Genomic DNA, 1090799 nt, shown 5'->3' with positions numbered 1-1090799 from the left:
TGGAAGACGGGGATTGGCTACGGGTGGTTTTTGGGCGGGTTTACTGCTGTTTCGGGCTGGGAAAATTTTTCCCAGCTGGCAACCCTGACTGCATTGTTTACAGGACCCTGAGGAAGGCTTGACAGCCGAAACATGACCTGTGTTGGGTCATATGTACCAATGCATCCTGATTCAATACTGGAGAATAACCCTTCAAACGTTCTTGGTCATCTTGTGACTTGGTCTCTTTGGATCTTCCACTTCTCTTAGTTTGATTTTTCCCTGTGGAAGAGTTGTACTTCTCTCCCTTGCTTGTTTCTTCCCTTTACCATGAGCATCATGATCCACAACTTTTTTAAAGCATGTGAGAATTGTGCTGGTACAAAGAGCATAAGTGCAGGCCTGTGGGGAAATACAGGTTCGCACACTAAAACTTGACACCTGAGCTGTATGTTTGTACATCTGTGCATTTGCTAGAATGCTATTCTGCAGATAAATAGTGTTCTCCGAGGACAAGCAGGCTGCTTGTTCTCACTGATGGGTGACGTCCACGGCAGCCCCCTCCAATCGGAAACTTCACTAGCAAAGGCCTTTGCTAGTCCTCGCGCGCCCATGCGCACCGCGCATGCGCGGCCGTCTTCCCGCCCGAACCGGCTCGTGTTCGTCAGTCTTCTTTTGTCCGCGCTCGGTATGGTCGTGTTTTTCGCCATGTCGTGCCCCGCAAAGTCGACCTCACGCGTCTTATCGTGTGAAAAAAAAAAAAAAAAAAAAAAAAAAAGAACTCTGTGTGTGAAAAGGGACTCTTCGGTCTCTTTTCCCCCCGCTATTTCCAGATTTTCGCCCCGGTAAGTTTTCTTTCGTCGTCGGGGTACGCCGCTTTTAGGCCTCGGGTCGAAGTTTTCTTCCCCTTGTTTTTCTGGTGCCTTTTCCGCCATTTCGACTTTTGATCTCGCCGGCGTGATTTTTCCGCCCATGACATCGAAGTCTCCCAGCGGCTTCAAGAAGTGCACCCAGTGCGCCCGGGTCATCTCGCTCACTGATAGGCACGCGTCGTGTCTTCAGTGCTTGGGGGCTGGGCACCGCCCGCAGGCCTGTAGTCTGTGTTCCCTTTTGCAAAAGCGGACTCAGGTAGTGAGATTGGCCCAGTGGAACGTTTTGTTCTCGGGCTCTTCGTCGGCATCGGCACCGGGGGTATCGAGTGCATCGACGTCTTCAGCGCCCAGACCTTCATCCTCGGCCGCCAGTGCATCGAGTGCATCGAGGCATCGACCCTCTGCATCGGCGCTGAGACATCGGACAGCTGCATCGACATCGGTGGTACCGGGACCTCGTCTGCTGTTGTCGTCGGACGGTGGTGCTTCGTCTGGAGTGCAGGTGAGGGCTATCCATTCCCCTGCTGGTGGCGGTGAGCCTTCGGGTGGGTCTCCCCCTACCCTGAGGGCTCCTGCGGTACAGCCCCCCCGAGACCGACCTCCTTCGGCCTCGGCCCCGAGGAAGCGACGGCTGGATTCTACGTCCTCCTCGTCGGTGCCGGGAAGCTCCGGTGACATGCTTCGTTCCAAGAAGTCGAAGAAGCATCGTCATCGGTCTCCTTCCCGTGTCGGCACCGAGAGCTCTGGGTCGCCGAGGGAGTCGGCACCCAGCAGGCATCGGCACCGAGAGGACCGCTCACCCTCTGTTCAGGAGGTGTCGATGCGCTCCACTCTGGACAGCCCGGAACAGCCTCCACGCCCGGAACAGGTTCTGACGTCGACGCCTGCATCGACCTCCATGCCTTTCTCTGCAGCTGCAAGCTGCAGGTACAATCCTCCTTCTCGACAGCCTGTGGCTCAGGCTAAGCCCCAGCGCGCTCGCTCTCGTCAGCAGCGTGCGCCTCAGCAAGGCCCCTCGGCTCCCCAGCAAAAGCAAGGGGCGAGCTTTTGACTGGCTCCAGCAGAGCATAGCCGACATCCACGTGTCAGTGCCGGGCGACCTGCCAGTCGGAGGGAGGTTGAAAGCTTTTCACCAAAGGTGGCCTCTTATAACCTCCGACCAGTGGGTTCTCCAAATAGTCCGGCAAGGATACACCCTCAATTTGGCCTCAAAACCTCCAAATTGTCCACCGGGAGCTCAGTCCTACAGCTTCCAGCACAAGCAGGTACTTGCAGAGGAACTCTCCGCCCTTCTCAGCGTCAATGCGGTCGAGCCCGTGCCATCCGGGCAAGAAGGGCTGGGATTCTATTCCAGGTACTTCCTTGTGGAAAAGAAAACAGGGGGGATGCGTCCCATCCTAGACCTAAGGGCCCTGAACAAATATCTGGTCAAAGAAAAGTTTAGGATGCTTTCCCTGGGCACCCTTCTCCCCACGATTCAGGAAAACGATTGGCTATGCTCTCTGGACTTGAAGGACGCCTACACGCACATCCTGATACTGCCAGCTCACAGACAGTATCTGCGATTTCAGCTGGGCACACGTCACTTCCAGTACTGTGTGCTACCCTTTGGGCTCGCCCCTGTGCCCCGAGTGTTCACAAAGTGCTTGGCTGTAGTAGCAGCGGCACTTCGCAGACTGGGGGTACACGTGTTCCCATATCTCGACGATTGGCTGGTGAAGAACACATCCGAGGCAGGAGCCCTGCAGTCCATGCAGATGACTATTCGCCTCCTGGAGCTACTGGGGTTTGTGATAAATTATCCAAAGTCCCATCTTCTCCCAGTGCAGAAACTCGAATTCATAGGAGCTCTGCTGGATTCTCGGACGGCTCGCGCCTATCTCCCAGCGACGAGAGCCATCGTTTCTATAGCGCTACTAGATGTACGCAGCGCTGTACACCTGAGCATGAAGAGACAGTCCCTGTGAGCTTACAATCTAATCAGGACAGACAAACAGCTCGGCAGATGTTGAGATTGCTGGGCCACATGGCCTCCACAGTTCATGTGACTCCCATGGCCCGCCTTCACATGAGATCTGCTCAATGGACCCTAGCTTCCCAGTGGTTCCAGGCTGCTGGGGATCTAGAAGATGTGATCCACCTGTCCACGAGTTTTCTCAAATCCCTGTATTGGTGGACGATTTGGTCCAATTTGACTCTGGGACGTCCTTTCCAACTTCCTCAGCCACAAAAAGTGCTGACCACGGATGCGTCTCTCCTGGGGTGGGGAGCTCATGTCGATGGGCTTCACACCCAAGGAAGCTGGTCCCTCCAAAAACGCGATCTGCAGATCAATCTTCTGGAGTTACGAGTGATCTGGACCGCTCTGAAGGCTTTCAGAGATCGGCTGTCCCACCAAACTATCCAAATTCAGACAGACAACCAGGTTGCCATGTATTACGTCAACAAGCAGGGGGGCACCGGATCTCGCCCCCTGTGTCAGGAAACCGTCAGCATGTGGCTCTGGGCTCGCCGTCACGGCATGGTGCTCCAAGCCACATATCTGGCAGGCGTAAACAACAGTCTGGCCGACAGGTTGAGCAGGATTATGCAACCTCACGAGTGGTCGCTCAATTCCCGAGTGGTGCGCCAGATCTTCCAAGCGTGGGGCACCCCCTTGGTAGATCTCTTCGCATCTTGAGCCAACCACAAAGTCCCTCAGTTCTGTTCCAGGCTTCAGGCCCACGGCAGACTGGCATCGGATGCCTTCCTCCTGGACTGGGGGGAGGGTCTGCTGTATGCTTATCCTCCCATACCTCTGGTGGGGAAGACTTTGTTGAAACTCAAGCAAGACCGAGGCACCATGATTCTGATTGCTCCTTTTTGGCCGCGTCAGATCTGGTTCCCTCTTCTTCTGGAGTTGTCCTCCGAAGAACCGTGGAGATTGGAGTGTTTTCCGACCCTCATCACACAGGACGAAGGGGCGCTTCTGCATCCCAACCTCCGGTCCCTGGCTCTCACGGCCTGGATGTTGAGAGCGTAGACTTTGCCTCTTTGGGTCTGTCAGAGGGTGTCTCCCGCATCTTGCTTGCTTCCAGGAAAGATTCCACTAAGAGGAGTTACTTCTTTCTATGGAGGAGGTTTGCCGTCTGGTGTGACAGCAAGGCCCTAGATCCTCGCTCTTGTCCTACACAGACCCTGCTTGAATACCTTCTGCACTTGTCTGAGTCTGGTCTCAAGACCAACTCTGTAAGGGTTCACCTTAGTGCAATCAGTGCATACCATTACCATGTGGAAGGTAAGCCGATCTCAGGACAGCCTTTAGTTGTTCGCTTTATGAGAGGTTTGCTTTTGTCAAAGCCCCCTGTCAAGCCTCCTACAATGTCATGGGATCTCAATGTCGTTCTCACCCAGCTGATGAAACCTCCTTTTGAGCCACTGAATTCCTGCCATCTGAAGTACTTGACCTGGAAGGTCATTTTCTTGGTGGCAGTTACTTCAGCTCGTAGAGTCAGTGAGCTTCAGGCCTTAGTAGCCCAGGCCCCTTACACCAAATTTCATCATAACAGAGTAGTCCTCCGCACTCACCTTAAGTTCTTGCCAAAGGTTGTGTCGGAGTTCCATCTGAACCAGTCAATTGTCTTGCCAACATTCTTTCCCCGTCCTCATTCCTGCGCTGCTGAACGTCAGCTGCACACATTGGACTGCAAGAGAGCATTGGCCTTCTACCTGGAGCGGACACAGCCCAACAGACAGTCCGCCCAATTGTTTGTTTCTTTTGATCCCAATAGGAGGGGAGTGGCTGTGGGGAAACGCACCATATCCAATTGGCTAGCAGATTGCATTTCCTTCACTTACGCCCAGGCTGGGCTGGCTCTTGAGGGTCATGTCACGGCTCATAATGTTAGAGCCATGGCAGCGTTGGTAGCCCACTTGAAGTCAGCCACTATTGAAGAAATTTGCAAAGCTGCGATGTGGTCATCTGTCTACACATTCACATCTCATTACTGCCTGCAGCAGGATACCCGACGCGACAGTCGGTTCGGGCAGTCAGTGCTTCAGAACCTGTTCGGGCTTTAGGATCCAACTCCACCCCCCGAGGGCCCTGTTTGTTCTGTTCCAGGCTGCACTCTCAGTTAGTTGGTACATTTTTTAGGTCAATCTCAGTTATGTCCTCGCCGTTGCAAGGCCCAATTGACCATGGTTGTTGTTTTGAGTGAGCCTGGGGGCTAGGGATACCCCATCAGTGAGAACAAGCAGCCTGCTTGTCCTCGGAGAAAGCGAATGCTACATACCTGTAGAAGGTATTCTCCGAGGACAGCAGGCTGATTGTTCTCACAAACCCGCCCGCCTCCCCTTTGGAGTTGTGTCTTCCCTTGCTTTGTTTTGCTACATATGGGACTGACGAACACGAGCCGGTTCGGGCGGGAAGACGGCCGCGCATGCGCGGTGCGCATGGGCGCGCGAGGACTAGCAAAGGCCTTTGCTAGTGAAGTTTCCGATTGGAGGGGGCTGCCGTGGACGTCACCCATCAGTGAGAACAATCAGCCTGCTGTCCTCGGAGAATACCTTCTACAGGTATGTAGCATTCGCTATATTGTATTACTACTACTACTCATCGTTTCTATAGCGCTACTAGATGTACGCAGCGCTGTACACCTGAGCATGAAGAGACAGTCCCTGTGAGCTTACAATCTAATCAGGACAGACAAACAGGACAAACAAGAGATAAGGGAATATTAAAGTGAGGATGATGAAATAAGGGTTCTGAACAAGTGATTAAGGGTTAGGAGTTAAAAGCAGCATCAAAAAGGTGGGCTTTTAGCTTAGATTTGAAGACGGCCAGAGATGGAGCTTGACCTACCGGCTCAGGAAGTCCATTCCAGGTATATGGTGCAGCAAGATAAAAGGAACGGAGTCTTGTATTCCAGCACATGTTCAGATGTGTACATGTATAACTATGGGTGCCCATGTTGATGCTCAATTTTTGCACAGTGCTGATTTGCATATTATTTGGTTAACACCATGAGTACATAAGTATTGCCACACTGGGACGGACAGACCAAAGGTCCATCAAGCCCAGCATCCTGTTTCCAACAGTGGCCAATCCAGGTCACAAATACCTGGCAAGATCCTGAAAAAGTTCAATACATTTTATGCTGCTTATCCCAGAAATAAATAGTGGATTTTCCCCAAGTCAATTTAACAATGGTCTATGAGCTTTTCCTTTAGGAAGCCGTCCCGACCTTTATTAAACCCCGCTAAGCTAACCGCCTTCACCACATTCTCTGGCAACGAATTCCAGAGTTTAATTACACATTGAGTGAAGAAACATTTTCTCTGATTCATATTAAATTTACTACTTTTTAGCTTCATTGCATTCCCCCTAGTCCTAGTATTTTTGGAAAGAGTAAACAAGCGATTCACGTCTACCCGTTCCACTCTACTCATTATTTTATAGACCTCTATCATGTCTCTTCTCCAAGCTGAAGAGCCCTAGATACCTTAGCCTTTCCTCATAGGGAAGTCGTCCCATCCCCTTTATCATTTTCGTCGCCTTCTCTGTACCTATTCTGATTCCACTATATCTTTTTTGAGATACGGTGACCAGAATTGAACACAATATTTGAGGTGCGGTCGCACAATGGACCGATACGAAGGCATTATAACATCCTCACTTTTGTTTTCCATTCTTTTCCTAATAATACCTAACATTCTATTTGCTTTCTTAGCCACTGCAGCACACTGAGCAGAGGATTTCAACATATCATCAACAACGATGCCGAGATCCCTTTCTTGGTCAGTGATTTCTAACGTGGAACCTTGCATCATGTAACTATAATTCGGGTTCCTCTTTCCCACATGCATCACTTTGCACTTGCTCACGTTAAACGTCATCTGCCAATTAGACGCCCAGTCTTCCAGTCTCGTAAGGTCCTCTTGTAATATTTCACAATCCTCTCACGATTTCACCACTTTGAATAACTTTGTGTCATCAGCAAATTTAATTACCTGCAAGTAAAATGACCAAGTATAAACATAAATACAATAAAAGAGCTAAACTTGAAAACAGCATGTTTGTTCAGCTGAGCAGAAAAACAAAACTGAGGATACCGCTAAGCATGGGAAGAGCCAAGCATGCTCAGATTTGTATACTAAGTTCTGAGCTCTAGGGGGCCAATGCTTAGAACTCTGGTGCTATAAGAAACAGTGCTGGCAAATACCGCGGGACCAGTGCACAAAAGTAACTTCCGAATGCTCAGTGTTAGCATTCAAATTATATGTGGGCTGTGAAAGGGGAAGGAATGTGCCTGGCTCAAGTGCACAAGAGTTTTGCAGTAAGCAAAGCTCTTGTGCACATGCCCATTCAAACCCAGAAGTGCAGACGCATATCAGCGCCATTCTTCTGTTCTTTAAGTATTAGCTTTTCAAATTTTTTTTCTGTTTAAGCACAGAAAACTGGCACAAATGTGTGCTTCCACTTTTGGTTTTGCTCAGACTTGCACACTTTTGATCCATACCACCCGAGCTCAGAGGCTTGCACGGGTGTCACGAAATGCCTAGCCACTTGTCTGGGGCTACCCCATGGCCACTTAGAGGGTCTATCCCCAGCACAGCTCAGGTCTGCTTGCATCTGCCGCTTGTGCTCTACACGATGGGAGATCGACTGGGTCCCAAATGCCTCTGGGTGAGCCTCCTGCTCTCAGATTATCCCCAGTGATTTCTAGGTTACTGGAGGCCACGCTCTCAGTGGTCACAGACCCAACATACAAACCACCAGGATTCTTAGTCAGCCCAGACAAGCAGAGGCAATAAACTAAAACTGTTTATTGTCATGAAAAATATTGAACGGTGAACCATAAAAGAGATGGAACAAAAACAGCACATAACAGGTAACTGAATATGGATCAATTATAAAACTATCTAAACATTTGTTCACTACATGAATAGTGCCTGGGAATTAAAGGAAATATAGCTGCTCACAGGTTACAGAATATAACTGCTCACAGGGTCTCAATAAAGAGGTCTTTTTCTCTTACTTTCAAGCTGATACTGGAGAAAAATCCAATATTTCCTAGATGAATTTGAGCTCCTGGGCTAATCAGAGCCCAGAACAACAAATTTTAAAAACAGCTGGCCACATCACTGCAGGTTACCTCTTATTTGTGTTAACTAAAGAGTGGGCAGTCATTTCTCTGCAACAGCTTTAAACATAAACATGCATCACCTTCTGGACAAACTGGAGAACTACACTTCAAGAAATAATCAATACAGTTTACAGGCTTAAAACCATCCCATCACTGTTGAATAACATCACCCATAGGCCATCAGTGACTCAGACATTTGGGGAGGCTCAAGAAGGGCAAGGCTTTGGTGGGGCTAGGGTAAGTGGGCAGGGGTGGTATGGGGCATGGCAGGGCAAGTTAAAATCCTTGGGGTGGGGGGGATGACACCTAAGTCAGCAGTATTTTCTGAGTCAGTGTTTGATCTGTGTGAAAATAATATTAGAGATTTGAATGGTTCAAATTTAGTTTTTTCCAGAAGCAGCATATGAAATGCCAAAATGCTAAGAAGGCTTGTTTCCCCGCAATATTTGATGGTGGGCATACAGAGCTTGACCTACGTGACAGCGGCCGCCACTTATTAAAGCTAAGTGCTCTCTTTGATTGCTGATCTTTATTTGTTTGATGGAGGGTAGACGATTGAGGATCTTGAGGCCTGAGGTTGGAGGGCTTGGGATGGGATGTCCCATAAGAGACCCCATAATCTATTTCAGGTCTGTGTGCTAACATAATATTCTGATCCTGTCCGAGCCTGGGTTATTGATATGGTTTATGGAGTAAAGTCCGTTACCCATTTAGATAATGTATTTGTTCCGTTACCCATATAGATAATGTGGATACTGCTTATTTTGGGTCCGGTTGTTTACCCTTTTAGTTTTTGATTTGTGTAGCAGTAAATGGACAGCAGGTCACTTTTGAACTATGTCACTGTGGTGCAACTACATCTGGTGCCTCCCTGCCTCCCCCTCAGTACTTCTGTTATGGTTTGGTTTATGGTTTATTTGACTTATCACCATTTCATGAATTCACAGCTAGGCGGTTTACCATTCAATTAACCTAAACCTAACCCTTCAACTGTCCCCCATCCCTGATATGTCCTGTCTGTCCTAACCCTTATCCCTTACTTGTCCTATCTGTCTTATAATTAGATTGTAAGCTCTATCGAGCAGGGACTGTCTCTCCATGTTCAAGTGTGAAGCGCTACGTACGTCCAATAGCGCTATAGAAATGATAAGTAGTAGTAGTAGTAATTAAAATGATAGACATTTCACACAATCAGTTTAGAAAATCAGAGGAAGCAAGAACTCCAAATTCACAGTAATATAGTAAATTAGAGCTTAGAAATTCCAGCAGATCACCACATTTCCAGTTCAAGTCATCACTGGAGACCAGGCAGTTATATCATCAAGACTAGGTTGAAAAGGCTAACTGAGAAAAGTATGTTTTAAGAACCATTCCGAATCTTGGAAAAGAAAGCTCAGTGCGAAGGGAATGGGGTAATGAGTGTGTATCAACAGCTAGAAAAACTAAAGGTGGACAAAGCCATGGGACCGGATGGGATCCACCCCAGGATATTGAGGGAGCTCAGAGAGGTTCTGGTGGGTCCTCTTAAAGATTTGTTTAATAAATCCTTAGAAATGGGAGAGGTTCCGAGGGATTGGAGAACGGCGGAGGTGGTCCCTCTTCACAAAAGTGGTGATAGGGAAGAAGCTGGAAACTACAGGCCGGTAAGCCTCACTTCAATTATTGGAAAAGTAATGGAAGCAATGCTGAAGGAAAGGATAGTGAATTTCCTGGAAGAAAATGAGTTGCAAGATCCGAGACAACATGGTTTTACCAAAGGGAAATCGTGCCAAACGAATCTCATTGAATTCTTTGATTGGGTGACTGGAGAATTGAACTGTGGACGTGCTATAGACGTAATCTACTTAGATTTCAGCAAGGCTTTTGACACGGTTCCCCACAGGAGGCTCTTAAATAAACTGGATGGGCTGAAGATAGGACCCAAAGTGGTAAACTGGATTAGGAACTGGTTGATGGACAGGCGCCAGAGGGTGGTGGTGAATGGAGTTCGCTCGGAGGAGGGAAAGGTGAGTAGTGGAGTGCCTTAGGGATCGGTGCTGGGGCCGATTCTGTTCAATATATTTGTGAGTGATATTGCCGAAGGGTTAGAAGGTAAAGTTTGCCTATTTGCGGATGATACTAAGATTTGTAACACAGTGGACACCCCGGAGGGAGTGGAAAACATGAAAAAGAATCTGAAAAAGCTAGAAGAATGGTCTAAGGTTTGGCAATTAAAATTCAATGCAAAGAAATGCAAAGTGATGCACTTAGGGAGTAGAAATCCAAGAGAGGCGTATGTGTTAGGTGGTGAGAATCTGCTAGGTACGGATGGGGAGAGGGATCTTGGGGTCATAGTATCTGAAGATCTGAAGGCGATGAAACAGTGTGACAAGGCGGTGGCTGTAGCTAGAAGGTTACTAGGCTGTATAGAGAGAGGTGTGACCAGCAGAAGAAAAGAGGTGTTGATGCCCCTGTACAAGTCGTTGGTGAGGCCCCACCTGGAGTATTGTGTTCAGTTTTGGAGGCCGTATCTTGCTAAGGATGTAAAAAGAATTGAAGCGGTGCAAAGTAAAGCTACGAGGATGGTATGGGATTTGCGTTACAAGACGTATGAGGAGAGACTTGCGGACCTGAACATGTATACCCTGGAGGAAAGGAGAAACAGGGGTGATATGATACAGACGTTCAAATATTTGAAAGGTATTAATCCGCAAACAATCCTTTTCCGGAGATGGGAAGGCGGTAGAACGAGAGGGCATGAAATGAGATTGAAGGGGGGCAGACTCAAGAAGAATGTCAGGAAGTATTTTTTCACGGAGAGGGTGATGGATGCTTGGAATGCCCTCCCGCGGGAGGTGGTGGAGATGAATACGGTAACGGAATTCAAACATGCGTGGGATAAACATAAAGGAATCCTGTGCAGAAGGAAGGGATCCTCAGGAGCTTAGCCTAGAATGGGTGGCAGAGCTGGTGGTTGGGAGGCGGGGCTAGTGCTGGGCAGACTTATACGGTCTGTGCCAGGGCTGGTGGTTGGGAGGCGGGACTAGTGCTGGGCAGACTTATACGGTCTGTGCCGGGGCTGGTGGTTGGGCGGCGGGGATAGTGCTGGGCAGACTTATACGGTCTGTGCCAGAGCCAGTGGTGGGAGGCAGGGATAGTGCTGGGCAGACTTATACGGTCTGTGCCAGAGCTGGTGGTGGGAGGCGGGGATAGTGCTGGGCAGACTTATAGGGTCTGTGCCAGAGCTGGGGGTTGGGAGGCAGGGATAGGGCTGGCCAGACTTATACGGTGTGTGCACTGAAGAGGACAGTACAAATAAAAAAGTAGCACATATGAATTTATCTTCTTGGGCAGACTGGATAGACCATGCAGGTCTTTTTCTGCCGTCATCTACTATGTTTACTATAACACGGGGGCTGCATAGAAAAAAGCACACTGTTGTGTGGAATCAAAATGCATAACCGGGCTGAAGCTAAATTTAGCTAAACATTATGTAGAGATTTTAGAGCCCTAGATGGAACATGAAATGAGAGTTTAGACGTGAGATAGAGAGGTTCATTATGGGTACAGTACCTTTTGAGCCATAGATAACATTGTGAATTGGATACAAAATTGGATTGCAAGCCAGTGATGATTATGTAACAAGGGAGTAACATGGTCACAATGAGTGACATTAGTACAAAGTCTGATAGTAGCGTTTCGTACAGCCTGCAGTTAGTGAATAGCATAAGTTGGTAAACCTGCCTAAATTATTATTACAGTAGTGTAAACGGAAAGTTATTAGAGTTTAAAGTATACTCCTCCAAGAAGAAACATCTAAGTAGAAACTGAGGTAATGAACATAAGAACAGCTATACTGGGTCAGGCTAACGGTCCATCTAGCCAAGTATCCTGTTTCCAACAGTGGCCAATCCAAGTCACAAGTACCTGGCAGAAAACCAAATAGCTACTGCTTTCAGTACAGCTTCTACCACTGTCAAGACCAAACCCTTGGACCAAGACAAGATTCTGGTTTCATGTGATAAATGTACATACACTGAGTCCCTTGTGAAAGAAGTACAAGAACTAAGAGAAGCAGTGGTAAGGCTAAGAAACATCTGGGACAACCAGGAACTTGACCCAGAGACGCAGGTCAAAACATTGAGGACTTCCAGCAGAGGGAGAGAGGATCTTGGGCAGACAGATCACAGCTGGAAGCAGGTCACCAAGTCCCACAAGATCAATCCTCCAACTCCACCTTCTATTCAGCTAAAGAATCGGTTCACAGCCCTGGAGGTAGAAGAGCTAGAAACATCTAAAAAAAAACAGGAGGAAACAATGACCAAAAATGCCATCACAGTCGGACAATTGGCCCAAAGAAAGCAAAAGGTAGTGGTGGTTGGAGATTCACTTCTAAGGGGTATCGAAGCGCCCATCTGCCGGCCAGATATGTTGTCCAGAGAGGTGTGCTGTCTGCCGGGTGCCAAGATTCACAATATTGTGGAAAGATTCCCTAGACTCATCAAGCCTACGGACCACGCTCCTATGCTACTCATCCACGTTGGCACAAATGATACAGCTAAGTATCCTACTGAATGTATCATACGAGACTTTGTGGCTTTGGGTCAGAGGGTGAAGCATCTAGGTGCGCAGGCGGTGTTTTTATCGATCCTCCCTGTCGAAGGTAAAGGTCGAATGAGAGAAGCTCGCATCTTGGAGATAAATGCGTGGATGCGTGGTTGGTGCCGATGAGAGTGCTTTGGTTTCGTAGACCATGGGATGATTTTCCAAGAGGCACTGAGCGGTGATGGTGTCCATCTGTCAAGGAAGGGAAGGAGTGTCTTCAGCAACAGGCTGGCTAAAGTACTAAAGAGGGCTTTAAACTAAAATTGATGGGGATGGGTATAAAAGGCCACAAAGCCATAATTAACCCCAAGGAAGGCAGGACATCGAATGCCTCAATAAAAGTGAAAAAAAAGAATAAAATCTGGAGAGCCTTGTATACCAATGCCCGTAGTATGGGAAACAAACTTCTAGAACTTGAGGCTACAATGATGGAAGCGGACTTGGATTTAGTGGCGGTCAAGGAGACGTGGTTCATGGAGAACCATGACTGAGATGTTGCTATACCTGGCTATAATCTATTCAGGAAGGACAGAGTAGGAAAAAAGGTGTGGCATTATATGCTAAGAATGATATCCAAGTGACAGAACTTCAGGACGTGTGGGGTATGGAAGAAGCGCTGTGGGTTAAACTGGAAAGAGGGAAAGGAAAATGTATCTATATAGGAGTGATATACAGACCTCCCTCACAGTCGGAGTAAATGGACAGGGACTTAATTGAAGACATCCGCAAGACAGCTAGGAAAGGGGAAGTACTACTGATAGGTGACTTCAATATGCCGGATGTTGATTGGGGTGTCCCGGCTGCGGGGTTGTCTAGAAGCAAAGAGATCTTAGATTCCCTACAGGAAGAATTGTTCCAGCAGTGGGTGACGGAACCGACGCGGGATGCAGCTGCTCTGGACCTGGTGGTTACGAATAGAGAGTACGTTTCTGATGTCGTGGCGGACCATTTGGCATCTAGTGATCATCGTATGGTATGGTTCAATATTAAAACAGAAGAGAGGGCTCACTAGAGATTGAAGGTCCTGGATTTCAAAGGAACTAACTTTGCTGAGATGGGGGAGTTTCTCAAGGAACAGTTAGCGGGATGGGAACAGCTGAAGGATGTAGAACAGCAATGGGCAAGACTGAAAGGAACTATATTAAAGGCGACTAACCTTTATGTTAGAAAATTACATAAAAGTAAGAGGAAAAGAAGGCCTCTCTGGCAGGGGCATAGCTAGGTGGGGCCATGGGCCCATACAAATTAAGCCCTGGCCCCCTCTACTTTCGACCCCCCCCCCCACTGCCGACCCTCCCCCGCTACTTTCGAACCGCCGCCAGGTACCTTTGCTAGTGGGGGTCCCCAACCCCGCCAGCCGAAGTCTTCTTCAACGCTGGTTGACTCCGGCACCTTCGCTGATGATCTGTTTCTGACTCCTGACGTCCTGCACGGGGCTACATACAAGACGTACCTGGTGGCAAAAACCTCCCTGCGCTTGCTGTTCCCGCATGATAATGCCAACAGTGCTCTCTTTTTATTGTAATCCACATAGAGCTGTCCAGGTATTTGCAGACTAGAAGTAAAGTATAACATAGCATAACATAACAAATATATGGTTGTATAAGTTATGGTTTTACGAAATGCTTCTGCCCAGTTAAATTTACATTGAGCAGGTCAGGAGGGGATTTTCAGCAGCACTTAACCAGGTTGTGCCACTGAATATCCCCTCTAATGCTGCAGCACTGTTTAGGCAGTGCCGGGCTGCTCCAGTCTGGGTGGAGCCAGGAGTTAGGCCAGCACCAGCACTATTCAGTGTCCCAGACATGAACTAATAGGGAGGAAGAGGTCGGAAAACAGGTGCAGGAAATGTCTTTGCTTCACAGGCTTACTGGGTGGTTTAACCATGGTTTATCTAATGGTCTCTTTATGCCATCTTGGGGGGAAATTATTCTTACTCCTAATCCTAAAAATCCTAGAGGTAACCTACAGGCTGTCAGTAATTATCGACCTGTTGCCCCTATTCCGTTGTTTGTAAAGATGATAGAAAGATATGTGGTACCAGCATAGCCAACTGTGGAAGTAGGACTGCTTAAATAGAATCCTTTCTTTTTGAGGGTATGGCACTGAAGCTTGGCCATATCTGCATAACTTTCAGGTACCACCGCTGACCTGGATATTGAAGGCCCAGATATGGCCCGGTATTAAATATCTGGGTCTAAATTTAGCTGGCAATCAGCATTTTATAAAAATTCTGACTGCCACTGGCTTAATATTGATCTGAAAAAGCAACAAGGCAAACGATCCAGCAAATCCAACATGGAAGATAAACAAGGAGGCAGACCTTGTAGAAAACACACAGTCTTTATTAGGGATATAGATGTCTGAACTCCTGTGAGCTTTTAATTAACAAATAAAGACTGTTTTCTCCAAGGTCTGCCGCCTTGTTTTATCTTCAATATTGATCTGGTCAGCTTTAAGCTTGGAAATTGGGTAAAGCAATGGCATTTAAGTTACACCACTAGCTTCTGTCCAATATGGGGCTATTCTCACAGCATGAGCCCCCAACATCTAAGTGGTTCATGCCACAAGATTGACTCCAAGATGGGGGCACAAAAGCAAAAGTGGGCTAAGGTGCCATAACCCCTTGAGTCATCCCGGCTCATATTCAACCACAATGTGGTGCTACTTTATTATGTCTGATCTTTGCTTCATTTTGTATAAATTTAAAAAAGGCACAGGTAGATACGCAGCACTACTGAATAGGAGAGTCTCCTACCTGGATAAATAGTACTGTCTGGGTCTTCAGTTAATATTAAGTGGCACTCAACCAGAGACAGTGTCGTAGTATATTAGCACTGCCTTCCATAGAACTATCCGGTTAGAGCCAAGCATTCCGGAGACAGAATGTTAGCAATGACTGCCATAGAACTATCCAGTTACTGCCGGGGCATTCTAGCGACAAAATCTGGGCAGTCCTGGAAGTTATCTGGACAGAGCCAATATTCAGTGCTGGTGCCCAGATAACCGGGCAAGTAGGACCTCATAAAACGTTGTCCTAACTCGCCCAGATAGTTATTTGGGTACCAGCACTGGATATTGGCACTGCCCCGGATAACTTTCAGAGTTTCCTCCCCTCTCCAGACCCAGACATTGAGCACCAATCTCTGTATATGGCCAGGCGCTGAATATTCGGTCATAATCTGGCTACAGTAGTCAGCAGACTGAATATCCACCAGACATTCTTCTACAAATAATATTTAAGACACGTGACAGAACAATTATTTTAAAAAAATTGTGGTGCAAGAAAATTGCAACAAAGAGCTGACTAATGGGCAGATTTACTAACATACAGTAGGCCATGTGACTGCAGGTTAATTGTCATGGTCCCATTATTTTTACTGGGGCTGATTCACCAAAAAAACACATGGCAACGTATACTAATGGAAGCATGGGCTACATACACATTTTCGTGAATAAATTGTGCACTGGGCAGCTGAGCCTGTAGTAATTTTCTCACTATTTCAGTACTGATGGCAGAATACATGTACTAACTGAATTGTAGCATCAGTGTGTTCAGTGATTGGGGACCTTTCAATAAACTGCCAGACACTGACCTCTTTGCTATATATGACAATAATGGGACCTGAGCTTTGAAACAGCAGCATCACCTGGTTAAGCACTGTCAGATCAGAAGGAGTGGAACACTTTTACATATGTAACTTTATTTTTTGAGTCATTCCTTGAGAAAAAGGAGATGGTTCTGGCCACTGCTGAGTTCTGACAAACTTGATACAGTCCTAGTCATTCTTCCAGATGGGGAAAAGCAACCCACTTCTACATCCAAAACAGAACAGACTCCTAATTACTAAGAAAAAAAACACCACTCGCACAAACTCCAAAAAATGTTTAGTGAAGTGAAAATGTAAAGAGGTAGGAAATGCCAAAAATCCTTTTTCAGAATTATAGTCTCAAAAAGTATCAGTCCAGCAATGAATAAAATTAGTGGGCTATGGGGCCATGTGCAGAAGCTTTCCTTAAGGCCTCATTTGCATAAGTCAGTAGGGGCTGATATATGGGGCCAAAAAGTAGGGCCAGACAATACTTGTGGGAGAGGGAGGGATTAGAGGGGCTTTATGTTATTTGGTTTCTTTGTTGTAAAATTGTTGAATTAAAAATAAAGTAAAAAAAAAAAATTAGGCCATGGCAAAACCCCCCACAATTGTTCAATGGTATGGTTGGCTCTGTTATCTGTTATTCCTGAGTCTATCCCCTTATAACTTCATATCATGACCTCCTAGTTTAGAACTTCCTCTTGCTGAGAAACATTTGCTTCTTGTGTGTTCTGTATGTCTTTGAGGTATTTACATGTTTCTATGATACCCACCTTTTCTCCCCCCGTCCTCTTAGGTTCTTAAGCCTCATTTCATAGAGCTTTTGGTCCAGGCCCTGCATCATTTCAGTAGCTCTTTCACAGGCGTTGAAGAGAACTCAGTCCAATGGTTTTCACAGTGCAGTCTCTAGTCAACCATTCTGGAAGCTTTTTGGGGCTGTTCTTAACTCACAATGTGACTGATTTACAAGTCATGAAGCAAGGCCCTGTCAGGGTACTTCCTGATGCTGGGAGCAATTAGGGCAGGATACTTTGTATGCATATCTGTTGTGAAAGTACCCAAACTAGCTAAAAAGGGAGAGCAAGCCAGAGGCAAGGGAGATCCTGAGAGCTTTCAGGGACGGACCGTTACCTAGGAAACCAGTTCCTTGGTATCCAGAGTTTTGCCACATTTATCTTACCATGTCTGTGGCTCTAAAAGAGGCAATTCAAAGGTGTGGCACTGGTAGAAAACAGCAGGGAAACAGGTCTGCAAAACCCTCTCAATCTTGTTAACAGCTGGGGTTATTTTCTTACTGATAGAATAGCTGCTTTGTTGAGACAACTGAATATGGGGTCACAACTCATGGCCACTAGGTGACAATCTCTGTTCAAGCTAAAGGAGATTCCCAGAGATGCACTGGATGGGGATCAAAGGAACTTTAAAACTATCTAAATATTTTGGCTATGGATTGACAGCTAGAGTAAATACTGTTTTGAACTGATCTCATTACTCTCCCAGTCTCTGTCTGCATTTGAATGAACACCAAGTAATAACCCCTTTTCATTAAATATCTAGCTATCTAATCTGTAGCTCCTGTTTTCCTGATTAACAGAATTTAGGAATACATTTCAGATGGATGGGTAAGCAGGTGCCCCAGTGATCATGGACTCAATCTTTCAGCTCCCTTGGCTTGAGGAATATCCTTATGCAACTCCCAGCTGAAATAAATACAGAGCCACACAGTGGAGTATTGTTCTAAACCGAATCTGGGGTACTTCATGCAAATGTAGAATTTGGCAAGTGATATACTTGACTCCAACACATTCCATACAGAAATCAAAGATCCACAACAGACACTGAGACAGTTACTGGTTACCTCACAGCAATCCAGTTCTCTAGTGAATACCATCCAGGATACTAGGTAAAGAGGGGTCCCATCTGCATATCTCCCTGCAAGGGAAAGAAGCATAGGAACAGAGAAAATGAAGGCAGATAAAGACCATATGGCCTATCCAGTCTGCCTATCCATGCCATTTACTCTCCTTATCACTTCCCTTAGAAATCCTATATACTTGCCCCATGTTTTCTTAAATTCAGATAGTTTTTGTCTCTACCACCTCCACCAGGAGGCCACTTCACAAATTCACCATCCTTTCTGTGAAGAAGTATTTCCTCAGCTTACTTCTGAGTCTGTCCCCTTTCATCTTCATTATATGTCCCCTCATTCCAGAGCTTCCTTTTAATTGAAAGAGACTCAACTCCTATGCATTTATGGCATGGAGGTATTTAAACATCCTTATCATATGTCCCCCCTCCCACTTATCTTCCAAAGTATACACAGTAGCTATTTGTTTAGTTGTATACTTCCATGCTCCATGGTCTATTTGTTAAAGATGGAATTTTCTTATACACCAAAGAGGATGAAATCCTGGAGACATGCTCTGGTTGATATAAAACATATTTGTCCACGTAACTTTGAGAGTGACCATGACAAATCTTTCGTTTTTAAAATTGCAAGCCGGAGGCCAGTTAAATTTTGTCTGAACAACAAAACTGAATGGATTAAAAATGGGAGGGTAGAAAGGTGTGCCAGGGGTGTAGGTGACTTTTACCAAAACAGTGCCAATGTCTACTGCTATCTGGTTAAAGTTATCTGGTTTATTGAAGAGCACAAATAGCTTTCCTAAAGCTAACTGGTAACTTTGAGAGGCATTTTTGATATGACCTCCATGTCCAATTGTAGAAATTTTGCTGAAAACATCTAAAATTCTTATCTGGAAGATAGCAATTTTTGAACCGGAAAAATGTCTATTTTTTTTTTCAAAAATCATTATTTTCCAGATGTTTTTGTGCTCAGTACATATTGCTTTAGGTACCATTTAAAAAAAAAAAAAGTCCTACAGAAAACGCACAAAAGCAAGCCATAGGGACATTTGTCTGGCACCATCCCTAGTAAACTGGCCACACAGACATCACAGCAGAGCAGAGGGGCAACCTAGTAGTTAGTGCAGTGGACCTAAGAAAAATGGACCCAGGTACAAGTCTCACCTTTTTATTGTGAGCCTTCCAGGAATACCTAAATGCCTACTGTATCTTACTGTACACCACTAGAAAAGACCTAAGGTGTTCAGGTGTCTCTTCCTATCTATAGGCAAAGTTGATATTTTTTGGGTGTTGGAAGACTCACAATGTTCACCACAAGTGTACTTGTTAGAGTGAGATATGGGCCTGGGTCTCTTTCTCAACAGCCCATTGCACTGACCACTAGCCTACTCCTGAGACCAGCTTGCTGTTGTAATAGGAATGACCATAATATCTGATGCTGTCATACAGCCTGGTATGTACTGTCACTGTTACATCTTTGTGTGTGTGTGTGTGTGTGGGGGGGGGGGGGGGGGGGTCAGGCCTTAATTCCTCCAGTGGTCAGCTGGTCAGTTAGGACACTTTTTTGTGATTTATTTGTGATTGAAATTGGTCCAGATAAAAAGTCCCAATTTTTTGCCCTAGACATTTTTATCTTGCTCCAATTTTCCAAGTTTATTCAGCATTTACTATCCCGTCCCATGGGAGTCATCAGGGCAGTTTACAATCTAAAAGAAAGCAGGAAATTGGTAGTTAAAGGAAAATGAGGTCATTGTACAGTAGGAGCGGGAGAATAACTACATCTCTTTGACAAGGCATACCACAAAGATCAACAAATGTGAATTTCTACACACATATCCAGAATTGTCTTATAATATTTGCTTGCTACACCATTATCATGTTTCATCATTATTGTGTTACCCAATATCCTTACGTAATACTAAATGTATATTCTCTTATATATTTCCACCATTCATGATGTATTGTAAGCCACATTGAGCCTGCAAAGAGGTGGGAAAATGTGGGATACAAATGCAATAAATAAAAATAAATAAAATCAAGAAAGTAAAGGGGGTGGGATGAAACAATAGGGACACTCTACTGTAGAACTGCCAGCTTCTTTAGACATGCAGAAAAGGATTACCTATAAGCCTCTGTGAATAGGTGGGTCTTGAGTTCTGCTTTAAAATTAGGTGAAGTGGATGAGAGCCTGGGTCCTTGCACAGAAAAGTTAAAATCTCTAATGTGTTCATGAATTAGATGTGATAACTGGGAATGACTAATTCGTTTTGTTGAGAGGAACATAATGTTCAATTTGGACAATATGGGATTAAAAGTTGTGAGAGATACAATGGTTCATTAACAGATAAGATTTAAAGACTAATAACAGAATTTTAAAGTTAATGCGATACTTAATAGGGAGCCAGTGGGCATTTTTGAGGTGTGATGTTTCATGATCAAATTTCCCAACCATAGTTATTAGTACATAAGTACATAAGTACATAAGTAGTGCCATACTGGGAAAGACCAAAGGTCCATCTAGCCCAGCATCCTGTCACCGACAGTGGCCAATCCAGGTCAAGGGCACCTGGCACGCTCCCCAAACGTAAAAACATTCCAGACAAGTTATACCTAAAAATGAGGAATTTTTCCAGTCCATTTAATAGCGGTCTATGGACTTGTCCTTTAGGAATCTATCTAACCCCTTTTTAAACTCCGTCAAGCTAACCGCCCGTACCACGTTCTCCGGCAATGAATTCCAGAGTCTAATTACACGTTGGGTGAAGAAAAATTTTCTCCGATTCGTTTTAAATTTACCACACTGTAGCTTCAGATGGTTGTGTTTTGTATTAGTCAAATTTTCCAACCGTAGCATTAGTCAGATTGTAGAGTGTTTCTTTTACTCTAATGACTTGGTAAAGGGAATTACACTAATCCAGTTCTGTTATGACCAAGGAGTAAACTAGGGTATTAAGTGCAGATGGTGACAACAAAGATTGTATGGAATGAATTAACCATACTTTGTAGCAGCAACTAGGTAGAACCCAAGAAATTTGAGGACAGAAAGGGCAGAGTCTGAGAAACCTGAGGATACAAACTGTATCCGTCTGAGAGACTGGAAAGCCCAAGAGAAGAATGGGAATGCTATTGAGAAAAGAATGAATTTAGATTTTGAAGGGTTTAGTACCAGATGATTATTATGAAGCCAATCTGTAATCATTGTCAGCTTATAATTCAGAGCAGCAATTTCTAGAGATGAGCAAGAGTCCAGGGGAAAGAAAATTTGGATATCATCAACGTACACATACATTGTGAGCCCTAGAGTTTGTGCCAGAGTTAGAAGAGGGGCAAGAAAGATATTGTGGAGTATGGGTGAAAGAAGTGATCCTTGAGGTACACCTTTTCTGGAATGGCTTGGATGTTGAGACATTAAAGGACACATGTGACAGAACAGTGGGGGGTTTTTAAGCCTGTAAAACTGCCTTAATTAATTCTTGAAGTGTATTTCTCTAGTTTTGCCAGCAGTTGTGGTGCATGTCTATACTTAAAACTGTTACAGAGAAAAGACCTCCAGTGCTTCGGCCAACTTTTTTTTAAAGCTTGTTGTTCTGGGCTCTGATTGGCCCAGGTGCTCAATTTCATTTGTAATGTACTGGTTTTTACTCCAGTCTTAGCCCGGGAGAAGAGAGAGACAGATCTCTTTGCTGAGGCCCTGAGATCAGTTATGTTTGATAATCTGTGAGCAGCATATTTCCTGATCTACCCAGGTACTTTTTAGAAAGTAAACAATGTTTAGATAGTGTTATAATTGATCCATATTTCAGTTACCTGTTATTGTTTGCTGATTGCACTTTTTATGTTTATTGTTCAATATTTTTATACAATAAACAGTTTGTTGCCTCTGCTGCCTGGACTGATAAAGAATCCTGGTGGTCTGTTTGTTGGGTCTGTGGGTGCTTTTTGGGAACTGTGAGACTACTGGGAGTGTGGCCCCAGTAACCTAGAAATCACCAGGGATAATTTGAGAGTAGGAGACTCACCCAGAGGTGGTTGTGACCCAATTTGTGGGAGGAGGGTGCTAGTGTAGAGCACAAGCAACAGTTTCAGGCAGACCTGAGTTGTACTGGGGATAGACTCTCTAAGTGGCCGTGAGGTAGCCTCAGACAGGTGGCTAGGCATTTCATGACAACACAGTATATGTGCGATCGATAGGAAATGAGATAAACCAGTTCAAGACCATATCAGTGACACCTATGGAGTGAAGACAATGTAATAGAATAGAGTGGTTGACTAGATCAAAAGCTGTTGATAGATCTAATGCCAGAAGAAGAGCCAGGTTGTAGAGAAAAGTTGTGACACCCAGCAGAGAAGTTTCTGTGCTATGATGGTTCTGGAACGATGTTTGGTTTGGGTGAAGAACTGAGGTTTTGGAGATAAAGTCAAGAAGCTGTTCATGAACTACAGCTTCCACAATTTTGGATGTAAATGGTAGATTGGCAATTGGCCTGTAATTGTGTGGATCTGAAGTAGAACTGGACAAGTCTTTGATTTTTGGGCAAATGGTAGCATGTTTCCAGAAGTCTTGGAAGAGCCCTAAGGTGATCATAGCATGGAGAAATGGTTGCAGAGAATCCAAGGAACGTTTAGTAGTGAAGTTGGGATTGGATTTGTAGGTGTGGTAGTTGTCTTCATAGAAGTGATCAAACAGCTCAGATTAGCTATAGAAAGCATATTGAAATGGCTGAAGGTACTGACTGGAATCATGACTATATTATAAATCAGGGATGGGAGTTGTGATGGGATAGTAGGGGGAGAAGTATCCTGCAAAACACAAATTTTTTGGAGGAAATGAGTGGCTAATGCTTGTATTGTTGGAGATTGTGTCTGATCGACTGCCGTAGAGTGAAAAGTGGTCAAAGATTTCAATGTCCTGTAAAGGACTGAGGTATTTCATAACTTCTCAGTCAAGTTGGAGAAGTAGTTTCATTTAGCTTTATAAATGGCAAGTTTGTAAGAGAGTGCAGTACTCCTGTAACTTGATAGAGTAATAGACTATGGATGACTATGCCATTTCCTTTCTACCTGGCGAAGTTGTTTGCGGTGCTGAAGGTCAGATGTGTACCAAGGGTTACGTATATTATGGCATGTAGATAATATACGGTCTTGTAATGGTGCTACTATATCAAGTGCTGAGGATAGTTCATTATTCCATATCTTGATTTGGTCAGTTAAAGAGTACTCATGAAAAGAATCTAAGGATAGTGTAGAACCAGATAGTGGTGATGTGGGTTTAAAATTTGTTATGTCGCAAAAATACTTGTGTTTAGGTAATGGGGCCATGGGTGGCATCTGGATATGATAGTTAAAAAGAATAAGGGAGTGATCTGACCACGGTAGAGAAAGTACTGCTGAAATTGAAATTGTAGCTAGTGTGTTTGGAATAATTAGGATTAGGTCTAAAGTGTGTCCTCCTTTGTGAGTAGGATGGAAGACACATTGGGTAAGTTGTAGGTCAGTAAACAAGTCTATAATGTCCTGGCAGAAAGGTGCAGTAGGGGTGTCCAGATGCAGGTTGAAATCACCCATAATGATTGGGCGAGATGAGTGAAGGCAGAAGTCTGTAATCACTGATTGTAAAAGATGAATGGATGTGATGGAAGGAGGTAGAATGTGGTAGCAGAAGAAAATCTAGCATGGATGGAGAGTTTATACGAAATGTGAGAAATTCTAACAAGGGTTGGGAGGAGGAAGTGAAATTGAATATTGAGATGGATGGTGAGTAAATTACTACTACTTCCCCTCTCTTGCAGGTTGCGGATTGCAGTTCAAATTACAATATCCCTGAGGGGTAGACTGGTTAAGACTGGCTGCATTTGTATCAGATAGCCATGTTTTTGTCAGTAAAAGATCAAGTTTGTTTGTAATAATAGGATCGTGTATAAGAGTATGTTTATGCCACATCGAATGACAGTTTAATAATCCTGCAGAGAGTTTTAACTTGGAGGTAGCTGGAGTAACAGTGTAGGAGGCTACCCTAGGAACAAGTGAAAATTGACGAGCTTGAGGGAGGTAGTAAGAAGGGCCTTGTGTTGGTTGTTAATGACCCCAGATAACCGAGATGGGTTCAGCTAAGCACATTACGATTAGAAGAGTAAGGAGCATAATGGGAGCTGGTAATTATGGATTACCAGATAGGAGTGGAGAATAATGAGGTTTGTTCGAAGGAGCGTGGCACGGCGTGTGCCACTACAGGGCTTGAAAATATAGGCACTAACAGCTGAGTGATGCTTCTGGGTGGGCGTTCAGCATCGCGGCGTTCAGATGGTGAGAGAGGCAAGCTGCAGTCCGAAGGAGCCTGAAAGACAGAGATCACAGGTATCTTACAGTCATTCAGTAGCTACAAATAAAACAAAAAGTGTGCCGCTATGGGGACGGGCTTTAAAATATAGGCACTAACAGCTGAGTGACACTTCTGCGTAGGTGAGACTTGCTGGAGCGGGCCTGCCGCGGTCACGGCAGTCAGATGGTGAGAAAGGCAAGCTGCAGTCTGAAGGAGCAGCCGAGTTATGCCTCCTGATGGGCAGGGTCTGCTAGAGATGGACTACTGCGGCCGTGGTGGCCAGACAGAGAGAAAGAGAGAGGCAAGCTGCAGCCTGAAGGATCTCAAAAGACAGAGAGCACAGGTATCCCCCAGACATGCTGTAACATCCAAATTCTGATTCCACCCAAAACATGCCCCCAACACTCCTGCAAAGTAGATGATCTGCGGAGAAAACCATCTGAGATCTGAATTTTGGAAATTGAGAGTTGGACGTTTTCCTGTGAAAAATGTCCATCTGCTGCTTTTTGCCGCTTTTGAGATGTTTTTCTGTTTTGAAAATAAGTGCCTTCACGAGGTTAGCAGCTCGACTTAACCAGACTATCCAGTTAAAGTTAACCAGATAACTGCTCCAGTTGTCTCTGCAGAATATCAGCCTTTTCTCAATTGAAGAGCACCCTTGAATCAGGTTTCCAAGCTTGACTGTCCACCCTAACTCCCAGATAAAAATCCATAGGAGCAGTCATAATCTCTGCTTCTGTTCTGCCTCCAGTTGTGACATCAACCCCAGATTCTTTATAGGTTGCTCACATTTGGGCACAGATTCCAGATTCACACGTGAAGGGGCAATAATTGAATGGCGCCGGCTAAATAGATGGCCGGCGCCACAAAGAGCAGTCCCGAACCGTATTATTGAAAAAGATGGCCGGCCATCTTTCGTTTCGATAATACGGTTCGGGCCGGCCAAATGTCAGAGATGGCCGGGTTTGAGATGGCCGGCATCGGTTTTCGCCGATAATGGAAACTAATGCTGGCGATCTCAAACCCGGCCAAATCCAAGGAATTTGGTCATGGGAGGAGCCAGCATTTGTAATGCACTGGTCCCCCTGACATGCCAGGACACCAACCGGGCACCCTAGGGGGCACTTCTAAAAATAAAAAAAAATAACAAAAATAGCTCCCAGGTGCATAGCTCCCTTACCTTGGGTGCTGAGCCTCCCCAAAACCACCCCAAAACCCACTCCCCACAACTCTACACCACTACCATAGCCCTTATGGATGAAGGGGGGGCACCTACATGTGGGTACAGTGGGTTTTGGGGGGGGGGTTGGAGGGCTCCCATTTACCACCACAAGTGTAATAGGTGGGGGTGGGGGGTGGGCCTGGGTCCACCTGCCTGAAGTGCACTGCAACCACTAAATACTGCTCCAGGGACCTGCATACTGCTGTCAGGGAGCTGGGTATGACATTTCAGGCTGGCATAGAGGCTGGCAAATATATATATATATATATATATATATATATATATTTTTTTTTTTTTTGGTGGGATTGGTGACCACTGGGGGAGTAAGGGGAGGTCATCCCCGATTCCTTCCAGTGGTCATTTGATCAGTTGGGGCACCTTTTTGAAGCTTGGTCCTAAAAAAAAGGGACCAAGTGAAGCCGGTGAAATGTTCGTCAAGGCCGGCTTTCTTTTTTCCATTATCAGGCGAAGCCAGCCATCTCAAAGCAGGCCCCCGTCCCGCCTTCGCTACCCTACCGACATGCCCCCTTGAAGTTTGGCCAGCTCCGCGATGGAAAGCAGTTGGCGCCAGCCAAAACCGGCTTTTGATTATACCGATTCTGCCGGGTTCAGGAGATCGCCGGCCATCTCCCGATTTGTGTCAGAAGATGGCTGGCGATCTCCTTCAAAAATGAGCCGGATAATCTAATTAGTCAATTAAGTACTAACAATCGATTATTGGAGTTAACAAGCTCTTAGGTGGCAGTAATTAGGAGGTGCAGATCTGCCCTACACTATCTTCTATAACATGCATGCCTAGATTTCTTAGTGCACAACTCCAAAGGGGGTGTGGCCATGGGAGGAGCATGCACGGGCGAGAGGTGTTCCCAGGAATTAGGCTCGATGTTATTATTATTTATTATTTGTTGCATTTATATACCACATTTTCCCCACCTATTTGCAGGCTCAATGTGGATGGTCAAGTGTTAATGATCATAGATGACAGAGTATATAAGTAATTCAAGGAGAGAGAGTTAAGTTTTGTCCAGTTCTGGTAGTAGTTTTGATTGTGTTGGAGGGTTCAGGTGTTTAGGTTGGGTCATTCTGGTATGCCTTTGTGAACACCTAATTCCCCCAAACCTTGATCTAGGAATTCTCATGACTCAGGTATTGTACTACATTCTCACACAGCTTCCTGGATACCAAAAATACAAGAAATATTGAAAAACTCTGCTGTGATCTCTATCTTTTTTTGGATGTTAGTACTCCATACATTGCATCTTCTTTTCATCCTGAATACAAAATCAGGTAATACTTAAAGCTTATCTCCATATATGAGGGGGAGGGGAGAGATTCTATAAAAGGAGTCCTAGAATTAGGCATCCAGAAGTTGTGTGGTAGGACCCTGTTCTATAAAGGAACATAGGCATCTACTGTGAGAGACTGTATAGGAGGCTGCCAGTCCCCCTTAAAGAAACTCCCTTCCTAGACCACCTTAAGGAGCCGGTACACAGTAGAGAGTGGAGGGGTCAAGCAGGGAAGATAAAGACCCAGCCCAGTGTTGCCAGGTGGGCGGTTTTACCGCCCAATTGGGCGGTTTTCCGCGACCCGCCGCGGGAAATTTTTGCCCGCGGCGGGTTGCGGTTTTTTGGGCTGTTTTTGGCCTTCAGTGCGGTTTTTTCGGCCGCGGGGGGGCGGGGTTAGTGACGTTTTTGGGTGGGGTTAATGACGTTTTGGGCGGGGTTAGTGACGTGGGAGGCGGGGCCGATGACGTAGGAGGCGGGGCCGATGACGGGGAGGCGGGGCCGATGACGTGGGAGGCGGGGCCCATGACGGGGAGGCGGGGCCGATGACGTGGGAGGCGGGGCCGATGACGGGGAGGCGTGGCCGGTGACGTGGAAGGCGGGGCCAGTGACGGCGGGGGCGGGGTTGATGACGGCGGGGGCGGGCGTGATGACGCGGGGGTGGGGGTGTCAGGGGCGGGGTTTGTGTTTGGGCGGGTTTTGGGCTGTTTTTTGGGCTCGATCGGGCTGGAAAAAAATTTTCCACCTGGCAACCCTGACCCAGCCTAGAAACAAGTCAGGGAAGCCCCAGGAAAGGAGAAACATCCCTTAACCTTATGCCTCCATAATCTATGGGCAAAAGACTGCCAAGGTAGGAAGTTCTTTTCTGGACTCATTCTGAAGATCCTGTTCTTGTGCATCCAGGCTGGAACCAAGCTTGGGTATGTCCAAGACTACTTTGAGACTGTTGCACAGCCCTAGTAAGATTTTTCCTTCTTGGCACAACACTAAATCAGAGAAACATCAGGCTTCTGTATATTTGAGTGCAGTAATAAAAAGAGTTTTCTGTTTACTTTTACACCTTTTTTGTGAGCCCCTCTGATTCAGTCTTTGCTCATTCTAGTATAAACACTAGCATAACCGGGTATTAACACACCTAACATATAGGCGGGATCCCTTTTATCCACCATAGAATCATTCTGTATTCTGTATGTTACATTCATAAGTCAGAGCCACAGACTCTGCCCTGCCCAGGCTCTGCTTCTGCGCAAATACATGCTGTGTAAATTAAGCAAGTATTTGCAGAATAGTGCTTAGGCAGCACGCTGGCATATGTGCATGCCAGTGCACACATATGTATGTTTATGCTACTAGTCTAAACATTTACATGCATAACACAGGTGTAAACGCTGCCACCTAGGTTGTAGAATTGTGTCTTTAGGATCAGCAGCAGCTCTGTAGATCCATTGATCAACAGCTCCTTGAGGCTTTTTCCTCCCATTAATCTTATATTATTAGACTTTCACTTTTCCTGGCTATTTGGAGTGGAGGGTTTTGTTGTTGGTATTCATTATAGGAAACTTTACCTCCACCACCACCATTTTTTGCTATTTAGTTAAACTTTAATGCCAAGAAGTGCAGAGTGATTCATTTGGGGTGCAGCAACTCAAAAGAGAGGTATCAAATAGGAGGGGAGAGATTAGTATGCTCGACTCAGGAGAGAGACCTTGGAGTGTTGGTGTCCGAGGATCTGAAGGTGAAGAAACAATGTGACAAGGCGATAGCTGTGGCCAGAAGGATGCTAGGTTGCATAGAGAGGGGTATAACCAGCAGAAGAAAGGAGGTGTTGATGCTCCTCTACAAGTCGTTGGTGAGGCCCCACTTGGAGTATTGTGTTCAGTTTTAGAGGCCGTATCTTGCTAAAGATGTAAAAAGACTGGAAGTGGTGCAAAGAAAAGCTACAAAAATGGTATGGGATTTGCATTGGAAACTGTACGAGGAGAGACTTGCCAACCTGAACATGTATATCTTGGAGGAAAGGAGAAACAGGGGTGACATGATACACATGTTCAAATATTTGAAAGGTATAAATCTGCAAACAAACCTTTTCCGGAGACAGGAAGGTGGTAGAACTAGAGGACATGAATTGAGATTGAAGAGGGGCAGACTCAGGAGTAATCTCAGGAAGTATTTTTTCATGGAAAGGGTGGTAGATTCGTGGAATGCCCTCCTGCGGAAGGTGGTGGAGATGAAAACAGTAATGGAATTCAAACATGCGTGGGATAAACTCAAAGGAATCCTGTTTAGAAGGAATGGATCTAAGGAATCTTAGTGGAGATTGGGTGGCAACGCTAGTAATTGGAGAGTAAGACCAGTGCTAAACAGACTTCTACGGTCTGCGTCCTGATCGTGGCTGAATAGATGTGGATGGGCTGGACTGTAAATTTTAAGGGGCTTCAACATTAACTTCAAAACTTTTAGTACAGGAACAGTGCTGGGCAGACTTTTATGGTCTGTGCCCTGAGAAAGGCAGGGACAAATCAAACTCGGGTATAAAGTATCACATACCATGTAAAACGAGTTTATCTTGTTGGGCAGACTGGATGGACCGTTCAGGTCGTTGTCTGCCATCATTTACTATGTTACTAAGTTCAAATCCCACTGTTGCTCCTTGTGATCTTGGGCAAGTGACTTAACTTTCCATTGCCTCAGGTACAAACTCAAATTGTGAGCCCTTCAGGGACAGAAAATAACTACTGTACCTCAATGTACACAACTTCAGTAGCTTTTAGGGTTGCAGGCTGTATATAATAAATAAAAGATACATTTTACATATTTTGGGGCACATTTTTAAAACATGAAAAATCCAAAAAAATATTATAAGGTGGCAAATGGATGTTTTTCTCTCAAAAATGTCCAAGTTACAATTTTCAACACTCCAATTTTAGACGTTTTTCTCCACAGTTCATCCAAATTTCAAGGGGGTGTGTTTTGGGCGGGACCTGGGCAGCACCAAAAGATAGATGTTTTTCTGCAATAATGGAACAAAACAAAAACTGTCTAGAGCCAAAAGTAAGACATTTTTGCCTAGACCTGTTTCGATCACGAACAAGTGACCAAAATGTAGCCTAAATGACAAAATTACCACTAAGGGATTAAGGCATAACTCCCCCATACTAATTATCTATCTATCTATCTATCTATCTATCTATCTATCTATCTATCTATCTATCATAGGTAAAATAGCAAATATAAGTAACAGTACTACAGATAATTCCCTGCAGTACATTTGTTCTCTCCTACATCAAAGCTTTTCTAAAATGTTGGTTGAGGTGATATTATCCAGGGCTGGCTTTAGGGAAGGGTGAGCAAGGGGGTCAAACCAAGCATTGTGCAAGAAGGGGTGCCACCAGAATACTGTGGTGCAGGCATGAAGCAGGCACACTGCTCATTCTCCCGATGATCTAACCCAAACTGAATGCGTACAAGCCAGAGGCACCACAAGGTGACGTGCCCCCTCCCCCCTGACACAACCCATTCTTTGCTTCTGGGGAAAGGGGTGCCATCAACCTTCCTACCTAGGGTACCACCCACCTCAGATTTGGCCTTGTTTTTACCACAAACTTTATGAGTTGTCCTCCCGCTACATTTGACCACCCATCTGTCAGTACTCCAAGACACAATGCTTTGTTGATTGATTTTTTTTCTCTTGCACAGATTGTATTATTCCTTCATATTCTATCTTTGCAAGAGGATAGCTTAAGGAACGTCTGCTGGGCAAATGGTACAGTGGTTTAAATAATTTAAATGCTTCCTGCCAATATGCATTTTCAGTGATTGATCATGGCATTCCAGAAGCATATATTGCTCTTGCAAGAGCTTGGTCAATTATTTTACTTTATTTTCACGTGTCATCTTGCCTATTAATGCAGTCATTACTGGGAGTCTTATACATGGTTTGTTGATGCACATTTCCCTGGTGACATTGACTGGATAACGCTTTGTAATGTTGCTGTTTGAGTAGTATTTGTTGATGACGAACATTTGGAAATGCTACTTACAATGTAATAACCTACCTTATATATTTGAGCTTATAAGGATCAAGTATTCTACGTATTTATAGCACTTACAATAGTCATTTATCGCTCTACAAATCTTCCAACAAATTCTTATGTTATGAAAACATTCTCTAAAAATATAGCTATGGAGCTCCAGGGACAGCAAAGAGCACCATGACAGCTCCCTCAGCGGTTTGCCTATATATTTCACACTTTGAGGAGCTGTTTATTCATACATCTGATTTTTGGCAATACATTTTGTAATGGGTTTGTTTAATCAACAACATTTTTTTCATTTGGAATGGCACGTCAGATAAGTTGACAGAGTTTCTTGACTGGATGAATGTTCAACAGCGCAATTTACAATTCACTGTTCATACAGCAAGAGATGAGATTGCCTTTTCGGATATAAAGATTTATAATTAAAAAAGAAGGTTTTGGAACATCTATATATCACAAAGATGCAGGCTGTAATAATCTACTACTTTACACAAGGATTTAGAATTTCTGCCTCACTTATACCCATCAAGGGTTATTTGTTAAATCTGCAGGTTATTTGGTCATTCTGGCAGCACTTGGAAATGCAGATTTCAGTTGACAGTATTTATAAACCTCAGTTGCTATGTTAGAATGACTCTCAATGTGGAAATGCTTCGAGATCCTATAATGGGGGATGGCAATCAAGGCTGGCACTAACTTTCTAGTGTCCCTTCCAACCTATAAATTGGTGTCTTCTCCGAAGTAAAGCAACACCCTCACTCCTCCCCAGTCCAGTTTCTCCCATCTGAAAGATAGGATACAATGCCTGGCTTTTTTTCTTTCTTTTATGCATTTTCAGTGATCCCCCCCCCCCCCCCCCCCCCGGTTTCCTGGGTTACAGCAACATGTAACGCTTTCTAAATGTTTCAGTTATGGTGCACAGAGACAGTCTTGAGACAAAAGCTATGCACTGACCGAAGAAGTGTTTAGTAAAAGCCAATTGGTGCTGCAACTAGGGGAACAGGCAAGGAACTTTAAATAGAAAAAAATAAAGCTGGCATTTCAGGCCTGCATGCAGTATTTCTCTTGCCCTGCTTCATCCTGCCTCCCCCCTCCCCCGCAAGCTCTTCCCACTGCACAGTGGGTTCTTCATCCCTCCCCTGGAGGTTTGGGGCGGGCTGGCACTCCAGCCATGGCTCCTTTCACGGTCAGGAAGCCAGAAGCATGCAAGAAAAGAAGGTTGAGGAGGCACCCCAAAATGTCAGTGCCCCATTACCATACTTACCTCACTTACCATTTTGTACTATCCTTGTTGGCACACAGCAAAAAAACAAGAAGGAGAAGAATTCCCTACGGAGCCAAAGTCCAAAACACACAAAGGGCCTCTTTTTTTTTTATCAAACTGCGCTAGTGTTCCCCAGCAAGGCAATGCCAATACAGCCCATTCACTTTGAATGGGCTTCATCGGCATTGTTGAGTGGGAACCGCTAGCATGGCTTGATAAAAAGAGGCCCAAAAAGAGTAGGGAAGAACCAATGGACTTCCAATAGTGAAAAAAGGAAGATCTCAATGTAAAAGTTTATTAAGAGGCCAATTAGACTCAACAGAGAGCCGTGTTTTGGCAATACAATGCCTGCTCCAGGAGTCAATATATTTATAAACATACAAGAAAAACATTGTGTTACAAATAATAAAACAGCCATACAAATAAAGGTATTAAAAAAATTAAAAGTAAAACATGAACTTATAGAGACTCACTATGATGGGACAAGTTAAACTTGATGAATTACATATGCTTGTATAAAATTAATAACGGGACTTAACCTAAAACAAGATCTCTCTATATAAAATGCACCTCCAACGTTCTAATGAAGCCTCACTTTCCCAACGTTCTAAAGTGAAATGGCTGAGATTAGTTTTCGTCCATGAGTGTCTGCCCCACCCAAGTGTCAAACGTGATGATGTCGAGGGAGGAGCAATGACACTCAACGAATCACATCACCCACCCACCCCCAACATCAAACACCCCCCTCCCACCACCCGAAGCACATCCACACACCCGCCCCCCCCATAAACACATGTCACTCCCTCCCAGTTCAAGGCCCATCACGCACCTCCCACCGAGTTGGAGACTCCCCCTCCCTCAGATTTAAACACCCCCCTCCGCTTAAATGACCCTCCTCGGCGCATCAACAACCCCCCCAACATCAAACACCCCGCTCCCACCACCCGAAGCACATCCATACACCCGCCCCCCCCCACACACACGTCACTCCCAGTTCAAGGCCCATCACGCCCCTCTCACACAGTTGCAGACTCCCCCCTCTCTCAGATTTAAACTCCCCCCCTCCGCGTTAATGATACCTGCACCCCCCTACCGCGGCACTCTGGACACCACCCTTTCCTCCGAAATATCTCCCCCTGAAGCCGTCGCGTACCTCTGCTGACGGATTCGAAGTTCTGTCCTGGGCTGCAGGGCGCGGCTTGATGAATGAGCATCTGTTGAAGTCTCTGTGCGTGCGTCTGACAGGTAAAAAAGGCTGAAAATAGCCATGGTCATGCGGTAAGATTGCGCTTACTGTGTGGCCATGTGTGTGGCGGGGTGCGCTTACACTTACTGCCCCCATTGAGGAGGCAGTAAGGGCTCCCACACTAACCCAGTGGTAACCGGGTAGCATGCAGCGCTGCCAGAATACCGCCAAGTTAGCACAGCGCTAAAAATTACAGCCCTATTTTTCCCAGCACAAGAAGTGGTGTTCGCTGGGGCTGGAACTGTACTGGTGCCCACGTTGGGCCACCGGTAGCTCCAGATTAGCATGCGGTAAGCCTGTGAGTAGCCTAGTGGTTAGTGCAGTGGACTTTGATCCTGGGGAACTGACTTCGATTCCCACTGCAGCTCCTTGTGACTCTGGGCAAGTCACTTAACCCTTCATTGCCCCTGGTACAAACTAAGTACCTGAATATATGTAAACTGCTTTGAATGTAGTTGCAAACACCTCAGAAAGGCAATATATCAAGTCCCATTTCCGTTTCCCTATTTGAGATTCTACATGGAACATTGCCAATGGAGGAGTAGCCTAGTGGTTAGCGCAGTGGATTTTGATCCTGTGGAACTTTGATCCTGGGGAACTGAGTTCAATTCCCACTGCAACTCCTTGTGACTCTGGGCAAATCACTTAACCCTCCATTGCTCCTGGCACAAAATAAATACCTGAATATATGTAAACTGCTTTGAATGTAATTGCAAAAACCTCAGAAAGGCAGTATATCAAGTCCCATGTCCCTTTCCCTTACCAATGCTTTGTAAAAGGGCCCCTTAGTGAGTTCTCTGATTCAATCAGGTATTGATTTATAAAATAACAAACATATTGAACTATAATGTTAGATAATGTAAACTTAGAAGGACAGCATTAAGACTAAAAAAACAAACAAACCTCAACTTAATCCACAAACATTATTAAAGGAATAATATGTATCATAACCAATAAATATTAATTATAATAAAAAATTAGATAAAGACAAAAAATTAAAACTTTTTACGACAATAATCTCTTAATAGGAAAACATATGGAGAATACATAATGTTCATGTCAAAATACTATATAAATCATGCACAGTGTTTTTCTTGTATATTTATATATTGATTTCTGAAGCAGGCATCATATTGCCGAAACATGGGTCCGTGTCGAGTCTCATTTGCCCCTTAATAAACTTTTACATTATTAATTTTGGTTTGGGGTCTTCCATTTTTCACTATTGAGTATTGCGTTTAATTCTGGTCACCATAATATAGCGGAATTAGAAAAGGTTTAAAAAATAGCGACCAAAATGATAAAGGGGATGAATCTCCTCTTATATGAGGAAAGGATAAAGAGTTTAAGGTTCTTCAGCTTGGAAAAGAGATGACTGAAGGGAGATATGATTGAGGTCTACAAAATCCTGAGCAGTGTAGAACAAGTAGTAGTGAATCGATTTATTACTCTTTCAAAAAGGACAAAAATTAGGGGACACTCAATGAAGTTACATGGAAATATTTTTAAAACAAATAGGAGGAAATATTTTTTCACTCAAAGAATAGTTAAGCTCTGGAATTCGTTGCTGGACAATATGGTAATGGCAGTTACTGTATTTGGCTTTAAAAAGGTTTGGACAAGTTCCTGGAGGAAAAGTTCATAGCCTGCTATTGAGATAGACATGGGGATGCCACTGCTTGCCCTGGGATTAGTAGCATGGAATGTTGCTACTATTTGGGTTTCTGCCAGGTACTTGGGACCTGGATTGGCCATTGTTGGAAACAGACTACTGGACTAGATGGACCATTGGTCTGACCCAGTATGGCTATTCTTATGTTCTTAAGTCCATTGGTCCTTCCCAACTCTGTATGTGTGTTTTGAACACCCAGCACACATACATTACACCTGCTAGATTGTGCTCAACTAATGAATATACCATTCAGTAATTCTTAAAATTGGGCACAGTGTATAATGGAAGTTTGCACCATAAGTAATTTTAAAATTTACTGGATGGCATGTCTAGTAGTTGAAAATCAATGTAGCAGGCAGAATGCATGTATGCCAGGGTTAGTAAACCCTTGTTCTAGCATGTGGAATCATTGCCACATGGAAAGGGGGCATTTGGAGACCCCTTTTGCACAGTATTCAGAGGACACTGCTTTCTCTCCGATGACAGTTGGGCTCATTTTCGAAAGAGAAGGGTGCCCATCTTTCGAGACAAATCGGGAGATGAGTGTCCTTCTCCCAGGGTCGCCCAAATCGGCATAATCAAAAGCCGATTTTGGGTGCCCTCAACTGCTTTCCGTCGCGGGGACAACCAAAGTTCCCGAGGGCATGTCGGAAGCATAGTGAAGGCGGGACTGGGGCGTGCTTAACACATGGGCATCCTCGGCCGATAATGGAAAAAAGAAGGGCGTCCGTGACGAACACTTGGCAGACTTTACTTGGTCCTTTTTTTTTTTAACGACCAAGCCACAAAAATGTGCCCTAAATGACCAGATGACCACCGGGGGAATCGGGGATGACCTCCCCCTACTCCCCCAGTGGTCAATAACCCCCTCCCACCCTAATAAAATAAAATATTTTTCCAGCCTCTATGCCAGCCTCAGATATCATACCCAGCTCCATGACAGAAGTATGCAGGGCCCTGGAGCAGTTTTAGTGGGTACTGCAGTGCACTTCAGGCAGGCGGACCCAGGCCCATCCTCCCCCTACCTGTTACACTTGTGGTGGTAAATGTGAGCCCTCCAAAACCCACTACAAACCCACTGTACCCACATGTAGGTGCCCCCTTCATCCCTAAGGGCTATGGTAATGGTGTACAGTTGTGGGGAGTGGGTTTTGGGGGGCTCAGCACACAAGGTAAGGGAGCTATGCACCTGGGAACTTTTTCTGAAGTCCACTGCAGTGCCCCCTAGGGTGCCCGCATGTCAGGGGGACCAGTGCACTATGAATGCTGGCTCCTCCCACGACCAAAGGGCTTGGATTTGGTCATTTCTGAGATGGGCGTCCTCGGGTTCCATTATCACCGAAAATTGGGGATGACCATCTCTAAGGTTGACCTAAATGTGGAGATTTGGGTGTCCCCAACCATATTATCAAAAAGAAAGATGGCTGCCCATCTTGTTTCGATAATACGGGTTTCCACGCCTCATCGCCGGGACGTCCTGCGAGGATGCCCTCAGGAAAACTTGGGTGCCCCGTTCGATCATGCCCCTCCACGTCTTCATTCAAGTCAACCTTCTGCAGCATGCCAACATCTCCTATGGTGCTGACCTTCATACCATACCATAGAAGCTTATATCCAGCTAATACCTTTCAGTTCAAAGCGGGTAACAAAGCAAGGCAAACCAGAGCAGACCTCTGGGATATTATTAAAAGAAATAACAAAATCTAAATAGGAAAAACATTATTTTAAAAGAATACATTTCTGAAACAATACGGTTTTGCTTTTCTCCTAAACTTCATATAGGAATGGGATAAGGCGAATATCTCAGCAAGTTCTTTCCAGTACTGAGCAGCTTGAAATGCTAAGGTAAATTCTAGCATTTTTAGTCTCCTTTTTCCCTTGGGTGAAGGAAAAGAATACAAATAATTACAGATAGTCCTCCTAGATCTAACAGAAGCTGCAAACTGTGCAATAGGTAATAGGGGGCTAAACCATGCAATAATTTGTAAAGAAAGCATAACATTTTGCTGGAGAAAACAGTTTGCAAAAGCAGCTATAGATCTTACAATATCAGAAGGGATTCTTCACTTCAGGACCCAAGGTAAATGTTGATTATATATAAATATTTTTTTTTTTTGTTACATTTGTACCCCACACTTTCCCACTCATGGCCAACTCAATGTGGCTTACATGCGGCAATGGAGGGTTAAGTGACTTGCCTAGAGTCACAAGGAGCTGCCTGTGCCTGAAGTGAGAATTGAACTCAGTTCCTCAGGACCAAAGTCCACCACCCTAACCATTAGGCCACTCCTCTACTCACATACCTCCACACTCATACCTTTTCAGTGCTAGCTCAGGGTGAGTTCCTTGGTATTTCCCTGTGTCCAAAGGATTTATAATCTAATAACCCCATTTACTAACCTGTGTTAACACATATTATTATTTATTTATTTATAAAATGTATACCCTACCTAAATACTAGGCAGTTTACAAAAAAACACTCATAATAAAAAGAACAAATAAAAACATACAATAGAAAACAAACATATTCTGCACTGTTCAAACCACAAAGTCATAATACGTTAAAAGCCTGGAGAAAAAAAATATGTCTGTAGAAAGAGGGGCAAGTCATTTTTGAGGAGGGGGAGGGAAGGAGATAAATGGGACAAAGCACAAATTTTTGGCTTCCACCAAAAACACACAGTCCAACCATGTTGTTGTCCAGTTTGTGGTGGAGGATTATATGGATTAGGTCTGTATCTGGATGGGATAAAGAGAGTTTTCAAGTGAATACAGTTTTAAAGTTGGAGAATGTTGTACAAGCCTGGGAGGCACATGAGTTTATCTTTGGCACAATATGGGTAAAGGAGCTAGTTGAGTCATGGTAGATATCTCTTCAGGTGGTGTGGTCTCTCAATCCCAGTGACACACAGTTTATACTAGGGCTGTTGGATGATAAAAAATTTAATTGCGAATTAATCTCGTGATTAAACTTTTAAAATCTTGAGTTAACTGGTCCAGCATCGCTGTATTTGCCTGGGTCGTGGGCAGCATCTGCAATATAAGCAGGTTTCCTCCGCTAGCACCATGAGCTTTCCTGCAGCCGCATCCTGCCTCCTCTGATTTAGCTTTGGACAGGTTTCTGAGGGATTTTCTCCTTTAATAAATATGTTTGTGTCTCAGCTAGGTCTAGTGTTCTTAATTAGATTTGTATTTGATTTACCTTATTTATACACTAGATTCACTGCATTTTTGTTCAGTAGGCTGCAGGAAGGCTCTCAGAGACATTGGGGTTGGAGCAGAGTGGGGAGGGGCTTAGCAGAGTTAGTATCCAGTCCAGAGAGATGGCCAGAGCAGATATATAAAGTTGAAGTAGCTGATTTCTGGAGAGACCAGTAGCTGGCGAGAGACTGAGTGATGAGCTGAGAGAAAACTATGGGGATCACCACTACTATAATGACTGCTGGTGCAGAAGGAGAATCAGGACAGGGGGCCAAGGAGAAAATTCTATGGGAGAGCCCACTGGTATTCAAATAAAACTAAACCAACAATACAGTTATTGCATCATATTCAAATTAAATAATTGACAGTCATCCCAGTCTAAAATTGACTCTAATAAGTTTATAAAACAGCAAAAGGCATTCTCAAAAATCTATATTTTTAGCTTCTTACAAAATGCAAGGTAGCTAATTGAACTAATTCACCTGGAGAAAGACAACACCCATTCTGAAGTTAAAGATAGTATTTGTGATAGAATAGAATAATTAATGTAGTAGAGGCAAAAGACCCTGAGAGGTTACAGCATGGGTACACATTTTGTACTCGATTTGCAGACTATTCAACCAGTTCCTTGGTCTGATCATTTCTTAATGAAATTTAGTTTGAAGGTTGATAAGCCAAAATTTAAGGACAATTGTCTTAGAAAAATGAATAGGAGACCTCCTTTAGAATTGTCTGTTGTTGAATCTAAACTGGGAATTAAGTTTAATAGGATTGAATTTTTGAATTTACATAATGCAATTGAATTATGGAATGAGTCTATACAGAATGCTTTAGATGAATTTGCCCCAAAGCAAGAGGTGTCTTCTTAAGTGAGCTCATATGGCTCCCTCATTTAATGATGAGGTTAAGACATGCAAACGTTTACTGCAAATGAATGAGAGAGAATGGAGACAGTATCCATCTAGACCTAATCTTGAAAATTATATTGTAAGAATGCAACAATATAAGACTATTGTGATGTGTGCAGAAAAAGAATTTTTAAATAAAAGAACTGAAGATTCTCCATCACAATTGAAAGAGTTATTCACGGCAGTTAGAAGGTCAGTTTCTTTGGATTCTGTTGGGACAAATGCCCGAAGTTATTTCCTTTCTGAAATTTGCAAAAGGATTTCTTAGTAAAGTATCATTGATTGTTGAAGCATTTGATTTTGTTCAATTACCCCCTGAATTTGAATGTCCATTAGAACAGGGAGATTGTTGATCTTCGTTTGTTGAGATTAGTACTGAACAAGTTATCTTTACTAGGGTAAAAACTCTTTCTGTTCTTTAAATAGCTGTCAAATCAAATCAACTCTTTCTGCTCTTTAGATAGCTGTCATACTATTATTAAAGCTATGAAGTCTGTAGCCCCTAAAGCTATTCAATGTTTAATGAATAAATCATTACAAGAGGGTGTAACGCTCTTGTCATTGAAGAAAGCAGTAGTTCAACTTCTTCTAAAGAATGCTTCTCTTGATCCTACATTTTTATCAAATTACAGACTGATTTCTTCCTTGCCATTTGTAGTGAAGGTAATTAAAAAGGTTGTTCATGAACAGTTAATTGAATATTTAGAATATCACCAACATCTAGATAAATAGTTTGGATATTGATCCAAAGATGATACTGAGACTTTGCTTATTTCCATGTGGGATGTATTCAAACCAGAGTTGATTCCGTTAACCATGCTGTACTGTTGTATTGACTTAGCACTATCGGTGTGGATGGAACAGTATTCCAATGGCTTTCATCATTTTTGAGTTCTAGGCAATTTTGTGTCTCAAATGGTCATGATTGTTCTTCTTTTCTTAACCCTTTAGTGTCCAATGTTCCTGTAATAAGCCAAATGGGAACAGATTGATGGGAACATTGGACAATTGTGGAGTACCACAAGGGTCTGCTACTTTATTTAATATTTTTCTACAACCTCTGTGTGTGTTCTACTAGAAGGACTTGTTGTTGAATACCAAATATACGCTGATATCCAATTCTTTTTTTAAAACTAAAGACTCTCATTCTGAAACCTTGAATTTCTTAAGTACTATCAATCAATGGTTGAGAGCAAATAAAATAAAGATACTGGTAATGTTGTTATCAGGTTATTCTATTCCAGATTTTTCTACATCTTTCAATATTGATAATGTTGAGATTATGGAATACACATTTTTTGCATATCTGGTATCCTAAAGGGATTAGGTAATGGGCAGACTAGATTCTTGGAATGTTGGAAGGATCTCTTCCCCTATCAAACAGTCTAAGATTTTACAAGCCCTGCAAAGACATCAAGCATCCACTGCATTTCTTCAGGAGACCCATGTGGAGAGCAATTTTCAAAAGGGACATCCAAGTTTTGATTTGGACGTCCTCGCAAAACGTCCCGATCCAGGGGTGGGAAAAACCATATTTTTGAAACAAGATGGACGTCCATCTTTCATTTCAAAATTACCATCAGGGACGTCCAAATCCTTAAATTTGGTCGTCCCTAGATTTGGTTGTCCCTAGACATGGGCATTTCTAATTTTCGACGATTTTCAAAACCAAAGACGTCCATCTCGGAAATGACCAAATGCAAGCCATTTGGGTGAGGGAGGAGCCAGCATTTGTAGTGCACTGGTCCCCCTGACATGCCAGGACAGCAACTGGGCACCCTAGGGGGCACTGCAATGGACCATAAATTGCTCCCAGGTAATAGCTCCCTTACCTTGTGTGCTGAGCCCCCCAAAACCCACTACCCCCAACTGTACACCACTACCATAGCCCTTACGGGTGAAGGGGGGGCACCTAGATGTGGGTACAGTGAGTTTGTGGTGGGTTTTGGAGGGCTCGCTGTTTCCTCCACAAACGTAACAGGTAGGGGGGATGGTGCTGGGTCTGCCTGTCTGAAGTGCATTGCAGTACACACTAAAACTGCTCCAGGGACCTGCATATTGCTGTGATGGACCTGAGTATGACATCTGAGGCTGGCATAGAGGCTGGCACAAAATATTTTTAAAGATGTTTTTTGAGGGTGGGAGGGGTTAGTGACCACTGGGGGAGTAAGGGGAGGTCATCCACGATTCTCTCTGGTGGTCATCTTGTCAGTTTGGGCACCTTTTTGTGCCTTAGTCGCAATAAAAATAAGTCTGGGTGAAAACGTCCGTGTTTGTCAGAGATGTCCTTCTTTTTTTTCCATTATGGGTCAAGAATGTCCAAGTGTTAGGCACGCCCAAGTCCCTCCTTCACTATGCCTCCATCATGCCCCCTTGAACTTTGGCCGTCCCTGTGATGGAGTGCAGTTGGAGGCGTCCAAAATCGGCTTTCGATTATACCGATATGGACATTTCTGTGAGAAGGACGTCCATCTTCCGATTTGTGTCGAAAGATGGGCGTCCTTCTCTTTTGAAAATGAGCCCATTAGACTCTTTAGAATATGAGGAACTTAATAGGTGGTGGATGGGCCATATTATAGATGACCCTGCAATGAAGAAGAAACTGAAGTTGTTATTCTTTTTAGATAGGGGCTGGATGCTTTGCATCATAGAGTTATAAGAGACAAGCTGGGCAGATTCCCAATAGCATCTGTTAGTATTAATAAATGTCCTGTTGGTTTATGCAATATTTACACACCAAATGTATATGATAAAACCTTTTATCAATCTCTGAGTAACCTGCTACTTTTTGAGAATACCCCTATCATAGTTGGAGGAGACTTTAACAAGGTTTGGGACTCTACTGTAGCAACATCTCACGATTCATACAGGGACACTGTTCATTACCTGAAGGAACTGCACTATTTAGCTAGCACATTAGATCTTTTAGACACCCCCTGGAGTGAGATTTCACCCACCTTTTGAGGGCTCATGAATCTCAAGCTCATAATGATTATATTTTAGTTTCCTGAGACATGATGACATCTATTCAAGAGACTTTATGAAGTTTCTTATCACACTGTAATCTGGTGGTATGGGATTTTGATGGGAGGGAGAAGGGAGGCCTTAGTTGGATATTTCCATGGGACCTGTACAGAGAAACCTCCTTTAGAGAGTATTTTCTTTGGCAATGGAAGGAATATTCTACTCAAAATAGAGAACATAGAGAGGATCCTCAGTTATTCTGGGAGGCAGCAAAGGCTGTTCTGTGGTACAGTATCATTAGCTATTTAAGCCATAAGAAAAAATCTTATGACAGAGTCATCTTGAGAGTAGAACAACAGGTTGTGGTAGCTATACGCCTTTATGGAAAAACCCTACCTTAGTTATTAAGACCCACTTGCTAGTGCTGCAGATGTCTTTCAACAAGCTATTACATCAGAGACCTTAGAAATCTTAGATGTATTATTGCCATCATCTATAGATGTATGGTAAGAAGTGTGGTAAGCTAATGGCCAACTTACTAAAAAAATTGGGAGGGACCCAAAAAGATTGCCCATTTGAAAACTCCATCGGGGAAAAAACTAGTTGGATAAGGTGATTTCTGAGATATTCTAGGATTCTTTGAAAAATTATATGAGTCCCCCCCCAATTTGGGTTTGGATGGTTTACATATTTGAATAGTTTGGACTTGCCTTGTATAAGTCCAGAAACCCAACAATTTCTTAACACCCCTATATTAGTCAAGGATGTGGGGTGGGTGATCAAGCAAAGTCCCCTCAGTAGGGTTCCCGGGTCAGACAGGTATCAGACTGAATTCTACAAGCTCCTTCAGGAGGAGATCATTCAACCTTTGACAGATCTGTTTAATTATATCATAGATTCAAAGTTACTTGTTCCTTCTTTAAGCCTGGCACAAATTATAGCACTACTGGGCAAGGATACTTGCCAGCTTATTTTCGAAGGAGAAGGGTGCCCATCTTCCGACACAAATCGGGAGATGGGCGCTCTTCTCCTAAGGGCGGCCAAATCAGTATAATCGAAAGCCGATTTTGGCCAGCCTCAACTGTTTTCCGTCGCAGGGACAGCCAAAGTTCAAGGGGGCGTGCCGGCAGTGTAATGAACGCGAGACGGGGGCGTGGTTGAGATGGCCGTCCTCGGCCGATAATGGAAAAAAGAAGGCCGGCCCTGACGAGCATTTGGCCGACTTTACTTGGTCCCTTTTTGTTCACAACCAAGCCTTGAAAAGGTGCCCGAACTGACCAGATGACCACTGGAGGGAATCGGGGATCACCTCCCCTTACTCCCCCAGTGGTCACCAACCCCCTCCCACCCAAAAAAAAAATTTAAAAACATTTTTTGCCAGCCTCTATGCCACCCTCAAATGTCATACCCAGCTCCATCACAGCACTATGCAGGTCCCTGGAGCAATTTTTAGTGGGTACTGCAGTGCACTTCAGGCAGGCGGACCCAGGCCCATCCCTCCCTACCTGTTACACTTGTGGTGGTAAATGGGAGCTCTCCAAAACACACCCGAAACCCACGGTACCCACATGCAGGTGCCCGCCTTTATCCTTTAAGTACTATGGTACTGTTGTACAGTTGTGGGTAGTGGGTTTTGGGGGGGTTTGGGGGGCTCAGCACCCAAGGTAAGGGAGCTATGCAACTGGAGCAATTTCTGAAGTTCACTGCAGTGCCCCCTAGGGTGCCTGGTTGGTGTACTGGCATGTGAAGGGGGATCAGTGCACTAGGAATGCTGGCTCCTCCCATGACCAAATGGCTTGGATTTGGTCATTTTTGAGATGGCTGGCCTCGGTTTCCATTATCAGCGAAAACCGAGGCTGGCCATCTCTAAGTCCGGCGATTTCAACAATTAGGTTGACCATCTCTAAGGCTAACCTAAATGTTGAGATTTGGGCGGCCCTGACTGTATTTTCGAAATAAGAGATGGCCGCCCAACTTGTTTGATAATATGGTTGGCTCTGCCCCTTCCTGGGGCCGTCCCCGGAGATGGGCGTCCTTAGAGATGGGCGCCCCCGTTTCTATTATGCCCCTCTTTGTTACCTGGGTCCTATAGGCCCACCTCTTTGCTTAATTTTGAAGCCAAGTTGCTTGCCAAGGTTCAGGCTAACCGCTTGTTGAGGTTTCTTCCTGACGTGATCCACTATTCTCAAGTTGGTTTTGAGAACCATTTTGGCTTCCCTGGGAGGGACTGGAGACCTTCTCTGCTGATTAGTTTTGATTGTGTTATTTGCGATTTTATGTATAAGATTTTGCAGAAATATGGTGTTGAAGGCCTTAGTTCGCCCTTACATGGGTCTTTCCCATTCGCTAAGGCCATTTTTCTGCAGGGGTAAAATGGACGATTTTCAGAATTTTCTATTAATGGCCACGCAATCATTTTACCCTTAGCGTGTAGCCATTAGTGCATGAGTCCCTACCACCACCTATTTTTGTAGGTGGTAGGGACTGACGTGCTAAACCTGTACTAATTGATTAGCATGCGGCAATGCTGACGTGCTAACCGATTTGCACAGATTTATTTATTTCACATATATATTCAATTTTATTTCCAAAAAGGATTACAGTAATACATATATAAATTCATAAATTCAAACTGCAAAGGTCTTTCTTACAAATCAATCCTTGTCACAGGCTTCACATATCAGAGTACAAAACTTTGGAATTCTCTACCCAAGCAATTAAGGTACTGAGCAGGTGAGATTCCATAAATGACTAAAGGCTTTTCTATTAAGTACATATTTTATCAAAAGACAATAGACTAATGTTGCCATTACTCTTATATGTTTTAACATAACCAGTACTCTAGCCTAGATTCATGACAAACACACAATTATTCTTAATCTGTTAAATGTTATAATTATCTGACTGTATCATATTTTTGATGTTTTTCTCCACCCCAGACACACCCCTTGTGCCAAAAAATAAAATTTATTTTGTATCGTGGGTAGCATGCACACATGGTATAATTACCGTAGGACTGCTCAGCGTGCCCTGTGTTACACCATTTTTTTTTTTACTGCAGTAAGCATGTGTTAGTGTTTTCCACAGCTTAGTAAAAAAGCCCCATAGATCTTGAAAAACTGAATATAAGAATATGAAAATTCCTCCATGCCCACTTTGCATTGGGAGATCAAGAAGGAGGCATTGCTGGGCTATGAGCTTTGAACCTGCCTGGAGTATCAGCACAGATGCAGTGAAAAGCCATAGCATGGGCTCCCCTCTGTTCCTCTTTTGGATCCAGTGCAGCCAGGTATGCAGAAGAACCAGCAACTGGAGGAATTATCTGTGTCTGTGTAAATATGCCCTAGGGCTGGGCTGGGGCAATTCAGGCCTCAAGTCCCATAAACAGGTTTTCAGGATATCCCTAATGAATATGCATGATACTACCTCCATGCTATGCAAATCTATCTTATGCATAATCACTAGGGATATCCTGAAAATCTGACCTGTTTGCGACACTTGAGGCCTGCAAATTGGTGGGAAAATGTGGGATACAAATGCTACAAATAAATAAAATAAATAAATAAATAAATAAAATCTTCTGCTTCCCTGCCCTAGGAAAACATTGCTTATTGTCCTCCACACTCCTCCTTTCACCCTTCAGACAGACTTATGTTCTTACCTCTCAGTTTTATCTGTTCACTATCAGGTCTATAATCTCTTGCCATCTTGTTGGTTTTTCCTCCTATTGAGCCTTTGATTCCTTGATAATCTGCCATGCTTCTCTCAGATTGTTTCAGTTATTCTTCCTTGCTCTCCTGTTTTGGAAATCCTTTATACCTTTTGAATGCTATTCTTAATTTTCCAACCACCAGTCTAAAAAACTCCAGAAGTGCATCTGGATCCAAGGAAGTAGTTTTTTGTGCAAACAGAAACTGTGTTATCCCTGTGGAAACGTCTGGAAGTAGTGCTGCATTCTTGCACTTTTTTTTCAGGTTAAAATTAAGTGTAACAGAAAGAAATTATTCTATCTGTGGCAAGGAATTCCTGGCAGTAAAGGCAATGTTTGAAGAGTGGGCATCACTTATTGGAAGCAGCTTCCTCTTTGATCTTGGTTAGGAAGAATCATAAAAACCTGGAGCATTTTAAAATGACCAGATGTTCGAATGCAAAGCAGGTGCAATATTCTCCCCTTTTCTCTTGTTTCTTGTTCACACCAGTGGACATTTTATCAGGGAGAGACAATGATGTTGAAAAGCTGAAATACCCAGAAAAATGTATAATACCTACAGTTTCAAAAGACCTGATAACTGTGATCAAAGACATGACTAAATCTGATCCTTATGTGGAAATATGAAAGAGCAGGGATAAAGAGCACAATATGAAAAGAAGGAAGATATTGTCAAGAAGAAAAGAAACATGTACCAGAAAAACCACTAAGGGTGCAAGTATTCAATATGGTGTTTATTTTTGAAGCGGTTTTTCTTTTGTGTTTCTAGACATGTAAAAACTAACATTTAGATGTTTATATTTTCATACAGTCTAAATCCTGATTTTAGAAAAATGGGATTTATATGTCTATAGCAAGGGGCGTGGCCTGGGCGTGTTTTAGGTGGGATTTGAGCAGAGTCAAGTCAAAATTAAACATGTATTCCCCATGGGTTACCATATGGCTCCAGAAAAAGGAGGACGGATTGAGCCAGCCGGGTTTTAATTCCATTGCTTTCAATGGAAGTAATTGAGCCAGCCGGGTTTTAATTCCATTGCTTAAAGCAATGGAAGTAAAACCCGGCTGGCTCAATCCGTCCTCCTTTTTCTGGAGCCATATGGTAACTGTGAGAGCATGTCACTGTCAAAAAAACCCAAAATCAACATTGGGATTTACACCTGCTCCTGGGGATGTCTAGATGTCAGAAAAGTGCTAATTTTGTTCAGCATTCCACTGGAGGAATCAGGAGAGGTCAGAAGTCAGTCTCTTAATCCTGCCTTGGTTTATGTCCCTCCTGAAAGTGAAACCGGCATATGCTATCGGCCTCTCTGACAGCTTGGAGAACCATATACGTTTAGATTTCTATATAAATGTGTATCTGCCGGCATATCAGTGTGTATGTGGCAGTGGTTCCTCTGACTTTTTGAATGTTGTTCTTTTTTAAATAGATGCTCCTGTTGCAAGTGGTACATACACATCAATTTCTGCATGTATCTTAGATGAGGCTCGGTGTTGGCAGATTCTGTTCTGAAACACTGCCAGAATTGTAAACATCCCAACCTGGACATCTCAGCTCTGATTTTGACATAGTAACATAGTAGCATAGTAGATGACGGCAGAAAAAGACCCGCACGGTCCATCCAGTCTGCCCAACAAGATAAACTCATATGTGCTACTTTTTGTGTATACCCTACTTTGATTTGTACCTGTCCTCTTCAGGGCACAGACCGTATAAGTCTGCCCAGCACTATCCCCGCCTCCCAACCATTCTATCTAAAATGCTGCTTCACTTATTGTGATGATCAGTGGGGTAGATGTTTCAGAGGTAATTTTATAAGTGACTTGAGTGTGTAGAGCAGAATTTTATAGGCTCAAGTAGGTACTTATAAAATTGTTCAGGTGTATACGTGCATTAAAAGTGGGAACACAGAAAACATAGCACCTACTTTTATGTGATATACCTGTAAGCTTTCGTGGCAAAAATGCAAAGAAGGCGAGTCCCCTTCAGTTGGAAGGAAACTCTGGAATGAAGGGGTGAAGGTAAAAGGGGACAGACTCAGGAGTAACCTGAGGAAATGCTTCCTCATAGGAAGGGTGGTGAATTCTTGGTATGGCCTCTCAGTGGAGGTGGGAGAGACGAAGACTGTATCTGATTTTAAGAAAGCTTGGGACAAAGGATCTCTAACAGGCAGATGATCAAAAGCCCCATGCTGTTCCAAACAGCGCTCTAAAATAGCGCTGGAACAATGCAGGGCACTATTAGACCTATGATCAGAGATAATGCATGCAAATTTAAGCAGCGCAATTATCTCTGGTGATGGGGTAGAAGTGCGGGAGAATTGTGCCTGAGCATGCGCTCAGCACAATCCTCCCGCACTTGTTTGGCAGGTCTGGGCTGGAGACCAATGAAAAGAGAAGGACGCTCATCTTTAAATCAGAAGATGGACGTCCTCAACTGCCCTGTTGCAGGGACGGCCAAATTTCAAGGTGGTGTCGGAGGTATAGCGACGGGGCAGTTGAGGACGTCCAAATTTTGGGTGTTTCTGCAACAGGCAATTAAGGACATCCAAAATTGGATGTTTCTATGAGAAAGATGTCTTTCTCATAGAAACATCCAATTTTGGACGTCCTTAGCTGCCCGTTGCAGAAACATCCAAATTTTTCTCAACTGCTCTGTCACAGAAACGTCCATATTTTGGATGTCCTCAACTGCCCTCGCTGGCAGGTTTGCTGGCGGGGGCGGGGGGGGGGGGGAATGAGGGCCTGCCAGCATGCAAATGCATGCTGGACAGGGCTTACCATTCCTCCCCAATGATCTGCAAATCCTAACGCCAGCTCGGAGCATACATTTGTAAGCTACTTGCGCTAAGAGCCCTGGTTAGCATGCATTTGCATGCTACTTGTGCTAAGAGCCCTCGAGCGCGTTGTTTCCCACGCTCGAGGGCTCTGATCATGGGGCGATAGTAAATGCCGGCGCTAGTATGGCGCTAACAGCCTCTAGCGCCAGCGTTTGCTTTTGATTATCTGCCTGTAAGAGAGAAGAAGGGATTAGTAGATGGCATAGATGGGCAGACTGGTTAGGCTAGATGGTCTTTATCTTGGCACCAAAATTGTATTACAGAATACTATCGTAAAACAGCATCAACACACCGACTTTTAGGCACCCATTTACACCATGTTGACAACAGGCATGTGTGCATACCTGAATGTTATTTATCAAAAACAGCGAAGATGACGCAAAAAAGGAAAAGGAAAAGAGAAAAAAAGAGAAAAAAGCAAAAACGAGAACAAAATTAATAAAGAAATAAAAAATAAAAAAAATAAAAAAAATAGATGAGGAAAGAAAAAACTAAAAAATGAAATGGTAGGTAAAATGTAAAAACCAGAAAAAAGACGACACAAGCAAAATGCAAAGGATAAAAAAATGATGAATTTATTAGGGTGATATGACTCGACACAGCTGTGTTTCGGCCCAACTGGCCTGCGTCAGGAGTCTAAATAAAACAAATTAATTTTAATTTAAACATGTAAATATACAATAATATATTTTTGAACAGTGAAGTAAAATAAAAAATAAAAAATAAAAAACAAGATAAAAGATGTACTGCGCTCAATGTGGCACAGTTACAGTATTCTATAAGTTACATGCATAAATATTATTCCTACCTATGTTCCACTCATGCTCCTCCCCTGTTAATGCCCCCTTGCATTTATGCGCTAAGCGATATGCGTATGTCATTTATAGAATAGCTCTGCATGCTTACCTAGCATTTACATATGCACCCATCTTGACTTTCTGTGTCCCTTTTCTTCTGCTATATGACTTTTCTGTTATGATTTTGTAGTTCCTATATTTTAGACTGTAAATCTCTCTGATTGCCAGTCAAAAGGGCGGTATATCAAGTGATCTAATAAACATAAGCATACATCGATCACATTTTTCATACCTACTAGGAAAAAAATCACCTCCAGTACAGTAGTTTTTCTCCTGGTCTATTAAGCAAATTATAATATGCAGATACATTATATAGCATTGTAATTTCCTCCAGCAGGGTTTCAGCAAATTGTCTGTCTGCCTGTCACATGAGAAGTGTTAGACAGTAGACAGTTTCAAATGGAAGGAACCATATGACTTAGTCTATAAAGCCAGTTATATAACAATGCAATGCTTGTATCTTGTGATCCCATTTGCTAGCAGGGATCTGTCAAGACCCCTTTTAAAGTGGAATAATGACCTTGTAGTAGTATTCTCACCTTCACATACCTTGTCATACACAACATATCAACTATCCTTTGTGTGAAGCAGTGCTTTTTTTTTTTATTTATTTATTTGTTTATTATTATTTCAATAAATCACAAGTAAATTTACTTGACAGAAAAAAGCAGCTAAAGAATACTAATTTACAAAGAATTTCCTCAAAAATAAAAATAAAGAAAAACATCTCCCTTTTTAGATGCTTTAAAGTCCACAAATGGTGAGTCCAAGTTATCAATAACTGGAGATATAAGGAAAAGAAATTAAACATTTCAAATACACTATAGCCATAAACAAGATTTCAGCATTACAGGCAGGAATAACTTCACTTATAGAGCTCTCTTGGATGTTAAAAAGGAACATAATTGGGAAGGGTCAAAATACACATATTTGACATTCTGATAATTAACCAAACATTTATATGGATATTTTAAATAAAACGTTGCTCCTAATTGGAGCGTCTCCTGTTTTAACTGCAAGAACTTTTGCCTGCGCTTCTGCGTGTCCCTCGACAAGTCAGGAAATATCCGAGTTTGTAATCCTCTAAAGGTTTTCTCTTTCTTTAGGAAAAATTTTTTTAATATCCATGACTTGTCTGAGGTCAGCGCCACCGTGGCAAGCAAGGTTGAAGCAGTGGGTTTTTCGCTATCTAAGCTTTCTATCAATGCAGAGACATCTATTGCCTGATTATTTAAATGTTGTTCATCTTTTTTACCCGGGATATAAAAAACCTGGGAGATAGGGGGAAATTGATCTTCACCAATTTCAAGGACTTCTTTAAAGTAGTTTCTTAACATTTCCCTCGGAGAAACCAGAGGCTGCAAGGGAAAATTTATAAAACGCAAATTATTATTTTTAAGACTGTTTTCAAGAAACTCCGATTTTCTCCTTAGGTTTACCAAATCTTTAACAGTTGTTGTTTGCACAGTTTGTATCTGTTGTATTTCTTTTTCAAAGTTTTCAGTTTGTGAAGCCACAGAGTTAAGTTTAATTTCTACTTCTTTCAGTTTCCCATCCAATAAGGCAATTTCTTCTGACATCTTTTTAGTCTGAGGGCATAAAGCCTTACCAAGTTCCACAATTAGATGCCAAAGATTGTCTAAAGTTACTTCGGTAGGTTTTTTAAAAGGAAATATCTCTTCTGTCTCAATGTGTATCAGACTTACGTTCCCCATTGTTCCTACCGTCTCCTCAGCAGATCTTCTTTCTGTGGGAGCAGTTAGGCTGGGAGTTAACAAACTTCCCAGACCTTCCGACGAGGCTAGAATTGCCTCCCGTTCCCCTCCGCTACCTGACTCTCCGGTCTTCGCGGTCGAGTATGCGCTCGTCGGAGAACTGCTTCCAATTGGTTGAGGAGGCGGGTCTCTGCCGTCCGGGCTCAACGAAACTTCCAGCCCAGCGTTCACTCCACTTTCTCCAGCTAGTGGGTGAGCGAACGGGCCGCCCGTTGACGGCGAAACCATGCCTGCGGCTCTCTGTAAAAAAGGCTCAATCGAGCCTAGAGAAGGTAAATTCCTCGGCTGCTGGGAGGCAGTCGCCGCAGCCCTTCCCCTCCTCTTCGGCATATCCACGATATTGTTCAGGGGATAGTGCTGGCCAGACTTATACGGTTTGTGCCCTGAGAAAGACAGGTACAAATCAAGGTAAGGTATACACATGAGTTTATCTTGTTGGGCAGACTGGATGGACCGTGCGGGTCTTTTTCTGCCGTCATCTACTATGTTACTATGTTTGGATATATATAGAAAGATTGTGGGAAACAAAGCCATACTGAGGGCTGTGTGAGTGTTGTAATCATACAGGGCAAAAAGGAGGTGGAGCGCCAAAACTGCTCCCTGTCCATTAAGTCCTTTTCTTCTTGGCTGTGGCGTAATGATTAGGATGGGGGAGCTAGGGGGCGTGTGGCACAGGGCCGAGTCCAGCTCCCTACAGTCTTCGTGGGAAATCCATGTGTATGTTGTGGCGTGCACAGCAGGAGCAGCTATTTGTTGCAGAACTCTGAATGATGCTACTTTTTATTTTCATGTGTATTTGCAGGCATTTACATGTGTAAGAGTTTATATAACTGGATGTTCAGGAAGAGACAGTCAAGGAGCCAAGTGAAAAAAAACCCTCTTTCTTTTCTGAAATTTTGAGGTGACTTTTAACACTAGAGAAGTACTGGTCGCCTAGCTACTGGGTTAAGCCCCAGGTCCAGAGGCATTGCTAGCTGACACACGTGCCTCAGAAGAGATGTACATCTGATATCCAGATGTTTAAACATGTGTGTGTATTACTATAAAATTAGAAACACATGCAAACTTTTCTGGCCCACTCAAACCAACCCCTTTTTGACTTCACAGAAGTGCAATTGAATACGCTGAGCTTTTTTCCTGCATCGGCAGTGGATTACAATTGTAGCAGAAGCCTTGCTTTCATTCTCTTTGAGCTTAATATTCGTATATTTATATATCACAAGACTCCTGAAGAAGGCGTCTGTTGCGCCGAAACACGGCTGTGTTGAGTCGAGTGTATATTTAAATAAAGAGGTTGTTCCTAACCTACGTCGCCTACTGGTGTTGTTCAAGAGCCTACTCCTCCTACTCCCCCTTTACTCAGATTCTACTTTTCGTAGGAATTTGTGTACCTCCACCCTTGTGGTGGTTTGGCTTGCCTGCCACTCAAACCACACCAAAAACACACACAAGTGTGCATGTTCTGGATTTAAACATGTAAATAGCATCTTTCTAAAACTCGTATTTACAGGTGTGGAGAATTTACGGGGTTGATATTCAGTTGGTGGCGGTAAACATTTTTTTTAGCCACTGGAAGCATTATTCCCAGATATACAATGCTGAACCATGTCTGGGCACTGGAACTGAATATCCGGGTTTATACTGTTAAGTTCAATATTCAGCCCTTAACTGCCTAGTACTTTCATGCAGTCTGATTAAACGGCTGTGGAATAGCAACTTGTGAAACCAGCCAGTCAGCATTTTCCATCCGAGGATAATACAAAGATTTTGGGTGTTACTTTATCTGGAACCCTAACGTTAGAGTCTCATGTGAATGTGCTAATAAAGAAGTCTTTCTGCCTGCTGGAAAAATTCAGAAAGGTTTGTAATATGCTTGAGTTTCATATGTTCAGATTTGTCATTCAGAGCCTAGTTCTATCTACCCTAGATTATAGTAATTGCATCTATGATGGATGTCAAAGAAAATTGATGAAAAGAATTTGAACGGTAGAAAACACAGCAGCACGTTTAATTTATTCTGCTCACAAAAGTGATAAAATTTCTCCTTTGTTGGAGGTACAAGTTTTCTTTAAGGTTTGCATATTAATATTTAAGACCCTTCATGGGTCTGCTGCTCTGGCCTATTTATCTAACTGGGTACAGTCATCCAATAGGACTAGAGGCTTACATGATAACTTTCAATTACATTTTCCGAGTCCTCAGGGTCTAAAATATAAGACTATTTTGTTTTGTTTAGGCTTTGTTGTATGCTATATCTGTTAGTTCACAGGATTTGCCTGTTACTTCTTCTTTTTTTTTTTTTATAATGTGAACTGCACTGAACCCACTGGGTTGTTGCGGTCAATAAAAACCCAGTGTAATGTAACTTAAATGCTGACTCTGCCCCTGAACTGCCCCCAAAATAGCCGGCTTTGGGCCAGATGCACTAAACTTAACGAGCCATTAACAAGCCATTAACGAGCAAGTAGTAAACCCTGGCATGTACTAAAGACTTTTTTCCGACGACGGTAGCAGCTAACGAAAACAGAATGCAGATGAGCAAATTGTGTAGAAACCCTATTGTAATGAGATGCACTAACCTTTTCCGATTGCCTTAACGCTGGAAAATCTAACGAGAGGTCTGTACCTCTCATTGGGGCTGCGCGGGATTGAAAAACTGCAACAAAAGTAACAAAAAAAAAAAAAAACAAAACCGCTCCGCTTTAGAAAAACATCCATTTTGGCCATCATTCCCCCCTTGCAATAATAAAAACATCTTTTTTGTGGCTGTGCTTCACTCAGCTGAGAGACCAGGAAGTCCCTGAGCCAATCACCATGCGGTTAGCTGAGCTAGATGTGCTGTGATTGGCTCAGAGACTCTCTCAGCTGAGTGAAGCAGTGCAAAAAAAGACGTTTTTATCATTGCGGGGGGGGGGGGGGGGGGGGGGGGAATGACGGCCAAAATGGACTTTTTTTTGGATGGGCGGCCTCAACTGCACTGTCCTGTGGATGGAGCCGCATCGGAGGGGGTGAGCAGTGCGGTGTCTTGGGGGGGGGGGGGGGGGGGGGAATGACGGCAAAATTGGACATTTTTTTTCCGGGTAGCACAGGGAGGCATATTTGGCATGCGCAGAGCAGCCAGCATAATGCTTGGCTGCTCTGCGCATGCTTGACCGGCCGATTGGCCGACTGTTTAACGATGGGATAGAGAATGCAAGTGAGCTACAACGAGCAACTCATTTGCATTCCCTTTCCTTAATGCATGCCCGTTCCTTACTGATTTGCTAAGGGAATCAGTAAGGGAAGGGCTGTAACGATTGTTTAGTGCATCTGGCCCTTTGTGTTTAGCAGTCTGTGGCGATATTCAGTGGCACTAACCAGTTAAGAGCTGCTGAATATTAATAGATAGCCCTGCACAAATGATTTAACCAGCTTGGAGAAGTTTCTGGCTGGTTAAATGACTTTGAATATCGATCCTCTCCTTAAATTGGCTGAATATACCTATGATTTTAGATGGATAACTTAGCCATATAAAGTGATATGTTTTGTGGCTAGCTGAATGTTGTATAATCTGCAGCCCACCAACCAATGGGAGCCTGTAACAGTGAATAAAACCAAAACCTTAAGTTTCAAGCTTATTAAGAAATTACTATCCCACCTATCAGCAATGCCAACTAGGTAGCTTACAGACTATTTTATTTACTTATTTTTTATTTATCACATTTATACCCCACATTTCCCCACATGTTTGCAGGCTCAATGTGGCTTACAATAGACCAAAAAGACTATCACCAGTCCAGTAGTTATACAAATACAATAGATTATGGTAGTCAGAGTGGATAGGAAGAACAGGGTATAAAGGAAAAAGGGTAAAGTTAAGAGAGTCCAGTTATATGCTGTTTTGAAGGACTTTGGGTTTTATGTTGGAGCCTGGGGGTAGGCCTTCTGGAATAGGCTGGTCTTGAGTAATTTCCTAAAGTTGAAATGGTTTTGAGTACTTTTGACAGCTTTTGGCAGTGCATTCCATAATTGGGTGCTGATAAAGGAAAAGGACACAGCGTAAGTGGATTTATATTTGAGGCTGTTACAGGTAGGATAATGGAGATTTAGGATTGAACGGGATGTGCTTGCTGTATTCCTGGCTGGAAGATTGATTAGGGTGTTCGTGTATCCTGGGGCTTCTCCATAAAGAATTTTGTGGACTAGGGTGGAGAATTTGAAGTTAATTCGTTCCTTTATTGGGAGCCAGTGCAATTTCTCTCTAAGGAAGTTACATGTAAATACTTTTAAAACAAATAGGAGGAAATATTTTTTCACTCGACGAATAGTTAAGCTCTGGAACTCTTTGCCGGAGGAGGTGGTAACAGTGGTTAGCGTATCTGGGATTAAAAAAAAAGGTTTGGACAAATTTCTGGAGGAAACGTCCATAGTCTGCTATTGACTATACAAGAATAGAGAAGAAGAAGGAAGCAGGAAAAAGACAAACAGCATAGATGGGTAAGGGCGGAGAACTACAAAAATCAGGGGCCCTTTTACTAAGACAAGTGGCCACCTATGCGTGTCCAACACACACCAAATTGGAACTACCGCGTGGCCTGGGCGGAAATTCTATTTTGTACGTGCATCAAAAAGATGCGGCAGAAAACATTTCTATTTTCTACCGTATGGTGCTTACCTGGCAGTAATCAGCGGTTTATGTGTGCTGGCCGCTTACCGCCTGGTCAGTGTGTGAGACCTTACTGCTAAGTCAATGGGTGGTAGTAAGGTCTCAGGTCGAAAATGGACGCCTGCTAGTTTTAATTTTGCTGCACGTCCATTTCTGGTCTAAAATAAATGTCTTTTTTTTCTAGGCATGCTAAAAAAATGACCTGTGTGCGTACAAAACATGTGCCTACACCAGTACAGGCCACTTTTCGGCATGCCTTAGTAAAAGGGCCCCATGATAGGAAAGCAGGGGGCAAGGAACACGCATCAGGAATGAGAACATACCTATAGCCCTGTGGCACCTGTGTGTAGCGTCAGCAAAATGCCTTTAGAAAAAGGTAAGTTTTAAGGTCAACCTTAAAGTGGTCAAGAGATAACTTACAGTATATATTCTCTGTTTTACCTTCACAGTTGTGAAAACAAGCTACAAACTACCCAGAAGCCAAGATTCCCATTTTATCTGGATCATATATAGAATATGTGGTTTCCTATTATCAGTAGAAAAATATTTCCATATGATGATGGTAACCCTACCCCAGTTTTGAAATTTCATTTGTCATATGTTTTATATATGGATTCAGTGTACTTCTCCAGAGCTGTCATCTCCAAAAGCTGGAAAAAAAAACATTCAGTCTTGGGAGGGAATTTCCACTACTGAATCTTGCATATCTTGGCTGCTATCAGTAGATTTCACTTTAGGCAAGGAATCAGAATAAGAAAAACATAAGAACATAAGAGTAGCCATACTGGGTCAGACCAATGGTCCATCTAGCCCAGTAACCTGTTTTCCAAACAGTGGTCAAGCCAGGTGACAGAAACCCAAATTGTGGCAACACTCCATACTACAATCCCAGGGCAAGAAGTTAATTCCCATGACTATGGACTTTTCCTCCAGAAATTTGTCCAAACCTTTTTTAAATCCCAGATACACTAACCACTGTTACCACCTCCTCTGGCAAAGAGTTCCAGAGCTTAACTATTCGTTGAGTGAAAAAATATTTCCTCCTATTTGTTTTAAAAGTATTTCCATGTAACTTCCTCGAGTGCCCCCTTTGTACATCTATCTTTCATTTTTGTGTCCCTATCGTCCCCACGTTCAGCCATATCGTCCCCACGTTCAGCATCTCCCTTTTGTGTCCCTATAATTCCCTTTCCAGTATCTCCCCTGTGCTCATATCCCCACATCCATCATCACTTCTCTACCTCCCTAGCCTCCTGTGTCGAACAACATCTCCCTTCTGTGTCTGACATTGCCCAGCTTGAGGGGCATTTTCGAAAGGGACGTCCAAGTTGTGATTTGGACGTCCTTGCAAAACGGCGAAATCCAGGGGCAGGGAAACCTGTATTTTCGAAACAAGATGGACGTCCATATTTCATTTCGAAAATACCATCAGGGATGTCCAAATTCTAAAATTTGGACGTCCCTAGACATGGATGTTTCTGACTTTTGGTGATTTTCGAAAGCAAAGATGTCCATGTCAAAAACATCCTAATACAAGCTTTTTGGATGTGGGAGGAGCCAGCATTTGTAGTGCACTGGTCCCCCTAACATGCTAGAACACCAACCGGGCACCCTAGGGGGCACTGCAGTGGGCTTCATAAAATGCTCCCAGGAACATAGTTCCCTTACCTTGTGTGTGGAGCCCCCCAAAACCTACTACCTCCAACTGTACATCACTACCATAGACCTTACGGGTGAAGGGGGGCACCTAGATGTGGGTACAGTGGGTTTGTGGTGGGTTTTGGAGGGCTCGCTGTTTCCTCCACAAATGTAACAGGTAGGGGGGGTATGGGCCTGGGTCCGCTTGTCTGAAGTGCACTGCAGTACCCACTAAAACTGCTCCTGGGACCTGCATGCGCTGTCATGGACCTGAGTATGACATCTGAGGCTGGCACGACATTTTTAAAGATGTTTTTTGAGGGTAGGAGGGGGTTAGTGACCACTGGAGGAGTAACGGGAGGTCATCCCCGATTCTCTCCGGTGGTCACCTGGTCATTTCGGGCACCTTTTTGTGCCTTAGTCATAATAAAAACACGTCTAGGTGAAAATGTCCAAGTGTTCATCAGGGACGTCCTTGTTTTTTTCGATTATGGGTCAAAGACGTCCAAGTATTAGGCACGCCCAAGTCCCACCTTTGCTACGCCTCCGACATGCCCCCTTGAAATTTGACCATCCTTTCGACGGAGTGCAGTTGGAGATGTCCTAAATCGGGTTTCGATTATACCGATTTCCGATTTATGTCAAAAGATGGACGCCCTTCTCTTTCGAAAATGAGCTCCATAGTGTCCATATACCATCCCCATGCAGCATTTCCCCTTTGTGTCTGTGTCCCTGTCCCTGTGCGTTCCCCTCCATGCACATTATTTCTCTTTTGATTCTGTTACCTCCCTGTGTCCCTCTTCTCCCCTTTCCTCTTCCACACCAATGTGTCTCCCTCCTCTCCAACCCAACCCTGCTTCTCTCCCTCTCTTCACCCACCCATTCCAGCATCTGGCTCACCTGCCTGCCCTCTTTTCCTTTCTCCTTCCCAATGTGGGTTCCATATTTGTCTCCCTCTTCCTTTATCTCCTTGCTCCGGCATCTCTTTCCCATCCCTCTAGCCCCCCTCCTCCTCCCATGGGTCTAGCCAGCAACTCTCTCCTTTCCCTCCAGCTCCCATCCTCCTCCCCCATAGATCCAACCAACACTTTTCACCCTTCCTATCCTCTCCCCCTGCATGTGTGTCACTTATACTTTCCTGCATTCCATTTTGATCCATCATATCTACATCCTGTCCCTTTACTGTCAGATAAGCAATGATTAAGGTATGTCCAAACTGACCAGTTAGGTGAATGCTGCTGCATCCTTCCCATCAATGAGTGACGGATCAGTTGCATACTTCATCAGTTGTACAACCATGGACAAGTGAATGTCTCTGTCTTGTTGCCCAATGAAGTGGAGTAGAATTCAGGTTTCCTCCAAGCTAATCTATGGTTGCACCTTTTGATATGTAGTACTTAAACAGATCTATCCTATTGTTATCCTATTGTTGATGGCAGCCCAGTGAAGCAATGTAACATTTTCTTTGTCTGGCTATTGCATACCAGCTCCACAGCTTTTTAGATTCAATGATCAGGAATTGCAGCATTCTACATGTTGCCCAGGCCAGTTCTGCTCAGCTTTATTCAGACAGAGTTGTGTGGCTTTAAGGATAGCTCAAGTACAGCCGGCAGTGATTCACACAGGCCAGCTCTATGGCCTTCTTCCTGATGCTAAACAGGAAGTTGCAGAAGAAAGGGCGGGACTTGGCAGGAGGAAGGCCATAGAGCTGGCCTGTATGAATCACTGCTGGCTACTACTACTACTTATCACTTCTATAGCACTACAAGGCATACGTAGCGCTGCCGGTTGCAGGAAAGTGTAAGTAATACCAGCGGGGAGGGGAGGATTTTTTTTTTTAAACCACAGGACCAAGGCTTTTTGGGGCAGTAAAGAGCTTTGTTCCCACATCCACAGTAATTTCTTTTTAGTGTTGCCATTACCGTGATATCTGTGATAACGGTAACCATGTCATTCTCTAGTCATCACCTCCTTTTTCCTACTGGCCATTCCTCTCCCTATACACCCAAGCATCCTTCTAGCTTTCACTGTTGCCTTTTCTACATGTATGGCCACTGTAAGATCATCACATATGATCACACCCAAGTCCCGCTCCTCTTTCATGCACAAAAGTTCTTCACCCCCTAAACTGTACTGTTCCTTCAGGTTTTTGCAGCCCCAGTGCATGACCCTACATTTTTTAGCATTAAATCTTAGCTGCCAGTGCTGTTAAATGTGTATATTTCTGATTTCAATCTGCCATTTCCATGAGTACCTCAATGATTACATTTATGTTCATATTTGGTTAATTTACTATTGTTATGCTGTTAACAAAATTGTAAGTTTTATGTTAAACTGTACCTGCTGTACAAAGCCTTGGGTGAATCTCTTCATAAAAGTGGTTAATAAATGTTAACAAATGTCTTATGTGGGTCCTGGCTGAATATCAGCTGAGACCCGCATAATTCCCGGGAACCAGCACATTTCTGGTCTGGCACTGAACATCTGGATCTAATTTAGCCAACAATGGTCAGCACCTCCCCCACCTGTCCTGGCACCTTTCTGCAATACTGACCCCCCTCTTCCGTCCCCCTCACCCACCCACCCAACTACATGCCCCCCCTGGGCCTACCTCTACTTTCCTTGTAGTCCAGTGGGGTCAGTCGGGAAGAAGCGAACATCACTCACTCTGCCTCTAACAGCTCCCAGAAGAAAATGGCTGCTGTGATATCTAGTAGTAGGCTTGCACTACCAGCGCTAGAGGTCAGCCTTCCAAATATAAGGGACTGGAAGAGGGAGGGTGTCTGACATGGGGGTGGAGGTTAGAACATCAGGACAGAGCTGGGAGAGGGAAGAGTAGGGTCTGGCATGGGGGAGTTCAGTATTGCAAGAAAGTGCTAGGAGAAGGGGATCCTGGCATGGGGGAGGGGGTCAGTACTTCAGGACTGTGCTGGGAGAGGGGGGGGGTATGCCAAACACAATACAAATTACCCTTCCCATGACACAGTGAAGGAGCTTGCTCAGCACCCACAGAGCTGACTCCTATGCCTTCAGCCATGAGCCCCTCCCCCCAGGGGTGGCTTAAGGCCCCAACCCCTCCTCTGAGGTATTCAGTATCTGTCTCTCCTTTCCCAACACCCCCATTCTTGAGGTGTTCAACATCTGCCTCTTTTCTTAAACTCCAAATCATGTTTCCAGTATCTCCTGTTTCCTTTCCTCCCACTGGGCCTACTCACCCCTCCTTCCAAATCACTGTCACCAAGTCCATCTGGGCCTCTGGCACCAAACAACAGTTTGCATGGCTGGCATGCTGCCTTGAATATCCACATATGCTCAAGACCTGCTACATTCTGCCCCTCCAAACTTGCATAAGCATTGCCATAGTGGGACAGACTGAAGGTCAATCAAGCCCATTATCCTGATTCCAATAGTGGCCAATCCAGGTCACAAGTACCTGGCAGGATCCCAAAAGAGTAAAACAGAATTCATTCTGCTTATCTCAGGAATAAGCAGTGGATTTTTTCTAAGTCTAATAACAGTTTATGAACTTCCTGTTCTGGCGAAGGTGATGGCAGGCCTTGAGTATGCACTGATGCTCAAAGTCCTATGCTGGCCACACTAACTTGTTTAGTTACAATGACTACCATGCTGGTGCCACCTCCACCAAATTGTACTGTCCTAGGCAGGTATCTAGTTTCCCTAGTGGCTGGGCCAGCATGAAAGCTTACCTCATTCAGACTAGCTGAGTAGTTCCTAATCCTGGAGGTACCCCAGCCAGTCAGGTTTTCAAGATATCCACAATGAATATGCATGAGAGATTTCTATGTAGTGGAGGTGGTGCATGCAAATATCTCTCCATGCATATTCATTGTGAATATCCTGAAAAACTGACAGGCTGGGGTGCCTCCAGGACCAGGCTTGGGAACCACTGGACTAGCCCCAAAACATGGTATCATGGAAAAATTCAACTTTGGCAATAAGGTTTCATGGTGATCTTTTTAAAAGTATTCATGATACTGTGTGTAGTGGTTTGCCAGATTCCCTTAGCTTGTTCTTTGAGACTGAAAGCTGTCATTAGCTGGAGCTGGATGTGGCGGTGCTCAACTTATGCCTAAAGGTGGGGAAACAGTACTTGAGAGAACCTCTGCTTTAGTGAAAAGGAAACTTGGCAACTGTAGCTAGAGTAATTACTAATGCATTTTCACATCTACTCCTGTCTTTGGTCTCATCCATGTTAAAGGAATGCAAGTATTTGAAAATGTCCATTAAGTTTTCATCTGGTAGGGAGCCCCTAGGTACCGTGTCACTAATGTACAATAGGGAGGGGAGGCTTTAGTCAGAATTACCTTGGAGCCCTGCCCTTCAAAGGGAAAAAAAAGTATAGGTAAACAAAGACCCCACCACATTGTATATCCATTGTTATCTATACCACCTTTATTTGTGGCTATATACACACAGTGATGCATTCAGTTTACAGAGTAAAACAGTAGGAATGTTTCCCTATTCAGTAACTGTTGCATACTGGCAGACAGAAGACCCTGCCCTGACTGACCTGCCCTCTCCCTGCACCACCAGCAAGCTACAGCATTCCTTCAAAAAGGCGGTAAATAAATCCCAATAATAAAGAAATAGATGCTCTTTCCAGTTGCGAAGTGTCTAGGCACTGGGCGCAGTGCTGCAAATAATCCGCAGACTTCCTTCATTCCCTCAGGAGATAATGACCCACTGTGCTACAAGTGAGCTACAAATAAATCCTACTGCTTACCAGGCTGTGGCCTCCTCTGCCCCCTCCCCCTCCCCTTCAAAAGCAAAGACGCTGGGTGCAAATCCCGCCTGAGCCTCCCACATCTCTACTAAAACCGAGGCAAGACTCGGGGAACGGTCCTGCTCCTTCCTCTGTTCATTGCTCTCCTCCCTTCTCTCTCATCTAGCGGTGGTGCATTATTCTAATGGTTATTATCCGTTCTCGTCGGGAGGCAGCCAGGGTCCGCTCAGACAGTAGCAGCAGCGCCCTCTGCAGGGCGAGCAGCCGACGCTCAGCTGGCCGCGAACAGCCGCACTGACTTTTGCAGGCAGGGAAAGGTCATTGATTAGCTCCCCGCTGCCGTCCTTCCCCTCCTCTCTCTCCATTGCAGAAGGCAGAGCGCTATTCAAATTGGCAGGCGGCGCCTTCTTTTCGGGAAAGGGATATATACCAGGCTGACGATTTCAACCATCTGATCCGAGGTTATTTGGGTGCTGCTGGTGCCAAACACTGGACTAGAGTTAGAGGAGACGAGAGGCTGAGAGAGAGAGGGAGGGAGGTGATCCCCCGAGACTTTCTCCGCCTGGAGAGGAGCTGGTGGCAGAGGGAGCCGGAAAATGGCTTCATCACCCACCTCCTCCACCGCAGGAGGCGGGACCTCATCCCCGCAGCAGCAGCGTATTCGCCAGGTGGGTGCAGAAGTGGACTCTACGGGCGATGGGTGGATGTGCGCGACATCAGCTGTCTGGGGCAGGACTGGGGCTGGCACTGCCCTGGGGGGAGGGAACTGCCTGTCACCGTGACCTTGCGCGCAAGGGATACATCTCCCCCTCCCCAACACACACTCTCACATTTCTATATACATAGAAACACTTGTACATATATACACGAACACACATTCATATGCACATACACGTATGTACATACAGATCATATACCCTTATACACACATGCACTCCCTATACCCAGTTAGGTGTTACCTTGGTTGCTAAATGGAAGGGGCGTGGGGAGGGCTTGGGCCTGACGGTAGCCCTGTCTTGATCTGGAGGCAGAGAAGTGTGCCAAGCCCCGACTCACCTCTAGACCCATCCCTGTCACTAGGATGTGGTGATAATAGTACCGGCCGAGGTTGTCCCTGCCCCACCTCGTCCCACCCTCCTTGCCCTACTCCACGCAGCACCAAAGCATATTAGATTTTAATGGAATGCTTCTTCCCTCCCCCCGCCTAAAGCAATTAACACCTTTCGAGAAAAAAAGACCCCCCCCCCTCCCGAGGCAATGTGTTTATATTTGCAAGCGAGCAGGGTAACACCGTAAATCTGTAATATCATTGTAGGACAAATTTTGCAATGCAGATTACCATTTTGTGTGCCGATTATCTTAACTGTTTTTGGTTTGCTGCTCTAGAAACGTTGTCTTCAAATCATATCATGTGGTGTGGTATCTTTCTAAGAAAATAGGCTGTACTGGATTTTGTTGTAAACATAAGGAAGGCTAGGATGATTGGATTAACTTTGTTCTTAATCGCAAAGCACTATAAACTGTCAGATAGAAGTTGTTACTGAGTTATATTGCATTTGTGGCATTGTATAAGAAGACTTTTCTGTTTCACGGTGTCAAGCTAGCCTGTTGTTATGGTATTTAACAGACTATTACCCCGTATCTCCATGAAGGAGCAGATTTCTTTCTACTGTGTTAAGTAATAAGCAAAAGGCAAGCTCATCTTTACAAAACAGATTCAATGCAGATAATAAATCTCTACAACAGTTATATCTTGTGGTTACCAAAACGTCATTTCCATGTCTGAAGTACAGAAGAGGCTGTGTTTGCAGGCTCATTTTACAATGCCATAGATAACTTAACATTTTCTTGCAATTTGGACATAAAATTCACTTATTTGTCACATAATGGCTCCCATAGGTAACAGTTCTATTATATTCATATCCCCGCCTCTAGAAGCAGTGATTGGTGCACTGATTTGCATATAATTGCATGTTTTCTACCTGCAGAAAAGCAGATTTACTCTGGGAGGAGCTTTCCTGCAAACTGCTCTGATTGTACTGTAGTTCCCTGCTATTGAATTATAGCACCCTGAAGCTTGCATTTACCTCATCTAATAGCCCAGGGCACCTGACTCTAGGCGATAGGGTACCAGATGATTTACTAACAAGAACATATTGCACACTGTATTCGAGATAGTAAGATAGATACAGCCTTGGCGTGACAAAAGACATTTACCCGTTGTGCAGTTTGCAGAATAAAAGCACGCCAGGAAAACCGCATCCTTGGCATAATAGTGGCACAACAGCCTAAAAATGGAAAGCTAGGTACCTGATTAATAAGTGTTCTGAGGTGCTTCAAAGCTCTTTTTAAATGTAAATTAAAAATCGGTTTCACTATAGAAAGTGAAGCATTTGATGTGACAGAACTGGATTGTGAAGGAAATAATGAAGCTATAACTAAGAATTTGTATGCACCTATAATAATTAGTATGCTATTAATTTTTCACTGCTATTGCCATAAGGGTGGTTTATATAAGAACAGAGGAGATTTGCATTTCCTTTAAACTACTGGCATATATATATATACTAGCCGTTAAGCCCGTCAAAACGGGCGAGTATTGGAATGTGTTTTTTTCCAAGGCCCCTCCCCCCTCCCCTCACCAAGGCCCCCTGCCCTCCCTCCTTCCCTGCCAGCTCCAAGGCCCCCTGCCCTCCCCCCCAGCTCCAAGGCCCCCTGCCCTCCCAGCTCCAAGGGCCCATTCCCTCCCAGCTCCAAGGACCCCCTTCCGTCCCTCTCTCCCATCCAGCTCAAAGGCTCCCTTCTGTCCATCCCTCCCAGCTCCCAGGCCCCCCTCCTTCTGACCTCCCATGTCCAGCATCCTCCCTCCTTCCCTCCCAGCTGCAAGGCCCTCTGTCCCTCCCTCCCAGCTCCAAGGCCACCCGCACTCCCTCCCAGTTTGAAGGCCCCTCCGTCCCTCCCTCCCAGCCAGCTTCAAGGCCCCCCTCCTTCGAGGTTGCCGCTCCCCCCCCCCGGAGTCGCCGCAGCCGCCCCCCCCCCCACCCGGGCCGGGCCCTCTCTTCACCACAGAACTTACAGTGCCGAAAACGCAACAGGCAGATCAGCTCCCGTCGACCTTCCTTCCCTGCCTTTGTCCCGCCCTCGTGTGACATCACGTCGGCGAGGGCGGGACACAGGCAGGGAAGAAAGGCAGACAGGAGCTGAGCTGTTGCAGTTTCGGCGCTGTAAGTTCAATAGCAAAGAGAGGTCCCGGGCCGGGTGGAGTGGGGGCGGCGGCGACTCTGAGGGGGGGGGGTGCGGTAGCGGGGACCTCGGGGGGGGGGGGGGGAGCGGTAGCGATGGTATCCTTGTGCGGCTGTGTGTTTCCCTGAGTTCCGCTCCTCCTTCCCTGCCTGCTCCCTCCTCCTCCAATTTCCACGCCCATGGAGGCGGGGCTTGGACTCAACGTTCGGAGTGTACTGCGCATTTGCAAGTGAGTACGGTCACTTGCCATTTATATGTTTGATATATATATATACTGGTATTTTAAACCAAATAAGCAATAAAGTCATCATGTACAGACCCCATATTTGCAAGTACGGTTGAGTGGTGGCGTAGCCACAGGTGGGCTTGGGTGGGCCAGGGCCCACCCATGTATGGCTCAGGCCCACCCAACAGTAGCACATGTTTAGTGGTAACTGGTGGGAATCCCAAGCTCCGCCAGCTGAAGATTTCCCCCTGATGGTAACAAAAACGCTACTCTCCATGACACCGGCACCTGCGCATGCTCAGTTGTCAGTGCATTACTGCTGCCAAGGTGGAAAGAAGCGTTTCCCACCAGCTGAGATTTATTTTTGAGGGGGGGAGAACACTTGGTACCTACCCAATTCTTGCCTAGGCCCACCCAAAATCTGTTGTCTGGCTATGCCCCCAGAGCACAGAAGGCCTCTCAGCATAATCCAGGTAAACCTCTGGTCCCATGATAAAAGCATGGCAAAAGAAGGAGGGGGCCTGAGCAGATGGGAGCTGCTTTTAGTAGGATGCATGGAAAGATTAAGGGCTTTTTAAGTGTCCTTTCCCCTGAATTTGTGGGGAAACTCACTCATGGAAAATTGCTTTGAAGGACCACCGTTTCACTTAGCTCAAAGACGGGGGAGAGAGGGGGTAAATAGGGGGCATGGAAAGAGGGCAGGCAAGAAAAAGGTGTTGTGTTCATCTTTTCACTTTCATGATATGGTATCAATTAGCCTGGACAGAAAGCCTCTTTTGGACTTCATGACTGTTTCAGACTATTCCTGTTTGCCATCATCATCGACCCGGAGAAAAATAAAAAGAACCAGCAGGGGAACATTCCATCAGCAGGCAGCTGCTCAGTGCACTGTGAAAACAGAGCGATGCAGAAATCCCATCTGCAGGACACAATAGAAACAAGTTACTGGTAAAAGAAAGCAAAAAGACAAAATATACATAGTAAAAGTTAGCATACAGAGAGATCCCTAACAGGTTCAGTGTCTGGGGTAGTGATCACTGACTTTCTTCAGCTGTATCTCATTTCATCTCTCTACAACAATACCTGGACCTTCTCAGCTAGGATCAGAACAGCATTGGGGGGGGGGGGGGGGGGGGGGGGCTGTGTTTGGTGCCCTCCTTTCCCTTTTGGGCTTCCCTGCTCAGACTGACTTGAAAGGGCAGCATGGTAACTCCTGGGCTTGGTGACAAGTGCAGTCACTCTGCCCACCTTTTGTGACAGCCCTGGGAGGAGTTTCTGTCCCAGTTCTGGAGGGTGCAGAGGGATAGGAGCAGCAGTTCTCAGGCTGGGAGTTGTTTCACTGCCCACCTCCATCTCCATCCAGAAAACTCACAAGACCACTCCCTCCTGTAGAGAAACAGCTTGTGGTAGAGCAGAGCTTCTTCCACCCACTGCTGACAGAGAATGCCTTTGCCACATCTTTCCATTCACCACAGCTTAATAAAGAAGGCAGATGAACACTGATAGTAACCTGGGCATGGTCATGAGCAAAATACACTTCAGGGGATTTGCATCTGTTATTGTAAGATAGAATTGTAGGGGAAATGGAAAGAAACAAGACATTCATCCAGGAATAAAGCCTGCTTTGGGATGCACACAGCTATAACGCATCGATATTCATGGACCTGAAGCCCCCCCCCCCCCAAAAAAAAAAAAAAAACCCAAAACAAAACTTCAGTCTTTTCAGAGGCTCAAATTGCCTGTTTACAATTTTTATTGTTGCTGATTTGTGTTAGTATAACCCTGTAGGTTAGAATATATTTTTAAATAAAAATGCCTGGTCAACAAGATTGGATCTGGGTTGCAGGACCAGCAGTGGCATTGCCACGGTTGAAAGTAGCAGGAAGGTTCTGTGGTCCGAGCCCAGGCAGGATCAGGATTGGAGAGGCTCATGGTTGAGGGTTACCGCTGGTGCTGGAGTACTGCGGTGAATGGGCAGTGTTGGGCCGCGTTGACGCAGCAGCTAAGGAGTCCGGGTTGACTGAGTGCATGTGTTGGGCCTGCTTGGGGTTTCTATTGTGCGTGTGCAGTTTTCCTTTGCGTGCCCTGGGGAGGTCAGTTGGGCCTGAATGGAGATGGGACGATTTACCACAGTACTTCAGCACCCGTGGCAACCCTCAACCGTGAGCCTCTTCAGCCCTGATCCTGCCTGGGCTCGGACCTTCCTGCTACTTTTAACCATGGCGGTGTCACTACTGGTCCATCCTCCTGACCCAGACCTGATCCTGTTGATCAGGTATTTTTATTTGAAAACATAATTTAACCTACACGGTTACATTTAAGTAAACATTTTTCATATTATCCAACTTTTCATTTATCCGACAACAGGCTGGTCCCACTTATGTCGGATAATCGAGCCTCCAGTGTATTTAGCTTGATCTCAAATGTTCATTGGTAGCTGAAGGTGGTTACATTCAGATATGACAAGTGTTTCCCTGCCCCAGAAGACTTACAGTCTAAGTTGGAGGGTAAAGCAACTCCTATATGGTTATAGGGAGCATCAGCCCACTTCTGTACACAGAAATAGAGAAAATGATGGCAAACAGACCATATGACATATCCAGTCTCCCCCATCCACAACATCCACACATCTCTACCTCTCTATCAGAGATAGAACCCCTATGTTTGAATTGGGAAACACTCCACATCTCTCCCACCTGCTCTAGAAGGTGATTCCACACATCCATCATCCTATCAGTAAATAAATATTCCCTTACATTACTCCTGAGTCTAGTCTTTTCACCCTTGTTCCAGAGTTTCCTTTCCATTGAAAGAGGCCTGCCTCATATGCGTATCAATGCCAGGTTAATCATATCTCTTCTATACCACCTCTCCTCTGTACAGGGCTGCCAAGAGGGGGAGCAGGGGGGACAAAATTCCTCAGGCCTCCAAGGGGGGACTGGCGCCAGGGTCAGGCCGCCGGCGCTGCAGTCCCCGGCCTCCGACACCCCCCCCCCCCCGTGAACTTTGGTCGTCCCCGTGTTGGAAAGAAGTTGAGGACGCCCAAAATTGGCTTTCGATTATGCCAATTTGGGCAACCCTGTGAGAAGGACACCCATCTTGCGATTTGTGTCGAAAGATGGGCATCCTTCTCTTTCGAAAATAAGCCTGCTAGTGACCTTGTTGGAAGTAGGGTGAGCCCTAGAGACTAGGTATCTGTCTAGGGCAGTGGTTCTCTGACTTTTTTCAGTCGGGACACACCTGAAGGACAATGCTCGAATTTGTGACCCCCTCCCCCAACTTCATACATGATCTTTATGGATTTTCACAACAAACAAACAAAAAGGAGAAGAGCTGGTGCCTAATTCTTCCACTGCAGAACCAATCCAAATCAAGCCACAAAAGCTTGTTGACATAGGTGGGTTTTTAACAGAGTACGGAAGGTGGTGTAAGATGGACTTAGGAAAAACCACTGCTTATTTCTAGGATAAGCAGCATAAAATCTGTTTTACTCTTTGGGATCTTGCCAGGTACTTGTGACCAGGATTGGTTACTGTTGGAAATAGGGTACTGGGCTTGATGGACCTTCGGTCTGCCCCAGTACGACAACTCTTCTGTTCTTATGGGGGCTGTTTACTAAAGCTTAGCTCAAGCTATCTGCAGCAGGGCCCATAGGAATAAAATGGCCCCTGCTGCAGATAACTCAAGCTAAGCTTTAGTAAACAGGGGGATAGTATGGCAATTCTTACGAATTAAATGTAGACATCCATAATCTCTCCCCCCCCCCCCCCCCCACACACACAAAACAGATGGAGATCATATTTTTTCCATGGAAGTTATCATACAAAAAAATTAGTGTGTGTGTATGTATGTGTGTAAATATATACTGATTCTCATGCCATCTGAGTAATAGCAATATAAAGGCCCTGTATACTAAGGTGTGGTAGTGTTTTTAATACTTGTACAATTAGCATGTGCGATAACTGTGTAGCCCTATAGGGATATTATAGGCACGTACAAGTTAACACACGTACATGGTTAACGTGCGTTAAAAATGCTACCGCGCCTAAAACGCGGCTTAGTAAACAGGATCCTAAATCTCTCCACTACCAGGTACACAGTGGAATAATACAAAACCTGAGAAAATTCTAACGCTGCATGTAGCAAACCTACCACATAACAGTATTATTAATTCCTGTGATTCAAACGTGAGCCTTACCTATAAATAGGCAGCACCTACAATATTACACGGGGTCCTAGAACACCAGTATATCTACTGCTAGTAAAACTGAACAAGAGGGACTGCTACAGAGTTCTACACAGAAATTACAGGCAATCAGAATACCATACCTCCATCACATGCATAAACACAGACCCTCACAAATACAGAACAAGGGATCACAAATTTGAAATATAAATATGAAGTCAAAAATTGAGCTGAAGCTCAAGAAGTCAATCTAGGCATGTACCACAACATAGGAGAAATAAAAACAGAAATGCATTTCCAACAAAATACGAAGACATCCATGATGCTCATTTCCTAAAGCACATTCAGCCTAATAAATTAAAAATAAAACACCTTTTTTCTACCTTTTGTCTGGGCATTTTATTTTTCCAAGCATATTAGTCCCAGTTTCTTTTTTTGTTTGTTTGTTTGTTTTTTTTTGTTTTCTGCTCTCTTTCTAGCAGATGCTGTCATTTATCATTTCTCCACTTTCTTTCTATCTTTTTTTTTTCTATGCCCTCAATACATCCATCTCTGACATATTTAATTTTTCTCTTTTCTATCTGCCCACTCAACCATCACTCACTCACTCACTCTTCAGTCCTCCACTTATATTTCACTTACCTATCAACATTTCCATCTCCTCCTCTCACCGTCTAGCTTTCCTGCCTTATTCCTTCTCTGGCCTCCCATTCTGTCCTTTCACTCACTTCCTTATTACTACCCTTCTACCTTCTGTACTTTCCATCTTCTTCTCACTCATCTCCCCTGAGAACCCCCATGGTTCCACCATGCCAAGCATCTCCCTTCCCTTCCTACACCCTTGTAGCTCAACATTTCCACTTTCTTCACCCACACTTGCCTATGTTCCTGTGCTGCTGCCCACCACTCTCGCTCTCTCTCTCCCTTCCCCTTCCCCCTTATGGCTCAGCACCTCTGTATCCCCTTCACCAACCCCTTCCCCCACTACCCCCCAAAAGGTTTCAGTGCAGTTTCAGTGTTCAGGAGGGCAGCAGCTCAGAGGGGAAGGTAGCTTGGTAGCAGGAGATGCAGCTACTTAAAGCTAAATGTCATGTTTCTTCCTGGGTTGTGTAGGTGGGAAACAAAACACCGGAAGTGAAAGCCTGCTATGTGCAGTTTACTGCCTACACAACCTGGGAAGGAGCTTGGCATTGCGGTTTGTGTACCTGCATCTCCCCTTCTTCCCACATCCTTCTCCTGTAGTCAGCATCTCTTTCATACTCACTTTGCCTCCCCCCATGGTCTGACATTTCCATCAGTCTCCATGGTCTGATATGTTCCTTTTCCCCTCCCCCCATCCCCCATAGTCACACATGTCCCTCTCTCCACTGTTCCCTCAGCCAAGATCTGGCATCTCTCCTGTCCCCCTGTACCACACAAGTCCAGCACCTTTCCCTCTGCCATCCTCTATCTCCTTTCCATGGGTCCCACACCTCTCCATTCCCTCCCTGTAAGTCTGGTACTTTTAACTGCCTTACCCTCCCCCATGAGTCTAGCACCTGTTCCCCATCCTCCCTCAGAGTCCCCAGTCTACCAAACCTGAGTACTTCACTGGTGCCAGGATCAGCATCAATAACAGGCTGCCTGGGCCAACCTGGATCCTTCCCTCTGCAGTGTCCTGCCTAGGGGTGGGACGCAACAGAGGGAAGCATCTGGGTTGGCCCAGGCAGCCTGTCTCCGGAGTTGCTCCTGGCATCAGCAAAGTACTCAAGTTTGGTGGACCAGGGGCACTGAGGGAGAATGGGGAATAGGTGCTAGACTCGTCAGTTGGGGGGGGGGGGGGAGCACGGTAGAGGTGCTAGATTCATGGTGGGAGGGAAGGGAGAAATGTTGCTAAATTATAAACAGAAAAAAAGCCACTCTTGTATGCTGGCCGTGCTACCAGGTGCTGTGTCACTACACATTGGTTGAGAACCACTGGTCTAGGTTGACAGATTTTTGAGGGTCGGGGAAAGCAGTGATGACAATGACATTCATGAACGCAGGAACCCTTTCCCCTGCCACTGCTGCCCTCCCCTGTCCAAAGCTTAAAGAAAAGTAAGCACTATGTGGACCCTGTAAGTACAGACCTGCATGCAAGCACTGCGGTGTCCCGTTCCCTCTTAGGCAGACTTTCTGTTAGAGGGGAATGTGACACTGCAGCACTTCAGCACTTCAGCACAGGCGTGTAATTACAGGGTCTGCACAGCATTCACCCTTTAAACTTTGGGGCCAGTGCAGAAGGAGGTGGGGGTGATGATGGCAAGCCACAAAGTAGGGAGGGAATTGGGGGAGGCGGGAGAAGCAGGATGGGCGTAGAGAATAGAAAGAGGATGCGATGCTAGCCAAATATGGGGGGGGGGGGGGCATTGAGGGGAAGGAAAGATGTTGACCCCCTAGGGGGAAGGGTATAGAGAGGGGAACGGGAGATGCTGAACTATGGGGGTGGGGGAGGTCAGACCTTGAGTTGCCACTTGGGGGGGAGGGTTGGCTTCACAGCTGAAGGTTACCATAGGGTGTGCAATACCTTTGGGCTGTCCTAGCTGTTCTTTTGGTAAAGGTTGAGACCCACTGGCTTAGAGAAGGGGTTTAGTACTGCAGCTGAAAATAATTTAGTCAAATGTGCAGTTGAATGTGACAAAACAAAGCTGTATTTTACTCCAGGAGTCTGTTGTCTGGACATGGTCAAGTAAGACAAATGTATTCACATCTTTTCCCATAATTTATGCCACAAGCTCTTCATTGAGTAAGTTCTCTTTATACCCTTACAAGTTGACCCTCCATCATCCAAGATCCAGAGGGAGGCAGACGCTAGTGGAGAGTGGAAAACAGACGACAAGCTAGTGATCATATTATTTTTTTAATTGAATATTTTGTTTTGCTCTCAAAGCTTTTTTCTTGGGCTGCCAAATTATAGAACAGCTTTGGTACATGCACTGCGCAAATGAGAGTTCAGGTCAAATCATTTATCCAGAGAGCCTGCAGCTTACTTCTCTGCTGCAGAGCCCTGCTAAGATGAGCAGCAGCAGCACACTGGGGTTTGCAGAAGGAGGTTTTGCAGGTATCACTCAGCACGGACATCAGCCGGTTGAGTTAAACCAGATTGTTCATCATATTAAAAACATGTCCGACTTCTTTTATGACTACAAAACTGAAAGGACGCTTTATTTTGTACCCTTTTTAGATTGACTGGACAAGGCATCTGTAATGGCAGCACTCTTGTTTTTTTTTTTTAAATCTTCCCCCCCCCCCCCCCCCCCCAAGCTCATTTGCAGTGTTGTATTTGTAATTTACATGGTCTGAGTGTAATAGTAGTACTGGAGTAAGATGAAACAAACATAGAAAATGATGGTAGATAAAGGTCATATGGCCCATCCAGTCTGCCCATCTATACCATCAACTATCTCTTTCTCTCCCTAGGAGATCCCATGTTCTTGTCCCATGCTTTCTTGAATTAAAATAGTCTTTGTTTCCATCACCCCCACTGGATGGACCAGCATAGTGAAGCTCTAGTTCAGGGGTTATTGACCCAGTCCTTGGGGGCTGCCTGCCCTGTTTTTCAAGGTATCCACAATAAATATTTTATTTATTTATTTGGATTTTGCTCACACCTTTTTCATTGGTAGCTCAAGGTGGGTTACATTCAGGTACACTGGATGTTTCTCTGTCCCAGGGGGGCTTGCAATCTGAGTTTGTGCCTGAGGCAATAGGGGGTTGGGTGACTTGCCCAGGATCACAGGGTGTGGTAGTGGGATTTGAACTGGCCACCTCTGGATTTTAAGGCCAGTGCTCTAGCCACTGGGCCACTTCTCCACTCTCCACCATACAATTTATTTAAAAGTATGAAATTAATAAACCAGAGTCCAAATTATCATTCAGACACCATTTCTTTAAGAATCCTGAATAGGCCTCGGCAGTGCACCTCGAAGCCTTGAGACTTTTATGCTTCAAGAATCATGCACTTAGTTTGTCATCGGTCTAATTGGATTTCAATGATATCTATTTTTATCAATCTAATCTGTTTTAATAAAGTCAAAAGACTTGACAATAAACTTATTAAACATTATAGCTGTAAACCTAGTTTTTTTGGCTTAGGGGCAAGCAGCGTGCCATGAAACAGCTTCATGGCACATTGCATGAAGCTGTTTCAAGGACATACCCCCGTCATGACTCAGCTCCTTCTCTTGCCAACCAGCGATGTTGCCAAAAGAAATAGTGATTGAATGAATGATAATTTGGACTCTGGTTTATTAATTTCAATCTTATGACTAGTACTGGAGTCGGGAGTTACGTATTGCCACATTGTTAAAGTTTATCTGTGTGAAATTTATTTACATGCACTGCCTCCATTGTATACAGCAGGGCTTCCTAAACCTGTCCTGGTGGAACCCCAGCCAGTCAGGTTTTCAGAATATCCATGATGAATATGCATGAAATAGATTTGCATACCAAGGAGGCAATGTATGCAAATCAGTCTTATATTGAATATTCTACTGGTATACTAATGTGTCTCTCACAAATTCACATTGGATTTCCTGAAACTCATTTAGCCAGGACCAGGTTGAGAACTACTGCTCTAGTTTACATAGCTTCAGGATACTTCTGTGGTTCTCAGCCCAGTCCTTGGGATATGCTCAGCTAATTCTGTTTTCAGGATATGCGCCATGAATATGCTTGAAACAGGTTTGCAGGCACTGTCTTATTGTACGCAAATCTGTCTTGTGGATATCCTGAAAACCCCACTGGCTGTGTATTCTAGGGACTAGGTTAAGAAACACTAGAATAGCTGGAGTAGCTAAGCAGAAGCTTTCAGTAAGGTGGCAACCCGACATGTCATTAACAGCTTAATTCAGTCCTGGTTTTACCTTCTTGCATGCATGGACTTGTAGTTTTGAAACTTTTAAAAACAGACACCCAAACTAGTCTTCGAATGCCATAACTCAGGAATTCTATTTGCATGTGCTGTCTCCAGCTGCATTGCTAGGAAATTGTTTTTCAGGGGGTGCATTGTGCCACCACCCCTGGCTCAACCCCTCCTCCATTGAGACTGCCCCCCCTCCATACCTTAAAATCCTCTTGACTGCAGTGTTCACCTGGCCAGTGGCAGCGGCACTCACAGGCTGCCTGCACTGGGACTTCCTCCCTGAACCCTCCTACCCTTCACAAAACAGGAAGTTGAGTCAGAAGGAGTAGGAGGGTTCAGGGAGGAAGTCCTGGTGCAGGCCGCTTGTAGCCTATGAGTGCTGCTGCCACTACCTGGGTGAAGACTGCAGCCGAGAGGATTTTATGGTGGGGCTGGAGGGCCAGGTCTGACAGGGGGTGTGTATACCACTGATGCACCTGGTTTAAATACGTCTCTTGTCTCTATTGTATGCAAATAAATCTCATGTATTCACTGTGGAAGTCTTGAAAACTCAACTAGGGTATGGCACTTGAGGGCTGAGTTTGAGCATCTATGTTTTATAATATTCCTTTTGTAGTTTCCCTGTTTGCACCCCACTAACACAGGCCCCAAGGCAGTAATTGCAGCCGATGCTAATCCAGTCCTGTATGGATTTATATTTCTCATTGTTCCATTAAGTTTCTCAAGGAAATCAAAATTACAAGTCCTTGCATGCAACAGGATAAAACCAGAACTAGACTAACCTCTTCCTTATGACATGGAGCCAAAACCCTAATTCTATTCTGTGTTACCATGGTGCTGATTTTTTTTTATTTGGATTTTGAATTCTTAAATGGCACTGGCTGCACATACTGTAGCAGGACATGTTTATCCACTCCTGCCCTAGCTAAGATAATGTTCAAGCAACTTTCTTTAAACTAGTCCCTTATTTTCTTACTCCTGTTACTGTCACGGCGCCTTACCAGAGCAGCGCGAGCCAGGGTGCCATCTCGGCCGTGAGTGGGGCATCCACGTTTTCCTCCTGTGGATCAGATGGCTCCTGTTGCTTTGCGTGCACTGGTGCATTCTGTGCTGTCGCGTTTCCAGATGACGTCAGATGCCCTTGACCTTGGAGTCTCGGCTACTACCTGTCTCTGTAGTGTCTGGTGCACTGTTCCCTGTCTGCCTCGTTGCCCACCTTGAATCTTGACAGGATACCGACGACGCTGATCTGCCTTGCTGCCCGCATTGAACTACAGCACCTCTGCTGCTTTAGAATATTTTTGAAGCTGCTATGCAGTCACGGTTCTCCTCGCATCAAGAAATAAGCAAAATATTTCTGAACTAACATATTATTGTACTGTTGTGGTTTGGTGAATGTTTTGTACTTACATAAAGTTTTACAATAAATATAAAGATAAAAACGAAATCTGTCAGATTTTAGGGAAACAGTTTCCTTACTGTCACCCTTTGATATGCTTCATGTCTTAATTAAACACTGTTTCTTGCACCACATCCCACGTATCTTGAATATGCATATCAATTTAAATAAATGTAAAAAAAAAGTAGTGTGAAGGTGTCAAAATAAGCTAAATTCCTAGAAATAGCATGCCTTCATGGAGCCCTGCTGGAAAATATAGCGAGAGCACGGATCATGTGCACAGCTCTAGCATTGCTTCATCAGGCAGAGCTTTGTCTCCATGTTCATTCATGCTGATTACTTCCTCTGTTCAGAACTAGATTCTTGCTAATCCTTCACTCTGATCTTGAAGGAGAGGCAACTGATTCTTCACTGTCTCACTTGTGTAACATGAAAATCCTGCAAAGCTTCTTGAATGCTAGTAGTTAAAGATGTGCTCATGTGACAGAAGCCATGAAACCTCATCTTTGGGCAGCTAAAGATTTGTTTAAAGACCCTCTGGCACTGGTCTCTATGGTATGAATCTGAAGAGAAACTTTCACTGTGGTTGAAAAAGGGGAAGTCTGTTTTGAACCCTGAAAGTCTGCATTAGCGGAAAGACCTTCAGAGCAGGCAGTTTGCCAGAACTAGTGTCTAGACAGTGAACATTATGATTCCAACTAAGCTTTGTGGTCAATATCTGTTTTTGAACCATGCATTGACACTTATGAAACGTGATTTTTAAGCAATTCATTGGGGACACTTAAATACAGTGAATTGCACAGGCTTTGTAATAAAATGTGGAAGAAATGATGATGAAACTAGCACCAGTTCAGCCAAAAAGGCATGCAAAAATTGGCATCAGTGGATGCATGAGTTTGACTTATTTTATTTGCATAGTAAACCTTATATTGATATAGGCAAAGTTTTTTTTTAATGCTTGCTGTTTTGCTGTGGTGCTTATGTATCAGCTTGTTTGTGTTCGGGACACTGCTACTATTTTGAGTTTTTCTTTGATACTGATCCCTTTCAGGATATATAGTGGCATGCTACGAGTTCTGAGTTGGTCTAGCACAGGTGCCAAATCGTTGAAACACATGTCTCCAACTTCAGGTGTGAAATGAGTAATTTTATAACTTGGTCCTCAAGTTATGCTCCTTGATGGCACACGCTGAGAGCCAGTTCTTTAGTGGCATCTTGAAGCCAAGATTCCGTTCTTATAAGGGTTTTAGGTCAATTCCCACCCACCAATTTACATCTGGACAATTCCCACCTTGGACAATTCCCACTGAACCAATTCCCACCACACCAGGGAAGACAATTCCCACCCATAATCCCCAAAAATGCAAAACACACTCCTTCCCTTTTCTCATTCAGATTATTGGGGGCAGTGCCCCCCCCCCCCAATATTAACTTTTACACATTTGTTTCCCCTTTCAGACAAGCAAGTAGGGTGGGAAATGACTGGAGAGAAAAGTCCTGGGTGGGAACTCTCCCCCTTAAGTGAGAATTGCCCTAGGTGGGACTGTCTGGGGAGGGGGGGAGGGGAATTGGTGGGTGGGAACTGTCCGGTGGGAGTGGTCCAGTTGGCTACTTGCTGGATACCTTTATACAATCCTGGCAGAAGTTGGTATCAATACACCTAAATTTAGGTGTGGCCACTTATACCAGGTCTATGGCTCATGTATGTTGGCATACCTAAGTGTAGGAAGGTGGAGAGGAGTAGGGAGTCTCGTGATATTTTTGACCAATAAAAATCTTTGATGTTAACTACTTATAACTGCCTATAGTTGCTGTTGGAAGACCCATCAACAACCCTACTCATCTCCGCTTTTTTGGACTTCTTTGTAGTGGTTTTCCTGATCCTCCACTCCAGTGGTCTTTTTTATTGGTTTACCTAAGTGTGCCATGTCTTGCTCATAACTTACACATGCAACTTAGGGCCCGATGCTCAAAATTCCAGAAGTGTACAAAACAGCGCCAGAAAATACTGCCGAAACAGTACCGGAAAGGAACTCCTCAACATTCAACACTAATGCTATGCAAATTTTATGCACGCTGTTAGCATTGAGCATTGGGAAGTAAGGAGGAGGAAATGTGCCCAGCATATGCACACAAGAGCTATGCAGTAAGCACAGCTCTTGTGCTCGTGCGCATTTAAACTAGTGGGGTAGGGAGCCCAGAGAGAAGCCACAGCAGGCACGATTTCAATAGTCCGCTGGATTTCTGCATCGGTTACATCTGCCTGCAGCTTCTCAGGAAAGGAGCCACACTGGTCTGCAGCAGTGCCGCCGCATTGCCTGCCCTGCTTGCTCTTCCCCTCACGTCGAGCACGCTCCTTTTAGTGAAATTGAGCATGCTTAGTTTCACTAAAAGGAGTGTGTGCTGGACGTGAGGGGAAGAGAGAGCAGGACAGGCAATGCGGCTGCGCCAGAGACCAGCACTGGATGAAGTCTTCAGCTGGTGGGGGTTTGGGACCCCCGCCAGCCAAGGTATTTGCGGCAGCGGTGCTTCAGCGGTGGGGGTTGGGGACCCTTCCCAGCCAAGATGTACAGCAGTAGCAGTGGCAGTGGGCGGCGAGGCAGCGGGGGCAGCGGCGGGGCAGCAACCAAAATGTGCCCCCCACCTTGGGCTCTGGCCCCTCTCCCCTCGAGGTCTGGCTACACCCCTGACATAAATGATGCTAATTGGTGCATTTATGTGTTCAAGATGCAAGTAACAGCAAACCTAAGAGTGAGACAGCAGAAAAGGAGGATTCCAAGGTTCTGGTTTCAAACCTTTAATACAGTCAAAAATCTCCAATTGCCTAGAGTGTATCAGACTTGACATGGCCATGTTTTCAGCATGGATGCCTGTGTCAGGAATCACAGTACCTTACAAAAAAAACCCAAACAAACCCAGAATACAAACCAATGAAAAAAACTATAAAACATATACATGGACTATTGTAAAAAAAAAAAAAACAACAACACAAATGAGACTGTATGAATATGTAAAGGTACATAATAGAAGAACAGTGTAACTAAAACAAAACAAGCAATGATGCATATACGATCAATATAAATACTAATACAAATATATAAATAAATAAACACATAAGATTATAATGATGCATTTGGAATTAACATATGGTGAAGCATAAATAAAATAAGAAAAAGGGGGAACTGCAATTAATCACAAATTAATTGAAAATTGCAACTGAGGGCAACATTGATAAGTAAACTAATAACAGCATGATTAAAAAGAATCAACATATAAATAATGATGCAAAATCCACTTAACTCTAATAAATGCTATATAAAGTAAAAAAAAATGGAGAGAGCAGAAAACATCTGGCGATGATGTATAGGATCGGCATTCAACATGTAAAAAGATGACAGATACTAAATCTGTGAGGCATGTAAGACCTAAAATAAGAAGTGCAGAGCATAAAAAAGACCCATAGTCAGTGGTGTGCTGGAGCAGGCTCTCACAGGCTCGCGAGAGCCGTTTGTTAAGTTTTGAAGAATTTTGGGAGCCGGTTGTTAAAGTAGGCCCTCCATGGCTACTTTAACCACTGACTTCCAAAATGTGGGCTCGGGCCCCCACCTCAATTCTCTTTTACTTTGCTGGTGGGTATGCTGAGCTTCGCCAGCCAAGTGAATAGACTGCTGCTGCTCCCCGCTCCTGATTTCCAGCTCTGAGCAGCAGGCTGGGACTTCTCCTGCATGTGCAAGAAGTCCCAGCTTGTTGCTCAGAGCCAGAAACAAGCAGTGGGGTGTGGTGGCAGTCCATAGCATGCCTATATGAGGTGGAGAGAGAGGGGCATGCGTTGTCCCCCCAGTCCACCTATGCCCCCCCCCAAATTGCAGGGCTGGCTATGCCCAGAGAGAGAGCCCGTTGTTAAAAATTTACCAGCACACCCCTGCCCATAGTACAGTCAAGTCAATCATGCAAAAAATGTGTAGCACCGCAGGAGAAACATTCAGGCCAATAGGTAATAAAAATGACTACGATCTGATCTGCCTTACAAATCAATGGAAAAAACATGTTTATCATTTGGACAGGATAATGTGCCCAAAAAGTCAATTGTAATGCCATGTGGCATAAGATGCAAGTAACTACATGTGTGGTTATAGAACTGGTGTATCATCGCTTGTTTTGTTCTCTTAAAAAGAAATACTGCAGACACACAAGATCAGTTCAGAACTGTATCTGGATTTATTTTGTGAAAGAACAGTTGAGAAGAGAGGCGATGACTTATATAATCACAGCTCATTCTGCTCAAATTTTCCTTCCCGGATAGATGAATCACAAGGTGAAATCCAAAACACTGAGGTGGTAATTCTGTAAAAAAGTGCCAAGATTTAGGTGCCCCAGTCCCATACACTCAGTGTACCTGAATATAACTCTCACCTGGAGCTACTACTGAAACCCTCACAAAGAAAAACCATAGCTCAAACAACTAATTATTACCTGAATTGGTTATTACCGTATTTACCATTAATTTTCTCTTTGCTTCATGTACAATTTCTCCTTCATAATAGGTTTTCTGAATGTTAAACATCCATAGCTATCCCAGTATGTTTATGATACTGTATTGTAAAATTGGATTCTTACAGCAAATTAGTTTCTTATGCGTTATTCTTTGTTACGTATCCTATACTGTTTATTGTAAGCCACATTGAACGCAAACTTGTTTGGGATAATGTGGGATATAAATGTCACAAAGAAATAAACAGTGAAGGTCGGCATTAGTGTGCCTAAAGTTAGACACCAAGTCAGTGGCAGTAATAACGTTTGGCGCTTAATTGAACCTTGAAGTGTGTTTAACTTGTAGTGTTTTATGCTACATGTGGAGGAGTGGCCTAGTGGTTAGAGAACCAGTCTTGAACTCCAGAGGTGGCCAGTTCAAATCCCACTGCTGCTCCATGTGATCTTGGGCAAGTCACTTAACCCTCCATTGCCTCAGGTACAAACTTAGGTTGTGAGCCCTCCAGGGACAGAGAAATATCCAGTGTACCTGAATGTAGCTCATCTTGAGCTACTACTGAAAAAGGTGTGAGTAAAATCCAAATAAATAAATAATGTGGATTCTAGAGACACACCCATACTCCACACATGTTTATGCCACCTCACATTGATGTGTTAAGAGATGTTGACATGTATGTTATAAAATAGCACCTATCACTTGACACGTAATTGCCAATTAGTGATGCCAATCAGAAATGTAAATGGTATTAATCTGTAATTTACACGCACAATTGATGCCAATCTTTAGGCACTAGTTTATAGGATTGTCCTTTTACATCTCTTTAGAAAATACAGTCCCAGTAGAGGTTACAAAGGAGTAGCAGGGAACTAATCTTCAGTCCTGAAAACACAGAGAAAACAATAAGGGGACTGCCATCCTCTGGGAACCACTACACAAAACAGATCTCCTGCCATAATCCAATGATTTCTCTTATATCTTCAGATTAAGAGCAGGAGCCATGATCAGCTCTGGAAGTCTTGACTCTTCAGTGCTCATTATTCCAGGCGCAATCACCCCTTCAGGGACATTAGCGGTTTGAATAAAGCATGGTTCCCTGACTAGGTTTCCAGCAGTCATTCACAAAGAAGAGAGATGGATTTCTCTGGCTCATCAGTGCTGCTCATTTTAAATAGGATCTCCCTTTCCAGGGGAATTGCTAGAATTGGCTGTATTTATGTCAGAAGGAGGGTGGCAGTGATCTCTGCTCAGCAGAGAGAGTCCTCAGCCCGACAGGTGGTACAACAAAAAATGACTTTGCTTGGAACTAAATGAGTCTTCATCTGCTCTTGCGGGTCACATTTCTGACAGGTTTTTCTGGTAAAATACTTGGATCAGACCATATCAGTGGATACTGGATGACTGCATTTGGGATGTAAAACTCTGTTCAGGTTGTGGGCTACAATTATATCACTTCTCAGTAAGTGCCTGAGACCGAGTGGATGTGATTGCCACCCATGGGAATTATCTTTAGCTGCTATTATCTAGCTGAGAGAAGGATGGAAAGGAAAGCATTCTAAGACAGAGGTGTTTCAGGACAAGAAGATACTGGTAAAGCCAAGAGAGTAGCTCTGAATACCGTGTGGAAGACCTGGGTTTGATTGCTAGGTCAGGCTTTTGTTCCCTACACCAATCGGAGTTGGAGATGCTGTGGAGGCAAGGTTCACAGCCTCTGGGGGGGGGGGGGGGGGGGGGGGGGGGGAGGGGGGAGGGGAGGGAATCGGTCACTATACAATGAAGACACCTGGTAGACAGATTTTGGTTCCACATTAGCTGGGTTCCAGAGGGAGCCCTGTCTTGTGTACCCTGGCCAAGAACTGTTGCTGGGTTGGCTGGGCAAATTTGGAAGGGGATATAAAATAAGGGGGAAATCTATGTAGTTGTGACTAAAGATTTCATGGCCTGATAGGTCCTGGTTGTGAATAAGCCTGCCCTGCATGCCCCCAAACAGGAGCAACCTTCACTTCCTTCCCCTTGGACTCACATGTAGGCCCCTCTGGGCCTAGCTTACAGACCCTAGTGGTTTAGCTGGAGCAGTAGTATTCCCCAGTCACTCCTGCCCATGTGGTCTATACCGTGAAAATGGCTACCATGATCTCCAGCAGCAGTCTTGTGAGATTGCAGCTAGGGGTCAAAGCAGCCATTTTGAGATTGAAGATCATTTGTGGCCATGCTGGCCCCAATCTCTGAATGGTTGCTGTGACCTCTAGTGGCAATCTCGCAAGAGTGTATCAGCTGCTGGAATTTGTGGCAGCCATTTTGATGGCCAAGACAGCAGGAGCAACTGGAGATCACTCCTATTCCAACTATTTAATTAGACCATAAAAATAGATCTGAGGCCCTCAAGAACAGTAATTGCAAATTCCAGGTCTAAAATTTCATCTGCTATCCATATTTTGTTATATATGTGGGATAAGTTTAGGAACAGTTAGGTCATACTGAGGGTAATCTGCATAAATGAAAAAAAGATAGATTACTTGTTCCAAAAGAACTCCCAAAAACATTACCTTTTACAGAGCAGTGGTGTGCCCAACGCAAGCTTACTGCTCACTCTTTCAGGACTACCGCCGGCCCAACACAGCCACTGGCAGTAGTCCCGCCCCAAGCCTAGGTGCCCTGTTATAAGAATAGGGAAAGGGAAATGTGACTTGATATACCGCCTTTCTGAGGTTTTTTGCAACTACATTCAAAGCAGTTTACATATATTCAGGTACTTATCAGTGGCGTAGCTACATAGGGCCAGGGGGGCCTGGGCCCCCATAGATTTGGCCCTGGAACCCCCTGCCAACAACCCTCTCGACCCCACCCTCCTGCCGTCGCCTGCCTTTGCTGGTGGGGGACCCCAACCCCCGCTAGCCGAGGTCTTCTTCTTCCTGCCCAAGGCTTCCTTCTGTTTCTGACGTCCTGCACCCTTTCAGCAGTCTGCAATTTAATATTGGGACTGATTATTTTTGATCTGATAAGTCAACTAGGGTGCTTAGTGTGGAGCTAGATAGTATGCTTACTATGCGACCTTATATAGTAACATAGTAGATGACGGCAGATAAAGACCTGTACGGTCTATCTAGTCTGCCAACAAGAGAAACTGATTACATATGGTACGTGATACTTAGGGCCCTGTTTACTAAGCCACGCTATCACATGCACTAGCATCTTTAACGTGCGTTAAACATGTATGTGCGTTAACCATGTAGGTACCTACTATATCCCTATAGGTGCCTACATGGTTAGCACGCAAGCTAATTGTAGGTGCATTAAAAACGCTAATGTGCCTTAGTAAACAGGGCCCTTAATATGTATACCTGATCATGAATTCGAATTTCATAGTGCTCCCTCCTAAAACTATTGTCAATGAGTCTATGATATCACCCTTTTTCACTTACAAACACAAACACACACACCCCTTCCCTCTCAGTCACTGCGATTCTTGACTGGTTTTATTTTGTAAAGTTTCAGTGAAATCCTGATTTTTGTAATCCTCATTGTGATATAATAGAGAACAAGATTGGGAAACTGATCTTGTTGCTAGTCTGTCTTTTTCTTGAAAAAGTTGTTACATTAAGAAATACTTCACTTCTTCCACTTTTAGATTTTACTTCACTTCTTCCACTTCTAGATGTTTAGATTAGTGGTCCGATCTTCAATTTTTTCCAGAAGTACGGTAATTATTGCAACAGTATTTTTTTCAGGTTGCACCAAAGCTTGTTTGCAAAGTTTACAGACACTCCAAAATATGGCAGCCAGGCTAATTTTTTCCTTGACTAAATTTGATTAATATCATCTTTTTTGTTTGATTTGCACTGGCTGCCGGTGGAATTGCAGGTTCTGTTCAGATTAGGGACTATGACTTTTAGGATTTTGCATGGTGAAGAACTTACTATCTTGTGAAACTGGTCAATATTTCTATTAGCTATAAGTCTGATCGTTTAAGGGAACAACATTTATTGTACTGTCCATCAGCATGTAATATAAGTACATAAGTATTGCCACACTGGGACAGACCAAAGGTTAGTCAAGCCCAGTATCCTATTTCCTACAGTGGCCAATCCAGGTCACAAATACCTGGCAAGGTCTCAGAAAAGCTCAATACATCTTATGATGCTTATCCCAGAAATAAGCAGTGGATTTTCCCAAGTCAATTTAATAATGGTCTATGGACTTTTCCTTTAGGAAGCTGTCCAGACCCTTTTTAAACCCAGCTAAGCTAACCACCTTTACCACATTCTCTGGCAGCGAATTCCAGAGTTTAATTACATGTTGAGTGAAGAAACATTTTCTCCGATTAGTATTAAATTTACTACTTTGTAGCTTCATCGCATGCCCCTAGTCCTAGTATTTTTGGAAAGAGTAAACAAATGATTCCACTCATTTTATAGACCTCTATCATATCTCTTAAGTACATAAGTACATAAGTACATAAGTAGTGCCATACTGGGAAAGACCAAAGGTCCATCTAGCCCAGCATCCTGTCACCGACAGTGGCCAATCCAGGTCAAGGGCACCTGGCACACTCCCCAAACGTAAAAACATTCCAGACAAGTTATACCTAAAAATGCGGAATTTTTCCAAGTCCATTTAATAGCGGTCTATGGACTTGTCCTTTAGGAATCTATCTAACCCCTTTTTAAACTCCGTCAAGCTAACCGCCCGTACCACGTTCTCCGGCAACGAATTCCAGAGTCTAATTACACGTTGGGTGAAGAAAAATTTTCTCCGATTCGTTTTAAATTTACCACACTGTAGCTTCAATTCATGCCCTCTAGTCCTAGTATTTTTGGATAGCGTGAACAGTCGCTTCACATCCACCCGATCCATTCCACTCATTATTTTATACACTTCTATCATATCTCCCCTCAGCCGTCTCTTCTCCAAGCTGAAAAGCCCTAGCCTTCTCAGCCTCTCTTCATAGGAAAGTCGTCCCATCCCCACTATCATTTTCGTCGCCCTTCGCTGTACCTTTTCCAATTCTACTATATCTTTTTTGAGATACGGAGACCAGTACTGAACACAATACTCCAGGTGCGGTCGCACCATGGAGCGATACAACGGCATTATAACATCCGCACACCTGGACTCCATACCCTTCCTAATAACACCCAACATTCTATTCGCTTTCCTAGCCGCAGCAGCACACTGAGCAGAAGGTTTCAGCGTATCATCGACGACGACACCCAGATCCCTTTCTTGATCCGTAACTCCTAACGCGGAACCTTGCAAGACGTAGCTATAATTCGGGTTCCTCTTACCCACATGCATCACTTTGCACTTGTCAACATTGAACTTCATCTGCCACTTGCACGCCCATTCTCCCAGTCTCGCAAGGTCCTCCTGTAATCGTTCACATTCCTCCTGCGACTTGACGACCCTGAATAATTTTGTGTCATCGGCGAATTTAATTACCTCACTAGTTATTCCCATCTCTAGGTCATTTATAAATACATTAAAAAGCAACGGACCCAGCACAGACCCCTGCGGGACCCCACTAACTACCCTCCTCCACTGAGAATACTGGCCACGCAATCCTACTCTCTGCTTCCTATCTTTCAACCAGTTCTTAATCCATAATAATACCCTACCTCCGATTCCATGACTCTGCAATTTCTTCAGGAGTCTTTCGTGCGGCACTTTGTCAAACGCCTTCTGAAAATCCAGATATACAATATCAACCGGCTCCCCATTGTCCACATGTTTGCTTACCCCCTCAAAAAAATGCATTAGATTGGTGAGGCAAGACTTCCCTTCACTAAATCCGTGCTGACTTTGTCTCATCAGTCCATGTTTTTGTATATGCTCTGCAATTTTATTCTTAATAATAGCCTCCACCATCTTGCCCGGCACCGACGTCAGACTCACCGGTCTATAATTTCCCGGATCTCCTCTGGAACCCTTCTTAAAAATCGGAGTAACATTGGCTACCCTCCAGTCTTCCGGTACTACACTCGATTTTAGGGACAGATTGCATATTTCTAACAGTAGCTCCGCAAGTTCATTTTTTAGTTCTATTAATACTCTGGGATGAATACCATCAGGTCCCGGTGATTTACTACTCTTCAGCTTGCTGAACTGACCCATTACATCCTCCAAGGTTACAGAGAATTTGTTTAGTTTCTCCGACTCCCCCGCTTCAAATATTCTTTCCGGCACCGGTGTCCCCCCCAAATCCTCCTCGGTGAAGACCGAAGCAAAGAATTCATTTAATTTCTCCGCTACGGCTTTGTCCTCCTTGATCGCCCCTTTAACACCATTTTCGTCCAGCGGCCCAACCGACTCTTTGGCCGGTTTCCTGCTTTTAATGTATCTAAAAAAATTTTTACTGTGTATTTTTGCTTCCAACGCTAATTTCTTCTCAAAGTCCTTTTTTGCCCTCCTTATCTCCGCTTTGCATTTGGCTTGGCATTCCTTATGATCTATCCTGTTACTTTCAGTTGGTTCTCTTCTCCACTTTCTGAAGGATTGTTTTTTGGCTCTAATGATTTCCTTTATCTTACTGTTTAGCCACGCCGGCTGACGTTTAGTCTTTTTTCCCTTTTTTCTAATACGTGGAATATATTTGTCCTGAACCTCCAGGATGGTGTTTTTAAACAGCATCCACGCCTGATGCAAGTTTTTTACTCTGCGAGCTGCTCCTTTCAGTCTTTTTTTCACCATTTTTCTCATTTTGTCGTAATCACCTTTTCTATAGTTAAACGCTAGCGTACTTGATTTCCTAGTTTCACTTCCTTCAATGCCAATATCAAAACCGATCATATTATGATCACTGTTATCAAGCGGCCCTCGTATCGTTACCCCCCTGCACTAGATCATGAGCACCACTAAGGACTAAGTCTAGTATTTTTCCTTCTCTTGTCGGCTCCTGAACTAGCTGTTCCATGAAGCTGTCCTTGATTTCATCAAGAAATCTTATGTCCCTTGCGTTTACAGATGTTACATTAACCCAGTCTATATGCGGGTAATTGAAATCCCCCATTATTATTGTGTTGCCCAGTTTGTTTGCGTCCCTGATTTCCTTTAACATCTCCCCTCAGCCGTCTCTTCTCCAAGCTGACGAGCCCTAGATGCTTCAGCCTTTCTTCATAGGGAAGTTGTCCCATCCCCTTTATCTTTTCGTCGCCCTTCTCTGTACCTTTTCTAATTCCACTATATCTTTCTTGATATGTGGCGACCAGAATTGAACACAATTTTCGAAATGCGGTCGCACCATGGACCAATACAAAGGCATTATAACATCCTCACTTTTGTTTTTCATTCCTTTCCTAATAATACCTAACATTCTATTTGCTTTCTTAGCCGCCGCAGCAGCACACTAAGCAGAGCATTTCAACGTATCATCAACAACGACTCTGAGATCCCTTTCTTGGTTGGTGACTCCTAACATGGAATCTTCCATTATGTAGCTATAGTTTGGGTTCCTCTTTCCTACATGCATCACTTTGCACTTACTCACATTAAATGTCATCTGCCATTTAGATGCCCAGTCTCCCAGTCTCGTAAGGTCCTCTTGTAATTTTTCATAATTCTCTTGTGATTTAACAACTTTGAATAACTTTGTGTTGTCAGCAAATTTAATTACCTCACTAGTTACTTCCATCTCTAAATCATTTATAAATATGTTATAAAGCAGTGGTCCCAGCACAGACCCCTGGGGAACCCCACTAACTACCCTTCTCCATTGAGAATACTGACCATTTAACCCTACTTTCTGTTTTCTATCATTTAACCAGTTTTTAAACCACAACTGGACACTACCTCCTGTCCTATGACTCTCCAATTTCCTCTGGAGTCTTTCATGAGGTACTTTGTCAAACGCCTTCTGAAAATCCAGATACACAATATCAACCAGCTCACCTTTATCCACATGTTTGTTCACCCCTTCAAAGAAATGTAATAGATTGGTGAGGCAAGATTTCCCTTCACTAAATCCATGTTGGCTTTGGTGTTTTCTATATACTGCATGGAAATTTATGCCTATTCTATAAAATGTAGGCATGCTTTAGAGAATATGCCTAGACATATACTTTTTTCCGCACAGAATTTTCAGGCACCGTATCTTGAATCTAGCCCTTAGTGCCTCTGATTTAGGAGGTGGTATGTGGTTCCACGGTACCGTGCACTAACTGGTAACGCAGAGTTAAGTGTAATACACTAGCTGGCTAATGCTTCCATGCCCAGTCTCTGCCCCGCCACAACACCTGACAGAAAAATTCATTAACACGTGGTTTAATGCATGGAAAAAGCAAACTAACACAGAACCCCTTAATGTGGATGCGCATTAAGGGGCAGTGTAAAATGGGTTTTGCACATCCTAATACAGGACTGTCCTGTGTGCAAAGCCCCCCCCCCTTTTTTTATTTTTTACTGTAGCTGTAAAATAGGCCTTTAAAAATTTTTCTGCTAGTCCTGCTTTAATTTTTCCATTAGTGCATAGGAACAGCAGTATTAATGTGGGAGCCCTTACAGAAGGCGATAAGTGCTCCCCCATTTGCATTAACCAGTTAGTCCATGGTAATGTGAGCACGCTCGCTGGATAACACTTCCACAACCATTTCCTTGCCCATTTCACACCCTTCCCCCCCCCCAAAAAAAAACATGCAGTTAATGTGTGCAAAAAGGAAAATTATTGCAAGACAATTTAGCATATCCTATAGTAAGCCTTTTTCAGCATGCTAAGCCCATATTAAGGCTTAGCACACCTTAGTAAAAGGGCCCATTGATGCTTAACACCGTTTATTTTATTTATTTGTCGCATTTGTATCCCACATTTTCCCACCTATTTGCAGGCTCAATGTGGCTTACAATTTTCCGTCATGGCTTTCGCCATTCCAGAATAAAAGATACAATTAGTATTACATAGAGAACATGGGAACATGAAGGCTTTTTTTTTTTTTACAGGCTCCTCATCTCTGGAGCCAATTTCCAATTGGCCTTCAAGCTGAAGGAAATCTGAAAAGGTTCAGAGCCTTTTTAAAAGCTCTTTTTTTTTTCAAAGTGTCGTTGAAGATCACATTCCAGGGTGATGAAGCTTCCTTTTAGCTTTTTTTTTCCTTTTCTGTAAAATACGTAGGTTTTCTGTTCAAAAATACGTGAGGGACATTCACTCACTGGAAACGTCCAGCATGAACATCCATTTTACAAACTGGAATGTCCAAATTATGAAAGAGGGAGAAAACAAGGGACATGGACACCTGTATAGCAACATTCTTTGACAATGGGATTTGAACCTGTCCCATGATTTACAGTCCACTGCACTAATGACTAAGCTACTCCTCAGACTCGCTTTCTGCTTTAAGAAAGCGTCAGGTATTATGGGTAGTCATAGAATCTAGTATCCCTTTTCTGCTTCACTTACATAGCAGAGGGTGGAGGGACAGCATTCTCTGGAGCATTAAGGAGGTATCATGCCTTAATCCTTCCAGTGGACAATCAGAGAACCTTTTTGTACCCTGGATGTGCCTGAAACAGGATGTCCTCCTTTTTAGACATGGACGTTTCTACCCCTTCAATACTCGCTCTTGGATGTCCAGATTTCAGGTCCTCCCTAATCCTGCCCAAAACATGCCCCCTTGCTATTTGGACATACTGTAGTGTTGGATGCCCCTTTCCTGCCTTTGTGAAATTTGTGTTTGGTTGTGATAAGCACATGAACGTCCATTTTGGCCTTTAGAGATGTCTGTATGCTTCAAAAGCCGTAGAGGGGAATTTTCAATAGTGAGTCTTTAAGTCAGACTGTGGTTGTTTTGTGCTAAACGTACCAAATCCGAATAGGAAATATAACCATTTTCAAAAAAAGAAAAACACCTATCTTATTTTTTGAAAATACTGTTTTGAACAAGGTTTTGTGCTTTGTGCGTTTATTTATTTATTGTATTTGTATCCCACATTTTCCCACCTTTTTGCAGGCTCAGTGTGGCTTCTTTTTAGGCCATTAACCCCCCCCCCCCCACACACACACACAAAATCAAGCCATTGGGATGTATATGGGGCCAGTATTTTTAGCAGATTAGTCCCTCAGGCATCCTAGGAGAGCAATGGGGCACCCTAGGGGACACTGCTGTGGACCTCATATAAGTGCTCCCAAGTACACATCTCACCATTGCTCCCTTATCTTGTCTGCTGAGCCTTCCAAAACCCACTACCCCCAACTGTACACCACTACAATAGTCCTTATGCGGGCACAGTGGGTTTCTGATGAGTTTTGAAGGGCTCACAGTTTCCACCACAAGTGTAACAAGTAAGGGGAGGTATGGGCCTGGGTCCATCTGTCTACAGTGCACTGCACCCACCACTACACTCTGGGGACCTGAGGCTGTCATAGAGGCTGGTGAGCATTATTTTATAATTTTTTGGGGGGGGTGGGAGGGGGTCAGTGACTACTGGGGGGAGTCATCCCTGAATCCCTCCAGTGGTCATTTAGTGCACCTTTTTATGTCTTATTTCTTAGAAAAACAGGTGTAGACCAAAACATTTTTGATTTTGTTCCACTATGGGGTTAGATAGATTCCTAAAGGACAAGTCCATAGACCGCTATTAAATGGACTTGGAAAAATTCCGCATTTTTAGGTATAACTTGTCTGGAATGTTTTTACGTTTGGGGAGCGTGCCAGGTGCCCTTGACCTGGATTGGCCACTGTCGGTGACAGGATGCTGGGCTAGATGGACCTTTGGTCTTTCCCAGTATGGCACTACTTATGTACTTATGTATGTACTTATATGGCTGTAAAACGTCCAAATGTTAGGCACGCCCTAATCCCACCTTCAAAACGCCACTATCATGCCTCCTTGTGATGTGGATGCACTGCAGATGAAATGCATAGATAGACGTCTGTAAAACAGGTTTCAAAAATACCCATTTGGATGTTTTGAGAAGAAATCTGCCCAAATGGTGCTTTATGACACTTTTTGGACATTTTTCTCTTTTGAAAATGAGCCCCATTGTCTCCTGTAACCTCAGGAAGATTTTTAAAATGTACAGAAAGAATTACATAAAAGAAATCTTATTCTAGAAGCCATTCTTTCCTAATGCTTAGATGTATCACATCTGGATAAATGACTTAGGGCCCTGGTTACTAAGGTGTGTATTTTTAAAGTGCCTACCACTTTTTGCCTATAGGGATATTGTAGACACGTATATGGTTAACGCGCAATAAAAATGTTAACGTGCCTATAACGCTGCTTAATAAACAGGGCCCTAAATGGCATTTTATAGATGTTGCTTACATTCTTATTTGTGTGCAAATGTTTCATTTTCCAAATTAAACACATGCTTGGTCAAGTGTGCTATTTCGGTATTACCTACACAACATGACTAGTACTATTTTGCCGGAATTTTTTCTTGAAGCTTCAGTGTGGGCCAGCTGGCTTTCGAGCACTGAGATTTGCTCATCTTATTTATTACTGTGTTAGGCTACTTTTACTTTCCTGGAACAGAGCATGATTGCATTCAGAAAGTGATTTTTATTATGTTATTAATTTCCCAAAAAGCATGAAATAGCACTGGATAGTATTGATTCAGGAAACAATGAATATTGTAACTGGTGGTGATGAACAACATGTCACAGCATGCGCTAAAGTTTTTTGATTTATATTTAAAATCTTTTAAACTTGTTCACTTCCATAACCCCCCCCCCCCCAAAAAAAAAAAAAACATAAAAAAATTAGAATAAAATGGCAAAATACACTTCATACAGAAACCATACATCTAAAGCTGCAGGACTGTTTCAATTAACTGAAAAATTTTTTTTTTCATTTTACATTCAGACTGACTGCCTGTTTTGTAGATATTCTGAATTACCACGTTTTCTTTGTTTACTGTTGTTTAATTGATCTCCTTGTCTTGTTTCACTCTCCCTATTTTGTGGTCTAATGAAGAGTATAGAATTACCTGATTGAAATAATTCTTGTATTATTTTGTCTGTATTTCTGGCAAGTAATTTTAATGCTTGTAAAATTAAATTGTTATAAAAAAATAAAGGATCACAAGGGTAGAATAAAGCAGGTGGGCAAAACACTGGCAGGTGGGCAAAACATTTCCTATTAAATGGCAGAAAGTTATCTGTGGGGCTGATGCAGAAAGCACTGCATTAGAGCCACTCATCTAATGTGAGGTTCTGCAAAGAATTTACTGTGGGATGCAGTAATCAATGAGGATGCAAATTACTACCATGTTAAAATTGTATCAGTAATCTGTAACTCACTGCAAAATGACCCTTTCTGTTGGTACCTGAACAATGATTGGCTCAGGCATTGACTGACAGGAAGGATGATATTTAGGGGGGGAAAAAAGGTTGTGGGTCTGCATTGGCCCTGTTCTTAGAGGCTGCCCTTTTTATCTGTCCTGCAGGTAGCTAACCTGAGCCCCACCCCACCCCAATCCCCAACTCTCCAGACTATTTATTTTATTTTTTTGTTACATTTGTACCCCACGCTTTCCCACTCATGACAGGCTCAATGCAGCGGGCAATGGAGGATTAAGTGACTTGCCCAGAGTCACAAGGAGCTGCCTGTGCTGGGAATTGAACTCAGTTCCTCAGGACCAAAGTCCACCACCCTAACCACTAGGCCACTCCTCCACTCATACATGACCACCCCCTACAACCCCTCTCCTAGCTCATACCTTAAAGGAGGCAGGAACAAAGCTCACATGCTCCTGCCTCTGGCACCACCATCTTGAAAAATGGCAGCACCAGGCCCCACATTGTGCATCTTAGGATTCACTGGGTGGGGTCAGTTTGCCATATAAGTGAAATTTCCCCTTATTTGGTAGTCTCCACCCAACTGTCAAGGGAGCGAGTGGATATCATGCCTGCCTCCTTTTAAAGTATGAACTGAGGGGGGGGGGGGTTCAGGGGTGCTTAGGGAGGAGTCAGGATGGGAGGGGGTGCTCTAGACACCAGGGAAAGGTGGGGGGCTTTTTCTTGGAGTTAGGGTTGGGGAAGAGAGTAGGGACAGAGGAGTGAGGATGCGCTAGACACCAGCATGCATTTTAAGTTGGGGGTTGGAGGGTGGTTTTGTTGGGACATGGGTGGGGGGGGGGGGGAAATCCAGACTGCTGCAACTTTTTTTTAATGTCACCATTGCCTGATAAATGTTGGTGTTTACACCTTTTCTGAGGCATATGTAAGGGCTTTTCTTAAGGGGCAGATATTATACTGATGTTTAGGCCCCCTGACATCCACACTCCACATTGCAGGAACTCCCCCTAACAAAAGACCCACTCTCCCCATTGGATTTACCCTAATACAACCTCCCCACCCCCCCAATTTATGATACGGTGGGCAGGCACTCACCATGTAGTAGCCCAACCCTGAGGTTCAAAGCACTTTCCTGAGGCTCCCACCCCTGCAGTGATATTGCAGAATTACAACACAGGGCTGTCGAGAGACAAAGCCGGGCCCGGGACAAACACCCTCCCAGGCCTGCCCCATTCTGGGCCCACGCCCCTCTCTGGACAGGCCTGCTCCTATCACTGAGCACAGCAAACGTCCCCAGGGCCCAATGTTAGCATTGCTCTTCTGTTCCTGTGCGTTACAGCGCCACAGATCAGAGCCCTTTCTTCCTTCCTGCTGCGTCCAAAGAGGCTGTTTGGATGCGGCAGGAAGTAAGTACTCTGCTCTGCGGCGCTGCCATGCACAGGAACAGGAGAGCAATGCTAGCGCTGGCGGGCCCCCCTGGGATGCCAAGCCCTGGGGAATTTTGCCTCCCCTCTCGGCGGCCCTGTTACCATGAAATGTCTTGGTGGCCATTTTGAGGGCTGATATCATCAACCCCCATTAGACCCCAGGGACCCCCCAGAAGCCCCAAGGAGTGGATTAAGGGGGTTGACAGAGGGCTGTACTGGTGAGAGCCTCTTCAGCCTTTCTGTTCTTGAGGGTGGGCCATGGGCTTCAGGGCAGTGGGAACACATGGGGGATTGGGGAATTAATATTGGGGAGGAGTCCTTGGGGGGAGTCTCCTGTTGAGGGGATTGCTACCTCAGGTGACAGAGGATGCCATGGGGGGTTCTGTCAGGAGATTACTGCCATGGGATGGGGGTTTGCTGTATAAAGGGGGATGTCCTGCTATGATATGGGAGGAGGTAGTTAGTTACTGGGGTGGGGAGGGGTAACTGGGGCAGAGCAGATGCAGGTGGGAGCAGTTTCCAGAGGGAACTGTGATTTTTACATAGCTGACTGCTGCCATATGTTGGGGGGGGGGAGGGGAGAAGTCTACGTGCATTTTCCCACTTGCAGCTTTGTAAAATCACTGCTCCCTCTGCACTTGGAGAGACTTTAACATGCATTCCTGCTCCTATTTTACAACATGTCGAGTATTTGGCAGAGCCTCTTGTAATATGATTCTCCACATTTTGACTTAATTGTGTTAATTTTCTTCTGCATGTACGATCTAAAAATATCTCCATGTTTAAATCAACCATCTTCCATATAGTCAAGGTTCAAAAAGATGTGCATCTAGGATCACATTAGTAATACTAACCAATCAACCACCATCCTTTCATAGCCCTGTAGATTTTTAAATCACATGAGCGTCTTATTTACTAAGCTATGTTAATTAAAAAAAAAAAATCATTTATTTATAATTTTTTTTCATTTTACAAGGATCGCTTGCAAAACAGTAAAACAGAGATGATTGTACATTAAACAATATTAGAAGAAAACAATCTCAAGATAAATGGATTTTATACAATCTTTCTCTTTCTTAGACCACAAAATAAATAGGGAGAGTGAAACAAGACAAGGAGATCAATTTAAACAGCAGCAAACAAAGAAAACGTGGTATTAACCCGATTATCCCCAGTTATTATTTATCTAAATCATTATTCCACATTGATCATCTGGTTGGTTTCTTCAAGACCATAATGGTGCATAATCCATCAATTTCATTGGAAACATACTTATTGTCCAATATTAGTGAAAGTAATACACCTGATTTCATTTTTTTTCCCTTTTAAAACCAGAAATTGTTTAACAATACAAACCCTTGAATCTCCAATCCAATTCCCGCTGATTAAAGTAATCCCAGTTTCACAGGCTTCACTCCTTTTGAATTAATATATTAAGAGGAATCATTTCAGAGGAAAAAAAAACATTAGGAGTCATACCCGGAACTCTGGGAGAACAACAATCTCGATATTAATCATCTGTAACAATATTCATTTTGTTCAAATTTTTCTGGTCTTTTATCATTTTCACCGTTTCCTACTTCAGTAGAACTTCATTTGCTGTATATTCTCAAAGGATTCAATTAGATTATCCATGTGGCTCATTAACAAGACTATATCTGAAGCAAAGTCATTCTCTACCACCGTCAGGTCCTGGAGCACCCTCCAGATGACATTCAATGCAACCTCCACGGGAGCCAAAAACTCCAAGCTGATAACTCTTAAGGGTTTAGGAGTAGCACCGCCGACACGGGTTCAGCTGTAAACGACTTCCGTTTCAGCATACACTCCTGACTCACTCCTCCACTCCTTTGGGCATGGTGGTTAAATGATTTTTGAGCGATAAAGTTGTTTCCAGGTCCAAGAGCATCGATGCTCCTTCGTTGGCGCTAATCAAAGGACTCATCAACCCAGTCATCTATGGGCAGCTCGTCACACAGCAGTCCCACACTTGCTGCACAGGGGACAAAACGCTGGTCATCGGCGGCTGACCCCCCATTGTCTCCTTCCTCTGTTAAGGCAACTGCAATGCAGAGAGGAAATTTCAAGTGAACAAAAACTGAACTTCAGAGGACAGCTGGGCTGTTGAGTGTACGAGCTTCAGGTCACCATCTTTCCCTTCTCCCTAATTTGGGACACTCTTTGTCTGGTTTCTCCTCAGAGGCCTGTCTGATATGGGTAACCCTTCAGCATAGCCCTCTGAGTCATTGAAACACAGAAGCCCCTCCACCACTTACAAGGTGGTGTCCCTTCGGAGGGGTTAAGCTATGTTAATTTTAAAGTAGAATTACTGCATGCTAATAACACAATATCGTGATAGTAAGCAGTATGTCTTGGGTTAAATAAGTGAAGGGAAATTCTATAACAGGAGGGATGATTACATTTTACGTTTGTGTTAACCCTCTAATTCTATATAAGTTGCCAAAAACTATGTGTGCCTAATTTGCACATGTGCCCAATTTGCATATGCAATTTAATTGAATAATGAGCCAATTAGTGCCAATAGTTGGCTTTTTAACAAGCAAGTATTGGCACTAATTAGATTTAATTTGAATTTATGCACGTAAATTTAAGTGCGGAATCCAAGCCTAAATTTTAATGTGAGTAAAAAAAGGAAATGGAAAGGTCACAGGCAGAACGGTGGCGTTCCTAACATTTACGTACGTTGTTATACAATAAGAGGGGATGCATGCTTAATTTAGGCACGCATATTCACACCACATTTCCGTTGGTGTACATGACTGCACCTACATTTTGGTATGATTCCCAGGTGTAAGCGCTATTCTATAAACTGCACCTAACTTTAAGCGTGGTTTATAGAATAGTGTTTTTTCTGTGCCATATATATAACTCGCCCCAAATGTGTATATGTATAGAATGCTGAGCCTTATGTGTACACATACACACATAAATGTCAATGCACATACACAGGGGCAGAGCATGGGTGGAAAATAGGCAGGACTCCCATTTACAAGTGTAACATAGGAACATAGTAAATGATGGCAGATAGAGCTGCATTGTCCATTCAGCTCGCCCATCAAGGCAGCCAGGTCTGCCCCCGTCACTGTGTGGAGATTACACTCCTGCATGGTTAAGCACTAGCATCACAAATGGGGCATTCGGCAATTCGCCATGGTTCAGCCACAGAAAGGCAGTTATATATGAGGTAGTCATAGAAGAGAGGTTTTGTATTTTGTCTACAGCATAGTCACATTCAGTGTCAATTAATGATCAAACCAGCGATCCAACAATATTGCTATCAACATTTTATTTGCTGATTTTTAACCTTAACATGTCATCTCCTGGCACAGGTCTTGCTTCCCAACTATTGGTGTTGCTGTCGGAGCACAGCTCGGTTTTGTTTTGGTTCCATCCTCTTTGTAATAGGGATCCTCTGTTTATCCCACACATTTTTTTAATTCTGTCAATGATTTTGTCTCCACCTTCACCGGGAGGCTATTCCAGGTATCCACCACCCTCTCTGTGAAAAGAATTCCCTAATGTTACACCTAGGTCTACCACCCTGCAACCTTAATTCATGTCCTCTGGTACTTTCACTTCCCATATCTGGAAAAGATTTTTCCATATTAATAATTTTCAAGTATGTAAACATCTGTATCATATCTACCTTGTCCCCCCTTTTGTCTAGGGTAAACATAGTCAGGTCAACAAATCGCATCTCATACGTCGTTTGGCGCAAACCCCATTCCATTTTTGTCCCCTTCCTCTAAACTAAAGTACGTAATGGACATAACGCAACTCTTCCGTTATACGATGCCCTAATGTGGCTGTGCCACATGAACTTTATCTTACCACAACATCACTTTGTATTTGTTCACACCGGAGTCTGCAAACGCCTCTCCGGTACTATGTAAGCCACATTGAGCCTACAAATAGGTGGGAAAATGTGGGATACAAATGTAACAAACAAACAAATAAATAAATAAATAAAATAAACAACTTCAAGTCTTTTTATGTCCTTAGCAACATACAGCCTCCAAAGCTGAGCACAATACTCCAAGTGGGGCCTCGCCAATGACTTCTATAGGGGCATCAACACCTTCTTTCTTTTACTGGTCAGGTTTCCTTCTACAGGGTGAGGCAAAAAAGAGTAATCTCTTAGTTTTTTTTGCTGTTTTCTCAGCAACCACTTGGAATTTAAATGTGAAATTTTACAGCTTTATTTGTTACTATCTACATTTATGTGCCAAGTGGAATGAGATGATCTTTAAACATGGTGAAATTACAGACGTTTTAGCGTGACCCTCCCAGTGATTTTTGTGTGTTTAAAAATGTTTGCACTGTAAAGCTACCATTATTTGAAAAAGAAATGGGGTACCAGCTTACTGTTAATGATGTCACAGTGATGTAGAACTTTTGTGTGGGGAGCAATGTTGGAGACCTATCACATCCTCCACTCAAAGCTGCACACAATTGCCAAACTCAAGGAAGTGATGCAAATGATCTGGCACAGCCTGCCACAAGGAACGATCGTCAAGGCTGTTAAGAACTTCCCAAAGCAGCTGAAGGCCTGTGTTAAAACTGGGGGTGGATACTTTGAGCATTCAGTGACTACAAAATTCTGAGACATTGTTAATTTATCGTTTGAATGACGTTATTTTACTGTGTTTTAGCTCGTACATTTTTAATGTGCAAAAATAGCTAGGTAGTAACGCTAAAATGTCAGTAACATCAGGACTGCTTAAGATAATTGAATGTTGTTTAATAGCAATATGTAAGTATGATGACTAAATAAGTATGTTAAAATTTCTTGTTGAAATTCAAAGCTGAGCAAACGGCAAAAACCTCTAGAGGGTTACTTTTTTTTTTTGCTTCGCCCTGTATGCATAACCTTCTGGTGATGGACATCACTTGTTTTACCACCAGGGGCACAGCATGGGCAGGACAGAATGCTGTAGGTTGTGCACATTCCTGCTGCATTTAGGAGCCCGCAGTTAATGCGAGCTCTGTGGCTAGTGTGACAATAAATGTTAGGCATACTAATATAGGGTTACGTTAGCATTCTATAATGGAACCTGATTGTCCAGGTACTGCTATGGAATAGGCTTTCATTGTGCAGCACTGGGTCACCTAAATGGAGGTACCCACTTTTGGAATTACCCCCTAATGCAAAAGAGAGCATTGAGTGGGTGGGGAATGTGTGGCCTTGAGTTAACATGGAGATAGTTACCACACATTGTTAACATAGCAGATAACATGGAGTAAAGCTCACCTCAACAGGTGCAGCAAACTACCTGAATGGGAAATTACTAGAAACACTCCCAGCAGTTAAAGCAGAGGCGTCATAGTTATGGCACATTAATTTTGGTAATTACAGCACAGTAACTAAAAAACAAACAAACCCCAAACCCTCATGATATATTAAAACAACTGAAGGCAAAATGATCCTGATTAGACATCACTTCACATCTTGTCTATTTGATTAGTTCTTGAATTTTGGAGTGAAACCACATAGCTAAGAGGTTGTCAAAATACAAAAACCTTCCTTGGGAGAGTTACAAACCCCATGTCGCCCAATCAATATTCATATTAAGCCATAATGGCCAACAAACAATTTGAAACATCTTCCTATTAGTTTTCACGTTATTATCTAGTGCAGGGATTCGTAAACGGTTTTTGGCTCCCACACCCCTTTAACTGATCCATGAAACCCTCGCATCCCCTTCCTAAACCAGGTGCCCAGTAGTGACTACTGACAGCTACATATCCCACTGACTGTGCTAACTGCTAACATGTCACTACAATTACAGTAATTACAGTTATACTACTACTAACTGCCATAACTGCCTTCACTGTGTCTAGAAAGTTTTAATACATTTTTTTTTAATGGACGGAAAACATGATTATCTTGGTTCTAAGTGGGTGTTAAGCAGATTAAATATGAATTTCTGGTTTTTTTTGGTCCATTAAAGTCTGCCCCGGGTGGCAGCAGATATAGGAATGCCACTGTACACACTAACTGAGTAGCTCAAGATTAGAGTGTGAGCCCTCTTACCACTTACAAAATGGGTGGCAGTAACTGCTCACAAGGCAGTTATTTTTAATAGCCCATTATTAGCACATGACCATTAATACAAAGAACAGAAAATTGGCCATTTTACTATTGCATTAAAAATAGTCTTAGAACATCGGGAAAAAAAAAGCTCATGTAAGGGCGTTCTAAGGACACTTTCAACTGTAGCTTAGTAAAAGAACCCCTAAGATAAGTCATTTTCAAATGCTGTGGAGTGATGAAAATAAACAAGGTGTTGCTATTTTGGATGTGACTCTGCCAGCTTCTGTGAGCAACTTTCTAAGCAGAGATAACAGACTGAGAGTCAGATTACACTGAATATCTGCAGGCAGCTTGGTATGTTGTGAAGCATGAAGCTTTGCAGATCTAAGTGATATTCAAAAGGTAATGCTCATGTGTTTTTATTTTAGCTCTAATATTTCACATTTCAAATCTGCAGAGAGACAGGGGAGCTTGGGATAAATCTATAACTCTAGGCTTTGGAAATTCAGAAACTAGGTTTCCCATCCCCAAAGTCAAAGTACAAGCAGATGCATGCTACCACATTCTCGTACCTGGGCACGCAATTGTGGAATGCACTGCCTACAGACCTGAGAACTATCGACCAAACAAATATCTTTCGCAAATCTCTGAAGACATATCTCGTCAGCAAGGCATACAATGAGAACTAATAGCCACACCAATTCACCCGACAACCCACTCAGTCAAGATAGCTCACCCAATATAACTACCTTAATCAATCCTTTCCTTCCTCTTTCTACCCTTATTTAACCTCTGCACAATATTAAATGTAACTGTCACCTTGCAATGACAATGTTAACAAAACTATGTAAGCCACATTGAGCCTGCAAATAGGTGGGATAATGTGGGATACAAATGCAATAAAATAAAATTTTCATGGGGGATATCACATTACACAGCAGAGATATCAAACAGTTTGAGTTTTTGTCCTCAGCAATTTTCCCATTAAACTCCCCTATTTCATTTATACTCATGCAACCGTTGGCTAAGATCTTCATCCTTTTGTGTAAGTCTTGATTTTAATGGACCAAAAAACCAGAAATCCATATTTGATCTGCTTAACACCCACTTAGTGATAGGAAACAAGATAATCATGTTTTCCATCCATTAAAAAAAACCCAAGAAACCCAGCAGAGCCCTGGTTTTTGCAGCACATCCAGCACTTGAGAGTATCTTTTGGCGCACTCATTACTCATGAGGATTTGTAGTGCAGAGTTCCAGTAGCTATCAATCCTTGGAAGATTGAACTGTTTCTTGCTGGATCCACATAAGAATAATCAGGAGATGCTGCACTACACAGCATCCCCCAAATACTATAAATGATGATGGAGTTAGGCACACAAATGCATCCTCTTATAAAATAGGGTAGCTTAGGGGCCCTTTTTTTGAAGCGGCGGTAAGCCCTCGCTAAAAGGGAAGTACCGCCGGGCTACCTCAGCAGCCTGGCGGTAGTTCCCTCCCCCAGCACGCGCCATTTCTGGCGCTGCAACAGTATTTCAATTGTTGTAGTGCTGGTGTGTTCCGAGCGTTAATCGGGCAGTGGTTCACTTGCCGCATGGCCATTTCTTTAAGAAAATGGAAACCTGCCTTTTACCCGCTGTGGTAAAAGGGGGCCTGGACGCATATCCAAAATGCACGCCGACACCAGCACAAGCCCTCTCTTGCCACAGCTTTGTAAAAGGACACCTTAATTAGCTAATTAGCACTTAATTGGAGATGAATACCAATAATTGGCACTAATTAGCAGGTGCACAAGTAACTGACTTAGGCCCCAATTCTGTAAACTGAGCCTAACTTCTGTTATGCAACTGCAAAGGGGGCATTAACATGGGAGGGGCATGGGTATGTCAAGGGTGTTTTGACTATTTCTGCCACCCATTCACTTAGCGGTAAGGTCTCACTCGTTAACTGGGCGGTAATCATCAGCATGCGTACAATGCCGATTACTGCCCAGTTAGCGCTGTGCACCAGAAAATGGATGCACATAAAAAATGAAATTACTGCCCGGGCCACGTGGTAGCCGGGCGATAGTTCCGAACTGGCGCACGTGAGGTGCCTACGTGGCTTAGTAAAAGGGACCCTTGGTGCACAACTGTAGCTTAGTGGCCAGTTTTGTGGTGCCTAACTTTAGGGAGCATTTATAATCCTTCCCCCCCCATAAGTCCTTGCTTGGAAGATACCTCTGACTAAGGGACCCATGTGTTTTCATATACACATGAACCACAGGGTCTCTTCAGCATAATTATTCTGGTTCAATAAAAAGCTATTAAAATCTAGACATAATCTAGAGATAATAATTAAAGTTCTATCTGTGTAGTAGCTGTGCTGCGGGTCAAAGTGCATCAACTCGCTGGCTATAAATAGATTTATATTTTATGTTTGCGCATGGCACTATCCTGCTGTTTTATGATGTGGCATGTTTATCTTCATACAGGAGTATTAAAATTATAGATAACATTTCCTGACATAAAATGGGGGTTTTTTTCTTGTCTCTGCTGATGTAAAAAATCTGAAGGAGATCGTAATCATTTTCTGTTTGGAAGAGTGGCCTAGTGGTTAGGGTGGTGGACTTTGGTCCTGGGGAACTGAGGAACTGAGTTCAATTCCCAGCACAGGCAGCTCCTTGTGACTCTGGGCAAGTCACTTAACCCTCCATTGCCTGCTGCATTGAGCCTGCCATGAGTGGGAAAGCACGGGGTACAAATGTAACAAAAATAAAATAAACCACAGTGTTTTGCAGTTCGTTTTTTCTAGCAAAAAAGGTGCCGGTACTCAAATGCCAGGCCACCCTTAGGGGTGGGGTGATCACTGAGGGACCCACCCCACAATAGCCAGGCCCTCTGCAACCAGTCACAGAATCTATGACCATCTCTATGCCGATGATACCCAGCTCTACCTCTCCACTCCCGACATCACAGTCGAAACCCAGGCCAAAGTCTCGGCCTGCCTCTCAGATATCGCCGCCTGGGTGTCCAACCGTCATCTGAAACTGAACATGGCAAAGACTGAGCTCCTTGTCTTCCCACCCAAACCCTCCTCTCCTCTTCCCCCACTCTCTGTCTCTGTTGACAACGCCCTCATCCTCCCCGTCTCGTCAGCCCGCAATCTCGGAGTCATTTTCGACTCCTCCCTCTCCTTCTCTGCCCATATCCAGCAGACAGCTAAGACCTGTCGCTTCTTCCTCTATAATATTAGCAAAATCCGCCCATTCTTCTCCGAACAGACCACCCGAACCCTCGTCCACTCACTCGTTACCTCTCGTCTTGACTATTGCAACCTTCTCCTTGCTGGTCTCCCGCTTAGCCACCTATCCCCCCTTCAATCTGTCCAAAATTCCGCTGCACGTCTTATCTACCGCGTGAACCGATACTCTCATATCACCCCTCTCCTCAAGTCGCTTCACTGGCTCCCGATTCGCTACCGTATTCAGTTCAAGCTTCTCCTAATGACCTTCAAATGCACTCAATCTGCAGCCCCCCATTACCTCTCTACCCTCCTCTCCCCCTATGTCCCCACCCATAACCTCCGCTCTCAGGACAAATCACTCCTATCTGTACCCTTCTCCACCACTGCTAACTCCAGACTCCGTCCCTTCTGCCTCGCATCACCTTATGCCTGGAACAGACTCCCCGAGTCCATACACCATGCGCCCTCCCTGCCCATCTTTAAGTCCTTACTCAAAACCCATCTCTTCTCCCTTGCTTTTGGCGCCTAACCACCTTCCCCATTCATGATACACTGACTACACTGACTACATAGTTTGTTACCTTTAGATTGTAAGCTCTCTTGAGCAGGGACTGTCCTTCCCCATGTTTTAACTTGTACAGCGCTGCATAACCCTAGTAGCGCTATAGAAATGCTAAGTAGTAGTAGTAGTAATCTATGACAAGACAGAATTGGTTGTAGAGTCTGAGCTCTTTCATTAAAACTTGGGGACCGTGGGTCAATTTTAGCAGACAATGAAAAAGGTGCTGGTACTCAGTACCCCCAAGTACCCCCTCAAAAAAAAGCCCTGGTGCTTTGTATCTAGATCAATGGAAATCAAAACATAGAGAAACATTATGATCTCTTTACTCTTTCTGATTTTCCTGTGACTTATGAGGACACATCAGTGCTGAACATTTTCGGAAGATCCTTACTCATCTGCTCCCTCTATTAGGAATCTCCCATAAAAGCACAACACTCACCCATCCTCCTTTGCCTTGTCTTTCAGTCTTCCATTTCCTTGTTTGTCTCCCCTTCTACTACTACTACTACTACTTAACATTTCTAAAGCGCTACTAGGGTTACGCAGCACTGTACAAAATTAACATGGAAGGACAGTCCCTGCTCAAGGAGCTTACAATCTAAAAGACAAATGTACAGTCAATCTGATAGGTCAGGCAGATTGGGGCAACCTATATGTTCGAAAGGTTAGGTTCCGAAAGCAGCATTGAAGAGGTGAGCTTTAAGCAAGGATTTGAAGATGGGTAGGGAGGGGGCTTGGCGTAGGGGTTCAGGAAGATTGTCCCAGGCATAGGGTGAGGCAAGGTAAAATGGGCAGAGCCTGGAGTTGGCAGTGGTAGAGAAGGGTACTGAGAGGAGGGATTTGTCATGTGAGCGGAGGTTACAGGCAGGAACGTAGGGGGAGATGAGGGTAGAGAGGTAGTGAGGAGCACCAGAGTGAGTGCATTTGTAAGTAAGGAGGAGAAGCTTGAATTGTATGCGGTATCTGATCGGAAGCCAGTGAAATGACCTGAGGAGAGGGGTGATATGAGAATAACGGTTTTGGCGGAATATAAGACGTGCGGCAGAGTTCTGAACGGATTGAAGGGGGGATAGATGGCTGAGTGGGAGGCCAGTGAGGAGTAGGTTGCAGTAGTCGAGGCAAGAGGTAATGAGGGCGTGGACGAGAGTTCGGGTGGTGTGCTCAGTGAGGAAAGGGCGAAGTTTGTTGATGTTGAAGAGGAAGAAGCGACAGGTTTTGGCAGTCTGCTGGATATGCGCAGAGAAGGAGAGGGAGGAGTCGAAGATGACTCCGAGGTTGCGGGCAGATGAGACGGGCAGGATGAGGGTGTTATCAACTGAGATAGAGAGTGGAGGAAGAGGAGAAGTGGGTTTAGGTGGAAAGACGAGGAGCTCGGTCTTGGACATGTTCAGCTTCAGGTGGCGGTTGGACATCCAGGCAGCAATGTCGGATAGGCAGGCCGATACCTTGGCCTGGGTCTCTGCTGTGATGTCTGGTGTGGAGAGATAGAGCTGGGTGTCATCATCATAAAGATGATACTGGAAACCATGAGATGAGATCAGTGAGCCTAGAGAAGAGGTGTAGATAGAGAAGAAAAGGGGTCCAAGGACAGATCCCTGGGGAACTCCAACAGATAGCTGGATGGGAGTGGAGGAAGATCCATGAGAGTATACCCTGAAGGTGTGGTGGGAGAGATAGGAGGAGAACCAGGAGAGGACAGAGCCCTGGAACACAAATGAGGCCAGAGTGGAAAGAAGTAAATCGTGATTGACAGTGTCAAAAGCGGCGGAAAGATCGAGGAGGATGAGGATGGAGTAGTGGCCTCTGGATTTGGCCAGGAGCAGGTCATTGCAGACTTTAGAGAGTGCTGTTTCTGTCGAGTGGAGAGGGCGAAAGCCGGATTGGAGTGGATCGAGGATAGCATGAGAGGAGAGAAAATCGAGGCAGCGGCTGTGAACGGCACGCTCAAGTATTTTGGAGAGGAAGGGTAAGAGAGAGATGGGGCGATAGTTGGAGGGGCAGGTAGCGTCAAGTGATGGTTTTTTGAGGAGAGGTGTGACTATGGCATGCTTGAAGGTGTCAGGGACAGTTGCAGTGGAGAGAGAGAGGTTAAGGATGCGACAGATGGAGGGGTTGACAGTATGGGCGATGGTGTTAAGTAGGTTGGTGGGGATGGGATCAGAGGAACAGGTGGTGCATTTCGAGGAGAAAAGAAGGCGAGCGGTTTCCTTCTCGGTGATGTCAGGAAAGGAGGAGAAGGAGGCCTGGGTTGATTGGTTGAGGGAGAGGGTTGAAGGGTGAAGAGGAGGTGATGGCTTGGTAGTGAACTCAAGGTTGATCTTTTGCACCTTGTTACGGAAGTAATCAGCTAGTGATTGAGGAGAGAGTGAGGGGGGAGTGGGAGCGGGGGGGCACCTTGAGGAGAGAGTTAAGGGTGGCGAAGAGACGACGAGGGTTGGAGCTGAGAGAGTTGGTCAATTGGGTGTATTAGTCCTGTTTTGCAAGGAATAGGGAGGAGTGGAAGGAGGATAGCATGAATTTGTAGTGAAGGAAATCTGAATGGGTGCGGGATTTCCTCCAGAGGCATTCGGCAGATCGGGTGCAGGAACGAAGGTAGCGGATGCAAGTGGTCAGCCAAGGCTGAGGAATAGTATGCTTTGTGGGACGGGAGGTGGATGGTGCGAGGGTGTCCAGAGCAGAGGAGAGAGCGGCATTGTAAGCGGAGATCGCTTTGTCGACAGTCTCGGAGGACATGATGGATGGGAGGAGATTAGAGATGCTAGAGGATAAGGTGGGGGGGTCAATGGCCTGGAGATTCCTGGAGGTGGTGGTTAAAGTTGGACGGGGCAGAGGGGGAGGTGAAGAAGTGTGAATGTGATCAGGTGGTGATCGGAGAGAGGAAGAGCTGAAGCTTGGAAATTGGAGGGTGAGCCGGAGGAGGAGAGGACGAGGTCAAGACAATGGCCGTCACGGTGAGTAGGGGTAGTAGAGCACAGCTGGAGGTTGAAGGAGGATGTTAGGGTGAGGAACTTAGAAGCGTGAGGGTCGGATGGGTCATCAGCATGAATGTTAAAGTCTCTGAGAATGAGGGACAGAGATGAGGGTTCAAGAAAAACAGAGAGACAAGCATCGAAGTTGGTGAGGAAGGAAGAGAAGGATTTATCAGGGGGGCGGTAGATGACTGCCACTCTGAGTGGCAGCGGGTAGAATAGCCAGATGGAGTGGGCTTCAAAGGATGAGAAGCAGTGAGACTGCGGTAGGAGGAGGGGTTGGAAACTACAGGAGGGCGAGAGTAGTAACCCAACGCCTCCACCACGGCCAATTGGGCGGGGAGTGTGTGAGAACAGATAACCACCATGGCAAAGGGTAGGATTATGGTGTAGACATGCACCTAAGGCCGAGGATTTAGAGAGGGACTATTTTATGGGCCCTTTTACCAAACTGTAGTAAAAAGTGGCCTTAGCACATCTTTATGCAGGTCATTCCCATGCACTAAGGTCATTTTTACAGCCAGGATAAAATGGCCAATTTGTTCTATTTTTTTAAATTAATGGCCATGCACTAATTCTGCCATTAGCATGTGGCCATCGGCACGTAAGCCCCTACCGCCACTCCTTATGTAGGCAGTAAGGGCTGTTAGCACATAGCAATGCAGCTGCGCTAACTGATTAACACAGAGGACGAGACCAGGGCTACCGCTGTGCACAAGGGGTCTGTTCTTCCTGCCCCTTGTGCATTGCCCTCCAGTCAGCAGGAGGAGTCGGTGAGCAGTGCTTCTTACCTGTTGCTTTCCTCTGCAGACCTAATCATTTGGGACCGTTTGTGGAAGTTGAAAATGATAGGGTGCCCACAGAAGGGTTAATCCTGTTCTGTTCATTGTTCTTCTTATTGTCCTATCACCCAATTCTGCCTCTGTCCCTTCTATCTGCTCTGTTTCTCTGTTACTTTTCCGTTTTTTACGTGCCTCCTGTTCTCCTGTTCTCTCACAGAGAAAGCTGAAAACTCTGAATTGCTCATGAGAAATTCAGCAAGTATAGGATTTTGCTTGGTTTAAAATGCTGACACTTGCTGTGAAGACTAGAAGCTGCGTTTAAACTGTATTTGTGAAAAGCCAGAGGCGGAGGGGAGGATTGTGGATGAAAATTCTAGCTATGCTGAGAGGTTAAATACTGGATCTAAAATGCCTCCCATGAAAAGGCATTAAGAAAAAAAGGAGTCTTGTATGAAATGCCAGCAGTGCTGTATGATTAGAGACTGCAGTTAACCTGTCAAAGTCTGAGTTTAAAATTATACTCTGAAAGGAACCAACAAGTGTAAAAGGTCTCCTTGGCTATCCAACTGTTGAATTTTTATGAACTATCTGTTCTCTTAGGAATACTGTGAACAAGTTGAACTTTCTGTAGAAGCACTAGCTATGATTTGCTATGTATCAAGGAGCAGAAGAAACATGTTTGCTGCTGGTGGCATCCACAGGATACAGTGCCTGAGCATGAGGAAGGGGAGTGCTAGGTGAATTGGAATGTCATGGACATACAGTGAGGAAAGAAAATGTCCCAGGGGAGTGAGAAAACTTGAATAGGAAGTATGGGTAGCTAGTCCATAGAGGGTATCTGGGGAAACTTGGGACCTGGAGCTATAAAGATTAAGTACATAAGTAATGCCACACTGGGAAAGATCAAGGGTCCATCGAGCCCAGCATCCTATCTACGACAGCGGCCAATCCAGGCCAAGGGCACCTGGCAAGCTTCCCAAACGTACAAACATTCTATACATGTTATTCCTGGAATTGTGGATTTTTCCCAAGTCCATTTAGTAGCGGTTTATGGACTTTTCCTTTAGGAAACCGTCCAACCCCTTTTTAAACTCTGCTAAGCTAACCGCCTTCACCACATTTTCCGGCAATGAATTCCAGAGTTTAATTACACGTTGGGTGAAGAAACATTTTCTCCGATTTGTTTTAAATTTACTACACTGTAGTTTAATCGCATGCCCCCTAGTCCTAGTATTTTTGGAAAGCGTGAACAGATGCTTCACATCCACCTGTTCCACGCCACTCATTATTTTATATACCTTTATCATGTCTCCCCTCAGCCATCTCTTCTCCAAGCTGAAAAGCCCTAGCCTCCTTAGTCTTTCTTCATAGGGAAGTCGTCCCATCCCCGCTATCATTTTAGTCGCCCTTCGCTGCACCTTTTCCAGGTGCGGTCGAACCATGGAGCGATACAACGGCATTATAACATCCTCACACCTGTTTTCCACACCTTTCATAATAATACCCAACATTCTATTCGCTTTCCGAGCTGCAGCAGCACACTGAGCAGAAGGTTTCAGTGTATTTTCGACGACGACACCCAGATTCCTTTCTTGGTCCGTAACTCCTAGCGTGGAACCTTGCATGACGTAGCTATAATTCGGGTTCTTTTTTCCCACATGCATCACCTTGCACTTGCTCACATTAAACATCATCTGCCATCTAGCCGCCCAGCCTCCCAGTCTCGTAAGGTCCTTCTGTAATTTTTCACAATCCTGTCGCGAGTTAACGACTTTGAATAACTTTGTGTCATCAGCAAATTTAATTACCTCGCTAGTTACTCCCATCTCTAAATCATTTATAAATATATTAAAAAGCAGCGGTCCTAGCACAGACCCCTAGCACAGACCCCTGAGGGACTCCACTAACTACCCTTCTCCATTGTGAATACTGCCCATTTAACCCCACTCTCTGTTTCCTATCCTTCAACCAGTTTTTAATCCACAATAGGACTTTTCCTTCTATCCCATGACCCTCCAATTTCCTCTGTAGCCTTTCATGAGGTACCTTGTCAAACGCCTTTTGAAAATCCAGATACACAATATCAACCGGCTCCCCTTTGTCCACATTTTTGTTTACTCCTTCAAAGAATTGAAGTAAATTGGTCAGGCAAGATTTCCCTACACAAAAGCCGTGCTGACTCGGTCTCAGTAATCCATGTCCTCGGATGTGCTCTGTAATTTTGTTTTTAATAATAGCCTCTACCATTTTCCCTGGCACCGACGTCAGACTCACCGGTCTATAATTTCCCGGATCTCCCCTGGAACCTTTTTTAAAAATGGGTGTTACATTGGCCACCCTCCAATCTTCCGGTACCATGCTCGATTTTAAGGATAAATTGCACATCACTAGCAGTAGCTCCGCAAGCTCATTTTTCAGTTCTATCAGTACTCTAGGATGAATACCATCCGGTCCAGGAGATTTGCTACTCTTCAGTTTAAGTTTCTCCGACTCGTCCGCTGAAATATCATTTCCGACACCGATATCCCACTTCCTTGGTCGCCCCTTTTACCCCTCGGTCATCCAGCAACCCAACCGATTCTTTTGCTGGCTTCCTGCTTTTAATATAGCAAAAAAAATTTTACTATGTTTTTTTGCCTCTAATGCTATCTTTTTTCGTACTCCCTCTTGGCCTTCTTTATCTGCACCTTACATTTGCTTTGACACTCCTTATGCTGCTTCTTGTTATTTTCAGACGGTTCCTTCTTCCATTTTCTGAAGGCATTTCTTTTAGCCCTAATAGCTTTCTTCACCTCACTTTTCAACCAGGCCGGCTGTCTTTTGGAGTTCCGTCTTTCTTTTCTAATTAGTGGAATATGTTTGGCCTGGGCCTCCTGGGTGGTATTTTTGAACAGCGTCCATGGCTGTTGTACAGTTTTTACCCTCTCAGTTGTCCCACCGTTCTTCTCACTTTATCATAGTCTCCTTTTTTAAAGTTAAACGCTAATGTATTTGACTTCCTGTGTATAGTTACTTCAAGGTTGATATTAAAACTGATCATATTATGATCACTGTTATCAAGCGGTCCCAGTACCATAACGTCCCTCACCAGATCATGCGCTCCACTAAGGACCAAGTCTAGAAGTTTTCCTTCTCTCGTCGGCTCCTGCACCAGCTGCTCCATAACGCTGTCCTTGATTTCATCAAGGAATTGAACCTCTCTAGCGTGTCCCAATGTTACATTTACCCAGTCTATATTTGGATAATTGAAGTCACCCATTATTATTATTGGATAATAATTGGATGTGGAGTACAGGAAAGTTGGAGAAAATAGAGTAACTGGTACTGGGAGAAATGTGGAAGAACATAATTCCTGACGGAGCCACAAAGTTTTGGATGAGAGGTAAAGGTAGAAGTTTGGAGTGGAAAGATTTAAGGAACTGGATTTGGGACATAAATTGAACTGACCTGAAGCTAGTCCATCAACAGAAGGCATTGTCTGGCAGGTGGTAGGAACTGAAGAAATTCTAGGGAGGGCAGAAATGATATTGAACTCACCAGTATTTGAGGGCTAGACTGAGAAAAATGAACCTGAGTGATGACATGGAGGCATATGTGGTGACATCTAAGGGGCTAACATCTTCAAACATTGTTCCCACCTTCCTTCAGATCTTGAAATCCATTTGATTTTAGGAAGTTAATTATCCTTTCTTTCAGCAGCACCTCCATTACTTTTCCAACCACTGAAGTGAGGCTTACTGGCCTGTAGTTTCCCACGTCCTCTCTTGTCACCATTTTTGTGAAGAGGAACCACCTATGCTCTTCTCCAATCCTGTGGAACCTCTCCCATCTCCAAGGATTTATTAAACAAATCTTTAAGAGGAGCTGCAAAAACCTCTCTGAGCTCCCTCAGTATCCTGGGATGTATCTTATCTAGCCCCATCTTTTTTTCCACTTTTAGTTTATCAAGCTATTCATAAATGCTTTTTTCCTGCGAGTGCTGTGGTATCTACTTCATTGCCTTATATACCTTTGTCAGCCGACTATGGTCTTTCTCAAAGATTGTCTTTCATGGTCACAGAACAGAAGTATTTGTTCAGTGTGTCTGCTTTTTCCTCATCACTCTCCACACAGCAGTTCTCAGCATCTTTCAGTCTAATAATTCCATTTTTAACTTTCCTCCTTCCCCAATATACCTGAAAAGGCTTATCACCTCTTTTTACATCTCTAGCCATTTTTTTCTTCCACCTGTGCTTTTGCCAGCCTTATTTCTTCCATGGCTTCTTAGAGTTTTATCTGATATTCTTTTTTTTATACCTTTTCTTGTGTTTCTTGAATGTTACCTCTCTAGCCTTTTGCTTTTGTTTACTTTTTTTACATAGATATCTGTTGCCATTTTTATAGCCCCTTTCAACCTGCACCACTGGTTTTCCACTCCTCTTATGTCCTTCCATCCCTTCAGCCCTTTCAGGAAATGGTTTTCCAGGGTAATTATATAGAGCAACTGAAATAAATATCAATGAACCTGGATGACACAGAGGGGCATAATCGAACGTCGCAGGCGAAATAGATCGCCGGCGATCTATTTTGGCGGCAGCGCAACAGCTGGCCGGAACCGTATTTTCAAAAAAGATGGCCGGCCTTCTTTTTTCCGATAATACGGTTTAGCCCGGCCAAATGCCAGAGTTCCCCGGGTTTGAGATCACCGGTTTTGTTTTTCAGCGATAATGGAAAAAAATGCCGGCCATCTCAAACCCGGCAAAATCCAAGGCATTTGGTTATGGGAGGAGCCAGCATTTGTAGTGCACTGGTCTCCCTGACATGTCAGGACAGCAACTGGGCACCCTAGGGGGCACTTCTAAAAATGTTTAAAAAATACACAAATAGCTCCCAGGTGCATAGCTCCCTTACCTTGTGTGCTGAGCCCCCCCAAATCCCCCCCAAAACCCACTCCCCACAACTCTACACCATTACCATAGCCCTTATGGGTGAAGGGGGGCACCTACATGTGGGTACAGTGGGTTTTGGGGGGGGAGGTTGGAGGGCTCAACACTTAGCACCACAAGTGTAACAGGTAGGGGGGGGGGGTGGACCTGGGTCTGCCTGCCTGAAGTGCACTGCACCCATTAAAAACTGCTCCAGGGACTTGCATACTGCTGTCAGGGAGCTGGGTATGACATTTGAGGCTGGCATACAGGCTGGTAAAAAAAGGTTTTTATTTTTTTAGTGTGGGAGGGGGTTGGTGACCACTGGGGGACTACGGGGAGGTCATCCCCCATTCCCTCCGGTAGTCATCTGGTCAGTTGGGGCACCTTTTTGAGGCTTGGTCGTGAAAATAAAAGGACCAAGTAAACCTGGCGAAATGCTGCTTAAGGCCGCTTTTTTTTTCCATTATCCACGAAAGCCGGCCATCTGGTAGCCATGCCCATGCCCGCCCATGTCCTGCCTTTGCTACGCCGCCGACATGCCCCCTTGAACTTTCGCCGGCGCAGCGACAGGAAAGTGGCGATGGTGTCAAAAAAGCCGCTTTCGATTATACGGATTTTGCCACTTTTGAGAGATCGCCGGCCATCTCCCGATTTATGTCGGAAGATCGCCGGCGATCACTTTCGAAAATAAGCCTGATACTGTGCCAAATCTACAAGTTAGAGTGATAAATCACCTGGACTGGATGGTATACACCCCAGGGTTCTAGAACAACTCAAACATGAAATTGCTGAGTTCTTATGTACAACCAGGACTTGACCGAAGACAAAGTTGCTGAACCTCTCAGTAAAAATAACATAAGTTTCTTCTGGTGATTTTGATATCTATGCACGGGCTGCTGTAATTCTCAAGTGTGCTATGATGGCACAATTTAAACCCCCCTTTGACATTGAAACTGAAATCGACAAATTAATTGCAGAACCCTGCATACCAAGAACTGATGATCCAATTTGTAGTGGAAACAAAATAAACACACTTATCCAAACTTGAACATATAATTAGAATTTACACGCACACCTTTTTAGGAATATTGTATGAAGAGGAGTGAATACATTTTAGTGCGTGGATCCAAAAAGGGGATGTGGCCATGGGAGGGGCATGGGAGTGTTGGAATGTAATTGTATTTTTACATGCATTGCCTGTCACCTATTATTTCTCTGTGATTACTCTGTGACCTCTGATGTGAATTACTTAGAGAGGTCACACAGCTATGCAACTTCCTGTGGGGGTTAGACACAGCACATGCAGCACATGGAGCACATGGAGCTCATGATCTCTCCTAACCTGAGAGGATCTACTATGGTGGTGTGAGCATCCATTACCATCTAAGCACATGGAAGGAGCTGATAATACAAATGTATAGTAATATGTATATATAAGCCTGTCTGATTATAATCTAACTACAAACTGTGAGTAAACAGATGTTTTGTTACTTCAACTTTAAAGTGACTCAGCAGTGAATTATTCAGGGGTGAATGAGAGAGAGATGAAGAAAGAAATTAACATTTCTAAAGCTGAAGCTGTGTGTACTAAAATCTGCTAATTATTTACTACAAATAATCCAACAAAAGGGTTATGGGCCCAGGGCTCAGGAATTGAAAAAGAAGAGAAATATTACCAGGCAGAAAAAAAGGCCACATTTTTCTCTTAAGTTTTAAAGAAAAGATTCAGTCTGTCTCTCTCTCCCCCCACACAGCAGACAGAAGGCTAAGAAAATGGCTGAGGGAAGAAATTCACCATTTTTCTATTCTCTCAAGGTGCCTAGATTAACTGAGTTTAATTATCAGCAGTGGGAATTAAGATTCATATGTCTCCTTCGAGCAAAAAGATTAGATATATGCTTAGACCAAGACAGAACAGCTGAAAATATGGCTGAATGGGACAATGCAAACTATTATGTGAAGTGCATGCTTTTGGAAGCTCTCTCAGAGAAACAAGCCATATTAGTGGAGGGAAAAGATACACCAAAGGACATTTTATATAAACTGAGAACTATGTATGCAACTACATATGCAAAGCAGCAACCAATTTGGTTGGCAGAGTTGAATGAAACCAAATTAAGGGATAAAAGTAAATGTAATGATCACATTATGCATCTTATGTCTTCATTTCAAAAGCTAGAACTTTCTGGAATTCCCATGTGTGATGCATTGAAAAGAGCATTTCTTTTTACCTCACTATCAAAGAAGTTTGATGTTTTTAGGTCTGTAAATGAGGCCATTGAAGGGCAATCTTTTGAACAGACAACATCAAAACTAAGGCAGGAATGCATAATAAATGATTCTGAGGAGATGTGTTCTCAAAGTCAGTCAGAGAGAAATGAAACAAATTTCTTGGCAAAGAACAGAGGAAGGCGGAGCTATGGGAAAACTCCACCCAAGGGCAAGCTGATTTGCTACTCATGTGGAAAGGAGGGACATGTATCTAAATGGTGTAAGGAAACACAAAACACTCCCTCTAGCTCACCTAAGCCAATGGAACTAAAGAATTTTCAAACCAGGAAATGTATGAAGGACAAAGATAAACACAAGGGTTTTCTAATGGCAGAAAAATCTTTGACTATGGTAAATAATAATTCAAATGAAAGTACTTGGATTTTGGATTCGGGGAGCACATGCCATTTAACCAATTGTAAGAATTTCTTTCAGGAAATGTGTCCAGAGGAAGGTATTCTTAAAACTGCAAACGCAGGGACTGCTAAGATCCAAGCAAAAGGTATTGGATTCTTAAAATGCAAAGTGTCTAATGAAGTTAAAGAAATTCCTGTAAGTGATGTCTTGTATATTCCCCAAGCAGTTTGCAATATGCTTAGTGTATCTACATTAGATAAGAAGGGATTTGTGATTCATTTGAAAACAGTAAGTGCACAATCTCTAAAAATGATGAAGTGTATGCTGAAGCTTTTATGCATAATGATGTTTATAAGCTGAACATTTCAGGTGAAGCCTCACATATGGCGCAAGTAAGGAAGAATGATGGTAAATGTAGTCTGGAAATCTGGCACAGCCGCCTGGGACATCGTGATTCTAAGGTGATCCAGGATCTTTACAGTAAGCAACTAGCCACCGGCATTCAGATAAGTGCAGATGCTGGTAAAATGGAGAAATGCATAGACTGTGTTACTCAAAAAGGTGTGAGACCCTCATTTCCTGCATACACAGGAAATAGGAGTAATAAAGTGCTGGACTTAATACACAGTGACTTATGTGGACCGTTTAATATCCCATCATTGGGAAATAACAGATTTGTGCTAATATTCTTGGATGATTTCTCTAGATATTGTGTGGCCTATTTGCTGAAAGAGAAAAGTCAAGTCACAGACATGCTGAAGAAATACGTAGCCATGGTGAGCAATAAATTTGAAAGAAAACCAAAGGTTCTTCAGACCGACAATGGTGGTGAGTTCACTTCACAAAGCGTGCGCACATTTCTAGAACAAGAAGGCATTCAGCATATCACAACAGTAGCTTATACACCAGAGCAAAATTCTGTTGCAGAGAGAAAATTTAGGTCACTTGTGGAAATGACCAGATGTATGCTGTCAGATAGCAATCTCCCTAAAAGACTATGGGGGGAAGCCATTCTCACAGCAGTGTACCTACAAAACAGAATGCCAACTAAAGGCGCTGAGCGCACACCACATGAGACATGGCATGGTAGGAAGCCAAACCTGTCACACATAAGAACATTTGGAAGTACAGCATATGCTCATATACCAAAGCAAAGAAGGCATAAGCTGGATTCCACAACAGAAAGGGGCATTTTAGTTGGCTATGCTCCAGGACACAAAGGATATAGAATTTTGAATCTGAAAACTGGCATTGTTGGCATAAGACATGTTACATATTTTGATGAAAACAAAAGGGTTGATAAAGGCTGGATTATCCCAGATGAGCCTTATCATCCAGAATATGAAACTAGAACCATAATAGACATGCCAGTGTATATAAATGCCATACCAAGGCAGATGTCTGAAAGCAACTCACCTGTATCTAACGAGGAACAGGCAGAGGAAGCAGACACAGAAAGGATCATTGAAGAAGACAGTACAGTTGGAGAAGGGGAATCAATTGGAGAAGAACTCTCAGATTTAGAGGATGCGGAAAGGTCAGACCAACCTGTTGTCAGACGCTCATCCAGGGAAAACAAAGGTGTTCCACCCCCAAGACTGTCTTACCTAACAAAGTCAGCAGAAGCTCAAGAGCCCTTAACATGGGATGAGATTGAGAAAATGTCAGCAGAAGAAGCTGCTGAATGGCATAAAGCTGCACAAGAAGAAATTGATGCATTGGATAAAAATAATACTTGGATTCTTACAAAATTACCTCCTGGCAAGAAAGCTATAGGATGCAAATGGGTATTCAAGTTAAAAAGGAATGCACAAGGAAAAGTGGAAAGGTATAAAGCCAGATTAGTGGCAAAGGGATATCTTCAAAAATATGGAGAAGATTTTGATGAAGTGTTTGCACCTGTAGTGAAACACACGACAATAAGAACACTTCTGAGCATTGCAGTCTCAAAAGGCATGCAAGTCAAACACATTGATGTGAAAACAGCGTTTCTTCACGGAGATATAACTGAAGACTTGTACATGGAACAGCCAACAGGTTTCATAAATACAAAACAAAGACAGCTAGTGTGTAAATTAAACAAAGGTCTTTATGGATTAAAGCAAAGTGCAAAATGTTGGAATGACAAATTGCATGAAATATTGACAAATTAGGATTTAAGCAAGGTGAAGCAGATAAATGCTTGTACACTAGGTGCACAAATGGACAATATGCATACATTTTAGCTTTTGTTGATGATCTGCTCATTGCAAGCAAAAGTGAGCAAGAGTACAAGGACATTGTAAAGTGTTTAAACCACAATGTTGAGATAAAAGAACTTGGTAATGTGTCATACTATCTTGGTATAGAAATTGAGAAACAAAATGATGGTTCTTATCTTCTAAGCCAGAAGCAGAAAATAAATGAGCTTATTGAAAGTTAGGTATGCAAGATGCCCAAGTTGTAAGCACTCCCATGATCACTGATTTTCTGAAGGATGAAACAGTAAGAGAACCTTTACCAGATAACATCCAATATAGATCAGCCATAGGTAAGCTTTTATATCTAGCTACCACATACAGGGCTGATATAGCAAATGCAGTAGGAATTTTGAGCAGAAGGGTCAGCTCACCTACCAAATCAGATTGGACTGCAGTTAAAAGGATGGTAAGGTATTTAAAGGGTACCATTGATTGTAAATTAAAGATTTCAGCCAATAGTAATCCAAAACTAATATGTTACTGTGATTCAGATTGGGCAGGGGATCATTCTGATTATAAATCCACAAGTGGATATGTGTTTATGTATGGAAATGTACAAATTTCATGGGCCAGTCATAAACAAAGTATTGTGAGTTTGTCTTCTACAGAAGCTGAATACGTGGCCGTATCGGAAGCGTGCAGAGAACTGATGTGGATTGAAAAACTTTTGCTGGATTTTGGAATAGCTGAAAAGAGACCAATCCAGATAATGGAAGATAATCAGAGCTGCATCCGACTGTCACAGAATGACAAGGTTCAGTCACGCACCAAGCACATCGCAACGAAATACCACAACGTGCGAGAGTTGGCAAAAGAAGGGGTCATCAGTCTACACTATTGTCACACCAGTGAGATGACAGCTGACATCATGACCAAACCGTTACCCAGAGAACATTTTGTGAATCTGCGTATAAAGCTTGGACTTTGTATGAATAAATAATTGCATGACAGTTATGCATGAGAAGGGGTTTGTTGGAATGTAATTGTATTTTTACATGCATTGCCTGTCACCTATTATTTCTCTGTGATTACTCTGTGACCTCTGATGTGAATTACTTAGAGAGGTCACACAGCTATGCAACTTCCTGTGGGGGTTAGACACAGCACATGCAGCACATGGAGCACATGGAGCTCATGATCTCTCCTAACCTGAGAGGATCTACTATGGTGGTGTGAGCATCCATTACCATCTAAGCACATGGAAGGAGCTGATAATACAAATGTATAGTAATATGTATATATAAGCCTGTCTGATTATAATCTAACTACAAACTGTGAGTAAACAGATGTTTTGTTACTTCAACTTTAAAGTGACTCAGCAGTGAATTATTCAGGGGTGAATGAGAGAGAGATGAAGAAAGAAATTAACATTTCTAAAGCTGAAGCTGTGTGTACTAAAATCTGCTAATTATTTACTACAAATAATCCAACAGGGAGGACCAGGGTGTTCCTAAAATTTACGTGCGTTATAGAATTAACAGGATCTATGCCTAATTTATGCATGGGGATTTACACCAAGGTTTCATTGGTGTGATTGGTCGAGTCTAAAATAGGTCACGCTTCCTGGCACTGGGTGCTGTTCTACAAATTGGGTCTAGCTATAGATGTGGTTTATAGATGAATGCTAAGCACTGTTTTTTTTGCACCATTTATAGAATCTAGTCCTTTATGTAATTTGCAACTTTGTAATTCATTATATTGTTACTATGTAAGCCGCATTGAGCCTGCTGTGTGTGGGAAAGCGCAGGGTACAAATGTAATAAATAAATTAGTAAGAAAATTAGAAATATTGCCCATTTTCACTCAAATATGGGCACCCATTATTGAATTTGTGCCTTCACTGTATGATGGCTTCAGATATTGGGCCATTCCCATTATAATTACAATGTAGAGCAATGGAGTAAATTCAAGAAAGGTCACCTAAAATTAGGCACCCCAATAGAATATGCTAAGCATGAATTCTATAATGGCAATTGTGTGTGTAATTGTGGTTATAAAATGTATCTATTTACTTGCGCAACTTTAGGTGCATGCACTTATGCCAGGTCAATGGCATAAGTGTGCATGCCTAACTGATGCCAGTTACATGCATAAGTGATAGTCTAATTAAACTCTGGAATTTATTGCCAGAGAATGTGGTAAAAGCAGTTAGCTTAGCAGGGTTTAAAAAAGGTATGGCCACTTTCCTAAAAGAAAAGTCCATAAACCATTATTAAGATGGGATGGGAAAATTCACTACTTATTTCTAGGATAAGCACAAAAATCTGTTTTACTGTTCTGGGATCTTGCCAGGTACTTGTGACCTGGATTGGCCACTGTGGGAAACAGGATACTGGGCTTGATGGACCTTCGATCTTTCCCAGTATGGCAACACTTATGTTCTTTGTTCATCCCCATTTTACTAAAATCAGCATGTTTGAAATCTAGGACTTTTAAGTCTTGTATTCTTGTACTCCGTTTTAACCAGAGTTTAATTTCTGAGGAAATGGCCTGGAACACAGTTCCACCACTGCTATTCAGAGTCCAGAGCAGCAGGAGTGTTCTGCTTCAGTACCTCCCTTCCAAGCAGCCTGCAGGGAGCAGAAAGGGAAGGAGTACTAGAGAACAGTCACTTTACTCCCTAATTCATGTCCTGATGATAAAAGGTAAATGCGGATGCTAGAGGACACTAGTGCCGGACTAGCTCCCGCATTTACCAGTGCAGCATGATTGGAGGAATCTGAAATGAGTGCGCCATGGAATACTGCAGATTTATTTAAATAACTAGTAAAAAAGGCCCGTTTCTGGAACGAATGAAACGGGCGCTAGTAAGGTTTTCCTGGGAGTGTGTATGTTTGAGAGAGAGAGCCAGAGTGAATGTGCGGGTGTGTGACAGAGTGAGACTGTCTGTGTGACAGTGTGTGCGTGAGAATGAGAGTGTGTGACAGGGCCCCCTCCCCTGTTCCTAATGCCCCTCACCCCGTTCCCTCCCCTCCTTTTCCTCCTCCTTCCCACACTTTGGGTTCCTTAAGGCTTTCGAAAGTCTATGTACCCCCGTGGCCCCTAATGCCCAGTATCCGGATACCCCACCGCTTTCCTCCTCACCCCTCCCCCAAGATGTAATACTTTCACGTCCTTCATTTTTTAAAAAAGTGTCCTATCTACCCTGTGTACAAATGCCCAGCATTCAGATTGTGTTCCTCTCGTAAATTTTCATTTCTTTCATTCATTCAGAACTCCCCCCCCCCCCCCCCCCCCCCCGAACACTTTTGGTTCCTTCAGTCTTTTAAAACTGTCCTATGTACCCTGTGTGCTAATGGCCAGCATTGAGATTGTTTTCCTGTCCCAAATTTGCATGTCTTTCAGTCATTCACAACTCCCCCACCACCTTCTCCAGTTTAACACTTTCGTTTCCTTCAGTCTTTTAAAACTCTCCTATCTACCCTGTGTCCTAATGGCCAGCATTCAGATTGTTTTCCTTTCCCAAATGTTCATGTCTTTCAGTCGTTCAGAACTCCCACTCCCCCCATTTAACACTTTCGGTTCCTTCAGTCTTTTAAAACTCTCCTATCAACCCTGTGTCCTAATGGCCAGCACTCAGATTGTTTTACTTTGCCAAATTGTCTGTCACTGAGGTCACTGAGGTCAGTGCTTGCCTGCCTAGCAGACCACTTCCGGCAGGCACGGTCCCAAGCACATCCTGTTGGAGGTGAGAATTATTATACAGGATATTTAAATGTAGCTCTTCTGTATTCTGCCTGTGTGATCAGAGCACTGCGCTCTGAACTACAGTCAGAATAGCACCTTAACCCTACGCCAGCTCAGAGCTGGTGATAGGGTTGACGCGCTATTCCCCCCCCCCCCATCATCCATGCCAGGCAGTCCGAGCTGTCACTGTCAATACGGGCTGCCACCATCAGTCCTGGGGGTCCAGTGGACCCCTGGACCCCCCAAAGGCAAGGCCCTGGTAACCTAGTCCCTCCAAGCCCCCACACTCCCCCCGGACACTGACATGTGGGGGCTAGAGGTCCGATGGACCTCCAGTCCCCCTAACACCCCCCCCCCAACAGAAGAGGGCTGGAGGTCACAGGAGGTCCAGCCTACACCTGGTGGTCTAGCATAACCCCTCCCCCCGGTGGTGTAGTGGCCCTGAACCCTCCCCCCATACCTTCAGATGCCAGAGGAGGGAGCAGCATCTCCTCCAAAATGGTGGCGCCCTGTCCAGTGCATCTTGAGGTGCACTGGGCGTGGCTTCCATACGATATAAGGGAGTTTCTTTCTCCCTTTTATGGTATAGAAGCCCTAACTAGCACCTCCCAGGATGCACTGGACAGGGCAGGGAGCCACCATTTTGGATGTGGCACTGGAAAGAGCACCCCCTCCTCTGGCATCTGAAGGTACGGGGGGGAAGATTCGGGGGCTGCTAGACCTTGGGGGGGGGGGAGGCTGGAGGTCCTCTGATATCCTATTGGAGTGGTGTTAGGGAGGCTCAGTCCCCTGTGTCAGTGTCTGGGGGTTTGTGGGGGCTTGGGGGGGACACTAGGCCACCAGGTCCTTGCCTTTGTGGGATCCGGGGGATCCACCAGACCTCCAGCCCCTTGGAGTGTTTAACAGGTCCTGGCTTTTTTTTTTTTTCTGACAGCCCTGACCTGTGAAGTGCTGGAGGATTGTGCCTGAGTGTTTGCCCAGGCATAGTCCCTGATGATCAACGCTAATAACTTGCTTAAATTTGCATGTTACTAGCATTGATCACTGGGGAGTTAATTTCCCATACTGTTCTGGTGCTATTTTTACGGCACTATTTCAGAACAGCACAGGGAATTGATCATCGAATTCTCAATACTTCTTTTTCTTTTGCTGCTGCCCTGCCCCCTCCTCCAGCTCCACAGTTCCACTTCCTTTTCTGTGTACAAATTATATTAAAACAAATATTAGGCACACTTCAATATTCAAAAAAGTTTAATCAGGCAGGAAAAGCTCCTGCCCAGTTAAACCTTGCTGAGCAGGCCATACCCGGATATTCAGTGGTGCTTAACTGGATAGTGCTAGTGAGTATCCCTTCTGACGGCCGAGGCACTAACTTGTTAGTTTTGGGGCATTCTGGGGGCTGGAGTGTGGGTGGAAACAGCAATTAACTGGTCAGTGGCAATATTCAGTCCACTAACTGCTTAAGTGAGCAGATAGAACAGTAAACTTCCTTGCTGCCGCACATACATGGATATTCAGTGTCAGAGCTGGACATGACCTAACATTGAATTTCCAGGGTTAACTCAGCCTGTGGCTGTGAATGGCTTACATGCCGCTTACCACCATGGGCTGAACATCAAGTCCACTTTCTCCATCTGTGAGCAGTAGGTCCAGCATCACCCCCATCCCTCGTGGGTTCTTTCACCATTTGACTGAGCAGAGCACTTTGGCAAGCATCCACGATCTTTCTGCTTCTGTCTGATTCTGCAGACGGGGACTTTCCAATCTGCATCTGGCAGGTTGAAATCTTCGAGCCACAGCAGCACCTCCCCTTTTGTTCCCAGCTTTTGGATCTCTTTAATCAGATCTTTGTCCAGCTTCTCTGTTCGTGTTGGAAGTCTGTAGACAATCTCTGTGTGGAGAAAGGTTCCATCCTCCTTTGGCAATCCATATTGCTTCCTTCTTTCCCCAGGCTCCCTGCATTGCAGCTTCTTTAATGTTGGTGTTTACATAGAGGGCTACTCCACTACTTTTCAGGCCACCTCTATCCTTCCTGAAAAGCCTGTGAGTCATTGAGCCATGTTTGTGACAGCAACAAAATCTGTCTGCCTCTAAACATCAGGGCTTACATATCATAATCTTTGTTGCTTAGACTGCAAGTGTTTATGCTCATTGCTTTCCAGCTATTTTTTTTTTTTATTGACTTTCTCCTTTTCTTTTTGCCTAGTCTCCCCTTCTACTTTGTTGTTTGTAAGTGAGTTGGTAAAATTGTTTTTCACTGTTTCTCATTGCTATCACATTTATGCTGGGGATGACTTTCTGAATGTGTCTGCTTGTTTGCCACCTCCACTCTCTCTAGTTTAAACTGCATATATATTTTAATTTGTCACTAAGGATCTTCTTTCCTGCCACAGAAAGATGCAGCCCAACATTGCAGTGTAATCTTTTATATTTCCATATATTGTCCCATCCACCTATACATAAGACTATAAGTGTTGCCATACTGGGAAAGACCAAAGGTCCATCAAACCCAGTATCCTGTTTCCAACAGTGGCAAATCAGCTCACAAGTGAAGCTGGGGAACCAAAACTGCATCCAGTCCCTTGGCTTCCCTTGCTGATGTAACAAAAATGGGCATGGCAGGAACACAATGGGAGCACTTGCAAGCCGCAAATGTGCCCCCAACACTCCTGCTGGATCCTTTAGCCTCCTTTCTTCTCTCCTTTCTAGTTTTTCAGGTCCTACTGTAGTCCACTAGGATCTCCTCCTCCAATGTGGAAAAAACCCTTCAGGATCTCTATTTCAGAAATTTTGTTTTGATTCTGTTTCTCTGTGAGGACTTGGGAGTGATTATGTCTGATGACCTTAAAGTTTCCAAACAGGTAGAAAAAGCGATGGTCATAGCCAGGATGCTTGGGTGCATAAGGAGAGGGATGATCAGCAGGAACAAAGAGGTGATAGTGTCCGTCTATAAGTCTCTAGTGAGGCCCATTTAGAGTACTGCATGCAATTCTGGAGACCACACCTACAGAAGGATATAAAATGGAGTCTGTCCACAGAGCTGCTACAAAATTGGTAAGCGGTTTCAGTCATAAAACATTTAGGGACAGGCTCATTAACCTCAACATGTATATTCCGGAAGATTGGCGGGACAGAGGGGATATGATAGAGACGTTTAAATATCTCAGGGGCATTAATGTACAAGAAGTGAGCCTTTTTCAACTGAAGGAAAACTCTGGAATGAGGGGGCATATGATGAAGTTAAGAGGAAATAGGCTTAGGAGGTATCTAAGAAAGTATTTGTTTCATGGAAAGGGTGGTGGAAGCATGGAATGGCCTCCCGGTGGAGACGAGGACTGTGTCAGAATTTAAGAGAGCATGGGACAAGCACGTGGGATCCCTTAGGAAAAGGAAGAGTTAGTGGTTATGGAGGATGGGCAGACTGGATGGGCCATTTGGCCTTTATCTGCCGTCATGTTTCCATGTAACACATCCTCTTTGCTAAAACAAAACAACAAGAACAATGAAAAACAACCATCTTTTTCATGTTCCTCCAGTCACTATTTAACTGTGGGGGATGGCAGATTCTTGGGCAGTGCTGCTCTAAGCCATCTTTCTTTCTTTCACTGTTCATCCAAGAACTGAGGTGTTCCTTTACTTCCCTACGTACACACCTCAGCCTAATCAAATCCTTTGTTTTTCTACCTTTTTCTGAGATTGGATCTCTCTCCTATGTCACCACAATTATAATCCATGGGGGGGGGGGGGGGGGGGGGGAGGGGGGACTCATGCTGAAAATAGACTATCTCTACAGGTAGTCTATTTTCAGGCATAAAAGGGCTTTGAGTTTGATTCTGATTAGAAATCCCCTATTTTTCACTCTGGGGAATTCTCTAAATAGTGTCTAAAGTTAGGTGCCAATTCAACTCCCAACTTTCAGCATGGAAACACATTCTAACAGATGCAAGGCACCGAAATGGGGTTGAAATGGCATATTGGTGCAGAAATAATGCCTAAGTGTATCCACATGCAACTGGAAAGGGGGCATTCCTATCAGAGGGGCACGAGCACTTCAGGGGTGTTCCAGAAAATTGAGCGCAGTGTTATACAATACTGCAGATCAGTTCCCAACTTGCATGCCAGGATTTACACCTGGTTTCAATTGGTGTAAGTCCTTCTGCCGAAAGTTGGGCAGAATTTGATGACCAGTGCTATTCTGTAAAGAATGCTCATCCTGGAGTGCTCTTTATTTATTTATTTGTTACATTTGTATCCCACATTTTCCCACTCCTGTGCAGGCTCAATGTGGCTTACATAGTTCCGGAGAGACATTTGCAGACTCCGGTGTAGACAAATACAAAGTGATGTAAGTGACATTGTGGTTACTTAGATAAAGCTAATGTGGGGGACCGTGCAACAGAAGGTATGTGTCCTGGTTGAACCGTGCATTAGTTAAGTTGTGTTGCAGAGATTGGGCATTTATGTTGGATCGGTGGGTTATGCCTTTTTAAACAGATGAGTTGTTAGGCCTTTCCGGAAGTTTAGGTGCACATTTGTGTTTTTCAAGGTTTTTGGTAAAACGTTCCACAGTTTTGTGCTAATGTAGGAAAAGCAGGACGCATATGTTGATTTTGTATTTGAGTCCTTTACATCTTGGGAAGTGCATATTTAGGTATGTTCTTGCTGATTTTGATGTGTTTCTTGTTGGTAGGTCGATCAAGTCAGACATGTATTGCAGAGCTAGACCATGAATTATTTTATGAACCAGTGAGCAGATTTTGAAGGTGATTCGTTCTTTGATTAGTAGCCAATGTAGTTTTTCCCGAAGGGGTTTCGCACTATCAAATCAGGTTTTTCCAAAGATAAGCCTAGCTGCCGTGTTCTGAGCAGTCTGCAGTTTCTTTAAGATTTGTTCTTTGCATCCCGTATATATTCTGTTGCAGTACTCCACGTGGCTTAGTACCATTGATTGTATCATGTTGTGAAGTATTCCCCTCGGGAAGAATTGTTTCACACGCTTGAGTTTCCATATTGTGTAAACATTTTCTTTGTTGTGGTTGTGGCTTGGCACTCTAGTGTTAAGTTGTGGTCAATGGTAATGCCGAGGATTTTCAGGCTGTCTGAGATGGGGCGGGAGTAGTCTGGGGTATTAATAGTTGTGGGGTGGGCAGTGCTGCATTGGGATGAGAGAATGAGACAGTATGTTTTTTCTTTATTGAGTTTTAGTTTGAATGCCATTGCCCAGGAGTCCATGATGTTCAAGCTGATCTTGATCTCGGTGGTGATTTCTGATGGTTTGGATTTCAAAAGTATATATATTGTACATAAGTACATAAGTAATGCCATACTGGGAAAAGACCAAGGGTCCATCGAGCCCAGCATCTTGTCCACGACAGCGGCCAATCCAGGTCAAGGGCACCTGGCAAGCTTCCCAAACGTACAAACATTCTATACATGTTATTCCTGGAATTTTGGATTTTTCCAAGTCCGTTTAGTAGCGGTTTATGGACTTTTCCTTTAGGAAACCGTCCAACCCCTTTTTAAACTCTGCTAAGCTAACCGCCTTCACCACATTTTCCGGCAATGAATTCCAGAGTTTAATTACACGTTGGGTGAAGAAACATTTTCTCCGATTTGTTTTAAATTTACTACACTGTAGTTTAATCGCATGCCCCCTAGTCCTAGTATTTTTGGAAAGCGTGAACAGACGCTTCACATCCACCTGTTCCACTCCACTCATTATTTTATATACCTCTATCATGTCTCCCCTCAGCCGTCTCTTCTCCAAGCTGAATAGCCCTAGCCTCCTTAGTCTTTCTTCATAGGGAAGTCGTCCCATCCCCGCTATCATTTTAGTCGCCCTTCGCTGCACCTTTTCCAATTTTACTATATCTTTCTTGAGATGCGGCGACCAGAATTGAACAAGGTGCGGTCGCACCATGGAGCGATACAAAGGCATTATAACATCCTCACACCTGTTTTTCACACCTTTCATAATAATACCCAACATTCTATTCGCTTTCCGAGCTGCAGCAGCACACTGAGCAGAAGGTTTCAGTGTATTGTCGATGACGACACCCAGATCCCTTTCTTGGTCCATAACTCCTAACGTGGAACCTTGCATGACGTAGCTATAATTCGGGTTCTTTTTTCCCACATGCATCACCTTGCACTTGCTCACATTAAACGTCATCTGCCATTTAGCTGCCCAGTCTCCCAGTCTCGTAAGGTCCTCTTGTAATTTTTCACAATCCTGTCGCGAGTTAACGACTTTGAATAACTTTGTGTCATCAGCAAATTTAATTACCTCGCTAGTTACTCCCATCTCTAAATCATTTATAAATATATTAAAAAGCAGCGGTCCTAGCACAGACCCCTGAGGAACCCCACTAACTACCCTTCTCCATTGTGAATACTGTCCATTTAACCCCACTCTCTGTTTCCTATCCTTTAACCAGTTTTTAATCCACAATAGGACATTTCCTCCTATTCCATGACCCTCCAATTTCCTCTGTAGCCTTTCAAGAGGTACCTTGTCAAACGCCTTTTGAAAATTCAGATACACAATATCAACCGGCTCCCCTTTGTCCACATGTTTGTTACATCATCTGCATATAGAAAAGGGTTAAGGCCTTGGTTGGATAAGGACTTGGCCAGTGGTGTCATCATTAGGTTGAAGAGGATGGGTGATAGGGGTGATCCTTGTGGTACTCCGCAATCTGTTTTCCACGGTGATGAGATGTTTGAGTTTGACTATACTTGATATGTTCTTGTGGTTAAGAAACTCTTGATCCAATTAAGTATGTTTCCTCCAATCCCAAACTTATCTAATAATCTGATAAGTATATTATGGTCTACCATATCGAATGCACTAGACACGTCAAATTGGAGGAGGAGGATGTTCTTGCCTATTGCTATTTCCTGCTTGCATTTGGCTAGGAGAGTGACTAAGTACTGTTTCTGTACTGTGGAGGGATCGGAAACCTGACTGTGATTCGTGGAATATGGAGAATTTGTTTATATATTCTGTAAGTTGTTTGGCTACCATGCTTTCCATCAGTTTGGTTGTCATTGGGATGGATGCTACTGGACAGTAATTAGTGATATCATTTGTTTTTTTCTTGGTGTCTTTTGGTATTGATGTGAGTAAGATATTGCCTTTTTCCTTAGGGAAGAGACCTTGTTGAAGCATGTAGTTTAGGTGGGATGTGAGGTCTACTATGAAACAATCTGGGGCTGATTTAGCGCCAGGCACCAATTTTTTTTTCAGTGCTCATATTCAGGTGCCATTTACTGAATCCAGCCCAAGAGGTTCCATTAACTCTGAGGCTTCCCACTTAATTTGGCACTCTCAATCTTTCTGCAGACTTCTGCAGTTTTATTTTTCCCATTGTTACTTTTCCATATTCTCTTCCAAAAGCTTTACACTCTTCGGCGTCCACCACAGATCTCACTTATCCCCCCCAAATTATAATGTCTTGGGTGTCATAATATTTTGGAGACATAATGATGGTGTTCCTGGATTAACATACTTTAATATTTACCTTATGGAACTGCGACTTTGAACACTTTACGATTGATGACAATTTGTTTGGATCCGTGGAGGGGCATAATTGAAAGGAGCGCCCAAGTTTTCCTGAGGACGTCCTCGCAGGACGTCCCTGCGAAGGGGTGGGGAAACCCGTATTATTGAAACAAGATAGGTGTCCATCTTTTGTTTCAATAATACGGTCGGGGATGCCCAAATCTTGAAATTTAGGTCGTCCCTAGAGATGGTTATCCTTAGACTAGGTTGTTTCTGATTTTCGGCAATAATGGAAACTAAGGACACCCATCTCAGAAACGACCAAATGCAAGCCCTTTGGTCGTGGGAGGAGCCAGCATTCATAGTGCACTGGTCCCCCTGACATGCCAGGACACCAACCGGGCACCCCAGGGGGCACTGCATTGGACTTCAGAAAAAGCTCCCAGGTACATAGCTCTCTTACCTTGTGTGCTGAGCCCTCCTAAACCCACTACCCACAACTGTACACCACTACCATAGCCCTTATGGGTGAAGGGGGCACCTAGATGTGGGTACAGTGGGTTTCTGGTGGGTTTTGAAGGGCTCACATTACCACCACAAGTGTAACAGGTAGGGGGGATGGGCCTAGGTCTGCCTCCCTGAAGTGCACTGCAGTACCCACAAAAACTGCTCCAGGGACCTGCATACTGCTGTCATGGAGCTGGATATGATATTTGAGGCTGGCATAGAGGCTGGCAAAAAATATTAAAAAAAAATTTTTTTTGAGGGTGGGAGGGGTTAGTGACCACTGGGGTAGTAAGGGGAGGTCATCTGGTCAGTTTGGGCACCTTTTTGTGGCTTGGTCATAAGAAAAAAAGGACCAGGTAAAGTCGTCCAAGTGTTCATCAGGGATGCCCTTTTTTTTCCATTATGGGTCGAGGACGCCCATGTGTTAGGCACGCCCAAGCCCCGCCTTCACTATGCCTCCGACACGTCCCTGGGAACTTTGGTCGTCCCTGCAACGGAAAGCAGTTGGGGATGCCCAAAATCGGCTTTCCATTATACCGATTTGGGCAACCCTGTGAGAAGGACGCCATCTTGCGATTTGTGTCGAAAGATGGGCGTCCTTCTCTTTCGAAAATAAGCCTGTTAGTGAGAGAAGTCATTTTCATTTGTTTTTGAGTTTTGATTTTGGGGTTCATTGGAAGGTTCTTTTCCATTCACAATGGCAATATAGTAGAGGTGAATTTTAGTTTGGCCCCTGGATGTGTTGAATGCATGGTTTTTCCTTCTATTTTTGCATTATTATAGAATACTAGTATAAAAGGCCCGTTTATGTAGGCAATGAAACGGGCGCTAGCAAGGTAATCCCCCCCTGCAGCGTCCTTCCTGTCTCCCCTGCCCCCCCTGCAGCCACCCATCTGGTCTCAGGACCCCCTCCCCACCAACCCTCCTCTGCCCCCTGCAGCCACGCATGTGCAGCGGCCCTCCTCTCTCCCCTGCTCCCCCTGCAGCCACCCATGTCCAGCGACTCTCCTCTCCCCTGCCCCCCTGCAGCCACCCATGTCCAGCAACCTTCCTCTCCCCCTGCAGCTACCCATGTCCAGCGACCCTCCTCTCCTTTCCCCTTGCCCCCCCTGTAGCCACCCATGTCCAGCGACCCACCTCTCTCCCCTGCCCCCCCTGTAGCCACCCATGTCCAGCAACCCACCTCTCTCCCCATTGCTTCAGATTATGAGCCCTCCAGGGAGAGGGAAATACCCAGTGTACCTGAATGTAACTGACCTTGAGCTACTACTGAAAAAGGTGTGAGCAAAGTCCAAATCAATAAATATTTGATTGAAAGTAAATCTCCCTTTTGTTTTCTTTTGATTGTCATTATATTCAACCATTGGCCACCTATTTACAGGCATCTCCATGTATCTTCCATGTGTTCCTTTCTGACACCACCAGTTGCAGCTAAAAACTGCTGAGCAATTTCTCAGTCCCTTTGCTTAGAGGTGCTCTCATATTTTGGAACCTTTTCTTAACTGTAGTATCTACCTTGATCAGCTTAGGTGATCAAGAATGGCCCTTTGTACTATCTGCTAGTCCTGTTCCCATTCATTTGACCAGGTCCTGTAAGCAGCCTGGTCCTCTCCTGCCAACAAAAGGCAGTAGTTTTATCACCCACTGTTCCAGAGGCCACAGTGCATATCAACAGATTGACAGTAGAAAAGAAAAGAAAAAACACATGGTGCCAAATGCAAGCCATCATGCTGACTCGTGAAGATTATTTTTCCAGTAACAATGTACAGTGTTTAAGAGTGGTTATAAAAAGCATCACAGAGGAGGCTGTGCCAGGTCAGAAGAGGGAAGTTTATTTACTGACAAAGAGTACATACCGAGAATGCTTTCTCCCCACACAGCATTTACTTCAGAGAACAAAGACCTCCAACACACAGTTCCACTACATTATAAGTATATAAGTACATATTTATTTATTTGCTACATTTGTATCCCACATTTTTCCACCTATTTGCAGGCTCAATGTGGCTTACATAGTACAGTAGAGGTGATCGCCAATACCGGTATGAACAAATACAAAGTGAGGTTTATGGCAGAGTAATGATCAAGTATGATAGGTACATTGGGGGTTGTAAAGAAGAAGAGTTAGGCTATGTCCAGTACGAACTTATATCTTGCTGTGTAGTGGGGTTAAGGCACTTAGGTTGGATCATTAGGGTATGCCTTTTCGAATAGGTTAGTCTTTAGGAGTTTCTGGAAATTTAGGTGGTCGTATGTTGTTTTCACGGCGATTGGTAGTGCATTCCATAGTTGCGTGCTTATATAAGAGAAGCTGGATGCACAGGTTGATATGTATTTGAGTCCTTTGCAGCTTGAGTGGTGGAGATTTAGGTATGTTCATGTTGATCTTGTTGTGTTTCTGTTTGGTAGGTCTGTGATATATATAAGTACACTAGTAAAAAAGCCCCGTTTCTGATGCAAATGAAACGGGGGCTAGCAATGTTTTCTTCTGTGTGCATGTGGGAGTGTGTGTGTCCCTGCCCTCTGGCCTCTCTCCCCTCCCCCCTCTGAGTCCTTCACTGTTACAGAGCCAGGGATTTGATTTCGTGCTCTGCTGTTTTCCTTCACTGACTGTGTTACAGAGAGGGCGGGGCAGACACTCATAGGGAAACCGGATATCTCGCCCCCTTCACACTTTCGGCTGGAGGCTTCATAGAACGTTGGTGTTGCCTTTTATATAGAGAGATAAGTGTTGCCATACTGGGACAGACCGAAGGTCCATCAAGCCCAGTATCCTGGTCACAAGTACCTGGCAAGATCTCAAAACAGTACAATACATTTTATGCTGCTTATCCCAGAAATAAGCAGTGGATTTTCCCAAGTCCATTTTAATAATGGCTTATGGACTTTTCTTTTAGGAAGCTAACCAAACCTTTTTTTTAAACCCTGCTGAGCTAACTGCCTTTACAACATTCTCTGGCAACAAATTCCAGAATTTAATTACACTTTGAGTGAAGAAATATTTTCTCCTATTCGTTTAAAATTTAGTACTTTCTAGCTTCATTGAGTGCCCCCTAGTCCTAGTATTTTTGGAAACAATAAACAAGTGATTCACGTCTGCCCATTCCACTCCACTCATTATTTTATATACCTCTATCATATCTCCCCTTAGCCATCTTTTCTCCAAGCTAAAGAGCCCAAGCTATTTAAGCCTTTCCTCATAGGGAAGTTGTCCCATCCCCTTTATCATTTTCATCGCCCTTCTCTGTACCTTTTCTAATTCCACTATCAGGCTTATTTTTGAAAGAGAAGGATGCCCATCTTTCGACACAAATCGCAAGATGGGCGTCCTTCTCACAGGGTCGCCCAAATCAATATAATGGAAAGCTGATTTTGGGCATCCGCAACTGCTTTCCGTCACGGGGACGACCAAAGTTCCCAGGGGCTTTTTGGAGGCGTAGCGAAGGTGGGACTTGGGTATGCCTAACATTTTTTGCCAGCCTCTATGCCAGCCTCAGATATCATACCCAGCTCCATGACAGCAGTATGCAGGTCCCTAGAGCAGTTTTAGTGGGTGCAGTGCAGATCAGGGAGGCGGACCCAGGCCCATCCCCCCTACCTGCTACACTTGTGGTGGTAATGTGAGCCCTTCAAAACCCACCAGAAACCCACTGTACCCACATCTAGGTACCCCCTTTCACCCATAAGGGCTATGGTAGTGGTGTACAGTTGTGGGTAGTGGGTTTTTTTTTTTGGGGGGGGGGGCTCAGCACACAAGGTAAGGGAGCTATGTACCTGGGAGCTTTTCTGAAGTCCAATGCAGTGCCCCCTAGGGTGCCCGGTTGGTGTCCTGGCATGTCAGGGGGACCAGTGCACTATGAATGTTGGCTCCTCCCACGACCAAAGGTCTTGCATTTGGTCGTTTCTGAGATGGGTGTCCTTAGTTTCCATTATCGCCGAAAATCAGAAATGACCAAGTCTAAGGATAACCATCTCTATGGACGACCTAAATTTCAAGATTTGGGCATCCCCAACCGTATTATTGAAACAAAAGATGAACACCTATCTTGTTTCAATAATACGGGTTTCCCCACCCCTTCGCAGGGACGTCCTGTGAGGACGTCCTCAGGAAAATTTGGGCGCCCCTTTCGATTATGCCCCTCCACATCTTTTTTGAGATGTGGTGATCAGAATTGCATACAGTATTCAAGGTGCGGTCGCACAGTGGAGTGATACAAAGGCATTTTAACATCCTCATTTTTATTTTCCATTCCTTTTCTAATAATACCTAACATTCTATTTGCTTTCTTTGCTGTCACAGCACACTGAGCAGACAGTTTCAATGTATGGTCAACAATGACTCTTAGATCCTTTTTCTGGTCAGTGACTCCTAACGTGAAACCTTGCATCACGTAGCTATAGTTCGGGTTTCTCTTTCCCACATGCATCACTTTGCACTTGCTCACATTAAACGTCATCTGCCATTTGGATGCCCAGTCTCCCGGTCTTGTTAGGTCCTCTTGTAATTTTTCACAATCCTCTTGTGATTTAACAACTTTGACTAACTTTGAGTTGTCTGCAAATTTAATTACCTCACTATTTATTCCCATATCGAGGTCATTTATAAATATGTTAAAAAGCAGCAGTTCCAACACAGACCCTGTGGAACCCCACTATCTACCTTTCCCCATTGAGAATACTGACCATTTAACCTTATTCTCTGTTTTCTATCCATTAACCAATTTTTAATCCACAATAGAACACTACTTCCTATCCCATGACTCCTCTGGAGTCTTTCATGGGGTACTTTGTCAAATGCCTTTCCAGATACACAGTATCGACCGGCTCACCTTTATCTACATGTTCATTCACCCCTACAAAGAAATGTAGTAGATTGGTGAGGCAAGATTTTCCCTCATGACTTGCTCAGAAAGTCAGATTTTCAAGATATCCACTTGAAAATACATGAAAGAAATTTGCATACACAACCTCCATTGCATTCAAATCTATCTCATGCATATTCAAGATGGGTGTTCTGAACTAGATGGGCTGGGTGTGTTTTAAGGATTGGATTAAGAGACTCCTTGTTTCAAGTGTTTACCATGGGGCAACAAACCAGCCTTAAATTGGGCTACACAATAGTGATTGCCATGTCACAGTTTATTTGACACAGTAGTGCCACCTAACGATAGAAATTTCTAGAGAACAATGGGACAGTTTGAAATATTGCAAAGCTAAAAATCCAGTGGGCTATTTTAACTACTTTCTGAAGGGAAGACTGCTTATGAAATCACTGTTTATGTATGTGTATATGTGTCCATGGACTCATGTGGTACTACGTAAAAATTGTGTTCCATGTTCTATCCAAATTTTCAGGACATGTTGGGGGTCCGAGGAGATCCTGACAGTTTGTTTGCTACACTCTTGGGCATGAATGCATGTGTGCATTCTCTTTGTGTGGATCTTGTTGCAAAATGGCCCCAATGAAATGAACGATCAATTAAGGACATAGGAATTGGGCTACTGCATTGATGGTAGCTCCGTGACTGTAGTTGGGTACTTGAACATCCCTAGTATTCAGCAAACACATTGACTGCGCTCAGGGAAGGGTCATTTTTCTTGAGCAAATTAGCTCCAGTTATTTTAAGTTGGCTCCTATGGGTCATTTGTTCTCTCTTCTTCCTTTTATTGAGCTCTACATTCAGAAGCACATTGCTGGTGCTCCACTATATGGCAATGAATGGAAAAAGGAAGACATTACAGGACACCTGACCATTTTCTTAGTTCTGAGTTTATCCAGCTGGAACTCGAGTGTTTTTTTTTTCCTGTGAACATGGTAGATTTCCACATGCAGGCAGCTACATAGTTAACAGCCAAGTGGGATTCCTTAGAAATATGTGGAAAGAACATAACAGCAGGTAGCTTGACCCCTATCAGTAGTACCTTCAGCTGCCATTTTCATTCTGGGACAACAATGGGGCAGGAGTGTCCAGGGATCACTCCTGCCCCACCACTAAACCAGCAGGGATAACTCCTGGGGGAAGGGGGTGGAGAATTTGGGGTATGGGGAATGAAGTGGTTGGGGTGCTACCGAGGATGGGATGAGGGGTGCTGGGTGCTGCTCAGGGAAATGGGGCTTATGGTAACTACATACAAAGAGCATGGATGCACTTACCCTCTCCTAAGTTCACCTGCGCTAGTAATGACCGTGACGGTAACTTACCATGAGCCAACTACAGGCACTGTCCATATCCAGAAGATGAGGAAAGCAGAGACCAGAGACAACAAAGGTAGAAGAAAAATATATATATATATTGCTTTAGGTTAGAGTAGTATTGTAGCTGTCGTAATAGAAAACGAAAATAAGGTGATTCTTTTATTGGAATAATTTTAATACATTTTTGACTTAACTTTCAGAGACCAAAACCCCCATCCTCGGGGTCAGGACAGGATACTGTTACCGCAGTATACTGTACTGACCTGAGGAAGGAGGTTTTGGCCTCTGAAAGCTAATTGAAAAATGTATTAGTCTAATAAAATGGTATTATCTTATTTTCCGTTTTTGTTTTATTTCTATTTGTTAATTTGTGAAGTGGTGATTGGTGTTTGACAGTTTCTTTTTTTTTTTAATTTACATCTGCTATCTTTATATTTATATTTTGCACAGTACTAGGGGACATGCATCACTGTTTCTGTGGTGTTGTATTGTTTGCAGAATCTGGCTTCTTGGGAGTTCAGTTTAATTTTTGGCTACAAATTTCTATTTTTAGTTTGTGGTTACTTATTCTATACTGGGTGAGGATGTATCTGTGTTCTATGTTTGTGAAAAAGACATGGTTTTCTGTTGGCAGGATCGTCTTTACTAATCTGGCTTGTTTAGTTTTACAATGGGTGTATTGATGTTCTAGTGCTCACTGCAATTTTTAAGGTGCTGCCTTTTCTTAGGTACTTCCTTGTTGTTTGACTCATGGATTATTACTACAAATAATTTTTCATATAGAGGAGGGGTGTTAAAAAATAATCGGCCCTGGGTGTTAAATACGCTAGGTATGCCACTGCCAATCAGCGCTGTTAATTGGATGTTAACAAGCAATTTGGAGCACTAATTGGCATTAATTAGAACTTACGTGCAGAACTCATTAAGCACATTCTATAACGTGGTGCACATAAATTGTAATGAGCATTGTGAAAAAGGGGGCGTGGAATGGGTCGGTCATGGGAGTTCCAACAATTTACGTGCAGTGATATAGAATATACCTGCTCTGCACCTAATTTAGGTGACGGGATTTACACCAGGTTCTACTTGGCATAATTCCTTGTGACTAAATATAGTTGCGTGGACGACCATCAGTGTAGTCTATAAACCACATAGAAATTTTGTAGAATAAGCTTAAGCAAATATGATTTCCGCATGGATTTTCCAGGCACCATATATTGAATCTAGCCCCATATAACAATTCGTTTGAGATGTTTTTTTGAAATTTTTGTATGGAAAGAGTTTTAGACAAAGCTGTTTTTACATGTTTTAAAAGTAAAGTACAGAAAAGATTTGCAGAGAAAGATAGTCTTATTTGACTTATCCCAAAGGATAATTTACCTTGATTGGAATCTACTGTCTGATCTCCAATTTGCTACTGCTGGGATAAAATCAGTGAACAGGTGATGCATATGCAACTTAATGACTTCCTGTAACCAATACTTTACTGATTCATGAAAGCATAGTTTTCACTCTGGTCACACAGTCTTGAAACATTGCTTCCATATTTAATTGTTGAGAGGTCTGGATAGATCAAACACTACTTAATGTTTATATTAGGGCTGCATCTTGAGTAAAATTTTAATCAAGTAAATGTTTAATTGTGATTAAAGAGTATGTTTATTTTTGTTCCCACTGGAGCTCCTTGTGACTCTGGGCAGGTTACTTAACCCTCCATTGCCCAGAGTCACAAGAAGCTGCAGTAGGAACAAAAATAAATCATTTATATAGTATTAATTGCATGATTTATCACAATTACAAATTTTAATCAAAATACAGCTGTAACACAATTAAAGAAAAAGTAATGAAAAGATAAGAAATACAAACTTCTTTCAAGGTTCCAATTTAGTCTTATTTGACTACTAGAACCAAGCGGGTCCAGGTATGAATTGAAGGTTCCGACTGGTATCCAGACACAAGGGATGTCTCTCGAGGTTCAGCAATGTCTGCAGCTCTTTAAAATCTTTGCTTAGTTCCCTTTTGTTTTGCATAAGATTAGGATTGACTTTTTGCATCTACAAAGATGATATTCTGCTGTTAGTATTGTTTGATGTTGGGGGTGATTTGTTTCTCTGTTCATTTAGGGGCCCTTTTACTAAGTTGCTGTAAGCATTAATGCATGCTTACTGCAACTTAAAATGGCTTACTGCGGAATACGCTCGGCAGGGGCATAGCCAGACTTCGGCGGGAGGAGGGTCCAGATCCCGAGGTGAGGGGGCACATTTTAGCCCCCCCCCCCTGCCATTGCAAAGCTTCGTTCTGTTTCTGTGAGTCTGACGTCCTGCACGTACAATGTGCAGGACGTCAGACTAGAACGAAGCCTTGCGCGGGATTGGGAAGAAGAGGACCTCAGCTCGGCTGGCGGGGGTTGGGGGTCTCCTGCCAGCAAAGGTAGGCGATGGTGGGTTGGCAACGGCGGGTTGGCGGCAGGAGGGGGGTCGAGAGGGTCGTCGGCAGGGGGGGGGTCATCAAAGTTGTTGGTGGTGGTGGGGTTCGGCCCCATACTGGCTACGCCACTGGCGCTTGGGTGTCCTGTACTAAGTTCAAGTTCGCATGCGCTAACTGCATGTAAAATGTGTTTTATTTTTTTGTTGGGGGGGGGGCATAAATGTGGGCAGGGAGTAGGCATTCCTGCGCTAATCAGTTAGCATGTTCACATTACTGGGTGCTAACTGGTTTGCCCAGGATTACTGCTGAGCCCTTGCTATATACAAAAAAGGTGTTGGTAAGTGCTAACGTGGCAACATCTTTTTTAATAGCCTCGTACTAATTTATTTATTTATTGCATTTATACCCCACATTTTCCAACCTAGTGGTAGGTGCAGTGTGGATTACAGCTAGTTTAAGATAAAATAGGTTACATATTAGAGTCCATGTAGTGTGGTCAATACAGTTTCAAGTAAGATCAGTTCAAGTTCGTGGATAAGGAGCATTGGCCAGTAGCTACTAGTCTAAGTGACGTCGTAGAGGAGGAATGTTTTGAAGAGGTGGGCTTTCAGGTGTTTTCTGAATTGTAGGTAGTTATTTATGGATTTTAGATTTTTTAGTAATGAGTTGCTGATTTTGGTGCAGGCGTAGGAAAAGCTTGTTATTTATGTGGTTTTGTATCCCAGGCCTTGACTTTTGGGGAAGTGGAGGGTAAGGTAGGATCTTGCACTCTTGGTTGCATTGCATAGTGGAAGAGTTATTAGGTCAGACATGTAGGGAGAGGCCAAAGATTATTTTGTAGGTCAGGGTACAAATCTTGAAGGATATTCGCGATTTACCGTATTTTTCGGATTATAAGATGCACTTTTTTCCCCCAAAATTTGGGAGGAAAATGGGGGGTGCGTCTTATAGTCCGAAGGTAGCGTTTTTTTTACCTCCGTTCCGTACTTACAGGATTCCGTGTTCCCTGGTGGTCTAGTGACGTCGGGGCAGGAAAGAGCCCCCTCTTTCCTGCCCATCGCGCTGCTCTCCGTGCTTCTCAATGCTTTCCGACGGTCTCGGCGAGATTCAAAATGGCCGCCGAGAATCTCGCCGAGCATTGAGAAGCACGGAGAGCAGCGCGATGGGCAGGAAAGAGGGGGCTCTTTCCTGCCCCGACATCACTAGACCACCAGGGAACACGGAATCCTGTAAGTACGGAACGGAGGTCCAAAACCTGGACAAGACGCACCGGAGCACCTAGGTTTTAGAGGAGGGAAAGAGGAAAATTTTTTTTTTCCTATTTCCCTCCTCTAAAACCTAGGTGCGTCTTATGGTCCGGTGCATCTTATAGTCCGAAAAATACGGTAATAGGTTGCCAGTGTAGGTTTTGGAGCAGAGGTCTTGGGCTTTCAAATCGATTTTTTTTCCATAGTCTTGTTGCTGTGCTTTGCACAGTTTGTAGTTTCCTTAACGTTTGTTCTTTACATCCTGGGTACATTCCATTAGAGTAGTCTGCTTGGGCAAAGACCATGGTTTGGACAAGAGAGCGAAAGACATCCCGTGGAAAATAATTCTTTATACGTTTGAGTTTCCACATTATCTGGAACATTTTCTTTGTTGTGTTTGCTTCCTGTTTGTTGAAGGATTCCTAAAATCTTCAGGTCGTCTGCTATAGGTAGAGTTGTTCCTATAGCTTTAATGGATGTAAAGCGATTGGTATTGTACGGTGATGTAAGTATCAAACAGTGAGTTTTTTTCCCTATTCGGTCTCAGTTTAAAAGCTGATGCCCAGGATTCCATGATATTTATGCTGTCTGTGATTTTGGTAGTAATTTTGGATATGTCTTTTTTGAAGGGGATATAGATTGGAACATCACGGCGTATAAGTAGGGATTGAAGCTGTGGTTGGATAGACATCATGCAGGGGGGGGGCATTATTAGATTAAATAGTATTGGTGAGAGTGGGGAGCCTTGGGGTACACTGCACTCTGCTTTCCATGGGTTAGAGATCGTGGAGTTTAGTTTCACTTGGTAGGATTGAGCAATCACAAATCCCCTGAACCATCCAAGCACCTTCCCTCCTATTCCTGTTTTGTCGAGGATTCTTTGTAGGATAGTGTAATCAACCATGGTGAATGCACTAGACACGTCAAACTGTAGTAAAAGGATATTTTTCCCAGTTGAAATTTCCTGTTTGAATTTAGCCAAAAGTGCGATTTAGTACTGTTTCTATGCTGTGGTGAGGCGTAAAGCCTGAGTGGGATTTGTGTAGTCTAGAAAATTTATTGAGGTATTCGGTTAGCAGTTTGGCTATAATGCCCTCCATTATTTAGTCATTAGAGATATGATATGGATGCGATTGGTCTGTAGTTTGAGGTGTCATTAATGGGGTTTTTTAAATGCCCTTTGGGATTGGCTTACGTAGTATGTTGCCCAACATTAGTACATGGCTATTAATAGGAAAGATAGAAAACTGGCCATTTTCTGGCTGAGGTAAAAATGGCCTTAGTGCATGGGAAGAACCAACAAAGGGCATGCTAAGGCCACTTTTTACCACAGGTTACTAAAAGGACCCCTTACTGAGCAATTTTCCTATGACTTCCTGTTGGTTGTTTTTCAGTGATATTTAGCAATTTTAAGAAAACTGAGGCTTTGATGCTGTCAACCTCTAAACTTACAGAGGCAGTGCTTCCTCCCCTACCATTGATGGTCATATTGTTCCAGTCATGAATGAGGTTCACTACTTGGGGATCACTTTGGATTCCACATTGTCACTGCATTCTCAGATTTCAAAAGTGGTCTGGGCTGCATTTCTTAAATTAAGGATAGATAGAGACCTTAAGCAATATCTTGCAGTTGAAGATTTTTGAATGGATTTCTAGTTTTTAATTTTACTGTATCTTGACTATTGTAACATTCTATATTTAATTTGCATCTAGCAAAGTGGACTCTGGTCATCAAAAGCTCATGCCTCAATGTATTGGTTAGTCTAAGGTGCTGAATGCCTCTTGTCAGTCCTATATTTAGGACTCCCAAATAGTTCAAAATGCTGCGACCTGGATAATTTTTGGTTTGCATATCTTTGAAATTATAGGACTTGCATTGGTTATCTATTTAACTATTATTTAAGGTCTAAATGTATGCGCAATGCTTATAATCTTTTACGCTGATATTGAAACTGAGTTGTCCTCTGTAGTGAAACACTATTACCAATCTCACCTACTTTGGTTTTGTAAAGAAAAAAAAAGGTTATTCCATGTGTTTTGATGTCCTGGAAGGTGGTCACAAGATCTCAGGCTCTATCAGTTACAGGGCCTCAGCATTGGAATTTACTGCTAAGTCTCCCACATTCAATGGGAGACTCCCGCTTTGGTGGGTCATCTCTTGCTAAAGTGGGACAGTCTCCTGCTGAGATCGAATCACTGTTTTTCTCATTGCCGCTGCTGCTTCTCCCGGCAAATAACAACAAAAATATTTTAAAAAGTGTGGGGCCGCAGCAGCCTTCAGGCATGCGCTGTCGGCTTTGCTGGTCCTGTGCCCCCGGAACTTGAAGTTGACGTCAGTGGGGGCACAGGACCAGCAGAGCCGACAGCGCATGCCTAAAGGCTGCTGTGTCCCCGCGCTTTGTTATTTTTGTCACGGCTGCTGCAGAGATTGCATGGAAGCAGGAGGGAGATGGATGAAATGAAACAAGTTGAAGCCAATAGGTTAGTTTTTATCTGCTTTCCCTTCAAAACAAAGCAAGCAAACCTATGAGCTGCTGTATCCACGTTGTCATTCTTTATTGTTTGTAGCATTTTTTTATTTAATCGCACTTATATTTTCAAACATGCTGGCTTGTGCAGTATACAGATGTACATAAAAAAAGTATAATAAGGGAATAACATTTCATAGGTAGAGTAGTAATTTGTTATATCATTAATATCTCACATTAAACATGAATTGGGTTGAAACCTGGGAACATTTAAAATCTTTTTTTTTCCTTATGTCTACATCAAAAGAAAAAGATGGCAAGAAGTAGAGTGGGTGGAGCCAATGCGGAGTGGGCGGGCTGGGCGTGTACTAAAATCTCCCTCTCAAAAATCGGGACCCCTTGGCAGCTCTTATTATATGTTAGAAGCAGGACTTTATAAAGTTTCAAAAGCTATTGAACACATTTATTTCAGGTTTATTTTACTTGACAAGTTAATCTACCTTATGAAATGTGTGTTTTATACATTTTTGTGATTATTTTGTAACTTGCCTAGATATACTGATAGGCAAGACATAAATTGAATAAATGAAATAAAACAAGAGAAATGTCTCTTCCTATTTTCTCTGAGCCTTCTGTCCTCCAGCTTTCATCATATTTCCTTTTCCTTTCTGTTCTTCTTCTAACGCAGAATTTGAATATTGCTTTGAGAAGGATGCACTGCTACTTGAACTAGAATAGGGAATGAAACAGGACAAGTATGCTCCCACCCCCACTTCTTCCCTGGCTTCCTGCAACAAAATATATGTATCTTTTCCATTCCCATCCACTTTTTGAAGAGTTCTGCTCATGGCAGATTGTCTGCACTAACGTGAAAATGTGCATGCTGTTAGTGTCTCTTCTGATAATTTGGGGTTTTTTTTTTTGTTTTAAATCTACAGTTATAGAACCAGTGAGCTGCTCATGAAATGCAACAAATGATCGTACTTTGGGCAGTTAGGTTCCACTAGTTCTTTTGTTAACGGTGCTGCATTTATTTGAGGATCTTGAGAATGTGGAGAGGAGGGAAGCTGCTATGGTAATTGGATTTTCATACTTTTCTACCATCTACTAGCTCTATACTGCAGAATTCCTGGGCATAGCAGCACTTGCTGTTGTGGCACTGCCAGCAGGTTTGAAATGTGAGACCAGGTGCTTCCTGAGGCCCAGATGCACAAAAGCTAATGAGCCAGCAATGTGGTTTTTACACTTGTTCTAGCTGGTTTAGCGAACAAAGAGAAAAAGTGAGACATACACAAAAAGTTTCTCTGAGCTCTTTTCCTGTCACGGTAGCAGCTAATGAAAATTGTATTACTAATTACTATACAAATGTGAATGCAAAGTGATGCACAGAAGCAACTCCTACCTTTATCATGAAAAATTTAATGGGTGGTCAGGAGCTGCTGGTACTGCTTAGAATGACAGCTGAAAGAGTGGAGGAAAGACTGTCAGAGCTTGTTCTTAGTGGCAGGCATATTTGCGGGTTACTGTTTCACTAGGCTGGCCCCTGCTGCTTCTCCTCACAAGGGAGATCGGACCTCAGCAGCAGTGTATAATTTGCAGTGCCAAGAGCAATCTTGCTTTGCACTTATAGTGTGGAATCCATTTTGCAGGCTCAGCAGGACTCCATCTGCACGGAGCAGGTGGCCGGCACCTCTGCCCCAGTGCCCTTCCCTCCATCGCTGCCCCACTAGCCACCACCATCTACACACTGCCTCCTGCATACAGTCATTCTGCACCTGGACTAACTTGCTACACATACTGTAACTTAGATCAGTTCCAGTGGAGTAGGAAGGGGGGGCGGGAGGGGCGGTCCGCCCTGGGTGCACGTGCTCGGTGGGGGGGGGGGGGGTGCCGGCCCCGCTGGTTCCGGGGCAGAGAGAGCAGGGAACCAGCGGGGCCGACGCAGCTCCGAGTGACGTGCACTCGGGGCGGATCGGCCCTCCCGCAAGTAAGAATGCGGTCCGGGGGGGGGTTACGCTTCGGGGGGGGGGGGGTGCGCTGCAGAGGGGGGGGGGGTCGCACCGTGCTGCACCCGGGGGGGGGGGGGTGCGCAGCGGTGACCCGCCCTGGGTGCCATTAGCCCTCGCTATGGCACTGATCAGTTCCTTATCTCTTGCTTAAGTATTCAAAGAACTTGCCTTGAATTTAGCTAACCCATCAAATTATCTCAACTGTCTCTGTACCACGCATCTTGTTCCCATCATATATCTGCTCTTATATGCATCTGTATGGTAAGCTGTATTGTAGAAAATCTTTAGCTTCATATCTATGTTAGTTGAATGTTCTAATGTATGCTTAATAGGTGTATCATTAGTATTATGCTACCATTGTATTATATCTCTGGTATTTGAATTCCAGTGCTGTTAAATGTGTATATTTTTAATACTGTTTCAAAGTAGTTCTATTATTAAGTTTCAATTTACTGTTTTCAAGTTTACTTCATTTAAGGCCCTGTTTATTAAGCAGCGTTATAGGCGCGTTAACATTTTTAATGCACGTTAACCATGTACGTGCCTATAATATCCCTATAGGCGCCTACATGGTTAGCGCGCGCGCTAAGTGTAGGCGTGCTAAAACCACTAACGCACCTTAGTAAACAGAGCCCTTATTGTATTTAGTTTATTCTTGGTTATTTTACTATTGTTATGCTGTAAACAAAATTGTAAGTTTTATCTTAAACTGTACCTGTTGTACACTGCCTTGGGTGAATCTCTTCATAAAGGCGGTTAATAAATCTCAAATAAATAAACCCAGCACTTGTACTTGCAAAAAAATCAAACAAACAAACAAACAATAAAAAAAAAGGTACCTCTACTGCTTTCATGCACGCAGCTTGACTGCGTGTACGAAAGCTGTCTGTGGCATGCGCAGAGCAGCCACGCTTAGCAATTGGCTGCTCTGCGTATGCTCAGCTGACCAACTGGCTTCCCTTCTATCGCATGCAAATGCGCCTGTTCACAAAAGCAGCGACCAACTCATTCGCATGTGATTCGTTTTGGGAATCCCTCTGTATTTCCAAATCGGTAAATTTTTCCAAGTTGGAAATACAGAGCAATTCTTTACAGGGACCTTAGTGCATCTGGCTGTGAATCTACTGATGTGCCTGTTCTCACAGTTCAAAACTGCTTGCAGTACTGGCAGCAGTGAGCACCGGGGAAAGGCAGAGCAGTAGGGAGCAAAATAACAAGCTCTTGTCTTTCTAACAGCACAAAATTGAGTGGGGGCCACATTCTCACACCTCTTTGATTTTGCACAAGTTTGTGCAGGGAATTCTGTTAGGCAGAGCTCCGCTTGCACATGGCTGCCATCTTGGTGATAGAGCTGCATTCTGCATAGCATTAGTTTGGGCATTGGATTGGATGTTACAGCTTAATGGAACGGCAAGTAGCAGCAAGACCAGCAGGTAACTTTTGTTACTGCTTTAACCATAGGAGCCAACTTTTCAAAATTATTGGGGGTGCTAAGCCCAGTGAAAATTACCCTTCCTTGGACACAAACAAGAAATTTTCTTAATATTGGGGGTGCGCAAGCACCCACAGCACCCACAGAGTCGGCTCCTATGGCTTTAACAGTGATTAGTATCTAGCTCCCTTAATTTTGGATGTGAAAACATGTTAGCAGTATAGCAGCTTTCAGTAGGATGAATGTACTTTACTATAACATTAGTTAAAATCCATGAGTGAAATGTTCCTGAGAGGCCTGTGTTTGGAGGATGAGTTCAGATCAGTAGTTGTTTGTAGGGATATAGGGAGAAAATAACAGTCATCTCAGGCATTGTTTTTAATTATATGCAGTCTACATCTATCAGTTTAAAACTGTTGAAGAATGCTTCTTTTTAGCATGCATTTTTCTTGATAAGTCACACATAACTCATGCCGAAATCGAGAATGCGTATCTGCTCATTTCAACAGCTGTTCCTTGGTGTTTCGATATTCAAGCTCATATTTCATGGCATGGGTATTTAAGTTCTTTAATCTGACAACTTGCAACTTGCTGCTTAGCATGTTAATATTAACCCTAAATATCTAGATGAGATGAAATTGAAAGAGAAATTGTTTTTGACAACATATGAAAAATCAGTTCAAAATTATAAACCTATGATTTATGGAGCCTAATTCAGTTATGGAACATTGGTTTTCTACCGGTGAGTGAGCAGGACTTAAATTATGCTTTAAAAGAAGAAGAAACATTGTTTAATTCTGTGTTTGCCTTTGAGAATTTGAAAAGAGGGATAAAAATAGTGGGCTTGATAATTTAAGATTTATCAACAAATGCTGACCACAAAGTCCTTTATTTAAATATTCAGACCCATTATATGCATAATTTTATGCTCACTAGGAGCTGGGTGTGTGTGTGGGGGGGGGGGGGGGGGGGGGGGGAGGGGGATTTAGGGGTGGTATATGGAGAGTGATGAAGTCCAGCCGTTCTCTGCTGAACTTAGGTACATAAGTTAGACCGTACCTGTATATTTCGCAGTGCCATTTCAATGTCTGGCACCCTTGAATATATGAATAATGTAAAGCACCAGCATTTGTACTTTTTCTAGCAGCCTCTAAAAATCAGGCCCTATGAGTTTAATTTTGTGTGTATACTGATGAAGTATTTGCTAGTTGTCTTGCTGTGAATAGGTGTGAGAGCCTTTTTCATATAAAGTAGTGACCAGTCCCTCCTCCTCACTGTCCACCCACCTAAGGTACATTATCTAATTTTATAGATCTTTACGTTAATTAAAAGTTAGGAGTAAGATTTGTCAGAAGAGTGTGTTTAGGTTATTTGAGAATGTAAATCCCCAATTTCAGTAATTCTAGTCCTTTTTAAAGATCACATAAAGGGGGTAATTCTGTAATTGGGCACTATCATTCAGACTCTCCGAGACTGCATTCCAGCAAAGATAGTACATTGAAGAGCTATTAAATTAACTCCTCAGTTGTGGAAGGGCAGCTGATGTGCTCCTCACTAAAAAAGCTGCCTTAATCAGGATGCTGGAAAACTGTTGGTCAGTATCTAAGATCCCTTTTCTGGGAAACTTTATAAACAGACACTCTGCATTCAGCTCAGCGATTGATGTAGGTTTAGCCAGTTTCTCTCTTTTAGCCAATTTGGCTTCAGACCTGGATATAGAATAGAGAAATCTCTTTAATGATCTCCACAGAAACCATGACAGGGAATCAGACTTGCGACTTCTACTGCTGGATTTCTCAACAAACTTTGATACTGAATCAGAATATCATGCTTGCACATCTGCTGCATCAGTGGTACAGAGCTTGCATAGTTTAAATCCTTATCGGTAGCAAGTGCCCCCACCTCGCCCAAAACACCCCAGTGGTAGCTGTCTCACTCTCTCCTCCTCTACTGCTTCTGTGATCCAGCATTTGCAACTCTCTCAAACCCCCTATGCCCTCAGTCCAGCATTTCTCCCCCTCCCTCACCCCCCCCCCCCCTGTGTTAATCTAGATTTACTGCTTTCAATTTACTTATAATCTGCTCAATAGGGTTTATGATTTGTTTTTTATTTGATGCTTGATGTCACACCGGGGATTCCTTTCTCTTTCAGTTTGCTAAAAGAAAAATTTCTTTTGTTTCTCTATTGCACTGAGTCTTCAGTACCGAAGAATTTTTATTGTTAGACAGTTTGGTTGGGATATAAAACACACAAAAATCATTATCCATTTTCCTCATAATTTTTTCATAAAAGAGAAGTACGCTCTGCCTAACTGCATATTGTGCTCTTTACAGTGCATTAGTAAAAGTTGTAAATGAGAGGCATTTACTTTCTGCTGCGTATTTATCTTCTTAAAGTTACTTTGGAGTCAGTATTTAAAAGAAGTTCTTAATTTACCAGTGGGAGGAAATACTTTTTCACTCAATAAATAGTTAAGCTCTGGAACTGGAACTCATTGCCAGAGGATGCGGTAACAGTGGTTAGTGTGCTTGGTTTTAAAAATGGTTTGGACATGTTCCAGGAGGAAAAGTCCATAGTCTTGTTATTGAGATGGATATGGGAGAAGCCACTGCTTGCCCTGGGATTGGTAGCATGGAATGTTGCTACTATTTGGAAGCAGGATACTGGGCTAGAAGGACCATTGGTCTGACCCAGTATGGCTATTCTTATGATGTTCTTATTTGGTAGAGCCTTTTGTCAAATCCCGGGTAAATTATGAATGTCTTGACCTGGGAATCCCCTAATCTTACTTAAATGTCCTATGCAAAATGTGCCTTCATCCCTCTCAGAACAAATATTTTAATTGGTCATATTTGTGGCATGTGCTACCCTATAAGGTTCATATGACTGAAATGTTAATGGAATTCAGACAAGCCTTAAAAACTGATGTAAGAAAATTGACTACTGGTTAATTACTACTATTAAGTATATGAGTGAATCGGTATAGAAATGCAGTTCTTTATGGTCTCCTTTGTTGGAAATTTCTAAGCTGGTTGGCTGATTGTTTAGTGTGGAATATTGAACTGATGATGGGAAGTAATGGAAAATGAACAGAACTATTTGTGAATTCTGGACTCTTTGGACCTGACAAATTTAATGGGTAAGATTTTAAATGATGGACAAGTTCCTTGTAAGTCTTTACATCCTTAGATATTTTGCATATTTCACTGTCTAAAAACTACAGTTCAAACTGTATTAAAGTAGGAGTTTGTTTTGCTAATCTGTACAACACATTCTGCACTTTCAATATGAAAGAACAAATTATAGAAATATTCAAAAAGTAATTACCGTAAGGATATGAAACAGAAAATGTTGATTGCATATGTCTGACCTTTTTCTTAATTTTATGTTTTATGCCATTTCTTGACTTTCACTAAACAACGATTGACTTCTGCTCTTACAAAATAATTGACTACTTTATTCATAGGCTTATAATGTACAACAGCACATCATTTCTAATTATTCAAATTCATAATGGTGAAATATAAATTGTCTTCTTTTTGGGTGTGGGAAGTGGTGGGATGGACAAGGAAGACTAAAGCTCAGAGACTCCATGTTCTGAATCATTCCTTTAACTGAGTGTGTGAAGGCAGGGTGTACAGCTGCATGAAGTCCAGTTACTGAAATTTAAAGGCATAAAATGGTATTACCACTGGAGCAATGCATGTTTTCTGTTTTGTTTTACGAAGCTCAAAAAACAGTGAATGATAAGTCAGTCACTTGAAATCAGACTCGGGAGGGTCAATAGCAGGATTTGATTGATCTCAACTACCAGAATTCATAAATGAAAAGGGCAGCTACCCAATGCAATTAGTAAGTAAGGCTCTTCTAGCAAAAGAAGTATTTTCCATGGAAAATAGAGACTTACTGGAAAATAATATTAAGCCTTTCCCCTTTGATAATAAATATCACCTCTACTAGTAGTATCACAGAACTACCACTAAGGGTCAACCTCTGCCATTTTGAACCTAGGTGCTGACAATGACCTTGAGGTACTACTGAAGTAACGCGAGACTGTGGCTAGAAGTCGTGATAAATAATAGTGTTATACATGGTTCTGTTTTTTAAATTGCATATGGTACAACAGTTATGACCTTTTTTAGAAACTGACTGCTTTCATTTGGTTGTACAACTATTGGTGATGCCTTTGACTATTGTAATATTATATATATATGGACTTCCCAAATGTATTGATTAAATCTTTGCAGTTTGCACAAAATGCAAGCAGATGCCTACTAGCCTATATGGCAGAGAATGCATGTGCACATATGCAAGGATATGCTGCTAATATTCTAAACATTCATATGTACAATGGATGCATACATTTTAGCACCTAGTTTATAGAATTGCCTTTTTTTGTGTTAAGTGTGAGTCTGCAGGAAAAAGTTGAATGAGTAACATCTTACGAAATGAACTCTCAGATTTGTTTTTTAAAGTAATGTTTGAGAACAAGTAAACATGACCAGGTAATGATAGACATACATAATACAATAATGCAGAACAATAATGACAAAGAAACAGAAACAGTTCAACGTCTTCCCATACTTACCTCAATTTACACCTTCCCAACTGCAAAGGTATTAAGTACAGATCCTCCTATGCATCCAATTTTTCCTTTTTGGGTAGCCAGCTTTGGAATGCTCTACCAAGACCCATCCGAACAATCAACAGCCATCTGCCCTTCAGAAAAGCGTTGAAGACCCATCTCTTCAAGAAAGCCTACCCCAATGATCCAACTTAACTACAGCCCACCCACGTGATTCTGTCCTGATGAGTGTTATACATTAGATGATGTCTCCCATTCTCCTTATGCTCGCCCCCTATCTTTTCCTCCCCATCCTTCCTACGCCTTACCCTCCCCATTTTAATTCCCTTCTACACTCAATCCCTTCTATGCTCAATTTACTTATCCTTTAACCCCATTATCACTTCGTTTACTACAATTTGTAATAATCTTCTTCAAGACTTTGTAATTCTTTTTACATGTTACTATGTAAGCCGCATTGAGCCTGCTATGTGTGGGAAAGCACGGGGTACAAATGTAATAAATAAATAAATAAATAAAGGTAAATGCCACCATATCTTATTGTTATAAACTATAAAGTCATACATTTGATCTATTTTTGAATTAAATCCCATTTCCTACCTTCCTCACCTATCCCCTCTCTAATTTTACTGTATATGAAGAAACTGTTTCCCATCCAAATTCTAGGGCCCTGTTTACTAAAGGTGCGCTAGCATTTTTAGCGCGCGTACGTTAATGCTAGAGACACTCATAGGAATATATGGGTGTCTCTAGCATTAGTGCATGCTAAATTTTAGCGCGCGCTAAAAACGCTAGTATGCCTACAGCACGGCTTAGTAAATATGGCCCTTAGTCTGGGATTCTCAACTTGATTCTCAGGGCACACCCAACTAGTCTGGTTTTCAGGATTCCTACAATGAATTTATACGTGAGAGATTTGGATGCACTATTTCCAATGTCCGTATCTCTGTGGGTATCGTGAAAACCAGATTGAGTGTGCCCTGAAGACTGGGTATAGAACCAGGAGGAAAATATAACATAAAACAGAAGCTCCCCAAAACTCAGCACTATTTAACCAGCCAAGAACAGCTCCTGGTCGGTTAAATAGCACTTAACCGGCTATCCACGAATTTCAACAGGAGATATCTTCCTCTAAATATCCCCAGTCAGCATTTAATGGCTAATGGGTTATACCTCGAGATATAACTGGATATCTGCTAATATTCAGCGCATCGCTGGCTAAGTTGGACGGCCAAAATAGCAGACCTACCTTTGGCCGGCTTAAGCTTCACTGGCCAGAGCTGAATATTGGTTTGGCCAGTTTAGTTTAAACTGGCCCAAAATAAACTGGATATTCAATGCTAGTCACCGGAAACAGCCTGGCATTGAATATCTAAGCTCACCACTGAACGCGAGATTTAGCCGGGCTGCCCTCCTATCAGCCCCAAGATGCCTTTCTTCAGGCCAGAAACAGCTGCTGGTGATGATAGGGAGAGTTGTGATTAAGACCTATGTTGTGTTTGAACTGGCTAGGATTTAGGACTTTGGAATCACATCAGCTCTGGAAGACAAGGGACATCATCCTTATTGCTGTACTAACCTGAATGGCCCCACAGTTTGGAGAAGAATGTGCTAACCTCAACCAGAAAAAAACTATTCCCAGTCTTTGTATGTTATGGTTATTAGCAAATGCAACTTCATTTACCTTTAATTGCCAGTATACTGTCTTTACTCATCTAAAGAGAAAATCTTTGAGGAACGAGCACTACTGATGTTAGTCTCTCTTTTTTTTTTGGTTAAGAGACATTTCCTTCAGAGATAAAGGGCTGTAAGCTCTTCATTCTGAGCCATACACAGGAGTCTTTCCAATCACCAGCGAAACCTCATTAACCCTACCCAGTGAGTGACCTACTTTAGCTTCAACCACTATTTGTGCTTGACAGACTAATTAAAAACAAAGTAACCCTGGTGAGGAACAGAACCAACCAGCAGGAACATAAATCATGGGAATCTGTACAAAATAATATTTTTTTCCATATTTATCATAGCTATTTCATTTTAGTGTTACAGTCACATTGGTTCTGCTAACTAGTGTTTCTCTCATATCACTCAATCTATGAGGTCTTAGAAGTTAAGCATAGTTAGGCCTCATCTTTGCATAAATGGAAGGCATGCTAAGAAGACTGGCTATTGCAGGCAATAGTGTTGGTGAATTGGTAGCGGACACATTCCCTCTGAGTCAGGGGGCCAGCATGGTTTATGTTTCATAATTTTTATTAATTTATATTAAACTTAAACAGAAATATTACTGTTAAGTGAAAAACAGCCAAACAAGAAAACATTTCTTACTTATTCTTTTAACATTACACTTTAAATGGCTTTCTTAGACCTCAAAAAGTTGGGGGGTTTAGAATAAGTGAAGCTACCTTTATATTAACAATTTCTATAAGAAAATAATGACACCGCATTCTCAATCTATTATTTGTTATCTCTATCATTGTTTTGAATCTAGGAGCAACTTAAGCTGATCAGGAACATAAAAAACGTATTTAGTACTATTAAACCTCACAATACATTTGCATGAGTACGCTAACAGGAAGGAACCTCCCAATTTCACTGTTTTTAACCTCATTGAAAGAAACTGTTTTCGCTTTTGTTGAGTCACTTTTGTTACATCTGGGTACAACCATATTTTTTCTCCACCAAAATTGTGATTCGTTGATTTAAAGTAAAGTCTCATTACAGCATTCAAGTCCTGTTGAAAAAGAAAAGTCACCAACAAAGTCGCCCTTTCAGTGGCAGTTTCTATTGACTGTTCCAAGATCGCTGTTAGATTTCCCACATCTATTTCATTTCCAGATTGAACTTTTGCTGCCTCATCTATTTTTTTAATCGTGTTTGGTATAAAGTAAATTTTCTCTAATGGAGGAATCGCTTCTTGAGGATATTTTAAATTTTCTTTGAGAAATCTAGTAAATAAATCTTGGGGAGAAACCCCATACAATTTAGGAAAGTTAAGCAGTCGCAAGTTCAATCTCCTGTTATAATTTTCAATATGTTCAAGTTTTCTCCTGATATCCACATTATCTTTTATCACAGCAACTTTAAATTCATTTGTTTGTTCCACCTCATTTTGTAAACTCTCAATTTTCTGTGAAAAATCTTGTTTAGTCATATCAACAGAGTCTTTCAGTTCTTGAATCTTAACACCTAGGGATTTTACCTCTCCAGATGAGTGTTGAAGGGTTTTTTCCATTTCTAGTAATTTCAGCCATATTGTCCCTAGATTAACCTCCATTTCCTTCCCAGCAGATTTAGATGTTATCGGTGAGTCGGTCGCCCCACTGGGACCGCTAACTTCCACTCTTCCGGTGTCCGTCAGTTTCTCCTGCCGATTCACCCCAACTGCTGGGCTTGGAGGAATCTTAGAGAGCGGCGGGGGGGAGAGAGATATTTCGCATTCCGGCGAGAGTTCCGCTCCACCCGAGACTCCCGCCAAGGAATCCACCCCGCTTACTGCGTGAGAAAGAGCGGGGAAGAAACGCTCCAAGCCGGTTCTTGCTGGCGTGGACGTCTCGGTAGGTGGGGGAACTACCCGGACTGCTCCCTTTCTTTTAGAGTGAGGCATAATTCCAAACGAAACAAAAATTAGCAGAGCTGGCTGGAGCGATCTCTCTAAACGTCCGCTCTCGGCGCCATCTTGACACGCCCCCTGGCCAGCATGGTTTAATGAGGGACACTGTGCTACTATTCATAAACAGACAAGTACAAAGATTAGGGGACACTCCATGAAGTTACAAAGTAGCACATTAAAGCAAATAGAAGAAAATAGCTTCTCACTCAACGTAGTTAAACTCTGGAACGGTTTGCTGGAGCATGTGTTAAAACCAGTAAATGTAGCTGTGCTTTCTCAGATTCCTAGAGGTAAAGTCCATAAACTATTTATTAAGGTAGATGTGGGGAAAGCCATGGCTTATTCCAGGGGTAGGTAGCATGGAATCTTGCTTGTTTTGGGGATTCTGCCAGGTACTTGTGACCTGGATTGGCCACTGCTAGAAACAGGATGCTGGGCTAGATGGACTTTTTGGTTTGATCTAGTAGGGCAACTCTTATGTTCTTATGATATTAAACAGAGTCTGTATATTAAGGGCTTTCTGGTAGGGGTGGGGTGCCAGTCTTGGTGCCATGCATGAGCAGGAGCATTAATCTTAGTGTCATTCTTAAATTCTAGTCCAGGATGTAAAATTTAGACTGCCATTGAATCTTCTCCGATGGGGCCAAATTAGGTTCACAAATGGTTTCTGTCCCCTTCTATTATACAATTCCCCTGTTGACTCAAGTATGCAGTGCTGAATACAAGCACTATGTTAATTAATGCAAATAAATCAAACTGTATGCTCCAAAAGAATTATAGATTACAGCCAGTGTGGATACATTCCATGCTATGTAACAACGGGATTCACATATAGTACAATGAAGCTATTTGTTAAAATATCTACGTCATAGCAAGGCTTTTCTATGACATCTAAACAGAGTAAAGCTGATTACTGTTTTCTAAAGATTGGTAGCTGGACAAGGAGAACGAGGCCCCCATCTGGATTTTAACCATGTCCTGAGGGATAGTTGGAAAGGAAGCATGATGATTCACTATATTAACTTGACATTCCGAGAGAAATTAGGAAACATTTGACCTGACCCAGCAATTAGCCAAGACTCAAAGATCATGTAATGATGTTATGAAGAGGGAACACAAAGCTTGAGTTAAGTAACCCATCTACACCAGGCAGTGACCAAAAGGGTAAGTAGTGCTTCAAACTAGAAAGTTGCGAGGGAAATCAGTTGGAGTTCACATTTCGCTTTATACTATGGATTTGCTTGGAAAAAGTATTCATTTTTGGATCATTTTCAGACTCTTCCTCCCCCCCCCCCCCCCCACTCTTTTTCAGTTTGTCTCAAACTTTTTTGTTAATAAACATTTCTTAACATGTCAGAACCCTTTAATGTCCACAGATTGACTTTATGCCTGTTAATTCATTTTCAGTCACTCCTGATACTTGGATAAATGGATTAGTTCATGGCTTTCTCAATGGTTCAAGACAAGATACATTCAGTTACAGTAGGTATTTTTCCTCTTCCTAGATGCCTTACAATCTTGGTTTTCACTTCAGTCCTTGAGTGCCACCAGCAGGTCATGAATATGCATGAGAGATTTACTTGTCTGCTACTGGTATAGTATATAAATCTCTCTCATGCGTATTCATGAGGGATATGACAAGTAAATCTCTCAAGCATATTCATGAGGGATATATTGACATTCTGAACCATATATAATAAAATCAACCCAAAAAACAGCATACAAAATCATACTTAAAAATATATCAGTCAAACATTTACATAAGATTCTACTTCTCCTCTAGTATAAACATTAATCTTCTCTTAATATCAAAATTACAGCATTCAGGTCTCCTTCAAGCAATATCAGACTCGCAATGGAAATCCCTAACTTGCAGAAACATAACCATTTTGTACAAAATAAAGCATTCCAGTAATTGTGAAGGAATGTTCAGTCCTCTTTCTCGCTTCCTTCTGAGAACAGTTTTCACTGGTGCATCTTAGGTCAGGCTTTAAGTTGTGAATTGCTACTTAAAAGCTGAGCATATATAGAGTGGAAGTCAGCTTTTATTCCTGATTGGCTCACACAAAGATGCACCAATCAGTTTCTAAATTGAAACCAAAAGGGTCTACTATCTTCCATTTATGGAAAAACTAATTTATTATAACTTTGTCCACTCTGTACATTAACATGTAGAACATAAGTGAAAATAACAGATACAAAGCCACCATTACATAGAAACATAGCCAAGTATATCCCCCAGAAACCTGCCTAACCCCCTTCCTCCCTCCCTATTGGACAGAGATCTCTTATCGCTTCCCTATTGGCTGGATCACAGCCTCAACATATTAAGAATTGTACTTTACGGTCTTACATTTAAAAATAAATTGTGTTGTGAACTTGATTTTCTAATTTGAATTGAATTTCCTGTAACATATAGATGACAGAAGATAAAAGACCTGAATAGTCCATCCAGTCTGCCCAGCAGTCACATTGATTCTCGGTTCAAGATTAAATCAACAACAAATGTGATATTATATATCTGATCATGTTCTTTTTTTGGGACATAGACAGTAGAAGTCCTCCTTGCTAGGTCCTTATGTTCCAAATACTGGAGTTGCCATCAAAGCCCACTCCAGCCTATCCGAATCAGTCTTGTCATTTGCAGGACATAGACCGTAAAAGTCTGCCTGGCACTGTGCTCACCTTCCAAATTACTGGAGTTTCCATTGAAGCTCTCTGTAGCCCATTCCTAAACCAGATTGCTATATGCGCGACTCAGACTGTACAAGCCAGCCCAGCACCAGTCTTAGTTGACACAGCCAGAGTTAACATCTAAGTACCACTTGACATGCAAACACATGTGCAACACTTTTTTTGTTTTTATATCATTCATTTTCTAATTAGAGATTCTCTGGGTTCATCCCATGGCTTTTTGAATTCCGCTACAGTTTTTTCTCCTCCACCTCCCTCAGGAGGGCATTCCAGGCATCAGTCACCCTCTCTGTGAAAAATAATTTCCTGGCATTACTCCTAAGTCTATCACCCCGCAACCTCAATTCATGTCCTCTAGTTTTACCATTTTCCCTTCTCTGGAAAATATTGTTTCTATATGTTTATTTCTAATTTTCTGAACAAAATGTTGGTTTTGTGTTCTGTATCATTGTAAAATGATAAATATATAAATAAAAAGAATCAAAAATTCTTATTCATGTTGCAGTAAAAATAAAGGAATATCAAGCACAAAAATATTGCAAAATAGAAATTTCATGTTTTGCAGAAACCCAATATGCATTTAATGGAGCTGACTTTACATGTACGTAGGGCTGATAAATGTTCAGTTTTCCCTATATACAAAAATGAACACAGAGCGCTTCTATGTATGTATGCATCTATTAGAATTTTAACATATATGTAATGTGATTTAACAAGTTGGCACTTTCACCATTCATATCTTATCTCAGAAAACCTGAAGAAACTTTGGCTAACATGTACCTAAGTACAATATATTTATACAGGCTTGGGAGCAGGTGTAAATGTACACAGCGAGGAGGTGTTGACCTTCTTTATAAAACTGTATTTGATGCTAACTTAATAGATTCAATTATTACTCCAGATTTAGAGATTTTTGTTTGTCATGTAAAAGACACTACCTTGTTCCAGGGCTCTCTCCTCTCCTGGTTCTCCTCCTATCTCTCCCACCGCACCTTCAAAGTTCACTCTCATGGATCTTCCTCCACCCCCATCCCCTTATCTGTTGGTGTTCCCCAGGGATCGGTCCTTGGACCCCTTCTCTTTTCAATCTACACCTCTTCCCTGGGCTCCCTGATCTCATCTCATGGTTTCCAGTATCATCTCTATGCTGATGACACCCAACTGTATCTCTCCACACCAGACATCGCCGCGGAGACCCAGGCAAAGGTATCAGCCTGCTTATCCGACATTGCTGCCTGGATGTCCAACCGCCACCTGAAACTGAACATGCCCAAGACCGAGCTTATCGTCTTTCCACCAAAACCCACTTCTCCTCTTCCTCCACTTTCTATCTCAGTTGATAACACCCTCATCCTCCCCGTCTCATCTGCCCGCAACCTCGGAGTCATCTTTGACTCCTCTCTCTCCTTCTCTGCGCATATCCAGCAGATAGCCAAGACCTGTCGCTTCTTCCTCTTTAACATCAGCAAAATTCGCCCTTTCCTCTCTGAACACACCACCCGAACTCTCGTCCACGCTCTCATTACCTCTCGCCTGGACTACTGCAACTTACTCCTCACCGGCCTCCCACTTAGCCATCTATCCCCCCTTCAATCTGTTCAGAACTCTGCTGCACGTCTCATATTCCGCCAGAACCGATATACTCATATCACCCCTCTCCTCAGGTCACTTCACTGGCTTCCGATCAGATACCGCATTCAATTCAAGCTTCTCCTTCTTACCTACAAATGCACTCAGTCTGCTGCCCCTCACTATCTTTCTACCCTCATCTCCCCTTACGTTCCCGCCCGTAACCTCCGTTCACAGATTAAATCCCTCCTCTCACCACCGTCAACTCCAGGCTCCGCTCATTCTGCCTCGCCTCACCCTATGCTTGGAACAACCTTCCTGAACCCTTACGCCAAGCCCCCTCCCTGCCCGTCTTCAAGTCTTTGCTTAAAGCCCACCTCTTCAATGCTGCGTTTGGCACCTAACCCTTACCGTTCAGTGAATCCAGACTGCCCCAATTTGACTGCCCCTATCGGACCGACCGTTCACTTGTCTATTAGATTGTAAGCTCTTTGAGCAGGGACTGTCTCTCTTTGTTAAATTGTACAGTGCTGCGTAACCCTAGTAGCGCTCTAGAAATGTTAAGTAGTAGTAGTAGTAGTAGTCTCATACATGTATTCTCTGTTATTGCCCTCCTGGCAAATGGGTTAAAGCTTATCCATCTTTTTTGTGATTTTGCTTTTAAAAATTCTATTTCTAGCCCATATTCTGTTTTTCTAGGTGATGTTAATTTACATTTAGAAGAGTCTAATAACATTAGGAGAAGTGAACTTTACTCTTTTCTTACTTCTCTAAATTACTCAACTACTGCTTCCCTGCTCATGAAAAGGGTCACCAATTAGATTTGATTTCATTTTGTGATAATATCTTTTCTACCCCTAATATCAATCCTACAGGTATTACTTGGGAACAGACATTGTGGCCAGCTTATTTTCATTGTTTATTTTTAATTGGCGTCAGTTTAAGGGTTTTCCTGAATCCTACACGTCTCATAATATTTCTAGACATAGGGTTGACCCAGTTAGATTCTGGGATATGGTATCGTTGCACTTATCAAATGATAGCCCTTTGGATGTTGTTGATGACTGGTCAGAACTTAGTTCCAATATACAACATAAGATAGCCCCAATTCGCACAAAGGTAAAATATTTCAGGGGCCCACTGTCACGTCTGTGGCCATGACCACCAACAAACTTACCTTATTTCTGGGGGTCAGCTTCTAAGCTGGCTTCTGCCTATCCTTTCTGGAGTAGTTTTCCTTCTGTGTGCTGGCTGCTTCCAGCATGGCTCTAATTACTCCACTCTACTGCACCTGGGGGTGGTGCTTGAGTTAGCTCTACCTCTGTCTCCAGCCTGGCTCTGTAATTGCTCCTCTGTGCTGCACCTAGGTATTCTAAGTCTCTCTATGTTCTGTGTGCGCTCTGCCTGCTCCTTGGTTTGTGCTCCTCTCACCCGCTGGTGGCCAGAGCCAGTGGCTGCCATAGTTTGTCTTGCTGTTCCTACCCATTCCAGACTTTAGCCCCGTCCGGTCCGGTTCTGCCAGGCTGCCGGACTTGTCTCTTTTGTTTGTGCCTGGACAGCCTCCGTAGTTACTTACTGATGGCTGCAGCTGCTCCTCAGGTGTTCTAGGGCTTTATTATTCACTTAGAGACTACAGCCTTTGCATCGTCTAAGATCCCTGGTATGTTAAAGTGCTCTGTGCATTGCTACCTTGTCCAGTTCAGTGTGAGTTTCTAGCTTGTTACTAGTAGCTTGGGCATAGCTTTTCTTGTTGGCTTGTGTACAGATTTACTAGTTCTCCTGTGTGTTGTGTTGTGTGAGTTTCTAGCTTGTGATGTTAGCTTGGACTTATCTTTGCTTGTTAGCTTGTGTACAGCTTTACTAGTTCTCCTGTGTTTTGCTTAGTGTGAGTTTCTAGCTTGTGATTAGTTAGCTTGGGCATAGCTTTCTTGTTAGCTTGTGTACAGCTTTACTAGTTTTCTTGTGTTTAGCTTTCTGGTTTTCCCGTGTGTGTTTTCCTTTGCTTCTGGAGCTTCAGCCCTAGTCCTGTCCGCTGCCAGTACTCCTTGCTACTGGAGCTCCAGCCATAGTCTTGCTACTTGACCTGACCATTGCCTGAATCTGACTACTCTCTGCCTGAACCCCGATACTTGCTGCCTGCTGCCCGACCTGACTATTGCCGGAACCCGGACATTCCCTGCCTGTCTTGCTTTCGCCTAGGTGCCTGGGGGCACTTCTGTATCCTGATTCCTGTTGTTCCTGCTTGCTAGTTCCAGTTCTGGTTTTCCTGTAAGCCCTGCCGGCTGCCTGAACCTGAGGGCTCAACCCTCGGGGAACGGTGGCTAAGCGTAGGTGAAGCTTAGGTCCAGTGTGTTCCTGTCCAGCAGGTTCTGGTCCCATGTGTTCCAGTCCAGTGGGCTCCACTCCAGTGTGTACCAGTCCAGTGGGTTCCAGTCCAGTGCGCACCCGTCTGGTGCTTTCCAGTCCTGTGTATTCCAGTGCAGAACTCCAGTTCGGGGGGTTCCAGTCCAGCCTTGCCTCGTCTGTACTTTGAAGGTGATCTTGCCTGCCACTGCTGCTCCACGGTAGTGGTCCAAGGGCTCACAAACCCAGTGCTTCCAGGGAAGAAGCCTGACACCCTTTTACTAAGCCGCATGGGTGCCTAACCCCACCCAATGTGCGCCAATGCAGAACTACCGCATGGCTACTGCGTGGCCCAGCAGTTATTTCATTATTTACACGCACCCACTATGCGCTCCGGAAAATATATTTTATGTTCTGGCACGTGGCGCTAATGGGGTGGTAACCCGGGCGGTAATCGGCATTGTACATGTGCTGACAATTACCACCCGGGTTAATGTGTGAGACCTTACCGCTAAGTGAATGGGTGGCAGTAAGGTCTCAGGCCCAAAATGGATGCACGCCAATTTTCATTTTGCTGCATGTCCATTTTCAGTAAAAAAAAGGCCTTTTTTGCAGGAGCCCTGAAAATGGACCTGCACGCACCCAATACACACGTCTACACCAGCGCGGGCCACTTTTCGGCACACCTTAGTAAAAGGACCCCTCAGAGTGATAAATGGTTTACTCCAGATTTGTTAGTTAAAGCGTTTATGTAGAAAACTGGAGTGGAAATGGTTGAAGAACAAAACTGATTTACTCTAGATTTATTCTAGATTTACTTGGCGAGAAGCAGTTCATGAATATAAAAGAAAGTTTTAAAATCTGCAAGGAAGACATATTATACATGACTGATTGGAAAGGGCCTTTTTAATTTGAAATGCTAATCTCAGATTAACTCCCTTATAAAGTGCCCATCCCCTCAAAATCAACTTTTGGAACAGATGCCATCAGCATATCAATTGGCTGAAGTTTTTCAAGTTAAATTGATTAAGCTTAGAAAAGGATTTCCTGTCAGTAATTCAGTTGCAATTTTAGTGTTACTCTCAGATGAGGGATCTCCTGCTGATAGGATTTCGAATAATTTTTCTCCAATCCACTGGAATGATTTTGTTCTGACTATTTAAAAAGTATAGCATTTCTTACTGTTCATTAGACAATTACGCTCCTTATTTAATGCAATTAGCACCTCCGTTATTCTGTGCCCATCTATTGAATTGGATCCAGTTACAACTGTCTGTGTTTAATTTCCCTGCTCAACCTGGGGAAATAATAATTACACTTATATTGAAAGATCCCAAACAACCTAGCACCGAAGTATCCAATCATAGACCTGTAGCCTCTATACCATTTTTCATTAAGTTGATAGGTATAATGACTTTGTAATAGTATCTAAATTTGCATGGCATTTTGCATACTTCATAATCTGGATTTCTTTCATTTTTTAGCACTGAAACTATTTTATGATCCCTTTTAAATTATGTTAGAGTTCTTTTGAGTGAAGGAAAAAGTGCTTTATTGCTTCACTTCAACTTTCCTCAGCTTTTGACTTAGTTGATCATTCTCTCCTCCTGCAAAACATTAAGGATATAGGCATAATGGGAAATGTATTAAATCAGTTCCGTAGATTTCTTACTAAATGGTTTAATAGCGTGAAGATGAGAGAGGGGTTATCTTTTAAGTGGGAAAATCCATGTGGTGTCCTGCAGGGATCTCTTCTCTCCAGTATTGCTTAATATTTTTTTTAGGTTCACTGGATTTTCTGTTAGAAAATAATGGTTTCTTACATTATAGTTCTGTTGATGACATTTTGATGCTTATTACTTTGAACTCTGTTTCCAAAATTGAATATCCTAGAGTCCAACAATGTATAGGTTTGCTGGACAGTTGGATGTTTAATCACAAGCTAAGACTTAATACTGAAAAAAAACAGTTTTTGTGTTTTGATAAGCCAGGTTGTATCCCTGTAGAATATAAAGTATCCATTGTTATTAAGATCCTGGGAATTCAGGTTGACAGTTCTATTTCCATGGAGGTACAGGCTGCCTTGCTGACAAAGAAGTGTTTCTTTCTAATGAGGAAATTGTGTTGTGTTTGAAAATTCATCCAGGTAGATCAATTTAAGTGTTTAACGCAGGTGCTTTCACTCTCGCAGCTTATTGTAATCTGGTATATTTGGGCTGTACTAAAGGTCTTCTTCAGAAACTGCAGACTCCTAATTTTTGGTCTATCTAAATGACAGCATTTCCTCCTTTTATCTTACACTGGCTGCCTGTTGAAGCTAGGGTTCTTTTTAAACTGTCATACTTTTTTAAAATTTTACATGGTCTTGTTCCATTTTACATGGTCTTGTTCCATTTTTGCTATGCAGTTTCTTCAAGAGCTAGGAGAATTAACAATGCTAGCTTCTTTCTCTTCCCTTCGTCAAAAAGGTAAAAAAAGATTCAAGGTATTTGAGAAGGCCTTACCTTTCCAAGCTGCTAGTTATTTGGAAGGATCTTACAGGAATTGTTTTACCTTCTCAGACCAACCTATTATTCAGAAGAAAGTTCAAAACTTTATTATTCCAGATGTTCATATTACAAAATGAGCTGTAACTTCATTATGATCACCTAAACTTCTGGAAACCATTAAAAACTAACCTGTTCAAAAAGGCATACCCTACCGACCCAACTTAAATGCCTGAACCCTGCAACACAACAAAACCAAAGCTTGTAATGGACATATAATAACTCTTCCTCTCTACGATTCCCTAATGTGTCTGTACACACGAACCTTATTCTACCACAACATTACTGTATTTGTTCATACCGGAATTGGCGAATGCCTTTACGGTACTATATAAGCCACATTGAGCCTGTAAATAGGTGGGAAAATGTGGAATACAAATGTAACAAATAAATAAAATAAATAAATACAATTTTAGCTTTGTATTCGCCTAGATGACTGTTCTGAGTTTTGTTAAGCTGTGACCCACATAGAACTGAGAGGTACAAGTGGGATACAAGACCAAATGTTTGATCCATGATTCTATATATGCTCTAACTAAACTATACCCCAGAACACACCTGGGTTGCATAAAAGTAGGTGACTTCTCATCACCATGTAAACCTTGGGAAATGTTATAAAAGCTGATAAAACAGGGTTTGCCTGTGGAAAATTACCCCCTTAAAACAGAAGTGTTGGCTGTAGTCCGAACTCTTACAATAAGTGGCATTTCTAAAGCTGCAAATGTGATACAATCAGATGAGCTCATTCATTCATCTTGCTGTGAGTACAGATACTTTACCATTATATGCTTTGCTTACCCTGTGACAGCCTACAAACACCTGGTACCCATATTAATGGTGTCCCAGGAGAAATTACAGCATGTGCAGTCAAAAACTATTAACACATGAGTAGACATTGTGCAGGCTGAGATTTATTCTTGAATTGTTTCTTAGAGCACAGCACTGTGTTGAGGTGGATATGTTTTGCAAGCTTTCAGTTTTCAGATTCCTATGAAACAGAGTAAATTCACCCATTTGAAAGTCCTTTTTAATTTTTCTTCAGTTTGCAAGGAATATTTCTATTGCATAGTCTTTTGCTGGGAGGGAACTAATGCTGTATCTATTGATACTTGGAGCACAGAAAACATGTGAAGTGTTTTGGGATGCACTAATTCTCCAAAAATATTTTAATTTCTTTTTATGTCTCCCCACCCCAGACAACATGTATGGAAAGCTCATGTCAAGACAGCTAGAGAAAAGTGTCCACTGAGACACACCCTTCCTTCCTAATGTGCCTTTGCCTGGCGGAGCATACCACAATAACGGCAATCATGTTGCCAGTCTCCCCCGTATCAAAGACATTGCTTCTGTAGGACACTTGTCCAGCTAACTTCATATGAAAGTTGTTCATCCCTTTAACCATTTTGGTTGCCCTTCTCAGACACTTTCTAATTCACTGCTTCTTTTTGGAGATAGGGAAACCAGAATTGTATATCATAGGCGTTGCAATAGGGGGAGCTATAGGTGCCATGGCACCCCCTAAAATTTTCCTTTCTTGCCTCCTTCCCCCATGAGTTATTTACTTATCTCGCTGCTCTGGGATGGTGACTTTACATCCTGCCTAAGAGGCATCACACAGCCAGCAGGTGCAGGGCCTTGAACATCTGTGCATGGTCAAGGCCTGCTGGCTCCTGCTCCCTCCAAACTCCATTCAGCTGCGCAATGCCTCTTCTTATGCAGACTAGAGTCACTGCCCCAGGGGAATGATATAAACAAGTAAACAGCTCATGGTGGGGAAGGAGAGAAATGCTGAAGTGGGGGGAGGGGAGGGAGGAAGGAGTGACATGCTGGAGACTGGGGTGGGGAGGGGGGAGGAAGGAAACATGCTGGACACCATGTGGGGGGGGGGGGGGGGGGGGAGAAGGAAAGGAAGGAGACAAATGCTGGAGTCCATGGGGGCAGGAAGGGGAATAAGGGAAATCCTAGAGACTATGGTGGGAAGGAAGGGGGGGTGAAGGAGATAGGGAGGGAAGGAAAAAATGTTGGACACATATGGGGGGGGGCAGTATGAGAGGGAAGGATAGAGATGCTAGATGCCATGGGGGGGGGGGGATATGGGATGCTAGGGAAGGGCTAGGGTGAGGTTATGGTTGAGCTTCGGCACTCCCAAACAAAAAGGTGTTCCGCCGTCCCTGTTGTACACAATGCTCAAGGAACAATCGCCACTTTACAAAGAGAATACACAGATATGGGGAAAAATTTCCACATCAGGATTTACACCTGCTCAAAGGCACAAGGTTTAAAAAAGCGCTCAATTCAGACAAGGCATTACACGAAGGATTAAGGGAGACATTCTCTTTAATCCCTTGTAGTTTATTTCCACCTCCAAAATGAAACCGCGTTCAAATTGTGCTATTTAATTGGTGGCAAATGCACACATGTAAATGGGGCAGATACACATGGAAGTGGCACCACTGATGCGTAGAAGTTGTGAAATCACCACTGCCACATGTATCTGCTGATTCCTCCATGTGGAAGATGCCTTGTGCTGTTCATTTTTTCAACATGTATATTTGTAAAATGACTGCTCCTGCAGGTACTTTTTTTTTCTTAAATAGCACTGGAATTGAGCAGGTCACAACCTGGACATCACAGTTTTGATCTCTACATTTTAAGTAAATTGCAGCTCATAGAGAATAATTCTATAAATGTTGGACATAATGTATGTGTGCGAGTTCCGCCATGCTCCATCCAGATTTTGCCTATATGTGTACCCATCTGTCAAATCATACTGTAAGATATACACACACAGAATAGCGCTTAGGCACAATTTTGGCATTACTCATGTATGCGCACACATATGCATGTATGTGCCATTATTTTAACATTTCCTCATGTAACTGACGTAAATGTCAATGCAGAATTATTCAATAAGAGTTCACATTTCATTCTGGTTTTGTAGTTGTAGTTTCTCAGAGAATTCCCGAGGATATATCAGTGTGATTGTTTCACAGTACCTACTTTTTAAAGTCAGTTAGGGTTCTTTTACAAAACATCAGTAAGTCCAACGTGGGCTTACCGAACGCTAAATTGGGACAACCACCGGCCATCAGCAGTAGTTCTTCCTCGAGTGCGCACCATTTCTGGGGGGAAAAGAAAGCCCCTAGAAAGGGCTTGTGTGGCGGTAACCTGGCAGTATTGGGTTACCATGGGAGCCCTTATTGGCCATGCGGTAAGAGCTCTCTTACAGCATTGGCCATATTTGTCTGGGGGCTTTTTACTCCTGGAATGCCGTATCGCTCCATGGTGCGACCGCAGCTTGAGTATTGTGTTCAATTCTGGTCGCCGCATCTAAAGAAAGATATAGTAGAATTGGGAAAGGTGCAGCGAAGGGCAACTAAAACGATAGCAGGGATGGGACGACTTCCCTATGAAGAAAGACTAAGGAGGCTAGGGCTTTTCAGCTTGGAGAAGAGACGGCTGAGGGGAGACATGATAGAGGTATACAAAATAATGAGTGGAGTGGAACAGGTGGATGTGAAGAGTCTGTTCACGCTTTCCAAAAATGCTAGGACTAGGGGGCATGCGATGAAACTACAGTGTAGTAAATTTAAAACAAATCGGAGAAAATGTTTCTTCACCCAACGCATAATTAAACTCTGGAATTCGTTGCTGGAGAACATGGTGAAAGTGGTTAGCTTGGCAGAGTTTAAAAAGGGGTTAGACGGTTTCCTAAAGGACAAGTCCATAAACCACTACTAAATGGACTTGGGAAAAATCCACAATTCCAGGAATAACATGTATAGAATGTTTGTACGTTTGGGAAGCTTGCCAGGTGCCCTTGGCCTGGATTGGCCTCTGTCGTGGACAGGATGCTGAGCTCGATGGACCCTTGGTCTTTTCCCAGTGTGGCATTACTTACAGTATGTACTTATGGGGAAAACGGCCCCCATCACTAGCACAGAGTCCTTTTTGCCACAGCTTGGTAAAAGGACCCCTTACAGCATTACGAATCTCAGTAAACCAGGATTTGGCTATCATGCTGAGCTTGATCACATCTCTATGTAAGCATCCTATTAATGCAGGTAAAGGAGCAATAGTGCATGAAATGAAGGGTGAGCCCAGGCAACGATATTTTTAAAGGGGGGGGGGGTATCATGAAAGGTATGCACCTTACTTGACAGAAATTATGCTGTGATGAGTGTATAATGGAAATCCATGGCTCACCTTAAGAGATACGATAACCCTGACCACCTTTACAGGAACTTAAATGAGGGCGTCAGAACAGGGAGTGCTTCCCAATGGAAAGGGTTAAAACCTATGTTCAGAATAAAGCAAGGAGGTCCTGACTGGGTAGAGGAAGCCCGAATGAATAGGCCATTTAGATGCAATATCAAACCTTTTTTCATTTTGAAGCCTACTTATGTTTTCTGTAGCCAGTGGAATTTAAACTGGCTGTCCAGTCTGGTGTACACCAGCTACTTGTTTGATCCTGCAGTATTTCGATAACTGGGGGCTGCTGTAGATAAGGGTCCTGGGAGAGGAAGCATGCCAGACTACCTTAGGGGCACTTTACTAGTCCCCCTGAGAGATACTAGCCCAGGGATTTGTCCATGTATGAATACAGAGGAGAGATGGCAGCCCTGTCCTTGACCTAAAGACCCAGAACACAAGAATGGGATCATTAGGAAATCATTTGGGGCAGCACTTAGGACATTCATCAGAAAGGCGGCAAGTTCAATTACAGAAAGCATTCACCTGGGGGTTCCTGCATCAAAAGAAGTGGGCCAGAGCCTTTTTAGGGTTTATAGGTGATATCTATGCTTGATTCTTACCTTCGTCAAAAAGACAGAAGTGTTAACTCACCTGCTAGACAGCATCAGAGGAGGTTAGATGGTTAGAAGAGGTAGAGGAAACCCTTCAAGAACTGAAGGAAGCCCTGTGCTCTGCCAGTCTTGGGAGCCTTGACTTTATTACTTTATAGTGCATATAATGGCCACACAAATAGGACAGGGAGCTCCAGAGAAGGATGGCCAGAAATACTTCCATGGAATACAAATATTTTGTAGGCACAAATAAAGTGTTGGCCATAACTCCCTGGATTCTATAAATGGTGCACCAAGTTCTGCATGCAAAATGAGATGCATGCACCACTAAACTGGCTAATGTGCCAATAATTGGGTGCTAACCATCAAATTATTAATCGGCAACATTTTAGATCTGCACACACATCTTGCTAGGCACTTTTCTATAAAGATCCATGCACAAATCTTATAGCATGCAACTCAAAAGGGGTATGGCCATGGGAGAGGTATGGGCGGGTCAGGGACATTGAATAAAGATGCACGCAGTATTACTGAATACTGGGGATCCACCCTAACTTACATGCCAGGATGTATACATAAATCCTTGCATCCAAAGTTTAGTATGGAAATCTGCATAGAGTGCTACTCTATAAACAGCATGCAACTTGGGGTGCCATTTTATCGATTTTTTTCAGCGCTGTGTTTTGAGTGCCATTTACTGAATCAAGTCCTGAATGAGCACTTAGACATTCCACATTTATCTACAGGGAAAAGATGTATCCTGATGATGGATCATCAGTCCCTGAAGAGGCTGGCCTGAAACAAAGAAACTAGTTAGATTTATGCACTGGTTCCTGAACCTTCAAGCTTTCATCTACAACAGTAGATTTCAACCCGGGTCTCAGGGCAGCCCTAGCCAGTAAAATAATAATTTTTTTGTAGGATACCCACAATGCATATATATGAGACAGATTTGCATGCATTGCCTCCTTTGTATGCAGCTATATCTTATACATGTGCATTGTAGATATCCTAAAAAAAAATAACTGACTGGCTGGGTATGCCCTGAGAACTGGGTTAAGAATCACTGATCTGATGAAAGAGATCAACCTATACCAGAAATGGTTTTCAAGGGTGATGATGGCCGAGGAACTGAAAAATCTCAGTGAACCTGGAAGACGTGCTGAGCCAAATCAACAAATTAAAGAGTAGTAAATCAGAAGGACCAGATGGCATATATCCAAGGGTACTGAAAGAACTCAAATCAAATATGAAATTGCTGATCTGCTGTTAATAATCTGTAACATGTCATTAAAGTCATCCATAGTACCTGAAGATTAGTGGATGGCCAATGTGAAGCCGATTGTTAGAAATGGTTCCAGGGGTGATCCGGGAAATTATAGACCCAGAGAGCCTGACATCAATGGCAGGTAAAATAGTGGAAACTATTATAAAAAATAAAATGCAGAATACATAAATAAACATGGTTTAATGGGACAGAGTCAGCATGGTTTCAGCCAAGGGAAGTCTTGCCTCACCGATTTGCTTCATTTCTTTGAGGGAGTGAATAAATATGTGAATAAAGATAGGCTGGTTGACGTAGTGTATCTAGATTTTCAGAAAGCTTTTGAAACTTCCTCATGAGAGACTCCTGAGAAAATTAAAGAGTCATGGGGTAGGAGGCAATGTTCTGTTGTGGATTATGAATTGGTTATTGGACAGATAACAAAGGGTAGGGTTAAATGGCCATTTCTCTCAATGGAGGAGGGCAGAGACCTGGCAAGGACCACCAGGACACAAACTTTCTTTCTATGAGGGGTTCCTGGTATTGCTGGCAGAGGGAGATGGGGGGAAAGAAGAGAATCTCAAAGATATCACCAAAACAGGGACAATATGGTATCCTGATAGTGAGGTTGCAAAAGAGACCATAGTAGATCAGGTGTCCTTAAATAAAAATAAAAATCAGACAAAAGATTGCAAATTAATACTGTCAAGTACTAAGCATGATGTAAACAGGAACAACAAACATAGTTTGAAATGTCTGTATGCAAATGCCAGGAGCCTAAGAAATAAGATGGGAGAGTTAGAATATATTGTACTAAATGAAAAATGATATATAATAGGCATCTCTGAGACCTGGTGGAAGGAAAGGGAAGGGGAAGGGAAATGGGACTTGATATACTGCCTTTCTGAGGTTTTTGCAACTACATTCAAAGTGGTTTACATATATTCAGGCACTTATTTTGTACCAGGGGCAAGGGAGGGTTAAGTGACTTGCCCAGAGTCACAAGGAGCTGCAGTGGGAATCAAACTCAGTTCCCCAGGATCAAAGTCCATTGCACTAACCACTAGGCTACTACTCCAGAGGGTAACCAGTGGGACACTGTCATACCGGGGTATAAATTATATCATAGTGATAGGGTGGCTCGAATTGGTGGAGGGGTAGCATTGTACAGTGGGGGAAATAAGTATTTGATCCCTTGCTGATTTTGTAAGTGTGCCCACTGACAAAGACATGAGCAGCCCATAATTGAAGGGTAGGTTATTGGTAACAGTGAGAGATAGCACATCACAAATTAAATCCGGAAAATCACATTGTGGAAAGTATATGAATTTATTTGCATTCTGCAGAGGGAAATAAGTATTTGATCCCCCACCAACCAGTAAGAGATCTGGCCCCTACAGACCAGGTAGATGCTCCAAATCAACTCGTTACCTGCATGACAGACAGCTGTCGGCAATGGTCACCTGTATGAAACACCTGTCCACAGACTCAGTGAATCAGTCAGACTCTAACCTCTACAAAATGGCCAAGAGCAAGGAGCTGTCTAAGGATGTCAGGGACAAGATCATACACCTGCACAAGGCTGGAATGGGCTACAAAACCATCAGTAAGATGCTGGGCGAGAAGGAGACAACTGTTGGTGCCATAGTAAGAAAATGGAAGAAGTACAAAATGACTGTCAATCGACAAAGATCTGGGGCTCCACGCAAAATCTCACCTCGTGGGGTATCCTTGATCATGAGGAAGGTTAGAAATCAGCCTACAACTACAAGGGGGGAACTTGTCAATGATCTCAAGGCAGCTGGGACCACTGTCACCACGAAAACCATTGGTAACACATTACGACATAACGGATTGCAATCCTGCAGTGCCCGCAAGGTCCCCCTGCTCCGGAAGGCACATGTGACGGCCCGTCTGAAGTTTGCCAGTGAACACCTGGATGATGCCGAGAGTGATTGGGAGAAGGTGCTGTGGTCAGATGAGACAAAAATTGAGCTCTTTGGCATGAACTCAACTCGCCGTGTTTGGAGGAAGAGAAATGCTGCCTATGACCCAAAGAACACCGTCCCCACTGTCAAGCATGGAGGTGGAAATGTTATGTTTTGGGGGTGTTTCTCTGCTAAGGGCACAGGACTACTTCACCGCATCAATGGGAGAATGGATGGGGCCATGTACCGTACAATTCTGAGTGACAACCTCCTTCCCTCCGCCAGGGCCTTAAAAATGGGTCGTGGCTGGGTCTTCCAGCACGACAATGACCCAAAACATACAGCCAAGGCAACAAAGGAGTGGCTCAGGAAGAAGCACATTAGGGTCATGGAGTGGCCTAGCCAGTCACCAGACCTTAATCCCATTGAAAACTTATGGAGGGAGCTGAAGCTGCGAGTTGCCAAGCGACAGCCCAGAACTCTTAATGATTTAGAGATGATCTGCAAAGAGGAGTGGACCAAAATTCCTCCTGACATGTGTGCAAACCTCATCATCAACTACAGAAGACGTCTGACCGCTGTGCTTGCCAACAAGGGTTTTGCCACCAAGTATTAGGTCTTGTTTGCCAGAGGGATCAAATACTTATTTCCCTCTGCAGAATGCAAATAAATTCATATACTTTCCACAATGTGATTTTCCGGATTTAATTTGTGATGTGCTATCTCTCACTGTTACCAATAACCTACCCTTCAATTATGGGCTGCTCATGTCTTTGTCAGTGGGCACACTTACAAAATCAGCAAGGGATCAAATACTTATTTCCCCCACTGTATATTAATGAGAGCCTTGAATCAAATAGACTGAAAATTCTACAGGAAACAAAACACTTCTTGGAATCACTGTGGATTAAATTCCATGGTAAAGGGGAAAAGAATAGTGATAGGAATGTACTATTGTCCGCCTGGCCAGGATGAACAGACGGATGCAGAAATGTTAAAAGAAATTAGGGACTCAAACAAACTGGGCAACACAATAATAATGGGTGATTTCAATTACCCTGATATTGACTGGGTAAATGTAACATCGGGGCACACTAGGGAGGTAAAATTCCTTGATGAAATCAAGGACAGTTTTATGGAGCAGCTGGTACAGGAGCTGACGAGAGAAGGAAAAATTCTAGACCTAGTCCTTAGTGGAGTGCATGATCTGGTGTGGGAGGTAATGGTGCTGGGGCTGCTTGATAACAGTGATCATAATATGATTGGATTTGATATTAACTTTGAAGTAAGTATACATAGGAAATCACATACATTAGCGTTTAACTTTAAAAAAGGAGACTATGATAAAATGAGAAGAACGGTGGAAAAAAAAACTTAGAGGAGCGACTGCGAGGGTCAAAAATTTACATCAGGCGTGGATGCTGTTCAAAAACATCATCCTGGAAGCCCAGGCCAAAAATATTCCGTGTATTAAAAAAGGAGGATGGAAGACCAAACAACAGCCGGCGTGGTTAAAAAGTGAGGTGAAGGAAGCTATTAGAGCTAAAAGAAAATCCTTCAGAAAATGTAAGAAGGAACCTACTGAAAATAATAAGAAACAGCATAAGGAATGTCAAGACAAATGCAAAGCACTGATAATGAAGGCTAAGAGGGACTTCGAATAAAATATTGCGCTGGAGGCAAAAACACATAATAAAACTTTTTTTAGGTATATTAAAAGCAGGAACCCGGCAAAAGAATCGGTTGGACCGCTAGATGACCGAGGAGTAAAAGGAGCGATCAGGGAAGACAAAGCTGTAGCGGAGAGATTAAATTAATTCTTTGCTTCAGTCTTCACTGAGGAAGATTTGGGTGGGATACCAGTGCCAGAAATGGTATTCAAAGCTGACGAGTTGGAGAAACTTAATGAATTCTCTGTAAACCCGGAGGATGTAATGGGGCAGTTCTACAAACTGAAGAGTAGCAAATCTGGACTGGATGGTTTTCATCCCAGAATACTGATAGAACTGAAAAATGAGCTTGCGGAGCTATTGTTAGTAATATGTAATTTATCCTTAAAATTGAGTGTGGTAGCGGAAGATTGGAGGGTTCCAGAGGAGATCCGGGAAAATATAGACCGGTGACTCTTACATCGGTGCCGGGCAAAATGGTAGAGATTATTATAAAAAACAAAATTACAGAGCATATTCAAAAGCATGGATTAATGAGACAAAGCCAACATGGATTTAGTGAAGGGAAATCTTGCCTCACCAATCTACTACATTTCTTTGAAGGGGTGAACAAACATGTGGATATAGGTGAGCCAGTTGATATTGTGTATCTGGATTTTCAGAAGGCGTTTGACAAAGTACCTCATGAAAGACTCCAGAGGAAATTGGAGAGTCATGGGATAGGAGGTAGTGTTCTATTGTGGATTAAAAACTGGTTAAAAGATAGAAAACAGAGAGTAGGGTTAAATGGTCAGTATTCTCAAAGGAGAAGGGTAGTTAGTGGGATTCCCCAGGAGTCTGTGCTAGGACCGTTGCTTTTTTTAGCTTCATATTTTTATTAATAATTTTGCGTCAAACATAAAACAGACAGTAAACAAACAATAATAACAATCCATGGCATATACAATAAAAAATCAGAGCATTAGCAGCGTTCCATCCCTAGAAACCAGCAGGAATACACAAGGTTAGGTAATGACAGGAGATTCTTGACAAAATAAATCCAAGCGGGCCCAGGTCTTTAATACTGACTTAACTCTATGTTGTTTGCGAGCCAAAATCATTTCATACTTTCTGATCACACATACATAGCTCCACCATTCATTGTAATTTAAATGTACATTATTTTTCCAATTGGAGATAATTAAATGCAAGGCAACAGCTAATAAGATGTTGAACAATTTCTTATCCGATTCCAAAATAGTGACAGAAGGAGAAGAGGCTCTTAAAATCACTATTTCATAAGAGATTGCTGTGGTCATTGGCAGATGAAAAACAAGACACATTTTTGCCCAAATAATTCGCCAGTATGCTCTAACATTCTTACAGAAGAAAACCATGTGTGCTAGTGACCCATCAGGGCCTTGACACGACCAACATTTATAGGTAACACTTTTAGTGATCCTAGCCACTCTAGCAGGGGTCCAGTAGGCTCTGTGGAATATAAAATAAGAGGATTGGGATATCGCCGCTGATTTAGTAGGACGCAGTGAATTAACCCAAAAGGTATACCAATCAAAGTCAGTTGTGTCAAAACTCAAATCCGCTTCCCAAGACAGCCGCAAGGGAGCAACAGCATCCACATAGGAATCTTGAAGTTTCTTATACAAAAGAGATGCCTTCCTTCTACCCGCTGCAATGCTACGACAGAAGGAGACAAAATCGGAAGGAGTAGACAAAAGAGAGTTAGAGACCTGAAAGGACAAAATACACTGAGCTATGTCCCTCCATCCCTGTGGATCTATTAAGGAGACATCATATAATGCTGATACAGCATCCGGAGATAACAGAGTACCAGCAAGAAATAAATGAGATAACAACCATATTCCCTTTCCCATCTACTCCTCCCTTAGAGACCGCAGAAGAACCGTGGGGAAGGCAGAGTTATACCAGAGAGAGACATCCTCCAGTGAACTAATGCTATATCCAAGACCAGTTCTAAATGTACGGATAGTAGAAGCAGAGGCTTTTAACAGCCTAAGACGTTTGGTGTATGGATACAAATCCATGCAAGGAAGAACACTTAAAGGGCATGGATGGACCAAGGCGGCCTCCAAAATCAGCCACCTAGGCGTGAGATGTGAAAATTCCCTTTGGAACCACTGCAGAGACTGTGCAAGTTGAAAGGCAATGTGATAGTTTTTAAAATCAGGAACATTAAGACCTCCCAAATGCTTTGGTAGCTTAAGTTTCTTAAGTGAAATACGAGGGGGTTTTTGTCTCCAAAGAAACTTAAGCAGCAGAGAGTCAATCTTTTTATAGAGAGTACTCGGAAAAGAGAAGGGGGTCATACTAAAAATGTAATTTAACTTTGGAGCTAGAACCATCCTAATAGCCTCCACCTTTCCCCACCATGTCAAATAAAGTGGAGACCATAAATTCAAAATTGAAGAGGTTAAAGTTAAGAGTTGGTCTTTAATAAGAGCCATAGTCTGATCCACCGACTTTGAGTACCATACGCCCAGGGCCGCTGCTTTTTAACGTATATATAAATGACCTAGAGATGGGAGTAATTAGTGAGGTAATTAAATTTACTGATGACACAAAGTTATTCAAAGTCGTTAAATTGCGGGAGGATTGTGAAAAATTACAAGAGGACTTTACGAGACTGGGAGACTGGGCGTCTAAATTGCAGATGACGTTTAATGTGAGCAAGTGCAAAGTGATGCATGTGGGAAAGAGGAACCCGAATTATAGCTACGTCATGCAAGGTTCCACGTTAGGAGTCACAGACCAAGAAGGATCTAGGTGTCGTCGTTGATGATACGTTGAAACCTTCTGCTCAGTGTGCTGCTGCGGCTAAGAAAGCAAATAAAATGTTAGGTATTATTAGGAAAGGAATGGAAAACAAAAATGAGGATGTTATAATGACTTTGTATCGCTCCATGGTGCGACCGCACCTCGAATATTGTGTTTAATTCTGGTCGCCACATCTCAAAAATATATAGTGGAATTAGAAAAGGTGCAGAGAAGGGCGACGAAAATGATAAAGGGGATGGGACGACTTCCCTATGAGGAAAGGCTAAAGCGGCTAGGGCTGTTCAGCTTGGAGAAAAGGCGGCTGAGGGGAGATATGATAGAGGTCTATAAAATAATGAGTGGAGTTGAATGGATAGATGTGAAGCGTCTGTTTACAGCCCATTAAGTTATTTATTTATTTGTTACATTTGTTATGTTTCCACAAATGAGAGATCTGTTTGACAGAAAATATTTTTATTATTTTGACTTATAAATCACTTGTCCCTGAAACATGCTCAAACAACAGAATAATCCATTTGTGTATCTAAAAGGTAAAGTTCTACAAAACAGATGAAGATGTGATTACATGTGTCCTAATGAAAGGAGAGTTTAATTCAACTTCCATTTAATTTCAATATATTCCATCATCTTTACACCAGGCTTCCCAAGGCAGATTACAACAACATTTAAGATGAACCCATCAGGAAACAGGATATCCTCACTGAAATTTAGCCATCTGTATTGTATACAGTGTATTTATGTACTTTTTAGTGTAGAAAAATGAGCACAAAATACAGAGTTTAAAATTGCTGTTTTTAGCAGCTATAATATTTTTTAAAGCTGTTTTAGTGATATTCAATTGTTATTTCATGATATATATATCTACATATGGGAAGCTTTCAAATAAATTAAAAAGCTGTCCAATAAGTAAAAAACAAAACAAAGCAAATACTTTTGTCCTCCACCTTTTAAGGCACTGCCTATCCAATTGAAATAGCTTTAAAAAAAAAAAAAAAAAGAAATAGCTTTAGACTTGTTATATAGATGGACCAACAATTAAAACAAAAAATGACAATGTGGATACAGCAGCTCATAGGTTTGCTTGCTTTGTTTTGAGTAAACGGGGATGACAGCTGTGCTGGGAAGGGGAAAGTCAGTCTGTCCTAATTGGCTTCATTGCTTACAATGGACTAGATAGGCTCACTTCCACTTCTGTTTATTAAACCTCCTTGCCTAGGAATGTTCTCTTATCTACGGGCCCTGCACAGAAGCTGATTTCTACAACTGCCATCTGCTGGTTGTCATGGGACTAACTGCCAAAACATTAGCTTTCCCTATGCTGGAGCCTGCCTCATTGGAGGACTTTTCTATTAAGCCCTGCTGCAGTACGGACTGTCAAAGCACTGATTGGCCCCATGCATACAGTCAACATTTGTACTACTACTGCTTCTGCCCTCCACTGCTGAAGTGTTTTTTTCTGCAAGATCCCATAGAGCTATCAGTGTGCTATTTGGCTCTGTGCTTGTGAACCTTTTTTTACTGCTGCAGTTCCAAAGTTGCCTTTAATTTAGATTGTTGACTCCCGTCTCCTTCAATGTTAAGGCCAAGGTAGATGCCTTGTTCACATTTCCTTTCCAAGCTCTGCCTTCTCTATGTTGAATCTCTAAGAGAAAAGAAGGAGTAATAGATGGCGAGGATGGGCAGACTGGATAGGCCATATGACCTTTATGTGCCTTCATTTTCTGTTTTTTATTGCAGCCTGTTTAAATAGGTGAATGTTTGTATCATAACTCGCCTTTCACTTTTTTTTTTCTACAGAGTATGTTACGTTTCTTTGTGTATGGCTTATATAGTATAGGCTGTGCACCGTTTTGTTGGCTCTCATTTGAACTTACTTCTACCATCAGTGTTTTATCAGATTGTGTTTCCAGAAGGGAATATGGTACCTCAAGCTGGCATCATACCAGAGATCATTTCATCTGTAAACTGAGGGGTCCTTTTAATAACCTGCAGGAAAAAGGGCCCTGTGGTAGTAGTAGCCAAGTAAAATAACTCTTACTGCTGCTCCCCAGTATCTCTCCACACTCGTCCTTCCCTACACCCCTTCCAGTGCACTCCACTCCATGGATAAATCCTTCTTATCTGTTCCCTTCTCCACTACTGCCAACTCCAGACTTTGCGCCTTCTGTCTCGCTGCACCCTACACCTGGAATAAACTTCCTGAGCCCCTACGTCTTGCCCCATCCTTGGCCACCTTTAAATCTAGACTGAAAGCCCACCTCTTTAACATTGCTTTTGACTCGTAACCACTTGTAACCACTCGCCTCCACCTACCCTCCTCTCTTCCTTCCCGTTCACATTAATTGATTTGATTTGCTTACTTTATTTATTTTTTGTCTATTAGATTGTAAGCTCTTTGAGCAGGGACTGTCTTTCTTCTATGTTTGTGCAGCGCTGCGTACGCCTTGTAGCGCTATAGAAATGCTAAATAGTAGTAGTAGTAGTAGTAGTTACCATGTGGCCATGCAGCGGGAAGCACTTACGCTCCCGTTGTAACCTGGCGGTAACCAGGCAGCACGTAGAAATGCTCAATTATCACCAGGTTAGCACTGCGCTACAAAAAAAATTTCCCAGAGTGCCAGAAATGGCACGTGCTCGAGCCGGAACTACCACAGGTGGCTGCGTTAGTTCCGGCATAGAGTGTGGTAAGCCTGCATTGGGTTTACTGCCACTTTGTAAAAGGGCCCCCGAGTTAAGCGGAAAGATTGCAGGTAAACAAAAGAAGAATTAGCAGTTGAATTATGTACGTTCTCAGTGGGCAAATGTTTTATTATACCAAAAACTTCCCTGACAAAGTCTTGAACACACACAATCCAGAGCACAGTGCCCCCACACTGAGGAATTCTAAAGCTAATGCATCCCACTTACTATATATCTAGAAATGAAATTATGTATTAATTTGCAAGTTTGTGCACAAAAGACTTATTCAGTCTTTCAAGGACAGTTTGCTGTGATGAGCCTAGGAATTCTACAACATGTCCAGGCTTTACAGAACTTTTAATGAATGGTATTTCTGCAGTAACAGAAAACAGTTAGTTTTCTGTTAATTCAGAATTTATTCTATGGGTACTTCTCATGCATTTCTGAAAACACTCATTTTTGAAAGCTTTTCAGTGTTTAACAGCCAAACAGGACTAGGTTCACCCAATCTGAGTCTGAAAGGAGGCTATGACAAATAACTATAGAGAAGGCCAGCAAATTAAAAAAAAAAATATTCAAAACCGGAAGAGGCTCTGCAGAAGCCTGAAAACAGAGGGTAGGGCTAAATGACCATTTCTCTTAATGGAGGAGGGTGAATAGTGGAGTGCCGCAGGGATCTGTACTGGGGCTGGTGCAATTTAACGTATTTATAAATGATCTAGAAATTGGAACAAGTGAGGTGATTAAATTTGCAGATGACACAACACTGTTCAAAGTTGTTAACACATGCGGACTGTGAAAAATTGCAGGAAAACCTTAAGAAATTGGAAAACTGGGCATCTAAATGGCAGATGAAATTTAATGTAGATAAATGCAAAGTGATGCACATTGGGAAGAATAATCTGAATCATAGTTACCTGATGCTAGGGTCCATCTTGGGGGTCAACACCCAAGAAAAAGATCTAGGTGTCGTGGAGGGGCATAATCGAATGGAAACGCCTATCTCCATGGGCATTTATCTCCGAGAACGGGTCCGTGAAGGGGCGGGCCGAACCGTATTTTCGAAAAAATTGACATTTTTGAGCTGGGCGTTTGTGGGGTTTTTTGCGATAATTGAAACTAAAAACACCCAGCTCAAAGACGTCCTAATCCGAGCCATTTGGTCATGGGAGGGGCCACGATTCGTAGTACACTCACCCCCCTGATATGCCAGGACACCAACTGGGCACCCTACGTCAGTGTGGTGGACTTCAGAAAAAGCTCCCACATGCATAGCTCCCTTACCAAGGGTGCTGAACACCCAACCCCCCTCCCCCAAAACCCACAAATGTACAACACTACCATAGCTTTTAGGGGTGAAGGGGGCACCTACATGTGGGTACAGTGGGTTTTGGAGGCCTCCCATTTACCAGCACAAGTGTTACAGGTGGGGGGGGGGGTGGGCCTGGGGCCACCCGGCTGAAGTGCACTGCGGTACCCAGTAAAAGTGCTCCAGGGACCTGCTTACACGCAGGCCTCTAGGACTGGTTGCTGCTATATAACCTTGGCACACCAGTTGACACCTGAAGACTAATCTCTACAAAAACGTCCTTTATTGGAATAACTGCCTTTACTCACAGTTAACTGCAGATCAGAGGTTGTGCCCCACTGGCAACAAGTCTCCCTGGTACTGAGATGAGCAGTGGGTCAGAACTGGCAGAATGCTGTACAATGCCCTCATTCAGCCACATTCAAGGGAAGAACTAAGTTGTCTAACGTGGCTAACACAGGAAAGGGAACTAAAACTGGCTTACAAAAATGGCCACTACTGCATGGACTACAACAGGAAACACAACAGGGCACACTCTGACCTAGTAGGCAGGGGGAAAAGCACCATGGGAGAAGAGCCTACCAACTTCCAACATTGTGAGACTGTAACACAAGCTAATGAAATCACGGAGCCCAATACCCTACACCCACCACAATGCAATGCTGATGTGACCCTGTACTGCACCCGAGAGCCACATCTGACCCAGGGAAAGGCTGTGACAGAATCGAACACATTCTGTTGTCATGGAGGTGGGTACGGCATTTGAGGCTGGCATACAGGCTGGGAAAAAAGTTTTTAAAGTGGGTTTTTTTTTGGTGGGAGGGGGTTAGTGACCACTGGGGGAGTCCGGGGAGGTCATCCCTGATTCCCTCCAGTGGTCATCTGGGCAGTTGGGCCACTTTTTTGGGACTTGCTCGTGAAAAAAAAGGGTCCAAAAAAAGTGACCCAAAATCACGGTAAAAACGCCTTTTTTTTTCGATTATCAGCTAAAGACGCCCATCTCTCCTCGGCTGCTAACCACGCCCCAGTTCCGCCTCCACCACGCCTCTGACACGCCCCCATCAACTTTATTCGTTTCCGCAATGGAGTGCAGTTGGAAACGCCCAAAATCGACTTTCGATTATACCGATTTGGGCGCCTTTGCGAGACAAACGTCTATCTCCCGATTTAGGTCGCACTATAGGCGTTTTTCTCTTTTGAAAATAAGCTGGATTGTAGACAATAGGCTGAAATGTGCCCAGTGTGTGGCTGTGGCCAAAAAAAGCAAACAGGATGCCAGGAATGTAGGAAAGAGATGGTAAAGACCAAGAATACTATAATGCCTTTGTATTGCTCCATGGTGCAACCTCACCTCAATTCTGGTCACCATATCTCAAAAAAGATATAGCGGAACTAGAAAAGGTTCAACAAGAGCAACTAAAATGATAAAGGGGTGGAACTTCTCTCATATGAGGAAAGACTAAAGAAGTTAGGGCTCTTCAGCTTGGAAAAGACGTCTGAGAGGACATTTGATTGAGGTCTACAGAATCCTGAGTGGTGTAGAAAGAGTAAAAAAAATTGATTTACTTCTGTTTATTCAAAAAGTACAAAGACTAGGGGACACTGAGGGGCCCTTTTACTAAGCCACGCAGGCACCTATGCGTGCCCAATGCGTGCCAAATTGGAGTTACCGCCCAATTACCGCATGGCCCTTGAGGTCATTTCAATTTTGTTGTGCGTCTGCTATGCACATTTGAAAAATGATTTTTATTTTCTGACATGAGGCAGCTACGTGCGTCAAGTGGCATTTGACGCATGTAGACCATTACTGTCTGGTTACTGCGCGAGACCTTACCACTAGGTCAATGGCTTGCTGTAAGGTCTCAGACCCAAAATGGACGTGCTGCAATTTTCATCTTGTCGCATGTCCGTTTTCGGCAAAAAAAGGCATTTTTTGTAGGTGCGCTAAAAATAATTCTGCATGCACCCAAAATACATGTCTACACTACCGCAGGCCATTTTTCAGCTCACCTTAGTAAAAAGACCCCTAAATGAAGTTACATGGAAATACTTTTAAAACAAATAGGACATATTTTTTTTCACTCAATGAATAGTTAAGCTCTGGAACTCATTGCCGGAAAATGTAGTAACAGCAGTTAGCATATTTGGGTTTAAAAATGGCTTGAACAAGTTCCTGGAGAAAAAAATCCATAGTCTGCTATTAAGACAGACATGGGGAAGCCATGGCTTGCCCTGGGATCGGTAGCATGTGAACAGGACTGGGATGCAGGCAGTAGCCAACAACTGGATCGGCGATCCAAGAGGAAGCAGGGCCCCTTCAACGTGTAGCACTCTCTAAGCACAAAGCAGCCGCAGATGACCAGCAGCCAACATCGCCGAGGACGACCACCAACATCGCCGAGGACGACTACCCCGGTCCAGCAGCAAAGCCGAGAAGGTGTTGACTCGTAGTGACAGATGCCAGGAACAAGCAGCGTAGATGACGACCCGGAGGCAAAAATCGTCGCTGGCGAAGCACACTGAAAGAGGACCCACAGCGCGGGAGACACCAGTGACCCGTTGAAAGGCTTGTGAAAAATCGGGGCATATGGGTGCCAGCGATCACAAACTTTTCTTGCAATGACTTACTTCCATAGGATTGACAGGCACAGTCCATAGGTGGTTTACTTCCTTTCACCAATGTCGCACTTAATACTTTCAGATACACAGCCTGCCTCTTACTCACTATCCTATAGGATCTATTCTTTTTAACCTTTTCCTCTGTCCCTTTATTTCATTAGTCCAAACTTAAGGCATCAGCGCTTTATTTTTATGCTGACAATATTTTTTAATTCAATACATTCCCAACACAAAACCAGATCTTGGTCCTTTGTAGTCTTGTTTAAACAATATGGCATTGTGGTTGAGAGACCACTAGCTAGTCCTCAACCCCCAAAAGACAACAGCTTGCTGGACTTCTGCAGTATGGGTGAATTCCATATATGGCGCTGAAAACACTGACACTGTAAAAAGCACTATTCTATAAGTTACACTTAAAGTTAGGAGCTGTTTATAGAATAGCACTTAAGCTTGGGAATTGCGCCTAAATTTAGGTGCAGCCATTTGCACCAACTGAAACATGGTGCGAATCTTCGTGCCTAAATTAGGCAATTTCCCCTTATTCTATAACTACGCACATTAATTTTAGGAACGCCATTGTTCCGCTCATGACCTCTCATTTCTGTATCCTCATTTTGAACTCGCACATAAATTAAGGAGCGGATCCCGTGCCTAAATTTACACGCAAATATTCCAAGTAAATCTAATTAGTGCCAATAATTGTTTGTTAAGCCAATTAGTGCTAGTTAGCTCATTATTCAATTAAATTGCATGCACAAATTGGATGCACCCCTAAATTTGCACATACAATTTTTAGCGACATGCTTTTGGAGTGAACAGCTACCCCGTGTTTATGAGAGGAGGCTTCCCACAGTATTGGTTGTATGATTTAAGTTCTATGTTTGCGAAATAGATGGGAATGTATGTTATGAATGCCTATCTGCTTTTCTTTAATTTATTTGTAGTTTTCTTCCGACTTTAAAGTTTTTATTGTACATCACATTGATTTATGCTATACAAAAGGTAATATTAACAAATACAAATAGTACTCAGCAAAAAATCCCATCAAATTAATATAAGCAAAATTCAATATATTCATTAGATATGGCCCATCAGTATTATGATGCGTATCCCATATATACTTAAAGGAAGCTGCATACATCAAGATCTTCATCGGTCCAAATTTTTATTCAAAAAAATCTTCATCACTATTTTTTATTATTTCATATTTATTTAAAAAAAAGAGTATATTAGTTTCACTTATCTTTTTTCAATAAGAAGTCAAAGGGGGAGCAGTGCCGACATGTGTTTCACCAAGAGGCTTTTTCAAGGCATTCCCCTACAATTCAAAAATATCACATTAAGATCTTCATTTGTAAAACTTCTTACCATATTCAATACAAAATATATATAAAAGTGATGAAGACTTTTTTGAACAAATTAATATATTGAATTTTGTTTATATTGTTAAGTTGATGGTATTTTTTGCTGAGTGCTGTTTGAATTGTTTCCCTGCAACTACAGATTTATGATTATAAATATGTGCCTGTTAAATCTATATATAAAAACTCACCCTCAATGTTCTATTCTTTGACGTCACTGAAGCCAAGGTTCATAAGTTCGTGGTGCTGAAGCCACGAAAATCACCCAGTCTCTGGGCTCCGCCCTCGCATCAAACGTTATGGCGTTGAGGGAGGAGCAATTCAGTCACACATCAACGGCAAGCAGGGCGGCTCAATGGCGTCAGTGACAACGAAGGTGTGTTGCTTGGGTGGTTGGGTGGTTGGGTGGTTGGGTGGTTGGTTGAGTGGGGGGGGGGGGGGAGGGGGCAGAGGCAAGCCTTGCTAGCGCCCGTTTCATTGGCTCCAGAAACGGGCCATTTTTACTAGTATGCTATAACAAATACAAATAAATATAAACATTCAATATCTTTAGCTACTTATGTGTGCATTAAAGGAGAAAGTACCTGCAGTCCTAGATCTAGCTATGGAGCCTGTAATGCTACTGTCCTTGATGCAAGATGCAAAAAAGAAAATCATTTCCTGCTTAGATGAGTGACACTAATGGATTTTTTTGAGCTGCCTGTTTTCCATTCACTTATAATGACTTGTTGCAATGGAGATGGATGCTAGCTGTGAAGCAATGTTGCTTTTTGGCACTTGGCCTGTGAGAAAGGGGATGTTCAGGGCATATTCAAATTTGGTGTCTTGTTTTGTTAAACAACAACAAAAAAAACAGCGAAATACAAGCTACCAAATAAATCTTTGATTTTCCCTTTCCCTTTCAAGTCACAGTACAACAGGATTGTGATTGTTCAAAAACAAAGTTACTATAAAAACTACTTAGCTCAAGTGGCTTTCAGAAATATGCAGGCAGCCTTTCAGCAGAAAGAGAAATTGATTGCTGTTTCAGACAGCAACAAAGGTAAAAGGCATATATTATTTTTATGGGAATCTAAATCTCAGCTTGGGACTGTTCATGGCATGAAGCAAAGTGATCTAATTAAGCTCATTATAGAAGTACAGAAATCTGAAATTTACAAGCATTTGTTTTTTTTTTTTAACTTTTCCTTATTCAAGAGTCCATTGTTTTGTGCCCTTTGAATCCTTTTCCAGACAAGCCTATGCGATATAAATATCAGAAAACACAGGGGTGTTCAGGTTTATAGATTGAGCAAAAAGCAGGGCAAAAAAAGAAAGTGCAGAAAGGCCACAGATTTATTTACATGATTTTTAACTGGCACTTTATTTATTATTTTTTTGCTTAAGGTTCTAATGCTCTGAAACATCAGGAAAATAAAGCTCGTAACACAAAAGTATGTGGATGAATCACTGTATCACTGCGGGACATTTTCTCATCTAATCATGTATCTAATATGGGTTCTGTCTTGGAGTACATCACATTTTTCCCATCATTCCCATCTAACCAATTAATATTAAGTGATGACACAAAGTTGTTAAATCGCAAGAGGATTGTGAAAAATTACAAGAGGACTTTATGAGACTGGGCATCTAAATGGCAGATGATGTTTAATGTGAGCAAATGCAAAGTGATGCATGTGGGAAAGAGGAACCCGAATTACAGCTAGGTTCCACAAAGGAGTCACCGACCAGGAAAGGAATCTAGGCGTCATCATTGATGATACGTTGAAACCCTCTGCTCAGCCTGCGGCGGCAGCTAAGAAAGCAAATAGAATAATAGGTATTATTAAGAAAGGAATGGAAAACATAAATGTGGATGTTATAATGCCTTTGTATTGCTCCATGTTGCAACTGCACCTCAAATATTGTGTTCAATTCTGGTCACTGCATCTCAAAAATTGGAATTAGAAAAGGTACAGAGAAGGGTGATGAAAATGATAAAGGGAATGGGATGACTTCCTTTTGAGGAAAGGCTAAAGCAGTTAGGACTCTTCGTCATGGAGAAAAGATGGCTGAGGTGAGATATGATAGAATCTATAAAATAATGTGGAGTGTAACGGGTAGAAGTGAACCGCTTCTTTACTAGGACTAGGGGGCATGCAATGAAGCTACAAAGTTGTAAATTTAAAATGAATTATAGAAAAGATTTCTTCTCTCAACATGTAATTAAACTCTGGAATTCATTGCCAGAGAATATAGTAAAAGCAGTTAGTCTAGCAGGGCTTAAAAAAGGTTTGGATGGCTTCCTAAAGGAAAAGTCAATAGACCATTATTAAAATGGACTTGTGGAAAATCCACTTGTTATTTCTAGGATAAGCAGCATAAAATGTATTGTACTGTTTTGGGATCTTGCCAAGTACTTGTAACTTGGATTGGCCACTGTTGGGAAAAGGATGCTGGGCTTGATGGACCTTTGGTCTGTCCCAGTATGGCAATACTTATGTAGTATTTTTTTTAAGTGCCCAGCCCCACATCCTGCAGATTTAAATCTAGGATGGGAGTGTGTGGTTTGTTCCCTGCTGCCTTCATGCTTTACGCCTTCCTTGACAAAAGTCCATTTTGTCAGATTGCATATCTCTTATTTGAGGTGCCCTTATATTTATTAACTATAAGAAATATCACAGCACCACTCATTTTGTTTGTTAATGAATTTACTGAGGCGAGGGAAAATATTTTTGGCACCAACTTCTTTTCCTATGAAGCAGTGAGCTATCTTTAGTGTGGGCTGCTTGAAGTAATACTCAACTACTCCAAGTGCCTTCCAGATTTGTTTATTTCCAGGGAATTCATTTACATTTGTTTAATTAAGTTATTCAATCTGGAAGTGCTCTCATTATCAGGGAATCAAAATGATGACACTGCAGTACAGCACGATTTTCTTTTAAAGAGTAAATTTTATATATATGTAATTTAAGTTCACACCTTTTGGGTGTTAATGCAATTCTGCATATTGGGATCCTTTTACTATGCGACAGTAAGCACTAATGCGTGCTTACTGCAGGTTAAAATGCACACCCCACAGTAATTTTTGCATGTGTACTTGCTACCCACATGCTAAAAAATAGTTTTTATTTTTTAGCACTGGGAGTGGGTCTGGGGGAATAGAGTAGGCGTTTTATATTCTAATCAGTTAGTGAAGTTACAATGCTGCATACTAACCAATTAGCTTGTAGTTAGTAAGTGAGCCCTTGCTGCCTACAAAATAGGTGTTGGTTAGTGCTCATGCACTAATGGTCAAGCACAAATTAGCGCATGGACATTATTGCTGTGAAGGAAATATTGGCCATTTCCCAGTGGCACTAAACATGGCCTTAGCGCAAGAGATCCACACTGGGGAATAGCGTAGGCCACTTCTTAGCACTGCTTACTAAAAGGACCCCATTGTGTTTAAGTGAAGCTTTGTTTGTCCTCACAGTTTCATCCTCAGCTATCCCCCCCCCCCCCCCACTTCACCAGAAGTCCTATTCTACCCTAATGTTTACAGAAATGCATTTATGAATTAAAGCCACTTCAGCCAAAGAATTATTTATGAAAGGATTTCCCAGGTGTTTCCTGCACAACACTGGCGTAGCTACAGAGGGCCTTGGGAGGCTGAGCCCCCCCCCCCAAATTTGGATCCAGGACACCTGGTTTGGCTGGCAGGGGTTGTTGAAGCCTTTTTCCAGCACTGTTCTCTACGCATTGCCTACCCTGCTTCCTTTCACATCGCACGCATGCTCGATTTTAGTGAAACTGAGCATGCAAGACTGGCAGGGGTTGGGGACCACCGCCAGTCAAGGTATATGGGGTTGTAGCAGTGCGAAAGGCCAAACTGTGCCTTCCCCACTTTGAGGTCTGGCTACGCCCCTGCTGTATACGTTTTCATAGGACAGGCAGCATCCTAAACCTTGTTTTGATACAATGTACCTGTCAATTCAGCAATAACACCAGTAATGCTTAGAAAATGCTTCTTCCGTGATCAGCAATATCTGGGAGTCAGATCCACTTGTAGTATTCTCCATGCACGTTACACAGGAACAGTTAGAGAATGATTTAAAATCATATTTGTTGCATAACATTATGAATAAGCAATTTATTTATTTATTGGGATTTATTTACCGTCTTTATAAAGAGATTCACTCAAGGCGGTGTACAGTAAGTACAATTTAACATAATTTTGTTAACGGCATAACAATAGTAAAATAATCAAGAATAAAAATAACTACAATAAATGAAGTAAACTTGAAAACAGTAAATTGAAACCTAATAATAGAACTACAGTGAAACAGTATCACAAATTTGTGCTTTCAGCTAGGTTGGATTTTTCTGATCATTTTATTTGCAAATGGGAATAGTTGTAACATAATACCTTTTAATGATTTTCACAGATAAAAGTAGTAGCCAGATTTTTGGATAACAACCTCATATATATTTGATTATTGTTACATTTTTTTGGCATTGACTTCTGGAATACACTAATCAGTTTTTGTTCAAGCCGTTTCTAATAGAGATGATATATGATACTGTAATGTTAAAAATATCCTGCTGTGAGATGAGAATCTTTCTGGGTGTGGTCTCCTAGTGATGGATTAGTTCATTATTCCAGAAAACCATGAGTAATAATGAAGGGCGGGCTAAGACATCAGTATATTTCTGGGCTTTCACAAGAAATAAATTGCCATTTATTGGCGCTACTTGATTTTCTGTCCTGTATGCATGGTAACCTGCTGAAAACAGTTTGTGTAGTCTTGAAAGGCTTGTATACATATATTTTAAAAAGGAATTGGGCAACTCAGACATTTTGGCAGTTGAATTTGTATAACTTAAATTTCTAGATATTTCATAAAATTGTTACAGGTTTAATGCAAGACTTTTAAGCCTCAAAACGTTCTTTCCAAATAGTTTTGCAGTTGAAACTGTAGCAAGTTAAACAAAATAATTATTAACTCATTCTTTCTACTATTCCTCACCCCATGTGCCTTGCCTGTGTTCCAGACCACCTTGTCTCTCATTCTATGAAAGATAGGTGGCGCTGTTGCAGTGTCATGCTGCTTCCGATTGTCACCATGTGCAGGTTTGATGTTTGACTGTGTGGACTATGAAGTCAGCGGAGCAAGCTGGGCACAATGACAGTGTTAGATCTAACAGCCTGATATATATACAGTGCACTCCATTTAAGTGCACGTCGGATAAGTGCATGCTCTGTTTAACTGCATGCCGTACTTCGGTCCCGTTTTTGGCGCCATCAATTTCTATGGGGACAAACTTCGGTTTAGCGCACCACTGATAAGTGCAAGATTCGCTTATATGCATGGTTTAAGACCACTCCTCCTCTGCAGGAAAGACTCTGCATAATGTAACCAGTGGAAGAATTTATTTATTTATTTACTACCTGGCATCTGGGAGCTGAGGGAGGCTCTGAGACACATGTGCAGTACAGTGAAAAGAGACCTGCACTGACACCTGAGAAGTTAAAAAGTATTAAAACTAAGGTTTAAAAGGAATTGCATGTAATTAAATTGGCTGGCCATAAGGTTATATTTGCTTAGATGCTATGCAGATTAGTTCATTTTTGGAATGTTCCAGTTTAGGTGTTTGGGGATAATTTTAAGTGAAACTTTTTAGAGGGTAAACGTCAGGGTATGGCTCTGATTTGACTCGTATGGTTTAAATCCACAAATGGGGGTTTAAGGTATTATTTTTGATGAGAAATGTAAAATGGAATCTCTGTATGGAAATATGGTCTCAAATAGAGATTCCTGATTGGCTGCACTACTCCTGTAAGGTTTTGTGCCTGGTGACAGTTAAGGAGAGCAACCGAAGATCCAGATGAGGGAAGACCTGTTTCCTAGTGTGTCTGGGTGTATGAGGTTTGTGAGGAAGGAATAACTGACAAACTATGAGTGTAACAATCATCTGAGTTTGGAAGAGTGAAAAGCAAAGAGTTAACTGAACCTCTTAGAGCTAAGTGAATTCAGTCTGACTGTGTGTGAATGAATGACATGGTCAGTGGTGAACTGTGAATTCAGCAACTGCTCTCTTTATAGTTAGGGGAAAAAATGAATGTTTATTAGGTTGAGTTAGGAGATCAGATTCAGATGATTTTAATTTAATTTATTTTGCTTATATTAGAATCCAGTTCAGGTTCCAGTAACAGGCAGGCTTACATTAAAGTACACACACTGCAGGGAGGTAGACTCTCTCCTTTTATTTTCTTTATAGTATAAGTTTAGGAAGAAGACAAAGTGAGGACAACAAAGACAGAAGAATTGATCCCAAGGTCAAGAAAACAGGAATCCAGCTAAGTACTGCAGGAGAATAGGATAACTGGACTCTGAGCTGAGAGAGACACTTTGCATTTACAAAGTATATACATACTTCCTTTTAGGAACTGAGGACCTGAGAAAAGGAAGATTAGAAAATAGTTAAAACATTTCCTGGACATATAATCAAATAATAGTAGTTGATATTTATCTTTAAAGTAATTCTTATAGGAAATAAATCAGAAAGAGAAAAGAACTGTAACTGCTCCAGAAGGAAAAGTATTAGGGAAATGTATGTAAGTGGTGTAATATGTAATACCTACCTGTGATTGTAAGTGATTCTGTTGATTCCTATATTTTAGAGTGTAGTAGCTGGATCCAGTAGGGTTTTTTAAAAATAATTATAGTATTTATTATATTTAAGTTTTTATCCAATTTTAATTAGTTACATAGCTACTTCAGTGCCATAGATTTATAAATGTGCACTCTAATAAGTTATTATAGACTACCTGGATTGGTATTTGGCATTTGTGTGAATCCAATTGATTCTCTTTATAATAACGTTCTATAACTTTAATGTATTCATCCGGTAACATCTTTCTCAGGATGATGTTTGTTTATGTTCACTTTGCCTTTTTGTGAGCTGCACACAGTAAACCTCGGCTCACACGACTACATATCAGAGGGATAATTGAACTGTGTGTTGTTTGCAGGACAGGCAGGTGACAATAAGCGCATGCACAGAATATGGAAGCCAACTGGTGCGTGACAAAGGGGCGGTAAATTTGAAATCTCATTGGTTAACTGCCACAGGTAGAAGAAGTGAAAGAATGTTGCTAGAGTGTACACTGGCAACGGTGGCGTCACGCAACTGTAAGACTTTAACACTGGCCGAACGAATAGAAGTTTTTAAAAAATTAGTAAACAAAGTCAAGCATCTATTGCTAAAGAATATGGTGTCAATCCCAGTCAAATTTCAGGTAACTTGAAGCAGAAAGACCAGCTTCTGGAAGACTGGCAAAACAATACAAATCCACACTGGAAATTTAAACGGGCGGGAAAAACTGAGGATGTAGAAGATGCTCTTCTCCGGTGGTTTTCTCCTTTCAGGAGCAGACAGTTTCCTGTCAGTGGTCCACTGCTTATGGAGAAAGCTAATCAGCTAGCTGAAAGTCTTGGACTAACTGAATTCAAAGCCACTGTTGGATGGTTGGAAAGGAGAGGAACAACATAAAATTCAAGAAACAGCATGGTGAAAAACAAGACGCTGATGACTGAGGTGCTGAAAATTGGGTTGTTTCAGTTTTTCCTACCATCTTGAACGAGTTTGCACCTCGTAACAGTTTCAATGCTGACGAAAACAGTCTCTACTGGCGAGCAATTCCTGATGGAACACTTGCATTCAAACAAGCCGAAACTACAGGAAGTAAAATGTCGAAGGACCGACTGACGATCCTCCTTTGCTGCAATATGGATGGGAGTGAGAAGTTGGAACCACTCATCACTGGAAAGAGCAAACAGCCCTGTTGCTTCAAGAATGTTAAGCAACTTCCTGTGTCATACGAGGCTAACGCAAATTCATGGATGACTGGGGAAATTTGGAAGCAGTGGCTAAAGAAGTTAGACACTAGAATGCGGGCACAAAAGCGTCAGATTTTGTTGCTTTGTGATAATTGTGCTGCACACAGTGATGATGTCAGGTTGTCTAACGTCAAGGTGGTCTTCCTGCCACCAAACACTACCTCTCTGATCCAACCTATGAATCAGGGCAAAATAGCCAATTTCAAACAAAATTATCGGGCTCTTGTGCTACGTCGTCTGATGAGCGTTATGGATGACCAGACTGGCAAGGATAAATGTGCTGTTGAACTGGCTCGTAATCTATCAGTGTTGTATTCCCTACATATGCAGAAAGAAGCCTGGAATCATGTTACACAGGCAACCATTGTGAACTGCTACAAGTGGGCATGCTTTGTTAGGGATGTGGAGAGGGACGAAACAGATGCAGCTGTTGCAAACGCATCAGATGAACAGGCTATTGACATCCCAGCCGGTGTTAATGAAGAGGAGTTTCATCACTACGTAGCTGTTGATTACAATCTACAAACAGCTGACAATAGCAGTGATGTCCAGATATGTGCCTACATGAAGGCAATGGCTGATGATGAAACAGATGATGAAATGAGCAGCGAGGCACATGCTGACAAAAGTCAACAACCTCCTGTCACTTTTGCAAGAGCGCTGGAGAGTCTCAACACTGTGCGGGCCTATCTGGAGGCCACTGGATGTCAGTGCTATGACAGTTTTTACCGTCTGGCAGATGTAGTCTATGGAACTCACAGACACAAGAGTGTACAGAGGACTATGACTGATTACTTCAAGTAAGCCTAACGTCAGTTATCGGAGACTGTATAACATCAGTTAACGAAGACTGTATACTGTACGTATAATAAACAGTACTGTACATATGTTTATCAGATGTCAAGCTTCTTTGGGTCACAATGGTTAAGTGCACGCTCCGTTTAACTGCATGCATTTCTTTGGTCCCAGACCCTTGCACTTAAGCGGATTGCACTGTATAGATATATAGATATATATTTAAAGGCATTTATTCAGGTAGGCAGCAGCACCTGCTACACAGGTAAGGGCTGCTCACTGGGGCCAGTCAATTTCAGCTGCATTATCTGGATAATATCACTGAAAATCACTGTAAACTGTCCCGGCAGGGCCCAGCCAGAGGAGCATATTATCCGGGTAACAGCAATATTCAGTGCACCTCTCTGTGTGTAATGGTAGCAGAAGCTACTATACCCAGATATTCAACACCGATATCTGGATATCAGGCAGCTCTGAATATTAATATATTAACATAGTAGATGATGGAAGATAAAGACCTGCATGTTCCATCAAGTCTGCCCAACAAGAGATAACATATCCATACTTGATCTTGAACTGCCCTTGCCATTTTCAGGGCACAGACTGTAGAAATTTACTTGGTACTGACTTAATTTTCAACTACTGGATTTGAATCCTAAACATGGCTAAGTTGTTCCGATTCCATTTTCTTCCCATATAAAAATACTTTGAGCTTTATCCCACACATTCTTGAATTCTGTTATCATTTTCCTCTCCACCACCTCCCATAGGAGGGCATTCCAGGCATCTATCACCCTCTCTGTGAAAAAATGCTTCCCAACATTACGCTTACTCCTAAGAGTGGAGGAGTGGCCTAGTGGTTAGAACACCAGTCTTGCAATCCAGAGGTGGCCAGTTCAAATCCCACTGCTGCTCCTTATGATCTTGGGCAAGTCACTTAACCTCCATTATCTCAGATACAAACTTAGATTGTGAGTTCTCCTGGGACAAGGTAATATCCAGAGTACCTGAATGTAACTCACCTTGAGCTGCTACTGAAAAGGTGTGAGTAAAATCTAAATAAATAAAATAAGTCAACCCCCTGTAACCTCAATTCATGTCCTCTATCACTTACCCTTCTCTGGAAAAGTTTTGTTTGCACATTAATACCTTTCAAATATTTAAACATCCATATATCACCCCATCCCTCCTTTCCTCTAGGATATACGTATTCAAATCCTCAAGTCTCTTCTCATACACTTTTTTGTACAAACCCAATATCATTTTTCTCACTTTCTCTATACCACTTCAAATCTTTTTGCGTCTTTAGCGAAAAACAGCCTCCAAAACTGAACAGAATACTCCAAGTAGGGCCTCACCAACAACTTGTACAGGGGCATCAACACCTCCTTTGTTTTGGCAGTTATACCTCTCTCTATGCAGCCTAGCTTCCTTCTGGCTGCAGCCACTGCCTTGTCACCTTTTTTGCTGCCTTGAGATCCTCAAACACTCTCACCCCAAGGTGTCTGTCCTGAGCCATGCTTATCAGTCTTTCGCCTCCAATATTCTGGTATATGTTTACATTCCAGGCCCTCTGTTTAAAAGAAATGCTGACCTCAGATTTTACATATTGACCCATAAGTGTGAATTCTATTTAACTTGTTTTAAAAACCTACAAGTCATCTCTGAATATCTTCACAATACAGATCTCTACATTTTTTATTTTTGAAAATCATTTTTATGAAAGCTTCTTCTACAGCTCACAGTAGAATAGTCCTAATACTGCTCTACGCCACTCATTGGCTTCCTCCAGGAATTAGAGACGAAGATGCAGAGCATGTCGGCCATGCAAGCATTTTCAGTGCATTCTCTAAATTACAGAGACTACACTGAGGAATCTAATTATTGTTATTGGGCCCGATATTGAAACCGCGGGAGGCAGCCCATATAAGTGCAGCGATTGGCGCTGACCCCGGATATTTGGTGCTAGGCCATTTACAGTGAATATTGGTTTTGTTTTGGCTGGCTCAAACTTAACTGGCTAAGGGGTCCTTTTACAAAGGCACGCTAGCATTTTTAGTGCACCCTAAAAATAAGCACGCACTAAACGTTAGAGACGCCCATATATTTCTACAGATGTGTCTAGCATTTAGTGTGCACTAAAACCGCTAGCGCTCCTTTGCAAAAGACCCCTTAAGATAATATTCAATGCTGGCCAGTTAAATTTACAGCAGCCAAAGATAGGACTGCAATGTTTGTTACCTAGGTTGTACTCATCAACAGTTAAGAAAACTACAAACCATACAAAATACTGCTGTTCGCCTGATTTTTCTCATTGGGTGAATGCAACAGGATAAACATCACTGGCTACCCATAGAGGTGAGAATTTTATTTAAGTTTGCATGTTTTCTTTTTAAAATATTGTATGGTTTTGCACCATTTTATCTGATTTGGCCGCTAAAATACCCACCTTGCAGAAGAGATGTGCTGCAGTATTTTGTAGGGTTTATCTATCAGTAACCTTTTGGAACATCCGAAGTATAAAATAATTAGTGATTGTATTAACAATCCTTAACGTCTGTGGTCTATTTGCAAATTATATCTTGTAAGCTTCACTTGCAACTGTCCTAATCGCGCTGCCTTGTTGCTTATAAGTCCAATGTCAGAGAGGCGTCTCCAATCTTTTAGAATAAGGTAGAGTATTAGACGTCACACAGAAGATTTCTCTGAGTTCTTATTATCAACCATCTGTCTCATTTCTGGTCCCAACACTGGCCGTGTTTCCTAGTTCACTTCTTCAGGAGACCTTATACAATAGGCAATGCATGCAAATGACCAAACTTACAAATCTCACCAATATTTTACAAAAATTCAATATTATACACATACCTTAATCAACCTCGAATTCATGTTAGGCACACCGTGAAAAGCTCCAGCTTCCGGTATGTTAACATCATTTCCTGTAATGCATGGGGTATAGTTTGACACACCCTCCTTTTATAAGGACATTAACAAGGACCAATCAATTTCTTTATTGAGCCCATTGGGCTCAACGGTATTCCAATTGTAGATTAACCTTTGCTCTTTACGTATCAGCTGTCTTTCAACACCACCCCTTCCCTTATAAACCTGAAAGAGAACTACAAATTGTAAATCTTGAATGGAATGTTGGTGCAATAGCCAATGATTCACTAGTGGTGTATCGCGTTTCTGTAACCGTATGTTACTTAAATGCTGAGCAATGTGCATCTTTATCTTACGCGTGGTTTCCCCAATATACCACAGTTGACAGTGGCAACGAATCCCATAGACAACATTCTGTGTGTTACAATCTGTTTTACCCTTCAAATAAAACTGCTTTTGAATATTGTCTACCCAAATTTGATTTGTGTATATCGCATGTTTACAGTATACACATTTCTGGCACTGCCCATACCCTCCAATTTCTTCTCTGTTCACCACTTGGTTAAATGATTTTTTAGATAACAACTCTCCCATATTATTCTGCTTCGTACAGGAGAATCTAGGTTTTTCCGTTAAGCTTCCATGTAGGGCTAATATTGGCCAATGTTTCATGATGATTCTCGGAATCATCTGCGTTTGTTTATAATATAGTAATACACAATTTATATAGCTGTTTTGATTACTACTTTTTCTTTGCATTAACCAGCATCGTTGTGTGTATCTAGCTCGCTTATAGGCTGAACGTATTGTTCGACCAGGGTACCCCCGCTGTTGAAATCTATTTGTTAAATCTTGTGCCTGCTGCACAAAGTGAGTCTCATCTGAACACAATCTTTTTAGCCTCATAAATTGCCCAATAGGGATGCTTTCTTTCAGTTGGCGAGGGTGACGGCTTTTAAAATGTAGAATGGTATTTCTGTCAGTAGGCTTACGATATGTACTGGTAACAAATGTATTTTGATCATACATGATGTTTATGTCTAAAAATTGTACATTTTCTCCAGACGCCTGCATTGTAAATTTGATATTGGGGTCACTACCATTCAAATCTTTTAGAAATAAATCTAATTCTTCATTTGTGCCTGACCATACTAGCAGCATGTCATCAATATATCTTTTCCATGTAACAATTATTTCAACATACTGTGAATTATGAACAATACGTTCAGCCTATAAGCGAGCTAGATACGCACAACGATGCTGGTTAATGCAAAGAAAAAGTAGCAATCAAAACAGCTCCTTTTTAAAACAGAACATCCAAAAAGCGGCATACAGCAACAGATGGACATTTTTGTTGCCAAAACGTCCAAATCACTATTTTTGAAACCCATTTCAATAACGACTAAGTGCCAAAAAAGTGCCCAAACTGACCAGATGACCACTGGAGAGACAAAGGCATGACCCCCACCCTTAATCCCCCAGTAGTCACTGACCCCGTCCCACTCCCCTAAGAGGTGAAAGTGACAGTACATAACAGGCACTATGATAGCTTCAGATATAATAGCCATTCCTCTAACAGCAGCAAGCAGGTCCCTGAAGTAGCCCAGTGGTCAGTGCTGTGGACTATAGAGAAGGGGAGCCAGGCCCATATTCCACTCTAATTGGTACACTTGTGATGGAAAGTGTGAGCCCTCCAAAATCCACAAAATACCTACTCTACCTACATATAGGTGATACCTGCAGGCTTAAGGGCTATTGTGGTGGTGCATACGTCCGTACAGTATATCTTTTTTATATTCCTGGAGGGCTCACCATACAATATAAGGGGGTTATGGTTAGATGTGTACCTGGGACCTTGTGTGTGAAATCCACTGCAGTGCCCCCTAGGCTGCCTCATTGCTCTGATGGGATTTCTGTGTGGCCTATTTGCTAAGAATCCTGGCCCCCAGACATCCCAATGGCTTATTTTTGTGCATTTCTCCCTAGGACTTCATTTTTTTGAAAATAGTACCAAAAGATAGATGTACTAAGCACAAAAACATCTAGAAAACAGTGATTTTTGAAACAAAAAGATTATGTTTTTCTGTTTTGAAAATCGCTATGTTCGCTACTTGATTTTTGAAAGTTTTCAGCAAAACATCCTAAATCAGACTTAGACATCATGTTGAAAATGCCCCTCCACATCAACTAGCTCATATTTGTCCACATGTTTATCCATTCCTTAAAAGAAATATAGCAGATTTTCCTTGGCTAAATCTATGTTGGCTTTGTCCCATTAATCCATGTCTATGCTTAGTAATTTTGTTCTTAATAATAGTCTCTACTATTTTGCCTAGCACCATCAACCTCGCTGATCTATAATTCCCTGGGTCACCTCTGAAACCCTTTTTAAAAATTGGCATTACATTGGCCACTCTCCAATCTTCTGGTACCACGCTTGGTTTTAAATATAAATTAATATTATTACTAATATCTCTGCAAGTTCATTTTTTAGTTCTATCAGTACTCTAGGATGTGGACCATCCAGTTCAGGTGATCTGCTACTCTTTAATTTGTCAAGTGCTCCATTACATCTTCCAGGGTTAGAGAGATTTGTTTAAGTTCCTCTGACTCATCACCATTAAATATCATTTCTGGCATGAGTATCTCCCCTACACCTTTCTCAATGAAAACTGAAGCAAAGAATTCATTTATTCTCTCCGCTATGGCCTTGTCTTCACTGAGTGCCCCTTCAGTCATCTAGTGGCCCAACTGATTCTTTTACTGTCTTCTTTAAGGTATTCTAATATACCTTAAAAAAATTTTATTATGTGTTTTTGTCTCCAAGGCAATCTTCTTTTCCAAAGTCTCTCTTTGCCTTTCTTATCAGAGAATCTTTGAAAGAAAATATCATATCAACCAAGTTGAATGCTGCTGACAGATTACATGGAGGAAGGGATTTAGCTCACAACTTTTTCAGTTGTAGATCAAGGTGAAGAACATTCAGATAAAATAGATATTTCCCCATCCCTGGAAGTTACACAATCTAAGTTCATACTTGAGGCAACAGAAGGTTAAGTGACTTGCTCAAGGTCACAAGGAGCATCAGTTGGATTTGAATCCTGGGTTTTGTGGTTCTCAGTCTTTTGCACTGACCAAATTGGTACTTGATTGCTTTGGACTGCTTTAAGGCTGAAGATGTACATTTATTTATTTGTTGCATTTGTATCCCACATTTCCCCACCTATTTGCAGGCTCAATGTGGCTTACAATGTTCCGTCATGGCAATCGCCATTCCAGAGTAAAAGATACAATTGGTATTACATAAAGAACATGGATAACATAATAGAATTAAGCAATCAGGTATAGAGAGATCACAGTCGGAATATCAGGTAAGCGGTGATGCGTTACAGTTCCTATGATGGATCATTGTGGTATGCCTTGTTGAAGAGGTAAGTCTTCAGTGATTTCCAAAAGTTGATTAGGTCGCACATTGTTTTCACGTCAAATGGCAAAGCATTCCACAGCTGTGTGCTCGTGTAGGAAAAGCTGGAAATATGTGTTAATCTGTATTTTAGTCCTTTGCAGTTGAGGAAGTGAAGATTCAGGAATGTGCATGCTGATCTTTTAGCGTTCCTGGGTGGCAGGTCAATAAGGTCTGACATCTCTGTGAATGATTTTATGAACCAGAGTGCAGACCTTGAACGTGATACGTTCTTTGAGTGGAAGCCAGTGTAGCTTTTTTCTTAGGGGTTTGGCACTTTTGTATTTTGTTTTACCAAATATGAGTCTGGCTGCAGTGTTTTGGGCTGTTTGAAGTTTCTTGATGATATGCTCTTTACAGCCAGTATAAAGTGCATTGCAGTAGTCTAGATGACTTAGCACCATTGATTGTACCAGGCTGCGAAATATATCCCTTGGGAAGAAAGGTTTTACTCTTTTGAGTTTCCACATTGAATGGAACATCTTCTTTGTTGTATTCTTCACATGGCTTTCAAGTGTGAGATTTCGGTCAATGGTAACTCCAAGAATTTTCAGGGTGTGAATTTTCCATAACACTGTTGCAGTCACCCACTGGGATGCCTTGAGGCTGCTATAATGTGGGAGAGCGGCCCTGTTAATACCATTTAAGAGGCGATCCCTACTGCAGTACATGAACCTATGGCTGTGGGTGCATGCCCAAAGGGGCATGACCAGAGAGGCAAGTCCCACCCCTTTGGAGCCATTGAAGAGTGTGGTGCATGACGCCTCTGCTCCACTCCTATGGGGAAGAGAAAGGCAGCAAAGAAGAAACCTGATGTGGTTATTATGGTCAGGGGACCAATGGACCTTCATCTACACTCATCTAAGGTACCAAAACCCCTTTCAACAATGAGTATGCTTTGTTCCCTGAAAGCTTCTCTATCATCTGGGGGACTTTCCATGCCCCCTTAACCTGTGGCATCACTGGAATTAGTAGATGTGTCTCGTGTAAGGAGTGGACCCAGGTCAGGGGGGCTGAGTAGTTGCTGCTCCCTCTTCTGTGGACCGTTCAATTGTAGGAGGAGCCTCCGTAAAAAGATTGATGTATGTTTCTTTTCAATATGCTGGTTTACCTAAGCCCCCAGCCTCAGATGCTATTTCTCTGAGAGAGATATATGATGTGATTGTGAAAATGGATACTAGTTTGAGAGACAAATCTTTCTCAGTTTTGCAAATTTACAGAGGAGGTGGTGGAAACAGTATCTCAGTATGATATTAGGCTCTCTAAAGTGGAACTGTGGAGAAAACTACGTCTAATATTGGTACATGTCAAGCAGCAGCTGCTGCTGCTAATAACAGTTTATTAATACATCTCCAGATTGAGAATTTAAAGAATAATCAGTGGGCTGTTAATTTACATTTTCTTAATTTTCCTGTAACTCATTTTTTATCCCCTATTGAATTGTTTAAGATGTATTTAAAAGATATTTTACAGATTTCCTTTCACGTTTGTGATGTTAGTGTCTATTACTTGCCTAAGGGGATAAATCAGATCAATCAGGATGGAGAGTTTGATAATTTGAATTCTCCAGACAGTTTGGATCTAACAAGGTTTCTAGAATCATGTCAGGAAAATGCAGTTAAAAGAGCTACTTTGTTGGTAACAATGTCTTCTGTTGAAAAGAAACTGAATGTTTAGAGGACTTATTTTAAGAAAAAGGATGTTCCTTTCTATGGACAGGTGGTTATGATGTTCCCTGATGTGGCCAGAGCTACTCAGCTTTGTCAGAAGGCATTCCTACAGCCATAGGAGCCAACTTTTCAAAATTATTAGGGGTGCTAAGCCCAGTGGAAATAACCCTTCCTTGGACACATGCAAGGAATTTTCTCAATATTGTTGGCTCCTATGCCTGCAGCTTAAGGCACATGTTTTGGCAGTGGGAGACTTTTTCTCAAGTTTCCTTGTAAATGCCTGGTCGCATATGAGAACCATACCTATCTGTTTCTGGATCTTGCACATTTAGAAGCATTTCTACTAAGGTCTCTTCTGTTTTATAATGCTTTTCTTTTTTGGATTACTGTAGCAGCTTAATTTAGGGATTAATTCATTGTTTTGTGCTTGCAAGAAATGCTTGCTCAATATTTCCTTGTTATTCCTCATTTTTGTAGCATGTCTTTGCTTGTTGATCTCCCCTTGATATGAGCTTCAATTTGATTTATGTTTGATTTTTCTTGATATATTTCTAAATCTCTTACTGCTTACTTGTATTAGTTTGCAAAATTTTCAATTAAAAAAAATGCATCTGAGATGGGCATTTCATGTACTGGAAATGTCCAGCATGAATATCCATTCTACAAACTGAAATGTCCAAATTATAAATGGGGAACACAAGGGAAATGGACATTCTTATGCTGCCATACAGATGTTCAGCTTATAAAATGGCCCCACAGACATCCATGCAGAGAGAGGGGTAGCCTAATGGTTAAAGCAGTAGATTGAGAATCAGGGGACCTAGGTTCAAATCCTACTTCAGCTATTTGTGATTAGTTTTTTTAATTGTGAGCCTTCCAGGAACAGAAAAATATCTATTGCACCTGAATACGTAAGCCACCTGCAAGCCTGAAGGCTATTGAAGTGGTGTACATTCAAAGTACAGTAGATATTTTTCTATTCCTGGAGGGCTCACAATTTAAAAAAAAAAAAAAAAAAAGCTGAATTGGGATTTGAGCCTGGGTCCCTCAGTTCTCAGTCCACTGCACTAACCATTAGGCCACTCCTCAGACCTTTATGCTACACTGACAAGAATGTCCATAATACCTGAAATTGTCCTACAGCCTGGTATCAGGTGCTGGTTTCACATTCAGGGAAGAGGGAGGGGGACAGCAACCACTGGGGGATTAAGGAGTGTCGTGCCTGAAACCCTGCTCAATCAGAGCACCTTTTTGTACCAGGTCTAAATACAGATATCCATCTTTTTAGATTTAGAAATCCCTTCCAGTGGTGTTCTGTGGTTCACTGCCACCCGAGGCAGATCGCTGCTGCGCGCGCACCTCCCCCCCCCGACGTGACATGGCGACACGGCACCCCCCACCCCCAACCCAGTCCCCACCTGTCTACCAGCTCCATCCACCCGGCGCCTCTCGCGACTCTGCGCTGCTGTAAAAGAAGAAATTGCCTCGTTGGCCCTTCCCTCACTGTGTCCCGTCCCACCCTCTGATGTAAAGTCCTATTTCCTCGAGGGTGGGACAGAGTGAGGGAAGGGCCAACGAGGCGATTTTCTTCTCTTACAGCAGCGCAGACGCGAGGCGCCGCACCACACAGCTGCCGGGTGGATGGAGCTGGTAGGAACTCGCCAGCAGAGCACCCCGCCACCCGTTGACACCCAATGCAGACCGCTCCCACTGCCCCGCCCTTGCTACGCCACTGATCCCTTCCCCTTCTATGATTAGAAATGGTTGTCCATATTTTGAGCCCTTCTTAGTCCTGCCTAAAATACACCCAGACCACACCCCCTTGGCATATGGACGTACTGCAGTATTAGACATCCATATGTTCCCTTTATGAAACTGGGATTTGGATGTTCATGCAATATGGAAGTCTAAATGCCAGTTTTCAGACATCCAAAACAAGAATAGAGCTTCTAAAATAACCACCTCGGCCTCCTTTGTCCTAGGACCCGAAGAAATAGGCATAAATGTCAATGTCCGCAATCTAGGCACACTGTTTGGGCGCAGGCCTAAATGATAGCACATCACATTTACATGCACCCATGCATTTTATAAAATATGCCCGTAAATCAATCACCCACGCTCTGCCCAAACTCCTCCTCTGAGCACATCTATTATATAAGTACATGCCTACTTGCATTGTGTGTACCTTTAGGCATTACCTCATTTTATAAGAGGCCTTTATGTGTGTAAATCAGAAATTACTTCCTTCAGCGAAGTTTTGATTATTCCGAATAGTCATGAGGAGGATGAATCAATCTTTATTAAGGAGGTACAGTAGTGCTTTTTAGCCCAATTACTCTAGCATTGTGCCAGAGGCACTTCGCATGTCATACCTGTTTTTTTCAATAGTCATAAGTCTAGATCCTACCATGAGGTACCACCTTTAAAGTTGATGACATGTTTCTGTGGAAGGGGGGGGGGGGGGGGGATATTCTTGTCCAAAGCAGCTTGTAAGGTGTTTATTCTATGAACTTGAGCCTCCAATGCTTGTGTAGAAAAATCATCTAGAGACAGATCACAATCAGCTAAAATGGCATAATGATAACACTAAAGTACTTTGGTTAGATCATACTGCTAGCTCCAACCCAGACAAATTACTGTTATCTAAGGATCTATTTTTAAAGGTCGAACATACTTCTAAAGTATTGGGTTTTATCTTGGATTCTACACTTTCTTTTGAACCACAGGTCAATTCTATTGTTCAAAAGGGTTTTTTTTAAAAATACTTTGTCAGTTACCTAATGTTTGTCATTATTTTGATGAAAAACATTTTTCTTTGTTGGTTCAGGCTCTTATTTTATTACATCTAGATTATTTTTACAGTCTTTACTCTTCTCTTACAGTTAGGTTATGTACTAAGCTTCAGATTCTTCAGAACACTGCATTGATTTGTCTTCACTGGCTCCCTGTTCAGGCCTGTATGTTTTTAAAATTGTCAGGATCAAGGCCCGCTGCACTAACCATTAGGCTACTCCTCCAGTACCATATGCTTGTCAGCCCAAAGAAATGAAATAAAAGAAAGATAGATTGAGGGCTGCACATTAGCAAAAAGCAGGTCAAGTACGTGCTGTGCTGTGTAAGTCAGCATGGTCACTAATTGTGAAACCCTAGATCACTGGTAAAAGCTTTAAAAACAAAAACTTTATTCCTTTACATATTAGACTTGGCAATATGGATATTGAAATCACCCATAGCAATGAATGAGGTTGTTGCCAAAGCACAGGCAGACACAAAGCTTTGTAAATGAATTTAAATATACTGGGGGAGGCTGATAAACTACAAGAAAATCCACCAGGGTAAACTGAGACATTCAACAAGCATAGAAGGATGAGTATTCAGGGAAATTCAACTTATCTGCGTAAAGCACAGCTAGGTCACCACCTCTGCTCTGCTCATATGTAAAAATAAGTACAGGTAACTGGGGGACAGGCTTGACTGAAGTAAAAGGTCTCGCCTTCAGGTGACAATGTCTGTGTCAGACAAAGCATGTCTAATTTATGATTACTGATCCTAAGAACATAAGAGTTGCCTTATTGGGTCATACCAAGAGTCCATCTAGCCTAGTATCCTATTTCCAACAGTGGCCAGTCCAGGATACAAGTACCTGACAGAGCCCCAAAAAGTGGATAGATTCCATGCTACTTAATCCTGAAGATAAGCAGTGTTTTTCCCCAGGTCTACCTTAATAACAGTTTATGGACTTTTCCTCCAGGAAATTATCCAAACCTTTTTTAAACCCAGCTACATTAACTGCTTTTACCACTTGCTCTGACAAGGTGTTCCAGAGCACCGTTATATACTGAGTGATAAAATATTTTCTCCCATTTGTTTTAAACGTGCTACTATGTAACGTCATGGACTGTCCCCTAGTTTTTGTACTTTTTGAAAGAGTAAACAATCTATTCACATTTACCCGTTCCACTCCATTCAGGATTTTATAGACCTCTATCATATCTTCCTGTAGCCTTCTTTTCTCCAAGCTGAAGAACCCTAACTTCTTCAGCCTTAGGGTCACCTAATGTAAATACCTACTGTACCTGAATTACACAACTTCAATAGCCTTTGGGTTTGAAAGTGGTACATGAGGTCCAGTAGGTATTATTCTGTTCCTCCAGCAGGGACAAAGCTATCACTTATTTGGGTAGTAACTGAGAAAATGCTGTTATTAAATCATATTAAGAAGCTTGTCGTCGACTTGGTTAAGTTCTGCTGAATATCAACCAGCTAATAGTTTTAAGGCTAGATTTTGTTTGCTGAACTCATGCTGACTCATTTCCCCTCCACCAGATTTGATTCTCCTTGGTTAGTTTTAAACAAGAAGCTAAGAAGTGATTTATTCTCGTCTTACAACAAGGACATCCCATCAAGCTATGCATCACCATTTGGAAAACATAAATGTCATTCAGCTCCATCTGTTCTACTGTTGCTTTACCTTAGCCATTCCTTGGACTTATATATATATATATATATATATATATATATATATATAAACTCTTCCGGTTTCTTCTCGTATGTCTTTTGGTGCAAGCCCCATACCATTTTTGTCATCTTCTCTGAACTGTTTCAAATTCCATGGCTTTGTCCAACTTCAGTTTTTTATAAATACCTTCTTCCATGAACGGTGCTCTATATTGGTTTTCCACACTCTCTTAAGAAACTACAATCAGTTCACAATATGGCTATGTGTATCCTGTCTGGCGTGCAACATTTCGACCATGTTTCACCCTTGCTTTGGCAGCATTACTGACTACCACTTTCCATCTGCAATGTAAGATTCTTATCTTAACTCAGAAAGTACTCTACACACAAACCCCTGCATATTTAAAACTACTGATAATACCGTATAGCCCTATATGTACACAGAACAGAAATATTTCTCCAGTACATTTGCTTTTCCCATATTGCTCTCCACATAGCGGTTCACAGCATTTTTCAGTCTTACAATTCCATTTTTAGCTTTCCTCCTTCCACTAATATACCTGAAATAATTCTTGTTATGCCTCCTTACATTTCTAGCCATTTGTTCTTTCATGTGTACTTTTGCCAGCTGTATTTCTCTTTTCACTTCTTTCAGTTTTATCCAGTATTCCTCTCTGTGTTCCTCCTCTTGATTTTTTTCCCCATATTTCTTAAACACAAACTCTTTTGCTTTTAGTTTCTCAACCGCCTGTTTGGAGAATCATATTAGTTTCCTTTTTCTCTTGCTTTTATTTGCTCTCCTCACATAGTTTTAGAGCTCCTTTCAGCCTGGACCACTGAATTTCCACTTTGCTTATTTATTTGACATTTTTATTCCACAAATATCACAAACAAGTTTGGGTTCAATGTGGCTCACATTAAAAGTAGGTACTCCTTCATATTAAAGTCTGCATATTTGAAATCCAGGACTTTGAGTTTTGTGTGGCCATCCGCTTTTACTGTTGTATCAAACCAAACTCTTTGATGATCACTACTGCCTGGGTGGGCTTCCACTCGAGCATTAGATAACCTTCCCCATTTGTGAGCACCAGATAGAACATTGCTTCTTACCTCATGGGTTTCATCACCATTTGTCTGATCAGAGCACTTTGAAAGGCATCCACAATCTCTCAATTTCTTTGTGATTCCACACATGTAACTTTCAAATCCGAATACGGCAGGTTGAAGTCTCCCAGCAACAGCACCTCCCCTTTCTTTCCCAACTTTTGGATATCTACAACCAGATCTTTGTCAAGCTGCTCTGATTGTGATGGAGGTCTGTAGACAACACCCATGTGAATAGGGGTTCCATCTTCTCTTTGCTTCCTTTCCCCAAGGCCCCTGCATTTCAGTGACTTTAATGTTATTTTTCACACGGAGAGCTACTGCTCACCTCTATGATTCCTAAATAGCCTGGTATTTTTGCATCCCATTCATGGGTGTCATTGAATCTGTCTCTGTGATAGCAACACTTTCTAAATCTGCCTCTAACATCAGGGCTTGCAGTTCCTGAACTTGTTGCTTAGACTGAATATGATCATTGCTTTCCAGCTACATTTCTATGGGAGTCTCATCTTCTGTATAGTTTTTTTCTTTAGTCTCATTTTTTTGTTACATTTGTACCCCGCGCTTTCCCACTCATGGCAGGCTCAATGCGGCTTACATGGGGCAATGGAGGGGGGCAATGGAGGGTTAAGTGACTTGCCCAGAGTCACAAGGAGCTGCCTGCCTGAAGTGGGAATCGAACTCAGTTCCTCAGTTCCCCAGGACCAAAGTCCACCACCACCCTAACCACTAGGCCACTCCTCCACTCTGTATTGCTAAGAAATGAATTGCTAAGATTGCTGTTTAAATTGTTTTCTTCGCTATTATCACTTTTTTTTGTTTGCTTGCTGAGGGTGACTTCCTGAAGTAACTGCTTCCATATGCCACCCCCACCTTCTGGTTTAAATGCCTAGAAACAAATTGCCTGACTTCCTCACCAAGGACTATGATAAAATGAGAAGAACGGTGGAAAAAAAACTTAGGGGGACAACTGAGAGGGTAAAAACTGTACAACAGGCATGGACGCTGTTCAAAAATACCATCCTGGAGGCCCAGGCCAAACATAGTCCACAAATTAGAAAAGAAAGACGGAACTCCAAAAGACAGCCGGCCTGGTTGAAAAGTGAGGTGAAGGAAGCTATTAGGGCTAAAAGAAATGCCTTCAGAAAATGGAAAAAGGAACCGTCTGAAAATAACAAGAAGCAGCATAAGGAGTGTCAAAGCAAATGCAAGGCGCAGATAAAGAAGGCCAAGAGGGATTACGAAAAAAAGATAGCATTAGAGGCAAAAAAGCATAGTAAAAAATGTTTTCGGTATATTAAAAGCAGGAAGCCGGCAAAAGAATTGGTTGGGCCGCTGGATGACCGAGTGGTAAAAGGGGCGATCAAGGAAGACAAAGATGTAGCGTAGAGATTGATTGAATTCTTTGCTTCGGTCTTCACCAAGGAAGATTTGGGTGGGATACTGGTGTCGGAAATTATATTTCAAACGGACGAGTCGGAGAAACTTACTGACTTCACGGTAAACCTGGAGGACGTAATGGAGCATTTCAGCAAACTGAACAGTAGCAAATCTCCTGGACCGGATGGTATTCATCCTAGAGTACTGATATAACTGAAAAATGAGCTTGCGGAGCTACTGCTAGTGATATGCAATTTATCCTTAAAATCGAGCGTGGTACCGGAAGATTGGAGGGTGGCCAATGTAATGCCCATTTTTAAAAAAGGTTCCAGGGGAGATCCAGGAAATTATAGACCGGTGAGTCTGACGTCGGTGCCGGGGAAAATGGTAGAGGCTATTATTAAAAACAAAATTACAGAGCACATCCAAGGACATGGATTACTGAGACCGAGTCAGCACAGCTTTTGTGTGGGGAAATCTTGCCTGACCAATTTACTTCAATTCTTTGAAGGAGTAAACAAACATGTGGACAAAGGGGAGCCGGTTGATATTGTGTATCTGGATTTTCAAAAGGCGTTTGACAAGGTACCTCATGAAAGGCTACAGAGGAAATTGGAGGGTCATGGGATAGGAGGAAAAGTCCTATTGTGGATTAAAAACTGGTTGAAGGATAGGAAACAGAGAGTGGGGTTAAATGGGCAATATTCACAATGGAGAAGGGTAGTTAGTGGGGTTCCTCAGGGGTCTGTGCTAGGACCACTGCTTTTTAATATATTTATAAATGATTTAGAGATGGGAGTAACTAGCGAGGTAATTAAATTTGCTGATAACACAAAGTTATTCAAAGTCGTTAACTCGCGACAGGATTGTGAAAAATTACAGGACCTTACGAGACTGGGAGACTGGGCGGCTAAATGGCAGATGACATTTAATGTGAGCAAGTGCAAGGTGATGCATGTGGGGAAAAGAACCCGAATTATAGCTATGTCATGCAAGGTTCCACTTTAGGAGTTACGGACCAAGAAAGGGATCTGGGTGTCATCGTCGATAATACACTGAAACCTTCTGCTCAGTGTGCTGCTGCGGCTCGGAAAGCGAATAGAATGTTGGGTATTATTAGGAAAGGTATGGAAAACAGGTGTGAGGATGTTATAATGCCATTATATCGCTCCATGGTGCGACCGCACCTTGAGTATTGTGTTCAATTCTGGTCGCCGCATCTCAAGAAAGATATAGTGGAATTGGAAAAGGTGCAGCGAAGGGCGACTAAAATCATAGCGGGGATGGGACGACTTCCCTATGAAGAAAGACTAAGGAGGCTAGGGCTTTTCAACTTGGAGAAGAGATGGCTGAGAGGAGACATGATAGAGGTATATAAAATAATGAGTGGAGTGGAACAGGTGGATGTGAAGTGTCTGTTCACGCTTTCCAAAAATACTAGGACTAGGGGGCATGTAATGAAACTGCAGTGTAGTAAATTTAAAACAAATCGGAGAAAAAGTTTCTTCACCCAACGTATAATTAAACTCTGGAATTCGTTGCCGGAGAACGTGGTGAAGGCGGTTAGCTTGAGCAGAGTTTAAAAGGGGGTTAGATGGTTTCCTAAAGGACAAGCCCATAAACCGCTACTAAATGGACTTGGGAAAAATCCACAATTCCGGGAATAACATGTATAGAATGTTTGTACGTTTGGGAAGCTTGTCAGATGCCCTTGGCCTGGATTGGTCGCTGTTGTGGACAGGATGCTGGGCTTGATGGACCCTTGGTCTTTTCCCAGTGTGGCATTACTTATGTACTTACTAGCCGTTAAGCCCATTAAAACGGGCGCGTATTGGAATGTTTTTTTTCCCAAGGCCCCCCTCCTGTTGCAGCTGCAAGGCCCCCTGCCATCCTCCTTCCCTGCCAGCTCCAAGGACCCCTCTGTCCCTCCCTCCCAGCTCCAAGGCTCCAGTCCTCCCCCCTTCCCAGCTGCAAGGCCCCCTGCCCGCCCTCCCTCCCTCCCAGTTCCAAGGCCGCAGGCCCTCCCCCCCAGCTCCCAAGGCCCCCTTCCCTCCCTCCCAGTTCCAAGGCCCCCTGCTCTCCCTCCCATGCCTTCTTCCCAGCCAGCTGGAAGGCCCCCTTCAGTCCAGCCCTCCTAGCTCCAAGGCCCCCCCTCCTTCTGAGACCTCACATGTCCCCTCCCCCCCCAAGGTAGCCGCTACGCCCCCCCACCCCGGAGTCGCCCCCGCCCCCCCTTCACCCGGCCCGGGCCCTCTCTTCGTTATTCAACTTACAGCAGCGCCAAAACAGCAGCAAGCAGCAGCTCCCGTTGGCCTTCCTTCACTGCCTGTGCCTCGCCCTCGTGTGACGTCACATCGGCGAGGGCGGGGCACAGGCAGGGAAGGAAGGCCGACGGGAGCTGAAGCTGAGCTGCTTGCTGGTGTTTCGGCGCTACTGTAAGTTGAATAACGAAGAGAGGGCCCGGGCCGGGTGAAGGGGGGGTGGTGGCAACACCGGAGGGGGGGGGGCGGTAGCGGCTACCTTGGGGGGGGGAGCGGTAGCGACGTCAGCGGTTCCCTCCCTCCCCTTCCGCGCAGTTTCCCTCTCTGTCCCGCCCCCCTCCCCCGTCATCACGTCTTGACGCGGGGGCGGGACAGAGAGGGAAGTCTCTACTGCGCATTTGCAGGTGAGTCGGTCACTTGCCATTTATAGGTTTGATGATTCTTTTTCCTGCCACAGTGAGATGCAGCCCATCATGACAGTATAGTATTTTGCTTTTCCATATATTGCCTCATCCTCCTATGTACCTAAAATCACCTTGATGACACCAGGCTTTGACCACCTATTGAAGTTCTCAGTATTTAACAACAGAAGCAGATACCGTCTTTATCTCCACCTCCACTGGGAGGTCGTTCCATGTATTCACCATCCTTTCTGTAAATAGAAGTGTTTCCTTGGATTACTCCTGACCCTACAACCTTTTAACTTCATTCTATGCCCTCTCATTCCACAGTTTTCTTTCAATTGATAAAGACTACAATAATGCCACAGAGATATTTAAACATCTGTCATATTGCCTCTCTACCACCTTTCTTCCAGAGTATATATATTTAGGTCTCTAAGTCTGTTTCTGTCTGATTTTTGAATATTTCTGGCATTGCTCTTTCAGACTGAAAGTAATTACGATTTCGGTTTACTCAAACCTTTCTGTGGACGAGACTCATCCTGTGCAGTACGTTGTATAGATCAAATTCCTGTAGTGCATTAGGAATTTTATTTTTTACACAGCAGAATCTGAAAAAAAAAAATGTGCAGACATACAGCTGCACTGATGAAGTGGTCAATGCATTGCATTGAGGGGTCTCTGCGAATCAGCTGATCTTAAAATAATTGCATTGCTGGATGCTGGGAATATTGAAGTTACGTTGCTGAAAGCATTTTAGTGTCTGGCTCCGGGCAGCTGATGCCTCCACCAGAGAGAGCAAGCAACTGGGCGTGTTTCTCTCTCCCCCACCCCTCCTTTACTTCTTACTTAGAACTCAGATACCGAAAAGCACTTGCTTCCTCCTGCTGCCTCTCGTGCATTGGTTGGTTAACACCGGGCAAGATTCCTCTGCAAGAAGGTTTCGGCTTAGTTGATGCACTCTCCAGTAAGTTTTGGAGGGTTATTGGGGTGGGGCAGAAAGGTGATTGTGCTGTTTCATAATGATTTTCTTGTTTTAATGGTAGCTTACCCTTTATTCTAGTAGGTTTTTTTTTTTTTTTTTTAAAGACATCGTAAGATACTGAATCCCCTCTGGAGAGCAGGTGCCACTCCCTGTTTGTCAGAGTAGGGCATATGTCCGTTTACTTCTTAAGGACCTCCAGTGACAGCATTGAAATAGTGAGTGAAACTTGGGGCAACAGAAAACTTACTGGGGGATCAGGTTCTTGGTCTGTCAGACTTTCAAGTAGCAAATTTCAAATGCACCGAGTTAAACGTCTATTTCAAATAGCATTTTGTTATGAAAACTATCTGGTTTTGATCTGCGCAGCTAGAAAAATATGCCAACGCAATTCTAATATGGGTAACATTTATGTACTTTTTTTGGTATTTGTTGTAAAAGAATTCTTTTTCTCTTCCATTTTAGCTGCAATTTAACTAGATTTTCTCTGGGTGATAAATCGGTGCCTTTCCCCACCATCTGACAGACTTTATAAATGTGCATGTGATCGTGGCTTTTCTGTCCATCCCTAGTAGTGGTACCATTTTACATTGTTGTGTATTTTTCTGATGTAAGCTTCTTTGTATTTTTCAAGTACCCAAGTTCCATTTCTTTGCACATCCTGAAGATTTAAAATCTGGGATGGGAGTATGGGTGGGGTCTGATCCCTGCTGGCTTCATGCTTTAAGTCTTCCTTCAAAAAAGGCCATTTTATCAGATTTCTTGTCTCTTATTTGAGATGTCCTTATTTGTATTAAACTATAACAAATATCACCGCACCACTCATTTTGTTTGTTAATGAATCTATTGAGGAAATGTTTTTGGCACCAACTTCTTTTCCTATGAAGCAGTGAGCTATCTTTAGTGTGGGCTGCTTGAGGTAATACAACTCCAAATGCCTTCCAGATTTGTTTTCTTCCAGGGAATTCATTTACATTTGTTTAATTAAATTGTTCAATCTGGAAGTGCTCTCATTATCAGGGAATCAAAATGATGACACTGCAGTACAGCACAATTTTCTTTTAAAGAACAAATTATATATATAAATATATATATATATATATATATATATATATATATATATATATATATATATATATATATATATATACACACACACACACACACACACCACACACACACACACACACACACACACACACACACACACACACACACACACACACTTTAAGTTTACATCTTTTGGAAGTTAATGCAATTCTGCACATTCTGTTTAAGTGAAGTTTTGTTTGTCTTCACAGTTTAAGATCCTCCGCTATTCTCTCTTTCCCCCACCCCCTCAAAAAAAAAAAAAAATCATAATGCACTAATGTAATGTAGAAACACCTGAACTGCATTTATGATGGATATGGCAGCCCATCAAATGTTGATAAAAGAATTGTTTGTGAAAATATTCTTGGGTGTTTCCTGCATGAGTTTTCGTAGGACAGGCAGCATTCTAAACCTTTGTTTTGGTAGGATGTACCTGTCAATACAGCAGTGCTTAGAAAATGCCTCTTCCTTCCATCATGTGCAGTGTCTGGGTGTCTGATCCACTTTAAGCATTCTCTGTGCAAGGTGCACAGGAGCAATGGGAAATATTTAAAATCATGTTAGTTGAACAATATTTCGTATTTATTTTTGAATAAGCAATTCTTCTCTTCAGCTAGGCTGGATTTGTCGGACCGTTTTATTTGCAAATGGCAATAGTTGTAAATGGTATTTTAGTGAGTTTCAAAGACAATGTATTAGTTAAATTTTGGACTACCAACCTAATGCATATCTACCAATCATTACATGTTTTTTGACACTCGTTCTGGAATACATTTAAGGACCTGTAATTTGTATTAAAAGCATTTCCAATACAGGACATATAATATGATACTGTAGAGTGCGGAATGACATTTTGGTAGATGAGACGCTTCTCTGGGTGTGGTTTTGTAGTAATTATAGTTTATTAGTGATGGATGATGTCATCATTCCACAGTGATATGATTACCCTAGAAAATCATGGGCAATTCAAGCTGTGCTTAGAAATCAGTGTATTATGGACCTTTATAAGATATCACCACTTATAAGCTTTGCTTATTTCTCTTTGTCTATGCCAGACTAGCCAATACCAGTAACAATATACCTTCCTTCCAGCAGGTGGAGACAGGGCAAGTTTCTGCACCATCCACTATATATTCTGGTGCCGCAGGTAGCCTGTCACTATTTGCTCTTTCTTCGGTAAGGGAGGTGGCTGGTGCATCAGGTAATCAGAGAACTAAAAGTGCAAGTAGCCTTGGACTGAGCAGGGCCTGGTTGCCTTAGGGAGAGGTTTGCTTGGGTTCCTGTGGCATAGAATTCTCTCCCCTCTTCCTCAGCACTAGAGGATGCCCTTGAGACCTCTTTGAGGTCTTCTTGGCTGCAGTAGCTTGGCAGTACTGTTTATTAAAAAGCAAACAAAGAAAGCAAAGGGTGTTGGCAGCAGAAGGAGATATTACAGACCCAGACAGTCTGTTTCCTGAAGGTGGGGTGGCTTGTTGGCCAATGCTGAGAGACATGCCACACCCTGTTTAGAATACTTGGCATTGCTGTTGAGTAGTGCAGCCCTTGGCTGATTTGTTCATGCTCTCTTCCTTCCAGGTGAAGAGGGGATATTTTGCAGGCCTGCAGGCAGCCCAGGAGCTGTGGGGCATACAAAAATAACTCTTGGGGTATTATCAGGAACTATATTAAATTCAATAAAATAAACAAAACATTTATCAATATAAATATATGTGATTTGTGCTCAGTTTTTTTGGTGTATATACAGAGACTCAGGAACTGAGATGTAATCACACCTTCATAGACATCATAGCACGCCCTACCACCTCCTAAAAAAGGGCTATTCAAAATCTTTCTTCAAAATGCAAAATTGCAGAGTTATATGTAGTATAAAGCTGTTACTTAGCTTGAGCAGTAGATTTAATCTTGTTGCTTGACGTGTATGAAATATTCAGTGTAGCTTCCTGGTCAGTGCAATACTTTTTTTAGTGTAACTTATTTTCAATCATTCGCAAAACAAAATAAAAAATCAAAACAGTTTCCCAAGTTCCCTACATGGACCATGTTTTGCCATCAGGACATAGATCGATTTGGAGAGGTTTCCTTCCAAAGCTGCTGTATCTTTTGTTCCCCTGAAGATGCCGTTCTGAAGGTGAAACATGGTATCCCTTCATAGTGCTCCTCATACAGGACGAGATCAATACTCCAAATATTCAGCCAGCTTATGGTTGCACTATCCCACCATCAACACCTAGAGTAGTCCCCACCAACACAGGCAACAATGTGATAATATGAAACAACACGCCCATTGACAGACCAAGCACAGACCTCTCAGAGATGTCTTCATTTGTGCACACACCCAAAATATGGGAGAACTATCTTAGAGGGGTCCTGATTGCCAATGAGGTTCCCATCTACCTTTATAATTTTGGCCCAGTCTTCTCTTAGGGATCTGTCCTCTATCTGAGCCAGTCTTAAAATTTCCCATGGTTCTTAACCCCAGACCCCCTAGATTACCCATTGTGTGGAGAGTACTAGCCATCTTCTTCCCCAGGCCCCAGGTCTCCATCAACTGCAGCTCCTAAATTCAGGAGGTAGTGCAATTTCTCTAACCACTGATGATGGTGGAGTTTAGGCAGTGTCAGGGATCTTGGGAAAAGACTCTTCCTCCTCCTTTGGGCCAGCACTCAGCTGGGTCCAGACAGCTCTTAGTTTTGGGAAATCACGGCCCAGGACATCTGGGTAGGGGAGCCAAGGCAGGACTGTCACCTCCATCTGGGCTTGGCCAATTGGTGTTTGAAGTGATACTTGAGCTATGGGATACTTCTCTGGTCTCCATGTACACACAATAGTATCACAGTTCATTCATCGCTCTTGCACTCTGGTAATTAGTTCCCTATGAATGAGGGTCATGATGCTACTGGAGTCTACCAGTGCCTAGTAAGGGTTCCGATGCACTTCAACTTGCAGCATACAGTTCCTGCCATAAGGTGTCCAGGTTCCCCATGCTATGCACAGCATTTGGAGGACCTGCTCTTCGACGGGTGTCAGTCCTGCACTGCCAGATTGGGATCACTGCACAGCTCGTGCTACTTGAGCTTGAGGTCTTCAGTGTCCCGATTTATTATTTAAACAAGGCATTAAGATGCTGGCAGCTCCCAACCCATGCTTTTGTTTGGTGTGGTGTAGGTGCTGAGCCTTTTATTTCCTACACCAAATAGATGTCTTCTTTGCACGATGACGACATGCACCAAAATGTCCACCTCATTTGTACGACAGGACCTGCTGCTTTTGAGCTATTATAGACCTTCCTAGGCAGGTTCTGGCAAAGATTGTAAAATATACAAAAAACTGCAGTGTAAAAATAACAAAACTGAGGAAGAACTAATCTAATACAACATAATATTTAGAAAGTAACACTTCCTTTCTATATTCACTAATTAAACCATTTATTGGTTTACTTGTTCTATCTAGTTGCACAGAAGTAGAACCGTTGCAATATTCAAAACAGAATATATAATACTAAAAAATATTTTAATGAAAAGGGGAACTTCTCAGAGATATAACTCGCCCATGCAGGGGTATCCACTACAAAGGTGAATTACCACCCTAGAGGATGGACAAGCTTCTCAATCATTGAAAATCCCCACAAGTTTTTGAGTTTTTGATAATTTAAACACACCCTATGCCACTAAAAACTTTTCTAAATATGGTTTCCATGCAACAGCACAACAACATAGGACAAAAATTGCAGCAATGTAAATCAATAGCAGTAGAATAGGGCACAAAATATTTGTCCTATAACTACCTATAATGGCCTCAAAAATGTCAAGAATGTCAAAAATGTCAATAGAAATAACTAAGCAATTGAGCTACTGTCTGCATAATACATAATTACAGTGTTTGCATAATTACATGTTCCCCTCATACATATGTAAACACAACTGCCTCACTCAATTCTATCTTCTTATTGCACATTGCTCAAACTAAAACCATTAAAAAGTAAAAGGCACAACACTTAGCTCATGGTTGCTGAGTGGGAAAACACCCCACCCAGCAGCTATTGTATCACGACTCCTTGCCAAACTCCCAATGGTCCAGTTTCACCATTTGGCAAAATCTATTCTCACACCCGACGCCGTGGAGTATCGATTCACTCTATTTCAAGGGCTGGATTCTTTCTGCAGCAGTCTGTAAGAAATATATTAAACAAATGCACCTTTCTAAATATTTTGTTGCATTAGATTAGTTCTTCCTCAGTTTTGTTATTTTTACAGTCTGTTTTTTTGTATGTTATGATATTTATTTACTGGTAGTTTTTTTTTTTTTGGGGGGGGGGTTCTATATAGAGATTTTAAAATGGCATGCAAGATGTTTAAATTGCTGCTGGAAAAATGTCTAGGGTAGGGCTGTAAACATTTGATAATTGGGGTGTTGAGTTTTCTGAAATACGTAGGTGGCAGGGAAAAGTTTTAGGGCTTCAAAATGTCTATGCCTGCCATTTTAGAAAACTGGCTGCAAGACATTTAGGGCAATGACTGGCAGCTGTAAAAATTTTAGCTATGCAAAACATCTATGCCTACCATTTTACAATTGGCACATTATCCCCTACCCCCAGCTGCTGCACTTCCCACCTCTTTACATCAGCCTCCATGCAGGATGGACAAACCGTTTTTTTTTTCTAAATGCTGAATGAGGAGAGGCTACATACATAAGTACATAAGTATTGCCATACTGGGAAAGACCAAAGGTCCATCAAGCCCAGCATCCTGTTTCTAACAGTGGCTAATCCAGGTCACAAATACCACAAATACCTGGCTATGAATGGCATTGGGAACCTAGACACCTCGGACACCTCAAAGCAGCCAGGGGCTGGCAGTATCAGCTCACTAAACCCATTGGTCATCCATCCATCCACCTATGCACTGTACTATATCCATATTTTACCTGTACCTGAATTGAGGGGTACACACACATGGGAGTTTGTCTACCCATCCCTAGCTTTAGGTGGGAGTGGAATGAGGGTGTGAGGTGGAGTGACTGTGCTACACTACAGCAGAGTAGTAGCAGCACACAGCACTTTCATTAGGGAATGCACTTGTTACATCAATATGACCCCCTGGATGAAGCAGCTGTGGTACTTACTCCATATATTTGGTCCCTAGACATGTTGAGAGGAAAATGCCACTAAGAAGGTGGAGGTACGCTAGGCTCCTACGCACGGAAACACACATAGCAGGGAGTAGGAAGGGAAGGCTCCTCCAAGAAACCGGGGAAGACGTATTTTTATTTATTTTATTTATTTATTACATTTGTATCCCACATTTTACCACCTATTTGCGGGTTCAGTGTGGCTTACAATACATTGTGAATGATGGAAATACAATTTGTTACAACTCGGTTATGGATTGCATTGTGAGGAGTTATGCGAAGACTAAGTCAAAGTATCGTTAAGGGAATAGAACAATGGAAAAGAACAATGGAACAATGGAAAGAAACAACGGGAAACTGATAGGGCAACAAAGCAATAGTAGGAGAACATTCGGTATAACAGTTTTCTGTGAGTAAAGGTATACATGTGGTAAAATTACGGGGATGGAAATTCAGAAGAGAATGTATTGATGCATTACTAACAGTGTGTGTGGACTTCATGTGTTTTATCCTTTCAATAAATTTTATCAAAGAGATGAGTCTTCAATAATTTGCGAAAGTTGGTTAGTTCGTAGATCGTTTTCAGGTTGCGTGGTAGTGTATTCCAGAGTTGCGTGCTCATATAAGAAAAGGTTAATGCGTGCAGCATTTTGTATTTTATGCCTTTGCAATTAGGGAAGTGGAGGTTGAGGAAAGTTCGGGATGATCTTTTAGCGTTTCTGGGTGGTAGGTCTATTAAGTCAAACATGTAGGCTGGGGCTTTACCGTGAATGATTTTGTGGACTAATGTGCATACTTTAAAAGTAATGCGTTCCTTGAGTGGGAGCCAGTGTAGCTTCTCTCGTAAGGGTTTTGCACTTTCATATTTTGGTTTTCCGAAAATGAGTCTGGCTGCTGTGTTCTGGGCTGTTTGAAGTTTCCTCAGTATTTGCTCTTTACAACCTGCGTATAGTGAGTTGCAGTAATCCAGATGGCTGAGTACGAGGGATTGCACTAGGCTGCGAAAGACGGATCTTGGGAAGAACGGTCTTATTCTTTTCAGTTTCCACATGGAGTAGAACATCTTTTTGGTTGTGTTGTTTGCATGAGTTTCAAGTGTTAGGTGGCGGTCAATAGTGACTCCAAGGATTTTTAATGTTTCTGAGATTGGAAGGTTTAGTTTTGGTGTGTTTATAGTGGTAAATTCATTCGTGTTGTATTGGGAGGTGAGTATCAGGCATTGAGTTTTTTCTGCATTTAGTTTCAATCAAACCTTTATTCCAAGTTACACAGTGAAACACTCGACTCGACACAGCTGTGTTTCGGCGCTAAAAAGCACCTTCCTCAGGAGTCTTATAGTGTACAGCTGATTTTGTATATTCTATTATCTGTGATATATTGGTGTTATGTAATACCAGATATAGGTATTTTATCCGACATATCTGCCGAAAGAAACCTCCGTTATGTGTTGATTGCTCCAGCACTTCTCTTCAAATGACATGTTGACCATTGGTGACATATTGGTGACATTGACATATTGTACATTGGTGTACATGGAGGTACACAGTTCTAGGTGCTGGGGTATTAACTAAAAGTGTATTCTATATACGAAGCCTAAATCAAGGCGCCTCTTATAGAATATGCTTAGGTGGAAAATTTTTCTGCACAGATTTTTCAGGCGCCATATATAGAATCTGGCCCTAAATGTCGAGTGCTGTGTAAGTCGGATACTTGTAGGGATTGCCTGGTTAAGTACTGTTGAATATCTTCTGCTGACCTACTCAGTGCAGTTTAACCTGGCAGGAGCCTCTCTGGTCCAGTTCAATCATTTTGAATATCAGTCCCTACTTGTTTACTGACAATGCAGGTTGTGCAGAGCAGTGGCGTAGCCAGACCTTGCGGTGGGAGGGGGCCAGAGCCTGAGGTGGAGGGCACATTTTAGTCTTCCACCCCGCCACCTCACCCCCCCACACCGCCTCACCTCCCCCCAATGCCTCGCCGCACCCCACAACAGCAAATACCGGGTCTCCTTGCCTCATCCCACCGCCTCACAGCTCCCCCCACAACACCAAATACCCCCGCCAGCCGAAGCCTTCTTCTGTGCCGGTCTCCTCACCTCCCCCCACCGCTTCCCCGCCACAACCCACCGCATCAAATACCTTTGCTGATGGGGATCCCCAACCCCCGCCAGCCAAACCCTTCTTCAGCGCCAGTCTCCGGCGTGCCACGTTCGCTGATCTGTGCTTTCTTCCTCCTGATGTCCTGCACGTTCCTTTAAGAGGCGACCCCCGCCAGCAAAGGTATTTGGTGTGGTGGGGTGCGGCAGGGGGAGCGGCGAGGCGGTGGGGGGAGGTGAGGAGACCGGCGCCAAAGTCTTCGGCTGGTGGGGGTTGGGGACCCCTGCCAGCAAAACCAGGGGCTCGGACTAAATCTGGGGGGGGGGGGGCAGGCCCCCGTGGCCCCACCTAGCTACGCCTCTGGTGCAGAGTAAAAGAAATAACTTTTTCTTGTTTCAGCTCAAGATTCTGCAACTTGAGGCTTCCCTTGTATTGTGGTTTCCTTGTAAGTGCATGATAAAGTATCACAAGGCTCCTTGCATTATTTGTCCAGTAAAATTTCCCTACCTGCTTCTACACCCAGGAGCTTGGTACTAATCCCTTGTATCTTCATGTAAATGGGCACTTATTTTCCTAGGGGCTGATATTCAGACCATGGGAGCAGCCTGGCTAACTCCTGCAGTTGACAATGAGCGCGGATATTAGATGTTGGGCCATTTCCGGAGACCAGCATTGAATATCCAGTTTATATTTGGTTACTATAAACTTAGCTGGCTTAGTCAATATTCAGTGCTGGCCAGCTAAGTTAAGTGGTAAGATAGGCCTGCTATTTGGCCACAAAACTTAGCCGGCTAGCATTTGAATATTCGCAGCTGGCCAGCCATATGCGTGATACAGCCGGTTAGCCACTTTGCATTGACTGCAAATATTCAATTAAGTGCTATTTAACTGGTCAGGAGCCATTCCTGGCTGGTTAAATAGCACTGAATTTCGGAAAGCTAGTGTTTATTTTCATAATTTTAACTTGTTCAAAAGCCTGTCCCTCCTAGTGGCATACAGATTTTGAAAGATGATGAAGTTTCTATTGTTTAGGGTATAAACTCATTTTTTTTTTAATTATTGGCTCTTGGCAATGATTCTTGCAGTTTCTAAAAGCAGTTTAATCTTTAGATGATATCGTTTAAATGCATGAAGCTCTAATAAACATATTAAAAATCTGTAGCATTAGGCACATTTGTTCAGGCTGTTATTGTCTGCTTATTTATATAAGCCTATTTCCTAAAGTACTATGTGAAATAGCACCCAGTAAAAGTTACCACACATCTATGGTAACAGTTACCACACAGCTATGGAGTGCCCCACACCAAAACTAAAGCAGTAATTGCTTTCTGAGGCAGTTGGCAGGAAGGGGGTGGAGAATGGATGTTAAGTGCGCACACTCTACCAGCATGCAGTAATGTAGTCACTGATTTGCAGGAAACAGCATCCCTACCCACTCTATAGCCTCTCAATAAGCATCTTCTCCCTGTTGAGTCTTTCTATCCGCCAGTAGCCCCCACCATCAACATGCAAGTCCCCTGATAGGACCCCACCCCATCCCAATCCTCCAAAATCTCCCCTATTAGCCTCATAACCAAACCTGCCACTCCCTCTCCATTTTGCCCTCTGGTATTTACCAGGAGTTTAATCGGTACCATAGTGGTGGGGTAGGAGCAACCCCTGGACACTGCTGCATAAGTTCAAAATGGCAGCTTTGACACCTAGTGATAGTCATATAGTACTACTGCTGGGGGGGGGGGGGGGTTCCAAATAATGGTGAAAGCTCCTTGAGTACTGTATACAGTTATGGTTACCCCATCTCACAGAGGGTACGGTGAAGGTGGAAAAGGTTCGGAGAAAGGCACAAAAAATAATTATAAATGGATGGAACAGCCTTCTTATGAAGAAAGGTTAAACAGGTTGAGGCTCGTCAGCTTGAAAAAGAGATGACAGAGGGGATATGATAGAAGTTTATAAAAGCATGAGTAGAGTTGACTGGTTAAAGAGGGGACAGTCTAACCTTTCAAACACTAAAACAAAAGGACACTCCATGAAACCAATGACCTGCAGATTGAAACAAATATTAAAAAATATGTTTGTACACAGTGTGTAATTAAGTGATGTAGGATCTTGAACTGGATTTTAAAAGTAACAGGGAGCTGATGTTTAGTGCCTTGTAAAACTCTTCACCCCTTCTATATTTTTCACATGTTGCTGTCTAAATATAAATATAAATGCATGAGTATATTTCACTGATCTACAAAGTACACACTTCCATTGTGAGAGAGCAATTATAGAAATATTTTAAATAAGTAACTAAAGTTAACAACCTAAAAAGCATCTCTGATGAAACAGTGTTTTCAGGTGTGTGGATTGTAAATAACTTCTTGAAAATGTATTTCTTCTAATCGGCCAGCAGATGGTGCTTGTTTTCAGTTCTAAAGCTGTTGCAGGGAAGATTACTTTCTCTTTTCAAATTTAGCCTTGAGAAAAGTGGAACTTGCAATACCATTGGCCAGATACTTTCAAAGGTTGGTGATCTGGGCTCTGATTGGTTCTGGACTTCAAATCTAGCCTGGAGGTACTGGATCTTTCTTTAATCTCAGTGTGGGGGTACAGAGGAGAAACATCTCTGTCCAGAGATCCTGTTCAAGGCTTATGAACAGTTAAGTTACTGAACTCCCCAGGTGCTACCCGGGTAGTAATAAGTGTTAAATAGTTTTTAATGTTGATCCTTGTTTTGGTTATCTGTTATTGCTTGCTGTATTTTCCCATACATTCACTGTTCAACTTTTTCATGATAATAAACCTATAGTTTATTAGTTCTGCTGTCCTGGACTGACTAAGAATCCTGGTTTGTGGTTTTTGAGTCTGGGTGCTTTCTAGGAACTGTAGGACTCCCTGAATTGTGGCCCCCAGTGTCCTAGAAATCACTGGGGAATAACTTGAGAGTGGGAGACTAGCCCAGAGGCGAGTGGGACCCAGCAGGTGGGAGGAGGGTGCTAGTATAGAGCTCGAACCCAGGTGCAGGTGAGTCTGGGCAGTGCTGGGCAGACTCTTCAAGTAGCCACAGGGTAACCCCAGGCAGCTGCTAGCGTTTAGTGACAGCATCACTTGCTTTAATTTTAATGCCCATTGTCATTCCAAACCCAAATTAACTCTCTTTCTAAACATTACCTTAAAGTAAGTTAGCCAGAGCTTGCCTGTGTCCAATTGTAGTAGTTCAGATGATTCAAATAATCCCGGATGAAGAATCAAACTGTTTGTTGTATGTGGCAAATTTGAAGGAAATGTCTAAGCATACTAAACACAGAGTTGATGAGAGCTCCGGGATAGTTATTCAGAGGTACTGATTGAAGGAAGTTTATTTGAACATCCTTGTAGCATTGTCAGGTCCCTTATAGTAGAGTGGAAACACTTTGGCACTATGAAGACTCTACGTTGCTCAGGCTCCTCTTTCCAAATCAGTAAAATTACCTTCCTATTCTCCCTCCTGCTCCTTTTCTATAACCCTCCACAACAGTCTTTCAAAAGTGTGATCAACGCTGACACAGTGATCTACTACTGGAGCTTGTTAGTATTTAAACAACTTTGATGTTCAGCCAAACAAATTCAGATCTTCCTCTGTGTGTGTCTTTAGGAAAAGAATAAAACAAAATTGCAGTTGCTCAAGATGTATCACAAGTAGTTTTACTTTGAATCTTAAAGATTCTACCAACATGAATTTAGTGAAGGGAAATCGTGCTTCACCAATCTATTACATTTCTTTGAAGGGGTGAACAAACATGTGGATAAAGGTGAGCCGGTCGATATTGTGTATCTGGATTTTCAAAAAGCGTTTGACAAAGTACCTCATGAAAGTCTCCAGAGGAAACTAGAGAGTCATGGGATAGGAGTTAGTGTCCTATTGTGGATTAAAAACTGGTTAAAAGGTAGAAAACAGAGAGTAGAGTTAAATGGTCAGTATTCTCAATGGAGAAGGGTAGTTACTGGGGTTCCTAGGGGTCTCTGCTGGGACCGCTGCTTTTTAACATATTTATAAATGACCTAGAGATGGGAGTAACTAGTAATTAAATTTGCTGATGACACAAAGTTATTCAAAGATGTTAAATCATGAGAGGATTGTGAAAAATTACAAGAGGACCTTACGAGGCTGGGGGACTGGACATCTAAATGGCAGATGACATTTAATGTGAGGAAGTGCAAAGTGATGCATGTGGGAAAGAAGAACCCAAATTATAGCTACGTCATGCAAGGTTCCACGTTAGGAGTCACCGACCAAGAAAGGGATCTAGGTGTTGTCGTTGATGATATGTTGAAACCTTCTGCTCAGTGTGTTGCAGTGGCTAAGAAAGCAAATAGAATGTTAGGTATTAGGAAAGGAATGGAAAACAAAAATGTGGACGTTATAATGCCTTTGTATCATTCCATGGTGTGACCGCACCTCGAATATTGTGTTCAACTCTGGTCACTGCATCTCATAGAAGATATAGTGGAATTAGAAAAGGTGAACAGAAGGGCGACGAAAATGATAAAGGGGATAGGACGACTTCCCTATGAGGAAAGGCTAAAGTGGCTAGGGCTCTTCAGCTTGGAGAAAAGACGGCTGAGGGGAGATATGATAGAGGTCTATAAAATAATGAGTGGAGTGGAAAGGGTAGACATGAAGCGTCTGTTTACTCTTTCCAAAAATACTAGGACTAGGGGGCATTCAATGAAGCTACAAAGTAGTAAATATAAAAATGTGTAATTAAACTCTGGAATTTGTTGCCAGAGAATGTGGTGAAGGCAGAATAGCAGGGTTTTAAAAAGGTTTAGAAGCTTCCTAAAGGAAAAGTCCATAGGCCATTATTAAAATGGACTTGGGGAAAACCTTTTGCTTATTTTTGGGATAAGTAGCATAAAATGTTTTGTATTTATTTGGGATCTTGCCAGGTATTTGTGACCTGGAATGGACCTTTGGTCTGTCCCAGTATGGCAATACTTATGTATTTATGTACCTTCATTGGAATGGGGCCTTTCCAATTCCTTAGGGAACAGTACTTTGGTTGATTCTATTCAGTATTTTTGTGAGTGACATTGCCAAAGGGTTAGAAGGAAAAGGGTTTTTTTTTTTGCCTTTTTGCAGATGACACAAAGATTTGCAACAGTGTGGATACCCTGGCGGGAGTAGACAACATGAGATGTGGCCTCTAAAAATTAGAGGAATGATGTAATATTTGGCAGTTAAAATTTAATGTGAATAAGTGCAGAGTGATGCCCTCGTGGTGTAGAAATTCAGACCAGGAGTGGGACCTTGGAGTGATAGTGGCAAAATAATGTGACAAGATTGTGACCAAAGCCAGAAGGATGCTAAGCTATATAGAGAGAGGCATAACCTGCAGAAGAGAGGAGTTGTTAATTCCACTGAGGTCCCACTTGGAGTACTATATTCAGTTTTGGAGGCTGTATCTTCCTAAGGATATAAAATGACTTAAAGCTGCTCAAAAGAAGGTGAGAAAAATAGTATGGGGTTTGCACCAAAATAAGCAGAAAAAGAGACTTGAAGACCCTAAAGGAAAGGATGAACAGGGGAAAGATGATACAGATGTTTAAATACTTGAAAGGTATTAATATAATATAACCAGCTATCCGCTAGACTCTATTTATTTATTTACCACATTTTTGAAAGAATTCACTCGGAGGTGTACAGCAAGAATAAGAAACCTAAGCAATACAGAATTACAGAAGTAAAAATGTTCAAACGATACAAAGTTTGGCATCGTATGCTACATTATAGTGTCAAGACAATAAAACATTTTAACAGACAGCATAGGGTGTGCCAATAATCAGCTGGAGATAGCTGAATATTGCTGGATAATTGGCTAAATGTCATTTAACCGGCCGCAAACTGTTCCTGGCCGGTTAAATGGTTTTAAATATTGGGCAGCATATGGCCTATCCAGTCTGCCCTTCCATGACGTCTACTCTCCCTATCACTCCCTTAGAGATCCTATGTACTTGTCCCAAGCTCTCTTGAATTCAGATACTGTTTTCATCTCCACTATTTCTAATGGGAGGCAGTTCCACGAATTCACCACCCTTTCCGTGAAGAAGTATTTCCTCAGGTTAATTCTGAGTCTATCCCCTTTCACCATCCTATGCCCCCTCGCTCCAGAGCTTCTTATCAATTGAAAGAGACTCGCCTCCTGTGCATTTATGCCGCATAGGTATTTAAATGTCTATCATATCTTCCCTCTCCCACCTTTCTTCCAAAGTATACATATGAGGTTTTTTAAGTCTGTCTCCATACTCTTTGACGAAGACCACTGACCATTTTAGTAGTGCCCTCTGGATCGACTTCATCCTGTTTATAACTTTTTGAAGGTGTGGTCTCCAGAATTGTACACAATATTCTAAATGAGGTCTCACCAGAGCCTTATACAGGGGCATTATCACCTCCTTTTTCAGAGATGGGGGAGCTGTAGAACCAGAAGATATATATTGAAGTTGTAAGGAGGTAAACATAAGAGTAACATCAGGATATACATTTTCATTGAAAAGCTATCTAGAATGCCCTTCCAGTGGAGGTGGTGGGGACAAAACAGTGACAATTCAAAAACTTATGGAATAAACACAAGAGAATGGAATTAAAGCAAACCTAAATGACATTCACACTTTAACCAAGGCATGGAGGGTCATCATGGGTCTGTCATCATTTATTATGCTACTATGGATTACTGCGAGGTCTTTGACTGCAAGCCCCTGCCAAGTGACCCAAAGAAGGAGAAGGGGGATCCTGAAGTGCTCCCTTAAGTTGGGCTAGAATTGGAGAGCAGTTGTCTCACCTACAACAACTGGTGAAGTCAGAGATTCGGGCGGATTGGGGAGTCCGACCTGTGAGCAGGATTTAGGGCAGGAAGAAGTCTGTTCAAGGCTGGGCAGTGGCATAGCTACGGGGGGCCATGGGGGTTACTTATATATAATTTCTTAGGCATTTTCATCCTGCAGTGCACTTTGGTTTATGGACCTGACCCCAGGTTACCAGTTCAAACCTGATAGTTCTGCCTCTGTCCAGTTCTACAGCACTACAGAAGGAGGTTTCTCTCTTCCTCCTACTCTTTACACAGCATGGGTTAGAGTCAACAAATAGCCGTGTGGTACAGCCAGTTTTATTGGAATAAGATAGAGAAGCCTGAAGAGAAGGATGTATTTTTTCTGGAGTCTTTTCTTTGACTTTCTCCTGGGAATCCAGCAAGAATGTTAATTTCTAATCTCCCTTTCCCTGGGGCTCCTTACCCAGCTTGTGGGGTCACAATATATTCAAAATTGAAAGCTAATGAAGTCTGAGTAGAAGATTGTTTTGTGTTTGGTGGAAAACAGTACAGACACTACTTTGTCACATGTGAGGCAGCATACCGTATATACTCGTGTATGTATATAAGTCGAGATGTTTTGACTCCATAATGCCTTCAAAAATCCAGAGTTATCTATGGGTCATTCTCTATGGAGAGATGCTGGACTGTGCACCGGCAGTTTTAGTCTCAAAATTGCCCTTGACTTATGCACAAGATCGACTTAGACATGAGTATATACAGTAGTCAATATACAACTACAATTTCTTCTTTCCCTGTCCCTGAAAAGCAAAGGCAACAAGTCAAACATTATTATTTTATTTATTTAATTTGTTACATTTGTATCCCATATTTTCCAACCAATTTGCAGGCTCAATGTGGCTTACATAGTACCGTAACGGCGTTTGCCAAGTCAGTTGATAACAAATACAAGGTTATATTGTGGTCTAAAGAGGAGGGTCGAAGGGAATGAGGATTGTATATTGTCCAGTACGATCATTGGTTATGCTGTGTTGCTGGGTGTGAGCGTTTATTGTGGATCGGTGGGGTAGGCCTTTTTGAAGAGGTTAGTTTTTAGTGATTTCCTGAAGTTTAGATGGTCATGGATTGTTTTCACAGCTTTTGGGAGTCCATTCCATAGTTGTGCGCTTATGTAGGAGAATATTTTGTATTTAAGTCCTTTGCAGTTTACAGACTTGCAGTGACAATCCATACCTCTGTGAATCTCTCTCTTGATTATTAATAATCAGATCAATACTTTAAAATTGAGACCTGAATAATGGTATATGAAGGAATTAAATTTCCATCAAAACTTTATTTGAAGAATTTTTACATATTCCATTACTACAGACCTAGCAATGATGAGCTGACTATTGCTTGATCAAACTCTAATAGTACTAACATAAAAATCTCATCCTGCTCTTGGGTCATTTGCTGTATGCTCATTGTTTGAAAAATCAGTACCAGTCTGTGAATGACAAAGAGGGTTCCCAGCCAACCATTTAACAACACACTGGGCTGTTTTGATTACAACTGAATTGTACTTCAGTGATATATAGCTGTCACTCGAACACTGTGGCAGTGTTCACTCCACCGTCTCTGAAATGGCCGGCACTTGTTAACATATAACACAGATCAATAACACAGATCAAAGCAGAGATCAGACATCCCTAGAAATTAACCAAAGTGTTTATCAGAAAAAAAGTGTGAAAACTCATTATTTTAATTGGCTTTTGATTTTGAGACAATATTATGACTACTGTGTAGAAAATTCCCTTTCATGGTGTTAGGTTATCATGTTTTTCTTTTTTTTTTTTTGTTTGTTTGGATGATGAGTTTTTACTTTAGTATTTTATAATTTGTTATCTTTGTGTATTGATTAGTGTTTGTTAAAATGTAATTAAGTTATGTTATGTTATAGTAATGATTAGGTGCCCAGATGCTGTTACAGAATTAGCACTTATAGTGCACTACATCATAGTGCCTACATTTTGACAATCTTTATAATTGCCCCCTAGGTGGCAATTCTCAAAAGATCACCTAAAGGGTGTCAGGTTGTAGCATACTATGACTCATGCAGTTGCTGTTATAGAATACTAGTATAAGCCTGCATTTACGCATCTAAGTTTAGGTGCAAGCACTTATGTCAACCAAATGACTGGTGTAAATGATTGCATGTATTTATTTATTTGGATTTATTTACCGCCTTTTTGAAGGAATTCACTCAAGGCGGTGTACAGTAAGAATAGATCAATCGTGAGCAATAGGCAATTACAGCAGTAAAAATATTCAAAAACAATACAAAGTATGGCATGGTATACTACTTACAATGTCAACACAAAACATAATAGAACATTATAATTGATAGTGAAGGGTAAAGCAAAGATGGAACATATAGATAGGTAAGAAAGTAGGAAGAGTTAGAAAGTAAAGTGATTGATTTAAAGAAAATCGCACATGAGGTCAGAGAGATGGTTAAATATTATCTCAGCTAGGGTAGGAGTGGATAAACATGTCCTGTTGCAGTATATGCAGCCCGAGTCACTCTTTGTGTGTGTGTGTGTGTGTGTGAGTGAGACTAACAAGTTAGTTACTTCTTCCATTAAAGGCCTGGTTAAAGAGCCAAGCTTTCACCTGCTTCCTGAAGTAGAGATAGTCTTGTGTTAAGCGTAGCCTTTCAGTCAGTGCATTCCAGAGTGTGGGGGCTACTCCGAAGAAGGCTCACTTGCGGGTATCACATCGTGTAATGTCTTTTGGAGAGGGTGTGGTTAGTGAAAGTCCTTGGGAGGACCTTAGTGTCCTTGGTGGTGTGTGGAGGATCATCCTATTTTTGAGGTACTCAGGGCCATTTCCTTTCAGGGCCTTAAAGATCAGACATAGAGTTTTAAATTTATCCCTGTATTGTACTGGCAGCCAATGAAGTTTTTGCAAAAATGGTGTGATGTGGTCACGTCGCTTGCAACCTTCTATGAGTCTTGCTGCTGCGTTCTGAATCAACTGGAGCTGGTGCAGGCCCTTTGTAGTCAGACCATTGTATAGTGCATTACAGTAATCCAGTCGATGTTATCATGACATGTACAACTGGGATAAGATTTACCTTCTCGATGTAAGGAGAGAGGCAGCATTACTGTCGCAAATAGTAGAAGCAGCTCTTGAAGGTTGATTTTAGACAGGAAATCAGTTTATTCAAGGCTGTAGGTAAGCCAGGTTCAATGGGTATGAGTGTTTCCACAGTCTACAGAAGTCGTTTGACCACCACAGCTTGCAATTTACCTCCTCTTGGAGTCTGGGCTAGAGCTGAAGTGTCCATAAGTTCCCCACAGCTCCCTCCACCCCTGCTCTCAGGCGCCCACTCCATAAAATTCTCCCCTCCAGGTTCTACCAGCTGACTCCCCTCCTCCTGATTAGTATCCATTAACCAATCATCATCCACCTCCTCTGCACCTGGGGCCTTCCAGTCCTCTTTTCCCTCCTTCTCTGAAAGCCTCTCCCCTTCCTGAGACCTTTGGGAGTTGTAGTCTCCTTTCCTCCCCTTCCCAGCAAGCCTTTCTCCCTGCTGAGATCTCTGGGAGTTGGAGTCCCATTTTCCTCTTTCAGCATCAGTCAATCCCGGCCTTCCAGGAACTCCACCCCAGGGTACTGGGACTTCTGGGACCTGTAGTGAAGATTCCCCAGAGGGTGTAGGGCCCTTCTACTGCTTCCCCCAACTCCCGCCTCAAGCTCCCCGGGAGGGTTCTCACAATATTGACCCAATCAGTATACACAGCGCCAGTAGGGCTCTGAGGCATGACATAATATATATAGAAAAGAGAGGAATGTTGCAGTACAGAGGCCTGAACTCTGTTCCCTCTAAGCTGCACAGTAGTTCTGGCTCTCCGTGCAGCCAGTGTGCTGGGACCTGCCCCATCTAACTCCTGCAGCACCCTGCCACTCTCTGCCACTGCTACTGCTTCCCCAAACCAGCAGCAACCATAGAAAAACAAAAGACAGCCATTGCAGGACCTCACTGTACTTATCCATAGCTGCCGGCTCTGCCCCAGAACTGATGTTACGGGGCAGGTCCAGCAGCCGTGTGTATATACAGTGAGGTCCTGCAATGGCTGCCTTGTTGTGCTGCTGGTTTGGGAAAGCAACAGCAGTGGTGGGAGGAGAGAGGGGGAAGACACTGGATGGAAGAGGGAGAGGAGGCAGATGCTAGAAGGAAGTGGGAAGGGGAGGGACAGATGCTGAATGGAAATGGAAAGATGAGGAAGGGCAAATGTTGGCTGGAGGAGGGAAAGGAGGAAGAGATTTGTTGTTATATTGCCTTTCTGTGTTGCAATCAAAATGGTTTACATATTATATGTACAGGTATTTTTTCTGTTCCTGGTGGACTCAGAAACTAATTGTTTTTTGCAGCTTAGACAGTGGAGGGTTTAGTGAAGAGGGCATATGCTGAATGGAAGGGGAGGGAGAGAAAAAAGGAGCATGCTGGATGAAAGGAAGGAGATAAGGAGAGCACATGTTGGATGGAAGAGGGAATAAAGAAAAAGGGCAGATGTTGGATTGGGGAGGGTAAGAAGATAGAGTTGGTGAGAGACTGGACAAGAAGTGAAATATGAGAGTTGGGGTGAGGGAAAGAGGTAGTAAGCTGTAGGCATAGTAAAAAGAGGGAACTTGACGACTGGCTAGTAAAGAAGAATTAAACCTGGAGAGAGACAGAAAATAAATTGAAGAAAGCTGAAAGGAAAAGGAGGAGAGAAAAATGACAAATGGACAGGAAATCCTAGCAAGAGAATTAAGAAAAGATAAGCAGAAACCAGAGACTGGGACCAACGCAAATGAAAAAAAAGTAAATGGCCAGACAAAAGGTAGAAAAAACCCCATAGTGTGGTATCTATGTTATAACATAAATAAATATAGAAAATGGAAGTAAGGTGTTATCTCTTACCATAACAGCAGTATACTGTCCTGACCTGAGCAACGAGGTGTGTATTTAGCCCAATAAAATAGTATCAAATTTTCCATTTTTTGTTAATTTGTAATGTAGTGATTAGAATATGTCAGTTTTTGAAATTTACATCTGTTATCTTCATATTATGCACAGTAGAGGGGGACATGCATCACTGTTTCTCTTTCTGTGGTGTTGCACTGCATGCAGAATCTGGCTTCCTTGGGGTTCAGTTTAATATTTGTCTATTTTTGAGGGTGAGGGTCTGTTTTTTTTGCATGTGTGAAAGAGACATGGTTTTCTGTTAGCACTGACTGCAGGATCGATCTGTACTAATCTGGCTTGTTTAGTTTTCCATCTATCAACAAAACTCCCAATGTCACCAAAACTAGATGTTGCAAGCTAGACAGGGCCTATTAAATTTACCCACATTCATTATGCTCAATACCACAATGCAGAGACAGCAGTGAAAATTGAACAATAAAATGGAGGAAAAAGCCTCAGAGCCCCCACCTCCAGCAGTACATTTTAGTGAGGGTTTGGACTAGATTCTATATATCTATATTTCTGCATGGAAATCAAAGTGTATTTTATAAAGTATGCTTTAATTTAGGTGTACTTTATAGAATACACCAAGCAGTGTTCCACATGACTAAATTTAGTCGCGGTCAATTATACCAACGAAAACTGGGTGTAAATCCCGATGCCTAACTTAGACACCGAGCAGGTGTATTCTATAACAATGTGCATAGATTTTAGAAATACCCATGACTCGCCCATTCCACACCCATAACCATGCCCGCTTTTCAATTATGCAACTTACCTCCCTGTTTACTAAGCCGTGCAGCAATGCTGACACAGCCCATTCAAAGTGAATGGCTAGTGCGGCTTTGTAAACAGGGGGGGGGGGGGGGGGGGTAGAATTTACGTGCACCACATTATAGACTACGCTTAGCAGATAATATGCGTAACTTCTAATTAATGCCAATTAGTGCTGATAATTGCTTGTTAACATCCAATTATCAGCACTGAATATCTTGTTAACTAATTGTTATGTGCATTGTTATGGAATGTGCTTCGATTTCCACGCGGAAATCTTCGTGCAACAGAGTTTATGGGCAATTACTTTATAGGCATAAAGAAACCCTGTAAATAATTCACACTCAGGCTCTGTACAATGTAGAACTTACAGTGAAAAAAAACATTAGAAACAGAAAGTAGTGGTTAAAGTTTGTCTTTGCTGTTCAGTGATTGCTATGATTGGTTCCTGTAATCTCTGAAGCAGCAGTGCAGTCAAATACTGGCCACTGTTGGTGGGACTGAGTCTTCAGTTAAAACAGATAAGTTATGTTTCTGTTTCTAATGCATTTTTCACTGTAATATTTTGCGTTGTACAGAGCTGTGTGAATTAAGTACCCATAAAGCCTTGCTGAAATGTAAAATTTACTGCTGGAGGTGGGGGCTCTGAGGCTTTTCCCTCTGTTGTATTGTTTAATTTTCACTGTAGCTCTGCCTCTACATTGTGGTATTTAGCATAATGAATATGATTAAATTAATAAGCCCCGTCCAACTTGCTTTTTGAAGACATCGGGAGAGTTTTGTTGGTAGACAGTTCATTATTTTTTCCCTTCCTCTTTATTTGTTATATTACGAGGTTAATAAGTTGTTTAGTTTTCCAACAAGTGAATTGATGTTCTATTGCCAACTGAAGTGTTTGTAGTGCTGCCTTTTCTTAGGTTGGTCTTTGTTGTGTGACTTGTAGAAATTACTGCTATTATGGTATGTTGGAATTTCCTTTGTAGGTCCAGAGTAAAATATGTAGTGTTCTGTTTTACTTCACACTATGCCTGTTTTTGGATTTGGATTTACACCACACCTTTCTCAGTAATAGCTCAAGATAAGTTACATTCAGGTACATTCAGTAGGTATTTTCCTGTCCCTGGAGGACATACAATTTAGGTTTTGTATCTGAGGCAATGGAGAGTTAAGTGACTTGTCCAAGATCTCAAGGAGGAATATCAGTGGGATTTGAACCCTAGCTTTCCTGGTACTTAGCATGCTGCTCTGTCTATTAGGTACAGCTAATGCATATTATCTGTATTAGCTATACCTCATGTTTGGTAACAACAGCAAACTAAAGGCTCACAGACATGAAGCCTGGTGGCCATTTGGTAACTTACCCAAAACATTGATAGACCAATTATTTTATGGTTGTCAGTAATCTCAGAAATTTTGTTACAGTACCACTAAATGTTATTCACATGGCCAAGAGGAAGGTGCTAGACTGAGGAGCTAGAGCTGACTGAAAGCCGTGTTAAAGTACCTGCAAATATTTCCAGAATGCTGTAGATACTATTCTTTTTAATATTTTGAAATGCTAAATAGTAGTAGTAGTAGTAATATTTTGTATTATTCTGCCATGCATTATTTTGATTATTATTAAATTTCTTTGGTACATAATTCCATGGAGTACATACAGTGTATATAATGCCATCAGTAACAGAGGTGTAGGGGGAGCCAGCTGGGGTTCTTCCCTGTTGTGTTCAAAAGTGCTCTTACTGTACCCCCCCTTTTTTTTTCTTCCTAAGAGTGGTGCTCATACAGGCGGAACACTGTTCCCTTTTAAGCTGTGCTAAACATCCAGCATCTGAGTAAAATTCAGAGTACCTATAAACTAAAGGTAAACAAGTAGGGAAAGCATGCAGAGTATGGCTCATGGAATGATTTCCAACCTCCCTGCAAGTGTTTGTGTGCGTACGTCTGTCTATGTATCGGTAAGAAGTGCTCACAAGGTAGTGTAACGGAAAATGTTTGCTCACGTCAATTTGGTCCTTTGCTTGCGAAGAAACATTTTTGATCAAGTCCACTCAGTCCGTAAAGGGCAAATTGCTGAAAAGTCTTCTCTTCAGGTAATATCCTGGAATATTTCCCTGCCAGTCCTGGAATATTTCCCTGCCTTGTTCTTCTGTTAACTAGAAGGTATTTGTGCTTTCCAGCGATTGCTTTGTAGAAGCATTTTTCTTTGCTCTTACATAAACATTGTTTGCAAAATGGAACTTGGGCTTCCTAAAAGTCTGCCACCTAATCCCAGTTGCCTAGAATGAGAGGGGGGAGCCCCAAGACTTACATGAGAAAGTAAAAAAAAAAAGATAATAAAGTGATTTCGGTGTTTTAGCAGAGAAAAAAAACAGACAAGAGAAAAAAGCAAGAGAGAAACAAAGGGTGGAACTGCAAGACATGACTGGAAGATAATTTTATTTTTGATAGGAAATTCAATTTGTGTTTTTAGCTTCTGGAGCCAGGTCAGACAAATGCACTTGACTGACTCAGCTCCTATATCAAATTTCTTGGCTTACTTAGTGCTAATTTCCAGGCAATGAAATAAGGGATTAACTTTAAAGCTTCATGTTATGGGTAAATCCATTCCAAGTATCATAAAGATTGGTGAGATAATGGTGAATAGTCTCAGTCTACATGTGTAGGCTGTATTGTACCCATGCTGGCATTGTAAACACGTCTCCTAGTATAGTAATTACTACTTAGGCACTGACAAAAAGAGTTTCCCACTCTTTAAAGAAAATTTATAGCTACAGTTGTAAGGAAAATAATACACTTGGAGGCGTATTTTCAAAGCACTTACGAAGTTACTTAGTAACCTATGGACAGGGCCGCTTTTGGACATGCTGAAGCCCAGGGCTGAAATTAAGGAGGGGGCCCCCAATCCCCTCTCCTCCCTGCCCCCCCCCCCCCCCGAATTCCCCACCCACCATTACTGCCACACATAAAACAACATTAAACGACTTCCTCACACACAAAACTCCGATAAGCCATTACCAAATACAGAATAAGGGATCACAGATTTGAAATGTGAATACCAAAACAGAACTTTTTTCGTGGAGGAGTGGCCTAGTGGTTAGGGTGGTGGACTTTGGTCCTGGGGAACTGAGGAACTGAGTTTGATTCCCACTTCAGGCACAGGCAGCTCCTTGTGACTCTGGGCAAGTCACTTAACCCTCCATTGCCTACCGCATTGAGCCTGCTATGAGTGGGAAAGCGCGGGGTACAAATGTAACAAAAAAAACAAAACTGAGAACCCCAAGAAATTAAATTTGGCAAGTACTGTAACACTGGAAAAATAAAAATAGAAATGCACTTCATTTTGTACTGAACACAGTCAGTGGCATAACCATGCCCATCTTCTGTATCTGGTAGGATTCCTCAAGCCTCATTAGCTAACGAACACCTCTTTCCCTTCCTCACATCCAGTGACCAGAACTCTCCAAATTCTGCAGCCAGCAGCAGTATTTCAGAGCTGCTGCGGTCACCTCTCTCCCCCCCCCCCCCACACCTATTCTACTTTCACGCATGCATGAAAACAAAACATGTGGTGGTGGTGGGGTGGGGGCGTAGTGGCAACTCGAGGATACTGCCACCAGCTGCAGAGCTTAGAGATTTCTGGCTGCTGGACTGGAGGAGGGGGTTTTCAGTTGGCAGGGCTTGGGGATCTCCACCAGCTCAAGTATTTTATATTTTATATTCAGGTTGGGAGAAAATATGGTGTCCACCTATTTTGGGCTCAAGGCCCCCCCCCCCAAAAAAAATCAGCCATCTGGCTATGCCGCAGAATACAATGCAGAGTTAATGTGTGATGCACATATCTCAAAGCTAACATATTCCAGTTAATACATTCAAAATAAAACACTTTTTTTCTACCTTTGTTGTCTGTACATTTTGTTTTTTTTTCCATCATCTTGGATCTTGGTCCCAGTTTTTTCTCTTTCGGCTTTCTTGTCTGTCTTCTGCTAATTCTCTTTCCATGTCTGCTGTCCATTTTTCTTCTCTCCATTCCCTCACTACATCTATCTCTAACATACTGATTTTCTTTTTCAACTATTTCCTCCCTTTTTTCCTTTTTTGCCTCTGTCAACTCAAATTCACTCTCACACCCTTTTTTAAATTTTCAACTACCTATCAATTATCTATCTCTTCTCAGTCTCTAGCTCTCCCATTTCCCATCTCACTCCTTTCCCAGCTTCCTATCTCTTTATATCTACTCCTCATTACCATGTTTCTACCTCTGACTCACTATTCACTTCTCACTCATCTTCTTCCCACCCACCCTTTTGATCTCTCCCACATGGTTCCACCATTTCTATAATCTCCTCTTCCTGTCTCCACTCTTGTAGACCCACCCCAGTCTCACTGCCTGATATCTCCTTGTCCATTTCCCTCACCCCTTAGCATCTTCCTGTTCCACCTCTCTTCTTCCTGCCCCCTCATGGGTCCATCTCTCATCCTGTCTCTCCCCACCCCAGGTCCAACATTATTCACTCTCTTTTCTGTTCTTCTCCCCCCCCCCCCCAATGCAGCATCTCTTTCCTCCCTCCATCTCATTGTTTAGCATCTCCTTCTCCCTTCCACCCCTCCCTTCCCCCTCTCTTTTTTCTCTCCCATCCCCAGGTCCAACTTCTTTTTTTTCCAGCCTGCCCTCCCATTCAGCATCTCTCCCTCCCTCCCCACCACCCCCAGGTCCACCATCTGTTCCTTCCTTCCCACCACTCCCAGGTCCACCATCTCTCCCTCCCTCCCCACCATCCCCCAGGTCCACCATCTATCTCTTTTTGTTCCCAACTTCTCTCCCTCCTGCCCCACCAACCCTGGGCCCACCATCTCTCCCTTTCTTTTCCCAATTTCTCTCCCTTCCTCCATTCCCACCCACCATCCTTGGATCCACCATCTCTCCTTTTCTCTTCATAACTCTCTTCCTCCCCATCACTCCTGAAAACACTACCTCTCCCTTTCACTTTGCAACTGCCCTCCCATCCAGTATCTATCTCTCTTTCTCCTTCTGCACCAACCCCCTCTCCCCATCCAACTTTTGTCCCTTTCTGTTCCCTCCCTCCATCCTGTTGTCCACCATCTCTGTCCCCGCTCCTCTGTTCTCGAGCCCATTATTTCTTCTCCCCACCCTCAGTCCGGCATCCCCCCCCCCCCCCACACACACAACACACACTTGGTCCAGCATTCCCCCTTTTTCTGGAATTTCCACCCCTTGGTCCACCATTCTCCCCCCCCCCCCTCCCACACACACACATCTGGCGTCTTCCTCACCTTTCTGGTAAGTGCATTTTTCAATGCAGAGGGTTGCCAGCGCAGCAGTGATTCAGACATGCTCTCCCTTTGCCACAGACCGCCCCACCTCTGACAACTTTCTGTTTCTGCCTGTTCAGACCACGAGAGAGACAGTGCAGTGATGAGACCAAAAGCAGAATGTCTGTATAGCTGCTGCACCAGCAACCCTCTCGAAAGAAAAATGCATTTACTGAGAAGGTGAGGAAGACATCAGATGTAGTAGAGCGAAGGTAAACACATGCCAGCCCACAGGGGCACTCTGGAGCTGTGGGGCCCAGGGCAGCTGCCATTTGCCCCCCCCCCCCCCCCCCATGCTGGGTGCCTAAGAAATTTTGTTAGTCTAAGTGTTTTGAAAATGAGCCTCCTGGTATTATAGCTGTGGGTCCTGGTTTCTTATGGTTGCAGTTTCCTCACAGAATTCCTCACATAACCCTTTTGGACTGACACTAACAAGGGTTCTACCAACTGTATTTTAGCTGCAGGGGAGCATTGGAAAGGACCATATTTTCTGAAGGTGAAAATAAGAACATTATTACATTAAAGACTCATTCACTCAAGCCTTTAATACTAATTTCTCATTTGTTCACCCAGTGTTTTCTCATTTAGTGTGGTGTTATAGCTCATATTTTACTTTTTCAAGAGTGCCCCTGATAGAGGAACATTTTGGGTCCCTGCTTCATATGGCATCCCGGTATTTAGAGTGAGAATTTTGGAGGCCCTGCTCCTACTCTGTGCTGAGTAATAAAGTGATGCCATAGAGAATGGGTCAAGTTGTCTATCACTACTAGTGGGTGTTTCCTGTATGCGTTTTGGAAGGAATTATAAAAGGCCCTGTTAAACGGGGTCTGGGGGGGGGGGGGGGGGGGAGGGAGTTTTGCCCATATTAACTGAGGCCTGTGGGATTTTTGCCAATATAAGCTGAGGCCCCAATGCTCAAAACTCTGGTGCTGCTCCAAATAGCGACATAAAAATACCACTGGAATGGTGCAGAACAACGCCCTAATGCTCAACGCTAATGAGATGCAAATATAGGCACACTTGTAGTGTTGAGCATTAGGAAGCTCGGCGGGAGGATTGTACTTGGTATAGGCGCAGAAGAGTTCTGTGGTAAGCTCGGCCCCTGTGCGCATGCGCCTGGTAAAACCCGAATGTGAAGCAAACATTGGTGTCTGTTTTCTGCAGCCTAAATATAAGCGTTTTTAATGTTATTTTTTTTTAGCTTGGACGCTTATATTTAGACACAGGAAACAGATGCCAGTGAGTGCTTTTGCTTGGGTCTGCTGTTTCACAAGACCAGCACTTAAGGGCCTGCATGGGCTTCCTTCTGCTTTCAAAAGCAATCAAAACTGACAGATTTTGCAGAAAGAATCAAGAGTGAAGCATGAGAATCACGAGAAATCCTCTCTTCCAGCACCCTAACGCCTGCTCCGACCTGGCATTAATTTTTGCAGTGGTAAGGCAGTTTTGTTTTGGGCACTCTTTTCTGAGCATTGGGGAAGGAATACAAAATGACCTCATTAATACGCAACTTGCGTTGCTCGTCTGCGTGCTCGTTTGTTCCCATGCTCCAGGCCTCAGAAGATTCTGCGTAGGTAAATGCAGGCATTATTATGATGCTAATGGCCTCTAGCGCCTGCATTTACTTTTGAGCATCGGGGCCTGAGTAAGCTAGTAGAGCACAGGGAGCTAGCTCTCTTCAAGGCTGGCAAGGCCTTGACTCAGCCTGACATGTAGAGGAGAAGATGAGTAGGGATCAGACCCTAAAAGACTCATGAAATTTTGTGGATGTCCAGCTGTTTCGGAATTTGCAAAGAGGAAAGCCTTCTAGAGGTAAATATCCTGGGTCTACTTAATGGCAACAAACTGCTGATGTGATTTGGGTATTCCTGAAGAGGTTTGGAGCACTTAGAGGGTGCACTGTTATAAACCACTTTGTAAACTTCATCCTGTACTGTTCCAGACAGAACCCTCGTTTATCCCCAATAGATGGGATGGAAGAGTCAAGTAAATGACATATTTTGACATTCTGGGAAAATTTTGTCCCTTGTAGATATAAGTGAATATCATTGGAATTTAGAATGGTAACCAAGGGAAAGCAGTGTAAATTATAACATGATTAACTGGAGATACCTATGACCAACTTTGGCTTGTCCTTGCCCCCATCACAATGACACTGCTGGTCTCTGGGATCAGTAGCATGAATCCTGCTACTATTTGGGATTTTGTCAGGTACTTGTGACCCGAATTGGCCACTGCTGGAAGCAGGATACTGGGCTAGATGGATCATTGGTCCGAGCCAGTATGGCTATTCTTATGTTCTTAATCAATACACAGATCTGTTTCAAGTAGAAATAATATGGCCATAGCTTTATTAATATCCCAAGGGAATCAAGCCTAGATACCTGAGCCATCTTCTCTCTAGGGGATATGCAGGATAATTGCTCAGGAATAACTGATCTGTTTCTTGATCTTCTAAGATTCAGGTCTTGGTTGGGTGTTACTGGGAAGCCTTCCTTAATTGAGTATAACTTCCAGCTCTCTGGGCCGTAGCATGACTTCATTGGAGGTTGATTGTCTGCCATCATATTGAGTCCTGGCTGATCTAGACACTAGTCATGTCAAAGAATTCCTTGGTTGATACACTCATAGCCGTTAGGGTCATGTGATCAGAGTTGGATGTCCATATTTTGGACCCCCCCCCCCCCCTAGTCCTGCCCAAAACACACCCACACCACTTCCCCTTGCCATATGGACATACTGCAGTGTTAGATGTCCATATCCTGCCTTGGGATTTGGATGTCCATTCAATATGGATGTCTAAATGCCAGTTTTCAGATATCCAAAACCAGAATAGAGCTTCTAAAATAACCACTATAGTTGCCTCCTGAAATAGGAAAGAAACATCTATGAACGTGCTGTACCCTTGTCCCACCCCAAACAGATATTTAAGTGCTGGTTCATGCACGTATCAAATGCGTTAGGCCAGTGTATATTACTTTATACTCTGCCTTGGTTTTTAAAGAAGAATATAAACAAACCATAAACCATTTCTATGATATGATTTCATGTTTTGAAATATCTGCATAAGGGAAAGCTCTTGTTCAGAAAGCCAAATGACATTTCTGCCATGGCCCAACATAGTCTTGTTTTCCTTTACTTCTTGAGCATTTATTGTGCCGGTGACTGAGGAATATTATTAGGGCAGATGGAAATCATTCAAGATCCTCTTTCTGGGCAAGACAGTTTGGGGATAATCAGGGCTGGTCCATTAGGTAAGTCTAGGAAGCCACCTAGAGTACTACTACTACTACTACTATTTAGCATTTCTATAGCGCTACAAGGCGTACGCAGCGCTGCACAAACATAGAAGAAAGACAGTCCCTGCTCAAAGAGCTTACAATCTAATAGAGTAGCAGCTTCTGGAGGACAGCAAAAAGGAGCTGCAGTCAAAGCAAAACAGTAAGTCCTGAAAACCACACAAATTCAAATAACCAACAATGTGTCCTCTTATCTGCAGGAAGGGTGGGCAGTTTTCTGAGTAGATGACATTTGGAAACTACCCTTACACACATTAATGTTTAAAGCCTTTAGGATCTAGCTAACCTCACTATTCCTTATTCTCCCACCCGTCATCTTTGTTCTATCAACAGCTACTGTCTAGTCCTCTCTGGCCCCAAACAAGCTTTACTCGAATCTACTAGGTGTTATGCTTTCTACTTTGCAGCCCCTTTCTTCTAGAATGCTCTTCCTTTGGAGATTTGTACTGAACTGTCTTTAAAAAAAATTCAGACCTGCCATAAAGTCTTGGCTCTTTTGCCAAGCTTATAATTTAACTTAGACCTGTTTTACTGCAGACTTCCCCGTTCCACTCATTCCTTTTAGCCTCTTGACATTTTGCTGTCTCACCCTCCTTCTTCCTATTTCTTGTCCCCAGTATATTTCTTGGTGTGATTGTAAGTAAATGCATGGATATCCTTTCTTATTGTTATTGTAGCTCCTTTCTTTAGGTTACTTTAATTTTTAGACTTGTAAACCACCTTGATCTGCTAGTTAGTTAAGGTAGTATAAATATAAATACAATTTAATATTTAAAAGAATGATGTCTTAGGGGTGCAGATTAGGGGCCAAGGGACATAAGGCTGAAGGTTCACCTAGGTTACCAAATTCCCTTGCACCTGCCCTGGGGACAATTATATAAAGTAGACATCTAACATCTACACACCATTCACACACATAGATGCTTAGAATACTTGCATATGCACACAAACATGCTGAAAAAGCCTGTGCTATTATGCAAATATACACATATATGTAGTAACACACATTTTACAGGTGGGCATGCATATTCCGCCTAATTGTTCTTCTGTAAATATTTGCCAGGGTGTATATACAGGGGCAGAACCAAAGTAGAGTGTGGGCAGGAGTCCCACATATGTGTATAACTTATAGAATGCTATAACTTACATGTATGTCTCTGGAATAAGCAGTCATGACTAAATCGCCCTGTTAGTCTCTTTTTATAGGGCTGCTTATGATGGAGTATATAGGAAGATACTGGTCTTTCTGAAGCACACTCCCTCACAGGGTCACTTTAAGAGGCCAAGGCTTAGGAAGCTGAGTCAGGAGGGCATGGTTCCTACCATGCTAGGGGAAATAAAAGCCTGGGGCCAGGGAAAGACAGAGGACAATAGCAGGAAGAAGCAGACCTACAGAGTGCTCCTACAGAAACACGTTTGAAGGACCAGAGAGGTAGCCATGAAATTGGAAAAGCTTTTACCTTGAAAACTCTGTGCATACTGTGATTCTTCTGTGGTCAGGTAGGAACCAGACCCTCTATTTTGTTTGCTGTTGATCTCTAAGTTTATATACTCCTGAGCTAACAGCCTGTGAAAGAGACAGGTTCCTTTGTTTTCCCTTTTGAACCATGTAATTAGTTGGTTCACTTTTAAGCCATGGCCTGACTGTGAAGGCTCTTTGTGAAGGTGCCTTGTCCTGTGCCCACTCATTCTATTATGCCGCCAAAATCACAGATGGATACACCCATTGTCCAATGAGTGCAACCTGGCCCATCCTCCATGACTTTGTAAAACAGGTCAGATTAGACTCAGGGGCTCTTGAATGTCATCTGGGTGGGCAAGGGCACATTGTTGTGTCCCTGTTAGCACTAATGCTTAAAGGGACAGAATCAAGTAAGTGAATGGCTTAGAGCGAAAGTCATATGATATGTCCCAACTCAGGTTTCTTAGCTAGCTCGGTGCAAATAAAAGCCCATATTGGTGCATGATTGACAGAATGTTCTGTATAGAGGAAGAGTGTTGTCAACACTATTTGAGATCCTTTAACAGTTCCTAAAACTGGCCAGCAGCATGGTTGTTGGACATTGTTAGGACATGCCCAACCCTTCAACTGCCACTCCACAGGGCTTGGACCTTCACTTGTCTCTTACCTTGACCCTGACCCTGGCCCCTTTCTTGGAACCTTTTTGCTGTAAGTTACTAACAGAGGCAGGCATGCTTCCACCACCAGATCTGTGCTCTATTACTGTGCTTTATTGAATTGCCAACACATAGCTGATGGAGAAAAACCAGGACTGGGGCACTGAGTAATTTGGTGGGTATCTGTGGCCCCAAAGCACAGTAGCCTCACACTGGTGCTATTAACCTACTGTCCAGACAATACATTCTTTCCCAAAGGGTCTGTTGATGGGTGAGCTGTCCACTGCAGATACCTGAGTTATTTGTGCTGTATATGTACACAGAATGGCACCATGAATTTCCATGCCAAACTATGAAGTCTGCATTCTAGGATGCATTCTTATACATCTGCTCATATACTTTAACTGAACCCAAAAGAAACTGTTGTGAATATCCCTTGGGAAGGGCCTGACATATCCTGAAAAGATTTATGTATTGGGATTCCAAACTCAAAACTTATTGAGGATATAGAATAACACACATAGATGACAATCTCATAAGCCCTTTATCTGGTCAGAGAGGGGGGTAGAACCTGGGGGGGAGGGGAAGAGGGGGTGGTGAGGAGAGGGAGGTAATCGTGTAAACTTCCACACTGGTGATTCTGTGCACTTTACTGTACTTTCAGAGTGAAGTTATGCACAAGCTTGCACTTTGAAAATTATCCCAGGAAAAGTGACCTCACCTCACCTATCTTGTCTGGATATCTTTCTTTGTTCTGCTTCCATATTCATGAAGGCAGGCTGCTTATTGTTTGTATAGAGTATTAAGTGCCTGTGCCTGTAAAATATGAAATAGTGTCCTTGGACTACAAATCTATGTAATTTTGTAGTTCTCTCTGATATGCTCCTTCAGAACACATTTACAGCTCCCTGTGGTACATGTGAAGGTTTCTTATTGGTCGCTTGCCTCCTAAGCATGCTGGGCTAGTAGTACCCCACCTTTTTTCTCCCCCGCCCCCGATAGCATGGTAGAAACAGCTCTCTGACCTAGCAGCAGTGTATGCCTCCAAAATCACTGTAATTCCATCAAGTCTTTTTACCAACCTACTATTATACTGTACAATATGTTCCACTTACAACCCACTATTTTGCTGTACAGCATTACCTCTCAGTATGTGCTGAAATTACTCTCCCAGTTCACTGAGTCTAGGGTACACTGGATGAGAGTGGACTCTGGTAGCAGAGGCTACAATATTTTTCAAGCTACCAAACTGTAAATTATTTTCTCCTTGTTCAAGTTACTATATTAAAGAAGATTTGCTTTAGAATTGAGACTCTGTCCTGGTGATGTTGTATGCTTACAGTACTAGGCTTAAACTGCATACTAATCATTCTGGGAGTGAGGTAGCAGAACAGCGATAAGGCTTGCCTGAAACATTACATTCTTAGTTAAAAGAATGCATATGCTTTTCTTTTTCTTAAAATGAATTTCCAATAAAGTCTTACAAAGGAAAAAGCTTTGTATAGAATAGATACAGAATATCACATCTTCCAGGAAATAAAGAATCTAATATTTCAATAGAATTCTGTACATAAAGTCCACATATGGGAGAAGCACAAGAAAGGAAAATCTAGGAGAAAGATATCTAACACATACTCAATAAAGAAGAAAAGGATGTAAATGAAGCACAAAAACTAAAAATCCTGCTACATTGATGTGACCCACTCGTTAGGACAAGTGAACATTGCCCCTTTCCCCTCAAGAAAAAACTGTAATTGGGAGGGCTCAAAGAAAACATTTTACGTTATTTAAGGAAATCATACATTTGCATGGATAATGCATCTGAAATATTGCGCCAAGTTCTAATACTTTACAACAATAAGAAAAAAAAATTCTTCATATGTATCTGAGTCCGAGAAACATCTGGAAAAATAGATATTTTCCCTCCCATAAAATTAGTCTTTATGCCTAAAGAAAAGACGTAACAATGCTTCCATGTCCTGTAGAAATACAAACAAAACCAAAAGGGTAGCTTGAGAAATCACATCCTCTACTGAGGTCTCCAAAATGTTTGTTAAATGCAAGCTATCTGAAGAAATAGCAACTTGTTCAGGTTTGTCCAAAGAGCTAATACCCTTTTAAACTGGAACTGAGACAAAGTAGATTTTATTCAAAGGAGGTACAGCAGAGTTTCGATATCCAAATAAATCCTTTAAGAATTTATAAAATGTCTCCTTAGGTGTAGATGTTAAAACCTGAGGAAAATTCAATCTGAAGTTCAAACTTTTAATATCATTTTAGAAGTTCTCAACTTTTTGATAGAATATTATTTTACCTATTAATACTAAAGATTGTATAGACTTCACCTGTTGACCTTGAGTCACCAATACCTACACCTTCTCTTTCAAATCCAAGTTGCTGTTCTCCAAATTCTGAAACTGGACTTCAGATTGGGCCCATTGCAGGCAGAACCTTGGAAGACAAAGAGTAAAGGGCCTCTAGGGCATGCCAGATAGACTCAAGAGTGATTTCAGCTGGTTTGGCCAGCGGCGGTAGGACCAATTCTGACTCCGCCACCGGTCTTTCCAGATGCTCCCTCAGTGGCTTTTCACCTACAGGCATAGTTTGAGATTACACTGCATCAGGAGGAACCTCAGCCTTTGACCCACTTGCTTCCAATGCTAATGGAGATCCTGTTGCTGACCCGGAAGCACCTGGCTCCGCTTCCCTCCTGGGAGGTGGGGTAGTGGCAGGACGTGCCAGGCTGAGTGAAACCTCATTTCTGAAGCTCAAGCCTCTCTCCAAAGCACAAGCAGCTGGTTTGCCTGAAAGTGCACTGGTATACGCAGTGGTCTCAGCTCGATGAAGTGAAAGAAACACCACCCGCTGCATGGGTTGGGTGGAAGACTTCCTGTGCATTTAGGCATGGTACATTCAAAAAACGTGGCGAGAACTTGCATATCCTCAAAACAGAGTAGCCATCTTGGACTCCCCAACGCACATGCTTTTAAAAATGCAAAAATGTGTGGATAGTTCCAAACTTTGCCTGCAGGAACATCTGCCCCTACAGTGGGTAAAAGTATGTGCAAAATGACACTAAGCAGATACTTTTACCCACATATGGGGTTCCTTGGCAGAAATATAGTAACATAGTAGATGACGGCAGATAAAGACATGTATGGTCCATCCAGTCTGCCCAACAAGATAAACTCTTTGTAAGTGATACTTTATATGTATACCAGACCTTGATTTGTCCTTGCCATTTTCAGGGCACAGACCATAGAAGTTTGCCCAGCACTGGCTTTGCTTCCTAATTACAGGTGTACCACCCGACCTCTCTCTCTCTCTCTCTCTCTCTCTCTCTCTCTCTCTCTCTATATATATATATATATATATATATATATATATTCGTATCAACTAACTCCAAGTTGTTAGTCCGTTCATCCTGTAGGTTGGACACCGATTCTCTGGGGTGCAGGCTGAAGGCAGTCATAGATATTTAGAGCATTGTCAAGAATGGAGACAGTGTCTTCTCTCATACATCCCCCTCAAATCTACTGACTTCCCCATCTCCTCTGTGCTCTTTGTTCTCTACAACTGAAATCTAATACAAGCAGTCTGCTTCTAAGTGACCTAAATGTATTCTTTGACTTAACAATGGAAAAATCAATTCTTATTGCTTTCCATTGCGATGATGCTGTATTGATTCTGCATGGTAACAGTCTTCATAAATGATGTAATGGGTATATAGAGTTAATATTGGAGTGGAGGAGTGGCCTAGTGATTAGAGTGGTGGACTTTGGTCCTGGGGAACTGGGTTCAATTCCCACTGCAGGCACAGGCAGCTCCTTGTGACTTTGGGCAAGTCACTTAACCCTCCATTGCCCCAGGTACAAATAAGTACCTGTATATAATATGTAAGCCGCATTGAACCTGCTATGAGTGGGAAAGTGCGGGGTACAAATGTAACAAAAAAATAAAAAATAATATTGCTTCATAATGTATTCAAGGTCATTCTAGACCTTAACAAAAGTGGTATGTTGTATAGAACATGTAGGAGGTGCAATTTATAACCATGGTCCAGCCTTGCTGGGAGAGATCTCTGTAATAACATAAACCAGCTTATGCAGGGACACTAGGGGGAGCTAAGGAGCGGTAGAAGGAGAAGCTGGAGCTAAGCTTGCTGGTTCTGTTCACCAAGGAGTAGGAGAAGATAGCGAGACTGCTGCCTTCTCCAAGTGGAGAGCAGGGCGAGAGTTCTCCTGGCCTACGGAAAAGGAATTGATGCTGTGTTCTGGTAAGAAATCTGTATATGCATTCACAGAAACTTATCCCTCACTCTCTCCTCAAACACTAGCTGACCACTTCCGCGATAAAGTGCAGAAGATTAACCTTGAATTCACTTCCAAGCCTTCTCCTCCCTGTGACTTCTTAACCCACTCCCTCAACCAACCTAACCCGGCCTCCTTTTCCTCCTTCCCTGAGATCACCGAAGAGGAAACTGCTCACCTTCTTTCATCCTCTAAGTGCACCACCTGTTCCTCGGATCCCATTCCCACCAATCTGCTTACCAACATCTCTCCTACAGTTAACCCCTCAATCTGTCACATCCTCAACCTCTCTCTCTCCACTGCTACTGTCCCTGACACCTTCAAGCATGCTGTAGTCACACCACTTCTCAAAAAACCATCACTTGACCCCACCTGTCCCTCCAACTACCGCCCCATCTCTCTTCTACCCTTCCTCTCCAAATTACTCGAACGTGCTGTCCACAGCTGTTGCCTTGACTTCCTCTCCTCTCAGGCTGTCCTCGACCCGCTTCAATCTGGTTTTCGCCCACTACACTCGACAGAAACAGCACTCTCTAAAGTCTGCAATGACCTGTTCCTCGCCAAATCCAAAGGCCATTATTCCATCCTCATCCTCCTCGACCTATCCGCCGCCTTTGATACCGTCAATCATAATTTACTTCTTGACACACTGTCCTCATTTGGGTTCCAGGGCTCCGTCCTCTCCTGGTTCTCCTCGTATCTTTCCCAACGCACCTTCAGAGTATTTTCTAATGGCTCCTCTTCCACCCCGTCCCGCTCTCTGTTGGGGTTCCTCAAGGATCTGTCCTTGGACCACTTCTCTTCTCGATATACACCTCTTCCCTAGGCTCGTTGATCTCATCACATGGTTTCCAGTACCATCTCTATGCCGATGACACCCAGCTTTACCTCTCCACTCCCGACATCACAGTCGAAACCCAGGCCAAAGTTTCAGCCTGCCTTTCCGACATCGCTGCCTGGATGTCCAACCGGCATCTGAAATTGAACATGGCAAAGACTGAGCTCCTTATCTTTCCACCCAAACCCTCTTCTCCTCTTCCCCCACTTTCCGTCTCTGTTGACAACACCCTCATCCTCCCCGTCTCTTCAGCACGCAATCTCGGAGTCATCTTCGATTCCTCCCTCTCCTTCTCTGCCCATATCCAGCAGACAGCTAAGACCTGTCGCTTCTTCCTCTATAATATTAGCAAAATTCGCCCATTCCTCTCTGAACAGACCACCTGAACCCTCGTCCACTCGCTCGTTACCTCTCATCTTGACTATTGCAACCTTCTCGCTGGCCTCCCGCTTAGCCACCTATCCCCCCTTCAATCTGTCCAAATTTCCGCCGCACGTCTTATCTACCACGTGAACTGATACTCTCATATCACCCCTCTCCTCAAGTCGCTTCACTGGCTCCCAATCCACTACCGTATACAGTTCAAGCTTCTCCTATTGACCTTCAAGTGCACTCAATCTGCTGCCCCCCATTACCTCTCTACCCTCCTCTCTCCGTATGTTCCCACCCGTAACCTCCGCTCTCAGGACAAATCACTCCTATCTGTACCCTTCTCCACCACCGCTAACTCCAGACTCCGCCCCTTCTGCCTCGCAGCACCTTATGCCTGGAACAGACTTCCTGAGCCCATACGCCATGCGCCCTCCCTGCCCATCTTCAAGTCCTTACTCAAGGTCCATCTCTTCTCCCTTGCTTTTGGCGCCTAACCACCTTCCCCATTCCTGTTACCTATACTGACTACGTAGTCTGTTACCATTAGATTGTAAGCTCTCTTGAGCAGGGACTGTCCCTCCCCGTGTTTAAACTTGTACAGCGCTGCATAACCTTGGCAGCGCTATAGAAATGCTAAGTAGTAGTAGTAGTAGTAACTTATCCATGCTAGATCAATGGATAGTAGTACTCATCAGAAGTTCAAGAAAGTCTATCAGAACAATATAAGATCCATCAGTTGTTTTACAGAAGCTTTAGAAGATGGGGGAGACCACCAGGGACTTACAAGTTCTAAGTGCTTTAATTGTTTGTAAATTGTTTTCAGTGACTGTAAATCCTAATCTTTATGCTGGTTTCTAAAGTTTCTATTTGTTGCATGCCACCATTTCCCCCAATAAAGTATTTCTTTTATTGGAACAACATTTTTGGATGTGAGTGCTATTTTTTCTTTTTGCATGACTGGCCATTGGTTTTCTTGGGTGTAGGACAAAGGTGCACAAGTTCATTCCTCAAGAATGAACTCTGCTGCCCATCTCGTCTTCCACCAGGGTCGCTTTACTCATACTACCCCTTTCCTCAAGTCGTTTCACTGGCTCCCTATCTGTTTTCGCATCCTGTTCAAACTTCTTCTACTAACCTATAAATGTACTCACTCTGCTGCTCCCCAGTATCTATCCACACTCGTCCTTCCCTACACCCCTTCCCGTGCACTCCGCTCCATGGATAAATCCTTCTTATCTGTTCCCTTCTCCACTACTGCCAACTCCAGACTTCGCACCTTCTATCTCGCTGCACCCTACGCCTGGAATAAACTTCCTGAGCCCCTACGTCTTGCCCCATCCTTGGCCACCTTTAAATCTAGACTGAAAGCCCACCTCTTTAACATTGCTTTTGACTCGTAACCACTTGTAACCACTCACCTCCACCTACCCTCCTCTCCTCCTTCCTGTACACATTAATTGATTTGATTTGCTTACTTTATTTTTTATCTATTAGATTGTAAGTTCTTTGAGCAGGGACTGTCTTTCTTCTATGTTTGTGCAGCGCTACGTACGCCTTGTAGCGCTATAGAAATGCTAAATAGTAGTAGTAGTAGTAGTAGTAGTAGTAATGAAACAGGTCAGGTTTTCCAGATAATAAAGTATCATATGCAACTATGGCCTAGATAATAAAGTGTAACAAAGAGAGGGAACGAAGCACAAAGTCCAAGCAAAAAAAAAAAAAAACAGCACAAAGGGCCTTTAAAAACACAGTGTTTATGTAAAAACCTTTAATAATCTAAATTTGATTATTAAAGGTTTTTACATAAGTACTGTGTCCCTTGTGTTTTTAAGGCCCTTTGTGCTGTTTTTTTTTGCCTAGATAATAAAGTATCATATGCAACCTATGCTAGGCATACATAAAGGATTTGATGTTATTGCCACGATTTGGACAGAATGTGGACAGAGCATAGGAGAAAAATTAGCAGTTAATAGATTACAGCATTATGGTCAAGGGTTTCGCTCTGCCAATTCGCGAAACTATTTGGATTTACATTCCAAATCAGAAGAAAAACAAAAGGTTCTATTTAAGAACCAAAACAGACTAACTCAGCTATGGTTATATATGCAATGTCTTGACCATGTGGGTTGTGGTACATCAGGCAGACTGTTAAAAAGATTAACCACAGACTGTCACAACACCTAAGCGATATTAGATTACAAAATATGGAGCTGCCATTAGTGGAGCATTGGGTTGCACTAAAACATGAAACAGCTGATTTGAGATTTGTGGCTTTGATGCAATTTGATATCTGAAGTGATCCTTCCTAATTTTACATTATCCAGATTGCAGCGGACTTAAATACAAATCTACCTACGCATCTAGCTTCTCCTTCATAGGCACACAGCTATGGAATGCACTACCCAAAATCCTAAGATCAATTCAGAACCATCTACATTTCAGGAAATTACTGAAGACCACCCTGTTCAAGAAAGCTTATCTTCCAGACTCAACCTAAATTACTTCTTCTTTGTTACAGCAAAATTCATGGACTTTATCATCCTTATCTTTTATTATCTTTGTTGTCTTATACATTGCAATTCGATTACTATCTTATTATTACATTGTTAAATTGTATTTTACTAACTGTAGCCTGCACTACAGTATTGTGTAAGCCACATTGAGCCTGCAACTAGTGGGAAAATGTGGGGTATAAATGTGATAAATAAATAAATAAAATAGGAATATTTTACAAAAAAAATGTTCTCTAAAGAACAGAGATTAATTTTTGATTGGAAAATGCTGAGTCCGTAAGGTTTAAATTAAAAACAAAAGTTGAATGGCTAGGGGTACACACATGACATGTTCAACTAGATTAAAAGGAGTATAGGTTATTTAGAGGAGCATAATCGAACGTCGCCGGCGATCTATTTTGGCGGGTGGCGCAACAGCTGGCCGGAAACGTATTTTCGAAAAAGATGGCTGCCATCTTTTTTTTTCGATAATACGGTTTAGCCCGGCTAAATGCCAGAGTTCGCTGGGTTTGAAATCGCTGGTTTTGGTTTTTCAACAATAATGGAAAAAAATGCCAGCCATCTCAAACCCGGCGAAATCCAAGGCATTTGGTCATGGGAGGAGCCAGCATTTGTAGTACACTGGTCTCCCTGACATGCCAGGCCACCAACCAGGCACCCTTGGGGGCACTTCTAAAAAATGTTTAAAAAATACACAAATAGCTCCCAGGTCCATAGCTCCCTTACCTTGGGTGCTGAGCCCCCCAAATCCCCCCAAACCCACTCCCCACAACTCTACACCATTACCATAGCCCTTATGAGTGAAGGGGGGCACCTACATGTGGGTACAGTGGGTTTTGGGGGGGGGGGGTTTGGAGGGCTCAACACTTAGCACCACAAGTGTAATATGTGTGTGTGTGTGTGGGGGGGGGGGGGGGGGGATGGACCTGGGTCTGCCTGCCTGAAGTGCACTGCACCCATTAAAAACTGCTCCAGGGACTTGCATACTGCTGTCAGGGAGCTGGGTATGACATTTGAGGCTGCCATACAGGGTGGTAAAAAAAAGGTTTTTATTTTTATTTTTTTAGTGTGGGAAGGGGTTGGTGACCACTGGGGGACTACGGGGAGGTCATCCCCCATTCCCTCTAGTGGTCAGTTGGGGCACCTTTTTAAGGCTTGGTCGTGAACAAAAAGGGACCAAGTAAAGCCGGCCAAATGCTCATCAGGGCCGGCCTTCTTTTTTCCATTATCGGCCGAGGCCGGCCATCTCTTAACCACGACCCCGTCCCGCCTTCGGTACACTGACGACTCGCCCCCTTGAACTTTGGCAATCCCTATGACGGAAAGCTGTTGGAGCCGGCCAAGATCGGCTTTCGATTATACCGATTTGGCCGGCTTTAGGAGAAGGCCAGCCATCTCCCGATTTGTGTCGGAAGATAGCCGCCCTTCTCCTTCGAAAATAAGCTAGTCAGTGCACATGCTCCAGTGTTGTTGGGAGCAGGGCACCATTGTTCTCGGTGCCAATTTGAGGTCAGCTCTGGTTATGAAGCTAAAAATTGTATGAAAACTTTTTAATGTAAGTGTTTGGTTATAATAATGATTAAGTCAGAGGGCGTGAATATAGTGATAGGATACGGCTTTCTTTTTGTTGTTTTGTTTGTGACAGTTAAAGTGACTGTGTCAGGTTTGACACCAGATTTTAAATATCTGAGACCAAGAACAGGAAATAATGTTTGACTTTAACTGAAGTCGGGATTCCAAGAGTAATGCTCAATGACCAACGGATTTACTGATTACAGGAATATTTAATGGACATGCATGCCAGCAAGCACGTTGCGTTTAATTGATACGGTCTTGCATTGGATAGGATCAATTAAAGAGAGTGAATTTTTCACTGGATAAATTTACTGCTGTTGAAAACGAATTGTAACAGTTGAAGGAACAATGTATTTGTGTAACGATTCTAGTATTGCTGTAACTTCATTACTTAGGTCTGAGAGAGTGGGAAGTTATTTTAATATTGATGATGTGTATGCATGGTATTAAAGTTGTTAGTGTGATTTTGTGTGAGTGTGAATGATGATAGTATGAATGAGCAAAGAGAACTAGAGGACGCATTTTCAAAGCTGTTGCATATTACATTTTTTATGTGATGTTTTGTATTAAAATAAAGATTAATAAGGGAATATTTTAAGTAGTTACGTTGGTAGAGTAATGAATATGAATGAGAGAGGTTTGAATTCCATTGAGGTAATGCACATATAGATCTCTCATGTATATTCATTAACTCACGCCTTAGAGTGAAATTGTCTATCCTGTTATGATCAATAAAGTCGTATCTACTAATAACAGCTCTAAAAATACCCTAAATGCAACTAATATAATCAGAATGTTTTATTATTATTTAATAACTTTAAATCACAATGCCTTATCCAAGATTCCATTCATACCAACCACACACTCAATCATACTACAAAACAAGCACTATTAAACGGTGCCCGCTGAATTACAACATATGTAATTGTTCGCAACCCAATAACCTTCCTAATACATGCTATATACTGTGCTATAACATCCTATGTATAAACTTCCCAGTGCTTAAAAAATATATGAGCACTGCTAACGTGATAACTGTCCACTTTCAAAAGGCTCTCCCAATGTTGAACAATTACATAAAAGTATATTAGTCTCTCCAAAAGGAAAAGCAAAAATCACTTATCCTGTAAACTCGAACTTTTCAGCGTCTTCACTTGTGAGTGCTGCTTTAGCACGGGTAGCTGTAGACATCATCAAACAGTGGCAAAAGCGCTTAAAAAACGCTACTTCGCCAATGCGCTCTAGCAACACTCAAAAAAGGCAAAAATCACTCCAACTGTGTCTCAGCTTACTCCGAGTACACTAAATTCCTCCCCACTCAGGGGCTGCCCACTCGGGGGTTGACCATGTTGATCTTCAACTGCTGAAATCTGACTTGTTTGCAGCCCTTGAGGAATGAACTAGTATAGCCTGGTATAAGAGCAGGTTCCTCTATCACCTTCACTCTGGAATGGCAGAGCCACTGTATAGTTTATTAAAATTTGCTAAACTGTTCTAACTGACAAACAGAACTAAGTGGTGTACAGGTCATAAGGAAAAGGAAAGGAACTCCATTATTCAAAAGGAAAGAAACAGATACGTTAAAACAAAAAGTAAAAAAGAAAGAGTGCTAAAAGATAGTAAAAAGAAAAAGAACATAAAAAAACAGGCTGCCTGCCAGCCCAATCAGTCAGAACTTCCATAGGCTTGTTGGAACAGCCATGTTTTCAACTGTGATTTAAAATTTTTTTAATTCAAGAATACTGCAAACATGTAATGGCAGGCCATTCCAAATATAAGGTGCCAGAAAGAAAAAAGCACATCTAGTAAATTCATAGTGCACACGTCTTGGTCCTGGAAGGATGAGACAGTGGTCATTCAGGAAGTGTAAAATTCGAGTAGGAATATATGGAATAGCTAAGTATTCTGGGTAGCCAAAAGTGGTGAGGTTTAAAAGTCAATACTGCTATATTATATTGAATCCTTTGTTCTACAGGTAAACAGTGGTATTGTTTTATTAAAGGTGTAGTATGATCTGTTTGATGTGCATGACAATGTAGCCTAATAGCCGTATTTTGAAGGGTCTGCAATTTCTTTAGAGAGGAATGTGGTAATTCTTGATAGATTGTGTAGCAGTATTCTAAGCGGGACATAAAAAATGACAAGAGAAGCGTGTGAAATCTGGCTGGATCAAATACATAACAAATACTGTGCAACTGACAGAAAATTAAAAAAACTGATTTTTGATAAATGGGAAATCTGAGAAAGAAAAGAAAGTGAGGAATCTAGTATGATTCCCAAATGTCAAAAACTTGAGACAGGATTTATTTGGTTACCAATCAATAATAGCTGAGAAGAAGGAGGAGTCATAGGGCTAGATAGCTAACAGGCAACCTTCTTATCTTTATTAAAAATTAATTTATGTTCTAGCAACCGTTTGAAAATAGAATCTAAACATGACGGGAATGGGGCAAGAGAAGGTGAAAAAGGATTAGTCAGGTATAAGAGGAAGATGTCACCTACATAAAATTATGCAGAGGCACCAGAAGCTTGAATTAGAAAAGCAAGAGGACTCTGAAATAGATTGAAAAGGAGTGGGGAAAGAATGGAACCCCACACCGTAATTCTTTTCTTTCTGAATCGGAGCTTAGTGTAGAAACCTTAAAAGAACAGTGAGACAGAAAAGAAGAAAACCAAGAATATACAGTCCTAGTGATCCCTAGTGAAGATAAGTGAGAAAGGAGCAAAAGCCACAGAAAGATCAAGGGATATGGAGAAGACTATATTGTGCCATTTGAAATGCTCATGAACGTCACTAAGAAGGGCTGTAATAACAATTTCAGTACTAAAGTAATGGCAAAAACCAGATTGCCGAAGATGAAGTGCTAATGCCCTATCCACAAAAGAAGTCAGTTGAATCAGTTGAAGAAAAACTTATCTTTTCTAACACCTTAGACATATAACATAAGTTAGACACAGGGTGACAAGTGATGTTTTTTTTCAAAATTGGACGAACCATAGCAGACTTCCAAATACCAGTTGATCAACTAAGATTTATTATTAGAAAGAAGTGGTGGAAATAAACATAATTCTGACACCCGACACCAAGAGGAGGAAAACGGGTGAATAGAACAGTTTGTGGATTTCATAGTAGACATAACTTTCTTCATTGATGTCAATGTTTGGGCTTGGAAGGATGACCAAGTTGTTAGGCCAACCACAGAGGAGACTACAGGTGAGACATCTTCAGTTTTTTCATCAAGCCTCGGTAAAGCAGGACTTGGTAGTGTAGTTGATAATGGTGAAAATAAATTTCGTAGTTTCACAATTTTATCTACAAAAAATTCAGGAAGTGCTTTGGCAGTGGAGACATCCTATAACATTGGTTTGTGAGGATTTGCAAAATGCTAATAGATAGAATAAAGCTCTTTGGCAGGATTAGGAGACTTCTGGAGGAACTGAGAGAAATAATTTGATTTCGCCTTTTTAAGAAGCAAGATATATTCTCAATGAAGTGTTTTACATATTTGGAGATCAGATAATGTCCTAGATTTCCTCCAGAGTCTTTCAGCACGATGGTATTGCCGTTTCAACAGATGCAGACTAAGAGTATATCAGCACTGGTTTTTAACACTGTTTTTTAGCAGCCTTTTTTGACAAAAAAATCTTAGATGCTACTACATCCAACCCTTGTGACAGTATTGAATGCCATAATTCTGTCTGATCATTGAGAGGTTTTGAAAAGAAATCCTCAGGAACATTAAAAATAGATAGAGAAAGGGACGCCCCAATCTACATGCTAAACCTTGTGGACCTACCCCCTAGAAACGCCACAAGATCATCCCGCAAATTTCTCAACCTACACTACCCCAGCTACAAAGGACTTAAATACAAGCTGATGCATGCCACTACCTTCTCTTACATGAGCACATAGTTATGGAATGCATTACCTACAGACTTAAAAGCAATCAACGAAACAACTATCTTTCGAAAATCTCTGAAGACTTTTTTCTTTAACAAGGCCTACAATGAGAACCTACAGCCTCACTGAGCCACCTCACCAACCCACTCCATTATGAACGCTCACCTTCTATAATTGCCCTAATCACTCCCTACCCTCTTCTTTCTTCCCTTACTTAATCGCTACACATTACTAAATGTACCTGATATACTGAAATGACAATGTTAACAAAACTATGTAAGCCACTTTGAACCTGCAAATAGGTGGGAAAATGTGGGATACAAATGCAATAAATAATCATTTGGATCAATATGAGACAAAGGCCTAACTTAGCGACCCGCTGGAAGAAGAGGGGGGAGATATAAAACTTTTGAAAAAAAAATTAAAGAATAATCTGTCCAAGGCAAGGATGTTGCAGAAAATGAACCGGGGAGAACTAGGGAATCCCACAGAGTAAGAACCAGGTCTAAGGTATGCTCCACAGTGTGAGTAGGAAAAGAGATCCATTGGGAAAGAAAGAGATCAGTTAGGTAACTTGGGGCCTCTTTTATCAAACTGCAGTAAAAGGGGGCCTCACCGCCTCGGCATACAAAAAACGCATGCCGAGGCCCCCTTGTAACCAGGGGCGTAGCCAAACTTTGGTGGGAGGCGGGTCCAGAGCCTGAGGTGAGGGAGCACATTTTAGCCGCCCCCTGGTGCCGCCAACCCCCCCCCCCCACCATTGCCGACCCCCCCGCCACTGCCGCCACCACCACCAACAACAACTTTGACCTCCCCCTGCCGATGACCCTCTCAAGCCCCCTCCCGCCGCCAACCCTCCCTTGCCGTCGCCTACCTTTGCTGGCGGGGACCCCAGCCCCCACCAGCCGAGGTCCGCTTCTTCCAGCGCAAGGCTTTGTTCTGTTTCTGTGAGTCTGACGTCCTGCACGTTGTACGTACAGGACGTCAGAATGTCAGACTCACATCAGATAACATCAGATAACATCTTCAAGGAAGGGGGTCTTATACCCTCTCCTCAGGTCCTGGTGCCAAGCTGTCCAGAACAAAGATGTCATGATGATTTCCAGGTGTTGTACCTGAGCCTAAAAACTCAGCTCTTGCCGTCACAGATGTTCTTGTTCTGTCACAAGCACGGTAAACAAAAGTTGTTGTGGACAGTTCTTTTGCTTCTGGTAGCCTTGATGCCTCAGCAAAGTCCTAGAGGCCTGTCACAGTACCAAGCCTCTACTTGAAAGCTGACAATGGTTAAGTCTATAAAAAGTCATGGTAGTGCTTTATGCAGGGCCTCCTTTTGTTCCTACACAAATGGGCTGCATCGGGGGTCATATAACATCTATGAAATGAATACAGAAAAAAAAACATATGGAAAACTTACATTAAAACATTAAAATCACAAATCTAAAGCATACACAGAAATTGTATGCAGGGTTTTACATAGGTCAAATGATACCTATTTATTTATTTATTACATTTGTATCCCGCGCTTTCCCGCTCATCGCAGGCTCAATGCGGCTTACATAGTAACAAGAGAATACAATCTGTAGTATCTGAATCAACAAAGGAGGTATGTGGTAGGACAAATGAATAAAGGTAAATGGGATAAAAGAGGTATGAGAGAAAGGATAGGGATAGGTAAGGAAGTGGAGCGATGAAGAAGAGGTAGGGGAAGAGCATGGAGGGTAAGAAGATTGGTAGGAGGTAATTTCTGAGCCATTGTTGTTAATGATTAGATGAACTGGTAAATGGATGGGTTGCTTTTGTTTGCTTATGGTAGGTCAAGTCATTTGGGTAAATCTGTTTGAATAGATGGGTTTTCAATAGTTTCCTAAGTATATTCACTAGTTGATCAAATGTATCTGGGTAGAGCATTCCAGAGTTGGGATCCTAGGTAGGGGAAGTTAGATGCATGATATGTTTTATACTTTAGTCCTTTGCAATTGGGAAGGTGCAAATTAAGGTATGTCCGTGAAGATGGTGACCTGTTTCTGGATGGAAGATCTAATAGATTGACCATGTAACTTGGTGATACTCCATGGATGATCTTGTGTATTAGTGTGATGGCCTTAAAGTTGACTCGCTCTCTAATAGGGAGCCAATGAAGTTTCATACGGAGGGGTGTTGCACTTTCAAATCTAGGCTTCCCATAAATAAGTCTAGCTGCCGTGTTCTGGGCAGTCTGAAGTTTCTTCATGATTTGGGCCTTACATCCAATGAAGATACTATTACAGTAATCAGCGTGGGTGAGTACCGTGGATTGTACCAAATTGCGGAAGGTATTCAAGGGGAGATAAGGTTTCATATGTTTCAACATCCACATCATGTTGAACACTTTCTTGGTGATGGATGTTGCGTGGTCTTCAAGGGATAAGTATTTATCCAATGTAACTCCAAGGATTTTCAGATTGTTGGATATAGGAATTGTGATATCAGGAGTGGTGAGAGTAGTTGGATGGAATGTAGAATATTGGGAGGAGAGGATTAAGCATTGAGTTTTGTCTTTGTTCAATTTCATTTTGAAAGCGTTGGCCCAAGAAGTTAGGATATTCATACCATTGGTTATTTTGTCGGAAATTTCTGCCAGGTTAGATTTGACGGGAATAAATATGGTAACGTCGTCAGCATAGATAAAAGGGTTGAGACCATGTTTGGAAAGGGATTTAGCCAGAGGAATCATCATAAGGTTGAATAGAATTGGGGATAGGGGAGAACCCTGAGGTACACTGCATTCTGATGACCAGGGAGATGAAATTGCAGTAGATGATTTGACTTGATAGGATCTAGAGGTAATAAAGCCTTTAATCCATTTTATAACTTTGCCACCAATTCCCAACTTATCCAGAAGTCTAGTAAGAATACAATGGTCAACCATGTCAAATGCTCCAGACATATCAAACTGCAAAAGGAATACGCTATTTCCGATTGATATTTCTTGCTTGAATCTGGATATTAAAGTAAGCAATACTGTTTCCGTACTATGGGTAGGACGGAACCCCAATTGAGATTCATGAAGGATGGAGAATTTTTGTATATACTCGTTGACTTGAAAGGTCACTCTGTTTTCCATTAATTTAGTTAGTATACTATGAGGGGCATAATCGAACGCAAATGCCTATCTCCATGGGCGTTTATCTCCGAGAACGGGTCTGTGAAGGGGCGGGCCGAACTGTATTTTTGAAAAAAATGGATGTTTTTGAGCTGGGCGTTTGTTTTTTTTAGCGATAATGGAAACTAAAAACGCCCAGCTCAAAAACGTCCTAATCCGAGCCATTTGGTCATGGGAGGGGCCAGGATTTGTAGTACACTGGCCCCCCTGATATGCCAGAACACCAACTGGGCACCCTAGGTCAGTGCGGTGGACTTCAGAAAAAGCTCCCACATGCATAGCTCCCTTACCACGGGTGCTGAGCTCCCAACCCCCCTCCCCCAAAACCCACTACCCACAAATGTACAACACTACCATAGCTCTTAGGGGTGAAGGGGGCACCTACATGTGGGTACAGTGGGTTTTGGAGGCCTCCCATTTACCAGCACAAGTGTTACAGGTGGGGGGGGGGGGATGGGCCTGGGTCCACCTGGCTGAAGTGCACTGCGGTACCCACTAAAAGTGCTCCAGGGACCTGCATACACGCAGGCCTCTAGGACTTGTTGCTGCTGTATAACACTGGCACATCAGTTGACACCTGAAGACTAATCTCTCCGAAAACGTCCTTTATTGGAATAACCGCGTTTACTCACAGTTAACTGCAGATCAGAGGTTGTGCCCCACTGGCAACGAGTCTCCCTGGTACTGAGATGAGCAGTAGGTAAGAGCTGGCAGAATGCTGTACAATGCCCTCTTTCAGCCACATTCAAGGTAAGAACTAAGTTCTCTAATGTGGCTAACACAGGAAAGGGAACAAAAACTGGCTTACAAAAATGGCCACTACCGCATGGACTACAACAGGAAACACAACAGGGCACACTCTGACCCAGTAGGCAGGGGGAAAAGCACCATGGGAGAAGAGCCTACCAACTACCAACATCGTGAGACTGTAACACAAGCTAATGAAATCACGGAGCCCAATACCCTACACCCACCACAATGCAATGCTGATGTGACCCTGTAATGCACCCGAGAGCCACATCTGACCCAGGGAAAGGCTGTGAGAGGATCAAACACATTCTGCTGTCATGGAGGTGGGTACGGCATTTGAGGCTGGCATACAGGCTGGGAAAAAAGTTTTTAAAGTGGGGTTTTTTGGTGGGAGGGGGTTAGTGACCACTGGGGGAGTCCGGGGAGGTCATCCCCGATTCCCTCCAGTGGTCATCTGGGCAGTTGGGGCACTTTTTTGGGACTTGTTCGTGAGAAAAAAAGGTCCAAAAAAAGTGACCCAAAATCATGGTCAAAACGCCTTTTTTTTTTCGATTATCAGCTAAAGACGCCCATCTCTCCTCAGCTGATAACCACACCCCAGTCCCGCCTCCACCACGCCTCCGACACGTTCCCATCAACTTTATTCGTTTCCGCGACGGAGTGCAGTTGGAAACACCCAAAATCGGCTTTCAATTATACCGATTTGGGCGCCTTTGCGAGAAAAACGCCCATCTCCCGATTTGGGTCGAAATATAGGCGTTTTTCTTTTTCGATTATAAGCTGGTATATGTGTGTAAAAAAAAATCTTAACATTAAGTAAAAAATATTTTTTTAGCATTACGTTGTCATATAAAAATATACATACCAAAATGGATACTTTTCACTGAAGTCACATTAACAAGGCACAACTGTGCCTGCAGGGATGACATTTTTTTAAATCAATTAAACATGGCCACGTCAGGTGCAATTTCTAAGTTAAATAAACTTGGTTCAAGTTATTTCTGATTCTTCAAGATATGGTTATGCCTCTCCGTGCAGCCTAGTATATCTGACTTTTGCCACCTCGAGATCCTCAGACACTCTTGCTTTCCTGTTCCATGCATATCAGCCTCTCATCCCCTGTCACATTCAGCTCCTTTGGATTTCTACACTCCAACTGCATTACTCTGTATCACTGCACAATATTTACTACTACTACTACTACTACTTATTTCTATAGCGCTACTAGACGTATGCAGTGCTGTACACTTGAACATGAAGAGACAGTCCCTGCTCGACAGAGCTTACAATCTAATTAGGACAGACAAACAGAACAAACAAGAGATAAGGGAATATTAAAGTGAGGATGATAAAATAAGGGTTCTGAACACAACCATTCGTAGATCTCTGGTTGTGTTCTCCACTCCCTCCGGGATGTTGGCTGTGTTGCAAATCTTCAGAAGGATCTGCAAACCTCAAAAACCCTGGGAAGCACTTGGAATACTGGTACATTGATGACTCAGTGACTACTAGAGACAACTTTATAATGAAATATGCTTGACTAAACATTAGTGTGGAAAGAGGAATTGAAGTTTTTCTTTTTTCTCTGTGTTTTATTGTGAACTCAAATGCACATATAAGAATAATGGTTTGCAAGCATGGAGGGAGTGTTTTTGTGCCAAATAGTGTATCAGAATGAAAGTTTTGACTGTTCTTGCTTTTGTTTTGGCTATAGCACACAGCTCACACTGTTCAATTGTATTGTATTTTAAGTTTTCTAAATTGAACTCTAGCTGCTTTCCAGACAGCTGCCACAAAGACAGTGTTTGTTACAGTACATATAACGTATTCACGAGGAAAATGCTCTAGGACATAACATCAACGAGCTTTTCAGCAGATTGAAAAAAATCTAGTAAGGACCTGAAGTTATACAACTGAATGGCTTAAAGGAAGAGAAATGAAATCAACACATCTTGTAATTTTGTATTCTTTCAACTGCTTGTGGTTTCATGACCATCACAGGCTAATGCAGATAATATCTTCCAAACAACCCTGGCCATTGGCATTGAAGAGGAGACTTTTGATTCATAAATGATCTTATGTTATTACTATTAATTTACCCTGCTCATTGTATGGGGTAATTTTGTAAAGGCTTTTCTGCATATAGAAGATAATTTTATAAATCATTTCCATACTTCAAATGCAGTTTTATGGATTGTGATACTGTGAGCAAGGGATGAGCGTGAGCTTTCAAAAATAACACAGCTTGACGGGGTTGTAAAATAAGGCAAACACTTCATTTAGTTAATCCTGAAGCCTGTTACTTCATAGGCTCAGGTAAAGTCTCTTTAATTCTATGAAAAGTCTTATCATGGGCCTGTGAGTACCATGCCCCAAACACAGTCTGTAAGCACTCTCTAGGTTTCCAGTTCTGGCTCCAGCCAGATCTCAGAACAAAGCTTCCAAGGCTTCAAATCAAAAGGTTGGTTTACCTCAGACAGATCACGGTACCTAACCGTATGTCATAAAGGCACACCCTGGGGCTTTAGTTCTTCCTTCCTCAGGCCACCTTTACACCACTCTGGCCCTGCCTTTTATACTTCCTGGTTTCTGTCCTTTCAGCTCCACCCCTCTTATCTCACTTCCTCCCTGGATGGGACTAGTGGTTTTAAGGTGGCTCAGACTAGCTGAGGGACTGTTCTTAAGGGTGATGGGCAGTGTTCTATAACCCCCCTCACATAGACCTAAAAGGGTTTTTATAAAATTACCTTATGTGCAAAAATAAATGCAGCGCACATAGGTGCTTATTTCTATGTGACTGTGGAGTAGGTATGTTTAGAGATGGAGTTTGGGCAGAATCACAATGTACGCACTGAAGAGTCCTTTTACAAAGGTGCGCTGAAAAATGGCTTGCAGTTGTGTAGGCACGGGTTTTGGGCACGCGCCAATCCATTTTTTAGCGCACCTGTAAAAAAGGCCTTTTTTTGACGAAAATGGATGTAGGGCAAAATCAAAATTGCCGAGTGTCCATTTTGGGTCTGAGACCTTACTGCCAGCCATTGACCTAGCGGTAAAGAATCTGGGCAGTAATGACCTACGCACATCAAATGCCACTTGGCACTCGTCCATTATACTTTTCAGATGTGCATGGCGGACGTGTGCCAAAATTGAAATTACCGCAAGGGCCACGTGGTAACTGGGCGGTAACACCAATTTAGCACGTGTTCGGCACGTGTAGGCGCCTACGTGGTTTAGTAAAAGGGCCCCTTATTTTGTAAACATATATGCATAAGCATTACATGCTAGCACTTACACCTTGCTGTTGAGCAGGTGTACATGTTCACACTTTCAGTCTAGCTATGATCACTGCAAGATTTATCTTAGTTTTTAAAATGACACACAGGTGCCTATTAACCTTATTCTAGAAGCTCTATTTGTGTTTTGAATGTCTGAAAAACAGCATTTAGATATGCATATGGCATGGACATCAAATCTGAATTTTATAAAGCTAGGATATGGATGTGTAAAACTGCAGTATGTCCTTATGACAAGGGGGTGTGGTCTGGGCATGTTTTGGGTGGAGCTAGGGAGGGGCCAAAATTTGGACATCCAGTTTTGATTCCAAAAGAGGAAGGAACCAAACTGATGGACTTCGTCATTTAGACCTGATAGCTGGCATGTCCTGGTTACAGAAAAGTGCTCCAATTTGAATAGTTCTTCACTGAAGGGACTAAGGGAAGTCACAGTAGGTATTTTTCTGTCCCTGAAGGACTTACAATTGAAAAAAGTCCATAGCCCTATGCGTGCCACTAGCGCCTCTGCCAGTTTCCTTCCTCCACTCCCTTCCAAACAGAAAGTTACATTATTGATGGTGGGGGTGGGGGGTGGAGGAGGGATATTGGCAGAGGTGGCAGTGGCATGCATAGGGCTATGACCCAGCACATGGCTTCATTTTGTTGCAGTCAAGTCAGTCGGGGAGGCAGTGGCTTGAGTGACCCAGTCAGTGAGGGACGGGAAAGGGAAGCTGGCAGTTCCTCCAGGCTGCTGCGGACTCAAAAGGCACTTGAAAGTGAAACAGGAAAGGAAAACCAAGCTCTGTCAGCTGCAGGTACTATGGCCATTGTGAACAAAGCAGCAAGAAGGTCAGGAGTAGCCTAGTAGTTAGTGCAGTGGACTATAAACTAAGAGACCCAGGTTGAAGTCCCACTTTCACTCTTTTTGAAAAAAAAAATAATTCTGAGCCTTCCATAAACAGAAATACCTACTGTACCTGAAGATATGATACCTGCAATCTATTGAAGTGATGTACATTAAAGTACATTGGCTGTACATTGGAGGAGTGGCCTAGTGGTTAGGGTGGTGGACTCTGGTCCTGAGGAACTGAGTTCAATTCCCACTTCAGGCACAGGCAGCTCCTTGTGAGTCTGGCCAAGTCACTTAACCCTCCATTGCCCCAGGTACAAAAAGAACCTGTATATAATATGTAAGCCACATTGAGCCTGCCATGAGTGGGAATGCACAGGGTATAAATGTAACAAAAATAAAAATTTTCAGGTCCTATAGCAGATCACATTTGCAGAGAGTTATAATGGGTTTGAACTTGTGTCCTTTGGTTTACAGTCCACTGCACTAACCACAAGGCTACTCTTGTATTCTGCAGGGATGTCTGTGTGGCCATATTTTTGAAAATGATGCCAGGCAGACGTTCATGGCCCTGTTTTTTTTTTTTGTCGTTCAAAAGTTGGACATTTCACTTTGGAAAATGGCTGTTCATCTTGGATGTTTTCAGTGAAGAAACATCCATCTCACTGCCATAATCGAACAGGAAATCTAGCCATTTTTCTTGTTTATAGCTGTGAGATGGATGCTATGAGCAGGACTTTTTTTGGATTTAGAAGTTTTGGGGAAAATGCCCTCCATGATGTTGTGCTTTAGAAGTTGTTCACTATATTGACTCAACGTGATGATTACACTTTGAGCATAATGCCGTTGACCCTTTTGGGTTTTGGCACTCACTATGAGCATATATTAATTCAATTCAAATCAATTCTTGTATACCGCTAATATCCCCTTTCCAGGGTTCAATGCGATTTACATTTTAGGTGAGACAAAAGCAAATAGTGTTAGTGTGAGGTTTAGAAACATCAGAGACCATTGGATTAATGCATGAGACTAAAAACATTAAGGGAAGGATAATGGATACTAGGAGGTAGAAGTCATGAAGCATTCCAAGGGATAGAGAAAGGTTTTTAGCCTCTTTCTGAAGTTGAGGTAGCTGTTTTCTGTTCTGATGGGAATAGGTAGAGAGTTCCATATTTTGACTCCAAGAATAGGGAATAGAGAGCTGAAAATCTTCTGATTTCTAATTGTCTTTTGGAACAGTGATGCTAGCATCAGTTGTTGTTTCAGTCTGTTAGACTAGACCAGACATAGCAAAGCATTCTTAATCAGCAGTTCAGAGGTGAAGCCCTGTAGGATTTGAAAAACTAAACAAGCAGCTTTGAACTTTTCTGCTTTGAGAAGCCAGTGCAGTTTTTTTTTAGATTCGTTGAAACACTAGTATATCTATTTCAATCTGTATATTAATCCAGCAGCTGTGTTCTATATGATTTGCATTTTTTTCTGATATTGACACTTAATACAAAGAAATAGACTGTTACATTAATCCACTTGAGGTAGGACTAACATTTGGACTAGTACTGCGAAGGCTTTTTGGTCGAAGAATGATCTGACTAGACGTAGCTGTTTCATTTTGAATAGTGTTTTATTCCATAGCTGGTTAATTTGCGAAGCAAAGGTGGGCGAAGAGTCGAGCAAAACCCTTAGTACTCTGGTTTCAGATTCAACTATAAAATTTGACCATTGATCAAAGATATTGATGATGGGACCTCAACTCCCTGATTTCAGAACCACAGGACCTTGTTTTTTTGTGCATTCAATCTCAGTATATTGGTCAGGGCCCAGGTGCTGACAGTAGTCATACCATTCGCTACAGACTGATTTGGATCTATGTTTGATGCTGTCACTGGTAAGAGAAGCAGGATGTCATCCGAATAGGATAATAGTAGTTCATTAAGTCCCATGTGTATTGAGGCAAGGGATGACATAACGAGATTGAACAGGATAGGTGAGAGGGGAGATCCCTGCAAGATCCTGCTGTTAGGAGACCAGAAATTGGAAAGTTGGTTGTTTTGCTTGACAGAATAACTTCGATTTGAAAGGAATTCGCTTTTTTAAATAGCGAGCGTATATATAAGATTGTTTTTCCACTGTGAGTTTTTTCTATAATGGCAAATTACATGTGTAATTGTAGAATTCACCCCTAGCACATTATGGCCCCTGTTTACGAAGCCACACAGCAATGTCAATCTGTTTAAAAGCCACCTGGCTGGATGGGGAATTACTGATTGGATCGAACTTTTATTCTTCATTGTTATGCCAACCAATCTATTTCTTTATTTAGTCCTTTGGGTTGATCTGTGTCCCATTGGTAAATGAATCTCTATTCTGTATGGGTTAAAGAAGAAATGTCCCCCTCCCCCCCAGCGTAAGTGAATGTGAGACAGTACTACATATTTTAAATCTGATTCTTTATGATTATAATGTGCTCAATGGTCTACTAAAGGCGTTTCCCGTTTCTTTATCCGTAAATTACTTGGGAGGCGGGGATAGTGCTGGGCAGACTTATGCGGTCTGTGCCAGAACCGGTGGTGGGAGGCGGGGCTGGTGGATGGGAGGCGGGGATAGTACTTGGCAGACTTATATGGTCTGTGCCCTGAAAAGGACAGGTACAAATCAAGGTAAGGTATACACAAAAAGTAGCACATGTGAGTTATCTTGTTGGGCAGACTGGATGGACCGTGCAGGTCTTTTTCTGCCGTCATCTACTATGTTACTATGTTACTATGTAAAGTGGGCTGTGTCGATATTAGCGCACTGCTAGCACAGCTTTGTAATCTGGGGAATATCAAGGCACCTAACTTCAGGTGCTCTTTCTTGAATTTACTATAAGAAGCCTCAACCATGGAGCAATACAGAGACATCCTGATACTTTGTTTCAGGGCTTTTTTTGAGGGGGTACTTGGGGGTACTGAGTACCGGCACCTTTTCCATTGTCTGCTAAAATTGACTCATGGACCCCAAGTTTTAATGATGCAGCTCAGGCTCTACACACCAATTCTGTAATAGATTCTGTGACTGGTTGCAAGGGGCCTGGCTATTATGGGGTAGGTCTCTCAGTGATCACCCCACTCCTGAAGGGAGGCCTAGCATTTGAGTACCAGCACCTTTTTTGCTATAAAAAATACACACTGCTCTGTTTTATTCTCTATTCCTTTCCTAATAATTCCTATTATTTTGTTTGCTTTTTGTGACTGCCAAAGCACACTGAGCAGATTTCAACATATTGTCCACAATGACTCCTAAATCCTTTTCCTCGGTGATGACTGTGGAGCCTAGTATTGTGTAGCTATAAATTGGATTATTCTTCCCCACCACCATTTCTCCTTGCACTAGGTCCTGCCAGGACTGACCCAACCGTTACACAAGATTAGGCATGTGCCTGGAATAGCAAAGAGCAACTCAGAGAGGAGGAGTAGCCTAATGGTTAGTGCAGTGATCTGAGAACCAGGGGAATTGGATTCAGTTCCCACTGCATCTCCTTGTGACTCTGGGCAAGTCGCTTAACCCTCCATTGACCCAGGTACAAAATAAGGGGTCCTTTTACTAAGGTGTGCTGAAAACGGCCTTCAGTAGTGGAGGAGTGGCCTAGTGGTTAGGGTGGTGGACTTTGGTCCTGGGGAACTGAGGAATTGAGTTTGATTCCTGGCACAGGCAGCTCCTTGTGACTCTGGGCAAGTCACTTAACCCTCCGTTGCCCGCCGCATTGAGGCTGCCATGAGTGGGAAAAGCACGGGATACAAATGTAACTAAAATAAAAAATAGGCATGGGTTTTGGGCACGTGCAGAATCATTTTTCAGCACGCCTTTAAAATTTTTTTTCCCAAATTGGATGTCCAGCAAAGTGAAATTTGTGGTGTCCATTTTGGGTCTGAGACCTTACCGCCAGCCATTGACCTAGTGGTAAAATCTCACGCAGTAACCGGGTGGTAATGACCTACACACACCAAATGCCACTTGGCACGCGTCCAAAAAGTTTTCTTCATTCAACATGTAATTATTTGTTGCCAGAGAATGTGGTACAGGCGGTTAGCTTAGCAGAGTTTAAAAAAGCTTTGGATGGCTAGAGGAAAAGTCCATAGACCATTATTAAATGGACTTGGGGAAAATCCACTATTTCTGGGATAAGCAGTATAAAATGTTTTGTACTTTTTTTGGCTCTTACCAGGTATTTGTGACCTGGATTGGCCACAGTTGGAAACAGGATGCTGGGCTTGATGGACCTTTGGTCTTTCCCAGTATGGCAGTATTTATGGCCAAAAATAAAAATTATTTTTCCGCCATGCATATTAGACTTGCAGCAAAAATGAAATTACTGCAAGAGCCACACGGTAGCCCTGCGGTAACTCCATTTTGGCACGCATTTGGTGCGCGTAGACGCTTATTCGGCTTAGTAAAAGGGCCCCTAAGTGTCTGTATATAATATGTAAACCACAGAAAGGCAGTATATCAAATCCTATCCTCATTCCCTTTCAGACAGAAAAATAGATCCTGACAGTCGCACAAACTGTAAGAACGATAAATGCATACTTATACCTACTGGAAGGTTAGTCAGTTTTCAGATGGCCCATTTACTGGTAAATAGCTTTTGGCAATTGCCCTCATTTGTGTGTGTGTGTCTCTTCCCCCCAAAAAAATAATTTTAAAAGCATTGATGTATTGGGGGTGAAGCACATTAGGGGCATGAAAGTTAATGATGGTGGGGGAGGGGGGCAGCACAAAACTGAAAGTTCATTCCAGTACCTTACACTAGCCCTGGGTCCTGTGTAAAGTTTCCCCTCTAGTTGGTTCCTGGACCAAGTGGCCCAAAAGCATTCATTTATGATTTACAGAAACTTTATTTCCCTGGCATGTTCCGTTAATACCCAATCAGTATTAGGAAAATTGAAATCTCCCATTTATGTAACCAAATTTGTCAGCCTTCCTAATTTCTGTTACCATTTCATGGTCTGGCTTTTCTTCCTTGGTAGACGGATGATAATATACCCCCACACTATGCCCCTATTCACGCGGAATCTATAAAGATTGTACATTGCATTCTTTCCTTTAGTTTGTTTGGGTTTTTTTTTTAACCCTATTTGACTCTGGAAGAGGAGTAGTGCTATATGTAAAGGATGGCACAGTTTGGTGCACTCTTTCGTTTTGATGTACTTTATACCCTGACATCCATTGGTTGCCTGGATACCACCAGGCTTCAGAAATGACGGACACGTCTAACTCCGTTTACTGTCACATCTTATTTTTTTAGATTTCTGACATTTGCATGTAGACAATTTAAAGTATATTTTCCATTTGTGTATACAGCTTGCATAACAGCTGACAGTGGTGATGTGGACTCATCTCCTTTATTTAAATAGTTCTCCTGGGCTATTCTGCTTTTATCATAACCTTTCTAGTGGAATATACTAATTTCCTCATTTTGCCAGTATCTTAGGGTCACAAGGAAGGGTTTTTGCCTTCAAGCCACTTGAGGGAATTATGGTGAACTCAGCAGAATGAGTGTGTACAAATCAAAGTAGGGTATACACAAAAAGTAGCACATATGAGTTATCTTGTTGGGCAGACTGGATGGACCGTACTATGTTACTAGTGGTACTGTGAACGAAGGAATTGCCTCCAAATGAAGATGTCTTTAAAGTTTGGGGTTCTTTTCCTGATTGATTCCTCTTTGTGCTTTTTAGAAGGTAATCATCAGATATAATATTTGGGTAGCTAAATCTCTTTTGGTATATATACAAAACAGTTTCTAATGCTACATTCAGGGTTCTTGGTTACTCATGATTCTGCAGTCATGGAAATGGCTGCAAAGCTGACTCTTCCCATAGAATCAGCCAGTTCCTGTGCAACTATTGTGGGATACTGAACCATTGTTTCCCAGATCTGGCTTGGGCCATCTTATGGTGCATTTCAAGCTCTTTAGCCGCCTTTCCAGGTGGATTCCCTCCATCCCACTTTGATCAGGAATAAGGAGAAGGCGATAGAGGAGGAAAACAGTGGCAGCTCAGGTGGCCTTCTCTTCCAGCTTGGGGACCAAGTTACTGCTTTGAAGCTCATGGCTATATAGAGTCTCGTACAAAATAACAAATTGGGCCCACGTAGCAGAGGAAGATGTAACCTGAGGCACTGCCACTTTCCACATCCTCTATTCTAATCAGTATGGGGGTAAGAAGGAGGTGTGTTAGAGTGGCTCCTACCCACTTCTCCTTTCCTGGTCTTCCCTTCACCCCATTCCTGCTCTTCCCTTCTCCTCCTTTTATTCTTGATCTTCCCCTCTCTTCCTGTCTCTCCATCTCTAGTCCTCCACCCCATCTGTTTCCCATCCTTGAGATCTCTTCACTTCCTCCCCCACATCAATACTTAAAATTTCCAGCCATAAAACTCCCAAACTATCAAAATATTGCTGTCCATGACCATGATGGGTGTCATTTTATAAGTGACCTGATCATGTGGAGCAGCATGTTTTACCCTCAAGTAAATGCGTATAAAAGTATCCATACTCTTTAAAGAAAGGCTGGATACAGTAGGTTTCTCTGATTTATTTTGGCCTTGAATGTGGCTTGAAACATTAGTGCTAACTTCAGTAACGTTTTAATACCCATGAAAAGATAAGAGTACTTGATCTGTATGCTCAGGAAATGTCAACAAAATGTTTTATTCCTACCAAAGATTCTTCTGGATGGGGAATAAGTTGGTTGCATCATTTTACAATTCTGCAGGATCCAGGTTCTGTTAGTAGTTGTAACTGTCTTATTGATTGCTCTTTTGAACATTTCACTCCCTTTTTCCATTAATGACTGAAACCTTCTTGTAAGGAAGAATGTCTAAGAAGCTTTTCACAGAAACCTGATGTAGGGATTTTTCTTGGCCTCTAGGTCACTGTTGTAAAACTGTCAGAATTGTAATTGTGCTGTGTCTGATGCCGGATGGGAATTCTGATATTGTGTTTTCTTTTCTAGGTAAGTAACTGGACAGAAACATGAGGAACTGATATTCCCAATGACCACCATGTTGCAGAAGGTATTTTCAATGTTTTCCCCAGAGTCACACAGATAGCCTCATTTTCTTATATGCCCAACAGAATTGTTCTTTTCTACTAAGCAGAAAAGAAATGATCAGTATAGTATGATTGAGTGAAATTCTGTCCATCCAGATTCATTTCTAAGATGAATGTTGGCATTACTTTGTGAGTTTTGCTGTTTTTCTATGGTAAAATAGATCACAAGGCTGGAATGTTGTTTAGCCAGTGGCGTAGCCAAGGATGGGCCTGGGTGGGCCCCGGCCCACCCACTTTGGGCTCAGGCCCACCCAGTAGCAGCACACCTATGGTGTGGCTGGCAGGGATTCCCAAGCCCCACCAGGTGAAAACTCCCAACAACTGTCCCTCCTGCATACCTTGTAAATAGCAGATGGCATGCAGGTGAGACAAGGAGAGACCAAATCACCTGTGGGACAGGGAGGGGTTCTTCTGCCCACCCACCTTGGGTCCAGGCCCACTCAAAGTTGGGTGTCTGGCTACGCCCCTGTGTTCAGCTACCAGAAGCATCTTCGTTAATTTAATTTAGGCACTTTGACTTGTGGGGATATTTTTTGAAGTATGAAACATATTTGAAAGATAATAGATTTATCATTTGTAGCCCTAAGAGATCGCATTAGTATATTACCTTGAGAAAGCAAAACAGTTCAGTGTTTCTAAGGCAGGCAGTTTTCGGTCACCCTTTAAATATGGTTGTGTAACTGCAGGGCCATTAATTTTCCAAACTCAACATATAACATATTCATCAGTGTCTGACTGTAAGTGTAAATATAAACTTATCATACAAAGTTTAAGACTTTATTTCAAGGTTTTAGTTTACCATATGAAATGTTTACTGTACATGGCATAGGTGGGAATCTGCTGTCAAGGGATCCATCCATTTGTAAGAAAGTTACCCTCAAGTTGTGAGAATTATGTAAGCTTTCAGTCAGGAAATGTACCATATGTGTTAGCACAGCAATGCAAGGCACATTCTTTTCTATCTGAAGGCCAAACGATTAACGGTAGCTGTGTGGAAATTCTGTATTATCATTTTTGTTTCATTTTTGTGCATTATGGTTGTCACACATGAACACTTTTTAAGCTAATACCTAATAACGCATTCTGATTTGTAATAGGTGGAAGAAGCATATGCATACTTCAGATATTATACTGAAATGCAGAAATCAAAGATTCAGGGCCCTGTTTACTAAGCCATGCTAGCATTTTTAGCGTGCGCTAAACTCTAGAGTCACCATTATGTTCCTATAGACAACTCAGCATTTAGCACGTGCTAAAAACACTAACACGCCCTTAGCACTGGTTAGTAAACAGGGCCCTGAATGTCCCTGCGTAATCAATGAAAACTTTTAGTCAGATTTACTTTCCAGCCTCACATCAATTTTGGATAAATATACATTCTACTGCATTATTTAGAAAATCCAAAGAGATGTTCTCAACAGATGCATTGGCCCCAAAATGCCAGATAGTCTAGTCTACTTGATGGTTGCCTCCTGCGTATCTTTCTCCATTCTCCTTGGTTAGGCTCTGTTTATTCTGAGGAAATGATTGCTCAATAACATACAGCTTGTAGATATGGGACATGCTGGATATGAAATGACAGGACTGCTATGGTATGAGTAAAGCTAGGCCTTACAGTACAGGTCAAGAGGGCAAGTCACTGAGAAGCTAGTTAACAAGAGTGACACAGAATCTCATGTCCTTTTCTGCTTGTGAAAGAGCAAAATAAGCTAATCTAAGAGGAATTTTCTGTTAACCATGGAAGCAGGTTGGGTGGAGAAACCTATGGTTGCTGGGAAGATGATTTTGCAAATCAGGATGACTTTGCTAATGTTAAGTAAAAATGCTATAATATGATGAATCTGCAATAACATTTTGATGAATCTGCAATCCAAATTAAAAATGCTATGACATGATGATTTTGCATTTCCAATGATAAGTATACGGGACATGAAGTTATAAAAGTTAGAATCATGGACCAAAGTAGCCAGAGAACTAATGTCAGTGGGCACACTTGTGTCCCGGTTAGTCTCTCATATGTGAATTGATTGTACTACTCAGCCTAACTGGTTATATCCTGTACCCTTACTTGGTAAGTGAAATAAATAATTATTCTCATATATCCATAGCCTTCTGAATCTTTTTGTCTCCTCACTTAGTGGGTGATAAGTACATTATTGCCTGGAGTGGTGGACAATCTAGGAGTTGGGTAATTAGTTTATTACTTGGGGAGGTTCATGTCTAGCTTTAAAGCATAATTATAAAAGCGGTTTATCCCCAAATTCTTCCAAAAGGTACAGTAATAATCCAGGCACTCTGTAGAGTTCACATAATCTCATCCTCATTCTTATTTGTGTTGACCCCAGTGGCGCAGCCAGACCTGACATTTTGGCTGGGCCCAGAGCTAATATGGGTGGGCACTATATATATATCAAACTTGATCAGATATGTCTACTATAATGGCAAATATGTCAACATAGTAACATATAGTAACATAGTAGATGATGGCAGAAAAAGACCTGCACGGTCCATCCAGTCTGCCCAACAAGATAAATTCATATGTGCTACTTTTTATTTGTACCTGTCCTCTTCAGGGCACAGACCGTATAAGTCTGGCCAGCACTATCCCTGCCTCCCAACCACCAGCCCCGCCTCTCACCACCAGCTCTGGCACAGACCGTATAAGTCTGCCCAGCATTATCCCCGCCTCCCAACTACCAGTCCCGCCTCCCACCACCAGCTCTGGCACAGACCGTATAGGTCTGCCCAGCACTATCTCCGCCTCCCAACCACCAGCCCAGCCTATAATTACAGCAATGGCATATACTTTGCGTATAACAAATGTAAATGCCTGATTATGCAAAACAGGAAGAAAACCTTTCAAGTCTTTTTCCCTTCCTTTGGCTCTACTGCTTTCTCTCTATTCTGATGCTGACAAAATAAAATTGCCACAGTTTCACATTCTGCCGAGCGAATTTCTCTCTTTAGGTAAACAAGCCATACTGTGGGAATGTGGTCACATGTTTCCCAGTCCAGGTGGCCAGTCTGAACTCGAAAACAGGCTCCACCTTCCCCTTCACATAATTAGAGCTGTGTCTTATCTTCTACATTCCAACTTATTTTCACGCAATCAAAGTTAAACAATCATTTTTAAACAGAATTACTTCTAATAACAAATACAGACCCTGAGTGCACTTGTTGGTAAAGGCAGATGAATTTATCCATGATATTTCAACCTAAGGCTAAAGACTTATATGGGGCTTTTTCCCAGGGCTGCAGTGTAGCAGTTTGACAGAACTTAAAACAAATTACATAATCCATACCTAAATGTTAATATTAAACAATATCATTAAACTCCAACTCACTGCTAGTGTGATTAATTAGGTGATAAGTATCATTCAAAACTTTACAGACATAGCAGTAAAATACTTATAGTCTGTAAACTGAAATATTCACATTTATACATGAAATGGTTTTCATATGAAGGAAAAGCTGAAGGTGATTGCTATGCGTTTTTACTACTCAAGTATTAATCTTACTTGGTCTCTTACCTTGCACTACAGTTGCCTTTCCATGTTTGGTACTAATTATTATTTCTATAAGACATCATATAATTTGTACCCTCATATCACAGTGTGTCATTGGTTGCCCTCTTTCCACCAAGCTTCTAAAATACCTGTTATATGTACCTCTTTATTCAGTACTATATATATTCTCTCTCTTCTTATTTTCTAGGCTTCTACCATTTGTATACAGACATTTCATTTGTTTTTATTAGTAACTTGTTTAGCATTTAGTACATCCTTTCTATCAGGATTCCCTAACTGCTCTGTTTTGATAGCATAGCTGCTTTTTCTCCTTTAAAATATTAGTGCTGGCGGCTCTCCCTTCCCCAGAACGTTGCCCAATTCTTAACAAATCTAAATCCCTCTTTCCTGCACTATTTTTTCATCCATGCATTGAGACCCTGGACTGGAGCTCTACCTGCCTCTTGGGTCCTGCACATGGGAGTATTTCTGAGCATATTATCCTGGAAGTTCTGAATTTCAACTGTCTAAAGGCAAAGTTTGGCTTCCAGAACCACCTCCTCACACTTTCCTATCATCTTGGTACCACATTTGCCAGGATAGTAAGTTCCTTTTAATAAAATAAAATTGCAGTATTCAATGGTGTTGAACTTCAGTAAAACTATACCATGATAGATACGGTACTAGGCTGTGTTTGGTTTGCTATTCACTAAAACAACTTATGAAATTTTATAAAAATATTGTAGAAATAATTTACAGGAATTAGAGAGAATTATTACTCACCCACCAGCAAAGCATCAGACATCAGTTTCAAGTTATAACAAACTTACAACAATCTAACATCAGTACCTCTATTACATGTACACAGCATATGAGTAGAGTCTTCAGCTCTTCCTCATACCTGCTTGTGATCATGGCCACATCATGTCCTTGGGATTAGGCTCTGAATATTGGTGCCTAACTGAATAAGTTGTGCGATATAGCCAGTTATGTGCCAGACACTAACTGGCAGTATTCAGCGGAGATAACGGTGCTGATATTCTATTGAGCTGGTCAGCGGACGTGTCTGGCTGGTTAAATAGCTTTGAATAATGGGGAGAAAATATTAATAACAGATGGACATACAAATCAACAAACCTAACAAAATTTCAAAATAGCACAAATCAAGAAATAGGTAGACTGCTTGACATATTTAAAGCAGTTCATTGGTATTTAAAATTAGTTGACACAAATCACCGTAAGCAATGTGATTTGCATTAGCCAACTAGTTATGCAAAATCTTATCTGCATCTCTTTCAGTGGGACATCTGAAAATAAATAAGTTATCTGGGTAAAGTTAATTAGACTGTGGTTGATTATTACTGCTAGTACTAGGCAGTTTTAAGTCAGGGCACCAGAATGCTTCCGATTCACACAACTTTTGACCAGACTTTGAGATGGCACTAAAGTTTGGGAATGAAAAGATTTATGTAGTCAACTTCTTCATAGACCCTAATATATTTCAGAATTATTCTTCTGTTACCCCTCTCCTCCTCCACATGCACACACTATTGAACCTCCGGGGTACTCTTGGTAGGTAATCTTCAGAAACATCTTTCCTTTACATCAGAGCCTTGTCCGCTGGCATTTAAGTTAATCCTGATCTGGGACACCTTCATTCCAGGTACTAAACCCCTTAGATGAAACTGTACACCCATGCCACTTGAACTCAGAACACCAGTCATAAACTTCCTGCAAACCCTCAACTGTTTTCAGAACAAAAAGGAGGCAAAACCAGTTATCTCCTCAACTTTCTTTTTTAGGAGAAAAGGAGGAAAAACCCTTCCTCTCAACTTTTCCTTTGCCTGGGCCTAGACCAGTGCCCAGAACCTCACTATACTAGCACAAGAGTCCCATGCTTCCTCTTGTCAATATGGCAGAAAGGAGGCAAAAATAAGTTTCCTGTCAAACCTCTTAATTTGTAATTTCTTTGATCACACTAACACCACCCCTGGTCATTCCCAGTGGAGAGAGCCTTTCTAGAAAAATTACACATTATTAATCCTCATTCATATATGCATTACTAGGACATAGCAGGCCAGTAGCACTTGTTTGTCTGCGTCACTGTTAATCCATTACGTCATTAGGGTACTTCATGATCTAGGTGGCACAAGATTTTCTTTTCTCTTTCTTCCTGTTTTGTCCCCCCTGCTTCACTACCACATCATATCTGTGCTCCAGGCATCACAGTAATGGTCTTCATAGAGAGGAGAGATTTGGAACAATACTGCTAGGAGTGGAGATATGTGACAAGGCATAATCATGCATGAACCTGTGGCATAGCCATGGGTGGGCCCAAGTGGGCAGGGGTGTACCCATTTTGGATTCAGGCCTACGCAGCAGCAGCAGCGCACCCTTATGGTAGCGGGAGGTGGGGGGTTGTAGCTGAATACCTTTTCCAACAGTGCACAGAACTCTGCAACCTAGCTTGGTGTGGGGGAGGGGTGGAGTCAGAGGATGGGATGACATTTTGTATCTGCCCACATTTTCTGTAAGCCCACCAAAATCTACACTGCTGGCATGAACTGGGCAGATTAAGGTATGATTTCAGTTTGTCAGAGATTTCAGATTTCACCCAGGTCTGTCAAACAAGTTTGTAAAATTTTCCCTGATGGATCTTATTGAAAATCAAAGGAATCTAAAGCAACTATAAACATCCGCTTTAGCTTTCAGAAAAAATCTGAAAGTAAATCTGATGAAATCCAAAGTGAAATTCTCAGATTTTCCTTCCATATAAGTTCAACAAACAATTCAATGGGCAAATCAGACCTCATGCACTTTAAGTATAGTGTTTGTACTGTTGAATCAGTCCTGTACAGCCATGCTTGCCAACTTTTGTCACAGGACATTACCACTATCCTTTCTTTTTTAATCCTGGCATCATAATCTTTCCTTCCCTGGCATTACCTTCCCTTCTTCCCCTAGGAATTGCCTTTAGTCGACAAGATGAATTGAATGAGCAGCGAATTCAAGAACGTATGGGACAAGCGTAGATCTCTAAAGCAGAGGAAGGGATTGTAGAGCTGCTTAGTTGGTATGGTTAGGCAGACTGGATAGGTCACATGCCCTGTGAATATACACACCTTGGGCACACATTTGCATACCAATGTTATAGAATAGTAGCAGTTTTGCACGTCAGTTAATTGCCTAATTTGGTGTGAATTGGCACAAATAACCAATAATTGGAGTTAAATCAGCACTAATTTGCAGTTACAAGCATAAATGCACATAGGCATGATCTGTAATGTTACATGCTATAGTATTTAGATGCTAACTGCGAGAGGGATGTGGATGTGAGAGGGACATCATGAGTGATTAGAATACTGTCTGTTACATATTTAACTGTCATGTTTAGACATGAGCGTTTATGCCTGCCATAGAGCTAATGTAAGTGCATGTACCTAAAGCTACGTGCATAAGTGTGGACTTAAGCTTAGTTTTGCTTAATTGCTGTTAAAGGAATTGCACTTATTGTACATATTTTAAGTGCCCAACATTAGGCAACATAGAAAACAGAAAAAAAGGAAGGCAGATAAAAACCATATGGCCTATCCAGCCTGCCCATCCATGACATCTACTCCCCTTCCTCTCCCTTAGAGATCCCATGTACTTGTCCCAAGTTCTCTTTAAGTTGGATACTGTTTTTGTCTCCACCACTTCCACCGGGAGGCTGTTCCATGAGTTCACCACCCTTTCCATAAAGATGTATTTCCTCAGGTTATTTCTAAATGTATCCCTTTTCTATCTACCGTCATTTTCTCTGTTTCTTACTTCTTGGAGTGTTTCTCTGCTGCCTTTATACTAACGTCCTAACCTTATGGAACCCATAGTCTTGGGTCCACTTGTAAGATAATTATATTCTCCACCAACTAAATATAATGTACAAAGTAAGAAATAATAATAAGATGTAAGAAAAAGGGGAATGAACTAATATATTTGTTGAATTACATTAACCTGCACTGTAAGGTTTAAGGCCATGTGCTCAGAACATAAAAACCATATACTTAACTTTAAAATGTTTATTTACAATACAGGTCATGTAATAATGTTACAAGAGAGAGGCAGTTTTTAGGAATCTTTCACAAGGGGAATATGCTTTTCAAGATAGCAAGTCTGAATTATAAATTAGGCTGGATTAATGGTAACTCACTTTGATGATGGAGGCTGCTGGTTGGAGTGATGAAGGAGATCCTTGCTGGAAAAGAAGTCTTTTTCTTGCAGAGTTATTGCTGGAGCCTGGAGAGAGAGTCTTATTCTGGATGTGTGTGAAGTCCAGCGAGGCTCAGTGAAGGTCCACAGGAAGTGGCAGAGAGGACAAAGAGAAGAGCGTGGACTGAAAATGTTCTAGGCTTTTTAAAATTTCTTGTTGGACCATAGGCTGAAGCAGGAGCGTAGCCAGACACCCAATTTTGGGTGGGCCTGGGCCCAAGATGGGTGGGCAGAAGAACCTCGCCCTGTCCCAAAGGTGATTTGGTCTCTCCTCTTGCCTGCATGTGGGGCCGGTGCAAGCAGTATGTATGTCACTGCTCACTGCAGGCGAAGATCTGCTACTTACAAGGTATGCAGGAGGGACAGTTGTTGGGAGTTTTCGGCTGGTGGTGCTTGGGGATCCCTGCCAGCCACATCATAGGTATGCTGCTACTGGGTGGGCCTGAACCCAAAGTGGGTGGGCCTGGGCCCACCCAAGCCCACCCTTGGCTACGCCACTGGGCTGAAGTCAGGTGGGGTGCACTCGATCCAATGAAAACTCAGGGATAGCTGAAAACTTGTTTCATCAAGTTTTGAGATACAGCATGGTAACTGGTCACACGTTTTAATGACATCATAAGAGTTTCTGTCTGGACATCTGCTGGTAGATACACATCCATATCTGACAGGATTAAGAGAGTCTGGCATAGATGGGCTTCTTTTTTCAGATTAGGTGGGTAGATGGGCTTTTCAGCCTCTAAGTCATTGTCTGTGGGTTTCATCCAGTCTTTTTGGTTGCTCTCAATATGCAGACGTTTGTTCTTTGGAGATGTGGTGATTGACAATTTTAGTATCCACCCGGCTAGCCTATGTTACATAGGAGGGTGATGGTCAGACCAGTTTATTTGATACAGTTCCAATAAGTCTTTGCAGCTGTATATTTTATATATCAAAATCAACATACAACTGAAAATTCCTCATACCATGCTACACACTGACCCCGTGTAGTTTTGACTTTAGAGGGAAGCCAGAAGCAGGGAAGCTGTACTGCTCACTGACTCTTCCTTCTGGTAGGCAGGGATAGTATGGGGATGGGTGGCGGAGAGATCAAGACTGCAGCTGTGACCCATCCCCGTCTTCTCTTTGCAGATGGCAAAAATTTCAAGACACACCAGTTGGGAGCCCAAGTTACTGCTAGTCCTTGGTTACTAATCTCAGGAAATAACTGTATATTTTAAGCCCAATTCTTTTCTTGGATTTGGATATTAGATTTAATTACCTGCCTTTTCCAAATTGGAGGTGAAGGCAGGTTACAAATTTCAGGTACATGTTACTGCTCTGTCCAAGTGGACTTGCAAACTAAATTGTATCTTAAGCAATGGCGAGTGAAGTGATTCTCAAGCCCATTGTTCAAACCACTTCAGTTTCTTCCAGCTTTCTAGTTAATTAGAAGTAAATCCTGCTGCCTGTCTAATATGTTTGGTCTTCAGTGGTAAGAATCCCAAGTCACCTTTCATGGTGTCATTTAAATCTTCAAATGCAATTATTGTAATGGCATGGTTTACAAGTCAGTGTAAATCACTGTTCCAAAGTTAGAACATGCCTTGCTTTGTCATTTCTCTAGTAGTCATTCCAAGGAGAACAGGAAGTTCTTAGTCTTGCTGTCCCTTTGCCTTTGTTTGCTGTCTTGTTGTTACTGACATGTATAGTGGTGTGCTGGTAAATGCTTAACAACAGGCTCTCTCCTCCCCCCCCCCCCCAAAAAAAAAAAAACCTGATGCACCTAGAGCATCACTGCCCTTCCTTTAGCGTGCTTAGCAGGAAGGAAACCTCGGGAACCCCCCTACCCCATGGCACACTCACCCCTTGTCTGTCCCCAAACCCTCCACCCCAAGACAAACTCACCCCTTTTGATGTCTATGTATCATGTAGTTTCATGTAGTCGAGCTTATCTCTTCTTCTGAGGAGCCTGATGCAGCCGTGTCCCACTCCTGCCATTCCCCCATCCTGCAAGTCAGCACTTTCTTCCTCATCTGCCCCCCCCCCCCATGTTTACCTATAAAGGCATCTTTTTCCCCTGCAGAGATTGCTGCTAGTGGTAGCGTTTCACACACCGTTGCCAGCACCGGTCCCAAAGCCTTCCCGCTTCCGCACTCTGTTCCTGTGACATAACTTCCTGTTGCCGCAGGGGTTGAACGCAGTGGTGGGAAGGCTTTGGGAGCGGCGCCGGCAGTGGTGTGTAAAACGCTACTGCTAGCAGCAACCTCTGGAAGGGAGAAAGATGCCTTTACAATAAGTAAATATGGGGGGGAGGGCTTAGCCTCCTGAACACAAGTGTATGTGAGAGAGGAAGACACTCTCTTTCCCTCCCCCGCTGGATATGGCAAGGAAGAAGTAACTCGCTGCACAAAAGGTCACTAATCACTTCCTCCTCCTGTGCCAGAGACACCAAGGGTGGCCCATCCCAATGCTGGAGATTTACCACTGCAATGCTGGAGACTGAAAGCCAAATGAGTGAGATTTTTGTCATGAGCCCCAGCCATGTCTAAAACTAGGTCTGGCAAATGCACATTCCAAAAACTGACATATTCCAATCAATAAATAGAAAATTAAATTATTTTTTCTACCTTTGTCAGAGATGCCGAGGGTGGCCCATCCAGAAGAGTGATATGTATCACCCCAATAAGTGAAATTGAAGGCCAATGAGTGAGGTTTTTCTCACAGTGCATTCAATCTATAAATTTGAAATGGTAGTGAAGGGACTGAAGTCCATGGATGGGCTGCTGGCTACACTTATTGAAAAGTAATGCCTTCATGTGTCTTCATGGATGACATGTTACATATTTTAAACACAGTTATTTCAAACACTTAACACTAAACCACATACAAACCTACGGAAACAATTCAACTATATTTAAAGATCCCTCATCTGGCAGTGTCTCATGATTTAAACTTGATCACACATATGTCTGCTATAAAGACAACTACCTCAACACACAACAGATTCTGCAAAATTTCTAAAACCCCGTCTGATGTTATGACAAACTAAAATTAAATTAAAGTTTTGGTGTCACCTCAGTAAGGCCAGCACATAATCTCTCCACTACAAAACACTATACAGAAACTTGTGTAAAAACACATTCAGAACCTTACCATACCTTAACGGCACTAACTTCCAAGACTCAAAAATTGACAATCTTATGAATTAAAAGGCAGCACTGTAAGCATTATACCATGCCCTAAAACACCAATTCACTACCTATTGAAAAAAACACAAAACAAGCATGACTGCAACAAAATCTCTACACAGGCATTACATGCTAGCAGAGTAACACACCTTATTCCAGTGATTCCTCCCGAGCACTCTCTCACCCTCCTTCCCATTCTCCAGTATTATCCCTTGTTTTTTCCCCTTCCTTCTGCATCCCTCTGAGTACTCACTTCCTCTCTCATATCCTCCTGCCCCTCCTGACACACATTCTCATTCCTCCACAACCTCAGACCTCTTCCCCCCCCCCCCCCCCCCCCCACTTTCTGGGCACTCTCCCTCTCTTTTTGTGTTCCCTTCTTACATTTCCCCTCTTAAAACACTCTCATGGTTCTCCCTACATTTCCCCAGGTGCTGTCTCACTCACCTTCCTTCCAAGCTCTCTCTCTCTTTCTGTCCCCCCCCCCCCACACACACACTTCATGGCAGTATCTCTGTTGATACATTATTCTCTTCCTCCCTTTCACCCTTCTACTCTCTTTTCCTTTCCCCTTATGCCCTCAACCCATGTTGACCCTCCATCACGCATCTTCTGGTGGCACTGTGGGTCTTCAGCTTCCGCAATGCCAACAGTATACCTGCTATGCAGCTGCAGTACATCTCCAGCTGTACCACTCTTCAGCCTCTGGCCCCAAATGCTACTTATCTGTGGCCAATGGGATACACATGTGCATGATCCCATGCTTCAGGGACCAACACTGTTATCGCTCCTATCTCCCGACATGTCATAGAAATTTTCTTTGTCACTCATGGCCCTGTAGTGTTTGGTGGGGGGGGGGGGGGGGGGGGGAGGAGGAGATGGACATTGCCCTTCTCGCCAGCCCCAAAGCTACCTCCTTACTTGTTGCCAACATAAACCCTTGAACATTGAGCCTACAAACATATAATACCTTCCATTTATAAGAAGGGTGCCTTTACCAAGCAAGACAGATGTCTCTTTTGCAATATATAACTAATTAATGCTGTTCCTTTAACTGGTGGCCACAGCAGCTACCCTTTCCATTATGATTCACAACTGTTTGCCCCATTAGACATGAGTAACTTGAATCTCCCATGGTAGAATGCATAGATGCATGGCTGAACCATGGGGCCAGCCCTCATTCTACACTTTCAAAGTGTTGACCATCCTGCAATTGTATATATATCCTCCCTGCAATCCATATTACCACATGCACAGATTCACCGAGATGAACTGGCACTAGAGATTTTTCTTCTGGCTGAATAAAATATTATTAAGCCATGCTTTAGAGCATTCGTTAGAAGATGCTCTTGTTAAAAACATGTCAGTGTGGAATTAATAAACCACTTAATTCACTGAGGTCTATTTGCTATTTGCATGAATGTGATCACCTAATTATGTTTACATGATCCACTATAAAAAATTGGTCTGGAGCAAGATAGAAGACAGATTGGCGCCATGTCAGGGAGACAATGCCGTAGGTTGCTTTGGGCATGGAAATCAGTAACAAGAAGGGATTCTTACAGTAGTTCCCAGGCAGCAGGAGTTACTCTGCATTCAGTTGAACTTTTGTATGCTGGGAGAGCTGAAATCAGAATGACTGCCTTGTTTTCCCTTGTGTTCAGATTTTGCCAAATGCAGTCTGTGCTGATCTACTGCTTATAGAAGCTCTTAGTGCTGAATATCAAAAGGGAAGTGTGTGCATAATTTATGAAGGCGGAGGCACTGCTGACTACAGTGAGAGCCTGTGGAAGCAGATTTTAGAGAGGGCATGGAATGGAGAATTCACACTTCCAAGTCAGGACATGTAGTTTTCTTACAGTGTTTTACAAGGGACTTTGCCAAACATAGAGTTTCTTATAAAATAGGAGCAGGGCTGCATGTCTAAGCTCCTCCACATTCAGAGGAAGCAGCTATTTTTAGAAAGTTGCATATGGAAAAAAAAATGTTCTCCCCTGCTCCTACATAGGGAGTCATTTTCTAAAATTGCTGTTCCCTCACCAAATAGCCCTTGTCAGCGGCAACCCTCTTGCATCACTGTCCTCCCTTACACCAGAAACTCTCCCGTGCCAACCTCCAGCTCCCAAGTCTACACCCTAACTGGTGTGCTCTCTCTTCCCAATAGCAGCTCCCCCTCAGTATCTCACATAACCAACATCCCCCCAAGGAATCCGTTCTTCAAAGCATGCCCTCTCTGTCCCACCCAAAATGTAGACTTGTGTCACCACATGATTTTCTGTCCCCACAGCAACTCCTTCCTGCAGGCCAAGCCCCCTTTGGTAGACCTTCCATGGAAGCACCCCTCCCCCCCCCCATACACACACACTCTCTCTCTCTCATGATACTTACTCCAGCCTTCTCCCGCTATGATGTCCTCCAGGCCACTGGGGACCTAGCTGTAATAAGATTAGAGGTCAGGCTTAACAGTAATATTGTGGTATTACAACTACAGGTCTCACTGGCCATTTTTGACATGGAGGACTATCATGGTGGGAGTGGGTAGACATCGTTCTTGCCCTACTAGAACTACAGCAGGCATTTAGATGTGTCTTGGAGCAGACGTAAATTCCAACGTCCTGGTTTCCCAATTGAGACATGGATTCCTATGTAAAATAGGGAAAGCATGTGTGTATTGTAGGTCTGGCCTGCCCAAACCCTTCCCCCGTCCTCATACCCCTTTGCCATCTGCATGTACTGAGCTTTTGCTCCCTGTTCTGAAATGGCGTTTAAGCCTCTGGGCCTCTTCAAACATTTAAATTCTGCCCTTTACACTTAGGGGTGCTTCTCAAATAACCACCATTCTTTTTAATGCAAAATTTTGCAAATTTCTCCTTTAAAGGGCAATGATTATGTTAAAGCAGTAGAACCAAATTGAGACAAATGTGAGACTTACCTTCTACCCCTAGATGAGTAATGGGTTTTCCCTAGTCACTCAAATTTCAAAAATCCTCTCTCAAATTTTGCTAATTCAAATGAGTTTCACCTTGATCTTTTATCCATACCAAAGTAAGTTTGCTGCTGCTTTCATTCCCAAGGCTTTTAGAATTCATAGAAAAATATGCAGGATTTGGGCGCTCTAAGGTAGTGATGTGTTTAATCGCAGGAAGGGACGGAAGACCGTTGTAGCAGACCCTGCTTGCTGTAAGAGTGGCTGTTAAAGGATAAGTCTCAAAGGAGACCTCTCCTTATTGACGACAGCTAACTTTTTATTTGAAAGGTAAATAAGAAGTGGTTAAAAAAAACTAGGATGGTATTTAAAAGAGGTGACTGAAAAGGTTGGAGTAATAAGATTTAATGAGTGTATTAGGAAGCGAGGCTACTATGAAAAGGATTATGTATTGTATTTCGGGAGTGGTGTTGGGATTTTTAAAATGTTTTAATTGGATATATATTGATATTTTGCTGTGATTCACTTCAGGCCTGCTTGATACAGGTAATCAATAAGTTAAAGTACATAAGTATTGCCATACTGTGAAAGACCAAAGGTCCATCGAGCCCAGCATCCTGTTTTCAACAGTGGCCAATCCAGGCCACAAATACCCGGCAAGATCCCAAAAATGTACAAAACATTTTATACTGCTTATCCCAGAAATAGTGGATTTTCCCCAAGTCCATTTAATAACGGTCTATGGACTTTTCCTTTAGGAAGCTGTTCAAAGCTTTTTAAAACTCCGCTAAGCTAACCGCCTTTACCACATTCTTTGGCAACAAATTCCAGAGTTTACGTTGAGTGAAGAAAAACTTTCTCCGATTCGTTTTAAATTTACTACATTGTAGCTTCATCGCATGCCCCCTTTAAAGAGAAGACTCATAAATAAGTAAATAACAAAAACCTGAAAATGTACAAAGGATGTCAGGAAAGAAAGAAATGTTGACGGGACAGCAAACATTTATGTGAAAAAGAAATGTATATCTAAGGCAGTGTAAGAAGGTGAGAAGTCTAGATATGTTAATGAAGAAAGAGCAGAAGCAAGATTGTAAGACAGAGGTGAAAATAAAGAATATGTTGAAAGTGATAAAGAAAAGCAGAAATGGCATACAATATTGTTCACTGAAGAAGGGGCTTGGGAAGGAATTCAGACAGATGGCATGGTTCATCCAGTAAAGGGATATTTCATTCATTCCAGCATATTATACAGCAATATACAAAAGTACTCACAGAAAGACAGCCAAGAAAAAGAATAATATAACACAAAAACAAAAGATAGTGCATGCCACTCCATTTATAGAGAAGAAACTCTTCATGGAACCAGCAAAACTGAGTGAATGATGTAATAGGTCCAAATGATTAGAGAGGGTCTAGCAGCTCTACATCAGAGACTGATTGCAGAGAGCAGGTGTTGTCCCTCTTGATGAAAGTGGGAGTAGAAAGGAGGCTGGTAACTAACTGTACGTCAATCACTCTGACATCTGCGGTGGATAAATCGATAGAGTATTTTCTAAAGAAAAGAATAGTGGAGTATCTTGAATCCAGAAGAGTAGAGGATCCAAAGTAGCATGGTTTAATCAGAAGAGGATGTTAAACAAACCTAATCAATGTCAATGACTGGGCCACCCAAAAATTAGATCAGGTGAGCCCTTCAAAGAGAAGACTCATAAATAAGCAGAGCAGTACATCTGAGTATGTGGGTATATAGAGTATATCTGTGTGGGGGTGGGTGGAGGGGGAATGTAAGATTATAAACAGAAACTGAATGAGTTTCTTCATACACTTCACTACCAGTCATCTTTATCTGTGATTCAGTCCTTCTCACAATTTCCTGGATATAAACTAAATCAAGCCAGAACTGACGTTTTGCCCCTGAACGTTCATGCTCACTAGCTTTAATTCATCCCTTTGGTTTAGTATGGTTTCCTGTTAAGATGAGATATTTGGGCATAGACCTACACTTCAGTATCTCAGTTTCTACGTGTGTGTGTGCATATTTGTGTATGTGTGTTGTCTCTATGTGTGCCTATGTAATATATATAAATGCATCCATGGGAGTTATGCAATTATATGTGTGCAAAACTTTCTTTGGTCCTCTTTTATCAAACCGTACTAGCGGTCCCCGGTGTGGTAATACCGGCAAAGCCCATTCACTTTGAATGTGCTTTGTCTGCATTGCTGCGCAGGAAACGCTAGTGCAGCTTGATAAAAGAGGCCCTTTGTAATTGAGCGTGTGCTTAACTACATAAATATGCATATATTTTGGTGGTGCAGAAGAAACAGCAGTGAGTTTACAGCAGGCTTTGGCAATGCACATATGTGAATCAGTGCTGCCCCACTGTTCTTGCTCCCTTTAATCCCTGGTGAACTAGTGGACCTGACACCCCTCTCTCCAGCCTACCAGGAGTCGGACGCCTGGAGGCACCTCCCATTTGCATTAGTGGACCATCCAATTTCCATCTGTCACCTCTGCCATGCGAAGGGGCTATTTTTCTCTGAAAAAATAAGTACAGTTCTGTGAAAGGGGCCCATGAAGGATATTGACCAGAGAGGGGGATTCAAAGCCTTAAGAGGGAAAAAAACAAAGGGGGAGATGGAGAGAAAGGGGTAGAAGACGCAAAAGAAAGGATGGGTTCCTCATGAGGAGGGAAATCTGAAGGAGAAAGATGCTTGATGAGGAAGGGGGTAGGATAAGGTTCCCTGATGGGGAGAGGGAGAAGAGACATGTCTGATGGGAGGTGGGAGAGAATGGCCATGGGGGGGCAGCAGGAGATCTCAGGGTGGCTGTGGAACTCTAGCATAGCAGAAGGAGAGAGGGAACCATTCAAGAGGGGAGAGGCAGTAGAGCGAGGGGAAAACAGAGGGTGGCTACAAAGAAATATAAACATTGCATACATCTTTAGTCACACATTAAGAATGACACAGTGACAAAGTTTGTCCCCATCCCCATGGGTTCTGTCTCTGTCACACCCCATCCCTGCAGGTTCTGTCTCTGCCGTCCCATCCCCGCAGGCGCTGTCTCAATCCCTGCCTTATCCTCGCAGGGTCTGTTCCTGTCCCCCCATCCCCGTGGGCTCTGTCCTCATCTGCAGAAGCCTTGAACAATTTTGATTTTGTATTTAAATCTTTTTATTAAAGTATAAAAAGGAACAATATGCTGCCCCAGCTGTTGTTTATAAATCACAAATAGAAAACAATAATAACAAGCAATATAATAATCCCACCACCACCTCCCTCTACTCTTCCAACCCCAACAATAGCTGACTTCTACTACTCCAAGGAATCCTAATCCACCCTGTTAAAATGTCCAGGGGTACAAAATTCAAACCGTTCTATATTCCCTATCGGGGCAGAAATATGCCCTATGAAGCACTGTTACAATTTTTAAATCTGTGGATGTCATCAATAATCTCAGGATTCCATCTAGCTCTCCTGTCTTCCTCAGTCTTTCTTGCAATAGAATATGTCTTCATAGAAGATATGCTGGTAGCAGGAATGTACAGGATCCCCCATGCAGATTTTGCTAGTTGTGGCCAGCATGTTTGCTTGTTTTTCCAAAAACTCAAAATATCATCGTCTGCATCAGTCAAATATAAATAACAGTCCATTCATTAACAGGCTTCAAAGTAGAAAATGACATGGGGACAAAGTTTATCTCTGTCTCCATGGGCTCTGTCCCCATCCCCGCCCTGTCCCTGCGGGATCTGCCCACATTCCCGTCCCCACCCTGTTCCATCAGGCTTTGTCCCCGACCTGATGTCTCCGTCCCTGTCCCCACAGTTACCACAGGTCCCCTTCCCTATGTCATAATCAACCCACTGTGTCACAAGGATACGCCCACCCACTTTGTCTCATTTACACCATGAGGGGCATAATCGAAAGGGGTGCTCAAGTTTTCCTGAGGATGTCCTCGCAGGATGTCCCGGCGAAGGGGCGGGGAAACCCATATTATCGAAAACAAGATGGGCGTCCATCTTTCGAATACAGTCGGAGACACCCAAATCTTGACATTTAGGTCGTCCCTAGAGATGGTCATCCTTAGACTTGGTCATTTCTGATTTTTGGCGATAATAGAAACTAAGGACGCCCATCTCAGAAATGACCAAATGCAAGCCCTTTGGTCATTGGAGGAGCCAGCATTCGTAGTGCACTGGTCCCCCTGACATGCCAGGACACCAACCGGGCACCCAAGGGGGCACTGCAGTGGAATTCAGAAAAAGCTCCCAGGTACATAGCTCCCTTACCTTGTGTGCTGAGCCCCCCAAAACCCACTACCCACAACTGTACACCACTACCATAGCCCTTACGGGTGAAAGGGGGCACCTAGATGTGGGTACAGTGGGTTTCTTGTGGGTTTTGGAGGGCTCAACATTTACCACAACAAGTGTAACAGGTAGGGGGGATGGGCCTGGGTCCGCCTGCCTGAAGTGCACTGCACCCACTAAAACTGCTCCAGGGACCTGCATACTGCTGCGATGGACCTGAGTATGACATTTGAGGCTGGCATAGAGGCTGGCACAAAATATTTTTAAAGTTCTTTTTTGAGGGTGGGAAGGGGTTAGTGACCTCTGTGAGAGTAAGAGGAGGTCATCCCCGATTCCCTCCGGTGGTCATCTGGTCAGTTCAGGCACCTTTTTGTGCCTTGGTCATAAGAAAAACTGGACCAGGTAAAGTCCTCCAAATGCTCGTCAGGGGTGCCCTTTTTTTTCCATTATGGGTCGAGGACGCCCATATGTTAGGCACGCCCAATTCCCACCTTTGCTACGCCTCCAACACACCCCCGGGAACTTTGATCATCCCCTGATGGAAAGCAATTGGGGACGCCCAAAATCGGCTTTCAATTATGCCGATTTGGGCGACCCTGTGAGAAGGACGCCCATCTTCCGATTTGTGTTGAAAGATGGGCGTCCTTCTCTTTTGAAAATGAGCCTGCATGTATGCAGACTCGAACTACACATTTCTAGACACTCAGTTATCAACAAATCCCATTTGCAACATTTATAACGAAGAGGGGAGAGGCAGCTTGAAAGAAGCAATTCCCTATTTATGTATCAGTGTATCAAAGATTCTACACTGCGGAAGCTGCAACTTCTTCTGTCATAGAAAAGCATTGGGCCATTCTTGGTCGGACTTTACCTCTGGAACCCCAAATTCATTCTGGCCCATTTTTGAACTCAGTGTTTTCGTTAGCTATTCTGCCATGTCAAATTTGGACTCATTTTTGGAGTGTTATTTTGCTCCCAAATGAACAGATGGACAGAGATTTTGGACCCCTTATGTGTAATTTATTTCCAACATCTAATGGGTTACAATGAATAAAAATGTTTTGGCAGTCTCCATTAGATATGACCCGCTGTGTAGTCTTTTGATATTGCTCAGTGTGTTGCCACAGCCTCCTCTCTTCACTAAGAAATGTGAGTTCTTTTTGGCTAAACTAGGATTGTGGATTGCATTTTGAAAACTATGCATGCTATATTCCATGAAAAAAGTAGCCACCTAAAAAGCAAGTGTGAATATCCATTGGTACTTTGTACCCATGCCAAGTTTCAAAGGGAAAAAGGCTGCATACTTACTTTTTCAAAACTCTGTCATAGTCCATGGGGTAAAAAACACTGAGGACTTTATCCCAAAACACAGTTTGAAAAATTACATTTTAAGGGACCTTTTTACTAAGGGGCATGAGAGTCTGGGCCTAGCATTTTGTAACATGAACTTTAGTGCGTGTTAAAGCCCAGGTTCAACTCGACAGTATTTAAGGTTTTATTTAAAAAATTTTCCAATCCTGTGCTAATTTTTCCATTAGTGTGTGGAACTCGCAAAAAATTAACACAGGAGCACATATCACCTCCTATTTAGGAAGTGCTGAGTGCTTCTGTGTTAACTCAATGTTTGCCAGTTAGTAGGCCCCTTTTACAAAGTGGCGGTAAGCCCAATGCGGGCTTACTGCTCGCTAAAAGGAAGTACTGTCTGGCTACTGCAGCAGCCTGGTGGTACTGCCCACCCCAACGCGCCGTCATATCCAGTAGTACAAAAATATATTTATTTTTGTACTGCCAGGTTAGTGTGGGAGCTTTTACCGCCACCTCAGTGGATGACGGTAAGGGCTCCCCCCTGAAATGGCCGTGCGGCAAGTGCTTTACTTGCCGCATGGCCATTTCCTACAGAAAAGCAAGATATACCCGCTGCGGTAAAAGGCGGCCTCAGCATGTGTCGAAAACAGGTCCCATTTTGCCGTAGCTTGGTAAAAGGGGCACAGTGTGCACAAATGTGAAAGCGCTAGCTGGTTAATGCTTCCACTCCCATTCTCTGCCCATGACATGCCCCCAACAAAAACTATTAAAAAAATATATATTTAACGCACACTAACAGGCAAAATACCGCAGAATGCTTTACACATGAGAAATGCGCATTAGGGCTTAACACCCTTTTTATAAAAGGGCCCCTTAATTTGTAGACCTTAATCTTGGGCTGTATTTAGTACTGGCAATATTTTGACATTCTTTAATAGACATTTTCAGGTTTACTAAGCAATCAAATGAAAATGAGTGTTGGGGTATAAGCATGCTTTAGATTATTAAGGGCCCCTTTTAACAAAGGTGCACTAGTGTTTTTAGTGTGCGCTAAATATTAGCATGCACTAAGGCCCGATTCTATATATGATGCCTAAAATTTGCTAGGCAATCACACCTAAGCGTATTCTAAATACCGCACATAAATCTACTTGCTATATTTAGAATACGCTTAGGCATAGTTAATGTGACTGAATCTACGTGCATCCATTTACGCCAATGAAAAGCTCGCATAAACCCCTGCGTGTAAATTTACGTGCACTGGCTCATATTTTATAACGTGCGTAAATTTTGGAATGCTCATAAACACCCATCTCCACGCCCCTAACTACACACCTTTTTGCCTGTTCGTGTTAGAATTTAGTCACAGTAGAATTTAGTTACAGAATACACTTAGCAATATAAGCGCATAAATTGTAATTGTTGCCAATTAGTGCTCGTTATTGCTTGTTAAAAGTTGCTAACAAAGCTTAACAGCTTATTAAAACAATCAATCTACATGCGTAGTTATAAAATATGCCTAGATTTACACGTGGAAAAACAAGTAAATCTAGGCACGCTATATAAAATCTGGGAGTAAACGCTAAGATGCCTATTATATTCCTATGAATGTCTTAGCATTTAGTGCACATTAATTAAGTGCACAAAGTAGCTGAAACAGAAATTGTAAACTGCATAAAGCCTTTTTTCCAGGCATGCTGAAAAATTGACCTGCACGCGTCTAGAACACACGCCTACACCAACGCAGGCCACTTTCAGGCAGGCCTTAGTAAAAGGGTCCCACACTTAGGACATCTTGTAAAATTCATACCAAAATTAAACCATGACCTAACCATTCCTCTTTTCTTTCTTTCTTTCTTTCTTTCTTTCTTTCTTTCTTTCTTTCTTTCTTTCTTTCTTTCTTTCTTTCTTTCTTTCTTTCTCTCTTCTCGCTCTCTCTCTCTCTTAAGTAATTAGATTTGTCCTCATGTAATAATGGTAGTCTGGCTCATGTCTTCCTGTTCATCTGCTTATTTGTTAACATTCAAAGCTTGAAATTATCCTAACAGTCTGACATAAAAGGCTAATAAGTCTAAAATGCTTATATTCCAGGATGGTGGCCATAATGTAACATAGAATTTTATTATTCTCACTTAAGCTCCCAAAAGAAAACAACAGGGGTAATATTCAGCCAGTAGTGATCAGGATTTGTTAAACATTGGCTGATGCTGGATGAATTGTGCCTGGAGATTCAGTACTCGGCCCTGTCTGGTTACTGTCACTGAATATCCAGGCACAAAGCAGCCGCCGAGTTTTACAGGATACCGCCGATATTCAATGGAGTTTATCAGATAGCTAATGGTTAATTTAGGACAGATGCCTTAATAAACAAGTTTGTTAAATTATAGTTATACCACATCCACTTCTCCTGTAAATAACCTATTACATAATGGGAACCTCAAATGCCCAGTGTAAAAAAAACTCCAATCATGTGGAGAAAAACAACTGATTTAACAAAAAAAAAACAAGGCGGTCTTGTTGAAGAAAGAAAGAAAGTTATGGAATAGGCAGTGCGCAGTTACATTGAGTTCAAGCAGAGACGTGTATAGTATACTTGTTCATTTTTTCCTGTTTTATAAATATGGGGGGATTTTTTTCGAATCAGTTGTTTTTCTCCACATGATTGAAGTTTTTTTACACCGGTTAGTTTTTCCCCTCTGGAACCAATGGTAGGAATGGAGTCCCAGTAGTAATAGTGGGTTTGAAAGTTGTGTTGCCCCTATCGGGAGATTTGAGGTTCCCATTATTTAATAGGTTATTTACAGGAGAAGTGGATGTGGTATAACTGTAATTTAACAAACTTGTTTATTAAGGCATAGTCAGTAGTTGCAGTTCGTTACCCCTAAAGGCAGGTTTAATTTAGGACAGACTCTTTGCTGTACTAACTTAACTGGCAGTGCCCGGATAACTTCTCTGCTCATACTCAGCCCTCAGACTGTAATACCACTAACAGATAATGCCATAGCTGTTTTGCCTGGATTTTCAATGACACTGTATGTGACAGCAAAAATCCAGTTGTGACCCACTCAGCACTACATAACCAGATTGGAGTTCCTCCTGCTGGGTTAAGTAGTGCTGAATATTGGGCCTGCTGTAACATTTGTAGGTAACATTCAAAGATCACGACAGTACCACAAGCTAGATTGTTCAAGGTATCATGCTGGCTCCATTGTTCCTTAATTTGGTTATATTCTTAGGTATTTATTTAGATTTTGCTCACACCTTTTTTTCAGTAGCAGCTCAAGGTGAGTTACATTCAGGTACAGTGGATATTTCTCTGTCCCAGGAGGGCTCATATTCTGAGTTTGTACCTGAGGCAATGGAGGGTTAAGTGACTTGCCCAGGATCACAAGGAGCAGCAGTGGGATTTGAACCGGCCACCTCTGGATTACAAGACCGGTGCTGTAACCACTAGGCCACTCCTCCACTTCATGTATTCTCTTTCTGAGCAATGTTTCATATAAGTATGGGCCTGTTTTAAGAAATCTCGCTTCATTAGATTTCAGCTACTCATGCTCTAGCTGTGTGACTGAGATCAAAATCATAAATACATATATACCATCTAGCACCAGAAACCAAATTATACACAATAACAAATATGCATAATCACCTGTATACCAAGCATACTAAATATAAATAAATAAATAAATTATATCTATCTATCTCTATATATAATAATTGGTCAATCTGCATCCCTGGATGGCTGGCTCGCTAGGTTCATCACTGTATGCTAATGAGCTTACGTCAGCTCGCCTACAGCGTTCCCTTCCCTCTCTGTCCCGCGCTCGCGGAAAGACGAAATGACTTCAGAGGAGGGTGGGACACTGAGAGGGAAGGCAAGGGAAGGCTGGAGGCAACGTGAGCCGAGCCTGCCACCGCTGCGACTTCAGGTATGGAGTGGAGGGGAGGGGAGGATTGCTGGACATGGATGAGATGGGATGGGAGGGCAGAGGAGGGGAGGGGAGAGAAACGAGAAACCGCTTAGACAGGGGCGTAGCCAGACACCCAATTTTGGGTGGGCCTGGGCCCAAGTTGGGTGGGCAGAAGAACCTCCCCCGTCCCACAGGTGATTTGGTCTCTCCCTCTCTCATCTGCATGCCATATGGGTTTTCAAACATCCCCCCTCTCCGCATACCTTTTAAACAGCAGATTTTCACCAGCAGCGAGCAGCAACTAATATGCATTGCTCGTGTTGGCCCCACACCCTTCCCTCTGATGCAGCTTCCTGTTTCCGCCTAGGCAGAAATACATCAGAGGGAAGGCTGTGGGGCTGGTGCGAGCAGTATGTATGTCACTGCTCACTGCAGGCGAAGATCTGCTACTTACAAGGTATGCATGAGGGACACCTGTTGGGAGTTTTTGGCTGGTGGGGCTTGGGGATCCCTGCCAACCACATCATAGGTATGCTGCTAGTGGGTGGGCCTGAACCCAAAGTGGGTGGGCCTGGGCCCACCCAAGCCCACCCTTGGCTACGCCACTGCGCTTAGATGACAGCCTTTCTAGGGCCCGTTTCATTTGTCCCTGGGTAGTCCATCAGAATATGCAAAAAAAAAAAAAAAAAAGATTAATGCATGCCAAGGCCAAGCAGTAAGTTTTTCGGTCTTATAGTAAGACTTATATTGAGTCGGCTGTGGTATTCATATGCAGTAATATTTTGTTTGTTCTATCAAGGTATCCAACTGAGATGTATTCTATATATTTGATGTCAGAAGAATAAACCTGTGAGGAACAAAACCTGTTCAACATTTTAGGTCTATGATTTTTGCTTCTATATCAGTAAACTGGAGAACACATATAAGGCAAATGGTATTACTGTCTCCACTCCCTCCCTCCCGATATTAATCCAAATATTTACTGAATCCAAATTAAACCCACAAGTATCCAAATGTCAGATGGAGAAGGTTGATTGAGACGGCTTTCTCTGTAGTAGAAATGTGTTATATGTTTATTTTATTACTATTAGGTATTAATGTTGTAAACCACTTTGTAGTCCTTGAGGAAAACTGTTTTAAAAATCGATAGGTAAATCTCACCCCTAAGGGGGGCAGTTCTATCACTGGACGCCTCCATTTAGATGCCCCAAGGTCACATGGTAGGAACCTAGTCTAGAAAGGAATGGAGACACTTAAGGGTCCTTTTACTAAGGTGCGCTGAAAAATAGGCTGCGGTAGTGTAGATGCGTGTTATGGATGTGCGCAGAAACATTTTTCAGCGTACCTGTAAGAAAGGCCTTTTTAACATTTTTGCTGAAAATAGACATGCAGCAAAATCAAAATTGGCACGTGCCCATTTTGGGTCTGAGACCTTACCACCAGCCATTGACTTAGCAGTAAAGTCCCTCACGTTAACCGTGCGGTAATCGCCTACGTGCATCAAGTCAGAGTTACCACCCAATTTTTGCCACGCATCAGAAAATAAAATATATTTTCTGGCGTGCATAGTGGACGCATATCAAAAATGAAATTACCACATGGGCCATGCAGTAGCCGGGCGGTAACTCAGAATTGGCATGCGTTGGGCGCACATAGGCGCCTATGCAGCTTAGTAAAAGGGCCCCTTTGGTTCCATTCTAGGATACTAGTGTAACTCAGTTTCGGAGCACCTGACATTTCGGCGCATGCACTTAAGTGTGACTGGGTAAACATAGCTGCTACCTGTGTAACTTACAGTATTCTGTAAGTTAGGTATGTTTGTAGGAGCCCTGCTTGTGTCCCATTATTATTATTATTATTATTAACATTTGTATAGCGCTACCAGACGCACGCAGCGCTGAACACCTGACATAGAGAGACAGTTCATGCTCAATAGAGCTTACAATCTAAAAATATAATACAGACAGACAAGACAAATTAAGGACGAGGGAAGTACTGGGTGAGAAGAAACAAGGGGAGGCAATTGAGTAGTGGCTAAGAGCCAAAAGCAGTGGTGAAAAGGTGGGTTTTCAGCATAGATTTGAAAACAGGTAGAGATGGAGCTAGATGTACATGCTCAGGAAGTCTATTCCAGGCATAAGGTGCCGCGAGGGAAAAGGAACGAAGCCTGGAGTTAGCAGTGGAGGAGAAGGGGGACGACAAGAGAGATTTGTCCAGTGAGCGGAGTTCACGGGGAGGAATGTAGGGAGAGATGAGAGTGGAGAGGTAATGGGGGGCTGCAGAGTGGATGCATTTAAAGGTCAGTACGAGAAGTTTAAACTGAATGTGGAAGCGGACAGGGAGCCAGTGAAGTGACTTGAGGAGTGGGTTAGTGCGGGTATAACGATTTTGGCGGAAAATAAGTCGTGCTGCAGAATTTTGGACAGACTGGAGAGGAGAGAGATGGCTGAGAGGAAGACCAGTGAGAAGTAAATTGCAGTAATCCAAACGAGAGGTGACAAGGGTTTGGATAAGGGTTCTGGTAGCTTATTCAGAAAGGAAGGGGTGGATTTTGCTAATGTTGCAGATAAAGAAACGACAGGTTTTGGCGATCTGTTGAATATGCGCAGAGAAGAAGAGAGAGGAATCAAAGATGACTCCAAGATTGCGAGCCGAGGAGACAGGGAGGATGTGAGAGCCATTAACAGAGATAGAGAATGGGGGAAGAGGGGAGGTGGGTTTAGGGGGAAAGATGAGAAGTTCAGTTTTAGTCATGTTTAGCTTCAGATGGCATTGAGACATCCAAGCAGCAATGTCAGACAAGCAGGATGAAACTTTGTCCAGGATTACGATTGAGATTTCAGGGGTGGAGATGTAGATCCATGTTCTGCCCCTGGGTACACTTCCCTTGCAAATATGTGCCATGTAAGGTAAGCAGTTATTTGCAGAATAGCATGTAGGTGGCATACTAGCATATATGCTAGATATTTACATGCATAACACACATAGAACTGAGTCTAGGTTACAGAACTGCCCTTCACATACCTTTCCTCAGCACTTTGTCAGTGAGTGAGTGTAGTGATATTCTGGAAGTCTCTGGGATGACCTTATTAAAGTATTTTGTAACAACAAAGAAAGCTCAGCAAGTTGAAGAGCCCCCACACCACTGGTTTATCTTAATGTGCAATTTTTTACAATCCTATTATGACTTCAGACCTGTTTGAAAAGGAGAGGTCAAGACTCCATGACTGCAGCATCAACAGGAGAACGAGAGATGAGGCAGACACTGTTTTGCATAGGAGAAATTGCTCCCAAGAGGCAGGCTGGTTTCTTCTTTTCTTCCTTGAATTACTGTGTCAAGTTGATCAAAGATTCCCTCCCCCAATTTCACTTTAATTGTCTTTTAAGGAAATGTGGGCAGTAAGAGGGGCAGGTGGAGCATCTGACCCATAGCAGTGTGCCAAGGAGTTAAGGAATTAATTTTTTGGCAGCAAATTAGACATAGCTGGGAATCATCCCACATAACTAAGCAATAACAGTATAAATATTATCCTTATTATATCTATTATGATGTTGATATGAAATGGTGAGAAAAGTTTCTGCTGTAGTTTAAAGACCTTGTATCAATATTGCAATGTTACAAATGCTATAAGATTAATTAAATGCACTCTAAAAGATTAGATGACTTACCAGTGGTTGAAGGCATATGACCTGAGATATATGAACATCCTAACACACAGCCTGATTATACTTACTGTTTAACTGTCTGTAATAAAACAAATGAGAAAAACAGGCAGAGACATGACTTTGGGAATGCTTTCTAATATAGATGGAGTCACTGGGTGATTACATTACATGGCGGGGCATTTTTGAAAGGACGTCCATCTCACGTGAATTTTTGAACAGGAAATACGTCAACTTGCTGTTTGAAAATACATGAGACGGACATTCATACATTGGAATCATCCAGCAAGAGTATTCATTTTAAAAACTGGAATGTCCAAATTATAAAGGGGGGAAAACAAGGGACATTGACACCTGTATAGCAGCATTATTTAAAAATGACCACACAGATGCCCATGCAGAACAGAGGGCAGTCTAGTGATTAGTGCAGTGGACTGTGAACCAAGGGACTTGGGTTCACATCCCACTTTAACGCTTATTGCGTAATTGTGAACCCTCCAGGAACAGCAACATATCTATGTACCTGAATGTACACCACTTCTATAACCTTTAGGCTTGCAGGTGGCTTATATTTGGGTACAGTAGATAGTTTTCTGTTTCTGGAGGGTTCACAATTACAAAAACATTTTTATTAAAAACAGCTGATGTGGGATTTGAACCTGGGTACCTTGGTTTACAGTCCACTGCAGTAACCACTAGGATGCTCCTCAGACTTCCGTCCTGCCTTGTTGGCCATGAATGACCATAATACCTGAAGCTGTCAGAGCCTGGTATTCCCTTTTGGTTTCACTATCAGGGGAGAGAAAGGAGAATAGCAGCCACTGGGGGATTAAGGAATCGTTATGCCTAAATCACTCTGGTGGACAGCTGCTCGATCAGGGCACTTAAAATTTTTTTTTTATTTAACCTGGATGTACTTGAAATAGGCCTAAATAAGGACACGCTTCTTTTTAGACATGCCCATTTCTTCCCCTTTGGTAATCAGTCTTGGACGTCCAGATTTCATGCCCTCCCTAATTCAACCCAAAACACACCCCCTTGCTATTTGGACATAACTGCCTTTGCAAACTTGGTACTTGGATGTTTCATGCACATGGACGTCATGTTTTTGACGCATGCCGAGGCCCCCTTTACTGCAGAGGGTAAAAGGTAGGTCTTCCTTTTCTTCAGGAAATGGCAAATGAAACACTTGCCACGTAGCCATTTTGGAGGGGAGCCCAGTGGTAACCGGGCAGTGCGTGGCACTGTCCGATTACCGCCGGGTACATACCTGCGCTACAAAGCGCCGAATATGACAGCATGCTAGGGGCAGTACTTCCTTTTTAGCAAGCGGTAAGCCCACATTGAGCAACCATGATACCACTACAAGTTGTTGTTGTTACTAATTGAATTACTGTAACTAATGCTACATGGTAATCTTCAGGCATGAAATGAGCTCAGTGACAGACATTTTACTGGTCCTGTCCGTTTCACAGCTCCCATACCTTTACCTGCATAAAATAAGACAAGTATACATGGTGTGCATGTTCTTTCGGAAATGATCTTGTCCACTTTGTACATGCTTTGGTGCACATGGTACCCATGATTAGTGCACCACCAACAGCAGGGAGCTCCCATGTGAAAGTGAACTTTCAAGCACTGCAGGTAGTAACAAAGTGATCTTCCCAGGAATCACAAGCATTGGCTGGCAGGCAGAATGGCCAAGCAGCTAAGAGGAGCCTCGCTGACCCAACAGCTGAAGGAGCACGTCCTTTCAGTCTCACATTTTTAAATACATTTTTTTAAATAATTTAACAAGGTCTTTTATTGAATACACTTCACAATACAAGAAACAAATATAATTCTATCACAAGAATAGTACAGAATCATTACAGACTGACATATGAAATTTTCCTCATCTACCAACATACTGCTGCAAATCAACATTCAGTGAGAAGGCAGAAGCTAAGTACAACCGCACTTTCAAGTCTTTTTTTCAATTTTATGTCCCCCTTCCCTCCTCCCTAGGTTCTTTTATTGAATATTACAACTGATGTTCTATCTCTACCAAGCAAAATCCCCCTATTTCTCCCAACAGAAAATCTACCACCCCCATCCCTAAAAGATATCCCTCAGGGAGAAGTCCTTGTTCTATCATTGAATTCCACAAAAAGGAAAGGCGCACTAGAACTATCCCTCACAAACTCAGCCATGGGGAAACTACTGCTTGCCCTGGGATTGGTAGCATAGAATGTTGCTACTATTTGGGTTTCTGTCAGGTACTTGTGACCTGGACTAGTCACTGTTGGAAACAGGATACTGGGCTAGATGGACCATTGGTCTGATATAGTAAGGCTATGCTTATGTCACTCAAGAATATAAAGCAGCGTGAGGGCCCCACAGCTTTTCACATTTATTCGCACATGTTCCTCTCAGTGGATGTTGTCCCTCCCTTCCAGAGTCTGCATGCATCATCACTGAAGTATGTCCATGTCAGACTGACCCAAAAGTCAGGGCTTCTGAACCTGGATCCTCTGATTCCCAGTGCACAGAGTCCACCCCAGATCTTTCATATATGTTGCTTTCTATGGTCTTTTAATTTGGATTTAGCTCAGCATTTTCAGTAGTAGCTGTGGCTGAGCAAGAGACTTTTCGGCGATTATTGTAAAAGCAGATTTACCACATGCTCATACCAATTCAGACAAATTTAGGTTTTGTTTTTTTTAAACATTTTATTTTTAATACATTAATGAGCAAATATTTCCAAGAAAACTTTGGTAACAGAAACAGAGAATCAAAATTAATAAAAAAAAGAATTAACTTTACAAATATTAACAATTAATCTTCCCTTCCCAATAATCCAGTCCACAATAAGGGGAGCAAGGACATATTTCAGGATCATTTCTTTACAATAAAGAAATAAAGCAAGCAGCTGGCAGTGTTTTCACTAGTATGGAATGAATGAATTTCTGGTCCAAGGGCTGGAGAAGCTGTTTCCCTTCCCTTGGAGTCCAAAAAGGTAATCGATTGGGCTGGATCATAGAAAAATATACTTAACTGAACGATATTTAATTACACATTTACAGGGATCATTCAACCACGTGTAGCCCCATGAGGCATCAAGGCACACCCAAATTCAAAAATGAAATACGACAATTATGGAAGAAAAGGTTTAGTACCCAGTTTCTGTATGGTTCAAAAAAAATTTAACTGTCAAGTAGTTGGAGTTATATTCCGTTCCCTATGTTTGCACATGGAAGCAGTGTAGGCTATGATCCATCCCCGGAGCACCGCCTTGGCCACCTCCCAGTATATTTGTGGCCCTACAGATTGAACATCATTCTCAGCCACATAATCCAACCAACCCTGCCTCAAATACCTACAGAACTCGCGATCCTGGTACAAAGCAGGGTTCATACACCAGCATGCAACATTCACAGAATCAAAGGAAATATTATCAGGAACAAGTAGTTACCCTTCTTGTTTCTTTAAAAATGGTGGTCTATAATAAGCCCTTGAGAATGGAGGACAAGACTGTTAGGTATTTTCAAAACTTCAAAAAAAAATGCATACCTCTTTAAGGTCAAAACTAGAGCTACTGAGGGCAATGTAGGAAAATTAATGAAACAAAGTGTGCAAGAATGAACAGAATTTTCCAAATTTGTAAGCTTATGATGAATAGTCACCTTGTTTTCCTTTACTTTAAACTGTTGATCAGAGAGTTTTTGAAGTTGCCTCAAGTTGAACCATCCTGTTTTCCATTAAGGTTACCCTCCTGTCCAGCCTCTGCTGATCCTTGATGGAATGTTGCAATAAGGATGAGAGAGAGGAACGTTTCTGAGTAAGAGAAGTTTCAAATTTGATAATGCATCCCAGAAGATCTCTAACTTAACTAAACAAGGCTTTACATAGCAACCTCATAACAATGTTTGTGATCTTTTCAAGGCAGGATGTTTCATGGGTTTACCATTGCCTTGTGTCTCACAACACCTTTCCAGGTGGTCTTCCATCTAGGTACTAGTTAGATCTGATGTTGTCTAGCTTCTGAGACAGAGTTCAGGCTCTTGCAGGCCATTGTTATGGAGACAGCAACAAAAATGACTTCCTTTTTTGTTAATTCATACCAGGAGGCTACAAATGCTGAGGGGCAGTATGATCTGATCTCAGACCTGTTCAGCTTTATTTTATGACCCATAAGTGCAGTTCCACATGTGAAGTCTTGGCTGGTGCAAAACATAATATACTCACTGCCAAATTCCTTTGTGGGTTCCTTTATTTTTCTTGTTTTATCCTTGCTTAAATATTACTGCCAAAAATACTGCATTAAATCTGTTTATTTTCATGAATTGAAAGTATGGTGTTATGAAAGCATTATCATTTCATTTGTGAGAACTACTGAAGTTGCCAGTCACTTGCAACATGGTTCCCAGAGCACTCGAAGAAAATGTGGTAGATGAGGTCGTACAGCTGATCTACTCCTTTTGTAGCGCAAGGTCTGAAACCTAGAATGAATGTACATAAAAGCCACCAGGTCCACCTAGGCTGCTCATTTAGGGGTCCTTTTACTAAGCCACAGTAAAAAGTGGCCTGTGGTAGTGTAGATGCATGTATTGGGCACACGCCGGGCCAGTTTTTACCGCATCTACAAAAAATGGGGTTTTTTTACAATGGGACGCGAAAAGGCCTGCGGTAAAAATGAAACCAGTGCGTGCCCAAAACCGGCCCGAGCCCTTAACGCCACCCATTGATCCAGCGGTAAAGACTCACACTCTACATGTGCGGTGACCGGTCGGTGCACGTCAAGTCACGATTACCACTGGAACCAATGCTCATAGGATTAAATAAATAAATAATTTGTCAAGGCATTATGGGCACGCACCAAATCTGAAATTACCGCCAGGAGGGTGCACTGACCTGGTAGTAGTCTCATTTTGGCACACACTGCACGCACGTAGAACCTACCACAGCTTAGTAAAAGGGCCCCTTATTCTTTACTGTTTTACAATTACAATCAAGTATTAACTTGTTTGAAAAGTGATACATCTTGCATTATTATTTTTAAGGTAATAAGAGAAAATAAAGAACAAAATAAGATTTCTCACTCGTCCACAATTTTGTGATTCAAAATGTTAGAAAAACAGTTTACATATATTCAGGTACTTATTTTACACCAGGGGCAATGGAGGGTTAAGTGACTTGCCCAGAGTCACAAGGAGCTGCAGTGGGAGTTGAACTCAGTTCCCCAAGATCAAAGTCCACTGCACTCACCACTAGGCTACTCCTCCACTTCATTAGGGGCGATTGTCAAGAGATGTGATGTGACCAGGCTTTAGGCTCATGGATACCCTGTGTGGGAACTGACATTGGTGCCCACACCCATGAAAAATGCCTACTTCGCTTATGCCCCAGCTTGTAGCCTTTTCAAAGCTCTTTCCTACTCCTGATCCTTACACCATTCCCCCTCCCCCAAGTCGTTCTACCTCGCAGTGAGTAATTTAAAGTTTTTGTGCACCTAGGCACTGTTGATACTGTTGTCTCTCTTCAAAAAGGTCAGACTACGTTACTGAAGTCTGGGGTTCATTCAAGATGAAACAGAACCCACAATGTGTCCAAAGTTCACTAAGTACACACTGCGTCCACAGAGAATGGATGCAGAAATGAATTAGTAGCAAAAAAAACCAAACAAACCATCTCTCCTTACCAGGCAAGCTCTCATGCAGTGCAAAATCCTGTAAAAAAAGTTACTCAAAATATACATATATATCAAGCTAATATAATATGAGGGGGTTTTCTGAAGCATACACAGAATGACAGCTTGAGGGCTTCTCAGGCACTCACAGAAAGAAATTACACCTTATAAGCTCGACACAAGACCCTTTTTTCTAGTTTTGGACAAGCAGTTCAAACACTGCCTGGTGGCTGGCAGGAAGCAGAACAGAACTGATATGATTTCTGCCATATTATGCAAGATAGAGTGAAAAAAGATTGGATTTTTGCAAAGAGCTGAGAACTCGGTTGTTTCAAAAATATTTATGTAATTGTTAATGTAGTATAAATTTAATAGATGTTGTTAACAGTTTTTGTTGTTCTGGACAGAAGGCCATATACTATTGTAAACCTTCCAGAGTTTATGGGGTCTGAGTGCATATAAGATTTATATATTGTATATATGTGATAATATACAGACATTGCTGAAATCTGGAACTGATCATTTAGGAGCTTCAGGATGTGTATGAAATGCTAAAAGAAAATGGTGAAAACCCATTTTTCAAAGACCTTTCTATATAAGTATAGTCTCCTCCAATGCATCACAAAAGTGATGGAGAGATTATTGACATTGTCTATTGCAATTAGATCGCAGCTACCATATTGTTGTGGATCTTAAAAGAAACTAGAAGATGCCAACAGTAGTAGCTGTCATGATTTGTCAGACTCCTTGACTAGTAGAAGGATTAGAAGGGGCTGATCAACGTAAATTTATTGAAGAATTCATCGTAAAGATTCTCAGCCTTACCTTCTAATTCTCCCACAGAGCAGGATCATTGCATTGCAGTATATGCAACCAATTGAAATTTACTTAGCCCCTTATTTTCAAGCCACCCATTATCCACAATCCCTAGAAATCCTCAGTGTAGTCTAAGAAACACATCTCTTGTCTTATTGGAAGGAAATAAGCTATTCCTATTGATCTCACAAAGACCATTGCTGCTTTAATACAAAGGGGCTGGTATTTAGACCACGGGAATTAGCCATATTTGGCCACCAAACTTAGCTGGCGATGAGCTGAAAATTGGCAGATAGCCAGTTATGTCGTCCTATTCACTAAGCGCTATTCACTAGCTATTCACTAAGCACTAACTGGGAATATTCAGCGGGAGACTAACCAGCCAGGTGCCGTTCCTGGCTGGTTAAATAGTTTCGAATATTGGCCAGAAAGTATTCTTAGCCATGAGCCACAGCCAAAGGAGTTGGGTGAATAGGCCAAAGCCCTTGAAGACTGACAGCGAATTCCATTGGCCTATAGAATCCTGTCAGTGTGGGTCACTGCATAACTCTACAAAAGACTTTGTGAAACTGATGAATCTCAAGAAATTCTTGGATGGGCCATTTCAGACATCATGAGGCTCATTTTCAAAGCACATAAACTTACAAAGTTACATAGGTTACTGTGGAACTTTGTAAGTGTTATGTGCTTTGAAAAAGAGCACCCATGTGTGTACTTCTTTGAACACACAGATTTTGACCTTTGACTCCTGCCTTCTTCATAACAATCTTGTTGAATTGGAAAACCAGATCATAGCACTGATTGAGTATTAGAAAGGTTAAATTAAGTAGATCTGTAATTACTGAAGGTAAACTCTCTACAAATAAGGTGTCTTCCTTTAATTTTCAATATTACCCGACTAAATGATATTATATCCTGCTTGCTCTTTAATATATTTCTTCATGTTTCTCTAAGCTTCTTCAACCCAAACCTCCATGGGTTCCTTCTACTTCTTCTCACTCTAGTCTCTTTGTTTCCAAACTTAACTGAGTTTAACCCTTTCTGGTATATGGATAACAGGTCTGTGATGCTACAGTACTTATTCATTGGACCCAGATTTCCTGTTATGATCCTGCTATTCTCTGGACCCTGCTTCCCTGCTATGCTTTTGCTGCAGTTATCTCCAGACCCCAGAGTGGTCTTTCTGTTGTGAATGTGATCTGCTATACCTGTGTCTATGTCAATGTTTTCACTGTTTCCAGTATTGCATCCCTAAACACTACCCTTGTGCAGCTAGGGACAGACATGGGGAAGCTACTGCTTGCCCTGGAATTGGTAGCATGGAATGTTGTTATTAATTGGGTTTCTGCCAGATATCTGTAACCTGTATTGGCCACTGCTGGAAACAGGATACTGGGCTAGATGGACCACTAGTCTGACCCTGTGTGACTACTCTTATGTTCTTATGAAAGGTGACTGCTTTAAGCAGATAGCCATTTCCTCTTTGTCCTAGTGTCGGATGTGCCTCATCCTTCAATTCTTCTTGCCTTATCCTTGTACTTTGGCCAGTTCTCTATCCTGCTAGGTTAGGGGCAGTCCAGGGGTAGAGTTTGGGCAGAGGCACAACTTATCCAGTTAGCGTAGATATTTAGTTTGAAAAGTAAGCGCATATAGTTAGGATAGCAAAAACAACTGTCCTAATTTTATGCACTGAGTTATCTGGGCACTGGTGTGAATATCGGCTGGTGCCCAGTTAACATCTGGGTTAGTACACATACCCCAATATTCAGTGCTGGGAGCCACGCATGCCCCACAATTAAATGTTTGGGGTTAATTCAGCATGCGGCTGTGAGCAGCTTACGCGTTGCTTATCGCCACAGGCTGAATATTACCTCTCCACCCCCCCCCCCCAGCCCTGTTAAAGGCTTACTACTTTGAGCAAGCTTTTGGCTATTTGTTACACTCCCCCCTCCCCATCCCTTGGGACCAACAGATCTGCAGTATTGCAATAAGTTAAAATTTGGGGGTTGGGTAATATAGGTTCTAGTATGTTTGCTATATGCCTGTTATTCTGTCTTATTGTATTTTTCGCATTCTTTTCAGATTTTATTTTTGTCATGATTTTTATTGTAAGCTGCCTTGACTTGGTATCAGATTTGGCAGGAAAGCAAACTTAAAATAAACATAAACACTTACCCACAAAAGGGCCAGCAGCAGGGGTGTAGCTATGTGGGCCCACGGGTGGGGCCACTGGGGCCTGGGCCCCCATAGATTTGGCCCTGGACCACCCCGCTGATGACCCTCTCGACCCCCCCTTCCGTTTACGTGCAGGGCATCAGACTCACAGAAACAGAACAAAGCCTTGCGCCGGAAGAAGAGGACCTCGGCTGGAGGGGGTTGGGGTCCTCCGCCAGCAAAGGTCCTCTTCTTCCGGTGCAAGGCTTTGTTCTGTTTCTGTGAGTCTGACGTCCTGCACTGGCAGGAGGGTCAGTGGCGCCGGGGGAGGGGGGGCTAAAATGTGCCCCTCACCTCAGGCTCGGGAAAGCCCTCCCGCCGAAGTCTGACTACGCCCCTGGCCAGCAGGGCACCTAAGCGCTATTCTGCAAATACCTGCTTAACTTACATAGTGCATATTTGCAGTGGGGGTGTATACACAGGTGAAACATGAGCAGTACATGGGCTAGGCTCTTAGTTACATATGTCCCTGCCACACGTAGGCATCCACAGTTACACCATGTCTATGGCTGCTGTAACTATGGGTATGTAAATGTTAAGACACACTGATACTGGATTACGCCTATACTCTGAAATGGAACATGGTCTCCAACCGAAAGGTGGTGCAAATGTATGTACCTACATTAGGCACTAATCCCCACCATTCTATAATGCACGTTAATTTTAGGAACACCCCCGAATGCCCATGACCCTCCTATTTCTGAATCCCCTTTTTCATATTGCACATAAATGCCAATTACATCTAATTAGTGCCAATAATTGCTTGTTAAGTCAATTATTGGCACTAATTAACTTGTTATTCAGTTAAATTGCATGCACAAATTGGGTGTGCACCCAGATTTGCACATGCAAATTTTGGCAACTTTTATAGAATTAAGGGGATGAAGTAGAAAGGGTTAAGCTACCAGCAAGAGCCCAGCTTCTAATATCCAAAGAGGGAGGAGGAGGAAATAATGGGAGACAAAAAAAGTAATATTACAGCTAGCAGATTTGGTTTTAATTCAGTTATCATAAATGACATTTGATTTCCTTAGCAGTGTGTTTTAATTTTCCACACTGCAAATCAAGCTTACCTTTCATAGTCAATTACAACAATATTTTCTGTTGACTTAGAGCTGTTGCTATAGTAACAGATCATGACAGCAAGCACTTCTAAAATATCATGATACACTGCAGCCGTATTTCCCTTTGTGGGGCCCTCCTTTGGTGGCACTTAATATGACCAAAGGACCCTTTTACTAAGCTGCGCTAAACAGTGGCCTGCGCCATGACTAGCGCGTTGGTGTCTCAGGTGCTGAGGACACTTTTAGTGTGGCTAAAAATGGTCGCATTTGCCATTTGTTCAATTAATGGTCACATGCTAATTTCCCAAGTAGCACATGGCCATTAGCGTTGGAGCCTATTTACTAGGCAGTAAGGGCTCCCACACTAACCACTCATTCATCGGTTGGTGTGCAGCGATGGAGCTGTGCTAGCCGATTAACGGGGGGGGGGGGGGGGGGCATGCCTAAACTCCGGCTCCAAATACGATCCCAGCGCTAAAAATATTTTACATTTTTTCGCACATGAGAAGCATGTGCCAACCCCCAAACTACCAAAGGAGGCCTTGATACGCCCCAGGGTAGGCATTTTTAACCTGCAGTAAGCACAGGTTAGTGCTCACTGTGGCTTACAAAAAGACCCCTGAATTTTTAATTAGAATTGTATGTATGTTTTATTTGTATCTGATTTGTATGTTATATATTTGTATTCTATTTATTGTGTATATTTTTAAGGCCAAAAGGGAAGGCATGAAAATAACTGCTGTTTCAGTTTTATTTCTTTTAATTAATAAAAAATTAAAACTTTTTTTGTGGGCCGTAGATACTGTTGCCTGTTGTACATAATGGATGCCTGAGGCCCTGTGAGACGGATGGGAAGGGAGAGGGGTGAGGAAGGTTCTGTATTAAACTTAAAATTTAACCTCCAGAAAATGAATAAGCACAGTACATGAAAAGCTTCCAAATGTAAGAGAACAAGAAATTGTGATTTCTGAGGTAAACTATACACCCCTACCATAATCTGGGTCAATTAACTATTGGGTGAGTCTGAAAAATCGGGAAGAATAAAGTCACAGCTCTCAGGATCATGCTATTTCTCTCTTTATAGCAGGGAGGGGGTTTTCTACATGTAAACCCACCTTCTTGAACACATCCATTTTTAAACATACATCCTTTTTTTCACAAAAATCCTATTTTCAAGATAGCAGAGAGCCATGGAACGATGGAAACAGCCTAAGAGGCAGCAAGAGCACAACTGCAAGTGTACACTGGCATTTAAGAAGAAATTGCTGAAGATGTTCTGCTGTAACACTCATCCATGTAATTTCTTATGGAGGAAACCATTGCTATCCCCTGAGTGTTACTAAGATAGGTGATTGCCTCAGGAGCCTCCCAAACCCAACATGCACACACACATGCAGAGGAAAGATTTCCATAGTGTGTGTATGTTAATGGTGGCAGGGGTGGGGGAGGGGGGGGAGTGTAGATGTGGAATGAAATCATCCCATACAAAAGGAATGTTGATGCCTTCCAGAAGCCATGACTCAATTCTGTACATATGTAATCCATATTTCACCTAGTGAGCATCAAGCAGGTTACTTTTAATAAAATGTTATAGTTTGTACTGTAGAGAAGCCAGGGCTGGGACCAGCTTGAGCTAGGAGACCAATGGCCCAATAATCCTCGTAGCGTTCTCCATGTATCCACTAAATCAATCCAAGCCAGAATTTATGTTCTGAACCAAAGGATTTACTTAACTTGGATTCTTTAGGCAAAAAACCCCCCATGGATTAGTTCTTAATAGCAGATATATATATGCAGAGGTGGGAAAGATAGATTTTAATATGTAGTGTCACATAGATTTCCTTTTGAATACATTTTCTTTGTAGACATTCTTGGTGAAAGTCCTTTACAGCTTTACTCTGTCTGGAAGCCTCTCTTCCCAGAGGAAAATCTTCTCTAATGGGTCCTTTTACTAAGGTGCATTGAAAATTGGGCTGAGCTAGTGTAGGCACGTGTTTTGGGTGTGCGCAGATCCATTTTTCTGTGCCCTGTAAAAAAGGCCTTTAAAAATTTTTTTGCCGAAAATGGACATGCAGCAAAATAAAAATTGGCGCACGTCCATTTTGGGTCTGAGACCTTACTGCCAGCCATTGACTTAGCGGTAAGGTCTCTCGTGTTAACCATGCAGTAATCACCTACACACATCAAGTTGGAATTACCACCCGATTTTTGCCGTGCGCCAGAAAATAAAATATATTTTCTGGATCGCATCGTGGTGTGCTTAAAAAATGAAATTACTACATGGCCAAATGGTAGCTGGGTGGTAATTCCAAACTGACCCATGTTGGGCACGCTTAGGTGCCTATCCTGCTTATTTTCGAAGGAGATCGCCGGCCATCTTCCGACACATATCAGGAGATGGCCGGCCATCTCCTGAACCCGGCCAAATCGATATAATCGAAAGCCAATTTTGGCCAGCTCCAACTGCTTTCTGCCACAGAGCCAGCCAAAGTTAAAGGGGGCGTTTCTGCAGGGTATGGAAGGTGGGACGGGGCGTGGTTATGAGATGGCCAGCTTTGGCCAATAATGGAAAAAAGAAGGCCGTCTCTGACGAGCACTTCGCCGGCTTCACTTGGTCCATTTATTGTTAGGACCAAGCCTCAAAATGTGCCCCAACTGAGCACATGACCACCGGAGGGAATCGGGGATGACCTCCCCTTACTCCCCAAGTGGTCATCAACCCCCTCCCACCCAAAAAAAAAATTAAAAATCATTTTTTTGCCAGCCTCTATGTCAGCCTGAAATGTCATACCCAGCTCCCTGACAGCAGTATGCAGGTCCCTGGAGCAGTTTTTAGTGGGTGCAGTGCACTTCAGGCAGGTGGACCCAGGCCCATCCCCCCCTACCTGTTACACTTGTGGTGGTAAATGGGAGCCCTCCAACCCCCCCCCCAAACCCACATGTACCTAGGTGCCCCCCTTCACCCCTTAGGGCTATGGTAGTGTTGTACAGTTGTGGGGAGTGGGTTTTGGGGGGATTTGGGGGGGGGCTCAGCACATAAGGTAAGGGAGGTATGCAACTAGGAGCAATTTTTGAAGTCCACTGCAGTGCCCCCTAGGGTGCCCAGTTAATGTCCTGGCATGTGAAGGGGACCAGTGCACTACAAATGCTGGCCCCTCCCATGACCAAATGCCTTGGATTTGGCCGGGTTTGAAATGGCCGGCATCGGTTTCCATTATCGGCAAAAACCGATGCTGGCCATCTCTGACATTTGGCAGGCCCCAACTGTATTATCGAAATGAAAGATGGCCAGCCATCTTTTCCGATAATATGGATTGGGACCTCTGTTTGCGGCGCCGGCCATATAGATGGCCGGCATCGTTCGATTATGCCCCTCCATGCTGTTTAGTAAAAGGGCCTCTAAGTTTTTTTTCCTAAAGTAGCGCTCTCTGAGCCTTTTAGTACAAAGTGTTTAGTAGGTGATTCCTTACCCCAGTGAGAACTGAGCTATTGGGATTCTTTATCCTTGTGAATTTCCTTGGAACTCTCCTCTGGGCCCCTCATGTTCCTTCAGGCCTGATCTTAAGCACTTCTCTTTTTTCCGCTTGAGGGACGTGGTGGTTAGCTGATTAACTGGTTCCCTGCTCCAGCTATTATCTATGACCACTCTCCTTCTCCCTCCAGGTGCAGTGTTTTTTTTTTTTTTTTGTTACATTTGTAACCCACACTTTCCCACTCATGGCAGGCTCAATGCGGCTTACATGGGGCAATGGAGGGTTAAGTGACTTGCCCAGAGTCACAAGGAGCTGCCTGTGCCTGAAGTGGGAATCGAACTCAGTTCCTCAGTTCCCCAGGACTAAAGTCCACTACCCTAACCAGTAGGCCACTCCTCCACTGTATTAGCCAAAGACCCTCTTCCGTTTACAATAAAGGTGCAGTGACCAGGGAAGGAAGAGATGAAGACAATGGATTTGAAACTGGCCTGAGTTTTTTTTTTAAGACAAATTTTTATTAGATACTCCAGAAACAAAACCAACGAAGGAATCAAACAAAGATGTATAACGTGTAATGTACAAGAAAATGGCTCCAACAATACTTTGAAATTCAACACCATAACAAATCACAAATAGAGTATAAAAACGTTTCTATATGAAGCATTCCTCTCCCTCCCCAAACCCCAGCAACAAAGAAAAAAAGGAAAAACAAGGGAATCATATATTCAGAAGTCTGCTCCGAGCTACGTGAGTGAGCAAACACCAAAAGGGTTACTGGCCTGGGTTTTTATACCAGCACAGTTTCCATCTAAGTGGTATCTTCCTCCTATCATTGTCAATCATTGGTAGGAAATCCAGTTCATTGTTCCAGAAGCTGTGGAGGTACTGTACGTAAAAGTTAGCTCACCGATACAAGAAATTTGTGGGTTATCTTAAGCAAATCACAGTAGGTTGCAGAGTAGCTGTGATGTTTGTATTTTAACATGACAGAAATGTAAAAAAAAAAAAAAATAGAAAATTAACAGTACCTGAATTTCTTCTAGCCCTGTGTTTGTCAAACCTATCCTGGGGGACCACCAGCCAGTTGGTTTTTAGGATATCCCTAATGAATACTATAAAAATAGTAGCTATGACTACTGTTTATTATATCCAAATCCTTTTTATTCAAAACCTTAATGTATAAGAAAAATTTCCCACAATCTTAATCATGCATTCTACTCATACACACCTAAAATCTAAAATTATATGAAATAATACAATCCCTCTATCCTGAGTTTTACACATCAGCTAGCATGATATATAAGCACATATACTTTTAAAGCCCTATGATGAAAATCAAAACAACAGTTTGTCCGTGGATAAAGATAGTCCAAGGAATGCATGGTTAAGATGGTGAGAAAATGTTCTTATACATTAAGGTTTTTAAATAAAAAGGATTTGGATATAATAAGCAGTAGTCATAGTTACTATTTTATAGTATATTAATGTGTAACTAGGAGAGAATATTTACTCAATTGATGTTAATATAATAAATATGAATGAGAGAGATATGCTTGCCTGTCACCTCCATTATGTCTCTTTCATACATATTCATTAGGGAACCATTGCTCTAGCCCACCCACATAATAAGACTTCAGTAATCTAAGAAGTCTGTCACAGTTGGAAGCAGACTTTTGGATGTTGCCAGGGACTTATTACATTCCTTCCTCATGCATTGTTGTGCTGCAGTTGAAATGACAGAACTATAAACACCTCAATGGACAAGAATGGAAATTCAGTATGCAGGACTGTCAGACCAAAAGCCTCCCTCCAAAAACCAAGTCACACCCAGGCCAGTGTTTGAGGTGTGCCCTGTGCAGGGACAAAGGATGCCATCCACTGAAGGGTGCCACCATTTCTCTCACATTGGAACCAGCCTCTGATGGGCTACGGTTCCATGAGCCTATGCAGAGACTTATCTCCCTCTTTTGTGGTATCACTCTCTCAGCCTACCCACTGTAGATTACAGCAACAGTCATCAACTGGGGTCAGAAACTGTGTTTGGTTCTGGAATTTGGCTACCATACATCCTAAATTTGGCAACTAGTAATGAATAACAGGCTTATTTTTTAAAGAGAAGGATGCCCATCTTTCGACACAAATCAGAAGATGGGCATCCTTCTCACAGGGTCGCCCAACTCGGCATAATCGAAAGCCGATTTTGGGCATCCCCAACTGCTTTCTGTCAAGGGGACGACCAAAGTTCACAGGGGCGTGTCGGAGGTGTAGCGAAGGCGGAACTTGGGCGTGCCTAACACATGGGTGTCCTCGACCCATAATGGAAAAAAAAGGGCGTCCCTGACGAGCATTTGGACGACTTTACCTGGTCCTGTTTTTCTTACGACCAAGCCACAAAAAGGTGCCCGAACTGACCAGATGACCACCGGAGAGAATCGGGGATCACCTCCCCTTACTCTCCCAGTTCTCACTAACCCCCACCCACCCTCAAAAAAACATCTTTAAAAATCTTTTGTGGCAGCCTCTATGCCAGCCTCAAATGTCATACTCAGGTCCATCACAGCAGTATGCAGGTCTCTGGAGCAGTTTTAGTGGGTGCAGTGCACTTCAGGCAGGCTGACCCAGACCCATCCCCCCCTACCTGTTACACTTGTGGTGGTAAATGTGAGCCCTCCAAAACCCACCTCAAACCCACTGTACCCACATCTAGGTGCCCCCCTTCACCCGTAAGGGCTATGGTAGTGGTGTACAGTGGTGGGTAGTGGGGTTTGGGGGGCTCAGCACACAAGGTAAGAGAGCTATGTTCCTGGGAGCAATTTCTGAAGTCCACTTCAGTGCCCCCTAGGGTGCCCGGTTGGTGTCCTGGCATGTCAGGGGGACCAGTGCACTACGAATGCTGGCTCCTCCCATGACCAAAGGGCTTGCATTTGGTCATTTCTGAGATGGGCGTCCTTGGTTTCCATTATCACTGAAAATCAGAAACGACCAAGTCTAGGAAGACGACCATCTCTAAGGACGACCTAAATGTCAAGATTTGGGCGTCCCTGACCGTATTATGGAAACAAAAGATGGACATCCATCTTGTTTTGATAATATGGGTTTCCCCGCCCCTCCACCGGGAAGTTTTGCGAGGATGTCCTCAGCAAAGCTTGGACGTCCCTTTCGATTATGCCCCTCCACGGGTCTTTATCCAGACCCTGCCCTGGCTGGCCTGGGAAGCCAAAGCCTGATTTAAAGAACCACAGTGCCCAGTATCACCAGGCTGACCTTTGAACTTTTGAACCTTTTCTAACTCATCTCTAGCTAGGCTATTTGCATCTAGGTGTGACTTTGCTTTTTACAGTTCTGGCTAATCTCTGCATTATCTGCCCATCTATGCAAGTCATGTATTTAGGAAGGCATAGAACCGTTCCCTTTACATGATTTATTTCCAGATTGATATGGCTCAGCACTGCATTCCTTCATCAAAATTTTGCTATTTTACCCCACCTTTTTTTTTTTAACAAAGCCGTGCTGTAATGCTGATATAGCCCATTCACTTTGAATGAGCTGTGTCGGCATTACGCACCAGCAGACACCATCGCAGCTTTGTAAAAAGGGGGGGGGGGGGGGGCTAGTGAGTTGTTTGTCTAGTAAATGACATGTAAATCTTTGTGTGTGTAATAATTGTAACCAGCCTAGAACTGTGGAATACTGCGGGATAGAACTTTTTAAATCAATTAGAATTTTCTTCATCTTTCCTCTAGGTATCTGTGCTCTCCTACTGCGGGTGCCTTCCCTTCCAACCTTAGTCCTTACCCTTTTTGCCTCCAGTGTGTACTCCCCCACCACAAATTATTGCCAGATCTTTGTAGATGGATTGCTCATGGACTATGCCTGCATTCCACAGTTCAAGTTTCCCCTTTCTTTTGGGTAGCTTTGAAGCAATGATGTTAGATTAAGTAGTACCTGAGTAAGGTTCTTTGAAGCAATGCCAGTTCAGTCCTTTGCTAACACTTTTTAAAACATTTATTTATAGATAAGCATCTGCAAAGCAGCAATGTAATGTAAAACATCTACACAGAACATACACAGAATGAAACTGGATACACTGCAGCGTCCAGAGCCCAGTCTTTTAATAACTTCAAAAGAACACACACAACAGTGATGATTATGTCTACAATGGAAAACTGATATTGGCAGGGCCGGTCCTAGGGTCTCTGGCGCCCCCTGCAGACTATCAGTTTGCGCCCCCCCATCTCCTTTCTCTCTTCTCCCACCCTGCCCCTGTCCAGCGATTCTCCGCCCCCATCCCCTTCCCATTTATGGTCACCTGCCCGCCCTCTTCTCCCCCCAACATCACCCTTTTTCTTCTTGCCACCCTGCGTGGTTTAAGTCTTTTTTAATTTACCTCCGTCCAAGCGGCCATGTCATTTCAAAGCCCTGCCTGTCTCTAGCCTTCCCTCCCTTCATGAGTTCATTCCTGCAGAGTCCCGCCCTCGAGGAAATGACGTCAGCATCCGGGACTCTGCAGGAACAAACTCACGAAGGGAGGGATGGCTAGAGATGGGCAGGGCTTTGAAATGACACGGCCGCTGGGACGGAGGTAAATAAAAGATTTAAACCCCCACGGGTGGCGCGCTATGGTAGCACAGCGCTGCAGTGGCGCCCTTGAAGGCAGGTGCCCCCCTGTGGTGCTTACCCCACTTACTGGGTTTGACCGGCCCTGGATATTGGTTTATTGATACAGTACATTACTTTTTAGGGTGTCATTCCTTAAATTGCTTTGACCTGATATGCTAGATAGGATTCAAGTTGTCACTGGGAAGCACTTTCTTTGAGACATAAACAGGTTGATATTGAAAGGGAAATATCTGGATAACTATAGCCGTTATCACAATCTTTCCCTTAGGCACTGCTAATCTTGGATATTCAGTAGCGCTATCCAGATAGTGCCGTGGAATAACTTTACAGACCAGGGTAAAGTGCTGAGTTATTCGGAAAGCAATATTATTCAAACCACTATCCTGATAACTTGACAGAAAAATTGCTGTTCTAACATTATCCAGAGAGCTATCCAGACAGCAGTTGGAATATTGCCACTGCCCAGTTAACGATGGCACTCATTGCTCTGCACGAATATTCAGCACCACCCGGTATCCAGATAGCAACACTGAAACCCACTGGAAATTGAAGCAAGTCAGATCATATTTTTCTTCTGAGATCTGAAAATTCCTCATACAGTCCCTGGCTTGTCACAAATGGACTATTGCAATGTCATCTACACAGGTTGCAAGGAGCGGATCCTGAAAAGTCTCCAAATAGCACAACACACGGCAGCTCAATTTATTTATAGAGTCCCACACTTTGAAAGAACCTCACCTTTATTAATTAAGTTGCACTGGCTCCCCATCAAATCTGGGGTCACCTTCAAGCTCTGTTTTCATCTTCCAAATTTTATATGACTTGGCCCCAGATTACATGCACCATCTTGTTGAACTTCCTCCTGCGTAACGCTTTCCAGGGATTACCTAAGATTCCGCTTTCCAAATTGTAAAAATGTTGTCTACAAATCAGTTCTTTCAGCAGACTTCACTTATCAGGGTACTAAATGTTGGAACTCTCACTCGAAAACTACTAGACATCAACATAATTACAAGCAGTTTCTTAAAATGTTAAATAACATTTCCTTTCACAGTTTCTTATCAATGGTTTATGAATTTGAAGATTAATTAACTTGCATGATGGTTTGCATGAATGTGTATGATTTATTTTACTCTTTAAGGGGTTCTACTATTTAAAACTGAATAAAGTAAAGGCCAGGCCTGCTGAAATATAAAGGTTCAAAAATTTTTTTAAAGTCAAAATCGTATAAGCCCACACATCTTAGAAGAAGGAACCCTCTCTTATGCTGTTTGCGATACACTTACTCCAGTGTTGCCATCACATACAATGTGCTGGACCATGCTCTTCTGCTGTTTGAATTATAATTATGTAATACAAGGTTCCACATTAGGAGTCACCGACCAAGAAAGGGATCTAGGCATCATCATTGATGATACGTTAAAACCCTCTGCTCAGTGTGCCAATCCAGATCACGAATACCTGGCAAGATCCCAAAAAGTACAAAACATTTTATACTGCTTATCCCAGAAATAGTGGATTTTCCCCAAGTCCATTTAATAACGGTCTATGGACTTTTCCTTTAGGAAGCCGTCCAAACCTTTTTTAAACTCCACTAAGCTAACTGCCTTTACCATATTCTCTGGCAACGAATTCCAGAGTTTAATTAAACGTTGAATGAAGAAACTTTTTCTCCGATTTGTTTTAAATTTACTACATTGAAGCTTCATCGCATGCCTCCTAGTCCTAGTATTTTTGGAAACTGTGAACAGACGCTTCACATCTACCCATTCAACTCCACTCATTATTTTATAGACCTCTATCATATCTCCCCTCAGCCGCCTTTTCTCCAAGCTGAAGAGCCCTAGCCACTTTAGCCTTTCCTCATAGGGAAGTCGTCCTATCCCCTTTATCATTTTCGTCGCCCTTCTCTGCACCTTTTCTAATTCCACTATATCTTTTTTGAGATGCGGCGACCAGAATTGAACACAATATTCGAGGTGCGGTCGCACCATGGAGCGATACAAAGGCATTATAACATCCTCACTTTTGTTTTCCATTCCTTTACTAATAATACCTAACGTTCTATTTGCTTTCTTAGCCGCAGCAGCACACTGAGCAGAAGGTTTCAACGTATCATCAACGACGACACCTAGATCCCTTTCTTGGTCGTTGACTCCTAACTTGGAACCTTGCATGACGTTCCTCTTTCCCACATGCATCACTTTGCACTTGCTCACATTAAACGTCATCTGCCATTTAGACGCCCAGTCTCCCAGTCTCGTAAGGTCCTCTTGTAATTTTTCACAATCCTCCCGCGATTTAACGACTTTGAATAACTTTGTGTCATCAGCAAATTTAATTACCTCACTAGTTACTCCCATCTCTAGGTCATTTATAAATATGTTTAAAAGCAGCAGTCCCAGCACAGAGCCCTGGGGAACCCCACTGACTACCCTTCTCCATTGAGAATACTGACCATTTAACCCTACTCTCTGTTTCCTATATTTTAACCAGTTTTTAATCCACAATAGAACACTACCTCCTATCCCATGACTCTCCAATTTCCTCTGAAGTCTTTCATGAGGTACTTTGTCAAACGCCTTCTGAAAATCCAGATACACAATATCAACCAGCTCCCCTTTATCCACATGTTTGTTCACCTCTTCAAAGAAATGTAGTAGATTGGTGAGGCAAGATTTCCCTTCACTAAATCCATGTTGACTTTGTCTCATTAATCCATTCTTTTGAATATGCTCTGTAATTTTGTTCTTAATAATAGTCTCTACCATTTTGTCCGGCACTGACATCAGACTCACTGGCCTATAATTTCCCGGATCTCCTCTGGAACCTTTTTAAAAAATCGGCGTTACATTGGCCGCCCTCCAATCTTCCGGTACCACGCTCGATTTTAAGTTTTATGGAATTAGGGGGTAACCGGTTAACTTTTTAGCAGTTAAAGATAGGACAGCTATTTATGCTGTCCTATTTGACCACTAAACTTATCTGGTTAAGCACTGAATATCGATGCTTAACCAGATAAGTTGCACTATATATCTGGTTATGCGCTAGGTGCTAATCGGCAATATGCAGCAGAGATAACTGGTTAGCTCCAGTTGAATATTAGTGGTTAGGCGCTGATATGCTATTTAGCTGGTCAGCAGTTGCCTGGCTGGTGGAGTAGCCTAATGCTTAGTGCAGCAGCCTGAGAACCAGGGGAACTGGGTTCAGTTGCTACTGCAGTTCCTTGTGACTCTGGATAATTCACTTAAACCTCCAGTGCCCCAGGTACAAAATAAGTACCTCTCTGTAATATGTAAACCACTTTGATTGTAACCACAGAAAGGCAGTATATCAAATCCCATCCCCTTTCCCTTTGAATGTCAGGGGGTATCTCTATAATAATAGGTTGCCCAGTTTAACCATTTTACCTGCAATGATAAGGGTTGGGGAATGGAGCTGTCCAACCATGTGAAGGGTGTTCATTTTGGAATCCCCACAAGTGATTTTAACTATGTAAAGGGTTTTTGGGTTTTTTTTTTTCTAATTTTGAATCTAGGGTTTGGACCACTGCTGCTGTAATCAAGGAATTGCTGAGAGGAAACTGGAGGCTAGATGGTCCATCCACCATCTTGTCATCAGTAGCCTTACTCAATCTCTCTTTTTTTGTAGTTTTGATGCCATTGTAGCACCCAATTTTAGTAATATGTTTGTCCATATTTTAAGCAGAGGAAATAATGGAACAAAACAGATCAAATAACCAATTTAGAAGGCTCGATGAAGTCAGATACAGAGGCAGCTCTTGGACCAGTTCAGGAACACGCCCTACTCCACTCAATGCATCACATGATTTCACTAAATAATTTTATATTTTCACTGTTTATCCTTCTAGCTCTCTAGCTCAGTTGGACACACATTCATGACAAAATTAAGGCTGTGCTGTTCCGATTTCTGTGACTATTTTGAATTTCTCCTGTGGTGTTTCCGATTCCTAACTAAAATGAAGCCAAAATTCTTCAGAAAGAGGAATTCTTTTGCCAAAATACATGATTAACATTTGAATCCAAAATAAAATTGGCTGGATTTTATATTCAGAGTCCAAAACTTGAGGTATGTGGATGGAGTATCATGGGAGTTGGTGCTGGAAGCCACTTCAGAAAATCTGTTTCCTTTCCTGTTCTTGCTTGTCATTCAGTTGGCCTTTCATTTTATGAATAAAACATAATCTGCACTTGATTTAGATCTATAAAAGAGAAATCCTATGGTCTTCCTTTTGTGCAATTAAGCATAATTCCATTTTACTGAATAATATTCTGAGGCTAATTTTCTTTGAACCATATGAAATCCTGTTACACTGATTTGCAATGTCTTCTTGTCTTCTAATATTACAGGAGTTTTCAATGTAATTGAAAGAAAAGATAAAGGAAGTTAGCCTTATCAGAGTAATTAAAGAAGGCCTTGCAACCAGAACTGAATTTTTAACTATGTATCTTAATTCTCTGGAAACTGAAAGTCTGTGCTCTGCCTAGATTCACTTTGTAAAATTGATGTAATTCTGCTGTAGGATATATATATATATATATATATATATATATATATATATATATATATATATATATATACTCAATTTTGTCTTTAAAATAGCACTTACCACCCAGCTCTCACTAAACGACAAATACATTGTTCAGCTCAAGTTGTGTTCTCCACATGCCATCAGGTGTGGAGGGTGGTGGAAAATATGATGGACCATTACTGATGCACTCAGAAGGGAGAACTAAGCCTGAAGTCAAGAATGGTAGATGACCCAGTAATTAACAGTAAAAAGAAATGTGATTCGGTGAAGGAGAACGAAGACATTATAAAATAGGGGTCTGCTACCCCAGTCTTTGAGTGCTATGAACTGGTCTGGTTTTCAAAATATTCACACTGAATATGCATGAGATGTATTTGGTTTGTTGCACTTGAGGTATTTTCTGGTGTCTGTTGTGAATTCCATTTTTACATTGTATTTTATGCTTTTCTGTAATTAGGCAAGACCAAGTTCCTTCAGATTGGTGAAATGAGTTCCAATTTAAAAAGCAATGACTACTCTGTAGCTCTCTTTTGAATTCACTTTGTGTAGGATATTCATGATGTGCTGAATTATTACAGCAGGGGTGGGGGAGGGGAGTAGGAAATAGAAGTCTTTGGTTGGGTTTGTTTAAGCAGAGGTTTAATTTTAAGAAGAAAAAAAAAACATATGTTGCAGACATGTTCAATATAGCCAAATTGAATTAATATGTATTATTCTATTGCTTTGGCTGTACATTTTCTATAATGTTGTGAAAGACTTTTAAAGCAGTGACCCACATAGAATCGAATTATAGCAAGAGCATAAGAATTGTCATACTGAGCTAAACCAAAGGTCCATCTTAGCACAGTATCCTGTTTCTGGAAGTGGCCAATCCAGGTCACAGATGCCTGGCAGGATCCCAAAAAAGTAGGAATAAGCAATGGCTTTCATTAGGTCTACCCTCAGTAATGTTTTATGGACTTTTTCTCCAGGAATTTGTCCAAACCTTTTTTAAACCCAGCTATTCTAGCTACTTTTACCATATCCTTTGGCAATGAGTTCCAGAGCTTAGCTATGTGTTGAGTGAAAAAATATTTTCTATATGTTTTAAAAGTGCTGCTATGTCACTTCATGGAGTGTTCCCTAGTTGTTGTGCTCATTGAAAGAGTAAACAATTGATTCACATTTACCCATTCTACACCACTCAGGATTTTATAGACTTCAATCACACCTCCCCTCAGCTGTTTCTCTTCTCCAATCTAAAAAGCCCTAACTTCTTTAGCCTTTCCTCACAGAAGAGTCTTTCCATCCGCTTTAACATTTTGATCACCCTGCTTTGTATCTTTACTAATTCTGCTGCATCTTTTTTGAGATGCAACACACAGACTTGCACCCAGGACTGAACATGTATTTGCACAATGGAGTGATACAGAGGCATTATAGTATTCCTTGTTTTATTCTCTACTAGTAAAAAAGGCCCGTTTCTGACACAAATGAAACAGGCGCTAGCAAGGTTTTCTTCGGCTCCCCTGCAGCCACCCATGTCCAGCGGCCCTCCTGGCCCCCTGTGCCCACTGCAGCCACCCATGTGCAGCGAACCTCCTCTCTCCCCTGCCCCCCCTGCAGCCACCCATGTCCAGGGACCCTCCTCTCTCCCCTGCCCCCCCTCCAGCCACCTATGTCCAGCGACCCTCCTCTGGACATGGTTCAGCTGTGAGGCATGTTTTATTTTCCCCCCGGGTTCTGAAGTTGACATCATAATGGCTATGGTGATGTCAACCTGATCAACGGAGCCTAGCAGACCAGCTCGGAATGAGCCACAGTCCCAGGCAAGTCAGAAAGATGGAGGTGAGAATTATTATATAGGATTGTTTTCCTAATAATTTCTGACATTCTATTTGTCTTCTTGGCTGTTGCCACACACTGAGCAGAAGATTTAGAGTCATTGTCTGCTAGATCCTTTTCCCAGCTGGTGATTCCCAATGTGGGACCTAAACATAGAAATGTGAAGGCAGATAGAAAACCATATGGCCTATTCAGTCTGCCATTGAATAGCTATGATTTGGGTTGTCTTGTTATTCTCTACGTGCATCACTTTGTACTTATCTACATTAAATTTTATCTGCAATTTGGATCTCTCTGATTCTTCAGTTTTTCATAATCCTTATGCAGTTTAATTGTGTCATCTGCAAATTTGATCACTTCATTTGTTGCTTTCATTTCCAGGTTATTCATAAAAATGTTAAAAAGCAGTGGTCCCAGCAGGTTCCTTCTCTCCATAGGAGAGAAGCGGCATGTTTTTCAAAGCTGGACATTCAGTTGTTACGCCAAACAGATTTTGTCTGGTTGTTTCCAAGATTACTTTGTTTACTTTCAAATTAGACAAAGGATGATGACTTTGACCATACAGACAGTATCTTTACAACAGTTCAAACCAAAATGAAATCAATACAATTCACCACTTAATGGTTGTTAAATAAAATATAATGGTAGGATTTTCCTCTCTTGTAAATCTGGGAGTGAAGGGTGGGGAGGGTATAACTCAAAATCCAGCTAGATATTGTGAGGAGCAAAGAAACTACAAAGCCCAGAAGGCAGTGCAGCACCAGAGAAATTCGAAACTAAGAAACTACAAAGCCCAGAAGGCAGGGCAACATCAGAGAGATCAGGAACTAAGAAACTGCAAGGTCCAGAAGGTAGTGCAGCAACAGCAGAGGGATCAGGTGAAGGGAGAGGATTCTATGCAAGAAAGGGAGGAGCCGGGGGTTGATTGGGAAATGGAATCAGACGTGGGAGGGGAGGAGCCCCTAGATCAATAGGAAGGAGAGGAGAGAATGGAACTGGAGGAGGTGGAAGAAAGAGAGAATGAGGAGGAAATGGAAGTACTGCTGGAGGGCTCCTAAAGTGAGTTATGAACTGATCATGAGAGAGTGAATGAAGATTTGGTGGATTGACCCAGTGGGTGGATGTCAGGAGGATTTGTGCTGACAAATGAGAGAGGTGGGTGATTAGGTCTAAGAGTGAGAAAGTGATTTATACCATATTGCTGTTGAACTGAGCTGTATTGAAAGCACTGCCAGTGGCATACCAAGGGGGTGGGGGCGGTCCACCCCGGTTGCACTGGGGGGTGCCGCAGTGCGCGCCTGCTCTGAGTTCGCTGACTTCGCGCGTTCGCTGCAGCTCCCTCTGCCCTGGAACAGGTTACTTCCTGTTCCGGGTCAGAGGGAGCTGCAGCGAACGTGCGAAGTCAGGGAACTCTGAGCAGGCACGCGCTGCAGCACCCCCCCAGAGGCGTGCACCCGGGGGGGGGGTCCGCGCTGCATCGGGGGGCGGGTCGCTGCACCCGGGGGGGCGGGGCACCGCCCCGGGTGTCCGCCCCCCTAGGAACGCCACTGAGCAGTGCTAAGCAGAACTGAAGTGAAAGTAATGCTAAATTGAATTGTGTTTAGAAGTTGGACTATACCGGGTAGAGGAGAAGGTCTGGGAAGACTTAAAGAAGAATAGCGGTATTAAGGAGCTAATAAAGCACTTCTAGTGAATCTCCTATTTTCCTGAGACACTGACTGCAGACCTTTAACCCTGGGAGTGGATGATGTGCGATGCTGAGGAGGCAGAGACTGTGAAGGAGTGGTGAGGATTCAGCGAGTGATCCTGACAATATATAAAATATTTTTCTTGAACTAAGAAGTTCCACTTTTTGGATTTGATATATTGCCTTTCTGTGATATAGCTAAAGTGATTTCTTATATTATATGTGTAACCTCCTGCTTTTTGTGGTCTAGGCGGCTGTCTAGACTATGCCCAGAATAGTTGGACAAGAGGAGTGCACACTATTATTGGTTGTGGGTCCAGGGCGAGACCAGGATTTCCCTGGGAGGCCAAGCAATCTCTGCATCAGACTTCACACAATGATGGAAACCACACCGGTTCTTTTCCTGAAACCAGAACCTTTACTGTCCTTCAGTTGATAAGGGTACAGTTTCCAATGTTTCAAAACAGATGGCTAAATATATACAACAGCTTTTCTCCTCTCCTCCAGTTGAACACAAAACATATACAAATTCTCCTTATTCTCCTCTTTTCTGAAGCCTACTCACAGGAAAGGCGAGAGCTTGGCTAGCACAATTCTTTCCAATTGCTGATATAGATTTAGCTGTTATCAAGATTTAATTAGTTGGTAATACTTAGGCTCCCTGGCTCTGCAGTAAAGATATTGTCAGATGTTAAACAATTCCTTACTCCTCCTGCTGCTATGGTAGGAATGAGCAGTTAGCCAATGAATCCTCTCTCTTTTCCCTGGACTAAACAGGGGTGGAAAGGTTTCCTATACTCCAAAGGTTCCCCATACCTCCCCACTAAAACAAGCCAGCAATTGGTTTTTCGGGCCTGTTACTTGTCCCTTGGTCCTTGAATCCTTGCTCCTTTAGCAAGTATTTTTAGTGTCAGCTTGTAGGAGTATAGCAGGCTGATTCTGCATTCAGATTACTACATCAGACCGGACAGGAGGTGGGAGATGGAACCCAAGACAAATTTGGTGGGCAAGCAAGAGATTTATAATAATTAGGGGGAGGCTGCTGCTGCCACCAGGTCCTTCCCCACATTTTCATAAACTCTCCTACTGTTCTACAAGCTTCCTGAGGCTTCTACACTTATCTCCTTAGTTCTCTGCCCCTCTGGAAACTTCTAGTGAGAACATGTGATTTCCTGACAGGTGTAGGAAACAGGCAGTTCACAGAAAGGCCATAGAAGAACTAGCTCCAAGCTGTCTATCTAAGAGCATAAGTGTTACCATACTAGGAAGGTTCATCAAGCCCAATATCCTGTTTCCAACAGTGGCCAATCCGTTGAGAATACTGACCATTTAACGCTACTCTCTGTTTTCTATCTTTTTAACCAGTTTTTAATCCACAATTGGATTTTACCTCCTATCCCATGACTCTCTAATTTCCTGAGGAGTCTTTCATGAGGTACTTGTCAAATGCATTTTGAAAATCCAGATGCACAATATCAACCGGCTCACCTTTATCCACGTTTGTTCACTCCTTCAAAGAAATGTAGTAGATTGGTGAGGCAAGATTTTCCTTCACTAACTCTGTTAGCTTTGTTTCATTAGTCCAGGCTTATGTATATGCTCTGTGATTTTGTTCTTTATAATAGTCTCCACCATTTTGCCCAGCACTGATGTCTATCTGCTGAGTGATAGGGAAAACTGCTATTGCAAAATGCAGACAGCCTCTTCCTATTGGCTGGCTGGGCTACATAGGCCAGAATGACAACAATGAACTGTGCACAGAATGGAGAGTTCAGACGGTACAAGCTGTTGCTAAAAGTCTCCTGATGTTACATATGCAGGTACTTTCTCTGTCCCTAGTGGGTTCACAATCTGTTTTGTACCCGAGCATGTGGCAAGTTCACGAGTCAGATTACCTAGACCTCCTGTAACATTTGTGGGTCAATGTCTTGATGATTAGCATAGTTGGATTGTCTGAATTTCTTAATGCAGGCGGGGAATAAAAATAAAGACCTCAGAGGTGCTCTTTTCCAGACAAGATGAGCTGACCCTGCCAATTTACAGAAAAGACACTAGACATCACAGATGTTGAGATTAGATCGTTTAATCCAAATTTTATCTTGAGACAAGCTTCCGTGGCATTTTGCTGTTTCAAGTCCCAAGCAATTCTGCTTTTTGTACCTGTCACTCTCCTTTTAGTTATGCAGGAAATCAAATTATTTCCAAGCGCGGAGATTTTTATTTATTTATTTGTTTATTTATTTATTACACAAAATTTATATTCTACACTATCTTCATAATTCTAGGTGAAGAACAAGCTTACATACATAATATAAACATCAGACAGACTGTATTAAAATAATAAAATTGTCAAACGTATTAAAATCCATCCATAACACATGAACTGAGCTGCTTGTACCTGGATTTAAAATAATTTTAGCAAGGTTCCCAAAGGGATCTAGCAGAAGCAGCTCTTTTTCAGTGCATGACCTTTGTCAGTGTGGCACTACTTTAAATCTAAGCAATGTGGTTGTTTTAAATACAGGCTGTATTTAGTGTTAGCATACTACTGGAAGGAGTTGCCTGTATGGAACTTAGAACCTATTCCTGAATTATGAAGTTACATGGAAATACTTTTAAAACAAATGGGAGGAAATATTTTTCACTCAACGAATAGTTAAGCTCTGGAACTAATTGCTGGATGATGTGGTTAACAGCAGTTAGCGTATCTGGGTTTAAAAAAGGATTGGATAAGTTCCTGGAGGAAAGGTCCATAGTCTGTATTTGAGATGGACATGGGGGAAGCCACTGCTTGCCCTGGGATTGGTAGAATGGAATATTGCTACTATTTGGGTTTCTGCCAGGTTCTTGTGATCTGGAACGGCCACTGTTGGAAGCAGGATACTGGGCTGAATGTTTCATTCGTCTGTCCCAGTATGGCTATTCTTATGAACTGTCAGTTATATCTGGTTAGGCCTTCTTCGGACACAAGTGAGTACAAAAGCTAAGCAGTAGAGGGACAGCCTTCAAATGAGATGGAATGCATTTTGTAAACCACGGTAGCTGAACTCAGTGCTTGGTACACACCCAGCCAGGACCACTGAGCACTGCATAATATAATAATAATAAAAAAAATTTTAGACTTGATGGACTGGTATATAATATATGAGTGATTAAATTTTAACTGCCAGATCTTTGTCCATTCTTCTAATTTTTGGAGATTTCTTCTCATGGTTTCTACTCCCTCCAGGGTATCCACTCTGCTGGCTATCTTTGTGTCATCTGCATAAAGGCAAACTTTTCCTTCTAACCCTTCAGCAATGTCTCTCACAAATATATTAAACAGAATCAGCCCCAGTACCGACCCCTGAGGCACTCTAATACTCACTTTCCTTCGAACGGATTCCATTTACCACTACTCTCTGTCACCTGTTGATTAACCAGTTTCCAATTCAGTTCACCACTTTGGGTCCTAAGTTCAGCCATCTCAGCGTATTCATGATTCTTCTATAAGGAACTGTATCAAAGGCTTTGCTGAAATCCAAGTAGATTACATCTAGTGCATGTCCTTTATCCAGTTCTTTGGTCACCAACCAGCTCATTTTCGAAAGAGATCACCAGCGATCTCCCGACACAAATCGGAAGATGGCCGGCGATCTCCTGAAACCGGCCAAAATTGGTATAATCGAAAGCCGATTTTGGCCGGCTTCAACTGCTTTCCGTCATGGAGCCGGTGAAATTTCAAGGGGGCATGTCGGTAGGGTAGTGAAGGCGGGACGGGGTGGGATGGGGGCATGCTCACGAGATGGCTGGCTTTGCCTGATAATGGAAAAAAGAAAGCTGGCCTTGACGAGCATTTCACCGGTTTTACTTGGTTCCTTTTTTTCACGACCAAGCTTTAAAAAAGGGCCCCAGCTGACGAGATGACCACCGGAGGGAATCGGAGATGACCTCCCCTTACTCCCCCAGTGGTCACTAACCCCCTCCCACCCAAAAAAAAATCGAAGTACTTGTCAGGGATGTCCTAAATCAAAACTATTTTTGCTTGGCTTTTTCAGTAGTACCAGTGGGATATGAACCAACCACCTCTGGATTACAAGACTGATGCTCTAACTGCTTGGTCATAGCTCCACTTACTTGGTCATCCCTCCCTTTTGATTATGCCCCTTCAGGTCTCTCTCAGCCAATCACAGACAGGGGTCTCTCTCAGCCAATCACAGCACATTTAGCTGTCTGTGATTGGCTGAGAGATGGCTGAGAGAGACCTGAAGGGGCATAATCAAAAGGGAGGGGGATCCAGCTAAGTGGAGCTGTGGCCAAGTAGTTTCAGCACCAGTCTTGTAATCCAGAGGTGGCTGGTTCAAATCCCACTGGTACTACTGAAAAAGCCCTCTGACAAGCACTTGGATTTTTTCCCACTTTTTTTTGAAGCCAGCCATCTGTAAACCGGGCGATCTCAACATTTGACCTAAATGTTGAGATTTAGCCGGCCCCAACCATATTATCGAAAGAAAAGATGGCTGGCCATCTTTTTCGATAATACGGTTGGCACCGACCCTTTGCAGAGCCGGCCCCGAAGATGGCCGGCGCCGTTCGATTATGCCCCTTCAAGCAAAGAAATCAGTCAAGTTCATTTGGCAGGATTTTCCTTTCCTTCAGCAGTGACTCCATTATTTTTCCTACCACTGACGTGAGGCTTACTGGCCTTTAGTTTCCCACTTCTTGCCTGTCTCCTGTTTTGTGAAGAAGGACCACATCAGCTCATCTCCAATCCCGTGGAACCAATCCCATCTCTAATGGTCTATTAAATAAATCCTTAAGATTTTCCACCAGGATTTCTCTGTGCTCATTCAGTATCCTGGGATGTATCCTATCTAGCCCCATAGCTTTGTCCACTTTCAGATTTTCAAGTTGTTTATGAACGCTTTCTTCCATGAACGGTGCAGTATCAACTTCATTTCCAGATATACCCTTGGTAGCTGACTTATAGTGCAAATGAGATACTTGTGCTTGAGTAGGTGGTGTGGTGAGAGGTGGCCAGAACCTCAGACCCAATATACTCATAGAAGGAGGAGTAATTTTCTTATATACTGCCTGCAAGCCATCATAACAGGGTACATTTAAGTACAGAAAAGGTGAAATCCTTCATAGTTAGGTCTTTGCCCAAATTCTGCTGCAGCAGATATGGACCAAAGTGGCCCATCCAGCTTGCCCAGGTAAGATCTGTCCTCTCAGTAAATGTGCATACAAAATTTCTAACTACAATCCAATGCCACTCCCATTTTGCCCATCTCTTCCACCAAACCTCTCATCATTCTTCCCAAGCATAACCAAAATTTAGCGTTGGTCCCCCTGTGGTTTTTGCAGCCATAGTTTAATCATATGTCTGCTGTTTTAGATTGTAACTGCTTCTCTGCATTTACCTCCATGCTTTTGGGAGTCCTGACGTAAGCGTAAGCTGCGATAAGGTATCTGTACTGGTGTTGGCACAGCTAGTATGTTACTGATTTACAAGTATGAAAGTCTTCTAATAAATTAAACCCCTGTGATGTCAGTTGTCTGGCTGTGTTGTACAGAAGTCAGTAGGAAGGGAGACAATAAGGACACACCACCTTATGTCAAATGCGCTCAGTAACCTTGAGCTGACTTCAATTAGCTTAAAAGCCTCTGAGTCAGAAAGGCAAGTCAATTCCGCCTCTGCACAGTGGATCACAGAATGTGGACCTTGTGTGACTACAGCATATACTCAAAACCCTTACTAGGAGCAGTCGTAATTTCACTTTGCTTAAAGTTATTGATTTGTCCTGAACACTGTCTTGGTTGTGAAATCATGCCAGTGAATGATTTGCATGTCAGCAGTTATGACTTATTTATCATCTGAGAGAGCCCCGGCAGCCTTTAATGTGTGTGGTTCCATTAGAAGTACTTTCTCAATTACAGGGGGAGTGGAGTGCTTTATACTTTAAGATAGTGTATGCTATGATGAGCAAAACATGGCTTTTAAAGGGCTGCAACTGGACTCCTGAGAAGGAGGGTAGAAATTGGGTAGATTTAGACAGCTGCACAGATCAATTAAATATTCAATTGGTAGCATCAGTACATTTTGTTCTAAAACTGCATGATTTGGATGAGGTGCTAATGGCTGTAATCCTTACTGGAGCTGAATACGATGGTGATCTGGAAGATGTAGCAGCTCCCTAAGATACCCCGATGCAAGATGCAGTACATAATGGGATGTAAAGGCTAGCGGCCTCTCAGCTCTGGAAGAGCACATTATCCTCTTTGTAATGATGGTACAAAATTGTGCTGTTTTGGACTGGCTTTCACCTATGGCATAATTTGGGCAAAGAACTAACTATGGAGTATTTAACCTTTCCTGTACTTGAATGTACCCGGTTTTGATGGCTTGCAGGCAGTATATAAGAAATTAAATAAATTACTCCTCCTCCTATGAGGGAAGATGCTGGATGGAGGGGTAGGGAAAGAAAGAGGGGAGATACTGGATGGAAAGGGGGGGAGGATAAAGTTAGCAACAGACTAGAGAATAAGAGGAAGGAGCATCAGGGAGAGAAAGGGTGAGGGAAAGATGAAAAGCCATAGGTAGTTGATGTAAAAAAAGGGAAATTAAAGACTGGATAGTAAGAATGAATTAAATCTGGACAGAGAGGTAGAAAAATAAATTAGATGCAGAACAATAAATTGAAGAAAACTAAAAACAGGAGGGAGAAAAATGGCAAATGGACAGGAAACCCTGGCAAGAGAGTTAAGAGAAGATGAAGGAAAGCAGAAACAAGAGAATGAGACCATCACAATTGGAAAAAGTAAATGGCCAGACAGCAAAGGTAGAGAAAATAATTTCATTATTAATTTAGGATAAAATAATGTGGTAACTGTGTTAATAAAGGTTAATAAATACAAATAAAACACAAAATAGAACATAAGTTGATACCCTTTATATTGGACTAATTTTTAATACATTTTGGACTAGTCTTCAGAGACCAACACATCTTTCCTTAAATCAGGAATGGATACTAAACAGCAGTGAACTGACCTGAGGCAGGAGGTTTTGACCTCTGAAAGCTAATGGAAAAAGGTGTTAGGCTAATCCAATAAAAAGGTATCAGCTTATTTTCCATTTTCAAGTGCTTGAACTGAGCATAAGCAAGAGGTCTGGCTTTGGTGGCTGAAGCACGCTGCCGACTGCTCAAACAGCACAGTAGGGGGCTTATGCAGTGGACCTCTTTAGTTAGTGGGGCATGGGCATCTCCGCCAGTGATTCAACCAGTTCCACAATTTTGGTGTGGGCTTAAACTTAAAGTGGGGAGGGGGGCAAGGTCCCCTTGCGATTATACCCCTGGGGGGGGGGGGGAATAGATGCTGGATAGGGGATATAATAGAGTGAATTGAAATGCTCCCTTTTACCCATCCCTGCGGTCACTGGTGTAAATAAAATATTTTCTGTAATGTCAGTGGGATTGAGGTGTGCCAGGGGGTGAAGCTATAAGGTGGAGTGGGTGGGGCCAAGGCAGTGGGCGCGGGGCTAGGGGAATGTACTAAAATTGCTCTCTCAAAAATCAAGACCCCTTGGCAGCTCTGCTCTCAAGTCCACTCTCATGCAAAAACAACCAGCAGTCACCAAGTTAAACTTCAACTGGCTTTACGTAACGATAACTTGAAATTTAGTTCAGAACACAAATTGATATGTATAGTCAGGGCATATTACTTCCAGATCAGCTTCAGACATAATCTCCTCCAGTCTCCAAAAGTAATGCAAACGCTCATTGTAAATCAGCAGCTTGGATTCTCTTATACTCTGTCTCATCCTGGTTCAGGATTCCCCTCTGAATACCCAATGAGTGTCCTGCCAGAAGCACTTCTCCTACTTGGGTTGTCTTTTCCTCCTGGAAGTCCTTCACATTCCCAAGTCGGGAATGCCTCAGAGGCACCCACTGCCCTGTGGTAGCGCTTCATCCACTGGATATTGCTGGAGTCCTCCCTTTGTTGTCTAGGACTTCCCCCTGGTGCTTGGATCTGGCGGGGGTGGGCAACCAAAGACCTTGAATTCACAGACAGTCCCTTTTATCACTTCCTGGCCCTGTCCAAATGAGCTGACCCTTCCCAAATCCACCCACCAGGCTGGCAATCCCAGCCCTTATCCTCTGGCCTTTAGGATACGTTTACCTCTCAGTCCAAGTCACACTAGACCCCTTCTGGCTAGCAGGATTGACCTGAGGCTCATGTGCTACCCCTTTCTCCACACCTGGACTCTTCACTTGTATTTCTGCCTTCCTGGACCTCAACAGCTTTCTCCTGTCCACTCTCTGTGAGAATCTCCCGTACTGATTCACTCTTGTAAGTCGATGCTCAGAACCAAACGCAATCCCTAGAGGCAATTATTGCCAAACTAGTGCCTGCATTAGTGAGAACAAAATGCTCAAAGGCTGTAGTTCAGGAGAGGACGAGCGTGCAAAGATTAGCACAAATAATATGCTAATGCAGTCAAATTAATGTTAATGAGGTAATTTCCTATTCCCTCCCAATGCTCAGAAAAGAGTGCACAAAAAAAAGCCACCTTACTGCTAAAACAAAATAACGCCAATTTGGAGCAGGCATTTAGGGTGTTTGAAGAGAGGATTTCTCATGATTCTTTCTTTAAAATCTGACAGTTTTTATTTAATTTGGAAGCAGAAGCCCATGCAAGCAAACCTCTAAGCACTGGTAGTGAGAAATGAATGTGTGCAAATCAGAGCAAATCCAAAAGTGAAAGCACACATTGGCGCCTGGTTCCTGTGTTTAAATATTTGTTCAAAGCTTAAAAATTTTGAAACGCTTATATTTAAAGGCATAAAAAAACAGAAACTAATGTGTGCTTCGCATTCGGATTTGCCTGGCGCATGCGCACAAGAGCTGAGCTTACTGTGAAACTCTTCTCTGCATGCACCAAGCACATTCCCCCTCCCCCCCCCCCATTGCTTTTGCAGCATGTATATAATTTGAATATCAATTCCTTTGAGCATTGGTAAGCTAGGTTTCTGCACTGTTCCGGCGGTATAGTTTCTGTGCTGTTGGCTTACCACGGCAGTTCTGAGCATCAGCTTGTTGGGGTTTGGTTAGACTATAGCTGGATCTAACTCCTCAGGCTTCCTCTTTTAAGGGGAGGGGGAACATCACTAGGAGTTATCCTCCTTTTCCTTCCTCCCCCATCCCCACTTCCCAACTCACATGGAGAATCAAGGAGGTTTAATCTCAGGAGATGGCATGACGTCAAAAAGCTGAAACCCGTTTCCCCAGCAGCCGCCATCTTGGTATGTCCAAAACAAATTATCAGCTGCTGCATCCATGTTGTTGTTGTGCATTGTTTTATCTCAGTTATATTTAGAAACATCCCGGCTTGTGCAAGCATAGGGATGTACACAGGGGAACTATATATGGGAATCTTTCAAATAAATAAAAAGGCAGTCAGAAAGTGCATTGCATGGTGAAAGGCTTCCAGGAGGAAGGAGGTTCTGAATGCAAGACAGTGAGCAGAGTCACGGAGACAGAGGAAGATGGAAACTTACCAGTCAATATTCAGCCCACACCAGAAGCGATTTAACTGAGCAGGAGCCTTTCCTGCCCAGTTAAATTGCTTTGCATCAGATGGCTGGAGTCTAATCCTTGGATAGACAGAGGCACACAGGCTATGGGTTGCTGCTGTCACTGTCTTTTTGAGATGGGGGGGGGGGGGGGGAGGCATAAAGCACAGCACTGAAATCCAACAGTACAGCATTGCAAATAACAAAGGAGGCTTGCCACAATTGACTTTTAAGGAGTACAAGAGTGCTACGGGATAGCAGGAGAATAGTCCACGGCATTAAAAACATCTAATGGTAATTTATTAAAGACTTTCTATCCCACCCAACAAATCAATCCATCTGGGTGCCAAACAATACTGACATGAAACAAAAGGAACTAGGATAGAACTACAATATAAACAGGAAAGAGGAGAAAAATGGGGAAAAAACAGTATGGTAAGCAGTGGTGTAGCCAAGGGTGGGCCTTGGTGGGCCCAGGCCCACCCACTTTGGGCTCAGGCCCACCCAGTAGCAGCACACCTATGATGTGGCTGGCAGAGATCCCCAAGCCCCATCAGCCGAAAACTCCCAACAACTGTTCCTCTTGCATACGTTGTAAATAGCAGATCTTTGCCTGCAGCAAGCATCGACCCCAAGCCTTCCCTCTGATGTATTCCCGCCTATGCGGAAACAGGAAGTTGTATCGGAGGGAAGGCTGTGGTGCCAACATGAGCAGTGTGTATTTGTTGCTGCTCGCTGAAAGTGAAAACCTGCTATTTAAAAGGTATACGGGGGAGGGGGGATGTTTGAGAGACCATATGGCATGCAGGCGAGAGAGAGAGAGAGACCAAATCATTTGTGGGACAAGGTGAAGTTCTTCTGCCCACCCATCTTGGGCCCAGGCCCACCCAAAATAGGGTGTCTGGCTACGCCCCTGATGGTAAGAGAGCCTGTCGGCCAGGTACAAGTGAGTTAATCTGAAGAAAATTAGGTATAGGTATAAGCATCCTGAAAGAAGAAAGTCTTTAGCTCTGCTTTGAAAAGAGATAGTGAGGTGAGTTGTCTAAAATGATATGGTAAGGAATTTCCTAACTTGGGGCCTTGAAATGAAAACAGTGTGTCTTCTGTGGTCATGAAAAAGTTCTCTATGCGACGGAAGAGACAAAAGTTTGAGTTGCAATGACCTTAATGCTTGTGTTTGAGTATAAGGGATGAGAAATCTCAGACGGTAACATAGTAAATGACGGCAGGTAAAGACCTGTATGGTCCATCCAGTCTGCCCAACAAGATAAACTCATTTTACATGGTATGTGATACTTTATATGTATACCAGAGTTTGATTTGTCCTTGCATTTCTCAGGGCACAGACCATAGAAGTCTGCCCAGTACTGTTCTTGTACTAAGTTCTGAAGCTAACATCGAAGCCCTTTAAAATTTACACTCCAGCCCATCCCTATCTATTCAGTCACGATCAGGGCGTAGACCGTAGAAGTCTGCCCAGCTCCCGTTTTGTTTCCCAATTACCGGTGTCGCCACCCAATCTCCGCTAAGATTCCATGGAACCATTCCTTCTAAACAGGATTCCTTTGTGTTTGTCCCATGCATGTTTGAATTCCATTACCGTTTTCATCACCACCACCTCCTGCAGGAGGGCATTCCACATATCCACCAGCCTCTCCGTGAAAAAATACTTCCTGACATTAGTCCTGAGTCTGCCCCTCTTCAACCTCAATTCATATCCTCTAGTTCTACCGCCTTCCCGTCTCTGGAAAAAGTTCATTTGCAGATTAATACCTTTCAAATATTTGAACATCTGTATCATATCACCCCTGTTTCTCCTTTCCTCCAAAGTATACATGTTCAGGTCAGCAAGTCTCTCCTCGTACGGTTTGCAACGCAAATTCCATACTATTTTTGTAGCTTTCTTTGCACCGCTTCCAGTCTTTTTACATCTTTAGCAAGATACAACCTCCAAAACTGAACACAATACTCCAAGTGGGGCCTCACCAACGACTTGTAGAGGGGCATCAACACCTCCTTTCTTCTGCTGGTTATGCCCCTTTCTACGCAGCCTAGTATCCTTCTGGCCACGGCCGTCACCTTGTTGCATTGTTTCTTCACCTTCAGATCCTCCGATACCAACACCCGAAGGTCCCTCTCCTGAGTCAAGCTTACTAAACTCTCCCCTCCTATCCGGTATCTCTCTTTTGGGTTTCCACACCCCAAGTGCATCACTCTGCACTTCTTGGCATTAAATTTTAACTACAAATTATTAAAGTACTTTCATTACAAGTTTATTTTTTTATATATTCTATTTTTAATGCATACGTGTACCCACTTTTCCTAAAACACCTAAAGTTACCCCAGAACTCCTTTCATACAAGCCCAGCAGTTGCTCACAGTCACTCACTCTGCCCGTAGTCACATTTTCAACCCCACCATTTGCATTTTTCTCAAAGCTGCTTCAATTGATAGTATGCCCAGAGTCCAGAGCACTATAGTCACTTAGATCAAATTAGAGCCCAAATAAGACTCTATGGACTGTGTTTTAAAACACACACTTGTTCATGTCCTTAGTATAATAATGTCCAAAATACTTCTGAAAAGGCAAACGATGTGATGAAATGTAAAATTTCTTTCACCAATTATAAGGCTGCTCATTAACAAAAAAGCAGCAGCAGGCAGGATAAAGGCTACTGGAGGAACTATTGAACTTCATTCCTCGAATTTTCCTTAACTTTCTGATGTAAGATCTGGTAACCCAGTCTTGGAGAGCAGTCTTGATGACGGCGTGGTTTGGTTCTCCTAATGAAGTGGAAGACGAAGTGTGGTCTCGCATTGAGGACCAGGATTTTTGATTACCTGTTGTATACTTAATTCAAATTTATGAACTATAACAGTACTGTAGTTATATGTTTGTTATCATATGGTTCTTCTTATGGAATGGAAGTTACATTGTATTTTGTAATGAATTTGGATGGATGTTATACTTAAAACTAATTTAAAAAAACACCTTTAAGACAATTCCAGCATAAAAAGATGAAATCACTAGCACAGATATTCAAAACACAATTCTCTAAAATCCCTTTAAGGCAATAAGGTAGAGAGATTCAGAGGCAGCAAGAGTTTTGAATATTAACAGAAGGATTTTATAAGTAATACAGTGGGAAATTGGAAGCCTGTGAGCAGATTTAAGGTAAGAAGTAATGTGATCATATTTCATTAGATGATGGAGAACTCTAATGATGGTATTTAGGACTAATTGTAATCGACGTCTGTCTTTCATCCAAAGACCTAAATAGAGAGAATTGCAATAATCTAATTGTGAGAAGATCAAGGAGTGGATTAGGATGTTGAGGGCAGAGGGAGTTACTAAAGGCTGTATAGATCTAATGAGACATAGTCCAACGATTCTTCTACAAGCTACCTTTGAAATCTGTTTGTGAAAAGAGAGGGAAGAATCAAATACAAATCCTAGAATGTGTGTAGATTATGTTAGAGGAACAGGAAAGTCACAAAAAAGAGGGAATACAGCATACAAAAGCAACCAACCAACCAACCAAACAAAGCAAACACTGGGCCTTCAAGATTGAGAACTACATTTTTCTCAATCCTGAAGGCCCAGAGGAACAGGAAAGCCATTTAAAAGAATAGGAAAAGATAGAGATGGCTGATCAGTAGGGGTAAATAAGGAGTACTTTAGACTTCTCCGTATTAAGAACCAGTTTATTGTCAGAGAGCCATGTTGTGATGAGCTTAAGCCAAGAATTAAGTGAAGAAATGTCATGTGGATCTGTAAGGTTAATGGGACAAAGAATTTGGATATCGTCAGTATATATGGATAGTCAAACCTATAGACTGTGCCAAAGTGAGAAGGGGTGCTAGAAAAATATTAAAAAGTAAGGGGGAAAGAATGGAACCTTGAGGAACACCAAAAATTAAATGAAATGGTTTGGATTGCATGTCAGCAGAATGAACCGTATATTGTCTATTTTCAAGGTAAGATTTAAACTAGTGATAAACAGAATCAGTAATTCCATGGATTGCAGGCGGGAAAGCAAAAGGGGAATATGTGTAAAAAGTCCTTAACTCAACGATTGTGAAACAACAAAGTGAACTTTTAAAGGTTTACTAAGAAGATCCGGGAGAATCCCGAGGATCCCGCAGTATCCTTTGTTTAACTTTTGCCACTCTGGAGCACTGACAAAAACATTAACCCTTTCCCCCTTCACAGACCCCTCAAACTCCCCAAATCCCCCCAACTACCCTTACATTCCCCCCCCCCCCACACACCTCGATCCCTTCCTAACAGAAAGAATGCAAACCCTAGGAGGTTTAATAAAACAATATAAACCTCACAAGTTTGCTATTGTTTTCAATAGTGTTTGCTATTGACAAACCAATATGGCAGCAAGCTCCTCCCACTGGCTTCAACCCAGATAATGGGCCAGATAGGCTCATGCCATCTTGTGTTATTAAACCTTCTTGTGGAGAACAATGAGCCCCTCCCTGTATTCCTACTGCAGTGGATTTTCAGACTGGCAAACCTCCTTGTTGCATTTGAGTGGCACTACCCTGGATCAGAGACCCAGAATATTACTGCCAGGAAGACACACGTTGGTGTCCTGCTCCATGTTTGTTTAATTCCATTTCCTGGCTGCTTTGGAATTTTCAAAGATCTAGTAGAGCTTCTTCAGGAGTTTTGGGGTAGACCCTGATTCTTAGTGCTGAAACGATAGCTTAAATACACAGCATGTGTTCTAACTGCAGAACAGGCTGGAAGCTTGGATGCCATATTGTGCTGATTGGAATTATGATAGGCTATTAATTAATTTGACAGCTTTGTGCAGGCTGCGTCTGATGTTTAAATAGACAGGGATGTATAATTAGGATTTCCTTGATCCAAAGGAAACAGGCTGTTACCAGTCTGCAGCTCTGACTAATGTTTCTTGTTCTTGTTTGTGATTTTAATGCAGGAAGACAAGTTGCATTTGTCCTTTGCTTCTCCTTAACTTTGATTTCTAAACACTGGTTTTATAAGGAAGCAATTATTAAGAACAAATGGGAATAGGCAAACATAAAATTCAGTTTGTTTTTGGAATTTTCAGACTTTTTCTGATTTTTAAGGCATTTTTTGTTTGTCATACATTCGTTTTAATAAAAATGTTCTAATATGTATTAGAAAAGCACAAATCAAATGCATACATGTTAATGTAGGCTAGTGCATGTCAAAATCTATTTTGTACATAAAAAAATTTAAGGCATGCTAAGAAATGCATATTGCTCAGAGGCTAACAAAGGACCTCCTTTATCAAGCCGCACTAACGGCTCCCAGTGCGGTAATGCCGACAAAGTCCATTCAGTTTGAATGGGTTCTGTCGGCATTGCCATGTGGGAACTGCTAGCATGGCTTGATGAGAGGCCCAGTATGCTGTGTATTGTGCCTAAAAAGGTGATAAAAAAAGAAAGAAAGAATGAGAGAGAAAAATGTGGATTGTGATGACATACTTACTGGTCACCAGTATAATAGCAAAACACTGTAATACTGCCACCTGGTGGTATTGTGGGGCAAAGATCAACTTGTTTTTCAGCTTTTGGATGAAGTGATATATAATTAGTCCAATGAGATACAGGAAATAGAGGTCTAAAAAATCAGAAAGTGATAACTTTTTCATTGGTCTAAATGAATACATTTGTGACTGGTTTTGAGTTATATTCCCTTCACAAGTAGAAAGCTAGTGATATACACTATTTGCACAGTTCATTGCTGTGATCAAAATATACACCTGCTGTGTTGAGTATGTAACAGCTCTGAAGTTCAGTGTATCTGGTTACTTACAATTAGGTAATACACTACTAGTGTCATTAGAGTATGCTTGATCTTCAGTTTCCATTTTCTGATATGCAACATTACTTTCCTAATGTGTTTAAACGGGTCTGAAGTAGTACACTGAGCCTGTGTCTTGCTGAACATCTGTGTAAACTAAAGAGTAGAAATCCAGACCCGCTATCCGCACTTGAGTCCCCCAAAGCCTTATTGAAATATGTTCAAAGCCACTTTTAGAAACTAGTTTCACAGCAATCAGTGGAGAAACATGAAAACAGAAATCTTCCATTCCTGGTTGGGAAAAAATGTCATGTTTGAAGAAAGTACAATAAGTCAATCAAATGAGTCATATTTTAATGCTTGCTTTTAAATTTATTATTCAAAAAGGGAAATGACTTCAGATACTTCTTTGTTGCAAATTATTGCAAACTAAGGGGCCCTTTTACAAAACATTGGTAAGCCCAATGCGGGTTACCGCATGCTAAATTGGAACTACTACTGGCCCAGCTCGGTTGCCGGTGCTAGTTCCGGCTCGAGCGTGCACCATTTCCGGCATCATGGAAATTTATTTTCTAGCACATTGCTAACCCAGCGGTAATCAGGCATTGCCCCATGCTACCCGGATACTGCCGGGTTACCACGGGAGCCCTTATTGCCACCTCAGTGGATGGCAGTAAGTGCTCCCTGCCACATGGCCACACAGTAAGAGATATCTTGCCTCGTGGCCATTTTTTGGGGGGGGCTTATTACCCGTTGTAGTAAAAAGGGCCCTGGCATAAGAAAGAAAACAGCCTCCACTGCTACCGCAGGGCCCTTTTCCCCACAGCTTAGCAAAAGGACCCCTTAACGTAACATCACTAGTCCAAAAAAAAAACCTCCTCCTTTTTTATTTTATAGTTTTATTTTTTTAACACTGTAATAGCTTTACTAAAACTTAGTCCTATTTTTTATCTTTTAAATGTTCTAATTATTTAATGGAGCAAAATTGATACTGGGTAATATCAAAGCCACTTAGCTTTAAACTGACTGCTTTCCCCTTCTTTCTGAATTTATTTATTTTATTTATATCAATTTATATACTGTATCTTATTGCAACTGCAAACCAGAACGGTTTACATATATAAAAATACAATTTGTATATACAAATAGACAGACAAGGAACTCCATTCATGACAGGAAAGCACAGCAAATCAGAATTAACTACATAGTACAAACCAAAATGGATTATATTTAATATACAATGAGGCTACCCTTTTATTTGACCTTATCTCTTATTCTAAGTTCTGTTCTACATAATTTATAAAGAAAAAGGTTTTCAAGAGTTTCTGAAAATGAATGTAAGAATTCTCTAGTCTGATCTCTTTTGGAAGGCCATTCCAAAGAGAAGGGGACAGGTAGAAAAAAGCCGATCTCCGTGTAGATTCCCATCTAGCCTGAACTGTCTGTTCACTCAACCAGACCCAGGGCTTTTTTGAGGGGGTACTGAGTACTGGCACCTTTTCCATTGTCTGCTAAAATCGACCCACATGGTCCTCAAGTTTTAATGAAAGAGCTCAGACACTACACACCAATTGTGCCTGGTCATAGATTCTGTGACTGGTTGCAGGGGGCCTGGCTATTGTGGTCACTCAATGATCACCCCACCCCTGAAGGGTGGCCTAGCATTTGAGTTCTGGCACCTTTTTCACTAGAATAAAACGCACTGACCAGACCGCTCCATTTCACCTGACTATGGCTTCTTCAGGAGATACCAGTTCAGCCAAATACAAATGCAAAACATTTGAGCTGCAAAAATAGAGAAATAAAAATTGAAAACCAAGTAGAATTTTTAGAGCCCTGTTTACTGAAGTGTGCTAACCATGTAGATGCCCATGGTTAGCAGGCACTAATGCTTAGCGTGCGCTAAAAATGCTAGCACGGCTTAATAAACAGGGCGCTTAGTTCTTAAGGCTCTTAAAATTTCTGCTTACCGCGCGGTGTAAGGGCAAACAAACCTCCGGCCAGCGTTTAGTCTTTTTCCAAGATGGCGTCTGAATTTAAAATAAAAGACTGTCAATAAACTGGCCAATCTCTAGTGGGATTTCTTCTCCTGAGGAAGCCATAATAAGGTGAAATGGAGTGGCCCGGTTGAGTGAATAACAACCAGTTCAGAAAGAAGGGGAAGGCAGCCAGTTTAAACCTAGTGGCTTTTTTATTACTTAGTATCAGTTTTGCTCCACTAAATAATTAGAAACATTTAAAAGAAAAAAAAATTGGACTAAGAGAAGAAGTTTTAGTAAAATTATTACAGTGTTAGAAAAGAAAAATAAAAAAAGAAGGGGGGGGGGGGTTGACTAGTGATGTTGCATTAACCCCCCCTCCCCCCGTTTACTAAAGCTTAGCTCGAGTTATTCCTATGGGCCCTGCTGCAGATAACTCAAGCTAAGCTTTATTAAACAACCCCCTAAGTTTGCCAGTAACTTGCTATAAGCAACAGTTTGCAACAACAAAAAATAAGCATCTGAAGTTCTTTTCCTCCTCGATTCATAAATATAGAACCTTGAAAGCAAGTGTTAAACTATAAGACTCATTTGATTGACTTATTTTATCTTCTACCAGGGGGTCTATTAGCCATCAATAGTTAATGTTTGAAGAAACTTCCAGATCTGGACTGTGAACCCAATGGGGACAGAGAAAGTGTCTGCATATAATAAATGTAAAATGCTTTGGTTATATCACAGAGATGAAGCATCCCCCAGATTCTGTACAGGTTGCCCAATTTTGGGTCTGGATCCCAGATCTGAGTATAAACTAATTAAGCACTAACCATCAATAATGTTTTTATTTATTTATTAGGATTTATTTGCTGCCTTTTTGAAGGGATTCACTCAAGGTGTACAGCAAGAGTGAGTCAAACATAAGCAACAGACAATTACAGCAATAAAAATATTCAAACAACAATATAAATGCTGCGTATTTTAGCCATCCGTTTCAGCACTAAGAATCAGAGACTACCCCAAAAGCAGCTCACTATCACCCAAACTCCTGAAGAATCTCTACTTGATCTTTGAAAATTCCAAAGCAGCCAGGAATTGGAATTAAACAAACGCAGAACAGGACACCAACATGTATCTTCCAGGCAGTAATGGCATAGTATGCTACATTGCAATGTCAATATAATACGCAATAAAACATTTTAATAGACAACATATGGCATAAGCAAAGATGGAACGTATAGATAGATAAGACAGAGTAACAGGAATAAGAAAATAAGGCACTAATTTACAGAAAGTTGCAAATGAGGTCAACTTAGCTAGGGTAGGAGTGTATAAACATGTCCTGCTTTAGTATGTGCAGCCAGTGTCATTCTGTGTTTGTGTTTGTGAATAGCAAGTTAGTTACTTCTTCCGTTAAAGGTCTGGTTGAACAGCCAAGCTTTCATCTGCTTCCTGAAGTAGAGATAGTCTTATGTTGAGCGAAGCCTTTCAGGAAGTGCATTCCAGAGTGTGGGGGCTACTCCGGAGAAGGCTCGCTGATGGGTATCACATAGTGGGGTTAGGGATACTCCTTGGGAGGACCTTAGTGACCTTGGAGGTGTGTAGAGGATGATCATGTTCTTCAAGTACTCTGGGCCATTTCCTTTTTGGTCCTTGAAGATCAGACCTAGAGCTTTAAATTTGGCTCTGGATTGTACTGGCAGTCAGTGAAGTTTTTTGCAAAAATGGTGTGATGTGGTCACGTTGCTTAAACCTTCTGTTAGTTTTGCTGAAGCATTCTGAATTGATTGGTGCTGGTGCAGACCCTAATTTTTGGCACCATACACTGAATCTGTCCCTATATCAAATCCTTTTCCCTTTACCTTTGGGGGCAGGTTGAAAGACACGTTTACATCACGTCTGGTGGTTCTCTTCTACATTGTTTTCAGGTCACTACAGATCTTTTCTGCTTTTAGTCAAGTTGTCTCAGGTATTTGCTTTTAAAGTTGTTTACATTCTTCAGCTTCCAGAAATGAAAAAGAGTGAGAGTGCTTGTATTCCCTGGTCATTCATCTGAAAAGGTGTTTCTTGCTGCTGGTGTGCTGACATTTATTTCTGACTAGTGGAGTGCCACAGGGATCTGTATTGGGACCGGTGCTATTTAACATATTTATAAATGATTTGAAAATCGTAACAAGAAGTGAGGTGATTAAATATACAGATGACACAAAACTATTCAGTTGTAAAAACACATGTAGATTGTGAAAAATTGCAGGAAGACCTTAGGAAACTGAAAGTCTGGACATCCAAATGGCAGATGAAATTTAATGTGGATAAATGCAAAGTGATGCACATTGGGAAGAATAATCTGAATCATGGTTCCCTGATGCTAGGGTCCACTTTAGGAGTCAGTAATAAAAAAAAAAAAGATCTAGAATTGTAGACAATATGCTGAAATCTTCTGCCCAGTGTGCAGCGGTAGCCAAAAAAGCAAACAGGATGCTAGGAATTATTAGGAAAGGGATGCAAAATAATACAAAAAATATTATAATGCCTCTGTATCGTCCATGGTGTGACCTCACCTTGAGTATTGCATTCAATTCTGGTCACCGTATCTCAAAAAAGATATAACAGAATTAGAAAAGGTTCAAAGAAGAGCAACCAAAATGACAAAGGGGGTGGAACTGTTCCCATATGAGGAAAGGCTAAAGAGGTTAGGACTCTTCAACTTGGAAAAGAGACGGCTGAGGGGGAATATGATTCAAGTCTATAAAATCCTGACTGGTGTAGAACGGGTAAAACAATCAATTTTTCATTCTTTCAAACAGTACAAAGACCGGGGGTCACTCAATGAAATAATTTTTCACTCAAAGCATAGTTAAACTGTGGAACTCATTGCCAGAGGATGTGGAAACAGCAGTTCGGGTATCTGTGTTTAAAAAACGTTTGGACAAGTTCCTGGAGGAAAAGTCCTTAACTGCTATTGAGATAGACATGGGGAAGCTTGGGTTTCTGCCAGATACATGACCTGGATTGGCCAGGATACTGGGCTAGATAGATCATTGGTCTGACCCAGTATGGTTATTCTTATGTTCTTAATGTGAATACTCATATCTGGCTGTATTGATCTCTGTCTGTCTGCCTGTCTGTCTCTCTCTTGCTCTCTTTCTCTCTGTTTTTGTTCTGTGCAGCAGTAGTACCACCTCAATATTTTGTGGAAGGCGTTTAATCTCAGAATATGCACCTGTAGACTGCAAACTCTAATCCACATTGGAGTTTTTGATCTTCCACGGTGCTGTACCTGCTGGCTGCTATATAAAAATATGGATTTACATGTCTGCTAATTTGTAAATTGTATTATAATGCTGGACCTTAGCTTGCTGTATCTAGGACACTGTCTCCAAATGGGTTAGTGCTGTGCATACTATGACAGGAATGAACACGGGGCATGTGGAATATGATCTGACTCTCAAATGTATTACTAAAGCTCATCATAGTACTCATATCATGCCAAAGAGGCCTTCCTTCTGGAGTTCATAAAATGTAACCTGTATAGGCAACTTGTCCAAGTGTACTTAAAGGGTTTTTCTCTCTTACCACTACATCTGGTTTCCTCACATCCAGCTTTTTATTAGTCAGAACGGAGATGTCCCATGTGATTATAACCTCTTCATCTCTACATGAGAACATAAGAATAGCCATACTGGGTTAGACCAATGATCCATCTAGACCAGTATCTGGCTTCCAACAGTGGCCAATCCAGGTCACAAGTACCTGGCAGAAACCCAATTAGTAGCAACATTCCATTCTCTTAAGGTCATGTTCCACTGCTTTTCTGGTACAGCGATTTTGTAAGTGTTACAAAGTTTCCAGTGGATGAGATGTGTCACCTTATTCTATGTGTTGTTAAGTGATGTTGTACCTCTGGCTGGGTCTGAGAAGGCAGGAAGAGAGCATAATGCCAGTAAAACACCCAGCCTTAGCAGGACGCACCCTCACGTTAATCATACTAGTGTACTAATTGCCACTTTGATGCTATTTTTATTGTTTAAAAGTCCTTGATATATCGCTAAATGAGGGGACACTCAAAGCAATTTACAATCTTATATTCAGAGAAAAAGAAAGGAATACCATCAGGAACAGGAAAGAAAAGAAAAACAAGAAAGAAAACAGACACAACCAGATCAATACTTGGTCCACAGAGGCCAGTGCTTCTATTGTAAAGGAGAAAACAGGGAATTAAGTCCTAGAGCTTATAGAATTAAAGGCTATTTGGGAAAGATGGGTCTTAAGGGTGGCCCTTAATCTGAGAGGGTTCCTTGTGGAGATCTGTGGGAAGAGTTCCAGAGAGGAGGAGCAACACAGAAAAAAAAGCAGATTGACGTACGAATGCAAACTAAGATTAGAAGATTGAAGGAACCTATAAACAGTACTCATAGGCAGAACGCACAGGGTGAATGGAGAGAAGATAGATATGCAGGAGTTGTACAAAATACGTTAGTATGAGGATTGTAAACTAAACCCTAGGGAGTACAGGTAACCAGTGATGCTGAATCAGAAGTAGGGTTATTCTGTCGAATTTCTTGCTTATGCAAAAATACAGATAGCAATGTTTTGTATTGATTATAGATGCTTAAGTTGACTAGAATTAAGGCCAGTATAAATTGCATTTCAGTAATCAAGTCTTGAAAGGACAGTAGAGAAGTGACATAGAGGCCTGGTAGTCAAAATATTTACAAATAGGATGGAAGTGACATAATGCAAAGAAACAGGATTTAGCAACCTGTGAAATATGTTGATCAAAAACGAGCTAGATAACGAAAGGAAATAACTAAAGGAAAGTGAGTTGGAAATCAAAGGGGTGAAATTTGGAGAGAAAAGCCTACTAATAAACCAGCAGGCCAGGCATTTTGATAGATTCAAGACCAGTTTGTTATGGAGCCAGGAAGAGATAGTATCCAAGCAAGACTGTATAGCAGAAAGGTCCAGACAGCTAGGGTCATGAAGAAGAGAGTAAAAGAATGTCATCTGCATAATTATAGACTGATATTGTTTTGGCTTAAAGTGAAAATTGGACTTAGAAAAGATTGAAGAGAATGGGGACAAGAATGGAGCCTTGAGGGACACCATAAGAGAAGAGAGTAGGGTGCAGACTTACTAACAGATGTGTTCACAGTGTGAGTGTGATTTTCAAGAAAAAAATAGATCCATCCAAGTACTATACCAGAAAGACCTAGAGAGAATAGTCTATCAAGAAGAAGATTATGATCAACTAAGTGAAATGCAGAACTTAGATCCAAGGAGATGGTCAGAGCCACCCTACCTTGTTCAAAGCCGACAGTAAGTAGAGTTTCAGTACTATGATAGGAATTTAAAAAGTGAGTTTGTTCAAGATGTCGAAATAATTGAGGCAATACCCATTTCTCAGTAAATTTGGAGAATAGTGGTAGATTAGAAATTGGCCTGTAGTTCTAGTGCACGACAGCACTTCTAATCTGACTGGACTAGGAAAAGCCTTCATTTCAGATATTTGTACTTTTTTTTTTTTTCAGTATGTGAAAGGAGCTCCATGGATTACAAGAGTACAGGCTAAGGGTGTTTTGAGGCCATCAGTCATTTTTCCTGACTCTCTGGTGGTGTGTCCAATTGATTTTCGCTGTGTCCTCTGCACATTGCAAACATTATTGTCTTCTTATTGCTGCTCAAAAGCTTCCTGGTAAAATTTAATTTCAATATGACCCTGGTAGTTTGGAACAGCAGAAAATTGGTTTGATTAAACTTGCTACAGACTATCAAATGACATGAGGATAAGAGAGAGGCAATAACTTGTAAATTATACCCCTAGGCACACATCTGAAGCCCTTCCTAATGAGTCAGATAAACAAGAATGTTTGTTTGTTTATTTGATTTTGCTATATAGATTTCCTTTTTTTTTTTTTTTTTGGACCTGTGACTTCCTTGGCCTTTGATGGGCTCCACCATGGTGATGCTTCATTCAGTTACCCAGGGGTTTTTCCTTATTTTATAACCTCCCTTCCTCTAACCTAACCTAACACAGCCACTGCCGTGACAAAAACGGCAGAGGCTGGTGGCGCTCTACAGTATAACAAGACACCACAATGTGGTTGATTTATTCAAAGTGATTTATTCAAAGTGATTTAACTGGCTAGAAACGGCTCCTTGCCAGTTAAATCTTGTCCAGGGCTAACTAAGTATATTCAGCAGCACGTAACCAGTTAGAGCCACCAAAAATGTCTGCATAGTGCACAACTCAAAACCAGCTATTTTGGGGGCATTCTGGGGACGGAGTCAGCACTTGAGCGGCAAAGGTACCTGCATAAATAGGACTGAATAAAAGTCAGTCCTATCTCTATGCAGTTTGCCATAACTGGTTAAGGGGTCCTTTTACAAATATGCACTAGCATTTTTAGAGTGTGCTAAGAATAAGCATGTGCTAAATGTTAGTCACCCATATATTTCTATGGGTGTTGCTAGCATTTAGTGTGTGCTAATGATTAATGCACCCTAAAATCACTAGTGCACCTTTGTAAAAGGACTCCTTAGGGCTGAATATCACACTTAACTGGTTGTGGTTTCAGTACCGGAACCCAGACATGGCTCAGCATTGACTTTCCAGGGATAACCCGGCAACAGTCAACAAAATGCTGAGCACCACCAGCTGAATATTGATCTATCTATCATTTCTATAGCGCTACAAGGCATACACAGTGCTGTACACCATACACAGAAGACAGTCCCTGCTCAAAGAGCTTACAATCTAAGTCCTAATACGTCTTCCTGTGCAATGGCAGAAGGAACATTCTGGGTCCCTACTCCAGAGTAATACCAATCAAACTAATGAAGGAGTGATCTATTTGGGGAAATAGTCCAATAGCAGTAGATCATCAAGTATTGGAGGGACGTATAGGGAGCAGCCTTGTCTTTATCCCCTAGAGGAGATCCAGGAGAGAGGAGGAAAAGCTTGCGTCTCCCCAGAGGGTGTCGAGCAGAGATGCAAAAATAGAGTGCAATGCAGTGGGTCTCTTGTCTTGCTTAGGTGTCACCTACCACCTCAAAAAATTGACATGACACCCTTGTACCACCTTCACCATAAGCAGCCAATATATGTAAGCTGGTTTGGCTGGGGCTGCAGCTTTGGTGCTAGCAACATTGGCACTGGTTTGTGTGGGAGCTTCTTTCTCTTTGTACAGAGGCCAGACTGTGTGATTCCAACCTGCTCAGTTTGAACTGTGAGGCTATATGGGCATGGAGCCCTTCACAGTTCAAGGGCACGATCATTGTTAAAGTTATACATGCTTGCTTTTCAAATAATATATGGAATTGCACCCAGCTATATGCAGGAGCTTAATAACTTGTCTGATAGGAATGTTGATCCTAGATCTAAGAATATTTTAATTCTTTTTCCCTAGTAGCGAGAATATTGTTTTAAAAACTTATCATTCAGCTACTTTTTCTTACTGATATAATGGCAAGGACCTGACTTCTAGGGCCTATTTCATAGGGTGTTAAAATATTTTCTGTTTCCAAAGTTTTTGACCTCTTAAGCAGTAAGACTGTATTCTGGAATGAAGTGTTTGTGTTCTGTTATCTCTCATTGTGTAATTTTTTGACATGTAAGCCACATTGAACTTTTATGGATAATGTGGGATAGAAATGGCTAATGTAATATAAACAGATGCCATAAACAGAGTTGCAGTCTTAGCCACACCTGCTTATAGAAACTGAGTCAAAGCCAAAGATAGAAGAGGAACAGAGCAAAAGATGGATGGGGCTCATAAGATCTGATACCCTCATGATCAAAAGCAAATGCCAGCACTAGAGGCTGTTAGCGCCATACTAGCACCAGCGTTTGCTAGCCTCGCATGATCAGAGCCCTCGAGTGCGTGAAACAATGCACTCAAGGGCTCGTAGTGCAAGTAGCATGCAAATGCATGCTAAACAGGGCATTAGGTATTCCTCCCCAATGATCAGCGGCCAGTGCACCAAAATTTGGGTCACTGCCAGCTCCGAGCTGGCATTAGGGTTTGCTGATCATTGGGGAGGAATGGTGAGCCCTGCCCAGCATGCAGTTGCATGCTGGCAGGCCCCCGTTCCCCCCCCCCCCCCCCCACAAGGCAAATGCCAACAGGGGGCTGGAGGTCCGGCAGACCTCCGGCCCACCCCGACTCCCACCCTCCAGGTTTGGCTACTGAATTCCCTGGTGGTCCAGCAGTAGTAGTAAAAGAGACCCCCCACCCGGCCCCCTACCTTGGTTGGAGGAGGGAGGTAGCCTGCCTCCTCTTCCATGGGTGACACCGCCGCAAAATGGCGGCACCCAGCTCCGCCCAGCGCATCCCAGGACACCAACCGGGCACCCTAGGGGGCACTACAGTGGACTTCATAAATTGCTCCCAGGTACATAGCTCCCTTACTTTGTGTGCTGAGCCCCCAACCCCCCCCAAAACCCACTACCCACAACTGTACACCACTACCATAGCCCTTATGGGTGAAGGGGGGCACCTAGATGTGGGTACAGTGGGTTTGTGGTGGGTTTTGGAGAGCTCGCTGTTTCCTCCACAAATGTAACAGGTAGGTGGGGATGGGGCTGGGTCCGCCTGCCTGAAGTGCACTGCACCCACTAAAACTGCTCCAGGGACCTGCATACTGCTGTGATGGACCTTAGTATGACATCTGAGGCTGGCATGAAATATTTTGAAAGATGTTTTTTGAGGGTGGGAGGGGGATAGTGACCACTAGGGGAGTAAGGGAAGGTCAACCCTAATTCTCTCCGGTGGTCATCTGGTTAGTTCGGGCACCTTTTTGTGCCTTGGTCGTAAGAAAAACACGACCAGGTAAAGTCGTCCAAGTGTTCATCAGGGACGTCCTTCGATTATAGGTCGAGGATGCCCTAGTGTTAGGCACGCCCAAGTCTCGCCTTCGCTTCGCCTCCGACACGCCCCCTTGAACTTTGGCCGTCCCTGCGACGGAAGCAGTTAGGGACGTCCAAAATCGGCTTTTGATTATACCAATTTGGACGACCCTGTGAGAAGGACGTCCATCTTCCGATTTATGTCGAAAGATGGGCGTCCTTCTCTTTTGAAAATGAGCCCAATAGTGATCTAGGTTGGAAACATTCAAAAATCGTACATGAGAGTGCATTTTGGTAGGTAACACAGAACCATCTTATTATTATTATTATTATTATGATTATTTACCATCTTATCTAATCTGGGCATCATAATTGGTGTTCACAAACTTGTGAGAAAATTAGAGTATAAGGACTTAGATATGCAGTTTGTGTGACTCTTAGGAGTGAAGTTACAAATGTGTGTTAGGGGAATAAATACCAAAGAAGTAGAAGATGACTCATGACTTCCACATGTGGATGGAGAACAGAAGATCTTTATTGAAGCACTAAATCAAGACTCGTTACGGGGCCATGTTTCGGCGGTCATTCCGCCTGCATCAGGGGTCTCCTATGAACGCTATCTTGTTGTAATTTCATGTGGAATGTCACTTGGGGTTTGTGCAGAAATCACAGGACAATGGAGAGCCACATAATAACAATAGACAATAAACAGTCCCAAAACAAGTCTAAATTCAAACAAAAATGCAAGATCAAACAAGATTGTTCTCCTCTCCTTGACACAAAATCGTGTTTCCCAAAAGCTTCATAAGCAGGAAAGATCTGTTTCTCCTTGGTGAAACATTCTAAGGGGCTATAACCCTGACCACATCACTGTCAGGAAGTGACAAATGGTTAGCCTAATGCTCTTTCAATGGCCCACTAGGTTATCAATAGAAATCAAACAAAATAAAACATGGAAAAGAAAATAAGATGATACCTTTTTTATTGGACATAACTTAATACATTTCTTGATTAGCTTTCGAAGGTTGCCCTTCTTCCTCAGATCGGAAATAAGCAAATGTGCTAGCTGACAGTGTATATAAGTGAAAACATTCAAGCATTACTATGACAGTCTGACAGGGTGGGAGGAGGGGGGTGGGTAGGAAGTATGCATGGGGACATCAAAGCATATCATTGATATTCTAACAGGGTGGGTGTGGATAGGTGAGGGGAGGGTGATCAACAGAGACATACAGCTTTATGGTTTATAATGGGCTAGGAACCCCAGATCCTTGTTAAGTCCTTTCTGTTGGGTGTTAAAATATTCAATCATTCTGACTTCAAAGGTCTTACGTTCTTGTATGGTTTTAAAGTTACCTTTGAGGATTCTCACTGTGAAATCACTGGTACAGTGTCCTGGTCCTGTAAAATGTTGACCAACAGGCGTGGGAACCCTGCTGGCACCAGTATTGTTCATATGATGTCTATGTAAATTGAATCTTGTCTTAAGCATCTGGCCTGTTTCTCCAATATAGCATCCTTCGTTACATTTTTACACTGAATGATATATACCACATTGGAAGATGAGCAAGTGAAAGATCCCTTGATGTTGAATATCTTTCCTTTGTGGATGACTTTGGGGTCCTGTGAAATATTTTGGCATAGTTTGCAACTGGATAAATTACAGGGAAGTGTGCCCTTCTGTTCCTTTTCAGTCTGTGAAGGAAGTTTACTTCTGATTAGCTTGTGTTTTAAATTGGGTGGCTGTCGGAAGGCCAGTACTGGTGGGGATGGGAATATCTCTTTCAGTAATTCATCCTCCTGGAGTATAGGTTGTAGATCTCTTATGATTTTCCTCAGTTTTTCCAGCTCTGGATTGTATGTCACTACAAGCGGGATTCTGTCTGTGGATTTTTTCTTTTTGTACTGTAGCAGATTCTCCCTGGGTGTTTTGAGGGAGGAGGCAATATTCTTGGAGATTATTTTGGGGTTGTAGCCCTTCTGTTTGAAGGATTCAGTCAGGGTTTTAAGGTGTCTGTCTCTGTCCCCTGGGTCAGAGCAGATACGGTGGTATCTTGTGGCTTGGCTGTAAATGATGGATCTTTTTGTATGTGAAGGATGGAAGCTGGTGAAACTAACTGAGGACCCCACAAAAGATTACACAAAACAGCTGAAAGACCTTATCAAAACATTTCCTACACAAGCGCAACCTCACCTGAAGAAACTCATACCAAATCAACCTTCCGTGGGCACATTTTACATGCTACCCAAGATCCACAAACTGGGAAACCTTGGCAGACCAATCATATCAGGTATTGGCACACTCACGGAAGAAATATCTGGATTCATAGAGGGAATTCTGAAACCTCTCGTACACAAAACTAACAGCTTCATACAAGACACCACAGACTTTCTGAATAAATTGAAAAATATCAAGCAACTACCACCTAACACCCTTCTGGTCACAATGGATGTAGAATCACTATACAGCAACATTCCACATGCGGATGGCATAGCTGCATGTGGAAGACGCCTAAAAAAATCCACACTGGATCATCAATACTCACCAGAAACTATTACAAAATTAATCAAATTCATCTTAACTCACAACTACTTCCACTTTAACAATGATATCTATCTGCAAATAATGGGCACTGCGATGGGCACCAAGACAGCACCCCAATATGCCAACCTTTTTATGGCTGAGCTGGAAGAGACATTTCTGCATACATACCAGACCAAACCTCTAAAATACTACCGGTACATCGATGACATTTTTATGATTTGGACGGAGGGTGAAGAAACTCTGAAACAATTTTATTCTGCATTCAATACATACCATCCTACAATCAGATTCAAAATTGACTACTCCCCAGAAAAAGTCAATTTTTTGGACACCACGGTCTCAATCAGTGATGGCTGTATACAAACATCTATATACAAGAAACCCACAGACAGATGTAGCTACCTCCACAACTCCAGCTTCCATCCTTCACATACAAAAAGATCCATCATTTACAGCCAAGCCACAAGATACCACCGTATCTGCTCTGACCCAGGGGACAGAGACAGACACCTTAAAACCCTGACTGAATCCTTCAAACAGAAGGGCTACAACCCCAAAATAATCTCCAAGAATATTGCCTCCTCCCTCAAAACACCCAGGGAGAATCTGCTACAGTACAAAAGAAAAAATCCACAGACAGAATCCCGCTTGTAGTGACATACAATCCAGAGCTGGAAAAACTGAGGAAAATCATAAGAGATCTACAACCTATACTCCAGGAGGATGAATTACTGAAAGAGATATTCCCATCCCCACCAGTACTGGCCTTCCGACAGCCACCCAATTTAAAACACAAGCTAATCAGAAGTAAACTTCCTTCACAGACTGAAAAGGAACAGAAGGGCACACTTCCCTGTAATTTATCCAGTTGCAAACTATGCCAAAATATTTCACAGGACCCCAAAGTCATCCACAAAGGAAAGATATTCAACATCAAGGGATCTTTCACTTGCTCATCTTCCAATGTGGTATATATCATTCAGTGTAAAAAATGTAACGAAGGATGCTATATTGGAGAAACAGGCCAGATGCTTAAGACAAGATTCAATTTACATAGACATCATATGAACAATACTGGTGCCAGCAGGGTTCCCACGCCTGTTGGTCAACATTTTACAGGACCAGGACACTGTACCAGTGATTTCACAGTGAGAATCCTCAAAGGTAACTTTAAAACCATACAAGAACGTAAGACCTTTGAAGTCAGAATGATTGAATATTTTAACACCCAACAGAAAGGACTTAACAAGGATCTGGGGTTCCTAGCCCATTATAAACCATAAAGCTGTATGTCTCTGTTGATCACCCTCCCCTCACCTATCCACACCCACCCTGTTAGAATATCAATGATATGCTTTGATGTCCCCATGCATACTTCCTACCCACCCCCCTCCTCCCACCCTGTCAGACTGTCATAGTAATGCTTGAATGTTTTCACTTATATACACTGTCAGCTAGCACATTTGCTTATTTCCGATCTGAGGAAGAAGGGCAACCTTCGAAAGCTAATCAAGAAATGTATTAAGTTATGTCCAATAAAAAAGGTATCATCTTATTTTCTTTTCCATGTTTTATTTTGTTTGATTTCTATTGATAACCTTAAGAGTGGACTAACACGGCTACCACACTCCTCTACTTAAAATGGCCCACTAGAAACTGATGAATTGATACAACAAAGCAAAGTATCCAGTCGATCACTAATGCTGCATCAATTAGGAGAATAACAAACCAATGTCACCTACACCAAGTGTAGAAACGTGAGTCACTGCAGACCAACGAAAAGTTTGAGTTTGGACTTGTTTTTGGACTGTGCATTGCCTATTGTTATCACCTGGCTCTCCATTCTCCTGTGATTTCTGCACAAACCCCAAGTGACATTCTACATGAAATTCAGCAAGATAGTGTTTGTATGAGACCCATGATGCAGGCAAACTGACCTCCGATACACAGCCCCATGTCAGGTCTTGATTTGGTGCTTCAATAAAGATTTTCTGTTTTGCATTCACATATGGAAGTCATGAGTCATCCTCTACTTCTTTGATATTTGCTTTGGACTTATGTAGAGGTTTTCTCCTGCTTTTCCTGTGGATATTGTTAGGGGAATAACACACACCATTTACCTTTTAACATGCACTGAGTGGCAAAATTGTGTTATTTCACAATAACATAAATTAGTACATCATAAAGTACATTATGTAACAATGAGATGCAAAGCACTTCATTATTATGCAAATTGAATAGCCACTAACATGCAGCCTTATGCTCCCAGGAATTAAAAGGGACTGGTATGTATGTAACTGGTACATGTTTTCCAAACTCTCTCCCCCCCCCCACCCCCCAAGGAAAGAAAAAAATCCACCCCTACCCAAACACACCCCTGCTGCATGGAAGACATTTACCACCCCATGAAAAACATACCCCACCCCCCAGAACAGCCCCTGATTCCCTGAAGTACCTTAAGACTACACTAGGGGTCAACTGGTTCCAGTTTGAATCCAGAGCTTGATGAGAGAGTATTGATTGAGGATTGCTTCTATCTCAGCTGCTAGACACCAGGGCTGTCTTTACAAATGTATAAGCTGATTTCAGTGCAGACCAGAGGTACCTGTTTCCTTGCTATCCTGTAGGGGGTGTAGGAATGCCCTTTTCTTTCTGGACAATTTTAATTTTTGTCATATAATACCTGTTTTTAGCTTTTGCATTAAAATCTGGATACTAAAAAGCCTAGAAATGTATGAAATTGTAGGTAACATACTTAATAACAGGGAAAATATATAATTTAATGGTAATCAGTCTACCCCCTCAACATACATTTAAGAGAAACCATTTATCAAACAAGATTTTGTGTGTGGTTCCAGCTGATACCTATTGGTTACTATTGTCTCTTCAATACCATTATAAAATTGAACCCCTAAGTATCTGATGCTTGGCAGACTTCACTGAAATAGAGCATGAGAGACATTGTCCATAATACAATGAATGTGTGCAGGAAGAGTGTTCAATTTATTCCACTTTACTTGGTGCAGAGAGTAGGCACAGTCTGCTTTCTAAATTAATAGATCATCAGCACAGAGAGAAATTTTAATCTCAGTTTCCAAAACTCAAAGTTGTGATTATTTTATTGGATGAAATTTCAAATGCCAGCAAAGCTAGTGCAATGTTGAAGAATAATGGCAATAAGGAGCAGCTTGCCTTGTGCCACTGAAAAAATGTATAGCTGAGCTACTGAGGGTAAAATGTGCTTTACTCTTGGAGCTGACCAGGGCACTGAAATGGGGGAAATTATTAGGCATGTGATTGAGAGGGATTGTTACTAAGGTGCATTACAGCCCCAACACATGTTATTTGCCCTTTAGTGCATGTTTAAGGGTAATAACATGCATTCGATTACTGCAATGCATGTTAATATAAGGTATTTCAGGATACATAATATTGAGATACAAAACGTGCAGTAAGCCTGGTGGCCCAGAAAAAAACATGGTTTGGATGATGGGGGCTGATAATGAAGTATGATTAACTTTACTCTAAAAGGTATGTCACATTACTTACCTCTAGATCCTTTTTTTCATACCTTTTACACACTCTTAGTGCTCTTTGCAGAAGTTTGTAAAATCTGAATTCAATATTAGAAAATGCCATACATTTCCAGTCCACCTCTAACACCCACTCATCCACCAACATTTCAATTTTAGTATCACTGTGAGCCAGCACACCATGTAATTGCAGCCATTTAAAATGACTGTGTAGAGAGGAGATTGAATTCCCTTTGAAGATTCTCAAAGGGGTTCTTGGAACTTTTGTGAAAATGTTGCCCAGTGGTCCAGATTTCTGTTGACTGCCTTGCACTCCAAATTATTGGTCTATTAATGACAATTTTAGAACTCAACCATATAGGTGATTTAAGAGAGAAAAAATCTCATCAGAATCCCATACCTCCTCTAAACTTTGAGACTCTGGTGTAGCTTGAAGGGGAATGGGAAATGGGACTTGATATACTGCCTTTTTGTGGGTTTTGCAACTACATTCAAAATAGTTTATATAGTATGTACAGGTACTTATTTGTACCTGGGGCAATGGAGGGTTAAGTGACTTACCCAGAGCCACAAGGAGCTGCAGTGGGACTCAAATCCAGTTCCCTAGGATCAAAGTCCACTCCACTAACCACTAGGCTAATCTTACACTTCAGCTAACCACTCCTTATTCGTATGGCAAACAGTCATTCCTAGGAAACGTTTTAGCAGTATTTGATGTAACATAATTTCCTCTAAGAAAAACTAGACTGGTTTCTCTAAATCATCTTCCATAAACAACGACTTCCATGTTGCAGTAAGAAAAATATGTTACTAGATTAGGAAATGTAACACCACCCTCTAGAATTGGTAACTTCAACTTCCATAAATTAATGTGAGCATCCCCCTGCCAAAGAAATTTGGATATATATATATATATCCAAATTTCTTTGGCAGGGGGAAGCTCACATTAATTTATGGAAGTTGAGGTTACCAATTCTAGAGGGTGGTATATATATATATATATATATATATATATAAATTTGTGGATAAAAAAGACCTCAGTGAAATTCACAATAACCCTTTCCCCCCTTTTCTTTCTTCCTGGCCTTGTATTTTGGTATTTCTGTATGGCTATTGAGCTTTGCTGTCTATAATGGAGTTCCTTTTACTTTCTAATGTTTAGTCTGTACACTGTTCTGTACTGTCCTGGCAGCTAGAGTGGTCGAGCAAGTTGAAATAAACTATAAAAATCACCATCACTGGTCATAAAAAGTCTTGATAGTCAATGCATTTTAATATATATCAAAACAACCATTTGTGGGTAAAGCATGAAGTTTTTCACTGTGCCATAATATAAGCAAAAACAAGTGTTTAACTTATATGAAATGAAGATGTTACATGTCAAGAACTATTTCAGAACTCAACCATATAGGTGACTGGTGGTTGGGAGGCAGGGATAGTGCTGGGCGGACTTGTACGATCTGTGCCGGAGCCGGTGGTGGGAGGCGGGTATAGTGCTAGGCAGACTTATACGGTCTGTGCCCTGAAGAGGACAGGTACAAATCAAAGTAGGGTATACAAAAAAGTAGCACATATGAGTTTATCTTGTTGGGCAGACTGGATGGACCGGGCAGGTCTTTTTCTGCTGTCATCTACTATGTTACTATTTAAGAGAGACAAAAATCTCATCAGAATCCCATACCTCTTCTAAACTTTGAGACTCTGGTGTAGCTTGAAGGGGAAAGGGAAATGGGACTTGATATACTGCCTTTCTGTGGGTTTTGTAACTACATTGAAAACAGTTTATATAGTATATACAGGTACTTATTTGTGTATGAAAAAGTCCATGAGCATTAACTCATATCTTCAAGAGTAATTCTCGACAAGGGCCTCGGCTTTCCCCATCTAGCATCATCAGGGGAATTTCTAGATAAATCACATACTCCCCCCCCCCCCCCCCCCCCCGTTTACAAAGCCATGCAGCAATGCCGACACAGCCCATTCAAATTGGCAGTAAAAGGTGGCATGCGGTGGCATTGGCTTGCGGGACTGATGCTCACTGAGGCCACCTTTTATCTCTGTGGGTTAAAGGTAATTTTCTTTAAAGAGCCAGTAAATGGCTGTGTGCTAATGAAACACATTAGCATGTGGCTGTTTGCTGGGGGAGCCCTTACCGTCTTCTATTTAGGAGGCGGTGAGGGCTCTGGCGCTAATCTGATGGTAACCAGGCAGCACGCAGCGCTGGCCGATTACCACCAGGCACACCCCTGGTGCTCAAAAATGTTAAAAACTTTCCTAGCATCAGATACAGCATGCACAGAGGCAGAAACTACCGCCAGGCCCCTGAGCAAGCCTAGCGGTAGAGCTGACTTCCTGTGTGCAAACCTGGTGGTAGCTCTACCTCTGGGTAGTAAAAGGGCCCCTAAGGAAGGCTATGTGTGGCTGTTATTGTTTGTGAATCTATCTCTTGAACAAGAATTTTTCCCAGATTCACTAGGTTCTATTTACATTCTCACCATTATTAAAAGGTGAGAGAAATCATTACTGGACTGTTCAAATTGACCAGTTGCTAGCATACTCTTTCTAGCTAAATTAATGAAAGCAGAGGTGGCTAGTCAATTATTAGATTATTTATGGAAATTTTATGTTCTAGACTCTGGAATGTCTGATATTAGGCAATATTTCAGTACAGAAACTTCTTCTTAGTATTACTTATTGAACTTAGATTACTTGTGAATAAGGGAAATTTGGCTTTGTTGCTTCAATTAGACTTAATTCAATTCAGGTCTTATATATATACCATTAATATCCCCAGTTCGGAGTTCAGTGTGGTTTACATACTAAGTGGAATACAGTGTTCATTGGTTGAATACAGTTTCACAAGCAGTTTTAAAAACTTGTTAGATGAAATCAGTCTTGTATAAAACTATAGAGTGTGAGAGTAGTCGATGTGTTTGGCTTAATGGTTTTTGAGGCTAGTGAAGGGAACATATGGAGAAGTGGTTGTCATGTAGAAGACTTTGGAAAGAAAAAGACTTTTAGCCTCTATCTGAAGATGAGTTAGTTAGTTTCAGATGTGATGCCAGAGGGGAATGAGTTCCATAGAGAGATTCCTGATACAGGGAAGAGTGATCTAAAGGTCTTCTGGAATTGGATTCCCTTATGGAACAGTGGTACTAAGTTCAATTGTTGTTTCAGTCTGCTGGAATGAACTGTATACATTGATGAGATATTAGCTAGTAGTTCAGATGTGACATCTTGTAGAATTTGAAAGATTAGGAAGGCGGCTTTGAACTTAATTCTTTCAGCAATGGGTAGCCAGTGTAGTTTGGTCAGGTATGGTAAAGCACTAGTATACCTATTCTGTTTGAAGATTAGTCTAGCTGCTGTATTCTTTTTGATCTGTATTTTATTTTATTTTTTTTGGTATTGAATCTTAATTCCACAGAATGAGTTCCAGTAGTCTAGATGTGGTAGGATCAGCATTTGGACCAGTAGCGCAAAGGTTTTTTGGTCAAAGAATGACCTGACTATTAGTAGCTGTCTAATTTTAAACAGTGTTTTCTTCAATAGTTAATTGATGTGGGAGTAGAATGTTAGGGAGGAGTCGAGGATGACACCCAGCACTCTGCTTTTCATTTGGTAGGTCATAACATCTTTTGTAATTTATTTATTTGTTACATTTGTATCCCACATTTTCCCACCTATTTGCAGGCTCAATGTAGCTTTCATAGTACCATAAAGACGTTCGCCAAATCCGGTAGAGAAACAAATACATGGTGATGTTGTGGTTGATTAAGGTTTAGGCACAATGGGGATTGAAGAGAGGAAAGGTTATATAGTGTCCATTAAGAGCTTTGGTTTTGCTACTAGGATATCTAACAAGACATTAATGGGTCCTTTTACAAAGGTGTGCTAGCATTTTTAGCACATGCTAAAAATAAGCATGTGTTAAATGTTAGAGATGCTCATATATTCCTATGGACGACTCTAGCGTTTAGCACATCCTAATCATTAGCACATGCTAAAAACACTACCATGCCTTTGTAAAAGAACCCTAAGTTGGTTTTCGTTTAAAAAACAGACATCACAGAGTAAAATAAAATGATGAATTGTCAAAACTCTGGTCCCTGGTTTGTGCTGTCCCTCAGAAATCGCCTCTATCTCTCATTTTATTTAATTCATATCTGTGTCCATTCGGGAGATTGATGCATTCATTTTATTTGTGCAGATGGCATTCAGTTAAATTTCCCAATCTAAAAATCTTTAGCAGATACATATAAACATTAAATTCTAGCTTTGATAAAACAGCTTCCTATATGAAGGGGTGAATACTGATAAACCTCAATTTTATGGGTTATTGGGAAAGATCACTCTCCAGCTTATAATCGAACGAGAAAAACGCCCAAGTTCCGACCTAAATCGGGAGATGGACGTTTATCTCACAAAAACGAATAAAGCGGTATAATCGAAAGCCGATTTTTGGGCGTTTTCAACTGCGCTCCGTCGCGGATGCGGACAAAGTTTATGGGGGCGTGTCAGAGGTGTGGCGAAGGCGGAACTGGGGCGTGGTTATCTGCCGAACAGAGATGGGCGCATTTCACAGATAATGGGACAAAAGTATGCGTTTTTAGCTAGAATTTAGGGCACTTTTCCTGGACCCTGTTTTTTCACGAATAAGGCCCCAAAAAGTGCCCTAAATGACCAGATGACCACTGGAGGGAATCGGGGATGACCTCCCCTGACTCCCCCAGTGGTCATAAACCCCCTCCCACCTCAAAAAATGATGTTTCACAACTTTTTATTTTGACCCTCAAATGTCATACCCACCTCCCTGGCAGCAGTATGTAGGTCCCTGGAGCAGTTGTTAGGGGGTGCAGTGGACTTCAGGCAGGTGGACCCAGGCCCATCCCCCCCTACCTGTTACAATTGTGCTGCTTAATGCTTAGTCGTCCAACCCCCCCCGAACCCACTGTACCCACATGTAGGTGCCCCCCTTCACTCCTTAGGGCTATAGTAATGGTGTAGACTTGTGGGCAGTGGGTTTTGAGGGGGATTTGGGGGGGCTCTACACACAAGGGAAGGGTGCTATGCACCTGGGAGCTCTTTTACCTTTTGTTCTGTTTTTGTAAAAGTGCCCCCTAGGGTGCCTGGTTGGTGTCCTGGCATGTTAGGGGGACCAGTGCACTACGACTCCTGGCCCCTCCCACGAACAAATGCCTTGGATTTATTCATTTTTGAGCTGGGCGATTTCATTGTCCATTATCGCTGAAAAGCAAAAACGCCCAGCTCATAACTTGGCGAATAAAACATGGACGTCTAATTTTTTCGAAAATACGCTTGGGTCCGCCCCTTCACGGACCCGTTCTCGGAGATAAACGCCCATGGAGATAGGCGTTTCTGTTCGATTATGCCCCTCTCTGTCTTCTAATTTCTGGATAGAGTCTAATTAATGCAGAATACAAATGCTAATATCATATATAAGAGTAAATATGACAGAGTAACGCCTATTCTTACTTCTTTATGGTAGTTACCAATTGAAAGGCTCATTTCCAAAACTAAAGTCGCAGCCCAATGCTCCCAGGCCAGCAGATCAAGGTCTCCCAGGCTTCTCCACCCCCCCCCCCCCCCCAGCACAAGTCCTGCCCACTTCCATTAAGTTCATGCACCCCACTCCCCTCACCCTACCTCCCCAGCTCAAAGGTAGCCCTCATTCCCAAAGGGCTACCTTAGCATTATTGGTGGTTGGGGGGCCCAGGGGAGTCTTTGGGTAGGAACAATGCTACTACTACTAATAATCATTTCTATAGCGCTACTAGACGTATGCAGTGCTATACACATTATATGTGTCATTCCTGTCACTCTCTTTCGCTTCTGTCAATCCCGCCCAGTCACTCCTGCCTAGTCCTGCACCAGCTTCAAAATGGCGCCCCCAGCAGTAGTCTGGGGTCATCCTATATAATAATTCTCACCTCCAACGTTCTATGCGTCTGCCTGCCTGTGTCCATGACTTCTTGGTCTACTAGGCTCCAAAACCCTGGCTGACATCACTGAACCCATTATGACGCGAACCCGAGGAAAAAAAAACCCTCACAGCTGATCCACTCTCCCCCCCCCATGAGTTCAAGACCCCACCTCCCTCCCTCCAATTTCCACACACCCCCTCCCTCCAATTTCCAGACCCTCCCTCTGAGTTCCTGACCCCTGGACCCCCCTGCCGCGACCCTCTCGAGCCCCCCTTCCCGCCACCAACCCTCCTCCACCGCCGTTGCGTACCTATGCTGGCAGGGGACCCCAACCCCCGCCAGCCGAAGTCCTCTTCTCGGCCATGCGGCCCCCCCCCCCACGAGTTCCAGACCCCCCCTCCAAGTTCCTGACCCCTGGACCCCCCTGCCCTGACCCTCTCAAACCCGCATTCCTGCCACCAACCCTCCCCCGCCGCCGTCATGTACCTGTGCTGGACCCCAACCCCCACCAGACGAAGTCCTCTTCTCGGCCGCGCAGAGTGGACGAATGATCTGATCAAGTTGCACATACACAAACAGATTCAAACTTGATCAGAACATTCGTCCACGCCATGCAGCCGAGAAGAAGACTTCGGCTGGCGGGGGTTGGGGTCCCCCGCCAGCACAGGTACGCGGTGGCGGCGGGGGAGGGCTGGCGGCGGGAAGGGGGGCTCGAGAGGGTCACGGCAGGGGGGTCCAGGGGTCAGGAACTCAGAGGGAGGGGGTCTGGAAATCGGAGGGAGGCAGGGAGGGGGGTCTGGAACACGAGGGAGGAGGGGGGGCCTGGAACTCGGGGGGGGAGAGGGGGAGAGAGGGAGGGGGCCTGGAACGGGGGGGGAGGGGTGTCTGGAACTCAGTGGAGGAGAGGGGTTTGGAACTTGGGGGAGGGGAGGAGGGGCGAATGCACCACCTGTACAAAAACTAGAAAAAAAAAAGCGGGGGGACAACCCTGGAACTCGGAGGCGGGGGGGGGGAGGTGACAATGACCCTGGAACACGGAGGAAAGGGTGACACTGGAACTGGGTGGGAGGGAGGGGGGCCCCTGGCACACACTCTTACTCTCACACACACACTCTCTCTCTCACCGACACACTCGCACCCAGTCTCAATCTCTCTCTGTCACACACACACACTCACACATTCACTCTCTCTCTCTCACACAGTCACTCTTATACACACTCTCTCAAACGTATACACTCCGAGGAAAAACTTGCTAGCGCCCGTTTCCTTTGTGTCAGAAACGTGCCTTTTTTACTAGTATTTCCATAAAAGGAAATATTTCACTGCAAGTCATGTTAGGGTATTTGCATAGTGATGAGATGTAAAACATGCATTTGCATGTTTTGCATTTCATTACTATCTAACCACGACAACTTAAATATCACTGTGGTATTTTTGGTCAAGCAGTGTTAGGGCCATTTAAGTCATGTTAAGGCCCAAATAATGTGACTTAAGGCTATAACGCTTTTGATGAATCCCCCCTCTAAGTCCTTAATACTAAGGGACAGATATTATGCACTGTACCCATTATCAATGCTTTCATAAGATGCATAAGAGGATCCATCCATACATGCAAATTTGGCAAAATGGGCAGTGAAAAAGATATAAAGAGCATAGATTCGGTCCAGAGGGCAGCTACTAGAATGGTTAGTGGTCTTTGTCATAAAGTGTATTGAAACAGACTTAAAAATCGTAATATACATACTTTGGAAAAAGAGTGGGAGAGGAGAGATATGATGGGACATTTAAATACCTACATGGCATAAATCCACAGTTGGTGCGTCTCTTTCAACTGAAAGGAAACTCTGGAATAGGATGAAGGTGAAAGGGGACATGCTCAGGAGTAATCTAAGGAAATACTTTAAAGAAAGGGTGGTAGATGCATGGTGCAGCCTCCCAATGGAGGTGATAGTGCCAAAGACTGTATCTAAGTTCAAGAATGCATGGGACAAGCACATAGGATGTCTAAGGGAGAAAAAGGTATAGCAGATGGTATGGAAGGTCAGACTGGATTGGCCATATGGTCTTTATCTGCCATCATTTTCTATGTTTCTTAATCTGTTATTGATGATAAATAGATATTTTTAAAGTCTGATTCTGTTTAAACCTACCATGGCTTGAACATTTCTTGTATTTGGCAAGCAAGAACAGTTGCTCATGTAACAGATTTGGAAACATAACGCAGAATTGCCACTAAGCATAATAATAATCCAAAGTAACAGAATGGTATATATCCTGCAGCAAAGGAAAACAACAGCTGTAGTTCAAGTTGGCAGGAAGAGATCTTTCCTTACAAAACAATAAAATAAACCATGGAGCCAATGATTACTTTTGCATGACGTTCCTCAAGATTTCCAGGGATATTAAATAACTAATGTTGTAATTTTGACATTCCGTTTCCCTCTGTCTTCATCCGCTTCCAGCTGGAAGTGCCATAGGTTGTTTGTGACATCCCCAACTATCCTTACAGCAGCAGAGGAGAATCATAGTTGGATTACACGTCCTCCTAGTACTTCTCTACCTAGGAAACAAGTTGGTTACTCCAAGGAATACCAGAAGGAAGAGCAGGCACTTCGGAAGTCCCTATTTCCACTTAGGATCCGCTCTACTTGATATGGTGGGTGGGTGGTTGCTGTGCAGGAACAAATATCTTCCAGGATTTCAGAGTTTATTTACTGAAACAGTTAAAGCAAAAACATAGATTAAATAAGACTCGGAGTGCCATTTATAGAATACCACTCAACACGCATTTTTGTGATGCCCAAATTTGGGTGCCATTTACTGAATTTAGTCCTTACTTTCTAAAGTGATCTCCAAAGTTCCCACTGCTGCTTCTTGTGATCTTGGGGAAGTCATTTAACCATCTATGACCTCAAGTACATACTGAGCGGCCCAAGTTGAGCTAAGCAGCTAACGTGGGGTTTACTGCATGGTAGACAGTAGCACAGGCCCACGCTTCTGTCTCCGGCATTACAAAAGCATCTGCTAGCATTAGCTACCTAATGTGGGAGCAGACAAGATCTGGGCATGACATGGATAGATGGAAGAGTGGCTGGTTGTGATAGGTAGAGCAGGGGTCATTACTGTGCGCTAGCTATCAAGATTGCTGACGTGGCAGCTGCACTTACCAAACCTCCAAAAGGAAGCAGTAAGTGCGCTATTAGCAGTCCAGTAATGCAGCACCTTGTCATTTGGTGCAGGGTGTGTGTCCCCCATCACATTTCCCCACTTCTGATCTCCCTGGCATCCATTCAGTACCTCTACCGACAGCCCTGCAACCACCAATGCCCCTATCCGACACTTCTGCTGCAACTGATGCCCCTTCCCAATCCCTCCACAGCATCCAGTAACTTCACCTGACTCTCCCTGCATCATCCAGTCTCCTTACCCCCCCCCCAACACACATCTGATCTCCTAAACTCACTCCCCCTGCAACATCTGACCTCCTTAGTCAAGCTCCCATGCAGCATCATACCTTCGCACCTGAAACCCCCTCCCTCCTCCATACATCCGATCTCCTAATACCTTTCCAGAAATCCCTTTTCTGAAGAAAACTACCAACCCCCCTGAGTCTGCCCCTCTCTCACCCTTGACTGGTAGCCACCATTGGTAATGCAGTGGTACCCTGGGCAGAAGTTCCCCTCTTCTCTCACCTGGACCTCGACTGGGATCCAAAATGACTGCCATGACCCTAGTGGTGTTTATTAGTTTGTTGTGGAGTGGGTCAGCACCACATTACTGGCAGTGTCTGACAGTGCAAGGAGCACCTGTGTTATCTGGCACTGCTGGTAAAGTGATACCTGTGTGCCCTGTGCACTAAATGTGGAGTATATTCAGGGCATGCCTCCTGCATTTATTGCACAGACTTTGTACTTACCACACTTTAGTAAAAGAGGCCCTTAGATTGTGAGCCCTTTTGGGACGGGGACCTACCTCCTGTACCGGAATGTAATTCACCTTGAGCTACTAATGAAAAGATGTCAGCTACGGTAAACAAATACATGTGGAATTGTGTGTCGCAAGTCGTCTGTGTGTATGAGAGCCAGGAGTGTAGGGCTTTGGAACCAGCTCTGTGGGTGCAGTGGATGCTGAGCACCCCCTATATTAAGCAAGCTCCTTCATTATATCCAAGGAAGAGCAATTTCTATTATGTTTGGTTTATCCATTCATTTTGAAATGTTAGTGCCCATGGTTCAGGAAAGGGCTACTCAAATGTCTGAACCTTCCTGTGTGGACCGCCAAGATGCCAGTTTTTGTGTCCCTGATGCTGTGGTCATAAATGCTGTCATATCACCATCTCCTTCCCCCCCAGTCCAGGTCTCCCCACTCTTCTGCCCAGTCCATCCAGTATCTCTCCCTCTCCTGTAGCTTGACAAGAAATCAGCACCCACAGCAATTCAAGCAGGTGGCTTCTGGCTGGATCTGTGATCTTCCCTCAGCTGCATCCTGCCTCCTGTGTTTCCATTCAGGCAGGATTCAACCAAGGGAAGGCCCCAGAAATAGGCAGAAGCTGCCTGTTTGAATTGCTGCTGCTTCTGTAGCTGCTGATCACCTGTCAATGGCCCCAGTGTTCTCCCTGCTGATCTGAACAGTGCTGAGAAATTAGCACTGGAACAGTGTGGGGAATTAAAGCACGCAAATTTATACACGCTATTAGTTTTGATCATCCTGCGAGAGGGTCATGCCTGGGCATGCGCCCAAGGCACAATCCTTGTTGTTTGGCAGGTTTGGGCTGTCAAATGAAAGCCCAGACCTGTCAAACCGAGGCTAGAGGCCTCTCTATCCCACCCCGGGCAAAGAAGCCCTGCCCCACAAGCCACCCGATACAGGGAGCTGGAGGTCTGGTGGACCTCTAGCCCCCCACCCTCGACAGGGGCCTCCCAACCCCCCCAGACAGAGGGCTGGAGGTCCAGTGGACCTCCAGCCACCCCCTTGATAGTCTAGCACCCCCAAATCTCTCCACTGCCCCATATCTCAAAGAGACAGAGGAGGAAATAGCACTTCCTCCTCCTTCCAGCGCTACCTCGAAGATGACACAGCAGCGCCCTTGTTTGGCACACTGCCCACTGAGCACTGGGGAGGAATATGTAATGCCCTGTTTAGCATGCATTTGCATGCTACTTGCGGTCACAGTTGGTGAGCTTGTTTCATGCGCTTGCTGGAGCTGATCATGGGGTGGGAGCAAACACGGGCGCTAGTATGGCGCTAATAGCCTCCAGTTCCTGCGTTTGCTTCTGATCATCAGGGCCAAGGTACAGGAGAGGGACATAGTGTGGGGGGGGGGGGGGGGGAGAAGAGAGACACTGGATGGACCCTAGAATTTATAAAGATCTGCATGTCATACAACAAGATGAGTGCTCATTATGAGATTCAGCTTCATAATAAAATTCTCTGGCAACAATCTCCTTCGATGACAGAGAGGGGCATAATCGAACGTCGCCGGCGATCTATTTTGGCGGCGGCGCAACAGCTGGCCGGAACCGTATTATCGAAAAAGATGGCCGGCTATCTTTTTTTCGATAATACGGTTTAGCCTGGCCAAATGCCAGAGTTCGCTGGGTTTGAGATCGCCGGTTTTGTTTTTCAGCGATAATGGAAAAAAATGCCAGCCATCTCAAACCCGGCGAAATCCAAGGCATTTGGTCATGGGAAGAGCCAGCATTTGTAGTGCACTGGTCTCCCTGACATGCCAGGACACCAACCAGGCACCCTAGGGGGCACTTCTAAAAATGTAAAAAATACACAAATAGCTCCGAGGTGCATAGCTCCTTTACCTTGGGTGCTGAGCCCCCAAATCCCCCCCAAACCCACTCCCCAAAACTCTACACTATTACCATAGCCCTTATATGTGAAGGGGGACACCTATATGTGGGTACAGTGGGTTTTTTTTTTGGGGGGGGGGGGGGTTGGAGGGCTCAATACTTAGCATCACAAGTGTAACAGGTAGGGGGGGGTGGACCTGGGTCTGCCTGCCTGAAGTGCACTGCACCCATTAAAAACTGCTCCAGGGACTTGCATACTGCTGTCAGGGATCTGGGTATGACATTTGAGGCTGGCATAGAGGGTGGTAAAAAAAGATTTTTATTTTTTTAGTGTGGGAGGGGGTTGGTGACCACTGGGGGAGTACGGGGAGATCATCCCCCATTCCCTCCGGTGGTCATCTGGTCAGTTGGGGCACCGAGGCTTGGTCGTGAAAATCAAAGGACCAAGTAAACCCAGCGAAATTCTGCTTAACGCCGCTTTTTTTCCCCATTATCCGCGAAAGTCAGCCATCTGGTAGCCACGCCCATGCCCACCCATGTCCCGCCTTCACTAGGCCGCCGACACGCCCCCTTGAACTATCACTGGTGCGGCGACGGGAAAGCAGCGATGGTGTCAAAAAGCCGCTTTCGATTATAGCGATTTTGCCGCTTTTGAGAGATCGCCGGCTATCTCCCGATTTATGTCGGAATGCCCGCTCTCTGCCCCCCCCCCCCATGTCCCCGCAAAAAAATATTTTATAGTGCACAGTTAACATGCACAGATTTGTTAATCACCACAGGCCACGTGGATGCATCTTGTGGTATGCAATTTTTAGCTGTGTTAGGCATGCGTTGGCACCTAACACAACTTAGTAAAAGGGACCTCAAGTTTGCAGGTTGAAATATGTTTAAATACAATTGATTGAAATGAAGATAAAAGTAACGTGGACCATAGTAAGCATTAGAAACAGTTGGTCGCAAACACGGTACCTTCCCCTTTAATAGTGATGTTATCAATAACATAAATTATGTCTCACTTTTGAATAAAAAGTTCACACAAGCCCAAGTAATAAATCTGAAAATCTACCAAAAACACAGTTCTTTAAATATACCATGCACAGGTACACTGAAAGAGAAAAACACTCAAGCGCTCACAGAGAGTGGAGAAAAAAGGCCTCAGTTGAGCCACTCAGCCAACCAAAGCTATAAGGCGTAGTAGGCAAGGCTCACCATCACAGGTCTAAAAAAAACTGCACTCAAAAAAGGTGCCTAAAATATCTTTCCAAAAACTCCAACAGGGTAAGAAACGCATGTATGTATCCACAGGAAATAAAATTAGTCACTAATTTAACCCAATCATAACATGTTGGTAGCTTAATATTCATGCACTTATGTTCGTATCCAATGTAGAACTAACCAACATGTCCAAGGGCCCAGTATACTCAACAGGAAGGCACCTTTTTTAGACCTGTGATGGTAAACCGTGCCTATGCCTTGCAACTTTGGTTGGCTGGGTGGCTCAACTGAGGTCTTTTATTGCCACTCTTTGTGAGTGCTTGAGTGTTTTTCTCCTTCACTTTTGAATAAGCCAATTAAAATAGCATAAAATACTTTTTTTTTAATGACAGAGCATATCTGTGGCATACAGTTGTAAAAGGAATATGAGTGGAAGTAGAGTGGTGAGTGTAGAGCTTCCAAAATGTGATGACTATCAACGTTAGACGAGGCAATAATCCCTTGGTTTCTACTAGTTCTTGGAGGCAGAAGTAGACAAAGCGGGTTGTACAGGAATCAGTAGCAGGGAAAACATGAACTCGTGCCTTCTGAATCCTAGTTTGATGGTTTCGCCACTAGATTGTTCCTCCTGCACAGTGAATGCAGAGAGTTCAGTTATGCTGTAAACGCATTTGATGTTTTTGAAAAAGCATTTTCTTGGCTCTGTTTAGCTGAGGTATTTCCTCTTGAATCATTTATTTAGTTTTCAATAACCATTAGCATGAATTATTAACATGATCTCTGGATAAGTTACTTAAATCGATTCTTGCTACAAGGTTCATATAATGAATGTAATGTGCATTACAGCTTTTAAAACCACGATGTAACCACTTCTTTTTTAACTTAATTTTAAAAAGGTACAATTTTCTCATGACATTGGCCTATTTTTCATTTCATTTAACATATTATTGGCTTGCCTATCGTCACACATTACAAACAACTCTGATATGAGTTTTTAACTTTCTCCTCCCCTTCTTCAATCGTCACCTCCCTTGTTTTTTGGGGTCCAATTACAGTATCACTCTGCAATAATCTCCTGGTAGAGGTCAGGTCAATATTTGATAGCGGTGGGATCTACTTACTGAGCTGCGGTAAAACTGTATATTGCCGTACCATTCTACTGTGAAAAAGTTCTCATGAGATCTACTAAACTGTGATAGACAGACTGAATACGCCTTATGGTCTTTATCGGCTATCATTTTCTGTATTTCTATGTTTAGTAAGTCTCACGGGCTTTTTTCTCATGTTGTAATAGCCAGAAAACTATGCATGTTCCTGATGGTTGCAACAGCCAGGTCGTTATCATCTTAAAGGAGCTGAGACCCTCTAGTGTACTATTTGTAGGCAGTGGTCATCTTAAAGAGGCTGGGACACTCTCTAGTGCTGTATTTGCAGGCGGTTGTCATCTTAAAGGGGCTGGAACACTCTAGTGAACTATTTGCAGGCAATTGTCATCTTCAAGGGACTGGAAACCTCTAATGTACTATTTGCAGGCGATTTTCATCTTAAATGGGCTGGAACCTTCTAGTGCACTATTTGCAGATAGTTGTCATCTTAAAGGGCATGGAACCCTCTAATGCAGTAGTTGTAAACCCAGTCCTGAAAGCACACAGCCTGTCATTTTACAAGCCCTATTCACATTTTGGATGTGCAGTAATCAGCATTTAGAGATGCAGTTTGCATACAAATTTAAATCCCAATTTTGGGTATACACATCCAAGACATGAATACATACATATGGCAAAGGGGTGAGGTCTGACCTGTTTTGAGTGGGACATGTACATTCCCTATTTCAGAAAGGGAATACACATTTGTCCACTTACATCAGCATCAGCATGATACCTGCACCTGGGAGTGTCTAGGTTTGAGAAAGTTGCTCATTTTGTGTACTTCTCTATTGGAAGGATTAGAGGACTTCACTCCCTTAATGCCTCATGGCTTTTATGTCCCCTCCCTCACCAAAGCAATACTGCAAATGTTATCAGGTGCCATGACAGCTTGGTGAAACAGACATGTAAGTTTCTAAAATGGTTGACATACACATGTATGTTCCGGTATACCAACATGTATATATGTGCTGACATATATATGTGTATCTTGTCATGTTGACCCCATTGATATTTTGTACATTGATGCTTGTAAAATTGATGTTTCTGTTACATATAACTGGCACATACATGTTAATACCTGAATGTGTTTTAAAACAGGCTCTCTGTCAGCAGATCACTGTTCTAAATTACTAGTGGAATTTGACACTTCCTGACCCGGATGTCTCAATTCTTATTTGTATGTCCTTTTTAAAATCTGCCTCTAAGCACTAAGCATGTGTTAGAGCTTAACATCCTCTTGTAAAAGGGCCCCTAAATTATTTAAGCATAGCTCATTAATGAGCATTTTTTTTAAACAGAGGAAAAGAGAGAAAATGGCATCGCCATGAAATGCCTCTGTGGTATAGCCTGAAAGACATTTTGGCAATGGGCAGTTGGTTTAATCATGGCACATCTTAACTTTCTCTTTAGAAAACAAAAATAAAAAGCTTTGGCAGTAATTTTAGAAGCCTTGCATGGCAATTCTAAGTGTAAAATTACTAAGGGACTCTTTTATCAAGCCGCACTAGTGTGGTAATGCTGACAAAAGTCATTCACTTTGATTGGGCTCCCTTCGGCAACTGCTGCACAGGAACTGCTAGCATGGCTCAGTAAAAGAGTCCCTTAGTGAAAGGTGGGAAGTACAAATTTCAGCTAAACAGCCCTTCACAGGCATACCTCCACAAAATAGAGGGGTCTTTTTACAAAGTGTCGGTAAGCCCAACACGGGCTTACTGCATGCCAAATTGGAACTACCACAGGCCCAATACAGCTGCCAGGGGTAGTTCTGGCTCGAGTGCATGTCATTTCTGCTGGGGTACCACCTCGATGGGTGACAGTAAGTGCTCTTTGCCGCATGGTCACTTGATAAGAGTTGTGTTATCGTATGGCCATTTTTTTTGGAGGTGGGGGGTTACCCACTGCAGTTAAAAGGGCCCTGGCACACAAGAAAAATGGCCCCCAACACTAATGCAGGGCCCTTTTTTCCTGCAGCTTAGTAAAAGGACCCCAGATTTTCCAAAATCACAAAACACGTAAAAGCTTGAATATATCAAAATACTGGAAAAGCAGTTTGTCATTTTGGATTGACATACTGAAAGGAGAATTCTTGAGAAGATCCACCACTTAGCCTCTCAGTTCAGCTGAAGAAGATGTATGGTTTGCCAAGCAAAAATCCAGAGAAATATTGTGCCCCCCCCCCCCCATTATAAGGGGTCTGTTTCAAGAAATAAAAATGAAGGTCTTCCACAGTGGGTCCCACTTTCAACCACTGATTGAGGATGTAACTAAAATGTTCATAATTGCTCAAGGGCCAAAACATCCATAAATCAACCTGGGATGTAATACAATCAATGTGAGATCTTAGTGTGCAACTGTTGTGGAAGGAAGAATGTGATAAAGGGTGTCAGTAATATAATGATATAGGGCCAGATTCTATATATGGCACCTAAAAAATCTGCGCAATGCCTAGATTTAGGTGCAGTATATAGAATATGCTTAGTTGATATCCCAGCACCTAAAACTATGCATGCCCATTTACACTAATGAAAATGTGGAGTAAATCCCTGTGCGTAGATTTATACTGGGCCATATTCTATAAATGAGCATGTAAATTTTGGAACTCCCATGAAATCTCCATTTCCCCACCCATAGCCACACCCCTTTTGAACTGCTCGCATTAGAATTTTGGCACAGTTCATTACAGAATACGCTTAGCGAGTTGTGTGCATAAATTCTAATTATCGCCAATCAGTGCTCATTATTGCTTGTTAAGTGCTGTTATCAATGCTGATTAGCTTGTAAAGCCAATTAAGTTATGCTCGTTGTTATAGAATATGCCTGGATTTCAGCGCGAATCTCTAGGCATGCTATATAGAATCCGGGGGATAATGGAGAAAAACTGTATCAAGATGCACGTAGAAAATGCCTTCTTAGAATTAATAAAATACCCATAACAGTCCCTCTTTCTTTACCTCCTTTTTCTTGCTAGCCAACGTTTTGTGAACTGCTTAGCAGCACCACGGTGTGTTTCTACCTCCTGCTTATCTTGAACCTTTATTTAGGATGTGGTAAATATCTTTTTTTTGTCAGCCCTGAATTAGATCATTTATGATATTTGCTATTCAGGAAAGTCTAAAAATCTGCTAGTATTTGAGAAATTAATGCTCAAAATGCAGAAGAGAAATGAAAACTGTGCATATTTTTCTTGAATTGGAATGTAATTTTGGTTTATTCATTTGTTTCTGTAGGCTAAGCCCATACCACACACATTACAAACAGCTTAACATATATAATATAACAATATAAATCAAGTATAGCATCATAAAAAGTATGTATCCAACATACAACAACATAAAATCCGTCAGTACAAACTGACCTGCTTCCACTTGACAGTTCAAGTTTATTTAATATAGCACAAATAAGGTAGATACCACTAAGAGGGATTACCAAGATAAATGTAATGAATGGGAATAAGATGCTTAAATATAAAAAGTGGAATACCTGAATGGAGAACTTGAAAAGTTATAATGAGAATCTTAAATAAAATACAGTATTGTATTGGGAGCCAGTGTTCATCAAAAAGTAAAGGAGAGACACTATCATACTTTCTAGCACCATATATCAGTTTAACAAAGGATCAATACTGTCACCCATCTGTTCAATATCTACCTCAAGCCACTAGCTGAGCTGATTCGGTCAATGAACACTCAGTTCTACATCTACGAGGATGATGTGCACCTACTCATACCCATTGAACCTGATTTACCTAAAGCCCTGAATAAACTGATTACCTGTCTAACATCAATTCAGGAATTGGCTAAGCATAACAAACTTTGCCTGAACATAAGTAAAACCGAGTTTCGAGTTTCTCTGGGTCCCTAATAAAAGTGGACACATACCTAACATCAAAATCACTTTTGGGAACTATACCCCCACCCCTCAAATCACAACTCAAGAACCTTGGAATACAGTTAGATTCAACATTTACTCTGATTCCCCAAATCCAAGCAACCTTCAAGAGAGGTTTCTACTATTTGTGACAACCACGCTGCCTATCTCCTTACATCGAGAAGGAAAATCTTATTCCTGTTGTGCATGCCATGATAACATCAAGACTGGATTACTGTAATGTACTCTACAATGATCTGACTATAAAGGGTCTGCACCAGCTCCAATTGACTCAGAATGCTGCAGCAAGACTCACAGAAAGTTGCATCACATCATTTTTGCAAAAACTTCATCCAGTACAATACAGAGCTAAATTTAAAACTCTATGTCTGATCTTGAAGGCCCTTAAAGGAAATGGCCCCAAGTACTTGAAGAACAGGATGACCCTCTACACACCTCCAAAGGACATTAAGGTCCTCCCAAGGGGTATCCCTAACCACACCATCTCCAAAGAACATTACACAATGTGATACCCGCAAGTGAGCCTTCTCTGGAGTAGTCCCCACACTCTGGAATGCACTTCCTGAAAGGCTCCACTAAACACAAGACTATCTTTACTTCAAGAAGCAGGTGAAAGCTTGGCTCTTCAACCAGGCTTTTAATGGAAGAAGTAACTAACTTCTTAGTCTTGCATACATACTGCAGCACGACATATTTATCTACTCCTACCCTAGCTGAGATAACATTTAATCATCTCTCTGACCTAATGTGCAATTTTCTTATATTAGTCACCTTATTTTCTATCTCCTCTTACACTCATAGCTATCTTATGTTCCATCTTTGCTTATACCCTACACTGTTTATTAAAATGTTCTATTACATATTGTGTTGACATTGTAAGTAGTATACTACCCATGCTTTGTATTGTTATTTGAATATTTTTACTGCTGTTATTGTCTATTGTTTATGTTTGATTTATTCTTGCTATACACCACCTTGAGTGAATTCTTTCAAAAAGGCGGTAAATAAATCCTAATAAATAAATAAAAATTTCGAACCAGTTATAAGCAACACAGTTGATATTGCAGTAGGCCATAAAGAATAGAAACACAGTAGTCAAAGCATGAAATCAAAAGAATGAATGAGCAAACAGAGGGAACATTTGTCAAAAAGAGCTCTTGCGAGCTGAATCTGGTGCAAAATAAAAAAAGGATTTCTTAGCAATGGCAGAAATATGTTTTTTTTTTAATATGAGAGGATTATCAATAAATATCCCTAACATTTTTACCTTGTCTGTAAAAGGGATAGCTACACCAGAAATAGAAGTGGCAAGGTGGAGATCAGCAAAGCCAAATAAAGGGAAAAGCACTGTGACAGTTTTAGAAGGGCTGAGCTTTAAACGGTGCAATTAAAACCAATCAGCAATAAGGGATAGCTTATAGGAAATGTGAGCCATCAGAGATGAGTCTCTGGACTCAAGGGAAAAAAGAAACTGGACATCATCCCCTGATTCTGTAAAGGTCACAAAACATTGCACATACAAATTTAGGTGCATTTCCAATTTGCATGTGCAATTGAATTGAATAACAAGCCAATTAGTGCTAATAATTGGCTTTTAAAAACAATTATTGGCACTAATTAGATTTAATTGGGACCAATGTGTCTAAAGTTCAGTGCGGGATTCGTGCTTAAAATGTATGTGCAGTCCAAAAAAATGGGCATGGAAATGGGAGGGTCATGGGCATTTGGGAGCAGAACGGAGAGTGGCTATGGGTTATGCACATAATTACAGAATAAAGGTGTTCCATGTGTAAATTTAGGTTCGGGCATTTGCACTACGTTTTTGTTGGTGCCAATGGCTGTGCCTAAATTTATGCGTGACTCCCCACTTAAGTGTGAATTCTATACGAGTGGGTAGTTATGTCCATCGACCAGCAGGTGGAGATAGAAAATACAGAACTGAACACCACTATATAGCTCCCTGCTAGCAGCTCAGCTCCTCAGTATCTTCTATCTCCAGCAGGTGGATGGTCAGACTTCCTCTGTCTCTGGTTCTGAGGCCTTGCTCCTGGTCCAATTGGTCAACTGGTTCCCAGTTGAGCAGAGTGAGCACTTGAGCAGATATAACTGGTGGTGCTGGATCCCTGTCGTGCCTTCCTCCAGGGGTGTTCTGCACCTTTTCCCTGTTTGTCCTCTGTGTGAGAGCCTGCTCAGCAGCCATTCTACTCAGAAGATGAGGAGTCACAAGCAACACAGTGAGTCTGGCAGGCCGGTGCTGCTGCCGTGCCGTGCTCTGAAAGGGGAGGTGACTGTGTCCCTGGGTAGTATGGACCCAGGGTAGTGGTCCTTTCTGCTGTGCTTCAGGCCGTGGGACATCGATGGGAGCACTGCGTGTCGGTGCTGCAAAAAGAAAACTTGGAGGAAGTGGAGGAGCAGTTTAATGATTAGATCAGTGGAGTGAGAACCAGGGGAGCCTGGTTGAAATCTCACAACTGCTCCTTGAGGTGTTTGGCAGATACAAATAGACTGTGTTTCCTCCGAAGACAGAAAACTGCCTAATCTACCTGAATGTTAAAAAAAAAAAGCGGGTGTGTAGCGCGGTGTGCCACATGTTTTCCCATGCAGCGGCAGTCTCTGGCCATGGCAATCCCCGCTTAGTGTGTGACCTGCTGCCTGTCTTGTAGTAAGCGGTGTTCCTCCTTGGGCCGCTGCACGGTGTGCAATCCGGTTCTCAAGTGGAGGAGCTGATTCGGGGCTCGCACATACAGGGCGCGTTCAGTCACAGCGGCGCGTTTCTTTCGGCTCCGGTCCCCGGTGCAGGGCCTTGGTGCTTCGCCTCAGAAGGAGGTGGGAATAGCGGCCATTTTGTTTTTTTTCAGTAGAAGCAAAGCCCCTGTGCAGACAACTGTGTAGGTGGGGGGCTCTTTGGCGGGCCCTGGGTCAGGGCCAGCCCTTTGTCTGCTCTACCGGGCCTTGGGCTGGTGCTGGGAGCCTCTTCTCCAGCAGGCCTGGCAGCTCCGGGGAGAGAGAAGAGATGGGGATCTCCCTGCCTGTTCCCAGAGGATCACGACTGCTGCCCTGTGGAGACTTAGATTTCGCTGCAATTGGCCTGCTAGGAGGTGGCCCCCTGATTTCAGAGGCACTTACAGCACTCCCTTGGGGAGTTTCTGGAAGGTAGTCAGGTGACTAGCCTTATGAAGAGCCTCAGGGACCCGTCCAGGGTATTTTCCCAGTCACCTGGACATTCAGGTCCTGCTTGCCGCAATGTGGAGTGCGTCTGACACAGGCCTACTGGTTGGAAGGACCGTGGCCCATTCTTTTTCTCTGGTGCTAGAAGGAGGAGATGTTCTCTTACCTAATTTGGACTTGGTGTCTGTAGTCACCTAGAGTACTACCCTCCCGGTGGTTGGCTGCCTTGCCTTGAGGGATCTGCTAGATAGGAATCCGAAACGGGCTTTGCAGCACACCTTGAGGTGACTGCTTTTGAGCTGCAGGCTTCTATTTGTAGCCCCTTGGTGGCACAGGCCTGCTTGCAGTGGCATCAGTAGTCCTTTTTCTGGGGCAGTCCCGGGCTGCCTGGATGGAGGCGGGCTTAGCCTGTCTGATGGCCACTGTGTATGTCATTCTTAGTTTTTCAGCCACAGGCATGTCATTGACGCTCTCCATGAGGCGTCCGTTCTGGCTGCGGGCGTGGGTGGCCATTGCCACTTCAAAGGCCTGCATGGTCAAGTTACCCTTTTGAGACACATTACTCTTTGGGAATGACCTCAGAAATTTGGTTCAGGAGCTGGGTGAGCCGGCCTCAGTGTCTTCCAGAAGACGTTCCTTGTTCCTCTGCTTGCCTTGTGGGCTCAGCAGGTGTCCTGTTTCGTGACAGCTCCGTGTGTAGGTCTTGTTGTCAGACCTTTGGCCAGAGGGCTCAGTTTCGGGCCCGGCTATCTTCCTTCTGGGGACCGGAGAGCCGGCAGGGCACTGAGAGTGAGTGGCTGCTGTCTCCTGGCAATCCCAATGTAGCCAGGCCGGATGGTCCCTCCGGACCTAGAGGGGGCCGCTTCAGGCCTTTTGGGACATGTGGAGGGGCATAATTGAACGAAAACGTCTATCTCCATGGGCGTTTATCTCCGAGAACGGGTCCGTGGAGGGGCGGACCGAACCGTATTTTCGAAAAAAATAGATGTCCATGTTTTATTCGACAATTTGTGAGCTGTGCGTTTTTGTTTTTCAGTGATAATGGAAAATGAAAGCGCCCAGCTCAAAAACGAATAAATCCAAGGGATTTGTTCGTGGGAGGGGCCAGGATTCGTAGTGCACTGGTCCCCCTCACATGCCAGGACACCAACCGGGCACCCTAGGGGGCACTTTTACAAAAACAAAAAAAAGGTAAAAGAGCTCCCAGGTGCATAGCACCCTTCCCTTGTGTGTTGAGCCCCCCCAAATCCCCCTCAAAACCCACTGCCCACAAGTCTACACCATTACTATAGCCCTAAGGGGTGAAGGGGGGCACCTACATGTGGGTACAGTGGGTTTGGGGGGCGGTTTGGAGGGCTCCCATTTACCAGCACAAGTGTAACATGTGGGGGGGGGGGGGGGGAGATGGGCCTGGGTCCACCTGCCTGAAGTCCACTGCACCCCTAATAACTGCTCCAGGACCTGCATACTGCTGCCAGGGAGGTGGGTATGACATTTGAGGGTGAAAATAAAAAGTTGTGAAACGGCATATTTTGTGGTGGGAGGGGGGTTTGTGACCACTGGGGAGTCAGGGGAGGTCATCCCCGATTCCCTCCAGTGGTCATCTGGTCATTTAGGGCACTTTTTGGGGCCTTATTCGTGGAAAAACAGGGTCCAGGAAAAGTGCCCTAAATTCTCACTAAAAATGCATATTTTTCTTCCATTATCGGCGAAAGGCGCCCATCTCTGATCGGCCGATAACCACGCCCCAGTTCCGCCTTCACCACGCCTTCGACACGCCCCCATCAACTTTGTCCGCATCCGCGACGGAGTACAGTTGAAAACGTCCAAATTCGGCTTTCGATTATACCGCTTTATTTGTTTTGTGAGATAAACGTCTATCTCCCGATTTGGGTCGCAATATAGGCGTTTTTCTTTTTCAATTATAAGCTGGATGGTCTATCTTTTCCTCAGCTTTGGCGCTGGTTATTCTGAGTGATTGCTTCCAGTTGGATGTCTCCCCTCCGGTAGCTCCTCTCTTCTTACAGTCTCCTTGTTGGGGGGCCTCTGGCAGCTCAGAGCAGAAATTCAGTTGAGGTGCTGCTGGCCCTTCGGGTCATTGTTCCCATCCCTCCCGCCGAGCGCGGTCTGGTCGGTTCTTCTCCTATTTTGGGGTTCCCAGGAAGATGGGAGTAGTGCAAACCAATTGGGATCTCTAGGGGGTCTACCAGTGTCCGTTTTCGGATGGTGACCCTGAGGTCTGTGCTCCCGTCCGTTCAGAGAGAGAGTTGTCTCTGCTCTTGAGACCAGGGAGGCATAATTACCTTGCCCTCTGCGGGCTGCTTCTGCAGTTCTTTTCCAATTCTGGTCCTGACCATTTGGTCTCCTCACGGGCCCGGGGACCTTTTCCTAGGTTGTACATGTAGCGGTCTTTCTGTGGGGACGTAGGTTTCTTTTCCTCCTGCACTTGGACAGCTGGCTAATCAGAGCCTCCTCTTCCCAAGCCTGTATAGAGGCTCCTTCTACAATGGTTTGCCTCCTGTTTTTTTTTTTCTTTTCTGGTTTGGATGTTCAATTTCAGTGGGGGTGGCTGGCACCAGCACACCGACTTGGAGCATCTAAGCTGATGTGTCGATGGGGCTTAGTTCTCTTGGCCTATTCCTATGTCACGGTTTCTCGGTTCTTCAGCTGTCGCAGGGAAGAGGACTCTCTGGGTCTGGACACCCTGCTGCATTTGTGTCTGAGCAAGGGACTCCTGTAGGCCGTCCCCCATGCTGAAGTTAGGCTGGGAGTGGGGGAGAGTGGCAGACCTTTGGGATATAGTGCTCCTGTTCTCCAGCCTGGACATGGCTCCAGTGCTATGCAGATCTCATGAAGCTTCTAGTTGGGAAGTTACTTCGATTCCCTCAGGTTCGAGGTTCTTCTGTTAGGGCCTGGTGGTCATGGAGGATTCTTCTCCCTTTGGTCTTAAGGCCTGGCCCTTGAGAGGGCTTGGCTGAGGAAGAAGGATTATTGGATTCAGTCCTGGCTTTCCTGCTGCAGGCTAGGAAGTGCTCTTCTTCCTTGGTGCCTGTCAGGACTTTGCTTCCTCCTTGGGCCATTTCCTGGCATTTTTGCAGGAGGGAGTATCAAGGGCTAGTGCTGGGTTTTCCTTGTGCATTCCAGTGGCAGCCCTGGCTTGCTTTCAGGGTTGTTTGCAGACCTCTTCTTTAGCGGCTCTTCCGGTTGTGATTCGTTTTCAGAGAGGTGTGGGTCGCTTACGCTGCCCTTTGCGTGCCTTTTCTGAATGGGATTTTATGCTGGTCCCTTAGGTGCTGCAGCACTCTCCATTTGTGCCCCATCGCTAGGTGATCCTGGTAGTTCTCACTTAGAACTCGGTGTTATTGGGGCACTTCCATTGACCTGGTGCTTCTTGCAACTTCAGGCTCCTTCTTAAACCCTTTCTCCGTCTTTGTTTTGGTGGCGGGGGTCTTGTTTTGGGCAGTACCATCCTTCTTGCCTGAGTGCTTGTTGGTTTCTTTTTATTTAGTCACCTATATGCCTCTTGCAGGCTTCTGGACTTTCACAGGGCTCTCCTGTGTTTTTTCGAGGTTCCTGGTGTCTTCCGCCTTTTGTATGGACCTTTTGTGCAGTTTGGTAAACAGCAGTTGGGTATCATGGCATCCAGGGCTTCCTTTGCCCAGTGGGTGAAGGTGGCTGTGGTCTCAGCCTGTATTCTGGGAGGCTCTTCTCCTCCTCGAGTTGGAAGGCACATTCTCCTGAGCGTGTGACTACGTCTCGGGCAAAGGCTTCTCTGCTTTCCTTCAGTAGCATGATGGTATAGCGGGGGCCACGCAGGCAGCGGCTGCATTTGGGGTGTCAGTTCTGCTTGTGGCAGGTTCGGCTTCCCACCCTCGTAGGGATAGCTTTTGAACATACCACTCGTCCTGGAATAGTGGGAATGAACGTAATGGAAGGAGAAATTAGGACTTATTCGTCCTGGAATAGTGGGAATGAACGTAATGGAAGGAGAAATTAGGACTTACCTGATAATTTTCTTTCCATTATTTTGTCACACTATTCCAGGAGCCCTCCCGTGGTTCAACGCCCTGATTGGTGGCTCTATGCACGGTCTTGTATCCTGTTTTCCAGGGACCTTGTCTTCAGATGGTTCTTGAGGCTGGATGTGTTGGTTGCTGACCATGCTCCTGATTGGGCGTTCTTTCTTCCTTGCTTGAGAACTGATACTGAGAAGCTGAGCTGCTAGCAGGGAGCTATGTAGTGGTGTTCAGTTCTGTATTTTCTATCTCCACCTGCTGGTCGATGGACATAACTGCCCACTCGTCCTGGAATAGTGTGAAGAACTAATGGAAAGAAAATTATCAGATAAGTCCTAGTTTCTCCTTTTCATCAACATTTATAGAATTTACCCCATCTGCATATATATAAAAAAGTTATATTCAAAGATTGTAGAAAGAGAGCAAGGGGAGAGAGTTGGAGCAATCTGCATAACAGTAACATCACATTTATACTGCCTCCCAAATCCCACACATTCATTATACAAATAAAGATGAAAATTGTATATCCCAGACAGTCCTCTTCCTAATATCCAAACTAACCACCCCCATCAAAACCCCAGATGGAGGTGGTTAAACCATCCCAAACACCACCCAGGAGCATGACCCCAAACACTCCTACCCCACCCACTTGTATTTTGCCAGCAAGGGAAGCCAATGGATAGGATGCAAGTTTGGTAGCCCAGCCCTGTGCGACTGAACCGGCCACACAGAGCTAGCTAAGGGGGTCTTTTACAAAGCTGCGCTAATGTTCTAACTCGCGGTACAAATCAGCTGGCAGTAAATGCTGAGACACCCATTATATTCCTATGGGTGTCTCAGTGTTTACTGGCTTTGTAATTGGCCCCCTAAGTCCCTGACCCACCCAACTAAATTGACCATAATCTAAGCAGAAAGATAAACCACCCTCTCCCCCAACTTCCTCCCAATCATTTATAGGAAAGGATTAAATATCTCCTAAGCAGAATGTTTTTATGAGAGAAATAAGTTCTAATGGGAGCTGTCCACTGAGATATTGTTAAGATGATGGTATTGGTCAGATGTTCTTATCACTGTGTTCCTTCACAATAAACAGAAGCTGGTGTCCAGATAATAGTGCTGCTTGTTCATCTGACTGTAGAAAGCTTTATACAGGTTAAAGTAGGTCCCCCTCCCCAGGGCTTCACATTTCGGTTCTACTATAATTAGGGCTGTTAATCCTAGTGATTTATTTTTTGGAATTGTAGGGTTTTAATTTTGATCCAATTAACTCAGAAAAATAGGGATTTATTGGTGTATTCAAACTGTGAAAAACAAATTAGCAGCTTGTTAGGTGGATTCCTTTCAATAACACAAAACACAATTTTCAAGTGGAATGGGAGTGTTCTATAACAATGCGCATGGGAGGAATGAAGGCATGTTGGGGGTGTCAATCACATTTACATGTGTTGTTATAGAATTTGGGGGAGTGTGCGTACATTTCGTTGTGGGCATTTATACCAGGTTTTCAGTGTCATAAATGGCTGCACCTAAATGTATGTAAATTCTCCTGACCAATACACTATTCTATAAACCATATCTTACCGTAGATGTGGTTTATAGAATAGTGCAATATGCATTATTCCAACGTGCCTACATTTAAGATGCCTTATATAGAATCCAGCCCTATATGTGTAAATGGTAGCATTTGAGAAAATTGACCTGCCCAAAGTCACATCAAGAACCCATAGTTGGGTCAGAACTGAAACTCATGGACCAATGACCAGTTCAGTGCTTTAGGAGTAGATATTCAGCCAGCGGGTTATGTCTGGGCCCCGGCATTGAATTTCCAGGTATACACATGTGAAAGGGCCCTGGGTAGTGGTGGGAGCTGTTTTTACTGCACACCAGGGCCTTTTTTACACACCAGGGCCATGCAGTAAGATTATTCATACTGTGTGGCCATGTGGAGGGGAGCATTTATTGCCACCCATTGAGGTGGCGGTAAGGGCTCCAGCGGTAACCCAGAGGTAACTGGGCAGCAAGTGGTGCTGCCCAATTACCGCTGGGTTAGCGCCACACTTCAAATTATGGAATTATTTTCCATAGTGCCGGAAATGACACACATTCAAGGCAGAACTACCACTGGCTGCTGCGTTGGGCCGGCGGTAGTTTCCGGTTGCTACGCAGCAACCCTTTAGTAAAAGGGCCCCTTAGACAGCTGTGGTGAACTGCATAAAGATAGGATTGCAGTCCTATTTATGCAGCTATCGTAACTGCTAAAGTGTTGAATATCAGCACTTAATAGGCCAAGTGTTGACTCCACCCTGGGAACGCCCACAAAATAGGCAGTTCTGGCTGAGGCGTTATCTCTGAATTCTATATAGCACGACTTAAGTTGTACACACAAATCCAGTCATATTCTAGATTTGTGCATGCAATTTAATTAGTTAACAAGCTAGTCAGCATCAGTAATTGCCACTTAACAAGCAATTATTGACACTAATTGGCATTAATTAGAATTTACACACAGAATTGTCTGAGCGTATTCTATAATGTGATGAGAGTAAATTCTAAGTTGCATAGTTGAAAAGGAGGTGTGGCCATGGGCGTAGAATGGGTGAGTCATGGGTGTTTCTAAAATCTATTCATGTTGTTATAGAATACATCCGGTCTGCGCCTAAATTAGGCATCGGGATTTACACCAGGTTTTACTTGGCATAAATGCCCGCAACTAAATTTAGTCACGCGGACTGGTGCTTAGTTTATTCTATAAAATCTGTGGAAATTTAGGCTTATTCTATAAATTACACCTAAATTTAGGTGTACTTTATAGAATGTGCCTAGGTGTTTTTCATTTCGGCACCAATTTTGTAGACATGGTACGTAGAATCTAGTCCTAACCAAGCATTTTCAGCAGCACTGTCTGTTTATGTGCTTCTGAATATGTCCGGTTAGCCCCGGAGAAGCAATTTAAATAGCCAGAAGCTGTTTCTGGCTATTTAAATTTCTTTCAATATCTTCCCCTTAGTTACGAGGAGGATCCTTGGAACAAAAATTTGAATTGAAATGGTAGAACCACTGGGAAACACATGAGCTTTACTCTTTCTGATAATAGTTGTATTCAGTATTTTTAACAGGACACAAGATCTTGAACAGCAAACAAAGTGCTGACAGTTTCATGGTATTTCGGATGATCACATATTTGCTGAAATTATTCTCTGTACTTATATATATATTTATAAGTACAGAGACACGTGTTGAAGAACAGCGGGAGTGGGCAGAGACGTCCCTAAGTGCACGTCGGCCCCCCTCCAAAATCGTCAACCCCTCTCTGCTACCCTCCCCTCCCCCCTCTTACCGGGGTCCCGGCGGCAGCAGTGAAGAGCCTCGCGAGTTTGCTGCCTTCCCTTCTCTTTGCTCTCAGCTCTGACTCTGGTCCCGCCCTTGCAGAAACAAGAAATGAGGGCGGGACCAGAGTCAGAGCTGAGAGTGAAGAGAAGAGTTGGCAGCAGACTCGCAAGGCTCTTCACTGCTGCCACCGGGACCCCGGTAAGAGGGGGGGAGGGGAGGGTAGCAGAGGGGGGTTGGCGATTTTTGAGGGGGGCGACGTACACGTAGGGGAATGGGCAGGGCCAGTGTCGGGGAGGGGAGGGCCGTGGGTGGAGGCATCGCAAGGACGTGTCTGTGAGACAGAGAGGAGGGGGGACTGGAACTCGGGGGAGGGACAGAGGGAAGGAGAGAGAGAGAGGGAGGGAGGCCCTGGAAATCGGAAGGGAAAGAAAGGGGGGCCGTGGGACTTGGAGGGGACAGAGGGAGACAGTAAGCGAGGGAGGGAGAGACGAATAACCTTGCTAGCGCCCATTTCATTTCATACCGAAACGGGCCTTTTTTACTAGTGTGTATATATGTATATATATACTAGTACAGCTAATATGTTGAACTCTTTCACCATACTTCCCCCAAGACTTTTGCAATTCTTTCATGATCATTTTTGCAGAAATAGATATTTTCTTGTAATAAAAGCATCAGTAATACCAACCCAATAGAACAAGCCAGAAGTGTCTTATTATTGAAGCATTCAGTTATTTTGTTGTAATAGGATAAGGGGTTCAATTAAAATAGAGTCCTGCAGGCTATGTATTATTGACTCTCTTCCATAGCTCTTTCTAGGATGCTCTGATGCCTCTTAACATGATTCCACTGAAATTGCATTATCACAAAGAGTCACAGCTGTACCTGCTTTCTTTTCAATCTCATTGCATTAATAGTGCAGGCCTTTTGAATACACAATTACTATAATAAATCTATCACCCATGTTCATATATGCATGCGTTTTTGTATAAACTAAGTGATGTGACAGACCCTCCTCACTGTGGTCTACTTGCCCTTGGTTGCAAACACTGTTAGTGGATTTTCACTGTCATATTTTTTTCACATCCCCCCCATGCTCATGTTTGCTATGAGATTCAATAAGAGACAAACTTTGGCTGTTAGTAATATAAGGCCCAATATTCAGGAAATACTGAGCTCCTAAATTTGTGCCCTATTTTCAGCCAAACTTAGAAGCATAACTTTTCAGCTGAAAATTCATCTTCATTTAGGAGCTTAAAAGTCTTGCTCCTAAATATACACCTGCCATTTTTTATGCCTATATTTATGATCCTAATTTATGAGCCTACTAATAAATTTTTCTGGATGCACATATTGGATGCACGCCAAAAATGAAATTACCACAAGAGCCACGTGGTAGTCAGGCAGTAAGTCCAATCTGGCACGTGTTGGGCTTAGTAAAAGGGGCCATAAATTCACTTAGCATCAGAAGAGACACCCCCGCCCCCAAGCTCTTCCACTTTCCCTCTGTTCACTCTTTGCTATATTTCCTGCTGCAGCTCGAGCAACTGGTCCCTGTGGCCACCTTCTTCCTTCTACAAGTGTGCTGCCTGCTTCAAAGTGGAAGGTGTGGTTAAAGGGGGAGGGGCTGTGAAGACTGGCAGCACTGTGCATACTCGCTGCAGACTATTCTACCACTGACTATACAATAGGGAACAAGGGGAGGAAAGATGGAGGATGGAAAATCTTTTCTACAGGCTGCCCCCCAGTGGTAGATGCTCAAATTAAGTGCCTCAAAGCAACGATGTTGCAAAGGGCTCCTAGTGTGGAAGTTCTCCTCAGAAGATCTGGGGGCAGCTTTAAGTGAGTCCCCTTCTTCCTTAGGACACCTCAACTCTGGTGAAAGTTATACCACTCTCTACCAGTGGCGTAGCTACATGGGGCCTGGGGGGTCTGGGCCCCCATAGATTGGGCCCTGGCCCCCTGCCAATGACCCGCTCGACCCCCCCTCCTGCCATCGCCTACCTTTGCTGGCGGGGGACCCCAACCCCCAGGCAGCCGATGTTCGCCTCGCAAAAGGTTTCCTTCTATTTCTGACCTCGGCTGGCGGGGGGGTTGGGGTCCCCCGCCAGCAAAGGTAGGCAACGGTAGGTTGACAGCGGGAGGGAGGTCGAGTGGGTCATCGGCGGGGGAGGGGGGCAAAGTTGGTGATTGCGGGGTTGACAATGACTGGTGGGCGGTGTCGGCAGCAATGGCGGGGGGGGGGGGGGGGGAGGCTAAAATGTGCCCCCTCACCTTGGGCTCTGGCCCCCCTCCTGCCAATGTCTGGCTATGCCCCTGCTCTCTACCCCACCTTGATTGCTTTGTTAGAGAGAGCACTGCTTCCTTTGCTTGCTAGCACACACTGGAGCTGACCCTATTGCCACACTAGTGGACTTTTGGAAGTCTTAGCCTCTCAGAGCCTTTTATACTAGGTGCCTATGATTTGAGCAGATATATTTTCTTTTGCAGTTTTACAGTAGTCAGCAGTTTGCACTCTTTTTTTTTTTGTTTACAGAAGTTAGCATTAATAATTGGCTGGTAGAATGATGCCAAATGCAATAGACAAAGTTCACAGAACCAAACCATCTGCCACAGAATTCATGGGAAGAAGAATTTTGATTGTGGGAGCTGATGTGAGTGGATGGGAAGCTGCTAACTCTGGTGGGTGGGTGGGGTGGGGAGTTAAAAGGGTATGCCCATAATAGGGCTTGTTCTTGTGCTGGTGGGAGGATAAGGGTTGCTCCAGTGGAGGCTAAATATTGCAGCATGAGATAGGGAGAAAATCCCCATTGCTCATTTACTTTGGGCTAGTTAGCAGTGGGGATATCCAATGCTAGCAGCATGCATGATAGTTTTGGGGAGGTTACCATGTGTGCCACTATGCTGATGTGTGCATAAATGATAAAGGGGAAAGGGAAGGGAAATGGAACTTGATATACTGCCTTTCTGAGGTTTTTGCAACTACATTCAAAGTGGGGCAATGGAGGGTTAAGTGACTTGCCCAGAATCACAAGGAGCTGCAGTGGGAATTGAACTCAGTTCCCCAGAATCAAAGTCTACTGCACTAACCACTAGGCTATGCCTCCTAAAGGGGATGGGACTTCTCTTATATGAGGAAAGGCTAAAGAAGTTAGGGCTCTTTAGCTTGGAAAAGAAACGGATGAGGGGAGATATGATTGAGGTCTACAAAATCCTGAGTGGTGTAGAACAGGTAAAAGTGAATTGATTTTTTTTTCTCTTTCAAAAACTACAAAGATTAGGGGACACTCAATAAAGTTACATGGAAATACTTTTAAAACAAATAGGAGGAAATATTTTTTTCACTTAACAAATAGTTAAGCACTGGAACGCATTGCCAAAGGATGTGGTAACTGTGGTTAGGGTGTCTGGGTTTTAAAAGGTTTGGACAAGTTCCTGGAGGAAAAGTCCATAGCCTGTTATTGAGATGGACGTGGGGAAAGCCACTACTTACCCTGGGATTGGTAGCTTGGAATGTTCCTACTATTTGAGTTTCTGCCAGGTACTTGAGACCTGGATTGGCCACTGTTGGAAACAGGATACTGGGCTAGATTGATCTTTGGTTTGACCCAGTATGGCTATTCTTATGTTCTTTTGTTATATTCTTAATGTTCATACATTACGTGGTCAATATTGAAAAGGGTTTAAGCAGAGCGGTTCTTGTCTGGTTAAACCCCATTGAGCTGACCATGCCCAGATATTCAGTGGCACTCAACCAGTTAATGCTGTCGAATATCCCTTCTGACTGCCAAAGCACTGACTGGTTAAGTTAGAGACAAAGCCAGCATATAAAATTAAGACTTCAGAAAGGCTGTCCTAAGCTTATCCGCCAAGTTAATCAGGCACTGGTCTCAATACTGGCTGATACTCAGTTAACTTCCAGGTTGTTGCACTATCCCAGATATTAAGAATGTAAGTATAGCCATACTGGGTCAGACCAATGGTCCATCTCGCCCAGTATCCTGTTTCCAACAGTGGCCAATCCAGGTCACAAGTACCTGGCAGAATCCCAAATAGTAGCAACATTCAATGATACTGATCCCAGAGCAAGCAGTGACTTCCCCCATGTCTATCTCAATAATGGACTATGGACTTTTCCTCCAGGAACTTGCCCAAGCCTTTTTTAACCCCAGATATGTTAACTGCTGTTACCAGATCCTCCGGCAATGAGTTCTACAGATTAACTATTCGTTAAGTGCAAAAACATATTTCTATGGATATATGAGGTTAATTCAGCCCATGGCTGTGAGCAGCTTACAAGCTGCTTACCACTATAGGCTGAATATCGAGCCTTACATTGTTTTCTTAGCCATTTGCACACCTATTTTTTTTTTAAGTAGCATTATTTCTTAAGTCAGTCCCATAAACCAACAGAGTTGCACACTTAGCCACTCATAAAAATGTAGACTGCATGGTTCAAGCGAATGCTGAGCAGTTGGTTCACATCGAAAAAAGAGGTTGATTCCTCTTCCATAAAGGGTTCCCTGGCACTGCACAGCTGCTGCTTTGGCATGCCTCTTTTAATTAAGAATTTGTGGTTATTTCTTGTACAGATGACTGGGTTTGTTAAGTCATCATATTGTAACAGTTCTTATATAAAGGCCTTCAGAGTTCCTAACATCAGACTATCAAGTTTATGTTCCTTGCTATGAAGTGAAAAACACTGAGTCATGGCTGGTTGCCATGAGGATCTGATCAGATGGTGTTACCAGGACAACCGTGTTGCCATGATCCAACATTTTTTTACAGCATTAGGTTGGAATTTAGCAGTGAAAGAATTCTTCTTTTTTTTTTTAAAATCCACTTTGAAACAAATAAAACTGTGATGTACTGGCAGATTTTATGAAGTGAGTTCTGTGCAGATATTATCATGGGGGTGTAATGCTATGCACACTGACTACTCCATGTTTGAGATTTTAGCCTTACACTTTTTTTTTCTCACATATCAAGGGTGTGCAAAACCCATCTGCCCTAGATTTCACATGCTTCTCTTCTGCTGTGAAACCTGATTATTTAGCCTAATGAAACTGAATCCTGTTTTATTTTAACTGTCTTTCCAATGCATTCTGTTTCTTGCTGGATTACAAGAGCAGGAAAGAATTCACAAGGGACTGAATTCAAATCTCAGGGTAACATGGAGTTTGACAGTACGGGCTTGTCTGTCACTGGCTCAGATTAATAGACCATTAATGAGTAACTCTGGAGGGGATGTGCCTAGGGGATATAATGAATAACTGAGGTGTTATCCAAGCACTAATGTAGACCCACTGAAAGTTAACTTTAAGACTGAAGTCCAGGAGTGTGTGTCTGGGTGTGTATTTGTGAGTGTTTTACCCCTTCCTTCCTAAGTTCTCTGTCCCTTTTCTCTCCCTCTTGCATCCATTGCATGTCCACCATCTTCTCTTTACATCCCTTTCCCATTCACTGTCCCTCTTTTCCCTGCCCTCTCACTCACTTTCTCACCCTCCAATGTGTTCTATTACATTTTCTAGTCCGGCTGGCTCTTCCACAACCGCAGTGGAAGGCAACCTCCTCTTATGCTGGTGTGGAGTGGGTCCCAGTGGGCATATTGATCACTCCTTCACCACTGTTTTGGAACAGCATCCCTTTGTGCCTGTGGGGGTTGGGTCCCTTCCAGCTCACTGCTCATTCCATCCCTGCTGCTGCTGCTAGACCTTCCCAGCTTGCATCACCATCTTCAAACTGTCAGAGTCAGATTATTGTTTAGTGTGATTTAATATACCAGCTTTTTAAAATGTGCTGCCATTTTCTCTTGTACTATTGTGAGAAGAAAAATAATCTACAGGAAACATAGGAATTAGGAGTAGCTGGAGACATAATTTAATAGTGAAGGCAGTGGTGACATTTATGGAAACTCGTGGCATATCTCCTTGAAATCATATTTCTTAAGAAAGGACTTGATGGTGGAAGATACTGTGGAGGGTTTTCTTTATCACAAACAGTTGTATACATGAAACGGTACACTTCGGAAGGAATATTTCACTGCTTTTTAGCATTGCTTCTTTAACTACTCCTGTGGTAAATAGATAGACAAATGCCCACAGCAAAATTAATAGTGCTTTTCGATTTTTTAAAATATGCTAAAAAGTGGTTGAAAGGAGAACGTTCCTTGATGAAAACTCTTTAAAGCAGGGCATTGAGAAATAAGTGCTTAGTGGGAAAGAAGAATATGAGGCCTTGCAAAGAACTGTAACTTCTTTTTCCTGAGTTAGTGGCACTCCAGAACAGGTCCCATTATAGCCAAGAGCATAATGTTGTTGGATGAGATCATTAGGCAACCCAGAAGAACTGTTGGAAGATTTGCATAGCCCCATCCAGTGGTCAATCCAGTATATCCGATTGGGAATCAGTTGGTACTCCAAACCTTCACAGTATTCTCAATCTCATGCAGTTGTTTAAATCAGTTCTCCACAAGATATTTCTTTCAGGGGAACTCCTCTCGGATCATGTTCACACGCATCAATTTCATTCAAACCTTTATCGGGTCTCTACACAGGTCGTGTTTTATATAACTTCTTCGGGAGACCTTTAGCAGCCCCATTAGAGCGCAAGGAACACCATGGCTTCCCTCAGCATTCGGCATGACTCCCTCTGAAAGTATGAATGAAAAGATTTGACAATGAATAAATACAATAATAGAAGATATTATCGATATCTTCTATTATATATATATCTTCTAAAACCGACTTCTTCACACTAGACTGATAACCTACGCGCTACTAATGAAAGCTACGGAATACGCCCTACCACTTTATTTCACATACCGGAAATGAACTTTCTATAGTTGATTGTCTAACTTATTCTATAATTCACTCTATCATTTAGGAACTTCAAGGGAATACCACGTATTCTTCTTTACCATTTGTGCACCTTAATGCAATACCACTTGTATTTCTCAGTCCGGAAATGGCAATCACCATTAAGGCATAATGTAAGCCACATTGAGCCTGCAAATTGGTGGGAAAATGTGGGATACAAATGCAACAAATAAATATTGTTGTATGTATAGTAGAAGTACAAGTTAATAAGAAATTAATAGTCGATAGAGATAATATACTGATACATAAGCGACTAATTAAAGGAATGTGTAACCCATTTAATGGTAACACATTCCTATAGACGCATTAGCGTTTAACGTGCGTTAAAAATGCTAACGCATCTATAGTGCACCTTTGTAAATACAGGCGTAAGTTAGCATACGGTAATGTAGAAGTGCCATCCGGTTAGCGCAGGAATACCCACTCTCTGCCTCTGACATGCCCCCTAAAAAAAATACTAAAAAATAATTAACAGATGGTTAGTGCAAGCAAACTAACGTGGGATGCTTTAGAATGTCCCACATTGGGATTTTCTTTTTACTGTGCTAAGCATGCATTAGCAGTTAATGCAGCTTAGCAAAAAGATCCCTTAGTGCTTTGTTCAGACTTTAGTCTTCAATATTGCTTTGGTTTTTGTTCTTTCTTACATGCTGGTCTGATTTATAAGTCCAGCTTTGATCTTAAGGACATTAGCAGAGACTGAAAAGTATTTTCTGTTTATTCTACAACACTGTTGGGTGCTACTACTAACGTATATCTAAAGCTCTAAAATATTGATTTTTATACTAAGGTGTGTGTGTTATTTAATTCAGAACTGCTTTTTTCATTCATCCCTCAGTGTTGCTGGTGTGGAATCACAGCATGACTTGACTAGCAAACAAGACTTAATGTAACTAACGATATTCATAAAGGGAAAGCATCAGCACTGTTTAACAACAAGCAGTCATTAGCGTTTTAATGCCACTACATGGTTCTTTCTTTATTCAAATATATAGCATAGTCCTTCTCAGGGCCTGGAAGGGGAAGGCAAACAGGTCTCCTGAAGAAGTTATATGAAACACGGCCTATGTAGAGACCCGATAAAGGTTTGAATGAAATTGATGCATGTGAACATAATCTGAGAGGAGTCCCCCTGAAAGAAATATTTTGTGGAGAAGTGATTTAAACAACTGCATGAGATTGAGAATACTGTGAAGTTTTGGAGTACCAACTGATTCCCAATCAGATATACTGGATTGACCACTGGATAGTGAACACTGTGAACAATTATTATGATTGGAATATCAACTGATTTTTAAGTGGATATATTTGTGTGATTAGTGTTCCCGTAGTTTGGACATCTATCAATGGACATATGGAGGTGGTTTGCCACCCAGTTTAGATCTTTAAGATTATTGAGGGTAACACTTTGTGTGGGACATTATCACATTATTTATTCAGTTGATTTATAAAATAAGAGTGTTCAGTGGTGGAATGAAAAGATTTGACAATGAATAAATACAATTATAGAAGATATTATTGATGTTGTATGTATAATACAAGTACAAGATAATAAGAAATTAATAGTCGATTCAGATAATATAGGAATGTATTGGTGCATTAGCATTTAGCGCACCTTAACTTTATAGGCGTGTTAAAAATGCTAAAGCGCCTTAGTAAACATACCTGTTGGTGGCAGTAATTTTTTTAAAATGCAAATGCTAATGGTAACATTAGTGCATTGCTATAAATGAAATTAATACAAAATAAAGGGTGTTTATGGTCACAGTAAAAAAATATCCTAAGCACACAGGAAAAACCCATGTAGGGGCATGCTAAGTCAAATTCTTATCATAGCCTTGAAAAAGGACCTCTAAATGATATCTTTTTATTTTATTTTTAATTCTACTTTTTCCAAAATGTTATCGTAAACAATAAACCTTGCTACAGAAAGAAGAAACCAATAGAAAAAAATATACAAATACTAATAAACATACCAAAAAAAGGAAAATCATAAAGAAATCCTACACCAGTCCTCGATAGTAGAAGAGAATCTAATACACTATGCAAAGGAAAATTTCCAAAGGAAAAATCAAATCCAATAGTGATACAACATATCCCGTGCAAGCTATTTTCTATTCCTATGATAACAAAGGAAAATTACCTGCAACAGTAAATCAGCAGCAGAAGATGAAACCCCTAATGTTCAGATAATTTTGCATTAAGAAAAACAGATAATTGTCAAGACACCTAATCCCCAGATATTAAATTAAATATTTATGTGGGAAAAATAAAAAGAACCACCCCTCTAATTGTAAATCACCGTGTCTCAGCATCAGAAATCACTTCCTTCACTTCTGAGTAATCTTGGCAACAGCAGGAAGGTCTGAACTCAACGACCAATAAACAGGGAGTCCTTAAACCTGAAATACATACTTAATAACTAGTCCTGGTTAGGATCCAAGGCACATGTTATTATCAAAGTAGAAGAGGGGGACCTGTGTTGAATCAGAACCTTCAAAAAATCCAGTCAGCTCCAAGCTCTCCATAGTAAACTGAGCAGACTGTACCGAATTATCTATCCCTCTCTTCCTAGCCTGAGGCAAATAGTAAACTCTTTCCAGCAGAGCAGCAGGTTCAGGTAGACCCTTCAGAAGTTACATAGGGCCCTGTTTACGAATCTGCGCTGTAGGTGCGCTAATGTTTTTAGTGCAAGCTAAAAATTAGCACGCGCTAACACTAGAGACACCCATATTGCTTATGTTTGACTTATTCTTGCTGTACACCACCTTGAGTGAATTCCTTCAAAAAGGTGGTAAATAAATCCTAATAAATAAATAAAATAAATAAATAGGAATATATGGGTGTCTCTAGCATTAGCGCATCTTGGTAAACAGGGCCCATAGCTTTTATACATTTCCAAAGACAGAACGTTTGAAACATGTGGAAAGTTTAAAAACAGCAAATTCTCCAGTGAGAATTCTCAACAGCTCCTGACTTTCTTTGAATTGTTCAAGAATTCCAAAAAAGACCTCCACTCTGCGTTGAGAAATATTAACTTTTTTTTATCCAGGTCGGAGACAGCTGGCTAAATCACAGTCATATCATGTTATAAATCAGATACCTCAGCAATAAGACCCTCAAATCTCTTCACAAGACCCTAAATGTAAGTTGGCAGGGACCATTCCCAAAATACTAAACCCTCCCATGTAGCCTGAAAATAAAAATGGTTAGGTCTCATCCATACTGAAACCATTAGAAATGAGTCAGCAGTTTCAACAGCTTTTAACTGGGACAAAGATTCAGGTACGTTCCCCAGAGAGAGAACCAAAATATCTCCATCAGAAGCCACTTCCTGCAATGCTGAAGCCAGCACCACCTCAACCACTTGAATACTCCCCACCTTTCCCTCCTCATGGGTGGGCTGCCTGGAGATGTATCAGTTGCTGTAGGCTGGGATAGAAAAGAGACCATTGGCCCTGTTTGCACCACCTGCTTCTTCCCCTTACATACACATTCCATTAGGGTTCTAAGGTTAAGCAAATTGAAAACATTTAAGCAGCAACAAGCTGCAACAGCATCCATGCACTGCCATCTTTAATCCTCCACGATATCTTTTTTTACAACAAAAATTTATAACCTCCTGGATTCTATAGATGGCACTACAAGATATGCAACAAACATAAAACAGTAGGGATGGTGGACCTATAGATTTCCAGAGGAAAGCACCACAAGATATGCACCAAGGGGCCCTTTTATTACGGTGTACTACAAAATGGCCTGCGCTGGTGTAGACGCATGTATCGGATGCATGCAGGTGCCTGCAAAAAAGGCCCTTTTTTGCCAAAAATGGACTTGCAGCAAAATAAAAATCAGTACACGTCCATTTTGGGTCTGAGACCTTACCGCCACCCATTGACTTAGCGGTAAGGTCTCACGCATTAACCAGGGGATAATCATCAGTGTGCGTACACTGCCGATTACCATCCAGTTAGTGCCACATGGTAGAAAATAGAACTTATTTTCTGCTGCGCATTTTGGATGTCCGCAGAAATTAGAATTACTGCCCAGGGCATGCAGTAGCCAGGTGGTAGTTCTAATTTGTTGCTCGTTGTAAGTGCATAGGTGCCTACGCATCTTAGTAAAAGGGCCCCCCCAAATTTTGTGTGAGATGTGAATGCATCTTAATTGCTTATCTAGCCATGTAAAGCCTGTCATTGAATGCTAACAATCAATTATTGTCATTAATTGGCCTTAATTGAAAATTGCGCTTGCATCTTACTGCATGCTATTCTGTTACACGGTGTGCACAAAACTCATGGCACACAACCCAAAAGGGGGTGTGGCCATGGAAGGGGGCTTTGGCGAGGCATGGGCATTCTCACAAGATGCACGCAGTGTGATAGAATTTGGGGGATCCATGCCTAACTTACGCACCAGGATTTGCACCAGGTTTTAGTTATAAATCCTTGTGACCAAAGTTTGGTATGGGATTTGTCTCTAAGCCTATTCGATAAACAGCGTGCAACTCTGAACACCGTTTATAGAATAGCACTACATGCCAGTTTTGTTTTGGGGTTTTTTGGCACTGTTTTTTCAGCACCATTTACTGAATCTAGTTCAACACGTCTTCATGTTTTGTACAGAGTACATACGTACATAAGTATTGCCATACCGGGACAGACCAAAGGTCCATCAAGCCCAGCATCCTGTTTCCAACAGTGGCCAATCCAGGTCACAAATACCTGGCAAGATCCCAAAAAAGTACAAAACATTTTATGCTGCTTATCCCAGAAATAAGCAGTGGATTTTCCCAATCCATTTTAATAAAGGGCTATAGACTTTTAGGAAGCTGTCCAAACCTTTTTTAAACTCTGCTAAGCTAACCGACTCTACCACATTCTCTGACAATAAATTCCAGTGTTTAATCACACGTTGAGTGAAGAAACGTTTCTCCAATTCGTTTTAAATTTACTACTTAGTAGCTTCATTGCATGCCCCCTAGACCTAGTATTCTTGGAAAGAGTGTTTACCTGTTCCACTCCACTCATTATTTTGATTTTGCTGCACATCCATTTTTGGCAAAAATTTTAAAAAGGCCTTTTTTACAGTTGCCTTGTAAAATGGATCAGTGCGCACCCAAAACCCTTGCCTACACTACCGCAAGCCACTAGGCAGTTCTGAGCATTATACTGATGGTTTTCTCATGCATGGTGGTGACTTTGTGAATTCTGAAATTTTGAAGTTTATGAAGTTTTTTTTCCAGTTTTATATATTTGCTTTGGTTCATTGATGTAGAATCTAGTTGTTTCACTACATTGATTTAAAATTGCGTCGGTGGAACATTTAATGATACATTTACTCATAGCAGCTCTATAATTTTCTTTATGGGCCTCGTCACAAAAAAAAGGAAATAATACAGCTCATAGTTATAACTTTCACAGCTCCAAGTTGAAAGCACTATTGAACAGGAAAAATAAGAGGGTTTTACACTGCTTTTCCCCAGCTGAGAAATAATCATTCCATATTATAACATACTTTAATGAGTAAATGGTAATAAAATCTAACCCCAGAAATTCAAACTTCAGTCATTTTCCAGACTGTCAAAATATGTGTCCTTTCTTGAGGTCATGAAATATGAAAAGGGACAGGAATATCTGAATAACAGAGAACACTGTTAGATTTTTCTTTCTCTTTATGTAGATGTTTTCGCTCCCTCTATATCTTTCACATTCACTTGCACCCCCATTCTGTGTAATAAGGATCATATGAGTCTTGTATTTATTTTACTAAACTTATGTCTACAACACAGACTTAGGAGGCTATAATTTGGCCTGTTGATCGTGGAATTAGCTATTTTTCATTGACCAAAAGCTAAAAAGAAACACACTTAGCTTGAAAATACTGATGACATCACTCTTTTGCAGTCAATAATGGAAAAAAAACACATTTTCCTTCTCAAATACTCTAGTAAGAATATCATTTATCATGTATTACCACTTGATATACTGCCAGTTGTGGAAACAGGTCATGGCAGTTTATATAAAATCAATAAAAACTGCAAACATAAAGGAACTCCATCACAAGTATGATAGAAAACAAGCAAGCAACAGATATAAAAATAATCACACTAGTTTGAAGGCAAATTCTACTCTTTCAGCAACAAATCTGAGCTTGGTCCTCAAAGGTCATAATAAAGAGATGTGTCTTTAAAAGTTTCTTGAACTTCTTAATTGACAATTCAGTGAAACAACAGTAACAACAGTAAGTTATTCCAAAAGAAAGATGATAGACAAAAATAAATAAGCACTATCATGAATGGAAATCTTCTGAGAGCGTAGCCATTCGTAAAGATCCCAGAGACCTTCATAGAATATAAGGAATAACAATTGAACTCAAATACAAAGGATCACGTTTCTAGAATGCTCCATGGGCCAGAATTGATACTGAACTGGCAGCCAGTAACATTGTATCAGGAACAGAGTTACATGATCCAATTGATAAGATTTGCATAGCAGACGAACCACAGCATTCTGGAGAGTCTGTAACCATTTAATATGCACCTTGTGCATTTCTACATAGATCACATTACATAGGCTATCTGGAAGATTAACAAGGCATGAAGAAAGGAATGTAAAGAACCATTAAAATAAATAAGCATGAACCCCCCCCCCCCCCCAGCATTCTTAACCACTTAAGAAATTTGTTCAGTAAATAACAATTGAAAATCAATCACAACCCCAAATATTTGAAACAGGGGCGTAGCCAGACTTCGGTGGGAGGGGGTCCAGAGCCCGAGGTGAGGAGGCACATTTTAGCCCCCCCGGCACCGCCGACCCCCCCGCCGCCATTGCCGACACCCCTCGCCGCTGCCAGCACCACCACCAACAACTTTGACCCCCCCCCCTGCCGACGACCCTCTCGACCCCCCCACCTGCCCGCTGTCACCTACCTTTGCTGGCAGGGGACTCCAACCCCCGCCAGCCGAGGTCCTCTTCTTCGTTTGGTCTTTTTCTGAGTCTGACGTCCTGCACGTACAATGTGCAGGACGTCAGACTCACAGAAACAGAACAAAGCCTTGCGATCTGCAGGGCTTCGTTCTGTTTCTGTGAGTCTCACGTCCTGCACGTTGTACATGCAGGACGTCAGACTCAGAAACAAAACGAAAGAAGAAGACTTTGGCTGGCGGGGGTTGGGGTCCCCGCCAGCAAAGGTAGCAGACAGCGACGGCGGGTTGATGGCGGGAGGGGGGTTGAGATGGTCATCGGCAGGGGGGTCCAGGGCCAAATCTATGGAGGTCCAGGCCCCCGTAGCCCCATAGTAGCTATGCCCCTGATTTGAAAACATTCACCTCACTTACAGAAAGACCAAACAAAATCGAGACAAACGCAGGGCAAGAAGAACAATCATTCTCTCAGTAAAAAAAAAAAAGTACTTTTTCACATTGCTGTTCAGCTTCTCTTTCGGGCTTCATCTCACGCCCCTTTGTCTTTGAACTTTTCATTCTATTTTATCGAAGCCTGTGTTTTGTTTTGGTTTGGTTTGGTTTTTTTTACCCCCTGTCTTACTCTCCCCCCCTGCTGTTATAAATAATTGTATTTCTTTACTTCTCTTTTTCACTCTTTTTAAAATTATTAAGCATTGCATTATATTGTAACCCGCTACATTGTACTCACTTGCTACAAGCAGTATATAAAGTGCTGATAAGTCTGCATCATATGTTCTTTTTCCTTTTCTTTTTCTAGAAAGTGCATCTACAAGGGTCCTTTTACTAAGGTGTGCTGAAAAATGGCTTGCGGTAGTATAGGTGTGGGTTTTGGGCGTGCACCGATCCATTTTTCAGCATAACTGTAAAAAAGGCCTTTTTTACATTTTTGCCGTTAAAATCAAAATTGCTGCGCGTGCATTTTGGGTCTGCAACCTTACCGCCAGCCATTGACCTAGCAGTAATGACTCACGCCGTAACTGGGCAATAATGACCTACATGCATCAAATGCCACTTGGCACGTGTCCAATATGCGCATCCGAAAATAAAAATTATCTTTTAGATACGCACCAAAAATGAAATTACCGCAAGAGCCATGTGCTAGCCAGGCAGTAACTCCATTTTGGTGCGCGTTGGGCACACGTAGATGCTTATGTAGCTTAGTAAAAGGGCCCCTCAGTACCTCTCACTCTCTATGTAAATGACTTATAAAGGACAATTCTATAACAAGTTGTTTACATTTACTTGCCAGCATACTTAAACGTACAGAATACTGACATCTTCACACCTAACTGTACAGTTATCCATGAAAATGCCAGTAAAGCATCTAATTGGTTGCATATATGCATAGGGCTAGATTTTATATATGACGCCTGAAAAATCTACATTGTAAAAAAAAAAAATACACCTAGGCATATTCTCTAAAGTATGCCTAAATTTTATAGAATAAACTTAAATTTCCATGTGGTATATAGATTATGCTGAGCGTCTCTCCATACAACCAAATTTGGTCGTGCCCATTTATGCCACATTTTACTTGGTGTAAATCCCAATGCCAAAATTAGACACAGAGCAGGTGTATTCTATAATTATGCACATAGATTTTAGAAACACCCATGACCATGCCCCCTTTTCAACGATGCGACTTAGAATTTACACACACCACATTACAGAATGTGCTTCGATTTCTGTGTGGAAATTAAGGTGTGATATATAGAATTTGGGGAATAGCACATACATTAGGCCATGAGCAGGAAACTTCTGTAGCTTGCCTACATGCCTGTTACATTTAGGCAGGCCCGTTTACAACAGCTGTATGGCAGGTGTCAATGGGATGCCTAACTATAGACACACCAAAACCAGGTTAACATGGGAAGGGTCTAATATAGTGGTGAAAGACCAAGTACGTAGTCTGGGAGTTTTGCTAGATGCTGGATTAGCTTCCGATAACCATATTTCTCCATTGGTGTCCTTCATTTTACTATCTATGCCAATTATACAGGATTTGTAATTTTACAGTCTGATTTTGCACAGTTGCTTTATGATTATGTAATTTCATGCATTAATTATTGTAATGCATTGTTTGTGGGGTTACCCAGTAAGTGTTGAAAGACTCCGGTGTGTTCAAAATTCAACTTTTTGACTTTTGAAGAGTTTAGGTTTACGAGATAGAGAGGTTAATAAAAGCAGCACAAAGCTACAGATGGGACTTTTTTTTTTTTTTTTTGCTGTGTTGTGAGCTCTTGTTTATTTCTGTACTGAAAATCAATAAAGGAAACATCCAAATTGCCATTTTCAAAACACATTTTAAAGATGTTTTTCTACACAGTTCGTCTGCAGTACGTCCAAATCACAAGTGGATGTGGATGAGATTTAGGCAAACTCAAAACTTGGATGTTTTTCTGCCATAATAGAACAAAGCCAAAATGTCCAGAGCTAAAAGTTAGATGTTTTGGTCTAGACCTGTTTCAATCATGAATAAGTCACAAAAAGGTGTCCAAAAATGATCAGATGACCACTGGTCATGACCCCCCCCCCCTTTACTCCCCCAGTGGTCAGTAACCCCCCTCCCACCCACCAAAGATTTGAAAGAAACCAGATATGGGGTTGTTATGTTTTAAAAGTACTTAAGTAAAAACTAAAAGTATTGACTTTTAGTAAAAGTAGAAAGTCTTATCCAAAAAAACAAACAAAAAAAATAGTCAAGTTACTACTACTACTACTTATCATTTCTATAGCGCTAATAGACGTACGCAGCTGGAACCATTGTTTAATTTAATTAAATTTTTTAAAAGTTGTACTGTTTTATTATATTATGAATGCAATTCTATAACCTGTTCTGGGCACTGTCGGGAGGACGAGATAAATAATGGAAGGAATAAATAAATAAATAAATTTGGGCACTCAAGTGTCCATACAGAATAGGCTGAAACCCCATGTTATTAGGGTGCCTAAATGGAAGAACTCTGTTGTAGAATTGCCCCCATAGTGTAGGTCATGTGTTTTGGTGACCCTCCTTATAATTTCCTGCTTTGTGAGTGTTTTGTAGGTGTGGATGAGTAGTGTAGTGGTTAAGGAAGCAGGCTGAAAACAAGAGAAACCAGAGTCTAAAACTTTCTCCTCCCACTGATACTGCTTGTGACATTGGGAACATTACTTACCCCTCCCCCCACACACACCATACACAAATAGCCTCAAATAAGTGCCAGTTTGTCAGAAATAAACTACAGTACCTGAACTGTAACTCACCTAGAGTCTGGGTTTGCACAACGTTGAGTAGTTACATTTAAAAATCAAAGTATATTAAAAAAATCCAGATATGAGATTCCATGCAAAATTCTGGAACCCAAGATCTATAATAGTGAGGTCATACTACTTCCCACTTTTATTGACAATCTCTCTGCTTATGCACCCAGATATACTGTTAGATTTCCTAACTGATTTGACACGCTGACTGACTGCATTAAAGTTATGACTGTCATCTCTCCTGTTTGGTGATGGTTAATCTTCCACTTTCTAACCCTCCCCTAATGTTACTTATAAAGACACAGAAAATGATTGGGTCTTGCATCGATGCTTGTGGCACCTCATAGTCTTGTTCCCTGGAGTGAATCTCATTGACCCTGAGTCCTTCTGGTCAATCAAATTCTCGAAGTAGGATCAAAAAGGGGAGAGGCGAATCAGCCAAGGCAGAAATGAAGCACAAGTGCAGGAAGACAGAGATCGCAATACAGCAAAAGATAAAAGTGCAAGCAGTGAGAATTAACAAATATGCTTTGTAAAGATTTTTGTTTTAATAAATATATTACCTACATGAAGATCATTCACTCAGGGGTGCTTATACTAAGCTGCGGTACAAGGGGGCCTGCGCTAGTGTCAGCATGTGTCTTTGATGCGCGCTGAGGCCCCCTTTTACCACAGTGGGTAAAAGGCTGTCTTTTTTTTATTTTTTAAAGAAATGACCATGCAATAGGTGAAGCACTTACCACATGGCCATTTGGAGGGGGGGGGGGGGGGGACACTTTCTGCATTTCTGGCTCTGATAACACTTGATGGTGCTCTTGGGGAATGTTTAGCTGCCTTTACGATCACATTGTCCATTCATACATCCGTAGCTTTTGGTCGACCTGAGCATGCCCAAAACTGCAAACTATTCAGCTCTTCATCTTGTCTGACCATTGCTATGGCAGTTGAATGAGCAACATTCTGCTTCTTTGCAATTACTTTTATTGGCATCTTCTCTTTGTACAGAATTACGATTTCTGCATATTTCTCTGGGGTAAGCTCTTTCCCTCGTACCATGCTGCCATCCACAAGCGAAAATCTGAAGCAAATCAAAACAAGAACACCAAATATTCTATATAATAATTTGCACCTCCATCTGGATGCCTGGATTCGTAACACAGTTCCCATTGGTCCGCCCTGGGGATGACGTCACAGGGCGGACCAATGGGAAGTGAGAGGGAAGGGAACCCAGCAGCAGCCACTGGAGGTGAGTAAACAATGCCCCCTCCCCCCGAGTTCCATGACCCCCTCCCTCCCTCCTTCCACTCCCATCCATCCAAGTTCCACGGGCCCACTCCAGTCCGACGGCCCCACTCCCGTCCGAGTTCCAAGCCCGCCCTCTCCTCCGATTTCCATGCCCCCCCTCTCCTCTGATTTCCGCCGTCCAGCGTCTTCCTCCTTCTCTCTCTGTGGCCTCCGAGTGCAAGCAGGATGTGTGCAGGTGCCCCAGCCCTTCGTAAGTGCCGGCTGTTGTTTAAAATGTTTTACCTCCTGCTCCGCCGGCAACAGTGAAGTCCAGCACGAACAGACGCCGCTTCAGATTGCCTTTGCTTTCACTTCTGTTTCAGCTGTTCCTCTGGTCCCATCCTCATTTCCTGTTTGCGGAAGGACAGGACCAGAAGAACAGCTGAAACAGAAGTGAAAGCAAAGGCAATCTGAAGCGGCCTCTGTCCGTGCTGGACTTCACTGTTGCCGGCGGAGCAGGAGGTAAAATGTTGATATTGGCATTGAAGGAAGTGAAACTAGGAAATCAAGTACGCTAGCGTTTAACTATAGAAAAGGTGATTACGACAAAATGAGAAAAATGGTGAAAAAAAGACTGAAAGGAGCAGCTCGCAGAGTAAAAAACTTGCATCAGGCGTGGATGCTGTTTAAAAACACCATCCTGGAGGTTCAGGACAAATATATTCCACGTATTAGAAAAAAGGGAAAAAAGACTAAACGTCAGCCGGCGTGGCTAAACAGTAAGATAAAGGAAATCATTAGAGCCAAAAAACAATCCTTCAGAAAGTGGAGAAGAGAACCAACTGAAAGTAACAGGATAGATCATAAGGAATGCCAAGCCAAATGCAAAGCGGAGATAAGGAGGGCAAAAAAGGACTTTGAGAAGAAATTAGCGTTGGAAGCAAAAATACATAGTAAAAATTTTTTTAGATACATTAAAAGCAGGAAACCGGCCAAAGAGTCGGTTGGGCCGCTGGACGAAAATGGTGTTAAAGGGGCGATCAAGGAGGACAAAGCCGTAGCGGAGAAATTAAATGAATTCTTTGCTTCGGTCTTCACCGAGGAGGATTTGGGGGGGACACCGGTGCCGGAAAGAATATTTGAAGCGGGGGAGTCGGAGAAACTAAACAAATTCTCTGTAACCTTGGAGGATGTAATGGGTCAGTTCAGCAAGCTGAAGAGTAGTAAATCACCGGGACCTGATGGTATTCATCCCAGAGTATTAATAGAACTAAAAATGAACTTGCGGAGCTACTGTTAGAAATATGCAATCTGTCCCTAAAATCGAGTGTAGTACCGGAAGACTGGAGGGTAGCCAATGTTACTCCGATTTTTAAGAAGGGTTCCAGAGGAGATCCGGGAAATTATAGACCGGTGAGTCTGACGTCGGTGCCGGGCAAGATGGTGGAGGCTATTATTAAGAATAAAATTGCAGAGCATATACAAAAACATGGACTGATGAGACAAAGTCAGCACGGATTTAGTGAAGGGAAGTCTTGCCTCACCAATCTAATGCATTTTTTTGAGGGGGTAAGCAAACATGTGGACAATGGGGAGCCGGTTGATATTGTATATCTGGATTTTCAGAAGGCGTTTGACAAAGTGCCGCACGAAAGACTCCTGAAGAAATTGCAGAGTCATGGAATCGGAGGTAGGGTATTATTATGGATTAAGAACTGGTTGAAAGATAGGAAGCAGAGAGTAGGATTGCGTGGCCAGTATTCTCAGTGGAGGAGGGTAGTTAGTGGGGTCCCGCAGGGGTCTGTGCTGGGTCCGTTGCTTTTTAATGTATTTATAAATGACCTAGAGATGGGAATAACTAGTGAGGTAATTAAATTCGCCGATGACACAAAATTATTCAGGGTCGTCAAGTCGCAGGAGGAATGTGAACGATTACAGGAGGACCTTGCGAGACTGGGAGAATGGGCGTGCAAGTGGCAGATGAAGTTCAATGTTGACAAGTGCAAAGTGATGCATGTGGGTAAGAGGAACCCGAATTATAGCTACGTCTTGCAAGGTTCCGCGTTAGGAGTTACGGATCAAGAAAGGGATCTGGGTGTCGTCGTCGATGATACGCTGAAACCTTCTGCTCAGTGTGCTGCTGCGGCTAGGAAAGCGAATAGAATGTTGGGTGTTATTAGGAAGGGTATGGAGTCCAGGTGTGCGGATGTTATAATGCCGTTGTATCGCTCCATGGTGCGACCGCACCTGGAGTATTGTGTTCAGTACTGGTCTCCGTATCTCAAAAAAGATATAGTAGAATTGGAAAAGGTACAGCGAAGGGCGACGAAAATGATAGTGGGGATGGGACAACTTTCCTATGAAGAGAGGCTGAGAAGGCTAGGGCTTTTCAGCTTGGAGAAGAGACGGCTGAGGGGAGATATGATAGAAGTGTATAAAATAATGAGTGGAATGGATCGGGTGGATGTGAAGCGACTGTTCACGCTATCCAAAAATACTAGGACTAGAGGGCATGAGTTGAAGCTACAGTGTGGTAAATTTAAAACGAATCGGAGAAAATTTTTCTTCACCCAACGTGTAATTAGACTCTGGAATTCGTTGCCGGAGAACGTGGTACGGGCGGTTAGCTTGACAGAGTTTAAAAAGGGGTTAGATAGATTCCTAAAGGACAAGTCCATAGACCGCTATTAAATGGACTTGGAAAAATTCCGCATTTTTAGGTATAACTTGTCTGGAATGTTTTTACGTTTGGGGAGCGTGCCAGGTGCCCTTGACCTGGATTGGCCACTGTCGGTGACAGGATGCTGGGCTAGATGGACCTTTGGTCTTTCCCAGTATGGCACTACTTATGTACTTATGTACTTATCATACAGGAATGCAAAATCCAACATGTAATTAGGAACCCCCCCCCCCCCACCACCACCACCACCAAATTCTTACCTTCTAAGTGAAATTTATTAAAATGTGGCCTTAGCTCACCCTTATGTGAGTCTTTCCCATGCACTTATGCCATTTTTACTGCAGCCATTTTCCCATTTAATGACCATGCACAAAGGGCCCTGTTTACAAAGGCATGCTAGTGTTCTTTAGCGCACACTAAAAATTAGCATGTGCTAGCCTCTACACAGCTAGCACATGCAAATTTTTAGTACACACTAAAGAACTCTAGTGCACCTTTATAAACAGGGCCCATAGCCCAAAGTAGCCAAAAGCAGTAATAGTAATCAAGAATCCAATGTGGTACAGTTGAAAACTGCTTGATCACAAACTTTTGGCCATGACTTGTAGGTCTACATTTTTCAACCAAAATATGACTCTAACGTAGACTGTAACTTACATATACATGTAGACCTACATATGATTCAGACTCCAAAACATCATACATGACTCAGAAAATCCAAAACGGAGATGATTCAGTAATTAGTGTAACCATTTAAAGTGATTTGGAAATAGGAAGACAGAAAAATCAATCTTGTGTATCTGCGTGTATTTCTCAAATTCAAAGTGCTGGCTCTTGATGTGCTCAAAGGTTTGTGGCTTACTGGACACAGCTTGGCCTTAACAAAAGTACTGTCATCTTTTTCACTTACTAAATCAAAAAATTTGACATAAGCAGAGCACTTGAATGTGGAAGACCCAGCCATCTTTATCACCTCTTGCTGCCATTTTACAGCTGTGCTTAAAGTGGTCTTGGTGTATGGGAAACCCATGTGCTATTCATAGCGCTGGCCACTTTTTAGTGCAGCTTAGTTAAAAGACCCCTGTATTTGGATTTATAATACATTCCAATAAATTTACAAAGTGTAGAGACTCTAGAGGACATTTCATAGTTTCTTAGGTCTAAATTCAACCAACTGAATGGCATTCACAAGCTGATCTAAAACTCAACGCAGAAAAAACACAATGTCTTGTACTCACCTCACAATAAAATACAAACAATTACTCCACCATAACCACACCATACTGTTCGCTACCCGTTTCACAAAATCTGAAAATTCTTGGAGTTACCATCGATCGAAACCTCACACTCGATGCCCACGTGAAGAACACGACGAAAAAGATGTTCCACTCCATGTGGAAACTCAAAAGAGTAAAACCTTTCTTCCCGAGATACATCTTCCGAATCCTGGTACAGTGAATGGTAATAAGCCATCTGAATTACTGCAACGCACTATACGCTGGCTGCAAAGAACAGACTATCAAAAAACTCCAAACAACCCAGAATACCGCAGCCAGACTCATTTTTGGAAAAAACAAATATGAAAGTGCGAAACCCTTAAGAGAGAAACTCCACTGGCTCCCACTCAAGGAACGCATTGCGTTCAAGATCTGCACGATTGTATACAAAATCATTCACGCAGACGCCCCAATCTATATGCTAAACCTCGTGGACCTGCCTCCCAGAAACACCTTAAGATCAGCCCGCAAATTTCTCAATCTGCACTTCCCCAGCTGTAAAGGACTAAAATACAAGCTGATACACGCCACCACCTTCTCTTACATGAGCACGCAGTTGTGGAACGCATTACCTACAGCCCTGAAAACTATGGACGAAATAACTAACTTTCGCAAATCTCTGAAGACACATCTCTTCAACAAACCTTACAAACTACCTCACCAACCCATTCAGCTATTAAAGTCCACCTTCTATACTATCCTGCCTAACATCTTCCTTCTCTCTTCCCTGTCTGTACACTTCCAATTGTATCTGATATACTGTACATTACCAATTGTATTCTTGAACCTGGAATGACTATGTTATAACAAAACTCTGTAAGCCACATTGAGCCTGCAAATAGGTGGGAAAATGTGGGATACAAATGCAATAAATAAAAATCTTGTTATATTCGCATTGTCTGGTACAAATCAAAGACTGCAGCCATCCTTCTGTATTTTTTTCAAAATAAGCTCATTCATTGTAGATTTTCTTTTCTGCAATGAATGGGGAAATAGATGTATTCCTAATCCTGATATGCAGTGGTCATATTTAAATGCAGATCTCTGTACTTATCCAGCACCACCCCTTCATAGAATTGTCCTCCATACACAGATTTATCTCATGTGTATTCATCATGGATATACTAAAAACCAGACTATATGACTCTGTTCAGAGGACTAGTACTACCAGGCTCTAGAAACATGTCTCTGGTGCATCTTTTTAGTGAAAATAGCATTTCTGCAGCAGTCTAGGGAAATTGCAGTAACTCCATAGCAAAAAAAAAAAAAAAAAAAGATCTAATCTGCACAAAAACCAAACTGAGATCCTTTCAAGCAAAGCATTTCAATTCCAGGAAGCTGAAACAAATGAAAATGCAGTGTTTGAGGTACTGCCAGCATGCATAGCAGAGTATTTCATGTTTAAGTATTTCTGTCAGCATAATGACACAGGACATTTTATTACTAATGTAATGAAAATTAGCCTGTGAGTTAAAACTTATCCAACTGCTGATTTCACTGGCTCCTTCAGCTTTTCAGTGTGTTTGCTGTTTACTTTGGACATGTTTCACTCAAGCAATAGAGCCAGAGCAGGATTAAGATCAAGCGATGCCTTAAGCACAGCCCAGCAGTAGTGCCCCTCGGCCCTTCCATTGCTTAACTGAAAAGACATTAAGGCTCAAATAAGTGCTGAGAAATATCATTATTGTACAAAACAAAACATAAATATTTATAATGATTAGAATAACACTGAAATGCATATTGGATAATGGGTATGGCATATGGCAGTGAAAGAGTTAAGGGCAAGAAAGCTAGGAGAAAACCCTCTGTGGTGTCCCCCCCCCCCCCCCCCCCCCCCGCCCCGCCCTTGGTGCCTTAAGCAGGTGCTCGTTTTGCTTAATGCTTAATCCAGGGCTGAATGGAGCCTGTTGGGGAGGTTCCATCCATACCTCTGTTTGTCCATCGATCCATACACAAACAAACCTGTGTATATCAACAGAGGCAAGAGGAGGCAGAGCATACAGTGGAATGGGGAGGAAATCATCCTCCACCACCAGAAGAGGAGCAGTCTGAAGAAACCCAACAATCTTGAGGGGGAATAGAGGGAGAGGGACAAAGAATGGAAGTAAGAGAGGGGACAGAGATAGGCAGACATGGAGTGTGAATGAAGGATAAGGGAGAAAGTAAGAGTGGAAAGGAAAGTACAAGGGGGTGGGTGGTCGAGGCCTCAAGTGCAAGGGGGAGTGCATGGAGAAGGGCGGACATAATGCCTGTGTACCAAGAGACAGAAACATATTCTCACCCCTCACACACACCCCATTCCCCGTCTCCCACATACACCTGGTTTGAGCTTGGGTTCAGATTCAGGCTCAGTTTATTATCCAAAAGCAGCTAAATAGTTTTCAATAATAATAAATAACAATAGCAAAAAGAAGAAAGAGAAGGGGGAGGGAAAAATTACAATGCAAAATACTTTTAAAAAATTGGATAGGGTTAAGAAAGGCATCTGTTGTTCTTTCTCAGCCACATACTGCTCCCGGCCAATTTCCCTAACTTAGGGACAAAATGTTTTCTCAAGTCAAGTAGGTTTTCAGGAGTGTCTTGAACTATTCAAGGGAGGACTCAAGGTATAAGTGAAATGGTAAAGCATTCCAGAAAGAGGGGACTACACACTGTCCACACACAAACCCCACACATACATTCTTACACCTTCCCACACAAAACCCACCACACCCACACACACATATCCCCCATATCCAGCCCTCCACATATCCTATATAAACAACACCTACATTTACATGTTCACATCCCCATTCCCCACACACCTCACACCCCCTCATACACATCCAGCACATCCCACATACACACCACACCCACCCCACAACCCCCTTCACATCCCTATCCCCCCCACATATCCCCATAAATACACATCTACAATCTGACATGAATATGTACAATACCAGTCACTCACACGCCTCATATAGGACTAGATTCAGTAAATGGTGCCCAAATTAGGGTGCCAATTATAGAATAGTATTTAGCACCAGGATCCACACCTAATTTTGGGTATGATGATTTACTCCAACTGAACTCGAGTGTAAATCCCCATTCCTAAATTAGATGCAGATCCCTCGGATTCTAATAACAGTGTGCCTATCTTTAGACCTGACCCGCCAATACCCTTCCAATGGCCATGTCTCCTTTTCAGTTCCACACTAAAAATTTATGCGCCCATCTTTATAGTATACCAACTAGCAAGACACACCTGCCAATTAGCACCAATCAATGATAGCACCCAATTATTGCTGCTAACCAGCTCGTTATTCAGTTAAATTGCACACACCAAATTGAGCATGCACCCAAATTTGCCTGCACAATTTTGAGCGCCATTTATAGATTTGGGAGATAGCCCACACTTATCCACCTTATACAGTTTCACACAGCCCCTGCCACCCTACTGAAATATACTTTACTAAGGGGTTCATTTTCAAAAGAGAAAAACATCCAAAAAGTGTCATAAAGCAGCATGTGGATGAATTTCTTCTCAACAGGGCCGGTCTTAGGCAGAAGCGACCAAGGCGGCCGCATAGGGCCCCGCGCCTAAGGGGGCCCTGCGCGGCATCCCTCAACTCTGCCTCGCTCATGCCTCCGCTCCGACCTCCGCCGCTGCTCGCCTTAGTTGCCTGAGATGATCCCCATTCCCGCGGCTCAGCCGCTCCACTCCCGCCACCACTGGTGCGGCGCCTACCCCCGGCTTGGGCCTGCTGAGCCCAATGTCAGCTCCCGAGTCCCCGGACTCCAAACTACAAGGGGGCATGTCGGGGGCGTTGCATGGGTGGGTTTCGGGCATTACTAACACGTGGATGTTGTACAGCCAAAATGGAACAAAACAAAAACGTCTAGGGCTAAAACTTCAAAGTTTTGGTCTTGATCTATTTTTAGAATGAATAAGGCACAAAAATGTGCCCTAAATGACCAGATGAGCACTGGAGGGAATCAGGGATACCCCCCCTTACGGCGCCAGTGGTCACTGACTCCCCCCAACCTCCCAAAAATGTGAATAAAAATCAATGCCTTTTTTTGTAGGGAAAAAAGTGCCAGTACTCATACGGTGCCAACTTTAAAGGAGGGGTCACTATCTACAGTATGGCTCCACCCCTACAGTAGCCACACCCCCACAGTAGTCATGACCATTTTACCAGCCATGGAGCATATAAAAAGGTATCATTGAAAATAGTACACAAGTCCCTAGGCAGAACAAAAAAAATCCTTAAGACTGACCACAAACTAATAAAATATGTAGACAAAAAATCAGCTGTATGGATAAAAAGTAGTCATGCAAAGGACATTATTTTGTATTTTCTATGACACATAAAGGGAATTGTGGGTAATTAAGGGGGGACTTTATCAATGTGAGGTACTGTTAAGATGTGTTTTTTTTTACTGTTAACCCTGGTTATTAATAACTAGGTCTCATTGCATAAATTGAGACCTGTGTAAAGTAGCATAAGATAGTGGTAAAATATCCCATTTTAATGGTAACCCACATTGGTGAAGTGGAGGAGTAGCCTAATGGTTAGTGCAGTGACCTGAAAACCAGGTGAACTGGGTTTAATTCCCACTTCAGCTCCTTCTGACTCTGGGCAAGTCACTTAACCCTACATTGCCCCAGGTAGAAAATAAGTACCTGTATATAATAGGTAAACTGCTTGCATTGACTGTAACCACAGGAAGGCCCTTCCACATTGATAACTCCCCCTCTCCCCCAATAATATAAATAAATATCTCTATACTGCTATGGATTTACAGCCTGCTTCACTAACACAGACTACTCAGTAATTACTGTGGATTCTTTTGGGTTCGTATTAGGTAAATGAGACCTTTGTTAGAGGTGCTAAAATCTACAATGATTAAGATATATACAATGATTAGCTATATACACACGATGATTAGCTATATAACTAAAAAGAAACAATACCTATCTATAAACAATCATTACATCACTGGTCTCTACATCTAAGCAATGCTAAGAGTTCCTAGACCAGGAAAAGAAGCATTTGTATCCCACATTTTCCCACCTTTTTGCGGGCTCAGTGTATATAATACACTATATACAATCATCACTGGTCCTTACATCATCCAGGCTCTTATCATCAGCTGGGGGGGGGGGGGGGCCCTGTTCACAGCGACAGCCAGGAGCTTCTTTGATCAGGAAACTAGGTTCTCTGTGCAGTTCGTATATTACTCACAGATGAGCTCCCAATTTCACTGAAAGACACTCCCCTTTTTATTAGGCTTAGAACTCATGTTCAGAGCTAAGGGAAATTACAGAATGCTTCTCTGTTTAGGTAAAGAAGCCATACTGTGGGAATGTGCTCACATGTTTCCAAGTCCAGGTGGCCAGTCTGAACTCAAAAACAAGTGCCATCCCCCTCTTCACATACCAAATTATTTAGAGCTGTCTTGTCTTCTACATTCCAACTTATTTTCACACAATCAAAGTTAAACAGAATTACTTCTAGTTAAAGATACAGACCTCGAGTGTACTTGTTGGTCAAGGCAGATAGAGTTGAAAAGCAATCTCTAAAATCCTTTTTATTACAATCCCCAACATTTCTGTTTGAACAAAGACATTTATTCAACTTCTCTGCATCTCCTGACATGCATTTTTTATTTTGAATGTCTTGTTATGCTGAGCCTCTATATTAGCTATAACTAACTTCAACATAACTTCATTTATTATTATTTGTTATATTTGTATCCCACATTTTCCTGCATATTTGTAGGCTCAATGTGGCTTACATGGTACGGGAGAGGCGTTTGCAGACTTCAGTGAGAAAAATACAAAATGCTGCTAGGTAAGATAGGGTTCGTGTGGCACAGCCACGAATGGGAGTCGTGATGCGGAAGGGTAGACGTATGTCCATTACGTGCTTTAGTTTTGTTGTGTCGCAGGGATCAGACATTTAGGTTGGGCCAGTAGGGTATGCCTTTTTAAACAAGTTAGTTTTTAGTGATTTCCGGAAGTTTAGGTGGTCGTGCATTGTTTTCAAGGTTTTTGGTAGTGCATTCCACAATTGTGTGCTTGTGTAGGAAAAGCTGGATGCATAAGTTGATTTTTATTTGAGGTCTTTACAGCTGAGATAATGCAGATTTAGATATGTTCATGTTGATTTTGATGTGTTTCTAGGTGGTAGATCTCTTACTTTTCCCTGCCTATTTTGTGTCAGAAGCTGCTAAAATACAGACAATACAATAGTCCTGACCAGCAGATATACTGAGGAGCTTTTTCTTCAATTAGCCTGTTTAATTGGCAGATGACCCTCTGAGAAAGGAAATCAGATTTCTTTGCTTTCGCCCGAAGGCACAGTTCTGGTCTTCGGTTTGCATTCACAGACTTATATCGTTGTCACTTCAATGCAGGGTTTTACTTATATGCTTATGTGCCTGAATTTGTACCATCTTTTATTCAATGTAATGCTATCCATCTTCAAATTTTCTGACACCTAATGCAAAATAAACCAGGGAGGAGCTGTAGTGAATTGATTGATCCAGTGAGTGAGCAAATGTCATCCTAGGTAATCCCTAGTGTTCTGTTAATATCTGACAGATAATGTATCTAACCTTGGAGTCACTGTGGGTTTAAAAAAATACATTTTTTTCCTTTCTCTTTGCACAGTGGTAATCTGTGATTCAGGATGGTAAATTATGCTTTCTATACCAGCTCTTAAAAATGTTGTCACTGTTTTTATTAAAGAACATTTTAAATATGCGTAGCCCAGCGTAAGATAACTACTGTATTTTTGCAGATATAACCCATACATATGTATAACATGCAGAAAAAAAAGCTAATTTCTTAAGTAAATTTGTATATATACCCTGCATTTATTACAATAAAATGTAAAACAAATTTTACTACAATTGAAATCAATAAATTAATGTATAACCTGCACTTGTGTATACCCCGCACCTCTTGTAAATAAAAAAAAAGCAAAATTGCATATAACCTGCAGGCTATATATGCGAAAATATGGTATTGGGATATGTCCATAGTTGAAAGAAACTGGCTGTTGAAACAAGAAGAATTTTTCTGTATCCAATCATAGTGACAAGTTTAAAGTTTTTAAATTTAATTTAAGTTGAGTTACTATGGGGCTCATTTTCAAAAGAGAAAAACATCCAAAAAGTGGCATAATTTGGACATTATTCTCACAAAAACATCTAAATTGGTATTTTTGAAACCAATTTTTAAATGTTTTTCTATGAAGTCCCACATGGGGGCATGTCAGGGGTATGTTAAGGGCAGGATCTGGGCGTTCCTAACACTTGAACATTTTTCTGCAATAATTGAACAAAATTAGTACATCCAGGGCTTGGATGTTTTGGTCTAGACCTCTTTTATTAACGAACTAGCCATTAAGCCCGTTAAAACGGGCGAGATTTGTGTTTTGCAAACCATCCTCTCTCCCCTGCCCTCCCCCCCCCATGTCCAGCAGCCCTCCTCTCTCCCCTGGCCTCACCCCATCCACCGATCCTCCCCTCCCCATATCCAGCAACCCTCCTCTTTACCTTGGCCTCCCCCCCCTGTCCACCAGCCCTGCCGTCCCCCCATGTCCAGCAACCCTCCTCTCTGCCCTGCCCTCCCCCCATGTCCAGCTACCCTCCTCGCCGGCGCTCCCTCCCCCCTCTGTGCCGGGCCCCCTGCACTGACCTGACAGTGCCTCTCGCCTTCGTGTGAAAGCGCTGCAGGCAGCAGCAGATCACTCTGCTGCTGCCTGAAGCGCTTCCACACGGAGGTGAGAGGCGCTGTCAGGTCAGTGCAGGGGACCCGATACTGAGGGGGGCGGGAGCAGCAGCGGGGATGGGGGGGAGGGTGGAGGTTGGTGTGCGCGATGTTCGTTTCCAGTCTCCAGCGGCAGCGTCCGACAGTCCGACTCCGTTTCCCTCTCTGTTCCACCCTCTGACGTCATCACGTCTTGACGCAAGGGCGGGACAGAGAGGGAAGTCTCTACTGCGCATTTGCAGGTCAGTCGGTCACTTGCCATTTATATGTTTGATAATTCACAAAATGTGCCCTAAATGACCAGATGACCACTGGAGGGAATCAGGAATGACCTCCCCTTACTCCCCCAGCGGTCACTAACTCCCTCTCACCCCCCAAAATGTGATTAAAAACATTACTTACCAGCTTCTATGCCAGCCTCAGAATAGCATGTAGGTCCTGTAGCATGTAGTGCACTGCAGACAGGTGGACCCAGTCCCATACCTCCCGCTACCTGTTCCATTTGTGATGGAAATTATGAGCCTCTCAAACTCACCAGAAACCCACTGTACCCACATAAAGGTGCACCCTTCATCCATAAGGGCTATTGTAATGGTATATAGTTGGGGGCAGTGGGTTTGGGAGGCTCAACAGACAAGATAAGGGAGCAACGGTGAGATGTGTACCTGAGAGCATTTATTTGAATTCCACTACAGTGCCCCTAGGATGCCCCATTGCTCTTCTGGGATGTCTGTTTGGTCAGTCCACTAAGAATGTTGGCTCTTCCTAGATCCTAATGGCTTTATTTTGTGCGTTTTTCACTTAGACTTCTTTTTATTTTTTGAAAATGGACCAAAAAGATAAACGCACAGAGCACAAAAACATCTAGCCATTCTCGAAAAAAAGAAAAAAAAAGACTTTTTATGTTTTCAAAATGGCTCTAGTCCCCACTTGAATTGTGGACATCTTTAACGAGTGAATCGCTTTGGGAATGCTTCGTTATTTCCAAATCGGTACATTTTACCAAGGTGGAATTACAGAGCAATTCTTTATGGGGATCTTAGTGCACCTGGCTCTCTGTCCCCAAACTGCCCTGACCTAGCCAGCTAGGGAATGATAGATTAGAGCTGATATTCAGCAGTACTACCCAATTAAAAGCATTATTTTTGCATATGCCTCTTCTAAATACAGAAAAAATGTTTTATGTTTTCATTGAAGAATGAGTCTGTGACCATTTTGTATGTCAGGTCTCTTGAACTTTTCTAATTTACACTACTTTTGCAATTTTCATGTCTGCCTTTGTCTTTGGTTGAAGGTATATGACTGAGCATATGCATTCAGCCTACCAGCATTTATCTTTTTTAGAACAAAGGGTCAGAGATTAAACTAGATGTTTTCATTACTCTGATTTTTTCTAAGTCTTGCACCTGAGAAGCCATTGGTAGAAAACCACCTATATCTTACTTGATAAAAATACAATGACTTTTGTTTATGTATTTTGGCATTTCTGACTGACACACACTGGCCTCCTGCCACCCCACTAATGGAATACTGGCTTCTGATTCATTATTCTCTGTCACACTCTCTCCCCCATGGACAAAAGAAATCCACCTAAGGGAATGTACCGCATCACAGTGTCTACACCAGCCCAAGTCTGGTTACTATAGCAATAGCCATCCTCCTGCATGTGACCAAGATGTTAATTGCAAATGTACTTAAGAGAGCCATTTTCCTCCATAATGATAAAATGGGGCTGTTTGTTTAATGTACCACACGGTAAGGTGTATTTGTTATGTAAAAATCAATGATCAGATGTTTTTCATTCTGTGAATGCCTTCTTGTAAGTTCACATACATGTATTTATTTATTTATTTGGATTTTGCTCACACCTTTTTCAGTAGTAGCTCAAGGTGAGTTACATTCAGGTACACTGGATATTTCTCTGTCCCAGGAGAGCTCACAATCTAAGTTTGTACCTGAGGCAATGGAGGATTAAGTGACTTGTCCAAGATCACAAGGAGCAGCAGTGGAATTTGAACTGGCCACCTCTGGATGTCAAGACTGGAAGAATACACGTACACATATGGAACAACTGACTTAGGGGTCCTTTTACTAAGGTGCACTGAAAAATGGCCTGCGCTGGTGTAGATGCATGAATTGGGCGTGTGCAGGTCTATTTTTCAGCGCGCCAGCAAAAAAGGCCCTTTTTGGGGGCCAAAAGTGGACATGTGGCAAAATGAAAATTGGTGCACATCCATTTTGGGCCTGAGACCTTTACTGCCACCATTCACCTAGCAGTAAGGTCTCATGTGTTAACCGGGCGGTAATCGTCAGCGCGTGTACAAGGCCAATTATTGCCCGGTTAGTGCCATGCACTGGAAAATAAAAAATATTTTCCAGCGCATGTAGAGGACGTGCGTCAAAAATGAAATTACCACCCGGACCACGCGTTAGTTTAAAATTGATGTATGTACGCGCTTACGTAGCTTAGTAAAAGGGCCCTTTGGAATTTCTACTGGGTATGGGGTGGATCCACTTGAAAGGAAATCACAGGCTATTTTAGAACCACTTATTTTCCTACATTTTCTTTTTTTCGGTGGGAGCAGAGGAGTAGCCTAGTGGTTAGTGCAGTGGACTTTGATCCTGGAGAACTGAGTTCAATTCCCACTGCTGCTCCTTGTAACTCTGGGCAAGTCATTTAACCCTCCATTGCCCCTGGTACAAAATAAGTACCTAAATATATGTAAACCACTTTCAATGTAGTTGCAAAAGCCTCAGAAAGGCAGTATATCAAGTCCCATTTCCCTTCCCCTTATTTTGCTGAAATGTCTTCCTTGCATGTTTTTCTCTTCATTCTTTTTTTTTTTTCGTGGGGGAGGGGGCCCAAACCAGCAACATCCATACAGACTGACTATTTGGAGTGTGAAGGTTGTCAAAAGAATCCAAATGCAATGGAAAAATTAGAACCTCTTGCCTGTGCCAGCGCCAATCTCAAAATGGCTGCTATGGCTTCCAGTGGCATCACTAGAGATTGCGGCAGATATTTTGAAAATGAAGAGGACATGGGCAGGAACAACTGGGCATCATTCCTGCCCTGACTACCCACTAGACCACCAGAGGATGAAAAGTAGGCCTGTGAAGGTCTGGGAGAGCAGGCTCCTTCTGTGAGAGGTGAGGGAGGGGGCTTGTTCTGTGTGCAGGGGGTTGGGAGGAATAGCTAGGGGAGCCAGTATAAAGTTTTGATTCCAGCCAAAAATGCAATGGCATTTTGTATGAAAGTGAAACAGAGCTGAACATGAATTTCAGGCTAGTTTTGGCACTGAAGCCAAAACCCAAATTCGGTTACTCTATCTGGAAGTGATGAATGGATCTTAGGCGCACATGTTTATATCAGCGTATAGCTAGCAAATGCGAATATATACCGTGTTAAGCTAGTTTTCTGTAAAGGAAAGTAGATACCTAAAATTGCCCTATCTAACAATACTCATTACTTTGAGCACCTTCAATTAAACTATCAGGTCTGAGTGTGAGAAGTGGAAGCCTTGAGTGGTGGAGAGTCCTTTCCCATCAGATATTTTATTTGAGGTCCTGGGACAATCATTTATTGCTGCTTCATTTGTAGTGTTGCCATGATTAGATTCACAGGTGAAGGTACTCAGCAAGGCTTATGCAGAATGATTTATTTTCTCCACTTCAGTTTGCTGATGAATTTTGTGTTTTATTTTCTTTTCCTTTTTACTGTGTGGTGACTACTAAAATGAAATTCAACCTCATGCACCTATAGTTAGGATATTTTTTCCCCATAGGTGCATCCCTTTGCCCTTGACCATATTAAATCGAAAGCCATTTAGACACCTAGTCCACTGGTTTCAACTCTTCACAATCTGCTCATGATTAAAGAACTTTAAATAATTTTGTATTATCTATAAATTCAATCAACTCATACATTCCCCTTTCCAGATCACTTACGGGGCAAATTCACCATACTCCAATGAGAAATTTAGTCTTAAGCTTTCTTTTCTGTCTTATAGCCTGTTCCCAATGTACAATAGGGCATTGCTGCCTATTCCTTAACATTTTATTCTTCTCCCACCTAGGACTGGAGTGAAATTATATATAAGAGGGTCCAGAATGTCTGTCCATCTCTCTCAGGGCAAAATAACTCTTCTTAAAATTTAATGGAATGGAACCAAATATGGGAAAAGACATATCAATTTTAAAAATAGGCCAGATTAGACCAGGGGTTCCAGAGAAATAAAGTCCCCCACCCTAAAATGGCCCAATGTATTTCAATGGGAGAGATTATTCCAGCAGGTACAGCATACAGACATGGAGTCACTGTAACTTACTGGTTATGGAATTGTGCCTCTGTTGTCCGGTCTTATTTTATACAGTACTCCACTGGATAGATTAGGGAAGCATTCTCATAATCCCCCAGTGGCTGCTGTTCCCCCGTAAATATGAAACTGGCAAGGGATATTGGCTGCATTTCCAATTTTCCTATTAATAGCCAGGTGCTAATTTCCAAATTAGTGCATGGCCATTAGCATGTGGGCCCTTACTGACACCTATTTAGTAGGCAGAAAGGGCTCACAAGCTAACCATAGATTAATCAGTTGGCATACCAATTAGCTCTGGGTGCACCTACTCGCTGTTCCCAAACATGGTACGTATATGCGGATTTATGCTTGTATTCTATAACCACAATTTTGCACATATTCCCCCAAATTCTATATATGGCTCCTTAATTTTTGTGCACTAACTTGGCCACATGGTCAAACTATGCACACAATTTAATTGATTAATAAACCAATCAGCACCAATAATTGAATTTACACACACAACCTTCTTGGTGTATTCTACAATACAGTGCACATAAATTCTAATGCGTGCAGCTGAAAATAGGGCATGGCCATGGGCGTGGAATGGGCGAGTTGTGGGTGTTTCAGAAAAACAATGTGCACTATTATAGAATACACCCGACCTGTATCTAACTTAGGTGCAGGTATTTAGGCCTGGTTTTAGGTGGCCTAAATTGGTGCACCTAAATTTTAATCACAAGAATGGTACATAGGCATGTTCTATAAACTATGCCTTAGGCATAGTTTATAGAATCACGCTAACCGTGTTGTTTTTGGGTGTCAATTTTTAAGGTGCCGTTTATAGAATTTGGCCCGTTGCTGATTGCTTAGCACGCAGTATCCCAGTACCTAACTTTAGACACCCTTTCTTGAATCTACACCTGACCGTATAACTAATTTATACTTAAGTTTATTATTTCTTTTGAGTTCCTGAACATCAGGAAAATAGAGAGTTGGTGATTTCTTTTAATTATTGTACATCTTCATCCTATATGTTTGTAGCAGCTGGAATCTTCTTTTCCAAGTAAAGACAAATGAAAATATAGATATCACGTCACGTGTAAAGTGAGGTGTTAAATAATATGATTATTAACAGAAAAATGCAGCCTGTGACTGAGGTGGCAAGTGCTGTGTATGGCCATGAGAAAGGTCTTTGGATCAGTTGCAGTGCAGGCTTTCTGCTCCTATATCGGCTGGGCCCAGGGAGACTGCAGAAGGAGCCGCTGGGAGTGGACACAATTGTGGCTATTGCTTGAAGGTGAAATCTGGTGGCACATGATTGCAGGTTTCTAGAAGGAGCCCTGCTTGTGGTCCCCTAGCTGTGGGTTTGGTTTTTATGGGGTGGGGGAGGGTAATAAAATAGAGGTAAAATATGCAGGTAGTTGAACAAAGGCTTATGCCACCCGACCCCATCTCTGGTTATGACTTAGCTAGTAATACAAAGAAAAGATCTACAGTGAGATTGTAAAGGTGAGACTCTTCAATAAACTTTCAGGAAGAGTTGCAAACATTTCCTTTGTTTATCTTTGCTCCCGTGTTGAAACACAGTGCAGAATGAGAAGACATCTAAGCACTAGTTCTAGGCAATAGCCATTGTAAGGATGCTGCACTTTAGTAAACAAGTAGTATAAAGCTAATGTAGGCAGTCAAATGAAAATTATTGTTCCCTTAGGAGAGACTTGTGACAGAGGCCTCTGTATACAGGTTCAGGTAACATAAAGAGCAAGTCTGTGACCTTGCACTCCAATACCATTCACATAGGGCTTACTCTGTAATTTGCATTTACATTTCCATGAGGCCCGCAAGATCCCAGAGGAGCTCCATGCAGTTTACAATAAAAAATCAAAGAACAAGGCGTTCCCTGTGAGCTACAAAGTTTAAAAATAAATTTCATTGCTTATTAAATAATTTAAAAAGAGATGTTTTAAGCGCTTTCTTAAACCATTTGGACTGACCTATCATTCTAATTTCCAAAGGTAAAGTATTCCACCAGTTCGCAGACTGAAAAGAGAATAGACCATCAAAAAACAGATCTGTAAATAACACCCTTAGGGCTAGGATACTGCAATAAAAGAGCCAATCAGGGGCCAAACCATTCAAAATGGAAAAAGTAATTGTATTTGTCCATTATAGAGTAGTGTAAGGTCAACATTGCTGTGCCCATGTGGACGTGCACCCTCTTAAGCCATACCAATGATATAAGTTGGCACGTCTAGGTATGCCAAGTGACTTACTTAATTTATAGTATTCTATAAACTACATGCCTACCTGGAAAACACACCCATGGCCCACTCAGGCTGTGCCCACAACATGTATGTCCCTCTTGCAGTTAGGCACTGTCTTATAGAGTACTGCTTAATTCACATAGATGCCCACCTGTCAATTTCATGGTGCTTTTGACAGGCAAAAATGGTGCCTACCTCTAGGGGCCACTTTATAGAATTGCCTCCATAGTTCTTGGTTGTTGTTTCTTCCCCAGGCTCCATATTTTGGATTATTGATGTCCTTGGAAATTTATATAGGGGAAAGGGGATTGGATTTGATATACCGCCTTTCTGTGATTACAATCAAAGTGGTATATAAATTATATTTAGGTGCTTATTTTCTACCTGGAATAATAGAGGTTTAAGTGACTTGCCCAGAGTCACAAGGAGCTGTAGTGGGATTCAAACCCAGTTCCCCAGGTTCGCAGGCCACTCCTCGTGTCCACTTCTGTAATATGTTTGTGTTCAACAAACGCAAACTGAAAAACAATTTAATAGCAGCATGAATTTTTTATGAAATGTAAGGTCTGCATATAGTGCTAATACACTGTTAACATATTAAAATATATGTATAAATAAATGCCCTGTTTGCATTCTAGTATTTATTTACAAGTTTCACTTTATAGTATTTAATAACTGGGGACAAAGGCATTCTCACGTTTTCTTTGTTCTATTGTTGCCTCTATGATGTGCTTTTGGTAGAGAATAAAAGACTGGCCCAGGGGACTTTTCTATAGCACTATAGAAGTGTAGATTCCTTACTATAATAGCAAGGCAGTTAATTCCCCTTCTGATTTCTTCCTGCAATATAAAACACACATATAGTTCTGTCTTTTTGATCTGTATATTTGACGATTACATGAATAAAACCCTTCCTTCAGTCCTTGTTGTGTTTCTGCCTCATCAGTGTGGGACAGATGCAACTCTAGGGTTCAGCTCTAGGTAACCAGTGGAAACCCTTCATTAGGTGAGAGAATTAGGAAAATCCCAGTTGATTGCATCTGGCAGCCTGCTCAGTAAATGCAGAGCAATCAGTGAATATGACAATTAGTGATCCTTCTTACTGCTGCACACTGAGGAGTCTAGTGCCATCGCATCTGCTTTCCCAGTACAGCTAACCAGCCTTCTTTATTCAAGCAGAACTAGAATAAGTATTTTAGGAATAGCAGCAATTAGGTATAATTACAAACATAAAAGGACCATGAAATTATCATTCCAAATTTCCCCAAATAATGACCACAGGATCAAAATATTTAGTATGCTGTAATGATGCACTGTGTTGTGTACATACATGTAATCAAGGTTAAATGAGAGAGAATCTATAAGTGCCTTTTTAAAATGTACTCCCCCTTTGGCTTTTTTTTTTTTTTTTTTTTAGACATGGCATAGCCAGAAGAGGAGTCCAAAAATCAAACACAGACAGCTTCGATGTTTTCTTACCTGTCATTCTGATACAGTTTGGATGTGGTTCAGTGAAAACAAATCGCTGATCTTTGCTACCATTTTTATGTTTTTTCTCCAGTCTTCTACCATCCTCTGAGGTAATTTGCCCCCATTTAAAAAACAGAGGTTGCTTAATGTTAGCAGTGATTAAAGAGATGGTAGATCAAATAGCTACAGAAGCTGTCAGGAAATCTTTAGTGAATCACCTTTTTTCTGCTTATATAATTTTTTTCTTATAATAGTAACTGTAATATTTATTGCTTTTAGTGTATAGATCAGAATATCATTTTGAATTTGGTACTACAGCTAACTCAAGGGAAACCAGCTCTCTTCCACTGATGAAAATCTCTAATCTGGGAGGAAAGAGTTCCTTCAGAAGCCAGAACATAGTGGCGACAACAGAAACACCAGCAACTGCTGACGAACTTGCACAATACTTCAAAATCAAAACAGCAAACACAAGATCAACCCTTTCAAAACCACAAATAAACGTCACAAACTACCTACAAGACTGCGAAACACATGACGACCACACCACAGCAGACAGAATATGGTCCATTTTCAAACCACCACAACTAGACACAGTAAATACACTTGACAAAATACGTGAATGAATATTGCCTACTAGACAAATGCCCCAACTACATGATGAAAAGCCCACCAGATTGGTTCATCGAGCACCTCACCAGACACATCACATACATGTTTGAAAGAGGTCAATTTCCAACAAACAAAGGCAATATAGTACGCCACCCATCCCCAACTAGCATGATCAGCAATATCACAAATTACAGACCAGTAGCCTCAATACTGCTACTGACCAAAATGATGGAAGGTCTAATAACACAGCAACTAATGGAATAGTTGACAAAATTCTCAATTCTTTATAACTTAAGTCAGGGTTCAGACCACAACACAGCACTGAGATGGTCATAACCACTCTGATAATGAAATTCAGAAGCATAATAAACCAAGGACAAAATGTATTACTACTACAATTCGAAATGTTAAGTGCGTTCAACTTAGTAGATGACACCACACTTATGACACTGCTCAACAACATGGGAATCATCAGGGCAGTGGCAATATGGTTTAATGGCTTCCTAAAGACCACATCCTGTATTGTAAAGATGTCCAATCAAATATCAGCATCACGGATCTCCGAGTACAGGGTACCACAAGGATCGTGATTATTGTCAATATTATTCAATGTAATGATGGCACCACTCAGAAAAAAACTGGAACTAATGGATTTCAACCCATTCATATATGCAGATGATGTCACCATCTATATACCTTACCAAAACAATATCACAAACATACAGGACAAGATAAAAAAAAAGACTGGACATCATAGAAGAATGGGCAACAGCTTTCAAACTCAAACTGAACAGAAACAAAACCAAATTCTTTGTAATATGCAGCCTGCACAACCCCACATCCTACCAAAAATTCACAATCAACCAACAAATATACAAAATCGAAATACACCTTAAAATACTAGGGATCATACTCGACAAACAACTAAAACTGGACAACGAAATATCAGCAGTAACATAAAAATGCTTCAGAATATTTTGGAAACTGAGAATCATAAAAGACTATTTCCTTAGTGTCAGACCTGTGAGTTCTTGTACCAAGTAGAGTGCTGCCGAGCCCGGTACTCAGACCAGGTTCTGCTTGGCGGCCAGACAACCCCGGGTTTCACCTGCGCTGACCGCCATTCCCCAGAGGTTGAGCCTCTAGGTGCAGGCGGCCTGCAGGGCTTACGAGATGAAGCAGGAAGCAGGGTGATGAACCTGACAGTCAGACAGGCAGCAGGCAAGAGAGTGATCCAGGTACAGGCAGAGTTAGTAGGTAGGCAGCAGACAGAAGAGTAATCCAGGTACGGGCAGAGTCAGCAACGAAGAACAAAGTAGAGGAGAAGCACACTACTGAGCAAGGAACACCTACCAAAGTAGAAGCCGAAGCAAGGAGTCTAGGGAGAGCTCAGCTGATAAAGTGCTGGCATCTGACATCAGCAGGGAGAAGGGGCACAGCCATAGGACATGAGCAGGGGAAGGAGAAACCGGAAGACCAATAGGAGAGAAGCAAGGGAAGCCAGGCAGAGGAAGAGCAGACCCAGGTGGGTGGAAGCAAAGCAATAAAGGAGCCTGGAAGCCAGGCAGAGAGAGAGAGCGAGCAGAGCCAGGTGCATGGAAGCAAAGCAATCAAGGAGCCTGCAGCCAGAGAAGAACTAAACACACATGGCTCAGGGCTGTGCCAGTCAAGTGTGCGTGTCGACAGGACCCTGCGCAGCCCAAGGATGCCGCTTGCGTTGAGGTAGGGGATATGACACCTAGACAGTCTTTCTGAATAGTGGTCCGATCAACAATATTATCGCAACTAGATTACTGCAATGCAGTATACATAGGGAGCCAAGAAAACACACTAAAATCATTGCAAACAGTCCAAAACATAGTAACATAGTAGATGACGGCAGAAAAAGACCTGCACGGTCCATCCAGTCTGCCCAAGAAATGTGCCACTTTTTTGTGTATACCTTACCTTGATTTGTACTTGTCTTTTTCAGGGCACAGACCGTACAAGTCTGCCCAGCACTATCCCCGCCTCCCACCATTGGCTCTGGCACAGACCGTATAAGTCTGCCCGGCACTATCCCTGCCTCCCAACCACCAGCTCCGCGGCTCTGTTATCCAATCTCAGCTAAGCTCCTGAGGATCCATTTCTTCTGAACAGGATTCCTTTATGTATATCCCACGCATGTTTGAATTCTGTTACCGTTTTCATCTCCACCACCTCCCGCGGGAGGGCATTCCAAGCATCCACCACTCTCTCCGTGAAAAAATACTTCCTGACATTTTTCTTGAGTCTGCCCCCCTTCAATCTCATTTCATGTCCTCTCGTTCTACCTGCCTTCGTATCTCCGGAAAAGGTTTGTTTGCGGATTAATACCTTTCAAATATTTGAACGTCTGTATCATATCACCCCTGTTTCTCCTTTCCTCCAGGGTATACATGGCAGCAAGACTGATTTTCAAGACATAAATACAAAAGAGCAACCCCACTGCTCAAAACACTACATTGGCTACCAGTCAAGGCAAGAATATTTTTCAAGGCAAGCACCCTAATCTACAAGATACTATTTGGAATGGCACCCGAATATATGCTTGACATGATCGAACTATCCACAAGAAATTCAAACCAGAAAACCGAAACTACCTACTCCATCACCTACCCAACTGCAAAAATACCATCTACAAAACCATCTGCACAGCAAGATTTAGCTACCTAGGGTCCAAATGGTAGAACTCGATACCAAAAACCATAAGAAGCATCACAAATCTCCTCCAATTCAGAAAGGAAACCAAAACCTATCTCTTCAAAAAAACTCTACAGCTAAACACAAATATATTGTTGTCTCCTTCCAACACTATCCCTTTCCAACTCTACATAACACACATGCAGATTACATATGATAGTGGTGTTCAAACTTGGACAATAGTTAACACAGGTTAAATACAGGCATTAAAGCTATTGCTCAATACTTTTATTGCATTGAAATACTAATTATGCTGGATCTAGGATATGGAACATTTTTCTATGTAGCTGCTCCTCCCCAGGTTAGGGCGAGGGTCACACCAGAGATTCTACACAATCAGTTTGTGATGCTGTTGCTTTAAAAAGGAGAAACACATATAACCCTAAAAACTAGGCCACCAAAAATTATACAAAAGGAGGGACACATTGGCCCAAGAGTAAGACACAGGTCATAAGAGATATAAATGCAAGAGAAGTAAAATATATAAACACCTTTATTCTGTTGACCCCAACAAAACAAAAAAGGAGGTGATCACTTCAGATGTCTGTTACACTTCAGTGTCTCTGCAGTAGTCTCCTTCTCTGTTTTCTTTTTTCTCAATACTGCTTGTACAGGCAGCACCAATAGAACCCATGCTTCCAACTCCTCATCCAAAGATGAGCTCTAGTTAACAGGTTACCAATGCTCCTCAATTACAACAACTTTGATCCTAGGGAACTGGGTTCAGTTCCCACTGCAGCTCCTTGTGACTCTGAGCAAGTCACTTAACCCTCTATTTTCCCAGGTACAAATAAGTACCTGTATATACTGTAAACCACTTTGAATGTAGTTACAAAAACCACAGAAAGGCGGTATATCATGTCCCATTCCCCTTTCTTCCTCTCATTTTCTCAGTGTGCAATAATTCTGGACAAAAATGCCAAAACACCTCTCCCAGTGCCCCCCTAACCAAGTGGGGTATACTTCTAAGTGAGAAGTAGGTTTGTAGACCATCAGTTGCTTTTCTCCCAACTAGACAAATGCAAAAACACAGCCCCATTAGGTTCAGTTGCTCTCAGATTGGGAGGTGAAGGGGTCCACCTAAGTCAGGTCCCTCTCTAGCACAGTATTTTCAGTCCTCATTGTAGAACAGAGATATATCTGGTTGTCAGATCTCTTTCTACTACCTGGGTACAGTCTTTATCTGAATACCCTTACCCACAGAAAGCTCTCTCCTGGAACTGACTCCTCTGCATTTTGGCTCCTTATCCTCTCCTAGTTTGTAGCTTTCTGCTGGTCAGATCGGACTGGCTTGGGGTGCCTGTTATCTGCAGGATGCAGCTGAATAGTTTGTGGCACAATCAGCACCTAAGCTGTACTAGGCTCCAAACTTGGGTTCAGACAACCTCTTTGCTCTTCTTTTCTCCTTGGACTCCTTGGATAAAAAAGACACTATGAACTAAATTCTATATATGGCACTAAAAAATTAGTGCTATTCTATAAACAGCGTTCAGAGTTGGGTGCATTTTATAGAATAGCATTTGGCGCTGGGATCAGCATCCAGTTTTGGGCATGAGGATTTACACCAACTGAAACCTAGTGTAAATTCTCGTGCCAAAATTAGGCATAGATCTTCCTTATTCTGTAACACTGCGCACAAATTCCAGGAATGCCCCTAGTCCACCCATGCTCCTCCCATGGCCACGCACAGATCCTGGCACATAAAGATGCATGCATACATTTAAATTAATGTCATTTAGTGCTGACAATTGATTTAGTGCCCAATTATCAGCACTAACTGGCATGTTTGATAATTAAATTGCACATGCGAATTGGGCGCACAATTTTTAGTGCCATATATGGAATTAGGGTGTATGCATGGGCTGACATGCCTTTTTATACTTCCATCCAAATGTGCAAAGAACCTCCTCCTGCTTCTAGGTTGACATGGAGACCCTTTCCCATTGCATCGTCTTGTCCAGAACCCTGCTTAGAAGCCACAATTTCAGAATGTTACTGCTTTAAGTCAAATGAAGGAAACTTTGAAGCCTTTGATACACATACTTCTGAAGAAATATTCTGTTTCATGGTAGTGAACCCTTGGACCCCAGTCAAAGGCCTCACTGCAGCAGACAGATCACCTCCAAGGCCCAAGGATAGAGGACAAAGCAAGAAACAGAAGCCAGGTGGCATAGGCGCCCGGTATAAGAGGCTTGGGGAGGCTATGCCTCCCCAGCCACAGCAGGATGGATCAGCTGTTTCTATAGAAATGCTAAATAGTAATAGTAGTAGTTCTCTGGTGAGTCCAATCTTAAATAGCAGCAGCAGCAGTGAAAGCCGTTTGTAGCCTTTTGTAACCAGTTGTAATTTGATTACCTGCTGGGAGAGCAGAGCGGGGGGGGGGGGGGGGGGGGGGGGGGGGGGGGGTTGGCTGAACTTGTCCTGGGTTGCCATGGAGATATTTAACTAGGCTGAATTCCTGCACATGAGCACTTCATACCAAAGAGAGATGCACTGACCCCTGAAATTTTAAAAGTGCTAAAAATAAGTTTTAAAAGTATTTGAAAGATCATTTTATTTTCATTATAGTGTTTGGAATATGTCCACTTTGAGAATCAGGTGCTCAACATTAAAAGTTTATATTTATTTACTTATGTATGGCATTTTATCCCACATTAAACATGAATTAGGATGTTTTGTGGCTCTACATGAGAATTGTGATATTATGATCCCTTGTTTCATATTGTTGACGGTCTGCATTTTCCGTATGGGTCATGGTATGTTGGTGTATTAGATTCTGCCCAGTGTAATATTTATGGTACAGTAAGGTTCTGAGTGTGTTTTTGCACAAAGTTGTGCATAGTGTTTTGCAGTTGAGTTACTGTGGTTAAAATATGCTTTGAGCAACCACTTTATTCTTTGACATATGATACATATCTAATAACTAAATTTAATAAAAGGTATTAATTGTGACTTTTATTTTTATTTATTTATTTTTTCTGTGTGTTATCAGACAATTATGGATTTAAGCTCCACCCCTAACCCCGCCCCCTTTAGCCTCCCCAAACAGTTGGGCCATTGACCGCCTATGCCAGGTGGGATTGAAACCCGAGAACTAGCACGGCTGGAATTCAAGAGCTTGGCACAACTGGAACTCAGGAGCTTGGCATGCTTAGCATGAATCAGGAACATGGCTCGATAGGAACCAGGAACAAGGCTAGCAGGAACCAGTGCATGCAAACTTGTCTCATGTACATTTATTGTGGAGATCTTGAAAATTAGACTGGCTTAGTATATCCCAAAGAATGGTTTGAGAACCCCAACTATATAGGGATCCTCTATGCTTATCCCACACATTTTTTAATTCCTTCTTTGTTTTTTGTCTCCACCAGGGGGGTATTTCAGGCATCCACCACACTTTTTCATGGAGAGAATTTCCTGATATTACTCCTAAGTCTACCACCCTGCAACCTTAATTCACGCCCTCTAGCTCTACTGCTTCCCTGTCTCTGGAAAAGACCTGTTTAAATACTTGAAAGGTATTAATATACAAACATCTGTATCATATCTCCCGTATCCCTTCTTTTCTCTAGGGTATACGTGATCACGTTTCCAAGTTTCTTCTAATACTTCTTGTAGAGCAAATCTATACTGTGTTTTAAACTTTTCTGGTTACTCGCGCCTTGAGACAGTGCCTTTCTAGCGAAACTCTGGCAAAGTCAGTGTGCTGGACCTATGACTCGCACGTTGCTTTACTCCTGCACTTGAAAGTTAAGTCATGATATTATACTTTCTCATGCTTTTGGATCTCAAGTTGATTCTGTTGAGCTTTAGCATCGCTTATATTTTGGAATTTAAGGGGTTTTTGCAGATGATGATGACAAGACACCCAGAAAAAAAAATTTTCAACCCTCATCACTAATAAACGATAAGTTGGGTTGGAGGTTGGGTGAGACTAAAAGGCTTTTTCCCTTATTCTTTCCTTTGAAGTTGATGCACTCTACAGAACTATAGTTTTTTGAAGAGTATCATTTCTTGCCATTATATTAGAGAGATTTTTTTTTTTGTAATATCATATTCAGTACTCTCTTTTCCTTTTGCTGGGATGTGGACTAAACTATAAGCATTTCTAGCCACTGCCTTCCACCAATATTTGAATAATTTTCCAGCATTTTGTAAAGTTTTTGTTTTAGCCATATCCTTCCCTTTGTTGAGATCTTGTCTCTTCTTATTTGGCAGACAGAATCCAGCTGTGTCAGTCAGGGAAATGAGGAGAAATAAATCAAGTGCAGAGTTTTTTTCTGTATAGGCCTTGAACTTTGCATCTGATGAAGAAATATATGAAATAGAACAAAAACCTGCAAACCTGATTGTTTGGAAAAGCTCTACACTATTTTATGTTTTCTTACATTCATTGGGTTTTCAATTGGAAAAAAGATTCCATTTTTATATTTATGCAGATGACATTACAGTCATGATTCCAGTTTTTTTTTTTCTATATTTATGCAGATAACTGGTATGGTGCAAGTACGCATTACTGTGATAGGGTCCTGGATGATAAAATATAAAGAATACAGAAAAAAAATATTTTATTGGACAATAAACCAGATCAACTGATTGTTCATCTCTTAAATGGTCAAACTAAATAGGTTTTATTTCCAGTGAGTAAAACTTTTGGGGTTTATAAATAGAACAAATTCCCCGCCCCCCCCCCCCCCCCCCCCGTTATTAAGCCATGCAGCAATGCCAACACAGCCCATTCAAAGTGAATGGGCTGTGTTGGCATTAGCGCACAATAGCCGCTAGAGCAGCTTAGTAAATAGGGGGTAAGCGTATTGCTTTTCTGTGTAGTACTTTTATATATTTTCTATTCTAATTGGAATTCCCAAGTGATTATCTTGGTTTTCTTTACTGACTGTAAATCGCTTAAAACCTTTGTGATATTAGCGGTATATAAATAAACGTTAATAATAATAATTGGGTGAATTAGGTTTCTTAAGTGATGAGGTGGATTTTTTGCTGTTGTTCTTGTATATGTCATTAAAAGTAATTGCAAGGAGAGGGGTGTATGTTACTCTTATTCTTTTTGTTTTAGGTACTATGCTTCTGCTTTTTAAACTGTTATACAGAGAGGGAAGGGGCTGGGGAAAGGAGGGTTAGGGGCGTAAGTCTTTGGAGAGATGTAATATGTGATTGTTCTAATTTTAAGTTATTCTTGATTTTATTGTAAACTGCATTGGGCGAGCAGTGTTTTTAAATAAAACAATGTGCTCTTTCAATATCCTACCTAGAGCTTGGTAAGTAGAGTTCCCTTGTGATGAAGTTGTACCATAGCAGACAAATTAAGCATTTTAGCACATAACTGGTCTTAAAATTAAATAATACATTGGTAGCTCATAAATCAGATTGTCAACTTGATCCTTGAAATCATCAATTTGCATGTTTCTTGGCATCATTGCTTCCTCTTTGGGTCTTATTCCTGGCTCTCCTTCATTCTTTTTTTTTTTTTTGGTACCTGTATATTATTTGCTTCCTTTTGCTTTTATACCTTGCTGGAACAAAGGTGTGCACTTTTAATAACAGCTGTGCCTCCTACTCTCTAAAACGCTTCTTCTCCAACTTTGCTGATGGTGCCATATTCACACATTACAGATTAGCATGGCGCCTACACATTAGGATTTTACGCAGCTCAGAAACCTTTCAAAAACATTAAGTACTACAGTCTCTTCTGCAATAAGATAGAAACTGAAGTGAGAAATAGGAAGCTTAATAAAGCTTGTTTTTCACTGCTGAGCTCTAGAAAATATATTTTTCTTGGTATGACTGTTTGAGTCCTCACGCTAGTTCTTAGCCTGTCAATATGCTAAATGCCTGAAATTTATCATCTTTCTTTGCTCAGTGGAAATAAAGACTTGCTTCAGCTTTTATTCGGTCCTTAAGCAAACATTCTCTTGCTTATATTTAATGGTCACAGTGACATCTTTCCCTTTTATTGTAAAAAAGGAGAAAAAGGGTTATGTTGTAGTGAAATACTGAGTTATCCTTCGCTAGCGCATACTTAATCTAAAGTAAATTTTCAAACCCTATTTGGTACTATCTGTCCCTAGGAGAGGTAACTACTACATGGTTTTTGAAGTTCATCAAATAATTTCACCATTGCTTTCACCATACTTATTGATGTTCTTAACTTTTGCCTTTTCTGTGTCCTTAGATTTGTGGAAAGGTTAATTCTATAAAAGGCCGCCTATGCCCAAGTTTATAAAACATGTCTATTCTAAGCCTTTTTTTAAAATAAAAATAACATTGGCCCTAACTGCTGTATAATTCAGACTCTTGGAACCAGTTCCAGTATTTTTTTTATTTTTTTTGTTACATTTGTACCCCGTGCTTTCACACTTATGGCAGGCTCAATGCAGCTGTGAGAGAAAATCCACCAAAAAGGCGGAGAACTCAAACGCCCCACGGTAAAAACAATAGTGTAAAAAAAGTGGGAGAGCGACCAAGGATACCAGAAACTGTAGGATGTTTGTTAGTAAACAATTTTATTAATAATTTGAAGACTCGACACAACGTCGTGTTTCAGCCAAATGCAGCTTACATGGGGCAATGGAGGGTTAAGTGACTTGCCCAGAGTCACAAGGAGCTGCCTGTGCCTGAAGTGGGAATTAAACTCAGTTCCTCAGGACCAAACTCCACCACCCTAACCACTAGGCCACTCCTCTGCACTTCACCCACTGCAAAGAAGGTGCAAGTTTATGCATGTGCGCTGCATATGTACTTGTGTACTTTATAAATATGTGTGCATGTTGCAGCGTCACCCCTCTTCCACTATACACAGATTGCATAAAAGAAGACACACACTTTCCATGACCTTACTTGTTATGTGTCTATATCCCCGTGCAATGCCTGTTTCTGTGCTGGAAAAAGCTTTAGAAAATTACCACCTTATTGTCTGATGGAAATAAATATACCAGGTGTCTTGAACCCTGGTCTGCGATTAGTATGTTGCTTTCCTAATTCCTGTTTTCTGTATGCTATGCAGAATAGTTTGAGAGTTGTAGAAGATTTTGTGCTTTGCTATGCTATAAACCTGTTAACTGGAGGATGATGGGTTGTTTATTGTATTCAGGTAGTATAAACCTGAAGCCCCTTTTCCAAGTTTTACAGAAAAACAATGCCCCGATGCAAGCGTCTCTCAACACCCACACAGACCATCATCCTCTTAGGATTTGTGTCCCCTTGCAGTTTGAAGTAAAGAGGAAGTGGATCCTACATCTGGGTCTCTTCACCTGTACTTTCTTCATGCCGTTGGTCTTGCCAACTCCTTCCCTTTTTGACTCTGTTTTTCTTCTCTTTCTCCCTCTCTCACTTTTCTATGACTTAAAAATTACTCACATATTTCATAAATTCAATCAAGCTTTTCTTTGTTGCAAACCATGAGCTAATAGTGCACTGTTCTACCCCTCTTAATACACACTTGTAATATATTTAGACTTTTCATATGACATTTTACAATAGCTATTCATATATTACTAAGTTAAAATGGGGCAAGCTGACAGGCTCTTCCCACTTATGGACCCAGCAAGGAACTACTTTTATCTGCTGTCAGTAGACGAGAGAGTTCTCCATTTTGTTACAGAAAATACATGAGTCTTAATTACTGTTTGCAGAGCTGTGGACTCTGGTGATCTCACGGCATTCCCTGCCACTGGGGAGATGAGGCACCCAGAAGTGACAATTTGAATGCAGCCTACATCCTACCTCATGCTGAGGAGACTGCATGCTGTCCCCACTGTGAAATGTGGAAGTGCCTAAGTAACACTTAGGAATGCACACATCCAGTGCTTACGTCAAGTGCTAAACCCCCTGCCAACATCATAACTCCCACATGGACAAACTGAGCACTGCTTATGTTTGATTTCTGAAAGTTGCAGTGCCACCGTCCTTATTACACTGCATGATTTGTTACTGTAGGACCTGCTTAGATTGTGGGCACAGACAAATTCTGCATCATAGATTCTTCCCTCTTTCCCCTCTCATTTCTACCTTGCAAACTGTTAAAATGTTCTGCATTTGTTTCCCCTTAACCATAACTGACAAGAGGATGGATGGGTGCTAATGGAAATTTTACTGTTTTTAAAAAAAATATTTATCATGTAATCACTTAACCCTCCATTGCCCTGGAGTGGAGAAGTAGCTTAATAGTTAGTGTAGTGGGTCGACATCCTGGGGACCTAGGTTTGATTCCCACAGCTCCTTGTGACCCTGGACAAGTCACTTAACCTTCCATTGCCCCAGGTACAAATAACCTTAGATTGCAAAAATAGTATATGTATACCGCTTTGACTGTATTTACAGAAAGGCGGTACATCAAGTGTGGAATAAACATAATCGGGGGGGCTCCTGGTCATTTAAATGTCTTGTCTGGGGCTAACCATGGATATTCAGTGGCACTTAACCTGCTAATATGTGGGCAGTCCAGGGGTGGAGTCAGCACTTACTTATTTACAGTATTGGGATTTATTAACTGCCTTTATGAAGAGATTCACCCGCTGATATTCAGCGCTTAACTGCATAATAGGAGCGCATAAAATGCAGACCTTTTTGGTTTACCTTAAGCAGTTAAGCGCTGAATATTGCACTTAACTGCATAAGTATCAGCCAGCCACATATGCCTGGATATTCAGTGCTGGTGCTTGGATATGGCTGGACATTGAATATCCAGGGATAATGCCGGTGGCAGAAGGAGATGGATAAGGCTAGGGTTTGGGGGACGGAGAAGCAGGAGATGGATGGGACTGGTGGATATGGGTAGAGGGGAGGGGAAAAGTGCAGAACATGGATGGGGCTAGGTGGCGTGGATGGAGGGGAGAGGAAAAGGAACAGAGCAGGGAATTATGGATCAGAGAGGGGCTAGTGAATACTTGGCAGTTTTAGATATCTGGGAGTATAATGATGGGTTGGGATAATGAGTGAGGATAAGAGAAGAGAGACAAGGAAAGGGGATGATGTGAGGAAAAGTTGAGATGTGGAGGGGCATTTTCGAAAAGGATGTCCAAGTTGTGATTTGGACGTCCTTGCAAAACGTCCAAATCCAGGGGCGGGGAAACCCGTATTATTGAAACAAGATGGGCGTTTCGATAATACGGTCGGGGACGCCCAAATCATGAAATTTAGGTCGACCTTAGAGATGATCGTCCTTAGGTCGTTTTTGAGATGGTCATCCCCGGTTTTCGGCGATAATGGAAACCGAGGACACCCATCTCAAAAATGACCAAATCCAAGCTGTTTGGTCATGGGAAGAGCCAGCATTCGTAGTACACTGGTCCTCCTGACATGCTAGGACACCAACCGGTCACCCTAGGGGGCACTGCAGTGGACTTCAAAAATTGCTCCCAGGTGCATAACTCCCTTACCTTGAGTGCTGAGCCCCCCAACCCCCCCCCCCCAAAACCCACTTCCCACAACTGTACATCACTGCCATAGACCTAAGGGGTGAAGGGGGCACCTACATGTGGGTACAGTGGGTTTGTGGTGGGTTTTGGAGGGCTCACATTTACCACCACAAGTGTAACAGGTAGGGGGGGATGGGCCTGGGTCCGCCTGCCTGAAGTGCACTGCACCCACTACAACTGCTCCAGGGACCTGCATACTGCTGTGATGGACCTGAGTATGGCATTTGAGGCTGGCATAGAGGCTGGCAAAAAGTATTTTTAAACTTGTTTTTTTAGGGTGGGAGGGGGTTAGTGACCACTGGGGGAGTAAGGGGAGGTCATCCCTGATTCCCTCCGGTGGTCATCTGGTCAGTTTGGGAAGCTTTATGATGCTTGGTTGTGAAAAAAAATGGACCAAGTAAAGTCGTCCAAGTGTTCATCAGGGACGCCCTTCTTTTTTCCATCATCGGCTGAGGACGCCCATCTCCTAAGCATGCCCCAGTCCTGCCTTCGCTACACTGCTGACACACCCCCATGAACTTTGGTTTTCCCCATGACAGGAAGCAGTTGAGGATGCCCAAAAATCGGCTTTCAATTATGCCGATTTGGGCGACCTTGCGAGAAGGATGCCCATCTCCAGATTTGTGTCGGAAGATGGGCGCCCTTCTCTTTCGAAAATTCACCTGATAATGTCAATGACCTGGAAGACTGGAGAGAGGATGAGAGGCATTGAAAAGGGATGGGGGTACTGGGGAAGGGGTATGAGAGAAGGGGATGAGGTAGATGAGAAGTGAAATGGAGACTAAGGACTAAAGGAAAGAAAAGTGTGAAAAAATCATTAAATGAAAGATATGCAGAGAAGGAAAGGAAGAAGAGGAGAGGAGAGGAGAGAGAAGAAATGGAAACTCCAACCTGGAAAATAATTTAGGAGATGACTGACACATGGGAAAGTGGAAAAGGGACTGGAACCAGCCAATTAGACAAATAAAATGCTCAGACAACAAAGGTAGAAAAGAAAACAATTTTATTTAATGCTTTTTAATGACTAAGATATGCCTGCTTTGTGAAATGTACATTTTTTTCTATTTTTGTATTTTGTAAGGTGCATGAAAAATACTTTTCTGTTTCTCTTTTACCAGTATTTGCACTGCTTAAAGTGTCTGACTTTCTTGAGGGAATCTCTGTTTTAATTTTTGTGGGCCCCTGTTTTGTATCATGTGAGGGTCTGTCTATGTTAGTCTAGTTCATATGTGGATTGTTGTTTTATTAAATAACCATAATGAATATTTATGAGATGAATATATGCAAATAAATATGCTAATGCGCTAAGCCATACCCTTTGCCCCCCCCTCCCCCAAATGAAATGGTCAAACTACGCCTATGGGTGGGTGAGGTTCAAGGCACCCAAAGCACCAGTTGTGTGGGTCTGTCACAGAAATGACCCAATTACATTCGATGCACCTTTTGAAGCCACTGGGGGGTCTTCTTGGATATCGAGAAAAGAATTCCCGCCAAATTAAACTCCTCAATTTTGAACTGGAAAAAGGGGCAGTGTTCAAACTGAGGTTGGGACTTCAGCCTAAATGGGCCTAGCAATACGCAAAAAAGAAAGGAAAATTTAAGGGCTGAAAAAAAACCTAAAAGTAATTAAGGGGAAACTGAAGAAAAAAGAAAAATTATCCGAATGGACTGGAAAAAACCCCCACAAGGGAAGGCACTATTAGAAAGCACAAAACACACTGTGATGAAAACATGATAGTGTGTCCTCCCTGCTCCACAGAAAAACATAGACTGAAGGACCTGCACTTGTGCATTGGGCAGGAAGGCACATGTGTGGTGAGATGCAACTAGAAAGTTCTTGATCTTGCAAATCAGCGTTTGCACCAGATTCCGTCGGATGCCATCACTCAGCTGTGAGAATACAACGGCCTGCTTGTCCTCAGAGAAAATACTGACCACCGCTGGTTGAATATTTACCCTAAAATCATTATTTACTGATATTGTCACTAAGCAGTTTATGAGCCTCACTTTTTAAATACATCTTTTTTTCTATTTGATCTAAGACCCAGAGGGTGTTATGATACCTAGAGCAAGAACATGCTGAAAGAGCAGGCAGATCCGTCATAAACCTGGATTCATCTCTTTAGCAGTTCACGAAAAAAGCAAGAGCAGAGAGAGTCTGAACCAAGGTGTTGCAATTTTCAACCACTGTGGGAAGGCAAGAAGGGAGGTGGAACTGTTAATGTGCTGTGCAAAAATGAATGTCTTTATACATTATTGAGAAAAGAACACTATGGTATGTGTGTGTTAGGTTTCATCTAATATAATAAAACGCACCGTGAACGTTCTGAAGACAACGTTCTGAAGCCACTCAAACACTCTCTGTAGGGTTCGTGGATTCATGGTGTGAAGCCAGCCAGGCTGCCAGCCGTCTCTGCCCCGCCCTCGCGTCAAACGTCATGACGTCGAGGGCAAACGTCATGACGTCGAGGGCGGGAAAAAAAACAAACAAAGCGCAGCGTCAGGGAAGGAGGTGGCGCTCCCGACGTCTCTAGCCTTCTCTTCGCTGTGTTCCGCCTTCTTCTGACGTCAAGGATGACGTCAGAAGAAGGCGGAGCACAGCGAAAGGAAGGCTAGACGTCGGGAGCGCCACCTCCTTCCCTGACGCTGCGCTGCCAGAACCGCCACCGAGGTAAATTTAAAAAGAAAAAAAAAAAAAAGGGATGTTGAGGGGAGAGAAGAGGGTGGGCAGTAAAGTTGAACAATGGGAGCGGGAGGGCAGGGGAGAAACGACAGCATGGATGTGAAGGGAGGGCATGGATGCGAAGGGGGGGGGGGAGAAGAGGGCGGGCCAGGCTGGGACATGGGAGAGAGAGAAGCATGGATGCGAGGGGGGGTCATGGAAGGGAGAGAGGGGAATTGCTGGAAAAGGATGAACGGAGGGGGCAGGGGACAGAGGAGCATGGATGGCATGGATTGGGAGGGCAGGGCTCAGGGAGAGAGGGGAATTGCTGGATAGGGATGAATGGAGGGGACAGATGGGCATGGATGGATATGGATTGCAGGACAGGGCTCAGGGAGAGAGGGGAATTGCTGGATAGGGATGAATGGAGGGGGCAGGTGACAGGAGCATGGATGGGCATGGATTGGGATGGCAGGGCTCAGGGAGAGAGGGGAATTGCTGGATAGGGATGAATGGAGGGGACAGATGGGCATGGATGGATATGGATTGCAGGACAGGGCTCAGGGAGAGAGGGGAATTGCTGGATAGGGATGAATGGAGGGGCAGGTGACAGAGGAGCATGGATGGGCATGGATTGGGAGGGCAGGGCTCAGGGAGAGAGGGGAATTGCTGGAAAAGGATGAATGGAGGGGGCAGGGGACAGATGGGCATGGATTGGGAGGGCAAGGCTCACACTCTCTCTCTCATATACAATGTCTTTCTGACTCTCACTCTCACACACTGTGTCTCACACTGTATCACATTCACTCTCTATGTGCCACACAGTCACTCACACACTCGCTTGGTCTCATACACTCACTCTCACAGAGACTCTGTGTCTCACACACACTCTCTCTCTCGCCCACACACACACACTCTCTCTCACACTGTGTCTCACATACACACTTGCACACACTCTCATTCTCACACACACACTCTCTCACAAACACACTCACACCCAGACTCACTCTCTCTCACACACACACACTCACACTTTCACTCTGACTCTCACACAGTCACTCTCACATACACTCTCCCAAACATACACACTCCGAGGAAAACCTTGCTAGCGCCCGTTTCATTTGTGTCAGAAACGGGCCTTTTTTACTAGTTATCTATATAAGGAGAAGAATTTGGAATAGGCATAGACTGTGTATTAGAGCTACCATGTACCATGCAATGTCGCTGTTGCAGATAGCACAGATGCACTTAACATTAATCTTGCCTTTTTGAAGGAGTTCACTCAAGGTGGTGTACAGTAAGACTAGATCAAACATGAGCAATAGATAATTACAGCAGTAAAATTATTCAAATAATACAAAGTATGGCATACTATCCAGCTTATTTTTGAAAGAGACGGACGCCCATCTTCCGACACAAATCGGGAGATGGACATCCGTCTCAAAAACAGGTATAATCGAAAGCTGAATTTGGACGGCCCCAACTGCTTTCCGTCACGGGGACGGGTGAAATTCTCGGGGGCGTGGCCGAACAGTAGCGAAGGCGGGACAGGGGCGTTCTGGGGCGTGGTTAACAGATGGACCTCCGCGCCTGATAATGGAAAGAAGCAAGATGTCCCCGACGAGCATTTAGTCCACACAAAGTTGGTCCTGTTTTTTTCACGACCAAGCTTCCAAAAAGTGCCCAAACTGACCAGATGACCACCGGAGGGGGGATGATCTCCCCTGTCTCCCCCAGTGGTCACTAACCCCCTCCCACCCTAAAATACAAACTGTTTTAAATATTTTTTCCAGCCTCTATGTCAGCCTCAAATACCATACCTAGCTCCATGACAGCAGTATGCAGGCCCCCGGAGCAATTTTAGTTTAGTTGGTGCTGCGCGGGACCCATGCAGAGAGCAAAAATTAGAAGAAAAAAAAGCCATGTAAGTACAGTCATGGACCTCCAAAAAAAAAACCATGCAAGTGCAGTCAGGAAAAACCATGCAAGTGCAGTCAGGGACGTCCAAATTAAAACAATAGTAATAGGGGAATTCAAACCAGCCACCTTCTGATTGCAAGACTTGTGCTCTAACCACTGCACCACTTATTCAGCTGCTTAGACATTCCTTCCCTTTCCATTAAGTCCCTCCAAGTTTCTGTCAGCCAATCATAGCTCATTTACCTGACATCGGTGTCAGCTAAATGAGCTGTGAGTGGCTGACAGAAACTTGGAGGGACTTAATGGAAAGGGAAGTAAGTTTAGGCAGCTGAATAAGTGGTGCAGTGGTTAGAATACAAGTGTAATCAGAAGGTGGCTGGTTCAAATCCCACTATTACTATTGTTTTAATTTGGACGTCCCTGACTGCACTTGCATGTTTTTTTTGGGGGGGACGTCCCTGACTGCACTTGCATGTTTTTTTTTTCCTTCCGATTTTTGCTCTCTGCATGGGTCCCACGCAGCACCAACTAAACTAAAATTGCTCCGGGGACCTGCATACTGCTGACATGGAGCTAGGTATGATATTTGAGGCTGGCATAGAGGCATCTCAGGGGGACCAGTGCACTACGAATGCTGGCCCCTCCCACGACCAAATGGCTTGGATTAGGTCCGTTTTTGAGATGGCCGGCAGCGTTTTCAATTATCGCTGAAAACCGCGGACGGCCATCTCTAGGTCCAGCGATCTCATCATTTGTGTCGTCTATCTCTAGAGTCGACACAAATGATGGGATTTCAGCGGGCCGAACTGTATAATCGAAACCGAAGATGGACGGCCATCTCATTTCGATTTTACGGTTCGCTCCGTCTCTTCGCGGAGCCGTCTCCGGAGATGGACGTTTTTACACATGGGCGTTCGCGTTCGATTATGCCCCTCTATACTACTTACAATGTCAACACAATATGTAATAGAACATTTTAATTGACAGTGAAGAGTATAAGCAAAGATGGAAGATAAAGATAGGTAAGAGAGTAAGAGGATGTAAAAAAATAAGGTGACATTTAAAGAAAGTTGCACATGAGGTCAGAGAGATGGTTAAATATTATCTCAGCTAGGTTAGGAGTGGATAAACATGTCCTGCTGCAGTATGTGCAGTCCGTGTCACTCCTTGTGTGTGTGAGTGACACTAAAAAGTTAGTTACGTCTTCCATTAAATATTATCTCTCTCTCTTTCAATTTCATCTGATTTTCTTAAAATGAAATAAGTGAGGTGTAATAAAGAATAGTGTAAATTTAGGCTAGAAAAGGCATGGAAAACAGGTGTGAGGATGTTATAATGCCATTGTATCGCTCCATGGTGCGACCGCACCTTGAGTACTGTGTTCAATTCTGGTCGCCGCGTCTCAAGAAAGATATAGTAGAATTGGAAAAGGTACAGCGAAGGGCGACTAAAATGATAGCGGGGATGGGACGACTTCTCTATGAAGAAAGACTAAGGAGGCTAGGGCTTTTCAGCTTGGAGAAGAGATGGCTATAAAATATTGAGTGGAGTGGAACAGGTGGATGTGAAGCGTCTGTTCACGCTTTCCAAAAATACTAGGACTAGGGGGCATGCGATGAAACTACAGGGTAGTAAATTTAAAACAAATCGGAGAAAATGTTTCTTCACCCAACGCGTAATTCAACTCTGGAATTCGTTGCCGGAGAACGTGGTGAAGGCGGTTAGCATAGCAGAGTTTAAAAAGGGGCTAGACGGTTTCCTAAAGGACAAGTCCACGGTGCCATCCTCGCAGATGGGCGCCCTTAGAGATGGGCGTCCCTGGTCAAAAATGCCCCTCTAAATCAGGCATGGACGTTATTAAAAAATTCCATCGTGGAAGCCCAGACCAGATGCATTTCACGTATTTGCAAAGGTGGAAAGAAGAGAAAACAACTGCCAGCATGGTTAAAAGGTGAGGTAATATAAGCTATTGCAGTCAAAGGAATGTCCTTCAAAGACTGGAGAAAGGACCCAAATGAAGAAAGTAAGAAGCGAGTCAGATGCAAATAAAGAAGGCTAAAAGAGAATATGAAGAGAAACTTGCCACAGAGGCTAAAACAGTAAACTTTTTCAGGTACATCAGAAGCAGAAAGCATGCGAGGGAATCAGTGGGACCATTAAATCACGATGGAGCAAAAGGGGCACTGATGGAGGACAAGGCCATAGCAGAAAAACTGAATGAATTCTTTGCTTTGGTCTTTACAGAAATTAAAGAGTAGTAAATTACCTCAACTGGATGGTATACATCCAATGGTACTCAAAGAACTGAAGCATTAAATTATTGATCTGCTGTTAATAATATATAACCTGTCTTTAAAATCATCCTTGTACCTGAAGATTGGAGGATGGCGAATGTGACACTGATTTTTAAAAAGGGTTCCAGGACTGATCTGGGAAATTACAGATCGGTAAACCTGATGTCAGTGCCGGGCAAAATAGTGGAAACTATTATAAAAATAAAATTACAGAACACATAGATAAACATGGTTGAGTACTACTACAATTGTGCTACTAGACATACATTATATACAGGTACTATTCTCTGTCCCTAGGGGGCTCACAATCTAAGTTTTTTTTTTGTACCTGGGGTAATGGAGGGTTAAGTGACTTGCCCAAGGTCACAAGGAGCTGTAGTGGGAATTGAACTGGATGGGATAGAGTAAGCATGGTTCAGCCAAGGGAAATCTTGCCTCACCAATTTGCTTCATTTCTTTGAAGGTGTGGATAAAGGTGAACTGGTTGATGTAGTTATTTTTGTAACCTGCACTTTCCCACTCATGAGGCTTACAGCAATGGAGGGTTAAGTGACTTGCCCAGAGTCACAAGGAGCTGCCTGTGCCTAAAGTGGGAATTGAACTCAGTTCCTCAGGACCAGAGTCCACCATCCTAACCACTAGGTCACTACTCCACTTTATGGAGATTTTTCAGAAATCTTTTGATAAAGTTCCTCATGAGAGACTCCTGAGAAAATTAAAGAGTCTTGGGATGGGAGACAAGGTTCTGATGTGGATTAGGAATTGGTTATTGGACAGAAAACAAAGGGTAAGGTTAAATGGTCATTTCTCTCAATGAAGGAGGGGAACAGTGGAGTGCTACAGGGATCTGTACTGGCACTGGTACCAGTGGCGTACCAAGGGGGGGCCGGTGGGGGCGGTCTGCCCCGGGTGCACGCCGCTGGGGGGGGGGGGGCTGCGCGCCTGTCGGCTCTTCGTTTTCATGCTCTTTTTGCCCCAGAACATGTTACTTCATGTTCCGGGGCAGAGGGAGCATGAAAACGAAGAGCCGGCAGGCGTGCGGCACCCCCTCTCCCAGCGGCGTGCACCCGGGGGGGGTTCTTTCGCCGGGGGATCGGGGGTTCTTTCGCCAGGGGGGGGGGCGTCGCGCTGTTCCAGGGGGGCGCTGCACCCGGGGGGGCGGGGCGCATCGGAGATCCGCCCCGGGTGTCAGCCCCTGTAGGAATGCCACTGACTGGTACTATTTAACATATTCATAAATGATATGGAAATTAGAATGAGTGAGGTGATTAAATTTGCAGAGGACATAAAACTATTCAAGGTTGTTAAAACACGTCTGGGCTGTGAAATATTGCAGGAAGATCTTAGAAAATTGGAAGACTTGGCATCCAAATGGCAGATGGAATTTAATGTGGAGAAATGCAAGTTAATGCACATTGGAAAGAATAATCTGAATTATAGTTACCTGATACTAGGGTCCACCTTGGGGGGGTCAGCACTTAAGAAAATGATCAAGGTGTCACTGTAGATAATACGCTGAAATCTGCTCAGTGTGCAGCGGCAGCCAAAACAGCAAACAGGATGCTAGGAATTATTAGGAAAGGGAGGATGAATAAAACTGAAAATAATATAATGCCTCTGTATTGCTCCATGGTGCGACCACACCTTGAGTATTATGTTCAGTTCTGATCCTCATATCTCAAAAAAGATATAGCGGAATTAGAAAAGGTTCAAAGAAGAGTGACCAAAATGATAAAGGGGATGGAACTCCTGTTGTATGAGGAAAGGCTAAAGAGGTTAAGGCTCTTCAGCTTGGAAAAGAGATGGATCAGGGGAGATATGATTGAGATCTACAAAATCCTGAGTAGTGTAGAACAAGTAGAAGTAAATCAATTTTTTTTACTCGTTCCAAAATTAGAAAGACAAGGGGACACTCATGGAAGTTACATGGAAATACTTTTACAACAAATAGGAGGAAATATTTTTTCACTCAAGGAATAGTTAAGTTCTGGAACTCGTTGCCGAAGGATTTCTAGGTTTAAAAAAGGTTGGATAAATTCCATATAGTCTACTATTGAGAGAGACATGTGGAAGCAACTGCTTGCCCAGGGATACTCTTATGTTCTTATGTAATCTCGAATAAGCATGCTTGCAAAAACGATAGAAGAACTGCAACAACAATAATTACCCCCCCCCCCCCCCCCCCCACACACACAAGACAAGACACATCATTTTATCAGAGGTAGAGAGCCCAGGGAGGTAGCTGCTTATTCTAAGCTCAGCTAACCCTCAGCCTGTTCATCTGTACAGTGTGTGTGCATCCTCCCGGGGAACTAGTTCCTGTGGAGAGGGGGGGGGGGGGGGGGTTGTGGCCAGCAGCATCTCCTGGCTCAGGCTAGCCCCTGACATTCTTTCTCTTTGGGCCTTTTTTTTCTCTCTGTTGTGCAGAAACCAGCCCCCGACAGCAATTGGTTGAATCCCATAAACAGTTGTGGCAGTCGCTGCCATGGCAACATCTTCCAGCTTCCACTCCTGCCTCTCCCTCCTCCCCACCGTCGCCCCCGCCCCCAATCTTCACTCACTCGTTCGCTCGCTGTCCACACAGTCAGGAGCTTTTTAATGGCAGAGCTCTTTGCTATAAAAGCCATTTCAAAATGATGAACGGAGATGTGGATCAAAAGAGCGATGGAGGGGAGAAGTGCAATGGCAGCAGTCAGAAGAGGAAAAGACCCAAAAAGGTAACGGGGGCGAGCAGCAGCAGCAGCGCATGTGGGGATACTTTTGTGAATGTGTGTTGTGGGTGCGTGTGCACGTGTGGAAAGAAAGGGAGATGGGCTGGAGGAGATGCCGCCTTAGAGAGCTGCCTCCCGGCAGGTGTCAACCATAGAGATGCCGTAACCTGGTTCTGCCGCTTGCTCACACATTGTGGCTAGGCTTGTGGCTGATCACAGTGAAGGAGAAAAAACAAACTCCCATGGGTTCTTGGTTAGAAATTTTGCGGCGATATGTGTGGTTTGATATAGTCGCACGTTACAGCACTGATGTCCTGTCGTTGATGCAAAGATGCTACATACCGCTTAGTTTTCGGTTTATTTTGGTTGTTGCTGTTTGATGATTTTATTAAGGGTGATGATGATGGTGATGCAAAACATTGGGGAAAGAGGAAAGTGCAGTCTCCAGGGCTGACTCTGAAAAGATAGTGCTATTTTGAGTTTCGGATTGCCTTTTGAACAGTAGCTGCCCCTATTGTGTTATCAGTCTTGATTTTGTGAGACACCAGTCCAGTCAGCTAGTAGATTATTTGTATTTTCCTAATGCACCCCCCCCCCCCCCCCTATTCTGTCAGAGAGGCTAAATGTACCTGGGTAAGATCCCAGTTTTTAGCCAACTGAGAAATCTGATATTTTTAGCTGTCAAACCATTTTTAACAGAAAATATAACATGTTATACTATAAGAGAAACATTGTATGATTACACAAATATAACCAGTTACCTTTGGAGTCATACAGCAAAGGGATGGTTAGACTAAAATGCACACAAAAAAGAAATGGTTAACTGTACCGACCCCACCCTGTTTTCAAGTCTTTACACTGTGCACTGTCTGAGAGAAGCTGCTGGATTAGAGCGCCCCTCCCACTTAGTCTGTTTTACCTCCAGATTACAGCAAGCAGATCTCTCTGCCTTGCAATTTTAGAGGCTGATGTTCAAGACTGGGTTTGAAATATGGGTTCGCCTATTGATTAAGATATGGACTAAAAATGAAATCATGCATTGGTGCTTAACTTGTTTTGGGTTTAGATATGTTCATGTTCTTGTAAATGTCTTCTGTAAGTGATATCTGATTTGTCACATAAAGAGAAACTTCACCATACTGTATTAATGATATACTATTAAGCTGGGATAGTGTACAGTTTGGTTCTTACATTCGTAGAAAGGTCAATTGACATCTATGAGACTTTGGATGTGGTATTATTACACTTCTAGTATTTGCAGACTGCATGGTCAGGCCTGAATTATACTAAATATCTTTACATTGCATTTTTCTTTTGGCAAATATTGCAGGACTCACGATATCATGGGGATTGTCTGGGTGTGTGTTTGTGTTGGGGGGTTGCAAATTTCTTCCTGTTTCATTCCCTTATACCGTCAAACAGAATTATAAAATGTTTCTGCTGTTGCTAATAGATATAAGAGATGCTTCAATGCAGCAAGTTTACAGGATCTGCAAATTCCGACTAAGTGGCTGATTTAAATACTGGCAGTGAGTAATTGAGGCAGACCTGTCTTCCTGGCCTGCTCCCTACACTGCTCATTCGGAAAGGCTGGGAGGGAAAATAGCCTGCTTGCATTCACTTCAGTAATAAACAATACTTTGTGAACATATCAGGGTCACTGAGAGACATAACCGGGCCCGGGGCAGAACTGGACTGCCGCAAGCCACCCCCTCCCCCACTCCCACTGCCACTCCTGCCTGCCTCCTTACCTTTTTGTTTTTGCCTCCAAGGGGGGGGGGGGGGGGCCCAGTGCCGGCAAGCCACTTCCTGCATGCCTGCTCCCATGGTCTGTCCTCTCCTGCTCCTGTCCATGCTGGGAGTCAGGACCTGGATGATTGCATTAACGCAATATCGAGCTAATGCAATCATCTGGGTCTAGGGTGGAAAACAGGAGCAGGGGAGGACAGACCTGGAAGCAGGCAGCAAGAAGAAGCTTGCCGGCACCGGGTCCGGGCCCAGGCCCCCCCTCTCGGCAGCCTTGGAACATATTTAAAAAGCTATAGATTTTATTCAATTGTGGTGGCCTTCAAAATAAGGCAGTTGGCCTATGGTTTCCTTACAGACTTGTCTGGGTTTCCCTGTGATCTTCAAGAAATGTTTTCTTGTTTTTATGAAGCTTACCCATTGTTTTAATCTGGGTTGTTTTTCTCATTCCATGGGCCTTGTAAGTATTTTATTTAATTACTTCATCTGGTCATGTGAAGCAGAGCCAGCTGAAACAGTTGTGGCACCCTGAGCCAACTTCCCCATCTTGGGGAAGCTCGTGTCAACTCCCTTCCAGCGAGATTGTCCACCCACATCAGCTCCTTACCCTAATTTAAACAGCAGCAAAAGCCTGTTGCTTTGCTCGTGCTGCTGTGCTCTCCTCCCTGCACATCTGTAAGTTTAAAAATGACAACAAATACTTCCTGTTTCTCACAAGAATATAAATTGCCTGTTATTGTGTTTAAATCTGTGGTGTTGCCTGTGGCCCTGCAGGGAGGAGAACACAGCTGTGTAAGCAGAGCAACATGTCCTCCCTGCAGGGAAGGGTGGGTAAGTAAGGCAGGTTTTGGTGCCCCTGAGTACTGGTGGTACCCTGAGATAATTCCTCGCGTGCATTATGCCTTAAACTGGCCCTGATGTGAAGTGTTAACAATACTGTCCTGACAAACACTGGGTTACAGAGATTTTTTTTTTGGTCCAGCAATTCCCTTTAGCTTCTTTGGGGTATCAACTCCATCACAACTAGTTTCTGTTGGGTTATGGCACCTGAGCTTTCATTTATAGCTGAACCACCCTCCACCCCCCCTCCCCATTTGATTATATATCCCTTCCTAACTCAAAGCCAGTCATTACAGTAGAAGTCTTTGGAAGGGAAGGAGTGGGGGCAGCCAAGGCTTCCTCAAGAAATCTATAGTCAGAGGTAATAACTCCAGCCACTATGGGGGTTATTTTAGAAGCATCTCCATGTATAAATACTAGTGGTATTTGCACAAGTAGATCAGCTACACAAGCAAATAATTTTTATTTAGAAAGTGACTATTTACATGAGGAGATTTATAACACAGAAAGATTTCAAGAGGGTGTGGACAGGGAGTGTTTTGGGTGAACCAAAAAGAAAGACATGTATTCCCCATTTTACTGATGGTACTCAGTTCATACTTAGTGCTGACTTCCACTACTTCATTTATTTTTCTGTTTCCTCATTCAGCTTTCCTGTCTTGTGATTGTGGTTCTTTTCCTACTTTTATATTGTAGTCTGTAAGCCACTTTACTTGTGCCACTGAAAGGTGGTATATTAAAAACTGAACAAACATAAGCATAAACTTGGTGGCCAAAAGTTTGTGTGTTGGCCTTCATGCCAACCCTAAGACATGTACAAGTGTCCTCTTGAAGTGTCAGATGCAAGGCCTAAGGGCACCAACCCAAGCCCCACCCACTGATGCCTCTCCAAAATAGCATCACATTCTTCCGACACCCTTGATACAGCATAGAATTGCGGTTTCTCCCATCCCTGGTACCCCCCCCCCCCCCCCGTGTGGTTTCACAGTTCCAGACCCCTGACACCCCCATCCCCCAACATAGTATCAAAATTCCCAGCCTACCTATGTCAGTCAACATCATCACATTCCCCCCCTCCCTCTGACCCCTAATACTCTTCAGCTCTTACTGGGGCTTCCTGGTGGTCTAGGGAGAGGAGCTGACCTACTCTGGTCAGCTCCAAGCTCAAAATGACAGCTTTGATCCCTAGAGGTAGTCTTGTGATGCTACCGGTAGGGGTTAAGCTGTCAAATGTAAGGGTTTGTGGAGGGAGACCTGATTTAGTAATCAGATCCAGATCCATCTAGATGCCACTGCCACTGAATCATTGGGCTGATCCATTTCAGAGATTTTTGCTGCCTTTTTTTTCCTGCAACATTCCAAAGAAGATAGCTACTGATACATGTTTTGCTACTGACAGCCCAAAGAGCAGCCTTTCACTTTAACAGTACATTTTGACAAATGTCTTGAAAATGTCAAGTCCCTGAGGTAGCAGAACATAGCTTCATTTCCTGTGTGCCAAATTCTGGATTCTCCTCCCTCTAATTTTCCTCTAGCAGTGCCCCTGCTCACTCCATCCTTTATCACTCCATCCTGCACAGTCCTCCATCTGCTAGGATTGACCTGTAGCTGTCAGCTGTGCTTCTGGCTTGACTATGTAGTAAGCAGGGCTGTTCTATTTTTTCTTATGGAACAACCTCTCCCCTTCCTTCCCCTCCCCATTCCTTTCTCCACTCTTGTTTTCCTCTTTCTTATTTTCTCCAGAGAAGGCCTCTGGAATGCCAGTGGCCTGGATGAAGGGCAGCTTTTCATTGCCATGCCAGGGTTATGACTGAATGAAGCAGCCTAAGATGAAGTTTAGACAAAACAGGCTGTGAAGTCTTCATCCTCTTCAGGGAACATTAAACAACTATAGGTGCACGGAAGCCAACAACAGCAATAAATCTGGAAATTCTAAACACCTAACCAAAATATTAATTTGCACGTAACAGATCAGTTTCATCCAAATTGGACCCTGAAGCATTTTGGTGATGCAATCATAGAACGTGAGGGAGAAAGTACATTAAGTGCAATTCTGTGACTATGTGCACGTAGTTCCAAGATAAATGGAACTTGTGTGCATATGTGCACTAGCCCCCAGATTCTGTAAAGATTGCCCAAATCTGCACACCAAAATTTGGGAGCAACCCCGAGATGTGTACACAACTTTATTGGTTAGCGAGCCAATTAATGGCAGTAATTGGGCACTAACAATCAATTATTGATCTTAATTGGCACCAGGATTTGCTCATGCACCTGGCTGTGTGCTATTCTATAACACTGGACTCTCAAATCTCATAGCGTGTAACCCAAAAGGGGAGGCATGACCATGGGAGGGGCCTGAGGGGGTCAGGGGCATTCTGAATATTTGCACACAGTGTTGTAGAATATCGAGGATTTGCGCCCAAATTGGGCGCCAGGAATTACTCCAGGTTTCAGCAGTTGTAAGTCCTAGCACCTAAACTTGGGCACGGGATCACCTCTATATAATATTCTATAAAGGGCTCTCAGCTCAGAGCGACCTTTATGGAATAGTTCTGAGCACTGATTTTTTTTCCAGAGCCAATTTTTGAGAGCTGTTTACTGAATCCAGCCCTATATGCTGTTCTATAAAGGAGCACATAATTATTATAGCACTTAACTGTAAGGGGGGGGGGGGCATACATATGGGTGGAGCATGGAAGCAGCACAGATGTGTCACCAACTTATACACATACTGCTGGATTCTATATATTGCGCCTTAATTTTCAAGCAGAAGTCAAAGCATATTCTATAACAATGTGCATAACTTAATTGTTTAACTCGTTAATCTGTGTTAATCAGTGCTGTCAATTGAATGCAAACAACCAGGCATTAATTAAGATTTATGCGCAGAACTCACTAATTGTATTCTACAACATGATGTGTGTAAATTCTAAGTTGCATAGTTGAAATTGGGGCATGGCTATGGGCGGGGCTTAGGTGTTCTAACATCTATTTATTTTATTATAAGACATATTCTGCATTATCCACCATTCTAGAATACACCCGCTCTATGCCTAATTTAGGCATCGGGATTTATTGCCAAGTAAAACATGGCATAAATGGCTGAAACTAAATTTGGCCATGTGGAGAGGCACTTGGCGAAATTCTGTATACTGCATGGAAATTTAAGCCTATTCTATAAAATCTAGGCATACTTTAGAGAATATGCCTAGATGTATTTTTTTCTGCGTGGAATTTTCATGCACCATATATAGAATCTAGTCCATAATTTATAGATTACTTTAAGCTATGTGCATAGCATGGCACATTTAAGCATGTCAATTTACATCTGCCATTGACCTTTCATAAGTAGTTGTGCCTAAATTTAGGCACACCAATTTGGGTTTAGTATTCAATAACAGAATCAGCATACCCAATTGCTTTTATAGATATCTCCCAACGCTGCACCAAAACACTTAAAATGGGGTGCAAGGGTTAGGTACATAAACATAGCCATACTGGGTCAGACCAATGGTCCATCTAGCCCAGTGTCCTTCTTCCAACAGGGGCCAATCCAGGTCACAAGTACCTGACAGAAACCCAAATAGTAGCAACATTTCATGCTATCCATCTCAAGGCAAGCAGTGACTTCCCCCATGTCCATTTCAATAATGGACTATGGACTTTTCCTCCAGGAACTTTCCCAAACCTTTTTAAAACCCAGATATGCTAACTGCTGTTACCACATCCTCCGGCAATGAGTTCCAGAGCTTGACTATTCTTTGAGTGAAAAATATTTCCTCCTAGTTGTTTTAAAAGCATTTCCATATAATTTCATTGTGTGTCCCATGGTCTTTGTACTTTTTGAAAGAGTGAAAAATCGATTTAAGAGTTATAGAACTGTCTCCATAGCTGTTTTCTTTTGTGGTGCCACCTGCTAAATAAGAGAGGAGAGAGTGAGGTTCAGCTAGGGTGTGCTCCTTTACGACACAGGACCAGAAAGATGCCACTAGTGTCCAGCACCTTCTCTCCCAAGTAGTGTCATTAACGGCCAAAACAATTCAACTCGTGGTAGGAAAAGAACTTAATTTGGACTCTGAATAAAACATTCTATCTGTGTGTTCAGTAGTCACCCAAGGAGCGACGCAGGAAATTTTTGTCATGGGCACAGTACAAAAATATCCCCCCAAATTTGGTCACTTTATACCTGGGTCCAGAAAATGGAAAAGGACGCCAAGAGGGGCATTTTCGATAGGGACGTCCAAGTTGCAATTTGGACGTCCTTGCAAAACAGCGAAATCCAGGGGCGGGGAAACCCATATTGTCAAAAAAAGATGGATGTCCATCTTTCGTTTCGAAAATACCAAGGACGTCCTTGAATTTGGATGTCCTTAGACTTGGATGTCCTTAGACATGGACGTCTTTGACTTTTGGCAATTTTCAAAACCAAATACGTCCATGTCAAAAACGTCGTAATGCAAGCCATTTGGGCATGGGAGGAGCCAGCATTTGTAGTACACTAGTCCCCCTGACATGCCAGGACACCAACCGGGCACCCTAGGGGGCACTGCAGTGGACTTCATAAATTGCTCCCAGGAACATAGCTCCCTTACCTTGTGAGCTGAGTCCCCCAAAACCCATCACCCACAACTGTACACCACTACCATAGCCCTTACGGGTGAAGGGGGACACCTAGATGTGGGTACAGTGGGTTTGTGGTGGGTTTTGGAGAGCTCGCTGTTTCCTCCACAAATGTAACAGGTAGGGGGGTATGGGCCTGGGCCCGTCTGTCTGAAGTGCATTGCAGTACCCACTAAAACTGCTCCTGGGACCTGCATGCGCTGTCATGGACCTGAGTATGACATCTGGCATAGAGGCTGGCACAACATATTTTTAAAGATGTTTTTTGAGGGTGGGAGGGGGTTAGTGACTACTAGGGCAGTAACGGGAGGTCATCCCTGATTCTCTCCGGTGATCATCTGGTCATTTTGGGCACCTTTTTGTGCCTTAGTTGTAAGAAAAACAGGTCCGGGTGAAAACGTCCAAGTGTTCATCAGGGACGTCCTTGACCCATAATCAAAAAAAACAAGTGTTAGGCACGTCCAAGTCCCGTCTTCACTGCGCCTCCAACACGCCCCCTTGAACTTTGGCCGTCCTTGCGACGGAGTGCAGTCAGAGACGTCCTAAATCGGGTTTTGATTATAATGATTTGGACGTCCCTGGGGGAAGGACAGCCATCTTCTGATTTATGTCAAAAGATGGATGCCCTTCTCTTTCGAAAATGAGCCCACAAATAGCATGATCATGCTACACTGAGCAGTTTTTGTTCCCATGTTGCCTTCTGCTTCCTTCCAAATGGTATAGAAATAAATCTGACGCATGTGGGTTTCTTGTTACTACAGAAAGAAATGGGAGAGATAGTGAATGCCTTGCCAAATGAGGAAATTAAAGGAGAGCAAAGAACTGATATAGTGCATATTTAGAACCATTTCTCTTCTTTAAATATAAGGATCTTTATGGCATGGTATGAAAGGATATGGTTGGGGATAAAGGGAGTATACAAGGGGGAGATCAGGCAGGAACGTGGCTGCACTAACTCAGAAGGGCATGGGCATCTGATCATTTTCCTTCTGACATCCTGTAGTGGAGGTGCTACAGTAGCTGTACAATATATTCTGCTACTGTCACTCGCACCAAAAGCTTTAGAGGTTCAGACTGTAGTTCAGCCTCATGCATCTCTGGACACTTACAGTGCTCCTTGGCAACAGGAATAATGTCAATGATAATGAAGACTTTTGTTGCCTGGTAAACAATGTAAAGAGGCAGGTTTATTTTTGAAGTGCTCAGTGTCTCTCCTCTTACATTTTTCTGTAGATCATTCTTTTCTTTCCTTCATATCTCACCTGTCTTATCCTCCTATGACAATGTTTTTCATTTGCAACTAGTAATTTCATTCATTAAGTAGGTCTCTCATCATATCTGGCATCTGTATACTTTTTATTCTCCGAGGACAAGCAGGACTTCATATTCTCACAGCTGGTTGATGTCATCTGATGAAGCCCAGTGTAGACGCTGACTAGCGAGACTGAGAACTTTCTAGTAATGTCCTACCACACAAGCGCAGGTCTCTTAAGTCTTTGTTTTTCTGTGGAGCAGGGAGTTTGTGTCATCATGTTCTCCTAAAAGTGTTTGTGGTGTCATTTCAGTCCCTTCCCATGTGGGTATTTTTCTTCTGTTTTTTAAGATTTTTCATTTTTTTCTTTTTCTTTATTTCTCTTTAATTTTCATAGTTTTTTCAGCACTTACAGTTTCTTTTCATTTTCACGAGTGTCTATGCCGTTTTAGGCTGAAGCACTGACCTCAATTTGAATGCTGCCTCTTTTTCATTTCACAATTGAGGAGTTAAATTTGGATCTCAATTCTTTTCTCAGTGTCCCAGAAGACTCCTGGTGGCTTCTCACAAAAAATGTCTAAATTGGTATTTTCAAAACCTGTTTTTCAGACATTTTTCTATGCTGTTCGTCTGCAGTGCATCCAGATCTCAAGGGGGTGTGTTAAGGGCGAGATTTGGGCATTCCTAAGACCTAGACATTTTTCAGCCACAATGGAACAAAACAAAACTAAAACTAAGATGTTTTGAGCTAGACCTATTTTTATAACGAATAAGGTACAAAAAGGTGCCCTAAATGACGTGGAGAGGCATTTTCGATATGACTTCTAAGTCCGACTTTGGACGTTTTACAAAAAACGTCCAAAATCTGAATAGGAAAGAAGGTCATTTTCAAAAAAGAAAAACGTTTGTCTTTTGTTTTTTGAAAATACTGTTCCGAACAACGTTTTGTGATTTGGATGTTCTGTTTTTTCGTCTATTTAAAAAAAAAAAAACACAAAACGTCCAAGTGCAAAATGCACAAAATCAAGCCATTGGGATGTAGGAGGAGCCAGCATTTTTAGTAGACTGGTCCCCGTGACATCCCAGGACAGCAATAGGGCACCCTAGGGGGCACTGCTGTGGACTTCATAAACTGCTCCCAGGTACACATCGCACCATTGCTCCCTTGCCTTGTCTGCTGAGCCCCCCAAAACCCACTACCCCCAACTGTACACCACTACCATAGCCCTTACAGGTGAAGGAGGCACCTATATGTGGGTACAGTGTGTTTCTGGTGAGTTTTGGAGGGCTCACAGTTTCCTCCACAAGTGTAACAGGTAGGGGGAGGTATGGGCCTGGGTCCACCTATCTGCAGTGCACTGCACCCAACACTACAACCCAACAAGAACATATCAAGTGAAATCAAACTCAAGCATTTCATCACCATGGAAAACAGACTGCGGAGTACCTCAAGGATCACCACTATCACGGATCCTCTTCAACCTAATGATGACTCCACTAGCCAAGACCCTATACAACCAAGGCCTTAACCCTTTCATCTACGCAGACGATGTCACAATATACATTCCTTACAACATGATCTGACAGAAATCACTGATGAAATCAAACTCGGCTTAAACATCATGGACTCATGGGCAAATTCATTTCAACTAAAACTCAATAAAGAAAAAACACACTGTCTCATCCTCTCCTCCCAATACAATGCAGACAACCCCTTAAGTATCAGCACCCCAGATCACACCCTCCCCATCACAGACAGCCTGAAAATCCTCGGCGTTATACTGGATCGTAATTTAACACTAGAGAGCCAAGTAAAATCCACAACAAAGAAAATGTTCCACACAATGTGAAAACTCGAACGAGTGAAACCATTCTTCCTGAGGGAAATATTTTGCAACTTGATACAATCTATGGTACTAAGCCACTTAGACTACTGCAATGGAATCTATGCAGGATGCAAAGAACAAACCTTAAAGAAACTTCAGACTGCTCAAAACACGGCAGCCAGACTTATATTTGGAAAAACGCGATTTGAAAGCGCAAAACCCCTCCGTGAAAAACTACATTGGCTCACAATCAAAGAACGAATTGCTTTCAAAATCTGCACCCTGGCTCATAAAATTATCTTCGGCGAAGCCCCGGGATATATGACAGACCTTATTGACCTACCTACTAGAAACACAACCGAATCAGCAAGGGCGTATCTAAATCTCCTCTACCCAAGCTGTAAAGGACTTAAATACAAATCAACTTACGCATCCAGTTTCTCCTACATCTGCACACAACTGTGGAATGCCTTACAAAGAGCTTTGAAAACAACATACGGCCACCTAAACTTCCGGAAACCACTAAAAACTAACCTGTTTCAAAAGGCATATCTTACCGACCCAACCTAAATGCCTGAATTCTGCAACACAGCACAACTAAAGTATGTAATGGACACAACACAACTCTTCCGCTTTACGATTCCCTAATGTAATTGTTCCAAATGAACCCTATTTTACTACAGTATCACTCTGTATTTGCTCACACCGGAGTCAGTGTGCGCCTCTCCGGTATCATGTAAGCCACATTGAGCCTGCAAATAGGTGGGAAAATGTGGGATACAAATGTAATAAATAAATAAATAAACACTAGACTACTCCAGGGACCTGCATGCTGTTCTAATGGATCTCAGTATAACATCTGAGGCTGGCATAGAGGTTGGTAAATAATGTTTTTCATCACATTTTTGGGGGGCTGGGAGGGGGTTAGTGACCACTGGGGGAATAAGGGGAGGTCATTCCTGATTCCCTCCAGTGGTCATCTGGTTATTTAGGGCACCTTTTTGTGCCTTATTCGTAATAAAAACAGGTCTAGCTCAATACGTCTAAGTTTTAGTCCTGGATGGTTTTGTTTTGTCCCATTATGACCGAAAGACGTCTACGTCTTAGTAATGCCCAAGTCCCGCCTTGAACACGCCCCTGGCACACCCCCTTGAGATTTAGACGCACTTCTGATGAACTTCAGAGAAAAACGTCTAAAAATAGGTTTTGAAAATACTGATTTGGATGTTTTTGTGAGAAAAACGTCCAAATGTAGACTTATGCCACTTTTTGGATGTTTTTCTCTTTTGAAAATGAGCCCGTAAGTGACCAGTAAAGGGAATCAGGGATGAATCCCCAATAGACCCTCCCACACCCCAAAAATGTGAACAAACATCTGACTTACCAGCCTCTATGACAGCCTCAGATGTTATAGCCAGGTCTATTTGAGCAGCATGCAGCTCCCTGCAGTAGTGTAGTAGTCGGTGCAGTGCACTATGGAGTGGGGGACCAGGTACCTATCTCTCTCTACCTGTCACACTTGTGGTAGAAACTGTGACCCCTCCCAAATTTACCAAAACCTTACTGTACCCACATATAGGAGCCCCCTTCACCCAAAAGGGCTATTGTAGTGCTGTACAGTGAGAGGTAGTAAGTTTGGGTGGGTTTCGTAGAGCTCAGGGGACAAGATAAGGGAGCAAAGGTGAGATGTGTACCTGGGAGCATTTTTATGAAGTGCACAGAAGTGCCTTCTAGGGTGCTCCATTGCTCTCCTGAGATGTCTGGGGGATCAGTCTGCTAAAAATGCTGGTTCCTCTTACATCACAATGGCTTGATTTTCTGTTTTGTACTTTTTCTTTTTTTAAATGGACCAAAAAACATAACGTCCAAAGCACAAAACCTTGTTCGAAAACAGTATTTTTGAAAAAAGATAGACATTTTTCATTTTTGAAAATTACCTTCTTTCCTATTCTTATTTTAGACTTATCTCATAATCTATTTATTTATTTATTAGGATTTATTTACCGGCTTTTTGAAGGAATTCACTCAAGGCGGTGTACAGTAAGAATAGATCAAACATGAGCAATCGACAATTACAGCAGTAAAAATATTCAAATAACAATATAAAGTATGGCATGGTATACCACGTACAATGTCAACACAATACATAATAGAACATATTAATTGATAGTGAAGGGTAAAGCAAAGATGTAACATATAGATAGGTAAGAGAGTAAGAAGAGTTAGAAAGTAAGGTGACTGATTTAAAGAAAGTTGCACATGAGGTCAGAAAGATGGTTAAATATTATCTCAGCTAGGGTAGGAGTGGATAAACATGTCCTGCTGCAGTATGTGCAGCCCGAGTCACTCCTTCTGTGTGTGAGTGAGAGTAACAAGTTAGTTACTTCTTCCATTAAAGGCCTGGTTGAAGAGCCAAGCTTTCACCTGCTTCCTGAAGTAGAGATAGTCTTGTGTTAAGCGGAGCCTTTCAGGCAGTGCATTCCAGAGTGTGGGGGCTACTCCGGAGAAGGCTCACTTGTGCGGGTATCACATCGTGTAATGTCTTTTGGGGAGAGGGTGTGGTTAGTGATAGTCCTTGGGATGACCTTCGTGTCCTTGGCGGTGTGTGGAGGATCATCCTATTCTTCAAGTACTCAGGGCCATTTCCTTTCAGGGCCCTGAAGATCAGACATAGAGTTTTAAATTTATCCCTGTATTGTACTGGTAGCCAATGAAGTCCTTGCAAAAATGGTGGGATGTGGTCACGTCACTTCTATGAGTCTTACAGTTGCATTCTCAATCAACTGGAGCTAGTGCAGGCCCTTTGTAGTCAGACCATTGTATAATGTATTGCAGTAATCCAGTCGATGTTATCATGGCATGCATTTCTTCCAAATGAGAGGATAGTACCAACATCTGTTTCACATGCTGTTTTAAGGCAATCCCCTTTGAATTTCTGTGGTGAATCTTCAACCTTGCTCTGCTTAGTCAAATTTAGGTGCCAGGAAAATCCACAGTAAGTACTGTTCTGTAATGGGTGCTCCAGGCTGAGCACCCTTTTTAGAATAGCGCTTAGAGTGGATTTCTGTGCTCAACGTTGGATGTGAGTACTTACACTTGCTGAAACCTGGTGTAAATCCTAGCAAACAAGTTGGGCACATAACCACAGTATTCCATAGCACTGCACCTAAATCTTTGGAATGCCCCTGGCCTGCCAATGCCCCCTTCTGGGTTGCGTGTGAGAGATTTTGGGCACAGAGCATCACAGAATAGCACATAGGCAGATTCATGTGTAAACTTAAATTAGTACTAGTTACACCAATAATTGGTTGTTAGCACCCAATTGACTAATCAGTTTACATGTGCATCTGGGCTCCCAGCCCAAATTTTGGTGCCTAACTTTGAGTGACCTATATAGAATCAGGGGGTGTTGGCCAGTTTGTACAGAGGAAGCACTGATTACACAAAACTACACGCTCTAAAAAAGACAGCATCATTCAGGGCTTGATACGTTTCAGTGCTGGTAACTACAGGTGTAGGTGTTTATTTCACAACACACACAGTGTTGCCAGCACTTAAATGTTTAAGTGTTAGATTTCACAACTACATGTAGAAGAGGAACCAATTAAGGAGCTGAGTGAAATAAGTCTAGTTTTTTTTTTAATTTAAAGGTAGTGTTAGATACTACTGAAGGACATGAGTGCTCCATTAATCTGGGGTGGAAGCCCCAGCTCCAAATGCACAAGTAGCTAGCACACTAGCAGTGGAGCAGGTGTAAATGCTGATGGGTCGTTTTAAATATGTGAGTCCAGGCATTTTTGGACTACCCAAATTATGCCTGGAACACATTGCCTTAAAATTTATGCATCCAATGTCATCTACACATGAAAATGGCTTCATCTTTCAATTTTCCTTATATTAGGGTCCCTTGGTTTTGTATCTTCTACTACCTATGTATTCCAAGGGGAATCTGAGTGTTGTTTCCCCAGGTGCGTGTCTGTTTTCGTTTTTACTTTAATAATTGGACCTCAATGCTTCCACTCCTGGATTGTCACCATTAAACAGGGCCATGCCTAGGGTCTCTGGTGCCCCCCTGCAGACTATCAGTTGGTGCCCCCCCACCCCCCGTGTGGCATCTCCTTTCTCTCTTCTCCCTCTTCTCCCACCCTGCCCCCTTTTTCAGCCCATTACGGAGGAGATCTGATGTGTGCCTGCTTAAGAGCATAAGAAATTCCATACTGGGATAGAACAAAAGTTCAACGAGCCCAGTATCCTGTTTCCAACAGTTGCCAGTCCAGATCACAAGTACCTACTACTACTACTAGATAGAATGGGGAAAGGATAGCAACTAAAAATATGAGAATTCTGGGTATGTTAAAAAGGCAGCACCTGGTACCACAGTTTTACACCATTAACAGCAGTGAAAAGGGCCGAGTTATGTTTCAGTTGGACTTGTATTTAAAATATTTTTTTAATCTGCTCTATCCAGAATCCTAGGCAAGGTACAAAGAAACATACTTATAACTTACAAGTTATTTTACTTGGGGTCCCTTTTACTAAAGCTGGAGACACCCCAGGTTTTCAAGCACTGAGTATAACCCAGCACCCACATAGCTTCTAAGTACTGGCCTCTGTGGCAATGAATGTTCTTCCCTCCTTTGCAGACCCTGTCTCTCTTGTAACAATACAAGCTCCTCTCCAACATGTCCTGCCCCCCCCCCCCCCCCATCTTCTGTTCTCCCTCCTGGAATTCCCCCAACCATATAAATCCATCTAACAGCATGACCCTACCCCTTCCTGACACCCCCACCACCATCCACACACACATACACAATGGGAAACCCCTCACATCCTAGTAGGCCCCCCCCTTTACTTTAATGGTGGATAACTGGTACAAAATTCAGCACTATAAATTGTTAGATGCTTTAAGTGTGGACTATAGCCATAGAAAAGTGTGACCCAAACCACAATTAGATTAGATCTGAGTGCCAGAGCATTGCATCTGTCTCTGTGCCATATTCATATGCACTGCTAGACTTCTTCCTACTCAGGCAGCAACTGGAAGCCCAAGCAGAAAGCAAACCTCTAGTTCCTCTTCAAACTTCCATCTTACCTCCAGGTAAGCTGTGGAATAAGCGGCTCTCCTCTACTCCACCACGGCAACACTCACCCGATCTTCCTGCGGTCCAATACTCGATGGCGTGCAACAAGAGCTGGCAGTGGGCGGTGCCAAAGTCAGAGACGAGTGCTGCGCGCGGGAAGGCAGCAGCGCATATGCATAGGCGCCGACGCGCCAATGTGGTAGTAAGGTGGGCTTTTTAAAAAAAAATAAACACTCGACTGGCAGCGCGCAGCCGGCGCGGCGCCCTTGAAGGCAGGCGCCCTCCTGCCGTGCTTACCCCGCTTACCGGGTTTGCATGACCCTGCCATTAAAGGTGCATCACAGTCTTGCCTTATCATAAGATTTCCAGGATATATTGTGGAGCACCGGTCCTTTAGTTTCTTTTAAATTTCACCATCAGTGTAGACAACAATGTAAAAAACTCCTAATGAGAAAAACCAAACGTGTCTCACTGCTGGTCATTTTCTAACATACATACCCTGTGAAAACACACTACTTACATTGCTATAAATTTTTCAATATATTTTCTTCTGTTCTTCCCCACACTTTATGTTTCATTATTTAAGCACTTATACTGTCCAAACTCAGACCCGCACTTATCTTATATAGTGTGTTTCCCAGCTGACTGGTGTTGTTAAGTCTCCTCTTTTTAACTTCCACCGCTGCTGCTTCCTTCCCTCGTGTTGGGTATAAACAGTAATATCTCTGACAGTCTTTCCGTGCTTTAAATTATTTTAGCAACTTGTTAGTGTGGATATATGAAGCTGTTATTCATCTTATTCATCTGACAAGAACGTCTTGTTTCGTGACTGATTCCGCTGCCTCAGGAAAATCCATATCATTCTTTTTTAGTTTTTTACATCTTTCAATTGGCATTCACATGCCATTTGTATATAGAAATGCTGCTCTATGATGCTGTTCAACTGTTCTAAAATGGCTTCCTCTGTAATTCAGAGCACAAGTCAACATAAAACCTTCATGAAGTGGTAAAATTATTTTCTCGAGATAAAGAAGGCCTCTGCTTTATAAGAAATATAATAAAGATGATTTTTGGATAGTGACACCTATCAGTCGGACATAGGGGTGCGCACATTGGGGGAGCCATGGTCCAAGGAATGTATCAAATGATGTCCATTATAATGATTTGGTTCACTTGGGGGGAGTGGAGGGAAGGGGCAGTTATTAAGTAGAGAGAAGTCTCTGGTTAGTCTCTTCTGATTGAACTGAAAGCCCAAAGATACAGTAGGAAATGTTGAGTATCGCCCTCCTCTTACCCCTCCCCCCCCCCAAAAGAAACACCAAAGTGATTACATTTGTTTGCTGAAGCTCATGAATAACTTTCTCCTAGAAAATATTTGAAATTCTAATTTTGGATGAATTTTGGATACTAGCAGATAGTAGTAATTGTGCCATTCTTCTAAATGTAAAGGAAGGAACTGCTCATCTTAGTTACTGATCTTTCATAGTTTTAAATATTACCAGTCAAAGCAATGCTAGATTATAAGAATTGAGGCGCCCTTATACTAAACCAGGGTAATCTTTGTAGTTAGCATGGCTTAACATGGGAATATACCACATGGTAGTTGCAAACTTTATGCAGCAACCAGTGGGGACAGAAGGTACCTGGCTACAATTAACATGGGAGCACTTGCCACCTCCTTTTAAGGATGCACAAAGTGCTCCTCGTTAACTGTGTATTAGCCAGTTAGCTTACAGTAAGTGTAACATGCTGTCTGGCTAACCCTTTCATGTCCACTCGCTACCCATTTCACAATAGAGTCCTTCCAACTTAATATCACAACGTGAAATACCATAAAGTTTCTTAGTTATAATTAGAGGAAAAAGCCTCACGTATCGTAGAGTACCTCCTTATTTTGCAGTATACACCGTCGTGTGATTAAGGGGTATCTACTCGCATCATAGGCAAAAAAACCCTCTACTATATCTGAATGTGTGCTCAGCTTTATAAACAATTGTAATCCTAAATCATTTGGTAATTCAACACAATTGGACTTATAGGATGATCAGCAGCCCAATTCTTAACCACGGCCAACTGTGGCCAGAGTTTCGGGTCCTGCTTCAGGATCCGTGGTTGCGGCTGTCTACAAAAATGAAATCCAGATTTAGGATCTCATTCATATATTCCCTACTCACGTTATCTGTGACTAATCTGTTAGACATTTTCCTTCATTGAGCTCATTGTGAAGTTTAGGTATAAGTCACTCTCTACCCATGCCATGTTCCCTGACAGAAAAATTAAATAATACACGTCATAACGAGATAACACAGTAGCCTGTTTCTAAACGTTAACCATGCATTAAGTGCTTTTTTTTTTTTTTTTTTTTTTTTTTTCAAGATGGCTGCCAACTAACGGACTCAATAACTACAGCTCCGTATACCATCACTGCTTCTCTCAAAACCTATTAACTTTTCCTGCTAGTTTCGATTTTGATAGCCTTCCCTGGAACCCGCTGGTGCACTGACTGCTCTCTAATTTTCGTTAATTTTTAACAAGCTTGACAATAACACAACGGGTCTCCCCGTGATACCTGCCTTCTCCTCCCAGCTGATCGCTCTTACAATCCCGTCGCTAGAGAGCAGTTCCGCTCACTGCCGCTGTTGTCGATCAGCTGTTATCCTCTCTGCTGCAAGTTGAACAAGCGGTTTCGTTCGTCGAGGTCGGGGGTGCAGACGTCGTGTAAGAAACAGCATTAACGTCGCCACCTAACGGTCTCCTACAGAATTCGCCATCTTTTCTCAAAGTTTGCCATCGATATGGAGCGATGTTGCCGCTTTTAGCGGCTCCAGAAGAGGAGTAGCCCCACTTTGATTCTAGGCTGCCTGTTTTGCTTGAAGAAGGAGGAGCCTGTTTCTGCACTGGACGCCTTGCAACCAATCAGCTGTTGCATTTCCCTTCCTCCTGTTTACCCTAACTGCAGATCTGTGGAGAGTGCTCCGGGCTCTATTTAATCTGCCAAGATTAGCCTTACAATTACAATTACAACTACAATTAGATTACCTAGATTACAATTTCATCTCCTGCCACCTCCTGACATAATCATGTTCTCGTCCTCCATAATTCAAATTCTCTACCTGTCAGCCCTGTTGCAATCCGTCCTAACTGCTACTGAATCCTCTTATGGCCACATTCCAATCATCACTGGACATAGGAAGCTCTCATCCCGCACACCATCTTGCAACTCGTCACATGCAGATCAACTATCTGTCTCTGTTGCCTCTAAGTCCCATCCTCGCAAGCAATATCATTACACAACGGTTCCCATTGTGCAAGCGAAACAAGTGCAATTCCAATCTTTACATGTGGGCTATGTAAATGCGAGATCAGTAGTAAGCAATCCTGAAATGATATCTGACTGGATCTCCTCCGACGCTCTAGATATGTTGTTCATCACAGAAACCTGGATAAGAACACCTAAAGACCCCATTGTATTAGATCTCTGTCCTGCAGGCTACAAAATCATCCACTGGGACAGAAAAGACAAGAGAGGGGGCGGGTTGGCGCTCATTTACCGCTCCTATCTCATAGTAGATACAATTTCGGTTTTGACCTCCTCGTTGCTGGAAATCGCTGCTGTCAAGGTTCATCACTCCTCCCTTCATGGCCAGCTGGCCTGTGTGCTGATTTATAGGCCACCAATTACCTGGTCAAGCAGTCAATCTGTGCTTCTGGATTTCATCTCTAATGCCTGCATGAATAACTCGAATATACTTTTTTTGGGTGATCTTAACCTCCATCTGGATAATCCCACCTCTCCAGATGTATCCCAGTTCCTGGATTTTCTCCACCTCTGTGATCTTGAATGTCCTATCTCAGGTCCAACTCACTGTAAAGGCCATTCACTGGACTTCCTCTCATTTAAATTTTTAGAAGATCGTAACTTTTCTGTTCATGATATTGACTGGCTGGAAACGGCCTGGTCGGATCACTTTAAATTGCAATTCTCCCTGCATTGGCAAACCTCAAGTCTCCTCCGACCTCGTCAGCCTCACCAATATTACACCAGAGGTGTCATCGACCCCAGTTTGTTCTGGAGATCTCTCTACAGTCACGGCTTGGGTCTGCAACCATCCTCGCCTAATTATCTCTCCGATTGGGACCACACTTGCAAAACAGTGTTGAATACAATTGCACCCCTGCGACTTAAATCCTCGTACAATCGTAGATTATCACCTTGGTTCTCAACAGATCTGAGAGCTTTGAAATGTGAGACACGACGTACGGAAAGAACTTGGCGAAAATGCAAAACTGACCTGGCTTGGGAGGCCTGGAAAAGTAGTCATCGCAAGTATAAATATGCTATCCGATCTGCAAAGCGCACCTACTTTTCATCTAAGATGCAGGCGGCAGGCCGGGACATCCGACAGATATACCAGCTACTAAATACCTTTCTAGATACTCGCAAGTTAGAATGCTCCAGTGTTAATCCTCCTTCAGCTATACAACTAGGATCTTACTTCAAGGAGAAAATCCTTACCCTGCGATCTTCAACCGTCAGCAGCCTCTCTGATGTGGACGACTTCCTGGCATCCCTGGTCGTACCATTGGGCGCTTGCCCGGCTGACCGCTATTGGATCAAATTCAATCGCCTGTTTCCTGAAAAGGTGACTATGGCTTTACGTAAATTCACAAATAAAAGCTGCAGATTAGATGTATGTCCAACCCACCTCCTAAAAGTTGCACCAAAATGTTACATTGAAGAATTGACTTGTTACCTCAATTATATGTTAAACACAGGTTTTTTCCCGCCAGGCCATGGAAACATCCTTCTCACCCCAATCCCAAAGAATTTAAAGATCAAGCCAGATGTCATCTCCAACTATCGTCCAGTGGCTTCGATACCTCTAGTTATCAAACTGTTGGAAAGTCTGGTCAATGTTCAGCTCAACGAGTTTTTGACTAATTTTGATATCCTCCACCATTCGCAATCAGGATTTCGAGTTCATTACAGCACGGAGACAGTCTTGGTCACTCTCTTATCAAACTTTAGACGAGAACTATCAGTTGGACGGAAGATTCTTCTACTACAATTTGACATGTCTAGTGCTTTTGATATGGTGGATCATGAACTCCTGCTCCATCTACTGGATTCTTTCGGTATAGGAGGGCCAGTTTTGCATTGGTTCAAGGGTTTCTTGACTTCAAGGTCCTATCAGGTCATGGTGAACTCCCACACTTCAGAACCGTGGAATGCTTCCTGTGGGGTCCCTCAGGGTTCTCCCCTTTCACCTACCCTGTTCAATATTATGATGATGCCGTTAGCCACAGCACTTGCAAACCTAAACCTCAACCCTTTCATCTATGCAGACGATATTACAGTTTACATCCCTTTTCAATCCTCAATATCAGAAGTTGCCAACCTCATAGATGCATGTTTCACCACTTTAGAACACTGGGCCAAGGTGTTCCGATTCAGGCTCAACAGGGAAAAAACTCACTGTCTCATCCTCTCGTCCACGTACGCTCATGTATCTGACACAATGCTTCCAGTACTGGGCTCGGCCCTCCCGATTGCCAACAGCATGAGACTTTTAGGAATACACCTGGACTCACATCTCCAGCTGGCTGATCATGTACACTTGGTTACCAAAAAAATGTTCCAGGCAATGTGGAGGCTTCGGCGCATCAGATACCTCCTTCCAAGAGACTTGTTTCGTACCCTTGTCCACTGGCTGGTCCTATCCCATCTGGATTATTGTAGTGGTATTTACGTGGGTTGTCAGGCCTCCTTATTGAAATCGTTCCAAACGGCTCAGAACACTGCGGCGAGGCTCATCCTTAAAGTAAGGCGTTTTGAACATGCCGAACCCCTGCGCTTTAAACTTCATTGGCTGCCTGTACATGAGCGAATTGCTTTTAAGATCTGCTCCCTAACTCATAAAATCATCTATGGGACTGCACCGGAATACATGCTCCCCTTGATTGACCTTCCGCCTAGAAATGCCAACCCTGCCGCTCGGTCCTATCTCCACCTTCATTTTCCGAACTGTAAGGGAGTAAAGTACAAGAAAATCTTTGCCTCGTCCTTCCGTTACTGGAGTCCCAAACACTGGAATATGTTACCTCATCACCTTAAAACTCAAGAAGACCATGGCCTTTTTAAGAAGTTGTTAAAGACATTCCTCTTTGCTAAGACTTACCCCTCAACTTGCAATGTTGATTAATGTATCCTTGTCCCCTTCCCTATCTAGTTCACTCTGTTAGATGCTTGCATAACCTTTAAGTTTGTACTTTTATTTAACTTACTGTAAGCCACATTGAGCCTGCACGAGTGGGAAAATGTGGGATATAAGCAACAAATAAATAAATAAATAAATAAATAGTGCACTTTAGTGAAGGGCCCAAGAGTGAACAAAGTAGAACATACTTGTTTTTAATCAACGTTATTTCTCTGTAGACCATCCACAGTGATGAATGATAATAAAATTAGAAAACATGATAAAATACTAGATGACCAAGAAGTCTACCCATTATAAATGGAGTCACTTAAAACAAATCGAGGTACAAAAAAAAAAAGCCTTAACCACCTTCTTGACAATCAAAAGACTTTGATAGACACCATATGGCAAGTTATTTCACAGCTCAGGGATAATAACAGAGAATACCCTGGCTCTAAGACAATCCTAATACATTTAAAGTCCCAAAGGAATTTGCAAAAGACAGACCTAAGTGAAGTGAAAATTCTTACCTGCTTGATACCACTTCAGATTTGATTACCTATTATTTCTCAACAACTGGAAAACTAAGACCAGAAGTTTAGTTTTGGTTAGTAAGTTGAAGCCAATGTAACTTCATCAACAGTAGACAAGTGCTAATGCAGTGTGAGTTGCAAGTTATCACCCTTGCTGTCCTATTTTGTAAAATCTGTAATCTTTTTAGCACTCTCACCAGTAATTCAATGTAAAGGGTGTTAAAATAATCTAGGCCATCCAGGATTATGCTGTGTATAGATGTATGAATGTCAAACTGCTCCAGAAATGGCATCAGTTGTCTAATCAAATGCAATTTTAAATAGATTATAGCACCCCTCATGTTTGTGCTTTTTAATACATTTTCTAGATCTAGTACAACTTTGCAATTTCTAATTTTGTAACCTGGTCAGTGGTTTGAGCATTAGAATGATAGCTGTGGAGGAATAGTCTAGTGGTTAAAGCACTGGGTTGACAACCAAACTTACCAAACATGATTTATTGGGACAGAGTCCATATGGATTCAGCCAAGAGAAATCTTGCCTCACCAATTTCCTTCACTTCTTGAAGGCATGAATAAACATGTGGATAAAGTTGAGCTAGTTGATGTAGTATATCTGGATTTTCAGAAAGCTTTTGACAGAGTCTCTCATGAGAGACTCCTGAGGGAATTGAAAAGCCATGGGATAGGAGGCAATGTTCTGTTGTGGACTGGGAACTGGTCAAAGATAGAAAACAGTGGGTAGGATTAAATAGCTCATGTCTCTCGGTGGATGAGGGTGAATAGTGGAGTTCCCCAGGGATCTGTTCTGGGTCTGGTGCTATTTAACATATTTATAAATGATCTGGAATTGGGAATGAGTAAGGTGAATACATTTGCAGATGACACATTCAGACTGTGAGAAATTGCAAGGAGACCATAGGAAATTAGAAGACTTGGCATCCAAATGGCAGATGAAGTTTAATGTGGACAAGTGCAAAGTAATGCACATTGGGAAGAATAATCCAAATCATAGTTACTTGGTGCTAAGTTCCACTTTAGGAGTCAACACTCAACTAAAGATCTAGGTGTCATTGTGGACAATATTTTGAAATATTCTGCTCATTGTGCGGCAGCTGCCAAAAACACAATCAGAATGATATAAATTATTAGGAAAGTGGTAGAAAATAGGAAAAAAAATATTACAATGCCTCTGTATCCCTCTATGGTGTGACCACATCCTGAGTATTTGTGATGGAAAATATTAAGAATTGCTTTTCAGTCTTGCTTTGACCAATAATACATTTTTAAAATCTTCTGTCTTTGACCAAAAGTGACTTGCCTTGTATATCTCAAAGAACAGGCTGGAATGTAAAGCACATCTCCAGAACAATGTATGAGATAAGACACACTCAAGAACAATGTATAAAGGCACATCTCAAGAACAGGTTGGAATGTCTCTGAAGTCAGCTTGTCCAGGAGGGAGGCGTGGTATGCTTGAGGTTCGGGAGATAACCACCTGGCCAGTGGCTTGTTTACCTGAACCGAGAGCGTGTGACTGCATCCTCATGTACATTCCTGGATAAGTTTTAGCTTAATAAAAAGGGGGCTTGTTGCAGCAGAGTTTTGAGGCTCATCTGTGGATGAAAAGACTTGTTCCTGGTCATATGGAGACTTTGGGCTTTCGCTGCAACGGGCCTCTCAGCTGATGAGATAAGGGCCTGAATGATATAATTCCTGACCAGTGATGTTGTGAGTAAGATATCTATATATCTTTCTTATTTTACTTTCCTATAGCCTTTTTTAGTATTGTACTCGATTAGTGTGTGTATTTCTTAGTCATTGTGTAGTTGGAAGAATAATGACTTATATACTCTCCAATTAAAGTGCAAATAAAGAGTTTTATTTACCCAATACAAATCTAAAAGAATCTGTAGTATTTTATTTTATGAGCCGTCTGTGGTGATTAAAGTGAGCAGGCTGCAATACCAGAGCAATACAGTATTGTATGGAATTCTGGTCACCTTGTCTCAAAAAAGATATAGCGGAATTAGAAAAGATTAAAAAAAAAAAAGGATGACCAGAATGATTAAGGGGATGGAACTCTTCTCATATAAGGAAAGGGTAAAGAGGTTAGAACTCTTCAGTTTGGAGAAGAGATGGCTGAGGGGGGATATGATAGAGATCTACAAACTACTGAGTGTATTAGAACAGGTAAACGTAAATCAATTTTTTACTCTTTTTAAAATAGAAAGGTTAAAGGCCACTCCATGAAGTTACATGGTAATACTTTTAAAACAAATAGGAGGAAATATTTTTTCACTCAAAGAATATTTACGCTCTGGAACTTGTTGCTGGAGGATGTGGTAAAAGTTAGTGTATCTGGGTTTAGAAAAAGTTTGGACAAGTTCCTGGAGGAAAAGTCCATAATTTGCTATTAAGAGATATAGAAAAAGCCACTACTTATCCCTGGGATTGGTAGCATTGAATCTTTGAACTCTTTGGGATTCTTCTATGTACTTGTGACCTAGATTGGCCACTGTTGGAAGCAGGATACTGGGCTAGCTGGATGATCAGTCTGCCCCAGCATGACTATTCTTGTGTTCTTATGTTCTAAGCCCACATCAGATCTTACTGCTGCTCCTTGTGATCTTGTGCAAGTTCTTTAATTCTTTTTGTCTCAGGTACAAACTTATTTTATTTAAGCATTTAGCTCACATCTTTTTCCAAGGAGAGTTACATTCAGGTACATTAGCTATTTCATTTGTATGCCCTCCTGGAAATAATAGGGAAATAAGTAGAGTAGCTGAGTGTAACTCACGTTGACTGTTCTACAAGAACTCATGGCGGCATACATCATAAACATTATGATCTTGATTTTATAACAGAATGCTTATGTGAGAGGTCTAAAAGGTGTCTATTTTAAGTCTGTATGATGAAGGCAATATAAGCACTTATGTGCCTTCATAAAATTTACAGCCAGGACCAGCTCTTGTAGCAAGCAAATGCAGACATACACGTTTTAACCTGCTCCAAAGTTGGTATAAATATCTGCATGTTTTCTGCACATGTTGTGTATTATTTAAAATTTGTGCGTTCATTGCAACTTAACCCCTGCTCTACCCAAACTATGCACCCAGAAATACCTAGATATTGCACCAATATAAGTGCAAACTCTTGCTGTGTATACTTATGCATGCAAATACCTACTGTACCTGAATGTGTACCAGGATCTTGCAGGCATTGTATAAGAAATTACATTTTAAAAAACAATTCCTTCATGCAATTTTATAAAAGGCCTTTCTGCATGTAAAATAGACTTTACATGTGGAAAACTTTTTATATTACCCCAGTGTTCTAATTTTTGCTGGCCCATATAGGCATGAAAAACATTTTGTGCACAAGTTTTCATCCTTAACTTGATGTGTGTATAGCTTATGTTCATAATAAAGAAAGCCTGAAAAATGTTGTGCACACAGTTGCTAGGCATGTGTGCACCCTGTCTGATACCATTGCTTGCACACAGCTTAGAGGGAACACTGATTAACCCCCCCCCCCCCCCCCCCCCCCCACACACACACACACACATTTGTTCTGGAAAGAACTCAGCTCAGCTACCCATACAAATCAACTTCTTTTCTGAGCATGGACCACAAGGCGAAAATCTTTCTTCAGGATTATTACTTTGACAAAACAATGTTTTAACTTCATGATCATTGAGCTGGATTTACATCCAGAGACACCACTCTCTGAGTATCATGAGAATTGATGTAAGAGTTAAAGCTAAAAGAATGAGAGTGAACCCAGATATTAAATAACAGCAGTAGCAGTGATGACTCCTCTGTCACCACACATGATAGTTGATGAGCTGTAGATTGTTTCCTATTAAGTTTCCAAGTTTATTAAATTTTTAATATACTGCACATCAAGTGGCTTTTGAGCGGTCTACAATTATAACTATATTAATGCCTATTAATAACTAACACTGATTGTAAGCTGTCTTTCCAAGAAAAGCACCAACACCATCATAAAACCAGCTCTGTAAATCCTAGCTGGAGATTTCTGTCCAAGGGAGTATAATAATTAGGGCTCTTAACTCCTACATTTTAGCTGATAAACTCTGATAAAACATGCACAATTGAAAAAAGTTATATAGGTGTCTATGGGATAAACACCATAAAAACACCACTCCCTCTGCACTCTCTCATCTTCCCCTGTCTTTTCTGTGCTAACAATACCTGAGACGCACAAATATTCATTTCTGATTCCATTGGATATGTTACTCACAAGTAGTGGTGTGAAAACATTGATAGGGAAACCAGAAAGTGGAGGTGGCCAAAGAACAGAGGCATAACCACAGATCCAAAAAGATACCAAGTTCACTTTCACTTTGTTTCATTGAGTAGTAAACTCGGGAGCACCACTTCTTCTGAGTACTAAGAAATCTTGGTATCTTTGGGTGCCAGTTTGACATCTGATTTGATAAACATAATGAACCGTAATGCAAGCATTGTGCCAGAACATCTTTTGGACCCATCTTCCTAGGCCAGGTTTTGTTCTCTTCCAGGCTGTACCTTCACAACTAGTATGCATATAGTTTAAGGTTAATTGACTTCAATGCCTCGAGTCCCTATTGTCCTTACATTGTTGTCTTCGGTGAGCCTGGTAGCTAGGGATTCCCATATGAGGGAATATCAGCAACCTGCTTGTCCTCAGAGAAAGTGAAGTTACTCACCTGTAGCAGATGTCCTCTGAGGACAGTAGGTCGAGTATTCTCACATACCCTCCCATCTTCCCTAGGAGTTGTTTTTCTTCAGCTATGTTATCCTACTGAGGAACCTGTGTTGGGGTGGAAGGTACCCATGCATGCATGGTGCGACACAACTAGAATTTTCTAATAGCTGTATACTCTGACCAGCGTCCACACCAGGCTCCATCGGATGACGTCACCCAGATGTGAGAATACGCAGCATGCTGTCCTTGGAGAACACCCGATACAGATGAGTAACTTCGCTTTACGTGTTTTGCATACAGTGTTGTGTACGTCTAGTAGTGCTATAGAAATGATAAGGTTGTAGTAGTAGTAAAACATAGGATGCCCAGAGTGCAACAGCAAAAATGATCCTTTCTGACTTCCATCACCTTATTTAGGCTGAAAGGTCCTAGGTAAAAAATAAAAACAGTCAAGATAGCCCCTTGTTGGCATGGAGCAACGATAGACTTCTTGAGCTGATCAGGGGAGGCATTCATCAGCTTCTCAGCCAATCAAAAACTCTAGGTCAATTATGCAGGAAGTACAGTATATCTTTCTCTATATCAAGTTCAAGTTGAATAAGTATATTGTGGTGAAACTAGCCATCACTTCCCCCACTTCCATTCTCCTCTAACTGACACCACAATACTAAATCTCTTATAGGACCAAGATCCTGAGATGATCCCAAAGAACTCAGATTGAAAACTCTCGAAATAAGATAGTTGCCATACAGTTGGCTTCTGGGTAACTCAGTCACATTGGCCTTAAAACCTGATTTTGATAAACACAGTAAACTACCGATTAGTATTTCTCTAAGCTTATGAGCTTGATGAAAAAGAGTAGAGAAAAAAACATCCTCTGTCTGCCTTGCAGACACTCCCTAGATTATTAGCTGTCTTCCTCTATTAATGTTGCCACTAGTAGATATTTTCTTCCCGTGTCTCTCAAGCCTTTAATCATTTTCCTTATCTCTTAGTCCCTTATTTTAGGAGCATTCCTGGGGGTAAATAGCAGTTTACATGTGTAGATTGGCATACACATGTAAAAGCCATTTTAGAATGGGGGCTGTATGCACATGGGAAGCACACTGGGCGTATTATGAAAGCACGTAGACTTACAAAGTTCCATAGTAAGCTATGGAACTTTGTACTTCTAAGTGCTTTGAAAACGAGCCCCTATGTCTACATAGCAAGGAAGCATGATTTAGGCTATGGAAAAGGAGTAGCTAATGTGGGCCATACTGATGTATATTTCCAATTTTACAAGGGGTATATATGTGGATATGAAAAAATATCTACATTGGTATTTATACCTGTCCTGAGGTACAAATAAGTGCCTGTTGGAAGGGCAGATGCAACAGCCAAGGGCGATTCCTCTTCTGATAACCCCCCCCCCCCACACACACACACACACACACACACATCTGAACCCTAATCCAATCCCCTGACATGTCCATCCTTCTGATTACCTCCCAACGTCCAGATTCCTTATAGACCTTTTACCCTTACATGGCAGCCTGGCTTGCAGTGTCATTGTTTTTTGCTGATGTTACCTCAGTTTGTTCATGCATTTTACACTTGCTTGTATGTTATTGAATATATTTTAATACAAATATGAACGAAAGAGACAGAAAACGATGGGTTAGCCCTTGAGGGATGACAATATTCTTTAAAACATCAGGAAACTGACCATACCTTGATTCAACCAGCTCATCAGCTGGGCCAGCGTGCAGAAGATCCTCTTTATCCAACAAAGAGTTAAAAGATAACTTCAGACAGATGTTCCCTCTCAGCTTTTTTACTTTCTGAATCAAGATATAACCCTTTCTTTCTATGAAATGAAGGGAAACCAGAATGAGTGAAGGATCACTCCATGCCACCTTCATTCTCCCCACTATCAAATTTGCTCCTTTTAAAATTTCACTGGAACCCAAAAACAAATTCCAAGGTGTGCCCTTAATGCGTGGGTGAGTTTAATTATTTGAGATAACTGCCCACATCAGTGTTAAACGGCAGCACATTAACATGCTGAGTAAAGTCTCAAAAAACTATAAAAGTGGTAAATGTTAATCTACCTTCTTAAAACTGGCTCTAACTAGTTATTGCATCTTAGTTTCAACTCCCTGTAATGCTAATACTTGGATTATAATAACAGCTTGCTTTTGTAGTTTAGCTGCACTAAGCATGAATTCTGGGAGTATTGGTCAAATAATGGAATATAAGAGGGCATTTGTCCCAAGGTAGGCCATTTATATGACATTTGCTTCCAAGAGCTTATTTTTCTCATGAAGGGATGATTTAATCTTCTGTTCATTCCTTCCCCCACCTCCAGCTTTCCCATACCTGTTGATATTAAATTGAGGATCTTTCACTGACAAACCTGTAGCTTGTTGACCACAAGACTTTTTAAATACACGCAGAAAAGGGCCTGCTTATGCCATCGTTTCAATGTAGGTGCCACACAAATGAGCATTTAAATGTTAGTTCTGTAAAAGATTTGCAGCTTGTGTGTGACTCATGCTAAGTCAACAACAAAATTGCAGTAATTGTGGATAAGGATTACCTGTCTTGGTTAAGTACAGTATGGGATTCTGACACATTATACTAGGTTTTTCATATTTGTCTCCGTTACTTACAGCAGTGGTGCTAGTAGACTGCATGACTTTAGATAGCTTGATTGGCACTCAAATTAATATCTCCTTTCGCCTTCAGTGCTCTTTTTATTCCAGAGCAGATGTTGTTGGAAGTTTCTAGAAGCTCCACTTAGATCCTTGTCAGTCTATAAAAATCAGGTGCATCCTCAAATCATTCTCACCAGTACAGGGGCCACCTGTATAGCAGGAATGACTGAAACATGACCTTAGGAAAAGAGAGGGAAAAGAACTAGGATGTGGTGGTCACACACACACACAAAAAAGGCACAAGCCTTTTGTTAAGGTGTAAAACTGTAAGAAATAAAAAAAAATATTAGGAATAAAAATAACTCACTTAAGAAATAAGAGTAAGGGCAACAGAACCAAGAAACTTGTGAAATTTAGTAAGCAATCCTATCTTCTTATTGTCAGCTTTTATAGAGTATCTTAAGTTGGGGTGATTTACAAGTAATTGCATAGACGTACAGTGGGCTGAGTTCACTAGACTTTTTATCCAAATCTTTGCCAGTTTCTGCATATTCCTAATAGATGTAGTGCAGGTTTCTCTGGGTACATGTTTGTATTGAGAAATAGAGAGTTCCTATGATTTTTGCATTTTATATTGATCTACATCTTTACTGGGTTTTCCTGCAGTTAACATTTTACAGCTGAGAGCCTAAGCTTTTCTCATTAGCTTATACGGTTGATAACTGTGACTAATGTGCAGAGACACAGAAATGCTGCTTGACCTCACTCTAGCAAATGTCACAGTAGTGTAACCAGCTGTGAAATTGTGTTTGTGTCTATGAACATATTTCCGTTTCTGTACAAGAGAGGACTGAATTTGAGGGGGTCAGTCCTAGTGAAGGTTCATTTTGCTTGTTAAATGTCATTCTTACTAAAATTGCATAAAACTGTCTAAAAGTACACAGGTGATGATTTTCTAGTAACCTTCCTCATTTAAAATTTGGTGAGCACTTTTAACATGGAGAGTTCATGAAAACTTACCTGCTCTTGCTTTGGGTGTGTAATCCCCCATTATAATGGGGATTACTAGAGTAATCTGAGAGAATGCTCCAGAGTCTCTGAGGGGAGGGTCTGAGATTGTGGGCAATGAAAGGATCCAGCCCAAGAGGGTGGGTTCCTGGGATAAGCTGCAGAGGGAAATGTTTCTAGTTAGTGATTGACAGTAGAGGTGGAGTCTGAAGGTAAAAGATCCTGTTTGTGTGAGCACAGGGTCTTTGGTAGCCTTCACTCCCACCAGGACCCTAGGAGGAGAGGGGGTCAGGTCCTGCAAGAGACAAAGCCAGGCCCAGGGCAAATGAGCCCCCCCCCCCCCCCCCCACACACACACACACCATCCCCCATTTACTCTTATGGGCTGACAGAAAAGAAGGCTGCCAGCCACCAGCTAGATACAAACACTGATGCTCTATTAGGAAGGGGAAAATTTCATACAGCCATATACTGTATATTTTCCCTTACTGTTACAGAAGTCAAAGCTGGATTCCATACAAAATAGACCATAAGATAGACGTGCCAAGTTATCTAGTTCTCTCCCTGAGCAAGCATATTTCCTTTCTTTCCATCTTTCCTAGATTCAGCATCTTCTCTGTCTTCCATGTCAAATTTTGTCCAGCATCTTCCCTTTCTCCATCTCTCTTTCCAGCATCTTCCCCTTGTCTCCCTACTCCTTCTTCCCATGTTCAACATCTTGCCTCTTTCTCCCTATCCCCCTCCCCATCATCTTTCCTCTGTTTTTGTACTTTCCACCACAACTCTGGCATCTGCATTTTCCACCCCTCGATCTCGAATCACGTGTCCCTTCTACCCACTGCTTCTTCTGCCACTGCTGTTTTCTGTGATGTGCAGCAGCAGCAGCAGCAGCAATAAAGCAGAAAGAAGCCATGGGGCCTTCCATAATGCTGATGCTGCTGTATACTCTGTCGGTGCCTGTCCGTCCCATTCTGGTCACTTCCTGCTTTTGAGGGCGGGACCAGAACTAGCACCGGCAGTGTGTGTAGCAGTGCCAACATTATGGAAGGCACCAAAGCTTCTCTCTGCTTTATTGCTGCTGCTGCACATCTCAGAAAACATCAGTGGCAGAGGAAGCAGTGGGTAGAAGAGCTGACGTACGATTCTGAAAAAGGAACTGGGATGGCATACTAATGCCAAGCCCCCCTTGGAGGCTGGGCCCATGGAATTTTGCCCCTTCCCTCTTGGCAGCCCTGGAGGGGGTATCCTGGAAAGGCCAGATAATGTAAAGCTGAATTAAGGGGGAGTTATTGTCAACCAAAGGCAGTAACTGTTGGAGAGGAGTGCTCTAGGTGGGCAAGGGGAGCCCAGCTCATGAGCAGGAACAGGAAGAGCCTGTTCAAGGCCAGAGGGTGCAGCCCAGTGATGTGCAACTCTGGAAGAGAGGACAGACAGGAGGTCTGATCCTAGTGGAGTTTTCTGGTGACAACCAATGCTACCAGCACAGCCTTGGATTATAATGCCCAAAGGGAGGAGTTGTATATTTATACATCAGTGGTGTAGCCACGGGGGCCAGGACCCCCGTAGATTTGGCCCTGGACCCCCCTGCTGACGACCCTCTTGACCCCCGCCCCTCCCGCCGCCAACCTGCCGTTGCCGTTGCCTACCTTTGCTGGTAAGGGACCCCAACCCCTGCCAACCGAGGTCCTCTTCTTCCGGCGCAAGGCTTCGTTCAGTTTCTGAGTCTAAGGTCCTGCACGTACAACGCTATGAACATAAATGTTTATAATACTAGCATTTATACGCATAAGTGCACACCTACATACGTAAATGCAAACATGCTGCCTGAGGGACGTAATTATCAATGTGGGACACTGTTAAGACATGCTATTTTACTACTAACCCCCAGTAAAATAACAGGTCGTAACTGTAGCCCATGTTGATAACTTACCCCCTAGGTCTCTCTGCATAAAATGTGACCCTTGGTAAAATAGCACAGTGGTAAAATAACTATGGCTCCACATTTAAAGCATTAATACTGCGATTAATGTGTTAAATGTTAACATATAACAATTTTAATGCACGTTAACGACAGGTCTGGCTCCCTCATCCATTGCTCCCTGGCTTACCTCGGCTGCAGAGACTGGCTACTAGGTCCCAGTCTGGGTCGGCCCAGCTGCAGTGCTCCCAAGCGGAGTGGAGAAAGTAGAGCTACACCCGCAATCTGGAAGTAACCGTGGAGGTATGAGTCTGCAGCACTTTGGGTCCAGGGCAAGGATGGAGAAGCTGGGGCCCAGAAGAGGTGGACCGCAATTTCTGTCTCTCCTTATTCCAGCTCCTCTTGGCCCTCCGACTTTACCTCTTTCTCAGATTAGACCACCTCTTCATTAGATTTGATTGGCACCTTTCTAGAGCAGGAGCTTTGAATGTTCTTCCTGCAACTTCATAGGAAATCACATTTTGGCAACCTGCTACACATGGGTAACAATCATTCTACACATGGAAATTGCTTTGGAACTTGTCTTGAGATGATTTCCTGTGTTGTCATGGGGCAACATATAATATCTGATCTGATCTTATCTAACTAATATGGTTGCTTTTAATCCGCTTAATCCCTGTTAAGGTCCAAAGTAGCTCACAACAAGAAAGAGTTGCAGTAGTCAGTGACAGTCAATAAAATAAAAAATACATCAAAAATACTTCTCAAAAAGTTAAGCTTTCAATAGTTTTTTGAAAGATAAATAGGATGTATGAGATTATACATATATATATATATATATATCATTTGAAATATTATTAAAGATTTTTGAAAAGTTTACAAAACTTATTAAACACAACATAAATGAAAAGAACCCCCATACAAGAGTGGGATGATAAGGCTAAAGACCAGCATCTGCATTCAACCACCTAAGCACAATTATTGCTGTACAGATCTAATTATCACAAGGTCAGAAGTCTCTGTGATGTTATAATGTCTAAAAGAATAACTCATGAAGAAAAGGAGATGTCCCAATTAAGAAGAGTCCAACTCATACCAAGTAATGAAGGGCTTCCATTGCTTTCGAAGGCTACCAAATGTTCATAGTGTATAGAAGTCAACTTGCTAAGGTAGTAAGCTTGCCAAAGCCTCAGCTTAATATGGAGCATAGTGGGAAGGGTTGCAGTCGACCAGTGTCTCCCTACTTCCCTATGCATAACTGCAATACAAACTATTGACACTTTAAAGTGATATGGCTATTTCCTGGTATGACCACCATAAACAAACTGGGGTAAGTTCTTTCAGCAAATGGGAAATTTGAACAAACAGTACAATCCTTGCTCCCATCCAAAACAAGAATAAGAAATGAATTACTAACAATCTTTCATATACTTAATACAATTTTTTGAAGTTGTGCTCATATGTTTCCAGAGGACAGTCACAGACTCATTGGTCTTACACTATGTCCAGGCATATAATCATAGCACTACTCTTCAGTAAATTAATGCCCATCAGTGCCAATTAACAATTCGTGTGAAAAATAATTTTAAATTCGTATTTAAATTGTTAAGTGAAAACAGTATATTGGTGGTCATGAGGATCGCCTGATCACTTGCCTGCCTGGTGCAAAGGTTGCAGACCTCACACGTCACCTAAATAGGATTTTATATAGTGCTGGGGGGAGCCATCTGTCTTGGAGCATGTAGGTACCAATGACATAAGAAAATGTGGGAGGGAGGTTCTGGAAGCCAAATTTACAGAGAGGTGGTAAGCCCAATGCAGGTTTACCGCTCATTCTTCTGGGACTACCGCCGGCCCAATGCGTCCACCAGCGGTAGTCCTACCCTGAGCGCGTGCCATTTTCAGGGAAAAAAGAAACCCCCCGGAAATGGCTAGCATGGCAGTAACCCGATGGTAACCGGGCATCACCGAGCACTGTCCGGTTACCAGTGGGTTAACGTGGGAGTCCTTATCGCCACCTCAGTGGGTAGCGGTAAGGGTTCCCCACCGCATGGCCACGTGATAAAAGTTCTGTTACCGCATGGCCATGTGTTTCTGGGGGCTTTTACCTGCTGTGCTAAAAAGGGCCCTGGCGCTCAGGAAAAACGGTTCCCGCCGCTAGTTCAGGGCCTTTTTCCCTGCAGCTTGGTAAAAGGATCCCTCAGGCTCCTAGGTAGAAAGCTGAAATCCAGATCCTCCAGGGTAGCATTTTCAGAAAAGCTCCCCGTTCCACATGCAGGACCCTAGAAGCAAGCAGATCTCGATGGTGAATGGATGAGGGATTTAGATTTGTTAGGAACTGGGCAACATTCTGAGGTAGGGGGAGCCTTTTCCGAAAGGATGGAACAAGGCTGCTGGCATCACATTTAATAAGGAGATAGAGCAGCTTTTAAACTAGAAACTGGGGGGAAGGCCAACAGTCACTGAAAAGTGCATGGTTTAGAACAAGTTATCTTTAAAAGATATTACCAAAACAGGGAAGGTAGGACATCCCAATAGCATGGTTGCAATTAAAACCATAATAGACCAGCCTGCTTATAATCGAACGAGAATAACGCCCAAGTTCCGACCTAAATCGGGAGATGGGCGTTCTTCTCACAAAAACAAATAAAGCGGCATAATCGAAAGCCGAACTTTGGACGCTTTCAACTGCACTCCGTCGCGGATGCGGACAAAGTTGACGGGGGAGTGTCGGAGGCGTGGTGAAGGCGGAACTGGGGCGTGGTTATCACCCGAACAGAGATGGGCGCCCTTCGCCGATAATGGATGCGTTTGTAGCTAGAATTTAGGGCACTTTTCCTGGACCCTGTTTTTTGACGAATAAGGCCCCAAAAAGTGCCCTAAATGACCAGATGACCCCCAGAGGGAGTCGGGGATGACCTCCCCTGACTCCCCCAGTGGTCACTAACCCCCTCCCACCACAACAAATGATGTTTCACAACTTTTTACTTTCACCCTCAAATGTCATACCCTCCTCCCAAGCAGCAGTATGCAGGTCCCTGGAACAGTTGTTAGGGGGTGCAGTGGACGTCAGGCAGGTGGACCCAGGCCCATCCCCCCCCTACCTGTTACAATTGTGCTGCTTAATGCTACTAGTCGTCCAACCCCCCCCCAAACCCCCTGTACCCACATGTAGGTGCCCCCCTTCACCGCTTAGGGCTATAGTACTGGTGTAGACTTGTGGGCAGTGGGTTTTGAGGGGGATTTGGGGGGCTCAACACCCAAGGGAAGGGTGCTATGCACCTGGGAGCTCTTTTACCTTTTTTTTTGTTTTTGTAAAAGTGCCCCCTAGGGTGCCCGGTTGGTGTCCTGGCATGTGAGGGGGACCAGTGCACTATGAATCCTGGCCCCTCCCACGAACAAATGCCTTGCATTTATTCGTTTTTGAGCTGGGCGATTTCATTTTCCATTATCGGTGAAAAGCAAAAACGCCCAGCTCACACCTTGGCGAATAAAGCATGGGCGTCTATTTTTTTTAAAAAATACGGTTCACTCCGCCCCTTCACGGACCCGTTCTCGGAGATTAACGCCCATGGAGATAGGCGTTTCTGGTCGATTATGCCCCTCAATGTGTCTTAAAAAAAAAAAAAAAAAGAGCAGACAGATTTTCTAGATTCAAATTAACACAGTCAATGTTTGAAATGTTTATATGCAAATGCCAGAAGCCTAAAAATAAGATGGGAGAGTTAGAATATATTGCACCAAATGAAAAATTAGATATAAAATAGGCATCTCTGAGACCTGGTAGAAGGACGATAACCAATGGGACACTGTCATACCAGGGTACAAATTATATCGAAGTGATAGGGTGGATCAAATTGGTGGAGAGGGTAGTATTATATAAAGAGGGCCTTGAATCATATAGACTAAATGTTCTTCAGGACACGAAACATATTTTAGAATCTCTGTAGATTCCATGTGTAAAGGAGAAAAGGATAATACTACCCTCCACCTGGCCAGGATGAGCAGACAGATGTTGAAATGTTTTCAGAAAACAGGGAGGCTAACAAACTGGGCAATGCAATAATATTGGGTGCTTTCAATTACCCCAATATTGACTGGGTAAATGTCACATCAGTGCATGCTAGGGAGATAAAATTCCTTGATGAGGCAAAAACATAGAACAATAACTTTTTTAGGTATATTTGAAGCAAGAAGCCGGCAAAAGAATTAGTTTATTTGTTTATTTTATTTGTTACATTTGTATCCCACATTTTCCCACCTATTTGTAGGCTCAATGTGGCTTACATAGTACCGGAGAGGCATTTGCAGACTCCGGTGTAAACAAATACAAAGTGATATTGTGGTAAGATAAAGTTCATGTGGCACAGCCACATTAGGGAATCGTACAATGGAAGAGTTTTGTTATGTTCATTACATACTTTAGTTTTGTTGTGTTGCAGAGACCAGGCATTTATGTTGGATTGGTAGGGTATGCCTTTTTAAACAGGTTAGTTTTTAGTTTTTTTCTGGAAGTTTAGGTGGCCGTACGTAGTTTTCAAGGCTTTTGGTAATGCGTTCCACAGTTGTGTGCTTATGTAGGAGAAACTGGATGCGTAAGTTGATTTGTATTTGAGTCCTTTGCAACTTGGGTAGTGCAGATTTAGGTGCATTCGTGTTGATTCGGATGTGTTTCTAGTTGGTAGGTTGATTAGGTCTGTCATGTATCCCAGTTGGACTGCTAGATGACTGAGCGATAAAAAGAGCAATCAGGGAAGACAAGGCCATAGCAAAAATATTAAATGAATTCTTTGCTTCAGTCTTCACTGAGGAAGATGTGAGAAAGATACTGGTGCTAGAAAAGGTATTCAATGCTGATGAGTCAGAGAAACTGAAACAAATCTCTGTAAACATGGAAGATGTAATGGAGCAATTTGACAAATTGAAGAGTAGCAAATCACCTGGACTAGATGATTTATATCCCAGAGTACTGATATAATTGAAAAATGAACTTGCTGAGTTATTGTTAGTAATATGCAATTTATCTTTAAAATTAAACATGGTTCTGGAAGATTAGAGGGTGGCCAATGTAATGCCGATTTTTAAAAAATGATTCCAGAGGTGATATGGGAAATTATAGACCGGTGAGCCTAATGCCAGTGCCAGGCAAAATGGTAGAGACTATTATAAAGAACAAAATTACAGAGCATATACATAAGTATAGATTAATGTAGACAAAGCCAACATGGATTTAGTCAAGGGAAATATTGTCTCACTAATCTACCACATTTCTTTGAAGAGGTGAATAAGCTTGTAGATAAAGGTGAGCTGGATTTTCAAAAGGCATTTAACAGAGTACCTCATGAAAAACTCCCAAGGAAATTAGAAAGCCATGGAATAGGAGGTAATGACCTATTGTGGATTAAAATCTGGTTAAAAGATAGAAAACAGAGAGTAGGGTTAAATGGTCAGTATTTTCAATAGAGCAGGGTAGATAGTGGGGTTCCGCAGAGGTCTGTGCTGGGACTGCTGCGTTTTAACATATTTATAAATGATCTAGACATGGAAATAACTAGTGAGATAATTAAATTTGCTGATGACACAAAGTTATTCAAAGTTGTTAAATTGCAATAGGATTGTGACAAATTACAAGAGGACCTTACGAGACTGGGAGACTGGGCATCCAAATGGCAGATGACTTTTAATGTGAGCAAGTGCAAAGTGATGCATGAGGAACCCAAACCATAGTTACGTGATGCAAGGTTCCGCATTAGGATTCACTGCCCAGGAAAAGGTGTCATAGATGATATGTTGAAACCTTCTGCTGAATGTGCAGTGGCGGCTAAGAAAGCAATAGAATGTTAGGAATTATTAGGAAAGGAATGGAAAACAAAACCGAGAATATTATAATGCCTTTATATAGTTCCATGGTATGACTTCACCTTGAATACTTTGGAATAACTTCCCTATGAGGAAAGGCTAAAGCGGCAAGGGCTCTTCAGCTTGGAGAAGAGACGGCTGAGGGGAAATATGATAGAGGTTTATAAAATACCAAGTGGAGTGGAATAGGTAGATGTGAATCGCGTGTTTACTCTTTCTAGAAATACTAGGACTAGGGGTCATGCAAAGAAGCTACTAAGTAGTAAATTTAAAATGAATCAGAGAAAATACGTTTTCACTCATTGAGTAATTAAACTCTGGAATTCGTTGACAGAGAATGTGCTAAAAACAGCTTAGCAGGGTTTTTAAAAAAATTGGATAATTTCCTAAAAGAAAAGTCCATGAACTATTATTAAGATGGACTTGGGAAAATCCACAGCATATTTTAGGATAAGCAGCACAAAATCTGCTTTACTGTTCTGGGATATTGCAGGTACTTCTGACCCGGATTGGCTACTGTTGGAAACAGGATACTGGGCTTGATGGACCTTCGGTCAGTCCCAGTATGGCAGTGCTTATGTTCTTATGTCTATGGGAGGGGCGTGTGGGTCAGGTTTTAGCAGAGAATTGGTGTTGAGTGCTAATCTATAAAAGGTGCATGCCTCTAATAGAATAGTGCTTAGTGCTCTTCTTATCTGGTCCCCATTTTTGTGCACCATTCATCGAATTTTCCATTTTTTGAAGTGTCACTGAATATTAGCAGTTAGTCTGGCCAGCTTGATTTGTCTGGTTAAATCATTTTGAATGCCAGGCATTATTGCATTTTGAAAATAAAAGGGACAACAGCACCATTAACAAAGCCTATTTGTCCATGTGTCTTGCTAAGTCAAGACCAAATAACTCGCTGTCACATTATTTCTGAATGACGATCAATCATTCTTGTCCTGTGCAGGTGCAGCTCTGCTTCTGTGCATGCATCACAGCATGGGGGAGCAGGGCTCTCCAACAGAATTTTGTCATTAATAAGTAATGCCCCTTCTGTTCTAAAATTTCATTCTGTTAGCCTTTTGTTTATTGCCTGCCAAGAAAGAAAGAAATTGCCTATTTTTCTAGAAGACTTTTTCATACAAAAATCCCCTCTCCCCAAAATAGAACTGTTATGCTCTTTCCTCCCTCCCTACCTACCTGCATGTTTTATTTTTATTTAGGAGTTGAACCAACCTTAACTGGTATCACCAGTACTAGAGAGAAATCTGCATTTACTCTGATAACTGACTCCATTTAGTTGCACTCCATATTAGAGAAATATGTTTTACAAGTGTATTTTAGCCCAGTGTAATAGTGTTCAAACTGAATGGAGGGAAGAGGAGTAGGGAAACATATATGAAGGGAGATATGCCACTTCAGAGATAATGGAATTATTTTATAAACTGTAATATTTAGGTTAAGCAGAGGCCAAAGAAATAATTGGCTTTCTTGAGGACTAAGTTATATTGATGGTTCAGTGTTTACAGATAATGTAATAAAACTCAGCATTCATAAATCACAGATTCATTACTGTTTTAGTTGTTATTTTTATTTAAATGCACCAGAAGAAGCAGGGGTTTCTTTTCCTCTTCTATTTTGTGCCTCACAAGCAAAAGAAATTAATTAGTAATTAGCATAAGTCACTGCTGGTAGCAGATATCAAAACTAGCTGGAATCTAATAATCCCTGCAGACAAGCAGCTGTCAGAATTCTTGAACATGTCTGTGAATATATTTATTTATTTTTCAAAATCATTTTTATGGACAACAGAAGGCAGAGCTACACTGAAATAGAAGCTTATACAGGCCAAGAAAACAGTACTAGCATAACCAAAGCTAACAAATCATGGCAACAAACTAACATGCCGACAGGTGACAGAAAGTTTTCAAATACCCCTCCATCCCACCTCCTACTGCAGCAGAACACTGATCAATTAGACAGTCAGGATACGAATATGTGCTACAGAAGCTATTGTCCCAAAGTGGTGCCCAAGTCTAGAAAATCCTCTCCTTTTTGAAGCAGCTAGTCCGAGATCCCTTTGTGCTCTAGGGTGCAAAGTTGAATCATGGCTGCTTTTCAGTGCGGAATAGTGGGGGCCTCCAATGAGAGCCAAAAATGTAAAATTATCTTTTTTGCTATCAGTACTGCTTGATGCAGGGATCCTCCGGAATCAAAACACATCAAACAGTTGACAACAAGAAGGAGACCAGCGAAGTTTCCAGAATTGAGATATGTGTAGTAAGCTGGGTTCAAAGGCTTTGTATGGCTGGACAAGATCAAAATATCTGTCCAAGGTAAGCCCCACACTGTGCACATTTAGGGCATTTATCATACTGTATATGCGCATACTAGTACAGAATGCACAATGTGGGGATATATGCAAGCACAATGTAAAGTTCTATTGTAATTCCCAAAGAATAGCAGTGCCAGTTGTGTGATAAACATTTATACGACAGACTTTGAGCTGGTGCCGTTGCACCACCACAGGTAAATCCCCTGACCAGTTCACAGCTAAACTGGCATAGTCATATTCTGGGAGATTTTCCCTGGAGATAACCATGATAATACTTCATGGGGATCAAAAGTTGCGCATCCAAGCCATACAAACCGAGGAGTTCAGGTGTGTGACTGGCAAGGAATGAACTTAATGCTGGAGTTGAAGGTAAGCAAAGTGGTCTTTAATGCCAAAACCATGTTTGAAGTCAAGGTCATCAAAAGATCGAAGACGATCATCCTCATTGAGCACCAACCATCCACCGCAGAAAAAACAGTGACGTATCACCTAAAGAAAAGGTAGCATTCTCTGCCAGAGGCAGCAGGGGGGACATTTCAGTTGTGAAATTTACAAAGCCATCTCCAGGCTCTCTGGAGCGGTCCAAATATGGGGGTATAGCCCCAATAAACCTGAGCCTCACCCACTGGAACGTGCAGCCAGTATGCAAAATGATGTGGTCACAACAGCTCTATCTCTATGGTTGTGCAGGTAAAATAGTGATTCCTCTGTACCAGTCCATGAGGTGCTGCATACAGCATGCCACTGAAAAAAAAAATCATATTCAGAAGGTCAAGGCCACCCTGTGGACAGGGAAGCATTAATTTCCTTGTGGGAATGCATGTATGTCTCCCTTGCCATAAATATGAAGTTAAAGTTTTCAATAAAAATTGTTTATTTTTGTATGTTAAAAATAACAGTAAAATTTGAAAAGCATAGGTTCATTAGGGAAGGATAATCATATTGTAAAGAGCTATCCGCCCCATTAGGGAAATGGAAAGGGAGCACCATCCCTGCAAAGCAGGAGTTGTGTATGACTTCAAGGGGCCTATGTTATGAGCATATAACTGAAAAATCAGGAGAGGTGTGCACCCCCAGATATTTCAAGGAGCCCATGGCCCATTGAAGAGGAAAATCCCCTAACCAACCTCTCGTGGCAGAGTGAATTGGCAACACCATGGATTTCTGGAGGTTTAGTGAAACCCCAAGAAAGAACTAAACTAATCAATGATACTTATCAAATGTGTTAGTGCCCTCTGAATTTGGGTGAGCGTAAGCATGAGATCATCCACAAATTCCAGTATTTTGACCGTAAGATCCAGGAAAGACATTCCCATCTCCTCAGGAAGAAAGGAGGTGCCCCTATGAACAGTAAAAGAATCAGTACAGATGCCGTTCACAAGCAGGGCTGCCTTGTGCTCAGTGTGCAAGGTCTTTACGGTTCTAAGAAACCAACCTCCCAGACCAACATACTGGAGGACCTGAAACTAGTAGTCCTATCTCACTTGGTCAAATGCCTTTTCCGCAACCAGGCTAACCAGCAGCCATGGCTCCTGAGTGGCTCCGGAGATTTAAGACTGAGTCATGACCCAGGACAAAATTACTTGGTGATCACCAACCAGTGACGGAAGGTGGATAGCCAACCAATCAACCAGGATGTAGCCAAAATCTTTATATCAGCATTTAACAAGGAGATGGGTCTAAAGGACTCTGGACTCTGTTCTATCATGGGGCTTCAACGGCTTTGGAATTAAGGAAATCAAAGCTTTGTTGGTGTACAATGGAAAGGCACCTTTTGATGTTGCCTCATCATATTACACATATAAGGGAGCACAAAAGTGACAAGATAAAAGTTTATAATAATCTGAAGAAAACCCATCTAGGCCAGGCGCCATGCTGGAACATAAAGATTTAATAGCTTTCTTTATTTCCAGTGCCCAAAGTAGTTGTGCTTCTGGTGCTATACTAGGAAGACTTGAGTCCTCCAGATAATCAGACAGCAAGGGACCCAGAATACATAGCTGAAAAATCATAGAAAACACTAGCTACTACCTAGGGGTTATGAACCCAGGACCCATCTACTGTCAACATTGTAGAGAGAAATTTCCAGAGGGACCACACTTATGCTACTTCAACCAAGACTTCCCAGCCTTGTTTCCATATTTATAGAATTGAAATTTATGAAAGAAAAGACACTTTTTAGTTTGTTCATGAATTAACAAGTTCAATGCTGAAAGGGCAGCCATCATGGCCTCCTGAGTTGTAGCAGTATGTGACCATAAAAATTCCTACAAAGACGCCCTGTACTCCTTTTCCAAATGGATTATGCCCTGTGACAGATGCTTATTGCAGGCACTCACAAAGGCAATTATATTGAGCTTCCCAAAAAAATTAGTGGGGACTCATGATGTTGCACATTAGCCTCTGAAAAGGCTTCCTATTTCTGTATCAAATAATCATGAAAATCTTTATCTTGTGTCAAGTAAAAGGGAACTCTCCAAGTATTGAAGCCCAAACCCCACTGTCCCAAGTCATGTTCCACACAAATAATGGTGTGATGAAAGACCTTCATAGGTTCAATGTCTGCCCCATGGACTCGGGGGAAAAAATAGGACAGCAAAGTATAATCTATTCAAGACCATGTGTGATGAACCTGGGAGAGGTGTGTATAGTCATGTGCAGTTGGATTAAGCACCTGTCAAAGGTCCACTAGGTCTAAGGTCTTATTACATAAAAATGGCAACCACCTACCACCCCCCCAAAGCCAGGCAGCCCTGTGGAGAGGATCTATCTAGTGTAGGGTTGAGCACATGATTCAAATCCACCACCAAAAAATATCCAAGAAGCAAATTGGGAGATGGGCGTCCTTCTCCCAGGGTTGCCCAAATCGTCATAATCGAAAGCCGATTTTGGGCACCCTCATCTGCTTTCTGTCGCGGGGACGACCAAAGTTCACGGGGGCATTTCGGAAGCATAGCGAAGGCGGGACTGGGGCGTGCTTAACACATGGGCGTCCTCAGCCGATAATGGAAAAAAGAAGGGTGTCCCTGACGAACACTTGGCCGACTTTACTTGGTCCTTTTTTTTTTTACGACCAAGCCACAAAAATGTGCTCTAAATGACCAGATGACTACCGGAGGGAATCAGGGATGACCTCCCCTTACTCCCCCAGTGGTCACTAACCCCCTCCCACCCAAAACAAAATGTTTTTAAATATTTTTTCCAGCCTCAGATATCATACCCAGCTCCATGACAGCAGTATGCAGGTCCCTGGAGCAGTTTTAGAGGGTACTTCAGTGCACTTCAGGCAGGTGGACCCAGGCCCATCCCCCCTACCTGTTACACTTGTGGAGGAAACAGCGAACCCTCTGAAATCCACTGTACCCACATCTAGGTGCCCTACTTCATCTCTAAGGGCTATGGTAGTGGTGTACAGTTGTGGGGAGTGGGTTTTGGGGGGCTCAGCACACAAGGTAAGGGAGCTATGCACCTGGGAACTTTTTCTGAAGTCCACTGCAGTACCCCCTAGGGTGCCCGGTTGGTGTCCTGGCATGTCAGGGGGACCAGTGCACTACGAATGCTGGCACCTCCCACGACGAAAGGGCTTGGATTTGGTCGTTTCTGAGATGGGCGTCCTCGATTTCCATTATTGCTGAAAATCGGGGACGACCATCTCTAGGGACAACCATCTCTAAGGTCAACGTAAATGTGGATATTTGGGCGTCCCCGACCGTATTATCGAAACAAAAGATGGCCGCCCATCTTATCTCGATAATACGGGTTTCCCTGCCCCTTCGCGGGGACGTCCTGTGAGGACGCCCTCAGGAAAACCTGGGCGCCCCGTTCGATTATGCCCCTCCACGTAACTTTGTAAGTCTAAGTGTTTTGAAATATGCTTCTCTATGTGATCCTGTCATAAATCACATTCAGAAACGTATTTTTTTAATTTTAATTTTATTTATTTTTGTTTTGTTTTTGCTGCTGGCAAAAGTAAATTGCACTGTATTTCTCAACTTAAAAGCAGATGGCAGTTTTAGCTATTAATTCAAGAGGCAGTATGACTACAAATCTCAAAACACATTGGAATGAGGATTATATAAAAACAGCACTGGTTAGGAAACATCCCACAGTAATTGTTTAGTCATAGATACTAAAGAAATTCAACATTACTAATTTTGGAACTTTTGCTGTCAAAATGCAATTAATTATAGCCTTTATGTTGCCGGAAAAACAACTGTTCAATGTTCTGGCAAACCATGGTGAAGGATATGTTTAGGGCATATGTTTTAATTGCTGATTTTGTTAAGGAAGAAACACATTTTACATCTTAATTAGTAAGCAGTTTAATTTCTTTATATCTAGTAAAATGCTGTGGAATAACCTTATGGTGTGGTAAATAATTATGTATAGATTTTGAAAGATTATACAACAGCTTGTCTGTATTAGAATAATTTTACAACTGTCACAAGATCCTGGTTAGGTCACAGTCTGCCTTGGTGCAAAGTATCCACAGACCTCATATCTAGTGTGGATCAGTGCTGAAGGAGCTATGGGAAGGTGGGCTCCTTTTCTCATTTCTGGTGGACATGTCCATACTGGGTAAAGTCACAAGAAGGTATTCAGAGACTGCTGGGTAAAATTGTTAAGCTTTTCCTGCTGAGCCTGGTGTCAGAGGACAGAGTAGAAATGCAATCAGGGTGGCTCAATCATTAGTCAAGATTAGGTGGTTGCCTGGGGCAGCGGCTTCTAGGCGGCAGCAAAGAGCAGCTGCAGCCAAAGCAAAACAAAAGGTCCTGATAGCTGTACACAAACTGAAAAAACCATCAGCACATACTTTAACCTACATTTTTACAGGATGTTTGTGTGATGATCATGAGTGTTGAGTTTAATTATCAAAATCTTGGGGGCCTGCAAGTTGAGGACCTAAAAGTGGTTGTAAGGCTGAATGCTCATCTAGGGTGCCCCCACCCTTGCACCAGCTCTGAATGCACCTATTAAAACATTACATAGTGGTGGCCAGAGGCAAATTGTACCTTGTATGGAAAAACAGTGAAGCGCCCAGGATATTGTAGTGGTTGAATAGATAGGATAATGTACACCTGATGGAAAATTCACTGCCCTGAGAAATGAATGATTTGGAAATTTAGGATACTAAATGAGGTATGAGTAACCTTGTAGCATCAGGGGCCAGGCCTTTGAGTTTAGGGGGGATATAATATGAGTGAGAGGGAGAGGGGAATGGGATGGGCAAATTATTGGGATGGAAGGTTGTTAGGGTCACATGATCACCATGGTAGGGAGCAGCAGCTAGAATGCTGAGCTCCTGGAACTCCTCTATTAAACAGCAAATTATCAGCTTATTTCACCTTGTCTGTGACTGGGTCATCCTGAATTAGTGCCAGATCCTGTACAGCATCAGCAAGCAGGTTGTGGCTATTTTTCTACCGAAGGAATGGCCTCAAAAGAGCTCCGGAAAGAGTGGGACAAGTTGCAAACGGGAGATACTAAGATGGCCAACCAGCGCAGCCACCTGAGTTCTCTCCATGAGTTTGACATGGAGGACTGAGATCACTGTGGAGGTGAAAGCAGCAGTGGAAACTGCGCTGGATGCCAAGCTCTAGCATCTGTTTGACCATGCAGAGGGAAGGGCACAAGCACCTAGACAGCGTGGCTTTGGTTTCAGAGGAATTACTTACCCAAATGACCAAAGTTGAAATTGGTCCCTATATGATACCAGATCATGCTATAGTGTGGATGCGCTGGGTCCCTCCTGGAGCACGGGAGTATCATTGGTCGTTTCCTCTGGCACTTTATAGAGATCACAAATTCAGGGAGCGCTTGCTGCAATGCAGCACATGCCACCGATCCTAAATTATATTGGAAGGCCGCTAAATCTGTTCTTCATCACAAAATAATCAGCTATGCCCACTATAATAAGCAACTGAGAGATAGAGAACTGATTCAGTTGGAACACCACAAAGGAGCTTCACTGTCATTATGGGGCTTCTCACTTGCTGGAACACAAGCCACAATTGTTAGAAGTTCGTCATCCTTAATGAGCTCATATATCAGAGATCAGCAAAGTCCATGGCCTATAAATTTCAATTATATGGGTACGGGAATAAGGGGTTGGAAATTACTAGCTTGTTTGATTTCAGCTAGGCAAGGACCAAAATAAATACTGACCATGAGGGATGCAGCGGGAAATAATCAATACAGATGATCACTTTTGTACATTACTTCAAAATTATTATGCAAAATTGTATGCTTCGCTTGAGTATGAAGGCTTACAGGGTAGTATGTATTTACAAAGCTTAAACATTCCACACATTACCCAACAATGACAAAGATTATTTAAATTCTTGGATACTGCCTGAAGAGGTGGAATGGGCTATTAAGCAAAGCCCTTTGGTAAGGCCCCTGGCCCTGACAGTTTTAAGTTGGCGTTTTGTAAATTAATGGGAGACGAAATTATAGCCCCAGTCACTGAAATGTTCAACAGTATAATGATCACCGGCTCCCTTCCGCTCTATGGGTAGAGAACCGAGATCCCCTGAATCTTATAGACCCATTTTGCTGTTGAACTTTGAAGTGAAACTCCAGGCCAAAGTATTGGCCTACTGATAGGCACAAATTTTCCTTCGGTTATTCATGATTCACAAGTGGGCTTTGTCAGGGAGTGGACTATAGCAAAAAAATGTGTGGAGAATTTTAACCTCCGTGGAATATGGGGATAGAGTAGGACAGGCCTCCATCCTTTTTAGTTTCGTTGCAGAAAAAGCATTTGATAGGGTGAATTGGGATATTTTGTTTGCCACTCTGAAATCGTATGGCTTCAGTGATTCTTTTGTGACATTGCTCCGGGCTTTATACACATCACCTCTAGCCAGTATATTAATTAATGGTATTAAATCTTGACCTCTCACCCCTGCTGTTTATGCTAACCTTAGATCCAATCCTTAGGGATATTCTTAGTAATCCAGATATCCAAGGTATGCAGGTGGGGAATCAATGTTTTAAAGTAAGTGCTTTTGAAGATGACATTTTAGTGCATCTTACTAACCTTCAGAAATCCCTAGCATCTTTATTGGAAACCATAATGGAATATGGAGATTATGCAGGGTTTCAGCATAATGAAATCAGAGGCTTACCATCATCAGAGGCAGTACCATGGGAGGAGCCATTTCCTTTGTAGTGGGCATGTGGTTCCTTTAAATATTTGAGAGTTTAATTGTCCACCTCACCTTCTGAATTATATACCCTCAATGTGGCTAAGCTGTTGGATGAACAAGCAAAATGCTTGGATAGCTGGAGGGATTTACCCATCACTCTGATGGGCAGGATAAGCCTTATTCGTATGATGATTTGCCAAAATGGCTGTATGTCTTGCAGACTCTGCCACTCAGACTGTTACAAAAGGATATTTGATATTTGCATAGGCTGTTATCCAAGTTTTCTTAGGCTCATCATAAACCAAAATTAAAATGTAATTTTTTGCTGCGTAATTGGGAACAAGGAGACCTGGGTATCCCTAATATTCAAATTTATAATCAAGCTTGTTTGCTGAGACGCCTTAGGGATTGGCTATTTGGAAGTGAAAGATATACACCCTTGTCTTTGGAAACAGAATACAGTGCAATCCGCTTAAGTGCAAGGGTCTGGGACCCAAGAAATAATGCAGTTAACCAGAGTGTGCACTTAACCTTTGTGACCCAAAGAAGCTTGACATCTGATAAACATATGTACAGTACTGTTTATTATTATTTGTACAGTATACAGTCTCTGTTAACTAACGTTAGGCTTACTTGAAGTAATCGGTTATAGTCCTCTGTATACTATTGGGTCTGTGAGTTCCATAGACTACGTCTGCCATACGGTAAAGACTGTCATAGCACTGGCATCCAGTGGCTTCCAGATAGGCCCACACGATGTTGAGACTCTCCAGCGCTCTTGCAAAAGTGACAGGAGGAGGTTGTTGAATTTCATCAGCATGTTCCTCGCTGCTCATTTCATCATCTGTTTCATCGTGTAGGTGCATATCTTGACATCAGTGCTGTCGTCAGCTGTTTGTAGATCGTAATCAACAGCTACATAGCAATGAAACTCCTCTTCAGTAACACCAGCTGGGATATCAATAACCTGTTCATCTGACGCGTTTGCAACAGCTGCATCTGTCTTGTCCCTCTCCACATCCTTAACAAAGCTTGCCTGCTTGTAGCAGTTCACAATGGTTGCCTGTGTAACATGATTCCAGGCTTCTTTCTGCATATGTAGGGAATCCAACAGTGATAGATTACGAGCCAGTTCAACAGCACGTTTATCCTTGCCAGTCTGGTCATCCATAACGCTCATCAGACGACGTAGCACAAGAGCCCGATAATGTTGTTTGAAATTGGCCATTATGCCCTGATCCAGAGGTTGGATCAGAGAGGTAGTGTTTGGTGGCAGGAAAACCACCTTGACGTTAGACAGCCTGACATCATCCCTGTGTGCAGCACAATTATCACAAAGCAGCAAAATCTGATGCTTTTGTGCCCGCATTCTAGTGTCTAACTTCTTTAGCCACTGCTTCCAAATTTCCCCAGTCATCCATGAATTTGCGTTAGCCTCATATGACACAGGAAGTCGCTTAACTTTCTTGAAGCAACGGGGCTGTTTCCTCTTTCTAGTCACGAGGGGTTCCAACTTCTCACTCCCATCCATATTGCAACAAAGGAGGATTGTCAGTCGGTCCTTCGACGTTTTACCTCCAGTAGTTTCGGCATGTTTGAATGCAAGTGTTCCATCAGGAATTGCTTGCCAGTAGAGACCGTTTTCATCAGCATTGAAAATGTTACGAGGTGCAAACTTGTTCAAGATGATAGGAAGAACTGAAACAACCCAATTTTCAGCACCAAAGTCATCAGCGTCTTGTTTCTCACCATGCTGTTTCTTGAATTTTATGTTGTTCCTCTCCTTCCATCTTTCCAACCATCCAACAGTGGCTTTGAATTCAGTTACTCCAAGACTTTTAGATAGCTGGTTAGCTTTCTCCATAAGCAGTAGACCACTGTCAGGAAACTGTCTGCTTCTGACTCGAGAAAACCACCAAAGAAGAGCATCTTCTACCTCCTCAGCTTTTCCCGCCCTTTTACGTTTCCTGTGTGGATTTGTATTGTTCTGCCAGTCTTCCAGAAGCTGATCTTTCTGCTTCAAGACACGTGAAATTTGACTGGGATTGACACCATATTCTTTAGCAATAGATGCTTGACTTTGTTTGTTTTCTAATTTTTTAAGAACTTCTATTCGTTCAGCCAGTGTTAAATTCTTACAGTTCCGATGCGACGATGACGACGACTCCAGTGTACACTCTAACAACATTCTTTCGCTTATTCTGCCTGTGGCAATTAAAGGGGTGGTAAATTTGAAATCTTGTTGGTTGTCACGCACCAATTGGCTTCCATATTCCGTGCTCGCGCTTATGCGCAGTCTTTCCTGCAGAGGAGCAGTCTTAAACCATGCATATAAGCGAATCTTGCACTTATCAGTGGTGCGATAAACCGAATTTTGTCCCCATAGAAATTGATGGCGCCAAAAATGGGACCGAAGTAGGGCATGCAGTTAAACAGAGCATGTGCTTATCCGACATGCACTTAAATGGAGTTCACTGTATTATGTTTCACATGTTTATTTTTTTTCTTTATTACAGGCCTAGAGATCCCTTCTCCCTCAAACTATAACATAGTTTTAGTTTTTTTTTTACCCTTTATGGGATGTTTGGAGCATTTTAGTGGCCAAACTGGGTGACAGTCCTTTGGTTATTGATTTACTGTCATTAAGAGGGAATGTAGCCTTTTCCCCAGGTATGGACAATCCTACTTTTAGAGCCTGGGAGGCAGGCAGGGTTGATGGTACTAGCTCACATTATTACTGGGGAGGACAGATTCATTACATTTGAGGAATTGCAAGGCTGTATAGAGGGAAGATGGGGAAATAGATTTGCTTTTTCCCAGCTGAACCAATATGTCTGTTCCATGAATTGGGGAAAAATAGTCTTTCGCTTGAGAGACAAACTGCATGCTTTTTTTGATGAGGTCTCATAATATTTATGTCAATGTCTGGCCTACACCTCACACTTTTTAAGTTAGAGATAGCAAAAAGATATGAAGGGAGTTAAACAAAGTAGGGAAGCTAATGTAGGACATAGTTTAGGAGATTGGGAATTGTTGAATAGTATTAAAGGCATCCCTGGACTCTTCACCAATGCAGGCATCCATGAATGCTACTTTAGAGTTTTGCATATAGTTCGGGGGGGGGGGGGTTCAGACTCTTCAATATGCATCAAATGCCTTGGGGTGGAGAATACTTGTATCATTTATTCTGGGCATGTCTTAAGATTCAGCTATTTTGGAGATCTGTCAAACAATATTTTGCTTCTGATTTTGGTTGTGGGACTCAGGGATTACTGGACCAACTTTTCCTGGACAAGTCAAAGGCATGTAGATGGAAGACTAAAGGGGGTACTCTCTTAATACACAAGCTGTGCATAATCGGTCACCGGAAAATGTATCTTGCAATCATGGCTATTTCAGAGCCTCCTAACTTCTTGTCTTGGAGAAATCAAAATTCATCAATATATGGTATGGAAGGCTGAAGAAGCTCAGGTTCAGAAAAACATAAAGTGTTTCCACAGGTTTGGGATGTATACTTGCAAATGTTGTCAACTAGGGGGTGCAGCCTAATATTGAACAAATTCTAATTCTAGAGGTTCCTGCTACATCATATAGTTTGTTTCAAGGGATGAAGACTCATATTGCATCAATAAGGGGGTGGGGGAGGGAGAGGGGGACGTTTGGGTATGAGGTGTTGCTATAATACTGATTTTCTTGAGAGTGTCAGGGGCTATAAGAGTACAAGCCTCTGGGGCCCTTCCATTGATGAGGATAGCAGCATATAGTTATTGATGGGAGGGGTAGGGGGAGAATGGTTGCCTTACACATTCTTACAGTTGATTGTCATTGTTCAGTGTTGTGGATATATTTGTTATAAATTTAATAAAAATTGTTTAAACGTAAGTTGGACAAGTCTGACAGGTTTCTTACTATCTATGATGTTATGTTATTGACCACGTTGTCAAAAGTGCTCCTTCATGCTACAGTAACAATGTAAATGAAAAAAGTCATGTTAGAGTGGGCTCTGTAGCTTTGGTCACTATCCTTTGATAAAGGTATTAGAGAACTAAAATCGTTAAGTAAAAAACATCAAAGGAATACAAGGGATTCTATTTTTTATTGTATTTTTAGCTCATATCTTTTCACTGATAGCTCGAGGTGTGTTGCATAAGGTATGTATTTATAGTATGTATTTTTTTGTCCCTAGAGGTCTTGCAATCTAATGGGCCTATTGACTAAAGTTTTTTTCCTTTCTAGGAGGTAATTGTATAAAGCTTGTTTCTGGGGTAAAAGCTGTTTTACGTGCAAAAAAGGGCTTTTATGAATGAACACACATAAAATTAAGTGTATGAAAAGAGTATAACTACCTTCAATTTGATCTACATGGGGGAATAGTTTGGCAGAGTGGAGGTGAAGTTGCGATGCACACGTGTGTATTAGAAAAGATGCAAGTACATGCATAAGGTGCACACACATGTTTACACCATCTTCAAGTATAAATTTGCATGTAGGGTTCTTGCACTGTTGGGTCTGGGTCTGATTCTGAGAACTTGCTTTATAAAGAGATGCCCTGTTATAAAATTACTGCCTCTGGAGGTAATGTTATAAAGGATTTCCCACATACATAGGCCAGTATATGTGCATAAAATTGCCCCCTGTGTGCAAGTACGGCCATACTTATAGTATACTTATGGTATAGTGTATTTGTGGGTTGGTCTTGGCCAGAGGGCTGTCGGAGCCATTATTTATCCACAGTGTTTGTTAAGTATGCAGTGGAGAGTGTAGTGATTTACACAGGATCACAAAGAGTCTGGGCAGGATTTGAACCCTGGTTTATCCGCTTTTCAACAGGCTGCTCTAAACGCTAGACTACTTCCGCGAATTCTGGATTATAGACTTCAATGTGTGAGGAAAGGCTCCTTTGATTGAGGCTTGTATTTTAGGCCAGAGAGACACTGTAAGGGAGGATCTAATCATCTTCTACAGTTTTTAAATTACCAGTTTCACTCCCGATACCTGGTTAATACACCGCATGAAGAAGAAACAGGTGCCACATACGCTGCCAGTGCCAGGGCCAGTGCAAGGGTATAAAAATGATTCTTGGTTGTCGGGGTTTCAGTGATATTTTGGCACGGGATTCAAGAATATCCTTAGCTGCTGTTTTGATTATGTTTTATGAGGTGAGAGTCGGAGATTGGAAATTTATGTATTGTCAAATACATGCATACATTACAGCTCTGTCCTGGCTCCACCCCAGGGAACACTTACACGTGGCGTGTGTATAGATAAGTATGCATGATCATATCAACACACCTACTCATAGATGTGTGTTTGGTTTCACAGTGTGCAATGCTGGTCACCACATCTCAAAAACTTTTGTAGCAGAATTAGAAAAGGCACAGAGAAGGGCGATGGAAATGATAAAGGGGCTAGGATGACTTTCTTATGACGAAAGGCTAAAAAGGCTAGAGCTCTTCAGCTTGGAGAAAAGATAGCTGAGGGGAGATATGACAGAGGGCTATAAAATACTAAGTGGAGTGGAATCAATAGATGTTTACTTTTTCTAAAATACAAGAAATAAGGTGCATGCAATGAAGCTACTAAGTAGTCAATTTAAAACAAATCGGAGAAAATATTTCTTCACTTAACATGTAATTAAACTCCGAAATTTGTTGCCAGAGAATGTAGTAAAAGCATTTAGCATAGCAGGGTTTAAAAAAGGTTTGGATAATTTCCTAAAAGAAAAGTCCATAAGCCATAAGACTTGTTCATGTGTTCTATGAGAACCGGTTTCTGCAGTGAAACATGCTTTACATAGAAAAATGTTTTATAAAATTACCCCCTGTGTCTTGTGAGCATGTTTTTATGCATTATACCCCTCATTCTAGAACTGTACTAGCCGATATTTAGCTGGTAGTAGTCAGCGTTTGACTAAATTATCCCCAGATATTCAGTTCCGGGCCATGTCCAGACTCCAGCACTGAATATCAGGGACTAAAGTGCCCCATGTTGGCTACCGGGGTTTATGTAGATCCGGCTGATATTCAGTCAGAGCCTACATAAGACAGTTAAACGGGTCCCAGCTGAATATCACCCAGGACTCACATAACTACTTTGCCTTTTATAAAATCCGCCACCAATCACCCTCCCCCCAGCCTGCTGTCATTTTCAACCCCTCCCCCCATGGTCTAGGTCCCCCTGGTCCAAGTGGGATCAATGGAGTCAGGAGCAAAGCCCACTCACTACTGCCCGTTGTGGCTGCCCTTGGAAAATGGCTGCTGTGACCTGTTATGGCAGCCTCATGTTACTACACAAATACTGCGTTCTGCGCGATGTCATGGCAGCTATTTTCCTAGGGGAGCTGCAAAGGGCAGGAGCAAGTGGGCTTTGCTCCTGCCTCAGTGGCGTAGCCAAGGGTGGGCCCGGGTGGGCCCAGGCCCACCCACTTTAGGCTCAGGCCCACCCAGTAGCAGCACACCTATGATGTGGCTGGCAGGATCCCCAAGCCCCACCAGCTGAAAACTCCCAACAACTATCTCTCCTGCATACCTTGTAAATAGCAGATCTTTGCCTGCAGCGAGGAGCGACTGACACATACTGCTCACACCAGCCCCACAGCCTTCCCTCTGATGTAGTCCCGCCTATGCAGAAACAGGAAGTTGCATCAGAGGGAAGGCTGTGGGGCTATCATGAGCAGTGTGTATTAGCTGCTGCTCGCTACCGATGAAAATCTGCTATTTAGAAGGTATATGAGGGAGGAGGGATGTTTGAGAGACCATATGGCATGCAGGCGGGAGAGGGAAAGACCAAATCACTTGTGGGACAAGGCAAAGTTCTGCCCACCCACCTTGGGCCCAGGCCCACTCAAAATTGGGAGTCTGGCTACGCCCCTATCCTGCCCCCATCAATCCCACTAAGAATACCAGGGCAATCAGGTTGACCGAGAGGGAGCCAGGCCTACTTTCCCTTATCTTCAGGGGGTGGGTGAGAGGGGGGATCAGGTTGTTGCCATTCTGAGGCTGAGGGGGTGGGAGGTGGGATTGGGATGGGGGGGGGGGGGCAGCTGGAGCCACTACCTGGAAGGTAACTAAGCACCGGCCAATACTCAGACAAATGCCTGGTTGCCTTTACCACATAAAGTTAGGACAGACTTTTTTCTGTTCTAACTTTATGCAGTTGCTTAGCCAGCTAGCAGATTGAAAATCTCTGCTAACCAGCTAGCTTTCTGCACTGCCCTGTCTCCACCCTAACTCCGCTCTGCACTGCTCACAGGCTGTCTGGTTTTGGCATGGGTGGTCAGAGAGGATATTCAGCACACTGTCTGGTTAAGTGCCACCGACTATCCCCAGTTAGTCCCGGACAAGTGATTTAAGCAGCCAGGAGTCTCGCTTTGAGTATTGACACGTTAGTGCCTAAATGCAACGCCAGTTGTGCTCATACTAGAACTTATGTAGGTGAATGTACATTTGTGTGTATGTTAATGCAAGGACCGTACACATGGGTGAAGTATGGACAGGATTCCCACTTATGGGTGTAACTTACATAATACTTTAAGTCACGTGCTAAAGTGCTGCATTTAAGTGAGTGTATTTATGCCTGCTGGTGACATGGCACGAGTGAGTGTTCCTAATTGTAGGCATGTAGATGGTGATTTATCCTAGTTTTCTATAGTGGAATCTGAACACCCAGATGTCATTATAAAATTCACACTTAGTATGCTGCATCTAGGTGCCACGGCCCCGGCTCAGTCTCTCAGCAGCTCTGAATCACAGGGAATGAGGCCAGTTTGTAATGCTTCCACTCCTAGGGGAGCACTGTTTTATAAACCTCACCTAAAGGTAGGCGCGGTTTATAGAATACACATGGCACCCCATCCTTGTGACTAAAATTAATGGCCACGCGGTGAAAGAACTCTTACCACATGGCCATGTGGCAGGGAATCCTTACTGCCACCAATTGAGCTGGCGATAAGAGCTCCCGCGCTAACTGGCCAGCACGCAGCTATGTCCGATTATTGCCTTGTTATCGCAGCACAAGCCATTTCCGGGGGAATTTTCATTTCCCCCAGAAATGGTGCACGCTCGGGGCGGGACTACCACTGGCAGCCGCATTGGGCTGACAGTAGTCTCAGAAGAGCGAGCTGTAAGACCGCATTGGGATTACCGCCGCTCTGTAAAAGGGCCCCTGAATTCTTTGATATTACCCAACAGGGCCTCTGCTTCGTCAGGGGTATTGAATATTTGAACTGCTGCACTGATACATTCCCATACAACCGCAGCATCAAAGATTCAATGGCAGCTTGTCACATTTGCATGCAGCCACAGCGTCCAGCAAAAATGACATGATTGTCACTTTATCTACATGGCTGCCTTCATTTCATTGCTCCAAGCTTTGGAATGTTATATTTTTGCAGATCATAGTGTTTGAGCTTCTCCGGGTGCCAGCATAACCAGACCCAAACCTGCAGATGTGTTGAGGAGGTCAGAGTGGCGGTAGGAGAAGGGAGGGAGTGGGGATGAGAAGAGATGGAAAGGTAGGAGTTAACAGAAGGAAAATACAGCAGCTGAAATATGGGGGGGGGGGGGGGGGGCCTTAGAAAGGGAAAGAATGTCTGATTCAGTTCCTTCCCCCCTCCCCCAAGCAGTCAGATTGCCTGGGGCATGGATGGGGAGATTGAGATAGAAACAGAGAGACTGGGGGACAGGGAGGGAGAACATAAAGAGAGAAAACAACTGGTGGACAGAGATGTGCACATTGAGGGAGTGCTGTGTTCATGATTATGTTAAGGCAAAAAGCTAGGGAGAGGTGACATAGCAGAGGCAGGACTGCTGTAGTGAAAGTCATCCAGTGTCAGCTTGTATAACACATACAGGGGAATATTTCCATCAGAATCATCTTAATATAATTATAGTTCCAAGTCTGTTCTCTCAAACTATACCGCTATACTCTTTGTTTTATAAATTTTGTTTATATGTATTTAAAATCGTTGCTGATAAAGTAGCCTATTCACACAACCGATTGCTGGACACATATCCAAGTTTTGATAAATCTCCATCAAGTGCTGCTAAAGTTGCTGTGCCATTGTGATTCTACTGCAGTCACCTCTAGCGTATTGCTTTTGTAGGAGTTCTTCATATTATCCTGTGTTTATGTGTCTCTCAGAATTGCTCATTGGCCCTTCCCACATGAGGTGTATACCTGGCATGTATTATGCCATTTGCAATCTCCCATATTAAATAGTTCCCACAAACCTCTGTTTGAGGGGTGTGAGCCCCAAATCCCAAGCATTGCCCAGAGGTGCTTCTGTGATATGTCCAAAATGGTTCTAGAGGGTGATTGCTGATTGAAAGGCATTCTGGTTTAGGCTGGGATTGCAGAGAATTGTTTAGACATTGGCCCTATCTGGTATCATCTTGTCCAGCCATAATACATTTTTTAAAAATCTCAATCCAACGAAAGATTAATTACACTACTAGTTGTTACTGAGACATACCATCCGTTCTGTAGGTTCCATCAGTGCAGGGTACCCCACAGATTGGATTGATGCCATCATGGGAAGAGGCATCACTGTTTTTAATCTTCCCCTCCCATCCAAAAATGGCAATGGCTGACTAGCTCAAGGAGTGTTACATTTAGGTATACTGGGTAATTCTCTGTCCCTGGAGCGCTCACAATCTAAGTTTGAACCTGAGGCAATGAAGGGTTGGGGGGGGTCCTTTTACAAAGGCACGGTGAAAAATGACTTGCGGTAGTGTAGGCGCGGGTTTTGGGCACGTGCCAATCCATTTTTTAGCGCACCTGCAAAAAAGGCCTCTGGGGTTTTTTTTGCTGAAAATGGACATGCGACAAAATCAAAATTGCCGCGTGTCCATTTTGGGTCTGAGACCTTATCGCCAGCCATAGACCTAGTGGTAAAGAATCTGGGCGGTAATGACCTATGCATGTCAAATGCTACTTGGCGCGCTTCCATTACGTGTGCCAGAAAATAAAAATAATATTCAGACATGCATAGTGGATGCGTGCCAAAATTGAAATTACCACAAGGGCCACGTGGTAACCGGGCGGTAACTCCAATTTGGCGCACATTTGGCACTCTTAGGTGCCTGTCCAGCTTGTGTGGCTTAGTAAAAGGGGCCCTATGTGACTTGCCAAAAATCACAAGAAGCAGCAGTGGGATTTGAACCAACCACCTCTAAATGTCAAGGAGGATGTTCTAACCACTAGGCCACTCCTCCATGCCCCACAAAAATGTATGTTTGTATGCTAGAGTTTCTTTCTTGAGATCCATCTTCACTGTTAGCCTGTTTTACGTGGTTCTAAGGCAGTGGTGTGCTGGAGCCGGCTCACAAGAGCCGGTTGTTCAATTTTTTGGCATCTTGCGAGCCAGTTGTTCTGGGAGTGTGAGCCGGCTCCCCTCTTCCCCCCCCCCCCCCCCCCCCCCAAGCACCAGTGCTTTTTTTTTGTGCTGTACAGCGTACCGGCACCTTTTTTCCCAGGGCTGGCTCACTTGCCCGCCCTCAGCTCCCTGACAGCCCTCCTTTCCATTGCTGCTGCCTCCCAGCGTTTAAATCCTTTATTTCACCTCAAGTCGCAGCAGCGGAGAAAGCAGCAGGCTCGACTCACATCCAGCCTTCCCTTCGTCTCAGTGTCCCACCTTCTTCTGATGTATTTCCTATTTCCGTGAGGTTGAGACATTGAGAGGGAAGGAATCTGGAGGTGAGCCAAGCCCGCTGCTTTCTCCGCCGCCACGACTTGAGGTGAAATAAAGGATTTAAACGCTGGGCGGTGGCAGGAACGGAAAGGAGGGCTGTCGGGGAGCTGAGGGCAGGCAGGTGGGGCTGGGGTTGGAACTGGAACTCAGGGGCTGAAAAGGGGGCAGGCGGAGGCTGGGGCAAGTCACTGCAAATGGATGGGAGGGGAGGATAGGGGGCAAAGGAGAATCGCTGGACATAGAGGGGAGGGCAGAGGAGAATCGCTGGACATGGATGGGAGGTGAGGGCATGGGAGAGAGGAGAAATCAATGGACATGGATGGTTAAGGGAGGGCAGAGGAGAATCGCTGGACATGGATGGGAGAGGAGGATGGGGCAAAGGAGAATCGCTGGACATGGATGGGAGGGGAGAGCAGAGGAGAATCGCTGGGCATGGATGGGAGGGGAGGGCAGGGGAGAGAGGAGAGTTGCTGGACATGGATGGATGGAGGGGAGAGCAGGAGAAATGCTGGACATAGATGGAGGAGAGGGAAGACAGGAAGGAGATGCACATGGATGGAGGGAAGGGGAGAGAGGAGAAATGCTGGACATGGATGGAGTGGAGGGCATGGAAGAGAGGAAAAATGTTGGAAGGAAGGAAAGACAGAGGAAGGAGATGCACACGGATGTAGGGGAAGGGAGAGAGGAGAAATGCTGGACATGGATGGAGGGGAGGGAAGACAGAGGAAGTAGAAAGGCTGGACATGAATGGAGGGGAGGGAAGACAGAGGAGGAGATGTACATGGATTTAGGGGAGAGAGGAGAAGTTCTGGACACAGATGGAGGGGAGGGGAGAGAGTTGAAATGCTGGACATGGATGGAGGAGAGGGAAGTGAGATGAACATGGATGGAGGGGAGGTGAGAGGAAAAATGCTGGACATGGATTATGGAGGGGGAAGAGGAAAAAAGCTGGACATGGATGGATGAGAGGGAAGAGAGAGGAAGGAGATGCATACTGAACGGAGATGAGGGAAACGGAAAAGAGGAGAAAAACTGCACATGAATGGAGAAAATAGGCAAAAGCTGGATCCACTCTATTCCTCCTCCAGTCAAGTCCATGGAGGACCCAACTTTTATCTATGGATGTAGGGCAAGAAATGAAGAAGAAAGGAGGAAAGTAAAGAAATAAATGGAAAGGAAGTCCTGGAAATGGAGTTAAGGGAACAGATAGAGAACAGCAGGATCAGAGACTTGGACCAACATGATCAGAAAGACAAAGTCACCAGATAACAAAGGTAGAAAAAATCATTTTATTTTCATTTTAGTGTTTGGTATATGTCCAATTTGAGAATCTACGTCTGCTGTCTTATTTTGCACTGGGTATGCTGGAGCTGTAACAGCTTACAGAAATTATTTATAAGGAAAAAAAATCACGTTATTTTTTTCTCCTATACCAGTATAGTATGTTCAATGATACCTGCCATGGCTGGTATAAGGGTTGTGGCTACTATAGGGATAGAATCCACTAAACTCAATCAGCTCCTCGGGTGCTGCTATGCAAAAATGTCAATCAATATCTCAAGTAACAGCTGCTCCAAAATGACATCCAAAATAACATTTATGCTGATAAACAGGAAAAAAGGCCTCAAAGAGCTCACGGGTCTAAATCTTAGTAGACCTGAAAGAGCTAAAACGGATCCATAGATCCTACCTTCATCATTGGCCAAAAAACTTTTGATCTAAACACTTCCTGTATCTGTAACTGTTCAAAACTATAATTCAACTTTAATAACAACAGGTGATTTACAGAGCACAAACACTTATCTTTTATATGTGTGCTCATAAGCCGCGTTGCTGTGAGCTCTCTCCGGGATTAATGCCGAGCCAACGGTGGCCAGCGTTTCGCAATGCTGCTTCAGGGTCTCAGTGTCACAACAGAGAGAACCACACAGCTTCTCAACGCGCTACCACATATTTACTATAGGGGTAGAGCCATAGACGGTGACCCTGCCTATAATGAGCACCGGTACCTTTTTTCCTACAAAAAAAAGCACTGCCCAGCGCATACCTGAAAGATCCCCAGTCTTTCCTGCTCGCTGCTGGCGCTAACCTTCCTGCAGCCGCATCGTTCTTTAAAAATGGCTGTCGAGACCACCAGGGACACTGCCTTCAGGTACGCACTGGAAGTGGGATCCTTCGGCTTGGGGGAGCGGGGAGGAGTTCTGTAATAGGTAGGTGAGGTGAGATGGGGAGGATACTGTAAAAAAAAAAAAAGTTAAATTTTTCATAATGCCGCTGGCTTGTGCATAGGGATGTACACAGAAGAAGTATAATAAGGGAATAACTTTTCATAGGTAGAGTAGTAATTTGTTATAAATCATAATTGGTGTGTCATTTGGAGGGGCTGGTTATTGGTGCAGAGATGTTTTTTCTCCTGGTAAAGGGCTTCTAAAACAGACATCATGTTATGGGAATCAGGTGCTCAACGTTCAGAGTTTCTATCTATTTATTTACTTATTTATGGCATTTTATCCAACATTAAACATGAATTAGATTAGAACCTGGGAGCATTAAAATTCTTTTTCCCAGAGAGAGTAATGCATTGCCCCCCCCCCCCCAGGCTCTCTCCCCAGGTATAGCCAGCTTTGCAATTTGGGGGGGGGGGGGGCGGGTGCAGAGGTGGACCGGGGAGAGAGCCTGTTGTTAAAAATTTACCAGCACAGCACAGTTCTAAGGCCTTTGTTGCTCTATGTACTCTGGGTGCTGATTTAGCTCTTCCCCATCCTGCATAAATGTGAAAATCAATGGCATGGTTAGTCCTTGTCTGCACCTTCTCTTCCATCTTTTACCTGCTCTAGGCTCAGGACAGAGGCCTTGTTATATGGCCAGTTGCCAGAGTCTAGTAAGAAAAAATTATTTTAAAAACTGAGTTATGTTTCAATAACCATCAAGGCTAAAGAAACTAGAGAAGTTAAAACAACTGTAAAGAAGTAAAAACAGATATAAGATTAGGATCCCAAGCTTCTGCAGTCTTTGTAGAAAACATAATTCATCCTATTTGTTCTACTAGGTGGTGCTATAGAGACGCTTCATCCAATATTAATTAAAACTCAGTGTACCATAAACAGTCTGTAAATCTGACATATTGCATGTGACAGCACTAAAAGGCTAAAGTGTATTTTGTTTCCAACAAGTTTTTTCTGCGTGTTATTATATAAATGAGAGATATTTTTAGTAAAATATTAATGTATGTTTTTTATGTTTTCCCTACTTTGCCAAATCAGATTGAGAGCAATGAAAATGACTACATTATGATTAACAAGGTCACACTGAGAGGTGCAGCTCGGTGATACACTAGCATTACAATTCACAGTAGCTTATTACTGCTGTTATTTTCTTTTTCTAATGTAGCAGCAGTAAACGAAGTGCTTAGTAGAAATTTAACTAACTGTGTTACCATAAAAGATAATAAAACATTACTGTTAGAGCCCCAGATGGGTCATAAATGTTAAACAAGAGGGATTTAAGAGTAATAGCATATTAAAATGATGAGTGCTCAAAGCAGACACTTCTTTCTCAGGTGGCAATCTAAATATGAACTACCTACATTCCTACCAAAATATCTCTTCCAGGAAGAAATACCCCTTCCTCTGTTCTGCATATCCTATGATGGCCATTCTTAAAATGAGGCAAGTTGAATGGAAAATTTTTAAAAAGAAGAACTTGGAAATTCAGTGTTATTTAACTGTCCTTCACATAATCTGTGTTTATTTATCATGATCCTGCCTGTCTCAAGACAGAAAAACCATGACGATCTTCAGCTGTCTTATTCATAGATTACATTTTGAACAAGTTGTGGTGCAATGGCAATCAGGGTTGGGTTGCAGGGCATAATCTCTTCTGAAGAGACAGAATACCATGTTATTTTAAGTGTACCTCCCTTATTCCTCCTTTCCTTGTCTTTCTTGTGCTTATCTTCATAAGTTTCCCTGCATTACCCCCCCCCCCCCCCCAGTTATCCATGTTCTTTATAGGGAGCTGTTTGAGATACACACCTATGTGTTTTTCACCACCAACTTTGTTGGTATTACAGAACAGCATTATCTGCTTTTTCTATCACCCTCTTCATCTTCAGCAAATTAGTCAGTATGCAGTAATCTCTGAATTATTCAGCTCATTGCAGCCCATGTCTATGGTACAATTTTGTATCTTTACACATATCACCCCTGCTTCTAAAATATCCAAAACTCTCTTCTTTCTACCTATTGTCCAGCCATGTATGTACAAAACCTGGTGCCACACAGCCTACCCTGTCCATTTCCATACAGGAATTAATCTCTGAAAATGATGTGATCTTTTCCGGCTGCCTAAGACCATTTTCTGATTTCTTCAACTTCTTCACTGCATTTAGTACTTGATTCCTAGTGAGGTGTTTTTCTTCCCAAGGGGACTATGACATCAACTTCAGCTTCCATTTTTTTTCTTCATTAGAAGTTCTGAGAATGCAATATTCTGGTCAGCCGGAGATCCCTGTAGCATATCATCATGTTTTCTCCAAGCTTACTTCCAAGTCTGTTCCTCTGATGTTCGAGTCCTCCATGTGAAAGATTCTACTCCTGTTTTGCGATCATCCAGCTTTATGCTTAAGTTCTTCTATGATGGATCTCTTTCTTTATCTGTATCCAGCTCAGATGTCTGAGATGTCATCTATTGCTAATGTCAGGATATTAATGAAAGCGTTCTCTAATGGTATCTCATGGAGGTTGTGTCTCTGACACACAGGTCTTATCCTGCTAGACTCCACGAAAATGTTCTTAATCATACAGATCCTTATGGGATGGGGACAGATTGGCTGAAGTCTGAATTTAAGTGGAGCCTCCTTTAATTCTGGTTAGGTGTACCCTGAACTGAGCAAACTACGTCCTTAGTGGAGAGGTGGACACAAGGAAGGGATTTTATCAGAGGCCACCTAACATATGTGGCAGGTATGTGCATTGGTTGTATCAATTTAAAAAAGGCAAAGTATACACACACACTTGCCCTTTTAAAATTGCAGACATTTGTTTACACATGCTCTGAGACATGCACTAATTACCTGGTTTATTTTATGCACTTATGTGTGTATTTTATAAAACTCGGCTCCAACCCTCACCTTGCTCAGTTCAGAAAAACTGGTGTGTATATAGTTTGCATTTCACATGCTATTCTGCGGGACTAAACTAAACATTTGTGGTGGCAGCAGTGAGGGCACAATGCATATATTCCTGAATAAATGTATTAATTTAAATGCTTGTACTGACTTTAAGATTAAGCCATTAGCTGTTGCCACTGAAAACTGATCGTGTAGTTGTTTGGATGTTAGAAGAGAACACCGAGACCGCTTACCCACTTATTTATTTATTTGTTACATTTGTATCCCATATTTCCCCACACATTTGCAGGCTCAATGTGGCTTACATAATACCGTTAAGGCATTCGCCAATTCCGGTACAGGATTAGTACAAAATGTTGTATTGGGATAGGGAAGGTAAGATTCAATCAAGTTGGGTTGAGGTAAATGAGTTTGTCAATGTCCAATACGATCTTGATAGTGAAGTGTTGCAGGGTTGAGTCACTTAAGTTGGGTCATTCAGATATGCTTTTCCGAATAGGTGAGTCTATAATAATTTTCTGAATTTTAGATGATCATAAGTTGTTTTCATCATTTGTGGCAATGCGTTCCACAGGTGCGTGCTTATGTAAGAGAAGTTGGACGTATGGGTTGTCCTGTACTTTAGTCCCTTGCAATTTGGGTAGTGGAGATTCAGAAAGGTCTGTTTCTGTTATTTAGGGGCATAGTTACTAACATTGATACTGTGAACCTGTGTTACTTTACTACTAATTTGTGCTATTTTAGCACAGGTCCCATTTTGGCAATAAGACCTAGGGCCCTGTTTACTAAGGCGCGCTAGCGTTTTTAGCACAAGCTAACGCTAGAGACACCCATATATTCTTGTGTGTGTCTCTAGCGTTAGCATGCGCTAAAAACGTTAGTGCGCCTACAGCACAGCTTAGTGAACAGGGCCCCTAGTTTCTAATATCATGGGTTAACAGTAGAATAGCACATCTTAACAGTAGCTCACATTAGTATATTAACCCCTTAGAGTTTACAAGAGCTAATTTTCAACAGGTATAGAATGAAACCTATTTACTAATGTGTGTTAATGGTGTTAGCACACATTAGTAAATCTAGCCCTTTCTCAACTTGTGCTGAAAATCAGTGCTAGCAAGTTGTCCTCTCCCACCCAATGTAGAATTAACTAGCAGTGCACCATCTTGCTTACCCCATGCATAATCAAATATGGAGCTGACAGCCCCTGGGAACAGCTTCCTGCCCCAACCAAAACCAAGTTCAGACTGAACAGCCCCCTCCCCCCCCCCCCGATTAACTCCCTCAAAATCCCTCCCACTAGCCTGAATCAAAATGAAGTTGAGGAGCCAACGGACCACATAGCCTCCTCCTCTCCCACACCTTTCTGCTTCAAAACTAAGCCCAAATTCTTCCTCAAAATACTCCCCAAAACTCCCCAAGCATAGCTAAAAAGAGGACACAGGCTCTGCATCTGCAGATAAAAATGCAGTACACATAACTGCCAAGTCTCCTGCATTCAGCGGGAGTCTCCCTCTTTGGTGGACTATCTCCCGCACTCCCGCCAAAGCAGGAAAGTCTCCCGCTAAGATGAGGAATCGTTTTTTCTCACCGCTGCTGCTGCTTCTCCCAATGCAGCAGTGGCGGCAAAACAACAACAACAACAAAAAAGCAAATGCAGAGCTGCAGCAGCCTTCAGGCATGCTCTGTCAGTTCTGCTGGTCCTGTGCCCCCAGAACTCGAAGTTGACGTCAGCGGGGTCACAGGACCAGCAGAGCCGACAGCACATGCCTGAAGGTTGCTGTGGCCCCATGTTTGCTTCTTTTTTTTTGGGGGGGTTGCAGTTGCTGCAGAGGGAGATGGGATGAAAAGTTGAAGCCAATAGGTTAGTCTCTGTTTCTCCTTCAAAACCAAGCAAGCCCTATGAGCTGCTCCATCCATGTTGTCATTCTTTATTGTTGGTAAAAATTATTTTATTTATCTCACTTATATTTTCAAACATGCTGGCAGATGTACACAGACGAAGTATAATAAGGGAATAACTTTTCATAGGTAGAGTAGTAATTTGTTAGAAAGTGTAATCAGTGTGTCATTTGGAGGGGCTGGTTATAGGAACACCCTAGCACTGTTATATTTAAGTAGAGATTTTTTTTCTCAAGGTAAAGGGCCTCTAAAACAGACATCACGTTATAAGAATCAGGTGTTCAACATTCAGAGTTTCTATTTATTTATTTACTTATTTTTATCATTTATATCCCACATTAAACATGAATTGGGTGGAAACCTGGGAGCATTTAAAATCGTTTTTTTCCTATGCCTACATCAAAAGAAAAAGATGACATGAGGCAGAGTGAGCAGAGCCAAGGCAGAGTAGGCGTGGCTGGGGTGTGTACTGAAATCTCCCTCTCAAAAATCGGTACCCCTTTGGCAGCTCTACTGTACACAGACATACGGTGGGAACTGAGCTCAATTTCTGGCCTAGTCAGAGATGGCTAGGGTAACCTTTACAACTTGTAAGAAAAGGAAGTCAGTCATCTTGCAGCAGTGACACCTAGTGGCTGGATTTAAGGCCAGTGATTGACGGATTCTGAAAGGATCCTGGGCTTAAGTCCCCAGTCAAGGATCTTCACTAAAATGACTAAAATATGAGAGATAATAATGGAGAGGGAAAAACCCCTAGATAATTTCTGATCTGTTTGAGGTGGAAGCCCAAAGGAGCAATAAGAAAATGCAGGTAAAATAACAGTATTTTCTCTTTGTAATAGCACATAAGATGTATATAGTTGTTAAAACTGTAATACTAGTGAGCACACCCACTACCTCAGAATTTAAATTTCATTATCTCAGTTTCAATCAGTTTAATTACAATGCTACTCCAATGAAGCATAAAGTGTCACAACAGTGTGAGTTATAATAAATTGCTGGTAAAATAGCTAACATGAAAGACTGGATTGTGTAGGTGACCATTTAAGAGCTATGAGTAACTGAATGAGGCAGTTTGAAAGTAAAGAGGAAACCATGTATGCAAAATGGCTGTTGTTTGATTTTCCTTCTTTGGTTCAAATATAGCAATACAATTCAAGTACAAATTAAATTGAGAGAGAGATTTAAATGACAATTATATTGTTTTCTTCAAAGCATGACTGTGAAACACGAAGAGTGTGAGCTTCCTTTAGAGGCCTTTTTACTAAAGCTTAGCACACACAAACAGCATGCGCTAAATGCTAAGCTGCCCATAGGTATAAAATGGACTTCTTAGCATTGAGCATGCACTAATTTTTTTTTTTTTAAATTTCATTTGTACCCCTTACTTTCCCACTCATGGCAGGCTCTATGCGGCGGGCAATGGAGGGTTAAGTGACTTGCCCAGAGTCACAAGGAGCTGCCTGTGCCGGGAATTGAACTCAGTTCCTCAGGACCAAAGTCCACCACCCTAACCACTAGCTTTAGTAAAAGGGCACCTTAAATGTCTTTGTGCCGCTTACAAACTTTCCCCTTTGTGTCTTCCTCAGTATCTCACTATAGGTTCTCTTATCTTAGCTAAGGTATAGACACCGTATAATCCAAAGAAATGGGCCTAGACGGTTTACAAAATTGAATTATAAAAGACAGAAACATCCTATACAAAGTATAAACTACATCAAGATACAAAAGAAAGGAAAAAATATATAATTTCACTAAGGGGCCCTTTTACAAAGCCGCAATTGTGTGCAGCAAAATGTCCCTATCACCAGGCTACCTCAGAAGCCCGGCACACCATTTCCAGTGCTCCAAAAATATTTTATTATTTTTTTAATGCCAAGGGCTTACCTGGCATGGCACTGTCCGGCTACCGCCGGGTTAGCGCGAGAGCCCTTATCGCCTCCTAAATAGGAGGCAGTAAGGGCTTCCCTAGGAAACGGCCGCCCAGCAAGTGCTTAACTTACCACACAGCCATTTCCTTTTTTTTAAATAATTTTAATTAACAACAATAAACAAGATACAACTTACACAACCAGACAAAGAAAAGGGAAACAAAGTTCCAAAGCAGTTTTTGAACAAATGTGCATAACTGTACCCACAACAGAACCTACCCACCCCTTCACTCCACCTCCCACCCCCCAACTGTCTCCATCACAAGGCAAAGAGAAATGCACATTAAACATTTAACACTCTACTGCAGGCTAGATGGGATAATAAGTTCCAAAAAGGTTCCCAAATGCGGGTAAATATTTGTCCCCCGCACAGAATCCAGCTTCCCTATATACATCTTTTCTATCAGCAGTTGTATATTCTCTGATCTCCAGTGAGTTTAGTGTAGGAGAAGTTGCTTGGAAAGGATGAGCAGTAACAAAGCCCAAATCCAACAGATATTCCACAGTCTGGACACATGAGCCAACACACTGGCCCAAAAATGTTGGATCTTGGAACAGTGGCAGAACATATGGCCCAATGTTGCGTTCAGCCAAGGAACACTTCAGACAAATATCAGAATGCATTGTGACTTTATATGCTCTGTGGCGAGAAATGTGCAAGCACATAAGCATTTTACATTGTAGTTCCCAAAGTGTAAGTAATCTTGAAAATTTGTGGCAAATCAATTCACCAATGCCACCACTGGGCCCCTTTTACCGTAACTTGGTAATAGGGGCCCTAAATAAAATTAATCAAAAATCTAAGCAGTTTACAATAGTAGAGGCCCACAAACCAAAATGCCAGCTTGAATAATTACATTTAGAGAAATCAAATTTTTCAGTTTTTAAACTGAAGGGGTTAACACTTATGTATTAAATTTTCCTCCCAATTTGTCTCTATCAAAAGAAAAAAATGCGTAGTACATAAGTGTGTGGCAAAATCAAAGCAGCTGAAAAAGAAACACTTAGATTTTCACGTTGTCTCTATCTATTACCTCAATTTCATTAGCTATTTCAATGAGAAGTCATGTTCATAGTTTGCTGCAGCACTCTTCCCATACTAGTTCTGTATCTTTAAACATATTTTTATTACTACTAATTTTCCTTGATGTCTTTTTTTAAAACATGGATTTAGCTCATGCTATTTCAGTGGTAGCTCAAGGCAAGTTATGTTCAGGTACACTTGGTATTTCCCTATCCATGAAGGGCTCACAATTTAAGGGACCCTTTTACTAAGGTGCACTAAGCATGTGGGAAAGTCTCACGTTAGGACTCACTAAGCCTAGATTTTGCTGCAACTTAGTAAAAGGGCCCCTACGTTTGTACCTAGGCAATGGAGAGTTAAGAGGGTCTTTTACTAAAGCTTGGCTCGAGTTGTCTGCAGCAGGGTCCATTTTGTTCCTATGGGTCCTGCTGCAGATAACCAGTGCATATTTTCTAGTGAAAAAGGTGCCGGTACTCAAATGCCAGGCCACCCTTCAGGGGGCAGGGTGATCACTAAGGGACCCACCCCACAACAGCCAGGCCCCCTGCAACCAGACACAGAATCTATGACAAGGCAGAATTGGTGTGTAGGGCTTGAGCTCTTTCATTAAAACTTGGGGACCATGGGTCAATTTTATCAGACAATGAAAAAGGTGCTGGTACTCAGTACCCTCAAGTACCCCCCTCAAAAAAAGCCCTGCAGATAATGCAAGTTAAGCTTTAGTAAAAGACCCCCTAAGTAACTTGCCCAAGATCACAAGGAGAGGCAGGGGGAACCATTCAAAGCAGAACCATCCAAAGTTGACCTTCCCCCAAGAAAACAAGGGAAAGAGACCTAAGACAAGAGAGAGAAAGCACAGAACGAGGGAGGAGAAGGCATGCAGAGACAGTAGAACCCTGAATCGGTAAGAATCGGTCAAGTGAGTGGGAGCCAGTTTATCATTCCTGGGTTATTGATCTGTTCTGACATGAATGGATCAGTAAACAAACTACAAGTGACAGCCACTTAGTTTGATGAATGTGTGCCATTTATACGTAAGTAACAAATGCATAGCTTATCTTCAAATTGCACATTGCTTTTTGCCTCAACCCTTTTTTCTGCAGCTGCTCACCATTGTACCAGCACTAAAGGTGGGATCAGGTCTTTTCATGTTCTTTTGTTTGAGAGATTTGGGAATATCACGCTTACAAAATTCATATTTCACAAACTTAGACAAAGCTAGATTTACCAAACAATTCCTGCATGTGCTAGTCAGTGCCAGTCTACATCTCCTTTCATGGGGACTAGAAACAGAGATCGACAGAGGCATGATTGCTATTGTTACTGACACATTAACTGTGTATATCTGTATCTAGAATTACTGGTTTGTTCCTTGTTATTTTTATAGTAGTTGTCACTCTTGTTCAATTTTTTTACATAATTTTCAACACAATTTTTTGGACATTTCAATACTTGAGAGGACACTTTTCAAGATAAGTTTTGGGACATTTCAGTATCCAAGTGGAGTTTTTGTTTTTTCACCTGTGATAGCTGTGATTGTATTATAGCTTGATGAGCTAAGAGTATAGCCTAATGGTTAGTGCCGCAGGCTTTAATCCTGGTGACCTGGGTTCAATTCCTACTGCAGTTTCTTGTGACTTTGGGGAAATATAAATTGGTTTTTTCATATCATCTGTAAAATGTTCAGATTAGAAAAACCTAAAAATCAGAGTCATTTCTTTGACTATTTGCTCTTAAGTTCTTACAGCTGTCTTTTTTAAATTTGTTTGTTCTCCATTGTGCTGTTGACAGTTCTCTTCCTAACCAAAAGTATTTCCTTTGTAGTTTACTAGAGGGACTTCTCCATCTTATTTCAGACTCTTTTAGAAATTGTGTAGCATTGGCTATAAAATGCATGTTTATTTTACTGGCCATCCTAATACTAGTTGTCAAACTATGACAAATAAGGAAATCTAGATGGACTATGTGGGGATTTAGGGGTTAGAGAAAGAGAGAAAAAACATTTAGACTGTGTGAGTCCTGATGAGGCTGTGTGCAGATGACAGAGTACATCTGTCTACACCCCAGCTTCTCTCTCCCCTTCTAAAGAGAGTAAGTTACTCTTTTACAGGTCTTCATCCTTTTTTTGGTGGTGGTGGTGGTGGTGGGGGGGGGGGTTCTCTTGTATGCAGTGTGCCAGGCTGTCCCCAGATCTTCTGTTGCCATCTATCAACATGCACAGGATGCATGATGGTGCACATCCAGGGAGTTAGAATACAATGTGCAAGGAAATAACAATATTGGGCATCAGCTCTTCTGACACTGATTAGATGATTACTATTTCTAGCTCATCTCAAAAATTAGACATTTGCTATTAATTTTGTATGTAATTGTCTATGTAGAAAAGTCGCTTTGCCATCTATTGCCTCAGGTACAAACTTAGGGTCTCATTTAGAAATGCATGTTAATTTGAGGTTAGCAGATATGGGCCCTTTTCATGAAGTAAATGCATACCACATGGAACTGCATTGTGGGTCTTGCTAAAATTAAATAAATAATCCCATAGACATATATGCTTCAGTGGTACTGTCTCCACATACAGTTCCCCCCTCCATCTAACTTCTGCCAACCTTCCACTATCCAGTTTCCTCTCCTCACTGGCATCCAAATCTCCAACCCCTACCTAACTACATCCCTCAACTCTCTAATGGCTTCCCCCCTCCAATGCTCTCAACACCCTAAGCAACAAAAGTCTATAGGCCCCTCCCATGGTCTCAATATTGGCTCCAATATTTTAAAATCTTCTACCCAGTATACAGGGGCAGCCAAAAAAGTAAACTGGATGTTAGGAATTATTGGGAAAGGGATGGAAAATAAGACCAAGAATATGATAATGCCTCTGTATCACTCCATGGTGCAACCTCACCTTGAGTATTGCATTCAATTCTGGTCACCATATCTCAAAAAAGATATAGTGGGATTAGAAAAGGTTCAAAGAAGAGTGACCAAAATGATAAAGAGGATGGAACTCCTGCCATATGAGGAAGAGCAAAAGAGGTTAGGGCTCTTCAGTTTGGAAAAGATAGCTGAGGGCGCATACAGTTGAGGTCTACAAAATCCTGAGTGGTGTAAAATGGATAAAAATTAATTGATTGTTTACTCTTTCAAAAAGACGAGGGCATATTCAATGAAGTTACATGGAAATACTTTTAAAACAAATAGGAGGAAATATTTTTTTTTTCACTCAATGAATGGTTAAGCTCTGGAACTCTTTGCCAGAGGATGTAGTAAAAGCAGTTAGCTTATCTGGGTTTAGAAAAGGTTTCAACAGGTTTGGAAAAGTTCCTGGCAGAAAAGTTCATAGTCTGCTATAGAGATCAACATAGGGGAAGCCACTGCTTGCCCTGGGATCGTGTCATGGAATGTTCCTGCTATCTGGGTTTCTTCCAGGTACTTGTGACATGGATTGGCCACTGTTGGAAGCAGGATATTGGGCTAGATGGACCATTGGTCTGACTCAGTATGGCTATTCTTATGTTCATATGAAAAGCTGACCCCTAGTGGTAGTTCACGAGACTACTGCTATGGATCATAGCAGCCATTTTGAGAGAGAGAGAGAGAGAGCGCTGGATGAGTGAGAGCAGAGGGCAACAACTTCCACCCAGCTCAGGGTATCACCAACATGGACAGGGATTTGGGTATCAGGAGGATCCTGTAGACATTTACTTTTAGAAGGGGTTGGGGTATCAGAAGGAGAATGCCATTAGGGGGTTGAAGATATTATTGGGGGGTCATGAACTTGGATTGGGGGAATGTTGGGATGGGAATTTGGATGTTAGGGGGGGTCAATGATGAGGAGGTGAAGAAACGTTTTAGAAAGTGGGTGGTCACACTACTGGTCTGCTAGTATTTATTTATTTATTGCATTTGTATCCCACATTTTCCCACCTTTTTGCGGGCTCAGTGTGGCTTACAATATGATATGAATAATGGAAATACAATATGTTACAACTTGGTTATGGATTACATTGTGCAGAGTTATGCGAGGCGATCGAAGTATCGTTAAGAATGTAACAATGGGACATAGACATTGAAACATTGGAAGGAGACAATGGGAAGCTTAAAGGGCAGAATTAAGACACAAAGACATATGGTGTACATCTTTCTGTGAGTAAATGTATGAATGATGTGAGATTACAGGGGATGAGAGATCAGAAGTGGATATATGGCGCATTGAAGATTAGTGAGTGTGGACTCTATGTGTTTTGGCTCTTTCCGTAAATTTTTTCGAAAAGATGGGTCTTCAATAATTTGTGGAAGGAAGCTTGTTCGTGAATTGTTCTTAGGTTGCGCGGCAGTGTATTCCAAAGCTGCGTGCTCATGTAGGAAAAGGTTGACGCGTGTAGAGTCTTGTATTTCAAGCCCTTGCAATTAGGGAATTGGAGGTTGAGGTATGTTCGGGATGATCTTTTAGTGTTTCTGGGTGGCAGGTCTATCAACTCGGACATGTAGGCTGGGGCTTCACCATAAATGATCTTGTGGACTAAGGTGCATACTTTAAAAGTGACGCGTTCCTTAAGTGGAAGCCAGTGTAGTTTCTCTCGTAATGGTTTTGCCCTTTCATATTTTGGTTTTCTGAAGATGAGTCTGGCTGCTGTATTCTGGGCTGTTTGGAGTTTCCTCAGTATTTGTTCTTTGCAACCTGCATATAGTGAGTTGCAGTAATCCAGATGGCTGAGGACGAGGGATTGCACTAGGCTGCAAAAGACGAATCTTGGGAAGAATGGTCTTATCCTTTTCAATTTCCACATGCAGTAGAACATCTTTTTAGTTGTGTTGTTTGCGTGGGTTTCGAGTGTTAGGTGGCGGTCGATGGTGACTCCAAGGATTTTTAGCGTTTCTGAGATTGGAAGATTTAGGTTTGGTGTATTTATCGCGGTGAATTCATTTGTGTTGTATTGGGAGTGAGTATCAGGCACTGGGTTTTTTCTGCATTTAATTTTAGACGAAATGCATCTGCCCATGTGTTCATGATGTGTAGACTTTGATTGATTTCGTTGAAGATTTCTTTGATGTCTTGTTTGAAAGGGATGTATATTGCCACATCATCGGCGTATATATATGGGTTGAGGTTATGGTTTGATAGGAGTTTTGCCAGAGGGATCATCATTAGGTTGAAAATGGTTGGTGAGAGGGGTGATCCTTGTGGAACTCCACATTCAGGTGTCCATGCTTTAGACGTGGTTGAATTTGATGTGACTTGATACGAACGTAGGGTTAGGAACCCCTTGAACCAGTTCAAGACATTTCCTCCAATGCCAAAGTATTCAAGTATGTGTAGTAGGATTCCGTGGTCAACCATGTTGAAGGCGCTTGACATGTCAAATTGTAGGAGGAGTATATTGTTGCCAGTTGCAATTAATTGTTTAAATTTGGTCATAAGGGTGACTAATACTGTTTCTGTGCTATGATTCGCCCGGAATCCTGATTGGGCATCATGTAGTATTGAGTGTTTGTTTAGATAGTTTGTGAGTTGTTTAGTTACCATTCCTTCGGTTATCTTGGTTATTAGAGGTATGGATGCTACTGGTCTGTAGTTGGTTATTTCGCTCATGCTTTTCTTTGTATCTTTAGGAATTGGGGTGAGTAAGATTTTTCCTTTTTCTTTTGGGAAAAGTCCGTTTTGTAGCATGTAATTTACATGGTTTGTTAGGTCTATTATGAATTGTTGCGGAGCAGATTTCGTGAGGTTATTTGGGCATATGTCTAGTTTACAGTAGGATTTGGCATATCTTTTGAGAGTTTTAGAGATGAGGTCTTCTGATAGTGGTTCGAATTCTGTCCAGGTTCTGTCTGCTGGGTGTGTTCCTTCTTCTGGATCTAGACAGTCTAGAAGAGTGGCGCATTCTATAGGGCTAGCGGGTATTTTGAGTCGTAGTTGTATAATTTTCTCCTTGAAGTATTTTGCAAGGTTATCGACATCTGGTATATCTTTGCCGTTGTTTGTAACTGGTGTGGTGTCTAACAGTTTGTTCACAACTGCACTTACTGCTTCCTCTTTACATGGTTGTAAGTGCAGGCATGCTGTTGGAAGTTCTGATAGCCACAATGCCAACCCATTTACTAACTTTTACTGATGGCCACGTCTCTGCTCACCCTACATAGTAGTTGACGGCAGAAAAAGACCTGAACGGTCCATCCAGTCTGCCCAACAAGATAACTCTTATTTGCTACTTTTTGTGTGTACCCTACTTTGATTTGTACCTGTGCTCTTCAGGGCACAGACCGTATAAGTCTGCCCAGCACTATCCCCGCCTCCCAACCACCAGCCCCACCTCCCAACCACCGGCTCTGGCACAGACCGTATAAGTCTGCCATGCCCACTCACCACATCAAGATGCTAGCACAGATCTTTGCTGCACTGGCTATTTTAATGTGCATTAAGTGTAGCATAGATGCATGCTAACATCCAGCAAGCAGTAAAACCTGTACTAGCTGCTTAACACAGCTTTGTGAAGGAGTTCCATAGCTACTAAGTAGGCCCTACTGAAAATAATGGAGTTTGCTTTATTTAATGGGCATTACATTGAATTTGTGCACGTTAACACATGAACATATGTTAATAAATGAAGCCTTTAAATTGTAACCCCCTTTGATCAGTGCTTCTCAGCCCTTTTCTTGAAGGCACACCTAGCCAGTTTGTTTTTCAGGATTACCACCATAAATGTGCATGAGATAAATTTGCATAGATTGGAGAGCCACCTCATGCATATTCATGGTGGTATTCTTGAAAACCCAAGTGGCTAGGTGTGCCTTTAGGAGAGGGATGAGAAGCACTACCTTTAGTGACAGAGAATCTTGGCTCCAGCTATTACTGAAAGGCAGTAGTGTGCTAAAAATAAATAAATATGTCAGAGTAGCTGTCCAGTGCTGAACTGTTGCAAAACACATGCATTAACAATTCCCTTGGAAAAAGGCATTCAAAAGTACTTATGTGGCCAGCATCAGGTGCTAGTTTCATAATTGCTGTCATTGCACTGTAGCATTTTTCTTTTCTGTATTTTTCTCTTACCTGTTTTAGGTAACTTTTTTCTCATACCTATTTTTTCATTTTAATTTACTTCTTAGAAGGGCTTCTGATTCAGTGATTTATCAAGTGTTAATTTGAATCTTAAAACTTTGAATATACTGACATGAGTAACAGCCACAAACCCCTAGATTCTATAAAGCGCACCTAGTGTTCCACACCAAAATCCAAGTGTATTCTATAAAAATGCATGTAATTTAATTGGCTTAACAAGCTAATCAGCATTGTTAATAGCACTTAACAAGTAATAATAAGCACTAATTGGCATTAATTATAATTTACACATATAACTTGCTAAGCATATTCTGTTAACATATTGTGCCTAAATTCTAATGCGCACAAGCAACAAGGGGTGTGGTTATTGGCAGGAAAATGGGCATTTCATGGGCATTCCAAAATTTACACACTTAATATATGGCCCAAGGTGCCTAAATCTATGTGCCAGGATTTACGCCACATTTTCATTGGTGTAAATGGAGGTGTGTACTTTCAGGTGCTAGGATATCAATTAAGCATATTCTGTAAACTGCGCCTAAATATAGGCACCCCTTATAGAATACACTTAGACAGAAATGTTTTCTGTGAGAATTTTCTAGACACCATATATAAAATCTGGCCCATATTGTCTATAGAAGTCACTCAGGATTCAAGTGTTCTCCTTTTTAAAGTTGGGCAGGATTAGGATGGTTCATAGGTGGGGCCAGAAGTTATTCAGTGGCTCTTCATGTAATTCAGAAATGGCAGGCTTAACTATATATGGATAATTTTTCTGTATAAAATTAAGCTGACATATCCAGTGCTTAGCCTTTGATACTGTCACTGAAAATACTCATAGAGATATCGGGATAGATTAACTGTATGTCTTTATGCATTTGCCAGAGTGCTGAATGTTCAGGATTATTTCTCATTCTTCTTTAAAATTATTTTCTTCTTTTAAGGATATAGAACAGAACTTTGTTATAGCTCTGTATATTCATGGGAAAGAATTTCATCATAGCCAGTTCTTTGGTCAGTTAAGCTGAAATACTGCTTGAACCTTTGATCCATAATCACCTTCACATTGTGCTTGATATAATCTTCCACTGATGTACAAAGCTTCCCACAAAGCATTATAAAAATGAATCCATAATCTTATGCAAGTCCCTTGTTAAATTGCTATCAAGTACAAGCTGCCTGCAAAATTGTTTTCCCTAAAAAGTGTATTAAAGCTCCAGTCTACAAAACTGACTCAAAGGTCTCATTCATACACTCTTCTTTGAACCTTTTATAATTCCGGTATATCTTTTTTGAGATACAGTGACCAGAACTGAACACAATACTCAAGGTGCAGTCTTATTCACCATCCCTTTCCTAATAATTCCTAGCATCCTGTTTTCTTTTTTGGCTACAGCTGCAAACTGAGCAGAAAATTTCAGCGTATTATCTACAATGACACCTAGATCTTTTTCTTGAATGCTGACCCCCCAAGGTGGACCCTAGCATCAGGTAACTATGGTTTGGATTATTCTTTCCAATGTGCATCACTTTGCATTTATCCACATTAAATTTCGTCTGCCATTTGGATGCTCAGTCTTCCAATTTCCTAAGGTCTTCCTGCAATATTTCACAGTCTACACATGTTTTAACAACTTGAATAGTTTTGTGCCATCTGCAAATTTAAACACCTCACTCGTCATTCCAATTTCCATACCATTTATAAATATGTTAAATAGCACCAGTCCCAGTACAGATCCCTATGGCACTCCACTGTTCACCCTCTTCCATTGAGAGAAATGACCATTTAACCTTACCCTCTGTTTTGTGTCAAATAACCAATTCCTAATCCACACCAGAATCTTGCCTCCTATCCCATGCCACTTTAATTGTCTCAGGATTCTCTCATGAGGAAATTTATCAAAAGCTTTCTGAAAATCTAGATATACTACATCAACCGGTTCACCTTTATCTGCATGTTTATTCATGCTTTCAAAGAAATGAAGCAAATTGGTGAGGCAAGACTTCCCTTGGCTGAACCCATGCTGACTCTGTCCCATTAAACCATGTTTGTCTACGTGTTCTGTAATTTAACTCTTTATAATAGTTTCAATTATTCTGCCCAGCACCGATGTCAGGTTTACCAGTCTGAAATTTCCCAGATCACCCCAGGAACTCTTTTTAAAAATCAGTGTCACATTGGATACCCTCCAATCTTCAGGTACTACAGACAATTTTAAAGACAGGTTACATATTATTAACAACAGATTAGCAATTTCATGCTTGAGTTCTTTGAGTACCCTTGGATGTATACCATCCAGTCCAGGTGATTTACTCTCTTTAATTTGTCAATGTGGCTCAGTACATCTGCCAGGTCCACAGATTTCTTTAATTTCCTCCACATCACCACCCTTGAAAACCATTTCTGGTACAGGCAGATCTCTTACATCTTCTTCCATAAAGACTGAGGCAAAAATTTATTCAGTCTCTCTGATATGGCCCTGTCCTCCTTGAGTGCCAATTTTACTCCTTGATGATCTAATGGTCCTACGGATTCCATCACAAACTTTCTGCTTCTGATATACCTAAAAAGGTTATTACTATGAATTTTTTGCTTCTGAGGCTTGGCCTTCTTTATCAGTGCTTTGCATCTAACTTGCTAGTGCTTATGTTGTTTCTTATTTTCTTCATTTGGATCTTTTTTTCCATATTCTGAGGGATGCCCTTTTGGCTCTAGTAGACTCTTTCAGTTCTCCGTTTAGCCATGCTGGCTGTCATTTGCTCTTCTTTCTACCTTTATTAATACGTGGAATGCCTCAGGTCTGGGCTTCCAAGATGGTATTTTTGTATAACGTCCATGTCTGATTTACTGTCCTAACCTTAACGGCCGATCCTTTTAGCTTCTTTTTAACTATCCTCCTCATTTTATTATAGTCACCCTTTTGAATATTAAATGCAGCTACAGTAGATTCCTTTGCGGGTTCATCCCAGATAGTAGCTCAAACTTGATCATGTTATGATCACTGTTTCCCAGGGGACCCAACACTGCAACCTCTTGCACTATTCCCTGCATGCCACCAAGGCCCAGATCCAAAATGCCCCCCCCCCCCCTCTTGTCGATTCCTGGATCAGATGCTCCAAATAGCAGTCATTTGTTACATCTAGAAATTTTATCTCCCTGGCATTCCCTGATGTAACATGTATCCAGTCATTGTTGGGGTAATTGAAATCATACACAAAAAGAATCAGTAGAATTGAATCAACTAGTTCAAAATTATTTTACTATGTCTTCTGTAACAGAAGAATTGCTTACACTTAGAAAAGTGGAGACAAAAACCTCAATGAACAACAGGAGTCTCTCCTAATTTGTAAGGCAAAACCTTCAAAATGTAGGTGGCTCACAATAATCATTGGTCATAAAAAAAACTCCACTATGAAATACAATAAAATTTCATAAGCAATTCATCAACTGATGCAGAATAAAAATATACAAAGAAGGAAGGAAATTGTTCACATATCAGGGCAGTTTTATATTGAGTCTATATAGAAAATCCATACTTATCTTGGTGGTTCACTCTGTAAAATCCCAACAGGGGTTCCCCATTTTGCAATCAACCTGCTTCAGGGGATAAATATTGTAGAACTGCAGTCAAGAAATAAAATGCAAAAAGCACATCCAATATGACTGCAATCCTCAAAATCTCTTCATCTTCCAAACAGCTCTGTCAAAATGGCACTTTTCTAAGTGTAAGCAATTCCTCTGTTACAGAAGATATAGTAGGATAATTTTGAAGTAGGTAATTGAACTCACCCATTATTATAGTGTTACCCAATTGCCAGCTTTCCTACTATCTGTAAACATTTCTTCATCCGTCTGTTCATTCTGTCCCATCGGACAGTAGTACAGCCCTACAAGAATACTTCACACATGGAATTTCTATTCATAATGATTCCATGCTGCTTTCTGTTTCATGTGGAATGTTTATATAGCACAACCCCCCCCCCCCCCCCCTTCCAATTTGATTCTTTCTATCATTATAATACAATTTGTCCCATTGATTGCCCTCTTTCCACCAAGTCTCTTAGATGCCTACTATATCTACCTCACCTTTTAATGCTATATACTCTAACTCTTCCATCTTATTTTTTAGGCACTTCAGATTGTGTTTTTCCTTGGATCTACAAGCTGCTTAGAAGTTGAAGGGGATAATGTGCATCCTTTATCCTGCTCTCTCATTAAGCACACCTGGCTTACTTTCAGCATTGTTAAAACCTATTAGGAGTCCCTAAATTTCCTGTTTCAATAGTATCCTTCAAGGATACTCCACACCGAACCATAAGCTCCTGGGTGACAGTCGCCCCCCCCCCCCCCCCCCATTCTAGTTTAAAAGCTGCTCTATTTCCTATCACCAAACATTGAGACTTCGGAGCTCTGCCTGCCTTTTGGGTCCTGCATGTGGAAAGGGCAGAATTTCTGAAAATGCTACCCTGGAGGATCTGAACTTCAGCTTTCTACCTAAGAGCCTAAATTTGGCTTCCAGAACCTCCCTCCCAGATCTTCCTATGCCACTGGTACTCACATGTACCAAGACAACCATTTTCTCCCCAGCACTATCTAAGATCTTGTCTAGGTGATGCGTGAGATCCATCACCTTCGCACCAGGCAGGCAAGTGACCAGGTAATCCTCACATCCATCAGCTACCCAACTATCTACATGCCTAATGATTGAATCACCAACTACAACAGGAGTCATTTTTCTAGAAAATGTGGAATTTATTAAAGGCCGCAGCCAGGAACGCAGCTCATAATGCTTCAATTAAACAAATAATGATTCCAATAACTTGCACTATTACCTATCTGCCTCCTGCCTGGTTACACAGCCTTCATTAAATACTAGTAAAAAAGCCCCGTTTCTGATGCAAATGAAACGGGGGCTAGCAATGTTTTCTTCTGTGTGCATGTGGGAGTGTGTGTGTCCCTGCCCTCTGGCCTCACTCCCCTCCCCCCTCTGAGTCCTTCACTGTTACAGAGCCAGCGATTTGATTTCGTGCTCTGCTGTTTTCCTTCACTGACTGTGTTACAGAGAGGGCGGGGCAGACACTCATAGGGAAACCGGATATCTCGCCCCCGTCACACTTCCGGCTGGAGGCTTCATAGAACGTTGGTGTTGCTTTTTATATAGAGAGATAGTCTCTCAGCAACTTTCTTTGCTTGACTGCCCTCACAGGGGTTGCCATCCAAGCACCCTGTCTCTGCTTAGCATGCTGTCACTTGCAGCACCTATTGTCCCACGGCCTATCTCATTGAAAGATGGTCCTACACCACTTTACACAGCATACAATGTCCATGGCCTCCTGACCATCTAAGCCAAGAGAGAATACCATCCAATGTTCTTTCCTCTCATGTAGCCGCTGACATGCGGCAAACTAACATACCCGCAACCTCAGCTGCAATTATGCTTGGATCTGGACGGGTGGGTAGGGAAGCAGTGCCTTGTTCGCTTGTTTCAGACTGCCTTTCGTACTTCCCCTTTCTCTACACCTTCTTTTCATTTCTCCACCCCTCTCCCCTCCTTCCTCTAATCCTTCTAGTCCATCCTACCTATTTCTTAACCCTTTACCCTCTTCTGCATTAAGTGCACCAAAAATCACTTACAGCCTCAGGAGCAATGGTAGCAGACTCATTATATGTTAAGTTAACATTACAGCGGCCAATAACATATATATAAACTCACTGAAGCTGAGATATTGAAGATATTAAATGAGCCAAAACTGAGATCCGATAGGAAATTATAACAACCACAGTTGTAAGCAGCAATAATTATCCTTCCAATGTAAAGCATAGAGTTGAAATTTTGTGGTAGAACATAATGTAGATGAAGTAAGACTTCTGAAATATTTACACTTTTCAGAGATGGAGTCTTCTTTCCTTCTTTCTTGTCCCTTTTTCTTCTTGGTTCTCCAGCCCTTCCCCAATGCCCTTCGCTGACCTTCAGCCTGTTTGTGGGTGGCCTCCACTTATCATAGTTGCCTTATTCTTCTCTTTTTCTCTATCTCTGAAAAGTGTAAATATTTTGGAAGTCTTACTTAATCTACAGTACATTTCACCACAAAATTTCAACTCTGTGCTTTACATTGTAAAAATAATTATTGCTGCTTACAATTGTGGCTGATGTGATGTCCTATCAGATCTCAGTCTTAGCTCATTCAATATCTTAGTTTATATATGAGTTATATATGTCAACTTACCATATAATGAATCTGCTACCATTGGCTCCTGAGGCTGTAAGTGACCTTTGGTGCACTTGATGCAAAACAGAGAATATGAGATGTGAATTGTGATGTGTTTATTATAAAACACCAAATAGGTTTGAAATAATGGTTTTGAAGGTGTATCACTTTGTAACTCCTAAAACCCACAATCAGGATCGTTTTTGATAAATCAACAAGGAACCTCAAATCTCTTCATAGGGAATACATTGCAACATTTGCTTAATCCACTATTATTAAGAAGAGTAAAATAATATCACTGGTTCCAGTGTGGAGACAGAAAGAGAAAAAAAACCAAACGCAAAAACTCATAACTACATGAGAAAAACGAATGGTATAAAAACTCTCTTTCTCCAACACTAGCTACAAGAGTTAAACAAAATGAACACCTCCCTTGAGAACCCGGTGTACTTTTCATACCTCCCAATCACCCTACTTCAATTATAGCCTGGGCCCCTAATACAGGCAAATATTTAAATCAACTGAATATTATTAATGTCTTTGAGGAAGACGCAGGCTTCTCGCCCCCACTTAATCTTACAACTAATCAAATCTCAAAGACTTGTCTTGTTTGTTGGAAGCTCCAGGTTCAATTTGTATATCCCTATTGAAAGTATAGTGAAATTGGGGAAAACACCAGTCTGCTCAGTTTCAGTCTTTGACACCGTCCTCAAACTCCATCCCCACCCCGTCCCCACAAATTCAAACTCCATCCCCACAAGCTCTGCCACTGTCACTGCATGATTTGCAGTTTTATATATTATGATGGGCCTTTTGTAAGCCTATAAACAATATAACCAAAGGAAAACATTACATACATATTTTTTTTATTTTAATCAGAATACTGTTATGAAGGATGGAGCTATAGAATGACACTGGGAAAAAGTTTGCCTCCATCCCCACAAACTCAAAATCCATCCTCATTTTGTCACAGCAAGCTTTGACCCCATCCCCATGGTAATTTCATTAAAATCTTACCGTTAATGCAGATTACTTTGCATCCCTATCCCCATGTCATTCTCTATTAGTCATTCAAGAAGATCTTACAGCAGTGTACTGGAATGTACATCTATCTCAATTCACGCAAAAATTGCTCTTTCTGCCTAAACACAGAGAAGGTGATATGCCCATTGTTATGGTGCAACAGAAAAAGGAAAAATGTGACTGAAACCTTTAGGTACAGTAAATCAGAGCAGCTAATTCACGATGATTTGATGCCTTTATTTCTATCCCAGGAGCTTTGAGAGTGGCAGATTAGAGTCCAGGCAGGGCTTCAATGATGATTGCCTAGCGGCAATACCAAAACAGTGCCCTGATGCATCATTGGCTCTTGGTTCCCTGCCTAGGATCCTACACTCTTTGGCAGTGAATGATGTGAAACAGTGTGAGTCATAGTCCATTAATATAATGAAGCTGAACAGTACTGAGCTTCACTCACTTTGACTAAAGGTTTGGCCAAGGAAAGAAAGGAGAACTCAATCTGTATTCAAAGAGGTGTGTTCAAGGGGCTCTGTGTTTTCACAGATACAGTTCTTGTCTGTTGAACAAATAGACATGGTTGGCTGTGTGTAGGGTGAGCATTATTGGGGGAAGGCACTTTCACAGACACCACTGGCAAAGGAGCAGTTTCTTAGCATTCTTAATGTCCAGTAGCTGCTTCTTCATTCCATGAAATCAGGGGCAGACTGACAGTGATTGCCGGGCGATAAGGGTCATGGGCCCCTAAACATGTATCAAAAGTGATTAAACTAGATGGAGGCTAGGAAGAGTGGGCCCTTCATTGCTGTGGGCCTCCCGCCAGCAAAGGTAGCAGACGGCGACGGTGGGTTGACGGCGGTTTGGCGGTGGGAGGGGGGTTGAGAGGGTCATCGGCAGGGGGTCCAGGGCCAAATCTACGGGGGGCCCAGGCCCCCGTGGCCCCATAGTAGCTATGCCACTGGTATGGTGGTGGTGTATGTAAAAGGCAAGATTTGTCTGGGTGGCAGCAATAATCAAATCATTACCTGAACAACTATCTGAATAAAGTTAGGAACCAGGAATTGTTAAGGGAGGGGGGAGAGGTTACTAAGCCGTGGTAAAATATGGCATTTTCTCTAATTTAGTTTACTGTGGGAATAACTAACCTGCAGTCACTCAGTAATGCAGGTTGTTGATTCCTGCAGTAAAAGAGTAATACAATATGCAATCTACCTCACAAGCTGTATTATTCTGCTCCTAGGGAGGTTCAGTTAAAGGAGCCAGTGCTATAAAAGACAACTGTGGTCTGGGTCTCAAGTCTTGGGTACCCCTCCCCCATTCCTCTCCCTCCAAGATCTCCACCCCCCTGAAGGCACATTAGATTGTAAGCATTCAAGCAGCAATTCCACTCTCTGTTGATCCCCCACAGATCCTGTACCCTCGAAGGTACCCCCTGACCTACCTCAAGAAATCAGTGGTGGTCTAAGGGTCACAGGCAGGAGCAATGTTAAGTTGCTCCTGTCCCTGCTTGTGCCAAGTTCAAAATGGCACTCACGATCCCTAGATGTAATCTCATAATACTACCATTAGAGATTAGGCTGCCATATAGGGCCTTTTGTTAAGGGGGAGGAGTCTTTGATGGGAGGCAGGGAGACCCAGGACCTGGACTGTTATATTACTGTGTCTTTTACAGTGCTAGTTCCTTTAAGAGATCCTACCTGGGAACATCAGGTCATGTTGTTACTAGGCTGATGCTCTTGGATAGGAAAAAATAATGCAAGCTCAAAAGTGATGTCATTTTTCTTGCAACAATGCAGCTTGCAAAGTTCAATGTAAGTTGCATTATTTGATTTTCATGATAATTAAGTGTTTTGCATATAATTTCATACTTTGCATCTCATTGCTATGTAGCCCCCAGTTTCTTAAACTAACAAGCATTACATTAAAATAATGCATGATTTTGCATTTAAAATTTAAAATAAATATGTGCTATTGCCTTAATGCACATTGGAAACTGCCTCCCAAGGGGTCTTTTTACTGAGTTGCCTTATGCGATAACAAATGCCTAACACAGCTTAGGCATTCTGCGTAAGGCTTACTTTATTTATTTTTTGTCTATTAGATTGTAAGCTCTTTGAGCAGGGACTGTCTTTCTTCTATGTTTGTGCAACGCTGCGTACGCCTTGTAGCACTATAGAAATGCTAAATAGTAGTAGTAGTGCTAATCCAGCCCCAAATATTTTTCAAATTGTTATTCATCACAATTGCAATTACAAATGCCATGTATAAATTAGTTTCCAAAGACATAATGAGGGACAATTCAATAACATAGGTGCAACCATCCTGTATTTGCTCTATCAACCGAACTGCCCTCTCTGCTTCTCACAAGGTTTCCTGCTTCATCTTCCATCTCTCTCTGCTCTACGATTACACATTTCACCTGAAACAGCATTCAGTTATACAGGCCCAAACTCTGGAACTCCTTCCTACTTACTCTTAGAACAGAAACTTCATATAACAACTTAAAGTCTCTCCTGAAAACTCATCTCTTTCAATCCACCTTCCAAACTACATCTCTTAGTCCTGTTCTTTCTTGCCTCTACCCTAAGTCTGTCACCTTCTCTCTCAAAGTTATATTTTATTGTTAACTGCATTGATGCCTTTTGAGGCCATTTTGCAGTATAAGAAGAATTTGTAAATAAATAAATATATACCCATTACGTTTATAAATGTTAAGTATTCTCCAGATTCTTTATAGGTCACCCAAAGTTGGGCACTGGAATTTGTGGGGGATCCAAGATCCCCACACAACCTGATAAGGAAATGGGCACCAGCTGGCCACTTAATTGGTGCTAAATGGTGCTTGATTGAAGTTGCACATGGAAGTCCTCTGTGTGATATTCTATAACTTGCTGCCTAACCTTTCCCACGTACAATCCAAAAGAGGACATGGCCATGGGCAGGGCATAGGCAGATCATGGGCATTCCCAAAAGTTAGCCATCAAGTTATAGAAAAGTGCCAATCCGTGCCTAACTTTGGGTGCAATACTTACACCTGTTTCTATAAGGTGTAAGTCCAGCACCTAAAGGTAGGTGTGACCTGCTAATCTATAAAGGTTGGGCACCCTTTATAGAATAGGGGCTCAGTGTGGATCTTCTCAGTGCCTAACTGTATAAATGGCAAAATGCCACTGAATTGCTATTCTGTAAATACGTGGTTAACACACATACTGCTTATTTGGAAGGGGGTGCACACGCTGCGCAAGGGTATTCTGACACATCCTTTTATAAATTTCACACCCAGCTGCCTTATGCAAAATCAAGCTTTAAGCTCACTTGCTACTGAGCAAAGTCCAAATAAATTAAATTCAGATCAAAGTGTTCTGTGACCTGAATTATTGAAGGATGATCTATGAACCTGGGTTTGGTCAACTATAATGTACCACCAAGCAGAAAGCCAGATGGGGAAGGTTAATTTCTGAGCACAGAAGGGATATTGAGCAGCAAATTCAGTATTTCCAAAGAATTAGCGTCTCATGGTATTTCTGGTAATTCCTCAAAAATCTACATTTTGTCAGTTTTCTGTATCAGTCTGCTCTGAGTTTATATTTGTGATGTGAGTGACCTCTAGTGGTATATTTTACAAACTGCACCTCTGTGGTTATCAGGCTTATTTTTGAAAGTGATCGCCGGCGATCTTCCGACATAAATCGGGAGATGGCCAGCGATCTCGCAAAAGCGGTGAAATCAGTATAATTGAAAGTGGCATTTTTTACACCATCGCCGCTTTCCCGTCGCCGCGTCGGCAAAAGTTCAAGGGGGCGTGTCGGCGGCGAAGCATTGGCGGGCATGGGCGTGGCTAGCAGATGGCCGGCTTTTGCAGATAATGGAAAAAAAAAGCGGCGTTAATCAGTATTTCACCGGGTTTACTTGGTCCTTTAATTTTCATGACTAAGCCTCAAAAAGGTGCCCCAATTGAACAGATGACTACCGGAGGGAATGGGGGATGATCTCCCCATACTCCCCCAGTGGTCACCAACCCCCTCCCACACTAAAAAAATAAAAATAAAAAACTTTATTACCAGCCTGTATGCCAGCCTAAAATGTCATCCCCAGCTCCCTGACAGCAGTATGTAAGTCCCTGGAGCAGTTTTTAATGGGTGCAGTGCACTTCAGGCAGGTAGACCCAGGTCCATCCCACCCTACCTGTTACACTTATGGTGCTAAGTGTTGAGCCCTCCAACCCCCCCCAAAAAACCCCCCCACTGTACACACATGTAGGTGCCCCGCTTCACCCCTTAGGGCTATGGTAGTGGTGTATAGTTGTGGGGAGTGGGTTTTGGGGGGGATTTGGGGGGCTCAGCACCCAAGGTTAAGGGAGCTATGCACCTGGGAGCTATTTGTGTATATTTAAAACATTTTTAGAAGTGCCCCCTAAAGTGCCCGGTTGGTGTCCTGACATGTCAGAGGGACCAGTACACTACAAATGCTGGCTCCTCCCATGACCAAATGCCTTGGATTTCGCCGGGTTTGAGATGGCCGGCATTTTTTTCCAGCGATCTCAAACCCAGTGAACTCTGGTATTTGGCCGGGCTAAACCGTATTATCAAAAAAAAGGATGGCCGGCCATCTTTTTCGAAAATAAGGTTCCGGCCAGCTGTTGCGCCACCGCCAAAATAGATCGCCGGCAACATTCGATTACGCCCCTCTAAGTTAACTAAAGGGAAATGGGACTTGATATACTGTCTTTCTGAGTTTTTGCAACTACATTCAAATCGGTTTACATATATTCAGGTACTTATTTTGTATCAGGGGCAATGGAGGGTTAAGTGACTTGCCCAGAGTCACAAGGAGCTGCAGTGGGAATTGAACTCAGTTACCCAGGATCAAAGGCCACTGCACTAACCACTACTCCTAAAGCTGCCTTACATGAATGATAACTGGGACAAAACCTGATATTTGTTCACTAACTGTAATGAATCTGATATTCAACTGGCACAACCAGTGTATAAAATTAAGCACTGGCACCTAACTTTATTCATTTAACTCATGCCACTGACTGTACATCAGACTGGCAACCTTACTAGTGCCTGTTCTTTCATATTTAGTTTGCTGTTTCTCAGACCTAATTTTAAAAGTATAACTTATCCATTTAAGAACTGAATATTTCTGCAAAAGATATAAGTGAAAGCTCTGATTTCCTTTATTGCTAGCCCTTCTGTGGACAAAGTTTGTCCATATAGCAAGTTAAATGTTCAGTTTTATCTGTATGCTAGGTTCTATATATGGTGCCTAAACAATCATTGCCAAGTAAAAACACACTGAGAAGGATTCTTTAAAGGCCTCTCAGCCTTTACAGAATCCTGCTCAGCACATTGAATTCTAGTCCGCCTAAGTCAGTGCTCCGTTTACAGAATACGCTGAGATAGTTTCCACGCTGTATATAGAATACACGTAACTTGTTCTGCACAGTATAGAGCAGTGACGGCGAACCTTTCAGAGACCGAGTGCCCAAACAGCAACCCAAAATCTAATCACTCATCGCGAAGTGCCGGTACTCATTATGGGCGGGGTCACCACATATGACTCCACCCCTATGATAGCCACACCCCCTCACACCAGCCATGGCGCATATAAACAGACATCATTGAAAATATTATACTAGTATAGGAGAAAAAATAACATGATTTTCTATCATTATAAATCATTTCTGTAAGTTATTACAGCTCCAGTATACCCAGTGCAAAATAAGACAGCAGATGTAAATTCTCAAATTGGACATATTCCAAACACTAAAATGAAAATGATTTTTTCTACCTTTGTTGTCTGGTGATTTTGTTTTTCTATCCATATTGGTCCTAGTCGCTGATTCTGCTGCTCTCTATCTGTTCTCTTAACTCCGTTTCCAGGGCTTCCTTTCCATTTATTTCTTTACTTTCCTCCTTTCTCCTTCATTTCTTTCCCTCCATCCATGTCCAGCAACCCTCCTCTCCCCTCCAGCCACAACTGGCCAGCCACCCTCCTCTCCCCTCCAGCCACCCATGTCCAGCCACCCTCCTCTCCCCTCCAGCCGCCCATGTCCAGCCACCCTCCTCTCTCCCCTGCCCTCCCCTCCAGCCACCCTCCTCTCCCTCTGCCCTCCCCTCCAGCCACCCTCCTCTTCCCCCTGCCCTCCCAGTGGCAGGCCTCCCTCCCACCCAGCACCAGGCCACCCAGCACCAAGCCTCCCTCCCTCCCACCCAGCACCAGGCCACCCACCCAGCAAAAAGCACCAGGCCACCCACAAAGCACCAGGCCTCCCTCCCTCCCACCCAAGCACCAAGCCATGTACCCACCCAGCACTCCCACCCAAGCACCAGGCCTCCCACCCAAGCACCCAAGCCTCCCTCCTTCCCACCCAGCACCAGGCCACCCACCCAGCACCAGGCCTGCCACCCAGCACCAGGCCTCCCTCCCTCCCTCCCTCCCACCCAAACACCAGGCCATGCACCCACCCTGGCCTCCCACCCAAGCACCAGGCCACCCAAGCACCCAAGCCTCCCTCCCTCCCACCCAGCACCAGGCACCAGGCCATCCACCCACCCAGCACTCCCACCCAAGCACCAGGACACCCACCCAAGCACCAGGCAGGCCTCCCACCCAAGCACCAGGCAAGCCTCCCTCCCAAGCCCCAGGCAAACCCAAGCACCAGGCAGGCCACCCACTCAAGCACCAGGCAGGCCTCCCTGCCACCCACCCAGCACTCCCACCCAAACACCAGGCCTCGCTCCCTCCCTCCCACCCGGTGTGCACCAGGGCACCCTCCCTCCCTCCCACCCGGCGTCAAACATTCCTCCCTCCCTCCCACCTGGCACCAGCCCGCCTTCCCTCCCTCCCTCCGATCCCGAAGAAATTTAAAAGTATTCCCTTGTCCAAATAGGCGGCATCAGCATCAGCAGTAGCAGCGAAAAGCGTGCTGCTGGTTCAGCGTGTTTTCAGCCTTCCGTCTCTCAAGCTCTCTGGTCCAGCCCTAACAGGAAATGAGGGCGGGACCAGAGAGCTTGAGAGATGCAAGGCTGAAGACGCGCCGAACCAGCAGCAAGCTTTTCACTGCTACTGCTGATGCTGACGCTGCCTATTCGGACAAGGGAAGACTTTTAAATTTCTTCGGGATCGGAGGGAGGGAGGGAGGCCGGGCGGGCTGGTGCCGGGTGGGAGGGAGGGAGGAATGCTTGACGCCGGGTGGGAGTGAGGGAGGAAGGAATGCTTGACGCCGGGTGGGTGGGAGGGCTGAAAGTCTCGGGTGAGGCAACCGGCGGCGCGCGTGCCAAAAGAGAGGGCTCCGCGTGCCCTCTCTGGCACGTGTGCCATAGGTTCACCATCACCAGTATAGAGAATAGACCCAAATGTCTGTGCATTGTATTGAAACTTATCAGTGCTGATTTGTCATCAACGCGTACAAAACATCTTAACGTGATGTGTGTGGAGTCATCCACTAAAATGGCTTCAAGAAGGAGAGAGCCAAACTTTTCCTTTCAGGACAGTAAACTCCTGGCCAGGCTGTTCCCGAGAAAGGAAAAAAGATATTTCATAACCCCAGGCCACAGAAAGTTATACCTTTGATATAGAAAGGCCTGGCAGAGACTCACTGAGTTCCAACTCCCAAGCCTCCATCCTCAGGGCATGCTAGGGAGATAAAATTCCTGGAAGAAATCAAGGACTGCTTTATGGAGCAGCTGGCACAGGAGCCAAGAGGAGGAAAAAGTCTAGACTTAGCCCTTGGTGGAGTGCATGATCTGGTACTGGAGGCAATGGTGCTGGGGCCACTTGATAGCAGTGATCATAATATGATCAGATTTGATATTGGCTTTGGAGTAAGTACACATAGGAAATATAATGCATTAGCATTTAACTTTTAAAAAGGAGACTATGATAAAATGATAAGAACAGTGGAAAAAAAAAGTCTTAGAGGAGCTGCTGCAAAAGTCAAACATTTATATCAGGCATGGATGCTGTTCACAAATACCATCCTGGAAGCCTAGGCCAAATATATTCCATGTATTAAAAAAGGAGGAAGAAAGACCAACCCGCATTGTTAAAAAGTGAGGTGAAGGAAGCTATTAGAGCTAAAAGAAAATCCATCAGAAAATGGAAGAAGGATCCAACTAAAAATAATAAGAAACAGCATAAGGAATGGCAAGTCAAATGCAAAGCGCTGATAAGGAAGACAAAGAGGGACTTTGAAAAAAGATTTTTTTGGAGGCAAAAGCACATAGTACAAAATTTTTTTAAGTATATTAAAAGCAAGAAGCTGGCAAAAGAATCAGTTATACTGCTAGATGACCAAGGGGTAAAAGGGGCACTCAGGGAAGACAAAACCATAGTGGAGAGTTTAAATTATTCTTTGCTTCTGTCTTCAGCGAGGAAGATTTGGGAGAGATACCAGTGCCAGAAATGATATTCGAAGCTGATGAGTCAGAGAAATTGAATGAAATCTCTATAAACCTGGAAGATGTAGAGGCACAATTTGACAAATTGAAGAGTAGCAAATCACCTGCACTGGATGGTATTCATCCCAGAGTACTGATAGAATTGAAAAATGAACTTGCAGAACTATTGTAATATGTAATTTATCTTTAAAATCAAGCATGGTACCCATAAGATTGGAGAGTGGCCAATGTAACGCTGATTTTTAAAAGAGGTTCCAGAGGTGATCTAGGAAATTATAGACCGTCTGACGTCGATGCCGGGCAAAATGGTAGAGACTATTATAAAGAACAAAATTACAGAGCATATTCAAAAGTATGAATTAATGAGACAAAGCCAACATGGATTTAGTAAAGGGAAAACTTGCCTCACCAATCTATTACGTTTCTTTGAAGGGATGAACAAACGTGGATAAAGGTGAGCCAGTCGATATCTGGATACATGCAGGACGTCAGACTCACAGAAATAGAACAAAGCCTTGCGCTAGAAGAAGAGGACCTTGTATGTGCAGGATGTCAGACTCACAGAAACAGAACAAAGGAAGAAAACTTCAGTTGGCGGGGGTTGGGGTCCCCCTACTACTACTACTACTACTACTATTTAGCATTTCTATAGCACTACAAAGCGTACGCAGCGCTGCACAAACATAGAAGAAAGACAGTCCCTGCTCAAAGAGCTTACATTAGGAGTGGAGGAGTGGCCTAGTGGTTAGGGTGGTAGACTTTGGTCCTAGGGAACTGAGGAACTGAGTTCGATTCCCACTTCAGGCACAGGCAGCTCCTTGTGACTCTGGGCAAGTCACTTAACCCTCCATTGCCCCATGTAAGCTGCATTGAGCCTGCCATAAGTGGGAAAGCGCGGGGTACAAATGTAACAAATAAATAAAAAATAAAGAGCTTACAATCTAATAGACAAAAATAAAGCAAGCAAATCAATTAATGTGAAGAGGAAAGAGGAGAGGAGGGTAGGTGGGGCGAGTGGTTACAAGTCAAAAGCAATGTTAAAGAAGTGGACTTTCAATCTAGATTTAAAGATGGTCAAGGATGGGGCAAAATGTAGGGGCTCAGGAAGTCTATTCCAGGCATAGGGTGCAGCGAGACAGAAGGAGCGAAGTCTGGAGTTGGCAGTAGTGGTGAAGGAGTGCACGGGAAGGGGTGTAGGGGAGGACGAGTGTGGAGAGATACTGGGGAGCAGCAGAGTGAGTACATTTATAGGTTAGTAGAAGAAGTTTGAACAGGATGCGAAAACGGATAGGGAGCCAGTGAAGGGTCTTGAGGAGAGGGATAGTATGAGTAAAGCGACCCTGGCGGAAGATGAGATGGGCAGTAGAGTTTTGAACCGACTGGAGAGGGGAGAGGTGACTAAGTGGGAGGCCAGCAAGAAGCAGATTGCAGTAGTCCAAACAAGAGGTGACAAGGGTGTGGATGAGGGTTTTGGTAGAGTGCTCGGAAAGAAAGGGGCGGATTTTACGGATGTTGTAAAGAAAGAAATGACAGGTCTTGGCGATCTGCTGGATATGAGTAGAGAAGGAGAGAGAAGAGTCAAAGATGACCCCAAGGTTTCGAGCTGAGGAGACAGGGAGAATGAGAGAGCCAGCAACAGAAACAGAAAACGGGGGGAGCGGGGAGGTGGGTTTAGGGGGAAAAATGAGAAGCTCGGTTTTGGTCATATTTAATTTCAGGTGGCGTTGAGACATTCAGACAGCAATGTCAGACAAGCACGCTGAAACTTTGGTCTGGATGGAAGGTGAGATATCAGGGATAGAAAGGTAGATTTGGGAGTCATCAGCATAGAGATGGTAGAAAAAGCCATGGGATTAGATTAATGAACCAAGGGAAGAAGTGTAGATAGAAAAGAGGAGGGGACCAAGAACAGAACCCTGGGGTATGCTGACAGGCAGAGGGATAGAAGTAGAAGAGGATCCACCAGAGTGAACACTGAAGGTGCGGAGGAAGAGGTAGGAAGAGAACCAGGAAAGGACAGAGCCCTGGAATCCAAGTGAGGACAGGGTATCGAGGAGTATGCTGTGATCGACAGTGTCAAAAGCAGCGGAAAGATCAAGAAGAATGAGGATGGAATAGAGACCTCTGGATTTAGCCAGTAATAGGTCATTGGAGACTTTAGTAAGCGCAGTAAGCAAAGGTAGCAGATGGCGATGGCGGGTTGACGGTGGGTTGGTGGCAGGAGGGGGATTGAGAGGGTCATCGTCAGGGGGGTCCAGGGCCAAATCTATGGGGGCCCAGGCCCCCGTGGCCCCATAGTAGCTACGCCCCTGGTGTGTACTCCCTGTGCAAATACATGCACAGGTATTTGCAGAATAGCACTAAGACAATGCTAGCACTTATATAAGTGCAAACATACTGGAGATCTGAGAAAATGATCGCTGGGAGAGGATGACAATAAATATGTAAAAATAGATATACAACATGGAAGATTTTTTATTATTATTATTTTTTTTTTAAACTTTTCAGTAGATTGATCCTGCTGGCCCAAGCCAGCACACAAATCAGATCAATCCATCACACTGAGCATGCGTTGAGGGAGGAGGGGTTGCAGCAGCAGCAGCAGCCCATGGAAAGAGCCACCAATTTCCAGGCCACCAGAGGAGGACCTCTTATGCTGGTGGGGCTTAGGGATCTCCACCAGCTCAGGTACTTGGTGGTGGTTTGGGGGGGGGGCACAGAGAGCAGGGTGGGACAGAAAGCAAAGGAGAGGAAACGTTTTGTGTCTCCCCCCCTCCCCACCCAACTTTGAGCTCAGTTCCCCCACCAAAATTGATCAGACAGAGTTTTAAATTCAGCCCTGTATTGTACTGGTAGCCAGTGAAGTTTTTTTTTTTTTTTTTTTTAAATGATGCAATGGGGTCACTTCACTTACAACATTCTATCGGTCCTGCTGCAGCATTCTAAATCAATTGGAAATGGTACAAACTTTATATTAATGGTCAGAGAGGATGCTTTTTTTTCCTTTTCCTCCATGCAGCTTTGGCTGTAGACACCTAGTGAGAATTTCTCATATTTTTTTGGAGTAATCACAAATATACAGATTTAAAATAATCAGACAAAGGTGAGTCTGGGGTCACCTTCCAGCCATAATAGCTGCTATGTAACTGTGCCATAGACCACAAGACTAGATTCTGCCTTTTGTAGTTATCTGAGCAATGGAGATTTAGTGCAGTTGGTAAAAGTTTGGGTGCATGCATATTTATGATTTACTGTGCCCAGATGGCCAGTATGAGCATCCAGAAGCCAACTGATTGAACATCTGAGCCATAAGATTTCTAAATTATTCAAGGCAATGGATGCATGAAATTATTTCTTGGGATAAAAAAGAAGCAAATCGCCAAAAAATCTTTCATAAAAAGATGACTGTATTCACCACAAAAGTTTAAAACAGTCATATGACTGACACGGCTGCGTTTCGCCCTCCTAAAGGGCTGCATCAGGGGCTTGATATACCACCCAGTGGTGCAGTGCAAACAATTCCACTTACTGGAGTAAAACAGCTCCTCTCTTGAGCAACAGCAGTTCATGGTGAAGTTATTTCTCTGCATCCCCAGGCTGTGCTGGTTTTGTACTGTCTTGATAGTGAAGTCAAACAAAACTCATTAGCGGGGGTATTAAGTAACATTCTCAGAAAGACCCAACACTAAATATAATCATTAATTAAAGCACAACTCAAAAGGTCAGTGAAATGGCCTCGGCTGCTGTCATTTCACATGACCAATCTTAGGTCACAACTCGCCTGCCTCTTCACTGGCCAAACCAAACTCTTTAATCACTCTTAACTTATTTTATGACTTTTGTTTTGTAAAAATTATAAATATGTTGAATTTTACATCTCATTGCAAGAACACTTATGTATATACTTGTATTTATAGATCCAAAAAATAACTTATCTGAATTTGCCATGTTTTGCTAATTGCTGTCACAGGGAACAGTTTTTAAAAACAAAAAAGCAAAACAATGTACCACCACACTCTTGTGTCAAAAACATATATATGAAAGTTGCACTAGAAACTTGTTACCTGTCTGAGCCCAACAGTCTTTATTCTTTTGTATAGTCAGCATCTGATCATCATTCAAACAAGCGTTAAAATAAGACAGAAATATATTTTTTAAAGTTTATATTTATGTTTTCACATAATAATCAAGAATACTCTTGATAAAGAAAAGATACAGAAAAAGGAAAGAAAAAGATTAACAATATATTCATCATATTACAACGTTATATAAAAAGGAAGTAAGTAATCTTATTAGCACTTGTTAAATCCATGGCATTTATCACTAATAATTTCCCAATTCAGTGCCTTTTAATTATGTTATTCAAGTAACTGTGCCTTTTATAGAATTTAGGAGATCATGCTTAGGGCAGGCTGAAAAACTTATGAGGGAAACAAATAAATACACATTTTTAGTTGTGGAATGCAGCAGATATATACATCTAAAGTGGGGCTAGAATTCAGTGCCGGTGACCAAAATTATCTGGAAAGTAGTACTTGGAGTCTAATGATTTTCGAGTACATTTACACAAACCTTCCCTAAAAGAAAATGCTCTTCTCAATTCAGTGTTGTGGGTAGAATTGTAACAGCATTTATTCACTAGAGGGCAGCTTGTCTCCATTATGAAAATATTTGCAGACCCATGATTTTTAACATATTTGTAAATGATCTGTAAATGGGAATGACAAGCGAGGTGATCACATTTGCAGATGACAAAAACTACTCAAAGACTTAAATTGTATGTATATTTTGTGAAATTGCAGGAGAACCATGAGAGGCTGGAAGACTAGGCATCCAAATGGTAGATGAAATTTAATGTAGACAAGTGCACAGTGATGCATATTGAGAAGAAAAACTTCAATTAAAGCCACATGATGCTAGATTCCACATTAGGCACCCTGTTTACTAAGCAACGCTAAGGGCGCACTAGCATTTTTAGGGTGCGCTAAACATCACACGCTAAAAATGCCCATATATTCCCATGGGTGTCTCTAGCATTTAGTGCATGCTAAAAATGCTAGCGCTCCTTAGTAAACAGGGCCCTTAGAGTCATCACTGAGGAAAAGGATTTAGGTGTCGTCATGGACCATAAATTGAAATTTTCTGCTCAGTGTGCTGCATTAGCCAAAAAAAAAAGCAAACATCTGCATCTTGCATATTGAGTGCAATTCTGCTTACCACACCTCAAAGATTCAGTGGAACTGGAAAAGGTACAAAGAAGCAGGGCCAGTGCTAGGGACTCTGGCGCCCCCCTGCAAACAATCAGTTGGCACCAGCCTCCACCCCCGTTGCAGTATCTCCTTTCTTCTCCCTCCCCCATTCTCCTACTTGCCCCCTTTTTCCAAGCCTTTCTTCCATTTCACCTTCCCCCGCACCCTTGTTCTGGTATCTCCTCTCTTTGAAGCCTTATCCTCTCCCCCCCCCCCCCCCCAATCCGGTGTCTTTCTCACCTGCCCGGTCTAACTTAAAAATATATTTTTTTCTAAGCAGAGGGTTTCCATTGTGGGAGCGAGTCAAACATGCTGCCTTTGCCTCCTTGGCACTCTCCCTCTGCCGCTGTTCACCCCCACCTCTTATGCAACTTCCTGTTTCTGCCTGGGTGGACCACAGTAGAATAGGGAGAGTGCCAAGGAGGCTGAAGGCAGCATGTTTGAATCGCTTCCACAATGGAAACCTTCTGTTTAGAAAAAACATTTTTAAGTTAGACAGGGCAAATAAGAGAGACGCCGCATGGGGGTAGAGAGAAGGAGAAGATATGCCAATTCAGCGCCTTCTGTTTCTGGTGCACCCCTGCTGTGCATACACTGCTTAATGCATTCCACTGACCCTGCAAAGAAGGGCAACCAAATAATTTAAGGGGAGGAAACCACTCTCATATGAGGAACGGCTAAAGAGGTTAGCAGACCTGTCAAGCCTCCCGCATTCAGCGGGAGACTCCCACTTTGGCGGGTCATCTCCCGCACTCCAGCAAAAGCGGGAAAGTCTCCCGCTGAGACATGGCATCGGCAACTCCCCCTTCCACCCAGTATTAATTTCCTAGCCACTGCTGCTTCCCCTTTTCAGCAGCAAATCATTAAAAAGCAAGCGCGGGGCTGCAGCAGCCTTCAGCATGGGCTGTTGGCTCTACAGCCGCTCCTCTCTTCTCTCTCTCTCTGCCCCCGGAGGAGCAGGAAGTTGACATCAACTTCCTGCTCCGCTCCGGGGACGGAGAGAGGAGCAGCTGCAGCGCCGACAGCCCATGCTTGAAGGCTGCTGCGGCCCCGCGCTTGCTTTTTTAATTATTTTGTTTGTTAGCTCTATTTTTTTATCACGGCCGCTGCTGCTTAACAGGAGAAGCAGCAGTGGCCAGGAAATGATTATCGGGTGGAAGGGGGAGCGGGAGGCAGGTAGAATGGAGAGAGTGGGAAGATGGGGAGAGAAGGAGGGGACATGGAGAAGGGCAGGAGAAAGAGAGAAGCTGCTGAAGATGGGGAGCAAGGGGGGATCCTGGCTGAGAGCAGAAAGAGGGAAGATACTGGAAGGAAGGGTAGGGAGAGAAACAGGAGAGACATTGAAAGATGGGGAGAGAGAGGGGGGACATGATGAATGGAAAAGGGTAGAGAGAGAGAGACACTGGATGGAAAGAAGGGGATAGAGAGAGAGAGAGAGACACTGGATGGAAGGATCGGGAGAGGGGGTAGACATTGGATGGAAGGATCTGGAGAGGGGGTAGACGGATGGAAGGATAAGGAGAGATAGAGGGAAGATGGAAGGATGGGGAGAGAAAGAGGGAAAACGGATGGAAGGATGGGGAGAGAAAGAGAGGAGATGGATGAAAGGATGCAGAGAGAAAGGGGAGAGACTGAAAGGATGTGGAGAGAGAGGGGACACTGAACAGAAAAGGGTAGAGAGCTAGAGAGATACTGGATAGAAGGAGGGGGAGAGAGAGACACTAGATGGAAGGATCAGGAGAGAGGATAGATGGATGGAAAGATGGGGAGAGAAAGAGGGAAGACGCTGGAAGGAAGGGTAGGGAGAAAAAGGAGACGCTGGATGGAAGGATGCAGAAAGAAAGAGGGGAGACACTAGAGGGATGGGGAGAGAAAGAGGGGAGCTACTGGATGGAATGGGGGAGAAGACAGAGTAGTGAAAGACTGGAGAATAAGAGGAAGGGGCATGTGGAGAACATGGGTGAGGAAAAGATGAAAAGCCATAGGTAGATGAAGGAAAAAGAAGGAAATTAAAGAATGGATAGTAAGAATGAATTAAATCTGGACAGAGAGAGAGAGGCAGAAAAATATTGAAGAAAACAAAGAAAAAAGGAGAGAAAATGGTGAATGGCAGGAAACCCTGGCAAGAGAAAGACAAAGGAAAGCAGAATCAAGAGACTGAGAGCAACACAATTAGAAAAAGTCAATGGCCAGACAACAAAGGTAAAGAAAATAATTTTATTTTTAATTTAGGATAAAGTAATGTGTTAGCTGTGTTAATGAAGTTTAATAAATGCAAATAAAACACAAAACAGAAAATAAGGTGATACCTTCATTGATTTTAAAACATTTTTGATTAGCTTTCAGAGACCAACACTTCCTTCCTCAGGTCAGGAGAGGATACCATAACAGCATTATACTGACCTGAGGCAGAAGGTTTTGACCTCTGAAAGCTAATTGAAAATGGTATTAGGCTATTAAATAAAATATTTTCTGAAATGGCTGCAGGTTTGAGGCGTGTCAGGGGATGGAGCCATGTAGAGTGGGTGGAGCCAGTTCAAAGTGGGGTGGGTCTGGGGCGTGTACTAAAATCTTCCTCTCAAAAATTGGGACCCCTTGGCAGCTCTGGGTTAGGGCTCTTCTTTGAGAAGAGACGACTGGGGGTGGGGGATATAGTAGATCCTGGATGAAATAGAATGGCTGAATGTGAATCAAATGTTTACTCTTTCAAAAAAGTACAAAGTCAAAGGTACACTGCATGAAGTTACATGGAAGCACATTTAAAACAAATAGGAAAATATTTTTTTCACTCAACGCATAGTTATCCTCAGGAATTCATTGCCAGAGGTAAAAGCAGTTAGCATAGCTGGGTTTAAAAAGGTTTGGGCAAATTCTTAGAGGAAAATCCATAATCTTTTATTAAGGTAGACCTGGGGAAAGCCACGGCATACCCTTGGGGTCTATAGCATGGAATCTTGCTACTTTTGAGATCTTGCCAGGTACTTGTAACCTCGACTGGCCACTGTTGGAAACAGGATATTGGACTAGATAGACCTTTATATTTTCTCTGTTTCACTTTAGGATGCAATCTCCTTAAAAGGCCTGCTTGCATTGATTAAATAGCAGGATCCTGCTTTCCAGGCTCCATAGTTCATTGCAGTTGTATTTTAAGACCAGGAAAATATAGAAGCTGGGTTGCCTTAATGTCTTTTCCATTTATCTTTGTTGCTTCCTTAGCCTGTTGCAACAAAATGTACATTGTGCCAAATTCAGGTCAGTAGCACTGCTACCTTTCCAGCAGACAAAGAACAGAAAACAAGTGTTTTTTTAGGTCAAAATTTGAGCTTTGCTACAATCCTTTTTAATGTTCTATTGCTGTTAAGTTTCTACCTCTAGAGAAAGTTTCAGCTTAAAACTATGGGAAAAGGGTTGTACACTATGGAAACTAGCTAATAATGCTTGCTTTTCTCTTTTTTCCCCCCTAAGACTAAACTAGGCCCTGCTGTGCCTGCTAGAGGCTATTTGTTAATCCTGTGGTACAAATTTAAAGTTTTAAAACTAGGGGGGAAAGGTATGAAGATTAGTTGATAAAGTTTGCTTTTTTTTGTTTTCTTATTCTGCTTATCAATAACCTACATTTTCTCCTTTAAACCCCAATCCTTAAGTTCCCAAAGCACCAACCACTACTACACCAGGGACATGCATGCTGCTCTAATACTACTACTACTACTACTTATCATTTCTATAGCGCTACTAGACGTACGCAGCACTGTATACTTGAACATGAAGAGACAGTCCCTGCTCGACCTACCTTTAACAACTGAGTTTTTAATGCTGAGTTGTAAAATGAAATAGTCTACTTCTTTTCTGTACCTCTTATTAGAATTGTATTAGTTAATCTAGGAATGCCCATGTGAATGAACAATTATATTCTATATATTCTACATACAATTGACTTCCTCTGTGACTACTTGTGCTCCTCACCCTAGGCCTCACAAGTTTGCAGTTAGGCTCTGGCGACCACCAACACCAGATGGCTCAACCATGGTAGAATAGACTGGACATTTTTCTTGTGTGTTGTTTCGACTTCGTCAGCCTGTTTGATTTTGGTTTTATATGCATATAATATATAAATATATAACTCATATTTATGTATTTTCATGATTGTGTAATAATTGCTTAATTGTTTTCTATGACTCCCAATCCCTTTACTCCCAGAAGGATGACATCCCCCCGCCCCGGCTCCTCCTCAAAACTACAATCTGGTAGTTTGGAGGAGGAGCCGGGGGGGGGGGGGATGTCATCCTTCGCCTCAGGCAGCAGATTGCCTTGGGTCACCCCTGATTTTGACATATCATAAATAACTTGAAGTGAAACACTGTTCAGTCACTGCAGTTGTGATTGTTTTCGCTTTCCAGTTTGTCTTGATGCTCATATAACTTTTAAAAATTTCTGTAAATTTTCATGCTCCTTGACAGATTGTTCCCTTAGCTTCGATTTGTGGGTGGGTACAGATGTTGGGCATTACGATAGTCAGTGGCAAGAATGAGTTAGCTTTTAAAAAATTAGTTCAGATTTAGAAGTTGCTCATTTTTATGTTATATCCTATGAAAGACACAGCTGATGAGAAAAACCTTTCCAGAAAATATGTTGCCAAAACAAAAAAAAAGAGCCATTTAAAATGCTTGGATCAATGAATCCCCAATTTTTTTTTACTTCATTTGAAAAGGAGGAAGAGACCTCAGACATCTATGGTCGTCTCAGTGGACTCCAACAATTAGACATCACAGATTTCTTTCATAGGTCAAAAACCTATTAAATTGTCATCTTTAATCTTCAAATTTTAATATTTTTATATAATTTTTATATTAATTTAAATACAAAATAAGAAACAGCTTAAGATTGTACTTAGCTTGACCTCAATGGAGGCCTCTGTTTCACCCTCCAGCATTGTCAGGAGCTGTACTAAATTGGTGTTCTTGTTTATATATTTCACCTGGCATTTTGCTTGACTGTTTAGGGTGTTCTCAGCATTTTTGGGAAGGCTTTGGGTAATGCAGAGGAAAGTTTGCTACCTTGGGCTAAGAGATAACATGTGATGCAGTTAGCTCTTCCTCTTGACATGGTGTAAACTTTTCTGTGTTAACATGCAATAATGCATTAACTGTAAGGCACAGGCCCCACCCATTCTCCTTCCTAAACTGGCATTTTCACATTAGCATGCACAAAGAGTTAGCAGGCTGGATAGTGGAGTCTCATTTAGGGCTGACCCTAGGTCAATTCAGCTAGTTGCACCCTCTATCAAAGAGAGAAGGGGCACTGTACCTTTAGGCTGGACACTAAAATCTTCACTGTGGAACTAGGCTTGGTAATTCTTTTATGCAGATCCTTTGTGGTAATGCAGGGTTCTGAGTGCTTGAAAGGTGGCCCCAGTTTTCACAGGCAAGATGGAAGCAAATCCTTCCTGTCTGCTGAATGGCATCACCTAGAACTTTTATCTCTGCCTTTTTATAAGGGAGTTTGGTTTCCGAAGATATTTCATTCTATATTTTCTGTTTTAGGAGTTTCCTTATGGAATTCACTATCCTTTGTTATTAGGTTGGTTAACAACTATAGTTTTAGAAAGAAGTTAATAGCTTTTTTGTTTCCAAAGAGTGATATGTGATGGTTTTTGATTGTTCAATGAATTGTTTATTTGTTGTTTTATTATATATGTTGTAAAACACACTGAACCCTGGAAAGGGGAGTTTGATGGTATATAAGATCTGTTTTGATTTGATTTGATTTAGAACTTCTTGCAGCAGCAGCAGCAGCTAGAGGGGGCTTGGAAGTTGGGGCTGCCTTCACCAGGCTTTTAGGCTGTAGCAGTCAGGAATGAAGCAGTTGCTTGGATGAGAGAATATTATGCCATTCTGCATATGCTTCTGAAACCTCCTTTACATACAGTATGCCTTAATTTAAATGTAACAGCAGCTACTACCTGCTGTAGTTAGGACTGGTTTAGTTGTTCGTGAATTGCAGGCTACTTGTACGCGGATGGAACTTAACTCTATCAATGAACTGGTTCCTAGAAACACTGGGAAAAGTAATTCATTTTGAAAAAGGTTCTTCACATATCATTCAATTTGTTTCACCAAAAACACGAAGAACATTAGTAATACAGACACATAATTAATTGCCTTTGTTAATAAAACAATATATATGTGACTCTGGGGTCACAAGCAGGGGCATAATTGAAAGGGATGCCCAAGTTTTGCTGAGGACATCCTCGCAAAATGTCTTGACGGAGGGGTGGGGGAAACCCGTATTATCGAAACAAGATGGACGTCCATCTTTTGTTTCGATAATATGGTCGGTAACGCCCAAATCTTGAAATGTAGGTCATCAGAGATGGTCGTCCCTAGACTTGGTGATTTCTGATTTTCAGCGATAATGGAAACCAAGGACGCCCATCTCAGAAATGACCAAATGCAAGCCCTTTGGTCGTGGAAGGAGCCAGCATTCGTAGTGCACTGGTCCCCCTGACATGCCAGGACACCAGCCGGGCACCCAAGGGAGCACTGCAGTGGACTTAAAAAATTGCTCCCAGGTACATAACTCCCTTACCTTGCCTGCTGAGGCCCCCAAAACCCACTACCCTTAACTGTACACCACTACTACAGCCCTTACGGGTGAAGGGTGGGCACCTAGATGTGGGTACAGTGGGTTTGTGGTGGGTTTTGAAGGGCTCACATTTACCACCACAAACGTAGCAAGTAGGAGGGGGATGGGCCTGGGTCTGCCTGTCTGAAGTGCACTACACCCAATAAAACTGCTCCAGGGACCTGCATACTGTTGTCATACTATGACATTTGAGGCTGGCATAGAGGCTGGCACAAAATATTTTTTAAGATATTTTTTGAGGGTGGGAGGGGGTTAGTAACCACTGCGGGAGTAAGGGGAGGTCATCCCCGATCCTCTCCGATGGTCATCTGGTCAGTTCGGGCACCTTTTTGTGCCTTGGTCGTAAGAAAAACTGGACCAGGTAAAGTCATTGAAATGCTGGTCAGGGACGCCCTTTTTTTTCCATTATGGGTCGAGGACGCCCATGTGTTAGGCACGGCCAAGTCCCGCCTTCGCTATACCTCCGATATGCCCCCGTGAACTTTGGTCATCCCCGCGACGGAAAGAAGTTGAGGATGCCCAAAATCAGCTTTCGATTATACCGATTTGGGCGACCCTGTGAGAAGGACGCCCATCTTGCGATTTGTGTCGAAAGATGGGCGTCCTTTTCTTTCAAAAATAAGCCTGAAGGTGCATAAGTACATAAGTACATAAGTAGTGCCATACTGGGAAAGACCAAAGGTCCATCTAGCCCAGCATCCTGTCACCGACAGTGGCCAATCCAGGTCAAGGGCACCTGGCACGCTCCCCAAACGTAAAAACATTCCAGACAAGTTATACCTAAAAATGCGGAATTTTCCAAGTCCATTTAATAGCGGTCTATGGACTTGTCCTTTAGGAATCTATCTAACCCCTTTTTAAACTCCGTCAAGCTAACCGCCCGTACCACGTTCTCCGGCAACGAATTCCAGAGTCTAATTACACGTTGGGTGAAGAAAAATTTTCTCCGATTCGTTTTAAATTTACCACACTGTAGCTTCAACTCATGCCCTCTAGTCCTAGTATTTTTGGATAGCGTGAACAGTCGCTTCACATCCACCCGATCCATTCCACTCATTATTTTATACACTTCTATCATATCTCCCCTCAGCCGTCTCTTCTCCAAGCTGAAAAGCCCTAGCCTTCTCAGCCTCTCTTCATAGGAAAGTCGTCCCATCCCCACTATCATTTTCGTCGCCCTTCGCTGTACCTTTTCCAATTCTACTATATCTTTTTTGAGATACGGAGACCAGTACTGAACACAATACTCCAGGTGCGGTCGCACCATGGAGCGATACAACGGCATTATAACATCCGCACACCTGGACTCCATACCCTTCCTAATAACACCCAACATTCTATTCGCTTTCCTAGCCGCAGCAGCACACTGAGCAGAAGGTTTCAGCGTATCATCGACGACGACACCCAGATCCCTTTCTTGATCCGTAACTCCTAACGCGGAACCTTGCAAGACGTAGCTATAATTCGGGTTCCTCTTACCCACATGCATCACTTTGCACTTGTCAACATTGAACTTCATCTGTCACTTGCACGCCCATTCTCCCAGTCTCGCAAGGTCCTCCTGTAATCGTTCACATTCCTCCTGCGACTTGACGACCCTGAATAATTTTGTGTCATCAGCGAATTTAATTACCTCACTAGTTATTCCCATCTCTAGGTCATTTATAAATACATTAAAAAGCAACGGACCCAGCACAGACCCCTGCGGGACCCCACTAACTACCCTCCTCCACTGAGAATACTGGCCACGCAATCCTACTCTCTGCTTCCTATCTTTCAACCAGTTCTTAATCCATAATAATACCCTACCTCCGATTCCATGACTCTGCAATTTCTTCAGGAGTCTTTCGTGCGGCACTTTGTCAAACGCCTTCTGAAAATCCAGATATACAATATCAACCGGCTCCCCATTGTCCACATGTTTGCTTACTCCCTCAAAAAAATGCATTAGATTGGTGAGGCAAGACTTCCCTTCACTAAATCCGTGCTGACTTTGTCTCATCAGTCCATGTTTTTGTATATGCTCTGCAATTTTATTCTTAATAATAGCCTCCACCATCTTGCCCGGCACCGACGTCAGACTCACCGGTCTATAATTTCCCGGATCTCCTCTGGAACCCTTCTTAAAAATCGGAGTAACATTGGCTATCCTCCAGTCTTCCGGTACTACACTCGATTTTAGGGACAGATTGCATATTTCTAACAGTAGCTCCGCAAGTTCATTTTTTAGTTCTATTAATACTCTGGGATGAATACCATCAGGTCCCGGTGATTTACTACTCTTCAGCTTGCTGAACTGACCCATTACATCCTCCAAGGTTACAGAGAATTTGTTTAGTTTCTCCGACTCCCCCGCTTCAAATATTCTTTCTGGCACCGGTGTCCCCCCCAAATCCTCCTCGGTGAAGACCGAAGCAAAGAATTCATTTAATTTCTCCGCTACGGTTTTGTCCTCCTTGATCGCCCCTTTAACACCATTTTCGTCCAGCGGCCCAACCGACTCTTTGGCCGGTTTCCTGCTTTTAATGTATCTAAAAAAAATTTTACTATGTATTTTTGCCCTAGTGTTTCCAACACTGTTTTCCATATGTGCTTTAAATAATGGATTAGGTGTATTGATTAGCAGGCAGGGGTGCCATTTGCTCTTGCTGCTGGCTGAAAGTATAAGGAATATTCTACCCATAAGGAAAGCCAGGGAATGAGTTACACGATTCACAGAGTCAATGAAAGGGAGAGTTTGGGAGGGAAATGTTGCCTTTTTCCTTCTTTCTGCCAAGCTGGCTGTTAGCAGGTGCTGAGGGCTGTGGGGACCAGGGTGCTGATATAGGCACCAGACGAAGAGAGAATTAGAAAGGTCTACCCATCCTTTCACCTATACAAGAGAAATAGTGGGAGGCTTGGCAGAGCCTATGAGCAGCTGGGGGAGAGGACTTGCAGCCAGAGACAAATGCTAGCAAGTCTTTCAGCAGTGAACATTCTGGGGAAGAGGCTGCCAGCAGGAGTTATATTAAGAGAACTCTTGGCACCTAGAAATATTTGGGAGGACATTGCCAATCAGGCATTCCTCTGGGTTAAGGGAATTCACCAGTTATTACAGCATTAGATGACCTTTTTGCATACTAAAGAGAAAAAGAGAGAGAGGTGGGAAAGAAAAGATCAGAGGTCCCACTAACATATTTCCAAGAAGACTAAGAGGTAAAGTATTCAGAACCTGGATCCACAGAGGAGGGAAGACTTCAAACAAGGACCTCTGCTCACTAAGTACTAGTAAATTATCACCTTAATTCTTTATATGATCCTCAGAATTGCGTGTGCAATATAATTGACAAATGAGCCAATTAGTAGCAATAATTGGATGCTAATAATCAACATTTGGAGTTAATTGGCATTAATTTAAATTTACACATGCATCTTTAGGCACAGAGATCCACACGATCAGAAAAGGGGGCGCAGCCATGGGAGGTTTCAGTAGGTGTAAATCTTTTGGGCTCGGATCCCAGCACCAAACAGTATTCTCTAAACAGCACTTAACTCTGAAGCTATTTACAGAATAGCGTGTATCGCTAATTTTTATCGGCACCCAAATTTGAGTGCCATTTATAGAATTTAGTCGTGTGTGTTCATTCAGTGCTGCTACTTATGTGTTCCTTATCAAAAGGCCATGCGCTGCCTTCATTACGGTATATATACTTTAGACACTGTTTTTACCTTTAGTGAAAACAGTGGCTGCATTTTCTAGTACAAAATAAACTAATCCTAGTTCAAGAATGCAGAGAGTGTGTCAGAGGGCAGAGAGTGGGTGTTTCTGAGCTAGTCAGTTAACACAGTTACATTACAGTATGGTAACTGTTTAGTGCACAGTTTAACATAGTAACATAGTAAATGACAGCAGATAAAGACCTGTATGGTCCATCCAGTCTGCCCAACAAGATAAACTCATTTTACATGGTATGTTGCATATGAATCCTTACTAACTACAAAATGGGTAGCAGTAAGTACTCATGTGTAAAATATTTTAATGGCTACGTGCTAATGGCCGACTGCAATTATATATATTGACACATGTGTTGAGAGATTCACTTAATTATGGATGAAAAAGGTCTCAAAATGCCAGCTTGCCCATTATACCTGAATAAAATTTGAAGGAGGTTTTTTTAGGTCGATGATGATTTTAGCCTGAGATATGCCTTATGATTTATTCATGTACTAGTAAAAAAGGCCCGTTTCTGTTGGAAATGAAACGGGCACTAGCAAGGTTATATTCATATGTTGATTGTTGTTAACCAAACAGTTCATAGTAAAGTGCTATAATGAGATGGAGTAATTGTGAAGGGTGTATAATGAGGAAGATTGTTCATGAGTATGATCATTTTTTTCCTTGTTAATTGTATTTAATGTGTTGCCCTGTCGTACCCTCATGTGCAGTAACCCCCTCCCCATGTCCACCAACCGTTCTGTTTTTCCTGGGGATTTTTCCGAGGTGCAGGCCCCCCCTCCCGTCTGAGGTGCAGGCCCCCTTCCCTTCGGTCCGAGGTGAAGGCCCCCTTTTGTTTGGAGTTCCAGACCCCAGAGAGAGAGAGAGACAGACAGTGTGTGTCTGAGAGAGAGTGTGTGTGAGAGTGAGACACAGAGAATGAAAGAGTGTGTGTGTGTGACAGAGAGATACAGTGTGACAGAGAGTGTATGTGTGGAACTGAGTTCCATGACTCCCTCCTTCCCTTGCTTTCCTTCCGTCTGATGTGAGAGAGTGTGTGGGCAGGTCCACAGGGGCGGTCATTGAGATAGAGTGTATGTGTGTGTGAGAGTGTGTGTGAGAAAGAGAGACAGACTGTGTGTGTCCGAGAGAGAGAGTGTGTGTGAGAGTGAGACAGAGGGAGTGAAAGAGTGTGTGTGTGTGTGAGAGAGAGAGACTGTGTGTGTGACAGAGAGATACAGTGTGACAGAGAGTGTGTGTGGGGGTCTAAGTTCCATGACCCCCTCCTTCCCTTGCTCTCCTTCTGTCTGATGTGAGAGAGTGTGTGGGCAGGACCACAGGGGTGGTCATTGAGACAGAGTGTATGTGTGTGTGAGAGTGTGTGTGAGACAGAGAGACAGACTATGTGTATCCAAGAGAAAGTGTGTGTGAGAGTGAGGCAGAGGGAGTGAAAGAGTGTGTGTGTGTGTGTGAGAGACTGTGTGTGTGACAGAGAGATGCAGTGTGACAGAGAGAGTGTGTGTGTGGAACTGAGTTCCATGACTCCCTCCTTCCCTTGCTCGCCTTCCGTCTGAGGTGCAGGCCCCGCCCCTTCCCTCTCTCTTCGGTCTGACTTGAAGACAGGGAACAGTGAAGTTAGCGATGGTCCCCTTCCTCCTTACCGTTGTTTCCTATTTCAGCGCGATGGCCAGCACAGCAGTAACTGTGGAGGGAGGCTGTTCAGCGCATCAGTGCCGTCACCGTTGTTCCCTATTTGAACACGAAGGCCAGCTGAGTGGTAACTGTGGAGGGAGGCTGTTCAGTGCGTCACAGCCGTTAGGCTGTCTCGAGCCTCTTCTGTTGTTTTTTTGGCGGTCAACTATTTGCGCGAGGCAGTTGTGTGTGTGTGTGGGGGGGGGGGGGGGGGGGGGGGGGAGGATCAGCTGTGAGGTTTGTTTTTTCCTCTGGGTTTACGGCATAATGGGTCCAGTGACGTCAGCTGGGGCTTCGGAGCCCAGCGAAGAAAGTTATGGACACAGGCAGGCAGGCTCATAGAACGTTGGAGGTGAGAATTATTATATAGGATATGGGCAAGCTGGCATTTTGAGAACTTTTCCCTCCATAATTAAGTGAATCTCTCAACACATGTGTCAATATATATAATTGCAGTCAGTCTATTGTGTAATATACGTGAAATACCCTGTTTCCCTGAAAGTAAGACATCCTCCGAAAATAAGACCTAGTAGAGGTTTTCCTGAATTGCTAGATATAAGACCTCCCCCGAAAGTAAGACCTAGCAAATTTTTGTTTGAAAGCAGGGCCGCCGAGAGCCGGACAAGGCCGCCCCCCACCTGAGGTCGCCGGGCCCCCCCCCCTCCACCCACCCTCCATCGCTCCCGGAACTAACCTTAAACGCCTCCTTTCACCTTCGCAGCAAGCAGCAGCAGTGCAGATCTCTGCTTCTTTCCGTGCCCCGCCCTCACGGACGTTACGTCAGGTGAGGGCGGGACATGGAAGGAAGGAGTGGCCTGCCCTGCTGCTGCTTGCTGCAAAGGTGAAAGGAGGTGTTTAAGGTTAGTTCCGGGAGCGAAGGAGAGCGGGCGGGCCAACCCTGATCCAACCCCGGTTTCCCCGAAAAATAAGACAGCCCCTGAAAATAAGACCTAGCGCATTTTTGGGGGCAAAAATTAATATAAGACAGTGTCTTATTTTTGGGGAAACACGGTATCTGTAATTAGGGTTGTTCGTTTTGAAGTAATACGTGCTAATGGCAACATTAGCGCATGGCCATTAATAAAAAAATACAAAAGACCATTTTTATGGCCACAATAAAGGAAATACCCACATAACAGTGCACTTTTTGTGACAGCTTAGTAAAAGGACCTCCTAGAAATGTGTGTGTATTTCTGTATTCAGGCATCAACATCTTTGGCCAAAATATTTTTAGAGCCACATCGCATGCATCATTAAAACATTCTCTCACTTGATTTATTATACCTGTAGGTCTGCAAGCTAATTTTGAAAGGGAAACTCGCTGCACAGTTCCTCTGAAATTTAGGTGTTGCAGAGGAAAGCAGGTGCATAGTTAAGTCTGTGAAAGGAAGCGTGAAGATTCAAAATGAAATTCACTGCACGCTTTCCCTCCCTTTTTGCCTGTAGGCAACAGAATATGTGCCGTGGACGGTGTATGTAACTTTCTCCATGCTATAAGAGGGTAGTTTTCAAATATGTTCTTCAGTGTCTTTTATTAAGTTTTCTCTTTATTATTCTTATTTATTTATACCATAGTTTACATACCACTCTATCGGCACCCCGACATAATAGCCCTGACAAAATAGCCCCAACAAAACAACCTTGTAACAAAATAAGTAATAAGTCAGAATTTGGGCATTTTACAAAGACATCCAAATTCCAAAGTGGGGAGAAGGTCATTTTCAAAAAAGATGGATGTCAATCTTTTGTGTTCGAAAATACCATGGACGTCCTTGGATTTTGACGTTTTCCAATTTGAACGTCTTTGATTTTCAGCCTTTAAAAAAAAAAAAAAAAACGTCCAACTCTAAAACGTCCAAGTCTAAAACGTCCAAATTCAAGCCATTTGGACATGGGAGGAGGCAGAATGTTTAGTAGACTGGTCCCCCTGACATCCCAGGACAGCAATCAGGCTTCCTAGGGGGCACTGCAGTGAACTTCATAAAATGCTCCTAGGTACACATCCCGCTTACCTTGTGTGCTGAGCCCCCCAAAACACACTACCCCCAACCGTACACCACTACCATAGCCCTTACAGGTGAAGGAGGCAACTATATGTGGGTACAGTGGGTTTCTGGTGGGTTTTGGAGGGCTCACAGTCTCCTGCACAAGTGTAACAGGTAGTGGGGTTATGGGCCTGAGTCCACCTGTCTGAAGTTCACTAAACTACTCCAGGGACCTGCATGCTGCTGTCATGGACCTGAATATGACATCTGAGGCTGGCTTAGAGGCTGGCAAGTAATGTTCTTCAACACTCTTTTGGGGGTGGGAGGGGGTTAATGACCACTGGGGGAGTAAGGGGAGGTCATCCCTGATTCCCTCCAGTGGTCATCTGGTCATTTGGGGCACTTTTTGTGCCTTATTCATAAGAAAAACAGGTCCAGCTCAAAATGTTGACGTTTTAGTGTTGGACGTTTTTGCTTCATTCCATTATGTCTCAAAGACATCCAAGTCTTAGGAATGCCCAAGTCCAGCCTTAAATATGCCTCCGATATGGCTCCTTGAGATTTGGATGTCCTTTCCGATGGACTTCTGAGAAATACGTCCAAAATGCAGTTTCGATTATACCGATTTGGACGTTTCTGTGAGATGGATGCCCAAATGCCGATTTATGTCACTTTTTGGATGTCCATCTCTTTCGAAAATGAGCCTGAAAGGCACCTACCAGCATTGCATTGTATAAAGCATATATAAATAAACAAAATTCTATATCTACCAACTGGTATTCATGATCTGTTCTGCTGTATAAGGAAACTATCCTTCCATCAACATGCTAATTAAAAAAAATAATATTGTCATCATTTTCATAGTCTTACCAACCTTATCCTGTTTGCCAAGGTAAGATTATTAGTAAAAAAATGCAGTGCCATATTCTGGGCAGCCTGATCGGGCCTTTTTGTCGGGGAGGCTAATTTGCCAAGGGCTATATTTTGGGCAGGCCGTTTTGACAGTGGCTGTTATGTCAGGGGCTATTATGTCGGGAGTTTTTTTGTTGGGGCTATTTTGACCAGGTACCCACTCTATCTTATATCCTAAGTGGTTCACAGCATATCACATCCATGAATGTAAACAAAAATAATTTCCAACAACATACAAACATAACATTATATATCACATAACATAATATAGTAAAAAGACATACTGGTACATGAATCTCTTCTTCCTCCAAAAACCAAAGACCACAAACCCCCAAAATCACTGAACCCAATATCTCCCTACACTCCTATTCCAATTCAAAGACAGGCCTTTAGATGCTTCCGGAATTATAGATAATTTTCCAGATTACGAATTTTCTCAGGAAGCTGATTCCACATTCTAGCACCCTCTACCTGAAACATTCTTAACAGATTATCATTTAGATGTATGTGCTTCACCGACAGAATGTCCAGCAACAATTGACCAGTAGAGCGGAGGGGCCACTGTGTACAGTGATCTTCAGCAAAGCTGATAGGGTTGGAGCCACCTCTTGATGGATACATTTATAAATGAGAATCTTACATCTCAACGCCACTTAACTGGTAGCCAATGAAATCTCATTAAGACAGGAGTTATATGCTCAAACCTATTTATGCCTGCCAACACACTCGCCATCGCATTCTGGGCTACCTAGAGAGATTGAATCACATACCCAGGAACTCCTAAAAACAAAGCATTACAATAATTAAACAGCAGTATAATATGAGCATGGATTACAATCCTGAAATTCTCATCTGATAACATCTTTCAATCATCTAATCTCAGTTTAAAAAAAAATATGTTAAATCAGACTGTTCAACACTTTCCTCCTCCACAGCCTCAGCATTCTTCTTGCCCCATCCCTCTTTACCCCACCCCTTCCTTCTCCCACACACACATAAAATCTACATTCTCCCTTGCCTCTGACCCTCATCCAAATTAGATTTGTGGTACTCCTAATCATTCCACATCCTTCAGATAAGATTTGCAGTTATCTGCAATCTCCCAGCCCTCTTCCCCACACTCTGGCCCTAGCTAATTAGAGGTTCTTACTGCTGTGTTCAGCTGTTCTTTCTGGTTGCAGCTGAAACAACATTTTCTTATGGAAGGCAGGTTAGGGACAGAATCTCTGATTGCTGCACTCTATGAAATATGTATTCCTGGGCAAACCAAGTCTGCAGATCAGCATACCTGGGAATATCTGAGTTGTGGCCTCTCTGACATTAGCAGGGACCTGGGTGGATGAGATGCTCTCTCAAACATGCTGTGGCTCTGGCTCCTTCGTCTATAGGATTCTTTATAAAATTGCATCTGATGACTTAGGATGTTACTCTTCAGTTTTACCCTCCATGCTGGCTATTCTGTTTTTTCTCTGCTCCCCTGCAAGAACATTCCAATCTGCAAAACAAGGTCTTCTAACCAGGCACATAGCCAGACTTTTGATTTTGGGGAGTCCAGAGCCCAAAGAGAGGGGCACAAAATTTGTTCTGCCCTTGCCATTCACCCCCCCTCGTGACCCCACATACCTCAGCTAGCAGGGGTCCCCAAGCCCCACAAGCGGCCTCCTCCATATGAAACCTGGAAGTTAGTGGTGCGTTTTCTAGACTGATGATGTGCTGTCCACTCCCCTCACATATGCTCAGTTTTTGTGAAACAGCATGTGCAAGGGAGGCTCACCCCCACACATGTGTGAAAACTGAGCATGCGTAAGGGCAGGCCTCCCTCGCACATGCTCAGTTTGGCAAAAAAAGAGCATGTGAGGGGGGGGGGGGGGGTGGCCAGTGCATCAGCAGGGCAAGAGAAGTAATACTAACTGCCAGGCCTCCCTAGCTTTGCACAGAGCGGGGCTTCCACTGACGGCCTTGGGGACCCCCACCAGCCAAAGCGCCTCAATTTGGGGGAGGCAAACCCAAAATGGGGAGGGAAGCCCAGTCCCACTAGACACTCCTCCCCCCCCCCCCCCCCCCCCCCCCCGTGGCTATGCCACTGCTCCTAACAGTCCCATCTTTCCTCCAGTTTTTTTAAATAACTTCAGAAGTTCATCCTTTAGTGTGGTTGGTCTGATGTTATGTATTCTGACCTGGTTTTACAGCCTGCCTCACTGACACAGCACTAACACAGACTGCTCAGTAATCACTGTGGATTCTTTTGGATTCGTATTAGGTAAATTAGACTTTTATTAGAGGTTTCTAAGATACACAATGATTAAGATATTTACAATGATCAAGCCATATAACTGAAAAGAAACAATATCCATAAACAATCATTACATCACTGGTCCCTACATACAAGCAATGCTAGGAGTGTCTAGACCAGGAACAGCATATACATACCTATACATACATCACTGGTCCTTACATCACTACTACTACTACTACTACTACTACTACTACTTAACATTTCTAAGTGCTATTAGGGTTACGCAGCGCTGGACTAATTTAACATAAAAGGACAGTCCCTGCTCAAAGAGCTTACACTTTAAAGGACAAGTGACTAGTCAGTTTGATAGGGGCAGTCAAATTGGGGCAGTCTGGATATCCTGAAGGTAAGAGTTAGGTGCCGAAGGGCTCTTATCCTCAGCTGGGGGGGGGGGGGGGGGGGCTGTTCACAGCGAAAGCCAGGAGTTTCTTTGACCAGGAAATATGGTTCTCTGCGCAGTATGTACATTACTCACAGACAAGCTCCCAATTTCATCTGACAGAAACTCCCTTTTTTATTAGGCTTAGAACTCATGTTCAGAGCTAAGGGAAAGTACAGAATGCTTGAGAATTTCTCTGTTTTGGTAAACAAGCCATACTGTGGAATGTGTCATAGGTTCTCAGTCCAGGTGGCCAATCTGAACTCGAAACAGGCTCCACCTCTCCCTTCACATACCAAATTAATTAGAGCTGTATCTTATCTTCTTCCACATTTCACAGAAACAGAATTACTTCTAATCAAAAATACAGACCCCGAGTGCACTTGTTGGTCAAGGCAGAGTTGAAAAGCAATCTTTAAAATCTTCCACTATACTATGGAACACCCTTCCCCTCTACTTGAGACTTGAAGCATCTTTTAGCAAGTTGAAGTCCCGTCAAAAGTCTATTACTTTTCTCTGGAATTCCCGACTGATACTAGAACTATCTGCTCTGAATAATATCCCAGTCATACATTTCACCAAATTTTCAGTGCTGGTGAAATAATTAGATAGTTAACTAAGCATCTCACTTCCCCTGCCCTCACTTAGCTATGTTCAAATTGTAACCATTCCTCTCCCCATCACTCTCATGTATCTCACTTTATGCTATTATTCATCTAAATATGCTCTGTTACACTATTTGTAGTTCTCCTTTTCCCTTACAATTTTGAGCTTGTAAACCACATAGATTTCCTTTCAAAAATTTGTAGTATGTCAAACAATTGAGCCTTAAACTTTCTTCATTTAGAATCCTCTTCTGGGGCCCTGGTTAGATTCTCCCTCTTCTTTCATCAGGGTCCCAGGTGGGGTTCCAGAGACTCCTCGGGATCTCCTGCAACACACTCACAGAAGACACTCTTCAGAAACACAATGCTTCTTTAGAATTTAGATCAAATTCATTTAGTGTTAATGCCTCTGGAATCCCAAGATGGAAAACTCTAGAAATCACCTTGCATAAATTACTTACTATAAGAAGATGTAAGAACAGGAGAATGTTTGTCCTGCCCAATAACAAGATAGGAATTCCTTAAAACACATATTAACAAAATCACTCCTATCTGAGTACTCAGGATGCACTAAGGGGACCAGCCCCTCACAAGCAGAGCTGGATTTCTTGGGGACTGAGATGTCATGCGCCTATTAGATGACTCACTTGCATCCTGAAGGATACCAAAAATCTCTCCTGCATCTGGATACTTTCAGAACACTTGGACTGAGGCCCCTAGTCTCTGCTATTTCAAACAATCTGTTCCAGCTGGCTTCTCCTCCAGAGCCTCCTTGGGCCTGTCTGCCTTTTCTTTGGTTAGACCTAGGGGGCTTAAGGCATCTCCTTTCCCTGTTCAAGACCTAGCTGGTCATGCAAGACGCAACTTCCATTGCAGCTTTCTCAACAGCTTCCCCAGAGAGCTCCTTTGCCCTCTTTCTCTGCTGGCCCATCGTCCCACTCTCCTTCACACCCAGAAAGAGAGTCATCTATATTTCCCTCCAAGATACCAATAGTGGGGAAACAGGTTCATCCTATAGTGCATCACACTACACAGTTCACGCTAGGTGGAGTGATTCCAGAACTTTCCTAGTTTTGAACATCCTGTTCTCCTACACTTGTTAGTCACTTTTCTGTTACTTGGGCATTTTAAAATTTTTTGGTTCAATATTCAATCAAAGCAGTCAGCATTTTTTTTTAAACACTGCTGCAGCGAATTAAATCCAGATATAGAAACATTGAAAAATGTAGACAAATAAAGACCATATGGTCTATTCTGTCTGCCCATCTATGCCATCTGTACTCCCTATCACTTCCTTAGAGATCCTATGTAGTTGTTGCAAGCTGTCTTGAAATCAGATACTGTTTTTGTCTCCACTTCTTCCACCGGGAGGCCATTCCACAAATTCACTACCCTTTCCACGAAGAAGTGTTTCCTTAGGTTAATTCTGAGTGTATCCCTTTTCACCTTTATCCTGTACTTCCTCATTCCAGAGCTTTCTTTCAATTGGAGACTCGCCTCCTGTGTATTTATGCTGCATAAGTATTTACATGTCTCTATCACATCTCCCCTCTCCTGCCTTTCTTCCAAAGTATACATATTGAGATCTTTAAGTCTGTCCCCATACACTTTATGGTGAAGATCACTGATCATTTTAGCAGCTGCCCTCTGAACCGACACTATCCTCTTTATATCTTTTTGAAGGTACGGTTTCCAGAATTATACACAATATTCTAAATGAGGTCTCACCAGAGTTTTATATAGGGGCTTTTCTACTGACCACTCCTCTCCCTATGCACCAAAACATCCTTCTAGCTTTTGTCATCACCTTTTCTACCTGTTTGGCCACCTTAAGATCATCACATATAATCACTTTCAAGTCCCACTCCTCTTTTGTACACAAAAGTTCTTCACCACCTAAACTGTACTGTTCCCTTAGTTTTTTGCAGCCCAAATGCATGACCTTGCATTTTTTAGCATTAAATTTAAGCTGACAAATTCCAGACCATTCCTCTACCTTCACTAAATCCTTCATCATGTTATCCACACCATCAGGAGTGTCTATCTTATTGCAGATTTTGGTATCATCCGCAAAGAGGCAAACCTTACCAGTCAGCCCTTCAACAGTATCGCTTAAAAATGTTAAAAAGTACGGACCCAAGAACTGAACCTTGTTGCACACCACTGGTAACATCCTTTTCCTGACAATGAGGATAGTGGCTGGTAACTGTATATCCAGATTTAACGGTGGATAGTGTCATCATTCAGCCTACTATTCAGATGGCTAACTGTTAAAGCCAGGTCATCCTTTTTGCTCTCCTACTTTTATTCAAATGGTTATCCGGTTAGCAGACTGACTATCACTGCTATCCACTCTGGAGACCACTCTTTCTGCACCCATGGAGAGCACCAGAGCAGTCTGTTACAATATTTGACACTATTATCTGGATAATGCTGCTGAAAATTGCTGACTGTTTTACTTTGATATAAATCTTTATTGAAATGAATGGCCAAAGTGGAAAATCATTAAAAAAAAAAACAAACAAACAAAAAGACAAAAAAGTACAAAATGTTGCAACCTCGTCATATAATACAAAAAGCTAATATATATGGGTGAGCATTATCAATTAAATGTTCAACCACTTGTTTCATTAGAAGTGACAAAAGTATAAAACAAACATGAACATGAGCCTTACCAACATTGAGGATTTAAAAACTTTGACCAAATACTGTGCCAAACGGAGTTTCACAATATTCTGCACAAGCAACAAAAATGCTTAATCAGCTATTAAATGTTGTACTTAAATGGTATTAATATATAAATAACTCACTGCAACTGGTTCTTTTCAGTGCTGAATTTAAATAGTTTATTTAAATAAAACACATGGAGGTGGTGTGTTGAGCTGCGTACGTCTAGTAGCGCTATAGAAATTATAAATAGTAGTAGTAGTGAGCTATAGCACTTGTAAATTTGAATTTATTGTGTCTGTCTTATTTCTTTTGTCCTGGCCCAAATGTCTGAAGTGGAACTAAAATAATTGAGGTTGGTTTTCCAAAAGCACCTCTGTGCTGATTGCATGAATACTTATTTTTGACCATTTGCAGCACTTTTACAGATAACTTTGGCCACATATATCACAATGAATCACATAGCATTTTCCATGCAAAACATGTTTTGATTACAGAACATATTGATTACACAGATAATCGTCCCTGAAATTTCGAATTGCAGGGATGATTATATCTGTGTACTGATAAGAAGGTTCCTGGAATGTGGTTTGGGAGATCAGGGGTAGAGTCGTTAAGTACAGGCATAATTTATAAAATATACAAGTAAATGCATACATGCACATATTTACACCTTTTTTGAAGTGGGTATAAATTTGTGAGGATATGTGCAATACTGGGGCTGGTTCCAAGTGCCTACCTAACGTGGAGGGGCATAATCGAACGCGAACGCCCATCTCAATGGGTGTCTATGTCCGAGAACAGGTACGTGAAGGGGCGGGGCAGACCATATTTTCGAAAAAAAATGGGTGCCCTTCTTTTTTTCGATAATATGGTTTGTGCCGGGCAAATGCATCGGATTTGTGCGGATTTGAGCTGGGCGGTTGCGTTTTTCAGCGATAATGGAAACCGAAGGCGCCCAGCTCAAAAACGAACAAATACAAGGCATTTGGTCATGGGAGGGGCCAGGATTCGTAGTGCACTGGTCCCCCTCACATGCCAGGACACCAACCGGGCACCCTAGGGGGCACTTGTAACAATTTTTAAAAAAAGTAAAATACCTCCGAAGTCCATAGCTTCCTTCCTTTGGGTGCTGAGCCCCTCAAATCCTCCCCAAAACCCACTGCCCACAACTCTACACCATTACCATAGCCCTTATGGCTAAAGGGGGGCACCTAGATGTGGGTACAGTGGGTTTTGGGGGCGGTTTGGAGGGCTCCCATTTACCAGCACAAGTGTAACAGGTAGGGGGGGATGGGCCTGGGTCCACCTGGCTGACGTCCACTGCACCCACTAACAACTGCTCCAGGGACCTGCATACTGCTGTGATGGAGCTGGGTATGGCATTTGAGGCTGCATACAGGCTGGAAAAAAAGTTGTTAAAGTTTTTTTTTTTTTAATGGGAGGGGGTTAGTGGCCACTGGGGGAGTCAGGGGTGGTCATCCCCGATTCCCTCTGGTGGTCAACTGGTCATTTAGGGCACTTTTTTGGGACTTGTTCATGAAACAAAAAGGGTCCAAAGAAAGTGACCCAAATTCACACTAAAAACGCCTTTTTTTCCCGATTATCAGCCAAAGGCGCCCATCTTTCCTCGGCTGATAAACACGCCCCAATCCCGCCTTCACCACGCCTCTGACACGCCCCCGTCAACTTTGCCCGTTTCCGCATCAGATTGCAGTTGAAATCGGCTTTCGATTATACCGATTTGGGCGCCTTTGTGAAATGGGCACCCATCTCCCGATTTGGGTCGAAATATGGGTGCCCATCACTTTCAAAAATAAGGCTGATAGGCACCTCAGAGCCTTTATAGTCTTATTAAAAGAATATAAAATAGGCCTCTTTTTTGGACATGGCACAGTCACCACCACTATACACACACACACACACACTCGTGACTACATTTATCTATTTTACATTGGGTGAAATTTGAGACATCCATGGGTGGAGCTTCAGCTAAAATGTATACAAAAAGCTAGGGACAACTTTAAACATATAAACAATCTGAATAATTTAAAAAATGATAATTTATACATTTAAGCTATCCATTGACACTGGGGTTATGTATCTATTCTGTCATGTTTAATACAGTTCATGGTCAGGGAATAGGAGGACCAGGGAGGGAAGTGGAGGAAGTGGCAGCTGGTAAGTAGATGAGAGGTGACAAGAGGGAGACCGAGGACTGGAGGAGTGAGAAGAAGAAATAAAATCTAGCTAGATGTAGATAAAAAGGCACATGAGTAAAAAAAAGGAGAAAAGGAACAACATTGGAGATAGATGTACAGGAGGAAGGGAGAAAGGCAGGGAGCAGGAAGAAGCAAAAATGGAATGAGACCCTGGAAAAGGATTTAGGAGAAGATCACCAAAGGAAGTAGATATATTTTTTATTACATTTGTACCCCGTGCATTCCCACTCATGGCAGGCTCAATGTGGCTTACATGGGGCATTGGAGGGTTAAGTGACTTGCCCAGAGTCACAAGGAGCTGCCTGTGCCTGAAGTGGGAATTGAACTCAGTTCCTCAGGACCAACGTCCACCACCCTAACCACTAGGCCACTCCTCCAAATCCAAGTCCAAGTGGGAAAAAGAAAATGATAGGCAAAAAAGGTAGAACATATTTTCTGTTTTTAGAGAATGAAATGTGTCTTTGTATTTTGTTCAGTACAGAAGGAAATACATTTCTGCTTCTTTGTTCATGTCTTTTACTACTGGTGGAGTTTGGTTTCTGAGTTTTCAGTTTCATTTTTACCTTAATACCATTTCCTATTCTTTATTAGGTGATGGACTGTTTCTGTTTTGCCTGTGTAACCGGGAAAGGGGGGAGGGAGAGATTGTGTTAACATGTAGGTTCTGTGTAGGAATCTGTACCAATCCAGATTTTCTCTTTTCTCAGTTGGAGTTGTATTGCTGTTCTATAATATTTGCAAAGCTGATTTCTCATAGGTTGAGGATTTGGTGCTGTTTGTAGAGTTTTGTGGCAACGGAAGAAGTTTGTGTTGCTGTTATTGATTTGACACCATACTTTGAATATAATGTTTTTTCTATGTTGAATTGTAAAGTGATTCTACTTCTGTTCTGCCACCCGTTGTTGGTGGAGTTTTGACTGGTCTAGGAATGTCCCATATGAATAAATAATTATGCTCCGCAGGATCTATATGTAAATTGGGGTAAAAGTAAAGTGAGAAATAGGTAGCAAATTTGGGGGCAAAGCTTGGGTCCTCCTAACCAAAAGCCATTCTGCTGTCATTGAGTGGAAGTGATGCCTGGACATCCAGCTTAGTTTTGCCTAACCCTAAACCTGCACAGTTTGAGTCCACAAGACCCTCTGCCTTTTATTTTTTGGTCCCCTCCTTCTAGAATAGCTTGCCTTTGGAACTCTGTCATAACTAGTCTTTTAAGATTTTCAAACTGATCTGAAATCCTGGTTATTTAACCAGGTTTGTGTAACAAAGAGAGGGAACAAAACACACACAAAGTTCAAGCAAAAAAACAGCACAAAGGGCCTTTAAAAACAAAAGGGACAAATTTGGATTATTAAATATTTTTTATATAAGCACTGTGTCCCTTTTGTTTTTAAAGGCCCTTTGTGCTGTTTTATTTAACCAGGTTTTAACATGTCCCTTTTTAAATGTCCTCTTGAGATGTTTGACACCGGTCCACTGGAACCTCTTTTTTCTTAGCTGATTTGTGTGCCTTTGCTGTCCTATTATGAATTGGTGTTTCTTTTCTTGCTTTGTGTGTAGCCTGTGCACCACTCTGCTCTGCTTGTCAGTTGAGCAGTATAGTAAGTTTTCAATAAACTCTAAATTATAAGGGCCTGGAAGGACACCCCCCCCCCCCCCAAAGGAGATAAGATGAGGTATTCTCCTCTTTTATCTCTACCCTGCCACACACACACACACACACATCCACCAAGGGACGCACTATAATGGTCAGAAAAATAAGTAGCTCATTTAGGGGCCCTTTTACAAAAGGGCAGTAGTGGTAGTGCCAGCATGGTACATGGTGATTCGGCCCTCCCGCTGGGCTCTCAGGGGAGCCTGGCAGTAGTTCCGATTTCCAGCACTGGAAAATATTTTAAAATTTTCTAGTGCCAATTACTTCCAGACTACTGCAGCCCTTAATAGGAGGCAGTAAGGGCTCCCCTCAGGAAATGGCCATGCAGCAAGTGTTTAACTTACCACACGGCCATTTCCCTATCCTATATAATAATTCTCACCTCCAACGTTCTATGCGTCTTGCTGCCTGTGTTCGTGACTTCTTCGGAGTTGGTCTGCTAGGCTCCGTAGAACAGGCTGACGTCAGCAAACGCATTGTGACGTCAACATCAGAACCCGAGGTAAAAAAAAAAAAACATGCCTCACAGCTGATCCAACCCCCCCCCCCCCTCCCAAACTGCCATACAGCTTGACAGCAACACACAAAAAAAGGCTCGAGCCTGCCTGTGGCCACTGATGCGCTCAACAGCCGCCCTCCTGAAACACCTGGGGGGGGCTGCAGCATGACACCCACCTCAGCGCATCACCCCCTCCCCTCGGCGCATCACCCAAGCCCCCCCCCCCCGAGTGAATTCTTGCCTGCCGTGTGCATGCCGCTGGGGGGGGTGTCGGTTCCGCTGGTTCCCTCTTCCCTCTGCCCAGTCTCACTCTCTCTCTGTCACACACACACACTCGCACATTCACTCTTTCTCTCTCACAGAGTCACTCTCACACACACTCTCTCAAAGATACACACTCTGAGGAAAACCTTGCTAGCGCCCGTTTCATTTGTGTCAGAAACGGGCCTTTTTTACTAGTTTAAAATAAAAAGCCTTTTACTGGTGGTGGTAAAATGGGGCCTTGACGTGTGGCAAACCCATGCGCTGACTCAACCACAGGGCCTCTTTTACCGCCATTTGGTAAAGGGGACCCTTAATTTGCTCCTTTGCTAAATCAGTATAGGTTCATGCAAATTCTTTTAGGCCAAGTTGCCAGGAAGTCAAATTTGACCTCACAGCCATATTATAGTGGCAGCTGATATTGTGATGTATATGTTGGAAGAGATGAGTGATGACATGTAGTGGAGGAGTGCGTGTGGTATGAGGGAGGGATGTGACTGAAATATATGTACAGTAGGATGTGTGATAGATAATTGCATTAATAGTGATACTTCTTGCTATAAGAATGTGTGACTCATGCTTTCTATTGTAGCTGAATAATATCACAGTATTGTGGCTATTTGCTGATACCCTTAAGGACTAAGATTATGTAGCTGCATGAATGTGTACTCAGGGGTCCTTTTACTAAGCCACGGTAAAAATTGACCTGCTGTAATGTAGGCGCGTGTATCGGGCGCTCGCTGGACCAGTTTTTACCGCGTCTGCAAAAAAGAGCTTTTTTTTTAATGGGACAGGAAAAAGGGTTGCGATAAAACGGAAACCAGCATGCACCCAAAACCAGCCTGAGCCCTTAACACCACCCACTGATCTAGTGGTAAGGGCTCATGCGCTACACGCATGGTGACTGGTCAGTTTGCGCCAAGTGCCAATTACTGATGGAAATGATGCGCATGGGAGGAAATAAATAAATACATCATCCAGGTGGTATGGGTGCACGCCAAATCTTAAATTACCACCAGGGGGATGCGGTAGCCTGGTGGTAGTCTCATTTTGGTGCACGCTGCACACGTGTTACGCCTAACACGCCTTTCTAAAAGGGCCACTCAGTGTTTCAGAAGATGAGAGGTGGAAATGTATAAGAGGGTTTACAAACATATCTAAGGAGTGTGGCTTGCAAGTGTGTGCTTGTATGAATGAATGAGCGCATGGAGATCAGACTTTCCATAGCGTCCCTCAGATCAATCCAGAGACTGGTGGGTTATGTCCCTCTGCCAGTAGGTGGCGATAGAGAGAATACTACCACCTGCTGGCAGAGGGACATAACCCACCAGTCTCTGGATTGATCTGTCAGGACTAATGGAAAGAAAATTATCAGGTAAGGAACATAATTTTACCTTGGTGTTCCACAGGGTTCACCATTGTCTCCTATGCTGTTTAATGTGTTTATAGTTTTGGATGCATCCGGTTACTGTGGTTGTTCATAAGCAGATGATATATTTGTTTTGATCCCAGTAATACTATATTTTCCAACATTACAAACTTCTGTTTCCGACTGCATTGCTTTGATTCACTCATGGGCTAATCATCATCTTTTAAAACTCAATACAGCTAAGAATAAATTGTTATATTTTTGTAATGATGCCTCTTTAGTGCCTTGCAGTGTGACTATAGCTTCTGGAGGATAGTTAAAGTTTGAAAGATCTAAGGTTTTGAAAATTATTCTGGATACTCAATTGACGATGGATCTGCAGATAAATTATTTGAGTAAGAAGTTATTTTTTAAACTACGACAACCAAGGACCATAAGATCTCTTTATTTTACTAAACATTTTCGTATGCTTATTCAGGCTATTGTATTTCCTGATTTGGATTATTGTAGTGCTTTTTATGGTGGATTAAACTCGAGATTAGTTAACAAGTTGCAATTACTACAAAATACTGCAGCTAAAATGATTTATGGCTGCTCACACTTTGATCATGTAACACAGTTGCTCAGAAGGCTACATTGGTTGTTAAGATTGTCTGTATTGTATTTGGTATATTACAGGAGAACTGCTCTTCCCTCCGTCCGCAGGTAATAGCTTATCCGGCTTTTTGAAGGAATTCCCATTTTCATTCTTCTCTTTTGTTGGGATTTCTATCTGTTAAGAAAGTTCGCTGTAAGAGAATTCATGATGGCTCTTTTTCCTTTTAAGCCAGTAAATTGTGGAATTCTAGACATATACAAGTTTGTGAGCTTTCTAGTTGTCTACAGTTTCACAAAGGATTGAGAGCTTATCTTTTTAGTAAGCATCTGAATGAGAATAATTTTATAAGCTTTCCTAATTTTCCAGTATATGTTTCAAACTCATGTTAACCCGCTTAGCGGGATATAAATACCCCGAATAGAATATGAATAGAAGGAATATGAATGGAAGGAAATGCAGAAGTGCATCAGTATAAGGGATGTGAATGTTGTGAAGGTTAATGTAGACATTAGGATAGACCAGAACAGATTTTAAATGTTGAGTTTGATAATCATTTGCAGGAACAGCATTTTCTTGCCCCTTAAAAGCAGCTTTTCGTGGGAATTTTTAGCCAGTGCTTAAAATGGGGAAGATTTGCAATCATTTTTCTAGGAGTCGTACAAGGGAGTAAATGGAGAGTATTTATCGCAGCTTGCTATCCTATGTTCCCAGGGCGGGCGTTAGAGGAGATGGCAAAGAGAACAACTGCCCTGAGCCCCCATGCCACAGGGGATCCCAAGCCTGCCTCAAACTGAAGGAGGTATAGCCTGCAGGTGGGCTTTGGATTCCCCTTCATAGTTTCTGTGTTGGGCCCCTGAAATATGTAACACCAGGCCTCTATGCTTCCCTTAGATGGTAACAGAGACTGCCCAACTGCAGCAGCTGTCTAGCCTCCAGCATGAGTACATATATTTGCGTGACCCCCCCCCACCCTGAAAATTGCCAGGCAGAAGGTGGGAGGATTTTCAAGGAGGTCATTAAGACAACAGGGGGAGATTTTGTGAAGAGCCAGCACATGGGGGCTGGGCCAGGAAGTAATAAAAAGCATTGCATGGAGAAAATTCTGGTCTTTGGTTGCTCACCCCCACCGAGACCCTGAGCATCGAGGGGGAAGTCCTGGGAACCAAGGCAACAGGAGTTTGCAGTGTGTGGTGATGGGTGATTGAAGCTCCTGCTTACAGAGCAGTGGGTGCCTGTGGAATGTTCCCAACTTGGGACTGAATAGGAGTGCTTGGGGAAAAGGACACCCAGGTACGAGAAGTAGGATCGAGAGAGCCTCACTTCTGGAAGGACTTTCATTGTACATGTGAACGACCCCTGTTCTGGGATGGGAACGAGAGATCTGTGATAATCATGTGGAGATGACTGTAAAATTGTAAGTCTATGGGGAGATTACCAAGTACTTTGTTCTGGTTTGCAAATAGAGGAGATCTGAGCTAGAACTGAACCTTGCTTTGAATGTCCTGATATTATCTGGAGACTTCATTCATTACAAATTCATGCTATCCTCCTTCCAGTCCTCCCTATTCCTTGCCAAACAGGACTATTACACCCAATTGACTAATTCTCTCAGCTCCAACCCTCGTCGTCTCTTCACCACCCTTAACTCCCTCCTCAAAGTGACCCTCCGCTCCCCCCCCCCCTCACTCTCTCCTCAATCACTGGCTGACTACTTCCGCGACAAGGTACAGAAGATAAACCTCGAATTCACTACCAAACCACCTCCTTCTCCTTACCCTTTAACCCACTCCCTCAACCAACCCAGGCCTCCTTCTCCTCTTTTCCTATTATCACCGAAGAGGAAACCGCCCACCTTCTTTCCTTCTCGAAATGCACCACCTGAACCTCTGACCCCATCCCCACCAACTTACTTAACACCATCTCCCCTACTGTCACCCCCTCCATCTGTCATATCCTCAACCTCTCTCTCTCCACTGCAACTGTCCCTGACACCTTCAAACATACTGTAGTCACACCACTCCTCAAAAAACCATCACTAGACTCCACCTGTCCATCCAACTACCGCCCCATCTCCCTCCTACCCTTCCTCTCCAAGATACTTGAACGCGCCGTTCACAGCCGCTGCCTTGATTTTCTCTCCTCTCATGCCATCCTCAATCCGCTTCAATCCGGTTTTCGCCCTCTACACTCAACAGAAATGGCACTCACTAAAGTCTGTAATGACCTGTTCCTTGCCAGATCCAAAGGTCACTACTCCATCCTCATCCTCCTTGACCTATCCGCCGCTTTTGACACTGTCAATCATAATTTACTTCTTGCCGCACTGTCCTCATTTGGGTTCCAGGGCTTTGTCCTCTCCTGGTTCTCCTCTTATCTCTCCCACCGTACCTTCAGAGTACATTCTCATGGATCTTCCTCCACCCCCATCCCGCTCTCTGTCGGAGTTCCTCAGGGATCTGTCCTTGGACTCCTTCTTTTTTCAATCTACACCTCTTCCCTGGGCTCCCTGATCTTATCTCATGGTTTCCAATATCATCTCTATGCCGACAACACCCAGCTTTATCTCTCCACATCAGACATCACTGCGGAAACCCAGGCCAAAGTATCGGCCTGCTTATCCGACATTGCTGCCTGGATGTCCAACCGCCACCTGAAACTGAACATGGCCAAGACAGAGCTTATTATCTTTCCACCCAAACCCACTTCTCCTCGCCCTCCACTTTCTATCTCAGTCGATGGCACCCTCTTCCTCCCCATCTCATCTGCCCACAACCTCGGAGTCATCTTCGACTCCTCCCTCTCCTTCTCTGCGCATATCCAGCAGTTAGCCAAGACCTGTCGCTTCTTTCTCTATAACATCAGCAAAATTCGCTCTTTTCTCTCTGAGCACACCACCCGAACTCTTGTCCACTCTCTCATTACCTCTCGCCTTGACTACTGCAACCTACTCCGCAATGGCCTACCACGTAGCCATCTATCCCCCCTTCAATCCATTCAGAATTCTTCTGCACGTCTTATCTTCCGCCTGGACCGATATGCTCATATCACCCCTCTCCTCAAGTCACTTCACTGGCTTCCGATCAGGTACCGCATCCAGTTCAAGCTTCTCCTACTAACCTACAAATGCACTCAATCTGCAGCCCCTCATTACCTCTCTACCCTTATCTCCCCTTACGCTCCTACCCGAAACCTCCGCTCACAGGACAAATCCCTCCTCTCTGCACCCTTCTCCACCACCGCCAATTCCAGGCTCTGCCCTTTCTGCCTCGCCTCGCCCTATGCTTGGAATAAACTTCCTGAGCCCATACGCCAAGCCCCCCTCCCTGCCAATCTTCAAATCCTTGCTCAAAGCCCACCTCTTCAATGTCGCCTTCGGCACCTAACCATTATACCTCTATTCAGGAAATCTAGACTGCCCTAATTTGATTGTCTGCACATTTTGTCCATTAGATTGTAAGCTCCTTTGAGCAGGCACTGTCCTTCTTTGTTAAACTGTACAGCGCTGCGTAACCCTAGTAGCGCTTTAGAAATGTTAAGTAGTAGTAATAGATTGTTTGACGCTGTGCTGACCATCTGGAAAGCCCTGATACGCACAGACCAAGGTTGACAAGTTTATGAACTGTGTTTTCAACTTACTGTTAGTAAAGCAAGTTGAAGCTGAAATATGGAGACTACTGCCTATTTTGTGTGTGAGTGAAATAGTGCCCAAAAAAGAATACCCTTCGGGCTACCAAGATTTAGCCCGGCCCCGGCTTATGCCCAGATTGATCAACTGAACACTGTTTTTGTACATCCTGGTCCCAGGTGCTTGACACAAAGAGCTTAGCCGGTGCCTGTGAACTGAGTGGGAGCAGGGTTACATTTGGGTCAAGGCAAATCCAAAGTATGTATCTGTCTAAGTGACGGGCTGTCGCTGCTTTGTGGGCAGGGTCAAGGACATTAACGGGCATTAACGCTCGCTTTCCAGGATGGGGTAAACTAATATCTTCCAAACATTTGCTTATACAGTGGTTTCAATTTTATTATATCAAGATTCAGATGTTTTGTCCTTTTGCAAAGAGATGAAAATGTTGTTTTTGTAGCCAGGCTTTTAATTGAATTATTATATTATTGTAATGTTGTCTGTGTATATATATGTGTGTGTTTTATTGGATTATGTATGTATTTCTCTGAACCACTTAGAAAGTTGTTGATTTCTTGTATGTAAGCTTATTAAATAAAAAATGATATTCAGCAGAAATCAAATATTTCTGTCTTGCTCCTACCCCAATTCATTATTACTTTGATTCAGAGCAGGGGCGTAGCTACGGGTGGGCCTGGGTGGGCCTAGGCCCATCCAGACTTGGTTCAGGCCCACCCAGAAGCGCTACACCCAAACCAATTCCCTCCCTTCCCTCCAACCTCACTTCCATGTCCAGCACAGCGCCTCTTCCCTTCCCTCCACCCTCGCATGTCCAGTGCCTCTCTCCCCTCCCACAGTTCCGGCACCGCCACCTTCATGTCTTCCTTACCCACCCCCCATCCTTGCCGCGGCGCTTGCTCATTCTATCATCGCCGCCCAGCAGGAACTTCAAACAGCGCGTCAGGGCTGTGTCAGAGCCTTCCTCTCTGCCGCATCTCATGCAACTTCCTGTTTACGCAGGCTGGGTGGGACGCGACAGAGAGGAAGGCTCTGACACAGCGCTGACGCGCTGTTTGAAGTTCCTGCTGGGCGGCGATGATAGAGCAAGCACCGCGGCAAGGATGGGGGGTGGGTAAGGAAGACACAGAGGTGGGGCGTGGCGGTGCCGGAACTGTGGGAGGGCAGAGAGGTGCTGGAAATGGGGGTTGGAGGGAAGGGGCCCTGGACATGGGGGTTGGAGGGGAGGGGCCCTGGACATGCATGCTTGTGGGTGGGAGGTTGGAGAGAAGGTAGAGAGGTGCTGGGCATGTAAGGAGGTGCTGGAGGGAAGGGATAGAGATGTGGAACTGTGAGGGGAGGGAAGGGATAGAGTTGCTGGATATGTAGGGGGAGAGAAGGGATAGAGGTGCTCGATATGCGGGTGGGAGGGAAGGGAGAGAGGTGCTGGATATGTGGGTGGGAGTGAAGGGAGAGAGGTGCTGGAGCAAAGGGAGAGAGGTGCTGGATATGTAGGAGGGAGAAAAGGGAGAGATGTGCTGGGTGAGGGTGTGGGAGGGAAGGGAAGGGAGAGAGCTGCTGGATTTGTGGGGGAGGGTAGGCAGGAAGGGGGAGAGGTGCTGGGCATGCAAGGGAGTCTGCAGCAAAGGGAGAGAGGTGCTGGATATGCAGGGGAGGGCTGGAGGAAAGGGGGAGAGATGTGGACCTGCAAGGGGGCGAGAACGAAGGGAGAGAAGTACTGGACCTATGAGAGGGGGAAGGGTTAGTGTTAGAGGAAAGGGAGAGGGATGTTGGATCAAGGAGATAAAGGAATGGGGGGGGGGGGTCAAATGCTGAACCCACAATGGAGAATGAACCAGATGCATGGGGGGGGGGGGGGGGGGAAGAGAGAAGGAAAGTTGCTGGTTGGAGTGGGGTTAGAGAAGAAAGGTGTGTGGGAGGGAGAAAGGGGACATAGAGAGGTACAAAGAAACAGAAGGGAGATGATGAGCATTGGATGGGAGCATAGGGACAGGGACACAGATGAGATGATGTATTGGGATGGCATATGGGCACATAGGGGCAATGCCTGACATGGGGGTGGGGAGGGAGATATGGGAATAGAGATATAATGGACATGGGGAGGGGGAGTAGATATGGGAATAGAGATATAATGGACACAGAGGGGAGATACCAGACAAGAGGGAGAATAGGAACACAAATGGGAGATGCTGGGCATGGGGTACATGGGTGCACAAAGGAATGATGATGGATGCGGGAATATGAACACGGGAGATTCTGGATAAGGAAATATATGGACACAGAGATGGGAGGTGGATGGTGGACATGGAGACAGAAGAAATGTCAAATGGACAGGAAAGACACAGGGAAGCAGAAACCAGAGACTGGGACCAATATGATATGAAAAATAAAATGACCAGACAACAAAAAGGTACAAAAAAATTATTTTTATTTCTATTTTGTGATTAGACTATGTCAGATTTGGCATATGCCAGACATGGCTGGGGCCCAGGGAAGAAATCTGGGAGAGGACCCCAAAGCCCATTACTAGGCTGCACCTTCTTCAGCTTCTGGCAGGCTTGGGGCTCTCTCAGGCCAGAGAGCCAAGCACAGTTGCCCTATTTGCACCCCCATCCCTGGCATGTGATACCTTTATATTTTGCACAGGAGGAAATGCCTTTCTTTTTTGTTTCTCTAGTGTTGTACTACATGCAAGGTCTGGTTTCTTGGGGTTTCAGTTTAATTTATATTTATAGAGTTTGTGGTCACTTATTCTGTATTTGGCTCTTGTGTTCTGTGTGCGTGGCCCCGAGGTATTCTGTCACCATGAAGTTTCTATGTTGCATTCTCTAGTAATTTGGCTTGTTCAGTTTTCTTGATAGATGTATCAATATTTTAGAGCCGCCTTTCATAGGTAGAGGATCCTTGTTTGGAAGTTAGTGCTGGCATGGTAGATTTGCTCTAGATTCTGAGTGACTTTTTGTTTGTAGATTTTTTTAAAATTACTTTACAACATGTCTATTATTGAGATTACCAGAATTTCTTTGTATGGTGAGTTTTATGGGGAAATGTCCTTGCTGTGCTCTGCATCCATTGTTGATGGAAGGCCAGGATTTGCTCTGGATGCGGAATGTGTTTGGCGTTCAGTGTTTGGCTTTCAATACCATATGTGTGTTGGAGGACTGTAGCTCAATGGGGGTTGAAGAAGAGTGCAGTTCCTTGTACTTCCTTTAGCTGTCAATTGGCCACTGAAGCCTGCACTGCTACCCTCATTGAAGTAATTGGGAGTGAGGTAGAGGTGGAGCATGGGGTGGGGTAGGGGCAAAGCATGGGTGTATTAGGTGGCTGGGTTTTTTTTCTCTTTCAAAAAGTTGACAACTCTAGTGCCCACCCATCCAACTTGTTGGCCTACCCAAAAATTGCCTTCTGGCTACGCCACTGATTCAGAGTAGAAAATGACAATACGTTACAGCGTTAATGACAGTCTAAGTAACATAAGTCTGCAATCAAACCTGAAACCAGCAGGGGTCAGATTAACCAACCCTGCTACTTTTGACTGCCATCACAAAATACGCTGCTTTTAGTTTATTTTACTTTTTTTGTACTTCTGATTTGTCAAAGTAAGCAAAAAACAAAAACAAACCTGTAGGGCAAGTGTACATAGAAGCATAGAACATGACAGCAGATAAGGGCCAAATGGCCCATCCAGTCTGCCCATCCTCAGTAACCACTAACTGTTCCTTTCCTAAGGGATCCCACATGCCTGTCCCACGCTTTCTTAAATTCTGACTCAGTCCTCGTCTCCACAATTTCCACCGGGAGGCCATTCCGTGCATCCACCACCCTTTCGGTGAAAGAGTATTTTCTTAGATTCCTCCTAAGTTTATTTCCTCTTAACTTCATCATATGCCCCCTCATTCCAGACTTTTCCTTCATTTGAAAAAGGCTCACCTCCTGTATAGTGATGCTACTGAGGTATTTAAATGTCTAGCGTATCTCCTCTTTCTCGCCTCTCTTCCAGCGTATACATGTTGAGGTAGGTTCCTAAGCCTGTCCCTATATGTGTTATGACAGAGACTGCTTGCTAATTTTGTAACCGCCCTCTGGGCCTAATCCATCCTGTGTATGCACACAGTACTCTAAATGTTGCCTCACCATAGACTTATTCAAGGGCACTATCACCTCCTTTTTTCCTGCTGGTCATCCCTCTCTTTATGCACCCAAACATCTTTCTGGCTTTGACTGTCACCTTTTCTACCTGTTTGGCCACCTTAAGGTCATCAGACACAATCACCCCCAAGTCCCACTCTTTCATATACAGAAACACTATAGGGGGTGAACACTTCACCCCCTATACTGTACTGTTCCCTTGGATTTTTGTACACCAAGTGCATGACCATGCATTTCGTAGCATTAAATCTTAATTTCCAATTATCGGACCATTCTTCAAGCTTCGCTAGATCCTTCTTCATACCATCCATACCTTCCAGGTTGTCCACTCTATTACACAGTTTGGTATCATCCGCAAAAAGATGTTAAAAAGAGCTAGCCCAAGGACTTACTCCTGTGGTACACCGCTGATAAAAACCCTTTCCTCAGAGCAAGCTCCATTTGCCACTGCCCTCTGTCTCCTTCCACTTAACCAGTTTTTAACGCAGTCAGTCACTTTAGGTCCCATACTGAGGGCACTCAGTTTATTTATCAGTTGCCTGTGCGGGACTATGTCAAAGGCTTTGCTAAAATCCAAGTACACCACATCTAGCGCCCCTCCCACATCCAACTGTTTGGTCACCCAGTCAAAGAAATTAATCAGATTTGTCTGACATGACCTGCCTGTAGTGAAGCTGTGCTGCCTGGGGTCCTGCAGTCCATTTGATTTGAGAAACCCCCACGATCCTCTGCTTTAGACGTGTTTCCAGAATCCTAGAATGTTTAGCAATCGGTTAAGGTGCTAGGTGCTTAATCGGTGATTCCAGCTAGTGCATCCTCAGTCCCATTTGCAACATCCCGGTCCGCCCTGGAGGCTAGACATTATTAACAGTGTCTTGCAATTCTGCCTGGAGTGCTTGCAGGATGATTTTCTAGCAGGTGGCAGAATGTTGTTCTTTTTTCCTTTTATTTCTCTCCCTTTATAAGCTACCTAAATTATTGCTAGGAAGAAAAGAAACATGCCTCCTTCATGAATAAAAGGTTGTGGGGGGGGGGGGAGGGGAGGAGTGTCAGACAGGAGAAGAATTAGAGCATCTGCCTGGAGCTTTAGAGGGTCAGTGTGAGCGGTGCATAGATTGTGTACTGCTACAACATCCCCTCCACCTCCCCAGGTTCCTGTGGTTCACTGCTTAATGCAGCTCTCCTTATGCAGCCTCACGTGGGCTGCAGTTGCCACAAATGAGGACGTGAATATTTCCAGGATTTCCCAGGCTCATTCGTCTGTGTCGCTAGAATGGCGCTTGCACAGGTGACCTGGTCGGAACTGGTCTTACCTCCAAATAAATCTGCTTTACTTATTTATTTATTTTTTTTTTTAGCTTAGATGAAGGATATTGGAAGGAGGGGGGAAAAATCCCACAGTCATGTGTTCAAGCAGGAGGCAGTCGTAGCAACAGCAGCAGTAGCAGAGCGAGTCATTAAGCCAGACTGCACCATTTTTCTACTCGCCCTGCTTAGAGATGCTGAAGGAAGCTGGGAGGAGCTGCTTTTTCCTTTCCCCTTCTGGTTGCTCTAAGGTGGCCTTTTCTTGCCTTTAGTCAAAGGATAGGATCTCTCAGGAGGGGGGTCCCCAAAAAGACCTTTCTAATTTATTGCTGGGGGTCTGAAGGATGGAATCATAGCTGCTCTGAAGCTTCTCTTCAGGAACCGTCACTGCAGAGCTGGGAAGGAAACTGTGAAGCTTTGATTTTTTTTTTTTCATTGTGTTAATTTTTCACCTGACTATCTCTGTGGGGTGTGTTCATTTTCCATGACCTGGGACATGAATGTACTGTGTTGAATTATGGGTGCTGCAGAGGCCGGAGAACAGCTGTGACCTATCAAGGTAGTGGAGAAGGAGGAGATTGCACTGTGAAGTCCTGGTTTAGAACCAGCGCCCTTTGTGGGGGAGGGGGGGAATCACCTGCGTTTGCTGTGTGATCAGAATTGAGTCCTTGGAGCTGGTACCTCCCTTCTCAAAATGGCTCATGCTGCAGCTTCTATTAAGAAAGTGCGGGAGCTGGAACCCTCTCTTGAGGAGAAAGAAAGAGAAAAAGAAAGGGAGAAGGAGAGGAAAAGGCAGCGGAGGAGCTCTAGGGAGCGGATAGATCGGAAACGCAAGGTATGAGGCATGGCTCCCCCTCCCACTTCCTGATACACAGGTATCTCTCAGGACCACTTTGCAGCTCCATACCAATTCTTCCTGCAGACATCCCTTCCCCATTTTGTTTATTTTATTTATAAATGTTTAATAAACTGCTCATCAGTTAGCAATAAAACATACACAAAATAATAATAATAATAAAAATCATTCCATCTACACATAAACAATCATTCATGATCTAACTGAAATGGAATTTTCCTAATCTAAAACCTACTGTGTCTTTAGCTCTAGTGTATTGTACAGGGATGAAAGTGCTTGCTGCTTCCTCCTTAACACTGACAGCACACACACACACATGAGGGCATTCATTTAGTGAACCAATGGCACTCCTCCTTTCCCCCACATCAATCAGGCGCTTGTTCCATCAGTCAAGAGTCAGGTGTATCATTTCTTCACGCAAAGGATGAAGTTGTCATAGCATATGGTTAGCATGCTGGCCTTCTACTTCAGCTGCACTAGACTTGCATATTTGCCACTCCCCACCTTGCCTGGATCTGTAGGTTGGGTGTGCATCTGCTAGCAAACAGCCCGCATTCTGCCTGTTACTAATACAGTGTACAGGGCTTTTTTTTTTTTTCCTAACCAATGCGATGCCAAAGAGCAATATGCACTCTGTAACGTTTTTTCCTCCAGTAATTCTAAAGACTGGGAGGATAATTCTAGAATTTTTAGTGTCCCAGCCTCAGCTGCATTCTTCTGCTGCCAGAAATTTATAAGGTAGTATTAATTCAGGAAGGATTGTTTTGTCCTGCATAAGAACCTGGAAAGAAGTAGCATTGTCTGCTGAATGTCTATTGAAATAACACACAGCAGTGCTCAGAAAATGGGTTTCCTTTAATGATGCTTTATTTTTATTAATTGAGTGCAATGGAAATGGCAGGAATTGTGGTTTGTGTACAAACTGCTGTAAGAGTGGCTTTGATGCTAGGGCTGCACATGGGAGACATGATGGAAAGACTATTGATAATTGATGGCAGATTTTTTTGTTTGTTTGTTTTATTTTGGGTGATTCTTTTCATGTTAGATCTTGCGCCGCATTTATATATTTATATCATTAAATCTGTTTTCTTAAATGGGTTCTTAGCATTCACGATGTATAATTCTCTATGTCTTTTTGTATTTTAAAATTATACCATCGAAAGGCAGATTGGTAAAACCCAGGTATGCTGCATTTGTCTAAAATCTTTCCTTTAAATATCAGGCCATTAGATTCTAAGCTCTGTCATACGAAAGAATTGTGGCATTCATCCAACTTGAAGGTGGGTGATTTTGTTGACAAGCCATTTAAATTAGATCTGTTATCACCATGTGATTAAAGGTTATTATAACTTTCCAGTGCTGATATTTGGATCATTAACCTGCTTTTCAAAGTAATGCTCAAGGCAGCATACAGCATTTTTAGAATTCACGTCCACTCGGTCCATGTCCCAAAGAATTTGCAATCTAAGAGGCCCTCTTACCAAGGGACAGTGAAATCTGGGCTGAGTGCATTCTAATGCTGGACTTTCCTGTGTGCTAAGCCCAGATTCATTTTCCTTTTTTTTTTTTTGCATGACACCTATTTAGGAAGGGGGTAAGTGCTCCTGCGTTAATCCAGCATTACCCGGTTCATGTGCGGTAATCCTAATGTGCTAGCTGGATAACGTGGCACCCAAGATGTGCCCCCTAAATATGTATAAGAAAAAGTATTTAATGCACACAGCACAAGAAAACAGGGAAATTGCCACTCTTGCACGATAAACCTGCAATAGGGCTTAATGCCCTTTAGTTAGCAAGCGAACTCTGCATTATCTGGCTCTTAGACTGTTCTGCTAACTGCTATGCCGCCTCTTCTGACAGAGACTTCCTTGCTTTTACAAGACATCATATAAAGCAGTATCCGTTAGATTCCACTGACTCTCTTCAGTGCATCCGAGGAAAGAGTAAACTGCATAAATATGTCTTTACATGGACTTGCTGGTAAATAGATGTAATATATGTACTTTGGGATAAACATACAGTTAAGATGCTTTAACAACTTACATAAATATTATCAGTACACTTTAGTAGGCCCTTTGTGAAACTAGCATTTTAATGTCTTCCTAAATTAAGGACTACAGATCCCAGAATGCTTTGAAACACATATTGAAAATCCAAGAAACTGACTACTTACTACTTATCATTTCTATAGCACTACTAGACATATGCAGCTCTGTACACTTGAACATGAAGAGACAGTCTCTGCTCGACAGAGCTTACAATCTAATCAGGACAGGCAAACAGCACAAAGAAGGGATAAGGGAATTACTAAGGTCGGAATGATAAAACATTCATGGGTACTGTACAAGTGAATAAGGGTTAGGAGTTAAAAGCAGCATCAAAAAGGGAGGCTTTTAGCCTAGATTTGAAGACGGCTAGAGATGGAGCTTGGCATACTGACTCAGGAAGTCTATTCCAGGCACATGGTGCAGCAAGATAAAAGGAACGGAGTCTGGAGTTGGCAGTAGAGGAGAAGGGTACAGATCTGAAGAGGACAGTACAAATAAAAAAGTAGCACATATGAATTTATCTTCTTGGGCAGACTGGATGGACCGTGCAGGTCTTTTTCTGCCGTCATCTACTATGTTAAGTAGTTAATAAGTGAGATTTACCTAATGAAAGGGAACTCCGGGGAGGAGTGTAGGGATAGACAAGAGTGGGGAGGTACTGAGGAGCTGCAGAGTGAAGGCACTTGTAAGTCAATAAGAGGGTTTGAATTATATGCGGAAACGGATAGGAAACCAAAGAAGTGACTTGAGGAGAAGGCTAATATGAGCATAGCGACATTGGTGGAATATAAGTCATTCAACAGAGTTTTTAGACAGATTGAAGGGGAAGAGAGATGGCTTAGTGGGAAACCTGTGCAAAGCAAGTTGCAATAGTCTAAGCAAGAGGTGGTGGACTTTGGTCCTGGGGAACTGAGTTCAATTCCCACTTCAGGCACAGGCAGCTCCTTGTGACTCTGGACAAGTCACTTAACCCTCCATTGCCCCATGTAAGCTGCCATGAGTGGAAAAGTGTGGGGTACAAATGTAACTAAAGAGTGTGGATAAAGGTTTTGGTAGTGTGCTCAGAAAGTAAAGGACAAATTTTGGTGATATTATAGAGAACGAAACGACAGGTTTTAGCAGTTTGTTGGATATGTGCAGGTTGGAAGCCAGTATTTGTATCTTTGTACCTCAATAACAGTTTACACCAATGTGTGATGGTGTGTTAGAGCTGGCCTTTTTTCAGTGCTTATACAGTACTTGCTAATGGGGCCACCCTTTCAGTGCCTGCTGTGCTGTTGGATAAACAGGAAACAGAATTGTTTGAACTTGGTGATTTTTTTTTTTTAATTCAGTCAGAGAGAGATGTGTATATATTGTATTTATTTAGCTTTTACTTACACCTTTTTCACTAATAGCTCAAGGTGAGTTACAGTCAGGTACACTGTGTATTTCCTTGTCGGGCTCACAATCTAAGGGTCCTGTTTACTAAGCCACGCTATAGGCTTGCTAACATTTTAGCACACGCTAAAAATTAGTGTGCTGAAGCACTAGAGACATGGATAGGAATATATGGGTGTCTCTAGCATTAGCACGCTCTAAAGACTTAGTGTGCCTACAGTACAGTTTAGTAAGTTTGTACCTGAAGCAATGAGGGTTAAGTGACTTGCCCAAGATCTCAAGGAGCAGTAGTGGGATTTGAACTGGGCACCTCTGGATGTAAAGACCAATGCTCTAACCACTAGGCCATTTCTCCACTTGTGGTACAAGCTTGCAGTGAGTAGCATTTTTGTCATAGGAAATGTGGTCACCTCCATGACGTACTATGTGGCCTTTCAGGGTGCAGAATGTTGAGAATATTTTAGATAATAATATTGGTTGAGACATAATAAAGTATGTTCTAGGGATACTGTAGTGCCCAATTCTTTGTTAGCCTGAAGGTTTGTGATTTGGGGGGTGCGAGTTTCATAGGTTTTAGATTTTTAAATGCTATGTATTTGGGTTTTATTTTGTATTTTTACATAGTAGATGACAGCAGATAAACCACCTTGTGCTTTCTGATAGTGGTGATTCGTAAATAAATACATGAATTGTAGTTTGCCTCTGAAAGAGCAGTGGTTGGGGAGGACCATGCAACTGATCTTTGTTTGTTCTTTTTCTGGTGTCCAAGCCCTTTGTTTTAATTGTGTTCCATCCTGGAAAATCAGTGGCTGCAGCTATACATGCATTACTACAAACCCTAGAGAGCTACTTAGGTTGGCCAAAAGCTAATCTGCTCTCTAGCAGGAGTGGGTGTGGTCTGATTTGTAGTGCTTGCTCTCCTGCCTGCTCTTTCTCTTTTTTTCCCCTTCCTCCCACGCTTATTTCTTCTGCTGAGACTGCCTAATTGGAAGATTGACGAGCACTGCCAGAATATTTAAAGTGTACTGAGGAAGCATGACTGGCTTTTGTTAGACTACCTGATGACTTACGAACATGCAGTACTGTGTAATAACATCTTGCTTAAATTAAAATAAACCTTCTGATTTGTAGTGATCTAGTGTGTAATAAGCTAGAGGAAGAGGGGTGGTGGTGGACGGAATTCAATTGATTTGGACAGTCACATGGACGAACAAATGAAGTTAGAAAAGAAACTAATAAAAATCTCACAAAGCTACTTGTCAACAATAGACAAAGGGAACAGGCAGAGAGTGCAAATAAATAATCTGGAAGACCATGAGGGGCATAATCGAAAGGGGTGCCCAAGTTTTCCTGAGGACGTCCTCGCAGGACTTCCCAGCGAAGGGGCGGGGAAACCCATATTATCGAAACAAGATAAGCGTCCATCTTTCATTTTGATAATACGGTCGGGGACGCCCAAATCTTAACATTTAGGTCGTCCCTAGAGATGGTCGTCCTTAGACTTGGTCGTTTCTGATCTTCAGCGATAATGGAAACTAAGGACGCCCATCTCAGAAATGACCAAATCCAAGCCCTTTGGTCATGGGAGGAGCCAGCATTCATAGTGCACTGGTCCCCCTGACATGCCAGGACACCAACCGGGCACCCTAGGGGGCACTGCAGTGTACTTCAGAAAAAGCTCCCAGCTACACTTACCTTTTGTGCTGAGCCCCCCCCCCCCCCCCAAAAAAAAAACAAATCCCACTACCCACAAATGAACAACACTACCATAACCCTTACAGGTGAAGGGGGCACCTAGATGTGGTTACAGTAGGTTTCTGGTGGGTTTTGAAGGGCTCACATTTACCACCACAAATGTAACAGGTAAGGGGGGAAGGGCCTGGGTCTGCCTGCTTGAAGTGCACTGCATCCACTAAAACTGCTCCAGGGACCTGCATACTGCTGTCATGGAGCTGGGTATGACATTTGAGCTAGAATAGAGGCTGGCAAAAAATATTAAAAAACTTTTTTTTTGAGGGTTGGAGGGTTACCACTGGGGGAATAAGGGGAGGTCATCCCCGTCATCTGGTCAGTTCAGGCACCTTTTTGTGGCTTGATCGTAAGAAAAAAAGGACCAAGTAAAGTCGTCCACGTGCTCTTCAGGGATGCTCTTTTTTTTCGATTATGGGTCGAGGATGCCCATGTGTTAGGCATGCCCAAAACCCACCTTCGCTACGCCTCCGACATGCCCCCGTGAACTTTGGTCAACCCCGCAACGGAAAGCAGTTGGGGACGCCCAAAATTGGCTTTCGATTATGCTGATTTGGGTGACCCTGGAAGAAGGACGCCCATCTCCCGATTTGTGTTGACAGATGGGCGTCCTTCTCTTTCTGCATCAGTGTAAGTGATTATAATCTAAGAAAACCCAAATTAGGCACACCTGATGGTAGAGGCAGACCTAGATACTGTTCATATTATGGCCATGTGGTTCAGTGATACCCTGAATAGGATATGGCCGTAGTCTACTGAGGTAGGATGGGGGTAGGGGGGATGGAAGGAGTAGGTTTTTATGTAACATTTAGGGCTGCATGTCCATTTAAAAATTTTAATTGCATGATTAATCGCATCCAGTATCACTCCTCTCTGTCTCTCTTTTTCTCCCCCCACCCACATCCAGTATTACTCCATTTCTCTCCCATTTCTTCTGCCTACACATCACCATCATCCTGTATCACACCAACCCTCTCTCTCTCTCTCTTCCACTCCCATCCAGTATTTCTCCATCTTCCCTTCTGTCATCACCACCACCACCGCCATCCAGCATTGTTTCATCTCTCCTCCTCTTCTTCCTCACCACTATCATCCAGCATGGCCCGGTCTCTCCCCACCACCATCATCCAGCATGGCTACGTCGACCTTCCTTTCCTCCCCACTTCTCCTTGTTCACTCACATGGCCAGGCTGCTGCTTCTTCTAGATTGCTTGGTGGCAAGACAGCAGCAACAATAGAAGGCAGGCAGATTTGAGGACATTGCCTTGTATGCACTGCCACTGGATCTGCTGATCCCAGAAACAGGAAGTGACATCAATGTCTGATATCACTTCCTGTTTCTGGGACTGGCAGCATGTATCAAGGAGGTTTGATAACAGGAGATCGCATGATGTCACAAGGCTGAAGCCATTCTGCACCCAAGGAAGTTTTAATTCTTCCCAATGCAGCTGCCATCATTTTCATACACCTAAACAATTAATTGAAAGGATGACAAGCTCCACCTACTGGCTTTAGCCCACAGAATGTGTCAGATAGGCTCGTGCTGTCTCCCGTAATCAAACTCAGGGCTGGCTTAACCATTGGACCAGTGAGGCTCTGGCCCAGGGCACCAAAATATCTAGTCTCTGACCTCACCTGCTCTACAGGTTAAGCCTTTTCTCTCCCACACTCAGTATAGTCTCTCCCCTTCACTCTTTCCCTCCCTCCACTCTCCACAGCTCTGACACTGTTCCCTCACTTCTCACTCCCTTGCGTTCCTGTAAAGTTTGTCAGTCGCCAGTGGCAGTAGCAGCAGCAGCATGACAGGCTGCCTTCAGCCATCCCCTGGGTCTTCCCTCTGCTGCTTCCTGCCTTCTCTGATGCAGTTTCCTATGGATGGGATGCAGCAGAGGGAAGACCCAGGGGATGGCTGAAGGAAGCCTGTCATGTTGCTGCTGCCACCGCCAGCAACCAACAAGCTTTAAAGGCTGTGGGAGAGTCAGAGAGATAAGGGAGTAATGCTAGACCTGCAGGGAGGGGGAGAGGACAGAGAGACTGGATCGAGATGGAGGGAGATGCCAAAACCACGGGGAGGAGAGAGGGGCTCTCAAAGAAAATTGGCTGAGGGTGCTACTGTGCCTCGAGCCAGTCCTGATCAAACTTCCCTGACATGTACCAGATGACATAAGAAATCATCATTGCCCCCAGAAAAACCTTAAGTAAATTATTGTGACCACTATAAATACATTGATTCAAATTGTTCAAAAATACTTATCTGAATAATCAAAGCAACATTTTCAGTGTTCACAATTAGGTTGGGGATAGAGCAGTATTCTACCTTCTCTTAAGTCCATAGAACAGTAACTCATCCGCAAATGAAATACTGCTCTGTGCCAGAATGCAATTCAGCTCTGTCACACTTTTATTAAGATAAATAATTTCAGTCCAGTCTGAAGTAAAAGTAGCTTCCAAAGCTGAATCATATAAAGTATCGCCCCACAGCAATTGGTTAATTTGATCAGAGAGAAAAGCAGACAAACAGTCAGGTGATTCTGTTTACAGAAAGTGGGTACAGAGATGCCAGATCCAATCTCAAAATGGATACTACAGCCTCCAGCAGCAGTCTCGCAAGACTGCTGCTGAGGTTGACGGCAACCATTTTGACAGTAGACACAGCAGACTGGGGATCACTGCTGCCTTGACTAGCCACTAGACTATCAAGAACTTTAAGGTAGGCCTGGGGGGAGGATGGTCCTATGGGTGGGTTGGGTGGAGGAAGAGTATGCCAAGCTCTCTACTGATGGGGGGGAGGGAGTTAGAAGAGGGACCCATGCTGTCTACTGCTTGGGGTGGGAAGACGGAGCCGAGGCCACTACTGTTCGGTGGGAGGGATGGGGGAATGTGCACAATATAACAAAAATAATTTTTTTTAAAGAAACGGCTCACACACACAGCAAAATTAAAAAACAAAACAAAAATAAAAACAAATCTTGCACACTCTAGTATGTTGACTATCCACTCTATTTGCCAAGTGCTAATGAACAGAATGCAATTTATTTTTATTTATTTATTTGATATTTGTATCCCACAATATCCAAATACAATTATTCAGTTCTATGTGGCTTACATAAGTAATAAACAGTACAAGTTAATGCATAATACATGTTATGAAAACTGTAAGAGTTAAAGGAACATTTTTGAAAATGTAGCAATGAGGAGAAAGATCTTAGCTTTAACCAATTTCAACATCTAGTGAAGGAATGTTTTGGAAAGAAAAACCTTCAAGAATTTGCAAAAGGTCAGATAGTTATTGAGTTGTCTTATTTTCCCTGGGATGGAATTCCACCATTTTGTGCCTAAATGAGAGAAATCTCGAGTTAGAGTGGATTTGCATTTGATATTTTTGTAATTAGGGAAGTGTAGAATGAGATAATCCCTTGTAGTTAAAGTTGAGTTTCGAGTTGGGAGATATATCTTGTCACACATATAATCTGGAGCCATCCCATAAATTATTTTGTAAAATAATTTTGAAAATGATTCTAGCTTTAAAACCTGCTAGGACCTGATGTGTAACTTACTAGTGACAGCATGTTACTAATCAAGGGGTTAGTAATGATTATGTTAAGCATCTATTGAGCAAACTGGAAGCAGAGTATCTGAAAAATGAAGGCTATGAATGAGAAATGATACTGTACAACTTTATCCATAGGCCCATGAGGATACATTTATTTGTAGCACCTCCTTCAGGTATTACCATCTAATCACTACAAAGGGAGAGGTTAACTGCCACAGAAGAAAACCCCACCCACCTAGCCTACTACCAGTGAAGAGCAGGGGACAGGATACCAGGGGATGATAGTGCCCCATATTTCTTCCTTTGCCTTACTGGCCAGTACACCCTGAGTCCCTTACTCTGGCAAACATAATGACCCTGCATAAACTACAAAGCCTTTCAAGATGGCGTTTGTGAGAGGAGGTGTGCTTTGAATGCTCTTGCTCCTCCATCACTAAGCTTTCTTTCTTATCCCTTGATTTATGGGAAAAAGAAAGGGGAAGACTGGGGCTAAAGCCTCCTCTAGCCCTGGCAAAATCCCAGCTATGCGGCAGACTACGATGGAGGCATTTTGCGCTCAAGCGCACGGTACACAACTTCTGACCCTGGTTGGGTCTCCGGGTTTTCGTGGAGACTTTAGCTTGGAGACGGCGTCTTTGAGCCCGCCTCAGCAAACGGCACCGCCGAGGCCCGTCGGAGGAATAATTCCAACTGGAGAATCCCTGTCTTTGCTAGCAGAGGCTACAGGAGGCCCAGCGGGATTTTCTACACTGGAAAACTTACCATCTCAACGGAGCCCGAGTGAGGATGTTTCCTCGGTTTCTCCTATTCTGGGTACTCCTACGGTGATTCCTGGTGGATGTGTGAGACCGGCCGTTGTTACACTTAAAACCCTGTGGGATGTAATACAAGCCCTAAGCTCAACAATGTAACAATCCTCGAATTCTCTTAAAGCTGAAGTAGCCGAAATCAAACAACAACATCAACTGTTTTGCGAGAGGGTGAGACTACAGGAAGAAAAACGCGAGGTAAATGACTATGAGATAAAAAAAAACTTCAAACTTGTTTTGAGACACTTGTGATTGATAGGTGCAGAAGAAAACTGAATTTTTAGAGAATCAATTGAGGCAGAATAACCTGAAATTCCTGAACTTTCCAAAGTCACCCTTGGTGCCCGCAACTGAAATGCTGCGAAAATATTTCCTGGAAATCTTAGGTATCTCTGCTGATTTATTTCATCCTATTGTAAAGGCGTATTATATCACAGGAATACAATCATCTCCTGCCCCAATTTCAACCCAAAATTTAACTGAATTGTTGGAGACCTCGTTGGAGGTAATAACTGAACGTACAACCTTGTTGGTTACTTTCGCCTTCGAGTCAGAAAGGAATAACATTTTGAGGCTATACTTCAGAAATATTTCCCAATTTTTCGAGGCTAGGATACAAGTTTACCCGGATTTGAGTAGATCTACACAGAGACGGAGAAAGGAATTCCTGACATTGAGGTCACGGACTTTAGCACTGGGAGGAACTTTTGTCCTGAAATTTTCTTGCAGATGTTTAATTTCTTTAAATTCAGTTAACTATGTGTTCTTTGACCCGGTTAAATTGTTACAATTTATTACAGCTAAGGAAAGTAGCAATGTTGAGAGACCTTTGATTGCTCCACCGGTTAGCTGAAACCGCTGCCTGGAACTTGTGTTCTAACCAGGGGCGTATCTGCGGGGGCCACAGGGGCCTGGGCCCCCGCAGATTTCGCCCTGGCCCCCCTCCCCGCCGTCAACCCTCCCCCGCTGCTTACATTTGCTGGCGGAGGGCCCCAACCCCCGCCAGCCGAGGTCCAACCCACAGTCTTCAAATTTCGTCTTCCTCCGTGGCCATGCTGCAAGGAAGTAACGCTGCAGTGCTGATTCGTTGAATCCAGTTCGGAGTCTGACGTCGCAGCACGTTGTACGTGCATACAACGTGCTGCGACGTCAGACTCCGAACTGGATTCAACGAATCAGCACTGCAGGTTACTTCCTTGCAGCATGGCCACGGAGGAAGACGAAATTTGAAGACTGCGGGTCGGACCTCGGCTGGCGGGGGTTGGGGCCCCCCGCCAGCAAAAGTAAGCAGTGGGGGAGGGTTGACGGCGGGGAGGGGGGTGGAGAGAGGCGGCGGAGGGGGGGAGGCAAAAATGTGCCCCCCCTCTCTGGCTCTGGCCCCCCCTACCGCTGGATTCCAAATACGCCCCTGGTTCTAACCTCTCTGCTTTTTGGTTATTGATAGGATAAACTTCCTTAAAATTATTCCCTTATATCTTGAATTCTATATGTGGACAAATTTAAAAGTCATTTTTCCTGTTATCTACTAGTAGATGTAACTTTTTTTCTATCTTTTTCCTGACATTTATTTTATGTAAATGTATGATTGAAAATTAATAAAGATTATAATTTAAAAAAATTTACTCAAGAAACCATTAAAATATAAATCAGGAAACAAAAAAAATGGATTATATCATAAATCAATAAACCATGTATTGGTTAGAATCACTTTTCCCCATACAACAGTAACTTAAGGGGTAGAGGAGTTGCTTAGTGGTTTATAGCAGCAGACTGAGAACTAGGAAATCCTGGATTCAAATTCTGCTTCTTCCACTGATGTTCCTTATGAGTTTCTTCATCTTCCATTGCCTCAGATACAAGTTCAAATTCATGTTCCCAGTATTTTTCTGGTAGAGCACTATTATAATGTTTTCACAGTTTCCAGTGAATGAGTTGTGCTGTGTTATTGTGCCTTTCTTTATATAATCTTTCTGACATCAGCACTTCACAGCCAGCAGTGAGATTTATTTCTGGGTTTCCTTACAGTTACTTTTTTTTTGTTTTTGTTTTACTATGCTTGTTGTGAACCATCTTATCTGTAATTCACTGCCCTGGGCAGCAACTGTCAGTTTCTCATTCTTAGGTTCAAATTGTACTCTCCTTAATGATTTATATGTGTAGTTTCACATAGCAACGTGGAGGGGCATGACGTCTAAGTCTGACTTTAGATGATTTGCTCAAAATGTCCAGAATCCAAATTGCTAATATAGCCATTTTCGAAACAGCAAAACACCTTTTTTTTTTTTTTTTTTTTTTTTAATGGCCACTTGCTAGATATTTTTGTGCTTTGTGCTTTTATCTTTTTGGTCCATTTTAGAAAAAAACCATCCAAGTGAAAAATGCACGAAATCAAGCTATTGGGATAAAGGAAGAGCCAGCAGTAGACTGGCCACACAAGCAGAGCAGTGGGGCACCCTAGGTTTCCTAAAGGACAAGTCCATAGACCGCTACTAAATGAACTTGGGAAAAATCCACAATTTTGGGAATAAAATGTTTGTACGTTTGGGTAGCTTACCAAGAGGGGCATAATCGAACGTTGCCGACGAAATAGATCGCCGGCGATCTATTTTGGCGGCGGCGCAACAGCTGCCCGGAACCGTATTATCGAAAAAAATGGCCGGCCATCTTTTTTTTTGATAATATGGTTTAGGCCGGCCAAATGCCAGAGTTCGCCGGGTTTGAGATTGCCGGTTTTGTTTTTCAGTGATAATGGAAAAAAATTCCGGCCATCCTGAACCCGGCGAAATCCAAGGCATTTGGTCATGGGAGGAGCCAGCATTTGTAGTGCACTGGTCCCCCTGACATGCCAGGACACCAACTGGGCACCCTAGGGGTCAGTGCGGTGGACTTCAGAAAAAGCTCCCATATGCATAGCTCCCTTACTTTGGGTGCTGAGGCCCCTAACCCCTCCCCCAAACCCACTACCCACAAATGTACAACACGACCGTAGCTCTTAGGGGTGAAGGGGGCAACTACATGTGGGTACAGTGGGTTTTGAAGGGCTCCCATTTACCAGCACAAGTGTTACAGGTAGGGGGTTGGGCCTGGGTTTGCCTGCCTTAAGTGCACTGCGGTACCCTCTAAAAGTGCTCCAGGGACCTGCATACACACAGGCCTCTAGGACTTGTTGCTGCTGTATAACCTTGGCATACCAGTTGAAACCTGAAAACTAATCTCTTTGAAAAAGTCCTTTATTTGAATAAGCACGTTTACTCACAGTTAACTGCAGATCAGAGGTTGTGCCCCACTGGCAAAGAGTCTCCCTGGTACTGAGATTAGCAATAGGTCAGAGCTGGCAGAATGGTGTACAATGCCCTCTTTCAGCAACATTCAAGGTAATAACTAAGTTCTCTAACGTGGGTAACACATGAAAGGGATCTAAAACTGGCATACAAAAATGGCCACTACCTCATGGACTACCGGAAACGAAACAGGGCACACTCTGACCCAGTTAGCAGGGGGAAAAGCACCATGGGAGTAGAGCTCACTACCCTACACCCACCACAATGCATTGCTGATGTGACTCTGCAGTGCACCTAACAGAAAAGGTGTCACACTCACCTGAGAGCCACATCACAACCAGGGAAAGGCTGTCAGAGGATAGAACACATTCTGCTGTCATGGAGGTGGGTACGGCCTTTGAGGCTGGCATAGAGGCTGGCAAAATATGTTTATAATTGTGTTTTTTAAAGTGGGAGGGGTTGGTGACCACTGGGGGAGTATGGGGAGGTCATCCCCGATTCCTTCCGGTGGTCATCTGGTCAGTTGGGGCACCTTTTTGAGGCTTAATCATGAAAACAAAAGGACCAAGTAAACCCGGCGAAATACTGATTAACGCTGCTTTTTGTTTTGCATTATCCGCGAAAGCTGGCCATCTGGTAGCCATGCCCATGCCCACCCATGTCCCGCCTTCACTACACCGCCGACACGCCCCCTTAAACTTTCGCCGGCTCGACGAAAGGCGATTTCAATTATACCAATTTGGTCGCTTCTGAGAGATCGCTGGCCATCTCCCGATTTATGTCAGAAGATGGCCGGCAATCACTTTCGATAATAAGCCTGAAAGTGCACTGACTGTGTAAGTGGCCTTATAGAATATTAGCCTAACCTGACAGCATGCCTAAATGCAGGTGCTAACATTTATGACAGGTCTATGGTTCATGTAAATGTTAGCGATGTGTCTGTATTCTATAAGTTGCCTGTGTAACTGTTGGCCCCACTTATATATGTAATTGGAAGCCCCACGCCTAACCATTATTCTAATTGTTCTTGGGGTGTTCCAGGGGAGGAGCATGAGTGGGCCATAAGTGTGCACTTACCTATATAAATGGCCGTATTCTATAAATGTATGCATACAATTGGTGCCAAAATGTATGTGACCTGTTATAGAACGAGGGGGGGTATCCTCCAGAGGCTTGAATTTTTTAAAACTGTGTCATCATTTATAGAATAAAATTTAGCTCCAATATAGTCTTCATTTAGCTTACCAATACATTAGGTTTAAATATATATGTGTACTCACTGCCCTTGGTGCTATCTCTCAATGGCAACACCTAGTGACTGAGGAATCACACATACAAGATTCTTCAGGGAGCTGTTGTCTGTGACCCTGCTCAAAGGCTGCCACTGTAGTAATTGGACTACATACGGAATCATGAATTAGGATAATAAATTCTGAATAAACCTGAAGGTTTTTTGCACTGTAGACCATTAGGGGGCAGTTCTGAGCAAGCTCAAAGCCTGTTGAATCTACTAGGCCTAATAATAATAATAATATAAAAAGCTGAATGAGTTATTAAAAAGGCATTTTCTGAAGTAGAAATACCTTTCTAACTCAATTGATGGAAGATTCACAGAGTACTGTACCTAACTGTATTTTAATCTTATAGTATAAAATCTTTGATTGTGGTAGTTTACAACTCTTTCTCAGAGTGACAATGGGTTAGTATAACAGAACATCATGAGCTGCATTCTTGACAGATGGTGGTATTCATAGTCCTGCCAACAATATTTTTTTCCCTACTTCCAAAGACCAAATGCGATGCAGGAACAATGTAAGATCACAAACAAACTCTACCAAAAAGCTAGAAGGCTGAAATGGATCTTTTCTGCTTTTTGAAGTGGCATTAGCTCTCAGTTGGACCTGCAGTGACCTGCTGCACAGGCTGAACATTATATCCTATACGTGTGTAAAACCTGCAATGATGCAAACCAACATGTTGGTTTTTTTTTCTTATTGGATGAAGAATCTAGGTGAAATGAGATCTGATCTGCCTGTAGCTCCATTTTCTTAATTCTGCAATGTAAGGGATGATTTATTAGGAAGTGCCTTTGTTATAACATGCAAAGCTCACCAAGCTAGTGTTTTCAGAAAACATTCCCTCTTGAGAATGCTGTTAGTAATAATTATTTAATTTAATGCATTAAAGGATGCACCATAATCAGAAGTAAATTCATGTTGTTCTTTTAGCTTGCTGACACACTGTTAAAGGTTAGTGCTCATGGGTATAATTATAAATATTCTGAATTTAATTACTGCGTGGAAAACCCTTGGAACAAATACTTGAAAAACATGAGTGTTCTATGTGCGCATCATTTATCAAAATGAAAAAGACTTCTGCAGGAGATTCCATACCATGAATTGAACTGATGCTCAGCACATAGGAGATCTTGTGTAGGCAAAGGCAATCCAACCAGATTTTTGGAGGATCCCTTCTTGAACACAGATACTCCAATCAAAAACAGGAGGCTTTGCTGAGGAATAAGACGAGAAAAGAGAAAAAAATGTACTTTATAAACAATTGATAAGGAATCACTCAGTATTTGAAAGTGGAATTTTTTTGAGAGGAATGTACCTCTCCAGGTGAATCACATATTACAGGAATGGTTGTGTAATGTGGACAAATTAGATACTTTCATTACAGAGTAGAAAATAAGATTGAGAGGCAGATGCACTAAGCTTTAATGACCCTTTAACGACCCTCTAACGAATGCATGCATGCATTAAAGGCCATTTTCCGACCACGGTAGCAGAAAACAAAAACAGAATGCAGATGAGCAAATTGTTTAGAAACCCCATTGAAACGAGATGCTTCAAAGTTTTCCGACTACCCTAACGTAGGAAAAGTGCCGGAAAGCTAACGACAGGTCTGTACTTGTCGTTAGGGCTATCCGACTGAAAACTGTAATGTAAAAAACAAAAAAAAGCGAGGGGGGCGAAAACGCACGTCAGGGGCGTCTTTTATTGACGCCCGAGGTTACTGCTGCGCCCCGCTCCCCCTGCATCACTATAAAACTGAAAAAAAAAAAGATCGGGAGGGGGCAAAGGCGCTTGTCAGGAGCGTCCTGTATGGATGTCCTTGCCCCCCCGCCCGTGGTCGCCGCTGCTGCTCCCCGCTTCCTCCCCTAGCATTAAATAAAAACATAAAACAAAACTCAAAGCTTTAGGAGCCCTGGCCCCCCTCCCTTCCTGTCTCTAAACTCTTTCGCCACACAGCTCCGCCTCCCTCCGCCCCGTGGTCCGCCCCCGCCACCCCCCTGAGATCATCGCCGTCGCTCCCCCCCCCCTCCACTTTACAGTGCTGAAAGGCATTTCTCAAAAGGTTCTCTATATCAGGCCCTCTCTGACCTTTGCAGATACTGTGAAACATTTTCAATAGTTTGCTCTTCTGAACTGTCTTTCTTTTCAGCTGAAATAGTCCAAGGGAATGCTTAGTCTTCAGGACATCTCTCTCCTTCGTCTTCCCTGCCCTGGCCCCGCCCCCGTCTGATGTAGGTTTCTTACGTCAGACGGGGGCGGGGCCAGGTCAGAGAAGGAGAGAGATGTCCTGAAGACTGCAGCGATCTGATGGTCTTCTTGCCCGTGCAGCGCCTTCATACAGAGGTGAGAGGCACTGCACGGCCCGGTAATGCGGGGGGGGGGGCCCGATGGAGGGGGGGGAGTGATGGCGACGATCTCAGGGGGGTGGCGGGGCGGGGCAGAGGGAGGCGGAGCTGTGTGGAGAAAGAGTTTAGAGACAGGAAAGGAGAGGGGCCAGGGCTCCTAAAGCTTTGAGTTTTGTTTTGTGTTTTTATTTAATGCTGGGGGAGGAAGTGGGGAGCAGCAGCGGCGACCACGGGCGGGGTGGGGGACAAGGACGTCCATACAGGATGCTCCTGACGAGCGCCTTTGCCCCCCTCCTGATCCACGTGTTTGTGTTTTGGTTTTTTTTTGGGGGGGGGGAGGGTTGACGTGTGTGGCATGCGCAGAGCAGCCAGCATAACGCTTGGCTGCTCTGCGCATGCTTTAGGGGCCAATTACTGACAGGGATTCCAGCAGATTGATGCATTGTACTTTCAAATACCGCACCGAACATGTGTGACTTGTTTTTTTGCTGCATTGTTCGTTTTTTAAAATTCGGTAACAGCTTTTACGTTTTTGCTTTTTTTACGTTTGGTTGATGCATCTGGCTGTTAGTCTTTTACTGTACCTATTTAAATTAGTATAGCAACAATGCTACATATGCTTGGGCACAAATCTATAAGGAAGTTTCCCTCTGAAAAACAATGCCAGCAGGGAACATGGCTCTTTTGTCTGTGCATGTATTTGAACCTTTTTTGAAGCAGATACAAAGTGCAAGCATTAAGTACATATAGAAATATGAAATTGCAGTCCCAGCATGCAGTTTCCCATCTCCAGCCTCCTTAAGGTCTAAACTTGCACCTTTTCCCTATGGCTAAAAGTACCCATTCTGTCACCTGCACAGATATCTTTGCTTACTGAGGGGTGAAGGTAAAAGAGGAATTTTTTATGACGTTTCGCAGAGACAAACTGCTATTTACCCATATAAGAAGTTATTGTCTGTTAAGAACATAAGAACATCAGCGTTGCCATACTGCTTCCTGTTTCCAAAAGTGGCCAATCCAGGTTGCAAGTACCTGGCAAGATCCCAGAACAGTAAAATAGATTTTATGCTGCTTATCCTAGAAATATCCTGACTTAGGTTGTGTATTTTTACAAAGTTATTTTTGGACAAAGCAAAGCCATTTTTTGTTTTATTTTTTGGTATCCTAGAAATAAGCAGTAGATTTTCCCCAAGTCCATCTTAATAATGGCTTGTGGTCTTTTCTTTTAGGAAGAACCTTTTTAAAATTCTGCTAAGCTAACTGCCTGTCAGTTAGGGCCAGTGGTGTGCTGGAGCAGGCTCTCACAGGCTCGCAAGAGCCAGTTGTTAAGTTTTTAAGAATTTTGGGAGCCGGTTGTTAAAGTAGGGCCCTCCATGGCTACTTTAACAACTGACTCCCAAAATGTGGGCTTGGGCCCTCTGTTGAATTATCTTTTACTTTGCTGGTGGGGATGCTGAGCCCTGCCAGCCAAGTAAATAGACTACTGCTGCTCCCCGCTCCTTGTTTCCAGCATGCTGCTCACAGCAAGACGTTGGGAGTGGTGGCAGTCCATTTATTGGCTGCCAGCAAAGGTATGCCTAGCGTGCCCGCACGAAGGGAAGGAGGAGAGAGAGGCAAGTATTGCTCCCCCCCCCCCCCGGCCCTTCCAACTGCAGAGCTGGCTACGTCTGGAGAAAGAGCCTGTTGTTAAAAATGTACCAGCACACCCCTGGTTAGGGTCATGCTCCAAAGAGAGAATGCTTGCTGCAGGTAGCATTCAGAGTCACAAGAAAGTTTATGGTCCCTAAGTCAAAACAGAAGCACTACCAAACCTATATGCCAGCATGCACAGTGATTCTTTTTAGACTTTTGCCCTTAGAAACCCTATTTGCAGTTTTCATTTATAAAAATTGCCCTTTAAAGGGGGGGGGGGGGAGTTATCAACATGGGCTACCATTAAGATGGGTTATTTTACCATTAGCCCATGCTATTTTAGCACAGGTCCCATTTTGTGTAATGAAACTAGTTACTAATAAACTAATGGTTAATGATAATATAACCCAATTGAATGGTAGCCCACATTGATAACTTCCCCCCTTTAAACCCTTTCCACAGTTATTCCCCCTGAATAACCATAGAAAACCCAATTTTAGAAAGTTGGGACTTACTACTACTACTACTATTTAGCATTTCTATAGCGCTACAAGGCATATGCAGCGCTGCACAAACATAGAAGAAAGACAGTCCCTGCTCAAAGAGCTTACAATCTAATAGACAAAAAATAAATAAAGTAAGCAAATCAAATCAATTAATGTGAACGGGAAGGAAGAGAGGAGGGTAGGTGGAGGCGAGTGGTTACAAGTGGTTACGAGTCAAAAGCAATGTTAAAGAGGTGGGCTTTCAGTCTAGATTTAAAGGTGGCCAAGGATGGGGCAAGACGTAGGGGCTCAGGAAGTTTATTCCAGGTGTAGGGTGCAGCGAGACAGAAGGCGCGAAGTCTGGAGTTGGCAGTAGTGGAGAAGGGAACAGATAAGAAGGATTTATCCATGGAGCGGAGTGCACGGGAAGGGGTGTAGGGAAGGACGAGTGTGGAGAGATACTGGGGAGCAGCAGAGTGAATACATTTATAGGTCAGTAGAAGAAGTTTGAACAGGATGTGAAAACGGATAGGGAGCCAGTGAAGGGTCTTGAGGAGAGGAGTAGTATGAGTAAAGCAACCCTGGCGGAAGATGAGACGGGCAGCAGAGTTTTGAACCGACTGGAGAGGGGAGAGGTGACTAAGTGGGAGGCCAGCAAGAAGCAGATTGCAGTAGTCTAAACGAGAGGTGACAAGGGTGTGGATGAGGGTTTTGGTAGAGTGCTCGGAAAGAAAGGGGCGGATTTTACGGATGTTGTAAAGAAAGAAACAACAGGTCTTGGCAATCTGCTGGATATGAGCAGAGAAGGAGAGAGAAGAGTCAAAGATGACCCCAAGGTTTCGAGCTGAGGAGACAGGGAGAATGAGAGAGCCATCAACAGAAATAGAAAATGGGGGGAGCGGGGAGGTGGGTTTGGGGGGGGAAATGAGAAGCTCGGTTTTGGTCATATTTAATTTCAGGTGGCGTTGAGACATCCAGACAGCAATGTCAGACAAGCACGCTGAAACTTTGGTTTGGATGCAAGGTGAGATATCAGGGGTAGAAAGGTAGATTTGGGAGTCATCAGCATAGAGATGGTAGGAAAAGCCATGGGATGAGATTAATGAGCCAAGGGAAGAAGTATAGATAGAAAAGAGGAGGGGACCAAGAACAGAACCCTGAGGTACGCCGACACAAAAGGCAGCGGCCGATACAAAAACACCATCCGCTGTTTTTACGAAGCAAGTGTGTAAATACACTATGTGCATATAGCAAGGGGATGTGGTGTGGGCAGGACTAAGGCAGCACCAAAATCTCCACTTGTGTTCCTTATTTCAGGAGGGGAGCGCATGTCTGTGATTAGAGATCAATGTCAGGATTTGTAGCTACTCTCAGGTACTCATGCATTTTGAGTTTGTTTTGGGTAGTGCTGCTACAGGAGGGATTAGAGGAGATCATCCCCTTATTTTCCTGGTGTTCTTTTGTCTCTCCAAAATTGATGGTGCTGAATGAATTCAGGCTTTGTAGTTAATTGGGAGCATTTAGACATAGACATCTATATCTGCAGTTTTGGAGACTTACAAGTGTTGGCACTTAACATGTCTATGTTCTGAAATCCCTTTTGCATGTGTAAGTGCCACCACTTATAAAACATCAACTGAGACAACTTGGCAACTTGTGTATCTTTGTTGAAAGATGTAAAATGGTTGCTCCTACAGCATGTAACTGTTACACATATATGTATTCCTGCATTTATTTTACAAAACCTCTACATCAGCAGATCCTTTTCTAAAATACTACCAGAATTGGTCACGTTCTGCCCTGGATGTTCATCTGCCCTGGATGTTTAACTGCAGAAGTCTCACATTTAAGGAATATTTGCATCAGGTTCTAATATCCCATTACATGCTTTGCCTTATTATGGAATTTGTTTTGCGCTATTTTTTAAATTATTTTTGCTTGGAGTGTGTATGTTTGACACAGTGTGTTTGACAGTGACTGTGTGTGAGAGAGAGAGAGAGAGAGAGTGAATGTGCGTGTGTGTGTGTGAAAGAGAGAGAGTGAGACTGTCTCCTCTGTCCCTTGCCCCCCCAGGCACTCAGCAATTCTTCTCTCTCCCCTGCTCCCCCTCCAGGCACCCAGAGATTCTCCTCTGTCCCCTGCCCCCCCTGTCCAGCGATTCTCCTCTCTCCCCTGCCCCCCCCTCCAGCCACCCACCGATTCTCCTGTTCTCACCCCTGCCGCCACGTTCCCCCCCCAGGTCGCCGCCGCTCACCCCTCCACCCCCCAGGTCGCCGTCGCTCCCCCATCTCCGTCCACCCAGCCACTTTCCCTCCAGGCCCGCCCAGCCACCCAACAGACCTGCCAAGTCTCCAGTGACACAGGTGGCACCAGCGCTGATTTCTGGCCACTGCTGCTTCAGCAGCAGCGGCCGATACAAAAACACCATCCGCTGTTTTTACGAAGCAAGCACGGCACCACAGGCAGCCATCAGGATTGGCTGTTGGCTCTGCAGCCGCTCCTCTCGCCTCTCACGTCACTGCCCCTGGAGGACGACCCCGGAGGAGTGCAGCGACTTGAGAGGCAAGAGGAGCAGCTGCAGAGCCAACAGCCAATCCTGATGGCTGCCTGCAGTGCCATGCTGGCTTCATAAAAACAGCTCATGGTGTTTTTGTAGCGTCCGCTGCTGCTGAAGCAGCAGTGGCCAGAATTAGAAATCGAAGCTGGTGCCACCTGTGTCGCTGGAGACTTGGCAGGGCTGTTGGGTGGGTGGGCCTGGAGGGAAAGTGGCTGGGCGGATGGAGAAGGGGGAGCGGCGGCGACCTGGGGGGGGTGGAGGGGGGAAGCAGTGGCTGCGGCGACGTCGGGGTGGGGTGTGGAAGGGGGAAGTGGTGGGGACCTTGGGGGGGTGGAGGGGTGAGAGGCGGCGACCTCGGGGGGGGGGGCGGCTGGCGGCAGGGGCGGGCTCCTGCAACGTTCCAATGTTTCTCACTGCGTTCGTGACGTCAGGAGATGGTTACGATCCCAGTGAGACACATTCGAACGTTGAAGGAGCAAATTATTATATTAGATAAATCACTTGAAGTACTTTTTTGACAAGTTATTAGTAACTGTGAGGAATTATTAAATACAAATGCTGGCTTGGTATATTTTGAAAGAAAATTGAGTGGAGGAGTGGCCTAGTGGTTAGGGTGGTGGACTTTGGTTCTGGGGAACTGAGGAACTGAGTTCGATTCCCACTTAAGGCACAGGCAGCTCCTTGTGACTCTGGGCAAGTCACTTAACCCTCCATTGCTCCAGGTACAAATAAGTACCTGTATATGTAAGCCACATTGAGCCTGCCATGAGTGGAAAAGTGTGGGGTACAAATGTAACAAAAAAAAATTGAGGTGAAAGGCTGGCTAGAGTACATATACAGAGCACTTCCTAGGTTTTGTAGCCCCTGAGAAAGTGAATGCACCAGGTCTGGCTCTTGAATTAGGTAGTCCCCTTCTCTTCTCTCCTATCTTAGCAGTTGCTGGTAGAAGTCAATAATGACCCAAGGCCTGCTCCCACTGATACTTCCCACCTATCCATGTCAGGGAGCTGGCCAAGCCATTGTCGACACAGCTGCCTGCTGCTGCTTCCTGCTTGCTTGCTACTTTCCCCCACAGTGGACAAAGGACATAATGCCCTTGGGTCCAGACACAGCTCCCTCCTACTGTAGGCTGAAAAAAAAAGATTTGCCAGCTGAGCTGCAACTGTTGCCCTCACCCTGTCCTAAACTGCTGGGACTATATGTCAGCAGTGCCCACACACTTCACCACCAGTGGTCAGCATACAGTCAGTCTGGCAGCTCTAAATCCTGCTTCTCTTGTTGCTCTCCTCTCCTATTTGTGCTGATCTGAGCTGGGGTGGGGAAGAGGCACTGGTTCAGGAGACATGAATTGGGATTGGGTTGGGGGAACAAGTTTGCAGACTCTCAGAGACTTGAGTGGGAGGGAGTGTAAGAACTCAGGCTTTGAGGAAGGGAGGAGAATAGAAACAGCTATTTGAATGGGGTGAAGGAGGTAACATGGAAATTGACCTCCCAATATTCAGTCCATGGATATCAGCAAATTTAAAAGCGCTGACTGCCAGAGACTGTATCTAAGCTTACATATTCAATACCAGGCCATTTCCTGACACTTGCATTGAACATCCTGGTCATCAGCAGACCTGGAACTTATGTGAATGCCAACTAGCATTAAGTGCCGATACCAGCATATCTACCTGGTCAAATATAGGACTCCTTTTTATGCATTATATATTGCCTGTGCCTGCATAACTTTTGGTTCCTCCCCCCCCCCCCCCTCTCAACTCCACTCAAGGACTGCATTAATGATGTATGGATGTGCCAGGGTGGTCAGAACCGATGTTCAGCAGCTGTGCTGAGTTTAGTGCCATTGAATATTAGCTATGAATCCTGACACTGATCTCTGGCCTGGAAGACAAAGCAGTAGGAGTGTCCGGGGATTGATCTTGGCTTGCCACTCTATTATGGAAACTCCCATTATGTGCTGGGGAAGGGTGGGTGGAGGGTCTGTTCCTTCTTTGGTGGAGATAGGAAAGGAAGTGATTTGGATGTGGGGAGGATCAGAGGAAAGGGGCTGATGCCCAAAATTGGGAGTGGGATTAGAGGACTTGGAATACCATTTTAGAGCATAGGGCTACATAAAATGCAGTGGCATGTAGCATGGATGTGCTTAACACACTATCTGCCAATGTATTTACAGTGCGGTAAGGGGGCAATTTCCATTTAAGCTCTCCTGCATGGCAGGAGCCTATTCTGCAATGAAACCTAGATTCTGTTATTGAATACTACCATAATCCAGTATTGGTATGCTGATTCCCTGTTCTACCATCTGACGATATGTAAGCAGTACCTGGAAGCTGTGCTGCACTACTTAATCAAGCTGTCAGTGCGGATCTTGTTTATTCTGTACTTTATTGCACTCTTGTAAGTGTATTATTTGCTTACGCTGACTGTTGTATCTCTGCAGATTCTCCAACTCTCAGGCTGGTCTCTGACCCAATTCCCTGTGCTACCCTCTGATCACGTGACGACACATAAGTAGTACCCGGAAGCTGTGGTGCACTACTTAATCAAGCTGCCTACGGTGGATTGTGCTGCAGCAGCACGTGTCATGGACACACGCTGAAGGAGCAGGTCTTGCTCATTGAGGCGAACTCCAGGGCGAATGTTGGGGCATCCTTTACTTAGCCTTTTGCACTATCTTAATCATTCCTGGCAATTACTATTTACATAATAACTTAGTAGATGACAGCAGGCAAAGACCAGTACAGTCTATCCAGGCTGCCCAATAAGATAAACTCATTACATATGGTATAATGTGATACTTCATATGTATATCTGATCTTGAATTGTCCTTGCCATTTTCAGGGCACAGACCATAGAAGTCTGACCAGCATTATCCTTGTTCTAAATTTCTGTTGAAGCCCCTGAAAAGTTCCACTACAGCACACCCAAATCTATACAGCCATGATCAGGGCACACCCAATTAGTGGTGTTGCTACCTAATCTCCATTAAACTTTTTTGGAGCCACTCCTTCCAAACAGGATTCCTTTGTGTTTATCCCACACATTTTTGAATTCCGTTACCATTTGGATCTCCACCACTTCCCACAGAAAGACATTCCAGGTACCTACCACCCTCTCAGTGAAAAATATACTTCCTGACATTATTCCTGAGCCGGCCTCCTTTCAACCTCATGTTCTATAGTTCTACCACCTTCACATCTCTGGGAAATGTTTGCGGATTTATACCTTTCCAATAGTTCAATGTCTGTATCATATCACCCCAGTTTCTCCTTTCCTATGGGGTATACATGTTCAGGTCAGCAAGTCCCTCCTCGTACATCTTGCTACGCAAACCCCATACAATTTTTATTATTATTTATATTAGTTTTCTTTTAGTCTTTGCCAGTAGTTTCCCAGTGAGTTCACCTGTTCAGCCGACTTCCAAGCAGTGGCGTAGCCAGACAGCCAATTTTGGGTGGGCCTGAGCACAAAGTGGGTGGGCACAAAATTTTCTCTCTCCCCCCTGTCCCCAAAATTGGCTGTCTGGCTACCCACTGTCCTGAACCCCCCCCCCCCCCCCCCCCAAGCCATTAGCTCCTACCTTGTCATCTTTCGGCAGAGGTGTTAGTTCTGCTGCTAAATCTGCAGCGGATCCACGCGGTGCCAGGGCTGTCTCTCTGTACGCTGCTGCGACTGCTTCCTCTGCGCTAGCCCCGCCTCACCTCCGATACTCTTTCTGAAGAGGCGGGGCTAGCGCAGAGGAAGCAGTCGCAGCAGCGTACAGAGAGACAGCCCTGGCACCGCGTGGATCCGCTGCAGATTTAGCAGCAGAACTAACACCTCTGCCGAAAGATGACAAGGTAGGAGCTAGCGGCAGCATGCTGACGGACCCGGTGCCGTGCAGCTTTGTTGTACAGTTAGGCTGGCGCGCACTGCCCGACGGAGGGAGGGGAAAGAAGGCCCATTGGATGCTCCGTTGCTGGGTGGGCCTGAGCCCAAATTGGGTGGGCCCAGGCCCGTCCAGGCCCACCCGTGGCTACGCCCCTGCTTCCAAGGAATTGGGTGACTGTTTCTCCATTCCAGTGTTCTGGGGTAACTGCCCTGCAACATTTGGGCACCATAGCACTGCTTCTGTGCACAGATGCTCTGTGCGAAGGCCAATTCCCCTTTCTTGGGAACTACTGACCTCTCATGCCCCACCTCCCATACTCCAACCCCCCCCCCCCCCCCCCCCCCCAGGTATGTGACCTCTTTATCACTTTTCATTTAGATATTCTTTGTTTGGTTTAAACCTGGCTTAGAAGTGGCAAGGAATCTCACTATATGTCTGTTCCCCTAAACTCATTGCCTGTCATACTGCTCATACTTTAAGGAGGAGTGGTGACCTTGCCATCTGCCTCCTGTCGCATTTTATGTCCTTGAGTTTCCTTCCTCTGAATTTTTATACTCTGAGCTTTTAGTTCTCTGGGCGTCAGCTCCCTTTTCATTTACCATTTGTTGTCTTTACCTCCCCCCATCACACTCACAGGCAGATTGGGACACTGTTCTCTAAATTCTCTCTGACTTATCTATGTGATTTAATGATTTAATAATAGTTGAAGACTTTAATATCTATGTTGATGATCCATCCCATCCATATTCTACAGCCTTTCTTTCATTCCTAAGTGATACAAATATTCTTCATTATGTTCACCTCCCACTCTGAGCATTGTTGGCATAAAAATTCCATACTGTAGAGTTTCTGAGGAAATACAGAGGGGCATTTTTGATATGACGTCTAAATTCGACTTTGGACGTTTTGCAAAAAACGTCCAAACTTTGAATAGTAAAGAAGGTCATTTTGAAAAAAGAAAAATGTCTATCTTTTCTTCTCTGAAACAGAAGGTTTTGTGATTTGGATGTTTTGTTTTTTGATCCATTTTCGAAAAAAAACCCATCCAAGTGCAAAATTAATAAAATCAAGCCATTGGGATGTAGGAGGAGCCAGCATTTTTAGTAGATTGGTCCCCCTGACATCCCAGGACAGCAATACGGCACCCTAGGGGGCCCTGCAGTGGACTTCATAAAATGCTCCCAGGTACACATCTCACCATTGCTTCCTTACTTTGTCTGCTGAGCCCCCCAAAACCTACCCAAAACCCACTACCCCCAACTGTACACCACTACCATAGCCTTACGGGTGAAGGGGGCACCTATGTGTGGGTACAGTGGGTTTATGGTGAGTTTTGGAGGGCTCACAGTTTCCTCCACAAGTGTAACAGGTAGGGGGAGGTAGGAGCATGTCTACAGTGCACTGCACCCACCACTAGACTACTCCAGGGACCTGCATGATATTCTGATGGACCTGAGTATAACATCTGAGGGTGGCACAGAGGCTGGCAAGTAATGTTTTTCATCACAATTTTTTAGGGGGTCGGAGGGGTGACCACTGGGGGAATAAGGGGAGGTCATTCCTGATTCCCTTCAGTGGTCATCTGGTTATTTAGGGCACCTTTTTGTGCCTTATTCATTATAAAAACAAGTCTAGCTCAAAACTTCTGAGTTTTAGTCCTGGACGGTTTTGTTTCATTATGACTGAAAAAAGTCTAAGGAACGCCCAGGCTCTGCCTTGAACACGCCCCCTTGAGATTTAGACGCACTTCTGATGGACTTCAGAGAAAAACGTCTAAAAATAGGTTTTGAAAATACTGATTTGGACATTTTTGTGAGAAAAACGTCCAAATGCAGACTGACATCACTTTTTGGACTTTTTTCTCTTGAAAATGAGCCCAGCAGTCTTGCAGTTTCTACTCTCATCAGGTGTGACTCGCCAAAAAGCCTACTTTAGTGACCCCTTAAATAAATCTAAAAATCCTTGCAAGACTGTTTACTATTAATTCTCAACTTACTACTCAAACAAATTGCTTGTCAGTATCTCATCAAGCCTTCCGCTGAATCACTTACCTCTTTGCCTCAAAGGTATCTACATTAAGGGCATCTATATCTGTATCTCCTTCTCTTCCACCCACAATTCTTCCTGTATCCCCCACTGGCCTTGAAGTAAGCCAGTCTACCTAGTCTTCTTTTATTATTCCCTCTTTGTGTTATGATCCTACTGGGACAGGCAGGGTAGAGACTGGGTCTTGCTCCTGACTGGCCATGTCAAGGATTGGGCTGATGTCTGAGGCAACTGACGTCAAATGCCAGACCCTATTTAAACATACCTCTGCCTGCATAGGATGCTGTAGTGTAATCTCCTTACTACTACTATTTAGCATTTCTATAGCGCTACAAGGCGTACACAGCACTGCACAAACATAGAAGACAGTCCTTGCTCAAAGAGCTTACAATCTAATAAAAAATAAAGTAAGCAAATCAAATCAATTAATGTGTACAGGAAGGAAGAGAGGAGGGTAAGTGGAGGCGAGTGGTTACAAGTCAAAAGCAATGTTAAAGAGGTGGGCTTTCAGCCTAGATTTAAAGGTGGCCAAGGATGAGGCAAGACCTAGGGGCTCAGGAAGTTTATTCCAGGCATAGGGTGCAGCGAGACAGAAGGCGTGAAGTCTGGAGTTGGCAGTAGTGGAGAAGGGAACAGATAAGAAGGATTAATCCTTGGAGCGGAGTGCACGGGAAGGGGTGTAGGAAAGGACGAGTGTGGAGAGATACTGGGGAGCAGCAGAGTGAGTACATTTATAGGTTAGTAGAAGAAGTTTGAACAGGATGCGAAAACGGATAGGGAGCCAGTGAAGTGTCAGCTGTGACAAATTGAAGAGTAGAAAATCACCTGGACCAGATGGTATTCAGCCCAGAGTGTTGCTAGAATTGAAAAATAAACTTACAGAACTATTGTTAGTAACATATAATTTATCTTTAAAATCAAGCATGGTACTGTAAGATTGGAGGGTAGCCAATGTAACGGTGATGTTTTAAAAAAAGGCTTCAGAAGTGATCCAGGAAATTATTAACCAGTGAACTTGACATCAGTGCCAAGCAAAATGGTAGAGACTATTATAAAGAACAAAATTACAGAGCATATTTAAAAGCATGGATTAATGAGACAAAGCCAACATGGATTTAGTGAAAGGAAATCTTGCCTCACCAATCTACTACATTTCTTTGAAGGGGTGAACAAACATGTTGATAAAGGTGAGCTGGTAGATATTGGTATATAAAAGTCTCCAGAAGAAATTGGAGAGTCATGGGATAGGAGGTAGTGTTCTATTGTGGAATAAAAGCTGGTTAAAAGATATTTAAAAAAAAGAGAGTAGGGTTAAATGGTCAGTATTTTCATTGGAGAAGGGTAGATAGTGGGGTTCCCCAGAGGTCTGTGCTGGGACCACTGCTTTTTAACATATTTATAAATGATCTAGAAGTGGCAGTAACTAGTGAGATAATTAAATTTGCTGATGACATAAGAGGATTGTGAAAAATTACAAGAGGACCTTACAAGACTGGGAGACTGGGCATCCAAATGGCAGATGACGTTATTGTGAGCAAGTGCAAAGTGATGCATGTGGGAGAGAGGACCCGAACTATAGCTACGTAATGGAAGGTTCCACATTAGGAGTCACCGACCAGGAAAGGGATCTAGGTGTCATCGCTGATGATATGTTGAAACCCTCCGTTCAGTGTGCGGCAGCGGTTAAGAAAGCAAATAGAATGTTAGATATAATTAGGAAAGGAAAGGAAAACAAAAATGAGGACATTATAATGCCCTTGTATCGCTCAATGGTGTGACTGTGTTCAATTCTGGTCACTGCATCTCAACAAAGATATAGTGGAATTATAAAAGGTATAGAGAAGGGTGACAAATGATAAAGGGGATGGGACGACTTCCCTATGAGGAATGGCTAAAGCAGCTAGGGCTCTTCAGCTTGGAGAAAAGACAACTGAGGGGAGATATGATGGAGGTTTATAAAATAATGAGTGGAGTGGACCGGGTAGACGTGAATCGCTTGTTTACTCTTTCCAAACATACTAGGACAAGGGGGCACGAAATGAAGCTACAAAGTAGTAAATTTAAAACAAGTCCGAGAAAATATTTCTTCACTCAACGTGTAATTAAACTCTGTAATTCATTGCCAGAGAATGTGGTAAAAGTAGTTAACGGGGTTTAAACAAGGTCTGTATAGCTTCCTAAAAGAAAAGGCCATAAGCCATTATTAAGATGGACTTGGGAAAATCCACTGCTTATTTCTAGGATAAACAGCATAAAATGCATTTTACTGTTTTGGAATTTTGCCAGGTACTTGTAACCTGGATTGGCCACTGTTGGAAACAGGATGCTAGGCTTGAAGGACCTTCGGTCTGTCCCAGCATGGCTACACTTATATACTTATATAATTATCCAGGCAGGTTTTCAAAATTCCCTCTCCCCGTCGACTTGTGGCCCAGCAAAATATATCTGGTTATGATGCAGAGGAGTTAGAGGGGAGCCAGAGGCAGTTAACTAGGTTAGTTAAATCAGGCCACACAAATACCTGCCTAAAAGTAACTGAATATATTTACTTGCTCAACTTAACTGGCTATCTCAACTTTGAATCTTGAGCCAATGAAAAGACCTCCATCCCTCTAGTGAAGAGATTTCAGTATGGCACACTAACCCCCTAATTCTATAAAGTCACCCAAAATTGCAGGTGCAAATTTGGGCATGCGCCCAATTTACGTACACAATTTAATTGAACAATGAGCCAACTATTGAATTGAACAATGAGCCAATTAGTGTCAATAATTGCCTTTTTTAACAAATAACTATTGGCACTAATTGAAATCAATTAACATCTATGTGATCTGTGGCTAAATTTTACGTGTGTCCCAGAAAAGGGGTTTTGGATATGGGAAGATCATGGATGTTTTGTGGGGGAGGGGGGAGCATGGGTGTGGATTCCAGTTATGCACACAATTATAGAATAAGGGAGTTCCACGTGTAAATTTAGGTGGGGGTATTTGTACCATGTTTTTATTGGTGTAAATGAATGTGTCTACATTTACGGGCGACCCCTGTGCTCAAGCGCTGTTCTATAAACTACGCCTAACTTTAGATGCAGCTTATAGAATAACACTTAAGCGTTTTATTTTTCTGCACTGATTTTTTAAATACGATTTATAGAATTCACCCCTAAGGGGGCAGGTCTATAGCTGGGTGATTCTGGTTAGGTGCCCTGATGCTGCGCAGCCAGAGCCTGTTCTATAACAGCATCTGGATGTCTAAATTCCTTTATAGAATACTAGCGTAACCCACTGTCAGCTCACCTACAATTACAGTGCCCATAATTATATCATGGCTTAACTCTGGGCACCTAAATGTGCCAGTATTGTGTAAGTGGTAGACATGCCCTTGTCCCTCCCGTCCTCTGCCCATGTGTATGCCCCCTTGTATTCATGCAATATGCCACTTGCACATGCCCCTATAGAATAATGCTTATAGCACTTATGGGCATACGTGCTATTTTTCATTTATGTACGCATAGGGTGCATAACTGCAGCATATAGTTTATCGATCTCTTCACAAAGGCCATTCTGTAACTTAGGTGCTAACATGTATGCAGTATTTATTTATTTAATACATTTATACCCCACATGTTCCTACCAGTTGCAGGCTCAATGTGGCTTACACAAAACCACAGGGTTGGCTACGGTTCAGAAAGTATAATTAAACATTGTAGTAGTAGGTTATTAGCATATTGGTATCATTTAAAACAAAAGATATGTCTGCACACATATTCCATCTAAGCAGTGTAAAATACACACCTATCGTATATAGTGTATATTTGTAAGGAGGGCATACACAAGGGTGGAACATAGGCAAGGCTCCCACTGTAAAACCCCTAATCCATAGAATAATAATCATAATAACTTATAGAAAACTGCCATATTTAAGCACTTGCATTCACAAGCTCTATGACTGACCTAAGTGCAGGTGCCTAGATGTTCTGCTAGTATTCTTTTACAGAGCTTAGGCACCTTGTTTCCGTTATAGGATTGGCTCCTACCATGCGGCCTCAGGGTGCCTGAATGCAGATGCTCAGTTATAGACTTGCACCCTAAAAGCTTGTTTCATTAACAATTTTCCTCCCATTCTATATCTGTGGGAAAGGTCTGCAATGAATCTGGATTTAAATGTCTTTGAAAAAATGAATACTAAACTGTGGAGAATGCAGTAATTTAAAAAATCAAGTCACAGATAGCATATTTTGGACACAATAGGGTCTTTTTTTTGCAGAGGGGATAAACTAATAAAATGAAACAGATGCTGCTGTCATTGGAAGCTTAAGAAAGCTGATAATATTGCTTGTGTTTGTAAGATGCTAGGTTTATTATTATGTTATCAGAGAGGAGCCTAGGGAAATGGTGCATTAGCTGTAGATAGTGGAGTACAGCCAAGTCATCTCACTTGCATGCTACTGATCTGTTCTCCTTGTAGCATGTTACTAAAAAAAACACTGCCCATTGCTTCCTGTCAAATTCATCACCTCCATATTTTGGTGCTACGACATACTTTTGAGACATTAACAACTAAGCTTTGATGGATCTCAGATAATGCTTGTAGCCCTCCTCAATTCCAAATGTTCTCCTTCTTGGAAAAAATTATTTCAGCTGTCCAGGCGGAGTAAAAGATTAAAAGAAATTCCACAAATGGCGTGAGTTTCCCACAGCGAAAAGCAAAGACTCAGGCAGGGGAGCGTATGTCAAGAGGAGACTCAGACTGGGTAATGAATGCTGGTACTGTCCTGCAGGAAGAACTGTGAACATTGATGAGGATGAAACGTTCAGAATTTTAGCAACAAGAAATAATTTGGTGTGTCCTTAAAATCCTGCATCATGCAACAGCTTGTCTTAGACCTTGAACCTCTAGGAGATACAGTAAAACATTATTGTGCAATAGAGATAGAAGCGAAAGAGCCACCCTTTTCATTCTCCCATGCTTGTACCTGCCGCACTGTCATGCATATTAACGGGATAATTTTATAAAGGATTTTTTCACATGTAAACCCTGTTTTAAACACAGAAAAGTCTTTTTATAAAATTGTGCAATGATTTGCATAAGTATTGCCATACTGGGACAGACCAAAGGCCCATCAAGTCCAGCATCCTGTTTCCAATAGTGGCCAATCCAGGTCACAAATACCTGGCAAGATCCTGAAAATTTTCAATACATTCATATCAACTAGATGGCATGTACTTATACACAGGAACACAAAAGGAGAACAAACCTCTGCAGTTCACAACAGAAAAACACAACAGCAATGCTGATGAAAAAAGTCCCAAAAGTCAATGGTGTGGTGAAAACACTTTATTGAATTGGAGAAAGACTCTACACAAAATTGTGTTTCGGCCACAGGGCCTTTATCAGGAATCAGATGTCTTTTATCTTGTAATGTCTGTCTCCTCAGAAAAGAAATGCCTGGCCCATCTCCTGATTATTTCTTTTCTGAGCAGACGGACATCAGAGGATAAAAGACAGCTAACTCCTGATAAAGACCCTACAGCCAAAACACGATTTTATGTAGATTTTTTCTCCAATTCAATAGTCTTTTTCCAATCCAATAAATTGTTTTCAGCACACCATTGACTTTTGGGACTTTTTTTGTTACCTTTGCTTTTATATACTGATACAGACCCCATGGAGCATACTGTAGGTGGAGCAGGGATATTTTAATATGTAAAATACATGTGTACAGTACACACAGATATTTACATCTGCTTCAGAACAGGTGTAAATGTGTGGATTGGCATTTGCCCACTAATGGGCTGGACCTGGGAGTCTAATTTATAAAGGCACATAGGTGCCTATGGCCCTTATTTTGGATGTCTGAACATTGGCATTTAGATATCCATACTGCATCAACATCCAAATCCCAATTTAATAAAGCTGGCATATTGATATCTAAAACTACAGTATGTCCTTATGACAAGAGGGTCTGAATATGCCTTGGAGAGGACTAAGGAGGAACCAAAATATGGACATCCAGCTCCAATTCAGAAAGAGAAGGGATGCCTGTGTCCAAACAAAATGGACGTTGGTGTTTAGATCTGGTACCTAGTACGTCCAGGTTACAGAAAAGTATGCCAGTTGAGCAGCTCTCTACTGGAGAGATTAAGGGAAGTGACTCCCTTAACCCCCCCCCCCCCCCCCCCACCACCACCACCACCACTACCACCACCTCCAAATATGAAATTGGCAAGGGATACCGGGCTCTGATAGCTTCAGGAGCTATGGATGTTCAGGTACAGAAGGTACTTTTCAGTCTCTGGAGGACTCATATTAACAAAAAAAATTCAGAAATTGCTGCAGGTCTCCTAGTTCTCAGTCTACCGCTCTAACCATTAGGCTACTCCTCCACTCTACATGGTTGTCTTTGTGGCATTTTATGACAGGGATGTTCTTATGCTCGCAATGACATCTTGTTCCTTGTTTTATCCCGTTCATAATTTGGACATTTCAGTCTGTAAAATGGATGTTCATGCTGGACATAACCAGCACATGGATGTCCATTTCTCTTGTATTTTAGAACAGGCTGTATGTCAGCAGATCCTTTTCTAAAATCCTAGCAGCACTAGTGACATACTGATCTGAATGCCTTTTCTAAAATGTCCTTTGTGTTTTTGTATAAAATAAGCTTAAAATATATGTCTTTTTAGACTTCTCCAATAGGTGCCCTATTGTAAAATGAAGACCTAAAATGGATACCTATTGCAATGCAGCTTTTCTGTGCACAATATGAAAAGCCTATTCCCTCTGCTGAATACAGCCACAGTAATTGCTAAACAGATTTATTTGGCTAGTGCAATACTATGATATTTCAGGCTAAACATCCTTACTTGCTCTGTAGTGTATACTGATATATTTTGTTGACTGAATTAGGAGCAGTAAAACTGTCAACAGAATTAACACTCAATTCCAATATACAGAACAGTATCCCAGTAAATACTGGAAGAGAAATTACAATCTCTAGTCATCTGGTCATGTTTTCCAGTGACTGGAACCACTACAGGCAAAGGTCTGCTGGCCAGTAAATGTTCTGACCTTTTGTTACAATGAGCCTGCAGTGAGCTGTTCTGAAAACCTCAAAGACTATGAATGAATAACACTTTGTTGTAAAGCGGATTGCAACGTGATGGGCTGTGGTCCTTCTCAGCTCTACTTGGATATAACAGAGTTCTACTTAATACAGTTCCATCCAACTTTTTGATTCACTTCTCATTTTTGCAAGACTGGCTATAGCATTCATGGGATAACTTTGTGAGTATTTTAGTTTTTTGGACTTAACCTATTTCTTCATACCATAAGATAATCCAGATGCTGTGTATGGCATAAGTAGGCAATATCTGAATACAGTGAGGGGGGGGGGGGGGGAGTTATCCATGTGGGCTACTGTTAAGTCAGGATATTTTACCACAAGTTGGGTTATTTTACCCAGGGTCTCATACCTAAACTTACATTACCCAAATTGCAAAGGACTCAAATACAAAACAACTTACGCTTCCAGCTTTTCCTACGTAAGTGCACAACTATGGAATGGGCTCCCAAAAACTGTGAAAATAATCCATGACCATCTAAACTTCAGGAAATCACTAAAAAACAACCTCCAAAAAGGCTTACCCCACCAATCCAAAGTAAATCCCCACACCCAGCAACACAGCATAACCAATGATCGTACTGGACAATACACAATCTTCACTCCCTCCGACCTTCATGGTACCTGATACACAACTACCTCATTCGATCACGACATAACCTTGTATTTGTTATCAACTGACTGGCGAACGCCTTTACGGTATTATGTAAACCACATTGAGCCTGCAAATAGGTGGGAAAATGTGGGGTACAAATGTAACAAATAAAATAAATAAATTGAATAAAATAGGACCGTGTGCTAAAATAATCTGACTTAAGAGTAGCCCACATTGATAACTTCCTTCTTGAGTTATCTTTGCCAGCAAGTACATTCCCATGAACTTTCCAGCTCATATTCTTTGTACTATAGTACAGAATAACTGTTTCAAGACTGATGGATGGGGAAAAAAAACAAATATTTCCTACCCTACATATTGTCTCTCAAATGTCAACCAAATATTTATTCATTTTGAAAATAAAGCATTTTTAATTTGCATTTAAGATTACAAACTAAAGAATATACTTTGATTGGAAATTCCTGAAAAAATATAATAAAGAAATTAGTACTTGTAAAGAAAATAATTAGCTACTTGAAAGTCCACAAGCAGGCAGGGGAAAAGTACCACTGTCCATGGGAAAAAAAGGAACTTAAGGAAATAAAAACAAGGGCAAAAGGAGTAATTTAGAAACTACCTAACACTTAATAAGAGATAGAGAGTTACAATTTAACATTCAAATGGAAAGACCTTTTCCTTCAAGAAAACATTTCAACTGATATGGTTCAAAGAAAGCATAATAAACCTTTTGGTAAGAAGTAAGGGGGTCTTTTACTAAAGATTAGTTTGAGTTATCTCCACCAGGGTCCATAGGAATAAAATGGGACCTGCTGCAGATAGCTCCAGCTAACCTTTAGTAAAAAAAACCCTAAGGCATTTACTTGGAAATCATAACTGAAATGTTGCACCCAATGATACTGTGGGCTGTCTCAGCTCCAGATTTTTTTTTCCTTCTTAGTTGTGTCCACTTTGAGACGTTGGGAAAGATTTGAACTTTGGCACCAAGAAAAAATGGCATCTCTGGCTCAATAGAACAGTTCAACATGGATTGTTGTCCTGCAGAAAAACAAATAAAATCAAAAGGGTACTTCTACCCACCACTTCCTCTTGTGAGGATTTCAAAATAGCTTAGGCATTTAAAGAGTCCCCATCTCCTTCAGAGGTGTTTGATTGAAATAGAGAATATAACCTCTAGAAAGGTGGAATAGATGGACTTTAACAAGAACTGAAAGTTAGCTTTATTTCATTCCTTTAACTGAATGGTGCTCTTGGCAGTATTGTTTCTGTTGTGAAAACCCAAAGAAACACAAATATTCAGTACCCTCCAAAAACACCTACTTAGCTGAAAACAACTATCTGGTCAATATAGTAGCAGTTCTAGTTCTAATATTAGGTTTCAATTTACTGTTTTCAAGGTTACCTCATTTACTGTATTTATGCTTATTTGTACTTTAGAAGAGCTTCCCTGCTACATTTTTTCTGTGACTTTCCTGTGTCTATCTAGCATTACCTTTTACTATCAAAGCTTACCAATAGGAAACTTTTGCCAGTCTGTGTGCACTGGAAGAGAATTTTTGGTAGAGTTAACAGTTTTGGCCGCAGATCCTACTGAAAGCGCTTGTGCACAAGCTTCTGGGGTATCCTGCAGCCCAACTGATATTGAGGCCCACTAGCTACAGTATAATGAGGGATTTGGGATAGGTTGCTCAGTGCATTATTTATCTCTTTAAAATATGAATAAGAAACTGATCAACATATAGAACTGACTGAAGGAAGCATATGAAACATGCTGAAGACAAGATGTTGGTGTAAAGTATGGGTAACAAGCCAAAAATACTTGCCTACCTCAAAGAAAAAAAGTTCTACTGCTCCATTTAAATATCCTACCCCCCCCCCCCCCCGAAATATCTTTGTGTGAAATTTAGAGTTTCTGATGAATCCAGTGCATGCTATAAAAGTTAGAACAATTATTTTGCTTATATTAATTTGACCTTATGAAGGCTGGAAACTAAGAGGCCATTTTACAAAGCGGCGGTAAACCCAATGTGGGCTTACCGCCCCCTCTTTCGGGATTGCCACCGGCCCAGTGCAGCTGCCAGCGGTAGTCGTGCCCCAAGCAGGTACCATTTACGGGGGAAAATGACCCCCCCCCCAGAAATGGCTTGCGCAGTGGTAATCGGGCAGTTACCATGGGAGCCCTTATTACCACCTCAGTGGTTGGTGGTAAGGGCTCCCCATTGCATGGCCATGCGGTAAGAGTTCTCTTACCGCATGTCCATGTGTGCTGGGGCTTTTTATTTACTCGCTGCAGTAAAAAGGGCCCTGGCACGTGGGGAAAACATCCCCCACCACAAGCGCAGGGCCGTTTTCCCCACAGCTTGGTGAAAGGGCCACTAAGTACCTTTTCTCAGTTATAATGGTTATCTGGAAACTAGACCTCCTTAATTTCATCTTACTGATCAGGGTGTTAGAAATGGATATCTTCTGTCCTGGTTTTCAAGAGGGCCACTGCCTCCTGAAAGACTTGAAGGGACTTGATGGACAAATGACACAAAGTTATCTCAAGAGTAGGAAAGAGACCTTTTGGTTGTGATAACATTTAGATTTTGCACGTAACTTTTTCACTAGGTATTTCCCTGTCCCCAGATAGCTTATAAATTAAGGGCCAGATTCTATATAAAGTGCCTAAAAAATCCACGCGGTAAACATTTCAGGCTAAGATTATTTTATAAGCAGCACCTAGATTTAGATGTGGTATATAGAATGCACTTAATTGATATCCCAGTGCCTAAAAATACATGCCTCCATTTACACCAACAAAAACATGACGTAAATCTGAGTGTGTAGATTTACGCACATTGGGTCGTATTCTGTAACATCTTGTGCAAATTTAGGAACACTCATGAAATGCCCATTTCCCTGCCTAGGATCACACCCATTTTGAACTACACACATTAGAACTTAGGCACAGTTCATTGCAGAATATGCTTAACGAGTAGTGAGTGTAAATTCTAATTATTGCCAATTAGTGGTCATTATTGCTTGTTAAGTGTTTTTCATGATGATTAGCTTGTTAAGCCAATTAAGTTACGTGATTTATTATGGAATACGCTTAGATTTCAGTGCGGAATGCTAGGCATGCTGTAAAGAATCTGGCAGAAAGTGTGTACCTGAGACAACAGAGGGATAAGTGACTTGCCCAAGATCCCAAAGAGCAGCAGCAGAATTTGAGCAATAAATGCATAAATGTGATATGCAGAAGAAGAGTTGGTAGCAGATCACCAAGAGGGCCAAGCACTGCCGCAGCCCCTGAAGAGGCCAGAAATTAATGACATTTATATTTTGTTTAAGCATCGTCTCCTATGTCTTGTCTTGTAAGCTTTGTGGTGTGTGAGCATGGCTGGTAGTAATTAATGCAGAAGTATGTATATATAAAATAACATCAATAAAAATAAAATGTACCTAATATACAGACTATGGATACAGGTAGTGTTTATGAGAGTTTTAGGATTACAGTACAGGTGCCAGAAAGGGTCTATTGGTGATCAGTGAGTCTGTTAGAAGTCTTACGCAGGATATGGCAAATATTTATTAAAATGAAAAGTGACATGATCAGCTGCCCAGAAAGCAGCGCTGTCTCTTTAAGCACTAAAAAGGGCTTCCAAAATAACATCCTTTAGGATCTCTATTGTGACCCACCTTTCATATTTAATGTCAGTGGAAAGAGAAAGTGTGAAAGAACAGAAGGCAGCATGGCATGAGAGAATATCATAATTTGCCCATACTTTCTCCCATGGAAAATAGGAGCTATATATTAGAAGGGAGCTGTTTGCTTGTCTATTGATACCATCTCATTGCCTTTACTTCTTCTCTATTTAGTTCTGTTCAAACTTGATTACTATAATTCCGTTTTGCAGGATTTGCCACAGTATTAAATTAGGAGAATACAATATCGCAGAACACCACCATAAAATTGTTACATAATGCAAATAAATATGCTCATTTTACTCCTTTATTTACGGAGGAGCATTCACTTCTCATTTCATTTTGAATTTCATTCAAGATTCTTATAATTGCATATCAACTACTTTCATACTGGACTTCCTTCTTTTCCCTTTAGCACCCTATTCTCATGTCCATTCCTTAAAATCCTCTCAGCAGAATCTTTTGGTGGTCACCTGTCACTCAAATATTCAACTGAATAGTAATAGGCGATTCTGCTTTCTAATTGTAGCACCCACACATTGCAATGTTCTACCTGGTGATCTTCAACATTAAACATCCTTTTTTAGATTTAAAGCTGTCTTAAAATAGCATTATTTTACCCAGGCTTTTCCCTCTAATGAAACTTAGTTCCTCTTTAGTCTTTGCTGCACATGGCTTTTTGCAGCAGCAATTTCTGTTTCATAGTCTGTCCTTTGGTTTAATTTTTGCACATCCTCCCCTCCTGTTGTATCCTATTGTGGACAAATTTTTGGGCCCAATATTTAGAAAATGCTGAGCTCCTAAATATGTGCTCCAAAGTTAGCCTCCTAAATTTGTGCCTCATTTTCAGTCAAACCTAGCAGCATAAGTTATCAGCTGAAAAAGAATCTTAATTGAGGAGCTTAAAAGTTACGTTCATAAATTTATAGCTCCTATTTATTTGGCCTAACTTTACTAACCTTATTTTTTGAGTCTAGTACTGAAAATCGGTGCTAAGCTCCTAACCTTCTCCTGCCCTAAACCCGCCCCTGTTGCCACCCACTTTTTATGCTTCAAAATTTAAGAGTTTAGTGAAATTATGAATAAAAATGTATGCACTCAGCCCTAGTAAATTTTCAAATTTTCAACAATTGGCGCTGACTGGCAATCTAGGCACAGAAACCGGTATGCACAATTCTATAAAGCATTATGATGCCTAATTTTCAGTGAATTACTTCTCAAGTGCAGGCAGTTTTATGTGCCGAAGAGGCAGAGAATGGGTGTAGCGTGGGTATTCCTTGACTTTCCACACAGAAAGCTTATTCAGCAAATGGCACGGATACTGATGACGCCAAAAATCCGCACAGAATATAGGCACAGATAGTTATGTGAGCAATAAAAGCCACCATACTGTCTACGTGGAACTGTGCGTGGATGCTAATCTACACGCAAACGTTTGTGTGAGTATTCTATAATTGGCACTGTTTCATATCTTTCATAGAAAGCTCACATAACTATGTGCGCCGATAGTTGGGTGCACAATGAAAGTTTTGGGAGCCATATATAGAATCTAGTCCATAACTCTCACAGGTGCACAAATGCTTTGAATATTAGGTATATTTTATTTTTATTGATGTTATTTTATTTGATTGTACTATAGGCCTCCTTGTGTGTTTTCCTCTCCCTGTCTTACCATATATATTTTATATTATAAACCACTTAGATATGTATTTTTTTTATATCACATAAAGGTGAAATATGAATGTCAATGTAAACCCAGATCTCCTTATTCATATCCTGAACTGGAGTAAGCCTTCAAGGCTGAAACCTACACCAAGTGTAGGTGAAAACCCCTTGTTGGCTATCTTCTGGGTGGAACAGAAGAAATTAGTAGAGCATAAAAGGTGGTTCCACCTCATACATGATCCAAATAAACTCTTTCATAATAGCTGCTGTTTGGGATCCCCCAAATTCTTTCCACTATTTATATATGAAAAATAAGGTCCCCAAAATGTTGAGATCATTTCCAAAAAGTCCTTTCAGAACTTGCGTCCTGTGCTGCCTTTACATTAAAAACTCTGGTAACGCCTAATGAGCCAGAAATACAATACATCACATAATAAGGACACTATCCCCCGGATTCTATATGGCGATCCTAGAGATCTATGCCAAAATCTAGGCATATTCTGTAACAACTCACGTAACTTAATTGGCTTAACAAGCTAATCAGCATTGTTAACAGCACTTAAGTAATAATGAGCACTAATTGGCAATAATTAGAATTTAAGCGCACTACTTGCTAAGCGTATTCTCTAATGAAATGCACCTCAATTCTAATGCATGCAGTTCTAAAGGGGCGTGGCTATGGGCGTGGAAATGGGCATTTTGTGGACATTCTAAAATGTACATGGGCAGTTACAGAATATGTTCCAGTGCACATAAATCTATGTGCAGGGATTTAGGCCACATTTTCATTGGCATAAATGGATGTGCATAGTTTTTAGGCACTAGGATTTCTGCCTAAGCATATTCTATATACCGCACCTAAATCTAGGCACCACTTATAGAATACACTTAGCTGGAAACCTTTACCATATGGATTTTTTAGATGCTGTATATAGAATCTGGCCCTAAGGGGGTAATTCTAGATTTAGGGGGGAAGAACACATGTAAATAGTGGTGTTCTAGGTACCCCCCCATTATCTCCACTCCTATCCTGATTACAGGTTTTAAGATTCCTTTTGGATCTTCTGTAAAGATTTTAGGGATGTAGTTGGACCAGAACCTAAGTTTACAGTCACATGTATCTACCATTGTTCAGCATTGTTTTATTAAATTCAAGGTTTATTCAATGAGAAACAGAACCACTGGACGTAAAAGCTTGTTATGCACAGTTTGCCTTCAAGCCAGGGAAGGAGTCTGGCGTCAACATTGGTACAATCATGTCTCTTGCTCTGGGCTGGGTTTTGTGCTGTTGCTCTTCTCTTCCAGCTGCTAAACATTATTGCTGTACCTTTGAGGGGGAGGAGAGGAGGAGACCATAGGGTGTTTGGGGAGGGGACAGGGGAATACTGGACTGTAAGGTTGAGGAAAGGAGGAGACAGGGAAATGCTGGGCTGTAAGTGTGAGTAGAGAGAGAAAAGGGGGCTACAAGTATGGGTGAAGAGAGAGAGAGGAGATGCTAATCTACTAGGGTTTAGGGAGGAAGTGGAGGTGTTGGGAATGGTGGAACCATGTGGGAGAGGCCATGGGGATTGTCAAGGATGAGTGAGATGAAGGTGCTGAGTTTAGAGAGTAGAAGTGTTGTAATGGGGAGTGGGAGAAAGAGAAGGGAATAGGAGGATAGGAAGGAGTGAGATAGAAGAAATGAGAAACCTTTAAAGTGAGAGGAGGAGATAGAAAGTTAATAGGTAAGTGAAATATAGATGGAACTCTAAAGAGTGAGAGGGTGAAATTTGAGTGAGCAGACAGAAAAGAAAGAGGAAATATGTCAGAGACAGATGTAATGAGGGAATGGAAGAAGATACAAGGAAAATGGGGAAAAAACAAATAGACAGCACCCACTGGAAAGCATGCAGAATACAGACAGAAAAGCAGAAAAGAGAAACTAGGACCAACAAGCTTGAACAAAATAAAACACCTGGACAAGAAAGGTAGAAAAAATGATTTATTTTGAATTTATTAATTGGAATATGTTATGTCACAGAACACCTAGCACCTGCCTGGGGTTAACCCTGCAGCCACCTGGAGGGTCTGCCCCAGCACTGCTCAGGCCCACCTGCACCTGGGCACATGCTTTTTTACTAGCACCCTCCTCCTATTGCCCGGGTCCCACTTGCCTCTGAGGAAGTCTCCCACTCTCAAGTTATTCCCCGGTGATTTCTAGGACACTGGGGGCCATAGTCGCAGGGATCCCACAGTTCCTAGAAAGCACCCCCAGACCCAACATACAAACCACCAGGATCCTTAGTCCAGGACAACAGAGCCGATAAACTAACATGTTTATTGTCACAGTAGAAAGGTGAACACTTGAAAAACCAGATGAAAAAGTACAGCAAGCAATAACAGATAGCCAAAACAAGGATCAACATTAAAACTATCTCAACACTTGTTACTACCTGGGTAGTACCTGGGGACTTTCAGGAAATTAACTACTCAGAAGTCTTGAACAGAGTCTCAGGACAGAGATGTTTCTCCTCTGTACCCCCATATTGAAACGGGGAAATCCAGTACCCCTGGCTAGAGTTGAACTCCAGGGCCAATCAGACCCCATGGCACCAACTTTGAAAGTATCTGGCCAATGGTCCTGCAAATTGCCTTTTCGCAAGCTTAAACTGGAAAAGAAAATAGTCTTTTCTGCAACAGCTTTAAAACACAAAACAGATGCCATCTGCTGGCCAATCAGGAGAAATAAGCTTCGTAAAATAATTAATACAGTTCACAGGCTTAGAAACCCACTGTTTTGTCACATGTTAGCTTTAGAAAAAGTGTGTATCATGGATGTGTTTTTATTTTATTCAGTACAAGAGGAAATGCATTTCTCTATTTCTCCTAAGTTGTGGTACATGCCTAGTTCGACTTCTTGGTGTTCCCAATGCATTTTTTATCTTCACATTTCTGTTTCTAATTGCTCCATTGGTCTGTATTTGGTGAGGGTTTCTCTTTGTTTTGCATGTGACTGATATATGGTATTCTATTTTCATGTAGTTTCTGTGTAGAAGTCTGTTGCACTTGTTCTAGAGCCCCCTCATATTTGTAGTGCTGCCTTGAAGTGTCACTGTTCTTGGATAGGGTTCATGCTGTTTGAATCACAGGATTAGTGCTACTGTTGCATGGTAGATTTGCTACATGTATTTTGAATTAGGATTTTTGTTTCAGGTTTGTTTTTATTATTTCAATATAAGGGTATGGATAATGCATTTGATATATTGTCTTTCTGTGGTACAATCAAAGTGGTTTACATTTCTCTGTCCTTGGTGGACCCACAATCAAAGTTTTGTACAAGGGCCAACAGATAGTTAGGTGACTTGCCCAGAGTCACAAGGAGCTGCAGTTCCCCTGGTTCTTAGGCTGCTGCACTAACCATCAGGCTACTCCTCCACTCTGGTAGTGGAGAGATGTATTGCTATTATTCAGATGACATGAGAACATCAACGGAGAAATGTGTTTGTGGATGCATAGCATGTTGATATTTAATTCATAAGAACTGCCATACTGTATGAGACCAAAGGTCTATGACTGTGATGCATGCAGTTTGTCATGTATAAAAGCATCATCCATCAGGTGTGTCCCAATTGATAAAAGGTTGAGAACCACTGCTCTGGCTCCTGGGCAAAGGTTAGGCCCTGTACTTCTCTCACTCTCGTTTGGTAGGCAAGCAAGTATTCCATGCTCTAATCACACTTCTCTCCATTGTCTGTTTGTCTGTCTCTTTTGTGGCTCTGTATTCCCCACTGCTCCCCTTCTCTTAGATCAGGCAGATCAAGAAAACACCCAAGACTTGAGCTACCTCTTTTCTCTTTCAGAGTTTTAGCAATTCACCAACTTTCTTCCAGCGTTCAGTACTTCACAAGAAGCATCACTCTTGTCTATTGCTTCTGATGATCAGGATCAGATCTCTCCTATGGATTACTACTACTACTACTATTTAGCATTTCTATAGCGCTACAAGGCGTATGCAGCGCTGCACATACATAGAAGAAAGACAGTCCCTGCTCAAAGAGCTTACAATCTAATAGACAAAAAATAAATAAAGTAAGCAAATCAAATCAATTAATGTGAGGAGGGTAGGTGGAGGCGAGTGGTTACAAGTGGATCTAGCCTTCCTCTTCTTTCTGGGTCTCTATGCCTCAGGGAACAGCTGAGGAGCAGACTGGCATCCCTTGCTCAGTTTATTTTCTTTGGCGAAGGCCTCTCTCAGTATGCACCAGTGGACACTGGACCAGATGGCAATCCCTGTGCTTTCTCCTTTCCCCTTAGCGCCTAGAGCAGGGAGCCAAGGCTCAGATGAGCCCCAGAGTGGGGTAACCCACCTACACGTTCCTAGTTTGACCCCCTACCCCCTCTAAGGAAGTGAAGTGACTCACAAACAGCATTAGTCCTTTACCACAGGAATTGGCAACCTGCAGTACAGACGTGGCAAATCAAGGTGCAGTAAAAACTCACCTTTTTCTGCACCTTCATAACTTCCTTCCTAATTGTATTGATTGTGATATATGTTTTCTAATGATATGCCGTACTCTACTAAGGACTATATTTTTAGACCAGTGGATGATAAAAGCTTTTAAATAAATAATCAGATCACTTAGGCTATTGAAATTTTAAAGCTTATGGAGCTTGCTAAATGCTGTTCATGTCATAATCTGCGATTGTTCCATTAGTTTCATCTCTTTCACACAAAAAGCTATCTGTTAGATGATTTCAACATACTTTTAAAGACTCTCTGTGCAGTGTGGGATTCTTTTCAAAGGGCCCAGAGAAAAGATTATTTGTTCTGTTACATTCAGGTACTGCATGTGTCACTGCAACAGATTCCCCCTCCCTCCCCTCACGTGGCCTGAAGGGGCAGGCATTTTTACCATGTGTCTCTGGTGCTGATAAACAGCATCCAAAACCTCCAAGCATCTAGCTGTCATTTCCACCAGAAACTTGACTTTACCCTTTGTCTGGAAATAGTCTGACTGACAAGCTTGGAATCAAAAAGTGGCAGCACATTTTTGTTTTGTGCTGTCTCCCACTGGTTGTCGGCACAGGGATGTCTCTGCTTGCTAGGAAGATCCTTGGGAAAGTGAATCGTGAATCGAGCTTCAGCCGTAACAATGCCAATAAAAGTGTAAGTGTGCTGCTGATCATTATTGGCCACAAAGCGGGCATTTCAGGACCTTAAGCTATTTTCTAGCTGTTTCTTTGTGTAATGACCCATAAAATTAATAACATGAAATAGAAGTGTTATTGGATGAGAAATGCTTACTGTTACTTGAAGTTAAGGAGAGAGCTTGCTCTTGACTTATTTCTAAATAACCAGACTTCTTAACTGTCCTGCTGCTTATGCCTTGAAAATTTTGTCTTAATGCTGCAAATGCTTTGTACTGCAACTTGATTCAAGTGCAGCCAAAATGCTTATTGTTCATATCACAAGTCTGTATAGTGTCACAAGAGTATCATCAAAATAAACTGTAAACTAAACACAAACAAATATTTCAGAATCTTTCATGCACAGAAGAAATTTATGAATAAATTGAGAAGGTAGCCATTTTTTGCATGAGTGCTGAAAGTTTTCCAGATATGCTCTAACATACAGCAATGCATTGCTATTCCATAGGATTTTTTTCCCCTAAGATAGAGATCTGCATTCATTTTCATGCATTTGTTTTTTTAGTGTTCCTTTAAAAAATATAATGCACACTCAGTCAATTAAATGCATTGTTAAACTGTACAGCGCTGCGTAACCCTAGTAGCGCTCTAGAAATGTTAAGTAGTAGTAGTAATGTTAACCTGTGAATTAACATATGTTAAGTTGATTAACCTGGGTAAAATATTTTTATTAAAATGAAAGTATGAAAAAAACTGAAAATTTTAGCCCTGAGCACATCCCTGTTTGATTAGCATGGCAAGCAGTGGCAAACGAAGAAAACCACAGACAATGTTCAAATTGCATATTCTTTTTACCAGCTAAGATTAGTCAACAATTTGTATGAGGGCAGTACTCTCATAGGTAGGCAAAATGTCTGCCTAACTGTCTCAATCATGTTAGTGGAAGCTTTTATAAACATCAGAATCACAGAACTCTCACTCATCAGTGGCTCAGGTACACCAAAAGATATAACTGAATGAGCCCACCAGCTAGAGTTCGTTTTTGGTTCCCATATCCTTTGTTTTTGCCTATATCCTCTTTTCTCTCTTTCTGTGTGAGTGTATAACTTTCCTATTTTTCATATTTTGCTGTAGCCTGTGCACTGCATTGCTCTGCCCTTGCAGTTTAGCAAGTTTGAATAAACTATAAACTACTAAGGAGGTAATTCTGTAAGTGTGTGCTTATAAACAGGTACCCAGAGTGCACCCAGTGGGAGTCTTTTCTATCAAGAAACGTAGATGCTTACTTTGATTTATAGAACACTAGTAAAACAGGCCCATTTCTGACACAAATGAAACAGGCGCTAGCAAGGTTTTCCTCAGAGTGTGTATGTTTGAGAGAGAGTGTTTGTGTGAGAGATGGAGTGTGTGTGTGAGTGAGAGAGAGAATGAGTGAGAGACGAGAGAGTGTGTGTGTGTTTGTGTGACAGTGAGTGTGTGTGAGAGAGAGTGTATGTGAGAGACAGTGAGTGAGTGTGTGTGGGGGGGGCTCCAAGTTCCAGGCCCCCCTTCCGTCCGAGGTGCAGGTCCCCCTCCCTCTCTCTCCTCCCTCTCTTCCCCTCCGAGTTCTTGGCCCCCCCTTCCCTCTGAGTTCCATGCCTCCCTCCCTCTCCTCCCCAGCGTGTTCCATGCCCCCCTTTCCTCGGAGTGTGTATGTTTGAGAGAGAGTGTGTGGGTGAGAGATGGAGTGTGTATGTGAGAGAGAATGAGTGAGAGAGAGAGAGAGAGAGAGAGAGAGACAGAGTGTGTGTGTGTGTCATAGAGAGAGAGAGTGTGTGAGAGACAGAGTATGTGTGTGAGAGAGAAAGAGAGAGAGTGTGTTTGTGAGAAAGTGAAGCCTTCAAGCCTTGAAGCATTCGTGCGCTCTGTAAGGCTCCATCTCCTCAATTGACGACACGTAGTTCCAGAATAGCACTTAGGTGAAATGTTGGCATTCATGCATATATGTGCACACATATTCCATTATTCTAATGATTTACACATGTAATTAGCATGTAAACAATAGTGCACACTTAACCTCCACAGGGTGAATTTTATAATAGGGTGTCTAGGTTGCCAAGCACATAAGTGTCTATATTGTGTGTGTTTTATAAAGCAAACATATACACCTATATTACTTCATAAAACTACTCCAGGAAAGTAGATGCATATATCTACACCTGCTCTGAAGCAGGTATAATTGAGGGGCTCACAGCCTTAAGCTGTGAATTGATAACATCAGCTGAGGGTAGCCGGGCTGATGGTTATGAAATGGTTAAGGCGGAGGGTGGGATGCAGGGATGGCAGGAGGGAAAGGAATGTAGGATTAGCAGATTGGGTGGAAGTAGCAATGAGCTGATTGGTCAGTGGGTTGTTGGGGAAGGTTGTGTGAGGGAGTTTTGGATAAGGAGGTTTTGGCAGGCACTTTGTTAGTGGGAGGGAGGTGGGGTGAGGGAGTGGGTGTTAGGTGCTGAGGTGGCACTACCCTGTTGTTACAATGGTCCGTCCGCCCCTGCCTCCAATTAAATCCACTGCACGGGGTCCCAATGTGGACCATGTTTTGGCAAGAGTTGCATCAGGAAACCCTAAAAACAGATATTTATAATTGCCTTACAGGCAATGTGGTCTTGCCAGTCTCACACTGTGTCCATGCGAAGTTTAGTGATCAGTGAAAGTCTCTCAATTTTTACGAGCACTTCTATATTTAATTGCTATACATAAGAAGATATTATGAGTGATTTTTGTGTTGAGATATATATATATATAAGCTGTGGTTTATTTTCATGGGATAACGGACATTTCCTCCAGCTTGCAATTATATTCCTAGCCCTTTTTTTTGGCATGTCTTGTCAGACACTTTTACACCAGCTGGTATTTTTATAAGATGGCATCTACCCATACTGTATATACGAGCCTTTTACACACAAAAATAGTTCATAAAAATTACCCTCACAATGCTGTTCTACATATAGAAGTCCCTTATAATAAGCTAATTTCTTTTGTTTTCTTTTTTTTTTTTTAATGTATAGCACATTTCTATCCCTAACGTTGTTTCTCGTAGTTTTAATTTAAATGTGGATTTCTAGCAAAAAGTACATTAATACAGAAGACGATAGTCACTGTTCTAGAGCAGGATCCATATAAATGCTTAGTGGAAGTGTGCATGTACATAGGCCAAACTGAAAGAGAGCACCTGCCCTATCTAATCAGGGTTTTACATATATCGTGGAGAAGATGCCAAGACTCCTTAATACTTTTCATAATTTTGTTTCATACATTTTGTCAAGAGTTACCTTAAATTGATTGCCCATAAACAACTCAGTGGAAAGTTAACGGTTATGTTACAAAGTCAAGTTCATTATGTTTTGTACAATGCAGATTCTAGTCTTCAAATAATCTGAATACAGCCCTATCCAGCAGCTGAAATAGTATAACATACCCCTTGCATACTTTCTCACAATACCTGTTTTCCCTTTGATTTAGAGATCTGTTTTCTTTTTGTGGGAATACATAAATATGGAGCTGTGTTTCAAAGTAAGTTCTGCAGAATGTGTGGTCTTGAAGGGGAAGAACGTCTGGGATACAAGCTAAATTTCTCTTCCTTATTACCCTGCTAGACAAGTCCAGACCAATAAGTTGTGTCTCCCTACCAGCAGATAGAAGTAGAGAACAGAAGTTTTCCGGTGACATCACTGGTACAAGGGCTGGTAGAGCCAGGAACTCTCCAGTATTTCTCTACTTCCAGCAGATGGTGTAGGTTGAGGGAGGGGGTTCCTGTGGAACCGCCCAACTAGTTGGTAGTGACCATTGATGCAAGTCTATCAGACTAGAGGGCATATTGTCTTGTCCAAGTGACCCAAAGTCAGTGCTCCCATATGGAAGCATCATGATCCATCAACTGTTGGCCATCCAGTTAATGCTCTAGTGGTTTCTCCCCTTATTGAGGGGGGAAGCATTCTGGATACTGTCAGAAAATGCTACAGTGGTGGTTTACATATTCAGAGTAGGAGGAACCATGAGTGCAACTGAGGCAATGGAAGCTAGCTGGCTTTGTTATTGGGAGAAACAAAATCTCATGGAGATCGCTGTGTGTTGATGGAAAATGTTCAAGTGGATTTTGTCAGCAGGAATCTCCTGGATCCAGGTGAACTGTAGCTGAGTCTCTTGGCCTTCCAGTTTTTGGTGGAATGCTAGGGTCCTCTGTGCTGTGATATGATGGTGTTGCATTGGAATGTGACATGTCCCATATTGTAGAGTCACATGAAGGAGTTTGGCTCAGCCAGCATTGATGCCCCAGTGCAATCCTGACCATTAAGGGAGCCTGTCTGTCTTTTGTCCATGGCTTCTTATCAGCTAGATCCTCTGCAGATCTGGTCTGCCTCCTGGTACGACCCCTGCTATCTCTCTCATGGGTCCAATGATTATGGAGGATTCAGATCCCTTCTGGCTTAGGGCATGACCCTTAAGAGGCATTAGTATAGGAACAAAAGTTACTCAGCCTTGGTCATTGCCATGCTGCTCAAGGCCTCAGGCTGTCAATGTCCCTGGTGTATGTCCAGATTTGGTGAATTTTTGAGTGGTGGTCAGAATTTTAGAAAGGGTGCATCAGTTGGAATTGAGATGTCCAGGTCGAGGCATCTCAAATTCTGCTAGTATTTTAGAACATGATTTGCTGACACAGAGCCTATTTTCAGCATCCTTTGTCAGTTTTGCTTTTTTTTTGGGGGGGGGGGGGGGACATCAACCACTGGATGTTTAAGAGATAACCCCCCCTCCAATCCCTCCAGTGGAGCTTTGCTGAATAGGAGCACTTTCTGAAAGCTAGATATCCCAGATAGCAGGTGTAGATCCCAATATCAATCTTTATGAATAGATGTATGTTCCCCTTCTGAAATAGTCTGACCAAAACACACCCAGAGCATGCCCCTTTACCAGATGCACATTTTAAAGTTTTAGACATGTATATTCCTGCTTTGTTTAATTGAGATTTAGACATTTATGCAGTATAAACATTTGAATACCACGTTATGCATGTCTAAAAGCCAAATAATGCTTCTAAAATAGGCACCTTGTTAATGTTACCAGCTGCCAAAGAATTATAAAGTCCACTCAATCACATACACTTCAGTGCACATCAGCTCTGATTTGGAACTGCCTTCCTAGTTCTCTGAAGATTGAAATTAATTATATGATGCTCGGGAAACATCTTAAAACTTTTTGTTTGATTTTTGGTTAACCTGATTCCTGTGATTTACAGGATTTAATTTTATTTCATTCATTGCCATTTAGTGTTTTCAGCTTTCTAGTTATGTGTTTGTGTTTTGATTAATGTATTTAGATGTGTAATTTAATTTTGTTGTTTATATGGGTACATTATGCTTTGACATACTCTGCCTAGAATCTCTTTGGGTGTAAGTGAATAGGAAGTGCTTAATTAAATTAAAACTTACTTTAATGTTTTCTGATCCTCTCTAGTCACGTTTTCAGGATGTCACAATAAAAACAATAAATATGTGTACCAAGTCCTCCATAAAGCTCTCTCTTTGTTTCTGGAATTCTGCTCCTATTTTTGTGGTGTGTGTATTATGTAGGATATGTCCCTGAATAACTTTTGGAGTGACCTATTGTCAGCAAGCACCTCTCCTTGCTGTCCGCTCTCGACCCGCACCTCTCCATGCTGTCTGTCTTCACCCACACAATTGGGGCTAATCCACCTCCTAAGAGGAACTGCTTCTGCTCACTTGCAAAAAGTAATTATTCACAGTACCAAATTTATCCTGCAGAGTACTTTATTACACCGCGGTACCAGTGGGAAAAAACAGTATGTTCACTGTACCACAGCTGTTGGTCTCCGTGCACTTTGCTTCACTTTTCCAACACACCAAACAAACAACAGTTCAGTCTTAGAATTAGCTAAAGACTTGGGAAAACCTGTGGTTCAGTCTATTCCTCCGCTCCTCTCTGTTACTGCCTAGGAGTTAGAGGCATTTTCACCACCCTCATTTGCCAGACACCAACACTCTGACAACCTCCCACAAATGTTCAGACTGACCTCCTTCAGGTAATTAATTCCCACTGTTCCATGAAGCCAGACCGTATCTAGGCAATGTCACTTAGCGGCCCCAAATCTCTGGCTTCTCTCTCTCTGCAGTCTCTTCCTTTTCCACCTCCTTTTGTCCTGAGCCAAAAGAACTCCATTTGCTCCTCACCAACCTCTTTCCTTTCGCTTTCCTCTCCTAGTTCAATCTCCTCCCACTCCATGGAATCTTCCCCCACCCTCTCTCCCAGGTGCTGCTCCTCCCGCTGATTATCCTCCATCTCATAATCACCCCCTGACTCTACTACCTGCTGGGAGTTGTGGTACTGTTTCTCTTGTTCCCTCCTTCCTTGCAAGTGTTGCTGGGCTCTGTAGTTCACTTCCCTTTTCATCAGTCTCCTACTCCCTTTTCCCCTCTGAGGATTTTTCTCCTTTCCCCGCTTACTGTCACCATCAGCTCTTCTCTGCCTTCCTTCTACCTCCTCCTTACACTATATAATACCCTGAAGAAAAGAAAAGAAAATTTGGCATCATAGGTATGCTGCTGAGCTTGGGTGGACTTTAGTTAAAAGTCTTTAGCAGCTGATAACAGGGGGTGGACTGAGAGAGCACAGGGAGGCTCCAAGATTGCAGGGGAGCAGCCAAAAGGAGTTGTCTCTTTGGATGACTGACTAGGCCAGTAAAAAAGGGTAGGTGATTTCCTTAGGCCAGATAGGCTTAACTAAAAGAAGTTGCTGGAGAGACTTACAGATCATGGGAGAATCAGGAAGAAAAGCCAGAGGAGAGTTTACCCAAAGTGGCAGAAGTATGAAGCCACTCAGCCAAGTGTTCTAACATGGCCAGCTGCAGGAGTGATTTTGTGGGTTTCTTCAGGATGTTAGTCAGACCAGCATGGTGCATTCCACCTTACCTACTGGGAAGTCTAGTCTGTGGTATAAGGGTCCGAACCCCAGTGCATCCCGAACACATTGAAATGATAATTTTTGAGTATTTCTCAGAGGGTTTTCCAGTAACACATCTTCAGATTTTTGGATTTTGTAAAGAGGTCCAGTGGCACAGACATTAAGGTACTTGTTTTGTGATTTTTGGTACTTGTATCCTGTAACAGTGTCTAGCAGGCAATGTGGAAGTTTAGTGAAACTGGGGTAAACAGGGGGGACCAACGAAGAATGAAAATGAGGGAGTGTCCCCTCAAGAACTCAGAAGAGAGATCTGTTAGAGATTAGGAGAAGGGATCTGCTATGTGCCGCTGCAATACGAAGAAGAGATGCTACCAGAAGATTAAATGGAGAAGTCTGCTAAGTTCTACTGTTGGCCAGTGTCTATTTGATTTTGGCTACTTCTGTTTTACTTGCATCTTTGATTGTAAATACTTTATTATGGAGGATTATACCTAATTTTAAGGAAAGTATCCTCTGGTGGGACTTGTATTTTTTTGAAGCATTGTGTGGAGTTTCATGATTATTCAATAATGGCCTTGGAACATCTGCCTCTTCCTACCCACAGAAGCCCCCATTATTTTCTTTCCCCCCCCCCCCCCCCCCCAATTTTGATGTACCTTCCAGGGAAATCCTCACTCCACTGTAAGAAGAGGAGCTATATAAATGGAAGAGCTGAATGATGTGGGACAAGTGGAAAGCTCACAATGCCTATGACTGCAACTATTCCTACTTGTGAAACTCAGTTATACAAGGTCCATTCTATGATTCAGAATCAGAGAGGGTGTTTCTTCCTTCATCTTCATTTCAGCTGAAAGAGGCAAATGGCTAGTGAAAGTGAGTTATGGAGTGCAGGGTCATGCTTACCGAAGAGGAGGGAGTCCAACAGAGATCACCTCCAGAGATAGATGGTATCTGAGAGGACCTGAGTGTTTTTCCCAGTTATCACCACTTACTCAGTAGGGTCAAGGGATGAATAGGGATCCAGCTAGCCATGCATAAATTCCCCTGCCAAGTTAGGTTGTTTCTCCCCTGCTTTTGACAAATCTAGTCAGAAGGGTGGACAGACTGCAGCAACTTGACACCAAGAAAGGGGGCAAGACCATAGTACTACTAAATCCTCTGTCCCTTTGTTTGACAGCCAGGAGCAGTAACACAGATTTGTATGGTTTGGGGTCACAGCTTTCTTACCGGCAAGCATCTATTGAAGGGATAGCAGTGTATACCACTAAAAAATGTTCGTGTTCTGAGTAACCCTGTTGATTTCAGACCATTCTACCCAACAATAGACGCATTGTTAGAAGTACTCCACTGGAACACTTCAGCCTTTACTGATGGTCAGATGTCTGCACAGATCCTAGTTATTGAAAGCATTATTTCAGAAGAATGCATGCTTCTTAGCATTTCACAATCCTTTCCCTTCAGCTGAAGTTCTAGAATTTGTATTTTTCAACTCATTGTACATGTGATTGACTACTTTATGTAAGGAACTAACAAGAGGGAGTGATGTTCTCTGGTCAGTGGGTATACTCTGCCTTCGTGTCCTGAGCTCAAATGGGGCCTTTTCAGGCTAGATCTTTGAGAAGTGTAGAAAGATAGTGACATATTTCATTTGGAAACAAAAGCATAAAGGGAATGAAATTTAATGTTTTAATAACACATTCAGGGCCCTGTTTACTAAGTAGCGTTTTTAACATGCCTACAATTAGCCCACACACTAACTGTGTAGATGCCTATAGGGATATTGTAGGTGCGTACACAGTTAACGCGCGTACATGGTTAACACATGTTAAAAATGCTAATGCACCTATAACGTGGCTTAGTAAACAGGGCCCTTAGAGACCTATGAGTGAAATGCTTAGCACACAAGACCCTTAAATTGTTTTAAAATTATCTGAAAAAACTATATGGATATCAGACTGAATATTGTCATTATTCGTATAGTTCACTGGAACACTCACAGTCCACCCCAGCACTATCTTCCCTTTTTCTATGCACATGTTGAAGGTATTTAGTCATTGATTACTGATATTCCTGTTTAACGGCATTTGGCAATCAGCATTCAGGCATCTAAAATGAGTGCAAAATACAGCAAATTGTCTTCTCCATCATGCATGATTTTATAATCATGTCAGTCCATTTTTCTTATAGTATCACTGGCTCCCAATGAGTAACAGAATCAAATTTAAAATTCCAGTCAGTACCCCTTTTCAATATCCTTATCTCTTTTGCCTCTTCTTATCAACTGTGGTCTCTCAGTTGTAAGCTACTAGTGATTCTTCCTCCATCACAAGCAAAGTTTGTCTTCCATAGTGTTGTTCCATTAATGTAGAACTCAATGCCTAAATACCTCCAACTAGAAACATTGCCACAACTGATCAAGGGATCGCATCCCTTAAATTTATTTATTTTGTCAGACTTTTGGAGAAAGTTGATTGTGACCCCTAGAGTAGATGGAAGTATACGGTGTATAGTTCTGCTGTCTTTTTATTTTCTTTTTTCCTTTGTTATTGTTATTATGATATAAACCACTTTGATATGTGATGAATTGCAGTATAGCAAGTTTGGAAATAAACAAAAATTAATGGATAGGGCTGGCTAGGACAATTATCCAGACAGTGTCTACTGTCATCTAGGTAACTGCTTTTAAATATCAGGGCTTTTAAATCTGGCGAGGTCCGAGGTTGAACACTCCTGCTCATGCTGTTCAATTTCAATGATCACAAAATCCAAGGGTGTCAAACAAATCAGTGGAAAATGCTAAATCTGAATTCACATAAATGGCACCGTCAATGGTGGGGTACAAAGGCAAAATGCCAAAAAATGCTCCCGTGCAGTAAGATGTTCTGCTATAATGCAGCAAAAAGTCTAAGGCTTTTTGCAACATTACAGCAAGCATCTTACTGCATGGGAGCATTTTTTGATATTTTACCTTTGTACCCGCATCATTGACAGCATCATTTGTGTGAATTCAGATTTAGCATTTCCCACTGATTTGTTTGACACCCTTGGATTTTGTGATAATTGAAATTGAACAGCATGAGCAGGGGTGTTCATCCTCGGCCCTCGCCAGATTGAGGTTTTAGGATTTCCCCAATGACTATGAATGTGATCGTTGAAAGACCCCTGATGCAGGCGGTGTCGCCAAAACAGAGACTGTGTTGGGTGTGATCAATAAAAATCTGTGTTGATGCCCTCGCTCTTGAAGGGGGGCCTACTTTAACAACCAGCTCCCAAAATTCTTAAAAACATAACAACTTGCTCTTGCAAGCCGGCTCCAGCACACCACTGGTTGGCGACTAGTTTTAGGGGTGAACAATGCACATATATAGCAACATATGTGCATAAATAAACTCTTACAGAATACCAACCAGTGTAAAAGTATGCGTAATATTTGCATGGCACATACATTCAATGTGGGTGTGCTCATAGGTGGAGCAGTGTAAGCAAGTACATGCATGAATTATAGAATGCCATTTATGAGGACCTTAGTGTCCTTGGCAGTGTGTAGAGGGTCATCCTATTTTTCAGGTACTCAGGGCCATTTCTTTTAAGGGCCTTCAAGATGAGACATAAGAGTTTTACATTTAGCCCTGTATTGTAGTGATAGCCAATGAAGTTTTTGCAAAAATATAATTATAAACAAGAATTCCTTGTCACTTGCAGAAGATAAATCCAGGAACTAGTGGGTTAAGTCTGCCTACCAGCAGGTGGAGATAGAGATAAACAAACTAAAGGCAGTGATGCCAAACAGCCAGCTCCTTCCTCAGTTAGTATGTCTCTGTCTCAACAGGTGGTGGATGGCTTTTTCTCCAGCTCCTGGGCCCAAGGCCTCTGAGGGTGCTCCTGGGCCGGTGGCGGACTGGTGGTGTCCCCTTTGGCAGCATACGCAGTTGCTGGGTCTCCGCTGCACCTCAAATTCCCTCTGAACAGGCTTTTGCTGTTGCTTTCCTTACCTGTTTGTTTCTGCCTCCTCACTAGAAAAAAAAAAAAAGAGAACCATAGAATTTGTTTAAAACAGAAGCACATGGATGTGTGTTTTTGCTGAGAGCAGGTTTGTGGTACTGCTCTCCAAGTCCCGTTTTCTGTTGCCTGCTTGTCTGAGCCTGCCTCGAAGTGGAGTTGGAGAGTTTTTTCCTGATCTTCCCCAAAAAAGTCAGTTAGCTCTGAAGAGCTCATGAAGGGACTGACAAATGAGTGAAACCCTTTAGCACACCCCTTTGGCACAGTGTCAAAGACGCAATGCCTCTGGTAGGTAGCATCTCTTTCAAGGCAAAGTTGATGACATTTTCACATGTGCAGGGCATCAACAGTCTCCAGTCTTGTTCTATAGCTAGTGGCTCAGAAGCAGCAGATAAGGTGTCTCTTATAGACAGCATTTCTCTCAAAGCACAAGTGACATTAATATATATAATATAAATACATGCAGATGCTCTAGAGGCACTAGGAAGAACTCCTTCTGGCTAACAAAAGAACAAACCAAGTTCAAACGGCCAAGAGCTGGACTATATCCAGGTCATAATTCAAAGGAATTCCAAGAATCACTCTTGTGTTGTATTTGGACCAGACAATGAAGCCAAGTAAAATGATCTCATTGTTTTACTTGCTCTTTAATTTTCTACATCAATCCATAATAGTCTTTCTTTGCCTAGAATGACCATACTGTAGTTGATTTTTTTATCCCAATTTTACTTGCTTTTCTACAGTTTTGCTTTATAAATAGATACAAGTTTTGAAGTGCTTGAATGGCTGTTAATAAATAGAAATTAAAAAACAAACAGTAAATAAAGAAAATATACATTTTTTAATTGGACTAACCTGATATATTTTTTGCTTAACTTTTGAAGGGCAGAATCTTCTTCCTTAGGTCTAAATAGTATGAGCAAATGATGACAATATCAGAATATATTATTGAGGGGCCCTTTTACAAAGGTGTGTAAGGGCCTATGCGCATCCAGCGCACGTCAAATCTGCATTACTGCCCAACTACCGCATGCCCCGTGTGGTAATTCTGAATTTGGGACATGCCGAAAACATGCAGTAGAAAATGGTACTTACCCAGCATAGCAGTGGGCCAACGCTGCATGCCTACCGCCCGGGTAGCGCATGAGACCTTACTGCTGAGTGAATGGGTGGCAGTAAGGTCTCAGGCTGAAAATGGATGCTTGCTGGTTTTTATTTTGAGGCATGTCCATTTTCCGGCCCCTTAAAAATAGCACTTTTTCCAGGATGCGGCAAAAACTGGCATTGCCGCAGGTCACTTTTTGCTGCTGCTTTGTAAAAGGGCCCCTGAAACGTTAATGCATTCCAATGAGAATCTCAAAGGGAAAGGGGGTGTAACTGGGGGTGAGGGACAGGGAATAATTAAAATATTATTTCTAACCCGCCCTTATCCTGGGCGGGGTACAAAAGAAACACACATAAATATGGATGGGTAATCAGGACGTGGCAAAGCAGTATAATTTTATGATTTATAATGTGAGAGGAAACCCAGCTCTTTAAGGGGTCCTTTTACCAAGCTGTGGGAAAAAGGGTCCTGCGCTAGTGAAGGCCATTTTTTCCAAGCACTAGGGCCCTTTTTACCATAGCAGGTAAAAAAAACCCCAAGCGCACCTGGCCATGTGGTAAGAGAACTCTTACTGCATGGCCATGCGACAGGGAGCCCTTACCGCGACCCATTGAGGTGGCGATAAGGGCTCACGGCGATGCCTGATTACTGCCGGGTTACCGCTCTGCAAGCCATTTCTGGGGATTTTCTTTTTCCCCAGAAATGGCGCACGCTTGGAACGGGTCTACCGCTGGTGGCCATGTGCCAGCGGTAGTCCCGGAAGAGAGCATGGTAAGCCCACTCTGTAAAAGGGCCCCTAAGTCCTTTCTCGTTGGTGTCAAAGTATTGTATGACCTTAACATCAAAGGTCTTATGTTCCTGGATTGTTTTAAAATTTCCTCTTATTCTGACATAAGGGCATTGACACAGTGCCTTAGTTCTGAAAAATGCTCAATCACAGAGGTGTCACCTTTTGCTTTGTGGTGTCTGACGCAGATCCCCTTACATTGATTGTTTTTCCATGTGGGGGGTGCTACTCACGCTGTCCCTCAAAAATTGAATTTTAGATAGAACATGGATGTCAGAATTAAGACATCTAGGTTGGAACATCTCAAATTCCACCAGTATTTTAGAAAAAGATCTACCAAAGTAGAACTATGTCTAAAATGCATGCAGGAATAGACGTTTGTGCCAACTACTTGCTGTGGCAGCAGCACTCATTCTGCAAATGTCAACATCTACACTATCAATGGAGGCAACTCAGCAACATGCATGTCCATGTGCCAGCACATACACATGTATGTTGGTATTTCATAACAGTAAAAATAATTGCAACATAATGTAAGCCACATTGAGCCTGCAAACAGGTGGGAAAATGTGGGATACAAATGCAGCAAAATAAATAAATAAAATAGTATCTTACTATTTAATGTACCACAAATTTTGTTTAACAAATGTTCTGTAAATATAATTATGGACATTTGAGTCAGAGTTATATTTAGCATATTTCCATTTTTGAGTTCAAGATTATTTAAATGTGGTCCAGATAAGTGAGAGACATTAAAGGGGAAAGGGAAATGGGACATGGGACTTGATATACTGCCTTTCTGAGGTTTTTGCAACTATATTCAAAGCAGTTTACATATATTCAGGTACTTATTTTGTACCCGGGGCAATGGAGGGTTAGGTGACTTGCCCAGAGTCACAAGGAGCTGCAGTGGGAATCAAACTCAGTTCCCCAGCATCAAAGTCCACTGCACTAGCCACTAGGCTACTCCTCCAATTCCGCAATTATATTTATTGGTATTTCATAACATACACACAGTTTAATGGCCCATGATGCCCACAAAATACCGCAGTGGTGGCACCTCACTTCCCTCTCTCCCTCTTTGCTTGTAGCCTGGCATCTGCTGTTCTTGTCTCTGAACCACCCTGTGCCCTGGTCTACCTCAAACCTGTCACCAGTGAATAAACATGAAGTGACATTGAGGGCGGGGACGCGGTAGAGGGAAACCTGCAGACTCGGTGCAGGTTGTCAATAGGAGTCACTGGTGATGGTTCTGAAGTAGACTGGGAGTGAGGGGGTTCAGAGAGAGATGGGCAGATGCCAGACCGTGGGTGGGGAGGAGGGCAGATACCAGATCTGGGGTGGAGGAGAGGGAGAAATATGAACACATGAGACTAGGGGCAGAAGGGATGGCAGGGAAGAGAAAGGGATACATGGATGCAGGGGCGGAGGGGAAGGTTAAAAAAAACTGTATTGTATATATGTGTAGGGGTGGGAAGGGCCCAACCATGTTAACTCTGGGCCCACCCAAAATGGCAGGTCTGGCAGTACCCCTGACATGTATGTCTGCCATCTTAGAAATCTACACATCTATGATTCCTCAAATTGTCACAGAGCCTGATATCATTTGTCAATAATGCTTTTGGGGGAAAGACAAAAAACACTGGTGGGGGAATTAAGGAGGCAACCTCCCTCTTTCCGACCGAAGAGCGCTTTTTTTAAATCTAGATGTCCCCAGGAGTAGCTAAAACTCTCAATATTGATCTTGGAGGACGTAAATTTACATCCTCTTCTGAAATGAGGAATGTATTTGTATAATTTAGCCCTACCCTAGTCAGTGCTGTAGCGAGGGCGGCTGACACCCGGGGCGGGTCGCCGCTGCACACCCCCCCCCCCCAGGTGCAGCACGGCGCACCCCCCCCCTCAGCGTGCACCCCCCCTGGAGCGCATTCTTACTGCCATACGAAAGCGGGTGCTGGGCGGGAACGCCGATCCGCCCCGAGTGCACGTCGCTGGGAGCTGCGTCGGCTCCGCTGGTTCCCTGCTCTCTCTGCCCCGGAACAGGAAGTAACCTGTTCCGGGGCAGAGGGAGCAGGGAACCAGCGGAGCCGACACCCCCCAGTGGCGTGCACCCGGGGCGGACCGCCCCACCGCCCCCCCCCCCTTCCTACGCCACTGGCCTAAGTCCTGTTGAAAACAAGCCCAGACCACAACCCCCTTGCTATATGCACATATTTTCAGTTTGGATATATACATTCCAGTTTTTCTGAAATCAGGATGTAAACATGTATGCATATACATATCTAAATGCCAGTTTCCTCACATCCAAATCGTGAAGAGGGCTTCTAAAATATGTGCCCAAATGTAGTAATACATTATTCAAAACAGAAAATGTGAAGACGTGTGCTATGCTGGGGAGATGGACAGATGCTAAAGACAAGAATCAACTCACAGAGGCACCACATCAGACACCACACAGCAGCAGTCAGTTTGAGAGACTGAGATCATATTTCTCATACCCTGGCTTAGGACTGAGGTTCATTCCTGTCATGGTATGCATAAAACTAACGTACTTGGAGAAATTGCCCCTGAGACAAAGCAAGCTGACACTTGTGGGGGTGCATTTTTTGGGATCCAAGCCTTCCATCAATGACCTTATGGTCAGAATACTAAAAAGAAACTTTACAACAGTTCAGGAATGTAAGGCTTTTGAAATTAAAATGATATAGATAAAATACCTTTAACATGAACAAGAATGGTTTTAACAAAGACTTGGATTGCCTATCACATAAACCATAAAATTATGCTACTATCACGTCACCTTCTGATCACACATCCCTCTCTCTCTCTCTCTCTCTCTCTCTCTCTCACTTTCCCCTCCCCCCCCCCCCCAGACTATCATTGGAATGCTTTTATGTTTCACTAATATATTATGATATAATCTATTTTGCTTACGCTATTCTGATTTGAAGAAGGTGGTTTGTCCTTTGAAACCTAGTCAAAAATGGATTGTTACCTTTTTCTATTGGACTATCACCTTGTTTTCTTTGTATTAACCTTTCATTTTTGGATTAATTTGGCACCTACACTACTTTATCCATGAATTGCTAGTGGACTTTCTCTTTTTGTGAATATTCTAAATCTCCAGTGTTATCTGCAGAGCTTGCTGGGTGCAGTAATTCAAATGGATCCTTTGGTCTGTTGCCTCTTGCTGTGCACTAAATTATAAATTACAGCATCTGAACCTTGGCAGGAGACTCCATGCAACCCTATCCAGTGAAGGGAGAGTTCGTCAGTTGAGTTCAAAAGTACTGAACAGGGTTGTGCTAAATGAACCTAACATGAATTAAAAGGGAATCCCTTTTGTCACTCCTCCAAACTGTGAAAGAATTTGCTTACAGACTATAACTAGCACAGATCAGAAGAGCAATGGGATACAGGTCAGTAGAACCGTGTCTCTCGAGCAGTCAGCATAAATTGAAGAGGCCACTTTAAAACTAATACAGAAAAGATTAAATAAATGCCTGTGTAAACTGCAGCTTCTGAATCCAGTGGTACAGCAACCATGACCAAGTCAACAATACTTAGTACCCTGATTAAACATAAACATAGTAGATGACGGCAGAAAAAGACCTGCACGGTCCATCCAGTCTGCCCAAGAAGATAAATTCATATGTGCTAAATGAACAGCTGATTTCCCACCTACGTGTGAGTACTAAAAAAAATGCTGTTTAATTAATAGGCATTACAGAAAAAATTTAACCTGTTTTATTCCTAAATCCTTCTTTGCTAAAGTTGCATTCCATCTGAGTCGGAAATAATAATACCTGACCCTACAAAAGCAGAGTAAAGTATTGTTAAATTTTAAAATACAGTTGACTTCATAAATACCACAAAGCATATAGCAGACAAAATAGTGTTTTTTTTATATAAGACTTTCTCTCAAACTGTGCTATGGGAAAGCCCTTGATGACTCACGTGCACAACATTTTCTTTCCTACCTCCCAAATGCTCTTTATTTATAGACTGAGAATTGAATATTAGTAATCAAATATGTGGCATGTTCATAAATGAAACAACCTTTCTGTTTATTTTTAGCACATATTTCAGCCATTTTGTTTAAAAAGAAAATGAAACAAAACCAGTCAGTTATTGTATAGCTTTTGAGCTGGAACAGACATGTTGTGTTTTTTTTATGAAGGCTATGGCATGGATTTATTCTTGTGAATGCATGCTGTTTGTTTTGTTTTATTTTTTTGAAAGAAAAATGTTGCATTCATAGACTCAGCACTTTGTCTTAACAGAGAGATTGAACAGTAATGACAACCTCCACCCTCAATTTCCGACCCACTCACCCCCCTCAAACTCCCCCCCCCCCCCCCCACACACACAGACATGCAGTGGGTAATTTAATAAGCCTCATATAGAGTAGGGGATCATCACAGTAGGATGTTAACGCCATGTAATTGGCAGGCTTACTGTGTATTTGAAAGCAATTCCTTCCCCACTCTATTTGCATGCATACTTGGCCTAGTAGGTGTAAAAATAGACAGGCAGCGCCTGAATTGGAAGTGGTCATTGAGTGCTTGTTTGCAGTTGGTGAGGGCTATGAGTTCTGTTAGAAACAAGCCAAGAAACAGAGAGGGAGAACTCATGAAGGGTAATCAGGACAGCAGAGCAGTAAAGACATTTCTATCTGTCTGGATTGCCAGCTATCTTGTGGGAGCTCTGAGGATCTATCAGAAGGAAAGGGGAGAGCACACAGGGAGTGGCAAGCAGCAGAGTGGAATGCAAGGTTGATATGGGCAATGCACCACTTTGCCAGGCTTGTCACACGGATAAGATTGTACAGCAAAATGGGAACATCGAGGATCCGGATAAGTATTCAGATTACTATAGTTATGTGGCAAGCAAGGAACATGAAGTTCAGGTAAGTGTAAAACAAGATGCAATTATGGGGCTAAACCCTTTTGGTTAGTCCTTACATGAAAGATTAAACAATGCAGTGGCAGCCCCCACCGTCCTGGCCCTTGCTTTTTTCATTGATGGTAGCTGTAGTGGCCCTTTGATTCTAACTAGAAAAACAGTGGGTACAGTGCTTGAGAGTGATCTAACATAACAGAATGTACAAGAATGCGGAAAGCAGGATATTTTAGGATCTCATATGCTCTACAACTGTTAATATTTTATTTTATGTTTTTTGTTTCAAATCTTTATTATTATTATTATTATTAATAAAACACTAGGATTTATTTACCACCTTTTTGAAGGAATTCACTGAAATCGGTGTACAGTAAGAATAAATCAAATGAGCAATAGGCAATTACAGCAGTAAAAATATTTAAATAATAATACAAAGTATGGCATAGTATACAACTTACAATGTCAACACAATACATAATAGAACATTTTAATTGACAGTAAAGGGTATAAGCAAAGATGGAACATATAGATAGGTAAGAGAGGAAGGTGGCTAATTTAAAGAAAGGTGCACATGAGGTCAGAGTGATAGTTAAATATTATATCAGCTAGGGTAAGAGTGGATAAACATGTCCTGCTGCAGTATGTGAAAAAGTACACGTATTTGCTTACACATTGAGTGGAAAAAGCTATTGTACAAAGATACATATTGAAAAACTAAACAGAGGAACTCGGCAACTTACAAATTACTTCTGGGGGAATTCTGCGCTACTGCACAAGGCTGAATTTGCACAGAATTTCCCAGCGCTACAGACTGCACAGTATTCTGCCTTTCCCATGCAGAATTCTGTGCAATCTGCCTTTGCAGTGCAGAGCAGCACAGATATGCAGCCAGAAAATAACTCCCACCCTCACTACATACTCATCAGCTTGGCAGGATAGGAGGAGGATCTGCACAGCTGCAGGTCCAGCTACTTCCTCCTCTTCCACTTTGGTCCTGGGCAGTTCCTTTCAGCAGTGCAGCTTTAAGGAGTCCTGCACAGCTCAAAGGAATAGTCAGACCCAGGACAGCACAGGAGCAGAAAGCATTTTCCTATGTGTGGCTCTGCAGCTCCTCCTCTTCCTATTGCACTGGACCAATGAGTGTATGTGTGTGTGTGTGTGTGTGTGTGTGTGTGTGTGTGTGTGTGTGTGTGTGTTTGGGGAGAGGGGATGTAGATGAAGTGTGGGTGCAGGAAGGGGAGCTGAAAAAATGTGATGAATGTGGGTGCAGGGAGCAGGGCTCAAATAAAGGTGGCTGGAGTGTGGGTGTGGAGGAGCTGGAAAAAAGATGGATGGTGTGTGTGCAGGGAGGGGGGCTGGAAAAAGATGGATGGTGTGTGTGTGTGCAGGGAGGGGGGACTGGAAAATGATGGCTGGAATGTGGTTCCAGCGGGAGAGACACCACCACCATATGTCCCAATACCAGCAACTTCTGCGGGGGACATGGTAGTGCAGCAGTAACTGGAGGAGACAAAGTAGTGTCATGCTCCAACAGCTCGGCAGCTCCACCTGCTGAACCCAAAGCAGAGCTTACTCAAGGAGTCTCTTGTGGTTGCTGAGTAGTGAAGTGGTCCAATGCTTGCTGCATCAGGGAAGATGCCAAGATCGGTAGTGGTAAGACTCAAACAGTCCCCTTCCTCTTAGTATGGGGCATAGCAGTTTAGCGGGAACAAACTCCTGAGCAAAATTCATGGGACCAGCTCGCAGCACTCAGCATGCAGACGCCATCTTGGCCACTCCCCCCAGAAGTTTTCTTATGACTAAGTTACCGGATATTCCTTTAGGGGAAGAACTGCACATGCAGCAAGATACTGAAGATGCTCTCAAAGTATAGGGGGTGAAGTACTGCAATGCGTGAAAGAAGAGCAGAACTTGGGAATGATCATGTCTCATGATCTTAAGGTGGGCAAATAAGTAGAAAAGGCGACAGCAAAAAAAAACCAGAAGAATCTTGAATGGCCAGCAAGAAAAAGGGAGGTGATAAGCCTCTGTTGAGGTTCCATTTTGATTACCCTGTGCAAATGTGGAGACAGTTCAGAGCATGGCTACTAAAATAGTCAAGGGTGTTCATCATAAAGTTTATGAGGACAGACTTGAAGAGCTCAATATGTACAATTTGGAAGAAAGACAGGAGAGGAAGATGTAATAAATACATTTAAACACCTCTGTTGCATAAATGCAAAGGAGTCAAATCTCTTTCTACTGAAAGGAAGCTCAGGAATGAGGGGGCATAGGATGAAGGTGAAAGAGGATAGATTCAGGGGTAATCTAAGGAAATACTTCTTTATGGAAAGACTGGTGAATTCGTGGAACAGCTTTCCGGTGGAGCTCATGAAAATGAAAACTTTGAATTCAAGAAAGCTCAGAACAAGTACCTAGAATCTCTAAGGAAGAGGTACAGTATAGATGGCCAGACTTGATATGACATATGGTCTTTATCTGCCGTCATATTATATGTTGGAGACACAGGAAGTCCATGTCGAAGCAGTGAAAAAAAGTAGTTAAAATTAGTGCTAACAAAAGAAGTTTGAAATTGTCATCCTAAATGCATTGCTTTTCTGTTCAAAACAACATGACATATTTAGCTTATAGAGGGGCATAATTGAACGAAAACGTCTATCTCCATGGGCGTTTATCTCCGAGAACAGGTCCGTGAAGGGGCGGACCGAACCGTATTTTCGAAAAAAATAGACGTCCATGTTTTATTCGACAATTTGTGAGCTGGGCGTTTTTGTTTCTCAGTGATAATGGAAAATGAAAGCACCCAGCTCAAAAATGAATAAATCCAAGGCATTTGTTCGTAGTGCACTGGTCCCCCTCACATGCCAGGACACCAACCGGGCACCCTAGGGGGCACTTTTACAAAAACAAAAAAAAAGGTAAAAGAGCTCCCAGGTGCATAGCACCCTTCCCTTGTGTGTTGAGCCCCCCCAAATCCCCCTCAAAACCCACTGCCCACAAGTCTACACCATTACTATAGCCCTAAGGGGTGAAGGGGGGCACCTACATGTGGGTACAGTGGGTTTGGGGGGGTTGGATGACTAAGCATTAAGCAGCACAATTGTAACAGGTAGGGGGGGATGGGCCTGGGTCCACCTGCCTGAAGTCCACTGCACCCCCTAACAACTGCTCCAGGGACCTGCATACTGCTGCCAGGGAGGTGGGTATGACATTTGAGGGTGAAAATAAAAAGTTGTGAAACATCATTTTTTGTGGTGGGAGGGGGTTAGTGACCACTGGGGGAGTCAGGGGAGGTCATCCCCGATTCCCTCTGGGGGTAATCTGGTCATTTAGGGCACTTTTTGGGGCCTTATTCGTGAAAAAACAGGGTCCAGGAAAAGTGCCCTAAATTCTAGCTACAAACGCTTACTTTTTTCCATTATCGGCGAAAGGCGCCCATCTCTGCTCGGCCGATAACCGCGCCCCAGTTCCACCTTCGCCACGCCTCCGACACGCCCCCGTCAACTTTGTACGCTTCCGTGATGGAGTGCAGTTGAAAACGTCCAAAATCGGCTTTCCATTATACCGATTTATTCGTTTTTGTGAGATAAACGTCTATCTCCCGATTTGGGTCGAAATCTAGGCGTTTTTCTCTTTCAATTATAAGGTGGATAGTATCTCAGCAGCATGTTATGTTGAGATGCCATGTTAAATATTTCATGATGTTTTGCACAGAAAATCAGTGCGTTTGGGAAGAAGAATTTTATGACCAGAAAATGCCATTGGCAATGTCAGAACTGAATTCAGTCTGCTTTACTGTCATTCATACACACAGGCTCCAGCATATCTAAGTACTTTATACTTGGTTTTTCCTTTCTTTCCACATCAAATTGGTCTCTCCAAAGTACAATCTTATCTCGATAACCAGACACAGACTGATTCTCAATCCTGATAAGACTACTGCTTGCTGAGTCACTGGTTCATTTTTGATCCCTACAATTCCTCTGACCCTCTTCAATCGATCAGTTCAATCAGTTAACACCTTCCATTACCTGGGCATCCCATTAGACTTGCAACTATCCTTATTTCTTCGGTTCTTAAATCAAGTTTCTGCAGTCTTCGTTGATTACACTCTATTCGTTTATTTTGATTTTACCACCTTAAATTCTCTGGTACACGCTTTTGTCATTTCTAAACTTGATTACTGTAACTCAATTTTTGCAGGACTTTCTCACTCTCAGTTTCAAAGGCTCAGAACACTCCACAATTTGGCTGTCTATTTCCTCTGTAGGGCAAATGTTCAGATCATGTCATCCATTGGTTGCCTTTTCCCTTTCGATCTTTCTTTAAAATTCTCTGTTTGGTTCATAAGGCATATCATGCTGGTTTGCCTTCTTTCCTTTCATCTTGATTGTTCCGTAAACGCATACTAGATCTTTAGACTCTCATCACTTAGTTCTCCTGTCTCCTAAGTCTGCACATCTAGAAGCTACTTCACACTCTGCCTTCTATTTTCTTGAACCTATGTTGTGGAACGACTTACCCCCATTTATTCATTCAGAACCATCCTATCAAAACACATTTTTTTTTTTTGCTTGCATTTAATATTAACTCTCAGTGAGGTATTCTTTCTTGACTTTTGGTTTCCAACATAATTTGATTATTTAAAGGTTTGCGTGTTTCTTTTTGTATGTTATCTTTCCTATTTTAATGGAATTCTGTTTCCTCCCTTTTCCTTTTATATTTATTTTATTCGAATTTTAGTTTTTGTAAGCCACCCTGACCTGTGTATTCAAATAGGGTGGTTTATCAAATCTTAAGGGCTGAAAATCAAAGCCATGGGCAGGAAATGAGACTGCAACTGTTCCCATAGACCCTTGGATGAATACATTTGACCATACATATTTGTGCCTAGGTAAAACACAGCTACGTTTTGTATGAATCCTTACACACGTCACAATATATGGCATACAAAGAATCCATAGTGATTTGGAGAAGCTCCAAGGAACTGATATGATTCTCAGAATCATTGCCTTCCTTGCTGTGGTTGTATTGGCCAGTAAGCACTGCTGACATTTATGCGTGTGTTAATAAAACATCCATTTTTGTGGGGAGACCATCCCAACTCCTAGCTAGTAGAAAAGCAGGGAAGTTGCTTCTGAGAGCAACTGTTGCACCACCTCCAATCCTTTATTCAACCTCTTTCCCTTTTCATAGGGCAACATCATTTCACAACATGGCTGTAGATCACTATATAGCATGGAAAATTTGCTATTGGAGATGGTGACAGAAATTAAGATCGCCTTAAGTGAAGGAAAGCAGAGAATTCTTTTACAATTTGATATTTCTGCCTCTTTCGACGTGGTGGACCATAGCCAATTGTTTTATAGACTGAACCAGATAGGAGTGAATGGAGTTGTGTTGAAGTCGAAAAAGTTGTTTTCTTCAAAACGTTTCCAGTCGTTTGGAGAATTTTTGAAGAAAACAACTTTTTCCCTTTATAGCGTGAGGAAGGATGCTAAGGTTTCATCAGAGTGGAGTGCAAATTGTGATGTGCCACAAGGGTCACCAGTTTCACCTTCTCTATTTAATATCTATTTAAGAATGATGGGTAATGCATTGTCTACCTTGGGAGTTTCAGTGTACTCGTATGCTGATGACATTTTCCTATAATGTGAAGCATAGGAGAAAATTGAAGATACTATGTCTATGTTGAACAAGATTGTAACCTGTATTGATAGCTGAGCTAGAACACATTTCTTAAAACTGAATAGACTAAAGATTAAAGTAGTGTGGTTTGGAAAGTAAGATTTGTTATTAGAAAAGAGTCTTAAATTAGAAACAGGAGAGATATTAGCAATTGAGAATTATTCTAAGGTTTTAGGAGTTATATTAGATTCAGCTTTAACTTTTGAGCTACACGTAAAGGATTTGTCCAAGAAATTTTTTTTCGATTGAGGCAGCTTAGAGCGATTCGCTCTAAACTCCATTTTAGTATTTTTAGAACAGTAGCACAAGCTATTCTGCTTCTATACCTTGCTTGTTGTAATTAATTACTTGAGGGCTGTAGTAAAAAAACTTCTACACAGGTTACAGTTTTTGCAAAATATAGCCGCTAGGCTAATATATGGTTTGAGAAAATATGACAGGGTGTCATACAGGTCAAGGGAATTACATTGGTTCCCAATCAATTTAAGAATTCAGTTTAAAATTGCCTGAATGGTGTATAATGATTATACGTTGAAAGTTCTGATAATTAATTATATGGCCATTCCTTCATCTTTTGCCTTAGTAAGATCTGAGCACTGTTTAAAGTTAAATTATCCTACTTTGAAGGGTGTCTTTAAACATTTGTACTGGAATCATCTTTTTTATATCAGGGAGTTAAGTTATGGAATAATTTACCATTGACTATTAGGAGATTAATGCCACTTTTAGAAGAACATTAAAGACATTACTCTTTAATGAGATTGACATCTATAAGAATTAAAGGAAAGGGAAATGATACACCACCTTTATGAGGTTTTTATAACTACATTCAAAGCGGTTTACATATATTCAAGTACTTATTTTGTACCAGGGCAATGGAGGGTTAAGTGACTTGCCCAGAGTCACAAGGAGCTGCAGTGGGAATTGAACTCAGTTCCCCAGGATCAAAGTCCACTGCACTAACCACTAGGCCACTCCTCCACTGGAGCATATGTGCTGGAATTCTGTTTAACTTTGTATGTTTCCTTGATTGAAGGAATTTTAAGTTCTTATCTTCTTAGAATCTACTTGATATTAGCGGAATATAAGAGCATATATTAGTATAGTACAGTACAGTATAGAATCATGGAAAGGGAAACTTGGAGGAGAGAGGAGGAGAGAATGTTGGAGAAAAGGATGAGTCAGTTTAGAAAATATAAGCACTTCAGGGCAATATTCAGACTACGGGAGTTAGACCAGCTAACTCCTGCGGTCAGCGCTAAGCCCAGATATTGAATGCCGGGCCATTTCTTGTTTATTTTTGCCTGGTTTGAAGATAACCGGCTATGTCAATATTCAGACTTAGCTGGTTATCTTCAAACCGGCCAGAGATACACCAGGTTTTCAAGTGGCCAAATATGGCTGCTAAGCCTGGTTTAAAAATCAGTGGATAGCTGGTTATATTACACGATATAACTGGTTATCTGCTAGCCATTAACTGAGACTATTCAGCAGGGGATAGCCAGTTATCTCCAACTGACTATCGGCAGATAGCCAGTTAAGTGCTATTTAACCAGTTAGCAGCCATTCTGGCTGGTTAAATAGCGTTGAATATGGGGCGGTTCAAAAATCCACTTTTCTTTACACAAGGTAAATGTAATTTCATGCAATAAATTACCAGAAGACAATGGTCCTTGCTATCACTGTCATAGTGACTAAAACCCTTGTAGGTATCGAATCTAGAAACTGAACTGTAGTCTGAAGCTCTTAAAGATTTTTCACTGCCCAATTTTTTTTGTTTGTTTTAGTGCAGAGTTAATTTCTGTGAGCCATGAGACAGTATTATTATTATTAGTTACATTTGTATTCCACATTTTTCCACCTTTTGCAGGCTCAATGTGGCTTATGTATAACTGTGTTAGCCGATTACGGTTTGAACAAATACATAGTATGAATGAATACAAAGTGATATTGTGTTATAATGAGGTATATGTATGGTAGGAAACATTTGGGGGGAACTTAGACAGGGAAAGGGGGAAGAAGAGTCAGGTAATGTCCGTTACGGTCTTTGGTTATATTGTGTCGCAAGTGACCGGTATTTTTTGTGTTGGGTCAGTGGGGTATGCTCTTCTGAACAAGTCTGTCTTTAGTGCTTTCTGAAAATGTAGGTGGTCGAGCGCAGTTTTTATTGCTTTTGGCAATGCGTTCCATAGTTGTGTGCTTAGGAAGGAAAAGCTGGTTGCATAGGTGGATTTGAATTTGAGTCCTTTGCTGCTTGGGTAGTGGAGGTTTAGGTATGATCGTACAGATTTTGTGAAGTTTCTGGTTGGCAGGTCGATGAGGTCAGTCATGTATCCCGGTGCCTTGCCGTAAATAATTTTGTGAACAGTCGTGCAGATTTTGAAAGTGATGCGTTCTTTGATTGGTAGCCAGTGCAGTTTTTCTCTGAGTGGTTTGGCGCTGTCAAAACGTGTTTTTCCAATTATAAGCCTGGCTGCTGTATTTTGGGCAGTCTGAAGTTTCTTTATGATTTGATCATCCTTGCATCCCGCATAGATTCAGTAACAGACTGTTGCAACCATTGTGGTGCCTATACTACACAATGGTTATGGGGGTGGGAGGGGATGGTCAGATGCTACTTCCCTTTTAAAACAGGGTGGCCAGATTTCTCCATGGCTGTCACATTGCATGCTTCTTTCTGTCCTCAGCTCTTCTCTTCCCCTTCTCTGTGCAGGGCTTATTTGCATACCCATTGGAAGTTAGTGGGTATAGGGTTCCCATATTTGCAGAGACAAAAAAAAAAAAAAGAGGACACAACAAATAAAAATGGTATCTCTGCTAAACAAATATTTAATTGTAGTAAATGTGTAAGTGGATTTTAATTCATGAACACACATCAAACAGCGACTGACTTATAGTACAGCAGTAGACAATAATCTACTTTTCAAAAACTTCTGGATTTGAGTTTCTGAGACTGAGCTCAAGTGTACTTATCAGAAGAGCAGATTTCCCTCAACAGCTGTGGCTGGCTTCTGAGATACATGTGAAAGGCTTTGCATGACATTCTCTTAAAGTTCTGCTGCACAACAGAATTCTTTTGACAGAGTCAACCAGCAGGGAAACAGAGAGGGTAGGTGTGTTGGTCATAGGCACATAAAAGAGAGGATAGTTTCCTAAAAATTAAAAAACCTGGAGACATATCTGAAGAAGATCAAAAGGAGGACTCCTCTTCTTAAAAGAGGATGTATGCAGTGGTGTGCTGGAGCAGGCTCTCACAGGCTCGCAAGAGCCGGTTGTTAAGTTCTTAAGAATTTTGGGAGCCGGTTGTTAAAGTAGGGCCCTCCATGGCTACTTTAACAACTGGCTCCCAAAATGTGGGCTTGGGCCGCCCCCTGCTGAAGTATCTTTTACTTTGCTGGTGGGGATGCTGAGCCCTGCCAGCCAAGTAAATAGACTACTGCTGCTCCCCGCTCCTTGTTTCCAGCTCTGGGCAGCAGGCTGGGACTTCTCGAGCATGTGAGAGAAGTTCCAGCATGCTGCTCAGAGCAAGACCTTGGGAGTGGTGGCAGTCCATTTATTGGCTGCCAGCAAAGATATGCCTAGCATGCCTGTACGAAGGGAGGGAGGAGAGAGAGGCAAGTGTTGCTCCCCCCCCCCCCCCCCCGGCCCTTCCAACTGCAGAGCTGGCTACCTCTGGAGAAAGAGCCTGTTGTTAAAAATTTACCAGCACACCCCTGGATGTATGGTAACCCTAAGCAGATTTAGCTTCCATTTAGTACACATGATCGCACTATTTATCCTGTTTTACATACATTTGCATGTTTTGCATCTCTTTAGTATGTAACCTGTGGTGACATAAAGTCACATGTTTTACAGTAATATACGTTGTGTTAGTGCCCTTTAATATGTGTTAAGAGGTAAATGTGCATTGTTGCCTAACACAGCTTGGTAACTACACCCTCAAGACCTACAGTTAGCACAGAATGTGGCCACCAGATTGGTACTGAAAAGACTCATGAGGGACCATGTGACTCCTTTGCTGCCTGACTTACATTGGCTTCCAGTGATTTTTCACACTCATTTTAAGATTCTGCATTTGGTTTGTAAAGCATTGTATAAGCAGGAGGTTCACTATTTGTGTCAGATGTTGAAGAATTATTATTTCAATCTTGCACTTTAGTAGTTGAGTTGTTGGCATGTCCTCCCACAGGTGCTTTTCTCTTCATCACTACATGTTCTCCGAGGCTTACCCATGGGTCCTGTTTTATGGAACTAATTATCTTTACAGATAAGACAGGAAACTTCTTTATTAATTTCAGAAAGAAGATCAAAACAGTATTACCATCGGGGCTTTTACAGCATAGGGGATGCTATTAGCATGGGAAGTATTAGCCCTAGGTGTATCGGGGGGAGGGGGGGGCAGTAATATGTACAGTATATAGCAAATGACCAGAATATGAGCACATACAGACATATATGTTCACATGTGTGTAAATTGTGGAAATACAGCTACATGCTACAGGGCCGCCGAGAGACTGAGCCAGGGCAGGGCTGCCGCTATCGGACCCGGGGCAGGGCCGCTACCGTCCCCCCCCCCCCCCCCCACCAGGATCGCTGCCCACACCGCAACTCCAAATACCTTGTCTTGGCTGGCGTGGATCCAGAGGCCCCACCAGCAGAAGAAATCTTCCTCCAGCGCTGTTCTTCACTCCGCCACATTGCCTGTCCTGCCTCTGGCTTTTCTCTCACATCGCGCACGGTTGGTTTCAAACCAAGAATGTGTGGCCTGAGGGGAAAAGCAGCTACTTGGCAGGCAATGCGGCAGAGTGAAGAGCAGCGCTGGAGGAAGACCTCTTCTGCTGGTGGGGCCTGGGGGGGACCCCTACAAGCCAGACCAGAGGCCCTGGCCGGAAGCCTTGCTGTGTCTGCTCTACCCCAAACTCCAAGGGGGGCCCCGCGCCAGAGTTTTCTCTCTCCTGCTCTTGTTGGGACGTGATCATCCGGGTCCTTCAGGAGCAGGAGAGAGAGAGAGACAGAGACCCTGGCACCGGTCCCCCCTTGGAGGCCAGTCTCGGGGAATTTTGCCCCCCCCCCCCCCTCAGTGGCCGTGACATGCTATTCTGTAACCACTTGCATATCTTTGATAGTATTCACATGGGTGAAGTCAATTAATGTGTTGAAAGGTTCTAACATGCATAAAAACATATTATAAAAGAATCTATGAAATGAACTGGAAAAAAAATCCAAAAAATTAGGGGGAAAAGCCCAGTTGTACCAAAAATGAACTGAAAGTTTTGCCATGTGCACATCCTTAGTGTACTCCCAGCTGTAAACAATGGACAGAGACTTTGGGCTTGATTACAAAGAAAAATCACAAAACCCGAAAAGGCTGTGGCATCCAGTTTACTTATTTCTGTCAGGATAGTATTTTGTTTCTTGGTTTTTATTTCTGGATTTTGCTCTGCTAAGTTGTAGTGTTGGAAAACCCTTAACTAGCCCAGCGAGAAACATCTGGGGAAGGGCTAGCCAAGTCCCTAGAAAAAAATTTCTTAGGATACTTTTTTTTTGTAACAGCTGTTAATATGTGATCTCTGATAAGCTGAATTTGCAGTAGTGTGTATGCTGCAAGCTTTTAAATAATATGTCCTTTGTAGCTTTTTTGCTGCCTGATCTAAGTCAGGTTAACATTCACCAGCTTTGATACCACCAGCTTCCAGGGGTGAAAACTCAGAAGTTCCTCTGCTTTCAGCCATGGCTCCTTGCAGGGCAGGGCTGATTTTAGACATGGTGAGGCCCAGGGCAGAAATTAAGGAGGAGGCCCTTGATCTCCCTTATCTCCCCTCCTGAATTGTTACTACATGGTCTGGGCATCTCTTCCCCTTCTCTCCACCACAGTCCATCTCCCTCTCTTCCCCTCATCTTGCGATCTTCTTTAAAAATTTTATTTCTCTTCTCAGAGGGGCCCAGGTGCAGCAGGCATCCTCACAAGCTGCCTTAGGGTTAGGCTGTCCCGAAGTTTTCGTCTCTGCTGCGATGCGCCCAAGCAGAAACAGAAAATTGCGTTAGAGGGGATGGATCGCGGTAGAGATGGAAAGCTTCGGGACAGCTGCAGGCAGCTTGTGAGAATGGCTGCCGTGCTGGGGCCCTTCTAAGAAGGGAAATACATTTTTAAAAATCGGGACGGGAGGAGACAGACTGTGGTGGGAAGAAGGGGAAGAGAACAGCCTAATGGTTAGTGCAGCAGGCTTTGATCCTGGTAATCTGGGTTTGATTCCCACTGCAGGTCCTTGTGACATTGGCAAGGCACTTAACCCTTCATTGCCCCAGGTACAAAAAAACATAGATTGTGAGTAGGGTTACCATCAGGCTTATTTTCGAAAGTGATCACCGGTGATCTTCCGACATAAATCAGGAGATGGCTGGCAATCTTGCGAAATCAGTATAATCAAAAGCGGCATTTTTGACACCATCGCTGCTTTCCCATCGCCGCGCCGGCGAAAGTTCAAGGGAGCGTGTCGGCGGTGAAGCGAAGGCAGGACATAGGCGGGCATGGGTGTGGCTACCAGATGGCCAGCTTTTGTGGATAATGGACAAAAAAAAAGTGGCGTTAATCAGTATTTCACCGGGTTTACTTGGTCCTTTAATTTTCACTACCAAGCCTCAAAAAGGTGCCCCAATTGACCAGATGACCACTGGAGGGAATGGGAGATGACCTCCCCGTACTCCCCCAGTAGTCACCAACCCCCTCCCACACTAAAAAAAATAAAAATAAAACACTTTTTTGCCAGCCACATTGAGCCTCCAAAAAGGTGGGATAATGTGGGATACAAATGCAATAAATAATAATAATAATAATCTCTATGGCCTCTGAAGAATGGGCTTTTGGGGGACGGGAAGGATCAGATGCTGTTAAGGAAGGGTTTATCTCTTGTCCATAGTGGATTTGATAAAAGTACCCCTCTAAGATGCAGGCAATTTGTTGTATTCTAAACCCTTGCCCAGAAGTATTATCAGAATTTTTCCTGATTATATTCCTTTATGGTTGAAGAATATTGTTGGTGCCTGAATAGAAGAGGGCATTTTTCCACATACTGTAATCTGAAAACATTTATGAAGAAAGCTAAGTTAAATCCTACCTTATGCTGCAGCTACTGACCTATCTCTAATATCACTTTCTTGGCCAAAAATAATGAAAAGACTGACCTTGCATCTCTCCACCTTTTGGAAGACTGCAAAGGACTGGATCCATGCCAGGCTGGCTTTTGGGCAGGGTGTGGCATGGAATAATTGTGTGTTTTAGTTATAGATGCACTTCCTGGATTAGGCGCAGTCTGTTTTAATCATTTTTTTAAAAAACATATCCAGTGCATTTGATATGGAGAATCATTCTGTCTTTTTGAGGAGATGTAGAAATGTTGGCAAGATGAGGAGAATAGATTTAATTAGGAATCCTCATTGCTGTCAGGAAGAGCTCAGTTTGTGTGGGAGATGGGTGTTTCATCTGCTCCCCAAGTGTGCTCAAGGCTTATTGCGCTCTCCGTTACTGTTTAATATCTTTACACAAACCCTGGGTAGAATTTTTCATTCCTTTGATCCCACTGCATATTCATAAGCAGATGACATCCAGTAGATTGTTCCCCTGCAAGAACCCAGAAAACAATGGCACACAGTGAGAAAGAAAATAAATTGCAAAAACCTGAGAAGACAGCAGCAATGAAAGCCCCCCTTTCCCTGCCCCAAACCAATAACTTCTGACTGCGGCTGTCCCTGAAACAAGCTAGAGAAAGGGTGCTGGTCATCTGTCCCTATGTCAATTAATGTCCCCCCACCTCCCCCCTCAACACCCTAGAGTCAAATAATATCCATACCAAGGCACCTCAATGTATACAGTAATGTAGTCAGAAGAAAAATGTACCAGTAGCATTAAACAGCCAACATGAAGCCCTAGAAACCACAATGAGTATTCATATGTAGTCTGCAACTACCAGAGCTGCAACCTCACAAACAAAAACTTTACAGTCAGCAAATGCAAACAGTCTCATTCAGGGATCGGGAACATGATGATTAATCCAATCCGCGGCCTTCACCACAGAGTCAAAAGACTACCAGCGGCCCTCGTAATGGATTTTCAGTATCGCAGGATAAATAAACATGAAGCAGCAGCACTTCTCACTGAGGGTGAAAATCCTTCCAGCACTCCATTAGGGCTGCTGAATAATCCTGGAAGATCCGCACTTGGAGATCATCATATTTTACAGTGTCCTAGGCCCGCTTATGATGATGCAACAATTCCACTTTATGCGATAGCTGTAAAGTTTCGCTGTAATAGACCTAGGCCACACATCTCCATCTCGATGACGGCCCAACCTATGTACTTTGTCCAAACGAACAGGCCCCCATAGCTGTTATCTGAGGGAACGTGGTGGCAATCCAGCTCTCTCACAGATTCTGATCTGGAATTGTTTCAGGGAAGCCCACAAAACATAAGTTCTCCCACCAGGAGTGATTTTCTAAATCATCTAATTTTTCAGCATGCATCTTAACCAGTTGCTGCAATGCTGTAAGCTACGTGGTGTTAGCTGTAGCACCATCCTCCAGACTGGAGACCCATTATTCCAAAGCAACTGTATGAGTAGAAATATCTGTAAACAGTTGTTGCATGCCTGCAATCTGGGTGAACAGTTGCATAAAGCAGGAGTCCAGGGCCTGCACCACCGAAGCTGTTATTTCCGCTGTTAGGGATTCTGCATCCCACTATGGCGTTTCAGGAACAGGATCCGCAATGTTGTCATTTGCCTGCTTCCCACGGTCCTGATATTTTTTTCTTCAGTCTCACCACCCTCTGCTTTTTCACTTTCTGTGATTAATGGGATGGTATAATCCAGTGATTCTCAGGGAGGGGCCACAAGCAAGTCTTATTTTCAGGGATAAGTGCAATGAATATTCAGATGTTCTTGCATTCATCTCTAAAAGCAAGGCAAATTTGCATAGCATGGGCATCCAGACACTAGACTTTCTTGCAGTTCTGGAAGACCAGATTTGAGAAGCCCTGATTTAATTGCAAAATTGTTTCACCTGGCTCTTGCAGCTGGACAGTGGTAGAGGGGAGGAATTAGAACTATATGCTACCTTCTACTCTCCACACAGATTACAGAGTATTAGGGTCAGCAACACCATCTTCTGAGGAGGTAAGAAAGGGGGAGATCTTACATGCCAACTGGAGTTGGCATGGAGTCACACATGCAATCAGACTGCCAACACTGCAGTAGAAAAAAACCTTGAATTGCTGATCAGCTGTGGCAATGAACACTAACTAACTTCATCATGAATTCTTGTCACTGATGGAATATTTTAGTGCACTGAGAAGTCAGTGAGTGAATGGAGTTTTGTTTAGTGTAAATTCCAAATGGCAAGAGTTAACAATTCACTATTGTTCTTCTGTGACTACCACAGCAGAGTGCCATGTGCTCTTTTTATTCCCTAATGTTATTTAAACTGATGTTCTCATGGGGTTCAAGAAAATGTTGCTGTTTACAGTTGAGAGTTTCCATCCCTAGAACTTACTGCAGATAAAGTAAGAAGCAGACAGTAACCTGAGGCATAAAAGAAGGTAGAACTCCTGCTAATACGTAGACATTTTTCAGCCATAATGGAACAAAACAAAACCGTCCGAGACTAAAACTAAGACGTCTTGAGCTAGACCTTTTTTTTTTAACGAATAAGGCACAAAAAGGTGCCCTAAACAACCAGATGACCACTGGAAGGAATCAGGGGTGACCTCCCCATATTCCCCAAGTGGTCACTAACCCCCTCCCACCCCCCAAAATGTGATGATAAACATTACTTGCCAGCCTCTATGCCAACCTCAGATGTTATACTCAGGTCCATTAGAATAGCATGCAGGTCCCTGGAGTAGTCTAGTAGTGGTGCAGTGCACTGCAGACAGGTGGACCCAGGCTTCTACCTCCCTCTACCTGTTACACTAGTGGAGGAAACTGTGAGCTCTACAAAACTCACCAGAAGCCTACTGTACCCACATATATGTGTCCCCTTCACCCGTAAGGGCTATAGTAGTGGTGTATTGTTGGGGGTAATGGGTTTGGGGGGGTTTGGGGGGCTCAGCACATAAGGTAATGCAGCTGTGTTCCTGGGAGCAATTTATGAAGTCCACTGCAGTGCCCCCTAGGGTGCCCGGTTGGTGTCCTGGCATGTCAGGGGGATCAGTGCACTACAAATGCTGGCTCCTCCCATGACCAAATGGCTTGCATTTGGTCGTTTCTGAGATGGACAACCTTGGTTTCGAAAATTGCCAAAAATCAGAAACATCCATGTCTAGGGACAACCAAATCTAGGGATGACCAAATTTAAGAATTTGGACATCCCTGACGATATTTTCGAAACAAAAGATGGACGCTCATCTTGTTTCAAAAATACGGGTTTCCCCGCCCCTGGATCGGGACTTTTTGTGAGGATGTTCAAATCAAAACTTGGAAGTCCCTTTCAAAAATGCCCCTCCATATGAGAAATACCTTGGCAAATGAAAGTTAGATGATCAGATCTTATTTAGAAACATCAACTGTCTAATTTTTATGATTGTAACATTTATTTTATACTTAATTATGAAGAGTGGGATTTTGGGAGGGTTGAGAAGGGAAGTTATATTCGTTACAAATATCTCAGAGACTATCAATCAAACATATGTATATCCCTTTTACATATGCTGCATAGGCAATAGTTAGGAACAGTGGAACAGTTATAGCACATATTTGAAATTTTACTATTTGAGAGACCTTAATATAGATACTGATACAACATTTCTATTGTTGGGGATTATTGTTTATCTCTGATTATTATGTTTATATTTTCAAAACTTACTATCCACCTTATAATTGAAAGAGAAAAACGCCTAGATTTCGACCCAAATCGGGAGATAGATGTTTATCTCACAAAACCGAATAAATTGGTATAATGGAAAGCCGATTTTGGACGTTTTCAACTGCACTCCATCGCGGAAGCGTACAAAGTTGACGGGGGCATGTCAGAGGCGTGGTGAAGGTGGAACTGGGGCGTGGTTATCGGCCGAGGAGAGATGGGCGCCTTTCGCCGATAATGGAAAAAAATATGCGTTTGTAGCTAGAATTTAGGGCACTTTTCCTGGACCCTGTTTTTTCACGAATAAGGCCCCAAAAAGTGCCCTAAATGACCAGATTACCCCCAGAGGGAATCGGGGATGACCTCCCCTGACTCCCTCAGTGGTCACTAACCCCCTCCCACCACAAAAAATGATGTTTCACAACTTTTTATTTTCACCCTCAAATGTCATACCCACCTCCCTGGCAGCAGTATGCAGGTCCCTGGAGCAGTTGTTAGGGGGTGCAGTGGACTTCAGGCAGGTGGACCCAGGCCCATCCCCCCCTACCTGTTACAATTGTGCTGTTTAATGCTTAGTCGTCCAACCCCCCCAAACCCACTGTACCCACATGTAGGTGCCCCCCTTCACCCCTTAGGTCTATAGTAATGGTGTAGACTTGTGGGCAGTGGGTTTTGAGGGGGATTTGGGGGGCTCAACACACAAGGGAAGGGTGCTATGCACCTGGGAGCTCTTTTACCTTTTTTTTTTTGTTTTTGTAAAAGTGCCCGCTAGGGTGCCCGGTTGGTGTCCTGGCATGTGAGGGGGACCAGTGCACTACGACTCCTGGCCCCTCCCACGAACAAATGCCTTGCATTTATTCGTTTTTGAGCTGGGCGCTTTCATTTTCCATTATCACTGAAAAACAAAAACGCCCAGCTCACAAATTGTCGAATAAAACATGGACGTTTATTTTTTTCGAAAATACGGTTCGGTCCGCCCCTTCACGGACCCGTTCTCGGAGATAAACACCCATGGAGATAGACGTTTTCATTCAATTATGCCCCTCCACATCTCTATTTAGCATCTCCTTTTTTGTGCTTTTTCCATAATTGTTATTTACAGTTCTGTTCATTTGCACATGTAACGTATTTCTCTGATAAAACATCATTTTGTATACATGTTTTGTTACTTAAAAAAAAGATTTGTGCTAAAAAATGTTACAAGGAACAATGCAGTGCATGGATTTCTCTGGACATTTCTTCTTGGAGTCCTTTGGACTCCTGTGTCTGCAGTGAGGAGGAGAGTCTATATATGGTGCCTGGAAAATCTGCGAGGAAATCATATTCGACTAAGCATATTCTATAAGTATATAGCATACGCTTAGTTAATGCCCCTCTGCCTAAAACTATGTGCATCCATCTACACCAACAAATATGTAGTGTAAATCTCCGTGCATATATATTCTATAACAACGCATGTAAATTTGGGAACACGTACAAAACGCCCATTTCTCTGCCCATAACCATGCCCCTTCCAGATGTGCACATTAGAATTTAGGCACAGTGAGTTACAGCATATACTTAGCGAGTTATGCACGTAAATTCTAATTATTGCCAATTAGTGATCACTATTGCTTGTTAAGTGCTATTAATAGCGCTGATTGGCTTGTTAAGCCAGTTAAGTTACGCACATTGTTATGAAATACGCTTAGATTTAGGCACGGAACGCTAGGTGCGATATATAGAATCCTGTAAAGGGAGAAAATAGAGAAAATACTTCTTAAAGATAGCATTTCAGTATTTAACCATTGAGATCAACAGATCTTTTTACTGTAAATATTTCTATGTCCTGAATTTGAAATAAAATGAGCACTAAATGACATATCTGATACAAGAATTCAAAAAAATATGGAAGGTAAAACACTAGTGTGCTAATGAAATAAATAAAGTGTTTACCACTATCCCATTGGAAACCAATTATATTGCTGCAAAGTAACTACTTACTTAAATAAATTTAGCCTCACATTGAATACTGAAGTGGAATGTTTGAAGCTTCATGTTTAAGAAGAAGTGGGAGTGGAAATAAATCAGAACATGGATCTGTGAACATTGAGTCATTGGATGTGGCATGGAGTTTGAATAGTCCTGTCTTGGGGTCTCTATAGCACAGATAAGTGACAGCTTTTTTTATCACTTCTACAAGTGAATGGCTATATAGCTAAAGCTTTTTTCTTCAAACTTTTAATACTAGTGTTGGTTTGATCATTTTTTTGTGTATATAATATCTCCAAACCCGGTTTTTGAAGTAGTGGTTTTCTCGGGGGGGGGGGGGGGTGCGCCGGAGTTTTTACACTGCTGTTCTTCTAGGGGTGGATGGTAAGCCTGTAATGAGATATCCAAAAGAGGGTGTTTGATATCACGTAATCTCACTTTGGATGATTGAGGCTAAATTTATTTAAGTAAGTAGTTACTTGCAGCAATATAACTGGGTTCCAATGGGATAGTGGTAAACACTTTATTTCACTAAATGACACAAACATTTGTAGTGCTTCATACTGATTTCTACTGGATAGACTGGTATTTAGCTTTAGTTATTGTTGGTATAATGATTGCCATACTTATGACCTTTTTGTCTAAAGAAAAAGAGAATATGTGCAGAAAGCAGGGCAGAGACCTAAAACAGAGCGCTACAGTCTCTCTCGAGAGAAAAAAAAAGAGGAGAAATGACAAGTGAAATGGAACAATAAAGGATAGATGTATGTTTGGATAAGGACGGAGCACTGTACAATTAGGAAAAAGGTTTGAAGACAGTTAATGAAATTCGGACTATGGAGATTTACAAGGAAGGGAGCAAGCAGAGAGCTGTACTTGTGGAGGTAAGAACAGAAACCAGGATGCAGACAATGGTGTGTAAGTTTGCGTCTATACTAGTCCACTGGTGCAAGCCAGCTAACACTTGCTGAATCTAGTAATAATGCTTCTAGGGACAAAACTGGCCCAGGATAATAATTAATCTGTACTGTTAACTAGAAATTCTGGACCCTGGAGTCCTAACAGCACTTAATACTCCTTTTTAAATTATTTGGATGGGAACTTGGCACATTTCTGAATAAGCAAGCTTATTTATAGGTCATCTTTGACCCAGAAAATGGAGTCCTTCAGGCAAGATCTTTCGTCGAGGTCAGAAAAAGGACATCCAAATCAGGAGGTTCACATTTTGCAGTCTCTTTAAAAAAAAAAAAAAAGGCTCACTGAATGCAGAGCCTTTTGTGAAATACTTAAAGCCTTGTATTTGATGTTATGGACAACAGGAACAGTCGTTTTACCCCACCCCCCAAAAAAGTCATTGCCATCTCTTACCTCTGAGAGCAACAGATTTTGATACCTAAGCATAAAAGACCCAGATTTTCTACAACAACTTGTTCAAAGTGAGCCAATTAAAGAACCGAGCTCTGAAACATTTAAAAAATAATGTTTTTGCTCTTTTGAGATAAGCACAATTTCCCCTCAATCACTCTTCCAAACTCTAAGTCCAAATCAGCAGTTAGTGGACAGTTACATAAGTACATAAGTAATGCCATACTGGGAAAAGACCAAGGGTCCATCGAGCCCAGCATCCTGTCCACGACAGCGGCCAATCCAGGCCAAGGGCACCTGGCAAGCTTCCCAAACGTACATTCTATACATGTTATTCCTGGAATTGTGGATTCTTCCCATTTAGTAGCGGTTTATGGACTTGTCCTTTAGGAAACCGTCCAACCCCTTTTTAAACTCTGCTAAGTTACATGTGCTCAGAGCAGGTATAAATGCCAAAAGGAAACTTTTTAAAAAAATGTATGTATTTCTGTTAGAAAATAGAAAATATACGTATAGGACCAGATTCTATATATGGTGCCATAAAACTCGTCACTGAAAAAATACACCTAGGAATGTTCTATAAACTATACTTAAAGTTAGGCGCGGTTTATAGAATATGCTTAGCGCCCATCCACATGAATAAATTTAGTTGCAGGTATTTACGCCAAGTAAAACTTGGTGTAAATGCCAGCAATTGTATTCTATATCAGGGCGCATAGATTTTAGAAACACCCATGACCTGCCCATTCCATGCCCATGGAAAGTGGCGTACCTAGGGTAGTTGACAGCCAGGGCTTGTCATTTTTTAACACCCCCCTCAAAAATCCAGTACTAGGCATACCGAGAATACAAAACACTCAGGATCTATAGAGCAATTCTACCATACCATAAGCAGTAACTTCTACGAGTCACACAAGGAAAAGGAAAGCATCTTAAACACTACCGTGAGCACTAGAACATCAATTCACCTATTGTAAAATAAAACCAGACAAAATAGTACAGATCGTCGATCCTGCACAGTCAATGCCAACTGAAAGCCATGTCTTTTTCACAAACACAGATACACCCTAATCCACTATAGAGTAAGTAATCATAAACTTTCTATTGACAAAAATTAAACTGAACCCCCCAAGATGCCAGACTCTGCATACAATGCAACACCACAGAAACAGAAAATGTCCCCTAGTACTGTGCAAAATATAAAGACAGCAGATGTAAATTTGAAAAAACTAACAAGTACCAATCACCACTTTTATTAAGACTTGTTCTCCCTCTTCCAGTGTTTTCATTTTGTAGACTGTCCCTCATATGTTAAATTCTAATTCAAATGGCAATAGCCACTTCCATCTCACCATCTCTTTTTGCAAACACTGGGTCACCTCCTTCAGGTCCCTGTGACACTGCAATGGTAATGCAGACATATCGTTGTAAATTTCTATACGTGGAAGCATTTTGTTTGCCCTAGCTTACAAGCCTTTCATATAATCATGCCCACAATGGTAAAAGAATGCAAGCAGGTTAATATATCATGTGGCAAATTATTCCTCCTGGGACCCAGTGCGCAATGAGCATGCTCTATTTTAATTCCTTGATCAAATTGTTGCTCATCAGGTTCATGGGCCAGTACAGAAAGATAAATCTTCTGCACTAGTTCCTTACAATTTTTGGCTGTCTCTTCCTCTGGGACACCTCTGATACTCAAGTTATTGCGTCGGGATCTGTTTTCCAGATCTTCCATGCGTTCCAGAAAGTTTCCAGTTTGTGTCTCCAAATGGTCTGCTCGGGTCACTAGAGCTTTCTGTATCTGTATGGTTCTCATCTAGTCAGTCATCACCCTCCTCCACTCGATTCCCCACATCAGTAAAGTCTGCATGCAATTCCTTCAGCGCCTGCCAGTGGTGTATTTAAACAATGTGCATCAGTGGCATACGCACCTCCTGTTAGATCCGGCCTCTGCCCCCACTTTAAAATTCTGTCTGCTGTGGTGCAGTCTTCGCCTGGGCTACGGCACTGGCACTCATGGGCTGCCTGTGGCCTGCACTGAGACTTCCTACCTGAACAGGAGCAGGACTGCTCGAAAGATGTCACAGACAAGGATACTCTCACTAAGCTTGTTGTATATACCAGCACAGTTTCCCTCCAAAGCGTGTCTCCTCCAACCGCTGTCAGTCTCTCATAGGTGAGCCAGCCTTTGGTTCCAGAAGCTGGGAGAAGACTCTAAAGTCCAAAGTTCACAAGGGATGTTATGGTATAGTTAATAGAGATCTCTGCTGTTCCTTAAGAGAGCAGAAACTTAGGGTCTCTAGGTTTTGTTTTCAATTTAATAGCACTATATCAATAATCACCTATTACGTGGTAACATAGTAGATAACGGCAGAGAAAGACCTGTACGGTCCATCCAGTCTGCTCAACAAGATAAGCTCATATGTGCTACTTTATATGTATACCTGACCTTGATTTGTATCTGCCATTTTCAGGGCACAGACCGTAGAAGTCTGCCCAGCACTAGTCCCGCCTCCCAACCACCGATGCTGCCACCCAATCTCCACTAAGCTTCTGAGGATCCATTCCTTCTGAACAGGATTCCTTTATGTTTATCCCACGCATTTTTGAATTCTGTTACCATTTTCATCTCCACCACCTCCCGCGGGAGGGCATTCCAAGTATCCACCACTCTCTCCGTGAAAAAATACTTCCTGACATTTTTCTTGAGTCTGCCCCCCTTCAACCTCATTTGATGTCCTCTAGTTCTACCACCTTCTCATCTTCGGCACCCCTGTTTCTCCTTTCCTCCAGGGTATACATGTTCAGGTCAGCAAGTCTCTCCTCATACGTCTTGTAACGCAAATCCCATACCACTTTTGTAGCTTTTCTTTGCACCGCTTCAATTCTTTTTACATCCTTAGCAAGATACGGCCTCCAAAACTGAACACAATACTCCAAGCGGGGCCTCACCAACGACTTGTACAGGGTATCAACACCTCTTTTCTTCTGCTGGTCACACCTCTCTCTATAAAGCCTAGCAACCTTATGGCTACGGCCACCACCTTGTCACACTGTTTTGTCACCTTCAGATCTTCAGATACTATCACCCCAAGATCCCTCTCCCTGTCTGTACATATCAGACTCTCACCGCCTAACACATGTCTCCCGTGGATTTCTACTCCCTAAGTGCATCAGTTTGCATTTCTTTGCATTGAATTTTAATTGCCAAATATTAGACCATTCTTCTAGCTTCTGCAGATCCTTTTTCATGTTTTCCACTCCCTCCGGGGGTGTCCACTCTGTTACAAATCTTGGTATCATCCGCAAAAAGGCAAACTTTACCTTCTAACCCTTTGGCAATGTCTCTCACAAATATATTGAACAAAATCGGCCCCAGCACCGATCCCTGGGGCACTCCACTACTCACCTTTCCCTCAACCGAGTGAGTTTCATTAATCACCACCCTCTGGCATCTGTCCGTCAACCAGTTCCTAATCCATTTCACCACGTTGGGTCCTATCATCAGCCTGTCAAGTTTATTCGTTAATATAGACTTAATAGCAATACACTGCTTACTTTATGGTTTGAAATGCACTTGATTTCTAATTAATTCAGGTATGGGAAGTATTTTGGAAGAGTGTTTCACTGATGATTACTGTAGGTGTAAAAACTTGATATGGAAGAGCATACACATATTAGTTTGTGTTTTCTGTTAGGCAGATCACTCTTCAGTAATCTGAGATTTTAAAAAAATTGACACAGATGTGAATTTTTAATTTGTAATTGCTATAATTGTAAAAATTATAAAAGTTGTATTTATATATGTAACCAGCAATCTGCCTAGGTGCCAGAGGCACTGCATAAAATAATTCGTTTGAGTTACTAGCTTTGAAAGGGAGGAAAGGTTCAAGGTTGAAATTTATTTTCATAGACCACCTATATCAAAAATAGAGTCTAAGGGTTTACAACATTTTTTAAAAAGAAAAAAAAATGGGGAAGGGTAAACAAGAACAAAAGAAGACACCACTAGAACTAGAGACAAGCAGAGTGGACAAGGGGGAAGGATACAATAATTATGCAGTGGAGTAGAGAAGGGAAAGACAGTGGGACAGGAAAAACACCTGATCACTGTCCCCACAGGAAAAAATGCACCAGCCGTTAACAGTAAAGGGTTCTGGTAGAGGGAGCGATGAGCTCATTGTCTAAACTGGAGTAAATCGAAAAGACAAATGGCAACAACACACCATTATTGTGTCATTCCTGAAAAATAAATATGATTGACTTTTTAGTCAAGATAAAAATATATCCTCTAGATTCTCACCTACAGTGGCTTCCTGAGTTGGAAATTTCATCCTCAGATTTGTCTAAGCTGATGCTCTCCTTGAGAAGACAGTAACTTAATTCAAGCAATTAGGCTCTGAACAATTTAACACTACACTTTTTTAGTCCCTCTAATTAATGAGGGGCAGATTAGAGATATGCAAAAGGATTTCACTTGCTCTCCTGCCCAAGAGTTCATGTATAAAAATAGCAAAAATATATTAAATACTATTGACTGAGAAGTAAAGGATTCAGTTGGGAGGCAGGTCCCTTTACCACAGAGCAGGGACCTGCAGGGATGCACTTGGGTAGCAGACTCCTCTCAAAATCCTGCACTTGGGTAGCAGACTCCTCTCAAAATCCTGAGTTTGTTTTCCTCCTTCCCAATAGATAGATATTACCTCTTCCTTTGCTGCCATCAGTTTCTCTGTTAGTGATTCCTCTCCTTTTCCCCTTGTTCAGCCTGTAGCTGGGATTAAATCTAGCTAGTTTGTGGGTGAATGTCCATCTTATATGAAGTGACTCAGTTGATCACATTTATTTATTTATTTGTTACATTTGTATCCCACATTTTCCCACCTATTTGCAGGCTCAATGTGGCTTACATAGTGCCGGAGATGCGTTCATAGACACCGGTGTGAACAAATACAAAGTGGTGTTTTTTGTAATAAAAGTTTGTGTGAAGCAGTCAACAGAAGAGTTGTGTTATGTCCATTACATACTTTACTTTTGTTGTGTTGCAGAGATCAGGCTTTTAGGTTGGATCGGTAGGGCATGGCTTTTCAAACAGGTTGGTCTTTAGTGATTTCCAGAAATGTAGGTGGTCGTATGTTGTTTTCAAGGCTTTCGGTAATGTGTTCCACAGTTGTGTACTTGTGTAGGAAAAGCTGGATGCGTAAGTTGATTTGTATTTGAGGCCTTTGCAGCTTGGGTAATGTAGATTTAGATATGTTCGTGATGATATAGATGTGTTTCTGGTTGGTAGGTCGATGAGGTCTGTCATGTATCCTGGGGCTTCTCCGTAGAGAACTTTGTGAACCAGGGTGCAGATTTTGAAGGCAATATGTTCTTTGATTGGGAGCCAGGGCAGTCTTTCAAGGAGGGGTTTTACGCTTTCAAATCATGTTTTACCAAATATCAGCCTGGCTGCCGTGTTTTGGGCAGTCTGAAGCTTCTTTAGGATTCGTTCTTTGCATCCTGCATAAGTTCCATTGCAGTAGTCTATGTGACTTAGTACCATTGATTATACCAAGTAGCAAAATATTTCCCTCAGGAAGAATGGTTTCACGTGTTTGAGTTTCCACATTGTGTGGAACATTTTCTTTGTTGTGGATTTCACTTGGCTCTCTAATGTTAAGTTGCGGTCTAGTGTAACGCCGAGGATTTTCAGGCTGTCTGAGATAGGGAGGGTGTGGTCTGAGGTGTTGATACTTGTGGAGTTATCCGCGCTGTATTGGGATGAGAGGATGAGACAGTGTGTTTTTTCTTTGTTGAGTTGTAGTTGAAATGCATTTGCCCATGAGTCCTTGATGTTGAAGCTGAGCTTGATTTCGTTGGTGATTTCTGTCAGATCAGGTTTTTAGGGAATGTACATTGTGACATCGTCTGCATAGATGAATGGGTTGAGGCCTTGGTTGGATAAGGACTTGGCTAGTGGGGTCATCATTAGGTTGAAAATGATTGTTGATAGCGGTGATCCTTGGGGTACTCCGCAGTCAGCTTTCCAGGATGATGATAACTTTGAGTTTGATTTCACTTGGTATGTTCTCGTGGTTAGGAAACCTTTGATCCAGCTAAGAATGTTTCCACAGATCCCGAAGTAGTCTAGTAGTCTAAGTAGTATATCATGGTTTACCATGTCGAATGCACTAGACATGTTGAATTGGAGGAGAAGGATGCTTTTGCCTATTGCTATTTCCTGCTTTAATTTGGCTAGGAGGGTAATTAGTACTGTTTCAGTGCTATGGAGAGAGCGGAATCCTGATTGTGATTGGTGTAAAATAGAGAATTTGTTTATGTAGTCAGTTGTTTGGTTACCGAGCTTTCCATCAATTTGATTACCAGCGGGATAGATGCTACTGGACGGTAGTTAGTGATTTCACTTGTTTATTTCTTGGTATCTTTTGGTATTGGGGTGAGTAGGATATTACCATTTTCTTTAGGGAAGAGTCTTTGCTGGAGCATGTAATTTAGGTGGGATGTGAGGTCTGTAATGTAGTGGTCAGGGGCGAATTTTATTAGGTAGTTGGGACAGGTGTCAAGCTTACAGTGAGTGTTGGAAAACCTACTAATCGCTTGGGTAGCTGTTTCGACGGTAAGGAGAGCAAAGTTTGACCAGATTTGGTCGGCTGGGTATTCTCCAGAGGTAGGGACTAACTCATTAAGGAAGTTTTCGATGTTGGCGCTGTCCTGGGGGAGTGCCTTGCATAGGTTTACAATTTTTTAATTGAAGTATTTAGCAAGTTTGTCTGCGGATGGGATGTCTGTATTTGTTGTAGTGACCGAGGTGGTGTCTAGGAGTTTGTTCACGAGTTGGTATAATTTCTTCGGGTCCTTGTAGTCTGTTCCTATTTTAGTTTATAGTATGATCTTTTGGTCTGTCTTATTGCGTATTTGTATTTTCTTTGGGTTTCTTTCCATGTGTTGTGTGTGTTCATCTTTTGTTTTTTTCCATGCTTGTTCAAGTTTCCTGGTTTGCGTTTTTAGCTTTTTCAGAACATCGTTGAACCATGGTATCGAGTTAAGCTTACGTGAGGTTTTTGTTCGTAAGGGTGCTATTTCGTCTAGTATGTTTTTGCACCTTTTATTCCATTCTATGAGGTAGTATATGGAGTCTGTTTGTGCTGACCAGTCGTTATTGTATATCTGTTTCCAGAATGTTTTTGTGTCTACATGACCTCTTGTGCTGTAGTTTATGTGCTCTTGTGTACTGTATGATCCCTTCTTTCGCCAGTTAGTTTGTAGTGATCAGTCCATGGTGTTTCTGTCCATTTAATACCTGTTATTATTACGTTCTGGTCTGTTGAGAGTTTGTGTGAGATGAGGTCGAGTGTGTGCCCTTTGACGTGGGTTGCTTCCATATGTGGCCATTTAAGAACCCATAGGTGGATGAATTCCTTGCATTCTCATGCGTAGGTCGAGTTTGGGTCTTCTAGGTGGAGGTTAATGTCTCCTAATACTAGTATATTGAGGTTCGTTTCACAGGTGTTTGAAATGAAGTCCATGAGGTTAGTTTGGCCTTCGTACAATTTCCTGGTGGTCTGTAAAACAGGACACAGTTCAAATGATCGTGTAGGTTTTTGCTGTAGATTCTGATTGAGGTAATTTCAAGTTGAGGTGTTATGGACTCGGCAATGGTTTCAGTGGTAAAGTAGGAACGATAGATTAGTGCTATGCCTCCGCCTCTCTTGCCCGTCCTGGTCCAGTGTGTGATTTTGTATCCTGGAGGGCACAGGTCTAGGATTATGGGGTCCTTTTGGTCGTGGATCCAGGTTTCAGTTATGAAAAGTAAATCAAGGTTTTCTGACGTGATCCAGTCTGTTAGTATTGCTGATTTGTTTACTGCGGATCTGGTGTTAGTATAACCCACCTGAATTGTTTGGTATGGGTCTACTGTGTTTGATGTTGTGTGGATTTTTATTAGTTGTCATTCCTTTATTTTAGTAGGACCTTTTTTTCCCTTCTGTTGTGGTTGTCCGCATGTTGGTGATTTTTCGTTGTTTGAATTGTTGTCAGTTTGATGAGGTGTGTTGTATCCAATCAATCTTTGGTGTATGTGTAGTATGGGTATAATGTTGCTTTCTGTAAGTGGGGTGGTTAGAGTTATGTGGGTCAATGTTAGGGAGTAAATTGCTAGGAGTTTGAAGGTATTCATTTTGGTTTTGGGTCACTGTGGGTTCCTGATAGGCAGTGTTCTCGTGAGAGGGTTGCGATAGGACTATGTTCTTTGGTATGGGGTCTCTTACGGTATAGGCTCGGCGATGCTACCCTCTCCGGGTGCTGCTCCTGCCTACACGGCCATGCGCAGGAGGCTCTGTAGGTTCTAGGCAACAGTCTGTTTCTCACGATTCCTCTGTCTGCCAGCCACTGCGTTCTTGTTGTTGGATGTCTTCTGCCTTCCTCTGTCTTAGAAGGCGACTTTGGGGTGTCAGTAGTTGATCTTAATATAACACAAGCGTTGTCATAATCTCAGGGGCAGTCGTTTGTTGCAGACTAGCGGTTGCTTCACAACCTAATAGACGATCGGTCCTATCCAGTAGTTTTGCAGAAGCAGCCCAAGACTCAGAGCCATGCCCCCCGTAGGATTCGTCGGTCATGCTCTGTCTCAGCTCCGCAGCTGTGAGACTCTCCGCGGGAAGCCGCCGCCCTGAAGTTCCAGTATTGGTACTCTGGAGGCCCTGGGGGAGGAATCTTTGGAAGCGATGCACCTGAGCAGATGCGTGACTCACCGTAGTCGCAGGAGAGGCGGAACGCATTCCAGGAGCACCTCGTTTCACCAGTGGATGGGGCTACTCACACCACGGCCGTCGGCACAGAACGGTCAACTAGCTACGTGCCTCCCGATCTCCTGTATGGAGTCTCCGGGCCGCCGCCGAAAGCTGTTCCTTGGTCAGCCCTCCTTCAGTTCTATGGTCGCGTGTGCGGCGTGCTTGCCCACCTCCTCTCCAGCAGTCACGGGCCTGTGGCCAGCCGGCCAACACTCCTCACAATATACAGTGAGGCTGGGGGCGTCGTTGCCTGGATTGCAGTGCTAGGGCGCGGATGGGCATCGGCGGGTCTTCCTCCTCACTCATGGTAAGGCCAATGGTGTAGACAGGTGTCGAGGTTCGGGCCGGGGCAGTGCCTCGTCCCGGGGAATGGGGGAAGCTGCTGTCGATTCCCGGACCCGACCCGGACGGGGTATCCGAAGGGAAGGCCCGGGTCAACAGTGCCGTCCGCTTTCCCCTCAAGGCAAGACCGCCCATCTGGACAGCCTGTCGACCTTCGCATCTTCCCTGGTTCCCATGGTCACGTCTCACGGTCCCGACTCTGTTGGTCACTCACGGGGTCATCGGAGCTAGCTGCTCTGTGACCCACTAGTCGGCGGACATCTTTTTATTCAGCACCATGGCTGTACTGTGCTCTAACTATGGACTCTGCCTCCCCTACTTCACCATACAGTGGTATGCTCTAGAGACAGAATTAACAGCTGTTCCTTACTGGGAGCAAGAGGGGGGGAGTGTTGGTGGGCCAGAGTTATGAAGCTTCTCAGCAAAGGGGAAAACAATGGGTGGGGGAGGGGATTTCTGTGCTGCAACTACCATGGTAAGCTTATTAGTGTAGGGGATAATTCTGAACAATCTGCTTCTGGTACTGCTTCAGTTCAATGTAAATAACTTTAGCAGCAAAAGACCATACTGTGAATCCTCAGAAAAGATCTATAAGAGAATGGGAGCTGATGCTTCTTGTAGATCTTTCCTCCAGATTTCTAGAGCCATTGCTGCAGTCTTTTTTGACATAGAGTCAGTGGAGGAGTAGCCTAGTGGTTAGTGCAGCGGACTCTGATCCCGGGGAGCTGGGTTTGATTCTCACTGCAGCTTCTTGTGACTCTGGGCAAGTCATATAACCCTCCATTGTCCCAGGTACAAATAAGTACCTGTATATAATTTGTAAACTGCTTTGAATGTAGTTGGAAAAAACACAGAAAGGCGGTATATAAGTCCCTTTCCCTTTACAGTACACTGGGTTTCTGAACTTCAGTGACTAGTTATCAGGATACATCTAGAGCATGGTGTTCACAAAGAGTCTCTGAGGACTGCAACCAGCTAATGTTTTCAGGATACCCCTAATGAATCTGCATAACTAGATTTGAATGCATACTAGAGAGTTGCACGGGGACAGAAATCCAACCCATCCCCACTGGAATCCAACCCATCCCCATTCATCCCCATGGGGAATCTAACCCATCCCCGCCCGTCCCCGTGGGGAATCTAACCCAACCCCGCCTGTCCCCACGGGGAATCTTACTCGTCCCTGCCAGTCCCCGCAAGAATTTAACCTGTCCTCACCCACAAGAATTTAATGGTACATTAAAAAAAAATTCCTGTCAGCTCTCTCAGTCTCTGGGTTTGAGCCGCAGCACTGCAGGCAAGGAAGGAACGGAAGTTGGAACACTCTGGTGCGCACATATAAGACTTCTCTGATTCACTGGCACTGTGTGCTAAGAGTTCACCACATGCACGCACCAGTAGGTCAGGTGACATCTGATGCTCATGCTTATGTCAGAGCTGAGGTCTGCGCATCAGCCCGGAAGCAGAGAGGATTAATAGTAATAGTAAATGACAGCAGATAAAAAACGGATCGGTCCATCCAGTCTGCCCAATAGTCACAATCATTATCAATTCATGATTAAATCAACAATGAATTTGATATTATATACTTGATTATGGTCTTTCAGTGGCGCTTCTGGGACATAGACCATAGAAGTCTGCCTGGCCCTATCCTTATGTCCCAACTGCTGGAGTTGCCCTCAAAGCCCACTCCAGCCTATTCATCTTCTCATTTGCGGGACACAGACCGTAAAAATCTGTTTAGACCTGTCCTCATGTTCCAGCCACTAAAGTTGCCGTCTAAACCCTTTCCAGCCCATCCAAAACCAGATTGCCATATATGAGACATAGACAGGTCTCCTGGTATCGGCCCTAGTTCATCACAGCCAGAGTCACCATGTAAGTGTCACGCGACACATCCACACACATACAGCCATTTAAGTTTAGGTTTTATATAACTTCCATTTTCTAAATAGAGATCCTCTGTGTTCATCCCATGCCTTTTTGAATTTCGTCACCATTTGTATCTCTACCACCTCCTTAATGGAGGCTTTCCACATCTGTGCTGTTAAAGCAAGAAGTAGACAGCACTCAAAGAACTTGGTACTCGGTAGGTGAGAGGCTGGCGCAAGTGCAGCATACACTTCCATGGGAACCCCACAGGAATTGCTTCTGTCCCCACGGGAACCCCACAGGAACTGCTTCCGTCCCCACGGGATCCCCACAGAACTGCTTCCGTCCCTGCGGGAATCCCGTCGGTTCCGCGGGATTCCCGCAAACCCCGTTCCCATGCAAGTCTGTAATGCATACTACCTCTTTGTACAGCAATCTCTTCTCTCACGCATGTTCTTCAGGGCAGTGGTTCCCAAACTGACAATCAGGAACCTAAAAGGACAATTCTATAAACCAAATGTTCATATTTACACACACATTATGGATTAGGTTCATTACATGGCACTCAAAATTCAGTGCACAAAAACGTAAGTGCTAAGCGCGATTCTATAAAGGGTGCATGCGCTTTATAGAATCGCACTTAGCACTGATTTTGTGCCGGACTTATGCCTGGAGGTGTAAAGGCTGGCGTTGAACTTGGGCGAACTCAGGCTGTATCCTGTCAATCCACGTGTAACGTTTGGGAACACCTTATACATGCTCCGGCCATGCCCCCCTTTCAGATAAGTGCTATAAAAGTTAAGTGCCAAACCTTATAGAGTAGCGGGCAGGCCAGATGTGTATGCAAATCCTGATTGGAGCCAATGTGCTGTTCTAGGCAAGGTGAGATCACAGTGCTTCAACAACCAGCAAAAATCATTCCCTAGTGAAAACTTCACCAGCAGACTCACAATTCTTAATCCAAGACAGTGGGCTTCCAGTTAGAGCAGAAGCCCATGCAGAATACTGGGGTCTGTAAGTGCATATTAACACAGGGCCTTGTGCTGACTGCCATCACTGTGACAGCCTTAATGCTTTTGATAAGTGGTAGGAGGAGAAAATGAATGACGGAGGAGAATGGGGTTTCCTATTTTGATTTTGTCATCATCTAGGGTCTAAGTGCTAAAATGGGTCAGTTTAAGAAACACCTCATTAGAGAAAACTTGAAAAACTGACTCATTTGCAGCCCCTGTTGAGAAAGTTAATTCCAGTGACCTAGAGGCTATTGCAAACTTCAACAATTCTTTTAAAAGGCCCTCATTTATAAAATCTGTAAGTGCCGAGAAATCATAGTAAGAATTTTGATACAAAATTTGAGTTCAGAAAAGAAAATCAGAAGTTAGGTCTTAAGGTGTCCTAAATTTGGACTTTACTCATCATCTTTCCAAATTGAAGCTAAAAATGAGTTACAAATGTTGATACATTTGGTAGGTCCCTGACCAAGATGATTTAAACCTTAACAGTACTTGAGGCAATGAATGGATGGCTATGTGACTCGCCCAAGATCACAAACTGTGTCAGTAATAGAAGGAGGATTTGAACACTGAATGCCCTGATTCTCAACCCCCTGTTTCTGAGAGAGGGTTCTGTTCTAGGGACAGAGAGAGTTTTCTGATGGGGAGGAGTGGGAAAGTTTTACTTTTCTATTCCAGCAAGGTCAGTAAAAGAGAAAAACAAACTAATCATGCTAGTGCTTTGCATATTATTTTTCTATAATGATCTGGAGCCTTGTGATCATAGTGGATTTGGATGTTTTTGATCATGGATTGATGCAACCACAGTTTATTTACTGTATCTAGGTTTAACTGCTTTTGCTGTTTTCTTTCTTTTACACTTTGGGCAAGAATGTGCTAAGGATTTTCTTTATATTCCTATGTCTGTAAAAAAGTATTTAATCAGATAGTCCGAGTTTAGACATTTCATTGAGAACAGCAGTGGGGAGGGTGCATAAAATCTAGCACACTGTATGTTCCTACTCACATTACAAAATAAAATTGTCACACAAAGCAGGAGATAAAGTTCATGAAAATAAATCAGCAACACATACTAATTTTTTTAGTGCAGAACTTAGCGTATAATATATCAATAGGATATTCATATACAGTTATAGTTATATTTGGCAGTGGTATCCCTATAAATGCTGCAGCGGCCATAAAAGCAAACAGAATGCTAGGAATTATTAGGAGAGGGATGCAAAATGAGAACTAGAATATTATAATGCCTCTGTATCACTCCATGGTGTGACCTCATCTTTAGTATTGCATTCTGGTCGCTGTATCTCAAAAAAGATATAGTGGAGTTAGAAAAGGTTCAAAGAAGAGCGACCTTAATGATAGAGGGGATGGAACTGCTCCCATATGAGGAAAGGCTAAAGAGGTTAGGGCTCTTCAGCTTGGAAAGGAGACAGCTGAGAAGGGATATGATTGAGGTCTATAAAATCCTGAGTGGTATAGAACGGGTAGAAGTGAATCGATTTTGCACTCATTCATAAAGTACAAAGATCAGGGGACACTCAATTAAATTACATGGAAATACTTGTAAAACAAATAGGAGGAAATATTTTTTTCACTCAATGAATAGTTAAGCTCTGAAACACACTGCCGGAGGATGTGGTTATGGTGGTTAGTGTATCTGCGTTTAAAAATGATTTGGACAAGTTCTTGGAGGAAAAGTCCATAGTGTGTTTTTCAGACAGTCATGGAGAAGCCACTGCTTGCCCTGGGATTGGTAGCATGGAATGGTGCTACTAATTGGGTTTCTGCCAGGCACTTGTGACCTGGCTTGGCTACTGCTGGAAACAGGATAGTGGGCTAGATGGACCATTGGTCTGACCCAGTTTGGCTATAATGTTCTTATGCTGCATCTGAATATACACAGAACTTGATACCTGCTATCTATGCATCAGCACTATCAAGGGAATTCTATATATGGCACTGAATGTTAGGTGCTACTTCCGTGATGAATTTTCAGTGAGAAAAATTGTTCTAACTGATGCATGGCACTGAAACGGTGCAGAAATAGCAGATCTATTGTAGAATAGCGCCTAAATATTTCTGCATTGATCTGCAAAAGGGGCATGGGCGAGTCAGGGGCATTCCCTTAAAATGCATGCAGTGTATTAGAACCAGACCAATAACATTCAAATACCCATGCATGTGAAGAAGGTGTAAATGCATGTATACTACACATGTATTTGATAAAATATGTGCAGTACATTGCAACTCCATCTCCAATCTGCCTAAACTAGGAACACCTACACATAGAACACATAATAGTAGGCTAAGCCTTTCTGAATGACTTGGACATGCCAAGTCTCAGTCATTAGGAGTTTGTCACAATCATTTGAAAGCTTTCTCACTCTCACACTCTTTGAGATCTATTTCTCATTCATCAGAGATTCAGTATCAGTGCACTGATCTTCATCACTGCTTTCATGAGAGGAAAGCCTTAGAGAAGTAAACTAAGTGGTCCAACCAGTAGGAAGAAATCTGAGCACACCTTCCTGCTTACTGCTTCCCCTTGCCCTGCCCCTTTTCCCTTTACTGCAAGTATATACTTTTAACTACAAGGTGGAAGAAAATTTTCAGCTCAATAAAACGTACCCAAATTGCTCCCCACTTGGTCTGTGTTCTTTCAGAGGCTCCAAAGAAACGCCGATATCATTTAATGCTGCCTTGATTCATTTGCAAAACAATACTACACTTAAATCATTCTAGATTTATACCCTGGATGTGCCACCTAAGAAATCTCACTCTTTGACATCTCCGAGATGATTCACGCTTGTCATCTCTGGTGACTATTTCTACATACTTATGCAGCTGCACAATGTTATAAAAGCCATTTTCTACATTTGAAACAAGTTTTAAATGCAGAAAAAGCTTTTTATAATTGTCCTGTGTTAGTGTGTGTGTGTGAGGTTTGACTATGGGTCTTCAGAATTACAGCCAGACAAAGGTAAAAAGAAAACCAAAATTGCTAAAGCCTGTTGTCACAGACTCAGTGGAAGTGAGCCCTTGGGCTGTAGTCAGGCACCGGCTACGGCAGGGAAGCAGGCAGGGCTAGACTGAAGACAAGGCAGGACTAGACAGAAGACAGAGTAGGCAGGACTGGACAGAAGACAAGGCAGGCAGGACTTGACAAGGCTAGGTAGGACAAGACAGACAAGGCTAGAACTGAATCCAATCCAGGCAGGCCAAAAGCAAGGAAAGCAGGGCTACAACTGGACCCTGACAAGGCAAGACAAACGGAGCTGGAACTGGACCCAGACAAGGCAAGGCAAAAAAGGCAAGAACTGGGTCCAGACAGGACAAGGCAAGGGAAACAGGGCAAAAACTAGAGATACAGCTAGACAGGAATTAGGAGACGATAAAGGGCTAAGACTAAGAAAAGGTACAGCTGGAATCTGAAGACGGTATGGCTAGGAGACACACAAGGCAAGGCAGCAGCTGGAACAAAGTAGGCAAAGAAGGAACTTGATGACAAGGCATGGCTGGAACTTGAAGACAAGGCAAGGCAAAGCTGAAGACACACAAGGCTCAGCAAGACAGGATCAGGAACAAGGCAACCAGAAAACACGTATGAGACTTGTTGCGAAGGCACAGGTGGTGGACTTGGGCGCATCCCTGGAGATTCCTGCCACATCACAATATAATCTACGGACTGCAGCATGCGTGCACGCTCTAGGAGGCCAGCACACAGCTGCAGGAAGGAGGCAGGTCACCATCCACAGAGCACTGCGTCGGAGGGGTTGGGGCCGGAGTCTCGGCAGGGCTGTGACACCTGTTACCTCACGGGCACAATTAATGAGGAATAAAGTCTCTGGAAACTCTGAAGCAGTCTTACGTGGGTCTGTTGCTGACAGGTCCCTAAGTCACAATTTATGCAGCCTTGCAGCAGAGTTGCACAAACACTGACCTGGTTCCAACCAGACCTCAAGTTCAGCTTTATTACAATGCACAAGTTGAAGCTCGGCCTACCTTAGCCAGGTTCCGGTAACTTATACATCAGCTGTGAAGGCATACACTTCAGGGCAGCTTTTTTCTTCTTGGAAACTCCCAGCCTGGTCTGAGCTGTGGGTTTTAGTTTATACTTGGCCATGCCCTCCCTGCTTAGTACCCAGGTACAGCTATAACTATCCCCTACTCTACATCCCGGGTACTACGCTTCTCAACTGAGAACCATTTGTTTTTACCCTCAGTGCATTTAGCATGTCTTGAGTCTACAAGGAATTTTATTTCCTAGGTTTGTTCTCTGAAATTCTGTTCCATTAGTGCTCCAGCGCAAAGCTTCTCACATGCCCTTAAGACTCACCTTTTCACTAAGGCCCTTGTTGGAAATGGTCTGTACTGGGCATGCTGCCCAGACATCAGCATCCTGAATTGCTCTTTTGCTGTTTTTGAACTTATTCTCCTATACTTTCCCCTGTTCCCTCTTGCTATGCATTTTTTTCTCATAGCCCCTTTCCTGTCAAATTCGATGTAGCTCCTTTCTGTCTGTTCCTTACTGAATTGTAAACTGCCTTGATACTATAGTGTGCAAAGGCGTTATATAAAGAACAACTAAACATAAAATTAACCTCCACTTGTACAGCTGCACTAAGTGAACACCACCCTGGGTAAATTTCTTTCAAAAAGGCACAATATGTATTTTAATAAATAACAGTTTTTACTAAAACACACTAGTTTATTACTATATATCAACATGTATTACTGCATGTTTTTTTACAGCCCATGCTGATTTTATACAAAGGGACCTCTCTACTAATAGCATTTAAGTGCATGAGCATGTGCTGACACAGTAATGCACTTTAATAAATATAGCTTGACGTAAATAAGATAGTAAACGTAGCAATGTCTGATTGGTGGGAAGTATATTTCTCTGCTTCTACTGTCCAGGTCAAAGGGATTGGGATGCATGGTAAGTGACAACAGAAGGCAGAGATACCAAGTTATCCAGCTCCAGGCTGGAGATTTTGGTGCAGTCCTGGATTTCTGACCACCTCATCCTGGTACATTATGAGACTTGCAGCACTGAAGTCAATGGGCAAGACCAGGCACTACAAATCCCATACTGCTTTGGAATGCAAAATCAGAACTGTCCCTAAATCTCCAGCCTGGAAGTGAGAAAGTCTGTCCATATCCACCCTGTTTCTGGCAGTTAGAACCTGGGATGCAATAGCTGCGTTTTGCTGGTGCATGACTCCTGGCTTTCTCCATCCTGCAGTATGGACTGGCCTTGACACAGCTTGTATTAGGCTACAGTGGTGCTGATTTGCATTTGATCTTCCCACTGGGCTGCCTTTTAAGGGGCATGTTCTTAGAAAGAAGAGCTTTATTTGAAGTTGTGCAGATTCTGCAGAACAGAAAAAGATGTCTCCCTTGGGCTTTGATAACAGAGGTCTGCTTAAATATGACTGTACACGGCAGCCATCTATTGTTTGAGTGGGTGAGATTACAAGAGACCAAATGGAAACTGCACCAAGCATGCAAAGCATAGGGTTTCAAAAGTTAATATCTATTTTGGGGTTTTTAAACATCCCTTTTATAGTTCCAAACATAGAAACTGCTGCTCGATATTTAAAGGGAAATGACCTCCAAAATAGCACCTAACTGGCTACCTGGAGCTCAATATCACTGGTTGGTGGCTTAAAGATAGCCGGTTATATCACACAATACTGCAATTTTCATCACAGAGCCAGCTAAATTTGGCAGGCATATTTGCCGACCACAATAGGTGGAATAATTTTGGCCAGTTCCAACGTAGCCGGCCAGCGCTGAAAATCGGCTTAGCTGGTTAAGCTGAAACTGGCCAAAGTTAAACCAGATATTCAATGCCAGTCACTGGAAACAGCCTGGCACTGAATATCCAGGTTCAGCGTGGACTGCTGGAGGCAGCCCACCTATCTCCCGTGGTGTGAATATCAAGGTCTAAAAGATTAATCATGTTATTTTCAATACTCTTGGGTCAATATTAAACCCTGCAATGGGAGGGAAAATTGTAAAATAGGAGGAAAAAGAGTAGATAACTGGGAACACAGGCTCATGTGCCATAACCCAACAGAGGCTTGTCCTGATTGACCTGTAAGGCTAATGGAGCAGGATGAAAGTGCTGGACTCCCCAAAAAAGAGAGAGTATTAATTCTTATATGAGAGTATCCCCTTGATTTCCAGAATCAGCAGTGTACAGATTAATGTCATACAAAAATGTTAACTGACTGGCTCCTGGAAGATGTGTGATGCCATCTATAATAGAATAGCCAGCTACAGGCAGCCCATTATTCAAAGGTACTAAAATGCTTAAAAGGCAATTGCATAGCTCCATCCAGAAGATGGTATTTGGCTACTTTAAGTCCTGCCAAAGTGTCACCACAAAGCAGGGATGGACTGACCACTGGAACAATAGGGCAGTGCCCAGGGGGTCCATAACAGTAAGGGGCCCACTCTCCTTTAGCTTCCATCTAGTTTAATTACTTTTGATAGGTGGTTAGGGGCCCATGACACTTATTACCCAAGGTCCCAGAACACTGACAGTTCGCCCCTGCTAAAGAACAATGACTGACAACTCTTTCCTCTTCAGAGACTGTGAACACTACTGTTCTGCCCTCTTGTTAGGTGATTGGCATGCAATTTAAACCAGACTATAGAATATCAGTATGAGAAGCCTCAGAACTCCTGAACCAAAATCTTCTTTAATGGAGTAATCAAGCAAGGAAAAATAACTTACAGCCTTGCAAACTGGGAATCTGTTCTCCATCAACTCTCTCTTCATGCAAGAGAGAAGCTGGGAGGAATTCAACAACATGCTGAGAGTAGTGCTGTTTATACTTTTACACAGTTGAAATCTTGATAGTCACAGTAGCTTGAAATGATCATACAACAGAATACAGCATAGGCAATTTCAGTTCACAGAGGACATATGCTGCAGACTAACTCTCTAGACCACATGGAGAGAGAGAAGGGGGAGGGCAACTTGTCCAGTAAGTCTAGAGAACAAGGCAGGCCAATAGAAAGAGTTTCAAAATACACAGGGAACTGGACAGGTGCTGTAAAAGAGCCTATTACAGGGAACTACTGAACTACAGGGATTTGTAATCTTATTATATATCCTATCATCTGCCTCCATGCAAATGAAAGGCAGAACAGCTACCTCTACAGTATCTTCAGGTCCAACTGGACCAGCCAGAAAGCAACAGTCAGGCTCAGGAACTGAACGCATCTCTTCTGCACAGCATGTAGCACTGACCCTGAGCCATCAGTAATACCTTCAAGATGTGAAATGATCTGTGCATACTATATGTTGAGTACAATTTACTTTTAGACTTTTTGATAATGAGAGAGCGAATAATGAATATTAAAATACTGTGAGTGTATCATGGACAATTATGCATTTGGTACACAGAGCAGATTGTCTCCTCTCACCCCCACCCAAGAGATATGGTTTACATATGGAAAATGGAACTTTATGATTTTTGGCACTAGTGTGTGGTTGAAGTAAAATATTTCAAGAGATAATTGAGGGGTTGTGGGTTGGGTGGCATGAAACAATTCCCCATCCTTCTCACCTCCTCATGTATGTATCGTCAGCTTGTGCAGTCATAATCTCTGGGATTCTATATATTGCAGTGAGATTTCTGCATGGAAATCGATGTGTATTCCATAACAACATGCATAACTTAATTAGTTAACAAGCTAATCAGTGCTGATAATTGAATGTTAGCAAGCAATTATCAACACTAATTGTCATTAAATAGAATTTATGTGCACTGCTTGCTAAGCGTATTCTGTAATGTGGTGCACGTAAATTCTAAGTTGCATAATTGAAAAGTGGGCGTGGTTATGGGCATAGAATGGGTGGGTTGTGGGTGTTTTAAAAATCTATGAACATTGTTTTAGAATACACCCACTCCATGCCTAATTTAGACGTCGTGATTTACACCGGGTTTTAGTTGGTTTAATTAACCACGACTAAATTTAGTCGCATGGACCAGTGCTCAGCGTATTCTATAAAGCACCCCTAAATTAAAGTGAACTTTATAGAATATGCTTTGTTTTCCGCTTGGAAATCTCGGTGCAATTATATAGAATGTAGCCCAATATGCTTGTTGGGGGGGGAGGGGAGGAAGAAGCTTGGGTTTTCAGTGATAATTGAACAGGGATGGAATGCTCTCACTCCTTCACCCACCCTTGAGTAATCTAATGTAACTAGTGATATGACTTTGCATTTCTATTTTCACCTCAATTTGTGTGGTTATTTTCTCATGCACACAGCTCTGGTGAAGCACTCAAAGATTCTCGTTATTATTTTATTAACATTTCAATTCTGGATATATTCACATGAATCCAGTCCAAGAGAAATGAATTTGGGATTTTGAAAAGATCTAAAATCAACTGCGATCAAACTTTGGAACGGTTTGCTTCCCCCAGCTGCAGTTGAGTGGGCTAGGAAGACTTGAAAGTTAGAAATATCTTCTAAGCAAACAAAGGAGCTAAAATGTTGACTATCTGTGAAAGCAGAATGGGGTAGTTTTACAGGGGAATTCAGTGGGTAAAGCCTTATTTTACACATGAAAAAGACCTTTAATATAGTTGTGCAGCCAGGTGTATAAAATATGTATACCAAAAGATCATATGAGCAACAAGTGTTAGGGAGAGGGATTTCAAATGGGAAGCTTTGTCTAGCAAATTTAGCCAAAAAAAACCTTTGAAAATATATACACTGTGCATACTTCCCCCCTCCCTCCCATTTATGGTCTATGGTTTATTCAATATTTACTATACTGCTCTTAAAACAATCATGGGGTATAATCAAAATCAAATAAGGCGAAAGGAATGTCATAAATTGTCAGAAAAGGATAGACTCACAAAAGTGACCAGGACAGATCAAAACATAGGATTAAATAAACAATGGGGGGGGGGCACATTGAGATTGCATTCTATCACCCCAAATTAAACATTTGTTATCAGTATTCAATAGCATGCTTGACCTAATTGAGATCTATTTTTTTCTTTTTAATAATTTGGTGAGGGGATATTTTTGCCTGTTGATCAGAGTCCCAGCGTACAGGTTACAAAGACAAGCAGCAAAATAAAGAATGCAGAAAGAAAGAACACCAGCATGCCAGATGGTGGATACAGATACCCCACCTAAAAATACGCTTTCAGTCACTTGAGCATCTGTTCTGGACAGTGAGAGATATGCAGAGGAGAATATAGGATGCGCTCAACTACCTAATACAGTTGATCCTCTCTAGACCTCTGTTCCTTCAGGGTACTCCAGGAACTACTGGGGAACCCACAAGTATACAAACTTACCCTCCTGCACCATTCTGATCTCCACACCAATTGCAGAATTTTTATTTTATTGAGACTCAATATAGTGCTTCTCGCAGTCAATACATCAAAGCAGTTTACAATGGGATAAAAGAGAAAAAAATGGAAAGAGATTCTTAGTTAGAATCATAAAGTCTGGGCCAGTCTGCCAAACACAAGGAAAGACACTCATGAATTAAGTATAGCAAGGATACAGAAGACTACAAAGGCAGTGTTTCTTTAATAATATACACTAGGCCCATCAAAAATGTATGGGAGCTCTACACTTCACACACACTTTGATGCAGGGGATGACATGGGACTTACTGGATCTGGCATTATTCATTACTAGAGGTCTCAGCCTAGGAGTGAGTGAGCAGTTAGGTGACGGAGCAAGATGGAATGTAGGGTGGCTGCTGCTGTTGCGGTGTCAGCCAGTTCTGCCATCTTGGCAGTCAGTAAGGCAAAGATTGTAAGCATATGCTGGCTGCCCTTTATTAGTGTTCAGTTCTACAGTTCTGGTAGTACATTACAGCCATTTTACATAAGGACATAAAAGAGGTCATTTCCGAAGCATCTAGACATGTAGATGGCAATATTTTAGAAAATGGCAACAGTAAAAAAAAAAAAAATCACTATTTGCAAGTATAGCACTCACCGGATACAAATATTTAAAGGGGTGTGCTGGTTGAAAGGCAGGAGTGTGGTTTCAGCATGTCTAAAAATAGACAAGGCCTTTTTATTTTACAATGGGAAGACATGTCTGATTGAAAAATATCCAGGATTGTGCTTGCACCTGCCTTGAGGTACGCGCAAGAGCATACTTCTAGTTCTGGGATTCAATCAAGGAGCAGGTGCACAAGCTGGTGGTACCCTGCCCCACTCATGGATCTTTCTGATATCAACTGAAAGTATAACCCCCTCCCCAACCCCTGACATCATTACCCCTTCCCTATCATTTAGTCCCTCCCCCAACATCAATCATTCCTTCTGCCTCCCTCCCCAGGATCCCTCAGCATCAATTATACCCCCTGCCACCCTTTCCTGGACCCCACCCAAGCATAACCTCTCCACCTCATGACCTTCTCACACCCCCCTAGTCCCTGGACTCCCAGAGTTTGCTTGGCGTCTCCTCATTGTCCAGTAGGAGACATGAGCAACCCTCAGTTGGTCCTGCCCCACTGGGTGTCCAATTCAAAATGGCGCCTCTGACCTAGGTGCAGTCTGCAGTACTTCCTCTAGGGGTCTAGCTGCCAAATAAGGAGCACTTTAGTAAAATAGAACAGATTGGTAAGACAAAAGTTCCTTTTGCTGAATAGGGAAATGTGTGTGCCCACACACACATACAGGTTCCATTTTGGGGTTTTTTTTCTGAAATTTTATTTTGGGTTGTTTGTTTTCAGTTCATTTCATATATTCATTATAATAGCTCCATTTTAACACGTGCTATAGCTTTTAACATATTTTAACACATACTATACATTTGTTAAGATGCATTAACACACCAAATGCATACTAACAAATGCACGTCTCTGTTGCTGAACCCTTGTTGCTTCTGCTCCATTAAAATCCATATGAGCAATAGCTTTGTTTTCAGAGTAGCCTCAACCATTTTGGCCAGCTCCATTAGGCTTTCTGATTTGTAGTTTCCAAGATCATCCTTGGAACATTTAAAAAAAATGTTTTATCATTGGCGACCCTCCAACCCTCAGGTACTGAAGGAAGTTTCAATGATAGATTACAGATAACTTGTAATAAGTCTGCAGTTTGTTTTTAGTTCCTGCAGAACCCTGGGTTGTATAACATCGGATTTGTTACTCTGGTCTATCTGGTTATGTTCACTTGCTGCAGCTGACATACATCTGCCTCTATGTGTCACCAGGACCAGCAGCCTTTCACAATGGGGCAAAATGAGAGAGAAACACTGAACTGTGCTTTCCGTTATATACTATAGTTCATTTTTTCAATGTGGATGCTGGGGGTCTTGGTAAGAATGGCATCTATGGAGGCAGAGTCCTCTGTAATATTACATCACTGCTCTGCAGGCCTCCTTGGTAGGTGATGTAGAGATGGATCATTAGTTGTGATAGGTGAGGCTCCATTAAAAAATACCTCAATCCTGGAGAGAGGCAAAGCCGTAACAGCGGTACAGGTTTGAGTATTGATCTGTGTGTGAAGAGGTTACTGGCAATGCTCTAGTGCACCTTTATGGGGAAAACAAAACCTTCAATGACAGCTGTTGAGGCTTTCTAAGTTCAATGGGTGGTAGAGCATTGCTGATTCTATTTGGTATTGTTAAAATTCTTATATATAGAGATAGATATATTGCTGTCTTTTTTTTTTTTTTATTATAGTAGATAGACACATTCTGGCCAGTTCCTTAACTGGGTATTTCCATTTAGATGTCCCGATGGCACATGGTAGGAGCCTATCCTAGAAAGGAATGTAGGCCTTTAGGCTCCATTATAGAATACAAGTGCAACCCAATATCAAACTGGAGTAATGCAAGCACCTAAATGTGGCAGGTACCCACATAACTAAAATAGTCTGTAAATTGAGCCCTGCTTTTGTCCTGCTCATGCTCTACCCCGTGTACATCCTCTTTACAAATATGCGCTATGTAAGTTAAACAGATATTTGCACATAGGCACAATTTTTGCATTTACGTATGTATGTAGGCACCTAAATTATATAATTGTCCTTATCGTAAATGTTGTAGAGAATATGCAAATGAGTCAGGCAACTGATAGTGGCTTCTTCCTCTTATTATATGCTGACATCACAGCTTAGCAATTCTAAGTTCATATCATCCACTTTTTCTGTATAAGGGTTTGATGTCTAGGCAATGACTTTGCATGTCCAAAAAATGAGTAATGAACCTTCTGAATAATTTAACGAGCCTGATAATGCATTGTACATCTTAGAGTCCAAATGCCTCATTGTGGTCTCATTATTTGTCCATTTACCATTATTTAACCTCCTGAGACCAACTTCTTTGATCTTGGAATAGCATTTAAAATATTCAGCAGACCACCACAGATAGTTATTTTTCTTGTTCCCCTTTTAAACTTCTAAATGGGTGGACGGGGCACCTGAATCAAGGATTCTCAAACTTGTCTGGGTGACTTCAAAGTCAGTCACTTTTTCATTATACCTAGTTTTTGCAAATTTATTTCATATGTTCTCATGTGAACATCCAACTGACTGACATGTTTGTGAAAGCCCACCCTGCTTTCTTTTTTTTTTAAATCTGATATAACTGATATGTGGTTGGAAGAGACTATTTCCTTCAGCTAAAACATTATGCAACACCAAGTTGGGTTTCCTCTTCACTATCTTCCTATGTTCCATCCAAAAAAAAAGAAACGTTTTAAATTAAAACCATATCACAAATGTCAAATATTTGTAGATTTAAACCTGCAAATGTTTTATTGATGGTTGTTTGTGGAGTTAACAAAGCTCCTTTTAGAGCAAGGAGATTCAGTCTTATTTGATGAAAACTGGTTGTATGTTTCTTCAAAAATATTCCTGCATCAGGTGTATTTCAGTAGAACCTAAAGAAACTTCCCCTTGCCCCACTTTTCACCAGAAGAGTTTTGAAATTTTCAACTGTATGCATTTGCTGATTTCTTGAGTGGTGGCTTACCAGAAGTATTTTTTTCTTTCTTTCTCAGTCTGACAGCAATGCAAGTTTTCTTCGTGCCGCCAGGGCTGGCAATGTGGACAAGGTAGTAGAGTACCTGAAAGGAGGAATAGACATCAATACGTGTAATCAGGTAAGAATGATTGCAGGGTCTCTGTACAAGTAAATTGTTATAAGTAAGATATGTAGGTTTAAAAAAAAAAAGAATTCTGCTTTATATTTTGATGCATAGAAAAGCATATAATTCCTTTTTGTCGTATGATCAACCAGCTCAATATGGAAAGAGAAAGATGTAATGTCTTCAGGTAATATTAGTGCTATAGCATTCCAACATAAAGGACACATGGTGCTGTCAACTTGATGTCATACAGTGTAGCAAAGGAAAAAATGAATAGGCAATAAACTATATTTTATTCATATGGAAGGATTCTCTGTTGACTGACGATCTCTCTGTAATCAACTCATCTGTGACATTTTCTTTAATGACTCATACATGTAGTTATTTGCAAAGGGCTTTCAACCCTTGACAGACGATGATTCTTACTCTAGGGGCCGGGAGAGAATATTCCATTCCAAGAAACATTCCAGACAACAGTAGCTTTTGTTCCTGAGGTAGGAGAATATTTCCCACTTGGCAGCATTCTTATCACCTTTGCTTCCCATTCCTTGGGCAAGGAAATGGACACAAGAATTGATTCCTGGGCCTTACAACATCTGTAGCTTTTTCTGCAAGTGCATAAAACAAAAGGATTCTTCTAAAGATGACAGTTGAGTAGTTCAGTGAGCAAGAATATAAGATCTAGGCTGCCAAGCCAGAAAAGTGACAAACAAAGAGAGAGGTAAAACAAAACCATATGAAAAGAGGGAAACATAAAAAACTGTCAAAATAACAAAAAAAAATATTAATAATAAACCAATAGTATTGAGTAAGGACTCAAAAGATGGAAAGCAAAAGAAAGAGAGAAAATGCATAAAAATGTCCCAACATGGTCATGTTTCTTTGGAACACCTACTTCAGGGGAAAATATGTGGGAAAATAATTATTAGAAACAAATCAGAAGCATAGCTAGGTTGAAGGCACGAGGGAAGCAGAGAGTAGACTGTGTATTTTAAACATGACAGATCGTGTGAAAAATAGGTACCAGCGCCGTCGGAAGTCTGTTTGGGGGAGCAGCTGCTCCCCTGGCGACCCACCTAGCTATGCCTCTGGAACAAATATCTAGGAAAGATCTTGTAACTTATGGACAACATTCTTTGAGAAACAGAAGCAGATGTAATCCATAAAGAGAAGCTAACTTTAAAACAATTTGCATGGGTGAAAATCAGTTACCTAAAAGTAGTTTGCACTGTTAGTGCTATTATTATAGAGTGCTGTTCTTGGAGCGCTTTTTATAGAATACTGCTTAGCATTTTTGAGTACCATTTATAGAATTCACCTCTAAGGACTAGATTCTATATATCATACCTAAAACATCAGCGCCGAAATGAAATTTGCCTAAGCATATTCTATAAAGTATGTCTTAATACTTAGTAGAATTGGAAAAGGTGCAGCGAAGGGCGACTAAAATGATAGTGGGGATGGGACGACTTCCCTATGAAGAAAGACTAAGGAGGCTAGGGCTTTTCAGCTTGGAGAAGAGACGGCTGAGGGGAGACATGATAGAGGTATATAAAATAATGAGTGGAGTGGAACAGGTGGATGTGAAGCGTCTGTTCATGCTTTTCAAAAATACTAGGACTAGGGGGCATGGGATGAAACTACAGTGTAGTAAATTTAAAACAAATCGGAGAAAAATTTTCTTCACCCAACGCATAATTAAACTCTGGAATTCGTTGCTGGAGAAAGTGGTGAAGGCGGTTAGCTTAGCAGAGTTTAAAAAGGGGTTAGACAGTTTCCTAAAGGACAAGTCCATAAACCGCTACTAAATGGGAAAAATCCACAATTCCAGGAATAACATTTATAGAATGTTTGTACGTTTGGGAAGCTTACCAGGTGCCCTTGGCCTGGATTGGCTGCTATCGTGGAGAGGATGCTGGGCTCGATGGACCCTTGGTCTTTTTCCAGTGTGGCATTACTTGTGTACTTATGTACTTAATTTAGGTGCACTTTATAGAATAACCCTAAATTTCCACACAGTAACATAGTAACATAGTAGATGATGGCAGAAAAAGACCTGCACGGGCCATCCAGTCTGCCCAACAAGATAACTCATATGTGCTACTTTTTGTGTATACCCTACTTTGATTTGTACCTGTGCTCTTCAGGGCACAGTTTATAGAATATGCCAAGCGCTGGTCTGTGCGATTATACTTAGTCAGGGGCAGTTACACCAACTAAAACTTGGTGTAAATCCCGATGTCTAAATTAGGCGCGGACCGGATGTATTCTGTAACAATGTGCATACATTTTAGAAATGCTCACAACCCACCCATTCCATGGCCATAACCACGCCCACTTTTCACTTATGTGACTTAGAATTTACGCGCATCATGTTATAGAATATGCTTAGACAGTTCTGCACGTAAATTCAAATTAATGCCAATTAGTGTCAATAATTTTTAATTGTCAATTATTGGTGCTGATTGGTTTGTTAACAAATTAAGTTACTACTACTACTACTACTACTTAACATTTCTAGAGCGCTACTAGGGTTACGCAGCGCTGTACAAATTAACAAATAAGGACAGTCCCTGCTCAGAAGAGCTTACAATCTAAAGGACGAAATGTCAAGTTGGGGTAGTTTAGATTTCCTGAGAGGAGGTGTAGTGATTAGGTGCTGAAGGCGACATTGAAGAGGTGGGATTTGAGCAATGATTTGAAGATGGGTAGGGAGGGGGCCCGGCGTATGGGCTCAGGGAGTTTGTTCCAAGCATGGGGTGAAGCGAGGCAGAAAGGGCGAAGCCTAGAGTTGGCGGTGGTGGAGAAGGGTACTGAAAGGAGGGATTTGTCAAGAGAGCGGAGGTTACGGGTGGGGACATAAGGGGAGATGAGAGTAGAGAGATAAGGAGGGGCTGCAGATCGAGTGCATTTGTAGGTGAGTAGGAGAAGCTTGAACTGTATGCGGTATCTGATCGGAAGCCAGTGAAGTGACTTGAGGAGAGGGGTGATATGAGTATATCGGTTGAGGCGGAAGATAAGACGTGCGGCCGAGTTCTGGATGGACTGAAGGGGGGATAGATGGCTAAGTGGGAGGCCGGTGAGGAGTAGGTTGCAGTAGTCAAGGCGAGAGGTAATGAGAGAGTGGATGAGAGTTTGAGTGGTGTGCTCAGAGAGGAGGGGGCGAATTTTGCTAATGTTATAGAGGAAGAAGCGACAGGTCTTGGCTATCTGCTGGATATGTGCAGAGAAGGAGAGGGAGGAGTCGAAGATGACACCACGGGCAGATGAGACAGGGACAATGAGGGTGTTATCAATTGAGATAGAGAGTGAAGGGAGAGGAGAAGTGGTTTTGGGTGAGAACACATGCAAATACAGAATATGACTGAGTTTGCGCACGCAACTTAAGTCACGCTATACAGAATCCGGGGGTAGGTGTTTAAAGCTATTTCTTCTATTCCTGCCTGCAAATAGTTCATACTGTGAAGTTGTCCCATGTCTTTTTCCTGAAGTTCAGAACTGACTTATCTGGATAAAAGGAGATTGCTGAGTGAGTAATTACTGTGCCAGTTGGCCTCCTACTTCAAACTAGTCCCAATTCTAACTCAAACACAAACTGTAAAAATACATTAAAGCGACCCGCCTGATGCTTACCTGGGCAAGACAGGATTACATGGGTCCTGCAAATGCCACAATAAAATGGGATGTATATTCAAAATCCAGGACTGGTAAAAGTCCCCTTCCATGAACTGACTCATCTGGCAGTTCTGCCTTGCAGTTGTATTGTGAAGAAAAAGCTCAGAATGAGGTTGGAAGATTTGATTGCATTGTTCATATTGTCACCTTTATATCTTATACGGTCTGTGCCCTGAAGAACACAGGTACAAATCAAAGTAGGGTATACACAAAAATTAGCACATATGAGTTATCTTGTTGGGCAGACTGGATGGACTGTGCAGGTCTTTTTCTGCCGTCATCTACTATGTATGTTATGTTACCTTTATATCTTGCTGTGCTTGTTCATTTATGACTGATCACACTTCAGCCAGTTATTTTTTTATCTTGGCATTGGCTTCTCACTATCTCCATCTCAAATGCATGGGTCAACATAATTGTGCTTTTCACTACACCCCTGGCATTTAAACAATGCATTGGCAAACAAGGTGCAAATTAGTTGGCAGTGGGTTGAGAAAACATGTTCTAAGGTTCACTGATATAATGCCAATGCACAAAACCTTCTTGAATTGCTGAGAGACTTTAGACAGCCTCCAAAATGATGGCATATTTTGGCAATTTTTAATGCTAATATTAAATAATATTTCAATGTTTTTTCTAAATGATTCCAGACTGTGCTTAGCTTATATGAATGAAAGGTGATGAAGAACCATAACTAGTACAACATGAGAAGGATATATTTTTACCACTAATTTTAATTTGTCAGGCTTAACCCCATTAGAATTTCTGCCACAAACTAGCTTGCATTTTCCATAGGGGCTAGTTTAGATTTATTAATCCTTGGTTTGAGAAGGAAGATGTCTTGTAGTCTAAGCAACCTTCCAATTTAACCTCTGACCCCATAATCTCACAGCTGACAAATAGTAAGGGAGTAACATAGCAGATAGCAGCAAATAAAGAGCCCTCACTCCAGTATGTTAATAAAATATGTCAGATCATATTTTACTTGGCTCAGATGCTCATGATTTTGATGGGTTTTATTTACCTTGAGTCATTTTGGCTCAGTTTTTGGTTTTAAGTCATGGTTCTCAAACAAACACCTGGTTTGGAAGGCTTTGGGTCTCATCTGAATTTGGAGGCAAATTTAAGAGAATAACTTTAGGAGCTCAGCATTTTTAAAATATTGGTCCCGATAATTTGTCTACAATAAAATACAACAGGAAGGGAGGGTGTGCAAAAATGAAACCATAGGACAAAACTGTGAAACAGAAATAGCTGCTGCAAAAAGTCATGTGCAGCAAAGAATAAAGGGGAACTAGGTTTCATTAGAAGGAAAAACCTAGGTAAGATAATACTATTTGAAGGCAGCTTTAAATCTCAAAAAGTCTTTCAGGAGCCAGTGGCCCTCTCGGAAACCAGGATAGAAGATATCCATTTCTAACACCCAGATCAGTAGGACGGAATTAAGGGAGTTCAGTTCCAGATAATGAACATAACTGAGAAATAGATGTTCAGTTTCCAGTTTAGATAAGTTCAGGTAAAAATAAGAAGCAGAACAACTGATTGATATATTTTTATAGCATGCATTGGAAACACTAAACCTCACACAAAAGACAAGGGGTGGGGGGGTAGGATATTTAAATGAGGCATTGAATTTTTTTTTTTTTTTAAATGTGGGCAAGTATTTTTGGCTTGTTACTCATATTTTACACCAACATCTTGTCTTCAGCATGTTTCATGCGCTTCCTTCAGTCAGTTCCATATGTTGATGAGTTTCTTATTCATATTTTAATGAGAGAAATAATACACTGAACACCCTCATTATATACTGTAGCTAGTGGGCCTCATATTAGTTGGGCTGGCGGATGCCCCAGAGGCTTGTGCACAAGCAATTTCAGTAGGGTCTGTGACCAAAACTGTTAACTCTACCAAAAATCCTCTCCCAGTGCACACAAACTGGCAAAAGGTTCCTGGTTCCTAATGGTAAGCTTTGATAGTAAAAGGTAGTACTAGATAGGCACAGGAAAGTCACAGAAAAAAATGTAGCAGGGTGACTGTTCTAAATTATAAATAAAATCTCTATTTGGGCTCTCCAAAAACGTACAAATATATAAGCCAATAGTTCACAATAACAAAGTGAAATAGTTTTGAAAATTATGAACAAGTTTCAAAAGATTTATATCCTGCAGTACACCACCTTGGGTAAATCTCTTCATAAAGGCAAGTCATAAATTCCAATAAATAAATAATCCTAGGTCTCCTGTGCACAGTACTCTTTTCTCTAATCTCACACATCTTTCACACCCCTTGACAGATTGGATAGTTGTTAAAATCCTTATTTCTCTGTATTGTGCTAGTTTCTTTTTTTTTTTTTCCTAGGGTGGTAAGCAACCTCTGTCCTCTTTTATTTATATGTATGTGTATGTGTAGTGGGGAGGGGGGGGGGGAGTCTGACCCCAAGCAGCTGCTGGGAGGGGAGAAAGAGAAGATGTGCTCCTACCTGGGTTGCAGGCAGCAAACTGCTCTTATTTATGTATTGCTTCCAGTGTACAGTTGAATTGAGGAGTAAACTAATGGTTAGTTCAGTGGACTGAGAAGAACCTAGAGAACAAAGTTCAGTTCCCACTGCAGCTCTTTGGGACCCTGGGCAAGTCACTTAGCCCTCCGTTGCTCAAGATACAAAAGCTTAGATTGTGAGCCCACTAGGGACAGAGAAATTACCACAGAAAGGCGGTATATCGAATCCTGGGCTCTTCCTGTTGTCCTATCAATGCAATTGAGGTCTGTTTGCCAAGATGCAGTACAGTTTTTCGAAAATTGAATAGAGTTAATAAGGAAACAATCCTGTTGCAGAGCAGCTACTACAGATAAGTTGGTGGTCATTTGCTTGATTTTGTTCAATTCAATTCTTGTGATGACAACACCAGCAGGAGCATCCTCCCTGTGTTGCTTGAAAGAAAGGGACCCTTTCTTCTCTCTTTACCACTTTCTCACTTCCTCTAGAGGTTTTTATTCTTTTTATCTCCTTCCTTGTAGAGGATAGTTTCTGTTTCTCACTCTTCCTCCCTCCAGATTAGAGACCTGCACGGGAATGGGGTGGGGATGAAAGCAGTTTTGCGGGGTTCCCATGGGAATGGAAGCAGTTCTTTGGGGTTCCCGTGGGGACGGAAGCAGTTCCTGCGGGATTCCCGTGGGATGGAAATAATTCCTGCGGGGTTCCCCTGGAGGTGGAAGCTCCACCTGCGTCGGCCTCTCATCTACCAATTACCAAGCTCTTTGAGTGCTGTCTCCTCCTCCTTGCTTTAACAGCACAAATGCGGAAAGTCTTCCATTAAGGAGGTGGTAGGAGACACAAATGATGAAGGAAATCAAAGGTGTGGGATGAACACAGAGGATCTCTAATTAGAAAATGGAAGTTATAAAAAACCTAACCTTAAATGTCTACAATTGTGTGGATGTGTCAAGTGACGCTTAGATGGCGACTCTGGTTGTGAAGAACTAGGGCTGATACCAGGCAGACTTGTATGGTCTGTGTCTCATATATGGCAATCTGGTTTAGGATGGGCTGGTAAGGGCTTAGACAGGAACTTCAGTGGCTGGAACAAGAGGACAGTGCTGGACAGACTTTTACGGTCTATGTCCCACAAATGAGAAGACGAATAGACTGGAGTGGGTTTCGATGGCAACTCCAGCATTTGAAACATAAGGATAGGGCTGGACAGACTTCTATGGTCTATGTCCCAGAAACACCAAAGAAAGACTATAATCAAGTATATAGTATCACACTCGTTGATTTAATCATGAATTGATTATGAGTGTGACTATTGGGCAGACCGGTTCAGGTCTTTATTTGTCGTCAGTTACTATGCTATTTTTAATCCTCTTTGCTCCCGGGCTGATGCGCAGACATTAGCTGTGACACAGGCACGAGCATCAGATGTCACCTGACCTACTGGCGTGTGCATGTGGTGATCTCTCAGCACACAGTGCCAGTGAATCAGAGAGAAATCTTACATGTGCGCACCAGAGTATTCCAAGTTCCAAGTTCCATGTCTGCAGGGCTGTGGCTCAAATCCATAGAGAGACCGAGGCTCAGATGCACAAAGGTCCCGTTAAGAATCCGTCTGTAGTTCCAAATTGGTAAAAGTTTACTGATTCGGAAACACAGAGGGACTCACAAAGAGAATCGCATGCAAATGAGCTGCTTGTTGCTTTTCTGACCCAGCTCATGTGCATGCAATATAGGGGAAGCCAGTCGGTGAGCTGAGCATGCTCAGGACAGTCAATCGCTATGCATGGCTGCTCTGCACATGCTACATACACACAGACAAGCTGTGTGTATGAAAGCAGTAGATGTACTAAAAGCGCTTTTTTTGTTTTGGATGAGCAGACCTGTGTTGGGGCTCTCTGCCTCTCCGCTGCTGGGACAAAGTGCGAAAAGCCTCTCTACTGCTCTCGGGTCTCGGCTCTCTCGTTTTCTGTGAGGAATCAGCATCAGCATCAGGGCTTGGTTCCACCCCCAGCTATTCCTGATGCTTCCTTCTATTGGCCGGCTGACATCCTAGAATGCCCATCTCCCTGAAGATGGACTCTCATTTGCTGGCTGCTATCCCAACTCCTCCTCCCTGCAGGGCTTCCCTGATGACATTTATTTATTTATTTATTTATTGCATTTGTATCCCACATTTTCCCACCTCTTTGCAGGCTCAATGTGGCTTACAATACATCATGAATAGTGGAAGCATATAAGAAAATATACATTTAGCATTATAGAAGGATCTTGGGTAACATGATAATGATAAAACATAATAATAGATTAACAAGCAAATATTGTAAAGCAGTTCTGGTTATTTGTATTGGAGTTCATATTTGTTGGTCTTTGTGGTATGCCTTGTTAAACAGATCACTATAGAGCTGTGAACTGATTGGATCCGAACTTCCTGGTTTTCCCCTGCAGTAGTGAGTGGGCGGGACAACCCAGGCTGACACTGTCCAATTGGTTTAGTCCCTCTCTCTTGTGCTTCTAGCATGGGGGATGCTGCTTCCCAAAGATGCTATATGATGAACCCTTGTCTTCCTTGCATTTTTGGTAAGTCACCATTACTTTTATGCTTTACATTTCGGTACTGCCCCCCCCCCCCTCCCCTAATTTCTTGCCAGTAAAATGTCATTTGAAAAAGAAGCATGGCACAACTTTCATACACAGCTTTCATACATGCAATGAAGCTGCGTGTATGCCGGTGTACTTCTTTATTTGTAAGCCATCTTCCCTGCCTTGTTTCTCCCCATCTCCTACTTTCGACAATGAAGAATGACAGCTCCAGACCGCCCGTAAAAATTTCCAAGGTAAAGGTAGGGACTGCTTTTGTGCATGGGGTCAGTAACAGCTATACATCGCCTTGCATGCACATTATAATAGTAATTAGCTCATTATAATGGCTTTGCATTCTGTTTTTGTTAGCTGCTACCGTAACAGGAAAATGGTTCGGAGAACTCTTTTGTGCGTGTCTCATTTTACTACTTGCTCACTAAACCGGCTAGAACTAGTTTAAAAACCATGTTGCTTGCTCGTTAGGTTTATGTTAGGCTTCTCACGGAAACACTGGGTTTGTGAGCCCTTGGACCACTGCTGTAGAGCAGCAGTGGCAGGCAAATCCCTCAACCAGCACTGGGCTAGCACAACAACAAGGCAGGGTGCAGACGTAGATAAATAAGCAGGAACACTCTGGACCAAACACACTCGGACTGGAACACAGGACTGGAGCAAGCCTTCACCTACACTTGACTGCCATTCCCCAGGGGTTCAGCCCCTAGGTGCGGGCAGCCGGCAGGACTTACAGGATCCAGGAACCCACTCAGGGAATGGGACTCAGAAGCAAGCCAGACCAACAGGAACTGAGGGTCAGCGGGGAAAGGAACAAACATGGGAGGCAAGGCAGGAAACTGGGCTACAACTCACAGACAAACAATACAACACAAGACAGAAAGTGGACAGACTAAAGGACCAGGACTGAAAGCTGCCAAGCAGCCACTAGGGAAAAACACAGACAGACAAAAGAGCAAGAACAGAAAGCTGCCAAGAAGCCACTAAGAAGGGAAGTAGCAACTAAAGCTAATAGCTAACCTACACACAGACTAACCAAGACAAAGAAATATAAATAAGAAACATGACTAGGAAACAAGAAATAAAGTACAAGCTAAGCTACACAAAGACTAGACTAGAACCAGGCAAGGATTTCAGACAATAAACAGACTAGGCAGAAGTGCAACAGAGCACATCAACATACTCAGAGACCTTATGCGATGCAAAGGCAAACTCAGAAGGTTTCCAGATGGTTAATAAGCCCATCAGTAGCTGAAGCTCAACTGCAGGAATCACCAGGCTAGCTGCCAAACATCAAATCAAGTCTGGAGGGCTAGAATATCTGGACCGGACTGGAATGAAAGTCTGGAATATGTAGGGAGACAGCAAAACAGTCTATGGCAGCCACCGGTTCTGGCCACCAGAGGGCGAGGAGAGCACAGCCATGGAACATAGTCACAATCGTGATAGGTTTAGTGCATCTGGCCCTGAGAGAGCTGACCGGAATTTTCTTTTATGTACCATTAAATTCTTGTGGAGATGGGTTAAATTCTTCCGGGGATGGGTGGGGACGGGCAAGATTCCAGCAGAGGTGGGTGGGGATGGGTAAATATTTCTGTCCCTGTGCAACTCTCTACTCCAGATATCACATCACCTCTTGTCACCCTAACCTACCCAGGCTCTCTTTCCTCCTTAAGCCTTTCTTAACGCAGATTAAAATAGCATCACACGGTACTTTGGACATGTGTACGTGCTACCGGCACACTAAGAAATGAAAATTATTTTTTTCACTGTAGGGGTATGTCTTAGGGATGGACAGTAGGTGTCTCTGTGCTAATCAGCATAGCTGTATTACTATACACTAACTAATTAGCTCAAGATTAGCGCGTGAACCCTTGTCACCTACAAAACACATGCATAAGGGTACATTAAGGTCACATTTTGCTGCAGCTTAGTAAAAGGACCCTTTGAGGGGCATAATCGAATGGCGCCGGCCAAATAGATGGCCGGCCATATATATGGCTGGTGCTGTAAAGCGGCAGCCGAACCGTATTATCGAAAAAGATAGCTGTCTATCTTTTGTTTTGATAATATGGTCGGAGCCGGCCAAATGTCAGTATTTGGCCGGCTTTAGAGATGGCAGGCATCGGTTTCCGGCGATAATGGAAACTAATGCCGGCGATCTCAAACCCGGCCAAATGTAAGGCATTTGGTTGTGGGAATAGCCAGCATTTGTAGTGCACTGGCCCCCCTGACATGCCAGGACACCAACCTGGCACCCTAGGGGGCATTGCAGTGGACTTCAAAAATAGCTCCCAGGTGCATACTTCCCTTACCTTGGGTGCTGAGCCCCCCAAATCCCCCTCCAAAACCCACTCCCCACAACCAGTGGCGTAGCCAGACCTGACATTTTGGGTGGGCCCAGAGCTAATGTGGGTGGGCACTATGTATGAGTAGTGTTTCTTGGGATACTATAAAATGATGCCTTAGAATGCACTTGATGATGGATTTCTAAGTAGTGTGCCCAACAGCTGCCCTGCATCAACATAAACCACATACATACTTAATGGAGAAAATAAAATAAAATACCTATATTTTTAAATATGGTTACATTATGCCATATCAAGCTTGACCAAATATAAGTCTATAATAATGACAAATATGTCAACACACATAACAGGATCCTGCACTATAATTACAAGAATGGCATATAATTTGCTTTATAAGAAATGAAATGCCTGATTAAGGAAAATAGGTAAAATACCTTTGAAGTCCTTTCCCCTTCCTTTGGCACCCAGAGAAAACTGCCTACACTTTTTTTTTTATTTTAACCTAGGCACTGCAGAGACCATCCCCACCCAAAAACCCACCAACATGAGAAATAGACAATCTTTTAAAATTAACATGGGCACTATTAAAATTTATTGTTGGTGAATTTCTGGGTGAAGATGGGCTCTTCATTGTCTAGGACAAAAGAGATATATTTAATGATTAAATATACCTTTTTTTTTGCCCTAGACAGTGAAAAGTCCACCCCCCCCCCCCCCACACCCAGAAGCCCACCACCAGAGCCATCATTTTGATTACAAGAGTAATCAAAAGGCTGGCTGGTGGTGGGCTTCTGGGTGTGGGTGAGCTCTTCACTGCCTACAGGGCAAAAAAAAAGGTATATTTAATGATTAAATATACCTTTTTTGCCCTGTAGGCAGTGAAGTGTTTACCCCACCCAGAAGCCCACCACCAGCAGCCAGCATTTTTATTACAATTACACGACATGGTTAAAATTAAAAAATGTATGAATTACCTGCTGCACGTGGTGCAGTGTGCACTGGCTCCTGTACCTTTTGTGTGGGGCTACGGGGGAGCGCTCCGCTTCTGTGATGATAGAGTCCGATTCTCGAATGATCTCTCCTCAATTCGAAGACCAATTCCCACATTTCCAGAATCCAGAGAGGGCAGGCCAGGCTGAGGCTCACTCAACCCTGCGTGCATGTGGCCATGTAGCTATTTTTTTTTAGCCTGCCCTCCCTCAGACCATGAGCGAGCACACGGAGCCAAGCGGAGCGAGAGCGAGGCTGAGAGCACGCCGCACACAGCCACGTCTGGGTCGTACCACTACGCGCTTCCGCGTAGGAATGGACGTGTGTGGATAACAACCAACCACGACGCACTCTGCCTCTATTAAGCCCGAAGCAAAGGTAGGTGGGCTGAATTGTGAATCTGATGACGATGTCTGAGCCGCGGATGTAACAAAAGAGAGGGAACAAAGTACAAACTAAAGTCCAAACAAAAAAAACAGCACCACGGGCCTTTAAAAATGGAACACAGTTCTTTAATGAATGTGCCTTGACAAAAAGACCCGACACGGGCCGTGTTTCGGTGACTAGCACCTGCGTCAGGGGTCACAGTGATGACGTGGAAAACTTGGGGAATAACTCGAATATATTCCTCTACAATATATTATTCCTTACCCCACGTCTCATGTAGTAAAAGCTACAAAGCACCAAGGCACTTTCACTTTCTGTATCAAAATGGATGAAAAAAACCATTTTGATACAGAAAGTGAAAGTGCCTTGGTGCTTTGTAGCTTTTACTACATGAGACGTGGGGTAAGGAATAATATATTGTAGAGGAATATATTCGAGTTATTCCCCAAGTTTTCCACGTCATCACTGTGACCCCTGACGCAGGTGCTAGTCACCGAAACACGGCCCGTGTCAGGTCTTTTTGTCAAGGCTCATTCATTAAAGAACTGTGTTCCATTTTTAAAGGCCCGTGGTGCTGTTTTTTTTGTTTGGATGTCTGAGCCGCGACCACGACATACACTAGGCTGTGTTTGTGCCGGTGGTGGGCGGGCCTGAAATCGGAGCCTGGAGAGGAGCAATCAGCTAGCTGCCAGAGCGCCGCGAGTGCCGCCGTCTCTGCGCTAGGCTGCTGCTGCAGTTGTGTGTGACAGTGTGCGCTTGGGTGGGCGGGCCTGGACTGAAATTGGGTGGGCCTGGGCCCACCCAGGCCCACCCGTAGCTATGCCCCTGCCCCTGCCCACAACTCTACACCACTACCATAGCCCTAAGGGTTGAAGGGGGGCACCTACATGTGGGTACAGTGGGTTTTGGGGGATTTTGGAGGGCTCAACATTTACCACCACAAATGTAACAGGTAGGGGGGATGGGCCTGGGTCCACCTGCCTGAAGTGTACTGCACCCACTAAATACTGCTCTAGGGACCTGCATACTGCTGTCAGGGAGCTGGGTATGACATTTGAGACTGGCATAGAGGCTGGCAAAAAATGTTTTTTAATTTTTTTGGGGGGTGGGAGGGGGTTGGTGACCACTGGGGGAGTAAGGGGAGGTGATCCCCGATTCCCTCCAGTAGTCATCTGGTCAATTGGGACACTTTTTTGAGACTTGGTCCTAAAAATAAATGGGCCAAGTGAAGACGGCGAAATGCTCGTCAGAGCCAGCCATCTTTTTTCCATTATTGGGCGAAGCCAGCCATCTCGTAACCACGCCCCATCCCGCCCCCATCCTGCCTTCGCTACCCTGATGAAACGCCCCCTTGAAGTTTGGCCGGCTCCGCGACAGAACATAGTTGGCGCCAGCCAAAATCTGCTTTCGATTATACTGATTAGGCCGGGTTCAGGAGATGGCCGGCCATCTCCCGATTTGTGTTGGAAGATGGCCGGCGATCTCTTTCGAAAATAAGCTGGATAGTCTGTTGTGGTCACTTCAAATTAGAATACAAATCTGCAGGTCATAGTATCTCTGCATAAAAAAAATATCTAGAAAGAAAAGATATATTACTATCTCAAAATATCCTCTATTTTAAAAATCACAGTATACTATGGCCAATGATATTGCAGAGTACCTTCCTGTGTCTATAGCAGGGATTCTGAACCCAGTCCTCAGGACACACCTAGCCACTCAGGTTTTCAGGATACCCACAAAGAATATGCATGGACTAGATTTGCATGCAAATTTATCTTGGGCATATTCATTTTGGGTATCCTGAAAACCTGACTGAATTGTGAACCCCTGGTCTAAAGAGAGCATAAATACTGCAGCTTTGGGTTTTGGGGCCAAACTGCAATAAATATTATACAAAAATAGCAAAAAGTAAAAAGGTCTAGCTCTCCACTTCCTCCTCTTCATCATCACCTTCCTCCTTCCCCTCCTCCTAGCAGTGATATCCTTACTTGTTTGCTAGCACTAGAGCAGTACGCTATAAAACATTCCTAGTTCTTATATACTGCTGTAACCCTCAGTTTGATACTGTGTGGTTTACAGAACTTAAGAGGCTAACAAAATACTAGGAATTCCATCTATCACAAAAACATGCTGAACTAGCCTATGCAAATGTTTGAAAAAGAAAAGTTTTAAACTGCATATACTTATTTTCCAATCTGTATCTAATGGAATTGGGTTCCAATTGAAAGGACCTTGATAAGAAATTGCTAATGATAGCTTTTTTTTTTTTTTTGTAGATTTAACTCCTTACAAAAAAAAGAAAATGTAAAGCTAAGTAGGTTTTATGCCTTAGAGATTAATCTGAATATTCAGTTTCTATTAACTGTATCAGTATAAGCAGGGGTCAAATGGTGAATAATTCTAAACATAAATGAACGTAATTTGAATATTGATCAATAGCCAATATAAAAATCAGGGTTACTTTATCATATTTACTTGCTTTACGTATTAGATGTGCAGATGTGTAATTTTTTTTACTTATTTTCACAGGACAGCCCATATTTAAAATTTGCAGTAATCCAATTGTGTTATGATATAAGCTTGTATCACTATCCTGGTCAAATAAAAAGTACTTGTATATTTAACGAAAGATTCTTATAGTGACCCAGGGTGTAGACACTCCCTGACCTCATAGTTAATTCAGCCCCTACATTCTTCCTGCCTGGAAAGGAAACACATGAAGAAAGGTTGAGGTGAAGCAGCAATGGGGTTCAAAAGCGCATACTCACTGCATCACTGCACACCCATTGCTTCCATTGACTTCTAACCATAGTCTCTGAGAGACAGAAAGGTAAGGGAAATGGGGACAGAGGAGAAACTTCTATGTGGCAAGAGTTAAAACCAAGGAAAGAATCTGGTGGGGATGCAGAGAGGAAAGAAAACAAAAAAAAATGGGAAGATGGGTAGGAGAGAAATCTAAGATACAGTTTGCATTTTTTTTTCAGGTTGAGACTTGTGTAAAATCTGCAATGTTTTCCTTGTGTTTGTAGTAGAGGAGGTACAAATGTACCTTTGGTCTCCAGAATTATGTCTCTAGTTTCTAATATGGTTCTTTTATTTCCAGAATGGACTCAATGCTCTTCACCTGGCTGCCAAAGAGGGCCACGTGGACCTGGTTCATGAGCTACTGGAAAGAGGCTCCTCTGTCAACTCAGCTACTAAGGTGAGGGATACTGTAGTTTCTTGTCTCAGAAGTTAGTGTACATTTTATTTTGCTAATAGAAAGCTAGAAATTTTTCTCTTTCTTCCTAATTTGAATTTGTAATGTGGAAGGACCAGGAGCGTAGCTAGGTGGGGCCACGGGGGCATGGGTCCCCACAGATTAAGCCCTGGCCCCCTCTATTTTGGACCCCCCCCCCCCGCCGCCGCAGCTGCCAGGTACCTTTGCTGGCGGGGGTCCCCAACCCCCGCCAGCCGAAGTCTTCTTCAGCGTCGGTCAACTCCGGTGCCTTCGTTGTTGATCTGTTTCTGACTCCTGACGTCCTGCGTGCACGTCCTGCATGGGGCTACATACAGGACGTGCATGGAGGACGTCAGGAGTCAGAAACAGATCAACAGCGAAGGTGCTGGCGTCGACCGGCGCTGAAGAAGACTTCGGCTGGCAGGGGTTGGGGACCCCTGCCAGCAAAGGTAAAGGTACCTGATGGCGGTGGCGATGGGGGAGGGGCGGCAGCGGTGGAGGGGCGGCGGCTGGGGAAGGCAGCCTAAACTGTGCCCCCCCCCCCCACCTCGGGCTCTGGACCCCCCTCCCGCCGAGGTCTGGCTACCCCCCTGGGAAGGACATAAAATAAGCTAAATTTAAAGATAATTTCTGCTAATTCAATCAAAGAATTTGTAGCAATTTATAATTTTTATTAATGGTACTTTACAATATAAAATGAAAGCAATGATGATGAAGGAAATAATTGTGTACTGGTTGATACTAGTAGCTCTCTGAGGACAAGCAGGCCTGATGTGGATAGTTTTAAGAGCATGCGCAGCATCCCCACTTCACATGCACGAGTGTCATCTCATCCACCACAAGAGCGTGGGCCCATCAGTCTCTTCTCATCCACATTGAGAAGAGAACATGATTGTCCTGCACTCCTCACAGTGTCTGAGGTGTGAACATACTTTTTTGATTTTTGTGCCTTCCCTTCGGGGTTTTTTTCCTGATTATTTTTTTGTTTTCTTTTCTTTGGGAAAGTTCCTCTCCCTTCCTATAGAGTTTTAGTTTGATTTTCCCCCACTTTTAAGTTTCCTTTATTTTTGGTGTGCTCAGTAGACCCTCTTAGGCCTGAGCTCCAGTCGGGCGTTTGTCCCTTGATTTTTCTGGTGCCTGCCCCTTTTACAGTCACCATCGAGCCATTTGATTTGGCCACGGCTGTTTTCCCTTCCATGTCATTGAAGATTCCCAGTGGCTTTAAGCACTGTTGCCAGTGAAATAGGACCATATCTGGCAAAGGCACTTGTTCTTGGTGTCTTCAGTGATTGAGGACTGAACACACCCTTCCAGTTGTGTTAGTTGCCTTCGTATGAAGAAAAGAACCCAGCTGGTCGGAGAGGATCAAGGGAAAAGATTTTTGGAACCCGGTCTGAAACCTCAGTGCTGGTACTTGCATTGGCATCTGGAGTTGCATCAGCACTGGGTACATCAGTCCATATGACTGAGAGGCCCGTCTCAGACACTAAGAGTGGATGTGCATCAAGTGGGTCCTCCTCCTGCCTCAACATCAGCCGCTGTACAGGGTCCCTGGGACCGGTCAGCATCGGACCCGAACCGACCCCGGGGCGACATGAGGATTTGACATCATCCTTGTTGGCACCAAGGAGCATCAATGACTGGCATCGGACGAAGGCCAAGAAGCATTGGCATCAATCCCCTTTGACGCACGGTACCAGGAGCTCCGGGGCACCAAGGGATTCAGTCGAGAAGCGTCAGCACTGGGAGGACTGCATCCCTTTCATACAGGAGGTGTTGATGCGCGAGTCTCCATGCAACCAGGAACAGGCACCCATCTTGACCCCTGCAGTTCAGCAGTCTGTCTCTGAACTGGCACCCCCAGCCTTTCCCTCAGGGCCATGCTCCCTGAGCTCTTGACAGGGATTTTACAACAGTGTGCATTGGCATCTGGGGTGCTTGCACTAGCCATGCCTCTTGCCTCAGCCTGCAGTGAGATCTCCGCCGGTGTCAGTGGAGGAAGCTTTGCCAGAGTCGAACATGGAACTGACACCTCAACACCCTTCTCGAGGGCCTTGATCCTCTATTTTGAGGCAGGCTTGGTCTTGGCCCTCCCGTGAGGAGTTTTCACCGACACCAGTGAGGAGCGCTCATAGGAGTCTGAGGAGGATCCATGGTACTTCTTGGAGGAGGAGTCCTATGGTATCCCATCTGAACCCTCCTCTCAAGAGGAAAGGAGGAAGCCTCTACCTGAGTGCCTTTTCTTCCCAGGTTTTGTCAGGGAAATGGTGGCTGCTCATCCCATTTGTTTGGAGATGGAGGATGAGTCATCAAGGTCCTGGACAATGAATCTCCTCCTAGAGAGGCTATGATGGTCCCCCTTCACCAGATCCTAAAAGATGTTCTGGTGAAGAACTGGGAATCCCCTCTGTCGGTCCCTGTCCTACCCAAGAAGATAGACACCATGTATCGGATCTAGAATTCCCCAGGGTTTGACAAGTCTCAGTTGCCTCATCATTCCTTGGAGGCTCCAAACATCCAGGAGTTCTAGGAACTATACTTTGGCACCCCTTGGCAGAGAAGCTAGAACCCTGGATTCTTTTTGGGCAGAAGATTTATCATGTCTCTATGCTCTTCTCTCATATTCAATCTTACCAGCTCTACATGAGCCTATACTTGCAGAACTTGGAGTGAGTATGTCTGATTTTGCGAATTCTCTCCCACAGGAGCAGGCTAAATCACTTCGCCAGTTGGTTAAGCAGCAGAAGGCGTGTAGAAAGTTCTTGGCTATGAGTGCCTATGAAACCTTTGATGTGGCATCCAGGATCTCTGCCCAGAGTATAATGATGTGCAGACTCTCATGGCTGCGTGTCACTGACTTGGATCCTGCGGTCCAGCAGAGGTTGGTGGATGCCACAAGCCAAGAGATAACTTTTGGGAGACAAGGTGAGGGGGTCGCTGGCCTCATCAAGGAAAACGCTGACACCATTGACACTCTCTCCCGCTGGACATCTTCTGCACCTTCCTCCTCATCTAGGAGGTTTTTGGACAAGTTGAAGACGGGTCCCTACTACTCTCAGAGACGTAGGAATGCTCCTCCTTCTCACCAGCCTCAGCAGGCTCAGTCCCAGCGTGCTCATTCTCGTCAACAGTGTGTGCAGCCAACTTCCCAGTCAAAGCCGGGAACGAGCTTTTGACTGGCTCCAGCAGAGCATAGCTACAGTCAAAGTGACCATCTCGGTTTCGCCCTGCGTTGGTGTCAACGATCACCAAATTGCCCACTGAGAGCGTCTCACTTCAACTCTCAGCACAAGCAGGTACTTGCAGAGGAACTCTCTGCCCTTCTAAAGGCCCATTCAATCGAGCCCGTTCCACCAGGGAAAGACCAGGTACTTCCTTGTGCCCAAGAAAACAGGCGGTATGCTTCCTGTCCTAGACCTAAAGGCCCTGAACAAATTCCTGGTCAAAGAAAAGTTCAGGATGGTTTCCCTAGGCACCCTTCTCCCCATGATTCAGGAAAACAATTGGCTATGCTCTCTGGATTTAAAGGATGCTTAAACTTGCATTCTGATACTTCCAGGTAACAGGAAGTATCTTTGGTTTGGCTGGGGACACATCACTTCCAATATCATGTGTTGCCTTTTGGTCTCGCGTCAACTCCCACAGTGTTCACCAAGTGTCTTGCAGTAGTCGCAGCGTCACTACGCAGACTGGGAGTCCATTGGGCTTATTTTCAAAAGAGAAGGGTGCTCATCTTTGGACACAAAACGGGAGATGGACATCCTTCTCCCAGGGTCGCCCAAATCGGCATAATCGAAAGCCAATTTTGGGCGCCCTCAACTGCTTTCTGTCGCGGGGACGACCAAAGTTCATGGGGGCGTGTTGGAAGCATAGCGAAGGCGGGACTGGGGCGTGCTTAACACATGTGCATCCTCAGCCAATAATGGAAAAAAGAAGGGCGTCCCTGACAAACACTTGGCCGACTTTACTTTTTTCTGACCAAGCAACAAAAATGTGCCCTAAATGACCAGATGACCACCGGAGGGAATCGGGGATGACCTCCCACTACTCCCCCAGTGGTCACTAACCCCCTTCCACCCAAAAAAAATTTTAATATTTTTTTCCAGCCTCAAATATCATACCCAGCTCCATGACACTATGGTAGTAGCGTACAGTTGTGGAGAGTGGGTTTTGGGGGGCTCAGCACACAAGGTAAGGGAGTTATGCACCTGGGAGCTTTTTCTGAAGTCCACTGCAGTGCCCCCTAGGGTGCTCGATTGGTGTCCTGGCATGTCAGGGGGACCAGTGCACTACGAATGCTGGCTCCTCCCATGACCAAAGGCCTTGAATTTGGTCGTTTCTGAGATGGGCGTCCTCGGGTTCCATTATCGCTGAAAATCGGGGACGATCATCTCTAGGGATGACCATCGCTAAGGTCGACCTAAATGTGGAGTTTTGGGCATCCCCGACCATATTATCGAAACAAAAGATGGCCGCCCATCTTGTTTCGATAATATGGGTTTCCCCGCCCCTTGTCTGGGACGTCTTGCGAGGACGCCCTCAGGAAAACTTGGGCGCCCCGTTCAATTATGCCCCTCCATGTGTCCCTCTATCTGGACAATTGGCTAGTGAAGAGCACGTGGAAGGACAGTGCAGAGAACTATTCGGGTGTTGGAGCAACTAGGGTTCATTTTAAATTACCCAAGTCCCATCTCCATCTCATTCAGCAATTGGAGTTAATCGGAACCCTGCTAGACATGCAGGAGGCGCTGGATTTTCTCCCTGCGCTGAGGGCGGACACTATTGTCATTCTTGCCACTCAGGTCCGAGCCGGCCAGCAGGTCACAACTCAGAAGATGTTGAGTTTATGGGAAACCAGTGTAATTTTTAAATGTTAGAGTAATGTCTTCAGACCTTGAGAATCCAGTGATCAGTCATGCAGCTGCGTTTGGGATGACCTGCAGAACTTGGATTTGGGATGATGATATTCCCAGAAATAGAGAGTTACAGTAATCAATCTTTGCCAGTACCAAGCTCTGTAGAAGCATCCAAAAATCATATGGTATTACCATATCTTACAGTTTGCTCAGCAAACGAAGTTGAAAAAAAGAGGTGGAAATCACATGGTGTATATTTATTTTTATTTATTATTTATTAAGATTTTATTTACCGCCTTTTTGAAGGAATTCACTCAAGGCAGTGTACAGTAAGAATAGATCAAAAATGAGCAATAGGCAATTACAGCAGTAAAAATATTCGAAAACAATATAAAGTATGGCATGGTATACTAGCAATGTCAACAGAATACGTAATAGAACATTATAATTGATAGTGAAGGGTACGGCAAAATTGTAACATATAGATGGGTAAGAAAGTAGGAAGAATTAGGAAGTATATGCAGCCCGAGTCACTCCTTGTGTGTGTGAGTGCAACTAAAAAGTTTGTTACTTCTTCCATTAAAGGCCTGGTTGAAGAGCCAAGTTTTCTCCTGCTTCCTGAAGTAGAGATAGTCTTGTGTTAAGTGCAGCCTTTCAGGTAGTGCATTCCAGAGTGTGGGGGCTACTCAGGGGAACGCTTGCTTGCGGGTATCACATCGTGTAATGTCTTGTAGAGGATCATCCTATTTTTCAGGTACTCAGGGCCATTTCCTTTCGGAGCCTTGAAGATCAGACACAGAGTTTTAAATTAGCCCTGTATTGTACTGGTAGCCAATTAAGTTTTTGCAAAAGTGGTGTGATATGGTCACGTCACTTGCAATCTTCTATGAGTCTTGCTGCTGCATTCTGAATCAACTGGAGCTGGTGCAGGCCCTTTGTAGTCAGACCATTGGCTATAGTGCATTGCAGTAATCCAGTCATAATGTTATCATGGCATGTACAACTGGGATAAGATTTACCTTCTCGATGTAAGGAGAGAGGCAGCATACTGTCGCATATAGTAGAAGCAGCTCTTGAAGGTTGCTTGGATTTGGGGAATCAGCGTAAGTGTTGAATCTAACTGTATTCCATGGTTCCTGACTTGTTTTTGCATTGTGGACATAGCTGCTTCCAAGCATTCAGGTAACCCTAAGTGAGCATCTTGAATTTTAAAAATGATTTGGCAGTAATATTTTTACTTGAAGACTGAGGTATTTTTGCCTTTTGTGTGAACATCCTAAATATTCTAACATTGCAATATAATGGATAGCAAACTAAGGGGTCCTTTTACTAAGCTACTGTAAAAAGTGGCCTGCGATAGTGCGAACATGTCTTTTGGGCATGTGCCGGGCCATTTTTTACTGCATCTGTTGAAAAGGGCCTTTTTAAAAGGGCCGGGAAATGGACGTGCAATAAATTTGAACCAGCACACATCCATTTTTGGCCTGAGCTTACCGCCACCCTTTGACCGAGTGGTAAGGTCTCACGCAGTAAGCATGCAGCGTTCACCGACTGCTGTTTACCGCCGGGTAAGCGGTCCGTGCTAGAAAATAGAAAATTATTTTCTACTGCGGGATTTGGCACGTGTCAAATTCGGAATTACAGCCCGGCTCACGCACTAGCCTGGGCGGTAGTGCTGATCTGTACAAGCTTAGGTCCTCCCGCGCCTTTGTAAAAGGGCCCCTGAGCTAGCCAACACAAATCTCACCAGGCCCTTGGCTCCTTGATTGTGTTCTGAAATCCTACAGAATAACTTGAAAATAAACCTTCCAAGTCAATGCCACATGTTGTAGTAGCCACCATGTTCTTAAATCTTGAAATGTTTTCTGTTTTCCTTTACAGAAAGGGAACACAGCTTTGCATATTGCATCTTTGGCGGGACAGGCAGAAGTGGTTAAAGTCCTTATTAAAGAAGGAGCCAGTATCAACGGACAGTCTCAGGTCTGAAAGTTATTTTTTTGCCTCTTTCTTGTGTTTTATGAAAATAACTCCTAGATGTTGTGCTAATGTTGCTCTAGTTCTACCATTACAGATCAGTTAGACCTTCAGTGTCCATTATTGTTTCTGTGCTGGGGTTTTTCTAACCTACAGAGGGCTGGCATTCTCACGTGGGAGGTGATTACATGTTAAAATCATGTTTGCGACTTCAGCGCACTGCATAAGTAAATAAGTATTGCCATACTGGGACAGACCAAAGGTCCATCAAGCCCTGGTACAGTATCCTGTTTCCAACAGTGGCCAATCCAAGTTACAAGTGCCTGGCAAGATCCCAAAACAGTACGATACATTTTATGCTTCTTAACCTAGAAATAAGCAGTGGATTTTTCCCCAAGTCCATTTTAATAATGGTCTATGGACCTTTCCTTTAGGAAGACATCCAAACCTTTTTTAAACCCTGCTAAACTAACTGCTTTTACTATATTCTCTGGCAACAAATTCCAGAGTTTAATTACACGTTGAGTGAAGAAATATTTTCTCCAATTCATTTTAAATTTACTAATTTGTAGCTTCATTGCATTCCCCTTAGTCCTAGTATTTTTGGAAAGATTAAACAAGCGATTCACGTCTACCCGTTCCACTCCACTCATTATTTTATAGACCTCTATCATATCTCCCCTCAGCCGTCTTTTCTCCAAGCTGAAGAGCCCTAGCTGCTGTAGCCTTTCCTCAAAGGGAAGTCACCCATCCCCTTTATCATTTTCGTCGCCCTTCTCTATACCTTTACTAATTCCACTATATCTTTTTGAGATGCGGTGACAAGAATTGAACACATTATTCAAGGTGCGGTCGCACCACAGAGCAACACAACGGAATTATAACATCCTCATTTTTGTTTTACATTCCTTCCTAATAATACCTAACACTCTATTTGCTTTTTTAGCCACAGCTGCACACTGAGCAGAGGATTTCAAAGTATCATCAATGATGACGCCTAGATCCCTTTCCTGGTCGGTGATTCCTAACATGAAACCTTGCATTACGTGGCTATAATTCGGGTTCCTCTTTCCCACATGCATCACTTTGCACTTTCTCACATTAAACATCATCTGCCATTTAGATGCCCAGTCTCCCAGTCTCGTTAGGTGCTCTTGTAATTTTTCACAGTCCTCTCGCGATTTAACAAATTTGAATAATTTTGTGTCTTTCAGCAAATTTAATTACCTCACTAGTTACTCCCATCTGTAGATAATTTATAAATATGTTAAAAATCAGCAGTCCTAGCACAGACTCCTGAGGATCTCCACTATCTATCCTTCTCCACTGAGAATATTGACCATGTAACCCTACTCTCTGTTTTCTGTCTTTTAACCAGTTTTTAATCCACAATAGGACACTACCTCCTATCCCATGACTCTCCAATTTCCTCTGGAGTCTTTTATGAGGTACTTTGTCAAACACCTTTTGAAAATCCAGATATACAATATCAACCAACTCACCTTTATTTCGCATGTTTGTTCACCCCTTCAAAGAAATGTAATAGATTGGTGAGGCAAGATTTTCCTTCACTAAATCCGTGTTGACTTTGTCTCATTAATCCATGCTTTTGAATGTACTCTGTAATTTTGTTCTTTATCATAGTCTCTACCATTTTGCCTGGCACCAACGTCAGGCTCACCAGTCTATAATTTCCCGGATCTCCTCTGGAACCTTTTAAAAAAATCTACGTTACATTGGCCACCTTCCAACCTTCCGGTACCTCACTCAATTTTAAAGATAAATTACATATTACTAACAATGGTTCCACAGTCAACAGTCGTCAGTTAGAACATACTCTTTCCACATGAGTGTGAAAACTTACTATCAGATTGACAATTAGATTCAGAAAAGGTTTGTGAATATTTTATCAGATATAGAATTCTAATAGTCTTTACACCTTTTGAAAAAGGTCTCTAATTAATATGACCTATAGCAAAGCATATTGCATGTTGCATAAGTTCACTTAGTCCTCTGAATACATTCTCTCTGCACTCACAGGGCATTTAATTCAGAGAGATGGCATGCATCCCAGAATATCTGATACCAGAAAATTCACGGCATTTCTTGGCATGCAGTCCCGCTGTGAAACAGTGTAGATAATCCCAGTGGCACAGAGTGAAGCCAATAGGATATCAATATCATATTCAGAAACTGACCAATTACAAAGAAATAGGGGAATCCTTTAAGGCCGCCAAGCAATTTAACACACTGCACTGCTGACAGGACTGATTATTCAGTATGTGCTAGGCTCTCAAGAGAACAACCTCTGTGCTGGTTACTTTCCAGAGACAGAGTTTGTTACCCATTCTTTAAATGCACAGAGAGTAATCTGTACAGAAGACACTGGGAGCAGATTCATTTTGTCTGCTCCACATTGTAACTTTATTTAATTTGATATTTTTACTTTCCTTATTGCACTAACACCCAAGGAGAAGCACGGCATTTCAAACAACAAATCAGCCTTTCTTATTGACTGATTGACCTTTTCCACTTGGGATAGCTTAAACATTTGGGTATTACTTAGTTAACCCAAGATGGCGTCGGGTGGAGGTTTCCAGCTCCTTTTTTGATTATGGGAAAGACCCCCCCCCCCCCCCCCCCCCCGATGAAGCCATTGATTCTGTCGAAACACGGATCTTTGTTGGGGCTTTACTATACTATACCCTATCATCTTGCCTAATTGCATCTTTGATGCTACTAGCAAGTTAAATATTATATTTACTTCCTTTTGAAGGAGGATGTATTGATTTGCATAATATTGCGCAATGATTGAGCTAAGGGTGCTTATATGTGATTTAAAAATCACTTTGGGGCATTGATTTATTTCTGAGCACATTTATATCATTTCTTTTGTTAATTTCCTGGAAACTGGTAGATGGATGTATCTCTGGGTAATTTCAGGTGTGTTGTTAATATTTAATGAATTATGTCTCCCATCTTTTGTGTATTATTTAGGGTAACAATATTTTCTTTGAAGGGAAGAGTGAAGGGGGAGAGGGGGGAGTAAAGGGAAAACTGAACTGATCGAGGTCCTTGTTTCTTCCTCAGATTTCTGGGTTTATATTGTTCTAATCTGGTGACTTTTTAGTTTATTTCGGCATGGCATATGAACCTGTAAACCAAGACACCTTGCAAACCTGGGGCTGGATATTCAGAAGTATATATCTAGACAGCAGCAGTCACTATCCATGCCCTATCTGTGAATCTTCAGCGGCATTATCCAGCGAGGGCATGATTCTATCACTGGGTGCCCACATTTAAATGCCAGTTGCACTTATGAATGTGCAGGGTGCCGGCAGTTTCACAGGGAGGTGTACAACTTTGTGTGTACGTGGCAGCAAAGTGTTATTCTGTATGGGTGCAGGTAAGTGACATATGTGGGAGATTCTACATGTGGCGCCTAAAAAGTTGGCACTGAAATCAGTGCTGACTAAGCTTATGCTATAATCGGCCATATTCTATAGCTAAGCACATAAATTTCAGAACGCCCATGAAACGCCCATTTCCCCACCCATAACCATGCCCCTTTTTACCTGTGTGCATTAGAAGTTCGGCGCACATCGTTATAGAATACGCTTAGCGAGTTATGCACCTAAATTCTAATCTGTGCCAATTAGTGTTCATAATCGCTTGTTAAGTGCTGATATCAGCACTCATTAGCTTGTTAATCTTGTTAAGTTATGCACATTTTTATAGAATCATCGCTGATCTCTAGGCATGCTGTATAGAATCCGGAGGATATTGGGTAACTGCAAGGATGCAGTCATATGGCTGGAGCATAGGAAGGCCACTTACACAATACTGTAAGATGCATGCACTTTTGCTGCATTTAGGTGCCCGCAGTTATATCAGATCTATGGCTGGTGTAACTCTAGGCACCTAGATTTAAGGTTGTGCTAGTATTCTGTACTGGAATCTGGGTGCCCAGATGCTATTATTTATTTATTTTAACATTTATATTCCGCCTTATTACAAATAACACTCATAAACAGACAGAATTAATCTAAACACAGTATTAATATGCCCCCAAAAACCCTATATGGAGAGATAAATGCAACACAGTAAAGCAATACATAAAAATTAGTCTGTTAAAAAAGCCTTGGCTGAAAGTACACACAAATATTTTGCAGATTCACAGCGCAGTGTGCATCTTGGCATGTACAACTTCAATATCATAGCGAAGTATTCAGATATATCAAACATATAAATGGCAAGTGACCAACTCACCTGCAAATGCGCAGTAGCGACTTCCCTCTCTGGCCCGCCCTCGCGTCGAGACGTGATGACGTCAGAGGGCGGAACAGAGAGGGAAATGGAGTCGGACGCTGCTGCTGGAGCCTGGAAATGAACATTGCCCGCACCAACCTCCACCTCCCCCCATCCCCGCCACCGCTCCCGCCCCCCTCCTTATCGGGCCCCCTGCACTGACCTGACAGCGCCTCTCACTTCCATGTGGAAGCGCTGCAGGCAGCAGCAAAGCGATCTACTGCTGCCTGCAGCGCTTTCACACGGAGGTGAGAGGCGCTGTCAGGTCAGTGCATGGGGCCCAGCACGGAGGGGGGAGGGAGCAGCGGCGAGGAGGGTAGCTGGAAATCTTGCCCGTTTTTACGGGCTTAATGGCTAGTCAGCATATAAATGCTTGAAGACTAACATGAGAATCTTAAACGTCACCCTGTACGTAACAGGCAACCAATGTAAACTTTTCAATACAGGCGTAACATGAGCAGGGTGAACAATACCCGTAATTAGCCATGCAGCAGCGTTCTGGGCAATCTGTAAAGCCTGGGCATGGGCCGATGACATCCCTAAATATTAAGAATTACAAACGTCAAGCTTATAGAACACCAGGCTCTGCACAATTGTCCAGAAGTCAGCTGCAGGCACCAATTTCTTCACTCAATAGGCTCTCACCGTGCGGCATCTTACCTCGTCGGGGTTACGGCGGCAGCAGCAGTGAAAAGCGTGCAGGCTCGGCACTTCAGCCTTCCCTTCTCTCAGCTCTGGTCCCGCCCTAATTTCCTGTTTCTGCAAGGCCGGGACCAGAGCTGAGAGAAGGGAAGGCTAAAGTGCCGAGCCTGCATGCTTTTCACTGCTGCTGCTGCCGTAACCCCAACGAGGTAACATAACTTTTAAAATTCGGAGGGAGGGGGCTCAGAACTCGAAGGGAGGGGGCCCTGGAACTCGAAGGGAGGGAGGAAGGAAGGGAGGGAGGGGGCCTGGAACTGGAAGGGAGGGACTTTTTAAATTCTGGGCTGGCGAAGGGAACTTCCGGTGGGTGAAATATTGGGGGTGCTCAAGCACCCACATTACCCACGGAGTCGGTGCCTATGACTGAATATATGTATGTTCAACGCTGCTGCTTATGGGGATAGTGGTGCTGAATATATGTGGACAATTTAAATGCTATAGCTGTTGTTTAAAAGAAACACTGATTGCAGTGTTTGAATATAGACCCCTATAGCATATAAAATTAAAAGTTAGCAAAAAAAAAGGTAAAAAGTGTATAATAGAACTGAAAAACAAGTAAAATTGTGGGAAGCTCCAGGTTCAGGAATTGGGAAAGTGAGTTTTAAGTATGAAAATTTAGAAAGAAAAAGATGTCTGGAGGGAGATGGATTACTGAGACCGAGTCAGCACGGCTTTTATGTGGGGAAATCTTGCCTGACCAATTTACTTCAATTCTTTGAAGGAGTAAACAAACATGTGGACAAAGGGGAGCCAGTTGATATTGTGTATCTGGATTTTCAAAAGGCGTTTGACAAGGTACCTCATGAAAGGCTACAGAGGAAATTGGAGGGTCATGGGATAGGAGGAAATGTCCTATTGTGGATTAAAAACTGGTTGAATGATAGGAAACAGAGAGTGGGGTTAAATGGGCAGTATTCACAATGGAGAAGGGTAGTTAGTGGGGTTCCTCAGGGGTCTGTGCTAGGACCGCTGCTTTTTAATATATTTATAAATGATTTAGAGATGGGAGTAACTAGCGAGGTAATTAAATTTGCTGATGACACAAAGTTATTCAAAGTCGTTAACTCGCGACAGGATTGTGAAAAATTACAAGAGGACCTTACGAGACTGGGAGACCGGGCATCTAAATGGCAGATGACGTTTAATGTGAGCAAGTGCAAGGTGATGCATGTGGGAAAAAAGAACCCGAATTATAGCTACGTCATGCAAGGTTCCACGTTAGGAGTTACAGACCAAGAAAGGGATCTGGGTGTCGTCGTCGATAACACGCTGAAACCTTCTGCTCAGTGTGCTGCTGCGGCTAGGAAAGCGAATAGAATGTTGGGTATTATTAGGAAAGGTGTGGAAAACAGGTGTGAGGATGTTATAATGCCGTTGTATTGCTCCATGGTGCGACCGCACCTTGAGTATTGTGTTCAATTCTGGTCGCCGCATCTCAAGAAAGATATAGTAGAATTAGAAAAGGTGCAGCGAAGGGCGACTAAAATGATAGCGGGGATGGGACGACTTCCCTATGAAGAAAGACTAAGGAGGCTAGGGCTATTCAGCTTGGAGAAGAGACGGCTGAGGGGAGACATGATAGAGGTATATAAAATAATGAGTGGAGTGGAACAGGTGGATGTGAAGCGTCTGTTCATGCTTTCCAAAAATACTAGGACTAGGGGGCATGCGATTAAACTACAGTGTAGTAAATTTAAAACAAATCGGAGAAAATTTTTCTTCACCCAACGTGTAATTAAACTCTGGAATTCATTGCTGGAAAATGTGGTGAAGGCGGTTAGCTTAGCAGAGTTTAAAAAGGGGTTGGACGGTTTCCTAAAGGACAAGTCCATAAACCTCTACTAAACGGACTTGGAAAAATCCAAAATCCCAGGAATAACATGTATAGAATGTTTGTACGTTTGGGAAGCTTGCCAGGTGCCCTTGGCCTGGATTGGCCGCTGTCGTGGACAAGATGCTGGGCTTGATGGACCCTTGGTCCTTTCCCAGTATGGCATTACTTATGTACTTATGTACTTATGTACACTTATAGAATTTCAAGAATAGTTAGAATCAGATAGTGGCAAGATTTTAGGGTATGTGGAAGAGTGTATGTCTGAATAAATGAGCCTCTCTCAGGTATGTAAGGAGATGGATGATCTTGAAATTCAGAAGGAGCTTAAAACGGACCGTTTTACTAAAATGAGTTAAATGTTTGGAGTTATCATGTTTTAACAGCAAAAGGTAACATGGAGTAAGTGCAAAGGATGTTAAGTAATTATAAGGGGCATGCCCACATATCCTCTGCAGTTACTGCACTGAAATATATTTTTTTAATTGAACATTAAGACTATTTGCAGTTAGTGCAGATACATGTAATGCAATCTCTTGAGGTGGTAAGTGCACCCACCCTAACTGCACAAGTGACACAGCAATAAGTACTGTACAGTGCGCAAGTCCATGCCCGTTGTATGCTCATAACCTACCCCCTAACAAAGCATGCAGTTAACATGCAAATTAACCCACACTGTCAGCCACCATAGTAGCAGTTACTGTGTATGTGCAGTAACAGCAGGGCCGTGCCGATGCGGTCAGCGGGGTAAGCGCCGCAGGGGGGCGCCCACCTCTGGAGGGCGCCGCCGCGGTGCTTACTCTCGCCCCGCGAGGCCTTTAAATCTTTTACCTGGTCGCAGCAGCGTCAGTGAAAGCGCTGCTGACGTCTCCCTTCCCTTGCACTCATTGGTTCTCTGTGTCCCGCCTTCTTCTGACGTCAGAAAGAAGGCGGACACAGACCAAGAGCGCGAAGGGAAGGTAGATGTCGGCAGCGCTCCGCTTTCACTGACGCTCATAGGCGCCCCGTATAAGAGGCTTGGGGAGGCTTAGTGACCTTTCCCGCCCATGCTGCATTGCCTCCCCCCCCAAACGTAGCCACTTTCCCTCGAGGCCCGCTCATCCAGACCTGCCAAGTCCGGAGTCTCCCGCACTCCCGAGTCTGGGCCGGCAAAGTGGGAATTAAAGTCTCCTCTTCAGCGCGAGTCGCGCGATAAAACAACAAAAAAAAAGAAGCAAGAGCGGGGCCGTGGCAGCCTTCAAGCATGGGCTGTCTGCGCTGCAGCCGCTCCTCTCTCTGCCCCTGGAGGAGCAGGAAGGAAGTTGACATCGACTTCCTGCTCTGCTCCGGGGACAGAGAGGAGCGGCTGCAGTGCCGATAGCCCATGCTGAAAGCTGCTACGGTACAGCCCCGCGCTTGTTCCAGCAGCCAACTGTTGCTCCTGGGGGCTCCAAAGCGGTTGAAGCTGCGTGTGGTGTCGGTCCTCTCAGCTGATTCCTGCACTTTGGGTGCGTGTAACGTGTGTTACCTTTGTTTTTTTTGTCTGGACTCGGGGCGCTGCTGCTGAAGAGGAGAAGCAGCAGCAGTGGCCAACAAATTAATGCCAGGTGGAAGGGGGAGCGAGAGGCACTAGGCAGGTATAATGGAGAGAGTGGGAAGATGGGGAGAGAAGGAGGGGACATGGAGAAGGGCTGGAGTCCTGGAGAAAGGGAGAAGCGGCTTAAAATGAGGAGAAAATGGGAGGGGGGGGGTGAAAGAGGGAAGACACTGGAAGGAAGAGTAGGGAGAGAGAAACTAACAGGAGGAGAAACATTGAAGGATGGGGAGAGAGAGGGGGGCATGATGAATGGAAAAGGGTAGAGAGAGAGACACTGGATGGAAAAGGGGATAGAGAGAGAGAGACACTGGATGGAAGGATTGGGAGAGAGGGGGTAGATGTTGGATGGCAGGATCGGGAGAGGGGGTAGACGAATGGAAGGACATGGAGAGAAAGAGGGAAGAGGAAGACAGAAGGATGGGGAGATAAAGAGGGAAAACGGATGGAAGGATGAGGAGAGGGGGGGGTAGACGGGACGGGAGAGAAGAGAAATCACTGGACTGGACATGTAGGGGAGGGCAGGGGAGAGAGGAGGATTGCTGGCTATGGATGGAGGAGGGAAGGGCAGAGAGGGACAAGAATGGACATGGATGGGAGGGCAGGACCAGGGAGAGAGGAGAAATTGCTGGAAATGGATATAGAGCAAGAAATGAAGAAGAAAGGAGAAAAGTAAAGAAATAAATGGAAAGGAAGTCCTGGAAATGGAGTTAAGAGGACAGATAGCAGCAGACTCAGATACTGGCCAGCATGATTGGAAAAAGAAAGTCACCAGACAACAAAGGTAAAAAAAAATCATTTTATTTTCATTTTAGCGTTTGGAATATGTCTACTTTGAGAATTTACATCTGCTATCTTATTTTGCAATGTATAGCAATTTGTTTCTAAGAATATTGCTGACAATTCCTGTCAGTGTAGCAAGTGGTGAGCGATCATTTTCACCGGGGGGGGGGGGGGGCGTGATCATTTCACCGGGGGGGGGGCGCCAACTGATAGTCTGCAGGGGGGCGCCAGAGACCCTAGGCACGGCCCTGAGTAACAGTGCATACTAATTTGCATGTTTACTGTTTAACACACTTTAATTAAAGGGTCCCTTTGTATTTTATAAGACACCAGTGTGGTGGTGTTGATCTAATAAACCCTACCCATAGACAAATACTCAGACTGAAAAGTGCGTTTTGCTATTGCGATCACAGTTTGCAATTATTTCATCCTTCTCTAAAATTCACACCTTGACAATTTCCTAACAAATTCAAAGCATTGCAATGTCTGCATTTCAATATTTTCCTCGAATTCTGTGGGAAGAAGAGATCAGGTCGATTCTTGGCAAAAGAATGCCTTTTGTTGATCTCAGTAAAGCTTTATGAGTGATAGAATGTGCTTGATTTACAAGATTTGTCTCTGTTTGTGAAAGGAGGGTAAACAAATTCATATGATGTTTTATTGCTTTTTTGGCTTGATCCTGTATTTATACCAAGTGACCAGATCCTCTCTGTCTTTGGCTCTTATTTGCTTCATCAAGAAAGTTTTCCTAGTAAGCTATCTTACACTGTGTTGTCCTTCTTGTGTCAAGCATTGGGCAAGTTTTCTGACATGCTGTGTTCATATTAGAATGAAGATTAATGGTGAGGCTTCATCCTGGTGTATTTGTGGGGCGGGAGTCCCTTAGTGATCAAGACTCTCACCCTTACTGTTTAATATATTTTTACAACTCTTGGGTGGAATTGTTAGACAGTCAGTTTGGGAATGTTACATCTGTGCTGATGATGTACAGGTGATCTTTCCTGAAAGGGGTCTGTCTCAGCAAAAACTGGAACAAATTAGTAAGGGTTTGGAAAATATTATACATTCATTAACAAGTATATTCTATTAGTAGCAGGATGAACAAACAGACAAACCTATCTGTTATAAGGGCATGTTTACATACTGAACACCTTCCACAGGTAATGTGTCCAGACCAGGAATAATTATCAATTTCAATCTCTGGCAGTATAGATGGTACGAGTTTATCTTTTAAATTTTAACTCCTTGAATATGCTATCACTGGCTTAATGATCTTAAAGCAAGAGTGTGTTTCTAGTATATGGCAATTCTTAAGGATAACTCTGTGAAAATGTTTGGAATATTGTGAGAACCATAATGTGCAGACACTATCTGGTTCACAGAGAGCTTCTTTTTTCATTAATAATTCTTGCCTATCTTGAGATCTTGCTTTTTAGTTAAACCTTTTCTGATACATTCCTCTGGATAACCTCTACTTCTAAATCACTGTTTTAGACACTGTGCCTATAGCTCAAAGCCCTCAAAGATGGTACATAAATGGCGTAATTGAAGAAATTGGGAGTACGGTAGATTGTTCTTCAAACTGTGCATTATGACCGTCCGTGATAATCTATTGTTAACGTTGGTGGGTTTTGGAGGGCTCACTGTAGAATATAAGGGAGTAATGAGATATGTATCTGGCACCTGTTATGTGAAGTCCACTGCAGTGCCCCCTAGGTGCTCCACTGCTCCGTTGGGATGTCTGTGTATTCAGTGTACTAAGAATACTGCCCCCCCCCCCAATAAATCCCAATGGTTTGTTTTTGTGTGCTTTTCCCTTGGACAGGTTTTTCTTTTAGGACCATTTCTGGGGGGAAAAATAGACACACTGAGCACAAAAACATCTAGCAAATGGCCATTTTCAAAACAAAAAGTTGGATGTTTTTCTGGTTTGAAAATGGCTATATTCGCTATTGGATTTTGGGATGTTCTTCCCAAAACGTCCAAAATCAGATTTAGACATCATATGGAAAATGCCCCTCTATGTCTCTTTAAATTAAGACTTGCTTCTTAGTGTTACATCATCTTGAGAAAAAAGAAAAAAGCTGGAAGGACAGCAGCTGAGTAACATGAGGCTACTGGACCATGGCCAGTATATACACTTGTGAAGGAGGACAGCTGGCATCTATCTCTGTGCATACCATGACTGGTAAAGGTCACAGCTTCTCTGAAGTCTTTCACTGTATGGCCTTTCTCCATGTTTATTCTGAAGGATAAATGAGACCTGTTTGACAACAGGAGAAATATTCATGCTTACTAGCAAGGGGTACAGTTGGAGTTCTTATATTCACAAATAGTAATTTACTATGGGCCCTGTTTACTAAGCAGTGTTATAGGCGCGTTAGTGTTTTTAACACGCGTTAACCATATTTATTTATTTATTTATTTATTTATTTATTGCATTTGTGTCCCACATTTTCCCACCTATTTGCAGGCTCAATTTGGCTTACGTTGTACCGTGATGGCGATCGCCAATTCCAGTATGACAGATACAGAGAGGTATTGTGTTAAAGTTCATGAGTGATAGAACACATTAGGTAATCAAGGAGGAAGAGTTAAGTTTTGTCCAGTTCTAGTATTAGTTTCATTGTGTTGCATGGTTCAGGCATTTAAGTTGGATCGTTAGGGTATGCCTTCTTGAACAAGTTGGTTTTTAATGATTTCCGGAAGTTTGTTAGGTCGTGCATTGTTTTCATTACGTTTGGTAGTGCGTTCCATAGTTGCGTGCTTATGTGGAGATGAAAACAGTAACGGAATTCAAACATGCATGGGATATGCATAAAGGAATCCTGTGCAGTAGGAATGGATCCTCAAAAGCTTAGCCGAAATTGGGTGGCAGAGCAAGTGGGGGAAGAGGGGTTGGTGGTTGGGAGGCGAGGATAGTGGAGGGCAGACTTATACGGTCTGTGCCAGAGCCAGTGATGGGAGGCGGGACTGGTGGTTGGGAGGCGGGAAATACTGCTGGGCAGACTTGTACGGTCTGTGCCCTGAAAAAGGCAGGTACAAATCAAGGTAAGGTATATATGAGTTTATCTTGTTGGGCAGACTGGATGGACCATGCAGGTCTTTTTCTGCCGTCATCTACTATGTATGTATGTAGGAGAAGCTGGATGCATAGGTTGATACGTGCGTTAACCATATATGTGCCTACAGTATCCCTATATGGTTAGCACATGCACTAAGTGTAGGCGCGCTAAAAACAATAATGTACCTTAGTAAACAGGGCCTTATGTCTGTTAATGTAGTACTGATTTATAACCCTTTATGATGTGTGCCATTTAATCTCATGGAACTATCAAATCTGGCAATGGAACTTATCTGTCCAGCTTTAATGAGAGCTTTTGCTTTCTTACATTTTTACACTTGGGAGTCCCTTCTCCTGTGCCTGACTTTGACTTATTGCCAGCATGACAGTGAAGTCATCTGAGCAGGATGGGGTTACAACAACCATTTATTTTTCAAACTGCTTTCAAGCCAAGATGCACTTTAACCAGATAGTACCGCTGAATATCATCACTAGCTGCCCCTGCACTGTCCAGTTAGGGCCACGGTGGTCCATGAGCACAGCCAGTACTTAACTGGGTTAGCAACAATATTCACACCATTAATTGGTTAAGTAAGCAGCTAAAGATAGGCCAGAAAAAAGATTGTCCTAACTTTAGCTTCAGGGGTAAATGGGCAACGGTCTGAATATTGACCGGTGCCCAACTAACCGCTGGGTAGTGCCTGAGGGGTTTCTGGCTTATCTTGCTGGTCTTATTATGATGCTTGCTGGTCTTGAACTGTTGCTGAATCACACCAGCAAACATAGCTCGCGAGAGGTCCTCAAAATATCTCCATGTTTCATGGAACCACTTAATGTGTTACTAACATAAAAACAACAACAACAAAAAAGCAAAATCCTGACAGTGGTACCCCTGTTTTGCAAAAACACCGTTGCGTCAGGAGGTAAGCCAATGCAGAAACTATCAACCCTTCTTTTTCAGACTATATAATAAACTGATTTGTGACTGAGAGTATACGTACAAGTAGTATGGGAACAACATTTTTAAGTTTTAAGAGAATTGCCACGGAGGAGTTTTCTGTTAAAACTAGTAAAAGAGGCCCGTTTCCAACAGAAAGGAAACAGGCACTAGCAAGGTTCCAGGGCCCCCTCCCTCCGTCCTCCGATGTCCAGGCCCCCTCCATCCTCCGATGTCCAGGCCCCCTCCCCTCCGAGTTCCACTCCCCTACCTGCCTCCCTCCTCCGAGTTCCACGCCCCCTCACCTGCCTCCCTCCCTCTCCTCTGAATTCCAGGCTCCCCTCCCTCTCCTCCGAGTTCCAGGACCCGCCCCTCCCCCTCCTTCTGCCTCCTCCTTCCCACCCCCTCCCCCCTCCCCCCTCATCCTTCCCCTCCTCCCCCCTCTCCTCCCCTCTCCTCCTCCCCCCCTTCCTCTTCCTCCCCTGTCTCATCTCAGGACCCCCCCTCTCGTCTCAGGACCCCCTCCCCCTCCTCTCTCATCTGAGGCCCCCCCTCTCATCTCAGACCCCCTTCCCACTCCAGAGGACCCCCTCCTCACTCCAGAGGACCCCCTGCCCCCCTCCCAACTCATCCGACGGCCCCACTCCCATCCAAGTTCCATGCCCCCTCCTCCGATTTCTACCGCCCAGCACCTCCCTCCCTACATATATATATGTATACATATATATATGTAAGTTCAAAAGGGGCATGTATATGGGTGTGGAAATGGGCATTCTATGAGCATTCCAAAATTTACAAACGTATAGAATATGGCCCAGTGTGCGTAAATCTACTTGCGGGGATTTACGCACATTTTTTGTTGGTGTAAATGGAGGCGCATCGTTTAGGCGGGCGGATACTCAACTAAGCATATTCTATATACCATGCCTAAATCTAGGCGCCGCAAATAGAATACACTTAGGCGGAAATGTTCACTGATTTTTTTAGGAGCCTTATATAGAATCTGGCCCATAATGTCATCTATACAGTTTTTTTTAAAAAATAAGCAATTCAGCACCCACCAACATCTAAGTGCATTTTGAATATTTAGTTGTACATATATAAGTGCAATGATATGTAGTTGCTCATTTTCACAGCACATAGACTTACAAAATTCCACAGTAACCTATGTAACTTTGTAAGTCTATGTGGTTTGAAAAGGAGCCTCTTAGTCTACTGTGTAGATAAAATTAGGATAGTTCTCTTTCAATCTTTTAAATTTATCTGGATAGTATTCCAGATAGCGGTCTGAATATCGCTGCTATCCAATAATTTGCTGGTCTGCCTCTACACCAGCTTGGAACTATCCAGATAGTGCTCAGGAAGTCTGTAAAGATATTCAGCAGTACTGTCCACAAGGTGCCATTCAATATCTATGGACAGCAGCACCTACGCTGTTTATCTGAATAACAGCCATCATTATCCATTTAACGGGGGAAGTTATCATTGTGGGCCACCATTTAGATCTGTTATTTTACTACTAACTCATGCTATTTTAGCATAGGTCCCATTTTATATAATGTTGTTCGTATTTCCCAGGAGCATAAAGGGGTAGTTGTGAAGAGGCTTAGGGATAGCTGCTGCTTTTATCTATACAAACCCATATACCCCCTGTTCTGTCCAGGTAGCGGTGATATTAAGACGCTATCCAGATGCAGTGAGGACTGGTTTTCCTTTTCTGAAGTTATCCGGATAGTTATCTGTATAACAGACTGAATATTACTGCTACTCTGGTAACTGCTAGTTCTGCCCAAACTCAACCCCCAGACTGCCCTACACTATCCGGATGCTGCCACAGTGGTCTGTAAAGATATTCAGTGGTACAGTGTAGATACTGCAGCTGAATATCTTTCTCAGTGGCATTTATCCAAGGAGCAGCCAAACAGCACACCCCTGCCCAGTCTGAGTATTTGCCTATGGTGTGTAAATGCTTTTCAGTATCGACCCCATTATTACCATGGAACAATTGTTTTCTTTTTTTGAGTCTGTGTTTTCCTGGCATTGTAAAATGTAATATGATTTTAAGAATAAAGGCACTTTGCCTCTTCCTCAAAAATAATTTATATTCTTTTGTTTAAGGAATCAACATGCAAATTAATGCATTTCCTAAAATCACTCCTGTCAAAGTTATTGAGCAAGCTGTAAATAATAAAACAAGTATAGCAATTATCTAATGAAGGCAGAAAAATATTTGCAAGAATCCCTTGAATGTAACAATAAAATTAGAGTGTCTTCAGTATTCGTTTCTATGAGATGGCTTTTGTGTTTTACATCACTCATTTTGGGATATTGTCTTGAATGCTGAGACAACCAGGAAGAATGAAGAAGCCCCACATGAAAATATCCTTTGAATGCCTTGCGCCCATGCTGAGAGACTTCTTTTAGTAAATAATAGGAAAGTACTCAACTTCACACAAAGAATCATTCAAACAATCATTAAAACAAAAAATTATAAAACCTATAAACAAAAATAAAAAGTATCATTAAAAATATCATCATGATTGCTCCTGATCTTGATCCATCAGCATTAAGGAAGGTTGAAAGCCGCTGAAAATAAGCGAGTGAGTTTTTAGACCAGTTTTAAAGTTCTTGTAAGAAGTTTCAGCACAAAGTTCCAGAGGCAAATTGTTCCAAAGAAAAGGAGCTAGAAAGAAAAAAGGTCCCAATAATATCCTCTCAGCAGCATTTTGGGCCAGCTTTGGCAGACCTAAAAGTACTGTATTACAGTAATCAAAAAGCCCTTTTACTAAGACGCAGTAGGGCTACCCACACAGGTAGTGTGTGCAGAATCAGCACTACCATATGGCGCACTGAAGTGTTTCATGGTAGTTCTGAGATCAGCATGCACTGATTCCCAAGCTAGAAAAATAAAAATTATTTTCTAGCAGGAGGGGAGACTGGACATTCTGTGCGGTAATCAGCTAGTGAGTGGACATTGCCACATGCCGTCCGTTTACCGCACGATTAACGCGTGAGCCCATACCGCCTTCTAAATAGGTGGCAGTAAGGGCTCATGCTGTAATAGCCAAGTGCTAATTTTGAAATGAGCATGTGGCATAATAATGGCATAAATAGAAAATCAGCAATATTAGAGACACACTAAAGAGTGGCCAGAGCGCATGGGAAACCCATGCTCTAATCGCACCGCCAGCCACTTTTTAGCATGCCTTAGTAAAAGGACCCCCAAGTGAGGATAGTAGAATGGACACCATAACAGAGGTCATCGCTTGAAATGTTAAATATGGTTTTAGACCCTTAAGCCATCTCAGTTTATCATACACTGACTTCACCACATATTCCATATGTGGATAAAAATCAAATCTGTGAAAAATCCAAACCCTCAGGTCCCTCACTTTTCCTTCAGTTGATAAAACCTTAATTCCCTCTACACACAACTCGATGGGTGGCAGCTGTTCTCTATCTCTGTTTATCCTTAAAATTTCAGTCATATCAGTATTTATCATGCGAGATGTGTAAATGTATGCACATACATGACACCACATGTATTCCACATGTATTCTCTTGAAATTCAGAAATAATAATTTTAGTGTTATTTTTTTATTCTTACCAATTGGTTACTTCTTTCATATGCTGTTAAACTTCATATAACAGGAAAATGAGCTATCTAAAAAGGATTTTAGACGCTTACAGTTTTAGGTCATATGCAGTTCTCAAGATCCTCCAATTTAGCTAAGAGTTCCTGGTGCTCCTTCTGGAAATCCACCACTGAGCGCTGTGCACCTGCCACCAGAGCCTCGCACCCATCCATACGTTCTTTCACGTGCTCAATCCAGGCTCCCATGCTGGCCAAGTCGGATTTTATCTCCTGCACTGCGTCTTTAATCTTGAACCTGACTGATGCGATTTCTGTCTTCGTCTCCCCAAGCCAGGAGTGCAAGTCTGCTGCTGATAATCCCACCGGCACAAGCACAGCCACCGTTAGCATTTCCCGATCTGCCTCCTTACTAGCCTCCAGTGGGGGCATCACTGCATGTTCCACACGTGAAGGACCACATGGGCTGCCAACGTCTCTGCTGCTTTTGGAACTGTTTTACTCTCACTCTGCCGTGCTTTTGATACCATCCTGCAGCAGAGAGAATCGTGCTTCAATGAGAAAGAAAGCTGGCCCAATTCAGAGTGTAAGTAGGTGCTGGGGAAGGGATTTGCCTTGACTCATGCGGAGCTCCACGTTCAGGCATCCATCTTAGAAGATGACATCGCTTCCAGAATCTTAGTCTTGCATTTTGCAGGGTTCAGAAGACCCATGACTGAGGACTCTTGCATTACGACCAGGGCAGGTATGGGCTAACACCTGGGTATTTGCAAATGAAGGCTCATGGTATGGGATTCTAACTCTAATTCTGATAAACCTACTACTACTACTACTTAACATTTCTAGAGCGCTACTAGGGTTACGCAGCGCTGTACAAATTAACAAAAAAGGACAGTCCCTGCTCAATGGAGCTTGCAATCTAAAGGTCGAAATGTCAAGTTGGGGCAGTCTACGTTTACTGAATAGAGGTATAGTGGTTAGGTGCCGAAGGCGACATTGAAGAGGTGGGCTTTGAGCAAGGATTTGAAGATGGGCAGGGAGGGGGCCTGGCATATGGGCTCAGGGAGTTTATTCCAAGCATGGGGTGAGGCGAGGCAGAAAGGGTGGTGGTGGAGAAGGGTACTGAAAGAGTGATTTGTCTTGAGAGCGGAGGTTACGGGTAGGAACGTAGGGGGAGATGAGGGTAGAGAGGTAGGGGGGGCTGCAGATTGGGTGCATTTGTAGGTGAGCAGGAGAAGCTTGAACTGTATGCGGTACTTGACCAGAAGCCAGTGAAGTGACTTGAGGAGAGGGGTGATATGAGTATATCGGTCCAGGCAGAAGATAAGACGCGCAGCAGAGTTCTGAACGGACTGAAGAGGGGATAGATGGTTAAGTGGGAGGCCAGTGAGGAGTAGGTTGCAGTAATCAAGGCGAGAGGTAATGAGAGAGTGGATGAGAGTTTGGGGGGTATGCTCAGAGAGGAAAGGGCGAATTTTGCTGATGTTATAGAGGAAAAAGCGACAGGTCTTGGCTATCTGCTGGATATGCGCAAAGAAGGAGAGGGAGGAGTCGAAGATGACATCGAGGTTGCGGGCAGATGGAAACCCAAAGGATCAGGAGTAAACTGGCGGGCCCTCCACTCCTATACGCTTGCCATAAAAACAAATTCAGAGGAGTTTCAGCCTTTCTGTGACACACATTGCAGTGACTGAGATTTGTTTGAAACTTTAAAGTCTGCCTTACGAAAGATTTTGCTCATAGGCACAAAATGGAACTATGCCATTTACTGTATAAGTCAGTTGCTTATAGTGGTGGGTTGCCGCAGGGTCAGTGAGCCTGTTATTTTAATTTGCACATCTTTGCCACTGCACCAAGGAAAAAAAAACACTTTTAAAGACATGAATTTGCTATGAAAGTCTTGAATTACATATTACATTTCATTTAATCCCTGTACGCTTATGATGACCTCAAAGAGCACGTAGTCTCAGACCAATTTCATACATTTAATTTAATGTTTTTATAAGGTGCTTACTATTTTTGTGACTACATCTAAGTGCTTTACAAATACCAAAATGGACACCCTTAGGTTATAAAGGAACTCCAGCAGTAAAATAGGAAAGGATAGAGAAAACCAGGAAAAGGGTTAAGGAAGAGGGCACATACTGGATAAAGACAAGAGATAGGTAATCAACATTAACTAATAACTGTAGAACTCGCATCACCAAATCTCTCATGTGGGAAATGCAAGACTGAACAAAGGTTTTAAGGGCATTATGCTTGCTTGTCCTTTCTGGATTTCTTCTGTCTGTGAGTATAGTATGCTATTTGAAGGCTGTCAGATTATGGCTTGCCCTAAATGGTCATCTATTTAACCAGAGGAAGACTTGAGGAATTGTTGGTTAGTAGAACAAAGTTTGAAAATGTCAATGAATATTCTGCAGTTGGATAACTTGCCATGGTATTGAAAACTAAGACCTTTTTTTTTTTTTAATCTGAGGAATCTGTTACATTCCAAGTTAACACTCTTAGACCTCATATTACAAGGTTGTAACTAATGCTTTCTATAAAATCTGCATTTTGCTTAAGCCTGCTTGGCTTGGATTACTGTAATTCTATTTTTGTTGTTCTTCCTACCTCTTCTTTCAAATCACTGCAGCTTGTTCAGAATGTAGCAGTCTGTGTGCTGACAGATTGTAGGAGGTGAGAACATCTCTCTAAGTTAGATGGAGCTCCTCAGGTTATTCTTCAATCCATTTGCTTTCTTAATCGCTCCCCCATCTATTTGGAATGGCCATACTATAAATATTAGATTGACAACTGATATTTGCTCGGCAACATTGTATTATATTTTTAAACTGATTATCTGAATGCTTTTAAATAGTTATACTTTTGATTTGTATTATGCAGGTAGCTTTTAAAAGATAATCTTTGGTCACATAGAGGCATATTTTCAAAACACTTATATAAAGTTACATGGGAGGGATTCTATATATGGCACCTAAAAAATCCACATGGAAAACATTTCCACCTAAGCATATTCTATGAGCAGCGCATAGATTTAGGCACAGTAAATAGAATACGCTTAGTTGACACCCTAGCTTCTAAATCTATGTGCCTCCATTTACACTAATGAAAACATGGCATAAAATCGGCATGTAGATTTAGGCACAGAGGGCCATATTCTATAACAGTACACGTAAATTTTAAAACGCCCATGAAATGCCCATTTCCCCTCCCATACTCCTTTTTGCCTGCGCACATTAATATTTAGGTGCAGAATACACTTAGTGATTTGCATGCGTAACTTCTAATTATTGTCAATTAGTGCTCATTATTGCTTGTTTAGTGCTGTTATCAACGCTGAGTGGCTTGTTAAGCCAAGTAAGTTACATGTGTTATTATAGAATGCATTTGGATTTTTGGTGCGTAACACTAGGTGCACTTTATAGAATTTGGGGTATAGGGCTTATTTTCAAAGCCCTTAGATTTACTATGGAACCTTGTAAGTCTAAGTGCTTTGGAAATGAGCCCCATAGGGAGTTACTCTATAAACATGGGCACACAATTTTGTGACTAGCATGAAAAATTGCACACACAAGTTATAGAATAGCGCCTAACTTCATCATTGAAGTGGCCGCTAATTAGCTTCAACTGCCAATAACAACCCTTAAGTGGCGTTAATTGACACCAATTCTATGAACCTAGTGCCTAAGTTCTTTTTTTTTAATTTCTGTTTATTAGGATATAATCAATTTACAAGCCATAACACTTGAACAAGAAAATCAGAGAGCTAAAACTTACATCAAATAATAAAAGAAAAAGGCAAATGGTTAATCTTCTATTAGACCACAATTTAAGGGGGCCTGTGTAACATATTTATTTATTTGTTATATTTGTATCGCAGGAGATAAGCTTCAAGATATTATTTCACAAATAAACACTATTACCCTGCCCTTATTATTTATTCTCAACTGTGGGTAATACTGTGCGGACCTTTTGTAAATCTATGAAGGTACGTAATTGTTCTGGAAGAAAAAAGACATATTTTATCCCAATATACTTAACAACACATTTGCATGGATAATTAAGATAAAAAGAAGAACCCAATGCCAAAGTGTCAATTCTTAAAGCCAGAAACGCTTTCCTCCTATCTTGTGTTTGCTTTGTGACGTCTGGAAATATCCAAACTTTTTTACCATAAAACAAAGTTTGCAAATTTCGGAGGGATAGCCTTTTCACCGCTTCTAAGTCTTGCTCAAACACAAATGTAACCAATAAGGTCATCCTTTCCGAGTCTACTGATAATGATGTTTCTAAAAGTTCAGATATGTTTGATGAATCTTTCTTTTCTTGACCAATCATTTCCAAAGAATTATTCGAGATTCTCTTATTAGGTATATAATATATCCGATTTATTGGTGGGATAGTTTCTGGGGTAAATTTCAAAACTTCAAACAGGAAACATAGATTTAATCTAAGATTGTAATTTTCAATCTTTCGATGTATTATCATTTTATCTTTTACCACCATAGAGGAACAATGTTGTAAGTTCTTTACATCATCTTTGATTTTATTCACTTAAATATTGAATTCCATCTTTATGCCTTCTAACAAATTAGATAAGGTATCAACAGTACTCACTAAAGACGAAATTTCAGTTGTAGATCTGGCCACTGTATTATCTAACTGTTGGAGAGCTTCCCAAATGCTCTCCAACGTTACCGACTCTGACTACTTTAATGGCGCTACATGCTCAGTCGAAGCACAACCAGGCCTCAAACCTCCCTGTGGTACCGTTTTCTCAATACCGCGATTCGGAGGTCTTCCCTCAGCTTCTTCAAGTTCAGGAGGCCTCCATTGAGACAAACGTCCTTCGGGGAGAGGCGGTGGGTTGAGAGCCAGGGGAGAGAGAGTAACATCAAGCCCCCAAGTCTCCGGGGTCTCTTCCATCCGGAGCAACAGCAGGGCTCCTCCCGGCATTCCAGGTAGGGGCTTTCGTGGCGAACCTTTCGATAGACTGCTGTTGAGGTGAGGAGGTTCTGGCCATTGAGGAACCAGCCTTAACCGTCTTCTTGCGTTTAGTGTGAGGCATCGAATTTGAGGAAAATTTTAATTCAGAGCAGCCAGCGAGAGAGTCTAACCACAATCAGCATCATGTCGCCATCTTGACACGCCCCCGATACATTTTTCTGCCTAAGTTCTATAGCACATAACTGGAAAGGGGGCATTTACATGGGAGGGGTATGAGCAGGTCAGGGGTGTGTCAGGCACTTACATGCTACATTTATAGAATACTGTGAGTTGCACACGTAACTGACAGTATTTAGGGGTCAGCATTTACACCAGCCTTTGACATGGCTTAAATGTTCACACCTAAAGTTAGGCGCTCAAATAATGACTCACACTAGTATTATATAACAGTTTCAGAGCCCTATTCTGCGATATAGAATATTTGCTTAGCACTCAAATTATTTAGCACCTAGATTTTGATGCCCTTTCCTGAATCTACCCCAATAAGGGGTAATTCTGTACAGATCACCCAAAGGTACTGGGATGCTGTGTGCTAAGTGTGAATTCTATATTGACAATTACATTATAATTGCCATTATAAAATAGTAGCATAAGTTGGCTAAATGTTGGAACCTAAATGGCATGTCAATGGCTGGTGTTAATGTCCGTGACTAAATGTCATAGTTGCACATGTAACTGTCGCTATTTTAAGTTCTGAGCACACCCCTGACCCACCCATATCCACTCCGTCTTGCAGCTAAGCACTATAGAATTTGCATGATAAGGTTATAGAATACTTTACAAGTGTAACTGCAAATCAAGGCCAATTAACATCAGTTATCACTAGTAATTAGCATCTAGTATGTCAATTAAATTACGAGTGTGTTAGGTAGTTTGTGAGCCCTTGGGCCTAGGCCGAGTCCTAGGACAAACCTAGGCCGAGGCCAAGAGCAGGCCAAGCTCACACTATACAATAACAATGGCTACAAAGCCCAGTACACTCAGGGAGACCAGCGAGCAGTGGCGTAGGAAGGGGGGCGGGGGGCAGTCCGCCCCAGGCGCACGCCGCTGGTGGGTGTCGGCTTTGCGCTGGTGCACTGCCCTTTCTGCCCCGGAGCAGGTTACTTCCTGTTCCGGGACAGAGAGAGCAGTGAACCAGCGCGGAGCCGACACACCCCAGCAATGTGCAGTCAGGGCGGATCGGCCCTCCCGCCCATCCCTCGCCGCATGTATGCACTCCGGGGGGGTATGCGCTCCAGGGGGGGTGCGCTCCAGCGGGAGGAGGGTGCGCCGTGCTGCACCCGGGGGGTGTGTGCGCAGCAGTGACCCGCCCCGGGTGTCAGCTCCCCTCGCTACGGCTCTGCCAGCGAGTACCACCGGAAAGGGAAATAGACCACTCATATGGGCCACAAGGCCAAACTGGAACCTAAACACACACAAGGGAAGGGGAAAGAACAGAGAAAAGTCCCTGCAGGGACTGGCACATGGGCTGCACACACAGCACCACACACAAACACCAACGAAAGGTTACCAGCTCCAACACACAGATATAGCAGGTAAAGGGTTAAAGCAGAGGACATGTCCGGGTAAATCCGGACATATGGTAATCCTACCCAGGATCAAAGTCCACTGCAGAGCTCACAAGAATTTACTTTTGGGGATTCCAGGTTTTTATTGCTATAAACGGTCACGCCTAAATGTAGTCACAGTTCCTGCAAGTGGTATTCTATAAACTGTGCCTAACTTTAAGCACAGTTTATAGAAAAGCACTAAGTGCTATTTTTTTGGCATTCATTTTGTTTAGGTGCCATTTATAGAATGTAGTCTTATGTGTATAAATTAAGGAAGGGCTGCTGAGAGTGAGAGTCGGGCCCGGGGCAGATGCTTCCCCCCTTCCGCTCACCCCCACCCCCCCCCCCCCCCCCCCACTCAGGCAGCCACCACTTCCCCCTCTGTCACTGCAGACCCTTCCTTTTCTATCGCGTCCCATCCTAGTGCAGAAACAGGAAATACGTGACATCAGAAGGAGGAGGGACAAGGCAGGAAGAAGGACCTGCAGCAGTTAGAAGACTCAGGGCGTCTTTTAATAAGGCGCGCTCATGATTTTAGCGAGCACTAAAATTGTGGGTGTTCTAAACGTTAGAGATGCCCATAGGAATGCATTGGCATCTCTAATGTTTAGCGCGCCCACAATTTTAGAGCATGCCAAAAACATGAGCCTACGTTAGTAAAAGACCCTCTCATCATGTTAATGTGCTAACCCAGCTGGTACACACACAAGCAGGAGCCCAATGCAGCGGCAGCCTGCCTGAGCCGCCTTCTGCCTTCCTGCCACGGAACTCTTGCTGACACGGCAGCACTGCTGCCAGGCCCCTTGGAGGCCAGGCCCAGGAAATCTTGCCCCCCTGCCCCCCTCCCTCTCGGTGGCCTTGATTTTGGTGTTTTATAATCTGCATCTATACTTGTACCCTCTGTCCATACCCTATCCAAAATCCACTCCTGCTGGCAAAGTGCATGCCATCATTTCAAATTGTGTACTTTTCAGCTGGTTGTTCTTTCATAAAATATCATATATGTGTGTGCATGTGGCTGCATGACAGTGACAAAAATACCCTAAAGTGGGTGTGTACTTTACAACTTAAAGTACCCAATCCTTGATAAAATTACCCTGGCTGTATCCTGATGAACCCCTGCTGATTTGCCCTAAGTGTAGGATCTCACTCTCTGACCGAGGTCAGCAATCCACTTGTGGAGATTCTCTTTGGTATTGGCATGAATAATGTACTCCCAGCAGCAGTAATGAATAAAATTTGTTGGGCTATATTTAGGTGAAGGCAGATAGCTCCATTTACTAGCAGCTTTAAATAGCGTGCATTGGAGCTATGCTCTGCCCTGGCGTTTGTCTCCTTGAATTTAAAAATGTTAGGAAATACATTGCCAGGCTTGTGGATTCCAAGAAGCTTGTGTCTTGAATACATCTGTCTATTCCAATTTCTGGCATTCCTTGGCATCTAACTGATGTCAACGCAGCATCTGGAAATGTATTGAAGTCTTGTAATATAGGCAACAGGGCTGGCAAAAAGAAAATTTCAGAACTACAAGGGTATTCTACTATGCCATCATTATATGCATGAAATGGAAGTGTTGAGTAAACAGGTGACCTCTTTGCAGCCACGGTTGCTTTCTTTGCACAAGATGTGGTACATTAAAAAATCAGTTACACAAATGGAATGGACAATTGCAGGAGAAGACAAGGCAAAAAGTTAATTTAGAGTTCATTCTTCTTAGCCTTTGTGGCATGAAAGGATTTAGGGTGAAGAGATGGTCATTTGTTCAGGCTTTTAAGGAGGGAAACGCATAAGACACGGTGGAAGGATCTTATGTGTCCTTTGTAATATTTTATTGTCCTTTATAATGTCTTTTGCTTTGAGAATGCCTGATGATGAGAGACATCAAATGTAATAAATAAATAAAATATGAAATAGGTAGGTTGCCAGTCTTAGATATTGCAATAAAGTATGTGTCACAGACAGGGTAACTGACACCAAAGAGGAAGGAGAGAAAAAGAGCAAGGGACGGAGATGATTTCATCCACATGCCTATCGTAGTGAAATGAAATATAAAGCTGCGCTGGAATGGAATGGAGGAGGATGCTTGGCTTTCCAGGAGATGTGACTTGACGCATTAGTTGTGTTAAAATTGTTGTTCTTCCTGGGTATATAGTTTAAAATAAACCAGGATTGATGTTCTAACATAGTTGCATCAATAGAAATCTATATCAAAATTGTGAGAGGTTTCCTCTGGTTTCAATAAGACAGCTATCCTTACCAGATAAAATTCTTAAAAGGACTGTAGTTTATTATATAGATTACATAAATCTCATGAAAACACAAACACATGCACACATACACATACACATAGTGGTTAGAAGCTTGCGCCTCCTGATGCCAGCTTCCCCCTCTCCCATTTAGAGACTCTGGCCTCCACAGCACCCTCCATTTCAAGACCTTTCCTGCAACACAAACCTACCCTCCCATCGTTTCAACATCCCTCACAGTATAGAACCCCATCATTTCAGCCCCCCATGGCAAAGGCAGTGGCCTGACATGTGACAGCCTTCCCCTTAAAACTTACTCCCCCCCCCCCCCAGGCACTACTTCTCGAAAGGTGTCCCTAAGCAGTCCAACCTCCCCTGACCTTGAGAGCGAGTCCGTTACTGGGAGTCTCTGGTGACTAAGGACTCTAGTAAACCTAGAGAATGGGTTTGGGGAGGTTAAGGGGGTACATTTTAGGGGAGGTTCAACCTAAGGTAGGCTGCTGCCCACACATAGGGGGGCTGAAACCGGAGATGGTTGCCACAGGGGGTTATTGAGCCTTGGGGTAGGTTCTGTGCAGTTGAGGGGGGGGGGGTGATCTTATGAGTCATGCTTTTGTTGGGGGTGGGGCTACTCCACTATTATGGTAAGGTTCAATTATAATGAGCCTTAGATTCAACAGAGCTGGCTATAATTAAGCTTAGCTGTGTTCAATCAGCTGAACCTAATTATCAATTAAGTTTGGCCCTTTGGCTGATTGAGTAATTAAGGGAGCAGTTACTTTTCACATGGGTGATACGGGTGTTGGATAACTTTATTCCTTAAATAGATGGAATTATAATTTAAAAACGTGTTTACTCAGATTATCTTTGTCTAAAATTAAATTTTGTTTAAAGATCAGAAACAATTCAGTGTGACATACACAATAAAAGGGGAAATCAGGAAGGGGATAGATACTTTTTCATATCACTGTAAACACATACTAAGGTATGGCCAGACACACAGATAGAGACACATATATACGCACATACAGAATGATTGGACATAACATGGCTTAGTGAATCAGGTTTGTGTGTGTGTGTTTGTTTTTTGCAAAATTCTACTGTGAAAGGTGCAGAGAAGGCCGACGAAAATGAAAAGGGGATGGGACAACTTCCCTATGAGGAAAGGCTAAAGCAGCTAGGGCTCTTCAGCTTGGAGAAAAGGCGGCTGAGGGGCGATATGGTAGAGGTCTATAACATAATGAGCGGAGTGGAACGAGTAGATGTGAAGCTTGTCCTTACGCTTTCCAAAAATACGAAGACTAGGGGGCATGTGATGAAGCTACAATGTAGTAAATTTAAAACGAATCGGAGAAAATCTTTCTTCACTCAACGTGTAATTAAACTCTGGAATTCGTTGCCAGAGAATATGGTAAAGGCAGTTAGCTTAACAGAGTTTTAAAAAGGTTTGGATGGCTTCCTAAAGAAAATCCACTATTTCTGGGATAAGCAGTATAGAATATTTTGTACTCTTTGGGGACCTTGCCAGGTATTTGTGACCTAGATTGGCCACTGTTGGAAACAGGATGCTGGGTTTGATGGACTTTGGTCTTTCCCAGTATGGCAATACTTATGTACTTATGTATAAACCTCATGTCTGACCTGTATAGCTTTCTTAATGGGTGCTATGTACGAAGACACCTAGGAGTAATTCTATAAAGAGCTGACTAGATTCAAGTGCAAGCACATGCATAAATGCTGAGAATCAACTCATGCACTTGTGTATGTTGACCATTTTATGGCTATGTGCTATTATGTAAGGACATGCCAATATTCAATGGCGTGAATTTTGAAGGTGGATGTTCAAATGGGAATTTTAGGCTGAGCATGGGTAGGATACACATTAACATGCATACATTGTAAAATACTATAATGTACACCTATTAGATTGTAAGCTCTTTGAGCAGGGACTGTCTTTCTTCTATGTTTGTGCAGCGCTGCGTATGCCTTGTAGCGCTATAGAAATGCTAAATAGTAGTAGTAGTAGTACACCTGTTTTTACCAATCTAGGTGTGAGCATTTCTACCAGCTCTATGGATAGTGTAAGTGATCATAATGCAGTGGACTTTGATCCCAAGGAACTGGGTTCGATTCCCACTGCAGCTCCTTGTTACTCTGGGCAAGTCACTTAAACCTAAATTGCCCCAGGTACAAATAAGTACCTGTACATACTATGTAAACCACTTTGAATGTAGTTGCAAAAACTGAAGAAAGGCAGTATATCAAGTCCCATTTCCCTTCCCTTCCCCTAAAACATTTAGGACCTGTATTACCTGTTATTCTGTTAAGAAATGTAGGCACTTACTTTTCCTTATAGAATAGGCCCACAAAGGCACATTCTTGGCAACTACAAATAGGCAACCCTTTATAGAATTACCCTCCTAATGACTGAAGCATGTAGTGTGCTACTGATTGTTGTGTGTACTGCCTCCTAGTGGTGGAGATGCACAGCAATATCTGCTGCCTCAGGAAGGTGGCACCCTCTCGTTAAGCAGTAAAGTCAGTCTATTGATAGTGACATGTAATGGTTGTATATATTATCACACTTGGTTTAATTTTCTTATTCTTTTAATGTAATGGAATGTTTGTGAACCACTTCATTCAAACCACCAGTCTTCTCTCCCCTCCAGGTCAATGAGACATACACAAACACAGAGGTAATACAGATAGAAACATATGCATGTACACATACAGCTAGACACACAAGCAGAAAGAATTCCATGAGTCGTGCTCTACATGCTTTCCCCACTTCTTAAAAATTAAATGAATCACTGATTTTTATTATCTGAAAGCTTCTTACATCACATAGCAATTTATAGCTGACCTGCATGAATGCTAATAATAAAAGATGATACTGTGCTGGCAATCAAATAATAAAACATTCCCATGCAATACAGGGTCATAATGAATGGTTACATATTTGTAATAAGGAGCTGGCTTGTGATCCACAAATGGCAGTATGGGTGAAAACTTTAAACTAAGGAAAGCTGAATGCCTTGATATACCTACCACTATAATTAAAGTCCACAATCCCTTACACAGAGCATAACTTATTTTCAGTTGAATGCAGTGTTCTATAGAGCATCAGCTGTCAAAAATCAGTTCTGATGCATACTGTTTCTAGGATTCTAGTCCGTGGTTCAGACAGTTCTGGATAAAAGGAAGCTTTTATCATCTGTATTATTTAGAGACTCTGCCCTCCACAGCACCCTCCATTTCAAGACCTCTCCTGCAGCACAAACATACCCTCCCACGTTTCAACATCCCTCACAGTACACATCCCCATCGTTTCAACCCCCCATAGTAAAGGCCCCCACATGTGGGCAATAGCCTGACATGTGGCATCCTTCCCCCAGGTTAAAACTTACCCCCCCCCCCAAGACACAGCTTCTGGAAAGGTATCCCTGAGCAGTACAACCACCCCTCTCCCCAACCCTGAGAGTGAGTCCCTTACTGGGAGTTTCTGGTGTCTAAGGACCCCCCAGTAAACCCAGATAATGGGTTGGGGGAGGTTAAGGGGCTACATATTAGGGAAGGTTGAACCTGAGGTAGGCTATTCACTCTAATCAGGAAATATGTCAGCATATGGGAGATTAGTTAAGTGTTGGATTTTAAATCAAAAAATGAGTCTAATCATATGATGATTTTTGTAGACTTCATTATATTATTTTAAAATTAGGTTGATCTTATTATGCTATTCAGTAAACTGTTTCATGGCAAACAAAATGTCTTCAGAAACACCTATCTAGGTTCAGTTCTGTCTGGATGTTGCTGTGGTTATCAAGAGAGAACCTTACCTCATTCTGTCTCATAACCCCTCCTGGAAATAGTACTGCCATCTGGATGAATTCAAAATGCCAAACAGTATATACAGAATCACAGGATGGCATAATTACTGGAAGTATCACATATATTCTGAAGATAATTATTTGTAGTCATTCCTGGGGTTCTAGTATGGTATCTCATTTGGTAGTTTTGAAAACCATAGGCCAATGCTCAGAAGACGTTATAGACTTGATTCTATAAATGGCGCCCAAATTTAGGCACCGATGAAAATTAGCCCTAAGTGCTAATCTATAAATGATGCTCAGAGATGGGCACTGTTTATAGAATAGCATTTGGTTCCAGAATCAGCGCATAATTTTGGGCGTGAGGATTTACACTAACTAAAACCTGGTTTAATTCTTGTGCCTAACTTAGGCACAGACCTCTCTTATTCTATAAAACCATGCATAAATTCCAGGAATGCCCCATGTCCCTCCCATGGCTGTGCCTCCTATTCAGATCCATGTGTAAAATTTACATGTGGTTTCCGGTGCCTAAATTTAATGCCAATTAGCGCTGATAATTGATTATTAGGGCTCAATTATCGGTGCTAATTGGCTCATAAGTCAACTAAATTGTGCGTGCAATTTGGGCATGCGCCCTGTATAGAATTAGAGTGTAAATATTCAACAGTGGCCATTCAGCATATAACTTTCCTATCCATGAATTATGGGCTTTTATATGGATAGTATTGGGCAGAAAATCTGTCTGAATGGCCCACTACTGGACTTCTTGTTCTGGCTCATTTTAGCAGGTAGTAGTCGTTTGCATGTGTCCACGCTATCAGCTACTGTGTGGTAAAACCTGCGCTAACTGCTTAACGCAGCTTAATAACATGCCTTTTAAGAGGGTCATTGTATAACAGGTTGCTTAGGTTAGAAATCCAAGTAGGCACCTGGTACCAATGGTATTATGCCCTTAGCAAGCATTCCCCCCCCCCCCCCTTCAGTTTTGGACATTAAGCTCAACAGTCAAGATCATCACATAAAATCCTATAAAAATGTAGGTTAAAGTGTGTGCTGATGGTTCTTTCATCTTCTTTTCATCAAGACCTGCTGTTTTGCTTTGATTGCAGCTGCTTTTTTGCTGCCCCTTAGAAGTTGCTGCCCTATGCTTATGGTTAGGTCAGCCCTCTATTTGAGTGAAATACATGCATAATGTAATTCTTAAACCATGCATGTACTTCATGACTCTGTGCAAATTACACCCCTGAACATGCCAACTCATAGACTGGCTATGCAGCTTATTTTCGAATTAGAAGGCCGGCGATCTACTGACACAAATCGGGAGATGGCTGGCCATCTCCTGAAGCCGGCAAAATCGTATAATTGAAAGCCAATTTTCGCCAGCTCCAACTGCTTTACGTCGCAGAGCCAGCCAAAGTTAAAGGGGGTGTTTCCGCAGGGTATGGAAGGTGGGACGGGGGCGTGGTTACGAGATAGCCAGCTTCAGCCGATAATGGAAAAAAGAAGGCCGGCTCTGACGAGCACTTCGCCGGCTTCACTTGGCCTATTTATTTTCAGGACCAAGCCTCAAAAAACTGCCCCAACTGAGCAGATGACCACCGGAGAGAATCGGGGATGACCTCCCCTTACTCCCCTAGTGGTCACCAACCTCTTCCCACCCCAAAAAAATGTAAAAATAATTTTTTTGCCAGCCTCTATGCCAGCCTGAAATGTCATACCCAGCTCCCTGACAGTAGTATGCAGGTCCCTGGAGCAGTTTTTAGTGGGTGCAGTGCACTTCAGGCAGGTGGACCCAGGCCCATGCGCCCCCCTACCTGTTACACTTGTGGTGGTAAATGAGAGCCCTGCAACACCCCCCCCAAAACCCACTGTACCCACATCCAGGTGCCCCCCTTCACCCCTTAGGGCTATAGTAGTGTTGTACAGTTGTGGGTAGTGTGTTTTGGGGGAGATTTGGGGGGGCTCAGCACAGAAAGTAAGGGAGGTATGCACCTGGGAGCAATTTTTTAAATCCACTGCAGTGCCCCCTAGGGTGCCCAGTTGGTATCCTGGCATGTGAGGGGGACCGGTGCACTACAAATGCTGGCTGCTCCCATGACCCAATGGCTTGGATTTGGCCGGGTTTGAGATGGCTGGCATCAATTTCCATTATCGGCGAAAACAGATGCCGGCCATCTCAAACCCGGCCATCTCTGACATTTGGCTGGCCCCAACCGTATTATCAAAATGAAAGATGGCCGGCCATCTTTTTCAATAATACGGTTCGGGACTGCTGTTTGCGGCACCAGCCATATAGATGGCCGGCGCCGTTCGATTATGCCCCTCCATGTCACTGGGCATACTTTTATGCGTGTCAGCCATGAGGTAATGTTATCAGAGGCCTTTACTAATATTTTTTAAGTTTTAAGTGGGTGTTCCCTGCCCCCTTTGGCAGCATCACTGAGAATTTATTATCCTCCTTGTGCTTTGCGATCATCTGAGAAATTATTACTATATGTCCTTTCTTTTAAAGAAATTCAGTTGGATGATTGTAGGTCTAGGATGTTTTATGTGGAAGGTACTAAATTTTAGAAAGCACTTCCAGAACACTTGCACAGCATGAAGAACTATTTACAATTTTGTGAATTATTGAAGGGTTATTTGTTTCAGCAAGCTTTTAACTGCTGACAAAAAAAAAACTTCCTACAAAATATTGTAAGTTGATGAGATAATTGGTTTGAATCTCACATCTGTTTATATTGTATTTGTATTAATTGTAATTGATGGTTTTTATTTTTTATTTCTTCTGAGTTTTAATTGATCTTGTTCATTTTATATTATTTTTTATTATGGGTGTTATACTGTAAATCACCTAGTACCGTGGCTAGAGCGGTATAGATATTGTGAAAATAAATAGATACATGCAAGAAATCTTTCATAAAGCTGCCCATGTATATATTTACAGATCTGTTCTAAAACTGAAGCAGATGTCTTATGTCACAAGTGAGATTGTGTTAGCTAAATAAGGGGTTCTTTTACAAAGGCGTGCTAGCATTTTTAGCACGCGCTAAAAATAAGTGTGTGCTAAATGCTAGAGACACTCATATTGCTATGGGCATCTCTGGTGTTTAGCACGCGATAATAATGCTATTGCGCTTTTGTGAAAGAACCCCTAAGTGCCTTAAATAAAGGAACTGTGTAGTGATGGAGGAATGGGTTGCACAGATGGTAAGGAGACCAGGCTACACTTTACATCTAGGTTACCCCTCAGTCAGTGATAGGCTTTTTGATTACTATCATCACAACTGTCTTCTCTCCTTTCTCTTGAATATTTAAGTACAGATTTTGATATGACTGTAAGAAAGCAAAAGAGTGATCACATGTGTTTATTGATTTTTCAGAATGGTTTCACTCCTCTTTACATGGCAGCTCAAGAGAACCATCTAGATGTCGTGAAATACTTGCTGGAAAATGGAGCCAATCAGAGCACTGCTACTGAGGTACTACTTCCAGGGTCATTTGTCCTCCAGTGTTTGGTATACCTGGTCTTCAGAAAAGCAAGATGATTGAGAATAAACATGGAAAGACAGATTTGTTCAAGGCTTTTTTCCTAGCTGGTACTGAACAACATCCCTTCCCCCCTTTTATCTGTATATTAGTTGCTAGGAAATGACATAAAGGGAGGTGTGGGTTTGGGATGCAGAGTAGTTTTCTACTCTGTTTTGTCTGCCCCAGTCTTGCTTCACCCCTCTGCTTTCTGATCTCAGCACTGGTAATGAGTCTGAGGCACAAGCTTTGTGTGCCTGGGAATTGTCCATACCATTAACATTTCAGTACCTGGTATGTAACTCTAATTACTGTTATTAGCACTGATATACATCTGTCTATCTATCTATAATTTCCCGTTTTCTCATTTTAATTAGATTATATATTACTTTTGGATAGCATTTGTACAAATTTTGTCATACCAATAAAGTTATCTGAATCTGAGAAAAGCACCAATGGAGGGGAGAGAAGAGATAAAAGCGCTTGTGGTGTCTCTCCTTCAACCTTCTTCCTCTCTCCCCATGCCCTGGTATTTCTCCTATGTCATGACTGTAGCAGAGGTGAGATCTGCAGATAAGAATGTTGCTCTTGTATGCCTCCTACTAGCAGGAAGGAGGATTGCACTGAGATTAAGCTCTGCTGCAGGTTGCAGGGAGTGGAGCTGCTGTGGGATGCAGGGCACTAGACAGTTGTCCTGACTACTCCCTTCCCTGCAGATTATTACCAGCACCTTTCTTTTTTAGAAAAAAAGAAAAACACTGAGTTTGGTACAAATAAACATGAAAAAATAACAAACCTTTGGCAACAAAAGCTGCTGAAATGCTTTAAGAGGCATTGTACAATACACATATAACAGGTGCAATTGCACAAATGATCTCAGCAACTTTTTGATGCCGTTCATTACACTGTGATGAGTTTTACTGTTGTATGTTCTATTCATATTTGTAGAAGAACTGCTCCTACTCTATGACCTATAACATCAATTGAAATAGATAAAACATGCACATTATTTTTAAGCTTTAATTTCACAAGTTTAGTCATGCTCAGCTACAGAAAACCCATGCTACACAAACTGTTGGGGAATAGGTGCATTTTCTCCTTTGTGATGGTGATAGAAAAGGAAAGTAATGTATATAATTTTCCAGATTACTGTCCATGCCTTTAAATACTACCGGGCCAATATTCAAAGCACTTATAGGTTTAGCGGCAGATGCTAAATGCAAAACTACCCGCTATGCATGAATTTTCAGTGGCACTATACATATAATTGAAAATTCTTGGACACCTCCTTAGCACCATTAATATACTGCCAAGGCAGAGTGAGGGTGTTTCACCCAACTATTCAGATAACTGACACTATTCAGCATCTATCCATATAGCTAAGTTATTTAATTTAGGCTCACAGAAGGTTGCAGATGACTATAGCACTGTACATATCACTAACTGCTCATATATATGTATTCAGTATTACTCGGAGTGAGTTCTGAGGAAAAAAGGAAACCTCACAGGCAAGTGAGTATTACTTTGCTTAGGAGTTTGGTAACTTAAAATCTGTTCTAATTGCATTAAACATTAGTTAGTGGCTTGTTTAAAAAATCTAAACACTCTTTTTCCTTAGTTTTAATTTAATTGTAAGAACCCTATAAAAAATTTTTTTTAAATGTAGGTATTATGTACTTATCAGGTCTATATCATTTTCCGTAGTTTACATTTAATTGTTAGAGGCCTAGAGAAGTAAAAAAGAGGCATTAGTTTGTCAGTTATAAAATTCTTCTTGCCATGGCAAAGGGCAGTTTCTTGCCAAAAGGTGAGAAAACTGTGCAATTGAGTTGAAGTAAGTCGTAGGAGCAGGCTAATTACTTTGTTAATCATCAAAAAGGCTGTTGGAAGCATTTGCCCTTGAAACAAGGACATATAGACAGGAAAGGTCCGGAGTACCTTCTCTTCAGAGGGAGTTCTGAGAAAAAAGGAAACCCACTGAGGAGGGTTGATATAGAAAACCACACAGTAGAGCCCCTGACTTCATGGCTTCTACTGTTCACCTTATAAATTTACAGATCTGTTCTAGAACTGATCCGTGCCAAAGAACAAGTAAATTACTGCCATGTTAAAAATGCAGTAGTAATCTGCAGCTCATTGCAAAATGTATCCCTTTCCAGCAATGAGTGAGCAGTGATTAGGTCACACACTGACAGTTAGGGTGGCATTTGAAAACAAACTGCAGGTGTATTTTTTCATTGACCCTTGAGGTCTAGAAGCCCTCCACCCAAACTGATGTCCCTGAAACAACTCAACCTCCTCCCCTCCCACTTTGATCTTCTTAAAAAGATTCCCTGGTATTTAGCAGCATCCACCCCTCCCCCTTCCACAACACGAGTGATCCCCCTCCTTCCCTACCTTGACTTAAAAAAAACTAGTGTCTAGTGGCACCCCTTCCACATACACACCCCACCTTAACAAATCTTTCCCCCTCTAAACCCCCATACCTTGAAAGAGGCAGGAGCAATGCATCCTGTGATGCAATGAGCAGGGTCAGTCTGCCAAATACACCGTGCTGGGTCAGGCACTGCCATTTTCAAAGATGATGGTGCCAAAGGCAGAAGCATGCAGGTATCATTCCTGCTTCATTCAAGGTAAGGGGTCTGGGAGGCTGAGGGAGGGGTTGGGAGTGGGGGATGCCACTAGACACCAAGAAAATGTTAGTGTTTTTTTTAAGTTGGGGAGGTTTGTGTCAGGGAGTGAGAGGTGCCACTGTTCACCAGTGATTTTTAAAGTCAAAAGGGTGGGGTTGTTGCTAGACACCATGTATTTTTAAAGTTGAGAGGAGAGGGTCAGTCATGTTGAGGAGTGAAGGGTGCCACTAGACACCAGAGATTTTTTAAGTTGGTGAGAGGAGGGGGGTTGGTCATTTTAGGGGATGGGGAGTGCTGTTAGACTGCAAGGATTTTTAAAGTTAGGGGGAGGGGAATCAGTCATGTCAAGGGGGGGGGGGGATTTCAATTTATTTCAAGTGAGGTCTTATATACCGCTAATATCCCCTAATTAGTGTTCAGTGTGGTTTACATGTGTTAGATAGAGATTACAGTGGATAGTAAAATAATTCAAGCTAGACTAAGGGAGAGTTAGGTGGACAGGTTTGGGAACAGATAGGTTTTTAGATTCTTTCTGAAATTGAGATAATCCTTCTCTGACCTAATTCTGATGGGTAGGGAGTTCTATAGGGTGATTCCAACTGCAGGGAAGAGTGTCCTGAAGATTTTCCAGAATTTGATTCCCTTCTGAGGCTGTGAGGAAGTGAACCGCTGGTCTCTCAATCTCAAGGAGCAGGCCAGGTTTAGTGACAGTATATCGATCAGTAGGCTTGAGGAAATGCCATATAGGATTTGAAAGACCAGGCAGGAGGCTTTGAAACTAATCAGGTCTTTCAAGGGGAGCCAGTGTAGTTTGATCAGATGTATTGAGATACTTTCATATTTATGCAGTCTGTAGATCAGTCTTGCTGCGGTGTTCTGTATAATTTGAAGTTTCTTGAGAAGGCAGGCTTTAATGCTGACAAACAAGACATTGCAAAAGTCAAGGTGAGGTATGATGAGCATTTGGACTAGCGGTCCAAATGCTTTCTGGTCGAAAAAAGAGCATATCAGACGGAGCAGTCTCAATGGTTAGGGTGGTGGACTTTGGTCCTGAGGAACTGAGTTCGATTCCCGGCACAGGCAGCTCCTTGTGACTCTGGGCAAGTCACTTTACCCTCCATTGCCTGCCGCATAGAGCCTGCCATGAGTGGGAAAGTGTGGGGTACAAATGTAACAAAAAAAAAAAAAAAATTTAAACAGAATGGTCTTTCAGAGCTTGTCAATGTAGGGAGGAGAGAAGGTTAAAGAGGAATCCAGAAGAACACCAGGCAGTTTGACTTTTGATTCCACTGTAAGTGTCTTGCTGGATCCTACTGTTAGGGTGGCTGGTACTTGAACTCCTGGATTGCGGAACCATAAAATCTTGTTCTTGTGTAGATTCAATTTGAGTTTGTCAGTTCTGGATGGCATCAATCCCAGATGTTATTAATTGGGTTATATCGCTGTTAGGTTGGCAATTTGGTAGAAGGAGGAGAACGTCATTAGCGTAGGAAAATAGAAGTTTGCCTACGCCTGAAGAAGTTAAATATTATCAGTGAGAGTGGAGATCCCTGTGGAACCCCACAACCAGGGATCCAAAATTGGGAGAGAATTTGATTTTTGTTTGAAAGCATAGCTTCTATTTGGTCCAGTTGGTCAAGTAGAATTGTATGATCAACTGCATCGAAGGCTGTTGATATGTCAAACTGTAGGAGAATCACCTGATTACCCTTGCACAAGTGTTGTTTGACAAAAGGTGGTAAGGGTAAGAAGGAGGGATTCTGTGCTGTGTGCTGGTCTGAAGCCAAATTGTGGTCAGTGGAGTGGTGTGAACTTTTCCTAGTAAACTGCAACTTGTCTACTGGTGTATGTTTCTAGAATCTTTGTGAAGAGAGGGATGCCAGCAACTGGGTGGAAGTTAGTAGCTGAAATCAGATCAAGACTGGGGGCATTCATCAGCGGTATAAGAACAATTTTGCCCATGTCTGGTGGAAGTGAGCCAGCTTTTAAGAGGTCATTAAATCAGTCGGTCAGCCATAGAACAACTTTGGTGGGGATGGACGATAGAACTGATGTAGGGCAGCAATCGAGGAAGGAGTGAGAACATCCACATTTCAGCAGAAGGGACTTAGCTTCTTCCAGAGAGAGAGAGAGAAGTTGGAATGTAGCCCAATGTTGGTCCAACTTGGCTTCTAGTATAAGATGAGTACTGGATTGGGGGCTCAACTCTGGGACTGGTGGCCTTCCCTCTGTAGGCTTGGCCTTAGATATATCAGACTGGATCTGGTTGATCTTGTTGGCAAAGAAATCAGCTAGTTCTTGAGCAAGTGGAGTGGCTTGTAGGGTGTCAGCAGTTTTACTGGCTGTTAACTTATGTACCAGTGAGAAAAGATTCTTGTTTCTTAAGGAGTCATGACTTACAAGGGTACTGTAGTAGTGTTGTTTGGCTTTGGCTACCCTTGATTTGTAAAGCCGGAAGGCAGTCTTCCAGTTTGCTTTATCAGTGATCAAGCGGCTCTTCCTTCATTGCTTCTCTAGTTGTCAACATTCCAGTTTTAGTTTGGATAATTCGTCCGAGAACCATGGTGAGTTTCTAATTGACCTGGCCAGTTTGGTTGTGATAGGTGCAATTTTGATTAGAATCGTAGTCACCCTGTTGTCCCAAAATGATTTAATTGACTATCCAGATGGATTCCAGGATGTGAGAGAACTTCTGAGGACAGCCCAGAAGTCAAAATCATTTATTTTTCCTCTTGTATGTAACAGTTTGTGAGGTTTATGCATGGATTGGGTGACAAACACATATTTATAGTGAAATCTAGTTGGTAGTGGTCAGATCAAGGTATGGCCTGCCATTGGAAAGAGCTAATTATGCTTGGAGGGTAAAAGGCAAGGAGGTCTAGAGTATGACCTTGTACATGGGTTGGCCCATTGCAATATATCTTGTTCACTCATATCTAAGAATGTTTTGAATGGGAACGGGGGGGGGGGGCAGGGCCATGCCAACACGGTAAGCGGGGTAAGCACCGCAGGGGGGTGCCGACCTCTGGAGGTCACTTACCGCATCTCCTGGACCCCGACAGCAGCCCTTTCATTTAAATTTACCTCCAACGTCGTAGCAGCTGAGCAGCATCAGTGAAAGCGCTGCCAACATCTCCAGCTTTCCTTCGCGCTCGTTCGTTCCCTCAGTGTCCTGCCCTCACAAGGAAATGATGTCAGAAGAAGGCGGGACACTGAGGGAACGAACGAGCAGGAAGAGAAGGCTGGAGACGTTGGCAGTGCTTTCACTGATGCTCCGCAGCTGCTGCCATGATGGAAGTAAATTTAAATGAAATACAAAAAAACAGACTCAGAGGGCGAGCAGGTGGACATGGGAGGGCAGGGGAGAGAGGAGAATTGCTGGATAAGGAGGGATGGAGGAGGGAAGGGCAGAGAGGGACAAGGATGGACATAGATGGGAGGACAGGGCCTAGGGAGAGAGGAGAAATTGCTGGAAATGGAGGGGAGGGGAGAGAGGAGAATTGCTGGATATGGATGGAGGAGGGAAGGGCAGAGAGGGACATGGATGGGAGGGCAGGGCCCAGGGAGAGAGGAGAAATTGCTGGAAATGGAGGGGAGGGGAGAGAGGAGAATTGCTGGATATGGCTGGAGGAGGGAAGGGCAGAGAGGGACATGGATGGGAGGGCATGGCCCAGGGAGAGAGGAGAAATTGATGGACATGGAGGGGAGGGGAGAGAGGAGAATTGCTGGATATGGATGGAGGGAAGGGAAGGGCAGAGAGGGACAAGGATGGACATGGATGGAGGGAAGGGAGAGAGAAGAAATGCTGGGCATGGATGGAGGGGAGAGAAGAGAGAGGAAGGAGATGAGATGAGGGAAAAGGGAGAAAACCTGCACATGGATGGAGAAAATAGGCAGAAGCTGGATCCACTGGACAGTCTGCAGAGGACCCAGCTTTTACTTATGGATGTAAGGCAAGAAATGAAGAAGAAAGGAGGAAAGTAAAGAAATAAATGGAAAGGAAGCCCTGGAAACGGAGTTAAGAGGACAGATAGCAGCAGAATCAGGTACTGGGCCAGCATGATCAAGTCACCAGACAACAAAGGTAGAAAAAAATCATTTCATTTTCATTTTAGTGTTTGGAATATGTCCACTTCTGCTATCTTATTTTGCAATGTATAGCAATTTGTTTCTAAGAATATTGCTGACAATTCCATCTTTCAGCTCCTATTTCCTTTGCATCTTGTGCCACACCGGGGGGGGGGGGGGGGGGGCACCAACTGATAGTCTGCAGGGGGACACCAGAGACCCTAGGTACAGCCCTGCGGTACAGCCACAGATTTTTTTTTTATTGTTAGGGGCAGGGGGTTTAGGTTGGAGAAGGGAAACGGTACCACTAGACAAGAGGGACTGATGCAAAAAGCTATCAGGGGGAATCAAGTCATGTTGGGGGTGTGAAGGGGTTTACTTAAACATCCACTCCTCTCAACCAATCCTTCTGCATCGCTTAGTTAGAAAGGTGCATGGTAACCCCACGGTAACTGCTTGATTTCGCTAGCAGTAGTTTTCTGCATCAGTCCCAGGGTAAGTGATTAGTACATTGCTGGGAGATTTAGGGTATTGTGGTAATATCCCTAAGGGTTACCTGCACCATTTTGGATCCTGGTGCCAGCAAGGGCTGGAGCAATCAGAGATCACTCCTGATCACCCACTAGACCCCAGAGAATTTAAAGGTATGGGTAGGGGTGAGGGTGAGCCCTCAGGTGGATGGAGCCCTAGGGCTATAAGACTAGGGGACACACCATGAAATTACATAATAATATTTTTAAAACAAATAGGAATTTTTTTCCAGAGGATGTGGTAAAAGTAGTTAGCATTGCTAGGTTTAAAAAGGTTTGTAAAGGTTCCTGGAGGAAAAGTCCATAATATTAAGATAGACAAGAAAGCCAGTACTTATCCCTAGGACTGGTAGCATGAAATCTTGCTACTACTTAGGATTCTGCCAGATACTTATGATCTGGAATAGTTACTGCTGGAAGTTGGCTAGATGGACCTTTGGTCTGACTCACTATGGCTATTCTTGTTCTTAAACACTGCAACCAGCATAAAAAAAAAACTATGGGGTTTAAATATTGACTGTGAGGGCTTTATTTTTGTAAATTCATGCACAGAGTAGTTCAGCTTAATATATTTTTTCCATTTTTGTTCCAAATTTTATCTCTGATTTTTTTGTGTTATTCCTCATATCCTCCATTCTCCCCCTCAACTTGTTTTGATGTGATCTTTGGAATATAAACAAATATCACTGGGTTAATAAGGGTACAGGTCCTTACTCTACAGTGAAATATCTATGTAGCATCATTGCCAAATAGCACATAGAGACAGTTTGGATTAGCCAATAATTGGACCAATGATGCAGTTTAAAACTCCTTTCTGTAAGGTATAAGCATATTATCAACTTTGGTATTTATTCAAAATTCAACTTGCTGGCCAGAATTGCCATTAGTATACAGACCTATATCCAATCACCACAATCAGCATTTTTTAAACATGGCCATTGCAGTTAAAGATTATTTATTTACAGGATCTTGTTATACCACAATGGCCACAGCAGTTGCTTCTATGTTGTGCACAAAATAAAATAGTAAAGACGACAGGGGGAAAAGAAGGGCACAAGCAGGGCTCAGGTAGATTATCCAGAGGTGTTAAGGAAGAGGTATGTTTTGACTAGTATTTTCAATCTGTAGCAGCAGGAGGATTCTTGTCTAAGGTTTGGAGAAAGGGAATTCTAAAGCTCAGGCCAACATAGCAGAAAGTGAAATTGCACAAGATGTCTAGACACAATGAGGAAGAAGAGGGGAAGTGAAGCAGCCAAGTATGTGAGGAGCAGAGGAGGTGAGGTGGGGGGTGGGGGGAATGTAAGGAGGGAGTTGATGTAATCTGGATTTGGCCCCTGAACACTTTTATGTTTGACTTATTCTTGCTGTACACCACTTTGAGTGAATTCCTTTAAAAAGGCAGTAAATAAATCCTAATAAATAAATAAGGTCTGGATCTTGAATTTTGTTCTTGCAGAAATAGGGCGCAAGTGTTCAGATTATAGGAGTGGAGTCACTCTATCGAAATGGTGAGCATTGTAGAGTAGTTTAACAGCAGTAGATTGCATCACTACTACTACTACTACTACTACTATTTAGCATTTCTATAGCACTACAAGGTGTACGCAGCGCTGCACAAACATAGAAGAAAGACAGTCCCTACTCAAAGAGCTTACAATCTAATAGACAAAAAAAATAAAGTAATCAAATCAATTAATGTGTACAGGAAGGAGGAGAGGAGGGTAGGTGGAGGCGAGTGGTTACGAGTCAAAAGCAATGTTAAAGAGGTGGGCTTTCAGTCTAGATTTAAAGGTGGCCAAGGATGGGGCAAGACGTATGGGCTCAGGAAGTTTATTCCAGGCATAGGGTGCAGCGAGACAGAAGGCGCGAAGTCTGGAGTTGGCAGTAGTGGAGAAGGGAACAGATAAGAAGGATTTATCCATGGAGCGGAGTGCACGGGAAGGGGTGTAGGGAAGGACGAGTGTGGAGAGATACTGGGGAGCAGCAGAGTGAATACATTTATAGGTTAGTAGAAGAAGTTTGAACAGGATGCGAAAACGGATAGGGAGCCAGTGAAGCGCCTTGAGGAGAGGGGTAGTATGAGTAAAGCGACCCTGGCGGAAGACGAGACGGGCAGCAGAGTTTTGAACCGATTGGAGAGGGGAGAGGTGACTAAGTGGGAGGCCAGCAAGAAGCAGATTGCAGTAGTCTAAACAAAAGGTGACAAGAATGTGGATGAGGGTTTTGGTAGAGTGCTCGGAAAGAAAGGGGCGGATTTTACGGATGTTGTAAAGAAAGAAACGACAGGTCTTGGCGGTCTGCTGGATATGAGCAGAGAAGGAGATTGCATCAGCTGTAGACGTTTTAGAACATGAAAGGGAAGACCCATGTAAAAGGAGTGATAATAGTCCAAGTTTGTGATGACCAAGCTGAGATGAGCAGATAGATGAGAAGGGAAGGAGATTCTAACTGCTCAGATCCAGAGACAGTGACTGAGGTTCTAAGTACTGAATCGATTTGGGGCTTAAAAGTAAATTTGAATCAAAGGTGACTCTGAGAGTAAGGATACTAGTAAAAGCAGCATGGAGGTTTCAAAAATCACAAGTGCCTTGACAGTAGATCATTTAAACAGTGAAGTGGAAGTGACATCACCTTAAGTGTTTGGGCATGGGATAAGAGTATCACAGAGGGAGCAGTGAATGGGTATGATGTTTTGTACCAGAATCCAGATTGTGGCAGAAGCTGAATATCTATATAGAGCAGAGAGTGTTAGCACTATCGAGGTGGCAGTTATGTTGAGAGCATTATCTAGATAGCTATCTAGTAAAAATTAAGACTTTTTTTTTTAATCTAACTTTATCCAGAGAGTTATTGGGAGAACAGTTTGAATACTTCCATCTCTATATAAATTCTAGCTCTGCCCTCCTGCCCACACATTCCCTGGCACTATTCAACTGAAGGGCAATCCTCTAAACTAGGCAGTAGCATGTACACGCCCATTGAGCATGCAAATGTTTAGAATACTAACAAATGGGTGCCTAGGTGCACACTTGTACACATGTGTGCTACCTAAGTGCTATTGTGTAAATATTGGATTATCATCCATAGTAAATATGTACAAGGGGGCAGACCATTGGCACGGCTCCAATTTACGCTTGTAACTTCAGAATACTATAAGTTACCTGCATCCTTGCTGTAATTAGATGCCAGCTCTTTGGCTGGTGAAGTGAATATTAGCTGTGCCGATACTGGGTTATGTAAGCATTCTACATCGGAACCTATGGGGTCCTTTTACCAAGCTGCGGTAAAAAGGACCCTGCGGTAGCAGGAGGGATCATTTTAGCCACGTGCCAGGGCCCTTTTTAATGCAGCAGGTAAAAGGCCCCTAAAGTAGACATGGCTGTGTGTAAGATTATTCTTACTGCATGACCATGCCGGGGGGGGGGGGGGGGGGGGGGGGGGGGGGGGGGGGGGGGGAGGGGCACTTAACGCCACCCATTGAAATGGAGGAAAAGGCTCCCACAGTAATCTGGTGGTAACACGCTGCCCGATTACTACCAGGTTAGCACCGTGCTAGAAATTATGTAATTAATTTTCATAGTGCCTGAAATGGCACATGCTCGAGGCAGAACTACTGCCAGCGGCTGTGTTGGGCCGGTGGTAGTTCTAGGTTGCCACATGGCAACCCGTTAGTAAAAGAGCCTAGATTCTGTTATACAATAGGTGCCTACCACCTGTCCTTAGGGTGCCTACATGGTACCCAGTCATATAATTTTCCCTATAATGTTGAGCCAGATAGTGCCTCTGAAATCCACAGAGAATCATCATCCAGAGAAATGGCTTTGAATATCAGGCCCAGTGTATGTTATATATAAAACCACAGACAAGGACCAACAATAACAAAGCCCTAAAAATCACAGACTAACAAAATCATTATGGCCAAAAAGTGATAATATTATCCATGGCAGCGTTTAACATTAAAGAATATTACTTCAACACATATAGCTACTCTATCTACCTATAATTTGTGGACGAATGGTAAGATCCTTAAAAGAAATCTCCTTACCAACAGGAAGTTGATGGCAATGTTATCTCCTCTTCTCCGTAATATCTTCACTGTCCATCTTTTTTTCCAATTTTCCAATTTGTGAATGCTTAAACATTGGTCTGAAATCCACATGGGAATATAATACCCTTTATTCTATAATTTGGTGCCCACATTTACACGCTGATTGTGTGTGTAAAGTTATAGAATACTAGTAATTATGCTGATAAATGAATATCTATGTGTGTAAATGCTAGTTGAGTGCAAAGTGTTGTTCTATATATATTATGTGCATAGCTCACTTAGGGGCCCTTTTACTAAGGACGGTAGACCTACTGTGCGTCTACTTCGCGCCAAAGAAGCACTACGGCAGGACTCACTGAGGCTCCCATGGTAGTGTGGCGCTTAGCACACTTTAATCCCGTGCTGAAAAATATTTTTTATTTTTCAGCACGGGAGACACGCCCACGGGTGGAGAGTAGGTATGCCTACACTAATCAGGTAGCACGGGCATATTACCGCATGCTTCCTGATAAGCGCGGGAACCCTTACCACCTTCTAAATAGGTGGCGGTGAGGGCTCCCGCGGTAATGGCCACGTACTAAATGTGAAATTACTGGTGTACTAAAGGTGGCCGCAATGCATGGGAAACCCACGTGTTAAAGGTAGCGTGGGCCACCTTTTAGTGTGCCAAAAGGACCCCTTAGTGAGTAAATGCAAGGGGGTGTTCACAGGGGAGGGTCATGGCCTGAGCAAGTCAAACATTTATGCACATAACATAAAGAATACTGTTAAGTTATCCACATAAGTGTCACATTTAGGCATGCCCACCTGTGCCTGCTATTGACATGGTATAAATGGACAGACCTAAATGTAGGAGCATAGATGCCCACCTGTTACACTAATATTCTACAGGATCTTTGTGCCAAGACGCTGTTATAGAATTGGCGCTCTGCATTGCTGCATTTCGGCCACTAATAGAATTGTCCCTAGTGTGTCTTCAGGATGTTTATTCAAGAACTACACTCTTTAGCTCTGGTGTAAGAACTGATTACATTAACTACTATCCAGCATGGCAGCCGTTTGCCACATAACCCTCTGCAGGTTGGCCCACATTCACATGTGTGACCGTGAAACAGTTATAGTTGTTTCAGATATAACTTAACTAATATATGGGAGAAAAAGATCCCCTTGATCAAACACTAATGAGTGAGAATGGAGTCAAATTGGTGAACAACACACTGAGAAATTTGAAAGTGTTGTCCTTGACTTCTGAGGTCTTTTTCTCCCCATATCTTAGTTAAGTTGCACCTTCTTTGTGGATGTACATCTTAGGTGACTTTTTAAAGAAGGCTTTGGTTTCTTTTTTGATTTGGTGATATTTTTACCTGTTTTATGAGGAAGCCATTAGTCAAAATAGCTGGATAAATACAACTGTGCTCAGTAAGGCACAACATACCTTAATTCCCATAGATAATTATGGCACAGTTACTGGTGAACAAGGCAGTCTTCATCTTGTTTTATATTCACTTAATGTTCGATTAAACATGTATAACCAATGTTTTTCTCTTTGCTGTCAGGATGGCTTCACCCCATTAGCTGTTGCACTGCAGCAAGGACACAACCAGGTGGTAGCTGTCCTCCTGGAGAATGACACAAAGGGAAAAGTCAGGCTGCCAGCCCTACACATTGCTGCCCGAAAGGATGACACAAAATCTGCAGCCCTTCTGCTCCAGAATGACCACAATGCAGATGTGCAGTCTAAGGTAAAAATGCCTTCAGCAACATTTCTGGATAGGATCTCTCACTAAGGATAACAAAGAAAGTGCCGGAAGACAAATACTAAGGGCCTTGTTTACTAAAGTGTGCTAGCGTTTTTAGCGTGTACTAAAATTTAGTGCATGCTAACGCTAGAGACACCCATATATTCCTATGGGTGTCACTAGCATTAGCGTGCGCTAAAAATGCTAGCATGTCTATAGCATGGCTTAGAGGGGCATAATCAAACGGCGCCACCCATCTAGATGGCCGGCGCCGAAAAAAGCAGTCCCGAACCGTATTATCGAAAAAGATGGCCGGCCATCTTTTGTTTCGATAATATGGTTGGGGCCGACCAAATGTCAAAGATGGCCAGGTTTGAGATGGCCGGAATCGGTTTTCGCCCATAATGGACACTAATGACGATGATCTCAAACCCGGCCAAATCCAAGGCATTTGGTCATGGGAGGAGCCAGCATTTGTAGTGTACTGGTCCCCCTTACATGCCAGGACACCAACCGGGCACCCTAGGGGGCACTTATAAAAATTTAAAAAAAAAAATTTAACTAGCTCCCAGGTGCATAGCTCCCTTCCCTTGGGTGCTGAGCCCCCAAATCCACCCCAAAACCCACTCCCCACAACTCTACACCATTATCATAGCCCTTATGGGTGAAGGGGGGCACCTAGATGTGGGTACAGTGGGTTGGGGGGGGGTTGGAGGGCTCCCATTTACCACCACAAGTGTAATAGCTGGTTAGTAAACAGGGCCCTTAATATTAGAAAACTCCCATTTGTAATGTGCATTTTCAGAGCTTTCATTCCCCCCCCCCCTCATATAAAGCTATTATCTTATTTATTTATGTGGCACATGAACAAAAACTGAATTTCTAGATGAATTCCCAATAAATAGGACTGTTGCTTTATGGTACTGGGAATTATAGATTACAGTTAATGTAACTGCATGCATCGATGGCTTTGCCAGTAATAACATCATAACTCACTACAAGCCAAGAAAAGCCATATTCCCTGCTTTCATTTATTTATTTATGTATGTTAGTGTTCACCCACTGAACTGATATTTCTTTTCTTTCCAAACAATGCTGCTTCAGATGATGGTGAATAGGACGACTGAGGTACATATGAAGATACGAGCGATTCTTCTTCTTTTCTTTGGCTTTAATAACTGTCACCTTTCTTTATTCTTTCTGCACCACTATTTCTTTATGAGCTGCAAGCTTAAAATGCAGAGCTTAGCCTGCTTTAAGGAAATGCAAGGAAAACCAAAGCGTTGTTCCCCTAAGCTTTCTACAATTGTAATCGTATGTTTAAATCTTCCTAGAGAACTTACAAGGGTCCTGGCTTGCAATCGTTCTTCTGTTCTGTGTTCTTTTGTGTAGCTCAGGTACATGGATTGCCTGCTTCCCACTAGAGATGTGTGAACCAGTTTGACCTGCATTCAGACCAGGTAGATTTCAGCCTGGTTGAGTTCAGACCCTATCAGTGTATTTGGGTGAGATCCTCAGCAAAACCTCAGTCCAAATTTTTGCCATGGCTTTTGCCAAAGTCTATGATCGATTCATATATCTGCAGATCTGAAGGATTCCTGCATTCACTGTGGATTTTGCATTGTATGTTTCCACTTTTAGAAAGTGCGAAACTAAGTGGAGGATTGCACGTTTGATGTGAGTTCATCAGATTGATCTGAGAACCTTTTTCTCCCAGAAAGTTCACATATCTCTTGCTTCCCAGCTGGCCTTATAGTGGTTGAGCTGGACAGAAGGAAGGAGCAAAGCCATTAAACTAATTAAGATGGAGTCCCCAGAGATCTGAGGACAGTCGGAAGACAGTTGCGCCACTCAACTGAGGTTTCATCGGGATATGATGTTTGTTTATGTTTTATTCCAGCTTAATATACTGCCTTTCAGACAAGCCAAACAAAGTGGCTTACATAAAGTCATTTAGGAAAAGGAAGGAACACCTCAGTCATAGGATGCAAGAGAAATGGCAAGATAAAGGCAAGCGAGAGACAGCTGACTAGGGCAGGAAAGCTGGTTCAGGCTAGGCCAGATAGAGCAGAGTAGGGGCAGAATCTTATGCAGTTTGCAGAAAAGGAGCTAGGGATTGCATTGGGTGTCACAGCTATTGAATGAATGCATACAGAAATGAGCTAGACCATAAGTATTGCCATACTGGGATAGACCAAAGATCCATCAAGCCCTGCATCCTGTTTCCCACAGTGGCCAATCCAGGTTACAAGTACCTGGCAAGATCCCAAAACAGTACAATACATTTTTAAACTGATTATCCTAGAAATAAGCTATTCAGACAGTAGCTATCCACTACAAATAGTTTGGATTAGAAAGCCAGTATATCTCAAATTGAAAGTCAAATCCAATATGCTTTGAACTATCCACTTTCACTACATTTGCAAACAAATACTCTGGTGAAATCTGCAGATCTGGACAATTCTTTAAGAGAGTTCACAAGCTAATATTGCATGTGTAAATCTCTTGATGACAAAATATTGAGCATGTTCTCACAGCTCTCACCTTCCCTTTAAGTGTAATTTCAGTAAAGATGAGTTTTCTGGTGGTGCTTCATGACAGACTGGCAAAATAAGGTGGTAATGTCTTGCTCACCTCTTTCCTGGATGTTTCTATGGTTCCATTAATACACACACATTTTAGGTGGGTGGTACTGAATTGGTTACACAAAAGAAATCAGACTTTTACTGTCCAGTAGACATACCCAGTTGAAAGGTTATTTTTGCATGACTTTTACATTACTAAAGATGGCTTAGAAACAAAATTGTCAGCTAAATCATGATATCTCTTAATTGGCCGATGAAATTTCTGTGGCTTTTGATGTGACACCATCTTTTACACTGGATTCTCATCTTTTTCATTGTTTTGTAGAGTGGTTTCACCCCCTTGCACATAGCAGCCCACTATGGAAATGTCAACGTGGCAACGCTTCTGCTGAACCGAGGAGCCGCTGTAGACTTTACAGCCAGGGTAGGGCACTAATCCATCTTTATCTCATTACATTCGGTACTCCATATGAATCATGCCTGCAGTTTTGGTGTCTGCTAAAAGATTTCCGTTCTCAGGAAGCCCTTTAGGCTATGTCATGATATTCAGCAAATTCATCTGGAGACATGATCTTTAACAATCAATCTTTCTTCCTAGTTAGATAAATTAATGTGTTTGCCATGTAGAAATAAAGCTTAGTAAATAAAAATACAAACACACAGAAAAGAATAGAAGGTGATACCTTTTTATTGGATTGAATACATTTTTTGACTAGCTTATGGGAGCTAAAACCTCCTTCCTCTGGAGACAGATACTCTCCCGACCAGAGAAAGGGAGTTTTAGCTTCTAATAGTTTCTTATATATTAAGGTAGTTCAATAAAAAAAAAGTATCACTTTATATTATTTTTGTTTTATTTTTATTTATTAAGCTTTATTTCTATGTAGAGAAAAACAGACACTCGTAAACACATTTTACGTGCAATACATTTTATCTCACTTTTCAGTTTGGTGAGTGGTGATCACACAGGGTAAACTAGGAGTGAGTCAGTTCTCAAGGAAATAAAAAGACAGAGATAATGTAGTAAGTTTTCAGTAAGCATTGATCTCTGCATTAGGGCTTTCTAAACCCGTCTCATTTACTTGAGTGTAAGACAACCATGTTCCTAATGGTATGGCTCCAGGTTTATTCAGTGTCAACTGGCTGGATGCGATACAGATGTGAGCCAGCTGCTGTGTAATATTCCAAATAGCTGAAGTATCTCCTCTTGACTTAAATGGCTTTAACAGTTTGCTTTGGAAAAAGCAGTGCCTTAGTTAATACCTATTTGGAAGAGGCAAGACGGCGCCTAGAGAAGAAAAGAAAAATGATGAAAAAAAAGAAGTAATATTAAAATGTGTTTCCTGTAATATAAAGTTGTATCTTAAATTCTGTGACATGTTGATTCTGCATCAGTAGGTGCAATATGGCATGCTAATGCAGGCTATCCAATGAAATGCATCATGGCAGTATATTGCCAGCATTTTACATATACTGTTGGCCTCTGAAGGCAGTTCCTAGCTGTGGAAAAGCAGGCTGAGGGCAGGGCCCCCTGATTATGAAGGGACTAACTATCTGTGCAGGAACTGCTGCTCACAGTCTGAACTGCTGCAGTATAAAGAATAAAATAACCAGCAGTGGGAAAACCGGGTCTATAATATCTGCACAATGGATGATGATGAGCAGAGAATGCAGTCGAATCAGCACTCTGCTGCATTTATTTTGGAAGACTAACCTTCAGTGTGACCAGTGGAGAGCTCCCTGAGGTCCTTATGCTGCTCAGTTCATCAGTTGTACAAAATTACACATTCACTAAGAATACAGATGTTTAAAGAATTTATTTATTAGGATTTATTTACTGCCTTTTTGAAGGAATTCACTTGAAGCAGATTAATATTTTAGTGCTCTTTGGAAAATAGGGAAACTTCTAACTAGCATTTCAGTATTTTCACCTTTATCACAGCAGCATTGCAAACTAACTTTGAGTGGAATCTGTATTGTTTGTTTGTGAAGGATCGCTACAAACAGAACCTGGAGACCAGTGGCGTAACTATAGGTGGGCCTGGGTGGGCACAGGCCCCTTTATTCTTGGCTCAGGCCCACCCAGCAACAGAACCCCACATCAACATATCTTCTCCGTGGCGTCCCAGCATCTGCCAGCCCGTCGCTGAACCCCATCCCTCCATGGTATATCTTACAGTCATCCCCAGCACCTGCAATGATTCATTATTGCTACCTGCGCCGGCCCTGCAGGCTTCCATAGGCCGGATCCCATCCTCGCTTTCATCTTTGATGGAAGCCTGAGGAGCCGACACAGGCAGCAATAATTGAATCACTGCAGGTGGCAGGGAGGGATGGGGTTCAGCGATGGGCGGTCAGATGCCGGGATGCCGCAGAGGAGGAGAGATGTTGATGTGGGGTAGGTGAAAAAATCTATAATTTTTTTAATATCTCGGGGGGGGGGGGGGGGGGCTATGGAGTGCCATGCCATTCTGTGGAAGGGCCCATTTAAGTTAGCTCTGGACCCATCCAAAATACTGGGTCTGGCTATGCCACTGCTGGAGACTTTTGTTTAACGCCCTCTATCGCCATAGGGGTATCTTTCACTAAACTGCATAGCAGCAAAATACATGGATACTTTAGTACGCACATACTGTATAGTTCTGTTTAAAAATTCACTCAAGATATGTGGATAAAAAATGTGCCCATGAATTTTGCCCCTGCTATCTCTGTGGCTGGGATTATGGAGGAGAAACTGTGAATCTATAAGAGGAAGTTATCAACATGGGCTACCTTTAACCTTAAACATTGTGCCATGTTTGTTTGAAAATCTTTTATTGACATATTACAACAAACAGTCTCCGACACATCAGACATCACCCTCCCCCCGCCCAACCCCCACCCAAACATCATTCAGTGCTAGAAAACCAGATAAAAGGAAGAATCTACCCTGTTTGGGGCTATGAGTTTTATTCCACAATGCACGCTGTATGGTATACGCATCTTACCCCATTCTCTAACCTCCCCCACACAACTCCTTCCTCTAGGAACCCATCAGAACAGAATCACATTGTGCTATTTTGGCACAGGGTCCTATTTTCAGCATTCACACCCTGTAATAAAATAACACGACTTGTGGGTAAAATAACTTGTCTTAACGATAGCCCATATTGATAATCAACTGTTGATAACTGAAAATTCAATTTTATGCTTATACTGTAGTTATTCCTGCCGACCTAAACACAGCTCTTTTGAAAGCAGTTAATAGATAGTCACACTGCAAAACTATATGCAGGGCAGTTAACACCTCAGTTAGCCAAATTGATACGAATTTGGACCATCCAGTTATTGCCTTCTCACATGTTTGCAACTAGTACTATAGAACTAGCAAATCTGTCATAATCTTATTTCTGCTATGTTGGTGGCTCCATTATCTTTGAAAATACCTCTTTGCCAAGACCTTCTCCCCAACTTACTCTGCTGATTGATGCATCCCCTGTCCCTTACCCTGCCTAGCTCACGCTGTTAGATTCTCCTCCCCTATTTGCTTCTTGTATACTTGCCTAAGTTTTAACTTTGTACTTCTATTTAATTCTCTGTAAGCCACATTGCGCCTGCATGAGTGGGAAAATGTGGGATATAAGTAACCCATAAATAAATAAATAAGAATAACCAGCATAATCTGAGTGTAGGGTAAGAATTTAACTAGATTTCAGTAGATGATTTAGAAATCAGAAAATTCCATGCATTGAACTTCAGATGTTTTAAAAGGTAAAGTAAAAACCAGGCTAAAAAAGAGCAACTTAAGGTTCCATGTTTCTACCTTTGGAAGTTTTAGAATAGTTTTCAAGAGTTTTATCAAAACACCAAACTAGAGAAAATAGCTCTTTTCTTTATTTTATTAATTGCTGCTACAACTGAAATCTGTATTATAGACATTCCAAAGACTCGTCACTTTGTAGCTATGAAAATGTACTTTCATGCTTGGCCTTGCTCTGAGTTTATTCTTCTTGTTCCACAGAATGGGATCACCCCTCTGCATGTTGCATCTAAAAGAGGAAACACAAATATGGTGAGGCTCTTGCTGGACCGTGGAGGGCAGATCGATGCCAAAACAAGGGTAAGTGTCCCCAGTGATCCAGTCTTCTTTCTTGTTCAGTACGGAACCAGCAAGAAATTGAGGCATAGTTATGGTGTCTGCAACTCTCTCTTTCTTATGGAAAGCCATGAATAAGATACAAAGCTTGTCCATAAAATATGCATATATATCGATGACCTGCCATGAACGATGTTGAGAGAGCTTTCATTCTGGGCATATTTGAGGAAAAAGAGAATGTTTTTTGGTTGCCAAACATTTCAAATATGGACCTTATTTTATTGCTAACCGTAATGCTGAGAAGAATTATGAGCACACTCAATGTGGAGACTCTTGCAAAGGCTTTTTCTGTCAGACATTTTCATTTTTAAGAGCTTGCTCATAGGCTAATAGCCACATATGACATACAAGTATTCCAGGACAAAATGACATAGCACAGAATGGCTCATAGAGCCTGCACAAGCATGATCACGAGGCTCTTTGACTAATGCGTGCTCAAAAGCTTTTTGCTTAATTTTTATTTTGTTTTGGTTGCTTTCTAACTTAAAGCTATATGAGGCAGTTGGTTTGACGATGTCATGGCAACACTGCACATTCTACTACCCAGGTCTGCTTTTGCCTTGTACTATAGATATCACTATGTGGTGTGATGGTTTGGTGCCTTTGCCCTGGTTTTTATGACACGTAGTCTTGGTGTCTTTTTCTTTTCTCTCGCTTTGTCCGCATGTCTTGTGCTTTGCTATGGCTGTTGGTATGTACTATAGAGTACTAAGCAGGTAGGTTCACTTTTGCATGCCTGTATGTGTTGCATTTAAGGAAGAAGGATTCTGGCTTCTCCTCTTCCTAGTCACTAACATTCTATTCTTGCAACATTTCCTGCATCCTGTTATGGAACCTGGTTTCCAGCAAGGCAGGACAACAATGAAACACCACAGATGACTTCTGATGAGTTTGGGGAGCGGAGCCCTTTTTATTTCTCTGCCACATCAGGTTATCAAATGTCACGTTAGAGCTAGCCTGCTACTTGTCAAAAATTTGCTTCTCTTATTTTAATCATCAGTTTTTCATTGCTACTGCTTCTGCTAATGCATGGAGAATAAAAATTAAAACAAAGGGTTTGATATTCAGTGCTATTTAACCAGTCTGAAATGTCTCCTGGCCAGTTAAAATAGCGCTTAGCCAGCTATGCACTAATATTCAGCATGAGATTGCCATTGATCTGCAAATATTCAAGCGCTGGCCAGCTACATGTAGTGGGCAAATAGGACTACATAAATAGGAGTCCTATCTTTGCTCACTGTTAACATAACTGGCCAGCACTGAATATTCACACAGCTGGTTAAGTTAGAGCTGGCCAAAAAAACTCTGGACATTCAATGCCGGTCACTGCAAACAGTCTGGCATTGGCTATCTGGGGTCAGCGCCACTGGTGGCAGCTAACCACACTGCCTGCCGCCAGCTGAATATTGGGGAGGAGTCTGTATTTACAAATATGAACCTGGATTGTAATCCTCACATTACTACTGAGATAATTCGTCATAGACATTCTGATGAAATCCATGATTGAGTTCCAGCATACAACAAATTACAGATGAGATTTTTTTTAGTCCCTCAGATTAGGACATTTCTCCTACTTCACATTATACAACTGCTACTCTGACTTTTCATTTCTACTTCTCTGGGAATCTCCCTTCTAGCTTCTTCACAAGAAAAGTTTGCTTTCTTCATTTTTCTAGTCAGGAATTTGTGACTTTGCCCATAGTTCAGAGTTCGGGTACTAAATGTCTCTGGGCTCCTAGCATGTTCATTAGATTGGTCATGTTGCATTCTAGATACCATCCAAACCCACTTCTCCCCTTTATCCTTTCACTGTTTCTGTGAATAACACTGTCATCCTCCCAGTCCTCTCAGCCTGTGACCTTGGGATTAGCTTTGATTTCTCTGCCTCCTCACACATGTATCTGTACAAGAGGTAATTCTTTGTGGGTGCCACCATTTAGGCACCCCAATGTCATGCAGTGAGAGTCTATTCTGTAGTGACATCTGGGCAGCCAGATGCCATTATAGAATACTAGTGTAACCTGCCAGTGTGTCTGACATTTAGCAACCCACCGTTACACTAACCATAGACCTGGCATAACTATATGCATGTAGATGCAGCAGGAGCATGCATAATTTATTCTGTAGACCACCTTGGGTGAATCTCTTCATTAAGGCAGTTAATAAATCCCAATAAATAAATACATTCCATATCATCAAGCTGATCAATCCATAGACTGGTGGGTTGTGTCCATCTACCAGCAGGTGGAGATAGAGAGCAAACTTTTGCCTCCCTATATGTGGTCATGTGCTGCTGGAAACTCCTCAGTATGTTCTCTATCTCAGCAGGTGGTGGTCACACACAGCAGCAGCTCTGGCTAGGCCTCCAAGCCTAATTTTTTAGGTTTTGTTGAGTGCCTGGGGTTGAGGGCTCTTTTGAGCAAGTGCAAACCTGGTGGTGCCAGGTCCCTCCTTTTCTCCCCCCTCCCGCTGGCTCCGTTAAAAAAAAAAAAAAAAAAAAAAATTTTGAATGGCCTTAAAGGCGTTTATTTCGACGTTTATTTAAGCGTCTATTGCAGCTACTCACTGGGACACCAGGTCGTTACAACTCGGAGCGGACAGCAGGTAATTTTTACCTTTTTATAGCGGGCAGGGGGTTCCCAGATTCTTCTCCTCGTGGCATATGGCGTCGGAGGGCGAGGGCGCAAAGGGTCGCTCCCCGGGTCGCTTGAGCGCTTCTAGAGGGGATGCGGGGGTCTTAAAGCCTGATTCGCCCTTGTTGGGTGACAGTTTCGTGACCGATGAATGTCCCGGTCCTTCCTCCGGCGTGGCGGTTTTTCCCGCCATAAACGCCCATCCCCCGCTCCTCGCCTCCGCCATCTTGGCCGGCCACGCGGCTCGGACGGCTTCTTCTTGGGCCGCCCTTGAGGTTGGAGACATTAATGCCATGAATGCCCTTAATTTGGGCGACGGCACAGAAGCAGCTAAAGTTAAGAGCCGTTCTTCCCGCGCGGCTCCTTCGCGGAGTTTCGCGCCGGACGCCATTTTGGATGCGCAGCATGTCTCTCCCCCGCTATTGCGAGCGCCGGTTGAGGGTGCGTCTAGGGCTGTTGCCCAGGCTGCGGAAGTGCACAGTCTGGGGGGTTTCTCCCCCGAGTTTGTTTTGCTGCTGCATCAGGCCTTCCTCATGCACAACGCTGCCCCTGCTCCCTCGTCTGGTAAAGAGGTTGAGGTTCCCAGAGGTAAACGTCCTCGGGTTGATTCCCAGGCCTTGGAGGAATTTGTCTCCTCCGATGTAGATGAGGGCAGTGTGTCTGAGGTCTCCCAACGGTCCTTTGCGGATTCCTTGGAGGAGACGGATCCCCGCTCGGTTGGAGCGGATGACCCCTCTGCAGCGCGGCTTTTTAGCCCAGAGGATTTGCCCAACCTGTTGTTACAGGCCATGGACACTTTGAAGATTTCCTCTCCGGAGGACGTCTCTCCCTCAGCCCCTGTTGGCTCTGCCATTATGCTGGGGACGAAGCGCCCGCCTAGAACCTTCCACGTGCATGATGCCATGCACACCTTAATTTCGGCTCAATGGGATGTCCCAGAAGCGAGCCTTAAAGTGGCTAGGGCTATGTCCCGCCTCTATCCTTTGGCTGTGAGTGAACGTGAGGCCTATCTGTGGCCTACCGTGGATTCTTTAATCACTGCGGTGACTAAGAAAACGGCGTTGCCGGTGGAAGGTGGCACGGCCCTAAAGGACGCCCAAGACAGAAGATTGGAGGCGGTATTAAGGTCGTCCTTTGAGGCGGCTGCTTTAAGTTTGCAGGCCTCAGTTTGCGGCTCCTATGTGGCCAGGGCGTGCCTGACTATGGTGCAGCGGGCTTCCCCCTCGGATCATTCCTTGAGGGCTGATTGGCCGGCCCTGGAATCGGGCTTAGCCTATTTGGCAGACTTGCTGTATGATGTCTTGAGGGCCTCAGCGAAAGGCATGGCTCAGACAATCTCTGCGCGGCGGTGGCTTTGGCTGAAACATTGGTCTGCTGACCACGCCTCTAAATCCCGCCTGGCTAGGTTGCCTTTTAAAGGCAAGCTGCTCTTTGGGGTCGAGCTGGACAAAATCGTGACCGATCTCGGCACGTCTAAGGGCAAGAAATTACCAGAGGTCAGGGCTCGGGCTAGTACTCGTCCCGGTACCTCCAGAGGACGGTTGCAGGAAGCCCGTCGGTACCGCCCGGGCAAGTCGGGTTCCTCTGCCCCCTCTTCCTTCAAGAGGAATTTCTCCCCCAAGCAGCATTCCTTTCGCAGAGACCGCCGTCCCGGAGGTGCTCCCTCCGGTCCTCCCCCAGGGTCTCGTACCCAATGACGGGGTCTTGGTCCACGCCCCAGTGCAGATTGGAGGACGGCTGTCCTCGTTTCTGGGCGAGTGGACCACAATAACTTCAGACGCGTGGGTGCTGGAAGTCATCAGAGACGGCTACAAACTGGAGTTCTGCCGACCCTTAAAAGACGGGTTTGTACTCTCTCCCTGCAAGTCTCCGGTCAAAGCTGTGGCAGTGCAGCAGACCTTGGACAATCTGATCCGCCTGGGCGCGGTCGTTCCGGTGCCAGAAAGTCAGCTTGGCAAGGGACGTTACTCCATTTACTTTGTGGTACCAAAGAAAGGAGGTTCTGTCCGGCCTATCCTCGATCTCAAAGGGGTCAATCGGGCCTTGAAAGTGCGGCACTTTCGCATGGAGACTCTCCGCTCTGTTATAGCGGCAGTGAAGGCAGGAGAGTTCCTGGCATCCTTGGACATCAAGGAAGCGTACCTGCATATTCCCATCTGGCCTCCTCATCAACGCTTTCTGCGTTTTGCAGTCCTAGGACGACACTTCCAGTTCAGAGCCCTCCCTTTCGGGTTGGCTACTGCTCCGCGGACCTTTTCCAAAGTAATGGTGGTCATCGCGGCCTTCCTACGAAAGGAAGGGGTACAAGTCCATCCTTATCTGGACGACTGGTTGATCCGAGCCCCCTCTTATGCAGAGTGCGGCAAAGCTGTGGACCGGGTAGTTGCTCTTTTGAGCTCCCTGGGATGGATCATCAACTGGGAGAAAAGCCAGCTGCGCCCGACTCAGTCCCTGGAGTACCTGGGAGTTCGATTCGACACCCAAGTGGGCAGAGTGTTCCTGCCAGACAATCGGATTGTCAAACTTCAGGCTCAGGTGGACCAGTTCCTAGTAGCCTCTCCCCTTCGGGCTTGGGACTATGTGCAGCTGTTGGGCTCTATGACGGCCACGATGGAAGTTGTGCCCTGGGCCAGGGCTCATATGAGACCACTTCAACACTCTTTGCTGCAGCGCTGGACTCCGATGTCGGAGGATTATGCTGTGCGCCTTCCCTTGGACCCAGCAGTGCGCAAGGCGCTGAGCTGGTGGATGCAGACAGACAAGTTGTCTGCGGGAATGCCTCTGGTGACCCCAGAGTGGATTGTCGTCACGACGGACGCCTCGTTGTCGGGCTGGGGAGCCCACTGCTTGGGAAGGACAGCGCAGGGGCTCTGGTCTCCTGCAGAGGCAAAGTGGTCTATCAACCTCCTGGAACTCAGAGCCATTCGGTTGGCGCTTTTGGAGTTCATCCCGGTACTGGTGTTGAAGCCTGTACGGGTCCTGTCGGACAATGCCACGGCTGTGGCCTATGTCAACCGCCAGGGAGGTACCAAGAGCGCCCCTCTAGCCAAGGAGGCTATGAATCTTTGCCAGTGGTCGGAAGCGAACCTGGAGCAGCTTTCAGCGGCCCACATTGCCGGAGTCATGAATGTCAAGGCGGACTTTCTCAGTCGCCATACCTTGGAGCCCGGAGAGTGGCAGCTATCTGCTCAGGCATTCTTGGACATCACGAAGCGCTGGGGCCAGCCGAGCCTAGATCTGATGGCGTCATCGGCCAATTGCCAAGTGCCGCGCTTTTTCAGCAGAGGACGGGACCCTCGATCCCTGGGAGTAGATGCTCTTCTCCAACAGTGGCCGACTCAAGAGCTTCTCTATGTGTTCCCGCCCTGGCCCATGTTGGGCAGGGTGCTAGACCGGGTGGCAAAGCATCCCGGCAGGGTAATCCTGGTGGGTCCGGATTGGCCCAGACGTCCCTGGTATGCGGACTTGATAAGGCTCTCAGTCGACGATCCTCTGCGGCTGCCAGTGGAGCAGGGCCTGTTGCATCAGGGTCCCGTGGTGATGGAGGATCCCTCCCCCTTTGGTTTTACGGCCTAGCTATTGAGCGGCAGCGTCTGAGAAAGAAGGGCTTCTCAGACAAGGTCATCGCCACTATGCTGAGAGCGAGGAAGCGCTCTACTTCTACTGCTTACGCCAGGGTTTGGCGTATCTTTGCAGCGTGGTGTGAAGCAGGCTCACTTTCTCCCTTCACTGCTCCAATTTCTTCAGTGTTGGCGTTCCTGCAAGAAGGTCTGGAGAAAGGCCTGTCGCTCAGTTCCCTTAAAGTCCAGGTAGCGGCTCTGGCTTGCTTCAGGGGCCACCTGAAGGGTGCTTCCCTGGCTTCGCAGCCAGATGTGGTGCGCTTTCTCAAGGGAGTTAATCACCTGCGCCCTCCTCTGCACTCAGTGGTGCCTGCGTGGAATCTCAACCTGGTGCTAAGAGCATTGCAGAAGCCGCCTTTTGAACCCTTGTCAAGGGCATCTCTGAAAGACCTGACGTTGAAAGCAGTCTTTTTGGTGGCTATCACTTCAGCCAGAAGAGTTTCCGAGCTCCAGGCGCTTTCATGTCGAGAGCCCTTTCTGCAGTTCACTGAGGCAGGAGTGACTATTCGCACAGTGCCTTCCTTCCTGCCCAAGATTGTTTCTCGCTTCCATGTGAATCAGCAGCTCTGTCTCCCTTCCTTTCGTAGGGAGGACTACCCAGAGGAGTACTCTGCTCTTAAATATCTGGATGTGAGACGAGTCATCATCAGATACTTGGAAGTGACCAATGAGTTCCGGAAATCGGATCATCTGTTTGTCCTGTTTGCAGGTCCTCGTAAGGGTCTGCAGGCTGCTAAGCCTACAGTGGCAAGATGGGTCAAGGAAGCCATTGCAGCGGCTTATGTGGCCGCAGGGAAGGTGCCGCCTATCCAGCTGAAGGCTCACTCCACTAGAGCTCAGGCGGCCTCGATGGCAGAGGCCGGGTCCGTCTCCTTGGAAGAGATATGCAAGGCGGCAACTTGGGCTTCGGCTCATACATTCTCCAAGCATTACCGCTTGACTGTGGCTGCACGGGCGGAGGCCCGGTTTGGAGCTTCAGTGTTGAGGTCAGGGATTTCAATGTCCCGCCCTGGGTGAGTACTGCTTCGGTACATCCCACCAGTCTATGGATTGATCAGCTTGATGATATGGAAGGTAAAATTATGTATCATACCTGATAATTTTCTTTCCATTAATCATAGCTGATCAATCCATAGCCCCTCCCAGATATCTGTACTGTTTTTATTCTGGTTGCATTTCAGGTTCAAGTTTAGTCTTCAGTTACTTCAGAAAGACTTCGTGTTCAAGTTTGTTCACTTGGATTCTTCAAGAGTTGAGACGAGTTTGTGTTACAGTGAGCTGCTGCATTCCTCTCCCCTCCGTTTTACAGGGCTGGATTGAGATTTAAATTCTGCCGGCACTCCCTCCCGCTTCGTGCGGCTGTAGGGCAGCTTTGTACCCCTCCCGCTTCGGCGGTGTTAGGGTCAGTCAGCTCCTCCCGCGTTTGCGGTTGCAGGATAAGCCAGATCCCCCCGCATCGGCGGGTGTGGTGTCCCTCCCCCGCTCCGCGGGGATGAGCTGGACGGATTCCCCTCCCCCACTTGTGTGGGGATGAGCTGGGTTAATTCCCCTCCCCCGTTTCGGCGGTGGTGAGCTGGGCAGAGTGTCCCTTCGTGGGTGTAATTCTCTAAGTGCTGAGTCCTGCGGATGAAGCTTTGATATCGACATACTGAGGAGTTTCCGGCAGCACATGACCACATATAGGGAGGCAAAAGTTTGCTCTCTATCTCCACCTGCTGGTAGATGGACACAACCCACCAGTCTATGGATTGATCAGCTATGATTAATGGAAAGAAAATTATCAGGTATGATACATAATTTTACCTTATGTGCAGAAGTGGGAACCTCTGCCATGCCTCCCAATGCCCCAACCTTGTGAATGCCTAGCACCTTCCTTATGGAAAGCTATATCAAAACTAATACCTGCAGAATTGAACTGTTTAATGTAGTTTAATGTAGTTCAAGACTATGCTTCAACGTTTTTATTTCTGGCAGACATCTGATTTTATTGGGAAAGAGGATATAAGGATTTAATAGGACACTGTTAATTAATGTGAAGATAATATTTCTTTGTGTATATTTTTGTGAATGAGTGAGTGTCTTGTGAGACTGTTATTACGTGTTTCCTATTATATGGAATGACATTCCTTTCTTTTAAATTTATGATTTAAATTTTTGTTAACTCCCTTGATCTTTATAACCCAAGCTATATATTAAAAATTTTATAATAAACATAGACATAGGCATAATTTTTAAGCTCCAAAATTAAGATGAATATTCAGCTGAAACCGAGGCTCCAAAATTCTGCTGAAAATAGGGTAGGGGTTTGTGTGTGTTGGGGGGAAGTGGGCTTTTAGGGGTGGATGAAAGCTGTAGCATTTATAGATTGTGCAGGTTGAGGCTTGGGTAGGTAATGATGACGATCATCTGGTTATAGCATGATTATGACAAGATGAGTGTTTTTAGAAAATATGATGTGTTAGATTTGGGTGTTATCTGCTGTTTGTATTGTCTATGTATATCTGTTTTATTGTAAATTGCCCAGAAGTTAGGGTAGGGGGGGGGGTTCATATAAAAGTGCAGGCCAACGAGCTGGTGCAGTAATCAAATTAAGTTTAATGCCGCTGTTGTATATTCAGTGCCGCTATCTATAAAGGTAGCGGACAGAATATGCTTGTAGTGCAGTTCCTGTGCCACCACTACTCAACAGGCCTACACTGAATACAATACTTATCTGGAGAACAGCTGAATCTCATTGCTATCTGGATACATTTTTGCCCACCCTTGCCTCATCCCTTTTTTATTCAGGTAGTATCAGGCTTTTTAACAATTCAAAGAGCCCAATATTATGCATATATTTTCTGAAAACACACAGGTTCACTGGCTGCTGATGAAAGTATAACTTGCTTTGAATATAGGTAATAAATGCAGTAAACCATGCATGTACCTACATTGGGGTTGTGTTGCAGGCAGCTCCCTGTTGTATGTCATTTTCTACCACAATTGAGCACTCTTTGTTGTGTATTGCTGTGTTGAGAGAGCCCTCGTCTCTGTAAGTGCATGGCATTTCTTGCAAGAGAGTTGTTTAATCTCACCAGGCCTTGTCAATGTGTGTGTCGTCATTGTCGTTCATCATTTGTCATTCTATGGGCCTTATTCAAAAAAGGGATTTTTTCCCATTCTGTGCCTGTGCCATTGATGAATAAGGCCCTGCATTGTTTCAGAAATTTTTATTTGTCTTTGAACTTAAACTCTTAACAAAATTGCTCAGTTTTTAAATGTTTCATTGGCAATTTCTTCAGCTAATGCTGCTGTGTCCAGGCAGTGGGCAGATAGGGCAAGATTTTGTGGGCCAGGAAGTTTTACAGTGGGAAAAAACCCCCACTCTAGTTGTTCTGCTGTCACAGCAGCTTGAGCGGAAGGGGTTGTCAGAACTTTCATTGGCCACAGCTCAAGGACTTTTCCACTGCTACTGCTTTCCTCTTTGTGCTTTTGAAAGATTCTACAAAGTACGTTTCCAGGCATGGGCATGAACCATTTCTTTTGGCATCAAACTTTGCAGAGCTGGTTTTGATTTGTCAGGTCATTAAGCTTCAAAGAATAATAATGACTGTTCCTTCTGCAGGGACATTGAGCACGAGGGCCACTAACTGCAGGTGGATAATGCATGTATGTTGCAAAGTCACGTTTTTACGTAGAACACTTCCTTAGATACACCAATGTTGACTTAACTATGTGAAAGCTGGTTACCAGTTAGATGTCATACACACACAGAAAATTTGGCTAAAAGTAGTGATAGCTTTATAAAGTTTTATGTCCTTCATCTTTTTGAAAATGTGCTGATTTTTTGACTTGGAGAAGTCTATTCATTCTCTTTAAGTCCTTGTCTACTGGAAATATGTAAGAATTGACAGCCTTTACTGCAAGTTTGTGCGTTACCGATCATCTTTTTTTCTGGGGCTAGGCTTCAGAAGGCTGGTTAGTGGAGTTCTGCGGTCTGTTACACCCTCATTATAGAGAGACACATGTTATTAACTTCTCCTTACTTTTTCCCACTAGGATGGACTGACTCCACTCCATTGTGCTGCACGAAGTGGACATGACCAAGTGGTAGAAGTTCTCTTGGAAAGAGGAGCCCCAATACTTGCCCGGACCAAGGTGTGTCAGTTATTAAGACAACAAGAGAACAACTTCAGTTCCATTAAATTAAGTAACTGTTGTTAACATTAAACCACCCACTATTCAAAGCAATTTCATTGGACAGGAAGGGAGGTGGTCCTGTTATGTTAAATATTTTTTCACTCAAAGAATAGTTAAGCTCTGGAACTCACTATAGTAACAGTGGTTAGCGTATCTGGATTTAAAAAAGGTTTGGACACGTTCCTGGAGGAAAAGACTGTAGTCCGTTATTGAGATGGACATAGGGGAAGCCGCTGCTTGCCCTGGGATTGGTAGCATGGAATGTTTCTACTAATTGGGTTTCTACCAGGTACTTGTGACCTGGATTGGCCACTGTTAGAAGGAGGATATTGAGCTGGATGAACCATTGGTCTGACCCAGTATGGCTATTCTTATGTTCTTATGTGACCACCTAAGCGCTAATATTCAGTGGCAGTTAACGGGATAGTGCTGCTGAATATCACCACAGACTGCCCCCTGCACTTTTGGGTTAGTGCCAGGGCAGCCTGTAGGTGGCTCAAGTTAATACAGAAAAAAATGCTGTCCTAACTTTTGGCTGTAAGCTAACTGGGCACCGGTCTGAATATTGGTAGGTGCCCAGTTAACTTCTGGTAGTGACATTGGGGCATCTGGGTCACCCTCCCAGCCCCGATACCCCTCCCCCCCCCAAGGAAACAGACATGCAAGCCAAGCCCCCACCCTCGATCCCACTCTCTCCCCCTCCACCTGAAGTAAACTGACATGCAGGCTGAGCCCCTACCCCCGATCTCTTCTCCCTCCCCCTTGAAGGAAACTGATAAGTGAGCTGAGCTCCTCCCATACTTCCATCCCTATAGCCCCCCCCCCCCCCAGGCCTACCTTGAAACTCCCTGGTGGGCTAGGGGCATATGGGCAGGAGTAATGGCTGTTAGCAATAGTCACATGAAAATGCCTTGAAACCTGCAAAACATCTAAGTTAGGCGTTTTCCCTGGAATTCTTTTTTTTTTTTTAATTTTTTTTTATTAAGCTTTTTAACAAACATAATTTCACCTTTATGAATGATAATACACAAATTGGAAATCACACTTAATCAAACATATAATAAACTAGTACGTTTCAACTAATTATCGACCTCAATATTAAGAAATCAGATCAAGATGTAAGATTACTTAAATAATCTAAAGGAAATAATTATGTATTAATAACTTTACCCATGAAGCACATGCCCTGGATTCTTCACTCAAAAGCTGTTAAACAGTGTACATATGGGACTATACCACCACCTGAACTCCTTCTCTACTAAGCAGAAATTCCTCCAGTTGTTTGGGGTCAAAAAACTGAAATTGTTTAGATTGAAATACAATTCTGCAAACACAGGGAAATTTCAATAGGAAGCTAGCTCCTATCGCCACAGTTCTTGGGCGCAGGGTCAAAAAGGCCTTGCGCCTCTTTTGAGTCTCTCTTGATAAGTCCGGGTAAATCCTTATTTTTGACCCCAAAAACATAGAATCTAAATGTCTCAAAGAAAGTCTCAAAACTGCATCCCTATCCATCTCTAATGCAAAAGAGACTAAAAAAGTTGCTCTTTTGGTAATAACCTCCAAAGAGGACTCCAAAAAGGTTGTCAGGTTCATCGCTTCTCCACCTTGAGGAAACTTTGATTCAGTTTGCAAATAATAAGCTCTAGTTATTGGTGGTAGTGAGTTGTCTGACATATCCAGTATTTCAACAAGATATTTCTTAACCATTTGTACCGGAGTAACCAATGGTGAACTTGGAAAATTTATTAGCCTCAAATTTAAGCGTTTAGACTGATTTTCAAGATATTCTAACCGCCTTTGAGTAAAATTCTTATCCTTTATCAAAGTTTGTCCCACAAGTTCCATTTTTTGAGTTCTTTCCGTAAGAGATTTTACTGCGGCAGTTTGAAATTCAGTCAGTTGCAATTGGGATAAAGCAGTTTCTGACAAAGTTTTGATGGTTACAGCATTCTTAGTAATTGCAGCTTGTAAAGAGGTGTGGGCAGTAAAGGTCAAGTCCCAAAGTGACTCTAGCGTCACTACGGCTGATTTTTTCATTTTCTCCAGATTCAACTCAGGAAGGGGTGCTTTGGCAGCGTTTTCCAGGATACTCACAGTCTGTAACGACAGCATAGGAGCAGAGATCACCTCTGGAGCTTTCAGGCTGCCCGCACTCCGTTCTCCCTCGGTCTCCCGACGGCTTCCTCCCTGCTCGGTCTGTAATCCACTTCGGGTCAGAACGTCAGGACTCATCAGTAGATAACCATTTCCCGGTTGTGGAGGAGCCGCACGTTCGACGGGGCTAAGAGAAGCCCCGTCTACACTGTCGGCCAACTTCACAGCGTTAGCCTCAGCTACAGGAGTAGAAGCTTGTCCAGGACCTGGCGCGATTCCAAAATCCTCCATTTTTGCCTGGCGAAGTTGGCTTGACCCGCCAGGGAGAGAGGGAATCTCCCTGACCTTGCCTCTCCTTTTCCCCATCTAGAGGGTCAGGTAAGGAGCGAACTTGCTTGGTGTTTAGGGAGAAGAGTGGGTCGCGTCTAGCTGTGCTTCTCACATAGCCGCCATCTTGATCCGTTTTCCCTGGAATTCTATATATCATGCTGAGATTTCCACATGGAAATAAAAGCGTAATAATAACAGTGCACTTACCTTGATTAGTTAACAAGCTAATCAGTGCTGATAATTGAATGTTACAAGCAATTATCAGCACTATTTGACATTAATTAGAGTCTACTCGCACTACTTGCTAAATGTATTCTGTAATGTGGTGCGCATAAATTTTAAGTCGCTCAGAATTTTCAGGCGCCATCTGTAGAATCTAGCCCTTTGTGCTGCTTTTTTTTTTGTATGAAGTTCAATTTTTGCGAAGCCAGTTAGTAAAAGTACACTTCATGATAGTAAACTTTTACATGAAAGTTTATATAAATTTGGCCTTGATGACTTACTGTGATTCAGACAACGAAAGAAACAAGTGGAAAAACAAGTTGTTTTTCCACTTGTTTCTTTCGTTGTTGGACTTCTGTGGAAATTTTTGGACCTTTTTTTGATATTTACTGTGATTCAGAGTCATGCAGAGCAGCTTATTAATGTACAAAAATATGAAAATGAGCATGCAAATAAGGCTTCATGGGGTTGTTACCGAAAAAGTAGTTATTTTTTTTCCAAGAGCTGAGGAACAAAGTGCCTTTCATGTAGCAGCATGAGAGCATTAAAGGGCCCATAAGTCCTTTAAATTAAAGGACCCCTCCTGATATGGTCCTTGGGATATCTCAACTTCCTGGTGGCCCAGAGGGCCCAGTGCACCCTAAGCCCCAATGCAGGGCTGAAACATAGTTTAAAGCCTATGGGGACAGACTTAAAGATCTCAATATGTATATTTTGTAAAAAGGGCAGGAGAGGGGAGATGTGATACAGACATTTAAATACCTACATGGCATAAATGCACAGGAGGCAAGTCTCTTTCAATTGAAAGGAAGCCCTGGAATGAGGGGGCATAGGGTGAAGGTGAAAGGGGATAAACTTAGAAGTAATCCAAGGAAGGGTGGTGAATTGGTAGAACAGCCTCCAGGTGGAGGTGGTGGTGTTGGAGACAAAAACTATCTTATTTCAAGCAAGCTTGGGACAAGTACATTATATCTCTAAGGGAGAGGAAGGGATAGTTGATGGTATGGATGAGCAGACTGGATATTTAGTCTTTTTTTCTGGTCTGCTCACTTTTCCCATTTCAAGGCTAAATTTAAATTCAAAAGTAAAACGCAGCATTTTTCTGACTGCCTTTGGCAGCACTAACCATTGAAATGACAAGTTAGCCCCGAACAATTGATTTAACCAGCCAGGAGCTGTTTCTAGCTGGTTAAATCTCTTTGACCCCCATAGTGTTATGATAAGGCAACTCTGTCAGTGAAACTGATCGGCAATAACGTTGACATTCCAAGTAGCAACCAGTAACATGTTCCATGCTTATAATTAGGGCTACAGGTGTACCAGCAGTAGTGTATATTTAAGTGAGGGTATATAATAACCCAGAAAGAAAATATAATACAATGCAAAGTACTTACTTTCCACATCTTACCAAAAGTCTAGAGCTGATTACAAAAGATAGAAGGGGAGGAAAACCAGTCCCTGAAGAAAGAAAATTGTTAATGATGAATAATCATATAGTCAAAAACTTTTCAAATGAGAAAGTTTTCAGTAATTTCCTAAATCTGGGATAAGAAAATTCCAATCTAATTTCTAATGTAGAGAGTTCCAGATTTTAACAGCCTGACTTAAAATTTAAGCTGTAAAACATCTTTTGTGTCTAACATTTTTTCTCCGAGGACAAGCAGGCTGCTTGTTCTCACATGTTGGTCGACGTCCGCGTCGGCCCAGGAACTGGCATTTTGCCAGCAGAATAAAACAAAGTTTTGCTAGAGTCTTCTAGCGCGTGAATCGCACGCACTGCGCATGCGCGGACGACTTCCCACCTGTCGCATGAGCATGCTTCCTCAGTTCTTTTTTGTCCGCGACGACATGACAGGATTTTTTCTGCTTTTCTCGTTCTTGGCCCAGGAACAGAGTCTGACGACTATTCTTTTGTTCCTTTTACTTCTTTTATTATTTTAGTCATTTTCTTTTAAAAAATAAAAATAAATAAAATTCCTGTAGTTACTTTTAGTATTTTTTTCCCTATTTTAAGTTTACTTTCTTTTCGACACGGCCGGCCTTTAGGCCACGTGGTCGGGTTTTCTCCCTTTTTGTGCCCTTCCCTTTTTTTGGCACAATCGCGTTGTTTGATTTTGCCGAAGCCGTTTTTCCTTCCATGTCATCAAAGACACCCAGCGGCTTCAAGAGTTGTACACAGTGCAACCGGACTATCTCAGGTACCGATACCCACACCTGGTGTATCTAATGCCTTGGGCCCGACCATAGCCCAGCCGCTTGTAGTCTGTCGTCATATGAAGAAACGGACCCAAGCGTCTCGAGAAGCCCAACAAGAAAAACTTTTAGGGGCTCAGTCCGGTCCTTCGACGTCGATATCGACATCGGTACTGAGGTTGGCGGCGTCGACATCGACAGGAGTATCGATGTCGGGAAGAAAGGTAATGGCTGCTGAGAGACCAACTGGTGCTGGGAGCAGTGAGGCATCGAATGGGTCTCCACCTGCCTCGAGGCCTTCTGTTATGCAGGCCCCCTGGGACCGACCTTCGTCAGACCCGGCCCCGAAGAGACATGAGGATTCCACGTCCTCCTCATCGGTACTGAGGAGTCTCGATGACGGTCATCGAGCGAAGGCGAAGAAGCACTGTCATCGTTCTCCTTCAATATACGGTACCGTATGTTGAAGGGGCGTCGAGAGAGTCTGCACCTGAGAAGCATTGGCGCCGAGCGGATCGCTCCCCCTCGATACAGGAGGTGCCGATGCATCGGTCTCCTAGCAGCCCAGTACCTGCTCCCGAGCCTCCATGGATTCTGACACCGCCTGTTCCACCGACCCTGCAGCCTTTTCCAATGGAGGCTCTCGACGAGCGCATCCGGGCCTTATATCCAAAACTTCTGGAGGGACTGCTACGACAGTCAGCTTCAGTGTCGAGGGTGCCTGAGCCTTCTGTTCCTGCTGCTGCAGCGGTGTCTGGCCCTTCGCCTGCGGTGAGGTCCCTGACCACGATGCCGCTTCCAGCATCCTCGTCGGCTGCCACCCAGGTCGACTCCCCTTCAACGTCGGTGGAGGGAGCTTCGCCGTAGTCGGACAGGACATCAACCTCTCAACATCGCCATAGAGGACATCGTTCATTGTCGAAGCACCTTAACTCAGGTTCTATCCGATACTGAGCAGGAGCGTTCGTGGGAGTCAGAAGAGGATCCCAGGTACTTCTCTTCTGATGAGCCCTTTGGGATTCCCTTTGATCCTTCCCCTCCACCAGAAAGGAGACTATCTCCACCGGAGAGTCTGTCCTTTTCCTCTTTTGTCCGGGAAATTGCTACGGCTATTCCCTTCCCTGTGGAAGTTGAAGATGAGCCCAGGACTGAGATGCTTGAGGTCCTGGATTATTCTTCTCCACCTAAAGAGGCTGTGACAGGCCCTTTGCATAAGGTACTGAAGGAAGTCCTTATGCGAAACTGGTCAGCCCCTCTGTCTGGCCCCGAGGTCCCGAAAAAAGCTGAATCCCAGTATCGGATCCATGGTGAACCTGGGTTGATGAGGTCTCAGTTACCTCACAATTCCATGGTGGTGGACTCTGTCCTCAAAAAAGTCAGGAGTACTAGAGACTATGCTTCGACACCCCCAGGCAGAAAGGCTAGAACTCTTGACTCTTTTGGGAGGAAGACGTACCAGGCCGCTATGCTCACCGCCAAGATCCAGTCTTATCAGCTCTTCATGAGCGTGCACTTGCGGAACTCGATACGGCAACTGTCGAGCTTGGTTGATGCACTCCCTACGGAGCTGGCCGAGCCTTTTCACCAGGTGGTCAGGCAGTAGAAGGCTTGTCGAAACTTCCTGGCCAGGGGTACTTTTGACACTTTTGATGTGGCATCCATAGTTGCTGCTCAAGGTATAGTGATGCGCAGACTCTCATGGCTGCGTGTCTCTGACCTGGATCATTCTGTCTAGCAGCGAATGGCGGATGTTCCTTGCTGGGGGGATCATCTTTTTGGTGAAAAAGCAGAGGCTTGATGAGTCTTGGCAAACTCTCTATGAAATTTCTAATCTTGGCATCTGGCATACCTCCCAGGACATTATGTCTGGTCAGCAAATGGAAGTCTCTGTATCCCTAAGAAATGAATTGCCAATGACCATTACCTTTCGCCTCCTATTGGTGACTGATTCAGCAACTTTGGGGATTTCGAGCTTCGATTCCTCTTCTCCCTGGGATGTTCTCACCTCATCCACTTCGAGGGCTGCATACCAGCTCTTCAGTTCGAGGGCAGGTGGAGTTGTGGTATCAATTCCACAGGGTCTTGTGATCTGTGTCCAGTTGTTTTCTTTATGCACAATTGCTTCTTTCCCTCTGTTGGATATCTTTGATGCCTAAACCTTGCCAATTCCTCTCTCAGTTCCTCCCCTTCTTTTATGAGGGATTCAAGCTGCAAACATCCTACAAATGGAACTGGTCTCTCACTTTGAATTATACTTTCCATCTAGACAGAGGCAGAAGCTGTTTTTTGGCAACAGCTTTGGTGATATGATGTTTTGTAGCCATACTTTAATTGAATAAATTTTTGCCCCAATAAAACTGTATTCCTTTCAGTAGGTCTTCTCTCAGCACCTCCTCATAAAAGAAATGGCTTTTCTAAAATCTCTACTTGGATGCGCTGGGCCGTTTATTCAAATAAACATATGCAAATGAGGTAAGGGTGAAGAGTGACACTTCCTAAAATACTAATTTAAGTTCACTCTATTTTTTTTAGACCCTGATGTTTTTACCAACTTGTAAGACCTTTCTTTGAGTTGATTTTCCCAGATAATTATTTTATTGCTTAATTCCTCCTTCACAGTCTATAACAGAAATATTCATGTGCTGAAAAGATCATTTGCTATCCGGTCTCCTGTATATGCCATAAATTTCCTCATACCCAGATTTCTGTTGCATGAGTGTTACTAGTTATAAGCTAGCTGGTTACTTGTTTACCTTGCTTTGTTTCTACAGAATGGACTTTCTCCATTACACATGGCAGCTCAGGGGGACCATGTAGACTGTGTGAAACACCTGCTGCAGCACAAAGCTCCCGTTGATGATGTTACCCTGGACTATCTGACTGCCCTGCATGTAGCTGCTCACTGCGGCCATTATCGAGTGACCAAACTCCTCCTGGACAAAAGAGCCAATCCCAATGCCCGTGCCCTGGTAAAGCTGTCATAGCACATTGATCTTACACACAGTAAATAAGACAAGCATCATGATATTCTGAAGTGTGCAGGTTTCCATTTAGCAGGGTTACGCTTGTGTGGGCGTATTATTTATATTTATTTTTCTGTGTTTAATCCTATTGTCCAAGGATTTTCCTTGAGATCACCAGATGGGGTAAAGCCCTTTGTAGGTACTTCACTTGATTTAATGTCTTGCTGCTTGATAATGCTGTTATATGTTTTCAGTCCTTTTGAAGCCTGGGAAATTGTTGATGGACACTGTGATATATTTGCAAAAGGGAATTATGCATTGATAAGATCATTTTTTTTTGTGTGTCAGGTACTTTCGGGACATGAAAGTTTGATAAATTTATTAAGGCTGTAGGGCATAAGTGAAGATGAAGAACCAGGCCAGGAGTTCATCATCGTTTATGTTCTAAAGTGTCCTCATTTAATAGAAAATGAGAATGATTATATGGGTCTAGTCCAGTGGCTGAACAACTGCTTCATGGGAATCCAAAACCAATGCTGGCTCCAGACTAGGGTTTCTGCTCCCCCAACTGGACTGTATGAGAAAGCAAGGTTGTACAGAACCCCTCATAGAGGAGAGCTCTAAAGAAAATGTTTGCTCATTTTCTTTGCGTAGCAGAGGGAGAATAACAAAGAAAGCTCCTGGAGACCATAAAAGATAATGGGATTGATATTCAAAACTATTTAACTGGCCAGGAGGCATTCCTCTCCGGTTAATTATCGTTTTAGGGGCCCCTTTACTAAGCCACGTAGGCACGTATGCGCGTCCTACCTGCATGAATTTGGAGCTACCGCATGGCCCAGGCGGTAATTTCATTTTTTATGCACGTCTCCTACGCATGTCGGAAAATAATTTTATTTTCCTGCACACAGTGAAAACCAGGCGGTAAACGTCATTCTACGCACATAGACGATTACCATGTGAGACCTTACCGCTAAGTCAATGGGTGGTGGTAAGGTCTCAGACCCAAAATGGATGCTCGCCAATTTTTATTTTGCTACACATCCATTTTCGGCAAAAATTTTAAAAAGGCCTTTTTTAAGGGCGTGTTGAAAAATGGTTCTGCATGCGCCCAAAACACGCGCCTAAACTAGCTCAGCCCATTTTTCAGCGCACCTTTGTAAAAGGACCCCTTAGCACCTAACTGCAGATATTCAGCAGAAGATAGCGTGTTATCTCCCACTGAATATCTGCTGCTAACTGGCTATATCACACAATGCGGCCTGTCTGGTTAGCGCTGAATATCGGCTTAACTGGTTAAGTTGCCGCTGTCAAAAATGAAACCGGATACTCCATGCCGGTCGCTGGAAATGGCCCGGCCTTGAATATCCTAGTTTAACACCAGCGGCAGACGGCAAAAGTGTTGCCTGCCGCCGGCTGAATACATAAAACTGTATGAGCTGCTGAATCCTTTCTTCCTAATTTTTGGGAATCATGGAAGGGTTAGCGTGTGAGAGAGGAACCACAGAGGAAAGTCTAAAAAGAGGGAGTGTGTTGGCAATTATTTAATATTGTTTATAAAGGTCCGGTCCCTCCACCTCACTCCAGTACATGTTCCTGCCACCAGTGGCATCAGATTCATTCAGCCACAAATGTTTAGGCCCACTTTGCACTGAGGAAGGGGGGGCGATATAGGGTTGTCCTTGTGCTCCTGTACATTGGAATAACACCTAATGTGGAACAAGATTGTGGCAGTTGGAGGGCAATCTCACAAAGGAAGATAGACAAGAGCAGTTAGTGATTGAACATTTCAGAAAAACTAGGTTGTCATGGCGATGTTTAAAGTAGGCATATATTATCTTTTAATTCTAGTTTATGTAGTCAGCCAAGAGTCAGTATTCGTCTAAGAACATTCTGTTGCTAGAGATACAAATTACACTACTGATAATGGGCAGAAAATTAATCTGTTAACTTTCCAAGTTTTAAGGTTGAGAATATGCAGTAGCTTTTAGTTTTAGAAAATAAGTGTATTGTTTATCATTTATTAAAATTTGCTGTACCTCCTGGCTTTCAGTGATCATGCTGGTTCACAATGTAACAATATTTAAAACAGAAAGGAACGCCAACATGAGATAGGATAGACCTATAACAGTTACAGTTATTTCATTATGGGCACAGCATTAATTCTAAAGCTGGAAAAGCTAATTTTTGTTTTCCCAGTACATCTACTATTAGGGTGAGGCTTCTGGAGCTGTGCTTCTTGTTCAAATGGATGGTTGGAATGTTTGCCCCATTTGATCAGAAATTTGATGCTAGATTTGCGGGGAGGGGAGACGGAGAGAAGGGGAAATAATGCTGGGGGGGAAAATGTTTTTTCGGTTTCATGGATTAGTTTTGAGGTTTGTTATTTTTATTCCTTTGTTAAGGACCCTTTTACTAAGCTATTGTAAGCACTAACGTGTGCCTACTGCAGTTAAAATCCACTACCGCAGGGCGTATTCAGGCATCCTGCGATAGTTTTGTGTTTGGATCAATCCCCATGTGCTAAAAGATAATAAATATATATATTTTTAATTCTGGGGACATTTGGGGGCAGAAAGTAGGCGTGCCCAGTGCTAATCGGTTAGCAGAGCTCCAATCACTGCATGCTAATTGATTGGCATGGGAGCTCTTAATGCCTAGTAAATAGGTGTTGGTAAGGGCTCATTTGCTAATGGCCACACACTAATTGGGAAATTAACACATAGCCATTAATGGGGAAAATGGAAAATGCAGCCATTTTACAGCTTCTTGCAGCACACAAGAAAGCCCCGCACTATTGATACCACAGGTAGGGTTACCATATGGCTCCAGAAAATGGAGGACAGATTGAGCCAGTCTGGGTTTTACTTCCATTGTTTTCAATGGAAGCAAAACCCGTATTGGATCAATTTGTCCTCCTTTTTCTGGAGCCATTTGGTAACCCTAACCACAGGCCACTTTGTAGTGCAGCTTAGTAAAAGGGCACCTAAGAGTTTAACACCAGTAGTTATCATAGCACTAAGTACTTAATAGTTTTAATAAACTATAAACTTGATATACCGCAAGTCTTGTACAGATCATGGCTGTTGACAAAATAAAACAAATAGGAAAGGAGCTCCTTTCAGATAATAGGAAAATATATAACTCATTAATACAAATGAAATTATTATTTCACTCAATAAAATTATCTGTACATATAGATAACCACTCAGCAAGTCCCCATTGTCATTTGAGAAGCTCTGGCCCAAAGACCCAGTACCTGTAAAATGAAACTAAACTGCTTAGGCCTAAGCAGTATATAAATATTGAAATGTTGCCTGAAAAGGTAGCAACCAGTGGTAGCCAGTGACCTTCGGGCTGTTGGGGCCTGGGAAAGACAGTCACTTGGAATCTGTTAGTGGCTTAATTTTGATCAGGGCTTTTTTTGAGGGGGTACTGAGTACCGGCACCTTTTCCATTGTCTGCTAAAATTGACCCATGGACCCCAAGTTTTAATGAAAGAGCTCAGGTTCTACACATCAATTCTGCCTTGTCATAGATTCTGTGACTGGTTGCAGGGGGCCTGGCTACTGTGGGGTGGGTCCCTCAATGATCACCCCACCCCTGAAGGGTGGCCTGGCATTTGAGTACCAGCACCTTTTTCACTAGAAAAAATGCACTGATTTTGATGAACTATAAGCAAATCAGACATTTGGGATTTCCATTTCACATTGCCTCATTTACAGCACTGCCACATTGCAATACCACACAGTAGCTATCAATTTGTGGTATCAGTTACAAACAATAACAAACACCAGAAGGTAAATATTTACTTGAGTATGTCAAAATGCCCATTCAAATGACCTGCCACTTCTGACATTTGTAGAAACTGTGGATATTTGCAGGTCACAGGAATTAGAATGAGAGGTATCCAGGAATCCTTAGTCTTATTATACCATCAATATATATTTAAGTAGCAGTGAAACTGTTTTAAAAATATTCCGGACGATATTCAAAACCATTTAACAGGCCAGGAGTGGCACCTGGCTGGGTAAATGGTACTTAGTTAGCTATCTAGCAATATTCAGCAGGAGATAACCGGCTGTCTCCTGCTGAATATTGCCAGTTAGCGCCTAGCGAATAGCCGGTTATATCGCACAATATAACTGGTTATCCACTGAATTTCAGCACATCGCTGCCACATTTGGTAGCCAGATATGGCCACGTCAATAACTGGAATATCTTTGGCCAGTTCAAACTTAACTGGCCAGCGCTGAATATCAGCTTGGCCAGTAAAGTTGGAACCAGCCAAAAAATAAACAGAAGGCCCCTCAGGCCAAAAAATGAAAAATCGAAAAAGTCAATACAAAATGATATAATAAGAGAAACTACAACAAAAACAAATAGTTAAGAGGAAATTTTAACCCAAAAAGGAAGGCACCAAAAGACAAAAAGTTGACACGCCGAGGAGAGATCAAAAATACAATCTCTCTGCTCTGCGGAAAATTATAGACTACCGGTCCCGCACTCATGTACTGGGCAGGAAAGTACCTGCACATGCACGGTGAGGCAGTGTCAGTTGGATGATGTCACCCATTTGTGAGAATATCATGCCTTCCTGTCCTTGGAGAAAATCTTTTTCCCATTTTCAGGTGCACTTTTTCATCTAATTGTTATAGCGTATGCTGTGCAGGACAGAATGTTTAACTTTTATTTACTTAAGTCATTTGATGGTGACACCTTTCTCACACAGCATAACTATATCTTAGAATGCAGGAGGAGTTACCTTGTGGTAATCACTTTTAAGAAATTGCTTCCTTTTATTCTGGAATAATTTGACATGTGGCAGCATTGCCTTACTGGTTGCAAAAAAAAAAGTAAAAACTTTGGAGTCTGCAAGAATTTGTACTGGACTAAAACCCCTACCCCAGCATGTAGATATTTTCCATCATAGATGTGAAAGCTTCATGTGCTGCTTTTTCAAATGAAGTTTAAAATGCTGTGTGCTAGTCTTCTACATTTGGATATATGCAGTGTTATCTTCTGCATTCCATTCCAGGGCTTCCAAACTTCCAACTATGGGCCTTTCTCAGAATTAGTTAAACTCCCCAGGCCATTGAGCTTTTTGACCGTGCATCAGTCTTTTTTCCCTCCTTGACATCAAGGGTGTCAAGCGGCTTTAAAAAATGTACTTGGTGTAATGGGACTTTTTCAGACAAAGACCCCCATAACTGGTGTGGTCATTGACTAGGTCCAGATCATTGAGACATTCACTGTAATCTCTGTCAGTGTATGCAGCAGATGTCCATTAAAGCCCGCAGAATCCAGTGTCAAAACGTTTGGTTCTGCATCCATTTTGGTATCGAGCATGGCAGGAGATTTGGTCAAAGATGCGGAACCTGCATCGGCATTGATGTTGAGTGCACCATCAAGATGGTGCTTCATCAAATTCTATGCCACATTTATGCCAGGCCTCTATATCCTCTTTGTTAGCGAGAGGCCTGCAGTTCAAAAAGCCTAAGAAGCATCGCCATCACTCTCCCTCTCTAGGCACTCTTCCTACAACTCCCCTGCTCCATGTCATCAATGCACAGGAAGTGTTCATGCTACAGTGACTGCTGTCCATCTCTACAGCTTATTTTGCATTGACAGCCTTTGAGGTGTTCTAGATCTCCTACACATGCATAGAGTATATTTCAGGTTGTGTCCACACTAGCTTCTCAGCCTATACTGACACCTAGCCTGCATGAGGAAATCCGGTCTATGCTCAAGGAAGAGCTCTCAGGGCTACTGCAGTCGGACTCTCTACAGGCGTATAAGGTGCTTGCACCTGTCTCAGCCCAGCCTGTTGATACATCAGAAAGACAGTCATGGGGAAGGTCCTGTACTCCAGCGCGACATCAACCGTCAGGAGCAGCTTGTACCTGACCAACGCACGTATTGCCGTCGGCAGAGGAGCTTTCTCCAACGTGAAGAGCTCATATGCCTTGATGCAATTTGACACATAGCTGAAGTACAAGTCAGCACTCTCTCTTGCATACTCCTCATGAACAGTATTTTGCAGAGTCCGACTCAGACTTCTCCTGGGAGACAGATCATGACCCACAGGACCTCTTGGATGAAGAATCCTATAACATCCCATCTGATCCTTCTCCACCACCTCAAAGGAGAAAATCTCCCCCAGAAAGTATATCCTTTCCAGGTTTTGTTTGTGAGATGGCTCACGCTATACCTTTCCAGCTGGAAATGGAGGAAGAACCTTGAGCTGAACTTTGTGAGGTTCATGACTATGATTCCCCACCAAGAGAGGGAATTACAGTTCCTCTCCATTCAGCTATGAAAACCACTTTATCCAAACACTGGGAAACCCCTCTGTCATTCCAAATGGCCCTAAAGAAAATTGACACAATGTATAGAATATAAAAATGTGCCAGATTTGAAAGGACGCATCTACCACATCATTCTGTAGTGGTAGAATCTGCTTTAAAATGCACTTGGAGTGCCAGATCTTATGCTTCTGCACCTCCAGGAAGAGTACCAAGGACTTTGGACTTTTTTGGCAGAAAAACTTTCCAAGCCACAATGCTAGCCAATTGTATTTTAGACTACCAGCTTTATTCCACCATATCTTTAAAATCTCTTATACAGTATTCTTTATCATTTGCTGAATATCTTCTGATAAACAAGAAGAGTTCCAAAAGCTTCACAGAAATCTCTTTGCCTGTCGTAAATATCTTGCTAGACAGGCCTTTGATGCTTTCGACATCTCTTCCTGCATTTCTGCTTTAGCAATAGCAGTGTACCAGTTGTCTTGGCTCAGAGTCTCTGGACCTTGAATCTGTTGTCCAGGAGCACCTTGCAGATGTTCCTTGTCATGGGGAAAACTTGTCTGGGGACAAAGTTGAGGAAAAGGCTGACCTAATCAAAAACCATACGGATACCATAAAAACGTTATCTAGGCCGCAGACAACTACACCTTCTTCTTCCACTAGGAGGTTTTGAGGAAGTTATAAACACTGTAATTATTATCCTTCTAAGCATTATTGTACCCTTATGCTTCCCACACCTAAGCATTCTGCGCCTCAGCAATCCCATCCAAGGCAACAGTGTGGACAAAAGTCCCAAACACCTTCTCAGTGAAAGCAACAACTTAGTTTTTGACTCCTTACTAGAGAGCATTGCTACCATCCAGTTGTTGATAGCAACAAACCTTCCTGTTGGAGGAAGGCTTCTTCTGTTCCATCAAAGATGAGCTCTCATCATCTCTGATCGCTGGGTCTTACTCACAATCCAACACGGCTACTCTCTGCATTGTCAAACAAGTCCCCCAAATCATCCACCAAGAGATTCTCATTTTAACTCCAATTATTACAAGAGGAACTCTCAGAACCTTTTCTAGCAGAACCCAATAGAACCAGTTCCTCTGTTGGACAGGAGTCTATGGTCTCCATACACAGGGATCTTGGCCCCCGACAGAACAGGGATATTATATCAGATTCTTGGAATTGTGAGCAGTCAACCAGGTGATACTAGTACACACAATCAGGTGGCCATGTAATACCTGAACAATCAGGGACGAACTGAATCTTACCTTCTCTGTCAGCAAGGAATCCAGATATGGACATGGGTGGTTTCCTGAAATATCTTCCTCAGAGCTGTTTATTTAGCCGGAAAACAAAATGCCCTGGCAGACAAGCTCTCTCAATAGTCTCTCAATGTCTCAGTCATCTGTCAGATATTTCAGCAGTGGGGGACACCAGAGATAGACCTGTTTGCTTCTCCTCAGAACTACAAACTTCCCCAATTCTGTATCAGATTCTATGCTCCCAACCACATAGCCCAAGATGCCTTTCTACTTCACTAGGGGAAGGATCTTCTCTACGTTTTTCCCCCACTGCCCCTAATTAGGAAAACTCTTCTCAAACTCTTTCGAGACCAAGGAACTATGATTCTAATTGATCATTACTGGCCTCGACAAATTTGGTTTCCTCTGCTCCTAGAGTTGCCATAACTTAGAATGAAGGCTCCCTTCTTCATCCAAACCCTCGTTCTTTAGCTCTCACGGTATGGTACCTGATGACATAGAATTGCATTCTTTAAACATTCCCCATGCAATCTTTCAGATAATTCTTGCTTCCAGAAAACCTTCCACAAAAAATGTTACTACCTAAAATGGAAAAGGTTTTCTCTCTGGTGTACCTTTAAGTCACTCAACCCTATTTCATGTTCTTTACCTACTCTGATGGAATACCTCCTCCATCTTTCCAATTCTGGCCTCAAGACTCAGTCAGATTTTATTTGAGTGCCATCAGTGCATCTCATACTAAACTTGATAATAAATCAATTTAAGTGTATCTCTTGATGGCTAGATTCGTGAAAGGTCTATATCACACTAAACCTCCCATCAAACCATCTCCGGTGATATGGGATCTCAATGTTGTTCTCATCTCTCTCAAGAAACCTCTGTTCGAACCACTGCATTCTTGTTCTCTGAAATTCCTAGCTTATAAACTATTGTTCCTGATACCTCTTACTTCTGCCAGTGAGCTCCAAGCCCTTATGGCATACACCAGATTCTTTGATTATACAAGTAAAAAATGGGGAAAACAAACTTCCACTCAACACTTTGCTATTCAGAATTCAAGTTTGTTAATAAAGACAACATCTACTGTCAGATACTTCATATAAGATATATTTTAAAAGAATGAAATCTCAAATCTCCAAATAGGGAAATTCTTTCAGAATTTACCCAGTACTATATCAGGAGTCAAATCCTATCATTGGTTTTCTTAATGAAAGAGAAAAAAGAACCAATGTAAAAAAAACTCCAGAATGGAGAAACAATTGGTTCCAAAAAGTCCCTCACAATTATATAAACTAGGATCTGAGAGAAAATGTGCTATGTTGGTTAATGCAGTGGTATTGCACACCTGGGGAACTGGGTTCAATTCCTGCTGCTGCCTGATGGTTGGCAGTGGGTTGAGATCCTGGGGAACCAGACTCAATTTCCTCTGCAGATCTGTGTGATCCTAGGCAAGTCACTTAAACCTCCCTTGCCCCAGGTACAACAGTAGTACAATGTACTACTTAGAATGTGAGCCCAATAGGGACAGACCCAGTACTTGTAAACTGAAACTGTAAACTGCTTAGGTCTAAGCAGTATAGGAATACTCAAATGGCACAATTTCCTGAGTATTTTATAAAAGGATGCAGAGCCTTTTGTAAAATACCCACATGTACATGGTGAAATAAACATATACCCCCTAATTTTATAAACTTGGGCACCAAACTTCTTAGTGTGCAGGATGCCCAATTTATAGAATAAGGTCTGTTGTGCATGTAGCTTTTAATTTAATAATAGGCTGTTAACTGGATTGGCTTAAATTGCTTTTAATTGGCACCAACTGGCAGTTTCGGGTGCAACTGACTTTAGTTGCTATTCTAGAATCTCTGTCACATGCAACTTCTAGAGGGTATGGCCATGGGAAGGCCATGGGCAGGTCAGGCACATACCTAGGACTTGCACACACATGTTATAGGATACTAAGAGTTATGTGCCTAACTGCCAACTGCTAGGCAGAAGCACTTAGACCAGCCTTTGACATGGCATTAGTGCTCATGTCTAAGGTTAGGGATATTCTATAGCGGCAGTTCTGCACGGAACTGCCATTCTAGAATTCTTGCTGAACTCGCATTAGGAGTCAGGGCCCCCGGTAGTAAAGGTCATTGGGGCCCCTGGCCACTGCCTGCTGCCCCCCTCCTGTACCACCACCACCACCACCCTCCCCGCTCCTACCTTGAAGGGCCTGGTGGTCTAGTGGCTTCTTCAGGGGCAGGAAAGAGCCCCACTTTTTCCTGCCCACTGTTGCCACTGTGTTTTTCCAAATGACTGCCAAGACTTACCGTAGTAGTCTCACAGATCTCGGCAGTCTTGTGAGGCATCCACAGGAAGTCTCAGCAGCCATGCAGAGTAGCAGCAGCGGGCAGGAGAGAAGAGTGGGATTCTTTCCTGCTTCACAGAGGCCAGTAGACCACCAGACCCTTCAAGGTAGGTCCGGGAAGAGCTGTAATGTGCTGTGGCGGCAGTGGGCAACCAGGTAGAGTCTTTGGGCCCCCTAGAGCCTCTAGATTCTCGAGCAGTGCACGGTTGCTCGAATGCTCAGTCCACCCCTGACTCGCTTCATCCCGGTGCATAAATTTCAGTGCCATTTATAGAATTTACCCCATAGTTTGCAGCACATACAACTGGAAAAGCTATTTAACAAAGGAACACATTGCAAAAAAGAGCAACGTCATGCAAGGTTTTCAATGTACAAGTGCCAGTGTTTACGCGTGTAAGTGACGGTTTTGCAATCTATACCTGTAAGTGCTTGCACTTAAACACATAAATGACAGATTTTACAAAACTGAATGTCAATGGGGAGCTAATTAAGAGCCAAGCTAGAAAATTCTAAATTTTGGATTTTACAAGTGATTTCAGACACCAGAGAGGTAAACACGTTTGCCCCCCTCAATGATGTCTGTAAACCCTGATCCAAATGAGCAGTGGGCTGACACTTGTACATGTCAAGAGGAGGTGTCAATACTAGCTTCTGGGTTTTTTAAAGTATACTTGTATTGTCATTTCAAAATCAAGAACACGCAAACACTTTTTAGGCCTGTGCAAACCATGCCTACTTCAGAACTGCATGCTGCAGATCAACATGTGAAAGCAGCAGCTTTCTTCTACAGTTACTTACACATGAAAATGTAGCACAAGCCTTCTGAAATCACCTTCTAAATCCTACTATGTCTTTGCTTCTGTGTGAGCTTAGTCATATCAATAAATACTGAATCACATAAATGTTTTTGTGTACTGTGCATGCACACATATGTTAATTGTTTTAGGCACTGAAGGGTCCTTTTACTAAGCTGCCCTTTTACCTCAGTGGGTAAAAGGCAGTCTTTTTTTTTTTTTTTAAGAAATGGTCATGCGGTAAGTGAACGGCCATTTCAGGAAGCACTTACTGCCATTCATTGAGGTGGCGGTAAGGGCTCCTGCACTAACCCGGTGGTAACAGAGCAGCATGCAGCACTGCCCAAATACCGCCAGTTAAGTTGTGGCACTACAAAAATCCCAAATATTTTTGTAGCTCTGGAAATGGCATGTGCTGGGGGTGGATTGGCTCACGGCAAGCCCGTTGCTGCATGCCAACCCTTTAGTAAAAGGGCCCTTGAGTGGGGGACAGTGGCAGATCAGCATGGGAGTGTAATCTGCATGCTTTCTACTAACAGGGTTGTGGTTTTTTTGGCACAGAATGGTTTTACTCCACTGCACATTGCCTGCAAGAAAAACCGCATCAAAGTCATGGAACTCTTAGTGAAATATGGGGCTTCCATCCAGGCTATAACAGAGGTAGAAAACCCTTTCTGCCCTTGGCAAAATATTTCTTCTGTTCTCTTCTCTCTGTTCCTTCACTTTCCCTCCATTCTTTCCTTTTTTTTTTTTAGGGATGTGCATGAAATATATTTTGTTTCATATTCGGACTTTTTGACTCATTTTCGGATATTTTTCTATTTATTTTAAACTTTTTGAAGCTTAAAGATTTTAATGCTTGTATAAAAATTCTTTCAGGCATGGGCACTTAGATTTACAAAGTTCCATAGGTTCCTATGTAGCTTTGTAAGTCTATGTGCTTTGAACATACGCCTGTTTGTGTGTTAATTTGAAGGCTAAAGCACTTTAAATTGATTTTGTAAGCGAATGCTTGTTAACGAAAGCACATCCCTACTTTATTTACTTCACTGGAAAAGCCCAAAAGCATGTGTGCAGAGGCATAAGACCACTGTTGCTTTGTTTCATAGTCTGGACTCACACCAATACATGTGGCTGCATTCATGGGCCACTTGAACATTGTCCTCCTCCTACTACAGAATGGAGCATCCCCGGATGTCACTAACATTGTGAGTATGCCTTAGATTAAAATTAACCTAGCTATATATTTTTGGAGAAAAGGACTAGAGAGCTGCACAGGAACAGGGTTAGGAGGAATCCCGCAGTTCCCAAGGGGATCCCCTCCAGGTCCACAGGACTCCTGCAGGAATGCTCTCCAGGACCGCTGAGAGACAGAGTCGGGCCCAGGGCAGGGTTGCTGCCGCCACCTCCCCATTTGGGCCACACCCACAGGCTGCTACTCCCTGCCCTTCCCACTCAGGCTGCCTCCACCCCCTGCTCCCCCCAATTTGGGCTGCCACTGCCCCTGCTCCCCCCACTTGAGCTGTCGCCGCCTCTCTCCCCTCCCACTTGGGCCACTGCCACCCCCAGCCTGCTTCTCTTGCTGCTCCTGTGTGCCAGGACCTGGGTTATCACATTAATGCAATCACCCAGGTCCCGACACACAGAAGCAGGAGAGAGATAGATGCCAGCGCTGGGCTCCCCTGGGAGGCTAGGCCCGGAGAATATTGCCTCCATTGCCCCCCTCTCAGTGGCCCTGATGCCCTCCAGGTCTGTGGGGATCCTGTGGGATGGATGCAGATCCTGTAGGGTTCTCTTAGAAGTGTAGTGGCAGACCAGCCTACCTATCCTTTCCTTGTATTATAAAAGCACTAAAAAAAATAATGAATATGGTTGATAGCATTGAAATCCTCATAAGCACTGAGAGCCAGATGCACAAAGCTTACCTTGCTATTAACATTTGCTTTAGACTGGTTCTAGCCAGTCTAGCTTTAACAAGAAGCAAAGTTGGCTTACTTCATCGCAGCTAAGCATATTCTGTAAAGGCACAGGCTTGAGCTTCAGTTCTTTTTCCCCTGGGCCTCTCTACTCTCAGTCTGGCCCTGTCTTTTAAACTCCCAGGTATTGGCTCTGTCCGCTCCTGGCTCACATCCTCCTGGGGCAGGATCCATGCTCTTAAGTTGGCCCAGGCTAGTTAGAGAGGGACTTTTCTTAAGGATGAGGGGCAGTGTTCTATAAACCCTGTCACAATGGACTACTGTTGTTATTTTACCACAAGTTGGGTTATTTTAGCACAGGGGACAGGTGGGGATGGGTAGGAACGGAGGAGATTCCAGTGGGGACAAGGGGGGACTGGTTATATTCCAGCGAGAGTGGGTGAAATTTCTGTTCCTGTGCAACTCTCTAAAAAGGACCTATGTGTGTGATGCATTTTGTTAATAAGTTCAAAATTTCTAATTTGTTTTACTCACCCATCCCTCCTTATTTAAGTGCTTTAGGATCTTTATTGGACATGCTGATGAACCTGCCTGTGCAGAGCTATTTGCCTTTGCTCATGTTATAGTAATAGAGGCTTTATTTCTAGGAGTGAATCTCCTCATTAGGATATGTCTGGTACTTCCAGGTAACCCAGATTGGCAGACATTTTGCTGTGCTTGATGGATCATTGGTCTGACAGCATGGCACATCTTATGCTCGTATGTGCTTCTAATTCCGTTAAAAAGGGAGTTTGTCTACCTTGCAGAAAATGATATCTGGTCTCTGGTATCTAGTTTTTTCTGTCTTCCCTTAACTCTTTATCCAGAGTCTTCTGTACATTTTGCCAATTCTTCTCTCCCTTCTCTTCCTCCCCTACGTCCATCTCTGACATTGATCTTTTTACTTTGAGCTTTCTTCTATTTATTTTTCTTTTTTTAACTTTTTTTATTTATAAGACTTTCAATGCTTACATTCAGCAAAATTGCATGAATAGAAATATGCATGAAAAAGAACAAAAATAAGAAATAACATAATATGAGGAAATGTAATTAAACAATGCTTTAACCCAGAACCTGGGAGTCAAGATAAAGAAATAACTCTAAGGGCTAGGTTTACTAAGCAGCGCTATGGGCGCGTTAGCATTTTTAACACGCTTAAATTTTTTACACGTTAAACGCTAAGGTGCCCATAGAAATGTATAGGCGTGTCACCATTTAATGTGCCTTAACTTTACAGGCGCGTTAAAAACGCTAACGCACCTTAGTAAACATACCCCTAAAGGTAATATATGAAAAACCCTAGTAGAAGAGATGCACAGCAAGCTTAGAACAGCTGATTAAGGCTATCAGCCTAGTTAATCATTAGGGATAACTGATTTTTTCCTGGAAATCAAAAATTCCAAGAGTTATTTTGTCTCTAGAAATTAAAGAGAATTAAACCCAAAAGTTAAAAAAACAACATGAAGGAAATTTCAAAATAAGAGACCAATGCAGGACCAGGACTCTTGGCTTTAAGTTCAAAAACCTCCTTCTAGCTTGAGTCATCTATAAAAAGTCAGGAAATACTCATACAACCAAGCCAAAAAACAACTCATTCATGTCTGAAGTACTGTTTTAAAACCAAATTACAGTCAGGCTCCAGCACAAAGATGTCCCCAGAGATGACTTCCCAGAAATGTGCTCCACAGATGTCTCAAGCAACTCTGTCAATTTGTATCCACTTGAGGAGACCCTACCTGGTTATTAATTTCCCCAGATCTCTGTCTCATAGATGACGATACATAGACAGCTCTCAAGATAGGGGGAAGATTATCAGATATCAGTACAAGTATTACTTTTATATGATGCTTCAGCATTTCCACTGCAGATATTATTGGCGATTTGGGAAAATGTAAAAATTTAAGATTGTTCTTCCTTATGTTGGGGCCCTTTTAAAAAGCTGTGGTAAAAAGTGGCCTTAGCACTTACTTATGTGTGTCATTCCCACATGCTAAAGGCCATTTTTACTGCATGGGTAAAATGACCAATTTTTCTATTTCCAGCATTAATGGCTATACACTAAGTTTCCTGTTAACGCATGGCCATTAGCACGTGAGCACTTAGGACACCTATTTTAAAGGCGGTGAGGGCTCACGTGTTAACCATGTGCTAACCGGTTAGCATGCAGCAATGTATCTGCGCTAATCAATTAGTGCAGAACATGCCTACTCTCTGCCCCCAACCCTCCCCCAGCTTTATAGAATACATTTTATTTTTTTAGCACATGGGTACTATGTGCATATGCAAAAATTACCATGAAACACCTGAGTGTAGGTATGTGTTAGTGCTTACTTCAGCTTAGTCAAAGGGCCCCTTGGTTATCCAAGTATTTCCTATTTTACAGGCATGCAAACTTTGAGTCAGGGCCTGGAGGAAAAATCTGCATTGTAGTTTGAAAACTGAGATGAAAGTACCTGTAGGGACCTATCTAGGCCCTGTAGAGCTTCCCAGATTGAATTCAAATTGATGGTTGCAGCATAACCAATGCCTGGGTTTCTCTAGACGATGGGTGTGATGGCAATAATGAATTGGGACCACCATCAGTGGTTCACCAAATTCCTTCCTCAACCATTCACAGGGAGAAGAAACCACAGTCGGAGCCCCTTCAAGGGTTACAGTAAGATTGGAATCTGATACCCCAAGCTGAGCCACACTTCAAACTGCAGGAATACTTCTGGGTTGTAGGGGGTGGCAGTTGAAATACAGGGCTTAATGAAACCCCTTCCAAGCTAAGCTCTACAATGTCTGCAGAGCTTAGTTCCAGCCACTGTACATAATCCTTTGGCTTTGACTGTTGCAACTGGGGGTGGAGGGGTGGAAGCTGGCACTGAAGGGTAAGCATGAGTCTTCCCCCTTCTCATCCCCATTGTCAAAAGTATTAGCCAGAGAAAGCAGCACACCTTCCAGCTCTTCCCTTCAAGATGCTATCTTGACTCTCACCCCCCGTTTATTTTTCTGTCTTTGTATCCATTCAGATTTCAATCCTCCTCCTTATTGTCCAGTCCTCAATACCTCTCTTTTTACTGCATCTACCTATAACTTTTCATTCTTCACCCCAGCGCCATTTCATTCACCAGTCTTTTACTAAATCTCCTTTTTCTCTCCTCCTCCCCTGTCTTCTCTCACCCCTCTCTCACCCTGTCCTCCTACACCCACCTGATCCCCTCCCTATCCCTATGCCCCCTATTTCCTCTCCATCTCCTTCTGTCCCACCTTCCTCATGTCATGCATCTCCCTTCTGCAACAAAAAAAAAGCACAAATGAGCTCTCAAGTCTGTTACAATGGAGAGGTTTTGGTGCAAAGTGTGCCAGCTTCCGGGGTCTAACAAAATAAAACAAACAAACATATTACAGTGTAAGCATATGTTAGTCAATCAAACAGAAAATGCACTGGATGTGCTAGTGTCCATGCATATAAATATAATCTCCAACATCTGCCCTCTAGCTCATTCAACTCTATATTCCCCTTCCCCTTTCCAGCACCTACCCTTTAGTCTTTCTATTCCCTCTATGACCAGTATCTCTCTCTCTCTCCCTTGACTTCCCTCAAGTTCATCATCTCTCTTCCATCTCCTTTTGTCTCCCCATGTCCATCATCTTCTCCCCACTTTTCTATCTTCACTCTCCCATGTCAGGACTATCCCTTCCATCTTCATAGGCCCATCCCCATCCCCATGTCCAGCCTATCCCCTCTATCTTCATAGGCCCATCCTCATGTCTAGCATCTCCTTTACATATTCCTATGTTCCTACTCCTATATCCAGCATCTCCTCCCATTCCTCGTGTTCCCTCCCTTTAATACCCAGCATCTCCCTGTCTCCCTTTGTCTACTGTTTCCTCATCTCACTAGTCTTCCCCATTTCTGTGTTCCTCATCTCCTGTCTCTATTCCTTCACCCTCCCATGTGGCCCTATATTGCTCTTCCAGCCTCCATCTCCCATCCACCATCCCTGTATTTTTCTTACAAGCCCACCCCTCCTTTGTTCCTCTCCCTGCAGCCACTGGATTTCCCCACTCCTTGATACAAAATCTATGCATTAGAAGGGGATAGGACCAGTAGGGCCTTCAAGGAGCACATAGCTCACAAAGGCCCCAGCACTTTTTGTATCTCGTATTGTCAGTATAGCCACCAACCTGTGGAGATGCAGGGGAGGGAAGAAGGTAGATTAAGGCTGCTTGGGAGACACTTCCTTTCAGTGTGGGACAGTTAATGCTGTAGGGCACACACTTCTGCCTGGGGATGTTAGCCCCATCGTGTGCAAGCTTGTGGGACCGCCTAAATATCAGTCCTGTCTTTGGCTGCTATAATATTAACTGGCCAGTGCTAAATATTAACTTGGCCAGTTAAGTTTAAACCAGCCGGGGGAAAAAATGGATATTCAATGTCGGACACTGGAAACAGCCCGCACTGATTATCTGGGCTCAGCGCCAATTGCGGGACTTAGCTGGCCTACCTCCTGTGGGCTGAATATTGGCCGGTGTTTCAGTATTACAATTTTACTGCACCTCCTCCATGTGCACCTCATTGGTCAGCCATTCTTTACCCAGCCAATAGACATTAGAGGGAAGCAAGAGTGTTAGCACAGCTTGCCTTCCTGCCCTCTCCAGCATCCCTGCACCATGTAGCTCTCAGCTCTGGACCTAGGAGGAGACAACATTAGGCAGGGGTGGACTGTCAGTGATATGGATCCCTGGGCAAAAAGAGTCATTGGGCCCCCCCTAGCCCCCGCTGCCCCCACCTATGTTACTAGCACCCCTCCCCCCCTGCACACTACAGCTCTGTGGGCCTACCTTGAAGAGCCCTGGTGGTCTAATGGCCTCTTCAGGGGCAGGAAAGAACCCCACTCTTTCCTGCCAGCTGTTGCTGCTCTACTTGATGCCGCTGCCATTTCTTCTTAATGTCTGCGGCAGTCTCACGGGTCTCAACAGTCTTGCGAGACTGCCGTAAGAAGTTTCAGCAGATATTTTGAAGATGCGGTGGTGTAGGACAGAGCAGTGGCAGTGAGCAAGAAAGAGTGGGGTTCTTTCCTGCCCCCAAAGAGGCTACTAGACCACCAGGGCCCTTCAAAGTAAGCCCTGGGGGCTGTAGAGTGCAGGGGGGGAGGTGCATTAGACCACCACAGAGCCTCTGGACCCTCGGGCACCGCCTGGTTGCCTGTATGCTCAGTCCACCCCTGACAGGGGTGCTTAGTCATTCACAGAGCTTGTGTTTATATGTATAAATTTTGCATATGATGGGTATGTTTTAGAAAAAATATCCTATTTTAATGTTTTGGCTGAGTCTAAATAATTCAGTTAATCAAAGCTGGATGACTGTTTAAAAAAAAAACAGATTCACTTCCTGTAAATGACTGTTTCTACATCTGCAGACTAGTGTTTTAAGCATAATGTGCTTGCTAAGGGTTTAAAACACACTATAGATTAATAATCTTTTCTGTCTTTTATTTAGACAGTCCTTTCATTTTCACTGTAAATATTTGCTGTTCATATACAGACATGCCAAGTACACGTATTTGACCCTCTTCTCCATCTCACATATTAAAGCACCTTTTTCTTCAGTATTGACCCCTCTCCTCTCCCATCTGGGTTGACATCTCTTCTCCACTTCCCTCCAGGTTTGGCATTACATTACATTAATTGACATTTCTATCCCACATTAGCCACCAGGTTCAATGTGGCTTACAAGAAATGTCTAAGCATCTGTCACTCACTCACTCACTTGCTCACTCCCTACCCCAACATTTGGGCCAGCTTTAGAGATGGCCGGCATTGGTTTTCAGCGATAATGGAAACTAATGGCGACGATCTCAAACCCGGCCAAATCCAAGGCATTTGGTCGTGGGAGGAGCTAGCATTTGTAGTGCACTGGTCCCTCTCACATGCCAGGACACCAACCAGGCACCCTAGGGGGCACTACAGTGGACTTCAAAAATTGCTCCCAGGTGCATACCTCCCTTACCTTGTGTGCTGAACCCCCCAAATCCCCCCCAAAACTCACTCCCCACAACTGTACACCACTACCATAGCCCTTAAGGATAAAGGGGGGCACCTACATGTGGGTACAGTTGGTTTTGGGGAGGGTTGGAGGACTCCCATTTACCACCACAAGTTTAACAGGTAGGAGGGGGATGGGCCTGTGTCCACCTGCCTGAAGTGCACTGCACCCACCAAAAACTGCTCCAGGGACCTGCATACTGCTGTCATGGAGCTGGGTATGACATTAGAGGCTGGCAAAAAAATTATTTTTTTTTGGGGTGGGAGGGGGTTGGTGACCACTGGGGGAGTCAGGGGAGGTGATCCCTGATTCCCTCCGGTGGTCATCTGGTGAGTTGAGGCACTTTTTGGAGGCTTGGTCCTAAAAATAAATGGACCAAGTGAAGCCGGCCAAGTGCTCGTCAGAGCCGGCCTTCTTTTTTCCATTATCAGCCAAAGCCAGCCATCTCATAACCACGCCCCCGTCCCGCCTTCCGTACCCTGCCAAAACGCCCCCTTTACTTTGGCCGGCCCTGCGACGGAAAGCAGTTGAAGTCAGCCAAAATCGGCTTTCGATTATACCAATTTGGCCGTGTTTAGGAGATGGCCGGTCATCTCCCGATTTGTGTCGGAAGATGGCCGTCCATCTCCGTCGAAAATAAGCAGGATAGGCAGATAATGAAACATTGTGGTGTCTGTTTTTTTTATTGTAATAGATATTTCCTCCGATATTCAGTTCTATGTAACCAGTCAGAAATGGCCGCTGGCAGGGGATAAATAGCATTTTTGTGGCTAACCACAAATATACAGTGGCAGATAACCAGTTATCTTCCACTGATTATGCGCAGTTAGTGCCTATCCCTAAACTGTCTATATTGTACAACTAATCTGGTTAGGCATAGGTATTCAGCGCCAGAACGAATAAAATTAGCAGTGAAATCATAAATAGTAGTCCTATCTTTAATTGCTATAACTTAACCAGTCAGCCACTGACGCCTTGTAGCGCTATAGAAATGTTAAATAGTAGTAGTAGTATCAGCTTAACTGGGTAAGTGTTTAATGGCCAAAAAAATACTGGATATTCAATGCTGGTTACTGGAAATAGCCCAGCATTGAATATCCAGGTTTAACGCCAGCGATGAGCACACAGAGCACTGTCTTCCACTGGCTGAATATCAGGCCCATTGATTTTATATATTAATTTTTTGATACATTTGGGTAAAATCTGCTTCATTTCTGGAAGATGGAGTATGAATTTTTTTTAACATTCTTACACTGCAGCCCAATATCAAATTTACCTTTGTTGGTAAAACTATTCAGCAGTGTGCAAAATACTATTCAGTAAAAGGTGTAGTTTTTGACATGTCAGTGACTGAAATTCCCCAATCAGGCCAGAATATTTTTTTTTCTAGCATGAGAAGAAATGCTGTTAGTTGAATGTGTTTATGGTGAAGGCCTATGTGACTATCGAGCAATTTAATGCAGTTTGTATGAGTAGTTTTGATCTTTCTACAGGAGTAATCGGCAGAGTTCCAATTCAAATAGAAACCATTTCTGAATACTTTCAGGGGCATTTTTGAAAGAGAAGGGCGCCCATCTTCCGACACAAATCGGGAGATGGGCGTCCTACTCTCAGGGTCGCCCAAATCGGCATAATCGAAAGCCGATTTTGGGCGTCCTCAACTGCTTCCCGTCGTGGGGATGACCAAAGTTCCCGGGGGCGTGTCAGCACCTTAGCAAAGGCAGGACTGGGACGTGATTAAGAGAGGGGCGTCCTCGGCCGATAATGGAAAAAAGAAGGACATCCCTGATGAGCATTTGGTCGACTTTACTTGGTCCATTGTTTTTCATGACCAAGCCTCAAAAAGGTGCCTAAACTGACCAGATGACCACCGGAGGGAATTGGGGATGACCTCCTCTTACTCCCCCAGTGGTCACCAACCCCCTCCCATCCTATAAATATATTTTTTTAATTTTTTTGCCAGCCTCTATGTCAGCCTCAAATGTCAAACCCAGCTCCATGACAGCAGTATGCAGGTCCCTGGAGCAGTTTTAGTGGGTGCAGTGCACTTCAGGCAGGCGGACCCAGGCCCATCCCCCCTACCTGGACACTTGTGGTGGTAAATGTGAGCCCTTCAAAACCCACCCGAAACCCACTGTACCCACATGTAGGTGTCCCCCTTCACCCCTTAGGGCTATGGTAGTGGTGTACAGTTGTGGGGAGTGGGTTTTGGGGGGGGGGGGAGTTGGGGGGCTCAGCTCCGAAAGTAAGGGAGATATGCACCTGGGAGCAATTTGTGAAGGCCACTGCAGTGCCCCCTAGGGTGCCTGGTTGGTGTCCTGGCATGTGAGGGGGACCAGTGCCCTATGAATGCTGGCTCCTCCCACGACCAAATGCCTTGGATTTGGTCATTTTTGAGATGGGGGTCCTCGGTTTCCATTAACCAAGGACGACCATCTCTAAGGTTGACCATCTCAACATTTAGGTTGACCGTCTTTAAGGTCGACCTAAATGTTGAGATTTGGGCATCCCCGACCGTATTATCGAAACGAAAGATGGACGCCCATCTTGTTTCGTTAATACGGGTTTCCCCGCCTGTTCGCCAGACGTCCTTAGAGGTGGGCACCCTTAGAGATGGTCGTCCCCGTTCGATTATGCCCCTCTTTGTGATGCGGTATTACCCTGTAAAGGGAGTCTTTTTGTTTTATTGTGCCAATGCCTTATCTAAAGACAGATTCAAACTGTTCACTCTAACATTTCTGCTCTCTAATGATTTCAAGAGCTTGCTTTTGATAGGGTAGAGCAGTGGTTCTTAACTCAGTCTTTGAAGCATGCTGTAGGTATTTTTTTAAATCATATAATCACATGCAAAAGCAATTATTCTGGACACCCCAGTCAAGGTTTTCAGGATATCCACAATGCACATACACTGCCTTCTTGATATGCAACTCTACCTTCAGAATATGGAAGAAGGATCCAACTGAAAATAATAGGAAACAGCATAAGGATTGGCAAGTCAAATGCAAAGCGCTGATAAGGAAGGCAAAGAGATTTTGAAAAGAAGATTGCTTTGGTGGTAAAAACATATAGTAAAAACCTTTTTAGGTATATTAAAAGTAAGAAACCAGCAAAAGAATCAGCTGAACCTCTAGTTGACAGAGGGTTAATAGGGGCACTCAGGAAAGACAAGGCCATAGTAGAGAGATTAAATTAATTCTTTGCTTCGGTCTTCACGGGTAAGATCTGGGAGAGATACCAGTGCCAGAAATGGTATTCTGTGCTGATGTGTCAGAAAAACTAAATCAAATCTCTGTAAACCTAGAAGATGTAATAGGGCAATTTGACAAATTGAAGAGTAGCAAATCACCTGGACAGGATGGTGTACTTCCCAGAGTATTGATAGAATTGAATAATGAACTTGCAGAACTATTGTTAGTAATATGTAATTTATCTTTAAAATCAAGCATGGTAGTAGAAAATTGTTGGGTGGCCGGTTTTTAAAAAGGGTTTCAGAGGTGATCCGTGAAATTATAGGCCAGTGAGCCTGATGTCTGTGCCGGGCAAAATGGTAGAGACTATTATAAAGGACAAAATTACAGAGCATATACATAAGCATGGATTAATGAGACAAAGCCAACATGGATTTAATGATGGGAAATCTTGCCTCACCAATCTACTATAGTTCTTTGAAGGGGTGTACAAACATGTAGATAAAGGTGAGCCAGTCGATATCTGGATTTTTAAAAGGCATTTGACAAAGTACCTCATGAAAGACTCCAGAAGAAATTGGAGTCATGGGATAGGAGGTAGTGTCCTATTGTGGATTAAAAACTGGTTAAAAGATATAAAACAGACAGTAGGGTTAAATGGTCAGTATTCTCAATGGAGAAGGGCTGATAGTGGGGTTCTGCAGGTGTCTGTGCTGGGACCATTGCTTTTTAACATATTTATAAATGATTTAGCTATGGGAATAGCTAGTGAGGTAATTACATTTTCTAATGACACAAAGTTATTCAAAGTTGTTACATCTCAAGAGGATTGTGAAAAATTACAAGAGGACCTTACGAGACTGGGAGACTGAGCATTCAAATGGCAAATGACGTTTAATGTGAGCAATTGCAAAATGATGCATGTGGGAAAGAGGAACTCGAACTATAGCTACGTGATGCAAGGTTCTACATTAGGAGTCACTGACCAGGAAAAGGATCTAGGTGTCATCGTTGATGATACATTGAAACCCTCTGCTCAGCGTGCAATGGCAGCAAAGAAAGCAAAGAGAATGTTAGCTGTTATATGGAAAACAAAAATGAGAATGTTATAATGCCCTTGTATCGCTCCATGGTGTGACTACACCTTGAATACTGTGTGCAATTCTGGTCACCACATCTCAAAAAAGATATAGTAGAATTGGAAAAGGTACAGAGAAGGGTGACAAAAATGATAAAGGGGATGGGATGACTTCCCTATGAGGAAGGCTGAAGTGGCTAGGGCTCTTCAGCCTGGAGAAAAGAAGGCGGTAGAGGTCTATAAAATGGTGGAGTGGAATGGGTAGACGTGAATCGCTTATTTACTCTTTCCAAAAATACAAGGACTAGGGTGCATGCAATGAAGCTACAAAGTAGTAACTTTAAAACAAATTGGGGAAATTATTTCTTCACTCAGCATGTAATTAAACTCTGGAATTAGTTGCCAGAGAATGTGGTAAAAGCAGTTAGCTTAGCGGGGTTTAAAAAAGGTTTGGCTTATAAGTCCATAAGGGAATGGGAAACACTGCCTTTCTGAGAGTTTTTTTTTTTTTTTTGCAACTACATTCAAAGCAGTTTACCTATATTCAGGTACTTATTTTGTACTAGGGGCAATGGAAGGTTAAGTGACTTGCCCAGAGTCACAAGGAACTGCAGTGGGAATTAAACTCAGTTCTCCAGGATCAAAGTCCAGTGCATTAACCACTAGGCTACTCCTCCACTCTATAAGCCATTACTAAGATGAACTTGGGAAAGTCCACTGCTTATTTTTAGGATAAGCAGCATAAAATATATTGTTACAGTTTTGGGATCTTGGCAGGTAGTTGTGACCTGGATTGGCCACTGTTGGAAACAGGATGCTGTGCTTGATGAACCATATGGTCTGTCCCAGTATGGCAACACTTATGTTCTTATATACATTGTGGTTATTCTGAAAAACTGACTGGCTGGGTATGCCCTGGGTTGAAAATCACTGGAATACAAGGGGGAAAGTTAAAATTATTAGAAAAATTATAAACTTTACAACAATATCTTGCTCTTTTAGTAATCTTTCATTCCATTGTCTGAGACACATTTTCTATCCTGGTGACCCATCTATATCTCAGTAAAAGTGATAATAATAACACTAAATTTTCATGACTGTCCCCTCTAGAAGGAAGTTTTCATTCAGACCAGGCACCAAACCTGATAACCACAGTGCCTGTTCCTGAGGTGACTCTCTTTTTCTGTATTATCTATCTTTTTAGAATCAGAATGACAGCAGAGTCATGAAGGACTGTTCCGTTCACATGTGTTTGTGCCAGATGTGATGCTGTGAAATACATGGAGTCTTTGTTTTCCTATGTCTTTAACTGTGGGGCCCTTTTATAAAGGCATGCCAAAAACTGGCCTGCGGCAGTGTGGGCGCATATTTGTGGCGCATGCCAGACCCTTATTGTACCGCATCTGGAAAAATGGGATTTTTTTTACTGGGCCAGAAAATGGACATGCGGCAAACTGAAAACCAGTGCACGTCCATTTTCAGCCTGAGACCTTACTGCCACCCATTGACTTAGCGGTAAGATCTCACGCACTACCTGGGCGCTAAGCATGCAGTGCACACCAGCTGTTGTTTACCGCCAGGTAGGCACCCCATGTTAGAAAATAGCAAATATTTTCTACCACATATTTTCGGCGCACACCAAATTCAGAATTACCACCCAGAGCACGTGGTAGCCGGGTGGTAATGCTGATTTGGCATGCTGGACGTGCATAGGCCCTTACGCACCTTTGTAAAAGGGCCCCCATGCATCTATAAAGAAAGACATGAAAGAAAATCCCATTGCAATCTGTAGATATACACACCTCTCTCAGAGCATGTATCCTATCTTTTCTAAATATGTTGCTGTGAAGACAATTATTGATAAACAGCAGAGAATGCTGACGATTTCTGATGTACAATGTTTCTCTTCAGCGTGGGGAGACTGCACTCCACATGGCAGCACGTGCTGGGCAGGTGGAAGTAGTTCGCTGCCTCCTGAGAAATGGTGCCCTCGTTGATGCCAGAGCCAGGGTATGTATCCAGCTGTGCCATTTTCTGCACCTGCTCTAAAGTTTAGTACTGTGTAATAACTGTAATAAGGTATGAGAGAAGAGAGTGATTTCCAGCTGCTGTAAGTTATCTTGCTGCCATGCTTGTATACCTAATCAGGGGTTAATGTCAACCATTTAAAAAACATTTTTAATGCTATGTTCTCTTATAAGGTAGTTTCTTTGTGAAATTCTTTTCCATCTTCTTAGAGATTAGAAACTTCATACACTGTCTTTCAAAAGAAATTGAGAGCCTGTCTACTTGATAATTGACATGTTTAATTTTTTTTTTTTAGTTTGGTATATTTTAAGTTGTTTTTGTTATTGATTTTTCTTCAGTTGTAAACCGTGGTGAACCCATATGGGGATATAGCAGTATATAAACAACATATTGACATAGACAATTATTGCCAGGCTGTTACAAGTTCACTGGCACCCATGAATGTATAACTTCCTTATCCGTGTTTTTATAGACACATAGGTGCCTTTTGTGCCTTTATAAATAGGCTGCAAATGGGCACCTTTTTTTTTCCCTCAGAGTTCAGGTGTCCAGTTATAAAATTACCTCCTCCTTATATAGTCCAAAAATTGTCAGACTGGTGCGCTGAGTCAGAATCCTCAGGCTGTCTGACAGTCAACTGCAGACTGTTCCAAACCCAGTTACAGTCAGTATAGAAAAAGCTGAGAAATTAAAAACTTTGGGAGAACCTTTAGTAGTTTTCATATGTGTTATAGACAGCATAGGACCATACTAAAGGTCTCATCTTGCATTTTGAGGGGATGTAAAATTCTCCTTGCTAAAATGTGAGTTTTGTACCCTCTACTTCGTATCAATTTAAACTTTCCATTTTGTACTGTAGCTGCTGTGACTGTAATGACTGGATGACAACCCAGTTGGGAACATTAGCGGGCCTTGGCCTGCATTATATGTATCTACCTGTTTTAGCTGCTTTCCTCTCAGGTTGAACCCTCTGGTACTAACAGGTTGCCGAGGCTTAGGAAGGAAGCTATTATTGTGGGCTACCATTTAAAAAAACATTGTTTTGGTGTTAATCCCAATTCTTAGTAACTAGGAATCATTGCATAAAGAGGAACCTGTGCTAAAATAGCATGAATTAGTGGTAAAATAACATATCTTAATAGTAATCCACATTGACAGCTATGCCACTTAAAGCATGAGCCCAAAGTCCTCAGATAATAGGAGGCTGAGGCTGGAGAAGTACAGAAACGGAACTCAGAGATGTGGTCAGACAATTCAGGACAATACTAATGAATCAGGAACAGAATTGACAGGCAAAATCATAGTCAGGAATTAGGCACAGGTTGGGGCTGGCAGAACAGTTTTGGAAATGGTAGACAAGCAAAGTTCGGTAACAGAAGGCAGACAGTTGTAGTAGCGTACCCAAGAACTCACACATGAGACCTATTAAAGGATAGGGCAGAGTGGGAGCTCAAGTTCACATAGCTTCGATGAACCAAACACAGCAAGCCACATCAACAGGTTGCAGTTCATGATGGCTTTAAAAGGGCAGGAGGAAGCTGTGGCTCCTTTTCTATGTGAGGAGGGCATCCTGGAGAATAAGAATGTAACAATCAGTGTTGTATAGTAACTAAGTAAATGTAACTAGTTAATGTACTTAAGTAAAAGTTTTGTTACTTTTACTTGTAAAGAAGTGCACGATAACATTTGTTACTTTTACTTCTACCAAAGTAATAATTTCACCAATTTTTGCTACTTTTACTCTTTTATCTTATGCATGTAGTTAAAAAAAAAAAAAAAAAAGTAAAAGCTGAAGCCAGACATAAATGATAATTTCTCAGTAAACCAAATTAAACAGCAAAACCTGGAACAGGATTGTGTTATTTCAAACCTCATCACGCAAAGAGTGAATCATGTTAAATTTTGCTGTTCAGGTGATACATCCTAAGAGAACAGTGGACTTGCCTGTGTTCAAAGTGACCTAACTCATTAGCTGTTTGGCTGGAGACCAGTAACCAGTTCAATGAAGCTGAAGCTGGTTGCAGTTCTTGGTGAACAGACATGTCTTTTCCACAACAGTGCTGGTCATCCCATGCAAAATTTTACATTGAGGTGACTGTCCATTAGACTGATAAAATCTGTAGAGAGAAAGTCTTCTTGTCTGGGCTTAAAATTGAAGGGTTCCTACACATTTGAAGTTCTTGCATCAGTTCTTGAAGATATTCAAATATAGTTTGTCCTCAGATGAAAAGTTGTTAGAACAACAATAGACATATATGATTCCAACTTTGAGAAAGCCTTCTCTGTAAACATTGCAATGATAACAAAGATGAAGACGAATTAGACAGAACCACTTGTAATGCAGATGATGATGATAAAGTTTTCTTTGCTATACGAAGTCAAGCATCTCAGAGAGAGATTCTTTTGATCAATATTTGCAGACCCTGTCAGAAGACTTTAGTAGTATTGCAGCCTGCCCTGATTTGAAGGAACTTTTTATCAGACTGAACACTCCTTTTCCTGCCAGTGCAGTTACTGAACACCTTTCTAACTGTACTGGATTAAAGCATAAGTGACAGTCATTTTCATAATTTAGTTTTACTTAAAGTGCATTGAATTAGAGCAATACAGTTGTTGGGATAAAAATAATAATAGTTGCATTCATTGTCGTTGCAGTACTTTTACTTTTTACTCAAAAAAGTATTATATTAGGCAATAACGTTTTTTACATAAGTAATTTTTTTAATGTGTTCTTCACTGTACTTTTAAGTACTTTAACCTAGTACTTTGAACAACACTGGTAACAATGTCATTCTTGGAGCATGACCTGTAGTGCCAAATGTCACCATCACTTAGGAGGTAGGGACCACCACAGATAAGCAAATCAGAGCTACTGCTGCCATACGTGGACCTGTTTTAAACCTCTGCTGGTGCTTAGCAACAGGCCCCAAATTTAAGAATGGATGGTCTTGTATTGGAATTTCAGCGATACCACTCCTTATGAATCTGTATCACAACGTTTTGCCTGCTGGTAGTTTAATAAAATGGATCCTGCTCATGAAAAAAGAGACAAGCCCCTTAAAATATTTGTGGGGCTAGCTGCTGTGAGGAGCGTGCAGGGTAGAATACCGTGCTGCAGTGGGCTTTCATTGTATGGAGTTATGCACTATAAACTCTCGAGTCGGCGCAGATCATAGGCAAAGATATACACAACAGCAGAAGTGAGCCTGTGGTGAGGGAAGGATTTATCTTCTTGTTACCTATTTAATTTATTTTATGCAGCTACTATGACTTCTCATTTCTGTAGTGCTACTAGATCTAGACAGCGCTTGTTTGTGCTGGTTTAGCACTGATCGTTCTTCATGTCCACTATATTTATCTGTCTTGTGATCTAGGAGGAGCAGACTCCTTTGCATATTGCCTCTCGTCTGGGTAAAACTGAGATCGTCCAACTCCTGCTTCAGCACATGGCTCACCCAGATGCTGCTACTACCAATGGATACACCCCACTGCACATCTCAGCCAGGGAGGGTCAAGTAGATGTAGCTTCAGTCCTGCTGGAGGCAGGCGCTGCACATTCCTTAGCAACCAAGGTAAGAATGAGGCTCAGACACTTTGGTCTCGCTGTATGAAAGCAATACTCGCTGTATGTTGTGCGGTATTTCAGGTGTATCCTGCTGAGCTTAAAAATGTTAATGGCAAGCCATGATCTTTCAGATTTTTAGGATGTTCCTTTCTAATTCCCCCAAACTTATGGGAACAGTCTTGTGAGCAAAAGAGTCACAAGTCATTGTCTACTACTGGATCTGGTTGACTGCAAAGCCATTGCTATTTCACAGGGCATACGTCAGTTGGGGAACATTGTTGAGGAACTGCTTATTGAACATGCAAAATAATGATTGAGCAGCAAAACTTTATAACTGAAGTAATTTCTTGCTGTTTGCGGATCTGTGAATATTAACCAGTGCTCAGAAGCTGCATTTTTCCTTTTAAGACACTGAGAATTGATGGGGTTTAGCTTCTTCCCAAGAACACAGACAGCTGTGATATACCTGGCAGAGCAGTTTTCAGGCATACTAAGCATTAAGGGCATTAATTTGTTAGTGCATATTCAGCCTGTTAGAGTGCCTTAAAGAATTTAGTGCACACTAAACCGGTTTAATATATGTAATATACAAATTAATGTGCATTGAGTTCATTAACAGTGCATGTGTGAAATGAGCTAACATAGTAACATAGTAGATGACGGCAGAAAAAGACCTGCACGGTCCATCCAGTCTGCCCAACAAGATAACTCATATTTGCTGCTTTTTGTGTATACCCTACTTTGATTTGTACCTATGCTCTTCAGGGCACAGACCGTATAAGTCTGCCCCGCACTATCCCCGCCTCCCAACCACCAGCCCCACCTCCCAACCACCGGCTCTGGCACAGGCACAGACCGTATAAGTCTGCCCAGCACTATCCTCACCTCCCCAGCCCTGCCTCCCAACCCCGGCTCTGGCACAGACCGTACAAGTCTGTCCAGCACTATCCCCGCCTCCCAACCACCAGTCCCGCTTCCCACCACCGGCTCTGGCACAGACCGTATAAGTCTGCCCAGCCCTATCCCCGCCTCCCAACCACCAGCCCCGCCTCCCGATCTTGACTAAGCTCCTGAGGAGCTGAAAATTTGTTCCAAATTTTGGGAAAAGGCAAAAAGAACCAAACTTTTTTGCTCTGTGCATATCCCTACTAAGGATGTTGTCCATACCAAAGTAATCACATGATCAGCCACTGTACAGGATGTTGAGAGGACATGGGTACGATGTCCTCCAAGATTTCCCACCAAGATTAAGCTCAGGCACCTGCCTAAGCAGAGTTTGCCTCTAGAAGCTAACACACTTTTGGAAATAGTATGGCTCAAAAAGAGGGTACTCTGTCTACCTGGCCCTCTTCTCCCAAGTAATAGGCCTCCCCTCCCCCTCTTCAGCATAAGCCACCAACTCCTAGACAAGGTTGCCAGGTCTGCGGGTTTCCCGCCCAATTGGGCGGCTTTCCGCAACCTGTTGCAGGCAATTTTTGCCGGCTGCGGGAAATTGGGCAGCTTTTAAAAAGCCGCGTTGCAGTGATTGGGCAGTTTTCTGGGGCTTCTATTGGTCCAATTTGGTCCAATAGAAGCCCCGCAGAGGCTGGGTTAATGACAGGGGCGGGGTTAGTGACGTCGGGGGCGGGGTTAGTGACAGCGGCTATGGCGGGGGCAGGGTTAGTGATGGCGGCGGCAGGGTTGATGACATCGGTGGTACGTCGGGGGCGGGGTTGATGATGTTGGGGGCGGGGTTTAACTTTGTATGGGTTTTGGGCTCGTTTGGGTGGGGAAACTTTTTTCAACCCAGCAACCCTGCTCCTAGGGACTCTTTCCCCTTTTACCAAGCACCAGCCTCTTGACTACACAAGTGTTATAAATTATTCCATTTATTGAATGCTCCAAACTGCATCCTTTTCTTTCAGGAGGATAATTACAGTCAGCAAGCGTCCTCCTTTCCACTCTGGAGGATAAGTACAACACATAAGGGTTTTTACTTTTATTTCTCCAACAATAAACAGGCTAACCATGGCACTTTATCCATAGGTTCCGTGCTCCTCCCCTAGCATTCATTCCTCTGGGGCCTCAGCAATGCAAAAACAGAACAAACCTTACTAAGGAGCAATCATTAAAGTGCACTTTCATGTGGCTTCCTTTTACTCCAGACTAATAGCAGACTTCTAGAGGGTAGCTGCCATCCTTTCCAAGCTTCCTTCTCCCTCTTCCCAAAGTTAGTTTCACCTTAAGCAGTCCTGCCACCATATGGTTACCATATTTGCGGAGACAAAAAAGAGGGCAGAAAAAGTAAAAATGGTTGCTACCTTTACTAAGGAAATATTTAATCATAGTTAATGAACACACATCAAGCAATGACTTACTCACAGCACAGCAATAGACAATCTACATCCAGTGGCTTACAGTATTCTGTGTTAGGCACGTTAAATGCAAGCCCCACTCATACTCCACCCATGTGTATGCTGTCCTTGCAGATGCCCACTCTGGAAGTTAAGTGGATATTTGTTTAGGAGCCCTGCTAGCGCAAAGACTCATCTAAGTGCTAGTATTTTAAACAATAACACATGAAATGGACACACAAATGTTAGTGCCCAGTTTATAGAATTTCCCTTTTAGTGTCCACTTACCATAGCACTGCAGTCCAAAAATGAAAAGTAATATCATAAGTTAATAAATCAGATAACACCTTTGTAAATGTATCTTCTTGTGGACCTTTTCAGAAGGGCTTTACACCACTACATGTTGCAGCGAAGTATGGCAGCCTGGATGTGGCAAAACTCCTCCTACAGCGTCGTGCCCCACCTGATTTTGCTGGCAAGGTATTGAAACTCACAGTGGATATGGGGATATGAGGATAGAATGGAATATTGTGGAAAATCAAGGATAATTGTTTGGAATAACTGGAGCTAAAATACAATTCAAAAGGAAGTAATTCTCCCCGATATTCAGTACTATTTATCCAGCCAGAATGGCTGCTGACCGGTTAAATAGTGCTTAACCAGCTATCCACCACGGAATATCCCCGGTTAGTGGCTAACTGGTTATATCGCATGATATAACTGGCTATTCGCCGATTTTTATAGCGAGTTTAGTGGCCATATTTGGCCGCATGAAACCATGAAATATCTTTGGCCACTTTCAGGATAACCGGCTAAGTCTTAATATCGACTTAGCCGGTTATCTTGAAACTGGCCAATAATGAATCGGATGTTCGATACCAGTCACTGGAAACAGCCCAGCATTGAATATCCAGGCTCCGTGCTGACCGTGGAAGTTAAACGGTCTAACTCCTGTGGTGTGAAAATCGGCCTCATTGTCTTTTAATTGATTAAAATTATTCATTTAAATATGAGGTCAAATAATGTTGCACTGTTATAGCATAACATGAAAACTGCAACAGGATAAAGGCAATAAAATGTCCTCTACTGCATAAAATATTCATTTGGTAAGACTATTGTTGCACATATGTACTGGCTAGTGTGACTGCTGTATTCTCTTGCCAGAGCTGTGAAATAAGTTAGTGTATTGTACTACCCCATCTTGGACTTTGCCAGCATTATTGGCCCTAAAATTTATTGTAAAACTAGTAGCGTGTGCAAAAATGTTTGCACCTCCCACCGCTACCATTTTGAATGACTGAATGAAGACCAGAGATGCGCCAGTGTAGTTTTCCTCCTTACTTGGAAGGGTGTGGGAGTGGGGCCTATTGGCATTGGAGAAAGAGGCACCAGTTTAGCATTTGGGGGGAGTACGGCTTCCCATGCTCACCTCAAACTGCGCCCTGTGTGAAGATGGTACGGTTACTGTGCATAGAAATAAGCTATTTGCAGAACACGGTATGGTAAGTTGTAATGAGCTCGGTACGCAGGCAGAAGTGCATATACACAATTGGTTGTTGTCCCAGAATACTTACTCCCCTTAAACTGCACAGCACTAACAGCTCCCTTTTGGTTTTCAGTTCCCATCCTTGGAATCCTAACATGAGCATTGTTGTCTGTAGTTAGTTGTTACTTGAGTTATGTATTGTTTGGGTAATGATTTAACATGTCTTTACATAGCATCCTGTCACCCTCTAATGGCAGCCAGAGCACAGCTAACAATGACTTATAACTGTAACATAACCACACCCCTTTGCAGAATGGCCTCACTCCACTCCATGTTGCTGCTCACTATGACAACCAGAAGGTGGCGCTGCTGTTGCTGGAGAAAGGTGCCTATCCCCATGCAACTGCCAAGGTGAGATATCTCAGAGTGCAGTCCATGCTGCAAAATATCATATTTTGTGTAGATAATAGAAAGGAGAAAGGTTGGGGTGGAATTTAGGACTTTCTAATGCTTTATCCCAAACTGCCTCTTTCCTTCTCCTTATTAAAAAGTAGGTTTGTATTGTAAAATAGAACTTTTTTTTTTCAGTGAGCTTTAGGTAGTAGTTACAATATTTACCTTTACCCATGTTAAATGTCAAACTTGTGTTATTTTAATGTAACATGTTAGTTAATGTCAGTGCAGGCTGTATAATAATAAGATGCAGTGTACCTCATTATTATAGAAATTAAATCATGCGGCTTGCGTTGAACTCTGAAAATTGTGTTTATATGTGGAAAAATAATTCCAGCTTAAAGCTAGCATTATGTTTCCTCTCCAGGAGCATCAGGTTGTTAACACGTCTGGATATTTCCAGTCACTATCTTAAAGGGGTAGAAGCCCTAGAAAGTGCAATAACAATAGAGGAACCCTTCTCCTCCCTTCCATCTCCCCAGCAAAGGGCATTATTCATAACCTTAATCCATGCCCCCCCCCATACCAGGGGCATAGCCAAGACTTTGACAGGAGGGGGTCCAGAGCCCAAGGTGAGGGGGCACATTTTAACCCCCCCCCCCCCCCACTGCCACCACCACCTTTGACCCCCCCCCCCCCCCCCCCCCCCGGCGCCAAAGGGCAGGCTTCTATTTCTGTGAGTCTGACGTCTTGCACGTACGTTCAATCACGTTTCATAGGACTAATGATCTGAGGAACTTGTAGCACAGAGATAATGTAAAAATCCACTCTAAATTTCTGAGATCTTTGTCACATTGCGAAAGTGAAACGAAGTCCAGCCAATTAGGTCTAACTCTTTTGTGGTGCTCATGTTGACTTTGAGAGATAAATTAAGTTTTTTTATTTTGCTTTTTTTTTTTTTGTATGATTGCAGGATACAGTGATTTAAAAAAATACAATTAGGGTATATTATATGTTAAATACATCTCTGTTTAAAGAAACAGAGACAGTTTTATTCTTCTGCATTTTTGGAGTACAGCATATTTGTTGTCTTAACTCTGACGTTATACCAAGATGAACTGAAGTACTGTATAACAGACACTGATATTTTCTATCTGAGCTCGACCTAATATGTTTCTGTTGTCTGTCTGTTAGAGAACAACTTTTAGGCCATGGTGAAGTCAAAAGGCCAGGAGTTCCCTTAAAAAATCATCTAACTATGCTGTAGGCGTAAACTATGTGGGATAGACCTATAAAAAGCAAGCAAAAGTATTTAAAAATTAAACCCCCACACTTATTTCTGCCAGCCGGTCCTGGCCCTGGTTGGTGGTTTGATCATCATCAAAATCTGTCTTTTGACACATTATATGACTCCTGATGCAGGTATCATTCGCCGAAACATGGCCATGTCGAGTCTTTTTATTCGTGCCTGGCCCTAGTTCCACATTTTTCTTCCACAAACAGTGGACAGGGAAAAACCTACTGTATCAGAATATAACGTGCTTTGAGCTACAAATGAAAAAGAGGAAACTAAATAAATCCAAATTTTAAAAGGGCCATTCTCAATAGCACACACCAGTTCAGCCATTGTGAATGTTATAAAAGGGCGACCAGGTATCGTAAGCACATAGGTAGATATGTTGCACCTATTTTATAAGGCCAACAGATGTGCCTATGTACCTATATAGCATTGCCTTTTTAAAAGCTCCTGCATAAAGTTGCATTTGGTCTGAGGCAAGAATAACTTTGTGCTTGTATTTGCCAGTAACAGTTCGCACTTATGCATAAGTTCTGCGCCACCTCTGAAAACAGCTGCGGCTGTGAAGGGTAATTCTATAAAGGTGCATATCTGTTGCCTATTCTGTGAAGAAAAGTAAGTGTGTATTTTTCATGACAGAATACTAGTATAGAAAGGACGTAAGGCATGAACGCTTACTCCTGCCATAAGGGTGGTGTAAATGCTCACATCTAGATTGTAGAAGTAGATGCATCCAGATCCAGGTGTGCCCTCGAGTCAGAGTTGACTCCTGGTGACCATGGTTTATTGGCTTAATACCAAAATGGTTTTGCCATCACTGTCTCTTAAGGCATGGAGGGACAAGTGACTTGCCCAAGGCCACCAGGAGCCACGGTGGGATTTGAACGTGGGCCCTCCAGTTCCCAGCCTGCTCTAACCATTAGGCTACTCCTCCATTCCAGAAGTATGTGCATAGAGTAGTTTATAGTATTTTGTAATGTGTACCTCACCTATGCTTCACCCAAACTACCCATGTGAATGCACCTGCAAAGTACATGCCATCAAATATTGGCTTGTACTTGTAGTCAGAACCCACTTATTTACACTTGTGCTGTAATAAATACATTGGTATTTATCCCTTTGAGCCTTGGCTTGGACCTTATTGTCCACCCCTACTTTTTTTGTTGTTCCTGATTTTATGCTTAGGGTTGATCTTTCTTTTTCTTGATGTATTTGATTATTCTAAAGAGAATCCATGCGTGTGGAGAACTCAATAGATCCGTCGGAGCATAAAATGAAAATAAAAAAGGTGGGAATATGAGCCAGGCTATCCAAAAAGACCGTTGCAGAACCACTCCGTCTTACACTCCGCAGAGTGTAAGACGGAGTGGTTCTGCAACGGTCTTTTTTAAGACCTTTCTTGAGCTGTTTTGCACAGGATTTGTATTTTGTGATCTGAGATTTTTTTCATAACGTCAACCCATGATTTCACTTCATAGGTGATCTCAGTCATAAGACTCCTGATGTATGCCGGTTGTGTCGAGTCATTGTTTATGTGATATTGTTTTATTATCATTTATTTGGAAATTATTAAATACATTTTATTTCAAAACTTCGGTTTGGTTCCAGTTTTTGGATAGCCTGGCTTATATTCCCACCTTTTTTTATTTTGATTATTCTAGTCATTTTTGTGTTTTAATAGTGTGTGCTTTGCTAGTGGGTGTGTGCATGGGTGTACTTTGGGTAGAACATGCAAATATGCGCATAAATCATAGAATGCTATAATTTATGTATGTTCTGGCTAATATCTAGGTGTAGGCAATTAGTTAGTGATTTCACCTTAGATGGGGATTGGGTATAGCACCTTTCTGTGGTTACAATCAAATAGATTTACATATTATATACAGGTACTGATTTTGTACCTGGGGCAGTGGAGGGTTAAGTGAGTTGCCCAGGGCCACGAGAAGCTGCAGTGGGAACTGAACCTGGTTCCCCTGGGGGTTAGCCCACTCCTTTGACCATTAGGCTACTCCTCAACTCCTATGTAAGTGCTTTTTTTTTTATCTTTAACTAGTATTCTATGTAGAAATGTAGGCGCTTACTTTACTTTATAGAATAGGCTTCAAATGGAGAGCGGTGACGTCACGCTGAGCGATGGCGGTGTGAGAGAACAGCTCCACACGCCAGTAACGAAGATCGATAATATATAACTACAGGTGGCGAAATCGGAACACACGATCGGACTTAGTGAGCATTAGAGGAGCAGCGGAGCACGGGGATGGCAGGCAAAGAGGCGTCTGGACCCCGCAAATCTTTAAAAGACTTCTCTTACCGGCCGCTGCAGATGGCGGACAAGATGGCGCCCGCAGAAGAAAGCGGGAAATCCGACAAGGCCCGACGCGATAGATCACCAGTAGATATTGCGGCGGAGGGGGAACTTTCTGCAAGAGACTTTTGGGCACTGCTGGAGGTGATTCGAGCGGATATTAAAGGGGTCCGCGAAGATTTCGCGACCCTAGCAGCTGAGCTTCGGGGCGAGGTCTCCGAGATGGGACACCGCGTGGTGGAGCTGGATGAACAAATGGAGAGCCAGCAGGAAGCCCTGAGCTCCGTCGAACTTACGCTGGAAGCGCAACAGGCCATGTGCAGGTCCCTGAGTGAGAAGGTGGAAGACCTGGAAAACCGAGGGAGGAGAGCTAATTTACGTTTCAGAGGCATACCGGAGCAAGCTGAATATGTGAACTGCGAACAGACCATACAGCAAATTGCGAGTATGCTGCTATCTGAAGAGGGGCAAGAAGTGACGCCCTCCATGATCAAAATAGACAGAGCGCATAGAATGCTGGCACGCACGAAAGCCAACGTGCCCCGGGACATTATTGCATGCTTCACGGAATACAAAACAAAGGAAGCTATCCTCCGTAAGGCACGGAAATTGGAAGTGGTGCAGTGGGAATCCTTCCCTATTGAAATCTATCAAGACCTTGCCCCTGCCACATTAAAACGACGGGCGGAGCTGCGGAACTATACCAGATACCTGCGAGATAAAGGAATACCTTACAGATGGCAGCACCCTTTTGCTTTGACATATAACCAAGACGGAAAATGGCACAGGGTTACTAATGCGGAGGAAGCTCGGGAAAAATGGCCAGAAGTAGAGGCACCCCGGAGGCCCCCGGAGGAACAGACCAGAGTGGAGGGGGATGCACGCCCGATAAGAAAACGTTGGACGCGAGTGGCGAGAGGCAAGGGACGCCTCACTAGACAACAATCTGAGAAGCAGCTGACTTCAGCACGATTTAATATAACTTGACTGCTGTATTATGAACATTGAGGCTCAAGGTTTGGTTGATGTGATGTGTGTGCCCACGAGTTGATATGTACGAGGAAAGTAAGGGAGATAAGATTGTAGTTATAGACAAGGATATGGGATAGTTGGATATTTACTGGCGAAAGGGTAGTCACCGTTCTCACAATTTTGGTGGTGGGATTCAGTTCTCCCATCGGTTAAATAAGGATAGGGGAAGGGAGGAGGGAGGGGGATGGGTTGTGGGGATCTCTCAGGAAACTGATAACACTACATATGGTTTAGCTAAGTTGCAATGGATCAGGAGAAAGGCTGATAGATTTACAGATAAGGCCCCACCATGATTGGGTTTACATGCTTATCATTAAATGTACGAGGTCTTAACTCTCCTCTAAAACGTAGGAGGCTTTTCCGAGAGGCACTAAGGGTGAAGGCGGAAGTTCTCTTTATACAGGAAACACACCTATTACCCCGACACGAACATCTGCTACAGCACCCTAGATACCCACTCCAATTCTTGGCATCCAATAGGCAACCAGCAAAAACAGCGGGTGTGGGGATATTATTTAAACAAGGGCACCAATGGGAAATACAAATGGTCAAGAGAGATGTGGGGGGCAGGTTTGTGATTGTGGTGGGGAGTCTCGGGGGTCATACCTACACCTTAGTTAACATTTATGCCCCGAATTACGCGCAAGGAGCCTTTTTTGAGACACTGGGCGCTCAGCTGTCACGTAATGTGCAAGGGGAGCTTTTGCTGGGAGGGGACTTTAATTTGACGATGGACCCCTCGTTAGACAACTCTAGTGGGACAGCGAACTATGCGCAATCAGATCGGGATAACTTGCTTCAGTTTTTAAATCAGTGGGGTCTGGTGGATATTTGGAGGGTGTTACATGGGGGAGAGAGGGACTATACATGCTTCTCGGCTCCCCATGATTCCTATTCAAGAATAGATATGTGGATGGGAAGCGCGGGTGTGACTGTGCAGGTGGAATCTTCAGAAATACATACAAGAACATGGTCGGACCACGCCCCTCTCTCTATAACACTCCGGGGATTCCCAGTACAAGATAGACAGTTGAGGTGGCAGCTCCCTGATAGAATATTAGACGATCCAAAAACTGTTCAGAAACTCGCAGGAGAGATCAGGGAGTTCCTGCAATTTAATGATGTCCTGGGCATAGCACCAGAGACGCTATGGGAAACCCTGAAGGTAGTGATTAGGGGGTCCCTGATCTCCATACAAGCCTTTCTACAGAAAGACCATAAGGAAAAAGAAACAATTCTGAGACAAACAATACAGCGGTTAGACCCATTAGCCAAACAGAATCAGGCCTCCCCGAGTCAGCAAGAGGAATTGCATAGAGCTAGGGTGCAATTGCTGGACTTGGACCTCAAGGTTATTAAAGAGCAGATGCAGAAGACACAACAGGAATTTTATGAATTTAATAACAAAGCTAGTAAATTACTAGCATATAAATTAAGACAGTTAAGGCAAAGGAATGTCATTAGTAGAGTGAGAACAGAGGACGGGCGGCTTTGGGATCAACCGGCAGAGGTTAAGAGACTCTTTGTGGAATACTATCAGAGACTCTATAGTCCAGAGGAGGGGATGGAGGAGGAGGCCATTCGGGCCTATTTGAGTAACATAGATATGCCAACTCTCAGGGGGAATGATTATGAGATGTTATCTGCCCCCATAGAGCTAGAAGAGGTGACATCAGCAATTAAGGGTCTGCCTAGTGGAAAAGCTCCAGGAGCAGATGGGTATAATAACCGATTCTATAAATGTTTTAACTCGTTATTGGCACCAATTCTACTTAGAGTATTCAATACTATACAGGCTGATACCGGGCTCCCAAGATCTTGGTGCCTAGCGGAGGTGGTTTTATTATTAAAGCCACATAAAGATCCGCAAAGTTGTGGCTCATATCGGCCTATTTCCCTGCTGGGGACTGACTATAAAATATTGACCACCATCTTGGCTGCCCGGCTGCAGAAAGTACTCCCATATCTGGTTCACGAGGACCAAGCCGGGTTCATAGCAAATAGACAGACCTTTGACAATACTAGGCGAGCACAATATCTACTGGATAGAATTAAACAATTGGGACACCCGGCAGTGTTTGTGTCACTGGACGCCGAGAAGGCGTTTGATAGAGTGCTGTGGCCCTTCCTGTTTGAACTGCTACGGAAGGTTGGAATTGGCGGGCAGTACTTAAGCTGGGTCGCGGCGCTCTACCAACGGCCGATGAGTCGGCTGCGAATTAATGACACGACAACAGAGCCTTTTGAATTGTTTAGAGGCACAAGACAGGGTTGTGCCCTCTCCCCATTACTGTTCGCACTAGCCATGGAACCACTAGCAATCTTGATTCGAGCAGAAGTTGCAGTACAAGGCATTAGAATTGGGAGGCATGAAACCAAACTACTGCTTTATGCAGATGATATACTGCTGACACTATCGCAGCCTGAGATATCGTTGCAAGCTGTAATGCAGATAATTCAGGGATACGGCCAGGTGGCTGGTCTCAAAATTAATATGCAGAAGTCTGAGATCATGCCCATACAGTGCTCGACGGAGCTACAGGAGCAGCTACAAACCTCCTTCCATCTCCTCTGGTCACCTCAGTATATTAGATATCTGGGGGTTAATTTAACGCCAGACACTGGGAACCTATTTCGGGAGAACTTTTACCTAAACTACGCGAACTCTTGCAAGAACTGGACAGATGGGGAGGGCTACACATGTCATGGATGGGTAGAATAGCAGCGGTTAAGATGACACTGCTCCCCAAACTCCTGTATCTGTTTATGGCAGTGACAGTTCATATACCATACACATTTTTTCACACTCTTCATAAGAAAATGTTCGCCTTTATTTGGCGTAGAAGACCACCTCGAGTGGCCCGTAGTGTTCTCTTTCAACTACGGAAAGATGGGGGTATGGGAGTGCCTAACTTTAGCCTATATTATAGAGCCGCCCTATTTCAGATGCTGTCCACGGTACAGAGAGGCCCGAATAAGTTGTGGACCTACGATGCGCAATGGGGCTTAAAAGGGGTGCCAATATGGGCAGTAGCGTGGCTCCCCTTGCCGCTCATTCGAGACCTTATCTCCGGAATACGGGGTCCGATGGGGGTGATCCTGGGGGAATGGGTTAGATGTAGAGCGGCATGGTTCCCTGGGCGTAAATATCATGTGATGACCCCTATCATTTTTGCAACCGACTTCACTCCAGGTCGGACAGATGGGGTATATAGACATTGGTCTGCAGCATCGCTGCGCTTGCTGGGCCAAATATGGGAAGATGGGAAGTGCCATTCATTTCACACACTTCAGGAGGAATTTGGGTTAGGGGACAAAGACTACTTCTCGTACATGCAGATTAGAGACTTTATACAGAGAAAAGCGAGAGAGGACTTAGCCCTTGCAGACACAGAGCTTGAGTTAGCCATGAGATCAGGGGAAGGCAAAGGGGGGATATCCCGCATTTACAGAGCTATGTTGCATAAGACCCAACCACTGGGCAAATACATTAAGAAATGGGAGACGACACTGGGTGTCACATATGATCCACTGGTCTGGAAAGGAATATTTAAACGTTTACTGGCATTTTCAGTAGCTACTCCTTTACTGGAAAATGGGTATAAGATGTTGTATCAATGGTATATGACCCCGAGCCGACTTTTCCGTATTTTTAAAAATGGATCGGCACTCTGCTGGCGTAGGTGCGGGGCAGAAGGTACATTTTGGCATATCTGGTGGGAATGCCCAATGATACAGCAGTTCTGGCAGGACTTACAGTCCAGACTGCAGAGCGGGATGGGACTGGTAATAAAGTTTGATGCTGACATATGTTTGTTAAATTTAGTTGCAAAAGAGAGTAAAGGCTCCTGCTCAGCACTTTTAAGATACATTGTTACAGCAGCCAGGACTTTAATTGCAAAGTATTGGAAACAACAAACACTGCCCACTGTGGACCAAGTACTTACCAAGGTGGACTATTGCTGTATGATGGATAAATTGACTGCCATGCGAAGAGGAGAAATGATGAGATTTCTTAAAACCTGGTCCACTTATGTAGAGTGGCGAGGGCTTACAGGATGAGGAGTATATTTGGTGACTCTTGTGGCAAAACTAAGTGTAACCTTTCGATGATGTGTTCCTGAGAGGGGTGGGAGGGGGGAGTTTAGGGGGGCTTTTTGTTTTTGTTTTTTCTTGTTGGTACTGCAAAATGTATGGCATATATTGTCAATATGCGTTAATGTATGCTTTGAAAATTGTTAACTCTAATAAAAAGATAAATAAAAAAAAATAAAAAAAAAAAAAAAAAAGAAATGGAAAAAAAAAAAAAAAAAGAATAGGCTTCAAATAATTGGCTGCTTACCCTCTTACTCTAGGTACTCTGCAAAAGAATTACCCTTGTATTATATAAAAGGAGGTGCTATGTTTTCCAGTGCCTATTTTTATGTATGTATATGCCGGGGAAATTTTAGACATTTGTACTTGAAGTGTGTAAAACAAGTATAAATGTACTTTCTTTCTAATGGTTTGCGTATGCTAATGCTGCTACCATGTGTTACCTGCTGAAGGGCCCATTTTATTCCTCCGAGCCCTACAGCAGATAGCAGTGATGACAATAGCACATACCGTTGGTAAATGGCCCTCTTAAAGTCTGTTGTGTGTGTACTTAAACTAAAACTTACAAAAGACTGAAAAAGATCCATATTTTAGAGTGACGAGAGCAACACACATACTGTTCCTTGAGTGTGCTTAATTAAAGATGATTTTTCCTAAAAAATAGTCTGTTGGATGTTTGATTTTAGAATGGTTATACCCCTCTGCACATTGCTGCTAAGAAGAACCAAATGCAAATAGCAACTACTTTGCTGGACTATGGAGCTGAGACCAACATTGTGACAAAGCAAGGAGTCACACCGCTTCACTTGGCTTCTCAAGAAGGTCATGCAGACATGGTGGCACTTTTTCTGGATAAAGAAGCCAATATCCATGTAGGAACAAAGGTAATCTCTTTGAAACTGTTAAAGTGTGAAAGTGCCTATAGCAAAAGTATGCAAAACCCCACCAACTTCATAATGTGGTAATTGATGGAACCGGAGTTTAAGCTAGTTAATCATCATTGTCATAAGTCCAGAAAACTGTAAAAATTCTTTAGGGGTCCTTTTACTAAGCTGCAGTAAAAGGCGGCCTGCAGTAGCATCAGCGCGTGTTTTTGACACAGTCTGAGGCCCCCTTTTACCGCAGAGGGTAAAAGGCTGGGTTTTTTTCTGGAAAAGAATTGGCCGTGCAGTAAGTGAACCACTTATCGTGCGGCCATTTCATGGGGGAGCAGTTAACGCCACCCATTGAGGTGATAGTAAGGGCTCCCACGCTAACCTGGCTATAACCAGAAAGTGATTACCACAGGGTAAGCATCGGCGCTACAAAAATATAAAATATTGGCTTAATACCAATATTTTTGTAGCACCAGAAATGACACATGCCGGGGGTGGAAACTATCCACTGGCTTCTGCAGTAGCCCAGCGGTATTTCCAGATTGGCATGCGGCAAGCCTTTTGTCGCACACCAACCCTTTAGTAAAAGGGCCCCTTACTTATTTATAAAAATGTATATACACTCCCCTTGGCATCGCAAAATGCCAGTCAAGATGGTGTACAACCGTAAAGCATTAAAACCCCAGTTAACGTTACATCAAGGAAACAGCAGCACTTTCACTGCTTTCCTAAACCGCAAACCTGGCTCTTCTAAGTTTCTTAGGCAGCTTATGCTACTCTGACACAGCCCTTTTCCTAAATTCATGCTCAAATCCCACTTCAGCTGTTTGAGATTCCTTTGTTTTAATTATTATTTTTTTTAATTCGTGAGCCCTCTAGGGACAGAAAAATGCCTACCTTCAGTAGCTTTCAAATTTTGAGATTTCTTATATATTCAGGTGCAGTAGGCATTTTTCTGTCCCTGAAGGGTTCACCCAAAAATAAGCTGAAGTGGGATTTGAACCTGGGTCCCTTAGTGCTCAGTCTACCACTCTAACTCTTAGGCTACTCCTCAGATCTACATACTGCTCTGTTAAGAATGTCCATAGTACCTGAAGTTATCATATAGAGCCTGTTATCTCTTGCCTGTTTCACATTCAGGGAAGAAAAGAGGGACAGCAACCACTGGGGGATTAAAGAGATGTCCTGCTTTAATACCTCCAGCGGACAGCTGCTCAATCATAGCACCTTTCTGTAACTTGGACATTTGTAGTACCAAGTCTAAATAATAATATCCATCTTTTTAGATATGAACTTCTCTTCCCCTTCTGTGATCGGAGTTGAATGTCCATATTTTGGCCCCTCCCTAGACCCACCCAAATTATGCCCAGACCACACCCCCTTTTCATATGGACGTACTGTAGTGTTAGATGTCCATATCCTGCCTTTCTAAAATTGGGATATGGACATCCATGCAATATTGATTTGTAGATATCCTGCCTCCTCAACAGAAGATCATTGGAGGGTTTCTTCTTCTATTTTTGGATATCTTTGCTGCCTTTGATTCAGTGCTCTAGTGTTTACAAGCTTTAGACTCCATTCTGTCATACTCAGAGCATAAAACTGAAACATACTTACTGAAAAATAACTATGCAGATTTACACTGAACATTGTTTACATTATCCCTGTGAAAATAATATCCACATTAAAGAGAGAAACTTTTAAAAAATTGCTTGACGCGTTCCACTTCCTCCCAGTACAAATTAGTTATAGGGGTCCTTAGCTGTTTTATCATTTCTGTTTGACATTTACATACAACTATTATGTGCCTTGATTCATTGATATGCAATGATACCATTTTTATACAGATACCATCATGCTCTTTGTTTTTCGTTTAAGCATGCATCCAGCCACCTGCGGTGGTGGATTGCTTTGGGGGTGTATCCGATTGTCCAATGTGATATGGGCTTACTGTGAACCTTGCTGAAATGAAGGTCCTTGCAGTCTCTCGGGACCCTGACTTTGATACCAGTTGTCCTGAAACTAGGTGATACTTGTTTGGGCTATTAAACCAGAAGTTAGATATTTAGAAGTCACCTTTGACGCCAACTTATCCTTAAAACTAGAGACTTGCACAGGAACGGGGTTTGTGGGAATCCCGTGGAACCTATGGGGTTCCCACGGGGATGGAAGCAGTTCTGTGGGGTTCTCATGGAAGTGTACGCTGCACTTGCGCCAGCCTCTCACTTACTGAGTACCAAGTTCTTTGAATGCTGTCTCCTCTTCTTCCTTGCTTTAACAGCACAGATGCAGAAAGTCTCCATTTGGTAGAGACACAAATGGTGACGGAATTCAAAAAGGCATGGGATGAACACAGAGGATCTCTAATTAGAAAATGGAAGTTATAAAAAACCTAAACTTAAACAGCTGCATGTGTGTGGATGTGTTGAATGACGCTTAGATGGTGACTCTGGCTGTGATTAACTAGAGCTGATACCGAGCAGACTTGTATGGTTTGTGTCTCATATATGGCAATCTGGTTTAGGATGGGCTGGAAAGGGCTTAGACAGCAACTTTAGTGGCTGGAACATGAGGACAGTGCTGGACAGACTTTTATGATCTGTTTCCCACAAGTGAGAAGACAAATAGGCTAGAGTGGGCTTTGACGACAACTCTAGCAGGTGGACTTCTATGGTCTATGTCCCAGAAATACCAAAGAAAAACCATAATCAAGTATATAATGTCATGTTCATTGTTGATTTAATTATGAATTGATAATGAGCGTGACTATTGGGCAGACTGGACCGTTCAGGTTTTTATCTGCTGTCACTTCCTATGTTACTTTTAATCCTCTCTGCTCCCAGGCTGATGGGCAGACCTCAGCTTTGACACAGGCACAAGCATCAGATATCACCTGACCTACTGGCACGTGCCTGTGGTGACCTCCCAGCACACAGTGCCAGCGAATCAGAGACAAGTCTTACATGTGCGTGTTCCAAGTTCCAATTTCTGTTCCTTCCTTGCCTGCAGTCCTGCGGCTCAAACCCAGAGAGAGACTGAGAGAACCGAGCAGAATTTTTTTTTATGTACCATTAAATTCTTGCAGGGATGGATGGGGACGGGTTAAATTCTTGCGTGGCTGGGTAAGATTCCAGCGGGGACAGGCGGGAACGAGTAAGATTTCTGTCCCTATGCAACTCTCTACTTGAAACCCCATGTTTGTAAGGTGACACAAGCTGCATTTTTGAAAATGAGGATACTTTGCAGGTTATGGCCATACTTGCCTGGCAATGATTTTCAAACCACGTTTCAGGCTTTGATGCAACCTTGTTGGGACTATTTTAATCAATCAAGGGTTTACCTGTTTCCACTTTGAGGCCCTTGCAGATGCCAGGGTGAAAATTAAAGCTCTTCTTTTCATGATTAAGACTATCCATTGTTTTCTGCCTGTCTGTCATCATTGATTCATTCCCATACGTCTACTAGACCTGTGTGGAATATTCTCAGAATACTTATGTAGTTCTGTCCTTGTCTATGGGCAGGAGACAAAGCATTAGGGCTCTGCATTTGGAACATCTTGTGAAAAATGTCCAAAACTCGATTGACAAATGCTGAGATTTTCGAACCAGAAACATGTTTAATTTTTTTTGTTTCGAAAATTGCCATTTTCTAGACATTTTTGTACCCAGTGTGTCTTTCTTTAGATACCATTGTCAAAAAAAAAGTCCTAGGGAAAAATGCACAAAAACAAGCTATTGGGATGCCTGAGGGCCAGCATTTTTAGTAGACTGGCAAAAACAGACATTCCAGCAGAGCAATGGGGCAGCCTAGGGGGTTCTGCAGTGCACTTCACATAAAAGGTCCCAGGTACAATTTTCACCATAGCCCCCCCATCTTGTATTGTGAGCCTTCCAGGAACAGAAAAAAATCAACCCTACCTCACTGTACACCACTACAATAGCCCTCAAGACTGCAGGTGGGTCTCCTTCTCTACAGTCCACTGCACTGACCACTGGCCTATTCCTGGGACCAGGTTGATGCTCTAATAGGAATGGCTATAACATCTGAAGGTATCATAGAGCCTGGTATGTACTGTCATTGTCATATGTTGGAAGGGGGTCATTGACCACTGTGGGATTAAGGGGGGGGGGTTATGCCTTAATCTCTCTAGTGGTCATCTGGTCACTTAGGGCATCTTTTTGTAACTTATTAATGTTTGAAAGAGGTCTAGACAAAATCTTCTCAATTTTTGCCCCAGACATTTTGGTTTTGTTCCATTATGGCAGAAAACCTCTAACTTTAACAAATGCCCAAGTCCTGCCCAAAACACCCCCTAGAAATTTGGACAAACTTTAGAGAAAAACGTCTTAAATCAGAGTTTCAAAAATCGCAACTTAAACATTTTTGCGAGAAAAACATCCTTCCGCTTTGAGTTTTTAAGGCATTTTTTTCTTTTTTGAAAATGAGCACCATGGAGGGGCATAATCGAACGGGGTCGGCCATCTATATGGGCAGCCATCTCTAAGGCCAGCCGCATAAAGTGGCATACCCGACCGTATTATCGAAACAAGATGGCTGGCCATCTTTTGTTTCTATAATAGGATCAGGGCCGGCCAAATCTCGACATTTGGGCCGGCGTTAAAGATGGCCGGCGTTTGAGATTGCTGCCATTGGTTTCCCGCCGATAATGGACACTAATGGCGGCCATCTCAAACCCGGCCAAATCCAAGCCCTTTGGTCGTGGGAGGAGCCAGAATTTATAGTGCAGTGGTCCCCCTCACATGCCAGGACACCAACAGGGCACCCTAGGGGGCACTGCAGTGGACTTCACAAATTGCTCCCAGGTGCATAGCTACCTTACCTTGTGTGCTGAGCCCCCCCCACCAACCCCTCAAACCCACTACTCACAACTGTACAACACTACCATAGCCCTTATGGGTGAAGGGGGGCACCTACATGTGGGTACAGTGGGTTTCGGGTGGGTTTTGGAGGGCTCACATTTATGACCACAAGTTTAACAGGGGGGGTGGGCCTGGGTCCGCCTGCCTGAAGTCCACTGCAATAGCCACTAAAAACTGCTCCAGGGACCTGTATAGTTCTGTGATGGAGCTGGGTGTGACATTTGAGGCTGGCATAGAAGCTGGCACAAAAATGTTTAAAAAGGTTTTTTGGGTGGGAGGGGGTTGGCGACCACTGGGAGAATATGGGGAGGTGATTCCCAATTCCCTCCGGTGGTCATCTGGTCAGTTGGGGCACTTTTTTGAGGCTTGGTCCTAAAAATAAATGGACCAAGTGAAGCCGGCAAAGTGCTCGTCAGAGCCGGCCTTCTTTTTTCCATTATCAGCCGATGCCGTCCATCTCGTAACCATGCCCCCATCCCGCCTTCCGTACCCTGTCGAAACGCCCCATTTAACTTTGGCTGGCCCTGCGACAGAAAGCAGTTGAAGGCGGCAAAAATCGGCTTTCGATTATACCGATTTGGCCGGCTTTAGGAGAAGGCTGGCCATCTCCCGATTTGTGTCGGAAGATGGCCGGCCTTCTCCTTCGAAAATAAGCAGCATAGCCTACTGATTGCTGAATTTCTAACAAAGAAATTATTTCAAAAATCACTGAAATCCTGTTATTACATGAAGTTGTTCTGCACCATAACATTTAGTTCATCAGAATTACTTAATAACAGCTTTATCTTCTTCAGTAAACATCATTTTCATGATTATCGTAAACAATAACATCACATTGACATCACTTTTGATTGGTAGAAAAAGTAAGCAAGCAACGATTTCTGGGAGTCAGTTATGCAAAGTGATGCTTGACATTTATTTTGGTAGAAATGACCAAATTTGCTTAAATTATGATGTTAAACAGCAAAGTTAGATAACAAAATCTAGGGGTTCTCTTTATTTTCAATCACTGTGTATATATGGTTAAATTTAGACCTCTGAAAGAGCAGTCCTAAATCAAGCCACTTAGCTATATTGATAGCAGCTGAAAATCAATATGCTCAGTGCCACCATCTATCTATATAGCAAAGCTGAATATGTGGATTTCTTTAAATGTCACAACTGGTGCTTTAAAGTACCTGCTGGCTGGACTGAACGTTGATGCATTGATGTAGTATCCTACATATACACCTAGATTTTATATATGGCGATCAAAATCAAGTGCCAATGCAAGATGTGCACCCAATTAAATTGGTCAAGGAGCTAATTAGAGTCAATAATTAGGCACATATTTTACTATGTACTATTCTATCACAATCACAATTCGCTCAAATCCCATAGCATGTAACCCAAAAGAGGGTGTGGCCATGGGAGGTGCATGGGTGGGTCAGGGGCGTTCCTAAACTTTGCCCGCAGTGTTATAGAATACCAGGGATGTGCACTCAAATTGGGCGCTGGGAATTATACCTGGTTTCAGCAAGCATAAATCCTAGTGCTCAAATTTGAGTGCTGAAATTGGCACTCAGTGCTATTCCATAATAGATGCTCATCCTTCAATGATGAGCCAGTAGTTGTTTCTTAAAATCCTTTATTGAATCAAAAACAACCTTATACTGAGTGGAATTAATGAGTCCAAAATACTTTTTTCATTAGTCCATCAGCCCAACACACTGTGCCAGCTTCAGGGATTTTCAGCCCCCAATATAGAGCTAAATTCTGCCCCTGAAACAGGCACTGTGTGCTGAAACATGTTGGGCTGATGGTCAAATGAAAAACATATTTTGGATTCAGTTCCATTCAGTATAAGGCTGTTTTTTATTCATTAAAGGATTTTAAGAAACAGCTGCTGGCTCAACATTGCTACTTTGTGTTTGTGATACAATTGGATTGCAGCATCTGGACCTCTTGTTTTTTATGTGTTGCTCATGTTTGAGCATTGAGCGCGAATTTTTTTCAGCACCAATGTTTGAGCACCATTTACTTAATCTATGCCATAGTGTCTTGTAAAAGACTTCACACATTTTACATTTTTCATATTCTGTTGTCTAAAAAATATAGCTTAGTTTGTTTCACTGATCCACACAGGGGGGAGAATATGAGGTAGGAAAGAGTGTACCCCTTTATACACCCTCCCCCAGGCGTGCACACAATCAGACACCTTCCTCCCCACACATACACACATCAAATACATGCCCCTATGCACCCCTGAATACACATACACTCATACATTCTAAGCTACTACATACCCAGAACCCTAATTTACCACTACAGTCAGACTATACCCCCGCCATACACTCTACCCTCATCCTTCCACCCATTTATGCTTGTAAATCAACATTTTACATGTGAAAATTCTTTATAAAATTTTCTTTACTGTGCACTCTCCAACTAGTTTTACCAACACAAAGATAGAAAAAGTAGTTTAAATGAGCTCTCTCCCTTCCACAGCATACTTCTCTTTCCTTATCTCTACAATCACTTCTCTCACTGCTCTTCTTCAGTTTATGTTCCAGTTTCTTCTCTTCCATGCTTCTCCTATTCAAATTAAATGTTGTAATAACTTGTTTTCCTTCCTTCAGATATGGCTCCCTCTCCTAGGTGTCCAGAAAGGAGGGGTCTTCTCAGAGCTCTAGTTAGAAAGAATGGGGGAAGAGACCTTCACTTATAACACAAGCTATTCCAATCACTAAATTGCAAATGAAATTTATTTTATACCTTTGTTGTCTAGGCATTTTGTTTTTCTAAACATGTTGGTCAAAGCCCCTGGTTTCTGCTTTCCTCTGTTTTCTCTTAATTCTGTTTCCAAAGTCTCCTGTCCATTTACCATTTTTTCTGTCTTCTCTTGTCTTTTTCACTTCCTCCCTACATCTGTCCCTGACATTGATTTCACCCCTCTTTCTTACCACCTTTTCCTCATTTTCTTCTTTTACCTCATCTACCTAGAGCTTTCCAACCCAAATACTATCCATCCCATTCCTCATCTCTCTCCTTCTCTAGTCTTTCAGTGTTTTCCTGATTTCTTCCCTATATCCAACGTATCTCCCACTCCTCCTCTATCCAGCATCTTCCCTTTTCTTTTTTTCCATTACTTGTTCAATATCTCCACCCATCCTGCATCACTGCTCTCTCTCTCTCTCTAACTCCTCCCACCCATCTAGCATCTCTTCTCTCTCTCTCTCTCTCTCTCTCTCTGGGACCAAGGCACAAAACTTACCATGCTAGCAACGTCCGATTTAGACTGGTTCTGGCCAGTTTAGCATTCATGCTATTTATCAAATAATGCACAAAGAGGTTCTGCATCGATATTACCGTTCACGGTAACAGCCAATGGTAATCATATGCAAATGTATTACGAGCTGACTAATATTAAAATGAGCATTCCGAGCAATGCATAGCCGTTTCTGAGCAATGCATGGAAAGGAGCACTTACCTTTAACATGCAAAATTGTATGGGAGGTCTGAAGCAGTCGTAGCATGACAGTGACTTCTCGGTGGAGCAGTCTGCTGTCATATTTTATTAGTATTTGCACGTATTGTTAAATTTGCCATGTGTGTGTATCTCACCCATAACAGCACTGTGAAAAAGTTGTCATGGAACAAAAAAATAAAAGGTGAAAGCACATTGTGGAGGCATGTCCATAGCACCCCTAGCTGGAAAAAAAGGTACACACGGCTTTCATACTCGCACATATAAACAATAAATGCCTAGGGCATGAAAGTTGTTGTGGAACCCTACAAACAGAAACTGTAAAACAGTTGTCATGAAACTAAAAAAAAGGCTGAATTAAAAACTGAAAAGCATGTTGTGGAGGCGCCTAGGATGCACACCTACAGTATGACACGGCTGTAGCTTTTTCTTGGGCATGTGTATAGCATCAATGCTTAGTGAATGACTGTTCTAAACATGCACTTGGTGGTTTCCCTGCCGAGCTGCTTACTGAAATTGTGTGCAGCTCGTTTGCATTCGATTTCCTTTGAGCATTGCTTGCTATTTAGAACTCGGTAACTTCTACCGAGCATCTAAATGCACATGGTTTTTAATGGGGACTTTTGTGCATCAGCTTCTCTCTTTCTCTATTCCTCCTGTGCCCAGAATCCACCCCCCCCCCCTTTCTCTGCACTATACTTCATTGTCTGCCATCTCCCTCTGTGATCAGCATCTCTCCTCCATTTTCCTATGCCCCCTTCCCTGTGCCCACCATCTCCCCTCCTTAATATCATATCCCCAATGTCCAGCATCTCCTTCTTTGTATGCCACCTCCTCTATATCCAGCATCTCCCTTTTTTTACCATGTTCCCTCTGTGTTTATCATTTACCCTTCCTCTCTCTATGCTCCTTTCCTGTTGTCTAATATCTCCCCTCTCCTACATCCAGCATCTCCCTTCCCTCTTCCTGTGCCCTTTCTTCTATGTCCTGTGTCTCTCCTCCGTTTAACTGTCTTGCTTCCCTATGTGCAGTATCACCTTTCTCTATGCCTTTCAGCATGTCACCTCCCTCTCTTTATGCCCTATCTCCATATTGAGTTCTTCCTCTTCCTTCCATCTCCATATGTACCCTGTGTCTAGCATCTCCTGTCTCTCTTCTCTTCTGCCACATGATCCTGCATCGCCTCCACAATCTCTTCCCCACCCCCCACCCTAATAACCAGGACCAGCATTTTCCTTGCAGATCCTTTCCCTGTGGCCACCACCTGTGCCACATCTCACCCAACCTGCAACAGTGGCAGACATAAAAAAAGTCTGGGTCCTTTGAGCTCCTATATGCTTCAAAGACTCTGCTGGTTCTACCCCCTATGATGCAGAAAGGAATCATCAGATGGGGCAGGGACCAGTGGGTCCTTCAAGGTAAGCAGGAGCTCAAAGGCCACATGCTTGTTCATGATATTTCTGCTGCTGCTGCAAGTTGGGCGAGATGCAATAGCGACCATGACAGGAGGAGAGATGGTTTGGAGAAAACCGCCAGATTGAGATGAGGAGTTGAAGGAATTCATGATGAGCTTTTAGCGGAGATGATGCTGCCTATGAAAAAAGAACTGAGATGCTTATGGCAGCTACTTTGGATGAACTACTTTGTGGATGGATAAACATGTTAGTTATTTTTTGTTTTTATTGTGGACATTTCTGCCACATTTGATACTTTGGATCATGGAATATTGTTACAGCAAATACGTAGTTGTGAGGAGCCATTTTCAGTTGGTTTGTATCTCTTTTATCTTGCTGTAGCCAGGAGGTGCATGTGGGGGCTAAACTTTCTAAGGCCCATTTACTGCATACCGGGGTGCCACAGGATTCGTCTCTATCAGCTTTGCTGTTTAATTTACTATATCTTTTGCCTTTTTGCAATTTGCTTAAATTCTTTTGGGTTCTCATTCCGTATATATGCGGGTGAGGGTGACATCCAGTTTTTTTTCTTTCACTGAGAATGACTCTGCAGTTACAGATCATTTTGTGTTTTTTTTTTTTTTTTATTTATGAAAAATTATACATTTATGATCAAGCAAATGCTTGTTTGAAAAAGCAATACATTTCAATCAGTTCAAAGAAAATACATAACAGAGAAGTAATTGTTTGTTACAGATCATTTTGGATAGCGTTTCAGATTGGATGAAGGATAATTGGCTTTCTGTGAATGTTGGTAAACTGAGTTGTTTGTTTCAGCTGTTGAAACTTATGAAATTCCTTCTGAAGTCTCTGTTTCAGGAAGCATGTTCAAATTTTGCAGTAGGTCCATAATTTGGGGGTGTTTTGGGATTCTAGTTTGTCTTTTGCATCTCAAGTGCAGGATGTGATCTGAAATTATTACTTTAAGTTACGTTTGGTGAGTAAGTTTTTCCCTTTGCAATCGTTGCAGATAGTCCTGAATTCAGCAGTACAATTGCTGTATGGTTTGTCGAAATTTGAACATTACCCCTTTTCTGATTTCCTTGCATTGGCTACCTGTATCCTATTGCATTAAATATAAATTGTTATTGCTTGTTCATATGTTTTTGTACCAAGACTCTTCTTTGTATTTGAGTTCTGGGCTGCAGCGATATGGTCCATCTCACACACTGCACTCTGAAACTATTTTTAAACTAGTGGTACCGGACTTTCGTGCTTTCCATCTTGAAAGCATGAGAAAGAGTATTATCACTGTTGCTGGTCCTTTGGAGTGGAACATATTGTCATTGGAGATTTGGCGTGAGAGAAACCTGACGGCTTTTAAGCGTTTGTTAAAACAGCATTTATTACATCTAACGTATGGATTGTCTTGACTGGACTGGTAGCCATTGTTTTGAATTAATGTACCTGCAGTTCTTGTTTTTGTGACGATAATTTTTTTTTATTGTTGGTGTTGTTTGCATTTATGATTATGTATGTTTTGTTTGTTCTCCACTCTGGATAAGGGAGGATTATAAGTAATAAATCTAAACCTAAATGAAGTGAGGTGGCCACCACTGGTGTGTTTGGGGCACTTGCTGCCACCTCCAAAGGTTTGCCACCTGAGGGAACCACCTCACTTCACCTAAAGTTAGAGCCACCTCTACTTTCATTGGCTCCTATATAATGAGCTCTGTGTGGGTGAAAGGTCACTGTAGTAGCTCCTTTTAGTTGCTCATGCACACCTAGGCCAAAGACTACAGTAACTTCTCCAATGTGTCATGCCATTTTCCTTTCAGCAGCATTTGGCAATAAAAAGACTATACTCCCTGCTGACAGATGATTTTGGAATAGAGAAGAGTTGCATAGTAACGGTTGTTATGCAAACCCAAAATTTCTTCACAAACAAAATTTGCCTTGCTTGTGATGCAATACTGTAAAAATTCCTCCCTGCTAATTAATAAACTCCATTTTCCTCACAGTAACATATACCAAACTTAGAGTACAAATCAACACCTATCACATCATTCATGTATCCCAAACAGCATACTGCTGTAGGATCTGAGTGAATGTGCAACAGTTCATCTGGACCCACATATATCAAATGGATAAAGCAGTCGTGCTGTCATACAAGTGATAGCACAGAAATTCAAACTTAGTTGTATGCATGCATATAGTCATGCTAGGATTCAAGACAGAAAAAGAATTGCACTCCCTTCTCAGTTGTGCATCTGTAAACCAAAGCTTCTTCTCTGGCATAAGGTACCTTTATATATTTTAGCATCTGATAGGCAAGGACTTGGCCCTTTTCATTAATTATCACCAGTGCAGTACAGTCAACACGCAGACTCTTGGTTCCAAAAAATGAAACTTGGTTTATCTGCTTAACCTGCAAAACCAGGATCCCAGACTAAAGCTGAGCTTCTATGATGGCTGGATGCAGAGCAGGAGCCCTGCAACCACTCTGCTAGGACGGGAGAAAGAAGTGTGGGCTCCTGGGAAGGTCGATGTGATTTGCTACCCTCCGCCTTACCTTCAGTGCATTTTTAGAAGCTTCTTATTTAGCTTGGAGTGTGCCAAGCAATCTCTTTAGTCATTGTGCCAGCTCCTGCAGCCACCTGTGTAGTGCCACGGTAGAGAACAAAGCGAGAAGATTGGAAGTGCTGATGCCTTTTCTTCACCTGCCTCCCACCTGTTTCAGGACTTGCTGATAGTAAGTTGGGTTCTGCCACTAGCAGAGCAGAGTTTCTTTCTGCTTCCTCCACTAGGTGGCTTCTGTCTCATGAATTGCGTGTGGGGTTCAGGTGGGGGCCATTGCTCTTGTGGGGTTCAGGAAGGGAGTAAGCTTATGTTGGGATGGGTGGTTTCGGAAGAGCATCAGCAGAAAAAATATCTAAACATTTTGAGAAATGTATAGGAGATGGATTTTTGAGATGGATGGAAAAATATAGAGAAATATAACATGTTCTGCTGCTTGATTCTTTTTAAATGGTGGAATGTAATAAACTTTAGACTTTAAAGTTTAAACCTTGGAAGTATAGAACCAGATCAGTTGAGTCCTTATAGAGTGGCATTCTCATGTCATGAAAAAAGAATGAGGAAACGATCAGTTTCCATTTCCAAATGGTTTTGTTAGACATATTGGAAATAAATTAGCATAAGTGTTAAATTTAACTTATTCAGACTGCCAGCTGGTGTCTGAATGCTAATTGCCTGTGGGAAACATAATCAGCCAGCTTCATTTCTTCGATAATGTGAATATGTAAACTGTGAATACTGTATCTGGAATATAGGGGCAGAAATTGATGATAAAGGGATTCATGTTAGTTCAAAATATCTTTTATTGAAATTAGAACAGTTCCAAAAGGCAATAAACGCACAGTAGTTAACCTGAGCTATCTAGGAGCACCCGCAGCCCCTGCCCTCCTTCACCCCTTCATCCCACAGATTTACCACCCTGCCCCTCCTACGTTAAAACAAATACTTGTTGACCTTGTCATGCTATTCGAACAACTGTGTCCTCTGACTGCTACGGAAAATCAAATCTCCAACACACAACAACAAGAATGGTTGAAAAAGCATATCAGACAATTTTATATTGATGAACCCCTCCCTACCCCCTATTTACTCATTCACACCATATTTCCCCCCAGGTATGGACCTTGTGCTCATAGTTCCCATTCACATGGTGAGAATAAGAGGCTCATTGGGCAACCCATCTGATAAAGGGACTCATTTTAAAATCCATTTATACATGGAACTGGCTTGATGTAAAATTGCTTAGAGTATATGGGAGTGGTGCCATTTTGCAATAATTGGACCCATGACGAACAGAGACATTTCCGGGGTGGAGCTGGGGTGGAGTTTCGATTTATGCAGATACTTAGAATTTTCCAAAGAATGTGCATGAAATCTTTCAGGTGTAAATGTGTTCCTGATGGTTTGATGGGGTAATTGTCATATGAAAAGTATGTGTTCTCTTTGAAAATTGGTGCAATTTTATATGCATACTGGTTGCACAAGTAAGTAACCTATTATAAAATTAATAGAATAAGGAAAAGATATCTTCCGCTACTGGTTCTGTTTTCATGAACAGATAGATATCTATTTAAATGGGAAAAAAAAGGTTTTGCATTCTGTGATCAGCTTGTCCAGTGATATGTACTTTTCCCTGAGGATAGTAAAGCTGGTATGGCTATCTTCCTTGTTGTGTCAGTGTTCTCACAGGTTATATCGAAATTCATTTGCAGAATGGATTGACTGCTTTACACCTTGCAGCCCAGGAAGACAAAGTGAATGTAGCTGACATACTGGCAAAGAATGGTGCAAATCTGGATTCTCAGACCAAGGTAACTGAATATTTATTTATTTATTAGGATTTATTTACTGCCTTTTTGAAGGAATTCACTGAAGACGGTGTATAGTAAGAATAAATCAAACATAAGCAATAGACAATTACAGCAGTAAAAATATTCAAATAACAATGCAAAGTATGGCGTGGAGGGGCATAATCGAATGGGGCGCCCAAGTTTTCATGAGGGCATCCTCGCAGGACTGCCCCGCGAAGGGGTGGAGAAACCTGTATTATCGAAACAAGATGAGTGTCCATCTTTCATTTCGATAATACGGTCGGAGACATCCAAATCTCAACATTTAGGTCAACCTTAGAGATGGTCGACCTAAATGTTGAGATGGTCGACCTTAGAGATGATCGTCCCCGGTTTTCGGCCAAAATGGAAACCGAGGACGCCCATCTCAAACATGACCAAATCCAAGCCCTTTGGTCATGGGAGGAGCCAGAATTCGTAGTGCACTGGTCCCCCTGACATGCCAGGACACCAACCGGGCACCCTAGAGGACACTGCAGTGGACTTCACAAATTGCTCCCAGGTGCATAGCTCCCTTATCTTGGTGCTGAGCCCCCCCAAAACCCACTCCCCACAACTGTACACCACTACCATAACCCTAAGGTGTGAAGGGGGGCACCTACATGTGGGTACAGTGGGTTTCTTGTGGGTTTTGGAGGGCTCACATTTACCACCACAAGTGTAACAGTTAAGGGGGGGGGGGTTGGGCCTGGGTCTGCCTGCCTGAAGTGCACTGCACCCACTAAAACTGCTCCATGGACCTGCATACTGCTGTCATGGAGCTGGGTATGCCATTTGAGGCTGGCATAGTGATTAGTGATAGTCTTTGAGAGGGCCTTAGTGTCTTTGGAGGTGTGTAGAGGATCATTCTATTCTTCAGGTACTTAGGGCCATTTCTTTTAAGGGCCTTGAAGATCAGACTTAGAGTTTTAAATTTAGCTCTGTATTGTACTGGTAGCCAATGAAGTTGCAAAAATGGTGTGATGTGTTCATGTCACTTGCAACCTTCTATTAGTCTTTCTGCAGCATTCTGAATTAATCGGAGCTGGTGTAGACCTTTTGTAGTCAGACCGTTGTAGAGTGCATTGCAGTAATCTAGTCTTGATATTATGATGGCATGCACAACTGGGATAAGATTTACCTTCTCTATGTAAGGAGAGAGGCAGTGTAGCTGTTTCAAATAGTAGAAGCAGCTCTTGAAGGTTGCTTGGATTTGGGAAATCAGAGTAGGTGTTGAATCTAACTGTATTCCAAGGTTCCTGACTTGTGATTTGACATATATGTGACATTTATAGCTGGGGCTTTAAAGTACTGGAACATATTAAGGAAATATTTCATATTTACTTGCATACTCTATGCCACATGCAAATGATAAGTTGAATATGGTGAAATATGCTGTAACTTGAGCAGTGGCATTCTTGATCACTGGCCCTCAGATTTGGAATACTTTACTTGGCTATTTGAGACTGTGCTACAGTTTGGCATAGTTTGCCAAAGGTTTGAAAACGTACTTGTTTGTGAAGGCATGGGGTTGATATCTTTGCAATGAACTGGGGGTGATCAGTAACTCTTGTTTGTGATTTTATAATTATGGATGTTTTTATGTACTCTGCCTAGTTGTAGGCAGATTAGAAAATTTTAAATAAAATCTTTTACCAAATACATGTGTATTAATCAAGTACAGTGTTAAATTGCATGGTTCTAAGATAGAGAGAGAGAAATAGGAAGATTCCCTTCATTGCAATACAGAAGCAGAATATATATGTGGGGGGAAGACTTTGGTCGATATGAAACTCTACTCCCTATAAAGACTGCTGACCAGTAATATGCTTGTGGTGATCCTCAGAAGTAAATTTTCCATCTGTACGTTGCCAAATCTTTCTACATTCTCCTCTTGAACGTGCCCACCTACACAAATTCAGTATTAGAAAATGTGAGTTCACCTCATCTCCTGCCATGCATTCCAGACATCCTGCATGTCCCAGTACAAAGCATCTTCATTCTCCTTCTTTCCCATTATCTTTCAGCCATGTGTAACTGTTCTCTCTCTTTCTCCTTCACATCAACTTCCTTGCTAAAATTTTCATGCTACGGTCAATGTGATGCACCTTGCTCATCTCCACTTTCCCTTTACAGAAAACCAAATCCTGATGATCTCTTCCATTGAAACTCTTTTCTTTCTTTCTTTTCTGGTCTCCCATATTGCTGTCTTCAAATGTCTCTCTTTTAAGGATATGCACATCTCAACTCCTCTGTCTATATTTTTTCCCGTATTGCTTGTCCTACCTCTGCATTTTCAGTACGGTTTTCTTGTCTGACCCTACAGCTCACAGGTCTCCAAGTTGTTTCCCTTGCTGTTTTCTACCTCTTGAGTATTAACCCCAGATGTGCAATTAGATTTTATGAATCTCACCCTTCCTTTTGTGTTCTGCTCTTAATCCTCTTCCAGAATTCCCCACATTGACCTTTCTAGTACCAAGGACTGTGCATGCAATGCAGCCACACAGGGTGCAAAAATTGCTCCCTGTCCATCATGGGTGCCAGTGGATGAGTTGCACATAGAAGCTATAGCTTGCTACGGAATTGGACTGCTTTTTCTCCTGCTTAGAAGGAAAAGGGAAATCCTGTATCTATATGACTTTTGATATTTGTGTAGTGTTAGCTCTTTGTCTAGTTATTGGTATTTGGGCTGTTTTGAACAGAAAATTCAAAATACCTGAGAATTAGTTCACCTCAGCCAGAAGTGAGGGAGACTAATGAAAAAGCCGCGCAATAACCTTTGGGGCATGCCCAACACTTCCATTGCCTGTACTACACTGAAAAGTTCTTTAGTGCACGTCAAAATGTTTACAGTTAACACAGTTGCACTTATTGTCTTTTCTTGAAGAGGTGATTGAGTACAAGTGCGCTAAGAGCACAAGTAACAGCACAGGTAGGTAACCTGTGCTGTAACTGCAGTGTGCAGTCTAAGCCCATTCTTCACCCATAGCCTGCCCGGTTTCCATTCTCTGACACAGCACGCAATTAATGGATGAATTAATTCACTCTTCATGACCGAGCAGTAGCAGTTACCATGGAGATACAGTAACAGTGCATGATAATTCAAACGTTAACTGCTTAACAGATTTTAGTAAAAAGGTGCCAAAGTGTTTTCCCTGGAAAATTTACAGATGTCGGCCAAAATAAAATGTTTGGATCTATGAAAAAAAAACCTTGCAAATTAATTGCTTTGCAATTCTCTTCTTGTTAATGTTGTAGTTTCTTCAGAAGGGCTCATCCCACTGTTGCAGTTCATAGAGTTTCCATGTCCAGAGGGAGCAATTTGAACTTGCTGCTCATTTTCAAATACATTCTATCTTTGAACCTGCATTTAATACCCTATTTACGAAGCTGTGCTAAGATTTTTCTTGTTAATAAGTGAGAAGAGCAAAAGTTAACCCGTGTTTAATTTCAGAACTTCTGTGTTAGCTGTTGCAGGAAAAGGTAGCCATGCTGTTAATATAAAGAAATGATTGCAAACACATGCTAATGACCTTTGTATTAGCTACAAGGTGCAGTCCCTCCCATTCCATGCAAACCAAACTGGTAATTAATGCGCAATAAGTTAATGCAGCTGCATTCTGTTGATGCAGGTTAACACACATTAAACAATTCATGCAGCTTAGTAAATAAGCCCCTTACAGTATTACTATGTCACCCTTTATTTCTATCCACTTTGTTGCAGCTGGGCTACACTCCACTAATCGTGGCTTGCCATTATGGAAACATCAAGATGGTGAATTTTCTCCTGAAGCAAGGGGCTAATGTCAATGCGAAAACAAAGGTGAAAGATTTCATTGTACCTATCAAATAAAGTGACACATCGACTTGTTTTTCTTTCCAAACCAATGTGTTGGGAAGAATGACACATGAGACATTAAGAATATTTGTGTGGAAGCAAAATAACTCCCAAAAGTTATTGGGAAAAGACCACATTTGACATGGAGTAAAAAAAAAAAAAACCAGATGATAAGACATACTGAATTTGAACATGTGCTGGATTGGACTGGGGATTCCAGAAATGAAGCCCCCCCCCCCCCCCCAAAAAAAAAAAAAGAACCAATGCATTTCTGTGGGAGAAGTGATTCTAGTTTCTGCAGCATAGAACCTTTGATACAATGAATCTTAGACAGTATGGCTCTGCATGTGGGTGGGACATGGAAATGCTTGACATTACATCTTATTACTGTGCACACAAATAGTAATACAATTCTTAGGCTGAGAAAGATAAAGAGAGATATGTTGGTTCTTGAGAAGGTTGATTCTCACCATGATCAATAAGTGTAGGATTGAGATCCTGAAAAATCAGAGTTCATGCTGGAAAAAGTAGGGCTGGAGACAAAGCTTAAACATTCCTTCTGTGTTTTCTTGCCTTATGCTTAGAGAAAACTAAATTGCAAAATCTTTTGGCTATAATCACTGAGCTTAGCAGTCAGGAAGGACTATAACTACTGAGTGTTGGATCTTATGGGACTGTACACCTCCCAACAAGGTGAGCAGTGCACTCTGGGATACTGAAGTGCCAGTGGCTAAGAAGGTGGATGGCAGTTTTTTCTATGATATTTCTGGTCTAATGCAGATAACAGTTTTCTCTATGCTATTTTTGAAGAGGTGAGCAAGAGCCATGAACAAAGATCCTGTTCGGGTGGAGGGAGGGCATTGAAAGATTGAATGAGATCATATGGGATATTCAGAAAAGAAGTAAATGGAGATTCGTGGTGAGGGTCCACAGTAAATTCCAGCCTTTGAAATCTGTTCAGTGACATCTAATGTTTCACATAGTATCATATTTCGTTTAATGTTATTGTTCTTTCAAAACCAACTGAATATTTGGGTACTTTACCATTCAAGCTGCTCCATCTTCTCTCTCCTGTAAGTTAGTCACATACACACGCACACACATGTATGCACAGACATGCATGCACACATGCACATACACACATGCTTATACACACACACACTCACACGCACATATGAGCACACACGCACATTCCCGCATGCAGAGGCATTAAAAAGGATTCCATGAGCCACGTTTTTCCCACTTCTTGGGTTATATTTTTAAAATATATTTGTCTTTGAAACAAATACAGCACTAACAAGTGAATTTATATCAAATTATGTCATGGAAGCATTTTTTTTTAGTAGGATAAAAAAGATCTGAAACAAGGGATTGTGGTGTGAGACCAGAATCTGAGAAAACTCAAGACCAACATATGGAAATATGCCTTCACACAATTAATGCAAATTCTTAGTAGTGCAAAAATGAGAGTAAAGCTAGAGCTGAGGTAGAGTCTGGAATAATGCAGAGGAAAGATAAAATAGACACACTACTTAGATCTTGAAATATTTGTCTGTTGTTATTGTAGGTTTGTATGGACTCCACCACTTTTTCCCCATCTGTTTTCAGGTCACAGCAGCCGAGCCAGATGGCCACTGATGCAAGTTTTTGTGTTTTTGTGTTTTTTTTTTTTTTTTTTTTGGGGGGGGGGGGGGGGGGGGTTGTAAGTGTAACCTGGCCTACATGTGCTTCCCCTTCAATAATGTTTTTCCTGTCCTACTACTGACTGTGAAAAGGATTATGTAGGACAATCTAGGCAACGGCAATGTAGTTCAATGCTAATAAAAAGAAAGTGCAACATTGCATTTTGACTTTATGAATCTTTACAGTCAATTTGAACAACTTTTTTTGTTCATATTACTGTATCCTTACGGAAAATATTATTTTATAGTGAATTAACATGCAGTAGAGTCCTTCCATAGTTTTAATTCTTAATGAATTTGAAGCTTTCTTCTGTTTTTCAAATAGTTCACTTACAGTAGTTATGAAGCAAATGGATTGTATCTGTGACTGCATGCACAGTCAGGTCCCATAAAAAGTGTTCATTTGACAAGAGGATAATAAAAGAATGTGTACATTCAGGCACTCGGTCAGTGTTTCACTTCCAGCAATGATCTGTGGAGGATTCACTTTAAATATGAGGCTACCTTACCAAAAATGCAACATTCTTCACAAAAGGGGCTTTCTGTGAAGCTCCTTATGCAAGAAAATTTCACAAAAGGGGCAGTCTGTCTAATAAACATTTGCATGTAGTCCAGTGGTCCCACTAAGACAATGCAGCTGCCTTGCAAAAGGGCTCAATTTTTTTTCTCCTTTTAGCACATATTACTCAGCCTTTGCAATCCACATTAAATTGCAGGTGGTATTTAGCTATTGGATGCAGACAGGCCAGAAATTCATTTGCATTCAATATCTATATATGGCTGCTAACATATGAAATATTTTGCTGGTTACTGCATCAACCTCATGGAAAGTTAAACCTTTATAAATACAGGTATCAATATTCAAAGTGATTTAACTCCTGCCCAGTTAAATTGCTTATGCGGGGCTATCCGTTGATATGCAGTGACCCAGTTAGTGCCACTGAATATCAGCAGTAACCACTAAAGCCACTGCCGGCTATTTTGTGGGTGGTGCGGGGGCAGAGTTGGCATTTATGCGGTTAAGTGCCAATAATCAGCACTTAACTGCCTAAGGGGTCCTTTTACTAAGGCACTAATGAATTTAGCATGTGCTAAATGATAAGGTGCCGATAGGAGTATAATGGGTATCTTATCATTTAGTGCATGCTAAATCTGTTAGCGCACCTTAGTAAAAAGATCCCACCTGCTGAATATCACACTTGACAGCATAAGTGCTAGCCGGCTGCACATAACCAGATATTCAGTGCCAGTGCTCAAGCATGGCTCGGTACTGAATATCTGGGCATAACGCCAGTTGTGGCCAAAAAACCACTGATCACCACTAGCTGAATATTTACCTGGGGTTTGAATGACTCACTCTGCTCTCCCTGTCAAGCAGTTGTTGAAGTCCATTGGATTACATTAGAGCAGTAGTTCCCAAACCTGGTCCTAGAAGCTCTCTAGCCAGTCAGGATTTCAGGATATCCACAAAGAATATTCATTGTGGATATCCTGAAAACCTGCCTGACTGGGGAGAGGGGGCCTCCAGGACCAGGTTTGGGAACCACTGCGTTAGATTATGTTATGCTAGCCGTTCAGCCCATAAAAACAGGCTAGAATAGGAAGGGGGGGGGGGTTGAAAGACCCCCCACCACTAAGTTCGCCGCTGCCGCTCCCCCTCCGAGTTGCTCCCCCCCCCCCGTCGCCGTCGCCACCCACCTTCCACCCGGTCGGGCCCTTGCTCCACTATTGAAACAGCGAGGGCACACGGTGCACAGCTCTACTGCTGAGCTGCCGTGGCCTTCCTTCTTCTTCTCTGCCTGTGTCCCGCCCTCGTGTGACGTAACGTCGTCGAGGGTGGGACACAGGCAGAGAAGAAGAAGGAAGGCCGACGGCAGCTCAGCAGAGCTGTGTGCTGCGTGCCCTCGCTGTTTTCAATAGCGGAGCGAGGGCCCGACCGGGTGGAAGGTGGGTGGCGGCGGCGGCGACTCCGGGTGGGGGGAGCGTTAGCGACGGTGGTGTCCCTCGCAAATACACAGTAGAGACCCTCTCTGTTCCACCCCCGTCATCACGTATTGACGCGGGGGCGGGGCAGAGAGGGTCTCTACTGCGCATTTGCGAGTGAGTACGACACTCGCCATTTATATATATTGATTTACCTTCATTGTTACTTTCTGGACACAGCCCAACCCAAACTGTTCAAGTCCCTGGTTAAGCGCTTATTTACATATTTCTGTGTGCAGGTTACTAATTTTTGCCCTCATAAATGCCAGTTTGATTGAACTTACAAGTATCAATTAAAGTGGAAGTCAGAGTGCTTCGTCCAATTTGTGTCAGAATTTCACAAAGGTTACTTAATGAAGTATAGGTGTAAAAAAAATGGAGTTTTGTATTGTCCTGTTGGACAGAATCGGAATCTATAGCACATATATCATCACTATTGCACAGAAAACAAATTTTGAAATAATGTACCTTCTTTCCCCTAATCACCCTCATCCCTAGTAGATAAAAACTTAAGCTTAACAAATTTCCCATGGACAGTTTCTAAGTAGAACAGAGTAAATTTTCAACAAAATGACTAAACGTTTGAAATTATATATTGTTTAATTAATGCCACTGAATATGTTATACATAGACATCCCAGTTACATAGAGAGAGTACCCGGCCAATATTTAGCGCTACTTAACCAGCCAGGAACAACTCCTGGCTGGTTAAATAGCACTTAACCAGCTAAGTGCTAATAGATAGCATCACGTGATATAATCAGCTAGGTGTGAATATTCAGCGCATTGCCAACTAAGTTTGGCAGCCAAATTGGGCCATCCAAAATAGCAGGCCTATCTTTGACCACTATAATCTTAACTGGCCAGCACTGAATATTGACTTGGCCAGTTAAGTTTAAACTGGCCAGAAAACCCCAGCTATTCAATGTTGGGTCAGTGGAAATGGCCTCGACATTGAATATGTAGTCTCAGCGCCGATCAGGGGATTTAGCTGGGCTGCCTCCTATGGGCCAGTGCTTGTATAAGTACTGAATATCAGCCACCATAAGGGTAATTCTATAACAGGGCACCTAGGTTCTGGATATAATAATTTAAAGTCTATTCTATAAAAAATAATTTAAAAAATAGGCGCCTACTTTTATGTAAGGTACATCAAAGTTTGACCAGTTACACCAGCCCTACAGCTCTGCCTATGGTTCACCCAAATGTCAAACATGTGCATGCCCACTGATAAACTATGGTGTGAAGTATTCTGCTAGTTGATTTTCTATAACAGGTAATTTACATGTGTAAGAACCCACTTATGCGCAAACTTGAAAAGAATACCACCATTTACATGCCTTCTTGCTGCCTTGTAGACTTACCCCCAGTGCGGGCAGTTCTGTAACCCAGGTGCACACATTGCATGCATAAATGTTTAGAATAGTGGCATTTATGTGTGTTTGTGTGCACGTGTAACTGCCAAAATTTCACCTAAGTGCTATTCTATACATTGTTCACTTTTACAAGGGGGTGGACCATAGGTAGGGCTCAGACCTAGGCAGGTATCTGTAGCACATAGGTGCAGAAACTTATACCAGCTCCATATCCAATTGCACTAGTATTCTAAAAAGGGAAGTAGGCACCTTCCACCCGCTCTCCAGGCACTTGTGCACCCTGTTATAGAGCTGCATGTTTCCCTGTGCTGCCTGAGTTATACCTGGTTATTGAGTGGCACAGTGAGATGTATAATCTGTATGCATTGTGGCCAAACAATTATGTATAAACTATAAGAACAATTCTGTAATCTAAGGGGTAGATATTCAGCTGGTGGCGGTCAGTGTTTTTTAGATGCTGACCATGTCTGGCTATATTACCTGGATATTCAGTGCTGCGTCTTGTGCAGGCCCCCCACACTGAACATACAGGGCTTGTTGGAACTTAGGTGGGTCCTGGGCGATATTCAGTCAGGGCCTGCACAGACAGTTATGCATACCCCGGCTGAATATTGGCCAGGACCCACATAACTGTGAAAACCTTTATAGAAGCCCTTCGAGCCCCTTCTAACCCACAGAAAGAGGCCCCTCCTCCTGTTGCCCCTCCCCCAGCCCCTCGAGGTCTCAATAGGCCTTCCCCGGTCTACCTCCAAGCATTGGTGATCCAGTGGGGGCGAACTCTCCTCTCGCTCCTGCCCCTAGTGGCAGCATCAAACATATACCTGATTTTGAATATTGGGCCAACAAGCTTTTTCTGCTTCTTGACCTTTAACCCATGGCTTCCAATGATTTAGAAAACTGAATTACCCAGCTGACCTATGAATTGAAGAGGGGAACCACTGAATGGGAACTGTAACCATTTTAATACAGGTTTTGGATTATATATATTTCTTCTTTTTAATAACAAATCTTGTCCACAGAATGGATACACTCCACTCCATCAAGCAGCACAGCAGGGCCACACCCACATCATCAACGTTCTCCTTCAGCATGGAGCCAAGCCCAACATGGTGACTGCTGTGAGTAGCTTTCTTTCTGTCTTTGTCCTGGCAGCTGCAGCTCAGGTCCTGAATTAGCCCTGCAGCATCCAGCTTGTGCCCTTGATTTGTCCTGGGAGCTGAGTCCTGGGATTTGGCTTGGCTAGCTGTGGCTCTTCGCACTAGAAACTGTAATTGTGAATAGTGCAGTAGTCAGATGTTCAGTGGGGAAATTTTAAGTTTTTGTTTCTGCTTAAGAAATCTTGAGATTTGTGTGGATCATATCTATATTACTATCATATTCCTATTCTTTTTTTTTTTTTTACTGTGGCCTCTCATTTGGGATTTTGTTCGACCAGTTTATATATATCAAGAGTATCTGCCAAAAGAGTGAGTGAATGGTGCCTCTAGAGAATACACAGGGTGTGCTCACTAAATAGTATATTGACTACAGATGTGCAGTCTTGCTAGAGAAACCATTTCCTTTAACTTCTCAGTAAGGTTTTATTTATTTATTTTTTGGGGGAAGCATGGAGAATGAATCCTTCCACTAAGTACTGTAGCTCTGAAGTCAGTTTTCAAAATATCAGAAACCCCCTCCCCAGTAACTCGATCATTAAGGCGCTTTTGTGGTGAAGATCTGACAGCTATAGGGTTAAAGCACACAGCACATTAGTTTTAGAAATATCAAGCAGATGTAGACATGTTGTGTTGCCATGACGATTTGGACAAAGAGAGAAGTTACAAAGTTAGCCGGTGATTTACAGTTAAAAAGCAGTGTTTTTCCCTCAGCTGTCTCTTGGTCTGGATGGAAATGCTGGCTCATGCCGTGCGGAGGGTGATCTCATTGACTCACCTCACAAGCTTCCCTCTCACTCCGTTCCTTTCCTCATCTCTCCACACAGAATGGCAACACCGCCTTGGCAATTGCTAGGCGCCTCGGCTACATCTCAGTGGTCGATACGCTGAAGGTTGTAACGGAGGAGATTGTCACCACTACCACTGTGAGTATTGCAGGACGTGTAATGCCTTTGTTCTTCTGAGGACATCAAATGCTTCCCACTGATGGTGCATGCTGACTGACTTCAGATTCATTTGCTGTCTTTCTAGCATATCTCTTGTTTTGCTTTTCCATCAAAAATAAATGTGTGTGTGTGTGTGTGTGTGTGTGTGTGTGTGTGTGTGTGTGTGTGTGTGTGTGTGTGTGTGTGTGTGTGTGTGTGTGTGTGTGTGTGTGTGTGTGTGTAGAGAGACAGAGAATGATGCATTTGACAGAGTAAGTGTAAGTGGCAGCATGAATGTGTAAAGGAGGCGGAGTGCTACTAAACTATATTCATCTGCTCCTGATTTGATTTGATTTATTAAAACTTGATATACCATTCTTCATTGCAAAACAACAAAGCAGTAACAATATAAAGTATAGCATAAAATAAATATAGCAGTATACACAAAAACAAACATAGGGTACATTTGCTGAAGAATAAAATGGTATTAGAGCTGCAGTGACATATTTCATTTTATAGCTAAAGTCGTTCCACACTGGAGTAGTTCAAGGCAATCTACTGCCTAAGGCAAGTGATGAGATGATGCACCTCAGGAAGTGAGGACCAGGGCATCCCCATTGGAGCTTTGGACAAGGAATGGGGATCGAGTGGGAGTATGTGTGGGAATTGAAAAATGTTTGGGGTGGGGGATATGGGTGGGTGGATTACAAATGGGGTGTATAGGGGGTATTTTGGACATAAAGCAAGGCTTGAGTGGGGGCATCTGAGGTCAGGGAATAGGATCTGTGGATATGTGTTTCCAGGCACAAAGTCAATGAGTGTAGAAAACACTGCACTTATCTGTTTATCTGCAGTGCCACTTCCCAATCTTATATTTACTTACTCTATCTGGTCTGGCAAGAGAAGCAGTGCTGGAGTGTATGCCTTGCTGCTGCATGGTCAGGTCTCGTGGCAACAAGAGATGATACACTTCAGCGCTGCTCCTGTTTCCAAGCCAGATGAGGTAATTTAGAACCAAAATTGGGAGGTGGTACACAGCAACACTGAAGCAGTTAATTAGTGTGTGCCGTGCTCACGTCCTTTCAACATACTGCCGCCACCCCCCAAAATTTGCTACCTTTAAGTGGCCTAGAGCAAGTTTCCAGTTTTATTTTTCATTTGATATACGGCCCATCAGTAAAAACCATCTAAGCAGTTTACATATGCATCATAAATTAATGAGAGTAAGAAATGGAACTGCAATAATTATAGGAAAGAGTCTGGTCATTGTGAGATCACAGTGGCCTTCCCCACTTGAGCCAGAACCAAGTATGAATTACACAGGTGGTAAATAGCATTGTTTATATAAAAGTGTTTTAAAGCCTTTAGATTATGAGGATTCAACATGAAGGTTGAGAGGGAGATTGTTCCAGAGAGATGGGGCAACTATAGAGGCAATTGATGGAATCACAATGGAATTGACGAAAGGAGAAATGAATGAAGTGAGCGAAAGGGCATATAAGGCATAAGCATTTGGAATAGAAACAGAGGCACTTCTGACTAACCTATCTTATGGAGCTAAGTTGAAATTTTGTAAGGGATTCTGTCTCATACTGGTAGTCAGTGTTCTTGCTGCAGTAATGATATAACATGTTGGCGTTGAGCTCCCATTATCAACTTGACAGTGGTATTTTGGATGAGCTGTAACCATTTCATATCTTTCAATCGTAATTCCATAAATAATGTGTTGCAGTTATCTAGGTGCTCTAAAATCAACAAGTGAAGCAGTTTTCCTTAAAGTTATTTGATCAAAAAATTATTGAACAGAACAAATCTGCTTCAATTTAAAGAAACACTTTTGGATGATGAGATTTGGAGCTGGAAATGTAGTTGGTCATCAACAACTACTCTCAGAAATTTCAAGGCTCAAGCAGTATTAATATTAATACTATCCATGATAAGTGATGTAGGTAGAGGACGTAGTGCTATAGTGATGAAGGCCAAAGCCTTTGTTTTATTCACATTTAGTTTCAGTTTGTTCAATGTCAACCAAGCTGCAATTCTATTTAGCTTATCAGATGATCGTGATAAATCTGTGAAACTCAGAATTTATATATCATCTGCATATGTGAATGAGGTTAAGTCTAATGGTTGAAATATGTTAAACAGCATTGGTGCTAGTATGGAGTCATGTGGTACACTGCAAGTATGAGAATAAGCAAATGAAGTGAGCTTTTTTTTCTAGAAGACTATGTTTGAACATTGGGAAAGATATAAGCAGATCCAGAAATAAGTCTACTTTCTAGGAGTTCATGATGTTAGAACTGTCCCTCATGGAACTTCCTAATTGCTGGCTGTTTGAAAAATGTCATGTCTGAAACTGTATAAATGTGTGGGTATGCCATACTACTACCACCCCATAGATATTTCATATGTGTGTTTCTTGGCCTTGGTCATGCCTACATACACGCGTTTTTCTGTCAGGCTGGATCTGTTTGGCTGCTCCAGCAGCACCTCTATATGTTATGTTCCATGATATACAATCAAAAGAATCCCCAAATCTTTGGTAAAGAATCAAATGTGCTTCACTAGAACCAAGACTACCACTACCTAGACAAAATAGCTGGCAATTACTCAAGCCAACACTGCTAAAACATACACAAATATATTTGCTTTTTTCTTTCTTTTTTCAACTTTCAAAAGAATTTTGTATAAGAGTACCCTCAGTATATTCCACTGTTTTCAGGCAACCAGATATCTATTGCCCAGTGGCATAGCACTGCTTTCATTGGGCTACTCTTTTTTTCTTTTTTGTGAGTGTACTATTCATATCTTGTAGTGATACAATTGTTATAATGTTTTAAACTAACCTAATCAGTCAATCAATCAAAAACGTGAACTTATCTTTGTCGTTTTGTCAGCGTTCTCACTGAGTCCTTGCTTCACTGACTCAAAAGAACAGGAACAACTGTTAGTCTCCAACTGCCTTCCCCTGGAAGCGCCCGACACTGCGGGTTTCAAATGTCTTTCCTCAGGGACTCGGGACTTGGGTTTCATTAAGAGAAGACGGCTTTAACCCCACCCATTGGCAGCCCTTACTGGCCATTATCCAGATAGTAGCGCTGAATATTCAGATTTTTTTTTTAATCTTCGCAACTGGAGAATTTCTTCCTGGGAATGGAGACTCAAGGAGAAGAGGATACTCCCTCCCTTGAGAAAGAGCCAGCATTGCCTGGATGGAGGACCCCTCTTCTGCAGCCATGTGTAGCAAGCTCCCCAGAGCCTGAAAGTTGGCATTCGGTGCTGGAATGAGGAAGTGCCTGGATGATCAAGGGGTGGAAACATCTTCTGGAGCATAATAGCAGGGCACCAAGAACTCTCACAGGTCAATGACTGTTCTGCTACCAAATGCAAACTGACTGCCAGGACCTCCTGCAGCAGTCTCGCCAGCCATTGCAGTGGAGCAGTGGGATGAGGCAGGAATAAGTGAGGTTCATTCCTGCCCCTGAAGAAAACCATCAGAGCTTCCGGTAGGATGTGGGAGGGGGGTGTAGAGAGTGAAGGGGACTGCTGATGCAAGGGGTGGGTAGGTTCGGGAGAGGGATTTTTTTGGATTGGGTGTAGGAGATAGGTTCAGTTTTGATTTCCGTTTCTTCCAAAATCGAGCAGCCAGTTTCAGTCGCAGATCTAGTTTTGGTCAGGCTCTAGTGTAATTATTGTATCTGGTAAGTTGGATAACTCTACTTTGATGATTATGCAGACTTGCTGATATTTTCCTAAAAGGGCTTTTTTTTTCACTAATTGGGAACTTAAGCTGGCTATTCCTTTAGTTATATGTAATCTTTTGTTGCCTTTCATATCACAGCTTTACTGTACAAGGCTTTTTACTTTTGTTTGGTTTTATTTGATGATTCTAAGATAAACAGATGAGTATTTGATCTCTATCTAAACTTCAACAAATCAACTGTCAATCGTGAATCCACTGGAAGAGCATATACAGTAGCAAAAGCAGAAAAGGTACAGAAAAGGGCATTCTGAATGATAAAAGAGCCAGAATAGCTTTTCTATGAAGATAGGATAAACGGCTCTTCAGCTTGTATAGGAGATGGTTGTTAGAGGTGTATAAAATCATGAGAGGAGTAAAATGGATAAATGGGAAACAGTTGTTTATAAGTACAAGAGAGAGAATGGAAAACACTATGAAACTAACAGCACATTTAAATTAATCGGAGAAAGTATTTTTTCCACTTATCATACAATTAAGCCATGGATTTTGTTGCTGGAAGATATGGTCAAGGTAGTTGGCATAGCTGGGTTTAAAAAGGGTTTAGAGTTTGTGGAGGAAAATTATATATTAGCCATGTAGTCTAAGGAATGCCACTGCTTAGCTCTGTTTTCACTGCATTCACAGCGTGTTTATGGGAGAGTGATCCCAGGATCAGCCAGGCTGATTTTGGAATTTTACATCAGCTGGTGACCTACTGCCCCTGATGCATCCATTTGTACTGGCGAAACATGGCCATGTCGGGCATTTTATGTTGATATTCTGGGAGCTTTTAATCTATTAATGAAGATTGTTTCTTACAAAGTCTGCCTTATTGTTTTATCTTTCGTATTGGATTTGGCCTGCTTTGCTGTTTTTTGACTCCTGGACGTAATGCTGGACAGGATGCTGGACTTTGGCCTTTGGTCTGACCCAGCATGGCACATCTTATGTTCTTTTGGCTTTGTCAGTTCTGGACATACTTTTCTGTAAATAGTATCATATCCATCTCACCTCCATATCTACCCTGCCAGCAATCAGTAGTGTTTTTCCAAACCATTTCAGTGACTATCCAGCAAAAATATGCGTTCAGCATTTCTACATTTTTATTTTTAGAAATCTTGCCTTTCTATTGCATGTTGACCACAGTGTCCCTGTTGAAGTAAATTGAGAATAGAGAATTGACCTGCCATTTAGTTATAAATAGAGGGGGTATTTTATGTATTTATTTATTTATTTGTTGCATTTGTACCCCACATTTTCCCACCTACTTACAAAGGCGCACTAGTGTTTTTTCTCATGCTAAATGCTAAAGATGCCAATAGGAATATATGGGTGTCTCTAGCATTTAGCGCATGATAAAAACACTAGTGTGCCTTTGTTAAAGAGTGAGCTATGGCTTACTAATGAATTGCAAGACACACTCAGCTTGACCAGTAGTCGCCAGAATTTGTAAATGTCAAATCACTGGGTAGCATGAAAGATATTTGAATCCTTAAACAGTGGTGTTCCTCGGGGGGGCTGGCACCCAGGGCGGATCGCCGATGCGCCCCGCCCCCCGGGTGCAGCGCCCCCCCCCCCCGATGCAGCACAGACCCCCCCCCCAGCGAAAGGACTCCCCCGTGAAGGAACCCCCCCCCCGCCGGGTGCATGCCGCCGGGGGGGGGGGGGGTGCCGCGCGCCTGTCCTCCATTGTTCCATGCTTCTTCTCTGCCCCGGAACAGGAAGTAACCTGTTCCGGGGCAGAGAAGAAGCATGGAACAATGGAGGACAGGCGCGCGTGGTACCCCCCCCCCCCGGCGGTGTGCACCCGGGGCGGACCGCACCCACCGCCCCCCCTAGGAACGCCACTGTCCTTAAACAACGTGACCCTAGCTCACTTGGTCCTCAGCTCCGTCTTCAGAATGCCCCCAGTCAGTCTGTTTTTCAGGATATCCACAATAAATATGCATGACAGAGATTTTGCATGTTATGTCTTCACTGTATGCAAATATATTTTCATTGTGGACATCCTGAAACTAGACTGAGTGATCATGTCTGGAGGACTGAATTGAGAATCACTGCCATAGGCTGTCTAGTTTACAATCAAAATCCAAATCTGATGAACTTTCCAATACATTGGGGGAGGGGGAGGGAATCCCTAATAGCCAAATGTCTTCTCCATTTAATTCTGGATATGCTTGGCCTGAATAGATGCTCTCATTTCTGCTGCCTGCTTTGACTTCTGTCTATGAAGTCTTTCCTCTCTCTATACAAACTTAAAGAACCTCCTACCTTCCTTCTGTTGGTTTTCTAAATGCTTGGCAATGTTTGACTCTGAAAGTCTGTCTGAAACACAGATGTATTTGCAGTCTTCTTTTTATTAGAGCAAAGAAAAACAGCTTAGATTATTTTATTAAAAAAGCAAATCTGCAATTATTTTTTAATTAACTCCTGATTAAAGAGGAGTAAGTCCGTATGCAGTAATTATTAACATTATCTTCTTCTAGTCAACTCCTAAATGCTCACCATTCTTTGATCATTCAAAAAATATGTGTACCTGGGTACAAAAAAAACAAAGAAACCTCCAGGTAACTGGATTTGAGAAGTAACAGAGAAAAGCAATTTTGCAAGTTTGACAGAAAGCAAAATTAAAAGTTCATTGAGGACTCAACATGACATACGCAACATAGTTGACTGTTTATAATGCCTGCAGGTCCTTCCATGTCACCCAGCCAGTTAAGGGGGTCTTTTGCAAAGTGTCATTAAACTGAACGCGGGCTTACTGAACGCAAAATCGGGACTACCACCGGCCCAATGTAGCTGCCAGTGGTATTTCTGCCCTGAGCGCGTGCCATTTCCAGGTGAAAAAGAAACCCTCAGAAATGGCTTGCGTGGCGGTAATCTGGCAATGCCATGTGCTGCCTGATTACCACCAGGTTACCGCGGGAGCTCTTATCGCCACCTCAATGTGTGGTGGTAAGGGCTCCCTGCCACATGACCACGTGGTAAGATTTTGCAGGCTTAATCTTCTCAGAATGCTGGAATAGATCATTTACTAGTCTCTAAGGCCACTGTGGCTGCAACTCTTACCAAGAAAGCAGATAAAATTTAGGTTTTAAATGGAGCACAGTGGAAGCTACCAAAATGTGCCGCTGATACTTAGCCCACCATCACATGACCCCCAACTTTAATCTTTGAAGGTAGCTGAACTAAACGTCCCCTGCCTTTTTTGTTCTGCTTACCTCTCTCCTTCATTGCCCATCTAGGATGCGTAACTGGCCACTTCTGCTGTGTTGGCACCTTTACTGTTCATTTGCATTTTGCTGCTCAGTGACAAGTTGTTTGAAATGCATGGGACTCTATAGATAGTGGAGAAGAGGATGCTACGTCATGCAAGGTTCCACGTTAGGAGTCCGGACCAAGAAAGGGATCTAGGTGTCGTCATTGATGATACGTTGAAACCTTCTGCTCAGTGTGCTGCTGCGGCTAAGAAAGCAAATAGAATGTTAGGTATTATTAGGAAAGGAATGGAAAACAAAAATGAGGATGTTATAATGCCTTTGTATCGCTCCATGGTGCGACCGCAGCTCGAATATTGTGTTCAATTCTGGTCACCGCATCTCAAAAAGATATAGTGGAATTAGAAAAGGTGCAGAGAAAGGCGATGAAAATAATAAAGGGGATGGGACGACTTCCCTATGAAGAAAGGCTAAGCAGATAGGGCTCTTCAGCATGGAGAAAAGGCGGCTGAGGGAGATATAATAGAGGTCTATAAAATAATGAGTGGAGTTGAACGGGTAGATGTGAAGCGTCTGTTCACGCTTTCCAAAAATACTAGGACTAGGGGGCATGCGATGAAGCTACAATGTAGTAAATTTAAAATGAATTGGAGAAATATTTCTTCACTCAACGTGTAATTAAACTCTGGAATTTGTTGCCAGAGAATGTGGTGAAGGCAGTTAGCTTAGCGGAGTTTAAAAAGGTTTGGACGACTTCCTAAAGGAAAAGTCCATAGACCGTTATTAAATGGACTTGGGGAAAATCCACTATTTCTGGGATAAGCAGTATAAAATGTTTTGTACATTTTTGGGATCTTTCAGGGTATTTGTGACCTGGATTGGCCACTGTTGGAAACAGGATGCTGGGCTCAATAGACCTTTGGTCTTTCCCAGTATGGCAATACTTATGTACTTATGAGTAGCCTAGTGGTTAGAACAGCTGCCTCAGCATTAGAGAAACCAAGGTTCAAATCCTACTTTTCTCAGTGACATTCCTTGTGAATTGGGGCACGTCACTGCATCCTCTATTGCCTCTGGTACAACTTAGATTATAAGTCTGCTTTGACAGGGAAATAACTATTGCACCTGCTTATAATTCACCTTGAGTTCAGATTTAGAAAAGGCAAGTAATTGAACTGTGAAGATCCAGAAGGTCTTGATGGCATTGGTCTTCATACCCTTCATTCAGTATTTGGTTGAAGAGCCTTTGAAGGCAATGACAGCCATACGTATTTTAGGATAAGCATCTACCAACTTTGTACAGGGGGGGTTGGTGCGGTTCATGGTCATCTTTCCTGGCAGAATAGCTGAAGCTTTTTCAGATTGGATGAGGATATTCTGTGGACTGCAGTTTAGAAATCTTGCCACAGATTTTCTGTTAGATTCTGGTCTGGGCCTTGACTGGGACACTTGAAGACAATTGCTTCCTTCTTGACTGAGCCATCCATTACTGCTTTTCTTTGTACTTAGGATTGTTGTCCTTCCGAAAAGTGGATATGCTCTCTGATCCTAGGTCTATGGCAGATTGGAAAAGGATTTCCTCTTGTTGTGCCTAATTCTTTGCACTATCCATCTTTTCTTTGATCTTTATGGGCCTTCCTGTCTCCGCTGCTGCTACCATGATTCTTTGTGTGATGATGATAGCTCAAAGATGTGGTATATTAGTTTTATTACAACAACAAAAAAAAAAAACACACGTGAACCTCTTGAAACAGGGCAGTGAAGAGTACTTTATTGACAAGACCAGACATGGGCTGTGTTTCGGAGACCAAACGCCTGCATCAGGGGTCTAAAGTAATAAAAAAATAACATTTATATAAAAACAAATATAATGTAAATATCAACATACATAGAAAAATGAAAATACAAAAAGGTTATAGTTTTATGCCACATGTATTACTTAACATTGAGACCAAAAAGTTCCACTTCAGTTTCTTCAGACCCCAAAACCTCTCACATACTTGCAGTGTTCCTTTAAGTGTGTGTTTGCAAGTATTTTGTGGCACATCACACAGCTTTCCTTCAGCAGTAGCTTCCATCTTGCTAACCTCCCATATAAGCCATATTTTGGGAATAAATTTGAAATTGTTGCACAATCAGCACTTTCCCCAATCTCAGTCAAAAATATCTACCATTCTTTGAAATCACTTGTAGGTCTTACGGTGACTTCCTCAACCATTGGCTAGTAACTTAGAAGAAATGGCCTGATCAACCCAATGTCTTTACAGTGATGGACCTGACAGTGTCCCAAGGGATATTCTTAGAACCTGTACTTTTGATAAACTTTATCCAGGAGCTTCTTTGGTAACTCTGTGTTTGGCATGTTTAGACCTTTGCTTTAAGTTCACTTTACATAAAAAAAAGCTTGGTTCTTCATCAGACCTTTTTCGATTGAACACAGCTACTGTGCTTGGACATAGGTGGGACTCCCTTAGCATATTCTGGACTTTGTTTAAAATATGTTTGGAAACTGAGTGGGTTTGCTATGACAAATATTGTGAAAACTTATACAATCAGATATTTTTTATTAATTTATTCTTATTAGATATAGACCAGTGAAAGCAGCTCCTATTTTAATGCTTTGTGAATTCTACTATTAGACAGCAGTGTGTGAAAAATGCACAAGGATGTGAAGACTTTTTTTTGTGCAAGGCACTGCATATATATCTTCAGAACCGCTGGTGGTAAATCAAAGACTTCTTTGTTTACGGTGATTAGTTTAGAAAATGCTTATTGATGAAGTAGATGTTGAATGAAGCATCTGTGTGGCATTCTCTTTATATATATTTCCAAAGTCTTTTTCTTGACTGTGACAAATATATGTTATTATGACTAGCTTATGAATATTTGCTTTTACTATAGCTATAATTTGTTAATTGTGTGATGATTATTTATTCTATTCCATTCCATTGCTTATATCCCACTTAAATCAGCCAAGGAATCTAAAGCGGGTTACGTCCAACTATGAAATAGATCCTAATATTCGTCAAACAAATAAGATTTCAAGGCCTTTCTAAACATTAAATAGGTAGGGATTGTAGGAATGAAAACAAGGATAATATTCTAAATCTTACAAGATTGATAAATAAATGAGTTCTCATGAATTCATTTATGTCGTACATTATTGACAAAGGGAAAACAAATCTTAAATAGAGGTAGAATGAACCATCATCCTATATGAAATATGAGTAATAACTGACTATGAGAAACGGGACAACTACCTGAAAAATCGTATAGACTAAACAAGCCACTTTAAAATCTACTCAAGCAATTACTGCTAGCCAATAAAGGCTATATAATTGAACCTATAATTAGCAGACAGCATCAGAACAATGTTTGTTTTGGAGGCAGTTTCTCCAATAGGTTAGTTTTGTGCATACCATGACAGCAATGAACCTCTCTCCAAAGGCAGGGCATTTGGAGTATGATCTCAGTCTCTCAAATTTAGTGCTACGCTCACCATAGTACTTGCATTGTGTCAAAAAAGCTTCTTTCTGAAGTTCGTAAGATGTAACATGTATAGGCAACTTATCCAGTGTGCTTGAAGTTCTTTTTGAACAAGCCTGTGGCATCCAAAATGATGGGAAATATTTCTGTATCTTTCTGCTACATTTTCTTCATTTCTGACTATTTTTCTTCCCTCTTTCCATGCGATTCTCCAAGTAATTGCTCAGGGCTGACACCTCTATAATCAATACCATCCTGGTGAAATAGGTGTCAGTTCTTTAAGTGCTTAAAACATATCCTTAGTTTGTGTCCGTTTCTTAACCAGTGATACACGTAACCTCTGAAATTAATTTGAATTATTTTATAAGCTGGATGTTGGTGCTGGTGCAACTGTGTACCTCAGGGAGCTGTGTGAATTAAGCCTGACATTTTTAGTATTAGTGAGTCAAACTATGGCGACTTTACATTAGATCAGGGGTCAGAGCAGCAACAAAGACCACTGCTGAAAGAAATGACACTACAGGACAATAAAAAGAAGGCATTTCACTATTTCCATTGTGAGAATGTATTGCACTACAAAGATAGCAACTTCAGTTATGACCCAGCTGCATAAGATTAATTTCCATTACTAACCATTTCCCAAAGCATTACCTTAATCCATTTTAAGACAGTTACAGAAACACATTCATTTCAGTTGCTCTGTATATATTAACATTAGTATAGTAGATTCCTATTAAAAAAATCAATACATTAAGGAACCTAACTTTCTTCCGGGTACAGTTTCATCAGAGGAAATATTATTTATTTATTTATTTACTTATTTGTAGCAGAAGGGCAAAGGGAGCTTGTGCAATAAAGGACTACGCTATGAGGAAACCCCAGAGGGAGAAAACCTGCTTTTAAAATGTCAGCCTGACTCCTGTGATTGATTAATAGTTACTTGAGTCTCTCTTTTTTATTTTTGCTTCTCAACCGGGCCTGGTGGTTTTGTCTCTTTAGACTGTAACAGAAAAGCACAAACTGAATGTCCCTGAGACGATGACAGAGGTCCTGGATGTGTCTGACGAGGAAGGTGAGTCTTACAAGAAAATTCCCTTCATTGTTAATTGCTGTTCTTGCTATCTGTTAATGCAGTGTTTTGCATGTAGGAATTCTGTTGTCTGCATAGTAAGTTTTATCTATAATCTGGTGAAAAAGTAGGATACAGGGAAGAAACAAGAGGACGTCTTATGGAGGAGGAGGAGGTGCCTCAAGATCAGAGAAAAACAGAAAAGTGGGAACATGGAGGAAGTAGTCCCAGGATGTCTTGACACTGGGATGTTACAGATTCTTATGACATGACATAAAATAATGACAGATGCCCTGAAAAACCAGCATCATACATTACTTACCTAAAATAAACCATAAGATGAAAGTGAGTCAGTTCTCTCTTCAGATTTGTAGTTGATTTTATTATTATTTCTTTTTTTTATATATTAGGACCAACTTAAGTTGAATTTCACAATAGGATACATTTGTAACACTTGTGTTTGCAAAAATAATTGTACTTTTTTAATGATGTAATCTGCATTTGTGATCACAGGACTGCTTGAAAAGAGCAGCTGGGGCTCCTCCAGATCTTCTCAGCTATCATGCAGATTCAGCAAATACTGCAGACCATTTTCCCTACCCCCAGTTTCTGCAGCAGCAGCTGCAGCAATTACACATTGACCTCTTTTGCTGTTTGTGATAGTGAGAAAGGGAGCCCCGGCCTCTCTTTTCAAGACATTTGGAACACCAAGGACCTGATGCATAAACTGTTTTTCACCTAGGCAGCACTTGGGAGAAAAATGTCCATAAATCAGGCCCAGAGAGTTTTTATTGGGTATGGATATTTCTTAACAAGGCTTTATTATATTATATAAATAAATAGAGGGGTCTATGTAAAACAAATTCCATATCATCATGCTGATCAATCCATAGACTGGTGGGTTGTGTCCATCTACCAGCAGGTGGAGATAGAGAGCAATCCTTTTGCCTCCCTATATGTGGTCATGTGCTGCCGGAACTCCTCAGTATGTTCTCTATCTCAGCAGGTGGTGGTCACACACAGCAGCAGCTCTGGCTAGGCCTCCAAGCCTAATTTTTAGGTTTGTTGAGTGCCTGGGGTTGAGGGCTCTTCTTGAGCAAGTGCAAACCTGGTGGCGCCAGGTCCCTCCTTTTCTCCCCCCTCCCGCTGGCTCCGTTAAAAAAAAAAAAAAAAAAAATTTGAACGTCCTTAAGGTCGTTTATTTCGACGTTTATTTAAACGTTTATTGCAGCTACTCACTGGGACACCAGGTTGTTACAGCTCGGAGCGAGAAGCAGGTAATTTTTACCTTTTTATAGCGGGCAGGGGGGTTCCCCGATTGATCTCCACGTGGCCTATGGCGTCGGAGGGCGAGGGCGCGAAGAATCGCTCCCCGGACCGCGTGTGCGCTTCTAGCGGGGATGCGGGGGTTTTAAAGTCTGATTCGCCCTTGTTGGGTGTCAGTTTGGAGGCCGGTCAGTGTCCCGGGCCTTCCTCCAGCGCGGCGGTTTTTCCCGCCATAAACGCCCATCCCCCGCTGCTCGCCTCCGCCATCTTGGCCGGCCACTCTGCTCGGACGGCTTCTTCTTGGGCCGCCCTTGAGCTGGGAGATGTTCATGCCATGGCCGCCCTTGATTTGGGCGACGGCAAAAAAGCGGCTAAAGTTAAGCGCCGTTCTTCCCGCACGGCTCCTTCGCGGAGTGTCGCGCCGGACGCCATCTTGGATGCGCAGCATGGTTCTCCCCCGCTCTTGCGAGCGCCGGTTGAGGGTGCGTCTAGGGCTGTGGCCCAGGCTGCTGAATTGCACAGTTTGGGGGGTTTCTCCCCCGAGTTTATTTTGCTGCTGCATCAGGCCTTCCTTATGCAGAACGCTGCCCCTTCTCCCTTGTCCGATAAAGGGGTTGAGGCCCCAGGAAGTAAACGCCCTCGGGTGGATGCCCAGGCCTTAGAGGACGCTGTTTCCTCTGATGTAGATGAGGGCAGCGTATCTAAGTTCTCCCAACGGTCCTTTGGGGATTCCTTGGAGGAGACGGATTCCTGCTCGGATGGAGCGGATGACCCCTCTGCAGCACGGATCTTTCGCTCAGAGGATTTGCCCAACCTGTTAATGCAGGCCATGAGCATTTTGAAGATTTCCTCTCCGGAGGACGTCTCTCCCTCAGCCTCTGTTGGCTCCGCCATTATGCTGGGGACGAAGCGCCCGCCTAGAACCTTCCACGTGCATGATGCCATGCACACCTTAATTTTGGCTCAATGGGATGTCCCGGAAGCGAGCCTCAAAGTGGCTAGGGCTATGTCCCGCCTCTATCCTTTGCCTGAAAGTGAGCGTGAGGCCTTTATTTGGCCTACCGTGGATTCTTTAATCACTGCGGTAACTAAGAAAACGGCGTTGCCGGTGGAAGGTGGCACGGCACTAAAGGACGCCCAAGACAGAAGATTGGAAGCGGCTTTACGGTCGTCCTTCGAGGCGGCTGCCTTAAGTTTGCAGGCCTCAGTTTGCGGCTCATATGTGGCCAGGGCGTGCCTGACGATGGTGCAGCAGGCTTCCCCCTCGGATCCTTCCTTGAGGGCTGACTGGCCGGCCCTGGAATCGGGCTTGGCTTATTTGGCAGACTTACTGTATGATGTCTTGAGAGCCTCGGCTAAAGGCATGGCGCAGACAGTCTCTGCGCGGCGCTGGCTTTGGCTGAAACATTGGTCTGCGGACCACGCCTCTAAGTCCCGCCTGGCAAAGTTGCCTTTTAAAGGCAAGCTGCTCTTTGGGGTCGAGCTGGACAAAATCGTGACCGATCTCGGCACGTTCTAAGGGCAAGAGGTTACCAGAGGTCAGGGCTCGGGCCAGTGCTCGCCCCGGTATCTCCAGAGGACGGTTTCAGGAAGCCCGTCGGTACCGCCCGGGCAAGTCGGGCTCTTCTTCCCCCTCTTCCTTCAAAAGGAACTTCTCCCCAAGCAGCATTCCTTTCGCAGAGACCGCCGTCCCGGAGGTACGCCCTCCAGTCCTCCCCCAGGGTCTCGTACCCAATGACGGGGGTCCTGGTCCATGGCCCAGTGCAGATTGGAGGACGCCTGTCCTCGTTTCTGGGCGAGTGGACCAGAGTAACTTCAGATGCTTGGGTGCTGGAAGTCATCAGAGACGGCTACAAGTTAGAGTTCTGCCGACCCTTAAGAGACGGGTTTGTACTCTCTCCCTGCAAGTCTCCGGTCAAAGCTGTGGCAGTGCAGCAGACCTTGGACAACCTGATCCGCCTGGGTGCGGTCGTTCCGGTGCCAGAAAATCAGATTGGCAAGGGACGTTACTCCATTTTACTTTGTGGTACCAAAGAAAGGAGGTTCTGTCCGGCCTATCCTCGACCTCAAGGGTCAATCGGGCCTTGAAAGTGCGGCACTTTCGCATGGAGACTCTCCGCTCTGTTATAGCGGCAGTGAAGGCAGGAGAGTTCTTGGCTTCCTTGGACATCAAGGAAGCGTACCTGCATATTCCCATCTGGCCTCCTCATCAACGCTTTCTGCGTTTTGCAGTCCTGGGACGACACTTCCAGTTCAGAGCCCTCCCTTTCGGGTTGGCTACTGCTCCGCGGACCTTCTCCAAAGTAATGGTGGTCATCGCGGCCTTCCTGCGAAAGGAAGGAGTACAAGTCCATCCTTATCTGGACGACTGGTTGATCCGAGCCCCCTCTTATGCAGAGTGCGGCAAAGCTGTGGACCGGGTAGTTGCTCTTTTGAGCTCCCTGGGGTGGATCATCAACTGGGAGAAGAGCCAGCTGCGCCCGACTCAGTCCCTGGAGTATCTGGGAGTTCGATTCGACACCCAAGTGGGAAGAGTGTTCCTGCCAGACAATCGGATTGTCAAACTTCAGGCTCAGGTGGACCAGTTCCTAGTAGCCTCTCCTCTTCGGGCTTGGGACTATGTGCAGCTGTTGGGCTCTATGACGGCCACGATGGAAGTAGTGCCCTGGGCCAGGGCTCATATGAGACCACTACAACTCTCTCTGCTGCAGCGCTGGACTCCGATGTCGGAGGATTATGCTGTGCACTTCCCTTGGTCCCGGCAGTGCGCAAGGCGCTGAGCTGGTGGATGCAGACAGACAAGTTGTCTGCAGGAATGCCTCTGGTGACCCCGGAGTGGATTGTCGTCACGACGGACGCCTCTTTGTCGGGCTGGGGAGCCCACTGCTTGGGAAGGACAGCGCAGGGGCTCTGGTCTCCTGCAGAGGCAAAGTGGTCTATCAACCTCCTGGAACTCAGAGCCATTCGGTTGGCGCTTTTGGAGTTCATTTCGGTACTGGCGTTGAAGCCAGTACGGGTCCTGTCGGACAATGCCACGGCTGTGGCCTATGTCAACCGCCAGGGAGGTACCAAGAGCGCCCCTCTAGCCAAGGAGGCCATGAATCTATGCCAGTGGGCGGAAGCGAAACCTGGAACAGCTGTCAGCGGGCCCACATTGCCGGAGTCATGAATGTCAAGGCGGACTTTCTCAGTCGCCATACCTTGGAGCCCGGAGAGTGGCAGCTATCTGCTCAGGCGTTCTTGGATATCACGAAGCGCTGGGGCCAGCCGAGCCTAGATCTGATGGTGTCATCGGCCAATTGCCAAGTGCCGCGCTTTTTCAGCAGAGGACGGGACCCTCGATCCCTGGGAGTAGATGCTCTTCTCCAACAGTGGCCGACACAGGAGCTTCTCTATGTGTTCCCGCCCTGGCCCATGTTGGGCAGGGTGCTAGACCGGGTGGCAAAGCATCCGGGCCGGATAATCCTGGTGGGTCCGGACTGGCCCAGACGTCCCTGGTATGCGGACTTGATCAGGCTCTCAGTCGACGATCCTCTGCGGCTGCCAGTGGAGCAGGGCCTGTTACATCAGGGTCCCGTGGTGATGGAGGATCCCTCCCCCTTTGGTCTTACGGCTATTGAGCGGCAGCGTCTGAGAAAGAAGGGCTTCTCAGACAAGGTCATCGCCACTATGCTGAGAGCGAGGAAGCGCTCTACTTCTACTGCTTACGCCAGGGTTTGGCGTACCTTTGCAGCGTGGTGTGAAGCAGGCTCACTTTCTCCCTTCACTGCTCCAATTTCTTCAGTGTTGGCGTTCCTGCAAGAAGGTCTGGAGAAAGGCCTGTCGCTCAGTTCCCTTAAAGTCCAGGTAGCGGCTCTGGCTTGCTTCAGGGGCCGCCTGAAGGGTGCTTCCCTGGCTTCGCAGCCAGATGTGGTGCGCTTTCTCAAGGGAGTTAATCACCTGCGCCCTCCTCTGCACTCAGTGTGCCTGCGTGGAATCTCAACCTGGTGCTAAGAGCCTTGCAGAAGCCGCCTTTTGAACCCTTGTTTAGGGCATCTCTGAAAGACCTGACGGTGAAAGCAGTCTTTTTGGTGGCTATCACTTCAGCCAGAAGAGTTTCCGAGCTCCAGGCACTCTCATGTCGAGAGCCTTTTCTGCAGTTCACTGAGGCAGGAGTGTCTATTCGCACAGTGCCTTCCTTCCTGCCCAAGATTGTTTCTCGCTTCCATGTGAATCAGCAGCTCTGTCTCCCTTCCTTTCGTAGGGAGGACTACCCAGAGGAATACTCTGCTCTCAAATATCTGGATGTGAGACGAGTCATCATCAGATACTTGGAAGTGACCAATGATTTCCGGAAATCGGATCATCTGTTTGTCCTGTTTGCAGGTCTTCGTAAGGGTCTGCAGGCTTCTAAGCCTACAGTGGCAAGATGGGTCAAGGAAGCCATTGCAGCGGCCTATGTGGCCGCGGGGAAGGTGCCACCTATCCAGCTGAAAGCTCACTCCACTAGAGCTCATGTGGCCTCGATGGCAGAGGCCGGGTCCGTCTCCTTGGAAGAGATTTGCAAGGCGGCAACTTGGGCATCGGCCCATACCTTCTCCAGGCATTACCGCTTGGCTGTGGCTGCTCGGGCGGAGGCCCGGTTTGGAGCTTCAGTGTTGCGGTCAGGGATTTCAATGTACTGCTTCGGTACATCCCACCAGTCTATGGATTGATCAGCATGATGATATGGAAGGTAAAATTATGTATCATACCTGATCATTTTCTTTCCATTAATCATAGCTGATCAATCCATAGTCCCTCCCAGATATCTGTATTGGTTATATTCTGGTTGCATTTCAGGTTCAAGTTTAGTCTTCAGTTCCTGTTCAGGAGGACTTCGTGTTCAAGTTTTTCAATGGATTCTTCAAGAGTTGAGACGAATTTGTGTTACAGTGAGCTGCTGCATTCCTCTCCCCTCCGTTTTACGGGGCTGGATTGAGACTTAAATTCTGCCGGCGCTCCCTCCCGCTTCGTGCGGCAGTAGGGCAGCTTTGTACCCCTCCCGCTTCGGCGGTGTTAGGGTCAGTCAGCTCCTCCCGCGGTTGCGGTTGCAGGATAAGCCAGATCCCCCCGCATTGGCGGGTGTGGTGTCCCTCCCCCGCTCCGCGGGGATGAGCTGGACGGATTCCCCTCCCCCACTTGTGTGGGGATGAGCTGGGTTAATTCCCCTCCCCCGTTTTGGCAGTGGTGAGCTGGGCAGAGTGTCCCTTTGTGGGTGTAATTCTCTAAGTGCTGAGTCCTGCGGATGGAGCTTGGATATCGACATACTGAGGAGTTTCCGGCAGCACATGACCACATATAGGGAGGCAAAAGGATTGCTCTCTATCTCCACCTGCTGGTAGATGGACACAACCCACCAGTCTATGGATTGATCAGCTATGATTAATGGAAAGAAAAATTATCAGGTATGATACATAATTTTACCTTGGAAGGAGGAAGGTTTTTTTTTTTTTTGTTCCACGTTAGGAGTTACGGACCAAGAAAGGGATCTGGGTGTCGTCGTCGATAACACACTGAAACCTTCTGCTCAGTGTGCTGCTGCGGCTAAGAAAGCGAATAGAAATGTTGGGTATTATTAGGAAAGGTATGGAAAACAGGTGTGAGGATGTTATAATGCCGTTGTATCGCTCCATGGTGCGACCGCACCTTGAGTATTGTGTTCAATTCTGGTCGCCGCATCTCAAGAAAGATATAGTAGAATTGGAAAAGGTGCAGCGAAGGGCGACTAAAATGATCGCGGGGATGGGACGACTTCCCTATGAAGAAAGACTAAGGAGGCTAGGGCTATACAGCTTGGAGAAGAGACGGCTGAGGGGAGACATGATAGAGGTATATAAAATAATGAGTGGAGTGGAACGGGTGGATGTGAAGCTTCTGTTCACGCTTTCCAAAAATACTAGGACTAGGGGGCATGCGATGAAACTACAGTGTAGTAAATTTAAAACAAATCAGAGAAAATTTTTCTTCACCCAACGTGTAATTAAACTCTGGAATTTGTTGCCGGAGAAAGTGGTGAAGGCGGTTAGCTTAGCAGAGTTTTAAAAAGGGGTTGGACGGTTTCCTAAAGGACAAGTCCATAAACCGCTACTAAATGGACTTGGAAAAATCCAAAATTCCAGGAATAACATGTATAGAATGTTTGTACGTTGGGAAGCTTGCCAGGTGCCCTTGGCCTGGATTGGCCGCTGTCGTGGACAGGATGCTGGCTCGATGGACCCTTGGAGGCATATTTCAAAGCACTTTGGGAGGCTAAGTTCCATAGGTTTCTATGGAACTTTGGGAGGTTAAGTGCTTTGAAAATGAGCCTCTTGGTCTTTTCCCAGTATGGCATTACTTATGTACTTATGTACTTATGTTTATTGCAGTGGATGTTCATTTGTTAGCATTTGATCTCTAAAAAGCAATTTTAATAACTCATTTTCACCTGTATGTGGCAGCATACACACATAAATGGCCTTTTATAACATGATAGTGTGTATTTTGCTAGTATGTGTGCACAGGTGTGGAGTTTGGGCAGAGTTCTCAAGCGTGCGTGTAGATCATAGAATATACTAACCTACGTGTGTGTATGATTATTCTAGGGGCAGACATTTATCCCAGCTCAAGAGCAGGTGCAACTGTTTACACCTGCAAAGTGGGTGCAATTTCTTTCACTTATGCTACTATTTTATACACACACATAGGCATCTGTGGTGATTACTTTAGAAGCTTTATTCCTGTTTTGGATGTCTGATAATTGATATTTAGACATCCATATTACGTGGATGTCTAAATCCCAATTTTACAAAGCCAGGATATAGATGTCTAAAACTGTAGTATGTTCATGTTTCCACATGGGGGTGCGGTCTGAGCATGTGTTGGGCAGGGAGAGACAAAAATATGGACATCCAACTCTGATTGCAGAAAGAGAACAGATGTCCATGTCCAAAAAGATGGACATCCGCATATAGATCTGGAACTTGGCATGTCCAGGTTATAGAAGGTGCTCCAGTTGAGCAATTCCCCACTGGATTAAGTAAGGGAAGTCATAATAGGTGCCCTGGTTTGCTGTAACTATTAGGCTACTCTTTCACTTGGATGTCTGTGTGGCCATTTTATAATATGGACATTCCTGTGCTGCCACAAAAAAAGACCTCATCCCTTGTTCTGTCCTGTTCGTAGATTGGACGTTTCAGTTTGTAAAATGGATGTTCATACTGAATGTAGCCAACACTTGGAGATCCATTTTAGATTTAACTTTAGATTTTATTAAAAATATATAGTCCACCTTTATCCAAGGCAGATGGGGGTCTTTTACTAAGTGTCAGTACCGCTCGCTAAACAGAAGTACTGCCGGCCTACTGCAGCAGCCCAGTGATAGTTCCCACCCCCAGTGTGTGCCATTTTTGGCGCTACAAAAAATATTTTTATTTTTGTAGCACCGGAGGGTGGCGGTAAGTGTTCCCTCCAAAAAAATGTCCACTGCAGATAACAAACTAAGCTTTAGTAAAAGACCCTCTTAGTGTTTTTCTAGAAAAATGGGGTTTTGTTTTGTCACGCGTATAGGAATAATTCTGTTTCTCCGAGGACAAGCAGGCTGCTTGTTCTCACATGTGGGTCGACGTCCGTGGTGGCTTAGGAAACGGCAAACAAATTTTGTAAGCAAAATAAAAGCAAAGGCTTTCGGGAAAGTTCTGTCATGCATGCGCGAATGACTTCCTACCCGCCGCGTGAGCGTGCCTCTTTAGAATCCAACTCCACCCCCCTAGACCCATTTTTGTTCTGTTCCAGGCTGCATTCTCAGTTGATTTTGGTTTCAGGTCAATCTTTGTTATATCCTCGCCGTTGCGAGGTCCAGTTGACCAATGTTCATTGTTTTGAGTGAGCCTGGTTGCTAGGGATACCCCACATGTGAGAACAAGCAGCCTGCTTGTCCTCGGAGAAAGCGAAGATACTTACCTGTAGCAGGTATTCTCCGAGGACAGCAGGCTGATTGTTCTCACAAACCCGCCCTCCTCCCCTTTGGAGTTGTTGTTATTGTTGTTTCTTGTTTATATGCTTTTTGATTAAACTAAAGAGGCATGCTCGCGCGGCGGGCAGGAAGTCATTCGCGTATGCGCGGTTTGCGCTGCCTGTGCAACGGAACTTTCCCAAAAGACTTTGTTTTTATTTTGCTTTCAAAATTTGTTTGCCGATTCCTGGGCTGCTGCGGACGTCGACCCACATGTGAGAACAATCAGCCTGCTGTCCTCGGAGAATACCTGCTACAGGTAAGTATCTTCGCTTTACACACATATGTGGACATGTACACGCATAAATGACTTTTCTGGCTACTTACTATTGAGAGAGATATGGGGTAGTCACTACTTGTCCTGGGAGTAGTGGCATGGAATGTTGCTAGTATATGCGTTTCTGCCATGTACTTGTGACCTGGATTGACCACTGGGCTGAATGGACCATTGGTCTGACCCAGTGTGGCTATTCTTATGTTCTTACGTAAATATGCACCAATATTTCATGCTGCATGCTTTGCAAGTGGGCATTTGCATTAGGGGATGAGAGAAGCCTGGGCAAGGTGCACATTTATGCATGTAAATTCTAAAATACTATAATCCATGTGCATTCTTATGCCTAGGGAGATCGTTATCTCCCTAGGCATAAGAATGCCTAAGGCGATAAAGATGGAGGAGTAGCCTAGTGGTTAGTACAGTAGACTTTGATCTTGGGGAACTGAGTTCAATTCCCATTGCAGCTCCTTGTGACTCTGGGCAAGTCACTTAACCCTCCATTGCCCCTGGTACAAAATAAGTACCTGAACATATGTAAACCGCTTTAAATGTAGTTGCAAAAACCTCAGAAAGGCAGTATATCAAGTCCCCTTTCCCTTTATAAAATAGGGATAAAAATAGGCTCCCTTTTATAGAATTATCTTTGTGGAGGGCAATTCTATAAAGGAATGTCTAGATTTAGGTGCTGAGAGGGCGTAGAATCGAAGTCTATTCTATAAAGAATAGTGGGCAACTGTTTTTCTTTATAGAGCCAGTACTATCTTCTCAAAGCCTAACCATACACTTAACGTAACAGCTATGTTTTACCGGAGGAAAGGTCTCAACAGACTCCGTATTTTTGGCTATGCAGCTCAATAGTTTGAAGGAGTTCTATCTGTCATCATAGGCAAAAACATCCCAGTTATAAAGTCAATCTTTAAATAGCTTTAGGTGAAAGCACCACTTATCTTATCAGTCATTTCATTCTCCTGTCGCCATTCCGTCAACTCCACTGCCAACACTGACCCAGGTTTCGGACTCACAATATCTGTTGTCCTGCTTCAGGGTCCATGGAAATTCAAATTTGTGGCTGGCGACTCTAAATTCAAACAATACCACAATTAATAGCTTATTCTCCAACTCAACGGTATGTCAAGCGTCTTCTCAGTCCCTCATTTCACTACTAGCAGTTCAATCTCCCGGAAACAACTCCCACTTCCTGCTTCCTGTCTAAATACTCTGGCATCTGACGTCATCCAAACCGGGTATACCAGGTTTGAATTTAAAAGAAATGGATCCACTCTACTCTTGTATTTAACCCCGCAGGGTGTACAGTTTTCAAACTAAAGATCCATCGCTGTTCCTGTTGGATCAGTACTAGCTTCTTGTCTCCTCCTCTGACATTAAACTCCACTTGCTGTAAAACCACACAACGCAATGATTCGAATGCATGTCCTTTTTCCATGCAATGTGTTGCCAATGGAGCTGTTAATTTCTTAATGTGTATGATACTTTTATGCTCTCCCAGGCGAATTGCCAATTTCCTCGTGGTTTGCCCCACATACAATTTGTTACATGGGTATTGGATGCAATACACCACAAAATTAGAGACACATGATGTTTTAGATCTCAACTTATACTCTCGTCCCGATTGTGGATCTTTAAACTTAGCAGTCTCCATCATCACCTCGCACATACGACATGATCCACATTTGTTGTGTCCTCCCTCTCTGTCTTCTTGCCAATCCAGAGGTCTTAAACACGCTGGGGCCAGTATTTCTTTTAAATTTCTACCCCTACTATATGCCAAACGTACTCTTACATCCTTAAAAACAGGTAATGTTTGTACTATAGGCCAGTGCTTGTTAATTATGGCTGCTGCTCTTGTTGCCATATTATTATATCTCCAGACACATGTTGCTGTCTTCATCTCTGTGTCTTCCTCAACAATTCTTGGTGTCAACAGAAGATCACGATGATTGAATTTTGCCCTCTTATAAGCTTTTTGGACTACGTGTTTTGGGTAACCTCTCACTCTTAATCTTTTCTTCAATTCCTTAGCCTTGCTCCTAAAATCTTCTTCCTCCGAACAGATTCTTCTATACCTCAAAAATTGGGATAGAGGCAAGCTATCCTTCAGCATCTGTGGATGGCAGCTGGAATATTCCAGGAAAGTGTTCTTATCTGTGCTCTTATGAAACACTGTAGTCATTAAATTCCTCTCTTTCACTTCAATCAGTACATCTAAATATGAGATACTGGTCTGACTTGCCTGCCACGTGAATCTTAACGCTTGATGTTTCTGGTCTAACTCCTTTCCAAATTCTTCAAGCTCATCCCTATTGCCATCCCAAATGAAGAAGATATCATCTATAAATCACACCCACAATCTTATATTTCGATAATGGGTGGACCCTAACACACTCTCTTCTTCATACCGTGCAACCACTAGATTGGCTATCGAGGGAGCCATCGTCACTCCCATCGCTACTCCTGACAGTTGCTTAAATAATTTCCCTTCAAATTTGAAAAAAATTCTCTTTCATTGCTAGGGAGGCTAAAGTGACAATGAAACTAGTTGGTACTTTCTGATTTTCTCTTCTCTTCAATTCTTCAGTTATTACTCGTATAGCCTCATCCTGTGGGATAACTGTATACAAACTGACTATGTCCATGGTGACCAACCACCAGTATCCAGAATTCTTTCAAACTCTCTCAGACGATTCAAAAAATCCATCATGTCTTTAATATAAGATAATTTCTCCTTTACCAGGGGCCGTAGAAAAGTGTCCACATATATTGAAAGTGGTTCCAATAGGGACCCTCTACTGGATACTATCGGTCTCCCCGGTGGGTCAACCAGCCTCTTGTGCACTTTCGGGAGAGTATAGAACATCGGTATCTGGGGATGATTTTTAGTCAAAAAGGCGAACTCTTTCTGTGTTATATAACTCGCCGCAAAGCCCCTTCCTGTAATCGAAAAAATCTTTTCCCTTAACAACTCCGTTGGATCATGGTCCAATTCCATATACTCATGTGGGTTTCCTAACTGTCTCCATATTTCTCTTGTGTAGTCCTCTCTATCTTCCACTACCACTGAACCCCCTTTGTCCGCTCTTCTAATCACTATATGGGGGTCTCTTTTTAAATCCTCAATCACTTGCTTTTCTGAACCAGGGCAATTAGCATATCTCCATTTCTTGTTATGCTCTAACCTATCTAAATCATTCTGCACTAACTGTTGAAAAATCTGTAGTGCTGGTTCAATCTGGGTTGGAGGGGACCATCTCGATTTTAACTTCACCCTTGAGGTATCAGTCCTTACTTAAGTCTCCTCCCCGAAAAAAGATCTGATATGCAATCTCCATATGAATTTTTCTAAATCCACTCTATTTTGGAAAAGAATCCACTATCACAGTCGGAACAAACGTTAGACCTTTAGATAAAACTTTCAATTCAACACTTGTTAGTTGATGTCGTGATAAATTTATTACCACTGATTCACTTACTGCTGTGATCTCATCTGTGGTCGATCTCTCCTGTCTTGGCTGTATGTTCTCTCTCCTCGACCTCCCTGTCTCTGCTGTCTATCCCCTTCCTCTTCTCTTGCCTCTGTATCCTCTGCCTGGGTCTAAAAAAGGATGAAGAGGGGGAGCTTCTTCCGGATCCAGTGGAATCAGTATCACTGAAATCTATTCGTTCTTCAAATGCTGGACGTTGTTCTCCTTGATCTCTATTCAACCACATATAAATCGATTTTCCTTCCTGATCTTTCTCATCTCGATGAAATTTTTTTACTTTCATCCAATGCAGTTCTAATCTAACCAATTCCATTTTCCTTCTCAATTCCTCATGTTGTCTATTATACTCCTCTGCTGATTCATGTTGTTTAAGTAAATTCTCCGTGGTTTCAATGCCAGTTTTTATTTGTGTAGTAATTTCCTTGGTTTTGTCTATTATCAAAGCCATTAGATCAAGCGAGCACTTATTCAATATCCCCGCCCAACACTCCAGAAATACCTTGTCATCCAGAAGTAATTTTGGTTCTTTGTTGATACGCAAACCCCTTGGTATAAATTTGCCTATGATGACAGATAGAACTCCTTAAAACAATTGAGCTGTATAGCCAAAAATACGGAGTCTGTTGAGGCTTTTCCTCCGGTAAAACAGAGCTGTTACGTTAAGTGTATGGTTATGCTTTGAGAAGATAGTACTGGCAGTATAAATTCCTAACTAAGGCTCAAACAAAGTTTGTAGGTGTTTCTTTATAGAGCACCAGTGTAATAGATCAATAATGTGCCTATAGCAGTGGTGTGCTGGTAAATATTTAACAACAGGCTCTCTCCGGTCCACCTCAGCGCCCCCCCCCCCCCCCCGTCCACCTCAGCGCCCCCCCCAAAATTGCAGAGCTGGCTATAGCCGGGGGGGGGGGGGCAATGCATTACTCTCTCCAGGAAAAAAAAATTAAATGATCTCAGGTTCCAATCTGATTCATGTTTAATATGGGATAAAATGCCATAAATAAGTAAATAAATATAAACTTTTAACGTTCAGCACCTGATTCTCAAAGTGGACATATTCCAAACACTTTAATGAAAATAAAATTATTTTTTTCTACCTTTGTTGTCTGGTGACTTTGTTTCTCTGATCATGCTGACCCAGTATCTGATTCTGCTGCTCTCTATCTGTTCCCTTGACTCCGTTTCCAGGGTTTCCTTTCCATTTATTTCTTTTCTTTCCTCCTTTCTTCTTCATTTCTGGTCCTCCACAGACTTGACTGTACAGTGGATCCAGCTTCTGCCTATTTTCTCCATCCATGTGCAGTTTCTCTCCTCACTTCCTTTTCCCTCATCTAATCTCCTTCCTCTATCTTCCCTCCATGTCCAGCATTTCTTCTCTCTCCCTTCCCTCCCCTCCATCCATGTCCAGAATTTCTCTTGCCCTCCCCTCCATCCATGTCCTGAAACTCTCCTCTCTCCCCTGCCCCCTCTATCCATCCATACCCAGCAATTCTCTTCTCTCCCTGCCCCCCTACCCATCCATGCCCAGCAATTGTCTTCTCTCCCCTGCCCCACTCTACCCATCCATGCCCAGCAATTCTCCTCCCTCCCTTGTCCTCCCCTCCCGCTCCCATTCATGTCCAGTGATTCTCCTCCCTTCCCTGCCCTCCCCTCCCGCTCCCAAACATGTCCAGCGATTGTCCTTCGCCCCCACCCTCCCCTCCTGCTCCCATCCATCTTTTTTATTGCCTCCGTTGAAGCACCGCGTTATTTAAAGCCCTGCTGCCCTTCTCTAGCCTTCCCTGTTTGCTTCTGATGAGTTCGTGCTCTTAGTCCCGCTTTCTGACCTCTAGAAAAAGGGCCTTTTTTAAGGGGCCAGAAATTGGATGTGTGCTAAAATTGAAACCAGCACACTTCCATTTTCGGCCTGAGACCTTACCGCCACCCACTGACCTAGCATGTGAGCTGTGTGATTGCAGGAGTAGATTTTAAATCAGGTCGTTTGGTGATCTGGTTGGCCTGGGGAAGAACACCATTTTGAGAAGAACACCTTTTTTTTCAGTAGTTTGGTGCTCTGATCAGTAAACTACTTGCTCGGAGAGTGGAGGATGCTGTGGTTAATTGTGACAGCGAAGAGGAGCAGTATAGAGGGCACATACTTGAGAGGTCTTGGTTCTGGGCTGCCGTTCTTCAATGGTGGGTCGTGCAGCTCCAAATACGGTGCCTGCAACTTCATGTAGGGTGTCTGCAGTGTGAGTGGGCTTTTGCAGGGTGTGGACCCCAACCCCCAGTAGCAGCTCACCTTTCACAGTTCATCTGTATCCAGTGTTCCCGCAACCATGGAGCGCACTGCTGTGCTGACTCTTTGGCTGGTTGTCGCCGAGCGTGGTGAGAGTGAGACTACATCTTCTCTGTTTATTTTTAAGGTCTGTAGATGACACACATGTGGATAGAGGTCATTGATATCTTTCCTTAGTAGTTGGTCTGTTCTGTGTGGGCAGAATCATCCTGTTCCTCGATGGTGCCCTGTATGGACAAGCTCAAGATAATTGGGGGAAGGAGGAGAAATGGTTGCATTCCTGGGTGAAGAAGCAGCAACACAAAGGACAGTCCAGGAGAGGTTAAACTGTTGATAATTTTGTGCCATTTAAATATAGCACTCTCCCACTTACATAAAGATTTTGAGCAGTTATCCATTTTGAATTTCCTCTTCCAAATTGACATCTGTGTTGTGCAGCCTATAGATACTTTGGTGATGTGTTGAGAACTTAACTGATGATCAAGCACTTCTTGGCCAGGTACTGCTGCAGCAGATGTACATCAAGTTCTTGATAGCACTAGCAAGAGAATTTCTCTTTGAGTTATGTAAAATAAAATAATTTGCTTATTTACTTGTGTATTGCATGTAGATTCCTGTTAATCATTATTACATCGTCAATGAGCAGAAGAGCTTTTTGGATGTAGGAACCATTATTCTCTCCCCCCCCCCCCCCCCCCCCCCCCCAGTTCTACCTGAATACCATTAATTACTTGACTGCAATTACTATGTCCTTTAAGTGTGACTAATTTTCAAGTAAACATGTTGCTGACAGTTTGCCTCCTGCAGTCACTAACAGTAAAACGTAACCTAGAAGCATGAAGTCAGGTCTCCATTTCCTCTCAAAGCAGAGATGAAGAAAGGCAAATTGTTTCTTCTTCCCAGTAGCTCTACATTTAGACTCTTTCTTAGTGAGTGGAAGTGTGCAACCCTGCATTTTATCCTTCCTCTTCTTTTCCTCTGTTAACCTTCTACCTTTTCATGTTGCAAACTGACAGAAATGTGTCAGCGATTCAGAGATTGTGAATTGATTGAGTTGGGCATTAGAATCTACTGTGCCTTTCTGTCACTAATAATACAGATCAACAAAACCCACTCTGTACTTGACTTTTAAATGCTTTGCTTAATCACTCATACATCTTAATCCTTATGAATGGCATTTTTAATATAAAATTTTAAATATAAAATCTCATAAAAATAGAGTGACAGTTATAACTGTGGCTTACAAAGAGCCTACCTTCAAACTCCAACAAACTTTCTCCATGACTCTGCCAAATTGAAAAAGATGGCGGTGTTTATTCCTTACGGGGGTCTTTTACTAAGTGGCGATAAGCCCATCGTGGGCTTACTGCTCACTCAACCGGAAGTACTGCCGGGCTACCTCAGCAGCTCAGCTGTAGTTCCTACCTTTAGAGCGCACCATTTCTTGCGCTACAAAACTTTTTTATTTTTGTAGCGTCGGTGTTTACCTGGCAGTAATCGGGCAGTGCCGCATGCTACTCTGTTACCACCGGGTTAGCGCAGGAGCCCTTACCGCCACCTCAGTGGGTGACGGTATGGGCTCCCCCCCCCCCCCTGAAATGGCCACTCGACAAGTGCTTCACTTGCTGCACTGCCATTTCTTTAAAAAAACAACCCCATCCTTTTATCACCTGTGGTAAAAGAGGCCTCAGCTCACATCAGAATCACACAGCGCAGGCCCCCTTTTGTCGCTTCTTAGTAAATAGACCCCTTTATCTTTTAGGCTTATGTCACATGGCCCATCAGACCAATCACAAATTAATACTGTCATTCAAATTACTGACATCCACTCAATTTCCAAGTTGAGATCCGCAAGGGTTACATTATTCAAAGTAAGTATCCAACATTGCTCTTTATATTTCAAAAGGGATTCAAGATTGCTATCCTCCCTCCCTATCTCAATTCTGTCAATAATTCACCAATGCAGTTCACTGATACAATGACTTTTATCCAACCAGTGTTGTGTAAGTGGAGCAGTCCATATGCCTTGGGTGATCCTGGATGTATGCTCGTTCAGTCTAATCTTGACAGGATGTTTAGTGCAACCCACATAAACAAGATTGCATGGGCATGCAATGCAATATACAACAAATATTGAGTTGCAAGAGGAATTCACTCTAGATATGATAACTTGCAATGTTTGAGGATCAGTCCACTCTAAACCTTCAATAGGCCTCCCACTTAGTCACCTCTCCCCTATCCAATCGGTTCAAAACTCTGCTGCCCGTCTCGTCTTCCGCCAGGGTTGCTTTACTCATACTACCCCTCTCCTCAAGTCGCTTCACTGGCTCCCTATCCGTTTTCGCATCCTGTTCAAACTTCTTCTATTAACCTATAAATGTACTCACTCTGCTGCTCCCCAGTATCTCTCCACACTCGTCCTTCCCTACACCCCTTCCCGTGCACTCCGCTCCATGGATAAATCCTTCTTATCTGTTCCCTTCTCCACTACTGCCAACTCCAGACTTCGCGCCTTCTGTCTCGCTGCACCCTACACCTGGAATAAACTTCCTGAGCCCCTACGTCTTGCCCCATTCTTGGCCACCTTTAAATCTAGACTGAAAGCCCACCTCTTTAACATTGCTTTTGACTCGTATCCACTTGTAACCACTCGCCTCCTCCTCCCCTCCTCTCCTCCTTCCTGTACACATTAATTGATTTGATTTGCTTACTTTATTTTTTGTCTATTAGATTGTAAGCTCTTGGAGCAGGGACTGTCTTTCTTCTATGTTTGTGCAGTGCTGCGTACGCCTTGTAGCGCTATATAAATGCTAAATAGTAGTAGTAGTAGTACTCTCACCACTGACATGAGCCACATTGTATATAACCAGTAACATTGATGTCATCTAAGGGGAAATCTGTCCTTTTATAGGTAAGTATCTCCCCAATATTCTTCGACCTTCAAAATACAAACACAGGGTGCTCTTGAAAAAAGGAAAAGTGATAGTGTCTGCCAGTGCTTCAAAATAAAAGTTGTAATCTTGGTACTGTAATCAGAATAGGGCTGTATTGCAGTGAGCCTTTCCATCTCAATCTTATCTTTATTCATTGCCAGAAAATGTGGTGAAGGCGGTTAGCTTAGCAGAATTTAAAAAGGGGTTGGACGGTTTCCTAAAGGACAAGTCCATAAACTGCTACTAAACGGACTTGGAAAAATCCAAAATCCCAGGAATAACATGTATAGAATGTTTATATGTTGGGAAGCTTGCCAGGTGCCCTTGGCCTGGATTGGCCGCTGTCGTGGACAAGATGCTGGGCTCGATGGACCCTTGGTCTTTTCCCAGTATGGCATTACTTATGTACTTATGTACTTATGTTATATTGCAGCATCAGTTCCCATTGGTCAAACCTACCCTGTAAATATGCCTTTAGGGGGAGATTCTGTATATGGTACCTAAAATATCTGTGCGGAAAACAGTGCCGACTAAGCATATTCTATAAGCGGCACTTAGAATTAGGTGTGGTATATAAACTTAGTTGATATTGCAGCTCCTAAAAATACGCACCTACATTTACATCAATGAAAATGTGGGGGAAATCGCAGCACGTAGATTTACACACACTGGGCCATATTCTACAACTACACACTTAAATTTTGGAACGGCCATGGAACGCCCATTTCCCCACCCATAACCATGCCCCTTTTTGCCTGCGTGCATTAGAATTTAAGCGCGGTATGCTATAGAATATGCTTAGGGAGTTGTGCTCGTAAATTCTAATTATTACCAATTAGTTCTCATTATTGTTTATTAAGTGCTGTTCACAACACTGATTAGCTTGTTAAGCCAATTAACTTAGTGCACTTACAGAATACACTTGTATTTCAGCACGGATCCCTAAGTGCGCTGTATAGAATCCGGGGGTTAGTGTGTTCAGTCATTTGGGTTTTTTTTGATGAGTTGACTCTCATTCCCTAGGGTTCTTGGTATTGCCACAGCCATCAATGAAACGTTTTCCCTTACTGTAATAAAAAAAAACAAAAACATGCACATAGGAGCATAACGACAAAAGAAAAGCCAGGCCAAGTCAGACCAAGGTCCATCGAGCTCCATATCCTGCATCTGACAATGGCTAGTCCGGTTTTCAAGTATCCAGCAAATCCTCCCAAAAAGATCCATTTCCCATAGTTATTCCATAATTTCAAAATACTTAAGAATGTGAACATTACAGGTACCATATGAAGGTAATTTTACTACTACTACTTATTTCTATTGTGCTACTAGATGTACACAATGCTATACACATTGTCTCTCAGGTTCTATAAATGGTTTGCAAATTTCCATGTGCAAAATTGTTCGCTATTCTGAAATATGCACATAGCTAAATTGGCTAATGAGCCAATCGGTGCCAATAATTGGGAGCTAACAATCGTTGGCGTTAATTGGGCAACAATTCGGATTTGCACGTGCATCTTGGTGAATGCTATTCTATAAAGTGAGCACAAATCTTAAAGCATGCAACTCAAAAGGGGGCACGGCCATGGGAGGGGCATGGGCATTCACTAATGATGCACACAGTATTACTGAATACTGGGAATCCATGCCAGGATTTACTCCAGGTTTCAGTTTGTGTAAATCCTCGTGCCCAAAATTTGGTACAGAAATCAGCTCTAAGCTCTATTCTATAAATGGTGCTCAACTCAGAGCACCATTTATAGAATAGTGTTCTATACTGATTTTTTTCAGTGCCTTTTTTGTAGCATCATTTACTGAATTTAGTCCTATATGCAGGTACTTTCTCTATCCCTAGTGGGCTCACAAGCTTAGTGTTCTTTGTAGCTGGGGCAGTAGAGGGTGAAGTGACTTGGACAATAGGTCTCAAGATCTCAAGACAACTATCACATAGAGCTACTAATGACCTGGGCCACAGCTCTTCCAAAAATGGCTGATATTATTGTACAGAGCCATCTGATATTTGGTAACCAGCTAGTAGGCCAATCTGTAAGGTCATGTAACCAACTGTCTCCTGTAACTGAGTGTTGAATGCTCAAGGATCAATTTATAAGTGATTTCAATTTTTGCTCAATCAAAACACCATTATCAGTCAAATTAAAACAACACATTCCCTCAAATTCCTTACATCCATGGTTAGCTCTGAGAAGTAAGTAATCAATGATTTGTCAATTCTGGATGACTGCTTATCTCAAACTATGAGCTTCCTCAGTTAATGCTGTAATAAGAAAAGAAGTAAGGTTGATAGTCTTGGCTAAAGCACATGCCAAATTTGTTTATTCAATACGTACATGAAACACTCAACCTGGTACCCAAACTAATGAAGTGGCAAGAGCAAGTGCTTCTGTTTCTGAGAACAGATGCACATCATAAAATACTGCTTTCTTATACATTCAAATGTACTTTAAGGTTTCAACCTGTCAAGAACTTACTGCACCTAAGGGAAGAATTCAACGCACCCTTCACGTCTAGAAAGAACTGCTGTCCACATGCTCTCCTAAAAGGCTTTGGCCAGCATAGACTGTGTTATTCTGAACATCTCCAGGCTGTTCTTACAAGCAGAGGTGTTGGAGTCTGGGTTGACCATGCTAGAATCTCTTACGCTCTCATGTTCAGCGTTCCACTCCCTATTCCAGAAGCTTCCACCTCTGGACGAGGAAAGTGGTTGAGTTTCAGTTGTGAGTCAGCATCTGTTGAAGTAGCCATGGCCCCCATCTCTTATCAGCAAGGAGAACAGGGAGAGAGTCTCTTGAAGTGAGCAAAAAATATGAATTGGCATAAGATTCATGACTGGATGAATATACAGTTCTATAGAATTTTACATTCAGTAAAATACATGTTTCTTTCAACTGACCTATCACTCTTTTTCAATTCTTCACAGTAATAATTTCAGTAATACACACAGAACAATACTTAATAAGTACTAAAGGAAAGAATAAACTCTACAACAACAATAGGAATAAGTCCTTAGTTGCAAGGGAAACAAAAAAAAGCTGTAAAACGTTTCAGATTCAGTCTCATAAAATTGTGCTTCAATTGTAGGCTGGTGATCTTAATGGCAGATGAGGCCACAACAGTCATTCAGTTCCCTGAGGTAACTGATGAAGACAAAGTCCTGATATTGTAAATTGTGCGGATCCATATTGGGCCTCAGTACGACTTGTGCTGTGAGGACTGTGAATGGAAGGCTCCAACAAATGTTAAAAGAAGGTTCTGCAAAACATGCAGCATTAGTTCAGAACAGTAAAATCAAAGTACTGACTGCTGCTCTAACTCCTTCCAAAGGGACGGCATAACAACCACAAGCAGATACTTAAGTCCCTCTTTGGCCAGAGGCAACTCTATGTGATCAACCTGTACATTTATTTATTTATTTATTGCATTTATATCCCACATTTTTCCACCTCTTTGAAGACTCAATGTGGCTTACTACTACTACTATTTAACATTTCTAAAGCGCTACCAGGGTTACGCAGCGCTGTACAGTCTAACAAAGAAGGACAGTCCCTGCTCAAAGGAGCTTACAATCTAAAGGACAAAAAAAGTGCAGTCAATCAAATTGGGGGCAGTCTAGATTTCCTGGATAGAGGTAAAATGGTTGGGTGCCAAAAGTGACATTGAAGAGGTGGGCTTTGAGCAAGGATTTGAAGATTGGCAGGGAGGGGGCTTGGCGTATGGGCTCAGGGAGTTTATTCCAGAGTTGTTGTTGTTATATAGAGAATAACAAACTCGAGTATTAACAACTGGATGTAAGAAGCAAAACAATTTTGATAATAGGTACAGGTGTCATAAGGTAACGTGTTCAAGATTTAACAAGTAGATATAAGCAAAACATTTCTGAATAGTAGGTAATTGTTGATAATGGGTGGGTAGAGATGTCATGGAATGTACCGTGATAAAGTTCAAAAAACAGAAATAGACAAACACATTCTTGATAGTAGGTAGGTTGTGATGTATTACATTAGTAGTAGCTGATTTTATTGGTATGCCTTGTTAAATAGGTGGGTTTTCAGGGATTTGCGGAAGTTGGTTAGTTCATAAGTAGTTTTTAAGTTGCCTGGCAGTGCATTCCATAGCTGTGTACTCAGGTAAGAGAAGTTCGACGCATGCGTTAGTTTGTATTTTATGCCTTTGCAACTGGGGAAGTGAAGGTTGAGGAATGTACGAGATGACCTTCTAACGTTCCTGGGTGGTAGGTCTACCAGGTCTGACATGTAGGCTGGGGCATTTCCATGGATGATTTTGTGAACCATGGAACATACCTTGAATGTAATTCGTTCTTTAAGTGGGAGCCAGTGTAGTTTCTCCCTTAGGGGTTTAGCACTTTCATGTCTTGTTTTTCCGTAGATGAGTCTGGCTGCAGTGTTCTGGGCGGTTTGCAGTTTCTTGATTATTTGTTCTTTGCAGCCAGCATAAAGTGCATTGCAGTAGTCCAGGTGATTAAGCACTATTGATTGTACTAGGTTCAGAAAGATGGTCCTTGGGAAGAAAGGTCTTATCCTTTTGAGTTTCCACATACATACAGGAACAACCCTCGAGTTTGGAGAGCTGTGCAGGAATTGGTCTGCACATTTGTCCTTTCTTTCTAGCAGCCCAGCATGAATAAGAGGCTTGGGCCTCTGCCTCAACATGTTCAGGACACTGTGGATGATACCAAATCACAGAAAAAAAATGTGTATCATAAATGCAACATTATGGTATGTTCCTGAATGTAGATATACAGTCAAAGGAAAAGCTGAATTATCTGAAGAGACAACTAGATCATCTTTATTTCCACAGTCTTTCTACAGTGGGTCTGCATTTGCAAAGTGTTCTTTCAAGTTTTCAAGCTCAACCATTTCTGGTGGAGGCTTAGGGTAAAAGGTAGCAAATATACTGGAGTAAATTCACCCGAGTGAATTCCCGCTTTTGCTGTTTGATTTGCAAATCGGTTTCCCTGACTAACAGGATCCTTGTCCTTTGTGTGAGCAGCACAGAAAAAAAGAGGGCACAAAAAGAAAAAATGGATGCTACTTTTGCTAAAGAGATATTTAATCGTAACAAATGTGTAAATGGCTTTTAGTTAATGAATACAATTGTAAGCTGCAAGTGAGCAACAATAGAAAATTCAAATACTTAAAATTAGAAGTTATACTAATTGGTCAATGAGAAAAAGACCAATCAGTATAACTTCTAATTTTGAGTAATTGAATTTTTTTATTGTTGCTCACTTGTGGCTTACAATTGTATTGATTTTTAGTGAGAATTTTGGTGTCATTTTAGTTAATGAACACACATCAAACAGTGACTTACAGTTTGGCAGTAGACAATAATCTACTTTTGAAAACTTCCAGATTTGAGTTTGACTGAGTCTGAGCCCAAGCATACTTATCAGAAGAGCAGATGTCCCTCAACAACTTTGGCTGGCTTTTGAGATATTTGTGAAAGTCTTTGCGTGACATATGCTTAAAGTTGTGCTTAGGGGCGGAATGACCATTAGGCATAGCCGCCGAGAGGGGGGCCAGGGGGGACAAAACTCCTCGGGCCCGGGCCTCCAAGGGGGCCTGGCGCCGCAGTCCCACCTGTTGTCGACCGTCTGCCACCGGGCCGGGCCTGCATTGAAATTGCAGCGCCTCTCACCTCCATGTGATAGCGCTGCAGGCAGCAGGGCAGCAGATCGCCTCCCTTCGGGCCTCCTTCCCTCCCTGTGTCCCACTCTCATCTGACATAACTTCCGCGAGGGCGGGACACAAGGATGGCTGAAGGGAGGCGATCTGCTGCCTGCAGTGCTTTCACACGGAGGTGAGAGGTGCTGCGATTTCAATGCGGGGGGCCCGGCTCGGTGGCGGACAGAGGGGGGAGCGGTGGCGACCTCGAGGGAGTGGATGGGGGGAGTGGAAGCGGCGACCTCAGGGGGGGCGGCTTTGCCCTGGGCCCGGCCCAGTCTCTCGGCGGCCCTGCCATTAGGCCATCTGAGGCGGAGGCCTTGGGCAACACTCTTCAGGGAGCGATATCTCCTCCTTCCTTCCTCTACCTTGTTCACGTCATTTACCTGTTTCATCACGTTCCAAACCCGGAAGCGCTAGCAATTCCCATATGCCACCCTGCTGCCGGCATCTGCCTCTTCTCTTTACTGCGTCCACCTCTCTGATGTAACTCCCTGTTTCGTCAGAGGCTCAAGCAGCCTCAGCAAAGGGAAGAGGTGGGTGCCGGCAGCAGGGCAGCGTATGGGAATCGCCGCTGCTGGCTTTGGAACGTGATGAAACAGGTAAACGCAGTGAACGTGCTGGAGGTAGGAAAGGGGCAGCATCTCGGCTCAGGAGGGGGAGGCATCTTGGCATGGGGTTGGGAGCGGCATCTTGGCCTGGGGTGGGGGGCATCTTGCTTTGGGCCGGTACTGGTTGTGCTGCATGAACAAAATTCCTTTGACAGATTTAACCAGCAGGGAAAAAGAGAGGAGATTAGCAAGGCTTCTCTCTTTAGCACCCTCATGTGTTCACACTGACTAATAGGCCACAGATGGTTTCTCTCATTATGTGGGTAAGTGTGTTTGTCATAGGCTCATAAAAGCAAAAGAGGATATTTTCTAAAAATAAAAAAAAAAACCTGGAAAACATATGTGAAGAAATCCAAAAGGAGGACATGTCCTCTTAAAAAGGGATATATTGTAAATGTACCTGTTACTGTTGCCTTCCTCCCTACTTTAATGGGGAGTTAATGGTTATTTTAAAAGATATTCAAGCAAAATAATAGGGGTAACAAACTTCCACTGAAGACTATGCTAATCGAAATATAGTTTGTTAATAAAGACACATTCACACTCAGTTCTTGCATACAAAAATATAAATATTTGTGTATACAAAAACTGAGGGTGAATGTGTCTTTATTAACAAACTATATTTCAATTAGCAGAGTACTTAAAAAGATATGGCAGCAGAAAATGGAATCTGTTCCTTTCTGGTGTCCTCTGCTGCATGTCTGAAAAACAGCAGAAAGCAGAGAATGTGAGACCTTGTGGATTGTTTACAGATAACATATGGATCCGATGCGCCCACATTGCAGTGTAGAATTTTTCTTGTATGATATTCTAGGGACATGACTATCCTTAATTCAGAACCACTTTTTATAAGCGGGTGCTGGTGTTTAAGAGGTCCCTTTACTAAGCTGCGGTAAAACGTGGCCTGCGGTAATGAGAGTGTGTCTTTTGGGTGCACGCAGGGCCATTTTTTACCGCATCTACTACTACTATTTATCATTTCTATAGCGCTACAAGGCATACGCAGCGCTATACACCATCTAGGAAAAAAGGCCTTTTTTAAGAGGCCGGAAAATGGATGTGCACTGTTGTCGTAAATGGATGCATGCAGATATCAGCGCTGAAATATCAACTAAGCATATTCTAGATTTTGGTGTACATAAGTATTGCCATACTGGGAAAGACCAAAGTCCATCAAGCCCAGCATCCTGTTTCCAAGAGTGGCCAATCCAGGGCACAAATACCTATCAAGATCCCCCAAAAAAGTACAAAACATTTTATTCTACTTATCCCAGAAACATTTTCCTCAAGTCCAATTTAATAATGGTCTGTGGACTTTTCCTTTAGGAAGCTGTCCAAACCTTTTTAAAACTCTGCTAAGCTAACTGCCGATTATAGAATACACTTAGCTGACACTGATTTTAGGCGCCATATGTAGAATCGCCTCAATAAGTCTGGAGTGACCTTGCATATACGGTTCTTCCTTTTCTTAAAGGCTTAGTTTGGCCTTTTTTCTTTATCAGTCTTCTATCTGATATGATATATGGAAAAGTACCAAATGTGTCAGAAAATCAGAGACTATATTATTAGCGCGACTCATCTTCCGCCAAAGTCGCTATGCCCACAGCCCTCTCTTTAAGTCACTTCACTGGCTCCCTTATCCATTTCCGTATTTAATTCAAACTTCTCCTATTGACCTATAAGTGCAGTCACTCTGCCCTCCCCAGTACCTCTCCAATCTTATCTCTCCCTACGTCCCCCCTCGAATACTCCGTTCTATAGATAAATCTCTCTTATCTCCTTTCTCCTCTACTGGTAATTGAAGACTCTGTTCCTTTTATCTTGCTGCACCTCACGCCTGGAATAGACTTCCCGAGCCTGTACGTCTAGCCCCGTCTTTAGCCGTTTTCAAGTCCAAACTCAAAACCCACCTCTTTCCCACTGCTTTTGACTCCTAACTCACTTGCCCTGTCCTTTATCCTCACCTCTTTATTCCCTTACCCTTAATTGTTCTGTCTGTTTACCTGTCTTATCTAGATTGTAAGCTCTTTGTGCAGGGACTGTCTTTTCTGTATGATGTATAGCACTGCGTATGCCTTGTAGTGCTATAGAAATGATAAGTAGTAGTAGTAGTAATTAATGTGGGAGCACTTACAGCTTCCTATTTAGGAGATACTAAGGGCTCCCACATTAAGTCGTTGTTATTCAGTTGCCACATTGTAAGGTCAGGGCACTAGCTGAATTGCACTTCTATGCCCAATCTCCAGCCCTAACACGCCCCCTCACAAAAAAATGTAAAAAAAAAAATAGTGCATGCTTAGTATGGACAGATGACAAAATTAATGCAGACCACTGGTGTGTCATATGTTAGGCCATTTTTGCTGTGTTAGATGCACATTAGTGCCTAGCGCAGTGTAGTAAAAGGACCCTTATGTTTTTTATATGGACCACCACCAAATCAAAAATAAGAGAACACTTTGCCTAAAAGGTTTGATCCAAATCCACAAACAAGAAGGGCAAAAGGACCTCAATTGACTGTCTGACAACTTGCTTGCTTATCAGTTTCCCAGAATTTGGAAAGAATTGCAGCCATGTTTTATCTAATTTCCTTTTCTGTAAGAGAAATTTGAAGACAGTGCTTTTTAAGAAGTTTATTTCGATGTGATTCCCAAGTGTGTGACGTGGTTACTCTTTTTAGTTTTGTAAACCACTTTGAACTTTATGGTATCAGTGATATAGAAATACAATATGATTTAATGTACTAATATAACTTTAAAATGAAGGAAAAGAGCTCAAAACCCCATATTTATTAGTCAAAGATTATCAAATGGGTATCATTGGTCTACAAAAAAGTCCATCTTTAAGTGCAAATATTTTTTTCAACTCAAGTTCTTCAAAATACTTCTATATGTGCCATTAATGTGCTTATTCCCAATAGTGAAAAGGTTTTTCAAAGTGAACCTGCATTCATCTCATATTTTGAGACCCGATGAATAACTTGATATTAACCCTTTATGAAATTTATGTTTGACCAAGGAGATGATACAATGACAGGGGATGGAGGAGAATACCTCAGACCAGAGGACCTGAGAGAACTGGGAGATGATTCTCTGCCCAGCAGCCATTTCCTAGATGGTATGAGCTACCTGCGGTACAGCTTGGAGGGAGGACGTTCAGACAGGTATTTACATAGAACTTGGTGCTTATAAAACATGTGGTGTGCTAGCAATAGTGAGCAAAAAAAATGAGGGGTCCTTTTACTAAGACACGCTAACAGATTTAGCGCATGATTAGTGTGCATTAAATATTAAGTTGCCCATAGGAATAAAATGGGATTCTTTTCATAGCACACCTTAGTAAAATAACCCCTTAATGTGGGAGCACTTACAGCTTCCTATTTAGGAGATACTAAGGGCTCCCACGTTCAATCACTGTTATTCAGTTATCGCACTCTAAGGTCAGTGCATTTACCTTGGTATCAGTGCATTTACCTTGATAGCCATTGAAACCGACCAGCACAAAGGTTTTAAGGAACATTACAGGCATAGTATCTTTGGAGCCCTTTTACTAAGCTGCACTAAGAAACGGGCTTAATGTACCTTTACATGGGTCTTTCCTGCGGGCTAAGCCTATTTTTAGCACAGCCATAAAGAAAGCCTTCTTTTCTATTAGCTTCATTTGTGGCCATGCGTTATATTGTTATCACTAGCAGGCGGTGATACGTAGAAGAAAGAAAAAGTCCCATGTGGATTGCAGAAGAACGACCCCGTGAGGCAATGACAACTTCAGTAGTTGGAGAATAAAGCCAGTTCCAGGCAAACGTCTATGGTCTGCGCCCTGAAAATGGCAAAGACATATCAAAATCAAGTATACATATGTAGAATCACATCATACCTTATGTTGTGAGCTTATTTTGTTAGGCAGACTGGATGGACCGTACAGGTCTTTATCTGCCGTCATCTATTATGTTACTATCTAGCTTATTTTCAAAAGGGAAGGACGCCCATCTTCCGACACAAATCGGGAGATGGGTGTCCTTCTCTCAGGGTCGGCTAAATCGGCATAATTGAAAGCTGATTTTGGGCGTCCCCAACTGCTTCCCATCGTGGGGATGATCAAAGTTCCTGGGGGCATGTCGGAGGCGTAGTGAAGGCGGGACTGGGGCATACCTAACAGAGGGGCATCCTCAAGCGATAATGGAAAAAAGAAGGGCGGCCCTGACGAACACTTGGCCGACTTTACTTGGTCCTTTTTTTTTACGACCAAGCCACAAAATGTGCCCTAAATGACCAGATGACCACCGGAGGGAATTGGGGATGACCTCCCCTGGCTCCCCCAGTGGTCACTAACCACCTCCCACCCTGAAAAAAACAACTTTAAAAACTTTTGTCTTTTTTTTTTTTTAGAGTATGGGTGAAAGACCTCCTTCGCTATGCTTCCATCCCTGCGATGGCAGTTGAGGACGTCCTTTGCTATTTATTTATTTAGATTTTGCTCACACCTTTTTCAGTAGTAGCTCAAGGTGAGTTTCATTCAAATACACTGGATATTTCTATGCCTCCGTCCCTGCAGTGGCAATTGAGGACGTCCTTCGATATGCCTCTGTCTGTGTGACAGTTGAAGACATCCAAAATGTGGACGTTTGTGAGAAGGACATCCATGCCTGGATTTTTCTGTGAGAAAGATATCCATGCCTGCTATGCCTCTGACACCCCCTTTATTTATTTGGATTTTGGATCACAAGTAGCAGCAGTGGGATTTGAACTGGCCACCTCTGGATTGCAAGACCAATGCTCTAACCACTAGGCTACTCCTCCATTCCTGTGTGTGTGTGGTGGGGGGGGCAGTATCCTGGTCCCTGGGGGGAGCAGGTATGTGTGTGTCAGCGGAGGCATAACGAGGGCGTGGACGTCCTTCTTTCAAACATTTTGGACGTCCTCAACTGCCCCCCCCCCCCGCAGGGATGGCCAAATTTTAAGGGAATGGAATGGAGGAGTGGCCTAGTGGTTAGAGCACTGGTCTTGCACTCCAGAGGTGGCCAGTTCAAATCCCACTGTTGCTACTTGTGATCCAAAATCCAAATAAATAAAGGGAGTGTCAGACACATGGCAGGCATGGACATCATTCTCACACAAGCATCCAGGCATGGACATCCTTCTCACAAACATCCATATTTTGGACAGCAAAGGACATTGGACGTCTTCAACTGCTGTCGCAGGGACAGAGGCATATCAAAGGACATCCTCAACTGCCGTTGCAGGGACCGAAGCATAGAAAGATCCAGAGTACCTGAATGTAACTCACCTTGAGCTACTACTGAAAAAGGTGTGAGCAAAATCTAAATAAATAAATAGCGAAGGATGTCCTCAACTGGCATCACGGAGGCATAGCGAAGGACATCCTTCACCCATACTCTAAAAAAAAAAAAACACCAAGTTTTTAAAGTTGTTTTTTTCGGGGTGGGAGGTGGTTAGTGACCACTGCATGCCTTTTTCCATTCAGTTAGTGCATCAGTTAGTCCACTGTAGTGCCCCCTAGGGTGCCCGGTTGGTGTCCTGGCATGTCAGGGGTACCAGTGCACTACGAATGCTGGCTCCTCTCACGACCAAATGACTTGGATTTGGTTGTTTTTGAAATGTGCATCCTCGGTTTCCATTATCGCCAAAAACCCCGGATCACCATCTCTAAGGTCGACCTAAATGTTGAGATTTGGGCGTCCCCGACCGTATTATCGAAACAAAAGATGGACGCCCATCTTGTTTCAATAATACGGGTTTCCTCGCCCCTTCACCGGGACATCCTTAGAGATGGGCGCCCTTAGATATGGTTGTCCCCGTTCGATTATGCCCCTCCACATAATGGAACATAAGGACACAGTGCAATCAAATATACCAAGAAGGCTTTAATATTCAACTCATCAGCCAACGTGCGTAGATAAAAGGACTCGACAGGGCCATGTTTCTGCAAACAATGCTTGTGTCAGGAGTCATACAGTTTTAATCAATAAATAATTAAACAAATGAATGCTAAAAGTCCTTAAAAGATTGTTGACATTACATTAAATAAATATTAAATTAATGTGAATAAATTAATTTTTTTGTTTATAGAACTGTATGACTCCTGACGCAGGATTTGTTTGCTGAAACATGGCCATGTTGAATCCTTTCATCTGTGCCACGCATGTTGGTTGAACAATAGCATGCAGCCATTTAAAAAATTTAATGCGGGAACGCCTAGCGCCTCCTATTTAGGTATGTGGAATTGCGGTGGGGGCAGGGAAGTGGGGCAAAATGTGCCTCCCACTTTGGTCTCCTCCCCCCCCCCCAATCTTTATGGTCTATGCGGTGGTCCGGGGGGGGGGGGGGCGACAGTGGCAGCCCTGCCCCGGGTCCGGCACAGTCTCTCGGCAGCCCTGCCTGCCAGAAAAAAACTAAAGTACTTAGTGTGTGCAGATGGCAAAACTAATGCAGGAAGCTTTAGCGCACCCTGCATAGGGCCATTTTTGATGTGTTAGCTGTACATTATTGCAATATGCAACTTAGTTAAAGGGTACCTTAGCTCCTTCCAAAGAAGTCCCATGTATATACAGTGAAATGCTATGGCCTCTGAGATTTGCTGATGTAGTCCACAAGAGGAACAGACTGGACATGCAACAATGGCAAATAAAGCAGCATCAATTTGGATAATGACTTTGGTGCAATCAAGCAATACTGTCATGTTCCTTCAGCTGCAGTAAGAAATGTGCTTAGTGCACCCTTACACAGGCCTTTCTCACATGCTAAGCCCATTTTTAGCACAGCTGTCAAAAGGGCTTTTTTCTATTTATTTCATTTCTGGCTGTGTCTTAATTTCAGCATTAGCACGCAGCCATTTAAGAACATTAACACTAGAGCCCTTACCGCTTCCTGTTTAGGAGGTGCTAAGGGCTCCCATGTTATGGATGTGTGAACCAGTTAGTGCATGCTAATGTCTGTGCGCTAGCTAATTAGTGCATTCATGCCCACTCTCCACCGCTAACATGCCCCCTCTCAAAATAAATAAATAAATACTACATGCTTAGCATGCACAGATGACAAAACTAATGCAGAAAGTTTTAGCACATCCTGCATTAAGGCCGTTTTTGCTGCATTAGACACCAGTTAGCACCTAACGCAGTTTAGTAAAAGGGTCTCTAAAGCAGCAATTGCAGTCCCTCTGTGTCCTTTATGTACCAATGAGAGCTTTGTTACCTGTGCCTCATGGTTTTTAAAGATTCAAACGGTCATCTTGTGTCCTTGTATTCTGGTTGTCTTTATCCTTTTGATTACAGTGCAGCTTAAAGCCAAGCAGCTTTTAAAATGGCAGCATAACATTGTCCAGAAACCTGATAATCCGGTTAGTTATGTAAAAGTGAAAATTCTGAGCAGTAAATTATTTTACAGTGCACGGATCACCACTGTCCTTATTATCAAGGCTCCTACATTTTTTTTTCTCATGCTTCTTTAACTTCTGCACTAGTACCACAGACACCACACAACTTTCAAATTTGGCAGCAAATTTTGCTCAATTGTAACTGGCTGATTTCAGAAAACATTTTGAAAATCTCTCGGAAAAGGTTTTTATTACCAGATCAGTATGATTTCACAATAGTGTGTGTATAAGGAACACTGTTTTTAATAGGCAAAATCCAAGCATATCATGAGGCCCAAAATTCAGCGGCACCAACTCTGATATATAAATTAATACATATATACAGTACTGCAATATGTATAATCAATAGCACTGAATATATCTATTGTGCGTTCACCACTGCCACTACTATTCATTTAGTTTAGGCCTGCTGGAAAATGGCTATATCTGTATAATTTAGGGCTCCTTTTACTAAGCGGTGGTAAGCCCAACGCAGGTTTACCGCTCGCTATAACAGAAGTACCGCCAGGCTACCGCAGCAGCCCAGCGGTACTTCCCATGCCTACCGTGCCGTCATTTCCGGCACCACAATGGGTGGCGGTAAGGGGCTCCACCCTGAAATGACCGCGCGGCAAGTGCTTTACTTGCCACCCAGCCATTTCCTTCAAGAAAGCGAGACTTTCCCTTTTACCAACTGCGTTAAAAGGGGAACTCTGCGCGTGTGTAAAACACACACCAACGCCAGCGCCGACCCCCTTTTGCTGCAGCTTGGAAAAAGGGGCCCTTAGGATCTCTTCCCTTACTCTGCCTGTTCCCGACATGGATAGTGTTGAGATGGTTAGAGGGTTACCCCTGGATTCTATATATGGCGCTTTGAGTTGCACTTGTAATTTGGATGCGTGTCCAATTTGCGCACACAAGCCAATAAGTGCTGATAATTGGGCAACTGCAATAATTAGAATTTACGAGCTCATCTTTTTAGGCGTATTCTTTAAAGAGATGCGTGAAAATTCTAGTGTGTGGATCTGACAAGGGGGCATGGCCATAGGAGAGGCTTGGGCAGGTCAGGGCATCCTAAAATTTATGCACGTTGTTATAGAATTAGCAGGATCTGTACCTAATTTACATGTGGAGATTTACACCAGGTTTTCATTGGTATAAATGGTCGTGCCTAAATGTAATCATGGGTCCTGGTGCTAAGCATTATTTTATAAACCGCGCATAACTGTATGCATGGTTTATAGTATAGCGCTAAGTGCTATTTTTTTCTGTGCCAATTTTTTTTAGGCACCTTTTATAGAATCTAGTCCTAAATGTATGTACTCTGACAATAAAAACAGTTTTAATTTTCTTTTATAACCTTATACTTTCCCCTTACATTTCTCCAATATTCTTTTTCAATTTGCTGTCTATAGCATTATGCCCAGGTAGGTATGACATAATACAACATTACTTTTCCCGTGCACTCCTTTGTCATCAGCCATAGAAATTCATCCATTTTGCAGGTCTGCCAGTGAACTGATAATGTGTTTTCTAAACTGGCATTAGTTATGCAAAGCAAGGCCAAGTGAATGACACTAGATTTGCTTAAGTCAGTCATGCAAAATATCTAAAAAGCTGCGCTAGGAAAGCTATGCGCATAAACGCCATGGGGCCCTTTTACTAAGCTGTGGAAAGCACTAATGTGTGCTTGCTATGCAGTAAAATGCACTACCGTAGAGCAGGCTCAGACGTCCTGTGGTAGTTTTTGGATCTGCATGTGCTTCCACGAGCTAAAAAATATATATATATATTTTTTTTTTTTAGCGCAGGGGGCAGAGAGTAGACATGTGCAGCACTAATCAGTTAGTGCAGCTACATTGCCGCACACCGACCAATTAGTGCATAGCAGGGCTGCTGAGAGGGGGGAGCAACATTCCCTAGGCCAAGCCTCCCACAGAGGCTTGGCTCCGGGGTCTCCTGCTCCTGTGTGTCGGGACCTGGGTGATTGCGTTAATGCAATAACCTGGGTCCTGGCACACAGGAGCAGCAAGAGTGACAGACCATGGGAGGAGAAGAGAAGACACAGAATGGAGGGTGAGCGTGAAGTGGCGGCAGCTCAAAGGCAGGGGCGGCGGCAACGGCCGTGGAGCATGTTTAACACATGAGCCCTTACCGCCTACAAAATAGGTGTTGGTAAGGGCTCCTGCGCTAATGATCATATGCTAATTGAGAAATTAGCGCATGGCCATTAATGGGGAAATAAGAAATTTGGCAATTTTACAGCCACACTTTAAAGTGGCCTCAGTGCATAAGGAGACTCTTGTGTTAGTCATAGCGCAGGCCACTTTTTAGCACAGCTTAGTAAAAAAGCCCCCATGTTTGCAAGAGATTGTGGTTGTGGCCAAACTTCTGGCTTTTGCCAATAATTATGTCTATCTTTGGGACATATCCTCAGATTACAGCACTGGAAAACTGCCTGGCAAGTTTGCCTCCTCTGCTGGATGGCCAGTAAAGTAGAGACCTAAATGTGTCCTGCAAATTGTAAATCCCTAAAATTCAATGGACATATAGTCACAGCTCTAAGCCTTTTAGGTGTTTGGTACTATAAGGTGCTCCAAGTAGAATTAAGGGCCCTTGATTCAAAGCTGACTGCTTTTCTTAAAATGTGAGCACCCAAAAGCTTGTGTGTGTGTTTGTTATGTTTTACCTTTACCATCAAACTAATCAGGAGAATTTCAGTGCTGTAGTCATCACGTTGGCCGTGTCCATAGCATTAATCATTCTTCACTCAGTGCCTATGGGAAAACTCTCTTTGAAAATAAGGTCCCTGTAGATTAATTTTATACATTCCAGTATTTTCAGTGTCTACGGTACATCCTTTAGCAACCCATGATATTATTTGAAGCAGAGGACCTGCGACCTGGATGAAATTACAGCTGACATCTTGCAAGCCCTGCATGGCATTCTTCATAGATTGTGAATCTTTACGCGATTGAAGCATGGAGTCTGTTGCTGCTGCAATATTTCATGTACTGAGAAGCAATAGAAACACACCACTTCCAGTGGTGCAGTTCTACTGCTTAGCAAAATCAGCAGGGGACAAGTTGAAACTCTCTGAACCAATCATTATGTAGCTCCGAATTCCCTAAAAAAGCAGGACTTGAAATCCAGGTGCGGAATGGGATAACGTAACAATTGGTGCTTGAATTGCAAGCAATTGGTAACTCTGTCATCTGGATAAGACACAAGATTGTCTATGTACTGATGTGGCAGCGACAGATAAGTGTCATAAACATTGATCAGAGAAAGATTTCTGCTTCAATGGGAAAAATTGTCAGATACATTTTGATGGCATATATGCCTAGACATGTTCTTCATGGAAAAAAATTGCCAAAATTGGTAGCAATTTCATATGTTGAAACAGGTATATTTAACAATCACAGTCTGCACAAAAACTGTGAAACCTCTGGGAAGGCTTTTGGTCATAATTTAATATTGTGGACTAGCACCGAGTTGAAAACAAAATAAAGCAACTCCACCAGAAACAGAAAGATGTAGTGGTCATTGGATTAGTCCACTTGAATACACAAAAATAAAAATGAAGGGGGTGAATATGCAGCTGGCGTTGGTGAGCGCCACTGTTGTAATTCCTGGGTATTCAGTACCGGGCCCTGTCCGGGCATCGGCATTGAATATCCAGTTTATGCGGTGCCGGCTAACATGTAAGTAGATATGTAGAACTTAAGAAGCCATAGGTTGCCGCATAAAGATGTGTTTTATGCGGTCCCATTTATGCAGTTACCCTGATTGGCTATGTGCTGAATATCGGCACTTAACCACCCACGTGCTGACTCCGCCCCCAAAATAGCCGGCTTTCACTTAGGCGCTAACTGCTAATTTTCAGTGGTAAGAACAGCTTAAGTGCTGCTGATAATTAGCAGATAGCCCCAAACAAGTGATTTAACCAAGCAGCGGTCTGTTTCTAGCTGGTTAAAATCATTTTGAATATCGACCAGTAAAAATATAAGGTGAAGCTTCTTTACTGGACTTCATTTTATACCTTTATTTCTGTGCAAATAAATACTATGTAATTGGAAGTGATAAGTGTGGATTGTTACAGGCATATTCATGCAATATACAACCCTGTAATTGGAGTATGCTTATATGAATACTGAAGTCAATTTTCAAAAGCTTAGTTGGCAGCTAGTTATGTAAAATCAGAGGTAGTAAACATGTACAATCTCTCTCATGCACATTCATTAGGAATATCATACCCTTGAGGACTGGGAGTGAAGACCAAGGGAGTTCCTCACCACTATCAGTACAGAACTGAGGCCACACCAGAGAGGCAAACTTTAGCAGTAGAGTTTTAACATGAACATAAGCATTTTACTGATGATAACATTTTTTTAGCTCAGATTTTATTGCATTAGTCCACAGATTTTTAGAAGATACCCATGTAACCTGAAAGCTAATAACACACACAGGACTAAATTCTATAAATGGCGCCTAAAAAAAAGTCAGTGCCGAAAAAAATAGCACCAAGCACTATTCTATAAATGGCACTTAAAGTAAGGCACCGTTTTTCGACTAGCGCTTAGTGCCAGCAACCACAACTACATTTAGACACGACCATTTACACCAACGAAACCTTGATGTAAATTGGTGCGGATTCTGTATATTCTATAACAATGTGCACATGGCCCTCTCCTATAGCCATGCCCCCATTTTGGACCCACATGTAAATTTTAATTAAATCCAATTAGCACAAATAATTGCTTGTTAAAATCTCAATTACTGGCACTAATGGACTTGTTATTCAATTAAATTGAGTGTGCAAATTGGGCACGCTCAATTTTTAGTGACTTTTATAGAATTTGGGGGATAATTTATACTGTCGGTTAAAAATGGGTTAATTCATACAGTATATACACAGTAGTTCACATACTCCTTCATTTTACACTGTGTCTGGAAAAAAGTGAGCTCCCAAACGTTTTGCAATCACAACCTTGAACCTGCACCGAATTAATTAAAATTTTACGTGCACAAAGTGACATCTATTTGCATCACTGACGCTAAATTACATAGGAATCCCTCATCCCAGTTAAGAGATTTTTAATTTTTACAAACTGCTGTCACAAATCTCAGTTTCTGACATGACTTACTTACTTACCTACTCGCTGATGTCATCCATGATGTCATTGCACATTGTTAGTCAAACAAAATATTCTCAAAAGAAGATTGAGTCTTAATTAAAATACTCAGAGTTGAAAAAATATACGGCGCTGAAAGATCAGATTTAAACAATCGGACTGTTCAGGTTGCCATCAGCTGTGTTAGAAGCTCTAACCTTTGGGTAGTGTTATTTAAAATTTGACAGCTCAGTAACGTTAAGGTGGATTTACACGAAACCACACAACATTGTTTGGATAGATGTCACTTTGTGCACGTAAAATTTTAATTAATTCGGTGCAGATTTGTGGTTGTTATTGCAAAATATTTAGGGGGCTCACTTTTTTTTGGGCACAGTGTATAACATGAACACCTACACGTACATGTTATTTGCGCACTCAGGGCCCTGTCTACTAAGGTGCGTTAGTGTTTTTAGTGTGCCTGCACCTAGCGTGTGCGCTAACCATGTAGGCGCCTATAGGGATATTGTAGGCATGTACATGGTTAACACGCATTAAAAATGTTAACGTGCCTATAATGCTGCTTAGTAAACAGGGCCCTCAGAATATAAAATATTAGTATATACACATAACTCTGTAACATTCACATGTGTAAGTTCTAGTTGGGCGCTAAACAGTATTCTATAATCTTACTGGCTGATATTCAGCCCGTGGAGGTCAGCTTTTTTTAAAAATGCTGACAGCTGTGGGCTCAGTTAGCCCCAGATATCCAGTGCCAGCATAGGAGCCAACTTTTCAAAATTATTGGGGGTGCTAAGCCCAATGGAAATAACCCCTCCCTGGATACATACAAGGAATTTTCTCAATATTGGGGGTGCTCAAGCACCCACAGCACCCACAGAGTCGGCTCCAATGAGTGCCAGCCTATTTCCAGGCACCAGCACTGAATATCTGGGGCTAATACAAGCAAGGCAGGCTGCTGGAGCTTATGTGAGCCCCAGCTGAATATCAGCAGGTCAATGGCTGGTGTTAGTTGGCATTCCTAAGTGTGCCATGCAATGTGCACAACTGATAGAATTCTGTAAGTTGTATGCTGTAGCATCACACAGGGGGGTGGCACAATCCAGGTCACCTGGTCTAGTCGGTCTTGCACTCCACATTGAAGAAAAAGGGGGAAAAACCCACAAATCCAGTTCCTACTCCAGTCTGGGGTTTTCAGCTCTCCAGCTCAGCATTCAGAAAGCTACCAAGTCCAAAAACATGAAGGCTTTCAATTAAAAAAAAAAAAAAAAAATCTAATTCACTAATCCAAGTTAAGTATACAAAATTCTGGGGAAATTATGAAGTCCTGTCTCAATAATGTCTTCCGTCACCCAAGCACCAGGTGCAGTTTAGCAGCACTCACTTGTGAGTCCCAAAAGACAACACAACTCCTTTCATCACGTTGGTTCTGAGCTCTAAAGAAAAAATCCTCAAAAAGTTCATAACAAGAAGTTCATTATTAAGCCCAGCATTCACTGCTTTCACTAGCTTCTGCCACCAAAAGGATTCATGCACACAAAGTTTAAAATTCCTTCCAGTAATAAACTTTCAGATGAAGCTCAGAACAGTTCATACATCTTCTGTAGTTTGAGAATGATTGTTTTCCAGACATAGCTGAGAGCTGTGCCCTTAGCCCAACTCCCACTGACGAAGTATTCTGACTAACCTGATCCGTGGGCTATGAGTGTCAGGAACAGCCTCTGCAAATTCACACAGGTGAACTGAAGCTCTAGGCTATTCAACAGAAATTCCCAGATTCTTCTCCTCTGGCCAGGGCCGTGCCAACACGGTAAGCGAGGTAAGCACGGCAGGAGGGCGCCGTCCTCTGAGGGGTGTCCTGCCGCGCCATGCTTACCTCGCCCTCTCCCATGTCCCAACTGCCCGCCCTCTTCCCCCCCCCCCAACAAGATCCCTTTTAAATTTACCTCCGGCATCGCACGAAGGCGCAGCATCAGTGAAGGAGGCGGTGCTCCCGACGTCTCTACTAGTCTTCCCTTCACTCAGTGTTCCGCCTTCTTCTGATGTCAAGCATTGACGTCAGAAGAAGGCGGGACATTGAGCGAAGGGAAGACTAGAGACGTCGGGAGCGCCGCCTCCTTCACTGACGCTGCGCCTTCGTTCGCTGCTGGAGGTAAATTTAAAAGGGATCTTGTGGGGGGAGGGGAGAAGAGGGTGAGCAGTTGGGATATGGCCCAGGGAGTGGGAGGGCAGCGATCACCTTCACGGGGGGGGGGCGCAACTGTTCGTCTGCGGGGGGGGCGCCAACTGATCATCTGCAGGGGGACGCCACAGACCCTTGGCATGGCCCTGCCTCTGGCAACTGTCTTCCTTCCTTCACAAACTCCATGAGGACTGGGCAGCAGTTTCTCCTTTCCAGCCTTGCTTTGATTCTAGAACTTGTTTGGTTAGCCAGGGGAACTGGGCCTGATCTAAAACCCACTCTCTTCCAGAGGACTGACCCTTTCCAGTCCAGGCAGGCTTAGAATCACTTCCTTCCTGAGGCCATGCCAGGCCTTCCTCCTTTCTATGGGTTCTGTTCTGTGCCTGTCCTGGGGGAAGAATATGACCATATGCTCTTAAGAAAGGTTTCTCTTAATTAGTTACCACCAACTCAGCACACTGTGGGGACTAATGTTCAAACTAGTACTAAATGTCCCAAACATCAAATTAGTAAGCAGGATATTTAAACACACCGTCTGGTGCTTGGGGATAATCAGACTAGCTGCCTCACACAACCATACGAACAATCTTGTTCTCTCGCTACAAGCGAAATAGTGTGGTGCAAATCCTCATTTAAACCCCTTATTCCTTTTTTATTTATTCTCACATTTTTTATATCCCAAAACTGTGCAAATTCGCAAAAATCAATAAATATATTGCTTTTAAATATGTTGCTTTTAAACATTAACTTATCTTTAAAAGGCAGCAACTTAACGATAACAGGGAACCCCCGCCGACATGGTCAAGTTTCGCATAGTGCTTTATCAAGGAAGAGGCTCTCTGAAACATAAAACATATCGAAATTAATCTCCATCATTACAAAAAGCAAACATTCACTTACTAGAACTCCAATAACGTCCTACCATTTCATCCTGCATATATTCCTGCATATCAAAAAATGGCTGCAACGTTTCTGTGCGAGCCTTGCATTTAAATGAGCTACAGCTGATCAAAGAAAGCCAGTACGATTGGATACACAATCTAAACTATGTCAACCAATGGGTCTGCAGTAGGTCCGATTACATCAGTGACCACCAATCTATTTCCGAATTAAGCCCATCAGGAAATAGGGTTTTTAATTTAAATATCCATCTTTGCTCCCTAAAGTTAAGAAATTGGGCAATATTACCACCCTCCCATCCCACACTAATATGATCAATAATTCTCCATCTAAGATCAGAAAGGTTTGGCACCTTGGGGATCTGCCCTCTTTGTCATTACTTCCCCGCCCCCTTCTTCTGCTGCAAGCATTTAAGGGACACTTGATCAGTTACCAGGGTAAACTCCCCATCAAACAGTATTTGAGGTTTTATAGTGGCAATCAGATATGGAAGGGACAACAGGGACACAGGAGGTTGTCCTATACACCACACCACTTCTTATGGTGACATGCCCATGCTCTCTCAACATGTACACCCCTGTACAGTTCTGCACCAATGATACGTACTGTAGGTATAAGTGGCAGTATTCTATAACCTATGTGCATATTTGGTGCCTAACATCAGGCATCAGCTTACAGAATTGCTCTTATAGGAATCTAATATTCAAACACAATTCATGCAGGCAGCTTAGTCTGAAATGTGGAATGATTTGTGAGTGTGCCTAGAAGCATGCACAGAACTTTCCAGTTAAGTACATTATTGCAAATTTACCCATAATTATATGATAAGCAGCTCAGCATATGTAGCATAGCAGATAAATACTGACTTGGTACGGAACTATTCATGAGTTTCCTCTTAACAAAAGCGTAGTTTCTCGTTACTGTCTGGAAAAAAATGAATGAAAAACCAGCTCTTCTACAGCAGAAAGCCCATTCTTCTTTGGGATTTGGCATTTCAGCCTGAGCATGTGGTGAAAAGTGGTTCAGCTTTGCTGTGCATGCCCCACCTCTTGCTTTGGAACACTGTTATGCAATGCATGTGTAGATGAAAAAGAAATAGTGCACACACACACACACACTGGGTCCCATTTAAACCCTTCTCTTTTCACCCAAGTATCGCTCACATTTGAGAGCATCAGTATACTGCAGGAAAGGACCAAGCCAACCAGACAGAATATCCCATTCTGTCTGCTCCTTTCCCTAGGTTGCACACAACATAACAAAGGTTTTCAGTGGGGCTCAATGCAGTGTTTTCTTCTTTGTGAAAAAAAAATACTAGTAGATGTGCGGAATGAGCTGTTTTTGCAGGAAGCATGTGCTGAGCACAGTTCACTGTGGTGTGTATCTTCCAGGGGACAGAGCAAAACTTCTCAGTAAGAGGAATAACTAATATGGAAGAGGTAAACTTTGACAAAGACCCAGGAAGAAATCTGGTCTCCTTTGGTCTTTCCAAACAGTGCCCTGTCTAATGCACTGACATTAAGAAGAAAATATAATCACATTTTCTCAGATCCAACTTTTCTGTTTTGTTGACTGGGAACTAGTTAATACCTATTTGTTTATCACTGTAGTGACAAGCACTACAGTGTAAGATAGGAGACTATAGTTATTGTATACTTGCCCTGGAAGTTGCATCCTTCATTAATAGAGCATTTTTTTTTGCATTCTCCTGCCTGCCTCCCTCCCCTCCCCCTCTTAAATCAATACTGCTGCTATGTCTCTGTGGCATACTACCAACCTACCAGCCTGCGATCCTTCAGTTCAGACAGGTCCCACACGCTGAGCCATGCCTCATATCTGAGGGACAGCGCCATGATTGATGACACTATCGTTATCCCAAGCCATCAGGTATGGATGTGTACTTATTTTGTGAACATTCGCATTGATTATCACTGAATGTGGGGCATAGTTTAGAAATTATGAAAGTATAAAATGGGACGTGAAAAAGAGTTTGGAAAATGAATTGAGGTGCTAAAAATATAATACTGCAAAAACTGAAAAACAGCCAAACCCAATCTCAAAGGGTCAAATGTAGTGAACATACACTAATAAATGACAAATGGAAAATACCCTCAGAAACCAAGGTCACTGCCAAGGTCTGACCATCAAGACACTAATATCTATATAAGATTTGTGTGCCTGTGATCTTATCTCTTTCATGGGGTATATTTTCCCATATCTTGTCAATAGAATCTTCACAGTGAATCAATTCTATTGACAAGATATGGGAAAATATACCCCATGAAAGAGATAAGATCACAGGCACACAAATCTTATATAGATACTAGTAAAAAAGGCCCGTTTCTGACCCAAATGAAACGGGCGCTAGCAAGGTTTTCCTCATTGAGCAGTTGCCTGTGAGGTGCGATGCCCCCCCTCCCAGCACCATCCCACCCACGGCGATGCATCCGGCCGTACCCATCCGACCCACCGTGCCCATCGCACCCAACTTCGCGTTGGTTTGGCGGCGGGGGACCTAGACCTAGAAGTAGTGATCTTAGATATCTTATTACATTGACTAGCTGACTTCAGGCCAACAGGGAAATGTGATAACCTAAGAAATGCCTAAGAAGTTCCATCTACCTAGTGCATACCTTTTTTTCTGTGGGTCTGTTAGTGCTTTTTTGTAATCTTTGATATAAGGTTCTCTCAGGACTTGGTGCCGCTTTTTGGTGGGTTTTCCTGTTTTTGGATTTAGATTTTTAAATTTTGGATTGTGTCCACTATTTGTATTTTGTTTTGTTTTGTATGGTCACTCACCTGTCCTTCTATATTGGGGGGGGGGGGAAGGTTTTTTAAATCATCTGACACGCCCCCTAGAACTTTGGACGTCCTTGCGACGGACTGTAGTTGGAGACGTCCAAAATCGGGTTTCGATTATACCGATTTGGTCATCTCTGGGAGAAGGACGTCCATCTTCCGTTTTATGTCAAAAGATGGACGTCCTTCTCTTTCGAAAATGAGCCCAAAAGTATCATAGGTCCCCAAAGAGAAAAAAAGGAATGAAGAATCATCTGCAAAAACTCACAATTAAAGGAGAAAACCAGGCATTTGGATGTTGGAATTTCTCCACCTTTAAGTGTGGGACAGCGGAAGCTTGAAGTGCCAATTAGAGACTTGTTCAGCACCAGCTCCATTGGAAGTATGTCTGGGCATGGCAGCTCTAGCTACTGCCACAGCTTCAAGTTCAGTCATTGATATGGCCATATACTAGTGCATACCTTTTTTTCTGTGGGTCTGTTAGTGCTTTTTTGTAATCTTTGATATAAGGGTCTCTCAGGACTTGGTGCCGCTTTTTGGTGGGTTTTCCTGTTTTTGGATTTAGATTTTTAAGTTTTGGATTTTGTCCACTATTTGTATTTTGTTTTGTTTTGTATGGTCACTCACCTGTCCTATATTGGGGGGGGGGGGGGGTTAAATCATCTAATTTTCTCCTTTAATTGTGAGTTTTTGCAGATGATTTTTTTTCCTTTTTTCTCATTGGGGACCTATGATATTATCTCACTCCTACTTTGGATAGTGGATTGTTAATACTGTATGTATTTTCCCTATCGGGAGCTTTGAGGTCTCGCTTGTTTAAATCTTATTAAGTGATTTCCTGGTTGAAATTTGAAGATTGCAGGTGGGTGAGATACAAAGTCAATTTTCAAACTTCCTAGGGGTATTGATACATGACCGATCTAATAAGCCAAAGTTTATCAAATGTACGACAACCTACCTGTCCAGTTTGCTGCCAGAATATGAGATCTGTATCCAAGGTGATTCTAAGAATTCAGGTAGTGTTGACTTACAGAACTGGACTATTGCACAAAAGGACCAGCTGGTTTAGAATTTTTATCGGATGGTTGGTGAAAAGGAGAGCTTTTGATTTGGTTGGATTGAAGACAAGATGGCTATCCTGAATCCAAGTTGTTATTTGCAACAACTTATTGTTAACAGTAGTGATATCTTGGTAGTCTAAGTGATTATGTGGGGACTAAACACAATAACTGTGCCTCATTAGAGGACCGGCAAAGAGAGGGAAGTACAAATATGTCAAATATTGGTAATTTAGCTCTCTGGGATTAGGTCACAAACTTCCATCTCATGCAATCCAAATTCAGAACAGTCCAAATTATGAACACTGAGAGAAAGGACAAAAGGCTTAGGTCGTAGAAAAATAAGAAAGCTGTTTTATTAAAGATAATTGCAGCAAATAGTAAATGTAATCAGAGACATTGCACTTCTGCAGAATTACCCGAAATGATGGTAAAGTACTGAGTTTTAAGTACTGATCAAAGTGGAATAAAGAAAGCACAATACCCCTAGTTTAAAACTTACAGGACACCTGACACTCCAAGCACTAAGAAAGAAGCAGTTCAACCTGACAGATGGTAACACTCACACCCAATCATGAACACAGGATCCAGGAGTAGTCAGGGGCTGCAGTAGACAGAGGCTTCACAGCTGAGATGGCAAGTGTGCTTCTCTTCTGGGGAAGGCAGTGGCAGGAACCTCAGGCTGGTCAGCAGATGGTACAGATAGTAGCTTTACCCAGGCAGGTGAGCTTGCAGGCAGGGGGGGCACATGTCTTTTAAGGAGTCTTCATCAGGTGGCTGCTTGGGCCAACTGATAGCAGCTGTTGCATAAAGTGCACAAGATAACAGCCAGCTGATAACAGCTTCATGGAAGGGGGTCTTACTGTATACCCTTTTCTCTGGTTTTGGTGCTATGCTGACTGTGTTGTGTCTTTGCGGGTCTATGGACCCGGCTCCTTTTGCCATGAATGTTTTCTTCTTGTCCATGTAGGTCTCCAGCACAGTAACAAAAGTTGTTGTGAAAAGTTGTTTTACCTCTGTTAGCCATGATGTGTTAGCAATGTGCTTAGGCCTATTACAGGAAACTGGCATGGACAAAGTCTGTGAAAAGTAAGGTTCATCTTGTAGAATAGTGTTTTACTGTAGTGCCTGTTTTGCTCCTACAATTAAGTCACAAAGAAGTTTGTTTACACAGATGATATCCAACATATTGAAGTTGAGAGATTGAGCCCGTGTAAGTAGAGGTGCTAGAAAAATGTTGAAGTGTGTTGGAAACAAAATGGAGCCTTGAGAGTCTCCTGTTTCTGAAGTATAGGGTAGAAACTGTATTATCCTATAAATAATGTATTGTCCATTTGAAAGGTATGCCTTATACCAGTTGTAAGCTGAGGGGAGATTTGATAGAGGTCTATAAAATAGTGGGTGGAGTGGAAGGGGTAGATGTGAATCATTTCTTTACTTTTTCCAAAATTACAAGAACTAGGAGGCACACAATTAAACTGCTAAATAGTAACACACATCTGAGTAAATATGTTTTCACTCAACATGTAATTAAATCTTGGAATTCAGTGCCAGAGAATGTGATAAAAGCAGTTATCTTAGCAGGGTTTAAAAAAGGTTTGGCTAATTTCCTAAAAGACAAGTCTAAAAGCCAAGATGGACTTGGGAAAACCCACTGCTTATTTCTAGGATAAGCAGCATAAAATCTATTTTACTGTTTTGGGATCTTGCCAGGCAATTGTGACCTGGGTTGGCCACTGTTTGAAACAGGATACTGGGCTTGACGGACCTTTGGTCTGTCCCAGTATGGCAACACTTATGTTCTTATGTTCTGAGCATAAAAGAGAAAAGAAAGCAAGTGCAGCTATGTTTAATAGAGACACCCAACCTTACCCTTCAATTATCTGTCATATGAATTTTGAGATTGATACTCTAACTTTCAGTATAGGGAAAAGGCATTGCTAAATAAATGTGTCTTGAGACCTGTCTTAAATTTCTCAAATGATGGTTTTAGGCATAGGAAAATGTGATGCTTCTGATAGAATCTGAAACAATCTGTCTAACGGGAGCCGTTTATGGAGCTGTGTTCCAAAACTCCAAATTTCTGGATTTTTGAGCTGGTTTTAAATGCCAGCAAGGCATACACAATTATCCTGTCAATCACTTCTCCAAATTCCAGTTCTAAACCAGCAGTTAACCAAAAGTGTAGACAGGGGAGGAGAGCCAGGAGTGGAGGCAGAAGTAGGGGTTGCAGGGAGTTCATAAATGCCAAATAGGGATATTTTTTTTTTAATTAGCAAAATAGAATTCACATGTATAATTTTTGGACCTGCCCAGAAGTCTCTCCCTTCACAACAGTGCATATTTGCAGCTATACATGTGCAGAAGCAACTTTTGTAAGGGCTCCTTTTACAAAGCTGTTTTGTAGGTGATAAGGGCTCATGCACTAATCCTATGCTAATCAGTGGGTGGCAACATAACTGATTCACCCAGAAATGCCCACTCCGGCCCCAGACGTGTAACTTCTGCAGGCAAATAAAATTTATTTTTTAATGCACAGTGTTCTGCGGTTTGCATACGCAGATTGCAAAATTACTGCAGTAAGTCCTTTTAAAATGCAGTAAGCAAATCACTAGTTATTACCATAGCTTAATAAAAGGAACACTAAAATTGCTGTGTATATGTGTATGGCCATGGACACATGTAAATGAGCTTTATACATGGTAAATAGTGCCTAACTCTTCTGAAGTGACATCCAAAATTTGCATGTAAGCAATCATCTTGCAGTCTGTAATATTATCCTTTTAGATTCCCCCCTAGTTCATCAGCAAGAGGAAAAGTGCTAGACAAGTGTATTTGTGAATTATTTTCTAATTATTTTCTGGGTTTGGGTTTTTTTTTAGGTATCATTTCTGGCCAAGGAACCAGACAGAAATTCATACCGCCTCAGCTGGGGCACAGAGAATTTGGACAATATAGCACTCTCTTCTAGCCCCATTCATTCCGGGTGAGTACATCAATTTAAGAATCAAGGTGGATAAGAAACGGGTTGATTATAGTGCAACATGGGGGTTCAGGCATCATTTCTTCCTATTCCCAAGTTAGACCTAGATTTTAGTATACAACATTTTCAGTAACCAAGACTGGCTAAATGAGGGGTGAAGTTAACCGCGTGGGCTACTGTATTTTGCTGTAACGCCATTTATTAGTAACTAGGTCTCATCGCATAAAATGGGAACTATGTTAAACAACATGAGTTAGTGGTAAAATGACATGTCTTAACAATAGCCCACACTGATAACTATACCCTTGAATTTGATATTTTCAGAGTGCCTATCTTTGGGAACTCTGATCAATACTGAAAGTAAATACAAAAAGGATCATTTGGGACTTTGGAAGAGAAAGCCATAGGTATTGTTGTTGTTAGTTGGGGTGGGAGGGGGGGGTCTCTTTTTTTGTTTTTTGTTTTTGCATGTGATATCAGTAACAATAACAGAGAAAATGGCAGCCCATCTAGTCTGTCCATTCCTGATGCAATAGCACAGAACCTATCCAACTTCAGGCTCTATCCTCACATCCTTATCTGTGGACTAAGAAAGGAGAGTTGAATTCACAAGCTCTTTGCAAGAGAAGGAAACATTTCCCAACATGCACTATGTTATGGTATTGAAGGTTAATAATGAGCCTTTTTTGGCTATTTATGCAGTGGCCAAGCTATGATAATATGTGATCCAAAACTGTAGAGCCATTCAGAGAACATGAAGCAAAGGCATTCCTAAGGTAGATTGCTAGAAATTGTCTGTTTCACAGCACCCATGCTTTAATTCCGCTTGGACCACAGATACATTAAATATGGCCACAGCTCATTCCTCGTATGTGGTGAGCAAACATTTTCACTCGGACAACCTGAGAATGTAAATCAGCAGATGGAAATTTCAGCAAATGGGTAGCTAGCTAAGTATGACTAATTGTTATTCAGGTGGTGCACAGCTGTTTGGCAGGTAATCATAGCAGGTAGATCATAACGTTCAACTGGGGTTTCAGAAGACAGGCACAATATTGGGGATGGGGGTGGGAGCTCCTTATTTCTTTGTCTTGCTCCTTGGGAATTCTGGAGCAAGACAGGTAACAGACACCAGCTCTTTGCCTAGCTGAGAAACTAGACAAGGTAGGGACTCCTTGTAACAAAAATATGCAGTAAATATGCTTTTGTAAAAATCTCTTATGTTTATGGTTATTATTAAATTTTCTATACTGCCATTTTTAAGCATGGGTCACAGGAGTTTACTAAATAAATGAAAGAACATGTAGGAAAGGAACACATACTAAAATAGGAAAGGAACCAGTCAACCAGGAACCACACTCTTACCATTAGCACCTCTTAGCTAGAGGAGAGAAATATGGAGGTTTATATGTGGCATAAAGATACACTGCTTCTGGCAATTAGATAGGCCACGGAAGCCTGAATCTCTTCCCAAAAATATGGCAGGAGTTTCCATCCTACATATGTTTTGCTACACAAGTCTGTTCAGTGGTGTTATGTGGATAGTGCCACTAAAAATCATTACTGCCTTCCCTGGTACTACCTATATACCCCCAGATTTTATAAACCCATATGCCCAAATGTATGCCTAGAGCACAAATTTGTGCACAAAAAGTGTAGAATAAGGGCACTTGTGCATACAACTTAATTTAATAATTGGCTATTAATTGGAGTTAACAGCCAATTATTGGCTTAAATTGGTGTTAATTGGCACCAGTTAGCATTTGCACATGCAAGTGCCCGTAGTCATTATTCTAGAAGTTGCATGCACTGAGTCAGTTTAGTCAGGGGGGGAGCGTGGATGTGAGAGTGCCATGTCAGGGACACACCTAGGAGTTTGGTGTGCAGGTTATAGAATGCAAGGAGTTGGGTGCCTAATTTTTGACAGGTGTGAACACTTACACCAGCCTTTGACATGGGTAAGTGCTTCTCACCTAAAGTTTGGCATGAACTGTGGACTTACACTAGTATTCTATACAGTGGCGTAGCTACGTGGGGCCATGGGGGCCTGGGCCCCCGTAGATTTGGTCCTGGACCCCCCTGTCAATGACTCTCTCGACCCCCCCTCCTGCCGCCAACCCGCCATCGCCGTCGCCTACCTTTGCTGGCGGAGGACCCCAACCCCCGCCAGCCGAGGTCCTCTTCTTTCAGCACAAGGCTTCGTTCTGCACGCAGGACATCAGACTCAGAAACAGAACGAAGCCTTGTGCCAGAAGAAGAGGACCTCAGCTGTTGGGGGTTGGGGTCCCCCGCCAGCAAAGGTAGGCAACGGCGGCGGCGGGGGGAGGGTTGGCGGCAGGAGGGGGTTGAGAGGGTCGTCGGTGGGGGGGGGGGTCAAAGTTGGTGGGAGTGGTGGCGGGGGGGGCGGCAATGGGGGGCTAAAATTTGCCCCCTCTCCTCGGGCTCTGGACCCCCCCTTCCGCCGGTCTGGCTATGCCCCTGATTCTATAACCCCAGTTGCATGGAGAACCACCTTCATAGAATTTGTGCTTAGCAAGCATCATCCCGGTGCCTAAATTTTGGCGCTCTTTCATCATAGTGTGGTCTTGAATATTATCTGGATAGTGGCAATATTCAGCCCGCTATTCAGATATCTAAATTATCCGGATAGCAGCCTGAATATTCCCCATTATCTGGATAGCTCTGGCTTCATCTGTTTTATTTGGATATTCAGTACCAACTACTGTTCAGATACCAGTGCAGACTATCTGGATTTTTTTTTTTTTTTGGGGGGGGGGGGGGGGGGAAACTGTGGTCACTATTTGAAAGAAAAAGGCTGACTGTAATGGCTTAATATTGACCCTTTGATTTTCAAATGTCCACATGCATAAATAGCAAGTACATGTTTTCAAATTAATTACAAATCTTGCAACAAAAGCAGTCGTTGCTGTGATTCAGGTTCATTAAGATGTTTCTATGCTAGATGTGCTTTCATCTGACTCCTAATTAACTTCCCCATTCTTCTTGCAGGCATTCATTTGCCATAATCTCAGAAAAAGTATGTCTGTATATCTCTGCTGTGATAGTAACTCCTTTATATAATGAAGACATAACAAATTACTTGCAGACCAACCATTTACAAGTTCATTCAGGGGAGTATCTGTGCAGCAAGCTACTCTGCACTGTTGCTATGCTGGTACAGAATTTTCTTAGTATATTACAGTTTATTTAAAACTATTGGAAAGGAGTGCACCGATGAGCTGCAGTATGGCAAGACATTAAAGCGACTTTCTGTTCAAGAAGAGTTCACAGATGGAATAGCAGAGGGGTAAAAGATTGATGAACTGAAAGAATAGTGCTTTCAGAGAAAATTCTCAGAGTAAGGGCACTTTCTAATGTTGCTCTGCACATTTCTAGGAACATATACTAGATTCATGTTTAACCCTGTATGTGTCCCCAATAAATCTCCTAATAAGTATATTAGGACTACTGCAACCTACTTCTCACTGGCCTCCCACTTAACCATCTATCCCCCCTTCAATCCGTTCAGAACTCTGCTGCATGTCTTATATTCCGCCTGAACCGATATTTATTTATTTATTTGTTACTTATATCCCACATTTTCCCCACTCATGCAGGCGCAATGTGGCTTACAGAGAATTAAATAAGAGTACAAACTTAAAAGCTTAGGCAAGCATAAAAGAAGCAAGTAGGAGGGGAGAAACTAACAGCGTGAACTAGGCAGGGTAAGGGACAAGGGATGCATCAATCAACATGGTAAGTTGAGGGGTAAGTCTTAGCAAAGAGGAATGTCTTTAACAACTTCTTAAAAAGGGCATGGTCCACTTGAGCTTTAAGGTGACGAGGTAACGTGTTCCAGTGTTTGGGACTCCAATAACGGAAGGACGAGGCGAAGATTTTCTTGTACTTGACACCCTTACAATTCGGAAAATGGAGGTGGAGATAGGACCGAGCAGCAGGGTTGGCATTTCTAGGCGGAAGGTCGATCAAGGGGAGCATGTAATCCGGGGCAGCCCCATAGATGATTTTATGTGTTAGGGAGCAGATCTTAAAAGCAATGCGCTCCTGTACAGGCAGCCAATGAAGTTTAAAGCGCAGGGGTTCGGTGTGTGCAAAACGCCTTTCTCTAAGGATGAGCCTCGCCGCAGTGTTCTGAGCTGTTTGGAACGTTTTCAATAAGGAGGCCTGGCAACCCACATAAATACCACTGATGCGCCGAAGCCTCCACATGGCCTGGAACATTTTTTTGGAGACCAAGTGTACATGATCAACCAGCTGGAGATGTGAGTCCAGATGCACTCCTAAAAGTCGCAGGCTGTTGGCAATCGGGAGGGCAGAGCCCAGAACTGGAAGCATTGTGTCAGATACATGAGCGTGCGTGGACGAGAGGATGAGACAATGAGTTTTTTCCCTCTAAAGTGGAGAAACAGGCATCTATGAGGTTGGCAACTTCTGATACTGTGGAGTGAAAAGGGATGTAGACTGTAATATCATCCGCATAGATGAAAGGGTTGAGGTCCAGGTTTGCAAGTGCTGTGGCTAAAGGCATCATCATAATATTAAATAGGGTAGGTGAAAGGGGAGAGCCCTGAGGGACCCCACAGGAAGCATTCCACGGTTCAGAAGTGTAGGAGTTCACCATGACCTGGTAGGACCTTGAAGTCAAGAAACCCTTGAACCAATGCAAAACTGGCCCTCCTATACCAAAAGAGTCCAGTAGATGGAGCAGGAGTTCATGATCCACCATGTCAAAAACGCTAGACATGTCAAATTGCAGCAGAAGAATCTTCCGTCCAACAGATAGTTCTCGTCGAAAGTTAGATAAGAGGGTGACCAGGACAGTCTCCATGCTGTAATGAACTCGAAAACCTGATTGCGAATGGTGGAGGATATCAAAATTAGTCAAAAATTCGTTGAGCTGAACATTGACCAGACTCTCCATCAGCTTGATAACTAGAGGTATCGAAGCCACTGGGCGATAGTTAGAGATGACATCTGGCTTGATCTTTAAATTCTTTTGGATTGGAGTGAGAAGGATATGCTCATATCACCCCTCTCCTCAGGTCACTTCACTGGCTTCCGATCAGATACCACACACAATTCAAGCTTCTCCTTCTTACCTACAAATGCACTCAGTCTGCAGCCCCTCATTACCTTTCTACCCTCATCTCCCCTTACGTTCCCGCCCGAAACCTCCGCTCACAGGACAAATCCCTCCTCTCAGTACCCTTCTCCACCACCGCCAACTCCAGGCTCCGCCCATTCTGCCTCGCCTCACCCTATGCTTGGAATAAACTTCCTGAGCCCTTACGCCAAGTCCCCTCCCTACCCATCTTCAAATCCTTGCTCAAAGCCCACCTCTTCAATGTTGCTTTCGGCACCTAACCTTTATACCTTTCAGGAAATCTAGACTGCCCCAATTTGACTGCCCCTACTTGACTGACTGTACATTTGTCCTTTAGATTGTAAGCTCCTTGAGCAGGGACTGTCCTTCTATGTTAAATTGTACAGTGCTGCGTAACCCTAGTAGCGCTTTAGAAATGGTAAGTAGTAGTAGTAGTATATTGCTATGGGGACTTTTGTGTTGCAACTCCATAGGTTCTTTGAAAAAGAGAGAGACATTTTACTGTGGATTATGGTAACCTTGCCCATCCACATTGAGATACCCTTCTATATGTTTTCCCTATGAATAGCTCTTGAGAAGCAGCAAGGTTTTGCCCAGCTACAACTATTTTAGCATTTCTGTAATACCACGAGGCATATGCAGTGTTGTACAGACACATAAAAGAAACATTCCTCCTTCATGGAACTTCCATTTTATTTAAGACACATACAGAAGATAAAATAATCTATTACAATAAAACATGTTTAAGGTGACAAGGCCAAGATTAGGAAGAGTCAAGTTTTGGGGATTTCAAAGCAGTTTCAAAGAGCTTGGCGATGGAGCAAGGCACACCAGTTCAGGAAGGCTGTTTCATGCAGGGAGGAGTTTGGATATAGCAGTGGAGGAGAGTGGCACAGGCCAGAGCAGCTTGTCCAGTGAACACTGGGGGAAGTAACAGAGGAGAGGTAGCATATATCTGCAGATTGATTGAACTTAGATATGAGAAGTAGTTCAACGTGAATGCAGATAAAGAGCCAATGTAGAACCATTAGAAGAAGTGCAACATGGTTGTAACAATGCTGAGGGAGATTAATTTTGAACAGACTGTAGCAGAGAAAGAAAGGTCAGCAGCAGAATGAGGAGCTTGTAGTAGTTCAAACAGGAGGTGATGAGAGTGGATAAGGCTTTTGGTAATGTGCTCAGAAAGCAAAACACCTCTAAATATATATATTTGGGGGCCACTTCTATAAGTATACATTGAGAGTCTATACATTTGGGCACTCATATTCCATTTTAGAAAACTAGCATAACCTGGTATCAGCTCACCTAAAATCTTGACATCCACAGTTACACCAGCCATAGGGTACCGGGTCAAAATAGCCCCATCAAAACTCCCCAAGACAAAATAGCCTCAATGAAAAAAAAGTAACTAACAAAAAAGCCCTCGACATAAAAGTCTATGACAAAACACACAAAAACAATTGGCCCGATCAGCTGGAGCTACTTAAACATATGGAGTGATAGGACTCAGGCTGGACAGTGAAACATTTTTGGTGCTGTTGGTAGTCCAGATGGAAGTTCTCCCCTATTTCTTACATATGCTCAGTGTTTTGGTGCCAGTCACCAAACGTACACCATGTACAGGGGATGCCAACACCATAGAAGGAATTTCTGCTGTTGCCGGCGAGCTCAAAGTCAGAAGGTAGGATGGGGCAAAAAGGAGACTCAACCACTGCACTATGGCAATATTTAGTGGTGAGACTTAGCATCTATGTCAGACAGATTCTGTTGGGACCTGTGGTTTGTGGTCTCTTGCTAAGGATTGATGCTGCAATGACTGGACTGCTGGGGAAACTATATAAAAATAAGGCAAAAAATAAATCCCTCACACAGATGTGAATACAGTCCATGGTGCTCAAGGCAAATAGAGGCTAGGTCCAATAGCAATAGAAGCCCAAGATGAGCAGGTGAAGTTGCTAGATTAATTCTCTACCCCCAAAGATATTAATGTATAGCACACATGAACTTCAGATCGTGATTAAATATGCCAGTTCTATAGATTTTGTTAAGTGACTAGGTTTCCGTACAGTTGTAGTAAAAGTTTGATTCTGTGCAAAGTGAATTTTCCGGCACACGATCTGACATTTCTGACAAAGCAAATCTTCTACAGTCAGTGATGTTGACTTTAGAGCAAGTTAGTTAAACTGATAATACAATTTAGCCTTTCAGTGGAATTTCTGAAAAAGAGAGAGCGTGTCCTAAATTGAACAAGGATTTTACATTAGAATAATCTTATAAATTGTGCCATATAACCAAATCATTCTGCAAGTCTGCAGGATTTTGCAGTACCTAATATGCATTGAACAATGCACCTCCTCTCTTTTTCTTTTCTCAGCTGGAGATATGAATCCTTAGAGATGCTTACGTCTTTCAATAAAGAATTTAGTTAATTTTTATTTTTTAGTAGACTTTTTATTTTTGTGAAGGACTGTTTTGTGGGAGGGGCCATTTTGTCAAGGACCATTTTGTCAAATGCCACTTGACTCTTGTCCGATACACGCTTCTGAAAATAAAAATTATTTTCTAGCCGTGTGTATCGGACACGCGCCAAAAATGAAATTACTGCAAGAGCCACTCGGTAGCCGGGTGGTAACTCCATTTTGGTGCACGTTGGGCACGCGTAGATGCTTACACGGCTTACTAAGAGGGCCCTTAAATGCAGGAAGGGTGCACATGGCATGCAGTATTCTGTAAATTACTTACATAAGTGGGAGGTATGCCTGCCCATGTCCTGCCCATGCTCCACACATGTGAGCACTCCCTTGCATTTGGGCCCTATGCCACTTATGTAAGGAACTGCTGGTGTTCTGTACATTTATGTATGCTAGAAGCACACAAATGGAGGCACCCAGTTATAGAATTGCCCTTATAATTTCAAATCTGTGTTGTACACATTTAAAATTATACATTCATTGGGTAGAGGGAATACACACACAGGAATGCACAAGACTGGCCCCACAACACACAAGGATAAAGAGAAGCTAACAGAGAAAGTTGACTTAACATACACAGATCAGATAAAGAGCAATGCTCACCATAATCAGGAGACAGACTCAGCAAACAAAGGGAAAAAACAAGCTAAAGGGAAAGGCTGCTTCTGAGACACCAAATGCAAACAAAGGAAAACTTAAACAAACAAGCAGGAGCAATACAAGGACAGGGAGGCTACCAACAGAGGACAACAGCAGGCAAAAACTAAGCTCAGCACATAAAGGGTTACACTGAGGAAAGGGAAACTTAAACAAACAAACTGGAAGGATACAAGGGACAAGCTTACCACAGACAACACTACACCAGCGAAATATGGAACAGACTCGGGTGCAGGGGATTGAAACAATCAAGCTCATGCTGGGAACACCCAGCAAACACAGAACCTACAAGCTAAGAGAAGAGTAGGCAAACTCCAACAAACACACAGTGTGCTACAGCACAGACTGAGAGAAAGGGAAGCAGGCTGAAATTCACTGACAGGAATCAAACGCTAAAGCATGGGCTGTAGGGAGTGGTAAGCTTAAATAGATCAGGCTTCTGACTTCTGCTGCTTCAGACTTCAGATCAACCCCTAACAGGCCAATCAGTAGCGAGTTCCAAACATTCCCCTGCCTGTCTAGCGGAATCATAACAGCATTTAGCTCCAGAATCGATGAGAACACCACCTGTGCACCTTTGTGCTTTACCTTCTGACCCAGAGCCATGAAGTCATATTTGATATGTTCAGTAGGATACCTAGCAGTATCATTTGTGCCTACATGGATTAGCAGCATAGGATAGTGGTCAGTAGGCTTGATGAGTCTAGGCAATCTTTCTGCTACATCTCGAATCGTGGCACCAGGCAGACAGCACACCTCTCTGGACATCATGTCTGGTCAGCAGAAGGGCACCTGAGTACCCCACAGAAGAGAATCACTGACCACCACAACCTTTCGCTTTTTTTCGGCCACCAATCTGGCGACATTGGGATGTTTGATCATTGTTTCCTCCTGTTCCTGAGATGGTTTCAGTTCTTCCTCCTCCAGGGCTGTGACCTGATTCTTCAACAGAAGATAGAGTTGGGGGGTTGATTTTGCAGGATTTGGTGACCTGTGTCAAGCTGTCCTCTTTCTGCACAAAATCTTCTCTCCATTTGCTGGTGATCCTCAGTGTTTCATCATGCATCTCCAGGATGAATTTCTGGTTGTCACAGATGCTTCTTAGTTTTGCCACCTCCTTTCTTAGTTCATGTACTTCTTTCATGAGGGATTCAATGTGCATACATCTATTGCATGAAACTAGTATGTTGTCTTGGGCCAAGCATTCAGTCTGTACAGAGGCAGGAGCTATAACGAGAGCTGCAGCTTTAAGGGCACAATGTTTCTTTGCCTTACTACAATTGTAGGATCTATTTGTACCTGTGGATAAAATAAGTGAAGAGGCCTACCAAAGACCCAACCCTATTTTTTTCCTTCACCTGTTCAGTAAGTTTCTGGAAGCAGGTAGTTTAATTTTAAACTCTATAAAATAGTACGACTTCTTGCCCCCTTTTGAAGTGGGCAAAGGTGACACTAGTAAATTTAAGGGTAAGAGAAGGTAAATTGATATCCTTCTATTAAAGGTATACAAAGAGGGGCATAATTGAACAAAAACGTCTATCTCCATGGGCGTTTATCTCCGAGAACGGGTCCGTGAAGGAGCGGACCGAACCGTATTTTCGAAAAAAATAGACGTCCATGTTTTATTCGACAATTTGTGAGCTGGGCGTTTTTGTTTTTCAGTGATAATGGAAAATGAAAGCGCCCAGCTCAAAAATGAATAAATCCAAGGCATTTGTTCGTGGGAGGGGCCAGGATTCGTAGTGCACATGCCAGGACACCAACCGGGCACCCTAGGGGGCACTTTTACAAAAAAAAAAAAAAAAGGTAAAAGAGCTCCCAGGTGCATAGCACCCTTCCCTTGGGTGTTGAGCCCCCCAAATCCCCCTCAAAACCCACCGCCCACAAGTCTACACCATTACTATAGCCCTAAGGGGTGAAGGGGGGCACCTACATGTGGGTACAGTGGATTTGGGGGGCGGTTTGGAGGGCTCCCATTTACCAGCACAAGTGTAACAGGTGGGGGGGGATGGGCCTGGGTCTACCTGCCTGACGTCCACTGCACCCCCTAATAACTGCTCCAGTGACCTGTATACTGCTGCCAGGGAGGTGGGTATGACATTTGAGGGTGAACATAAAAAGTTGTGAAACGGCATATTTTTGTGGTGGGAGGGGGTTTGTGACCACTGGGGGAGTCAGGGGAGGTCATCCCCGACTCCCTCCAGTGGTCATCTGGTCATTTAGGGCACTTTTTGGGGCCCTATTCGTGGAAAAACAGGGTCCAGGAAAAGTGCCCTAAATTCTTGCTAAAAACGCATATTTTTTTTCCATTATCGGCGAAAGGCGCCTATCTCTGATCGGCCGATAACCACGCCCCAGTTCCGCCTTCACCACGTCTTTGACACGCCCCCATCAACTTTGTCCGCATCCGTGATGGAGTGCAGTTGAAAACGTCCAAATTCAGCTTTCGATTATACCGCTTTATTCGTTTTTGTGAGATAAACGTCTATCTCCAGATTTGGGTCGCAATATAGGCGTTTTTCTTTTTCAATTATAAGCTGGAAAGAGTAACAAATCTGTGTTTATGTTAAAAATTTTTATTCTAACATGTATGAATAATCTTATTGAATTACCCCCCTCATAATGCTTATTCATCATCTAGAGGATATCTTGTCCTACATTTCCCTATCTGTAAGAATGTGATGTATAAAACAATTCACTTTGCTAATTTCTCTTATTAAGGTACCAACTTTTGAAATTCTCTTCCTAAATCAATCAAGTTTACAGTTGATTACCTAACTTTTAGAAGTTTCCTAAAAACACATTTCTTCATTTTGGCCTTTCTGAATACAAAAAAGCAATGTTTGAATTTTACCCACACCCTTTTCTTAATCTCGTTTCCCATCTACTCCTGCCTAATTATGCTCTCTCACCTATCCACCCTTAATTATTTGTTTGCCCTTGAGATAGTCTAAATCCTGGGTTACTTACTGCACATATGTTAATTTGCTTCTTGAAGTTATTGTAATTTGTGTTATATTCTGTACGTTATTATGTTTTATTCACTTTATTGTTTGTTTGTAAGCCACATTGAACTTGAGTCTATTTCTTGCTAATATGGGGTATAAATGTCATGAATGAATAAATAAATAGGAAGAACACCTGGTAGAAAGCGAAAAGCTGGAGAGCTACTGCAATCAGATGATTGGTTTTTCAAAAAAATATCTGCAAATTGAATATAGTTAATTAATTTTGGAAATAGTCCCTCTCACCCTGAGAGACAGGGTGGGAAGGCCTAAGCAACCAAGGAACTGTAGAATGAGCTAGCTGTGGAGCCTATTTCCAATGTTGTATTAAACTACCATACTACACTGCTGTTTTACAACAAAAGCCTGCCTCTGATACCAGGTAACTACTTAGAGAAACTATGGGGGAGGGGCAGTACACTGATATCACAATATAACTTTTTAAAAGCAGCAAACACAGAAATAAATAATTCACTGATTTCTTCCCAACAAAACAAAACTTTTTAAAGCAGCAAACACAGAATTAGATAAGTCTGGTTTCTTCAAATCACTGCTAGCACTCAGACATCAGGAAATTAACATCTTTAAGATAGCAGTGCACAAGATGGTAAACAGATATCAGAATGTAACAGTTCAGGATTGTAAGTAAGCAGTGCACAATGAAAGACAGGGTTTAAGTATCTTCTAAATAGATACAAGAAAAGTATATAGAGAGGCAGAAGTTGTAGACACCATTTCATGCCCAGATAAGTGAGGCCAGTCAGTAGAATACATTTATACATAATTTTTCTGCAGTTTGGGAAATGTAGTGTAAAATAATTTCTTGCTCCTGGGATTGCATTGCGTAGGGGAAGTTCTATGAGTTGTTGCATGTAGTTTGGGGCTTTTCCATAAGTTATAAGATAAATAAAAGCACATATCTTGAAGAAGACCCTAGCTTTTATAGTTAACCAATGAAGCTTAACTAGCAGAGGGATTGCATTGTCAAAACATGTTATATTATAAATAAGGTGAGCTGCTGTGTTTTGAACTGTTTGGAGTTTTTTTTATTAACTGTACTTTACATCTGCCATATGTTGCATTGCAATAATCCAGTTGTGTTAGTACAAGGGATTTACCAGGAGTCTGAGGGTCAAGGTTGAGAAGTAATTCCTTATGTATTTTGCTTCCAAAGAGTTTTGAAAGTTTTAGAGGCAACCAGAGAGACTTGTGGTTCAAATGTTAAGTGATGGTCTATAATTACTCCAATGTGTACTTTCCATCAGGTAGGTGGTTTGATCAGTTTGTGAAGCAGTTGTATAGAGTATGATTGTACTCTACCGAGCTTATCGTCTTTCCACCAAAACCCACTTCTCCTCTTCCTCCACTTTCTATCTCAGTTGATAACACCCTAATCCTCCCAGTCTCATCTGCCCGCAACCTCGGAGTCATCTTTGACTCCTCTCTCTCCTTCTCTGCGCATATCCAGCAGATAGCCAAGACCTGTCGCTTTTTTCTCTTTAACATCAGCAAAATTCGCCCTTTCCTCTCTGAACACACCACCCGAACTCTCGTCCATACTCTCATTACCTCTCGCCTGAACTACTGCAACTTACTCCTCACCGGCCTCCCACTTAGCCATCTATCCCCCCTTCAATCTGTTCAGAACTCTGCTGCACGTCTCATATTCCACCAGAACCGATATACTCGTATCACCCCTCTCCTCAGGTCACTTCACTGGCTTCCGATCAGATACCACATTCAATTCAAGCTTCTCCTTCTTACCTACAAATGCACTCAGTCTGCTGCCCCTCACTATCTTTCTACCCTCATCTCCCCTTATGTTCCCGCCCGTAACCTCCGTTAACAGGATAAATCCTTCCTCTCAGTACCCTTCTCCACCACCGCCAACTCCAGGCTCCGCTCATTCTGCCTCACCTCACCCTATGCTTGGAACAACCTTCCTGAGCCCTTACGCCAAACCCCCTCCCTGCCTGTCTTCAAGTCTTTGCTTAAAGCCCACCTCTTCAATGCTGCGTTCGGCACCTAACCCTTACCGTTCAGTGAATCCAGACTGCCCCAATTTGACTGCCCCTATCGGACCGACCGTTCACTTGTCTATTAGATTGTAAGCTCTTTGAGCAGGGACTGTCTCTCTTTGTTAAATTGTACAGCGCTGCATAACCCTAGTAGTGCTCTAGAAATGTTAAGTAGTAGTAGTAGTAGTAGTAGTATGATCAAAAGGGTTTGTTACTACTAAGAACTTGGTTTTATCATGGTTGAGTTTTAGTCTAGAGTCAGATGCCCAAGATTCCATAAGGTTAAGACCTGACTTAATTCTGTTGGTAATTTCATGAATCTCCTTATCAAAAGGGGATATATAAAGTAATTTCTTCTGTGTATATAAAAGTGTTAAATCCAGCCATTTCTAATTTTAGAGCCTAGTGGTGCCCTCTAGGGACAGAGAGAGTACCTGCTTATAATTGAATTGTAAGCCACATTGAACCTGAACTCTGTTTGGGATAATGCGGGATTCAAATGTCATTATAAATACATTAAATAAATAAAATCATAACATTAAAAAAGATAGGAGAAAGTGGGAATCCTTGTGGTACAGCACAATCTGGTGACCAAGGGGAGGATAGAGAGCTTGACATTTTTACCCTATAAGATCTTGTTTTGAGGAATCCGCTGAACCATTGCAATACTGCACTCCTAATTCCAAAATAGTCCAATATATTTAGTAAAATAACATGATCTGCTACATCGAAGGCACTAGACATATTGAATTGTAAAATTAAAATCCTTCTTCCCATGACTGGGTGGGACAAGCATCCATGATGCATTGAGAGGTGGAGTATTTTGAAGGTAATTGGAAGGATGTCCACACTTTATTTTATTTCCTGTGATTCCCCCATTTGAGCAAGTTATTTCTTCGAGATGTTCTGTGGGATTGCCATTGTTTGACAGAACAGTATTCCTGATTTTTAAGATTTTTTTTTGTTCAAAGTGAATAGCTAAATCATTTGCAGAAGGAGTAACTTCATTTGTTAATGCAATTTCTTTGGTGTTTAAAAGGTTATTGATCAGATAATATAATTTTTTGGTGTTCAAGGTAGTACCTCCTGTATAGTTATTGAAGAACTATATAGGAGGCACTACCTTGAACACCAACTGCATGGTATTTGCAGTTGTAAATACCACGCAGTTGGTATTGTACGTGATAACTTGTAAATATACTTGTGTTTATGAAATCTTATACAGAACATTTCTTATATCCTACTGTAAAGGTGAGCTGACAAACAAAAACTAATGTATCCATAGCTGAAATAAAAACGACAGAAAACACCTGCACACCTTTTCTGTCTATTTTGATCCTAATCTAGACTAGATGAATCCATGGCATTCTTTAATACACACATAGGTACTGCATTGGCCCACTGCAGTGTTTTACATTATCTTGCACAGACCATGTATCTCTTTGCCTCACTAAGACTGTATTTTCAGGTGACCTTGCTTCCTGTTTTTCTCCTGTCCTCTTGTTTCACTTTATCTACTTTCTCTTTGTGCTAAAATGTCTCTTCTGTTGCAGCCATTCCTCTCCGTATCTTGATCGTGACAGCAGCAGGTGAACAGCCTAATTTCTTCTCTGTGTTGCATCCTTGTGATTTTCTTTGTATGCTTTGTTTACCTTCAGAATGCTTTAGTGGGCTTCTGTTTAGTTAAAAATACAAAAAAGGCTGAATATTTACCAGGTCTGTGAGAGTTATATGGTGAAAATCTCACCTTGCTCGCTTGGCAAGATCATCATTTTACAACTTCTAAGAATGCCACATTGTGACCTCACAGTTGCCAGCTTCCAACATCATTCACACCATCTATACCTGTACAGCATGCAAAATGATCACATCTGCACTTTATTTTCAAAAATGAGCAGACCACTTTGGTTGATTTTCAGATTTATTTCAGGTGCCTTGGACATTTGTATTTTTTTTATATAAATGCACAAGGCTAGATTCTATATATGGTGCCTGAAAGTTCTGCGGGGGAAAAATACACCTTGGCATATACTGTATAGTATGCCTAAATTTTATAGAATAGGCTTAAATTTCTGTGCGGTATATTGAATATGTCGAGCACCTCTTCATGTGACCAAATTTAGTTGCAGCCATTTATGCTGTGTTTTACTTGGCGTAAATCTGAATGCCTAAATTAGGTACAGTGCGGATGTATTCTCTAGCAACATCATAGATTTTAGAAATGCCCACACCCCACCCATGGCCATGCCCTCTTTTCAACTATGCGACTTAGAATTTATGTGCACCATTTTACAGAATACACTTTGCTAGTTGTGCGCACAAATCTTAATGCCAGTTAGTGCTGATAATTGCTTGTTAACATCCAGTTAACTGTGCTGATTAACTAATTAAACAATTAAGTTACGTGTATTGTTATAGAATATGCTTTGATTTCCAGGTACAATGTCTTAAATGAATCAGGTGTGCACACTAATGAAAGTGCACACTTAGCAAAGCATTTCTATGGTAATGGGCAAGAAAAAAAGCAAAAGGCATCCAGCTGCCTAAACGTTTCATTTGCTCCATTTTGAAAACAGAGTGCTAATGATACATTTACAGTCTTGTGCATGTCAGCATCTTGCTTTTGTTCTTCTTGAATCCGACCCATCACTACATTACTCCTTTATGTTTCAAAATTGACTTGCACAGGAAACCATTAAACATTCATAGGAGAGGCAGCAGCATGACAGCAAGAAAAACTCGCCTGGCACTTGTAGTAGTTATAAGCAGGAATGCGGTTCCCTCACATTGTGGTCCATTCCCGTGTTTCAAGTGCAGAATGTAGAAACAGGGTTGCTTTTTCAGTGGCTCACATATGTGTGGTTCTGAAATCATGTCTCCGATCATTTACTATGTCAGACTGCTGATTACAGTATAGGAGAGGGCAAAATTCTTCTACTGTGAACATTGCCTTTAGCTGTAGATTCTGTTAAAAATCTTTAAAACTGCGACCTTGTTCTTTTTTAGTAGATAATTCACTTGGTTAGATGGTAGAGATGGATACCCATTGACCTTTACTGTAATATTTAGTGACAGGGTTATGCTTTTGGCCTTTGATCTCAGTTGTCATTGCCACAGAGTATGGTGCAACACCACACTTCAATTTAACACATGCCCTGATGCATAATAATTGCTTTTTTTGTTTTGTGTGTTTTGTTGTTTCCATTGGTAGAGAGTGTAATTCCACTTCCAGCTTGCTCTTGAAAGTTTTTACAACAGTTGGGTACTGCAAGTACTCGTTTGTATTTAGGATTTGCTTTGTTTGTCCAGCAGGTCCGCTGCGCACCAGTATATTGATGTTCAAGCCTAAGCCATAATAGAGCGCTAACAAAATGACACTGGTGGTTCTACTTCACATGAAAGTCTCCCAAAAAGCATGACCAATAGGGTATAAGAAAGTTGTTTGAAAAATGTATGCCTCTGTGTGTGTATGGGTGTGCATATATATATTTATATCTGCATACTTAAGAGATACATGCTTGTGTGTGAGATATATATCTTACCCTTTAGAAAAATGCTGAAAGTTCATCTATTTAAGCAAGCCTACCCCAATGACCCAACATAATCTTACCAACTTCCACTCCCAATTCTGTTCTGACTTAGATACCGACCTCCCATCTTTCTCTTCTCCATCTCTCCTTACTTCTATCCCTCCTTATCCCTTTTCTCCCAAATCATACTATCCTATCTTATTTAACCTCTCGTTTCCTAGTCATATATTATCAAGCTCAACTTATCATACACTACCAAGCCCAACTTTACATTGTTTCACTACTGTTTTTGAAATTTCTATTCTATAACTTTGTATTGCAAATTACTATGTAAGCTGCATTGAGCCTGCATTGTGTGGAAAAGCGCGGGGTACAAATGTTATATATATATACATATATATATATATATATATATATATATATATATATATATATATATACAGTGGGGGAAATAAGTATTTGATCCCTTGCTGATTTTGTAAGTTTGCCCACTGACAAAGACATGAGCAGCCCATAATTGAAGGGTAGGTTATTGGTAACAGTGAGAGATAGCACATCACAAATTAAATCCGGAAAATCACATTGTGGAAAGTATATGAATTTATTTGCATTCTGCAGAGGGAAATAAGTATTTAATCCCTCTGGCAAACAAGACCTAATACTTGGTGGCAAAACCCTTGTTGGCAAGCACAGCGGTCAGACGTCTTCTGTAGTTGATGATGAGGTTTGCACACATGTCAGGAGGAATTTTGGTCCACTCCTCTTTGCAGATCATCTCTAAATCATTAAGAGTTCTGGGCTGTCGCTTGGCAACTCGCAGCTTCAGCTCCCTCCATAAGTTTTCAATGGGATTAAGGTCTGATGACTGGCTAGGCCACTCCATGACCCTAATGTGCTTCTTCCTGAGCCACTCCTTTGTTGCCTTGGCTGTATGTTTTGGGTCATTGTCGTGCTGGAAGACCCAGCCACGACCCATTTTTAAGGCCCTGGCGGAGGGAAGGAGGTTGTCACTCAGAATTGTACGGTACATGGCCCCATCCATTCTCCCATTGATGCGGTGAAGTAGTCCTGTGCCCTTAGCAGAGAAACACCCCCAAAACATAACATTTCCACCTCCATGCTTGACAGTGGGGACGGTGTTCTTTGGGTCATAGGCAGCATTTCTCTTCCTCCAAACACGGCGAGTTGATTTCATGCCAAAGAGCTCAATTTTTGTCTCATCTGACCACAGCACCTTCTCCCAATCACTCTCGGCATCATCCAGGTGTTCACTGGCAAACTTCAGACGGGCCGTCACATGTGCCTTCCGGAGCAGGGGGACCTTGCGGGCACTGCAGGATTGCAATCCGTTATGTCGTAATGTGTTACCAATGGTTTTCGTGGTGACAGTGGTCCCAGCTGCCTTGAGATCATTGACAAGTTCCCCCCTTGTAGTTGTAGGCTGATTTCTAACCTTCCTCATGATCAAGGATACCCCACGAGGTGAGATTTTGCGTGGAGCCCCAGATCTTTGTCGATTGACAGTCATTTTGTACTTCTTCCATTTTCTTACTATGGCACCAACAGTTGTCTCCTTCTCGCCCAGCGTCTTACTGATGGTTTTGTAGCCCATTCCAGCCTTGTGCAGGTGTATGATCTTGTCCCTGACATCCTTAGACAGCTCCTTGCTCTTGGCCATTTTGTAGAGGTTAGAGTCTGACTGATTCACTGAGTCTGTGGACAGGTGTCTTTCATACAGGTGACCATTGCCGACAGCTGTCTGTCATGCAGGTAACGAGTTGATTTGGAGCATCTACCTGGTCTGTAGGGGCCAGATCTCTTACTGGTTGGTGGGGGATCAAATACTTATTTCCCTCTGCAGAATGCAAATAAATTCATATACTTTCCACAATGTGATTTTCCGGATTTAATTTGTGATGTGCTATCTCTCACTGTTACCAATAACCTACCCTTCAATTATGGGCTGCTCATGTCTTTGTCAGTGGGCAAACTTACAAAATCAGCAAGGGATCAAATACTTATTTCCCCCACTGTATATATATATATAATTTATAAAAATGCATGCTTGTGTGTGCAGGTATATGGATATATATCTATATATTTACATGTATTTATTTTAAAACGCGTGCTTCTGTTTGTTTGGCTATGGATATGTATCTATATTTATCTATATATGTATCTGTATAGCTATTTCTGGGGTCCTTTTACTAAGTTGCGCTGAAAAGTGGCCTGTGCTAGTGTAGACACGTGTATTGGACGCGTGCAGGTTCATTTTTCAGTGCACCTGCAAATAAGGCTTTTTTTGGCCAAAAATGGATGTATGGTAAAATTAAAATTTGCGCACGTCCATTTTGGGGCTGAAACATTGCCACCACCCATTCACTTAGCAGTAAGGTCTCACATGTTAACCGGTTGGTAATAATCAGCTCACAAACAATGCCAATTGCCGCCAGGTTAGTGCCACGCACCGGAAATCTTCCAGCGCACCTACTGGACACACGTACAAAATGAAATTACCACCTGGGCCACATGGTTGCTGGGTGGTAGTTCCAAATTGCCATGCATTGGGCTCACATAGGCACCCACGCGGCATAGTAAAAGGGCCCCTCTATATTTTTACATTTATTTAAAAATGCATGCTTGTGTATGTATGTGTGCATCTATTATCTATATTTTGAAAAGTATATTTGTATGTGTTTGCATATGCATGCTGTATGTATCTATCTATATCCGTGTATTTATGTATCTATGTATGTATATTAATTTATTTTCAAAAATGGATGCCTGTCTGTCTGTATACACATAGATACACCTTAAGTGAATCCTACAAAAGAAATAAACGCATAAGTGGATTTTAAAAAATCAAAGCTTTATCGCTAAATTTTTGGGCATGATTTTCTAATAGGATGCTGATATGTGAAGTAAAAAAAAAAAAGGCCTCTTTGAAACCTATTAAAGAAAGGCAACATAGGTGCTTTCGTGTCTTTGGAAAATAGCCATCCAGAACCAGCCCCTGTGGTATGCAGATGTCAAGCTGCACATTTACACCTGCTCCAAAGATGGTATAAACGTTGTGTGTACTTTACTCATGTATTTGTGTATGCAATAAAATACATGGGCACATCACAGTTCAGCCCCTGCTTCATCCAAACTATGCCTCCAGGAATGCCTGCATGTGGTGTGCAGATCAGTATGTGACATCGTGGTGCACACATTCCACAGGGCAGTTTTATAAAAGCCCTTTTCTGCACATAAAGCAGGTTTTACAAATGGGAAAAGTCTCTATAAATTACCCTCACTCCTCCCGTGGGTTAAGGGTCGTTTCATAACAGGCTGCCTAACTTGTGTGGCAGATGTTCATATAAGTTACACTGATTTCCAAAGGAAAGCATGCACATGGGGGGGAATTCTAACAATTGCACTCAAAAACGGGTGCCGGAAAAGATCAGCACTAAGCGCTATTCTATAAAGGGTGCCTGTCCTTTATAGAATAGAGATTAGCTCTGATTCTCACCAGCTCTGGGCACCAGACTTACGCCTGTTGAAACCTGGTGTAAATCCCGGCATCCAGGTTTTACACAGAACCCAATATTCTATCACTCTGCGCACAACTTTTTGGAATGCCCATGACTCATCCATGGCCATCCCATGGCCACACCCCCTTTTGGGTTGCATGCTATGGGATTTAGGCACCCAGCTTTATAGAATAGCGCACAGCCAGATGCACGGGCAAATCCTACTTGATTAACATCAGTAATTGGTTGTTAGCACCCAGGTATTGATGGTTAACTGCTCATTGGTCAATTAAGTTGCGAGCTGAAATCTGGATGCCATATGTAGAATCCGGGGGATACTATCCCCCTGAAAATGGCCTCAGAAAATACACTCGCATAATATGCCTGCTGTTTAGTATGCATAACTTTCCCTGTTAATTTTATTTCCATACATCCGATCTCCTCTCTTATTCCACCCCTAGGGGAGCACCTCTGCCTATGCGGAATAAATATATGCACAATAGAGGGGAGATTTGATAGATACATTTAAATATCTCCGTAGCATAAATTCACAGGAGGTGAGTCTCTTTCAATTGAAAGGAAGCTCTGGAATGAGGGAGCATATGATGGTCAAAAGGGACACATTCAGAAGTAACCTGAGGAAATACTTTTGCATAGAAAGGGTGGTGAATTTGTGGAGCGACCTCCCAGTTGGGGTGGTGGAGATGAAAAATGTATCTGAATTCATGAAAGCTTGGGAGAAGTACATTGAATCTCTAAGGGAGAGGAAAATATAGTAGATGACATGTATTTGTCAGACTGGAGAAGCCATGAGGTCTTTATCTGCCTTCATTTTTCTCTGTTGTATGGGACGGGGGAAAAAGTGTGCTCACAAGTGCTCCCCTTAATCTCCTCTGTCTCAGATTCCCTTATGACCCCATTCACTCCAGCCCTCCTTCAATCACCAGCACATTTAATTACTTCATTCACAAAAGTCACATACCAGCCACTCACTCTAAGTGAAACGCACCTTTGTGCAATTTTTCAATTTGTAAACTAACAAGGAGATCTGGGAACATTTCATGATGGCTATTTTCCCTTTTTTGGTACAGAAATTTGCAGAAAGCTAAAACAATGTTCATTAAGGACTGGAGTCAGTAAATTGCGCTCAAAATTTGATGCCCTTTATAGAATCATGCTTAGTGCCGATTCTGCGCCTTACTTACACCTCCTGAAACCTGGTATAAATACTGGCACCCAAGTTAGGCGTGCTCACTGCTGAGGCCGTATTCTATAATTGCGTGCCCAACTTTTTGGAATGCATATGATCACGCCCCCTTGTGAGTTCTGTGCTAGTACAGTTAGGCGCCAAACATTATAGAATAGTATGCAAACGTTAATGCATTCCAATTAGCGTCAATAATTGGTTATTAGCACCTAATTATTGATGTTAAATAGCTTATTGCTCAATTAATTTGTGCGTGCATTTTGGTCATGCACACAAATTTGGGCACCCAATTCTCGGCACCATATACAGAATCCGGGGGAGGGGGGGGGGGGGTAAGTGAATTTCTGTGTGATAAGTAAATCATTAAGGCAACAGTTTTCCAAGTAAACATGGGCTTATGCGTGGAGAAAATCAAAATTGCCGAAGGCACTCTCCAGAGAAAAATAACCTGGTAACCATATGCACATGGAGAAAACTGAAGTAGGGATGTCTATAAATCTAGCTTGTATTTGAGTAACAGTTCTGCCAAACCTTTGCACACTTTCAGAAGTAAAGGGGCCCTTTTATTATGGGCCATTAAGGGGCCCTTTTACAAAATGGCAGTTAGCCCAACGTGGGTTTACCACACGCTAATCTGGAGCTACCACCAGCCCAACGCAGGTACTGGTGGTAGTAACAGCCCCAGCACGCACCATTTCCTGTGCTAGGGAAAATTGGCCCATACTTTTTAGTGCAGTGCAAACCCACCACCTTGCTTTTTCCTAGACGTTTTATGCTTAGTGCGTTTTTCTTGTCGGACCATTTTGGAAAATAAAACATCCAAGAGCAAAATGCACAAAAAACAGCCATTGGGATGTCTGGGTGGGGGTCATCCTTCTTAGTAGACTGGCCATATAGATATTCCAGCAGAGTAGTGGGGCAGCCTAGGGAGCACTGCAGTGGACTTCACATAAAAGGTTCCAGGTACACATCTCACCGTTACCCCTTTAAATTGTATGGTGAGGCCTCCTGGAGCAGAAAAATACCTACTGCGCCTCACTGTATACCACTACAATACAATGGCTCTCGTGCTAGCAGGTGTCACCTATATGTAGATAGAGTAGGTATTTTGGAGGGTTCACATATTCTACCACAAGTGTACCAGTTAGAGTGGGATATGGACCTGAATCCCCTAATCTACATGCCACAGTACTGACCACTAGGATACTCCTGGGACCTGCTTGCTGCTATAATAGAAATGATCATAACATCTGATGCTGTCATATAGCCTAGTATGTACTGTCACTGTTACATCTTAGGGGGCTGGGAGGGGGGGGTCAGTGACTACTGGGGGTGTAAGGGGGGGATTAACCCTTAATCCCTCTAGTGATCATTTGGTCATTTAGGGCACCTTTTGGTCACTTAGTCTTGATTGATACAGGTCTAGCGAAAAAGTCTTAATTTTGGCTCCAGATATTTTTATTTGGTTACATTATTGTAGAAAAACGTCTTATCTTTTGGGGCGGCCCATAACATGTCCCGTCATGCCCCTTTGTAATTTGGATGAACTGTGGACCAAAACATCTAAAATCAGGGTGTTGAAAATAGCAATTTGGACATTTTTCAGAGAAAAACATCCTCCTGCCACCTTATGATGTTTTTTGAAATTTTTTCTGTTTTGAAAATGAGCCCTTCTAAGCCCAACTTTTGCCACGGCTTAGAAATAGGGCCCCCCTAACTGGTTAATTTTAACCAGTTAACTTTGGATATTCACCAGTAACACTGGCTAAAGTTGTACAAAATACCTGGTTAAGGAGAGACATTATCAACATGGGCTACTGTTAAATTGGGTTATTTTGCCACAAGTTGGGTTATTGTTAGCCAGGGTCGCATTGTATAAAAATAGGATCCTGTGTTAAAATAACCTGACTTATCAGTAGCCCACTTTGATAACTTCCCCCCTAAATGTGACTACACAAAACTGTTTTATCTCTTTTTTTTTTTCCAGCCAAATGTCTGTGCACAGCAATTTTTAAAAATTTTGCAGATACATTTTAACTGAGGGTGAGGGGGCAGAGTTTTTAACCACTTAAACATATTAAGGGCCCTGTTTACTAAGGCGCATTAGCGTGTTTAATGCGCCTACAGTTAGCGTGCCTATAGGGATATTGTAGGCGCATACATGGTTAATGCGCGTTAAAAACGCTAATGCGCCTGTAACACGGCTTGGTAAACAGGGCCCTAAATGTTGATTGTAACTGCATAAATCTTTTGAAAATTGATCCCTACCTGAGTAATGCTGGCTCCAAGACATAAATACATTAGTTTGAAACTGGTTTTACAAAAAAGCAAGTGCTGCACATTGTCCTGGATGATTCATGCAAGCCTGACCACACATTGATTCAAATGAGTTGGAAGCAATTAAAGGGAAGCAATAGGAGCTCCCAAAAATGTACGTGGTTATTAATGTTATCGTCAGTTATTCTCGAAAAATTAGGCGTAATCTTTTTTTCTGAATGCTCTTTGTGCATGAATCAAGCTCATCTAAAAGAATATATTATCTAGTGTAACAACTGGAACACATCTGGGCATAAGGAATGAATCAGTGTTTGCACTTCCCAGTATTTATACTGTACTTCACAGGGTATACTGTTGAAGTGCTGTTAAGTGGCTGGTTGTGAGTGGACCCTGCATGTTTAGAAAGGCACGTGATAATCTGTCTGGTGTGCTGATACATGGCATGTCACGCTTTCTCTTTTATGAATGGCACAATATGAAACACTATTGGTTTTCTCTTTAACAGCATGCTGATAAATTGATTCGACATGAAACTTGTGTGGGCATGAAGATGAGAAAATTTAGTAAATTAGTTTCAATTCTTCTTTAGTCATTTTTAAATAATGCAACATTTCAAGCATGCTCATGGTTGAATTTCATACAGAATTAGTGAAATGTGGGTACGGAGGCAATAGAACCAGTAGTGAGCAAAAGATAACATCCATTTGAATTCCTTTTACAAACCTCTTAGCTCCACAGATGGTTTAAAACCTTTGGCCTCTTCTCTTTTTTTTACCAGCCTGCATTACTGACAAGCAGCTCCTATGCATCACGCTTAGATTTTATCCCTTGGAAGCTAGCAGGAGCAGTTTGCTGTGCTCAGGCTACTTAGCTTCCCTTAACTAAGGGGCCCTTTTACTAAAAGGTAATAAACCCTTAACACATGGCTAGTGAATGAAAACAGGGTACTGCACAAACGCGTAAAGTGCTTTGTGGTATTTTGCCCGTTTGCATGCATTAACGTGTGCATTACTGATTTTTTTGAAAAGTATTCTTGGGAAGGAGTGTGTCATAAGGAGAGGGTGGGTGTGTATATGTTAACCAGCTAGTGCATTATACTTAATATGTGCTATCTGGGTAATGCAGAGTTAATACAGGAGCCTTTAGGGCCCCTTTTACAAAGGTGCACTAGCATTTTTTAGTGCGTGCTAAAAATTAGCGTGCACTAATCGTGTAGATGCTCATAGGAATATTATGGGCGTCTACATGGTTAGCGCATGCTAATTTTTAGCGTGCGCTAAAAACGCTAATGCACCTTTGTAAAAGTCTCCCTGCATTAGCTCTATGCAGGTATCACACACTAATAACAACAATAGCATATAACCTGCAATGAAATAAAAAAAATATCCCCCCAAAATGCTGCATTAAATCTGGTCTTAGCACACGCTATAATCCCATGTTATCATGCATTAAACCCAGATTCTAGTGTATTTTAGTTAAGGGCCCCTAAGTAACATGTTCACTGTATTTAACCAGTACATTTCAGGTTCCCATACAGGACTAGAGCATGATCACACCACTAAGGACACTTTTTACATTGCCCATGTAACAAAAAAAAAAGGAGGAGGAAATGGCACAAATTATATCATGTAGGCCACATAGACAATATTAGTATTTCAGTTGTTTTTATTCAGTGTCTTATTAAGACACATTAATTCTCCTTTTATGGTTATTTCTAGAATTACTAAACTCCTTTGGAGAATATTCTAGGAAGAAAAACAAAGCAATATTTATAAATGTCCAACCCACATGAGTACGAAAGTAGATTGAAACCAGTTTGAGACAAAAAACAGAATTGTCTTCTGTTATCTTAATATTCACTTAAAGCTGGTTTCAAATGCATTTGTGAGGAAAATTAAACAAGGGCAGTAGTTTAGCAAGGATAAACTGGAATTATAGAGTATGGCATCAGTGTTTAACAGACGGAGTTTTTTTTTATTTCATTTTAATCAGCATTAGTTTTCTAAATCTGATATTCATCAACTTTTTTTTTCCATTCTCAGTTTCTTGGTCAGTTTTATGGTAGATGCGCGTGGTGGTGCTATGCGAGGTTGCAGGCACAATGGACTGCGAATAATTATCCCTCCTAGGAAGTGCACTGCCCCGACACGGGTTACCTGCCGCCTGGTTAAGCGTCACAGATTAGCCACCATGCCTCCAATGGTGGAAGGGGAAGGTTTGGCCAGTCGTCTGATTGAAGTCGGACCTTCTGGTGCTCAGTTCCTTGGGTAAGTTACAACTAGTCTCAATGGAAAGGATGTGTTTTTTCTAATCATTTTTTTGACATTGTGGTATGTACCCCAAATTACAGGAGGAAAGCTGAAAAAGGTATGCCCAGTATGTAATTGCTGCTGATCCAATTTAAAGCATATATCAGAGCAAAGCTCATTACTCATTCATATATTTAAGATATCTCAAAATGGAAAATGCTCATACTTGAAAAACATTTACTTGCTAGATTAAACTAAGGTTGCAAACTTAGGGGCCCTTTTACTAAGCTGCGTAGGTGACTACAAGTGCCAACGTGCGTCTATTTTGAGTTACCGTCCAGCTACTGCATGGCCCTTGCGGTAATTTCATTTTTGACACGCGTCCACTAGGCAAGCCGGAAAATATTTTTATTTTCTAGCACGTGGGCAGTAATCAGCATTTTACGTGCATAGACCATTACTGTGTGAGACCTTACGCTAGGTCAATGGTGTTTTAAAAAAGAAAGGCTGCTTGTATCCCTTCCCAAATTTTTCCTTAGAGAGCTTTCTTAAAACAAGACCATTCCACATCCTGACAAACCTAGAAGAACTTTGCATCCCTTGACCCCTTCCAGCATTTAACCCTCTCCCTGGCAGAAAACCTCTTCCACAAAACTACCTTTCACAGAATCCCTCAACTGAAGAAGACCCCTCACCCGAGCAGAAGTCCTCCCCCTGAACAAGACTCCAACCCCATCACTTACCAGACCTATTCCTGTTGTTAGTGTGTGTTTGGGGGTGGGGGGAAGAACACAGAAGTAATCCACAGTTCTTCCTGCTTCCTGAGATGCTGACTTCAAAATGGCATTGTTCAACCCCAGCTTGCAAAACTAATTATTTGTGTTGCGTAATAACGAGGTGGTTTCCATCTCATTATTACATAGCCCATAGCACACAATTTTGCCATTTAACATGCATTATTTGACATTAATTATGCGTTATTCCCTTAACTTTTGTTCATAACTATCCCTTTAGAGGCCAGTGCAGTAAAGGAAGCTGAGATGTGCACAGAACTTAGTTCATCTTTTATGCACAAATTTCTCTGTACCCTATGTACAAATGAGTTTTGCACATAAGCTGTGTACAGATCTTCATGTAGACATTAGCGTGCAGCTCATTTAGGGATCCTTTACTAAGCTGCGGTAAAAGGGGGCCTGCGCTAGCATCAGCGCATGTTTTTGAGGCACGCTGCGGCCCCCCTTTTACTGCATTGGGTAAAAGGCTGTCTTTTATTCTGGAAAAGAAATGCCATCCGGTAAGTGAACCACTTGCCATGCGGACATTTTGGGGAGGGGGGGGGAGCACTTACCGCCACCCATTGAGGTAAGGGCTCCTGTGCTAACCCGGTAAACACCAGTGGTACAAAAATAGAAAATAGTTTTGTAGCACCGGAAATGGCATGCATTGGGAGTGAGAACTACCGCCCGGCTCCTGCAGCAGCCGCGCAGTAGTTCTAGATTGACGGGTGTGCGGCAAGCCTTCCTTAAAAGGGCCCCTTAAATCCTATGGTAATGAAGAAATTATTCAGCACAGAGAGAGAAAAGCCTCCAAAAGAGCAGAGAGTTTAATGCAGGATTTTATGTTGCTGGGATTTTAATGCAAGATCTGAGGAGGAATAGAAAGGTTAGCTTGTTCTTCAGGGCTAGTGAAGATTTTATGTTTGATTCTTCTCTTTACTGCTAGCATATGGGAGCCACAACTTTTTTTTGGGCTTTTATTAACAAAATGAAGCTGAGGAGGGAGATGTTCTGAAACAGAGAAATGCTGGACTGTTGTGCATCAGCACTCAAAATTGCACACACAACGATTTGCACACATAGGGGTGTGTCTACTAAATTCGCTAGTGGGCTTAGCGCACGCTATTGCAGGGCTTTTCCATGCACTAAGCCTATTTGCATGCCCAGGAAATAGGGCACTTTCCAGTATTTCTCTTTCAGGTCCTGCACTAATTTTCGTATTTATTTATGGATTGAGATTTATTAATCACTTTTATGAAGAGTTTCATCCAAGGCAGTGTACAGCATGTGGGGCATACACAGAAAACTTCAGCAGCGCTGACATTGTAGTTTTTGGAATCTGTACCTTCCTCAGACCTTCTGCCCAATCAGGATTTGTTTCATATGAATATGAATATGGTAACACTGGGCATGCTTTATGGTTCACTAAAGGATCCTTTTACCAAGCCGTGCTAAAAGGTGGCAGGCGCTGGTGTCAGTGCTGTTGGATTATTTGTAGTAAATAATTAGCAGATTTTAGTACACACAGCTTCAGCTTTAGAAATGTTAATTTCTTTCTTCATCTCTCTCTCATTCACCCCTGAATAATTCACTGCTGAGTCACTTTAAAGTTGAAGTAACAAAACATCTGTTTACTCACAGTTTGTAGTTAGATTATAATCAGACAGGCTTATATATACATATTACTATACATTTGTATTATCAGCTCCTTCCATGTGCTTAGATGGTAATGGATGCTCACACCACCATAGATCCTCTCAGGTTAGGAGAGATCATGAGCTCCATGTGCTCCATGTGCTGCATGTGCTGCATCTGCCCCCACAGGAAGTTGCATAGCTGTGTGACCTCTCTAAGTAATTCACATCAGAGGTCACAGAGTAATCACAGAGAAATAATAGGTGACAGGCAATGCATGTAAAATACAATTACATTCCAACAAACCCCTTCTCATGCATAACTGTCATGCAATTATTTATTCATACAAAGTCCAAGCTTTATACGCAGATTCACAAAATGTTCTCTGGGTAACGGTTTGGTCATGATGTCAGCTGTCATCTCACTGGTGTGACAATAGTGTAGACTGATGACCCCTTCTTTCGCCAACTCTCGCACGTTGTGGTATTTCGTTGCGATGTGCTTGGTGCGTGACTGAACCTTGTCATTCTGTGACAGTCGGATGCAGCTCTGATTATCTTCCATTATCTGGATTGGTCTCTGTTCAGCTATACCGAAATCCAGCAAAAGTTTTTCAATCCACATCAGTTCTCTGCACGCTTCCGATACTGCCACATATTCAGCTTCTGTAGAAGACAAACTCACAATACTTTGTTTATGACTGGCCCATGAAATTTGTACATTTCCATACATAAACACATATCCACTTGTGGATTTTTAATTAGAATGATCCCCTGCCCAATCTGAATCACAGTAACATATTAGTTTTGGATTACTATTGGCTGAAATCTTTAATTTACAATCAATGGTACCCTTTAAATACCTTACCATCCTTTTAACTGCAGTCCAATCTGATTTGGTAGGTGAGCTGACCCTTCTGCTCAAAATTCCTACTGCATTTGCTATATCAGCCCTGTATGTGGTAGTCAGATATAAAAGCTTACCTATGGCTGATCTATATTGGATGTTATCTGGTAAAGGTTCTCTTACTGTTTCATCCTTCAGAAAATCAGTGATCATGGGAGTGCTTACAACTTGGGCATCTTGCATACCTAAACTTTCAATAAGCTCATTTATTTTCTGCTTCTGGCTTAGAAGATAAGAACCATCATTTTGTTTCTCAATTTCTATACCAAGATAGTATGACACATTACCAAGTTCTTTTATCTCAACATTCTGGTTTAAACACTTTACAATGTCCTTGTACTCTTGCTCACTTTTGCTTGCAATGAGCAGATCATCAACAAAAGCTAAAATGTATGCATATTGTCCATTTCTGCACCTAGTGTACAAGCATTTATCTGCTTCACCTTGCTTAAATCCTAAATTTGTCAATATTTCATGCAATTTTTCATTCCAACATTCTGCACTTTGCTTAATCCATAAAGACCTTTGTTTAATTTACACACTAGCTGTCTTTGTTTTGTATTTATGAAACCTGTTGGTTGTTCCATGTACAAGTCTTCAGTTATTTCTCCATGAAGAAACGCTGTTTTCACATCAATGTGGTTGACTTGCATGCCTTTTGAGACTGCAATGCTCAGAAGTGTTCTTATTGTCGTGTGTTTCACTACAGGTGCAAACACTTCATCAAAATCTTCTCCATATTTCTGAAGATATCCCTTTGCGACTAATCTGGCTTTATACCTTTCCACTTTTCCTTGTGCATTCCTTTTTAACTTGAATACCCATTTGCATCCTATAGCTTTCTTGCCAGGAGGTAATTTTGTAAGAATCCAAGTATTATTTTTATCCAATGCATCAATTTCTTCTTGTGCAGCTTTATGCCATTCAGCAGCTTCTTCTGCTGGCATTTTCTCAATCTCATCCCATGTTAAGGGCTCTTGAGCTTCTGCTGACTTTGTTAGGTAAGACAGTCTTGGGGGTGGAACACCTTTGTTTTCCCTGGATGAGCGTCTGACTACAGGTTGGTCCGACCTTTCTGCATCCTCTATATCTGAGAGTCCTTCTCCAATTGATTCCCCTTCTCCAACTGTACTGTCTTCTTCAATGATCCTTTCTGTGTCTGCTTCCTCTGCCTGTTCCTCGTTAGATACAGATGAGTTGCTTTCAGACATCTGCCTTGGTATGGCATTTATATACACTGGCATGTCTATTATGGTTCTAGTTTCATATTCTGGATGATAAGGCTCATCTGGGATAATCCAGCCTTTATCAACCCTTTTGTTTTCATCAAAATATGTAACATGTCTTATGCCAACAATGCCAGTTTTCAGATTCAAAATTCTATATCCTTTGTGTCCTGGAGCATAGCCAACTAAAATGCCCCTTTCTGTTGTGGAATCCAGCTTATGCCTTCTTTGCTTTGGTACATGAGCATATGCTGTACTTCCAAATGTTCTTATGTGTGACAGGTTTGGCTTCCTACCATGCCATGTCTCATGTGGTGTGCGCTCAGCGCCTTTAGTTGGCATTCTGTTTTGTAGGTACACTGCTGTGAGAATGGCTTCCCCCCATAGTCTTTTAGGGAGATTGCTATCTGACAGCATACATCTGGTCATTTCCACAAGTGACCTAAATTTTCTCTCTGCAACAGAATTTTGTTCTGGTGTATAAGCTACTGTTGTGATATGCTGAATGCCTTCTTGTTCTAGAAATGTGCGCATGCTTTGTGAAATGAACTCACCACCATTGTCGGTCTGAAGAACCTTTGGTTTTCTTTCAAATTTATTGCTCACCATGGCTACGTATTTCTTCAGCATGTCTGTGACTTGACTTTTCTCTTTCAGCAAATAGGCCACACAATATCTAGAGAAATCATCCAAGAATATCAGCACAAATCTGTTATTTCCCAATGATGGGATATTAAACGGTCCACATAAGTCACTGTGTATTAAGTCCAGTACTTTATTACTCCTATTTCCTGTGTATGCAGGAAATGAGGGTCTCACACCCTTTTGAGTGACACAGTCTATGCATTTCTCCATTTTACCAGCATCTGCACTTATCTGAATGCCGGTGGCCAGTTGCTTACTGTAAAGATCCTGGATCACCTTAGAATCACGATGTCCCAGGCGGCGGTGCCAGATTTCCAGACTACATTTACCATCATTCTTCCTTACTTGCGCCATATGTGAGGCTTCACCTGAAATGTTCAGCTTATAAACATCATTATGCATAAAAGCTTCAGCATACACTTCATCATTTTTAGAGATTGTGCACTTACTGTTTTCAAAATGAATCACAAATCCCTTCTTATCTAATGTAGATACACTAAGCATATTGCAAACTGCTTGGGGAATATACAAGACATCACTTACAGGAATTTCTTTAACTTCATTAGACACTTTGCATTTTAAGAATCCAATACCTTTTGCTTGGATCTTAGCAGTCCCTGCGTTTGCAGTTTTAAGAATACCTTCCTCTGGACACATTTCCTGAAAGAAATCCTTACAATTGGTTAAATGGCATGTGCTCCCTGAATCCAAAATCCAAGTACTTTCATTTGAATTATTATTTACCATAGTCAAAGATTTTTCTGCCATTAGAAAGCCCTTGTGTTTATCTTTGTCCTTCATACATTTCCTGGTTTGAAAATTCTTTAGTTCCATTGGCTTAGGTGAGCTAGAGGGAGTGTTTGTGTTTCCTTACACCATTTAGATACATGTCCCTCCTTTCCACATGAGTAGCAAATCAGCTTGCCCTTGGGTGGAGTTTTCCTATAGCTCCGCCTTCCTCTGTTCTTTGCCAAGAAATTTGTTTCATTTCTCTCTGACTTGCTTTGAGAACACATCTCCTCAGAATCATTATTATGCATTCCTGCCTTAGTTTTGATGTTGCCTGTTCAAAAGATTGCCCTTCAATGGCCTCATTTACAGACCTAAAAACATCAAACTTCTTTGATAGTGAGGTAAAAAGAAATGCTCTTTTCAATGCATCACACATGGGAATTCCAGAAAGTTCTAACTTTTGAAATGAAGACATAAGATGCATAATGTGATCATTACATTTACTTTTATCCCTTAATTTGGTTTCATTCAACTCTGCCAGCCAAATTGGTTGCTGCTTTGCATATGTAGTTGCATACATAGTTCTCAGTTTATATAAAATGTCCTTTGGTGTATCTTTTCCCTCCACTAATATGGCTTGTTTCTCTGAGAGAGCTTCCAAAAGCATGCACTTCACATAATAGTTTGCATTGTCCCATTCAGCCATATTTTCAGCTGTTCTGTCTTGGTCTAAGCATATATTTAATCCATTTGCTCGAAGGAGACATATGAATCTTAGTTCCCACTGCTGATAATTAAACTCAGTTAATTTAGGCACCTTGAGAGAATAGAACAATGGTGAATTTCTTCCCTCAGCCATTTTCTTAGCCTTCTGTCTGCTGTGTGGGGGGGAGAGAGAGACAGACTGATTCTTTCCTTTAAAACTTAAGAGAAAAATGTGGCCTTTTTTTCTGCCTGGTAATATTTCTCTTCTTTTTCAATTCCTGAGCCCTGGGCCCATAACCCTTTTGTTGGATTATTTGTAGTAAATAATTAGCAGATTTTAGTACACACAGCTTCAGCTTTAGAAATGTTAATTTCTTTCTTCATCTCTCTCTCATTCACCCCTGAATAATTCACTGCTGAGTCACTTTAAAGTTGAAGTAACAAAACATCTGTTTACTCACAGTTTGTAGTTAGATTATAATCAGACAGGCTTATATATACATATTACTATACATTTGTATTATCAGCTCCTTCCATGTGCTTAGATGGTAATGGATGCTCACACCACCATAGATCCTCTCAGGTTAGGAGAGATCATGAGCTCCATGTGCTCCATGTGCTGCATGTGCTGCATCTGCCCCCACAGGAAGTTGCATAGCTGTGTGACCTCTCTAAGTAATTCACATCAGAGGTCACAGAGTAATCACAGAGAAATAATAGGTGACAGGCAATGCATGTAAAATACAATTACATTCCAACAAGTGCAAGGGTTTTCCGCGCGCTGTGGCCACTTTTAGCTTGATGGTAAAATGGCCGCCATGCCATACCTTTTGTAATGGCCACACGCTAATTTCCCCATTAGCACGTGGCCATTACCATGGGAGCCATTACCACTACCTATTTAGCTGGCGGTAATGGCTCCCTCACTACTCCCGCAGTCATCGGGTAGCATACCATAATGTGCCTGCACTACACAGTTGAGTATAATAACACAATATAAGATTATAGATAAAACTAAATAATCAAAAAATATACATGAAGACCGGTGACGATAGGAAAGTGGTGGCTAAAACCCGTGCATGCCCCATGATTCCAACAAGCTGAGGTCTTCTAAAATCAAACTAAGATTCCTATATCACAAGCCCAACATTTAGGGTTTTGATGCACTACACGATTAACACAGGCACGCCTGCTGTCCGCCATGGGCACGGCCAGGGCCGCTGAGAAGGGGGGTCAGGGGGGACAAAATTCCCGGGCCCAGGCCTCCAATGACCTCGGGGGGGGGGGGGGGGCGCCCCAGGCCTGGCCTGGCCTGGCCTGGCCTGGCCCAGTCTCTCGTCGGCCCTGGGCATGGCAGTGCGTGCTGAGTGGGAAACTACCACTGGATGCCTCAGTACATCCCACGGTAGTACCCTTTTAGTGCACAGTAGGCCTGCATTAGGCCTACCGCGCCTTAGTAAAAGAGCCTCTAACGCATTTTCCTTCCTTTTGCTTTTCTGTGGGTGAAGAACACAGGCTGATTCCTTTTAGAGACTACTTTTAATTCAGTCAGTAGGTGTTTGCATTTGAGCAGTGACCACAGTTACCTTCCTCTCTCCCTGTTGTTGAATGCTACCTTCAAATTCTGATCAGTCACCCCAAGTTGCAAGAGCCAGGCAGAAGCAGAGCCAGGTTGACGGTTCGAGGGGAGCGAAAAAAAAAATAGGCGCTGGCGCAGACAGAACTCAGTTTGGGGGAGTGGCCGCTCCTCTGGTGCCCCCCCTGGCTACGCCACTGGAGCCAGGTATCTCACAGAACAGTGAACAACAGAGCCACTAGGCAGTGAAGCCAGATCTACTGCCACTTTTTGACCACAGGAATGGGATGTAGCACATAATGAAGCCATAAACACTAAAGGACATGTTTAAAAAAATATATGCTGTTGATATTCAAAGCTAGTCAACCAGGTAAGAGATCTTCTTGCCTGGTTAACTGGTGCTGAGTGGGTCCTGAGGGAATATTTAGCAGCGCTTGCCCAGCTATTGCCGCTGAATATACCCTCTAACCACTAAATTGTGTGGGCAATCTGGGGTGGAGTGGCTGGTTTACCATAAGGGCTGAGGACTAAATTCTATATATGTTGCTTAAAAACATTGTCACTGAAGAAAATGCATTTAGCGGTATTCTATAAAATTTGCCTAAAGTTAGGCGAGGTTTATAGAATACGCTTAGCAGCCTTCCTGTGACTAAATTTAGTCGCAAGAATTTACACCAAATAAAACCTGGTGCAAATGCCCACGTCTAATTTAGGTGCAGATCGGGCATAAATTTTGGAATGTTCACAACCCGCACATGCTTCCATGGTCACACCCCCTTTTGAGAGCCATGTGGTTGAATTTATGCAGACTGCATTATAGAATACGTTTAACAAGTAGTGCATGTAAATTCTAATTAATCCCAATTAGTGTAGATAAATGATTGTTAACATCCAATTATTTGTGTAACTTTAGTCGCCATATATAGAATCCGTGGATGAATGTCAGCACTTATCCACTAAAGTACCAGCTGTCTGTGCTTACCCAGATATTTAATGCCAGTGCCCAGACATGGCATAATTTCAGCAGCACATTGCGTTTATAAAACCTCTGATAGCCACCGGCTAAATATTTACCCCATATAATTTTATTTTAGTGACATATTTATGATTTGGAGAAAGTTGAGACCCAGTTGACTTGCTTTGTTCTATTGAATGTTATTTGTATGTTTTTTTAATATGTTGCTTATTTAAGGGTCCTTTTACTAAGCTGCGGTAAGCGCTAGTGCATGCTTACCGCAGCTTAAATGAGCTTACCATGGGATGCGTTCAGGTGTCCTGTGGTAAGATTCCACACTGCACACATGAATCGTGCGCTAAAAAATATTTTAATTTTTTTCTCTTGAGGAGGTGTGTCAAGGTGGGAAGCGAGTGGGCGTTTCTCTGCTAATCAGTTAGTGCATCTACATTGCTGCGCGCTAGTTGATTAGCGCAGGATTACTTAATCACCTACAAAATGGATGGTGGTACATAAGTAATGGGGAAAAGACCAAAGGTCCATCGAGCCCAGCATCCTGTCCACGACAGCGGCCAATCCAGGCCAAGGGCACCTGGCAAGCTTCCCAAACGTACAAACATTCTACACATGTTATTCCTGGAATTGTGGATTTTTCCCAAGTCCATTTAGTAGTGGTTTTTGGACTTGTCCTTTAGGAAACCGTCTAACCCCTTTTTACACTCTGCTAAGCTAACTGCCTTCACCATGTTCTCCGGCAATGAATTGCAGAGTTTAATTACGCATTGGGTGAAGAAAACTTTTGTCCGATTTGTTTAAAATTTTCTACCCTGTAGTTTCATCGCATGCCCCCTAGTCCTAGTATTTTGGTAAGTACTCACACAGTAATTCTTTTTATTGGCCACATGCTAATGGTGCCATTAACGCATGGCCAGTAATACAAAAAAATAGAATATTTTACATTTTATTGCTGCGGTAAGAATAACCTTAGCACATGGGAAGAACCCGCATAAGGGACTTGATATACTGCCTTTCTGTGGTTTTTGCAACTATATTCAAAACAGTTTACATAGTATATACAGGTACTTATTTGTACCTGGGGCACTGGAGGGTTAAGTGACCTGCCCAGTGTCACAAGGAGTTGCAGTGGAATTTGAACCCAGTTCCCCAGGGTTAAAGTCTGCTGCACTAACCACTAGGCTACTCCTTCATACTAAGGCCACTTTCTACTGCAGCTTAATAAAAGGATATCTTAATTATTATTATTATTTGTTAATAAATTGTACTTTTTATAAAGTGAAACATTAATAAAAAGAACTGAAAAAAAAGAGAAGTGTTTGAAGTCAGGGTATATACTTTGATAGGATAATGTGTATGGTATGGTAGGTCGTTAAAAAGAACCTAACGTGGTTTACAGCAAGTCATGTCATATGGAATTCATTTTCCCTTTGAGAATGTGGAAGGTAGTGTTGCCACTCTATTTCGTATGTTTCATGTCCTCGTTTCTTCACTATGAAGTAAACTTGTAAAAAGAAAGTAATTTCTGAAATATATAATGGATGTATAATTCTGCTATGACTATTTTTTTTCAGGAATTTTACTTTCTACACTATGATGCATACAGATTTCTGAATTTTATTCTGGTGGTGATTATCATTAAGAATATTGCTGTTGTTAGTTTTGATCTTCCCAATTGCCAGCCCTGCAGGGTGGGCATAATTTGAGCTGCAGCTGAACATCTATTGGAAGTAGATATTATGGCTCTCCTAGAGCAAGGAAACCAATGAGCAGAGGTGGCTACCTCCGCTCTTTGGTTTCTTTGCATATCTTGAGGAGAGTTCTTTTCTCTCCTAGAGCAAGCCCATTGGTTTTTTCATGGGCTCTTCCATAGATTGGCGAGCAGAACTCTCTTCTCATGCTGTTGATAAGAGACCATAAAGAGATTATGAAAAGAAATGAAATATCAAAAGCTTACCGATCTTCTTTTTTTCACTGCTGCTGTGGACACACTCAGTAAACTGCACCTGCCTACCGCTCCTCCCCCTCTTAATGAGGGAGAAAGCTTGGTCAGCCGAATCCTTCAGCTGGGGCCTCCTGGAACCAAATTCCTTGGGTAAAAAGCAAATTGATGGATCCTGGCCTCCCCGCCCTCCTTCTACAGTATTTATTTTCTGTCATTGTGCCCATGATGCTGTCCCTCTAATGATTTATATTTTATATACCTACTTTTCACTGGACCATTTCCCAACTTTTGTGGCTTGTGGTTTTTGTTTATAGTGATATGTCTGTATCCTCCTTACAATCAGTGTTCTGTGATTTTCATTTTTTGTTCAAGCATGAGATCTTCTTTTTTGTTGCAAAATTGGCTGTAGGAAGTTTTTAGTCTTCAGCAAAGCATCTTGGTCAGGAATGTAAAGGCTGCTGTTTCACAGTTTTTTTGAAGTAATAATAAAAGTAAATGCAGTAATGTAGCTTAATAAAACCCAAGGATAAACCACTCCGCTTCTGAATAATGGGATGGGAATAATGGGATGGAGAAGGGGCTTTAGAATTTAAAAAGCAGCAGTTGAACATAATCAAACTTAGCTGGGAATTATATACATGATCTGTCATATATGAAGAAACAGGTCAGCATCTGTATATCCATATTTTTCTGTCTCTAAGGGACGGTGTAATGTTCTGTAGCATATTTGTTGTAGAAGAGCTCCCTCTGGCAGTGTATGCTCAAGGCTGCATGGAAATTGTTTAACTTCTGGATGCCGCCTTCCTATACATTGAATATGATTTTTTGCTGCCTTAGGCCTGTGATTGTAGAGATCCCGCACTTTGCGGCCCTTCGAGGGAAGGAGCGGGAGCTAGTGGTCCTGCGCAGTGAGACCGGGGACAACTGGAAGGAGCACTATTGCGAGTACACGGAAGATGAACTCAATGAAATTCTCAACGGAATGGATGAAGGTATTTTCTGAAATGTAATGTTGAATATAACATACCATTCTAATAAAATGTGTTGCATTTACTTTAACACGCAAAGAAGATCTGGAGACAGAGAATATAAGGAGGACTTCTGATGTTAGGTTTTTAACCAATAAACACCTTGATTCATTTCAAATACATTCTACTAGGTTGCTTTACTTATCTCTTTAATGCTTCCATCTTGAGGATCATTTGTCATTTTCACAAGCCCTCTTCAACCCAGCCGCACAGCAGGGAAAGACTGACGGCCGAGGATGATGCTTTGAATCAGATCGCCCGGGAGGGAATATAAGCTGTTTGTTAATCATCTTTATCTACTAGCTAACTAGCTGACCTAGAAGAGCTTTTTGACCCCTGATGCAGGCGTTTGTACGCCGAAACACGGCCCGTGTCGGGTATTCATCATTAATAAAGGATTGCATTTTTCTCATTCCTGAAGGCCCAGTGTTTACTTTTTCTGTTTGTTTGGTTGCTTTTGTATGCTGCTTTCCCTCTGTTTTGTGACTATAGACAATAGATGAACACAGTCTCCCATATTTAATCCAATGCTTAACACCCAACTCATCCCCATCTCCATATCTTACCACCAAGTTCTCTAATAATCTAAACAGCTGCCAAAAACCATCAGGCTGGTGCCCAAACATTCTGCACCCTCATTCTCCAGGCTACCATCAACCTGCTGGTATCGATTTGGTTAGTCTATAGATAGGTTTAGCCTGCAGTACCAACCTGGTTACCACATGACCTGCTGTGTCTCTAGGTCATATTTTGTATTTAAAAATTAGCTTTAATAATGAATGTTTGGCCAATTTAGACATTTCATCTTCAGGGGGATATTTTTATAACAGGAAATCTATGTTAAAAATTCATAAAAGCATGTTGGTGCTATGTGCCTGTATAAAATAGGTTCCTACCATGACCCTCAGTAGTGGACAAATGCTATCCACAAATTGGCACCTGTTCCATGGAAGGTATAAATGAATGGTTATGCACTCTATCCCCCTCATAATAGGTCACTTAAATTTAGTTATACAATACTAGTTCTTGAACATGTGACTGTTATTTACGCGCATAAATGCTAGCTGCACACTCGATGGCATTCAATAATTTTAACATACAACTTAGTTCATGAATGCAAGGGGGCATTCAGGGGGGGGGGTGAAGCATGGGCATGTCTAACATTTATGCATGTAATTTACAGAATATGTGCTAAAGTGATGCATTTAGATGTGTGCATTTACACCTGCTATCGACATGGCATAAGCGGATGCCCAGGAGCATTGGAATAATGCAGCTTCTAAAGTTAAGTGGAACCTGTGCGTTTCAGTTTGCATAATGATGTGGTGTTTTGCATGCATTTGCATTTCATTATTATGTAGCCTGCACTGTGCTAAAATAATGAAAATTACTTGGCAAAAATCATGCATTGTTCCTTTAACATATATTAGCAACTACCCCCCTTAATGTTATGCTGGGGGTTTTCCTAGGCCAGCAGGATAAAAAAAAACATATAAATAACATCAGGAAATAAAACCGTTACCGTGTGAAAAGTATAGTTAATCATTGATAAGAATTAAATATTATTAGCAGTATTTCGGCTATAGTTCTTTCACTTCATTTAATCCTTTATTGACCCTTCTCTCAGTTCTGGACAGCCCTGAGGAGCTAGAGAAGAAGCGCATCTGCCGAATAATCACTCGAGACTTCCCCCAGTACTTTGCAGTGGTGTCCCGGATCAAACAGGACAGCAACCTGATTGGACCGGAGGGTGGACTGCTGAGTAGCACAGTAGTGCCACAGGTTCAGGCAGTTTTCCCAGAGGGTGCACTGACCAAGCGAATTCGTGTAGGCCTACAGGTACGAAACCTTATCAATGTTATTAAATTATCCTAGTCTGAGATTGTGTTTAGTATATAATCTATTACAGATGGATGAATCAGTGGTGTTGTAAGTATAATAATTACCACCAGATAGTACATCCACATACATTTATTCCCACAAGTCTGCAATACTGTGATAGATATTTAACAAAAGCAAGGCTATACAAGTTATATATTGTGCTATATGTAACAGGACATGATAATTTAGTTTATTTGTAAGCTTGATATGCTATAACTATTCAAAAATATGAAACAATTTTACTTGACAGCCATGGTTTTTACTATGAGGCCTGTTTACTAAAATGTACATTTTTGCATTTACCATGCATTAGTTGCAAAAATGAATGCACAATAACTGCAAAACCTGTGCAGTAGCTGTTGGAGGTGTGGACAGTATCTGACTTGCAGTTACTGCACAGGACAGATACTTAGAGGGTAAATCTCTAAGTGGGAGCCTCCTTTTAGATGCTGTGACGAAACGCCTAGTCACCCACCTGGGGCTAACCCTGCGGCCACCTGGAGGGTCTGTCCCCTGCGCAGCTCAGGTCCGCCAGCACTTGCTGCTTATGCTCTACACTAGCACCCTCCTTCCACCAACTGGGTTACAACCGCCTATGGGCAAGTCTCCCGCTTTCAAATTATCCCCAGTGGTTTCTAGGTTACTAGAGGCCACATTCCCAGAGGTCCCACAATTCCCAGAAATCACTCAGGGACCCAGACCACAAACCATCAGGATTCTTAGTCCAGACAAGCAGAACAAACAAACAATTACATTTATTTTCATAAAATATTAAACAGTGAACTATAAAACAAATGGAGAAAACAGTACACAATAACAGGGAACTGAAATAGGATTAATTATAAACTATCTAAACATTTTTTATCACTACCAGAATAGTACCTGGAAACTACAGAAAATATATCTGCTTATCAGTTACAGAATATAACTGATCACAAGGTCTCAGCAAGGTACAGCTTTAAAGAAAACAATCGCCATCTGCTGGCCACTTAGGAGAAATACATGTCATCAGTAAAATAATACAGTTCATATGCTCAGAAACCTACTGTTTCGCCATAGATGCCTTGATTCCACATGGTGAGAGCCTGTTCTATAACAGCAACTGGGTGCTTGGATTCTGTTATATAATACTAGTGCTATCTGTTCTCTGAGGACAAGCAGGCATAATATTTTCATGTGTGGGTGACATCATCCACAGAGCCTGGTGCTGACATTGCCAAGTGCACTGTTACTTCATGTCTTTGAGGCAGTGCCCCTACTGTGCATGCACAGGTGCCTTCTTCCCCGATGCTCAAGTGCAGGACCATCAGTCTATCATTTTCCACAGAGCAGAGAGGTTAATTTTTTAATCTCTCCCCACACGTCAAACTTTTGCCTCTTTGGTGCCTTCCCTTTTTCAGGGTATTTTTTCTTCATATTCGTCTTTTTCTATGTTACTTTGATCAATTATATTCATTATTTAAATTATTTTTTCATTTTTCAATTTTCATCCTTTGGGTCCTCTGACCCCTTCTTTTGCCCAGGAAGCGTTGACCACTTTTGGATACGCAACTACTCAAGCTTCCTGGACCACATCAACCATTTTTCCTTCATGTCAACGAGGGTGCCAAATGGTTTTAACAAGTGTACTAAGTGCAATAGGAATATTTCAGGTACAGACCCCCATAACTGGTGTGTTCAGTGCTTGGGTCTGGAGCACCGGGACATACAGTAAAGCCTCTGCCTGTGGATGCAAGCAAGGACCCTTAAATCCTACAGAGTCCAGTGTGAAAAACATTTTGGTTCTATATCGACATCAGCATCTGCATCATGCATGTCAAGAGATTCGGCACTTGATGCAGAACTTGCGTTGGTGTTGGCTTCGACATCAGGTGCACCGACACAACATTGAGATTGTCCATCATTGGATTCAATACTGTGAACCATGAAAGGAATCTACATCCTTGTTGTCGGTTCTGCGTGCTTCAAGGGACCTGCAGCGTAAAAAGCCTAAGAAGCATTGCCATTCTTCTCCCGCCAGGCACTCTGCCCACACCTCCCCTGCATTGACGTCCTCAGTGCATGGGAAGCATCCATGCCATAGTGACTGCTATCCTTCTCTCTAACTTATTTCTCATCGAGAGCCTTTGAGGTCTTTGAGATCTCCTACACCTGCACAGGCTATAACTTAGGCTGCATCCACACTGCTTCCCTCAGCCAGTAAAGGAAGAAATCCAGCTATGCTCAAGGAGGAGATTTCAGAGCTACTACATTTACAGTCTATACATGCTTACAGGGTGCTTGCTCCAGCCTGAGCCCAGCCCATCAGTACATCGGAGAGGTCACTGGAGAGGTCCCGCACACCGACACTGACTATCAGGAGCAGCATAAACCTGACTGATGAATATGTCAGCATCAGCAGAGGAACTTTATCCAACCTCGGAGACTCATCTGGCTCGATGCAGAGTTGACGCTCTGATCGACACTCTTCCACGTACTTCCCATGAACAGTGCTTTGAAGAGTCAGACTCAGACCTCTTTTGAGAGACAGATCAGGATCCACAAGACATCTCTGCTGAGGAGTCTTATGGCATCCTATCTGATCCTTCTCCGCCACCTGAGAGACATAGGTCTCCTCCAGAAAGTATATCCTTATCTAATGGCTCTGTCCATGAGATGGCTCAAGCCATAACTTTCAAATTAGAGACCGAGGAGTAACCTTGTTCAGAATCAGTGGCATAGCCAGACCTAAGATTTTGTGTGGGCCCAGAGCTATTAAGGGTGGGCACTGTGTATATAGGTATGAGTAGTGTTCCTTGTGATTTTACAAAATAATGCCTTAGAATGCACTTGATGATGGTTTTCTACGTAGTCTGCCCAACAGCTGCCCTGCATCAACATAACCACATACATGCTTAATGGAAAAATTGATATTTCTAAATATAATTACATTATCCCATACCTTAAAATTGACCATACATAACTCTACTACAACGGCAAACCTCTCAACACATATGGCAGGATCCTGCAATATAATTACATAGGAAAAATGTATTCAAATTCTGGTAGCACCTCAATAATAGCATACAAAATCCCTTCACTGCCAGGTACTTTGTGAAGTAACACTAAGGCCTGCAAGGAAGCTCCTTAACACCAATTCTGAACATTAATACCAACAACAATACTTTTATAAAGGCAGTGATGAATATACGTAGCAGCAATACACATTTCATTGGAAAATTCAGACAAGTAAGACTCATAACACCACACAAACCACATGCCAGCAGAATCTCTCACCTCGGTCACATGTAGAACACATACCAACCCTCATCAATTATAGAATAGAGGACCAAAAATAAAAAAATTGTCCTGTAGCCCAGCATCAGCCCTTCCTTGCCCTTCCCTACCCCATCCCCATAACCCGGCATCTGCCCTACCCTTCCCTTCTTTTTTTCCCCCCATCCATCCCCATAGCGCAGCATGAGCCCTATCCTTTCCTTCCCCACCATCTATCCCTGCAGCTAGGCATCATCTCTACTCTAACTCCCACCACCCCTCCCTATAGCCTAGCATCAGCCCTGTCCTACCCTCTACCTGTCCCCCCATAGTCTGGCATCTCCCCTGCTCTTCCCAATCTCACCCTCCCTACACCCTGAAGCATACCAGCATTAAAAATAAAACTTTTATTTTAATGGGCAGTGCAGAGACCACTCCCACCCCAAAACCAACATAAAACAAACAGCCTTTTTAAAAATTAATATTTTAACCTGGGCACTGAGCCCATCACTGCCCAGAAACCTACCAACATACCTTCCCCCCCCCCCCAGCAGTGAAGAACCCACCCCCACCCAGAAGCCCACAATTATACATATTTGTTTTACCTGTTGAGAGGCCTTGGGTTGAAGGCTGACCTGTGATGAGGCAGGACCCGATCCCAGATTAGCTGAGTCCAGCAAGAGTCCGGCCCTGTATAAAAGCCTCCCCAATCCCAACTGTATCTTTTCCTGAATCCACTGCCTCTCCCAACCTGTCTTACCCTGTTTCTCTCTCTCTCTCTCCCCTTTCATCCACCCACCATGCAGCACAATATCCCTCCCGTTGCACCTTGGAAAACAAAAGGGCGCCAGAAGCGAGAATTTGGATCACTTTTTTTGGACCCTTTTTTGTCACGAACAAGTCCCCAAAAAGTGCCCCAACTGCCCAGATGACCACCGGAGGGAATCGGGGATGACCTCCCCTGACTCCCCCAGTGGTCACTAACCCCCTCCCACCAAAAAAAAAGAACTTTAAAAACTTTTTTCCCATCCTGTATGCCAGCCTCAAATGTCATACCCAGCTCCATCACAGCAGTATGCAGGTCCCTGGAGCAGTTGTTAGTGGGTGCAGTGGACTTCAGGCAGGTGGACCCAGGCCCATCCCCCCCTACCTGTTACACTTGTGCTGCTAAATGGGAGCGCTCCAAACCGCCCCCAAAACCCACTGTACCCACATGTAGGTGCCCCCCTTCAGCCATAAGGGCTATGGTAATGGTGTAGAGTTGTGGGCAGTGGGTTTTGGGGGGGATTTGGGGGGCTCAGCACCCAAGGGAAGGGAGCTATGCACCTGGGAGGTATTTTAATTTTTTTTTTTTTTTTTTTTTTTACTTTTTACAAGTGCCCCCTAGGGTGCCTGGTTGGTGTCCTGGCATGTCAGGGGGACCAGTGCACTACGAATCCTGGCCTCTCCCATGACCAAATGCCTTGGATTTGTTCGTTTTTGAGCTGGGCGCCCCTCTGTATCTCCTATACAAATACTGAGGTTCGGATGACCCTTCATGGTTGGGTCACTGCTCACAATGTAAGAGCCATGGTGGCTTCAGTAGCTCATTTTTACTCTGCCTCCATTGAAGACATTTGCAAGGTAGCCACATGGTCTTCTATATACACCTTCACTGCTCGCTACTGTCTAGAGCATAATTCTAGGCAGGATAGCTGGTTTGGGCAAGCAGTCCTGTGGAATCTTTTTATTACTTAAAAATCTACTCTGCCATTCAACCCTTTTTTCCACCAGGCTGACTATCTACTTCAGTGATTTTCAACATTTTTCATTTTGTGGCACACTTACAAGATGCAAAAATTGTCAAGGCACACCACTTGAATCTAACCCATACCCACCTGTAATTGCTAAAATCCATCCCATCCCTACAAGTAATCTCCGTCATCTCCACTTGTACCTGTTAACCTTCAGAAGTAGTTATTTCATTTAATTGTGCTACTGAAATACATTAGGGCACCAATTTAAGTGCTACTGGGAAATTGGAGCAAGATGGACTGTTACAGATTCCTACACAGACACCATGTGCCAGCAGAATCCTTCACCTCAGTTGCAGGTATAGAACATGACTCTCATCTGATACAAAATAGGGAACTGCAAAAAAGCATGCAGACAAAAATTGAAAGCAGAGATACAAGGCTGAACATAGTGCAACACCAGAGAAATAGAAAGAAATGCATGTCCTTTCGTACAGTGCAAAATTCTCAACACCGATATGATAGAGGTCTACAAAATAATGAGTGGGGTAGAGCGGACTGATGTGAAGCATTTGTTTACACTTTCTAACAATAATAGAACCAGGGGACACAAGATGAAATTAGAATGTGGTAGGTTTAAAACAAATCGTAGAAAGTTTTTCTTTACTCAGCGCATAGTTAGACTCTGGAACTCATTGCCGGAGAAGGTAGTGACGGCAGCTGGCCTTGCTGAGTTTGAAAAATGCTGATCTACTTAGTTACCAAAAAATTCATTTATCTTGTGAGCCTGGCAGCTAGTGAGTCTGACATGTGAGAATATTATGCCTACTTGTCCATGGAGAAAGCTGTTACTTACCTGTAGTAGATGTTCTCTGAGGACTGCAGTTATATTATTCTCACATCCCTCCCATCTCCCCTTGGAGTTTATTTATTGCATTTGTATCCCACATTTTCCCACCTCTTTGCAGGCACAATGTGGCTTACAATACATCATGAGTTGTCTTCTTAGCTTTAATATTGTAGTGCTGGTCCTGTGCTCAAGTGTTGGGTGGGAAGGCACTCATTCATGCACATTGGGGGCACTACCTCAGAGATTTAAAGTGGCAGTGCACTTGGCAGTGTCCGCACAGTGCTCCATGGATGATGTTATCCACTTGTGAGAACGTATGCCTGCTGTCCTCAGAGAACAACTGAACAAGAATGGGCATGACCCTTCTCTCTTCATTCCCCCTCCCCCCCACATAGGCCTGCTGTAGAGTCTCTGGTGGTCTATTGGCTAGTTGGGGCAGAACCTATCCCCAGTTGCTCCTGCACATGCTGCTTCGCTGTCAAAATGGATATGCTGGAGGTTGAGATTGGAGCCGGTATGAGCAGTAGTGATGCCCAGTTGCTGCTGCTCCTGCCAGCTCCAGTCGCCAAGTGGCTGACACAACCTTGAGCCACATTCTCATAAGACTGCCAGTGAAGTTTGTGGCAGCCATTTTGACAGCAGAGACGGCATGGGCAGGAGCAAATGGAGATTACTCCTGCCCTGACCATGCCATAGACCACCAGGGACTCTAAAGTAAGCCCAGGCAGGGGAGAGCGTGGGGGCTACCTTTGTTCGGAGAGAAAGAGAGAGGAGGGAATGGAGGCTGTTACTGCTCAGGGGGAGAAGTAGGAAGGAGTGGAGGTTACTACAGTATGGGGGTGGGGCCAGTTTCTGTTTCAGCTTCAGTTTCGGTTAAAACCAAGCGTTCAATTTCAGCAGCAGATTTGTTTTTGGCTGAAACCCCCCAAAAAATGGCTTTGATCACCCTCCCACAAACCCCTGATCAGCATCACCACCTATTCTGCACTTCCGATCCCCTTGGCACTGACTAGGTATGTCTTTTGTGGATTTGTGGGGGAGGAGGATACAGGAGCGATCTTCGAGTGCTTCTGTATTGTTGGGTGTCCAAGTTCAAAATGACAGCTCTGACCCCTAGTGATAGTCTTTCAGTGCTAGAGGTCAAGCTGCTAAATAAAGATCCCTAGAACTTAGGGAACATGAGGGATCTTTTACTAATGTATAGTAAGCAGTTACCATGAGTGATTGGCACATGGTAACTGCAGACAACCATGGTAACAGTTTCACTGCTCATTTGACAGTGCATATTAATTCATGTGCTAACTGCATACCCTAGAATGGGGCAAGAAACAAAGAGGCATGAAAATGGACTGTAACTTACGGTTAGTGCACAGTAACTTAGTGAGTGCTATCACCAATTCACTTACCATGTGGTAAAGGGTATTACTGTGTCATAACTGTATGGGAAGATGCATAAAACAATTACTGCACAGGCTTTTCTGTGATAATTTGGGCATCTAAACACACGATAAGTGGCCCCATAGTTTCATAAGATGGAGACAAATTTAATAAATTCTCCAATGAGGTGATCAGATCTGGAGAGTGTAGTAGATGTTGACTTTGGTATATTTTATTAAAAAAAACTGTGGCCTGGAGGTACATAAATAGCTACGTGTCGCATATATTTACACTTATGATAGATTATTTCATGTGTTTAATTTGACTCATCTTTCTCAAAATAAATTGAAGTATTTCAGATGTGATACATGAAACATAAACCCAGTGCATGAAGCATAAACTCAGATCATAAATGGTGTACTTTTTGAATAAGGGAAGAGTAATAAGAAAACCGTGTGTTGATTTTGTTAATCTTCATGAATAAAATTTATTGATCCTTTTTTTTAATGTCTTCTCTTCATTCCTGTAAATGTCTGAAGGCCCAGCCTATGCACAGTGAACTTGTAAAGAAGATTTTAGGTAACAAGGCTACATTTAGCCCAATAGTCACTCTGGAACCAAGAAGGAGGAAGTTTCATAAGCCCATCACCATGACAATTCCAGTCCCTAAAACCTCCAGTGATGGGATGATGTTTGGTTTTGGGGGTGACACGCCTACTTTAAGATTACTATGCAGCATAACAGGTAAGCAGAATGTCACAGAATTTTATGGGTGAGCAACCAAGTAAGAAAGACATAGACTGCAATATTACAGTGAACATGCATAAGTTAAATATATCTCATGCATATTCATTGTAGATGTCTTGAAAATCTGACTGATTGGTGCTTCCACAGCAAAGAGAGGCTAGGATCTACAGAATGCCAGAAGGCTGGAAACAACAGCAGATCATAAATACAACAGCATGTATAAGTCCAAAACAATTTATTGCTGCAAACTGGAAGAGAATCAAACAGAAACCCAAAATGGCCACATTTTGCCCAAATACAGGCTACATCGGGGCACACTGTTAAACAGATGACAGAATATAAACTTAAAAACCGTAAAACATTTATATAGAACTAATATCACTCCACACATGTGATATACACACAATCAAAGTTATTATTCCACCAAAAGATATTATTAACCAAAAATGTTTTTTTTAATTTGATAAAATATAAATAATGTAAATATAGAGCTCTTAAGGGAATTATTGGCACATACTAAGAAGGAAAAATGAAATAGTACTTCCTTCAAGTGAAGTACTATTTCAATACAAATCTAAAAATTATGGAAAATAAACATTTGTTAGAACACTTCCAATAATAAAAATATATTTATCTTAATAAAGTACATTAAAAAGTATATCATGTATTCACAGGAAGAATCTCCCTCCAGGCTCAGGGTTGCGACAGGAATGATTGCCTGTGCTATAACCAAGTCTATATGCACCTTCAATGGTCAAAGGTGCTGGCTGGATCCAGACATTTAAAAAACCAACAAACTAAGATATCTCATTTCAATACATAGCGGCATTAGGAGAGAGATTCATTTAGAAGTACTCATTTTAAAAATAATGATGCTAACAAAAATGAAAGTCTTCCAAAACCAACTAAAATTCATCCGAGCAATATTAAAAGTGATACCTCTTGGCAGCCTGATGGTATTACTGAAGATCTGCCTCTTGATTAAATCCATTTGGTAGAACAGTACAAAATCTACAAATAAACCTATGTTGTTCATTTAAAAGTACTATATCATTGTCACCACTTTGCCATGAAAGATATGGTGTACATTGAACCAAAGAATGATAGTCATTGAACTGATGGTTTTTCAAGATTAAGTGTTTATCCAAAGGTTTCTCTATCACTTTTCATTTGATGGTACTTTTGTGCCCAATAAGTCTTGCCTATATACAGAAGCTTGTGCAGGCAAATAGCTACATAGATTATTGTTACTGTTTTACAGGTGCAAAAATATCTTATATCTAAAATGTCACCAGTTTGAGGATTCCTAAAGGATTTGATCTTCTTGTTGACATTACATAGAGATCAGTGGCCGCATAGAACATGACCTTTTGTTGTCATCTTCGTACAATAATTTGTTCTGGGCAGTGCAGAGGGTGCCAACATGTCTGTCAGGTTCTTATGTCTTTTTAATGCTACTAAAAGATTCTTCTCAGAACAACAAATTATACCCTATATAATGTGCCAATGTTTTTTGAGAATGTGAACTATGTCACTAGATGAGCGATAAAATGGAAGAGTACATACCACTCTTTCATTTGCTTTTTTGGGACGTGGCTGTAATAGTGAACTTTTATCTCTGTCTTGCCTTCTCATGGCCCTCTTTTGTATACTGTACTGGGTAGCCTTTTCATAGAATCTATTTTTCATAATCAGTTATTGATATTTAAAATCACTGTGATCTGAACAGAGCTGATTGACTCTTAAGAACTGACTAAATGATACATTTCTATTCAGTGATCTACTGTGGAAACTGGTGTAGTGCAGAAATTTGTTCATATTGATGTCTTTATGGTATATACTGATGTTGAACTTGTCATCCTTGTATTTAATCAAAATATTAAGGAAGGGTATTTCTTCTGTACTGTACTTGATATGAAATTAAAATTAGGGTCTCTCATATTTAGCCAATTGAAAAATTGGAACCTTGCCATAGCATAAAGATATCCCCCCCCCCCCCCTCCCCATATTCAAAAGCATTTAACCGGCCAGAATCAGCAACTGGCCCATTAAAGCCCCATAACTGGCTATCAGCGAATGTTCAGCGGGACATAGCTGTCCATAACTCGCTGAAAATTTGTGGTTAGCGGCTAGCCAGTTATACTGTGTGATATATCCAGCTGTCCAACGATTTTCAGCACAGGTTTGGTGGCCATATATGGCCATGTGAATACCAGGTCTGTCTTTGGCCTGCTCAAACTTAACCGGCCAGCACTGAATATCAGCTTGGCCAGTTAAGTTTGAACCGGATATTTATTGCTGGTCACTGGAAATGGCCTGGCATTGAATATCTGGTTTCACGCCAATTGCGGTAGTTAGCCAGGCTGACTCCCGTGGTCTGAATATCGGACCCTCCATCTATATATCTTTGCCATAAGCATATATGTTTTTTCTTTATTCATGTTCACTTAGAAATTTGTCTCTAAATTTGGCAACATACAGTTCGGCAATGGAGAGAGCCAAAATAGCATCCACTGCTGTTCCATTGATTTGTTTGAAGACTTTCTTTAAAAAAAAAGTTATTTTTTAAGTCTATGGTGGCAATTTCTAATATGAACTTGGCTGGGATACATGGACAGAAATCTCTGTGACGGAGGGCATCCTATATTATATCAATATCTTCTGTATATGAAATATTGGTATACAGAGACTCCACATCCAAGGTTACCAACATGACATTGTTATGTAAAACTAAATTATGCAAAATATTGACGATATGGGTTGAAACTTTGTTGTAAGAAGGAATCTTTAGTACCAAAGGTTTCAGGGACTTATCAACAAATAAAAGGTTCAAGGGACAGACCCAGTTGCTAATACGTTTGGTCTGCCTGGTGGGGAAGAGAGCAATTTATGTATTTTTGGGAGTATGTATATGATTAGCATTAAGGATGACAAAAAGAGACATTATCTCCCTCATCCATACTATGTTTGGGCAGGGGCTGGAGGGAGGAACTGTGGATTCCACCTATTCAGGTTCTGGCCAATATTCAGCATTGAATATATCGGGCTAATTTAGCTACATGGGGTGTACATATAAATACTCTCTTATTATAGAAACATAGAAAAACATAGGCAGATAAAGACCATATGGCTTATCCAGCCTGCCCTTCCATGTCATCTACTCTCCTTATCACTCCCTTAGAGATCCTTTGTACTTGTCCCAAGCCTTTAATATGGTTCCTCACAGAAGACTCTTGAATAAGCTGAGAGGTCTGAACATAGGGCCCAAAGTGGTGAACTGGATTGGAAACTGGTTGACCAAAAGGTGACAGAGAGGGTGGTGAATAGATTCACTCAGAGGAAAGGAAGGTGAGTAGTAGAATGCTTCAGGGATCGGTACTGAGGCCTATTCTGTTTAATATATTTGTGGGCGACCTTGTTGAAGGGTTAAAAGGAAAAGTTTGCCTTTTTGCGGATGACACAAAGATAGCCAACAGAGTGAATACCCCAGAGGGAGTTGAAACCATAAGAACAGATTTCCAAGAAATTAGAAAATGGTCAAAGGTCTGGTAGGTAACATTTAATGCAAAAAAATGCAGAATGATGCACTTGGGTTGCAGAAATCCACAGGAGATGTACGAGATAGGAGGAGAGAGATTGATAAGCACAGCTCAGCAGAGGGACCTTGAGGAGATGGTGTCTGTGGATCTCAAGGTTATGAAACAATCCAACAAGGCAGTGGCTATAACCAGAAGGATGTTAGGCTGCATAGAGAAGGGTATAACCAGCACAAGAAAGAAGGTGTTGATGTTCCTGTAAAAGTTGTTGGTAAGGTCCCACTTGGAGTATTGTGTTCAGTTTTGAAGGCTGCATCTTGTTAAGGATATAAAAAGACTTGAAGCAGTTCAGAAAAAAGCGACAAAAGTAGTATGGAGTTTGTACCACAAGACTTATGATGAGAGACTATCAGGCTCATTTTCAAAAGAGAAGGACGCCCATCTTTCGAAACAAATAGGAAGATGGGCGTCCTTCTCACAGGGTCACCCAAATCGGCATAATCGAAAGTCGATTTAGGGCATCCCCAACTGCTTTCCGTCGTGGGGACAACCAAAGTTCACGGGGGCATGTCGGAGGCGTAGCAAAGGCGGGACATTGGCGTGCCTAACACATGGGCATCCTCGACCCATAATGGAAAAAAAAGGGCGTCCCTGATGAGCACTTGGAGACTTTACCTGGTCCTGTTTTACTTACGACCAAGCCACAAAAAGGTGCCCGAACTGACCAGATGACCACTGGAGAGTATCGGGGATCACCCCACCCTCAAAAAACATCTATGCCAGCCTCAAATGTCATACTCGGGTCCATCACAGCAGTATGCAGGTCCCTGCAGAAGTTTTATTGGGTGCAGTGCACTTCAGGCAGCCGGACCCAGGCCCATCCCCCTCCTACCTGTTACACTTGTGGTGGTAAATGTGAGCCCTCCAAAACCCACCAGAAACCCACTGTACCCACATCTAGGTGCCCCCCTTCTTCCATAATAGGGGCAGGTACACTGATCTGATAGATCCTACTATGATTTCCTGATACTTTTTGATCTTTAAGGAATATAGACTGATACAAAGAAGCTGAGCGTATACTGATTTATATGAGTTTATCTTGGGCAGACTGGATGAACCCTACAGGTCTTTATCTGCAGTCAGTTACTATGTTACTTACCACTGAACTCAAAGCCAGGTATCTTGTGGGCGGTCCAAGGCTTGAATCTGCACTTAATATTCAATACTTAACTGCCTAAGTTTAGCGGTTAAATCGGATTGCATAAATGTCAGTCCTTTCTTTAACTGCCTACATGCTGAATATTGCACTTACCCACATAAGAGATAGCCTGCTGCATAAACTTGGATATTTAGTTCCGATGTCCAGACATGATTTGGCATTGAATATCTGGAAATAATGCTGCTGCCGGATAAAAAAAACAAGCGCTCACTGCAATTGGATGAATATCAACCCACAAGATGTACAGATTAATAAAACTGAAGAAGGTGCTATTTTAAAGGCGACAAACCTTTATGATAGAAAATCACATAAAACTAAGAAGAAAAGAAGGCCACTCAAATGTAGTAGCTGAAAAGGTAATGGAAAGAAAATTAGCCTTCATACATTACAAGAGGACTCAGAAAGAGGAAGACAGTCAAAATACCTGGAAAAGCTAAGAGAAGCTGGAAAAGTAGTCAGGAAAGTGAAGAGGCAAATGGAGGAAAAGATAGCCGATATGGTAAAATTGGGGGACAAGACTTTTTTCAGATATGTAAGTGACAAGAGGAAGTGCCATAATAGCATTGTAAGGCTCAAAGCTGAGGGGGAGGTATATGTAGAAACCAATAAGGATTAAGCTGAACTACTTAACAATTATTTCTGTTCTGTGTTCACGGAAGAAAGGCCAGGGGTAGTACCTCAGAAAACATATGCTAAGGAGAATGGATGTATGGTAGACCAGGATTGATTCTCAGAAGACTGTGTTCATGAGGAGCTAGCTAAACTAAAAGTGGACAAAGCAATGGTCTGGAGTGGTCCCAGAGGACTGGAGAAGGGAAAGGGAAATGGGACTTGATATACTGCCTTTCTGAGGTTTTTGCAACTACATTCAAAGTTGTTTATATATATTCAGGTACTTATTTTGTACCAGGGGCAATGGAGGGTTAAGTGACTTGCTCAGAGTCACAAAGAGCTGCAGTGGGAATTGAACTCAGTTCCCCAGGATCAAAGTTCACTGCACTAACCACTAGGCTACTCCTCCACTCCAGATGTGGTCCCTCTGCACAAGAGAGGAAGCAAGGAGGAGGTTGGGAATTGCAGACCTGTCAGTCTGACCTCAGTGGTGAGTAAACTAATGGAAATGCTTCTAAAGTGGAGGATCGTGAGGTTTCTTGAATCGAATGGACTTCAGGACCCAAGGCAGCATAGTTTCGCTAGAGGCAGGTTGTGTTAGATGAATCTGATTGATTTCTTTGACTGGGTGGCCAAACAGTTGGATGTGGGAGGGGTGCTAGATGTGGTGTACTTGGATTTTAGCAAAGCCTTCGACATGGTCCCACACAGGCAAATTAGTTCCCTTGGTATGGGGCCTAAAATGGCTTTCTGGGTTAAAAACTGGTTAAATGGGAGGAGACAGAGGGTAGTGGTAAATGGAGCTTGCGGTGAGGAAAAGGATGTTATCAGTGGTGTACCGCAGGGGTCGGTCCTTGGGCCAGCTCTTTTCAACATCTTTGTGAGTGATATTGTGGAAGGACTGTCTGGTAAGGTTTGTCTCTTTTCAGATGATACCAAGCTCTGCAATAGGGTGGACACCCCTGAGGGTGTGAATGGCATGAGGAAGGATCTAGCGAAGCTTGAAAAACAGTCCAAAAGTTGGCAACTAAGATTTAATGCTAAGAAGTGCAAGGTCATGCACTTGGGTTACAAAAATCCAAGGGAATGGTACAGTATGGGGGGGGGGGGGGTGAAGTGCTTCTGTGTACAAAAGAAGAGCGGATCTTGGGGGTGATTGTGTCTGATGTCCTTAAGGTGGCCAAACAGGTAGAAAAGGTGACGGTCAAAGCCAGAAGGATTCTTATGTGTATAAGGAGAGGGATGTGCCTTTGTATGTCTCCCTTGTATAAGTCTCTGGTGAGACCCCATTTGGAGTACTGCATGCAATTCTGGAGACTGCGCATACAGAAAGATATAAACAGGATGGAGTCGGTCTAGAGGGCGGCCAAAAAATTGGTAAGAGGTGTCTGCCATAAAACATATAGTGACAGGTTTGTAAATCTCAACACATATACACTGGGAGAGAGGGGATATGATAAAGATATTTAAATACCTCAGAGGTGTTAATGTACAGGAGGTGAGCCTTTTTCAAATGAAGGAAAACTCTGGAATGAGAGGGCATAGGATGAAGATAAGAGGAAATAGGCTTAGGAGGAATCTAAGGAAATACTCTTTCACGGAAAGGGTGGTGGAAGCATGGAATTGCCTCCCGCTGGAGGTCATAGAGGTGAGGACCATGTGAAGTTTTAAGAAAGCGTGGGACAGGCACTTGGGATCCCTTAGGAAAAGGAGGAGTTAGTGGTTGCTGAGGAAGGGCAGACTAGATGGAACTTTTGGCCCTTATCGCCATCATGTTTCTATGTTTCTAAGATCAGTACCTAAACAGGCCTCTTTTGGGAGGAAATTTCACAAATGTAGGATAGCATTAGAGATTTCTGGAATGAATAAGCTGTGTTCTGTCCCTTCCACACTGAGAGCCACTCCACAATTTAATAGGAATTATTTTGTGTTCCTAGATTTGACTTCAAATCTGCATTCATGCATATTAAGTAGGATAGTAGTTCCTTGTGAAGTAACAATCCAGAACTGAAAGTACTCTGGTTGTTGAGATTAATTCAGAATGCACCTCACCACTCTTTTCTTAACGCGAGTGTGAGCAGCAGTGGATCTCAAAGAAATATGTAGTACTGATTCTATTGATAAAGATGGCCCTCTCTAATCATCTCCTGAATCCCCAGCATGGAAATGCAAAGGAAGACATAGAGAGTAGTCTGTGGAACATAGTTTTATTCCTTAATTCTTCAGCAAAGTACATATGTGTACATACAGACACACAGTTGCACATAGCAAAGACAGTTAAATTAACACACATTTTAAACTCATAAACAGTAACGCCAAATGCTGTGATTTTTGCCTTTCGTGTTCACTCTTCTTTAGTCTTCTTTTATAAAATAAACCAAATTACCTCTTTCCATGTTTTCATACCTGCCAGCTACTTAGACAGACAATGTGAAGTCAGACCATTTTGCTTTTATTGCCTTTGCAGTTTCTCAGGTTTTTTTTCTCTAACTTTTAGCATAATCAGAGCCAGCCTCCATGGGACTATAATGCCATAAGCTTTCCCAGGATAGTTTCTGTAAACTCTACCTAGCACAACCATCATAGCAGCAGTTCTCTGCTGAGGGCCTCAGGCAGCAACTCCTGTGATAATGGGTATGCCCACGAAGTGTCACCATTTCAATTACCACCAATTAACTCCAATTAGCAGCCAATTATTAAAGTAAGTTGCACATACAACCGACGTTCTATAAATTGTGCACACAAATTTGCGTTTTAAGCATAAAGTTGGGCACCCAATTTTATAGAATTAGGGGGTATATGTAGGTGTTCTCAGGCTTAAAGCGTGACCCATGTGAGGCACTGACTCAGGGTGATGAAGCTCAAGGGTGCCAAAAGCCTTCCTCACCGGCTCACCCTTCACAACAACAAGAGCATGTTCTTTTCCTCTCACAATAGTTGGTCCAGGGTGCCACAGCCTCTTGAGTTGACCCTCCTCTGGGGTTTATTTTGGGTAGACCAATAAATCCCTAGAGCTGGGTCATATGTAAAGGGCCTTTGCATGAAAGATATAATTGGATTTGGATTTAGCAAATATGGCCCTCCCTGCTGGCTCAGTGGCAAGTGCCACCATGTTGAAGAAATTATATTCCATTTCTATATCATGTCTTTGCTTCTGGGCTGGCTAATATTAGAGAAGCTATGAAAACAGTATTCACAGCCCATGGGAGGAAGGGAATTCCCAGCTATCAGTTAATAGAAACCCCTACCAGTCAGACTTAAGGACCCTTTTGCAATATTTCAAAGTGGCCCTGGCGCATGACTCCTAGCCAAGAATTATCTCTACTCTTGTGTGGCTAGATAAGCATGAAGGAGATAATTGGTATGAAGGCTCATGGCACCGTGGCCCAACAGAGACTGGTTCTGGTTGAGCTAGGAGCCCAAAAAGGAGCATGAGGAAACTACCAGACCCAGAGTAAGTAGTTAATAACATTTTTTTAAAGTCATTCTTTTAATATTATGTCTATTGTTTCTTTCAGGAGGCACAACCCCTGCCCAATGGGAAGACATAACTGGAACAACACCATTAACCTTTGTCAATGATTGTGTCTCCTTCACTACTAATGTATCAGCCAGGTATTGTTTCAGACTCCTGCAGAATGTGTTACTATATTGTCTTTATGAGGAAAAGTAAATATCTATTCTTATTACCAAAGACAAACTAGGCAGCTACTCTGAATTTGAATATCTGGCTTATTTGTGCAGGGTGAAACGCATGCATATTTTTCTTCTAGGCTGAATGGGCAACACTGCCCAAAAATTAGTAAATGAGGTCCTAACCAATGATCATCATATACAGTTACCACATAGGAAAAACAAAAACATCACCAAAAGGGGCGTAGCCAGACCGGCTGGAGGGGGGTCCAGAGCCCAAGGTGGGGGGGCACATTTTAGCCTGCCGACCCCCACACCACTTTCGACCCTCCCTCGCCGCCACTGACCCTCCACCACCACTTTTGACCCCCCACCTCTGACCCTTCCATGTCACCGCCGCCGCTAGATACGTTTGCTGGTGGGGGTCCCCAACACTGCCAGCCAATGTCTTCTTCAGCACCGGTCTCCAGCGCGCTCGCTGATCTGTTTCTGTAAGTCCTGACTCCTGACGGGATGTCAGGAGTCAGGACTCACAGAAACAGATCAGCGGATGGGCTGGAGACCGGCGCTAAAGACTTCGGCTGGCGGGGGTTGGGGACCCCACCAGCAAAGGTACCTGGCGGTGGCGGAAGGGGGAGTCAAAAGTAGCGAGGGAGGGTCGGCGGCGGGGGGGGGGGGGGGGAGGGAAGTAGAAGGGGCCAGGGCTAAATCTGTGGGGGCCCATGCCCCCGTGGTCCCACCTAGCTACACCCATGATCACCAAAGTTGAGTAATTATTTCGATATAATTGTCTTTACAGAATCTCAAAATATCATTGTTTTATAATGGCATTATCATCACCCAGTTTAAAGAAAAGAAAGCAAGTTTCCCCTTGTCTTAGTGGAATTACAGCTTTTGATATATACATTTACTTAAGTTTAATTAAAAATAATTTTTAAAGCACTATTAAATATAACCTTGAACAGGTTACATTTAAAAATCATTACTTAAGAATAGATATTTGCTGTATTGTCTTTGTGAGGAAAAGTAAATTTCTATTCTGAGAGATGCCATAGTATGAAGCTTGACTGACAATAAGCTGGAAAGAGCACAGCAGAGACAGGTTTGATGCACAGAAGTAGGCAATGCACAAAGCAGTTGAGTTAGTGTACTTGAGAGTCAGATTCATTTGTCAAAGTCTGGCACACTCTGGTTCTATAAAGACTGCAAAGTGGCTGGCTCTGCTGCAGCATGCACCATCTCTCTGTTCTAATACTGATTATGCTTTTGTACTATCATACATTAACAGTAAAATCCCTACACATTACACAAAGAAGCAATTTCTCTCTCATTGATGGGCCGATGATCTAAAAATAATGCTGGAACAGCGCGGGGCTATAATGTCCCTATGATCAATACTAATAGCATGCAAATTTATGTGTACTATTAGCTCTGATCATAGGGGTACTTCTGTGGGAGAATTGTGCTTGGGCATGCGCTCAAGGCACAATCCTCTCGCAGAAGTTGTTTGACAGGTCTGGGCTGTCAAAAGCCCGGATCTGTCAAACAGCAGAAGAGGTTTGACAGGTCCAGGATTTTCTCCCGGACCTGTCAAACTTAAGTCCGCCCCCCCCCCCTCCCCAAACACAAGATCTAGAGGTCCAGTGGACCTCCAGGCCCCTCACCCCCAAAGCACAAAAACCATGGTGGTCCAGTGGGACCACTAGCTTCCCCCTCCCACCCCACCCCCAGAGTACCAAAACCATGGTGGTCCAGTGGGACTGCTATCTCTCCGCCCCCTCCCTCTGGCAGCCTACCTCTCCATAGTCGTAGTAGTGGGAGGAAGGAGGGACTAGCACTCCCTCCTCTTTGGGTGCCTTCCCAAAATGGTGGTGTCCCGCCCTGCCCTGTGCATTCTGGGATGTGCTGGGTGGGGCTTAACTTCCATATATGGGTTAAGCACCGCCTGGCGCATACCAGGATGCACCGGGCAGGGTGAGATGCCACGATTTTGGGAAGGCACCTGAAGAGGAGGGAGGGAGTGCTAGTCTCACCCTACTCCCACTACTACAACTATAGAGAGGTAGGCTGCTGGGGGGAGGGGGCAGATAGATAGCGGTCCCACTGGGCCACCAGGGTATTTCTGTTCAATGTGTGTGTGGGGGGGGGGGGGGGAGCTAGCAGTTCCATTGGACCATCAGGGTTTTTGTGCTTTGGGGGGGGGGGTCTGTCTTGTGTTTTTTGGGGGTGGGCTTAGGTTTGGCAGTGATCAGACGTGAAACTAGAAACCCTTATAGCCCCTCAGCCAAGATGAAGGATGTTATTTTTAAGAAGAGAGCACCATCAATCACAAATGCGGGCTCCAGTGAAAATTTGAAATCCAGCTTGCAAATATCTTCACACAAGAGCAAAAGAAGGCAGGTAATTTGGGGGGGGGGGGGGGAGTGGAAATATGCCATCAGATAAAGCCAGCAAAATGTAGTAATGTACCCTGTTACCGCCTGAGAAGTGTATGTAGCAGATTTGGGAATAAACTGAATTAGATGACTCATCATATCAGAGAAGAGATTGAAATTTCAGAAGTTGAAGAGTTGTTAGCATGATAGGTGAACAGCCACAAGAGATAGGAAGTGGTACTTCCAAAGCCAAGGGTTGGTATAGAGAATACTGTATATGGAAGGCCACTGGTCTTTCATTCTCTGACCTAGCCTCAGAACTAGTAACAGCTCCTCCAGCCCCAAAGGATGCAGATAGGGGATCATGTAGAAAATCAGTGATAGACATTTTACAGTGACTGAGGATCAATGTTTTGCAGAATGCATTTACTGTCAAAGGCCATTAGTACAAGAGGGCAGTTTTCCCAACAGTAGCATTCGCCATCATTTACTCTTATTTACTTGTCTATGTTGACTTGTTATTCTACACTTTGTGTAGTTGCGATTTGACTCCATTAGTTGATGCTATTTCATTCCTTAATTGAATGCTTTGTTTTGTCAACCTAGTACTCATAAACTTTACTGAAAATACTCGACTCCTGAGGCAGACGCACATGGCAACGAAACACAGACTGCATCGAGTCACTTTTTTCTACTACATAAAGTTGATTTACTGTCAAATATCCCTAGTTGGAACGTCATTGGTATAGCCCCTTCTTTTTGTTTGTCCTGTTTTCTATCATTTACTCAAACAACACCTTTAGAGTTTGGGGGGGGGGGGGGGTGCTGGTATTAACCTGGGGACTCTGATCTTTGCTTCAAGTAGCAGTAGCAGGAAAGCATAGGAGGAAGACCATTGCTTTACATGTTATCACAATTCTGTTGTTCCTGAAGCTGTGTCTGGGATCATCAATAGCAGCTCCTTTGTGACACTGGAATAGTGCAGATGAACCTTCTTTTCAAAATAGGAGACCTACATCCTTTTCTGTGATCTTTCCACCAATATGACAGAAAGTGAACTTTTGCCTCAAACAAACTCATTACTTTACACTATTCTAATTCTACCTTAACCCTGCTGATGTTTCTTTGCCCCGCCTCAGCCCCCCACCCCAGCCCACATTATTGGAGTTCTTTGTACCAGTACGAATGTCTCTTTTCCACTCCCCTGGTGCCTTGGGATCTTGTAATTTTGGTACCACTTTGTGGTCTTCATTGCAATGTTGGTGCTTCTTTGCCCCTCTCCCGGTACCTTGGGGTATTCATTTTACTATTTTGTGCTGCTGTGCCCTTCTGCCACTGGCTTGGAGTCTTCATTCTGCTGTTAGTGCTTTTTGCTGCTCTTTTGGTGTTATGGAATCATCAAGCCAGTCTTTGTCACATAGTTTTGTTCTCTTTTTGGCAGATGTTTTAACTGTCTGCAAATTTTAAGCAAGTTTCATTGAAAGTGAATACCCCACTGTTAGGATGCAAAATTGTCTACCCATTCACTTTAATGAAAAGGAATGAAACAAGTAATTTGGAATCCAAAAACAATGATGAACAGAACTCAATATTTGGGCCCCCTACATACCACTATGTAGGAAAAAAGAAATAAAATCACTGAAACTATTCACTAGAAAAGAGTTTGCATAATGCTGTATGCTCTTAATTATAAAATGCAACCACTATTGCATTTTTGAATCAGTAGCACTCTCCTCCTGAATTGTACAATTTCCTTTGTAATGAATAGTTTCAGTCTCTATTTCTTTTTTCCAATACAGAGGTTTGCTGCACTGGACTCCTGCTTCTAAGTTATCACAGCTATCAAGTTCATCGGGTGGCTACTGGAATTCAACAGAACAATTTTGCACACAGAAAAACAAATTTGTCAAAGCAAATCCTTTGCAGGCATCTGCAAAGCTACTAAACCATTCTTGATTCATTAATTTGAGTACAGCAAAGGAGCTCTCTGTTGGTTTTGCTGCATTGCAGATATAGTAGTACAGGTAGATTACCATCTGTACTGCACCCTTTGCAGGCTATAATATATTAACCATTTGTTGTCCTCTTTCCAAAACAGTAGTGAGAAAGTATAACATAGATCATACTCACACTGAGGGGAGATTTTAAGAGGCATTTCAGTGGCTTAATCGTGTAGAAAATAGACTTTCATAGAGTTTGTTGGAGTATATGCATATAACTTTATGCAGATACTGTCTGAAGCTGCATAAGTTTCTCAGCGTAAGCATAGAAGCTAGGGAGGAATTAGCACTTATGCATTTACTTTACAGAATACATACTTCAGCATACAAAATAAATCTGGAAAGATATATAGCAGAATTATAAAAGGTTCAAAGAAGAGCAACCAAAATTATAAAGGGGATGGAACTCCTCCCATATGAGGAAAGGCTAAAGAGGTTAGGGCTCTTCAGCTTGGAAAAGAGACGGCTGAGGGGGGGAGGATATGATTGAGGTCTATAAAATCCCGAGTGGTGTAGAATAGGTAAAAATGAATCAATTTTTCACTTTCAAAAAGTACAAAGTCCTCGAGACACTCAATGAAATTACATGGAAATACTTTTAAAACAAATAGGAGAAAATAATTTTCACTCAAAGAATAGTTAAGTTCTGGAACTTGCTGCCGGAGGTTGTGGTAACAGCTGTTTCCGTATCTGGTTTTAAAAAAGATTTGGACAAGTTATTGGAAGAAAAGTCCATAGTCTGTTATTGTGATGGACTTGGGTGGAAGCCACTGCTTGCCCCGGGTTTGGTAGCATGGAATGTTGCTACTAATTGGGTTTCTGCCAGATACTTGTGACCTGGATTGGCCACTGTTGGAAGCAGGATACAGGGTTAGATGGACCATTGGTCTGACCCAGTATGGTTATTCTTATGTGTCCTTGTGTGTAGGGGTGCTTTCTGTGAGGTAAATTTTAAAGTGAAAAGATGCACGCACTTTCCCTTAGAAAACTGGTGAAACTTGTGTGCATACCTGCCACAGAAGCTAGTTTGTTATAAGATTATTCTCTAAATGAAGTGGCAGTATTAACGATCACTCTTCTCATCCCTATGAGAGAAAACTAGCAGAAAAGGCTGTACTCCTGGGCTTGGACAGAGGGAGGCGACATTCATCCCAGCCACATTATTTTGAGGGTAATTCTATAACAGGGTGCACTGTAGGTGCTGGTTATGGGTGAAAAATAGGTGCCTGTTTTTTTTTTATAGAATACTAGTATAAATGGTTAAAAATGCGATCACTTACACTAGCCCTGTAGTTTGTGTAAATGCTCATGCCTAGATATTATGTATGCATGTACATATGTAAATGATAGAATTCTATAATTTACACATGCATCTGTGCACTCCTTCCAAGCTCCACCTATGCGCACATCCACCAGCAAAGTATGCACCATCAAATCATGGTGCCACTTTTTCACTAGTCAGTATTCTATAAGAGGCCATTTTCAGGCATAACTGGCCACTTACACACATAAATGACTAGAATACCTGCCTCTTCCACCTAAAACTAGGTGGCTTCTTATCGAATTATCAACTTTGTGTGAAATATGAGCACTGTGCCATCTGTCTACTGAGTCCCCAGCACAGCAATGGTATCTTCAGCTCCTCCCCACCTTTCTATCAGTGATGTGGTACAAGCTATAGTAGCTAGCTGTACCCCCAATATTGAACAAACTCCTTGACTGTGTTCAGGGAGAGGTAATTTCTATTGGATTCAGCACCCCTAATTATTTTGAAGAGTTGGCTCCTACGGTACCTTAGTCATTTTCCTTAGGCTTCTGGACTACGTACCTATTATTGGAGTTATCCTCTGCACAGCTTGTCATTTGTTTATTCATGTCTTGCTATACCACTCTTCAATCAAATTACCAAAGCAGTTCACAATGCATAGTTAAAAATAAATGTATAAGAAAGGACAGAATACCAGTTTCTTCTGCCAGAGGCACCAACCCCTTCACTTTAAGACTAGCTTTGAACTTTTGTAAGCCCTGGTTGCCTGGTAAGCATCAGGGTAGGTTATTTTTATATATATAATTTTTTTTTGGACTGTTTCTGAGGTCATGGCTGGAAGGCCAAAAGGCACCACAAATCCACTCATTCCATACACTCTTCTCATCCAGTAGTGCAGTCCAGGCTAGTAGTTGCAAATATTCCAATTAAAGATTTACTTAACATGGATGAGGCAAGTAAAACATGGAACAACTTCTTAGCATTTACTGTATCTGGTTAGTAATATAATACTTACAAGCTCTTTGGTTGTAATAGTAGTTCTGGTGAACCCTCTGCCTTGGAAGAAGTTCTTAACAATTCTTTGTGCAGTGACTCTCTCTGAACACAAGAGGGCTGTTACAAAGTAGATATTCAGCAGCTAAAGACACAAAAAGATAGAGAAAACCTAGTTTTGAGTTCACCTTGGTGGGATGAAAATGTGATTGTATTTCATTGCAGGTTTAATGCATGATAAAAACCTTTCTTGGGCATACAGGAATTGTAGCATTAGTATGAACACAGACACTATGTGAAACTTAGCTCTAAAAAATATTCTGAATTTCAGATCTTGCAGTGGAAGCTAAACATCTAAGGCTTCCCTGTCCAAATAGATTGTAAAGTCTTCAGACACATACTAGATGAGTACTTTATATCTGACTATCAGGCTGCTATGTGCAGGCTAAAATCTATGTAGTTCAGACATGCCAAGTCACACACATGCATTGGCTCCCTGTTCCCATGATGATCGGACATCGCTCTCTCTCTTCAGTTTTCTTCCCCTACTCTAGTGATCCAGCATCTCTCCCATTGTCTGCCCCCCCCCCCCCCACCACCTCTTAGTTCTTACAACCTTGTTTGTGACCATAGCTTCCAGCCAACGTAGGGCCTATCTTCTGTTGCATCCCACTTCCTCTAACGCTACTTCTGGTTTCTGAAGGCAGGCCAAGAAGATGCCAGGTCAGCCGGAAGCAGCGTCTCTTCAGCTCTACTGCCCACAAATAAGGTTGAAGGGCAGGGGGAGGAAAGCATGAGAGATGCCTGCAAAAGAAAGGGGGTGAGAGAGAGTGTGTCGGGGGAGGAGAGAAGAAAGGATTTCAGGATGGTGGGGGAAGGAAGAGTTGCCAGAATGGTGATGGTGATGAGAGGAAGTGAAACAAGGATGGGGTGATAGTAGTGGTGGTGAGAGGAAGAGATGCTAGGATGGTGGGGGGGGGGGGAGAAGAGGAAAGGATACAAGACCCTGCAGGGAAAGAAGAAAGAGGGAGAGCTGCTAGACCTGCAAAGGAGAGATGGGGCAAGAGATAGAGAAGAGAGAGATACACTTGCTGGACCCCTGAGGAGAGGGGGCAGAAGGAGGGAAAAGAGAGATAGATGCTGGCCTGGGGAGGACAGAAAGGAAGGAAGAGATCGAGATGCTGGCACATGGGGGGGCATAGGGACACAAAAGAGTTACAGTATGTTGAATAGGGAAAGAATAGGGACACAGAGAGGGGAGATGCTCAACATGGCAAGAGAATGAGATCAGTTAAACTGGGGTGATGCTGAATAGGACACATACAGGCTCATTTTCGAAAGAGAAGGATGCCCATCTTCTGACACAAATCGGAAGATGGGCGTCCTTCTCACAGAGTCGCCCAAATCGGCATAATCGAAAGCCGATTTTGGGCATCCCCAACTGCTTTCCGTCGCGGGGACGACCAAAGTTCACAGGTGCATGTCGGAGGCGTAGTGAAGGCAGGACTTGGGCATGCCTAACACATGGGCGTCCTCGACCCATAATAGAAAAAAAAAGGGCGTCCCTGACGAGCACTTGGATGACTTTACCTGGTCCTGTTTTTCTTACAACCAAGCCACAAAAAGGTGCCTGAACTGACCAGATGACCACCGGAGAGATTCGGGGATCACTTCCCCTTACTCCCCCAGTGGTCACTAACCCCCTCCCACCCTCAAAAAACATCTTTAAAAATACTTTGAGCCAGCCTCTATGCCAGCCTCAAATGTCATACTCAGGTCCATCACAGCAGTATGCAGGTCCCTGGAGCAGTTTTAGTGGGTGCAGTGCACTTCAGGCAGGCGGACCCAGGCCCATTCCCTCCCCCACCTGTTACACTTGTGGTGGTAAATGTGAGCCCTCCAAAACCCACCACAAACCCACTGTACCTGCATCTAGGTGCCCCTCTTCACCCGTAAGGCCCATGGTAGTGGTGTACAGTTGTGGGTAGTGGCTTTTGGGTGGCTCAGCACACAAGGTAAGGGAGCTATGTTCCTGGGAGCAATTTCTGAAGTCCACTGCAGTGCCTCCTAGGGTGCCCAGTTGGTGTCCTGGCATGTGAGGGTGACCAGTGCACTATGAATGCTGGCTCCTCCTACGACCAAAGGGCTTGCGTTTGGTGGTTTCTGAGATGGGCGTCCTTGGTTTCCATTATTGCCAAAAATCAGAAACAACCAAGTCTAGGGATGACCATCTCTAAGGACGACCTAAATGTCAAGATTTGTGTGTCCCCGACCGTATTATCGAAATGAAAGATGGATATCCATCTTGTTTCGATAATACGGGTTTCCCCACCCCTCCACCAGGACGTTTTGCGAGGATGTCCTCAGCAAAACTTGGGCGTCCCTTTCGATTATGCCCCTTATAGGGATGCGAAGAGAAAATGGATGGTGGACAGGGAAAGAAAAGAAATACCAAATGACAAGGAGACCCTGGTAAGACAATTAAGAGAAAACAGAGGAAAGCAAAAATCAGATACTGGACCCAATACGATTAGAAAAATCAAATGACTTGACAACAAAAGTAGAAAAAAATAATTGTATTTTCTATGTATTGATTAGAATATGTCAGTTTTTGACATGTACATTTGCCAGAACTGGTTTTGGACATGGCAGTGGCCCACAAGAAAAGCTCGGCATCTCTGATATTTACTTGTTGTTGGGCTTCTTAAGGAAAATTGATCTAAGGTTGCTGAAGACAGCAGATTGAGTAATGCTTTCCACTCAATCTGTATTACAAGCAAAGAATGAGAGAAACCCCTGCATAAATTAGGCCCTTTGCTTTACCAGCACATTATAGGGCAGTTTTCAGAGGAAGTTGCACAGGGAAATGGTGTTCACCCACAGTGAGGAGGGGGAACAACCTCTGAAAATGTCAGCCCATATGGGGAAAGGGGTAGACATCTGGGGCAGGATTAGGGCAAAATCAGTGAACTATGTGCTGAGATTTAATTTTGAAATTCTTTCTGAGGCTGTGCAATAATCATGTGTCAATACCAGTACACTTCATATGTTTCAACATGTCCTCAAAAGTGTTGCATATGTACCACGGAAAGGTCACTTGTGTATAAACAGATAGCTTGACCCACTTTTAAGTTTCGCCTCTAATTTTCCTCTTTAGGTTTTGGTTGATAGATTGTCGACAGATCCAGGAATCTGTTACCTTTGCCAGCCAAGTATACAGGGAGATCATCTGCGTGCCCTACATGGCTAAATTTGTTGTATTTGCCAAATCTCATGATCCCATCGAAGCCCGATTACGATGCTTCTGCATGACAGATGACAAAGTGGATAAAACATTAGAACAACAGGAAAACTTTGCTGAAGTTGCCAGGAGCAGAGATGTGGAGGTATGATACCCTATGCTGATGTAAGTAACAGAATTGGCAGGCTTTGTACTTAATCTCATATAACATAGTAACATAGTAGATGACGGCAGAAAAAGACCTGCACGGTCCATCCAGTCTGCCCAACAAGACAAACATATGTGTAAACCTTACCTTGATTTGTACCTGCCTTGTTCAGGGCACAGACCGTACAAGTCTGCACAGCAGTACTTCCCGCCTCCCAACCACCAGTCCCACCACCGGCTCCGGCACAGACCGTACAAGTCTGCCCTCCACCATCCTTGCCTCCCAACCACCAACCCCTCTTCCCCCCACCTGCTCCGCCACCCAATTTCGGCTAAGCTTCTGAGGATCCATTCCTTCTGCACAGGATTCCTTTATGCAGATCCCAAGCATGTTTGATACATATCCCACGCATGTTTGTTCCAGCTACAAAATAAGTATCTGTATATAATATGAAAACTGCTTTAATTATAACCACAGAAAGATGGTATATCAAGTCGTCCCCCCCCCCCCCCCATTGTGAGCTCCAGATTTTGTCTGCTCCCTGGAAATGGACAGGAAATATCTATGAATGTGAGCAAGGTTTCTAACTTCCAGTTTTGTAACTGAATGATATAAACATGATCTCTAAAGTTTATAGATAATGACATGTAGTAGTACCTGCTACCTGTATGCTCAATTTAGTTATAATATGATGGCTGAACAGTCTACTATTTAAATGTCCAAGCACATCTGATCTGCTTTCAATTTGAGCCCAATAAAAGATGGTATTAGAAAATTTTTTAAAGGGTAGAACAAGACTCAAGTCATTGACGAATATCTTAGCTTTCCAAGCGGCAAGACTAGATAAAACTATTTTAAATTTTAGTCTTTCTACTTTAGATTACAGGTACTTTAGGCTAATGATTAAGATATACCTGTTTAGGATATTTGTGTTAAATTCTGTAGATTAACAATTATCGGTGGTTTATTACCTTGTCATTCACTTCATTGTAAATTTTAAAGGGAATTTTATTTTTTATTGTTAATCTCTGGTAATTTCCAGATGTATCTTTTGTAATCCACATAGAACTGAAAGGTAGATAGCAGACTATAAGATACTATGTTATGTTATAAACTCATGGCATAAGGTATAATGGAATTGTACATAAGCATGCATTCTTGATCTTGATTTGTGCTGGCCGTTATCAGGGCACAGGCTGTAGAAGTCTGCTTGGCACTGGCCTTGTTCTCCAACTACTGAAGCTGTCATCAAAGCCGCATTCCAGCCCATCCAAATCTGTCTAGCCATGATCAGGGCAGAGACCGTAGAAGTCTACCCGGCACTGGCCTTTCTTCCCAATTACTGGAGTTGCCATCTAAGCATCGCTACGTTTGGTTCCATTCTTTCCATACAAGATTCCTTTGTGTTTATCCCATGCAGTATTGAATTCCGTTACTGTTTTCATCTCCACCACCTCTCACGGGAGGGCATTCCAGGTATCTACCACCCTCTCTGTGAAAAATCTCTCCCTCCCACCCCTGCAACCTAAATTCATGTTCTTTAGTTCTACCGCCTTCCCATCCTGGAAAAGATTTGTTTGTAGATTAATACCTTTCAAATATTTGAATGTCTGTATTGTATCACCCTTGTCTGTCCTTTCCTCCAGGGTATACATCTTCAGGTCATCAAATCTCGCCATTCTTGTGGTGCAAACCCATACCATTTTTGTCACTTTTCTCTGAACTGCTTCAAGTCTTTTCATGTCCTTAGCAAGACAGGCCCTCAAAAGTGAACATCATACTCCAAGTGGGGCCTCACCAATGACTTGTACAAAGGCACCAAGACCTCCTTTCTTCTGCTGGTTGTACCATTCTCTATGCAACCCAGCATCCTTCGGGACATGTCCACCACCTTGTCACATTGTTTTGTCACCTTGAGATCCTCAGACACCACCATCCTGAGGTCCCTCCCCTGAGCTGTGCTTATCAATCTCTCACCTCCTATCTGGTACATCTCCTTTGGATTTTGGCACCCCAAGTGCATCATGTTGAACTTCTTCACATTAAATTTTAACTGCCAGACCTTTGACCATTCTTCTGATTTTGGAGATCTCTTTTCATGGTTTCTGCTCCCTTCGGGGTAGCCACTCTGTAATCTTTGTGCCATCCACAAAATGGCAAGCCTTTCCTTCTAACCCTTCAGCAATGTGTCCACCAAAGGGGCTTCTCTGATCCCATTATGCTACTCAAATGTTCAATATTCCAACATTTTACTGGACATATACCCCCAGATTCTATATATGGTAACGGGATTACAGTGCTGAAATTTTGAAAGATCTGTGCACAAATTAATTAGCTTATATGCCAATTAACTGCAGTTAATTGATGTTAACAATCAGTTATTGCAGAGTATTGGCAATAATTGAAATTTGCACACATCTCCCCGCATCTTATTCTATAAACCCGGGTGCCTAAATCCCCTGGCATGCAAATCAAGAGACATGGCCAGGACAGTGGCAAGGGTATTCCTAAAAGTTGTATGTAGGGTTATAGAATAGCCCCATTTCTGTGCCAAAATGCTCAGAGTTGGGTGCCGACATTTATACCAGGTTTCAGCTGACATGGAAAAGGTTTCTAAGTGCTATTTTGTAAACAGTGCTCAACCCAGAGCACTGTTTATAGAATAAGGCTCTGCACCAATTTCTTTTCGCTGCTGAAATCTCAGCACCATTTGTAGAATTCCCTTCTTAGTATGTCCAGTATATAATTACTGGCAAGGGCAGATAATCAAATAAAAAACTTGCACAGTGCAAGATGAATAATGTCACAATCTATGCTTTAATGCATCTTGCTTATAATCAGGCTTTGAGATATACTGACAAATGGCACTGTGGTTACAATGATGATGTACTTTTTCTTGCAACATCCCAAGAGTTGGTCAGTACATTGCCAAGATTTTGACCGTGACAGCCTGAGCAGATATTATCAAATAAGGGAAAAAGTCCCTTATGTGGCAGACTAACCTTGCACAGTGTGTCCAGAAATGTACTGCATGGAGTCAGGCACTGTCATTTTGGAAGATGATACTCTGAAGGCAGGAGCTAGGGGGCATCACTTTTGCCTCTTTTTCAAGATTCATAGGGGGACGAAGGGTCAGAGGGAGTCTGGGTCCTCTAGTCTACCAGAGATTTATTTCTTGGGTGTCGGGTGGTGGGGGTTGGAGGTTGGGGGAGGAGTCCATCAGACTACCCAGGGATATTTTGGATAGTGGTGGTGGGAGGTGTAGAATGAGGGTGCATCTATTGGGGGGGGGGGAATCAAGGTACAATCAGAACAGGAGAGATTTCTTTTCTTGGGTCAGGGATTGAGGTATCAGTGGTCCATTAGAATACCAACGATTTTTGGAGGGGAATGGCTGTTTACTATTCTTCTACTGATACAGAACGAGCTAACCTTTCAACATCTCCTCAAACCTGGCATTTAGATTCCTATGTTGTTCTTGCCTTTGAGGCGGAATAGCTAATAGCCTGCTTTATAAAATGATGTGCACTGGTGTTTAACGTGAGGTTTTATTCTGCATCAGGTGCCCTGAAATTTGTGTGCAGACATCACACTAACTGCGCACTTTTGTCTGCATTAGTTTTCTGCATTGTTGGCCACATGAATGAATCAAACTTGGATGTCCTGCTCAGCAACATAAAACATTACCAGTTGCTATTGGTGCTATTGGTGCTGCCCAAGACTGTTTTGTGAAAAATGTCATATAAGACCTACGTCACCAACTTGTTTTCCAGTAGACAGAAGGGATCAGACCTATAATATTTGTTTGATCTCATTTGGCAAAAGAATATAGATTCCCAGGTAAAGGTAGGACACCTGAAATACTTCTCTGAAATTCCCAGACTGTCATGCAAGCAAGCAGAAACACGGTTTTATTAAGTTCTGTTCATATTCAGCAGTTCAAGACAAATGAATTGAGATAATACATTCAAAAGAAATTATTTATCATTATTTTTTTATTTACTATAGGTGCTGGAAGGAAAACCCATCTATGTAGATTGCTTTGGCAATCTGGTGCCATTAACAAAGAGTGGCCAGCATCACATTTTCAGTTTTTATGCCTTCAAAGAAAACAGACTCCCACTGTTTGTCAAGGTAATGATATGCATTATCTTCTGTATTTTCTTCCCAGCAGTTTCCTCCTGCTTCTTTGGGCTTTCTGTTTCTATGCACAGCCACCTGGGAATTTTACCCTCTGTTTTCTTTTCCCTCTCAACTCACTTAACAAAGTCATTGCCCAGGGGACAGTACCAGTCCTCATGGGCTCTGAATCCAGCCACTAGGAGACCAATTCTGCAACAGTGCACCTACATTTAAGCGTCTATGAGCGCCTATTCTGTAAAGGAAAGTAGGTGCCTACTTTCTTTTCTAGAATACTATTATTATAAAAGGTGAAATACACCCCTATAATATAGAGTTGGTGTAAGTGCTTGCACCTGAATATGCAACTTACTAGCCGTTGAGCCCGTGAAAACGGGCTACTTTTGGAATGGGGGGGGGGTGTTTCCGAGCCCCCCCCCTGGAGTCGCTGCCGCCGCCCCTCCACCCTGCCCGAGCAGCACTGTAAACTTACATCAGCATGCAGCAGCAGGCACATCAGCAAAGCTGCCATGGGGGCGGGCTTCCTTCTCTGCCTGTGTCCCGCCCTCATGTGACGTAACGTCTGCGAGGGCGGGACAAAGGCATAGAAGGAAGCCCGACGGCAGCTTTGCTGATGTGCCTGCTGCTGCGTGCTGATGTAAGTTTACAGTGCTGCTCGGGCCAGGTGGAGGGGCGGCGGCGACTCCGGGGGAGGGAGAGCGGTTTCGACGTCTGCAGCATGCCAGTAGAGACTTCCCTCTCTGTCCCGCCCACATCATCACGTATTGAAGTGGGGGAGGGGCAGAGAGGGAAGTTTCTACTGCGCATTTGTGAGTGAGTACGGTTACTCGCCGTTTATATGTTTGATAGTATTGTATAAGATATGTGTATGATTTCTGCCCATGCTTTGCCTATACTCCACCTGTTCATATGCCTACCTGTAAAATACACCATGTAAGACAAGCATATATTTACAGAATAGCTCTTAGGTGGAATTATAGTATTTGCATGTGTATGTGCACACCTGTGTACATATGATGTTATTCAAATCATTTATGTGCATAATCAGCATGTAAATGCTGTTGTCCACTTTAAAGAATTACCCCTAGGTGTCAGTGTTCCATAGTGACTGGGCTTCCCTCCTGCAAGGGCTGCGAGCACTGCCTCTAAGCATCCTCAGTCCCAGCCAAAATGACGAGCAAAAGACCTGTCCTGGAAATGAAAACCTCCATATACCACTGCACAGCATTGTTGATTGTTGTGTGGATTTAGCTCACACCTTTTCAGTAGTAGCAGAAAATTAGATTCAGGCATAGTAGATATTTTTCTTATCCCAGAAAGCTTACAATCTAAGTTTGTTCTTGGGTTAATGGAGGGTGTATTGGCTTGCCCAAGATCACGAGGAGCTTTGATGGTATTTAAACCCTGACTTTGCTAGTTCTCAATAAGGCCATAGCAAGCTATAATTGCACACTGTGCAACTCATCCATACCTCCTCCCTGCTCCCCTTAGAGCATCCACCCCCCCACACCTATCTGAAGGATGCCCTGCTGATCAATGATCCCCAACCTCCCTGTAAGACCCCTGGGCCTAAATGAAGGATGCTCTGCTGGTCTAAGGTAGGGTGGGCAGCAGCAATCCACAGTTGTTGCTGCCCGTGCTGGCTTTGGGTTCAAACTGGCAGCTACAACTTCTAACGTTAGTCTTTCAAGACTACCACTAGAGGTCATGGCTTCTATTTTTAACCCAGAGCCAGCATGGGCAGCAACCACTGTGGATCACTGCTGCCCACCCTACCTTAGACCACCAGAGCATCCTTCATTTAGGCCCAGGGGTCCTACAGGGAGGTGGGGGATCCTGGAGAGGAGGATGGATGCACTTAAGGGGCATAGGGAGAGGAAGGAGAGATGATGGTCAAGCAGGAAAGGCAATTGACAGGGAGCAATTTTCGTGCTTCTGCCTTCCTTATGTGGCTTCACTGCACACATACTGTACCTTGCTGCACCTCTGTCCTTAATATTTTTTATTTATTTATTTGGATTTTGCTCACACCTTTTCATAGGGTCAGGCTATTTCTTTGCTATGTCACTGTGCTGGTTCATGCCACCTTCCACATTTTCTGATGGTTACCGACATAACAGATTGGATCCTTTTGCTATTGGGGGAGAGCGGATGAAAGATCCAGTTCTCAAACTTGTGGATAGTCAGAAAAAATTAATTACCAATGACAATACATTTAACAAGAAAGAAAGAAATAGAAAGAAAGAAACTTAAAATAATAATTTAAAAAAACAACAACCCAGAACATACAGTAGCCAGCCAAGTGATGGATTAAGATCTTCAGTTTTTTAATAACACTGTGTACAAAAAGATAGGACATAAAAGCTTTTTTAAAAGTCTTAAGGCTTTCTTTGTCAAGATTCAGCTTTAACTATGCCAGACAATTCTGAGACTATTAAAACTGCACAAGAGAAGAGTCTGAGCTTGTCTCCAGATCCTGCAGGAAAAGTGCATCTTACTATTTCTGGACCTCATCTAATCCACATTTCCTTCTAATTCGAGTGTAGTTCACCAGCAATTTACTATTCTGTTGCAACACTTTTTTTTTTTTGTCTTGCCATTGACAGTTTGGAAAATTTGTTCTGGATTTTGCATTCACTTTCTACAGAAGGACAATAAAATATATATTTGCAAGTGCATTGACAAAAGAACAGGGCATTTTTTGCTGAGCAGTCCTTGCAGGCTCAGCTGATCTCCAGCTGTATGGGTAGCTGGTACCAAATCAAAAGAAGCTGAAAGTTAGAGCCCCTCTCAGAGGCCACAGAATTTTTCCATGTTTCCAGCAGAGGGCCTGAGTGCACCAGACATAAACAGTGCTGCTCCAGGATTCTAAATATAAATTTCTATTTGTAATAAAACCATAATAACCCCTTCAGTACATGTAGGTGGATTTCCAGAGAGATTTTGTAAGCCAAAACTGTGACTGCTTGTTACTAATTGCAACTGTTATTTTGCTACAGTTTTGTAATCTCAGAAAAGTAAAAGCTGTCCTGGAAGGCAGATTTATAACCCTGTTCGTGAAAACTTACCGTAATCCTTCTGAATGAACACTTCTAAATATACCTTCTCAATGGGTGAAATATGGATTAAGTCTCTCTTTCAATATTAGGTACGGGACACCACTCAGGAACCTTGTGGGCGGCTGTCTTTTATGAAAGAGCCAAAATCAACACGAGGCCTAGTACATCACGCCATCTGCAACCTAAATTTCACGCTGCCTGTTTACACAAAGGTAATGCACTGTAGCTTGTCTTTGTCCTTCACTTATGGATCTTTCTCTTGCTGTTTGCTGAACACCTAATAATGGGGAAACAACACATTTATTGTACCAATAAATGATGGAGTTGAGGGCGGAGAAGTTACTCAGAGCCTAAAGAGAGTAAAAGCAAAAAATGTTTATCAGGAGCATTGCATTAAACCTAGAAGGGCCATTTTCCAGTTTCCTTTCTATGGTGGCCTTCACCCTTCTTGGCACAGTTTGCACTAGAGAAGAATACTTTCTTGTTATTTATATATCACTCTATATACGCACAAAATGTATTTTACCCCAAAACTGAGCTAAAAGAGAAGTACTCATTTATCTTGCATTCTTATAACCTAAAGAATGCACATGGTAGAAGCAGATTTTGCTGTTTGACATGGAGGGATAATTTTATCAAGACCTGTTTGCAGAGCAGCTTTCTACATGTATAACTCTTACAAGGCCGTTTTTAAGATTTTGGTGTCAGTAGGCAAGACCAGAGGGGGAGCACAGGGATCCTCCATTAGAGTCCAGAGAACCAAGGGGAGGGGACCCTTGGAGACTGGAAAGCAGGGATGGGGGTGTTGGGCCAGTGAGATGATGCTGCATCTTTCAAGTTACACCAGATGGCCCTAAGGTAAGTAACGTAAGCTTCTTTGTGGCCTGGTACTTGGCACCCTCAATATTTTTGGCACCCTAAGCCAGGGCTTTTTAACCCAGTCCTCAGTGCACATGCAGCCAGTCAAGGTGTGCCCTGAGGACTGGGTTGAAAATGCCTGGTCTAGATTCATCCCCAATAGCGCTCAAATGGAATCACACAAATTTACACCTGCTGACTGAGATTTAACTTTGAGTGCATATGTGCTGGTAGAAATTGACGTATATGTATATATTTTGGGGTTTTTTTTCATATTGGTGGATTATAGACATCAATCACTTTCTTCACCTTGGGGACCTTTTACTAAAATGCGGTAAAGTTTTGCAGTTACTATGTGGTAAGTGCCCAAATTACCATGTGGTAACTGCAGAGCCTGTGTGCTAACTGTTAAAGAAGTCCTCAGCATTTAACACAGAGAAAATACATTTATCACACATTAACTGCACTGTGTGTAAGGCAGATAGCCTTAACATCACCTACCGAGGGGCTTTTAAATGTTCTGCATTAACAGGCAACACATGGTAAGTTACTGTATGTTGGTTGCAAGGTGAAGTCCACAACTATACTCAACCCATTCCCTGTCCTCTTCCAAGCTTTTCAGTTTATGTGGACATTAATGTGTGTTAAGTAGCAAACTGCTTCATTGGTAAAAGGACCCTTTTGTTCCTTCTTGCATTTACAAAATAAATGTTCAGTATATGTAATTTTTTTCACCTTTTGCCCAAGGTACCCCATCATCAGATTATCCCCATAATGTGTTTTAGTCAGAACACCAGACTGAGTGTATCATATCCTGAACGGGAACCCATTTAATATTATCTGACCACTGTAACGGTATTGCCTATTATCCTTGACCCTATCTATCGGCGTCTGCATTTCAGCCTTTGCTTTGTAGTCTGTGTACCTGGCCCTCTGGACACTAATGATGATTTTAATATACTTGCTGTATTCTTGGCTGCTGAACATGCTAAATGTACTTCTGCCCCTGCTCTTTTCTTTTTATTGTTGTCTAAATCTTCTCTGCTCTCTGGCTTCTCTCTCCCGCCTTTTCTCTCCTCTTGCCTGACACCTTGGGGCTCAAAGGACTCAGAATCAGATCAAGAACAAGAGAATGAGGTAATTCTACTTTACTGTTACAACTTAACTGTCAGCACACTGCTGCTTAAATCTTTCCACTTGCAATCTGATCTTCTTTCACACAAGTGACAGCGGCTGGCATGAGTGACAAGGGCTTTTTAAGCGCTTTGCATGTCTGCAACATACATATCTGTCCCTTGGGGTGTTACCACTGCAGTGATAGACAGAGAGTGCTGACCACTACTTCGGTTTTTCCATACCAAACACAAACTAGAAAAGTTCATCCAAAGAACTAAGGGCCCTGTTTACTAAGCCGCATTATAGGCGCATTAGCTTCTTTAATGCACGTTAACCATGTACACGCGTTAACCGTATACATGCCTACAATATCACTATAGGTGCCTACACGGTTAGCGTGTGCGCTAATTGTAGGCATGTTAAAAATGCTAACACACCTTAATAAGCAGGGCCCTAAATAGGGTGCAGCAGGGACGGCTGAAATGTGATTTCTTTAAAATGGATGCATCAATGTTCAGTGATTTTTGTTGTTGTTTTGCTGCAGTGGTTCTCACAACATCTGGTTCTTGATTCCTTGCATGAGGAAATGGCTAAAATGCAAAAACTGCCTATAAAATTCTGTATCAGTTACCCATATACGCCTTAGTTCTCTAAAATTGGGTGCCCAACTTTACACTGAAGGGCCTAGCGCTGTCCCTAGCAGTAAAATGGCTCCATTTTCCCTATTAATGGCCACGTGCTAACTTCCCCATTAGCGTGTGAAACACTTATCAACACCTATTTTCTAGGTGGTAAGGGCTCCCGCGCTAATCAGCACGCAGCAATGTAATGACACTAACTGATTAGTGCAGTACATGCCTACTGTCCACCCCCAGACATAACCCCAGCACTAAAAAATGAAATCTTATTTTTAGCCCATGGGAAGTGCGTGCTGATCCTGAAACTACCATGAGTTGCCTGAGCGCGCTCCACAGTAGTGGTTTTTAACCTGCGGTATGCATGCAGTAGTGCTTACTGTTGCTTAGTAAAAAAGTCCCTTAGTTTGCAAAGTTGCTTGCCTAAGTTATATAAGTACATAAGTGTTGCCATACTGGGATAGACTGAAAGTCCATCAAGCCCAGTATCCTGTTTCCAGCAGTGGCCAATCCAGGTCACAAGTACCTGGCAAGATCCCAAAACAGTACAATACATTTTAGGCTGCTTATCCTAGAAATACTGTCAAAAAATTAGGCGTTCTACTTATTAAGTTCTCAAAACTCAGCAAACATATGCAAAAATAAAAAGTAGAGAAGTGAGTGTCACCCAGTACTATACAAATTGAATCTTGGGGATGTCTCATATGTTATCATTTGGCTGTATGTATGACAAAGTGCTCTTGTCTGTCAGCCATAACAGTCTTTAATCATTGACTACCCCCTCCATCCAGATTTGGTGAAAATATATATTAGTATGGAAAGTACTTAGGGCACACACTTATGAAACAGTAGGAAGGTATCTATTTAGACTACCACTGTTTGATTATCAGAATAACTTATCTTGTGCGTCTTATGTATATATTGAGGAGCATCCAGGAACCTTCGTTATCCCGACAGGACCTGTTTCGCCAGATTGCTTTGTCAAGGGATAATCCTGCAAGACCATCAATATACAACAAAAAATTAATTAATATGTAATCTCTAAATACATTCTTCCTGAAAAACAGTGGATTTTCCCAAGTCCATTTTAATAATGGCTTATGGACTTTTCTTTTAGGAAGCTATCCAAATCTTTTTTAAACCCTGGTAAGCTAACTGCTTTTACTACATTCTCTGGCAACAAATTTCAGAGTTTAATTACACGTTGAGTGAAAAAATATTTTCTCTGATTTGTTTTAAATTTACTACTTTGTAGCTTCATTGTGTGCCCCCTAGTCCTAGTATTCACGTCTACTTGTTCCACTCCACTCATTATTTTATATACCTCTGTCATATCTCCCCTCAGCCGTCTTTTCTCCAAGCTATAGAGTAAGCTCAGTTATGTGCATAACTTAATATAATAGTGAGCTGATAATTGATGTTAATTAGCATTATTGGCACTAAGTAGTGTTAATTGGTGCCAGTTAACAGCAATGCTTGCAACTGAGGAAATACTCTTTCACGGAAAGGGTGGTAGATGCATGGAATGGCCTCCAGGTGGAAGTCATGGAGATGAAGAGTGTGTCAGACTTTAAGAAGGCGTGAGACAGACACTTGGGATCTCTTAGGAAAAGGAGGAGTTAGTGGTTACTGAGGATGGGCAGACTGGATGGGCCATATGGCCCTTACTTGCCGTCATGTTTCTATGTTTCTAGTCAGTATTCTGTAAAATGTGCATGCAAAATCCATAGTGCACACTTGCAAGGGGGGTGTGCTGCAGAGGGGTATGGGTCGGTCAGGGGCATGCTCAGGATTTGTGCACACATTATAGAATATGAAGTTCTGCACCCAACTGCCTATAGTTATGTGCGAGCACTTATAACAGCAACTGAGCTGGCATAAGTGCTCACACCTAAAGTTAGATGCATAAATGTGGACTTATGCTAGTATTCTATAATGGCAGTTCCGTATGGTTCTATAAAGGTCACCCAAATTTGGGCATGCTGAGCAGATGCACACGCAAATTAAATAGTTAATGAACTGTTAATTATTGGCATTAATTGGCACTAATTTGGACTTATGAGTGCATCTACCTAAATGATTTTATTGATCCTTATTTATCATGTGCAGCTTAAATTCGGGTTACATTAACCCATGAAAGGACAGTTTTTATGCTGTCCACATTGGGATAAAGTCCATGCTTGCTTTTTTACATGTGGGCTCTGTACCAGTTTTCACAGTGAAAGTATGTATGTGTCTTCACTTTGAAAACATGCTGTAGGTACAAAGTGTACAAACACACTCGCACCTGTGGTTTTTTGCAGGTAGATCATTCACTGAGAATGTGATGTTTAAAAATGTGCTCATGGGCATTGAACCCTGTTCCCTAGAATCTCACAATTTTGTTTTGATCTGCATGATAATGTTCCAGTAAAGGTAAACCAGCCTTTTGAAGGACATTGTCAAAGAACCCACAGAGCAGCAAAGTCCTTAGGTGCTTCATGTCCACAAAACAGGAATATAGTTCTCAAAGGAAAGCTAAGTAGATGGTTTTCCCTTTGAAATTTACTTTTGTGGTCTGGTGATGAAAAGTGTCCACAGACTTCGCAATTCTTTTTGTGCTGGCAAAAGTTTTATGACACACAGTACACATAGATTTGTAAATGTAATCTACTTGCATTGTTTTACTGGCCCGCCTGCTCCCCGCCCCTGGGAATATGTCCCCTCAGTCTGGCTAAAAGTTTACACACTATGGAAGCCTGCTTGTACATTTCTCTGTAGAGAAAGTCAGTCTTTCACATCACTCAGGTAAATTGCATCATGCTTTAACCATCTCATGTTCAGTTCATGTTGGATTCCTTAGCACACACGCAAGACTGTTTAGACTTCCTTAGCACTTGGGACTTAACCTGCTGGAATACTCAGGTAACCCACTCTAGAGGGCACACTTTAGACCTCCTCTCCCTCAAATCGGCTCATTACGATAGATTGCGCATAACCAAGGCCCTGTGGTCAGCTGTCCCTTGGTCAGACCACTTCAAGCTCACCTGCTCAGTTTTGTGGCACATAAAAGGTCCACGGCGCACGCATTCCCAAACGTCGTACACGACAAGAGGGTATGTCAATCCAACGGCATTCTGGCAGTCCATCTATGAGTCAGACTGGCCTGACCCGGTGGATTCGGACAACTTCTTCCCCAATTGAGATAACCGATGCAGAAGTATCTTAGACGCCATTGTGCCACTCAAGACTTGTTCAATGAAAAGGAATGTAGCTGCCCCGTGGTTTAATGCTGAGCTTAGAGCATTCAAAACAAACACCAGAAGACTTGAAAGGGCCTGGAGAAAGCACCAAGATACTCAACATCTCGCAGCATGGAAGCAGTCTCACAGAAAGTACAACTATGCAATTAGGCAGGCAAAAAAACACTACTTCAAAACCAAGATAGGCCCGGATTACAAAGATGCCAAAAAGCTCTACTTCTTTGTAAACAAACTAATGGACACCACAGTGGTTACCACTACAGGAGAAGGCACCCCATCAGCTATAGATTTTGCCAAATTTTTCCAAGATAAAGTGTTTTGTTTCGGGGTTCAGAGACCCCTAGGTTCTGTCTGGTACTGGAGCTCAGCTGTCCAGTGACAGAGAAAACCCCCAAGAAGGCTGGATTGACCTCAAATCTAACTCCATCTCTAAATAGAATATTTCACTAGTACGGGGGTAATCAAGAGGTTGTGAAGTTCTAAAAGGAATTGCCACTGAGAGAGACATCAGGTCTAAGGGACCCACACTGGCAAGGAAAAGATACCAGCCTTATGACAAACTGGATTTAGGCTACAGGTTATACAATGCAGACTCAAGAAAAATGTCAGGAAGTATTTTTTCACGGAGAGAGTGGTGGATGCTTGGAATGCCCTCCCGCGGGAGGTGGTGGAGATGAAAATGGTAACGGAATTCAAACATGCGTGGGATAAATATAAAGGAATCCTGTTCAGAAGAAATGGATCCTCAGGAGCTTAGCCGAGATTGGATAACAGAGCCGGTAGTGGGAGGCGGGGATAGTGCTGGGCAGACTTATACGGTCTGTGCCAGAGCCGATGGTGGGAGGCGGGGATAGTGCTGGGCAGACTTGTACGGTCTGTGCCCTAATAAAGACAGGTACAAATCAAGGTAAGGTATACACAAAAAAGTGGCACATTTCTTGGGCAGACTGGATGGACCATGCAGGTCTTTTCTGCCGTCATCTACTATGTTACTATCCTGCTTATAATCGTAATAGAAAAACGCCTATATTGTGACCCAAATCAGGAGATAGAAGTTTATCTCACAAAAACGAATAAAGTGGTATAATCGAAAGCCGAATTTGGACGTTTTCAACTGCACTCTGTCGCGGATGCGGACAAAGTTGATGGGGGTGTGTCGAAGGCGTGGTGAAGCCGGAACTGGGGCGTGGTTATCGGCCGATCAGAGATGGGCGCCTTTCGCCAATAATGGAAAAAAAATATGCGTTTGTAGCGAGAATTTAGGGCACTTTTCCTGGACCCTGTTTTTCCACGAATAAGGCCCCAATAAGTGCCCTAAATGACCACATGACCACTGGAGGGAATCGGGGATGACCTCCCCAGACTCCCCCAGTGGTCACAAACCCCCTCTCACAACAAAATATGCCGTTTCACAACTTTTTATTTTCACCCTCAAATGTCATACCCACCTCCCTGGCAGCAGTATGCAGGTCACTGGAGCAGTTATTAGGGGGTGCAGTGGACTTCAGGCAGGTGGACCCAGGCCCATCCCCCCCCCCCACCTGTTACACTTGTGCTGGTAAATGGGAGCCCTCCAAACCTCCCCCCCAAACCCACTGTACCCACATGTAGGTGCCCCCCTTCACCCCTTAGGGCTATAGTAATGGTGTAGACTTGTGGGCAGTGGGTTTTGAGGGGGATTTGGGGGGCTCAACACACAAGGGAAGGGTGCTATGCACCTGGGAGCTCTTTTACCTTTTTTTTTGTTTTTGTAGAAGTGCCCCCTAGGGTGCCCGGTTGGTGTCCTGGCATGTGAGGGGGACCAGTGCACTACGAATCCTGGCCCCTCCCACGAATAAATGTCTTGGAGTTATTCGTTTTTGAGCTGGGCGCTTTCATTTTCTGTTATCGCTAAAAAACAAAAACGCCCAGCTCACAAATTGTCGAATAAAACATGGACGTCTATTTTTTGCGAAAATACAGTTCGGTCCGCCCCTTCACTGACCCGTTCTCGGAGATAAACGCCCATGGAGATAGACGTTTCCGTTCGATTATGCCCCTTCACGTTACCTCGCAATCGGGATTCCGACCACTCCACAGTACTGAGACCATACTTGCCACTCTCTTAGCCAATTTCAAGAGTGAAATAGCTGTAGGGAAGAGTATTTTGCTCTTGCAGTTCGACATGTCCAGTGTCTTTGACATGGTGCACCATGGCATCCTGCTGCGGCTCCTAGATTACTTTGGTGCCAGCAGAAACATACTATCCTGGCTGAGAGGCTTTCTTACATCAAGAACTTACCAAGTAAACATCAACTCCAACTTTTCATCTCACTGGAAAGCAGGCTGTGGAGTGCCACAGGGTTCCCCACTATTCCCAACCCTCTTCAACATGATGTTGATTCCTTTGGCAGTGGCTCTCTCCAAACTGGGTCTTAACCCATTTATCTACCCCTTTGAGAAAGACTTAAATGAAATAACCAGTAAGATTCGGCGAGGCTTTAACACTATGCTCGACTGGGCCAACTCATTTCGATTCAAATTCAACGCCGAGAAAACACATTGTTTGATTCTCTCTCTCCCTATAACAAACTCAGGCCTCCTACATTGCTCACTCCTGAGCTCGTCCTACCAATCTTGGAGTCCCTAAAAATCTTGAGAGTCATAGTAGATAGATCCTTGATGCTGGAACAGTCAAGCAAATGTTCTTCTCTCTTTGGAAGCTTAAGCGTTTCCAGCCTTATTTCCCTAGAGAAGTATTCCGCAACCTAGTCCAGTCTCTCGTCATAAGTCACCTAGATTACTGCAACAGTATCTATGGGGGATGAACAAGCATGCTCCTAAAAAAATTACAAACTGCTCAGAACACAGCAGCCCGATTCATCTTCGGCAAATCGAGATTTGAAAGTTCAAGGCCACTACATGAGAGGTTGCACTGGCTTCCAGTGAAGGACCGCATTGCTTTCAAGATCTGCGCATTGGTGCACAAAATCATCTATGGAGAAGCCCCCGCTTATATGGACATTCTCATTAACCTGCGGCTTAGGAACTCCCGCAAGTCAGCTCGTTCATACCTCAGTCTCCACTACCCAGCTTTTAGTGACCTCAAATATAAGACCGTCTATGCTTCCTCTTTCCCCTATCTCAGTACTCAATTGTGGAACGGGCTGCCTCAAGAGGTCAAATTCACTCCAGATCATCAGACCTTTAAGAGGCAACTCAAGACCTTCCTATTTGGTAGAGTATACGCCGAAAGCCCGCCTGGCACCACATCCTTCTGAACCACGGCTATCTCAGCGACAAATCATTACCTCTCCTCTTTCCCTTCCTCCCTCAGTTGTTTCTCTCTCCCTCTTATGACTCTGAATACTGTATTTTGTACTATTGTTTTGCTTAATAGACTATTGTACGCCACATTGAGCCTGCCTGCTGGCGAGAATATTGTGGGATACAAATGCCATAAATAAATAAATAAATAAATAAATAAATAAATAAATTTTACTACACACCAATACAAATTCCTAAAGCCAGGCCTATCTGTAAGATGCATGTAAGTGTCTGCTGTACATTAGAGACTCTTAAAGAAGTTCTCTCTCTTTCAAAAAAGAATAGCTGGACCCATTAAAATATTTGTGAAGTTGGCTAATAAGAGGAAAATGTAACATCAATTTGAGTAGTGTAAGAAGACCCAATGTAGAGGACAACAAAATCGGGGATTTCAGTTTCAGCTGAAACTGAATCTGCAGCCAAAATTTGCCACACAGTTTCAGCCAGAGTTGAAACCAGGTGGTGCAGCACAGCCTTCCCCCCTGACCAATAGCAGGCTGCATAGTCCCCTGACCCCCTCCCCAACAAAAGCTGCTACTGCACCCCTCTCACCACCCATAGGTGCTCCCTGGGCCTATCCAAGAAACCCTGGGGGTCTATTGGCTTCTTTGGAGCAGGAGCAATCCTCAGTCGCTCCTGCCTATGCCAGTTCCATAGTCAAAATGGCTGCTGAGACATCCCATGGCAGTCTCGTGGGTCTGTCATGTGAGGTCACAGCAGCCATTTTGAATTCAGAGCCACCATGGGCAGAAGTGACTGGGGATTGCTCCTGCTCATGCCAGTTCCAACCTCAAAATGGTTGCTATGGGAGGCCCTGGTAGCCATTTTGAATGCAGAACTGGCATGGGCATACAGATCACCATGAAGGATTTCTGTAGGATTATGTTAGATTCAAATTAAGTCTCCTAAAGGTTGGGCACTTGCAGGGCAATTCTTTAACTGGGCACCAGCAAGACGTAAGTAAATGATTGTGTGCATAATTGCATAAACACTATTCTATAAGGTAGCACAAAAGTGCCTTAGCGTGTATCTGCAAGGGGACATCCACAAAGGCATTGCATGGGAGGGATATGTGTGTGCCTCCAACTTAGCACACATAACTTATAGAATACAATAAGTTATGTGCATTGCATGGCACACTTACCCCCTACTTCTATAAACGTCGCCAAAAATTATGCTTGCAAATTTGGGTGTGAGCCCAATTTGCACGCGCAATTTAATTAACTAATGAGCTAATTAATGCCAATAATTAGATTATTACAAAGCAATTATTAGCACCAATAAGATGATTTACAAATGAGTAAAAAGAAAGGGACACAGAAATGGGAAGGTCATGGATGGAATGAGGAGCATTTGTAGTATTTATGCGCATTGTTATAGGATAAGGGGGGTACGCACCCAATTTATGTGCATACATTTGCTCCATGTTTCGGTGTAAATGGCCACACAAAGTTAATACCCAATCAATGGCTGATTTCATCAAACAGAATTTCAAAGTATCCCAAAATTACAAAAACGTTATTCTTATAGGTATCCAGTAATTCTTCAATAGACAAAATTCAAACAACAAAATCATTTATCTTCTTCAATATAATGCTTTCACACTATATTGGAGACCTCAGCAGTGCTCATTGCTACAGTTTTGAATATAGCAATTTACCCAGCACCCACCTCTTCATCGGTTCTCCCGATAACTACTGTTAAATTATCTATATCAATTATTTTACTTATCTTTTTATATCAAACCCAGGGGTTCTGTTGTCTGACATGCATGTTTCGCTCAGAAGCGAGCTGTCTCAAGGACATTCCCCTATAAAAAGAAAACAATGATGTTATCTCATACCATCACCTGAGAGCCCAACATTAACTAGTTCCCAAGCAATGTCAGATTTAAAGTTCTATTCAATCAGTTTCTTACCCCAAGCTTCCATTAGCGCCAGCTCTGCTATTACTCCTCGGGACCAACCCCCTTGCAAAGATGGCGGCGGCGTTCCTTCAGCTTGTTTAAATGCCCACACTCCTTGTGACGTAATAATCCCTCCCCTTGACCCCTATAGGACAGAAGATCTTACCTAAACCTCTACTTCCTCAAATCAGCGACGCCCATTCCAACTCGGCATTTAAGCCATTAGGGGCGACCGTCTGTAAAGTGTAAATATGCCATTGTTCTCTATAATTCAGTAACTTCCCAACTGAACCACCCTCTTTTCCTGGCCCAACGTGTTCTATTCTCCATTTAATATCCTCAATGGTATGCTGTTGCTGCAGCCAATGTTCCACCAAGGGTGCCTGGATATTTTGAGTAGTAATACGAGACTTATGCTCAGTAACGCGCACCTTTGAAGACTAGAGATGTGACTACCTGTGATACTAGTAATGTAGTTTATACCATAATATGCCCCTGTCAATTAATGTATGTAGGGAGGAGTGCAAGACCCATTAAGGTGCCCAAATGGTCAGTCCACTCCTGGAGACAACTATTACCCAAGACTGTCTGTGGCCTGGATCAGGCTCCCAAGAACATGCAGATTTCTGTGCACAATTATAGGGAATCTGGGAGTGCTTATATCCAACCATAATAATTATTTAAAGCGAATGATGAGCATGAGCTTTCAAGACCACAGAGGTCTGTTCATCATATTCAGGTAGCAGCAGAAATAGTAACAGATCAATAAAGCCAACAGGGTAAATAACCAGGAAGTTGGAGCATTGAGTGGAGGGCATATATTATTAACATGGCACAACAACACTCCTCTTAGCATTGAGACGCTAGCCAGCCTGCAGATCTTCATAATAAATACCATAAGACTGAAGTACATTGTGTCATAACACAAACAATTTATTGGGACTAATTTATTCCTGTGTGTTCTTTCTCATAGGCTGATGCAACGTCAGAAAAAAGTAAGACACTTTAAATTATTTGGTTTGTATAAAATTAGTTAAGAACAGAGACAAGCATGAGAGATACTGCAAGCTAGATACCATTATTTCTTTTGGCTACTAACAGTAATTAATAATATAATAATAAATGCCAATGATAATATACATACTTACAACTGCAGTAGTATTTCATTTGAATAATATGTAACTACTAATTGTGACCCTAAAACTGTTAAGACTAGTCCCCCCCCTACTTTCCTTGACATCCCTTGTGTTCCTGCTCTTTGCTGTTGAGTCTGTTTCAGATGCTTGTTCCACGTTTCCACTTTCCCCTTTGTTGACATAACCTTGCCATCTCATTGTTATCCAAGAAAGGACAGTATCACTTTTGAAGAGCAGCATCCATAAACTGCCTATTGAATCACTAAATTGCATGCATTGGACTTATATATCTAAAAGAGATACTGTCAGCAGTGTCTAATTCCCCCTGCATCAATACCATGGTGAAGTCTGAATGAGTCCACACCTGGGCGTAGAAAGCAATCTGCAGCAATTTTTCACCTAGTAGTAAATTCACAGAAATGTCAAACTTATTTTCACATTTACCTCCCTGTTTACAAAGCCGCGCAGCAATGCATTACCGCACCGGAAGCAGCTAGCATGGCTTTGTAAACAGGGGAGGGGGTTAATTTTTAGAATATCGGTGTCTTTCAGGAAGGTTTCCTTACATCTTTCCATTTGAAAACAACAGTCACTAGAAGATTGATGATTTCTATGGGCACTCAAATGACTGCAAGTGAGAATTTCCAAGAATTTCCATAGAGTTTCCCCACAGATGCTTACAGAAATCTGACTCTTTTTAGTGTATATTCCTTTTTGGTGCTGTGGTGTTTCTTAGATTTCACAAAGTCTCTCAGCTGATTCTTTGAAGATTTATTTTATTTATTTATTATTTTTTTTTATAAATTACAAATCAGGTCCTATTAGAATAAGAGGCACACATTTGAAACAAAACTGATGAACTTTGCTCAATTGAGTACAAATACAGTGCTATAAAGATCAATTGCAAGCCCAAGTATGTAACACAGATTTTTATCTGCTTATTTCCAGGCATGGTAAATGATGAGACATTTTAGCTGCAACTAAAAAACAAGTTAGTCCCTCAGTCCCCGTTTGTATTATTTGAGTTTAAGAAGGATTTGTATTATATAGATGACCTTTTTTATATCTAGTTTTCTAGTTTCATCTGCATTAATTTGCTTGACTTAAATTCAAATAGAAAAAATAAATAAATTCTTAACATAATTCTGAAGATCCATTCCAAAACCAGCAAAGGCGAGGATGTATTTTAGTCTAAGGTGCTTAGGTGGTTTCTTGTTGCCAGTATGGGCCTTATTCTATAAAGGTTATGCTCCTAAAATTTATGTTCCTAAATGTATGCTTCTAAATTTATGCTTCTAAATTTAGGAGCATAACCTTTATAGAATAAGGCACTATGGGGTCCTTTTGCTAAGGTGCTCTGAAAATTGGCCTGCGCTGGTATAGACACATGTATTGGATGCAGGTCCATTTTTCAGCACACCTGCAAAAAAAGGTCTTTTTGGGGGGGGGGGGGCGAAAATGGACGTGCGGCAAAATAAAAATTGACACGCGTCCATTTTAGGCCTGAGACCTACCGTCACCCATTGACCTAGCAGTACGGTCTCACACATTAACCGGGCGGTAATGGTCTACATGCATACAGTGCTAATTATTGCTTGGTTAGCGTCACGCGCTGGAAAATTTGCAGTGCACTTAGTGAATGCGCGTTAAAAAATGAAATTACCACATGGACCACGCGGTAACTGGGCGGTAGTTCACAATTGACTCATGTAGGACACGCATACGCACCAACGTGGCTTAGTAAAAAGGCCGCTATATGTTTAACCTGGCAGTTTTGATCCTTAGGAAGCATTGCTTTCCTTAAAAAAAAAGAAAATCTTCAAACTTTCACATGGACTTTCATGCAGACTTGAAAATGTCCAGTGCACTTCCAGAACTGCAAAAAAAAAAAAAAAATACTTTGTTGTAAGACAGAGTAGTTCTGAAATTAAAAAAAATGCTTAATAAAGCAATGCCACTGGTGTGTTGATGACTTCTGATTTTAAGCTTTAATCGGTAACACACCCTCAATACAAAATAAATGGTTTTAGACAAATAGAACAAAAAAACATTATTTCCCATGTCTTATCTACCCTCCCTTCGCCTTCTTTGTATCTTCCACTGTTTTTGTTCCTTTTGCATGCTGATGACTCCTCAGCTATGCAAATATGTATTTCGTTCTACCAGAATGTCACCTAGCAATAGTACTTGTGCTGTGAACCTACTGATAAAAAAAAAAAAAATCAGCTTTCCTCCACCCAAAATAATCCCCCCTCATGAGCTGGAAAATAGACTCCTGAATTTGCAATTTATAAACATAAAAAAAAACAGAATCCCTAGATGTTTTGTAATACAAGGGTCCTTTTACTAAGGTGCATTAACCCATTTAAGCACACAATAACAATTAGCACATGTTTAATGCTAAGAAGCCCATAGGTATAAAATGGGTTTCTTGGCATTTAGCATATGCTAAATCGGTTAGCGTACCTTAGTAAAAGGACCTCAGATCCTGCTTTTAATTTTCTCTGCATTGTAATTAAGGGGGGTCTTTTGCAAATAATGAGCAAATGTTATCTGCTGCAGGGCCTGTCAGAGTAAAATAGGTTCTGTGGCAGACATCATGCACCAATCTTTAGTAAAAGACCTCCTAAATTAATTAATGAACTCCACCAAGCAGGTCGTCTTCTAGTTTAGAACCAGGCACTAATGCATAGTGTTTCTCTGCGTACTGTAGTAGAGGGCAAAATATAAAATTCAACATGATGAGGATATGTCCCCTATGAAAATGGAGTAGGGAAGTGTGCAGTTACCAACTTAATTACCAAAATAAATGTGCAGTCACTGCACAACATTTTTGTTAACTGTTGGCATGCCCACCATTTCTAGGAGGGTTTCCAAAGTAAAATTTGCTATTACATATTAAGAACCCCATTTCATATACAGTGTAGGGATTGGAATGTATTTAATTTCAAACTTTTATACCGCTTACACCTAAGCGGTTTACAAAACATGAATACAGCTATAAGCAAAATACAAAAACAAAAAATATACAAATTTAAAAAATTAAAAACTCTGCAAATAATGTAATCTGCTGTTACACTCAAGCTACAACTGTCATTTTATTTGGCTGAAAATTACATAAACGCTTTAACAAGCAGGAATGTCTTAAGATTGCATTTAAATTGTAAAATCTGTGTACATAAATGTAGCTGCCCTTTTAAAGAATTCCACATGGCAATCCCAGCAACAGAGAAGGCTGAAAATCTTGTATCATTGTATCTCACACTGACAAATGGTTCAAGTGAAGCGCGCAGTTCTGTCTTAGATCTCAAACACATCCTGGGACAATATGTACAAAAACATTCTTTAAAGTATTGTGGAGCTGGCACTAAGGGGTCTTTTGCAAACAGGTGGAAAATGTGGGATACAAATGCAACAAATAAATAAATACATAAATAAAAAGGGGCCTTTGGTAGTGGTGGGGGCCATTTTTCCCACGTACCAGGGGCCCTTTTTACTGCAGCCATTAAAAGCTCCTCCCAAAAAATGGCCATACGGTGAGATAACTCTTACTGCATGACCATGCAGCAGGGAGCCTTATTACCACCCACTGAGATGGCGGTAAGGGCTCCCGTGGTAACCCAGTGATAACTGGAGAATGCGTGGTGACACCCGATTACCGCCGGATTACTGCCGCTTTAACCATTTCTGGGTTTTTCCCCCAGAAATACCACGCGTTTGACTCGGAACTACCACCAGCGGCCGTGTTGGGCCGGTGGTGTTCCCGGATTGGGCTTACCACCACTCTTTAAAAGGGCCCCTAAGTACCTTAAACTGTATACGAACATTGACTGGAAACCAGTGCAGTGCAGCTTTTAAAATGGGCATAATATGAGTCACCATAGACGCACCAGTAACCAGTCATGCTGCAGCATTCTGTACCAATTGCAGCAGTCTAATCCCAGAATTACTCAAACCCAGATACAGAGCGTTGCAATAATCAAGCTGTGAAAAAAAAGACATACTCCTCATAACTCCACAAAAATTGAGACATCCAGGTCAGGACATGCTCAGTTTCTGGTGATATTTTTGAAAAGAATCTGCTGATGTCGAGCCTTTTCTGAAATAATCGTACATCAGAAGTGCACATGTATTTGCCGGCACATGCAGCAGAAACAGCCCTTTTACAAAGATGCACACTGAAAAAATGAACACACAGAGCTAAACGCGTTGTGATTGGCTCAGGGACTTCCAGGTCTCTCAGCTGAATGAAGCACTGCCAAAAAAGACGTTTTATTATTGGGGGGGGGGGGGAATGACAGCCAAAATGGGCGGGGTTTTTTGGATGGGCGCCCATTTTGGTAGTCATCCCCCTCCCCCCCCCCCCCCCCCCGCAATAATAAAAACATCTTTTTTAGCAGTGCTTCACTCAGCCAATCACTGAGCCAATCACAATGCATTTAGCAGACTTCTAGATCACTCAGCTACTACTACTACTGAAGCACTGCCGAAAAAGACATTTTTATTATTGGGGGGGGGGGGGGGAATGATGGCCAAAATGGACGTTTTTTTTTTTGAATGGGCGTCCTCAACTGCACTGGAGCCGCATCGGAGGGGGTGAGCAGCGCGGTGTCTTCGGGCGGCACAAGGAGGCGTATTTGGCATGCGCAGAGCAGCCAGCATAACGCTTGGCTGCTCTGCGCATGCTCGACCGGCCGATTGGCTGACTGTTTAACGATGGGATAGAGAATGCAAGTGAGCTACAACGAGCAGCTCATTTGCATTCCTTTTCCTTAATGGATGCCCATTCCTTACTGATTTGCTAAGGGAATCGGTAAGTGAAGGGCTCTAATGATTGTTTAGTGCATCTGGCCCACAGTGAGCTACATCTATCGAGGTCTATCCCAGTATGGCAACGAGGTAGCATTAACTGTTCTGCATTATCTGCTGTACAAACAGTTAACATGTGGTAATGACCCAATTGTTAACTGTGAGGCACATTTGATACAGCAAAGGGGCGTTTTCTGTGTTAGCTATTTAATTTGAGAATTACCATGGTTATGCACTGTTAGCATGCGCTAATTCCCGCATTAAACAACTAACACAATTTTAGGGCTAAAGTGATTTCAGGGTCCTTGTACTAAGCTGTGGTTAGCGCTACTACTTGCTTACCACAACTTAAAATGACATACCTCAGGTCGTGCTGAGGCACTCTGAGTTAAATTGGCAATCTGTATGCATAAACCACGCATTAATAAATATTTGTATTTTTCTGTGGCGGAGGGTGTGTCAGCGGGGGTGCACAAATGAGCGCAGATACATTACTGCATGCTAACTGATTAACGCACGGTTAGCACGTGAGCCCTTACTGCTTACAAAATAGGTGTCGGTAAGTGCTCATGCACTAATTTCTTTAATGACTACACACTAATAGCAAAATTAGCACATGGTCGTTAATTCAGAAAATAGTATAAATGACCATTTTCTGTCTGCAGAAAAAATGTCCTTAGCATGCAAGAAAGACCCATGTAAGAGTGCACTAAGGCCACTTAATTAATTTTTATCACCACTTAGTAAAAGGACTCCTTAGACAGGTGAAATGCTTGTTACATACATTGACTATGCCAACTCTCAATGCAGTGGAATGTCCATACAGTGTTCCATAATGTACAGGCTTTTAGTCTCATTCTGGACCTTTTACAAAGGCGCGCTAGAGTTTTTAGTGCTAAAAATAAGAATGTGCTAATGCTAGAGAAGCCCATATATTCCTATGGGCATCTCTAGTGTTTAGCGCTCGCTAATCATTAGCACACGGTAAAAACGCTAGCGCACCTTTTTAAAAACCCCGATTCCTAGGGCACATGCTTAGGTCAAGGGAGGAAACATATATCCATAGAGTGCATTTTCACATCTTTGCATGTACTTTTCACATTCAGTTCTCCCAGAAAAAGCAGGTGCATGTTTTGAACCCACATTAAGCTTCCAAGCAAAAGTACAGGAATGTCTTCCCTTTGAAAATTGGGGTAAAGACCAATGGCAAAAAGTACACAAAGATTTTGCAAAATTCAGGTGGTTAAGAAATTGCCCTCATAATTTTTATAATGCTTCGTAATTTTAAAAAATGCTAACAAAGTAGAACAGTTTATAACAGTTGGTTTCCCTTTGTAGCCTGAAGGTTCTGAAGCACCATTAGTTATTTCAGTGTATTCTGGTAAACAAAAACCTTCATACCTGTTACTAGGGTATAACAGCGCTGTCATACAGTAAATTTCTTTTCTGTTTAGTAATGTTCTGCTTAATAGACCATTATCTCTTTGATAGTTCCCTCTGGTCTGGTAAACGTCTTTAAGATCTATTTTGCTTTAAATTGCTACCCCCAGGCTACACAATTCTATACACAATTGCTGCCTGGTAATAATTTCTATGTGGAGTTGTAAAAGGGGATAAACTTGTACTTCACCATGGTATGTTGCATAACAATTCCATATAATCTTAATTTATTTATTTCCATGCCTGTTCATGCCTTTGACACAAGGCTACATTCCCATTGTTTACTACACCTTTGCTTTGCATGGAAATAACTTGGCTTGCATATACTGTACTGTGTGTGTGTGTGTGTGTGTGTGTGTGTGTGTGTGTATGTGTGCGTGTGTGTGTGTGTGTGTGTGTGTGCGTGTATGTATGTGTGTGTGTGTGTGTGTGTGTTTGAATGTCTCTGGTTCTTTAGTTGCTTTACATTACATTTATAATTGTTTCAATCCACCTTTATTTTGGTTCACGATTATTCTTAATTTCCTTTTCTTATTTTTCCCTCTCTGTCTATACATTATTTGTCCAGATAATGAGGATGGTTCCGAGGAAAGAACCATACCTCTTAAAATTTAGAAACTGTGTCCTTGTTTAACTGTGAGATTCCTTTAGGTGAAATGCCGGTTTGCAGCTTATTCAAATATTTTTTTTTGTAGATTGCACACACAATTGCATATTATTTGATAGTCACTGATAGCTACACAATTTCACATACAATTGTAAGTCTTTTGATATTGGCTATCAAAAGAAATGTACTTACTCATTCAGTTTAGCTGTTGCTCCAAAAGTTTGCTACCACTGGCTTTCTCTTAGAGGAAATCAATTTCCAATCAGTTTCAGTCTCCTCTAATGCTTTCTTTTCTTTTTCCCCCCCACTTTGGACATTGATTTATAACATCTAAACAATCTTGAGATGCTTATTTTTGTGTGATTCCGCTATGTTTCCACTTTGTTTGTGTTTGTAGATTATTTATGACTTCTTTATTTACTCGTCCTGGATATTGTATTTGTTATTGCTTTGGTGTTGTATGTGTGGATGTGCTCATGTGTGAAATCTAAGCAAGTTATTTCCTGCCCATTTTCCTTTCCAGTTTTGTTTTCCTTTAGCTTTGCTTCGCTCTTGTGTCCCAAGACCCTCTGGATGCACCAGCCATTCCCAGCCCATTGTGTTGACTTCCCTTCCACATCAAAAAAAAAAAAAGACTCATGTGTCGTGAAAGTCCTGATTCCATTTTTCAATCTCTATTTTTGATTTCCATTTTACTTTAATGTTTTTCATTCACCTCAAAGATGATGATGATGATGGGACAGAATCTACAGAAACATCTATCCTGAAAAGCCACCTGGTTAATGAAGTCCCCATATTAGCAAGTCCTGATTTGCTTTCAGAGGTTTCTGAGATGAAGCAAGAGTTGATCAAGATGAGTGCAATCTTGACCACGGATTCTGCTGAGAAGACAAGACCCATCAAAGTGAAGGATATTGTGAAAGGAGCAGAAGAAGAACCAGGAGAGCCATTTGAAATTGTTGGAAGAGTAAAAGAAGACTTAGAAAAAGTCAATGAAATTTTGAGAAGTGGAACATATACAGGAGAAGAGCCAGTGTCCAAGAGGATCCATTCTGATAGGCCATGCATAGAAGAAGAAGAGTGGATTGTTGTAAGCGATGAGGAAGTTGAAGAGGCTAGACAGAGAACACTTTCGGAAGTCAGTGAATCTCTATGTGTGGAAGTTAGGATAGAAAGAGGCCCAAAGGAAGACACATCTAAAGGCATAGTGTCTAAAGATATGGCAGGAATAGTAAACTACCTTACAAAGGATCTGAATACCTATTTGCCTCTTCATGAAGTTCCTCAAACATTCCAAGAAGAATTTATCCAAGAAAGATTTGAAGCTGTTGTTATCAGCAGGGGATCAGAAAAGCAAACCCAAGACTCAGATTCAGTTGATTTACAGACTGTGCAAGAAAAGAGAAAAGCAGTTTATGAAATTAAAAAACCCGTTAGAAGGAAATTAAAAGAGAGAGAGCAACAGAAGGAAGAATGGTTGCAAGACAATGAAGATCAAACTAGTCTTACCAAGTTTAGTTCAGAAGAATCATTAGATGAAGAACCACGTTTAATTTCAGCACCCACTTCAGACATTACTTCTGTGTCACCTGTCATAGAAGAGACTCCAATTGGCTCAATAAAAGAAAAAGTTAAGGCTCTTCAGAAGCGAGTAGAAGAGGAACAGAAAGAACTTACTAAAAAACATATTAAACCTCAAATAAAGGGCTGTATTGATGAGGAGTCTTCCAAAAAAACATCACAGTTACATCATCCACCTGTTTCTCCTTCTGCTAAAACAGAACACCTGGAAGAGACTATGTCAGTTCGAGAGCTGATGAAAGCATTCCAGTCAGGACAGGATCCGTCCAAGGAAAAATCAGGACTTTTTGAACACAAGTCCATAAAAGGTATAAAACAAAAGCAAATCTCTGAAGGAAGTAAGTCAGCAGCAGAGAGTGCATTGACTCCTATCAGAAAGGTCTCCAGCAAAGAACAAACTCAAGCAGAAGTAGTTTATCCAGAAAGTGAAAAATGGCAGGTACTTTCACACAAAAAAAGAGATATATCAGAAAGTCAGACCGACCAAGAAGGGCAACAGTTTCAGGTATACGGGGCTTTAGAGCCAAGAGAGGGGGTGCATGTTTCTGATGAGCTTAGGAAAAAAAGCATAGAAATAATTTGTTCCGTATCACCTCCTGTAGATGAACACACAGATCACAGCCATAAAATAAAAGATTCTTTTTACCCTGTATTTGATGAAGAATGCACAAAGGAAATCCCATTCATGAAGAAGAGGATGACTGATGAACATAGAGATACTGACCCCCAGATTAGCCCTGACAGGAAAACCTCAACAGATTTTACTGATGTCATTAAAGAAGAACTTGAGGACAATGACAAATATCAACAGCTCCGAAAGCTTTCAGACACTGAAGCAGCACAGTTTCACTTGGAACAAATATTAACAAGCCCTTTCAATATTGCCTTTCCATCAGAATATGTAAAAGATGGATTTCTTCCTGCTCTGTCTTTGCAAAGCGGACCTTTTGATGGCAGTTCTGAAAGCCTGAAGCATGAAGGTGTAGCAGATTCTCCTAGTGGCAGCCTCCTGCTTGATGGAACACCACAAGTCAGTTCTGAGGAGAGCTATAAGCATGAAGGACTGGCAGAGACTCCAGAAACAAGCCCAGAAAGCCTTTCTTCCTCACCAAAGAAAACTGACCAAGAAACTGTAGCCACTGACAATGACTCTAAAAGTAGCTCAGTGCATAGAGAAGCAGAGCCACATTTATCATCAGCAGTTAAAGACTCTGAGGTTTGCAAGCCTTCTGCTGATCCTTTGTTAGAGGAGGTGGGCATGCATTTTACTAAAACTGAATCTGCATCCTTGGGGGATGATGGTGCCACCCAATATTGTGAAGCACCACTACAAGACAAAACAGCTGAGTTCTTCTCTGCGGAAACCACTTCTGATGATTCTGATCCTGTTACTTCCAAGAGATTTCATGCAGATATAACTATATCTACAAGCCCCAAGGAAAATGCAGATGAGCTGCTGATGAATAAATCAGTTTCTGTCACAAAAGATGTTAGTAGTGAGAAAAATATTGATACCAAAGATTACTCAGAATCAGCTGAAATACATTCTTTCTCCTTAAAACAGGGTCAGTTTTCAGGACCTTATTTTCAGGTGGCTGTTAAAAGTCCACAGGGATTAGAACTTTCACTTTCTAGTCATGACATTGAAAGCAGCAGCCCAGTAGCAGATGAATCATTGGTCATCAGTCATAAAGACTCGTTGGAAGCAAGTCCAGTGATGGAAGATAACTCCTCACACAAAACACCAGATTCCATTGAACCAAGCCCTACAAAAGAGTCACCGTGTCGTGACTCTCTTGAAAACAGTCCTGTAGAACAAACAGTGAAGACTAGCATTCTCGTGGAACAAGCTGCCCTTCAGATTAGCTCCACCAAAGCAGATCTTTCATCAGAATTGGCACCTGTACGTTCTAGAATTCTCCGAGACCCTGACGCAAGTGCCGAAGATGACAGCTTGGAACAAATTTCTCTCATGGAAAGTTCAGGAAAGAGTCCTCTTTCCCCTGAAACCCCAAGCTCTGAAGAGATTAGTTATGAAATTACACCCAAAGTATCAGATCTGCAGTCAATAGGAGCTTCTGCTAAACAAAACGTAATTCCTGAAGTTACCGAAGAACCTGAGGATGATTCAGAAAATGAACCAAAGAAGAGGTTTACCCCTGAGGAAGAAATGTTTAAGATGGTGACAAAAATAAAAATGTTTGATGAACTTGAACAAGAAGCAAAGCAGAAAAGGGAGTATAAAAAAGATTCCAAGCAGGAAGAATCTGCACTAATTTCTGGAGAAAACACCGCACATGGGGCTGAATCAGAGGAGGAAAAATTAAAAGTCTTGCACGATGAAGATGTGCAAATTGTAGTTATGTCTGTTGAAAGTCGAAAAAGTTCTTCCTCTTCAGAAAGTGAGCCTGAGTTAACTCAGCTAAAAAAAGAAGCTGATTCTGGTCTCTTGATGGAGCCTGTAATTCGGGTACAGCCTCCATCCCCTCTCCGTTCTAGTGTAGATTCTAATTCAAGCCCTGAAGAAACAGCATTTCAGCCTATTGTTTCTAGACAACATACTTCTAGAATGGAGGAGGAAAAATTAGAAGCCAGTGAGCCAATAGATGAGATGGAACGAAAACCACTTATGCAAGGTATAAAGCATAAAACGTCTGCTGGAGGATTTGATGTTCATCACTGTGATGGTGACATAATTATAGAATTAGATAAAGCAAAGTTTTATAGTCCAGATGAAAGTGATACAGTAAGCCCTAATGTCTCATTTACAAACTTCAGTGAGGGATTCCACCTTGTAATTAGTGATACTAATGAAAGTACAGATACACAAACTGTACATCATCAGGTTCTATCACAAAAACTTGCTAGTGATTCAGAGATGCTAATGCAAACAGATTTTACTACTAGAAAAGTTAAGTCTCCCAAAGCAGATAGTCCCGATGAATGTTATGACTCCCAATACAATGAATCACAGTTTAATGACCAGGATAAAACAGTTGAGGAAACAGAAACCAAAACTGCTTCCAGTCCATTTTTGGAAGGTGACTGCACAGACATTTATCAGGCATTTGATATATCTAAAATAGCTGTTAATGGTGAACATTCTACAGAAGAATGTTCGTCTTTTATCACTGACAGAGATGGATTTAGTACATGTCATATAGCTATAAATTACACTGCCACTGATGGTGCAAGTGAAGTTCCACAGATAACAAGCCCCTATGAAAATGTGCCTTCAGAACATTTTTTCCCTGGTACTGATATTAGAGCTGAAATTAGTGAAGATCATATAGCCACCCCAGCATTGACACCATCACATGAGGATGCATTACTAGCAAGTTCGATTAGTTTACATGCTTCATGTGAAGAGAAATTGTTTGAAGAAGATAGTAATTGCTCAGCTTATCCAAAAATAGAATCAGAACCAGTAGATGGTTTTGGTATGATGCAGTTAGATACAGATGAATCTTCATCAACCTCTTGGACTTTAAATACCAACGGAATTGACCAACCTGTTCAAAGGGGCAAAGGAGAGGAACAGGTTAGTAAATCGGTAATAACAAAGTCAGAGGCAGATGTTGACACCTGGAGTGCAGTACGAGAAGATGATGTAGTTTTTGCAGCCCGAGTGGAAGAGGAAGAACAAAAGATATTTGGTTTAATGGTGGACAGACAATCCGAGGGTGCAACACCAGATAGCACCCCAGCACGAACTCCCACAGAGGACGGGACACCAACGAGTGAACAAAATCCTTTTCTGTTTCATGAAGGGAAACTTTTTGAAATGACCCGAAGTGGAGCTATTGATATGACCAAGAGGACCTATGCAGATGAAAACTTTCACTTTTTCCAGATTGCAGAAGAATGTGTGGAAGAAGCATTATCTGAAGAAATCAAAGAAAAGACTACAGAGGCTGAATCTCCTAAAATTACAAGCTCTGCTGAAACTTTTACCCCTTCAGAATTATGTGAGACAACCTCTGAGATGCGTGAATCAGATGAGTCTATGGTAGCATCAGCTGGACTTGATCAGGAAAGGACTACAGAGAAAGTGGCAGAAACAAAAAGTACAGTAGTCACAAAAGCAGAACAGAAATCTAGAATTCCAATTAAAATGGGCGTATTAGCTTCATCAGTATCACCAAAGAAAGAAACCACTGCCACAGAAATTTTGGATGTACATTCCCTTTCCATTAGTGATACTGGTGATAAATTTGACATCACTCAGATGCCTTGCCCTGCATCTCCTGAGCAGATTCAAGCAAGTGTTGAGTTAGATTTGTCCATAGTTGCTAAATCTGTATATCCTGAACAAGATGAGGAGTCTCCAGACTCTTCGCCAGAGGAAGAGAGATCCGTGATTGAAATTCCTACTGCAGTCATGGACAGTATACCTCACATTGAAAGCAAATCCAAAATCCCAGTGAGATCTGGTACTTCCATGTCAGCAGTACCCCAGTCACTATATCTAGAAGAAAATGAACATGCCCTGTTGGATAGCATTCCTGATGAAGACGAGCAAAAGCCAAAGTCTAGAATCCCTGTCAAAACATCATTCCAACGAACTGAGCAACATTTTACATTCACAGAAACATCAGTCAGTTCATCAGAGTCCTTCAGAGCCCCAGAAGTTGCATCCAAACTACCTTTAAAGCAAGATCATCGAAGTAAGTCCGAATCTGATGCAGGTTCTCCCTCAGACTCCAAAACAAAGCGCTCAGGGAAAACTAAAAGTTGTACTGAGGTAGAAACAGAGAGCAGAGAGCAGTCTAGTCAGGTGCCTCTTGAAACAGAATCAGATGAGGTGACTAAACCAAAGATATTTTCTTCAAGATTGCCAATAAAGATGAAAAGCTGTGCATCTTCCCATAGCTCAACCAGTCCCACAAAAGACAAAGAACAGTTTCTTGACCTATATAAAAATTCAATTGATTTCTTTGAAGAGATTAGCGATGAAGCATCAAAGCTAGTAGATAGAATTACACAGGCTGAAAAAGAACAAGAGCTAGTTTCTGATGATGAAAGTAGTACCCTAGAAGTTTCAGTTATTGAAAATGTGCCACTTGTTGAAACACAGCAGTCAGTTCCTGAAGACATCTTTGACACAAGGCCTATTTGGGATGAGTCTATTGAGACTCAGATAGAACGAATTCCAGATGATAATGTCCATGACCATGCTGAAGGTATTTGCCATCTATGGAAATTCCCTCTGCTACGCATGTCAAAGATTTAACCTATCTGGTGATTTGTGTTTCATTTTATTTCAGCTTTTTGTGATTGTTAATGTGTTTGTGCAAGCTGTGTTTGGTTTTTGTTTTGATTTTTTTTGTGTCTTAGAATTTTCTTGTCTATAAAACAATCTCAAGATTGCATATTGTAAATGCTTGTGGAAAGCATTGACAATAAACACATGCAAACCTTTACCTTTGGCTCATCTGGCATTTGGGGCTGCAGTTCTGAATTCTGGCTTTCTGGAGATCAAATATTGTACTGTAATACTTTATCCAGTGATGCTTAAATTTATCCAGTGTTGCTTAAATAAAATAGTGACTTTTACACAAAACTGTTACTGTTGAAAACTCCAGAATGCAAATCCATTTTCTATTTTCACAGAATGGTCCTATTATTTTATTCTTTTAAACATTTTAACTTTGTTAGGCATATCAATATGATGGATCTGGCAGAGATTGGCTAAATCGCTTCCTACTAATAAAAGATGGACTGTTGGCTCTATCAGTAGCTTTTGTTTAAAGGGTAATTGTCATTAACACTTAAGTATGGTATATTTAAGAATCAACTTCTGTCTATTATCAAAAGCATAGCTGAAAGGAATATCAATGTATCCATCCATCAGACTAAATATATTTTCCATTTTTTAATATTTTATGCTGCATGAATATGTAAGTAGGTTATATAAATGGATTTTGCTCATTTTTGTACCATGAATGTCTGATGCACATCCACAATATAATTAGTAGAACAGATGCCAGAATATAATAGCAAAACATTGTCATTTTGAAGGGTCAACAGTGTGTAGATACCTTTTCATTGGATTAAACACATACCAGAATAGTTTTCGAGAGTCATCGTGTCTTCATCAGGTCAGTTAAGAAACAGTCCAGGTACACTAGGTTTAAATAGTGCAAATTTCTTTAGTTCTTAGGCTGCCTGCTTATGGTATTACAACTCAGTAAAAGGAAAATGGAGAGGGGGAGTTGATGAGACAGTGGTACTTTACAGTTGAGAGTCTAAATCTGATCATGGGTGAGAGACAGTGTTCCTATTTCATCTTTTTATGTTTACATCAAAGTGTTTGATCATCCTAATTTTATATATTTCCTGTTGTTGTGTTTCTGTTAAGTAACCTGATTGTGAGGTCATTCAAGGAGGAAGGGAGAGCTTTTGAATTTAGCTTATCCCTTTTCAATAGTAGCTTAATGCAAGTCACATGTTGTTATGTTATTTTATGTTATATGGGTCTTTTATTCCGCAAATACAATTACTGGTTAATGCGGATCACAAGACATCTGGAAAACAAACCAGGAGCTACAAATTGATCATACTAGATTGTGAATATTGAATCACACATATTCCTTAAATAAATAAGTTTTGCGGGCTCGACAGGAACAGGAAGCATTTCCTTGTCCCTGAGAATACGACTTTTACTGTAAATTTAATAAGAAAAGTCTACAAAAACTGTGTGCCAATGGCTGAGAATACATCTTTTACTGCAAATTTAATGACAAAGGTCTGCCCGTTGATGCAGTAAGTTAATCGTATGCAAATTCAAAGTGTGCAGAACTGTGTACTAATCAGGGTAAGCCTACCAGATGAATGCATGCAAGGATTTGTGGCGAGGGCAGCTAATACTGTGTATGTGTCGGAGCAAAACAAGAGTGTCAGCACATATCTGTGCATGTGCTGGAATGTTTTTCTGCAGATAAATATCAGTCTCACAAAAATTTTATGATGTCGATATGTGTGACCAAAATTCCAGTACATGTGTGGATACAATTTCATTTCTGCTCAGACCTGCACACAGAACTGTCACTTCCCATTCTGTCTTAAAAGTTGCAGGTACTGTTATGCTCATAGCATTAAATCTTCTCAGCTAGCCTTTCTACGCCTGCTCATACCTGGCATTCAGTTTCTGGCGTTGTGCATGCCTTAAACTCTTCTGTGCACTTCTCTGCATTGTGACCAAGTAACTAATAGTTCAGTTTAGTTTATTCAGATTTGCTTTACCGCCTTTGCTAACTGGCAGATCAAATTGGTTTACAGTTTAAAAAAAAACAGAAAACATTTAGAGAAAAAGAACTACAAAATTTTCATAGGAAAGTGTAGTTCCAGTTTTGCAGCACTAGGTTAGGCCAAGAATGAGTAGCAAGGAGAGCAAGATGAAGGGAATAGAATAGAGAAAGAAGGTATGGAAGAGGGAAGAGAAAAAAGGAGAGGAAAGAAAAGAAGAAGAGAGTAGAATAGCCTCATTACCATTCATTTCAATATGTTGTGTGCCAGTTTCATACATGCAAGTTCATGCAGCGTCATCTTCTGCAGCAGTGTTCTTAAAAAGAAAAGATTCATTATGATTTAATATCAACAACCATCATTTGCAGTTATGACTGTATATATTATTGTGAACTATGGTGCAGCCGTTGTTTTCAAGGGAAAGTGAGGAATTGCAGTAATTCTTTCTCTTTCTACTTCCAATTCTGCTATGATTATAATCACTTTTTATTCTTAACAGTTGTACGAATATGAAACAGATATGAAATGACCATTTATTAATGGAATCAAGTCACAATCAACTTACGAAGAATGAAACATGCTGGGGTTTACTAAGGTGCTAGTGCAGCTGGCTCTGCGCTAGTGCTGACACAGCCCATTCACTTTGAATGGGCTGTGTCGACAGTGCCACGCAGATACCACTAATGTGGCTTAGTAAACACACCCCTTAGATTGGTAATTTCATCTAGTGAAATACCTTAGCTGGATACCTTCTAGTGTGCTGACAGTTATGATTTCTTGTCCCAGGCTATTTCAGGAATTCAAAACAAATGTTAAACCAGAATTACACCTAGCATAGAGAGTATAATCAGATATATCGTTTATTAAGAATTCACTATACCTCCTGTAGTGTTTACAGAATAAAATCAGAAAGGAATGTCATTATCAGATAGGATGGAGAAAGCAAATGAAAAAGAATAGAGATTATAGTTTAATACTTTCAGGAGTAAAAAGAAACCAGGTAGATGAATCAAATGGGCAGATCTGAACCAGCAAGGTCAACTGCGGCCTGTTAATAAATAAATGAGCCTTGAGACTAGCCTTACAATTTGTATAAGATAGTTCAGCTCGTAGTGGAAATGGCAGTGAATTCCATAAAGTTGGGGCTAAAAAGGAAAATGCTGAATGATGCTTTGAGACCGAGTGAGAGACATAAGTACATAAGTACATAAGTACATAAGTAATGCCATACTGGGAAAAGACCAAGGGTCCATCGAGCCCAGCATCCTGTCCACGACAGCGGCCAATCCAGGCCAAGGGCACCTGGCAAGCTTCCCAAACGTACAAACATTCTATACATGTTATTCCTGGAATTTTGGATTTTTCCCAGTCCGTTTAGTAGCGGTTTATGGACTTGTCCTTTAGGAAACCGTCCAACCCCTTTTTAAACTCTGCTAAGCTAACCGCCTTCACCACTTTCTCCGGCAACGAATTCCAGAGTTTAATTACACGTTGGGTGAAGAAATATTTTCTCCAATTTGTTTTAAATTTACTACACTGTAGTTTCATCGCATGCCCCCTAGTCCTAGTATTTTTGGAAAGCGTGAACAGACGCTTCATATCCACCTGTTCCACTCCACTCATTATTTTATATACCTCTATCATGTCTCCCCTCAGCCGTCTCTTCTCCAAGCTGTATAGCCCTAGCCTCCTTAGTCTTTCTTCATAGGGAAGTCGTCCCATCCCCGCTATCATTTTAGTCGCCCTTCGCTGCACCTTTTCCAATTCTACTATATCTTTCTTGAGATGCGGCGACCAGAATTGAACACAATACTCAAGGTGCGGTCGCACCATGGAGCGATACAACGGCATTATAACATCCTCACACCTGTTTTCCATACCTTTCCTAATAATACCCAACATTCTATTTGCTTTCTTAGCCGCAGCAGCACACTGAGCAGAAGGTTTCAGTGTGTTATCGACGACGACACCCAGATCCCTTTCTTGGTCCGTAACTCCTAACGTGGAACCTTGCATGACGTAGCTATAATTCGGGTTCTTTTTTCCCACATGCATCACCTTGCACTTGCTCACATTAAACGTCATCTGCCATTTAGCCGCCCAGTCTCCCAGTCTCGTAAGGTCCTCTTGTAATTTTTCACAATCCTGTCGCGATTTAACGACTTTGAATAACTTTGTGTCATCAGCAAATTTAATTACCTCGCTAGTTACTCCCATCTCTAAATCATTTATAAATATATTAAAAAGCAGCGGTCCTAGCACAGACCCCTGAGGAACCCCACTAACTACCCTTCTCCATTGTGAATACTGCCCATTTAACCCCACTCTCTGTTTCCTATCCTTCAACCAGTTTTTAATCCACAATAGGACATTTCCTCCTATCCCATGACCCTCCAATTTCCTCTGTAGCCTTTCATGAGGTACCTTGTCAAACGCCTTTTGAAAATCCAGATACACAATATCAACCGACTCCCCTTTGTCCACATGTTTGTTCACTCCTTCAAAGAATTGAAGTAAATTGGTCAGGCAAGATTTCCCCACACAAAAGCCATGCTGACTTGGTCTCAGTAATCCATGTCCTCGGATGTGCTCTGTAATTTTGTTTTTAATAATAGCCTCTACCATTTTCCCAGGCACCGACGTCAGACTCACCGGTCTATAATTTCCCGGATCTCCCCTGGAGCCTTTTTTAAAAATGGGCGTTACATTGGCCACCCTCCAATCTTCCGGTACCACGCTCGATTTTAAGGATAAGTTGCATATCACTAGCAGTAGCTCCGCAAGCTCGTTTTTCAGTTCTATCAGTACTCTAGGATGAATACCATCTGGTCCAGGAGATTTGCTACTCTTCAGTTTGCCGAACTGCCCCATTACGTCCTCCAGGTTTACCGTGAAGTCAGTAAGTTTCTCCGACTCGTCCGCTTGAAATACCATTTCCGACACCGGTATCCCACCCAAATCTTCCTCGGTGAAGACCGAAGCAAAGAATTCATTCAGTCTCTCCGCTACGTCTTTGTCTTCCTTGATCGCCCCTTTTACCCCTCGGTCATCCAGCGGCCCAACCGATTCTTTTGCCGGCTTCCTGCTTTTAATATACCGAAAAAAATCTTTACTATGTTTTTTTGCCTCTAATGCTATCTTTTTTTCATACTCCCTCTTGGCCTTCTTAATCTGCGCCTTGCATTTGCTTTGACACTCCTTATGCTGTTTCTTGTTATTTTCAGACGGTTCCTTCTTCCATTTTCTGAAGGCGTTTCTTTTAGCCCTAATAGCTTCCTTCACCTCACTTTTCAACCAGGCCGGGTGTCTTTTGGACTTCCGTCTTTCTTTTCTAATTTGCGGAATATGTATGGCCTGGGCCTCCAGGATGGTATTTTTGAACAGCATCCACGCCTGATGTACAGTTTTTACTCTCTCAGTTGCCCCCCTAAGTTTTTTTTTTACCGTTCTTCTCATTTTATCATAGTCTCCTTTTTTAAAGTTAAACGCTAACGTATTTGACTTTCTGTGTACAGTTACTTCAAGGTCGATGTCAAAACTGATCATATTATGGTCACTGTTATCAAGCGGCCCCAGTACCATAACGTCCCTCACCAGATCATGCGCTCCACTAAGGACCAAGTCTAGAATTTTTCCTTCTCTCGTCGGCTCCTGCACCAGTTGCTCCATAAAGCTGTCCTTGATCTCATCAAGGAATTGTATCTCTGTAGCGTGTCCCGATGTTACATTTACCCAGTCTATATTTGGATAATTGAAGTCACCCATTATTATCACATTGCCCATTTTGTTCGTGTCTCTGATTTCTTTTATCATTTCTGTGTCTACCTGCTCATCCTGACGAGGCGGACGGTAGTACACTCCTATCACCATTTTTTTCCCTTTTATACATGGAATTTCAACCCACAGTGATTCAAAGGTGTGATTTGTGTCCTGCTGAATTTGTAATCTATCTGAGTCAAGGCTCTCGTTAATATACAATGCTACCCCTCCACCAGTCCGGTCCACCCTATCATTACGATATACTTTGTACCCCGGTATGACAGTGTCCCACTGGTTATCCTCCTTCCACCAGGTCTCAGTAATGCCTATTATATCCAATTTTTCATTTAGTGCAATATATTCCAACTCTCCCATCTTATTTCTTAGACTCCTAGCATTTGCATATAGACATTTCAGAGTATGTTTGTTGTTCTTATTTGCATGATGCTTAGTACCTGACACTATTGATTTGACATCTTTTGCCTGATCTTTAGTTGTATTTAAGGGCACCTGGCCTACCACGGTCTGTTGTGCAACCTCACTATCCAGAAACCCTATCTTCCCTGTTTGTGAGGTATCTTTGCAAGATACCTTTTCTCGAACCATGCGCTTTTGAGCGACTGTCGGCCTTCCCCCCATTTCTAGTTTAAAAGCTGCTCTATCTCCTTTTTAAATGCCGACGCCAGCAGCCTGGTCCCACCCTGGTTAAGGTGGAGCCCATCCTTTCGGAATAGGCTCCCCCTTCCCCAGAATGTTGCCCAGTTCCTAACAAATCTAAAACCCTCCTCCCTGCACCATCGTCTCATCCACGCATTGAGACTCTGGAGCTCTGCCTGTCTCTTGGGCCCTGCACGTGGAACAGGTAGCATTTCAGAAAATGCTACCCTAGAGGATCTGGATTTGAGCTTTCTACCTAAGAGCCTAAATTTGGCTTCCAGAACCTCTCTCCCACATTTTCCTATGTCATTGGTACCCACATGTACCAAGACAGCAGACTCCTCCCCAGCACTATCTAAAATCCTATCTAGGTGATGCGTGAGGTCAGCCACCTTCGCACCAGGCAGGCAAGTCTCCAGGCGATCCTCACGTCCACCAGCCACCCAGCTATCTATATGCCTAATGATCGAATCACCAACTACAACAGCTGTCCTAACCTTTCCCTCCCGGGCAGCACTTGGAGACATATCCTCAGTGCGAGAGGATAGTACATCCCCTGGTGGGCAGGTCCTGGCTACAGGAGTACTTCCTACTTCACCAGGGTGATGCTCTCCTTCTAGGAGACCTCCCTCCTCCAAGGTAGCACAAGGGCTACTAGACTGGAGGTGGGACCTCTCTACAACATCCCTGTAGGTCTCCTCTATGTACCTCTCTGTCTCCCTCAGCTCCACCAAGTCTGCTACTCTAGCCTCAAGAGAACGGACATGTTCTCTGAGAGCTAGGAGCTCTTTGCATCGGGCGCAAACATATGACATCTCACCAACTGGGAGATAATCATACATGTGACACTCAATGCAAAAGACTGGATAGCACCCCTCTCGCTGCTGGACTGCTGACTCCATCTTAGTGTTTTTGAGTTTTCCAATATTTTAAAACTTGCTACAGTATTAAGGATATTAGCCTAATATAAAAGTGTCTTTTACTTTATATAGTGTATTGTATGATTTATTTAGTATTTCCTTCTTAGATGGAAGAGATATCAAAAGTTCAGTGGAAGAATGCAAGGAGAATAGGGGTTACTAGGGATGTCAAATAGAGTGGGAAACCAGCATGGAGTACTTTAAGCACAAGATCAAGGATCTTGAATTGAAAACGAAACTGAACAAGGAGCCAGTTATGTTGGTAGAGGAAGGGTATAAATATTAATGAACTATCTGGGGAGAACAGCAAAAATGTTACTGCAATAATCCACACTGGATGTGACAGTAGCTTGAAGAATGGTTTGTTTGCCATGTTTATTCAGAAAACTTAGGGCCATGTTAACTAAGGTGCGCTAATGTCTTTAGTGCATGCTAAATGCTAGAGACACCCATAGGAGTATATGGGTGTCATTAGCATTTAGTGCACACTAAAAACGCTAACGAGCCCTTAGTGCTGCTTAGTAAACACGGCCTTAAGTGTAGATTTATATTGATGAAGATCTAAATTGACTGTGAATGCATTCTTTTAATGTCTTGATTCACTAGACTGCATCACATAAATCCGCATTTTGCATAGGTCTTTGAATTCAGAATTGAGATGTCCAAGTTGGGACATGCTCAGCCCCACTGGTGTTTTACTATAGGCTCTGCTGAATGCAGAACATTTTGAAAATATGTACAGTGCTGGCAAATGTGCATATATTTGTCAGCACATTCTCTAAGAGCAACACTTTTACCAAATTGCACATAGGAAAAGAGAACAGGATCACCAAGTAGCTTCTAAATATAAGCAGCAGCACTTCTACATAAAAACCCTGGGACTTGTATGTGTGCAGCCCCATTTTAGATAGTACATAGAAATCAGAATTGATACATCCAGGTCATCTTTTTCTAAAATACATGCAGGATTGCACGTGCAGCAGGAGCAGCCATTTTACAAACATACACATTGAAAACCTGGATGGAGGAAACAAAATTTGCACATGGATGTGGCAACATTTACACATGCAAGGTGGTATTCCACAATCTACACATGTAAATGTCAGCAACTTTTTTTAAATTCAGGTACAGTATGAATTTTCCTGTCCCCCAGGAGGCTTACACTTTAAAGTGTGTACCTGAGCCAGTAAACAGTTAAGTGACTTTACTATGACCTTAAGGATCCACAGTAGGGGGTTCTTTTTCTAAGATGCACTGAAAAATGGCCTGTGCTGGTGTAGATGTATGTATTGGATGCACGCAGGTCCATTTTTCAGCGCACCTGTAAAAAAGGCCTTTTTGTTTTGGCCGAAAATGGATGTGCGGCAAAATAAAAACTGGCGTGCGTCCATTTTGGGCCTGAGACCTTACCACCACCCACTGACTTAGTGGCAAGGTCTCACGTGTTAACCGGGTGGTAATTGTCAGCGCGCGTACACTGCCAATTACTACCTGGTTAGCGCCGCGCACCAGAAACTTTCTGGCACGCGTACTGGATGCGCATAAAAATGAAATTACCACCCAAGCCATGCGGTAGCTAGGAGGTAATTCTGAATTGGTGCGCATTGAGCGCACATAGCTGCCTACTTAGCTTAGTAAAAGGACCCCTAGGATTTGAACCAGGCTCTCAGATTCTCAACCCCACTAGTCAAACCATGAGGCTACTGTTCCACTTATATGTACATACCAACCATTTTACAAACCTATATGTGTACATGCAACTAATTAACACCAGAAGCCTCAATCATTATTTATTTTTAAATTGGAGTGGAAAATAAGCATTAGGACATAAGAGGATGTACTCCCTCAATCCTAAGCCCTTTTTACAAACCTACATGTGCATGGGAGCAGCTGTAAATCCAGAGGTTGATACAGAGAGGCACATGTACATTCCCTGTCAGAAATAGGGAGTAAACATTTAGATTTTAGTTCTACCCAACCCTGCCCAAATCGCACCCCTTTGCAATCTACAAATAAATATACACGTGTAAATGCTGGTTTTTCAAAATCTGCTTTTATACATGTGTGTGATATACACGTGTGAATGCAGGTATTTGCACATGTAAATCATGACTAGGGTTTTTAAAATATGGGACATAGTTGGCCGGTTGAAACGAAACTCTACATTGAATGGAAACTGCAAAATATTTTTAACTTTTGAGGCAAAAATACTGTCCCAACTGAAACGGGGCCAAAACACTTTTTTTTTAACATATGCCTGCCTCGCTGCTGGTGCAAAAGGTGAAAGGGAAATTTGTTCACATATATGTGTATTCCCATTGTAAAATGGATAATACATGTAGACATTTTTGTCCACACCTCACCGTCTTGAAACCTCTGTGTCTCAACTATATCCATGTATAAACAGCAGCATTCTGAAATCGCCATTTAAACATGTAGCTAATGTAGATATGCAAATGCCTCTATTTTACACATGGGGATGCTTTTAAAATGCCTTTTATAGTGGTGGTGATTAACACTTGTCATTTAATGATCTTTCTATAGGTGGAAAGGTTTCAAAAAGCTATTGATTCCGAAATAAAAGAATACTATTGATGGATGTGTCCATGAAACTTTCCCTTTAAAAAAAAGTGATCATTCTTCTAGTATAGACTTAATCGTGAATATTTTCTCAGAATACCATTACAGCTCATAAAAGAACAATCTGTCATCCCACAGGAAATGACAATGAGCTTGCACAAAAGCAAAATATGTGTAACACTGGAAAAATGAAATTCAGATCCTGCAGCCCCATAATGATCAGGTTAAGGCTTTCCTTCCCCTTCTTATATGTTACAGTGGTGACTTGTGTTACCTCTATCACTCTGCAAAGATAACACAAGTAGGCAGATCCAAAACTGTCACTATTCTTTCCAAGATCTGTAATAGAAATTATGACTTTTGTTTCATAGTGTGCTCGTGAAGCAGCTACTGTAACGCTCTGTAAAAAATGTATAAAGCAGAGGGTTTTTTAAGCATGGTCTCTTACTTTTCCCATGCCTCTTCTAAATTCTTGATCCATATAACTCAGCCTTATGTGTGCTTAAAGCAGAGAAAGGTTTCTATTGAAATCCTCCTTTAAATGTTTATATATTGAGGTAAATCCAAATATGCATAATATATATCTATATATATAGCATTGCAGTTGGCATGCATGTTTGTAATTTCTAACACCTGAGGTAAGCTAAGTAAAAATATCTTTAAAACTGTAATAATGACATACCCACAGCATTTGTGGTGCCACAGCTGAATTTCACCTCAGTTGAAGGTTGATTGCAGAGGTATGGGAACAGCTGGTTTTCCTTTCTGAATCCAAATGTATTATTCCTTTTTTTAATTTTGTTTTCCTGGCTTTAGAATTGTCTTGATGCAGAACTTGGCTAATGAAAAGCTCTGTGGTAGCTAATTTTTCTGCTGTGTGATGGCTTTACATGCAGGGCTTGGCACTTTTCTCAACTTTTTTTTTTTGTATGTGTTGTAGATGATCTTTGGCTGTTTTGTTTTGACCACATTTAGATCCACAGGAAGACCAAGAAAGGACGGAGGAGAGGTTAGCTCACATTGCAGATCATCTTGGCTTCAGCTGGACAGGTATAATACAGACAAGCTACGTTTCTGGAAAACAAAATGTGATGTCCTTTCTCTATGTGAAAATGTTTAGAATCTTGAGTTGTTAGGGTCCAGTGAAATGTAGTGGGCTTGTTTTTAGAAAGTGAGAAAGGATTGACTAAGCAGAAGTCCTGGTTCTCAGCAGATCTCATCTAACTGACAGTGCTTTTGTTCACATCTGGATTGAAGGTGAAGGGAAACATTCATTTTAATGTTCATGCCCATGCAAAATTATAAATAAGTATCTTTTATCATGATCTACCTTTAGAATGCTCTATTGTAAATTCATTTATTCAAAACTATAATACTACAGCTGGATTTCTCAATTGTAAGTTTCCTGTTTCTCTCTATGCTGGTAATTTTAAATTCCTTTATTATACTGGTATATTTTCTTCCTGCTGTTCATGAGGCAGGTGCTTAAACAACTCTATTCTTCAGGAATGCTTTCCTCAGTTTACTAGTGTCCCCCATGTCATGTAGTTTTCTGTTTCATGTAACATAGTTATGGAGACTAAGAAGTAAAACATACATTGGCAATTGGAGTGGGAGGACTCATGCTATAGGCCATTACATAGTGCCAGGTTAAATTTAAAAAAAAATACTATAGCAGCACTTGCCCTCATGACCTTCACCCCAATCCAGTCTCCCCCAAGTAGCTAACCCCCGATTCCTCCCCCAAAGAGCATACACCATGATCCCTCTGATCTGATGCCCCCCCCCCCCCCAAGAACATTTCTCCTAATTCCATCCACCCTTCAGAGGTCCCTTCAGAACTTACCCAGGGGTTTCTCTAGTGGTCTAGTGGTCTGAGACAGGAGTGGTCACCCCCTGTTCTCATTCTGGCACCACCCTGGGTTCAAAATTGCAGCAATAACTCCTTGTGATATTCTCATGGTAGTATCATGGCAAACTGATTCATACTTGTTATTTAGAAAATCTTTAAAAACGTTTTTTTTTCCATTCAAAATTTATAATGTTTTATGATGTCATTCTCTTACTGCATTGGTTCAAGTTGCATGTAAGCTGCTTCTGAATGCAGAAGTTTATTGTTGTAATCTACTTTTCAATTCATGTTAAAGGTGGAATAGAAGTAAATAAATACAATACAATACAATACAATACAATACAATCCTGCAAAGATCAGATTGGGGCATATGCTCTTTGGAGGGATAGGAGGATGCTTTTTTGGTGGTGATCAGGAGTGTGCTCTTTGAGGAGGTTATCAGATTGGGAGGTATGCTCTTTGGGGGAATCAGATTAGGGTATACTCTTTGGGATGGAGGATCAGGGTGGGGAAATCAGATTAGGAGGAAAGGTTGGGGGAATGTTTATATAGGCACAGGACATGCTGACAGACTTCCAGTACCATGGCTACATGTAATGCCATCTCTTGAAGTAGTAATAAGTGCAGCCATGCTATAGGCAGTCATGACAGCTAGCAGATAACAGGAACCCATGCTATCTGACAAAGGTGACCATGCCTGTGCTTTATCCCTTCATGTTCACTAACTACCTTTACCTACATTAAGCTTCTGGCATGGGACTTACCATGCTGGCCTGTGTTTATACACAGTAGCCATTACGTAGGTCTGAGCTAATGCTTACTGAACAGTAAATCCTCACTAGCCACTTAACACAGCTTAGTAAAAGGGCCACTAACTTTCATCTTAAGGGTGCCATTGTATCTTCTTTATCAATTTAGCTGCTTTTCTTTGTACTTTTTCTAATTCCTTTTTATGTTATTTCAAAAGTGGCAACCAGAACTGTACACAGTGCTGAAACTAAGCCCTGTTATTACTCTGTGCACACCATGGAGTAATACCAGGGCTTAATTTGCAGATAAAAAGGAAGTGGAACTGTGGAAGTGAAGTTTTGGTGGGCCAGGAGCAGGAGCAACAGGAGAAGAGGGGAGCAACTGTTTTCTGCTTTGCTCCATGCTCACAACAAACTACCCCCCTCTTCCCTTCAGGCTGCTTGGAAGGGTCAGATCCCTTCTCATTGTTTCTGCTCCCTCCAGGGTATAGTCAATAGAGTGGATACCCTGGAGGGAGTAAAAACAATGAGAAGGGCTCTCCAAACATTAGAAGAATGGTAGAGTGTCTGGCAATTAAAATTTAATAATACCAAACGTAATTCTGGGTATTCTATAAGAAACGGTTTCAAATTACAAAATTGGTGAATATAACAGAAACCTTCATGAAACTTTTAAACAAAAATTATTTCTCTCGTTACTCATATTATATATATAATTACTTTTTGTGCAGAATCCAATAAAATATATAGGTATTTATTTGTTGTGCTCAGTTTTTTGGTGTATTGCTGTGGACTGAAAATCCAAGCTTAGCAGGGACACCACCCTTACATCATAGCACATCCTACCTCCATCCTAATAATGCTGTTCAATAGATGGGCAAAGTCCAAGAAAAATATTAAGACTTGATGTTCAAAAAAATTGAATAACAGCTACTTAGCTTAAGCAGAGATGTACAGAATCAAAGATCTTCTTCCTGCCAAGTTCTTGTCCACTGCAATACTTTTTTTCAAAAGAATCCTTCCGTGCAAAGTTTAAGAACAAAGAAAACACAGTCCAGCAATTCTAGTTCCCAAGAAAACACAGTCCAGCAATTCTAGTTCCCTACATGGGCCATGTTTCGCCAAACTAATGGCGTCTTCAGGGGAACTGATTGTTCAGCAGAACCAGGGAGGAGCCCCACCCTGTCCCTCCCTGGTTCTGCTGAACAATCAGTTCCCCTGAAGACGCCATTAGTTTGGCGAAACATGGCCCATGTAGGGAACTAGAATTGCTGGACTGTGTTTTCTTGGGAACTAGAATTGCTGGACTGTGTTTTCTTTGTTCTTAAACTTTGCACGGAAGGATTCTTTTGAAAAAAAGTATTGCAGTGGACAAGAACTTGGCAGGAAGAAGATCTTTGATTCTGTACATCTCTGCTTAAGCTAAGTAGCTGTTATTCAATTTTTTTGAACATCAAGTCTTAATATTTTTCTTGGACTTTGCCCATCTATTGAACAGCATTATTAGGATGGAGGTAGGATGTGCTATGATGTAAGGGTGGTGTCCCTGCTAAGCTTGGATTTTCAGTCCACAGCAATACACCAAAAAACTGAGCACAACAAATAAATACCTATATATTTTATTGGATTCTGCACAAAAAGTAATTATATATATAATATGAGTAACGAGAGAAATAATTTTTGTTTAAAAGTTTCATGAAGGTTTCTGTTATATTCACCAATTAAAATTTAATGCCAAGAAGTGCAGAGTGATGCACTTGGGGTGCAGAAACCCAAAAGAGGGATACTGGATAGGAGGGAAGAGATTAGTAAGCTCAAATCAGGAGAGAGACCTTGGGATGATGGTGTCTGAGGGTCTGAAGGTGAAGAAACAATGCGACAAAGTGGCAGCCATGGCCAGAAGGATGCTAAGCTGCATAGAGAGGGGTATAACGAGCAGATGAAAGGATGTGTTGGTGCTTCTCTACAAGTCATTGGTGAGGCCCCACTTGGAGTATTGTGTTCAGTTTTGGAGGCCATATCTTGCTAAAGATGTAAAAAGACTGGAAATGGTGCAAAGAAAAGCTACAAAAATGTTATGGGATTTGCGTTGCAAACCGTACGAGGAGAGACTTGCCGACCTTAACATGTATTTCTTGGAGGAAAGGAGAAACAGGGGTGACATGATACAGATGTTCAAATATTTGAAAGGTATTAATCTGCAAACAAACCTTTTCTGGAGAGGGGAGAGCGGTAGAACTAGAGGACATGAATTGAGGTTAAAGGGGGTCAGACTCAAGAGTAATGTCAGGAAGTATTTTTTTCACGGGGAGAGGGTGGTGGATACATGGAATGCCCTCCTGTGGGAGATGGTGGAGATGAAAACGGTAATGGAATTCAAACGTGTGGGATAAGCACAAGGAATCCTGTTTAGAAGGAATAGATCCATGGAATCTTAACAGAGATTGGGTGGCAACACTGGTAATTGAGAAGCAAAACCGGTGCTGGGCAGACTTCTACGGTCTGTGCCCTGATCGTGACTGAATAGATATGGATGGGCTGGAGTGTAAATTTTAAGGTGTTTTGACATTAGCCGGAACTTTTAGTACAAGAACAGTGCTGGGCAGACTTCTACAATCTGTGCCCTGAGAATGGCAAGGACAATTCAAACTTGGGTATACATATAAAGTATCACCTACCATGTAAAATGAGTATATCTTGTTGGGTAGACTGGATGGATCATACAAGTCTTTATCTGCCGTCATTTACTATGTTACTATTGGGCTCATTTTCAAAACAGAAACACGTCTAAAAAGTAGCATAAAGCAGCATTTGGACGTTTTTCTCACAAAAATGTCTAAATCAGTATTTTCGAAACCTATTTTTAGACGGTTTTCTATGAAGTCCATCAGAAGTGCATCCAAATCTCAAGGGGGCATGTCAGGGGTGTGTTCAGGCTGGGACTTGGGCGTTCCTAAGATTTAGACGTTTTTCAGCCATAATAGAACAAAACAAAAACGTCCAGGACTAAAACAGACGTTTTGAGCTGGACCTGTTTTTGTAACGAATAAGGCACAAAAAGGTGCCCTTAATACCCAGATGACCACTGGAGGGAATCAGGGATGACCTCCCCTTATTCCCCCAGTGGTCACTAACCCCTTCCCTCCCCACAAAAATGTGATGAAAAACATTAATTGCCATTCTCTGTGCCAGCCTCAAATGTTATACTCAGGTCCATTAGAACAGCATGCAGGTCCCTAGAGTAGTCTAGTGATGGGTGCAGTGCACTGCAGACAAGTAGACCCAGGCTCCTACCTCGCCCTACCTGTGACATTTGTGGACGAAACTGTAAACCCTCCCAAACTCACCAAAAACCCACTCTACCCACATTTAGGTGTCCTCTTCACCCATAAGGGCTATGATAGTGGTGTACAGTTGGGGGTAGTGGGTTTTGGGGGGCTCAGCAGACAAGATTGTAAGAAAGCTTTTGATAGCATCCCACACTGTTGAATAATACATTGTCTTAAAATATACAGAGTAAACCCTGGATTAATTGAAAACATCAATTGTGAACTGGCCTTATAATGATCTTGAAGCATTAGATATATGAACAAGAAAATTCCACTATGCCCAAAAGGTAATCTATATGAATCAGTGTATGCTGAGACTGTATGCATATATCTATATTATATATGTCTACATACATCTCTAGCTATCAATCTATATCTATCTATCTATGTGTGTGTATATATATATGTATCAAGCTATCTATATCTATCTATATAGATAGATAGATAGATATGATATGATATAGGTAGATAGATATATATTTGAATTAATACAAATATTTCCATGAAGAAATAAACTTAGACCACATTAATGGTAACAGTAAATAGACATCAGAATAAATAAAATCAGAATTCAGATAATTCATTCTAAATCCACAATATCTTGCCATTTCAAACAGTCCACAAAATTTACCCTTTGTTTGGAATATCCCTGTCAATCAGAAATCTTTTAAGCTGAGTCAAATAAGGAAAAAAATACAAAGTTAATGTCATTAATTCTTATCAAACATTTACAGGGAAACTCCATCTGGCACAGTTAAGTTGCCAGTGCCACATCCAGAAAACTCCAGGCAGGATGGCCACAAAACTGAGCACCATTGCTTTCGAAAATGAACTTTAAGTATTCTTCTTTTTAGTTAATATAACTTCCTGAGAAGTCTCCAAAAATACTGTTAAATCTGGGGAATCAGTTTCATTGGCTACCTTCTGGGCTCATTCAACTGAACCTGGCTCAAGAAATAGAAATGTAATAATTTGAGAAGGGCCATATTATTAACATTTTCAAAAATCAATATTTCCTTCAAATATCTATACAACAAAATCATTTAAATATCTACGCAAAAGTACCTCAAGGCAGTAACAAGGAAAATACAGTATACTTGAAATCTTTGCATTAATTTTATTTTCAAGATATTCTAACTGCCTATGCAAAATCAGACTGTCTTTAATAAAAGATGTTGAAGAAGCCTATAAACTAGAACCCAATGCAGCTACTTGAGACAGTCTGGTGTCCATAGATGTAATCTTTTTTTTTCCATCTCAGAACATTTGTCTACTATCTGCTAAGAAGGATGACATAGTTGAGGACTTGTTGGCTTAATCCTCCTTCCCCTTACCCCCACCCCCCCCCCCCCATGACCTAATTACCACTTTCCAAAAGTCCTCTAGTGTAATCTCTTACGTAGACTCTAATTCTGAATCTCCAAACAACGGACACAATACTTGGCATAGGGATACTTAAGGATGGAGTTTCTGAGTAAGGTTCAGCCAAAAATATCATAGATATTTCATCCTGGGAGGAGTCGGAGGAAACTCCCTCTTGGGTAGAGCATCCCTGAGTAGCAGAAGGATAAACACCAAGCGGGAATGGGGCAGAACCACTACCAAATAGAGAGGCACCAGAAGCAGAAGAGGCATCTGGTGGAGAAATCTCTTTGGAAATACACGGCTATCTATGGGGCCACTGATCTTTGATGTCTACCAGGCAATGCCCATCTCTACTTTCCTGTACCTTTCCCCTGATAGAAACAATAAGATCACAGTACCTTCAGTAAGCTAAACAGGCAGAGTCATCTCCTCCAGGGCACCTAAGGGGCAGTGCTAGTGCTGGTTTAATGGAGATCTTCCACCGGCAGTGGATGACATCAGATGCCACCAGCATTAGTCCCAGACACCTCCAGTGTCCACTTCTCCGAGGTAGTTCACTGATGTTCCCAAATTTTGACAAGTACTAGTGCTGGTTTATGGAGATCTTTCGGTGGCAACAGATGATGTCAGGTGCCATTGTCACTCAGTCCTAAATATTTCCAGCAGCCGCCACTCCAACAAGAGACCCTAGCAAGGTAGTTCAGTATTGCTACCTATGCTGAGACTATATATTTCAAGTCAAAGGAGGAATGGACCTTTTAGAAATAGATTACACATACAGAGCTACTACTACCATAGGCCTTCAGGCATACTTAAGAGCATCATCAGCACACCCAAATACTCAAAAGGTGCAAAAGCGCTAAACAGACAGAGTCAGTCTCCATCTGGATTTGAGTTTGACTGAGTCTGAGTCCAAGCATACTTATCAGTAGAGCGGATATCCTTCAATGACTTTGGCTAGCTTATGAGATACATGTGAAAGTCTGCATGACATATTCTTAAAATTGTACTATATGAACAAAATTTCTTTAACAGATTCAGCTAGTAGGAAAACAGATCAGCAATGCCGTTCTCTCTCTTTAACACCCCCATGGGTCCACACTGACTAATAGGCCAGAGATGGTTTCTCTCATTTTGTGGGTAAGTGTGTTGGTCATAGGTACATAAAAGAAAAAGAGGATACTTTCCTAAAAATTAAATAAAAAACCCTGGAGGACATATCTGAAGAAGTCCAAAAGGAGAATATGTCTCCTAGCTATCATCAGTGTAGCAGGCTGCTGAAAGAGGAGAACAGGCTAGGCAGCAGTAGCGAGAGTGGCATTAATAACAGTAGGCAGGGCTCATAACTGAGACAGAGGAGGTCAGACAGCAGCAGGACCTAGATCAGGTATGGCAGCAACTCAGGCAGCAGCAACAGCAAATGGGGCAAGGGAAGAGGAAGTTTATATTTTATTTGAGGCTAGAAGACCCTGGTGGAACCAAGAGACCAGGCAGTAGAAGCAAATGGCAACTAGTAAAAACATTATGAGCAACTGGGCATGTACTGCTCCAGTGAAGCTGTGCAGTCAGTCCTCTCTCAGTCGCACAGAAATTGATGGGAAACCAAGCAGGAAGGTTGTGTTTAGGAACATAAACTTTTCCATCAAGTGCTACCTGCAATGGATGACATGGACTCATGATATCCCCTGTCCCACTGGTTGGTGGTCAGGAAAAGAAATGTTGAGTAACTTTGGCCAAATCTGATCAGACTGTTGACTTGTGTGTTCGGTTTCACAATGAATCTGTAGCGATGGCTTCAATACGTTCTGCAAAGTACCATGTCACCAAAATCCATGTAGGGGTCTCAGCTGCAGTGGACCAATGCTATTCTCTGCTGCTTACTGCTATAGGTAATGGCCTGTGTAAATAAAGACAATTTTGTGGATAAAGGTGGGAGAACCAGTAGTAGCTGATAGGATGCTGCACATGCTGCCAATACTGCTTGCCAGCATTCCTACTCTTTCCCCTGCTGCATCCTACGCCTCCTATGTTTCTGGTGCTCCCTTTCCTCCACTTTTCTTACTGGTCTATCCTTCCAGTAAATTAGTATATTGTACTGGAGGGTAGTAGTCTTTTTTTTGCCATGGATCACACAAAGAAAATAATGTTATTAAAGTCATTTTGCACATTTTTGGCCACATATGTGAATAAATGGCCTCTTATAAAATATTGATTAGTGTAAAAGTACACCCCATGACATTATGGCATGCACTTTACCAGTAGTCTGGTACAAGGACAATGTTTAGTGAGGTATAGACAGTTTGCAACTATGTACTGTGGTATGCAAGTGACCAGGCTACCCCAAAAGTGGTCTTCCTTCCTTTCAATTATGGTAAATAGCTTCAGGAGGGTTTTGGAGTTTTGGGAAGAGAAAAAACCAAGAATGGAATCCAGTCAAGTGAAAAGGAGTTGCCTTGCCCAGCAACAATACCTGGGAGTTCTAGAACCTGCTGGGAGGTTTGGCAGAGGTGGAGCCATGGTCTCTGTAGGAAACAAGGATCCTACCTGAGAGAGGAGTTTCTAGACTCCCTCAGTCCCCAGCAATTCACCAAAGAAAAGCATAGCCTGGAAGGGAGGGGTTGAGGACTCCAGCAGCCAGGGAGCATGAGGAAGGGCAGGGACAAGCAGAGGAAAAGACTCAAGGATACTTGCCAATTCAGATACAATAGGATTACTTGCCAATTGATTGGTTTCTCATGGGAGAGAGCCGTCCTGCAGTTGGCGTCTTGAGATTATGACGTGCAGAAACCCGCCTTAACCCTAGTCCCTGAAGAAAGAAGAGTGAAACCCGCGGAGTCGGGCGGTTTCAGGGGAAGGCGCAGGACAAAATGCAGATATACTGCAATGATTACAACGCGGTCATAACATGATTTAGATGCACGACTCAGATAAGTGTTTGCTATGTTTTATATTAGTACGTATACTGAATGAATAGTGATACATTGACTTTGCACTTTGAACTAGTTGGGTGCTAAAAATTACTACAAGGAATAGACAAAAGCGTACCAATTTGATAGCACTTGTTATTGGGTTACAGCATTTATAAAAAAAGAAAAAAATAGAGGCAACCCAATGAATGAGGTGCTACACCACTAAGCCACAGATATATACTGTGAGTCATCTATAGTGGCAACCCAAATCCCTGCCATTCTCCTGACATGCCCCCTTTAGCCTCTGCATCAGAACATATGTGTACAAATAGTGGCTTTATAAAATCACTATTTGCACATCTATGCAATCTGCATACGTAAATGGTGCCATGTACACACATAGATGCTTCTAAAAGAAGGAGCATGGTACCTCACCAGAATGAAAAAATACTGTTTTCCCTGTGATATGTTGGGCCCAAAATAATAATGCTTCTTACCAGGTGTGAGGGATTCTATAGGATGCTGCCACTTCCTTACAGTATCAGGGCCACCTTAAAACCCCTAGCCCCATCCAGGGGGGATGTGACATGGGAGGGGTGGAGCCAGGAGGGCAAGACCCAGGAAGTATAAAAGTCTGGGCCAGCCTTTCTGGAAAGGATTCCAAGATGGCGTTGTGAATGGACGCACCTGTGTTAGCTCCTGGAAGTTGCTCTGTTTGTAGGTCCTCTACGGCACCTCTGTCGCTTCATTAAGCATGGGGAAACGGAGGGGAAAAGTGAAGGAACATCCCTCAGCTCCTGTGACTTTTTCAGCTATGAGGCAGACAACTCTGCAATTTTTCAGACAGCAACCAGGTCCTCAGGGCTTTTTGACCCCCTCTGCAACTCTCAGCACTTTGGTGTGGATTGAGAATGGAAACGGGGCTTCCCTGAGCCCCGTGGAATGAGTTGCTCCACCCCAGCCTGGAGGGGAGTTGCTGGCAGCTCTGACAGGGAAGGAAGCCGAAGGGGCTCAGCCCGACCTGTTTGAGGGAGTGTCTGCAGTAACAGAGGCTGAATCTCAAGGCCCCGAACTATTGCTACAATCAGCTTCAAAGGTATTGCCTCAGGATATAGTTTCTAAACTTGCTTGTGTTGAAGATCAACCTCACCCTTCTCCAGCCATTAGTGGTGTGAATAGACCAGCAACTGTGACATTAGAGTCACTATGGGATATGGTTTACAGCATTCACACTTCTATGCAAACTACTTTAAAAGTGAATACTTCTGACATAAAGACTCTTTCTGAGGCTGCCCTGCTTCAGGCGCAAAAGACTGCACAGCAAACCTTAGATTTGGAGACTGTGAATACTAAAATTCAAGAAATGGGATCTGTAGAAACGGCTTTGGTTAAGGATAATAATTTCCTATATAAAAGATTGGAGTACCTAGAAAACCAGACTAGAAGATTAAACCTCAGGTTTCTTAATTTTCCCAAATCGCCTTTAATTTCCCCTTTGGACATGGTTAACAAATATATGATTGATATTCTTGGAATGGACAAGGACTCACTGCCTCCCCTTACTCGGGCTTATTACATCAGGAGTGGTGGAGTGGTGGAAGAAAATCCCCAGATAGCAGGGGAAGGAATGGATCTTACTTCTTTCCTTGAAAGTTCATTGGAGATAATTACTCAGAGGTTGACTCTGCTTGTTACTTTTGTGCTGGAGCCTGACAGGAATGCCGTATTAAGGCTTTCCCTGAGACACTTAGAAAATCTGTTTTTGGGCTCAAAACTTCGTATTTTTCCTGATCTCTCAAGCCCTACACAGATGAGACGGAGGGCCTTTTTGGAACTCCGCCCTAGGGTGGTAGCATTGGGAGCAACTTTTATATTACGTTTTCCTTGTTATTGTAATGTAATGCTTGAGGGTAAACAGTTTCAATTTGTAGACCCAAAGCAGTTAAAACAATTTCTAGATGCTAGAGTGGAATTGAATGTTGTGTGCCCTCCCTAAATGCAGGCTGGGGTCTGAACCAGAGGTTGCAACCACTAGTCCGTAATTATTGCTATATGTTTTACTTTAAATTCTAAATTCTTGGATTCTAAAATTTCCTAAACTTGTGGACAGAAAGGCTGTTAATGATATTTCTCTTTATTTTTTATTTTTGCCTTTTGTATAAATGCCGATTGCATATTCACGTATTGTGATGATATATGGAAATATATGAATAAAGAAATAATAAAAGAAACAGAGGTTTCTGCAAAATTTAAAAAAAAAAAAAAATCTGGGCCAGACAAGGTTAAAAGGACCCAGAGGAATCAATGATGGCCACCGCATATGCCTCCATCCTGAAGCTGAGAAACTGCAGCCACTACATCCGGGTAGGCCTAGCTCAGCTTGGAACCTTGAAGAGTTTGTATTTTGAGCTGGCCGACTGCAGGCTACCTTGTGCGCCTGCTAGAGACTATGCTGGTAACTCTGGATCTAGGTACCAAGCCAGAGACTAGTAAGAATTGCTGCTAAGGTAAAGACACTTATGTATGTTGTGACCCTGGAGGAGCAGGCCACCCAAAGACGCTGTTGTGCTTACAGAATTACCTTTAGATATTGTTTTCTCCCTTCCTGTGAAGTAAACAGGAGCCTTTTCCAGATACCTTTAATAAAATATTATTTGTTTTCACCGTAACTTGTGGAGTGTGTGTGGCTTGTCTCACCGGGCTCCGTGGCTCGCTCTCACTCATGGTACCACATATTGTGGCAGTGGAGGGATATGAGTGTACCCTGCCAGAAGATGCTGGAATCCTTAGCCTTCAGGGTTCTGGGCCTTGTAGGACTACCATTCAGGACCAAGGGGCTAAAGAGGTTAGTTCTGCCACGAGAGAAAAGGAGCCTTTAAAGAATTAAGCGTTGGACAGGCAGGTTTTTATTTTGTTTTGATTCTCATAAATTGCATGCTGCATATATACAGAAACCATGGAGAAACTGATCAAGGCCTTCCTGGAAGGGCAACAGCAACAAAAGCATCAGCAACAGCAGCAATTTATGTAAGCTCACAGCAGCAGCAACAATTACTACAGAAGTTGGTAGAACTGCAACAGGGATCTCTGGGCCAGGCAGCCCTGGCACTCCAGCCACCTAGGCTGCAAGCCACTCCTCCAGTTCTGGTGCTAAAAAAATGGTATCAGAAGTTTCTACTGAAGAGCTGGTCGTACCCACATATCAGGTGTTCCTGTGATGATAGTTCACAGGTAAAGAAAGCATGTTTCTAGCAAGCGAGTGTGGGCAAACAGAAATGTGCTCAAGAATAATGACCTTGCTCCTCAGATATCTCGGACTGAATGGATCTATAGATTTGATTGAACCAACATATCTCATATAGTTTGTGCCCTTTTAAATGCAAATCAAGGAGGTATTTGATACTTCAAAATTGATGGCTTTAGCATATTCTTTTTAGAGAAGAAACCAGCAGTAAATTTCTATCCGACAATGAGCCTTCATGACTTGATGTTTGCAAAATAGGTGAAACATAGCACTAGCTGCTCAATAATCAGCTGCCATGGTCAGAATTGTTTTTAAATGCCACCCGTGGGGGCTAAATAAAACAGATATTCAGCACCAGTATCTGGATTGCAGCCAGCACTGAATCATGCAGTGTGGTCACTGCTGGTGCTATCCAGATGGTGGCGATATTGAGCCCTCTATCTGAGTATCTAACCAGATGACCTTAGGACAGCAATTGTTCTGTCCTCACTTTATCCAGATAGTTATCTGGATAGTGGGCTCAAGATCATTGCTTTCCAGATGACTTGCTGTTCCACCCAGACACTCTCCCGGAACTATCCAGATAGTGCCGCTGGATATCCACAGATTCTGACAGCTAAGAGAAATGTCTGGGTATCTCCCTTTGAATATCCTCTCCCCCCCCCCCCCCCACCCTCCTATTGCAGGATCCAGTTATATATGTATGTAGAAACAGTGCAGGAAAGTAATCAATTTAATACAGTTTGAAGCTCAGTATATTTTTCTGTAGCGTATTAGGTTAATTGAAATTAAGTGGAACTCCCTATAGGGAGCTCAAATTTCTGGTAATGTTAAATGACGCTGTCTAGCCTGTTTACTAAGGTGCATTAGGTGTTTAACACAGCTTTTCACAGGTGCCAACAGCAGGGCACTGCTTTGCATTAACTGTTGGCACACACTAATTGCCACATTGAACACCTCAGGGGTAATTCTATATAGAAAGTGATGACATTTATGCACCGAATAGATGTAAATGATTAGAATACTAGCATATAAGCATGTGTGTGCAGATATGTGCATAAATGCCAAAATTCCAGCTATGCGCTAGTCTATAAAAAGACACATAATTGCAGTAAGAACATAAGAATAGCCATACTGGGTCAGACTAATGGTCCATGTAGCCCAGTTTCCTGCTTCTAAGAGTGGTCAATCCAGATCACAAGTACCTGATAGAATCCTAAATAATAGCAAGAATCCATGCTACCAATCCTAGGGCAAGCAGTGGCTTCCCCCATGTCCACCTCAATAACAGACTATGGACTTTTCCTCCAGGAACTTTCCAAACCTTTTTTAAACCCATATATGCTAACCGTTGTTACCACATCCTCCAGCAGCAAGTTCTGGAGTTTAGCCATACTTTGAGTGAAAAAATATTTCCTCCTATTTGTTTTAAAAGTTTTTCCATGTAATTTCATCAAGTGTCCCCTGGTCTTTGTACTTCTTGAAAGAGTGAAAAATCGATTCTCTTCTACCCGTTTTACACCACTCAGGATTTTATAGACCTCAGTAATATCCCCCCTCAGCTGTCTCTTTTCCAAGCTGAAGAGCCCTAACCTCTTTAGCCTTTCCTCATAGGGGAGGAGTTCCGTCCCCTTTATCATTTTGGTCACTCTCCTTTTAACCTTTTCTAATTCCAGTATATCTTTTTTGAGATACAGCAACCAGAACTGAATGCAATACTCAAGGTGAGGCCACACCATGGAGCAATACAGAGGCATTATAATATTCTTGGTCTTATTTTGCATCGCTTTCCTAATAATTCCTAGCATCCTGTTTGCTTTTTTGGCTGCTGCCGCACACTGGGCAGAAGGTTCCAGCATATTGTCTACAATGACACCTAGACCTTAAGACTCCCAAGGTGGACCATAGCATCAGGTAATTATGATTTGGATTTTTCTTCCCAATGTGCATCACTTTGCATTTGTCCACATTAAATTTCATCTGCCATTTGGATGCCCAGTCTTCCAGTTTCCTAAGGTCTTCCTGCAATTTTTCATAGTCCACATGTGTTTTGACAACTTTGAATAGTTTTGTGTCATCTACAGATTTAATTACCTCACTCGTTCCGTTTTCCAGATCATTTATAAATATGTTAAATAGCACCGGTCCCAGTACAGATCTCTGCGGCAGTCCACTATTCACCCTCCTCCATTGAGAAAAATGGCCATTTAACTCTACCCTCTGTTTACAATAATGCATAGTTGCAAGGCAAATGTATTCATGGGTATTTGGGTGGAACATGAATGGGGGACACAATTATGTGTGTAATTTCTGCATGTATATTTGGCATTTAGGTGTAGGCACTTACACCAACTCTAAGGCTGGCATAAGTTTGCACACCTAAATTCTAGACATGTATCTAACTTGTTATGCTAGTATTCTTTAAAGGAAAGTAGGGTCCTTGAAAGCAATTCTATAACCGTGTGCCTTGTTTAGATGCTGAAAGATATAGGCATATACCTTCCTTTAAAGAATATACAACTGTAACAGTTAAAGTACATTCATACAATGTGGGCACAACCCATAGAACTGGAGTAAAATCTCATGCCGATTTCTAAAACACACACATAAATTATAGTAGTCTACAATTTATGCATGTAACTGTGTGCCTCGCCCATGTGTGCCCACCTTTCAACTACATGGCATCACATGTAGGCACCTTTTTATAGAATAGCGTGTAGACAGAATATTGGTATTTATGTACCTATATGTACACATAAAGGCATATATGCCAGTATTTTTGTCATTTATGCACCTATGTTGGCACCAGCTATACAGAATTACCCCCTAATGCATAAATTCCTGTTGTAAGCACGGTGTCAATGGGATTGTACTTTGCAGTTAACGTGGTGGTTGTTTCCTTGATTAATCTCCAATGCAGTAATAACATGGTACTGTTAGCTACACCTCCAAAGGTCTTATTAACTGTGTTCTGTGATATCAGTCTTGCTGTTACACTGTGAGTAGTGATCATTGCTTTGCATTAATTGCATGACTGCCCATCTCAGTATGTTGAAAACTCTCCCAGCTGTTTAGGTGGAAAACACTTTGGCTATTAATGCTTGTTGGATATAAAACCTTAGCACAGATTAGTAAGTAAGCCTTTGTGTAGTTTAATTGTACGTCGCTGCAAAAGTTTAGAAGAGTGATTAAGAATTGCTTAAAAGGGAAAGGGGTTGGGATTTGACATATATCCCCTTTCTTTGGTTACAATGAAAGCGGTTTTCATATTATATACAAGTACTTATTTTGTACCCGAAGAGAAGGTTAAGTGACTTCCCCAGAGTCACAAGGAGCTGTGGTGGAAATCAAACCCAGTTCCTCCGGTTCTTAAACCACTGCATTAATCATTAAGCTAGTCCTCCACTGTGCTTATCTGTCTGGTATTCAAACCCATCTTCCTTAAGACAAAGCTTGACTTTCAGAGGACATCTCCCTAATTAGCTGCCCTAAATGTGTAGTGTTACAAAATCCATTCCATACATGCCTAAATAAAGGCACATGAATATATGTGTAACAACGTCATCATATGTGTGTCTGTATGTATCACTTGTACATATATATCCCCTGTTTTTTGAAATATGTGTATTCTAAAATGCCTCTTGTTTTGTGTGTGTTCTGCCATTTCTACATATTTTTTGTGGTGCTATAAGTATTCTATAAAAGGCTCTGTATTAACCAAGCCTTTCATAAAATATTTACCACATTTTACACACACAGGCATAAATATCCATTTAGCTACCTACACAGCATATACAAAGTTATCCTCCTACATGTATTTCTGAAATCGGAATATGTGTATACTTCAAATGACTGCCTGAACTATGCCCAGGACCTCCTTTTTGTTGTAAGCCCTGCGTGCTGCCAAATCTTATAAAGTAGTATCATTTCTAAAATCACTACGTACTTGTATTTTGCATGTATAAATCTGTGGTTTATAGGGGAGAGGCTAGGGAGGAGTGCATGAGAAAAACTGGGGGAGACACTGGGGAGGGAGACATGAGAGAATCTAGATAAAGTCTGGATGCATGTCATGACTAAGTGTGATTAATCACGATTAACATTTTTTATCTTTGCCGGCGCCTACTGGTTTAAACTGCAAACGACACTTAAGGCTTCTAGAATGTATTTATTAGCCTATACATTATTTTGTTTATGCTGAAAACCAGATCGATTGTGTAGAGTGGGAGGGGGAGGCGTCTTGATTGAGTATATATATGCAATGAAACAGCATAGGTAAACCGTACAGTGGAAACTTTACATATGACACTGCATTTAGTTATTTATTTATAAACATAAAAACAATAAATGAGGTAAACTCGAAAAAAGCTAATTGAAACCTAATAATAGGACTACCATGAAACAGTGTCAGACATATACATACACTGCACTGCAGAATGACCATGTAACAGAAATATGTCAGTACAATACAAACAATACCATAATAGACAGCATGGAAAAACATTCAGTAACATAGATATGGTATGATATAATACTTAGAAAAGGTTTGCCCCCAAATTCTATAACTTGGCACCTAAAGTTAGGCGCCAGTCATGCATAAGTTTCTGAATACTAGCACGCACATATAATGCACCGTGTTAAGTGTTATTCTCTAACTTACATGAACCAATTATTTAGCACACATGAACGGAGCTTTGGCAGGTCTCCCAGTTACATACATAACTTGCGTAGGCCACATGCTAAGATGCCGCATTTAGGCGTCAACAGTTATATGGCCATAGGTGCAGTGTAACTTTCCATGCCTACATGGGAGTGGCCTAGTGGTTAGGGTGGTGGACTTTGGTCCTGAGGAACTGAGCTCAATTCCCACTTCAGGCACAGGCAGCTCCTTGTGACTCTGGGCAAGTCACTTAACCCTCCATTGCCCCATGTAAGCTGCATTGAGCCTGCCATGAGTGGGAAAGTGTGGGGTACAAAAATAACAAAAAAAAAACTTGCTAGTACCAACTTACTAGTGTTCTATAATACAGTCTGGGTGCATAGATGCTGTTATGGAATTAGTGCTCAGCATGTAGAATTGACATGCCCAAATTGTGGCAGCCAGTTATAGAATTGCCCCCAAGGTGTGCAAAGGAAATAATATCATCCCATTTTTTTTCCATTTCATTTTTGGTTTGTGTTTTATTTAGAGGTCCTTTTACTGAAGTGTGCTAATGGATTTAGCTTGCGCTAAATGCCATGCAGCCCATTATATTCCTATGGACTACATGGTATTTAGCATGTGCCTTAGTAAAAGGACCCCTTAGTGTGCTTTTAAGATGGTTTTTAACATGTGCTAAATGAAACAAATAAAAGAAAATCATTACCACATGGTTGCCAAACAAAAATTGGTCTGCTGCAGTGTAATCCAGTCAGATACACCACAGGTAGTTGAAGTTCTAATTATGATTGTGTTTCCTTTCCAATAATGGATTTTCTTTAACAGAGTTAGCACGAGAATTGGATTTCACGGAAGAACAGATTCATCAGATTCGAATTGAAAATCCCAATTCACTGCAGGACCAGAGCCATGCACTGCTGAAGTACTGGCTAGAAAGGGATGGAAAACATGCAACGGGTAAACTTCAGGGGACAATATTCAGTGGGACTTATGTAGGTAGGAGCAGATTTATTTGGTTGATGCTGCAAAAAATACTGACAGAACACCTGGGCAGTATCGGAGCAGAGTTTTCTCCTACTCAGCACAAGGTAATTGTCTGGATAAAGTTCAGACAACAAAAAGGCTGTCCTAACTTTATTTGGCTACTTAGTAGGTAGCCGTCTGAATATTGCTGATACCCAGATAAATACTAGAGCCCAAATTACCAGGATATTGAGCACTGACTGATATCTGGACTCTGTTGCTGAATATCTGGGTATAAAATAACTGGTGGCCAGTGTTTAAACCAAAGAATGGCCACTGTGGCTAAATACTACACCCACAGAGACCAGCACAAGATGGAGCAATGTTAAAAAGTGCTTATGCATGAAAATAGCTTTCTATATTTATTTATTAGGATTTATTTACCGCCTTTTTGAAGGAATTCGTTCAAGGCAGTGTACAGTAAGAATAAATCGAACATGAGCAATAGACAGGGCAGTAAAAATATTCAAATAACAATACAAAGTATGGCATAGTATACTACTTATAATGGCAACACAATATATAATAGAACATTTTGATAGACAGCGTAGGGTATAAGTGAAGATGGAACATATAATAGATAGGTAAGAGAGTAAAAGCAGTTAAAAAATAAGATGACTAATTTAAAGAAAGTTGCAAATGAGGTCAGAGAGATGGTTAAATATCTCAACTAGGGTAGGGGTGTGTGTGTGTGTGTGTGTGTGTGTGAGAGAGAGAGAGAGAGAGAGAGAGAGAGACCTACCAAGTTAGTTACTTCTTCCATTAAAGGCCTGGTTGAAACAGCCAAGCCATAACCTGCTTCCTATAGAACTGTCCAGACTTGCAAGGATAAGCAACTCAGTCCTTGAGTGCCACAAGTACATCAGGTTCTTAGGGTATTCACAATGAATATGCATGAGATAAATTTGCATGCAATGGAGGTAGTACATGCAAATTTTTCTCATGCAAATTCATTTGGATATCCTAGGACTAGAGTTGCGTATCCCTGGTCTAGTGCATATGTGAGTAGAATTTTAGGCATACAATACCATTTTGGGGGTTTTTTTGTTCTTTTATTTCAAATAATTGTTATTGTTTTTAGAAACATAACAAAGAAATGAACAGTACAGCAGAATATTGATACAGGAATCAAATAGCCTTCTATATCATATACACAATTCTAGCTATAAGTCTGCAATTTGGATGGTTTAATCCTGACTACATTTATTATGCACACTCTTTCCTTATATGCAATTTATAAATAGCTTGAACTGTCAACTTAATGAATTGAGATAACACTTCCCTTCCTGATCTACTGGAACCTCTGTCTGGGATTTGTATCTTTTTGTCACCGGTTTATCTTTTCTTGATATTGTCATTGTTGGTTCCTTTAAACATAAATACCAAATTTTATGTACTTTTTTCTGTGATGATCACAGGCATTTCAGGGGGGGGGGGGGGTGGAACATATATATGGATCTTGAAAAGTATAGGCTTAAATTTTCTCAAAAAATGTTGTGCATATTAAATAGCAGATGCAAAGGTATAAATTTGTAGTTCTGGTGAGATAACCTTCAAAGGGAAACCATGCATAGATGTTCTATTTGAAAAAGAAGCATAACATTTGCACATATTTGATGCACAAGCTAGGTAACTTGTTGCAAACTTGTCCTCCCTATCCACAACCTGGCACTCAAATACTACAAATAGCATAATTATTTCTTTGAAATGACTTGCTTCTATTTTATTATGTTTCATTTAGCTTACACCTTTTCAGTAGTAGCTCAAGGTGAGTTATATTCAGGTGCACTAGGCACATCCTGTCCCAGAGGGCTTACAATCTCATTTTCTACCTGAGGCAATGGAAGCCTAAATGACTTACCTAAGATCACAAGGAATAGCAGTTTTTATTGTCTTTTTCAAATTCTTTTAATCCAATCTATTTCTGTTATTTTTGGAGATGGCATGTCGAGATGAAATATGAACATAAGCCCCTGCAGATAATCTGTTCATGGCTTTTACAACATAAGAACATAAATGTTGCTATACTGGGACAGACTGAAGGTCCATAAAGTCCAGTATCCTGTTTCCAACATTGGCCAATCTGGGTTACAAGAACCTGGCAAGATCCCAGAACAGTAAAGCAGATTTTATGCTGCTTATCCTAGAAATAAGCAGTGGATTTTCCCAAATCCATCTTTTAGGAAATTATCCAAATCGTTTTTAAACCCTGCTACACTAACTGCTTTACCACATTCTCTGGCAACGAATTCCAGAGATTAATTACATGTTGAGTGAAGAAATATTTTCTCTGGTTTGTTTTAAACTTACTACTTAGTAGCTTCATTACGTGTCCCTTAATCCTAGTATTTCTGGAAAGAGTACACATGCAGTTCTAGGCTACCCTTTGCACTCCATCAGTATTTTATAGACCTCCATCAAATCTCCTCTCATAGGCATGAAAACGGGGGAACCACGGGCCCCCCAAATTAATGTGCCTCACCAGGACTTGCTCCACACCATTCCTGCCGCAGCAGCGCCACCATCCTCTCTGCTACTGCTTTTCCAGACCAGCAGCGGTGGCAAAAGAAAGTCTAAGGGCCTTGTTTACTAAGCTGCACTGTAGGCACGCAAACGTTTTAGCATACGCTAATGCTAGAGACACCCATAGGAATATCATGGGTGTTTCTATCATTAGTGCACGCTAAAAAGTTAGCGCACCTACAGCACAGCTTAGTAAACAGGGCCCTAAGTGATTGAGGTGCCGCACTGATCATACTCGTGCTGCCGGGCTCGCCCCCTCCAATATCATTTCCTCTTCCAGGGAAGAGCTGGCAGCCATGAATATATGATCAGTGCGGCCCCGCGATCACTTAGACTTTCTTTAGCCGCTGCTGTTCTGGAGAAGCAGCAGCAACAATGGCAGTGGTGTTGCTGGGCGGGACGGGGGGGGGAGAAGAGAGGATCGGATGCTGGATATATGGGTAATAGGGAGGGCGGATACTGGATGGATGAAAGGGTGAGAGGGGACAGACATTGGATGGAAGGGGGAGGGAAAGGACAGATGTTGGGTGAAGGGGGTAAGAGAGATGGCAGACATTGGATGGAAGTGGAAGAGGGCAAGCAGATGCTGGATGGATGAGAGGGAGAGAGGCAGACTGGGTGGAAGGGGGAGAGAGCGGGTAGACACTGGATGGATGAGGGGGCAAGAGGGAACATCCACTAGATGGAAGGGGGAGGGGGACAAGCTGGATAAGGGGGCAGATTCTGGATGGAAGGGGTAGAGAGTAGGCAGACACAGGATGGAAGGGGGAGAGTGGGCAGATGCCGGATGGAAGGGTGGAGAGAGTGGGCAGACGCTGGATGGAAGGGGGGAGAGAGAGGGCATACGCTGGATGAAATGGAACAGAGAAAGTGTGCTGTTGCTGGAAGAAGGGGGGAGAGTGAGCAGGTGCTGGATGGGAGCAGAGAAAGAGGGAAGATGCAGGATGGGAGAGGGTGCAGATGCTGGATGGGGTGGGGGGGTTTGGAAGAGGATAGAGTTACCAAGAGACTGGAGAATAAGAGGAAGTGAAATAGGAAAGCAAGAGTGAGAGAAAGATATAACAAGCTGTAGGTAGACAAAGTAAAAAGAGGAAAATTGAAGAAAGTATAGTAAGAAAGAATTAAATCTGGCCAGACGCAGAATAATAAATTGAAGAAAGCTGAGAAAGTTAAGGAGAAGACGAGGAAAGTAGAAACCAGAGAGTGGAACCAACACAATTAGAAAAAGTTTAAATGTTTCAGCGTCCCGCTCCTCCATGCAAGGCATGCTGGGATTGGATGTTGGGCCTCCAATCCCAGCGTGCTTTGCATCAGCGTGTCTTCCAGGAGTGGCAGGGGCAGTTCTACGGTTCTCTGTGCACTTGTCAGAGGGCCTGGGAAGAGTGTCGGCATCGAATACGTCAGAAGAGGAAGAGGGAGGAGGAAAGCACTGAAGCTGCCCGCACTTCCTGTATCTAGTGCTGGGAGTCGAGACCGGGAACAGCTGAGTACCACTATAGGGTTTTCTTCAACGTTGGCACATGAGTTTACTCACATATATTTCCATAGTGAAAGTGCTCAGGGATTAAAGCCAGGGCTCATTTAAGTCACAAGAATGAACAGATTTATTTTCAGGAGGGATAATAGCAAGCAAGATGTTCTGAGTAGGTTCTTTGTGACATTACAGACACAGCTCTCATCCAGTGTCTTACGAAGATTAACCGGATGGATATTGTTCACCTGATGGAAACATGTGCCAAGGAGCTCATTGAAGAGCATGCTGATCGCACCTATGCAGATATGGAGCAAACAGTAATACTGGACCATAGCGAAGGTGAGCACACAGAATGAGTCAGTTCATCTCTAATAATTGTTACCATTCATGTGGCAGTAGATTTTCGACATACTGAACCTGAAAGTGAGAAGACTTGCTGCTGATATTACAAGATGAGGATTGTACATATGATCACAGATATGCAAGCAAGCAAGGCCCAGGTAATTAAAGGGATGCTAACTTAGCGGCAGACACTAGGGGATAATTCTGTAAGGAACCACCGAGGCAGCAGGAAAGTGCATATATGATATCTTAACAAAATACCGACTAAAGGAAAAGTAAGCATTTTGAATTCATGGCACATACTTGTAAGTGGGTGTGTGAATGGGCAGAGTTTGGGTGAAACATGAACGGAATGATAGGTACAAGTGCATATTATAGAGTACTGTCATGTTCATGCATACGTGCTAACATCTAGGTACAGATGTTATACTCTAAACCATGTCTCCCAACGTCTTATATTCATCCCCAGTCCTCTTGTCTCCTTCTTCCCTACACCATACCCCTCCCAATTCTCTTTCCTTTGTCTATCTTGCCTTGTTTACCATTCCATGTTTATTCATATACTCTTAAACCTTATTTTTGCTATGTCTACATCAGTTATTATATTCTCCATATAACACTCTGTAATTCTGTTTACTATGTAAGCCACATTGAACCTGCTGTTTGTGAGAAAGTGCAGGGTACAAGTGTAATAATAATAATAATAATAATACACCGGCCATAGAGCTGGTGAAAATGACTATGTTTTAATGTACGTGTGTTTTTGGCCATTTGCATTAGTATTCTATGAAGGAAAGTAGACATCTGCTTTCTATATATGATAGGATTAAAATACTACTACTATTACTTATCACTTCTATAGCGCTACAAGGCATACGCAGCGCTGTACACCATACACTTAACCCTCCATTGCCCGCTGCATAGAGCCTGCCATGAGTGGGAAAGCGCGGGGTACAAATGTAACAAAAAAAAATACACAAAAAGACAGTCCCTGCTCAGAGTTTACAATCTAAATAGGTGCCATTTACTGAGCAATTATATAAAGGGAGCCTACGTATACAGAAACATTCTGGAGAAAGTTGCATGAGAACCATGTAGAGCATATCCAAGATGCAGAATGGCTACCCTGTGTATTTAAGAATTTTAGAACGGGTAAGCATTACTCCTATAGAATGGCCTGAAATAACAACAAAAGGTTAGAAAACAGATTAAAAAGTGTCCCAGACTGAAATAGTCCTGGCCCAGATGGAGTGACCAATTTTTGGCTCAAACTGTTAATATCTCTCCACCAAGGCATTGCAAACTGCAAAAATCAATTGATCAGGCAGCCAGATCTGACACCACATTGGCTGATATTGGGCAGAACACTTCTTCTTCCAAAGGGAGATCCAAGTAACATTCCTAAAAATTATAGACCAATAACTTGTCTACAGGCTATAAGCTGTTCACTGCAATAGAGGCCGATAGAATATATAGTCATATAGACTCTAATAATATCATGGCAATAAAGCATAAGGGCAATAAGAAAGGAGCATATAGAATGAAAGACCAGTTTATATTGAATAAGGCCATCATAGCCAGTGCTAAGAAAAGCAGAGATCTTAGTATAGCATGGATTGACTATAAGAAAGCTTTCAATAGCATCCTGCACTCTTGTATAATATATTTCCTTGAAATGTACAAAATCAACCCTGAATTGACTGAATACATCAAGTTTACCATGAAAATGTGGCAAACCATGCTCCACCTGCAGTATGCAGATAGACAATTTGTCATTCCTAACATCAAGATTCAGGGGTCCTTTTACGAAGGTGCGCTGAAAAATGGCCTGGGCTAGTGTATGCGCATATGTTGGATGTGCGCAGGTCCATTTTCCAGCATTCCTGTAAAAAGACCTTTTTTTGGGCGGGGAGGGGGGCAAAAATGGAAGTGTGGAAAAATAAAAATTGGCATGCATCCATTTTGGGTCTGAGACCTTACCACCACCCATTGACTTGTCGGTAAGGTCTCACGCGTTAACTGGGCTGTAAGTGTCAATGCGCGTACACTGCCAATTACCGCCTGTTTAGCGGTGCGCATCAGAAAATAAAAAATATTTTCTGGTTCATGTATCGGACACGCGTAAAAAATGGAATTACCGCCCAGGGCACGTGGTAGCCAGGTAGCATGTGGTGGTTCCAAATTGACGTGCATTAGACGCATGTAGGCACCTCCGTGCCTTTGTAAAAGGGCCCCTCAGTGAGGCATATTTCAGGTAGACTCCCTGTCCCCACTTCTGTTTTGTTTAGCACTTAATCTACTGAGTATGCTTATTAACTCCTTGGGCTATGGATTTAGTCTTACTCCATAAGGTGCCAACCCTCCAGAGGTTACATCGCATTTACTGTTTGTAGATGACCTGAAACTCTACGGTTCCAGTGACCAGCAATTAGCAGAACAGCTTTAAGTGGTGAAAAGCTTTTCAGATAACATCAAAATGATTTTTGGGCAGGACAAATGTGCTAAGGTGACTTTCCATAGGGGAAAGTTGAGTAGAACTGAAAACATCTCTCTGATGACTGTGAGATAAAGGAACTTGAACAAGAAGGTGTATATAAATATCTAAAGGAAGGAACAGCTATCAAGCAGAAATCGCTAAGAGAAAAAATCAGAAAAGAATTTTATAGGAGACTAAACCTGATATTGAAAAGTGCATTAACATCACAGAATAAGATACAGGCTATTAATCAACTGTTACTTCCTGCACTTTCATATAGCTTTATTGTAGACTGGCCTCTTAAAGACCTTGAAAAACTAAATGTGTGAACGAGAAAACTCCACCATTCCCACAAGGTCATCTATAAAAATCAGTGTATGCCTGGATTGTACATTCCTAGATCTGAAGGAGGGATGGTTCTCATAGAAATAGATTATACCTATCTTAGGCCTTCAGGCTTATGTAATGGCAACATCAGATCCCACTGTACAAAATGTGTTGAAACATAAAAGAAACTTCCAGAATCTACTTCCATCATTAAACTTGGACATGCATTCCGACGAGCAGAAGGAATGGGTGAAAATCCATCAGGACCTCAAAGGAAGAAAGCAACCGAATTTGCAAAAGAGAAAAACTTCTTCAAGGAATTGGATCAGCAGGGGAGAAACAAGTGGTAAGTACATAAGTTCTGGGGGAAATACAAATTGATACTCCAGGAGCCATTTGTGGATCAACATTGGACACATGACTGGTTAAGAAGAGGTGAATTGAAACCTAAGGATGAGCGATTGATAGTTTCAGCCCAGGACAGTAGTTTACAGATAAGATGGTTTACAGCAAATATTGAAAAAAAATGGTGCTAAAAAGAACTAGAAACAGTTACTCATCTCGTGGCTGGCTATGAAGTGTGATGGTGGAAAATTTTTATACAGAAAGACACAGCAAGGTGGCATGTCTCATTCACTGGAAACTCTGTAAGTATTGCAACATCAGTGTACCGGGAAAACATTGGGATCATGACCTTAAGAATTGTGGAAGACAGAGGTTATGATCACCTGGGACATCCCCATCCCGACTGATAAAAAGCTGGATGCCAGAAAACCAGATATAGTGGTAAAAGAGAAGAACATCAGAACAGCATTGATTATAGAGGTATCGGTCCCAAGTGATTACTCGGTGAATTGCATGTAGAAAGGGAAGATACTCAAGTACCAAGAAATGCAGTCTGAGACTAAGAAAATGCAGAAAGATACAGAAATATTTCCCATTGTTTTGGGTGCCACAGGCTTGATTAAAAATAACTTCCAAGCATAACTGGATACGTTGTCTATATATGTTACATCTTATGACCTCCAGAAAGAAGCTCTCGTTACAATGCAAGTAGTACGGTGAGAGTTAGCAGTAAATTTGAGAGACTGAGATCATACTCCATTTGCCTTGGCTTAGGAGTGAGGTTTATTGCTGTCATAGTATGCACAAAACTAACCCAATTGGAGAAATAGTCCCCCCCCCCAAGAAAGACCTATGCTATAAGGGAACATAGATACCTAATTTCCTTTATGGAATACTAGCCTAAGTAGGTGAATAATGCACTTAACAGTTAGGGTAGTATAAATGCTTAAGCCTAAATGTTGGGGATATGTACATATCTAATAGCATTCTATAACTTCAGTGTGTAAGTGTGAGGCCTGCCCAGGTGTATGCTCCCTTTGCAAATACACACTAATCAATTTATGTAGAATTTTGGCATTTACACATGTACATCTACACATGCGTGCATAAATGCTAAACATTTATATGCGTAATTGTTGCATAAATGTTAAGCGCCTATGTTATAGAATTACCCCACAGTGCTGGAGCACAGCAAGGGTGATTTACCCAGCCATATGGACAGCTGTGATATTCAGCCACTATCCTCATAGCTAAGCAGTTTAATTTAAGACAGCTGATAACAATCACTGCTATTTCTGTAGCAGCCAGGAGTATCAGATCACCAGGTATTGTATGTGCCACTGCCTATTCAGATAGTGGTACTGAATATACGTGTTCTTTTAAATGTTACAGCCAGTGTGCTACTTGTAACATAGTAGATGATGGCAGATAAAGTCCAGTTGTGTGCCAGCTGTAAATGTTCAACCATTTGTAGGATATTTCCCCTTATCAAAATTAATTCTTCCTGTCTGTTATAGTAATGAATAGATGAGCGTAGAGCTTCCTGATTTAATCCCCCCGTCCCAATTTTTTACTGCAAGTTTTTGTAATAAAATAAGGAACTACCAGAACAAATTGTCATGGCCACAAGGGCCTTTGCAATCTCTCACGGCCACAAGGACACTTGCAGTCTCTCACAGATACAGGTAAGGTGAGCCCTTGGACCAAAGCCGGAGCTTTGGCAGACAAGCCACCTGGGCTGGCACAGGCAGGAAACAGAACAGACTAGATTAGAATAAGACTGGACAAAGCAAGCACAAGACAGAAACAAGAGTCAAGAATGGACTTGGCTTGGCTGGAACAGGATTCCGGAACAGAACTTGGCTTAAACACAAAGCAGGAGCAGAATCTGGCTTTAACACAGAGCAGGAACAGAACTTGGCTTAAACACAAAGCAGAAACAGAAGTTGGCTTAAACAAAGAGCAGGAGCAGAACCTGGCTTAAACACAAAGCAGAAACAGAAGTTGGCTTAAACAAAGAGCAGGAGCAGAACCTGGCTTAAACACAAAGCAGAAACAGAACTCACAAGAATCAGGAAGCAAACACAGCAGACAAAGGGTTAAAGCAGACTAAAGGGAAAGCTGCTTCTAAATACATAAGTCAGGAAAGGGGCAGAGCTCACAAGAGCCAAAGAACAAACACTGCACACAAAGAGTTAAAGCAGGCTACAGGGAAGACTAAACAAACAATGAAGAAACGTGCTTACCATGAACTAGTCAGCACCCACAGGAAAGGAAAGGCAAGGCAGATGGAGAGGCAGCTGCACAGCAGTGAAGTAATCAGGGACCAGGCTGGCTTCTACAGCTCTCAGGACAAACAGACAAGAACTACACACACACAGAAACGCTAAAAAACAAAGCTAACTGAAATGTAGTCCATTCTGGTACAAACAAGAACCACACACACAGGGAAACATAAGAGGGCTTTGCTTGAGAGCAAGGCTAACAGGAAAGTAATCCATTCAGGTTTAAACCAGAAGCACACACACAGGGATAAGGGCTGTACCCAGAGGCACAGCTAACAAAAAGACCAGTTCCCTCAGAATTAAACAACAGTAGAACAAAACAAGGGAAAATAGACCTGTTGCAAAAACAACCCAGGAAAGTTTCCCAGGTCTTTATAAATGGGAATGGTTGATGATGTCACACTGGGCACTGAGGTTTGAAAGCAGAGAGACCAAAGCAAGGCTTGGCTAGCAAGAACATCAACAGCAGGGGAAAAGTCTGGAGGGGTCACAGAGGCAGATACGGAGAATCAGAAGGTCAGGACATAAAGGCACGGCCACAGCCGTGACACAAATAAGACCCGCTAAGTGAAAAGGTACCAAAAATGTGGTTACCAATAACAGAGATAAAGGCTATAAAAGTTTGGAGGGGCAATTTTCATTTTTGAAAGTTCTGTGTACTCTAGGGTCAGTAGAAAGGGACTATCCAGCTTATAATCGAACGAGAAAAACGCCCAAGTTCCGACCTAAATCGGGAGATGGGCGTTTTTCTCACAAAAACAAATAAAGCGGTATAATCGAAAGCCGAACTTTGGACGCTTTCAACTGCACTCCGTCGCGGATGCGGACAAAGTGGACGGGGGCGTGTCGGAGGCGTGGTGAAGGCGGAACTAGGGCGTGGTTATCACCCGAACAGAGATGGGCGCCTTTCGCCGATAATGGATGCGTTTGTAGCTAGAATTTAGGGCACTTTTCCTGGACCCTGTTTTTTCACGAATAAGGCCCCAAAAAGTGCCCTAAATGACCAGATGACCCCCAGAGGGAGTCGGGGATGACCTCCCCTGACTCCCCCAGTGGTCACTAACCCCCTCCCACCACAAAAAAATGATGTTTCACAACTTTTTACTTTCACCCTCAAATGTCATACCCTCCTCCCAAGCAGCAGTATGCAGGTCCCTGGAGCAGTTGTTAGGGGGTGCAGTGGATGTCAGGCAGGTGGACCCAGGCCCATCCCCCCCCCTACCTGTTACAATTGTGCTGCTTAATGCTTAGTCGTCCAACCCCCCCAAACCCACTGTACCCATATGTAGGTGCCCCCCTTCACCCCTTAGGGCTATAGTAATGGTGTAGACTTGTGGGCAGTGGGTTTTGAGGGGGATTTGGGGGGCTCAACACCCAAGGGAAGGGTCCTGTGCACCTGGGAGCTCTTTTACCTTTTTTTTTGTTTTTGTAAAAGTGCCCCCTAGGGTGCCCGGTTGGTGTCCTGGCATGTGAGGGGGACCAGTGCACTACGACTCCTGGCCCCTCCCACGAACAAATGCCTTGGATGTATTCGTTTTTGAGCTGGGCGATTTCATTTTCCATTATCGCTGAAAAGCAAAAACGCCCAGCTCACACCTTGGCGAATAAAACATGGGCGTCTATTTTTTTTGGAAAATACGGTTCACTCCGCCCCTTCACGGACCCGTTCTCGGAGATTAACGCCCATGGAGATAGGCGTTTCTGGTCGATTATGCCCCTCTATGTAATTTTTTTTTTACAGCTATGATGTTTTTCGTGTTCTACAGCTTAAAAATTGCAAGTGTCTAAAAGGTACCTAAAGTGAGGTATATGATTTCTGTTGTTAATTATTTTTTAATTGATAAACATTTCTCGTTTTTAAAAGATGCAATTAGCCCATACCCGAAGCTGAAATTTTATAGGATTATGCAGTTGATGCCCCTCTGTCTTGTGGTATAAATAAGTCACATACCCCACTTTTGGTTCCTTTTCATTCAGCGGACCACAAATGAAGCTGTTACCTGAAATGTGGCTGCTTAGGTCTCATGGTCTTGCTGGGCAGTACCCAGTTATGATCAACCTGCCAGTATCAGCTTGGTTGGTATCTGGGGTGTTGTATCTTGCTGCATCATCATTAAGTCATAGTTTACATAGCTTACTGAACAAATTCTGACCACCACCACCAACATGCTGGCATTGACCTTATTGGATTTGGATGCCACAAAAAAGACCTATTGGTCTGGCCCATCTGCCCTATCTAGATAGCTCCACTTTGAATCTTGCCATATTGGATAGATAAGCATTTAAATTCACATACTTAATCCAAAGCAGTTTTCTATCCTCTTGTCTCATCTATGTCTTCCTCTGAAACCTTCAACCCTGTTCCTACCACGGTCTTCCATAAATGTCTGAATCATGACCACAGTCTGTGTCAGGTGCTGACCTCCACTACCTCTCCTGATAAGCTGTTTCACCTTCCCCTTCCATTCTTACAAAACCCTTACTTAGAGAACATGTCATGCAGAAGGCCCCTGTTTGAGATGCCATCCAGCTTATTTTCGAAAGAGATCGCCGTCTCCTGAAGCCGGCGAAATCGGTATAATGGAAAGCCGATTTTGGCCGGCGCCAACTGCTTTCCGTCGTGGAGCCAGCCAAACTTCAAGGGGGCATTTTGGTAGGGTAGCGAAGGCGGGACGGGGGCATGCTTTGAGATGGCCGGCTTCACCCGATAATGGAAAAAAGAAAGCCGGCCTGGATGAGCATTTTGCCGGCTTCACTTGGTCCCATTTTTCAGGACCAAGCTTCAAAAAGGTGCCCCAACTGACCAAATGACCACCAGAGGGGATCGGGGATGACCTCCCCTTACTCCCCCAGTGGTCACCAACCCCCTCCCACCCACCCCAAAATTGTTTTTTAAATATTTTTTTGCCAGCCTGTATGCCAGCCTCAAATGTCATACCCAGCTCCCTGACAGCAGTATGCAGGTCCCTGGAGCAGTATTTAGTGGGTGCAGTGCACTTCAGGTAGGTGGACCCAGGCCCACCCCCCCCCCCCTACCTGTTACACTTGTTGTGGTAAATGTTAAGCCCTCCAAAACCCCCAAAACCCACTGTACCCACATGTAGGTACCCCCCTTCACCCCTAAGGGCTATGGTAATGGTGTACAATTGTGGGGAGTGGGTTTGGGGGGGATTTGGGGGGCTCAGCACCCAAGGTAAGGGAGGTATACACCTGGGAGCAATTTTTGAAGTCCACTGCAGTGCCCCCCAGGATGCCCGGTTGGTGTCCTGGTATGTCAGGGGGACCAGTGCACTACAAATGCTGGTCCCTCCCACGACCAAATGCCTTGTATTTGGCCGGGTTTGAGATGGCCGACCTCGGTTTCCATTATCGGCGAAAACCGATGCCGGCCATCTCAAACCCGGCCATCTCTGACATTTGGCTGGCCCGAACCGTATTATCAAAACGAAAGATAGCCAGCCATCTTTTTCGATAATACGGTTCAGGACTGCTCTTTGCGGCGCTGGCCAAATAGATGGTGACCTACTCATGTCAGATGCCACTTGGGGCACGTCTGCTACATACGCCAGAAAATAAAAAAATATTTTTCAGACGCTCGTATTGGACATGCACTAAACATGAAATTACCGCAAGAGCCTCCTGGTAGTCGGGCGGTAAGTCCATTTTGGTGCGTGTTGGACACGCATAGGCGCCTACATGGCTTAAGTAAAAGGGACCCTAAGAGAGTTATCCTTCTTAATCCCCCATTGTTTTTTCCCCGTCCAAGCTAAAAACAAATTATGATTCTGGTCTCTGTATTTAATTAGCAGCATTCACAGATATATGTTTGAAAAATGGCTGGCATACACACGTACATTGCTGATTTTTCCTCCATTGTATTTTTTTCCTTGTCCATATTTGTAAAATAGATGCTTCCACTGCACATGGTGGCAAGCACACATGTACTCCTGTAGATATATTAGAAAAGGCTCTATGTTGGCAGATCCTTTTCTGGAACTGATCACATCCCAACTTGGATATCTCAGTTCTGATCTCCATGTTCTATGTAAAATGGGTCTCAAAATATTTAAATACTGAGTCCAGCATTTAAACATTGACCTATTATTCTCTAGGAGAAGAGCTAGTGGAGATACCAAGCAGTCATAGGTCTTGTATGTGTTAGTAAGGTACAAGAAGTTAGCATTTTCTGTAGAATCATCAAAGGAAGCTGAAGTGAAAGGAGGCAGGGCCGTGCCGATGCGGTAAGCGGGGTAAGCGCCGCAGGGGGGCGCTATCCTCTGGGGGGCGCCGCCGCTGCGTGCTTACGCTGCCCTCCCGCTCCTATGTAGGAACTGCTCGCCCTCTTCTCCCCCCCAAGATCCTGTTCCTTTTTTTTTTCTTTTAAATTTACCTTCCTCCGGCAGCGCAGCGTCAGTGAAGGAGGTGGCGCTCCCAGTCCCGACGTCTCTAGCCTTCCCTTGTTCGCTGCTCACTGCCCCGCCTTCTTGACGTCAGAAGAAGGCGGGGCAGTGAGCAGCGAACAAGGGAAGGCTAGAGACGGGACTGGGAGCGCCGCCTCCTTCACTGACGCTGCGCTGCCGGAGGAAGGTAAATTTAAAAGAAAAAAAAAAGGAACGGGATCTTGGGGGGGAGAAGAGGGCGGGCAGTTCCTACATGGGAGCGGGAGGGCAGGGGAGAGAGGGGAATCGCTGCCTTGGAGCCAGGCAGGTGCGGGAGGGGGGGCGCCAACTGGTAGTCTGCAGGGGGGCGCCAGAGACCCTTGGCACGGCCCTGAAAGGAGGGCAGCCGAAGGGATGTTTACAGGGACACACATAGCTGCCTAAAATGTAAAAGAGACAGTAGCAGATGATTCCATTCCTTTTTAGAGTGCTTCCCTTTGAGGAATCTCAGTGGCTCTGATTTAGAGGTTATTAGTGATATAATAAGTAGGCATTTTCCCTACACATAGATGCTGCTCAACTTTGAAGGCTGGGAACCAGATGAGGATAGCGAAGCAGAAAGAATTGTATCTACAGGCCAGAAAAAAATTAGTCCTTATGCACTGCTCATGGTCAAGAAGTTGATTTTAAAAGAGGGGATCAAGGATACTGTGCCTGAGTTTAAGATCTGGGTACAGTGGATGACCAGGCTTGGTTCTTATGAATTACACACTTATAAAAGTAATTCTAAATCATGGGTTAGGACATATGTGACATTGTGGAATAGGTTCACACGTAGACATGCCCAAAATTTGGAGGGAGGAGGAGTGCAAGTCTTTTGGGAAACAAAGAGATGATCAGAGGACTGGAAACCTGCCAGGGAGGGATTGCAGTGCAAATAGGGTGTAGCATGTGTGAATGTGTGTGATGTGGGACTGAGACGGTAATCCATGTTTAGTAACGCTATGGACACATGATATAGAATTGCTATATTTTTGATTGGAATATAGTTTTATTCTTGTTTCCTTGAATTGTGATACTACCAAGTTTCTATATATATAGACAAGAGAGAGAGAGAGAAGATCAGAGATTGGGCTGTATCTATGGCAGGACTGTGAGCAGGTACAAATGGATGTACCAAAAAGATGTCATCTGTGTAAACATGGAGTGCTACTAAGTTGTTTGTCTTCATCTTTAGGATTTTCTGCACTTGCAGAGGAATTGAATATCTCAAGACATAGGACTGATGGGGTTTGTTCGGAATCTAAGGACTATGAGACACCTGATCACCCTCCTGTTGTCTCTGAGGAGGACATATCAGTTAGTTACACTACTTTGCCAGAGATTGTGCCCAGAACAGACTCCCTTCGACAAGTGCAAAAGGAGACGGTAGAAGTGCAACACTCAGGGAAACCACGAACTATGTCAGAAAGCTCATCAGCAAGAAGACAGGAAAGTCGGTAAGTTTCAAACTATGAAAAATTTCTAACATTTTTTCCTCATATTTGTTCTTTTATTTAGTCTGTCCTTGATCACATGCCTTATCATACAAGGAAAGTCAAGGCAAGTCACAAAAATTACATCAATTTACAAAGTACATTTCATGAAGAGTCATGCCTTTTTTTTCAGTTATAGCTCTAGGTGAGTTACATTCAGATACTGTAAGTATTTTTCTGTCCCTTGAGGGCTTACAGTATGTTTTGTAAACTATCTAGGTCATCAGCCTTTTCATAGATGAAACTTCAGCCATGCACCTTTCCCCTCACCCATAGTATAGCATCTCCCCTTCCCTAATCCCCTCATATTCCAGCATCTCCTCTTCCCTCCTCCCAGGAGGCCAGCATCCCTCTGTTCCCTCCCTAATACCCACCCCTAGGTGGGCTGTATTGTTATCTGCCTCATGCTAAGTTTCCAAGTCTATTTAAGAATTTCCTATCCCGCCCATCAAAAAGATGTCTAGGTGGCTTGCAACCTAAAACAAAGGAGTAGAGAGAAATTAGTGCTAATGATATTAACTGTGGGGAAGCTGGGGTGGAACTACAATATTATATAAGACAGTGCAGAGGGGGGGAGGGAAATACACTAGGAGTATGCTGCTGCACTTTAGGTCTCACATCTGATCTGTGCAAAGAGGAGGTCAGGTATAGATGTCTGAGAATACAAATGTTTTAAGATTGGCTTTGTATTTTTGAAGGGATGTCTGTAATCTGAGATGTGTAGGGAGCATGTTCCAAAGTATAGGTCCTTGTACCGAAATAATTGTACTTGAATGGTGTCTAACATTATCTCTCTGAAAGAAGAGATGTTAAGTCTATTTTGGTGTGAGGATCTGAGCGCTCTGGAGGGACCATTTGTTGAGCTTCACTGTCTATATATCAATGCATGTTCTGTTCAGGTTTATTGGGGAAGGCCAGTAAAGGACTAACTACCTCTTACTCAATGTTCGCTCTATCATTTTGTGGAAAAATGCTATAGGAGGGCCAGGGCCTGTTGAAATCAGGTATTGCAGTTCATAGATGATTAGAGGAAGGAAATTATATACTGTAGACATAGAAGAGAGAGTTTTCTTAAGAGAGAGAGGAGTAGCAGGGATGAAGAACGACCAAGTATGGGGAAAGCTGGTAGTGGAATTAAGTCTAAATTGCTGAATGAAGTAGTCGAGATAGATGAAACAATATCTAGAGTGGTAGTAACTGGAGTTCTAGATGAGAGAGGATTTGAGATCCGGCACTTTGATTTGAAAGGATGTAGCAACTTGGATAGGAGAAAAAGAACTGTTAGCAGAGGGCAGGTTAGGATCCTGTGTAATGGAGGAAAATATTTTAAAGAGTTGTTTAGGCTGGAAAGTGGAATTGGTGGGCAACTTAGAATAATACAGTTTTTTAGATTTGCAAATTGGTGCACACTGAAGGAGATAATTATTAAGATGTGACCAAAGTTGGCCTTTTATTGCACCTTAATTGCCCCCAGTCCATTTCCCCACTCTGCCTTTAAAACCCTTTAATGTCCAATGTTCCCGTAATAAGCCATATGGGAACAGATTGATGGGAACATTGGACACTAAAGGGTTAAAACCTTTCCCTTGCTATGTCCTATCACAGATACAAACTCCCCTCCCTATAACCCCTGTCCCGAAGACCCCCGTCCCAATGACTCCCCCCTCAAATACAAGTCCCCCACTCCAATGCTACCTACCCTGAAGACTCTCTCCCATCCACAGAAGCACCCCCCAACCCTCCCATAGGTCTCCCCAGGACCTACCTTTATTAATCAAAGGCATTGGGATAAATAAATGGTTCAAATAAGGTAGAGATTGTAGAGCAAGCTAATCCTAATGTGATGTGAGTAATTGGTTGGTCAGTCACTACATCCATTAAAGGCTTAGGAGAAGAGCCAGGCACTTTCACTTGCTTTCTAGCTTTCTAAAGTACAGATAGTCTTCAGTTGGGAGTAAATTCCAGACTACATGGGGCTACTCCTGGGGGAGGTCAGGCGTCATTTATTGATGTGAGGGGTATGGCTCCAGAGGTCTTTTTTCTTATATTTTAGCATATGTTGGGGCTCGGGGAGGGGACTTGCAGGGCCTTCAAGCCTAACAGGGTGTGAAGAATCCCAGGGCAGGTACAAAGGCCTTTAAATAGCAATCAATTATGCCTGAAAGGCCTCTTTTTCTCAATAGCTCTCAACAGGCCCAGAACTAGAATTTCCAGCATTTCACTATAGCTTTTCAGTCCTCAATTATCGTACCCCACCACCACCTGCATTTAGCATTTTATCACTTGTTCCCTGCCTCTTCCTCCCACCAGGGCTGCTACCCCCACCACTGCTACCCTATGCTACTCTACCTCCAGTCAGACTCAGAACAAATCAACGCAGCACAGGGCCTTCCACTAGAGGCCAGCATTCTATCACTATCGTGTCTTCAACCCCTCACCCCACCCTGACAACTTCCAGTCAGAGGGTCGGGACATGGTAGGGCTTTAATGCATTGTGCACTGCCATTGTAAGCATGGCAGGAGGACTCTGGTCCTATCTTCTCCCCTCCCCACCCCACCCGCCACACTCAGAAGGCTGTGTTGTGCAGTCCCTGGCTCTGAAAGAAGTAGCTACACCTCCAGAGGTGATTTCTTGTTTTGCAAAAACAAGCCTGAAAAGCAGTGGGGCCTTGGGCCCCTGGGTCCCCTCTGCTCAATGGCTGATGGGGATTCCAAGCCCTGCCTGCTGAAGAGATATCCTCTGCGAGTCCCACTTGTACTGCCAAAGCAGCTCTTAAGTCAGCAGACACACTTCGGTCTCCGATGCCAGCTCTTTTATGCATGTCAGTTTAGCAACTGAACTGATCATGTGCAAGAGTTGCCGACGTCGGCGGCTGAAGTGTGCTGCCAACTTGAGCACTGCTCTGGCAGCATAGGCAGAATTCGCAGAGAAGATGTCTTTAGCTGGTAGGGCTTGGCATCTCCGCCAGCAAAGGTATGCCTCAATGTGGGTGTAGTGGTGGGGAGAGGAGAAAATACATGGCCCCCCTTAGTCTACCTTTGGGCCCCCCATGCCCCAAAATGCACTTCTGGATATGCCCCTGCCACAAAGCCTTTTTTCACATACTTATTTTTGTAATGTGTAGCATTTAGAAGCTGCTTTTTATGATTTTGCATCAAAGTAGCTGATTAATAACAAATACATTTTTCTGCAAAGCAGATTTGCACAAAATTGATTTCGTAAAATGATTTCGTAAATTGATTTCGTAAAATGTACTTCTTATGAAAAATAGCTCAAAACAGCTCAAATTTAGCATTCTTGCATACTTCCAGTTGTTTTGTTCTATTTATCACCCAAAGGGCAGTTCTGCAAAATCACGTTTACTTTAGCAGATGAACTGCAAAATAAGAGAAAAAGAGAGAAATATTAGTAATACAACATCTGTTGTGATTAACTTAGCTAATGATGAAGCAAGGTTTACAAGAATCACCGTTTCTTGAAGCTTAACTATATTAATTTATTAAAATTTATATACCACCTTTTTGAAAAACAATTCGCCCAAGATGATGTACAGTAAGTGTAACTGGATGCAGGCAGTTTACCAGTATGTTCAGAGCTCCAATTAATTCAAAGAAAATAGTTTAGTTAATTTTTAGCAGCAGCACTGATAAGTGCACGTTGGATAAGTGCATGCTCTGTTTAACTGCATGCCGTACTTTGGTCCTGTTTTTGGCGCCATCAATTTCTATGGGGACAAACTTCGGTTTAGCGCACCACTGATAAGTGTCACGTTCTCAAAGCAGGAACTAGGTTTGTGAACCCTTGGGCCACTGTCGAGGAGCGGCAGCGGCAGGCAAATCACCCAAGCAGAAAGCAGTGCTGAACACAACAGGCAGGAACCACAGAATATAACTAGAAGAGGCTTTAATAGTAGACAGTAAACATTATCCAGTAGCACAGCAAGGTCAAAGGGGCCGGCAGCAAACACGGGTAATCCATAAACTAACCAGAGTCTATAGGCAGGCGGAAAGCAAAGTCCAGGTCCAGGTCCAGGTCCAGGCCAAGGGTCACAGGCACAGGAAGCAAGCAAAGTCAAAGTCCAGGAACAGGCAGGGTCCAACACAAAGGAAACTTTCAGAGGAACTCCAACAAACCACCAGGAACTCATGGATGACCTTTGATACCAAGGCAAGCAAGGCTCACAGAAGCTAATAAGCCCCTCAGCAGCTGACCCACAGCTGCAGTAAATCACCAGCCAAGTAAGGGTGCTGTTCTAGAACAACCCAGCAGAGCAAGGCTGGCAACCTGGAAAATCCGGACCAGACTCACTGAAATCTGGAACATGGAAGACAGCAGAAAACAGTCCATAGCAGCCACCAGTTCTGGCCACCAGAGGGCAAGGAGAGCACCCACAAGGAAAGCAATCACAAACGTGACAATAAGTGCAAGATTCGCTTATATGCATGGTTTAAGACCGCTCCTCTGCAGGAAAGTCTCCACATAAGCACACGCACGGAATATGGAAGTCGATTGGCACATGACAAAGGGGCGGTAAATTTGAAATCTTGTTGGTTAACTGCCACAGGCAGAAGAAACAAAAGGATGTTGTTAGAGTGTACACTGGAGTCGGTCAACTGTAAGACTTTAACACTGGCTGAACAAATAGAAGTTCTTAAAAAAAATTAGAAAACAAACAAAGTAAAGCATCTATTGCTAAAGAATATGGTGTCAATCCCAGTCAAATTTCACATATCTTGAAGCAGAAAGACCAACTTCTGGAAGACTGGCAAAACAATACAGATCCACACCGGAAATGTAAACGGGCGGGAAAAGCTGAGGATGTAGAAGAATGTATAGAATGTTTGTACATTTGGGAAGCTTGCCAGGTGCCCTTGGCCTGGATTGGCCGCTGTCGTGGACAGGATGCTGGACTCGATGGACCCTTGGTCTTTTCCCAGTATGGCATTACTTATGTACTTACTTAAGATGCTCTTCTTCGATGGCTTTCTCAAGTCAGGAGCAGACAGTTTCCTGTCAGTGGTCCACTGCTTATGGAGAAAGCTAATCAGCTAGATGAAAGTCTTGGACTAACTGAATTCAAAGCCACTGTTGGATGGTTGGAAAGATGGAAGGAGAGGAACAACATAAAATTCAAGAAACAGCATGGTGAAAAACAAGACGCTGATGACTTTGGTGCTGAAAATTGGGTTGTTTCAGTTCTTCCTACCATCTTAAACGAGTTTGCACCTCGTGACATTTTCAATGCTGACGAAAATGGTCTCTATTGGCGAGCAATTACTGATGGAACACTTGCATTCAAACAAGCCAAAACTACAGGAAGTAAAACATCGAAGGACCAACTGACGATCCTCCTTTGCTGCAATATGGATGAGAGTGAGAAGTTGGAACCACTCGTCATTGGAAACAGCAAACAGCCCCATTGCTTCAAGAATGTTAAGCGACTTCCTGTGTCATACGAGGCTAACGCAAATTCATGGATGACTGGGGAAAATTGGAAGCAGTGGCTAAAGAAGTTAGACACTAGAATGTGGGCACAAAAGCGTCAGATTTTGTTGCTTTGTGATAATTGTGCTGCATACAGTGATGATGTCAGGCTGTCTAACATCAAGGTGGTCTTCCTGCCACCAAACACTACCTCTCTGATCCAACCTATGGATCAGGGCATAATAGCCAATTTCAAACAACATTATCGGGCTATTGTGCTATGTTGTCTGATGAGCGTTATGGATGACCAGACTGGCAAGGATAAACGTGCTGTTGAACTGGCTAGTAATCTATCACTGTTGGATTCCCTACATATGCAGAAAGAAGCCTGGAATCATGTTACACAGGCAACCATTGTGAACTGCTACAAGAGGGCAAGCTTTGTTAAGGATGTGGAGAGGGATGAAACAGATGCAGCTGTTACAAATGCGTCAGATGAACAGGCTATTGACATCCCAGCTGATGTTACTGAAGAGGAGTTTCATCACTACGTAGCTGTTGATTACAATCTACAAACAGCTGACGACAGCACTGATGTCGAGATATGGCCTACATGCAGGCAACGGCTGATGATGAAACAGATGATGAAATGAGCAGCGAGGCACATGCTGACGAAATTCAACAACCTCCTGCCACTTTTGCAAAAGCGCTGGAGAGTCTCAACACCGTGCGGGCCTATCTGGAGGCCACTGGATGTCAGAGCTATGACAGTTTTTACCATCTGGCAGACGTAGTCTATGGAACTCAGTCACAATAGTGTACAGAGGACTATGACTGATTACTTCAAGTAAGCCTAACGTCAGTTAACGGAGACTGTATACTGTACGTATAATAAACAGTACTGTACATATGTTTATCAGATGTCAAGCTTCTTTGGGTCACAACGGTTAAGTGCACGCTCCGGTTAACTGCATGTATTTCTTTGGTCCCAGACCCTTGCACTTAAGCGGATTGCACTGTAGATAGATAGATAGATAGATATGTTTTTTTTTTAATGCTGACCATGGTATTTAAAAAAATATGTATATTCATTGCTGCTATATGGATAGGCGGTGGCATTTAATATAAAACTAATGCACTCACTGCCACTAATATTATTGCAAGGCCAAATTAAACTACTTAGGGGGCCCTTTTACTAAAGGGCATTAGGCCCTTAATGCGTGGTTAGCGTTCGCAAACAGGCTACCACAGAAATATGTTCGAGTGTTTTGCAGTATTTTGCCTGTTTGGGCAAAGAGTGGATAATCCTGCATTATCTGACTAGTGCATTATGATTAACGTGCACTAACTGAATAATGGAGAGTTAACGTGGAAGCACTTAGTGCTTCCTAATGAAGAGGAAGTGAGTGCTCCTGCGTTAATTTTTTGCAGGTAAGAACATAAGAATATCGATACTCAATTAGCAAAATTCCTGGACTCCAGACAAGAACCAGCCGTAAACTCTCTGGTGCTTCCTCCATTAGTATCTACTCCGTGATAGGATATGTGGGAATATGTTCTACTCATTTTTTCCTATGTTAACCAATTTTTGAATAGTGCCTTGCCTATATTGTGGACTTTAGCAGTAATTATCATTTAATAGATTTTGTTTATAAAATATTTTCTTGTATGTTATGGTAATACTCCTTTTCTGTACAAGTGTTTCTTGTAAAATTCATTAAAATTATAAATAAATAATTAAAAAAAAAAAAAGAATATCGATACTGAGTCAGACCAGTGGTTCCGTCCCCATTATCATTTTGGTCATTCTCCTTTTAACCTTTTCTAATTCCAATGTATCTTTTTTGAGATACAGCATCCAGAATTAACCGCAGTACTCAATCTAAAGTCACACCATGGAGCAATACAGAGGCATTATAATATTCTTGGTCTTATTTTCTATCACTTTCTTAATTATTCCTAGTTTCGTTTGCTTTTTTGGCTGCCGCCACACACTGGGCAGAAGATTTCAGTGAATTCTCTACGATGAAACCTAGATCTTTCTCTTGGGTGTTGATACCTAATGGGAATATTAGTGCAGGATGTGCAAATGAAAAAAAGAAAAAGTTCTGCATTAAATCTGGGCTTAGCGCATGGGTAAATCCCACATTTAGGGGGTCTTTTACTAAGGCGCGCTAGCGTTTTTAGCGTGCGCTAAAAATAGGCGCATGCTAAATGCTAGAGATGCCCGTAGGAATACATCGGCATCTCTAAAGACCCCCTAAATCTGGGATTAGGCATGGGAAAGTCCTGTGTTAAAATGCATTAAGCTCAGATTTTGCCACACTAGTAAAAGGACCTCATAATTATACAAGTAGTAGCTGAATATTTTTGCTATACCTATACTTAGTCGTTCTGCCCTCGCTAAGCCCTAACTCTGCTCTGGTACTATCCAAATAGTGCTACAGTGACTAGAGGGTTTTTTGCCAGCACTGTCCGGATAGTGCCATTGAAAATCCATGAATAAGTGATTTATCTTTTAGTGGCAGCCACTAAACATATAATCCATTTCAGTATTGAGCCAAGTATTACGTGCTGTTTATGTATTCTAGTGTACAAGTGTAAAAGCCATAGAAATCCATGACTTTAAACTAGATCTAGCTGTCCTGGTGACTCGATGCCTCTGCATGCTTGGTTCATACAAAGGAAACAGCAAAATTACTGCTTACAACTCGTTTGGGCAATGATAGAGGGACATCTAGTATCACCTTTATGACCAGACATACTGGTATATTGCAGGTAACTTCTGATGAGATTCATCTTACTCTCTTGGCAATGCAGGTCTACATATCATAAGTGTTCTAGGAGTAGGGGAATGGCATAAGAGAAAAGGAAACATATTGTAATCAACCTACTGACATGAATATGTACTTCATAGCATTCCAACACCAGGTAGAAAACTCTCAGAGTCATCAGTGCCAAGGCAAACAGCAGACTCTCACAGTCAGCAGCCTGTGGAATTCCGATCAAGACAGGAAGAGGATGAGAGGCCTTATGTACACAGTCCAGCAGGGTCTGATGACCAGGACCCCGTTCCCGTTGTGGAAGAACCTGAGGAGTCGAGTCTCCAGCACAAAGTTTCATTGGCAAGCAGAAAGGTTCTTCGTATAGTGGAGTCAACTGATCAACACCCAGAACAATATGAGCGGTATTTTGATGATGAGCCATTTGAAAAGGTAAAGATAAAACCATCAAAAATGTACTTTGTGTCTAATTTTCATTTCTTCTAAGGATCTTGGTAGCTTGGTCTTAGTCCTCAACAGACATTGCCTGTGTCTAGATCAGTTCTAGCGAAAAGCCAGATCATGATCCAGTGGAACTTCACACAAAAATGTTTTTTTTAAAGCAACCAAAAACAAAAAAATGGCATACCCCAAATCTGCAATGCAGTTTTATTTACACCCCTTATTTGAGGCTAGTTTTAGGGCTGCCACTGCCACTGCCACCTAGAGAGAAGCTATAAATGGGAATGGGACTTGATATACCACCTTTCTGTGATTTTTGCAACCTCAGTCAAAGCAGTTTACATAGTACATACAGGTACTTATTTTGTACCTGGGGCAATGGAGGGTTAAGTGACTTGCCCAGAGTCACAAGGAGCTGCAGGGGGAATTGAACCCAGTTCCCCAAGATCAAAGTCCACTGCACTAACCACTAGGCTACTCCTCCACATATCTACATTTATAATAGGCCACCAGAAATCACCTATTTGTCTTCAAAGAGAGCAGAAGCACTTTCTTTATATATCACTTTTATTAGCACTGCATTTTCATAGTCATAATTCAGTAATTCTTTAATATGGGCCTTCTATGTCTCTCCACACGTTTGCATGTCTGTCCCAGTCAGCTGTTTAACTGGATTTTATAAATTGAAGTACCAAGAGCACACTTCATATTTCTCTCTTGTTTTATATAGGACAGAAAAGGATCTGCTTAAGTGCTGCTGCATGTTTTAACGAATTAATATGAAATCTAAGTTTAACTCTTGAAGGTTCCTCCTCTGAGGTGTAGATATTTCTGTGGTAGATTCATATACATGCAGCCTCCTCTGCCCTTGACAGTAAATCCACTTCTACATAAATGGTATAATCTGCACTGGAACAAAGAGTAGACTGTTCACTCCCTTTCACTAAGAATCTCCCCCTTATAATTTCACTTAGAATCCTTCTAGATTGCAACTCTCTCTCCCTCTTCTTGAAGGTCTAGGGGTTTCTCCCTTGAGTCTCAGCCATTTTCCTTGGAGAAGAGATACAAGGGAAAACAGGGGATTTCTTGGGCCTTTCTGTTCTATAGAAACTACTCTACCTGCAAGACATATCCCAATGGGGAATGTCTGTGAAGCCACTATATCTTCTAGATTATGTTCTTAGCTGGTCGATATTCAAAAAGATTAACCAGTCAGAAACAGCTGCCGAACAGTTAAATCGTTCAGGGCGATCTGTTAATTTTCAGCGACACTTAACTGGTTATTTTCACTGAAAATTAGCAGCAGCTACGTGAAAGCTGACTATTTTGGGGACGTTCCGGGGACGGAGTTGGCACTCAGCTGGTTAAATGATATTCAGCAAAGAACACAGTTCGATCTTTATGCGACAACCCATGGCTGGTTAAGTTCTAAATATTGACTTAACCAGCCATGTGTTAGCCGGCACCGCATTAACCAGAGATTCAGTACCAAAGCCCTAACATGGCCCGGCATTGGCTATCCAGAAATAATGCCAGCAGCAGTCAGCAAAATGCTCACTGCTGCTGGCTGAATATTTATCCCCTTAGGTAATTGGTAAGGGACCCTGTCAATAGCTGTGTACTGTTCCTCTCCAAAAAAACAAGGAAAAATCCCCTATGGAGAAGTAAGAGCAACAAAAGTAGCAGAGAAGGGAATGTAGGCCAACAAAACAAACAGGTCTCCAGAGGTTGATTATAGTAAAATTTATTAAAAAGCCAGATACAATGGACTCAACATGGTCTGTGTTTCAGCAAAGAAATTGCCTGCTTTAGGAGTCAAGTATCTAAAACATATTTATAAATACATGATCATAAAATAGTAATCAAAAAAAAATATATATATATCACCAAAACATCATTTAAACATATATATTGTTTCATGAAATTGCTAATTTGGTAAAACGGAGGTAAAGGATACAGTGGTTAAAAAGTAGAAGAGATATCCAATACTTGCCCTAAGCACCAGTTGAAATATATGTATGAAGATTATCAATATAAAAAAAAACAATTCAAATTCACGTACTCCAATAGGTGAGTATATGGAAAAAGACTATAAAAGGGAGAAACATGGCAAACCTGGAACCAGAAAAGCTGACTGCCACCACAATCTATCATTGACAGACCTGCTATAAATATCCATTTGTTTCAGTGTAATAGCTTTAATAAAGCTAAAGAGCTAAAAAGATGATTCAAAGAATAATTTTTAAAAATAAACCATGGACAATATCCAAATAAAAAAACATTACATAATAAGAAATGCAACTTATAGTTCATTTGTGCACCCCAAGATCTATAGAACAGCTGTAGAGATCCAGCCCAACTTCCATAAATTATGTACATTCCAGAGATATGAGTACTATACATATGGCAGGCAAAGTTATATATATGGCAGGCAAAGTTGTAAGGACATCCATCTAATTCATAAATGATGAGCAAAAAAAATAATATGAATGTAAATTTTATGTCAATTCAAAAACAGAACTCTCCAAATAAATGCAACCGCAAGGATTACTGAAAACGTGGGAAAGTTCACAGTGCAGAAACTGGCAATATTTAAAAATTGCTAGAAACTATTGTAGTTTTTCCTCACAAGAGAAAAGGAAGCATATTTCATAGCCTACCTTTAAACAGTGAGGGGTCCTTTTACTAAGGTGCGCCAAAAAATGGCCTGTGCTGGTGTAGACGTGTGTATTGGATGTACGCAGGTTCATTTTTCAGTGCACCTGCAAAAAAAGGCCTTTGGGGGGGGGGGCGAAAATGGACGTGCAGCAAAATAAAATTTGGTACGCATCCATTTTGGGCCTGAGATCTTACTGCCACCCATTGACAAGCGATAAAATCTCATGTGTTAACTGAGCGGTATTGGTCTACGCGCGTACAATGTCGATTACTGCCTGGTTAGCACCATGTGCCGGAAATTTTCTGGCACACCTAGTGGACGTGTGTAAAAAATGAAATTACCACCCAGGCCACGCGCTTGCCGGGTGGTAGTAAAAGGGCCCCTGACAGTCTTAACTATCGCTGTATTCACATCAGTCAGCACAGGAAAATGTGAAGTATCTACATCATCATTTTTAAAGGAGCTAGCACCTTATGAAGACATATTAAAACCGAAGTGAAGCTCGATTTGGAATGCAGCCCATCTCGACCAGCATCAGGATGAGTCTTTGTTTGAAGTGTAAAACTACCCTTGCAAACTTTATTTACAAAAATACTGAATAAAATCTGGGAATCCCAGAGAAAGGAAACAGGATAGTAAGCAAAGAAAACCAATCTATAAAAAGTCTTTTTTTTTGTAACATTTGTACCCTTTGCTTTCCCACTCATGGCAGGCTCAATGCAGCAGGCAATGGAGGGTTAAGTGACTTGCCCAGAGTCACAAGGAGCTGCCTGTGCCGGGAATCAAACTCAGTTCCTCAGGACCAAAGTCCACCACCCTAACCACTAGGCCACTCCTCCAACAATGGCTCAGTCCCATTTACGTTAGATAATCGAGACTGTACTATATATAGATAGCTATAGATAAAGAAAGGGAAGGTGAGCTTTTCTATTGAGCCAGAAAAAAGAGCAAAAGAAATCATTTTGGGATTATAACTTTGTGAGGAGAATTTTGGAACCGTGCCCTTAATAACTTGGGAAGTGGAGAAGTCCTGCTGTGTAGGGGAACATTTGTGAACCGTGGCATATTAATTTCTATAAAATAACTTGGCAGCCATCAGTTTACTTAGGTGGATGATTTTCTAGTGCTTTTAGCAACTATGCCATTCTCCTACCATCAATTTCCTTATTTTCAAAACCCTAAACCTGGCAGGAGCTGTATACAGGTATTGAGAAGGTCCCAAAATGTCCTCTTACCAATTATCTAAGTATCTCCACAGACACCTACCAGTGACATAATCTAAAAGGTATAGTGGTTTCACAGACATTCCCCATCAGGATACGTCTTGCAGGTAGAGTAGTTTGTATAGTACAGAAAGGCCCAGAAAATTCCCTCCTGTTTTCCCTTGTAGCCCTTCTCCAGGGAAAGTGGCTGGGACTCAAAGGAGGAACCCTTAGACCAGTGATTCCCAAGCCTGTCCTGGAGGAACCTCAGCCAGTCAGGTTTTCAGGATATCCACACTGAATATCCATGAAATAGATTTGCATACCTCAATGAGGCAGTGTATGCAAATCAATCTCATGAATATTCAGTGTGGACATTCTGAAAACCTGACTGACTGGGGTTCCCCCAGGACAGGTTTTGAAATCACTGCCCTACACCTTCAAGAAGAAGGGGGTAGAGAGCTTGCAGTCTAGAATGATTCTATCCGTGGCATAAATTAGAGAGAAACTAGTAGACAAGACATGCAAGTGCCTGTTGCACTCAGTTGTAATGGCTGTCATGATAAACAGAACACTGCTTCCATGCTTCCACTAGGAGATAGCAGAGGAACTAGGTGAGCTGAAGGGCAGCTCCGATGAGGAGGAGATGGTAACTACCAGGGTCATTCGCCGCCGGGTGATTATTCAGGTACCTACTGCACGTCCCTGGTTCCAACTGGAAGAAACTCTTTAGATCTGTCAGCGAGGTAGTCACTTGGCTGGTAGAAGAGTTGCAAAGTTAGCATGCTCATTTGAGATTGCATGGCCATTGATTAACTAGGAATGTGTTATCTTACTGATATTTCTGGAAAAGCCTGCATTTACAGTAGTGTTTTGGCACTCCACTGACAACCACAGCCTATGCACAGCACAAATGTGCCAGAGTGGCCAAATGCTTCATTTTTGTTTTTCAGTACTGACGGATTCATTCACGTTTACCTATCTTTTTGCCTCTGATGTGGCTTGACAGTGCATGCATTTAGACTTGCTTATATAGTCTTGCATTTTAGTGCAGTCTTCCCTTGACAAAGGGCTAGATTTCTAAAGTGCATTACCATGTTAGCATGCACTGACATAGTTAATATATATTATTAGTAAATAGATCCCATTCCTTGGTAAATAACACGTCAATGCATGTTAGCATTCAGTAATGCAGCAACATCTTTCAGTAAATCTAGCCCCACAATTAGCGTGTTTAACTAGCCATATGTTATTTCTCATTCATTTATTTTTTTTTATTTTTTTTTTTGCATGGTGCCACTGTTTGGTGGCATTTCTTTCTTTGCTGCAGGGAGATGATATGCCTGAAATTCTACCAGAGACTGTCACAGAAGAAGAGTATACTGATGAACATGGGCACACTGTTATAAAGAAGGTTCGATCATAACTTATATTCAAAAGATTCTTTGTTTAAAAAGACCTTGAGATCTTTTGCTAATCTGTACAAATGAGTAAAACTCAGCTATGTTGCTTTATGTACACACACATACATATATAAATGTATATTGAGAGAGAGAGAAACAGAGAGTGAGTTTTTTTCTTAGAAAACAAAAATGCCAGGGTTCACCTACAAAGCCATCATTAGAGGGTAGTGACCATGTGGCGACACCCACCCCCCAAATAGCCACACCCCCTGCAACTGGCCATGGTCTATGAAAAGATAGCTTTGCAAATGTTACTCGAATCCCTTGAACATCAAAACATATTTTATTTGGAAATGAGAACAAACCAGGCTGGTACAAATCCCTATGCAAAAACTACATTTTGGCAAAATATCTCACCTCATTCACATATGCAAAACATAGGTAGAGTTTCAAAAAGCTCAAATAACCACAAATTATAAATAGAAATGTCAAGCCCTGGACTAGAAACCTTAACAAGCCAGACTTTGCATACAGAGCAGCAGTAGGGAAATAGAGACAGAAAAGGATTTCCTCTTGTATGATGCAAAATGCAAAGATATTGGAGGAAATGTATAACACATTTCCAAAGCAGATATATTAGAAACAGAGAAACATGACGGCAGATAAAGGCCATATGACCCATCCAGTCTAACTATCCTCTGTAATCCCTAACTCTTCCTTTTCCTAAGCGATCCCACATGCTTATCCCATGCCTTTTTAAATTCTGGAACAGTCCTTGACTCCACAGCCTCCACCTGCAGGCCATTCCATGCCACCACCACCCTTTCTGTGAAATAGTACTTCCTTAGATTACTCCTAAGCCTATTCTCTCTTAACTTCATCATATGCCCCCTCATTCCAGAGCTCTCCTTCAGTTGAAAAAGGTTCTCTTCCTGTACATAAATGCCCTTGAGATATTTAAACACAAAATGTCTCTATCATATCTCCTCTCTACCAGCGTATACATGTTGAGGTTCATAAGCCTGTCCCTATAATTTTTGCGTTGAAGACCGCTTACTAATTTTGTAGCCGCCCTCTGGACCGACTCCATCCTGTTGATATCTTTGGTCTCCAGAACTGCATGCAGTACTCCAAATGGGGCCTCACTAGAAACTTATACAACGGCACTATCACCTCCTTTTTCCTGTTGGTCATGCCTCTCTTTATGCACCCAAGCATCCTTCTGGCTTTGACCATCGCTTTTTCTACCAGTTTGGAAGCTTTAAGGTCATCAGACACAATCACCCCCAAGTCCCGCTCTTCCTTTGTACACTGAAGCACTTCACCCCCTATACTGTACTGTTGCCTCAGATTCTTGCAACCCAAGTGCATGACCCTGCAGTTTTTGGGATTAAACCTTAGTTGCCAAATATCAGTCCATTCCTCCAGCTTCACTAGGTCCTTCCTCATGTCATTCAAATCCCTAAAGCAAAAATAAAATGATTTTTTTTCTACCTTTTGTTGCTCTTCCACAACAGTGGAGGCTTATCTGCCCCAACATAAGAATCCTCACACACAGAAAACAACTGTGGCTCAGAAGCACCAAACTTAACACTTCCTTCCAACAAAGAATGACAATGATGAGAGCTCAGAAGCTCCAACGTAATATCTTCTCACAAACATAAAAAAGAAAGACAATAGAGGTTCTTTAACCCTAACATAACTGCTCACATCTCCCTCTCTCTGCTTTGGCCTCTCCTCACCATTCTCCTCCCAGGAGGCAGGTTGAATGCTCTGTCTTTCCCCAGGGGCCCATCATTAACCACCATCTCTCCTCCTGAAGGGTGGCACTGGGCACTCAAGGAAAGAAAAACGAGAAATCAGCCTGCCTGCTGGGAAAAGGGGTCAGGTGAGAGAAAGAGCTCAGGGTGTTTTGTTTGCTTGTTTGTAGTTTTTAAATATTTCGTTCCCCCTCCTCTTAGGAGGCAGGTTTAATTTCTCTCTTTTTCCTCAGAAGGCCTTTGTCAGCTTCTGATCTCCACCACTTCCCTGCCCATGCAGCAGTATCTCTTTGTTATATCCCTCCTGACTTTCTCCAGGGCAGCACTCCAGCTGCTCATGTAGGGCAGGTATCAAGACTTGTTCTGACCAGAGTAGAGAGAGGGTGCTGCTATGGCTTGGCCTCTGCAGCCTGTGCTTCTTCTGTTTTGCAAGGGTCAGGCTACAACGGCATATGCTGTCTGCAGCATGAGGCTCCACATTCTTATGCAGGCAGGCTCAGATGCGTGATGTGCTCCCCATTGGCCTGGCTGGAAACATGGAAACAGTACTTCTTCCATGGCCAGCAGAGATTGGCTTGAGCCTGTCAGGAGGGGGGGGGGGGGGAGCAGAGCAAAGCAGAGCCTCTGAGGCCTATCTGGGGTCTGGCAGCTGCTGCATTGCACCAGGGCTCTAAGTAGGGCTGTGCAACAGGTGCAGCCAGACATGGCACAGTGGAGGAGGAGGTGCCATGTGAAAGTTCAAAAATAAATTCTTATTTTGATCAGGTCATTTACTTTTGAAGTTCTGACTAGCTAATCTCTCCATCAAGTTTATAGACCCTTCCCAAACATGATCTGTCCTGGCTATGGATAATATCCCTGTGGATCATTTTTTAATTTAGGTTCATGATTTTCCAGTGCTTTTAGCTACAAAGGGCTCAAAGTTCAGAAACACTTCTCCACATACCGGCATCCCCTATGGGGGCAAATCTAAAGTCGTACACCTTCATTTAGGCACTCCAAGGGCATATGTAATAGTATGTTATATGAAGAAACCTAGGTTCTGTTACAGAGTACTAGTGAAACTTGGTATCAGCGCACCTAACATTTAGGCGTGCGCACTTATAACAGCGATAAAGCTAGTATAATTGCAAATACCTCAGAGGTCCTTTTACTAAGGCGCGCTGAAAAATGGCTTGCAGTAGTGTAGGCGCAAGTTGTGGGCACGCGCCAATCCATTTTTCAGCGCGCCTGTTAAAAAGGCCTTTTTGTATTTGCCGAAAATAGACGTGCGGCAAAATCAAAATTGCCGCGCATCCATTTTGAATCTGAGACCTACCGCCACCCATTGACCTAGAGGTAAAGAATCCGGGTGGTAATGACCTGCACGCATCAAATGCTACTTGTCATGCGTCCGTCACGTGCGCTTGAAAATAAAAATTATTTTTCAGACGCACACCAAAAATGAAATTACCACAAGAGCCATGCGGTAGTAGGGTGGTAACTCCATTTTGGCAAGCAATGGATGCGCGTAGATGTTTACACAGCTTAGTAAAAGGGCCCCTAAATGTGACAGAGACACACACAGCTTACAGTATTCTGTAAGTTATGGATGTAATCAGGAGTCCTGCCTGTGTCCCACCCATTCTCCATCCTTGTGTTTACCTCCTTGCAATTATCTGCTATGTGAGGTAAGCAGGTATTTGCAGACTAGTGCTTGGAGGCGCATACCCGCATATATATGTACATATGTGCACATGTGTGCATATATCTTAGTACTAGCCGTTAAGCCCGTTAAAACGGGCGAGTTTTTTTAATTTCACTTCCATGTGCAGCAAGTCTGCTCTGTCCCCTGTCCTCCCCCCATGTCCAGCAACCCTCCTCTGTCCTCTTCTCTCACCCCATGTCAAGCCACCGTCCTCTGTTCCCTGCCCTCCCAAAGAGACAGTGAGTGTGAGAGTGAGCAGCTAGTGTGTGTGCTTGTGTGTCTCTGTGTGTGAGTGAGAGAGAGTGCTTGTGAGCTGTTAGTACTCCCTGTCTCATTGGAGGTTCAGTGTCTCCTTGTAGTCAGTTGTTGGAGCTGTGTGTCAGTGGAGGTTCAGTGTCTCCTTGAAGTCAGTTGTTGGAGCTGTGTGTCGGTGGAGGTTCAGTGTCTCCTTGTAGTCAGTTGTTGGAGCTGTGTGGCAGTGGAGGTTCAGTGTCTCCTTGTAGTCAGTTGTTGGAGCTGTGTGTCAGTGGAGGTTCAGTGTCTCTTTGTAGTCAGTTGTTAGAGCTGTGTGTCAGTGGAGGTTCAGTGTCTCCTTGTAGTCAGTTGTTGGAGCTGTGTGGCAGTAGAGGTTCAGTGTCTCCTTGTAGTCAGTTGTTGGAGCTGTGTGGCAGTGGAGGTTCAGTGTCTTCTTGTAGTCAGTTGTTGGAGCTGTGTGTCAGTGGAGGTTCAGTGTCTCCTTGTAGTCAGTTGTTGGAGCTGTGTGGCAGTGGAGGTTCAGTGTCTCCTTGTAGTCAGTTGTTGGAGCTGTGTGGCAGTGGAGGTTCAGTGTCTCCTTTTAGTCAGTTGTTAGAGCAGTTTGAAAGGCAGGCTCGTTTTTTCAGTCTTGTGCCGGTCTCCCTCCCCCCATACATGTTGTTGTTGTTGTTGTTCCGCCCCTTCTGCTGACTCCTGCTGTTCAGTGAGCCAAAGGGGCGGGACAGCCATGTCTTTGCTTCATGCTGCAAAGCAGGACTTGTGTGTGTGTGTGCTGCGAGTGAATGCACCTGTTTACCTTTTTCTGTTGGCCCCAGAACGTTTTTTGATCCCTGCTTGGTTTCTGCTGCGGATTTTTTTGTTGCCTCGGCCACTTCGTCATTCCTGCTGTGCCCTTGTACATGGTGGTTCTCTTCTCCATCCTCCCTCCCTCCCCCACCGATGTCCACGCCCCCTCCTTCCCTCCCTATTGGCTGCATTACGTCCTCCTTCAATTTCCACGCTCCCTCCCCTCCCCTCCCTATTGGCTGCATTACGTCCTCCTTCGATTTCCACGCCCCCTCCTTCCCTCCCTATTTGCTGCATTACGACCTCCTCCGATTTCCACGCCCCCTCCTTCCCTATTGGCTGCATTACGTCCTCCTTCGTTTTCCACGCCCCCTCCCCTCCCTATTGGCTGCATTACGTCCTCCAATTTCCACGCCCCCTCCTTCCCTCCCTATTGGCTGCATTACGTCCTCCTCCGTTTTCCACGCCCCCTCCCCTCCCTATTGGCTGCATTATGTCCTCTTCCGATTTCCATGCCCCCTCCTTCCCTATTGGCTGCATTACGTCCTCCTTCGTTTTCCACGCCCCCTCCCCTCCCTATTGGCTGCATTACATCCTCCTCCAATTTCCACGCCCCCTCCTTCCCTCCCTATTGGCTGCATTACGTCCTCCTCCGTTTTCCACGCCCCCTCCCCTCCCTATTGGCTGCATTATGTCCTCCTCCGATTTCCACGCCCCCTCCTTCCCTATTGGCTGCATTACGTCCTCCTCCGATTTCCACCCCCCCTCCTTCCCTCCCTATTGGCTGCATTATGTCATCCTTCGATTTCCACGCCCCCTCCTTCCCTCCCTATTGGCTGCATTACGTCCTCCTCCGATTTCCACGCCCCCTCCCCTCCCTATTGGCTGCATTACGTCCTCCTCCGATTTCCACGCCCCTCCCCTCCCCTCCCCTCCCTATTGGCTGCATTACGTTCGGTACAGGAACAGGAGCTGCTGGCTGGTGGAGGCGGGGTTTGGATTGTTGCTCCTTGAACGTTCGGTCTCTACTGCGCATTTGCGGGTGAGTACGGTCACTCGCAATTTATATGTTTGATTCTAAACATATACGTGTGTAATATGTGCATAACCATAAGCACCTAGGTTATAGCATTGCCCTTTATTTGGATGTGCCCTATCCATGAATTATTACAGATCACCCTAGCACTGTAGAGATACCACTAGAGTGTGGCTGTACTGCCTAACTGTGCAGATAGTTGGCGATATTGAGCCACTAATCATCAAACATATAAATGGCAAGTGACCGTACTCACTTGCAAATGCGCAGTACAGACTTCCCTCTCTGTCCCGCCCTCGCGTCAAGACGTCGTGACGTCAGAGGGCGGAACAGAGAGGGAAACGGAGTCGAATTGTCGGACGCCGCTGCTGCTGCCTGGAAAGGAACATCGCGCAAAACAACCTCCACCCTCCCCCCCATCCCCGTCGCCGTTCCCGCCCCCCTCCGTATCGGGCCCCCTGCACTCACCTGACAGCGCCTCTCACCTCCCATGTGGAAGCGCTGCAGGCAGCAGCAGAGCGATCTGCTGCTGCCTGTAGCACTTTCACACGGAGGTGAGGGGCGCTGTCAGGTCAGTGCAGGGGGCCCGGCACGGAGAGGGGAGTGAGCAGCAGCGATGAGGGTAGCTGGACATGGGGGAAGGGCAGGGGGGAGAGGCCATGGTTGCTGGACTTTGAGTGAGAGCAGGGCACAGAGGAGGGTTGCTGGACATGGGGGGAGACCAAGGGAAAGAAGTGGGTTGCTGGATATGGGGGGGGGGGGGGATTGGTGGACGGGGTGAGGCCAGGGGAGAGAGGAGGGCTGCAATACTTGCCCGTTTTTACGGGCTTAACGGCTAGTATAACTATATATAGCAAAAAGGCTGTTCTAACATAAAACCCATAGCTTCACAGCTAGCGGCTCAATATCGCCACTGTGGTGTACATATTCAGTGTCGCTCACTGTGTTGATAGCAGCTTGGTATATACAGCACTTCTATTTAATGCTGTGACCAGCATTTAAAAGAATTGCTTGCCTAACTGGCTGAGTAAACCTCTATAGTAGCAAATAAATCTTTGGAGTTAGAAACTTAGCTGTATCGTTAACAAACCAGCTCTGCAAAAACAGTGCTTAATGGAAGCTCTTCTCCTTGGCTTAGGAAGATAGAAATAAAATGTCTGTAGATCAGAAGAACATAACATGGGTGAATAAGAATTGCCATACTGGGTCAGACCAAAGGTCTTTCAAGCCCAGTATGTTTCCAATAGTTTCTAATCCAGGTCACACATATCTGGCAAGATCTCAAAAGAGTACAAAGATTTGATGTTGCTTACCCCCAGGGAGTAGCAGTATAGTAGTCTTCCCCAAGTATCTTAATAAAAATGTATGGACCTTTCCTCCAGGAACTGGTCTAAACCTTTTTTAAATACAGCTACACAAACTGCTCTTGCCACATCCTTTGGCAATGGATTTCAGAACTTAATTATCTGTTGAATAAAAAACAAATTTCTTATTTAAAAAAAACAGTTCATTACAATTATTCTTCCTCAAACTATTCTGTTCTCTGTAGTTTTCAATTTGGTTTCTCTTTTGAAGTCCATAGAGGAACTAATTCTAATTATTTTGAATGCAAATATGCTTGTTCAATATTTTCAAAACAAAATTGACCTATGGCTATTGGCAGTTATTATTCAAAGATTTGATTTCTCCTTTCAAGTTTATGCAAATTACCTCCACTTACTAATTCCTATAGGATGTCTAGGCAGCATGCAGTCAGACTAAGTTCTTTTTCTGGAGGCTATAGCTTCATGGCTTTGACATAACAACTTGAGGTTTAACCTGAAAAATCCAGTCTTCCTAAAGAGTAACTAACCCAAAATTGTGGCACTCTTGTTGTGGCTGGCAAGGATCCCTAAATCCCATCAGCTAAAGACTTCCGCCTCCTTCTGCGGCCAGCACGCTTCCAAACGGCAGTCGGCAGCACTTCCCGCAAACTGATGCCAGTTCTTCTGCACATGTTCAGTTTTTGCGCATGCGTGGCCTACCGGCTGCCATGTGGAAGAGCGCTGGCTGCCTGAGGAAGAAGTCTTCAGCTGGTGGGGTTTGGTGATCCCTGTCAGCTCAGGGATTTCATATTTGGATTTGTGTGGGGGAAAGGACGACAGAGAACAGAAGGGGATCAGGATGGGATGAATTCCATGCCCACCTACCTTGGGTTCAGGCCCACCCAAAATTGGCCATCTGGCTACGCCCCTGGATCTGACCACTGATGTGATCTGACTACTAAACGAGAGCTGAACATCCAGAGTTACTCTTAACTATTTAGAAGACTACTTGTGGCGTTCCACCTAAAGAGGGAGATAGCGAAGGCCACAAGGGCCATCCAGTGATCCATGACCCAACTGACTGAGCCAGGTTAAGAAGACGGTAATGGTTCTGCAACCAGGTGTCAGCTAACTATATTTTTACCTAAAGATAATGAGCTAAAATTAGCAAGTAATCCACTGAGCAGGTTTTTGAAAATAGATCTGACTGAGAATACAATAATAAAAAACATAGAAAAATGGTTCCGAAATGTGTCAGGTTTTCAAGAGATATATGTAGTGAATGTTCATGAGATAGGTTTGCATATTCTGCCTCTATTGCATGCACATTTCTCTCACACATATTCATTGTGGATTTCCTAAAATTCTGAGTGGCTGGGTGTCCCCCCAGGACAGGTTTGTGAACCCCTATTATCGAACAAACACAGAATCAAGCACATATACAGGGCAGCTTCCATTTTTACGAAGGATCAACAATTTAGCACAGTCCATACAAACAGCTTGTTTTATAAAATTAGCATCTTTAGTTCCTATACCACTAATTAAGAAAGCACCCTTTATTTCCTCTCATTTTGTCCGCTTAGGTCACAAGGAAGATCATCAGAAGATGTGTTTCACCATGTGGCACGGAGAAAGAGGAAGTCATTGTACATGGAGCACCACAGGACCCCATTACTGTTGAAGAGGGAGATGTGTTCTCCAAAGTATTGAAACGCACAGTGCTAAAGAGTGACAGTGAGCAGTCAGAGGTGACTCATTCCTTCAGCTTCTTTTGATGGGGACTTTAGTACAAGGGTTCTCTACCTTTTTATTTCTAAGACTGTCTTCCCTTTTTGCAAGAATCCCTCTTCTTACCCCCCACCACCATACCACAACACAAGTACTTTTCTGTATGTAAGTTAATATAAAGCAGCAACATGCAGGGTCAGTCCCCCTTTTTCTTACTGTTCAGTCTTCCCCTTTCCAATTACAGCATACATGAGACATGTTTATGTTTGTTCTTAAATTTGATTTACAGCACAGTCTGGAAATACCGAGTCTAGGCGATTTGTAATAAACATGACCACAGCCTTATTTATAATCGAATTAACGCTACATACAAAATACAGGTTGATATCAGTTTCAGAAAGAGGGTGACTGCATGCAACGTGACTACTGCTGAATGATATCCTCTAATCTTTGAGTAGGTTCCTGAGAAAGCTACATCCTTAGCCATCAGAGGCTCAGGTGCACATCCCCCTTCTGCCAATATGGAGGTACCTCAAAATTGTGAAAGTTTGACAGGGGAGCACATATCTCTGCTTTTTAGTCCTGAAGAGTTGGCAGCGAACTGTCAAAGCTTGGATACACAGTAAATGGTTTTGGAGGGAGCCCAAGGCCAATCTATGGTATTCAAGCTCCAATCTATGGTATTCAAGCTCATGGTTGTGTGCTTTTCCCTCTTTCTGTGTGTGGGAAGGCCCAATCCCTTGGCCATTAAGGCTCAAGGATGAACAACTGTCCACTTTCCACCTTTAAGAAGTGTCAGTGCCTCTGCTGTAAATTTTCTAGCAGCTCATCAAGGTTAATTAGGGAGGAAGGCACCTGTTTCTCAGCGCAATGAAACGGGCGCTAGCAAGGTTCTATAATGGTAGGAGCCCCCTCCCTCCGTCCCTCCGAGCTGCTTGCCTGCCTCCGTATGACCGTCGGACGTTGTTCATGGTTCGCTCTGTGTGGGGATGAATTTTTTGTTTTTGCTGCGCCTCCGTCCCTGTGCCGTTTCCGTTTCGGCCCTCGAGTGTCATTGCTCCGCCCTCGACGTCATCACATTTTGACGCGAGGGTGGTGCAGACACTCAGGGGCACACCGGATATCTCGGGCGCCTCAACTTCCATGGAGGCTTCATTAGAACGTTGGGGTTGCCTTTTATATGGAGAGATATAGGTGTCTATATGTCGTTATAAAACACTAGCACAAATCATGCAGAATTCCTGGTAAGACTGGAGGTGCAGACAGTAGGGGTGCTTGAGGCCAGGAGTAAATGTTTGTATGTAATGTGATTCAGCCTAAACTCTGCTCCTGAGCACATCTACTTTAGAAGTACATCAAGCATACTTTTAGGCATGACCTAGTTTTACAAGGGCCCATTTGCATGCATAAAGCAGCATTTTATATGTGAATATGCAAATGCAAGGATGAGCTCACCTTGCCATTTGGGATGTCCTATGTGTCACCCACTGCACAAAATACTATTTATATGAAGCCTTATTCATACATAAATCACATTCAAGTCCTGTTCCTATCAGACAAGCAGGGAAGGAAGGTGAAGGCCCATTTGTGGTCTGGCTTTTGATGGATTTTATACTAGCACAGAAGGTGGAAGGCAACACCTCTGCATTTGATTCAGAAATTGATTTAAAAATTAAACATAACATCTTAAATCTAATATGGTGACATATTGGTAAACAGTGAAGTTCATTAAACATAGGTGTAAACCTACCCACAGCAAAAATTAAATCTATTAAGTTGAAGACACAATAACACATTTTCCCTCATTAGATTAATTACCACAAAAGCCCCTGCAGATAACCTGTTGTTGACTTTTACAACATAAGAACATGCCATACTTGTTCAGACCAATGGTCCATCTAGCCCGGTATCCTGCTTGCAGCAGTGGCTGATCCAGGTCACAAGTACCTGGCAGAAACCCAAATAGTAGCAACATTCCATGTAGAATCTCAGTTAGTAGCAACATTCCATGCTACCAAACCTTTTTCTCACAAGGCATCTGTGAAAAATTCCAAGTTCTCTGAGGGTTGGGGCATTGAGGTCCTTCACTGTGCATTTTCCTTAGTAATTTAAAACAAACTTCAGAGTTGGCCTGGTGGACTAGTAGGTTGAGTGCAGTGCACTTCCATGCAGAAAGCCCTCAGTTCACTTTCCAGGTGAAGACTTCTCCCCATGATAGCTGGGGATGCTGCTAAGATAGACATGTCCTGTTGTATGCCAGGATTGTCACTACTACTACTACTACTACTACTACTATTTAGCATTTCTATAGCGCTACAAGGCGTACGCAGCGCTGCACAAACATAGAAGAAAGACAGTCCCTGCTCAAAGAGCTTACAATCTAATAGACAAAAAAAAATAAAGTAAGCAAATCAAATCAATTAATGTGAACGGGAAGGAAGAGAGGAGGGTAGGTGGAGGTGAGTGGTTACAAGTGGTTATGAGTCAAAAGCAATGTTAAAGAGGTGGGCTTTCAGTCTAGATTTAAAGGTGGCCAAGGATGGGGCAAGACGTAGGGGCTCAGGAAGTTTATTCCAGGCGTAGGGTGCAGCGAGACAGAAGGCGCGAAGTCTGGATTTGGCAGTAGTGGAGAAGGGAACAGATAAGAAGGATTTATCCATGGAGCGGAGTGCACGGGAAGGGGTGTAGGGAAGGACGAGTGTGGAGAGATACTGGGGAGCAGCAGAGTGAGTACATTTATAGGTTAGTAGAAGAAGTTTGAACAGGATGCGAAAACGGATAGGGAGCCAGTGAAGGGTCTTGAGGAGAGGGGTAGCCTTTAGTGGAAGAAACAACTAACTAACTAGCCACACACAAGGACATGCTGTTGCAGAACTCGCTTATCCAACTCCTACTCTAGCTGAAATCATTTTCCTGCACCTTTTCTAACTTCGTGTACAATTTTTCTTTAACCAATCACCCTTATTTTTATCTGTTTAGATTTTTCACCTCTGCTTATAGTCTGTGCTGTCTATTAAGATTTTTTTTATGTGCTTTGTGTTGACATTGTAAGTAGTATTGTATTCCATAATGTGTACTGTTATTGGAATATATCTACTGTTGTAATTGTCTATTGCCTGTGCTTGCTACATACCTCTTCGGGTGAATTGCTTCAAATAGGTAGTAAATAAATACTAATAAATAAATAGTAGTCCAACTAAATTGTTAGTGGTGGGGGGGGGGGGGGAGAAGAACAAAGGGCTGTTAGGGAAAGTCCCACTAGTTAAATGATCATGTCTCCAGTTCATAGCTTGGTTCCTACTGAGCTAGAATAGGATAGGAGGAGACGGGACTTGATATACCGCCTTTCTGTGGTTACAGTCAAAGCGGTTTACATATTTTATACAGGTACTTATTTTGTACCTGGAGCAATAGAGGATTTAAGCGATTTGCCCAGAGTCACAAGGAGCTGCAGTAGCAATTGAACCCATTTCACCAGGCTCAAAGCCCACTGCAGTACCACTAGGTTACTCTTCCAGGAAATGGCCTATGAGTCAAGCCCCCTTCCTCCAAATCCAGCTTGTATATAAGAAAAATTACAGAATTTTCCAGTTTGAAGTATTGTAATATGACATTTTTTTATTAACAGGTAACTTACTCTGAACCAACGGTTTTATCAGAAAATGCTGAATTTCAGTCTGAATCAGTAGAAGGGCGCAAGGTCAGTAAAGTTATAAAGACTACTGTGGTTCATGGAGAGAGAACAGAAAAGCATGTAGGAGACCCCAATTTAGCCACTGACCTTCCATCAGCCAAAGATGACTTTGAAGAGGTAACATGCCTTCATCATCTTGTCCCTGTGCTTTGAATTTTTAATTGAGCTAAGTGTAACTACCGCTTATTTATAGTTTGACTCTTGATAGGCAAAGACCTAAATTTGATTGATCTTATTTGTCTATGGTGTTGTATCTAAGATCTACAGAAAAGGGTCTACTGGTTGCTCCTCTAATCAAGGTTTTTTTTTTCCATTGGCAGTACAGTTTGCTCAGGAGAAAACCCACCTCTGGAATTCTCCTTTGAGAGACCTAGTGGTCCTTTTACTAAGGTGCACTGAAAGGTGGCTTGCGCTATTGTAGACGCGTGTATTGGACGCGTGCAGGTCTATTTTTCAGCGCGCCTGCAAAAAAGACCATATTTTTTTGGCCGAAAATGGACGTGCGGCAAAATGAAAATTGGAGCACGTCCATTTTGGGCCTGAGACCTTACCGCCACCCATTCACTTAGCAGTAAGGTCTCACGCGTTAACCGGGCGGTAATCGTCAGCGTGTGTACAATGCTGATTACTGCCCGGTTAGTGCTGTGCGACAAAAAATTTCTGGCACGCCTACTGGATGCGCATACAAAATGAAATTACCGCCTGGGCCATGCGGTAGCCGGGCGATAGTTCCAAATTGGTGCGCATTGGGCATGCGTAGGCGCCTACGTGGCTTAGTAAAAGGGCCCCCTAATGTGTGCCCTGCTTGTTGATTATTTTTCAATCCATGTTAAAAGTTCATCTTTTTCCCACAGCGCTTTCACTGTTTTGTGTTTCGATTTGTATTCTGCATCTAGGCATTGGGTTATATGATGTTTATTTTTAATTGTCCCCTGTTTGTTACCTTCAAAGAAAATAGAAAATGGTGGCAATTTAAGGACTGGGTTTTATCTAGTTGTTCATTTCTCATGGCATTTCATGCAGCCTATTCGATTTCAGGGAAGGGATCCTCCATGCTTAGCCCTTACTTTCTTAAATTCAGTTTTTGTGGCCTTTTTCATATCAATCTTTGTCTTGTAGGGGAAGACATTTTTCATTATCTTATCCTTAAATCTGTCTACCCATTGTAATTTGTCATTCATTGTTTACTCTAGAGCAGGGGCTCTTGACCATTTTTGGTTCCCAACACCCCTTTAACTGATCAATGAACCCCTCACACTCCCTTCCTAAACTACATATCCACTAGTGACTACTGAGAGCTACATATGTTGCTAAGTGTTAGCCGTTAACACGTCACTGAAATTACAGTGATACACAGTTATATTTCCAATAACTGTCTTAATAATTGCCTTCACTCTATCTAGAAAGTTTCAATAAATTGCCTCAGAATTCAAGATCTCTACACCCCTTTTGACCTCTTCAGGCACCACTGGTTAAGAACCCCTGCTCTAGAGTGTACATATTTAGATCAAATCTAATCTAATAAAACTTGTTGAGTCACTAAATCCATAAAACAGGTCCTAAGCAACTTACATAAAAAAGAAAGTAAAACAATGTTTAAGGAATTAACATAAATCAAAAATACAACCAGAAATCTACAATCTGTTAAAAAAATGTCAATCTTTTACGAAAAGATAAGTAATTAAAAATAGTTCTAATCGAATTAGGTATAGTATTCCAAATAGTTACAGCCTGAAAAGTAAAAAGAGAATTAAGGATATGTTTATAGCGAAAGTCCTTAACGGTTGGGTATCTAAGTAGTAAATGATCCTGAAAACAGCGTGGACAACAAACAAATGTTGGAAAATAAATCAAGACCTGGAATAGGAACATTATCTTGTAAAATTTGAAAAATAATGCTAGCTATTTTAAAAGTTAAAACGTGCTTTTAAAGGAAGCCAGTATAAACTCCATAAGTTCTTAGAGATACTCTCGAATTTGGTCATCTGAGAAATCAGGTGAACTGCAGTGTTCTGAATGAGCTGTAGTTTCCTCATCAGGACAGCGTTCAAACCAATATATAAAGAGTTACAATAGTCCAAATGCAGCGATATCAGCATTTGTACTAGAAGAGAAAAATGGGATTCATGAAAATAAGTATGAATCAACCTGATCCATCTGATTTCATATGACAAATAATACAGGCTGTGCACTGTTTGCATAGCCCTTCTTTGAACTGTTACTACCCTTTCGAGGTATAATTTACAAATCTGAGCAGTGTTGAAGTTTCAGGTTTATTCTAGACTTGTAGACTGCTAATCAAGTAAATGTCACAATGGTTTATACCATAATCATAATATATAATCCAAGAAGGGGAAAAAAAGAGAGATGAAACCTGAGAGACAAGGAAATCCAATAGAACAACACACTAGTGTAAAAAATGCAGAGCAAACTATTATTCTGAGTGAGATTTTACCACTGACCTGTAAACGGGCATTATTACCTCCTTTATTGTACTGTGAACACCAACCTGATCTCACATCCCTGTTTCTATTGTGATTATTCTGATATATCTAATATTTTATTTTAAAAATGTAAATTGCCTTGTTGTAATATGATATTAAATTAAATGTCTCTTCTGTTTGGTGCACATCTAGACTTCACCCCTTCCTCATCAACTGCACGACTCTACACTTCTTTGCATTACTTCTCAATTTCTAAACTCTTTTCCAATTCTAAAACTTTCTTAGATTATTTCCTTTTTTTTTCCCTATTCCATCTGGAGTGTCCATTCTGTTCAGATTTTGATCATCTGTAAAACAACAAACTTTTCCCACCAACCGCTGTGGTCAAGGCTGGCTGTAGTGCCAGTGATGCCATGTGCAGTGGGCAGCAGTGCCACTGAATTAGCAGCACCATTTGCTCTCCTTTGCAAGGAGAGGTAAAAACCCCTTGAATGCTGTAGCAGCACCTCTAAAGCTATCACTCCTTCCAATAAACAGCAGCACCCTGTGCATCTAAGTATTTTTATTTATTTAGATTTTTCTCACACCTTTTTCAGTAGTAGCTCAAGGTGAGTTACATTCAGGTACTCTGGATATTTCTCTGTCCCAGGAGGGCTCACAATCTAAGTTTGTACCTAAGGAAATGGAGGGTTAAGTGACTTGCCGAAGATCAAAAGGAGCAGCAGTGGGACTTGAACTGGCCACCTCTGGATTTCCAGACCGGTGCTCTAACCACTAGGCCACTCCTCCCCCTAAAATTGCATCCTCCTAAAATTGGCCCTTTTAATAACCAGGACTGATGCCTGAGGTACTCCAATGATAGCTCACCCTTCAACAGAAGGAGCTTCATTTGTTCTACTCAACATCTGCCATCAACATCCAACAATTTTCATTTAATTTCATTTCCCGTGTCAGTTGTAGCAGTGTTTGGTTAGTCTTCATTTGCATCTTGGGGGCAATATCGTAAATAGTGTCCACTGTTTGCAAAGATTGCGCACTCCTTCCTGATAGTGCATGCATGCACAATCGTTTGCACCTGTCTGCACTATTGGGAAAAAGTGCACACTTTTTCTGAGAGAATGCACCCATCTTTGCAAATAGTGTGCACTGTTATCAGCAAATGAAAAAACACAAAATGTCATGTTTTTTCTGCTTGTTTTATTTGTTAATGACATACAAGAACATGAAATATAGCATGTCCTATATCTTTGCAAATGACAGACCATCCCTATTTACCATTCAACCAATTTCTAAACTAGATATCAATTTTAGGACCCACACGTAGGATGCTTAACTTATTTACAACGTTTTTTTTAAAAGTTGTCCGTAAATATTTTTAAATAAATTGTAACTACCAAAGAGATTCACAAAATAGTGAGAAGGGACACTCAATCAAATAGCTATTTTATGTCAACCTGACAAATCCTTAGCATTTCAATCTGACATCATGTGAAACCAAATAGTCTTGTGAGACTTCAGTTTGTCAGGTTGACATAAGAACAGCTGCTAGATTGAGAATCCCTTCTCTCTATATTGTGAATCTCTTTGACAGTTACAATTTGTTTAAATATTTACTGACAGCTTTTCAATTTAAACTTTTGTCAGTTGCTCAGTTGAGAAGGTTCATATATTAATGGCAACTTCTTTATAAGCTTTCAACCTTACTGATGTATGTATAAGTATACTACAGCCAGGCCTGTCTTCGTCTAGATATTCTACCATCTTTTCTTTTGATAAAATCAATAGAGAGAGCAAAACTTGGCTGATCGTTGCCAGAGCTCCCAAGCATCTCAACTAATAGAAGCATTAACATGTGTTGGCAACCACCAGCCCTCTTTTTAACTCTTTTTATTGAATTTTGAACTATACCCCCGATATTCAAAACCATTTAACCGTCCAGAAAAGGCATCTGGCCAGTTAAATGGCACTTAACCAGCTATCCGGTGATATTCAGAGGGGGGGGATAGCCAGTTATCCCCCACCGAATATTCCCAGTTAATGCCTAGGCCATAACCAGCTATATCGAGCGATATAGCCGCTATAGCTGCTATCCCCAAATATTGAATTCATAGCCAGCTATTTTAAGTGGTCACATCGGGCCACTTAAATAACTGGTATATCTTTAGCCTATTTAAAGTTAACCGGATATCTTCAAATATCAATTTAGCCGGTTAAATTTAAACCGGCTAAAAATAAACCATATGTTCAATGCTGGTCACCGGAAACGGCCCGGCATTGAATATCCGGGCTGAGCACCGACTGTGGAAGTTAGCCAGGCTCCCTCCCACAGTCTGAATGTCAGCCCCTATGATTATAAAATCACCTATGATAGTGTTGAAACACTTGCAGGTGGCACAATCAGCATGTTGCATTGCACACTTTATATGCGTATGTCCCTGTAATACCTTATATGAAAAGTCAATATGAAGGCAATTCTATGAATTGGTGAATCCATTTAGGTATGCCAGTGCCATGCGCTGGGTGCCACTTCTATAACAGCATCGGTGCCCCAAGATGCAATTCTAGAATACTAGGATAAGTTGGTATGGGCATACCTCAGTTTAGTTATGAACATTTATGCTATCTTAATGGCAGGTGTAAATGTGCATGCCTACCTGAGCCAAGTGACATGTGTAACTGATAGTATTTTACAAGTTATGCACGTCAGTTGGAGACACGTTCATGGCCTTCCCATGCTCCAGTGGTGTAATGGAGGAGGAGGAGCCTAGTGGTTATTGCAGTGGACTTTGATCCTGGGGAACTGAGTTCAATTCCCACTGCAGCTCCTTGTGACTCTGGGCAAATCACCTAACCCTCCATTGCCCCTGGTAACAAATAAGTTCCTGAATATATATAAACTGCTTTGAATGTAGTTGCAAACACCTCAGAAAAGCAGTATATCAAGTCCTATTTCCCTTCCCTAGCAAAGGGCAGGCCAGGGCCCACTCAGGCCCAACCAAAATTGTAAGGCAACAGAAGAAAAGTAGAGGATGACACATGACTCATAGACTGGGAATTGCAGAAAACATTTTATTGTAGCATCAATAAAAAAGACCCGATATGGGTCTGTGTTTCGGCGGACAGGCTGCCTGCTTCAGGAGTCACATACAAACGCTCTGTATAGTTGAGAGTGATGTACTGGTGTAATACACTGGATATACAACAGAAAAATATGTCTTATGATTAGAAGAACAGCTATGGTCCAAAAACAAACACTGCCATAACTGGGCACTATACACCATAATGGAACAAAACAAAAACATCCAGGGCTATAAGTTGGACGTTTTGGTCTAGACCTGTTTTATTAATGAATAAGCCACAAAATAGTGCCCCAAATGACCAATGCAGGAATAAAGGCGTGACACTCCCTTACTTCTTCAGTGGTCACTGACCCCCTCCCACCCTGCGAAGATGTAAATGTAACATTACATACCAGCTTCTCTGACAGCTTCAGATGTTATGGCCAGTCCTATTAGAGCAGCAAGCAGGCCCCTGGAATAGCCTAGTGGTCAGTGCAGTGCACTGTAGAGAAAGTGACCCAGACCCATAATCCACTCTATTAAATTTGTGGTGGAAAGTTTCAGCTCCCCCCCCCCCCCCAAAAAAAAACCGCCCCAAAACCTTCTGTAGCCACATATAGGTGACATCTGCAGCCATCAGGGCTATTGTAATGGTATATAGTTGAGTACAGTATGTTTTTGGTGGGTTTTGAAGGACTCACCATACAATATAAGGAGGTAATGGTGATATGTGTACCTAGGACCTTTTATGTGACGTCTACTGCAGTGCCCCCTAGGGTGCCCCACTGCTTGGTTTAGATGCCTGTGTGGCCAGTATGCTAGGAAATCTGGCTCCTTCTATGTCCTAATGTCTTGATTTTATGCATTTTTCACTTGGACTTTTTTTTTATGGTCCAAAAAGATAGATGTACTAAGTACAACATCTAGGAAATGGTCATTTTCAAAGAAAAAAGACATTTTTCTGTTTGAAAATGGCCATTTTCGCTACTTGATTTTTGGGCATTTTCAGCAAAACATCCAAACTCGAATTCAGGCATCATATCAAAAATGCCCCCCCCCCCCCCCACCCCTCCACATCACTTTCATAGTGGTGTTGAAATTGATCAGCTTTTGAATAAAGTGTTGGTTGTATACAACTGCACACTGAATCTAGACTGTACTTTTCACACCGTATTTAGCTGCCTTCTTTTCATTTTGTTTGTCAGTGCCCAAGGCACATAAGAACCCCATTCACAGACACCGTCTACAAGATCATTAGTTTCAAACTCACTACAATACAAAGCTCAGTTTTGCTTAATTTGAAATACATGATACATTAACAGTGAACTCATTTGAGTACAGTTAATCCTTTTTTTGGTTACTTTTTACTTTTTTTTGCTGTAGGCTTTGAGTTATACAGGCAGTCATGTGAAACTCAACCTTCCCAATTTAATAGAAAAAGAGATTCAAAAAGAGGATGGATCAGTTATCACAAGGTTTGCACTGGCATGCCTGTTTGTTGTGGTGGTGAAAAAGATTTGACTAACATGCATGGTAAAAGAATGTACATCTTGCTTAGGGAGTTACACAACATGACGCTTAAAAAGAAACCTCAAGTATATCTGACTGGATGCCAGGTAGCATGATAGACTCTAGTTTGACAGCTTCCCTCTTCCTGAAGACGGCGAATTTTGCATTTCATTTTGTTAAAACTAACAATGCAGCTTTCTCCAGAGCATGGTTTTGGATATTACATATCTATCTATATATATAGAGAGAGAGAGAAAGAAGTATATATTCAATAGAATCTTATCAGATTTCATAGTTGGATGATTCAGAAGTGTACTTGTGAGGAGATGGCCTGGCTGCACATTTCTGCCATCTAGACTACATGAAAATCTTTACGGTTGTGCTTTAGTTGAAACAAAATAGGAAATTGTAATGAAATTTCCTGTTTGATTTCAATTTTTTAAAAAAGAAAGAAACCGGTGAAATCTTGTTTATTTTGCTTTTTATTTAATAAAATGCACCCCCCCAACCACACCCACTTCAAGTACCCATACCCCAGATCCACAGTATATTTTCCCATTCAAAGAATCCTGCCCTGTCAGGTTAATATTTCAAAGTGATTGGATTTGCATCCCACATCCAGAGTCAGACCTGGTTTATTATGGATGTGCGCTTGGGCCTAGGAATGTAGAGAAGAAAGCTGCCCCCTCGTAATAATCCTTCCTCTTGCCTTTAGGCTGGCGAGGATTCATAGAATCACTTGGACCTGCTGGTCATACAGGACACAGAACAAAAATGGGAATAAGTAAGCAGAGGGGAAAAAAAGGCAGGTGGTGATCTAGCTATGTTTGAAATCACAGTGTCTCTACACAATTGTGTGTAATGGGGTTTCTCCTGTTCAGTAGCTGTTCCATCAGAAACTCTTTTATACATCATGCTGAATAGGGGTTGAGGGTGAGGAAGCATTTGATATCGTATGAAAATGTCTGTGTTGCACAGTCAGTTACAAGCCTGTGGGTCAGGGTATTTCAGTCACTTTCCCTTTGCTTCTGTGCATTTTAAAAAGTGTTATTAGCAATGTGAATTTACTTAGTAGGATTTATTTACCGCCTATTTGAAGGAATTCGCTCAAGGCGGTGTACAGTAAGAATAGAACAAACATGAGCAATAGGCAATTACAGCATTAAAAGCATTCAAATAACAATACAAAATATGGCATGGTATACCACTTACAATGTCAACACGATACGTAATAGAACATTTTAATTGACAGTGAAGGGTAAAGCAAAGATGGAACATATGGAGAGGTAAGAGAGTAAGAAGAGTTAGGCTGTGTGACTGCAGTGTCTTCCCTATATCCTATCTGAGGCAATAAAGAGAGTCATCTGCCAAAATGACAACCACAGTTCTCCACTAATTTTCTACTGATCTCCCTCCTCTTCTTTATAATCTTTTTATGTGTACTTTGGAAATGATCATTTTTAATAATGGAGAATTAATTCTTTCCTATTATGATGACATTTTTGTTTTATTTCCTATTGAATTTAACTCATCTTTCTGTTTTTTTCGTTATTACTAATGCTGTAGAGAAGATAAGAATTTGGTCTATAACTGTTCATCTTAAATTAAATTCAGAAAAACTAAACTTCTCTGGTTTAGCCCTAACCAAGTCTTTATCCCCAAAATAGTGTCCTTCACAGATGGAATATCTTTGAAGGTTGAGACTACCTCTAGGTTTCTAGGACTGCTTCCCAATTCCTGCCTGAGCATGGAACCTCAGGCAACATCACATTGCAAAAGAGTTTCTTTAAATGTAGGCGGTTCAAATTAGTACATTCTTATTTTCTTCAAGACCATTTTAGGTTGATAGTGCAGATGGTGATTTTGTCTTCTTTAGATTATCGCAACTTTTTATATTTAGGAATCTTGCTTAAATTGCAAAGGAGACTATACTTAATTAAGAATACTTCTGCAAAATTGATATTTGGTAAGATGAAATTTGATCATGCTACACCTCTATTGATGACGTTTCATTGGCTTCCCATGGCAGCACAAGTTGAGTTTAAGTTTTGTTGCTTGGTATATAAATATCTCTATTTGGCCAGGTTCCTGAGGTTTTTGCTCTCTAGGTTTCATTGCTAAGATGCTCTTTTACCAGCAGAAATTCTTCCCGGTTACTTTTGACTTTTCCTACTATTAAAGGTCTAAGATACAGATCAATTTATGAGAAAACTTTTCCCTTTTATGCAGTGAAAATTTGGACTTGTCTACCATTAAATATTTGTCTTGCTTCTACCTATGTTAGTTTTCTGAAGTTATTGAACCATTATCTGTTTAGGAAAATTTATGAAGTTGTACAATGATAATTCTTGGGGTTTCTTTTTATGTATCTGCAATATTTGTTATCCACCTTGAACCTACTATGGTGGGGGTAAGGTAGGCTAGAAGCATTTTAGTATAGTATAGTAATTTGACCCATAGCAGTAGTCCTGCGAGACTACCACTAGAGGTCACCGGCACCCTTTTGAATCTGGCACCAGCATGAGCAGAAGTGACTGGAGATCGCTCCTGCCAAGACCCTACTAGACCCCAGACAAACAGCAAGGAAGGCTTTGGGAGGGGGGACTAGAAATTGGTGGGGAGGATGGTATTTCTGGATGGGGAGGTATGACTTGGGAGGGAGCTTCTGGGTTAGGGGAACTTTTGCATCAAGAGTCTTCAGCTTGAGGGACTTGAATTGGGGGTTCTTCAGAAGAGGGTTTTGTGGTGAGGGGCTCAGAGAGCAGCTTGTTTTAACTGTGGAAGACCGTTTTAAGTTGTGCCTGAGAGCATTGGGTCATGGCTTTGCAGCCCAGTGCTTCTGGGACAGTAAAATAATCCAATCTTTTTACTGGAGTTGTTTTTCCAGCTATAATGCAGCTTGCAGTATCAACTGCAAGCTACATTATAGAATTTACCTAGTAATGAGGTTCTTTGCATGAATTTGCATGCTTTGTATCTCATTACTATGTATCCCATAGCAACCTAAAAAAACTACGTTACAACACCAAAATTGTGTTAGAACATTTTAACACAAATTAAGGGACAAATGATTCTCATTATAGCCATAACAGAGCTTGATAGCTATCTCCTGTAACCTTAAAACCTGTGAAATAGAACTAGCATTAAACATTTGGGTGATAGTTTTCAAACTGTTCATCCTGATACAATATAGGTCTTGGGGGTGGGGGTACTGTACATTGGATTTCAAAGATAAATTACACACATACAAAATCACCAAGCACTTGCAGGCTTTTATGCTTGCTGTTGCTCCAGTCATATTTAGCTAGAAACTTTTACTTCTGTAAATTCTGAAACTTCAGTCTACACAGGGCCGTGCCTAGGGTCTCTGGCGCCCCCCTGCAGACTATCAGTTGGCGCCCCCCCCCCCTGTGAAAATGATCGCTCACCACTTGCTACACTGACAGGAATTGTCAGCAATATTCTTAGAAACAAATTGCTATACATTGCAAAATAAGATAGCAGATGTAAATTCTCAAAGTAGACATATTCCAAACGCTAAAATGAAAATAAAATGATTTTTTTCTACCTTTGTTGTCTGGTGACTTTCTTTTTCCGATCATGCTGGCCAGTATCTGAGTCTGCTGCTATCTGTCCTCTTAACTCCATTTCCAGGGCTTCCTTTCCATTTATTTCTTTACTTTCCTCCTTCATTTCTTGCTCTATATCCATTTCCAGCAATTTCTTCTCTCTCCCTGGGTCCTGTCCTCCCATCCACGTCCATCCTTGTCCCTCTCTGCCCTTCCCTCCTCCATCCATAGCCAGCAATCCTCCTCTCTCTCCCCTCCCCTCCATTTCCAGCAAATTGTCCTCTCCCTGGGCCCCCATGTCCATCCTTGTCCCTCTCTGCCCTTCCCTCCTCCTCCATCCATAGCCAGCAATCCTCCTCCCCTCCCCTCCATTTCCAGCAATTTGTCCTCTCCCTGGGCCGCCATGTCCATCCTTGTCCCTCTCTGCCCTTCCCTCCTCCATCCATAGCCAGCATAGTTCCTGCTATTAACCATGTTTAGCAAATTGGAAGAATTCTCTATCAATTCATATACTGGTGGGAAATTAAGCTAAATATTTAATCGTACTATAATTTGGTTCCCTACTTATAATAGGATTTAGGGTAAAGAAATGGTTCTATTAACAGTTAGTTAGCACTGATGGGATGAAAGTCCATTTTCTGTGCTAATACCAATGTAATCATTTTTTGCTTATTATCTTGGCTCAGGACGATAATGAATAAGACCAGCACGCAGAAGAGGACTGTGGTGAAGGACCAACATGGAAAACATGTTCATGTGGAGCAGGTGGAGGATGTACCAGAAGCGCTACAAAGGGATGAGCTCCAGCACGATATACGGCAACTGCTTAGTCATTTCTGCACAAAGGACGGAATGCAGGAGGCCAAATGAATGATCGCCATATCCCTCCACGAGACAAACACATATCCATTCAGTATGCAATGCTCATTTTCTTCTTTAAGCCGAAAAGTCTCGCGTAATCACAGGAAGATGTCAACGTTCCTAATTACATATATGCAGCAAATTCCTCAGTTTTCCTTATTTTAGATTTTTAACTGCAAGCTAATTTGTGACCAAAGATAGCATCCATAAATCTGGATGATTTATCCACTAATTCTTCGTCTTTGTGATGTACTGGGAACTTGTTAACCTTGCCACATGTTGTTCTTCTCCTTCTGCACCAGCTAATGGGAACCTGCATTTATAGAAGCCAACTTCATCCACAGGCCTCTTCAAAGTGACTGAATGTACGTCGGCAGTGTGAATGGGATCTCCGGACAGAAACTGTACATAGCTAAAGTGCTTGGACATGCACTGTCTACACCTAGCATCATGGAACACAAGGTCTAGAGAAATGGCTGAATGGTGTTCAACTAAAAATTATATATATTCGTAATTGCTAATACAATCGACTTGAAGTGAAAGAAGCACTATACGCCTACCCTAGCCACAGGACTTCTAGCATTGCGATAAATCCTAGTTCAAGGCTGTATGGGGCAGCTAAATAGTCCAGCCATGTACAATTGAAATGAAATGGAATCAGAGCTGTAGCCATCCATTACTTTTATGAACTCTTTAACAGCCCCTTAGATATTTTCGGAAGAAAAGAAAAGCTAAATAAAATCTGACTCAGCAATTAAGTAACCAACCTGCTAGTAGCTATATTTATGGCACATTTGCATATTCAACAGCTAGATGGGACATGTGACAGGGTGTGTGTATTAAACAGCTGTAACCGTCTGGTTTTCATCACTGCTATAGCAAAGCACACACTTATTCTTGGTAGCATTTTCTGCTGGCCGCTGCAGTGTAGTAAACTCAGTGGAAGCAAGGGTCGCCCACTCACCTCAAAGATGACACTAATTCACCATATTCATCAAGATTGTCTCTTTTCTGATACATGCATGTGGCATTAAAAATGTGAAAGCTCTTGTAATGAGCAGCTTGTTAACTCTCTTAGCACTGAGCGAGCAGTTTTAAAATTCTTACCCCTTTTTATTTGTTTTGTTTTGTTAGAGTTTAAACTCTCAGTTTTGTGAGCTTTTTCACATTTGTTTGAGAAACTAATCCTTTCCAAACTGTAATTGCATTTCTGCACTGTGTTTCCCAAAAGAAGGGAGTATAAAAAATAGGAAATATTTTCAGCCTTCTATACCTTATTCTATTTGTCGTAGGCCCTATGTAACCTTATACCATAGATATGTATAGAAATATAAATATACATATAAACATTATAAATTTTAAACCACTTATTTGTTATAAAGCATAGTATATACAGTTGGGGTGGAAAAGCCTAGTTAGTTCTTCAGAAGTTGATATTTTTCCAAGCTATCGGGCTTTCTGTTCTTCAACTAAAATGTCTCACTCAGTGCTTCGATTTTTTTAAAAAATGTGGAAAACAACAAAATGGGACTTGCTCTTTAAAATATCCCAGCTAAGGACACCGTAGAGCGTTTTTGCAAGCCAAGCAACTCGGGATGCTGAGCTAACGGTAGTGAGCTTAAGAAGGTGAAAAAGTAATTTTTTGCCTGCCAATGAGAGACGCTCATGAACAACTGTTCAGAATGAACTGTAGCTCAAAACCAGTACTGGTTGACCTTGGAATGGGCTCACAAAAAGCCTTCCTGTTGTGTAATTTGCGGTGCAGATGATGTCTATGTAACAGCATACATGGTTATTCACCACTTTTAGTTTTGATTTTTCTTTGATTTTGCAGTGTTATCAAAAGAACTTGAGTACTGTGAGAAGAAGTGAATTTTTAAGTTGATGAATCCGCATCTTGTTCCCATGGTGATAACACTAATTGAATATATCTATGAGGGCATGTATTAGTTGAAAACACACAAAAAAATTAAAAATATGACACTAACAATACATAGCTGCAATGTGTACAATGGCTGATTTAATTAAATAAAATGTACATGTGTTAAATGTAGTAGTATTGCTTTGTGGTTTTTTATTTTAATGGTTTTAGTTTTTAATTATTGAGGAACCTGAAGGATACAGAGGGATTGTAAGGAAGTGTATGTGATCCAAATATAAAATGAAGTAGCACATGATTCATGAACAAAACAAGTCTTTGGCTTTGTTCTCTGTTAGAAAGTAGTCATGTCTCCCTACTTAAATTATAAGGGGTCGATATTCAGTAGGAATTAACTGGGCAGGAGTGTTTCCAATTTGTTTAACTCCCACTGCCCAGGTTCCAACATGATATTCCGTGACACCTAATTGGATAGCTGTACTGAATAGCATATCTCATTGTTGTCACGCTATTTGGTTATTGCTGGAGTAGACCATCCAAACAAAGAAATAATCAGCAAATGAGTGATGG

General features: G+C 42.8%; 1 protein-coding gene across 8 annotated transcripts; it reads left to right on the top strand.

The window, feature by feature from the left end:
- The first annotated feature begins 577779 nt into the window (after positions 1-577779).
- On the top strand, positions 577780-1090383 carry ANK2 (ankyrin 2). 8 transcript variants are annotated; one of them, XM_030190836.1, is made up of 48 exons: positions 577780-578413; positions 686355-686456; positions 701989-702087; positions 708843-708941; positions 741745-741843; positions 754725-754910; positions 756012-756035; positions 757818-757916; positions 761493-761591; positions 771919-772017; positions 779670-779867; positions 791137-791235; positions 791685-791783; positions 804742-804840; positions 808233-808430; positions 811138-811236; positions 812555-812653; positions 822051-822248; positions 836269-836367; positions 840110-840208; positions 846283-846381; positions 847245-847343; positions 858792-858864; positions 886455-886599; positions 892223-892234; positions 900824-900911; positions 905764-905867; positions 931712-931936; positions 943872-944026; positions 945690-945901; positions 953698-953902; positions 962791-962887; positions 972698-972926; positions 976938-977063; positions 980218-980340; positions 982091-982123; positions 992165-992186; positions 999906-1001072; positions 1016904-1016978; positions 1034862-1034993; positions 1039249-1039395; positions 1050448-1050709; positions 1059088-1059385; positions 1063851-1063943; positions 1064586-1064669; positions 1073070-1073234; positions 1076843-1077025; positions 1088176-1090383. In XM_030190836.1, exons 1-48 carry the CDS (start codon positions 578273-578275, stop codon positions 1088188-1088190), a joined length of 7002 nt encoding a protein of 2333 aa, XP_030046696.1. In that variant the 5' UTR covers positions 577780-578272; the 3' UTR covers positions 1088191-1090383. The 8 variants fall into 8 exon arrangements, with proteins under 8 accessions (XP_030046696.1, XP_030046693.1, XP_030046694.1 ...); XM_030190833.1 differs by having other exon boundaries at positions 900809-900911; XM_030190834.1 differs by lacking the exon at positions 892223-892234 and having other exon boundaries at positions 900809-900911.
- The last annotated feature ends 416 nt before the right edge of the window (positions 1090384-1090799 follow it).

This window comes from Microcaecilia unicolor, chromosome 2 (genome assembly GCF_901765095.1).
Source record: "Microcaecilia unicolor chromosome 2, aMicUni1.1, whole genome shotgun sequence".
NCBI classification, from domain to species: domain Eukaryota; kingdom Metazoa; phylum Chordata; class Amphibia; order Gymnophiona; family Siphonopidae; genus Microcaecilia; species Microcaecilia unicolor.
The sequence above is the reverse complement of the archived record's forward strand: the minus strand, read 5'-3'. Positions and strand labels throughout refer to the sequence as shown.

Bases quoted from the DNA above. Each gene is read 5' to 3' on its own strand.
- ANK2 (XM_030190833.1), top strand. From the start codon at position 578,273: ATGGCTCATGCTGCAGCTTCTATTAAGAAAGTGCGGGAGCTGGAACCC. The intron at 808,431-811,137 runs GTAAGAATGAGG...GGACCTTTTCAG, and splicing joins CACATTCCTTAGCAACCAAG to AAGGGCTTTACACCACTACA. The intron at 1,039,396-1,050,447 runs GTGAGCACACAG...CTTCATCTTTAG, and splicing joins AATACTGGACCATAGCGAAG to GATTTTCTGCACTTGCAGAG.